The sequence below is a fragment of the Heterocephalus glaber genome, unplaced genomic scaffold, assembly GCF_053883595.1.
Source record: "Heterocephalus glaber isolate CG9 unplaced genomic scaffold, H.glaber_assembly_v1.0 deba00001555, whole genome shotgun sequence".
In the NCBI taxonomy this organism is placed as follows: domain Eukaryota; kingdom Metazoa; phylum Chordata; class Mammalia; order Rodentia; family Bathyergidae; genus Heterocephalus; species Heterocephalus glaber.
The window spans coordinates 3,508,770-4,658,432 of record NW_028258346.1 but is presented as its reverse complement, the minus strand read 5'-3'; the positions used below and the strand labels follow the sequence as shown (position 1 = coordinate 4,658,432).

Genomic DNA, 1,149,663 nt, shown 5'->3' with positions numbered 1-1,149,663 from the left:
ATTCCTGGGGAAAACTTACCAAAGTCACAATGCATGTGACAAGGATACACGTGGCAAGTTCAAGAGATTATCTGTAGATTCATGTAGGGCTAGAAAGGGAAATAGCAGGACTATAAGCAAGTTACAGATCCTTGTGTACTGGTATTAGTGTATTAGTTTGGTTACTTTGATAGAAATTGAAGTAGAAGATTTAGTTCTAAATCATGGAGTTATCTAAGCTGGTAGGTGGCCCAGGGAGGTAGTTGGCTCTACTCTACAAAGTCATCCTGCAATTCCTGTTCCTTCCATTTCACTGCACTGAGCTCCCCTGAGATATTGTCTACATGGTGGAACCTTGTTCCCCTCTACCATTTCTCTGCTCCGGTTATGGAGAGGAAGAGGGAGGACGTGGAGGGCAGGTGAGTAGTTTTCTTTTATGGAGATGATCCACTTGTTGCCCACATCACTTTTCCTTGCATTGCATTGGCTGGAAAGTACTGCCCAGGAAGCTGGGAAGTACAGTCTCCAGCTGAGAAGACTTGTGCTCGGGTAGAACAGAAATGGGTGTTGTCTTAAAAGAGAGAATGGACTTGGGGGAGAAATTAGCAGACTGTCATACCAACCTAAATTATTTGGACTTCAAATCATAGGACATTGAGACCTGGTGAGAGTCTTGAAAACAAATGATCAAGCTCAATTCTAAATGTCTTTTGGTGACTCTTGAGTGGTTTCTGAGATGGATGGTACATACTGATTTATGATGATGAGAAGCTCAGAGAAGGACCAGACTCACCCTAAGAGGAGGTGGCCCCTGTCCCCAAATTTCCACATGTATTTCTCCTCTGGTGCTAGAAATTCAGCCTTCAATGCCATTCTTTTGGGCAGGGCATTGAGTGTTGTCCTCTTGCAGCCCCTTCTGAAGGGGACCCTCAAAGTAGAGCACATGTGTATTTTCCACTCTTGATGGTGCCTTCAGGACGGAGGAGACTTCCTTTGAGGGACACCCTGGTTCTGTGCCACTCTCTCCCAGAGGAGACATGTCTCTCTCTCTTTTTTTTTTGGTACCAGGAATCGAACTCAGAACCTTGTGCTTTCGAGGCAGGCGGTGACACCATCAAGTTGAATCCCCAGCCCACGTCTTTCCTGATTGTTGAATCCAGAAGGAGGAGTAGGGTGGGAGCTCCTCAGTTCCCGTGTAGCTCTGCTTGCCTTTAGCAGAGATAGTGTTTCATTTGTTCTTAGTTATGGGGAAAACTCCATGGGCTTGGTCTCCAAGGAGGAGCTTGTCATTTTCCAGCTGTGCCTGTCAACCAGAGCAAAGCCAAGCCCTCAAATAGAGCTTTCTATTGTGATCTTCATCCACACGGTCCTGTGCCTGGCTCTGAACTGTGACAGAACCCCAGTGGCTACCAGGGGTGCTATTTATTAGCCTGTCAGAAGCTGACAGTGTGCTCAGAGACTGCTCCTGGAGGGGTTAGATGGGGTCCTCCTGCCTACCCTTCCCATCACTGAGAGGCAGTCTGACACGATGGGAGGATGTGATCAGCAAACACTTATCAAGTCCATAAAACAAGGCTCTTGCCCCCCAAATAAAACTGATGTAGAAAAGATGAAAGGAAGGAAGGAAGGAAGGAAAGAAGGAAGGGGAAATCAAGAGAGAAGATGGCTCAGAGCGAGGGGACTGAGTTAGTGAATTTGGGCAGGTTCATTGGAATAGCTAAGGGTGTGGTGCAGATTTTCAACTTTTCTTTAAAGACTTTTCCTTGCTTTCAGCTTCTACTTTATGTTTTCTCTCTCTGTGAGCCCAGACGTTTCCACAACACACTGATTACATAAACTTTTAAGGGCGAACGGATGAGTGTAATTTTCCATTTGGTTTTCCAGCGTGCATGGTTCCCTAAGGACCTTGACAGGCCATGGGGGTGTCCAGCTGCAGGGAGTCCCTCATCTCTGATGCTTAGTGATGACTCACTCCTGGGTCAGGCTCCTGCTCCCCAGCCTTTCCCTTGGGATTCCACGAGCAAGAAACAATCTGCTGGTGACCCATGAACCAACACCAGCTGTTAGGTGGAGAGCCCACATTTCCGATTCAGTGGGATCCTCCCTGGCTTGTCATATAGCTCAGAGGCTTTGAAGGAGGGATGAGAGGAAAGCTGTAAGCAAGAGAGGCCAGAACGTGCAGGCAGGACTAGCATCCCAGCGGGCTGTGTTTATTATACCGGAGCAGCTTGCAAGCCTTGGGAAGATGACTGTCAAGATTCAGAAATGGTTTAGCTTTCCACAGTCTGAGATCATTCTGATTATCATTTAATAGACACAGAAGACGATGCCTAATCCTCAAAATTGAAGCACTTAGAATAGAACTCTTGATTTTACCCCCTTGCACCAATCTTGCCCTTTCCCAAGATCCTCCTCTTGCTGAGACCACCCGTTGTCACTTATGCAGCCTCAGTTCTTATTCTCTGAACGCTCCCTGCCCTTGAACTTTCTGTTACCACCCTGTAGTCCTCCCTTGAAAATATCTCCCCAATTCTATCACTCCTCACTGCCTGCACGGCTTCTTCCCAGACTAGTGGCCTCCATCTATCATCTGGATTGTTGGGACAACCTCCCATCTCATCTTCTGACTCTGTTCGAGTCCTGTGAAAGGTAAATCATGTCAAACTTCTCTCCTAGTGACAGGCTTATTTCCCACACTTCACAGCAGTCAGGTAGCATCCACATTTCTTATGCTGGCCTGCAAGACACTAAATGCAATGGCCCTTCTCTCCCTCTCTGACAATTTTGCTACTACTTGTCCCGCCCCACAGTCCTCCTGCCATACTGCTCTTCTCCCTGCTTCTCAAATCTCCAAACTCATTCCCACCTCACGCACAGTGCTCCCTGTGTCTGGCAGTCTTTTCTCCAATCCTTGGATGACCAACTGTTTCCTACTATTCTAGAGTCAGCAAAAGTGACCATCACACTTCCCCACCCTGTTATTCTCTATCCCATTCCACTTATTCTATTTTCCTTTTCACATTGTCTGAAATTGTTCTTTGTTTCTGTATTTACCCTATGCCTCCCCTGCTTTCCTTTATTTTGTAGCACTGCAGATTAAACCCATGGCCTCATGCATGCCACTAAGGCAACTGATCTGCCACTAAGTTACAACCCTAGTCCTTTTTAAAACTTTTATTTTGAGACAGGGTCTTTCTAGGTTTCCCAGGCTGGGCTCAAGCTTACTATCCTCCTATCACAGCCTCCTGAGTAGCTAGGAATACAGGTATGTGTCACCATGCTTAGCTCTATGCCTCTTTTGCTAGAAAGAATGACAAAGATTTTGGTTGTTATGTTTGCCACACAGCAGCTAGTACAGCAGGCCTGAATATAGAAGGTGCTCATTAAACAACTACTCTTGGTGCGAGCTATTGTCAAACAAGTACCTATTAATGCACCTGACACTGCACGAGGTGTGCATCTTGTTTGCTCTCTCAGCCATTAGTCAAGCACTTGCGCATCCAGATTTGTACAGTGGCCTCTCCAATGAATGAATCCCTGTATGGACAAGATGTTTGAATTTACCATGAGGCCAGTGTCAATTCTGGGGCAAAGTATACTTAGAAAAAAATTTTCTAAAATTGTAACAAGCATCCCTAATTGCCGATGGCACTCCACTGTCAACAACTAAAAGTAGACTGACATCGCTAGATGACATCACTCTTTATAGACTGGCCACAATCTCATCTTCATTGATGTTCTCCGTGCCTTTACCCCCCGTCTCTGTGACGCTGGACTTCCCCAAACATACCGCAGCTTTGAACTTGCTTCTACTCATGCAGCTTCTCTAGCCTCAAGCATTGCATCCCCATTTTTGCTATCCCATGAACTTGTGTTCATCCTTCAGAGCCACCTCAGATGTTACCTCTTTTGTAAAGAAGCAAGACAGGTGTAAGATAGCTAGATGTCAGGTGGTCCAAGTTGGTGGATGGTGGAGCCCAGATTTTGTCCCATTCTGAGAGCCAAGCCAATGTTCTTAGTCACCATGGCCCCCTGCCTCTCTGCTTGTACTATGAACTAGGTTGTGGGAGATGTAGGCTCCTGAGTTGGAAGAAATGTCAAAGGTCACCTCAGTCAACACCCTCTTCAATGCACCAGCCCATACTTTAACCTCCAGGATGAGAGGTGTGCTCATGGTATATCCAGGCTTAAATTTTGTTTTCTGTAAAATGAAGACTTTGGGCTCTATAGTCTCTACCAAGTTAGCAATTCTGCAACCATTCAAAAAACCTAGGAAGGAAGTTACTCTGCGAGGCTCAGTTATAAGCCCTAACTATAGAAAAAAGTCTTTCTTGTGATGAGTGGACATCTATCCCCTGCAGCTTCTTCTGCCTTTTTCTCTTTCTTTGGCCCCTCTGAAGCAACAGGAAACATTCCACTCCTTCTTCCACATAGTGGCTCTTTGTAGACAGCAGCCTTTCTTCTTTGGCACCATTTTCACGGTATTTACTCCTTTGGTTATCCTCCTGAGGGCAAACTACACGTTGTTGAAGAAATCTATCTTAAAAATCCTGAATTGGAAGGCCTGAGGAAATTAAGTATCTTGGTGTCTGTTACGTGCAAAAATGTTTCTTCAGGGCAGCAGACTCCACTCTCAGTCCCATTAGGATGTATTTGCTTCTGCAGGGCTCTGTGGAGGCAAACACAGTTATGCTGGGCGTGTGGCAGGAGCATGAGCCCAGCACAGGTGAGCTGGCATGTGGTGGCCCTGCTGCTTCTTAGGTGCTTCTAGAGTTCAGCCCACCTGAGCCCTTCAAACCCATGCAATAGACTGCACGTTTGTGTTCTTCTGTCCACAAGATTGGAGTCCTAACCTTCAGCAGGATGGCATTAGGAGGCGGGGCCTTTGGGCAGTAATTAGGTCAGGAGGGTGAAGCCCTTGGGAGTGGGATTAGTGACTTGGTGAAAGACCCCTGAGAGCTCTCACTCTCTTCACTCATAACAGGAATGCAGTTGGTGAGGCCCTCACCAGAACCTCATGGTCCCGGTGCTCTGACGTCAGACTTCCAGCTTCCAGAACTGTGAGAAATCGATTTTGGCCGCTTATAAGGCACCTAGGCTGTGGTACTTTGTTATGGCAGCCATAGTGGACCAAGACTCCCTATCCACTTCCTAACCCTTCCATTTCTAGCATTGACTGAGGTTTGCTTGTAGGTCCACCTCTGTCTCATCACTTATCTAATTTAAGGCCCAGTTACTGTACTTCTCTAGAATGTCTTCTGGGGGAGGCAGCTGGCTGCCTTCTCTTTCTACTGCTACCTGTCTGCCAGACTTCGATACACTGGGGCTTGGCTTTCTAGCGTAGGCTCCATCCTATCCTAATCCCATCTACCCCATCTAATGTTGCCAGAGTAACTCTCCTACCACACAACCTCACCTTGCAACTCCTTCACCACCGGCCACATTCCTTCTCCACCCGTCAGCCTGTGGCCAGGGCCTCTACCTAACTGGCACACCTTCCTATGCCCCAGATGCTATGCTGGTGAGAATGACGCCTCATCTTCACTTTATTTCCAAAGATCTGGCTAGGGTATTTATGCAAATAATGTGTTAATAAATTGATACAAATGGAGTCCTTTTAGGAAGAATAAGCATCCATCTGTTTCCTGACCATGAGGAAAGGACTTACTTGTGGTGTTCTCAAAGAAGTCCAAAAGACCAAGTCTGATTGGATCCCTCTGGTTTTTAACACAATTCCCTTGCTCATTAAAATTTCGGAGATGTTTTTGTCTATAATTAAAAAACACTTTCCTAGAAATTAATTCCAATCCCAAAGAAATTCGTCCAATTTTACCAACTCAGAGGAAGATATTAAAATCTAACCTCTCTCAGATGCCAATTCCAGATGGTGAGAACAAAAGATTATTAAAAATAAAAAAGCCTGATAATTAAACGGACAAGTGGATGACATGGTGGCTTTGAGTTTTTGTCTGAGTCCCATATGGAGGACAGACCATCTCCAGCTGTGTAATTGGGCGTGGCATTGTCAGAAATGACACCTAAAGCTTCCACAGAACAAGTTCTGTGAGAAAGATGTTAGATTCACCTCTCTTTCCAATAATAGATGTATCTTTAAAATAACATCGGTAGGGACCAGTTCCTTATTTCCTCACCAGGAGTTTATTTCTTTAATGATATCCCATGACTCCCAGGAGCATCAGAGATCGGGACTCCCAAAAGCTACTCTCTGAATTATTTCCTGCTGTGGCAAGCCATCATCACAACACAGGCCCTGGGCCCCTTCTCTGGGCCCACCTGAGAGGGGTATGAAAGCTTACAGCTGGCAACTGAAGACAACAACTCAATCGGGAAAGTCACGGACTTCAGGAAAGTGAGAATGTTTGTTCTCAGCACACTCTCCTCCCCTTTCCTTCTCATGTATGACATCCGTTCTCATCTCTTGCAGAAACATTAGCAAGCACTTGGCGTAAGGGTGAAGACTAGCATGAGTAGATGACATATAGAAGCTTTTCCGGGAAGCTCGTGTTATCTAATCTAAGTGGTGCTTCTGCTTGAACAAAGCATAATGTTAGGACTTTTAATTATCAGAACAAATTCTCAAATACAGATGTTAAGTGGGATCAGAGCATCATGCAAGTGCTATGTCAGTATGTGATTTCATTTCATAAACATTTAAGATTGATATATGTTAGGCATGTGAGTTAGTGCTAGAAATAAACCTAGCAAATGGGGGGAATTCAATAGAATTCCATGCACATGCACACAAACATGCATGCAACGTAGCACTCACATTCACATAATCTCCTTTTGACACCTAGGCACCGTTATCCTGAAGCTCCAGCTGCAATGGCTTATTTTTGCAATTGGCTACCTGATTTCCTTATTGGGTTTCTCCCCTGATTTAATTTGATGCTGCTGCTATGTAAAAGAGGCTTAGATGTTGGGAGAGAGGTGGAAAGAGAGATGTGTATTTGGTCTAAGAGACTTGTGTGCACATCTGAGCTGTTGATTTAATGAGATGACATCCGGGTCTGAAAATTGAATGAGAAAGGAGACAGAAGGGATTACAAACTGGCTGGATAATTACAGATTTGTTTAACTGTCACTGGGATTCCATTTCATGGTTTTGTTTTTATAATTAAAATTATTTCACCACTGGGTTAAACCTTATATTTTAGGTGTCACCTAGAAGCATATTTTTGTGATTGAGCTGTTCTGAAAAGCCTTTGAAACACAAGCTTTACCAAGGAAATAATAAACTGCAAGCATAATAAATACAGAGGGACAAACTCAAGGTGGTTGATTAATGTGTAAAGATTATTGAAGCATGCAGTGAAATATTGGGTAATCTAGAGGACATGGTTTATTGGTGGGGATTTTAAAACACAAAGGTATTTTAAAATAAATAAAACCCAACTTTGATTAGTGTGTGCACTTTTGGTAAAAGAATACATAATGTTGAAAATATATTGGAGTCCCTTTCAAGGTACAATGGTTTAACACAGATTTTTCATTTGAAATTAGTGTTTACTCCTAGCCAGAGAAAACTCCCAAATGTTTTTCCATTAGGTTGTACATTTAACTAGAAGCCATAATTATAGAGCACTTTGCAATGTGCAATGTGCTATTCCTCATATATGAACCCTATACTAATATTAATAACTATCATCCATTAAGGGGTTGTCTGGTACCCAGCCCTGTGTTAAGCACTTCACAAACTCATTTAACCCTCAGGAAAATCCTATGGGCATTATTATGTCCATTTTACAAATTAGGAGGCTGCTAACAAGTGAAGTTAATAAGTACCTTGCTTGTGGTTATGAGAGGCAGAGTTGAGATCCTGGTCCATTCTGCCTGACTCCAAAGCCTGTGCTTTGCTTAATCACTGAACCTACCCTGGGTACTGAGTAGGGATCCAGCTGGTTAGATTTCCTGCATGTGAGCAGTATGGAAGAACATCTAGTCACTCTGTCCTCACTAGCAACCAGTACCTCTGTAAAATGGTGACCATAATTAATTACATGGTTGTTGTGAATCTCAAATGAAACAGTGCCTAAGAAAAACCTTGCACACCACAAAGAGTAATATGAACATTCATGCCAATTCTGTTAATTTTACTATGACAATGAAATTATTCAGCCCATCCATACTAACTCTATGGATATAGTTTTTGAGCTAGATGATTGGAGCTTAATCCCCATCTTCATAAGGAAGAGGGAAGAAGGGGGCTGTAGGCAATTTTAGAGGAGTGTAAATAATTTTTTGGGGAAATGAATGGGTTCAAAGAATACACAATGGTTTGTGAATGATTTTCTCAGGAAGCAGAAGAAAATGGTTTGTGACACAGTCTGTCTAGGTGTGGTGACATTTCTGTTTTCCTTGCTGTGACGTGAGTTTAATCTTCCCTGGCTAATGAGATTTCAGGGAGGAGGCTGAAGACCATTGTATTTCCTTTGGAAGAATTTCCTCCCGTTTGGGTAACTTCAGAGAGAGATCTTCCCTGGACTTGGGCAAAAACAAAGGAAGATTAGAGAAATCTCAGTTCTGGGGCAGCCTCTAAGGCCTTCTGGTTTTCTTTCACTCAGAGCACCTCAGAAGAAGATGCTCCACCCTTTGGAGTATTGCCTCCTGAGCTTCAACACAGAGTTAAAATAAACCCACATCTTTTAGGGAATGCTTTGGGTGAATTCCTTGTATGGAATGAGTGTGCCCAAAGCTAACCTTCTTCCTTTGTTATGTTTTCCTCCACTTATTATATCTATTCTTTCCCAGGGCTCAACGTCAGCACTGCAGATGTGTAATAATTGGCTAAAACTACTCACGGCAAAGGTGTTCCTTGCTTAGTCCATTTGAAATTTCTTAGTCTTGATTGCACAATCCTGTAATGACTGGAATTGATCAGGGTTCACTTCACAAAACACGGAAGTTTCCTTTAATTATTGATTCTCAACCCTGGCTATGCATTAGAATCATTTAGAGAGGTTTAAAAATTACAGTTCATCCGTCTCACCTACAGATATCTGAGAGGTTGGGGCTAGATATGGGTGGCTTAGAAAGTTCCTCTGGCAGTTTCAGTGTATAAGGAGAGTTAGGAACCATTGCCTGGATCATGGGTGTCCAATTTCGTGGCTTGCCTGGGCTGCATTGAATGAAGAGGAATTGTCTTGGGCCATATGTAAAATATATAATATCATTAACATATATACCAAGAAGACTTTTTTCATTTTATATATTTTTATTATAAAATCAAAAGAAAGCAACACATTAAGCCCAAATTTAATAATTAAGTAAGAAAGCATATGACTGCTTAATACCAAATAACACGTGTCTTCACAGGGACACACGTGTAGGGGCCACATGTGGCCTGCAGGTTGTGGCTTAGACAAATCTAGCCTAGATGATTTCACCCAGGAAAGACAACAATTCAGTAGGGAAAGAGCCTAAGACTTCCCTTTAGGATATCTTTTCCTGAGTTGAGGGTGAAATTCAAACTGTGATTTCCCTGTCTCCATTCCCATCAGGGAACAGCAGAGGTAGCATGCTTGTCCAAAACGGGCATCAAGGCAGGCTAATTTTTGACAAATTGACCACTGTTTTTCATTCCCAAACATAATCTTAACCAGATAATGACTTCAGAATCCACAGTGTAACCAGTACTTCCTTCTAGCAATATATAATGCAGATAAGACAGGGAGGGCTGCTGAGCCTAGCTACCTGAAATAGATGTTCCTGCCTAGATTTTTACTCAGCATTGCTCAGCATAATGGCAGTCTCCTCACATAGGGCCTGTCTGGTTCAAATTTCCCCAAGTTAGAATCCAGGTGTCCAAGAGCTTGATGTTTTTGTCTTGAATTATCTGGATAATTCCTTCAAGAATTCCATTCTTTATACAGACTTTCCATTTATATTCATGCTGCTTCCTGGAGTTGTAAACTCAAGAGAGCGTATACTTCATAAACACCAGCTCATGGAAAGAATTTGATCCAAAGTCACAGATTGTTTAGGCTTCACAGTTGTCATATGGGAAATTATCTTGATGTAATGGTACAGTGTCAGGCAAGCTCTCTTAGAATAAAACCTACATTTCCCAGACCCAGCTGTAGTTAGGTGTGGCCATGTCACTAAGTGCTGGCCAATGGGATATAAGCAGAAGTGACATGTACCATTTCCATGTCATAAACCTCAGAAGAAAGAGTATCCCGTATCTTTCTCCCCCTTTTTTCTGGCTGGAAGGAAGGGATCATAAAAAGCCATCTGTGACAATATGATTGAAAGCAACTTTCATGTGTAAGAGAAATATATTTCTCTTGTTTAAACTCTGAGGTAGAACTCTCAATGACATTGGCATAGGAAAAGACTTCATGAACAAATCTTCAGTAGCACGGGAGCTAGCATAAAGAATCAACAACTGGGATCTCATCATATTAAAAAGCTTCTGCACTGCAAGAGAAACTACCAACAGAGCTAAGAGACAACCTACAATATGGGAAGAAATTTTTAGCAGCTGTACCTCAGACAAAGGTCTACTATCTAGAATATATAAATAATTGAAAAAAATCAGACCCCCCAAATTCAAAGACCCAATTCAAAAGTGGGCATCTGAAATGAACAGACATTTCTTAGACAAAGAAGTAAAAGCAGCAAATAAATATATGAAACAAATGTTCAACATCACTGGTCATTTGAGAGATGCAGATGAAAACAACACTGAGATTCCACCTCACCCCACAAAGAATGGCTGCTATCAAGAAATCAACCAATAACAAATGCTGGCGGGGGTGTGGGGAAAGAGGAACCCTTCTCCATTGTTGGTGGGAGTGCAGACTGGTGCAACCACTGTGGAAATCAGTGTGGCGATACCTCAAAGAACTAGGGCTAGAGGTCCCATTTGACCCAGCTAGTTCCCTGCTCAGTATTTTCCTCAAAGAATCGAAAGAATCATACGACAGCAATATATGTGCACCTATATTTATAGCGGCACAGTTTGTAATAGCTAAGGTTTGGAAACAGCCCAAGTGCCCATCAACTGGACACTGGATAAAGAAGATATGGTTTTTTAAAATAAAATGGAGTACTACTCAGCCATAAAGAACGAGAAACTAGAGTCATTTATAACTAAATGGATGCATATTGAAGCCATACTCTTAAGTGAAATAAATAGGACCCACATGTGTGAATACCGAATAGTATCTCTAGTGTGAGAAACTGAAAGTGTAATTGAGGATGAAAATGATTAAAACGAATAATTGAAAATTTGAAATAGGAAAAGGTCCAAAGGTGGAGGGGAAAGGGAAAGGGAAGAAAGGAAAGGAAAAATTATGAGAAAGAAAAAAAAAATGGAAACAAAGACTATGTAAATAAGGAAGGGTGGTGGGGGTGAAGGGCACATAGGTAATGGGGAAAATAATAAGAACTAAGATACATCACGTTCAGGTACAAACACCCAATGATAAATGTAAATGTATTGTATACCTAAAATGTACCAATTAATATATATAAAAAAGTCATCTGTGACAATATGATTGAAAGCAACTTTCATGTGTAAGAGAAATATATTTCTCTCGTTTAAACCAATGTTATTTTGAGTTTCTATCACACATAACTGAACTCATACATATGAACTCTAACTCATACATAGTCTCATGGTCTTAAGTACATTATGAAAGTATTTGGTAGGCACTTGGCTCCAGGAAGAGGAATTGGGAAGAAAACCTGAGTTGCAACATCGTGATATCATTGTCAAAATTTTTATTAAAAGTAGTTTGGTTTAGCTTGGGGACATAGCTCAGGAATGGAGCATGTACTTAATGTGCAGGAAGCCATGGGGTCAATCCCCAGCACTAAAAACAAAAATAGTCTTGATTATCAGCTAACAGGATTTGTGAACCCAAGCTTGGTAGAAATGTACCTTCATCAAATATTGCCAGCGCGCGCGCGCACACACACACACACACACACACACACGCACACACTCCTTCACAGGCAAACTTTACTGAGGGAGAGGGGAAGGAGCTTCAGCTGAATTGAATCTTCAGATGAAGAAAGCCGGTCATGGGGACAAAGAAAGGAGCAGGTTTTTATTGAATTTCTGGGTTGAGCTAAAGCTGGGTAATTTCCACTGGCCAGGAGTATGGACTTGGAAAACCTGGTGGTTGCAGCCAACTTATCCTAGAGGCTTTTGAATTTTTGTGCTTTGGATGCCAACATCTTGTGCAAAATAGCCCAGGCTTATACTGGATGAGGTAACAGGTGGTTGGCTTCAGTCAAGAAATGTTGAGTTGCTCTACAGCTGGCTTTATCATCTAGCATAAACATCCTGGCCCTATGATAGGGCTGAAGGACTTTCAGTCCTTGAGCTGTTGAAGAAGCACAAGAGTGGAGTAGAAGAAACACCTACCTGCTCCAATGGGCAACAGGCCAAGTTAACCCTGTATTACAGTCCTGGGCAAAACATTTAAAAAATGATCAACATGTCTAGTGCTGAGCTGACTAGAATGTGACCCAAGGGCTAAGTGAGCAAAGGGGACAGACACAATATGAAGACAGAGATGCCACATCATCGCCCATCAGACATCTGGAGGCCCAAGGAAAGAATGAGTGTTCTCAGCAGAAGTGGCCTTCAAGTCTCGGAAAAGTAATCCAGGCAACTGTTATCATAACCCACATGCCAGAGGTACTATCTACAGTAAAGCTAGTGGGGAACTGATAATATATTGTCCAGCTGCATGACCTCTAAAATTAGTGATTTTAAGTTGACTAAGAGCAAGTGAAGCCAAAGAGATTATTTAGGTTTTTCCTTAGTAACCATTTCTCATTTCATGGAAACATTTTGTTTTTGTAGTTTTATCAAGGTCTCATGACAGGACTGTTGAAACGTGCCATGCTACAAAGGGCAATAGTATATTGTGCCCAGGAGTTTATTTTGTCATCCTCACTTTTTTTCCCACTACTGTCTCACCATGACAGCTCCTGTCTTCACCTGATTTGAGTAAATTGAATGATCAAGTAGAAATAACTTCAAGAAAACTGAACAATCCAGAGGGCCCTAGGTTCACTATGATAGTTAATCTTGGATGGGCTGGAAGCTAAGTAGGAGAGAGAAACGCCTCAGACTCATACTACTGGACTGAGAAGAACAAAATGAGAGACACATTCTCAGAATTCTAAAAAAGAAGACATCCCTGTGCTTCCTGCACAATTCACTGGGAATCATTTATTTAAAACAAGACATTAGTTATGTCTACATATTCAAATTTTCTCCCAGAAAAAGAAAAAGATTAGATTTCTAAATCGCATGTATCAATTGCTTTGCTAAAGCCCTAACTTCAAAGGAAAGAGAGAAATGTGAAAGGTGTTAAAATCCAGGGCACACTTCTGGCTGTGGTAGTGAGTTCCACACTCTTCCTTATCAAGTTTGGCCACCATTTGTCTCCCCGTGAGCTCCCTAAGCCATGATCCTTCTGGATATCTGTGGAGAGGAGTTCTCAACTCTACATGTCATAAGGTTCGCTTCATTTTTCCTCAGCCCCAGAGAAGGCAGTGTAGGATAGAGCATGGTTAGGAAAGAAAGTAATGAGCTGTCAGCAAGGGCAGATTAGAAGCATTCACTGGCTAGTCAGTCTCTCCAGCCTTGTTCTTGTCAAGTAAGCTAACCCTTCTGCCTCTCAGCTCTTCTTAGAAATTTACGTATTACCCTCAGGGTAAGCACCCAGTCAGTCAGTTGGGCCATCGAATCCATTCACACTGGCTCTAGTTTCCTTGACACATAATTGAAGACACACTTGATAATATATACATATTTTCCTCTGTGGAGCCTCCTTTCTTGCCTCAATTCCAGTGCAAACTCAGGCATTTCACGAGCACAAAGTTTAGCAAAACATATGATACTGTCATGAAATGTGTTTAATTCCACCCAGAACTGTATTTGGTGAGTTTTAAAAATAATATTTTAGTGCAAAAAATGTAAATGTTCTTATAAATGTCATACCTTTCCCCAGTGCTTTGGTTGACTCATTGTTAAATGAAAAGCCCTAATCATATTTCTGTTACTCATTAGCAACTGCAGTGCAGGATGAGCAGGGAGATGCAGTCCCGGAGCTTTCCGAGGGCTGATTTGATGAGATGGCTATCAGACATTGGGGGATATCTGGGCACCACAGAAGCTTCAAGATGGGCTGGGTGATTTATTTGGGATTATAACCAATCTTCAGGGAAGGATGTGGAGCTTTTTAGAAGAAAAATTACTTAGGTCATAGCATCCAGTTCTTACCGGTTACTGAAATTCTCTCAGATCTGACAGGATACCCATGACATCCTCTGAGGCTGTTGTATTTATTGTTCTCATTCTTTCCTCCACACTCCCTGAAGTCAGAGTGGGGTACACACAGTCTGAGGGAGACAATGGGATCAGTTGGGTGTGAAGGAATGAAGGATACAGTCTGTGGGCTGGAGGAAGGAGGAGTCAAGAGAAAAGGCAATTTAACATATGGGTACGCAGTAAACTGGTGAGAGAGAGAGATTAGTAGCTCCAACAGCCAGGTAAGGGACCCTGAGACAGGATTTACCTGGGGAAAGGCCCTCAGGGGCAGAGGCAAAACGCTGAGCTTTTTTACTCTCCATTTAGCTAATTTAGTCCCCCTGAAGTTTGCTTGCTTTTAGTGGACAGGGAGAAGCATCCAGAAAGCTAACATCCATCAAGTTTCTACTAATTGTCCTAAAGGCTATGTATACTTTGCCTCATTTAATACTCACAAATTACTTTTCAAGGTACGTATTATCTCTACTTTTCCAGGAGAAATTGGGAAGTTAGGTACCTTGAAGGAAGTTAGTCAGAAAGTGATGAGATACAGATTCATTAGTTCACTCATTCATTCATTCATCCATCCTGTAGCAGGGAGAAGCTGATAAGCTTATTAAGATAAGCGGTTACTTATATGTGCAGAGGAGCATGTTGATGCTTTTTTGCAATTCAAGGCACTGATGATATCTGTCACGGAGTAACTGAGGCGAGGGTAGCTGTGACGGAGGCTTGGAGCCCCCTTGCCTGGCCTGCTTCCCTCCATGTTCCATCCAAGCATTATCATTTTTTTTGTATATCCTTTTATTGGTACATTTTAGGTGTACAACATAATGACATTCATCATTGGAGATATGCACCTTTACATACTCTCTTGGTTCTTAGTTTTCCCCCTTCCCCTGCCCTCCCTTCAACCTCTCCATCCCTCCCTATGTACAAAGACTTTGTTTCCATTTTTTCATTTTCTCATATTAATTCCATTCCCCTCTTTCCTTTCCCCTACCCCTCCCACTTCCTCTTCCCCTTTGCCCCTTTTCTTCCTATTTCACATTATCCTTATTTACAGTTTCAGTTTCTCACACCAAAGAAACTATTTGGTATTTACACATGTGTGTCCTGTTTATTTCACTTAAGAGTATCACCTCAATGTGCATCCATTTAGCTATAAATGTTTCTAATTTCTCATTTTTTATGGCTGAGTAGTACTCCATTTTATAAAAAATCCATGTTTTCTTGATCCAGTCTCCAGTTGATGGGCATTTGGGCTGTTTCCAAGTTTTAGTTATTACAAACTGTGCTGCTATGAACATGGGTGCACATATATCACTGTGGTATGATTCTTTTAATTCTTTGGGGAAGATCCCCAGCAGGGGAATAGCTGGGTCAAATGGGACTCCCAGTCCTAGTTCTTTGAGGTATCTCCATACTGATTCCCACAGTGGTTGCACCAATCTACACTTCCATTAGCAGTGGAGCAGTGTTCCTCTTTCCCCACAGCCCCGCCAGCATTTGTTATTGGTTGATTTCATGATAGCAGCCATTCTTTCTGGAGTGAGGTGAATTCTCAGCACTGTTTCCATTTGCATCTCTGGAATGACCAGTGATGTTGAACATTTTTTCATGTATTTATTTGCTATTTCTACTTCTTTGTCTGAGAAATGTCTGTTCATTTCAGATGCTCATTTTTGGATTGGGTCTTTAAATTTGGGAGGTCTGAATTTTTAAGTTCTTTATAGATTTGAGATAGTAGACCTTTGTCTGAGGAAAAGCAAGTGAAGATTTGTTCCCACATTGTGGGTTGTCTCTTCACACTGTTAGTCATTTCTCTTGCTGTGCAGAAGCTTTTTAGTAAGAAGAGATCCCACTTGTTGATTGTTTGTGCTAGCTCATGGGCAACTGAGGTTTTGTTCATAAAGTCTTTTCCTACCCCAATGTCTTCAAGAGTTCTACCTAAGCTCTGTTCTAGCCGGTTCAGCGTTTCTGTTTTAATATTTAGATCTTTAATTCATTTCTATTTTAAATTAGTGCATGGTGAGAGATATAGGTCTAGTTTTAGTCTTTGGCAAGTTGAAACCCAATTTCTTCAGCACCATTTATTAAAGAGGCTATCTTTCCTCCAGTGAGGGTGTTTGGCTCCTTTGTCAAAGATGAGGTGGCTGAGTGTGTCTGGAGTCGTTTTTGCATCTTCTAATCTGTTCCACTGGTCCTCAGGTTTGTTTCTTTGCCAGTACCATGCTATTTTTATCACAGTAGCTTTGTAGTGTAGTTTCAAGTTGGGGGTTGTAATACCCCCTGCCATGTCTCTGTTGCCTAGAATTGCTTTTGCTATTCTAGGTCTCTTCTTGTTCCAAATGAACTTTTGGATTGTTTTCTCAAGGTCCATGAAGTATGCTGCTGGGATTTCAATTGGGATTGCACTGAATCTATATAGCAATTTTGGAGGTATAGGCATTTTCACTATGTTGATCCTTCCTACACAGGAGCAAGGGATGTCTTTCCATTTTCTGATATCCCCTTCACTATCTGTTTTCAAAGTGCTGTAATTTTCAGAGAAGAGGTCTTTGATTTCTTTTGTTAGGTTGTTTCCTAGGTATTTCAGTTTTTTGGATGCTATTGTGAAAGGAATTGTTTGCCCTATTTTTGTCTCAGTGAGTCTGTGGTTCGTATAGAGGAAATCTATTGATTTTTGTGTGTTGACCTTGTAACCAGCTACTTGACTGAATTTGGTTATTAAGTCTAGAAGACTTTTGGTGGAGTTCTTGGTGTCTTCTATGTAGAGAATCATGTCATGTGCAAATAATGACAATTTGACTTCTTCATTTCCTATCTTTATTCCTTTTATTTTTTTCTCTTGTCTAATTGCTGTGGCTAATGTTTCCAAAAGTATATTGAACACGAGTGGTGATAGTGGACATCCTTGTCTTGTTCCTGATTTTAGTGTGAAAGATTTCAGTTTTTGACCGTTTAGGCTGTTGGTTTTTCATAGATGACTTTTATCAGATTGAGGTAGAGACTGTATATTCTGATTTTTTGTAGGGTTTTTATCATAAATCCAAGCATTATATTATATTACATTATTTATAGCTTCCACAGATGAGGGGAAGGAGGCAACTGTCTAGTTGTCTTCCTGTGTTTGGCTTATTTCACTTAGCGTTCTTTTCTAGTTTAAATTGCCTCTTTCAAGGGAGTGTATTGCATTCCACACAAATGCTTGGTTTTTCAAAAAATTCTCTTTCCTACTTCTTCACTCCATGGCATTTGGCTGTATGTCCTTGGGCTTATGTTTCTGGACCCTTGCTGGCTTTGGGGGAAGGATCTTGGTTTTCTCTGGTCTCTGGGTCCCAGTGTCTGTCCTTGCTGAACCCACTGCTTGTGTTGCTGGTTCTGTCTGACTTTGGGTCACACACTTGGCATCAGCAGTTGCTGAATGTGGACTTTGCTTTGTCTTCATCCTCAAGGTCCCTGCCCTTGGGAGTCTTGTTTTCCTTATGCCAGGCCTCCTTTCCGGTCTCCACCTCTGTGCCCCACCAGGGATCATAGGAACTGCTGGGTTGCTGCACACTGGGCACTGGGCATAGAAGCCTGCCAAGACCAGCTCGGGCTGTCTGTCTAGACCCTCCCTGGATTGCCCGAGACCCTGCCAACTGAGGTCCCTTTCTGGCCTGCGCTTTGGTGGGCATCCCTCTGTGGCTTCCCTGCCTGCATGCCCTCCCAGCCAGCAAGAAAGACGCTAAGAGGATGTTCTTCCTTTCTATGCCACACTTCTGGTACCCAGGACTCTGCCACTCCTATGCAAAGGAACCCAAGCCTGCTTCCAGTGCCTTCTGTGTTTTTCCCAAGGCCACCAGTATGTATTTATCCCACCCAAGAATTGTCAAGGGACAACACTTTGGGAAGATCTGTGGATGTGTGGGAAATTCCATTGTGATGCAGAAGGGAGCTAGAGTGGGAAGAACACACAAAACTGGTTAAAGGCCTCCAGGTGACCCCTCTCCCAGGTGCCACCTCTACTCTTCCCTTTGCTAAGGTGCATATGGTATCTGCCATTGTGCCAAACTGGATGGAATGGTGTGCTGGGCATGAGACTTTTTAGAAAGCAGGCAGTGTCCCAGTCTCTGTGTTCAGGAAAGCTGGCCTCTCCTGGTTCTCTCTGGTTTCTCTGTACGTGTCTAGATATTCCTACTACACTCACTTCTCCCTGTCCTGGATGTTTTGCCTGGTGGTTATGAATGCGTGGTGGTAGAGGTGGTAGGAGGAAGGAGTGATGAGGATGTCTAACATCTTGTTCCTCTGAAACCTCTCCACTACTTCGCAGAGTGAGTTCTATCTTCCTATGTCTCCAACTCCTGTGACAAAGCTCCACAGGCATATCTTAAAATTTTGCTTCTGACACCTAAAGGGTACTGTGTGGAATTTTATTTTTTCACAATCTGACGTCAAATAGTGCCATTCCAGCAACCTGGCACTACTACAAAATCCAAGTATATGATCAGTGGGCTCATTCATCGAACAAGGTGCAGACGTGTTCAGGTGAGCTCAAATTCACATGTGTTAAATCATCTGTAGATACTCTTGGTGCACAGTAAGAACACATATGGATCTAGAGTAATAAGACCAATAACAACAACAAAAACCACTGATTCTTCTCCAGGGAAAGTTTGAGAATCACTGATCTAGAGAGTGGACAATTTGAAGTAAAAAAGCTTACAAATGATCCTCTTTTCTTGGTGGTGTCTATCATCCCCTTAAAGGTTAGATGCATTGCAGCACCCAGGCTACTGAATCCGTAGGATGCAAACATTTATATATCAATTAATTCATCAACTATCACTGACTATACTCTACCTATTCTAAAGGGGTGCTTATTCCCCTAAACTAGTGATGGTGAACCTTTTAGAGCTTTCAGTGATAACAAATAGCCCTCTATGGCACGAATGTCATAGGTTTACCACTACTTCTCTAAAATATATTTCTTCTCCATGTCAGAGCTATTGAATTTTCACTTTTCACAATTCTGTGCTTTAAAGCTAACTCTTTCTAATTTTCCACTATTTTATTCCTCCAATACCTTTCACCACTGAATTGCCATATCTGTCCTTGACTCTAGGACAAGCTGGTTTATATCCATGTTTGGCTGTGGCTTTTATGAACCAGGCCTCCTGAATTATCCCAGCACACTCTGGTGTGCCTAAGCACCCTCCTGATGTTTCTAGCACCTGTTGTGGTACAATTGGCATGGGCTTTGGCTTTCTTAAAAGCCAGTAAGCCGTGTATTCCCACATTTCACGTCATTCTGATGACAGATGACTCCTATGCCTGCAATTCTAGCCCTGACCACTCACCTGAGCTCCAGCTCAGGGGCCATCTCCAACTTGGCTAATCCCTACTGACTCTCCAGGGCCCTGTACAGGCCTGTCCTCAGGAAAGGGTCCTTGGCCCGGTAACTTGGGTGGCTTCTCTGGGCTCTCAGGGCATCTTTGAAAGTAGACCTTCCTGTGCTTCCTGGTGTCCTCTGCCTGCCTGATGCATAAAAGTGCAGTGGTTCTCAGGGTGCTTCCATTTCAGCCCCAACTCTATCATCCAGAGCTAGTTAGGAATGGGGATTCTCAACACCCAAACCCAAAAAATCTGAATTTTTTACTCTCTAAAGAAATAATCTCAGCAGTTAGACTATAAACTCTTCAAAGGCAACGATGAACCTGGTTTACCTTTGTGCCTCCAAGGTATATAAAAGGCCCTCATGCCTGGCCTATGAAGGATAAAGCTATGCATTTGCTGAATGCCTGATTCTGACCTCCAATAACAGCCCTCCCTGGACACTTGAGGAATGTCTGAGAAAACAATAGGTGAATGAGAATACAGAAGCTCATTATTAATCAGTATTAATCAGGGAGAATCTCCATAGAGCAAGGAGGGTTCATGCAGTTTGGGCTCAGGACCTCTGTAGTGACCTGGCCTCACTCCAGTGCGCACCATGGATCGCACTGCCCCCTGGCTGCTGCCTGGAGCAAGGACATTGAGGACCAAGGGGCTATGAGACAGTCTGAGAGCAGGCCCTGGTTTCAACTGTTGTAACCCAGCTGCATGGAAAGCTGGGTGGAAGAGAGAAGGAGACTGCCCTTCCCCCTTCCTACTCCAGCACATGGGCTCAGAGAGAAGAGTGAGAGTCATGCTAAGGAGGAGAGGAGATATGCTTAGGGATGACTTCCTGTATGTCAGGCGCCATCCCAAAGGAAGCAGAAACAATGCTTCATCTGTCAGTTTCAGGTGAGAAAACAGGCCCGGGACTATGTCCTCAAAGTAACACAGCTTGTAAGTAGCAGAGCCAGACAGTTGGGACCCAATGTCTGATGACTGTAATGTGGAACTGCTCCTCTGTAGAGACACAAAAAGATGGCAGAGGTTGCTGTTTGGGGACAAGTGGTGGGGCATGTGCCAGGGACAGAGAAGGGGTGAGTGGGGACACACACATGGTGAGAGGATGGCTCCTGAGCCTCGTGGGGCACTGAAGACTTTTTATCCACTTCTTGACCTCGAGCAGAGGGAGGAGGCTGCTCAGGACCCTGCACATAGGAGGAGCAGGGCAAGGGGCTCCTGCTCTGATCACAGTGAGTATCTATCTCCCACTCACTGCATAAACATGGCAGAGAATGCCTTCTGGGCACACTAATCGGGCCAGAAAACCTACCTTTCTTGTGGGAGGCTGGGAGGTGGGCAGAGGCTGGCGTGGCCGGGAAGCCATGCTGCCAGTTGTGTGTTCTTCCTGGAACGACAGGGGAGAGGGCAGGGACAGGGCCCTAGGGTAGAGCCGTGCTGCATGGGGGTGGGCTGGGGCTGCAGGCCAATGCCTGAGTCAACTGGGAATCAACTGGCAAGAAAAAGCAGGAAAACAGTTCTTTACCAATCCACATGTGGGCAGTTTCAGAACTTCCCTTAAAAACAAACATGACATACAATACATTTACATTTATCATTGGGTGTTTGTACTTGAACACGATGTATCTTAGTTCTTATTTTTTTCCCCATTAGCTATGCGCCCTTCACCCCCACCACCCTTCCCTATTTACATAGACTTTGTTTCCATTTTTATAGACTTTGTTTCCATTTTTTTTCTTTCTCATACTTTTTCCTTTCCTTTCTTCCCTTTCCCCTTCCCCTCCCGCCACCCCTACCCCTTTGGACCTTTTCTATTTCAAATTATCAATTATTCATTTTAATCATTTTCATCCTTATTTACGTTTTCAGTGTAAATAAAAAAAACCCCCAAAAACAAAAAAACCCAAACATGACAGTGAATTGAGTAGAGGTTTTAAGGCAACAAACAAAAAAGTTAATGCTGTCCTCACTGCTTTCCTACAAAAGTTTCTTAATGTTGGAAAAACATATGTACTTTTTCTTTGCAGTAAAGACTCATTGGTCTTCTTCAGAGTGGAGAGAGAGAGAGAGAGAGAGAGAGAGAGAGAGAGGGTATTTAGTTTCCTTGTTGTGTCCCATCTGCAGTGTAGCAAGGTATGGAAAGCTGAGTTGGTATGATACATATCTTTCTTCTGATGATCTCATCTGATCTGATGTTTGGTAGATTGATCAAGATTTTTCTCCTTAGGTTGCAAGTGAGGAACTAGCCTCAAGAAGGCTAAGTGGTGGCAGTGGCTGAGCAGTCAGCTATGAGCAGCAGGATTAGGTTTCAGTTCTCTCCTGGTTGTTCTGGCCAGTGTGTGCACTCTTGGGCATTCGGGCAGCACAGACTTTCCCTGTGCTTTGGAGGCAAGCTACCTATTTATTTACAAATAGGGTCATCACAGAGAGGGTCTTAATGGGTTTATCTCACTTTTAAAAAGAGGAGCTAATTTCTTCTTCTCCCAAGATACACACATAAAGGATGAAATTATTATCTCATCAGCATAATTCTCTCTTTTTACTTTGGTGTGCAGGGTACTTACTATCTGCATCAGCTTGTACGAAAAAGATTCCTTGCCTTGGTGAATGCCTCCCACTCTCCCCTGCAGGGGGCACAATGGAGCTAGGAAGGGCTTTCAGGGGTTGCTAATTTCAATGTACATTCAGGCTGCATTAGTTCAAGGAGCTTGGGTTTTCTTCATTACTTCCTGTTATGGTTTAGGTCTAAAATATCTCTCCAAAGTCTTATGCATTTGGAAGGTGATTGGATTGGCGGGTGCTTGTCAGTTGATTCATCCACTGGTGGGTTCATAGCCAAATGTGCTGTTGGGTGGGTGGGTGGGTGGGGTGGTTGGAGGTGGGTCATTGGGAATGTGACCTAGAAAGGCCTGTTCCAGTCTCTGGCTCCTCTTTCTCCACTTCTTGGGTGCCACAAGTTGAGCAGCATTCCTCTGCATTTTGTCCCAGTAACAGGAACGTGACATACACCTTTTTCACAAACTGAATGAGGCATAGGGAAGTTGGATTTCAAGAAGTGAATAGCACTCAGCACAAGGTAAACTAGATTAATGAGAATTTATTTAAAGGAAGAAAAAAATTGGGACTGGATTAATTAATAGAAGTGAATGACGAAAAACCAGTAGCAGTCCTCATGTTAGATGACAAGAGGTTCCACTGAGGACTGAGCTAAGTTTAGGGAGGGGTGGGAAGGTACTTGGAAGCCATTCAATAAACAAGAACATTCTGGAAATATAGTGCAGATTAACTCAGGTTTTCCATATGATGCCTTTCATAACTGGCTAAATGTGAATTGATTTTCCTTCTCCTAAAGTAGGTGATGAGCTAGTGTCAAAATTCCTGACCTACTGCTCTCTGCCATTTTGAGTATCTTTGAACTCGTACATGTAAGTTGCACGTTCCTTAGCATCAACCCTGAGACCATCTCCTGTTGAGAGTTGTAGGGAGTTGGCATTTGGAATAATTGTGTATTTTGAAACTCTGTGATACATGACACAGTACGGTGTGTTGGAAATAAGTGATGTATTATTTTATTGTCTACATCTTTACAAAGTTCATTTTACTTCTCAGATGGTCTCTGGTTCTAAAGATCACAGTAATCAACTCTTCATTATTAAACATAGAAAAGTGTAGTTTTTATTAATGAAACAAGTTTCTCTTTGATTCTATTAAGTGCATGTTGAAAAATATTTAGAGTATTGGTTTAGAGGATCACCAAATTGTTTGCTGCTTATATGTGTTGGTAAGGGTAGATCAACCCACTTGCTCAACTTGGGGTGTAAAATTGAAAGGATTGATTTACTGATGTTTACAGAGGAAGGAATCACAAAAGTTAGTGACAAATCAAATGAGCAAAGGCAATGAAAATCCTACTGCTTTGATTGTCCTGTGGCCATACCACGTGGCTTGAAATCTGTGGCTGGATATGTAAATGAGGGAACTGGCACATTGGAGATCTGCTGAGTGTTACCCTGAAAGGAGACAAAATCAGGCCAAGTGATGGAATGTTGGGGTTGTTTCCGGTTTCAAAGTGCATGTATGAACTCAATCAAAGATTGTTGTGTCATTTCTACTGACAGTAATGAGAGTTAATGCGTATTTGTTATATGAATGAAATAATCAATATAAGGAAAGGAGGTGAAGAAATATCTTGGCTGGATTTAGCTGAGACAAGGATCTAACAGGGGATGTCAGAAAATGCAGCAAAGAGGATGAGCAAGGAGTCTGGAAGCACACGTGGAGGAGCTCTCCTCTGCCTCCCCCGTTTGCTCAAGAGCTAACTTAGGGACCGCTGTTTATGTGAGGCAATTCTCTATGCTGCTGCAGAATCGCACAGCCTCCTTGGAGAGATAGTAGATAAACACAAAGTAATGATTACCGATACATTATTTCTCCATGTTGAACACGGGGATTATTATTTGTAGTAGATTTCCACATTTTTCTTTGCTCTTTACAGATCATTAAATGCATTTTCAAATCAAGAATATTCTCAGAAGCCTTCGCAGACTGGGATTGTTTACAGAGCAAAATCTCAGCTTCCGTATTTGTAGAAAGCCCAGAATTTTTGTATGAAACAGGTGTTAGTTCCATATATGTTTCACTGCTCCATTAAGCCTCTATCTTTTCCTTGGAATGACTCCCCATCTTATATGGCACAAACACACTGACATGGTCACTTATTTTAAATGAACTTAGAGCTGGGCTGGAAAACACAGCTCCCAGTTGATGGTAAAATTAGTCCAGCAAGGTTGCTTTTGGGATTGTTAACTATAAAATGATCTTCATAGGTTAGGTTTTTCACGCCAAGCTGCTGTGACTACATGAAAGGTAAATGTCTGGCACCAGGCAAAGGGGATGTTTGACCAGTAGGCTTTATGGCCCGTACTTCTTAAAAGTCCATTTTGTTTTTTCTTTTCCCCTTTATTTGGAGTTGGGACATGTGGAAAACAGACGCTTCAAGCAGAAGAAACATTCAAAAGTCTCCCTGTTCCAGAGGCAAAATATAAACAAACATGCTGGTCATCAGTTTCCAAATTTTCCGTTATTGCCTGTATTGCAGCTGTTTGATCTCACTACAGAATAGGTTCTGCCTCCCACATGGGGCTCCGTTTTAGCAGAGTGAGCAAGCAGATGAATTCCCACCCTTTAAGGATTTCTGACCCTGCTGGATCTCTATATTGCTGCTCAGGGAACTCAGGCCCCAGATGCTGCAATACAGCTCCTTTGCTTCCTGCCCCCCCAGTCCCAACAATGTGCCTCTCTGAGCTGCAGGGTTGGCTTTTGTGACTTTGGTTCATTGTTGCTGTGTTTGCCCCTTGTTTATCAGCCTTTCTCCCAGAGTTCACTTCCTAATTCTTAGCTAAGCCAAATAGCAGTGAGGATGAATAGCTGCAGACAAGGGAGTAGGTTGCAGGTCCTTGTTTGTGTAGCTCTCCTTCCTCACAATGTGGATAATGTTTCTCTGAGGTTGTGGTGTTTCACTTTGACATTAGAGGCACTGACAGAGGCTTCCTCCCATCCTCCCCCTTTCCCTTCCCTCCCTTTCCCTCCCCTGCCCCCCCCCCCCACCTCTCCTCTTCTTTCTCTCTTTGACAGGTCCTGCTAGGTTGCTCATGCTGGCCTGGAGATGTGTCAAGCAACTTTCCTGGGACCATCCTTAGTTATATGAAAATGTGGGATTAGAATTAGGTCTCTTGACTTGAAGACCTGTGTTCTTTCTATTAACAAGTTTAAATAAAGACCCTTCTTTTGCCTCAGCCTGCTGAATAATTGGGATTACAGGCATGAAACACTGCACCTGGATGAGTTTAATTTTTTTTTAAATAAAAAAACAGACCTCACCATGTTGCCCAGGCTGGTCTTGTGGGTTCAAGTGATTTTCCTGCTTCAGCCTCCCAAGTATCTGGGACTACAGGCATGTACCACCTTGCACAGCTACAGAACTTGTTTTGATGAGTAAAATACACATTTATTTAGAAGTACTGCTGAATTCAGAGAAATTTTAGGCTTTTTGTGTTTTCTCAATGGATGATACCCTCTCAATTACTGTCATGTTCCAGTTGGACACCGCTGATTTAATCCTTCAGGGCACAGGAGGCAGCATAGCCATGAAGAGTCCAGACCTTCACCAGGACTAATTAAAAGGCTCAGTAAAATCGCCTGCAGACAAGCTTTGACACCAGCATTGCTGGCCTGTCTGCTGTTGCTGATGTCTGTAGGAATGAGAAAGATTCTTTCAGGACACATGTGGTTTAGTATAATCTGACTCCTTGGGTACCAGCAAATGCCAGCCTCAAGCCTGGTTCAGTGAGGGTGCAGTGAGACCTGCAGGTATTCTGAGCTCCTTGGGGCAGTTGTAAGGCCCCTGATAGTTAAGTATGGCATAGTTGCTGATGATGGGATTTGCCACTGTATTTCCTGTGTTCAGATATCTGCCCATTCAGGCAGCTCCATTTGATTCTAGCCAGAACAGCCATGTCAGTCACTTTCCCTCTCTGTGACCCCATTTCCTAATCTCTGAAAAGTCCAGATTAATTTTAAGAAGCCACCTCCATGGTTGAATGGTTATAATTTTACAGATGAGGATGCTGGAATGCAGAGGTGCATGAAGCAACATTCGTTGGGTCATTCTCAGTTATGAAAAACTACTGGAGTAGAATTAGGTCTCCTGAATTGAAGACTTGCGTTCTTTCTATTAACAAGGCTAAATAAAGGCCCTCAGGCTGCATAAACATTTGTCAGACTCCCTAACAATTCCCCACAATCTTCCTCAGACCTCTGTCTGTGCCAGGACTTCTGGAGGGTGCTCTGAAGACTGAACAAGAGTTTGGAAGCCCACACACATCTGGGAAATGCCACATGCACATTCTTCCCATGAGCATAGGCTGTGGACCAGGTGGAGGGTCCATCCAGAAGATATGACAGCTTTTCTCCAAGGAATTAGCAAGAAAGCAGGATCTGGGAAATGGGTTGTTCAATTCTGTAGAACATGCATTTACTGAACACTAATTTAACTATATGTCAGAGCTTTGGAGATGCAAACATGTATGACAAAGGGTTTCTGCCTTTGCTGGTTTGTGAGGAAGCCAGACACTTGCGCAGACAACGATGATAAGCCAGGTAGTTGTGGCAGATATAGGTAGTGGATTGGAGAGTTAAGAGTCCATCTCCAGAGCCCTTGCTAACCACCCCCACAAAGGTGCCAAAAGCTAAATACATGCATTCCTGGTTATCTTTGCAGGAAGGTGGCCATGTGAATAGTCTTGCTGATGAGATGGAATAAGTATATAGATGGTTTCTGGAAATTTTTTATCTTTTTTTGATGAAAAGGGAAGGAAAGTCATCTTTAATGCTATTTCTTTCCATTCTTCATCTCTCTCTCTCTCTCTCTCTTTTTGCTTAAATTCTTTTATTGGTGGGGCTGGGGATTTAGCTCAGTGGTTTTGACTCCTGCTGCGCAAGCACAAAGACCCAAGTTCAATCCCCAGTACCATAAAAAAATTCTTTTATTGGTACATTTTAGGCATTCAGTATGCTTACATTTATCATTGGGTGTTTGCACCTGTACATGACGTATCTTTGTTCTTATTTATTTTCCCCATTCACCTGCCCTCCTTTCACACCCTCCACCCTTCCCTATTTACAAAACATTGTTTCCATTTTTTCCTTTTCTCATGATTTTTCCTTTTCTTTTTTTTTTTTTGTACCAGGGATCGAACTCGAGTCCTTGTGCTTGTGCACCAGGCGGCGAGACCACTGAGCTAAATCCCCAGCCCGATTTTTCCTTTTTCTTCTTTCCTTTCCCCTTCCCCTCCCACTTCCCCTGCCCCTTTTGACCTTTTCTTCCTATTTCAAATTATAAATTATTTGTTTTAATTATTTTAATCCTTATTTACACTTTCAGTTTCTCACACTAGAGAAACTATTCGGTATTTACACATGTGTGTCCTATTTATTTCACTTAAGAGTATGGCCTCAATATGCATCCATTTATCTATAAATGTCTCTAGCTTCTTATTCTTTATGGCTGAGTAGTACTCCATTTTATAAAAAAAACCCACATCTTCTTTATTCAGTTTCCAGTTGATGGGCACTTCGGTGCAAATTTCCAATGATGAATGTCATTATATTGTATACCTAAAATGTACCAATGATTAGAATAAATAATTGATAATGCAAAATAGGAAGAAAAGTCCAAAGTGGTAGGGGTAGTTGGAGGGGCAGGAGAAAGGAAAGAAGGGAAAGGAAAAATGATGAGAAATGGAAAAAATGGAAATAAAGTCTTTGTAAATAGGGAAGGATGGAGGGGGTGAAGGGAGGGCTAGGAATGGGGAAAAAATAAGAACCAAGATGCATCATGTAAAGATACAAGTTCCCAATGAGAAATGTAATTGTGTTGTATACTTAAAATTTACCAATAAAAGAATTTAACAACAACAACAACAAAAGAGTGAAGAAGTCAGTGAGGGTTGTGTACTGAAGGCCTAGTTCCCTCGCCTGATATTTTCTCCCCTGTGGGAGTAACTTTATCAGCTGTAGTATTAGCTGTGGCCTTTTTCTACCCCTTACTCACTTATTTACTTTTCTTGGGGTAGAGTATGAGTGGCATATCAGGGGGTAGATCTGGCCCAATGTCTTCCTTTCCTCTTGGGGAAAGAGATGTTTTTGGGGAGCTTGAGATTCCTCTGCTCCTCCAGGGAGAGGCTCTGGCCTTGTATTGGCCCTCCTGTCCCAGGGTGGTGCAGTCTGCCTAAACTGGGAGTCAGAACATGGGTGTACAGTATATAGACTCCAGCAGCGTCCCTTCGACTAGCCTTAATCACCAAGAGGATTATGGTCTCCATCTGCTTACTCCTTTGTCCGGCCTCTCTACTGGCCAGAATTAAGAAGGGTGCTGTTTATGGGGACCTCAGAGACCCTTATGTATAACTTGAGACCACAGAGATGGTCAGGGCCAAATCAGAGACTCTCAGTTTTGTCAAGAGGTTTGGGGTTCATTCTATGAAACCTGGAAGTCTCTGAAGGGTTTGTAAGCAGGAGAATACCTGATATGACCTGCATTTTTTTTCCAATCCGCATTCTGAGAAGATCCTTCTGGCCACTCTGTAGGGTACAGGACAGGGAATTTTAGCCTGGGGTGGATCTTGCCCTCCGTTCTCTGGTTGTTCTCAGGCAATGACTTCAGGAGTCCAGGAATAGCAGAGCGGCAGCAGGGTCCTGGCTCAGACAGGGAGAAAGTCAGAAGCAGCTCCTCCTCTAGCCTTGGATCTGGGTGCAGGGTGCAGCTGGGGTTCCCTCCATCCACTTCACAACCTCCAGGAGATGCTGACATATACTCAGAAACACAGGGCTTACTTTGAACACTGAGTAATGGCCTCATAGTTTTAGTTGTTGATGCTGAAAAAAGAAAAGGTAAAACTCAGTTTCAGGGTAAATAAATGGTTTGGATGACAGAAGATAGATTGGCAACAATTCTTCTCATTTCTACATGGTATCTATCTCCAGATTTATTGGCTAGGTAGGATAAATATTTGCAGAAGGTGGAAAAGAAAAGAGAACAACATGGCTTGGCCCTGAGGTTGTCGGGAAAGGGGGGCAAGAAATAATGTCAACTATGATCAGAGCTTGAAGGGAAAAAAAAAAACAGGACTGAGAAGGAACAAGGAAGGGGCCAGGGAAGGGACTCTGAAGGAGTGATTTGTAAGCAGAAACCTAGGGGATAAGAGGCCATGAGCCAGGAAGTTAAGTGCGATGAGGAGTGAGTGGAGAAAGTGAAGGACCCTTGAGCCTAAACCCAAGAAAGGAGCCAGAGTGGTGCACGATGACTTGCAAAATGAGGGTCAGATTATACCAAATTGAGAAGTAATAGGGGAATGTGTTGGAGCAGCCCCTGACTTAGCTAGAGGAGACCGAGGTTAATCTAGGAGAACTTCTAAGGGGAGACTTCTTTAGAACTAGGTCTTCAAGCCTGAGGAGGAATTCTGGAGGAGGTGCACAGATGGCTTGTTTAAGGACAGAGGGTGTGATCTGGGATAGCCACATTCTTCAGGAAATTCACACCACTGCCTCTGGCTCTGGTTATATTCCCTCATTCCATGTTTTCTTTCCCATGTGTTTGCCCATGGGGAGGATGTGTCTGGGTGTTTTCATTGGAAACAAAGGTCAGATCATTTTATTTACTGCTCATGCTAGGAAGAGCCCTCAGTGCTAGACCAGGTTTGGCAGAATGCAACCAGAACTGTCCGCAGAATATTTATTTCCGGAGCCTGTTTACTCTGTGGATTTCAAGGGGCACATTGCACTGCTGCAGAGATGAGCTCATGTTTGGAAGTTGATCTAAGCAGCAGAAAGCTCAGAGGATCACACTGACTAACCCAGGCCAGGAAATCCAGAGCCAGACCACAGAGAAATTGAAGATAAGGACAGCTCCTGAGCAAGTCAGATTAGATATGAAACATTTTGGTTTCAATTTGTGCTTCTGGAAAAATCCTCTCTTCCTCTCCTTCAGCACTTCCTGACTCAGCACTCTAAGGCCAGTCCTTAAAGTAGCAGTGATTACAAATAATCACCCATTGAGAGTTACTTCCTATCACTTCCCACTTCCTACTAGTGATCCAACATGCTAGACTATTCCTATATGTTATGGCTGGAATTCAAAATGTCCCTCAAAAGGGACTTGAGGGAATCCAAATGATCTTCAAAAGACTCATTGTGTTGAAAACTTGTTTGCTTAAGGGCTTATGGAGTTGATCGGATCATGAGGGCTCAAATCAATGGCATTTTGGGAGCCAAAGAAACAGGAAGTGGGGCTTAGTTGAAGGAAGTAGATGAGGGAGACTTGGAGAATGTATCTTGTCCCCAGCCCTTTCCTCTCTGGCTCTTTCCCTCTCTCTGCTTCTGGCTCCCATGAAATGAGCAACTCTGCTGTACCATATCCTTCTGCCATGATGTTCTTTCTCCCTTCTGGTCCACATCAATGGAATGAGCCAACCATGGAGTGAAATCTCTGAAATCATGAGCCAAAATAAAACTTTAGGTGGACTTTTCTCAGGTATTTTGTCATAGTGATGGAAAACTGCTAATACACTGTGCAACTCTCCCCCTTGTGACATTTATTGCCCTTTCTCTGACTTTTCCAAGCCCTCCAAACCTGCCCATCTACCTTCTGGACTCATGGATTGCCATCAGGAAAACCCCTCATCATCTTGAATTTTTTGAGAATGTTTTCTTCATTTTCTTGCAGCCCATTCAAGTGTGGGAATTTTACCTCTCCAACCTTCCTATCTTGAGCCTGAAGGTAGGCAGGAGTTCCTTCTTGCTTTTCCTTGGTGCCTCCAGCCCTTTGTTGTTCCCACCTCTGTAGCCCTGCAGCACTTCTGAAACACAAGGCTTGGGACTTTACCACCTACTCCTCCTTTTGCACCATCCACCTTCCTCCTCATCTTCATGTCCTCATTTATTGATAATTTTAGCACCTAGATTTCAGTCTGTTCACCACCACTCTTGTCATTATTTTCAATATTTTGAATATCACAAGGATGACTTATCCAATACTTGGCCTCTTCATCAAAAAGATCTTAACTCTCTGATCCACATCAGCCTGTTATTCCATGACTTTGTACTCCCTCTTCTCCACATCTCCACTGCACTTCACATGTATTTTCACCTTTATCTCCTGTTCTAGCCTGGAATTGCAGGCATATGTCACCATGCCTGACTTTACTATTGCTCTTATTGGTGAGAAATTTACTGCTAGAGACAGTGATTTGAATTTGATTCACCCAATAACTTTTCAGTTAATTCTGAGCTCTTCTTCTGTATTTAGTGTTCAGGATTCTAGGTTTAAACAAGCAAAATTGCTGTCTTCTGGCACCTGGAGAGTTCTCAGAAGATTAAATTTTCTTCTCTTTTTCTTAGTTTGCTCCAGTTTCTCTAGAGTGTGGTCTGAGTAGCAGAAGGGATCTTTAACACAGGAGAGGGATGGCTAAAGGGTGGGGATTGAGCAGCAAGCTAGGGCAGTAAGGCAAAGAAGAAAATCTGGAGAGTTCAGTACCTACAAGCTGAGGGAAGTATGCTTCATGAAGGAAGGCATGATGGGTTGAATTCTACTCATAAGTTGGGATAAAGACTCAGAATTTTCCACTTGATAAACATAGTAAGACATGGAGTTTTGGTGGAGAAATGAGGACTGAAATCTGATGAGTGTGCCCAAGAAAATGAGCCAGGTAGGTCTGAGAATATGAGAAAAGGTGGCCTCAAGAAGATTTCTGTTAGAGATGATTTCTAAATTCCAGGGATGAAGAAAGAGGGATGGGTGGCTGGGTTTGGGGCCTGAGACTGTACGGGAGGAGACTCCTTCTAGTGGGAATGGACCCAGGTTTCTGTAGCTGACATCTTGAGCGGAATTGGTATGCTAAGGTGGAGTTGGCTGTGGAGAGTTGGAAGATTGAACTTAGTAGGGTGAAATGAATTTGGAGTTTCTGAGTTTGGAGATGATAAGGAGAAAGGACAGAAAATCAAAGAGAGGAGCCTGGGTACGTCAGGAGATTGTGGTCTAAAATTGATCAAAAATAGCTAAAATTACCTAAAAACAAGAACAAACAAATTGCAGTTTCAAGTTGACAGCTATATGCTGTGGCCATGTGACCCTCTGCCATGTAGAGCTCTAGGCTTGTTTGGGTGTTGGCAACATTCTGGTTTTCATGGGTGGCTTCGGGTAGAGTTGGGAAGATTGACTAAGATAATCTTTTTGGAATGCATATTCCTTCACCTCAGAACACATGTCCCCATTCCCCCAACAAAGGTATATGTTATCCCATGAAACAATATTTACCCCTGCTTTGTGATGATGTAAAGTTAAAAACCAAATATGGACAAATTCTTAATACAATAAGCAGTTTCGAATAAATAAAAATTATATAATTTCAAATAAAGAAAGATGTTAACGATGAGGACTGGGATTACAGGCAGGTGCCACCATGAGACAGTTGTAAATTTATGCCCTTTAAGACACTTGTGGACAAACTTTCAAATATATCTGGTAAATTGTTGGTGATATTTTTTTCTTTGTTTTTAATCCAGTTGAGGTTGAAAATTTAATTCACCTAAATGGGCTTCCATGAATGATAATAGCAATATAATTTTTTCATTTAACTGTAGAAATTCTCACTCAGTCTTAATCCAAAATGAACATGGACATAAGTCTTATAATCATTGTTCAGTGCAAATGACAAAACTGCAGCAATTCATTCTCTTCTTTGGACAACATCAAGTTATACTCAATTATTAAATCAGGGTTTGGATAAGAAAATAGATTTGTAATCCAAACATGTTTCTTTAGTGTTTCAATTTTCTTTTGGAAAGTTAAAATTTAAAAATTGGGGCAGAGAGAAGTTAGAATAATAGCTCCAATTCTATTTCAGTTGGGTTATATTTATTACACATGTTCTCTTTGATGTATTGTAACATTACTAAGAACATCAAGTAGATGAGGAGGTTACTTAAATCTTATCATTCAAAGTCTCTTGAAAAGCTATGTTGAGTATATAGATTTTTTTTTTGGTCTATGATTTCACTCAGTTCATTAGGGATGTAGAAAATATGAGCTAATATGCCAATTGTATGAATAAACATCTTTGAAGATATTGCCAAACGATACTGCTTCTCAACCAGAAAGGTGTGAGCTCATTCCAGAATTTCTATACCATGCTTAATGCTTTCCTTTGTAACAACCAATGAACTTTGATCAACTCTAATTTCAGGATAAAATATTTTCAAACTGCTATCCAGTTCAGTGAGTGTCCTTTAATAAAATTAACAATGTAGACTGGTTTTCTATTTGTGAGATTTGGTAGACTATCTTTGGCTGCCCATACCCGAGACGTATAACAAACATTATTAGCTTGTATTTGCATCCTCTATACAAAGTTCTGGTGCAGCTCACCCTGACTTGCCCATGAAAGGTACTATTTAGATTAAAGCACTGGTTAATTTTTATTCTCCTTTTCTAATATACTGATACCTCCCATGAATGTATAACTATAGGACTCCCGTTGAGCTCACTGTATGTTGTCCTCTAGCTTAACAGAGTCTCTGGGACTCTTTCTCCAGGTCTCCTTCTCTGCTCCCTACAAAGCCATCACCTTTCTGCCCACAAACTCTGTGTGTCTAGGGTTCTCTGGCACTCAGTAGCCCTTGGCTGGGTACAGGGGAGTTCCCCTGTTTGGTGGGCAGACTTTCAAGAGGACACAATATTCCCTGAGGACTCAATACTCCTTGGTTTGGATGATCAATAGGAGAGTGGTTGGTTTGGGCTGGCACTGCTGTAATCTCCTTTCTCCCTTTGTCTCTCTGATTGAAGTCCAGGGCTCCTCACTGGTGAGTTCTGTAGTGCCTGGGGCTCAGGCTAGGGCTCAGGGCATTCAGCAGCCCTCTACTGGGAGCAAGGGGCTTCTCTTGCCAGCAGCAATGGTGGGCAGTGTGCAGGATGTCACCCACTTCCTGGTGTTGGAGAAAACAATAGGGGAGTGCCTGGTCTGGGTTGGGGCTGCTGTAGCTCTCTTTCTCCACTGAGTCTCACCATTTGCAGACTGTAGCTTTCTGCTTGCAAGTCTTTTGTTGCCTGGGGCTCACGGTTCTCAGCTGCTCTCCACTGGAGGCAGGGGGCTTCCTTTGCCAATGCTGAATGGTGGGCAGTGGACAGGATACCACAGGGACAGAGTGTTTGGGAGGATGATGGGGTTTTAGCATTGCTGGGGCTGACTTTCTCCCCCTGAGGGCCTGAGTGGAGTTGTCCCACACAAGATTTCCTCTTCCAGGTGGCAAATAGAGCGTGCAGGGAGCCTGTCCAGGTCTGGGCTCTGCAGCACTGGCTCCTGCTTTCAGGACGTTAGAACCACTCCCAAGATGGTGTGATCACAGGGTAAAGGAGGTAAAGACAGCCCTGCTTTCCTTTCTCGACTACCCTGGTATCCAGTGATTTCTCCTTCAGGTTGATTTTCCATATCTGGGTATGTTTGCCTCCCCTGTTTCAGCATACAATACCCGCATTATCTGGTGGCTCTCCTGTGAGCTTCCCTTGTCACCACCATCTCTAGTTCACCATGACGGGAACACCAATATTGCACTCTTGTTTAATTTTATAACTATATTTAATTCAGTTGTGTGACATTAAATCATAGCAAATTCTCCATGAGTTATCTTACCATATATCTGACATAAATGAAAAGTATTGCTTCTCTTATAACATCAATGCCTTCATATTAGCTCCCCAAATCTATACTAGCCTAGATATTTTGTACAATCATACTATGCATTCACTAAGAGAAAAGTCTTAATTTCATTTGCTGATTTATCATTAAAAATTACATGTACTATATCCTTATATAATGAAAGAATATTTTAGAAGCTGTGTGATTCAATCTCTTACCACTCAATATACAGCTACATATAAGAATATGACTTTCTTATTTTATATATACATTATACACAGTACTCCCTGTGGCCAACTTCTTTTCTATGGGCTTTATATGTTATTATCTTTACAACCCTATGGACTAATTATCATTATTCTTATTTTCTAGATAAGAAAATGAGCTGCAGAGGGTAAAGTAATTTGCCCCAAATTTCATAGTCTGTAGGGGGAATTCTGGAATTTGAACCCAGGTAATTAACTTCAGAGTTTTTTGTTTGTAACCAATATATTGGACTACCTTTCAAATTAGACACTGTATTAGATACTTTATGTCTTCTCCCCCTTACCTCAAAACACTTGAAGGACTTATTTGAAAATATATAATTACCAAAAAATCCATTAGGTTCCGTCATTTTCAAAGGATGTTTCATAGTAGATAAAGCTTACATTTTAAATAATCTTCATTATAAAAGTTTATATTGACTTTTCAGTTTTCTAGAATGAAAGTTACATTAAGTACAAGTTTATTGATTAGAGTCAACATTTTGCATAATATTGTTGAACTTGCATACAAGCCTCTGAAATTTGCACTTCATTTTTTTGGCCTCTAAAAATATAGGGATCCATTTGGAAGGACAATCTATACTGTTTCAATGAAAAGGTAACAACTGTTCAGCAATTTAAAAAATGTCCCACTTGGTGGCATCATTTCTGAAAAAACATCTTACAAATTTGTAACTCAAACCCAATTGAAAGTTTCTATAAATTTTTCTGACAGGGGAAATGAAAATTATGATAATAGAAAATCAAAGTTCATCAAATTAACCTTCCTATTATGACAATGGTCAAATTGACCATCATCACCTGAGAAATACAATGAGATGTCATTGAGTGAAAAAGCAAGTGTTCCATTCCTAAATACTGTGTACATTCATCATATGCCCACATTGTCTCCCTCGCGTGTGTGGGAGCAACTGGCCACAGCATTTGTTGCAATATTTACATTGCCAAGATTCTCCAATGAGCTCTGATATTTACTACTTAATTTAAAAAATGTTGGCTTGTGATCTCCTTCACTGATATTATGATCCTTCAATGAATGGAGCTGTTGGATTGGTGCCAGGGTGGAGAAAAATTACTATTCATGAGACTTCGAGTCAAGAGTAGGAATTACAGGAAGTTCAGTGGAGCCACACGAGTGACTCTTTGAGAAGTTTCAAGAGGTGACTTGAGTACTTGAGAAATTTCAATAACTTTTGGCAGGGCACTGGCACTTCCCAGCATGTGGATGGAGGTTTGAACTGATCTTTTCTCATGGAACCTACAGCTATTGACTGTACTCACTTGAACACAGTAGCAGTAGAGTGAAAGTGATCCAGATAATGAGTCTTGGTGAATGATTGCATGGTTAGAATCTTTGTTCTATCACTTACAGATGTGGGAGTGTTACTTATCCAATTTTTGTGTCTCAGTTTTCTCATTTGTAAAATGAGGATGAGGATAGCATTGAACTCAGAGAATTGCAAGTTATTCTATACTATTCATATAAAAATACTCAGAATAGTGTTGGAAATGTTGCATGAGTCATTGAAAACCAGCTTTGGAGATAATTGCTAAGGGAAGGTGTGCCTGGCAGACTACAGGAGCTAAAAGAGTTTCTCAGGGTTGTTGCAAATGTTTTCTGAGGGCATCTCTGGGTGAAAGGTGCTTCCAAGAGTGAAGTTACTTGGAAACACTGTAATTTCCCATTGCATCTATCCTGGGGGTAGACCAATTGCTGGAGAACTCAGTGTTTGGAGACTACATGTTAGCGTCCAGCAGTTGGGACGGTATCATTTCATCAAAGAGGTTGAGTCAAACCAGAGACCATCACTCAGAACACTTCCCTGAAGAGCAGATGGGGTCAAAGAGGGTCTTTAGGGACTTGGTAAAGGAAGAAGAAAGTATTTTTCTTTATACTTAACACTATTCTCAATCCTTCACTTCTGATGTCAGATGTGTGTGGGGTTTTCCCATGCTGACTGATTTCTGATGGATGTCTTACACTTTGATTCAATATTGATATTATTACCCTGAATTTCATGTCAGAACCCATAGGTTACAAGTTCAGGCCTGCAAGAGAGCCCTCCTCCCTTCAAATTCCAGCATAAGTACAGGTTGTCACTTGCTTTTGTATAAATCAAGGGTTCCCTCCTTAGTCTCGATCATTTGCTATGACGGCTCAGAGTAAGGGAAATGTTCTATTTACAGTGCATTATAGAGGATCAGGTAGAAGATGTGGAGGAAAAGAGCTGAACAAAGGATCTGACAAAGGGAGCAGATAAAGAGGAATAAAGGGAACAGTTGGGGATGGTCCTGAGTTTAGAACTTTCTGTTCTGGTGGAGTTGGGATGCTCCACTTCCCTGACCTTTTCACTAACCTGGAACTTCTCTGAACCCTGTCCTTTGGGTTTTATGGTGGCTTCCTTGGTGATTAGTGATGAATAAAATCTCCAGCCTCTCCTCTACCCAGAGGAGGAGAGTGGTGAGGGGGTATTGGGATTGTAAGTTCCAACCCTCTATTCACTGGGCTGGTTCAGCTGGCAACCACCTTGATCCTGAGACTACCTAGGACCCCCAGTTGTCAGTCATCTCATTAACATACAGAAGGCACCTCACTTCTGAGATGCCCTGGGTTTTAGAAGCAGTGTCTAGGAAAGGGAAGGAGGTGTTTTTCATCATGTCACAGTCTGCTATGTGGACATGGATGTTTCCCTGCAAACCTGACGGACAACTTGAGGCTTTGTTTTCTATTTCCCAATAAGAAAGAACTTGACATAGGAAAAACAGTAAAAACAGGAAAAAAAGAGTAGTTGCTAGTCTTGCAGGTGACAATTAAAGGGATTCTACAGTCAAAAGGAAGCCACAGAGGAAGTATGGCAGAGCAAGGCTGCCAGGAGGAAGGAGGACCAGGAGAAGCAGCACAGGTTTAGTTTGTGGGACTGAGGACTCCTGTCACACTGGTGTGAGAAGAAGACATGTATCAAGAGTGAGAGGAGCAAGATGTGTTAGAGGGTCCAAGGGAGGGCTTTTTCCTTGTTGCATTGCATCTGGTGGGATTCTTCTCACTATCTTAACCTCATCCTGCTGATTTTCATCTCTGGTTCATGGCAGCAGACTACTCCATGTCTTTCTCAAATTTGCATCTTGCCCAGAGTTTGGGGAATTTTGGTATGAACAGGAGGGTGGCACCTGTTTTCCCTTTTTCCTCTGAGAGTGGTGAATGGAATGGAGATTGACTGGAGAGAGACACACAAGCTCTAGGAACTCACAGCTGTAGGGTGGCTATAATGCACCCTAGAGCTGCAGCAGCAACTCCAGTTCAAGGTCCTACTTACTAGCTGTGGAATGTTGCAGCCAGCCATGGAGCTCTTGAGGCCTCAGCTTCCTCCTCTATAGCATGTGGCTGCTAACAGAGTCTACCTCTGGGTGGTGGTGAGGGTTCTGTGAAAAAGCACAGGTCTGTCATGCACATGTCAAGTATGCAGGGCAGAGCGCAGAGGAGGTGAACCTTCCAGGCCACCATACCATGGCCCTGAGCACAGAGGAGCAGAGCTTCCCCAAGCACAGAGGAGGTGAACCTTCCAGGCCAAGATACCAATGCCCCCAGCACGGAGGAGGTGAGCCATGCAGGTGCCAGCAGCACACATCACTCCCTCCCATTGAATAAAGAAGACATGTAAACAAGTCTCAAAACAAGACTTCCAGATCACCTAAAGCAACCCCAAAGGGAAATGAGATGGAACACTCTGATACTCAACCATCTGTACTCCCTGAACTGGCAACAAAAGAGGATCTGGAAAAAATGAAATCAGAAGTAATTTCTAAGATAGCAGCAGAGATTGTGCCCATAGTGCAAGATATGATTAATAAATCTAGAGAGGAGGTGAGGAACATGATGGAATCCCAACATAGGAAACAAATGGAATCCATAAAGCAGATGCAAATAGATTTCCAGGAGATTAAAAACTCCACTGATACTCCACACAGCAGAATGAGCCAATGTGAGGACAGAATTTCAGATATAGAAGATAGGATTGAAATTAGTGACCAGGAAAAGAAAAATTGCTTTAAAATTGTCAGGGATAATGAGATATCAATCCAGCAGAGGCTAGACAATGTAAAGAAGAATAACATAAGACTGACAGAAGTCAATGAAGAAACAGGAGAGAACAGACAACATAAAAGAATTGTTCACAGAAGTGATGGCAGAAAACTTCCCAAGCAGGGGAAAAGAACTTGACATACAGATAAGTGAGGCATATAGGACTCCAACTAGCCTTGATAAAAAAAAAAAATCTACACATAGGCATGTAATAGTTAAGATTATAGAAACCCAACAGAAGAACAAAGTTCTACAAGCAGTGAGAGAAAAGAAACAAATCACATACAAAGGAAAGCCCATCAGAATCACAGCAGACTTCTCAACACAAACCATCAAGGCAAGAAGAGCTTGGAGTGACATATTTCAAGCCCTAAAGGAAAACAACCTCCAATCCAGATTGATGTACCCTGCAAAACTATCTTTCAAAATTGATTTAGATATAAGATACTTTCATGACAAAGAGAACCTTAGGAAATTTATGAATACCAAACAAGCACTCCTAAATTTTAGACAAAATCCTAGGAAAAGACAATGAGGATCACAACCCAGGAAGGTCAGCAGAATGAATCCATCAGGCATGACAAGAAATTAAAAGCAAAGTGGGAGAATCCAACAACAACAAAAAAGTCATGACAATGATAAGTCAATATGTATCAGTTATAACCATCAATGTTAATGGTCTCAATTCACCAATTAGAAGAAATAGACTGGCAGAATGGGGCAAGAAGCAAGACCCAACAATATTCTTCATACAAGAAACACACTTAATTCAAATAGAAACTCATAGACTGAAATTTAAAGGGTGGAAAACAATACTCCATGTGACAGGAACCTGAAAAATGGTAGGAGTAGCTATTCTCTTTTCAGATAATGTGGATTTCAAACCAACACTGATTAAGAGAGACAAAGAAAGACACTACATCCTTGTAAAGGGAACAATCCAACACTAAGAGATAACAATCATAAATATCTATGCACCAGACACTAGTGTGCCCAAATATATAAAATGAACACTAACGGACATGAAAAGTCATATAAGCACTAATACAATAGTAGTGGGGGACCTTAGTACCCCACTGCCACAAATAGATCAACTAGCCAAAAGATAACCAATGAAATACTAACTTTTGAAACTCTTGGACAAATGAAGTTAACAGATGTTTACAGAGTCTTCCACCCCACAAAATCAGAATACACATTCTTCTCAGCTGCACATGGGTTGTTCTACAAAATAGACCACATACTCACTCATAGAACATGTTTAAGTAAGTGCAGAGGAATTGAAGTTATCCCCTTTATATTATCAGACCATAGTGTGATGAAATTGGAGATCAATAGTAAAAGAAACTGCAAAAATTACATAAACATATGGAAATTGAACAACACAATCTTGAATAACCAATGGGTCATAGAGGAAATTAAAGAAGAAAGCAGACAGTTCCTTCAATTAAATGACAATGACAATACAGCATATCAGAATCTATGGGACACAATGAAAGCAGTCTTATGAGGGAAATTCATCGCAGTGAATACGCATATTAGGAAAACAGAAGGAGCCTAATTAAACAACCTGATGCTGCACCTCAAGCTTCTAGAAAAAGAAGAGCAGGACAACCCCAGAGCTCATACAAGGGAGGAAGTTATAAAGATCAGAGGAGAAATCAATGCAATGGAGACTAAGAGAACGACACAAAAAATCAATGAAGCCAAGAGTTGGTTCGTAAAAAGAATCAACAAAATTGAGAAACCCTTAGCCAACCTTGTCAGAAAAAGGAAAGAAAAGGCCCAAATCCATGCAATGAGGATTGAAAAGGATAAAATTACAACAGACCCAGCGGAAATCCAGAGGATCATCAATACCTACTTCCAGAACCTATACGCCAATAAGATGGACAACACAGAAGAAATGGACAGATTGAATTACATATGAATTACCAAAGTTGAATGACGATGACCTAAAAATTTTAAATGACCCAATATCAACCAATGAAATTGAAAACATAATTAAAAACTTACCAACTAAGAAAAGCCCAGGCCCTGATGGCTTCACTGCTGAATTCTACAAGACATTTAGTGAGGAACTACTGCCACTACTGTTTAAATTCTTCAATGAAATTGAAAGGGAAGCACTACTCCCAGATTCATTCCTGGAAGCAAGCATCACCTCGATCCCCAAAGCAGAGAAAGACCCAATTGAAAAAGAGAACTATAGGCCAATCTCACTAATGAACATAGATGCAAAAATCCTTAATAAGATACTGGCAAACAGAATACAGAGGGTCATGAAGAAGATCATACACCCTGACCAAATCAGATTTATCCCAGTGATACAAGGATGGTTCAACATATGTAAATCAATAGATGTAATACACTATATTAACAGAGCCAAGGATAAAAATCATATGATCATCTCAACAGATGCAGAAAAAGCATTTGACAAAATCCAACATGAATTTATGATAAAAACTCTTCAAAAAGTTGGAATAGATGTTCTCTACCTCAATCTGATAAAAGCCATCTATGAAAAACCAACAGCCAATATCATACTAAATGATCAAAAACTGAAACCCTTCACACTAAAATCAGGAACAAGACAAGGATGTACACTATCACCACTCCTGTTCAATATAGTCTTGGAAACATTAGCCACAGTAATTAGACAAGAGAACAAAATAAAAGTAATAAAGATAGGAAATGAAGAAGTCAAATTGTCATTATTTGCAGATGACATGATACTCTATGTAGGAAATCCCAAGAGCTCCACCAAAAGTCTTCTAGACTTAACAAGCAAATTTAGTAAAGTAGCTGGATACAAGGTCAACACACAAAAACCAGTAGCTTTCCTCTACACAAACAACAGACTCACTGAGACAGACATAGGGCAAACAAGTCCTTTCACAATAGCATCCAAAAACTGAAATACCTAGGAATCAACTAAACAAAAGAAATCAAAGACCTCTTCTCTGAAAGCTATAGCACTCTGAAAAGAGAGATTGAAGACAATATCAGAAAATGGACTGACATCCCCTGCTCCTGGGTAGGAAGAATCAACATAGCGAAAATGCCCATACTTCCAAAACTGCTATATAGATTCAATTCAATCCCAATTGAAATTCCAGCAGTATACTTCATGAACCTTGTGAAAACAATCCAAAAGTTCATTTGGAACCAGAAGCGACCTAGAATAGCAAAAGCAATTCTAGGCAACAGAGACATGGCAGGAGGTATCACAACCTCCAACTTGAAACTATACTACAAAGCTACTGTGATAAAAACAGCATGGTACTGGCAAAGAAACAGACCTGAGGACCAGCGGAACAGACTAGAAGATGCAGAAACAACTCCAGACACACTCAGTCACCTCATCTTCGGCAAAGGAGCAAAATAACCTCACTGGAGGAAAGATAGCTTCTTTAATTAATGGTGCTGGAAAAATTGGGTTTCAACTTGTCATAGATTATAACTAGACCTATATTTCTCACCATGCATTAAAGTATAATCAAAATGGATTAAAAATCTAAATATTAAAACAGAAACAGTGAACTGACTGGAACAGAGCTTAGGTAGAACTCTTGAAGTCATTGGGGTAGGAAAGGATTTTATGAACAAAACCTTAGTTGCCCATGAACTAGCACAATCAACAAGTGAGATCTCTTCTTATTAAAAAGCTTCTGCACAGCAAGAGAAACCACCAGCAGTGTGAAGAGACAACCCACAATGTGGGAAAAAGTCTTCACCTGCTCTTCCTCAGACAAAGGTCTACTATCTCGAATCTATAAAGAACTCAAAAAGATCAGACCTCCCAAATTTAAAGACCCAATCCAAAAATGGGCATCTGAAATGAACAGACATTTCTCAGACAAAAGAGTAGAAATAGCAAATAAACATATGAAAGAATGTTCAATATCACTGGTAATTCCAGAGATGCACATGGAAACAAGGCTGAGATTCCACCTCACCCCAGAAAGAATGGCTGCTGTCATGAAATCAACCAATAACAAATGCTGGTGGGGCTGTGGGGAAAGAGGAACCCTGCTCCACTGCTGGTGGGAGTGTAGACTGGTGCAACCACTGTGGAAATCTGTATGGAGATACCTCAAAGAACTAGGACTGGAAGCCCCATTTGACCCCGCTCTTCCCCTGCTGGGGATCTTCCCCAAAGAATTAAAAGAATCATACCACAGTGATACATATGTGCACCCATGTTCATAGCAGCACAATTTGTAATAGCTAAAACTTGGAAACAGCCCGATTACCCATCAACTGAAGAGTGGATAAAGAAGATGGGGTTTTTTTTTTTAATAAAAAGAAGTACTAGTCAGCCATAAAAAGAGAAATTAGAGACATTTATAGAGAAATGGATGCACATTGAGGCAATACTCTTTTTTTTGCTTATAAGAAATAGTGACGGCCCGAAGGAAGTCATATCTTTTGTCTTTTAATTTGAAATAGGAAGAAAAGATCCAAATGGTTAGGGGAAGTGGGAGGGGAAGGGGAAAGGAAAGAAGGGAATGAAAAAATTATGAGACAAGGAAAAAATGGAAACAAAGTCTTTGAGGCAATTGTCTTAAGTGAAATAAATAGGACACACATATGTAAATACCAAATTCTTTCTCTAGTGTGTGAAACTGAAAGTGTAAATAAGAACTGAAAGGTATAATAGATAATGTGAAATAGGAATAAAAGGGGCAAAGGGAAGGGGAAGTGGGACGGGTAGGGGAAAGGAAAGAGGGGAATGGAATTAATGTGAGAAAATGAAAAAATAGAAAGTATTTGTAAATAGGGAGGAGTAGTGGGCTTGAAGGGAGGGCAGGGGAAGGGGGAAAAATAAGAACTATGAGAGATTATGTAAAGGTGCAAATTTCTAATGATGAATGTCATTATATTGTATACTTGAAATGTACCAATAAAATTAATTTTTAAAAAAGTATGGAGGGCATGCATGCTGCTGCATTCATGGCTACTGTCGTTGTTCTTGGTGGTCCCAGGTATGATTGCACAGCCGTGATGCTGAGGTCAGCAAGGGCTTGGAAGTGGCACCAGCATCTAGGGTAACTAATGCTAAGGCTGTCTGTGGGAGAAAAGAGAAGGGAGGGGAATGAGGACTGCAGGATCTGATGGTCAGGCAGCCAGGTAAGAGTAACAGCAGCAAACACGTCCATGTTACACAAGTGACCCTTTGTTCAGCCCTCTGCTGGCGAGTGCTTCTCAAACACTGAGGCTATTATGACACAGACTTTTCACAGCACACATCACTGCCAAGGCCAGGCGTCTGGAGTCAGCCTCCCCAGCTGTGGGCTGGCCAGCTCCCAGCTCATCTAGGGGTTAGGTACTCGGCAGCAGAAAGGCCAGAAGGCCAGAGGGTGTGGGGTGGATCTTGCATGGCAGACACAGAAACATGAAAAAGATACTTCTTTTTAAAAGCTCCTACTTTAAAGTTTGGAGTTGGGGGTCCCCAAAGACAGGATGGTGGTGAACTGCAAAGGTAGAAGCCTTTTAGGTTCCTGAAATGTATTTTTTCCTCATGAAAATAAACTGTCAAAAGGCTTCTATGCACATGGAAAATTAATCAAGAGATTGAGATCTTTGTATAATTGAAGTCCTTTATACGGATCAAAGAAGCGTTGAGTGGAGAGGCTTTAAGATATGGAGTTTTGGGCATGCACATTCCAGAGATCTTGGAGATAACTAAAGGAGGTTGGTTTTGTCTGAAATTAAAATGAAATTGAAGAAAAATCAGAGAGCAGCAAACCACACCTGGATCCAAGCCTGTGTGGTCCCAGATTATCCCAGTGGAGTTGGGTGGAGGGTGTCTGTGGGGGTGAATGGCCTCCCACAGGCTCATGTGGCTCCAGGAGTGAGGGCAGAGTGTTGCACCCTCAAATCCAACTGTGTCCCTGGCCCATTCCTCTGACTCAGTGCCTGTCCAGGTGCTCTGTCCAGGAAACAGGAAGCTGCCAGGCCGGCCAAGCCCCCAAGGACAGAACGGAAACCCCATCTCAGGGATACAGCACCAGAAGGCCTTTGTTAAGAAAACCCAGCTTTGCCACTTCGGTCCAAGGCTGCTTTGCAGCTTCTCTGAGGTCTCATTTTGCTCTGCGGTGACCGAGGCTGCTGGGTTCCTGGCACTGCCCCCTGGTCCTGGGTGGCCAGTTGTGCACCTAGGGGGGCTGGCTCCTTCCTGCCCCTCCAAAGTCTCCTTCAGGAGGCTGACACAGTTCTTTTACCCCACATCTATTGCTGTGCACTGGCTCTTCCTATCCCTTTCTTTTATATTTAACTGTGAGAAGGTTGCAGCTCAGGCCCTTTGTGTCGCTTACCTGGCTCATTATTGAGGCAAATTCCTAACTGGGCTACCTTTCTTCTTTCTCCAATCCATCCTGCACACCAGTTATTTTTCTAGAGTGCACATCTGGTCAAATGAGGCCATGCACAAAAATCCACAGTAGCTTCAGCACAGCCTTGAATTCTTTTTTTTTTTTTGTACCAGGAATCAAACTCAGGACCTTGCACTTGCCAGGCAGATGTGGTGCCACTGAGCTAAATCCCCTGCCCCTGCCTTGAATTCTTGAGCCCCGTGTCAAACACCTTCCTTAATCTCACTGTCTAACCCTTTCTCTACTTCTGCTCTCTTTCTTCCTTTCTTAATTTGTCCCAAAGCTGTCATGCAGTTCATAATTTCACAAATCCCAATGTATTTTCCTGCTTTATACTTTTGCTTCTGTGATTCTCTCTGCCCTTCCTCCTCCTTCACCATTTTCCCCACCTTCCAATGATCTCAAATGCCTTCTCTTGGGTGAAATCTACTGACTACCCCCAAAAGAACTCTTTGACTAATCTGTTTGCTTCCACTGAATTTTGATGGCACTTCTATTTGAGCATTTTATTCTGCTTTGTATTAGAGCTTGTTGCTTGCTGCGTGCTCCCTTCCCCCACTGTAATGTCCTTAAGGTTGAACTTTGTTTTATTCATCTTAGTGTCTACTAAAAGTGTGTGATGTAACAGGTACTTAAACTCTGTGTTAAATTGAACAGAATCAAAGGCAATCTACTTCTTTTTCAACACAGATACTTTTGGCTTTCTATATTTTCAAATCATGCTATGGGTGTAAAGTCTCCAAGTTATTGGATAAATACATTCTCATTGTTGGAGTCTTGAAGTGGCCAGGTATTCATAGCCATCTCCTGTTCAAATTGCTAGACCTATTAAGAAAATGACATAGAAGTCAGATTGAGATCAGAACATGAAATTGATCCTTGACAAACCAGGATGAATTCAAAGCTAAGCTAGGCTACATGCCTGTTCGGCACCTGGAGTTGAAGCTTTGTCCAAACTCAAGAGCAGAAGAGCTCCAGTGGGCTATACACATTCCTTCCTCGATTCTCTGTCTCAATAAACAGACAAATCACTTTCCCTCAGAGGTGACCATATAATTATAATTAATGGATCCTTCCAGGCTTTTCCTTCACCCTAATATATTTGTGTAATGTAGGTGCATATACATGGTTTATATTTTGCTTACATTGAGTTATACTGTAATTTCTCCAGTACGCTTTTACTTTTGTCATGATGCTATGTCTTAGAAAAAAATTCAGCATATGTTGATCTGTCTCATTATTTTTATAGGCCACGTGTAACTTATAGTATGGATGTATCATAAAATATTACTAATTTTTCTGAATATAAGATTCTTGAATGACAGTTATTTTCCCTTGTTTTATTAACAATGTCATTAAATTGACTTCTGGTTTCCATTATGGTTGTTGGGTTTCAGCTGTCATCTGAGTGGATGGGTAGGAAGCCATCTACCTTGTCTCTTTGTTGTTAATATAGCTGTCTTTCTTCATGTTCCATAGTTTGCCCTGATATATAGAGGCATGAATTGATTTTAATTTATTCTGTGTATCTTGAATCTATGGATTACTGTCTTTCAACATGATTAGGAAATTCTTGGCCATTATCTTTTCAAATATTTCCTCTGCCATCTTTTCTCTCCTTTCCTTCTGAAAATCAAATTAGATATATGTTAAATCTTCCATCTGTGTCTCTTATTAACTTATTTATATTTCCCATGTTTTCTTTCTCCAATTCTTCATTGTGAGTAGTTACTTTTTTGGGGATGGTTTTATCTTCCATTTTACTAATCATCTCTTGCTGGGTCTATTCTGCTGTTAAGTCTATCTCTTGAGCTTCAAATCTATAATATTTTTCATGTCTAGAAATTTTGTTTGGTCCTCTACAAATCCTTTTCATTGTTTTTTTAGTTTCTTATCCATTACACCTATTTTTCAAGCTTATATTTTTTCTTTGGTCATATAATAAATATGGCTATTTTGCATTTTTTGACTATTTTTGTAATTAAATTATTTTGATAATTAGTTCTCTTTTTGCTGTTTGTTATTTCATAGGCTTCTTCCTCTTGGGGATGGATTTTCTTGGATGCTTAGTGAATTTTTATCGAGAAAAGTTTAGATTCTTTGTGTGTGTTGTACACCTGAACATTCTTGAGGCAGAATGAAGGTAAATTCATTTGGTGATTATTTGTCTTTGCAATGCATTTGAAAGGTTTACCATCTCACAACTATTTTAAGCCAAATACTTGTTTTGAGATCTAAAAAACTGTATAACTATATAACTTTATTAATTTTTAATTGACAAATAACAACTGCATCTATTTATAGTGTACAACATATTGTTTTGAGATATGTACAGCAGTGGAATGATTCAGAGTTTTTAAAGACCTCCTCAGACACTGAATTTGGGCAATAAATTGGTATAGAGGAATAGATTGTGAGTATAACTTACAGAATTTTTTGTTTTTATTCTTCTGAAACTGTAATTCTTTGGAACCCTTGCTTTATGGAATGAGAACTTTCTACATTTGGTGGTCTTAGCATTCTTCATGCTACAAAAAATGAAACAAATAAGGACTGTAACTCTGGCAGATACCCTTAGGGTGAGAGCCAGCTTCTGTGTTTATCAAATTCGTTGTCTGTTCTTAGTATTTCTTAATTATTTTGCAGCTTCTTTTGCCTTTAAGATATTTTTAGTGTTTTTTTCCTTAGCATTTTAGTTGTTGTTAGTGTGATACTTGGTCTAGAAAACTAGCCATCTATATTTCCTTCCACAATCTATTCAACCACCTCATTTCTACTGGAAATTTAATTCTTCCTCTATTTTTTTCCTATTATAAATCTGCCACAATGAATATATGTCTTTGCCCACATTTGAGTATGCCTTTCAGGTAGATAGCTATAATTGGAAGTGCTGGGTGGAAGAGTAGGTGTATTTTAATTTAATTTTGATGCAGAAAGGCATTACTAATTTGTCATCCCCAGAATAGTGTATGAGAGTGCTCTTTTTCATAACCTATCACCAGCACTAGATTTTTTATACTTAAGAATTTATGCAAATATGATCGATAAAAAACGTTTCTTGCAGTTGTTTTAACTTGGGGGTTCTTGTTAATTAGAGAGCTATCATCTTTCAGTTTCTTTATTGGACATTTGTATTTTTTCTTTTTTGAAATGTCTATTTATATCCCTTCTCTTACTTTAAAAAAAACTAGTTGTTTTTATCTTACTGATGTATAGGTTCTCTTTGCATAGTCTGGATATTAGTCCTTTGTCTCCGTATTTGTTACGATTTTTTTTCAAAAATTGCACATTAGCTTTTGATATTTTTTACTCCATAGCAGTTTAAAATTTTTCAGTACCCAATGTTTCAATTTCTTTCTTTATGGATTTTGAGTTTTTAATTTTGTTTCAAATAACTTTATAGTTTTGTTTATTATATTTAACTGTTTAATTTTTGTAAATGGTGCAACATAATGATATAAACATTTTTGAATAGGTAATTAGGTACCGTTTTTATTTTACCAAAGATTTAGAAAAACACAGCCATTTATTTTATATTAAATTTCCACATGTACATTAGATTGTGTCTGGACTCTTTCTTTGATTTACTTCTCTGTTCTTGTTCCAATACTCTACTTTAAATTATCTTACCTTTACAGCCTATTTTAAGAGCTCATAGAGAAAGTTTCCCTTTATTGTTCTTTTTCAAAATTTGCTTGAGTATTCTAATGTGCTCTTTATTCCAGATAAAAAATTAGAATCAGCTTAAATAGGGAACAAATCTTTTGGAATTTTGATAGTAATTACAATGATTTATATTTAGCATGGCAGGAATTTAACTCTTTATAATAGTAAACATTTCAAGATTATAATTTAGCCTGGGCTTTAAAAAATCCTTCGGTAATTTTAATAAAATCTTCCTGTATATTGTTTTCCATATATTTCTTGTTACTTTTTTTTATATATTTTACATGAATGAGATATTCATTTTAATGATGTTTTCAATTGATTTTTTATGATGTTTAATTCTGGAAGAAGAGGGATTTTGTTGATTATCTATCCAGCTTCTTTCATGACTTCATCATTAGTTTGCATTATCTTGGGATTTCTTAGAAGCTATCATGTTCACTGTAAATAATGATATATATCTGTATATATGTATAGTGAAACTACTCCCAAACCTCACATTTGAATAACATGAAGAGGTGAAAAAAGAGGGGAAGGCTAAAACTTACTTATCTAGCAATTCACTCAACTTAGAAGCTGCTAACCTAAACTCATCTGGAGTTCCCAAAATTATATTGCCTGAAACATCATGTCTCTACTTGGTTCTGGCTCTTTGATTCATCTCCTTATTCTCTTTAAGCTTTCCATAGATCAGATGATGAATACAGATCCTTCGATAATTTTGACTCTTTTTTTTCCCCATCAAGTTTATTGGTACATTTTAGGTATAAAATACAGTTGCATACATCATTGGGATCTTGTACCATTACATGAGTATCTTGGTTCTTATTTTTTTCCCTTCCCCTGCCCTCCCTTCACCCCTTCCACCCTTCCCTATTTGCAAAGATTTTGTTTCCATTTTTTTCCTTTTCTCGTATACTTTCTTTCCCCTTTTTTCCTTTCCCCTACCCCTCCCACTTCCTCTGCTCCTTTAGACCTTTACTTCCTATTACACAATATCAATTATACATTTTAAAAATTAAAATATCAAGACCTAGGAGACATTACCACAGATTTTTCAGAATTTAGAAGGATATAGAAAGCATATTACAAAAATCTGTTTTAAAATGAATTTGACAACTTCTAAGAAGTACCTTGGAAGACAAATTAATGAAACTATCTCTGGAGGAAATATAAAATTTGAATAGCACCTATTAAAGAAAGTATATTCCTAGCTTGAAAACCTACGTATATGGCAACAACAGGCTCATATACATTTTAACTGATAAATTATATCAAACATTTAAAGCAGAAAAAAAGGGAACACTTCTCCCCTCATTTTAGGAAATCAACATTGTGCTAGTACTAAAACTAGATAAAGATAATAGAAGAAAAAAGTATGAAGAAAGATAGAAATTTGTTTAACAAAACAAACTCTTAGAAGTCAGATCTGGCAGTATGTAGACAGTGGTTTTATTACAGGGATGGCAGTGTTGGTTCAGCATTGGAAGATCCACCTCCAAAAGTCATCATTTTAACAGAGGAAAGGAAAAAGCCATATGATCCTGCCACTAGTTGGAGAAAAAGTATTGGACTAAATTCTACAGCTGTTCATGATAAAAGCTATCAGGAGACTAGAAGTAGAACAGAACCTTCTCAACAGATTAAAGACATGTACTCCATACTTCCAGCAAAAATGCCTTATATGAATGGAGAAGATACAATGCTTTCTCCTTAAGGTGGGGAACAAGGGCAGATATGCTTACTCTTCATCTGTCCATTAAACTTTGAAACCTAGGCCCAAACCAAAATAGTCAGGCAATAAAATGACACAATTAGGTTAGGATTGGCAAGGTAGAAGCAAAATCTTTATATGTAGATGAAATGATCATCTACAGAGAAAATACTAAGAAATCTCTAGGAGCCCCTAGAACTTGTACTTGAATTTAGCAGGATTAGAAAACACAAGGTATATATAAAAATTCAGGTCTATGTTTACTTGCTATAAATGAAGAATTGGATATTGAAATTTAAAAGTTATGTAGGAGTACAACGGACCTAGAAAAGTAAAAAGAGAAAAAAAACAGTGTTGGAAGACGTTTAGTACCTAATTTTAAGACTTCTTCTAGAGCTATAGTAATCAAGGCAGTGTTGGTGTAAGGAAAGACATATAGATCATTGGAATAAAACAGAGAATCTAGAAATAGAACCACACATATATGGTCCACTGAGTTTTGAAAGATTATTTAGCATTAACATTTTATAGAATATAAACTCAATTCAAGCGCTGAGGAAAAGATAGTGTTTTCAGCAAATGGGACTAGAACACCTGGTATCTGTATATAAAAAATTAACCTCAACACTTTATTTCCATACATAAAAATAACTTGAAGGGCTCTATGAATGTAACTATGAAAGACTAAATGTATAAAACTTTAAGAAGAAATTATAAAGAAAGATGTTTATGAATTCAGGGTAGGCAAGAACTACCTAGGATACAATAAACATGATATACAAAAGAAAAAAATTGATAAATGAGATTCCATCAAAATTTAGAACTTTAAATGACATCATTAACATGAAAAGTAGTCCTTAAACTGACCATATTTACAATGCATATAATCTATGACCAGAATATGTAAAGAACTCTTACAGCTCATTAATAGACAACCCAATTAAAAAGTAGACAAAAGAAGTTGATAAATAGCCAGTACAGCACAAGGAAAGGTGTGCAACTCTAGAATCAGAAAAATTCTAATCGGTACAATAATACGATTGAATTATACACTCACTAGGGAGATGAAGTTAAAAGTTTTAAAAGCCTTGTCATGACTTTTTCTTTTTGTTGGATTCTCCCCCTTTGCATTTAATTTGTCATGCCCAATGGATTCATTCTGTTGGGTTTCCTGGAGTTGTGATCCTCATTATCTTTTCCTAGGGTATTGCCTAAAAGTTTTTGGAGTGTTGGGTTGATATTCATGAAGTTCCTGAGGTGCTCTTTTATCATGAAAGTATCTTATTTCTCCATTAATTTTGAAAGATAGTTTTTTCAGGTTTCATCAATCTGGGTTGGAGGCTGTTTTCCTCTAGGGCTTGAAATATATCACTCCAAGCTCTTCTTGCCTTGAGGGTTTGCATTGAGAAGTCTGCTGTGATTCTGATGGGCTTTCCTTTGGATGTGATTTGTTTCTTTTCTCTCACTGCTTGTAGAATTTTGTTCTTCTGTTGAATTTCTGGAATCCTAACAATTATATGCCTATGTGTAGATGTTTTTTGATCAAGGCTTGCTGGAGTCCTATATGCCTCATTTATCTGTATGTCAAGTTCTTTTCCCATGCTTGGGAAGTTTTCTGCCATCACTTCGGTGAACATTTTTTTTTATGTCATCTGCACTCTCTCCTGTTTCTTCATTGAGTCCAATCAGTCTTATGTTATTCTTCTTTGCATCGTCTAGCAGTTGCTGGATTGCTTTCTCGTGGTCCCTTACAATTTTAAAGCAATTTTTCTTTTCCTGGTCACTGATTGCAATCTTTTCTTCTATATCTGAAGTTCTATCCTCACATTGGTTTATTCTGCTGTGCAGACTTTCGATGGAGCTTTTAATCTCCTAGAAATCTATTTGCATCTGTTTTATGGGTTCCATTTGTTTCCTATGTTGGGATTCCATCATGATTCTCAGCTCCTCTATTTTTTTTAATCTGTGTCCTCTCTAGATTTATTAATCATGTCTTGCACCATGAGCAAAATCTTTGCTGTTATCTGAGTAATTATTTCTGATTTTATTTTTCCCAGATCCTCTTTTGATGCCAGTTCAGAGAGTGCAGGTGGTTGAGTATCAGATTGTTCCATCTTGTTTCCCTTTGGGGTTGCTGTAGGTGATCTGGAAGTCTGTTTTTGAGGCTTGTTTATGTGTCTTCTCATTTCCACGGATTGGGGGGTGCTTCTGGCACCCACACAGCTCACTTCTCTGCCCTAGGAGCATGGAATGGCAGCAGGGGAGCTTCCTTCTGGTTGCTGGGACCGGCTCAGCTTCTCTGCCCTAGGAGCTTGGGATTGTGGCTGGGGAGCTCTGCAATCACAGTGCTCCCTGAGGGCGAAAACACGGTGAAGACCCATGGGCACAGCCCAGGAGGGCTAGCTTCCTCCAAGGCTGTGTTTGACTAGGGTCGGGGAAGTGTGGAGAGAGGGAGGAGTGGCGGGGGTGGACACTGACTGGGAAATTTACTGCCCGGGGACTAACTCTGTAGATGACCCATCTCAAATCAGATGTTTCCACAGTATAGAGCCTCCAAAAGTATATTGAACAAGAGTGGTGATAGTGGACATCCTTGTCTTGTTCCTGCTTTTAGTGTGAAGGATTTCAGTTTTTGATCATTTAGTATGATATTGGCTGTTGGTTTTTCATAGATAGCTTTTATCAGTTTGAGGTAGAGACCATCTAGTCCAATTTTTTGTAGGGTTTTTATCATAAATGCATGTTGGATTTTGTCAAATGCTTTTTCTGAGTCTATGCAGATAATCATATGGTTTTTGTCCTTGGCTCTATTGATATAATGCATTACTTTGATTGATTTGTGTATGGTGAACCATCCCTGCATCCCTGAGATGAATCCCACTTGATCAGGGTGTATGATCTTCTTGATGATCTTCTGCATTCAGTTTGCCATTATCTTATTAAGGATTTTTGCATCTATGTTCATTAGTGAGATTGGCCTATAGTTCTCCTTTTCAGTTGGGTCTTTCTCTGCTTTGGGGATCAAGGTGATGCTTGCTTCCAGGAATGAATTTGGGAGTATTGCTTCCCTTTCAATTTCATTGAAGAGTTTATCCAGTAGTGGCAGCAGTTCCTCTCTAAATGTCTTGTAGAATTCAGCAGTGAAGCCATCAGGGCACGGCCTTTTCTTAGTTGAAAAGTTTTTAATTACATTTTCAATTTCTTTGGTTAGTATTGGGTTGTTTAGAAGTTTTAGGTCTTCTTCGTTCACCTTTGGTAATTCATATGTATCTAGGTAGCTGTCCGTTTCTTCTGTGTTGTCCATCTTATTGGCGTATAGGTTCTGGAAGTAGGTATTGATGATCCTCTGGATTTCTGCTGGATCTGTTGTAATTTCACCCTTTTCATTCCTAACTGCATGGATTTGGCCTTTTGTTTCCTTTGTCTGATAAGGTTGGCTAAGGGTTTGTCAATTTTTTTGATTCTTTTGAAGAACCAACTCTTGGCTTCATTGATTTTTTTGTATCATTCTCTTAGTCTTCATTGCATTGATTTCTCCTCTGATCTTTATAATTTCCTCCCTTGTATGAGCTTTGGGGTTGTCCTGCTCTTCTTTTTCCTAGAAGCTTGATGTTAGCATGAGGTTGTTTAATTGGGCTCGTTCTGTTTTCCTAATATGTGTATTCACTGCTATGAATTTCCCTCATAAGACTGCTTTCATTGTGTCCCATAGATTCCAATATGTTGTATTGTCATTGTCATTTAATTGAAGGAACTCTCTGATTTCTGTTTTAATTTCCTCTGTGACCCATTGGTTATTCAGAAGTGTGTTGTTCAATTTCCACGTGTTTATGAAAGTTTTGGGGTTTCTTTTGCTATGGATCTCCAATTTCATCACACTATGGTCTGATAATGTACAGGGGATAACTTCAATTCCTTTGCACTTACTTAAACATGTTCTATCTGTGAGTATGTGGTCTATTTTTGAGAATGACCCATGTGGAGCTGAGAAGAATGTGTATTCTGATTTTGTGGGGTGAAAGACTCTGTAAACATCTGTTAAGTTCATCTGTTGAAGAGTTCAATTGAGTTCTAGTATTTCATTACTTATTTTTTGCCTAGTTGATCTATCTATTTGTGACAGTGGGGTGTTGAGGTCCCCCACTACAATTGTATTAGTGCATATATGACTTTTCATGTCTGTTAGTATTTGTTTTATATAGTTTGGTGCACTAGTGTTTGGTGCATAGATATTTATGATTGTCATCTCTTCCTCTTGGATTGTTCCCCTTACAAGGATGTAGTGTCCTTCTTCATCTCTCTTAATCAGTGTGGGTTTGAAATCTCCTTGATCTGCAAGGAGGATAACTACTCCTGCTATTTTTCGGGTTCCTGTCACATGAAGTATTGTTTTCCACCCTTTAACTTTCAGTCTATGAGTTTCATTTTGAATTCAGTATGTTTCTTTTATGCAGCACATTGTTGAATTTTGTTTCTTGACCCATTCTGCCAGTCTATTTCTTTTGATTGGTGAATTGAGACCATTAACATTGATGGTTATAATGACATGTATTGACTTGTCATTGCCGTGACTTTTTCTTTTTGTTGGGTTCTCCCCTTTTACATTTAATTTCTTGTTATGCCAGATGGGTTCATTCTGCTTTGCTTCCTGGGGTTGTGATCCTCAATGTCTGTTCCTAGGATATTGTGTAAAATTCTTTGGAGTGCTGGTTTGGTATTCACGAAGTTCCTAAAGTGCTCTTTGTCATGAAAGTATCTTATTTCTCCATCCATTTTGAAAGATAGTTTTGCAGGGTCCATCAATCTGGGTTGGAGGCTGTTTTCTTTTAGGGCTTGGAATATGTCATTCCAAGCTCTTCTTGCCTTGATGGTTTGTGTTGAGAAGTCTGCTGTGATTCTGATGGGCTTTCCTTTATATGCGATTTGTTTCTTTTCTCTGACTGCTTGGAGAACTTTGTTCTTCTGTTGAGTTTCTGGAATCTTAACAATTATATGCCTATATGTAGATTTTTTTTTTTATCAAGGCTATTTGGAGTCCTATATGCCTCACTTATCTGTATGTCAAGTTCTTTTCCCCTGTCATCTGTATGTCAAGTTTTCTGCCATTACTTCTGTGAAGAGTTTTTTTATGTCATCTGGACTCTCTCCTGTTTCTTCATTGAGTCCAATCAGTCTTATGTTATTCTTCTTTGCATCATCTAGCAGCTGCTGGATTGATTTCTCATGGTCCCTTATAATTTTGAAGCAATTTTTCTTTTCCTGGTCACTAATTGCAATCTTATCTTCTATATCTGAAATTCTGTCCTCACATTGGCTCATTCTGCTGTGTAGACTTTCAGTGGAGTTTTTCATGTCCTGGAAATCTATTTGCATCTGTTTTATGGATTCCATTTGTTTCTTATGTTGGGATTCCATCATGTTCCTCAGCTCCTTTCTAGATTTATTAATCATGTCTTGCACTAAGGGCACAATTTCTCCTGTTATCTGAGAAATTATTTCTGATTTCATTTTTTCCAGATCCCCTTTTGTTGCCAGTTCAGTGGGTCCAGGTGGTTGAGTATCAGAGTGTTCCATCTCATTTCCCTTTGGGGTTCCTGTAGGTGATCTGGAAGTCTGGTTTTGAGACTTATTTACATGTTTTCTCATTTTGACTGTGGGTCAGGGGGGTGCTGTTGGCACCCGCCAGGGTCACCTCCTCTGAGCTGGGAGAGGTGGGACAGGGCCCAGGAGCGGTGGTAGGGATGGTGGTCCAGAAGCCCCTACCTCTGGGCCAGGAGCAGCGGGACAGATGGCAGCCCAAAAGCCCTTTCCTCTGGGCTGGGAGCAGCGGGAGGGATGGTGGCCGGGCAGCCCCTTTCTCTGGACCAAGAGCAGTCCGGTGGAGGCTCAGAAGCCCCTACCTCTGGGCCAGGAACAATGGGATGGGTGGTGGCCCAAAAGCCCTTTCCTCTGGGCGGGGGAATTGAATTTCCATTCTTTTTAAAGCTGATTGATATTGCATTATATGGATATACCACATTTTGCTTATCCTTTCATCCATTAGTGAACACTTGGGCTGCTTCCACTTTTTTTTCTATTTAGTTTATTGGTACATTTTAGGTATACAATACAGTTACATTCATCTTTGGGATCTTGTAACTTTACATGATGTATCCCGGTTCTTATTTTTTTCCCCCATTCCCCTGTCCTCCCTTCACCCCCTCCACCCTTCCCTATTTTCAAAGACTTTCTTTCCATATTTTTCCTTTTCTCATATTTTTTCTTTTCCCCTCTTTCCTTTCCCCTACCCTCTCACTTCTCTTACTCCTTTAGACATTTTCTTCCTATTTCACAATATCATTTATACATTTTGATTCTTACTTACACTTTTAGTTTTTCATACCAGACAAACTATTCAGTATTTACTCATGTCTGTCCTATTTATTTCCCTTAAAGTGTCTAGCCTTAATGTGCATCCACTTAGCTACAAATGTCTCCAGTTTCTCATTCTTTATGGCTGAGTAGTATTCCATTTTATTAAAAAACCACATCTTCTTTATCCAGTCTCCAGTTGATGGGCAATTGGGCAGTTTCCAAGTTTTAGCTATTACAAACTTACTGTTATAAACATGGGTGTGCATATATCTCTGTGGTATGATTCTTTTAATTCTTTTGGAGATACCCAGCAGAGGAATAGCTGGGTCAAATGGGACTTCCAACCTTAGTTGTTTGAGGTATCTGCATATTGATTTCCACAGTGGTTTCACCAGTCTGCAGTCCCACCAACAATGAAGAAGGGTTCCTTTCTCCCCACAACCCCACCAGCATTTGTTATTGGTTGATTTCTTGATAGCAGCTATTCTTTCTGGAGTGAAGTGGAATCTGTGTTGTTTTCATCTGCATCTCTTGAATGACCAGTGATGTTGAACAGTTTTTCATATGTTTATTTGCTGCTTTTACTTCTTTGTCTGAGAAATGTCTGTTCATTTCAGATGCCCATTTTTGAACTGGGTCTTTATATTTGGGAGGTCTGATTTTTTTGAGTTCTTTATAGATTCTCGATAGTAGACCTTTGTCTGAGGAACAGCTGGTGACATTTTTTTCCCACATTGTAGGTTGTCTCTTAGCTCTGTTGGTAGTTTCTCTTGCAGTGCAGAAGCTTTTTAATAATATGAGATCTCAGTTGTTGATTCTTTATGCTAGTTCCCATGCTACTGAGGTTTTGTTCATAAAGTCCTTTCCTATACCAATGTCTTTGAGAGTTCTACCTAACTTATCTTCCAGCAAGTTTAGTGTTTCTGTTTTAAAATTTAGATGTTCAATCCACCTCGATTTTAGTTTAGTGCATGGTGAAAGATAGAGGTCTAATTTTAATTTTTGGCAAGTTGAAATCCAGTTTTATCAACACCATTTATTAAAGAGGCTGTCTTTCCTCCAATGAGGATGGTTGGCTCCTTTGTCAAAGATGAAGTAGCTGAGTATGTATGGAGTTGTTTCTGCATCTTCTAATCAATTCCACTGATCCTCAGGTCTGTTTCTTTGCCAGTACCATGCTTTTTTTTTTTTTTTTTTTTTTTTTTTTTAATCACAGTGGCTTTGTAGTACAGTTTCAAGTTGGGAATTGGGATACCCCCTGCCATGACCCTGTTGCCTAGAATTGCTTTTGGTATTCTAGATTTCTTCTGGTTCCAGATGAACTTTTGGATTATTTTATCTAGTTCTGTGAAATACACTGTTGGGATTCCAATTGGGATTGCATTGAATCTATATAGCAGTTTTGGAAGTATGGCCATTTTCACTATGTTGGTTCTTCCTACCCAGGAGCAAGGGATGTCTCTCCATTTTCTTATATCCTCTTTGATCTCTTTTTTCAGAGTGCTGTAGTTCTCAATGTAGAGGTCTTTTGCTTCCTTCATTAGATTGATTGCTTCCACTTTTTGATTACTGTGATTCTTCAACTGCTCAAATCTGCCCTTGAATCCCTCTAGTGAATACTGTATTTTAATTCAGTTATTGTAGTTTTTAGTCTCAGAATTTCCTTTTAGTTTTTCTACCTAAATTATATTTCCATTTTTCAAACATTAATTTCTTTACTCTCTCCATCGTACTTTAGGTCTCTGGGCTTTGTGACATTTATTTTAAAGCCTTGGTCTAGGTCTTGCCATCCATGAGACCTTATTCAGGTATAGTTTCTGTTGATTTATTTTTTTCCTTTTTGTGTGTCTTGTGATTTTTTTAATGAAAACTTTATATTTAAATCTAAAAAAGTACTAACTTTTGAAATTGGATTCCCCTTCTTCACCAGGGTTTCCTCTTGCCTTTGCCTTTTTTGATTATTGTAGGTTGTCTTAGTGCCACGGTTCAGTCTGAGGATGTAAATTTAATGTCTTCTTCTTTATTTTTTCTGAGCATGTACCTTTTCCTGGGCATGGGTAGCTACTTTCTAATCCTTCCTGCAGGTGTATCCTAGTAGTTAATGTCTGGCTTTCAAAACCAGAGCTCTGGCCCTTTAAATCTCTTGAATATCCCTTTAGCTAGAGGAGGAGAGGCTTGCAGAAATAGTGGTGGGAGTGCAAATACAATGGCTGACATCTGTTTGTAGGCACCTCTGTGATCAGAAATGGCAATCAGAGCCCAGATACCTGATATCTGGAGGACAGGGTGTTTTGTGCTCATCTGGATTCCTGAAAGCTGTGTACAGGTTGCTTCACGAACCAGTGTCTAGTAGCTACCCATGGGGCTGAGAGTGGGGACTGGCATCTGCTACTGTGCTAAGATCTGAGGTGGATTAAAATTCACCTTAATTAACCACCCAAACTTCTCTGGACTCCAGAGCCCCCAAATGCAATGGTGTACCCCATGATGATGTGCTGGTCAATGACAGACTGCATATAGATGGTCTCGTAAGATGCTATCTCCTCATGACGTCATTGCTGACTTAGTTTGTGCAAGCGCACTTTGATGTGCACATGATGGTGAAATCATCAACAATCTTCTCAGAGTCCATCCCGTCAGTAAGTGACACATACTGGTAGTTAAGCAAGACGGATGGGGTCAGTGTGCTGTGGTCTTGGCAGGGAGACAGATTCCTGCCATCTTCCCAGAATTCTCTCTCTACATTTTTATTTTTCCTTCTACTGTGGCCAAATCCCTTGGTGTCCAATATGTAGTAGACATTTCTTTATAGATTGTAACTACATTTTTAATTAAATAGTTACTTTTGAAAAGTATGTATAAATTTCCAAGTAAATTATTTTTTTGTTTTGTTTTGTTTTTTGGTGTGTGATTATATTTGTTTTTTATAATAGTATAACAAATTACCACAAATTTAGCAACTGAAATCAACACAAATTTCTTTTTTTCTCCTAAGTTCCAGAGGTAAGAAGTATGGAATCAGCCTCACTGAGGTAAGGTTGAGGTATTGGCAATACTAGTTCCTTCTGAAGGCTCTTGGGAGGTGGGGGGAGAATGAGTTTCCCAGAGAGTTAAAGACATCATGTTACAATGACAAACACATACTTTTGTTTATAGCAGCGTAACTCATAATAGCTAAATTATGAAAGTAGCCTATATGCCCATCAACAGATGAATGGCTAAAGAAAATATGGTATATGTACACCATGGAGTACTACTCAGCCATAAAGAAGGATAAATTTGAGTCATTTGTAGGAAAGTGGATGCATCTTGAGACCATAATGCAAAGCAAAATAAATCAGACATAGGTTAAGTATTGCATGTTTTTTCTTATATGAGAAACTTAAAATATAAGTAACTTAAAAGGCAAAATAAAAGAGATTATAGGAAAAAGGGAGGTAGACTTTGTGATGATGGGAAGAAGATCTGGGAATAGGGGAGATGAATGGGTGGGGAGGGGGACGGGAATTACTACAATATGCATATGTACAAGTTTCCCAAGATGAGCATCATTATTATGTAAGGCAAATGTATATTAATAGCAAAATACAATGTGTTTTTAAATAAAAAGATTTAGTACAGCAGAAGACACACTGCTATTAGTCCCCCTCAGGGTCCTCCTTCTGGCTTTGAACACATTTATCTCACTGTCTTGCCACATTCTGAAGCAGTTCTGAAAGTCCTTTTCCTTTAGTGTCTTTATGACATGTGATTAAAAATACAGTGAGTGCTGCTACCAGTGCCATCCAATGGAAAGGCAGGCTCTAAAAACATTGCAGTGTGTGCTCATCCACTTTATTCGCCAGATCCAGCACCCATGTCAATTCTCGCACTTCCCTCAAGTCAAAATGGCCATTAAAGGTAAACATTTTGAATCGATTTGGGACATTGAGGCAGCCTCCACAACAGCTCAAATAAAGACACACATGAAAGCGGACTTCTGGAACTGCTTCAGAAAGTGGGAAGAACTATGGGATAAATGCGTTTGAAGAAAGATGGAATATTTTGAGGGGGGTAATGGCGATGTATCTTTACTGTGATAATTTAAAAATTTTAATCATTCACTGTATTTTGTGATCACAGTCTTGGTCCCACCAGGATTTACCGCCCCCCCTTCAAGATTATTACCTTAATTACATTTCAGGGACCTTGTAACTGTATAAATAACATATCCACAGTTACAGGGATTAGGATATAGGCAATTTAGGGGGACTTTATTCAGTCTACTTCAAATATGACTCTTTTTTTCTAACTATGTATTTTTAATATGTATGTTTTGTTTCTGCCTTACTATTTTTTTTGGTGGAGACATTAATATTTAAAAAATTTAAAGAATACTCTTATTTAAAGTCCTGATGACAATATATAGTATAGTGTTCTAAAATCTGGTGAGAACGTATCATACATGAAAAAAAGGAAAAGCTGACATCTTGAAAAAATGAATCAGTGAATGTGAACATGAGAAAAGTAAAATCATGAGAAAAGACTAACATTAGAGTTAAATTGAAACATTAGTCCGAATTTACAGTGTTAAAAGGGTTTTATTTTGTCAGTGAGATAGCCTAGGCAGTCTTTGGTAAAAATGTGGCTATATCCAATAATCAAACAAAAGTGAAATAGACAGTGGATGCTAATTGTGACAATGATCTTTTATCAGGGTAGACCAAACACGCTCTGCCTTATTTTATGATTTCTGCAAAACAGGAGAGAAAAATATTTTCAAGGTTGTACTTGAGGCTTTTTGCTTGGTATTCTTTACTGCTTGCTCTTTTGTTAGGTACCTTTGTAACAGAAGGGAGTTGCAGTAGGATTTTGTCATGACCAGAGTTCATAATGGATTTCCCCATGGGTAGTGGTTTCAAGTAAATTTCACCATGGGTTTGTAATCTGCTTTCTGGAAGTATAACCTGGAAATTCCCTTCAGGGCTTGGCTTTAAACTCCTAGTATTCCTTGTATATTCTCCCCTAAGCATTGTGCAAACAATCACAGCTCTGGGTCCTGGAACTGTTTGCATAATTGGTGTTTTTAGTGTTTGGAGAGAACCGAAATCAATGTGAGAAGTGTCTAAATACCATTTAAACATTAAATATAGTGAATAAAGTGTTGTGAAACTCTTTGACCAGCCTGTCTTTTGGTGTTCTGAAAGTTATCTTACTGTGTGATTTAAAGAGTCAAAGTATGATCCATCCCAGAGGTAGCAAAATTCTGAAATCTGGTTGTCTATAAATCATGTACCAACTTATTTATATTTAATGATAAGTTCTCCTAGTTTATTTGTTTACTAGTTGTGGTAGAATGAGTATTTTATTTTGCTTGGACCAGACCTGTCAGAGGCAACTTGACTTCTGTAGTTATAGGAGACAATGAAAATTTAGTAGCATGTAGTTGGAGATTGAGCCATGGAGCTAATGACATTATTCAGAGTGAATGAATAGAATAGGAAACAATGTTTAAGAGACAGGTAGAGGAAGGGGGACCCACAAAGAAGGAAAGAAGAAGCAGTTAAAGGGTATTAGTATTCTGTAGCTGCTGTGACAAATTACCACACATTTATCATCTTTAAACAGTGCCTACTTATCCCAGTTTCTGTAGATCAAGAGTCTGTTCACCACATGACTCAGCTTGTGCTTTGCTTTGAATTTATCCAGGCTGAAATCAAAGTGTTGGCAGGCTTGCATTCCCTTCTGAAATCAAGGGGTGAATCCATTTTCAGGCTTATTCAGGTTGTATGTAGAATTCCCTGCTAGCTGAGATTTCTTCTTGGGTTCTAGAAGCTCAAGGCTTCTTTCAAAGCTAACAATGGTGGCTTGTCTCCTCACGTATTGAATCTTTCCTGCTGTATCTTCTTTACTCACTCTTCTTCTTTCCTCATCTGCTTTAAAGGCAGATGTGATTACACTGAGTATACCTGAATAATCCAGAATAATATTCTATTTTTGAGGTTAGTTGATTAGTAACCTCAATTCCGTCACCAAAGTGCTTTCAGAGAAGTACCTAGATTAGTGTTTGAATAATTGGACATGGAATTTGAGGGAGGCATCTTTAGAATTCTGCCTTCTCACAGAGATAAAAGAACAATCAGAAAAGTGTAGTATAATGGATACTAAAAGAGTAATGTTTCAAAAAGGAAGGTTGTCTTAGTTATTTTCTCATTGCTGCGACACAATACCTAATAACCATAATTTAAAGGAGGACAGGTTTATCAGGGATCGTGGGTTTTAGAGGTTTCAGTCCATAGTTGGTTCCAAGGCAGAAACAGCTTGGTGGAAGGGCCTGCAGCAGGGGATGCTGCTCATGTCCCGGCACCTAGGAAGCACAGAAAAGGGAAGCCAGGAAGGAAGATTTGCCCTTTTAGGTCATGCCCCAGTGACCCACCTCTTCCAAACAGGCTTCACCTCCTAATAAATATCACATTTCGCTGTAGGGCTCCCATGATCCAGTCAATCTTCCAACAGCCCTACTGCTGAAAGAGTCAGAGTTTTGGGGGTCATTCTTGATCTAAACCATAATAAGGGACTAGACAACAGAGTCAAATCCTATACAGAAGTTAAGAAAGATGGGAACTTTGAACTTTGCCCCTTGAATTTATTGAGAAATATTACAGTGAAATTTGAACTTTGCCCCTTGAATTTATTGAGAAATATTACAGTGAAATTAGGGAGTGTGTGTGTGTGTGTGTGTGTGTGTGTGTCCAACATAGGCCAAATTACAGTGTGTTTGAGGAATTGAGAAACAAGAAAGTAGAAACTATAAATACAGACAACTTTTTAAAGGAATTTGTCTGTGAAGAGGAGAAACTAGGACAACAGCTTGGGAGAGTTTTTCTTATTTTTAAGATGAAAATACCTAATGCTATTTTATTGCTTAGGGTAAAAAGACATTAGAAAGAGAAAGAAAGGGTGATGATATGATGCAGAGGAGAAATTCACAGAAGAGGAGACTGATGAGTTAGGAGATGAGGTCAAATTTTTGGCTGAGGATTTCTTTGTTGCTGGAAGAAATAAAGGAAGGTATAGCAGTGTGAGTCTGGTAGCAGGAAGATGAAAATTCTCCTCAGATAATTTCTGACGAAGAGTAGGCAAGGTGATTGTTGAGAGTATATTTTCTGGTAGCTTGTAAATCAGTTAGAGGAGGGACTATGCCTGCCTTTTCACTATTTCCTATTCTTAGTGCAATGCCTGGTACATGATAGATAGCCAATAAATATTTTTAAAGGAACAATAAATGGATAAGTAAGTGCACAAGGTGAGGGGATAAAGAAGTACATATTTCATGTATTAATTACTTGGGAGGGAGGGAAATTGTGATATCGTGAGGCAGCTCTGCTTTGCAGACTTGCAGTCTAGAAGCTTGTAGGGCCTGATTTATGTTTAAATGTGTTTATTTAAAACAAAAGAATCATGTTTCCCATTTGTACATAAGCACTGGTTCCTCTTTTGCACAGCTTAATATTTACAATTATGTTGGGCATCTCGCTGAAAAATAATAAAACAGGACATGGAGGAAAAAAATAAGTAGTAGTAAGAGGTTTGTTGAGAGTAGAGAAGGTTTGATATAGCAACTGTGGAGATGGGTAGAGAAAGCTAACTAGAAAAACAAAAACACTGTTGTGTCACCTTAAGGCTCTCTGTAGGGATGGAGACCATGACTATTACCTAGAGTTCTGGTGGCTCTTTCTTTTTGGCTGTTTTTGATTTTCTGCAGCAGTGCTCAGAAGCGCAGGTAGAAATGAGGGAAATCAGAGGGCTGGATTGATTTGAGTTGGGGATTTTGCCAGATAGGCACAATAGGAGGATACAGGGGGAAAGGAGTTGATATTGCCAAGGAAACAGCTGAACTTATGAGCTTTGGGACCTGGACTGAATGAGAAAGGAAGGGAAGACAGGGATGATTCATCAAGAGCATGGGCTTTTCAGCGTGGCACAGGAATCCTTAGATTGAGTGAGAGCAGTAATGAGAGGGAGCTGGAAGGAGATGAGACTGTGTCAGAGATTGGGATGTTACTGTGCTATGAAGTAGGGCTTTTCTGTTGCACTCAGGATCCAGAGAGAGAGAGTTGCTGCTTCATTGTGGAGTTGAAGGCTGTGGAAGCCAAGATTTCCATGTGGTTGATGATATTAACCAGGACAATAACAGGAGAGGAGGCAGAGAGAGGCTTGCTCTGAGCAGGGGCCAGGTCTTTATTGAAAACAAGGGACTGGAGCAGAGTTTACACATGAAGGTATAGGAATAATGGACTTAGAAGTCGCCCTTGGAAGCAAATCCTGAGATACATCAGTGTGGATAATCAGCAGCTCTTTAGCAAGAGCAGGGAGACTTGCAAAAAAAGTAATTTTCAGTTGAGGCTGAGAAATAGAAGGTAAAGACTGGAGGAAATAGCAAGGTATTTCTAAAAGACCTGGTAGAGGAGGGCTCTTAAATAGTTGGAGTTTGGGCTAAGGAGATAACACCCAAGAAGGTAGGGGAATGAGAACAAGTGTGAAGATAGCATGCATAGAAGTTGTATTTAATAGAAATATCAAGTATAAGATCATGTGGGTATAACTTCCTGATAAGCCTCATAAAGACTTATTTTTGGTAGGGATGCCATCATCTTAGAAACAGTCATCTTCCTTCTAGACTGATAGAAATTCCTAAGAAGGGCATATGTCTGTTGGTGAAGCAAAGCCTGGTTTTTCTGGATGGTGGTAGTCAACATCTTGAGCATGCTCACCCTTGGAGAGGTGCCGGGTACCATGCCTGAATTCTTAACTTAATTTCTATCATTAGCTCCTGTCACCTTCCACTGAAATTCTTACTAAGTGTATTTGTTTCCTGGACTTTCTGTAACAAACTACCATGAACTTGGTAGCTCAAAACTACAGACATTCTTTCTCTCATAATTCTGAAGGTCAGAAGTCTGAAATCTGGGTCACAGGGCTGAAGTCCAGGTGTCAGTGGGGTGACTCTCCCTCCGGAGGCTCTAGAGGAGGAGTCCTCTATTCCTTGCCTCTTCCAGCTTCTGATGGCTGAAGATACTTCTTGGTTTCTTATCAGTTCATTCAATTTCTGCCTCAGGAGTCATATTTCCTTCTCTGTGTCAAATTTCACCTCTAGGGATACAGGTGATAGCATTTAAGGCCCATGCAGATAACTGAGGATAATCTTCCCACTTCAAGATCTTTAACTTTGTTACTCCTACAAAGAGTTTACTATGTAAAGAAACACTCGCAGTTTCCAAAGAGTAGGGTATGATTTCGTGGGAGCTACTACTCAGCCTTTTATACTAGGGTTCCTAGATACTCACAAAATAGACTGACTTACCATGTCTCTCCTTAGGCCTGTGTGTGGTCCCCCGAAAGCCCAACAAGTATAGGAGGGTCAGAAGAAAAAGAGTGTACGAGTTTATGGATTCTCCCCTGGTGACTGTAATACTGGTAACAAGTAACACCCTTCCATGCCCCCAAACCCTAGTCCAGATACCCATCAGGACCTGGCATCCTTCAGGGGATGTGGCCACATCCTGCTCATGGGGGACAGAAAAAAGCTTCCTGCTAAACAGTTTTCGGGGGCGGCCTGTGACCAGTTAAGAATGACCTTCTAGTGGATCAAGTGGTCATAATCTCTTCTACTTTTTCCAGTATCCTTTCCATATTCTTTAAATCCAGTATTGACTGCCAATAAGTTCAAAATCTCTAGAGATGGAGACAGTGTAGCAAATGGAGATTCCCTTGCAGTTATTCTTCCTGTAGGGTTCAACATAAAATTTGTGCACATGCTTTCTATGTACATGTACTGGTCACCTGAGGTTTGAGTAAAGCATATTTTCTGTAATTATCTTAAAGAGCAATGAGGAAGAGATATTGCAGTTGCTATTTAATCTAAGGCAAAATGACCAAAAGCTTAACAAGTAATGGAAGAATGGATCTGTATGACTGGCAAAGCAGAAAGCCCATGGAATCTACTATCAGATCGATCTAGGTTTGAAACTATCCCTGCTGTTCTCTGTGTTACCTTGAGCATGTGAACTTGGTCTCTGTAAAGTTCAGTTTTCTTTGCTCCAATGTAGGAATAAGAATGTGTATTCCCAAGGCTAGTGGAACACACAATGAGAAAATATATGTAAAGTGTATTTTCTGTCACAGAAAAGGAAAGCCTGGTGTGCTGGAAAGACATGGCCTTGGGAATGTTGTAGAAATGAGTTCAAGTCCTGCTCTCATCAGACACTAGGGGTGTGATCTTAGATGAAGTATTCAATATGCAAGAGCTTCAGTTTTCTCATCTGAAATATTTAATAATAATTTGCAAGGATACTTGGAAGATTAGAAAGGACAACTGTGGTTGTTATGGAAGACAGTGATTCTTTTTGCTTGAAGGAGGATCCAGGTGAATTACAAGAGAGATAAAAACCTAAATTTGGTTTTGAAAGTTGAAAAAGTTCAATAGCTGGAGGAAGACAGAAAGGCACCTGGACTGAAAGAGCAACATGAAGTGAAAAGGGAAAAGCAAAACAAAAGGCAGAGTACATGGTGCATGCAGGTAATGGATAGGAACTAATGTGGCAGAGAACTGGGTGTGGGTGGGGAGCCCTAGCAGGGACACACTGAGGAGACAGGCGGGGCCTGGCCATGGATACACTGTAGGAAGTGCCAAGAGGTGGTTCAGAGAGGGTCCAGCTCTTTAAAATGGCGGCCTTCAAAGAGGAGGGTGAAAGATGATGAAGGGGTCCAGGAAGAAAATGGAACTTGAAACAACTTTTCTCTGTATTCATTTCACATCTCATTTTCCCCAACCTCTGTTTCAATGAATGTCATAGAATAATTGATACTTTAAATATACTATATATGTGTGTACCTTTCTACACATAAATGTAATACACCCACATGTATGTTACATATATGTGCAACAGGCAATATGTATATTACATATATGTTTATGTATATATGTAAAAGGGTTACCAATGGAGCTCAGAGACCACACAGTGTTTTAAGCTGAAGCAGCCCAGCCTGTCTGGACTCCCCCTGAGCATGGGCAGGTAGACCCCTGGTTGGGCTCAGGGATGAGGTACTGTTCAGGGGGCAAAATTGTCTCGATGTTCCAAGGATACCATTCCTGGACTCTAGCAGCTATTCTCAAAGCAAGTAGGAAAAAATTTGTTCAGGATGCTGAGGTTGAGTCTCATTGACCATATAATAATTATCTTTCAACATCTAATTGACTTGCTCTAGCAACCCTCTGCAACAAGTCCATGTAGTTAGTTACTGGTGTATGTTGGAGGGTTCACCAGCATGCAGTATTGTGAAGGTTGGATATTCAAGATCTACTTTAATTCATGTATTCACTGATTGATTGATTTTATGTGCATGTGTGTGTTTGTGTGTGCGTGTGTGCGTGTGTGTGTGTGTGTGTGTGTGTTACTGGAAATTGAACCTAAGGCTTTTGCACTGAGCTGCATGCCTAGGCCTTATTTTTTTTTAATTTAAAAAAAGGGTCTCACTAAGTCCCTAACCTCCTGCCTCAGCTTCCCAGAGCACTCGAGTTGCGGGTGTGAGACACCATGCCCAGCCCTGTCCACTGATTTCTTTTTTTGCTACTGAGGATAAAACTCAGGATCCTGTGCTTGTGAGGCAGGAGTGGTGCCACTGAGCTAAATCCCTGGCCTGTTGATTGATTTCTAATGGTTGCCCTGTATCTGGGCCTGCACAGAGGTGAGGTGGGGCACACAGCAGGTTCCTGTCATCCAAACGGTTCTCAGCCTTCGAAGAAGGTGTCACCACCTAGGCACTTTACTGAAGGGCAGAGGCCTGCCGTTAGCTGCCCCTGTGGACCTCTTGCCTCCAATTTGGCATCCTGGGTTACCAGTAGAAAACGTACTTTTGGAGCTTTGCTTCCTGCGACTCAGCTGGGCCGGTGGAAATGGTCAAATCTGGGCTCTGCTTTTCTAACCTGTGCTGGAGGCCGAGTGTCTCCCTGTCGAGGTGTGTTATCAGTGGGTCTGTGAAAAACCTCGAGCTGTTGCAGACTTGCTGCAAGGGTGTTGGGTGGGGGGACCACAGTCTGTCATTACATGGCACGGTTGCATTTAAGAGGCCTGTGTGAGAAATTTTCTCAGTACCAGGATACAGCTTTTTCTCCACTGAGCACCAAGTTTGATTTTGATTTTATGGATACTGTAATGTATATAAATGAATACATTTTCTACTTTGGGAGATATAGAGCCAAACTTACCTCTCTCATGTACCAAGTATGTAGGACTCCAGGGTGTATCTGTCGCACACCCATTCTTACTTCATCTTATTTGTTTCTACCTTAACTTTCCTCTTTATCATTTTACTCCACTGATTTGTTTTTCTTGTGTACTGAACAGGCTTTTTGTAAGCCACTTCAGCCATGTATGGAAACTGAGAAGGGTGCAGTAGTTAAAACTGTGTATTCTCCAATCAGACTTAGCTGAGATCAAATTCCTGTCACTGGATGCTTATACGACCTTGAACAACTTATATGACCTTTTAAAGTCTAGCATCCTCATCTGTAAAATAAGGATAACAAGAGTGCTGATTCTTAAATGCTGTTGTAGCTAGCATGTAAGTACTGACTCAGTGCTATGTAATTATTACTGTCATAGGTTTTAGAATTAGTGAAAGAATAAATAAATACTTGAATAAATGAACAGACCTTTGGGGGAGGAAAATGGCAGCCCCATGCTTCTTAGGTATTTCTTCTCCTCCTATGGCAGAAGGAGCTGGGAGTATGAACTGCTCAAACTCTAGCAATAATGTCTTGGAGTCCTATAGGACCTCACAAATCCCTAAGCCTCTGAGAAGAATTTTTATTTTTTAACTAGAAAGGAATGAAAAGGGGTCATAAAATGCTAAGGTATATTACTGACCTATATTACTTTTGAACAGTAACTCCTAAAATTATTACCTTGTCAAAAACAGTTCCATTGCAGTAGATGGGTATGCTACCATCACTTCCCAGGGGGTCTGCCAGCTACAGCCCATGTACCCCCAAACTTGAACCATAAAACAAGATGGAACAGTATATGATTGTAACATTCCGGAATAGGCTGGTAATGTGACAGTGAGTAAAAGTCAGAGGTATTTGAGAGAGAATAGTAACCCAAGGTAAGGTCTTTATTAAGATACTTCATAAACATGAGCCTATTGTTCCCCAAAAAACTCTCTGAAATGTCATAAGCTCTGGGCGCCAGACGAGAACTCATTTTGGTTTGGACTCTTGTATTCCTAACTCATCTTTGACATCTGTGAATATTGGAGTACTCAGCACATGTCTGACACAAGTGCTCATTGACAGAACAAACAAATGAATAGGTTGCCCAATGCTGTGGAGCCCCCACTATAGACTGGGAAGTCCCCTGGAGTCCTCAGGATACAGGAAGCTCAGTGACCTGAAGGTGAATAAGCCCCCAGCGGCCTTTAGTCCCAGGAACACGGCAGCAGAGATTGCGTTCACCCATTCACCCTTTCACCCATTCACCCATTCACTCACTCACTCATTCATTCATTCATTCTTTCATTTGTTCAACAAAAGTTTGTTAAGTTACTACCACAGTCCTCATGCTACACTGGCCACAATGATGACAGGTGAGGCAAATCCAGGCTGTGTCCTCCTGACATTGAGCATGCTGCCACAACACAGTGTGACAGGCACAACAAGGTATCACATGAGATGGCAAAGGAAGGACACCAAATATCCCATACTTGGGAGAGTCAGAGAAAGCTTTCATGAGAAATGAACACATGAGAGGTGGTTGGAGGTCTTGACCAAATTAACAGCAAAAGAAGGATAAAGAAAGCAGGGACATCCAGAAGATGATGGGGGGAGGGCAGGAAACTGGCCTACTGGCCACACCAGGTCATTGTAGCTAGAGAAAAAATGATGTTGAGGTCAGTGAGAGCAGAGGCTGCCAAGGGTAGGAGGGAGCCAGAGTAGAAGGCTCTTGTCACAGCTTTTGCCAGGCACTGTGGTGCATGCCCATAATCTTAGCATTCTGGGAGGCTGAGATGGGAAGATCACAAGTTCAAGCCCAACCTGGGCAGCTTAGTGAGCTCCTATCTCAAAATAAAAAATAAACAAAAAGGATTAGCGATGTAGCTCAGTGGGAAGGCCCTGGATTCAATCCCCAGTACTTGTGGAAAAAGAAAAGAAACAAAGAACCAGTTTTCTTCTGAGAGCAACGGAAGTCATTGAAGGTTTTAAGCAGGAGAGTTTCAAGATCATCTGCATTTCAAATCTTGTTCTGGATACTGTGGACAGTGGATTTTAGGGGTGGAGAATAGAGGCAGGAAGAACACTCTTTTTTTTCCATTTAGTTTATTGGTACATTTTAGGTATACACTCTTTAAGGAGGTTGTTGTGTTGACCAGGCAACAGAGAGTGGAGTTGAAAGATACCTGGGAATTCTTCATGATTCTTTGTGATTGAAGAGAGCAATGAAGAGCAGCCAGAGTACCCACAAAAGAATGAAAGTCAGATTGGTGCTCCCTTTGAATATTGGGTGGACACTTTTCTGCTTCTAGCTTTTTGCCAAAGACACTTTGTGGTCCATGGGCAGGAGAGTGAGATCTGAGTCCAAATGCAGGGGTTCCCCTTCTTGCTTTATCTGTGATCTTTCCCTCACAGTCCATTGGAACTGCAAGTATGCTAGGAAGCCCTGGGTACCCAGCATCCTCTCTGATGGGCTTTTGGGTTTGTTATTGCAGCCCACAGACAGATGAGGTTTAGGGACTGCAGAGGAGGGCTTCCAAGGATATGGTGGAAATCAGTGAAAAATAATGGCAGGAGTGGGCTTCTGGGGCCTTGGAGGCAGAAAATCTGCATCTGATCTCCAATGAGCTTGGGAAAGTCATTTGAGCTCCAAGGAGAAAATGACCTACAAGAGCCCATGAGCCCATTTTTGTTATAAAATAAGAATTAAGGTATCTGCCTCTGTGTATGTTGAGTGAAACAAATCACGAATGTAGTAATACTTGGGAAACAGTGACGTGATTAACTATGTACGTGTTGGAGACCTTCGTGGCTGCATCACATGGTTGTGGCAGTGAGCAGAGGTATGGCAAGGGAGACAAACGTGGCTTGGGGGCATGCATATACTACGAGTCAGTTGTTCTAAGTATGGTGGGCTACTGCCACCCTGGCTTCCAGTGATCCCGGCTCCTGATGTTTGCTCCCAAGGAATCTCCTTTTGTGTGAATGTGGGCTCAGCCCAGAGACTCTCATAAACAGAATCTGGCAAAAGCCTGGGGATGTCACTTTGGAGATTAGGTTGGAAAAGACTGACTCAGTCTCCCTTGCCCTGTCTCTCTCTGGCTCTCACGAAGCCGGTGACCATATTGTGAGCTGCCTTGCACAGAGACCGATGAGATAAGAGACCAGGGATGGCTTCTCTCCAACTGTTAAGGAACTGGGGCTCTCAGACCAGTAGCTCAAGAGGACCCAAGTCCCGCTAACAGCCCACATATGTGAACTTGAAACTGGGTCCTTCTGCATTATCCATGTTCCTGGATACGACTGACATGTCACCTTGTGGCACCTTGATTGCTGACACTTTGATTACTGCTTCTTTGTAAGAGACCTTAAGTCAGGAGGCCCCATTAACCATGCTGAGATTCCTGACTCACAGAAACTGTGAGAGAATAAATGTTGTTATTTGCAGTTGCTAAGGTTTTTCTTATGCAGAGTGTGTTAGTAACAATTTTTCTCATTGCTGAGACAAAATACCTGACACCCAAAGTTAAATGGGGAAAGGTTTATTTGGCTTACAGTTCATAGAGGTTTCAGTGCATGACTATCTGGCTCCAAGGCAGGGTGGCACAGCGGACAGGCATTGCACATGAGGAACAGTTCATGGGGCCCACAAAGTAGCAAAAGCAACAAGAGACCTGAATAGCATCATTCTGCCCTTTTATCCCATCCTGGCTACTGGGATTAGGGCAGTGCCCAACCAATTACTAACACGTGGTGGTTAACATGCCCTTAATCCCAGCATCACACATTTCAGATTCAGTCACCTCCAAAACACACTGCATGAGGCTTTGCAGGGGACATCCAGGCACACACAACAGAGACATATAACTAAATATATCAAGTTGCTCAATTTTTGGAGTTCCAGTGATCTTACCTGTAACAAGGACGCCTCATACCTACTTGTAAGGGTTATAGCGAGACTTCAGTTGGAGGATGGATCTAAGCCAAATGCAGTGCCTGGCACACAGTAGGCTTAGTAAATGACGTTGGTGCTGTTATATAAAAGGCAGCAAAGCCTGGGGACAGTTGAATGGTACAGAAGCAGTGCACTGAGTTTAAGCTTGTGACTCCAAGGCTCCCTGTCACAGTATAACTGCACTCCATTACCCTTGTTGATTACGGACCGGATGATGACACAGTTATGCATAGTGTATCACCACTCTCTCTCTTGTGCCTGGCAACAATCAGTGAGGATTTATCGAGTGAATGAATTATTGAATTAATGAAAAGGGTCGAAAGATTCCTTATCCCATTGGGATATTTAGTACTTAATGTGGCTGGCATTTTTCCCAGGAGATAGCAAGGAAGGGAAGGAAGGATGCAGAGCTGGAGGATCAGGGCCAGCTCTGCTGCTCATTAGCAGATCCTTGGCGGCTGTGCGTGTCACTCAGGAAGCCACTGCTTCTCCCAGCCTCAGTTTTCTCCTGTGTCAAATGGGCATAATCGTTGTTTTGACTATGCAGTAGGATTACTGTGAAGAGCAAGTGAATCCTGAATGGCACAGCATTTCACAGCACCGCAAACACAAAGCAAATATTGACCATTAAGAAGACTGGTGGAGACTGGTCCAAGGTGACCATCCTTCTCAAGTGACCTATCGCTCAGGCAGGTGTGTCTTGACATAACTCACCCTTTATCATGGTTTGTGAGATAAAAGCAAAGTGGATCATAAACAAAATCCATGAACTAATTTCACATAAAAATAATATTATGACAAATGTTATTTTGTAAATTCTCTGGATATATATTCTTTGTTTCAATGGGTAGAATGCTTTTTCTTTTAACTGGTTTTATTCACCTTTGTGGTCGGCATGTTTGGGGTTTGCAAATGGGAAACATGTCCTTTTATAGATTTGTTCCTTTAGCAATTGGGGTGTTGTGGTTTTGTTTTTCCAATGTGGTGTTGGTTAATTTGGGTCCTAAATCTTTGTTTTGTGCCCAGGGACAGGTGGGTAAATGTGTTTACTGGGTAAAGGAAGTAAAGGCTCTCAGGGGGCCCTTGTTCTGTATTCAGCGGGGTTAATTCCCAAGGAACCAGGTTCTGAGCAGCAGCTGGTTCTGCTCAGAGAAACCAAAATGCAGCAAGAAGGGCAGACCAGAGTCCTTGGAGCGGACAGTGCCTAGGCCCCTGCCCACCAGGCCTCAACCTCCCTTTCCAAACATGGTCCTCTGCACAGTATCTTCTTCCAGCATTTTCGAAATTGTTCAGTGAGAGGGTCCAAGAGTGCCATAAATGAGGGCACCACATGCCCTGCACACGAGTTGGGAGACAGGACACACTGTAACTCCCACTCTAAAAATCACAGTGCCTCTGGTAGACAACTAACATGATAGGTCAAAATAAATACCACGTATTTACAGCTAATTGCTTCCTTTGTTCTTTCTCGTAGCTCTTTCATAAAAACGGTAATCATTTTTCTTTCTTCTTGATGTTTAGTTTATTCATTTGTTCATTTATTTACTTATTCATTTACTTCTTTTTCTTCTTCTTCTTCTCATTATTATTATTATTATTATTATTATTATTATTATTTCCAGTACTGGAGATTGAATCACTAGCTCCTTTTCAAATTTTTTGCTTTTAGAAGTTTAAGACAGGTCTCACTAGATTGCTAAATTGCTCAGGGTGAGCTTGAACTTGCAGCCCTCCTGTCTCAGCCTCCCAGTGTGCTGGGATTACAGGCCTGTGCCACCACACCTGGCTTATTCTTCATCTATTTGTATGTCTACCTCCCTGGATTCTCTAATATCGTAACCAGTACAGACTAGCTTTTCCATCTGGGCCCAACAGAGTGCTATGCACAGAATAGGTGGTCAACAAATGCTTTTGGAATAAACTGGCAGAATAAGGAATGTCAAATCATCCAGAGTGGGACAAATAGCCAGAACTTGAAAGAGGGCCCAAGGAAGTGGAACGAGACAGACTTTTAATGGCCCAGAACCAGAGAGTGATGTACAAACATCCTACTGCAATCTGCCGCTCCAGGCTGAGTTTGTATTCAGGGCAATGTACTTAGTCACCACCCCAAACTCTTTATCCTAACATTATCCAGTGTCCTGTAAGTATAGTCTGTGTGTCCTTTCCTACTCAGGGACATTTCTTCATCCACAAACATCCACATCACATTTTCCCCCTAGAGGCCCTGAATCTGTTTACTGGGGAAAAGCAATTTAGAAGCTGCTTATCTTGATTTAGAGCTAATGAAACCAAATGCACTGACAATTTAAAATTACTAATCAGATGATCATCTCACAATGACCATGGATGGTCTGGCTAGATACCAACTTAGATCATCCTTTGAACATCTGTGTCACCAAGCACCTTGCTCATGCTGAGGGTGGAAGGTAAGGATTGGAGGCTTTAAATGACTCTCAGATCCTCCATTATTCATCAGGCTTCCCTGTGCCTGAAGCACACACACAAACAAGTAGCAAAAAGGACTTTAACTCAGACTGGCCCGTGAGGCTGGATAATGCTTGCTGGTATCAGGTGCTAATTCTCCTCTCTACATTTCATCAATGGAAATTCCCTACATTTTAGTGAGGTCAGTTAATATGTATTTGGGGGCCTGAGTATGAGCAAAAGAAGGTGACCTTTCAGACAATAATTTTTTTTTGCTCCCAAAACATGGTGATTGTTAGAGGAAGGAGAAGCAGGACTGTGTGGTGTTGCTTCACGGTTAGCAAGAAGAAATGCTGGAGGGAAACCAGGCTGGAGCTCTGCAGTCTGCGGTGCTGACACCCACGACGTGTACAGCCAGTGGTGGAACCCTTCAAAGGTTTAGTTGGGACGTGAGATGCTTCCGGATGTGTCTGAGTCTGTCCACTGAGACCCAAGTGTCGTTCAGTGCTGAGGAAGGGACAAGCCCAGGAGATACGATGAGAGCAATGACGCTGTTTTGCTTGTGCCACTCAGGGATCCCACTGGGGAAGCCAAAGTGGTACAGCTGATCTTTACTAAAAATGACACTTGTTAAATTGCTTCTCGAAAAGGATTCATGAGGCATGCCGAAGACAGAATAGCTGATTTCCTTTTTGTTTTTACCAGTCTTTTTTGACTCCAGGATGGAAGGCAGGGCTGCAGAGGATGGTGTCTACCTCAGATCCAGCACTTGCCTGTGTCAGATGAAAACTAGATCTGAGATAAAAATACACTGAATGGGATTAGTAGCTGATTAGGTAATGCAGAAGAAAAGATTAGTGATGTTGAAGCCATAGCAATACAAAATGTAGGTGGCAGAGATTCTTGTTCCAGCTCAATGTTCAAAATATGAAATTTGTGCCTAGTAGCCATAGGTCTGCTTTGGTTCAATGTTACTGTGACCCACCTAGCCCCGGAGACTCCTCCATATGATCTAGCTCTGTTCACGTAAGGATTTACTCTGTGTTAGACTCCAATTTCCAGCCCAGAATAAAGTACTATTTAGCCTTACTTTGCTTTTCTTCATCTGGAGGTTTAGATCTCCCTTGGGAATCTTGAGTAGGGAGTTATGAAAAATGATTCAAAACTCTGAAATAAAGCCAAAGGATTACTGCATGACCTCTCAGTGTCATCTAAGGTCATGTCGCTGAATGTCTGGTTTGCTGACTAATAAACAGTGCCACCTAGGAACTTGTTGAAATGCAAATGCCTGGACCCTGTCCAGGACCAGATGAAACAACATTTCAGGGGCCCAGGGCCCAGGAATCTGTAGTTTCAAACTGTTTGGGAAGCACTGATCTAGAGAATTTTGCCCAAGGTCTTCTCACTCTCTGGGGGAATGCAACATGGTTCGTGTCCTTAATTTGGGCTAAAATCTTTTACAAAACTATTAAGGTGGTGATGATTTAAATTTTCTGTCCAGTAGAAAAGACAGCCCCGAATATTATGGTTTTACTGCTCTTTTGGAGGTAAACTAGTTTTGCATCTGAAGTTGCAGTTTTGCTTCAGCAAGCATTTCTTTCTCCCACAGCCTGCAGAAATCTCTTTTGAACCAGCTTTGTCATCTCACTGGGTCCCTCATTAGTGAGTTGAATAAAACTTTGACATGTGCTTACCTATCTATCTATACGAAAATTAGCTTTTTCGTATTTTGAGAATTGTACTTTTGCAGGATAATCAAGAGAAGACAGGATTCATCTCTTTTTCAGACTCTTGATTAAATACTCTTGTAACATTCTCTGCCTCAATCAGGGTATATTTGGTTACAAACAACAGAAGGCAACTCATATTAGCTCGAACGAAAACGGATTTATTAGAAACCACATAGGAAGTCTTATGGGACTCCTTCTCAGGAAGTATAGCTTGGCCTCAAAGGGAGTGGAAAACTGCTGAGTGCTCCTCATCTTTGTCTCCAAGTGGTCTGTGGCTCCAGATTTTCTCTAGATATGAGCACTACTCTCTGTATTCTTTCTGCAGACTAATTTGCTTGTTTTCATATTGGCATGAATGTGGCTTAAAAAGGACTCAGATGACCTTGTGGCCACCGAAGACAGTAGTTTTCATAGTTGTTTGCAATGAAGAAATCTATCAGCTTGCTCTGGGTCACATGATCACCTAGCCGGAGAAGGGAATCACATGATCAACTTCTCTTTTATCAGAAACTGTGGATTAGAATAGATGATCTCAAAGTGCCAGGGGTGGGGGCGGAAGGAAGGCAAATTTGTCTCTGATGCTCTGGCCTTTAGTAGGACTGTGTCAGATTTAAGGGAAGGAAGATGATGAAAGCAGTGTTCCTCCCAAGGTTCCATCCCTTGGACATGAGGACGGTCTTGGGACCAATTTGGCTCAGCCCATCCCTAAGACCTAACAAATAGGAAAGCTGCATGGCTTACTGAAATGAGCAGAGCAAAAGCTGAGGAAAGAGATGCTGATTTTCAACTAAAATGCTCTAAAATGCAATCCAATTAAAGCCTAATTTTAGGTGCCAGACAATAAATATGAGAAAATGTCATATTGGCTTTTTGTATTCAACCAAAACTTTTTATTCTAATATATAAATGTATCTTAGTAACATATAAAACAAGTAAATCCTAGATTTCTTTAGCTCAGCCCAATAGTTTATTTTCTACTCATGGCAGTGTAAAGTGGTATTCCTGGTCAGTGGATGTTAATCTTTAGTTTGTTTAGGTCTTTTAAACTTTTTGTCAATAATTCTTTGTACATCTTTTTGTTAAATTTATAGATATTGGAAAATTTTGTTATCATTGTAAGTGCTATCTTTTTAAAAGTTTTCATTTTCTCATTATATGATTGCTGGTATTTGGAAATAGATCTTAGTTTTCCATATTGACCTGGATATGTTTACCTAAGAATCTTGCTAAATTCACTTAGTTTCATAATTTATAGGTTTTATTAAATGCTTTTCTGTATTGAGATTGACATAGCTTTTCTTCTTTACTGTGCTAGTGTGAAGTGCTGATTTAGAGTGTTCAATCAGTCTTCCATTCCTGAAATAAATCTAACTTGATTGTGTTGTATGATACAGTTTACCTGTGCTGGATTGGATTTGCTAATATTGTGTTTCTATCATGTGATTGATGATTTTGTTTCTAACCATTCCATCAGGTTTGGTATCTTGGTTATTCTGAGCTCATGACACTATTTATTATTATAATCTGGATATGCATGTATACAATGAATACATTATAAAAGATATTTAGAAAAATTGGAGAAGCCATCTGGGATAGTATTTTTAAGTGGGAAGACTTTCAGTATGATTTTTATTATTCAAATTCTTTAACAAATATGAAGAATAGGATTTGCTCATTAAGGAAAGCCACATGGACAGAATTTTGGGCCCACTTACCTATAGTTTCCTTTTCTCCAGGATCTTAGGATTTCAGGCATTATCTTATTTGTCACATAAAACTTCAGTTTTTATTTCTGCAGCCTCATGAGTCTACCAAAAGTCACTTTATTGTTGGTCTCCTTAAATACTTTGTTTACAAATCCACAGAGGAGATTAGCTCACAGAAGTACCCTTTCTTCTCCCTGAGTCTTGGCCTAGCAATTTTTGGTGCATTGACTGATTACTGCTATCTATCAGCAGCAGCTGTCTTAAGCAGCTGTTTGTTATGTTCTATTCAGCATTTAAAATTGTTCTTAGCAGGAGAGGTGGTCTGATGAAGGATACTCTAATATAGTTGAAGTGGAAGTTCTCTCTAATACATTTTTAAAAGATTAAAATTTTTATTTATATAATTGAAGGTTCAAATCAATGATGAGGGACACATTTTTGATGTAGGCCTCTAAGCATGCCAACTTCAAATGTAAGAACACAATATGTACAACAGGGTTCCCTTTGTTTTGTTGGGGATGTAACGACTGCACAGAGTTTTAGGCTACTTAGAAGATAGCAGATATGACTTTTCATCAGGAGACCATTTCCTAAATTGCTTTGGGGAATACAGATGCCTGTGTGGTTTTAACAGGTGCTTTTTAGTTTTTACAAAAAGTGTTTTGGTTTTTTTTTTGTTAAACTACTTTGGGAAGTGATTCTCTACTTCACATTCACAATGTCTCTGAGATCTGTACATGTTATATGCTTTTTAAGTCTCCAAGAGGAAGATCTAACATGCAGCATTTCCTAAATTTATTTGATCAAAGAACCCTTTTAGGAGTGACTTATGGGGAGACTATTATTCTACGTACTATAGTATGGAAAACATTGGTTTAAAAGGAAAGAAAGCTAAATTGAAATTTAGATGGATTCTGGCCATGTATTGGTTGTGTAATGTATTATAAGACATTGTATTTCTGACCTTTCATTTTCTCATTTGTAAAATTAAGGGGTTGCACCTGAGATATTTAAGGTCCAAGCTTTCTTCTTTCAGAATACTACTAAGGAGATTTCTTGCATCACATAATATTCTTTCCAGTCTCTACTCTTACTAGTGCCTTCTTTATTTTTAAGGAGTAGTCATAGTTGAATTATCAAGACACAATTCTTGTAGCTGAGACAAAATACCTGACACTCAAAGTTAAAGGAGGAAAGGTTTATTGTAGCTCACAGTTTGTAGAGGTTTCAGTTCATGATTGGCTGGCTCCAAGGCAGGGTGGCATGGCAGAGGAGAAACAGTTCATGGCAGGCAGAGAGCAGCAAGGCAGCAACCACAAAGTAACAAAGCAGCAAGTGATAACAGCAGCCCTCTTTCTGTCCCTTATATTCTATACAGGTTACCTGTCCTTAGAGTAAGTAGCACTCACACCTAGGGTGGGGCACCCTTAATCCTAGCATCACACTGTGAATCAATCCTAGCATCACACATTTAATCCCAGTATCACACACTCTAGATCCAGCCACCTCTGAAAAGATCCACCTATGACTACATGAGGCTTTTGGGGGGGGGATCTAGACACCAGCCATAACTACCACCTTTGAATTTAAGTCAAAACATTACCCTGAAGAGATAATGTCAAAAAACTTCTGACCTTCTGAGATATACCATACAGTGACTGTAAAATCACAGGGTGACATGGTCTTCTTATTAGGGGCACAATAGGTTTTATGATGTTTTGTGTAGAATTGCTGATCCTGGACAATTTAGTCCTTGTTTTTTCATGGACTCATAAGAAATAGAGAATAGGACAATACTCAGAGTGTACGCAACATGGGGAATTAACAACAGAATCTGTCTTTATAGAGCTGGGATATTCTAGGGCTTCCTGGTTTCTTCTCTCACTACTGATTGAAGAGGAAATTAGTAATTTCAAACTAATCAGAAGAAAAAGAACTCTCAGAAATTTTAGTCAAAGAAAGCCTCATGCTAATTTTAAGTATGAATTTATATGAACTTGCCAGCTCAAAAAACATTGACTCAAAAATCTAATTTAATGTTAAACTTACAATGACAGGCTTCTAGGAATGTAGCAGAAGTCAACACAAATCATCTTGGGAGGACTCTGTCTCCATCCCAGGCCTTAAACAATTCCCAAGAACAAATTTGCAAGCAAACTGAGTAGGTCATCATAAAAAAAATTACAAGAATTGAAGGCACAAATAGAAAAAAGAGACTGCAGAAACAGAGCTATAAATACTCTAGATCAGTGATGGTGAACCTAAGGCACACGTGCCAAAGTGGGCAGTTTTATCATTAAAACTTCTAAAAGTTCACCATCATTGCTCTAGATATTCATAACTCTGGTTAGTATGGTTTTTTTTTTGGTACCAGGGATTGAACTCAGGATCTTGCACTTGCAAGGCAGGCAGCTGAACCCACTGAGCTAAATCCCTGGCCACTCTGGTTAATATATTTTAAAGAGTAAAAGACAGCTTGAAAATATAAGCAATGGAAAGAATCTACAAAGAATAGGCAAGAAAATTTGACACAGAATAAAGTAGAATCTTTTAAAATAATAAATATTCTAGTTGGAAATTACGATATGAATTTTATGCATTTAACCATATACGATAGAATTAGTGAAATGAAAGCTAAAAGAAATTAGATTGTAGAAACAAAGAATTGGAAAAGATAAAAGGTTATGAAGTATGGTGAATAGAATTAAAATGACTAGAAATAGAATGATTTAATCAGTAATTATATTACATGAGAATGAACTAAACATTCCAGTTAAAACACGAATATGATTACACTGAACAGAAAACAAAATATAACATTCTGTTTCTGGCTAGCCAAAAGGATACACCAGGAGAACAATAACTAAAAGAAAACTGGTTAACTTTATTAACACTAAAATAACTCATAGGAGAAAAGTATTTCTAGTGAAAGAATATCTCTTTATTTTGAGATAGTTAAATTCAGTAGAGATAATAATTCAAAGTTTATACCAACTTTAATCATGTAGCCTCAAAATAGATGAAGAAAACGTTTACAAGGAAAATAGGCAAATCTACCACTGTAGTATATTTTAATAAATCTTCTTCAGTAGCAAGAATACAGAGGCTTGGGCTGGGTATCTAGGTCAGTGGTTCTGCCACCTGCCTTGCAAGTACAAGATCCCGAGTTCGATCCCTGGTACCAAAAAAGAAAAAAAAAAAAATCACAAAAAATAGGCAGGCTTAAAAAATGACTAAGGATTTATAAGACATAATACAATGTGTAACATTATTAATTTGCATAATGCAAGGAATGTTTTACTTAATCATGGATCAATCATTTCTATAAATGGAATACCACATCAATCAGTTACAAGACACTCTTTCTTTGGAGGCACACAAATCACATTTATCAAAACTGACCATGTAAAATAGGAAGAGAAGGGCAAAGGGGAATGGGAAGTGGGAGGGGTAGGGGAAAGGAAAGAAGGGAATGGAATTAATATGAGAAAATGAAAAAAATGGAAGCAAAGTCTTTGTAAATAGGAAGGGATGGGGGGGTTGAAGGGAGGACAGGGGAATGGGGAAACAATGAGAACCAAGGAAGATTATGTAAAGGCGCAAATTTCCAATGATGAATGTCATTATATTGTGTACCTAAAATGTATCAATAAAACTAATAAAAAAAAAAGAAAATTGACCACACATCAGTCCACAAAACAAGGCTCAAAAAATTTAAAAATCTTTTATGATATAGCTTGTATTCTCTAATCTTTGGGCATTAAGTATCACAAATAGCCCCAAAGGTTGCCTGAAAAGCCCACGGGGCTCAACTTCCTACCAAGGAGAGAGCTGGACAGCACAGACTCAGTGACTTTGATGGGGAGCCTCTACATTTCCTTTATGTTGTGTTGCTTCAGCCTCTGAGGTATTCAAATTCCAGGACCTCGCAGAACATTAAGCAGCTTCTAGGCTTTAAGTCTAGCTGGAATTGAAATGATTCTCTTCTTTTTAATAGAAAAAGTGATGCTTCTTGGACAAATAGAAAATGATTTTGCAAGATGCACAGTATGGTAAAAGGAGACAGCTTAGCTTTATGGCTTGTTGTATGGAGACTGAATCATTCACAGCAAGTTTTGGAACTTGAAGGTTTAGTCTTTACCTTCAATTACTGCCAGATGACGGTTCATCAGGCTCCAGGTGCTCTGCATCAAGCCATCCTATGAAAAGAAATCACGCGGCAGGAATGAAAAAGCGGCTTGCACAAGTACCAATTTAGTGAGATGTGGCCATTGTCAGGGTGAACACAAGCCTGGTTAAGGTGGGTGTAGAAGTACCCTTGTATTTTCTTCCTATGTAGAAATTACAAGTGTGTTATTATTACCATTGAAAATCGTTGGGAAAAAAGCCAGGAGCCCGAAGCCCATTCAGATAATCATCTCAGTGCCTTTAATCACACAGCTGTCAGCCTTAGTGTAATCACAGTCAGCATAGGTAGCAAATGACATTTCAAAAATGTTACTATCAGTCTTTCCTTTCCAGCGCCTGTGGCTTGCTTTCTCCTATAGCTTAGATACTGTGACCCCCACCAGCAGGGTCTGGTCCACAATGATTTCCAGGAAAAGGATTGCAGATATGCCTACTGTACTTCCTACTTCCTACTTCCCCACCTTTGGTAGAATCACTAACATGATGTCACCATTATCATTTCTGATACGTCCAGATAAATGTGGCCTCAGAAGCCTCTGAACTCAGGGCTTAACGCAGCTCTATCAACAGCTTAGGGTCAGCATACAGGAGGGAACCTTATTTGGCTTCCTCACTCTTGGATTAATTCAATATAGGGAGACCATCAAAAAAGTCAGCCTAGAATTCTATGTAACTCCCACATGAAGTCATCCATGCAACTGTCACTAACTTTGCACTCTTTTATAACTAGGTGCTCCTTGCTCCATTCATCTATGCATACACCATCCATCCTTCCATTTATCTGTCATCCATCCATCCTTTCACCAACTCTTTCACTACCAAGCTATCCACTTTTCCTTCATGTCATCTGTAGTGACAGCTGTAAAAGACAAATACACTTCCCATCAGTCCACGTGGTCAACCCTCGCCTTTCACACTGAAAGATGACCCTGCTGATTGTGTCCCTGTGTTTCCACAGGAGTGATATGAAGGCCAGTGCATGGCCAGAATGACCATGACACTCACAGAGCTAAAGCTTCATGAGCCTCACGTGCAAGGCCCATTTCAAGGGCATGGTAGGGTCTCCAGCTTTATCCTCATATGCTTATGTTTTTGTAAAATTTGAAGTGTTTTTTTTGTTTGTTTTTGTAGTTCTGGGGATTGAATCTAGTATCTCCTCACTGAGATATATCCCAAGCCCTCTCTTTTAAATTTTGAGATAAGGTCTCATTAAATTGCTCAAGCAGGGCTTGAACTTGCAATCCTTCTGCCTCAGCCTCCCAAGTAGCTGGGATTACAAGTGTGCACCACCATGCTTGGCTTGGAAAATGGTATTTTAACCACAATCAATTAAGTGCTCTGTTTCCTCTTTGAGTTTCCCTTAGGCCAGACAACTTTATCATGGTTGTGGATATTTTGGGCCTCTGCAAAGGGGATGTAAAGTTGGAGAGACATTTAATTTGATTTAGTGGGATATATTTACGTGGATATATTTACTTGCATGGATAGCTGAGTTTCTGGCTATGCGGATGTGTTTGACTCTCTGAAATCCTCCACACAGGGCAAACTAACTCAGCGAAGTGACACAAAGAGGCAGGGCCACAGGACTCACCATAGTCTGCACATGTCCTTTGGCATTTCAGTGGGGAAGAAACAGGTGTGACTAATCTGGGACAATTTCTTGGAGTCATAAGATGTGTAAAATCATAATTAGAATATTAGGTGCCCATCAAAAGTCTCAGTCAAGATGGAAGTTCTCTGCCAGAACTATAGTTCAAAACATAGAATGTACCCTAGTAACATTCCTGACATTTGTTTGGATTATGCTCAGTATCTCCTAAGAGAATTTATCTGAATGCCCGTGTTTGTAGAACTCACACTCATGGCTGTACTTCACACAAAGGGTTCCCTCAAAATGTCAAGTTGCACATTCTGTGCGTGAATATCAGACTGTGTTTTGTGAGTCTAATATCTTGTCCTGATGAAGTCTAGTGGTTTCAGATTAAACAGCCTGTAAGAAACAGTCTCAAGACACAAGTGGTCCACTAAACAAAATGCATATCCATATTCATCTTTGAATCATTGCATAGTGTAGGGGAAACTTGTTGCACAATTATCTAGCTCCTTAAAACACAGCGGCAGAATCCTATCCTAATTGTGTTGTTTTATTGCCAGACTATTTTGGTTTGGGCCTAGGTTTCAAAGTTTAATGGATAGATGAAGAGTAGGCATATCTGCCCTTGTTCCCCACCTTTGGGAGAAAGCATTGTATCTTCTCCATTCATATAAGGCGTTCTCGCTGGAAGTATGGAGTGCATGCCTTTAATCTGTTGAGAAGTTTCTGTTCTACTTCTAGTCTCCTGATAGCTTTAACCATGAACAGCTGTAGAATTTAGTTCGATACTTTTTCTCCAACTAGTGACAGGATCATATGGTTTTTTCCTTTCCTCTGTTAAAATGATGACTTTGAGGGTGGATCTTCCAATGCTGAACCAACACTGCCATCCCTATAACAAAACCACTTTCTACATCCTGCCAGATCTGACTTCTAATAGTTTGTTTTGTTAAACAAATTTTTATCTATGTTTGTACTTTTTTCTTCTATTATCTTTATCCAGTTTTAGGATTAGCACAATGTTGATTTCCTAAAATGAGGGGAGAAGTGTTCCTTTTTTTTCTGCTTTAATTGTTTGATATAATTTATCAGTTAAAATGTTTATGAGTCTGCTGTTGTCATATAGGTAGGTTTTCAAGCTAGGAATATACTTTCTTTAATAGGTGCTATTCAAATTTTATATTTCCTCCAGAGTTAGTTTCATTAATTTGTCTTCTAAGTTACTTCTTAGAAGTTGTCAAATTTATTTCAAAAAAGATTTGTATAATATGCTTTCTATAACCTTTTAAATTCTGCAAAATCTGTAGTAATGTCTCCTAGATCTTGATATTGTAATTTTAAAGATGTATAATTGATATTGTATAATAGGATGAAAAGGTCTAAAGGAGCAGGGGAAGTGGGAGGGGTAAGGGAAAGGAAAAAAGGGAAAAGAAAAAATATGAGAAAAGGAAAAAAATGGAAACAAAATCTTTGCAAATAGGGAAGGGTGGAGGGGATGAAGGGAGGGCAGGGGAAGGGGGAAAAATAAGAACCAAGATACATCATGTAAAGGTACAAGATCCCAATGATGAATGTAACTGTATTTTATACCTAAAATGTACCAATAAACTTAATGGAGGGGCACAAAAAACACAGTGGCAGGCTGGGGATTTAGCTCAGTGGTGCCACACTTTCCCAGCAAGTGCAAGGTCCTGAGTTCAATTTCCCTTACCAGAAAAAAAACCCATAGTAATCATCTTAAAGTAAATTTTCTTTAGCGAATGTATGTCATGAATTCTAGCAGTATTTAAAATTAACCCCGAAATACCCCGAAATCCTCCAGCTTATTACAAAAGCATCTGGGTAAGACTTTCCCTACATGTAGCAACAATGCTAAAAATTCATGTAAGATCACAAGCTGTGAAGTGGAAAGTAACTTTCCTTGACTCTTATTGATGCAAAAGCACATTTTTCTAGTAAAAAACTAAATTTTCTGTTTTCTTTCTAGAAAAGATAGTACAATTGTTATTATATGAAGAGTTAATCAGAGAGTATATAGCCTGAAACTGTGTGTAGGAAGAAAGTATCACAGAAATATATCAGGTGGTTATTTAACAAAATATCATATTTGTGGATTTTGTGATACTCATAGTGGTAGTCAACCTTGTTATACTCCTAGTTTCTCATAGTTTCTTCTTTCATTTTAAATAAATATTCACTCTTACGCCTAATTCTATATTCCTCATTTCATATATTGTTTTTAAAGAAAGCCCTTCCTCCAAATTTTAGGTCCCATATAACCAGGATCTGCTGATAGCAATGTGTAATCATGATTGATATGATTAAATCAGCAAATTTTATTGAAAGCCAACCTCAGGCAAGGCAATGTGGTAGACTTCACCAATGTCCTTTACCAATAATATCACCATCTAGCTTTTTCTGCCTTCTAGGAGTTTCTCACTGGTGATCCAAGATTGGCCGGTTTGTCGTGATTGGCAATGCTTGTTGGCTGTTCTATTCCTTTGTTTAAGAGGTTGGCTTATATTTTGGGCCAAAGGAGCCCCATTTTTGATTGTGGGTTTGTTGAAGTTGTGCTTATGTACACTTTCATGGGGATGCTTTTTCTATGCCAGTAGGATTTATTATGCCTAAAAACTTGTTTGCCAACTTCATTTCATTGATCCTCTGACTAGTGAGACTGGGGATTGTATCAATAAGTATTCCTGCCTGTTTGTCTGGGGAGTGATTCCATGACTTGTTCTTCTGTGGACCCTAATCTAATAGAGCATTCTATTTGGTGTTTCTACTATGCTGAAGATAATCCTCCAGGCTCCTGGCTATGATTTCTGCTTGGGGTTAATTTTTATTTGCACATGGGCTATTGCCATGATATTACCCTATACTGCTTTGGTTTGCTACAGAACTATATTTCATGTAAATGTCAAAATTAAATTTTCCACCAAGCAACTAATGTTCATCCTACATTAGAAAATTAGCAGAGCACACTTCATTTGGCATTTCTATTTTTATCTTCATGCCTAAGTTGATCATTGACTGTCTTATTATTCATTTATTGAGTTGATTCACATCTCTTCTTTTTCCAACAAGGATTGGCTTTCTATGCCAGTTGGCTTTCTGAACTCAGTAGGAAATTTTGGCTACGTTAAAATGAAGTTTCTGAACCAGGCACCATCATAAATTGTATTTGGGTTTGACTTTGGTTTCCAAAGATAATTTAAGAAGGTGGCAAAAGCCTTAATAAGGTCACTTACATAAGCAGATAATTAGTTTGAGAACAGAATGTCAACACTGATAAAACTGCTAATTTGATTATTTTAAAAGGTGTTTTAACTGTGATACATACTTTTTAAATAAGAACACTTGGATGACTGTTTTTGAAGTTTACGCACAAGCCTGTCAAATGATTCATTCACTAATTCCCTCAATAAACATTTGTTAAAGCATTGGACGAAAAGCTTCTGACCACTTCTCAGAGCCTAAACAATTCTGCAAACTGAGAGTTAGTATGAAGATGGAAGTCACAGGTCAACTTGCCCCAGGAAAAGAAACCCTGCTGCTGGGCACGTGGTGCAAGCCTGTAATCCCAGCACTCAGGGGGCTGAGGCGGGAGGACTGAGGCAAGTTCAAGGCTAGCCTGGTCTACATAGTGAGACCCTATCTCAAAAATCAACAACAACCAAAAAAGAAGAAGAGCGAAAAAGAAACCCTGCCTTTGCAGCTCTCTCCCAAAGATGGGAAGTGGGGTACGTGTTGTTGATCCACGGTAGTTTAGAAAAAATGACTCTACAACCTCAAGACGATTCTCTTGAGGACCAGAAAACCCTGATCCCATTTAATAAAGAAAGTGGTCCTTTGGTTGCTGCTGCAGTGGGTAATGGGCCATAGGGCTGAGTCACAAAAGGAGTAAGATAATAAAAATTGTGTGGAGCAAATGGCACAAACTGGTCATATAGAAGTTTGTTTTCCTACCACTATATAGACAGGCCAAATTATTAGCCCTAATGCAACTACAATTCTGGACTATATGAAACATGTTCTGGAGATCCTAATAATTTGATTGTGTGATCAATCAATAATTTTTCATTTATTGATTTTTATCCAGTACCTGCTATGCATGAGGCTTTTGCTAGGTCTCAGGCCTTAGGTATTTTGGGAACTCAAAGATGGAGGAAAGTCTGTGACTTTATGAAAATTAGTGTAACGAGATGGATAAGCACAGCAACAACGAAATATGTACTTTGGAAAGCACAGTAGTAGAGCACTTGAAAAGCATCTCTGGTGAGGGAGGCTCGAGGCAGGGAAACTGGGTGAAGAAGCCCTGGCCAAAGTTGCAACCAACCCTTCCAACCACCCCTGCCTTGTCCTTGGCCAATGCACTAATTAAGTTCTGCCTAGGGCAGTATGTAGTCACAGAAGATGAATTCCTGCCCCATGTCACAGAGAAATTGCAAGAGCTCATCTCCCTTTGCCAGTGGTCTGTCCATGGTGAGCTAGTGAACCGAATCCTCATCTGCTTTACTCACCATTGACTCTCCATTGAGAAATGTACTGCCCTAGACCTTAGTAGGTACGCATGAAATACTATGGAAAGAAAGGATGGATTATTTATTTATCTTGGTGTGTTCTGAAGTGATCTAGGGTGCTCAGAACTATACTGACACAAGTGAGAAGCCAGATGCCTGCCACGAGGCCATGGCACACCCAGCTTGTGACTTGGTTTCCTAAAAAAATGAAGGACAGTGAGCAATGTACAGCCACACAATCCTGTGCCATCACTTCTGGTGGGCTGATGTGGGCAGATATCACCTGAATAGCTCTGGAGAAGGAAAGGAGGGTTGGAGTGGGAACGTGAAGGAAATAAGAATAAATCTGAAGGGGGAAGTACAGAGACATTCCCAAGCAGGCCTTCCACTTTTTACTCAGCTGAACAGTCCAGCTGGACTTTTTACTGTACAAGTAGCAGAAAGAGGGAGATTAACAAAATCGTGTTTCTGTTCCCTTTCTTGGGCTAGCATGTGACTTCTCAGGGGTTGTTTGAAATTGTTCGACTATTTCTGCCTAATAGAATATAAGTTCCACGAAGGCGGGGACTTTCATCTGTTACATTGTCTCACATACCTTTCCTGGTCCCTAAATCATTATCTTCAACATGTACTTATTGAATGAATGAATGACAGGAAGGACAAGCGGGCCATCACTCCAGCCCATGGCGTGGTTTCTACTCCTAACTCCCGCAACACTTCCCTTCCCGTTGAAGAAGCTAGTCACCCCTGCTCTGCCATGTCACGGTACCAGGTATGTACACCTGCTTTAGAGTCTCAGCTCTGTAAGGGAAGAGATTTCATCAAATCTCCCTCTTGATTTGTCTATCATAGTTCAAAATGCATAAAAATTGACTAAAAGTAGAATTCACTTATTTGGAAAATGTTGGGTGAGGATTGCTAGTTTCAGATCCTCTGCTAGGCCCTGTGGGTACCATGTGCAAAAGACCAGCTCCTCCCTGAACAGTGCATGGCTCACGGAAGAAGCTGACTCACTGGGCCATAATGACACTGCTGGTGATTTGTACAAAGAGCAGCAAGGAAATTGAGGCAAAGAAGCAGTTCAGTCAGCCCAAGTGTGGGCAGGCAGGTGGCGTGGAGTAAGTCAGAGAAGGTATCTCTAGGATAGGCTGGTGGTGTAGGTGAGTAGGGGAAGGGGTAAGGGTGTCCATTGTGAAGGGTGTGTTAAGCAGAGAGAATAACAGAGACCACAGGACGAGGAAGCATGAGAAAGCGTGGGTGTGTTCAGGACTGCTCCTGTCACAACATGGCAAGTAAATCCAAGGTTGATGAAAATCAGAGTCTGGCTCCAGAGTCCTTCTGCTTCTGCCTAGAGGGATCCCAGACTCCAGTATAGATCCCAGTAAATTAGAGCTGCACACTGAAGCTTGGGCTTGGCTTTCTTGGTTCTTTGCAATTAATTGCTGTGGTCCTTACAATCTCATCTTTCTCCACTCTAAATCCTGCATTTAGTGTCTGATACCGATCTATGTGATTACCTAAGTGATTATCTGTGTGCTCTATGAGATTAATATTGACCTGGCTTTGTGGCATGACGTATGCTTCCAAATGATAAAGCTTGTTTCCTTTGAGATGAAAAAGTGTTGGAAAAGAAATTGACTATAGTGTCTGCTGAAGGAGAAAGGAAATAAACATTTTGGGATAAACATGAACATTTTAAGCCCCCAACTGCGATCTATTAGGGACATTTATATCTAAAAGACAGGCCTGTGGAGTGCAGTGAGAAGAAAATGTTTGGGCTGCAAACATTAAATGCTTCAAGGAAAATATCCTTCTTTTTAGAGGAAAGATAATTGAAACTAAATCCCATCCCTAATATGTGGTAAAAACCATGTGGCCAAAGTATGCAATTTATGAGTGAAATTATCCTTTGATAATATCTTGAGATGGAATGATTACTTCCTGGGTGAAAGGGGAAAAAAGAAGAGCCATTTTCTTGGAATATTTTCGTCATGGAGTGGGCCTGCTGTTTAAGTGGGGGTTTGCTCTGATTTTTCTATGAGGAAAGAATGGAGAGAAAATGTTGCCATGTAGACTCATTAAGGCGCAGCCTCTGGATGCTCTGACTAGACAAAGTACAGGGATATATTTTGAGTTTTTTTGTTGTTGCTATTGTTTTTCTAGGTTGGTTCATGTTATTTGCTTTTTTTCACAAAGCTGTCTACACCAGTGAAATGGATACCCTGCAATTCTTGTCAGGGACCAAAATAACAACATACAAAATAAATCAGCCAAACAAAAAGAAAGCAGTCTATATGTCTATCAATAGATGAATGGATAAAGAAAATGTGGTATTTATATACATAATGGAATACTAATCTACTCTAAAGAAGGATAAACTTGAGTCATTTATAGGAAAATGGATGCACCCTGAGACCATAGTGTGAAATAAATCAGATGCACAGGCTTAAATATAATATGACTTCCCTTATAGGAGAAACCTGAAATAAAAATAAAGAGCAAAATAAAAGATAGAAAATAGAAAACAGGGAGACAGACCTTTTGCAAATGGGAAGGGACTGAGAGATGGAGGAAGGAGGGGGAAAGGGTAAAAAAGAATTGCGATGTGTTCTGTACATGTACCAGTGCCTCACAAGAAATATGATCATTATGAATGGCAAACATGTACTAATAAAGAATAAAAATTCAAAAAAGATAAAATTCAGCATGTGAAAAGTCTCCAATGACTTGACAGTGAAATGGGCTAGAAGTATGTAGACGTAAGTGGTTTGAGTTAAACGGCTTTGTGAAACTTCTTCTGTGACATATGAGACAAACAGTTTTCGCAACCCTGCATTTGTGCCTGGAGTTTCTGTTTGCTTCATTCCTTTAGGGGAAATCATATCCATATTTTAGATGCTTCCAATCAAATGGTGTCACCCAGTTTATTAATTGCTGGATGGCTGAAGCCACCTTATGCTTGCTTGGTATGCCACCTTGTCCCAAGTACAAACTACAAATGTGGCAAGAAGTACACACAGAGAGCTAAACTAAGCACACATAGCCATGAAGATCATGGTAGGATGGTTCATTTATAAAAATTCTCTAACTGAGAACACTGGAAGCTTGGGCTTTTTCTGAGGTACTAGAGATCAAACTAAGTGCCTCCTGCATGCTCGGCAAGAACTCTACCACTGAGCTACATTCCACCCCCATATTAATGCTATATGGAAGAGTGAAAGTGATGTTGAAATTATAATTTCAACCTGGAATTCATATAAGTTATTAATGAATATTTTTTCTTCATGCTAAGCCTTCAAAATATAGTGTTTATTTTAATATTACAGGAGAACTCAATTTGGAGGAGCTGGATTTCAAGTGCTCCATAGCCATGTGTGGTTATCATATTGGACAGCACAGATGTAGAAGACAAACTGGGTGGGGCGAGGGGAAAGGAGGCAGTGGAGAGCTAGGGGAAGTCAAAAGTGGTTGGAAACAGACTGGGGAGAATAGATGGGAGGAGGAAAGGCAGCAAGGGTGTGGTCACTGGGTCCAGTGGCTGGAGCTGTGCTTCTCAGGCAAGTTTACCTCAGGCTGGACCAGGTGGATTCTCAGACCTCCGTGGCGGTGACTTCCCTTCAGGTAGAAAATCTGGGATTCTTTTGGTACATTTGAAGTAAATTAATCCAATATAAAGCCTCTTAGTTGAAGGAGTCCCAAGAATGAACAGGACACCTACATTTATCATTCACTGTCTTTTAGAATAAGTTACCATCTTTTAGAAGAACATAAGCAAATCACCACTGTGTGGTGCAGGCATCCCTGGCCAAACTATGTCCCTGCAGCTCTGTATTCAGTGCCTGGGGGATCATAGGAAGTGCTGTGAGAAAGAGAGTGGGCTGAGACATGCTCAGTTTCACCTTATCCAAATGTCGCTTGTCCATATTCTGTAACCTTAAATTCAACAGGGAGAGCTTAATTGAATGAACGTAAGCTCAATTAGGAGACATCTTCATAAAGAAGTTATGACACCTGTTTACCATACTGGGGGTTGTGCAGAAACCCCACAAGCAAACCATTTCCTTCTTTAGAGAGTGAACATTACTATGTTCCTGCTTTCTTACCAGACCGAGAAATTTATAGCAATAGTAGCCTCAGTCACCAAGCCTGATTCAAGGTCTATTTCTCTCCCATAAAGCAAAGTAAAAGTTTGAAATTTTGGGATTATGTCTTCATTTTCCATAATACCCCTCTAGAAGTTGTCTTGGGGGCTTGCAGACCAAGAGCTAAGCAGTCATAGATGTCTGGATCTTCCCAGCATCAATTGTTCATCTTTATTCCCAGGATATGAATACTCTGCCCCAGGAGATATCATTGTCCTCTTAGATCTAAATGTAATCTAGGGCCTGCACCTAATCCACTTTTGTCCTGCTTTTCTTCACTGTGGTTTCTCTGTCCAAATTCCATGGATTTCTTCAGTATGTTCTTTCAGGTCAAAAGTAATATCTGCATCTTCATTTATAGTAATGGTTCTACCTTGAAACTCACCCAGGAATTCTTCCGCATATTTAAGATGGATTGGTCCTTCTTGAATCTGTCTAAAGTTTTTGCAATCACCGGGCAGAGCTGTTGCAGTCTCCTGCGTGTCTTTTCTTTGGTTGTTCTCATGATGGATGCTCTTCCCCCAGCTCTGAGCAGGCAGTCTCTACCAGCTCCTGAACTGGGGACCCTCAGTGAGTGGGTCAGGGAGGATCTGGCACCTTGCATTGCTTCTTCCTAATCTCTGAACACACAGGGCTGTGTGTGTTTTCTGCATCCCTTCATGTCCATTTACCTTTAAAAACCCAAGGTAGATTTTCTTTTCCTCCTGCTTGAGCAGCTTAGCTTCTTTTATTTGTCTTATTCTCTCTCTGCTTTGTTTAGATAAAAACATAGGAGGATATTTAGATAGCTATTCTAGTTTCTCCATGAATTTCTGGGAAAAACTGCTTCCAAAGGCACTGTTTCTGGCTCTTCAAATGCCTTTGTATCTCTGGGGCATATAATAATTTCACTGAGTTTGTTTGAGAAGCTTTTTTTGTGTTTTTTCTGTGTCTAAACCCAAGGAGATGGAATATTTTTTATGAAAGGAGGGCTCCTATTCCTTTTGATGTATTCCTTAGAGAACTCTACCATCCTTTTATTAGAGTGTCATAATTGGAGTATCATTGTTAGGGACCTTGAAATGTAAAGTGGGGGCTACGTGTATGCATTTAACAAATTCATAATGAACTTGATGCTTAGTGGTTGGGGTGGTATGAGTCTGTGGATTAGTCATCTATTTTCACATTTCCCCTTTTTGCCCCAGAATGCGGTTCTAAACAACATGGAAAGGATCAAAATTTTGAGTGGGTGATACCTATGGTGGCATAAAACAAGCATTAGTGCCCTGCAGCCAGAAAGAACTCAGCCAGCTGCCTTTGTAGTTTGAAGACTTGGCCTATGGAAATGTTTAAGAAACAGTCCAAGTAGCAAACCATTATTCCATATCCCAGTGACTCAAAAGCTTGTATACTGCAGCTCTGGCAATTTCAGGATTATCTTTGATTGGTTCTAATTTCCCTAAAATCAAATTCTTGTTGCAGAGAAGCGCCTTGAGGCTCAGGCCCCACCTAGAGGGCTCCGGAAGGGTCAAATCAATGTCAAGCTCAGTAGACATCACAGTCATTGTTAATATGCTAGACAGAATTCTAAGATGAAGTCCCCAAATTCCTGCCTTCTGGTATACACATCTGGTATAATCCTTTCCCGTAAAATATGAGAGAGACCTGTGAATGTGTTGGATTACACTTAGAGAATGGGTTAGAACTTGAGTTAACCAAAAGAAAGATGATTGGATTGACTTGACTTAACTAGGAGAAAGCCTGAAAAACAAGAGGTTCTCTTGCTAGCCCTATCAGGCTTGCACTGCCTAGGGAGAGGTGACATCTAACAGCAAGGAACCAGATACTGCAAACAACCACATGAGCTTGGTAGGGCCCTCAAGCCCCCAGTGAAATGAGAGCCTTGGCCAACATCTTGGCTGTTGCTCTGTGAGATCCTGAGCCGGGGGCCCAGCTGATCTGTGCTGAAACTCCTGAGCCATGGAAAAGTGAGACAAAAAACACCTGTTGTTTTAAATTTCCAGGGTTGTTTTAATTTTTTATGTAGCTTTAGAAATTTATTACACATTCATGAAGCAGTCCCTTAGCTACAATAAAGGCAGCTGCTAATTTACAATTTGAAAAACTTGCATGTCTTGTACTTACTTGGGCAAAAAATCAAGGCCCCTGTGGTCTAAATGTTTGTTCCCTCTTCAAATTCATGTGCAGAAATCCTCACTCCACATGTGATGATAGTAGGAGGTGACACTTTGGGGGAGTGATTAGGCCTGGGGACCAAATAGAATCAGTGGTCTTATAAAGAGGCTCCAGAAAGCTAGGTCACCCCATCTGCAATGAACCAGAGAGCAGGCCCTCAACAGACTCCAAATCTGCCAGAACTTGATCTAAAACTTCCCAGCCTCCAGAACCTTAGGAAATAAATCCCTGTTATTTATAAGCCACCCAGTCTACAGTATTTTGTCATAGCAGCCTGAGTGGACTAAGACAAAAGCCCGAAGCTCCCAGCCTTGAATCAAAACATCTCAGCTTCAATCATTGACACGAATTATTTTCTCCCCAAGTAGCAATTCTTGTCAATCCAAGTAGCAGTCTTCTTCAATAGATCAGCTGGCTTCTGGGGCCACACTGCCTGGGTTTGAGACACAGCTCTCAAGTTCAGGCTGTGCAGCCTCCTGTGAGTTACTGAACCTTCCCTGCCACTGTTTTCTCATCTGTAAAAGGGCAGGAGAATAACAGTATGTTCCTCAGAGAAATGAAAGGACTAGAGAGAATTAATGCATGGAAAAGTCTTAGAATTTGGGTTGGCACATAGTAAATCATGTTAACTCTTATATATTTTTACAGTTTCTTGGTTCTGCAACAAGTTGGAGTTTTAGAGTTTCAATGTAGAACATCCTCTTTCCCCTTTCGAATTTGAGGTCCTTTGAAAAATAAGACACAAGAAATAGAAATGGAGATCAAATCACATGTGGCTTACTTGAACAAGCAATCTACACATAATTTGAATGATTTAGAAATGTGAGTGGCAGAGAACAGGGGATGGTAGCTTCATGGCTTTGCTTTCACATCAGACCAGGGACAGGAAGAACAGCTGATTGAGAAAAGGACTTTGGGTATTCTGAAACTTAGACCTTCTCTATAAGAGGCATTATATTGACCTGCAGTACTGCCAGAGAACCAAGACAACAGATGTCTTCCCACTGAATTGACTCATTATTTATTAAGCTAAAACAATTGAGTTGAAAAGCATTGAGTTGGTGGCCCCTTAAAAATAGCCTGCAATTGTTGGATTGTGTATTAGTCAGCTTGCCATTACTGTGACAGAATATCTGATATTAATCAACTGAAAAGGAGGAAAGGTTTATTGTACCTTGCAGTATCAGAGTTTCAGTGTGTGGTTAGTTGGCCAGTTACTTTTGGGTCTGCGATGAGGCAGTAATTCATGGTGGGAGGGGATGACAGAGCAGAGCCACTGGCTCTTGATGGCTGCAAAGAGAAAGGGAGGGAGACAGAGCAGGGACTGGGATTCCAATACAATATATCTCCTTCCAGGGCAAGGACCTAGTGACCTAAGGTCTCCAACTAGGCCACATCTCTTAAGGATTCCATCACCTGTCAGTATCACCAGAAGTCTTTAACACATGGCTCATTGGAGGTATATTTCAAACCCAAACTGTACCAGATAGAAAAACCTAAACTAGGTAGGTTTTTATAAATAAACTCAGTGTTTATTTTCTCTACCTTCAAATAAAAAATAAGCATCTAGAAATTTTCTGGGAGCCAATCTCAGCACCCAGCAGGAGGCTCCCTGGTCGCCATTCCACCACTCCCAGGGCAGAGGAGGTGAGCCAATCCCAGCGCCCAGGAGGAGGCTCCCCAGCCACCATTCCATCACTCCCAGGGCAGAGGAGGTGAGCTGCGTGGGTGCCAGAAGCACCAGACCCCGCACCATCAAAATTAGAAGACACGTAAACAAGCCTCAAAAACAGACTTCCAAATCACCTACAGCAACCCCAAAGGGAAACGAGGTGGAACAATCTGATACTCAACCACCTGGACTCCCTGAACTGGCAAAAAAAGAGGATCTGGAAAAGATGAAATCAGAAACAATTTCTCAGATAACAGCAGAGATTTTGCCCATAGTGCAAGACATGATTAATAAATCTAGACAGGACACAGATAAAAAAATAGAGGAGCTTAGGAACATGATGGAATCCCAACATAGGAAACAAATGGAATCCATAAAACAGATACAAACAGATTTCAGGAGATTAAAAACTCCATTGAAAGTCTACGCAGCAGAATGAACCAATGTGAGGACAGGATTTCAGATATAGAAGAAAAGATTGCCATTAGTGACCAGGAAAAGAAAAATTGCTTTAAGATTGTGAGGGAACATGAGAAATCAGTCCAGCAGCTGCTAGACGATGCAAAAAGAATAACATAAGACTGATTGGACTCAATGAAGAAACAGAAGAGAATGCAGATGACATAAAAAAATGTTCACAGAAGTGATGGCAGAAAACTTCCCAAGCAAGAGAAGAGAACTTGGCATACAGATAAGTGAGGCATTTAGGACTTCAGCTAGCCTTGATCAAAAAAATCGACATATAGGCATATAATTATTAGGATTCCAGAAACCCAACACAAGAACAAAATTCTACAAGCAGTGAGAGAAAAGAAACAAAGGAAAGCCCATCAGATTCACAGCAGACTTCTCAACACAAACCCTCAAGGCAAGAAGAGGTTGGAGTGATGTATTTCAAGCCCTAAAGGAAAACAGCCTTCAACCCAGATTGATGTATCCTGAAAAACTATTTTTCAAAATTGGTGGAGAAATAAGATACTTTCATGATAAAGAGCACCTTAGGAACTTCATGAATACCAAACCAATGCTCCAAAAAATTTTAGACAGTATCCTAGGAAAAGGCAATGAGGGTCACAACCCCCGGAAGCCCAGCAGAATGAATCCATTGGGTGTGACAAATTAAATGTAAAGGGGGAGAATCCAACAAAAAGAAAAAGTCATGACAGGGCTTTTAAAACTTTTAACTTCATCTCCCTAATGAGTGTATAATTCAGTCTTGTTATTGTACTGATTAGTATTTTTCTGATTCTAGTGTTGCATACCTTTCCTTGTGCTGTCCTGGCTATTTATCATCTTCTTATGTCTACTTTTTAATTGGGTTGTCTATTAATGAGCTCTAAGAATTCTTTATATATTCTGGTCATAGGTTATATGCATTGTAAATATGGTCTGTTTAAGGACTACTTTTCATTTTAATGATGTCATTTAAAGTTCTAAAGTTCATTTATCAATTTTTTTCTTTTATACATCATGTTTTTCTTTTATACATCATGTTTTCTTGCCTACCCTAAATTCATAAACATTTTCCCTTATAATTTCTTCTTATAGTTTTATAGTTTTAGTCTTTCATATTTAGGTTTATAGATGCCTTCAAGTTATTTTTATGTATGGAAATAAAGGGTAGAGGTTAATTTTTTATATATGGATACCAGGTGTTCTAGTGCCGTTTGCTGAAAACACTGTCTTTTCCTCGGCTCTTGAATTGAGTTTATATTCTATAAAATGTTAACGTTAAACAATCTTTCAAAACTCAGTGAACCATATATGTGTGGTTCTATTTCTAGATTCTCTGTTTTATTCCAATGATCTATATGTCTTTCCTTACACCAACACTGCCTTGATTACTGTAGCTTTAGTGGACGTCTTAAAATTAGGTACTAATTGTCTTCCAATACTGTTTTTTTTTTCTTTTTACTTTTCTAGGTCCTTTGTATTCCTATATAATTTTTAAATTTCAATGTCCAATTCTTCATTTCTAGGAAGTATACACAGACCTGAATTTTTATACATACCTTGTGTTTTCTAATCCTGCTAAATACAAATACAAGTTCTAGGGGCTCCTAGAGATTTCTTACTATTTTCTCTGTAGATGATCATTTCATCTACATATAAAGATTTTACTTCTACCTTGCCAATCCTATCCTAATTGTGTCATTTTATTGCCAGACTATTTTGGCTTGGTCCTATGTTTCAAAGTTTAATGGACAGATGAAGAGTAGGCATATCTGCCCTTGTTCCCCACCTTAAGGAGAAAGCATTGTATCTTCTCCATTCATATAAGGCATTCTAGCTGGAAGTATGGAGTACATGTCTTTGATCTGTTGAGAAGGTTCTGTTCTACTTCTAGTCTCCTGAGAGATTTTACCATGAACAGCTGTAGAATTAGGTCCAATACTTTTTCTCCAACTAGTGACAGGATCATATGGCTTTTTCCTTTCCTCTGTTAAAATGATGACTTTTGGAGGTGGATCTTCCAATGCTGAACCAACACTGCCATCCCTATAACAAAACCACTTTCTACATCCTGCCAGAGCTGACTTCTAATAGTTTGTTTTGTTAAACAAATTTCTATCTATGTTCATATTTTTTTCTTCTATTATCTTTATCCAGTTTTAGGATTAGCACAATGTTGATTTCCTAAAATGAAGGGAGAAGTGTTCCTTCTTTTTTCTGCTTTAAATGTTTGATATAATTTATCAGTTAAAATGTATATGAGCCTGTTGTTGTCATATAGGTAGGTTTTCAAGCTAGGAATATACTTTCTTTAATTGGTGCTATTCAAATTTTATATTCCTTCCAGAGTTAGTTTCATTAATTTGTCTTCCAAGGTACTTCTTAGAAGTTGTCAAATTTATTTCAAAAAAGATTTGTGTAATATGCTTTCTATACCCTTTTATGTTCTGTAAAATCTGTGGTAATGTCTCCTAGATCTTGATGTTATAATTTTAAAAATGTATAATTGATATTGTGTAATAGGAAGTAAAGGTCTAAAGGAGCAGTGGAAGTGGAAGGGGTAGGGGAAGGGAAAGAAGTGAAAAGAAAAAATATGAGAAGAGGAAAAAATATGGAAACAAAATCTTTGCAAATAGGGAAGGGTGGAGGGGGTAAAGGGAGGGTAGGAGAAGGGGAAAAAAATAAGAACTAAGATACTCATGTAGTGGTACAAGATTCCAATGATGAATGTAACTGTGTTTTACACCAAAAATGTACCAATAAACTTAATGGGAAAAAAGATATTTTCTGGGTACATTTTCAATAATGTAATGCATCTTTATATTTTTGTTGTCATCAATCAACATCAACATTCTCAGAAAGCAATTACTAAACTTGCTAACCATCCTAGACACTATATCCTAGGAGTTTACAGGGTGAGAAAGAATATAGACAACTCTCTTTCTTTGGAACTTGAACTATCAGAGTCTGGAGTAAATGCTTTGGCTTCTTGGTACTCAAAGTGCAACCCATGGACCAGTAGCATTGATTAAAAGTACAGAAAAAGCCAGGCTCCAATCCAAGCCTACAGCAAATCAGAATTTGCATTTTTACGGGGTCGCCAGGTGATTAGATGCATGTTAACATTCAAGCAGCACTGAAGTGGTTTGAAACTATCCTTTTGCACTCCAAGAATATTCTTTTGAATATCTACATCTCAATACTCTTTCCTTGAAATTCTTTAGTGGATATCCATCCACTCAAAGAATTAAATTTAAGATTCATAGCTTTTGGGGAGACAAGGAACAGAGAGTAAATGTACTTTCAGTAGAGGAGTTGCTAGCAGATAGGAAACTAGGACTGTTTAGCTGTTAGATAATTTTATAGGCCAGCTGGTATTTTTTGAGTCTTCCTTGATTGTGAGAGGCATCAGAGAAGTCCAGTTTAGCCTAACCTTTCATCTTCAAGAACAGATGATTTTATTTTTTCAGTTTAAAAAAATTTTATTAGTACATGATTTCAGTACATAGTGATTACATTCATCCTGGGGCATTGGTAATGTACACAACACATCTTAATTCTTTTTACTTCTTCCCCTCCTATTCCTCTTTCCTCCATCTCTAGACTCCTTTCCTATTTGCAAAAGATTTGTCTCCCTGATTCCTATTATCCATTCTTTATTTTGTTCTTTAAATTATTATACTTTGGGTTTCACATATAAGAGACACCATGTGATATTTAAGCTTGTGTTCCTGATTTATTTCACTTTGCATTGTGGTCTCCAGGTGTATCTATTTACCTACAAATGACTCAAGATTATTTTTCTTTATGGCAGAGTAGTGCTCCACTGTGTTTAAATGCCACATTTTCTTCTTTATCCATTCATCTGTTGATGGACATACAGGCTGCTTTCAAGTGTTAGCTATTGTGAATTGTGCTGCTATAAACATGGGCATGCATGTATCATTGTAATGTGATATCTTTAGCTCTTTTGGGAAGATACCTAGCAGGAGAATAGCAAGATCTAATGGAACTTCTATTTTCACTTTTTTCAGGAATCTCTGTACTGATTTCCATAGTGTTTGTACTAAAAAAGTAATGCTCCGAAAAGGGACAAACCATGTGCGCCTGACTGCCCTTCTTCATAATGGTGGCCTTATAGGGCTGAGATCTGTGTGGGTCAGGAAAATGTAAGTGGAGATGATAAGCAAATCTAGACTTACCAAAAGGAGGAGGAATTCTGTCTGCTTCTGCATGTTGTTCTGCAGGCACTGGAGGGTGGAATTTGTGCTGAATCTGAAGGGGGTCATTGTCCAGCAGAAAACACAAGGGCTCACTGTTTGATAATATCTACAGTTTACTGAGTGTTCATTGTGTTACGAACTGTAATACTAAGAGCATTGCTGCTATTATTTCATTTGATTTCCTCAATAGCCAGTGAAGTAGGTATTAATAATATCACAGTTGACAAAGGACAAAGTGAAACTAAAAACAGTTAAGTAACTGACCCATGTTATACAGATAATAGGACATGGAACCAGGATTAAAATCCAGACCTGTTGTCTGGATTCTCAGCCATAATGCTACATCACCTGTCCATCAGGAGGTGGGTCACTGTCCATCCAGCCTTTTCACTGAACTCGTAATCTTTGGACGTGAATCTCAGGAAACTGCTGGCTGCCCTTTTCAAGTATGCCTCCAGAATGCATTTTCTTGCAAATGGTAAAATGGAAATGGCATCAATGAACAAGAATGAATGGATCGGGTGTTCCAGACGGAGGTAGGAAATTCTAAAATGATGGATTGTGTCTATAAATCAGCAGATGTGCCATGGCTCTTGGTTACAGACAGCCATTTGCCTATGGCCAAACTGTGTGCAATTGGCTTCACTGAGCTGGAGTGGAAGTCAAACTCTCTACTACTGAATTAGTGACCCAGCAAGGAGGGCTGAAATGAAGAAATCAAGCAAAACAAAAATCAGCCTCAGTGCTGTAGTGGAAGAAGGAGTGATGTCATGTGCCTGTTTCTGAATATTTCAGAGGTCATTATTGCCTGGGAACTGATTTCCAATGATTGGATAGGCAAAGGGATGATTTTTTTAGTGCATGAACCATAAAGTAGGTTTGTCCTTTTGCCAAGGAATAAATGAAGCAGGGCAGAATCATTATTGGACAATCTTACATCCACTAGATAAGCCAAAAGCAAAGAATAAAAGGAAGTCTCCAAAAGTTATAAGTGATTATAGTTTAAGCTAGAAAGGGGAATGTAAGGTAAGCTGTATGCTTTAATTTTCTACCTTGTTACCGTTACAGATAAACCTATGGATATTTTGAAGTTTGTTGCTTTTTATGCAAATTTGAAATTATGTAATATAAAAGTACTGTAAGTAAGGCCTCTCTCTAGGTATAAAACTTGAGCTAATGTGAAATCCTCTGAATCTGTCAAGGCAGGAAATAGGTGGTGCACTTAAATTGGAAGAAAGGACTCTTTACGATGTGTGAGCAGGATGTAGGAAAACTTCCAGGAATAGGGCATGTATTTCTTCCACAGCCAAAGGGATGAAGGGAGTGAGCAATTACTGAATCCCCAAAACAGTGGCTGTGTGGACTGAAAGGAACCAGAGCCCTTTGGCAGAAAGATGCTGCTTACCCTGAGCAAGCTTGCAGAGAGGCAGCCTTAGGATAGGATTAGATACCTTGACCACTCTCTCCAATCTACCTGATTTTTTTTTTTTTTTTTTTGGTTTTGTTTTGTACCAGGGATCAAACTTGGGACCTTATGCTTGCAAAGCAGGCAGCGGAACCATTGAGCTAAATCCCTGGCCCTCCCTGATTTTTTCTTCTAAGCACTGCACATGGGTGGAACTTGCCTGGAAGCCAGAAGGTAGGGACCCTGCTGATATAGTCATTATAGATAGACTTCCTATGGCTACAGAGCAGAGTAGAGAAGGACGTGGGTGGCCAAACAGAAAAGATCCAGCCCACCCCTGAACTGAACCAAAAACAAAGCCAAAAATCACATAATTTCAGAGTTAAGCAGGATGTATTGAAAATGCTGTTTATGCTATCGCCCCATAGCAATGCCATTTGAACTAGTAAACAGTGTCCAAACTATTTCAAGATTGCCTCCTTTGTTTTCTGCAGTGCTAGAGATCCAGCCAGGGCCTCACATATGCTAGGCAAGTGCTCTACCACTGAACTACATCCCTAGCCCTTCAGGATTGCTCTTGAGTTATGTGTATTTTTAATTAAGAAATGCTCTTAGGAAACATGCCTTCCAGTAGGTTCAATCTTCCCAATTTTGTTTTCCCAAAATATCACTTTGGTTTGGAGCCTCTTGCAGTAGATTTTAAGTCGCAAATTAATTACCAGGCTAAAGAAAGGAATTTAGTTTACCTCCTTTTATGCAGTTTCTGTGTTCTTGAAATACTACAAAATTAGGGTTTTCTAAGTCCAACTCTATTTTTATTTTGAGATGTCTGAAGAGCTATGCAGTCTTCTTTTGTCCTAGAATTGACCGGCACCGCAGGAAATGAGACAGAATTAATGAGCATGGGTTCCCTGTTGTGATGCTGGTGGAAACTCTGGCTGCTGGACTTGAAGTTCCTTGGTGGCAGGGGCATTGCTGCATTCCAGAATGTATTCCGCAGCAAGATTCCTCACTCTTAGAACAGTCAGTAAGTATTTCTCCAATGAATGAATGCAAAATTTAAATTTATGCATAGATCTACAATTGAACCAACTTCTAACCATATTTTCTCCGTATGTTTTATTAAAAGATGTCAGGATCACAATAACATAACATGCTGAAGGTTAACTGTTCTCTCCCCTCCATAGACTACTGAGAACCTGCAAACTGAGAGTATCCAAGACTAGTACTTGAGTGATAGTTCAGTTGTTTTGAGGGTTCCCTAGAGTGCACTCATTGCCAGTAGGAAACTTTCCCAACCAAGACCCAAAGAAAAGCATTCTTCCTTTCAGATTCTCTGTGCGTGTAGAAAACCTGGACTCTCAAGCAAACCAGTGGTAAGAATTGATAACAGTGGTAGGTTCATTCTGTTTAGTCATCTGCTTTATTTACTGGACAAGTATTCATCTTCATCACCCTCAAATTTCAACCCCATATTAGCTGAAGCCTTTCTAGGATCCAGCCTACATTACTTGTCACAAAAGAGGAACACAGTTGGGGCCAGGGATTTAGCTCAGTGGTTTCACCCCGCCTGCTTCAAAAGCGCAAGGACCCGAGCTTGCTCCCTGGTAATTAAAAAAAAAAAAGAGGAACACAGGGAAAAGTGACCAAAAGAAATGAGAAACTTTTGGCCAGTGATACTGTGCTTTTCTTGGAAAGCTTACTCTCTCTCTCTCTCTCTCCTCCCTGGAGATTGAATCTAGAGCTTTTGCACTACATCCCCAGCCCTTTTATTTTTTATTTTGCAATAGGGTCTCACTAAATCACCTAGGCTGGGCTTGAACTACCTTTGTTAGCTATGTAGTTGTTCTTATTTCTCCATTTTGTGTATTGTGTTTTGTTTTGTTTTTTAAACTTGGTACTTGGAATCGCACCCAGAGCCTTCACAGCGAGCTGCAGCTTCAGCCCTATTTATTTATTTATATTTTGAGACAGGGTCTCACTAAGTTACTAAGTTGCCCAGGTGGGGCTTGAACTTGGGATCTTCCTGCCTCAGCCTCCCGGAGTGCTGAGCACCTAGGTATGTGCCACTATGTCTGGCTTGGCATCTCTTGATGATAGCGTAATTTGGGATATTTTTAATTTAGGAGGTAAAAGTAAGCTAACCATTAAGAAGAATCCATGCACTTGGTTTCTGTTAAGAGGGAGGGGAAAGGATTTTTTTCTCTCTTCATTTGGTCCAATTTTTCCTGGGCTTGGACATCTTGCCTGTGCAGCGACGTCATTGTAGGCTCCAGTTGATGGCTGCAGGTGTGGATGGGAGCAGCTTGTTCAGCAGCCGCTGCTTATTCATCTGGGTGACTCAACCTGGGCCGGGAGGGGGTGATATCACGGCACATCCTCCTCTCAGGCTTCCTCTAACTCTCTCTGTGGGAACTCACTGAGCTTCCAAAGGCCGGGGCCCCTGGGCGGGGAAGCACGGACTCCTCCTCACCAGCGCAGGGCTGAGTCCTTTACCTGCTCGCCATGCAGCCACTTACAGACTGGGAGAGCTAGGAGGGGCCGAGGCAACCCACCCAAGCAGAGAAGCATGCAGGAGCCCATCTTCTCAGCCCTGCTCAGCCCCTCTGCCTTAAGGTCAATTCTTTGGCACTATCATTTTTGCAGGAAAGCTCTTAATTTAACCGTTAGATACACCATGGTTCTGTTTCTTAGCAATTTTAATTCAGAGTCTTCCAGACAAGAGAAATCCCAGGTTTGAACTGTTTTTTTTCCTCCCTTCTCTTCTCTTCCACTGCCCCCATGCTGTGCCTAATTTAACAGTTCCCAGCTGTGCATCATTTGGCTCTTTTTCCACCCCAGCCTTTTCTGTAATGTGCAGCTGGATCCCTTCCAGGTCCCAGATGTGGTATTTATGCTGAAGCATCTGGGCTTTGACACGGTCCTGTCATTGTGACGCGGCAAACTTGTGGAAAGAGCAGACTGGCAGCCGGTTGGCAGGTGAGGCAGAGAGGTGACTCCAAGGAGTGGGGCACAGCGCGAAGGAGGGCGTGTGAAGGAAGTGAGAACACAGGTGAAGCCAGAAGCTCGCACTCGCACGTGCTGCGGCTGATGTGGCCCCCACGAGCAGCGTCACACCAGAAGATGAGGGCTAGGTTCCTTTCCCAGCAGGGTGCTGCTGCAGCAGCAGAATCTAAGGCATCACCTCCCCATGTGGACAGGAAGTGAGGGTCCCAGTGAGAGGATGGATTCTACCCTTTACTGAGGGGGCTGTGAGCATCAAGGCTGGAGTCCAGCAGCTGCAGGGAGGGAGCCTAAATCCTGGATCTGGTGCCCACTTTCTACTTGTTCTTTTTGTGATCCCAGATGAGAGTTGTCTTTTTTTTTTTTTTTTGGTACCGGGGATCAAACTCGGGTCCTTGCGCTTTCGAGGCAGGCAGCAGAACCACTGAGCTAAACCCCAGCCCCTAGATGAGACTTTTTATCTGGGCTCCAGCTTCCTTTTTTATGAACTAGGAAGCCTAGAATAATGTATGAAGCTTCAAGCTTTTAAAAGAAAATTAAATAAAGTCTTAAGTACAAGCCTTCTGTGTACAAGTGTGCACTCAGTACTATCATGACAAGAAATAGTAATAACCATGTTTTATTAAACAGCCTTACTGGTGTTCATTCCAGCTCACACCCTGATCCCAGAATCTAAAGGGAGGTAGTGGTATGAGAAGTGTGTCTTTCAACTAACCTTGCTTGAAGAGCCTGGAAGTCCAGCCACGTGGCCCTCTTGGATTCACAAAGGATAAAACCTCCCCTTTTGGCCTCTCTCTTGTTCCTCTCCTGGCCTGTCTGTCCTCTGGACTTTTGACACCTCCTCCTCTTAATGATCAGGAAAGTTGACTAATAGAGTTTCTCATAGCAGACATTCCCATATCTTTCTATTAAAATTCTCTCTCTCTCTCTGTCTCTCTCTCTCTCTCTGAGTCTGCTTACTGCAAGCTCCATTTCTTATGCAAAGCAAAGAAGACAAGGGTATATATGGACATGTGTCTGTCTCTGATAATTTCTGAGACACTTTTATAGAACACCGTGGGCTCCTTGGAACACAGTTTGAGAGACACTAGACAAGATGCAATCACTACTTGAAATCTTTAGTTTTAAGAATTGTCCTCAGAAAAGTGTGTTCTTCTGGATTAGAATCCTAAAAGCCTTGGGATTAGAGAGGACCTTTGGATACTCTCACTTTCATTTGCTTTGAGGGAGCTTCACACCAATCTAGAGTCCTAGTAGTTGGAGAAATTCCCCTCAGAAAATAGTCATAACTCCTAGTAGTACATAGCTGTCCTCAGGTGGTACGACTTTTTATTGATGGAGTGTTAGTCACATTGGCACAAAGATGAAGGAAACTTTCAGTACCAGAAAATATCCTTCTATTCAAGTAACTTTTAATACGCAGACCCTTGAGTCTATATGGCCTGGAGGGGAGTGGCTTACCACTAAGCAAAGTCCCAATTTTCTTGACTTTCTGTGATAATTACAGTGATAACAGTTTGTTACTTTTTTCTCACCTCCAGTGAGCACAGTAGTTAATTAAGCACTATGATAGATTGTATTGCTCCTTTCAAATGCCTGCTGGTGGTGAGAATGATCCTTCCCAGTCACATGCATGTCAGACTTCACCGTGGACTTGTTTTGGCCAATGAGATGTGAGCAGAAGTGGTGGCCCATGTGATGTGATCACTTCGAAAGTAATGCTCTAAAAGTGAGTGTGAAGTTCCGCCATTTTGTTCTTTTTCTTCTGACAATAAGGGAAACATCAGAGAAACATCTGGACAAATATCCAGGTAGGGGCTGCTTCTTCAGCTTGGATATCAGAATGATGATGGAGCAGAGATACAAGAGCCCAAGATAGACATGTACTAGAATGGAACGCGAGCAAGAAATACACCTTTGTTTGTGTAAGCCTCAAAATTTTGGGGCTGTTTCTTATTGGTTAGGAGCCAGGTAGACCTAGGTTTGAAGTTCAGCTGGATGACCTTAGACAAGTGTCCTAACTTCTCCGACTTTCAATTTTCTCCTGTATGACATGTGGATGATAACACTTCTTCAGATCATTGAGATAAACATGAAAATGCAAGCAAATTGTTTAGCCCAGTACCTGGTACTTACAAAACACTCAATGAACACTGGTATTGTTATTATAAAATAGATTTAGGGCTCAGAAATAAAAAGGTATGGGTCTATATAAGAGTGAGATGAACACGTACAAAACATGACAATTGATCATAAATCTTTTAATACTTCTCTCTTAAAAATAATACTCAACAATTTATAGCTCTGTGTTAGGCAGAAAAATGCCTGCCAAAGATGTCCAAATCTTAAACCCTGGAACCTATCAATATGTCACCTTACACAAGAAAGAGATGTTACAAGTGTAGGTTATCCTGGATTATTTACATGGGCTCAGTGTAATCCCAGAGTTCTTGTAAGTGAAAGAGAAAGGCAAGAGTGTGTGAGTGAGAGAAGGAGATGTGTTGAGGAGTGGGAGAGAATTTCAAGTGATATAATTGCTGGCTGGAAGAGCCAAGGAACCTAGATAGATGCAGAAGGCGCTCGGGGAAAAGATTTTCCTCTAACACCTCCATCAGGAACACAGCTCTGCAACCAAACACAGGGCAACCAAACTGGATCTCTCACCTCCAGAACTAGAAAATAATAAATTCATGTTGTTTAAAGGCACTGTATTTGTAGTTATTCATTTTAGCAGCGATAGGAAACTAGTGCAAGCCCCAGTTCCCCTTTCTTGTCAGCAAGTAGCCTTATTTTTCTGAGTTCAAAATCATACAGACCTGGGTTGGGTTTCTTTAGATTCTGATGCACACTGACTCATACATTAGCCCCATGCCTGCAGCTACCCTTTTCTGCCCACCCCCTCTCCATCCCACATGATCCCACCTATCTCATCCTACAAACGGCATCTCAAAACTGTAAAAGGAGTTTTCTATTTTAATTTTAAAATGGCATTTACTTTGTTAACTATGTGCAATTTTGGGGATGATTTGTCACGATACTTTCCAGTCACTGTTGAATAATAAAATCAAGGCCAGAAGGTCAGATGCTTAGATATACCTGAATTATACCAGTATGATTCTTATCATGACAAAACTCTTCCGGTGAATGAATTCTTTCATTATCGAGAGAATGTCATATAAACTGTCTTGTGGAGAAAGAATTCATTGACTATATCAATACACAGAGCATATGGCAGTCATTTTTTAAACACTGTTGGTTATGGAAAATCTGGTTTGATTATAAACTAGGAGAATTGATTATAGTCATTTGCTTCTTGTAGGTCCTTTTGTTTTACTTTTTAATTGATTTGAGCAATGGAAAGAAAGAGGCAGAAGGAGGGCTATTGTCATTTCTTCCCAAAGGCACTTTTATTCTGTCTTGGTTTGTCTCTGTGCAGTCAGAAGGACACTAAGGGACTCCAGGAGTCTCTGTTTGTAAATCTTCTGCAGAAGGTATCTCAGTGTCCACTGTCATTCTCAGAACTGTCCCTGCTGCAGTGACCCTGGGTTTCTCCACCATACTTGCAATGGGAAGCTGGGGCTTGGTGTCATGAGAACAAGGCAGAGAAAAAGGGTAAATATCCTGGTCTCTCAGACTATTGATTATACCCTTAGTCACAGAATGCTTAATATTCTTTCTCTGTTCTAAGTAAAATAATAATTCTGTACTCAAACTTCTGTTTGTTTTGCTTATTTTTTCTCCTAACAAAATAGAGTTGCAGCACGGGAGAGGAACACTCTGAAGTCTGAGTTCCGGAAAATAGATTGTTTATCTTTCCTTATACTTGGCCTTGGAGTTCTGGGTCTTCCCCATGCCTCAATCCTTCTAGGGATTATAGTTGGAGACTCACCCACCTCAGAGTTGTCCTATCTTTGAGCAGTGCTCATAGAAAAAGGTGTCTACTTACTTTCCAGTACCTGCGTCTTCCACTCAGAGCATCTGTAAACTCTTGCTCTGAGCAGCAGACTTAGTATTCTTGCATTAAATTTTTCTTATCTCATTTCAATCCAGATTCTATGGTAGAGGTTCTTACAAATTTATTGCCACATAATTTACTTTTATTCAATATTTCTTCTAAATATGGTTATACCCATTTTTAGCAAGACATGGTATGAATTAGCACTGAATCATGCCCAAGACCAGATGGAGCTTGCTTTTTCTGGAGGAAGACAAAGCATTAGTCTTGCTTGTCTTAGTTATGAAAAATGCTAGCTTGAGCAATTACCTGGCTGGTGGCCTAATTGTCTTAATCTGTGAGTCAGAGGGGCCATATGGCCCACCTGATCAATTATACAGGTATTGATTAAGTTGGGGAGGAAGCAAAATATCCAAAGAGGTATAGTTAGTCACTCAGTCTGCCATTTATATCAGGACCAGGTTAGTTGTTTTGTAAAGATTTGCAGATATGACTTGCTGAGGGTAAGCAGTGTGGATGTCTCTGAGTTGGTCTTGGGAAGCCTTCATTTTGTAGAGAGGAGAAAATATTCATGAGTGTACATTATCCACTGTAAGAAATCTGACTTAACACGGAGACCTGTGTCTGAAAAAATAAAATACCCATTAAAAATAATGATCATCTTTGAAGTTTAAAATGAAAAAGGATAGCAGTCATGCTTGACAAACATATAATTCTTCCTTATATATGCCACATTCCAGATGTCATTGATTGTTCCTTGCTTCAACACCCAAGGCAGAGCCTTACTGGACTCTGTTGTACTATTTCTCTTCCACAGGGTCTCTGGAGTGATAGGAACAAAAATCTCTCTTCTCCAGGGAGTTCAAATAATTTCCAGATATTTTTTTCATGATTTCACTCAAAAACTCAGTTTTTTTTTAAAATAAAGGTGTGGAACAGGGGTTGCAAAGTGGAGCCTGCAAGCAGAATTTTTCAAAAGTGAGAAATTTCACAGAAAGACGCAGATTTCTCCATGGCAACAATCACTTGGAATTGAATGGCAACTGAAATGAGGCACACTTATTCCCCCACTCTCATACACTACTTACCTGGCTTGTAAATGAACTCTGATCTCCAAAACCACCTATGACACTCTGGGGAAACTGAGTCACAGAGGTCCTGTGGCAGGAAAACAAAGCCTATTTCTACTGGGACTCAGCTGAGTTGGAATGTGAATGGGGGAGGCTTTGAAGTGGGAAAATAATTTTTGAAGCCACAAAAATTGTTTTTCAGACCACATTGCTTTGTGAGGACAGCAATAAAAGGAAAGTGGAGGGAGATGGAAAAAGAAAAAAGAAGGAATGGGGAGAAGGGCAGGGCTCTTGGGAAAGCTCTGCACCCACCTGGCAGCAGGAGCAGAATGAAATCCTTGGCCCTTTCCTCGGGCCACGTGGCCCATTACAGACAGTTCCAGGGCTTCTGGCTCTTGCCAGGGAGAATAAGTCCATGGAAGAAGGCTGTGACTGCAGAGGCTGACTCTGGTATATGTGTGAAAGCTCATAGTTCGCTTGATAAAGGGGTTGGGTCTTCTAATTGCTTCTGTGAACACCATAGCTGGTGTCTATGATGTGCTAGGTTCTCTGCTCACGGGGTTCACTCCCAACCCCACCCCACAACCCCAGTGCCATTAGATCCTGGTTATTCTCTGCAGCAGTGAACCCCTTTGTTCTCACAACTAAGTGGGATCTATGAGTAATCTTAGAGTCTAAGAGGCAGAGGTGATTCCAGTGTCTGTTCTCCATGCTATCCCACCTCAATGACATATTTCCTGGGCGATCTCAAGATTCATATTCAGGTTCTATTCAAAGTTTCCCTTCCCATTAAACTTCCAAGTGAAAATTTTGCACCCCTCCTATATATTTCGGTGCCATTAATCGATATGTTGTAGCTGGGAAAGAAAAGAGGAGTATGAATGTTAAGACTGTGTGTCTGTATATACACATAATAGTAAAGATATACAATTTAGCACTATGAGATTAACAGACATTTCTGAACAGTATAAAATGAGGTGGAGGGAAGAGAGAAACTAGTATCCTACTGTTTTCCGCTCAAAATAGCACGTGGTGTTGATGACCAAGAACAATTAGTTTTTGGTTTGGAAAGTGCTGAGGGCTGTTTGCTGTAGGAATAGCTTTAGTTACTTCAGGGAGCAGTGTATGTATAAGGCAAGTTCAGCCTTTGTAACTCATGAAGCTTCTGAGACGAAAAGACTGAATGAGTAACCCAACTGGAGAAGAATTCTATTTATGATAAATTACTAAATCATGTATTAAAAGCAACGACCTCAATAAGTGGAGTACACCCACAGTTCTAAATTCAATCTGTAACTGATGAATGACTTTCTTATAGAGCGCTTAGTTTTTAGAACTTCTTCCCTAAGTAGTGGTAAAAATGTTCCTATTTGAAGTTTTATAGATTTCTTGATTTTTGCAATATAATCATGTTTTGTAGGGGCTTCTTTGAATACATTCTGCAATTTTATTACATTATCATTGTGATTTGTCTCTTAAGGAATTTAAAAGTTATTCATCCTTTAAGTTTCTTTAGCTTCAGTGTTGCATGCCTAACCCCATTAGATACTGGGTCTGGTCTAGGAATGACATTATAATGAATATGAATTTTCATAGTTGCAACAATTAATAAAATTCAGGTGAATTTAAACCTGGCAAATAAAGTGACTTGGTGGCTTACTACTTAGAATTCCACTTTTTTTTAGGCGTATGCACGCCTAATTATTTAGGTTGTTCCCTGGTTTATTTCTCCATCTCCCCGAGAATAAGGGTTATCCATCTTGTCTTTGATAGAAGAGTGTCCCGTGTGCATTTTGTCTTCTGCCTTTTCTGAGGTTTGTGTCCACTGATGCATGTCTGCATCACTAAGTTTCTGATCACCAGGTCCTTTACTCTGCATCTTCTGTGTCTATACTGCAAGCCCCAGTTGGACTCCCCATGTGCTCTTAACTGCCTCTGTGCATCTCTTAGAAAGCATGAGAAATGCAAGGTTACCACTCCACCCCAATCTAGAGTCACAGGGGACTGGAAGCAGGGTGGATGAGGGTGGGGTAGGTGATTTCAGAATGTCCTTTGTCAGTGCTCACCCCATACATATTTTCGTATATCATGGCTGCCTTTAATGGTGTGGAGCTCTCTGAGAGGATTTCCTGTCTGAGTTCCAGTTGTCAAACTGGAAACTAATTCTTCCTAATTTCGTATCTCTATCTTATCAAGGGAGGGTGGCATTCACCAATTCCCCAAGGGCTTGGCCCCCTGGAGGAGTCACTGTGAGAATTTTTTCTCAAGATCCTATGCCAACTATTCACGGATCTTCTCCAAGCTCCACAACTGCATGCTAGGAAAGGTTCTTATCTCCTTCCGCGTGGTGGAGGAAAAGCTTACATTCCACCACACACCTTTCCTTTGCTGTGTTTTTTGTTGAAACTCTCCGTGTTTAGCATCCCAGGTTGATTACCTCTTTTTCAATGCTACTGCATCTTTTCTCTCAAGAGCCTGCTTTTGAATTCATTAAGAATTTGACTTACTGAATTCTGCTTGCTGGGTTTTCTGGTACACTCTCTTTTCTAGGACAAAAGCCTTAGCCCAAAGATAATTTTTAAATAGTGAAGATGTTTCAGGGTAAAAAGAAAATGACAAGAAGGTAGACTACATCTGGCAATATTTTAAAGAATTCTACAGCTACTTATAGGGTATGAGCTGAAATTACTGACATGATCTACCCTAAAATCTCCCCTTTGGTGGAAACTGGAAAGAAGCTAGGCACATTTTTCAAGATGTTAAGCTGAAATAGTCTAGAAATTTCCCAGAGAGAGCAGGTTTTTCTTTCTCCCATTCCTTGGCTTTGAGAGTATTCCTATGCCACTAACTTCTTTTCCATGCCCTCCCATGAGCTGGGAGGACGGGTTGGCAAAATTCCAAACAACAAACACTACTCACTGTCATCCAATGGACTCAAACTACCTCTTTGGGGAACAAAAGAAAAGACCTGTGGCTAAAATACATCAAGCCTAGGACACTAAAGCTCTGCAAGAGAAACTGTGGGGAATATTATTTCCTTGGCTGGAGAATAGATTGGATGACTAGAATGTCCTTTTCCCAGTCTGCTAATTTCTATGATTCAAGGAAAGCAGGTGTGAAAAGGTACAGAGGAAACCCAATTCTCTGAATAAAACTGAAGACTAGTTATGCTAGTATTTTGAAAAGCTTTCTGAGATTTTAATAAGTATTTGCTAATAATAAAATATCACCACATTAAAAAGAATTAAATTTATGCTTATATTATCATAGACTTAAGCCCTTAGATACTGGGAACAAGTTAAAACATCCCCAGATCTCTGAGTTCCTGATGGTAAATATTCATAAAACACGATGAATGCAGTGCAAATGGAGATGCTTTATTCCCAGAATGAGCTGTTGAAACTAAACTCATTTAGTTATTAGAATATTCCCATGCCAAGCACAGTTTATACCCCATAAAGAAATAAATTATGTTTTATTTTATTTTTTTATTTTTTATTTTTGGTACCGGGGATCGAACTCAGGTCCTTGCGCTTTCAAGGCAGGCAGCAGAACCACTGAGCTAAATCCTCAGCCCTAAGAAATGAATTATGGCTAATTGATATATGTATTGTATATATGTATGTGTATATGCATGATTTTTGAATTTTAAAAGGTATTTTACCCATGACAGCGAAGAGTTTAAGTACTAGAGCAATTAATCTCTCAAGCCATGATGTTACATCATGTAGTATTGTGAAGAGCATGGGCTGGGGTCAGAATACCTGGGTGAAAACTACTTACTAGCTCTGTGGCCTTGGGGAAGTTACTGAACCATTTTATGTAGCAGTAACCTCTTCTCCAAGATGGAAGCAATAATTGCACCTGTCCCATGGGGTGGTTATGGGGATTAAATGGGTTAAGACATGGTACCCTATAAATTACAAATAAATGTGAGCTTTTATTATAATTACTAGTATGTGCAAGGCTTCAAGTTAGGTGCTCTGAGGGATAAAAGTAAAAGATACACAGTTCCTACCCATATATAGTTTACTATCTAATTAGGGACCTAAGCTACTTTCCAATATAAAGTTAAGTATTAATACCTGGGGAGAAAACCAATAGTTCAGTTTAGCAGCAGAGACCAGCCTTTTCAATAAAAAGCCATTGGGACTGGGTGACACGTACCAGAGGAGTATTTTTATACAAGGGGTTAGTCTCCCATTTGTTCCCTTTCACCTGATGTTTATCTCTCTATGAAAACAGGCTCAAGGCACATTGTACAATAAACACTGCTGTGGCCCAGCCAATGTTAATCCTGCAGTGGCTTAGCCATGGCTGAGTATTAAATGACGCAGATGCTGAGGCTGGATTAGGGCTCTTGACAACAGAGGTAGGTTGAACTGTGAGTGCTCTGAGAAGTGGGCCAACTGCTCAATACGGTTATAGGGGGTGGTGGCTGCTTCAGCTGATTTTTGGATTTCTCTGAGTTACAGAGAGTTCCAGTTTAGCTGTGATTATCCAGTTTTAAGAGGTAATTTTGTGCAAGAACTGGCACAAAACAGTGCATGTCTAACTGCCGAACAAATAGTGTAGTGAACAAATGCTCCATGAGATCAAGGACAGGGCTGCTTATTGTGGTCTGAACAGGGATTGTTATGAACAGTCTTGGGAAGAAGTAATTAAGAAAGGCCTTTGACAAAATTTAAGGTGCTCTTTGGACTAATTAATCCCTTTTAAGTCAAATATTAATTCTTCCAACTTCATATCTTAGTTTGTCACTCTAGGTTTTCACTTGCACACTGTCCCTAAATGAGACTTTGTAATGAAAGATAATTCTCTAATAAACTGTGAGTATAATACGGAATATAGCCTTCATCTATACCATTACTTCATCGGGAAAGGGGGATATTTTTAATTTTAGGTAATCAATTTACAAATCCCATTTTGAAAATTCTGTTGTTGTTTTTTTGTACCAGGGATCGAACTTGGGACCTTGTGCTTTGGAGGCAGGCGCCAGAACCACTGAGCTAAATCCCCAGTCTGAAAATTTTGTTTTAAGTCATTCTTCCATTAAACAATTACTTATTAAGTGCTTTGGATATGTGAAGGCATTGTTGTAGGTGATGAAGGAACACAGAACAGCAAACAAAACAAGGATCTCTGCCATGGTAGGGTTGATACTGTGGAGAGAGGAGACAGTAAAACAACATGCATAATAAATAATTGATATGGTGTGTTCAATGGTGATAAGTGCAATGGGATAAAGAAAAAACACAGTAAAAGGCCAGAGAACAGGTGGCAATTTAAAATAGGATAGCCTCTGAGGTTACATTTCAAATAAAGTGTTAAGGGAGCTGGCCGAGATACCAAATCAACCACATGTAGAGTAAGAGCCTTCAAGGCAGAAGGAAGTGCTAGTGCAAAGGCTCTGCGGCAGGACATTATCTACTGAGTTCAAATTGTAAGGATACTAGTATAGTAGAGCCCAGGTAGGTAATGTCAGACTGCGGACCCATGAGGACACTCTGGATAATGAAAGAGGTAGTGAGCTCCCAGGAGCTTTGGGGCTCACCTCTTCTTTAGCTGGCTGCAAGGGCTGTTTTTGTTTCCTTTGAACCTGAAAGTACTACTTAAAAGGCTTCTTTTAGCAATTTCGTTTTGGCCATGGGTTCCCTTGCCATTCGTGTTTTTACCACCTGGCTTGTCGAGGGCTGCCTCTGGGAACACAAAGCAGGCTGGGGGAAACGTTTCTCCTCACTGCTACCGTGAAGAGTCCTTTTCTGAGCCTCCACCTGGAAAACACTGTTCTGCTCCTTGGATGGTCATTTCTCTCTCTGACCACTTTTCTGCCTTACCCAATTACTGGAGTACTGATTCACGACCTTCATCTGGTCCTGTACCTTGAGAGCCAGCCCAGCTCGTAACCGAGGGTCGAGGCGCTGGAGGGTGTGGGTTTACAGTTTAGGCCTGGAAAGACTGGCCATTTGTGACAGTAAAACATAGGTTACCAAGTCTCAGAAGTGCTCCTAGGCATCTCTGAGCTGCAGCTTTATCATCAGAAAAATAGGAATGACAACTATACCTCCCTCATAAACAGAGATAATGCATATAAAGCATCTAGTAATGTGTTCAGCAATATGATGCTCACAAAATACGAGTTGCCATTATTTTTGGTATTTTCTAAGTAGCTCTGCGGCCTGGCATTATAGCCCCCACCTTCACATTCCCGGCTGCCAGAGCAAATCTCTTAGCAGAGGGCTTCAAGGATGAGACACAGAGGCCAAGTGCAGTCTCATCATGACGGCTGTCACAAGATATCACTGAATGGAGAGCAGTGTTCAGAAAATAGATGATGGAGGCGGTCATGATGGTTATCTTGTACAAAAGCAACGAATGTGCTTTGTGAGCTCCTTGGGGCACGCATGAGATACGCGAAGAGGAGACGCCAGCACACCTCAGCCGAGGTCGGAGAAAACTTTGCAATAGCGAGAGCAAGGGGGCTCGAGCCTGCGCGGTGGGCTAGTGCGCAGCCGCGGCGGGGGAGCCAATCACGCGGCGCAGTCTGCCTTCTCGCTGGGGTACGGTCGTGCAGTCGTGACGTCGGCGGTTGCTATGGAGATGCACGCTCCGTAGACGTAGACCGCGAGCTGACGCCGAGAGCCTCCGGGTCGGAACGTGGCTTTGAAGCAGAGTTTTCTTCCACCATGACCGGCCGCAGCAGAGGTCGAAAGACCTCCCGCGCCAAAAGCCGGGGCAAAGGCCGCGCCAAAGCCCAAGTCCGCGCTGCTCCTGACCACGCCTCGCGCGACCCGGATCCTCCACAGTGCCCGAGCCCCGGGGAAGACACCCAGGTGGCACAGGTGCAAGCTAGCGCGAGGGCGGGTGGCTCGAAGGCTGCTGCTCTGAGCCGGCCCTGCAGCCTGGGGACAAGTACCAGGAGTCCTGCTGGCTGCCCTTGGACTGCGGCCTAGCGCTCAGGGACGAGGCCGGGGGGGACCGCGCGATGGCCGCCACCAGGCCAGGCCCAGGAAGGACCATGTCTTTTTCAGAGCGCCTGGCCGCAGACACCGTCTTTGTGGGAACTGTGAGAACTGTGGCAAGGCCGAAAAATGGCCCCCGCGCTGGGACCCGGCGTGGCCCTGCTGGGAAGAAGGTGCCAGAAAAAAGCTGTAGCTCGGCAGTAAGGGCGTCTCAGGCCATAGCTGGTGGAAAGCCGAAGAAAGGGGCTGCTGGGCAGTGTACTCCCGCCTCAGTGGGGGAGGAAAGGAAGGTGGTGGAGACGCTTTCGAGGTCCGGGCTCCTGGCACCCGAAGGCAACATGGACACCCTAGAGACGGTCCAGCTGAAGCTGGAGACCATGAACGCGCAGGCCGACCGGGCCTACCTCAGGCTCTCGCGCAAGTTCGGGCGGCTTCGACTATACCACTTGGAGCGCCGGAATGCCCTCATCCAGGACATCCCAGGGTTCTGGGGGCAAGCTTTCCGAAACCACCCCCAGCTCTCATCTTTTCTCAACAGCCAAGATAAAGAGGTACTAAGCTATTTGAACAGATTGGAAGTGGAGGAACTTGGCCTTGCTAGATTGGGCTACAAAATCAAGTTCTACTTTGGCCGTAATCCCTATTTCCAAAATAAAGTGCTCATCAAGGAATATGGTTGTGGGCCTTCCGGTCTGGTGATTTCTCACTTTACTCCGATCCAGTGGCTCCCAGGACACGATCTGCACTCCATATGTCAGGGAAACCCAGAAAAAACCCGTAGTTTCTTTGGGTGGTTTGTGAACCACAGCTCTATTGAGTCTGACAAGATTGTCGAGATTATCAACGAGGAACTATGGCCCAATCCCCTGCAGTACTACCTTATGAGTGAAGGAGCCCGTGGAGAGAAAGGAAGGGAGGGCAGGCCAGGTCCAGCGAAGCAGCCAGTGGAGACCCCTCAGCCTGGGGCAAAACCATCTAAGTGATCCTGTGCAAGTCTCCCTACTACCTCCTTCGGGATCTGTTCCTGGCTCCTCATGTGTGCTTGGCTGCCTTTGTTTTCTTCTTGACCTCCATGTACTGTAGTCCATTTGGACTTTAGCTACAAGAATATGGCACTTACGATCATGTTCTTTTGCCTCTCCATGGCCTTCTTGTTTTTTTTTTTTTTTACAATAGTGTGTGATCTTACTCTGCTGTTTTTATGTTAAGGACTTAAAACTTCAGATGCGTGCTGCCTATCTGTACATTGCCTGGACCCTGTTCTTGGCTCTGGCCTTTCCCACTTGTCTTTATCATGAACATTTACAAGTCATTCTTCAGGAGGACTAGAGCATCCTCAAGCTCTGCTACTTCATGGCAAGTGACTTGCTCGGCTTCAAGTTCATGCTGGCCATGGACATTATCAATGGAAAGCTTTGCTGTTACCACTGCAAAATGAAGCCAGTGCATGCAGTTAGCCAGAATTTATTGTTATATGGGTCTGGGAGCACCAGCCAAGGTGCCACCTACTTCATCTCTAGCTTTGGCCAGCAGAATGGCACTTACCATCATGTGTGTCTTCTTGCCTCTGGGCGTGTCTGCTGATGAATCTTCACTGTCTGGCTACGCCTGGTGACTGTCAGACCTCTAAATTTTGTCTAGGTTGCTATCAGCTCTGGTTGGCTTCCTGGGCAACAGGGACCTCAGGAACGCCTGTGGACTCAAGCACCCTGCCAATGCATGAGACACACCCGCCCTCAGACTTTAGGAACCCTCTTGTCTGAGACTGATGGGCAGGCTGGTATGTGTGGACATGCTCACTGTCTTCATGCTGTGGCTCCAGGTGAGGGTGGGGCCTGGGCCCCATCTTTGTCTGCTAAATACCTTTGTTAGCTTCCCCTATTTCATCTTTAAGATATGACCAGGGTGCCCTAGTGGAGGTGCTGTTGAAGAGGTGTTTCTCATCTGTGGACTGCTGTCTGCTTGACTGTATCTCGCATCTCCATAGTACTTCCTTGACTTCCAGATCTCTTTCCTACCCTGCCTTCCACTCTCCCTCTTCCCACCACCTGCCTTTCCTCCCCTGCCCCTTTCCTTTCTTCCTTTTTTATTGTTTTGAATTTTTGAAAATAGTACCACAGCTCAGGCAGAGAAAAGTGATTTCTACATATAGAACCAGGGATACAGCTGGGGACCTCTATGCACAATCACACACTAGGCTGAAATAGAGTCAAGGAAACCAAAAGGCCAACTGGGTTTGTGGTCAGACTCTGGTCCTCACACCTGGGGCTCACTCTACAGTTTTGATGTTGAAAACCCAACTACACCTGTGTTGTAGACTAGTGTCTACTCTTTTTTTTTTTTTCTTTTGTGGCAGTAGGGGTTAAACCCAAGGCCTATGCACTGAGTTACATCCCCTCCCTTTAAAAAACAAGTTTGTGGTTTTGTGGGGTTGTGTTTTTTGTTTTTTTTGTTTGTTTTTGTTTTTTGTTTTTGGTGGTAATATCTCACTAGGTAGCTAAGTTGCTGAGGCTGCACTCAGGTTTGCTGTCCTGCCTCAGCCTCCCACACTGCTGGGATTACAGTCTGTTCTTGTTCTGACTTCTGTGTGTGTTCCTCACAACCCAGGGGCCTCTTGTCTCCTCCTTTGTAGTAGTTTCAGCTGTCTGGATCATCAGTCCCAACTTTCCCACTCTGACAGTCCTTTGCTCTGTACCTTCAGATGGCTGCAGGAGTAGGCACTGGTCTCCACTATATTCCAAGGTGCGCTTAGGGTGTGGGAATCTGTCCTAGACCTTCAGGTTGTTTCCAGTAGCTAGGCAAGCTGAGCCTGGGCCCACCCTGCACAGGCTTGTTTGTGTCCTCTTTCCTCCTCATCCTTGAGGGTGGAAAGGAGGATTAGGTCTACAGTTGCATTCCCCCGGTTTCCTTTACCTTAAAGTAGACCTCATTCTGAGTTTTGTGAGGGAGTCTTTGACTGAGAGTTGGAGTACAGCAGGGCCAGGTGGGGGAATTAGAGCAAATATGGAGAGAAGGGACAATCCTGGTATGGGATGGCGTTGGGGAAAAATGACAGAAATGGCTTGAGAAAGTGCAGGGAGAACATGCTTATCTCAGTGATAAAGGGGATAAAAAGAGCCTTCTTTAGGATCAGGAAAGGAGAGTTAAAGGGGTTGTTGATAAGTAGGATGCCTAGGTGAGGGTGAATCTAGAATTTTGACCAGTCTGCATCTCATCATTAGTGGATTTTTTGCCTCAGAGAAACAAACCAAAACTAGAATAATGTTAACTTTGGATGCTTCCTCTTGTTTTAGTTGTGACCTTGTGTATGTGGAAGCTTAATGCTACATTGCTGGGTATTTTGCTTCTAAAATCTTAACCACTTTTCCCCATTTTTGCCTGAAATTTACAAATCTACTTTTTTTTTTTTTTTTTTTTTAAAGAAACTGTTTTGCTTTTTGTTAGGGACATTTTCAGAAGCACAGAGGATGGTCCTTGGTCCCTGTGTACCCATCACCTAGCTACAGTTACCAGTCGTGATGAATCTAATTTCATATGTAGTTGTTTCTTCTCCCTGTGTTGTTTATTGACAGTTCAAGACATTGTGCCCACGCAGCAAGACTACTTTGAGAGATCGGCACTCTGGTGGTGGTAGTTGTGGGGTGTACTATCATTATTATATCAGGTGTGCTTTTGGCTTTCAGTGTTAACTAATGAAGTCCCAGAAATGGGCCTTAGAAATGAGTCTTCAGAATTAGTAAGGAGACTCAGAGGTGAAGGGGATGCTCTGTCTCCCTCACATCCTCAAAAGGAGAGACTGTTCTGTTATAAAACTACTTTAAAGACTCTGATATAACATACTTGAGACCTTTTACTATAAAATCAGTCTTTTTTTTTTTCTTGTGTAATATGGCAGCTTGTATGACTGCTAGGATTGTTATCAGCTTATTCTGGTCTCATAATAAAACGCTGGTCTTGGAAATACAATTTGGAAATTATTGTTGTGTTCTATGAAAATAACCTCCCCAAAATAATCACTAACTAGTTGTTGTACTTGATAATTTGACAGTCTGGTAAAAAGACAATTATTTCTGTGTTCCTAAACAGAATAAATAGTTGTAAACTTGCATGCATGTTGGAAAAATAAAAACATATCTCTCTTATATGTCTCATTTGGAGAAAATAATTGGAAGGTTTTTAGGCAGAGGTTGGGTGGGCAGTTGAAGGATATGTACATTGGCCTAGTCAGTGGTGGCAAATCTATGGGACACGTATTTTTTTTAAGACAAAAGATGTTAATGTATGAGTTGTTTTTTCTAAACTAAAATCTCAATATTCGGGTTTAATTGCAGTGTTGGCACTTTGTGATAATGGGGGTTTGGGTTGCAGTTTGTGCACTCATCTCTTAAGAGGTTCACCATCACTGTCCTAGATACATGATTACCAAGCCTCAGACCCCTGTGTGACCGGGTGCACAGAAAGGTAAAAATCCCAATTCCTAGGTTTTTGCCAGAGATTGCAGTTGTTTGGTTAGGAGAGAAGCTATGTCATCTTGTATTTGACAAGTTTTCTAGGTGCTTCGTGTGGAAATTCAAGGATTCTCAACTTTTAGGAGTACATCTGAATTATGTGCAGCATCTTCTTAAAAATACAGATTCTGATTCAGTAGTCTGCATGGAACCCAAGATTAGCATTTTCAATGTGTTTTTAGATGATGAGAATGTTGGGTTTGTGGACTACACTTAAGTTGCAGGGAAGTTGTTCTTGAAGGCCCTTTACACTTGAGTAATGACCCTAACTTGGTTGGATATTGGACTGATCTGGAAAATTTAAACACACTGTCACAACTCCACACAGAAACCAACCAAATTAGAATGAGAAAAGATTAGTCAAGCCATGGAGATTTCAAAAGCTTTCCAGGTAATTCTGATGTCTGGCTAGACTTGAGAACTAGGTTCTTTGGTGCTGTTCACTTCAGGTATGTAATGAAGATCATTTCCTATGAATCAGGAGATAACAGTGGATGTCAATGACAGTGACATCCAAGTCCCAAGTGAAGCTGCCTAGCAGAAAGTGATTGGAAAAAATAAGAGGCAGGTTGTTAATTGATAAGAAAAGAAAATTGGCTTCTGTGATGAAGGTCTTAAATGAATATATAGTGTTCAGGGGATAGTAAATTCTCCAGTGTTGAATGAATTTATTATAGTCTATATTCAGATGTCACAGGGCTAGGTTGGTAAATCTATGAAGTGGGTCAAGTTTCTTTCATGAAGACATCTATTTTTTTTAGGCTTCCAGCGCAATGTACCACACAGTGGATTGTTGATGCAACAAATGTATTTCCTCAATTCTGGAGGATAGAAGTCCAAAGTCAAAGTATTGGCAGGATTGGTTTCTTCTGAGAGCCTCTCTCCTTGCCTTGCAAGTAGGTTTATTTTCTCATGTTTTCACATGGTCTTATGTCTTTATCTCTTATTATAAGAACATAAGATATATTGAATTGGGAACCAGCCCAATGACCTCAGTTAACTTTTATTAAAAACCTTGTCTCCTAACACAGTCACATTCTGAGGAACTTGGGATCAGGACCCCTATGTACAAGGATCCTAATTAGGTAGGCAGATGTATGAATGTGTGAATGTATTTTTTTTTTTTTTTTGGTACCGGGGATCGAACTCGGGACCTTGCACTTGTGAGGCAGGCGCCAGAACCACTGAGCTAAATCCCTGGCCTGGGAATGTACGTTTGAATTTGGTAGGTAGAGGGGTGACACAGTTCGGTGTGTAACATCTTAAATTATACTCTCTTGACATGTAGGTACTTTGCATATTATAGTAGTTACTTTAGTGAGGCTTACATTCCAGGCACTGTCATAGAAACTTTATGAGGGTTAATTCACTGACTCCTTACCATACTCCCACGAGGTAGGTGACAATAAACGATATCTCCAGTGAGGGAATAAGATGAGGAAAGGGAGTAAAAAGAACTTAGGTAAATCGAATCAGAGCCAGTAACGTGCAGTCTGGTTCAGGAATTCACATATGTGTAGCTCTTCACCAAAAACAGGAATCGTCTTTAGTTATTAAAAGAAATATGTTCTCGTTCAACTTTGATATGAAAGTAACTTTTGGTACAAAGACAGTAAAAAAGCTTGATGTTCAGAGGTCCAATAAGATGGGGTTGAAGAATGTAGGTTAGGGGAAGCAGCTCTGGAGCTCCAGCTGATTGTTCACTTGGGCAACATGGGCATTGTGTAGCTGCACCTTCAAGGAGAAGTAGGAAATCAGGACCTTTATGTAGAAAAGGCTACATTTCAATGTTTTCAGCTTGCTATTATCCCACATATGGAGAGTAGAAGGCAATTGCATGTAGCCTCTTTTTCAGGCCCAAGCCTCCTCTTGGAATTCATGCAGAGCCCTTGTCAGTTACTAACCGGGAGGGGTCCTTTGCCCAATTCAGAGCCTCCATTTTCCAGTAGCCCCTTTCAAGTGCCTCATATTAGTCCATTTTCTGTTATATGATGAAGTACCCAAAGCTGGATACTTTATAAAGGAAAAGGTTTATTTAGCTCCAGCTTTGGAGTGTGAAAGTCCAAACAGCATGGTACTAGTTCTGGTGAGGACCCCTCTGGCTGCATCACATCTTGGCAGATAATATCATAGCAGGGGTGCATGCGAGAGGGAGAGACCCCATCATGAGACAGGAAGCCAGAGAGCCATTCAGGAGTCAGGCTTGGTCTTTTTTATAACAACCTTTTGTGAGAACTAAGCAGAGTTCCACAGGAATCACATCAATTCCTTTTAAGGGGAGCGTCCTCAGTAACTTACTAGGTCTCACCCCTAAATATGTTCGCACTGGGTTGAACCAGCGGTGATACATGTGTGATTCCCAGTAGTCAGTTGGCCCCACCCAAAGGACTGTCCCATACTGTCCAGTGGGACAGTCGGCCATGTACTACTGATGGGTTAGAGCCGCCTGGCAGAGAGAAGAAAATTATGGCCCTGTTAAAGGGCCATGTTAAATGTGTTAAAGGATCTACCACTGCCTACTGTTGTTACTTTGAGCACCAAGATTCAAACACATGAAACTTTGAGGGACAAATCCAAACCACACCCAAACCATACCATACCATAGCATACCTCTCTCCAGATAGTTGGAAGAATCCATTCAATCCGGGATTCACCGCCTCCCTGTGGGCTCATTCACTCCCTACTTCCTATGTATACCAGTCTCTATTGTTCACTTTGGAGACATAGCTGTGAATAAACACAACTTTGAATTCTTCTGATCTTCTCTCAGGTTTTAACCTCTTCTAAGCTTTTGCCTTGAACTTTCAGTTAAGCTGCTTGTTTCCCCCCTTTTCCTTCGTGGACTGGTGAGTGCCTTAGATCCATGTAGATTGAGGAAAGGGCTGAACTCACCCTTGACCTTTACATCTGACTTCATGAAGCAGTCAGGCTCTTCCTAACCTGGAGCATGAGGGCCTCATAGGGTCATTCTAGTTATGATGAGTACCCAGCCCTTTTTTCAACCTTGGATTTTATTACAAAAGGCCCTCTTCTAATTTCTTGTTACCTGCTGAACTTTTTGGGAGTGTGCTAGGTTTGTTCCATGCTGTGGATGAGGAAGGAGAGAGAAATAAGTGGCCCTGCTACCCGTGGCTTACCAAAAATCTTGCTCTGAAGTTCTAGCTCTCTTCTTGCACTTTGGGCTTCTTCTTGTCTGCTGCGGTGATTTGTAGCTAAGGAAAGAAACACTTCGCCCTAAGGAGGCACTTCAGATCACCTAAGGAGAAAACTGAAAAATTCACCTGCCCCTTTGAATATTTGGAAAAATTTTCCACTCTTACACCTGGAAATCCTTAGCCATGGAGAAACACTGTTACCGATGGGTGGGTTCATATTGCTCAGGTGTTGGGGCAACAAAAAATGCAGAGAGCTCAGGTGATACCCCGTCTGTGTTTTTTATTTCTCCATTTGTCCTTAGCATATTCAAATCTGCTTTTGAGCTCTTCTCCAACTGTATTTCACTATTCAGGTTCACAACTTGCTTCTGTTGATTCACTTTCACTGGAAATCTGGCTTTGTGTTAGTTCTGCTTCTCTACTCCAGATCAGTACCCTCCAATCCAGTGTCCAGCTACCAGATATCCAGGGCTCAAGGCTTGAATTTCCTCCTCTCCCTGCTTTCCATCAACCTGGCCCTCAGCAGAGATTTGACAAAGACATAATAGCTGCCATCTGTGGGACACTTCACGGTTTACAAAGTATATTTACTCACTTTGTCTTGATTATAACAAGTATCCTACAAGAAGATTCAAAGAAGTAAATGCCGTGACCAAAGTCACAAAACCAGTAAGTAGTAGAGTTAAAGCTTTCACCTCAGGTCTCCTGATTCCGGATTCCATCCATCCATTGGGCAGTGTACATGTGGCCCAGGGCAGATACCTGGCTTTATATATCCAGGCACTTGTTGGCACAGAGCCTCTGCACAGCATATGAGCCAATCAGTTAGACCTGGTATATGATGAGAACTGTCTTTGCCATCCTAAACAGCAGCATACATGCTGTTGGAACTCAACAGCTCCCTTTAACTACTGTTCTAGGGTGGAATTGATTCCAGATACTGCATGCCTGCATATGGAGTCTGAGCAAGGTTTTGGGCTAAATGCATCAATACCTGCGTATGAGTGATTAGAAAAAGGAGGAAAACTGCTAACATAACAAGAAGTCAGCTGATACGGGGTCACATCTTTGCATCAGTGGCTCAATGCTGTTAGGGCTCTGAGTCCACCTCTCTGCCTCTGTTCTCTTTGACTTTTCCCTCATGACACCCTAGCTTCCACCATTATATCCTGACCCAACTGCACCTAAAAGCAAGAAGGAAGGAAAGAGAGGATTCCTTTTCAATGTCTGTTTTCAGTAGGGAAGAAAATCTTTGCCAGTTGTCCCTAGTGGATTTCAGGAGACTTGAAACGGGTCCCTTGGGCCAGCATTGGGTTACCCTTCCACACTCTACCTCAAGAAAACCTGGCACCGTTCAACATCCCTCGTGGGAATGGGGTTCTGCCATCAAGAATAAGGAGAACTCAAGGGGCCAAAGCTAGTGGGTGATTTTCAGTTACTCATTGGTTCACTTTTCCTGAGATAATTTTGCTGATATTGAATGTCAGATAATACCTGGAGGCACCGTACATCTGCCTTTTCTGCTTGTACTCCTGGTTACCTCTTCTGATAAGAAAACTCTACCTTGTGCTTGATCTTTTGCATTTATCTCCAGTCAGGCAATACTTTTTTGGTTTTCATATTTCCCATAGAACCTAACTTAGAGCTCACTCAGCATTTGATGCAGGTGGTCAATAAATGCTAGCTGAGTGAATGCACTACAATGTTGAGCTTTCTAAAATATAAATTTGGTCATATCAGTTACTCACTGAAGCCCTTCACAACAGAGTCCAGAATCTTAGGAGCTCCTACTAGGTCCTTCATTATTGGGCCTTACCTTTTTTTTTCCCTTTCGAACTTTTTAATTATGAAAAAAAGTCAAATATACAGAAAAATACAGTGATCACCCAAATGCCTACCACTTAGATTCAGATACTGTGAACTTTTTATAGTATTCATTTTGAATAAATATCTATGTTATATATGTATATTTTGCTTAGCCATTTGAAAATAAGTTGTTTGATGCTTTACTCCTACTCAGCATACATCTTGCAAAAAATAAAGATACTTTTCTATGTCACAAGGTCAGTATCAGACTGCAAAAAATTATAGTTCCCAAATACCATCTAATATCTATTGCATATTTAGATTTCTTTATTATTCTCAAGATTATCTTACAGTATTATTTTTAAAATTGGGATTTAATAATGTTCAGCATTGCATTTGGTTGTTATATTTCTTTCATCTTTTTAAAAATAAAAAGTAATCTCACTTTTTTTTTTTTTGGTACCAGGGATCAAACTCAGGACTTTGGGCTTGCGAGGCAGGCGGCAGAACCACTGAGCTAAGCCCCAGGCCCAATCTCCTTAACTTTTAAAAGAATATTTCCCTCCTCATGGCATTGACTTTCTGAGGAATTGAGGACAGTTGCTTGTATGATGTTCCACATTCCGGATTTTTCTGATTGCTTCCTCTTGGTGTTAACTTTTCCCTCTATCTCTTGTATTTCCTATAAACTGGAGATATGAGTGAAACACACCTGGCCGGAGTACTCCCTGAGGCAGTCAGTGTACTTCGTAATGAGTCACACCAAAAGACAGGAAGTAATGGGTTGTCTCACTGGTGCTGTGTTAGTTTACTTGTTAGAATATTTTTGTTTCTAGAACTTTGCAGCTCATGGTTTTTGCAGCCATTGATGATATTTACCCAAATTAGTTATTTCCCTCTGGGTTGGCTTGCAAAATGTTGATTTTCTAATCCTGTCGTTTACATCCTGGTATTCTAGTATAAGGAAGAGCTTTTCCACATTATCTAGTGATGACCCATATCTCCTCTTAAAAATGCAGTATAAATGCCTGATTTCTTCTCTTGATTTCAGGTGTTGGCATACTAATCACCTCCAATGACCTATCTTTCCTCCTTAAAATGCAGTACAAATGTTTAATATCTTCCTTTTTGTCAGTTTTCAGATGTTGGTATGATCACCTCCAGTGATCTCAAATAAGAACACATTTTTCTCCTCTTTACTACCACTACAGACTTGTGGATTTTATTTATCCAACATTTTACACTTAGTTACACTTGTTTTTCGTTTCGCTGCACAATTGACCTGCGTTTTGGCCCGAACTGCATTTTATCAGACTCCACTCATTCATGTCCCTATCTCTCCTGGCCCCGTGTGTGTGTGTGGGACTTGGGCCACTGTGAACCCCTTCTGGGTCTCTGAACACCCACCTCTGTACAAGCTGTTCCTTAAGCAACAAAGCCCTTTCAGAAGTGACTCAAAAGTTCTGTGCTGTTATTTTTAATCTCTTAATTAGTCCCTCCCTTGTCTTAATTTCTACAGTATTTTGCCCACACTTCAAATTATAGTACCTGACACAGTGACTTGTATTTATCTGTTTTCCTCTTTGATTCAACCAGCGATTGTGAGGTCCTTGGTTCACAGAATAGAGAACCTATTATCTTAATCTCTTTCTGTTCCCTTAGTTCACTGGCTTATGCATAGTAGGTGCTCATTAAGCAAAAACATATCAACAAAAGAGTGTAGAAAGCATCCAGGAGCATAAGCTGGGAATGCTTTTGAGTGAAGGAGAAGCATGAACCTAATACAAATGGATAGAAGTGGATGGGATGGGTAGGGAAGCTATTACCTGCACAAACCCTTGGGCAAAAACTTAGTGGCACCAAATCACTTTTAAAGAATATTGAAAATCAAGTAATAAAATGAAAGAGCAGGAAAGTGAATGAAAAGTGTTGAAAATGTACCATGTATGCTATGTGTTAGTGATGTTCTACAGCACACGGGTCTGTAATTGAAAACGAGGAAGTGCAGGTGATACAATTCTGGGTGATGAGTTTCTCAGGGATCATCCTCTCTTTCTACACAGATACATACTTAGAGACTAAAGTCTCCTAAGAAGCTCCTTGAATTTAGATGACTCAAAAAATTGAGTTAGAACAAAGTCAGTCTCCAAAAGAGCAGTATCAGTGACAAGCAAGCTGAGCAGGAGATTAAGCCTTTGGAATGGAGCAGAGTAAGCAGATCTAGGGGGAAATTACTTTGAGCCTCAATACTAAAAGGCAGTCTTCCAGGATATGGGGAAAATAGGGTCATCAAAGCCCAGCACTGCACTGCCCAATGCTGTGGCACCAGATCCTTTATGAGAAAACTCAGAATTCGGAGACAGGAAGGGTACAGGACAAGGCCTTGGAAGCTCAGGAGCATTCTAGAGGTTATGATTATAGGGCAGCCTGCCCTCAGGAGCACTCTTCACCCTCTGCTCTGAGAACCCATCTTGTGTCAGTGCCACCTTTGTCTCGGGATGCATTTACCACCCACCTATTGTGTATGTGAGGGACACTGAGATCCCACAGGCCTACCCGTTGTCTGCCTGCAAGAGGTCTTATCCGATGGCCCAGGGAAATCATGCTTTTACTCAACTGCTCACTAGATTCCTTCTCACAGCTTCCTCTCCTTTTCCTTCATAGTAAATCCGTGACTGATTTTGTCTCTGAGACCGTTTCTTCCCTGAGACTATGAGCTCTAAAGGGTTTTTTTCTGTTTATTGTTTCACATTTTTATTTGTATGTGTTTGAAATACATAATAATTACATTCATTTTTGGAAATTAGTAATATACATATTGGATCTTGATCATCTTTACTCCCCTTTCCCCTTTATCCTCCCCAACCCCCTTCCCATATACAAAATGTTTACTTCCCTGTTTCCTACTACATTTTCTTTCGATATTTACATTATTTATATTTTGAATTTCTCATGTAAGAGAACCCATGTGATGTTTAACCTGAGCCTTATTTATTTCACTTAGCAGTTCAGTCTCAAGAGCCATCCATTTTCTTAAAAATGGCTCAAATCCATTCTTCTGTAGGCTGAGTAATACTCCATTGTATATGTCAGTGTCTGTTTATTTCAATTCCCATGTTTTGATTGGGTCTTTTGTTTTATGGGATATAATTTTTAATATATTTTATATATTCTAGATACCAGTCCTTTATCAGGAGATTAGCTGAAAATTTTTTTCCCATTCTGTAGGTTGTCTCTTCAGTCTGTTGATTGTGTCCTTTGTTCTGTAAAAGCTTTTAAATTTGCTATAATTGCATTTGTTGATTGTTGGTGTTATTCTTGTGTAATTGGGATTCTGTTCAGAAAGTCTTTGTCTATTCCTATGTCTTCAAGAGTTTTGGCTCTTTTATCTTCTACTAGATTCACTGATTCTGTTTTTATATCTCAGTCTTTGATCCATTTTGATTTGGTTTTAGTTCAGGGTGAGAGATATGGATCTAGATTAATGCTTCTGCATGGGGGTAACCAGTTTTCCCAGCACAGTTTGTTGAAGAGGCTGTCTTTTCTCCAGCATTTGTTTTTAGCCTCTTTGTCAAAGATCAGATGGCTAAAGGTGTATGGGGCTGCTTCTGTGTCTTTTATTATTTTCCATTGGTCTACATGTCATTTTGTGCCCATATCATTCTATTTTTATTATTGTAGCTTTATAGTATATCTTGCAGTCTGGGATTTTTATGCCTTATGTTTTGCTCTATTTGCTCAGGATTCCTTTGGCAATTTTGGGTCTTCTCTGATTCCATATAAACTTTAAGATTGTTTTTTCTAATTCTATGAAGAATGATTTTGGAATTGCATTAAATCTGTATATCATTTTTGGTAATATGGCCATTTTGACAATATTGATTTTGCCTATCCAGGAATATGGGCTAGCTTTCCATTTTCTTATGTCCTGTTCAATGTCTTTTTTCAGGGTATTGTACTTTGCAATATAGAGGTTTTTCATGCCTTAGAGCTGTCCTTTGGCAAGAAGAGATGTCCCTTTCTAACATGCAATGGGACTTGTAGAGTCCATTTTATTGAGTGACTACTACATGCCAGGCACAGTGCTGTGCACATTACACACATTCTCAGAACAATTCTATTATTATCCTTATTATCTAGGTGAGATAAATGAGCCCATGAGTTTCAGTGGCTTGCCCACAGTTACATAAATTATAATTTCTGGGGGTAAGGGCAGAGTCCTTACTCACTATTTTGCATTGCTCGACAGGCTGGAGTTTGTAGTAGGAGTTGGAGTGTTGGCCAACGTTGTGTTCCTACCTTCAGAAGGGGGAGAAGACAGTGTGTGGCTGTTGATGAGTCTGGAGCTCTCCTGAGGGTGGCTTCACTGTGTCTGATCCCTGGGGAGGGGAAGCATATGTGTGTGCGGGTGTGGGGGTTCTGGGTGGGCATCCAGGCAGGCCATGAGAGTGGCCAGCAGGCCAGCTGTGGGACACAGAGTGCAGACTGCCTGCTGCTTGTCCCCAGGCCCACACCATCTGGGGGCTGCCGGGGCACAGTGCACAGTGCACACTCACCTGGGCATCACTGCCCATGGAGGCAGCTGAGTCCACATTTTAAGGGCTCCAGCTGCAGGCAATTGTGGGCAATAGAGACCTCCTGGCCTGGAGCAGCGCAGAAGACAGTCTCTTCAAATATGGATCTTGATCAGATGGCTCCACCAGGAAGCTGGGTCACACATGGCACCAGGCTCAATAAAAGGCAGTAGCAGCTCTGAAGTGGGCAGCTTTCTTTGTGTACTGGCAAAACAGACAACCTGCTGATCAAAGCTGACCTTTGAGCTCCAGCCTCCCGCGTGGGCACCCGTCTCTGTCATTTCTCTTTTCTCCAAATAAAGGCAATGAAAAATTCTTATTTCTTAACATTACTACAAAGGTGCTTCCTTCTTCACTGAAAAGTTCACTGAAACTTCTACTCCACCCCAGGATCACATGGAGGGAAACCAAGCAAGGAGTTAACATTTATTGAGCACCTACTGCATGTCTAAGTGACATATGTGTCATTGGTTTATTGTTTTTTTAAAAATAGCAAACTTATGAAGTCTTTATCATTTTTTCAATTTTTTTTTTTTTTTTTTGGTACCAGAGATTGAACTCGGGTCCTTGTGCTTTCAAGGCAGGCAGTGGAACTACTGAGCTAAATCCCCAGCCCAATTTTTTCAATTTTTATTAATTTTTTATCAGTACATATTTGCAGTACGTAATGATCACATTCCTTGTGGGGAGCTAGTACGTGAACACAAAACGCCTCTCAATTCTTCACCGTTACCCACATTTCACAGTTAATGATACTGAAGCTCTGAAACTTAAGAAACTTTTCAGGATTACTTGGTCAGACTTCTATCTAGAATCTGGCTCAAGACCTTTGGTATCTCAGCTATACCACACTGCCCTTCCTCCAAAAAAGGAGACAATTACTCCTGTTTTCAATGAGAGTGATATGAATCAGTTAGAATCCTTTCAGTCGTAAGTAACAGAAACCCTGACTAAAGAGGCCTAAGAATCAGGGCAGTTACTATTTTCATATTAAGGAATCTGGACATAGGGATTTCACGGTTAGTTGAGCCACTCACTTAACATATTTTTGCATCTTTCTGATCCTTCTCCAACATGTTCTGCATGGCCTTGGCAAGGATTTTTTGTCCTGAAACTTGTCTCATGGCCGTAAAGGTGGCTGCTTCCTTTCCAGGCATCGTATTCTCACAGAATGTGTCCAGAACAAAATTAAGGAAGGGGGAAAGTGGAGACTTCTGTTCTCTTTCACTTTGGAGGAAAATATTTCCTGAAGCCTCCCAGTGGACACTGGTAAACATCTGACTGGCCAGAAATAAATCCTCTTTAGGCCAGTTGCTGGCAGAGGGAATGTGACTGCCATGACGGGTTCAGGCTGACCTGGGCCAGCTCTGTGCGGACTGTCGGGAAGAAAGATCCTGGTCGTTGAGCACTGGATTCTGAAGTCAAGGGCTCATAAGACTTTGTGAATGCCATAGATATACTGGAATCATGTCTTGGAGAACTGAGGATATTCATGATTTATTCATTGATTTAGACAGCTTGCTTATGTAGTAACTTTTCTAATCTCACGCATCACAGTGGGTCAAAGGAACTACAAGATACAGGCTTGCATGTATTGTATAATATAAATGGAGGAGAAGAGTAAATGTGTATGTACACATATATGAACAGCTCAATAAAAACAAAATATGTAAAAATCTAACAAAAGACAGTGTATGATCAAGTGAGCTCTGGCTTAGAAGTCAGTTCAGTAGATTCTTGGAGAATTTTGTGAGGTTCTTTGTCCTACTCATGATTGGATGGAAGCACTGTAAGTTTTTTTTTTTTTTTTTTTGGTACTGGGGATCGAACTCAGGCCCTTGCATTTGCAAGGCAGCGGTGGAACCACTGAGCTAAATCCCCAGCCCCTGTAAGCTTTTGAAAATCAGGATTTATTTTATATTCTCTTTTTATCATTTACTTCTGAAGAAAATGCATATTTTCTCAATAATTGGGGCTACTTTGAGACAAGAAAACTGTTTTTCGATGTCAAATACAATATTACTAGCTTCTTAGAAAAATATTTGGTGCTTCAGAAAAAGATGTGAAACAGCTATGAATCTAAATATAAGACTTGATAGCATTGCCAAGTATGGGTGACTTTTTAATTTTTTCCTTTTGGTGGGTTCCCTGTGGATTTGAGCAGTATTGAAATGAGGTGGTGGTCCTTATATTAAATTAGCCATGAACATTTGAGAAATCTGAATAATGCAAAGTGCCACCAACTTTAATTTGGCCTCTGATTATGGGCAATCTTCTCAATCTGGCTCTTTTCTAGAGTAATCCTGAGAGCAGATTGAACACAAACACATACTTTGCCGATAATTCTGTATTACGTCTATAATACATTGGTAAAAGTAGTCATCATTTAAATTCAAAAATCCCCAAGTGGTGATCAAGATTATAAATTCTCATTTTTTTCCCTAGATCTCCAGCTTGAGAACTCTGCCCATAGCCCAGTAACTTTGATAAGATTACCCTTTGGGAAACCCTTCTTTTCGTTGTTACTCTTGTTATAGGCTCCTCCCGGAAAAGCTTACCTTATTTTTCTCACCTCTTCTTGGCTGTGGGTTGGAGGAGGGCAGGGGTGGGGCTGTCATTCCCTACATGGTACAGACCCAAGGATTTCTTAGTCTCTCTTTTCAGGAGGTTGTTCTAGTTGGAGTGGAGGGTAAGTGTCTTATTGCCATACCTCACACCACTGTGTATACTAAATGGACTTTGGTTCTAGTTGAGCTGGAGCCGTGGTGACCCAAATTGGCCTAAAAGACAATTGTGCCATTTCTGGGTCAATAAGCACCGAAGCAATTCCTTGACCAAAAACAAAACAAAACAAAAACAAGAAAAGGTAAAGTGCAGATTGCAGAATATGCTCACATTATGGCTGGCTTGAGGTCTATGTGGGAAAGCCTTGACCTTCATGACCCAAACTGAAACTACAGTTGGAATCAAGGAGGAGCAGTGAGTATGGACTGGGGCCTAAGAAAGCCTGCCTGGAATCACCGACTTTGAGGGCGTGGTTTTAACACCAGATGTTCCAGAATGGTTGACTGCTAAATGTTTACCACAGTCAGGTGTGGGACATACAGGGGTAGGGTAAAGAAATATAATGGGAGATTGTAGAGTATGACAGCTAGGATTTGGAACTCAGCAATCTGAGTTGGTGCCAACACTTTGACTACTACTGTGGTAGTGGGACTTTGGTAGATACTTAGCTTCTGTAAGATCTAATTTTCTTATCTGTAAAAGAAAAGTGAAAATTTGGAGTTAGGTAGAAGTCATAAAAAATAAGCCTTATATTAGCAGAATTAAAAAAAAAACGTTATTAGCATGAAGAATTAAAAAGTCCGGGGATAATTCAGGTTCCAGGTAGGACAAGATTCAAGGGCAGGTACTGTTCTTCTTATGGAAAGATGGTCTCTTGGTGCTCTAGGGTCATAAATCTTACCCTTTCAGCAACCCTAATTAAGGAAAAAGTATTTCTCTGCCTGTACAAAAAAAAAAAAAAAAGTCCTGAGATGAACTCTTGGCTCTCTAGGTCATTATAAACACTTGAACCAAGTAAAACTGGGTCACTGCCCAGCCCTGGAGCCAGGAGTGGTTTAGCCCCACACAAGCTCCAAGGACTGACAACAGGGAAGGGATGATTTTTTTTCCCAATGAAATTAAATCTTGGTGCTAGTACCAGTGGAAGGGGTATGGATTCTGAGCCAGCAAAAACAATAGATGGCCATCAAATAGTAGTTCATTATTAGCTCACCTTTGTTAAGATGGAAGTAGAAGAGGGTCAAGAAAAAAAACATTGTGATTTATAGGTCTCTGCCCTGGTGTCAGACATCAGATACCACCAACTCCCTACCCTACTCTTCACAGTAGGCCGTTTTTGTGCTATAAAAATTTTGGTGGTTGGAATGTGACATGTAACCCACGCTGCTTGAAACCCTCAAGACATCAAACTTTTTAAAATTGCTATTATGCTTCTCTCAATATCTTGGTCTTTTCTTTCTTTATTTTCTGGTGTGCCTCTTGGCTACAGATAAAGCAGATAGTGATTGCTGTCTGCGGGCATGTGAGTCTGGGAAGTCCAAAAAATGAAACCAGTGGCTACTGCTGACAGAGTTCCTTTGGAGGCAGGTATGCCAGGCCTGGTGATATAGCCCAGTGCCTGGGAATCTGGTGATGGGATTTTCCTGGGTGCCCCAAGATTTTCCATATGCAGTTGTCCCCTTGATAGCCATGAGGATTGGTTCCAAGGCCTCCAAGGATATCAAAATTTGCAAGTGCTCAAGTCCCTATATAAAATGGTATATTATTTGTGTATCACTTATGCACATTGTCTTTGTCACTTTCTTGTCACTGAGACACAATGCTGGACACCCATAACTTAAAGGAGGAAGGGTTTATTTTAGCTCACTATTTCAGAGCATTCAGTCCATGCATGGTTGGCTGGCTCCAAAGGGAAAGCAGCATGGTGGAAAAGTCTGGTGGAGGAAAGCTGTTTATGTCATGGCAGCCTGGAAGCAGAGAGGGCAGGGAGGAGCCAGGGAGAGATACACATCCTTCCAGATCACCTTCCAGGGACTCCCCTCTTCTAACCAGACCCCACCTCCTAACAGCACATTTAACTATGGATTCATCATTGGACTCATCCTCCGATGAGTGTAACAACCCTGTGATCCAGTCACCTTCCAAAATGCCCACCTCTGAGCACATGAGAGTTTTGGGGGACATTCTGGATCTAAATTCTAACACATACCCTCCTGTATACCTTCAAACACCTCTACGTTTCAAAATACCTAATTCAATGTAAGTGTCATAGTTGTTATACTGTGTTGTCTAGGGAAAAAGGAAAAAGTCTGTACATGTTTAGTACAGATACAGCCATTAAAGACCTAACTACATTTTCAGTCCACATTTGTTGACTCCTCTAGGGTAGAACCTGTGGATCTAGAGGCCCATCTATGGTTCAGAGAGGCTTAGGAATTTTTCACTTCCCCCTTTCTATGCCAGTGGCCTGTCCTCCCTCCTTCTGGTTCCCACTCTAAGGTTTACCCTTCTGTGTGTGCTCCTTGTGTCCTCTGCATGATGGATCTGCTCCTCTTGGGGTGCTCCATCAAAGGTTACCCCTCAGGACCATGGGGGAAGAGGGCATAGGGGTGGACAGCACCAGTTAAGGGAGGAACATAAGACTGGCCGTACAGGTGACATCTCCAAGGCTCAGAGAGAAGGCGGTATTTATCTCAGGACTTACAGCAAGACAGTTAGAATAGATTCTAATGCTGTGAAAATGATCACTCACAAGAAATGATCTGCACAATCTTACTACAAGAATATGGGTCAGACCCAACTGAAAAAGAGAACTATAGGCCAATCTCACTAATGAACATAGATGCAAAAATCCTTAATAAGATACTGGAAGATAGAATGCAGAAGATCATCAAGAACATCATACACCCCGACCAAGTGGGATGCATTCCAGAGATGCAGGGATGGTTCAACATATGCAAATCAATCAATGTAATACACTATATCAATAGGGCCAAGGACAAAAACCATATGATTATCTCCATAGATGCAGAAAAAGCATTTGACAAAATCGAACATGCATTTACAATAAAAACCCTACAAAAATTGGAATAGATGGTCTCTACCTAAATCTGATAAAAGCCATCTATGAAAAACCAACAGCCAGTATCATACTAAATGGTCAAAAACTGAAATCCTCTACAGTAAAATCAGGAACAAGACAAGGATGTCCACTGTCACCACTCTTGTTCAATATAGTTTTGGAAACATTAGCCAGAACAATTGGACAAGAGAAAGAAATAAAAGGAATAAAGATAGGAAATGAAGAAGTCAAACTGTCATTATTTGCAGATAACATGATACTCTATATAGAAGAATCCAAGAACTCCACCAAAAGTCTTCTAGACTTAATAACCAAATTCAATAGAGTAGCTGGATACAAGGTCAACAAACAAAAATCAATAGCTTTACTCTACACGAACAACAGACTCACTGAGACAGAAATAGGGCAAACAATTTCTTTCACAATAGCATCCAAAAAACTGAAATACCTAGGAATCAACCTAATGAAAGAAATCAAAGACCTCTTCTCTGAAAACCATAGCACTCTGAAAAGAGAGATTGAAGATGATATCAGAAAATGGAAAGATATCTCCTGCTCCTGGGTAGGAATGAGCAACATAGTGAAAATGGCCATACTTCCAAAACTGCTATACAGATTCAATGCAATCCCAATTTCAATCCCAGCAGGATACTTCACAGACCTTGAGAAAACAATCCAAAAATTCATTTGGAACAAGAAGAGACCCAGAATAGCTAAAGCAATTCTAGGTAACAGAGACATGGCAGGAGGTATTACAACCCCCAACTTGAAACTATACTGCAAAGCTACTGTGATAAAAACAGCATGGTACTGGCAAAGAAACAGACTTGAGGACCAGTGGAACAGATTAGAAGATGCAGAAACAACGCCAGACACACTCAGCCATCTCATCTTTGATAAAGGATCCAAACACCCTCACTGGAGGAAAGATAGCCTCTTCAATAAATGGTGCTGGAAAAACTGGGTTTCAACTTGCTGAAGATTAAAACTAGACCTATATCTCTCACCATGCACTAAACTAAAATCAAAATGGATTAAAGTTCTAAATATTAAAATAGAAACACTGAATTGGCTGGAACAGAGGTTAGGTTGAACTCTTGAAGACACTGGTATAGGAAAAGATTTTATGAACAAAACCTCAGTTGCCCATGAACTAGCGCAATCAGTAAGTGGGATCTCTTCTTATTAAAAAGCTTCTGCACAGCAAGAGAAACCAACAACAGTGTGAGGAGACAACCCACAAGGTGGGAAAAAAATCTTCACCAGCTGTCCCTCAGACAAAGATCTACTATCTAGAATCTATAAAGAACTTTAAAAAATCAGACCTCCCAAATTTAAAGACCCAATCCAAAATGGGCATCTGAAATGAACAGACATTTCTCAAACAAAGAAATAGAAATACCAAATAAACATATGAAAAAACACTCAACATCACTTGTCATTTAAGAGATGCAAATGAAAACAACACTGAGATTCCACCTCACTCCAGAAAGAATGGCTGCTATCATGAAATCAACCAATAACAAATGCTGGCGGGGCTGTGGGGAAAGAGGAACCCTGCTCCACTGCTGGTGGGAGTGTAGACTGGTGCAACCACTGTGGAAATCAGTATGGAGATACCTCAAAGAACTAGGACTGGAAGTCCCATTTGACCCAGCTATCCCTCTGCTGAGTATCTTCCCCAAAGAATTAAAAGAATCATACCACAGTGGTATATGTGTGCCCATGTTCATAGCAGCACAGTTTGTAATAACGCAAACTTGGAAACAGCCCAAATGCCCATCAACTGGAGACTGGAAAAAGAAAATGTGGGTTTTTAATAAAATGGAGTACTACTCAGCCATAAAAAATGAGAAATTAGAGACATTTATAGCTAAGTGGATGCACATTGAGGCAATACTCAAGTGAAAAAAACAGGACACAAGTGTAAATACCAAATAGTTTCTCTGGTGTGAGAAACTGAAAGTGTAAATAAGGAATAAATGGTATAATAGATAATCTGAAATGGGAAGAAAAGGGAAGGGGAAGTGGGAGGGGTAGGGGAAAGGAAAGAAGGGAATGGAATTAATATGAGAAAAGGAAAAAATGGAAACAAAGTCTTTGTAAATAGGGAGGGTTGGAGGGCTTGAAGGGAGGGCAGGGAAGGGGCAAAAATAAGAATCGAGAGAGAATAAAGGTGCAAATTTCCAATGATGAATTCCATTATATTGTACACCTAAAATGTACCAATAAAATAAAATTAAAATAAAAGAATGTGGGTCAGAGAAAGAGGTGAACTGTTCTTGGTCGTGGTGGTGGGTGCTGCATACTTCCCTCTAAACTGAGCTGTTGTGAGGGAGAAGGGTAAGAGAGACTGAAGAGAATTATAGATGAATTGCTAAAAATTTGGACCTGGGGGTGGGGGTCCAGTGCAACTGATGGAAAAGGAGAGCTCAGTGCAGGACACAGAAGGGGCAGAGGTTAATGAGGTTGGGGTAGGTGGACCTCCCAGGGGTGGCCCCGCCCAGGTTGAGAGGACCCTTCCTCCTTTAGCAGTCAGGAGTCCAGGGGGAAATGCCCAGCCTTGGGTCAGAGTGAGGGAGGAAGAAGCAGAACCTTGCTTTGAGGTGAGGTTAGCGGAGGAGGAAACAGACCACCCAGAAAAGGAAGCCTTTCGGTCCCAAGGCAGGAGCCCCAGGACACACACGTGTCGGCTTGGACCTTTGAGCCCTGTTCCCCTGTCTGTGGGCAAGCTGAGCTCTGTCGTGAGCCAGCCAGGGGCGAAGAGGGTGAGGAGCTGAGGCGGAGGGAGCATGTGTGCCAAGGGAGGGCCAGAGGCCAGGCTGCGGCGCAGCAGAGCAATCTCCTCCTCCTCATACTGGGTAGTGGGAGCTGGGAGTTAACCGAAGCATCAAGGAGCTGAGTTTCAGGGAGACTCCCGGGGCCCCTTGAGCCGCAGAGGGGGCTCAGCCTGGCCCGGGCCTGTAGAGGCTGTGTCCTGTTCCTGCCCAGCCCGCGGGCCTTTGTGACACCTCCCTTCCCCACCCACATACACACTTTTAAATAATAAAGTGCTCAATCTCAGGCCCAACCTAGAGGAACGGTTTCTTCCAATTTCCATAGCACAGTAAGAAAAAAAAAAGCCAAAACAAAAAGTAAAACCATTTAAAATAAGTAGGGGTTTTGTTCTGGTTATTTTTGGAAGGGTAAGTGGGGGCGGGGAGTGGGTAGTCAGGGGAGAAAATCAAAATCAATGAAATGTCCATTAAAACTGGCTCCCAAGATTACACAGGAGTCTCGACCCAGAATAAACTCTGAAAGCTCCATTTCAGGTTGAGAGCCGAGGACTCTCTAATGGAAATGTCGGCAGCCCTGGCTCTGCGGCCAGCCCCGGGTAGTGCTGCGTGCAATGCTGTTTATGTGAAGAGGAGGATGTGGTAGGCAGCAGCCCTTCGAGCAGAGTGTGGTTTTGGCAGCAAGGACCTGTTTGTAGGCCTTCCAGAGGCTTGCTCTTGGCTCTATTGCTAAAGGGCTCTTGCTGCGGATCAGTCCCGAGCATCTGCTCTGAGCGCCCTTTGCTTTTGAAAGAAGGTGCCCTGGCTGTCTACCTGCCTCTTTCGCGGAGGGGTTCTCTTGCTGTCCGCCCGCGTGGGAGGAGTGCGGTCGCATGGGTAGAAGGGGCAAGAAATTGCACTAGAAATTGCAGTGAAAGGTGGGGCCACAGGGGGCGCTGTGGGGAATGTCTGCTGGAGTCGGGGCTTCCATTTCGCCTTTCTCACGGGAGCTCTTCTGCAGAGCCATGATCCTGCCTGTACTTAGGCGGGACAGAAAGCCCTTTCGGGCTGTGTAAGAATGGAAGAGCGTGTGGGGGTCTGAGGCAGGGCTGGGTGAAAGGGAGGAAAGGGACAGGGCAGCGTGCGGGTGCTGTTCGGGAGCGCAGGCTTTGCAGCAAGACAGATGTGGGTTTGAATAATGACCCTAGCACTTGGGAGCTGTGTGATTTGGGGAAAGTCGCTTGATCTATCTGAGGGACATTTTCCTGATCTTTAATTCAGTGATAATTATTTTTAGCCCAGGATTTCTGGTGCCCCCCAAATATTGTGATTTTGAAATCAGTGCCTTAGACTCAAACTTATAGGTCATGGTTTATGAAGATCAAACCCTTCCGCAAAAATAGGCCTGATGCTCTGGTGGACTCCCAACGTCCCAGGTGCTAGTTCACGCTGCAGCTTTTTTGCCCCTCCATCAGCCCACACTTGAAGCTCAAATCTTCTAGCAGTCTCCACAAAAGTCCCCCGACTGCCTGCTCTTCGCATGTCTGACACACCGTGGGCCACCTGAGGACACTGAACAAGCGGCTTTTGTCTCATTCCTGGGGCTCCTGACAGCCCTTCACTCCTGTCCTCCTGGGCTGCCGAGAGTCCTAAATTCTTCTCCGTCCATTTATAGAGCCCTTCAGCTGTCCCCACCTCCTAGTCCCAGCACTGTAAACCCAAACTTTTAAAGTCACTTACAGATTTCAACACTCCAAAAGTCTTCAAAAACAATAGAATAGCAAATAAGAAGTCTTGGTACTAAATAACATGAGGAAACACTATCACCACAGTGAGTAGAACTTAGTGATCTATCTCTATAGCCACTGGAAAAAAACCTGGGTGAGTGTGTGAGAATCCACAAAAGCACATTCACACGTTGGTGGAACAAAGAGCAAACACCGAGGCCCAAACACCCTGCTTTTACTTCATGGGCACCTCTGTGTTTCAGTGGCACTCTCTAGGGTGGGGAAGGCAGTCCCCTTTGTTCAGTCCCCTTTACTAGGAGAAAAAAATGACTTGCCTAGAATCACTAACAGAGAAGTGGTCAGTGCCAGACGCAAACACTATCTATGTTGGAGTCTGCTGGGTATCGGTCCATATCTATTCCCCTCTACTTCCATAATTATTCCCCCAACACTGGCTGTGCAATATTCACCCAGAAGGAAGACAATTTCCTACCCTCTGTGCAGTTAGATGTGATAGTGAGATGAAGCTTTGTCCACTGTGATGAAAGCAGTGATCTTGGTGGCAGCTTCTGGAAACATTTTAAAACAGCCACTGCTCCCTTTGTACTTCCTCCATCAGCCACCTGTCTTGCGGGTGGGGACTGAACCCCGGGCCATGGCAACATTGTGAGCTGGAAGGAGCCGTGGCTTTTCATGACCGTGGAGTCCCCATATCAGTCCTGGACTGGATTCCTCTGGACTTTTATGTGAGAGAGAATGACATCAGCATTGTTTCAGCTATTGCTATTTTGGATCCCTGTTGCTTGTGTCTGAACCCCAATCTACATGATGCAGCAGATGTTTGACTTCAAGCCCAGCAGCCCTCAGGGGTGGTGAGCCACATTCCTGAGTCCCACGTTCTTCTCTTGGCTGTTGAGAAGCTTCAGGTTCTCTGTAGCAGGTGGAATTCCTGGAAACAGACACGAGATGTTGTTTGGACTCCAGGATGGTTATTGTGGATCAGCTCATGTGAACTGAAGGAGGAGCTAGTAGAATAGGGCAGAGGGAGGGGCTGCCCAGCAATGCCTTCAGAAGCTCTGGAGCATACACTGCCCTGGAGGTGCCCTAGCATGGGCCTGTGCAGCCCGGCTACTGTCTTTGGCTGCATGCAGGCTGCCAGGAAAGGGAAGGAATGGCCTTGGGTGAAGCAGCAGGAGAGCTGGGAGAGCTGACAGCTGGGGACAAGGCCTTCCTTACAGAAGGGGCATTTGGGCAGTGGTGTGTTCCTTGCAGTCTTCACGTGCAGAATGGGGGTGATAACAGCACCAGCCTCAGAGGGCTTCAGTCAGTTAGGATGCTTGTGTGGCGCATGTCTTATAAACCGACACCAGTTGTTGTGTGTACCCTCCCTGCTGGCAGCCTGGTGGTGGATATCCTTTCCCAGCAGAGCTGAACCAGCCCTTTCTGATGGGATTAACTCCCCAGGAATGTCAGGGTGTCAGATCCAGAGCCCTGAGAGTTGGATGCTGTGAAGACCATTTTATTGTATTGTTACTGCCCTTCATTCAGCTGTTTCATATTAAATTGCAATCAGGGCGCAGAGCAAGATGGCCATTGATCAAAACCAATGAAACTAAATATGGGGGATGTGCAGAAAAGAGGAATGGTGAGGTAAGCTGAGTTTCATTCCATTCTGGAGACTCTGTATGTACATTTAAGGTTTGCATTGCCCTATTCTGAAGCTACCCAGCATCAAAAGCCCAAGCTTCTATACCTACAGCCATACCTCAGTACTCTTTGTTTAGTCATTCTAGAACTCACAATGATGGCCAAAACCTAGCAGACCAAATGCATTTTTCTCATAAGAAATAATGTAATTAAAAATAATTCGTGAAAGTTCTGGGCTAATTTAGCCTTTTAGGCTTTTTTAGGCGTAGTGGTATTGCTTTTAACCTTTTTCCAATCCATGACTATCACTTGAAATGCACAAAAGTACAGTAACTTTGAATCTGTGGGGTTTCTGTGCTGTTTGTGAGCTACCTGGAAACTGACTCAAGCACCAGAATGCTGAAACATTTTTTTCTTGTCCAAATGCAAGGGGTTGGATGAGTTTGGAACCTGATGAGCACCGAGGTATTGCCATATTTAATTAAGGCTGTGGCCACACAGCATCAAAGGCCCAAGCTTCCGGTTCTGCATCAGTCAGTTTGCAAGGGGGATTTCAGACCCAAGTCTGATTGGGGGAAGATGATTAGAGTGATGTCTGTAGAAAACCATCACAAAGATGGCCCCCAGTGAGGCACACGTGCCCCACACTGGCCCTCGGGCTGGCCATCTGACTTGTCTTGACAATGGGACATCAGCAAGTTGAACAGAAGCAGAAGTGAGGAGAGTGCTTGTGTCCTGGATTTGCTGAGGCTTGGGCTGGCCTCCTTGCGCACAAAAGACCAGGTGAAGCAGAGGCCTCTGCCTTTCCAGCCGACCCCCCTTATAAATGCAGCCCAGCTGCCCTCAGAGTCCTGAGAAATAATGAATTGTATTTCTTACAATTTTTAAAATTGGAATGAAATTCACATAACATAAAACCACCTGTTTTAATTCAGTGTCATTCACAACATTGTGATTACCACCTCTTCCTAGTTTGAAAACATTTTTATCACCCTAGAAACAAGCCCTGTTCCCATTAGGCAGTATTATTGTTTGGTTCTAACAGGTCCCCAAGGCTCCTGTATGTAGGATTGGAGCTTTTGAAAGGTGGTTGGGTTATGTGGGATCTAACGTCATCAATGCATTCAGCCATTGATGGAACCATAATTATTTTGGCAGAGTAAATGGTATAGAACTATGATTCATTTTTATTAGTGCCTATTAATTGTGATACATTCTGTTCCAATGTGGTATTTTCATATGTGTATATAACCTATTTTTATTATATACATTCCCCCATGACCCTATCTTACACCTTCCTCCTATCTACCCTTATTCCTTTCTCTGATGGATTCATAGTTTAATGGCACTATTGGGAGGTAGTGGAAATTTAGGATGTGGGAGCAAACAGGGGAGTTGGGGAAGATATCTTGTCCCTGGCTCCTACCACTCTGACTCTTTCACCCTCCGTGGTTCCTGGCTGCCATGAGGTGAGCAGTGTTACTCTATGCCCTTCCATCATAATGTTTCTGTCTCACCTCAGGCCTAAAAGCAATGGAGTCAGTTGACCATGGACTGAAACCTCTAAAACAGTCAGCCAAAATAATCCTTTCCTCCTTTAACTTGTTTATGTTAGGTACTTTGTCACAGCAATGAAAAATGGACTGAACACAAGCTGTCACTCCTCATTCCTCCTTCCCTCTAGCTCCTGATGCCCACCAATCTGCTTTCTGTTTCTATAGAGACAGACTTTTGTAACGGGCTTCTTTGACACAGCATAATGTTTTCAGCGTTCATTGACACCGTATGCCAGTGCTCAGCGCACCACTGTCTACATCAGATGAAAGGTGAAAACAACCCAAGTGTCTATCAGCAGATGAATAGATAAGCAAAATGTGGTATGGTATATTCATACAATGGAATATTATTCAGCTACACATTTTTAAGCCATTAGTTTTGGATGGTTTGTTACGACAATAGTAGATAACAGATTTTTTTTCTTTATTGGAGGTACTGGGAATTGAACCCAGGGCCTTGTAGATGCTAGGCAAGCACTCTACCATTGAGACACATCCTGAGCCTAATAGATAACAGTTTTAAAGGTGGTTGTAGTAGTAAAAGAGCTATCTGTTCTTACATTTTCTTGTGCCAGGCAATAGGTGAAGCACTTTGCATATGTTGTGCTTTAATCTTCAGAAGAACTCTATGGTTTAGGCACTAATATTGACCCTATGTAAGAAATAGGAAAACAGAGTAAATAATTTTCTCAGATAGTTCAATTCCAGGGCTCATGCTTTAGGCATTGCCTGTAACTCACTGTATACAGTGCAGCATAGATGAAAGGCTGTTCTGGAAAATCTGAGGACATGGGTATGTGGTCTCACTAGGAAAGGGACACTGCTCTTGGTTTTCTATATAGTTCATGATGAATATCAGCGGTGGAAATGATTGGCAGAAATTGAAGCCAATAGTGGTTAAAATTTGTACAATGTAGAATTTTAATCTGTGAAGTCTGACTTGGGAACATTGAGCTTTGTAGAAAAATATCAGTAACGTAAATGATCAAGGGAAAAAGTTATAACCATAATATTTAATATAAACAAGACAAATGGACTGATGGGTCAAGGCATTGTGCAAAATTTCTGTGGAAGAAAACTAGCCCTAGTGAAAATAATTTCTGTGAAATACAGTAAGAATGAATGAAAAGGGAAGAATTAGAAACTAACTGGACTATTTAAAAAATGGATGAAGGAATTAAAGTGACTTAATGTAGATTTCTCTAGACAATCCTTTCAATACATAAAATGTATCCATAATGATGTAATTGTGGCTTAAATGATTTTATTCTTAGGAGTGAAAATATCCTTAGGACAGAACTTCTTTGTGAGGCAAAACGCCTTTTGTTGTTTATAAAGATTCTTTTAAGAGGGTAAAATGCTATCTAAATGTGACTGTGGGTCACCCTGGAATGCCAAGACAGTTTCTATATCCTAGACCTTTTGGAGAATAAGTATATGTGGAGTATAGAATCAGACTCCAGATGCTGGGATGCTGGGGTGTCAGGAGATCACCTCATTGCAAGGGCAAAATCAAATGTAGGTGCCTTTCTTGAGACACATGTTCTGTGGCAGGGTGGAAAATGGATTACATGGAAGCTGAATGTTTGGAGAACTTGACATAAATTCTCCATAGAGGGGAACCTTAATTATTAAGTGGGGAAGGCATTTCAAGGGTGTGATCATCTTAGGTAATGGAAGTTAGAATTTGGTACCAAATCTGATGAGTATCCAGGATATGGAAAAGGTGCTCCTTGAAATCCCCTAGAAAGGCAATTGGGGACTGGCTGATGTGGTACTGGGATGCAAGAAGTACAGGGTAGTTTATTCCCTAGTTCGTTAGTTAACTAGGGCCTCAAAACTTTTCCCAAACTATAAAACTATTTATTAGTTATTAATACATAATGGAATTTCAAAGCCGAGATTAATAGATGAATAATTAAACATATTAGAATGTAACATCCATGTAATAATGGATTATGTAAAGGTCCCATACAGTTATATATAAATATAAAAAGGTTGGGTCATAAATTAAATTTTTGTGAAATTCAAAATTTGTGAAATTATTCTTCAACAATTGTAGCAAAACAATATAGAAGAATGCATAATTGACTATATGTGACAATATCTGTGATCATCTAGTTGTTTATCTTCCTATGTATCTAATAAATGAAAACTGTGGCTGTGCTTAAATGTGGTTGACGTGATGTAGGAAGGGTCTAGGGCCTCTGAAGGTCTTCATGTGACACAAAGTGGGGGAGAAGTACGTGACTAAAAAGTGAGGAAAGACTATTAACCAATATTTTTTAATTGGGTAGGGTCTGGGTCCAGTGACCTTGTTAATTGGCCCCAGATCTTGATTTTTATTGAGGCTAGTGTGACCTAGGAAATAAGAACTGTATAAGATACTAGAATTTGAGTAGAAAAGTAGTAAGGGCACACTGAGAACAAGCAGATCCAGGTTTTAAGATTTTTAAACAGGTTGTTATTCAATGCTAGTTGCTAAATAGGGTTAAAAACAGAATCCCCAGTCAATACCCTGGAGCACTGTGGGGAGCACTCTGGAGTTGTCCAACATGGTAGCCCTGTCACATCCCTTGGAATCATAGCAACATGGAGAGGAGGATAGAATCACGGAGGTGGTCCATACTACATCCCATTCAAGGGGTTCCTACCGAAGATGTAAAGTGTGCAGTTCATCACAGGGAGCAGGAGAGAGAATTCTTCCTGAGAGAAGAAACCACAGGCTGAGCACTCTGACTCCTCTGCCCTGCACGAGGCCTGAGCCTTGGGATGACACAGATCTGCCTGTTTCTCAAGAGAGGGCTCAGGCCTGGACAGCTGGGTGTAGGCTGAGCAGAGAGACTCCAGTGCAGGGAACACTAATTTGTTAGGGATCCCTGAAGCCCCATCTGTCACTGGCTGTTATTTATGTCTTAGAAGTGTTCTTTGCAGGGCCTTCTCTGAACCAACAGACACATCTGTAAACTTAATGTCTTTGTTTGTTTAAGGAGAAAGAGTGTGAGCCAAGGGCTGTTGCAGTAGATCTGCACTCGCTGAGCCCTGCACACTGCTCCAGTTCATCTTATGACAATTAACTAGTGCACCTTCACTTTGGTGAGAACTGGAAGGTTCTCCTGGTTCCCAGCCCTTGGCCCTTTCCTCTGAAACAGGAACCTCTCCCCTTGATGATTTAGGAATCACATGCGTAATGGGGACACTTCCCTGGTAGATGCTGAGAAGTGGATCCTTCACAAATACCCTCTAGCCAAATTCAAGGAGGGTACAGTAGATTCATCCCGTGTTCTTCTAGGGGTAATCATGCAGTCACCTGTAGGGCATTGATGAAAATTTGAATAAAAGATCTTCGTCTTCTTTAGTTTTGCACCGGGTGACTCTTCCTGACCCTTGTAACCTAACCCATTTCTCTGCTGTTATTCCTCCAGAGTTTAGAAGCCTAGACCATCATGGCTAAGAAGAGCATACAAATTGTCTCACTTGACCCCTCATTTTTCTCCCTAGGGAAACAGATCCAGAAGGATGAAGCAAATCGTTACTAGTTACTCAACTTCACAATACAGCTGTGGCAAGGTTTGATCTGTAGAGGTCAGAGCCATTTCCACCTGGGCTCTAGTTTATGCTCCTGATTTTTCACCAAATGAAACTGGGTGGAAGAGCCTGACTGAACTCAGATTCCCATTTGGAAATGAGCTGCACTCTCACCTCGTGTAAACAGATTGGCTAGGACCATGCCCCACCGGACACACAAGCCTTGCAGTATGGAACATGCATGATGATGAAAGTTGTATATGTGCAAATAATTTTGTTAACAGCTATATTTTATGAGCACAAATATAGTTGTCTGGCATAAGGAAATTAAAGGAATCATTTTGTGTGGCAAGTTAGCAGTTATTAGTCTTGCCCTTTTGATAAATCCAGATTTGTACAAGGGATGGGTATCTGTGTATTTGGTTGTCATATGAAACTTTGGATCTAATCTACCTGTGTCTTTTTTTCCTCACCTATAACATGATGTAGATAATCCTCAGCATCCCTTACAGGACAACCTTGAAGTCACAGCTTGCTAGGCTGTAGAAGAGGCATTATGCTAGGCTGGGGTGTAGTGCAGTGAGAGCAGTTGCTCAGCATGTATGAAGAGCTGGGTTTGATCCCTAGTACTGCAAACAAACAAGAGGCATTAGTTTCATTGGCTTACATTATTACGTTAGTATGACTGGCAGGCTTTAATTGCTGATGCTAGTTGGAAATCTGTTGGCCAAAACATCCAGTATAGATTAGAAGCGTATCTGAGAGAGCCTAGAAAATATTTCTTATGATAGAGAAACTATTCAGTTAGAAGAAGCCCAGGCAGTGGGTATGAAAATCCAATTCAACTTAATTTATGCATTTAAGGGCTACTGAGTATCAGGTACTGTGTCTGTGGAGTAGAGAGCCCAGTGACCTGTCCCTGCCTTCCAATGTAGGGAGGGGCAGTGGGCCTTTCTGTATAACGGAGAGCACTTGTCATGGCTTGCTTGGAGACCACTTCCCACCTGACTCAGTTTGGTAGTTAAGGGTAGAGCCATTTTCCAACAAGATGGTTTTATTTTATTGAAGTTGTTCCAGCAGAATCAATCAAACATGTGCTGAAGAGTAGAGGAGACAAGAGAGACTTGAAAGGAAAGTATGGAAATACATGGTGACTTTAAGCTGGTGTTTGGTGGTGCTCAAGTCAAGAACCTTTTTGGAAGTGTTCTAATGAAGCGTTCACTGTGCAAAGAAACGTCTTCCTGGCTCTTCTCCAGCACTTGAAGCTGTGTGTGCTGAAGGTGAGCTCAGGTCTTCACAGACCTCCCCTTGGCTCCTACAGTGCCAGTAATCATAATAGGTTGCACCCGGCCATGGCAACAATCTAATTTTTTAGAAAAGCCAGTCTGAAAAGCTTACCATGCTTAAAAGGAGGATTGACAGATAAGCAGCCTTCAGGATGCCATTTCCAAAAATCCATCTCTAACAAGGCATAGCTAACAAAATGTGTATGCCGATTATTTATTCTGCCAGAGAGTCCCAAGGTGATAGAATCAGTTGCATGTGAAATTTGCTTTGACAAACCATCCCTGATTATGTAAGCCCTCGCTGTGCTCCTGACTCTGGAGCTCCACTATTGACTGGAGCTTCCAGTCAACTCTTCCTGCAAATGGCAGGATATAGATTGAAGTCACTGTCAGGCTTTCAGTCATGCACTGTTTCTTGGGCCTGCAGGCACAGAAACAAGCTGCTGCACAGGGAGAAGTTTAGGGGGCAGCAAGATATGGGGCAAAATGCAGTTGCTTCCCTGAGTAGAAGCCAGACGCTTCTTCTATGGGTGAAACTTGGGAGGCGCAGAAATCCAGGTGCCGGTGGTAGCGACTCCAGGGTCGCAGAGAACCTTGCCTCATCAAGGCTTGGTGTCTCAGCATGTGCCCCATTTCCCCCCAAACTAAGAAGTCATACCTGTCCTGGAAATTCTGGAATCTCAGACTGATCATGCTTTACCCAACATTATCTGTTGACGTTTACATAGCAGTGTATTGGGGCTTCATGATTTCCATCTTGCAGCATGGAGATATGTAACATCTTCTGGGACAGAGGGCCTCTGGTGAGTGGGTGATTGACTTTGATTTAAGACAGTAAAATCTTTGTAAAGAGCTCATATATATTATTGTTGCCTATTAGGAATAGGTCCAGCTTCTAGAAACAGAGACCAGAAATGACAGTGGCTTAAATAACTTACAGGTTGATTTTCGCTTGTATAAAATAAGTTTAGATACCCAGATAGGTTCAGAATTCAGTTATAGGACTCCAGCTGCCATGGCCCAAGATGTTTTGTGGAGTACCAGCTGTTATGGCTCGTATCTAGATGTCCCCCAAAGCCTCATGCAGTCATAGGTGGGGCTTTTCGGAGTGACTGGATCTGTGCTGGGATCAAGGATGTGATGCTAGGATTAAGGGTGTGAGTGCTACACCCCCTAAGGGTCAGTAGCCTGGATGAAATATAAGGGACAGAAAGAGGTCTCTGGTCCCTTGTAGCTTGTGCTTGGTGCCTTGCTGACTTCTGCTCTCTGCCCATCATGAACTGTTTCTGCTCTATGATGCCTCTCTGCCATGCCACCCTGCCTTGGAGCCAGCTGACTATGGACTAAAGCCTTACAAACCGTGAGCCAAATAAACTGTTCCTCATTTAACTTTGAGTGTCAGGTATTTTGCCTCAGCAATGAGAAAAGTAACTAAGACACCTGCCATCTTATCTGTGCTCTAAGCAACAGGATGAAAGGGAAAGGCAAAAATAACACCTCTTGATGGAATCCATTTTATTTAAAGGAGCCCCACCAGATGACTTAATTTTATTGACTAACTTCACTTACAAGGGGAGTCCAGCTATGTATTATTTTAGCCAGGCATATTGCTGCTCAGAATATATTGGTCAGGTAATGAGTAGGCTCTGCCGTGCCATCTTTTAGGGACAGTCTCTGAGGCTTAGGTGGGAAGAATATTGGTTTAGAACCTGGTCATAAAAGCATTTGAATCCTGGCTCTTTTACTTTTTAGCTTTGTGACAATGGGCATGTATTTTGATTTTTCTGGACCAATGTATTTAGCTGTAAAAAATGAAGGTAATAATCCTACCTCATTGTGCTGTTATAAAGATGAGGTGAGACAGCTCACGTGAATGCTCAGCACAGAGCCTGACATTTGAACAGTAGGTATTCAATAAATGTTAGTGCCCCTTCTGTTTTCCTCTCCATTAGAATGTACTGTTTTCCTGCATGGAGGCTTTGACCACCAGCTCCTTGGCTACAGCCGATAGTGCAGATTCCCTGGGTTAAAGTGCATAGAAAAATGACGAGTCATGTCTTTAATAATTCTAGCAACAATGGAAGCTGTCAGGGATCACGTGCCATGCCTTCTCTGCACCAGGGACTGTTGCTGGGCGTTTGACATAAATGATCTCATGTCTGTCCCTTCATGCTCTGCTCAGATCCTTTGGTGTCTTTAGTCATGACAGCACTCCCAGTGGCTCACCCTGTGCCTCTCTTGAAGGCTCCTGCAGCCTCTTTGCCCACCATGCAGAGAGTCCAACTTTCTAGCTTCAACCAACAAGTGACCAGCGCAAGAGCTCGAAAGTCCAGCTCTCTCGCTTGAGTTGGGGCAAACTGGGAAGGATGACTCCATAGAATAATGCCCCATGGGTTGACCTGGCTATCTGTCTTTTGTTTGGCTTCTCTGCTTCCTGCTGGCCTTGCCAGCTCCCTTAGTAGGAACATGACCTAAATACTGTGCAAGAAATCCTCTTCTCAGGAGCAGCTTCTGAGAAATCTGACCTAATCTATGCCCCAAGTGCCACGAGGCTAACATGTTATAGTAAACCCTTTTTCATTTTACAGAAAGCAAAATTGGTGCTTAGACAACTCACCTAACTTACCTGAGATCACACAAGTAAGGTGGCAGAATTATGATTTGAACTTAAGTCTACCTGGAAGCACCCCGAGATCTTATTTTTCCAGCTGTATATTTTCTCTGGGCCTAAAGCACCAAGGACTTCAGCATGCAGAATTCCCCAACTCTCTTCAGGGCAGGTGGGGCCCATTGTTTCTAAGGGGTACTGACAAAAGCATCTAGGTTCTCTGTGAAGGTCTCGTCAAGGGTGTCCCGAAACTCTAACTCTTTCAATAAAGGTTTGGTCTTCCTAAGTTTGGGGAGGGGGGAATGGAACCCCTGGAGAGCATGAGGGTGTGCCGTGCCTGGCAAGCCAGCCCACTGTTGTCCAGCCTGTTGGTCTACGAGGATGGAAAAGGCCATGACATTCAACCCTTGCCCTAGTCTCTGCCCCCATCCTCTCTCTCCCAGGGCGCGCTGCAGCTGGCCTGGCATCAATCCTGCCCCCACAGTTGGGCTCACTTCTCTGAATCGTTTCTGGGCCACTTTGGGTTTATTTTTGAAAGAGTGACCCTCTGGGCTTTCCCTTTTCTAAAAGATTTGGAAGCTCATTCCTTTATCTCTCTTGGGCTTGAGAAGGCTGTCAACACCATTTCCATGGAAAGAGACTGGAAAATAATAAAATTAGCGTTAAAATTTTCAATAATTATGAAAGGCTCTCATTATCTGAGAATGCTTGATAGCAGAAAAAATAGCCACTTGAAAGTGAATCCACTTAAAACACTGACCAAGGAAAAGATCACAGTAAATAGAAAAACCAAAATCAGTCAACAACAATAACAACAATAAAACAATTTGTTTAATTTTTTCCTAGAAAATGAAACTAAAATTATAAAAATAGGTTTATGTTATGGTGAAAAAAAACTTAGATTATACTATCAACTATAAGCTAATTCTTAAGGAATAAAATAAACTTTTCAACAAAAATTTCCAACAAAATTATCTGATTGTCTGAGATTAATTTCTTCACATTTAACTTTTGGGGCACAATCCAAAACAGTAATTTTTACAAAATACTTGACTTTGTATCATTTTTTCCCAAAAGCTTCTTTGAAAGCTTTGATATCCAAATAATTTTCTTTGAAGCACCAGTATCGGTATTCTTTTACTCTCTTTATTTAGGAATTGTCTACTTCTGCCCGTATTTGTTGGTCTTTGGTAAGATCGCCTGAATTGAGTTACCTTCAACATCACTTTCACTGATCTCATGAAACCCCTCATTTATTGTCAGATTTACAATTTTATTTGGCCCTGTGTTTTTCTGCATTCACAAATAAAGTCAGATGTCACAAGTATCAGACCACGAGGAAGGGAGTGTCCTCTTCTTTTGGCAGGAAGCAGTGCTTATGTTCATTATAAGGAGTTTTGGAGTGGGGGCCAATTAATCAATGACTGCAATTAATCAGTGACTACTTTTGCAATATGAGACCTTTGCTATCTTGTGCCACTCCATATTTCAGGCAGCTGTGTAATGAACATTCCAGTACAGGGGCTCCTGCTCTGTACATATACAGTGTTTCAAAGTTTGTGAAGGTCTTTGACATTTCATTTGATCCTCATGGCTGCCTGGTGAGGAACCATTATTTTCCTTGTCACTTGTCTACAACCAAGAAAGGTTAAGTGAGTTGCCCAAGTTCCCACAGCTGCTTGAGAAACAGAACCAGAGCTGGGACACAGGTGTGCTGATTGTCTATCTTTGCTCTTTCTCTGACTCATCACAATGCAGGTTTACACATCACACAATGTAGGCTCAAGAGGACTCCTGAAATATGCTTCAGACAGTCTCTAAACCCTTTTAGAAAGAATTTCGTACTTCTAAAAGATACAATAAAGTCCTCATGGTGAAAACTGTCAGACCATCTTGAATTAATTTTAAGATTTACTCGTATCTTAAATTGCATGCTGTGGGGTAGAGTGTTCTTATGCTTACCTTCCCTGCAAGTTTCCAGCTGGTCCCGCTCTCTTTTGCACACCTAGCAGAGTAACTGCAGGCCCTCTTGGAGGCCTGGAATGGTCAGACCCCCTGATTCTGCCTTGGTCCCCTCTCCTTAGCCAGGAGGACTTTGGAAAACAGAATTTGACACTTGGGGCCCCTCAGGTCTAGCTCCATATCCTGGCCCCATTGGTAGAGCTTATTTCTTAGCTTTACTATAATCAAAGCTTGCTCCTCTGTTGATAGCAGAGTCCGGCATGGGCAAGAAGCTCTCTCTGGTCTAGAAGTGCTACTTGGCTTACCTTGGCAACAACATCACCTCAGTCAGGCTCAAACGGCCCTCTTAATTATGCTCAATTCCTCAGGCAACAAGCTAATGCTTCATTCATCAGAATTTTATCTCCTAGCTATGGCAGTAAGTTTCCCTTTGGTCTACTCCACTCAAATTATCAACAGCAAGTCTGAGACTTCAGTATTCCTGCCTTGCCATCTATTCATTAAGGTCTGTTTTATTAGTCTTCTGTACTTTGGAGCTGCCAGCAAGGGGGCAGTTGACTGACAGGGAAGGCTGTCAGGTGGCCAGGGAGAGAGGAGGTGGTCTTTGGAGTGGGAGGAAGCCTGTTTTTCTTCCTCTGATCACTTTCATCAGATGCAGTATTCTCTTTGAAGGATGTGACTGGTGAGGCCAAGGACTCCCAAGATTTACTCGGATTATTCCACTTCTTCTAAACTGCTGGATCCCACGTGCTGGCCATGGACCCAGGAGGACAGAGGGGTTAGTGCTGTAGGTTGGAGAAGCCATGAGGCCATCCAGCACTGCAGTTTTTCCAACCTTTTCAGATGCCTCTGGGATGAATAAAAAGTATTCATTACAGAGCTCGAGAATTCACTGTGGTTCTATCAGGACCCTTTGCAAGGTGCATCACCTCAGTTTCTGAAGACTCTCATCCTCTGAAAACTAAGCTCCTCCTCCCATAGAAACTGGCCCTGGGCCAATATTGGTACCACATGAGCCCCTTCCCAGTCACAGCGCACGGGACTTGCATTAGCTTAGCCAGCCTGTGCCTCCGGGCTAGAAACTTGAATTTGGCCTTTAGAGATAGCCTTTGGGAACAGGTGAGTACCCTTGGGGTAACACATGACAGGAACAGCAGGGTGGCTTTGTGCCAGCCCCCATTACAGCATGGAAAACAGGGATGGGGGAGAAGAGCCTTGTGCAGGTGGAAGAAATAGAAATCAAGGGAGTGCACAGCTTGACCCCGGCCCTCTGCCTTCTCACCTCCCAGAGCTTGGAGGTAGGATGGGGTGCATCAGCTCCCACTGGTTTCTGTAATTCCAACAAAAGAATGGTGACTTCTTGATATCATATATTTCCTCAGAGAATAGGTAGCAAAGTCTAACTTATTATGAGGGCTCCTGTTTTTTGTTTTTTGTTTTTAAATATCAACATAGTGGTGTTAGTTCTTAATAAGTTTTAGGTGGTAGGAGTCCTTAGGAGTTGTGTAGAGAAGGAGATGCATTCATTAATCACAGGAGAGAATGCATGCAAAGCTCTCAGCTCAGCACCATTCACAGGTGAAGGACATGTTTAGCTCTTATTCTCCTTATCACCCAGTGACTGGTGACCGGGACTCACGATGGCCTGGTCTGAAGAGACTTCCTCCCTGAAGTCTGTCCTTAGTGGGTCTCTCATGATTTGAGCACGCCCCCCCGCCCCTTGCCCTGAAGATCTTTGTGGCCATGGTGCACTTACCCTGCCTCAGGACCCAGAAGAGCATGTACCATGATTGTCCTGGATGAGGGGGTCTCACAAGCACCACTGGGGCATGTGTCGAGTTAAAAATTCCCAGGACCTTTCTTGGCCCATGGGGTAGAAGCTAAGCTACTATACCTTCAACAAGGGCCCACATGATTCTCATCAGAGAACTGTGGAAACCATTGAACTGTGAGGATCCTGAAGCCCTTGTCAAAGTGGACAAATCTGAGGTCTGAGGAGGTTGGTTCAATACAATTATGATGTATACATGATATTAGCAACATCATACATATTAACATGTTAATATGTAAATTATATTATGTAATTCATGATGTAGTAGATCAGTGCATATACTTAATATATGATATATTGTGTTATATAATATAGAATATAAGTTATGTAATTATATTAATATTATATACGGTATATAATATAAATAATTAATAAATATTAATCATTTTTTAACCTTAGGGGTATTTTTGTTTGCACCATTACCCAGCATGAAATTGCCCCTCTCCCCCTCCTTCAGATAGTTCCAAGATCTAAATTCCAGTTTATTAATTTTTTCTCTCAAAGCCTGATTGCTTTTGGGAAGTGATCCCCACTACAGGTCAAGGTTGGGCTCTGATTAAATCAAATTGGTACGTCAGATTTCATGATTTAAGTGTAAGCATGTGATCTAAGCTGGGAATTTCAGGACCTAATTCTTGGGTAGGATCGTATGGTTTAAGGATGTGAAGTGTGGAACTGCTGCAGCTATTTTGTGACCATCAGGGAAACAGCTTTGATAGGACTCTGACACTGTGGGAAGCTGAACAGATAATATAACAGAAACCAAGCCCTTATTTATATTATCAGGGTACCAAAGCTCAGCTTCCCTTTGTGCTTTCCATTTCCTTTATTGTTTTATGGTGATTTGGATATTTCCTTGCAACAAAGTGTGCTAATAGATACATTTACAACTCTTTTTTAGAAACCCAGTGTTTATCTCATATGTTGATGCAAGTTGATCAAGGCATTAAATGTTTGATACCCAAACAATGGATTTAAATTTAGACAGGAGATTGTGAGGTACTTAAAGGTGTTATCCAGAAAGATTTAAGAATTTTCTATTCCCAGACTTAAAAAAAAAAAGATAGTAGATTTTTTAGGATAGTTTCAGTGTTGTCCTCAGAGCAGGGGATAAATGGATTATTAATTTTCCTCACATAGGATCCTTTTTACTCCGTGAGTTCATGTTCATACAGTTGTCCACACTTTCTTCCGGACCAGATTCTTGATTTCAGTTCTGAGCTGCATCACCAAGCTCTCCTGGAGCCTCTTGAATGACACTTTGCAAACATTCTCGGGCAGCCCTGCTCCTGGCCACCAAGGAATGAAAGGGTTTCTTCCCTCCTTCATCAGTGACTAACCAGATGTGTCACTTGGCTCACCAGGAATATTTTTATTGCAAACTGTGCTGTTTCCACTGACGATGATTCCAAAGCTGTTAAGACAAAAAACAGAAAAATGATCATTCTTCTGGTTTGTTTTGATTTTCTGATTTTCTGATGTGGACTTCATGAGGCAGATATTGTTCCAGGATCCTAAATCTTTCCCACTGAAATGTCCCACAGTGTCCAAAACCTGCTCATTCATATGATGGCTATAGTAGTGGAGATGACTTTGCCAAGAAAAAGATTTCTTCTATCCAGGGTGTGCCGAGGACCACAGTTCTCTTGTTACATGGGTGTGACAGACATAAGGGTTGAGCTCCAAGTTCAGTTATTCGTCATTTATTGTGGTGGGCACGGGCTGGTCAGATTTGAATCAAACACCCACAGACTCCCTGTCCCTCAGTGATGGAATCACATCAGTGACTCACTTGAATGGGAGAGGCGGCAAACCTAAGGCTCAGCCATTGTGAGGCTTTCAAGAGGAGGCTCCCTCCGGATCACCAGGAGCCAGAGCGAACTGAAAATAACTCTTGGCATTGGAGCTGTAGCCTCTTCATCTCGACTGTGCAAGTCACTAAGTTTTTCTGAGTTTGTTTCCTGAGCAGTGACATGGAGCCTCTGCAACTGGTTCATAAACCACAGCCGGTCACTGGCCTTGAGTTACCTCTGTGAGGCTGGGAAGGGACCTGGTCAGGAGCCACCTGCCATGAAGGGAATGTTGGCTGAGGGGCACCCTGAATATGAGGGAGATAATTTTGTGGAGAGGCCCAGCAGATTCCTGTGAGGCCACACAACCATGACCCATTGCTGGTCCCTTTTTTTTAGCCTACAAGAGCAAAATGCCAGGAGATCCTAGATGACAGGGCCAGTTGTTTGTAGGGCTGGAGTGAAGAAAATAAAAATTCCATTCCTGTCTCCTGATCTAGCAAAAAAGCTCAATTTGTCTGCTTGGCTTTATTTTCTCCCCTCTAAAAGCTCTGTAATATTTGACAAACCCAACTGTGTCACCATGGAGACATGGATCTGCCAGGAGCTATGTTGGGAAGGACAGCCAGACATTACAATGCATGACATGACAGCCATTTTAGAGGCACTGAGGAAATCCTGATTCTTCCTTTCTCCAAGACCCTCAGGTCTTGCTTTTCATGTGTTTTGCTTTTGTTTTTGTTTTACCTGTGCAATAGTGAAGATATTTTTTAAAGTGATGATAAAACCTTTCATTCCCTAAATGCTGTTGCCTGTGGGGGAAGAAAAGAGTAACACCCATCCTTTGATAAGGGTGTTGATAGCTACAGGGGTGAGAAGAGGACCCCAAAACACTCCATGTTTGGAAACCCAGAGAAGGTCTCCCTGTAGAATGAAGCTGCTGGAAGGCTGCTAGCAAAATGCTGTTCCCATCCCAGGTGTCCCAAGGATTGATCTGCTAATGATTCCTAAAATCTTTCATGAGATGGAATAATGGACCTACTATTTTGATTTTCTGAAAGGGAAAAATAGATGTGAATTTTGGAAAATATTCAGATTACCAGTGATCTTCACCTCAATTCTGGAATAGATTATTTGGCAGAGGTTTTTGAGCCTCAAACTATACTCTCTGAAGAATAGTGCTCATGTGCTACAAGCAAAAGTTCAGCACAGAACACGTACCTTGAAGTTTGCTATTTGAACAAGCAAGGGAGACTCTGGATGAACATGTCATTCATAATTGAAGGTAGAATTGAGTGGTCGGTAACAATAACAGTATATCCTAAATTGGAAAATAGAGATGAGAAAGAATGCTGGTGGTGTGGTTTGGATCTAGAATGCCTTCCTCCACCAAAGCCTCATGTATTCAGAGGTTGGGATTTTGGAAGGTGATTGGATCTTCAGGGGGATACACTCTTCGGTGGATTCATCCACTGAGTTCTATAGCTGAGTGTGCTGTTATGAAATGAAGACTGGTTAAGGTTGGGCCACTAGGCAGGGAGTGACCTGGGAGACTATATCTCCCTGACTCTTCCCTTTATGCTGCTTTTTGGCCACTATGATGTGAGCAGCTTTCCTCTGCTATACCACTCTGCCATGCCATTCTATCTTGGAGCTGGCTAACTGTGGAGTAAACCATAAGAAAAAATAAATCTCTTCTCCTTTAAGGTATAGGTGTTAGGTATTCTGTTCCAGTGACCAGAAAGTAACTGAGACATAAATTGGTACCAGAAATGGGGTTGGTGCCATGACTGTATCTGATCATGTAGTTTAGAAGCCTTTGGAATTGGTTCATGGAGGAGTTTGGAAAGATTTGGAGGTGCTGACTACAGAAGCCCTAGAATGTTGTAAGCTGAGGTTGACAGGAGATTGTGGGGAGCTCAGACTAGAGAGATAATGGAAACAAGCGCAGAAAGGACCAGGTTCAGGAGCTTTCACTAGGAGCAGGCACTCCATCGACATTTGAACTCAAGGCCATGTGTGTTATGGTCTGGCAGAAAATTAAGCTATGTTTTTCCTGTGTCCTGAGACTTTCTAGGAGTCTAACATTAAGAGTAGCAGACTAATTAATCTGACAGAGGAAATTTCCAGGAAGCCCTGTATTCAGGGGATGGCATGGGTACAGCTCATTGAGTTTAGCTAGATTTATAGTAAAAATCAGGAGCAAATGGCAGGGCAAAATGATTTTTAAAATTTGAAATGTTGGGTTGGGAATTTAACTCATTGGCCTGCCTCACAAGCAAAAGGTCCTGTATTCGATCCCTGATACCCCGCCCCCCCCCAAAATTGAAAAGTTTTCAGTTTCATAAGAAAGGAAGCACCTATAAAGAAAAGTTTTGTCTTAGCTACTTTTCTCTTTGCTGAAACAAAATATTTGACACCCACAAGTTAAGGGAAGAAAAGTTTATTTAGCTCACAGTTTGTAGAGTTTTCAGTCCATAATCCAATGCAGGGTGGCATGGCAGACAACCATTGCAGAAGAGACATAGTTCATGGCAAGAATAAGGTAGCAAAGCAAGCAAGAGATGACTACAGCTCTTTCTATCCCTCATATCTTATCCAGGCTTAGCGTGGGTAGCACTCATGCCCTCAATCCTAGTGCCCTTCATCCTAGCACTGCACCATGAATCAATCCCAGTGTCACACACTCTAGATCCAGGCACCTCTGAAAAAGCCCCACCTATGACTGCATGAGGCTTTGTGAGGATATCTAGACACAGCCATAACATTCAATCCCTGCCCCCACAAAGACACATCCACATCCCTGTATGCAAAAAGCATTTAGTCCATTTCTAAACATTGCCAAAATCCTAACAGTTAAGCCCAAGCCCAAAGTCTCCTCCAAGATTTAAAACAAACTCTTAGCTGCAAGCCCCTGTACATATGAAAAGAAAGGTAATCTTTTTCAACATTCAATGGCATAAGATAGACATTTCCATTGCAAAAGTTACAAACAAGGGAATAGCAAGGAATGGGAACAAAGAAAGACCAAAATCCAGCAGGGAAAACATTAAATCCCATGGTTCTACTTCCAGCATCCCTGGCAATCTGTGGCAAATTGTGAACTCCAAAGGGCTTGGGTGACTCTGCCCCTATAACACTGTGGGTGGTTGTAGCTCCCATGGCTTCTCTCTTGGAGTGGCTCTGTTTCCTCCTTGCAGCTTCCCTCAGGTGATCCAGGTTCTTGGCTTCTCCAAACTTCTGGGGTTTCCACTGCACCTTCAGCTTCACACTCACAGCTTCACACACTGCCCTGTTAGGGGCACACTGCCTGGCCTCCCAGGCCTTCTGAAATCTGGGTGGAAGCCTTCCTAACCCCACAACTCTTATATTCTGCATGCACCTAAAGCCAGCAACATATGGATGATGCCAGGGTCTGCCACCGGATGGAGCAGTAGCCAGGCTTCCTTTTCTCTTGGCTGTAGGGGTCGAGTACTTATGAACCAAATCCTGAGGAACAACTTCCCTAGGCTGCCACCATTCTGGAACACGGTCTGGGACTCTCTTCTCAAAGCAAATTCTTTCACCTTTATAACTCTGAGGCTACAACAGCTAGAGTCCTGTTGGTTCTTGTAATGTCCTCAGGCCATCTTTTCTGTTGTTGTCTTCTGAAATACTTGACTTTTCCTTGCTAGTCTTTTCAGTAACCAGTTTATCTTTTGTTCCATCTTTGCAGGCTGCAACTTTACTGGAGTTCCAATCTGGCCAAATTCACAACATTTTGAATCATCCTGCTGAGCTCTTTGCTCTTGATTCTCAACATAAATTTGGTTAAAAGCCCCCAACCCTGGCCATGTCACTGCCTCAACATTAGACTGCCTTGAATTTTCTTCTGTGAAATTAATTAGTTTGCTACCCTTAATCTTGGTCTCAGGCAAAGTCTCCGGACATGAGAAAAATGCAGACAAACTTTCTGCCAAGTCATAACATACATTGTCTGGAATCTAACAGCCAATGCAGTCTCCTTCCCAGCAGAAACCTCCTGACCCTGGTCTTTACCAGCAGAATTTCTACCAGCTTTCTGGTCTTCTAAGCTCTGATCAGAATCAAGTACAGCTTAGGGCATTCCAGTTCTACTTTTTCAGCCAGCATCTCCAAATCTTTTGAAACTCTTTCCCTTCCAATAAGCAGTTCCAAAGGTTCCTAAACCACGTGGTCAGGTGCAGTCACAGCAATCACCCTACTTCTCTGGTACCTAATTCTGTCTTAATTACTTTACTCATTGCTGAGACAAAATACTCAACACCCAAAGTTAAAGGCAGAAAGGTTTATTTTGGCTCACAGTTTGTAAGGTTTCAGTCCACAATTGGCTGGCTCCAAGGCAGGATGGCATGGAAGATAGCCATCACAGAGGAGAAACAGTTCATGGCAAGCAGAAGGTAGCAAAGCAAGCAAGAGATGACCACAGCTCTTGGGTAGCACTCACACCCTCAATCCTAGTGCCCTTGATCCTAGCACTGCACCATGAATCAATCCCAGTGTCACACACTCTAGATCCAGGGACCTCTGAAAAAGCCCCACCTATGACTGCATGAGGCTTTGGCAGAACATTTAGACCCAACCCATAACAAACATGGTTGTTTAAAAGATAAGCATGAAATAGAAGCATTGAGGGCATTTCAGAAACCAGCAAAGCCCCACCCTTCACAGGCTCAGGGGTATAATACTATAAAGCTTTCATTTGAGAAGACAAGCCCCGAGTCTCTCTCTTGAGATGGTTCCCTGGACTCATTTCACAGTGCTTACCCAGGCACTTAGAAGCCTCTACAGTCATTATGTTTGGTCCAATTTCTTCATTTACCAATATTCCTTCCTTCTGGAATGGGAATGTCTACCTGTGCCATTGTATGTTGTTTAAGTGTTTAGCTTTCTTTCTGTATTTTTACATGGGCTCAGAGCTAAGAGTTTGTCTTGAATCCCAGAGGAGAATTTGGGCTTGGACTTTTTCAGTAATTCTGGAATTGTTAAGAATTTGGAAAAATCTTAGAGATGGAATAAATGTCTTTTGCCTGAAGAGATGGACATGTCTTTTGGGGGCCAACACAGAATGTTATAGTTTGGATCTAGAATGCCTCCTTAACCCCCTATTTAGAGGTTAGGATTTTGGAAGATGACTGAATCATATTTTATCCACTGAAGTGTTCAGCAGCTGAGTGTGCTCTAAGGCCATGAGGCCTTGTTGGTGGTGGGTCACAGGGTTGACCTGGAAGGGTGTATCTACCTCCCCATCTCCTCCCTTTGCTCTCTGCTTTCTGGCCGCCATGATGTGAAAAGCTTTCTTCTGCTAGGACCTTCTGGCATGTCATTCTGTTTTAAAGCTAGCTAACTGTAGACTAAACTGTGAGCCAAAACACACTCTCTTTCTTTAAATTGTGTTGAGTATTCTGTCCCAGCCCCCAGAAAGTGACTAAGAGAGCTGGAGACCAATAAATAAATTACAAAATAAAGAAAAGAGAGATGTAAATATTTTAGTATCTGAGGCTTTTTTATTTTTTCAATATTTGACCCCCAAACTGCACAACAACAAAAAACAAAATAAAAAACAAAGAAAAAAGAGACAGAATTATGTCTGAATGTGTATCTTTAATTTTTTTCTGAGCTCTAAATTCTATGTGAAATTTATTGCATAAAAATTGTGTTTTATGAATAACAATAAACAACACAGTGTGTTTCAAAAGATACTAAAAAATAGACATTTTAATACCAATTCTTTATAAAAACTGAAGACTTCACATTGATTTATAACTCAGGCAAGACAATTTTTGTAGGGAATCATTATAAAAGACTGGATAAATTTCTTTAGAGACCCTAAACTCTACCAGATAAATACCTTGCCCTTTGATGTAAATCTTTCAAATATCAGGTATAGGAATGGAGTTCTCGACTATATGACACTAACAGATGCTAGAAATGTCTAATTCTGTATTTTTGACAATGGAGGAAGCTAAATATTTAGAAACCAGAAATGCAGAAGAAAATTAATATTGTGTTACACAACTTAGGAATTTGAAAAAAATTCTCACTTGGAGATTGAATGTGATATAGAAAACTGAGACCCCACCATATTATTTCAGGTAATTGGGGGTTTTCCAAGGATGACTATGTGACCACCTTGCCTGAGTTACTTTATGATGATATTTTTAGCATAGTAAAGCCTTATGAAATATTTAAGACATACTTTTACTAAAAGGTTCATTATTCATGTGAGTATCCTGCATGTTATCTGCTATTTCTCACCAGTTAAGGGTCTCATTCCCAATTTTAAGGGGGACTGGGGGACCCCAACAGTCTCTGCCATAGAGGTAGGTGAGAAGATGTGTTGCATACGGTGGGCCTGATTAGGTGTGGGTCTCTGTCTCTATGCGGCAAGACCAAGGCAGGGGGCTGGTGAAGCCAGTACTTGCTTTTTTTGTCTGTGGTCCTGGGGCTTGAACCCAGGGCCTTTGCACTGAACCACATCCTCAGCCCTTTTATTTTTATTTTTTGAGATCAGCTCTCACTAAGTTGCCCAGAGTGAGCAGGAACTGTCTGACCCTCCTGCATCTGAAGTAGGACTTTGTGGCAGTTTTAAGCTCAGGAAAGTTCATGTGTTTGGTTAAGACCTCAGAGATCTGTGCTCTGTGCATGAAAGAGACATTTTTGGTCTGGAGATCAGTCAGAGCACTGCATTTTCAATCACAAAACACCCATTCTTCGGTCTGAAAGCATCTCTAAGCTAATGGGCTACCAAGTCAGATGCAGGGGAAACTTCATGTCATCAGAGAGGTCTGTGGGGCCTGTTGGGGGCAGAAGGGAAGCTGGATGGACTGAATACTTGCCCCCCAGTCATATCCTGAAACCGTAATCCCAATGTGATGGTATTTCAAAGTAGGGCCTCTGGGAGGTGATTAGATGAGAAGACCATTGCCTTTATGAGTGAGATCAGTGCCCTTATAATGAGAGGCCAAAGAGCTGGCTGACTTTCTTTCACCATGTGAGAATATAAGGAGAAAGGGGCCATCTCTAATCAGAAGATGGCCCTCACCAGCACCTGACCAACTGGGCACCATGACATCATACTTCCAGCATCCAAACCTGAGAAATAAATGTCTGTGGTTGAAAAGCCACTCAGTCTATGGTGCTTTGTTAGAGCAGACTAACAAGTAAGTAGTCAGACTATTGCTTACCGACCTACTTGCCCTCCATGGCAAATATTTTACTTTTGCATGGCTGATGCATGGTTGTTCTTTCTGACCATTGTTAACTAAATGTCTCAGCTTCTCAAGGCCACTCTGAGTTCCTGAACATAAAACCATGTTATCAGGAAGTCTCCAGATGCGGTGGCAGAGAACATGCGTTCATTTCCATTAGTCACAGAAACAAAAGGTGAAATAAAGTGGGGCAGAACACAGTCCTATTTTATAGGTTGTAAAATTAGAATTTTCTTTGTCAGAAGACTTCTGGTCGGCAGTAGTGTGTTGCAGCTTTGATGAAGAATTATTTTTTTCTAATCTACATTGAGAAAGTCAGGTGTTTTTGTTTGTTTGTTTTTGATACTGGGGATTGAACTTGGGACCTTGTGCTTGGGAGGCAGGCGGCAGAACCACTGAGCTAAATCCCTGGCCCTGAGAATGTCAGATTAACACCATGTCCAAGTTCTCAGATTGACAATAGCCTCTGAACTGGGCTTCCACTATCACTGTCTCTGCCCTCTCCCCAAATCTATTCTTTGCAGAGTAGAAAGAATGATTGTAATAATACATACCTCAGTATGAATGCAGCCTGTGACCTCCAATGACTTCTTCTTGTAAGACTGAACCCCCTACCAGGTTGAAAAGGCCCTACTCCAATCTCATTTTCTTGTTATTCTTTGATCACACTGTAGTAGGTTGAATGGTGGCCCCCTAAAGATATCACCACCTGCTAATTCCCAAATCTGTGAATATTACCATGTGAATAAAACCATGTGCTTAAGGATCTTGACAAGAGGGGCTTATCCAGGAAAACAAATGCACCACATGCATCCTTTAAGACAGATGCACACACAAAAGCAGATAATGTGGCCATGGAGGTAGACTGGGGTGATGCACCACAAGCCAAGGAACACTTGGAGCCACCAGAGAGGCAAGGAGCAGATTCTCCCTGAGTGTCTGTGGAGGGAGTGCAGCCCCAACACCTTGATTTTGGATTTTTTGCTTCTAAAGCTGTAAGAGAATAAATTTTTGTTGTTCCAAGTTACTCAGTTTGTGTAATTTGTTACAGAGGCAACAAGAATCTAATACACCTGCTATGACTGCTACAAGTGTGCTGGATCCTACTTGTCATTCCAGGCTCAGCTGAAATGCCATCCCCTTGGATATGCCTCTGTGACTGTACATCCTTAATCAGCTCTCTGGACTTTTCAGTCACTCTTTGGTATTTCCAGAAGGAGGAAATGACCAAGTATTTCCATGCTACTAATAGTGGAGGTAAGATGAGTCTTGAGAACTGAGGGAATGAGGCAAAAAGACAGTAAATACTGTGGCCCTGTGGCACATTAGGTGCAAGGGTCAGGAACTGAATCTAAGATGTCTGGTTCCAGAGCTTGTGTCTTTTCTCACCAAACTATACTGCCTCACAGCAGAGTGTGAAGGTGTTGCCAATGGTCATCTGAACAGGTAGTATATTTTCTTTGGCCTCTCAACATACTTCTAAGATTGCACCAACCCTTGCTATACTTTATCCTTCTGGTCTTCCTCTCCAAGTGTCCCACTCCTGTGTGTTGATAGAGGCAGAAGAAGTATAGTGGACAACTACCAACCACACTCTTCCATCCATGTAAAATCACCATTCTGAAAGATGAAGTCAGCAAAAAGGAAACTGTAGCTATTGAACCATCAAGATCGATGGCTGATAATGTGTGTAATTAGACAGAGACGTACACTTTGGTATTGCCACTTAGCAGCAGTGACTGAATGAAGGTTATAAACATGTTTGGCTGGGTATTTCCCTCTTTGCTTCAGGTGGCTAATTGTTTCTGGGGAAGTGTGTAAAGAGAAGCAATATTCTTGATCTGGATTCAAGGAGGACAGTTTCACAGAACCACGATCAATGTTGGCATTTATGTGTCCAAAAATTGCTAAAGAGTTAACAAATGCTTTACAGATAGAAAGCTCAGAAGAATGGTGAATTTGGTCCCTATATTTGCAGATTTCCAGATATATAAACATATATGTGTGTGTATGTGTGTGTGTGTATATATATATATATACATACATACATATATATAATGTATATAGAGAAAATAAATATAAATAAATTATATGTATATTTGCAGGTAACAGATAAATAAATGTATAAACATAAATAAATATAAATAAATAATATACATTATATATGTATATTTCAGGTAAGAAATAGTAAGATGGTTTTGGGAACAGAATCAGAATCAGTGCAACATGCTGAGCTGGCCCATATTTTCATCACTTAATACTTTTTAAGGTGGAAGGATGCAGACTCTGTCTATTGAGAGATGGCTGTAATTCTTCTCTCTTTGAATCTGAGCTGGTCGTAGTGGCTTGTTCAACTAATACAATATAGTAAAATTGTATTCTGTGTCTTCTGAGAGTAGGTCATAAAAGGGATATTATCTCCTACTTGGATCTCCTGGAATGCTCACTCTGTAGCACTCCCTCCTGGAACCAGTGCTAGAAGAAGTCCAAGCCACATGGAGAAGCTGTATGTAGGTGTTCTACTTACACTCCCAGCCCACAACTAGGACCAGCTGCCAATGTTTGAGTGAGTTCTCTTGAGCATCTGACTGAGCAGGTACAGTTTTGGCTACATCTGACTGCACTCTTAAGAAAACCCCAAGTGAAAATGATCAAAATGTGTTAATTGTATGTGCAAATCTGCCAAAATGAAACCCATTAATCTGAATAACCAATAAAAAAGAGTATAAAAGAAAATCGTAAGTATTAACCACTCAGCTGAACCTAGTCAGTTCATAAAACCATGAGAAATAATAAATTGTTGTTTTGGGTGGCTTGCTATGCAACCAGAAGGGGATTTTTGAGTTATTAGAGATGTTTTCTAAAGAATTCTAAAGAATTTCTGGGATCAGAGGAAATATGACCATTTGGTTTTCGAAAATGGGGCTGCTGTGATTCCACACATGGTATTTGCCACCACCACATGCGCTGAACAGGCCTGGTTCATAAAAGGCATGATAAGCAGTGAATAGATCTGGTCTTTGTTGCAGTGATACCTGTGGCTTCCTGGCCTCAAGAGGAGAGGGAGAACTCTAAAGTGCCCCAGAGGCCTACCATGGTGTCCTTGTGTGTTCTAAGGGAACACAAAAATGCTGCCCAAAGTGATACTGAGGTGATCAATGAGAGTTTTGTCACTCACTCATTTGTTCACCTAGGCATCCACTCATTAATCACCCATTATTTGCACTCTCATGTACCAGGCTATGCTCAGGGGACCCATGATACACTAAGACATTTCCTCCCAGGGGGCTCATGATCTAGTGGGGAAGACAGACTAGTGAACAGGAAGTATGACCAGAGGGTGAGTACAACATTAAAGGGCAGTGGGGGAGTGCAGAACTGTCCTGGCCTCAGTTCTGCTCTAGCTCTGACAAAATTCTCAAAAGGCAACAAATGGGGTATGGGCTGTGTCTGGACAGAGTGAGCTACAAGCAGAGGCCATGTAGCAGGGGCACTAACAACAGGTATCCATGGCCCTCTAGGGACCATTGACCAGCCTACTATGAGGCTTAACTCCTGGGATCTGGTAGATCTGCTCCATGCTCTCCTGGAGTCTGGGGGGGGGGATGGGGGGGAGAGAGAGAGAGAGAGAGAGAGAGAGAGAGAGAGAAAGAGAGTATTTCCCATTGGCACAGATGGAAAGCAAAGCATCTCAGTGATGTCTGGGCTTTGGTTCCAAAAATAGCTTCCATGTGGGTTAATCTTTTTCAGTTGATGTTCTATTACTTTTTATTAACCATGCTTAGAACATTTTTTTTTAAAAAGCTAAGATAAACTACCATAGAGTTCAAATGGCAGACCATGGCTGGAGCCAGTGTCCTTTGCTTCCATTATTGGCTGGTCTAACAAGTAATCGCATGTATCTTCTCTCTCTCACCTTCCCCATCCCCCTACATGAGGCTTTCATCAAAATTATCTGTGGTTGAAGGATTAAGTTCAGGTAAAGTCTGCCTTGAACTCTCTTTGGGTCTTGGCCAAAGGACTTGACTTGCATTCTAGTTTGGAAATTAAATTGCGTACGTGGGACCCAAGATGACCTTTTTTTTCTTTTAGTCAGTGATAGTATGGAGTTCTTTTCTTCCTTACTCAGCTGATTGTCTAGACTGAGTTAGCAGTCAATTTCTTCCTAAAGTAATCATGCAATATGGTCCAACCATAGTCAAATACAACATGAGTGTGATGTTCATCAGAGAGATGGTAAGAGTTTTGGTTGTGGTCTAAGAGCTTCTTCAGGGTGGGAACCAGGCTTTCTTTTCCCCATTTTCCAGCACTTAGCAAGCTTTATGACATCTTAGTAGTATTTATTGAATTTAATCTGGATATCACACAGGCAGGCAACAATCATCAGATTCACATTTGTGTGTGGGGGTGGGTGGGAAGGTAGGGGGTCCTACAGCCAAATAACAATGGTGAAATTGTTTCATAAGACACTATATCACGTATTGACCACTAGTTTTGTAAAATCTAGGATAAACACTTTATATCTTTTTCCTAGTTTAAGATGCAGAATCTTTGGGTGTTGAGGTATCATCTTCATTTTGCAGATATAGAATTTCAGAGGGGTGAAGCAACTTGGGGCAGCCTGGTTGGTGCAGTGTGGACCTGAATCTCAGTCAGTTCTGGAGTCCGTGACTGTTATCCATGACATTTTGTCGTGGATGCTTGGGCTAAGACTACTGCAAGGGCCCAACCATATGAAATTCCCTAGGTACCAGGGGATGAATTTATATTCAGCCATCATCTTTGTCTAGGATGAGCATCCATTTCTCTCTCCCTAAATGAAGACCAGGATCTGGGGAGAGGGATCAGGCTTATACAGTGGGAGGGTCAGTTTTAGCGCAGAGAGGTAAATAAATATCATATAATTCCCACTTAACATAAGCAAACCAGGCCTGGGGCTCATGTGGACAGAACACGGGGCTGAGGGATTCTGTAGGTCTGTTCATTTCAGTCTATATTTGACCTTCATTGCATTCTCCAAGCACCTCCCAGTGAATGCAGAAAACTTTCCCCTGCCTCAGGAACATTTTTGTACAAACAGGAACACAGCACAGATGACAAAAAATTAAGATGTGTTCTCCAGCTCACCTGGCTGTATTATTTAAAACAATTACTGTATGATTTTCTTTTCACATAGCCATGGAAACCCTGCTGAAAGGATTTAATACAATTTATTGTGTGAAGCTTAAGAAGAAATCTGTTTCCCCAGTGCTGGAAAACAACATGAGCCAGTTCCTCCCCACTTCCTATAAGGTGTGATGGATGCAAATTGTGGACCGGTGACCTCACCCAGCAGGGACTGAGCTTTCTGGGAAAGCATTCTGGAGATAAGTGGACCTGCTTCTTTGTATTAGAAAACAAAGCTGGTGCCACAGGAATGATAATCTCCTTTGATGTGCCTGGAGCTGATTGACTATTTCAGAAAGGCAAGCACAGCTCTGAGTGGCAGGGCCACTAAGCTTTGCAATAAATACAACAGAGAAATTACCCCAGGAGCCTGTCCTTCATTCACCAGCTCCTCTTACAGGTATCCTGGGTCTCAGCAATGGGATGGAATCATAGAAAGGACAGTAGCTTGACACTGGAGTCTGATCAAAGGGTGGGCTCAGTTGGGAGCCTGTTGGTACCAATGGTATTGCTCTAGGGCTGTGGTTTTCAACTTGGGCTGTCTATAAAAGATCCCTGTTGAACTTTAGGAAAATCCTAATGACTGAGCCCCAGATATCATTGACTAGATTAGAACTCCTGAGGCTGGCAGGGGCCTGTCTGGATTTGAATGTGTAGATAGGGCCGAAAGCCACTGCTCTAGGTCTTATATTCCTTTAAGCTAAACTCTTTTATTTGCCTGCTTTCTGATTTCCAGCCAGAGACCCAGGGCCTGGTCATATGTGTCATGATTTATATCTAAAATAGCCCCTAAAGCCTCATATGTTTAAAAGATGATTAGATAATGAAGTGTTATAGATAGCTTGCTGTTAGGTAGTGAGGGTCTGGTCAGAAGAGTGGTTCACTGGGGGCATGACTAGGAAGGGTGTATCTCCCTTCTTGGCTCCTTGTTTCACTCTATCCTTCTTGGCTGTCATGATGTGAAGCTCCCCTCTTCCCCCAGGCCTTTCCATCACAGTGCTGACTGTGCAAGGATTGAAACTTCTGAAATGTGAGCTAAAATAAACCTCTCCATCTTTAAGTTGTGAGTGGCAGGTATTTTGTCCCAGCAACAAGAAAGTAACTAAGAAAAAGTAACTATCTTGGTACCAGGAGTAGGGTAATTACCAGGACTATGGCTGACTTTGTAGTTCAGAAACCTTTGTAACTGATTTATAGGAGATGTTTGGAAAGGTTTGGAGATGCTATCTGGAGAAGCCATAGGCTGTTGAAGGACAAACTTGATGGGAAATTCTGATTAGAGCTCAGAAGACCAGAATGGTGATAGAAATGTAGATAGTAAAGACCAGGCTCAGAAGGTTTCAGTTGAGAACAAGAATGCCATTACCAGTCAGACTTGAGAACATGTATGTTATGCTCTGGCAGAAAATCTGTGTACTTTTTAGTCATGTCCTGAGACTTTGTGAAATGCTGAGATTAAGGGTAGTGGACTAATTAATCTGGTAGAGAACATGTTGAATCAATCTGACATTCAGGCTGTGGCATGGATACCACATGCTGCTTTTATCTATGTTTACACTGAAAAGCAAGAGCAAAAAGCCCATATAAAGAGTTCTCAGTTTTGCCAGAAAGGGCCTGTAAAATTGGAGCAGAGGAAAGCTTGGTTGTAAAAGATTAACACTAAGAAGAAGCCAAGTACTTTGCAACAGGACAATAGGAAGTATGCCTTGAATGCATCCCAGGAAAGAACAAACCCCATCCTTTGCTCTGCAAAAGTTAAAGATTTTGCTTGGAGAAGAGTGCCCTAGGGTAATCTGCTTGAGAAGGGCCACCTAGGGAATTGGTTCCATGGGATTTGGTTCATAGTGCTCAGCTATCCAGGTACTCAGTGGCCTCTGTAGCTATGTTTCAAGGAGGCCTGGCTACTGCTGAAGCTGACAACAGACCTTGGTGTCATCCATGTGGTGTTGGCTTTACAGGCATGCAGAATATGAGTTGTGGAGTCAGGGAGCTTTCCATCCAGATTTCAGAAAACCTGAGAGGTCAAGCAGTGCCCCTGAAAGGACAGTATGCTCCTGAAAGGGCAATGTTCCCCTGAAAGGGTAGTATGTGAAGCTGTAAGAGTAAAGAGGAAGTGCAGTGGAGACCCCAGAAAGTTGGAGAATACAGGAACGTGGAGTGTCTGAGAAAAAGCCCAGGCAGGAAGCAAAGCCAGAGCAAAAGAGAAGCAATGAGGGCTACAATCACTGGCAGTGCCATAGAGGCAGGGCCAACTTAAACTGTGTAGAGCTCATATCTTAGCCTCTGGTGTTGAAGTAACTATTGAGCAGGATTGAGCTACTGAGTTTCAGTCTTGAATTAGTCTGACTGGTTTCTATCCTCTTATTCCTCTTTTTTAGAATGAGAACATTTACCCATGCCACTATATGTTTAAAGTGTTTAAATTTCTTTTTGATTTTTATAGAGGCTCATAGCTACAAGTTTGCCTTGATCCTCAGAGGAGGCTTTGGAATTAAACTTTTTAGCAGTGCTGGAACTGTTAAAACTTGGGCAACTCTTAGAGATGAACTAAATACATTTTGCATACAAAAATGTGCATGAGTATTTTGGGGAGCAGTGTTACAATTTAGATCTAAAATAGTCCCAAAAACCTTGTGTATTTAAAATGTGATTAGATTATGGGGGCATTATTGCTGGCTTGCTAATGGGAGGTGAGGTCTCATCAGAAGAAGCAGGTCACTGAGGGAATGACCGGGAAGGGTTTACAGTCTCTCCCTTCCCAGCTCCTCCCTTCACATTCTGCTTCCTGGTTGTCATGATATCAGCTTACCTGTGCCCAGGCCCTTTTACCATGCTGCTGACCGTACGAGGCCTGAAACTTCTGAAATGTGAGCCAAAATAAACCTCTCCTCCTTTAAGTTGTGGGTGTTGGGTGTTTTACCCCAGTAATAGGAAAGTAACTAAGATAATATGTAAATGTAAAAATTCTGCTTTGGCTCAAAACTCTAGTCACTCTGGCTCAATTCTTCATCCCAAATCAGTGGGTGGTGGGAAGAACAGTAAGTGGAAAACTAATCACCAAATTTAAGGAAGTTGGGCTAAGTGTTCTAGGACTATTCTGTGCTAATGTTGCAAATTCCTGTGAGACTATAATTACTTCTGAACAAAAAGTTTTTAAAAATTGCAGCTGAATCCTTGAATTCAAATTCTGGGTTTGTTGTTTTTTGGTATTGGCCTTAGAGAAATAATAAACTACCTGGGCCTTTTCCTGTGGAAGATGAAGATAATTATTTTTATTTATTACATGAACAAATGAGATAATGAAAGTATAAAATTTAGATGATAGCTCAGGCTTTTTTGGCCCATAAGGGCTAGATGAGATTGTTTAAACTCTATCTCAGTCTGTTATAATAGATCCTTACTTGAGACTGGGTAATTTATTTAGAACAAAAATTTATTTCTTACAGTTCACAAGGTTGGGAAGTCTAAGATCAAGGTATGATCAAGTTTTGTATCTGCTAAGGGCTAGATTGCTACTTCCAAGATGGTGCCTGAATATTGCATCCCTGGGGAGGGAACACTCCCTCCCATAACCCATTTTATAAGGCAGCAATCCATCTAGCAGGGCTGAAGATATGGCTGAGACACCTCCCACTAGGCTCATCTTTCAATCCTATTACTTTGAGGATTAGGTTTCATCGTGGGGTTTAGAGAAGGCAAAAGCATTCAAACCATAACACCTTCAAACTACAGATTCTGAAGTATTTAATTATTTCCTCCAGAGTCAAGGGACTTTCTGGGTAACTTGTACATTGTGGTACCAGAGGTTGTGAGCTCCTGCTTTGACTAAATTCACCAGTTTAGACATTGTCTTACCATTTCTCTTGGATCATTCGACCCAAATGTGAACTCAATAATTAACTTTCCCAAACAAGCCTCTAACAGGCACTTTTTAGATGACTTTACTGAAGGCTGCTTGGGTTAACAAAGGGACTTACACTGAAGCATTATAAATGACTTAAAACACAGTGTCTTGTCCTGTTTCTGAAAGTTCTGTGGCCATCTCCATGTTCTTTGCTCCTCACCTCTTCTGCTCTAATCTTCCTGTATGTCTTTCTCTTTCATCACCAAGTTTCTGTCTATTCTAATATGGACCCATTTACCTATCTCCTTTGTTTTCTTAGCTCTCATTTTTCCTCTAGGATGCTTCTCAAAATATTTTCCAACATATGCAACCCCTCCAAAGCTCTACAGAGCTTAGGTAGGTCAGCAAAAGCCAGCCCCTGGCTCCACCTCAGGTGAGATGGTCACAGTCAGCTCAAGGTTACTGTACACCTCACCCTCATACCTTTATGTCGTCTTACCACTGGTCCTGTGCAAGTCCCAGGGAGTTAGAGTTGGGAATGGTATAACCCAAAGTTTATCGGATTTTCAAGGTTCAGACCTGCAGATCACATTCTAAACTCTGGGAATTAAAAATCCAGAATGCTTGGAAAGAAAGTGTCCATGGAAGCTCTCTATATCTTGAATAAAGAGTGGTATTTTGAGGAATGTAAACAAGCAGGAACCCAAGAACTGTATTTCATCTGAAATATACAATTTTACCCAAAACGAAGGAAGATGTACCAGGCAGAGTCCCTTGCTAAACACCAGACAGTGAAAAGGAGCTTGGAGGCAGGCTGCTGCCCTAAAGCTTCCTATTAACAAGCCCTTGAGATAAGGAAGGGCTGCTGCTCTTTAAACAGTGCCTTGTTTGTCCTTCTTCCTGAGGTGAGCGCAGGATGCATCTGGATCCATTTATATAATGGGAAATTTGAAACTTGAAGAAAATAACTAGAAGATGGAAAGGATGTGATTGGTTCTGACAGCCAATAGAATAGCTCCAGGTCTCCTTCCTCCCCTCTTCTCCCTTCCAGATCTGCATCAGACCCAGAGTGGCCTTGTCTGAGGCATGTCCCTTAGAATCACCTTTCCCAGGCAGAGTTTATCCAAATCCCCCTGTGGTACTGTGGGACACTGTTCACACCCCCATCCCTCTGTTTGCAAAATAGTTCCTTGCCTGCCACACCCTGTAGCCACTAGTGAGGTCCTCAAAGGCAGGAAGACATGTCTTTTCCAACACATACCACAGTCCCTGGTATGGAGAAGGCCTTTGATAAATGTTTGCTCTAAGAATCAATGAATGAGCTCTTGCCAAACAACAGCCCTGAGTTTTCTGGGTTATTTATTTTAATATTATGCAAAACCCAGAGCAGACTTCACTTCCTACTCCTAAATCCTTTGTGATTGGTTAATTAATTAACAAGTTATGACTGAATATAGCTACAGCCTAAGGACCAGGTGGGAAAGAAGCAATGGTGACTGCGTGCTTTGAGAGGTTTATTAATCAACTGGATAGCAGTAGTGCTACATCACATTATTAGAGCCATTCTTCTTTAGAGCTCAGGGTTTTACTATAAAATACCTTGCTTAATTTAGAAATTTCCCAGCAAGGATAAAGGACAGCACATTTTATACCTACTCATTAGTCACCACTAGGTGGTCTACCATAGAGCAGGACTAAAATTCAGATCTTCAGGACTTCAGACTCTGCTCTTATATATTTTTCTCATAATAATTCATTTCTAGAGCAAGGAGCTAACAATGTCTAGTAGGCAGAGATGCCTTAGCAGCTGGAAGCAGGGCTCAGTTCCTAGTGGCCTGTTGTCCTACTTTCTCTGGGGTCCTCTGCACGTGACCTGTATCCTGTCAGGACTCTCTTAGCTCCTGGGTCAGTTCAAGCACTAGGGCCAGAAGTGGACAATGGGAAGCTGCTGAGCTATTTACCCAACCTCAATGCCCATGCCGATTCAATGACATTGATTGAGATCACATGACATGAAAGTTACACTATACTTCATGGAAGGTCACTCAACACATATTTATTGAATACCTTCTTTCTGCAGTGCTATTCTAGGTGCTGAGGGTGCTGAGTGAATAGGAGAGTCACGGTCCCCATCCTGATGGTCTAGAGGGCAAGATAAACATTTAACACATATGTGACTATAAATGTGCAAATTTCTGTGGAGAAGTACAGTAAGAACGGAATATAGTGAGAGTGGTGGTGGAGGCTGAGAATAGAGTCACCATGGGCTGCCCAGCAGCCTGATGTCCATGTGAATGGCATACCTAGAGATGTAGGTCCAACAACCGGTCCAGTCAGTATGGCAGTCCTGGCTGAGAGGGAGGAAATGACATGGAAATTAAAAAGGGTAGAGAGGACCGGGCACGTTAAGAAAGGAGGAAGAGCCTCCCTGGAAAAGGGAATGACATAGAGAGGAACTGAGCATTGACAAAGAACAGCAGGAAGACTAGTGTGGCCAATGGAGAGAGAGTGAGGGTCAGAGTGGTGGGTGCTGTGCCTGGAGGTGAAGGAGGAACTAGGTCAGGCAGGCCCTCCTGGGCCTTGGCAGGGAGTTTGGATACTATTACAATTGTAAAGTGAAAACACTGGAGGATTTCAGAGCTGGGAAAGACACGGTCTTATTCATGTCATTTTGTCTGCCACTGTTGACTAGGTTGGGCTTGGGTAGCAAGACTGGTGGGGTAGAGAGGGTTAGGATGCTACCACCAGTCAATATGCAAAGAGCCTGATACACAGGGTGACAGTAAACCTTGTTTTCTTCTTTCCTTCTTTCTCTTACAGCTGTAAAACTCTTCACACTCCCCAAAGCACTTTCCTTTCTCCATTTCATTTGGTCTGCACGAAACCCTAAAAGCTTTAAAGGATGAAGTGTGTATTACCACCCCGCTTCACACCTGCAGTAACAGAGGCTTTTGAAGGGAAGAATGGCTTTCCTAAGACCCGACAGCCAGTAACTCTTGAGGCTGGCCTCCCCATTTCTACCACAGCATGCAGTGTCCTAACGAATTATATAATGACTTACTTTTGAAACAGAGAAGTAATTTTAAATTTCCAAGAGTTCTGATCTGCAAGCAGAAAAAGAAAGAGAAACATCAACAAAAAAGCTGGTATTTCCCTAGGAACAGCTTGGGTCATCCAAGCCAGATGAATTAAGAACACTATATTTCATCAGAGTCACAATGGCTCTCTTCATTTCATCTTTATTTACCCCACTGTGGCCCACTGAAATGGATCCAGTGTGCTCCAAATCTCAGAAGGTATATTTTTGCTCATTAAGCACCAAGGCGTTAAGACATAAACAAATCAACATTATTTATACTGAACAAGGCAAACATCCCTTCCGAAGACTTTCATTTCCACTGGGAACATGTGCTACCTGAGCTCTTGCCACCAAAATGTGTATTTTCTTTCCCTTTTAAGGAAATGCCACTCTTTGCCAAACCTCAAACCCAACATCCAGATGGAAGGAGCTGAAAGAACACTTAGATTCAGAAGCCATGTCGTTCTCTTCAGCTAGGGACTCCATCCCGGACTGTCTGTGAACAGTGTTTAATGTTCTGCACATCTCCTACTGAGAAGGCATTTTAGTCACAATGGCATTATCCTGTTTTCCCCCAGAATCTTCCTTGTCTAGGAGCCAACAGTTGAAACCTTGGATGACCAGTTCCCAGCCCTTCTTTCCAGTTTCCTGGGAAAGGGGAAGGTAGGCATGCGGGAGATCATGCTTATCTCTCTTTGTCCCTGACACAGGGAAATACCAGATAAGTGCTGATAACCTCAAATTTTGGCTTTGAGCATCATAATATGCAACTGGCCTCTCTCTCTCTCTCTCTCTCTCTCTCTCTCTCTCTCTCTCTCCTTGGCAGAGGTTTGTCTGAATTCATTTACTTGGATTTGTTGTTTTGCTCAAATCTCTATGGAAATTACTAATCCAGAGCATTACAAGCACAGTCCCCATGAAAGCATCAAATGGCAATGTGGGCCAGTATGGTCCAGTGGGTAGCGGAGAATGGTAAACATGAAGAGGGGATTTTTTTCAGTAAGCTGGGGTGGGGAAGGGGAAGGAACTAAAACCCAGAGTTGCCACAGCCTCAAGTCATAGTCAGTAGAAGGTTTGGCTTGGGCTCAGGAGGGGCCCATGTGAAGACACAAGGCTGCCAAACACACCCCCTGTTCTTGGCCTTGTTGTCACCATTGTGGAATCTCACCCTTTCCCTCTGGCCCCTGCCCAGAGGTGGCAGGAAGGGGTTGGTGCCAGCCTCTGGTGGGGTTGGATTTCCATTCAGGGAGGAAGCTCAGTGGGGGACTTGGCTGTGGCTTTCAGCAGCAGAAGGGTACCGGGACATGCTCTGCTCTTTCCTGTCCTGGCAGCTGCTCCAATTGTGCCCCAAGCTTTGCTGTCCTCACACTTGCTCAAATATTAGGTCATTTCCTGAGCCTTTGAGTGACCTTTCAAACTCCTAAATGGCAGGCTTCCTGGATCCTCCTTCTCTACCATGCTCTTCCTTTCCCCAGTATTTCCCCTCTTTCCATTGCAGCTGGTGATAGTTTCATCAAAAGGGTGGACAAAGTGCATCTGAGAACTGAAGCAAGGTCACCCTGCCTTGACTCTCACTGGGAATATCTTACTATGTCCTGACAGCAAGTGATTGTTGCTGCTGTCCTTTCCTCTCCCACCACCTTCCCACTGTAGCCAAGCTATGGCCTAGACTATATGCATTTATTTCTGGAGCAAATAGGAGAACTTCAGCACCTCAGAATAATTGTTGATTAATGATTGGTGGGTTTTTTTGGATTTTTTTTGGTACCAGAGATTGAACTCAAGACCTTGCCCTTGTGAGGTAGGCAGCGGCACCACTGAGCTAAATCCCTGCCCTGATTGGTGGTAATTTTAACCTAGGCTGAGAGTGCTAGGCTCCTCACTAGAGGAGGAGTTGGCTCTGGGATGTTGGGAAAGGCATGTCGCCTGTCTCTCTGGGCCCCCCATTTCCTCCTTTCTAGAGTGGTGAGGACCAAGGAGCACTCCAGTTGTCTCTGTTCTATGCAGTCACCATGCCCAATGAGCTATCCCACTGCTCCCTGGCTGCAGAGAAGACTTACTTCTTTGCAGCTGTGCTCAGAATTGAGAAACACAGCTGGTCTCCTAGGCAATGGCCACACTATACTGCAGTAATCTATTTCCTCTGCCTGTCTTTCCTGGTAAAGGACTCAGGTGAAAAGAATCAGAGCTGCTTCAGAGTGAAGAAGGGATTTTAATATACCAGGGATTTTAATACACATGCAGTGACATTTAGGGCCGTGTGAGCATCTCCCAGTGGAACTGGCACAGATTTACAGCTCACGAGATCATGCTTTTGGCTCACATTCTGCTTTAAAACAAAACTGAGATACACCAGGAATCCAAAATGTCCTTCAGCAGAAAAGAAGGGCCACCTGGTCCAGATCAGGTCCAGTGAGGAAGGCAGAGATCATTGCTCATTTGGAGAGATGCCCATTAGCATATTAAAGACCCCTCAGGTCCTGGAGTAAAGGCAAGGCTCAATGTTTTATAAGTGTTTCCCAAACTTATTTGACTATGCAATATTTTCTTTTTGTGAATACTTGTTAATTGCTGGCAACTTCACATTAGCTCGTTGTACGTATACTTTTTCACAGGATAGGAATGACTCCCATGAACTGATCGCAGGATATCCTCAACTCTCCCCATATGGTTGAGACACACTGGGCATCTTGCAATGAAATAATTAATAGGCCTCCCATGGATCAGGTAAAAGCATGGTGGTCTGTTTCCTCAAGGAGCTTGTGGTCTATAGATATTATATGAAGCATGGCATGGATCTGCCTTCAGTGTGGTATTTGGGTTGAAACCTGGAAATGTGCCCAGTGCCAGCTCCTGGGATAACACGCAAAGGACAGTGGCTATGATGGGCAGTGGAGATAGGCCGGGCTTTGGCAGGTATCAGGCCTAAGATCCTCCAAGCTGAGTCTAGTTGGGTCTGGACGGGCAAGTGGTGCACCGAATGTATAACCAGATAAAGGAATGGAGTGGCTTGGTGAAGGTGGAGTAAGGATATGGTCAGGCAAGAGCAGAGGCTCTGAAGTCCAAAGGAAGCAGATAGAGGAGCATTAGAAACTACATGGATGACCTGGGCCTATTCCCTGAAGCATGCAACCCTTACCTAAGGGGCTGGCCATGATCTTGAAATTACTGTAGACTGCTGGAAGCCACATCACACTTCTGGGCTTTGGCTTCCTCATCTGATAGCTCTAGATGGCTCTAATGTGAAATTATCTGACCTGTGTACTAGTTTACCAGAGCTGCCATAACAAACTTCACCAAGCCTGGTGGCTTTGAGCAACAGAAATTTATTTCTTCAGTTATAGAAATCAGGGTATCCACGGGCCCGTGTTGTCTTTGAGACTCTGAGAAGAATCCTTCCTTGTCTTTCCTAGCTTCTGGAGGTTTCTGGTTATCCTTGGAGTTCACTGGCTTATATCTATATCACTCTGGCCCCTGCTTCCCTCTTTAAAAAGTCTTCTTAGCTGGTGTTTTCAAACCTCCCTGACTTTATAAGGACACTCTTGGATTCAGAGCCCACCCTAATCCAGTGTGATCTTATGATGTGACCATCTGCAAAAAACTATTTTTTTTATTAAATTCTTTTATTGGTACATTGTAGGTATACAACACAATTACATTTCTCATTGGGAATTGTACCTTTACATAATGCATCTTGGTTCTTATTTTTTACTTATTCCTAGCCCTCCCTTCACATCCTCCAGCCTTCCCTATTTACAAAGACTTTATTTCCATTTTTTCCATTTCTCATCATTTTTCCTTTCCCTTCTTTCCTTTCCCCTGCCCCTCCCACTACCCCTACCCCTTTGGACCTTTTCTTCCCATTTTGCATTATCGATTATTCATTCTAATCATTGGTACATTTTAGGTATACAATATAATGACATTCATCATTGGAAATTTGCACCTTTACATAGTCTCTCTTGGTTCTTATTTTTCACCCTTGCCCAGCCCTCCCTTCAACCCCTCCATTCCTCTCTATTTACAAAGCTTTTGTTCCTATTTTTCCGTTTTCTCATCTTAATCCCATTCCCTTCTATCCTTTCCCTAGCTCTCCCACTTCCTTCCCCTTTGCCCCTTTTCTTCCTATTTCACATTACCTATTATACATTTAGTCATTATTTACACTTTCAGTTTCTCACACCAGAGAAACTATTCAGTATTTATTCATGTGTGTCCTATTTATTTCACTTAAGAGTATCACCTCAATGTGCATCCACTTAGCTATAAATGTCTCTAATTTCTCGTTTTTTATGGCTGAGTAGTACTCCATTTTATAAAAAAACCCACATTTTCTTTATCCAGTCTCCAGTTGATGGGCATTTGGGCTGTTTCCAAGTTTTAGCTATTACAAACTGCACTGCTATGAACATGGGCACACATATATCACTGTGGTATGATTCTTTTAATTCTTTGGGGAAGATCCCCAGCAGTGGAATAGCGGGGTCAAATGGGACTTCCAGTCCTAGTTCTTTGAGGTATCTCCATACTGATTTCCACAGTAGGTGCACCAGTCTACACTCCCACCAGCAGTGAAGCAGGGTTCCTCTTTCCCCACAGCCCTGCCAGCATTTGTTATTGGTTGATTTCATGATAGCAGCCATTCTTTCTGGAGTGAGGTGGAATCTCAGCATTGTTTTCATTTGCATCTCTCGAATGACCAGTGATGTTGAACATTTTTTCATGTATTTATTTGCTATTTGTACTTCTTTGTCTGAGAAATGTATGTTCATTTCAGATGCCCATTTTTGGATCGGGTCTTTAAATTTGGGAGGTCTGATCTTTTTAAGTTCTTTATAGATTCAAGAGAGTAGACCTTTGTCTGAGGAAGAGCAGGTGAAGATTTTTTCCCACATTGTGGGTTGTCTCTTCACACTGCTGGTGGTTTCTCTTGCTGTAAAGAAGCCTTTTAATAAGAAGAGATCCCACTTGTTGATTGTTTGTGCTAGTTCCTGGGCAACTGAGGTTTTGTTCATAAAATCTTTTCCTACACCGATGTCTTCAAGGGTTCTACCTAACCTCTGTTCCAACTGGTTCAGAGTTTCTATTTGAATATTTAGATCTTTAATCCATTTTGATTTTAGTTTAGTGCATGGTGAGAGATATAGGTCTAGTTTTAATCTTTGGCAAGTTGAAGCCCAATTTTTCCAGCACCATTTACTAAAGAGGCTATCTTTCTTCCAGTGAGGGTGTTTGGCTCCTTTATCAAAGATGAGATGGCTGAGTGTGTCTGGAGTTGTTTCTGCATCTTCTAATCTGTTCCATTGGTCCTCAGGTCTGTTTCTTTGCCAGTACCATGCTGTTTTTATCACAGTAACTTTGTAGTATAGTTGCAGGTTGGGGATTGGGATACTCCCTGCCATGTCTCTGTGAACTAGAATTGCTTTTGCTATTCTGGGTCTCTTCTTGTTCCAAATGAATTTTTGGATTGTTTTCTCAAGGTCCATGAAGTATACTGCTGGGATCTCAATTGGAATTGCATTAAATCTATATAGCAGTTTTGGAAGTATGGCCATTTTCACTATATTAGTCTTTCCTACCTATGAGCAGGGGATGTCTGTCCATTTTCTGATATCATCTTCAATCTCTCTTTTCAGAGTGGTATAGTTTTCAGAGAAGAGGTCTTTGATTTCTTTCATTAGGATGATTCCTAGGTATTTCAGTTTTTTGGATGCTATTGTGAAAGGAATTATTTGCCCTATTTCTCTCTCAGTGAGTCTGTCATTGGTGTAGAGGAAAGCTATTGAGTTTTGTGTGTTGACCTTGTAACCAGCTACTTGACTGAATTTGGTTATTAAGTCTAGAAGACTTTTGGTGGAGTTCTTGGGGTCTTCTATATAGAGTGTCATGTCATCTGCAAATAAAGACAATTTGACTTCTTCATTTCCTATCTTTATTCCTTTTATTTCTTTCTCTTGTCTAATTGCCGTGGCTAATGTTTCCAGAACTATATTGAACAAGGGTGGTGATAGTGGACATCCTTGTCTTGTTCCTGATTTTAGTGTGAAGGATTTCAGTTTTTGACCATTTAGTATGATATTGGCTGCTTTTTTTTCATAGATGGCTTTTATCAGTTTGAGGTAGAGACCATCTATTCCAATTTTTTGAAGGGTTTTTATCATAAATGCATGTTGGATTTTGTCAAATGCTTTTTCTGCGTCTATGGAGATAATCATATGGTTTTTGTCCTTGGCTCTATTGATATAGTGTATTACATTGATTGATTTTCATATATTGAACCATCCCTGCATCCCTGGGATGAATCCCACTTGATCAGGGTGTATGATCTTCTTGATGATCTTCTGCATTCTGTTTGCCAGTATCTTATTAAGGATTTTTGCATCTATGTTCATTAGTGAGATTGGTCTATAGTTCTCTTTTTCAGTTGGGTCTTTTTCTGCTTTGGGGATCAAGGTGATGCTTGCTTCCAGGAATGAATTTGGGAGTATTGCTTCCCTTTCAATTTCATTGAAGAGTTTAAACAGTAGTGGCAGTAGTTGCTCTCTAAATGTCTTGTAGAATTCAGCAGTGAAGCCATCAGGCCTCGGGCTTTTCTTAGTTGATAAGTTTTTAATTACATTTTCAATTTCATTGGTTGATATTGGGTTGTTCAGAATTTTTAGGTCTTCTTTGTTCAACTTTGGTAATTCATGCATATCTAGGAATCTGTCCATTTCTTCTGTGTTGTCCATCTTATTGGTGTATAGGTTCTGGAAGTAGGTATTGATGATCCTCTGGATTTCTGCTGGGTCTGTTTTGATTTCACCCTTTTCATTCCTAATTGCATGGATTTGGGCCTTTTCTTTCCTTTTTCTGACAAGGTTGGCTAAGGGTTTCTCAATTTTGTTGATTCTTTTGAAGAACCAACTCATGGCTTCATTGATTTTTTGTATCGTTCCCTTAGTCTCCATTGAATTGATTTCTCCTCTCATCTTTATAATTTCCTCCCTTGTATGAGCTTTGGGGTTGTCCTGCTCTTCTTTTTCTAGAAGCTTGAGGTTCAGCATCAGGTTGTTTAATTGGGCTCCTTCTGTTTTCCTAATATGCGTATTCACTGCTATGAATTTCCCTCGTAAGACTGCTTTCATTGTGTCCCGTAGATTCCGATATGTTGTATTGTCATTGTCATTTAATTGAAGGAACTGTCTGATTTCTTCTTTAATTTCCTCTGTGACCTGTTGGTTATTCAGAAGTGTGTTGTTCAATTTCCAGGTGTTTATGACATTTTTTGAGTTTCTTTTGCTATGGATCTCCAATTTCATCGCACTATGGTCTGATAATATACAGGGGATAACTTCAATTCCTTTGCACTTACTTAAACATGTTTTATGTGTGAGTATGTGGTCTGTTTTGGAGAATGACCCATGTGCAGCTCAGAAGAATGTGTATTGTGATTTTGTGGGGTGGAAGACTCTGTAAACATCTGTTAAGTTCATTTGTTCAAGAGTTCGATTGAGTTCTAGTATTTCATTACTTATTTTTTGTCTAGTTGATCTTTCTATTTGTGACAGTGGGGTGTTGAGGTCCCCCACTACAATTCTATTAGTGCATATATGACTTTTCATGTCCATTAGTATTTGTTTTATATAGTTGGGTGCACTAGTGTTTGGTGCATAGATATTTATGATTGTCATCTCTTCCTCTTGGATTGTTCCCCTTACAAGGATGTAGTGTCCTTCTTTATCTCTCTTAATCAGTGTTGGTTTGAAATCTACTTGATCTGCAAAGAAGAGAGCTACTCCTGCTTTTTTTAGGGTTCCTGCCACATGGAGTATTTTTTCCACCCTTTAACTTTCAGTCTATGAGTTTCCTTCTGAATTAAGTGTGTTTCTTGTATGCAGCATATTGTTGGATTTTGCTTCTTGACCCATTCTGCCAGTCTATTTCTTTTGATTGGTGAATTGAGACCATTAACATTCATGGTTATAACTGAAACGTATTGACTTGTCATTGCCATGACTTTTTCTTTTTGTTGGGTTCTCCCCCTTTACATTTAATTTCTTGTCATGCCAGATGGGTTCATTCTGCTTTGCTTCCTGGGGTTGTGATCCTCAATGTCTGTTCCTAGGATATTGTGTAAAATTCTTTGGAGTGCTGGTTTGGTATTCACGAAGTTCCTAAGGTGCTCTTTGTCATGCAAGTATCTTATTTCTCCATCCATTTTGAAAGATAGTTTTGCAGGGTCCATCAATCTGGGTTGGAGGCTGTTTTCTTTTAGGGCTTGGAACATGTGACTCCAAGCTTTTCTTGCCTTGATGGTTTGTGTTGAGAAGTCTGCTGTGATTCTGATGGGCTTTCCTTTGTATGTGATTTGTTTCTTTTCTCTCACTGCTTGTAGAACTTTGTTCTTCTGTTGTGTTTCTGGAATCTTAACAATTATGTGCCTATGTGTAGATTTTTTTTGATCAAGGCTATGTGGAGTCCTATATGCCTCACTTATCTGTATGTCAAGCTCTTTTCCCCTACTTAGGAAGTTTTCTGCCATCATTTCTGTGAAGAGATTTTTTATGTCATCTCCACTCTCTCCTGTATCTTCATTGGGCCCAATCAGTCTTATGTTATTCTTCTTTGCATCATCTAGCAGCTGCTGGATTGATTGCTCATGTTCCCTTATAATTTTGAAGCAATTTTTCTTTTCCTGGTCACTAATTGCAATCTTATCTTCTATATCTGAAATTCTGTCCTCACATTGGCTCATTCTGCTGTGTAGACTTTCAGTGGAGTTTTTCATGTCCTGGAAATCTATTTGCATCTGTTTTATGGATTCCATTTGTTTCTTATGTTGGGATTCCATCATGTTCCTCAGCTCCTCTCTAGATTTATTAATCATGTCTTGCACTAAGGGCACAATTTCTCCTGTTATCTGAGAAATTATTTCTGATTTCATTTTTTCCAGATCCCCTTTTGTTGCCAGTTCAGTGGGTCCAGGTGGTCGAGTATCAGAGTCTTCCACCTCATTTCCCTTTGGGGTTGCAGTAGGTGATCTGGAAGTCTGGTTTTGAGACTTATTTATGTGTTTTCTTATTTCGACTGGGGCAGGGGGCTGTTAGCGCCTGCATAGATTACCTCCTCTGAGCTGGGAGAGGTGGGACAGGGGCCGGGAGCAGCGGTAGGGATGGTGACCCAAAAGCCCTTTCCTCTGGGCTGGGAGCAGCAGGAGGGATGGTGACCAGGAAGCCCCTTCCTCTGGACCAGGAGCAGTGGGACGGTAGCTCAGAAGCCCCTACCTGTGGGCTGGGAGCAGCGGGACTCAGTACCTTGGTCTGGTGGTCTGGTATCCTCTGCGTCTTTGTAGTGTGGAACAAGGTGGCTGCCTGTCTGCAGCAGGCTGATTTGGCCTGTTCTTCGGGACTTGGGACTTCGGTAGGGCGTGGGCAGACCTGCCTGTCTGCAGTGGGGTGATTCGGAGTCTTCCGCGTGACTCAGGACCTAGGTAGGGCGTGCACAGACCTGCCTGTCTGAAGTAGGCTGATTCGGCGTGTTCCATGAGACGCTGCAAAAAACTATTTTAAAATAAGGTCACATTCAGAGGTACTGGAGGTTAGCAGTTCAACATATCTTTTGAGAGACACAGTTCAATCACTACAAACTTCCGTAGTTCAGAAAGAATCAACTTGCCCAGAGATGTGTTGAATCACTTTCTCAACTGTCATCAATCAGAAAAGATTTATCAGGATGGATTGACCATGTCTGCAGACAAAATGCAAGTTGAATACATGCCATTTGGCTCCTTATTAGTCTCCTTGCTGCTGGTCTCACACTTTCCTGTCCCTCTTTAGTGTGCTCTGAGAAGGAAGATAAAAACATGCAAATCTAATCATGACATTCTTCAAAATTCTTTGTCGCTTCAGCCTTCCATAGTGCTTAAATCCTGGACTCCAGTATGGGGCTGGCCAGCTCTTCCCAGTAGGTCCCTTACCTTTGCAGTATGGAATTAGAGTTAGCTTGGAGCAAAGGAAAGAGATACCAGAGGGCACAGTTAGGTGGGAAAGGGCAACAGTCACCCAGCGAGGCCAGGTTAGGTGCAAACAAGAGTCACTAGCAAAGGACAAATGCTCTGGGGATTGTGAATCTGCAGAGGATGCCCCAGAACAGTGCCAAGAGGTTTATTCCTCAAAGGAAGACAGAGTTCCACCCAAAGCATCTCAAAAATGGCCAGTTAATGCCTAAGGAGTAGCCCGGGACTCAGACTTGTTAGGAGGACTCGAGCAGCATCCTTCTGTGGAATGATGATTAACAACCTCGCCAGGAGCAAGTGCTCCAAAAGGAAGTGCCTCTCCCTTTCTCCTCCTTGCCTAACAACAGGCAAATATCTGCAAAGCCACAGGAGAATCATAGAACCTGACCTATCTATGCTCATGGCCCCGGAGTCCAGTGACCTCTGGCTGGTCAGGAGGAAAAGAACTTTGAAGCATATAAGAGTTTGAAGCTTTAAAACACATGGCATTGAGTCCTAAATAATCTTCAGGGCACAGTTGCAGTTACTGGCCTAAATTATCTTGTGTTTATGCCTAGTGAGTTGAGACTCTTCAATAATCTTGAAATGAGACTAACATAAAAAGCTGTCAAGTAGCTATCCCATTCAGTTTGAGGAAAATTAAATTGTGCACGGTTCTCAGCATATAAGTAAGTGCTCAGAAGATCTAAGCTGTTATTAGTGCTTACAAAGATACAAATGTGTACAAAAACACCAGTGTAGGATGGCAGACACTCTTCTGAGGGGAGCATCGCATCATTTCAGCAGCTGTCGTACGGCTTTGCACATCTGCTTGTCTGCTTGACCTTGTGAGCAGGGCCAGGCACAGAAAGGAATGATAAATGAATGAGTGAAAGAATTACAAATGAATGGAGTTAATAAGTTGAATGATTTTTCTTTTTCAAATTACAGGATTTAGAGGAGACTTGGTGGGTAGGTTTAGCTATGCTTGTTGGGATGCTAAATAAAGATGGTGATAAACTGGGGACTTGGAATATCTTCCCTGAGATGCAGGTTCCAGTGAATTTGGGTGTGTGAGAAGATGGGTGAGAACATCCTGGCACCTTTAACTCAAGTTTGAGCAGTGACATGGGGTGTGCCTGGGGGTGCAGTGGGGTGATCTCTTTGATCCCAGTGAAACGTAGGCAGCCTGGATTAGATGAGGACCAGTGACAACAGGAAAGCTCCCCACTTGCTTTCTGTACTTCTCCTATATATATGATGTCAAATGGCTGTGCATTAGATTTGGTCTTTAGGAGATCAGTGTCACATGGACAGAAGTGTTCTGTGTGTGCCAGTTCTATTGCAATGAAAAAAGGCCAGCAGAAACCTAGCTTAGTAAGGAAAAACTCTGACTAAACAGGCAGCACAAGCTCCATTTGCTGAAATTCAGTAAAGCATTGTGCTAACCTACACTCTCCCAATCCCCAAGCCACAACTTAGTCCCTAAAAATTCTTCTTGGAAGCAAAACATGATCCTGACCTGTGAAACTTGAGTTTCCCAGGCTTCACTGGCCTGAAGGGGAAGAGTGAGACAGCTGTTTTAGCCCCATTTCCACTTAGAAGCAGCATTTCCAACTCTGGCACTTGGTAGCTGCTCAGTAAATTTGTGTAGCTTGGAATGGAATTGGATCTGTAGTTCTGAGGGAGAAAGTAATTGACTTCTATAGTACAGAGCACATGGTGTAGTCTTAAAATGGCCAAGTGGAGGATTTAGATAAGCGTGCAAAGGTGAGAGGAGACATTTCACAAGAGGTAAGGTCCACGAGCAGCAAAATCAGGTTGTTATAGGAGATGTGAACACTCAGTCCTTTCTTAAGCTGGAGGTCCTATGTTCATTGATCTCCTCTCTATTTCTTTAGCTGTTGCAACTTTTATTTTTATTTTTAAAGGAGCTGGATACATTTCTATAGTGCCCTTAACATAGCAAGCTCCACACGGGCCAGGGCTTTGTTTCTGTGATCCCTGGGCTTGCTCTTTAGCCTGGGAGATGAGATACACACAGAAATAAGGTGACACAGAACATGCAAAGAACTGTGGCTGTTTTTTATCTTCACTATCCTGAGAAAAGATCCTTGGTCATTCAGATCATTGAGAACCTCACTGAGGAAGATCCCTTCCTCTTCCCACCATTGGTTAGGGTTCTCTAGAGGAACAGAATCAATAAAAATATACATATAATTATGCAAGGGGATTAGTTAGGTAGCTTATGGGATCAGAGGTGGGAGAGTCCACAATGCCCATCTGTGTGCTGGAGAATCAGACGATCCAATAATTACAGCTGGTCAGCACACAATGACAGAACCACAGAACAAGAGAGGAGGGGTCAAGGGTGCAGCACCAGTCTAAAGTTAGAGGCCTAGAAGCTAACTGGAGAGTCACTGGTGCAAATATGCATAGGAAGGTTGAAGAAACTGGAGACCTGGAGACCGAGGTCCAAAGGCAAAGACAGCAAAGGACATGCCTGCTGTAGAAGACTGGAGCTCTGCAAACAGGCACATTTCCTCCATCTTTCCCGCTTTATTCCGTCCAGGCTACAACCCTATTGCTTGGTTGCACCCTCAGTAGGGACGGGCCTTCCCCGCTCAGTTCGAGGGCCTACATGTGGACCACGTACAGACACAGCAAGAGCTGTGCCCCACCAATCTGCTGGGTGTTTCTTCCTCCAACCAAGTCGACATATCACAGGTAACAGTCACATGCACTCCTTGTCAGCTCGGCAACTGGGCTCATCTCCTTCAACCATTTTTGATCTCCAAGGACAGTGGCAAGTTTGTAATTAACACTCAACATGATACTACTAAGCCAGAATAGAAGATGAAGGGTATTTTTGGATGATGGCTTACTCTTCTCCTGATATGACATAACCTAAATATTAATAATACTTAAGTACTTACATTAAGTCTCCAGAAAGAATAAGATATCTGCTTAATATATGTGTATATGCACAAGCACACAAACAAAATTGGAAAGAAATACTCATCACAATTATAATCCTCATTTCTGTAACTGGTCACACAGTTGTAGGTGGTATTTATAAGTATCTTCTACTACTTATTCTGTATTTCCTTGGCTTTCAGCAAGCACCTCAACAGGCCTTGGGTCTTTACTGGGTGGATTGACCCATACTTTCACTCCTAAAGGTTCTGGGCCATTTGTCACACTGCCTGTATTGAGTTGTTGTAGTTTTCTTTTGACTTTAAAAACAGAGCATGGTAATACAAGGAGAGACCTTAAGCAGTGTTGGTGAATCTTTTAGAGCTTTCAATGGTAACAAACAGCCCACTGTGGCACAGGTGCCATAGGTTCACCACCACTGCCCTCTTGCAATCCAACTTCTTCCTTATCTCCATTGTGGAGTTGTAATCCAATTTCCCACTGGGAGTGTGGATCAGTCACTCCTACCAACACTGTGACTCTGTTTTTAGCCTATTCATTCAGAGGCATGAGGAGCCCACAATGGCCAGGGGGAAGTCTAGTTTCCAGTTCAATGGACAGAATTATTGTTGTGCCTCCTGGTATAAGCCTTCCCCTCATCTGAAACTAAGACTGCTAGGTCAAGAGGGCATGAGAACAGGAAACAAAAATTTTGCTAGTGGGTCACTAAGGGTAAGGGCGAGTAGTACTATTCTAGCTATATTATTGTGTAAGAGCACAGGATAAACAGAATATACTACTCAAAGAATTGGGAAGCAGTTTTTAATTTGGACTAACTTAATAGAAAAGGCACACCACACAAACTTTTTAATAAATTTAAAAATAAAATGAGAGCTTTCAGAGAAAATAAAAGATTGTGTTTTCAATGTTCTTATTGCCTATTCTGAACCTGACTCCCTAGCTCCAGGCCTAAGGCCAGATGCTCACCCTCCTCTGGTGTATGGATACTTTGGGTCTGCACACCAGTGCCCCCTGTGTGGAGCTTTAACACAAACAGATCCCTGCCCAGAGCTGGAGAGCCCAGAGGAAGGCAGATACTCAGAGGACTGTCCCCAAGGAAGGCTGGCCCCAAGGAGCGAGGGAATGGGAGCGGGAAGGGGCTTGTCCTCTGAGCTTGGAACTCAAATCTGCTGCTTCAGGCCAAACCAGTGTTGGTCCACAAGGAAGCATGTGGGCAGTGATATCAATTTCTCATTCTGAAGTCTGTCAGTGCTCCCAGGTATTAGTCTCCCAGAATCCATGCACTTATATGTTCTTCACGTTTGAATTCACTTCAAGCTCTGGATGTCTGGAAAGGTCGACAGAATTGCTGAAAATATGACAAGGGCTTCACTTGCCCAGTGGTTTTTCTTGCTTTTGCACTGAGACCAGGATGTATGGACCTGAGTTGCTCTTTTAGGGTAATTAGACATTAAAAGACTCCATCACACCATTCTGCAACGCCCTCCTTGGCAGCTCAGTGTAATATTTGGGGTATGTGATGACTTTCGGTTTCTAGTCACCTGGATCATCATAAGTCTACTGAAGGCCAGTGACAAGTTCTAAACAAAAGATTAATATAAATCTGAAGAATTAGGTTGAAAAGTACTTATTTTGTCATATTTCTTGAGCAGTAGCCTTTCTGGGCATAGGCTGAATGATGGCCTTCAACGTGTGTGCTTACTCATTTTGACAGGTAACAGGATAAACATATCAGCATGTGATTTGCCAAATACTTTCCCATGCATTTAAGTTAGAAGGTGCCAGCAGTGCATGATTTGGAAAAGGGATGAGTGCCACTTTCAGGGAGTGGCTGTGAAACAATTTGTCTCTAGCTGCTGTGCTCAGGTGTTTGCCTCTAAAGGCCAGGTCTCTGTATCTGGGCCCATTGGCAAGCTCAGGAGGAAGCATCTTGGTGCTGGACAGCCACCGGCAGGGAGCAGAGCACGGTCAGCTGTTCTGTGCTCTGGATGTGGCACTTATCTTGGCTCTGGCAATTTTAGGTGTGTCAGGAACTGTGGCACAGGCGGGAGTCTGGTCAGATTGCGTGAAGAATGCCAGAATCTGCCCTGGATCACATGCAGTTCAGAAGGAGCCTACATGGTGTCCAGAAGTAGTCAGTATAGCAAATATGATGCCAGCGAGGGTGGCCCCCTGTGATTCCTTGGGTAGCCTGCCAGACACTGGCTTGCGGGAGCCTGATGCATCTCCCTGGGGGTCATACTAACAAAGGAGGGCATTTGTGATTAGTTTTCTCCTTTTGCCTGGCCTGCAGTCCCTGTTGTTGAGCATCTAGGCAGATGGATGCTTCTAAGTTCAAGGCTCCTAGACCTGAGTTTGGAGAACATGTTTTCACAGAAAAGTCATGCCAGTGCTGAGGAAGATCCCCCTCCCCACTCCTCCTGTCCTTTGACCGTCCCATGCATGAGTCTTTTTTCCCCAGTTACAGTGCAAAGTTTGTCCAGGAGGGGCTCTGTTTTCCCACAGTATCTAGGTGGGTACTCAGTACATTCTTTGTGGTTGACAAATGACTGACAAGACTTCTCATTTTTCCCAAAGAGAAAGCAAAGTAGGAAATAAAGCAGTTTTCCATTTACTCCATGAGATTTCCTTAAAAGATTTTTTCTCTCAATCTGATTATAGAGACTAAAATATAGGTTTACTAGTTAGATATTTACTTAAGTGCTTCGTCTAATAATTAGGAATACACATATGTTTGAAACCACATCATGCATAAAGTATTTTATTTTGGGGTATATTTCAACTACTACATGTCAAGCACAATGCCATTCTTGATATTTAGCAATGACTAAATAGTAAGAAGTCCCTCTCAAAGTTTGGGAATTTCTATTTGGAGGGGGGCTAGAGACAACCGTACAGTCAGAAGAGATGAGTAAGAAACTAGACAATGAAATTAAAGCTAAGTCTTCACAATTTATGTAAAATAGAGAACATAATCACTATCCAGGTAAATGATTGCTGTGCTAGAGCCCTTTCAAACCATGCTTTGGTGCTGCCACTGTTCTCCGTCCTAATGGGGAAGAAAACATGCGGCGACTAGGTATACAAGCACACGGGGCTGGGAGACTTTGGGATCATGGAGTTCATGCTAAGGGTCTGGAGGTCTCTGCATGTTGGTGGGACACTGCTTCCTATCTCAGGACCTGGGCAGAGGATGCTCGTGTTTAGAAATTGTCTGTCAAAGATGAAGTCAGGCACAACCAGATGGTGGGGAAGGTACAGAGATAACAGGGAGGACATGGCCCCTGCCTCCCTTTCTCTCTTCTGCACACTCTTCTGGGAGTGGCTGGGAAGTAAACACTGGTACAGTAGGAATCTTCAATTCTTTATGTATTGATTCTTGTCCCATAGGAGGTATATCTATTAGGCAACTAACTGGAAGAAGGATAGGGTTGTATGTGTGTGTGCATGTGCACGCACGTGCAAAGAGCACTACATAGACATAATGAACAGATCACTGAGCAAATCAACCCCCAGTCTTAACAGCCAGCCCTCCCTGTGTACATTCCTACCCTTCGTGTGGATACCTTTGTTGGTTAGTTTGCTCACTGCAAAAATACTGTAAATTCACTGCAAAGAGAGGTCTTGCAAAAGGTGCATTATTTTGTGAATCTGATTAAAGGAACGTTGGAAAATTGTTGAAATCATATTAAGCTGATCTGCAAATGTTGTTTGACAGGGTTGGCACAGTCCACGACTAATGAAGAGAAATAGCAAGGAAGAGGTCATGGAATGTGGTTTAAGAGTTAAATATGAAAAGATAAGAAAGGCTTTTTTGGAAAAGTGATGAAGACTATGTGAATATCTATGTAATGTTTTTGCAGAGGTCCTCATTATGATTATACTGCAATTCACATGAGAATGCTGTGATGTCATGCTATTGTATTATTCACCTACTTCCAGTGGCCAGACCCATGTGCTCTTGGTCTCAGCTCTGCCCACATCAAGAAGATGGTTCTGTGTGCCTCCACACCGAGGGCTCCAACCCTCCACTTCCATCCTTGGATCTCTGATGCTGTAGACACCAATCTTGTTTCTCAAACAGACAGAGGTTCTGGGAGTATTAATGACCCCACAAGCAACCCATAAGCAATGCTGGGTAATGACCTGATGGAAAAATAGTTCTCCTGGTCAATCCCTGGGTGGGTAACTCTGAGTGGATTTAAGAGGCATTTCCTCACTGAATTTTCCTATAAATATATATGTATTTCTTTCTGGAATTCTACAACTGTTTTTTTCATTTCTATATCATTTTCTCTTCATTCATCAAATATTCTTTAACTGTATACATTCCATTGCATGGCTGTGCTACCTCTTACATAATCAAAATATTATTATGGTATTATGAAACTATTTCCTTTTAAAAACATCACAAATAGAAGTGCATCATGTCAATATATAAACCTTGGACAACTTTTCAATTCTTACGCCTCAATTTCCTTATCTGTCAAGTGGGTATAAGAATGAATCAATCTCATAGGGCTATTATGAGGATTAAATACATTAATATTTGTAAAGTGTTCATAGTAGTGCCTCTCACTACTCAGTGGCTTATGAAGGTTTGCACTGATGGTAATGGTGGTGGTGATAACCCTGCTTCTATGAATGACCACTGTCTACCCATTGGCTTCACCATAACCAATCAAATTAATTCCTAAGACTTGTGAGTTCTACCTCCTAATTTTACTTATTTCCTCCACTCCTCTGTCAGGCTAACCTTCTTTTCTTCCTATAGTTTTGGCCCCTAAATGGTCTCCTTGCCTTGAATTTTCCCCCTTTCCAAGTCTTCCCCCACCTTTTAGTCTAAACTCTGAATAGATTAAAACAATTTAATTTCTACTAACATTGTATGAGAGCACCTATGTCCCAAATCTTCACTAACATTGTGTTTAATTACTGTAAGAACAGTTTTGAAAGAATGGTATTATTTTCTATTTCATTTCTTTGCAAAGGTTGAACTTTTAAAAAGCACATGTTCACCATTTTATCACTCCCTTTGTACAATATTTGTTCTTGTCCTTTGCCCCAAAAGCTTTTAGTATAAGGATGTAGGAATTGCTATTCATATTGTGAGTTCAATTTTGGAGCTAGGCAACATTTGCCCTGGCCAGTCTTGGCTCTGTGTCTGGGGCCATACAGAAAGCCCCTTTCATAGTTGTTTCTGATTGTACAGTGCCATGTGCCCATCTGTTTTAATTTGGCCCAGTTCATGAGGACGGGAGAACAGAACCCCTTGAAGCACATAATAGTCATTTATCCGGAGTGGCCTGTTCCTTATCCCTGGATCGCTTTCCACATCCAGCTCCTTCTGGATGGCCATTTTTAGCAGAGATGACCATGCCATTTTGGAGCCTGCTGCTTTTGGAGGCTAAATATAATTTCCCTGGGAAAGAGGCCAGTTCCATCAGTTTATTTCCGTTTGGCCTGTGTCTTGAGGCAAGACTGATTGTGAGAGAAAATGTGGAGCCAGCATGAAGAAGCAGCATGGCACCGCTGAGTGCCAACTGCCAATTGCCAGCACACAGACCTACTGGTGGAGAGAGGAGTCAGCGAGGGTACCCCACCTTCAGAGCCCAGAGGGTACAGGCTACTTAGTCACAAAGTGAAGCCAGCCAAGTCCTTCCAGTCTGAAATCACAGGGTGCTTACCCAAACCTTATTGGCAGGTCTGTCTGAATTCAGTTTCTCTCTCTAGTAGCTCCTACTGCTTGGGAGAACATATGAAGTCTTCCATGAACCACCTGAATCCCTTCATACTAATCTGGTTTTGATACTCCTGCCATCCTAATGACAAAACTTCCTTCTCCAGCCATATTGAACAATTCCAGGTCCCCAAGTATATTGTACACTTTTATTTCGGTACCCAGGCTACAACTGGAAAACTACTCTTCTTTCAAAGCCCCAAACCAATGTTTCTTGACCTACCTAATTAGAAGTCATTAGTCACTTCTTTGCTGGTGTGTGACTCCCAGTTTTTACCTTTGTTGTTTAGCACTGACTTTTCCATGCTTGTATCACCTCTATAGAAGTGTGAAAACCTTGAAGGCAAAGAATATATTCATTCAGTCTTTCTTGTTGCCTTTGCTGCCTTGTGTGTGTCATATTGTTTCTCCTCTGCAATGCCTGTTTCCCTTCCCTGCCTTGGAGCCAGCCGATTATGGACTGAAACCTCTACAAACTGCTGGCAACATGTGACCTGGTACTCTTCCTGATAAATGCTCCTGCTTCCAACTGGTCGCACAGTCACGAAGTAAAACAAGCAGTGCTCCGAAGGGGACTGTCATACCCATCAGTGAAGATAACAGACTCAAAGAATACATGGAGGCAAGAAAGCAACACTAGTAAGGACAGAAGGGAAGACAGGAAAGAGCAATTTGCTGGTTCTGAAACAGAACATCTCTCATTTCAAAGTATACAAGCTATCTTCTTCAGGTTCACCTCTTTGCAGATCCTGAAATCAAGATTTCAATGTCAGTGGTATATTTGAGAAGTTCAGATTGCACAGGCAAAAATGTGATTAAAGGGTAAGAAAGCAGCTTATAGAAGAGGAACTACTGATTAAACTGACACAGCATACAATTTGAACTGACTATTCCTGCTTCTGAAAGTTGGAATTTGATACTAAGAACAATTTTTTTGATAGCAGAATTTTTTTAAAAAGCACACCTTGGCTGGGGATTTAGCTCAGTGGTTTCGCCGCCTGCTGCGCAAGCCGAAGGACCCGAGTTCATTCCCCGGTACCCAAAAAAAAAAAATTAAATAAATAAAATAAAATAAAAAGAACACCTGATAATTTACAGCCTGAACCATAAGTAAACTGGAACATTTACATGCCAATTTTTGGAGAAGCAATGACTGAGAGTTACTCCTGAAGGTGTTAATTTTCTCAGCACCCCCTTCCATGTATACACACACACACACACACACACGTGCACACACACACAGAGGTGGTGGAGTTTCCACAGTACTGGCTAGAAACATCCTCAGGTGTAAAGGTCCCAATACTGGAAGTCAAGTGTTGGCCAGGGACAGTGAAAGATAACAAGAGTATGGATGGGGCAGTGGTAACATCTGGTAATCAAGGTTTTTTGCATATGTATCTAAAAGAACTATGCAAAATAGTTTAGGTGCATTTTTGTTTTATAATTTATGTAAGTGAAGTTTAGAAAATCCAAATGACAAGTGGAAAGTTACATGCCATAATACATGTACATTTGGACAGGGTTAGGAAAGCATAGAGCATTGGGGAAAAATACTTTATTTCCCTTTTCTAGAGCTCAGTCTTGCTGGTATCAGGTTGACCCTCATGTAGAAGAAATTTGTTATACAACTTTCTAGAGTAGGCCCAGGGACACCATAGCCACATAAAACCCTCAGATGGACTTCACAGTGCAAAACAGCAAAAAACTGGAGGAGCAGAGCCCCCCCCCCCCCAGTGCCGAGGAGGTGAGCTGCGCGGGTGCCAGCAGCACCGCTCTCCCCCACCCCTGTGGCTGCGCTGAGACAGTGTTTGGATCCACAGCACAGAGGCACAGGGGGTCATAAAGGACATTGTTCTGAGCTCCAGAAGATAGAGCAGAAGTGAGCAACAGAAAGAGGGCCTCTCTCAGCTCCTTGATGAAAATGGAAACCCATTGGAAAAGTGAAGAAAATCTCTGCAATAAAGGCACCCCAGACCACTGTACTTGGTTCCAACCACCTCCATATCCATGAGATGGCAAGTGACAGCATTTTCACCCAGTACTCAGTTCTCCCAAAATGGGCACACTGAATTAGACAAGATGGTGTGTGACTGTAATTCCAGCACTCTGGACAGCTGAGGTAAGAAGATCACATGGTGGAGTCCAGCCTGACCAATTTGGTGAGTTAGTGAGACCCTTAGTGGGTATCTGAAGTAAAATGTCTGAGGATAGAGTTCACTGAGGAGATGCAGAGTACAAGGCCCAGTAATGCAAAAGTGAAAAACTAACAAATAGATGATAAATAGATAAAAATATTTATAGATACTTAGATAAAAATAACAAAATAAGTGGCCACCGACTTATTTAGTATGAAGAAAAAATGGCTGTCATGGGCATAGATGGGGAGAGTTCCCACAGTGCCAGGCCTGACTCTCCCGAGGACGACGATGCAGAAGGTTGTGGAAGAATCACATAGAGACCAAAAGCTTAGAAGCAAAGTTGTACTTTTATTCAGCAAGCATGCAAGAGTATAGCTGCCCTCTCGGAGAGACAGGCAGGGGTGCCTGAAATGGAGCCACCATTGAAGAGGGGCTCAAGGTGTTGGTTTTATAGTCGTTGGGGGCCTATCCTGCCTCTGGGCTGAGGGCGCCCCTACTTGATTGGTTAATGATTAACTTAGCTCATTACTGGGGACAACAGGGAAGGGTCTTTTCAGGGGCCCTTTACATCTTAGGGCCAAGGTTCTTTTTCCTTTTGATCTTAGCAAACCAAGCTTTGCAGGGTACAGCATGAAGAGGAGGTGCAACCTCAGCAGACTGTCAGCTTTTTATGGGTGGTTAAGCCTGTTCTGCCAGCTATCTGAACTCCTTTGGGGAGGGGCTCATCTCTCCCTGCCTAGGGGTCTCTATCCCTACAGGGCTATAGGCTTTTCTATTACATGGAGACTCAGGTTATGGAACCCAAGACATGAGCTCACTTCCTTGGCCACATTTCCAAACAGAACTTGGAGCCCTGGTTAATGGGTGTCTCAATCTAGTAACAGCCACCTCCCAAGCTCACTTGGCCAGAGACGGTCAACAGCGAACATGCTGAGCTGCTTCTCCACTTCGAGAGGCCGCAGCCTCAGGACCCCAGGTAGAGAAAGTATCTGTGAAAGATTAAGAAGACAGCTGACTCCATCCAGACACCGCAGGCCACACTGCAGCAGCCGCACGACTGTCACAGACACCCCAGGGAAGTGACCTACCCAAATGAAGGTACCCCAGTGAAGTCTCCCTAAGCCCAAATACCAGTGGCACAGAAACTTGGAAGAGCACGGGGCAAGTTATCACCAGGCCCAGAAACACCCTGTAACTCTGGGCAGATCTCCTCAGAGCCAGGCACAAAAAACCTAGACAGTCAAAGTCCAGGAAGGGAGACCAAAGACACAGTCACTGGCCCCCAAGAGACACTGAGAAGCCTGGTGTACATCCACCGAGGCCTGGCCACCACTATTGGAAACAACTTCACAGAGAACCTTGCAGAATTTTGGCCAGTGTGGTCCCTGCAGGCAGTCAGGCTGCTGTCATTCTCTGAGCCCTGCCTGCCTGTTTCCCTGGGCAGCCAACCCGTCTATGGTCCCTTCTTCTCAGCCACCTCCACGACCCACACCTCTACCCAATCAGCCCTGACTTTGGGAAGAGACACCATGACAAGGTCTCTTGAGAGTTCCATCCACTTTGAGGGCCTGTGTGATAAAGATCGCGATGTGTGGTGTTTGGACAATAAACAGCTTTTCACCACACACTGGGTAGAGGAGGAAGGAGACCCGTATACTGTGTCACCTCAGTTGGAGTTAGAAGAGGCCATTAGGCTTTCTGAGCTAAAGAAAGATTCTGAACTCTTAATTCATTCATCACCTTGTATTCCAGGACATCCTAAAGTGCCTTGTCCAGGAGAAGAGAAATCCATCCACCACAGAGCTCAGGCCACTGGAGAAAGCTGCACTATGCGAATGGCCACACTTTTCAGTCCAAACGCTTCAGCAGGAGAGCTCACTGTGCTGTCTGCACAGACCGTGTAGGGGGACTTGGCCGCCAGGTATAAAAGTGCACCAACTGTAAACTCTTGGTTCACAAGAAGTGCCACAAACTTGTCACAATTGAATGTGCGCAGTATTCGTTACCATCAGAGCCCATGGTGCCAGTCGATCCATCATCCATGGCTTCAGACCCTTCACACACAGTGATCCCACATAACCTTTCAACTCATGAGGCTTTAGAACAAGTTGATGAAGAGACTGAGGCAGGGAACACTGGGAAAAGTGGCAAAGCTTCATTTGGTTTAGGTCTTGAGGACTTTGATTTGCTCTGAGTGATTGGCAGAGGAAGTTATGGGAAAATACTGTTAGTCCAATTGAAAAAATCAAGTTGTATGTATGCAATGAAAGCAGTGAAAAAAGAGCATGTCAACATTGATTGGGTACAGAGAGAGAAGCTCGTTTTACAGCCGGCATCCAATTGTCCTCTTCTAGTTGGACTGCATTCTTGCTTCCAGACAGAAAGCAGACTGTTCCTTGTTCTAGACTATGTCAATGGGGGAGCGCTACTGTTTCATGTGCAGCAACAAAGAATGCTTCCTGAAGAACATGCCAGGTTTTACTCTGCAGAAATCAGTTTAGCAGTCAATTATCTTCATCAGCAAGGAATACTTTACAGGAATTTAAAATTGGAAAATGTATTACTGGACTCAGAAGGCCACATTAAACTCATCGATTATTGCTTGTGTAAGGAAAGCTTACAGGCAGGAGATACGACCAGCACTTTCTGTGGCACTCCTAATTTCGTGGCTCCAGAACTTATAATAAGGGAAGATTACAGTTTCAGTGTGGACTGGAGTACTGATGTATCTGATGATGACCGGAGAGTCTCCATTCCATCTTGATGAGAGCTCTGATAACCCTTATGAAAACTCAATCAAGTTTGTCTTGCAAGTAATTTTGGAAAGAGACATTGTCATACCTCGTTTTCTGTCTGTACAAGCTGCAAGTACCCTAGAGAGTTTTCTGAACAGGGACCCAAAAGAACAACTGGGCTGTTATCCTCACAGGGGCTTTGCTGATGTTCATTTCTGGAGCATCCATTTTTTCAAAATGTGGACTAGCACATGATGGAGCAAAAGCAGGTGGTGCCTCCATTTAAACCAAATATCTCTGAGGGATTCAGTTTGGACAACTTTGATCCTGAATTTACTAATGAACCTGTCCAGCTCACCCCAGATGATAGTGATATTATGGAGATTGATGGATATGAATTTGCAGGTTTTGAGTATATCAGTCATCTTACAATGTATGAAGAAGAATGGGTCTGATCCTCATTTTTCAACTATGCATTTTTCTTACGTTGCCATTTAATGCTTGGAAAAACTTGTTACCAGCCTGGATAGAATTAAACATTTCAAGAATTGTCTGGAAGCTAATTTTAATTTATTGTTTTGAAGTTATAGTTAGATGTAATACTTGATTCTTATAGTCTATAGTAGAGAATGTGGAGTTTTTTGTTCATAGATTAGATTTCGATGAACTGATTTAAATAACAATGAGGCAATCACTTGTTAGCCACACTTATATATACATTCCATTTGTTGAGTGGGACATAATGCCTAATATTTTATCTGTTTACTTATGATACAAGAAAACAATTTGTCTTTTCAGTAAAATATCTTACCTATGCTAGTTTCTCTCCAACCACATTACCTGTACCTTTTGGGCTCAGTTTATGTAGTCTTCAGGAAAATCCAAAAAATAGCAACAATTTTGAATAAAAGTGCATATACTTGTATCTTTTTTATATGAAGAAAATACAATATATGACTGCAGACTTTGGAAGGGTGATGTTCTCATGAAATGGGGCATCTGAAAGTGGTTAAAGGGTGATTTCTTAAATGTTTACAAGTTTTAAATCGTTCTGAATTTGAAACTAGATCATTAACTAAAATTAAGATGCTATATATCATCCTATTTTAGTATCATTTTTATGCCAAGGATTTGAAAGGTAACCATCCTCATCTAAATGTAAATAAGTTATAATGGTACAATCTTAGTTTAATTTAATTTTAGTTAGGGATTTGTAAACATTTGATAAATTGTCTTTTGATCTTTTTTGGATGCCCCATTCCATGAGAAATATTACTTTCCCAGTGCTTGTGGTCATGTATTATCTTTTCTTCATATAATTTAGTTTGAAACTAATGAAAACATCAAAGGAAAATGTTTATAGACATTCACATATTCATTTCCGAGGCATGTATGTTTCTCTTAATGACTGGAACTTGTTTTAAAACAAAATGCGGTATTCACAACATAAGCTTATAGAGAATTCTAACATGTCAGAAATATGTTTAGGATCTTGCTTTTAAGTGTTGCTCTTTTCCATAGGGCATTTCAGAATGTAGAATAATCACCCAGGGTGTTTGTTTAACATGTTTATTACTGAGCCACATTAGAGTTCTTTTGGGCTTTTGAACCTCATTTTGAGAAACACTTTCTTCAAGATATTCTTTTGTTCTCCAGTTAAATAATAGAAAGTGTGTTCATAGTATAATATTTTAAGATGGGACAAGCAGAAATTTACAACTGTATGAACATTTTTGGACAAATTTTACATGAATGACTTCATTAGATACCTTCCTTGTTCCCCTCAACAAAATCTTGTCAGTTTTCTGCCAGTGACATCCAAATGATGAGCATTTTTCTTTGATGAGGTTTTTCACCATTATTCAGGGTGGTCTTTTGTTTTTCAGTTTTTTAAGTAATAAGATTGTATATTTTATAGAGAACTGCATTACAAATATGTTTTCAACTGTTTTTGTAGTATTTAAGTGTTATGTCAGTTCTTTTCATGTCATATAGAAATTGTCTCAAAATACTCTTTAGGGAAATAAGTCACTTTATAGTCAGAATGGTTGGCATTCTGGGGTTCTAAAAAAATTTATTTTGCATAATCTGTAGCCAGATCATTTTATGCATATGTAGCTTGGGTTAAATTTCAAGTACTGTGTTCAGCACTGGTATATTTACTGTATAAATTTGTTTTGTTTTGATTTTTGTCAAGTGGAACAGTGCCTTGGTCATCATAATGTAATCTGTGTTGTGTTCTTCTTTTTTCATGTTTACAGCCTTTAAATAAAACATTTACTATAAATTTTAAAAAATATATTCATTCATTCATTCATTCAACAGATATTTGTGGAGCTTTCCCATGTGCTGCTTGGTGCTCTGGCTTATCTTTGTATACTCTGATGATCACAGCACTGATATGTAGCAGGTAATAGGAATGAGCATAGTTGGGATGCGGTTATTGAGAATTGCTACATAGCCCATTTCCGGCACTGGCGAATTGCCCTGTGGTATGGTGTATGAAATCATCTTAGCCTTTCACTCACACTCACAGGTGGGCTCTCTTCCTGTGGTCTCACCGTGTGAGAAAGCTGTCCTATCTCTCTTCCCGCCACCCCAGTGCAAAACTCCTCACCGTGTCCTGGATGCCCAACCCTGTTCTGTATCTACATCTGCCATATCCAATCAAGAGAACTACCTGTAGTCTTAACTTCTTCCTCCACCGCTGACTTGCTTCTCCAGTGCAACATATGTGTCATATTGCACCAAGAAGGGCCATTGCACAGCACCACTAGAGCCAGAGTCTTGTGAGCTGTACAAGGACAGCATGGAACAAACAAATACCAGATCATAGGAAATGCCAGGGGCAATCGCCTCCAGGAGCAGGACAAAGGGAATGTGAGGGTGGAACAGAGCAATCAGCCACCACTCTGCCCATACACTGACCAGGAGTGTGAGTCATCTTGAATATGTCTGTTGTCCACATTGTTCTTGGCTGTCAGACTCCAGACCTGATGGCCCTTCTCTCTATCAAGTCTGTCTGTTTTCTGTTAGCCTGGTATGTTTCCTGACAATCCATGAAAAAAGCCTCATTAAAGTTAACCTGGTCTGTGATTGTATCTCACATTGGCCATTAAGCATAGACTAGAATTCTAAAGTGACTCATTTAAGTTAGTTGTTTTATAGGGCTTTAGGGATCATTTTCCATCATTTATTGTATTTGTGCTTGAAATATATTTGATGAATTTTGTAACATTAAAATATGCTACTTGGCACTTAATTTTTAAAAATTAAAATATGCTAAGAAATGACTGTTATTACAGAATCTTTTTTGGACTCTCTTAAGGACCCAGCATCTAGTTTTAAGTTGCTATCCAAAACAAACATTTTCTTTATAAAACTTGCTGTCTCATTCTGGATGATGTGAGGGATTTTGGGAAGATCTCCTGTCCTCTCTGGACCACAGCATCTAGTGCTATGGGCTGAGGTCTTAAGTTTTCAGAGAAGCAGTGCAGGGGTCTGCTCAAAATGGAAATCCATCTACCACTGCTCCCTAGACCACGTGTTTTCTCATCCAACTTGCATGGAATGTGATTGGCTATTTAAGGAGTACTATAATCCAATCAGAAATTCCTACTTAGAAATTGTTTCTCAGTGGTGCTTTCCGCTGTTGTGGTGGCATCTCTAAGGAAAAAGTCACATCAAAGTTCAGTTGAGAGAGTCACTGAGCCACTCACTTTTGGCTTTGAGAATCCTAAGTGTGTGAGAAGGTCATTGGACATCTGGGGAAATATAGTACCGACTAGCAGTCACGAAATCAAGCTGCATTCAAGCAGTTTACCTTATAGTTGGGATGGCCCAAATCCAGTGAGGTTACATACTGATGCACTGCATTCTGCTCCATACCATTAATAAGTGAAAGGCTAGAGCACAGACTTTATTTTACTACAAACACACACTCACACACACACACACGTGTGTGTGCTTTTGCTTTTCATTTCTTAGAAGGAAATCATATGTAAGGTAATAGAAAGCAATGGGTAGGACCAAAGGCTCTTGAAGTCAGAAAAACCCAATTTAAAATCTTAACTACACATGTTTTAGCTTAGTGACCTTGGACATATTGTTTAACCTCTCCCAGACTCAGATAATTCACCCATAAAAGAGAGAGGCTGACACTGACCATAAAGGGCTATTGAGAAGACCCCAGTAGACAATTTAGTTAAGTGTTCAGCATGGTGTCTGGAAGATAGAACTAGATAAACAGTTGAGAGGTTTAAACAACAACAACAGCAACAACAAAGAAGGAAAACTGACCTGAATTTTGAAAGTTTTTAGATATGATATTGAGGTTTTATAGTCCAAATTTAGGGTCAAGATTTCTTCACTTGCTTCATGCCTCTTCACATTGCTCTCTGCAGTCAGTTGCTGGGGCAATCACTGCATGGCTAGAAGTAGGTCCACATGAAGTTCAAGGGCAATAGACTTCTGTATGCCAGCATCTTGGATTATTATTATCCAGTTCTTTCTGTGCAGCCCTGCTGTTTACAATTGAGTAAACTGAGGCTCAGAGGGGTTACTTACCTTGTCTACATGCTGAGCAAATGGTAGGATTGCAGTGTAATCCAGAACTATATAGTTTCAACACACATCCACTTTGCTCTGATCTTCATGGCTTCTCTTCACTCACCAGTCTTATCATTTAGAAACTTCTTGAGTAGGCAAAAAAGCAGACCTGGAAAGGCAGGGGCAGAGTTGAGCGTGGACCACACTCTATTCTAAACCTACCTCAGGAGTCTTTCCAGAAATTTGGTTTCTCTTGAGGTAACATTGAGGAAGTTTGATCAAATTACCAGCAACTGAAATAGCTATTTATATTTAGTTTTGTTTTCTTAGACTCATGGGAAATCATCACCCTCAGGCAGGAGCTGATGGCCACACACAATGACAGACACTCAGTAATGGAGCGATAATTACCAAGGTCATAGATCCCACTTTGAGCCAAATCTGATTTGGGGGGCTTGTCACTGCTGGACATACCAGCATTTAATCTCTATTTGGGCAGAGCTACCCTGGATAAAGTTCAAGTCCGTCTGCATTAAAATGATGTCAGCTATGTGGAGGAAATTTGGAGACCAGAAATATAAATAGTTACTGCTTTGGAAGGGCAGATTCAGGAAACCCTGTTTCTAATTTGACAAAGTTGCAATGGGTGCAAGTGACAGAAAGTTCCCTAGGAGAGCCATGGGACTGTGTGTGGCTTGGGAACACAGAAAGGAAGTTGAGGGACAGGCTTGAATTTCTCCAGAGGCCATGAACCAGTGTCTTCTAAAGGGAAAGGAGGGAAAAAAATTACAATAAGCAAAATAGCAAGATAAACTTGAAGTTTACTGTAAGTTGGCCTTGGAATAGCATCTGAAGGGAAGCATGAGGATGTTTGTGGTGGGAGAAGCTAACACAAGTGTTATAATAATAAGCAAAACAGGAGAGAACAATCTTGTCTGACCAAGACCAGCAAGGACATCCTGGGCCACATCTGTTTTCTCACACTTTGACCGAACTCACCAGATTTCAGGGTGTGAACTTGTGAGTGAATAAAAATGTCTGCTTCTCCAAGGCACCATGTCCTGTGGTGTGGGGGTACAGGTAGTCCCACTGAGATGACAGAAAGATGCTCTAGCTTGAATTTCTCCCAGAAGCAGATACTGCGATAAGAATTCTGGGGCAAATAGTGGGTTTTTTTTGGGGGGGGAAGGGGGTGATTGCAGGAAACATCGGTAGGGACGGAGTGGAAAGTGAGACTGATGGGGGAGGCAGCCAATTGAAGCTACTCCATCAAGCAAGTTTTCCCTGTGACAAAGAGAGCTGAATCCCATCTGCGCACTGGGAGCCAGCGGAGATGCTGGTCAGGGAGTCATTCCACCCTCAGAAAGGGTCTGGGTGTGGTGTTTGGTGGTGGGAACTAGAGAGATGGTTGGGTCCTGACGACGTTCACTTTTAATCCATTGATGAGTTTGCAGCTGAATGAGCTACTGGGAGGTGGGGAAACTGGCGGGTCCAGTTGGAGGAAATAGGTCACTGGCAGTACACCTTTCAGGTGTATCTTGTCCCTGGTCTCTCCCTCTTCCTCTCCCTCTTGCTTCCTCTCTCTGGATTTTCCCTACTCTTCTACCTGGCCTCCGTGAGGTAAACTACTTTCATTCCTCACACTTTTTCACCATGATGTTTCTGTCCAACCACAAGCCTAAAGCAACAGAGTTAGCTGACCATGGCCTGAAACCAGGAGCCAAATAAGCTTTTCCTCTTTTAAGTTGTTCTTCTCGGTATATTGTCACAGTGATGAAAAGCTAACTAGCAGTATATTTGAGCACCATCTGCCAGCATTGGGAAAGGGCCTTCTTTCACACAGCATGTGACCATTGGCTCTTGGTGGGCCCTATGCAGAGGCTCTGCAGCAAAAATCAGTGGCCCATGAGACACTCAGACAAAACATCACAGGTTTGGGGGGCATTGGGCTGGCATTTATGGTGCTGGGAAATACTGAAGGGAAGCAGTTAGGGCGCAGGCAGCATCTGCTGCAGGCAGCTTTTGGAAGAATCACTGGAAGTGCAGATTTAAGTGTTGTGGTGTTTCATATGCAGACACTCTGGCTGAACAAGAAAGGGGTGGGGAGAACAAGAACCACCTTAAGAAAGGAAACTAGCTCAGTTAGGAGCCAGTGGTGTCAGAGGGGGCCAGAAGAAGCAAGCAGAACCCAGCATATTCTTGCCTTTGCCCATTCCCTGTGATAAAAGGGAAATTCTGTGTCCTCCACTGGGGCTCAATCCTTCAAGTACTCTATGTTCTCATGCTGAGGACCATGTGGGCAGCTATGAACACAGCCACTTCTTGAAAGTGGAGCTGAACATGGGAGAAAAAGTTTGCTATGTCAAAAAAAAAAATACGGCTGCTTTTGTTGGCACAGGAAGTTTCATAGATTAGGGGAAAAAGGAATCTCTGAGCCCTCTTTTGAAGCCATCTAGGAGTCAGGCTGTTTTTCAAACGAATTCTTGGGCCAGAATAAACTTCTGTTTTGCCGACTCTGCCACTCCTGCCTCCACCCACTCTCCTCCAGCAACGAGCCTAGCCAAGGCTGCTCTGATACCAGCCAACCTTCTGGAGGCATCCAGAGCATCGATTTGAAGCAGGGTGAGGCGTCTCCCTTCAGCAAATTGGCCCATTCATCCACTGGGTTTGGAAATAGCCTCTCTGGACTCTCATGGTACAATCTCTTCCTATCAGTGGGGCATTGATTTTCGCTGTTACCCAGGTGATAATGTAAACTCCTCTGAACCAGTCAGCCCAGGGAACTGAGTTGTAGGAAGCTGAACAATGGCTTCCCCTCAAATCAAAATCTGATTTCTGGGACATGTAAATGTTAACTTATTTGGAAAAAGGCAATACATGTGATTAAGTTAGGGGTCTTGAGATTATCCTGGTTTGTCTAGGTTGGCTCTGAATGCCATCACACAGACAGAGAGCAATAAGACACACAAAGGGGAGAAGGTGACGTGATGCTGGTGTAGAGGCAGAGGCTGGAGAGATCGTTTACAAACCAAGGAAGGTGGACAGCCACCAGGCATGGAAGGGGCTCAGGGAGGGAGTGGAGCCCTTTGGCACCTTGATTCTGGATTGCGGGCTCCAGACTGTGAGAACAAATTTGTCATTTTAAGTCATGAACTTGGTGGTAATTCCCCCATCTTATAGATGTACTATATAGATCTAATTCCAACTTTGGGCCCAAACTGCACAGAAATATCCCAATTCTGTGAGCAACTCTGTAGCTTATTCTTCCTTTATCACACCCATTCTAGACAAGTCAAGTTGACTTCAATTGACTGAATTTTTTTTTCCCCTTTGTTTATCCCTCATCCTTCTCTTTTTGAGTTCTTTCTTTCAGATGACTCCTGTCATTGTACTTCTCTGTCCCTAACTCTGTTCCCTTAGCAATGCTTTCCACTGGTGTTTTATTTTTCTCTCAAGTTGCCTCTACCCTTGTCAAGGCTTTTAGTTCTTCTATGCTCAGTGATAGAATGCTCTTAGGCCCCAGCAACGATGATGAGTCAAGCTAGCACACAGTGAGGTGGGGATTGTGAGGGGGGCTCTCTTCCTTACCCCAGTGCTCACAGAGCCATGAGAAAAGAATCAAGTGTATCCCTGCTGTCTTAGTTTTTTTCTCAACACTGACACCCACAATTTAAAGGAGGAAAGGTTTATTTTGTCTCACTTTTAGTTCAAGGCAGAAGTGGCACGGTGGAAGGGACTGGCAGAGGAAAGTGGCCCACATCATGGTGGTCAGGAAGCAGAGAGAGAAGGGAGGAGCCAGGGAGGGAGATGCCCCTCTGGGCCCCCAGGGACCTGCCTCCTTTGACCAGGGCCCACCTCCTAACAGCACATTCAGCTTTGAGTGTATCCACTGATGAATACAGCCCCCATGATCCAATCACCACCCCTGAGCACATAAGACTTTTGGGGGGCCATCTAGATTTAAACCGTAACACCTGCCCTGACAAGGGCTAGTGTCCAGCAGACCTAGAAAACAGGGACATCTCTTAGATGTCTTTGTACCCCATTAACAGTCACTGCCCAATCAGAAAATTGAAGGATGCCAGAGATTTCAAACAAAGAATTCAATCTGGGGGAATTGATTTTAAAATCTGGAAAGCAAAAAATAGAAAGGTAAAGGAAGCCAGAATTTAGTGACTGGAGATAGCAGCTACCATTACTCAGGCTAGGGAGCAAAGGGGCAAATGTCGAACCCAGATGTTCCACTGGACCACAGAAGTGGCCACAGCTGGAGCCACATTGCTGTTACTGCTGTAGCGCCATCATCACACTGGTGTGGGTTCTGTCTTGACTGCCACTGTGGCCACAGCAACTGCTGCTTCTAGAGGTTAGAAAACATGACCCATCCCTGGATTTAGGGGTACTTTTTAAGGTAAATACCTGGAATCCCTGTTGAAGGGGAGGGATGCTAACGGTGTAACTATGGATACAAAGCTCCATGGACATGGGTATATTCATGAGTGCATGAGAGCTTTCACTACTTACTGCCCAGTTCAGTTGTGCTCACATCTGATGTTCTCATTGCCCACTGTCCTCCTTCACAATACTTGATACCTGAGAATGATTCCACGTATCATTTGTATCTATTTATTAGAGCCATCTCGCCATGGAGACTGCTAGTTCTGTGACTGGGTCCCTCTTATTTTCTCTCTATCCCCTGTACCTGTCACCTAATTGCTACTCAGTGCACTGTTAACTGACCCCCAACTCGGGGGGACCTCAAGAGATATCTGTTTTTCTTCTTGTAGAGAACATAAGTAGAGATTCAAAAGGCATGGTCTCAGGGGTGGTGGCACATGCCTGTAATCTCTGCTACTCAGGAGGGTGAGGCTGGAGGATCACAAGTTTGATTCCAGCCTGGGCAATTTAGTGAGGCCTTGCCTCAGATAAATAAATAGAAAGGGCTAAGGATGCACTTCGGTAGTAATAGCACCCCTGGTGCTGTAAGAAGAGAAGAGGGGAGGGGAGGAGAGAGAGCTGTCACTCAACTACGGTTACATTATTCAACTTTTCACAGAAAAGAAAAGTGTTGAGAATAGGATTGCAAAGCGCAGGAGACATAATATCCCGAAGGACACAGTCGCTCTGGGGATGTGGTTTGGTGGTTCCTGAAGCAGGTGAGTCTGGGAAGCAGCTGCAGCCAGGCGCTACCCACACATTGTTTCGCAGTGCATTTCTCTTTCCCGCTGTTATTTACAGCTCGTTCAACTTCCCTCCCCAAGGCAGTAGAAGAGCAGCAGATTGCCAGAGCACTTCCATCGTTACCCGATGGGTCTGCTTGTTTTCCAGCCCTGCAGGAGTGGGCATTCAAAGAGCAGCTGCCTCCTGGTGGAGAGGAGTCCCCGTGGTCTGGAAGGTGGACACACCCTGCGAAGCTGCTCTCTTCCTCCTGGCTGGAAGAGAATAGATTGATTCCTACCCCAGAAGTGTTAAGCTCTAACACTGAGAGTTAATGAATGTGACTGTCAGATCGCACTGTTGACCATAGCTTGAGCCACTTCATTTTCATGTGCATTTTACTGGTGTCCCTGGCAACTGCATGTAGCAGGCTTTCCACTTATCCAAAAGGCTGCCTCCTCCATAATTTATTTGACCACTACTGTATGACCTTGGGATGTCTGGAAGGCATGGACTTTGTTTTTTAACCCTGATAAAGTTCTATGAGAAAGCTATAAAGTGCATTTTCTTTTGCCCACCCATTTTCATCATTCAGTGGTGGCTGCTTGAGGCACTGTGTTGAGAAGGATTCTGAAGGTGTTGGAATCACTTAGTTATGGGCACTGGAAAGCTCAGAAGATTCCTTTTAAGAACTATGCCGACAACCCAAAGCCTAGTAATATACATTTGAAGAGTCCCACAGGAGAAATTCTGCTGCTTCTCTAGAATGTAAAAGCAGCTATGCTTATTCCTTCTTTCTCTTTGTAATAGCCACTTTCCATTTCCATCAGAGTTGCCTATCACTAGATATGATATATTTCCTAGTATCATCAAATGTTAGAGCTGGATGATTCTTTAGAGAGCATTTAGTCTAAGCATCTTGTTTTACAGACAGTGAAAATGAGGTCCTGGGAGGCTGATTTTTCAAAGGTCAAACAGCTCATTAGTATAGGTCTTCTTGCTGTCATTTGTCTTCTTTTGGACTCTTGGCTTCCAAGGCAGAAAATCTGTCCTTACCTTGGCCCTCTGCTAGTAGAAAGTATGGGTTCATGCAGGGTTGGGACAGTGGTATATCTTTAGGGGTAGGATATTCCCCTTGAGCGGTGGAGCCTGGCTCTCACTGGCTAGCTGAGTGACCCTGAGTAAGTGACTTAGCCTTGCTGAGCCTGGGCTTCCTCTCCAATAGAATGGGCTCCTGGGTTGTGAAGCTGTAATGAGACAGTGAATGTCGAGACTGGACCATGAAATCTGGCTTCACAAATGTTACTATCATTTGTACAATGATCTAGTTGGGCTCAATGACTCATTCTTGTTCTTGTTCTAAGATTTGAGAGATCAGTTGGTAATACCCAGGATTATCTCTGAATTATCTGTGATGTGTTCATGTTTCCATCAAGACTGTTCCATCCAATGAGAAGATCTGTGGAAAGGGAGTCCTTGGCTAACAATAAATCATTATCCATTGTTCATTTCAAACAACATATTCATCAATCATCTTTATTATTGCAACTATTAATAGCTATCAAGGTTTATTCTATGAATATGGTCCTGATTCCAATGGCAAATTAAAAATCTACAAAGTCTCTCAGCAATTCTTAATTCCTCTAAGTGTAATCTCACTTTACCAAATTTTATATTCCGACATGTGCCTTCAAACTGACTCTTTTCAACAAGATCTTAGTTTTAGGCTGATCTTAATATCTTGCTGTAGTTTTAATTGGTATTATCATTACATTTTCTCTTTATTGGTGTCTTATTTCTGGGCTTGCATGAATAACATTCCCCCCAGGAACCAGTGTCCAGCTGCAAGTCCCTTCTTCATTCAGTCAGGGAGGTTTGCAGAAGTGAATAGAAGGAACAGAGATGTGCTGATGACAGCTTCAGGGTGTACAGGAAGGGAGTCTGCTTGCTTGAAGGGAAGCCATGGGAAATAATAGTTCAAGGCATCTGTTCTCACCCTGGAAGGTCTTGCCATCTCCCAAGCCAAAGCTCCGATATTTCCTGCAAATGAGAATCTGTTTCCTTTCTCTCTTTCCAGTTTAAATATTTGTGAAGAGTCAGTCTGTGTGGGAACTAATCATTTTATATTCTAAATGTGATTCTACATATTTAAGGTTCAGGATTAATTTATGATGGTTGATTATTATTCTGTTAGCTGTCCCCTCTCTTTCTTACTATCCTTCTCTTTGGAATAAACCTGTTATATCTCATTTCCTTCCCATTCTCCAGAAGGCAAAGCTTTATCAAAAATGTTTCTACGTGTGGCAGCCTGGGGCCCTGTTTCCTGGAAGCAAAGAGAGATGCTTTGAAATCTGGCTTTATATCCCTCCCAGCTTTATCAGAGGTGAGAAACCAAAGCTGTGACAGAACAGGCCAGGTGGCCTTTCTTGCACTTTACATGTATAAGTGTCTTGAGGTTATTTCTTTGAGTTTCTCTTACCTTTTTCTTAGTTCATCTTGTTTGCTCCTTTGGGTGGGAAACATACTTATGCTATACGACTTCCTTTTCCTGAGTCTTCTATCTTTTTTCTACTCTTGGTCCCCTAACTTTCCCTTCTCTGAAGGTCAGAGAAAAGAGTGACAGGGAGCTTGTTGTGCACAGTGTGCAGAGGTGCTCTAGGGACATCTATCTAGCTGAAAGATTGATACAATTGGGTGTGGGGAGGGGAAGATACCTGTAACAGAAGGCACAGAAGGAAGGCAGAGTACAGTCCCCAACGGGCGACACAGGCAGTCAGGCAAATGCCTATGGGATGCATTAAGTATTGTAAACAGAAGAGGTGTCCGGATGGTGGGACAGGGCAGGGCAGGCCAGGGCAAGAGCAAGACTTCTTCTTCAGAACGTTCCTCTGGATCATAGAGATAGGTCACTTAATTGGATATAGACTACAGGTGAAGCCTTAGAATGACATGAAAGTAGAGTGCAAATGCTTCAGAGGTCATCCTATTGGGCTCACAGTATGGAAGAGGAAAGTGAGGCCAATGGCAGGAAGGGGGGTGGGTTGTGACTCCACCAAGGTCAGCCACGACTTTTCAGTGGCAAAGCATTGCAATCATAAGCAGAAGCCAGGGAGGCCAAGGGTAGTCAGGGTTCAGCCAAGAGCCTAATTCTGAAAGTTCATCAAATTAGGCATTGGAGACAAAGTTGGTATCATTTGATGATATATGGAGAAAGGAATGATGTGGGTTGGATTTTGACTTTTTTCACCATTCTTCTCTTTGTGGCAAGGCCAGTGAGGACACCTGGTAGTGCAGGGGCAGCTGTGCTGGCAGAGCAGAATATGTGACAGTGTGGTGGCAGCTTCTGATCTCTGTGAACAGCCTCCAGACTATTGATCTATTGATGGCTGACTCTCTCAGGTCTGGTCATTTCCTCTTTTTAAAGACCATCTTGAAAAGAATTTGAATCCTAATTTTAAAATAACAACAATACTAAAGTAAAAGGATGAAGTATTAACTCAAAGCACACACTGTTTTTTAATCTGAAGTCCTTGGAAATCCTGTAAGTTCTTCTATTTGGTTGCCTTGCCTACTTCCAGTTTCTCTCACTAGTCTGCGCTACTAGCTTTCTTGTATCTAAAATGAAGGTTTTCATTTAAATTCATCAAGTCTGGGCAAGTGGGTTATCTAGTGGGTTAACAGTAAGATGAACTGTCAGTATTAATGCCTGGAACATGGGATCCTGAATCCAAATGAAATGATCTGTGGGAGGCCGGGAAGATATATAGTCTGAAATCCACTTAAAACATATTAGTTCGGAACCCACATAAATATCTACAATTTGTATATATCAGTTAAATTAATCAAACAGTCAATCAGTCTTGTTAGTTATGTATCAAGGTGAATGAGTATAGAAGTTCTTGAAGCCAAGTTCAGGTGTGACATTCTTTCCTGAAAGGCCCAATTAAGATCATATATCCCAGATTTGCATGTGAAAAGGCACAGCTATGGATGTAGTAGACTGTTTGCATGGCAAATTATAAAGATACATTTCCTCCATCTGCCATTCAAACACAGTTTCAGCCGGTCCTGTATTAATTTTCTAGGCTGGAAAGCCCTTGTTGCCATTAATTATATCTGGTCAAAACTGGAATGAGAGGAGATGGGTTAGTAGTAAAATAGGATGAAGCAGAAAATCTTGCAGAATATCTCACCAGTTCTAAGTGCTGGGAAAGGGCAGGTTTGGCATCATCTGTGCAAAGAATCCAGCCAACCAGAGGGCAGAGAGAGCACCACAGTGTCTGAGGGACAGGATACACATTTGAATACCCTTGTCCTGTGTCTCTCCTCTCTCTCCACAGGGACAAGCTCCTTGCAGTCACTCCACAGCATCAGGGGCCCTGATTTCTCTTCATCTGCTCTATAAATTACTAGACCTTCTCATCAACATGTTTTCTTGGTTCTGTTTGGCTGACAACACTGACAGAGATCCATCCCGGACAGGACAAGTATTTTCCTAAAAGTATCCATTCACTGAAGTCTCTAGGGAGATTGTTTTAAATACTGATGTCCACACCTCACTCCGGAGAGCCTAGCTTCTACCAGATGTTAATTCTTTTTTTTTTTTTTTTTTTTTTAGTTTTTCCATCAATTCTAGTGCATAGCCAGGGTACAGATTCAATGCAATCAAGGAAAGTGTGAGCACCGTGGGGAAGCTGCATGCTTTACCATGATGGTGCTTGGTTCAGCTCAGGAGGCTCAGACCTGTCCCTTGCAGGCAGAAGACTGGAGAGAGCAGGTTCCTCATGAATGAAATCCGGAGGCCAGCTGAGTTGCCACTTTCTCCAGGACCCAGCCCAACGTGTGTGCAGGGGGGTGACACTGTGACTCCCACAGGACTTTTGTTCCTGTGCCCGACTGAGGTACAGTTGGAAAACCAGTTCTCTTGCTTCAAGCCAGCCAAGTTGGCAAAAGTTCATAAAAGTGATCTCCCTTTGCTTTCTCTTCTTTCAGATTTCATTTTGGGTATCATTTTTGGTTGGTGAATTTTCTTATGTTTAACCCTAAGTTGGCTGAGATGGGCAACATTAGTCCTGATGCAGAAGCAGACAGTTGTGATGTTAGGCTCCAGACTGCAGGCAAATCCACTCCCATATCAGAGCCAAAAGAATGAAGCATCACATCTCAAGGGGTGTCTTAGATTGGAGCCTACTAGCCTGGATGTGACAGGACCCTTAAGTATTTCTGGGCTGAAAAAAACTGTCACTTTTCGGAGCCAGCCACCCCCGCCCCCCAACTACCACCCCTACCCTGTAAGAGATCCCTGGTATCAAAACAAAAGACATAGATGTCTATTTGGCCATGGAAAACTGTAGTTCTTATACCTGAGCAACTGTATAAGCTAATAAACAAAACATGGTTAATAAATCTTAAGGGCCAAATTGAAATCAGACTAATAAGAAAGATGCAGATTATATTTCCCCTGAAATGTAGCACAAGGTGAAAATAAGACCACAGTTTGGGGATGAAGTATGCTGAGAGCTTGCTGAACTCAAAGCTGTGCACAAAAGCGCTTCAAGGTACTTATGTATGTGAGTGAGCTCATGGTTCTTTTTTTCCTCTCCTTGAACCTGCTGCTGGAATCTATCGTCCTGTCCTTTTTCATAACCTTCTCGGCAGGGTAGATGTACTCTCCCAACTGGGGTTCTATTTGCCCTGCCAAATCCCATTCTGAAAATCAGCTTTTCAAATGGCAGATTTAAGGGGACGCAAACAAAGCTGGAAACTAAGGAGCAACCTGAAGGAACTGCGTGTTAGAAAGTTAAAGAGACTCTGAGAAGCCCCATGGAGTGAGCTCCTATTTCCTGAGGATCCTGCTGGCTTGTGCCAGTTGAGGTGACCAGTTTCTCCAGATGGAACTTGCGACTTTGTGTACTGGACTGTAATTGCCCATGACAACTGCAGTGTACTTACTGCACCAAGAAAGAGATATACCAACAAGAGTAGCATCCGGAAACACACTGCTCGAAGCAGATGTCCTATTAAAACTGTAATTGTCTCCATTAGAGAGGTTCCTCTCCACACTCTCATTCTTTGTTTTATGTACCTATTTTTCAGTTAGTGTATGGAAAGGTAGCCTCCACCATCTTCCCCAAATTTCCTGGTGTCTCTTTTTGTGAAAGAGCAGCAAAGTTTCTCTAATCTTGACTCACCTAACCTAACCTCAACTCATCTAACTCCTATTACTGTTCAGATGCATTAGAAGTATTTCTTCTGTGAGCTTCTCATCATAGAAATCCTTGTCTTGGGCACCACATTTTTTCATTCATCCATCCAGACATCCAGCCATCTATTCAATATTCATGTATTTCTTGAACCCTATGAGAATATTGTTTTTGCCTGCCCAGAATCATGTTCTTCTTTTGGCAATCATTTTCCTTTGTGGAAATGCCTGATTAATTTTTAAGCCATGGGTTCAATTGGAACTAACTACAGTACTGAGCACCAAAGGTCTACATCACCTGACCAGGCCACTGACCCACCTCAGTGGCCCTATGATTGGGCAAATTAAAGTCAGTCCAACCCCTGGGTCTGTGGTTGGAACTCTTGAAAAAGAGAGTGACTCCTACTTCTAGAACTGCCAGGCTATAAGTACATCAGCTTGGAGCTGCCAATAGTCATAAGGGAAGAGAGACCTATGGAAAAGAAATCATTACTGTTGCAAGCATCAGCATTGTTTGCTCCTGTGGCATATCTCAACAACAACCGATGATTGTATCACTTCTCTCCATCCACCTACAACAAATAATGAGCCAAAACATGGGCTGAGAGAAATTAGTTCCGAGTGTATGAAATGGTAACCTCCAAAAATGCTCTCAGGCAAGCTATCCCGGAAAGGCTCATCAAGCAATCTAAAATGCCCGGATCACGAGGTTTGCTAAGTCATTTTAACATGCAGCCCGAAGAAAGAGCGGAGAATGGGGTCCAAGAATCAGGCACAAGTTGGGTGGAGGGGCATCACTGGGCAGTAAAGGGTTAATTCAGTGAGCTTGGGGTATTCAAATCGTTCCCATCTCAAAGTCAGAACTGACCTGCTCTGAGCCAGTGGAATATCTGGCTGCCAGTAAGGGTGTGTTTGTTTACCTGGGACCTGGGGTCACACCAGGTATTTTTTGTTAACAATGAGATTTAGGCAGGAGCCCTGGGCCATGTAATATCCCTTTGACCTCTGGGGAGCTAAGGTCTGTGTGTCTAAAGTAAGTTACACGGGCATTTCCTGTGGCTGAATCCTAATAAAACCCTGGGTGAACTTCCTGGTCGGTAATACTTCGTATGTGATACCGGTAGTATTATGTGCTGTTTATACGGCTCCTCTGGGAGAGGACAACTAGAAGCCTGCACCAGGTCTGTCTTAGTCACTTTCTCACTGCTGAGACTCAATAGTGGACACTCACAGCTTTTAAAGGAGGAAAGGTTGATTTTGGCTCCTGGTCTGTAGAGGTTTCAGTCCATAGTTGGTTGGCTCCTAGGCAGGGTAGAATGGCAGAGGGCACGCAGAGGAATGCTGCTCACAGCATGGCAGACAGGAAGCAGAGAAAGTGAAGGGAGGAGCAAGGAAGACACAAAGCCTTCCGGGCCATGCCCTCAGTGACTCACTTTTCTGACCAGATCCCACCTCCTAAGAGCAAGTTGGCTATAGACTCATGGACTCATCCACCGATGAGGGTCACAGCCCTGCCCCAAGCACCTCCCCAAAGCCCCACCTGTGAATGCATGAGACTTTGTGGGGACATCCAGATATAAACCCTGACAGAGTCACCCTTGCACTCTGCAAACTTTGCCTGTGCTGAGTTTAATCTGTTTCCTTTTGCTTTAACCTGAGTATAACTGCTTTTCTGGTTTCTGTGAACCCTTCTTACAAATGTTTGAACACAAGGGCAATCTTGGTGCCCCTACCAGTGTCCTGCAGACAGGTGACCTTGGGCCAGTGTGGTGTACTTGTTCTGTTAGAGGGATGTGGGGACCATGCCTAGCCACAGCTATCGCTTGCTAATTAGCCACATGAGCAGCTATAAGTTCTATTTAGGTTTCTTGGACAGAGAATGTGTGAAACTATAAGGCAGTGGTGGCAAACCTACGGCACACATGCTGCAGCAGGCTGTTTGTATCATTGAAAGCTCTAAAAGGTTCTTCATCACTGCTTTATGGATATACCCAATAGGTAGCCCAATTAGGAGACCATGAATAGTAAATGCTCACATCTATTTTAATACTTAGCCTTATGTGCCTTTTGATATTTAGTCTTATGTCTATCTGGTACTTCATGAATACTTTTTTTGTACCAGGGATTGAACTCGGGACCTTGCACTTTCGAGGCAGGTGGTGGCACCACTGAGCTAAATCCTCAGCATGTCATGAGTATTTAATACCTGGGTACATCCCAAGTATTGGGTATTCCTTGGTTCTCCCATCCTTTGCTATCTCAGGTTGACAAACAGGTACTTTACTTGCTAATTACTGTACCTAGTTTATGTTTAACACATCCCATGAATTTTCCGTAGGGCATTCAAACATTTTGCTTCCTAGCTACTTATTTATACTTAAACATTTTAAGATCGTTTGCCTACGTTTTGTGAGCTACAAATTCATTCATAACTAAATATTCTCCAAAACACAGTGTAGGGTAAAGCCCGAGAGGTGATTAGAGGAGGAAAGTCATGAATATTTCACTTCCATGATTTGAAATATTTTTGTCCTCACCGAAGTTCATGTGTTGAAACTTAATCAGCAATGTGATGGTATGAGGAAGTGAGACCTTTGGGATGTGTTAAGTCATGAGGCTGGAGCCCTTGTGAGTGGGACTAAGACCTCTATAAAAGAGGTGCCACACAGCATTCAGCCTTCTTACCCTTTTGCCTTTGCCATGGGAGGATGCCGTAACCAGGTACCACCTTGAATTGGAGAGCCACCCTGATTACGTACCAGTGTCAGGGCCCTTGATCTTGGAAACCCTGGCCTCCAGAACTGTAAGAAACGAATTTCTATTCCTTATAAATTAACCAGTCTGGAGCATTTTGCGAAAGCAGTGCAGACTAAGACAATCCCTAAATGTTTTAGAATTCTAAGTACTTCAGTTCTGGAAGGTCATGGTGCTGATAACCGAAACACAAGTTCTGATTCCTGATGTCACGGTAGCTGTCTTCCCAATTTTTTAGGTTCTATGCATTCTTCTTGTTGAATTATAACAACAATCTCTTAAATAGAACTACTACCTTCTAGGCATTGTTCTAAATACTACTCAATGTTTCATAGGAAGCCTATGAGGTAGAGGCAGTTTGTTTTTTATTAATGTATATTAGTTATACAGAATTAGGAGTTTTATTTGTACGTGTGCTTTGATCATTCCGGATCACCTTCTCAAATAGTCTCCCTTCTACTTTCATATCACCTCTCTTTCTTTCTCTATTTCAGATATGAGAGAAAACATGCAATATTTGTCTTTCTCCATTGGACTTATTTTGCTTGACATGTTATACCCAAAAGAATTAAAAAGATACTATAAAGATACATGTATAACCATGTTTATTGCAATTCACAATAACTAGGTGCCTGCCAACTGATGAATGTAATTGCTACATAAATATAAATATATATACATATATATGCTATAAAAAGAATGAAATCATGTCATTGCAGGAAAATGGATGGAATTAGAGATCACCATGTTAAAGGAAATAAGCCACACTCAGAAAGAGGTGGGGCAGTTTTAATCTCAGTTTTGCAGTGGGGAAGGTGAGATTAGCTGGGAGATGTAACTTGCCAAGATCAACAGCGTAGGTGATGGTAGATAGGGAACCAAACTCCATAATGAAGTTGGCTAAACTTTGCCTTTAGCCACTGCATTCCCCTAACTCCCAAGATGGTGTGTGCTCCTCATTTGCACACTGTCCTGGGTGAACTCAAGTGGAAATGCCTTATGAACATTGCTAACTGTGAAATATTTGAAAGCTAAAAACGCTTAGGCTGAATGTTGATAAAAACTAAAGACCAAAGGTAGAAATGCATTAATTTTTATTAACTTGTGATAAGACCAACATTCAGTAGCAGGTTAATTACCTTAATTGCCAGGTGGGCACAAAGAAATTTGGAATGGTAGAACTCCATCCTGTGCTAGCATAGTGAAGTAGGTATTCTTAAAAGATGGTTTGATCTGAAAGTGTTATGAGAGGTTATAGATACTGAAAACATAAAAACGGAGCATCTGTATACCTGTCCTTAGAATACTGGCAGGAGTCGGGGGATGGGCTAGGAATCAGGTTTCTGGTTAAAAATAAACTTTTTTGGAAAAAACAAAATTTCTTTTCAATTGCTTTTAAACAAAAAAGCTCATGCAGGTTTTTGGAAATCAAGCACTTCTTAAGTCAGCATGCTTTAAGGCCCAGCTGATCACAGAATCATTCAGAGTGGATATCAACAGGGAGTCAGAGTTTAAAACATGAGGTCTATTTATCAATCCAGAGGAATCAAGGAGCCAGCCTGTGCAAAGTATGACTGGAGTTTCACCCAGATCCAACTTTGATAGAATAAGAGGTTCTGCTAAATCTTGCCAGCTGATCTGGTCACCCTCCCTTGGTACATAGTTAATGAATTCCTGTGGGCAGTAAACCTACCCAGCATGTGGCATCGGACTATACCCCTATGTTCTTGCTGGAGAGAGGGCTGTGGCCACCAAACGCGGCCTCCTGATTAGCCCCCTTGCTGCTAATTAATGAAACTTCCTCAGCTTAGGCCATGAAGTTCTCCCTGTAATTAACCTCTATTTTTATAGCTGATGGTTTTTACAGCTAGGCCTCTAGTGTAGGGGAGCCGGTAATTCACCCAGAGGGCTTCTTTTCACGTATGAAACTCAAACATTTCTGAAGTCTTCCTGAGGCACAGCAGCAGCCTAAAAGTTGTTTAGAAAGCTAATGGGAAAGACCTTTATTACACCAAGGATAGTCCCACTGCACCTGTATTGATTTTCTTGTTCATCTTCTTATTTATTTATTTATTTATTTATTTTAACAACAACAACTAAATCAAATTCATCTCCATTTACATGGGTTCTGCAATTGCAATAGTGTCCTTACACAGTCCTGGGAATATCAGACTGTGGGTATCCAGCTGCTGGGATTTCAGAGAACTTGACTCTGAGAATGCTGTTGTTCTTTGGAAGCCCTCACGTGAAGTTATATTGTCACCTGTGAATCCAGGGATGCCCTTATGGAAGCCAAGAGAAAAGGGCTGGAACCTTCCAACAGACAGCCTGCTAACACATAGTTCCCATCAGAACTCTAAATAAATAAGAGCAAAACTAAACACACAAGATCCTGACACAAGAAAGAAAATGAGTGTGGCATCTTCCAGCTCTATTTACTAGAGTAGTTGGGTTGGTGATGTGATGATTGTACTAAAAAGAACTAACATTCACTGTGGATTGAGGATACATGTAAAGTATTTCCTCACATATTCCCCAGGACAAGCTGATGAGGTGGATACCATTAGTGCTGTTTTATAGAAGGGGATGGTGAAGCAAACATACATAAGGTCAGAAATTGGTGGCCTGTGACCACGAGCCAAGCTCATCAGCTGTTTGTGGAAGCATGTGATCATGGGCCCAGTCTCATGTGACCTGCTTATCTGCTTAGGTGTATGTGGCAGCTGATGCCATATATTTCTACTGCACAGTATTACAGCTCCAGGAAGTCTCTCCCCTGTAAGCCTCCATTTCCAGGCTGATCCTTTTCGAGCCTCTCCTTAATTCAGTTGGTTCTCATCTACAAATCCTGTGGTCATGGCAAACTGGAAGGTGAGTGGGAGAGAACATCTTTCAGTGGCAATGCAGTGGGTTCTTGCCTTGTGTGGAGCTCTGGATACGAGATGGGAAAGCCAAGGTCTCTAGACTCAAGGATTCCAAGTCTAGTGCCAAAGTACACAATAAATATATTATTCTAATACATGCAACAAGCGTTATTTCAATAGATACAAATAGAACTTAACTGGCACTAAGTATTATTCTTAGGTCTTCTCATAGTTTTTTTTTCACTTTTATAATAGTCCCATGAGTAATGGTAAATGATATTTTACAGACAAGTAGAAGTACTGAGAGATTTCGTGACTCGTCTGAAGTAGCAGAGCCAGTTCTGGGGGAAGGCAGTCAGTCTGGGCTCACCACTTGTCATCACTGATTGGTCCAGCATGGGCCTCTAATTCAAGCTCAGCCAATCAATTTACTTCCTTTTGTAGAAGATTTTACTGCCTGGGGCACTATGGTTGAGGGGTCAGGGTAAACTGAAGCCAAACTGGATTCAACTGCTGCCTCCACCATGGGCCCCAGCACCTCACACAAATTGAGTAGCCCTGAACAACTGGGTTTTCTGATCTATAAAGTGAGAAAATATAATACCTGACATAGAGGATGGTGTGAGAATTTGAAGAGGGAATGAAATGCACACACAGTGCTTAGAACAATGATTGCCATACTCAGGAAGGAACTCAATAAATAGTGGCTCTGACTGTCTCCTAAGAACTTGAGAACTGGAAGAATAAAAGGCTTGCTCTGGGTGGCTGATCAGTATGCCAGGGAGTGAAGCACTTTTGATTGCAGAGAGCAGCCTCATTATTTTACCCCCATGGGCCACAGAAATACAGTTTATGTAATATTTGGGGTGAAGAAGGTTGGGAAGCATGGCTAAGCAGGCATCAATCCCTGGCTCAATTCCTGAAATCTTGCTGTGTCCAAAACCTTGAGTCCCTGTGTTCACTCGGTGTTTTTCCATTACATTCTTTTTGCTGAAGGTCATTTAAATGTATTTTGGTCAGTTACGTATAGAGTTTTGATTAAGGGGGTGATCGCGACAGAAAAGACCCCAAAGCTTTAGCTTCGTAGCTCATCACCTCACAAGGTAGTTTCCATGGTATTTTCCACATAGTGTCACCCCAAGGCATGACTACTTAGTTAAAAATGGTTGAAAAACAGGTACCAATTATATTCTGCGTACAACATGACCAAACTCTAGTTCACACAAATGAGAAAGTAACAGTCTCAGAATATCCTGACATACTGACAATGACGCATACTTCATGAGCTTTAGATATGTTGGTAGGAAAACCAGTTCCTGCCCTTAATCATTTACAGGCATGATGGTAAGTTCTATTTGCCATTTCCTAATAGAATGTTTATACAACTGTTTCAAAAATAATCATTATTGCTCCTTTAAAAAGTCAGCCAAGTCTCTATAGGGGTTCAAACTTGTCTATCAAACAGATAAATTATGGATTTAAATTTCCTAGAAAAAGGTGCCTAGAAGAGAAGTGTCTCTGGAGAGATGAACCAACAGAAAGCCTCCCCTGAACTTTGGAAATAAGAGAACAAACAACAAACTGGTCTAGGCAATGTCACCACTTTGAAGAGTTTCAAAGAAGATCGATTCCTGTTTGTTCAGCCACCATTTGGAAGTGCACAGATCGGGAATATCAAAAGCTTTATCTGAGCATTTGAACTTGTTTGTGATATCACTAATGTGTCACGCAGATGTTTCTCGGAGATCTGCAGGGTGGCACTTTTAAACTTTGTCAGTCAGGTGGGTGCCATCTGATCAAGCAAGTAGTAGCCCTTCCAGTCTGCCAGACACCTTCCCATGGCCTTCTAAAGACATGAGTGAAAGGGAAACCAACCACTTCCTATGATTGGGAGTTGGATGCAGCCAAAAGAGGTGTAGTGACTTCCTGAGGATGTTTTATTAATCACCAAATGTGACCAAAAGCTTGCAGATCTATACTTCACAAGGAACAGCATTAAATTTTCAGAAGAATAAAGAAGGGCAGTCACCCTTCAGGAGGAAGCATGCTCCATTCAGCTTGAGGTGGTCAGTGAAGGTCTGGCATGGTACTCCAGAACCAGGGACCCAGACCCCTTCCCATCTACTTTTCTGCCATGTGACATTTTAAGTTCACATCATGGTCCAAATCTCTTGATGATGCTACTTCTTTCTAGCTGGAAAGAGGATAGGGAGGAAGAAAGCATTCTCATCTCCCTAACTCCCCTTAAAGAGACGTTTTAGAAGTTGCTTATGCCAATTCCAATCATAACTGGAGGCTGGTTAGCCAGAATTTAGTCGCATGGCTGTGTCTAATTACAAAGTTGGGTGGGAGTCCTTACTCTAGCTAAAATGTAGGACCTCTGTGGCCAGTGCAAATTATCTCTCTCTTCCTCATCATCTTTCAGGACTCAGGTCAAAGGGCCTGTCTTTAGAGAGGACATCTATGTCCATCCAGTCAATAGTAGACTTTCCCTAGTTGCTCTCTATCATAGAACCTGTTCAGTTCTATCACAGGAATATCTTATTTGTTTGTTGTTTTTCAGGGTCTCTCTCTACCCATCGAGAAAAAAGTTCATTGAGAGCAGGACGCTTATCTATCTTGCTGCTGACTGCCATGCATACCCCCAGCACTTGCAGTAGAAACTTAAAGAACACATAGGATGAGTGAATGAGGATCCTTAACAGGGGAAATAAATATGGCATTGTGGCTAAATATACAGTCCCAGGAGTTACATAGTCTTGATTAAAATCATGGGGCTACCTCTAATTAACAATATGACCATGGGCAAGTGACTTGACTTGTATAAGTTTTGACTTGATTATTTATAAAGTTAGAAGGAAGGCTTTTGTGAGAATTCAAAAAGTTAATACATATGATGAAGTGCTTACTTCCTTGACTGCTGGATAGCAAATACTCAGTAAATGTTAGCTTTTATTCATGACAATCATAGTAATTATTTCTGCTTGAGATCTATCAAGTCCAAAGATTCAAAGGGGGATTCCTGGAGGAAGGAACCTGGGAGATGAGTCTGATTGATGGGCAGGAGTTAATTAGAGAAAGAAGAAGATAAGGAGAAGAATAACACAAGGAGAGGAAACCAGATATGCAATGGTCTCAGAGAAAGAGGGGATATGTTGGAAGAACTAGAAAAATGCCAATGTGGCCAGAGTAAAGAGGGGAACAATGTAAACTGAGTCTGGTTGGGAGGCAGGGTTAGAATGTGCAGGTTTTTCCATATTATGAGCTTTATTCCAAGTGCAAAGGGCAGCTACTGAGGGCTCCAAGCAGCAGAGTACATAGACTGGGTTATAATATGTAAGGATTCTGGCTCCAAAGCAAGGAGTGGGTTATTTCATCAAAGTATAACTTGTGTTCAAATCCAAGCTTGCCCCTCACGTCTGTGCAGGGAGAGGATTGAGGCACAGACTAGACCAGGCTGCCTGTTTCTGATAGCCTTGATATAATTTAAATATACTTAAATATTTAAAAGTTATAAAGGAAAATGAATGAGGTGTTAAACTATGTATCTTTTAGCGCATTGCCTTGTCAAATATATGTTCATAATTAATGAAAGTCAGAAAAGCATCAAAGATAGTTGCATGTAATTATTGTTGTCCACGCCTAGGTGTTCTATTGATGGACCAGCAATGCCTGAAAAAATGATAACCATATAGATAATTCACAACTTATTATGTATATCCCATAAAATTAATTTTTCTCCTCTTCAACAGAATCATGAATTTCTTCTACACATTTGTATTATGTTGAAAATGATATTTTGAAGGATTAAAAATGCATTTTATTCAAATATAGAACATTTGAATGTGTTTAATAAGAGTGTATATTGAAGTAAAGTAAAAATACTTTATACATGTTCTCAAAAGTTGTCTTTCTTCTAAAATATTCAAAATTAGCTATGGAAGCCAGAGAAATTAGTCAAGAAAAAGAAATAAAATGCATCCAAATTGGAAAGGAAGAAGTAAAATGATCTCTATTCACAGATGACATGATCTTATTGTAGAAAACCCTAAAAATTCCAGAAAAACAACTGTTAGAACTAACAAATGAATTCAGCAAGGTTGAAAAGTACAAATCAACATACAAGAATTATTTGCATTTCTGCACACTAACAGTGAACATCTGAAAAGGAAATTAAGGAAAAAATTCCAATTATCATGGCATGAAAAAGAAAAAAATACTTAGAAATAGACTTAACCAAGGAAGTTAAAGACTTGTGTGCTGAAAATGATAAAATAGTACTGAAAGAAATTAAAGAAGACACAAATAAATGGAAAGACATCCTTTATTCACGAATTGAAGACTTACTACTGTTAAGATGTCAATTTTACCCAAAGAGATCTAGAGTTAATGCCATTCCTATCCCAATGGTGGGATAAGTTTTTTAAAACTTTTATTTTATTGTGTGCGTGTATGTGTGTGTGGTACTGGAGATTGAGCCAGAGCCTTCACGCTGAGCTATGGGCCTAACCTTTACCTATTTATTTATTTTCACTTTTCAGGACAGAGTCCCTCTAACTTGTTAAGTTGCCCTGGCTGGGCCCAGACTTGAGATCCCCCCACTTCAGCCTACCAGAGTGGAAGGATTAGAGGTTTGCACCACGATGCCTAACTCCACCGGTATTCTTTGCAGCAAAAGATAAATTCATCCTAAAATTCATATGGAATCCCAATGAATTCCAAATAACTAAAATAATCTTGAAAAATAACAAAGTCAGAGGTGTCACATTTCCTGATTTCAAACCTTACTGTAAAGCTATGGTGATCAAAATAGTATAGCTTAGTATAAAGACAGACAGGGGCCGAGGACTTAGCTCAGTGGTTCTGCCACCTGCCTCGCAAGCTTAAGGACCCAAGTTCGATCCCCAGTACCAAAAAAAAAAAAAAAGTATAAAGACAGACATAGATCAATGGAAAGGGACTAGAAATCCCCCCCAAATAATCCCACAAATATACAGTCAAGTGGTTTTAAAAAATAATTTAACCATTACCTGTTGGTAATTAATAGTCATCCTGTTTTAAAATAAAAATAGTCAAATAAAGCACACATTTATTACTTACATTTGAAAATGTTTGTTGAATATTATTAACTTTATAAAATAAAACTATTTGCATTTCTAATATGACATGTTCATCTAGTTGCCAAAGTAAGTTACGAATATTACATTTCTGAAGTATAATGCCTAAGACTAACATACTCAAATTTATAAGGAATACAAGTTATTTAATATGGAAATATTAAATAATGCAAAACACCTCCATGTACAACTGTTTTGAATACCATGCTAGCTCATGAATACCTTTGGAACCACAAATTAGAACTCAATGTGCACCAAGCAAATAGAAGATGCTTCACTCCATCGGGCAACGATACCTCATTATGCAAGGTTCTATTGCTGTCATGCTCTTGGAGAGGAAAGATTTGACAACTTAATGAATTTACCTTTTCTTCTTGAGTACTTTTGTTCCTTAAATCTTCTTCCCACTCTGAAACAGTGTGTATCTTCTCAGCATTCGGACAGTCTTCTCTCAAAAGCAGGACCTGAGATGTCACCTGTTTTCTGAGTCTGAATGTGGGTGACGAGTCAGGAGTCACACTGTGCTGGCTCCCAGTGCCAGCCCTGTAACAGAAGCACCCATGAGTCCATCAACACATTTATTACTGATATGTTTTCATAATATGTGGGTCCCTCTGAAACAGGGCTGGGGTGGGGGGATAGGCCAGGGCCTCTCTTTCCTTGGCCAAAGTGTGATAATGTTCATATCCAGTTTTCTATTCAATGAAATGGAAATGGCAGCAGTTAAAGATAATTTATTCATACAGTAAAGACTAGACAAGCCACTATCCAGAGAACTTACGTTTGTCTGAGGAGGATATTTGGATGTGAATTTTCTAGATTTCAGTCGTATTTTATCAGTTCTGTAGAAAAGTTACATATGAGCTGTATACTTAGGTCTTTTCATTACTAAAATGGGCATCAAAATAGGATCTACCTCATTGCATTGGGTACAGATTCACTGAGAAAATGCATGTAAGGTACTTAGCAGCAGAATTGGCTCAGGGCTGGCATTAGTGACAATGCAGGTGACTATTTGGATGGTCATGGTCAAGTTGACTCAAAAACAAGCTTATCTTGGGGAAATTCCTGGGCTGGTTAGGTGAGTTGATACTTAAAACTAAGAGAACAAATTGGACCAGGACTTGACTTTATCAAGATTCAAAGCACAGTTAAATGTTTTTTAAATAAAGCAAAGCTTTATGAGCTACCATCAAACTTGTAGATAATTGTGTAGCTGGTTGTGCAGACTCAGAATGACCACTAATAATATTAAAATATGAATATTCTTAGGATATGCTGCAAATGTATGAATGTTTATCTGTCTAATTTCAAGGCTACCAGGAGGCTCTAATGTCCAGGGAAAAGGTCTTGGCCTGCAGTTGAGCAACCAATCGATTGGAAGATCTGATTTGATGAGAACTGAGTTCATCTGTCTAAACCTCATTAACAATTGCCTCCCACCCTTCTTCTCAATTAATTGTGGAGCATCTAAGGGAGAGGAAAAAAATATATAAAAAACAAACTTCAAAGGTAATTTCTTTCTGCTCCAAAAGTAGTCTGGGTTTTTCTGGTTTAATGGAGAATTGAGAAGTAAGCATGCATCATTAATTTCTATGCAGCAAACATTCTTCACTTCGAATGGCAATTAGTGATAACATTTCTATTTCGTGTCATGATGAGATTTTTATGCTAATCATCACATAGCTGTAAATTAATCATTTGGGCACCATTAGAGAAGATGTATATTTCATGAGACAGATATAGATATCAAGATGTGTTTGATATTTACTCAAGGTAAATGGGAAGCATCTCAAATTATTATGAAAGGAGCATAGTGAGCAAATAGGACCGAGTGGCAATGTAATGTATGCAGTGTAGACTCATGAGAATTTTCAAAACAGTCTTGGTGTCATTAGTGTAATTATTGTGAGGAAGGTGGAACACTCTGAGGAACTCAAACTCCAAATCATTCACACACACACACACACACACACACACACACACACACACACACACTCTAGAACTCTCAAAAACCATATCTTAACAACGCCAAGGGCAAATCAGCAATTGACCTCCTTTCCCTCTAATCCTCTCCTTTTTCTGTTCCAGGATTCATGCTTTTCATATTATACAATATTGAAATGGGATTCTCTTCTCAATTTGCACTTAAATCTACTCAGCCAGATGAATCAGAAAAGCAACTTGACCCTAAAGTCAAATTGGAAAGCAGTTGCGTATTTAGCAAACAGGCTGCCACTTAGATGATACGCCATTTCTTAGCAGATGAACAGTTCCTTTTACAACAATTTATGGAAAATGAGAGAATTGTATTTAAAAATGCCTATTGCTATGGTCAATCCATAACATGGGCTGGGCTTCAAGGCCACTAGTGGACTTTAGTAATTATATTGTTCAGGTAGAGCCGTGATGAGGAAAACAACCTCACAGACCTTTTCTCCATATTTTTTCTTCTTCTCTTTTTTTCTTTTTGCAACTCCCACATACTCATTGTGCCTTTCCTACTCTTAGTGTTATGATAAACTCAGTCCTCAATATCCCTCGAACCTGTGACTATTTACATTGTCCCCCCAACCAGTCCCTGCAGTCAGGAAACCATAAAGGGATGCAGGTGGTAAATTAATCTTTTCTGCTATCATTTGGCTCCATATAATGATTTTTTTGGTCAGAGAAACAAGACAACTTTATGGGGAAAGGCAAAGGGATAGAGTCAGATTCATTTCTTCAGAGCCACCTAGAAATGGCTCTGGGTACTGGCAATCCTACATTAAACCTATCTAAATCCCCCTGTGCCAAAGGCTGGGACAGAGAAAAGGTCTAGCTTTCCAACGAAATTAAGTGGGTGCCATGACCCAGGAGGAAGTATGTAGGGGAGAAAAGGGCAATCTTCTCAGCAGACTAGAACACAATTTTGTGATAGTTGTTTCTCTTTTACAGTTGCCCTGAGGCTTAAAGCATTTGAATGAGTACAGAGTGGCTTGTAGGGGCACAGAAGGTGAAATGGCACTTCTGTAGGGCTGTAAAGGTGCTTCTCCGAGGCACCCCTTGCTCAGCGCTGGAGCTCAGGAGTGAGGTTGCTCTCTGCTATTTATGAAGAAAACAGAAGATATGGAGTCCTTTAGGACACAAAAAGGGCCCTCTTTGGGAGCACAAAAGAGGCAACCAGTCAGTCTACTACAAGTTTTAGAATTAAATATAAAATTGGATGCATATGGTCTCCCAATTTATGAAAGTTCAACTTGATTTTTTTGACTTGACAATGGCATAAAAGCAAGATGCATCCTGTAGAAATTATACTTTGAGCACTGATCTTTTCTCAGGCTGGTGTTATGTAATATGATAGTCTTTCTCATATTTCTCGGTGCTGGGCAGTAGAAGTGTATCAGCCACATGATCATGAGGATAAATAGCCAATACCTAGGATGTACAGTGTTGTTAAGGTGTGGCATTTCATAGCTTAGATGTACTAAATGCATTTTGACTCATATTCTCAACGTACAGTGAACAAGTTTATTGAGATGTAATCTTTTTTTTTTCATTTTGCACTACTGGGATCGATCCCAGGGCCTTCACACTGAGCTACATAGCCTCCTGGTTTTTTTCCTTGAAACAAGGTCTTGCTAAGTTTCCAAATTTCCCAGGATAGATTCAAACTTGTGGTCTTCTTGGTTGACCTTCCAGCGTGCTGGAATTACAGGTCTGGTTAAGTTTATTGGAATGTAACCTTATCATAAGTCCAGGAGTATGTATATAGTCTTTCTAGAAAATAACCCCTGAAATTAAAGAATTATTACCATAGTAACCACAGAGTACCCTTAGATTCTGATAATTTATAGATGCCATGAATTGGAAAAGGAACATGGGTGTAGGTATTAGACAAATATTAGTGACCTGACATCAACCCCTACCAAGCAAGAACCACCACACAGGTTTATGCATGAAACAATTACAAATCCAAAGAAAATATATGAAACAATTTTGTAAATACCAGGCATCAGGAAATGAAAGGCAATGGTGCCCCAGCAACAGAAGATAAATGAGTGAGCCCTGCAGAGTGCATCATGAATTGAGGAGAGGAATCTACCCACTGAAGTCAAGGCAGCTGAGTTCACAGGGCATGGTCTCGGAGAGGTGAGAGATGCCCAGGGAGAGAACACCAGAGAGCTGCAGAAGCTCTTCCCACCTCCTCTCACGTCTTCAGCTACCTACTGATCAGTGTGTGCTTTTTAGGAAACTAACAGGCTGGGGGGAAGACCCAACTGGAAGTAATGGAAGGAACAATGCTAGGAACTCACACAAAGACAAAAGTGGCACTTGCTCTGCCACTCTTAGTAGAAAACCTCATAATTCAGGAGGCATTGAATATTCAGAAGTACTGAGCCACAGTATTGGGGCAGAATTAGCCCTAGACTAAATATGGTGGTCATTTCATCTACTACCATGTGGTGGAAAAATCAGGATGTGCTTTGTCAATCCAGCAGGACCCAGGGAATTACTGTCTTTTGGGTTGAATTGGAAGATACCATTTTATAAACTGCATGATCTATATTAGTGAGTCAAAATATTTCCTTGTGTGTCTTGAGGGCCACTATTATAGGGATTATTACATGTGTGGGTCACCGAGTGGTGCCTTCCAAACCAAGTTTCCATTTATGGCCCCTTGTCTCCTATTGTGAAGACAGGATAGGAACGTTACCACCTGAGGCACAATGGGAAGTTTCTGTATTTCCTACCTAACCCTTTCCCTCCTTGCTATTTTTTTTCCTTCTTAAATTGAATTAGGCAATTTTTTTAGCCTTTTTATTTTTAGTATTTATAACTGTAAATTTGTCTCTAATAAGTTGTTTATTTGGATTCCACAAGTTTTCATATGGAGATTTTTTTGTGCTGTTATTCATTGTAACTGTTTTCATTTTAATCATGATTTCTTCTGTGTCCTATAGATTATTTAGCAGTCATTTATTAATTTCATCAGGTGATGTCTTATTTTCCAAACTTAGGAGATTTTTTAAAAAGTTGATTAATGGCATTGTGGTCATTGAACATACCAAATTTGTCGAGCCTGCTTTTCTCATTCTATTTGTTGGGTAGGGTGGTTTTATTGTTTTACATCTATCTCTATGTTGGGGAGTTATCTTAGAAAACTCAGCATTCAGATTTAACTTAGCAAAACCCAAAGTTAGACAATATCTGTATTTTCTTCTAGGGCAATATAAGGGCCTTAGAACAGTAATTCCAGTAGCTTCCTTTCTTATTCTAGTCTGGTCTTTCTTATTCTATTCAAGTATCTTCTGCCTGTAATTTTTTCTTTTCTAATAAATACCACATGATTATTACTGTTGTATTAGTCCGTATTTGTTTAAAAGTTACCACTTTTCAATTGTTAATTTCTATCAAGTTGGTAGGTTGAGATGGTCAATTGGGACAGTATGCCAAGCTGAGAGTAACCAGCTCTAATCACTTGAGATAGTATAAGTAAGAGGCAAAAATAGGGACTATCATCTCATTGCTGAACAACTCTGACATTTGATGGAGAGGGGACTGAAGGGAGGGAGAGGGGCAGCTAGAAGTAGAATGGAACTAAGAGTGGAGGAAAGCATCTTCCTGGAGGTACCTGGCCTAAGGAAGCAGCTACACAAATGAGCATGGCTGGCTCCAGGCTCTAAGGCCTCGAGTGTCACCTCCAATTCCCTCTGGAAAACCACCGTGCACAGGCCTGCTCGGTCCAGGGTTGGGAGGGGCCTGCTCCCAAAGTCTGATGCACAAAGCCAGGGAATTTCTAAGGTGCCTGAAAGGTCACAGGGGAGACTCTGGGCCAGAACAGTCTTCTCAGGTGTGGTAACCACATCGGTGGTAGCTCCGGTTCTTTGTGTCTGGCTGCTGGGGGCACACTTTTTAAAACAGCCTTCAGTGAAGGTCTGATGGTGGTAAACTCTCTACTTTAAAAATATTTTTCTTTTGTCCTTGCTTTTAAAAAATATTTTCAATAAGTACAGGAATATAACTAGATAGTTTTCTCTTAGCATTTTGATGATATTCCACTATCTTCTGTTGCTATTAACTAAAAGTCTAATTATTGCTCCTTTAAAAATAATCCGTCCTTTCCCTCTTACTTCAGAGACTTTCCCTTTGTTTTTTGTGGCCTGTAATTTCTGCATGCCTTTTCATTCATTATGTCTGGGATTCATTGGGTTTCTTGATTCTGTGGGTTGTATAGTTTATGATTTTTTGATATTTTTTATTTATTATTTCTTCAAGTAAGTCTTTGTTCCATTTTTTTTTTCTGGAACCTGATTAAACACATGCTAGACAATGTAACTATCCTTCACATTTCTTAAACTCTCATTCATATTTTTTAAATTTTGTCTTTTTAAATAAATTCTCATTAATGTCTTTGTTGTTACCTTTCAGTTAATGAATTCTCGTTAAATTAGTCCATTAACATTTTACATTTCCCTTGCTAGAGTTTGTATTTCTAGGAGTTCCCTTTGGATCTTGTAATAATATGCTTGTTCATTTTTATAATTTTTTGCTTTTTAATTCTTTCTTTTGCTTCCTTAAACATAAGGGACATAGTTGTACAAATTCTCAATCTAAAAATTCCAAATATCAGAGACATTGTAGGTTAATTCTGTTGTTGTCTGTGGTTTGCCTTTGATCAAAATGTTATGGTTCTTGTTTTATTTGTTATTTTAAAATTTTGATTGTGAGTTTATATTTTTTGTAACTTAATGTGTGGGAATCACCTTAGACCCTCTACTCAGCACTTATTCAATCATGGTAATTTCCCTTCAAGTCCTCAGAGATATTTTAGTTCACCATTGTAGTGAGATATAATCTTTTGGAGTCTCATTTTTATAGGGATTTTCTAGTATCCTTAGTGTGCCAGATCTGGGATTTTCTTTATAGTCCTCTGACCCCTGAAAGTCTGAAAAAAATGGGATTTGAGATTTTTACATTCTTCAAATTTTGTCAAAGGCAAAGCTGATTTAATATTTTGTGTATTATTCTTGGTACTTGTCTTCATCTTTTGTTTAATATCTTTTACTTTTTTTTTTTTTTTTGGTACTGGGAATCGAACTCGGGTCCTTGCTCTCGCGAGACAGGCAGTGGAACCACTAAGCTAAATCCCTGGCCCATATCTTTTACTTTTAACCAGTACATTTATATATTTAAAAAAGTATTTCTCCAATGCTCTCTAGCAGTTTTAGTGATTTTCAGTATAAAGTTCAGTCATAGTACTGATCTGCTACTTTGACAGAAATCAAAGACTCTTCTCTGTCCTTCAATCCTTTTAATTATTTATGGCACTTAAACTTAAATGTCAACTTAATTGGCTTAGGAATCACCTAGGGGATTAGAAAAGCACACTTCTGGGTGTGTGTGGGAGGGTCATGGAGGCATGATCTTGGGTACTATATATGGTCCCTTCCCCCTTCTTCTCTGGTGATATTCCCCTGCTCTACTTCCTGGCCACCATGAACTAAGCAGCTTTGTGCCACTGAATCCTTCACCATGATGTTCCTGCAGTGGAGCCAGTTGATGATGGACTGAATCCTCTGAAATTGTAAGCCAAATAAACCCCTACACTTTTTTTTTTGGTACCAGGGATCGAACTTGGGACCTTGTGCTTGTAAGGCAGGCAGTAGCACCACTGAGATAAATCCCTGGCCCTGATCTTTTAAGATGTAGATGTTAGGTATTTGGTGCCAGTGACCAGAAAGCTGACTAATAACACGAGTACAATAATAAAATTGATAATTTGACTTCTCCTGGCAATTCAATTGCATTGCATGAATATTAGACCTTGTGATACTGTCTCACAGCTTGCATTCTGGCATTTCTCCCCTCTATTCTTTCTTGTTTCAGTTTGTTTTTTTATTGAACTATATTCAAGTTCTCTGACTCTTTTCTCAGCCTTGTCCACTCTGCTTATGAACTGAATAAAGAAATTTTTATCTCTGACATTGTATTTTTCATTTCAACATTTGAATTTGACTGTTTTAGTTTCCTTTCCTGAAATCTTTCTCTGTTCGTGTGTGTAATCCATGTTTTCCTCTTCTACATCCTTAGTTAGTTATGTTAAACTACCTGTCTCAACATTCCAACTTCTCTTAGTCTGGTTCTCTTGCTTTGTTTCTTGACCACAAGGGTTTTTTTTGTTGTTGTTGTTTTATATATTTTATAATTTTTTATTGAGTGTTGGGCATTGCATGAAGAAGAATAGGAGAGACTGTCTGAAGAATGGATGATGATCAATGGTATTGCTCTATAGAACTTTGTGAATAATGTTTGGTCTCTCTGAGCTTTAACTTTCAGAAAATTTAAATAAGTCTCAACTTTATAGAAATGTATGAAACATGTAAAATATAACATGGATTATACATTCTGGATTTTTTCACAGATGAGAATATCTTTTCTCCAATTTTAAAAATTGTATATCTTCTTTTAAAAATTCATTAGTATAAAAACATACAAATTGGAAAGCCAAGTACCTCTATATGTTCAATTAAGCATTATTCATCAATAAATAACATAAACCACAAAATTCACTTCATTATATTTAATATTTATAAATGAGCACATAAAAACATAGGTCTTCTGGTATTTATTTTTTAAGTAGAAGCAATACTTTGAAAATGTGGTATAAAGAAATGCCCTTACTGTGGTCCCTACCATATAATGATTCTATGTAGTGGTAGGAATCATCCCTTAGTCTAGAAACAATTTGGAAAGTATCAAGAAAGGATAAAAGAAAATATGAAAAAGATTTGTGCTTTGAAGATGAATTCATATAAAACTGTTATAGGAAGAGGAGTTCCCTGAAGCTGCAGACTCAGGATTCCTGGTCAGAAATGATAAAAGCGCCTTCTTTCTTATTCTCTTTAGGACCTGGGTAGCATTTCTTCCATGTCTGCAATGACATAAGAGACAACAGCCCAAAGAGCAGCAGCAATGTTCATCTGCTTTGGATCCATGACAGTCATGGTGTCTCCATGGGAGTGATGGAAGTAGAAATACTTATATAAGTCATCACATAGACTGGCTCCTGTGGAGAGAAAAGGAAGAATTCTGAGTTGGGTATTTTGACAGACACTGGTCAGAAACTACTGCTACTCTTGTCCCTTACCTCTTGTCTGCTCCTAACCTACTAGCTGCACTGGCAAAACGATTACTTTCCTAAGGTCTCTTGTAGCAAGAAATGGCCACGTGACAGCACTGTGCCTATGAGGATATGAGTGGCAGGCTGTGGGAGAGTTCTAGGAAAGCCTTTACTTTGCTGACAAAAAGGGAAATGTCCCTAATGCTTCATTAAAGGTAGATGAGAAGTTACAAGCTGCAAGGGATGAAAAGCCCCACACTAAAACTAATGAAAAGACAGAGGAGCTAGGTTTAGAATCATTGCTAACTACTAAACAGATTCAGCACTGCCTACTTCTGTTCTTGCCATATGAGGGAAATAAACTTTTATTTGTATAAGTAACCAATACAAAAGTCTTGGTACTTATATTTAAAAAGGCAGCACCTTTTTATATCTTCAGTAGTGCAAGAGATGTACCTTCTTGGATACAAAAAGTCAATACTACTCTTTTGCTCAAGTTTTCCTTCTCAAATCACTCATTTACTCCCGCTGTCATGAAATCCCTAGGAACCTCCAAGGATACCAGCAGGAGTCTCTGCCCCACTTAAAAGCTTTCTTCTCACTTTTACTAGTTTCAGGCTTGAATCAGAGCCTCGGGGAAACTTCCTGTTTTACTCATCCTTGAAAACCTACTTATTAGGCCCATTTTGTGGATTCTAGCCACAACTCTTTAGCCTCTAGCATTTTTTTTTTATTGAGAAACACACCATAGATACAGAAGATTGTAGAGAACATACATGTATATTACAAAGGGTGACAATATAAAATGTACATATATGGCCCTAATTCAACTCGGAAAGACACATCCTTTACCGTGAAGCCCAGTTTTTGGCTTTCCCTCCCCCTTGTAGATTCTCTCTTTCTTCCAAAGGTACCCATGATCCCATCCTGCATGTATGTGAATCCTTGTTTTTCTTTATAGTTTTATGAAGCACGTGTAAGTGTGCACACATGTGCATACAACTATGACTACAATATTGTCAGTTTTTGAACTACATAATCCACATGTATTTTTTTTCTGTATATTGCTTTTCTTTTCACTCGAACATATGTAAGATTTATGTGTTCTCATACATGAGTCTTTCTCTTGCTTCACATCCTCTCCGGCACTTGAGTGTTGTCAAAGTAATATTTTCTAATCCACTAAATGTGAAATGTCACTTCATTATTATTTTAAAAATTATTAATGAGATCAAGCCTGTATTCTTTGCTTTCTTTTTTTTTTTTTTTTGGTACCAGGGATCGAACTTGGGTCCTTGGGCTTGCCCAGCAGGCGGAAAAACCACTGAGCTAAATCCCCTGCCAAGCCTGTATTCTTAAATCAATTTTTTGGTGATTATATTTTCTCTTTTGTTAAATGTCTGTTCAGACTTTTGCCCATTTTTCCATTGATTTGCATGTCTGTTTCTTATTGATTTGTGGGAGTTCTTGACATATGTTTGATATTAATTTTCTGTTGGCATTAAAATTTATATGTATAATTTTCCAGTTTGTGGCTCATCTTTTTTCACTTACTGTGTGTTTTGATGAATAAATGTTCTTGCTTTCAATGTAGCTGAATTTGTGAATTGTTTCCTTCATCATTTGTTCTTTACATGTCTTATTTAAGAAATGCTTCCGTACCTTTATATCATAAAGATACTCCCCTATGTTCTATTCTGAAATGGTTAAAGTTTTGATTTTCATTTTCAAAGTCTCCATTCACCTAGAATTAGAATTGATTCTTGTGTAGGATGTGAGACAGGCTTTAATTTTTTTTCAGTTGTTCAGAAACATTTATTAACTAGTAAATTCTCTTTCCCCACTAATCTGCAGCATCAATTTTGCCATATATCAAGCTTCCTTCTTTATGAAGGCTTGTTTTGGGTGAGTTCTATTCCAGTGGTCTTGGTCCCTGGGCAACACAACACTGTCTCAAGTCCTGGTGCTTTCTGACCCTTGATGTCTGGCAGGGCAAGTTCCCCCACCACCTTTCCCTTCCCCTTCAGGAGTGTTCTGTCTATTCTTAAACACTGGCTCTTCCAGATCAATTTCAGAATCAGTTTATAATTCTACAAAGAGATGTTTTTGTGTTCATTGAGTATCTTACATCCTTTTTGCAGGATATTGTGTTCTTATCCGTGAAATGGTGTGTTGATGTGTTTCTATTAAGTTTTCTGTAACATCTCTGAAATTTCATGGCATAGTCTTATCTACCTTTTGGTAGTTTTCTTTCCTTGATAACATACTTTCTGGAGCTACTGAAATTATAAATTTTTTTAACTTTGTCCTTTCTGTTTGCAGCTATCCAGTTTTAGTAATGAGGATATATCGATTCATAAAATGGAGCTCCTTCTTTGTCTACAGCTTACGTAGGATTGGAATTATTTCTTAGTTATTTTCCAGATCTTTTTAAGAAAACCACCTAGGTCTAATGTTTTCTTTATTGGTAACAATTTTAACTAATGATTCAATCTCCTTCATTGGGCATCTAGGGTTTTTTGATCTTTTAAATTAACTTTGGAGGTGATATTTTGCTAGAAATGTGTGAATTTGTTGAAAATAATCTGGAAAAAGTTGTCAATATGTCTCTATTTTTATTTTTGATAATGACTGCCACATCTACAGTGATGTTGCATTTTTGTTCCTGGTATGGTTATCAAAGTCTTCTCTTTTTGGTTAATATATCTTGTCATCAGGTTTTTATTTTTATTGGTTTCTTAGGGAGAAATGATAACAACTTTGGGCTCTTTGGATACTTTCTGTTATTAACAATAATTGTGCCTTGGATATACTTCATTGGCTATAATACAGCCACTGTGCAAAGCTTGGATACTTTCTGTTATGTAGTAGTTTTTCTTTCATTGGTTTCTGCTCTCTGATTATTTCCCTTCTTTCTTTGGGTTTGCTTTTTCCCTTCAAATTTAGTGAGTTGAATGCTCAATTTTTATTACTTTGCAGAATTTCTCTGTCTGTAGCATAAGCACTAGGACTCTTTTCCCTAATACTCCCTTAGCTCCCCCCACCCCGATTTGGAGTAGTATTTTCATGATTATTGAATTATTCAGCACTGGACAGTTATTAGTTTCCAGGTTGAAGCTTTTCTTCAACTCATGAATTAGCATGCTCTTTAATTTTCAAAATTATCATGTTTTGTTATTTTTCAGCATTAATTTTTAATTCAACTGTTATACAATGGGGGGTTTTATGCTACAGATTCTTTGAATTTTGCTGAGATTTGCTCTGTGGCTATTATATTACCTATTTTCATAAAGAGTCCAAGTTTACTAAGTGAAAAGAATGTGCTATTCTACATATGTCCATTAGATTAAGGTTGTTAATTATTTTTTCAAACCTTTTATCTCCTTATTATCTTATGATCTATTTGATTTATCAATTTGTGGAGAAATATATGAAAATGTCCCTCTGTGATTTTGGATGTTTCTTTTTCCTGTAGTTCCAACAATTAAAAAAATATATATATTTGAAGGTTTTGCTATTAAGGACATATAAAGTTAGAATTCTATTTCCTGGTAAATTGAAATTTGATTAATGTGTAGTCATTCTCTTCATAAGTAGTAATGGTTTATATATTTAAATCTACCTTTTCCTAGTATTTTTTATAACCATACCACGCGTGCTTCCTTTTGTGGTGTGTTACCCTGGTAAGTCTTTTCTCATCATTTTACTTGTAAACTTCCTCCATCCTTGTGTTTTTTCAAGGGGTTCTCTTATGAATACTTCATAGTTGAGTTTTCAAAATCTAACAGTCTTTGATTTTTAGCCGAGAGTATAATTCACTTATGCAGGTTGTGATTTTTTTTTTTTTTGCAGAGAACTAGAATCAGGATTTATGTATTTTTCCCCCTTTCCCTGCCCTCCCTTCAACCCCTCCATCCCTCCCTATTTACAGAGACTTTGTTTCCTTTTTTCATTTTCTCATATTAATTCCATTCCCTTCTTTCCTTTCCCCTACCCCTCCCACTTCCCCTTCCCCTTTACCCCTTTTCTTCCTATTTCACATTATCTATTATACCTTTTAGTCCTTATTTACACTTTCAGTTTCTCACACTAGAGAAACTATTCGGTATTTACACATGTGTGTCCTATTTATTTCACTTAAGAGTATCACCTCAATGTGCATCCATTTAGCTATAAATATCTCTAATTTCTCATTTTTTATGGCTGAGTAGTACTCCATTTTATTAAAAAAAACCCCACATTTTCTTTTTCCAGTCTCCAGTTGATGGGCATTTGGGCTGTTTCCAAGTTTGTGCTATTATAAACTGTGCTGCTATGAACATGGGTGCACATATATCACTGTGGTATGATTCTTTTAATTCTTTGGGGAAGATACCCAGCGGGGGAATAGCTGGGCCAAATGGGACTTCCAGTTCTCGTTCTCTGAGTTATCTCCATACTGATTTCCACAGTGGTTGCACCAGTCTACACTCCCACCAGCAGTGGAGTAGGGTTCCTCTTCCCCACAGCCCTGCCAGCATTTGTTATTGGTTGATTTCTTGAGAGCAGCCATTATTTCTAGTGTGAGGTGGAATCTCAGCATTGTTTTCATTTGCATCTCTCGAATGACCAGTGATGTTGAACATTTTTTCATATGTTTATTTGGCATTTTACTTCTTTGTCTGAGAAATGTCTGTTCATTTCAGATGCCCATTTTCAGATTGGGTCTTTAAATTTGGGAGGTCTGATTTTTTAAAGTTCTTTATAGATTCAGGATAGTAGACCTTTGTCTGAGGAAGAGCAGGTGAAGATTTTTTCCCACATTGTGGGTTGTCTCTTCACACTGCTGGTGGTTTCTCTTGCTGTAAAGAAGCCTTTTAATAAGAGATCCCACTTGTTGATTGTTTGTTCATGGGCAACTGAGGTCTTGTTCATAAAATCTTTTCCTACCCCCAATATCTTCAAGAGTTCTACCTAACCTCTGTTCCAGCCAATTCAGTGTTTCTATTTTAATATTTAGAACTTTAATCCATTTTGATTTTAGTTTAGTGCATGGTGAGAGATATAGGTCTAGTTTTAGTCTTTGGCAAGTTGAAGCTCAATTTCTCCATTTATTAAAGAGGCTATCTTTCCTCCAGTGAGGGTGTTTGGCTCTTTTGTCAAAGATGAGGTGGCTGAGTGTGTCTGGAGTTGTTTTTGCATCTTTTAATCTGTTCCACTGGTACTCAGGTCTGTTTCTTTGCCAGTCCCATGCTGTTTTTATCACAGTAGCTTTGTAGCATAGTTTCAAGTTGGGGGTTGGGATACCCCCTGCCATGTCTCTGTTACCTAGAATTGCTTTTGCTATTCTGGGTCTCTTCTTGTTCCAAATGAATTTTTGGATTGTTTTCTCAAGGTCCGTGAAGTATCCTGCTGGGATTTCAATTGGGATTGCATTGAATCTATATAGCAGTTTTGGAAGTGTGGCCATTTTCAGTATGTTGATCCTTCCTACCCAGGAGCTAGGATTGTCTTTCCGTTTTCTGATATTGTCTTCAATCTCTCTTTTCAGAGTGCTATAGTTTTCAAAGAAGAGGTCTGTGATTTCTTTTGTTAGGTTGATTCATAGGTATTTCAGTTTTTTGGATGCTACTGTGAAAGGAATTGTTTGCCCTATTTCTGTCTCAGTGAGTCTGTTGTTCGTGTAGAGGAAAGCTATTGATTTTTGTGTGTTGACCTTGTATCCAGCTACTTTACTGAAATTAGTTATTAAGTCTAGAAGACTTTTGGTGGAATTCTTGGGGTCTTCTATATAGAGTATCATGTTAACTGCAAATAATGACAATTTGACTTCTTCATTTCCTATCTTTGTTCCTTGTATTTCTTTCTCTTGTCTAATTGCTCTGGCTAATGTTTCCAAAACTATATTGAACAGAAGTGGTGATAGTGGAGATCCTTGTCTTGTTCCTGATTTTATTGTGAAGGATTTCAGTTTTTGACCATTTAGTATGATATTGGCCGCTGGTTTTTCATAGATGGCTTTTGTCAGATTGAGGTAGAGACTGTTTATTCTAATTTTTTGTAGGGTTTTTATCATAAATGCATGTTGGATTTTGTCAAATGCTTTTTCTCCATCTATTGAGATGATCATATGGTTTTTGTCCTTGGCTCTATTGATATAGTGTATTACTTTGATTGATTTTGCATATGTTGAACTATCCCTGCATCCCTGGGATGAATCCCACTTGGTCAGGGTGTATGATGTTCTTGATGATCTTCTGCATTTTATTTGCCAGTATCTTATTAAGGATTTTTGCATCTATGTCCATTAGTGAGATTGGCCTATAGTTCTCTTTTGGTTGGGTCTTTCTCTGCTTTGGGGATCAAGGTGATGCTTGCTTCCAGGAATGAATTTCAGAGTATTGATTCCCTTTCAATTTCACTGAAGAGTTTAAACATTAGTGGCAGTAGTTCCTCTCTAAATGTCTTGTAGAATTCAGCAATGAAACCATCAGGACCTGGGCTTTTCTTAGTTGCTAAGTTTTTAATTACATTTTCAGTTTCATTGGTTGATATTGGGTTGTTTAGAATTTTTAGGTCTTTGTTCAACTTTGGTAATTCATATGTATCTAGGAATCTGTCCATTTCTTCTGTGTTTTCCATCTTATTTGGGTATAGGTTCTGGAAGTAGGTATTGATGATCCTCTGAATTTCTGCTGGGTCCGTTGTAATTTCACCCTTTTCATTCCTAATTGCATGGATTTGGGCCTTTTCTTTTCTTTTTTTTTCTTTTCTTTCCTTTTTCTGATAAGGTTGGCTAAGGGTTTGTCAATTTTGTTTATTCATTCAAATAATCAACTCTTGGCTTCATTGACTTTTTTTATATTGTTCTCTTAGTCTCTATTGCATTGATTTCTGCCCTGATCTTTATAATTTTCTCCTTTCTATGGGCTTTGGGTTTGTCCTGCTCTTCTTTTTCTAGAAGCTTGAGGTTCAGCGTCAGGTTAATTGGGCTCACTCTGTTTTCCAAATATGAGTATTGACTGCTATGAATTTCCCTCGTAAGACTGCTTTCATTGTGTCCCATAGATTCTGATATGTTGTATTGTCATTGTCATTTAATGGAAGAAATTGTCTGATTTCTTCTTGAATTTCCTCTGTGACCCATTGGTTATTCAGAAGCATGTTGTTCAATTTCCATGTGTTCATGAAAGTTTTGCGGGTTTTTTTGCTATTCATCTCCAATTTCATCACACTATGGTCTGATAATATATAGGGGATAACTTCAATTCCTTTGCACTTACCTAAATATGTTCTATGAGAAAGTATGTGGTCTATTTTGGAGAACAACCCATGTGCAGCTGAAAAGAATGTGTATTCTGATTTGGTGGGGTGCAACACTCTGTAAACATCTGTTAAGTTCATTTGTTCAAGAGTTTGATTGAGTTCTAGTATTTTGTTGCTTGTTTTTTGTCTAGTTGATCTATTTATTTGTGACAATGGGGTATTGAGTTCCCCCACTACTATTGTATTAGTGCTTATATGGCTTTTCATGTCCATTAGTATTTGTTTTATATAGTTGGGTGCACTAGTGTTTGGTGCATAGATACTTATGATTGTCATCTCTTCTTGTTGGATCGTTCCCTTTACAAGGATGTAGTGTCCTTCTTTGTCTCTCTTAATCAGTGTGGGTTTGAAATCCATTCGATCTGCAAAGAGGATAGCTAGTCCTGCTTTTTTTCTGGTTCCTGTCACATAGAGTATTGTTTTCCACCCTTTAACTTTCAGGCTATGAGTTTCTTTTTGAATTAATTTTTTTCTTTGTATGCAGCCTATTTTTGGATCTTGCTTCTTGACCCATTCTGCCAGTCTATTTCTTTTGATTGGTGAGTTGAGACCATTAACATTGGTGATTATAACTGATACGTATTGAGTTATCATTGTCATGACTTTTTCTTTTTGTTGGATTTTCCCCTGTTGCTTTTAATTTCTTGTTGTGCCCAGTGGATTCATTCTTCTGGGCTTCCTGGGGTTGTCTTTTCCTAGGATTTTGTCTAAAACTTTTTTGAGTCCTGGTTTGGTATTCATGAAGTTCCTGGGGTGCTCTTTATCACGAAGCTATCTTATTTCTCCATCAACTTTGAAAGATATTTTGCAGGGAACATCAATCTGGGTTGGAGGTTGTTTTCCTTTAGGGCTTGAAATACATCACTCCAACCTCTTCTTGCCTTGAGGGTTTGCATTGAGAAGTCTGCTGTGATTCTGATGGGCTTTCCTTTGTATGTGATTTGTTTCTTTTCTCTAACTGCTTGTAGAACTTTGTTCTTCTGCTGGGTTTTTGGAATCTTAATAATTACATGCTTATGTGTACATTTTTTTTTTATCAAGGCTGGTTGGAGTCCTATATGCCTCACTTATCTGTATGTCAAGTTCTTTTCCACTGCTTGGGAAGTTTTCTGTTATCACTTCTGTGAACAGCTTTTTTATGTCATCTGCACTCTCTCCTGTTTCTTCATTGAGTCCAATCAGTCTTATGTTATTCTTCTTTGCATTGTCTAGCAGCTGCTGGAATGATTTCTTGTGGTCCCTTACAATTTTAAAGCAATTTTTCTTTTCCTGATCACTAATTGCAATCTTATCTTCTATATCTGAAATTCTGTCCTCACATTGGCTCATTCTGCTGCACAGACTTTCAATGGAGCTTTTTAATCTCCTGGAAATCTGTTTTCATCTGTTTTATGGATTCCATTTGTTTCCTATGTTGGGATTCCATCATGTTTCTCAGCGCCTCTATTTTTTTTATGTATCCACTCTAGATTTATTAATTTTGTCTTGCACTATGGGCACAATCTCTGCAGTTATGTGAGAAATTATTTCTGATCTCATTTTTTCCAGATCCTCTTTCGTTGCTAGTTCAGGGAGTCCAGGTGGTTGAGTATTAGAGTGTTCTTTCTCGTTTCCCTTTGGAGTTGCTGTAGGTGATCTGTAAGTCTGGTTCTGAGAGTTGTTTACCTGTCTTCTCATTTCCAGATTGTGATTCTTGTTAAATTGAATTCATTTATACCATCTTAGTGTTGTTCTTTGTTAATTGTGCTTTCTAGATTTTACCCCCTTTTTTCTTTCCTTCTTTTTTGTTTGTTTCCTCTCTTTTCATATCACCCTCCTCCCAAGTCTACTAGTTTGGAAGTTAAGTACTTTATTTCAATTTTGTCAATGGAGAACTTGGAAACTGTAGGTTACAAGTTTATTTCAACAAAGGTAACGTTAATCCATATCTTCGATAAAGACACTAGGAGCCCCACATTTGCACCTGTCCCAGATGAACTCACTGGTTCCTAAAACCCATGCTCTAGGAAAATGGGAGTTTGCACACAAATGTTAGCCTCAAGAATTTACTTACTTCTGAATGCTCACTTTATTCACCTCTGAGAAATTCTCCTACTTTGCCTCCTGCTAAGTTATGTATTATAAAAAGACAATTGTTTATTTCTAGGAGGAAGAGGAATTTTCTATGAACTTCTGATAACCACATCGCTGGGGTTCTCTTCTCCCACTTCCTCTCCTTTATACTGGACATAGTTGTTGTTTTTGAGACCTCCACTGCTGCAGGATGTTGCCTGGATTTTCTTTATTTCAAGTTTATAAAGCTTCATGGAAAGGCTTCCCCCTATTTATTCCCCTAAGCCCTTGTTCTGGAGTGGAGACTGAGTTTCCCTTTTACACATTTGTATCCCACAATGAGTTCAGCTATAGCACTATTAAATACAACACAAGCTATGAAGCCAAAAAAAATGTAATACAGAAGAATGCTCAACTATTATCCTTGACAATTAATAGCACCCATAACTATTGGCAAATATCCAAAACAGAGTGTGTTAAACTGACAACATTAAATCTTTCACTGTGTTTAGAAGGCTTCTTCCTGTTCAGGGATTTTCTTTCTAAACTAGTAAACATATCTTCTGTTAGTCCAGGAGCTCAGAAAAGGTGGGATCTCATCATCCATTTGGATAACATAAAACTATCAGTGGGTGGGCTGGAGTTTAAGTCCATCAATGTTCTAAAGGGTCAGTCCAATTCAACTGGACACTTACTGAGTTCCTACAGTATTCTAGGCAGTTGGTTAAGGCCAACTTATAGGTAAACAGACACAATTTCTGCTCTCAAAAGCTTAATCTGAAATGGGAGCACAGAAAGTGACACAGTCAGAATTTTCTGTATGCTCCAAGAAATGGACAAAGAAATGGTGGAGAGCTGATGTCACTGAAAGACTTCTCTGATCCCTAGACTAGGTTTCATGCTATGTTCTCTCCATGCTGTTTTTGACCATAATCGTACCATCTTTGGTTATAACTGTTTGCTTCACATGTTTCTTTTGGTGTATTGTAAACTCCCTGGAGGCAGGGCCCCTGTTTTGTTCCTCATTCTGTTATCAATACCTACTATTAAATAGAAGATGAAGGCATATTTTCTGACTGAGTGAAAGCCAATTTTATGAGCAAACTAGGCCTGGAGGATGCTGTATTGGTCAGAGTCCTTGTCATAGGGGACATTCCAAGAAGTTAACTTGGAGAAAGGATTATTCATAAACAATGGTCAGTGCTAACTAAAAGCAATAAAGAATGCATAAAATGGAGAGCCATTACCACCTTGATAATAGCCTAAAAGAATATGATATATATATATATATATATATATATATATATATATAGAGAGAGAGAGAGAGAGAGAGAGAGAGAGAGAGAGAGAGAGAGAGAGAGAGAGAATGTTATGGTTGTTTGTAGAATTCAGGGATTCTGTTTCTGGCTGGTGCCTCCAAATATCCTTCTGGGTTCCCCTTAGCCAAATCTAATCATAAGCCACAGGCCAAGGGAATTTGTTAATGTAGTTCACCTCCCGGGTGAGAAATATGGTAGTAGAGAGTGGTGAGGAATGACACATCATGGTAAAAGAGAACATCCTGACACATTATGGTAAAAGAGAATATCCAGTAAAAATATTTAGGATGTCAACAGACAGATACAGGCACAAGTATTTCAGGTGAATAGAATGTGTGAGCATTCCAATTTGGGTGATGTAGGGATAACTCAGGCTAATTAATGGCAGATGAATGGCAATCAACTATGGAAGGTCCAAAATGTAAGACTGAAAAGAGGCTGATGTAGTTCTTAAATGTGAAGCCCTGGACAGACTGTGGGAAGGAAGGTGGGACGAATGCAGCTGCACCTTAGGGAGATGCTCCAGAAACACATGGGCCATGGAGGCGAGGAGACAGTTGGAGAAGAGTGCAGGTTGTGGGACAGGTGACCAGGGTCAGTTGATGACATCTCAGCCTCTGAAATCCACAGAAAGGGATGTGGATGAAGATAACCACACTTTGCTATGGAAAGGCCAGAAGTTCATTTTAAAATCAGAAGTTTCTTTATGTCATGAGCTCACAGCACACTCACAAAGGAAAACTCTCTGTGTAGCCAGAGGCATTTTAACAGAAAGCGTGACATTTTAGAATTAGTTGAAGCTAGTGGGGAGCATGCACTTTCTAGACTCCAGAGAGCATCGAGTGAATGTCAAATTCATGCACAAATTAAGGACACAGTGAAGAAATTCAGAGAATCGAAGTCACCGAGGGTGGATGGGAGATACACTGGAATCCTAGATCTGAGGAAAAAGGAAGGTACATGTAATTCCAGCTGAGTGTGGCTCATATGGGGCTGTTTCCTTCCATTCAGAGCTTCTTAAAGACACTACATGGTGGCTAACAGAAAAGCACTTCAATTCCATATTGAAAAAATAGAGGAAAAACAATATTTGTCCTTGTTCTCTTTAGACCTCCAAAATTCCCCTTCTGTCTCAAGCTGAAGGAATTTGACTGCCAGATGGGTGGGTGTTGGCTCCCTCCTTTAGAACCAGGGACTTAAGGAAGGCATTTCCTCAGTGAGCATCCAAGTTTCCAAGAACATTTTGCAGAATTTAACCATTGCAGAAGGCCTGCCAGCTCCAGTGAGGATGTGGATAAGCACGGGAGCTGGGAGGTGGGCCTGTCTGCAAAGGGACAGCTTAACAGTGACAGCTACTGATCTGAAAGACCAGAACTGATGGAGTGCCTACATTTCAATTTCTGAGAGCCCCAACAGAGCAGGGTGGGGGAATGTTAATGATCTCTAGGGATAAATTGTGCAGTGTCTTTTGACAGGTATATGAGTACTGAGCAGGAAATCATAAAATGCCTTTTAGAAACAGACAGCTGGTAGAAGGAGTCTGCTCTGAAGACCAGTATTCTCCCCTAGAACAAAGTACAGCATTATTAGAGCAGCTCTCCAGCATTCCAGGGGTGGCTTGGAATATAAGGACCTGAAGACATACCCTTCATCATTAGCTAAGAAGGAGATGGAGCTGAGAAAACATGGATTTACAGGCAAGGCTTGGGTTCAAATTCAAACTCTTCTGCCTAATAACTGGATGACTTGGAAGAATTATGCAAGGCCATTCACCTTTCCTTTTTAAGATGCTTATAAGGATTAAGAGATACTGAGTAACTCTATTGCAGCCATTGCATATTCAACAAGGATGACCCAAAATAGCCATAGCTTCATAATCAATGAACTATAAACTTGAGGGATTTAAAATTCTGATTTAATAAATCAAAGTTTGATGATTATCCTTAATGACAGAACACCTGGACCATAAGGTCTAGTCTACATGACCCTGCCTTGACCCTGATTTGGATTATCTTCCCTCTTCCTTCTTCCCTTGACCCCTCTTCTCCTCCTTCTATGAGTCTTTCTTATAAACACTCACATCACAGAAAATATTTCCCAGCTGTGCAACTGGGTGATGACCAGCCGATGAATATTGTAAGAAATATCCAAGTTCCCCATACTGTTCACAGTGGATTTCAGTCTTCACAGGGAGAATGTAGTAACGGCTCTGGTCTGTGAGGATGTCAGAACAAACCTGGATACCTGCTAATAGCTGAAGAAGTATGGGGGGACACAAAGGTTCGCAGAGCTCCTTGACTCTCATTCATATGTAATAAATGGGTTTTCATGTATAAAAATTAAGCAATTTGTGTTATGAGACATTTTCGAAAAACATTTGAAAGCTTTGAAAGTTTAAACTCCAGTCTGTTGTTTCAGTGCACATACTGGCTGCCGCACTGTTGCATGAAGGGTGCACTCATAGGCAAGCAGCTGTGGAAAATCCATTGCTCTGTTATAAACAGATCTTGAACATTCTAGGCTATGCAATTTAATTGCAATGGAATATATTACAGACACTCCCCTGATCATAATAATTATGGGGTTACAGAAGGATATTACATGCTTAACATATTCCCTGCAAGAAAATTTAGCCTCCCTAGAATCCATAAAATGCTAAAAATACATTTAAAATTTAATTACAGTTATGTTTTTCAGCAATGTTATCAGGTGAAGGAAAAACATTATTACCAAAACCATTAGAAAATCAATTCATGGAATTTGAAGACATTTAATCTCCCTTTTCAAGGGGGAAGTTTAATCCCTACTAAATTTTACTGAAAATTAGAATCAGGAATAGTTAATTAACAGCTTCCTAACCTGTAGTTCCCCTGAAGAGAAAACAATTCATAAAGAGAAGGAAAAAGGAAAGGAAAACAAAGGAAAGGCAGGAAAGGATCCCCAATCAAAACTCCATTAAAAGTTTTATAATTATAGTTTCTAAACTGTCCACCTACTCAGAACCTCTAAAGCTTCTATTTAAAATTTTAGGTGTGTTACTAAGGCCATAAACCTTCCATCTCTTTGGAAAACTTGCATTTGCTGCTGGGATAATTTTGACCCCAATCTTTAGGTCAACACCAATGTACTAGGTGAACTTTCAGGTCAGTCATCTTTCCATAAAGTTAAATTATTATATGGCAGCAGTAAGACTAATACTACAAGTCCCAGTAAGACTAATAGTACAGGGAGGCAGACTTTTCGGAGATGGAGAAGGAACAGAAAGAAGGGGAAGGGAAAAAGGTGGGGAGAAGGGGTTAAAATTGATCAAGATATATATGTAGCAAGTCCTCAAAACAAATATCAATATTATGTATTGAGAAGCATATACCAATAAAAAAGACTAATCAGCACTACAGGGAGATGGTGCTATAGCCTTACCACATGGGGAATAATAAGGATTATACTATTGTTGCACACATCTTGTGCACCTAGAATCTTTGAAGATTATTTCATTTAATTCTCCCAGTGATGCCATGAGGAAGTGGTCACCATATGTCATTAACCAATGGAAAAATAAGGTAATAAGGTGTAAAGACAGGATTCCAACTCAGGTGTCTCTGATTTAAAGCCCATGCTTTATACCTTGCCTCAATGCCCTGTCTTCGGAAATCTGCTTTGTGGGAAACCATTTGCAGGCCTTTCTCTTCTTGCTGCTCTGGTCTCCTAGCCCCATTTCAACCTCTTGAGAAGGGGATGGAAATTTGAGTTGGAGGAACACTGCACCGTGTAATAGAAACACATTCATGAAGTGGGCCCATGCAGCCTGGGACCATGTGTCCGAAGATGAATGACAGACACAAACTGCACAGCTCTGGCTGTGCTGGCCACACTCTGCGGGCCTGCCAGTCCTCCAAGATTCCCATCCATTCCACATAAAGCCCACGCTGGCCACTCACCACCTCATGCTTCTTTTATTTTTTATTTCTCATAACACCTTTTATTTTATCTTTAACTGATAAAACAGAAACATAAATTTGTACAAATAATGAGGCACTATGTGTGTGTTTCTATATATATACTATGTAATGTTTACATCAGATTAAATATATCTACATCCTCAGTCATCTATCATTGCTTCATGGTGAAAACATACAATATCCCTTCTTCTAGCTTTTTGAAAGGTACAGAACATAATTGTAACCTACGGTCACCCTATTGTACCAAAAGAATTCCAAAGCTTTTTGCTCCTATCAAACTGTAACTTAGTACCCATTGATCAACGTTTCCTCAACCCCTCTCTCTCTCCCTCTTACTCTCCCCAGCCTCTGGTAACCATCATTCCACTCTCAATTTGTATGAGATTAACTTTTTATATTCCATATATGAGTGAGATCATGCCACACTTATCTTTTTGTGCCTGGCTTATTTTACTTCCAGTTTTATCCATGTCGTCACAAATAACAAGATTTTTTAAAAATATGGATGGCTGGTATTCCATTGTGCTACATTTTCTTTATCCATTAATTAGTTGATGAACACTTAGATTGACATGAAACTATATCATTCCTGTACGGGTTTCATTTATTATTTGTTATTTGCTCTCTGTCTTTTCTACTAGAACATAAGCTCCTAAGAGCAGGGACTTTGTCTTCTTCACTTTAATTTTCAAAGCCTGGCATGTAGTAGATGCTCAACAGATACCTGAGTAGATAAATGAATGAGCAGACATCTAACTGATGGGACAAAAGAAGACATAAATATTAGTTTCATTCTCTACCTGTATGGAACCTTTTGCTAAGTAACTCTCATTTTCAGAAGATTCTACCCTTGGCTATGACTCAAGGAATAAGAAGTGAATTCTCCTTACCAAAAACATGTAAGCATTTATTTACAAAAATAGAGTGAGATCCAAGTACTCTGTTATGTATTCCTCAATATGTTTCTAGACTTTTCACTGCTGTTAAGAAAATTATCCATAACTTGAAAATAAGGTAAAAGTAGGCAGCACATCCTTTTAATGTCATTCAGGGGCCAGGTCCACCAAAACATTTTTAGGAGAATATACTTATTTTGATTCACTGTTTACCATTCATTAGAGACTTTAGAGTTAGTGAAAGTGCATATTTATAATTTATAGATATCTAGATTTATAGATATCTAATTTATAGATATCTAGAAGAGAAAAATATTGATTTCTATCTAATAGACTAAATAATACCAAAGTTTAGTTTATTGTCCTCTGACCTTAACCAATTTTTATCTAACATAGCAATTTTATCCTAATATTTGTCTATTAAATTGTATAAGCTTACTTTCCCAAATGCTCTTTGAATTGGTAATATCTCGGTAATTTTTAGATTAATTAATGAATAAAATGTTTGATGTGTGTTCAATTTATATTTGTGTAAATATCATGATTTTGCTTTTTAAAACTTTTCCTTTACACCAACCCACATTGCTTAAAGAACAATCACATTCATATTTTCTTATGTAAAAGTTAAGTGACTCACAGTCACCATCCAGGATTCTACCCACAATTACCCCAGTAATTAAGATCACTGAACAAACTGGTCATCAAGATAGGGCTGAGTTCATTTAGAAGGTTTATGGTCTCCATGTATGTCATGGATGTTTCCCATGTATGAGGAGGGTTGGTGGAAAATAAAATACACACATAGATACAAATATGTAGAAGGAGAGAAAAATGCATATATGTGTGCATGTGCCTGTGTGCATATAAAATTTGGCTCTTCCTCAATACCTACCCACCCCTAAATACCCTTTCTTTTTCACTTGATCTGCCTCAAACTATCTACATAACTCTATGTTCCTTGTCTTTGAATTTATAGTTGTATATGTGTGTGTATGTATCACAACATATATAAACATCCATGCCTCCTTACATTCTCTCTTGTTTTCTAACAGAAACTAACATTAATACATCCAATGGGGGTGATTTTGATTCATACTCATGTTTATGTATCAGCCTCAATTATTGTTTTCTGCTTTGTCCATACAGAATTATTTTCCACTTTTCCTTCCTGGCTGATGTCAATATAGCTCCTTGCCTTCCTGAGCCAGTGTGACTCCTTTGAAATGCCTTTCTAAAGTCCTCTTTGCATCTAGAGAATGATGCGCACTAAAAAAGTCAGTAAAAGTTCTTTCTAACAGAGTACACTGGGAGAACATTTAATGTTTATGGATATTTGGACCTGAAAAGACTCTATAAAAGATTGTTTCCAGGCTTGTATTTATAATGAAAACTTCTCAATCATCATGGTGCAAATGGACAGATTTTTTTTCATTTCTGGCTGCAAATACAAGGATATTATAAAGCTACTGTGTAGCAGAAGACAGGGTTTAACAGCTATGACATTTGAACTTGAGATTTGTTCTCTGCCTCTTCATATCTCTGTTGGCCAGTAGAAACAAAGAAATCAGCCAGGTGGGAAGTATTACATGGATTTTTCTTTGTGACCCGAATCTCACCTTAAATGGACAATTTAGTAAGGTTGAATGTCAGTATTACAGAAATGCCAAGGTGACAGGAAGCTGAAGTCTCAATTTTGTCAGCCATTGCTAAATGATTATGGTGTTGGAGGTCAGTTAGTAAAATAACAGTGATCACAGGGAGAGTCTATAACCTTTGACCAGTGGTCTTTACTTCCACATTGCCAAGATGACAGATTTGATAAGATCAGTTGTAAATTACTAGGAGTTAAGCATATAAACTGTAGGGGAAAAGAGATCCTGTTTTTTATGACTTGACTGACAATTTTTTCAATATTTAAAAGGAAAAAACATTTTAGCCAATGAGAGAGGGATGTTTTACCTAATCAAAGAAACTTTGATAAAGCTATGCTAACAATAAAAAAGGCTGAGCTGCCATGGAATTAAAGGAATATCTTGTGAATAGGGAACTAACTGAATATGAGATAGCAGAAACAATTTCTGTATAAGGGGGTCCTCTTGAGAACAGGTAGAATTTGGAATTGGAATCAGTCTTGAGCACTTGTCAAGGCCCTTACAGTTATAAAATGCTGTGAATTTCCTCCACCCTACCTAGAAGTAAGGCAAATTAAAACTGCTTTTTTAAAGGGCTCTAGTATACACGTACAGTGATTAAGCTATCTATACTGAGTTACAAAGAAAAATGAAATTATTTTGGAGAAGGTACATCCAGTAACTTTAGGGAGGAAATCAAAGCAGGTGAGCTAGTCATGCATAAAATGCCTCTGGGGTTCCCTGTTGAAAGTAAAATTATGGGGTGGACAGACCAAGAGTTTGAATCAAAATGTTGTTGTTGTTTTTCATTTCTGCATACCACAGAGTCAAGGTCACAAGAAGCTGAAATATAGATGATAGGAGATAAATACATAAAGAAGTAATACTACTAAAAATGTATCTTAAGGGATACATTAAAATATAGAAAAAACTGAAATACTAATGAATAATATGCATCATGTTCAGAAAAATAAGGATGGCTTCATGTGAACTGATTTAGAGGCAGCTCAGGCCAAGAAGAAAACTGATCTGAGAAGAAACCCTCTGGATCCTTTCTATTTCTGTTTAGGTGTCAGACAGCATGGATTTATCCAAAATATATGGGTCTATGGTTTTGTGTAAGGCAGTTGGTTACAAAAAGATGATGAATTATTTAGCTAAATTTACAAAATATTACTGAGGTTTCCCCCAAGTCAACTTCCAAGGAAAAAATTTCTAGGACAGAAGCACAGTGTATACTCCTTGTCTCAAACCTTTTTCCAAGATGGAAGTTAGATGCCGACAGTGATGAAATACTAGGTTAATATTAGCTCAGTTATTCTAATATGCTCTCCTGTATTTATGCAAATAGCCTTTTTCTTTCTTGGTCATCTGGCATTTTCCCATTTGGTAACAAAACTCAGCCCCCTTAACTATCTGTTAAAAAGGTGCAATTCTTTTTATACTAAACCATCTAAAATATAACCTTCTAGAAACCATTATGCAGCAAGAGGACACATGAGCTAAACGTGAAAGGCTTTCTGAGTTCCAAAACAAAGGAAAACAAATGTGGAAGAAGGAGCCTGGGAAATGAATATGCTTTTAATGCAAATATATTTCACTCAGAGCAAAACATTGGTTCAAGGACTATCCATTAAATGCCAGTGCCCCTGAAAAGATCCTGGCTCATGGCAATGCATTCATAGAGAATCTACAAAGCTGAGATGCAAATTTAAGTTATAAATTTAAATGTAGCTAAATTCCCAATGTTATTTATGGTTGACTCTCATTAATGTAATTTTTAGGACAGTCCTTGTAATGAAAAACAGTGGTTATTCTCAGTGGTCTCTCAAAATATAATTATGGTGCATTTGATTAATTGTTTCTATGGTAAGGTAAACTATAAATTATATACTTTTGTTCTGTGTGTGTGTGTGTGTGTGTGTGTGTGTGTGTGCGCGCGTGTGTGTGGTGCTGGGATAGAACCCAAAGCTTGCCAACTGTTCTGTGTATTCTTAAGAAAGAAAGAAAGCTAATGCTATTTTGAAGGGGGCAACATGTCATTACCTGTTCTCTCGTTCATATTCAAACTCCAGAATTATGGAGTTAGATAAACAGTGAGTGTTTGAGGGTCACTGCTACAGACCCTGAAATGGTTTCCAGTGCAAAGCTTATAAATAACATCAGGAGTCCTGATGTTTCATCTCCCAAGTCATCTTTTTCTAAAGCCTTTAGAATTCTTGACAAAAGGTGGAAAGCATGCTGTCCTTCACTAACTAATTACACTGGTAAGAAGGCCTTGTTATGGAAGACATGAAACATGAAGCATGAATTACTTCTTGTTTAATTTCATACAGCTAAGAAATAATTTTCCAGCTGCTGTGAATAGGTCAAATGATTACTCAGAATGATCACAATGTTAACCTTTCACTCACTGCTGCACAAGGCAGCCACCAGCAGATTCCTTCAAACCTGACTTTCCAGAAGGCTCATGGCAAAGGGATCAGGTTCATTCCGCTGCTGTCCACTGAGCCCTTACTAAGTACCAGGCCCCTCTTTGGCACTGGGGAGACCAATGGTGGGCATGACCTCCCAGGTGTCTGTCCTCATGAAAATTGTAGTCTAGTGGGATACAGCTGTGTAAATGAGCTAAGAAATAGATCACATCTAAAACTGCTGGAAGCTCTGCAGATGAAACTTAGAAAGAAAACAAAAGCCTGACTTTCCCCATGTTCCTGATGGTAACTGCAGTAGTGGTTGTTCTTGTGTATGTGAATGGATGACACTTTGGGCATAGGACAGAGGTTAGAAGATAGCATTCCTGCTTTTTGTCTCTGGAGTAAACAACATACGGTTTCATGATGAAAAAAGTAACAAAACCATAACCATAACCATGGCTAGGATTTGCTGGGTACATTCTATGAGCCATGGCTTGTACTAAACATGAGTTATCTTATTAATATTCACAGTGATTCTGTAATTTTTATTACTTCCATTTTACAGATGAGTAAACTTTAGCTTAAAGGTAATAATGATGATTATAAGGAAAGGAATCTGGCAACAGGATCTGTAGCCTTTTTCACCTTATGCTGAAATCACTTTCTTCATCTTCAGGATAAGAGCCGCAGGAGAGGAGAGTGTTGGCTTCTACATGGGTAAGAGGTGGTCCTATGAAGCTGCCAACCTCAGGTAACCCAGCCCATACCATCACCCGGCTTTTCTTTCCAGGAAGTGTCTCACATGAGCCTGTGCTTTTTTGAAATCTCTTCTCATAGACTGTACATCTGACTTCCAAAATTATGTCTCTCTCTTGCTTATTACACCCATCTAATCCTGTCTGCTGATTTAGGGCTGAAGCCCACTCTAGCTATGGTCAGTGGCCTCTGTCCTTTCTAATTTTAAGATCATTTCTCTCATCTTCTTGGAATGAGAGGTTTCCTTTCACACAGATCAGGGCTGGGAGAGAACTTCTCTGGTTTCAGCATTATCTAAGGTTCAAATCGCTTCATAAATATTAAAGAAGAAATAATTTATGCTTCATATTCAATGTTTTCCATAATGAGGCCCTCTTGGCACTTTAATTAGTGAATGTCCCTCATATATGGTAGTTTTCCCTTCTCTTGACCACCTCCCTTGACGGGAAAATCAGTACTTACCACAGCCATACATCCCAATTGCTTTCAAGGAATGTATTCATTCAACATTAATTACAATCATAAAATGAGCAGAGGTGAAAGTAAGCAGAAGAGAATAATAGCTATACCAAGATCTTGCCCAGGAGGATGCTCAAGTAGAGGAACCAGGACTTGCACATTGAGAGCCGGAACATGAAACCAAAGTTCTATAAGAGCTCAGAGGTCTGAAAGGTGAATTTCAGCTATGATGCCCAGTCAGATCCATGCAACCTATGATAATATCATTAATCTTCTGATTAACTAGCACTATAGATTTTTGGGGAAGAGTTGGATAACAGTATTGATATTGCTTTTAGTGTTAACAACAAAATGGCTACTAGCTTCTTTTTTAATATATAATTTGGATTCAATAAAAATAATCACTTTAAGTGTATTTTTGGCATGTTTTCATACACACACACACACACACACACACACACACACACACACTGAGTTGTACCTACAGCAGCAGTCAAGATATAGAACATTTCCATCATTTCTAAAAGTTCCCTGGTGCCCCATTTTGGCCCAATTGCTTCCTGCTCCAATCTCAGGAAACCATTGATTTAGTTGTTGTCACTGTTGATCAGATTTATCTTTCTGGGAAGCATACACAAATGGAATCAAGCCACATGTAATATCTTGTGTTTAGCGTCTTTACAGAAATTCATCCATATAGTTGCATAGTTTGCAACAAACTATGTTTGTCTGTGGCCATTTTATTTAGTAAGTGTATAGTAATGTTTCACCTTGGTTTTAATTTGTATATCTGTGATTATTAATGATATCAATCACCCTTTCATGTACTTACTGGATATACATGCATCTTCTTTGTGAAGTGTTTGTTAAAATAGTCTGCCTGTTCTTATGAGTTATCTCCTTTTGAGTTACACAAATTACAAGTCTTTTCTCAGGTAAATGTGTTGTTTTTCTTTTCATTTTCTTAATAATGTTTTCCAAAAAGTGCAAGCTTTTGATTTTGATGAGGTCAAATTTATCAATTTTTTTTTAGATTAGCATTTTTTTTTTCTGGTACCGGGGATCAAACTCAGGACCTTGCACTTGAGAGGCAGGCTCCAGAACCACTGAGCTAAATCCCCAGCCCTTTTATCAATTTTTTTTAATGGTTAGTACTTTTAGTAATGTGTTTCAGAAGTATTTGTGTAATGTGAAGTTAAATGCTTTTCGTTCAGTTTTTTTCTTCTACAGTTGTCATAGTTTTAGATTTTATGCTTAGGTTATCATCCATTTTGAGTTAATTTTGTGCATTGTGTGAGGTAATGTTTAAGGTTTATTTATACCCTATAAGGATATATGTTTCAGCACTATTTGTTGTCAAGACTATTCTTTCCCTTTTGAATAAACTTATACTTAAAAAATTAGGTGACATTATATGTATGGCCCTATTCTGTTTTATTGATCTGTCTATGCTTATGACAATATGCCAACACTACACTAATTTGATAATGGTAGACTGACAGGAAGTTTTTTTTTTCTGTACTAGGAATTGAATACAGGGCCTTTAAATTGAGCTGCATCCCCAGCTCTCCCCCATTTTATTTTGAGACAAGATCTCAGTAAGTTCCTCAGATTGGGCTGGAACCAGCAATCCTCCTGCCTCAGCCTTTCAGAATGCTGGGACTACAGAAATGTGCTACTATATCCCACTGACAGGAAGTTTTTAAAGCTTTTAGAAACAGGTAGGGTAAGTCCTTCAATATTTTTCTTCTTCACCAATATTGTTGTGGTTATTCTAGGGCCATAGTATTTTTCAAGCAGATCATAGAACCAGCTTATCATTTTCTACAACAAAGTCTCCTGGAATCTTGATTGCACTTGCCTGACATTATGCATCCTTTGGGAAGAAGCAACATCTTAACAATACTGAGTCTTCCTATCCATAAATACCTCTCTGCATTATTCAAGTCTCTCTTAAGTTCCCCTAAATCAGTGATGGTGAACCTTTTAGAGAAAAATGCCCAAACCGTAACCCAAAACCGACTTATTTATTGCAAAGTGCCAATACTGCAATTAAATCTGAATACTGAGATTTAAAAAAAAAATTACTCATACATTAACATCTTTTGTCTTAAAAGAAAAGCAAATAACACGTGTGCCACAGGTTCACCACCAGTGTCCTAAATATTCAGTAAGTTTTAGCATACACATCTTACATGTATCTAGTTAAATTTATTCTTAAGTATTTCATGTTCTTTGATGCTATTATTTACATTTTTATTAGTTGTTAGTATATGGAAATGTAATTGAGTTTTGCATATGTGACTTTGCTAAATGTACTTATTAGTTCTAGTAGCATATTTTTGTAGTTTTCTTGGGATTTTCTGGGTATAAAATCCTGTTATTTACTCATAACACTAACTTTACTTCCTACTTTTCAATCTTACGTTGTATTTCTTTTCCTTCCATAACTGTACTTGGTGGGACCTGTAGTATAATATTGAATAAAAGTCAGAAGAATGGGAATTCTTATTTTCCAGTGAAGGAGGAAATTATTCAGTCTTTTATAATTAAACTGTATATTTTTATAGCTGCCTTTTACCCAGTTGAGAAAGTTCCTACTATTGCTAATTTTCCAAGAGTTTTTTTTAAAATCATGAATAGGTGTTGAATTTTCTTCAATATTTTTTGTGCATTTCCTGAAATTATTATATTTTTCTCCTTTGAGCTGTTAGTGCTGTTTATTGCATTGGTTCATTTAAAATATTAAATCAACCTTGAATTCCTAAGACAATGTCACTTGGAGATAATGTATCTTTTTCATATATTGCTGAAGATGATTTGCTAATATTTGGTTAAGGAATTTTATCTTGACATTAGTCAGTAGGTTTCTTATAACATCTTTGTCTAATTTTGGTGTCAATGTAATACTGACCTCATATAATGAGATGGAAAGTATCAATCTCCTCATCTGTTTTCTTAAAATGAATGTAATTGTTATTATAATTGTTATTATTGTTATTATTTTTCCCTTAAGTGTTTGATAGAATTAACTAGGGAACTACCTGGGGCTGGGGTTTTCTTTGAGTGAAGATTTTTACTTATGATTTCAATTCACTAATATATATGGCTATTTAGGTTTTTTATTTCTTCTTGAATCAGTATCAGTAACTTGTGTCTTTTAAGGAATTTATTCATGTCATCTAAATTGCTGAGTTTATTGGTATATGTTTGTTTCTTAATATCCTTTTAATGACATATACAGTGATGCCCCCTCCTTGTGGTTTTTTCTTTGGTTCATGGTTTATTTAGGTGTGTGCTATTTAGTTTCCTGTATTTGGGGACTTCATTGACCTGTGAGTGCTTTTGGGTTCTTATCTAAGTCTATGGTGGTCAACAAACATACTTTATAAGAGTTCAATTCTTGTAAATTTATTAAGCTGCTTTTACAATCCAGCATATGGTTTATTGTGGTGAATGTACCACATATACTTAAAAAGATGTGCATCCTGCTATTGTTGACTACAATATTCTGTATCAATCCTATCAAGTGTTGCTTTAACCTTCCATATCCAGACTGACTTTCTCTCCTAAAAGTTGTTGAGAAATGAATGTTGAAATCACCACCCACAACTGTAAATTTGTCTGTTCTTTCAATTCTGTCAATTCTCTTCCTACTCCTCCTTTAGCTTTGAAATTGGGTACATTTAAATTTAAGATTCTTGTCGATGATAGGTTATCTTTATGAAATATCCCTTCTCTTCTCTAATAATATTCTTTATTTTGAATCTTACTTTTTCAGATAGTACAGTTATAGTAGCCTGCATATATTCAGATTTTGTTATATTTCTTTTCCCAAACATTTACTTGTAACCTATCTGTGTCTTCATGTTTAAAATGTGTTTTGTATATAGAATATAATTGGTCTTATTTTTTATTCAGTTTTACACTTTCTGTTACTTATTGGGGTTTTTAGTCCATATATGTTAATGTAACTAATGATATGTTTGAGTGTAACCCTACTGCCTTGATATTTGTTTTATATGTGTTGCCTTTAGCCTTTATTCTTCTAGTTTTATTTTCTTTTTTCTCTTAACTGAGTTTTTTTTTTATCAAATTGCATTTTATCTCCTCTATGGTACATTATTTACCTTTATTTTCTTTCTTTTTGGTACCAGGGATCGAACTTGGGTCCTTGCACTTGGGAGGCAGGCAGCGGAACCACTGAGCTAAATTTCCGGCCCCACCTTTATTTTCTTTTAATGTTACTTTAGCATTTACAATATTTATTTTAACAGCACAGTCTTCATTAGACATTGCATACATCATACATGTAAGACTCTTGGAGCAGTACACTTCCATTTCCTCTCTCCTATCCTCTGTGGTCATCATATATTTTGCTTCTCCATGTCTAATAAACTCCATGTATATCATGGACATTTTTTTCTTTAAACAGTCAGTTATTTTTTAAAGATATTTTGAAAGCAGAAGTGCCTTTTACTCACATATTTATCTATTTACAAAGTCTCATTTTTTGCAGATCTGAGTTTCCACCTGGCATTATTTTATTTTGATTTGATAAACTTAACATTTCTTGTAGTATAGATCTTCTGGTGAAGGATTGGTTCACTAAATTGTTTGTTTAAAGGATTCTGAATTTCATCCTGATTTTTGATAGATATTTTTGTTGATTATTCTAGGCTGGCAGGGTTTTTGCTTGTTATTTGGGACACTTTCAATGATTTTACCTATTGTTTCCCTAACACATTACATTTTACCACACAAAAACATCAGTGATGGTTCTTAACCTATTTTCTGTTATGTAATGTGTTTCTTCTCTCTGGAAGCTTTTAAGATATTTCTTTTCTGCCACTTCCCAGCAAATTGATTATAATGATTTTCTTGTTTATTCTGCTTGGGTTTTATTGAGCTTCTTAAATATATGAGTTTATAGTTCTTACTACATTTGGAAAAACTTTAGCCACTAATTACTCATTTTTTTTTTCTGCCACTACCCTACCATTTTGTGGGACTTCCTTTATATGTATGTTTCACTGCTTGAGTTTGTCCCACATGTCACTGAGACTCTGTTCATTTTTATTAGTTTTTTTCTTTCCTCTCTGTCTTCACTTTGAGTTGCTTCTATTACTGTTTTCAATTTCACCAATCTTTTCTTTGATTCACCTTTCAGTTTGAGCCTATTAAGTACATTTTAAAATTTTACATATTGCATCTTTCAGTTACAGAATTCCATTTGAGTCCTTTTTATAGTTTCCAATTTTTTCTCATTGTTATTTCCCTTAGAGCCTTGAACAGTATAATATTAAGATAATAATAAATGTATAAATAATATCATATATATGTTCTTTAATAGTTGTTTATATTCTTTGCCTATGAATTTCATCACCACTATCATTTCTGGGTCTGCTTCTCTTGACTGAATATTCTGCTTATGGGTCACATTTTCTTGCTTTTTCACATGTCCAGTAATTATTTTTTGGATGGTAGATATCATAAATTTTTTACTGTTGAGAGTTTGGATTGTTTTTTGTTTACCTTTAAAGAGTTTTGAATATTCTTTTGGTAGTCACAGATATGATTGTTTTATTTTGTTTTTAAGGCTGATTTTTTAAAGTTTTGCCAAAATGAGTTCAGCATAGTCATGACCTAGTTTAGCCCTATTACTAAAGTGAGGTTTTCTTTGGGTCTATGTTGTGTGCACTACATATTCAAGAAGCTACTTTCATTTTAGCTGATCAGAACCCAAATTTTTACCAGCCTTGTGGGCTCTGGGACTTGTTCAGCCTCCAAATCCTTGATAGCTCTTTTCTGATGACTCTTGTGCCATTTTACCCAATGCTTCCTCATTTTAGTATTCAGCTAAAGACTCATGGGGATGTTTATGCAAATTCCTAGAGCTTTTTCTCTGTGTAGCCCCACTCATCTGGCACTCTGCTGTAGGAAATATAGCTGCCTCAGATTCCTTTAATTCTAGTCACTGTCTCTGTAATTTAATGAGACCACTGAGCTATGCTTGGGATTCCCTTCCCTGTTCCACGGCCCAAAATGAAGAACTAGAAGAGGAAGAACAGGAAGAAGAACTGGAAGAAATGAAGAACAGGAAGAGAACTGGGACAATCATTGGACTCATCTTTTGTTTCCTTTATTTCAAGGATCACAGTCCCCATCTTCCTGTTGTCCAATGTATGGAATTAGTTGTTTGCTATAATCTATCCAGTTTTTCTATTTTTTTAATGACAAATGACAAGCCCACTGCCAATTTTCCTTTTGTAGCCTGAGGCAGAAATTCTTACTAATTCTTAAAGATAGAAAATATGCTCCATTGGTCCCTACATTTCAGCACCTAATGGTTGCTTTACTTGTGAACCCAGTTCTGTGGTTAACAGAACAAATTATAGAGCTAGCCTTGCTGAGTCTGAATCCTGAGGCTGCACATAACATGGGGTCCTCTGCTCTAAGCCTTGGTTTCCCCAACTGTATTAGAGAAAATAAGTAAATGTCACTACCTTTTAGGTTTGAGTTTCAGTGAATTAATGAGACCGTTGCTTGGCACATGATAATGCTCATTATGGAAGCTATTGTTAATATTATTGTTACTAATCATTAAAAAGCAGTTAGCTTATTCCTCTATGACTGATACTTCAGTTTTTTTGGGAAGCAATCAGTGAAAGTCAACAAACCACACAATATTGTTTCACATAATATAATACTGTTATTTTGAAGATTCTGTACTCCATCTCTCCCGGACACTTATAAGTACCAAGTAACATTAAGCTCCTAGGGTAAGAACAAAAGACTTTGACAAGAGCCACATCTTAATATCTAAGGAGATTATAAGTGCACCTTGTTCTTTATCTCTCCATCCAGGTTAGCAATGAAAAGACATATGTGTACTGAATTTCTAACAATATTTTATACTGCACTAGTGGCAATAGATCAATGAAGAAGCATAGTAGTGAATCTGCTTGTAAAGTGAAAAATCCTTTTATAGAACAAATGATTATAGACTCACTAATTTATCTATGTCATAAATCTGGAGTTAGTACATAGGGTCTATAAATGGTTTGTATGTGGGTTAACGTGACTTTCAAAAACCAGGCTTCGGTTCCTTACATGCCTGCTTTCAGCCACATGAAGAACTCCTTAGGGAGGTCCTCCCTGGAGATCCAGGGGTCCTTGGGAAAAAGTAGCTTTAGGCAAAGGTTTGTTAATCACTTGTGGATGTGTTTAACCATCCTGGATATCCTTCAAGTATCCAAGAATCAAATACGAATTAAAGATTTAACATAAACAAATATCCTTGGTATTTGCTCTGCAAACCACCCATGCGCCACTGCCACCACTGTTCTGTCTTGAGAATATCTTTGCTCATGTGCCTAGAGGGCCCCGTTGTTTTGATACTAGACTAAACTAGCCAGGTGACCTCAGAGAAATATACGCACAATCTGAAGTTCATGTCTTGTAAAGGTTTAATGACAGTCTTCAGAGGATAAAAGGATAAAGAAGCAATTAAAACTCACATTCCTGGCTGGATACTGTGATCAAATTAGACTCCATGCAGTATTTTAGCTTTTGATCTAGTACCATAGTGCAGGGGTTTGTAAGCTATCACTGATCTAAGTAATCCCCCACTGGTGAACATGAGAGAGTGAAAATCAGAGAGTAACACATCAGTCACCATTTCTGAGTCATCTAACAGCATCAACCTTATGAATAATACTTTGAATTTAAGTAAACTTTCCAGCAGAAAAGATCAATGCTTTTGTTTTCTTATCTATCTTCACAACATTTCTGTGAGGAAAAAGGAGCTCTATAGAATTCGCTTACTTTTGCAGTTCAATCAAAAGAACTAGGGAGAGAGTTAAGTCATTTGCTTGAGATCATGCCATGACACATTACCTAAGAATCTTGGGCCTTGGAATACCAATATCATAACATTTCTGCTAGAGCAGGGTCACAAAGTATTTTTGTAAAGTGCTGGAAAGTAAATATTTTACAATCTCTGTAGCAAGACAACTACTCAATTCTGCCTTTACAGCATGAAAGTAGTCATTAAAAATATATAAGTTGGAATACATAATACAGTTGGCTATGATAAGACTACATATATTATGTCTATGTATATTATGCCGTGTATAATGGGTACATATGTACCCATTATATATATAATATATATCATATATATATATATATATAATTATGTGTGTTATATATACGATCTATACACATACACTTTTTTAACAGGCAATGGCCAGAGCTGGCCCATGGGTCACATAGTTTACAAACCCTTGTACTAAATCATGACTCATGCTAAATGCTCCCTCATGCTGTAAGGCCATTACACAACAGCAGAATGTGGCATTTTTATATGCTTCCTACATTATCCCTTGATCATCCCAAGAATCCTGCTAAGTAGCCTGTTAATGACTTTCCAATTTATGTATGAGGAAACCAAGGCCTCATGGCTACAAATGAAGCATGAGTCTTCTCAGTTTTAGTACTTCTCCTCTGCTAGCTGTTCCATGGAAAATTCTCACCTATGCTCCTATTTTCACTGCTAGGTGACCCTCGCAGTGCAGAGTTTCAGTGACTAGTCTGGGTCGGTGATCCCAGGGTGACTAAGCTGGGATCAGGACCACCCTCTATTGGCTCTCTTCTATCTCTCACAGCACTGTGGACATTTTTCAAAAAAAAGGACAGAAGTGGATAGACCAGTAGTAAGTCTACCACAGTTCAATCTTTCAAATTCCTGAAGTGATACCACTTTATCAATAATCTTTTTTATATATTGAAAGTATGTAAATATAAAATAAATGTCTTTGGTTCATTTTATCTTTCTCATTATCTAATTTTATCGTCATCATCAATAACAACATCATCATAATTTGGTGCTGGAGATTGAACCTGAGGCCTTGCATATGGTTAGCACATGCTCTACCAACTGAGTTACATTCCAGGCCTTTGACTGTCTAACTTTAAAATCCAAATCTAGATTATAAAATTCTTATTGGCACACTGCAGTAACTTTTATTCAATTTTGTTCTTTAATGTAGTCTGAAGATGGTGTATTCAACCACAGCACTTAATTATCTCCTGTAGTCCAGAGACTATTTGAATCACAAAGAAAATAAATTGATAAAGAGGAGTCCTGGGTTTTAACTAGCACCTTAAAATGAATGTAGAGGAATCATTCTGATTCCCAAGGTCATTTCCAGCTCTATTGGAAACAGGTAGATGATAAGGTGACCAATAGCCCTAGTTTGCCCATGACTAAGGAGTTTCCCGGATACAGAACGCTAAGTGGTAGAATCAGAAAGTCCCGGCATACTGGGATGATTTGATCACTTTAATTGCTGGATAAATATTTCTTGAGTGGATTGAGTACTACCTACAACTCAGTATCCCTGGAAGTGATAATCCTCATCTGGAACATGAATTAGGTAACTGGAGAAAAGGCTAGGAGGGCTAGCCAGCTTCCTATCAACACTTGAACATGAAAGAGCCTCATGACTTTGTAAGAAACCAGCCCAAAGACAAATATAAATGTGTCAGCATAATTAGTCCTACATTTCCCACTCACTGGTGAAAACTGTGTTTTCTATCACTTAACCTAAGGAACATGTAAACAAAGAGGGCATTTAGCTCCAATGTTAAGAGAAGGCCCTGGAAAGGGCTACCTAAAGTCTGTTCTTAGCATAGAGAATTATCCCATGCTCCAGAGTACGATCAATAGAGCATCTTATTGCCAGCACAGGGTCTACAGGAAGCCCAGGAGGCAGTGCCAAGTTTCCAGACTCTGGTTCTAAGGCCATAGACCAAATGACACCTTCTTGAGATTTCTCTTAGGCCTCCTGTTTTATTTACCTGCTTCGGATGAAACTATTTTTGCAAATTTGAATTGGATAGAAAGACCTGCTCTGGATTTTCCAATTTTGAGGGAAGGAGTTTCTGTTGGTCCCATTACAATCCAACTGCCTTAAAAAATTCCTTTGTTACTGATAGAGTTAATGTTCCTGCCAAGGGACTGCATTTTCATCGTGGGTCAGCCCTCTCCCTGCCCAGCAGAATGTTAAAATTAAACACTACAGGGATTCACGGTCCAGCAATGGAACAGTTACTAACATACTAGTCAACATTAAGAACCACAAGTGCCCAAAAGTTTTGGAAAAAGCAATGTGAAGGGTTTCCGGACTTTTCCTATAGAAACATTCACCACTGAAAGCCCCATTCTAATTTTCAATTACAGCTGGTGACTGTTTATTTAAGACGTTGGATAGAAAAATTCAGCTTAAATATGCATCAGTGAATTCTGTTGCCATTACAGGCTGGCCAAACAGTAATGAGTCTGACTGGCTCTTATTTCAGGGACTGAATAAGCATCTGCAGGGGACACTTTCCTGATTGTCAGGCTGTTTTAAGGAATGTAGACCTTTATCTACAGCTGGCCCTTCTCCACTTCCACCCAGGCCATGGGTAACTTGTAATTTTTAAGACCTGGTTGTCTGTGACTTTTTTGCTCCATAATTTTTACTTTGGCCTTCATTTTTTCTATTTCCGTTTTTTTAAAGTCCATTACTCAAGTCCATATCATTTCTTTTTCTGTCTCCTTTCTTCCCTTCTGTATTTTCCCTTGACCTCTTCTCTCTTTCCAATATATCTCCTGCCAACTTCATCCATTTTTCTTTGTTATTTTACATGTCCTTGTCTTTATTACCTAATTTTTCTTCCCCTTTTGCAACTTGTGCTGTGTTTTCCATTTGGAATTTCTTTAAGTATTTTAAAAGCCAATTGTAACCACCTTTTTTTTTTTTTAATAAACCTGATTTTTAAAGTAGAATCCATTTCCTTAGTGTGCTATGGCAAAAAGGTAAAGAAATAAATTAACTAGGAGCTGGTTAGTTAACTAGAGATGGAGAACAGGAAGCCAATTTGTCACTCTCTGTCAGAATGAATAGAGGTCTGAGCAGGCGGTAGGGGTATGGACACATCCCTACCTCTAGTTTACTGCACACTGTTCCCACCAAAAACATATAATTCCTCCATGCCCAAAGAAAATCTGGTATCCTCCACTTGATGCCAAATGAAGGCTAAGGCAGGACTATTTGGAAATTAAATTTTAAAGTGGTAGGGAGGTTTTTAGAATTGCCATGAAGTCTGGTTTCAGCCATAAGAGTACTTGAGTCAGCTGAGTTCTTCCAATCAGATGACTGATATCTGTGCATCGGCTGAAGTGCTCTGGTGTCTTCTCTAGATGCTCAGGCATTCTGCTAACATAAAATTTGAGCAGCACAAACCCACTGGCTGGAGTAAAACTGTTTCAGGTTGGTAAGCCTTCAATTGCTTCCCTGAGTTTTCAGCAGGCTCAGACTCACACCTGCTGATATAGCTTTTGATTACAAAACACAACAGTTGGGCAGTGCAGGTAACAATAATTATCTCAGTAATTAGGTGTGTCCTGCACTATATAGTCAGGGCCTTGGGCTCTGCAAACAGAAGAGGCACCCAAAGTACCTTCACAGCACTTGGTCTCTTGTGGAAAGCAGGATGCTAATAAGCTCTTTCTGAGAAAATGAGAAGGCAGATTGCCTCTCCCTCCTTCCCTTTCTGGTTCAGCAAATTTCAGTTGTGTTGCAGTAAAGACAAGAAAGGAGAAGGCTGTAAAAGAGCATTGCAGATAGAAACTGTCTAGGAAGAAATCCAATTTTTGTCTCGTGCTCTGTGCATTTCAAAATGGAAATGCTACACTCATTAAATTGCCCATTAAGCAAACAATACAGGGAAACAAGATAGGTTTTAGGAAGCTGGGGAGGAGGAGAAGAGGCAGGTCAGGCAGAGGAAACAAAATGAGGGCATTCTTTTTAAAGGAGCCTGCAAAATGTTCAAACAGAGAAAAGAAAATGCCTGCACAGATTTCAAGAAGAATGGAGTGGATCATTTCAATACTGCCAACAACATCTCTGTTGCAGCCACACAAAACTCTTAGTGTTTCACAAGACAGGGGCGATGCAATGACTTCCGTGCAGTGAGCTGAGTGCATTAGGGTAATGAATCACTAAATACTTAATATAGGGAAATATACTGGATCTGTGTGAGTAAACATGTTCACCTACCAGTTAAAATAAGGACACAGAAAAGGGAGGAGAAAAACACTGAACACCTGCTTTGTCCCAGGCACTTGCACATATTGCCTCATTTAATCCCCAAAACACTGTGGTGCTATGGGCATCACCCTTCATTCACAGATGAGCAAAAACTGCTCAAGAATTTCACATAGCTGCTCAACAGTAGAGACACAACTTAAGAGCAAATTTCATATGACTCCTACTCTGCCATGCTGCCTTGGAGAATGCAGTTCTTGAACCTTCCAGAAAGAAAACCAGCACTAGGGATCACCAACAAGTACCAACTCCTTCAGAGTACCTTCCTTTTCTATCATTTCAGTTCCACCAACATGCAGATAATTTGACAACCTCCACCACTACAATCACAGGAATCAGGTGCCTGGGGTGGCAGAACTGTGAAGTCCTAAGCATCCGGCTTCCCTTCTGAACAGGAAAATCTTATTTGATGAACCAGAGGTAAGGGCTGGGAAGAGAGAGGGCAGGAACCCAAAAGAGACTCCTTAGCTGTGTGTGTGTATCACCTTCATGCTGGATGCTCTGTTCCCTGTTCTGGGGCCAGGCAGTACTAGCACCGTTTCCACACATGGAACGTGCCCAGCTCTTAAGACAGGTCTAAATTCTAAATTCCCACAATGTAGACAACAACAGCACAAGGTCAGGGCCTCCCCTATCTTTGGCAGCTTGGATGAGAAGCCAAATAAGTTCTTTTTCATCACTTCAGCTTTCAGGAGATAACTGGAGCCAACGTGCATTAAGTATTTTTTTGGTATTAAATTCTTTTATTGGTACATTGTAGGTATATAACACAATTACATTTCTCATTGGGAACTGTACCTTTACATAATGCATCTCGGTTCTTATTTTTTACCTATTCCTAGCCCTCCCTTCACACCCTCCACCCTTCCCTATTTACAAAGACTTTATTTCCATTTTTTCCATTTCTCATCGTTTTTCCTTTCCCTTCTTTCCTTTCCCCTGCCCCTCCCACTACCCCTACCCCTTTGGACCTTTTCTTCCTATTTTACATTATTGACTATTCATTCTAATCAATGGTACATTTTAGGTATACAATATAATGACATTCATCATTGGAAATTTGCACCTTTACATAGTCTCTCTTGGTTCTTATTTTTCACCCTTGCCCAGCCCTCCCTTCAACCCCTCCATTCCTCCCTATTTACAAAGATTTTGTTCCTATTTTTCCATTTTCTCATATTAATCTTATTCCCTTCTATCCTTTCCCCTAGCCCTCCCACTTCCTTCCCCTTTGCCCCTTTTCTTCCTATTTCACATTACCTATTATACATTTAGTCATTATTTACACTTTCAGTTTCTCACACCAGAGAAACTATTCAGTATTTATTCATGTGTGTCCTATTTATTTCACTTAAGAGTATGGCCTCAATGTGCATCCACTTAGTTATAAATGTCTCTAATTTCTCATTTTTTATGGCTGAGTAGTACTCCATTTTATAAAAAAACCCCACATTTTCTTTATCCAGTCTCCAGTTGATGGGCATTTGGGCTGTTTCCAAGTTTTAGCTATTACAAACTGCACTGCTATGAACATGGGCACACATATATCACTGTGGTATGATTCTTTTAATTCTTTGGGGAAGATCCCCAGCAGTGGAATAGCGGGGTCAAATGGGACTTCCAGTCCTAGTTCTTTGAGGTATCTCCATACTGATTTCCACAGTGGGTGCACCAGTCTACACTCCCACCAGCAGTGAAGCAGGGTTCCTCTTTCCCCACAGCCCTGCCAGCATTTGTTATTGGTTGATTTCATGATAGCAGCCATTCTTTCTGGAGTGAGGTGGAATCTCAGCATTGTTTTCATTTGCATCTCTCAAATGACCAGTGATGATGAACATTTTTTCATGTATTTACTTGCAATTTCTACTTCTTTATCTGAGAAATGTCTGTTCATTTCAGCTGCCCATTTTTGGATTGGGTCTTTAAATTTGGGAGGTCTGATCTTTTCAAGTTCTTTATAGATTCTAGATAGTAGACCTTTGTCTGAGGAAGAGCAGGTGAAGATTTTTTCCCACATTGTGGGTTGTCTCTTCACACTGCTGGTGGTTTCTCTTGCTGTAAAGAAGCCTTTTAATAAGAAGAGATCCCACTTGTTGATTGTTTGTGCTAGTTCCTGGGCAACTGAGGTTTTGTTCATAAAATCTTTTCCTACACAGATGTCTTCAAGGGTTCTACCTAACCTCTGTTCCAACTGGTTCAGAGTTTCTATTTTAATATTTAGATCTTTAATCCATTTTGATTTTAGTTTAGTGCATGGTGAGAGATATAGGTCTAGTTTTAATCTTTGGCAAGTTGAAGCCCAATTTTTCCAGCACCATTTATTAAAGAGGCTATCTTTCCTCCAGTGAGGGTGTTTGGCTCCTTTGTCGCAGATGAGATGGCTGAGTGTGTCTGGCATTGTTTCTGCATCTTCTAATCTGTTCCACTGGTCCTCAAGTCTGTTTCTTTGCCAGTACCGTGCTGTTTTTATCACAGTAGCTTTGTAGTAGAGTTGCAGGTTGGGGATTGTGATACCCCCTGCCATGTCTCTGTTACCTAGAATTGCTTTTGCTATTCTGGGTCTCTTGTTCCAAATGAATTTTTGGATTTTTTTCTCGAGGTCTATGAAGTATGCTGCTGGGATCTCAATTGCAATTGCATTGAATCTATATAGCAGTTTTGGAAGTATGGCCATTTTCACTATATTCATCCTTCCTACCCAGGAGCAGGGGAGGTCTGTCCATTTTCTGATATCATCTTCAATCTCTCTTTTCAGAGTGCTATAGTTTTCAGAGAAGAGGCCTTTGATTTCTTTCATTAGGATGATTCCTAGGTATTTCAGTTTTTTGGATGCTATTGTGAAAGGAATTATTTGCCCTATTTCTCTCTCAGTGAGTCTGTCATTGGTGTAGAGGAAAGCTATTGATTTTTGTGTGTTGACTTTGTAACCAGCTACTTGACTGAATTTGGTTATTAAGTCCAGACTTTTGGTGGAGTTCTTGGGGTCTTCTATATAGAGTATCATGTCATCTGCAAATAATGACAATTTGACTTCTTCATTTCCTATCTTTATTCCTCTTATTTCTTTCTCTTGTCTAATTGCTGTGGCTAATGTTTCCAGAACTATATTGAACAAGAGTGGTGATAGTGGACATCCTTGTCTTGTTCCTGATTTTAGTGTGAAGGATTTCAGTTTTTGACCATTTAGTATGATATTGGCTGTTGGTTTTTCATAGATGGCTTCTATCAGTTTGAGGTAGAGACCATCTATTCCAATTTTTTGAAGGGTTTTTATCATAAATGCATGTTGGATTTTGTCAAATGCTTTTTCTGCATCTATGGAGATAACCATATGGTTTTTGTCCTTGGCTCTATTGATATAGTGTATTACATTGATTGATCTTCATATATTGAAGCATCCCTGCATCCCTGGGATGAATCCCACTTGATCAGGGTGTATGATCTTCTTGATGATCTTCTGCATTCTGTTTGCCAGTATCTTATTAAGGATTTTTGCATCTATGTTCATTAGTGAGATTGGCCTATAGTTCTCTTTTTCAGTTGGGTCTTTCTCTGCTTTGGGGATCAAGGTGATGCTTGCTTCCAGGAATGAATTTGGGAGTATTGCTTCCCTTTCAATTTCATTGAAGAGTTTAAACAGTAGTGCCAGCAGTTCCTCTCTAAATGTCTTGTAGAATTCAGCAGTGAAGCCATCAGGCCCCGGGCTTTTCTTAGTTGATAAGTTTTTAATTACATTTTCAATTTCATTGGTTGATTTTGGGTTGTTCAGAATTTTTAGGTCTTCTTCATTCAACTTTGGTAATTCATATGTATCTAGGAATCTGTCCATTTCTTCTGTGTTGTCCATCTTATTGGTGTATAGGTTCTGGAAGTAGGTATTGATGATCCTCTGGATTTCTGCTGGGTCTGTTTTGATTTCACCCTTTTCATTCCTAATTGCATGGATTTGGGCCTTTTCTTTCCTTTTTCTGACAAGGTTGGCTAAGGGTTTCTCAATTTTGTTGATTCTTTTGAAGAACCAACTCTTGGCTTCATTGATTTTTTGTATCGTTCTCTTAGTCTCCATTGCATTGATTTCTCCTCTGATCTTTATAATTTCCTCCCTTGTATGAGCTTTGGGGTTGTCCTGCTCTTCTTTTTCTAGAAGCTTGAGGTTCAGCATCAGGTTGTTTAATTGGGCTCATTCTGTTTTCCTAATATGTGTATTCACTGCTATGAATTTCCCTCATAAGACTGCTTTCATTGTGTCCCACAGATTCAGATATGTTGTATTGTCATTGTCATTTAATTGAAGGAACTGTCTGATTTATTCTTTAATTTCCTCTGTGACCCATTGGTTATTCAGAAGTGTGTTGTTCAATTTCCACGTTTTTACGAAATTTTTTGAGTTTCTTTTGCTATGGATCTCCAATTTCATCGCACTAGGGTCTGATAATATACAGGGGATAACTTCAATTCCTTTGTACTTACTTAAACATGTTCTATAAGTGAGTATGTGATCTATTTTGGAGAATGACCCATGTGCAGCTCAGAAGAATGTGTATTCTGATTTTGTGGGGTGGAGGACTCTGTAAACATCTGTTAAGTTCATTTGTTCAAGAGTTCGATTGAGTTCTAGTATTTCATTACTTCTTTTCAGTCTAGTTGACCTATCTATTTGTGACAGTGGGGTGTTGAGGTCCCCCACTACAATTCTATTAGTGCATATATGACTTTTCATGTCCATTAGTATTTGTTTTATATAGTTGGGTGCACTAGTGTTTGGTGCATAGATATTTATGATTCTCATCTCTTCCTCTTGGATTCTTCCCTTTACAAGGGTATAGTGTCCTTCTTCATCTCTCTTCATCAGTGTTGGTTTGAAATCTACTTGATCTGCAAAGAAGAGAGCTACTCCTGCTTTTTTTAGGGTTCCTGCCACATGGAGTATTTTTTCTACCCTTTAACTTTCAGTCTAAGAGTTTCCTTTTGAATTAAGTGTGTTTCTTGTATGCAGCATATTGTTGGATTTTGCTTCTTGACCCATTCTGCCGGTCTATTTCTTTTGATTGGTGAATTGAGACCATTAACATTCATGGTTATAATGACATGTATTGACTTGTCATTGCCATGACTTTTTCTTTTTTTTGGGTTCTCCCCCTTTACATTTAATTTCTTGTCATGCCAGATGGGTTCATTCTGCTTTGCTTCCTGGGGTTGTGATCCTCAATGTCTGTTCCTAGGATATTGTGTAAAATTCTTTGGAGTGCTGGTTTGGTATTCACAAAGTTCCTAAGGTGCTCTTTGTCATGAAAGTATCTTATTTCTCCATCAATTTTGAAAGATAATTTTGCAGGGTCCATCAATCTGGGTTGGAGGCTGTTTTCTTTTAGGGCTTGGAATGTGTCACTCCAAGCTCTTCTTGCCTTGAGGGTTTGTGTTGAGAAGTCTGCTGTGATTCTGATGGGCTTTCCTTTGTATGCGATTTGCTTCTTTTCTCTGACTGCTTGGAGAACTTTGTTCTTCTGTTGAGTTTCTGGAATGTGAACAATTATATGCCTATGTGTAGATTTTTTTTGATCTAGGCTATTTAGGGTCTTATATGCCTCACTTATTTGTATGTCAAGCTCTTTTCCCATGCTTGGGAAGTTTTCTGGCATTATTTCTGTGAAGAGATTTTTTATGTCATCTCCACTCTCTCCTGTTTCTTCATTGACTCCAATCAGTCTTATGTTATTCTTCTTTGCATCATCTAGCAGCTGCTGGATTGATTTCTCATGTTCCCTTATAATTTTGAAGCAATTGTTCTTTTCCTGGTCACTAATTGCAATCTTATCTTCTATATCTGAAATTCTGTCCTCACATTGGCTCATTCTGCTGTGTAGGCTTTCAGTGGAGTTTTTCATGTCCTGGAAATCTATTTGCATCTGTTTTATGGATTCCATTTGTTTCTTATGTTGGGATTCCATCATGTTCCTCAGCTCCTCTCTAGATTTATTAATCATGTCTTGCAATAGGGGCACAATTTCTCCTGTTATCTGAGAAATTATTTCTGATTTCATTTTTTCCAGATCTCCTTTTTTGCCAGTTTAGTGGGTCCAGGTGGTTAAGTATCAGAGTATTCCATCTCATTTCCCTTTGAGGTTGCTGTAGCTGATCTGGAAGTCTGGTTTTGAGACTTATTTCTGTGTTTTCTCATTTTGACTGGGCCAGGGGCCTGTTAGCGCCTGCATGGATTACCTCCTCTGAGTTGGGTGAGGTGGGCCAGGGGCCGCGAGCAGCAGTAGGGATGGTGACCCAAAAGCCCTTTCCTGTGGGCTGGGAGCAGCGGAAGGGATGGTGGCCGGGAAGCCCCTTCCTCTGGACCAGGAGCAGTGGGATGGTGGCTCAGAAGCCCCTCCCTCTGGGCCAGGAGTGGTGGGAGGGATGGTGACCAGGAAGCCCCATCTTCTGGACCAGGAGCAGTGGGATGACAGTGCAGAAGCCCCTACCTCTGGGCCAGGAACAGCGGGACTCAGTATCTGGGTCTGGTGGTCTGGTGTCCTCTGTGTCTTTGTAGTGTGGAACCAGGTGGCCGCCTGTCTGCAGCGGGGTGATTCGGTATCTTCCACGTGACTCAGGACCCAGGTAGGGCGTGCACAGACCTTCCTGTGTGCAGCAGGCTGATTCGGCATGTTCTGTGTGACTCAGGACCTCAGTAGGGCATCCATTAAGTATTTGTTAATGGAGATGTAGATAGGATTATCTCAGTCTGAGGTGTAGAAAGAAGGTGACTTGCCTGAGACCACACTTGACTGGGAATGGACAACAGGTTGCTCAAGAACTTGCCTACTATGCTGCCTTTACCACAAGGAACTGGATTCTCCAAGCCTTTTGCAAATTGGGATCCAGCTCATTACCATAGAATTTTGTTGTTATTAAGTCTTTAAGCCAGTAAACATTGTGCCTATATTTTAATAATTTGGCTTATATCCTATCCTTGCTTCCTGCCACAGACTTCACTCATTGGTGTCTTCATTCTAAAATACATTTAATTCTTGTTCATGTTGCTCCCATTAAGAAAGCCCATTCTTTTATCCCACACCCCACTTTAGTGTGGCTCATCCTCCCTTTATAGCCAAACCTCTTGTTTCCTTACTTGCTATCTTCATTTCATTATCTCCACTCACTTTTCAACCTACTTCTCTCTCACTATCCCCCTGCACTGGGAGCTGCCAACCTCACCTTCCTGGTTGCTAAATCCAGTGGGTATCGAAGTGACTTTCAGGGTACTGAACCTGGTTGACCACTTGTATTTCTTAGAAGACTCCCCTTAGTCCCTGTCAGAGGACTGTTTTTCTGGCTGTCCCTTTTCAGTCCTCTCCATGGGCTTCTCATCAACTGTCTATTCCTTAGTCTGCTCAGGCCCTCCTCTTCTTGAGCTATGAAATTCACTCCTGGGCAGCACTACCATCAAAGTGCTGGAGTTTTTGACCTTACTAGTCCAGATCTTTCCTGAGGCCCGGGCACATGAGAAAATGCCTAAGGGATGGCTTACCCCTGCCCTGGTCCCAAAGATCCTTGTGTTCTCTACTTCTGGAGACACACTTCAATTGTCTCAGAGGACAGAGGCTGAAGACTGAGACTCACCCTTTGTCCTTTCCTCCTGCATGCGATGATCAGCCCTCCCATCATCTCCATCTGTACTCCTTCCTTGCCAGGGCTGCCCACTCCTTCCTGGGCTTCCTAAGCATCCAGCCCTTGCTGTTGGTACTGCTGCTGGTATGACCTTTCCAAATGCAAAAAGGGTCCTCTCATTTCCTTACATAGGCTTGCAAGTGGCTCCCTTTTGCTATAAGAAGTCCCCACTCCTCAGAACTTTCATTGCAATAGTATATACTTCCATTGTAGTAGTAAAGAGGCTCCTTGGCTTATAATGGAATTATGTCCTGAGAAACTCACCATAGGTTGGAAGTATCATAAGTGGAAAATGCACCGAATACACTTAACCTACCAAACACCACAGCTTAACAACACAGCACACTGGACTTGTTCAACTGTGTGACGACATGGTGACAGAGCTAGAGAGTTGTGGGTCTCTCTGCTGCCCAGCAGAAACAGAGAGAGAGAGACAGAGAGAGAGAGAGAGAGAGAGAGAGAGAGAGAGAGAGAGAGAGAGAGAGAGAGAGAGAAAGAGAAAGAGAGAGAGAAAGAAATATCAGACTCCCAGCCTCCTAGGCTGAGAAGAGATAAAGAATTCAAAGCACAGCCTCTACTGATGAACACTGTTTTCTCACCACTGCAAAGCTGACAAATTGTAAGTCAAGAACCATCTGTATCCTTGCTTGTCTGTTCGGTTTTATGTTCACTGCTCTCTCTTGCATTCTGCTCTCCCAACACACCGATTCTTCAGGCCCTTCCTGTTTCACCCTGTCACAGTTTCCGGGTGTTCTTGCCTAAGTCCACTGTCCGAAGCACCTTCCCTCATGTCTGCCAACTGACTTCTGGCAATTCCTACCAGCTTAAGGCTCAGCTCTGCTCTGAGGCCTTCCCAGGACCCCAGCCTGGACTCAGGGGTCCTCTCAGGTGTCCCCACAGCCCCTGTGCCCTTATGAAGATGGCAATCGGGGCACCGTTTGTAGTCACCTCTGTGTGCTTGGATCTCCTGGTAACATACACACTCACAGTGGTCTCTGATTCTACCATGGATGCTGTTGGACTTCCAACTCCTACCATAACATCTAGCAAAAAAAAATAATAACATGTCAAATACTCCTCAATGAATAAATATATTTTGCAGATAATGGGAGGAGGGCAGAGAGTAGAGTTCCATAACTCACAGGTCAGAATACAGAAGCAGGAAAAGGTGGGATTCCTAGATGCTCCAGCTCCCATTTCCTGGGGCCGAAGATGAAGGATTTTCTGGACACCAGTGGAGACAACAGCATGGAAAGTGCAGACTGCTTTCTGGGCTGTCTTTGAGGAAGATGTCTGCGGTGGCTGTGCACAGCACATGAGGGCACAGGCAAGGCACTGGTTTGTTTTGGAAACAAGAGCGAAGGCCCCCCTCTCTAGTTTTTTTCAAGATATTTGCCAAACTTAAGCTGAATGCTTCTGTCTCCCTTGGAAAATGAGCAGCCTGTGTTACCAGCACTGGACAGAGCCCTGTTACTCAGAGCCTTCTGCATGCCCGAAGGACTGAGCGCTTGAACAGGTTCTCTTGACTGCAACTCCAGCTCTTCAGACTGGAGAGTGGTGAAACATGGTCTGCAGCAATTTATCGTCTCAAGATGATGCTAGGAGACAGACAGTGCCTGCTAAAGTAGTGGGGCTTGTTTTGAGCAGGAGACATCAAAAGAAAGCCTGCGTAGCAGTTGGCCTCGTGGAATAAGGTCACAGCCATCTGAGGTGCACTTGCTACTTAGGGAGCTTTCTTCTGCCCTGGAAGCTAGGACGGGGGCTGAATTCCATCTGGGGAAGGTCAGAATCACTCATGAGAGAATGGTCCCTCAGTGGTGAAGCAGCTGGGAAAGTGTCATGAAGACACTGGCATTTGTGCTAGGCCTTGAAGATTTAACTTCTAGGAGGGGAACAGGGAGCACGTTCCAAGACAGAATTTCCCCCAACTGTGGGAAAAGGCATGGAGGACACAAGCAAGGGATGCCCAGGGAATGAGGATGAGACCAGTTTGGCTAGGTGGCGGGCTCCAGCCATAGAGAATTGGAAGTTAAGACAGGACAAAAATACCCTGCAGTGTTCCACAGGTAAGATCAATGGCTCATTTACCCTGCTTCAAAAGGCTGCAAATAGCTATTTTTTATGTTGGAAAAGAAATCCAATAATTTGTATCACTTGCCGCTATGAATCTGATAAAAAGCCTTTCCTGAAGACTGTAACAAATGGCCATAGGAGCCCTGGTTCAAGCTGCAATATTGTAACACACTGCCGGGTGAGTCAGATTATATTGATTTTCCTGGGCCACTGGGCTGTCTGTACAGAATTCCCCAGCCCCTGGCTGCTTCTCTGGCCCCACATTACTGTGTGATTCTGTGCAGATGCGGTGGGAGCCAGACCTAAGAAAGGCTGTCGATGGCAGCGGTACAACTGTGCCCCAGTGGGGAAAAGAGAGATTCTGTAAGAACACAGGACAGTAGTGTTAAAGAAGAGGAGCAAAAAGTAAGAGACAGATGTGGAGCACCTGGAACCCACATATGCTGCTAGCGGAAATGTGAGGAATGAAAATGGGTAAAAGCCGCTTTGGAAAGCAGCTTGGCAGCTTCTTACAAAGTTAAACACACATCTACCCTATGACTCAGCAATCCCACTCCTATATATTTTCCCAGGGAAAAAATAAATAAAGCATATGTCCATGAAAATCTTGTATCAGAAAATACATGGCAATTTATGCACAAATGCCAAAAACTGAGAAAAGAAAGAAATGTGTATTTAAGAGGAAGTTGGATAAAGACATTGTAGTTTGCTTATAGAATGTCATGATACTCTGCAGTCAAAAAGACTAAACTACTGATAAATGCAACAGGATGTTGTGCTGAGGAAACACAACACAACACCCCATACGTGATTTCATTTGTACAAAGTGTGAGCAAGGGCAAAGCTTAGCCTAAGAGAGAAGTCAGCAAGGATCGTCTCTGGGCAAGACTGGAGTTGACGGAAGTAGAGTGAGGAAGATGGATAGGGGTGCCAGAAATGATTGAGTGGTGGTTAAACAAAAAAAATGATCAAACTGGATACACTTTGCTATACGTCAATTATATCTGAGCAAAAAATGAAACAAACAGAAAAGGAATTGCATAAAAGGACAGCACGGCTTCATAGAAAGTGTTGCTTTGATAAGGAGTGACTCCTTAACCTTTGGAGAAAGGCAACCCAGAGGTCTAAAGCAGAGTGACAGAAGGTGGGGAGCTGGGGAAGTACATTGTGAGTCTCAGGCAGGGCTATATAGAGTTAAGACCACAAAGGTAGGTGGGGTCATAAGAGTGAGGGATCATAGGAGCCAAAACCCCTGACTGCGTAACCTACGTGATTTGCCAAAACAAGGAAAGGAAACAGAATAATTTAAGGGAAGTGAAAATCTTAGAAAATCAAAACAAATAACAGCAACAAAACAAAAGGGAAGATTTTGATTGTTTTGATGCTGAATGTTTCAGGAGATAGATATATTTCCCCTACTTTGAACACTGGGCTATGTATACAGAGATTGTACATCACTAGTATCCCAGGGATTTGTACAGTTTTTATGTATCAGTTAAAACATCTAAAAACAATTTTTAAAAATGTAAAATAAAAACACATTTGTTTGTAACATGCACAGAATTACAACGGAAGAGAAGAGGTCATTCCTAGGGCAAAGTTCTGGCAGACCTTATGGCTTGTATCTAGATGTCACCCCAAAGCCTCATGGGCTTATAGACGGGGCTTTGGGGAGGTGACTGGATCATGGATGTGCGATAGTAGATTAATCCACTGCTTGGTTTAGTATAGTTCTAGGTGTGGATGGTGGACTCACTGAAAATGGAAGACACACCCTGGGTGTGGGTGACACAAACCAATAGGCTTGTGGCCTAGATGGAATAAAGGGAAAGAAGAGAGAAGTCTTGTTGCTTCCTGCCTGCCTGACTACGACCTTTTTCTCTTACACCAGGCCCCGCTGCCAGGCCGCCCTGCCTTGGGACCAGCTGACTATGGACTGAAGCCTCTACAGTCTGTGAGCTACAATAAACCTGCTCTCCTTTAGCTTGTAGGTATCAGGTATTTTGTCCCAGGAAGGAGAAAGTAACTAAGACAACCTGGATGGTTTATCAGTAGAGAAAGGAGAAAGACCTGATACCCTCTATCAGGAAAGAAGAAGGAGCTACAGAGTGCAGGAGAGCAGAAAATGAGGAGAGCTCATGAAAAAAGTCATGAAGAATGTCCTCTAGTGCCTTAGTACAGCAGGAGGAAAGACTTTCAGTGGAAGTGAGAAAGAGGTAGCCTGGGGTCTGAGGACTTGAAAAGGGTCCAGCACATGATACTGTGAAGAATCTGGAAAGGGTTTCCCTGAGATGGAAGAAAACGCTAAGTGATCTATGGTGTAGTCCAAAAATGGAGAGAACTGTCAAGCTGGGGACTAGAAAGGCATAGGAAACACAATCAAAATGGATCATGGTCAGGGACTGGGATGAACCAGGGAAGGCTGATGTTGGTTAGGGAACGGCCGAGGGTCAGGAAGTCAAGGAGAGGAGTGGGCTTAGGGGACACAAGAAAGTCAGTAAAGTAGCAGGTGACACTGATCAGCGAAGGGCGTCTGAGGGCTCAAGAAGTCCTCGAGGGAGCAGCCCCATGTGTGGGTGAATAATCAGGTCTTCGGATGGGGGCTGAATGGCCATGACCGGCAGCACTGGAATTTGGAGTTACTAAGGGTGTGGCACAGAACGTGTAGGGGGCAGTGAGACATAGGCTGAGAAAACATGGTGCAGTACCCACTTACCAAGTTTCTCTTTCTCCCACGATATTCACTCTATTCAACCCCTTGTGATCTGCGAAGTCGAACAATCTCCAGGGTATGTTTTAAAGTTGACCTCAACCAAGTCTCCATGAGAAATACAAGCGTGGCTTTTTATCTGCATTTCATAAACGAGGAGGCTTACATCAGAGCCTCAGCTCCATACCAGCCCCCACTTCTTTCCTTCCACCTGGGGTAGGATCGGGAACAGCTGAAATCACTTGGTTATACAGAAAGTGATTGGACCAAAAATGTCATAAATTTCAGTCTCTGAAAAGAACTCACATATTTTGACACAATATTTGTGAAAAGAGAGGAATTGTTTTCTTCTTATTCATCTTTCCAGTTCTTCATTGATTTTTACAAATTGAAATAATTCCTTGAGGCTTCAAAGATCAGAATTCTTATTTGGGTGGTTTCCAGACTCCCATGTCAAGAAATATAATGGAAAGACTAGAGGAAGCAGCTTGGTGTATCATGAATGGGGAGGAAACAGCAGCAGTACTGTTTCTACTCTTCCATGGCTCTGTGTCTCTTGACATATTGTGTCTTTTTGCTTCAATTTTTTCATGGAGAAATTGTGCAAGGGAAGGAGTTAAATAATGTGCTGTATAAATTTTTAATATATTTAACAAACAATGAGTTATGGGTGGGACAAATAGAAAGTGCCAAAAAAATCAACTTTGACCTGATGCAGCAAATGTGGCAAGTCATTCTTAATCAGCGATGATGAATCAGAAGATGACTTCCCCGCCCTTCCCACCACATCCACTTCCTTACCATCAGCACTCACCTCTCTGCCTTCTGACTTACTATTGTAAAATTATCCCAGCTCTATCTGGAGCCAATCTCCATGCTTATGCAAGGGAGCTTTTTCCCTTTGGCCTACTCAGATTATTGCTTTGTCATCCTTTTTTTTCTCCCACATCATATTTTTTTCTCTCACTTCTGGATTGTTCTCATGAGCAAACGAACATGTTTTTATTTCCCTAGCAGCTGAGCTCCAAAGGTCAGTAAGAGGGTCTTTGTCCTTGGCTTTGCACATTAAAGGGCCAACTTTCGCCCTTTCCTAGATGTCCTTTGCCCTATGGATGAGCACCTCGCTCCTGAGTGAATCCCTTGCTCTGACGGTGAACGCCTGCCCCATGAGTAAGCATCTGCTGCACCATGAAAGAGCTGGTGCATGCTGATCTCTAGATCTTAGTACAAGCACTCAGGTCCTCAAGGTCTCCTGCTTGGATTGTCCTTGGCCCCTTTCAGGGTATTATTCATAGTCTGCTTCTCTGGGTTCTTCCCACACTGCTAAATTACACACTTCTAGGCTCATGAAATATTCACAGGATTATCATTTGTGGGAGAGTGAGGAGCCTGGAAATGCACCCAGCATTTCCCTAACAGTATGGCTGGAGGCAGCATTTGGAAGGGAAGGGTGCAAGCCCTTTCCCTGTGCCAACTCATAGCACAATACTCCAAACCCAAGAAGTCTAATCTGAGTCTGGCTTGCCAGATATTTGCGAATATTTATTTGTCATTGTAATGGAAAAATATATTTATTTAATAGTTTGTTAGCTTGATATATAACTTTTGTATATTTGTAAATACTGTATGTAGGGACTCCATTTTGGCCTTCATCCCATGCACGTTAGGATGTGCCACTTACCAATCCTTTGAAAAAATTTCTCCTTTGAAGCAAGATTTCACCAAAGAATGGTTGATAGCTGGTAGCTCCACTTGTTCCCCTCGAGTTCTCTCTTAAGCGTACTCTATCAGACCTTTGATCTGCACCATCTATTAACACTGCTGCTGTTAAACCCAATGCTTGGCCCCAATCCTCGTATTACTCGATGTTTCAGCAGCACGTGACACAGGTGCCAGTCCTTTACTTTCTTCACTTGGCTTCCGGGGTGCCACGATCCTTGGCTTTCTTCCCACCATACTGGCTTCTCTTTATCAACTCTGCTGATTCCTTCCTTTATCTTGTCCCCGGCCTCTTAGTGATGGGAATACCAGGCCTCTGTCCTTGTGCATCTTCTCTTCTCTATACTCACTCCTTGTGGTCCCTCCAGTCTGGGGCTCTACAGCTGATGATTCTCAAGTGATCTCTCCGCCCCACACCTCCTCCTCACCATCATACTCTACCTGACATCTCCACCTGGATGTTTAGTAGGTAGCTTACTTAAACTTACACACGTTCCAGTCATAGTCGTCTCCATCTCAGTTTACGTCAACTCCGTTTTCCAACAGTTTAGCCAAAAACCTTAGTCTTCCAGTCTAACAGAAATCATATTGGCTCTACATTCAAAATGCACCTAAGACACGACTGTATAGCACCACTTCCACTGCCACCACGTGGACACAGCTGAACTCTGGGGAAAGCACCAATGAAACCTTTCTAGACTACTGCCATGGCCTTCTCACCGATCTCTTTCACTCTGCTCTCAACGTGGAAACAAGTGTGATACCACTCCAGTAGGACAGACCATGTCACTCTGCTCCAGACCCGGCAGTGGCTCCCCACTTCAGGGTATTAAAAGCCACTCACAGGATTCACAGCCCTACCTCCTCTAAGACCCTAGCACTCTCTAATCTCTATCTTACCATTTTCTCCATTGGTCGCTCAACACCAGGCACACTGGTCTCCTTGCGCATTAGTTCCCGCACCACCTCAAGTGTGCTCCTGATGTAGCCTTGTGTCCTGTTTGCTCCCTGGTCTGTCCCTCAGTCATATATCATCTCCTTCAAGTCTGGTTAGACCCCACCTCTCAGAAAAGCTTCCCATGACCACCTTGTTTAATGCTACAATCAGCCTTCACCGCCCCCAGCGCTCCTACCTATACTTTTCTCTAGTCCATGACATTTAACACCTTCTAAATTCTATACTTTACATATTTATTATCTCTTTTTCTTATATTATCACTCAATAGAAATTTCTGTGATGATGGAAATATTCTATATCTGTACTGTTAAATAGAGTACCCCCTAGCAGCATGCAGCTACTAAGCACTTGAAATGTGGCTAGTGCAACTAAAGAACTGAATGTATAATTTTAGTTAATCTTAATGAATTTAAATTTACATTTTAATTTACATAGCCAATGTGGCTAGTGGCTACCCTATCAAGTTCAACTTAGGACTCAATGGCACAAGACCGGGGAACTGTGCTTCATTCACCAATGCATCCTAATCACCTGGCAGAGGATCTGACAAATTATAGGTGCTCAATAAAAATGTGTTTATAAACATATGATTAAAGCCCAAGGTCAACTTTCCCAACACTGTGCAGTCCATCACCGGAAGAGGTAGGGTCAGAATCCAGGAACTCATCATTCAGGACTCCCATCTCCTTCCCAGTGCCTCAAGGACAGATCCCAGAGTGCACAGAGGCTTTCTGACAGCATGAGCACAAGTAAACACATGGCTGGTCCTTGTTTTTCCTGATTTTACAAACCCATTTACTCACATAGATAAGTTAAACAAACTATTCATGCTGCACAGAATCCAAACCCACCAATCTTTGCACTAATATGCAATCCACTAGGTTCATTTGCAGCCATCGTCAGAATTCAGGGCAGACACTTTACGGTCATGGTCTTGCAGAAGGAGGTTACTATCAACTTATACAAGTACTGCGTCCTCCCAATGGTGAGGAAGATGAAAGTACATTCCAGCATTCGACAATGGAGAAGTTGAGGTCCCAGAATGTAATGCTTGATGCAGTTGCATCCTAGAATACCAGCAGAATCACCAAACAGCTGTGGAAATTCTTCTGAGTTGCAGAATGAAAACATCATATAGGAAATTAAACAACTATATACTGAATCATATTTTTGAAAGCTATTTTGGAGATGAAATATAAAAACAGTCTTATGATATCAAATCAAGACTTTCAAACTAATTTCTGCCATAATAGCAATTCTTTCAGTTGTACTAAGTGCAGAAGAAATTACAAGTGCTTTAATTAACTGCAATAATACTAAGGATTAGGCATTATTCTGCTTGTATTAACTGCCTAGTTCCTCAGGATCCTAATAAAAGTGCCAGATTGTTATGTCTGTTATTTTACTGCAAAATAATTCAGCATGTATTTCTGTGCCAATCCTTAGAGTGGCACTTTCTACAATAGTCAAAAGATAAAAACAACTTAAATGTCTATTGATTTATAAAGGGATAAAAACATATTATATACATACAAGGAAGATTATTCAGCCTTAAAAAGAAATGAAATGAAATACTGACACATGCTACAACATGGCTGAACCTGGACAGTACTACACTAAGTGAAATAACCAAGTTATAAAAAGACAAGTATTGATTGATTTTATTTATATAGTGGTTACAGTGGTCAAATTTATCAACACAGAAATTACAAAAGTGAGAGCTGAGTAAAGAGGGGAATGGAGAATTATGGTTTATGTTGTTTAGCATTCAGAATTTTAGTTTGGGAAGATGAAAAAGTTCTGTAGATGGATGGTAATGATGGATAACAATATTAGTGGACTTAATGCTACAGAGCTGTACACTTAAAAATAGTTAAAGTGGTAAATTGGGGCCAGGGATTTAGCTCAGTGGTTTTGCCGCCTGCTGCACAGATGCAAGGACCCGACTTCGATCCCCAGTACCAAAAATAAAAATAAAAAGTAAAGTGGTAAGTTTTATGTGAAGTATATTTTACTATAATTTTTAAAAACCTCAAACTTCCACATGTGGCACTGTGATACTACATGGTCATAGCTAAGGTAGAAGCTGAGAGCTGCCTGGAGCCTAATCAAAAAGCACAACACAGGGGTGTTCTTTCCAATGACCCACCCCACGTTTCTGTCATTTATATTTCAACCTGCAAGTAACAGTTAGCAACTGACATACTTAAAGTCAGAAATGCATTTCCATTGATGAAATTAGTAGTCTGTTATTTAGCCTGGTGAATGTTAGAAAAAGGCTCTCATTAGTAAAATTAAAAGTATTCATTATAGGGGAGTTTGCATAAATATTTCAGAGACATTCCCCATACCTGTCCACAGAGCACTAATCCAATTAGTCCTGAGGCTTTTACTCTCAGAGAAATGGCCCCATGCCCAGCCAGGAACACTGGAGGATCCTGGGTCCTTCATGCTAGCTGTAGGGTGGCAGAATCTTCGTGAGAGTCTTCAGTGACTATTTTGTCCAAGAGGGAGGGTCAGTGCTCCTCAAAATACAAAACTGGAATATGCTCAAGTTTACACAACAGGGCCTAAACTCTATGTATATGTGTGTGTTTACTTGCTGTTAGATGTTTACATAATGCATGTTTTATATAGGACAGTATTTGAGATTTTTTTCTTTATTACAGCCTGTTAGTAAGGCAACCCTTACCTTAGAACCTCTTCAAAGGCTGTCATGATTATATTATTTTACCTGAAAAGAACTTAAGAATCAAATCACACATAACCAAATCAGCCACATATCAGTTCACAACCACCAGCATAGAGGCCAGAGGAAATTCTAGTGTCAGAGAACATGAGTAACTGACCATGAATCAGGTTATGAGTCTTAAGAATTCACATTGAAATGGTTTCATTGACCCTTCTCTCAGATTTAGGGATAAAAGATTGGGGTTTAGAAATGTTGAGTGATCTCCCCAAGTACAAACTAAACTCATGCACAGCAAGTAAAGGGAAAACTTCAATATCATCATTATTTAAAAGACACTGATTATTGAGCAATTATTATACACTAGGAATCTACTAGGTGGTTTGATAAATTATGGGTAATTTTCACAATATCCCTACAAGATGAGTTCTGTGGTCCACAGATTTCAGAGGAACCCCAGTTCCAGCCAGCGGATGCTGTGAATTCCCTGTTCACACCCTGTGGGACTTAGCATTCCTTATAAGATCTTGGCTGTCCCATGGGAAGAGTCCCAGGGTTTTCTTGGCCTGCATAAAGAGGACCTGGAAGTGTGGGAAACAATGGTCTTGGGTTCAGTCTTGGGCCCAGGATGAAGGATTCTCCCCTCAGGTGGGTTAGCTCTGAGGCATGTTCTACACTGGGCCAGTCAGTTTCCCACAGGAGCGACCTGCTTGTTAACGGGCTATTGAGTAACTTTCTTCCATTCTCACTCACTTTCTTACTGCCTGTTAGTGCTTCTTGAGGTCACCTTTCAAATAAACTACCTGACTATAATTCTTGTCTCAAGAAAAGCTTTTGAGGAATACATCCAGGACATTCGTGGGATTTCCGCAAGGTGACTCGATTAGCTATGAGGTTGTAGAGTTGGCGAGTGAGCCCAGGTTCATTTGAATTTGGGGTTCGTGAATTCTATTCTGTTTTATTCAATTACATGTTCCTTTCTGACCAAGTAGAGATATGATAGAGAGGAAAGAAGGAATGGAAGATACAGAAAAAAAAAAACTCTTGATTTTTCTAAATGATTTGTTTGATTGGCTTCTGAAGATCTCTTGTCCTCAGAGTTCACACTTACTACTTGACATTAGAACAATATGGAGCTGATTATTTTAATAATAAGCAGAAGTCTGATTTAGTCAATGTGGTTGGTTGAATAATGGCCCCTGTAGAATGAGATGCCAAGATCTCATGACTGTCATCTCTATTTGGCAAAGGGAACTTTGAAAATGTTATTAAGGATTTTGAGATGGGGGATGTCTTATATTATCTGAGTGATTCCAAGGTAATCTCGGGGTTCACATAAGAGGGACCTAGAAGGAGTTAGAAAAGAAGGCCACACAATAATGAGAGCAGAGATGGGAGTGATGCACTCTGAAGATGGAGGAGAGGGCTGCACTAGAAGCTGAAAAAAGCAAGAAATGGGCTCTACCTGTGGACTCTCCAGGAGGACTCATCTCTGCTCATACCCTAACCTTAATCCACTGAAGTAGATACCTGACCTTGAACCCCTAGAACTGTAGAAGAACAAATGTGTGCTGTTTTAAGCCACCAAGTGTGTGGTGGTTTATTATAGTGGCAACAGGAATCTAGAACAACTAAGCATTGCCCCTGATAACAGGAGACCTATTTAACTCAGCTCTTACAGTATCCAGGAATGGTGCTCATGGTGCTGGGGGTTCTCTGTGGGTCATCTGGCTTAATCCCCCCAACAACTTTTTCAAGGTACTATCTTTAGTCTCTTTGCTTTGTAAATCAGGAAAGTGAGACATAGGGATGTTAAGGTTTAGCCTTAAATCACAAAGGTAAAACTAAACACAGGCCTTTGGAAGCCCCCAAACCACATTCCTAATTAAAACTAAAATCTGAAACCTTGAAATCGTGAGTAAAAGGAGGTAAATGGAAGGACACTTACGGCCAGGGTTGCACAGTGGCTCAGCTTTAATTAGGTATAGCACGGAGAGAAACACAATGTCCCCATGGAACACAAACCACTCTCATTCTCATGCCTTCCCTGTCACAGAATCGCTTCCCTGTTCTACTCGTAAGTTTCTGGAAAAGGGCAGCTTAGCCTGAACAGAATGATTGCATGGAGGTGTTTTCAATTCTAAGGTCTCCTTAGCTTCCAGCTTTTATGAGAATTGAACCCACAAGAATTTCCCCCAGCAGCTTTCTACAACCAGAAGTGGCTCTGCAAATACTCTTATTTTTTTTTTGGTTTGAGTGCATTTTCATTTTTGAAACAAACAAAAAGCTCAGGGGATCACACTGATTTTAAAGGGAGTTGGATTTGACTGGTTCACATGGCTGGATCTCATCTCACTAATGATATCAGGCTTTATGCTCTTCTAGACCAGCATGTACCTGTTTCTCCTCTTTAATACCTAATAGAAGATGAGCTGTCAACAAACAGAGAAAGGGAAAGAAAGAGGAGCACTTACCAATGACGGAGGGCCAAGTGAGTGAAGAAAATAACATGTGAGAAGGAAGGGTGAGACAATATTTTCCTACAAGTCTTAAATTTATGTATTTTCAGTGAACTTATACATTTGCAGGACATTAACAGTGATAAGGGTGTTTCTTTTTTGAAACTTTGTAGAGCCATCCTTTATCCCAGAATAGTAGGTAGGGTTCACCTTTCCTATACCAACTCTGATCTTTTGGTATTTGCTGCCTAGATCTCTGTATTTGCAAGAAACTCACTTGGAGAAAATGTGTGGTTAACTAATGATGCCTGCTTTGGACTCAAAAGAGAGAAGATGCAGGAACATTTTATGTTGTAACTGTCTATACAGTTTGATCAACCGTGTGCAGAACGTACTGCCTAAATTTGTTTTAAGACAATGTCATTATCCCCCAAATTATCTCTACTTTATGAATATGCAACTACCTCTGATAGTTTCATTAATGTGACAGCCAGCAAATATTTATGCTTTTAGAAACACTGAGAAACAATGACTCTAATTTGAGAATATGTTTGAAAAGATGTTTAAATCAATGTTTGTCAAGGAGTGAGGAATGTTACACATACCAAGAGTCATTAACAACAATAAACCATTACCTAACATTCCTCAACAATACAAGGTGTTGAGCACTATTCTAATCAAGTTCTCTGCTGGTTCAGTGAAGAAATAGATCTTTACTTCCTACAAAATAACTTTGTGAAATGAATGTACATAATTCATAAGAATTTAAATTAATCATAGGAATATAACTGTAAACATTTTTAATATTTACTTAAGAATCTTAAAAGAATTTTCTCATTTGTCTTATTTTGAAGTTATCCAATTAGCAATCAATCATTTGCTTTCATTTTTTACCTATTTGTTCCCTGCACACACCCTGGGGCCATTCTACAAATAATTTTCCACTCTAAGAAAACTACCACAATCAAAAGACCAATCTGAGCAAGGTTATCATCAATAATGATAATCATGATGACAATTTTCAAATAGCTCTTCAATTTTATAATTTTTAACCTTCTCGAGTTTATTTGACATATGTCCTATGTGTTATTCCCAAATTATAGGGATTAAATGAGGCTGGAAGAAATTGTTTATCCAAGTATTAAATGACCAACAGAGCTAGCCTGAGGCCATTCCCTCTGTCTGATCTGCTGGTTTCTGTTACTGCCTTACGCAGTTACTCTGACCAGAGACAGTGCCCCTCCCCACTGCATCGTGCCCATTTGGTCCTCTAGAGTCTCTCTTGTCTTTTCTCCTTGCCTCATGGACCCATTCCTCTCTTTCTTGCAACTTTTCACAGCTCTGGTCAACTCCACCATCTTCACAAAGGCTTCCTTATTCTTGCTGGACCCTTTCTTTTCTGCTCTTGCTGTGTTAATACTTGATATACTGCTCTAGTCTGTGCAATCACCATTAATGCAACAAATAATTCTTGAGGACTGGACCATCTTCCAGGTACTAAGCAAGGCATGAGGGATTCAGCAGTGAATGGGGCTGCCTCTCATGGAGCTCACATTCCAGTTGGGGCTCACACTCTAGTATTCATATCTCGATTGTAAACCTTGACAACAGTAACCACACTTGTATTTTCTCTGTCTATAAGGGAACAATGCAAATTTCACTATTGTGCAACTTATCACTGAATCAATAAAGTGGCTGTCTCCGTGGTATAGGTGTAGAGCTAGCTGTTGTCAGGGGATCAGACAAGTAAACATACTTGAAACACCAGCTCATTTCATTCTTCCAAAATTTCCTAACTCTAAGGAATCTATATTACTGTTCAGTAAGATACTTCAGCAATTCTCCAGGACAAAACTTGTACAGGAATTATAGGGAGGAGATAGATTTCCTGTGTACACTAGAAAAAGATCTAAAATATACATTTCTCGGTGATATGTGCAGAAAGTCCCATCATGTTTGGGGACAACATTTTAAGAGGTTTTGAATTATTGTGCTCATTAATAGATTTCATTTTCTTTGCTGTAGTCCTTGAGGACAACTAGAGCTGCTCTTGCAACATTTTGGGTAGGGTGGGAATTTAGCACTAGGAGAAGCTACTTAGAAAAATATATTTTCAGTTTTTACTCTAACTTGAATGAAGAAGAATGGAGTTGAACCCACAAAAACAAAACACCTGGCTCTTCTAAGTCTGACAGAAAGTGACCAGGAAAGGAGTTTAGGAACTTTTTCCAGGAAATTTATCTTGGGAAATCTGGCATCTTGAAGAAAAACACCTGCTTGTTTTATTAAACTAAATGTATAGTTAGCTGGCCTAAGCTACTTTTGCCCATAAAAATACTCTCTAAATTTTAATTGTATGTATAAATGTGTTACAAATATACATAAACACAATGTGCACATACACAGAACCTCAGGTCATTATAGAGTTATGTTTGCTTGTCTCCTTTGGCGAATCATAGGAACCAATGGCTGTTTCTGGGATGTGATTTGCATAAGTCCTTTTTCCTTACAGGAGGACAGGTGAAGGGGAACTTGGACTATTGCCCATGTTTCCAGGTGCTGGAGAGCCTCTCTCCTCAAAAAGCATATAGATGGTCTCCACTGTGACCCTTAGGACAAACAGGTCCACTCTGAGCATGAGAGTTCACCTTCAGCCAAGAAACATCAGTTCATTTGTGTCATGCCCTGGGATACACTCTAAAGAGAACCTTATCAAGGTCCTCATATGAGCAGGGTTATGCTGCCATGTTATGTTATCTAGACATACCTCTCAAAATTAATTTGAGGTATGTTTGAGGAAGGTTTTTGGAAATACAGAGTAGCTCTAGAGGAGCAAGGAGGCCTCCTGCACAGTTGCTACATAAAGACAGGGAATCTGTCTTATCTCTGGTGGACCAAAAAGAAGCTTGAAAGGGAGAAAAGCAAATTTGATGAAGGGCATGGCATGGTAGGAGAGGCTGCCATTAGACTGGATGTCTTGAGGCTGGAGGCTTTCTTCTTCATCTCTGACTCCCCAGACCCTAGGACAATGCTTGGCTCATGGTACACCTCATTTACCCAACTAAATGAGAAGCAGCTGCAGAAATCTGTGATCAAGAAAATAGTGGGTAGTGTAAAGTTGGGAAGGCCGTAACATATTTTTATCCCCAGCTCTCTCCACCAACCTATTATGTGGTTCCCTTGGCATTTGAAATGAGGGAAAATTTTGAAACTTTCAAAACAAATCAGAATAGCTAGACTAACAAAGGAAATAGAGGCTATGATAAAACTGACCTATTATAAAGACAATTCTAGAAAATTGGGGATACAATCACACGCATATTTGCATATATGTATGCTGAATCAGATTTGCAGTTTTTAAAGTATCTTTCATATGCAATCCATTAAAAATAATAAGCCAGACATTGACCTACAATTCTTTGCACACTCAAGCTAAAAGAAGAGAGCCTAAGGTTGACATATTCAGCAAGAAGCCACGCCAGAGTTGGCCACTACTAACTTCAGGTTGTCTATGATCACTGGTTATTTTCCTTAAGTAAATGCAGCCATAAACTATTTCTCTACTGAAAAATAATAACAGAACAGACTCATCATACGAAAGTGTTTGCCATCTTCTGAGAAGGAGAAGGGTCAAACTCACTGAGCTGCTTCTTGAGCAGTAACAGCACAGCTCTATAGCTTGAGAGAAGAGCACCAGCAAACTGCAAGATAAGAACCCCACTGAGCTTAAACACAAAGCCCCAGAAGAGTGCAGTCAGCTCCTGAACTTAGCAGCTACCATTCAAAAGACTCAACTCTTTGTTCCAGAAGTGAGTATGGATCGAAGGCACCAACTAAGGCTGAAATGGGCTGAATTCTAAGAGGGAAATATTTGTCAGTTTAAAGTTTCCTGGATCTCACTTCCTCAACTGCATGAATACCAACAGGAGATTCTGGGTCATAAGTGACTGTATGCTCTTTTCCCTTCCCTGTAGGCAGAAAGATTCTGCCAAAAATGTGCCTTTCTTTAGCCCCTTTGCCATAAAGCAAGGTAATAGAAGCTGTTGTTTTATTCCCTACCAGTGCCCCTGAAATTCCATAAATTCTTCATATCTCTGCCATCGTAACACATTAAGGCTCAACTTTTCAGGCACGTATCAGTTGCTACCACCTCTGAAATCACTTCCCTGAGTATTCCTCAACCAGTTTAAACTTTACATCTCTTCCATTTTCACAGCACTTGTAAGTTTTAGCATTTATTATATTTTGCCCAGTTATTTAGTTATATTATTTCTAATATTTCCGTTTGTAGGAAATAAACTTGAGGAGAGATCTGGGTTTTATTCACAGACTGAATTTAAAATCATAAAAGTAGATTGATCACAAACATTTTGAATTGCCTTTCCAAGGCATCACTCACAATGTAATAGAAATAATGTAACAGAAAGTTAGTACTGGGACGTGGATAATATCTGTTCTATCTATCTAATGCTCTCTAATAGTCCACATGTCCAACCCCGCTCCACCACTTATAGGCTATATGAATTGGCCAAGGCACTTACCTCTCTCAACTTCAGTTTTCTCACCCATTAAGTGAGATTAGTAATAAGATGAAAATGGAAAACATTTAGCAATTACTAGTACACAGGACTCAATATATGTAGTTATCATCATCATCATTATCATCATCATTACCATTTTCACCTTCATTGCACTGAAAAATTTAAATTATTTTTGTTATTTTAAACAGAGATAAAATAGTCAAATTCTTTTAGAGTTGAGAAAGGTAATATAATTGAGAAAAGTAAAATCCAGAGCATGGTGGTAAGTAAAAAAAAGTAATCAATAACAACATAGTATCATTAATGAGGTTACAGGTTTGTTATGAAGATCTAGAAGAAAGGTAGAGAGGGATAGTAAGAAAAACAGCAGCATTGATTGATAACATTTTCTTTTTCTTTTTTGATCGATAACATTTTCTAAGTGATCTAAATGTGTTAAGGAGCTATTGGCTGAGCCAGGGGTACCAAAAAGAAAGAATGTTCAAAACAGAATGACCAAAATATAAAATGGGGAACTATGAAATAATTTGGTGCCTTTAAGAAACATCCAGTCATATGGTATGGCAAGAATGTACACCACATGGGGCTGGGAATTTAGTGCAGTGGCACCGTGCCTGCCTCGCAAGTGCAAGGTCTTGAGTTCGATCCCTGGTACCAAAAAAAGAATGTGCACCACATTGAAAATTGGTAAGTGATCAGGCTGCGGAGGTTGGCAGATGAAAGACCATGCAGGACTTTGTATGCAAAACTCAGGAGTTTGACCCACAAGCTATGGGAAACCACATTTTAGAGGGCTACCTAGAAGCAATGCAGTAACCAGAAATTTTGAGGCAAATTGTAAGGCAACAGCACAATGAGGAATGGAGAGGCTACCTTTAGAAGGTAGAATTGGCATGTCTGAGAATTAATTGAATGGTGAAGGGCATATGAGGAAGAGGGGTCTAAACTATGGAAAGCTTTCAGGTTTGAGTGAGCACAGCAATAATTTTTTATTTCCAGAGATGGACTGGAATAAGGGTGAGTGTGACTATTAATTGTGATATGTCATTTAGAATCATTTAATAAATACCTAGCAGATTAGTAGAACACTTTGGGTATATGGATGGGTCATGACCTTGGGTATTATATATGGTCCCTTGTCCCCTCCTCTGATATTCTTCCCCTGCTCTGCTATCTGGCCATCATAAACTAAGCATCTTTCCTCCCCCACACCCTTCTGTCATGTTTCCACCTTGGAGTCATACAACCACAGACTGAAGCCCCTGAATGCCTAAGCCAAGTTAAACTTTTCCTCTTTTAAGTTGTGGATATCAGGTATTGTGTCTCAGCAATGGGAAAATCAAGTAATAACAGTGAGATAAAAGTTCAACTTTGGACATGTTGAGTTAAAGTAGCATCCAAGTGGTAATATCAGGTGAATGGGCTATAACACCTGGAGATAGAGATTTGGGAATCTATTGCATTATCTTCCAGGAACAGTGATCAGAATAAGTAGAATCCAAGGATGATACCCTAATAACACTTAATGCTTAAGAATAAAGAGAGGAATCTAGAAAGGAATGGGGAAGATGGAGGTGAGAATCTGGTAAGAGGAGCATCCAGACTAAAGAAGTTCAGAAGCTCCTTTACTTATGATGGGTTATGTCTCGAGATACCCATGACAAATTCAAGATGCCATTAGTTGAAAATGCATTTAACACACCTAGTCAACTAACATCACAGACTAGCAATGCTCTATACTACATACCACCAGTTGTTTTTCCTTGTGATCTGGTGGAGGACTGGGAGCTGCAGCTCCCTGCTGCTGCCCAGCATCAAGAAGCTATCTAGGGACTATGTATTCCTAGCCTAGGGAAAGATCAAAATTCAAAATCTGAATTTTAGTCACTGCTGAATGGACATCACTTTCATACATTTAAAAAAAAATCATCAGTTGAACCATTTTAAATTAAGAACTATCTAAAAAGAGTTTCAAGACATAGGTGACAGTCAACTGTCAGTGCTTCAGAGTAATCAAGTAGGGAAAAGACTACAATGGGCTCATTTGATTTGCCCAGAAGGAGAACCTTTGAGTCTGCATAAGTTCTTTGAGACCCAAGAGTCTTGGTAAGTGTTTGAGGTGGGATTCAGACTGTGGTGAGAGAAAGAATGAGGGAGAGGGAGAAAAGCTTAAAACTTAGCTGCAAAGAAGACAAAGAACTAGATCATGGAGTCAAGTGAAATGTGTGTGTGTGTGTGTGTGTGTGTGTGTATGTGTGCATGTGTGTAAAAGAAGTAGTTTATATTCTGAAGGAAAAACTTTAGTGAAGATACAGGCTAGACTAAGTGCCATTCTGAAGTGCTTGAGGGTGTAGAGTGGGCAGACCTAGAACACTGCCTTGGATAGGAACCATACCCAATTTTATCTGAAAGGAAGAGTGGGAATGGACAGGGGAATGGGCTGTCCTGTGCTGACCAGGAGGAAAGTGGTGGTAGGAGAATGACAACAGTGGTGACAGTTTGGGTAAAGGATTGATTGAGAACCCACAGCAGGCTTGTGAGGTCTCAAGGAAGGTCGTGGTTAAGACTGGAGGCCATAACTTTGCAGTGGCACCACACCAGTGGCTGTACGTGACTTTCCTGAGCAGCCATTGGCTGTCCCACATGGATGGGACAGCAAAGGCAGATGAGCCAATCAGTCCGAGATGTGGGGCCTCTGGGAGAAAAGCTCATGTCATGAAGCATTTAGTGATTTCCTCAGACTGAGATTTTATTGTGGGTCTGAACAATTTGCAAACCTGTAAATCATCTGAGATTTTCCCAAAGCTGTGCTGAATATTAATTCATCTAGATAGACAGTGTAACCTGCAAGGGAATTGGAGCCTTTAAACTCAATTCTCTCTTGACACTTGAGAAATGAGTGGAGAATTATGTGTCCAATTCTTAGTCCTTGGAGAGCTAAGCACAAAAGTGTTTTATAAGAGTTATCAGAGAAGATTTTTTTCTTAGGATGCCCATTCTCAAAAGAGGAAAAGCAAAACAAAAAAGAAGCGAGGAGGTTTTCATACTCTTGACAGGGGAAGGGGCATGCCAAGGGCTTTCCCTACCTTTGTGACCTCAGCTTGTATGGGACACCTACAATGAACATTAATTCAGCGACTTAGGATACCACAAAACAGACTCTAGAATCTCTGTTAGGACCACAACGATGCACACTATGGCTATTGGCTATGGCAAAACCTTAGATTTAAAGTAGAAGGAAAAGAAATGACTGGCAAATGGTTTTCCATAAAGATCTGAGACCCTGATTGGTGCTTCAACCTCTCAGTAGGCCTAGTGCTTACAAAGAGTACAGAAAGGAAGGGATCATTATTCTTCTTGGCCCAGGAAAAGCATCAAGCATAGGTCCAGCCTCCATAGTTACCTATGTCATTTACGTCACAACTGGGTTCCTCTTGAGAAAGGCTCCCTCTCTACTGGTTGGTTCTGCAAAGGTACCTTTTGGAAAAAGGAATGTATCTCCTCAAAGCACTCCCTACTCATAGGAAAAGGAACATTTCACGGTCATTAAGCCTTATGATTCTGAGGAAAAACACTGCTGACAGAAGATTTCTGACAGATTTCACAGGTAGTGGGTGTTAAAACTACATGTTGTACACAGTTTTGTACTGGAATTTTCATCCCACATATTTTATCCTTATGAAGCAAGAAAATCCTTCTGGAACATTAGGTGCTTGTTACCATAATTTCAGCAGCCCATAATTTCAGTACTATGTGTCAAATAGGGGCAATAGATACATACATACACCAATGCACATAAACATAAACAAATAATTAAATGGCAGGAATTATGTTCTTTGTTGGTTATTTGTTCTAAAGTTATTCAGGATAATTGCAGCCTCTCTAGGGGTAGTAAGTTCAGATGACTCTGATATTTTCTTTCTGAAATATTTGTCAAATTCTCTCTCTCTCTCATAGGCTTAGACAACAATTTAGCAATTTCATTCCTTTTGCTCATTTATTTCCCTACTGATCCACAGTTTCATGATAGAAGATTCTCTTCACTCTCACTGTTCCTAAATCCCCAAGTGCTCCCAATGCATACATAAGTTCCTAAATGCTAGGGACATGCATCTCGAGATCAGGTTAACTGATTGTAAATGAATAATGGCAAAGCTGGAGGTTAATTTTAAAAACAGTACCTATGAGAAGACCCTAAACTGTTCACCATAAAAATTGTATTGCCCTAAAACTGATTTTATCCTTCAAAGACATTTGTTCTAGAAGAAAAAAAAAAAGAAAAAAGAAGAAGAAGGCAGTCTCTGACACCTGGGAACTAGCCTGACATTTACAAGCGAATGTCTATGTTAGGTTCTGCTGGACACCTAACATATCTCCAGGAACACCAGCATCAGACTAGGTTACTCTGTGACTGGGACAGTGAGTCAAAACAAGTCACTTTACAATTTTGTTGAAGCTCAGAAAAAACAAATTCAGTGTGCAAACCACAAAATGTCAAACATGCCCGTTCTGAACAACAAGTGACTATTGCTTATGTACCGATTATAACATTAGCCTCCATCCATCTCGCCCTTCCTTTTGATGCAATTTATTAAGATACTCGGGTATGGAACTGTCCCCACTCCTGACAGCACTTACTCTAGAGCAAACCTCCACTTCCTACTCAAACCTTCCTCTAACCCAAATCCAAATCCTCATGTCCTTTCTAACACCCTTTTACTGAGATGCCTGTGACTCCCCAAAGCATATGTTCTCCTTCCCTGCAATGAGTAACCATGGACGCATTCTTGGTCTTAAACAAAACAACCAGTGAAAGGGCATAGACTTTTTGCTGCTTTGCTCTGACCTGCAGGTGCAGCAAAGTGGAGAGGATGAGGTGGGTAAAACGATGACTCAAGTTTCTCTAGCGAGGATGGGCAAGGATACTCCCTTGCACGAGTTCTAACTCTGAAGAACCACATGAGAACTACCTTCTAATTCCCCTACTCAGCTCCTTCTGCTCTCCCATGAGGTCTTGCATATAGGCACCCACACGCTGAGTCATCATTACTGGGGAGGATTTTGTGGTTGAACCCGACTTTTTATCCCACACAATATCCCAGGCTAGCTCAGCAGCTGGTTGTTATTCTCAGCAAGGCAGATATGGTTGACCTCCTAGCTTCTGAGTGTGGGAAATGTAAGATTTCCAAGGGCACCCTTTAGAGGGTGGTTGAAAAACATGCCATTTAATCTGGTATCTCTGTATTTTTATCAAAATGAATTGAGACAGGCTGAAGGTAAGGTAGAAAGTTATGGGGAAAGCCTCCGAGGAAGTGGTTTTACAAACCATCATCTAAAATGGATGGAAATTATTACACAACATAAAGAAAATGTTGGGTTTTCTATTGGTGTTTAGTTTCTAGAAATCTGTTACTTATACAACTATACCTCCATGAAAAAATTAGCTTATTTTTACAATTGTGCCTCAACATTTGTCAGAGAATTGGCATTATGTGGGTAGGAGGCAAAGATGATCATCTCCACTCACACACTAAAGAAGTCAGCCATGGTAATAAGCTGCACAACATTGCTGGGGCATCAGCAACTGGGCCTGGAACTTATCCAGCTCTTCCTACTCAGGAGTGTGCTCAGCACCCAGGAAGCTGCTCTTCTTATTAAGCAGCCTCACTGTTATCCTTTTGGTCCTGAATCTGGTAACATTAATAAACTTGGGAAAACAACACTGCCTTGATCATGAAAGTCTCAGGTTTACAATAGGTAATTTCTGCATGAAGAGCTAAATAAGGACTTAGCACCCATCCTTTTCCTCAAAGGATGGATGGCTCCCTGGTGCTCTGCCTCTTAATAATCAGGAAAATATAGGAAATGAAGATTCTGAGTCCCACTCTGCACTTACCAAATTAGTATATGGGGTATTGGACACTCGGGAATCTGCAAGTGTAGCAAGGTTTACAGAAAAGTCTTAACTGCTTTGTTTGAATGCTCCTGGTCCAGGCGTAGATGTTTCAAAAATGTCACTCGAAGTTAAAGAAAGGGTCATTTCCTATCTATCCTAGATTGGGTTCGGTACACATAAGAGGTGGAGTTGGTGGCAAATATTTAAATTAGGGGTCACCAAACAAAATTTCAGAAGAGGTCCTCTTAGTTTCATTGATTACAAACTAAACAGATGTGAAGCAGAAAGATCAGATTTTCTTGCGCCAAAGCTGCTGATTTTATGAGACAGACCCATGTATTAACATCAGATGAAAGGAATCAGCAGACTATTTTCATGTGAGCAAAATCTGCAGCCTTGGGTCTATTCTTGATGGAAGGGCAGACTACAGACTACAAATTCGATCATGAGAGTTGCTTTTAGGCCGGTGCTTTTAGGGAAGATGTGAAGACACAGTAAGGGGAAGTGGAAGCTATGCAATTTTCTTAATAGCAATGGCAGCCTAGGCATTGTAGGAGTGGTAATATTATAATTTTTTTAAATAGAAGGGCCACCTACAGAAGTTATTTTCAGCACAGCTCAGACTTCCTATTTTACAGCTAAGTTGCAGGCAGTCTATGTCTTTTCTTTCTGTATACATGGCAGTTTTTTGATTGAGCTGTTCTTTTAAACAACCTATGGCTAAAATTAATCAAATAACGCTGATAAAAATGACATTATAAGCTATTCCATTACCATAATGTGGCATCTTTTTTAAAGCCAGGCCACAGGTTCTGAATGCAAAAGTCTCCTACAAACCCATGAAGGCCACATACGGGAGTGAGGGTTCCGTGTTAACAGAGCTTCTGAGTCCCTCAGCAGTCAGCCACTCTGGCACTTGTAGCTCAATTATTCTCATTTTCACTGTTGAAATCAGTAAGTTTTAGTTCTTCAACAATTGTATAGCATTTGAAAACTCACAGTGAAATCACACACGCTGGCTTTTAAAAAGCCATTGTAGGTTATACAGTCTATAATAAGGTAAGCAATTTGTGTAAAATTTCTTTTTAGAAAAGCCTCATTTGGAACTTGAATGTAATATAGAGAAGCAAACAACATGTGTTAACTGACGGCAATGACCCTTTCACAAACGGTCATTTTGAACACAGATGTTTAAAATCTGCTGCACCTACATAAATTGAGGAATACAGCTATTTATGAAATTAAAATTCCACTGATCAAAGATGAAACAATTATATTTTTACCTCATTACCAGCCTGGTAACTAGTGTGATGAAAATTAACTACACTTATATAAAATTTATTACCCCTGCTTTCATCACTACTGTTTCTTCTTAACCATTAATATTTTCAGGGCAAACACAAAATGTGAAATTGGTCAAAGAAGTACTTTGTCTTTCAAAATCATATTATGAAGAAAAGGGACTAACAAATAGCTCATTCTCTCTCATTTCTTTCTGTATTTAACTTTGTTATGTAACATGTTTAATAACTGGAAGTTAAATATGATTTGAAAACAAAAAAAATTATTTCTAGTATCTTACAAACTGTGCTTGTATATCACCAGAACAGATTAACTAGAAATATCCCAATTTGATCAAGTGCTCTAAATGTTTAATTTCTTTTTAAATCAGATACTGTAAATAGGGATCTTAAACAAAGCACACACTATGAATATAAAATATCTCCTGTTAGCAATAACCTTCTATGTTTTTTAGTGAGATCTTTTCAAATTACTCTTTCAACACTCATATTGAAAAATCCCAGTTCTTGTCAGTTCTCAGATTTAATGACAGCCTTTTACATTTGTAATGTTGAGGATTAGAACAAGGTAATGAATGCACAAACTTGGCTAATTTAGCTTACCTTCAGTCCACAAAATTAATGCAGCTGGATTCCTAATGGAAAAGTTTTTTAAATTGAAAATTCTGTTTTGGATTTCTTAATCTACTATTCAAGATGTAATGCTAGTTTCCATTGTAACAAAGCTTAAAATAAAAAGAAGAGCCACCACTCTAGATAGCAGTGACAGGCCAACGGGGGAGCTCCTCAGGTAGGGTGGCTCCTGATCTCGGCACCCACACCTGGGGAAGGTGTGTTAGGTGAGGCTGCAGCCTGCCTGACTCAGGAGCCTCAGGCATCTTGGTTCCTCTTCTGATTTCCACCTTGCAAGGCTGTTCCTTCTGTCCAGTGTAATTTGTCAGCCATTTTCACAGATATTAGACACAGACAGAGTTGACAGGTCACCTAATTCCCCAGCCCTCTGCATAGAATGCCCCTGTTAGATATTTATGAGGTAGCTGTTAGCAGATGCCTGTGGAAGTCAGCCTAGTAGCTATCATGGTCATGACCTGGGGAGGCAAACAACATCAAAAAAGCCTTAAACCATAACCACAGGTGGAAAAAAAGATTGCCATATTCTAGACATTTGGCTAATTATCAAATAAGGAGGTTTATTAAAACTTCCATAGAAACTAGATTCCCTCAGGTGGGGGGATCAGTTGAAAGGACTCTGAAGGATACCTAGAGGTGACTTTCTTTCCTTTTGTGAAGGAAAATCTCCAGCTGGGATCTTCCCATGTTAGAGATAGAGCATACTTCAAAGACCAAGCTGAAGGATTCTGAATTTTCGTACCATAAATTTAATTAATGTGAGATAGTACAGCACATTCTCAATCAACATAAGACAACATGCTTAGTATTCCTCGGGGACAATGTGAGTTCTGAGAAATATTAAGCTGGCTGGATAGCAGAAACCAGAGAGAGGAGCCAGCATTATTTGATGTATAGGATAATTTAGACACAAATCCAGGTAAGTCAGCCCCCAGGTGGATTTCTGTGGGTGAGGCTGAGTGTGTGTCTCCCGTGAACTAGGCAGCACTGACTGCAAAGCCTCCATGTCTCAGCAGCTGCCACTCTGCTGCTTTCCACATAATCCCAGGGATGTAAAGACAGCAGAGAAGGAAAACAGGCTTCTCCGCCAAACCAGTGGAGTTTCCGATCTGTCCTGCAAGTCATGCTATTCAGGTAACTGCTGCTGGCCAGTCCCAGCCTCCATCTCCTCACCTGGAGAACAGAAGCAACCATAGCTACTTGTATGGATGTTAGCAGGAGCCCATCAAATAAGGTATGCAAGATATGTGGCACACTGTAGGTCTTAAATGCTGCCGCTTTCCTTCCGGAGTCTATAGCTCATTTAAATGCTTATTTCTAAAAGATTACTTAGGCATACAGCAAAAATGTTATTATAGGTAAATTTCCTTGGCCCTAAATACAATCAGATTTTCAAAATATTTCTAACTCATTGAACAGTGGAGCAGGCTTTTTAAGTGCCAAGCAATTAAAATTGCTTCCTTCACATACCCTTGAGTTTAATAGCAAACCAATACAAAATTTAATGCTGGAAAAGAGACATACTCAGGTATCCTCTTTTTCCAATTTGAAGGACATGGCAGCCTAGTGTTTAGCAGCTTCCTCTCTTCTGCAGAATTCTCAGAGTCCCTAAAGATGCTCCTTTTCAATAAACACTAAGGAACTTGTAAATTGCTCCCTCTTCTCTCCAATGTGGTGGTAATTCATTTAGATATTAAGGATAATTAAGCAATACAAGACATTTAATATTTAAAGATTAAGAAACACTATTAACCACCATTGTCTGACCTCAGTCTCAACTTCTTTTTCTCCTAGTTCTTTCAGCCATTAAATAACTCCTTCAGGTAGCTCTTCCACTAGAATTCATTGAATTATTCATAATACTAATAAAAGAGCCTCACAATATCCAAAAGCAGATCTCTTTTACATAAAAAACACTAATGTTCTTGTGGTCATGCATGTTCAATATTAAATATTTAGATAAAACAAGAAAAATGGTCAATATTCTGAAAATTGTCAAATATCTCAGGCGTTACAATTAGAGGAATGAAATGTCAGGATAGATGGCTTGTGGCATTAGCTCCACTTTTCTAGATAATAGATACTTTCTGAATTCTACAGTTTATGGAATGAAAAATACTATATGTTTCCTGAATAGGAAGAGACCTTAAAGAAAGATCATAGCTCTGGAGGATCTCAATGACATAATCACATATTATAGCATATTAGGAAATTTAGTCTGAATCTTGACTGAAGAACATGAAGATATAAAATCAAAACTAAATTGTATTTAAAAAGATGAAAAGAACCCAATAAATATGCTAATAATAAAAACTAAATAAAAATAAAAGCAGCAACTTACAGAAAGGTTTGTGGGTGGGTAGAAAAAAATTTTATGTACATTATCTTCAGCGTTCCTCTTTGGTTTTACACACACACACACACACACCCACACAAAATAGTACAGGAAAACTAAAGGAATGACTACCTCCTTTACAGGGTACCTAAAGACATTCTCAGGCAAAATTAAACCTTTGAGTTCTAGCACAGTTAAAAGCACAAACTTTGTATATGACCCTGAGGGCCTGTGAACCCAGGCACAGGGAAACACATGGCACGACATGAATGTCACTGTATGTGCCTCTGTAATCATCACCAGATGTGGCAAGCTGAAGGACAGGAGCCTCTGCTTCCACTTAACACAAGGCTTTCTGGTGACGGACAAGATTAGAGTCTTAGAAAAATGGAGGTTTGATGAATTAAGCATCTTGCTTAATTGTGCTAAGCTGTTTAGTTCAAATTTTCATAAATAGATTAAACAGTTGAGAAATATGAAACCTTTTAATGATTCGCTGAAGAAAAAAATTAGAGAGGGATAGGAAGGAAATTAAAGAGAAGCAAAATGTTACATTGCCGTGGGATACATAAAGTGCATAAATCACATATTTACAGGGTTATACTAGCAAAAACGTAAAATAAAATTGGTTCCAAGACATATGTTTAAAAAGAATTAAGAAAATGGTCTTCAATTTCAAGATATTTTCATTAATTTCCTCCCTATATTTTAGTGTTGTCAAAATACCAATCTTATATTTTAAAATCTATAGCTGACCTTAAGCGCGGTTGTTTGATTTAGGCAGTTTTGTGCTATTTCATTATTTTCTTGTAAAAAACAGAGGTTCTTGAGAAAAGTGGCTCCTGCATTGATAATTCTATTTTGCCTGAAAAATAATTTTCACTTCTGGAAAAATATGAGCTTTCTGGCTATAGAGTTTTAACCCTAATAGTGGCCTAGAAAGGTGTTATGGTTTATATCTAGATGTTCCCCCAAAACTCATGCACTCATAGGTGAGGCTTTGATTGGTGACTGGATACCATGGGGGTATGATATTCATCAGTGGATAATTCCACTGATGAGTTTATAGCTAAATGTGATATTGGGCGGTGAAGTCTGTTTGAAGTGGCCTAGAAGGGGCTATCTCACCCCTCGTCCCTTAATCTCTCTGCTTCCCACCACCATGCTATGAGTAGTGTCTCCTATGCCATGTTCTTCTGCCATGTGCCCTGTCATGGGGCCAGCCAATTACAGACTGAAACTGCTACAAACTGTGAGCTAAAATAAACCCTTCCTCCTTTAAGTTGTTTGGTATTGTGTCTCAGCAGTAAGAAACTAAGACAAGAGGTAACTGTCCAGTTTCCAGGTCATAGAAGATACATACTCTATGTATTTTTTTGATAAATACTGTCATAATATCACTATTTTGGATGAGAATCCTTGTCAATCCACAGGACATAACTTAGAGCTAGACATCGCCTGCGAGAGTCATAGTACCATTCTGTGTCCTTGGTCATGTGCTTTCACACATTCACTCATGTAACCTACTACCAATTCTTGTCAACTCGTAATCAATGTCCTTTGGTTGAATAGGAACTTTAAAGGGGCTTCAAATTCCACAGTGGCATCCTTTGAATTAGAAGAGCTAGAAACATTATTAATAATTGCATTTTTTTCTTCTTTGCTTCAGTCTCTGAAGTGTCGCACATGTGATGACGCTTTCCTAAGTAAGGCAACTGAGCCAGGAGAGCTGCAGGGTAGCTTATGGTGGGGCCAGTGGCTCCTGTGCTCTGTCTCAGAACCATAAAGGCCCAACAGTCAGGGAGTACCAATAATTCCTGTGCATCATTTGAAATGCTTCATAGAATAGTCAAGTACATCCCCAGTCATCCTCTCTAGTGAGTCTAAATGTTTTAAAGCATGTTTATAGTAAGACTTTTCCAATCATTTTTAAGTGTAAAACTATCCCCAAGACTTGAAGACAGCCACTTATTGAATAGCCACTGTGTAGTGTAACTGACTTTCAAATACATTCACTTATCAAATGCATTCATTTTTCACAATAGCCCCACGAAATATTATTGCCCTCATTTTACAGATCAGGAAGTAGAAGCTCCAGGAAGTTAACTTGTTAAAAGCACATTGCTAGGAAGTGGCAAATCCTGTTCCTTTCTCATGACATTACACTTGCTGCCTTCACCATAGCTTTTAGGGAAGAGTTTAAGAACAGTTCAAGTGTCAAAGTGTCTAGGCTTCGTGTGATTCTTCTTTCTCATTTACTCTTGGATAATGCACAGAGTAGAGTAGCAGTAGAGAGCATTTCCATAAATAACTCCACGAAGTTTTCCAACTTCTGTGGGTGAGGACAGGCTGGGATAGGGGAGGGAGAAGTGAACACCTCAGGTGTTAGTACTGCTGATTTCTGGGAGCTAGGCAGGAACTGATCCAGTTTCTCATGTGATTGTGAACCTAAATGTCTCAAGTAAACTGGAACAGAAGGCCAAGGAATGGTTTTGTTTTCTTAAACTCATCTTAGCTAATGATTATCATGCACAGGTCATAGGAAACACAGACTAGGGGTTCTAATTTGAGGGAATTTCCTTGTTGCTTCTGGGGTCTTACTGCTGCTGTTCCTTGTCTGACAATAGATCCTAGGAGAGCAAAGATTTTGTGTATTTTGTATATTTCCAACTGGCTCTCAGTCATGCAATAAAGGTGGCTATGGTATTCACTGGCCTATTTTAAGGGCACTTCCTTGACTATAGAGATAGATAAAGCAGCCAGGCTGGGCCACTGTGATTTTCCCAACTGAGCTGGACAGAATGAATTATTTGGTTCTTCTGTGTTTAAAAGGCTGTAAAGATATGCTTTAGCTTTCCGTGGTCATAGTTTAGCAGCAGGGGGCAGCTGGCCTGAGAGTCTGAAGGCACTGTGAAAAGAAAAATTGGAAGTTGGGGGAGGGAGAGAGAGGGAGGTGTCGGTCCATGTGTGTCATGACCGCATTCAAACGCCAGAATTTGTGAGGCCAGATCCAACATGACTTCTCTCTTGTGGCTTGGGATTCCCCATTTTTACTTGAGGTTGTTTAGGTTGTCTGAGTTGGATTCTGTTAATTGCAACAGAAGTTTAGACTAATACAGAAATTTTGTTTTAATAACAAAAATAATAGCAATGGCTTATTTGAGGTTAATTTGTGTCACATGTTTCACTGAGACTGTCTTTTTTTAAAAAAAAAAAAATCCCAGAAAATATTTTCACTATTTTACTTTTGAAGAAATTGAGGTTCTAAGAGGGTAAATGACTTTACTAAGTTCACACAGATAGAAAAGTAGTGGAGTAAGATTTTGAATCCATTTCTGCATGGCTCCATAATCCAGGCTCTTAATATTGATACTGTATTATACCCTAGTGGTTGTCAATTGTGGCTACCCATCAGAACAACCTAGGGATTTCTGAAGCCAGGTTGTGCTCAGGCTCTTGAGCTTCAGGTTAGCACAGGTACAGGGTACCATTCACCTAGAACACATGGAGTTGTGCTCCAGCAGGATAGAGAGCTGGTGGGTTGAATTGGTTCTCCATAAATGACACTCCCTGGACCTGTAGAACTATTGTGGTCCTGCAGCTTAACCAAGGAAATCTAAATCTTTGGGAGTGGGGCCCCAGCATAGGTACTTTTTTTTTTTTTTTTTGGTACTGGGGTTTGAACTCAGAACCTCGCGTTTGCCAGGCAGGCACTGTACCACTGAGCTAAATCCCCAGCCCCACAGATACATTTTTTAAAGCTTTAAATTGCAGCTGAATGTATGAACCACAACTATAACCTAAACACAGTATCTTGTTATGTATGGGCATTGAAAGAATTCACACTAGCACAAAATGAAAAATATAAACCTGGAGGGGCCGTGAAGCTGTCATACCGAGTGACTACAGTCATCAGGTATTTCAGATAAAATCTTCTGTGAGGAAGACAGAATCTGGAATCACTGACCCATCAGACAATGGCTCTATTTTTGTACTGTATTTTATAATGTAATGCAAAGTTTCTTGAGTAACTTCATCTGTCATTAAGGTATTTGCAATAATGAATTAAATCTTTTTTAAAAAATGTGTCTAACATTTTTCACTTAGGTTTAGATCTCCAGGATAGTTTTGAGTCCTGAGGAAGTATATGCCACATGTATCTCTATATAAGATTCTGTTCTCTCCCCTGCCAGAAATAGAATGGGAGAAAATGTGAGAATACTGAGGACACACTTCCTATCTGGTCCTATTGTGAGCAACAAATCACTCGAGTCTCAATAGATCCATAACTAATAGATTTTACAGAGCCCAATCATATTTGACTTATACATTATGAACTAGAAAGATAATTAAGACAGCAAATGTCATATTAGAAAAGAAAGTTTAGCTACCATTAATTACACAATCTCACACTTTCCTATAATGATAGGATAATAAGGAGATTTAATTTATTGTGTTAGAAATTTCTCATGAGGGGACTATACAAAAATACTAAGCTAAATGGCCATTTTTGAGCTTCAATATTGAGCAAAGGGAAGATCATAAACTATTGAAATTACTCAGTCTATTGAATATAATTGTATATAACCCATTTCCATACTAAAAAGTCCTTATCCAATAAGGACTTTTGCCAAAATGTTTCATTGTGGTATTTTTTCTTGTTGTTTCCATAACATAGTTATTATTAAAGTAATTAAACTGGTAAACATATTTTAGCAGAGCTCTTCAAGAAACCTATGAAATATCACAATACTCCAAGGTTTATTTAACCCAAAGATTCAACGAGCAGATTACATCCAAGTATTCAGTCTTTATTTGTGATATCTGAGAATTTCATTTCATCCACTGCCAATCACAGTGCAATGCTTTGTGGACCTTATCACTCCAACTGGAAAGCTTAATGTGGCAAAACTTCTGTAGCAAAGCATCAAAGAAAGTTCAGTTTTACCAAGAAATTGCCAGAATACATGCAGTTCAACCAGTGAGATCTGTGGATCTAATTAGCTAGGTCCTGTCTTGAGACCCTCAAAAGAGAAGAATCCAGGTTGGATGGAACTGGCTCAATGGCTGAGATTCAGTCTCACCATGTCTTACTTCTGCCCAGAATCTTGAAAATCTCTGACCATCCCAAATCCTCAGAATAGCATTCAGATCCCAATTCAGGTCCCAGGTAGCCTCTCTGGTTTTATCTTTGCTACTTCCCTGTATTAATCCAAAGTTTGGCCAAAACAGACTACCTATCATTTTAAAACCTGCTGCACTTTCTTACCTACAGAATTCTGCTCATTCCTATCTTGTGAGTTGGATGGATGCCCTGTCTAGCCAATGGAATTCTAGTCTTTTCTGAAAATCAGGTGAAACACGGCTTCTTTTGTGATCCTCAGCAGATAAATGCCTTCTTGCCTGAACTACTGTACTTTGTTCTCCCTGTATCTAACCCTAAACTAACTCCTTAACGACAGGGATTTTGTCCTATAGAGGGCATTGGAGTGAAACATATTCATTTTAATGTAACTTTATTTAGTTTTCCATGATTAAGCAGTTCTTGTTATTTTTGTGATCCTTAAACGAACCAAATCCATCAGTTCTTGACTGTGAGCTTCTGGAGAGAAGGGGCACCTTCCATAATTTACATATAATGTAGTTACTCATTGAAGGAAGTGTTTATACAAGAAGTCAGTTACAAATGGTTCCGGGCTTGCAATGGTTCAACTTACAATTTTTCAACTCTACAATGGGCCAAAGTGATATGCATTCAGTAAAATCATACTTTGAGTTTTAATATTTTCCTGGGCTAGTGATATGCTATATGGTACTCTGGACAGAGAGAGATGATGAACAGGAGCAGCAGCAGAGAATTACAGCTCCCAGTCAGCCATCTGATCACAAACAACTCATGCGGCACAGTGCTGTGCTGCTAAGCTATGGTGTTCAGTAAGTTAGGTACATTATACATTTTGACTCACAACGCAGTATTTTTCAACTTACAATGAGTTTATGGGGGATATAACCCATTGTAAGTCGAGGAGCATATGTACATTATTTGTGCAACAGATAAAGAGCCAAATGAACAGGACAAGAAGAACCAACCCTGAGACCTAGAAGCGGCAGAGAGAGAAGTAAGGCCTTTCCAAGCTACATTATTAGAAGCCATGAAAAATGGTAGAGGGAGAAACATGAGAAATGGGGTTCAGGAGGACCCCTAGGAGAGCATGAAACAAAGCAGTATTTTAATATCTAATCATTCCTGACCCTTGGCTGCATCTTCAAACTCCTGTTTCACTCCCAGGCTCTCACTTTGAGCCTGCTACTCGAGTAGGGTCTGTATATCCCCTAGCATGAGCTGTCTAGACTCCATTCCCAAACACTGCTTTCACCAAACCTCTTTCCTGCTAAAGAATTCTGGCTGGGATGGGAATTTAGCTCAGTGGTTCTGCCACCTGCCTCTCAAGCACAAGGACCTGAGTTCGATCCCTGGTACCAAAAAAAAAAATTCTGACTGCTTCACATCTGCAAGAGTTTTCAACCTGAAATTTATGGCTCTTCATCTGGCTCAGGGACACTCAACAGCTCTCTGCTTACTGCTATTCAAGTTGAACTTCCCAGCAAAGTCATTTTCCGAACTGTTCCCCACAGGAACATCTACCTTGCACCTGTCGTTTCTGTCACCACGAACGTCCTTCTCTACCCCTTCTGTCCATCTGCTATTAGGAACTTTTCCATATCCATCTACACTTACCTCTCGTAGCTCCTCTCTATCTTCTGTCTTGGGACTCCTGCAGCTATTCTACATGTGTTATTTATTGAGAAGCTGTATCAAAACTTGCCTTTTATTGTTACTCAACTTGTCTTGTGTTCATCTTCAAATCAATACACCTAATCAGTAAACTTTTATGTGCCAGGTAATAAGGGGGAGAGTGGGCATATATATAAGAATAAAATACTCTCTTGGTCCTCAATTCAGTTAAGGAGATAAGATACAAAGCACATTAATTTCAAAGTGAAAATGTGTGCTTTAAATTACCATGCAAGGCAACACTAGAAGAGACTTCATAAGGTAGTGTATGACTAACCAACCACCCAGTGGTATAAACAGTACCCTCTTCATTGGGTCTCTAATCATCTTAGAAGCCTTAAGCCAGGTCTACTGTGAGGGATATACCCAATGGCTTCTGTCAGACCTGAAGCAAACTTACTGAAGGGGGAAAAGTGTGAGCAGCTTATTTTGGTAGGTGTGTGATGAGCAATTTCTCAGGGGCAGTACCGATGTGGATGTTATACATATCTAGAATAAAGCAGTCAAGTTATATTAAAGCAAGGTCTCTGACTCACCTGAGTCAAGAGGTAAGATGTAGCCACCTAAGATATTTCTCTGTGTAACCCTTATCGGTGTCCAATATTTTTTAATTCTTTTTTTTTATTAAGTTCTTTTATTGGTGCATTGTAGGTATACAGCACAATTATATTTCTCATTAGGAACTTGTACCTTTACATAATGCATCTTGGTTCTTATTTTTTCCCCATTCCTAGCCCTCCCTTCATGCCCTCCACCCTTCCCTATTTACAAAGGCTTTATTTCCATTTTTTCCATTTCTCATCATTTTTCCTTTCCCCTGCCCCTCCCACTAGCCCTACCCCTTTGGACCTTTTCTTCCTATTTTGCATTATCGATTATTCATTCTAATCATTGGTACATTTTAGGTATACAATATAATGACATTCATCATTGGAAATTTGCACCTTTACATAGTCTCTCTTGGTTCTTACTTTTCACCTTTGCCCAGCCCTCCCTTCAACCCCTCCATTCCTCTCTATTTACAAAGATTTTGTTCCTATTTTTCCATTTTCTCATATTAATTCCATTCCCTTCTATCCTTTCCCTAGCTCTCCCACTTCCTTCCCCTTTGCCCCTTTTCTTTCTATTTCACATTACCTATTATACATTTAGTCCTTATTTACACTTTCAGTTTCTCACACCAGAGAAACTATTCGGTGTTTATACATGTGTGTCCTATTTATTTCACTTAAGAGTATTGCCTCAATGTGCAACCACTTAGCTATAAATGTCTCTAATTTCTCATTTTTTATGTCTGAGTAGTACTCCATTTTATAAAAAAACCACATTTTCTTTATCCAGTCTCCAGTTGATGGGCATTTGGGCTGTTTCCAAGTTTTAGCTATTACAAACTGTGCTGCTATGAACATGGGCGCACATATATCACTGTGGTATGATTCTTTAAATACTTTGGGGAAGATCCCCAGCAGTGGAATAGGGGGATCAAATGGGACGTCCAGTCCTAGTTCTTTGAGGTATCTCCATACTGATTTCCACAGTGCTTGCACCAGTCTACACTCCCACTAGCAGTGGAGCAGGGTTCCTCTTTCCCCACAGCCCCACCAGCATTTGTTATTGGTTGATTTCATGATAGCAGCCATTCTTTCTGGAGTGAGGTGGAATCTCAGCCTTGTTTTCATTTGCATCTCTCGAATGACCAGTGATGTTGAACATTTTTTCATGAATTTATTTGCTATTTCTACTTCTTTGTCTGAGAAATGTCTGTTCATTTCAGATGCCCATTTTTGGATTGGGTCTTTAAATTTAGGAGGTCTGATCTTTTTACATTCTTTATAGATTTGAGATAGTAGACCTTTGTCTGAGGAAGAGCAGGTGAAGATTTTTTGCCCACATTGTGGGTTGTCTCTTCACACTGCTGGTGGTTTCTCTTGCTGTGCAGAAGCTTTTTAATAAGAAGAGATCCCACTTGTTGATTGTTTGTGCTAGTTCCTGGGCAACTGAGGTTTTGTTCCTAAAATCTTTTCCTACTCCGATGTTTTCAAGGGTTCTACCTAACCTCTGTTCCAACTGGTTCAGAGTTTCTATTTGAATATTTAGATCTTTAATCCATTTTGATTTTAGTTTAGTGCATGGTGAGAGATATAGGTCTAGTTTTAATCTTTGGCAAGTTGAAGCCCAATTTTTCCAGCACCATTTATTAAAGAAGCTATCTTTCCTCCAGTGAGGGTGTTTGGCTCCTTTATCAAAGATGAGAGGGCTGAGTGTGTCTGGAGTTGTTTCTGCATCTTCTAATCTGTTCCAGTGGTCCTCAGGTCTGTTTCTTTGCCAGTACCATGCTGTTTTTATCACAGTAGCTTTGTAGTAGAGTTGCAGGTTGGGGATTGTGATACCCCCTGCCATGTCTCTGTTACCTAGAATTGCTTTTGCTATTCTGGGTCTCTTCTTGTTCCAAATGAATTTTTGGATTGTTTTCTCAAGGTCCATGAAGTATGCTGCTGGGATCTCAATTGGAATCACATTAAATCTATATAGCAGTTTTGGAAGTATGGCCATTTGCACTATATTAATCCTTCCTACCCAGGAGCAGGGGATGTCTGTCCATTTTCTGATATAATCTTCAATCTCACTTTTCAGAGTGCTATAGTTTTCAGAGAAGAGGTGTTTGATTTCTTTCATTAGGATGATTCCTAGGTATTTCAGTTTTTTGGATGCTATTGTGAAAGGAATTATTTGCCCTATTTCTCTCTCAGTGAGTCTGTCATTGGTGTAGAGGAAAGCTATTGATTTTTGTATGTTGACTTTGTAACCAGCTACTTGACTGAATTTGGTTATTAAGTCTAGAAGACTTTTGGTGGAGTTCTTGGGGTCTTCTGTATAGAGTATCATGTCATCTGCAAATAATGACAATTTGACTTCTTCATTTCCTATCTTTATTCCTTGTATTTCTTTCTCTTGTCTAATTGCTGTGGCTAATGTTTCCAGAACTATATTGAACAAGAGTGGTGATAGTGGACATCCTTGTCTTGTTCCTGATTTTAGTGTGAAGGGTTTCAGTTTTTGACCATTTAGTATGATATTGGCTGTTGGTTTTTCATAGATGGCTTCTATCAGTTTGAGGTAGAGACCATCTATTCCAATTTTTTGAAGGGTTTTTATCATAAATGCATGTTGGATTTTGTCAAATGCTTTTTCTGCGTCTATGGAGATAATCACATGGTTTTTGTCCTTGGCTCTATTGATATAGTGTATTACATTGATTGATTTGTGTATATTGAACCATCCCTGCATCCCTGGGATGAATCCCACTTGATCAGGGTGTATGATCTTCTTGATGATCTTCTGCATTCTGTTTGCCAGTATCTTATTAAGGATTTTTGCATCTATGTTCATTAGTGAGATTGGTCTATAGTTCTCTTTTTCAGTTGGGTCTTTCTCTGCTTTGGGGATCAAGGTGATGCTTGCTTCCAGGAATGAATTTGGGAGTATTGCTTCCCTTTCAATTTCATTGAAGAGTTTGAACAATAGTGGCAGCAGTTCCTCTCTAAATGTCTTATAGAATTCAGCAGTGAAGCCATCAGGCCCCGGGCTTTTCTTAGTTGATAAGATTTTAATTACATTTTCAATTTCATTGGTTGATATTGGGTTGTTCAGAATTTTTAGGTCTTCTTCATTCAAGTTTGGTAATTCATATGTATCTAGGAATCTGTCCATTTCTTCTGTGTTGTCCATCTTATTGGTGTATAGGTTCTGGAAGTAGGTATTGATGATCCTCTGGATTTCTGCTGGTTCTGTTGTCATTTCACCCTTTTCATTCCTAATTGCATGGATTTGGCCCTCTTCTTTCCTTTTTCTGACAAGGTTGGCTAAGGGTTTCTCAATTTTGTTGATTCTTTTGAAGAACCAACTCTTGGCTTCATTGATTTTTTTGTATCATTCTCTTAGTCTCCATTGCATTGATTTCTCCTCTGATCTTTATAATTTCCTCCCTTGTATGAGCTTTGGGGTTGTCCTGCTCTTCTTTTTCTAGAAGCTTGAGGTTCAGCATCAAGTTGTTTAATTGGGCTCATTCTGTTTTCCTAATATGCGTATTTGCTGCTATGAATTTCCCTTGTAATACTGCTTTCATTGTGTCCCACAGATTCTGGTATGGTGTATTGTCACTGTCATTTAATTGAAGGAACTGTCTGATTTCTTCTTTAATTTCCTCTGTGACCCATTGTTTATTCAGAAGTGTGTTGTTCAATTTCCATGTGTTTATGAAATTTTTTGAGTTTCTTTTGCTATGGATCTCCAATTTCATTGCACTATGGTCTGATAATATACAGGGGATAACTTCAATTCCTTTGCACTTACTTAAACATGTTCTATGTGTGAGTATGTGGTCTATTTTGGAGAATGACCCATGTGAAGCTGAGAAGAATGTGTATTGTGATTTTGTGGGGTGTAAGACTCTGTAAACATCTGTTAAGTTCATTTGTTCAAGAGTTCAATTGAGTTCTCGTATTTCATTTCTTCGTTTTTGTCTAGTTGATCTATCTATTTGTGACAGTGGGGTGTTGAGGTCCCCCACTACAATTCTATTAGTGCATATATGACTTTTCATGTCCCTTAGTATTTGTTTTATATAGTTGGGCACACTAGTGTTTGGTGCATAGATATTTATGATTGTCATCTCTTCCTCTTGGATTCTTCCCCTTACAAGGATGTAGTGTCCTTCTTTGTCTCTCTTAATCAGTGTTGGTTTGAAATCTTCTTGATCTACAAAGAGGATAGCTACTCCTGCTTTTTTTTGGGTTCCTGTCACATGGAGTATTGTTTTCCACCCTTTAACTTTCAATCTATGAGTTTCCTTTTGAATTAAGTGTGTTTCTTGTATGCAGCATATTGTTGGATTTTGCTTCTTGACCCATTCTGCCAGTCTATTTCTTTTGATTGGTGAATTGAGATCATTAACATTGATGGTTATAATGACACGTATTGACTTGTCATTGCCATGACTTTTTCTTTTTGTTGGGTTCTCCCCCTTTACATTTAGTTTCTTGTCATGCCAGATGGGTTCATTCTGCTTTGCTTCCTGGAGTTGTGATCCTCAATGTCTGTTCCTAGGATATTGTGTAAAATTCTTTGGAGTGCTGGTTTGGCATTCACAAAGTTCCTAAGGTGCTCTTTGTCATGAAAGTATCTTATTTCTCCATCCATTTTGAAAGATAGTTTTGCAGGGTCCATCAATCTGGGTTGGAGGCTGTTTTCTTTTAGGGCTTGGAACATGTGACTCCAAGCTCTTCTTGCCTTGATGGTTTGTGTTGAGAAGTCTGCTGTGATTCTGATGGGCTTTCCTTTGTATGTGATTTGTTTCTTTTCTCTCACTGTTTGTAGAACTTTGTTCTTCTGTTGAGTTTCTGGAATCTTAACAATTATATGCCTATGTGTAGATTTTTTTTTTAATCAAGGCTATTTGGGGTCCTATATGCCTCACTTATCTGTATGTCAAGCTCTTTTCCCCTGCTTGGGAAGTTTTCTGCCATTATTTCTGTGAAGAGATTTTTTTATGTCATCTCCACTCTCTCCTGTTTCTTCATTGAGTCCAATCAGTCTTACGTTATTCTTCTTTGCATCATCTAGCAGCTGCTGGATTGATTTCTCATGTTCCCTTATAATTTTGAAGCAATTTTTCTTTTTCTGGTCACTAATTGCAATCTTATCTTCTATATCTGAAATTCTGTCCTCACATTGGCTCATTCTGCTGTGTAGACTTTCAGTGGAGTTTTTCATGTCCTGGAAATCTATTTGCATCTGTTTTATGGATTCCATTTGTTTCTTATATTGGGATTCCATCATGTTCCTGAGCTCCTCTCTAGATTTATTAATCATGTCTTGCACTAGGGGCACAATTTCTCCTGTTATCTGAGAAATTATTTCTGATTTCATTTTTTCCAGATCCCCTTTTGTTGCCAGCTTAGTGGGTCCAGGTGGTTGAGTAACAGAGTGTTCCATCTCATTTCCCTTTGGGGTTGCTGTAGCTGATCTGGAAGTCTGGTTTTGAGACTTATTTACATGTTTTCTCATTTCGACTGGGGCGGGGGGGCTGTTAGCAGCTGCACGGCTCACCTTCTCTGAGCTAGGAGAGGTGGGACAGGGGCCAGGAGCAGTGGTAGGGATGGTGGCCCAAAAGCCCTTTCCTGTGGGCTGGGAGCAGTGGAAGGGATGGTGGCCGGGAAGCCCCTTCCTCTGGACCAGGAGCAGTGGGATGCCAGCTCAGAAGCCCCTACCTCTGGGCTGGGAGCGGTAGGAGGAATGGTGACCCGGAAGCCCCTTCCTCTGGGCCCGGAGCAGCAGTACAGAAGGTGGCCCAAAAGCCCTTTCCTCTGGGCTGGGAGCAGCAGGAGGGATGGTGACCAGGAAGCCCCCTCCTCTGGACCAGGAACAGTGGGACGGCGGCTCAGAAGCCCCTACCTCTGGGCCAGGAGCAGCAGGACTCACTACCATGGTCTGGTGGTCTGGTGTCCTCTGTGTCTTTGTAGTGTGGAACCACATGGCTGCCTATCTGCAGCGGAGTGATTCGGTGTCTTCTGCATGACTCACGACCTCGGTAGGGCGTGTACAGACCTGCCTGTCTGCAGGGGGCTGATTCGGTGTGTTCCACTCGACTCAGTACCTTGGTAGGGCGTGCACAGACCTGCCTCTCTGCAGCGGGCTGATTCGGCGTGTTCTGTGTGACTCGGGACCTCGGTAGGGCATGGGCAGACCTGCCTGTCTCTACTTTCTCCATTCTTGATTCACTTCTTTGTTCTGGCCTGTTTCCCACCATCCCTTCCTCCACAGCCAGTGTAAACTCCAGAAGAGCAGAGGTCTAGTCAGTGTTTTTCATGCTCTGTCTTCAGAGTCTAAACAGTGCTTAGTTTATTATAGGCATTTAAGACAAGTTTTCTGATTGAACAAAACTTCCTTTGTTATTTCCATGAGGGCTTGAGGGCTAAATCCCAAACTGGAGCATGCTCTTTTCCTGCTCTCAGTGGGGTGGGAGTGACTCACCATGGAGCTCTGATCTCTTCAAACACGACTTCACAGAGTCTTTTCACCACAAGGGAGCATCTTTTAGTTGGGGACAATGGGGGACATAGAACTGCTGGGTTGCACTATTGCATCTGGTGATTGGTAAACACACACATTCTGGGTCCAGTCTGAAACTTCAGCTTACTTTTCCTGGCCATGCCTACTTGTGTCATCTCTCTACTCATCTCTTTTCTTGGAACATTTTAGAGAAAAGGGCTTTTGTAATGTCAGAATCGAAAGTTTTCATTTAGATCTGCTTAATGCCGTATGAGGCTCTGGACAAAAGTAAGCAAGATGGAAAGTATATGAAATACTGAGTGATGTGCACTTTTGGCATTCAACATGGAACCATGGAAAAGATGAAAAAAGTCCACATATGATTTTTACTGTTAAGTGTGCAAAGAAAGAGGACAGCCCAATGAAGCAACATTATTACTAAAGTAATATAATTATGGATGTGTAGTACACTTTAGCTAATAAACTCTCACAATATCTGAACCCTGCAAACTTAGATCCTACATATTCAGTGTTTGACTCATGAACATTTGTCAAGGGGTGGGAACTTTTCAGGCACTGGGAATTCTGAAAATTCACATCCAATCACAATTATAAGGGCAGGGTAAACATTATTAGGAGAGGAGTGCTCCTGGTAGCCCCACCCTATGCCCAGGAAGTAAAATTTGATCAATAAAAGCCAATCTTGGTAGTTTTACTCCTTTTGCACAACATGATTTAGCTACAGACATGTGTCACAACTTTGGCCAATGAGACTTAGGAGAAACTTGTTTTGGGGTTTCTGGAAGAGTTTCTCCCTCTTAGAAAGCAACATTAATTATGACATTCTCTCTGCCACTATTGTACAATGTGTGAAAATCTGTTTCTTGGAACAACTGCAGTTATTTTGGGACCATAAAGGGACAAGCCTGAAGACATGAGAAGGATGGCAAGATGAAGATGTGAAGAACCAAAAACCTTATCTCTGATTGGATGACTAAATTAAGTACCCTGTAACCACTCACTCCAGAGTTCTTTTAAAGAGAATTTAAAATCTCCTTGCTGCCATTCTGAGTTTTGTCTTCTGTTTCATTTTACAGACAAATGCATCCCAAATGATACATCAATTTTCATTTTAGAAAGTTCACTGTGAAAGCAATGAAGCAGTTAGGTGGAAGGGGATTGGAAATGCTGGTCAGCATATCAGGAGGAGGTTGCCATAAGAATCAGTGAGTTGTAATGAAACAAGGTCTGTGGGAGGAGATTTAAAGTAAATAGGACTTAGAAACAACTTGGTTGTGTGTTATAGATTATGTTGAGGTTTTTGGATCGTGGTACCAGTCAATGAGACTGGGGACAGGGCAGGAGGAGGACACATGAAAATGCTTGGTGGAAATGATGACTAGGAGGTTCCAGATGAGGTGACCAAGTCTCGCTCACCAGACTGTGTAGTCTGTGTGATACGGACCTTGTCTCTCTTCTTTACTACCGATTTCCTCTTGCCAAATTGCAGATGACTATAGTAAGGAGCTTAATAATAAATGAATGAAGCTCAGAAAGGAAGAAATATATAATTTGTACACATAGCTAGAAATGGTGAAGCCAGAACATACACTCAGGCCTTTAATTCTCTCCAGCACACTGTCTATGACTCAACAACAAATTGGAAAAAAGTTTCATCCTGGATTCTGAAGCAAAGGGAGAAACTCTCATTGGCAGATGTGGAGTAAGTGTGGGCTCATTTCATTTTCTTAGGTTAATTAAGAAGGTACCTGACTTTTTTCATTAAGTATGTATTTTGTGGAAGACTTTCTTAAAACAAGATGTTCAAGAAGACGCATTCAGGGACATCTGAGAACTCTATACTATACCTTAGTGCCAATGTATAATGAACAGACTTCTTTATTCTAACCTGGAGATGGGGCAAAAAATTTAAGATTTATACTCTGTCCCTCATTTGCAGTGAATAGAGGCTAACTTAAAACCCCTCTAAGATCACTTTTAAGTTACTGTTGTACTGTTTTTGAAAGCCTCAGGGAATAACTGCTCAACATTTTGTACAGTGGAATCATTAATTTTCCTCTTCAAATATTAAAACATCTTTTTTGGCTTTTCTCAACATCCTTTATTTTTTCCACATATCTCATCCAAGGCCCCAAAAGTTTGTCAAGAAAATAATTATTTTCAGAGTTTTTGTTTCTTGTCTCAAGTTAGAATTACAAAAATTTAAATTTTTCCCCAAACTCAACAAAGGCTATCGAAGAGGCAAATTAGTAAATATTATGGACTTTAAACTCAGAAAACCAATCACTGACCATAGGAGGCTGGCAGCACATAAACTAATAATTCAAGAACAATGCCATAATGTGTGATTCCATAGTGCCAGATTATGGCATTAGGACTAGAAGTGGTCTGGAGATTAAGAAAATAGAGGAGTGCTGTGGGCCGACAAAGAATTCATAAACACAGTGAATGCGGTGTCCCTTAAAAATCATCTAGGAATTGGGGATTTGGAGGGAAGAGCAGGTGCATGGAAGGAGGTGGAAACTGGAGGAAGCTGGAGTATCCCGATTTAGAACATAGAGTTTAATGTGGAAAGCATATCCAAGATATTTTTAAAACCTGTGTTTTTCTCAAAGTAGTTATATTTATGTTGATCATTATCCTACTGAATAAGTGAAATCTGGATTTCATCTAGAGGGTGAAGGGCTTCTTCTCTGCTCTCCCCAAAATGATCTTTTCATAAATTGATCTCTGACTTCTATAAATGGTAAAATCATGTTGGATTTTAATTTCATCTGTACTCTTTATTGGTATTTGGTATTCTGCCTACATGGGACATTAAACAATCTGGGGCCTAGGTGTCATAGGATCACCTCAGATTATAGAAATTTAATAGGTTTAGAACATGGTAGGAGCTCAATAAATGCTTGTTGAATCAACAGGAGAAGTGGAAGAAAAGGAAAAAGAAAAAAGATAGATGGAATTTGGAAATATTACTTTTCATTCACTTTTTGAAAATTAGGTAAGAAGTTATTTAAATCATAATTTAAATAGTATTTTCAATCTTATTTTTAGGTTTAAGTTATTTTCACTTGCCAGATTTTAAAGAAGAGAATATACAACTTGTATATTTTTGTTTTCTTTTTCAGATAAATTATGATTTTTTTTTGTTTTTTCTAAAGTTCTTAAAATTTTGAATAGGTAACAAGAGTTAAAATATGAGCTGTTCTTTTGTTTTTTCTAGAAATAACCCACGTTTGAAATATCAAAAGCCAGTTTAATAGTCAGAGTGGGAAATCAGCAATATTTTTGTTTCATTCTTATAATACTCGAAAGGAAATTTTAAAAGAACTCCAGGAAATATTTATAGAAGTCTACATGAACCACTGAATATATATAAACCTTTCTGATCTACAGAGGCAGAGAGGGGAGTAGAGTAAAGAATGTGAAAAGAAATAAGTACTTATTCACAATAATGAACTCCTTTTTCCCAGAGGTAAATTATTTTGGAGCAAGAGCAAACTGGAATTCTTTGCATAAGCAAGAGCTTAGTAATATAAACATTTTAGATGCTGCCAGCGATTTGAAAGACCATCTCAGCATTCCAGACTGCCCTGGGTTGCTGCTACTGTGGGAAAAAGGCCACCAACTTTGACACTAAAAGGGCCCATTCTCAGGGGCACTCGGGCCCTTAGAGATGTGTAGCCTTGTGCAAGTCATTTATTGCCTGTGATTGTTTCTGCGTCTGAAAGGATAATCATACCTACTTCATAGGATGGTTGTGCAAATGAAAAGACAACATCTGTGAAAAGCTTAAGGAAGTACCTTACAAATAATGGGAGCTCAATAAATTATAAGTTATTAATTCCTAAGCAACCATGATGGACTCAGACTCTCCACTAAGTAGAATCAAATCTGACCTCACTGTGGCTGAGATGAGACGGGAAAGACCTCTGGACTGTAGTAGAAGACAATCAAATCGACCTGCTCTTTCTACAAAAGCCATCCTTACAGAACTTGCACATGTGAAGGAATAAATCTAGGGCCAACCTCCATAATCATAAATAAAAATTCAAGAAATACCAGGTCAGGGCAGATGGCTTTTTTGTCTCAATAGGGCTCCACTCTAATTCAACCTGATCTATCAGTCTCTCCTTCATAGCTACAACTCAGAGGCGTACTTAGGGGTTCTCAAATTCTAATAATTTCTTATTGAAAAGTTTAAAGCTCAGGAATAATTTCAATTTCAGACAAATGATTCTGTACACCTCACAGGGCAAACTCTTTTCTCTATACTTCAATTGTGTTCGTCAATGACATTTCTGTAAAGTGTCTTGGATCCGTCTGGGATAACGCCATCGTAATGGAAATGTTGCCTTAAGAGAATGTTTTTTAAATTTTACTTTAAAAATCTTAAATACACACAGTATTCTATACTATTGGTGAAATCTACTTGGCAGGCAGAAAAAAGAAAAGCTTGTGTGGGGTGGACTGGGAGACACTGTTTTTATACCCATGAAATGGTTTGCAGCCACAGAAAGAGTCATAAAAACAGTAATGTCAAACTGTTCAAAAGCTGGGCTTCCTGTTTGTATAACACAAATACAGAACAATTTGTAGATGATACTTGTATACCTTTTTTTGATTATGGATATAATGTATTGAAGGAACAACCTCTGGTTCTAAGTACTTAATATCAACCTATTCCATTCTCATCCTTGGCATGGGAACCATGTACTTACATACAATAAAATCATGAAGCCATCCGTGTTCAACTTCTTTGAGGATGTTCTGCCCTCTATTCCTATTACCTCCCCAAGTTATTCCCATTTCATAATTGCATGCCTGTCCCCAAGGGCTTGGGGCTTCTCTTCAGGATATTCACATGCCAGATCACTAATCAGGGCAGGCCAGATTCTATCCAACCTCTTAACAGAAGTCTTTGCATTAAAGAAAAACACAATTAAAAAAAAAAAAAAGAAAAGTACAATTGACAGGAAGCACCCCACCCTAATGGCAAAATTTTAGATACCAGAGTATTTGAGTCAGCGACGGTTTCCTAGCACAGAACTAGAATTAGAGGATATTCGTAGTAATAATTGCCTTCTACTGTATTTCTCAAACTTTGGTTATGAAATCATCATACTATAATCATCAAATATCTCTTTAAAAACAAAACAAAATAACTGATTTTAGACGAATCCTAGGATCAGTAGATCAGAAGCTCTGCGAGTAAGATGAGAAGGCAGATGGATAAACAAATACAAGGTGAGTCCCATTATCCCAGTTTTGGAAATCATCAGGTAATTATGTCTTAGATAAATGCTTAGGGTTTCCATGCATTACTGGGCCATCAGACCATTGTGCCATGACATTGTCTACTGGGAAGATCTATCTCAGTGGCAGTATACTAGGAACATCTGTTTCATCTTTTGGTCTTACCAGGCACTCCAGCTTGGATCCAGAAGTTAATGTCTGTCCCCTCTGCATCCCTGAAGACCTGGGTGATGTTGAGGGGCTGCAGCAGGCTCATGACCTCCTCCATGATGGCCCTGGCCTTCTCACTGCCAGTAAATTGCAGCCCAGTGGGTAAGAAGGTGCCCTGGTCAGACTCCATCACCAGACTGTAGTTGGAAATATTTATCTAAACAAAAGAAAAAAATGTTTGGTTCATATCTGTTGCTTCGGCGCTTTTTCCTTGGGAACCATCAAACAATAATAACCAAATATTTTACCTCCTTACAAGTTGTTACACAAATACATACTGCTCTGCATGACTTAGGATCTGGTTTGTATATTACCTAATAGTTCTGAGATGCACAATTACTCATCCTGGGATTTGCCAAACTCAACAGATGACTTGGAAGGATTAGAAAAGTTCAATAAAGGGAACATTAATATTGCTCAATTATTTCTACTAGTACTAATATTCTTTCTATCAATTTTCTTAAGTGTCTACTGTGTACTAGTACAATTCCTCCTTTATGGCAAGGGTCTCCAGAGAGTTAGCCATACTCAAACAAAAGAAATTATGCTCTGTAGGCTTATTTCTGCACCTCTTTCCTCTAAAGAGATACCATATCTTATTTTAATTGTGAGTTCTGCTGTAGCTAAAAGGTATCAAACTGACAGGTTTGTCTTTGGTTTCTGATTCTGTTATTGTTCCATCCATCTAATCCCCAAGGAGGGCAGTAATAAAACAAGACATGAAACACTGTTTTCTCTGGTGTAAAACCATAGCACTCTAATCCAAGGCATCTCTGCCAGGCCATCAGGTTGTAAACTCCTTCCAAGTAAAGTCTGTTGAGAAAGCACACAGTGATTTCATGTAGCCAGCACTGTCACTGCAGGAGCTTAAAACATCACAGGCTCTAGACAGGTCGCACAGCTAAACTATTGCCCAGCTTTGACTTGCAAGTTTAAGACTTGTCAAACTGGCCAGGCCCTGTTTCCCAGAAGCCAACTCCTTCTCCAAGACTGATCAGCTACCACCTTTGTTGAGTTATTCCCAAGCTATCCTTGGACAGCACTGCTATTCATTCCTCATTACTCATCTGGTACAAATCGATAATAACATTGGTACAGTGCTTCCAGAGACCTTTCACATTTCCAATCTCCGTTGGTCTTCTTTGACAGCCCATAAAACAGACAAAGCAGCTTTACTGTTGATGCATTTTTATAGGAAAGGAACTGAGGATCAGAAAAGTCAAGTGATTTGCTCAAAGCCATACAGCTGGTAAATGGTAGTGCCAGCTATGAAATCCTGTGTTCCAAAACAACACACTGCCATTGCTAGCATGGGACTGGAGTGATAAATAATACTTGTTCTGCATTAAAATGATTTTTCACTTACATAACAATTTGAGGGTTGGATAAGTAATTTTTCCTAAAGCAGATTCTATTTTATAGTGATTCCCTAACATTCAAAGGCAAGGGCAGCTGTGGGCTCTCAGAGAGGATCCTGCCACATTTATAGGACTGCACTTAAGGTCCAGGGACACCAGAGTTTTTGTTGGCATTGTTAATGATGAAAAGGGTAACAAGCAGAAGCCTGCTCATATTTCCACCCTCATTTCTAAGGAATTTCTGTGAAAGACCCAAGGCATTATTAATAAAAGGGCCAACTCAGCTTCAGCTGTGGGTTCTGCATTATGGTAGCATCATTAGAGTTAACAGTATGCAAAAGACTTGCATTCATGTCCTATATTCAGAGTTCGTTTAACTACATGCTGCTGCTAGGTCAGCAGGTGGATGTGCACTTTGGCAGTCTTTGTTCTCTTCCCTTGTAGGCCTTGTTATATACCCCACTCCAAACTCTGCCTCCCTTGCAAAAAAGGAGAAAGGAAAAGTCACAATATACCTTGTAAATGAAAATAAAATTGGGCAATCTTAAATGTGAGGATTCTCATACTGCAGGCAGATCCCATGTTTCCAACAAGAAAGTCAGGCAAAGTGCTCCTAATTATGTACTATTTAGGTTAAAAGTGGGCCCAGTTAGTAGTTTAGCTGTCAAACCCAACACTAATGAGCAGCTTGGTGAGGTGGACACAGCCTCAGACCCAGTCTGTTCTATTCCTGACACAGCAACTGACACTCTGGGCTACAAAAGGGGGTGGGGACTGGCCTCTCCTGTCTACCCAAGTCATGTCACCTTGGTCCTTAGCTTCTTCAACTGCAAGCTGGGACAAATGCTCTCTCCTAAGCTTGAATAATGAACCTGTACATCGGGATCTTCTACAAATGTTAACGAAAAGGGCTTTGTAGACCAAAGTCAAAATGGTTGCATGAATTGAACTTACTAGGGATTCTAACAACATGTTTATTCAGTGCTCCCTGGCCTTCTTTAACTGCAAATGAATAAATGTCCTAGGAACACAGAATATCACATTTTCAGCAGGCCACTGTACACTATCACAGGATGTTGATAGGAGCGAGGAGGGAATATAAATGCAGGAGCTTTCAAAGGTGCTTCAGGCCACATATATGGTAACATTTTAGGAGAGGAAGAAAGAGCATGGACTTTGGAATAGCCCACACTGGTCCAGATCCTCATGTTAACCACTATTTAGCTGTATGACTTTGGGCACTCTGTAAAATCTCTCAGTTTCTTCCTCCATGACACGGGATGAGAAGGGTGCTGGAGTTGTGAGAAACTGCATTGTAAGGCAGGTCGTATTTTTGTGGTGCTTCCTACGAGGCAGACACTGCCTTGGCTCATCCCATGAACTATTAAGATAAATCCAATTGTATCCATTTCACACAGTGGCCACTGAAGTTTAGTTAGGTTATCAAACTTTCCCTAGAGTACCTACCTAGCAAGCGGTGTAGCCAAAACTCACACCCAGAGATCTGCCTCTCCTGGCCTGTGTTCTCCACCCTCCACTACCCTGTCTCCTGAGGCTCACTTCCAACCTTCCAACCACAAGTCAGAAACACTGAGACTCCAGTTAAACAAACATACCAATTTTAAAAGGATTTTTCATGATCATAATAGAAGTCTACTTGTATATAATAATTTCACAATGAGAGGAGTGAAAAACAAAACAAAACAAAACAAAATTCTTGCTCCAGAGTTTCCTTCCAACTACGAATAAAAACTTAAAATAATAAAACATCTTTTCAAGCCAAATAAGACCAGATGTGTAGATAACAGTATCCCAGAATTCTGCAGTAGGGAGAGATACGTTTGATTTCCATTCATGTACGACTGTATTAGCTGCCACTGACATGATGGCAGTTCTATTGTTTTCTATTTATATCTAACCATCTCCATATGTTTTCAAAAAATGGTAAGAAAACAAACCACCCACCATCCATGACACTGCCTTTTCTCCTCATTCATGGAGTCATTATCTAATCATTAGCACATGGTGAAGGAGTTGGGAAAACAAAATGTCTCTGCACAAAGAAACTGGAATGCGAGCTGGGTCACTGAGCTGTTAGAACTGCAGCTTCTCAGGAATGTGTCATCACAAACACCCAGATTCCCTAGTATGCCGCGAGCTGTTGGCAGTGTAGATGTGAAAATCCGATTATTGCTAGTGACAGGGAGGGGGACCATGCTCTACTCACCCCTTTGTAGCACATGTAACAAGATACTCATCCTCCTGTTTACAGGGTGTGCAAAGAAACACACTTCTAAAGACTGCATGCTTTATGGGTGAGATAACCAGCCCTTACTGAGACAAGCCAGGGCACATAGATGAAGGGGCCTAGTAGCTCAATGATAAGCTCAGATATTATCTATACCTCCCCTTTGTTTTCTCAATAAAGGAAATATGTCTCTATTGGGATCCACAGAAACTCAGTCATTACCATGTAATATACAGAATGCAATGTAGAAAGATGCTCCTGCATAATTTCCTAGGTTGGGATCACTGGATTAGTTAATACCTGCTCAGAGTTGAGGATTCATAACTTTGTCATGTACTATAATCACATCCCATGCTTCTCTTTTTTTTTTTAAGCATCAGACTACTCTGCCAAAAAATAATTTGGTAACTATTAGCATTCTTTGGGTGCAACACAAGATTAAAAAGAAGAAAACTGTTTAAAATACATATTGCATGTTTTAAAATTCTTACTTCCCAATATAAACACAAGGATGATGTTTCTGCTTTTTGCTCTTTATATAATTCCAGGCAATTTCAGAAATACAGGCTCAAGTTCAGCAACATCCCCTCTCTCCCCTAAATTTGGCTGCTTCTTTGTTCAAAGGTTTTTTTAAAAAAAAAATTCGTGTAATCTTGAAGAAATAACTGATGAGAAAACATGTTTCTCAATATGTCTTTGGTTTGGACCTAAATGACAATGAAATCCTAAAATCAAATGAAAAGGAAAAAGCTTCCTGATTATTTGAATTAATCATGTAGTCTCTTCAATTCAATCTTCAAAAAAAAAGAATAAAGTCCACATTGACATAGGGCATCAGCCTCAGTCCCCCTTTCTCACCCCACTAAATGTTAATATTTACAGATGATGGTGGTGATGCTGTTTGGTCGGGTGGTTGGCCCAAAGCCTGTTTTGAAAGGCAGATCATCTCAGTGTGTGTGCTGAGTAGCTGCGATCTGCTTTCCCAGCTGTGCCGATGGCCCTGGAATTGCCTTTGTGTTAGGGGTGAATGTAGCGGTTCTTCAAAAAGCAGCAGCTCAAACCATTGTCATAATCAGATAACAGGTAAAGAGGTTTCTCCTGCTATGCAGAGTCAAAGACAGGCTTTGGTTTCTGGTCAGGTATAGCCTGAAGCCCACACTTTCATTTTTTGACAATCTCCAGCATTCCGTTTTGAGCAGCCTTGAGTACCCAAGGGAGATCTAGGAGAAGAATGACAAGGAGGTGAAGCGCCCTAAGTTATTTTCATTTGACAGCTAAGCTGGCTGCAGCTTGGGGAAATGGGCAATACTGGGCAAGTTACATTACTACTGAAATTGCAGACACCTATTGTGGGTTAGCCACCATTTTGCCTGGAGATGGGGGACAGAATGAATAGCTCCTGGAGACCCCTTTCCAGCCCTCTCACTCAGTGAGTGTGCACAGAGGTATTCTGTTGTGACACAAGCCTGTGTTTTCAGGCAATTCCATTTTTACATTGTCATTTGAAGCACTCTGGATCTCAGTGAATTCTCCTCCTGTGCTAGTCAAGGTCCTGGATAATCCTTAAACCTACTGAAAACATATGACCCCTCTATAAATGTCACTATGGTAACAACAGCACGCCAGCAGGCTAAAGCTGTGGCATGAATATTGGCTAAAATACGTATTTTACTTATCTAAAAATAGGACTCTATTTGCTTTGATTTTAGTATTTGTAAAAAAAAAAAAAAAAGAAGAAGAAAAAGAACAATATCCAGAGTATTTGGTAGGTGCACTTTAAAAAGGCTTTCATTAGGCCAGGGATTTAGCTCAGTGGTGCTGCCGCCTGCCCTGCAAGTGCAAGGTCCCGAGTTCAATCCCCAGTACCAAAAAAAAAAAAAAAAGCTTTCATGGTAAATTAATATCTATCATAGTTTCTGATTTATTCTTGATATTGTAGCAACATAATCGATACATAATTGAACTAGTGTGACTCGAGATCTCACAATTAAATTTTGATTTTTTTAAAAATACCATACACTGAGGGCCAGGGATTTAGCTCAGTGGTTCCAGCACCTGCCTTGCAAGCACAAGGTCCCAAATTCGATCCCTGGTACCAAAAAAAAAAACCCAACAAAATAAAAATACCATACACTGGTCCAGTGTTTCCTGGTATTGGCTTTGGCTTCATTTGCATATGCAGCCATAGAAGAGAAACATCCCACCCAGTTGGCTTTGTGAAAGCAGCCTTCTGGGCCTTTTCCTTCTCTATCTCTCTCAATCCCCTCCCACCCAGATTACCTGTGTGTCAGTCTCTTCTGATCTCTGCCAACTCCCATCCTTCCTTAGGTTTGAAAGGTAAGAAATGAACTGGCAGAAGGAGGAGCCCCCTCTTCCATGACCCACTTCCTTTAACACTGTGATGTGCTAAATCAACAGAAAGACGTGTTTCTTGTGCTCAGTGGTGTTGGTGCACCACTCTAAAAGAGGGTGCTTTCTGGCTGACTTCTCGTGCCTTCCTCTTGGCTAGACTACACTAGTTTTTTTACGGTTTGTTTTTTCCTCCCTAAGGTTATAACTGACAGCTGGGTTCATCTTCTCATAAGTAGATAGGTTATTTCTTTTTATAATACAGTATGCATCATTTTCTTGTCCTGCAAAATAGGCTACTTACACACTTGAGAACTAAGATATTCAGTGCAAGGGGACATCATCCTAAAACCCAGTTAATAAATTCTCCTTTATCTATGGAACATAGACAACCACTTATAGCAGTTTTGGATTGTGACAATATCGTCATATGTCTTAGTCGATCAAGCACTCTGTACTAGCATTAGTAAAGATGCTAAACTAACTTTAGAAATAATTGTATTTCCTTAAATATGTCCTTATTCCTCTTTTAAAAGAACAGTAGTGGGTTTGAAACCTCATGAGAAAGAATAACACTCAAATATAAGCCGGGGTATTTGTCCACTCAAGCCTTCCATGATTAACACGAAACACCCCTATATGATATGCTGGCCTGTTGCACTTCATTCAGTTTTTTTGAACTTGCCTTACTCCTGCAAGAATTAAAGGTTTCCTACAAGAAATTATCCTAGGGCCATATTTAGAGACTAAGTAAATGCTTACAAACCATGGAGCCAGGAAGACAATGGACAAATCTGTGTCCCTCTCTGTTACATCTCTGGTTTAAAAACAGAGCTCATCATACACTGGAGCTCCATAAATGCTTGAAGATAAAGAAAAGTCACAATTTGGAACATTTTGTCATGACCCAGTAGCAATTTAAAGATATAATTTAGTTCTAGCTTGTAGCTGCCAATGTAAAGGAGAAGACTGATGTGTTACTGAGCTATCATTATGTAGGAAAAGAAAGAATACTATTAGTTCCTTTAAAAAAAGCAATATTTTCCAAGCATTCATTTCTAAGAGGAATTATTTTTTAGCTCTTTAAACGAGGAACATTGAGAAAAATAATGGACAGGGAGACTCCAATAAGTTTTTGCAACAGATGAAGAAACAAACACTTTTCCTAATGGAATTTCCAACATATTGATCCTCAACTAAAGAAAAATACTGAATCATATTCCAGAAAATGTGTTTCCTCAGGGATCAAATGTATTTATTTAGTAGTTATTGAAACAGAAACCAAGGACTGGAGTAGCCTTACTTCCCTGCTTGCCACAGGCAGTCTCAATTTATAGCCCTTGTCTTGGTATGATCACTAACTGAGCCTCCTTTCTCTTCCAAAGATTTCCTGGGTTTAATAATAAATCGTATTGCCAACTTTCTAATAAAGGAGTTTGTATACAAAGAAAACTGAGATAGAATCACTTTCCTATAGGAGGGCAGAGTTTAGCAGCAGAGGCATTACTGGCTGTTAGATCAAACGTGAGGCGTTCTAGGAAGGTGTGCAAAGAGGAGAGGGTGCCTGCTGAAAAACAACAGTGAAATCTTGGCAAAAGAGGAGGAGGTGATGTTTGCCCTGCGAAATATCTATCGCGAGGCGCTATGCTTTCTTGTGGGAACAGGGATCTTGTTAGTTCACTTGAAAATCCCCAGGGCCTAGCCAAGGGGCATTTGAAAAGACTTGTCAAATGAAAGCATGAGTGAATGACACTATTGTAAGCATCCAAATACTGCTTTCCATATATGTAGTGTCCCAGGAGAGGAACAGAAGGCAATCTCTAAAAGAATAAATATAAGCATGTTTTACAGAGTACCCCCTTCTCAAGTATTAAGTGTCCTTCCTAGAAGTTTTATCGGAGTTAGGGGGAAGGAAAATCAAGGTCGAGATCATTAATGGGCATGAAATTGCAAATGTTCGATGGAGCTGCCCTTGACACTTGCTCTCTCCTGGAAACACCTCCTTTCCTTGGTCTCTGGGACCCCAAGCTCTTGGCTGTCCTCAGATCTTACTGGATGCTCCTGCTCATTTTCTTTGGCTGTTTTTCTCTTCTCCCTAACCTCTAGATGTTGGGGTGTTCAGAGACAGGCAAAAAGCCTCTTCTTCTCCCCATTCACACTCACTCTGAATTCTCAACCAGGCTTATGGTCTCAAGCAAGTCTCTTTGGTAATAAAGTCCAAATTGATATCTCCATGCCTCCATCCTGAATTTAACACTCATATCCAGCAGCTATTCAGCATCTCCACTTATATATCTAATTGCTTTAATAAATTAACACAAATTCAGCTTAAACCAACACAAACTTATTCTCTGAAAAGTTATGGAGGTTTTAGTCCAAAATCAATTTGACAGAGCTAAAAAGAATCCCTTCCCTTGGCCTTGCCAGTCCCCAGAGGCAGTCTTCATTCCTGGCTTTATGTCTCCCCACCACACACCACACTGCCTTTACTCCTCCAGCTTCTGTTCACACAACTTTCTTCCTCCTTTGGTTTTCTTGTCTCCCTCTTAAAGAGCAATGCAACTTAACAAACAGCAAAAACATCCTTCTAGTCACTGTGTCTAAAACTGTTGACAGTTATTCTTGATTCCTGACTTGCTTTTACACCCCAAATACAGTCTATCAGCAAATCCTGTTGGCTCTGTTTTCAAAACAGACCTGCTCTCCAACACTGTCTCACCAGCTCCGCTGTTCTCATGGAGTACTGTATAAGTTTCCCAGCTGTCTCCCTGCTTCCATGCTTGTCATCCTTCTATCTTACATGCAGTTATCCTATTTAAAAAAAATCTAAACCAGATGATCCTATTCCTCATCTCAAACCCTCCACATGCCTTCTGTCTCACTCAGGGTAAAAAGCAAAGCCATTCTACACATCTGTACGGCCCTCAGTCGATCTATGGCCTGGTCTCTCGGAAGAATGTGTAGTCCCTGAAGAAAGGGGCCTTTCTGTGGTGCTCACGAATTATGGTACATGATGTAATGGCTATAAAGCCCTCCCTTCATCATATGTTTACTCTTTTCTAAGGTGATCTTTCTATTCTTTTTACCAAGAGGTGCAATCTCTTTCCCCACCTGCATCTGGGTTGGCACTCTGACTTTTTTTTTTTTTGACAATAGAATGTGGGCCACAAGAGGACGCACAGCCTCCACCTTCCCCTTTTGCAACTCCATGACTGGTACATAAAGAGCCTCCTGCAGGCTGAGGCACCACTTGGGAGAGCGACCTAGCTGACAGCCAGCTCCAGCTTCCATACGCATGAGTGAGGCCACCTTTGACCATGCTGCCCAGCCAATCTGCTCAGCAACCAAGGTTGCCATATAAAATCCAGGACACCCAGTTGAATTCAAGTTTAAGTTAAACAAGTTTTGAACAAATTCGTCCTGTGCAGTCTCTGGTAGCAGGTACGGTCCCTAGCCACACAGGGAGACTGGGTGTCTGGAGCAGCACCAAGAACGTAGAGCAGGTGCTCAATGACTGTTTGTTGAATGAGTGAACATTTTATATTATTTCTTCAAAGAAGTTTCATGTGTTTATACTTAGCTTGACTATATAGGAAAGTTAAATATTGACATTTTTTAAAATTGAAGAGTCAGATTTGTATCTGTGCCCATGTTTAGGTGGGTTCAGGAGCACATTTATGGACAGAGCCAAAACCATTCTCTGAATCTGCTAAAATTAAAAGGAATGGAAGAAATGACCTCAGCCAGGAAGGCTCTTGAGGCAAGCCTTATTGGTTGTTTGATTTTATGACTAAAGTAACCTCAAGTGTTCTATGCGATATTGGATTGAACCTTGAAAAAGACTGAGCAAGTTACTCACCAACCCAAAAAACTACCCTATCCCACTGTTACAGTTTAGATCTAAAATGCTGCCCAGATGTGTCATGTATTTGAAGGTGACTGGAACGTGTGGGTGTTAGAGCTGTCTTGCTGTTAGGAGGTGGGGTCTGATTGGAGGCAGGTCACTGGGGGAGTGACCTGGGAGGGTGTAGCCTTGTTCCTGGCTCCTCCCTTCCCTCTCTGCTGCCATGGGATGAGCAGCTTTCCTGAACCACGCCCTTCTACCATGCCGTTTCTGCCTCGCAGCCAGCTGGTCATGGTCTAAAACTGTAAGCCAAATAAGCCTCTCCTCCTTTAAGCTGCTGATGTTGGGCACTTTGCCCCAGCGAGAGGAGAGTGACTAATACATCAACTGCATCACCTGATATGTTGATCCAATGGCTTTGAGGGCCTGGAGGCTACAATGGCCTTGGGGGAAGAGGAGAAGACATTATAACATGAGGAGCAGAGAGAAAACAGCTCAGGGAGAGTAATTTCTAGTGGGGCTCATAAGGACCATTGGAGGAGGCCCGTGGAAAAGCCTGGCCTTAGAAACCAAGGCATCTTCAAGATGCAGGGACAAGAACTATTAGGGCACTGCATTTCCTGGAGAACAAAATCAATCATCGCAGTGCTGGAAGCACAGAAATTGAGCTTCCACTGAATAGGAGGGGCGTTCAAAGAAGGTAAGTATGATTATTGATTTGCATGGAGCACACACATGGAGAAAACGACGTGCCATGGCTAGCTATACACCTCACCCCTGCATTTTAACCATGCAGCCCCCTCGACCTCTCCATGTCAGCGACTGATACCCTTAGTAACTTCAGACGCCCAAAGCTGAGCTCCTGATCTCCACTTCACTTTCCTCTCCTTTACTCCTGTTTCATTCGCGCAGGTCCCAAACCATGGGGTCACACTTGCCTCCTCTCTTTCACACTCCATAAACGATCCATCATGAGAGCCTGTTGACTCTTTCCTTAAAATACATCTGCAGCCTGACAACTTGTCTCTCTCCGCTGCTGCCAGCTCAGTCACAGCCACCATCGACTCTCACCTGGGTAGTCTCTTCAAGTCCACTCTAAACCCAGAAACAGAGCGCTGATTTTAGACTGCTAATTGTGATCATGCCACTCCTCCACTCAAGGCCTCCAGCAGTTCCAGTCTCACGCACATGAAATGGCCTAGGTGGCCCGGCTTGGTCTGGGTTCCTTTACATCAAGGACCACACATCTTACCATTCTCCTGTGCTTTGGCTTCCTCCGTGTTCCCTGAATCCTAAACGCAGTCCCCCATCAGCACCTTTGCAATAACTCTCCCTTTTCCCTAACATGTTTTACATATCCATGTAGCGCTCTTCTTCATCTTCTGCATGTCTGTATTCAAATATCACCATTGCCATGAAGTCTTCCTTATCGCCCTCTATCAAGAATTAAACAGCCCCTTCTTCATATCTCTATCTCTGTTCCCTATTTTATTTTGCTCCTTAGCAGTTACCTTTCTCTAACACACTATTTCATATATCTATCAAATTTATGATCAGTCTTGATCCATTAGAAAGGAAGCGAAATAAGGAGAGAGCTTAAAACACCATCTGGCACTTAGAGGCTCTCGGTGCTGGGCAAAAGAATACATGTATGCATGTATTTAAACACAGGTATGTGTGCACATTTGTATATGTAAACTCGTGTGAACATGTATCCAGCCCCATTTTGGATGGTGGTGGTGATGAAGGTGATCATGATGATGTGGTTACTAGAACCGGTGGTACAACATCAGGTTTTTAAAGAATATGTTCTTTAAAAAAATGTTTTAAGCCAGGGATTTAGCTCAGTGGTTTCATCGCCTGCTACGCAAGCTCAAGGACTCGAGTTTGATCCCCAGTACCAAACAAAAAGTTTTTAGCAAGCATAGGGTTTAAGCTAAATCTCTGGTGTATATTCTGTAAAGCTCTTAAAATATAAATTTTTGACCTTTATTATAAATATTAAAAATAAATAATTTGCACTCACTGCAGTTGAGGATAGAATGATCGTTACCACAGGAGGGAGGGAGGGATCAGGAGAGGCTGAGTGATGGGAGCTAAGTTACCTACAGTTAGAGAGGAGCAACGGCTCTGGGGTTCCTGCACAGGCGGATGAGTACAGGTGACAATTACGTTCTGCACATTTTGTGAAGGGAGGAGAGGGGAGTTTGAAAATTTTTACCATACAGAAATGATAAGAGTTTGAGGGGAGAGATGTTTAACCTATTTGAACATTATCCAATGTATACGTGCATCAAAACATTACGTGATACATCACTGATGTGGACAATTTTTATGTTTGTTAAAAATGAATTTAAAATTAAATTAAAGCCTTCAAAATAAAAAAAAATGTGGGAGGGAAATGGACATGGCTACGAAAGGGCAGCATAAGGAATTCTTCAAGTGATGGAAATGTTCTTTCTCTTCTCTGTATCAGTATCAAAATCATGGCTCTAACAGTGCACTATAGGTTTATAAATTGCTGCTATTGTAGAAAATTTTGTAAAAGGCACATGGAATCTCTTTTATTTCTTACAACTGCTTGGAAATCTACAATTTTTAATGATGATCTTTAAAAATCATTAAGTACTTTCCAGAAGACTCTGCACAGTGAAAGTCATTTTTTAAAAAAAATAGCTATAAATTATCAAGATACATGTGAAATTTCTGAGGTCCTTTCATTAATAGCATAATAAGGTATTCTTATGTGGAGGCTTCATTGCAAGAGTGTTCTTATTCTCAGGTGAAACTGGGGTTGAGCACATCCTTAGCAGACCCTCTGTCATCACCATTTGTCACTAAGCATGAGAACTGCCAATGTTCCTGTCGTGCCAAAATAATATGGGCACTGCTCACAGGAGGAGAAGATGGTGAGGAATAATAACTGAACTGCCAAGCAAAAAGCTAAATAGAATTTTAAAAATAATAAATATGTGTTTTTAAAACCTTAAGAATTCTTATGCTAAAGTTAGCACAACACGAGACTAATAATACATAATATAATCAGTAAGACTCAATTACAGAAGCCAGTAAATGCATCCTGGGACTACTCAGAGCTTTAACAATCACTTTACATAATTTCTAAGTTTTAAAGTATTCAGGCAAAATGAAGGAAAATAATAAATATGTGAGGCAATTTAGCTTTGAGAAGATTTAAAATAATTTAATAGGTGTAGTTTAGATAAAAGGAGGCTAAGGAATTATAGTGATTATAGAAAAAAAAATCCAAATAGGTATCTGTATTGAGCTAAGGGAGGAGAAGAAAAAACAATTTCTCTCATCTGAAAATAGTAATAAACAGCAACAGTAATCACCTAAAGGTAGAAAGGGAAAATAGCTATGGTAGAAAATAGCATCAAATATGTTGGAAATAATGACTATTCTGGGAAGCCATCAGAGGACCACTTAGGGGAGACTGAACATTAGAAATGCTCAAGGCAAATGCAAGAAGAACAGTTAGTCAGGCACAAGGACCTCTCCCCTACTTCTTTAGATTCCCACTTTCTCTGTGAAGATTGTTACCTCTGAACACATGAGAATTTGAGGTGAGACTTTAGATCTAAACTACTACAGCAAAGAGTAGCTAATAAGTAGAGTAACTATTTAAGTTGCCATCTAAACAAGGACACCTTTGCAAGTAAAATGGAAGGCAGCAATAATTATGTAGAACTATGGGAAAAAATGGGGATATCTCAGGCAAATCAGGAATCAAAACACTACTTAAATTCTACTCTTCTGATTTTTTTGAATTACCTAACTCTGCCATCATAAAATTCAACAAATACACAGGAGACTTCCTTCATTATAAGAACCAGACTTCCCACCTATTTCAACATTTGGGAAATTATCGTGTATCTTGCTGTTGATGCATTCCATAAGAAACTTGCCATACATAGGGCAAAGAAACTGTGCCATAAATTAGTAGTCATGGCTTGCTCATATGCAAATTTCCTCACACGGAAGGGCCTCAGGTAATTCATTTTGCACTTCACGTTATTTGCACTGGTATCAACACAGATTGTTAAATTTAAATTCAAGTCCTTAATTATTTATTAAAATTCTTCATAAAGTTTTGACGTACACAGATGTATTTTTGTATGTGAAGCAGAACAATTAAAGGCAGCAGAAACCACCAAATATTCAGAATAGGCCCTAGAGTGTTCAAGGTTAGCAAACATGTATCATGAAGGCTTCATACTCACGTCCTGAACAATTTGTCAAAAGCTCCCTTAGACTTTCAACAGAAGCTATTTGGCTTTTAGAACTATTAACATCAAAAATGAAGTTGTAAAAAAGTTAGTAAAATTAAAGGTACAGAGACAAGTTGTATTCAGTACTTCCTATGATCAGACTGTCAGCCCCTGAGGTGTATCGTTAGCACTTTGTCAAAACAAGGAGCACAGGTTTCCCAAAATGGCTGGCACCCTGATGCTGAGGTATCACTGCTAATGACCGAACGGTGTTCAGAGAAATCTTCAGATTCTGTATTGAAGATAATTTAGACATAGATTGATTTTAAAGACACAAGTGTTAAGGATTGTCAGTTTTAAAACTCCTCCTTTAATGCAGTGTCATTTTTCCCGAAAACTTGCAGTAACCCTAGTTGCCCTTCTTACACTGATGATACAGTGATGAAATATTGGACACCTTCAAATCCTCTCACCTTGTCATTCTTCAGTGTCACTCTCTCCTTCCTCAGGCCCCACTACTTTCTAATTTAAACTAGAGAATGTAATATTTAATATTATGTTGCTCTTTGACATTAAAAAACACAATGCCTCTATGGTTTGTTTGTTTTTTAAGTAAAAGGAGTTTCACCACTATATTAGTTACTTTTCCATCACTTGGACAACATACCTGACACCTGCAACTTAAAGGATGAGAAGTTTATTTGAGCTCATGACTCAGAGGATTCAGTCCGTGGCTGGCTGATACCATGGCAGAAACAGTGTGGTAGAAGGGAATGATGGAGAAAGGCTGCTCACCCTAGGGCGAGGCAGAGAGAGAGCTAGAAGGGAGGAGCCAAGATCAAGAATATACCTCTCTAGGTCATGACTCCAGTGACCCATCTTGAACCAGGACTCACTTCCTAAGGGCACATTTGGCTATGAATTCATGAATGGCTGAATCCACAGATGAGTAGAGCACTCCCATGATCCAATGACTTGCCCAAATCCCTACCTCTGAAGACATGACACAGGAGGAGGGACATTTTAGATCTAAACCATAGCAATCACCATGTATCAGCCAACTGTGTATCAAAAGAGAGATACAGGCTGGCAGATACACCTCTACATATTCACTGAGTTCTCCTGTCAGAAGTAACTTACTCACATAAATATCACTACCTATTGTGACAGGAAGATATCTGCTAAAAGAAAGTATATTGTACACATAAACATAAAAAGCATTTTTTACCTAGTCAGAGAAGTCATGGGGATATGCACTTATTGAAAGTTTCATTATTAAAGTCCACAACTGCTGGCTCTCATAAAGACAATGTTAATTTATTACTTCACACATATCACTTCCATATAATGAAATAATTAGCTGAGAAATTTTATTTGCATTCTCAACATTTTTGTACAATAGAACTGTCAGTATAATTAGCCACTAACTACAATTCTCAAGAATTGAAGGTAGCAGCTTTGTGTACAAGTGAACATTTTTTTTTCCTCTTCATTTGCTCCATTTTTATTTTGATGGTTCAGAAAAAGATATTTAAATAGTGCCTTTCAATGGAAGCCTTCACTACAGTGTGCCATATTAAGCTAATTACCCCAAAGATGAGAAGATAAAATCACTTGGGTGGTCGAAGCCTTTCTGCCAAATTCTTTGGAAGCCAATAGGCTTAGTGTCTCCGGCGCCAAGGCTTTGTTACACTCTTCAATCAGGTCTCTCCTCCTGGTTTCCCTTTGCACTTCTGTTATATTAGACCTTGGCAGGCTGAACTATCCAAGAGGGGCAGCTCTTCATCACAACATCCTTTCAATGAAGCAGAGCATGCACCAATCCATTTTTGGCACGTGCAACTTTCTAACACATTCAGGAAAGTTTGCCAAAGAAAGAACTTAGCAACTGAGCTCTTGATTATGAAGACAAAGAGAAAACATTAAAGGTTATAAATTATTTTATCTCCTAACCAAGGAAAGGGAGAGTTCGCTTTCTTTAAAACCAAAATAAAATGGAACAAGTGTTAAATCATCTGTGCTTTGAGTTTAGTTTACAAATGTTTAAATTTCTCTTTTGTATCCACAATTCATCCCTGTGTCCCCTACTTTACTTATCCTTCCTAGTTCCTTCACTGAGGAACTACTGAGGCAGGTAGGATTAAGGCACATTAACTTTTGGAAACTTACAGCTACTTTTTTTTTCTAATTGCTGCTCTAGTCTTCTAAGTCGCATGCTTAGATGAAGACATCATTAAGTTGACCTGGCCAGGGATAAGCTCATTGTCTGATAACTTTAAAAAATACTGACATAAGTGAAATCTCTGTCCTTGTAAATCTCTAAAAATAGCAGGCAGGGATCCATCCTAGGATTTTCCTGTCCTTGGTGTCATGGGCATAGGTATCGTGAAAGATGAAAGCTGGACTTGATTTCTGGTTACATTTTTTTCTAGGTGTTTAAGCTCTGTAAGCAGCCTATATATACAATGATTTCCATCTCTCAGAGGTTAAAGTTCTTTTCTTATTTTCCTCTTCTAATAAGATTAAGAGAGTGAGAAATGTCCCAAGGTGATATTCTGGGTTGTCTCAGATCTGAAGACAGTTGTTTAGATAGTGGAAGAGTTTTAACATTTATTGCTGTGAGAAAAAGTTTCATATCATCAAAAGGTCTCTTTGACTATTTTATTTTTATTCTTATCTATTTTTTAGCTACAACTTTACTTAGAAAATGCCTCAAACTAAATAACTGAAAATTGAAGAGCTACGATATTTTAAAAATCACTGTAGCAGAATTTAGAGAGTTAACTTCATGAATAAATACATACATTTATTTTTATCCTCTCTAGAGAGAGTGGAAATACAAAACATTGAGAATTCTTAGTGACAGCAGCTACCTGCATAGTTACACAATATGCCTTGGCCTTTTACTCCAAAATTGTATAGAACGGACTCTGTGTTATGTGTGTTTCAAACTAGGTGCCTTGAAGTAATCATTCTCGTCTATTCAGGTGGTACTGATTATCCAGCAATCCTGAATACGTTGATGTGTATTTCCTTCAATCTATGACAGATGGATCGACAGCAGTATTTAAGATGGATGGCACAGAAGCACATGGTCATAGAAGACATTGTGGCTGAATCCTGGAGACATAAAAGCTAGGTTCAAATTCAGGCTCTGAACCTCATAGTCAGTGTTTTGCAGCCTTAGATATATTCACCACCTCTCTGAACCTGTTTCTTCATTTGTGAAATAAGAAAAATACTACACATTCTGACAACTATCCTAGTCATTATAATTATCAATGAGATGATATCTGTAAAAAGAATACTCTAATTTGTAAATGATCACATAGATGCAAGAGATTACAATGGCTTTTTGTAAACAGAACTTGATATGCTGTTCAGAAAATGAGATCATTCAGATATTTTTATTGTTCATTTTCTATCAGTCTATCAAAATAATCTCTGTCCTTGGATTTTTAGATCTAATACAAGGAATAAATTACTTTCCCTTAAATGAAAAAAGGACAATTTTCACAAAGCGCTCTTCACTCCATCTACTATTAATGTTCTCTTCCCTTTTATGTTTCCTAATTCAAATGACCAAACAGCTTGATTGCCTCCCATTTGGCTCTGTGGGGTCTAATAAAGTATTTTCCAGAGCTTTGGAGGGGGGAATCCTGGAGCTATGGCAGTGCATGAGGCTCCATGCTGGCTGCACTGTCTCCCAGCCCTCAGTCACTACCTGGAAAGTGGCCTGAAACACATTCACAAGTATTTACCACAGCACTACCTCCGACTACAGGGTGTGGTGAGCCTCACTGGACGAATTTTATTAAATGAAACTATAGGAATCCATAAAAGCAAATTATACTCTTGTTTTAACCAGTAACAGAAATTCTGTTTAATTTCAAAATAACTCAGGCTATCAAACTACTTTAAACCTATGTTGAAAGGTCTTGTTAAAATTCCTAATTTTGAATTGTTTATACATGTTTTGCCATGTGGGGGATGAAAGCTCTTTAGAAATTGATTTTGAGAAACTCTCCTTTAAGAGAACACTGAAACCAATGCAGTTTAGACAAACTGCTGGTTGCTAGGGACAACCTTAGCTTCTAGAGTGAATAATTGCAGATGCAGGACAAGGATTTGATAAGACTTTGCAAGAGGGAGGTCTTCTGAAAGAAAAGAAGGAATAAATGTTCCAGTCTTCTGGTGAGGAAAAATATATATCTTTTGTGGGCTTTGTTTGTTTGTTTTGTTTTGTTTTCTCAGACAAGTCAGCAAGAATTATACATGTGGCCTAACTAATAAGAATGTTAGAAAGCCAGATCCAGACCACTTATATTAAGAAACAAGTGGCAAAGCAGGGTGTGGTGGCACACGCCTGTGATCCCAGCACTTGGGAGGCTGAGGCAGGAGGATCGTCACAAGTTCAAGGCCAGCCTGGGCTACACAGTGTGTTCAAAGCCAGCCTGAATTACAGAGTGAGACTTTGTCTTAAAAATGAATGAATGAGGGGCCGGGGATTTAGCTCAGTGGTTCCTTTACCTGCCTTGCAAGCCAAAGGATCCGAGTTCGATCCCTGGTACCAGAAAAAAAAAAAGAATGAATGAATAAATAAATAAAGTGTAATAATAAAAAAAAAAGTGACAGAGTTGGTCTCAGATACCACGGATACCACACAGGACTAATACCCTTGAGAATGACTATTAAGAATTCCTGAGGGAAAGACATGTATCCCATAACTCTGCAGCTCAGTTCCTTGTCTGGTCATCAGTCTTTGATCTAACCTCATCTTGGTGCTGCCCACTGTGGCTTCTGGACACTGCTTCTCTGAGTACAAAGTAAACTCATCACCATGCTGTTTCCCAGCATGATCCTGCAGGTGGGCCTGTTAGTCTTATTCTGCCATTCACTCCTCAGGCCACCTTGGATGTACCATTCTCTGATGTCCATGTCTTAGCATAACAGAATCATAGAAAAACTGCAGTAGCTACAAGTAGAGGATAAACTTCTGGGAGTTACTGACTAACCAAAGGCTTAATGTTCTTCAAGGCTTTTGGGCAGAGCACCTCCCCATAATCAGGCTTAAAAAAGAAATACTGTTGGCAAACCCATGGATAAAACTAGGATGTGGTTAAATAGTGAGTGATATCTGTTAAGGATTGCTAGCAAAGTTACCATACTAAGATGTATTAGAATGTTCACTTCTTTAAAAGACCCTTCTGTATGTAAACTTTAAAAAAAGATATCCCTTAAAATATCTCTTCCAATACTACATTTAGCCGTCTTAATAAAATGTTCTGTTCTTGGCTTAAGAACTAGGGAAAAATATGTTAACCTGGCCAAACAGGCAGGTAACAATTCCTGTTGTGTGGCTCCTTGGGCTATAACTAAGGCACTATGCTGACATGCTGATGGTGGGTCTGTTGGCCAAACACCTAAGGGGAAGCATCTGCACCCTCTTGAGTGCTGAGCTTACAAACAAGTTTCGTGATTAGCCTGCTAAGACATGGCCTCCCAGTGTCAGAATTCCACTATATGCTACAGAAGTCTTTCACCAAGAGGTATTACTGTGAGCTTGGGAAGAAGTTTTCTAAACTTTCATCCAATAAGGGTTTGGTTTAGAACAGGGATCACGTTGTATCTGACCTGAACTTGTTTTTTTTAAATAAGGTTTCATGGAAACACAACCATGCTCATTCTTCTGGTATTGTGTATGAGTACACTATCATGACAGAACTGAATGGAGGGACCATATGGCCTGCAGGGCTAAAATCTTTAGTATCAGACTTTGGAAAAACAGGAGAGAGAGAGAGAGAGACAGAGAGAGAGAGAGAGACTGACTTGGGACTTGGCCATCTACTCCTTTAGTTGACAGAGGGTAGAAGACAGCTCTAGGCAAATTAAAATAGTGCTGGTGATTCAAAAGTGGTTTGCTGACCCTGTAACTTAGTGAGGCCCAAATATATGTAACATGATAATTTAGTCCCAAAGGCTCTGACCCACTTAGGTCACCTGTGAGCCCCAGGCATGACACCTCGGTTCAGATTTGTGTTTCCTGGCATGTCAACCTGATTTCTTTAGGAAGTTCATAAACTAGATACACTGTGAGTCCTTCTAGATCAGATCACAACCTGGTTAAGCATAGGGAGACACTGAGGCAGAAACTGGTTATGCCTGGTAGGCCACCTCTAGTAATCTGATAAAACAGATGGGACACAAACTTCTTTGAGGTTTCAAGAGTGAAGAGAATAAGTGAGATGAGATAACAGCCACAAGTGTCCAAAAAACCCTCCATGTTTTGGTCCAATGTTTTCAGAACTAATTTTATGAGGCACTTGTCTTATTTGTGTTAGTAAGAGCAGCAGAGAAATAGGGTTATTATTTTTATATATACTGGGCTGAAACCAACATTCAAATCAAACTGTACCATGGTCTGAAACCATAAAGCCTTACATGATAAATTTACCCCCAAACAGTGAGCAAGGTCTTGCAATCCTAAGAACATGAAAAATTCCATTATAGTGGTCACAGCCTGTATTTTCACATTAAACTAGTCTTTTATACAGAAAAAATAATAAAAGGTAGTTAAGAAGGATTCCTCCCATGAAGACAAAAGAAGTGCATTGGTGCTTACTCATGTTCATTCACAAGGCAGCATGTGGTGCTCCTACTATCTAAGGGAATAATTTGATAGTTCTGCCCAGACTGACATACATCTATACTGCATATAATTACCATATGTACATAAGATTTCATAGTACCATAGTCACAATAGAATTCTATGCAAGATAGAGCAAATAAGTGTGAAAGACAGTCTTTTCCTTTCATTTTTAAAATAAAATCCACAAATTCTAATAAGACCCCAAAGAGCTCCCAGGCGTATTGTACAAATTCTATGAATGTTGGAACTATAAGAGCTCCAGATCAAGAACACACTGAGATAAATGAAATTTTAACCAATTTTGGGATGTGCTTGACAGACTAATGCAAATATGTAGGCATTCAAAGAAAAACACAAGATGCATAAAAGCCCACCAATAGTGATTGAGACCATAACCTCTAATTAGCACAGCTATACTGCATGGAACATTAAAGACACAAGGGAGGCTGTGTTGGAGATGCAGTCCAGATGTCATTGGGCTGCATGAGTACGTTGGCTCTATTATTTTTATAACCAGAGCTGAACATGCATACAATGCTGTCACACTCTAGCAGTGTCACCCTGGCTATGTTGGCGGTATATGGAGGCAACAAGGTTGGGAAAATAAAAATGCTAAAGGAACACATTTTCCCAGATAACAAGAAGTCTCACAAGTATTTCTTTTTTTTTCCCCCCATTAACTTTATTGGTACATTTTAGGTATAAAATACAGTTATATTCATCATTGGGATCTTGTACCTTTACATGAGTATCTTGGTTCTTATTTTTTGTTCCCCTTCCCTTGCCCTCCCTTCACCCGCTCCACCCTTCCCTATTTGCAAAGACGTTGTTTCCATTTTTTTCCTCCTCTCATATTTTTTCCTCTCCCTTTTTTCCCTTCCCCTACCCCTCCCATTCCCCTGCTCTTTTAGACCTTTTCTTCCTGTTACACAATATCAGTTATACATTTTTTAAATTACAATATTAAGATCTAGGAGACATTACCACAGATTTTACAGAATTTAAAAGGATATAGAAAGCATATTACAAAAATCTTTTTTCTAACTTATTTATTTATATTTGAATGAAACGTGAAACCTACCGTGGGCTGAGAAGTTGACAAGAGTATCACTCCTGAAAGTAGCACTTTTGGTATATTTTTATAAGTAAAGTGGAAATTTTGTGCCTTAGCATTGGCCATACAAGAAATGCTAACAAAATACTGTACATATGCATTTTAGCTTTTTCTGTTTTCAAGTTGGCTGGAGTTCAAACAAACTCATGTATTTAGAATGATCATTCATCCTATCCCTCATTTAATAAAACCTATTTAAAATATTGCCCTTATTAATGACTACCAGAATACAGGAGTGTTCATTATCCCTGTAATTCAATTGCCAGAAGTTTGTGTAATAAATCAGGAAAAGGTTAAAATATTTTTCATGGCCAAATAGAACATATCAATCTATTTTATTTGATTACCTCGTGTAATGAGGCCTTCTCAAGGCCAGATTACCTTACTCATTATAATTATGCCAGATCATATTTTTGCTTAAAATGGAAAAGATTTTAAAATGCCAGAGATTCATCCAAAACTAATTTAGGGCTTTCCCCCCTCCTTTGTACATTTCAGGACATGAGAAATGATGCCCTGATCTTCTTCCAAGAAGAGAAAAGAGAGTCACATTGTTCCCAATGGCATTAGGCAAATAGCATCTGGACAACTTCTTTTATTCACTGGTTTGAAAATTCAATAAAATCATCTATAATGTTTTCTAATTCCAAAGTTGAAGTCTATTCCTATTAGTAAACTTATTTACAATGATATGTTTCTCTATGTGGTGGCATTTCCCTCTAAGTGAATATAAGCTGAATTTGGCCAATCAAGGAGTTTATATTTTAAAAAATAATAGTTTAATCAATATAGATAACAGAGGCATTTTCTGCAGTCTTCCTTGTCCTCTCTAGGATAATCTCCTGTCTAAGGATAAGAGAAATTGCCCACCACCTCAAGCCTGGGTGGGAATCGTCTTCCACTTGTGGCGCCAGCTGCATTACAATAGCCCAGGCAGTGTCCCTGGGAACCAGCTGTGACTCCAACAGGATGACATTTCTCTGTCCTGCTCTTATCAAGGTGCTCCTCCAAATTGAAACAAGGCCACTCCAACCACTGACAGAACCCCACGCATCATGTAGGGTAAGAAAGCCTTCAGTCCCGCTTAAATCATAGGCACGTGCAAGACGCAAGATTATCTCAAGGCAAGAAATCAGGGGAGGAGAAAGCAGAGTGACCACAAAAATGGAGGCAGACCTTTCCTTATAACTCTTCAGCACTAAACTTTGGAAAACATATAAATGTGACACCTGCAAGAATGGCCCAGAATAAAACGACTTGAATACCATGTATTCAGAAGGGTGGAGAGCAACTAGGACTCTTATATGCTGCTCTGGGAATGTAAAATGATTAAACCTCCATCTCTTTGGCAGTTTCTAACAGAGTCAAACATCCCCTATCATATGATCCAAGAGTTTTACTAGAAAAGAAAATAAATGTATATATCCATCAAAAGATCTGTACAGAAATGCTCATAGCAGTTTTATGTACCATAGTTAAAATTGGAAACAGCCCAAATGTTCATCAACAGGATATCTGTACTCCATTTGTCCAGAAAAATAAAGAAATTATGGTCTATTCAAACAATAGAGTACCACTCAGTGACAGAAAGGGAGCAACAACTGTTAATGCAACATGAGGGCTAAATTCCAAAACCATACTGTTTAGTGAAAGAAGCCAGGCTCAAGCTTACATATGATTCTATTTATATGAAGTTCAAGAAGAGGCATAGCCAATCTTGGGTGATAAAAAGCAGCACAGTAGTTGCCTTTGGTGGAGTTGGAAATCAATCTGTAGGGGTAGAAAGAAACTTTCTAGGTCAATGGAAATGCTCTCGTCTTGATCTGTGTGATTACACAGGAACATACATTTTCCAAATAACTGGGTTGTATGCTTAAGATCTGTACATTTACCAAGTGCTAATTAAACCCCAGTAAAGCACTTTTGGCATTAAAAATGATAAGTTACTTTTAAAAGAATCAATAAACATGAACCACAAATAATATCCCTATAAATGATTCTCACGTTCACACGTTAATAGGAAGAGAGGCAGAGACACATTGGAAAGAACTTTAAAAACAGGAAGAACATTTTCAACCTATCAAAATGTGTGAACCAATATTTTAATAGGAAAAAAATAGAAACCCTTCATGAAACTTTCTGCTGTGAATTGTTAAAGGTATGCTGGGCAGACTTCAAGAAAGATTTATTTTCTAGTTGACTCCAAAATATAGTGAAAAAAATCAGTAGCTCCTGTTTGAATTATTTTACTTAGTTACTGTCATCAAAATGTTTATAGGCTTTTGGGAGGCAAAATTTGTTTCTTTGTAGACATTAAAATATAGTTGCATATAAGTTTCAAAATTTGTACACAAAGCACAAATAGCCTCACATATTCCACAACAATTTAGGGAACTGTTTAGTAATTATTTCTTAAATTTAGTAAATTCTAAGTTATTATGATAATTAAGCTAGTATTTCATAAGAAAGTATAATTATGAATGAAAGGTAGCTCTTAATCTGAATAAAACTTTGAAAAGTAGTTTGGCAATAAAGTTCACTATATAATTGAAAATCACTTTGATTTATATATTTCTATGCATATATCAACACTATAAACAGAGATATATTTACTAAAAAAAGATAATAAATATTAATGCTAATTTTATTCCCAGAGTTTACCTAAATTCATTAATTAAAGTAGCTTTTATAGAATTTTCACTGTTGAAGAAATTTGTGAAATGATAGAAAGAATAGATTTAGAGCAACAAAAATGAGAAATAATGATTTTCTACATACTGTTTTTCTCTAAGGCAGTGCCATGTAAGCTTAACCAACTCCACTGTTAAACTCTACCAAGTTATAATGAAAGAAATAAAAAGACTGTGCCCACACATTTATATTATTACAACAATATATTTCCACACATAGAACATATTTGGTCCCAAACAAAATTTATAAAATTCTCTTTTAGACCATCTATACCAAATCATAAAGAGATTACTATATGGCAATAATGTGAAAATACTTTATTATTTGTATTATAAAGGCCAAGGGTCAGTAAGATTTTTCCATAAAGAGCTTGATAGTTAATATTTTGAGTTTTGTGATCACGTTCAGTATCTGTTGCACAACCAGCTAAAAACATAAGAAAAATTCTTTGCTTGAAGTCTGTACATAAACAGGTAGTAGGTTGGATTTGGTCCACTGGTTACAACTTGCTGATTCTTGATATATGTCACGAACAACCTGTCATGGTTTATATCTAGATGTCCTCCCAAAACCTCATGAAATCATAGGTGAGGCTTCTGGAAGGTGATCGGATTATGGGGGCTTATTGCTGGCTTGCTGTTAGGAGGTGGGGCATGGTGGGAAGAAGTAGTCACAGACGTGTGACCCGAAGGTTGTATCTCCCTTTCTGGCTCCTCCCTTGGCTCTCTCTGCTTCCTGGAAACATACCATGAGCAGCTCTCCTCTGCCATGCCCTTGTGCCATGCTGCCTTGCCTTTGATCCAGCTGACTATAAACTGAAACCTCTACAAACTGTAAGCCAAAATAAGCCTCTCCTCCTTTAAGTTGTGGATACCAGGTATTGTGTCTTGGCAACAAAAAAATGACTAAGATACATCCATAACTATACCATGAAAATGCTGGCAGGGTCACTTAAAAAGTTCTGATCTTTTACCTTATAATCACCAAAATAGTTCCTTTCTAAATGAAACTTCTCTTCCAGTTCAGTATTACCCACAGAATTGCCGAAGGCAAAACCCAGGACTCAGTTATCACCTAGATGAAGAGGACTAGCTACTCCTTGTCTCCCCTCTTGAGACTCATTCAGATCCACTTATTATGCAAGGGTTAGGCCTTGAAGCCTTCCCCAGAACTACCATGTCACAATCATTTCTCCCATTTCTAACTCCTGTACATTTAATGGGTTAAACCTTCACACCACTCAGCACTTTTGTTAATGACTGAATACTTTGCCAAAATATACAATACTTTTAGTAAATAATTTAGAATCTCATTCTGCCTTGTTAGACTAAATTTCTTATATGTGAGTCTAACGTTTTGTTAAAGTAGAATGTAAGGTCTTTATGACCAAAGACTGCAACGTCTTTTCTTTTCTTTGGGGGGATTGATTGGCAAAGGCCTCCTCACAGTGGTGGTGATGAACACTTTTTAGCTACAAGGCAGCTCACAGAGCTGACCTCATTCTGAGCACCATGGGAAGTGAAGGGCTTGAGGCAGCTAGAATTGTTAGGGAATCCAGAACAGTGTGCGAGGAAGACCTTAGCGTGGACCTGCTTTGCCCCACAGCTCTGTGCTTCCCCTTCTGTAGAGTATGCAGAAGGTGCCTGTGAACTGACTTCCTGGCCCGGTTTTGTGTTTCTCAGCCTCTCATGCAGTTGGACGACATGACTATTTCCTGCCAATGGAAGGTGAGTAGAAAAAAATGGGTTATGGCTTATATCTAGATGTTCCACCACTCAGGTACTTATAGGTGGGGCATTTTGGAGGCAGCTAGATCTAGGGTGTACGAAGGTGGATTCATGGTGTGATATTGGGGTTCAAAGTGTGTGGATTAGTCCACTAATTGTTTTAGCGTAGTTCTTGATGTGGATAATGGTAGCCCTACCTGGGTGTAGGTGACACCAATCAATAAGCTTACAGCCTGGATGGAATATAAAGAGAGGAGGGGAAGGGAGGCTTACCACTGCTGCTGCTGTTTGTTGCTTTGCTGTCTTCTGCCCCTGCTTTGCCATGGACTATTTCTCCTCTGAGATGCCTCTCTGCCATGGCACCCTGCCTCAGAGCCAGCCGACTATGGAATGAAACCACTACAAACTGTGAGCCAAATAATCCTTTCCTCCTTTAATTTTGGGTGGCGGGTATTTTGCCTCGACAACAAGAAAAGTAACTAAGACACGATGTGAACCACTTCCAGACTGTCTCACAAAAACCTCCCACTCTCCCCCGTGGCTGCCAGCTGGATGTTGATGTTCAAGGCCTAATAACATCCATTTGCTGAAGAGTCTGTCAGCCTGGATCCCTGAATAACCATATGGAGCACAGCCTTACTGAATGATGGGTAAGCAGAAATGAGTTCTATCATGTAAAGCCATGGAAATTTGAGGGCTTATTTGCTTCAGCAGTTGTCATTACCTGTTTTAGAACAGAGGATTTCTTTTGTAGCAAGAGCGAGCTGTATACTGTTGGGCTATCTGTGCCATTCAATGATGCTATAGAGAGGCCCAGAGACGATCTGATTTATTCCCTGCTTCCAGTTTGTGACTTGCTTATATATTAACTTTTGAGTTCAACTAAGCCAGCCCAGAAATGATTATGCTCCTGGCAAATGCTTCTATCAATATGGTAATACTAAGAATCCAGAATAAGTTCTTTGAAATTGGCTCAATCATGTAAAACATGCAGAATGTCTTTTAAGAGGTAAGATAAAGAGCTACCCTAAAGCAAAAAGCCCATGTTTTCCCTTCCTGGAATTTTTTTCTTTCCATTCCTCAAAATGCAATGCAGATTAGTCATCAGTATGTCAACCCATTTGTATGAAAACGTCACAGATATTGTCAAGTAAACCAGTTCTGTTCGTGTGATTGTGTGTCTTTTGCATACAGGTATGGGTGCATATACCCGTCAATTTCATAGTGGCTTAAAATCAAGTCATTTCTGATTTTATCCATGCATTTTAGTAGGTTATAGTGACACTCAAAACCTTACAGAGAAATGAATCTCATTTTGTCATATCCTAGGAATTTTAGTGGTGAGGAATTTTCAAGCCAGATCCATTGCAGTGTAAATCCATTTTTGTCCCCTTGGCTAGAGTATATAATAGAGAATAAAAGAGCTTTAGAGCAATTCTCTTGGGTATTTTTTTAATATAGTCCAAGATGTATAGAATTTTAAAGTTTCTCCCTTTCTTGTTCTGAGGATAAAGTGCAAGCTTCCAAATAGGATTTGTACGTTCTTGATCAGGCTCCTGTTCACCTCTCCTACCCCGCCCACTATCCACCTGCATTCTGTGCACTGGCCACTCTGTGACTCATTTCTGTTCCCAGGATGCTGTGCACTCACTCTCCTCCAGCCTTTGCACATACATATCCCTCAGCCTAGCCCTAGTATCACCTCCTTCATCCCTCTCTTTTTCCTTCCGGCTCTTCTACTCAGCCTTCAGGCCTTGGCTTAGCTGTCATTTCTTCCACACAGCTTATTCTGACTGCCCTTCAAAACCAGGCTAAGTGAACTTCCTGAGTCTTCCATCAACGTTATTCTTAATTGGAAGACTCAACACCTCATGCTGTAATTGAATTTTAGTGGTCAGTTTCCTTCTTTAGATTTCAATCTCCATAAGGTCAGAGTAAATCTTTGTAATGACATTTAATCTAATATTAAACATTACATATGGACCATCATATGCACTCAGAAAATGTTGATTGAATGTTGCTAAATTTAGAGTAACCCTCATCTGATGTTGAGATTTACCACACATATAAAGATGATGTTACTGACCACCCACCAACCAAAAGACACTTGTCTTGAATTTTCTTATTCCCAGGATCACTTGTGACTAAAAGAATTGAAGTAAAAGAGCTGGGTGTAAATCATAGTTGTCATTTGTACAACTGATTATATTCAGTGACTAAATTCATGACCCTGAAACAGGACAATAGAGACTGACTTGTACAAATTGATCAAGAAAGACATAAACATGTCACAAAACAAACGAATGAGCCTCTCACTGGTTTGGGTAATTTGAACTTGTTTCTTCCAATCTGTAGATTCAGGGAGAATAATCCAGTGCAGCAGTGGCAAGCCAGACCTCCCTTCCTCCCTGCACATCGCTGCTCAGCAGCACACCTATTTGGGAGATCCTCTTTGAACTAATACTCGACTTGCTCCAGAATACATGGGACAACTAGGGCTGGGGATTTAGCTCAGTGGTTTTGCCGCCTGCTGCGCAAGTGCAAGGACCTGAGTTCGATCCCCAGTACTAAAAAAAAGAAAAGGGACAACTAGAGAGAATTTTTAAACCCAAAGCATCAATCAGCAATATTATATTGACTCTTGATACTATGTATATAAATGCTTGTTTTTACCTTGTGTAACTGATAATACTGGAAGGCACCAACTCCACCTTGCTCCTCTGCAGTCCACAGGACAAGGCGTAGAGTTCGCTTTGGACGCAGCCCTAGGAAAAATAATAAAACAAGTGATTTGTCCGTTGATTTTGAATTTTTTCTAATGGCAGCATCCATCGCCTGCATTGTGGACGCGGGAAACAATCAGAGGCACTGCTCTCTTGCTGTGCGGCTGCCTTCCTGAGGGTATGGCTGATACAGCAAAGGCAAAACTCGGGTCATCTCCAGGGCTGGGAAAAGGGGCTATGACAGTTGCTGTCTGCAGGTCAGGAAGTGATAGCCTCTAATCACATCCTGAACTGGCTATCCTGCCTGGCAGGGCCCAAAGGACGGTCAAGTTCAGGGAGCTACTAGGTGATATCCAGAAGGTGCAGTTAGGAAGAGCTTAAGGAGGTCTTTAGGTCTTGCAGAAATCTCACCTGGGACCAAATCATTTGGTTCTACTTCAAGATAAACTGTGGGAGGATTACTTAGTCTGAATTCACAAGTACAGCTACCTGCTCATGCTATCTTCAGTGCTGTTGTAACTGAGAAATGATGCAACATCTATGGTTACCTATGTCCAGTTTCTTCTTCTATTTAGAAATATAAGGTCATTCATTGAAGGTCAGTGAAAATTAATTGATCAGGGATGACATTTATTAACTTTATTACTTCACTAACAGCTTATGGCAATTTCATTGACTTGTGGTAAACAAATTTGTATAGACAGTCACTGGTTTATGGCAGTTCAATTTAGTAGGTTTTTTTTGTTTGTTTGTTTGGTTTTTTTTACCTTACAGTGGTGCAAAAGCAATGCATAGTCACTAGAAAACAAGACAAGAATTTTGATCTTTTCCTGGGCCTTTCTCGGGAGATTGGACAGCAGAGGCCACAGCTACCAGTCAGCCACACGATCACAAGGAGAAATAGTGGAGGCTTTGCGGTGCCCTGTGTAGCTCAGCTAGGATGTTGGGTAGCTTAGGATGTTGGGTACATTAAATGCATTTTGCACCTAGGATATTTTCAAGTTATGAAGGGTTTATTAGGAAGCATGCCCATCTTCAGTCAAGGAAGTTACTGAAGTTAATAATGGTAGATCTGGCATATCTGGAACCATTTTTGCATGACCATATCTTCTCAGTAAAAGTTAATATAAGGAAGCTCTTTTTCCAAATTAAAGCATGATGAAACAGTAGTATTAAAGTGCCACGTTGTCACCAAGATTTAAAATCTGTCCTGATTCAGACCTGATAATGTCATTTCTTGGAACTAGCAAAGGCAGAAAAATGTGAGGCTATACTTAAATCTTACTAAAAGGATTCTTCTCCCCGCCTTCTCACAAGCCACTCATTGATAAAGACTGAAATGTACTTTGAGTGGCTCTGAGATGGACGTGCTATGAGGCTCTGCTATAACCACAGGTGTGCTGCCACGCAAGGGTAGGGGGACAGGCAGCACAGGCAGGAGCCAGATGGTCAGCTGCAGCTGGGACATGGAACTCCTTCCTGCCATCTCCAGATGCCCACAGTCATCCTCCTCTCATAAGCACAGTGCTAAATTGCTAAAGGAGGCAGCTATATTTTTTTCTGAAATGAATACAGCTGTGAAGTTATTTTACACTTGAGAATTTCGACATTATTAAAAGAGCACAGTTAGGATGCAGGCTGACCTGAATTCCAGGTAAAGCCTGGAGAAGGAATTTCCACCTCAATCCCACCTCGAATCCTCTGGCATGTCCTTGTAAATCCATTAGAACTGAACTCCTCACCTCTGCTGCACTCTACTCTCTGGTGTCTGGATTGTTGCAGTTGTTTCCAAACAGGTCTCCTTCCCTCAGCCCTCACCTCTCTGAGGATGATGCTGCACACGGTGGCCAGAAGAACCTTTGCAAACTTAAGCTGATCATATCATTTCTCTGCTCAAAACCTCCAATAACCAAAGTGTAAGCTTCTGGGAGGCAGGGATTTCTGAGTTTTAATTCAGTTCCCAGATTATTTGGCACACACTAAGTATCCAATAAGTAGTACTGAAGGGATGTCTGAATGCAAAGCTTGGTATTTTCATTAGAATAATGAAAATAAAGTCCCTTCTCAGCCTCATCTAGAACTTTTGCCAGCTCATTCCCAGGCAAGGTGTTACATGGGGAAGAGATGAACAGATCTGCTGAACCCTGCTATCATTATACTGGCCTGCCTGAACCTCGCTCAGCCTTTTTATCTGACACATGGAGAAGATATTATACGCCTATACCATAACTCTTCATTGGGTGGTTGTGGGGATTAAATGAGATGGGATGATGTGTGTAAAATGACCCTGTAGCTGATATGTAATTGGCACTTAATAATGAACTATAAAACTGCATGATGGTATCCAGGCATGAAACACACACTTTCACCTCCACACAAAAGAAGGGGCATCTACTGCCCAGAGGGGATTCTTCCAAAGGCCTCAAGGCACTTGAGAAAGAAGAACCTTGGCACAACTACTACTTGTTCCAGAATCAAACCACCTATGACATCTTGGCCTTTTTGGTTGAGATCTAGTGCAGGGTCTGACTACTGGCTCACATTCATGGCATGAACTGAACAAACTGTTGTCTGAGAAAGAAATCTAATCAGGATTATTCAAAACCTCAACCTTCAATTCCTCTAAAAGAAATGTGCTTAAAGTTGATTTAAATCAAAGGACATTTTGCTTGGAACCCAGGGGAAGAAAATAAGATAAAATAGTATCATTTATATGCTGAAAATGAAAATTCTAAACATTTTCAAATATATAAGGAAAATACATTTTCGTTTTACATCTCTCTGTACTAACAGAAAAATAGTATCAAATTATTAAAATAATAGAATTCTCTAAATAACGATAAGAGGGCAGCACAAGCTGTAGAGAATCCACATTTAAAAGCCAATGTTCTGCATATTCCTATTGATTTGATGTGCGGCTTGAAAGTCATTACTGCACAGAGTTAGGCTCCCTCACATTTCAAATCAGCAATGGCCAATGCTGTTATATTAAGAAAATAAAGAAATAATGAGTCTGAAGTGAGGAATGCTAATGTCTCAAAAGGACAGAAGTAGAGATTGCTCTAAAAAGAAAGAGCCTAGCCAGTCGGGCGGAGAGGACATTGGCTGCATGGAGTTCGGCTAAATCTCGCCCTCAACCCACCCCTCAGTGACCAGCTTAGCAGTGCAGCACCTGCAGGGCACTCCCCCCCCAACCCCCAGCCTCCTCCTGGCTGTGCTGGTAACTGGTTCCACACTACAGACGCACATGGGGTCATAAAGGACATTGTCCTGAGCTCCAGAAGATAGACCAGAAGTGAAGAACAAAAAGAGGGCCTCCCTCAGGCTCCTTGATGAAAACTGAAGCCCACTGGAAAAGTGAAGAGAATCTCTGCAATAAAGGCACACCAGACCACTGTACATGGTAAGTTGGAGGGATCATCACCTCCCATCGGAATCTGGACTATCTTCAGGGGAAGGGTAGCTGGAACCCTTAGTAGAACCTTGCAGAGTTCAACCCTGCAGGAGGACAGGGAGCTCAGCTTGGGACTTGCAGCCAGAAATCTGCCTGAATCTCAAGGGTCTGTGACTGGCTTGCTGAGACTCATCGACTTACAACTGCACACTGCTGCCCACATTGTCTATTGTGACAGCAGAGACATACCCTGAAGGAGGCCCTTCATTTTTATTTTTTATTTGTCATTTTCAAAATTATTATTTTTCTTTGCTCTTATTTCTAATTTTTAATTTTTATTTTGTTCTTTTTCTACTCTTTTCAAAATTTTATTTTTCTCTTCTTTTTTTTCCTTGTTTTTTCTCTTTTCTCTCACATGCTTTCTTGCTGTCCCACATTATTCTTCATCTCCTTTTATGTTCCTGTTCTGGCCCTAATTCAGATTTCTTCTTTATTTTTCTTTTCTTCTCTTTTTCCTTTTTTCGATTGTCATTAGTTTAAAAGGAAAGTAAATATAGTTTCTAGCTTCCCTATTTCTGTTAGGTTGTTCTGTTCTCATCTTTGTTCTTTCATTCTGTCTTTACCTCTTGTGTTCAACAGTTTCTTAGAGTTTGCATGATCTTCCTGTGTCCTCTGGCTTCACTGCTAATCTTCCCCTATCCTTCTTCCTATCCCTCCCTCCCAAACTCCTTCTAACTCCCCATCCTGAAGGGTAAAGTTGCTATATTGAAGAGTTTATTCACAATAAACATATGGTGGGCTGGTCCTCGATTTTGACTTAATTCACAAAGTTAAACGTGATAGATTAATAATTACCAAAAATTGTCATTCTCTAAGCTGTGCTTAATGCTATGGTGTTGCTAATTGTATCATTTGGGCTGAGGTGTTGTGATTGATCTAATCAGTTGTCCTTCCTGGCATAATGAAAATGAGACAGCCTCAGAGTCATTAGAAACTCAAAACCTAAAGACCAGCTATACCTGGAAGACACATCTGAGAAGCAATCATTCCATAAGGTTCTAAATACAAGCAACAAAGATACTTACAATAAATAATTTTGAAGTATCAGCCCAGGAATTAAACCAAGAACAGTACCAAAAACAAAAATGAGAAGACATTTAAGCGAGGCACAATCCCAGACTTCCACTCCACCAAAGGGAAACTCTGGGGGAAATGAGGTGGAAAAGTCTGACAATCAACCACCTGGACACCCTGAACTGATAGCATAGGAAGTAACAAAACAGATGAATGAAAAGTTCAAAGCAAATAATTTCCCAGATAACTACAGAGATGGTGAGCAGAGTGAAAGACATGATTAGAGGCTCTAGAACAGAAACAGATAAAAAAAATAGATGAGCTCAGAAATATGGTAGAAGCCATGAATGCCCAGCATAAGAAAGAAATGGAAATCATGATTGCCCAACATAAGAAAGAAATGAAATCCATGAAACAGATTCAAACAGATGGCCAGGAGATTAAAACTCCACTGAAAACAGATTAAGTGAATGTGAAGATAGAATATCAGATATAGAAGACAGGATTGCAGTTAGTGTCCATGAAAACACAGATTTCTTAAAAATAGTAAGGGACCATGAGAAATCAATCCAGCAGCTGCTAGATGATGCAAAGAAGAATAACATAAGACTGATAGGAGTCCATGAAAAAGCAAGAGAAAGTACAATTGACATAAAAAAGTGTTCACAGGAGAAATAGTAAAAAACTTCTGAGACAGAGGTAGAGAATTGGACATACAGATAAGTGAGGCATATAGAACTCCCACTAACCATGATCAAAAAAATCTACACTTAGTCATATAATACTCAAGATCCCAGAAACTCAACAGAAGAACAAAATCCTACAAGCAGTTAAGAGAAAAGAAACAAATCACATACAAAGAAAAGCCCATCAGAATCACAGCAGACTTCTCAACACAAACCCTCAAGTCAAGGAGAGCCTCAAGCGAAGTATTGCAAGCCCTAAAAGAAAAAAAACTTCCAACCTAGACTGTTGTATCCTGAAAAATTATCTTTCAAAATTGATGGGGAAATTAGATACTTCCATGACAAAGAACACCTGAGAAATTTCATGAACACCAAACCCGCACTCCAAACAATTCTAAACAATATCCTAGGAAAAGACAATGAAGGTCACAACTCCAGGAGGTCCAACAGAGCAAACTCACCAGGCAAGGCAAGAAACTAAAGGGAAAGGGGGAAAAATAAAAAATAAAAGACCGAACATCTGTAAAACTTCATGACTAGGATGAGTCAATATCTATCAATTATAACCATCAATGTTAATGGCCTTAATTCACCAATCAAAAGAAATAGACTGGCAGAATAAAAATGGATTAAGAAGCAAAATCCAACAATATGCTGTATAGAAGAAACACACCTAACTCAAAAAAAAAAACTTCATAGACTAAAAGGATGGAAAACAGTTCTCCACGTGACAAGAACCCAGAAAAAAGCAGGTGTAGCAATCTTATTTGCAGACAAAGTAGACTTCAAACCAAAACTAATTAAGAGAGACAAAGATGGTCACTATATCCTTGTGAAAGGAACAATCCAAGAGGAAGAGATGACAATCCTAAATATATATGCACCAAATACAAATACCCCAACTATACAAAATGAATATTAATGGACATGATAAACCAAATAAGCACTAATACAATTGTAGTGGGGGACCTCAATACCCCACTATCACAAATAGACAGATCATCTAGACAAAAAATCAACAACAAAATTCTAGAACTGAACCAAGCTATTAAACAAATACACTTAATAGATGTTTATAGAGTGTTCCACTCCCCCAAAAATCAGAATATACATTCCCTTGGGCTACACATGGGTCATTCTCCAAAATAGACCACATGCTAGCTCATAGGGCATATGTAAGTAAATGTAAAAGAATTGAAGTTACCTCCTGTATACTATCAGACCATAATGCAATAAAATTGGTGATCAATAGCAGAAGAAACAGCAAAACTCCCACAAACACATGGAAAGTGAATAATATCCTCCTGAACAAATAATAGGTCACAGAGGAAATTGAAGAAGAAATTAAACAGTATCTACAAGTAAATGATAATGCCTGTACAACATACAGGAAACTATGGGAAGCAATGAAAGCAGTTCTACATGAGAAATTCATAGCAATGAATGCCCATATTAGGAAAACAGAGACAGCTCAAATAAACAACCTAATGCTGAACCTCAAGCTCCTAGAAAAAGAAGAGCATGACCAACCCAAAGCTTGTACAAGGGAGGAAATTATAAAGATCAGAGCAGAAATCAATGCAATGGAGACTAAGAGAACAATACAAAAAATCAATGTATCAAAGAGTTGGTTTTTCAAAAGAATAAATAAAATCAATAAACCTTTAGCCAACCTTATCAAAAAAAAGGAAAGAAAAGGCTCAAATCCATGCAATTAAGGACAAAAAATGTGAAGTCACAACAGACCCAGCAGAAATCCAGAGGATCATCAATACCTACTTTGAAAACCTGTACTCTAATAAAATTGAAAACACAGAAGAAATGAATAGATTCCTTGATTCATATGAATTGCCAAAGTTAAATGAAGAAGATCTAAAAATTCTAAACAACCCAATTACAATGAGTGAAATTGAAAATACAATAAAAAATTTACCAACAAATAAAAACCCTGGTCCTGATGGCTTCACTGCTGAGTTCTACAAGACATTTAAAGAAGAACTATCGCCATTACTTTTAAACTCATCAAAGAAATCGAAACGGAAGGAATACTTCCATTCATTCCTAGAAGCAAATGTTAGTTTGATTCCAAAACCCAGGAAAGACCCAAACAAAAAAGAGAACTCCAGGACAATCTCCCTAATGAACATAGATGCAAAAATTCTCAATAAGATACTGGCAAACAGAATACAGAGGGTCATCAAGAAGATCATACACCCTGACCAAGTCGGATTTATCCCAGGGATGCAAGGAGGGTTAAAAGTATGTAAATCAATAAATGCTACATACTACCTTAACAGAGCCAAGCACAAAAACCATATGATCATCTCAATAGATGTTGAAAAAGCATTCGACAAAATCCAACACCTATTCATGATAAAAACCCTACAGAAAATTGGAATAGAAGCTTTTTATCTCAACCTGATTAAAGCTCTCTATGAAAAACCAACAGCCAACATCATACTAAATGGGAAAAACCTGAAAACTTTCATGCTAAAATCAGGAACAAGACAAGGATGCCCACTATCACCACTCCTGTTTAATATAGTTCTGGAAACATTAGCCACAGCAACTAGAAAAGAGAAAGAAAAGGAATAAAGATAGGAAAGGAAGAAGTTAAACTGTCATTATTTGCTGACGATATGATACTTTACATAAAAGACCCAAAAACTCCGCCAAAAGACTTCTAGACTTAATTGACAGATTCAGTAGAGTAGCTGCTTACAAGGTCAACATTCAAAAAACAGTAGCCTTCTTGCACATACATAACTGACTCACTGAGAGAGAAATCAAGGAAATAATTTCTTTTACAATAGCATCTAAAAAAAATGAAATATCTAGGAATCTGTCTAACAAAGGAAGCTAAAGACCTTTACACTGAAAACTACAGCACTCTGAAAAAAGAGATTGAAGAGAATATAAGAAAATGGAAAGACATCCCTTGTTTCTGGGTAGGAAGAACCAATATACTGAAAATGGTCATACTTCCAAAACTGCTATATAGATTTACTGCAATGGGGATTGAAATTCCAACCATATATTTCACAGAACTAGAGAAAACAATCCAAAAATTCATCTGGAACCAGAAGAGACCTAGAATAGCAAAAGCAATTCTAGGCAACAGAGACATGGCAGGGGGTATCACAATCCCCAACCTGAAACTATACTACAAAGCTACTGTGACAAAAACAGCATGGTACTGGCAAAGAAACAGACCTGAGGATCAGTGCAATAGATTAGAAGATGCAGAAACAACTCCAGACATACTCAGCCACCTCATCTTTGACAAAGGAGCCAACCACCCTCACTGGAGGAAAGACAGTCTATTTAATAAATGGTGTCGGAAAAGCTGGATTTCAACCTGCCAAAGATTAAAACTAGACCGATATCTATCACCATGCATTAAACTAAGCTTAAAGTAAATTAAAGATCTAAATATGAAGACAGAAACATTAAACTTGCTGGAAGATAAGTTAGGTAGAACTCTTGAAGACATTGGCATAGGAAAAGACTTTATGAACAAAACCTCAGTAGCACAGGGACTAGCACAAAGAATTAACAACTGGGGTTTCATCTTATTAAAAAGCTTCTGGACTGCAAGAGAAACCACCAACAGAGCTAAGAGACAACCTACAATGTGGATAAACAATTTTAGCAGCTGTACCTCAGACAAAGCACTACTATCTAGAATATATATAGAACTGAAAAAAATCAGACCCCCCAAATTTAAAGACCCAATACAAAAATGGGCATCTGAAATGAATAGACATTTCTCAGACAAAGAAGTAAAAGCAGCAAACAAACATATGAAAAAATGTTCAATATCACTGGTCATTTGAGAGATGCAGATGAAAACGACATTGAGATTCCACCTCACCCCAGAAAGAATGGCTGCTATCATGAAATCAACCAATAACAAATGCTGGTGGGGGTGTAGGGAGAAAGGAACCCTTCTCCATTGCTGGTGGGAGTGCAGACTGGTGCAATCACTGTGGAAATCAATATGGAGATACCTCAAAGAACTAGAACTAGAAGTCCCATTTGACCCAGCTATTCCTCTGCTGGGTATCTTTCCCAAAGAATTAAAAGAATCATACCACAGTGACATATGTGCACCCATGCTTATAGCGGCACAGTTCATAATAGCTAAAACTTGGAAACAGCCCAAGTGCCCAGCAACTGGAAACTGGATAAAGAAAATGTGGTTTTTAAAATAAAATGGAGTACTACTCGACCATAAAGAATGAGAAACTAGAGATATTTATAGCTAAATGGATGCATATTGAGGCCATATTCTTAAGTGAAATAAATAGGACACACATGTGTAAATACCAAATTGTTGCTCTGGTGTGAGAAACTGAAAGTGTAAAGAAGGATTAAAATGATTAAAATGAATAACTGGTAATTTGAAATAGGAAGTAAAGGTCCAAAGGGGTAGGGAAAGTGGGAGGGGAAGGGGAAAGGAAAGAAGAGAAAGGAAAAACTATGAGAAATGGAAACAAAGTCTTTGTAAATAGGGAAGGGTGGAGGAGGTGAAGGGAGGACAGGGAATGGAGAAAAAAAAAGAACCAAGGTACATCATGTACACGTAGAAGTACCCAATGATAAATATAAACTTTGGATTGTATACCTAAAATGTACCAATAAAAGAAGGTAAGCTAAAAAAAAAAAGACAGAACCTCCTCAAGACCCTGCAAACTTCAGCACCCAGCAGCAAGGAACACTGGCACCTTCACCAAGTAGAGTCCCTCAGGGGTTTAGCAAATACCTGTGTCCAAAGTCTCTTTTCACTCTATCTGATTGTCCCTCAACCTGAGAAATATATGGGACCTCGTTCAGTAACTAGACCCTGACCCTAGTGTGGCATTTTGTTGCCCAGGCCACCTAAGTCCACAAGGGACAGCATAGGGTAGAAAGGCACTGGCTGTGGAGTCTGAATGAGTTGAGTTTCATTCCTGGCTCTGCCACTTCTGGCCCTGCTCGGTGGGACGCATCTCCAGTCTAAGGCAAACACGTGGAATAAGGCTGTAGATCAGAGGTGAGAGCCAGCCCACAAGTTTCAGCTGGCTAGGAGTCGGGTGTTCCTGAGGTTTTGTCAGAGGAAAGGCAATTAGTTTTCTCATCGATTTATGCAAACTGCCCAGAGATCCTGTGACCTCCTCGAATTTCGATGAAGACCTTCAGATAGTAAAACAGTTTATAGCATCACGATGTTTTGTTTTGTTTTGTTTTGTTTTTCTGGAAAAGAACAAAAACTACCAAAAGGGTGTCTGAACTTTGTTTGGGGCCATAAATATAAATATGTGTATTTCACTTTCCTTTCATTAAAGAAAATAATGATACCAGGGGAAATAGTGCCTATGAGAAAAGATGAAAAAAATGTTTAGACTTTATGTTTCTGTATTTCTCAAATTTAAAAATGAGAAGGCTGAGAGATGACAATCATTAACTGGTATATTGAAAAGGTCTGTTGACTTGTCTTATGCTTGCATCACTAGGGCAAAGGAAAATAATTGTGAATTTCAGCAGAAAAACTTGGATTAATGCAGCCTTGTAGGTCCCTTTCTCAAATTGCAACTTCTCTACAACACTGTTTGTCAATGGGGTGAATTGACCCTGACACCCACTACCTAGTTTCTCGAACTACATTTGTGTTCTCTCTACTGTAACATAACTCTGCAGGGAAAATACAACTTTTCTTATAGAAATATACTCACTCTAGCTCATAGATACATTGGTTGACAACCATTTTTTAGCAGCAGTTTGGGGGAGACCTACACTTCCAGAGACTTCTTCTATTCCTGTAATAAGCTTGAGTTATAGAAATAAAACACAACAGAGTAGCATATAAGTTCAATGAGAGAAGATACTAAAGCATCATGGCTAAATACATGTGGGTTGAGACTTATTTCCACTTTGGGCAAATTACATAATTTGTCATATAATATATGAGCACATCATCATTGATTTTTTAAATAGGGGACATGGTTAGGCAAAGATTAATTATTTTATGAAGAAAATGGCAATTACTCTTTTCAGGCAGGAGCAGAAAGTCACCTTGATGATGATCTTCATTCTTGGGAGAATCACCATGTGTCCTTTTAGTTATGTAAATATAAATCAATTAGGCACTTTTGTGGGGCATGGGGCAGGGCAACAGAATGTTCTTTGAAGTCCATCTTGCAAGCCTATCTCTTGAGCCACCTGGAGGAACAATTGGGAAGGAGGATCAGTGTAAAAATGAGAGCCAAGCTCCTGTGTCCGCAACTGTCTCCTTTGATTGAAGGCTGGAGATAAGACTTGTTGGGGCAAGGTAACAATGATTAAGGTTCTCACACAGAGAAGGTCCTCAAAGCCAAAGAAATAAAGTGACCCTGCTGGAGGGAGGAGGCCGGGCTGCTGAGCTGGGGGGGCCAACTCCAGAATCTCCTCCAGACCCAGCCACTCTGGCACCATGGAGACAATTTAGGGAAAATGGGCACCACTGTGACACAGATGCACGAGGATGCCACGCACCAGGCACACAGAAGCAGCTGGCACAGGCACAGCCAGCCACAGATTCCAGACGAGGCCTGGCCCATGGGCCTGGGTGAAGACCCAGGGTTCACGGAGAATTCAGAGCAGGGAGAGGGCCCTCCCCAGGACAGAGCAGGTCCTGCTGACCAGGGCCGGGAAGCTTGGGTGATTAACTGGAAAGGAGATGGAAGCAATGTGATAATATTTATAATCATGTTTGTGGAACAGGTCATCACATTTACATTTCCATAATTCAAAGGGAACAGTTCTACCTCATTAAAGTGAATAGGCTTCTAAGAGCTAGGAAAATCACTATTAATCACTGATGGAGTAGAAACCCTGAAACCACACATGTGGGGGCCATTTGTGGCCTATTTCAGTTTTCCCCTCACCCCTTGCTTCTGCCCTTCATCCTGGACTCCAGCCCACCACATTCCTGGCTGGCCCCTGAGAAGGCCATGCTGTCTCAGGCCTTTGGCCTTTTGCATATGCTTGTCTTCCTGGCTATAATCCCACTTCACTTTTTCCAACTGGGAAATGCCTATTCATTCAACAGAGCTCATCTCTAATATTACTGTCTTTGGAAAGGTTTTTCTAACTCAGATTGATCTTCCCACTAGATCATTAATTTTCCAAGATGGACTCGATTTCCTTTTTCATGATCTGGACCAGTACTTAACATTTAACAAGTGTTGGGTAAAGGTTTATTGATTGATTAAATGACTGAATATATTTAAATAGGTATAAATACAAGAAATTGCCTTGTCATTTAATCTAAAACACGTTGGTACTTACTCAGTTCAGAAAGTTGGTAACATATGCTATTTTTGTGAGACCAAAGCCCAAATAACACAGATGAAAACACTCCAGTAGCCAAGATAATTAAACGTTCTTCAACTTTGATACTTGCTTCAGTCGCTATTACCCTGCCTACCTTTGTAGCACAGCTGGGTCTAACAGAAATTTGGTACCTCAACAGCTCTGGTTGGTCAAGTTTTTAAATGAATATATTTCAGTCACAGGAATCATTCCAGCAGTTAACCATCAGGTAACTGAATGAAATTATAGATATTTTTATTTAAAACCCTAACAGCTCTTTTTTACTTTAATAATTTTTCTGATATAAAAATAACACACAAATTTTCTTTTTAAAAATTCAAAATAAAAGAAATTAAAAAATTGGAAAATGAAAACAATTTATAAGCATATTGTTGTATTTCCTTATAATTTTATATACATAGAGCCATACAAAATTACATATATATGTAAACAGTAATTTTTATGTATAGATTAATACTATTTTTTTCCACTTAAAATCATGGCTTATATGGTTGAATTTATAATCAGTAATCTTTAAGAAAGTGGTCCTTAGGGGCTTTTTTTCCTATTCCTTAATTATTGAACATTTCAAGTTTTTAGTCTTTGGACAAGTTCTTAAAAATAGAAATACTGGGGCTGTGGATTTAGCTCAGTGGTTCCATTGCCTGCCTCACAAGGGCAAGGTTCCAAGTTCGATCCCCAATACAAAAAAAAAAAAAAAAAAAAGAAATATTGAATCCTACTGGTACAAACCTTTTTATGGTTCTTGATAGGTCACCAGTACCCTGAAGATAGGTTACCAATTTTTATTCTTCCAAGCAGTGTGTGAGAATAGTTATGTTTACTTAATGTAGAACTTTTTAATCTCTGTTCCTTTGTTTTCATGTGTGCCACAGACCTATTTTTTATATTATAGTCTACTCATTTTTAATATGCAAACACAATCTATTATATATTATAACTTGATTGAGACAAATGTTAAGCTTATATCTGATGCCTGATGAGTTAAAAAATGTGCCTTTATTTTTCTTACTGAAACACCTGATAGTCTCTTCCATCAGTATTACTTCTAAGATATTGTCAGTAGCATTAGAGATCACAAGCCTGATCCAGTTAGCATTTTAAAATATACAATTTCTTTTTCTCTATCACTATTTTTACCTGAAAGGAGAAATGAAGAAGCCTGGCTAATGATAGATTTGAACTTTGAATGACACTTTTGTTAAGAGTTCTACCTCCAAATTCCCTACGATGAGTGTTATCATTATGTATGCCTAAAATGTACCGATAAATATGTTGTTATAAAAAAAGTAAAAAAACAAAAGAGTTCTACCTTGCACAGACATCAACTAATTATGAGTTAAACAAACAGTACAATGTGTAAGAAAATGATAATAAATCAAGTGCCAGTAGTACTGTAACTTCCTTTACAAATTTACATTCACCAATATGGATGTGGATGGCTCTTTAAATTGTACTTCTCAAGAAGGTGGAGCTGTAAAAATGACAATGTTGGTACTTGCAATGGATTATTAAAAAGTAATGCATCTCCAAGAACAACTGAGATGAGAACATCTTTGGGATTCCTTTTCAACACCAAATAGTAGATATGAAGCCTAAGTTGTTTTACAATGCAGAAGCTATTATTAAGCTGCTTCTGTTAACTGTTCTGTTTCAAAAGCTCCTTTCTCTGACTGTGGTGAAGAGGATATTATCTATGCTTTCAAAGATTTTCCTTGTATATAAATTAGTTATGAAATGATCAAACATTACCTGATTATTACATTAATACATAATTACATTATTACATATATTTGACCCAAAATTAATCAGCATTTTTTATTCTTGGTTGCATCTGTTTAGATTTTAGATCACAGCACATTTGGTACTACTAATCCATTTTTTCAATCAGTTTTTAACAAAAACTCATTTTCCTGAGCCCCGCTCAGTTCTCAGCCCCCAGGGTGATGTCTGAATACTTTTGCTATGGAAAAATCTCTCTATAAAAAGAAGATCACCAAAATGTCTCTGGAACTTTTCCCTTCCTTTCCATTCCCACCATGGCTACCATAATTTAAGCCTTCTGAATTGTGGTAATCACCATCTACTTTCTTGAATCCTTTCTGTATAACTGCTGCCAAACTGATCTTTTAAAAATACTGCATTGAATATGTCAGTGGCTATCATATTTCTCCTTATCAGCAAGAGTTTGTTTCCAACCTTTTTTTGAGCATGCATCTATCAATAAACCAATTTGGAGCTCAAATCACTATATATGTGTAGTTCTGTAAATGACACACAAAACTGTGAATACAAGAAATGATTAGTAAAATTCTGTTTTTCTATATAAAGAATAAACAGTTTCCTCTACTCAGATGGATTTTTCTGTGCCCTCTTTGGCTTTGGAAGCCTTTGGTCTCTGGGATAAGCCATCCTTGTTAGTATGGCATTTGAGGCCTGATGCACTTATTTCTAACTACTCCCCTTCTTGAAACCTCATTTCCCTGTAATTTGGTCTCTTCACTTTCTTCTCATTTTATGCTTCTCCTCACATCATTTATGCCATCTGGTTTGCCTCTTCTTTTTTCCCCAGCTAACCTATCTTCCAACCAGCTTTCAAGATCCTGTTTCAGTTCCTTCTGCTCCATTCCCCTTCCTCTGAACTTCTACACCGTCATTTTTTGGTCCATCCATCTGGCAATTAATCATGATTAATGCACCTTCCCCTTTTGGTTTTCACACACAGCCCCTGATAAATCAAAGAGCCCCACACACACTTGTTGGTATATGGATTAGCACAACTAACAGAAATTATTTTAAACTGCAACAAGAAAGATATAGATTTGATCTATAAATAGAACTTTAGGACAGGATATTTTAAAACATTAAATCCCTTATCAGTTGCATTTGCCTAAGGGAGAGTAAAGCCTGGAGATAAGGCCTGTCTTGTGCAGGTGGGGCAGGTAGAAAATAGATTGAAATCTTCAAATTCCTGCAGATCTAGGGTATTATACTTGATGACTCTACAGATACTGAACCTTGCCCACAGGGACTTGGAAGTGGCATTTCTTCAAGAGAAGCATTTGGCTTCCCGGGAGAAGTGCTGTTTATCTCAGACATTTTCACTCCTCAATTAGGGAAAGTGTGAGACATATTTATATTTTCGAGATGAAAGAAAACCACAAACTCAAGGGTGTTTACATGACATTACATTTACATTTCAATGTTTCAAATCTTATGAATCTTATATTGCTAAGGTAGTGAGTGATCTGACCTTATGCAGTGTTTGCTTTTCCGGGTTATTTTGACTCATCTTATATGTAAAAGATGGAAGGGTAAGGGATAAATTCTGTGTAGTTTTCAAAAGTATTCATAGGAGCTCATAAAATTTTACTTAAAATCTCAAGGGATTGTTGTCTGAGAATGATTCCCTAAGTTTATCAATTTCTCTCTCAAGGTCAAGTTTATAGGCTGGGTTTAGTCTGGGACCACTACACTCTTAAAATAAAACCAATCTATGTAGAGATGTGCACTTAGTGTGGGAAGGAATGTGATGCCTTCCCTCTCAGCACTTTTCCCAGGACCCTCTGTCCTCCTCAAACCTTAAAATCAATCCACTATTTTTTTCCCTATGTAGACACTAACATATCAAGAACATTTCCTGTTCTGTTCTAACTTATTTCCAATTCCCACATTTAATCCTTATTAAAACACATCCTCACTATTTACTTTGGACACATAACATACATTTTAAAATTCTACTCTATAGAAGAAGAAATTAAAATTATTCTGTAACAGGAGAAGTGAATCAACAAATATTCATTTGGACTAATGGTAGAAATCAAAGATTAAATGGCACAATCAAAGCTACAGGAAATATCACATTCATTTTACAACTGCTTCTGGTCCAGGAACCAAGGGGTTTGGGGCTGAAGAAAACAATGTCCTTTGAACTCATAAAACTTACAGGCTAAAGAAAAAAAAAGAGTAAAAAATTTCCGTATTATTCTTATCATCACCATCACCACCATTATTATTTGTAGGTGGTTTGCAGTCATTCAAAGAAAACTTATTTTTTAAAAATTATTGGTATGAACAGAGGAGGGGGATGGAGAGAGTTATAACTGGGTTCAAGAGGAGAAGTGACAAGTGAAGCAGAAAATAAATAAATTTATAACAAAAAATTGGGAGAAAGCAAAGGCAAAGTAGGAAAGGGATTTAGAGCACCACCCATGCAACTTTGGAGATGGCCAACATTCAGGACAAGGTGGCAGGACAAGGTGGCAGGACAAGGGACCAATAGCTAGGTGTAGTGGTGCACGCCTGTAATCCCAGCACTCAGGAGGCTGATACAGGGGGGTGCTCAACAGTTTGAGGGCAGCCTTGACTACATAGTGAGCTCAAGGCCTGGCTGAACTACATAGTAAGATCCTGTCTCAAAAAACAAAACGCAAGCAAACAAACAAAAATGAGACCAAGATGTACTTGGTATTGAGTCCTGTGGCAGCCATTGTATGATTCCAAATAATATCTTATAAATTTTGTAAATATTACCTCATTTATTTCTGCAAAGCAAATGATACTGCCTACCTCTTTTACAAACAATGAAACTTAGAGGCAGAAAAACTAAGTTGCTTGCCCTTATGTTATAGTTTATATCTCGTTATCCCCCTAAAGCCCCATGCGGTCATAGGTGGGGCTTTTGAGCAGTGATTGGATTATGAGTGTGTGATTCTCATCACTAGATTAGTCCACTGATGGATGTAGAGCTGGGTGTGATGTTGGGAGGTAATGCCTGATGGGAAGAGGTGGGTCAGTGTAGGCACAGCCTGGAGAGGCTATCTCCCTCCTTCTCCCTTGATCCCTCCCAGCTTCCTGCCTATCATGCTGTGAGTTTATGTCTTCTGTCAGGTGGCCCTGCTTCGAGCCAGCTGACTGCGGATTGAAACCTTTACAAATTGCAAGCCAAAATAAACCTCTCCTCCTTTAACTTGTGAGTGTCAGGTATTTTGTCCCAGCAATGAGAAAATAACTAAGACCCCTTACCATTCAGCTAGTGAGAGGCAAACCTGGGATTAAACCTGTATGACACCAAGCTCCGTTCTTAAGTGCTTCATGCCACTGACTTCCAATGATGAGCTGCAGGGAAAGGTCTGACCAGTCCTAAGCAACCTCCATCTTCTTGGCTCTCTTTTAAAGTGAAACTCTTATTAGAGAATGTAATCTAACAAGACTACTGCATTTGTCTCTGTTACTTAAGAGGCCTGTGTTAGTACCTTCAAATTCCAGCTGAAATTGTTCAATTTCAAAGAGACAAAGTGGCAAGAACATGACCTATAGAAAATAGGTTGGGTGTATGCATCCAGTCAGTGGCACCGAAAGCTGAGAACAATGCAAAAGGCATTTTCTAGGCTGACAGATTGAAGCAATCAGTCCCTCAGACAGTCAGAAGCTGGTCACCATTGGAATGTGCACAATTAGAGCAACAAGAATGACAAAATCTTGAGCTGCCGGGTCCAAAAATCGTCATTAACTTTGAATAAACAGGAGACAGAGAAGAAGAATAACTTATCTTCCAAACGGGTCAAAACTCATTTATTTTATGGGATTAATCACCAGAAAAATAAAAAATGAGTCGAAAAATTATAAGCCTAGCACACAAATCAAGAAAATGCATTCTATGCACAGAAAAATCGTAAGGCTTTTCAAAAACCAAGAAAATTATACAGCAGAGATTATTGTGAAAAATAATTCAAATATGTTAATTTTTGTTGTCAAAAATAAATTCTGTTGATAGATAGAAACTAACAATTTTAATTCTTCTAAGGAAAAATGACTTTTTAAGCATCAAGATTTTACTGTTCTCTCAGAGGGGGATTATACCAGAGACAGAGACATAACTGAGTTTAGAAATAGATCCAGAGGGAGGGCAGAGAGGTGATCAAAGAGTAGATTGGTGGAGAGTGATTACATAACTGTGAAGGTATTTACAATTCCAGTGATTGTGCATTAGAGACAGTGGCCAAGTGGGAAGGAGGTGTGGGGGGAGAAGGAACAAGAGTTTACTGGGTATTTAACACTATACCAGACACTGCACTAATTTCTTTCCAGACATTATTTCATTATTTATTATTTCATGGGAGAATCATGATATCTGATGGCTTTATCCCCAAATTACAGATAAGGAAACAAAGACTGAAAGAACACAATGTCACAGAGCCAGTCAATGCTCGAGGCTGGACGTGAACCCAGGTTATTTTTTTTATCCCAGTGTCCATGACTTTTCAGCTACCACCCCGACTCAGGGCCCCTACATTAAGATCATTCCCTGACATAAGACAGCAAAAATAATTTAGGACAAATACTACAACATAGGACATAGGTAGAACAGAGGAGGATTTCAAAAACAACATGGAGGTAACCGAACAGTTTTAAGTCACAAGGCATTGGCGCAGAGGGGACAGGTGCTGTTCCCATGTCTCCCTATTGATATTTGCTGTGACTCCACCTTCTAACCCCTCAACTTTCCAGTGCAATCTTCCCCACAGAAACAAGGATTGTGATAAAAGCAGAACGTAAGGAAGAAAAGAAGCTGTGTGACATATGTAAATACCGAATAGCTTCTCTGGTGTGAAAAACTAAAAGTGCAAATAAGGATCAAAATGTATAACTAATATTGTGAAATAGGAAGAAAAGGTCTAAAGGAATAGGGGAAGTAGGAGGGGTAGGGGAAAGGAAAGAAGGGAAAAGAAAAAATAAGAGAAAAGGAAAAAATGGAAACAAAGTCTTTCTAAATAGGGAAGGGTGGAGGGGTGAAGGGAGGGCAGGGAATGGGGAAAAAATAAGAACCAAGAGAGATTATGTAAAGGTGCAAGATCCCAATGAGGAAAGTAACTGTATTGTACACCTAAAATGTACCAATAAACCTAATAGAAAAAAGAAGCTGTGTGAAGGCAGACACAGCAAATCAAATGCCTGTGACTGGTAGCAATCATAGAAATGACACAAGTCACCTTGTGAGCTGAGGCCATCAGGCAGCACCACTCCCCTTCTCCCTGTGCACAGCACTCTGGTAAAAGCTGCCACCTTCCAATTTAGCAGGCCTTGCTCCCTCACCAGAACGCCCGACTGACTGAATGAGTAGGTGCATGAATGAATGACAGCTAATTGAGAAGAAAATTCATAGAGTAAATGACTGAGATACAGATGATCGAGATATACTATAGTCAGGCTTAAGACCCATTTCAAATGACAAAAGCCAGAAGGCAGCCTGTGAGTCTTTTAAAAGGGTATGCAGAACAAAGAACATCTGTTTTACTTAGATGAATAACTCCTCCAATAATCGGTAGTGACCATACACAACATTGTCATAATCTTAAGAAAGGACGTGGACATCTTACTCTGTCACTTCCTGCACCTCCTGCCAACACCACCACCCTGAATGGGGCAGCTGCCCTTCGACTACCTTCCACAATAAGGAAACATCAGATGTGCCATGCTGGAGGTGTGATGGAAAGTGGAGAGGACTGAGCAGAAAGACTGCTGGAGCCAGTCATGCATCCAAGCAGGGAACCAGAGAGGAAGGGTCCATCTGACTGGCTCTCTGGGGCATGAGCAGGTGCTCTGTAGTTACTGGGGGCTGGCACAGAGCTGGTGCAGATGGAGAACAAGTGCCCGCAGCTGGCTGTGTAGAGGCTGCCGGTGCAGAGTGACTGGGCAGATTCCGCCACGGACAGTTCAGCAGCTCTGCCTCAGGCACTGGGTACAGAAGTGGATGGGGCCCAAACCTGGGTGAGAGATCAGAGAATGAAGAAACGCTCATGTGGGCATCAGACACAAACACAAACCAGACGGACTTCCATGCTGTCGTGCTGACCTTGATGTGGACAGAGAACATTAACTAGAGGACAGTGATGTTCAGTGATATAGAACGAAAGCCAGTATTCACTGAGTGCCTATTAATGTACCAGACAGTATGCTGAATTCTTTATGTCATTGGTTCCTTTAATTTTTCCCAAGTGAACCTCATAGTAACATAAGGGTACGGGTTATATTATGTTTCCTATTTTACAAATCACCAAGCTGAGGGTTAGGGAAGTAAAGCCACTCATTTCTGGTCACATACATGGTCACAAGTAGAAACAGGGCTTGAACTCAGGCCCTTGTGAATAAAGCCCATGACCTAAGCCTTTATTTTATATGGGAATTCTTTCAGTTTTCCCAGTGGACTGGAGATGACTCACTTGGAGATTAGTCCTGTGAGAACCTGGCACCAATGAAGATGGTAACAAACTCACAGGATACACACCCATGAGGCTCTAATAAGAAAAAGTACGCTGTGGGCCAGGCACATTACTGAAAAATGAGGAGCCCTGGCCAAAGAGCTATTGTTTTTGGCACTGAATTCAGCCTGGCCACAAGTTGAAGGTACCTTTGTTCACATGTGTATAAACACACCCCCTGAAATGTCCAAACATAAATCGACACATTATTACAGAGACTACGGAGCAATTGATGCCAGCATCCCTGCTGTCTTGGCTTGATTCACCACCATGCTGCTTAAATCTATTTCTGTGTAGTGGGGGATCAATAGCACAAAATACCAAATTATTCTGAGCAAATCATTTCGGGTTTAAATTCTTCAAAGGACAACTGACATTACAGAGGTTTGTTTTTTTAAAAAAAAAAATAAAGATCTCGGGCCATTTCCTCCAGCCTTGGACTCCAGGAAGCACCCCAAAGAGGGAGGATTGTTCTCTACTCGCAAAACCCAACCCACATACGTTCAGGCACTCTGTACAGGAGCAATGTTCATGTATTCATTTTTGAGCCTTGAACCTGAAGTTCTCCCTAACCTGATCTAATAAACTTAGTCAGATTATTTTATTGTTTCAGCATTAAATAATAGCTCCAGAGTGAGTCTCTTCATGCCTAACAGATTATGGGCAGTAAATGTTAAATAAATAAGACTTATCCTGGGGTTTTTCAGCCCACTTCTTTATAGCATTAAAACTGTTACTTCATCTCCCTGAAGTTGCCAAATAAGAAAAACAGCCTGCTCTTTATTATAAGCAATAACTATTTCTTCTCCTATCTAGAAGTGCACACTGTTGCTGAGAATGAAGCTTTATTTTGAGAATTAGACCACCTTATACTCTAAAGAAAAACTGCTCTCTGGCCGCCTTGGTTTTTTGGTGTTTTTTTTTTCAGTGAAATCACAATCCATTTAAAAAATTTACACACATTTGTCATTTTAGAAGTAGTTGTCTGATTTGGCTTTTGAGTAAGTAAAGGATTTTTCTCAAGACGGTGTCAAACAGCCCCCTGAGTGCTCCCATTTTGGTGTGGTAATCATTATTTTCCATTACCAGGCTACGGACACTGTCAGTTTTGAACACAGCCACTTTATAGAAGATAAAATATTAGTCAGGAGCCAAAAAATTCCTGGTGGCATCTGCATGAATCATTTTCTTCTAGGCAGGACCTGTGGCATTTCTGCTGGATGAGCCTGCTTTTATCTGCTGCCAGGGCCATTGTGGGAAGACACTAGTGTGGAAAGATTAACCGAGAAAACACCACCCAGCTTCTGTTAAAACAGTCAGGTGCCAAATATTAAGCCACAGAAAAACTTCTGTGTAAAAGTGCAAATGAAATGGACGATTGTGTCTCTCCTCATAGAACCCTCTCATGCCAGGCCTGTTAAGGACATCGTCGGTGCATTGGGAACAGTTTGGAGCTGTAGAGAAGAAACTCTTCAAACAAACAAACTTTTGGAGGGCTTGGAGAAGGCACCACTGGGAACAGTAGTGTGCCTTTTAATGGCTGAGGCCGAGTATGCTTTCCTATGGTTTTCTTTTATGTTTTTTCATAAAGCATTTTTTCATGTTTTCCTGTTATTTTGCAGCAGCTTTTTTTCCTCTTATATACTTAGGTTACCAAACTTAAAAAGAATCTTTGCCCCCATGTACTCTATTTAGTTGAAAGACAAGTTTCAGCTATTCTCTGTGGGAGAATGAGCCAGCAACATGCTACAGAAGTCAGGTAACAAAAGGCTCCCTTCAGAGCCTGTCCGTCCACAGGCCCCACTGCTCTGTGACCAGATAAGTAGGGTCCCAGTGCACCTGGGTCCCCCTTGGTTCCCTGCCACGGAGGGTTGCCAGGATAACACATCATGGAGGCAGCTGCTGCATTTACATTTAATAAGTATTTTGTTTTTATTGCCTTTTCTTGTATGCTTCCAGGGGTTCTAAGAAAGGTAGAGACACCAATAATGAGCTCATATATGGTAAAATCAGCAATTTGCACTAAGGAATCAAAACCAGGAATCTTCAAATGGGACAAATATTTAGACAACCACAAATGTGCATTGCATAAGTTTTATTTGCCTTAGACTTCTTTGTACATTGAACAATTCTTTACTCTCCTATTTACTGACTATAACAGATACAGAAGTAACAGATTCCTCTGAGGGTCTGCTGAATGCCAGTTCCTGAACTCCTCTTTTGAGTGAAGTTTGGGTAAATCTAAGGAATAGCAGCAGAACATATATCCTGGAAGAGACTCTCAAAAAGGGGCAACTCCATTTTTAGATTCTTTAGTCCCACTTTAATCTCACTGCTATTCCTGCAAAGTTTAACTTTTTTTTTCTTCAAAACTTCTTCCTCTCTTATTCTGAAATTCAGAGGGCTTTCTGACAAACACAGTTAGCATCTCAAAGCCCACGAGTCCAAAGACCTCAGACCAGTTTGCACACATTGCTAAAAGGGACCAGCAGACCTCTGGGAGCAGTAATATTCAGACCGCTTAGATTTTGTTTCCCTCCTCAGAAACTTTTGGGGAAATTGTTCAGGATTCTACACTGCAGAAGGTACCAAGGACACAGATGGTTACTGTGAGTAGATCTTCTGGAACACACAAAATGGGCAATGATCTTTCTCATTTTAGGTTCCCATATTCAGTGCAGCAATGTGTGCATATATAGGGGAAATACTTCTGTGGGGAAAGATTGTCTCTGAATGACTACAAACTGAGATTTAATCATCAGAACCAAAAGCAAAGCACATCTCTATATACTCACACTCACACATTTAGATTTCACCCCATTAAACTGATAACCTCCTCAGGGAAAAGATAAGGTAGATTTATAATTAGCATCATTTACATGCAGTTAACATGCGACAGCCCATCAAACACCTGCTTAGATTAGTTTAAGATCTAAGCTATGATAAAAACTTTTCTGGCAATCTTTTTCACACTTAAGTGTGAATTTTGGGGGGATGTTGCCTTTGCTGGTTATTCTACACAGTATTCAAACAAGTCCATGTGAAATGATAATAAATCCTCAGTTGGTACAGAAAAAATTCATGGCTTTCCTAATGAAGTTGCATTTATAGAGGTGCTTCCTCCAACCCAGAAGAAATAGTTTTGATTATATTTTTCTTTCATTTTTAAAGAATAAATTTTCTTATCCTCTTAAACTAGAAGAAATCTTGTCCATCCTGGAAAATCATGAAAAATACATAATGATATTTAAAATGCTATTAACAAGAGATAATATTTGTTAACTTGTGGTATTTTTTCAATTCTTTTTTGCCAATCTTTTAAATTTCTGAAACTTGATTCATTACACAAGTACATTTTTATGCTACAATATTGCTTGCGTATTTTTCTGTGTCATTTCAGTTTTCCTAAACTTCTATTGGTATTACTTGAAAAACCTTCCATTATAAAGATAAAGTAAATTTTAACTGTTCTTCAACTGCTCCAGTTTTTATTTATTTCCAACTTGTTACAAACAACATTGAAATGGCTAGCTTTGAACATAAATCTGGTTTAGACATTTGAATTTTTCTGAGCATGAATTATAAGAAGTAAAATTAGTCAAAGAATATTTTCATGGGGTCCTGATACATTTTGTCAACTTGACTTCCAAATGGTTGGTACCAAATTATTTCCCCACGGTGTATGAAAATGTATTTTCCTTGTGCTGTTACTTGCATTTTGCTGTTTTTAATCACCAATTTAATGTTATTTCATTATTTGAATTGCATGTGTTTGCTACTGAGATTTAACATTTTAAACTTCCTTGCAAATGATGTCTGTCAGGTCTTTATTTTTTGCACTCCTGGGGTTCTTTGTTGTTGATTTGTTTGACTATTTTATGTATTATGGATATTATTAGTCACAATTTCATTGGAATTCTTTCATGTATTTTAAATAAATTCTGTGACTTCCCTAGCTATACTTCTTAATACTCTATTTTCCTCCTAAGATTTCTAAGGATAGCTTTGGATTTCAACATAACAGAAATGAATTAGGAAAGGGTATCAAAATAGTTAACTCTAAAACATAATTCCATCTCTGAGGTTATATATAAATTCAATAGTACTGTTTTGCCACAAACTAGTTAAAGCTACACGACCTGGAACAAGTGACTCAGTTTCTTTCAGCCTCAAGTTCCTCATTTGAAAAATGGGAATGACATATTGGTATCATCCTCATGGGAATGTTGTGAAGATTAAATGAGAAAAACCTTATAAAAGCACCTAGTAGATAGTAAACATCTTATAAATGTAAGCTACGGTTATAATATTATGTGATTACTTTAAAGCCAACTCTTTGTTCCATAACTGTTCCTATTTATTATAAGTCTTTTTTAAAAAGATAAGTTGTTTTTTTTTTGGTTTGTCCAGTAAATGGCAAAGAATGGCAATAAACTAAAATGTGTAGGAGGCAAGTATGACCTCCTACAGTAGAGAAATAACCTATCAATGTACAGGCAAGTTTCATCACGACACAATGTGGGCCTGTAGTAACGCAGGGAAGCCTCAGTGAAACTTCATCTTACTGTTCAAAAACACGAAATTTTTTCTCTTGATGTTTTCTAACTTCAGTAAAATATAAATATAAGAAGAGTTTTGGGGTTTTTTTGTACCAGCGATCAAACTCAGGACCTTGTGCTTGCAAGGCAGGCGCGGTGCCACTGAGCTAAATCCCGGGCCCAAGAAGAGGTTTTTAAAGTTTAATCTAGTTTGGCGTTCTTTATACTGTTTTGAATATAAATACATCTTGTCTAGATTCTAGAAAATGTTGAACAGTTTTCTCTCTTTTCTCCCACTGGAACTCTGCTATATAACGGAACTTCTTATGTTTCAAAATCTTTTACATCTTCAGTTCTCTTCTTTCTCTTTTACATACTGTGATAGTTAATGGAGATTATGTCAACTTGACCTGAGTAAGCACCACCTAGCTGATTAGTAAAACTCTGAGTGTGTCTGTGGATGATTGACATGTAGGCCACAAACTAAGGAGGTTAGACCCGCCCCGGATATGAGAGGTACCAACCAATAGGCTTGTAGCCTGACTGGAATAAAAAGGGAAAGAAAAAAGTCTGCTCCTTTTTCTTCAGAGGAGCTCTGGTCCCTGCCATTGTTTTTGAACATTCGTCTCCAGTTCCTTCAGGCTTCCAGTGCATGCTTCAGCTTCCAATTCACACTCTTCAGCTTCCTGAAACAGCCTCCCACCAGGCTCTGCAGTGAGCTCCAGGCCTTGGACCTTTACTAGATCCTGCAACTCTCCAGCATGCAAGTGACCATTTTGCATTCTTCCACCTCTGATCTGGCAGACTGCCGCTGGGTCTCTATCACTTCCAATCCTGTAAGCTTACTTAGTATATCCTTTGTGTAATCATACATATATTTTATACTAAATCTGTTCCTCTAACGAACCCTAACTAAGACATAAACCTTGGTGATTTTTAATTTCCATAATCCAATTCATGAAGTCTCTCTTTGACAATATTCTCTCATTGTGTATTTATTCTTTCAACTAACTAGAGTTTTTAAAAATCTAAGTGACTCATTATGGCTCCAATATGAGGTGTCCCTGAAAGACTCATGTATTGAGGGCTCGATCTCCAAAGTAACAGTGTTCATAGGAGGGGACCAAGAAAGGTGATTGGATTATGAGGGCTGAAACTTCAAAGTGGATCCATTCACTGATGACACCATAATTTGATAGCAATATTGGGAGGTGATGGAGATAGGAAGTGAGCTAGTTGAAGGAAGTGGATCCTTAGAAGCTTAGAAGTGAGCTAGTTGAAGGGGGTGATCTTAGGGACTGTATCTGGTTCCCATCCCCTTCTTCTCTGGCTCTCTTGGTTCTCTGTGCATCCTGGCCACCACGAGGTGAGCATATTTCCTCTATCACACTCTTCCCCCATGATGAATTTGCCTCGCCACAGGCCTAAAGCAATTCAGCTAAGTGACCATGGACCTCTGAAGCCGGTAGTCAAAATAAATCTTTCCTCTTTTAAGTTGATTTTCAGGTAATTTGTCACAGTGATGTAAAGCAAAGCTGACTAACATATAATTATGCATTTTCATTTCTGCTAATTTAAATGGGTTCTCTTGCATCTGCACATTCGAATTTCATTATCACTCAATGTTACTTCATAAAGTCCTATTCTCAGGGTTTATGTTTTTTATTGTTGTTTGTCACAATGAGGATTAAACCCAGGGCCTTCATACTGAACTACATTTCCAGTGCTTTTCATATTCTTTATTTTGAAAGAGAGACTCTCTCATAGATCACTAAGTTGCCAGGCCTGGGCTGGAACTTCTGATCCTCCTGCCTCACATTCTGGATGGCTGGGACTGCAGGTGTGCCTGGCTCCTATCACTTTTTGTGTGTGTCTGAAGATTTTAAGCACACTCATTTTCAAGTGTTTCCCACTCGAATCATGTAGGATGGGATGGCATGGCATGGTACAAGACAGAAACAGCTGCTGATCAGTGCTCAGGAATATGAGGGAATAGTACAAGCAGAAGAATGGAGACTGTGTGAGAAGATGCTATGTAATTTCTATTTTCTCAATTTGGATTTCAAAATTCTTATAGAAAAATGTTGAACCCTTTAAAGAAATATGCCACATTAAAACATATGATAAATGGCCCAATTTTTCAATTCAAAATGCAATTATCACCAGATAGTCTTCATTGTTCATCGCTTAGTAAAACAGCTTAAGACTTAATACTGTTCTTAATAACTATGAGTGGAATGGTTTAACGGAGAATAGATGGGTGAATATTAAGCAATGTTGAGCCCCTAAAATAAGAAGGCTCAGTCAAGTAAAATGACCATTAAAACCATGTCTCTTCAATTCCCAGAGCATATACTTTTCACATTTAATTTTTTCTGAGATCAGAACAGTTTTATGATCATTATACACATTCACTAGAAGGGGTTTTCTTTTGAAAATCTCATATCAAAGGCACATCTTTCCACTAATCTTATTTAATACTAAAGAAAAAGGATATTTTAACATAATTATGAAGAGGTCTTAAACATAGACAGGAAAACAGTTAAAATGACAGCAACAATTTGGAAGTTTCTAATTCAGCGAGAACAATGGGGACCAACTCTAACTGAAATGGATAGGCTATGTTACACAATAAAGTCAGCAAAAATCTGAGCTTGGTCAAAACCAGAGGAAAATTAAATTATAGGACTTCAATTCTTTGGAGGAAAATAACCTTTCCCTAGCTCCCTAGGGACTATCTATATGAAAACTCTGACTCTTCTAGCTAAAGTGAGTTTTCTAATAAACCAGTGAAACCAACTTTATAAGCTTTAATCTACCCAGCTAAGGGGACCTTAATTGGTAGAGAAAAAACTAAAACGGGACTTGTGAATGCTTTTGATCAAAATTGAGGTATCTCTGGGAGAAACATTTCCCTTGAGGCTAAGAAAACATTTGAAGAGACTTTCTAAACAGAAGACCCCAGATGAAAGGCTGCAATACAGAATTATGGTGCAGTTATAAATTCTACCTCTGAGCCACAGCAAAACTGGAGGTGAGTGATGGCAGACCTGGGACTTCTCACAAACAAGGCCAGGGCTAACCTGGTAGAACATTTCCAGATGGTGGCCTACCTTGCTCCACTTGTAGCAAACTAACTCTGCTCTAGTCAATAAACTAACCAAGACTCTAGGGTGGTGAGCATGCTGAAGCCTTTGAAAAGAATTACCATACAGGAAAGCTCCTCTACTATCATGCTCCAATCATTTAGTAATTATTTTTTTCCATTTAGTTTACTGGTACATTTTAGGTATACAATACAGTTACATTCATCATTGGGATCTTGTACCTTTACGTGATGTATCTTGGTTCTTATTTTTTTCCCCATTCCCCTGCCCTCCCTTCACCCCCTCCACTCTTCCCTATTTAGAAAGACTTTGATTCCATGTTTTTCCTTTTCTCTTATGTTTTCTTTTCCCTTCTTTCCTTTCCCCTACCCCTCCCACTTCCCCTACTCCTTTAGACCTTTTCTTCCTATTTCATGATATCAATTATACATTTTGATTCTTATTTACACTTTTAGTTTTTCACACCAGAGAAACTATTCGGTATTTACACGTCTGTCCTATTTATTTCACTTAAGAGTATAGCCTCAAATGTAGTAATTATTTGAGAAAAGCTGGAAGCAGGCATGAAAAAAATAGTCAAGAAAGGCCAATGATATTTAAGCATAGGCAGCTGACTGAATAGAGGAGGTAATTATGAAATAATTTGTAAAAGAATGGAATGTTTGTGAAACTAAAAAATTAAGTGTGCCATTCATTCATATACAATATATGAGTATGCTTTTTTAAAAATAACTTGGTACTGGGGATCAAACTCAGGACCTTGTGCTTGCGAGGCAGGCAGTGGCACCACTGAACTAAATCCCCGGCTTGAATATCCATTCTAATCCCTAAAATATATTTCCAGAAAGACTTGTAAAATCAAATTAATTCTAACTTAAATTTGTTAAGAGAAGACAGATTTTATGCCTTGTCTACAGGTATCAACCTGTACATATAAAAACTGAACTTGGGTACTTATTAAGCAGAGAATAAATATTTTGCAATGGAAAGGACTTTGAAAGTCATGTAATGTAAAAGCTTTCTGGTCGGCAAATTCTTTGTGCAATTCCAGGCCCACATGATCACGAAGGCTCTACTTTTAAAAAGCCTGCAGCCACCAGCTAATTCTTTCTTCAGTAGTTAAGTGCTCTGAATAAAAAAATGAATATTTCATCATATATAGGTCCTTTCTTATTCTCACCTTTACCCTTGGTGATCTAATCAGACTTCTACTTCCCTACTCCTTAATTCTAGTTTTTTAAAAATCACTAATAGCCCCAAATTGCTAAATAGATGGGACTCATTTCTGTTCTTACATTCTTGACTTGTGTTTGGTACTTAACACTATTTTCCACCTTGCTCTTTCTGACTTTCTCTCCTACTTTGCTTTCTTTCAAATCATCTGCCTGGCTCTCTTTCATTTCTCTAGCCATTTCTTATCTTTTCCATGGGCTTTCTTTTCCTCTTCCCTTTAAGTACTCTTAATGGCCTTTCTATTTCTCATTCTCAATATTCTAATTGATCTCATTCCCTTGGCTTTATATATCACTTAGATCCTAAAAGTTCACAAATCTAGATTTTAGCACAGAACTCCTTCTAAGCACCATGCCTAGCTATTTAGCTGCCTAAAAGTCATTGCTGTTTATATCCTATAGTCCCTTAAATAAAACGCATTATTTCTTACATTAAATTGGCTTTTCATGTACTTATTCTTTTAGTAACTCACCCAGACTATATATATTCTTTCTCTCACATAAGTCAGCTTCCTTTGAATTTACCATTTTACAAAATCGCCCATCAAAAAGACATCCAAGTCAGAAATCTAGGAGTTTACTTAGACTCTGTTCTTATATTCAGCTATTACAAGAGAAATAATACCAACAATTTTTTATTTTTTTCTTATTGTAATCATAACAAATTATTATTGACTTTTTACTGCATGTTAGGCACTCATAAGATTTATACATTTTAATTCCATTTAATCTTTACAACACTCTTACAGCATTATAAGCCCAATTTCAAAGAGTAGTACAAGGAGGCAGAGATTATCGGTAACTTATCAAGTTAAGATAGCTAAGTGGTGGAGCTAGTAGTCAAACCCAGTATGTCTTAAGAGCATGAGGATCTTAACCACCATGTTAACCTGTACAACATAATTCCTCAATCTTTTTCAAATTATGTCTCTTCTGCTCCACTCTTATTGCTATTATCTTGTGCAACTTTTATCATTCACTAAAACTGGCCTCTAAATTCCATGAAGACGTGAACGGGGTGTGCTTTTGTTCACTAGTGTTCCTTGTGCTTAGCACACTGATTAGCACTTAGTTATATCCTCAATAAGTGTTTTCTGAGGAAATTAATAAAGTATTTTTATCGTGTTAATAATGGGTAGACAGTCATATAATTTAGGGTAGAAACAGGGAATGTTTTGGGATTGAAACAGGGCACTGTCAATATTCACTGTGGGTCAACTATTCTAGATAAACTGGAACATGTCACCACTTTAATATTTGTGCTATGTCAAGTTATGTTTTAGCAAATTTACAGCATGTTCTCTTTCTGTACCCTCCCTGGTACTACAGGATTGAAAACCTTGGAAATGCATTTCTTAGAGTCCCTGCCAGAAGGATTATGGTTTAGGTTAAGACAATGTGATCCATTTATGTGAGATTCCAAAGACAAAAAAATATATACAAACTATTATGATCCCCCTGGTGTAGATAGGCACATGGGCTTGGTGGACCCAGCTATGAGCTTTTTTTCTTTTTCATTAAGTTTATTGGTACATTTTAGGTATAAAATACAGTTACAGGCATCATTGGGATCTTGTACCATTACATGATGTATCTTAGTTCTTATTTTTTCCCCATTCCCCTGCCCTCCCTTCCCTATTTACAGAGACTTTGTTTCCATTTTTTCCTTTTCTCATATTTTTTTCTTTTCCCTTCTTTCCTTCCCTCTACCCTTCTCACTTCCCCAACTCCTTTAGACCTTTTCTTCTTATTTCACATTATCAATTATATCATTTGAACCTAATTTACACTTTTAGTATTTCACACCAGAGAAACTATTTGATATTTACACATATGTGCCCTATTTCAGCTATGAGCTTTTGCCAAAAGCTTCCAAGTATCTTCCTATAGATCACTTACTTTGATGCTGAAGGCCACTGAGCTCATTGGTGACCATTTCCTGTAGTTCCTATGCTTCTTGATTTTCTGAACATGACCCTCCCTCTCTAAGGCCTTCCAACATTTTTATAAGGACTTGTAAGGTAATGGACACTAGCTGCCTCAATAGGCAAAACTTTAAAAAACTTTACGGGTTTGTCCCTGTAAAGGTTGACTTTTTACTCATGCAAAACCCAATACAACTTGGTGAGAACTCTTTATTTTTTCATTTCAACATATAGCTTCCAAGGTTACTAGTAGGGGAAGTGAGGGTAGGAAGAAGCACACATTCTCTTAACCAGTTTGGCCCTAGGAAATTAAACTTCACTCCCCTTCACAGTCCTTCAGTCAGGACCATGCTAAGATCTCAAGCTAACAGCAAAAGGTGATCAGAGAAAAACACAATATTTGGTAAGTATTTCTGTTATAGGCTCTAATTCCCCACATTCAATCTCTTCTTGCTTGAAATAGCTAGAGTAGTTTTTGTTCTCCTTATTGATACACTATTAAATATGAATAATTGTAGAACCTAAGTATATTTTTATAAAGAGGCATTAATCATTTGTTTCTACATTTAAATGTGCAAGTATTGGTTTTGCTGTGTATGAATATAAGCATATTTTATATAAAATTTGACATATATGTTTAGTGTTAGGCTTACCTACCTACTGGCAAGTATAATTTGGATTAATAGATTTAATAGCAAAGGCTAAATTAGTGTTAATGTCTTTAAGAAAGAGAGTCAAACAAAAAAACTTGTTAGTAGGAACCAGTTCATGCATACACTAATCATTCTTTTAAATTAAAATGACCTATTCTTTTGAGGGAGTGATAATGCTTTTAAAATTTCAAAGATATAGAACTACTATGCACTAGACCTGTAAAAACCAGGGTCCACGTCATTATTTTCATATTCAACATGCCCAATGATGCATAAGGTTGTACTAAGTGAGCAAGAATGGATGTGAAACAGTACATTGACTCTCGAATCTGGAAATAATTGTATTTTCATATAATGCTATTAGCTTCTAATCTGCTCTTTTTCAAGAAACCAATAATACATACACAAGCCCATTCATGCAATATAAAGTCTTAAAACATACTCCAAGTGGTAGAGTTAGACTAGCAAAATGTTAACGTGATTATAGATGTGGATCCATCATACATACTATAGTAGATCTTCATCCCTCCCTTTGAAGGTGAATGCCAATGGACAGGCACTTTTTCCATTTTAATGGCTATGGTGAAGATTAGTTAATTTTCAGGGATGATATACGATCAGTACATGTGGCAGAGCCATCCTACCCCACAGGCAACATTTAATTCCTCCCTGAATTGAGACATTCATCACTGTGTTCTGCCTACCTGTTTCTCTGTCAACAAACGAAGGTCATGTTACTCCCTTCAATTTGTGTTAACAGGAAATGTGTGTACAACAAGCAATCTGAAAGATGGATATGAAGTGAGAGGATGCACTTCAAGTGAATCATTAAATGACTGAAGGTGAATTCTGCTACTTTTCATTTCGGGTCAATTTATGGAAAAGAGAATAAAGGAAAGAAAGCAGGTAGAAACTCACCTTTATTGAATACTTTTTATAGCTAGATTCTGTGCTCAATAATTTCACATGTATTTTCCTACCAACTCATCACAACGTCCCCTGAAGAAGGCACTATTATTATCCCAATTCTACAGTAAGGAGGCCTAACTGTGCAACTTCCTATCTTAGAAACTTTAAGGAAAACTTCTTGTCTTTCAGACTCAGTTTTCTCATCTGTATAATGAGAATAATGCTTGCTCTACATCTAGACATTACCCACACATATGATTATTTCTTTAGCATTTTCCTTCTCTGTAATATTGGCAGCCATAGGGACTAGAAGTCAGACTTATCTGGCACCAAAGGCCCTGCTCCCTCCCCTGCCTCTCAGAGATGACTGAGATTATCCAGATGCTCTTCAGACATGCTACATCCTCAGGCAGAAGTCACACTTAGTGTACTCCTATTAAGAGTACCATCACTCCTATTAGGAATGTACTTTTGCTGCTAAACAGTCATACATTAAAGATCAAAGAAGAGAAGTGCCCAGTAATGATGAGCACACAAGGTCACCTGTTGTTGATCACTGCTGGCTCATACTCATTAAGGGACACAGAATAGTCCTGTGTCAAGGTTAAACCCATCCACTTTGTGTGCCAGGTACTGAGACGAGGGAAGAATCTATCTTGAACTTTCCAAGTTACTCACTTATAATCAAGGTCAATGGTTGGTCTTCTGTTGACTCTCTGTGGGGCTTTATGTTCCCCTCTCAGTTCCTTCTCAGTGATGTAGAGTAGAAAACAGAAACTAAAACTAACAACCAGCACCCTCTAGAGAGCCAGAATTGCAACACCAAAGATACTAAGAATGTTAAGAACAGTTTATTCTTGCTCTAAATTTCTCCCTGTCCCTACATTAACCAACCAATGAATATGGTACAAGCCCCAAGTTCTGGGGATATGGTGGTAAACAAGACATATTCACACCCTGCTGTCATTTAGCTGGGAATCCCACAGTGACAGAAATGTTAAAGAAATAATTATAAGTATGTAGAATGGCCTATGTGTAGCAGGTATTGTCATTTACACTTAACAGATAAGAAGACTGAAGCTGAGATTATTAACAGAATTTTCACAAAGCTTTCGAGACAGTAAGTAGTATAGCAGACCTCTAACCTGAGTCTTTTGACTTCTAGGACTAGTCTAGGACCTTCTATGCTACCACATTTCTCAAACAGAATATGGTGAATATAAACTATGAAGGGAAAAAATTAGACAGATTATAATTGATTCCAGAGGTGACCTTGAACTCTTTCCTTTGCTTGGATTTAATATATGGGACTGTTGTTATAGGAAGGAATTTTTCCCCCCATTAAGTTTATCGGTACATTTTAGGTATACAATACAGTTACATTCATCACTGGGATCTTGTACCATTACATGAGTATCTTAGTTCTTATTTTTTTTCCCATTCCCCTGCCCTCCCTTCACCCCCTCCACTATTCCCTATTTACAAAGACTTTGTTTCCATTTTTTCCTTTTCTCATATTATTTTCTTTTCCCTTCTTTCCTTTCCCCTACCCCTCCCAATAGTTTCTCTGGTGTGAAAAACTAAAAGTGTAAATAAGGAAGAATTTTTTAAAGGAGATAGAAAGCACGACTGTGGATTGCTCTGTGATCCACAGATTCACCTTTACTTGAGATAACAGTGGTGCTTATTAGGACACTTGACTCTCCTACCATCCAGCCAGAAGATGTCTATACTGAGCCTCTCCCAGGACCCTTCCTGTGTTTTCCGTCCCTCCTAAAAGGAGAGCTTCAGATGACACTGTGAATCCTCCAACTATAATACTGGAAAGGTCTTCGGGAAATCTTTCACAATAATAATAGGAATAATCTCTTGCTTGAATTGTCTCTGAAAAGAATGGATAAAAGGAGGTGAGTGCTGGTGTGGGAGCTTGTGGAGCACACAGTGAGGACACACATTTGGTGAAGTAGAAGATGGGCTGGGCAGAAACAGGTTTCGGCTGGCAGGTGATATTATTGAGTACGCTGGTCCACAAATCAGAACATCTGAGTTCTGACAAACTGTAGTTAGTGTCCCTGTACAAATCACATTCTCTCTGAGCTTTTTTGTTTTCCACAAGAATTCTCAGGTTGTTCCACTGGGTAATCTTTGATATTCCCTTCCAGCTCTGGCAACTGAGAGTCTTTGATCCTCCAAGCAATTGGGAAGCAAAAGATACATCTCCACCTTTGGCTAAAGGTTCAGGGGGAACTAGAGAACCAATATCAAAAAGAACAAATAGGAATTATTCTATTAATGTTAGCACAGCTGAGATCCCTTGGAATTCCATAAACCAGAAATAAAAAGTTTGGATGACTTAATATTAGATGCTAAGTCTCACTATTATTTTGCTTCTAAGATTTGCTGTCCCAAGTTGGTGAGTATCAGTCAATTTTCTGCAGTATAACAAAATACCCAAAGTAATTAACTTTTAAGGGAAAGGATTTGATTTGGTTCATGTTTTGGGTGGATCCATGACAGATGGCAATGTCAAGGAGGCTGTGGTGCAGCAAACTGCTCACCCCATGGCCAGGAAGCAGAAGAGAAAGTGGAAGAGGCCGGCACCCACAAATCCCTGAGGCTTCCTACTGGCTTCACCTGCTAGACATTCCACCACATCCCAATCATGCCCTGGAAGACCAGGCCTTTAACACATGTACCTTTGGGAGACATTCAAGACTCAAAGAACAGCAGAGTTTGGAGGAAATCATTTTTCTTTCCCTTGCTTTTGATAGGAAGACATGGCACCCCTCAGTCACGTGGCATCACATCCCATAAACTGGTCGTGTACACATCTTTCTTTAGACTCACTTCCTCTTCAAGCTGCTTGCTCACAATCAACATGCTTGATGGTCACCTCAGCCACCTTCCTTTAGTGCCTCAGTCTTAGGGACGACAGAAGGTCATTTTCTAAGGGCAGTCTTTGAATGATGGGAATCACCATTGCTTCCTGGCAGATGAGTAGAATCAATGTGCAGAAGGCATGTGAAGAGAAGGGCCTGTCTCTCAGGGATATAATTCACACAGCAAATAATTTTATCTGTGTCTCAACAAAGCCATAGCAAACACAACATCTTAAATAGGATTTTATGTAAAGCTAGTATTTTACAAAAATATTTTAATTAGATGTATTTCCCTCAAAGAGATTAAATGCACAAGAAAATTCATCTTTGAAGACCAATAAAAATAAGTACATATCCATACACCCATCAAGAGAAAGCTTCTAAGACTTGATTTTATCACTACTCTGTAGCATCCTCAGTTCAAATTTAACTGCCTGAGGAGGCACTTCTATTTGATCATTTTTATCTCCTTTCCTTCAATAAGTGTCTGCTTTTTAAATTGCCAGCTGTTCTTAACAAGAAGCAGAAAGCCCACAGTTTCTTTTTCCTGGTGATGTCTTAGAAGGTTTTAACTGCTGATATTATTACTTCCACCACTGTATCACATGACAGAAATCTTTCTAAGTTTGTGAGGTCACAACCAAAGTTTTGTTAGAACTGGAAAAGAGCATCTCTACTGGGATGTTTCTCATGATTTCAAGCAATAAATCACCGGGAGAGAGAAATAAAAATGCATTTATCCAAATTAAATCATCTATGCACAAGTAGTACATTTTTCCCAGTCTGGAAGATAGAAAAAGAAAACAAAAGTCCTAGATATGTATGAGTAGATAGGGGAAATGTGGGTCAGTCTCAAGTCACATATATCAAAGTTTTTAGACATAAGACACATAGAATAGAAGGTATATGATTTATTAAAAATGAATGCAATGAACTTAATATCACTCAGGAGAGATAAAAAATTATTTTTCTTCTATAGTTATCTTTCAGTAGGATAAGAAAAAAGGATATGTAAAAACTGTATCTGAATATAAAATTTCAGGATAAACATAATAAAACTACCACACAACTGAACTAGTGAACAGTGACCACATCCAAAAACAACAGAAGATGTCTGAATTCCTTGGATGTAAATCAACTAATCTTGCACATTTCTGATTCTAAAACAAACTGTACATAGTTGCTGACAGACAGTGTGGAAAGAAATATCACTTCAAAGATGATCACTGCAATTCACAGGGACAGGGCAACTCCACCATGGGAATTCACTTTGTGCCATTAAGTTACTTTTTATAGCACTTGGAGAATTATGAAAAATGTGCCAGTGTGACCACAACTAATCTCTCCACTTGAAAAAACACTATTAGAGAAGATCTGTCTTCCAAAGGGGGAAATAACTGTCACTTGAAACATGATTATATCAGAGAGACTGAAAGTAGCTCACCTAGAGGCAGCCTAGGTTAAAAGTCCTGAGGTAACATTCACGCCACGTTTACACTGAAGCCAAGGAGGAACCAAAGAAGAATGGGTGATTAAACAAAAGGCTGAATGATTAACAAAAGGTCCAAATGCAGTGACGGTAGACAAAATAATGATGGTGAGCAGATCAAATGGGCATAGATGTGGACTTCCCATCCAACTTCATGATGTACTTCCCAAATATCACTCTTCCACTCAACCACGCCTCAGCGAGCCAAGCTCTCTTTCTACTTGCTGTGTCTTTACCTTCTTCCTAGCTCCTTTCCTTTCCCTTTGGTCATGTTACTCATCCTTACTGTTTCTTTCTTTGTGTCAGAGCCTTTCTGGACTATGTCCTCACTTGCCAAAGCAAAACTTCCCTCTAGCTCTCTTACTTTCCTGTCTTAAATCACTTGTTAAATCTGACAGACACTACTGGTTTTTACTTTGCTGTTGGATGGAGGCAGGTGAAGATTAAAACATGCTTAAGGAGCTCAAATCTGACAGTGGGAATGAGCACACATAAAGGATGGAGACCTGGTGAATGAGCAGTGAAACAGTGTGGCATACTCAGGTGTCTGCAAGTGGGTGGGACACAAAATGCTCTTGCATGCAAGGAGCAGGCAGCCACCCCTGTGGAGAGATTTAAAAGATTCATATATGCCCATTTCCCCTGTGATTCTTACCTATGCCCACTCAGGCACCCCCTCTAGGGCCATGGTCAGCTATGTTCCATATCATTCTCCTTCCCATTGTCTTTATGCATATTGTCTAGATTTAAACTTTGAGACCCTCACTATATTAATATTCTCATCCTTTACTTAATGCCCATTTTATTGTAAAAATAATACAGGCATATATAGGGTAAGTTAAAAGGCTAGAAGTATGATTCAAAAGTTTAGATAATAGAATTATATTATTTATCCCTCTGGCAAAGTCCATTCTAAAAATATGCTCTCTGACTATGAAACAACAAAGAGACAACTACACTTCCCAACTTCCTGATTCACCCTCCCACTGTCTTCCCCCAGGCTCTCTAGTGACTCGTGTTCTACCCACCATCCTTTGATGACAGGCTGACTTCAGAGTAAGACCAGCCATCACTGTCATGAGTAGCTTAGATTTGGGACTATGGATTTAACTAGGGATTTGTTTCTTTCTTAACTCGGGATACTGAGGGTTAGGAGTCAGGGGATGGGGGAGACCTGGCTAATAATTGTAAAGAAAAATTACTGCACATTTTCTTAGGGCATGATTTTATAAGATAAAATAAAACCTATAGGAAACAAAATTTAAGCAAGAGCTGATTACATAAGGTATACTTACCAAAGCTGGGAAGAATCACTGATAAGCCCTAAAAGAACACATTTGCTTTGGTGATCCAGGACTTTCTAATCTGATATGAAAACTGGGGTCATTTGTCAAGGGTAGAAGCAAAATGTGTGTGATACTCTTTGTGCTAGTCCAAATGGTGGCTCTAAACCTAATCAACACTCCCACTTAGACAACTTAAGAACTCCCTCAACACCCTCAGAAGATGCTGCAATTTAGGTCAAGGAGGGAGCAAGCAGTGTGACCAAGTGGCAATTGTTGGCCAAGCCAGCAGTAGCCAAGTGGAAGGAGGTCAGCAAAAACAACTTCCTTCTCTCTAGGGTTCTAACCATACCGTTATGCCAGCATTTACAAATGTAGGATCATTAAAGGGACTCTATGAGTCAGTTTCAAATAGTCTGAAGGAAAACCAATTACTATATTTTATGGGTAATATAGTTTTCTGAGTAAACTAAATCAGCAAATTTAATTTCTTTACTCTTGGTTGAAAGAGTAGCAATGTGATCCAGTAATATTGCTCATCTCATCATGAATTAAAGTGTGGTTATACATTTTGTGATTAATAGAATTTGGGAAATTAACATTAGTCAAACAACTCTATATATTGTTTTCCTTTTTTAAAGAAAATCTTGCAAAGTACACACCAGAATATTACAGTTTAAGGGAATATTAATGTTGAACTGGTTGGGGATCACCAGCCTTTGCCACTTACACTTCTCTTCACCTCCATCCTCATTATTACATGCCATGGGTGCTACAGACCAGGCACTGTCTTGATTTTCCAGGTACCTTCTCAAGATGCCAACCATCAGGCCAAATGAAAAATGGTTTTTCCATCTTGGAAAAGAAATAGGAGGATTTCTGGCCAATCTAGCTGATGCAGAAGGGATTCATTTATCACACAAACATGTGGAAATGCTTAGAAAGTGTGAATTTAAAAAACTATTGTTGCTTAATGTACAGCATAACTCAATAAAAGAGAAAGGAAGGAAATGAGAAGGGTGGGAAGGAAAGGGGAAAGAGAGAAAAATAGAATAAGAAAAAGACAGAAATCCCCAGGAACCAGAAACAATAAGGGAATTCAGGCTAGTGCAGAAAGTAAGAGCTAAGTGCTATTGAATCCGCTGGGCTTTGAAAGCCCCAAGCTTGGAAGGTGACTAGAAAACTTGTGCTCCAGAAAGATCAAGCTAAAGCAAATGTGGATTGGCTATGTAGGCACCACCACACCACTCACAAGGAAAACAACATATGCTAATGTAACAATGGACAATGTGTAGTTTACATTAAAACTTAATGGAAATTATTCAGTGTGGTATCTTCGATGGGATACTAGGGCTAAGAAAGTATATTATGTAAAAATAAGAAAATCTGAATAAGCTGTAGGTTTTTGGTTAATGATGCTGTGCCAATATTTGCTCATTCATTGTAACAAATGCACCATACCAGAACAGGGTGTTAATAGGGAAAACTAGATGTAGAATATAAGAAAGCTCTGAACTATCTTTGTGATTTTTACATAAATCTAAAGCTTCTCTAAAATAAAAAATCACTTAAAAACTCAGTGGGAGAGTTAAATAGAAATAGAAACACAACTGCAGACAAAAACTATGAATTGAAAGAATGGATCCAGGGAAATCACCCAGAAAGCTGAGAGGAAAAACAGAGATAAAAATTTCAAAGTTCAATTGAGGCACATGATAGAAAGAAAGTTGCCCTGTAAGGATCCCAGAGGGAGGTAAAAGAGGGAGAGAGAGACAGAGAGAGAGAGAGAGAGAGAGAGAGAGAGAGAGAGAGAGAGAGAGAGAGAGGGAATTTCTTCCAAACTCTGGGAAAGAATAACTACCATCTATAATTTCATACATCATTCAAAGATAAGAACAAAATAAAGGCATTTGTAAATAAAACAGAGTTTATTTAGAACTGTATTAAATAACTCACGACTGTGGGCTCTACTTCAAGAAAAAAGCAATTGAACCAGAAGAAAAGAATAATTGTCAGTAAACATGTTGACAGTCCAGTAATCACTAACTAAATAATAAGTGAAAATTAGAGTAGTTTTGTGTTAGAACTAATAGCTCATTAATTATCAAAATAAATTGACAGTAGATATGACTATAATCCCTCTTGCGCATATGAGGAAACTGAGACAGCACAATTAAACAACTTGCAAGATAACAGTAAGTAGCAAAGCCAAACACACACACACATACACACACACACACACACACACACACACACACGGACAGAGTAACCAAGTAATAACCCATCTGAACAGGGTTCACAAAGAAGGCCTAATTGAAACCCTAATCAACAGTAACATATGTGATAGTATATATGATGGAAGGGGACGTACCGAAACAATCTAGGACTGTTAAATTGTTTCATTAGGACTAATATACATATGATATTTTAATAAATTTCCAAATAGTGGAAAGAAAATGGGAGGAGAGTATAAGAAAAACTACTTAAACCAACAGAAGCAAAAGAGAGAGAGGAAAACATAGCACCTGTATAGAGAAAGTGTTAGAAAAGTATTAAAATATAAGTCATCACAATAAAGATAAACAGAACAAACTTCCCTTGTAACTATTATTGTCAGATTGGCTATTTTAAAATCTAACTACATGTTGTTTACAACAGAATCAACAAAAAGGCAATTACCTAGATAAGTTGAAAGTAAAGGAATAGAGAAAACAAAGAGCAACTGAGAGTGTTGGCTCTATGATATTAATATAAGATAAAATAGAACTGGAGGGAAAAATCATTACTAAGGATGAAGAAGGTATTTGGCTCAACCATAAAAAGCAACAGAGCTTCAACTATACAAACTAAGCTGACATAAACTCAAAGAGAAATTCATAAAATCACTGTCCTAGTGGGAAATTTTAACAATTTTCTCAAAATCTGATAGATGAAACAGATAACAAAAAACTAGTTATAGTATAATCGCTCTGAATAACACAACTAGCAAGTTTATAGGTAGGGCCTTATCCCCAGGAAAAGGGGGCCACATATGCTTTTCAAGTCAACACAACAGTGTTTAAAAATTGAACAAGAACCCAAAATTAACTCTTAACAAATACTAAAGAATTGATAATACATAGACCATTACAATCATTACGCAACAAAAGTGGAACTAATTAACTCAATAATAATACTGTGGTTTTGGAAGTTTAAAGAAAGCTGTAATAATTAAAGAGTCAACGAAGAAATAATCATGAAAATTCTAATGCAAGTAAATCGAATGCTTATTAAATTCAAAACTTGTGGAATGCAGTTAACCTCCTGTCTATAGAGAGGTATATGTCCTCAAATGTACATATTGGAAAGTAAGAAAGACTGACAATTAATGGACATTCACCTCAAGAACATAGAAAGAATAGAGCAAAATAAACCTGAATATGGAAGAAAATTATACCACTTATGTAAATTCAAAGTCACAAAAGCTACATAACACTGTTTTTGAATATACAAGTAGAAATTTTAGAACAATCTCAGACCATTGGTTACATTTGCAGAGGGGAAAAGGAAAAAATAGTAAAGAAGTACAAAATATATTCCAACTATATCTGCAACTGTGTATTTCTTTTATACTAAGGATCTGAAATATACACCCCAAATTGTTAACATTTATGAAATCTCAGTGGATATATTCATGTTTATCATCCTTTGTCATTTTTAAACCCTTGGAATATTTTTTAGCTAAGAAGATGCAGAGGAAAATTTTAAAAAGCAATCTTTTTAAAATTAAGTTTATTTATTGGTATACTTTAAGTATACAAAACAGTTACATTCATTATTGGGATCTTGTACCTTTACATGACGTATCTTGGTTCTTATTTTTTCCCCATTCCCCGGCCCTCTCTTCACCCCCTCCACCCTTCCCTATTGACAAATAATTTGTTTCCATTTTTTTCCTTTTCTCATATTTTCTGTTCCCTTCTTTCCTTTCCCCTACCCCTCCCATTTGCCCTATTCCTTTAGACCTTTTCTTCCTATTTCACAATATCAATTATACATTTTGATCCTTAATTACACTTTCAGTTTCTCACACTAGAGACACTATTCGGTATTTACACATGTGTGTCCTACTTATTTCACTTAAGAGTATGGCCTCAATGTACATCCACTTAGCTATAAATGTCTCTAGTTTCTTGTTTTTTATGGCTGAGTAGTACTCCATTTTATAAAGAAGAAAACACATCTTCTTTATCCGGTCTCCAGTTGATGGGCATTTGGGCTGTTTACAAGTTTTAGCTATTACAAATTGCGCTGCTATGAACATGGGTGTGGATATATCACTGTGGCATTATTCTTTTAATTCTTTTGGGAAGATACCCAGCAGGGGGATAGCTGGGTCAAATCGGACTTCCAATCCTAGTGTTTGAGGTATCTCCATATTGATTTCCACAGTGGTTACGCCAGTCTGCACTCCCACCAACAATGAAGAAGGGCTCCATTCTCCCCATTTGTTATTGGTTGGTTTCACGATAGCAGCCATTGTTTCTGGGGTGAGATGGAATCTCAGCATTGTTTTCATCTGCATCTCTCAAATGACCAGTGATATTGAACATTTTTTTCATATGCTTATTTGCTGCTTTTACTTCTTTGAGAAATGTCTGTTCATTTCAGATGCCCATTTATTTTTCTTCTAAGTTCTTTTATTGGTACATTTTAGGTGTACAATTTGTTTACATTTATCATTGGGTGTTTGTACCTGTCCATGATGCATCTTGGTTTTCTTATTTTTTTCCCCATTACCTGTGCATCCTTCACCTCCTCCATCCTTCCCTATTTACACAGACATCATTTCCATTTTTTTTTCTTTTCTCATAGTTTTTCCTTTCCCTCCTTTCCTTTCCCCTTCCCCTCCCTTCACCCCTTCATCTTTGGACCTTTTTTCCTAATTCAAATTATGAATTATTCATTTTAATCATTTTAACCCTTGTTTACACTATCAGTTTCTCACATTAGTGAAACTATTCGGTATTTACACATGTGTGTCCTATTTATTTCACTTAATAGTATGGCCTTAATATGCATCCATTTGGCTATAAATGACTCTAGTTTTTCATTCTTTATGGCTGAGTAGTACTCCATTTTATTAAAAAAACACATTTTCTTTATCCAGTCTCCAGTTGATGGGCACTTGGGCTGCTTCCAAGCTTTAGCTATCACAAACTGTGCCGCTATAAACATGGGTGCACATATATCGCTGTGGTATGATTCTTTTAATTCTCTTGGAAAGATAACCAGCAGGGGAATAGCTGGGTCAAATGGGACCTCTAGTCCTAGTTCTTTGAGGTATCTCCATACTGATTTCCACAGTGGTTGCACCGGTCTGCACTCCCACCAACAATGGAGAAGGGTTTCTTTCTCCCCACACCCCCACCAGCATTTATTATTGGTTGATTTCTTGGATAGCAGCCATTCTTTGTGGGGTGAGGTGGAATCTCAGTGTTGTTTTCATCTGCATCTCTTGAGTGACCAGTGATGTTGAACATTTTTTCATATACTTATTTGCTGCTTTTATTTCTTTGTTTGAGAAATGTCTGTTCATTTCAGATGCGCATTTTTGAATTGGGTCTTTATATTTGGGGGTGTGATTTTTTTGAGTTGTTTATATATTCTAGATAGTAGACCTTTGTCTGAGAAACAACTGGTAAAAATTTTTTCCCACATTGTAGGTTGTCTTTTAGCTCTGTGGGTGGTTTCTCTTGCAATGCAGAAGCTTTTTAATAAGATGAGATCCCAGTTGTTGATTCTTTGTGCTAGTTCCTGTGCTACTGAGGATTTGTTCATAAAGTCTTTTCCTATGCCAATATCTTTGAGAGTTTTACCTAACTTATCTTCCAGCAAGTTTAGTGTTTCTGTTTTAATAAAAAGCAATCTTAAGACAAAGAAACAAGGGATTGTTTACTTTTTCAAGTTGTAAGTAGCATCAGCCAGAAGCCCTCCATTCATAAAAGGAATAATTATTACCTTCTAGACTCAATGAAAATCTTTTTACACACAGAGCTTGGTTCAGCGTGTTCACAAATGCTAACTGCAATCATTATTTTATCCTAAAATTGGAAAGAGTCTACTCTCATCTTCACATCAACCTAAAAAGACCTGGATGAGAAATTTTGACTGTACAGTACTTCACTTAAGTCTTACAGCCAGGGCATTCACTACTACTGTCAATTCTTTAAAGTATATTATGAAACGTTAAACACATGCAATTAGTCAAATGCTACAGGACATTGGTGAAGTTTTTCCTTATTAAAATTGTTACAATTTCAGGCCAGAGAGATGGTCACAAAGTATGGCAACATTGCCACAGTGATTTTCTTTCCATTCTGTGCCATCAACTATATTTTCCAGTTTTGTAACTGATAGACATGTGTCTGCTACATGATGTTTGATCCTTGTGAGCGAATTGTCATCTATTTTGCTGATAAGGACTCATGTCCAGAATTAATAAAACATACCTGTCAGGGTTCTTTTGAGGATTAAAAAGATCATGGAGAATAACTGGCACATAGAAGATATTCAATAAATTGGTTCTCTCCTCCTAGGTCTTCAATTAATATATGTTGATTAAGAAAATAAGACATGGAGTTCTCTTGAAAGATATTTTGCATTTTATCAAAACCTCTGTTTTATAATTTCAACTAATGTTTTTTGACATAACATATTGCAAGTTATCAGAAAGGTAATCAGTTAAAAAAATTCCTCTACAAAATCTTCATTTGTGCCAAAAATGACATTTAAATGATTTCACCTGAAATTATTCAAGTGTAAAAGATGAATTCATACTTCCTTCTTTCAGAAAAAAATAATTCCAGTTAAAAGCACTTTACAAAATATTTCTTTGTTCTAACATGTTGCCCAAATATAGAATGGTTCAATGGATCTACAATCTATGGTGATGAAGATAGAAATATAGCTTTTCAAACATTCTGAGTTATATTTTCCCACACACATTAATCAAAGCAATAACTTAGAATAGTTTCAGTTACATCTTAAATATATTCTTTTCAAAAAATGCCATTATTACAGAAATAAGACAGTAATACAAGCATCACGGGCCATTGACCTTGATTTTCTGTGTATAAAGATCTTTTGAGAATGTCTGGAAATTGTGGAGTATTAACCATATTAAAAACAAAGGTTTCTTGCAAATTCCATCACCAGGAAAAATTGTTAACAGTAAGTGCTAGATTGATTCTTTGTGTTCTCTACCATAATTTTTTCTGTACCCCAAATAATTTACTTTGTAGTAAATTATGTTGGCCCCAACAGTTATTTCCCATTGTTTTACTATTTATTTCTTCAGGAATATTATAAATCTTTCTGGATATAGTGCTACCTTGGTTGAGGATACTGACAGCAAAGGGAATGAGAACAAAGGCCTCTCCATTCCCATGTACTGGAGCATTATTTTAATTCTAACATTTATGAATTCCTTCACTATAGCTATGAGGAGAGAGGCAGCCTTATGCACTAGCTTTACACACACCACAGATGGTGGTTTCCCTGGAGTGAAAGTGTGTGAGGTTGCCTTGCTAGTACCTGCCATTGTTCTTACCCTGTGAGTGTTTCTTTGTTGTAGGGACAGCCCTGACCAAATTGAACAAGGTGATGGGACACAGATATGAAGATGAGCAAACACTGAGATTGAATCTGCTGCTGGACATTGCATCTGTTGTTTTTGCATCTAGATCTAATAATAATAATTATTATGGTAGAAGTCAGATACCGTCTAAATTATTTCAAATCATCCTATCAACTATTCAAAATAAATTATTCCTATTATAAAGAAGGGGGAAAGTAAGATGTTAGAACTTGAGTATTTCTGGAAAGCTGAGGCAGGAGGCTTGGGCAGCTTAGTCACTTAGCAAGACCCTGTCTCACAAAATGAAAAAAAAAGCCCAATATTTTAAGGGTTCAGTATTAAGGCCCTGAGAACAATCCTCAGTATTGGAAAACAACAACCACCACAATGACAACAACAACAATTGCTGAATAATTTGTCCAGGATCATGCAGCATAGAAGGATTTGAATACAAGATATTCTAATGTAGAGGATATTCTTTTTTTTTTTTTTTTTTTTGGTACTGGGATTGAACTCGGGACCTTGTGCTTGTGAGGCAGACAGTGGAACCACTAAGCTAAATCCCTGGCCTTGTAGAGCATATTCTTATTCAACTATCCATGCTGCCTCTCATTTACCTCCTGATTTTGAGCTATTTAATGAAGGAGAATTTTAAGGACTAAAAGTTCAAAGGGAGCTGAGTCATCTCATTCAGTCTGGAGATGCTGGAGTCAGGCAAAACATGGACTGAGTATAGACTCATAGGTGATGATTATCTAGGTGAGGAGAGTGGTATATGGTTACAAATAAATACAGTACTTTTATAGTGGTCCACTTCTTTCAATACTTCCTTCAACCTATTGTTTCCCCAGTACCTTCCTAGTGCTTGCTTGTGAGAACATTCACAAGAGTGCAGTAGCCTAAAGATAGACTAAACTAAACCCTATATTTGAGGACAATTTTTAAATCCCCTTAACCATGAAGGCTAGATCAGATATTCATAGTATATTTCCTTATTTCTTTTTAGGCCTCTGTTTTTAGGCAAGTTTACTGGAACAAAATTTATTGGAAGGTGGGTAAACCACAGCTTTTACAAAATGCAGCATTAGCATGATGCAGGAAAATGTGTAGGCGAGGAACAAAGCATCTCTGAAACCCCATCGCTTCCTTCCTCTTTGGTATATTTAGCATAGAGAGACCAAAGCTGGCTCATCTACCACATAGAAAAAATATCTTGCTTAGTAATTAAAACTGATTTTCCAGGCTCATCATCTCCAGGATCTCCTTGCTCAGATTTTCTGTGCCTCCATTCTACTTATCACATTTTAGAAGTTAAAAAGAGAGCCTACCTGATATCTTGAGTTTAAAAGAAAGTTCTATCACACCAATCCCATGGCTCCTGCTGCCTCTATCACCAACTCCAAACTTCAGCTTTGCATCAGTACCCTTCACAAATGGACCCCTATCTTTCATCTGGCTCATTTCTCATCACGCCTCTAGACTTACAGAAGTATCCTCCACTCCTCAAACTGTGGACTTTCATGAGCTAATTCTGTTCTTTCCTCTCCCACCATGCACCTTTTCATGGCTTAGCTTGAAATGTCTCTGCTCATGTGAAGCCACTGCTATTATTTTATCATGAGCTCTTTGACAGAAGGAGATGTGCCCAGTCCGTTTTATTTCCCCGACATCAAGTGGGTGTGCAACATTTGCTGAAGCAAGAGATCGCTGTGAGCCAACTCACACAGAACTGAGACGATATTGTTTCAAGGAGGTAGCTGGGTTTTCCAGACAGCCCCACCCTTGATGTTTATGCATCCCACTCTTGGGTGGGAGGGAATCCACTGGGAATAAAGTTACATTATTAAGTCTTTCCATGGCCCCTCTTCTCTAAGATAAATAATACCAAATTTTTAAGCTTCCACTTCCTTTACCACCCCATTTTTCACTTACAGGCCAAATGAAAGCATATGTGGGAGAGGCAGCTGAGCATGCTATAGGAAAAAGGGATCTATGCAACCCTTCCTCTCCTAGCATTCATCTGACCCCTCCTCTCTATCAGACAGAGAGGAGCTGTTCATGATGCTGTATGCCAATGGGTCTGAGTTGTGATTATCTCTACCCAGAAATGGAACATTCTGGCTAAAGGATAAAATAATAGCAATATTCACACAGCCTAAGGCTCTAAAATGAACACAGAATCTCCCATATTATATTGAAACTAAAAGATAGACCACATCCTAAGAGATTCATTTTTAACAAATCTTACTTTATCCCATGACATATTTTATAGATCATCTGCACACAATACCTTTTTTTTTCCTGCACATGCTAGCAGAAACGTCTATGTAGACTGAATGAGATATTAGGATGCTTAGTGTGTTAGTGAACCTTATAAATGTATTTGAACCTCAGAAAGAATTCTCAGAAAGTCCTAGCTGAAAAAATAATATGTATCTGCCATAGGTCTTATGAAAACCCAGACAGTATGTAACTTGCCACTAGAGGAAACAACATATTTGAATAAAATATGAGACAATCATCCTCAAAAGCACATGAGGTGTCATAAATACCCCATTACATAAACCTACTTTTGGAAGTGACCAAAAAAAGAAAGGAAAAAAGGAGAGGAACAAACAAGTTTACAAAAATTCTAATTCTTCAATCATTACAGATATTTGCATCCTAAGTGCAATTACAAAGTCAGAACCACAATTTGTTTTGAAAAAATAAAACCAAACAGCTGTGCACATATTAACATTCAAGTTAATACAAATAAAATTTAATGTCAAGGGGGAATTTTTTAAGGCTGTGGACAAGTTGATCTGGACAGAATCATGAGCAAATGTATATTCTCTTAAGGTCCTAGGAATCAGCGATTGTAGTAGGGTACCTTTCTCAGGGCCATAGTCTCCCTTCCTGGGTTCACAATAATTATGGAGAAGGAGCATCCAAGTAGGAGTACAGAGAAAAGACAATTCTATCAAATTCAGATTCATATAAAAACATGGCAGGAAAGATTAAAACTAGACCCATACCTCTCACCACGCACTAAACTAAGATAGAAGAGGATTAAAGAAGTAAATATCAAGACAGAAACACTAAACTTGCTGGAAGATAAGTTAGGTAGAACTCTTGAAGACATTGGCATAGGAAAAGTCTTTATGAACAAAACCTCAGTAGCACAGGAGCTAGCACAAAGAATCAACAACTGGGATCTCATCTTATTAAAAAGCTTCTGTACTGCAAGAGAAACCACCAACAGAGTTAACAGACAACCTACAATGTGGGGAAAAATTTTTAGCAGCTGTACCTCAGACAAAGGTCTACTATCTAGAATCTATATAAAGAACTGAAAAAAATCAGACCCCCCAAATTCAAAGACCCAATTCAAAAATGGGCATCCAAAATGAACAGACATTTCTCAAACAAAGAAGTAAAAGCAGCAAATAAGTATATGAAAAAATGTTCAACGTCACTGGTCACTCAAGAGATGCAGATGAAAACAACACTGAGATTCCACCTCACCCCACAAAGAATGGCTGCTATCAAGAAATCAACCAATAATAAATGCTGGTGGGGGTGTGGGGAGAAAAAAACCCTTCTCCCTTGTTGGTGGGAGTGCAGACTGGTGCAACCACTGTGGAAATCAGTATGGAGATACCTCAAAGAACTAGGACTAGAGGTCCCATTTGACCCAGCTATTCCCCTGCTGGGCATCTTCCCAAAAGAATTAAAAGAATCATACCACAGCGATATATGTGCACCCATGTTTATAGCGGCACAGTTTGTAATAGCTAAGGTTTGGAAACAGCCCAAGTGCCCATCAACTGGAAACTGGATAAAGAAGATGTGTTTTTTTTATAAAATGGAGTACTACTCAGCCATAAAGAAGGAGAAACTAGAGTCATTTATAGCTAAATAGATGCATATAGAGGCCATACTCTTAAGTGAAATAAATAGGACACATGTGTAAATATCAAATAGTTTCTCTAGTGTGAGAAACTGAAAGTGTAAATAAGGATTAATAATGAATAACTGATACTTTGAAATAGGAAAAGGTCCAAAGGGGTAGGGGTGGTGGGAGGGGAAGGGGAAAGGAAAGAAGGGTAAGGAAAAATTATGAAACAAGAAAAAAAAAAAAGGAAATGAAGTCTATGTAAATAGGGAAGGAGGGAGGGGGTGAAGGGCACACAGGTAATGAGGAAAAAAAAAATAAAAACCAAGATACATCATGTACAGGTACAAGCACCCAATGATAATTGTAAATGTATTGTACACCTAAAATGTACCAATAAAATAATTTAAAGAGAAAACAAAAAGAAAAGAAAAACATGGCAGGGAGAGGCCACAGTGTATTTCAAATGTTTCCAATAATACACTTTAAAAAATAAAACAGATTCAGATAATGTGAAAAGAGAGTCAGTTGTTAGATAGAATCTGAACTCGGGTAAATACAAATTTTCTCAAGGATAGTCACAAGAATAATGTCTACTATGCCAATTAGGGAATAATCACATGGCTCCACCATGTTGATGTTTTGGCAACTGTAAACACCCAAAGGTAGGCTAGAAAACCTAGAATGAAAAAAAAAAAACGAAGGCCGATTGTACTCTGTCCCATGAGGTGCATCTGAGTGAGTATTCTTGGATTTCCTGTCACCTCCCAAACCAACCCAGACACTGTATCTTAAAGTACACTGCACCCACAGAACATTCTTCCAACAAATATTTTTCATGAATAAAGAGATTAGCAACAGGACCTTCTCAAAATTATGTGACTATAGGACACTTTAACCCTCTTTTATATCCTGAGGATAAGTGTTCCTAGAAACAGAGTGGGAATAGTATTCCAGTAAAATAGTATCATGAAGCACTTAAGAATACAAGAGCATCAGGATGTGGGGGTCACAGTATGCCTGGATTGACGTTTCTTACATGACAGTGGTGGGACCATAGCCAGAGTACTCAGCTTTCCTCAGTTTCAGTTCTCTCTTCTGTAAAATGGTATAACAAGAGTTAGCTATTGCTTGGAGATAGATGGGGGAAGGAGAGAGCACATGTACAGTAGAGTGCTTAGCACAACGCCTGCCACTTAGTACTGTGCAGAAGGCATTTAATCATCCTAGCAATTAGTACTTTTATTATGCCCAGAAGTCTGGCTGATCCCAAGGGGAGGGCCTCTTTAAGTGGGATCACCTTTCTACATTTGTGCTAGTCCCAAGTTGGTTTCAGGGATCCAGTTGTCTCTAGCCTTACTTTCTGGACAGCCACTTCAGTGGAAGATATCTATTTCCTTCCCTCATTTACTCTGAATTGGATTTCCTACAGCTTTTCCAAGGCACACTTGATCAGGGCCTAGGAAAAGGAAACCTTCTTTCCAGCTAAGGTCCCTACTTCTTAGAAAAATCCCTGCATTTGACATGTCTGCAAAAAACTAACTGCACTGGGACCAGTATGCTGAAGCTTTGCCCTGCATTTGGCTGTGTCCACCAGTGTATCCTGGGCCAGAAAGACCTTGTAACTACCGTGTGACTCTTCCTACTTTGTCCACCTCTGCCCTGTTATTCCTGTTAACAGTGTTCCTGTAATGGTATTTCTTTTCTTTTTCCTCTTTTTTGGGGAGGGAGAAGCTAGTGGGCTATTGAGGGCTTTTTCTTGATTACTAAAGTAACATTCTTACTGCAAAAAATCTGTTATGTAAGCAAATCAGGTAAAAAATTACCAGCTCCTGCAATTCTGCAGTTCCTCCTTCCCCATCCTAAGATTGCTACTGACAACTACTATACATGTTTAATATACGCAGAACTGGTAATTCTATATGCTGCTGAGATAGGTTTCTATATCCTCATTCTGCCTCTTTTGCTTCAGAAGTTCCTATTTATTTTTATGAAAGAAACCTCAAACATCATCCAGGTGAAGCTGCCCTGATCCACCTAAGCCATGTTGGCCCCTTCCTCACCAAAACTAATTTGTACATATTACATTTAGTGAACTCACAGTAATTTCCGTGCAATTTCTGAATCAAATGTCTCTCCCACTTCAAGGACTTGAAGGGCCACCCCCCCCACACACTTGGGACAAAGCATCTGGTACACAGACATGTATTAACACACATCAAGGGCAATACATTGCATGAATGAGGGAAAAAACCCCAGTATTTTTCTAAGAGATAGGCTTTCAAGCTCTATAATAACCACAATCAAGATGTTCACAGTTAAATTTCCTTGGAAAGACGTTTCTTTTATATCCCATATTTCAACAACCAGGTAATATTGTTCATTCTAATTGCTTTCATTTCTTTGGGGCTGGAAACAAAATTTTAGCTTCACAGAAAATGATAAAGTTGGAAGAATTTTGGAATGGATGATAGTTTATTTTTCAAGTGCCAAATGAACATTTTGAAGTATAGCATTTTTGGCCACAGGCTTTGTCCACTGACACCAAAACATTCCAAGAAATGACATTTCAGATAAACAGTTTCACGTCCAGTAAGCCACAAACACAAAAAAAGTATTCAATTGCACTTCACAGCAAATAGCCTTCTGTTGACAGTTCTTCAGAAATGACCAATTATATTTACAAAGTACAAATATCTCATTTGATTAATTCAATATAATTTAAGCCGATGGTTTGAGCAAAAGAATGAATCCATAGGAGTTGTTAAAGAGTAGGGTGAAGGAGAAGATAACCAGAAGGATGAATTTTATAAAAGATTCTGAAATATCAGAGAGCCCCACTGGGCCAACACTTCAAATTAACAAGCCACTGAGGGACTCTGACATGCATGCCGTATGACATATCATCCAAGAAATAGCATCCAAGAGGAGTTTCATTTTTCTTGGAAAAAGAGATTGCCACAGAGCTTTCATATATCACCAATTAAACAGTTTGGGCACCATGTAATTAAGTAATATAATTATGAACCCATTTCTTGGCCTCAAGCCCAAGGCCCTATTTCTTGTTCAGGTACATCAGTGGCTTTTATTCAGATCTCCTTTGTCATATGTTGGACCCAGCTCCTCATATTAAAAAACATAATGCCAAGAATGTAACTCAGTGCTCAAGCACTTGCCTAGTGTGCCCAAGGCCCTGGGTTCAATCCCCAGCACTGCAAAAAGAATCTAAAAATATAAAGAAATCCACAGTCAATTTTAAAATTAAAAAGTAAGACACAATGGATGTGATTGCAGGAAGGAAATCCAAAGTAGATACAGGCACTTAACATCAGCAGAACGCAAATACAGGAAGCAACCAGGAGATATTTAAGACTCCAGAAAATTTAGTATGAAAGTAGAAAAAGTAGAAGGATCATTATTCCATCGTATAAGAGACAGTATATAAGAGACACTTTCCTTTTACAGGAAAGAATATTTAAAGAGACCACAGCAGCTGGTCCTAGAGTTACATTACTATAATTAACATATTAAGTTAAGAGGCAAACTAATCACTAATGTGGGTGTTGGTAAAAAAAATTACCATCCTCTCTTATATTAAAATGATTCTTTCAGAGTCATGCTTATTAAATTATAAAAGTTACTATTTATTGAGAATTTGGATTGGATCAGGCCCTGTTCTACACATAGTATGCAAACAGTTCATTTAGTTTCCAAAGCAACCCTATGGAAAGGAATTACTGCTATTCCCATTTCCTAGGTAAGGAAACTGAGGCCCAAGGGGCAAAGTAATTTGCCCAAGGACACACAACCAGGAAGCTGGAGAGCTGAGCAATGAGCCCAAGCAGCCTGCTTCCAGAGTGCCTGTGTTTTTTAGAACAGTGTACGATGCTGCCTCTTAACACTTACTCAAAAGAAATATTACTATTAGTGGAGTTATAGTCATATATTTACGTGCCTTTCAAAAAGCAGAGATGTTATAGCTCTGAATGGAAAGGAGTGATCAATAGCCATCAAAAGCAAGTGAAGTCAGTGTGCTTTCAGAACTGTAGGAAAGACACTTCACCTTTGCATGCTGTTTGACATTTATCCATGCAATTGAATTGAACTCAATTAACAGTAATTTAGGGTTCCATACTGAGCATCAGAGCATGGAGATTCAGAGCTTCAAGAAGGCAAAATTTTATTTCAGCTTAGAGAAAATAAAATACTTCAAAAGTTAAAAATTGAATAGAGATGAGTAAAATGAAGTCCAAAGAGTTTAAATGACCAACCTGAGAGCAAAAATGTTATCTGTAGCACAGAGGAATCTAAAATCAAATTCAGAAGTGTCTAGTTTCTCTTTTACGCAGCCGCTTTTCTTTCGATCAAGCTGGTTGAATGCACTGGAATAAAATTAATTTCCAGAATACCGATCTGTGCTCTCTGCAGAGGAAAAATGTGTGGCTCTTGCCTCTTTTACCTTAGAACCTACTTCATTCTGGAATGATGTAAGCGAAGAAAGAACAGAGAGCCAAGGGAACCTTTTTAAGAGAAAGAAAAGAGGAGAAAATTCAATCTCCCAGATCTTCTCTGAAGGAATGTGGGTTTTTTGGTTTTTATTTTGCTGGACAATTTCTCTTTGAAACCTTATCCAATCCTAAGAATAGATTTTGAAGCTATATCTACGTTAATAACCTATGTACGCAGTGAGATTAAAACATGCAATAAATGTTAAAATTTTAAAATAGTCATTAATCCCCTTCAAAATACTCCCCCTCTGTGTACACACTTATCTCATCACTCTTGACACTTTTTTCCTTTTTTTTTTTCCCCGCAGTACCAGGGATTGAACTCAGGACCTTGCTCTCTTGCGAGGCAGGGGTGGGCGGTGCCACTGAGCTAAATCACCGGCCCTCTTGACACTTTCTGAAGCAGCTCTGGAGTCCCCTCTTGGGAGTATCTTTAGTTGCACTGTCATGGCTGCTTTGATGTCCTGAATTGATTCAAAATATTTACCTTTCACGGTCCTTTTGACTTTGGGAAAGAGCCAGTCATCTCATGCCAGATACACTACTAAGATGAATGAAAGACACACTGTAATCTTTTCATGAACTTGCCTTTCTTTTTTTTTAAGAGTAGGAAAATTTATTGAGAGAGAGAGAAAGCTTCTGTCTAACAGAGACAGAAGGGGGACCAGAAAGTGGGTTGCCTGCTCATCCAACTTCTCAAAGGTGTTTTATGGGACAAAGCCATGAGGTGAGGCCGGTTCAAGGTGCGACAAAACCGTAGTCAACTAGTAAGATTACAAGTACAGTTGCTTAGGTAATATTGATCCAATGAGAAATTACAAGGTGGACAAAACTATGAGCAACCAATAAGATTATGACAAGTATAGTTCCTTAGGTAATATTAAATGGGGATCTGATGGGGAAACAAGTCACATAGCAAATGTACAAGGAATGAGCAAGGATTTTTGGTGGAAAAGGGTGGGTCAGGGATCTTTCTTGGAAGATCTTTGTCCCCCACCCAGGTGATTGATACCTATTTAGAATATCAATCACTGCTATTCATCCTTAGGGGAATGAACCTTCCTTTCTGTTGCATGGCACTCAGCAGCTGCATTCAACATATTTTCAATCACACGTTCTAAAGACATGAAAGCAGACTTCCGTAACCGCTTTGGAAAGTGGCAAGAATGATGGGATAAGTGTGTTCAAAGGGAGGGGGATTAATGAAAAAGTGTGTTTTACTGTAATACATTCTTAATTTAAACATACACTGCCATCATGTGACCAGCCCTTATACGTGTGTAGCTGAATGAGTAGTTCTCCAACTGTATTTTGAGTGTTTGAAGAACAGAGGAGATTCTCAAAAACTCTCTGAGTGCCCAGCTTTATGAAGGGCTTTATAAAGTTAAGTAGGTGCCCAGCGAATCATATCATTTTTGTTATATATGGTTATGATGACAAAAGTGTAAGAATGTGCAATGTAAGATTTCCAGTCAGTTTTTTTAATGACAGTATATTCAAGTTATCTAGAAATTGTATTCAAACTAGTGCAACTATCCCTGGCACCCCCACCTAAGGTCATTTAGCAATGCCAGGTGACATTTTGGTTATCTCAACTTGAGGAGGTTAGGTACTACAGTCTTCTAGTGGATAAAGGTCAGGGATGCTATGGAATATTCTACCATACTTAGGACACACACCACAACAAAGAATTGTCTCATCCTGAGTGTCATAATGTCAAATTTGAGACACATTAGCTTATTTAGAAGTTAAAAAAGACTGCTGTTCTATTTCTCCATTTTAAAACACAAGATATAAATAAATACAGTATACCAAAGATTCATCCAAAACCATCTACTGTAAAGAGGAAACAACTTTCAATAGAACAAGAAGGTTCACGAAAAGTGATAGGAAAAGCATGAATTTAGACCTGTATATACTAAAATAAGCAATGGAATGCTCTGATCTATAGTTCATCTGAAACTGGTTATTTCACAGTAATGGTTCAAGACAGTTTGCTGAGGAGGCACTTTACATCACCACTGGTCTGATACAGGCTCTTGCTTCAATTATTTCATTATTTCTAACCACATTCAAATTCACCATTTTGACCAGCACACAAAGAGGAAATGTATATGTTTTGTTTGCAAATATGATCCGCAAAATAAGCTGCTTTTGTTATTAGCCATTTTTGTTTTATGTGTGTAATTTTACCCACATCGAGGTTTAATTGAACGTTTCAGTGCCTGGATTCCTCTTGTCACCATATGGGAATCATTCTTCCACTTCTAAGTCACTCTTTTTAATTTCTATCATGGAAAAATGAGAGGTGTTTTCCTTTATCCTGATAGCTTCCTGGTGTATTGAAGTGAATGAGGAAAAGAAAGTAGGGGGACATGTTGGTTTTTCCTTGCATTTGGTCATGGTTTCCTCACATAGTCTGTAGCTGATGCAGTTATACTTGCTTCAGTTTTATTTGCTTGTTCATTTTCCCCAGTGGCTGATAATAATATCTGATACTTTGGATGTCTGCAGTGCATTTGAACAAAAATTTCTTTCTTCAAGGGATAAATAAGTTCTTTTCTAGAAATCAACTGACAAAACACATATAAACCTCAGGAGGATTTTGTGAATGTTGTATATTGAGTTAAGCATGTCACTGCTAAGATCCTCACACCTTGGTGAATGATTTTCTAAATATTTACCAAGATCTTTAATAAGTGAGAGTGCTTCCCATGATATAAAGGCTCCACCACCATCATCCATGGCACCCTGCCCGACGTCCCAGCTGTCCAGATGTCCACTCACCAGCACAACCTAGGACAAACAATACAAAGCAGGAAAAAGTAAGCAAAGATGACATTGAAGAGGAGGAATTCACAGGCATTCCAAATACAAAAATGAAACTTTTACAGTTTCTGTTCTATTTTTAAGTCTTAAAGGAAATAGGCAATCACTAGTGAAAAACGTGATATAGAGGGATTATATAAGGAGACTAAGGCTCTTATTTTTTTTAAATTTATTTTTAAAATTAATTTGATTGGTACATTTTAGGTATACAATATAATGATATTCATCATTGGAAATTTGGGCCTTTACATAATCTCTCTTGGTTCTTATTTTTTCCCCATTCCCCTGCTCTCCCTTCAACCCCTTGATCCCTCCCTATTTACAAAGACTTTGTTTCCATTTTTTCATTTCCTCATATTAATCCCATTCCCTTCTATCCTTTCCCCTACCCCTCCCACTTCCCCTTCCCCTTTGCCCCTTTTCTTCCTATTTCACATTACCTATTATACCTTTTAGTCCTTATTTACAGTTTCAGTTTCTCACACCAGAGAAATTAATCAGTATTTATACATGTGTGTCCTATTTATTTCACTTAAGAGTATCACCTCAATGTGCATCCACTTAGCTATAAATGTCTCTAATTTCTCACTTTTTATGGCTGAGTAGTACTCTATTTTATATAAAAACCACATTTTCTTTATCCAGTCTCCAGTTGATGGGCATTTGGGCTGTTTCCAAGTTTTAGCTATTACAAACTGTGCTGCTGTGAACATGGGTGCACATATATCACTGTGGTATGATTCTTTTAATTCTTTGGGGAAGATTCCCAGCAGTGGAATAGTGGGGTCAAATGGGACTTCCAGTCCTAGTTCTTTGAGGTATCTCCATACTGATTTCCACAGTGGTTGCACCAGCCTACACTCCCACCAGCAGTGGAGCAGGGTTCCTCTTTCCCCACAGCCCCACCAGCATTTGTTATTGGTTGATTTCATGATAGCAGCCATTCTTTCTGGAGTGAGGTGGAATCTCAGTGTTGTTCTCATTTGAATCTCTCGAATGACCAGTGATGTTGAAGATTATTTCATATGTTTATTTGCTATTTCTACTTCTTTGTGTGAGAAATGTCTGTTCATTTCAGATGCCCATTTTTGGACTGGGGCTTTAAATTTAGGAGGTCTGACTTTTGTAAGTTCTTTATATAGATTCTAGATAGTAGACCTTTGTCTGAGGAACAGCAGGTGAAAATTTTTCCCACATTGCTGGTTGTCTCTTCACACTGTTGGTGGGTTCTCTTGCTGTGCAGAAGCTTTTTAGTAAGAAGACATACCACTTGTTGATTGTTTGTGCTAGTTCAGGGGCATCTGAGGTTTTGTTTATGAAATCTTTTCCTACACCAATGTCTTCAAGAGTTCTACCTAACCTCTGTTCCAGCCAGTTCAGCGTTTCTGTTTTAATATTTAGATCTTTAATCCATTTGGATTTTAGTTTAGTGCATGGTGAGAGATATAGATCTAGCTTTAATCTTTAGGAAGTTGAAACCCAATTTTTCCAGCACCATTTATTAAAGAGGTTATCTTTGCTCTAGTGAGGGTGATTGGCTCCTTTGTTGAAGATGAGGTGGTTGAGTGTGTCTGGAGTTGTTTCTGTGTCTTCTAATCTGTTCCACTGGTCCTCAGGTCTGTTTCTTTGCCAGTACCATGCTGTTTTTAATCACAGTAGCCTTGTAGTATAGTTTCAAATTGGGGTCTTGATATCCCCGACATGCTTCAGTTCCCTAGAATTGCTTTTGCTATTCTGGGTCTCTTCTTGTTCCAAATGAATTTTTGGATTGTTTTGTCAAAGTCTGTGAAGTATGCTGCTGGAATTTCAATTGGGATTGCATTGAATCTATATAGCAGTTTTGGAAGTATGGGCATTTTCACTATGTTGATTTTTCTTACCCAGGAGCAAGGGATGTCTTTCCATTTTCGGATATCCTCTTCAATCTCTCTCTTCAGAGTGCTATAGTTTTCAGAGAAGAGGTCTTTGATTTCTTTCGTTGTTTTGATTCCTAGGTATTTCAGATTTTTGGATGCTATTGTGAAAGGAATTGTTTGCCCTATTTCTGTCTCAGTGAGTCTGTTGTTTGTGTAGAGGAAATATATTCATTTTTTTATGTTGACCTTGTATCCTGCTACTTTACTGAATTTGGTTATTAAGTCTAGAAGACTTTTGGTGGAGTTCTTGGGGTCTTCTATATAGTGTATCATGTCATCTGCAAATAATGACAATTTGACTTCTTCATTCCCTATCTTTATTCCTTTTATTTCTTTCTCTTATTTAATTGTGATGGCTAATGTTTCCAAAACTATATTGAACAGGAGTGGTGATAGTGGACTTTCATGCCTTGTTCCTGATTTTAGTGTGAAGGATTTCACTTTTTGACCATTTAGTATGATACTGGCTGTTGGTTTTTCATAGATAGCTATCTTTAGTTTGAGGTAGAGACCATCTATTCTAATTTTTCATAAGGTTTTATCATAAATGTTGTGTTGGATCTTGTCAAATGCTTTTTCTGCATCTACTGAGATGATCATTTGGCTTTTGTTCTTGGCTCTATTGATACAGTGTATTACATTGATTCATTTGCATATGTTGAACCATCCCTGCATCCCTGGGGTGAATCCGACTTGGTCAGGGTGTATGATCTTCTTGATGATCCTTCGAATTCTATTTGCCAGTATCTTATTAAGAATTTTTGCATCTATGTTCATTAGTGAGATTGACCTATAGTTCTCTTTTTCGGTTGGGTCTTTCTCTGCTTTGGAGATCAAGATGATGCTTGCTTCCAGGAATGAATCTGCGAATATTGCTTCCCTTTCAATTTCTTTGAAGAGTTTAAACAGTAGTGGGAGTAGTTCCTCTCTAAATGTCTTGTAGAATTCAGCAGTGAAGCCATCAGGACCTGGGCTTTTCTTAGTTAGTAAGTTTTTAATTACGTTTTCAATTTCATTGATTGATATTGAGTTGTTTAGAATTTTTAGGTCTTTTTCTTTCAACTTTGGTAAATCATACATATCTAGGAATCTATTCATTTCTTCTGTGTTTTCCATCCTATTGGCATATAGGTTCTGGAGGTAGGTAATTATGATACTCTGGATCTCTGCTGGGTCCATTGTAATTTCATCCTTTTCATTCCTAATTGTATGGATTTGGGCCTTTTCTTTTCTTTTTCTGATAAGGTTAGCTAAGGGTTTTTCAATTTGGTTTATTCTTTGAAAGAACCAACTCTTGGCTTCACTGATTTATTTTTATTGTTCTCTTAGTCTCCATTGCATGAATTTCTGCTCTGATCTTTATAATTTCCTCCCTTGTATGAGCTTTGGGTTTGTCCTGGTCTTCTTTTTTCTAGAAGCTTGAGGTTCAGCATCAGGTTGTTTAATTGGGTTTACTCTGTTTTCCTAATGTGAACATTCACTGCTATGAATTTCACTCGTACTTTCATTGTGTTCCATAGATTCCAATATGTTGTATTGTCATTGTCATTTAATTGTAGGAAATGTCTGATTTCTTCTTTAATTTCCTCTGTGACACATTGGTTATTCAGAAGTGTGTTGCTCAATTTCCAGGTGTCTATGAAATTTTTGTGGTTTCTTTTGCTATGTATCTCCAATTTCATCATACTATGGTCTGATAATATACAGGAGATAACTTCAATTCCTTTGCACTTACTTAAGCATGCTCTGTGAGTGAGTATGTCATCTAGTTTGGTGAACAATCCATGTGCAGCTGAAAAGAATATGTATTCCGATTTTGTGAGGTGGAACACTCTATAAACATCTGTTAAGTTCATTGGTTCAAGAGTTTGATTGAATTCTAGTATTTCATTGCTTAGTTTTTGTCTAGTTGATCTATCTATTTGTGGCAGTGGGGTATTGAGTTCCCCCACTGCTGTTGTGTTAGTGCTTATTTAATTTTTCATGTCTGTTAGTATTTGTTTTATATACTTGGGTGCACTAGTGTTTGGTGCATATATGTTTATGATTGTCATCTCTTGGATTGTTCCCTTTACAAGGATGTAGTGTCCTTCTTTGACTCTGTTAATCAGTGTTGTTTGAAATCCATTTGATCTGCAAATGGCATAGCTACTCATGCTTTTTTTGGTTTCTCGTCACATGGAGTATTGTTTTCCACCATTTAACTTTCAGCCTATGATTTTCTTTTTGAATTAAGCATGTTCCTTGTATGCAGCATATTATTGGATCTTGCTTCTTGACCCTTTCTGCCAGGCTATTTTTTTTGATTGGTGAATTGAGAACATTAACATTGACGGTTATAACTCATACGAACTGACTAATCCTTTTCATGACTTTTTCTTTTTGTTGGATTATCCCCCTTTGGATTTAATTTCTTGTCATGCCCAATGAATTCATTCTGTTGGGCTTCCTGGCATTGGGATCTTCCTTGTCTTTTCCTAGGATATTGTTTAAAATTTTTTGGAGTGCTGGTTTGGTATTCAGGAAATTCCTAAGGTGCTCTTTGTCATGAAATTATCTTATTTCTCCATCAATTTTGAAAGATAGTTTTGCAGGGTACATCAATCTGGGTTGGAGGCTGTTTTCCTTTACAGCTTGAAATACATCACTCCAAGCTCTTCTTGCCTTGAGGGTTTGTGCTGAGAAGTCTGCTGTGATTCTGATGAGCTTTCCTTTGTATGTGATTTTCTTCTTTTCTCTAACTGCTTGTAGAATTTGGTTCTTCTGTTGGGTTTCTGGAATCTTAACTATTAAATGCCAATGTGTAGATTTTTTTTGATCAAGGCTCTTTGGAGTCTTACATGTCTCACTTATCTGTATGTCAAGTTCTTTTCCCCTGCTTGGGAAGTTTTCTGCCATCACTTCTGTGAACAGGTTTTTAATGTCATCTGCACTCTCTCCTGTTTCTTCATTGACTCCAATCAGTCTTATGCTATTCTTCTTTGCATGGTCTAGCCTCTGCTGGATTGATTTCTCCTGGTCTCTTACTATTTTAAAGCAGTTTTTCTTTTCCTAGTCACTAATTGCAATCTTATTTCTATATCTGAAATTCTGTCCTCACATTGGCTCATTCTGCTGTGCAGACTTTCAATGGAGTTTTTAATCTCCTGGAAATCTGTTTGCATCTGTTTTATGGATTCCATTTGTTTCCTATATTGGGATTCCATCATGTTCCTCAGCTCCTCTATTTTTTTTATCTGTGTCCTCTCTAGATTTATTAATCACATCTTGCACTATGGGTAGAATCTCTGCTGTTATTTGAGAAATTATTTCTGATTTCATTTTTTCCAGGTCCTCTTTTGTTGCCAGTTCAGGGAGTCCAGGTGGTTGAGTATCAGAGTGTTCCATCTTGTTTCCCTTTGGGGTTGCTTTAGGTGATCCGGAAGTCCGTTTTTGAGGCTGTTTACATGTCTTCTCATTTCAACGGGGGTGGGGAATTGCGGGGGTGGGATGTGTGCTCCTGGTACCTGCTCAGCTTACCTCCTCAGTGCTGGGGGCAGGGGTACAGCAGCCTGGAAGTTTCACCTCCTCTGGGCTGGGTGCAGCTCTTCTCCTGGGCTCTGGGGGTGGTGGTATGGCGGTCTGGAAGGTTCTGCTTCTCTGTGCTGGGGGCAGATCTGTTCGTGGGTGTGGGGGCAGTGGTAAGGCGGCCTAGAAGGCTCACCTCCTATGTGCTGGGGGCAGCTCTCAAGGCTGTTCTAATAGTAACAAAAGTCTTCACCTTGTACCACTCTTTAATAATATGATTTTGAGTACAAAAGAAATTGGCTTATTACTGACAGATGTTTGATAACTTCATTTCATACTTTTAAATCAAAATGCCATAAAAATGGAGCTTAAAATTTTATCCATATCCTCAATGGTCTCAAATTCTAGTGGACACATCATAAACATTTGAAATTAAATTCAGATAAAAAAATGAACAATTATTTTTTTTAAAAGATTGTGTTTTGCACATTATAATTTACTTTTGCATTGAATATATAAGCAGCTAGATTTAGAAATGATCTAATTGAACAGAAAAACTTTAAAGACATATTTCAATTCATATTAGTGTCAAATAAATCTAGAGATAATATTATAAATTTTAAATCACCACAATTTTAAAATGTTTTTTAACATATATGAGTAATTTTCTCTAGGAATATAGAAAAATATTTTATTGCAACTAAGCTTTATAGACACATTCAAACAAGTTTAAAAAAGAAGGAAAATTATAGATGTTATGGTTTGGATCTAGATGTTCTCCCAATGCCTCCTGTAGTCATAGGTGGATGAATCTGGGATGGGTGGTGCTAGGATTATGGACCTGCGGTTACTAAAGTGCTACACATGAGTGACTGGTTTGGCACTGCTTTAATCCAGTAAGATAAAAGGAACAGAAAGACACTGTTAAGGTCCCTTGTTGCTTTTGCTACTTTGTGCACACCATGTTGTTTCTCATCTGCAATGTCTGTTTGCCATCCCTGCTTTGGAGCCAGCTGATGATGGACTGAAACCTCTATGAACCGTAAGCCAAATAAACCTCTTCCCTTTAACTTTGGGTGTCGGGGATTTTGTCTCAGTAATGAGAGAATAGTAACTATCACACTAGATCAATAGAATACGGTTATGAAAAAACATATCTTTTTTTCTACACTTCATATAATAGCTCAACTACTGAGTCAGATGGATTTCAGACCCAAATAAAGATGTTAGAGAGATGCATAGGATAGTTTTGTCATCTCAGAGTAGGCCATCTATAAAACTGGACACAACAATCAAAAAAGAAAAAAAGTTACAAATTAGACTTCGTTCATCAAAAGATTCCATTTAGGGAAGGAAAAGGCAATGTACTAGAGAAAGAAATATTCCCATGTATAAGAAAGGACTGAGATGCAGGGTATAATACAAATTCCTGTAAAATAGCAGCAAAAAGAGTTAACTGATTAGAAAAAATGGGCAAAAGACTTAAATAGATAATTCACCCCCCTCCAAGAAAAAGATCTACAAATTGCTAACAATCACACAAAAAGGTATTCAGGTTAATTATCATCAAGGAAATGTACATTAAATACATATAGTACATAGCCACTAAATGAATTAAATAGCAAAGACAGAAAATGTACTGGTGAGGAAGTGGAGAAACTGGAACTCTTGTTCATTGCTGGTGTGAGTGTCAGTACATACAACCACTCTGGAAAACTGTCTTACCTACTAATGGGAATATGCACACATCCTGTGACCCTAATCCTACACCAAACTATGTGGTTTGTCCAACAAGAACATAGGTTACATCTGTGTACACTTTAACCAAAAGAGATATACTAGAATGTTAACAACAGAATATTAATAATAATCTCCACTTCCCTCCAAAAAGAAATTATTCAAATGTCTGTTGACAGTAGAATGAATAAACTGTATTCATCAATGGACACTGCGAAGCAGTAAGAATGTACAAACATAATACAAGATATAAATTCCATAAAAATAATGAAGAATGAAAGAAGCCAGATAAATAATACATTGGGTATAATTCCATTCACATAAAGTATAAAATCCGATAGAAGAGGAAAAGGTTCCCCTTGGTGAAGAGAGCTGGGGACAGGAAGGGGCATGAGGAGAATTTCTAGGGTGCTAGTCACACACACTGTTTCCTGGCATGGGTGTGGGTTAGGCAGGTGTGCTCAGCTTGTAAAAGTTCATCTTATTATACACTTAGCATTTGTGCAGTTTCTCTAAGAATATTATACTTCAATAAAAAGATCAACAGATTGATATCTATACACACCATGTAGTAAGCTAACCAAAGCGGAGTCAATCTTCTTGATAGTTAAAATAAAAATTCCATATTACTTTGGGAAAACAGGGGTTTGGGCCTAAAATATCAGAATGACTCTTTGCCTTGGGTGGTTCACTGAGCAGCTGCAGGATCTCCTGCTGACTTACATGCAGACCCAGCCTAGGATGACTTCATTGTAGCCACAAACAAGAAGAATGCCCCAGACTGACAAATGGCCTGTAATGAACCCAAATGGATGGTTTCTAAGAGGGAGGAAAAAAAACACAGAGAATAAAGAAAAATACATGTTGCAATAGCAGGAACTTCTGATTTAGAAATTGGTGTAATCCCATGTGAGACAAAGAGTACAATTAGTCAAGACTTTCACCACCCTCAAAACCATTTTCTCAAAAAGCCTGCAGTGGATTAAAAATGTAAAAATGTGCTTTAGTGAACTTTTTGTCAGACAGCACATAAGAGTACCTAAATCAAGGGAGCTATTATTTTATCTTTTACAGTATTTGAGTATAGTCATACTTTTTTATGTTTTCTTCAATGTCTCCATTCTCGAAACCAGAATTGGTACTTAAGCTAGTAGTTAAAAGATGGGAAAGATGGTTTTGAATGACAGCAAACTAAATGAGATCCTTTAGGGTAAGGTCTTTGGCACAGGGCCATAGAAGAATAATTACATATCATTTAGATTATGAGAGTCTTAAAAATTTTTTCAGACCAGAAAAACTATTAGGGGACCATAATTAGATATTTATCCTTTTTTAACTATTAATGACTCCAAAACTCTACTCCTAATTCAGTACCATTTTGAATGAACTTGAATTTTCCTAATTATAAAATCTACAACACGTTTAGAAAATAGTAGTGCAGAAGGTTTCATTCAAAATAGGATCTGGCTAGTATTCCTTAATGTAGCTTCTCAAAATACAAATCAGAAAAACATAAAAACTAACAAGGCTAAATCTACTGAAAATCACCCATAGGTAAGGGTCAGGCATAAATGAACATTAATCACAATAAAGCTGGATCTGATTTAAAGAAATAAAACCAAAAAAGACTACCGAGGGCTATAGTATATCCTAGTTCTATGATAAATTATCACCTGGTAAAAGATAGGAAAATACATAGTCTCTTCATCATCTCTGTTACTAGATATGAAGCCCCCTAGAGCAAAAACAAGGACTCCAGCCAACAGGGACAGCATGGGCACCCCATGTGCTCTCTGTGAGGCAGGCAGGGCACTGACCAATTCCTTTCCCCCAGGTTCTTTCCCACCAGCATCTCTTCCAACACAGTAATGAGTAAAATTATTCCAAACAACACCAACAGCAATAGCAGCCATAATGAAATAGCTAGGAAGGCAGAATAGAAATTCAAGCACTCTGAATTGTTCTTTGGGAGGCACACATTAGCCTGACTGCCAAAGACTCAGACCTTGGGAGTGGGAAGAAAATCCTGCACAGTAGGGCAGAAATGCACTGGATATAAGGTTACAAGGATAAGGAATTAGACTGGCCATGGCATGGTGACTTATGTGCCAGCCATGGGACTGTCAAGCGTGGACAGAGTGAGCCCCCAAGACAACCCCTCACTTCTCTGTTATTGATCATTTGGAGACACTGAGTCCCAATGGGTTCACCTGACAAAAGATGAAGAAGAACATTGGAATATATAGGTATATTTGAACAAGAAGGAAAGAACAGCCCCGCAGGAAGTGCATTCTTATGAAAATGAGCTAATGCAAGATCTTTGGCATACATGTATAATTTCCCTTAGCATACTGATTGAGTTCTTGCTATAATACAGAAATGACAAATACAAGCAGATATTCTCCCTTAATAATGCCTTAATTCTGAATGCAAAGATGGAAAATAAATAAACACAATATAAGGGTAGCTGTAAAGGCTATGAAGAAAATAAGGCAGAAAAGGAGAATAGAAGGATGGTGGCAGGGAATGGATGAAAAATGAAGCTATTTTAGGTAGGAATGTCAGGGAGGGTCTCTCTCTAAGGAGATGACATTTGAGTAGAGACCTGATCAGAAAGTGAGGCATACAGAATTAGGGAAAGTACATTCCAGGCAGCATGGAAACACATGAAGCCCTGGGTGGGGATAAGTGAGCATGTCATAGACTGGGGAGAGGCCTGCTGTGCCCCAAGTAGTGATGAGGAAAGGGATTGGAGGCTTGCAGGAGCGTGCAGAAACTTGTAGGCCACAATGCCGAACTGGGTCTGTATTTTAACTGTGATAAGGTAATGGGGGAAATCATAGGATGCACTTTATGTCTAAAAGTCATTGCTAGTATGCAGAGAGAGGGACAGATGAAAGAATAGCAGACTAATTCACTGCAACTAATTCATCAAAGGTCTGTTTGTGAGGGAAAATCAGCCTGCTTCCTTTAAAAATGTAGACAGCCACAAGAGAATGTTGTCCCCACCCTAAAAATGAGAGAAAGCTGGATAATCTATAAAAATCATAACTTTGAAAAGAGCATCAGAGATCCAATAATAATTCAACCAGATGAACTGAATTCAAGGAATGGCAAGCACCTCTGAGGAGAGAGGGGACATTTGAATTATTTGTCTTTGTCAGTGAGAGGAGTAAGAGGGGGCAAAAGCAGAAAGGAAAAAAATGGAAACATTAACGAAGTCTTATAGAGTAAATGTGGGTCAGTAAGAGAGTTTCATTCCAGGAAACACTCACCTCAGGGCAGTAGTACCTCATTTCCCAGATCTTTTCCATAGGCCTCCACTGGGTGTTCCCAGGAAAGACTGGGAGAAAGGCGGAAGCCTGGGAGAGCCTGCCTCGGTGGCTCAGGGTCCAGGCAATGGTCAGATGCTGCTATGAGGCAGGCTGCCACCAGGCCCTTGAGACCTTTCTCGCAAGGAAGAGGGGGCCGGTGGTCTGCTTCCAAGAGTAACAGAAGTGTCCTGCATGCCGGTTCCAGGCTGAAGTCAGGGGCTATGGGCAGAGGGCAGGAAATTACCCTCCTTCCCTGCACTAACACTAAGAATACTGTCTATGGATCTGGGAGAAGGTGGAAAACCCATGCCTACAACACAGAGCCTGGCTAAGACTGAAGGGAAAAGGACCAAGAACTACCCTGTACCCATCACACTGACTCACGGGCAGAGCTGTAACAATAGTTTACAACCTGTGAAGGACATAAGCACAGACACACACTTTCTGTAACACAGAAATACAGAGCCTACTGAAAGCTGGAAGTTAGACTAGGACACCAGGAGGACTCCTCCAGCACCCCAAACCCTAAACCCAAACAGAGCAGCACCAGCCTTGAGCATCAGGATTAGAAGAGCAACATAAAAGATGGATCATAGAAAGTAGGAAGATAGATTTTTCTCAAATGAGAAGGGGATCAAGAGTCAAAGTGGGGGCAGGTAGAGGAGGGGGAAGGAATTTAGAAGAATGAAGATGTGTTACATACACGTTACCAACTCCACACAAGGAATGTAATCATTATAGACTGCAAACATGTACTAATACAAAATTAAAAAATAAAAAGAACAGAAATGAAATCTAAATCTAGCTGAACTCTGAGATTTGACTCAACAATCCTCACTTCAAAGTCTGACAGAAGAGGTACTCACATGTAGGGACATAAATACAATTTCTCCTAGGTTGTACTGTTCTCTTATATACAATGTCTAGCATCCAATAAAAAATGAGGAGATACAAAATAAGCATGAAATTGAAATACCTATTGTCACAACATACAGTATTAGGCAGAACCAGACCCAAATAAGTATTACCCAGACATTCAAACTATTAGACAAGAACTTTTGTGTTTTTTTGGTACCAGGGATTGAGCTCAAGATCTTGCACCTGCAAGGCAGGTGCAGTGCCACTGAGCTCAATCCCCAGCCCTAGAAAAGAACTTTTTAAAAACACATGATTAAGATGTTAATGGATCTAATGACAAGATGGAGAATTTCATTACACATATAAAAACTACCAAAAAAGTCAAATGTGAATGCTAAAAGTGAAAGATACATTGTAATTATAATTATTTATACATTAGCTTAATACTTAAATGTAGAAGTCAAGAATTAAAATATTTTTAAGAGAAAAATTATGTATCTTCAGTGGAGAGTAGCTTTTTTTTAACAAGACAAAAAATGCAAAGCATGAAGAAAAGATGCTGAAGTTCAACTATAATAAAGTGAAGATTTTATGTACATCAAGAGAAATGGTAGAACAAGAGGACCGGGTACAACTAGGGAGAAGATTTTATAATATATAACCAAAAACAATTCATACTCAGGGCAGATAAAGAGAAACTCCTAATCAACAAGAATAAGATGAGCAACAAAAAAACAAATGGGTAAAAGAGATAAACAACATTTCACCAAAAAGAAATTACAAATAGACATCAAGCATTTGAAAGATGACCAGTCTCATTATTGATCAGAGAAATGTAAATTAAATTCTCAACAAGATACCAATTTGCATAAAACTGGCAATAAGCTTAAAGTCTGACAAGATGAGGTCTTGGCAAGGACGCTGAGCAATGGGAATTCTCTCAGTTTTGGTAGAAAATTGTTAAAATCATTTAGGAAAACATTTGGACATGTCCTTGTAAAGTTGAATTTTTTTTTTGCATCTCACAATCCAACAATTTCACTTTAAAGAATTCTGGAACTTAAGTTCCAGGAGACAAGTACCAAAATAGTAATAGAGAATCAAACACAATGTCTCAAAATAAAAGCAATATCCATGTTCATCAAACACAGAATGGATAAATAAGTTGTGGTATTCATACAATAGAATATTATAAAACATGAAAATGACTTATGATTTTATATATAAATTTAAATGGTTGTCAGAATAAAAATCTGAAACAAAACACAAAAAAGAAAATTGCAAAAGAAATAGAAGTGTGATTCCTTAACATAAATTTCAGGTGAACTAAGTAATATAATCTTTAGTAATACATACCAACATAGCAAAATCATAAAGAAAAGCAAGCTAGGTAATGGTAAACAAAAATTGGGTCAGTGGTTACATGGGGCGGGGATTAGAGCAAAGAGGAGGAGACGATAAGGAAGAGGTACACCATAGGCTTCCAAGGCACTGGAAGTGTTCTGTTGCTTTCTTTTTCGTTTCTTTTCTTTCTTTTCAGACATAGTTTCGTCTGTGGCCCAGGCTGGCCATGAACTTGTGGCAATCCTCCTCCCTCAACCTCTCCAGTGCTGGGATTATAGGTGTGCACTACTATATCTGCCTTAGTGTTCTGTTTTGGAAACAGAGTAAGATCATTTCTTTATTGTTGTCTGGATTATATATAAAGACTTGCATGTGTTATACAAAGCAATCACATGAATTATCAAACACCTTCCTTTGAATAGTATGGGGCTTAGACAGTTTTATAAGTGAGTTCAACCAAGCATTTACTTGAGGTCAGATTTATCTATTTCAACTGTTTCAAAGCAAAGAAAAAATGTTGAAAATGTCTATATTTACTCACAAAGCTATCATAATGTGATGCTAGATTTTGAAAAGTATAGTATTCCCCATAAACACCAATTGGAAATCAAATATATGTGTACAAATCTGACATAATTGTATCTAGTAGCACATTAAAAGACATTGCTATAATGGATCTATAGTTTCCAAATGCCCTTGGTAACTAGAAGCTGTATATGTATCAAAAATACTAAAACAGGACCACTGTTCTTGGCATGCCTAGCTTTTCATATTCCTAATTGAAAATTGTGTGAACTGTACAGTATTTATCTGAACCTGAGCACATTCTTGTGGATCAATTATCAATGAATAGGATCCCCAGCTGGCAATGATTCATGCTTCGTTTTTAAAATATCTTGCTCAATCAAAGATGATGAGCTAGTGATTTTGTCTTTTAATTTTGTGGCATTTTTTTTTGTATATGTGCAGATACTTTATTCTCCATCTTAATTTCACTGGGTGCATTTCAAATGGTGGCAGGGGAAGTCCTGAGGCTACAGAGTTCAAACCCTAATGCATGTTGAGATCTAGGAAATCCCTAGTCAAATTTTTAACAACAAAAATCATTAAATGGTTGAAAAATATGACCTACAAAAGAGGAGGAAAAAACATTTCTCATTATTTAGCCTTAAAGAAGAGGCTAAGAAGTGACTTACTAATGAGTTTAACTGAGCGAGGTCCCTGGATGGAGGAGGTGAACAGCGGAAGGAACTGGAAAGGAAGCCATACTTGGGCAGGGGCAGTGAGCATGAGGATTAGATAAATGATCCAGAATTTTTAAAAATTAATTTGATTGGTACATTTTAGGTATACAATATAGTGACATTCATCATTGGAAATTTGCACCTTTACATAATCTCTCTTGGTTCTTATTTTTCCCCCTTTCCCTGCCCTCCCTTCAACCCCTCCATCACTCCCTATTTACAAAGACTTTGTTTCCATTTTTCCATTTTCTCATATTAATTCCATTCCCTTCTTTCCTTTCCCCTACCCCTCCCACTTCCTCTTCCACTTTGCCCCTTTCCTTCCTATTTCACATTATCTATTATACCGTTTAGTCCTTATTTACACTTTCAGTTTCTCACACTAGAGAAACTATTCAGTTTTTACACGAGTGTCGTATTTATTTCACTTAAGAGTTTTGCCTTAATGTGCATCCATTTAGCTATAAATGTCTCTAATTTCTCATTTTTTATGGCTGAGTCATGTTCCATTTTATAAAAGCACCACATTTTCTTTATCCAGTCTCCAGTTGATAGGCACTTGGGCTGTTTCCAAGTTTAAGATATTGCAAACTGTGCTGCTATGAACATGGGCACACATATATCACTGTGGTATGATTCTTTTAACTCTTTGGGGAAGATCCCCAGCAGGGGAATAGCTGGGGAAAATGGGACTTGCAGTCCTAGTTCTTTGAGTTATCTCCATACTGATTTCCACAGTGGTTGCAGCAGTCCACACTCCCACTAGCAGTGGAACAGGGTTCCTCTTTCCCCACAGCCCCGCCAGCATTTGTTATTGGTTGATTTCATGATAGCAGCCATTCTTTCTGGGGTGAGGTGGAATATCAGGGTTGTTTTCATTTGCATCTCTCAAATGACCAGTGATGTTGAACATTTTTTCATATGTTTATTTGCTATTTCTACTTCTTTGAGAAATGTCTGTTCAGTTCAGATGTCCATTTTTGGATTTGGGTTTTAAATTTGGGAGGTCTGATTTTTGTAAGTTCTTTATATAGATTCTAGATAGTAGACCTTTGAGGAACAGCAGGTGAAAATTTTTTCCCACAGTATAGGTTGTCTCTTCACACTGTTAGTGATTTCTCTTGCTATGCAGAAGCTTTTTAATAAGAAGAGATCCCACTTGTTGATTTTTTGTGCTAGTTCATGAGCAACTAAGGTCTTGTTCATAAAATCTTTTCCTACCCCAATGTCTTCAAGAGTTCTACCTAACCTCTGTTCCAGCCAGTTCAGCGTTCCTGTTTTAATATTTAGATCTTTAATCCATTTGGATTTTCGTTTACTGCATGGTGATAGATACAGGTCTAGTTTTAATCTTTGGCAAGTTGAAGCCCAAATTTCTCCATTTATTAAAAGAGGCTATCTTTCCTCCAGTGAGGGTGTTTGGCTCCTTTGTCAAAGATGAGGTGGCTGAGTGTGTCTGGAGTTGTTTCTGCATCTTCTAATCTGTTCCACTGGTCCTCAGGTCTGTTTCTTTGCCAGTACCATGCTGTTTTTATCACAGTAGCTTTGCAGTATAGTTTCAAGTTGGGGGTTGTGATACTCTCTGCCACATCTCTGTTGCCTAGAATTGCTTTTGCTATTCTAGGTCTCCTCTGGCTCCAAATGAATTTTTGGATTGTTTTCTCAAGGTCTGTGAAGTATGCTGCTGGAATTTCAATTGGGATTGCACTGAATCCATATAGCAGTTTTGGAAATACAGTCATTTTCACTATGTTGATTCTTCCTACCCAGGAGCAAGGAATGCCTTTCCATTTTCTGATATCGTCTTCAATCTCTCTTTTCAGAGTGCTATAGTTTTAAGAGAAGAGATCTTTGATTTCTTTTCTTATTTTGATTCCTAGGTATTTCAGTTTTTTGGATGCTATTGTGAAAGGAATTGTTTGCCCTATTTCTGTCTCAGTGAGTCTGAAATTTGTGTAGAGGAAAGCTATTGATTTTTGGTGTTGATCTTTTATCCAGCTACTTTACTGAATTTGGTTATTAAGTCTAGAAGATTTTTGGTGAAGTTCTTGGGGTCTTCTATATAGAGTATCATGTCATCTGCAAATAATGACAATTTGACTCCTTAATTTCCTGTCTTTATTCCTTTTATTTCTTTCTCTTGTCTAATTGCCATGGCTAATGTTTCCAAAACTATATTGAACAGGAGTGGTGGTAGTGGACAACCTTGTCTTGTTCCTTATTTTAGTGTGAAGGATTTCACTTTTTAATCATTTAGTATGATATTGGCTGTTGGTTTTTCATAGATGGCTTTTATCAGATTGAGGTAGAGACCATGTATTCCAATTTTTGTAGGGTTTTTTTCATAAATGCATGTTGGATTTTGTCAAATGCTTTTTCTGCATCTATGGAGATAATCATATGGTTTTTGTCCTTGGCTCTATTGATATAGTGCATTACATGTATTGATTTGTGAATGCTGAACCATCCCTATATCCCTGGGATGAATCTCACTTGGTTAGGGTGTATGATCTTCTTGATGATCTTCTGCATTCTATTTGCCAGTATCTTAGTAAGGATTTTTGCATCTATGTTCATTAGTGAGATTGGCCTATAGTTCTCTTTTTTGGTTGGGTCTTTCTCTGCTTTGGAGATCAAGATGATGCTTGCATCCAGGAATGAATTCGGGAGTATTGCTTCCCTTTCAATTTCATTCAAGAGTTGAAACATTAGTGGCAGTAGCTCCTCTCTAAAGGTCTTATAGAATTCAGCAGTGAAGCTGTCAGGCCCCCAGTTTTCTTAGTTGGTAAGTTTTTAATTACGTTTTCAATTTCATTGATATATATTGGGTTATTTAGAATTTTTAGGTCTTCTTCATTCAACTTTGGTAATTCATATGTATCTAGGAATCTGCCCATTTCTTCTGTGTTTTCCATCTTATTGGTGTATAAGTTCTCAAAGTAGGTATTGTTGATCCTCTGGATTTCTGTTGGATCCATTGTAATTTCATCCTTTTCATTCCTAATTGCATGGATTTGGGCATTTTCTTTCTTTTTTCTGATAAGTTTGGCTAAGGGTTTTTCAATTTGGTTTATTCTTTCAAAGAATCAACTCTTGGTTTCATTAACTTTTTGTATCGTTCTCTTAGTCTCCATTGCATTGATTTCGGCTCTGATCTTTATAATTTCCTTCCTTGTATGAGCTTTGGGTTTGTCCTGCTCTTCTTTTTCTAGAAGCTTAAGGTTCAGCATCAGGTTGTGTAATTGAGCTTGCTCAGTGTTCCTAATGTGAGTATTCACTGCTATAAATTTCCCTTGTAAGACTGCTTGCATTGTGTCCCATAGATACCAATATGTTTTATTGTCATTGTCATTTAATTGAAGGAACTGTCTGATTTCTTCTTTAATTTCCTTGTGACCCGTTGGTTATTGAGAAGTGTGTTGTGCAGTTTCCATGTGTTTATGAAATTCTTGTGGTTTCTTTTCACCAATTTGCTACTGACCTCCAATTTCATCACACTATGGTCTGATAATATCCATGTATAACTTCAATTCCTTTGCACTTACTTAAACATGTTCTATGAGCGAGTATGTGGACTATTTTGGAGAACGATCTGTGCGCAGTTGAAAAGGATGTGTGTTCTGATTTTGTGAGGTGGAAGACTCTGTGAACATCTGTTAAATTTCTTTGTTCAAGAGTTTGATTGAGTTCTAGCATTTCATTGCTTATTTTTTGTCTAGTTGATTTATCTGTGACAATGGGGTATTGAGGTCCCCCACTACTATTGTATTAGTGCTTATTTGATTTTTCATGTCTGTTAGTATTTGTTTTATATAGTTTGGTGCATTAGTGTTTGGTGCATACATTTATGATTGTCATCTCTTCCTGATGGATTGTTCCCTTTACAAGGGAACATGTCCTTCTTATGCCCTTCTTTGTCTCCCTTAATCAGTGTTGGTTTGAAATCCACCTGACCTGCAAAGAGGATAGCTACTCCTGCTTTTTTTCAGGTTCCCATCACATGGAGTATTGTTTTCCACCATTTAACTTTCAGTCTATGAGTTTCTTTTTGAATTAAGTGTGTTTCTCGTATGCAGCATATTGTTGGATCTTGCTTCTTGATCCATTCTGCCAGTCAATTTCTTTTAATTGGTGAGTTGAGACCATTAACATTGATACTTATAACTGATATGTATTGACTTATCATTGTCATGACTTTTTCTTTTTGTTGGATTCTCCCCCTTTGCATTTAATTTCTTGTCGTGCCTGATGAATTTATTCTGTTGGGCTTCCTAGGGTTGTACTTCATTGTCTTCCCCTAGGACATTGTCTAAAATTTTTTGGAGTGCTGGTTTGGTATTCATGAAGTTCCTAAGGTGCTCTTTGTCATGAAAGTATCTTATTTCTCCACCAATTTTGAAAGATAGTTTTGCAGGGTACATTAATCTGGGTTGGAGGCTGTTTTCATTTGGGGCTTGGAATACATCACTCCAAGCTCTTCTTGCCTTGAGGGTTTGTGTTGAGAAGTCTGCTGTGATTCTGATGAGCATTCCTTTGTATGTGATTTGTTTCTTTTCACTAACTGCTTGTAGAATTTTGTTATTCTGTTGGGTTTCTGAAATTTTAACAATTATATGCCTGTGTGTGGATTTTTTTTTTTTTTGATCAGGGTTAGTTGGAGGCCTACATGCTTCACTTATCTGTGTATCAAGTTCTTTTCCCCTGCTTGGGAAGTTTTCTGCCATTACTTCTGTGAAGAGTTTTTTTTTTTTATACCGTGTGCATGCTCTCCTGTTTCTTCTTTGACTCCAATCAGTCTTATGTTATTCTTCTTTGCATCATCTAGCAGCTGCTGGATTGATTTCTCATGTTCCCTTACAATTTTGAAGCAATTTTTCTTTTCCTGGTCACTAATTAAAATCTTATCTTCTATATCTGAAATTCTATCCTCACATTAGCTCATTCTGCTGTGTAAACTTTCAGTGGAATTTTTAATCTCCTGGAAATTTGTTTGCATCTGTTTTATGGATTCCATTTGTTTCCTATGTTGGGATTCCATCATGTTTCTCAACTCCTCCATTTTTTAAAAGATAATTTTATTATCAAACACACACACATACGAAATTAAAACCATTCAAAGAAGAACAGTGCAAGGGGCAAAAATCTACAATAATGTACAAATACAGTAGAACTCAACAAAAAAAACACTGAAAAGCACTTAAACAGTACTTAACATGTTTTTTTAAGTACCAACAAGACACCAGAGGATGTGATTTGTTTGAGAAGGATCCCCAAAACCAATATTGAACAAATAGTGGTCTGGGAAAAAAAACTCCAGTTAGCTAGCATACTCCACATAAGCCAAACTTCTCCATAATTTAAATTTTGATAATCATATGACATGCTATGGAAACACAATCCGAGAAATATGTTATTTGGCAATTGCATCCGTGTGTGTCCTTAATTACACTTTCAGTTTCTCACACTAGAGAAACTATTCGGTTTTTACACATATGTATCCTGTTTCTTTCACTTAAGAGGATGGCCTCAATATGCACCCATTTAGCTATAAATGTCTCTAGTTTCTGGTTCTTTATGGCTGAGTAGTATTTCATTTTATTAAAAAACCCCATCTTCTTTATCCCTTCTCCAGTTAATGGGAATTTGGGTTGTTTCTAAGCTTTAGCTATTACAAACTGTGCTGTCATAAACATGGGTGCACATATATCACTGTGGTAAGATTCATTTAATTCTTTTGAGAAGATACCCAGCAGGGGGATAGCTGGGTTGAATGGGACCACTAAGCCTAGTTCTTTAAGGTATCTCCATACTGATTTCCACAATGATTGCACCAGTCTTCATTCCCACCAACAATGGAGAAGGGTTCCTTTTTCCCCACACCTCCAATAGCATTTGCTATTGGATGATTTCTTGATAACAGCCATTCTTTCTTGGGTGAGGTGGAATCTCAGTTTTGTTTTCATCTGCATCTCTTGAATGACCCATGATGTTGAACAGTTTTTCATATATTTATCTGCTGCTTTTACTTCTTTGTCTGAGAAATGTCTGTTCATTTCAGATGCCCATTTTTGAATTGAGTCTTTGAATTTGGGGGGTCTGATTTTTTTCAGTTCTTTATATATTCTAGATAGTAGTCCTTTGTCTGAGGTACAGTTGCTGAAAATTTTTTCCCACATTGTAGGTTGTCTGTTAGCTCTGTTGGTGGTTTCTCTTGCAGTGCAGAAGCTTTTTAATAAGGTGAGATCCCAGTTATTGATTCTTTGTGCAAGTTCCTGTGCCACTGAGGTTTTGTTCATAAAGTCTTTTCCTATGCCCGTGTCTTTAAGAGTTCTACCTAACTTATTTTCAAAAAAATTTAATGTTTCTGTCTTGATATTTAAATCTTTAATCCACTTCTCTCTTAGTTTAGTGCATGGTGATAGGTATGGGTCTAGTTTTAATCTTTGGCAGGTTGAACGCCAGTTTTTCCAACATCATTTATTAAATAAGCTATCTTTCCTCCAATGAGGATGGTTGGCTCCTTTGTCAAAGATGAGGTGACTGAGTATATCTGTAGTTGTTTCTGCATCTTTGAACCTATTCCACTGATCCTCAGGTCTGTTTCTTTGCCAATACCATGCTATTTTTATCACAGTAGCTTTGTAGTATAGTTTCAAGTTGGGAATTGTATTACCCCAGCCATATCTCTGTTGCCTAAAATTTCTTTTGCTATTTTAGGTCTCTTCGGGTTCCAAATGAATTTTTGGATTTTATTCTCTAGTTCTGTGAAGTATATTGTTGGAATTTCAATCGACATTGCATTAAACCTATATAATAGTTTTGAAATTTTGGCCCTTTTCACTATATTGGTTCTTCCTATCCAGGAACCATGTACATCTTTCCATTTTCTTATATCCTGCTCAAGCTCCTTTTTCAGAGTGCTATAGTTTTTAGGGTAGAGTTCTTTTGTTTCCTTTGTTAGACTGACTCCTAGATATTTCATTTTTTTGAATGCTATTGTAAAAGGAATTGTTTCCCTAATTTCTCTCTCAATGAGTCTATTATTTGTATATGAAAAGGCTATTGTTTTTGGAGTGTTGACCTTATATCCAGCTACTCTACTGAATCTGTCAATTAAGTCTAGAAGACTTTTGGCAGAGTATTTTGGGTCTTCTATGTAAAGTATCATATCATCAGCAAATAATGACAGTTTAACTTCTTCCTTTCCTATTTTTATTCCTTTTATTTCTTTCTCTTTTCTAACTGCTGTGGCTAATGTTTCCAGAACTATATTGAACAAGAGTGGCGATAGTGGACATCCTTGTCTTGTTCCTCATTTTAGCGTGAAAGTTTTCAGTTTTTGACCATTTAGTATGATGTTGGCTGTTGGTTTTTCATAGATAGCCTTAATCAAGTTGAGGTAAAGACCTTCTATTCAAATTTTCTGTAGGGTTTTTTTCATCATGTAGGATTTTTGCATCAATATTCATTAGGGAGATTGGCCTGTAGTTCTCTTTTTGGGTTGTGTCTTTCCTTTGTTTTGGAATCAAAGTAATACTTGATTCCACGAATGAATTTGGAAGCTTTGCTTCCCTTCCAATTTTCTTGATAAGTTTAAAGAGTAACGGTGATCCCTGTATTTTTTTTTAAATCTGTGTCCTCTCTAGACTTATTAATCATGTCTTGCACTATGGGTGCAATCTCTGCTGTTATCTGAGAAATTATTTCTGATTTCATTTTTTCCAGGTTCTCTTTCTTTGCCAGTTCAGGGAGTCCAGGTGGTTGAGTATCAGATTGTTCCATCTCATTTCCCTTTGGGGTTGCTGTAGGTCACCTGGGAGTCTGTTTTTGAGACCTGTTTAAGTATCTTCTCTTTTCCATGGGGGTGGACGGTGGGGGGTGGAAGAGGGATGTGTGGTGCTGGTGATGTGCGACTCACTGGGGTTAGTGGTATAGCAGCCTGGAAGTTTCACCTCCTCTGCACTGGGGGCAGCTCTACTCCTTGGTGCTGGGGACAGTGGTACCTGGTCTAGAATTTTTTGATGAAGACTCTTGTAGAAGTTTTTAAAAATGGTTAGTTTTAAAAATGGAAATTTTTATGGGAACTTTCCTTATGCAGAGGGTTTCTAAAAGAGGATACAATTTTAGATCTTAGAAGTCTAAGAGAGGGGGGATAAGTAAAACCTCTCAAGGTTTGCCCTAATACAATATTGCATGAAGTTATCCAGGACTGCTAACTATTTTAAAGGGGAAAAATTGCCTTTGAAAGATCTTGTGAATCTCAACACATTTTTCTCTGAGCATATATCTCCTTTTTGGCTCCTAAGGATCCTCTTACACTTTACATTTTAAAAACAGGTAGGCAGGCTCTTCTCAAGAAATCTGGATTTTCATGATCCCTGTTGGAGACATAGCAATGATTTTCAGTGGGCAGTTGCCAAGTGTATTATGCTACTACTCAGCACAGACAAAAGGGACAATGTTTGAACAAATATTTTCCTGCACAACAATTCAGGCTAGATGGTCCACAGAACAAAGCTAAGCTCCTAATGCACAGGATGTATTTAGAGAAAACACAACAAACATCTGAGCTTCTTTTGAATTGATTTCTTATCTTCAAGTTTTTCTTAGTGAAGCTGGTGGGTATTAGCTTGTAGGGTATAAATTTCTTTCACAAGAAAATGAGTCATCTGTCCAAATGTTCAGGCAATCCACAGCTATCCTTAAAACCTGCTTCTGCTCCCAGACTATGCCTTCTTATTTGTGTGGGTCACTCAGACTGAACTCACAAAAAGAGGATTGTGACTATTCTGGGTCGAATTCTCTGAGCACATTACTGGACTGATATCTGAAGATAAAATAAGAAGGACCTAATTTATCTGTGGATCATGAAAACCTTGCATAGATATAAAATGTGACTGCAGTATATTTGAAAGAAATGGCTGAAATTGATTAAACATTGATTTGAGTATGGGCCACTGCAGAGAATGTCAATAGAGGGAAATCCTTTTGATGGAATGGAGGCAAAAGAAACATGCTTCTGAATTCCTTCTTTAACCTAAGCCATAGGACCTTTAACCTAGACCATAGGACAAGTTGTCTCATTTGAAGGGATGGGAGGACCAGAAGAGTTGAATTACAATATTATATTGGAACTTCCTGAGGCACAACAAGGGACCCAGAAAAGTAAAATAGCTTATATTTTAATAATAATCATTTTCCCCATGGTCATATCCAAGTATGGTGCTATAATTTCATGGCCAGGGATTTAGCTCAGTGGTTCCGGCACCTGGCTTACAAGTGCCAGGTCCAGAGTTCGATTCCCGATACCAAAAAAATAAAAAATAAAAAAAAATAAAGCTTTGACATGGTGCTATAATTTCTCTTTTAGTACAACCATTTACTCGCTACCATGTCCAGGTTTTGTCAGGCACAGGTGGTTAGTATTAAAAAGAAAAGAATAGAAATAGATAGCTGTATACTACAATTTAAACAAGAAAATCAGGAAATCATGAATTTTTCATCATTGAAAATAGGAGCAGAGGTGCTTGCTACTAAAAGAAATTTTCTTTAACTTAAAATTTGACTATTTAGGTTTATACATTAACGGATTTTCCTTGATCCACAATGTTTTCTAAAATCCAAGAAGCCTATGTAGCTTTGAGAAATATTCAGCCACAATACCCTGTGTAATTTAGATTAGTTAGCAAAATCATTGCTACATCAAACATCCAAGTTATTCCTTTGGCTCCTGCTTGCTGTGTTCCTGGACCACAGTGATGGGGAAGCATCTCAAACCTCAAGACTTGGCAATGAGCTTTGGGGTAGCTGCATGGTTTTCTAGGATGGAAACACTTGAAAACAACTTTTATTTTGATACATAAATTCTAGTTTAAATATAGACAAATAATGTTATAGATATTCCAGTAGAAGATTTCTTGATGACCTGATTTTTAGAGTCAGAAGAGAGTGTCAAGGATCTAAGTTTACTTTGAAAGGATCCATGCCTACACAAGCAGCAGGCTTGCTATCCATGCACAGTACCTCTTGGTCTTTAATCCTGTTATCATACTCAACCTCACGCACTATCAAGAAAGGCTTTTCAGTTAATAATCTCTGTATTTAGACTCCAGGGAACAATTCACATTTCCATCGGTATATTTTGCTTTAGAGGTGGCATGTTGCAAATATTGAACATTTTATTTTCTTGTGTTCTTGTTCAAAAGAATATTATTTTTCTCATTAATCTTGATTCTTCCTTATTTTTATGGAAATTTACCCATCCTGGGTGGGAAGGGGACAGAATAGACATCTTAACTCATACTATACCTCATAAAAATGTTGGGAAAGCCATGGAAAAGTATATATTGTGCTTATATACCTAAAATGAAAAACTCTTCCCAATTAAAGTGGAAGTTGAAGCTTAACTTCAGTATTCAAAAATAACACATTTTTCATGAAGAGGAAGCATAGCATTAACTTTAGTCTCTCAAGAATCAAAAGCCACTGATAGCTAAAATGCCATATAACATTTCTGCATCTCAACTCAAAAAGAATTACCTGAACGTGATTTCTTCTAAATCTAAAGCTAACATAAAGCATGGTCACACTTTGTAAGGACAGAAAACTGATGTTCTGACACCTTAAAAATAAACGTCAAGTACAAGAAATAAAAGGAGTTTGAATCCATGAAGAAAGACTATTTTTAAAAAGAATCTAACAGAAAGACAAAGCAATGCACAGAACATAAAGAAACCACAAAAGACAATGGATGGTTTATCTTTCCTCTCTCCAAAATGCATTAATTAAAATAAGATTATAAAAAACACATTGATTTTTGTCATCAATAGGTATTGTGACACTGTTGTCACATTGGGATTTTAATTTTTGAAGTCAACATTCATGATGTCGTCCCTGCCCCCCAAATTTGACATGTCATTAGAGTAAGTCAGTTAAATTTCATCCAATGGGTGTAGCCATATGCTTTGAATAGTTAATTAACTTAAAAAAGAGAGAGAGAAGTGGCCTCTTCTCAATTGTACATTTTCTGAAGAAATGAAAATGCTGACAAAAAATGTTTTTATTAATTTAACTTGTATTAGCATAAACAGTGCATTTTATTAGGCTATAAATTAGAGCAAGATCAAGGAATATAAATAACAAAGCACAATTTTTACAGAATTATATTTCTCATTGTTTTGAATATTAATACTGCCTAACTTACATCCTTTAATGCAATCTTGATCAACATTTTCATCAATACCTTGAAGAATGCTATGAGTTTTCATCAGTAAATAAGTTGGACCAAATAGTTAATATTTTAAACATCCTGAAGTAGAAACAATTAATTATAACCAACTAGACAGTTCAGCAGAAATAAATATGAAGGTGCATGTTGCACACTAACAAAAGCTCAACTAGTGACAACCAGGAAAATTCAGGTGGCCATGAGTACACTGAGCTAACAGCATGGAGAAATAGTAAAGAAATTTTTAGAATTCACTGATAAAAATAAAATAATATTTCTCATTATATGAAGTAATATTTCCTCTTTACTCTGAATTAATAAAAAATTTTCCCATTTCTCTCCCCGCAACCCAGAATGCTTGAGAACAGTTTTAGGAAAAGACTTTGGTTAGAAGAGCTGTCAGAATTTTACAGTGTCTGGAAATAATGCATTCTTTAAAAAGCAGATTAAAGTCAGCATCCCATAGGATACTGGAATACCTGTGTCTATTGTGACATGAGGAAATAGCCAAGAACCAGCCTAGGTGCCAATCACAGATGAACAGATATATGAGATTTACACAATGGAGTACTATTCTGTCATAAAAAGAGTGAAATTTTGTCATTTGCAGAAAAATGAATGAATCTGGAGATCATCTGATTGAGTAAACAAGCCAGGCTCAGAAAGACATATACTGCATGTTTTCCCTGGTTAGTACACGGAATCTAAAAAAGGCAACAACAAAGTAGAGGGGAGATTATTAACAGACAAAGGAAGGGAAGAAGGATGAGTGTAAAGATGAGTAATGGGGGCAAGAATATGATTAAAATAGAGTATACACATTAAAATCCTCCATAAAATGGGAAACTGGGTGGGAGGGACGTGCAAGGGGAGTGTGAGGGATAATTAAATGTGTTGTGTGCATGTACAAATCTGAGAAAGTAAAATCCAGTAATCCATATAACCAATATGCACTGACAAAAAATGGGGGAGGGGCAACTGAATGTTATCCTGGAGAAGACTTCAAAGGGTCAGGTGCTTCATCTGCAAGAGGAGTAGAGTTGCCCATAAGTAAACCCAGTGGCAAGAGGACAGATGTAGGTGGGTTTCAGCTCAGTAAAAGAATACATCTGAATGGACCAGAAAGGACACAGTGCTCTCCAGGAGGGGAGCTGCCCACTACTAGCAGCACTGCATCAGAGCAGAGGCAGGAGGAGAGCAGATCCCTAGCCTGATGTGGTGGAGCAGGAGGTGGGCACTGAGGCAGATCATCTCCAAGGACACTCAATACAAAGATTCTATGACTAAAAAGAAAACTGGGCACAGTTTGGCCATCATTCAGCAAGAAAGAACTGTTAATGTTTTCATGTGATACTACTAATGTTTCCTAGAATAAGTTTCTATCACGATTTTTCATCTACTAGAACCAAAACAGATTTTTATGATATAGTAATATTTATTATCAAGGAGAGCTGCTATCCTAAAAAGAATTTTTGACGCATTAACATTTACCTTCCTGTGTTGGAGCCACATGGCATCAACTTCCACTGGAATACAGTGGAATCCTGTGGAGGACAATAATTCCAATCGCTCTCAATACCGGACTTTATAGTGTCCTTTGATAATCCATAAAGAACTGTCATTTCTGCATTTGAATAAATGTTCCCAAAGTCATTTTTATTTTATTCCACCCATGAGTAGAAAGTTCTATAAATTCATCACTCACTGTGTAAAATAATAGTTGTCTTTACGCTAAGATTACCTTCTCAAGTATGAAATATAAAAGTCCCATGATTCCTAGTTATTTTTAAGTGAGTATTTTTTCCTTTTCCATCCTTCATAATAGTCTCATCATGACATTTTGATGTTTCTTTCAGAATGTCCTCAAATTCCACTAGGATTTTGGAGATACAGAAGGTGAACCTGTGATGGGAAAATACCATTAACTTTTGTATATTATATGTAATAAAATAACCTTCCTGACAGCTCTCATAATTTACTTGTTCTCTTTAAATGCATAGAATCTCATACATTAAGAAGCCTACAGTGAGCCTACATTCCTTTTTACTTTCCTACCTTCATCTCTATTAAAGCTAGAATCAGTTTAGGCACTAATGGGCAACACTCTACTTTTACACAGAGAAGTAAAGTGATTTGCCCAAGTGGCAGGGCCTGAGAATAGAACCCAGGACTCCTGAGCAAGAAGTAAGGGTTGGTTATTTTAATCATATCTCTCTACCTGCTTCATAAAAGATGGTACAAAATCTTCTTTTGTTGCTTTTTAAAAATTGCTTTTCTTTACTTGACTGCTAAAAATGAACCTGCTAAATTATGCTTGCACACATAGGTATAATAAGTGCTTTCAACAATCTATCCCTACCAACTTGACATAGGCACGTTACTAAACCTCACTTCTCTATCTGTAAAATGGGAGGAATCATACAAACCTAACTGAGGCCTACTGTGAGAATTAAGTGGGGTATATTTATCATTGTCATATTCCCTGGCACACAGCATGAACTCTTTAAATGTTGCCATTTGATTATACCATAATCATCTTGTGATGACCTCAGGCATTGCAAACAATTTTCTCTAGGAAAGATCCACTTGGTAAGTTGTAGAATATGAGTGCATTTCATAGAGGCTGTTTCCTCAGGCACAGGCTTAAGGTACTATGTGCTGCCAGTTTGAGAGGCAAGATCGATCACAAGCACATGTTATTTAGAAATGTGACAAGTGTTCTAAAAATGTTGTTTGGTGAGCCTAATTTAAAATAGCATGAACTTACTCCATTTGAAATATCCATACACCATGAAAGAGCTAAGTTACATTTTCATTTCAATGATGGGATGCAACAGGTGAAAAAATTATGGCAAGCAATCACATGCACACTGCCCTCCCTAAAGAACGCGAGGTGCTAGGTAACCAAGAAGTGGACTGAGACTCCCATCCACCTGAAGTTAGTTTTGTTCTAGTTTTGGCTAAACTTATGAATGATTCCAATAGCAATCACAGCAATAACAGATTTGACAGACTGGCCACAGAATGGCTGTCTCCCTAAGAGAGCCTTGAATACGGAAGAGGGTCCAAAATAGGGCTTTGGACAAAGCATCAAAAATCTGGCACATCTCATGTAGAAATGAGAAGCTTAAATTGAGGACAAAAAGCATTTCCTGACACCACATTTGAGCTTAATCTCTGTATGAAGATATAAAGTTGCCAAGAATGAAGAATGAACAAAGAAAGGGCAAATCTCAATTTTATATTGTAGACAAGTTTAAGTGTAGCATTGTTTAAAAATCAAGGAAAGAAAATTAAATGGCCTGTTAAAGGGCCGTGATTTCATCTGTTTTAGCCCTACACTTTAACAATATGTCACTTTTGACCCTCATCTGTTTTTTGAGAAAGCTGCAATAAGATAGGACATGTTTCAACCTTGTCTTTGCCCCTGTTATTGCATCAGAGTAAAGACCACAGATATTCAAGGCCAGGATTTGAAGTTTACCCCTACCACTTACCAAGAACCCTCAGCAAGCTGCCTGAGTTCTCTGAGCTCCCATTTCTACAAATCTAAAAATGGGTACTAACATCTGTCCATAGTTCTGTTGGACAGAACTATGATTGCAAGGAAGGGCCTAATGCATTGCCTGGCAGCCAGTGAATACTCAATCCATCTAGTTTCCTAATCCATTTTGGGATTTAATTATATGTTTTATTGTTGTCATAATGCCCAACTGATAGAGTGTATGCTGTTAGTAAAAATGGCTCTCCAGGATGATAATTCTCAAGCAGTTGGGTGGCAAGGAAGCTGGGACTGGAACATATTGTGCAGTGTGAAAATAAAAAGCCTGACATCTCTGATTCTGATGGAGTTCTCCAAGGCAGAGGGGAGGAACATGCTTCTACCCCAGCCTTCAGCTGAGAAACACCAGACTTCCAAATGGCAGACACCTTTTTATTACTCTAACATGCATTTCTCTCACAGTCTAGAATACAGTAGAATCAACTGAAGTTGACTCGGTTTGTCTAATAATGACATATGAGTCAGAATCAAGCTTTGGCTAAGTCTCTGAAATAAAATACACATTTTTGTGATCAATACATAATTGAAACTCATTTCCCATTAATTAGTTTGACCTTCACAAATTTTAGTGGCATCAGCCCATTACAGAAGTTTACTTTCAACTACTGTATAATGTAATTTACTTTCTTTCTCTCAGCAATGAGTACATTTAAAAAAAGAATCTTTATTTTGTTCTTCAAAGATCATAACCATACAGAGATACAAACAAGAAATGTGGACCAGAAATAAAATAACGTTTAAAAGTTAATGATGAGACTTCTGGTCAACATGGTTCAGCAAATTCACACTGCTGTAAGACTCTTCTGTTCCAAATGTAGCAATTAGAGATGAAGTACAAAAAGTGAAAACCAGAAGTTAGAGTTTGGCTTCAAGAAGCAGATAAGCATCTCTCTCTGTGGACTAGAAATGGATTAGAATCTCAAGCAATAAGTAGGTGTGAAGCCAGGGGATCTTCAGGGCTCTAGCTCCAGAAGCTAGCATTGGCCATTCAGTATTCTGCTCAATAGGGAAAGAATCTAAACATGTTTCTCTGGGGATAAGAGACCTAAGCCAGGTTAACTGTGGGAAGCTAACCAAGGAGATTGGACTTAGAAGATGGGGCTAAAAGCAAACAATGAAGAAAACTTGGGAAAAGATAACAAATTTATAAAAAGTTTGAGACTTTATAAAAAGTTGAGGGGAAATGGATAAAAGCATGACTCAAAATCAGGCATGACTCAGAATCAGGCATTCAATTTTCAACCTATTGTCTTCTAAACAGAATGTGACATCCCCAATCTCGCCATTAGCGAAGGTAGCTGATAGAATGGAATATAACCTGGTCCTGGACTAAGAGTATTGCAGGCAAGGTGAAAGTGATTGAAAAACTTCTAGAGAAAAAAATAGTGAACCCAAAAAGATAAAATACAACCCAAAATGAATTTAAAACATCCTATGCAAAATAAGTCAGCAAACCAAAATTTCAAAACACATGAAGAAGCACAATGCTTAAAATTCCAATAAGAATCAAAGCACATTGATAAAAAAATCAACAAAATTCAAAGAAAGGCAGCAAGAGAAAATAACACAGACAAAAAGATTGTAAGACTAATGGAAAACAATTAATAAGACATCAATAGTAAATTCTTCCCTTATCAATAATTACATTAAATGGGTGTAATGGATGAAATTCTCCAATCAAAAGACCGAGTAGCTGAATGAATTTAAAGGAAAATAAAATTCAACCGTAAGAAACACACTGTAGACATGAGGACATACATTGACTGAAAGTGAAGGGACAGAGAAAGACATTCAATTCAAATAGTAACTGAAAGACAGCATGAGTGATTATAAACTTGAGACCACAATATTAAGTGAAATAAATCAGACACACAAGCTTAAATATCACACGGATTCTCTTATATGAGAAACCAAAATTATAAATAAAGAGCAAAATAAAAGTTAATAGGAAGTAGGGAGATAGATCTCTCTCAGATGAGAGGGGGTGAAGGGATAGAAGGAAGAAAGAGAGAGGAGGAGAAGGGGATGAAAAATGAAATTAAGATGTGTTATGTATGTGCACCAGCTCCACACAAGGAATGTAAACATTATGTACTGCAAACATGTATTAATAAAAAAGAAAAAGGTATACTTTAAATGAAAAAGTAATAGAAGAAACAATGAAGGACACATATTGATAAAAGGGCCAATCCACAGGAAGGTATAACAACAATTACAAATATGTATTTGTCTAATATCAGAGCACAGAAGTATATAAAGGCAACATTGACAAAAGGGGAAATAGGAGCATACAATAATGATGGATCTAGTTTTAATGTTTGGCATGTAGAAAGCCAGTTTTTCCAGCACCACTTATTAAAGAGGCTATCCTTCCTCCAGTGAACATGTTTGGCCCCTTTGTCAAAGATAAGGTGGCTGAGTGTGTTTGGTGTTGTTTCTGCCTCTTCTAGTCTGTTCCCTTGATTCTCAGGTCTGGGTTTTTTTGGATTTTTTTTTTCCAGTACCATGCTGTTTTTAATCACAGTGGCTCTGAAGTATAGTTTCAAGTCATGATTGTGATGCTCCCTGATTTGTCTTTATTGTTCAGAATTGTTTTTGGTATTCAAGGTTTCTTCTGGTTCCAAATGAATTTTAGGAATATTTTCTTTAGTTCTGTGAGGTATGCTAATGGTAATTTGATTGGGATTGCAATAAATCTGTATAACAATTTTGGGAGTATGGCCATTTTCACTATGTTGGTTCTTCCTACCCAAGAGCAGGGGATGTCTTTCCATCTTCTGATATCCCCTTCGATCTTTTTTTAAAGAGTACTGTAATTTTCTATGTATAGGTCCTTTATTTTCTTTGTTAGATTAATTCCTAAGCATTTCATTTTTTTCAGTGCTATTGTGAAAGGTGTTGTTTCCCTTATTTCTTTTTCAATGATTTTGTTATTTGTTTACAGGAATGCTATTGATTTTTGAGTATTGACTTTGTATCCAGCTACACTACTGAATTTGGCTATTAAATCTAGAAGTCTTTTGGTGACTTTTTGGGGGTCTTCTATGTAGAGAATAATGTCATCTGCAAATGATGATAATTTAACTTCTTCCTTCCCTATCTTTATTTCTTTTTCTTCTCTATTTGCTGTGGCTAATGTTTCCAGAACTATGTTGAATAGGAGTGATGATAGTGGACATCCTTGCCTTGTTCCTGATTTTAGTGTGAGAGTTTTCAATTTTTGACCATTTAGTATTATGTTGGCTGTTGGTTTGTCGTAGGTGGCTTTTAATCAGATTGAGATCAAGACCATCTATTCCTATTTTCTGTAGGGATTTTATCATGAATGGATGTTGGACTTTGTCAAATGCTTTTTCTGCATCTATTGAGATGATTGTGTGATTTTTGTCTTTGGTTCTGTCTATGTGGCGTATTACATTTATTGATTTGAATTTGTTGAACCATCCCTGCATCCCAGGGATGAATCCTACTTGATGATGGTGTATAATCTTCTGGATGATTTGTTGCATTCTGTTTGCCAGTATCTTATTGAGGATTTTTGCATCTATGTTCATTAGGGAGATTGGCCTGTCTCTCGCTATGCACTAAACTAATGTCAAAATGGATCAAATATCTAAATATTAAAACAGAAACACTAAATCTTCTGAAAGAGAGAATAGGTAGAGCTCTTAAGGATATGGGGTAGGCAACAACTTCATAAACAAAATTCATATTGCACAGGAAATAGTGCAAAGGATCAACAACTGGGATCTCATCTTCTTAAAGTTTTTGCACTGCAAAAGAATCATCAGAAGAGTAAAGAGACAACACACAGAGTGGAAAACAATTTTAGCCAGTAGCCCCTCAGAGAAAATACTAATATCTAGAACATACAAAGAATTAAAAAAATCAGATCCCACCAAATTTAAAGACCCAGTCCAAAAATGGGCATCTGCAATGAACAGATACTTCTAAGATGAATAAGTATAAAGAGCAAACAAATATATGAAAAGATAATCAACATCACTAGTCATCTAAGAGATGCAAATTAAAACAACACTGAGATTCCATCTCATTCCGGAAAGAACAGCTATTATCAAGAAATCAACCAACAACAAATGTTAGCAAGGCTGTGGGGAAAAAAAGAATCCTTCTCCATTGTTGGTGAGAGTGTAGAGTGGTGCAATCATTGTGGAAATCAGTGTGGAGATACCTCAAAAAACTAGGATTGGAGGTCCCTTTTGATCCAGCTATTCCATTGCTGGGTATCTTCCCAAAAGAATTAAAAGTATCATTCCCCAATGACATATATGCACCCATGTTTATAGCAGCACAGTTTGTAATAGCTAAATCTTGGAAACAACCCAAATAAATGCCCATCAACTGATGAATGAATAAAAAAGATGTGTTTTTTAATATATATACAATGGAGTACTACTCAGCCATAAAGAAAGATAAACTTGAGCCATTTATAGCTAAATGGATGCAACTTGAGACTATACTCTTAAGTGAAACAAATGGGACACTTATGTGTAAATATCACTTTGTCTCTCTAGTAAGAAACTGAAAGGATAAATAAGGACCATAAGGTAAATAGATAATATGAAATAGGAAGAAACTGTTCAAAAGGAAAAGAAAACTGTGAAAGGAGGAGGGGGGGGAAAGGGAAAAAGTTGATAAAAGAAGGAAAACATGGAAACAAAGCTTTTGTAAATGGGGGTAGGGGAGATTACAGAGGGGAAAGGTGAATGGGAGGAAAAGAGGAATCAAGCTGTGTACAGGTACAAACTCTCTTTGATGAATGTGATTGTTATGTACATTTAAATTGTACCAATAAAATTAATTCAAAAAATAATGATGGAATCTTCAATACCTCACTATTAATAAAGGACAGAACATTCAGATCAAAAATCAACACAAAAAGAGAGAACATAGGCCGAAGGACTTACCAACATATATAGAACATTCCAATCAACGGCAGCAGAACATACATTCTTCTCAAGTGTACATAGATATTCTCCACAGTAATCACATGCAAGGTCACAAAACAAGTCTTGACAGATTTAAAACTGAAATCATATCAACTATCACACCAACTACCTTCTCTGACCACAAGTTAAGGTAGTTAGAAACCAATAGCAAGAGGAAATCTGAAAATTTCACAAATATTTGAAAATTAACACACTCTTGAACAATCATTGGATCAAAGAAGAAATCGAAAAGGAAATTATAAAATGCAATACAAACAAACAAAATGAAAACAGTATACGAAAACTTCTGGGACATAGCAAAAGCAGTAGTAAAAGGCAGGCTCATAAAAATGAATGCTTACATTAAAAAAGAAGACAGATCTTGTCAACAATTTAACTTTACAACTGAAGTAACTAGTAAAAGAAGAAAAATCTAGACCCAAAGTTAGCCCAGAGGACACAAAGATTAGTGCAGAAATAACAAAAGAGAAACTAGGAAAACAGTAGAAAATCAACAAAATTAAGATTGATATTTTAAGAAGATAAACTTGACAAATCATTAGCTAAACTAACTTAAAAGACTGAAATAAATATAATCAGAAAAGAATGAAGAAATACTACAACTGATGCCATAGTAATAAAAAGCATTTTATTAGACTGCTATAAATAATCCTACTCCAACAAAATGGATAAGCTAGAAGGATTAAATTCCTAGAAAAATAAAACCTACAAGACTAAATCACAAAGAACTAGAAAGTCTAAACAGACCTATAACTATTAGTCTGAACCAGCAATCAGAAAAAGTCCTACAAAGAAAAACCCAAGCCAAGACCACATGGCTTTACTAGTGAATTTCACCAAACACCTGAAGAAGTAATATCAGTCCTTCTATTCCAAAAAACTAAAGATAAGAAATATTTCAAAAATTCATTTCACAATGCCAGTGTCACCCTGACACCAAAGCCAGACAAAAGCACCACAAACAAAGAAAACTTCCTAATGAATATAGGTGCAAAAATCCTCAGATACTAGCAAAATGAATCCAGCAGCATATTAAAAGGATGATACAATAGGACCAAGAAGAATGTATTCATGGGATGTAAAGGTAGCTCAATATATGAAAATCAATTAATACTATATCCAACATTAAGAGAATGGAAAATAAAAATCAGACGATCATCTCAATAGACATGGAAAAATCTTGACAAAATTCAACACTCATATTAAAAGTGCTAAATAAATTAGGAATCGAATGAAATTATCTCAACGCAATAAAAGCTCTATGAAAGATGCCCACAATTAATATTCTAACTCAACATTAAAAAAAACCTGAGTCTTTCTTCTAAGATCACAAATAAGGCCAGTATGTTCACGCTTACCACTTACAGGCAACATCTGAGCCAGAGCAATTATAAAAGAAAATAAAAGGCATCCAAGTCAGAAGGGAAGAAGTGAAATTGTCCTTTTTAAAATGACATGATTATATATATAGAAAGCCTTAAAGACTCCATAAAAATACTTAGAACTAATACACAAATTCACTAAAGTTGTAGGATATAAAATCAATATAAAATATCAGTAGTATTTCTATGAAGCAACTGAAGAGGAAATGAGTAAAATAATACAATTTACAATAGCATCAAAATTATTAAAATGTCTAGGAATAAGTATAACTAAGGAGGTTAAAAACTTATATCTTGACATCTTCAAAATAATGATGAAAGAAATTAAATGTAACAGAAACAAATGTAAAGACAGTCCCTGGATCAGAAATCTTAATATTGTTAAAATTTCCATACTACCCAAGCAATCAAAAGAGTCAATGAAATCTCTACCTAAATCTTAATGGCATTTTTATTTTAAAAATTTAAATTCAAATGGAACAACAAAAGGGCATGACTAGCCAAATCAAACTTGACAAAGAGGAACAAAGCTGGAGGCATTGCACTCTCTGATTTTGAAATATATTACAAAGCTACAGTACAGTAATCAAAACAGTGCAGTACTATTATAAAGACAGATATTTAGATCAATGGAACACCATATAGATTCCAGAAATAGCTGTGCATATATGGTTAACTGATTTTCTACAAGGGTGATAAGAATATATAGTAGGGAAAGGATACTCTAGCAAAGGGTTTGGGGAAAACTGGATAGCCTCATGAAAAAGGAAACAGATGTTCCTTTAATACCATATATGAAAATAAACTCAAAGTGGGTTAAAGATTTAACCATGAAACTTGACATTGTAGAACTCATAGGACAAATCATATGGGAACAGCTTCATGACATTGGCCTTGGTAATGATTTTATGGATATGGACACTAAAAGCATCAGCAACAAAAATAAAAAATAAAAAATACACAAGTGGGATTACAACAAACTAAATGGTCTCTGAATAGCAAGGAAATAATGAAAGAGTAAAAAGGCAACCTATAAAATATGAAAAAATATTTGCAAACTATGCATCTGATATGAAAATAACCTGCATTACATACAATCTGCAAAATAGGAACTCTTATAACTTAGTATTAGACAAAAACTAATAACCAAATTTAAAAATGAACTAAGGTCTTGAACAGGCATTTTACCAAAGAAGATAATCAGACAGCCAACAGGTATATGAAAAAATGTTCAAGACTATTAATCAAGAGGGAAATGCAAAACAAAACCACAATGAGATATCGTCTCACATTTGTGAGAATTTTAAAAAGTCAATAAATGTTGGAAGAATGTGAAGATACCAGGACTTTTGCACAATATTAGTGGCAATGCAAAATGATGCAAATGCTAGGAAAAACAGATCACTATATAATCTAACAACTCTAATTCTGGGTATGTATCCAAAAGTATTGAAATCAAGATCTTGAAATGATATGAACAATCCCTTGATATATATATATATTTATTTATTTACAACACTATCACAATAAACCAAGGTATGGAAAAAACTTAAATGTCCATCAACAGATGGATAGATAAAGAAATGTAGTGTTTAAATACATTAGAATCTCATTCAGTCTTTGAAAAGATGAAAATTCTGCAATATACTATAACACGATGAACCTTTTAAGGACATTATACTAAGTAAAATAAACAAGTCACAGAAAGACAAAAATTGCATCATTCCACTTACATGTAGTATCTAAAATAGTCAAATTCATAGCACCAGAGAGTGGAATGGTGATTTCCAGGGGCTGAAGGGAGGGAGAAATGGGAAGTTACTAACAATAGTCATTAGGTTTTGGTCAAACAAGATGAATAAGCTCTGCACAGCTGGCATACAATGTTGTACCTACAGTCAACAGCAATGTATTATACACTTAAAATTTTGTTAAGAGGGTAGATCTCATGTTCAGTATTCTTACCACAATAAAATGAAATAAAGGAAAATATCAATAAATGCAACAACCAGAATCAGAACTCAATTCCAGATTAAATTAAGCTTATGGAAATACTGCGTAACATTTTAAAAAATTATGTTTAGGATGATGAAAGGATTAATTCTCCAGGAAATTACCAAAATTGATTCAGGAAGAAACACAAAACTTGAAGCTATCAATAAACATTGAGAAATTCAATTAAAAAATCAAGAAGTGCTCTCTCCTCTTCTTACGTAACACAGAAAGCCACTCAGCTAAGGAGGTTTGACAAGGCAGTTTACACAATTTAAGGAAATAAACAATCATCAAACTAAGCCAACTCACTCATCAAGTATTATCTTGGTACCAAAACAAGACAAAGACAGTACAATAGAGCATTTAGACCAATTAGTACATTTTACACCAATTAGTGAATAAATTATTAAATACGTAGCAAAACTTCCTCCATCTTGATAAATAACCAAACAAGGTTAAGAAGTGTGTTTATAATTGTAGTCAAAGTATAGACTACATCGTCCTAATGTGAATTCACCATTCTTAAGCAAGCAAATATAAAGATAAATGAAAATTTATGTTTGGTCAAAAATGTTATATGTAACTTAGTGGTTCTCTATGAAAAATTCTACACTTTTGGCTCTTCTATATGAAGGATTTCATGGATGAGGTCCATGACATTAGGACAATCAATCTTAGCTTATTGTCAAAGATTGAAGAACTATGCTGAGAAAAAATGAAAACACTCAGTTCATTTATTCCTTCTGCCTCACCACCCAAATCTAGAACTCTAAAAAGCCTAATAACACTGTACCTAGTACTGTTTTCTTTCTTATTCTCCCCTCCCCTCGCTTCTCCTCTACTCTTGTCTCCTCTCTCTTCTCTTTCTCTCATCTCCCATCCTTTCTGTTCTTTCTCTTCCTTTCCCTTCCTCTTCCTTCCCTTCCTCTTCTTTCCTCTCCCCTCTCTGCCTTCCTTTGCTACCTCCCTCCTTTCTCCCTACCCCCCACTCTTTTCCACTATTGTACTGATAGGGAAATATTTGACAATCTCAAAAGCCAAAAAAATACCAAAAACAAAAAAAAAATAGGACAATGTTTCTCTTGTACTTCCTGTCTCAGATAAGAGCCCTGAAGCAGTAAGTGCCCTCCCTGCCCACTGCCTGCTCTGCCTCCCAAGAGGCCTCTCTTAGGAAAGCAGGTTTAGGAAATCTCTCTGTCTAGGGTTGTTAGTAGGGGCATGCCATGGATATCAAGGGAAACTGCCTCTGCTACCATAGTTACAAATATTTATTCCAAAATCAGGTCCCAAGCCAAAATAACAGGGAAAAGCAGATGTGAGTGCAGCCTGTCTCTGGCCTGACATGGCTTCAATACCTACCCTAGAGTAGTGACCTGCATTGCAAGGTGATAATCTAGAGACACACAGGGAAGACAATAGGGGAGGGAGGACTCTCCTGCAGCCTCTGGAGTTCCTCTTGGTCCTCCTTTAATTCTGCCTTATAGGGTAGTCTTAAAAGTATAGAGACAGTTAATTCCTATGAGACTAAAGAGACAATCATGTATCTGCTATGAATATGTCCTTGTATTCTTGCAGTAAATTCCTATAACCTTACATCCCATTCCTTCTACCAAGTATGTATGAGTGCGCTTAGTCAAGTATATTTAGAAAATGTCACAACAGGATAGTCCATTCTAGAGAAATCTGTTTAACCTTATTTTGCTCAGCATTTCCCAAATGTTTCACCCACATATTCAGGAAGTATTTTTCAAACGACTGTGCCCCAGTCGTCATTCTGTGTGCAGGGGATGAAGCAGTCAATTTGACAGACAAAGCCTCTGCTCTTCTCAAATTACACTCTAGTCAGAGAATTGGTGATAAAAGTGAACAAAGATAACTTTAGACAGTGACACATGCAATGAAATCAAATGATGTGACAGTCAGTGGTCAGGAAAGCGAAGTTTGAGTTGAGGCCTGAATCATAAGTGCTGGCCACATGAAGATCTGGGAAAGAACTGTATCCAAAGGGAGCAGCTGGTACAGAGGCCTTGGGGTGGAAGAGCTTTTGAGCATTGAAAGCTTTCTTCACAACAACTTGTCAGAATTAAGTAGAGTAGGGAACCAGAGAGCCACATTTAGGAAATACTTGAGGTGCCAGAAATACTGGTTTAATTTAAATTTGGGAATTATGGATGGGTATGCTAATTTAGGAAATTAAAGAAATAATTGAACACTCACAAACAGATTCATCTGGAAATGCTGATAATAATTTCCGCTGTAACAATGAAATGCAACAAATTAGATCCAGAAAAATAACCCAGAAAGGATTCAATACACCAAACTAAACTATGATTTTCTAGAATTATTTTTATAATCATACACGATTATTAAACAATTTTATTTTGGAAATGAAAGTTATACAAGTATCTAATTGTGATAGAAGCCCTGTGGAAGGGAACCAAAAGGGAAGGACCATTTCTGGAAAAAAATTCTCTCTCTCCAGGGAAAACTGGGAGAAGTTGAGTGACAAAAATGGGATCAAATGGAAGAGGCTTCAGAAAATGGGATATATTTCTCAGACAGAGGAATGTCTTCATACAAAGCTGGTTGGAAGGTCAACATCATGAAAAGCAGCCTAGGATGCGCATCAACTGCCCAGCATGACCTATGGATTCTGTCACTGCTCAGCCAAGTCACTGGGCTGACTACAAGTCACTGTTTCATCAGTGTTTGGCAGAGACAAAACTCAGGGGAATTTGAAAGCAAACTGACTTTGTACAGATTTTCCCAGGAAAGGACAAAGTACAGAAGCAAGTGGAAACCAGGTAACAGAGAATTCCCACCGGGCAGATAGGATTAAAGGGGGACAAGTGAGCAAGTTAATGAGAAGGGCCATGTTTTCATAAGAAATGGAATTATCAAACCAGTACAAGAGATTATTTTACAGAAATGTAAGTATCTCCAACTTCAAATCTAACTTGAAAGAGGTTCTAAATTGGATAGAAGTGCAAAAAATAACCATGCTACTGGGTACTCTTTCATTTTAAGAAAAAAACATACTCTATCAAATCTTCTATGGAATGGAGTGCTCTGATTTAATCGATTTCCTGATTAGATAGATTAGATTTTTGAAATATAGTTGTCAATCTTTCTTAAAAATATCAGCTAAGATCAATGAAAAAGAACAGTCCTGAAGCTCATCTGTATATGTGTGCAGAAAATAATTAAGCTTATTACAAAAAATATGTATCACAATACCAATACACTATAGGAATTGAGAAACTTGCACTCAGGCAGAAATTTAAAATGACATAAACTAAATCTTTCCATTTTCTCTCAACATTCCCATGCATTTCCTATGCTCATCCTGAAGACCACTGTGCCTTGCTAGACTACCAGGGTCACCTCCGGGGATGTCTTCTCATCAAATAATTCCCAGTGCCTTGGAGCACTCAAGTGTTGGTTCCCTCAGAGCCCTCTCCTTCCTTGGGAGGGGGGGGCGGGATTGATACTGGACACCGGAGATATGAGCTTCTCCATCAGCTTCAAGTACTCTAATTCTATAACCTCCGGGGACCCTCAGTCTAATGCTACTGCTGAAAGTGAAGGGGACTTTTTAAAACCCTCTAGGAAATACAATCCATAAAAAGAGGAATTCAAAGTATTTTCCCACTATCCTTGCTGCTGGAAAAAAATTTAAAGTCGAAAAGAGCAAATATGCAAACACTGTAACCTTTCAGGAGTACAACTGTTTAAAAAGAGTACATTGGCAGCCTGCTCAAATATTCTACAACAATGCGCAGCTTGACATTTTTCAAACAAATATTTTAAAACTCAGGTCCACATGTGCACTGGAAATTAATGCCATTTGTTCAACAATAATAGACTTGATTCATACCCACTCTCATAAAGTGGATTATATTTGCTGATTTCATTAAACCTTCAAAACATTACAGCTGGCTGACATACGAAAGACTGCACGCCTCCAGAAGAGATTTTGTACTACTTTTTTTTTGTTGTTGTTGTTGTTTTAACAAACTTACTACTCAGAAAGAAATGGTTAAGCAAAGAAGTGTGCTCCTTCATATTGTTGATTATATATTCAAACTTCTATCGCAACAGGAAACAGTAGTAACAAGGTGACAGAAACAGTTGGTCTTGAACAGCTTGGGCCTGGGCACAGGTGCCCTTGGCACTCTGAGAAGTGCCTGGAGGGGACTTCTCAGGGAGGTCCCGAGCCCTGCAGCTCTGCATGCCGAGGCTCCAGGATGCGAAACTGGGCACGAACCACAATGTGACCACCATGGCACTCTTACCTGGTGGGCCAGGAGATACTCTGCAATTCAGTACTGAACAATATCAATTGCTCCCTCTTTTTTTCTTTTCAGAACACTAAAAGCAAGCAAGCAAAAAAAAAAAAAAGATCCTTAAAAGGAAGTATACTTGGACTCACAGGAGGGCTATGTAACTCCAGATAGATTGAAGCCAGACTTTAAATATACTTTATAAAGCTACTAGAAACAGGATAACATTGTCTGACTATGCTGAAAACATATTTATGATCAATATGGGTTAAATTAGGGCTTCTATAATCATGACAGTAATTTCCTCAATAAGATCTTTAGCAGCTACTAATGTAGAAAACCTTCCAGCCTAAAAGGTCTGGTTACACAAATAACTATTACATTGTCAAGTCCTGAGTGACTATTCAAGTCTTGGAATTAACCCCAGTATGCATTTAGAGAAGCTAAAGCTACTGTGCCTAGGTACATTTTTGAAAAACTTTTTTTTAAAGACACAGTTTTCATAAGTGGCTGTGTTGTGTTTTTCTCATGCCCCTCTGTATTCATTTATTTTCTCTTTTGATCATGGAAGCATCTTCAGATTTCTAGTTTCTGCAAGGATTTCATTTTAACTTACACAAACCAAGAGGGCCAGAACTGCTGCAGGGAATTCAACTCAGGTCATAGGACTGAGCCTCACATCCGTGACACTATTGCTAGATCTGTGTGTGTGTGTGTGTGTCTGTGTGTGTGTGTCTGTGTGTGTGTGTGTATAGGCTAGGAGAGCCACAAACTGTTTGATCCCTGATTCACTTCTCTTACATCCTGAAAGTCCTTTTTTTTTCATTTCCTTGGTCCCTAAACTCCAATCCAGACTCAGACACAGAATCCAACTCCACAAATCATACTGGGACCAAAGAAGGCACCTGACCAAACCTGGCCATCATGAGACCTTACTCCAAAGGCACTTCCTCTGTAGGATTCCTTCCTTAATGTGACAGCTGGCAAAATTATCTAGCTCCTATTTAGAAAACAACCATGAGGCTTTAGGTTAAGACAGCAAGGTTTTCAAAAATCCAACTCAGACCCTACCTTATGGGAATGAAAGAAGGGAATGGAATATGGTGAAGAGTGTCAAATAATTGTTTTTTTATAGCTTACTTGTTAAATTGAGTTAAGCAGTCTTTGCAAAGACAATGCTAACAGGTCCTGCTAACAAGAGTAACTGAATTATTTCTCTACATTATAAATCAGTATACGGCTCCCTCAGTCAGACATTGCAAAATAAGTTAATCTTCTCTAAAAAAAAGGAAATGGAGAAAGAACAAGGAGAAACATGTATCATCATTAAAGAAATTCAATATTTCAGACATAGATTGAACAGCTAAACAGCTTCCTCTTTCAGTGTTAACTGCTTCGTTCTATCAGTTCAGTTGTTTTGCATTTCTATATTTAAAAAGATGATCACGTCTGATTTATAGGTGTAAGAAGAAGATCTAGTGATGTAGAATGTATATATATATACATTATATATATGAAATATATTACTATATTATATATATATGAAAATGCCACTTACTTCATTATGTAAGGGATATAGAATAATATCAGAAACTTTCACTTCAGTACTTTTAGAATCATGGTTTTCCATTATGTTTATGACCTCATAAGTGGGGGGGGGGGGACATCATTTCTAGCAGGAATGGAATAAGGACCTGAAGTGACTCGACAAACTCTCCAAGGTCCCACAAAGTGTTAGTGGAGAAATTCTCAGTCCTGAGCTGTCTTAATCACTCCATCTACTCAATCTTCTTACTGAAGCTCAATAACAACTCATTACTACTAATAGCAACCACATTGTGCAGTGTAAAGCCACACTGCCATGCTCTGGACAAGAGCCTACAAAGAAAGAACTCTACACAGCATGAACTGGGGCAATATATGGGCAGCTGGAAGTCTGAAGCTGATTTACATGCAAGCCAGCCAAGACACAATATTAAAGAAATTGGGGACCCAGGCAAATTCAGCTGAGCTCTGGCATGCAAATAAAGTTTACAAATGAGAAAAACATCAAGGTTATAACAGTAGAGTGCAAGGCCAGCACAAGTTCAGCCAATCCCGGCAGCTTGTTAAATGCAGTTCTCTCCTACCCCACTGAATCTGCTTCCTGATCTCAAAGTTACATAACCCTATCAGCAGTAGCAGCCGCAGCAGCAGCAGCACCAAGGCACTCCATCCATTACCCACATTCCATCCAGCTAATTACCAAGCACCAGACATGCTTCCATGGCAGAGGGCTGAGAGCAATTTTGTAAGTCCCTTGTTTTCATTAATGTGACTTTTTCAGCTTTTCTAGGTCAGAGACGCACTGAGCGATTACATCTTACTTGTATGGAAGGGGGAAAGCATCCTGGTTAATTTTAGCTGATGCCAGTTCTCAAGATTTAGGGAAAGAAGATAGAGTGCTTAAAAGATTGCACAAGGGTTTTTTTTTAAACAAGCTAAATGAATAAATAAAAAAAAATTTTATGTCTACCGAAAGAATCAATCAAAGCTTCATATGAAGTTCTTTTGAATATCAAATTACCAAATGTGAACTCCAGTAATAAAAGATGGACTAATTGCTAGGAATTCAACTTCACATGGCTGAAAACTTTTCACAGTATTGATTCATTTATTCATTCATTTGGCAAACATTTAGCAGAGCCTACTCCATCCCAGGATTGAAGTGGATTTAGGACATACATAGGTCACGTCTCTGCCCCTGGATTCAGAAGCCATCTGGCCATTCCTTATCATCCCATTTGCAAGCCACACAGACATGATTCATTTGTTTTTGCCACTAGATTCTTTAGCTGGTCAGTTAGTGAATATAAAGAAGGAATCAAAGCTAGAACAGGTAGGGAAGAATGACAGGAGTGAGGAAGAGAAAGATGGAAGAAGACACAATTCCTTTTAAGGAACACACAATTCAGTTTTATATGAAAGTCAAGGTGATGTAGACTTTGGTTTAAAAGCTGGGGGGAGGGGAGATAGAGAAGGACCAGTTTGCTCCTTCTTCTTTGTGTGTTAACTTCTCCATAATGGATCAATCCCAGCCTTCAGTTTTATAAACCATAATTTCTATATGGAGTCCTATCAGAGTCACATTTATTTTATTTTAGAGTTGGAAAGAAATAAAAGATTCATTTGGCCTATTTTTTTAATGCACGAACTACCTTTGAATATAATTAGAATGTGTCTTCATTAGTAAATGATATACACTTCAGGGAATAATGAGGCAACTAAAACAGGGCAGGACAAGGCAAAAATATTGCTAAAATTAAGATATCTGAAAATATCAAACATTGGGAAGGACAAAGAATGACCAGAACTCTTCCATACTTCTACTGGGAATGTAAATTGGCACAACCTCACTGAAAACAATTGCCATTACGTAGCAAAGTTGAAAGACTGTGTAAACCCCAGGACCCAGAAACTCTACTCCTAGGCACATGCCCTGGAGCAACTCTTGAATGTATGTGCCAGAAGATAGGGACAGAATTGCTCATAAATTGGGAAGGTACTTTGCGGCATATTCACACACCACAGTATTAGAAGCTGTAGAAATAGACGAGGCACAGCTACATGTAGCAGGATGGATGCCATGTCTGAAATAAAGCAAACGGAAGAAGGCTGTATACAACTCAAGTAACAACTTCATTATGCTTCACCAAAGTAAAACCAGACAATGTATTGGCTAGAGATATAGACAAACATGGAAAGACTATTTTTTTAAATATAAGAAGATGTAAATAGGGAAGGGTGTAGGTGGTGAAGGGAAGGCAGGGGAATGGGGAAAAAATAAAAACCAAGATACATCATGTAAAGTACAAGATCCCAATGATGAATGTAACTGTGATGTATACCTAAAATGTACCAATAAACTTAAAAACATATAAAGATTAACACAAAAAATTCAAAACTAACAATTAAAGGGTGACAGGACACAGGAAGATTACAGGAGAGCACTCCAAGGTAGGGTCAATGGAATTAGTGATCATTTTATTATTAGGTTTCAAAACTTACATAAATAATGCGTATTCACCCACATACATCAGCTATCACACATACAAATGTTTAAAATTTTCTCATATACCATATGATGAGATACTATGCAGCCAACAACTAAAATAGATAAATTAGACCCATATCAAAAAATTCCAAGACAAACTAAGTCAGCAACAACCAAGCGGACCTGTGAGCAGACCCACGAGCAGATGGTGAGGACCTTGGCAGCGTGGAGCAGGGCTCCCTCCCACCAAAGCCCTGGCCCCCAGTGACCTGCTTAGCCTCACCAGTGCCTGCAGCACCCCTCTTTCCCCAGTCTCTGGCCTCCTTGCTGTATTGATACTTGGTTCCACACTACAGAGGCACAGGGGGTCATAAAGGCCATTGTCCTGAGCTCCAGAAGATAGACCAGAAGTGAACAACAGAAAGAGGGCCTCCCTCAGGCTTCTTGATGAAATTGAAGCCCACTGGAAAAGTGAAGAGAATCTCTGCAATAAAGGCACACCAGACCACTGTACTTGGTAAGATGGAGGGATCATCACCTCCCATTGGAACCTAGACTATTTTCAGGGGAAGGGCAGCTGGAACCTGCAGCAGAACCTTGTAGCTCAAACCTGCAGGAGGACAGGGAGCTCAACTTGGGACTTGCAGCCAGAAATCTGCCTGAATCTCACAGGTCTGCTGCTGGCTTGCTGAGACTCACTGACTTATATCTGCACACTGCTGGCCCTGTTGTCTATTGTGACAGCAGAGACATACCCTGAAGGAGGCCCTTCACTCTCTCTCTCTCTCTCTCTCTCTCTCATTCTCTCGCCGGCCCACATTGTTCTTCATCTGCGTTTTTGTTCCTGTTCTGGCACTAATTTGGATTTTTTCTTTTCTTCTCTTTTTCCTTCTCTTGATTGTCATTAGCTTTAAAGGAATGTACATACAGTGTCTAGCCTCCCAAATTCTGTTAGGTTGTTCTGTTCTCATCTTTCTTCTTTCATTCTGTCTTTTCCTCTCAGCTTTAACAGTTTCTTAGGGTTTGCATGATCTTCCTGTGTCCTCTGGCCTCACTGCTAACCTTGGCCTATCCTTCTACCTATCTATCCTTCCCTCCCCAACTCCTTCTAACTCCCCATCCTGAAGGGTAAAGTTGCTATGTTGAAGAGTCTATTCATTATAAACATATGGTGGGCTGGTCCTCGATTTTGACTTAATTCACACAGTTAAAGGTGATAGATTACCACAAATTGTCATTCTCTAAGCTGTACTTGATGCTATGGTGTTGCTAATTGTATCATTTGGGCTGAGGTGTTGTGATTGATCTAATCAGTTGTCCTTCCTGGTATAATGAAAATGAGACAGCCTCAGAGTCATTAGAGGCTCAAAAACTAAAGATCAGCTATATCTGGAAGACACTGCTGAGAAGCAATCATTCCATTAGGGTTCTAAATATGAGCAACAAAGATACTTATAATAAACAATTTTGAAGTATCAGCCCAGGAATTAAACCAAGGACAGTACCAAAAACAAAAATGAGAAGACATTTAAGAAAGGCACAAATCCAGACTTCCACCCCACCAAAGGGAAACTCTGGGGGAAAAGAGGTGAAAAATTCTGACAGTCAACCACCTAGTCACCCTGAACTGATAGCAAAGGAAGTAACAAAACAGATGAATGGGGCTCTAGAAAATTTCAAAACAAATAATTTCCCAGATAACTATAGAGATGGTGAGCAGAGTGAAAGATGATTAGAGGCTCTAGAACAGAAACAGATTTTTAAAAAAATAGATGAATTTGGAACCATGCTGGAAGCCATGAATGCCCAGCATAAGAAAGAAATGGAAATCATGATTGCCTAACATAGAAAAGAAATGGAATCCATGAAACAGATTCAAACAGATATCCAAGAGATTAAAAACTCCATTGAAAGTATTCACAGCAGATTGAGTGAATGTAAAGCTAGAATATCAGATACATAAGGCAGGATTATGGTTAATGACCATGAAAACACAGATTTCTTAAAAATAGTAAGGGACCACAAGAAATCTATCCAGCAGCTGGTAGATGATGCAAAGAAGAATAACATAAGACTGATAGGAATCCATGAAAAAGGAAGAGAAAGTACAAATGACAGAAAAAAGTGTTCACAGAAGAAATAGTAAAAAACTTCCCAGATAGAAGTAGAGAATAGGACATACAGATAAGTGAGACATATAGAATTCCCACTAGCCATGATAAAAAAAAAATCTACACTTAGTCATATAATACTCAAGATCCCAGAAACTCAACAGAAGAACAAAATCATACAAGCAGTTAAGAGAAAAGAAACAAATCACATACAAAGAAAAGCCCATCAAAATCACAGAAGACTTCTCAACATAAACCCTCAAGTCAAGGAGAGCCTGAAGCGAAGTATTTCAAGCCCTAAAAGAAAAAAACTTCCAACCTAGACTGTTGTATCCTGAAAAATTATCTTTCAAAATCGATGGGGAAATTAGATACTTCCATGACAAAGAACACCTGAGAAATTTCATAAACACCAAACCAGCACTCCAAACAATTCTAAACGATATCCTAGAAAAACACAATGAAGGTCATAACTCTGGTTGGCCCAACAGAGTGAACCCACCAAGCAAGCCAAGAAACTAAAGGGAAAAAATAAAAAATAAAAGACCAAACAACTGTAAAACTTCATGACAAGGATGAGTCAATATCTATCAATTATGACCATCAATGTTAATGGCCTTAATTCACCAATCAAAAGAAATAGACTGGCAGAATAAAAATGGATTAAGAAGCAAAATCCAACAATGTGCTGCATAGAAGAAACACACCTAACAAAAAAAAATTCATAGACTGAAAATAAAAGGATGGAAAACAGTTATCCATGTGACAGGAACCCAGAAAAAAGCAGGGGTAGCAATCTTATTTGCAGACAAAGTAGATTTCAAACAAAAACTAATTAAGAGAGACAAAGATGGTCACTATATCCTTGTGAAGGGAATAATCCAAGTGGAAGAGATCACAACCCTAAATATATATCCACTAAATACAAATACCCCAACTATACAAAATGAATATTAATGAACATGAAAAACCAAATAAACACTAATACAATTGTACTTGGGGACCTCAATACCACAATATTACAAATAGACAGATCATCTAGACAAAAAAATCAACAACAAAATTCTAGAACTGAACCAAGGTATTGAACAAATACACTTAATAGATGTTTACAGAGTGTTCCACCCCAAAAGAATCAGAATATACATTCCTTTCGGTTGCACATGGGTCATTTTCCAAAATAGACCACATGCTAGCTCACAGGGCATGTCTAAGTCAATGTAAAAGAATTGAAGTTACCCCTGTATATTTTCAGACCATAATGCAATATAATTGGAATCCAATAGCAGAAGAAACTGCAAAACCCCTACAAACACATGGAAATTGAATAACACCCTCCTAAACAAACAACAGGTCACAGAGGAAATTAAAAAAGAAATTAGACAGCATCTATAAGTAAATGATAATGCCAGTACAACATACAGGAATCTATGGGATGCAATGAAAGCAGTTTTACATGGGAAATTCATAGCAGTGAAGGCCCATACTAGGAAAACTGAGAGAGCTCAAATAAACAGCCTAATGCTGAACCTCAAGCTCCTAGAAAAAGAAGAGCATGACCAGCCCAAAGCTTGTACAAAGGAGGAAATTATAAAGATCAGAGCAGAAATCAATGCAATGGAGACTAAGAGAACACTACAAAAAAAATCAATGAATCAAAGAGTTGGTTTTTCGAAAGAATAAAATCAATAAACCTGGGCTGGGGATTTAGCTCAGTGGTTCCAGTGCCTGCCTTGCAAGGCACTGAGTTCAAATAAACCTTTAGCCAACCTTATCAAAAAAGGAAAGAAAAGGCTCAAATCCATGAAATTAAGAACAAAAGAGGTGAACTCACAACAGATCCAGCAGAAATTTAGAGGATCATCAATACCTACTTTGAGAACCTGTACTCTAATAAAATGGAAAAGGCAGAAGAAATGGACAGATTCCTAGATACATATGAATTGCCAAAGTTAAATGAAGAAGATATAAAAATTCTAAACACCCCAATTACAATGAGTGAAATTGAAAATATAATTAAAAAATTTACCAACAAAGAAAAGTCCCGGCCCTGATGGCTTCACTGCTGAGTTCTAAAAGACATTTAAAGAAGAACTATTGCCATTACTCTTTAAATTCATCAATGAAATTGAAAGGGAAGCAATACTTCCAAATTCATTCCAGGAAGCAAGTGTTACTTTGATTCCAAAACCAGGGAAAGACCCAACCCAAAAAGAGAACTAAAGGCCAATCTCCCTGATGAACATAGATGCAAAAATCCTCAACAAGATACTGGCAAACAGAATACAGAGGGTCATCGAGAAGATCACACACCCTGACCAAGTCAGATTTATCTCAGGGATGCAAGGATGGTTCAACATTTGTAAACCAATAAATGTAATGTGCTATATTAACAGAGTCAAGGACAAAAACCATATGATCATCTCAATAAATGTAGAAAAGGCCAAAATCCAACACCCATTCACAATAAAAACCCTACAGAAAATTGGACTGGAAGGTTTTTATCTCAACCTGATTAAGGCTATCTATGAAAAACCAACAGCCAACATCATACTAAATGGGAAAAAACTGAAAACTTTCACACTAAAATGAGGAGCAAGACAAGGATGCCCACTATGACCACTCCTGTTCAGTATAGTTCTGGAAACATTAGCCACAGCAATTAGAAAAGAGAAAGAAATAAAAGGAATAAAGATAGGAAAGGAAGAAGTTAAACTGTCATTATTTGTTGATGATATGATACTTTACATAGAAGATGCAAAAAACCCCACCAAAAGACTTCTAGACTTAATTGACAGACTCAGTAGAGTAGCTGGATACAAGGTCAACACTCAAAAAACAGTAGCTTTCTTGCACACAAATAACTGACTCACTGAGAGACAAATTAGGGAAACAATTCCTTTTACAATAGCACCAAAAATAATGAAATATCTTGGAATCAATCTAAAAAATGAAGTAAAAGACCTGTACATTGAAAACTACAGCACTCTGAAAAAAGAGATCAAAGAGGATATAAGAAAATGGAAAGACATCCCTTGTCCCTGAGTAGGAAGAACCAATATAATGAAAATGGTCATACTTCCAAAACTGCTATACAGATTTAATGAAATGCCAATTGAATTTCCAACAATATAGTTCACAGAACTAGAGAAAACAATCCAAAAATTCATTTGGAACCAGAAGAGATCTAGAATAGCAAAAGCAATTCTAGGCAAGAGACATGGCTGGGGGTATCACAATCCCCAACTTGAAACTACTACGAAGCTACTGGGATAAAAACAGCATGGTACTGCCAAAGAAACAGACCCAAGGATCAGTGGAATAGATTAGAAGATGCAGATACAACTCCAGACACACTCAGCCACCTCATCTTTGACAAAACAGCCAACCACCCTCACTGGAGGAAAGATAGTTTATTTAATAAATTGTGTTGGAAAAACCGGATTTCAATGTGCCAAAGATTAAAACTATACCCATATTTATCACCATGCACTAAAGTAAGATTGAAGTGGTTTAAAGATCTAAATATTAAGACAGAAACACTAAACTTGCTGGAAGGTAAGTTAGGTAGAACTCTTGAAGGCACTGGCATAGGAAAAGACTTTATGAACAAAACCTCAGTAGCACGGAAACTAGCACAAAGAATCAACTGAGATCTCATCTTATTAAAAAGCTTCTGCACTGCAAGAGAAACCACCAACAGAGCTAAAAGACAGCCTACAAGGTGGGAAAAAATTTTTATCAGCTGTTCCTCAGACAAAGGACTACTATCTAGAATATATAAAGAACTTAAAAAAATCAGACCCCCCAAATATAAAGACCCAATACAAAAATGGGCATCTGAAATGAACAGACATTTCTCAGACAAAGAAGTAAAAGCAGCAAACAAACATATGAAAAAATGTTCAACATCACTGGTCATTTGAGAGATGCAGATGAAAACAATGCTGAGATTCCATCTCACCCCAGAAAGAATGGCTGCTATCATGAAATCAACCAATAACAAATGCTGGCTGGGGTGTGGGGAGAAAGGAACCCTTCTCCATTGCTGGTGGGAGTGCAGACTGGTGCAACCGCTGTGGAAATCAATATGGAGATACCTCAAAGAACTAAGACTAGAGGTCTCATTTGACCCAGCTATTCCCCTGCTGGGCATCTTCCCAAAAGAATTAAAAGAATCATACCACAGTGATATATGTGTCCCCTGTTTATAGTGGTACAATTTGTAATAGCTAAAGTTTGGAAACAGCCCATGTGCCCATCAACTGGAAACTAGATAAAGAAAATATGGGGTTTTTAAAATAAAATGGAGTACTACTCAGCCATAAAGAATGAGAAACTAGAGACATTTGTAGCTAAATGGATGCATATTGAGGCCATACTCTTAAGTGAAATAAATAGGACACTCGTGTAAATATCGAATAGTTTCCCTAGTGTGAGAAACTGAAAGTGTAAAAACATATCAAAATGAGTAAAACAAATAATTGATAATTTGAAATAGGATGAAAAGGTCCATCAGGGTAGGGGTAGTGTGAGGGGAGGGGGAAAGGAAAAATTATAGGAAAAGAAAAAAACGGAAACAAAGTCTATGTAAACAGGGAAGGGTGGAGGGGGTGAAGGGCCCACAGGTAATGGGGAAAAAATAAGAACCAAGATACATCATGCATAGATGCAAGCACCCAATGATAAATGTAAAGGTATTGTATACCTAAAATGTACCAATAAAAAAATTGAAGGAAAAAAAAACCAACCAAGTTAGAGAGCAGTACCATGATCTATAAAAAACAAAGAATGTCAAGCTCATAAAACCATATAGAATGGTTAGATTCTTACTGGGTGCCATCTGCCTGCTTCTCCCACCCACTCTCAACCCCTTTCCACTCTGCTCTCAGGCCCACGATGCTGGCCTGCATGGACTGAATCAGTAGTTTTCTTGCCCTCTGGCTCCTTTAGGGCTCAGTCAATGGGGAAGCATAAGCAAGAGATTGGGCAGTGTGCTAGCCTCAGCTAGCTCCCTGTGGTCTGTGAGGACAGCTGCATTCTTCCACCAGAAGTCCCAGAACACACTGGGGAGGGAGGGCTTTCTGGAGCAGCCTTGTTCCAGTTTCCATGACCCACCACCTCTCCCTGCCCCTGCAGTTCTAGGCATGGTAAAAATGATCCTTTTCTTTTCCTAAACATTCACATCTTGTAAACAGTCCCTTTCTAAACTCACCTTAAATAATTCTAATTTGATAGCCCCATCTGTTTCCTGCGGGAACCCCAACCGATGCAATTATGTGGCAGTGGAGGCCCCCAAGACTCCAAATGCAGGAACATGGACTCTCAGCCTGCTCTCTGGACTGGGTTGTGTCCACACACCTTCACCTGATGACAAAGGCTTTCTGAAGGTTGCGCTGAGCCACTATCTCTGGGAAGTAGTAGAGCAACTGACTGTGATCATATAAGTATCTTTCCTAAGGCCTCACAGTTGTCCAGTACTTCGGTCTCCTCTCCTGCTACCCAGAGTCTGGACTGAGAACATCATGGCCTAATCCTTTGGCTGTCATGCTGTGACTACTGGACTGGACCCATCTGAGCTCCTTGATCCAGACGTGGTAAATAACAGCTACCTCACCAGAGGTCCACACTCCTCCCATCTGACCCACTCAGCCACAGAAAACTAAACTAGTGAACTTGAGTCATCCTTCCAAACTCAGATTAGATGGCACTTCCTCTGAGAAGCCTTTCCTGGTTACCTGAGTTAAGGGCTCTCCTCCTTAAATGGCCCATAGGCACAGTGTAGTCCCTCTATCACGATATCTTTATACTGTATTGATTACCCATTTATTTCCATGTATCCTGTCATTAAACTGTGAGCTTTTTGAGAACAAGGGTTAAGCTTTATTCACTTTTGTATCGTAAGGAATGGCTGAACAGCATGAGGGTTCTTAGGGAGAGAGGAAAGAAATCACATGCTGCTGTATCCACAGATACAGCAAGGCAAAACCTTGTTTTACTTGCGTTAATGATCTTTAAATCTACGGCATTCAAGAAATCATGGATTCATCACATACCTCCTGTGAGTCTTCTTTCTACCAATCACTGATATAATAGTGAAAAGAGAACAGGTCAGAGTTCCCTCCCCAACTCCATGCTTACACGTCGGAGTGCTTTGTTTTCCAAACTTCTGACATTTATAGCTGTTTTGAAGTATTTTCCAAAGATCTCTCCAATATCTTTGGAATGTTTAGAACCTTCTGTATATCTCCACTAATTGTGAGGCAGGACATCTTGTGACAGTGAGTTAATTAGCTCTAGGTACAGCTATCAGAGACCGGTGCTGGTTCCTCTGTGCTGAATTATCTCAAGAATTCTTTGCCAAAGTATCAAAAATGAATGTTTAATGTTCACACCCTCTGTCTCTCTGATAGCTTTACAGAATTCTGTCATATTTGAAAAGCATGAGGGAAAGTAAATAATGAAGGTTTGGTGTTCCCCTTTTAGAGAGAAATGAAACTATTAAGCAAATGAGTCAGAAATCATATAAGAGAACATCAAGAATTAAAAGATTTGAAAATGAATTCAGAAAGACCTTAGGCAAAAATTGCATTCAGTTCAGTCCAGAGATACGGCATTGCCCCCAACACAGCACACCATGCTACCTTTCAATTGCCCCTCACCACTATTCCTTCCCTCTCCTATGTGCCCTGTGTGCTGCTTCGCTATCCTCCATCTGGGTAAGAGAATACGGGCACTTTATTCTTAACAAAGAAGTCCAGAATTCTCTCCAAGCACACAAGCAAAACACAAAAAGGCCATAAAAGGAGAGAAAGATTAATAATTATTTCCTATCAGATATTCACTACTAATAGCTCATAAGACATTGATTGTACTTATGCAGATGTAGACAATTCATGGTAGGACTAGAGGTGGTGTAAATGGGATGCACAGTTAGGCGAACAGTTAATCAGCCTCAGCTTTCAACTATCCACAAGTATTGACCAGTGGAGACACTTCCTCTGAATGATTCCCCTGGCCACTAACAGAAAGTGGACAGTCACTTTGTGTTATGATTTGGGGGAACCTAACAAACTCTGAAATCCCAAATCTGTACCTTCTCCAACCCATCCACTGGCCTTCTCAGGGTACAAAAAATTTCCATTACACATATGATAACATCCACAGCTCTTCACACGAGCCAAGTGCTATTTAAGTATACAATAGCTTGAACTGCTTTTGACTTGTAGTGGGTTGTGGGGGATAACATATACCGGCGCAATATCCATTTCTCTTTTTTTCTTTTAAATAAAAACAGAAACCTGGTTTCTTCGTGGCTACCACCTCTTCCCTATTCTCACTTCTCAGTTTGGAAAAGGCTGACTATGTCCCCTGGTTCCAATTGTGGGCACTTGATCTAGTTTAGACAATCACAGCTCCATAACCCTCTCACCATGAGGAAAGTGGGCACATGACTTAAGGCAAACTAATGAAAGCCCAAGCTAGGAAGTTTGCCAGAAAATTTCCCTATTTCTCTTGGGATGCTAAGAGGGAAAGATATAAATCTGGTGCTGTTGAGGCCTTTTGCATACCATTTGTGGGTTTGCCTGAGAATGGAGCCACACTAAGAAAAGTAGAACCTAGCGAAGGCGAGGCAAACACCTCCACTTCTGGAGCCCAGACTCAGTCCGACCAGAACTCTTCAGGTACACACACCAAGACGTTCCTTCTTAGAAAGTCAGCCTCTTTAGGTTTCTGACATTTTAACTCCAACAATCTTGATTAATGCACAGGTATTGATGCCCTACCTCAAATTAATTAAACAAAATGCATGGTGGAGCAAATTCAAACTGCACAGTGAAAGAAAAAAACATAACAACAATCTGGCTCGGTCTTTTTCTGTCCCTTAGTGCTTAGCCTTGTGCATATCCCTTTATAATAAAATAAAGGACTCATAATAATAAACTCCCAGCTCATTTTACATTTTTATCTGTGGTGACTCTAGGTATTCTTTGGAGACTGTAAAGAAGAATTGCACAGGGTACATTTTGCAGACCCACAAAGTAGGGTGAGAGTAGGAGCCTAATTTACCCAAGCTGGCAAGAATGCACGAAGGAAGATGAGTTGCTGACAGGAAGATGGATGGTCATGTGGACTAACTTTGAATACTTGACAATTTTGCCAGAATCACCCCTGACTATTAAAGAAACAAACTTTTGTGGCAAAGTCAAGACCTCTGTATTACCCATTCTCTGCCATGAGTAAGGCTGTCCCAGAGATGAGGAGATGATGAAGGAAGTGCTGACACACTTGACATGTGACTTGGCCTCTTTTGCTCCATCATGGCCCAGCCTGAAATATCCTCTTCATTTAGCTCTCCCTGTATAAATCCTACATGACCTTCAGCACCCCAGCCCAAGGCCATTCTCTACAAAGCCTTCCCATGTCATAGCATCACACAGTGATCTTGCATTGTCCCTAATCCTGGGTACCTTTGTGTGTTCCTCTCACTTATAAGTTACCTGATTTGTGGACAGGCCTCTTTGCATTTCTGAAAGACATGAGGGAATGCCACAGATGGTGTGCCCAACTGCACCCAGTCCTCAGAGACAGCTAAGAATGTAGGTACTCAGACTCCACATCAAAACCCTTCCCTCCATATCCACTGCTGGCACCTACTGCAACCTTCCCTTCATGTTCCTGTTTTCTTTTACTGAATGGTCATTTCATCTCTCTTCCTCAGTTTCTTACTGAATGCAAGGCATTGTGTCAGGATCTTTATAAACATTTTCGGCAAAAGACATAATCATTCAGGAGGTATAAATCACCATTTGCATTTTATAGATGAGACACAGAGAGGGTGAATGTCTTGGGCAAGGTCACAAAGCTAAGAACAAGAAGAGTGGGGCTTTAAAAGTAGGACTATATTTGGTATAACGCCATTATCTCCCCTTTTTTACCACCACCATCACAACTAATACCACATTGTCATCACTGCTATTACTTTCCCATTGTTGAGACATAACACCCAACACCCACAACCTAAAGGAGGAGAGGTTTAATTTGGCTCATGGTTTCAGAGGATTTAGTCCATGGTTAGCTAGCTCCAAGGCTGGAACAAAAAGGCAGAAGGATAGTGCAGAGCAAAGTTGCTCACTTTATGTTAACCAGGAAGCAGAGTGGAGATGACAAGGAGTGTACCAGAGAAAGGGCTAAGAACCAGGTATAGTTCCCAAGGTCACAACCTCTTGCCCCATTCAGACATATCCAGAAGTGTGGTTTACTAATCCCTTTTTATTAATCCCTAATCTCCCAAGTAAATCAAGTGGACAATTAAACTTAACCATCATAGTAAACAAACAGAAGGAAATTTAAAGTCATTGCTTTAAATTCTATCTTGCAACATGGATATATGAACACTATTTTACAGATGAAGTCCTTTACCCCCAGGAAGCCTTTGTTGACCACCACCTCTTTGCTAACAGTAGGTTGTTGGTCCTCCTAAATGCTCTTCTCTCTGTTTTAGAATTTACCTAGTGCCATGGCAACACCATGTTTTGTGTCCTCCACTGGATCTGAAGCAACTTGGGAGTGGTAGGAACGTATTGTCATCTGCTTGTTCAGTAAATATTGAGTGAATGAGGCTGACAAAATTCCCCAGAAGCCTTTGCTGATGGTATAGAACCACTTTCCATTTTATCCTGGCCCCTCTAATCATTCATTAGAGGAGACTATGTCTACTTTCAGATAAAACAAACTGGCCCTGGGGTGTGAAGAGACAGTGTAAGGGGAAAAGTGTGGCCCTTTGGCCAGAGCCACACATTTGGCATTTTCCTATCAAATCTGGCATTCATGATCTTGTTGGGGTCTAGTCAAAGCCAAATCAAAGCAACTTCTAAGAGACAGATGGCAAATCAGTGTAACATCTGCCAAGCCTTTCAAAGCACCAATTTCTCATAGCAAAAGCTTTTGGTGGCTCTTTGCAAACATTGAAAAATCTTCTCTGAGCTAGATGAGAGTATACAACCTGAAAGAGCTGATAAAAATCATCTCTTTGATCCATCATAGCAATTCTTGAAGAATAAACTAGCAAGAAACCAATGGTTGTTGGAGGGCATTGTATTTTAGAAAAGATTTTAGCACCCTTTTTCATGCCTGTGCAATCTCAGGATTAAACATTTATTCTACACAGCCATCTACTTACACTCAGGCAGGCATTCATCCAACAAATGTTTACTGCATACTATCAAGAATCAAGCACTCTCTTGGAAGCTAGAAAGATAATGGTGAACAAGCAAAATCTATCTCAAATAAACTCTCTTACCTGGAAAGGGCTTCTCATGAGACCATTTGTACTCACTGCGGTCAAAGCACAGACAGGAAACTTATCAGAGAAATGACTTTGAAAAGCAGGACCCAGAGTCCAAATAGGGCCACAGATCTAAGAACTTGCAATTCATGATGAATGAAGCAGTGTAGGGCCAGGAAAGAATATAATAAGCTTTATGTTGGAGCAGCAATAACACTTAAACTAAACTCAGGGTGGTTCATGTAGTTAAAATGGATAAAACAGATCAGTATGGACAGTTTTTTAAAATGCAATGATAAAAATGATGTGAAATAAAAATCTACTATCAAAGGATACACACTTTATGATACTGCTAGTTTAAAATTACAATACTAAAAATCAACAATCTATGTTATTTATGAGACCTGGTATACATAATAAATAAATAAATAAGCATGGGGGTGATATGCACAAATTTCAGATGAATTCTGTGGGGAAAAAAGAAGAGACCAGGGAAGTCTAGGCAGAACTTTGTACCTACTTTGTTCTGATTTTTTTCTTTTCTTCTTTTTTGCTTCTTTTCTTTTTTTTTAAATTAATTTTATCAGTACATTTTAGGTAAACAATACAATGACATTCATCATTGGAAATTTACACCTTTATATAATTTCTCTTGGTTCTTATTTTTCCCCCTTCCCCTGCCCTCCCTTCAACCCCTCCATCCCTCCCTATTTACAAAGACTTTGTTTTCATTTTTCATTTTCTCATATTAATTCCATCCCTTTCTATCCTTTCCCCTACCCCTCCCACTTCCCCCACCCCTTTGCCCCTTTGCTTCCTATTTCACATTATCTATTATACCTTTTAGTCCTTATTTACACTTTCAGTTTCTCACACTAGGGAAACTATTTGGTATTTACACCTGTGTGTCCTATTTATTTCACTTAAGAGTATCACCTCAATGTGCATCCATTTAGCTACAAATTCTCTAATTTCTTATTTTTTATGGCTGAGTAGTACTCCATTTTATAAAAAAAAAACACATTTTCTTTATCCAGTCTCCAGGTGGTGGACATTTGGGCTGCTTCCAAGTTTTAGCTATCACAAACAGTGCTGCTATGAACATGGGTGCACATATAAAGCACTATGGTATGATTCTTTGAATTCTTTGGGGAAGATACCCAGCATCGGAATAGCTGGGGCAAATGGGACTTCCAGTCCTAATTCTTTGAGGTATCTCCATACTGATTTCCACAGTGGTTGCAGCAGTCTACACTCCCACCAGCAGTGGAGCAGGGTTCCTCTTTCCCCACAGCCCCGCCAGCATTTGTTATCGGTTAATTTCATGATAGCAGCCATTCTTTTTGGAGTGAGGTGGAATCTCAGCCTTGTTTTCATTTGCATCTCTCAAATGACCAGTGATGTTGAACATTTTTTCATATGTTTATTTGCTATTTCTACTTCTTTGAGAAATGTCTGTTCATTTCAGATGCCCATTTTTGGATTGGGGCTTTAAATTTAGGAGGTCTGACTTTTGTAAGTTCTTTATATAGATTCTGGATAGTAGACCTTTGTCTGAGGAACAGCAGGTGAAAATTTTTCCCACATTGAAGGCTGTCTCTTCACACTGTTGGGGGTTTCTCTTGCTGTGCAGAAGCTTTTTAATAAGAAGAGATCCCATTTGTTGATTGTTTGTGCTAGTTCACGGGCAACTGAGGTTTTGTTCATAAAATCTTTTCCTACACCAATGTCTTCAAGAGTTCTAACTAACCTCTGTTCCAACTGGTTCAGAGTTTCTATTTTAATATTTAGATCTTTAATCCATTTCAATTTTAGATTAGTCCATGGTGATAGATACAGGTCTAGTTTTAATCTTTGGCAAGTTGACACCCAATTTTTCCAGCACCATTTATTAAAGAGGCCATCTTTGCTCCAGTGACGGTGTTTGGCTCTTTTGTCAAAGATGAGGTGGCTGAGTGTGCCTGGAGTTGTTTCTGCATCTTCTAATCTGTTCCACTGGTCCTTAGGTCTGTTTCTTTGCCAGTACCATGCTGTTTTTATCACAGTAGCTTTGTAGTATAGTTTCAAGTTGGAGGTTCTGATACCCTCTGCCATATCTCTATTGCCTAGAATTGACTGCTTTTTGCTATTCTAGGTCTCTTCTTGTTCCAAATGAATTTTTGGGTTGTTTTCTCAAGGTCCATGAAGTATGCTTCTGGGATTTCAACTGGGATTGCATTGAATCTATATAGCAGTTTTGGAAGTATGGCCATTTTCAGTATGTTGATTCTTCCTACCCAGGAGCAAGGGATGTCTTTCTATTTTCTGATACCATCTTCAATCTCTCTTTTCAGAGTGCTATGGTTTTCAGAGAAGAGGTTTTTTAATTTCTTTTGTTAGGTTGATTCCTAGGTATTTCAGATTTTTGGATGCTATTGTGAAAGGAATTGTTTGCCCTATTTCTGTCTCAGTGAGTCTGTTGTTCATGTAGAGGAAAGCTATTGATTTTTGGTGTTGATCTTTATATCCAGCTACTCTACTGAATTTGGTTATTAAGTCTAGAAGACTTGGTGGAGTCCTTGGGGTCTTCTACATAGAGTATCATGTCATCTGCAAATAATGACAATTTGACTTCTTCATTTCCTATCTTTATTCCTGTTATTTCTTTCTTTTGTCTAATTGCTGTGGCTAATGTTTCCAAGACTATATTGAACAGGAGTGGTGATAGTGGGCATCCTGGTCTTGTTTCTGATTTTAGTGTGAAGGATTTCAGGTTTTGACCATTTAGTATGATACTGGCTGTCGGATTTTCATAGATGGCTTTTATCAGATTGAGGTAGTGACTATCTATTCCAATTTTTTCTAGGGTTTGTGTCATAAATGCACGTTGTATTTTGTCAAATGCTTTTTGCTTTTATTGGTTTTTGCTTCTTTTCTAATGAAAGAATCTGGAGGAAATTCTGGAAAGTGTTATTATCTGTTGAACATGGAAAGTGAATACTTATAGAATATATATGTTGTATATGTCTCTTCTGATTGTTGGAGTTTTTAAATATGTTTGAATCAGTGAATTAAAGTCTAAAATGATTAAAAAAAAGAAATATTGAGTCAATTTAGGATCCAGAATTTTCAAATCTCAAATTTTCCTCTGGGAAAGTTACTGATTGGCCAGAAAAAGGAGTCCAGGAAGATTAATAAATATCATTGATGGAAATAGGTTTAAACCAGCTCTGGAAAGATCCTGGTCTGCTCAAACTTTTCACCATACCAAGATGCAAATTTGTGTCACTTCTGCTCCTAGACCTATGAAGTGAAGCACCTTCTGCTGGAACAATTTTGCTGACAGAACTCTTTATAGAGCAGGCATATGGGCGTGGAGTATGAGGGAAGTTCGGGTACAGAAGAAAGCAATAGTCTCAAAGTTTAAGATACTCAGACTGTTATTGTTTCGGTCTTGAATGTCTCCTAAAGGCCCATGTATGAAAGGCTTGGTCCCCAGGTTGGCACCACTGGAAGGTGGGTGGTGGAACCTTTAAAAGAGGGGCCCTGGGGCAGTCCTTAGGTTATTGAGGGTATGCCCTTGAAGGGGACTGTGGGACCATGGCCCTTTTCACCCTTGTTTTGTTTTTTCTTCCTGTCCATGAGGTGAGCAACTTTGTTCTGTGGCATGCCCCTGCCATGATGTGTACCTTACTCTAAGTAATGGGGCCAACCAATCATGGATTGAAACTTCCAAAACTCTGAGTCTAATAAAGCTTTTCTCTCTACAAGTTGCTTATCTCAGGCACTTTGTTATACACAGACCACAGCCTTGTTAGTCCCAGGGGTTTTCTGTGCCAAACCATGGGATAATTGCTGGTGCTTAAGGAAGGGACTCCAGGTGAAAAGAGTGAGGTCGTTTTAATCAAGCTAAACTAGTGTAGTCTCTTGAGCTTGCTTTCTCTTATTTCTGCTCCTCCTCTGAAAGCCAAGTTTCCCACCCCTAGGAAATCACAGGAGCTAGAGAAGACCAGGAGACTTAGCATTTCAAGTTGGTAAATCAAACAGAAGCAGAAGAGTGGGATTGTAATTTTTAAAAGCAAGTAACCAAACGACAATGCTGTGAAATTAGTAAGGCGATTCTTCTGGGGCTACCATAAAGCTACAGGACCAAAACTTCAATTTTTCCAAAACTTCTTTAGGTGCCCCAAAGATATATTTGTCCTTTGTGGTACAAAAGAAAGCTTTAACAGAGAAGTTAAAAAGAAAAGAAGCTAAAAACAAAACCATTTTGCCTAGTTTATGTTTAAACCTAGCGTGACTCTAAGAAGAAAAGGTCAGCCTTAATCCTTGGAATACTCGGTAAGTGAAAGCCTGTTACCTGCTATCTAATAACATGATCTTTGCTTGGACAAGTCCTTTGTGGGAAAGAGGGGAGAGAAGCCAGGCACCTGCTTGTGTGTTTGATGAAAAGTCAATACGGCCTTTGGTGTGTAAACAGCCATTGACAGAAGACAAAGGACAACTTGGATCTTCAATGTATCCTTTGGGACCACCTGCCAAAGTAGCTGATGCAAAGGAAGTTTATAGGACTTTGCATATTAGTGTCCATCTTTGCCATGTGAATGTCTTTATGTGAGACAAAGGTCTTCCTCCTCCTGGCAGTGTTGACAGACCCAAATCCAAGGAGACATAAATCTGACTGACATTCCAATTGCCTATCAAAATTCTTTCCTTATCTTGGAGTCCAGCCAGATATAACTATCTCCATTTCTCTCCTTTTCCCAGGCACTCAAATCATGTCCGCTTGTGCTCCCAAGAAGGAAAGTGGCCTTGTCCTCTGCATTCTGCCGACCTGAAAAGTCACTCCTGGCAGAACCAGGAGGGTAATGAAGACTTTCCATCCAACCTCTGGGAAATGCAAATTATATGTACAGTAAAGGGTTTAAAACTAAAACTCTCCAAAGAAAGCCATCGTTACTGCTAGACATAAAATGTTTGGTAATCTTGTTTGTGAGGGTTTGACTCACATTTTGGAAACAGCCAGCCAGAGAATCAAACTTCTAAAACAGCAATTATATGGACTTTGTTTCCACACAGGAGCTACAAATGATATTAGTTCTCTATTCCAAAGAACACTGCAGAAGTGAAGAGGATTTATTTTTCAATCTCCCCCCTGCCTCAAATCACAGAAATGCACAAGTGCACCAGTACTCCTGATCTCTTCTCCAGTGAAGCCTTTCCAACAGGTTCCAGTTGCGAGCCATCTGCTGGGCTAAAAGGAACATGTGTCCCTCTCTGCTCTGTGACTCTGTGTATTTGCTTCCTTGATCTTGGGCTCATGTGAAGCTGAAGAATCTTAGGAAGAGAAGATGACACTATATTTTCATTCTCATTTCTGTTGCTATAGAAACCACTTGTAGTTTCTGAATATGTGCCAGGAAACCTATATACCTCTGTTGATCTCCTAACAGTGAAGTTCAGGAAGACTACAATTCTCCTTTCTTGGTTTCCAGCTGCTTCAACTGGAGATGTTTCTTAATACACTTCACCCTAAGCTTTGACTTGAACACTGCTCCCCCTTGAGTTCTCAGCACACAGAAAAGACTGATTCTAAGGCAAAGCAATTACTGTAAAGAAACTTTTGCCCACACAGACATTCTGCCATTCAAAGCTACTGAATTCTCCATCCATAGTTTTCAGTGGATGCTTCCAATTGAAAGCAAGCATGGGTAATTATATCTCAGAGCAAAGCTCACTTAAGTGCTTAGATCACACACTCTTGAAAATAAGAGACTAGTGAAAGTACAATTTCAATCCAAATACTACAGTCCAAGGACAGATATAGGAAAAATTAAGCATGTTTCAGGGACAGAATTGTTAGGAAGCTCTGCTTTGAACTATGCAGACAAAAACTGTGGGATTGTCTGAGTGGATTTGTAAAATTAAGACAAAGAGGTAACAAGAGAGGAGACTGTACTCCAGCTCTCTAGCATCAGAGTTGAGAAATGACAATGAAGGAAGTATACAGGAAAGCCTAGAAAGATGACTGCCTCTGCTTAATCTCATGAAGCAGATCAAGAGAGTCATAAGCGTAACTTGTTTACAGTACGACATTGCTAAAAATATACACACTAGAAAAGCAACACATCTTATCTTCCAGTATCCCTCCTAACCAATACAGTGGTTCACATCTGCTCTCCAGGGCTTAAATAAGGCCTTCCATGTGCTGAAATAATATAATGTCATGGATTTTATTTTTTTGTCTTTGGAAGTTTCTCTCTAGGCAATTTTAGTCCTTCCCCATCCCACCCCAGGGAACAGAAACAAAACTCCTGGGATGTTAAAATACTGCTGGCGTAAACCAGAAGGATCTTTTATCCCTGTGGAGCCTGAGCCGGCTGTTAATATCAGTGCTTGTTAATAGCTCTTAGAAAGCATGCATAAATGAAGGTGCGGGGTGGTGGGGGAGAGCATCTTCTCACCGAAAGTAAGGTGTGATGAAAGATGCAGGTTTTAAATAATTTAAAATTCCTTCAGAACAACCTGGGTTGAGGAGTTTATATTTTGTTTGTTTTCAGACTCAGCAGAAAGCCTTCAGGCAATAGGCTCCTGAAATTAAAGTCAGACTCAAATCCAAACAAATTGTTTCTTCTGATGTGCTGCCCTCAGACTCTCGGAGTAGAACTTCTTTTATCAGAGTGTGAACTTTGGAAGCCCATCCTGCAAGTGGCTTTCAGTCCATGAACAAAGTGAAGAGGGGGCCTCTGTTTTTCCCTGGGAGAGTCAGCCATGTGGAGAATGTGGCGACTCTACAGAGCACAGCCCAGTGAGTGCAGCCTAAACACCCCAGGCTGTTTGCTTTCAGCTCTGGAACTGTGGAGCAGGAGAACTGATTGAGAGGCAAAGAGACAAGCATCTGATGAACATGTTTCCTCCACAAATCACAAGTCTGCCTATCTGCTGCCAAACACAAGGTCAGTCTCTCTCTCTCTCTCTCTCTCTCTCTCTCTCTCTCTCTGTCTCTCTCTCTCTGTATCCTCATTTATATCGAGGTCAAATGTTTGACTTATTCTTAATTTAGAGTAGGCAGATACCAGTCAGTTCATAAGAAAGAAACGTTAACCCCTTAATACTTCATGACATTTGATTTATGCTACCATGCCAATGTTAACTCCATTTAATTTAATTGCTTTGGTTTATGTTCTTTTGAAAAGCACAAAGCAGGAAGGTTATTAGTGCATAAATGCCCCAGGGTATGGAAATGAAAGAGCACTTTTCCCTCACTCCCTGTCTTATGATTTTAAGAGAATGCTTCCTGAGAGTAAGATGGGCACAGTCAACCCATAAAATGAATTGAGTAAGGGGTTGGTTGTAAAGCAGCACGATGAACTTGAGTGGCATGGGACTGTTGGCCTGACCCTGCGTGTTTTCAGTGCTTGTCATCTGCTTTAACACTGATACAATTGAAGGAGAGCACACCTATGTCATAGCATAATGCAAGGAATGGGATAAGCAGAGCAGACTGGAGGAATGAACCAGAATCAATCACCAGAGTGCAAATTCTGCACTCTGAGATTAGAAGGAATGCCAATCATTTTAGAGTTGGGTGTGTTTCAAGGAAGGGAGGATCTGGTGTCATAGCAGACAAGGGAGAGTGGTGAAAGCATCTTACCTAGCTTGGCTTCTGGAGTGTAAAATGAGTCTGATGTATTTCCAGGTTGGGGTAAGTGGATAAGGCCCACCCTTAAAGCGCTGTGTTTCCCAGTGAAAACTTCAGCTTTAGGAAACTGGCACAATCAACACACTGCTTGTTCAAGATTCTCCCCAGAGACCTCATCTGGGCACTTACATGGTGGGGAACAGGAGGAAGGAAAGCAACCTCGTTTATTTTTCCCCCAAAACATCAGTGAGTCAAAAAAGTATCTGAATCATTCATCTGCCTTCCCCAGGGTGACCTAATTCAGGCACTTTAGAATGACTCAAAAGTATCTCTGAGAAGTAATGGGGCATTGCCCTTTGCCTGGAGGCAGAATATAAATGGAGTCACATGAGAGGATGTCATATTTAGAGCCTCAAGGAAAAATTCCACAACCTTACTCAGAAAACTGCTCCCAAAGTTTAATGGTCATCAGTCTGCTACCTAAATTTCTCATGCTGTAGTTTAAGCCCATTTGCTCTTTTACTGTTCCAACCTTGGATAATTTTTTAAGTAAAAAAGCATGGCAGATTAAACAACAAAAACAGCAACAAACATAACTTGCTTATAGAAATGGGACTGACTCTCCAAATCTCCTAGAAACCTGCACTTTTATTTCCAATGAGATCTACAAATATCTACATATTGGGCATTCCGTAAATATTTACAGAATGGACAGGTTGTTCAAATACTTTTTAAAAACTTGTTAGGAAGATTCCCCTGTCCTTGCTCAAAACTGGTACAAAAAAAGAACACCTTGAAGCTCTGAATTGGTCAGAGCTGTCCATGGATTGACACGGCTGCATTGGCAGTGAGTTCCATGTGACTGTGGGTATTCAAACGGGTTGACCACAAGATAGGCAGAAGTGTCTAAGAACTGGAAGGCTGGCTGGGTTAGCTGATCTTCAAAGTATCTTGAATCAGAATACAACACCAATTACAATTATCTTTAAGAGGTACAATCAAAGTTTTTCAAAGAAAAGAATAATCATGTCCAGATACGATGGTAGTTCTCAACTTTGGCTGCACATTGTAACCACCTGAGTTTTTAACAATGAAGAGGCCTGGATTCTATCCCCCTAAAGGCTCTGATTCAAATAATCTGGGGTATATGTGGCACAAAGAGATTTTTTAATAGCTCCCTAACTTCAGTCAAGTGTAAGAAGCACTGGTGTAGAATAAATTGGGAAAGAAAGAAAAGACAATTATGCCTGGTCTTAAAAGTTGAATAACATTTTAATAACTTGAGAGAAAAGAAAGGTATTCTTGACATAACATGGTATGTATTTGAGAAATGATAACGAAGTATCTATAAATGGACCACAAAAGGTTAATTTACTAATTTTTGTTATGGTTCATCTGTACTTGTTCTTGGATATAAATCCAAAGTAGATTTATTTCATTTATTCAATAAATATTTCCCACATATCAGTCATTTACAATTACCTTTGTTCCTAGACCAGTGATGTATACAGTAGAAGTTATTATACAAAAGGGTCCATGGATAGGTTAAAAACAGAAAAGAACAAGATCAATTCAATTAGAAAGGTTAATGAAAATATTTCTAATGAACTCAAAATAGATAGCATTTAAACTATGATACTTGAAAGTATTAATACACACAGAAGACTTTTTAAAAAATTTAATCAGTTCAATAGTACCTGGTAAATTAAACTCAGAAAGTCAGGCACTCAATACTTAAGATACGGTGTCTTGTTGGTTATACATCTATTTCCCCTTTTCTGAATGATGGGCTTCCATGTCACCTTTTTTTGAATTGTGTCTATTTACTGACCAACCATAATTAGGAAGTAAATGGTATAAGGCAGACTATACTGGCCATTAGAAGAGTTATGCATTACACAGATAATAATCATCCTTGGTTAAAAAATAAAGAGAAAACAATCACTGCATAGGAGGTGCAAAATATTCTTTTTAAATGATAGATAATACATCAAATGGGCATGATTAATGTCAATACAGTGACATTTGTAGTGGCACTTTTTTGTGGTACTGGGGATTGAACCCAGCGCCTTCACAGACATACATCTCCAGCCCCTTTTTCATATTTTATTTTGAGACAGGATCTTGCTAAGTTGTAAAGTTGGCCAGGTTGTCCTGAACTTTTAATCCTTCTGACTCAGCCTCCCAGAGTGCTGGGATTGCAGTGCATGCCACCATGCTTGGTGCAATAGAACTTTGAGTTACAATATTTTCCCTGTCTCCATAAATCTGATGAAAAGATATTATAGAGAAAGGACACCATACATATTTGGGAAATGAGTAAGTCCAATTCTACATATAGGGCTGTGTTTCTGCACATGAAATAGAATAAATATTTACTCTGGCATTCTTTACTAGAAAATGGAAAACTACCATGCACTTCCATTTAAGCCAGTTGGGATAGCTACACAGCTTGAACCAGATGTGAATGTCCATCCCACAGTCCCTGGGCCCACCTTTGAGTTCACCTGCAGCCTGGCAGAACATAACCCGTGCATGCCCTTATCGTTTGCATCTGCCTGAGGGCTTCTTTAGTATAGGGCTTGCAAAGCTGGGAAGGCATTCTGCAAATAGAAAGAAATTAGTGCCCCCAGGATAACTCACAACCAGTGACAAACAGAGTCAATGGATAAACACTTCCACTTTCCTTTATTGTAACAATTCTGAGGCTTGCTCTACAAAGTTTCTCCAAAAATCCCCAGGAGGACTGAGCCCAGTAGCCCACTTCCTTATCTATCCTTTATTGTTTCCCTCTTTCTTTCTCCCACTTCACTTTGCTTTCTAGCGTCACCCATCAAATAAACTACTTGCAATCAATAACATATTTAGGCTGTGCTTTGGAAGAATCAAACTAAGTCAGAGCATCTAATCTTTCATGATCTTCTTAGCTTGGCCAGGGAAACAGTGCTTTGAAAATATGCCTTCCGTGCATATAGTGAATACCCAATAATAATTGACTGGATGGATGGATGCATGGATGGATGGGTGGATAGATGGATGGGCAAAAAAAAGTGTTACTTGGTACAATGGGTAAAATAATAAGGAGATTAATATGGGAGCTATGGAAAATGTACTGTAATATATTTTTACCTCTTTTAAATGTAAAGAAAACCTTATCACATAGGATCAATGAAGAGTGGGAAAACAATGAATTGCCCCTGCTTCATGTTTTGGTCACCAGTCAGTCTAATAGTTTCCAATCAAGTTTGGCATCTCAAGCTAAGTACATGGAATTCACAGCAGTCTATCCCTTTCCAAAAGGAAAAAGAGAAACAAATTAGGGGGTTAATCCTTGCTGTCTGATGAACTCCCACTGTCCAAATCGCATGCTGCTGAATAAACAGCTTTACAGGCTATGTTTGCAAGAAGCATTTGATAGTCATCCAATCTCTTTCTCTCTCTCTCTCTCTCTCTCTCTCTCTCTCTCTCTCTCTCTCTCTCTCATCACTTGTAAAACAGATGTTTGGAAAAGTATTAAGGGTTGAGCATGGTTAGGAATAATGGGTCGTCGTAGTTACTGTTTATAAATATGGGCTCTGGACCAATTCCAATGCTGGTCATACTTTGGAAACATCTTCTTAAATAGATGGCCAGAAATGTAAAGTTACATTCTCTGGGTTGTCACACAAGAACAAAAAAGATCTCTGGAATTAAAATTTAATTTAATTGAAATACAGAATTTTAAAAATTTATTATTATTCATAGGGAGAAAATGGAGCATTCTCCATTTTCTTGTTGTGAAAAAAATACACACAAACTTATTTAACTTGTACTTTAAAAATAATAAGGAAGGAATCCCAAATCAAATTTATAACTTAAATATCCCTTCTCTGTCTATTCACTTTCTCCCCAAATGGTTGCAATATAAGCAGTCATAATTTTGATTATGAATGACTCTGATAATTATAAATTATATAAAACTAAAATTATATAAAACTAATATCAGATTGCTTACTGTATTATTTTGAGGAATTTTTTTATAAAAATCTTCTGAGAATAAAGGAGAACATTAAAAATTTAATGTGGGTTGGGGAAAGATATATTTTCAATACAGCAAAGAAGTCACAGTGTAACATCATAGAAAGGCCTCCTGGCTCAGAGCCGACATTTTTCTATTCAGCCCCATCTCTCCATGCTGAACACGTTAACTCCTGCCTCAGAAACTGACATCCAAACTCAGGGCTCATAGCAGGAACTCAATATATATTTGTGGAATGAATGAATACATAAAAGTTGACCTAGACAGGTAGAATGCCTTAAAAACAGAAAAAAATAATAAGCACATCAACATTTCATTCTTCACTTTCAGCTGTACAATGACAGTGAATTAAAAGGCATTTGATTCCGAAAGCGGAGTAATAAGTAAAAATGTTCTCTTTTAGATTTGACAAATTTGCTGTTTTCTTCAGCCCAGAAGCAGAAGGCAGCCATCTACAGCCTTTGTGTAACCCTCACTAGTGCAAACACATAAGCTACGCTAGGAAGAAACAGGTGCATCTGCCACACTCATGGTAAGGAGAGAGAAGTGAGGGTACACTGGCAAGGCAAAAAGAGAAGGGATTTAAGTGAAATAACTTAGGCTCAAATGCTGCCTGTCCCCCGAGCAGCTATGTGTTGGTACAGATGCTGAGCTCAGCCGCTTCCTCCCTGAAATGGAGTTAATAACAACACTTCCTTACCAGGGCAGGATGAAGTTCAAATAATCTGTGTGATAAGTGCTTTATGCACTCCAACAGATAAAACAAAGTCAGATATCCCAGACTAGATCTTGCTCCTTGATTCTAACTGTATGACTTTACCAGGGCGGCCATAACAAAATATTACAGACTAGGTGGTTTAAGCAACAGAAATTTAATTAATCACAGTTCTGGAGGCTGGCAGTTGAAGCTCAAGGTGTTGGCAGATCTGGCTTCTCTCTGAGGCATGTGAATGTTCCCTGCTGTCTGTCTCTTCACGCGTTTGTGTCTTTGCATGCTCCTGGCGTCTCTGTGTGTCCCACTTTGCTCTTCTTATAGGACACTAGTCATATTGGATTAGGGCCCATCCTAATGGCCTAACTTTTACTTAATAACCTCTTTCTAGTCCCTATCTCTAAATACAATCACAATTCTGAGGAACTAGGGGCTAGGGTATCCATGAATTCAGAGCAAACAAAATTCAGCCCATGACAGCAGCTAAATGTAAACTTTAATACAAAAATGTGGGGAGGGATGGGATATTGATACAATGCTGAAGGCTGATCTGCCAACTAATTAGTGGAATGCCAGAGGTAAATTATAGCATTTGGAGAGAACAATATATTATAATTGTTAAGAAAACAAGTCCATTACCAAATATGACATTTATTTACACCGATGGCCTCACAACATTAACAGCCAAATGGAGTAGCTAATGGACTTTAGATCATAAGAAATGATTCTTTTAGCTACTCTTTTCCTTGGCTGCTGGAACACAATCTTTCAATTTAATAGGGCTCAGTGAAGAAAGTATCACCACTTTCCTCGATTGCTAAATTTTCTCTGCCCAATTCCTGACTCCCCCAAGCCCAAGTTCTTGTCACTAAACATTTTCAAGTTATTCCTGACGATCATCAGATATTTCTGGGTGTTACATGAATGATCATAATAGATAATAACAAATATAATTATATTTATTGACAGCTTACCACATACTAGGCATTATGTTAGGTGTCTTATATGCATTGTCTTATTTAATCCTCATTCAATTCAATAATATATGCACTATTATAGAAAAAACAGGCACAGGCTATGTGGTAAATGAAAGAGCTAAGATTCAAAGTTAGATTTAACTCCTACATGCTTATTCCTGTTTTTTTGTGTTTTTTTTAATGGTACTAGGGATCGAGGTCAGGACGTTGCGCTTGCCAAGCAGGCAAGGTGTCACTGAGTTAAATCCCTAGCCCCTACGTGCCTATTCTTTATCATTGTCCTATATGGCCTTTTTATCTTAACCTCAACTTGATGTCTTCATTAATTCCGTTGTTAAAGCATTTGTTAGTAATGATTAGGCCACACTAAGGCCATGGCAAATCTCTACAGAAGTGAAATTAAAGTATGAATTAAAGGATGCCTCTATCCCATTAAAAAAATCAAATTCCTTTTGGGGAAGCTCTCAAATGACAAATCCTCAATTTCCTCCAACTCTTTTCCAGGTCACCCAAGAATACTTTCTAGGGGGAGCATAATTGTGGGCCATAAAACTGTCAGGATAAGACTTGAAAATGTTAGATAGTAGTTCACTTAACTTCTCAGATGGTGTCTGAGCAACTGCAATGTGTCTCAGAGGTTTCAGAGCACATTCAGAGCTCAGGCAGCGACCCCAGCACAGCTGACTCACTCTCAGACTCATGAAGCAGGTGTTGGGTATGCCCGGTGGTTCGGCCAGTGTGTGGCTCAAGGTGCACATGTGTTAGTAAGATGTGGTCCCTGCCCTAGATGAGCTCATAGTCTAGTGGGGAAAATGAAAAATGTTCAACAATAGGGCATGACATTCCTCTGACAGAGGGACAGTTAGAATGCTATAGAAGCCAAGAACAAAACAATTTACTTTGCTTGGAGGATTCAGAAGTACCTCATCCACAGAGGTGGCATGAGCTTAGTTTAGTGTGGATCTCAGGAAATGCACCAAACACGGGACTTCAGCTTTATGTTGGGACATTCTCTTCTTTCAAAAATTACCTCCCCCCTTTACACAATAACTAGTAGCACATAAAACACAAACACAAACTCCGTCTTTGATGAAATGTAAAGACACTGAATCTGTAACACTGAATCACAGTAAGTGAAATTACAAAGCTGATATAGAATTTCTTCTGCTTACTGAATGAGCAAGAATAAAGAAAGAATAGCCTTTGTGGCTGCAGAGGAAACTCCTAAAAGAAAAAAAGTATAATTAGAGGTACCAGGAATTAGAGGTGTCATGCAGAGATGAAGCATAGTAATGGAAGCATGAAAAGCACGTACATCCCCAGCTTCTTATTCCCTTCGTGTCCACCCAGGCAACAGCTATCTTCTTCTTGGATCACCAGGAAAGAAAAGTTTGAGCTTCACAAAGAGTAACTCAGAAAGGCTTGGGACTTATGACCTGGGCACAATGGGAAGTGGAGTGAGGCACCAATCTGGAACAAGGGATAAAGTATAATCCTGCAAATAAGACAATGAGATTCTCAGCCTCCTTTCCCATTCAGCCCCTAGACACCAGCAGCCTTATTCATGGCTGTGCATACTTATTCCCAGTGAAGCAGCCCAAGAAAACTGAGGGTTCTACGAGGTAAGAGGTAAAAAGAAAATGAAATCTAGTAAGTGGGATTATTATAGGCAGCAAAGTTAGTTAGAAATTAATATACAGTCAGAGAGGGACTAGGCTCTCAAGGAAGTCAGTGTAAAGTAAAGACATCAGAATCGTGGCGGGAGGCACATCTGAAGAAGGCCAGGCCTCAAGATAGAGATGCAATGGCCAGGTCTACATGCCTCCCTAAGGGATAAACAGTAACTTGGAATCATACTGTAATTAGCACTACCTGGTTCAGGAAGTCCAGATAGACATCAGTGATCAAGGTGGTTGACCAGAGCATCTGGACCCATCTCTTCCCCAAAATGCCTTTGTTCTTCCCATGTACCCTTGCTACGTGACTTGCTTTCCTATTGGATCAATATTAGTTAGCACCTACACTTGTAATCCTATAGGTTGATGGCAGTTTGACTCACTTTGTATGAACCTTGTAACTTTGCTGTATGAATTACTCCTGACAAAGGGCCTCAGTGGCAACCCACTCAGGACCCCTCCTGTCTTCTGTATCTCAGGAGCTATCTCTCAATAAACTTTTCCTACTCCTAACTTCTGTTGTCCCTTTGATTCATTCTTCAATTTCAGGGGGCACAAACTCGGCACATCTGACATCTGACTGGTTGGGAGTTATATTTCCCCTGTATCAGGATCACATGAGAAAATAATGTATAGAGTGGGAAACTGAAGTAAGAAGAAAGAATGAAATAATTGTTAATGCTAGAACTTTTTTAAATTATCGAGGAAGTGAGTAATGCAAACACTGAATATTAATTTTATCAGAAATTGTAAAATATGTTTTGAAAAAATGAAGCAGATGAAGAAACTGCAATACAGCTAAACCTTTTTCTATAATTATGGAAAAATCAATGGATAACGTCTAAAACTGATGTCTCAAGAGACAGCTGTAAGGAACATTATTTAGATTTTATGTGAATCTAAATAGATAAAAGAGTTGAAAAGTGTTTCTCCTGTAAAACAGGTCAGGGTGAGCAGGAGTGAGAAAAGAGGTATAGGCTAATTTTTATTATAAGCCTGTCAGCATTATTTGTCATTATTAGCTATGTATTATCCCTTGGATAAATATAAAATATAATTTTTGAAAGATAATGGTATGACACAACCTCACTATACAGACTGAGGGAATAAATAAGGTGCTAAAAAGGTAACTAAAAATGAGTGGACTCTGGTCAGACTAAAGAAAAAGGAACTGTACTGCAGGCACTACCTCCTAGTTGATAAAGTTGTTTCCTACAAGGGGTATGAACTAATGATTCCAAAGTAACAATACATATATATTGGAATCGAATAATTAGGTAAATGCATAATAGGTGGCATAGTGGATTTCTCACTGTCAAGCTGAGAAGTTACAGAAAAACAAGAAGACAACGCTAGCATGTGATATGAACTCATGTTAAGCTTAAAATAGGTGGTTATATATGAAATATTTATAGACTATGTATACAAATGGGTTAGTATACACATATATATGGCCTTGTCAGCTGAAAGGACCTAGAAGTGATGACACCCCAGTAATAACAGGCCTAACCTAGTATGAGGTCCTGGTTTCTAAGTCCATTCTCCAAAACAAATCTAATCTAAGGCTCTCAAATGGTTGATTCTGTGGCTGGGCAAAAAAAAGTTAGATAAGCCACGTATATGTAGTGCCAGAAAGGCAGGGAGTGTAGGAAACAAAAACAAAAACAAAATGAAACAAACAAATTAAAAATAAAAAACAAAGCAAAGCATGATGGGAGTATGTGAAAGTTTGCAGGAGCTAACTGAAAGAGCTTCTGAAGCTGGAACAATTTGAACAACAAAATACATAAACTAATATCAAATAACTCAAAGTTTAGAATAAATATTCATATGCCCATACTAATACAAAGAAAAGAAAATAAATCTCATGTGCAGAAGAGTTACAGATAATTTACATGCATACTACACCTTTAAGGAGGTGGAATATAACTCTTCTGCTCTTTATATATGGACTGTGCATAGTGACTTCTTTCCAAAGAGTACAGGGAGATAGAAAATAATAGCTGTACAGTGGAGAAACCTGACAAGCCCTGCTTAGCCAGGTGACTGAGGTTAACATCAACAGTGATGGTATGGACCCTTACTTACGATGTGATGAGAACATTCACTGCCTCAGTCTACTTACTGGAAAAAAAATACTAGACAAATCATAATTGAAGAAATTCTATAAAATATATCTCAATATTGTGGAGACCCTTAAAAACAAGGAAAGTGTGATAAACCATCACACCAGAGATGTGACTTTTAAATGTAGTATAGTTTCCTAAATAAGATTTTGGAACAGAAAAAGACATTAGGGCGAAAATGAAGAATCTGAATAAAGTATGCATTTTAATTTAAAATAGTGCATAAATACTGGTTCATTAACTGTGACAAATGTACCATACTGACATAAGATGTTAATAATAGAGGAAACTGGTATGAGGTATGGAAACTCTAAACTGTTTTCACAAAAATATTACAGGGTTAAAGCTATTCTAAAAATTTTAAAATAGTTTTATAAAAGATAACAATCACAAATTTCTAGTTACGAGCTCCTAAAACTGTTGGAAGACAAGAAACAGAACTAAGGATATTATTATTTGAATTCATATCTCTGATCCCAAAATTATGACCAGAATTTTTCTGAACCAGTGTTCACTGTGCTTTCCAAATGCTGCAGACATCAGGACACATAAATAGGGAGTAGAAAATGGACAGTCTCACTCAGGGGATGTTGTCAGGAAACAACCAATGGAGAAAAAAGCAAAAGGATTTATTGGGAAGTTGTGGGGGCAGATTACAAAACCTAAGGTAAAGCTACCTACTCAAGCTTCATAAAGGATGGAAAGTAAGCAGGTAGAAACCAAGGGCAGAACGTCCTGCCTCTTCTTTTAAAATTCCCTTGTGATGAATCAGCTTTAGCTCTTTTTATTCCTAAAAGGCATCAACTCAAAGCTCAAATTCTCAGGACAAATAGAGAGTCTGGATGGCCTCATGTGAATCATGTGACCACATCCAGGGAGAAGAGAGCAGAGTATCTTAACTGGGATGCCACTAGGCCTGCACACAAAGTAGGAGGGTAGGTTCTCTCAAGTAGCTAAGGTACTAGTATGTTTTGGGTAGACCAAAACAGAGCCATCTGGGTTCCTTCAAAGAACTTACAAGCCAAAGGGAAAGTTGAGACAACTTTTACTTAGATTTAAGCATCCTATAATAGAGGACAACCAGCACCCAGGAGGAGGCTCCCTGGCCACCATTCCACCACTCCCAGGGCAGAGGAGGTGAGCCATGGGGCCACCAGCAGCACCTCCCCACCCGCTGTGGAAATGAGAAGACATGTAAACAAGCCTCAAAAACAGACTTCCAGATCACCTACAGCAACCCAAAAGGGAAACGAGATGGAACACTCTGATACTCAACCACCTGGACTCCCTGAACTGGCAACAAAAGAGGATCTGGAAAAAATGAAGTCAGAAATAATTTCTCAGATAACAGCAGAGATTGTGCTCATAGTGCAAGACATGATTAATAAAGCTACAGAGGACACAGATAAAAAAATAGAGGAGCTGAGGAACATGATGGAATCCCAACATAGGAAACAAATGGAATCCATAAAACAGATACAAACAGATTTCCAGGAGATTAAAAACTCCATTTTATGCAGCAGAATGAGCCAATGTGAGGACAAAATTTCAGATATAGAAGATAAGATTATAATTAGTGACCAGGAGAAGAAAAATTGCTTTATAGTAGAGGACAGAGCAGGTAAATTACAAAGCAGGGATGTGTGACCCTCACAAGAAGAATCTTCAAATATTGAAAGCACTGTCAGGGAGGACAGAGTCTGACAATGTCAAGGTCTCCTTGAAAGAGCAGTCAATTAGAGATAAGTAGGGAGAGGCCAACAAGGAAGAGAATTTTACATTTGGTCTACATGGGTGAGTAGTACATTTTTCTCTATATTCCTCTATGAAAATCTTACTGTTAGACTGATCTGAGAATATGTACAAATCCATGAATGAGAAAGAAAAAGTATGTTCAGTCTTGGGCATACTTCCAGTGATCATCAGCTGAAGCTATTTTGGTGCTCAGCATCTCAGCTGCAGGCTTCCAGGTAGGAAATGTGCCTGCTCCTAGAATGGTAAGTTACAAATGTTTCAGGAGCTTTGGACTCAGAAGAGATACTAGAAAAGAACCTTCCTCAAACCCCAAGTCTTCATAACATTGGCCACAGAAGTGGCAGGACAGAAAGGATTTTCCAGGCATCAGTTATCATTGGGCAAGTCAGTGCCAAGGACCATCCTACAGTTCCACAGATTTCATTCTTCCCTAAACAGAGTTTTCATATTGTGTGAGGCAGGTAAACAGATAACCCAGGAAACTAGTATAGTACTGTGGGTCATAGTCATCTTTTCTGTTAACTTAGATTTCCCAGGGATTATTCCATCAGTGATGTCAATGCCAAAGAGCCAGCTGCAGTAAATAATTTTTCCCATTTTCGACTCTACAATGACCATCATTGGCACAAGTGCATCCCACAAGTCAGTCTCTAACCTACAGTTTCAGCTTACATCAACACACTCTTCCAAATTGCCAAATGTTATTCCATCTGAGCAATGGCCTTATTCCTGGCATCCTAGTATCCCTTTTGCTGTTCTGTATGCTGAAGTTGGATACCAGCTACGGCTAGTTGGAGTCAGCAAACTCGGTTTGAAATGAGCCTTGTGGAATTCTGGCCCAAAATCCTTCACTATAATTTAAAAAACAAATCATCCCAAACTGACAAAGCAGGACTAGAGCTGTATTCCGCTCACTGCAAACTAAGACATTTAATGGAAAAGAAAACGCCAAGGCTCCAGGAAAAATTGCTCTTACAAAAACGTTTTTCAGATTTCCATGCCCAAGTCAGTTACATTGCTTAATCCTGTTTAATGGGTAGATAAAACGCCAGACAACATGACAGTGTTTATATCTATTCATTTTCTACCACTAATACTTGTTGAAAGCATTATAAGGGCATTCCTGAAGCTCTGTAAAGGATTCTGTTCCTTCACTTTACAATCTTGCCTCCATTGGTTATAAGCTGCTCTGTGATGGAGGCATTCAAGAAATAAATCAAAACTATTTTTTCTCATATCTAGGCAATACTAACTACACTTGCCCTTTTATAGTTACAAAGTCCTTGGTTTGCTATCCCCTTTCACAAAACTAATCAAAGCAATGAAACAAACAAAAGCTTCATACCCAAAGAAAGGTAAAGTTACCTTATAACATCCTGAAGGTCAATAAATGCATTTTTTTCAAATTAAATTTAAAATGAAAGTATCTTCACCAATAGCATAATTTTATTTTTTTGTATATCCTTTTATTGGTACATTTTAGGTGTATAATATAATGACATTTATCCTTGGAGATATGCACCTTTACATACTGTCTTGGTTCTTAATTTTCCCCCTTCCCTTCCCTCTCTTCAACCCCTCCATCCCTCCCTATTCATAATTTTATCTATTAAAAAACAACTAGAAGTGTTTTGGTTCTAAACTTCACAATACCCCAATATACATGTGACACGATTATATGAACATAATTAAAATAATAGGAATTTTTTTCTTTAAAAGCCATTTACAATTATTTTTTAAACTGAATGTTCAGGAAGGATTATTTTACAATTTCTTTTTAGTGGTGTTTGAGGTAATCATGTGGGCAGGTAAAGTAATGGCCAAAAAGTAAATTACCATAATATCTTGTTTTCTTTCTTAAATTTAATTTTATTGGTACATTTTAGGTATACAATATAATGACTTTCATATTGGAAATTTGCAACTTTACATAATCTCTCTGGGTTCTTATTTTTACCCCTTCCCCTGCCCTCCCTTCCCCTCGATCCCTCCCTATTTACAAAGACTTTGTTTCCATTTTTCATTCTCTTGTATTAATTCCATTCCCTTCTTTCCTTTCCCCTACTCCTTGTATTTCCCCTTCCCCTTTGCCCCTTTTCTTCCTATTTCACATTATCTCTTATACCATTTAGTCCTTATTTACACTTTCAGTTTCTCACACTAAAGAAACTATTCAGTATTTACACCTGTGTGCCCTATTTATTTCACTTAAGAGTATCGCCTCAATGAGCATCCATTTAGCTATAAATTCTCTAATTTCTTGTTTTTCATGGCTGAGTAGTACTCCATCTTATAAAAAAAATGCATTTTCTTTGTCCAGTCTCCAGGTGATGGACATTTGGGCTGCTTCCAAGTTTTAGCTATTACAAACTGTGCTTCTGTGAACATGGGTGCACATATATCACTGTGGTATGATTCTTTGAATTCTTTTGGGAAGATACCCAGCAGGGGGATAGCTAGGGCAAATGGGACTTCCAGTCCTAGTTCCATGAGGTATCTCCATACTGATTTCCACAGTGGTTGCAGCAGTCTACACTCCCACCAGCAGTGGAGCAAGGTTCCTCTTTCCCTGCAGCCCTGCCAGCATTTCCTATTGGTTGATTTCTTGATAGCAGCCATTCTTTCTGGGGTGAGATGGAATCTCAGCGTTGTTTTCATCTGCATCTCTCGAATGACCAGTGATGTTGAAGATTTTTTCATATGTTTATTTGCTATTTCTACTTTGTCTGAGAAATGTCTGTTCATTTCAGATGCCCATTTTTGGAATGGGTCTTTAAATTTGGGAGGTCTGATTTTTGTAAGTTCTTTATATAGATTCTAGATAGTAGATCTTTGTCTGAGTAACAGCAGGTGAAAAATTTTTCCACATTGTGGGGTGTCTCTTCACTCTGTTGGTGGCTGCTCTTACTGTGCAGAAGCTTTATAGTAAGAAGAGATCCCACTTGTTGATTGTTTGTGCTAATTCATGGGCAACTGAGGTTTTGTTCATAAAATCTTTTCCTACACCAATGTCTTCAAGAGTTCTACCTAACCTCTGTTCCAGCCGGTTCAGTGTTTCTGTTTTAATATTTAGATCTTTAATCCATTTGGATTTTACTTTAGTACATGGTGAGAGATACAGGTCTAGTTTTCATTTTTGGCAAGTTGAAGCCCAATTTCTCCATTTATTAAAAGAGGCTATCTTTCCTCCAGTGAGGGTGTTTGGCTCCTTTGTCAAAGATGAGGTGGCTGAGTATGTCTGGAGTTGTTTTTGCATCGTTTAATCTGTTCCACTGGTACTCAGGTCTGTTTCTTTGCCAGTATCATGCTGTTTTTATAACAGTAGCTTTGTAGTATAATTTCAAGTTGGGGGTTGGGATACCCCCTGTCATATCTCTGTTACCTAAAATTGCTTTTGATATTCTGGGTCTCTTTTTGCTCCAAATGAATTTTTGGATTGTTTTCTCAAGGTCCATGAAGGATGATGCTGGGATTTCAATTGGGATTGCATTGAATCTATATAGCAGTTTTGGAAGTATGGCCATTTTCACTATGTTGATCCTTCCTACCCAGGAACAGGGGATGTCTGTCCATTTTCTGATATCATCTTCAATCTCTCTTTTCAGAGTGCTATAGTTTTCAGAGAAGAGGTCTTTGATTTCTTTTGTTAGGTTGATTCCTAGATATTTCAGTTTTTTAGATGCTATTGTGAAAGGAATTGTTTGCCCTATTTCTGTCTCTGTGAGTCTGTTGCTTGTGTAGAGGAAAGCTAATGATTTTTTGGTGTTGACCCTGTATCCAGCTACATTATTGAATTTGGTTATTAAGTCTAGAAGACTTTTGGTGGAGTTCTTGGGGTCTTCTATGTAGAGTATCATGTCATCTGCAAATAATAACAATTTACTTCTTCATTCCCTATCTTTATTCCTTTTATTTCATTCTCTTGTCTAATTGCTGTGGCTAATGTTTCCAAAACTATATTGAACAGGAGTGGTGATCGTGGACATCCTCATCTTTTTCCTGATTTCATTGTGAAGGATTTCATTTTCTGACCATTCAGTATAATATTGGCTGTTGGTTTTTCATAGGTGGTTTTTATCAGATTGAGGTAGAGACCATCTGGTCCAATTTTTGTAAGGATATTATCGTAAATGGATGTTGGATTTTGTCTAATGCTTTTTCTGCATCCATTGAGATGATCATGTGTTTTTGTCCTTGGCTCTATTGATATAGTGTATTACATTTATTGATTTGTGCATGTTGAACCATCCCTGCATCCCTGGGATGAATCCCACTTGGTCAGGATGTATGATCTTCTTGATGATCTTCTGCATTCTATTTGCCAGTATCTTATTAAGAATTTTTGCATCTATGTTCATTAGTGAGATTGGCCTATAGTTCTCTTTTTCAGTTGGGTTATTTATCATCAAAGTATCTTATTTCTCCATCAATTTTGAAAGATAGTTTTGCAGGGTTCATTAATCTGGGTTGGAAGCTGTTTTCCTTTAGGACTTGAAATACATCACTCCAAGCTCTTCTTGCCTTGAGGGTTTGCATTGAGAAGTCTGCTGTGATTCTGATGGGCTTTCCTTTGTATGTGATTTGTTTCTTTTCTCTCACTGCTTGTAGAATTTTGTTCTTCTGTTGGATTTCTGGAATCCTAACTATTATATACCTATGTGTAGATTTTTTTTTTTATTAAGGCTAGCTGGAGTCCTATATGCCTCACTTATCTGTATATCAAGTTCTTTTCCCCTCCTTGGGAAGTTTTCTGCCATCACTTCTGTGAACAGTTTTTTTTATGTCATCTGCACTCTCTCCTGTTTCTTCATTGACTCTGATCAGTCTTATGTTATTCTTCTTTGCATTGTCTAGCAGCTGCTGGATTGATTTCTCATGTTCCCTTACAATTTTAAAGCAATTTTTCTTTTCCTCCTCACTATTTGAAATCTTGTCTTCTATATGTGAAATTCTATCCTCACATTGGTTCATTCTGCTGCACAGACTTTCAATGGAGCTTTTAATCTCTTGGAAATCTGTTTGTATCTGTTTTATGGATTCCATTTGTTTCATATGTTGGGATTCCATCATATTCCTCAGATCCTCTATTTTTTTAATCTGTGTCCTCTCTAGCTTTATTAATCATGTCTTGCACCATGAGTAAAATCTTTGCTGTTATCTACGTAATTATTTCTGACTTCATTTTTCCCAGATCCTCTTTTGTTGCCAGTTCAGAGAGTCCAGGTGGTTGAGTATCAGATTGTTCCATCTCATTTCCCTTTGGGGTTGCTGTAGGTGATCCAGAAGTCTGTTTTTGAGACTTGTTTATGTGTCTTCTCATTTGCAAGGCGGGGGGCGCTTCTGGCACACACACAGTTCACCTTCTCTGCCCTAGGAGCTTGGGATGGCAGCAGGGGAGCTTCCTTCCAGGTGCTGGGACTGGCTCAGCTTCTCTGCCCTAGAAGCCTGGGATGGAGGCAGGGAGGAGCTTCCTTCCAGGTGCTGGGACCGGCTGAGCTTCACTGCCCTAGGAGCTACTGCTTCCCTTTCAATTTCAATGAAGAGTTTAAACAGTAGTGGCAGTAGTTCCTCTCTAAATGTCTTGTTTAATTTGGCAGTGAAGCCATCAGGACCTGATCTTTTCTCAGTTGGTAAGTTTTTAATTACATTTTCAATTTCATTGATTATTATTGGGTTGTTTAGATTTTTAGGTTTTCTTTGTTCAACTTTGGTAATTCATATGTACCTAGGAATTTGTCCATTTTTTCTGTGTTTTCCATCTTATTGGCATATAATTTCTCAAAGTAGGCATTGATGATCCTCTGGATTTCTGCTGGGTCCACTGTAATTTCATCCTTTTCATTCCTAATTGCATAAATTTTGGCATTTTCTTTCCTTTTTCTGATAAGCTTGGCTAAGTGCTTGTCAATTTTGTTTAGTCTTTTGAGAACCAACTCTTGGCTTCATTGATTTTTTGTATCATTCTTAGTCTTCATTGCATTGATTTCTGCTCTGATCTTTATAATTTCTTCCCTTGTATGAGCTTTTGGTTTGTCCTGCTCTTCTTTTTCTAGGAGCTTGAGGTTCAGCATCAGGTTGTTTAATTGGGTTTACTCTGTTTTCCTAATATTAGTATTCGCTGCTATGAATTTCCCTCATAAGACTGTTTTCATTGTATCCCATAGATTCCAGTATGTTGTACTGTCATTGTCATTTAATTGTTCAAACTGTCTGATTTCTTCTTTAAATTCTTCTGTGACCCATTGGTTATTCAGAAGTGTGTTATTCAATTTCCATGTGTTTATGCAATTTTTGTGGTTTCTTTTTCTGTTGATCTCCAATTTCATCATAGTATGGTCTGATAATATACAGGGATAACTTCAATTCCTTTGCACTTACTTAAACATATTCTATGAGTGAGTATGTGATCTATTTTGGAGAACAACCCATGTACAGCTGAAAAGAATGTGTATTCTGATTTTGTGGGGTGGAACACTCTGTAAACATCTGTTAAGGTCATTTGTTCAAGTGTTTGTTTGAGTTCTAGTATTTCATTGTTTATTTTTTGTCTAGTTGATCTATCTTTTTGTGACAGTGGGGTACTGAGGTCCTCCACTACTATTGTATTAGTGCTTATATGATTTTTTATGTCCGTATTTGTTTTATATTGTTGACCACACTAGTGTTTGGTGCATATATACTTATGATTGTTATCTCTTCCTCTTGGATTGTTCCCTTTACAAGGATGTAGTGTCCTTCTTTGTCTCTCTGAATTAGCATTGGTTTGAAATCCACTTGATCTTCAAAGAGGATAACTTACTCCTGCTTTTTTTCTGGTTCCTGTTGCATGGTGTATTGTTTCCCACCATTTAACTTTCAGTCTATGAGTTTCTTTTTGAATTAAATGTGCTTCTTGTATGCAGCATATTGTTGGATCTTGCTTCTTGACCCATTCTGGCATTCTATTTCTTTTGATTGGTGAATTGAGACCATTAACATTGATGGTTATAACTGATACATATTGACTTATCATTGTCATGACTTTTTCTTTTTGTTGGATTCTCCCCCTTTGCATTTAATTTCTTGTCATGCCTGATGGTTTCATTCTGCTGGGCTTCCTGGGGTTGGGATCCTCATTGTCATTTCCTAGGATATTGTCTAAAATTTTTTGGAGTGCTGGTTTGATATTCATGAAATTGCTCAGGTGCTCTTTGTCATGAAAGTATCTCATTTTTCCATCACTTTTGCAAGATAGTTTTGCAGGGTACATCAATCTGAGTTGGAGCCCATTTTCCTTTAGGGCTTGCAATATGTCACTCCAAGCTTTTCTTGCCTTGAGGCTTTGCATTGAGAAGTCTGCTGTGATTCTGATGCGATTTCCTTTGTATGTGATTTATTTCTTTTGTCTAACTGCTTGTAGAATTTTGTTTTTCTGTTGGGTTTCTGGAATCTTAACAATTATATGCCTATGTGTAGATTTTTTTTGATCACGGCTACTTGGAGTCCTATATGGCTCACTTATCTCTATGTTAAGTTCTTTTCCCCTGTTTGGGAAGTTTTCTGCCATCAGTTCTGTGAAAAGTTTTTTATGTCATCTGCACTCTGTCCTGTTTCTTCGTTGACCCTGAAGTCAGTCTTATGTTATTCTTCTTTGTATCATCTAGCAGCTGCTGAATTTATTTCTTGTTCCCCCTACAATTTTAAAGACATTTTTCTTTTCCTGGTCACTAATTACAATCTTATCTTCTATATCGGAAATTCTGTCCTCACATTGGCTCATTCTACTGTGTAAACTTTCGATGGAGTTTTTAATGTCCTGGAAATCTGTTTGCATCTGTTTTATAGATTCAACTTGTTTCCTGTGTTGGAATTCCATCATGCTCCTCAGCTCCTCTATTTTTTTATCTGTGTCCTCTCTAGCTTTATTAATCATGTCTTCTACTATGGGCACAATCGCGGCTTTCATCTGAGAAATTATTTCTGATTTCATTTTTCCCAGATCCTCTTTTGTTGCCAGTTCAGGGAGTCCAGGTTGTTGAGTATCAGAGTGTTCCATCTTGTTTCCCTTTTGGGTTGCTGTAGGTGATCTGGAAGTCTGTTTTTGAGACGTGTTTACGTGTCTTCTCATTTTGACGAGGGGGTGAGGTGGGGGGAGGGATGCTGCTGGGGCCTGAGCAGCTCACCTCCTCTTCGCTGGGAGTGGTGCTTTGGCAGTCCGGAAGCCTCCTCCTCTGGGCTGGGAGTGGTGTTTCAGTAGCCTCAATATCTTTTTTCTGTGAAATTTTCAGCAATCAGCAGAACTTTAGACTAATAATAATAATAATTTATAAATAGCCAGACAACCAAAACAACTTCCCTTAAGTTGACTCTGAAAATGTCAGCTGACAAGGAATTCTTCTCAGAAACAGGTAGGGTTTTTATAGTACACCACTGACTTTCCATCTTGCAATTACTTCAGAGTCCTGGCCAGAAGATGGATTAGAAAATATCATCCAATAAACCTGGAAAGCTTGTAATGAGCCAAAGTCCAGAACACTGAAAAGGGAGAATCCAGTCTGTTTAATATCCTCTTCTTGCACCTAAGACTTGCTTCTTGTTTTTTCAAGGGCAGGACGATGGCAAAGCTTGCTGCCCCTCACTTTCATTTAAGAAATAACTTATCCACCAAGTCATGCCATCCATATGTGAAACATATGGAGTTCACAACGTGAGAAAAGATATTTGTGTCCTGGAAGTATTACAGTGATAATGTAGTTAGATCAGCAAGACCTTGGAAGCCAGAGCAAAAAGCGAGGGAGCATATGTGTTATGACCATTTTTTAAAATGCTGCCAGCCCCACCAGCAGTGTGGACAATGATCCATATGTATGGTACAGCTGGAGCTACATGTGGTTGCCTGATTGCTTTGCTCAGTGTGTCTGTTTTGTTGGTAGTAATAAAGGATTTAATGCATATTCCTCTCCTTATCAAAAAAGAATGATATGTTTTCCCCAAGAGGATCATTTTGGAAGCTTCCCATTTCTAAGAGAACAAAGGAGGCACACATATTGTTATGTGCATGTGCACATGTGTGGCAGAAATAAGAGCAGGAGAAAGCAGAATAGAAAGCAGCTGGGGTAGCCACTCCAGAAGTGAGGATGTCATTATCAGATGAGATGACTGTGCTACGCATCTTGCACATTCTCCTCAGCAATGTACTTCTGTGCCATCCTCATGCTAGCTTCTTCAAAACCATCCCATGCACCGGTGAAGAGGGGAGGTTTCTGAGGAGAACATATGGAATCATTCTGAGTAGCTGAGGGAGATTTGATCTTTAGACTATTTAAAGATCCAAAGCTTGCAGCACTATAACTGGGTTGTTTCCCTTAATAGTCCTTTGAGGTAGGCCAGAATCTACTGTTCTCTTTAAAGAACTGGCAAAGGAATAATTCATGTTCCTTTATTTTAGCATTATTTCTAATAAACTTTAAAAAAACATGAATTTGGCTAGTGCATGCCTGATTTAATACAATTATGAAAAAATCATAACCTGTTTATATGCCCCTGAGTCCTCAAAATAGCTTTATCTTTTAATGTGCTTTTTAACAAGCATTTTTAGCCATTATAATTATACTGGAACTTTGGGATTTTTTTGACATTAAAAGGCTAGATTAAAACAAACAGTATGTTCACAAAGATGTACTTGGCACATTGCACCCTTGCATATGCAGGATAGAATGCATTTCTTGCCACCTTGCTTACAGGGCAAGGATAAGAAATGAGTAAACTAAAGTGAGAGCCTACTAAGTTTGTAAGACTTGACTTCTAAACTAAGGAACAAACCTCGGAAAAAATATTTTTTCCTCTTTCCATAAAAATGAATGCTTTTTGTATCTTAAAAGAATTCTGAATGCCTTTTGTCTAACTAAACTTCCTAATGAGGGCAGAACATCACAAATGAATTACTCATCTGGTATTGGGAAGTGAGATCAGGCAAAAGGCTGCCCTGTAACTAACTTCACAGGCGGGCAGCTCATTTCCTCCTGACTTTACCAGCTAGTGGGTGGGCATGATGACTGTTTCTATACAGACAGGGAAACTGAGGCTCAGAGCACTCCCAGGAGGTCACACAGTTAAGCTGCAGAGCCAGGACTGGGCTCACAGTCCAGCTGACTCTTTGACCAATGCTCTTCCCATCAGAACAATGCTGCTCCTGGGCTGTTTTATAAACCTGGATTCAGAAACATGTTTACAGAAAGAATGGAAAGAATGGGCAAATCAGACTACATCAGGTTACATGGGAAAGCCTGGTAATGTCAATATTTACATTTTTTCAATTTGCATGGTTTTCTACACATGGTCAAGAGTGCCATTTCTGAGATTGAAAGACCTAAATTTTATTGCTGGAAAGGGCTAGTTTTCAGGAAGCCTGCTTATTGAGGGGCCCAGATGGCTCTGTGACAGCACAGCAGCAGGAGCAGGAGCATTACAGAGAGGCTGGATAGAGTGGAACCATGTAGTGTTATTAGGGGTAGTCATTAAATCACACTTGAAGGATAAGACATTAGACAGAGCCTAGAGGTGGAACGTGCAAAGGGACTCCTCACTTGGATGAGGGCACTGGTATGAAGAGGGAGGTACAAGGCCTCCAGGCTCTTCTCCCCCACTCCTGAGCTCTCAGATCCCTACCTGAGAACAGGCACTAGCTTGACTCTTACTAGCCTGAACCTGAGCTTGGGAAGAAACAAATAAGTCAAATGGCCTCTTCATTTATGAGTTACATTTCTGAAGTAGCAAACTACTCACTCATGTGTTTTGTGGTTGTTGTCTGGTACATTTTGTTTTGTCCTATTTTGTTCTGTTTTGTAACTACTTCCAGAGTAAACCTGCTATATCTGGCTCCACTGCTTCACTTGCCAAGGGGAGGTAAGTATTTCTTGAGGCTAAAAGGAAATAAATCAGACACACAAGCTTAAATATTTCATGGTTTCTCTTATATGAGAAACCCAAACTATAAATAAAGGGAAAAATAAAGGGAGATAATAGGAAGTAGGGAGACAGATCTTTCTCAGATGGAAAGGGGATCAAGAGATAGAGGGAGACTGGAGGGGAAGGAAAGTGGATGAAAAAAGAATTAAAACATGTTAGGTGCATGTACCAATTTCCCATAAGGAATGGATCCATTATTACTGCAAACATGTACTAATAAAATATGAAGACTGAAATCAATAAATATTGATAAAATTTAAAAGCACATGCTTCACTAAAATGTTAAAGGTAATTTTAAAAATCATTTGGTCTTACATCATCATTCTAAAATTCCTAATTATAGTTACTAAATTATGGATATGAATATTGAGTCCTTTTTGTTTTATCTCAGCCATCTCTTGCATGTACTAGTGTGATCATGACCATTCTCTTAGAATATTGTGAAGCCCACACTTAGAGTCTCACAGATGTGGGTTAAGTCCTAACTCAGCCTTCATGGGACTTCACCAAGTTAGCTGGCCTCTCAGAGTCTCAGCCTCCTCATATGTAAAACAGTAAATAATAAGGATAAAACGATAACACCGTTTCACCTAGTATATGTTGAATGGTAATGGGCATTTAAAAATACTTTACAGATTTAAAAATCTTATATGTGATCATTATTTTGATCATTCATTGTGCAAAAGTACAATGGGTGGCAAGGAAAGGTAGCAAAGAGACTAGATATGACGTGGAAGAAACAGTCTTACAAAACACTGCTTCTTGTTCCAGGTCCACCATTTACTAGATTTACAACAATGAGCAAAGCACTAAACCTGCTCAGATCAAAATTCTTCCACCTATCATAAACGAATGGGAAAAGGGAAGACATGGCTAAGAAGCACTTGTCTCTCATTTATTCAAAAAACAGGCTTCATAAGAAGCCTTTTGCTATCCATTGCCACGGATGAAGAGAACTGAGGCATTGAAAACTAAGTGATGAGAACTCAGAACACCTAATGTGGCTCAACACTCAAGCCCTGTTCTGCAGCCTTCACACCCTGCGCTCAACCTGGTCAAGCACAGAAGGGGCTGGGGAGAACACTGACCATGGCTTTCAAGGGTTTCTAAGGGTTTCTTTTAAATCTAAAATTCCACGAGTCTGTAATTTGATTGGTTTTTCCACTTAACGACAATACCCTAGGTAATCTGAGGTACACAAACATATCTTCAGTTTCTACATGATCTCTCTCCACAAATGCTCCTTTATTTTTCATAGAGAAGCAGGCTGGCTACTAAAGTTCCTTAGATGTCCACTCCTAACCCCTCTCTGGGGGATGGGTGTGAGTCATGTCATTAGGCTATTACAACCCTATTTTCACAACAACACAGGCCAGAACAGCAGGACAGTCACACCACTGGTTCCAACAGTGTGAGAAAGAGCTGCCCACACATCCCCAGCTCCATGCACAGAAAATAAACACAGCTCTCCCTCTTGCTAAAAGAAATTGCTGAGTTGATAGCATGACATTCGTGTGGTAAGTATATGGAAAGAGGGCAAAGGAAATCACTCAGAATTTTCTTCTCTGACCAGTGCCTGCAACAGAAGAAAACCATTAGGGGAAGGCTGCTTTGTGTTAAGTACAAGGCCTCTAGCTTCATTTTATTTCCACCGTTACTGATGTAATTGCAAATTCCTGCTGCATTTATAATTAAGAAAGAAACAGATGGTAATGTTCAGTATTAAGCAATAAGGAGTGGTCATTAAAACAATCTAGAATGCCAGCAGTTTATATGATATCAGAGGGTTAGTTTACCATAACAAAGTTTTATATCCATGGGAAAAAAAGAAGAGACATTAAGTCCCTTCTACCCCTCCCCAGTGAAAAGAAAACCCATTTACCTGAGAGCTGTCTCCTCATGGAAGACACACTATGCAGCAAATCTTTTTCATTGCTGGACACAAAATAAGTCATATCTTGGTTTTATTGTATGTTGTCATCACGAATGGCAAAACATGAAATCCAAGATGGAACATTTACCAAGGTATAGAATACAGTTGGTGAGGCACTAAAGAGTTGCTAACATCACATCTGGGTGATGGAGGAGGCTGAGGGTAGAGGGAAAATTTTCAGAATCCTGTGAGAATGTAGTTGGCAGCCCAGATCTCTTGAGGAATATAAAGAGCTATTAAACCATGATATAAAAGTAAAACAAAACACCTCTTTCCCAATGTGTGTGTGTGTTTGTGTGTGTGTGTGTGTGTAAATGAAAAGAGAAGTGGCTGTGTAACTCTCCCAGCCAGGAAAACTTTAATGACAATGCCAACTAGCTGTTAGGAAAGTGACCCATTTCCCATTCCCCCATGTATACACACTTTTCTCTTTGGTAATCTAGGCTTCCTAAACAATTTCTCAGCTCTCAAGTCTGCCTTCAGACTTTTCTCTGAGGTAATTCCATCTTGCTGGAGTTATGCTGTAGTCTCACAGAGATCCAGTTCCCACAGTGGGGAGGTCAGGCTCTAAAGCAACATACGGATCCAAACAGCAGCTCCCACCCATATCAATCTACTTCCATCCTCCTTGACAGTATCTGGCGCCTGCCAACCTCCTGTCTATGTCACTAATGTTGCAAGATGCATGGCAGCAGAGTGACTTCACCTTTAGAACATCCCAAGGCAGCTAATTGTCAGAGCTTTCTATTATGAACAGTGTTATACATCACCGAATGATGAGGAACAAACCTTAAGAATTGTAAAATACATTATCATGGTAGAACATTCTTCCCCTGACAATCAGTTTCTCAATTTTTCTCTCTCTATCTCTGTTTCTGCCTGTCTCTGACTGTCTTTCTCTCTCTCTTACACACACACACACACACACACACACACACACACACACACATAAAAGGCAAGGGTGAGAGTGAAGAGACAGGGAAACAAAGAGGTGGTACAAAAAACAGAACATGCAGATATAATAAGAGCCTAAGGAGCCATCAGTAAAATGTTGAAAATCTTTGAACTCATTTTCTGCTTGGATGATCGTTAAGAAAATGTTCTTAGTGTTCAGAGCCTCCTCTGATTGCCTGACAATAGTCATACTTGTCATTATGACATAGCTATTGGAAAAGCAAGTGGAAGACAATTCACACTGGTGCTTTTGCCAACATTTTCCAGCCAACAGCACATTTATGAACTGGAGGACAGGACCCAACATGTCTTTTCTCATGACCTGCATGGGATACAGGAAGAACGATAAGATTGAGAAATGGGAATACTATAACCACATTATGTAGAATAATTTGCAGGTTTTGGTAGATACTAGGAATAAGGCTTTGGAGAGGCTGAAAGCAGGACATCAAAGGAAATACTGACAGTGCATGGCATAAGAGTAGCTCTGGTCAATTAGAGACGCCATGGGAAGTAGCTATTGGCTCCACTTACAAAGCACCACATACTATTCCTGTGGCACAGACTACTAATTAGTCACCAACTCTGTTCTCCTCCTCTACTATTGCACAAATAATACAGTTATAGATATAAATGTGGCTATTCAGCTAGGGCTACATTTCTCAATCTCCCTTTTAATTAGGCATGATGATATTTTTAAGCTTATCAATACTTTGTGAATGGAAATGGTATGTGCCACTTCTGGGTCTGAGACTTAAAATGTCCCATAATCTTTCCCTCTTCCAGGTGACAAGCTAGCTCTGCAAGCCAAATGATAAGAGCGTCCTCGGTGATGGCTAAGCAGCAAGACAGAGGGAAGCTTTCCTTGATGGCCATGGGAAATGGGCTTCTCATCAGGCCTCAACTACTTGTATCAGAACTATACATGAGCAATAAATGAGCGTCTTTGTTATTGAGGCCCTATACTGTTGGGTCCTCTTCGTTACAGCAGCTAGACTTTACCCTAACTAAAACATTCTCCAAATAAGAACAAAATATATTACAAATGCAATTAATTGGTAGATTTTTTCCTTATCTACTAAACTCCCTCTATCAATCTGCCTTGACAAATTCTTCTTCTATATTACTTTGAGAGATTCTATTTTCTAAAGGCATGAATTAATAGCAGTTCTGTCACTTTGATTCCAAAAGGCTCTGCTTTGGTCTGAATGTTTGTGTCATCCCAAAATTCATATGTTAAAACCTAATCGCCAATACCGTGACACTAGGAAATGGGACAGCTGGGAGGTAATGATGTTCTGAATGTAGAACCCTCAGGAGTGGCATCAGAATTTTTATAAACAAAGTCCTAGAGAACCACATAGCCCCAACACCATGCAACTGGATCAGCCGCCATCTTGAACTTGGACTTCCAGCCTTCAGATTTGTGAGAAATGAATTTCTGCTGTTTATAAATGACCCAGTTGATGGTATTTTGTTATCACAACCCAAATGGATGAAAACAATCTTATAAGCATCCTCAATATTGTGCCTCCTATATGCATATTCCTCTGCTAAGGGCAGGCTTGGGGACAGCTTACAGAAGCCCATGAAATAGACTTTTTATCCACGTAGACTTCTAATAACTAGCACCACCTACCTCTTCTAACCACATAGTTTATTTTGAAATATTTTTCCAAGACTGTGATTTTATTAAGGGATGGTATGATTATCCATATTACAAAAGGGGAAATTTAGGATCAAAAGAGAGAATTTAATTATCAGAAAACACAAGTCTTTGTCCTGAAACAGTGTCCCCTGTTGTTCCTTTTATTGTTTAGGACAGCATTCTCAAAGTAGAGTCCCTAGATGATCACATATGATACAGAGCCCAGGTGTCCTCTTCATCCCTACTAATCAGAATTACGATTTTGACGAATTCTTCCACTGATTCTCATGCAAGTTAAGCAAAGTGGGTTTCCAGACAATAGACAGACTTCACATAAGCTCAGGAGCATTCCACTAGCTTCAAAAGAAAAAAAAACCATAACATTTAATCTAATGACAACTGCATACCACCTCTCTTACCTCAGAATTTTAACCTTTTATAGGCCTGAACACACCTAAGTCTGCAATTTTTCACCAATATAACCTGGTTTCTGAAAGCTTCTGTAACACCTCTGTATAAGCTTAAGTGTGAACATATCTTTTATTCTTCTTTGATTTGGTTGATATGCGGTTGGAATTTTTTTTCCAAAGGGAACTTTACAATGTATAAATGGAAAAGAAAGGAAAAAAACAACCCTCAAAGCAGAAAAAAAAGTTTGCAACTGCAAGCTTGGCTTGGCTAGAGAGAAGACTTGCTACTCTTCCTCAATTCAACCTTGTCTGGGGACCTCTGATCTAAAGCCCACCTCTTGGGCCAAACTGTCTTCAAAGTCTTGCTCTCTTCCCAGACCTACCACTCTTTTCCAATGGGTACCAGTTGTAATGTTGTATGTGGGAGACATCTGGTAGCTAGCTTCCTTGCGGCAGTGTTCATTAGCTGTTCTTAACCTGCCTTCCACTTTCTTATGCGGTGGTCATGCTATTGTGTCTCCATCCATGGTTCTAGGCCATTGTGCACTCAGCACACCTCTCCACTATGCAGTCATAAACCCAAAGAATATCCATGTCGTGTTTGGAAGTGGCTTGCTACAGTGACAGCTCATCCAGAGTTGCACAACTCTAAGAGATCCTGTTCACAATCTTTCCTGTGTAAAGCATGCCTGTGGAATCCATACACTGCAAATGGCACCCCTGAAATTGAAATTGTGCAGCTGGCAGTACTAATAAAGCTATTCCTAAACTGCTTACTACAGAAGCCTAGAAAGCTTGCCGCAGTTCTGGATTTTAAACCTCTACTCCCCATTCCCTCAATCTCTTTTCTCTTCTTTTATTTTTACTTATATTTATTTATTTATTTATTTATTTATTTATTTATTTATTTATTTTTGGTACCGGGGATCAACCTCGGGTCTTTGCACTTGCAAAGCAAGTGACGGAACCACTGAGCTAAATCCCTGGCCCTTTTCTCTTCTTTTAACCTGAAGTATGATTTAGAGGTCAGAGACGGGCTCTTTTATTTTTTTTCCCCATTAACTTTATTGGTACATTTTAGGTATAAAATACAGTTACATTCGTCATTGGGATCTTGTACCATTACATGAGTATCTTGGTTCTTATTTTTTTTCCCCTTCCCTTGCCCTCCCTTCACACCCTCCACCCTTCCCTATTTGCAAAGACCTTGTTTCCATTTTCTTCTCTTCTCATATTTTTTCCTTTCCCTTTTTTCCCTTCCCCTACCCCTCCCAATTCCCCTGCTCTTTTAGACCTTTTCTTCCTGTTACACAATATCAGTTATACATTTTTTAAATTACAATATTAAGATCTAGGAGACATTACCACAGATTTTACAGAATTTAAAAGGATATAGAAAGCATATTACAAAATCTTTTTTGAAATAAATTTGACAACGTCTAAGAAGTAACTTAGAAGACAAATTAATGAAACTAACTCTGGAGGAAATATAAAATTTGAATAGCACCTATTAAAGAAAGTATATTTCTAGCTTGAAAACCTACCTATATGACAACAGCAGGCTCATAAACATTTTAACTGATAAATTATATCAAACAATTAAAGCAGAAAAAAGAAGGAACACTTCTCCCCTCATTTTAGGAAATCAACATTGTGCTAATCCTAAAACTGGATAAAGATAATAGAAGAAAAAACTATGAACATAGATAGAAATTTGATTAACAAAACAAATTCTTAGAAGTCAGATCTGGCAGTATGTAGAAAGTGGTTTTATTATAGGGATGGCAGTGTTGGTTCAGCATTGGAAGATCCACCCCCAAAAGGAATCATTTTAACAGAGGAAAGGAGAAAGCTATATGATCCTGTCACTAGTTGGAGAAAGAGTATTGGACTAAATTCTACAGCTGTTCATGGTAAAAGCTATCAGAAGACTAGAAGTAGAACAGAACCTTCTCAACAGATCAAAGACATGTACTCCATACTTCCAACAAAAACTCCTTCTATGAATGGAGACGATACAATGCTTTCTCCCTAAAGTGGGGAACAAGGGCATATATGCCTACTCTTCATCTGTCCATTAGACTTTGAAACATAGGTCTAAACCAAAATAGTCTGGCAATAAAATGATACAACTAGGACAGGATTGGCATGGCAGAAGCAAAATCTTTATATGTAGATGAAATGATCAAGAGATGGGCTCTTTTTAAAAAGCATTTGTAATGATCCTGATGATCTACATGATTGGAATAAATAATTTCCCCAAAGGAGCAGGGGACAGATCAAAGTGCAGCTAGTAGAGCTACAGTCAGATTCCAGGTCTTGTAAGTCAACTCTAAGCCATCTTCCACTTTCATTTAAACTGCAACAAGTAACAAAAACAAAACAAAGCCAAGTAATAGTAACAAGAAAAACATTACTTGGGATGATAAAAAGTGATACGAGATATCTGAAAGTTAAATATGAGACATTACTTGCATTCTCCTTAGCATGGCTTACCAGCACCAGGGTTTCTTACCATGCTAATTGTGCCTCTATCCATGCCATGATACAAATCTGTGGGGTTGTACTGAGGAAGAGGAGGAAAGTTGGGAGATAGAAGATTTAGATTCAAAGGGATAATTTTAAAGAAACATTGGTTCCGCTAAAGATATCTATTAAGGAATGTATCAAGAAGGAGGCCCACTGGTTTCCATAGGCTGGGTGACCTCTGTAAGGTCACTGTGTTTGGAGATGAGTTCTTGTCAGCAGACATAGAGGACTGACCATGTTAATCTAATGGATAAAAGCTTTATCAAGGAGCCAGAGGAGTCATTTGTTATTTCGTATTTTGTGCTAGAAAGTTCTCTTGGCTTAAGTGATACCAACAATCTGCTACACAGCAATGGGCACTTCCTCCTAGGAGGCAATGATAAGTCAAATGCTAGCAACTGCCCCCACTACAGGCTGCTCTGGAGAAAATTAGAACAAAGGACATAAGGTGCTTTCATGCCATATTTCCTCCCCATGTGGCTTGTCTCTGTCCAGATAACTTCTTTTGATGAGGAACTTTGCAAAAGGCAGCAGAAGATAACAGTTTTAAGTACAGCCTTCAGCCCTAGGCAGAACTGAGTTTGCAGTCTGGCTTGGCACATATTAGCTGTCTGACAGTCACTTCTCTGAGTCTCAGTGTTCTCCCTTGAAGGAGTAAATGACAAAATATACATAGAGTCCCTGGAGTGGCATCAGGTATATTGAAGTGTTTAGAAAATGGAGGCTGTCTCTGCTACCGGTAATAAGAAGAAAAGAGGAAGAAGACACAGGCAAAATAGCCAGTAAGCAAATCACACTTACAGCTGGCCTGATCAGGGGAGTCCTTCTCTCCTAAAATTCCCTCTTCCTCCTTTACTCACACCATGGTGACTTCTTATTAAATACTGAAACTTATGCTTTCGTCATAATAAATACCAACTTCCATTTTATTCTGAATACATTTTTCAAAAAGACCTTCTTTGTCTCTAAACAATGAAATGTTGTAATGAATTGCATCCACTACTCCATTTGATTCTACTTTTTAGCCCCAACCCACTTTCTCAGTTTGGCCTTTGAAGCATTTTGGAGCACGGGTAAGCCCAGGGCAGCAAGGGTTAAAAAGAAGAAAGGTGAGACAAGCAGCAGTATCCAGCGAGGCCAGAGGAAGAGCCACTGTGCTGCCTGTTGCTTTGTGAGAAGGCACAAAGATGTGCCACTGGTCCTTCACAGGTGCCTCCACTTGATCCAAAGAAAGGGACAGACTGGAAGGAAAACTCAGGCCTCAGAGTGGAACAGAGGAAGATGAGGACATTTACTTAGCTGCTTTCCTCCAATCAAATTTCACCACATAGCGAGTTAATTGTCCTGCATTTCCAGGTGGATCATCTGGCCTCTGATGCTTGTGGGGCCACATTCTATGCCCCATGGCTTAGTATCTCATTCAAGCCCTGATGTGGCTGCAAAAGCCAGGAATTCCAAACCAGGGACTGGCAGGCCATGATGCACTGTGGCAGGCAAGGGCCTTCTCCTGGAGCAGGTGACTGGGTGGTACGGTGCAAGATGCAGGTGGCCACATGGATCTGATGAGGCATAAACACATGTGTCTGTTACACTTGACTCCCCCACCTTTTGACTCTGTCTTTCCTTTCATGAAGGAACTGATAATGTATAAGAACCTTCTTATATATTAGAAGGTGTGTAAGCCCTATGCTGTATTCAAAGGAGCATGAATTTTGGGGAAAGATTACCTGGATTTGAAGCTAAGCTCAGCTACTTACCAACTACAGGATATTTTGACCCCTTAGTGGCTTAGTTACCATATCTGGTACATAGGTTTGATCATGATAATAGAAGCTATTTCATAAGCTTTCTGTGAGAATTAAATTACTTATGTATATCAAATCATTAGAACAGCACCTGACATGTAATGAGTGCCACGAAATAACTGTTTCTTAATGTTTGCAGCCTCATTTCTGGTTTCCTAGGCTCTCCAGCTTGAGGTTCCTTTTTTTTTTTTTTCAGGCTCCTGATTAGATTCCTACTTCTGAGAAGAGCTTCCTGAGGTGAACCAAGCTTATTCTCCCTCGTCTCCCCTGACTGTCCTTCCTCCATGCTTCACATGTCCCATCTTGGTGATGGGTAGCTATCATCCTCATCCCCTGCTGGACACTGGCCTCTCAGTCCTGGACTGTAGTTCTAGTCTTCTCAGATCCACTAGTCAAATTCTTAGGGTGACAACTATGAAATTTTTTGACATTCTATTAGGCAATACAAGTGCTGCCAGGAGAATCTTAGGCAGGTCTCGAGATTCAAAGCTCTCGCAAAGTAAGTACAAATGCTAATAGAGAGTGTGATTGCTACACTCAAATCTCCTGAAGAGAGTCCACAGCTCTGCCACAAGGATGAACTCATTGGGAATCTGCCTATGAAATGACAGAGATTATCATTTTAGTGATTAATCCACAAATAAAGGACAGAAGTCTTTTTTTAAACTTATATCCTTTTATTGGTACATTTTAGGTATACAATATAATGACATTCATCATTGGAAATTTGCACCTTTACATAATCTCTCTTGGTTATTATTTTTTCCCCATTCCCCTGTCCTCCCTTCATCCCCTCCATCCCTCCCTATTTACAAAGACTTTGTTTCCTTTTTTTTCATTTTCTCATATTAATTCCATTCTCTTCTTTCCTTTCCCCTACCCCTCCCACTTCCCCTTCCCCTTTGCCCCTTTTCTAAGGACAGAAGGCTTTATACAGGATATGATACTAGAACACTGCCTCTATCCATGCAGTGAAAGATGATCTTTCATTTGGATTCCAAGCCATCTCCCAGGTCCCTCACTTCTCACATCAAACGGGACAATCCTACTACGTGGCTTATCACCATCACAGTCAGATCTCTGTGACATTCAATATGCAGTGGACACAGAGCAGCTAAATTGAAGATATTCAATAATTCATTGAAAAACTTGTCAAAACACTTGTAGTAAATGTAAATAATATTAAATAATTGGTATAAAAGCATGCAGAGTATTTAGGTTTTTCTATAATGATTTCTGTGCTTTCTCTTTGTGGTACTTGACTGTTCACAAGTCTAGCTAGACAAAATAAGCAATTTATTCATGAATGAGCACACTGCTTCACTGCATCGAATTCATCTCCAAGTTTCTCTGTCCCTTATGATCAGAGCAAAGGAGCCTAGCCATAGTTCCTCAGATGTGTTAGGAGAAAATCCAGCTCAAAGCACTTTGTCCTTCATAAAGAGAGCTCTGGAAACACAATGTTATTGTTCACGGCTTGTCCCCTGTGTCAGTTCCCTCTGTGTCCTGTCTCACATCCTCTCGGTCCAACACTTCATTCCCATCACTGCTGACAGCACCTTGCCTCCGCTGCACCTGGCATCTCTCACTTTCTGCCCAGGGCTTCTCTGCCTGCCTCCGGGGAGGCTGACAGGTACTCACTCAGCTGTTCTGTGGCTTGCCTAAACCTGGAGGGACAAGGGGAGAAACGTCTCAAGGGGCAGTGCTTGGCCAACTGGATCAGGAGTGGGTAGATAAACAGTCTTTTATAATCTGACAAACAATTGCACATGGCTTCTCAGCAGGTCCCAAGTGGGAGTGTATCCCAATTGCCCATAGTGGTGAATAGCTCAATAACACACCCTTGGGATGGCTATTCTCCTTTGATGTTCCCAGACTCCCACTTCTGTTCCTTGAGATAATTTCCCCAAACTACTCACATATCAGTTCTTGTCTCAGGCTCTGCTTTTGAAGGAGAATCTAAACTGAGACACCCCTACTGAAATATTTCACTATTGTATAAACTTTACACAATAGATGCATAGCAATGAAACTTAATTTAAAATATTCTTCAAGTATAAATACATTGTTATTATATAAATTATCCCCAGGTATCCATCTACTCCAGAAGCCCTACCAAAGCATCTAAGTCCATAAACAAACTGGAATGATTTCATTAAAATACTTGATGCCACACATTAGAGGCTGGTTTCTTCCAGGGAGCAGATTCTGTGCCAGAGTTTGGCATGCAGAATGTTTATGCCCTGAAGATGAACACCTGAAAAAGAGAGAGGAAGAACACAAGAAGGGAGAGAAGAGAAGATGCAGTCAAGTTGCAATGCAGTTCCACCATGCCAGCTGGTACCATGAACAGCCTTGATACTGAAATGGCTAATCAGTGTTGTCACTAATTAAACTGAAGTAAGTAGGCTTTTCACACTACATCTGAATCAGTCACTGGATGAGTTCCACATCAGAAAGGGTGTAGCCTTGGATAAATGGTTTTTTTCCAGGGAGACAACACCTGAAGGGCATGGCACTGGAGCCATCTTCTAAGTACATTCCCACCACTTGAACCAACAAGGCCTCCCTGAGGATGGTACCCTCTAAGCATCCACTCAAGAGAGAGAGAAGTTCAGCCACATGAGAGAAAATGAGGAGCAACGTGGGGGTTGTTTCCAAAAGTGTGATGAGCTATCGTGTGGGAGAGACACTGGGTTTTTATTTTATGTGTAGAATAGAAACAATCGGTCAATATCTGCACACAATGTGGATTTTACCTCAAGAATGAGACATTTTATATGTGAGGCACTGTCTAGAGGACTGAGGTAGCCTCATGAATGTATAAAGCAAAGCCTGAATACAGAACAAATCCAAAAGAGAAAATTCAGTTCCCATCCAACCTTGATATTCTGTGATTCCAAGAGCCAAGTTAATGTTCACAATACAAAATTATCACTTATACATCATTCATAGACAGCATTATCTTCCCTTAGGCACAAAAGAATAAATATGAAAGTTCTATTTTTTCATGGATACATGAGGAAATAAAGATGTGGAGCAATAGGAATCCTGACAAGTGACTGCAGATATTTTTCAACTTGCAAATACCCAACTCACCAACAGCCTTATGCTTGTCTGTCTGTCTATCTACCTATCTATATTTACCTACTTATCCATATGTCACTAATTCTGCAGCAAATTAAACACTCAAAGTTGACCTATCTCCACTATTGGGCAATAAACTAAACAGCAGCACATGACTATCCCAAGACAGCTCAAAAATCAACATTTCTAAAACCAAGCTAATTTTCCATTGATCATATCCACACAAACCATATTCCTTCTGTATTTTTTCATTTTGGTAATGGTGCCACAATTAACTGAAGACAGTCCCAGACAAAACTGCTGAAATTCATAAGTTTTAGAGCCAGACATAATTATTATGAAACTGACTTTGCCTAATTACTTATTATATGGACATGAACAAATTACAAAACCTCTCTGAGTCACATTTTTCTCAATGATATAATTTGAATAACACATCTCTCATTGGATTGTTTTGCAACAAGAAGGCTCGGTTAGGAAGAAACAGTATCAGGAACTGGAAGGAGGCTATTTTAAAAAGAGGGGCCATCATACTTCCAAAACTACTATATAGATTTAATGCAATACCAATTGAAATTCCAACAATATACTTCACAGAACTAGAGAAAACAATCCAAAAATTCATTTGGAAGCAGAAGAAACCTAGAATAGCAAAAGCAATTCTAGGCAACAGAGACACGGCTGGGGATATCACAATCCCCAACTTGAAACTATACTACAAAGCTACTGTGATAAAAACAGCATGGTACTGGCAAAGAAACAGACCTGAGGATCAGTGGAATAGATTAGAAGATGCAGAAATAAATCCAGACATACTCAGCCACCTCATCTTTGACAAAAGATCCAATCACCCTCATTGGAGAAAAGATAGCCTGTTCAATAAATGGTGTTGGAAAAACTGGATTTCAACCTGCCAAAGATTAAAACTAGACCCATACCTATCATTGTGCACTAAACTAAGATTGAAGTGGATTAAAGAGCTAAATATCAAGACAGAAACAGTAAACTTAGAAGATAGGTTAGGTAGAACTCTCAATGACATTGGCATAGGAAAAGACTTTATGAACAAAACTTCAGTAACATGGGAACTAGCCCAAAGAATCAACAACTGGGACTTCATCTTATTAAAAAGCTTCTGCACTGCAAGAGAAACTACCAACAGAGATAAGAGACAACCTACAATATTGAAAGAAATTTTTAGCAGCTGTACCTCAGACAAAGGACTACTATCTAGAATATATAAAGAAGTGAAAAAAATCAGACCCCCCAAATTCAAAGACCCAATTCAAAAATGGGCATCCGAAATGAACAGACATTTCTCAGATAAAGAAGTAAAAACAGCAAATAGATATATGAAAAAATGTTCAACATCACTGATCATTCAAGAGATGCAGATGAAAACAACACTGAGATTTCACCTCACCCCAGAAAGAGTGGCTACTACCAAGAATTCAACCAATAACAAATGCTGGCAGGGGTGTGGAGAGAAAGGAACACTTCTCCATTGTTGGTGAGAGTGCAGACTGGTCCAACCACTGTGGAAATCTGTATGGAGATACCTCAAAGAACTAGGACTAGAGGTCCCATTTGACCCAGCTATTCCCCTACTGGGTATCTTCCCCAAAGAATTTAAAGAATCATACCACAGCAATATATGTGCACTGATGTTTATAGTGGCACAATTTGTAATAGCTAAGGTTTGGAAACACCCCAAGTGCCCATCAACTGGAAACTGGATAAAGAAGGTGTGGTTTGTTTTTTTTTTAATAAAATGGAGTACTACTCAGCCATAAAGAATGAGAAGCTAGAGACATTTATAGCTAAATGGATGCATATTGAGGCCATACTCTTAAGTGAAATAAATAGGACACACATGTGTAAATACCAAATAGTATCTCTAGTGTTAGAAACTGAAAGTGTAAATAAGGATGAAAGTGATTAAAACGAATAATTGATAATTTGAAATAGGAAAAGGTCCAAAGGTGTAGGGGTGGTGGGAGGGGAAGGGGAAAGGGAAGAAAGGAAAGGAAAAATTATGAGAAAGAAAGAAAAAGAAATGGAAACAAAGTCTATGTAAATAGGGAAGGGTGGTAGGGGTGAAGGATGCATAGGTAATGGGGAAAAAATAAGAACTAAGATACATCATGTTCAGGTACAAACACCCAATGATAAATGTAAATGTATTGTATACCTAAAATGTACCAATAAATATATAAATTTTAAAAAAAGAGGGGCCATCAGGTACATGATCATCATCTTTTTTTGCCCTAGGAGTTGGCCCAAAGTCCCTAGATGAGAGAAGAAAGTTTATTCATCCTGTGTCCCTCATACTGGCTTCCTCTTACTCTCATATTTTATTCTGGCACATCTAATTCTAGAATGAATTAAACTGTCCCTTCTTATCTATGTAGAAATGCATTCAAACCTCCAAGCAATCTACTTTCCCTACAACACGAATAAATGGCAATTTTTCAAATTTTAAATAAAATAACAAGAAGTCACATTTTAAGTGTGTTTACAGCTGCACCTATGAATTCTAATATTCTCTTTAAGTTCCGTTATTAAAGATCAAAGTTACATGCTTGATCAAAACTCTCCGGTCATGCCATACTGTGTTCATCCAGCTAGCAGAATCCTTTCTGTTTTCAACTATAGCACCCTAATTTTACCCACAACCTCTCGTCAGCAAGAATACACAAGTCTTGATCCTAAGTTTCCACAACACAGATGCCTACTGGACATCTCATTTATAATTCTCTATATTTCTGTTATCAAATCCAATAAGCACTGTTTCACTTTTGAAGTTCTCACCACCATAGTGGGATACGTATTAATATTCTGGATCCTCATCATAACTCTAGTCATTAAAAGAGGGATTTACCACGGATGTTTGGATGGCTGCTTCCTTTACAAATGATCAGTCTTTTCATTCTTTCCACATTCCTGGCCAGCTCTGCGACCTCATACCCCGAGAGGCATGGTTTCCATAGTACCACTAACTTTTCTAGGAATGAAATTCTATGGAATTTAACAGTCGTATTCTAACAAAGCAGCAGTATATCATTCCACAGTTTATAATCACCTGATGATCTTTTGCTAATTCATCATTTGAATGGTTGGATATTCTTTTCAAGTATCTCCATTGATTCTGCCTTTCCTGTCTGCTCAATAGAAGGTCCACTTTCGACTTTCCTTTTATTTTTTGGTCGGGGGGAGAGGAAGAACTGTTCTCAGGATTACTAATCCTTGAAGAGTGGTAACTAACATACACTTATACCAACCTCTTGCCAAAGACTTCCCAGCCATCATCTTAGTGAATCTTCAAACAACTCAGACAGGTATACAAACCCTACTTTCCAGAAAGGAAAACTAAACCTCAGATATCCTGAGCTGTCCAGGAAACCATCAAAGATGACACAGACCCAACCTCCTCTGCCCCTGCTTGTCTTTGCTCAAGATCCCAATTTTTGGGAGTGGGAGTTAACAGTCCCCTAGAAGCTCAAACACAAGAGAGGAACCACTCTCAAAAAGAGGCAGAGCAGACACGAAACATCTTTCTCAAGCCCCAGTTCCTTAATTAAAGGACCCTTGCAATTTCCCCCCTCTCTGTGGTAGAAGTCAATTCTAAAAAATAGAATTCCAAATAAGTCCAGATTCTGAAGGAGTGATCATCTCCAGAAAGAGAATCATGTCTACTCTGCTTCTGAGTGAATGGTGTGCAGATTAAAAGGAACCACTCAAAGCAGGATAGTTTTTTTGAGATGATCTCTTTCTGTGGCTTCAATGCTTTGTCCTGGAAAACAAAAACAAGCAGGGCCGGGGATTTAGTTCAGTGGTTCCGCCGCCTGCCTCGCAAATGCAAGGTTCCAAGTTTGATTCCAGGTACCAAACAAAACAAAACAAAACAAAACAAAAACAAGCAAAAATGCAACCCTAAGGTCTTATCCTTTCATAGAACTCGTACAGAAACAAGTTTACAAGTAAAAATCATTTCAGGGGTCACAGTTAAAGACCACACATATTCTAACATCATAAACAGATAAAGAGGAGCACAGAGGTTGAGTTCCTGGGCTTCAGAGACTCAGTAACTAGCTTTAATCAAACCACTCCCCATATTTATTAGTCCTATGGGCATGGACCAGTTGCCTAATCTGTTTTAACTTTTGTTCCTTATCTGTAATATAAGGACAATGAAAGTGAAAGATTCATAGGGCTGTTTGGAGAATTAAATGAGGAATTGAACAATAAAACAGTAAACATTAGGCCAGAGTGATGATCAGTGTTTTGGTGGCTTACTTCTGTTAGGAAATAATCAAGGTCCTTAGTCCTTTCTTATTGCTAAAACAAGTTATGGCCCTCTTATGGAAGAATCTTCCTGTCCAGTGCTATCCTTAAAACACTAGGTCTTAAAATGGAAAGCCGTGATGAAGTACAGTACTGCCTTTGAATTCCACTGTTAGATGTGGTAGAATATGATAGCAAGGAGGAAAAAAAGCAATGATATTCCAAATGGAAAATGATGACTGCATATCTTTTGTGTTAGGATCATCCAAATGGAAATCATAGACCAGGAAACCATGACAGTCTTAACTTTCTATCCCAGTTTAACCACTTTATTTTAGTCATTAGCCTCTGCTGGTACAGAAGCCATAACTTTTCTTTCATTAGTTCATTCATCTATTCATCCACTCATTTTTTCTTTAATTCAAAAAGCATTGTTGAGTGTGTACTGTATGCACAGAAATGAGCCATAGGATTTATACCAAAAGAGAGGCATAAAAAGACCTGTGAAAGTTCTAAAGAGAGAAACATTGTATACAGCTGACTATTTAGGAAAACTTTAAGGAGGTGGCATTTGAGAGGGCCTTTGAACAGTGCCTGACATCTGTGTTCAGTAGATACTTACTAAGTAAACAAATGTTGCTGAAACAATGAATAAATGAAGGAAGAAAGAGTGAGTAAGATTTCATTATATAGATATAGAAAAGGAGTCAGTATGGGGAAGGCACAGAAATAAGAAAGATACCAAACGTATGGAACAGAAAGCGTCTGCACCTCTAGACATGGGTTACTTGTGGGAAAAGGTCTGACTAGTATACGAGACTTTGCCAGAGTTAAGGAACACTGACATCTTACAGAAAAGGTGAGGCCATTGCTTTTTATTCTTCTACTTAAAGGTATGCTGGCTGGGTGGTGGTATCTAACCCAGAGGAAAAAAGCCTCAAGCAGACATAGTCAGATGCTTCAATATTTCCTGAAAAATGAAGAAAGGACCAGGTCCAGTACCCTGACTTGCACTGAGTCTAGTGCTCTCACATCCAGGCCAACTTTTTACAGGTTTATGAAAATACACAAGTGGAACTGTAAATAGTGTAAACTCCAAATTTTTCTGATACAAACACAGAAAAGAGAATGCTTCTTACAAATATGGGCAGAATAAATTTGGAATGAAATATTGTAATTTTGCAAAGAGATGAGGCATGACTAAGGAAGAATATGCTTTAGCTGTCCATAATTGCTGCTAAAAATTTACATGATGTTAAATTAAGTTAGTTTAATCTTAAATTAAGAATCAAGAATGTGCACAGAATAAGAACGGTCTTTGTCTAGTCATTAAGGCTTAATTTAACTAATGATATAACTATGACGGCACATTTGCCACATGCCCATGATGATCACCTTAGAATCTTATAAAGCAGAGCCCTTGACAGGGAGAGAAATCATGCTAATTTCTTCCTAAGCTTTCCATTGATTACTATTTAAAATTACCCAATTATAAAAATAAATAAATAAATAAATAAAATTAACCAATTATCCCAAATCCCATAAACAGTTCAAAAGACAAACTCAAAATTCCCTAGCTACATATTTATTTACATGTGACATCATGTTTATTAAAAGATCCATGTCTAATCAAAATATCTAATACCAGGTTCAGTAAATTATAAAATATTTGTAACTTAAATATATTATTTTACTGATGTTAAATAAAAACAGGATTTGATAGTTCATACTTATATAAAATATAACTGCACAAAAATATTCACAGAAGAAAATAAAGTGAAGAAAGTATGGCAAGGCACTAAGAGCAACTCTTTGAGTTAGTGTATTTCCAAATAAAAATTCTTTTCATGTTTCCCTATTTTTCAAGAGTAGGCATCATTTTTATATTAAACACCCAACTTAAACAATAAGCATAGTATTTTTACCAGGGACTGCTACTAACTCTATAAAACAGTAGAGCTGAAATTGGGATGTTGAGATTTGTGCAACCGTAAGAGTTTGGTTTATGGGCCTGTCACGGTGGGTAACACATGGATAGCACCAATAAATAGTCAGTCAATGAATGAGGTATGGCATAGAATAACAAGGCAATTTGGGTCATTCTCTTTCTCAAAAATTGAGTTGGCTAGCAAAATGAGGCCAAGCAAAACATTTAATTAGTTATAAAATTTTAATTTATACCTGATTGCTGTAGCAGAACTGGTGCAGTGAAATTCTGGGGGAAATCCAGGTGTTCTTCATTAGTTACTTCTTGGCTTTCTACATTTAAGCTGAAGTTTTCAAAATATTGAGGCAGACAGTCCAAAGAAGTAACAACAGGGAGGTGGCTATTCTGGACAACCTAGATTCCACTTTAAAGATTTATATAGTACACTCAGGATTTTAATTGTTGAAGTAAATATTTTTTTAAAAAAAGATTTAATTGCTTTCTTCTCCTTGCATATTCAAAGTCATATGGAACTCAACTCCTTACAGATTCAAAGTCAATCTAGGGATACTGGTTGTTAAGATTAATATACACATATATTATTGCATATGATAAATTCTTAGTGAGTTCCCCACACTCAAAATGTTGATTTTGAGTTGAGTGATTTTGTCTTATATGTGTAGTTTCATAAATGTGCCTAGCTGTGGCACACTTCCATGCTTTCTTGTACATACTCGTCTCCTTCTCCAGAACACCTCCCAATAAATACCTTGTCCATTTATCAAATCCCTACTTATATTTCTCACCTTTCAGTGATCAGCTTTCATGACACATCAAACAGGTTTTTTTTTTTCCCCTGTGTATCTTGTACTTCTTGATGGCTGCACTAGTTTCCTCCCAAAAATTTAGGGACTTACAACAACTAGTATTTGTTATCTCACGCAGCTTTTGTGGATCAAGAATCTGGAAGTGGTTTTGCTGGATGGTTCTAGCTTAGAGCCTCTGACAAGGTTGTGGACAAGGTATTTGCCAGGGTACAATGAAACTGCTGGCCTTTCTTGTTGTCTAGTTTGTGTTGGTTGAGGACAGAAGGCCTTGGTTCTTCATCACACGGACCTCTCCATAGGACTGCTTGAGCATCCTCACAACATGGCAGCTAGCTTCTCCCAGAGCAAGTGACCCAAGACAAAGAGCAAGAGGAAGCCACATTGCTTTTGCATTCTATTATGGGCTGTCTCACACCATCACTCCTGCCATTTTATTCAGCACAAGTCACTAAGTGGAGCCCAAATGTATGGGAAGGGAATTCACCTCTGTCTTTCAAAAAGAGACTAAAAATTTATGAATATATTTTAAAACTATGAACATTGCTCTTACTGCATCATTATATCATAATTATCTACTTAAATGTTTTTGTTTCCTAGTTGTGTTTCCAGCATCCTTAAAGCATTTATTTTATACAATATATAGTTGCAGAACTTTGGGTGGTGACTACAGCATGTTATAGAGAAATCACATACTTTTTGCAACTTACTTAACACCTTTGAATCTCAATTTACTCATATTTAAATTAGTAATTGTAATCATCAGACCTGTTGTCAGAATTAAGGGAGAATAATATAGATTAGAATAGGTTGCAGTATAAAAAGTACCGTATGCAACAACCAGTGCTGGGTCAGCCAGGATGCAGGGTCTGAGCTCCAGAACTTACTGCCTTCTTCACTCCCAGCCACCAGGCACTGACCCCTTTGTCTTCCCTATTTTCTACCCCAGAATATTTCCCAAACTTACAATAATGTCCTGCACATCATAGATGTTCAAGAAGCACTTGTTACTATTGATGTTGATGGCTGTCCTGGTTTTCTTTTCTTTTTGAGTAAAATGGGAAATTCTTTGGGTTTTTTTTTTCCAGTACCAGGGATCAAACTCAGGACCTTGTGGTTGCGAGGCAGGTGCGGTGCCACTGCACTAAATTCCCAACCCTAAAGTGGGAAATTCTTTAGGTCCAGTATTTTACAAACTAGAAAAGGAAAGGATTAGGAAGTACAGGATGATGGACTATTAAGAATACAGGTTTCAAGATAGGAAAGACTTAAAGTTAAACCCCTGCTCTGCCACTGTGATGTTTTGAAAACACTGTGATCCCTCTGTTTTAGATTCTTCATGGCTACATGGGATAACAGCATTACTTTGACAAGGCTGTAGTGATTCATTGAAGAAAATAACATATAAGACGATTTAAAATATGCCTGTTGCATAGTAAATGCTCAATAAATGTGTATTATCCTTCATTTTGTGATTGTTTTCAGTGGTTCCATCATTGAGAAGGAAGATGTGTTGAAACCAAGTCCCATCCTGGCACACTAAGATGACTTGAGTCCAGGAAAGAGTCATCTCCCAGGTTTACCTTGCCTACCTGGGTGGCTATCTATCTAAAACAGTCTGGCTGGCTGGTTATTTCCATTTGCTGTCTTTATGAGCCCAAGGGCATGCATAGTTATTAGTACATTTCAGAAATTTGAAAAATAAACAATGAAACGTCTCATGCTTACCACACATGTATTTTTCCTCCTATGATTTAGGTTGGCTGGTTCTAGGCCATAAAACATTTATAATAAGAAAGAAAAAAAGAATGAATTTGCCAGTTTAAAACTCTGCAACCCCACCCCTCAAAACTTTCCAATTCAAGGTTAAGACGTGAACAAATGTTCTAACCAATACGTTCATGAAAGATTTAATAATTACTTTGCTTATGAAAGTTTAAACAGCTGCTTAAATTAGTAAAAACAGCTCCCACCCAGGTAGAATAACTTGCTATACTTACTAGGAAAGTTTTACAAATCATCAGACTACATATTCAGATGAAATTCAAAGCTGCCTTTGCTGTGAGGCCTCTAGCTATTCAACTATGCATGGAATGAGTTTGTCTACCAGGTCAATCAGGTTTTGTTTTTTCCTTTGACAAAGATCTTGACAGTATCAGCCTGTTAAAGCAGTTTCCAAAGGGATTACTGAACTTTTCAGTAATACATTTTTAAAAACACATATACATGAACAAGGCCATACCTTCTTCTCTAGGTTATTTTGCAGTACAACTTCATGAAAATAAGGTTCATTATCAAACAGATTTAGACATTATAAAAAGTCACATCACATTCCTTAAAAATAATGATAACATTGTTCTTCCAGCTTTCATATGTACTGTTTCCTGTACTTAAAATATACTCTATCCCAATCCCAGTCTAAACCCATTAGTATGGCTAGCTTTTACTCAGGCTGTAGGAGCAAAATGAGCCTTCAGAAAGCCATCCTAGCCCTCCTTGACCAGAACAGCTGCCACTGAAATAATCCCCATACAACATGTGCTGCCTGTTGCACCTTATATTGCAGCTGCTTGTTTAATTGCTGATCTCTACCATGCAACCCCAAGTGCTGTGAGCACAATTAGATACACATAACATATAGCTGGAGCTCAATAAGTTCCTGTGGAATTAATGAACAAATGCTCTAAGCTATACTTCTCCCTCCCTTTCTTTCCTATATCCAAATTTTAACAATTCCTGACAATTTTATTTCCTAAATATTCTTAAAATCTTTCTTCTCTTTTCCAACACTACTTTAACTATATTTCAGTTCAGAGCCTATTATCTTTCAGATAAATTTCAGTCTTTGCTTACTCTAATGAATGAGATATGATTGAAAAATATGAACATTTACATTTTTAAAAATTTATTACAGTAAAAGATGCATTACCATAATTCCCCCTCAGAACACTTCCCCTCACTTTGAACAAACTTTTCCCATCATTCCTGTCACTTTCTAGAAGTCCTCTCTCTTGAATGCCTTTAGTTGCACTGCTGTAGCTGCCTCAATGTCCTGAATTGGTTCAAAACATTTACCTTTTGTAGTCTTTTCAACTTTGGAGTACAGCCAGAGGTTGCATGGTACTAGATCTGGTGAATAAGGTGGATGAAGACACACCATAATGTTTTTATAAGCCTGCCTTTCCATTGGATGGCACTCAGCAGCAACATGCATCATATTTTTGATCACACCTCATAAAGACACTCACAAAAGACTCCCACAACTGCTTGAGAAAGGGACAAGAACAATAGGATAAGTGTGTTCAAAGCAAGAAGGAGTATTTTGAGAGGGATTAATGGAGATGTCTTTTGCTGTAATAATTTTTAATTTAAACACTCGCCATATATGTCGATCATTTTGTATGCAGTGTCCAGAATGAAGTAAACTGCAAATCCACTGCTAAAACCCTTCAGTGACTCCCTTGTATCTATAGGACAAAACCGAAGCTCTTCAAAGGTCATGTCAGCCCACTGTGATCTGCTCCTTCTGAGATGTCTCTGCTACTTCTTAACTCCTTGCTTTTGCATAAGATGTCTCCACACTAGGAAAAGCTAAACCTCCAGAAAGGTAAAATAACCTATCAATCAAATATAACAATTCATAGTCTGAATTTTACAGACTATACTTTGTAAACACAGAGCTACACTTCCCACCAAATGCTATTGCTGTAACTCTAATGCCTGATACAACCCAGACACATAATAACTGTACACTGAATTAATGACTAATTGGGAAAATAAAATTGTAAAAATGAAAACATAACCTATCTAGTGGATCTCATCCCTCTGTCCTACTGTTTCTCAAGATATGTTTCATGCTTAGATATTCTATGAAAAAAATGTTCTGTGGTCAAAAGTTGGGTAAATACTACAAAGCTATCTCTTAAAGATTTCTAGTGCACATCACTAGAAGCATATTAGAACATTAAAGGTTTAAGAAATGACATAAAAAGAGTCAATTTAGCTTTGGTGAATAAGAAAGTTGCTAACTTTATTTGAATACAAAAATAAAAACAAAAATTTTTAAAACCCAGCAACACCTCTATTCCAGGAAGTAGTGTTCTAGCACCTTGCCTTGTTACTATTTAACAATAAACATAGTATACCATCCATTGAAGATAAAATTTAGGGTCAGGGATTTAGCTCAGCAGCACTTTGCCTGCCTTGTCAATGTAAGGTCATGAGTTCGATACTTGGTACCAAAGAAGAAGATAAAATTTATGTCCAATAATTTTTTTTAATAATGGAATTACTGGGCTGGCAATAAGCTTTGAGCCCCTTAGAAAACATCTCTCATTCAGTAAATGAAGGAGCAAGCGACCCAACATCACTTAGCTTGTTAGTAGCAGAAATACAACCATAAACAAACCCCCACTATACCTACCCAGTTCTTCTTTCATTGCTGTACATTAGTGATTCTCAACATGGGGTGGCTTTTGTCCCCAGGGGACATTTGGCAATGTCTAGAGGTATATTTGATGGTCAAGACCGCGGAAGGCAGGGAGTGGGGTTGGGATGGGAGTGATACTAGTGGACAGGGCCCAGGGATGCTGTTAGACATACAAAAATGCCCAAGACAGACTCACAAGAAAGAACAATCTGACCTAGGGCGTTAATAGTGATGATGCTGAGAAACCCTGCCTTGCACTAAAAAGAGGAAAGGTGAAGTGTTCATTTGAAAAACTGGAGCTTTCATTTTGATGTTTCCCACTTGCTTTCATAGTGCTGCATTATATTTGAAATAATCCAAGCATAGGAAACTGAAAATTTTTTTTCAAATCCAGGAAAATATCTGTTAAAGGAAAAAGACACATAAAAAACAATTTCCCTCATCAAGGCTTTATCAAAATTGATTTAGACACTATCAACTCCCCCTCGAAAAAAATTCAAAACACTTTTCTTTCCTCTCAGAAGAATTCCTGAATATATTAACATTTTAAAAATATTGCATTTCCTAAGCAAATCTCAGAATAAGACCACAAAAATCACTGGGGATCAAAAGAAATGAGCCGGCCCCAAAAGTCAACCTAGAGAATCCTCTATTAGTGAGACAGTCTCTCCAACTGGGTGTGACAAAACCCTAGTTTAAGATTAGTTTGCTCCCTGGCAAGATCAATTTAAGAACAACTCTCCTTCTTGTGTTATTTATTCATTTGTTTAGTTGGTAAAGTGGAAAATCATGGAAACATCATAAACTAAGCCTGGAATAGGATGGGGACTAATGTCAGAACAGAGTCCCTTCTGCACAAGGCACTACACAGATGAATACCAGGAGGCAGCCCCTGCTTTACACAAAACACCTCTCTCCCCCCCCCCCCCCAGCATCTTTTCACCAGTTTCCTCTGATGTTTATTATTATGTAAGGCGTTATCATTGACTACATTAACCTGGTCAAAGCATGCACTTAACTCTCTGCATGATTTTTGTGACCTCTTGTGAATCTAACATTATTTTAAAATTTAAAAAACTTTTAAGTGATGTGACTGGTAGATCTACTCTGGCTGTTCCTTAGTCCCCTGTTAAGCAGATGGATTCAATCATCTGATTGGTGAGAATGAAGGGTGTGCACAGGAGCATGGAAGAAGAGGACATCAGAGTCATTAGCACTACAGAAGGAATGCATTCATCAGAGCCCCTTCCAATGTGACAAGTACTCAAAAAGGAAGAGTCAAAGGAGGACTTGCTAGAGGAAAGATGAGTAGAAGGAACAGACCAAGTAAAGGTAAATTTCCCAAGTAAAACTTCATTGTGAGGGCTCTAAGAGATGGTAGGAGAAAGGCACAGTTTCTCCTGTATAGTGACTTGGTATGAATGGTACTGGTTGTATTCTAAGTAAACCTATATTCCTAAGATTTAGACACCATTCAGCTAATATGGCCCAGGAATAATGGACTCTTTTAGGGTTAGGAAGAAATGGGTGTTAGGAGACCTGGAGTCCTGCTCCCCACGTGGCCCTGTCATACACTGGTGTGTCCCTTGGACAAGGGACTGCTAAGCTTAGTTTCCACACCTGAAAGCCATGAAGTTGCTATCAGGATTCCTACTCTCTGTTTCTGCCTGCAAGAGTATTGTAAGTGTTAGGACAACCTTTATAAATTTAATAAAAAATAAAACCTATTCATGGATGGAGGCAAATTTCCTATGAAATGGGGGTTGAAATTACAATGTTAGTTTAGTGCCATGGAATATCAGCTTGGAAGTTGAAAGCTCACATTTTCATGCTCTGATTCATTCTCAGTAACAGATGGTCCTCAGAGATACCATGATTCTACAGAGTGGGCCTTGAGTATCCCCCAAAGGCACATTTGTTAAGGTTTGGTCCCCAGATAGCACTGGTGAGGGTAGTGGTACCTTTAGGAGGTGGAGCTCAGTGGGAAGACTAGGTCATCAAGGGTGAGCGTTTGAGAAGTACTGTGGGATGCTGGCCTCTCCCTTCTTTCTCTTTTGCCTTCTGACCCTAAGGTAAGCACTTTGCTCTGCAATGGGTTCCCCACCATTGCCATCCAACAGGCCCACCACAGGCCCAAAGCAATGAGTCTTTCACTTCTTGGACTGCAACCCCAAAGTAACCTTTTTCTCTTTATAAGTTCATTATCTCAAGTATTTCATTACAGTGATGGAAAGCTGACTAATACGTGGTTTACCAAGGATAGAACCATCTGAGAAAACAGTTCAGAGGCTAATATTAGAGGTTTTAGAGAACTGTTCTTGTTAACGAAATGTACTCCCTCAAAGTGTCTAAGAGCTGCTAAATCCTGCTACATGCCCAATCACAGAGAAGCCAGCTTCTGAGGAAGTCAGGATAGAGACAAAACTCTGGGCTTAGAGCAGTCAAATCATGTCATAGTGAGTTCTTTGGAAAGAGAGTAGGATTTATGTGTATGATACCCCTTTTCTGCTATTTGCACATATTGAACCCAATAAAAATTATTTATAATATTGCCATTTTAAAAAATTCTGTGATGATTCATCTCAGGCTTATGGATGCATTATGCAATAGGGTTCTGAAATGTGCTAGTACTTCATCAATCATCACACACACACACACACACATACACACTTTTCCAGTGCTGAAATTCACTACATTTATCCATGGTTTTTAGGCTACCATAGAAGGCTTCCTTACATAAATAAAACTGCTTACTTTTATTAAGCTCTGCACATACTCAATGAGGGACTGTGCTGAATGTCATCACTGAAAAGTCTCTATCAGCTACCACCTCATGCTAAATAGTGAGGCCCTGAATTAAGGCAGTAACAGCATTTGCAGGCAAAGTTGGAACAGATTTTTTAAAAAAAAATTCTAAAAGCAGACTGAATAATATGTGATGCCAGACTGTAATACAGTGATAAAGAGTAGGGATTGAAAGTAGCTTGAATCCTTGTAAGTGTCTATATCTACTAGGTAGATGTGATTCATTTAACAGATACAAGAAACTAAGGCAGGGAATGAGGCATGAAGAGGTCACTGTGTTCAGGTTTGGACATGTTGAGCTACATTCAGAGGTGATGGTCAATATGCCAATGAGCAATCAGTGTCCTAAAACAACATAAAATCCTCCGTATGTAAAGAAGATCAACAATAAGAATATCTTCCAATCACTTCCTTCTTTACTCATTCTTTTCATTTTAATAAAACAAAATATGTTTTGAGAAGCCACGATATGCCAAGACCATGGATAGGCATTAGAAAAAAGAAATAAAGTAAATATAGTGTCAACTCTCAGGGCATTTGTAAGGTGCAGTGGGTGCTGAGGAGAGGGGAGAGTTACCAGAGGAGGCTTTCCGGAAGAAGTGGCACTTATTGAGGATAAGGTGGGTGGTAGTTACTCAGGTTCATTCACCAACCTAACACATGAAGGGGGACTACATGCTTCTCAATTGTCTTCATGGTCTGCATATACCCTGTGGCTCCAGGCCAGCTATAGGGCACATTCCTCCTAAAATATAATCACACACACTTAACTTCACTCTGCTCATTTATACATCTTCTGTGGAAGTAATGTGACTTCTTTGGGGGAGAAATTATTGTAATCTTCTCCCTTTTACATTTTGGTAACAAGATATTTTTGAGCAACTCTTGGGATATTAGGTGATACTATGGCAGAAGTGAAATTTTAATCCTAGGTCCTGAGATCTCTCTGGAATTATCCATCTACCTACCTAGAAAAGTGCAAATTCCAAAGAATATAGAAAGTGAAGCACTCTGACAGAGTCCAGAGTGTTTAAAATTCAGATAAATGCAGCAATTCTAATCTTAGGTATTTACCAAAGAGAAAGAAAAACATGTCTACAAAAACACTAGGATAAGAATAGCCACAAAACTTTACTCATTATAGTAAAAAACTAGAGACTACCACATGCCCATCAACTCCTGAACAGAAAAACAAATTATAGTATGTCAATATTATTATTTACTTAGTGATATAAAAGGAGAAGTAACTGATTCAACTACATGGATAAATCTCAAAAGCATTATGGCTGGGGATTTAGCTCAGTGGTACTGAGCCAGCCTTGCAAGCGCAAGGTCCTGAGTTCGATCCCTGGTAACTGGAAAAAAATTATGCTGAGTATACAGAGCCAGACATGAAACACTACAGATACATGATTCTGTGACCATTAATCCTGACATGTTGACTTCATTGGATTGAGAAACACCTAGAAGATTAGCTAAGCACACTCCTGGATATGTGGCCTTTGGATGTATATCTGCTCCCTCACCCCTTCCTCTCTGGCACTGTTTCCCTGCTCTGTTTCCTTGGTGCCATGAACTGAGCCAGCTTTGCTCTATCACACCCTTCCATCATGATGTTTCTGCCTAAGAACTAGCCAAACATGGACTGAATCCTCTGAAACCATGAGCCAAATTAAATCTCTCCTCCTTTAAGTTGTGTTAGGTATCTTGTCTTAGTGATGATAAACTAATACATTCTACTTATAAGTGAAATTCAAGAAAAGACAAAACTGAAGTTCTAGAGAGGAGATCAGTAGCTGTCGGCCCAGAGATGGGCTGCAAAGGGATCCAAGGAAAGCTTTGGGGTGATGGAAACATTCTCTATCATGATTGTAGTAGTGGTTACATTAGTGTATACATTTTCAAAATTCATTGAGTTACCCACTAAAATTGGTAGTTTTACTTTATGTTAATTATTCCTCCATAAAACTGATTTTTAAGAAAACAAATGAGGCCATGCTAAGAAACAGGCTCAAGCTCTACCAGCTCTCAGAACCAGTTCTGCCTCAGTTTTCTGGCTCTCAAGAATGCCTCTGCACAAATGGTTTGGCCTAAGACCCTGATACTCCCGGGCTGTTTCAGACTAAGTATCCTAATAACTCACATTCAACCTTCTATGCACCTGCCACTCACCCTCAGGGCCAGAATCAGCCTGCTTCCCCAAACAACTGATAAGTAAACTTAAACCCTTAATGCCCAAGATGACTAGCCTGAAGATGGCAGAACTATTCTGGATTTACAAACTGGAGAAAAAACTCAGTAGAGATTACACTTCAAAGAGTCTGATGATACAATGCCTGCAATATAGACTCTTGGCTCTTCTGCTATATTACCAGTCTCTCAAAGAGTCAAGAGGCTGTGCTCATTTTTTGCTCAACATGTGAAACCATGATTTCTCTACAGCTATCTGACTCCATATGGCCTACTAAAATTTTGCTTTTCCATTATCCCTGTGGCTACAGTGCCATGGTTGATAAGGCCAAGGGCCTGGAAGCAGGTAACATAAGATGAGAGAAAAGAGTCTTGAACCTAAAAATTAATCTTCAGCACAGGAGGACTGTATCGAGAGTTGTGCAGAAAGCTTATTTCTCTATCACCAAAAACATTATTGTTCACTTTTTTACTCCAACCCACTGACTCTAGCAAACAAAAATATAAGTGTGGAATTTCTGAATAATTTTATTTTTAAGTTCTATTTTCAAAATTTCAATTTCTACTAATAAAGCAGATTGCACCAGAAAACATAAAAAATTATTTGCTGCACACTTGGTGCCATGTGAAGTAAACTTAGTCAATGAGCATCTATATTAGGCTATTTGATGTACACTAATCACATCTTCACTATAATTCTGTTAGTTACATGCACCATCATGTAACATTTTGGCTCATTCATGTAACTTTCATGTAATGAATAATGTTACATTCATGTAATGTTACATTCATGTAACATCATGAATAAATTCTCTGAAACTCAGAAAATAAGCAACTTAGTTATTTAACAGTCAGCTAGAACAGAGATGGAATATGACTCTAAGACTATTTAAAAAACAAAATGTAGAAACTACATAAATTGTGGATTAAAGCTTGGTTTAGTATTCAGACAGCCCATTTACTAGCTAGGCAAGCTGTATTACTATCTAGTTTAGTTTCCTTGCCCATAGAAGAAAACAGACCCTACTTCACTGAGCCTCAAAAGGATTAAATAAGAGAATTCGCACAATAAACACAGTAAGTATTAGCTACCTGTATGATTGCAAATGCTAAGCTGGCTCCAATTAGAACAAACACGTATGTGTAAATACCACTGTCAATGGGCCAAAGGTTGAATTTCCACACTATGCATCTCACCCTGCCTTTCAATTAGTCTTGTCCTTCTTCAATGTACTACAACATTTAGTGAGGAAAATATGTATAAATCTTCAGGCTTTAATGAGGTTCTGAGGATCATCTCTTTCCCAAACTGTCTCTGAAAGTCAAACGTGACCAGAACAGCCCGCCCCTTCTCTACTCACCTGCTCTGGATACTTGCTCCCAGTGATCTCTGCTACAGTATTGAAGGAATCCGTGTCTGGGTAACTCTTTGCTGCCATTTTCAGCTGAATGACAATTTTGTTCCCATGAAGAGCCATTCTTGACAGCATTTCCGCATCTTCCACTGTAATACAGGCTGTGGGGATCTTGGGCACACCAGCCTGGTATTTCTGCATGCCTGTGTGAGGACTTGAGAAAAGAAGCCACTAGGTTACCTTAAGGTTAAAATGGACCCAAAGCCCTCATACTCTGACAATGCACTGACCTTTACATAAGGGGAGTGGGAACCGGGGGCATTATTGGTTTGCTTGTGATGTAATCATAATTTTTATTTTTTATAAAAGCAACTTAGAAAGTTTTAATTAACAATAATTTCATTGAAAACATAACAGGAACATATTTTTGTAATTTGGATTCTCTTTCAGAGCTGGGAATTGTCACAAACTCTGAAAGATATTAGCAGTGCTTTCATGTCCAAGAGGTGAACCTGTGACAAGGAGACAAGGCGTTCATATGGGACCGCCAAGGTGCAGATCAGAAGGCCCACGCGCTTAGATGAAAGCTGGCCCGGTTACTCTCAGCCCTGCAGTGACTGACTAGCAGTGGGCCTTCCCCCTTCTCATCCAAACACAGAGATCCAAATATAGAATCCTGTGCTGGTGGCAAAACACTGCACAGGAAAACTGCACAACGATGTCTGGGGAAATATTTGTGTTACTATAAAGACAGTGTTGAATAAACTCGGGTTTCTGATTTTACTGCCACAAGAAAAAGAAAACTACCATAATTACGACTCAAAAGGATGAAAACTATCCCAACTGGTCAAACTTTTCCTACTAATTTCTTAAATTACTAGAAATGTAAAAATTGAAGTTCATATTAATTTACTGTTGACTCAACCTCTGTATCTGCTAATGAAGTTTGTAGAAATGATTTTCTAAAACTGCTTATTCAAACAAGAGATGAGGGGTGCCAACCAGAAGATCCACATTCCTGAAAGAAAACCAGCCCAGGTCCTCTCAGCTCCAAAGTAACTGACTAGTCCTTCCCCCTGGGAAACAGACCCAGCTTCTGAATATATAATACAACCTGTCAGTCTTCGCTTCCCATCTTCTGTCAAAACAAAAGACAAAAGCCTCCCTTTTCAAATTGATTTTTCTTTTCCTATTTTCGTATTTTTTCTGGTAGTCTCACATTTTCAGGATGGTCCTGTTCTTCTCTCCAGCCACAACACATTTCTCTCCTACAGATCATAACTTGGTGTTTCTGTCCCATAGAAGTGACTCCAGTCTCCACATGCACAAACTCAATGGACTGGTTTTATCCACAACTGTATTCTCTGTGTGACTGCATTATTCTGATCATATTTCAGGAAACCATTTGGTTAGAGAAATGGCAAAGCAACATGTATAAGAGCAGAGCTTCTGGACCAACAGAACCTAGATTCAAATCTGAATTATGCCACTTGGCCTAGGGCAAGATACCCTTTTTTTTTTTTTTTAGGAATTTCTTCTATAAAGGAAATGATAATAGTAACACCTAATTCCTGGAGTTATTTAATGCTAAGTATTTTATTAACTTCCCTATTACATTATCCCTGCAGAGACTGTCTAATCTCAAGTCATTACTACTATCTGAATATACCCTCCATAGACATTTCAGAGCATATCCTATTACTCTTCAAAAGAAAGGCAAATGACTTATAAACCTAGATGTTAGAGTACAGAGATCTGAATCTGTATTTCTTCTCTGGGATATGTGTAATGCACACTAACTTCTGGCCAAGGCTCTGGAGGCACACAACCTAGTCAAATCCTGGCATCAACATTCTCCAGGTACATGGCATCCAAGTAACCTTAGATTACCTCTCTGTTTTGCAGTGTACTCATTAATAAAAAGAAGAAGAATATTAGTATTAACCTCATAATATTGCTGTAAAGAATAATAGAGATACTATATGCAAAAGGATTTAAGACAGTACTTGGCACATAATTACTTAGTAAATATTTGTTGTTATTTCTTCAGTGCTAATTTTTTCCCACTGAGTGATTAATGAATTTGAAAATTACTTTCCAACATGTAGGAAGACAATCTAAATATTTGTTATTCATACTATGTTATGTGATGTCTGGGATTCAACAAAATCTCCTTGTTCTCAGACTCTCTTACTCAAGAGAAGGTCAGTATAACACTTCTTAATAGGCTCTTTTAAATACTGTTTCTAGACAAGTTTGTACTAATAAGTTACAGGTAAGAGTTTGTAAAGTGAGGACAGTGAGCCAGGCATGCACCCCTGGCTCCCCTGGGGAAATTATTCAGGAAGGCATCTTTTAACTGTGGTTCTGAATTCAAAACATAAAAGCTTTTGAATTTGTTTCAGTGAACATCCATCATTGTTTAGTAAAATAAAAATGAAGACTCAATAGATTTATTTAGAGTTCTGCAGTTTCACTGTAGTGAAATTGTCCTAGAGGAACCAATCAGCATAAGCATCACCTCCCTGCTCCCCATTTACTAGCTCTATCTGCAGTTTAACAGTAGCAAAGGGTAAGCTACAAAGGAAGCCATAAAAATCAAAGTAAGAACATTTAAAGGTTAATACCAATTCTTCATAAACTCTCCAGAAAACAGAAGAGGAAGGAACATTCTATGAAGCCATTATTACTTATATCAAAACCAGAAAAAGATATCAGAAGAAAGTAAAAGCTAGAAATCAATTATCTCTCTTGAATATAAATTCAAAAAAATCCTCCAAAATATTCTAGCAAACTAAATCCAGCAATATATAAACGAAGTATGCACTATGACCAAATGGGACTTATCCTAGGAATGCAAGGTTGGCTTAATGTCCAAAAATTAATCACTACTATCAAAATAATACCAAATAAAAAGTACATGACAATCTCAGTAGATGTTTTAAAAGCATTTGATGAAAACCTAACACCCTTTTATGATGAAAACACTAATTAAACTAATGCAGGGGACTTTCTCAAACTACTAAAAGGTTTCTACAAAAACTCACAGCTAACAACAATCTTCATGGTGAAAGACTGAAAGGTTTTACTGTAGTATTAAAAATAAGACAACGATGTTTGCTGTCCTCATTCATGTTCAACACTGTACTAGGGATTCTAGCCATGGAAATTAAACAAGGAAAAGAAAAGAAAAAATATCCAGCTGAAAAGGAAGAAGTAAAATTATCTTTATTCACAAATAATATGATCTTGTATTTAGAAAATCCTAAGGAATCTACAAAAAAACTGATCTAATTAACAAGTTCAGCACAGTTGAAAGATACAAGATCAATATACAGAAATCAATTGTACTGTGGCATAGTCATCAGATTTACATTACTTTAAGGAATAGCCAAAGCTGTTAACTTTATAAAGAGAAAATAGTTATTTATGCCACAGTGTAGGAGGTTCAAGTGCATAGTACCTGAATTAGCTCAGTTCTGATGAGGACTTCATGCTAAATGGCAGGTGGTGGAACAAGTATGGGAGCAAGCAAATGATCTTGAACTGAGAGCAGAGAGGATGGAAGGGGGCAGGCTTGTTCCTTTTATATCAACCCTCTCCAAAGAACTACCAAAGGGTCACATAAAACTACTTCAGGCCTCAAATAATCTAAGGCTTTGCACTAGCTCCCAAAACATAGATGTTCCACCACCTGACAGGTGCCCACCCTGGGGACAGCGTTTCTTATATGTGAACTTTTGTGGGGACACAAACCATGTGCAAAGCAAGGCAAGTGGCAATAAATGACATAATACAACAGCATTACAATAGAAAAGAGCAATCTGAAAATTGAGCAAACAAGTTCATGTATATTAGCAAAATAAACAATAAAATGCTACAACTAAATTTAATAACGCAAGTTTCAGACCCATACATTGGGAACTAAAAAAACATTATTGAAGTAAGTTAAAGATCTAAATAAATGGAAATACAGCTGATGTTTATGGATTGGAAGACATCTTGCTAAAATGTCAATATTCCCCAAATTGATCTGTTGATTCATTGTAATCTCTATCAAAATTTCAGATTTTTAAAAAAGAAATTGAAAGCTGATTTTCAAATTCATATGGAAAAACAAAGAACTGAGAATAATATAATAATAGAAATTGGAAAAAATAAAACAAAGTTGTAGAACTCCCATTTCTGAATTATTACAGAACTTATTACAAATGTATATAACCAAGATAGTGTGGTAGTGGTGTAAGGATAGATACATCATAAATCAATAGAATAGAATTAAGAATCCATAAATAAAACCTTTTAAGGATAATCAATTAATTTTCAATAAGAATAAGAATTTAGGTTTCCTAGGGCCTATAGGGAAGAGAGGAATGGTGAGTGAATGTTAATGGGTAAGAGATTTCTTTTGAGGATGATGAAATGTTCTAAAATTAGATAGTGATGATGGTCACACAACTCTAGGAATATATTAAAAACTACAAAGGGCTGGAGATTTAGCTCAATGGTTCTGTGACCTGCCTCGCAAGCAGAAGGTCCCGAGTTCAATCCCTGGTACCAAAAAAAAAAAAAAAAAAAAACTACAGAATTGTGCAAGAGGCAAATTTTATAATATGTGAATTATATCTTGAATGAAATTTCTATTATAAAAATCAAAATTAGAGACTTAAGGTTCCAGATTTTCAAGGAAAGAATCCTGATATCTTCCTTACCCCAAAATCATGTTTTCATGGATCTAGTTGGTGAGATGTATAAAAACAGAGCCTGTTTCTGTCTGCTGTACAGGATAGTATATCCCAACTCTAAAATAAATGAGGGAGGGGCGGATGAAATTTGAAAGTCTTAAATCAGTTTCTCAAATTTCATTAAATTTCTCATGTATCTCATAAAAGGTGACGTAATTTGAAGCCAGCAGAATATTTTTCTTTTATCTACAAAAAATACATATGATAGTTAAACAAAGCTGAAATTTTCCACTTGATTACCATGCATCAATCAAATTCCTTTATTGCTAGTCACTGACTAGTTCTTTATAAAAGATACCAGGCACTTTACGTTTCTAAGTATTTTAAAATTTGAAAAGCTTAAATCAAAAAAAGTGGGTGTCAGTTTATATGTTAAATATCCAACAAGAGGACAATTGTATATCTCTATGAGAAACACACAGGTTTTTTCAGGGATACATAAAACAAATTGTTCACAATACTACAAAGCCTCTGAATGTTTCCTATAAACAGGGTCTGGAGGTGGGAATGGCTGTGAAAATTGGGAGGCTTTGAGGATGAAGTCTTTTGTTTCTATGAGTTTTTTTCTTTCTTTTTCTTTTAACTTGTTTATTTGCAACATTGAAGGAGCACTTACTTCACTTAATAGAAAGCCTTGTTTGACTTGAAAATCGGTTTGAAAGTAACTCTTTTGGAAAATTACAATTGATTTATTAATTTCTTGTAGATCTAACACATTAAAAGTAAATCTATCTCAGGCTTTTCAACTGTCATTAAGAACAATAAGAGTGAATTTATCTCAGACCTTTATACTGTCATTAGCAACACAAAAACAAAAAGTCTCATTTACAACATGATTTCACAAAGGGGAAACAGTAAAATGTTCTCAACTCCCACAAATAAGCAAAAAGGAAGGAAAAAAATACCCTAGTTTCCGTGTTATCTTTCTGATTTTGTTTTATTGTATATTATCCATGGAGAAACACTAGAGCTATATTTTCAATGATGTATGGATCACAGAATACTAGATGTAAGGAATCTTATAAGGCAGGGAAGATTCATGATTATCAAACACTAAAATATTGGGTATTATTTCCCACTTTGGGGAAATCATGATGCACATGAGCCTATCACATGCTTGGAGAAATACTATTGTTAAGAAATACGTTTTTTTGTTGTTGGTTTTTTTTTTTTTTTTTTTTTGAGGGAGTACTGGGGATCAAACTCGGGATCTTGCACTTGTGAGGCAGGCGCCAGAAAGAAGTATGTTTAACTAAACATTTCCCAAACTTAGTTGATCATAGACCCCTTGTCCACATAGCACTTTGATCATCTCATAGACTTATTAGGGAAATACATTTTGTGAAATATTGATTTGCTCTCCTTCAAGGAAGACCAAGACAGGAAAACACTTTGTGACATTCCAATATAGCTTGTTAAAATAATGCTAGCAACGATATTTCCCAGTCTCCCCATGTAGAGATGGCTTTACTGGCTCCTATTGCCAGAAAAATAAGTTGCAAACCTATGTGGTGTACAAAGGCTATTGTAATCTGGCCACGATCCATTGCTACTCCCTATAAGAACCCTAGTATCCTTCCTGACACTGACTTCCTACCACTCTTAGAGGATGACTTGCTTTGCCCTTTAGCCATGAAAAATCTCAGCACACCCCTCTATCTCTTCTTAACTGTTCCCTCCCAATGGCAACATCTGGACATTTTCCTTCAAGATTTAACTAAATGGCCCTACCTCTGTAAAGCCTTCCACAAACAATCTGAGTAGAGTCAGAGAGTTATTCCCCTGTGCACCCGCATTCCCCTCTACGTCTATGTCCATAGACCTTATCACATTATACTGTGAGGGTGTGTTTAAACATGACATATTGAATGTGAGCTTCTCAAAAGTCAAAGCTAAACTGTATGTACTGCAAACATACACTAACAAAAAAAAGTCAAGGCTGTTCTTCTTTGCACAGCAAGAACTTACACATTTTACCATATTTGAACATTTATAGTTTCTACTATATCTTTGTATTCAATGAATATATACCTGCTAAATATATTTGACAGTAAAATGTATTCAAAGAATAAGCAATACAGAATGTTTATATAAAATAACATTGCCCTATTGGACTTTAAAATACAAAGATCAATCACCAAAATATGTAACTAATAAATAGAATATGGATTCCACAACATTTATTATAAGGAAAGCTGGAAAATGTACAAAAAGAAAAAATAACTGTATAAAATATTAATATAATTTCATATCTTTAAAAAATGTAAAATATATGCAAGGATGGAATATACAAGAAGACTTGAAATTAATCTTTTTCCAAAAGAAAATGTGATTTAAAAAAGATTAAAAAATAATATAGTAATACAATAGCACGTATTGAAAGAATGTGATATATATGGCTAATTAAAACTTACTGTACAAAATATTTTGAAGGATTGACTAAAACTATATTCAGATTCTTCTTATTAAAGGTTGTGATAAGTATCTGTAGTGTGGCTCATCCAACACCATTCCCAAGCATTTTTTCCTTCTCCTTCTTCTACAAAAAGGCTAACTAGCTAAATGCCCATTCTCCTGGCTTCCCTCACAAGTAGAAAGTGGGTGTATGATGTGGTTCTGACAGAAGATGAGGGCAGAGGTGTCTAGGAAACACTTCTTTCCCAAATATAAAGGCAAATGGTGAGGGATGAAAGCTTTCCCACCCTTCTTCCATCCAGTTTCTTCTCTGCTTAGAACAAAGATGGAAGCCTGAAGAAGAAATAGCTGTCTTGTGACCATACATTCACAAGCACGAGGATGAAGGCATGGACAGAGAAACAGACAGACAGAAAGAGCCTGAGACTCTGTCAGCACTGTCAATCAGATGCCCACCATGATTAACCATTAAGTTTGGTAAATAAACCCCTATTTATCTAAGCCATCATGATGGTTAATTTTATGTGTCAACTTGACAAAGCCACGAAGTATCCAGACAATTGGTCAAACATTATGCTGGATGTGTCTGTGAAGGTGTTTCTGGATGGGATTCACATGTGAATCAGTAGATTGGGTAAAGCAGTTTGCCCTCCCCAGTGTGGATTGGCATCATCAATCAACTGAAGGCATGGGTAGAACAAAAAGGCTGAGGAAGGGGTAACTCCTGCCTGATTGCACTGGGACACCAGTCTTCTCCTGCTTTCAGACTGGAACCCATGATGCTATTTCTACTGGTTCTCCACCCTACACACTCAGATTAGAACTACAATGTCAGCTCTCATGGATCTCCAGCTTGCCACTGCAGATCTTGGGACTTGTCAACTTCCATAATTAAGTGAGGCAATTCCTGAAAATAATATAATCTCTTCCTTTCTCTACCTGATTATTAATCATTCTCTCTCTCTCTCTCTCTCTCTCTCTCTCTCCCCACACACACACACACACACACACCATATTGGTTCTGTTTCTCTGGAGAACCCTAATACAGTCATCATTAATCTAATTGTCTTTTATCTGCAGCCAAATATGTTTCCAATGTTTGTAATGGCCAAACTAGATATATCAATGTCTTAAATATTTTTAAGTTGTAAATAGTAAACCTTTTCTTTCATAAATGTATCATATCAAGTAAATAAATCCAAGTTACAATTACTCTAAGAAGCCATTATATACCAAAATTAAAATGAAAGCCAATACTTTGTGAACTGTGGGAAAAACTGAACATATATCCCATGCTACTGCCACTGTAAATTAGTTTGATCTATCTAGAGTAAAATCTCCAAATATGAAGCAAAATCTATTTTTAAAAATCTTACTTTGTTCTGATTGTTTTGCTTTGGAGAAAAAATTCCTTGGAAATACAAAAAAGAAATCATATATACTGAGATGTCTGCGGTATAGAAATGTTTCCACAACATTTCTAGAGGAAATCAGACAAAAGACCTTCAGAAGAGGTAGCAGCAAAATGGAAGACTTTTGGCATGTAAATGTCTAAAAGCAATACATGGAACCATGGAGATGAAATAACACTACGTAAAAACAAAAAAAAAAACTGAACACAGTATCCACATGATAAAGGTCAAACATGAACTTATAGTGATGTAAACTGAGTTAATGGTCACTTGTTTCTTTGAAAATTTCAGTTAGCCTATTAAACTTCAATCAAGTAATCTGCAGCCTTACTGATAAATGGAATTAAATTCTTAAAAGTATGTGCAGCACTGGCAAAATACTGGAAGCAAAGCCTGAAGGTATTACCGTAGAAAATTGAATACTTGCAATTCAAAATCACAGACATTTGAGCACTTGTGCCAAATTAATACAAAAATATCAATGTTTTTTCTTCCACTGTCAGTTACAGGATATACTTGGATCTGAATCCTTCTGCAAGTGCCAGCCAGGCAATGTTCCATCCAGGCAGAATTGAAATGCTAATATTTCCCCGCTGCCAATCACATTTATGTTCAAGGATTCTTCCTACACATCTGGCAGTGTTTTAACTATTTATTCACATTTGTGTACATCTTATTAGCCTCGGAGGTAACTGATACATATTTCAGTCTTCTAATCCTTACAAAAGTCACATATAAAATCTCTGTTCCACACAATGATACAAAAGGGCAATAATTAATTCTGAAGAGATGGCTGGCACAGGTAAAAACTCTGTGAAGAACTTGGTAACTTCAAAGGAGGAAAACAATTTATACAAACAGCATCTGTACAACATTACCAGTATGTTTTCTTAGATGATATATTTCCATGAAGTAAAAATGAATGACCTTTGATTTTTTTTTTTGATACAGCATATTGCTATGTTGTCCAGACTGACTTCTAACTCCTGGACTTAAGCAATACCCCTGCCTCAGCCTTCCAAGTAGCTAGAACTACAAGTGTGTGCCAGTTCACTCAGCTCCTCAGGTACTTTTTACATTTTAATTTGGTATTAGCTTTTTTCTTATTATTTTTAGCTATTATGGAGAAGTCTTTTATTCAAATATGTAGTCAGTTTTGACCCCACAGATTTAAAGACAAGTGATACAGAAGGGGCTTGTTTCATAGACTCCAAAAGCGTACACCATTCCATCAAAACCACGAAACATCACAAAGAAATGTTAGGCTTTCTAAGAATCCATGGAGCAGTCCAAATCAATGACAATAATGGCTGGCACTTACTGAGCATTTGCTATGTCCCTGGACCTGGTGTGTTTTACATGCTTTAATTCTCTTACAAGTACTGCAATCCTGTGGAACAAGGCCTGGAATTGCCCCTATTTTAGAAAATTTAAACACAAGGAGGCTAAGCCATAGTCACACATCTAGAATTTGACAAAGCTAGAATTGAACCCTTGCAATCTGGTTCAAGTCATGCTCTTAACTCCATCGAATCTTACCATACAGCCACTCACCACTCTGATGATGATAATTGCTAATAGCAATAAAAATAATCTATTATATAGATTCTAATGTAAATGTCTAGTGTATATTTGTGACATAGACTGAGCTGAGCAATTTCATACATTATCTTACATAATCTTCACATTGCACCTGAGATAGGTGCCAAAATATTCATTTCTGGTGTGAACTGACAAATACCGAATCCATTACTAGGTAAAATGTTCTAAACAAGAAATGGTGAAGTTTGAGACCAGACTTTTATTCTTTCCAGGTTCAGGGGAACCTATTCAGGCCCCACAACATTTTTGAATCTTTTATTTCCGATAGGTATTTTGAAAGAAACAATATATTGTAATGTCCAGGGCTTGCACTGTGTCTGAGATAACATAAGGTTCACACATGCTGGCTATCATCATTGCCCATGCAATACACGTAGCTTTATATTGAAGAATCACACACCACTGTATTTATTTACAAGTTTTACATCCACTTGTGTATCTTTATTCTTCCAAACCATCAGCTCCATGAGAACTATGACACTTTATTTTGCGTTTGTGTCTCTACTGTCTATAGCATGATTTCTGGTTCATAATGGCACTCTGAATACATTTATTCAGTCTGTCAACCTGTGGCCTGCCAACGCCAACCTTCTTTTGTCATAGCATCATCTCTTTGAACTTTACTTTCAGCTTTTCTGCAGGCAAACCTTACCGTTACTAATCATGTATTAATGTCAGAATAACATGGAGGGTTTGCTAAAACAGACTGCTGAATTCAACCACTAGAATTTTTGATTCAATAGAAGCCAGGAAAAGTTCATTTCAAACCAATTCCAAGGTGATGCTAATGCTCTTGGCCTACAGTATTGGAGAGTTTAAGCCTTCACCAGAAGAAATGGTTTATTAAAAGACAAGAGCTTGTCCATGGAAAAAAAGCACTCTCAGTATAGCAAATTCATTTCTACAGAGTCATTCACGACACACATAGGTATATCTTATGCGTACAACGCTAATGGAAGTGTCATGAAAGAATCAGTCTCAGCTCTCAAGAAACTGACATGTATTTAATGCTAAGTATGACCCTTGAGTTAAAGACTTAATGGCTAGAGGCACAAAACTACTCATACTCACATAACACGAGTGTTCTCCCCCCGGAGCCAGCACTACAGTAGGCTCCACCATTAGTGTAGTAATGGTCCATTGCTCTAGACATTTGGGGAATTTTTCCTTTGAAACTGCCTTCAGAGCATCTGGCAGCCTTCCAAATGGTCTAAATGAAGGCAAGATTTGGTGCTTTAAAATTAGAATTGATTTTTGGACACAGCCAAATATGATGAATGAATGATATGGGACTAAGCCAAGATATGTTATAAAATAATGAGACTGGTTTTTAATTTGTGACTTGTCAATGAGTTCTAAGGACAATTTTAAATGACAAGCGTTAGAAATGCTTATTTGCATCACTGGCACCAGCATTACGATATGCATTTAGGCCTAGGAGTTATTTACACAGCAATATTGATTTAAAATTATTTATCCCAACAGTATTTTTAAAAACTACAACAAAGTAAAAATTCAATAATGAGGAAATTGTAGTATAACTTATGATGTTCAATTTCAATGGGATATTTTGCAGTCATTAAAGTGTTAATTATGAACCCTAGAAAATAACATGAAAATTTTTGATATAATAGAGAGAAAATGCCAGGTTGCATATAATCTGTGATAATCAATATGAAATTTTGTGCACAAGGAATAGAAGGAATAGGGGATAAGAGAAATAATATTTAGATAACAAAGGAAATAACAGAATGCCTTTTCTTTTGGACTTGACAGGAAAAACTATACAAAGGATGGTTAAAGTCATAACAGATAACTCTTCAGCCCCCTAATACTATATTTTGGAGAATATTTAATGCCATAAGAAAAGTATAAAAAGCATGTTGCAAAATTTAGCATATATTTGTATACCAACTTGTAAATATGTAAATTTATATAGCAAAACATGACATGACAAAAAATAGAAGAAAAAGTAAAAATGGTCTTATCTTTTACTTTTCTACATTTTATAAATTTGTAAGCAGAGCAAACATTACATTTATAATCAGAAAAAAGTATGAAGCACTTTAAGCTAAAATGACATCAACCTATATGATGTTTTAAATTTCTTTTAAAAGATGTAAGTTCAGCTGCTTTTTAACCTCTCAACCTGAATGTAAAATATCAGCTCTAATATTATCTTATTTCCCTTTTCTTTTATTCCTTTCTGCAGATGCCCTTCGTTAAGTAGCAGTATACTGATTAATAATGATGAGTTAAGCAGATTTTCAAAGGATTAGATTTGCTGCTGAGTTTTAAGGAATTAATGGATATTCCTACAGTCATTTTGCATAGTTTTAATTCACAATGTGGCTTAAGAAATTGATGAATTAAACTTTTCTTTCAAGGAGAAAGCGCTTAAGTAAAACAGAAAAGAAAAGGGAGGTATAAGAAGCACCACGAAGAATTTAGCATTTACATGAAATTCCACAAAACAGACTGAATTCTTGTCTTGTGTCATGGAGAAAATAGGTGATGATAGTGAACAAATCCCTCTAAGGCGGAAGGGAAAGGGAATGATGGGCTGTTGGGCAGCTCAAATCTACTATTTACATGAGGTAAAATACTTTTATCTGTTACTTCGAAGTAAGCAAATGATTTTTTTAGCTGCAAAGTCAAAGCATAAATAGGATATTAGTAAAAAGGCATTTTATAAACATCTGGATAGTGTATTCTTAAGGCCTAGGCCTAAAGATTCAAGAATTTGCTGGCAATAATTGTAAATCCATCATGGATTAAAACACTTTTCAAACATAAAACCTCTAGTACTTGCTATAGTTTCCAATTACACTGGAACATTCTGTAAGATTTAATCTATTTCATAAACAGTTGTGGTGAGGTATAGCTTTAAATTTAGAATGTGAATTTTAAAAGGGAAGGATAAGGAAAATCATCCAAAATAGACAGAAGGTGACTCTAAAGAATTTAGTAATCAAATGGAGATTATTATTTCTACATTTTGCGCTATAATTTAACTTTTGTGAGAAATTAACACCTACAAATCTTGTCAAATTATACAAAAATACCATTACATATCTAATCAAACCTCCATAATCTGCCCACTTTACAGGTAACTTCTGCTTTTAAATAACAAGACATATATAACTTTTAAGTTTTTTTCCCAGTTGTTTTCCAAGAATACTATATAATCTGATAGGTCTCATTTGCTGAGACATTTTCCTAAGCTACCTAGTAAATGCCTTAAAATTCCCAACAATTTGCTGAGCTTGTTGTGAGCCTTCTGATTTTACTAAAAATAAATCATTCATCAAATCTGTGGCTAGGTACATCTACCCATTACCAGAATTTAAACATTTGGGTACTCCCGAGATTTTGGAAACCAAAAATTTATAGCCCACTAAAAGAGAAGAAAAAGGACTCATAAGATACATTAACTCATTCTAGCCATTTGATCATGCAATTAGAAATGTTAAATCAATTTTCCAAAAAATACCTATCAATGGGACGGGGATTTAGCTCAGTGGTTTCGCCGCCTGCTGCGCAAGCGCAAGGACCGGAGTTTGATTTCCGGTACCAAAAAAAAAAAAAAAAACAAAAAAAAAAAACTATCGAGGGGCCGGGGATTTAGCTCAATGGTTCTGCCACCTGCCTCGTAAGCACAAGGTCCCGAGTTCGATCCCCGGTACAAAAAAAACCTATCAAGGGCCTAACTGACCTAGGTTCTGCGTGAGACAATGGATGCTACATCAGTGAATAAACAAATGCAATTCCTGTCTTCTAAGGAAAAAAATTCACATTGTTCGCAAAAGCTTCAGATTTGTATCCAAAATAATATGTCATACTCAGGGTCTCCTCCCCACTCCCTAGGACAGGCATGATATATGATCCTTTGTGCATTTAACACTTAGTATTCACCCTAACACATACACAGTAGGCTCTTAAATATTTGTTGAATGAGTTGAAAAGACATACATTATTTCCATTAGTATGTCTACTACTGAAAGATGATGAATTTAATACTCACAACTCAAGTTTAGGAAAAATTTAACCTCCCCTTATCTGTGCTTTCTCCAACAGTTCTCTAACCTCATGGGCCTATTTAAAATTAATATCATCTAAATTTCTAAGGAAGTAGGACAAAGAATCGGTCACACAGCAACTCTAGAAAAAGTTCAGTTTAGGAGGTAAGGACATGCTGCAAGCCCTCCAAAGTCAAGTGAATTGAAGTTGAGTGAAACAGGAACTCAATAACTGACCACCCTCCACAGGGAAACTTATTGACCACAGACACCTAAACAGGTCCTGTGGAGCTGGTGGGAACAAGGCGGGAGACACTCAGGTACACCACAGTGTGCTGCTCACGGCTAAGTCCGATGTGTGCAGAGCCTCCTTCTCTGCTCCTTCTCCTCAAGACAGAGACAACTGTAGTGGTTTAATCTCTTTCTACTCCAGACAGATTCACAGGGTCTCACTGAGTGAGTGGACCAGTCTTCTCAAGGGCTCAGACTGGACTCTGCTAACATCCAAGGAACATTAATTTTATTTTGAATTCTGGAGGAGAGTTGCCACGTGAACCTGAGAGACCAAGGTTCAAATCCAGCTTTGATACTAACAATATGATCTAGAGTAACCTTCATAGCTGGGCTAAGCCTCAGACTTCCCCTCTATAAAATGGAGATGATACTTAGCTAGGAGAGTTGCTGAGCCTTCAGAATACCTTATGTACAAAATGCCCAGCACACTGAAATTACAAATGGCAGCCATCATTATTGCTCTATGCTGTGAACTTGCCTGCTTTCCTACACATTCAGAGGCCCAGAGCCCAAACATTCCACTCACGCCTTCCTCCACAGATCCCACCCTCAGCCACACTCCAATTTGATAATTTTCTTACTATATGAATATCAGTAATACCCAACATTTTAACTGTCACTTAGAATTCACCAATCATGTCTTCATAAGTTTTATTTACTTATCACAACCAGAAAAATGATGGACACTGAACTAATAACAAAAGGAACTGGAATTTGAGTATTTCCTATTCTAGGCCTCATTCCCCATCCTGTTCCTCCATTTAGCTTTGGTGCTTATTTCCATATATTTGAAAATACAGAGACCAGGCCAATTTAGGATGCACTTTTAGATATTCCTGCAATAAGGATATTTACTCAAAATTCATCTAACAAGTATTTATTGAGGCGCTGTTCTAGGTTTGGAAGATATGACACATTATTTTGTTATCATGGTTTGAGACCCTTTTGGGTCTCTTATGATCCCATACTACAGTGTTACACTATGAAAATATAGAACACAGAGCTGGTTTACACACTGCTGCTATGTAGAATGCCCTGTGGGAGGTTTCTGTAACCCTTAAGAACACCTGCCTCTGTAGACTTCTGATGAGTCCAGCTTGTGGCTCTGAAGTTTCTGTGACCTGCAGCCTCCTTCTCTTGTTGGGGAGAAGGAAAAGCATGAAACGGGGGTGGAGGTCATGGATAAAGTTTCCAAGAACTTTCTAGAAATTACAGAACCCTACATGCTATTTTTTTTAGCCTCTCCAACTGAGATGATATGGCTGGCAGAGTCCCAGCCCTGAACTGTGGGAAGTGCAACAGGATAGACACACTAGGTGTCAAGGTCATCATGACAGAGTGGGGTACTTTAGGCCCCACTGGAGGACACCGCTCCCCTCTCACTTCCATCTCAACATCATATCCCTTGCATAAGCCACTCTTTCCTTTACATTTCTTGATGTCATTCTTCTTAGAATTACCCCTATAAAGATCTCATATGTGTCCAGACAAAAGTATTACTGGCCACTGCCAGTTATAGTCACTTACTATATGACCTATAATCATGAAGTCCAGTAAGAATTATGCATAGTATTGAGATATGTCAAGACTGATTGGTTGGTAACTTTGTTTGAAGCCAACACCCAAATTATCTATGAGTTCTCAGTCTTCACAGTTTGTCATTTAAGCAGCATGATCATCTGCTTGCAACTCTGAAAGCCATGAAGCGACTTCCCAACCAAGTCCATCTTTCCTCCATGGAATTCCTTGGAATTCTGTCACTGGCCCACTTTGATATACAGCTGCTCACCTGAGAAAAACCCAGCAAAGCCATAACCAAGCACTAAAAGAAGAAAACAACCCTCCAAGTTAGAATCAAAGCTTTCTCTCAAACAATAGAAAAAGAGCCCAATAATCATTAATGAAGCAGACACATAATCATTACATTCTTCACCACAGAAATACCTTGGCATTCCTTTACCTTCTTCACATTGCTTGCCATTTGCAAAAGAAATAAGCCTTACCATTTCAGCTTCAATTTTTCTTCCTTTTATCCCTCACCTTTGTCATGCATCTCTTCCTGTCCACCCTCACTATCTCGCTTGCCTCCTCTGCCTGTATAATCTTTGATACCCTTTTAATCCTTTGAATTCCCAGGTATTCAATGATCAGAGCCATTTGAAGACTTGCTTCCTGCCCCAAGTCTAAGCCTCCAACTTAGACCTATCTTCCAAGTTCCTAAAACTTATTTCCATTTACCTGACATGTCTAGCTGGATTGGACCCCAAACCGAGACCATCCTCCTCCTCCCTCCCTCCCTTATTCCAAGCATATTTCCTTTGTATTTTTCTATCTGCTCTTGGCCTGAAATCCTACAAACTAAGCTCCAATTCATTTATTTCCTTTAATCCTGAATTGTTTAGGATTAAATTCTAACAATCTCAAAACTCCAGTGGCTTCAGCAAGGTAATTTATTCCTCTCTCATGAAGAAATCTAATGGAATTAAGTCTAGGGATGGTATGAAATTCTATTACCTAAGTTGTCGGGCTGCCTCTACCTCATCCCTCCAATATACTGAAGGTTCAAAAAGAAACTAGATGTAGATCAAGATGGCATACAACCTAAGCAGCAGGATAGAAATGATGAAGAAGATAGAAGTAACATCTTCTGTCAACCATCTTTTAGGATAAGATGTTAGAAAACACAAAACACTGCATGATACTTCTGAACATAGTCACACAGGTACATATAGCTGTCAGAAATATGGGAAAACATAGCTTTCTTTCCTGTTAAAAATCAGAGTTTTTATTACTGTGAAAGGAGAAAAACAGATAGATACTCAAGTGTCTGACACCACAGTACATTTCTAAATGGTCCTGAGCCTTTGTTTCATCTCTGCAGTGAAACTGATATCAGCGCTGTTACCAGAATAACATTTCCAATTCTAACTCTTAAGCACATCAATCAATAGTCAAAAGTTATCAGTGCCCTTCCACTGCCTATGAAATTAAATACATATTCCTTAACTAGCTCCTTAGGAGCTCCCAAACTTTAACCACATATTACCCTTCTGATCTTTTCTAACACACTGTCCAAACTTGAGACAGCCTGACTACTTACCATAATAATTGCTATCATTTACTCAGTGCCAGAGGTTTACACAGATTATAACCATTCATCATATACACATATATACCAATGTAAAAATCAACATTATTGTCCTCCCTTTAAAGACATCAAAGATTCAGAAAAGTTAACTAACCTGCACCGAGGCCAGTATCTGTGAGTAGAAGGGCTAGGATTTGAAAACGTAATGTGTGACCTCAAATACATTGCTTCTCTGCATCAAACAAGCTGTCATTCATGCTATTGCTCATGCTGTTACATCCCTCATGATAGTTGTATCCTCTTTTCTGTTGAGATCCTATCACTTGTTGATGTTCAAACCATCTTACTATCTCCTTCACAAACACTTCTCTGATTTGTCTGCCCTCTCTCCCTATATCCCCACTCCCAACAATCGAAAGCACTCTCCTCCTGGAATGGCCACAATATTTCATTTGCTTTTCTTGTAAAGTCTTAATCATATTCTACCTCCTATCTTGGTATGTTCTAGCCCAGCCTGACCTCTGTGGGCTTCTCATCAACAGAATACTAAACCTGTGTGTTGGTCACATGCATGCCGACTGTGAGGAGCGCTGGCTGCCAGATATTCTAAGGAATCTCTAACTTTTGTTTAATGAACAAATCTGAATTTAAACACATCACGTTTGCTTAAGAATAGGAATATCTGTTGTAGATGTATCTCTATATACTGTTAAGCATGTTTCTCTGCAAACAACTTCTGACACCAGAATTAGTAAGGGAAGTGATATCCTCGTCATGTAGTTATGTCTCTGGGGTCACAATGTACTCACTGAGAGACAGAAGATCTTGAAAGATTAGTGATCTAAACAACCTTTCTCAATCCCAGTCTTCTTCCCCTTTCCACTAATTTTGTCTTTTCAGCGCTGACCTCATTCCATTAATGTTTTGTCCCTGGTTCTTCCCAATTTTCTTCTTACTCTCAGACATAAGATTTTAAATTACTGTAAAAAGCAAATAATTTCTCTCCCAACTTGGGCAATTTTGTTTGGTTTCTGTTTCTTCTATTGTAAAATGCTCACACTGCTCAGAATTTATATATATATATGAGATATATATATAATATATATCTCATATATATATGATATAATATAATATATATATATGATATGGCATCAACAAAGAAGCTTTATTCAATTTTCTATCACCAACTCGAAGGCCCATGTCAAATACACAGTAGGGATTTAACAATCACTTAATAACAAGTGAAGAAATGATTCCAGAAGAAAGACTGCTTTGTTTCTGACTTCTCTCTGGTGGCATAAAAATCAAAATTTAAATTTTAAATTCAAAATAAACCAGCATTCATTACCAAGGTTGTCATACTGAAAATCCATCTACTCGATTTGAAAATAAGCATTACAGCTTCCTATTTCAATATAATACAGAGTATATTAATGTTGCTGAAAGCTAAGCTACTGAAAAGGAGGAAGGGAATAAGAAATTTTACTTTGGAATTTCAGGTTAAGTGTCCAGAGGCCTAAGACTTAACCTTTATCCTACTTATTCAGCCAAGAGATTAATTCCTCCATGAAATGAAAAGAGATCCAACACAACTTTCTCAGCAGATCCACCCTAAGAACTGGAGGCTCTTCTACAGGCTGAATACATTCACACATCCCATCCTCACGTTCACTAGTTGCAACACCTACCATCAGTCAGCAACAAGAAATGACTTTCTAGAGAAAGCACCTTCTCATTCCCCAAGCCCTGCCAAGGAAAGAACTGCTACTGGACCAAGAAGGTCAGGGAAATGAAAAAGGTATTCAAATGCACTAAGCAAGCTATCTAAAAGATTGATTTTGTAGCAAGCATGTGGGAAAATCACTGGTATGAATAAAAAGCATCCCCCACAGCTTTGAGGCTGTGGCCAGTATTCTTTCAGTGCAATAATCGCTAAGCTTTTCAACTGGGAAATTGCCTGCTTTGAAAGTGTGCTATTCTTGGTAATTTGTTGGGTTTTTTTTTTTCCTACTAAAAACCTCTTCAGTGGCTGCATCACTCCCCTGATGTCTTAAAGAATGTGTTGTACTCTTGTAATCTCCTGCATGATTATTTAACACACAGTGAAAGTATTAAACGTGCCTCGGGAGGGCATCGGGTGAGAGTAGCAGGGGCAGCACAACAGGTGATACCAAAGGTGCTCAAAGTTCCTGAGCGTTAGAAGCTCCCACCGTTCCTAGAAGAGCAGCTTGATATGAGGTCCAAGCAACTAGAGCAGACCCAGACCTAAGGACCACTGGTTTACTGGAAAGGAAGCCTCAGCCTCTGCAATTTAAATTCAAGCCTGTTTAGAGATTCCAGATATTAGTAACTGCCACAAGTAAATGATCAAGATGCATATATTTGGATTTTAATTGCAAGAGTGTAGGTGTGAAAAATTGGAAATGTTCAGCATATCCATAAAATGAGGAAATGGCCCTACTACCAGAGATAATATATCATGTAATGAAATAGTCTGCGGAGTGAAAACTAAGAGGGAGAGGTTCTACTTCTGAGTATAATGGAGCTGCTTGTAGCAGGACAACATTCACAGTAAAAAACCACTGGAAAAGTCAAACAAATTGCAAAAAACCCGACATTAGAGAATTATTGAAGCAAAGAAGTCTTTAAAAAAAAGGGAAAATTGCAGGCATAGAAGGTTTCTGAGGTGAGTTGAGGACAAACAGTTACCCATGAGGACACTGGCCACTCCTGAGCCAGCTCACATTAGAGGGTGGATCTCAAGATGGACCAGGCAGAAAAGGAAGCTTCTGGGGCAGAGAAAATAGCAAAGCCCCTGGCCACCACGTACAACATGACATCAGTGACATAACTGGAGATCTGAGGGACCTGAACACAGAATTGGTCTGCTTATCAAGTAATCGGTCAAGTTCTGAGGTTGAAATCTTTAGAACACTAAAGAGCTAAGCTAACATCTCTCAAAAGCAGACTAACAAGTGTATATTCTCTCAGTGCTGAGGAGACAAAGACTGACAGGGCTCTCAGTCAAAAGCCCTAGAGCCCTGTGCAACACGTGTTGGGTTAGAGTGATCAGCCCCTCAACTTGATCTGCCTAGCACAAGATAGGTAAACCTATGGATCCACTACTGGTTTTTAAAACAATATTTGGCATTCGAACGAAAGTTCTTGGACATAATTAGGGGCTAGGAGCTTGGTAGAACACTTGCTTAGCATGCACAAGAGGGCCGGGGATTTAGCTCAATGTCTTCACCGCCTGCTGCGTAAACGCAAGGACCCGAGTTCAATCCCCAGAACCAAATAAAAATTAAAAAAAAAAAGAAGCATTCACAAGACCCTGTGTTCAATTCTCAGAACTGCAAAAACAAATAAACAAAAAAATTGTAGGCATAGAATAAGTCAGAATATATAAATGACAATCAAGTGAAAAAACAGGAAATCAAAACAATATACTGTTATGTATATTGATATAAAAAGAGTTCTAAGATTTCTGAGTTATCAGAAAAAACACAAAACTACATATACATATATGGCATTGCGTATAGGAAAATGTGGACAAATATACATCAAATTTCAAACCATTAGTTATATCTAAGGGTACTGACTATAATAAGGTGGTCAAGGATAATCAAGGGAAATATTTGTCTGTGTTTTCAAATCCTTTTTTTAAAAGTAACCCACTGTCAAGACCAGTTAAATGGTTCAGTCACCTTGGAAGTAGGAGACACACATAGTTCCTGCATCACAGGAAGGGAGGCACTGATTGTAACATCTGGGAAATGAGTGAGCCAGCAACCCATTTGATAGGACAGAAGGAGAGAGGCTGGGGGGTGCAGGGTGAGTGGGAAACCTCTGCTCATTAACTATCCCGGCAGTGATGATTTCAGTCATATCCATTTCATTAATATAATTTTGCAGATGGATGGGGGAAGCAGCAACATTAGGACATCTGATAGTGTTGTGCAATGAATTCAGAAGTTAAGCAAGAAATTAGAAGCAAAGGGGAAACTCAAAGTAGGTGGAAGATTATCTGATAAAAACAAACAGATAAACAGACCAGTCTTGATGAAGCCTGGAACAAGGCAGAAAAACTAATAATCTATGAACACTCAAAATTGGAACTGGGAGAAAATGTTCAGAACAATCCCTCGTAAGGTTTGGATGCCCCAAGAAATATTAATATCTCCCTTCTCTTTGTCCCCACAAAACTTATTTCTTTTATTAATCTTAGTAACTCTTCCACAGAATATCAGGTATACATGTCCTCTGCCCTCACGGAGCACTAAGTGCACAGAGGACAGACACGGTGCATTGTGGGATGTATCTCAATATCTGGCTTCATTCTTAGCACATTTTCCAGATGTGGTGCAAGCTTTACACATGTTTATGCTCTAAGCCAAACTGAAGAGACTTCCTGAACGTGATATTTATCAGCAGGAAAACAATCAGCCACTCACACTGCAGGACATCATTCATGGAAACAGCAAAATGCAAATTACAAATTGGTATCTACTGCCTGTTCAGTGTTACACTAAACCCAGAATTACTGCAACTCATCTCTTCCCAGTCTGCTTTCTGATCAGTTGTGCTTTCCTGAACCTCCAAAATGGGTCAGTAGTTTTGAGTTATGAGGAACACAGAGACAAGAAAAGTAACAAGAAATCAAACCTTTAGGAGCAGTTCCCAGTGGAGGGCCAGAATACAAGAAGCATGTAATAAATATTTATTGACTACTTGACAACTAAAAAATTCTTTTCTGTCTAAATATGTACAGGAGTTTTAAAAGGGTGACTGAACACTGCTGTGCTGCAAAAAGCATCCACACTTACTTCAGTTAGGGAAGAGTTTTCATTTTTCATTTTGATGGCTGACCAACAACACTGAAATTTCTTCCTGATAGTTCATCCTCATTGGAGAACAAGATTGCTTAAGGGCAAACAAAGCTCCTTTGAAAATTTTCTGTTCAAAGCAGATGCCATGAAAGAAATGACTTCATAAGAGGAGGTCTAAATGTGTTCCTTCACTAGCAGAGGAGGAGGTGTGGAGTTTTTTGTTTTTTAATAAACATGCAGATGCTCTCAGATCCCTCTAGGCACTGCTTTCTGGCAGTCCATGCTTATTGGCCTTAGTTTATTCCTTTTACTGATTTAATTCTTCCCTGGTGACCTTGAGGCACTGTCTACTGCTAAATTTGCAGCAAGGCTGTGTGTGGCTGTGCAAATGCAGAAGTGGGCTGCCCAGGCCTATTAACAACCAGAGCTGGGAAAGCAGGTAAATTGCAGGCCTGTCCAGGTAGAGGACCATGGGTCTACATAATGCCAAGCCACACGAGAGCTGAGGAGCTTGACCAATTTCCCTAGGACACATCACACAGATAAAATAGGTACAGAAGACATACCAGGAACCAAGTATGACTTCTGGTCATGACTAGCCCACTTGCATTTCCTGGGAACACACTGGCTTCCTAGCACTGCACAAAGAATGAGACCTCATCCTTGCTTTCCCAGAAGTTTGGATCTGGTAAACACATGCAATAAACACATCAAGCAAACACTTGGAGGAGCGCTTTTTCCTCGACCACTCTCTTTATCTTTTTTCAATATAGCATTAATGAAAATCTAAAACAGCTTGGTTGTACATTTATTGTCTATATCTTTTACCAGAATACAAGCTCTGTGACTACAGAGATCATTTCTGTCTTGTTCAGCCTTGTCCATACTAAGTACTCAATCAAAATTTATATACCCCTGTATTCGAGGCACCAGGCACTGTTCTAGATACTGAGTCTAGACACTGAGTCTAAGAGAACAAAGTAAGGTTCCTTCTGTCGTTATACCTACAGCTTGATAGCAGGAGACAGATAGCAAATAACTACACAAATATAATTAACTTCAAGTAAAAGTAAGTGCCATTAAAAATAAAATCTACCAGTCACTCTTGAATTCTGTTTCGCTCACTCCCTACACATCTAATCCACTGAAAGGCCCGCAGGCTCTGGCATAAAACAGCCAAATCTGACCACTGCTCATTGTGTTCTCCATTGCTACTCCCCATCCCAGCTACCATGTCTCATCTGGACTCTTGGAACACCCCTCTGAATGTCTGTTCTTACTTCCATTCCTTCCCACAGTGTCCAGTGATATTACTAAGGGACAAATCAGATCCTACGATTCCTCTGCTTAGAACCCATTTTTATTAGGGTAGAATGCAAGTTCTGAATCAGGGCTTCCATGACATCCCATGAAGATCTGGCCTCACCAAACTCTCTGCCCACTTCTACTTCTCTCCCCCTTGCTCACTGTATTCCAGACAGGCTTTCTGTCAGTCCCTAGGAGAGTCGAGTGATTCCCTCCACTGAGCTTTCACACCAGCTGTTCCTTGTCTGGGAAGGTGTTTCCTCCAGATTTCTGGATGGATGAGTCCTTCTCATCACTAGAATGTGGCCCTCGAGTGACATCGCCCTGGACTCATGTGACTGGTGTAACCATCCCCTATCCTCACGTCTACATTGTACTCCATTACCCTATTTTATTTGTCTAGCACTTATCACTCTCTGACATTACCCTCTTTATTTGCTTATTCAGTTTCTGTCTGTCCCCATTAGTATGTAAGATGCATGAAGGAAGGGATCTTGTTTGTCATTCATAGTCACTGTCGAATTCCCAATGCCTTCCACAACATTGGCCCTGGATAAATTTTTGTGGATAGATAAATGAGAGCAGGTGAAAGGACAACTTTGGATGGTGTCTAAGGAAGGCCCCCTGAGAAAGTGATATTTGGATTAAGATCTCAAAGAAAACAATAATTGAATTAATTCTTCCATAGTTTAGAACCTAATCCAATTATTTCCAAAACATTAGTCATTCTCCTATCAGGCTAGATTGACTGTCTTTCCTCCAGATTCTTGAATCCATGACACTACACCATCAGTCTGCTGCTCTTAGCCTTTCTTGGTAGTTGCCTGTTGTATGGACATAGGAAAATATCTTTCTGTAACTAACTAGAAAAATGGCTGTGATGGTTAATGTCATATGTCAACTTGACTGGGCAATGGGATGCCCAAATATATTTGGTGAAACATAATTCTGGGTTTTTCTGGGAAGATGCCTCTGGATGAAGTTAACATTTAAATTGATAGATACAGCAGAGCACATTCTGACGTGCATGGGCCTCATCCAAACAGCCAAAAGCCTGACTTCAACTATGAAAGAATTCCTCCAGCCTGACTGCCTTCAAATGGAGACATAAGCTTTTTCCTGCCTTTGGACTTGAACTGAAACACCTATTCTTCCAGGTCTCTAGCCTGGTAGCTTTCAGACTGGAACTACCCCCAAAAACTCTCCTGGTTCCCAGGCCTTCAGACTTAGCCAAGATCGAAACCAGTATGTCACCAGCTTGCTTACTCACCCTGAAGATCTTAGGAGTTGTCAGCCTCTTAAAAGAAGACAAAATACAACTTTTCTGGTGCATCCCTGATATCCCTGATTTCCTCCACTGCAGGGTGGGGCAGCTTTGTGGCTAAACTATAGTTCTCCTTTGCCCTGAATGTCAAAATGATTTCTATCATCCCAACATCTGTTAATGTGGTATCACCTCAAACTCCAGAAATCTAAACAGGTTAAGAAGAATGTACTGAAGCTTCAAAGCACTTGGTGAGAAGAACCGAAGTGCAATAGATCACCTTGCTACATGGGGCTCTGAACACTGTGAGGGCAGCTCAGAGGCCTTTTCTCGGACTTCTACTTTAAGTTGCTAATGAAAGTTCAACCTCCAGATAGCTGCAGCATCGCCATAAATGGTTTCACCCTAACAATGGAATTTCTAATAGCAAGCACATGTATAATTTCATAGAAAAATAAATAAGAAATAAAAGTCTTTGTACCCTAAGCTATTTGATACTTTATTTCCTCACTCACAACAAGTTGTTTCCATGACTAAATTTAATCACTCACTTATCAACATCGAACCTTCCAAAACATGTCCACTCGAGTCAAAGCGTACAGGCTAAAAAAAATAAAACTTCTCATGTGAACCAAATATTGATTAAGAAACAAAATCCTCAATGCCCAGTATTATAAACATCTGCTGTGTTTGTGTACCTAAAACATCAACTTGCACTGATCTTTCAGAAGGTCTGTTTAATGATCAGCGCAAGGTTGAGGGAAAGAATTTTCCTGCAAACATAAGCAAACAACAAATGTCACATGAATTACCAGTGTTCAGAGGAGAAATTCCATCTGTGTCTGTGAAGACTGATCTCTCTCTTCCTGTTCTCAGGGTATGCTAAGAATATAATGATTCATAGATTAGATCCTGCCACAGTGCCCTGGCCTTGAATTTTAGAATGCTTTACATGGACCAGAAAAATCTCACCTTCTCCAAAATACCTTTCTATAACATTTAGGGCCATATGTTCCCTTTCTGGTAAATGAAAGCCAATAAAATCACTCAGACTGTGTAGTAAATGGGGAAACATGTTTGAGAACACTTCTACTCATATCTTGGCAAGAACTAAACTGAGGTTAAACTGCCCAAACTACCAAGTTTTTTGAAGCTTAGATAATATACATGTATATTAAGCAACCAATAGGCCTCAATGATTGAGGCTTCCTCAAATATATCCCCAAATGGGACTGGAGAACGTCCATGATGATAAACGTAAACAATAGTGAATACTGGCTGCTTGTTTAGGGGAATATGGGCATCTTATGCTAAGTCACTGTCAGCTCTTTTTCTTGACAACTTCTAAAAACTTCATTTGTATTTGAAGGTTCCTATTTGGGTCAACCATGAACAAATAAGAATGGGGAAAGAAAGAGATAGAGGCCACCGGGAACGTGAGCTGGGGGCGTAAAAAGAATTTCTTCAGCTATGCCATCTGGTAAATCCTGGCACTTGTCATCCAAATTGCTCTTCTCTGGAACAAATTTAGTTTCCCCCAGACAGTTCAGCTTAAATGAGCTCTTACTGTCTATTTGACACCTGTCAGAAGAAGAGTGAAAGATCTCTCCAAGCGCTGAGCTGAAGGAAAGAAAGAGATAGGCTGGCAGGAGCAAGAAAGAGGGCAAGAAGATAGGATGTGCACAGAGCGGAAAGAGCTCTTTCTTGGAGGGTCAGTGTGTTATTATCATCACCTTTAAAGCTAATGCCAGAAGGTGTGGGGAGAAGGGAGAAGCACTACTTTCAATCACATTTACTAAGAGAAATATGAATGAACACATGAAATATGGTACAAATCTGACCTCTACCTAGTGTCTAATACTTTTTGCCTATTTGCTGTATGCGGTGTTTTGTTTTGCTTTTAGTTAAGAAGGGGGGAAATAACGGTGGAGAAATCCAATCTTCTTTTGACAGCATGACCAATGCACTTTTTCCATCCCAGCTGGAGCAGGGTTCAGTAACAGGCAAGGGCAAGTGGAGGAGTGATTTCATTAACCAAGTCTTGATTCTGAGGTCTGCATATCTGCATATCTGCTTTTTCCTCCCTAATTCTTGGGGGACTGCCCATATGGGCAAAAGAAGTGATGATAATGGATTGAAGCTGCCATAGGGCAAATCTCTGGAAAGAGAAATATCATAAATAATTACCAGGAAGGTACTCTCTGTGCCTTTGCTTTTCAGATTGGAAAGTAACAGAGATCCTAATTTAGTAACTGTTATTATGCACAGGAGAGTACTGAATAAAGAAAAGGAGAAATGAGATAAGAGGGAAGCGTAGGCATTAAGTGGACCTCAAAGAAATGCAGCAAAGGTGTCTGTCAAAATCCAGATCAAAAGGCCTGAGACTGTAGATGACTCTTTCAGATTCATCCAGTGCCACTAATGCTGGTGTGCTTACTTAGTTGACATTTGTCATCTTTTCATTTTCTCTATGTTGTGGTAGTGAAACAATGGCCAACATGATGTTATGAAAAGGTGGGGTCTTTAAGAGGTCACTAGGTCAGGAGGCTCCTCCATCATGAGTGAAAGTGAGGCCTTATAAAGAGGCTCAGGCACCGCTCGGCTTGTTTGGCCTCCCATCTTCCACTACGTGAAAACACAGCACCAGTCCCCTCAGGTGGGTGCAGTAACAAGGCCCCATCATGGATGTAGGGAGCAGCTCTCACCAGACAGCCCAACATGCTGGCACATCCCAGTCTCTAGAATTATAAAAATTAAATTTCTGTTCTATATACGTTACCTGTTCTGGATCATTCTGTTACTATTGCAAACACAGACTAGGATACTCTTTTCATTTGGTGCACCTTCTGTGGTCTCTCTTTGCAACCTTTACTAAAATAATAGTCTCACAAAGACCCTTATCTCTGGAAGGAGAAATGTCATAAATAATATCAGTCAGTTCTTTTCTTTTTTTTTCATTGCTACTGTACTTACATCAAGACTTTTTCGTGATATATCATCGAAATATATCATCAAAATATATCATCAAAAAGCCTTTTTCCAAAATGGATTATGGTACAGTTTTGATCCAGTCAGTCAAATACAAAATATATCTAAAGCTCTTTTCCTCTCAAGGCTCTTATAAGGTTCAACTGAGGTGATATTTATAAAGCACCCAATATTTAAAAGATTAAATAAATTTAAATAAATTAAATAAATTTTTCTCTTCCCTATTCTGAATTAAAAGAATTCTAGAACTTATAGCAGAAATATCCAAATCAGTCATGGGCAATATTCAGGCATGCATTCATAAACTTAAGTTTTCTAAAGGGAATAAATCTAATTAAAGATAAAAATCAGTGTAACATGATGATGCCTCTTTGGGGATATTTATGAGCATCAGAGTTTCTTTTTTTAAGTATTACAATGACCAGAATTTTAAATACACCATGGTGTTATGGATACAGAAGTCCTAAGCAACTTGTGGAGTGTGAGCAATGAATATCTGTTTCACAGCTTCTTTCCTTAGCAGGCAGAGATGAGATTTTGTCAGCCTCACTTTCTTGGTGATTAAAAATGGAGCCTCAGAGGAAAGCCAGGCAGCTGACATACAGACTCTTTCCCTGCTGAGGGACAGGAAAACACAAAGCCCCTGGAAAACTCACCTTTTAACAAGTGTCCAGGACACAGTTCACTTTGCTAAAAGTGCTATGAAATGAGTAAAATAACACCATTATGCAGCATTTTGGAAGCACATTGAATATTCTAATTCTTTTTTTTTTTTTTTTTGTACCAGAGATCGAACTCGGGTCCTTGCGCTTGCGCAGCTGGTGGCGAAACCTCTGAGCTAAATCCCTAGCCCGAATATTCTAATTCTTAAACATATCACTTGTAGGGAGGGAGACCCAGAGATTAAATCAGTATATAACTAAATCAATTCACATTAAGTTTTGGAAGAATGGGTGTAGGCTGACAAAGATTTACCCATAAGGCTTGAGAAAAAGGAAAATAGTATCAGGAGCTAAAAGACATGTGTCCTTGTTTGACCATTAACTAGCTAAGTAACCTTCAGCCCCAAGTTCTTCATCTGCAGAGTGAAGGGATAGAGAAGATGTTCTTCAATTCAAAAATTTTGGAAATCTGGATCTAAAAGTGAAAAAAATGGGAAAAAGCTTCTTATAAGTTACACAACCATCAAAACTTGGAGAAGGCCTCTAAACATACACAGAACTGATGACGAAAAGGATAAAGGTGAAGACATTATTATCTAAAACCTGTGGGTGCCTCACTAGGAAGGTGGCACCCATTCATGAAGTTCATGGGTTCTTTCAATCTTTTAATCCTTTTTGCCATAATCTCCATCATCTTGGACAGCACTGGATTGGTTAGAGGCACTGATGTCCAGGTAAGAGGAAGTTGATTTGTGGATACATTAGTGTGGGTTTGCAGGATGTATTTATGTGGTTCACAATCATTTCCATCCTGGTGTCTTAATACAAAGGGGCAGTGTCAGAGGTCACATTGTGACAGAATACATCCCACAATCCTTGCCAGTAAAAGAAAGGATGTGGTGGTGCAGATACGAAATCTAGTCACTGGAAAATTTCCTCCAGGTATCAGACATGTAGATAATCCAAGTATTCCAAATAGTCCAGTAATCTAAGCATTCCATTCTCACTCGCACCTACTTACAATGGAAGTTATCTCATCTGATCAAGAACAGACTCAACTATTCACATTATGACATTATAAACACCTCCTCCAATGTTATATCTTATTTTTCTTCTTTGAGGAAGTCTGAATTTCTGTGTTTCCAGGGCACAAACCTGAAGTCATGCCATAAACAGTAAATGCATTCCTATATGAAGTCATATTGCATTTGTCTCTACATAAAAGATCACGTTACCACTCAGAACGTATCTTCTCATGACCAAGTCTCGCAACCCAATACTAATGCCTTACAAACTTCAAATCATTGAAAAAAGAGATGTACTTTGATTTTTCATCATAAATGATCTCATAGATTAATTAATAATCCAAATAATGAAAAGAAAATTGCCTTGGAAAAGATTAAAGGTTCTTGTCAGTTTGAGACAAAATCATAGCAAACTGAAAAGTAACAGAAAGTTATAATGTGCCCCTAAAAAAGGATACAGACAACAAGCTAATTTGGATGTTGTCAGCTTACTGTCACTGTACAAGAACTTATTCACTATTCTAAAATCTTATTACATACATGAAAGACATGACAACAGCTTTCCAAAAGCTGACAACAATTTCAAAACTGTATATGATATTGCTAATTAAAAGCTATAAATCTGAAATGAACTTTTCAAAACTACCAATAATAAAAACTAAATTTTCATCCACCACACTAGAAGAAAGATTAAATTTCTTTTTATTCTCTCTATAGAAAATACAACATGGAAGCATTGTCATTCAAGGACATAACATGTAAGCAAAAAGTATTTTAAAATTTTCAGCTTAATAGGTTGTTCTTTTTTTAATTAAAAATAAATTTTATTTAATTTTTGCTTAAGTTCTTTTATTGATACATTTTATTGATCATTGGGTGCTTGTACCTTTACATGATGTATCTTGGTTCTTGTTTTTTTCCTATTCCCTGCCCTCCCTTCAACCCTCCACCCTTCCCTATTTACAAAGACTTTGTTTCCATTTTTTCCTTTTCTCATAATTTTTCCTTTCCCTTCTTTCCTTTCCCCTTCCCCTCCCACTACCCCTACCCCTTTCGACCTTTTCTTCCTATTTCAAATTATCAATTATTCATTTTAATCATTTTAATCCTTATTTACACTTTCATTTTCTCACACTAGAGAAACTATTCAGTATTTACACATGTGTGTCCTATTTATTTCACTTAAGAGTATGGCCTCAATATGCATCCATTTAGCTATAAATGACTAGTTTTTCATTCTTTATGGCTGAGTAGTACTCCATTTTATATATAAAAAAACCCCACATCTTCTTTATGCAGTTTCCAGTTGATGGGCACTTGGGCTGCTTCCAAGCTTTAGCTATTACAAACTGTGCCGCTATAAACATGGGTGCACATATATTGCTGTGGTGTGATTCTTTTAATTCTTTTGGGAAGATGCCCAGCAGGGGAATAGCTGGGTCAAATGGGACCTCTAGTCCTAGTTCTTTGAGGTATCTCCATACTGATTTCCACAGTGGTTGCACCAGTCTGCACTCCTACCAGCAATGGAGAAGGATTCCTTTCTCCCCACACCCCCGCCAGCATTTGTTATTGGTTGATTTCTTGATAGCAGCCATTCTTTCTGGGGTGAGGTGGAATCTCAGTGCTGTTTTCATCTGCATCTCTCAAATGACCAGTGATGTTGAACATTTTTTCATATGTTTATTTGATGCTTTTACTTCTTTTAACAGGTAGTTCTTTAACAAAAACAAGATTTTTTCTGAAGGTTGTAATGATTATAGTATTTAGCAGCTTTCTTAAATTTGTTACAATTTCTTTCCTAGTCTAAGTAAATGTTGACTTTTGTATCCAAATTTGTATTTGCAACTCTGTATTATTTTTCTTAGAGGCCCCAAAGTAAATAAATACCTACCTTTATAAAACTTAGGTCCTTTCCTGGCTGGAATCATAGAAGATGTTTAATAAATGTTTATTGAATCAATGAATGAATGAATGGAATTGGGAAAAAGTTACAAATTAAATTATTTTCCTAGGTCAAATATTTACTTTATTGAGCAGCAACCAGTGCAACAAGGGACATTCATGGAGGTATGAAGCTGACTGTGGACTGCCTGGCTGTTTCCCTTCACCACTGCAGATGATGTGGGACAGCTGGAGCAGGGGATAATTTATGGGATTCTGGACTGTGCCACAGATTTGAGGTAAATCCATGCAAGGAAACATCCAGGTAACCTGGCAAACCCTCACTGAAGCCCTTACTTCTCTTGGAAAGAAAGAAGTCTTTGAAAACACTCCTCAACATCACCACACAGTCAAAATGAAAAAAAAAAAAATGTCTAGAGAAACTAAAAGCTATTGCCAGGTTTGAGATCTTTGCTCACTTATTTTAAAAACTGCCAGCAATTATGGATGAGGTAAAAGATATTCATTTGCATATGGTGTACACTGGTAATAGTAAACTAAAAATAACTTCAGGAGTTAATATCCCAAAGCTCATGCTGCTAATGAAAAAGTTCAGAGGAAATGGTATTGATTACATCTTGCTAATTAGCTGACTTATCTAGGAAAGTTTGGGTAACCCAGAATGTTAAAAAAGTGAGTTCTTTTCAATGCTTCAAGTATTCAAGCTTACATAATACCAACTTTGTCATTTATTAAGCACTTTAAATTTTTGATACTTTATCAAAAAGTACTATGACACTAATGAATTTTATCACATATACTTTAAAAAGTCCATGAAGTGATACTGAGAAACCAAAGGAAGAGAAAGAGGTCGGAAGTTCTTTCTTATAAAAGCATACCAGCTACTAAACGTAACAAATAATCGAAGTAGAAAAATATTTACAACAACCAATATAGTGACAGATTTAGCCAAACATGACCCCCAATGAATGCTAAATTCTCATCAGGTGAAACTTTGCTGGGATATTTAAGATTCACAAAGTCTCAAACCATCTCACCATAGTCACACTGCATTTACCATGCAAAGGGAAAAGCCACTTTTCAATGATGAAATTCAGGGACAGTGCTTTGAACAAGTGACCAAACTTAGACCCACCAACAAGGAAAAGTAATATTATTTGTTTCCTTATGTAATTACAATAGGAGGGCCACAATATTATCTATAAAAATTCTTGTCAAAAATATTTAACCGGAATCTAATAATGACAGAATGATCAATTTCAAATTGAGAGACACTGTGTTCTTCAAAAATGTCAGTGTAATAAAATACTAAAAAGATTAGGGGACAATCCCAAATTATACAAGACTAAAGTCGTGGTCTTTAACAAGGTAAAGGTAAACAAGGGAGAAAACCCCAGTTTTATCTAAATCTTAGGAAGAAGGGTCACTTTTTGCAATAAGGTGCTTCTTGGAACACAAAAAAGCAGGCGCTTTCTTAATCACCACTGTTATCTAAGAGCACAGGGCTGAGGCACAACTCAACACTGCCGTTAAGCAACTTCCTTACCTGTCAAAATTTAGATCTACCAACCGAAGAAAAAGAATGCATTTCCGGTGTGATAATTATACTTTAATAAACCTGAATTTTTATAGCAAAATAATTAAATTAAGTAAATAAAGGAGACTAAATGTAATGTCCTTGATTAGATTCTGGATTTGAAAAGGACAAAAGTAGTATTCTTAGGGGAGAGGAACAATCACAGAATTCTGGACTTTGTATTATACATTTGTATAACAATGCTACATTTCTTTATTAAGTATAAGATGTCAGTGCAGGTGTTAGAGAAGACCCTTGTTTGTATAAAATATACACTAATGCATTTATGGGTGAAGTCTCCTTATGGCTGTACCCACCTTACTTCTGAATAATCTGGAAAATGAGAGAAGTGAGGGAGACAGAGAGAAAGCAAACTTGGCAAAATGAAGGAGAGAGAATGAAAAAGTTAAGGAATGTAGTTAAGTATTTATTGGTAGATACAGAAAGCACCTTAAAAGCTGGTAAATTAGGCTTCCTCAACATTTAAAATTTCAACTCATTAAAACAAATTTTTAAGCAAAAACACTTTTACACAAAAGAATAGGCAAGATGCTAGCTAAGAGAACACACTTTCAAAACTTGTTATCTGACTATGGACTTTTATCTAACATATATAAAGAATCTTTACTACCTGATTAAAATGAAACAATTATAAGATTCAGAAATCAGGGAAATGCAAATCAAAACTTCAGAGAGCTATCAATCACACTTACCAGAAAAGCTAAAATTAAACAGATGGACAAATTTTGGCAAGAATGTAGAACAGTCTGAATTTTCACATATGGCTGGTGATGGTGCAAAATGGTACAACTCTCCCCCCAAAAGTTAGGCAATTTTCTTATACAGGATATATAGATTATTTTTATATTTTTCATCTTTAGTACAGATTGATATTTTCCACCCAAGAAAAGTTGAGGAAGGAAGCTGAGCCAGTCACAGCACCCAGAAGGAAGCTCCCCCACTGCCATCCCATGCTTCTAGGGCAGAGAAGCAGAGCCGCGAAGGTGCCAGAAGCACATCCCCCCCCCCGGCCCGCCCCGCCCCGTGGAAATGAGAAGACACGTAAACAAGCCTCAAAAACAGAATTCCGGATCACCTACAGCAACCCCAAAGGGAAACGAGATGGAACAATCTGATACTCAACCACCTGGACTCTCTGAACTGGCAACAAAAGAGGATCTGGGAAAAAGGAAATCAGAAATAATTACTCAGGTAACAGCAAAGATTTTGCTCATGGTGCAAGACATGATTAATAAATCTAGATAGGACACAGATAAAAAAAATAGAGGAGCTGAGGAACGTGATGGAATCTCAACATAGGAAACAAATGGAATCCATAAAACAGATGCAAACAGATTTCCAGGAGACTAAAAGCTCCATCGAAAGTCGGCACAGCAGAATGAACCAATGTGAGGATAGAATTTCAGATATAGAAGATAAGATTGCAATTAGTGACCAGGAAAAGAAAAATTGCTTTAAAATTGTAAAGGAACACGAGAAATCAATCCAGCAGCTGCTAGATGATGCAAAGAAGAATAACATAAGACTGATTGGACTCAATGAAAAAACAGGAGAGAGTGCAGATGACATAAAAAAGCTGTTCACAGAAGTGATGGCAGAAAACTTCCCAAGCAGGAGAAAAGAACTTGACATACAGATAAGTGAGGCATATAAGACTCCAAATAGCCTTGATCAAAAAAAATCTACACATAGGCGTATGATAGGATTCCAGAAACCTAACAGAAGAACAAAATTCTAAAAGCAGTGAGAGAAAAGAAACAAATCATATACAAAGGAAAGCCCATCAGAATCACAGCAGACTTCTCAATGCAAACTCTCAAGGCAAGAAGAGCTTGGAGTGTTGTATTTCAAGCCCTAAAGGAAAACAGCCTCCAACCCAGATTGATGTACCCTGCAAAACTATCTTTCAAAATGGATGGAGAAATACGATACTTTCATGACAAAGAGCACCTCAGGAACTTCATGAATACCAAATCGGCACTCCAAAAAATTTTAGACAATACCCTAGGAAAAGACAATGAGGATCACAACCCCAGGAAACCCAGCAGAATGAACCCATTGGGTGTGACAAATTAACCCCAAAGAGGGAGAATCCAACAAAAAGAAAAAGACATGAAAAGGCTTTTAAAACTTTTAACTTCATTTCCCTAATGAGTGTATAATTCAATCTTGTTATTGTATTGATTAGTATTTTTCTGATTCTAGAGTTGCACACCTTTCCTTGTGCTATCACTGGCTATTTATCATCTTCTTATGTCTACTTTTTAATTGGGTTGTCTATTAATGGGCTGTAAGAGTTGTTTATATATTCTGGTCATAGGTTATATGCATTGTAAATATGGTCTGTTGAAGGACTACTTTTCATTTTAATGATGTCATTTAAAGTTCTAAATTTTGATGGCATCTCATTTATCAATTTTTTTCTTTTATACATCATGTCTTTTGTATCCTAGGTAGTTCTTGCCTACCCTGAATTCATAAACATTTTCCCTATAATTTCTTCTTAAAGTTTTATACTTTTTGGCTTTCTTATTTAGGTTCATAGATCCCTTCAAGTTATTTTCATGTATGGAAATAAATGGTTGAGGTTAATTTTTTATTAACCTCAGGTGTTCTACTGCCGTTTGCTGAAAACACTATCTCTTCCTCGGCTCTTGAATTGAGTGTATATTCTATAAAATGCTAATGTTAAATAATCTCTCAAAACTCAGTGGACCATATATGTGTGCTTCTATTTCTAGATTCTCTGTTTTATTCAAATGATCTATATGTCTTTTCTTACACCAACACTGCCTTAATTACTGTAGCTTTAGAAGAAGTCTTAAAATTAGGTACTAAATGTCTTCCAACACTGTTCTTTCTTTAGCTTTTCTAGGTCCTTTGTACTCCTACATAACTTTTAAATTTCAATATCCAATTCTTCATTTATAGCAAGTATACACAGACGTGAATTTTTATATATACCTTGTGTTTACTAATCCTGCTAAATTCAAATACAAGTTCTAGGGACTCCTAGAGATTTGTTAGTATTTTCTCTGTAGATGATCATTTCATCTACATATAAGGATTTTACTTCTACCTTGCCAATCCTATCCCAATTGTGTCATTTTATTGCCAGACTATTTTGGTTTGGGCCTAGGTTTCAAAGTTTAATGGACAGATAAAGAGTAAGCATATCTGTCCTTGTTTCCCACCTTAGGGAGAAAGCATTGTATCTTCTCCATTCATATAAGTTGTTCTCACTGGAAGTATGGAGTACATGTCTTTAATCTGTTGAGAAGGTTCTGTTCTACTTCTAGGCTCCTGATAGCTCCTGAACAGGTGCAGAATTTAGTCCAATGCTTTTTCTCCAACTAGTGACAGGATCATATGGCTTTTTCCTTTCCTCTGTTAAAATGATGACTTTTGCGGGTGGATCTTCCAATGCTGAACCAACACTGCCATCCCTACAATAAAACCACTTTCTACACACTGTCAGATCTGACTTCTAATAGTTTGTTTTGTTAAACAAATTTCTATCTATGTTCATACATTTTTCTTCTATTATCTTTATCCAGTTTTAGGATTAGCATAATGTTGATTTCCCAAAATGAGAGGAGACGTGTTCCTTCTTTTTTCTGCTTTAATAGTTTGATATAATTTATCAGTTAAAATGTATATGAGCCTGTTGTCATATAGGTAGGTTTTCAAGCTAGGAATATACTTTCTTTAATAGGTGCTATTCAAATTTTATATTTCCTCCAGAGTTAGTATCATTAATTTGTCTTCCAAGGTACTTCTTAGAAGTTGTCAAATTTATTTCAAAAAAGATTTTTGTAATATGCTTTCTATATCCTTTTAAATTCTGTAAAATCTGTGGTAATGTCTCCTAGATCTTGATATTGTAATTTAAAAAATGTATAATTGATATTGTGTAATAGGAAGAAAAGGTCTACAGGAGCAGGGGAAGTGGGAGGGGTAGGAGAAAGGAAAAAAGGGAAAAGAAAAAATACGAGAAAAGGAAAAAATGGAAACAAAATCTCTGCAAATAGGGAAGGGTGGAAGGGGTGAACAGAGGGCAGGAGAACGGGAAAAAAATAAGAACCAAGATACTCATGTAATGGTACAAGATCCCAATGATGTATGTAACTGTATTTTACACCTAAAATATACCAATAAACTTAATGAAAAAAAAAGAAACATGTGAAAATAGTATTGATACTGAGAACTTTATTGTGACTAGAAATCATATCTGGGCTTTAAGCAAAACAAAATAAATCACTGCAACAGGAAAAAAAAGTTGAGGAAAAATCTATGGTGTTTTAGCATGTGATCTCTGAAAATAGCTATGCTATGATATGTATTGTTTTATAGTTGTTCATCTATTCTTTCATGCTAGAAGATTTTAAAATATTTATTCATTTAACCAATATTTCTTGAGTACCTGCCCTGTACCAGACAATCCCCTAGGTACTGAGAATATAGTGTTCTACAAGAAAGATGCAGTTCCTGCCTTCCTGCAGTTTGTATTCTAATGGGGAACTACATGCTGAACAGGTAGGTAGATAGGCAGGAAGGCAGGTAGGTAGATAAGTGGGTAGGTAGGTAGGTAGATAGAATTCCCAAATGCTACTAGGACACTGATCATGCAGAGGAGTGATATGTAAGAGAATTTGAGGGAGAGCACTCTCAGGATAGAGTTAGGGAGTTAGGAGAGGCTTAGTAAAGAAGAACTCCAAGTGAGATCCGAGGAAGTCACCCATATAAAAAGCTGGGGAAAGAGCATTCCAGACAGAGTGGACAGTGAGCACAAAAGCCTTTGGTAGAAAATAGTTTGGCTATTGTTTTTTTTTTAATTACTCAATGGCGGTTTATTCAGTGAAGGAAATAAGATAAATTTAGAAGATCTTGAAGCTCTTCTAGATGTTCTGGTTAATTGCTTTTGGAGGTTCAGTCAAGTAGGGTGAAGAGTCTTCATCATTTTCCTCTTCTTTGGCAAAGGGTAATAAATTGATCACTTTTGTTGGAAATTCACTTGGTGTGGCTTGCCTAGTATAAGTCCCCTCTTGATGTTGTATACATATATCTTTGTTTTTAAATAAATTCACACCTTGATTTTCCACAGAGAATTCTGTTGGGACTTTACTTGGTGTAGGGAACTTGTAAATAGTATCTTTTTGATGCTGTGTGAACATATTCTTGTCTTTAAATAAACTCACACCAGGAAAACTCTTTACTTGTGTCCTCACTGGCTCCTTTATAGTACTTTCATCAAGAGTATCTGCCATGGGTTCTTTGTCAGTCTCCAATTGACTCTTGAATTGTGGCTTGACTGATCCCTTTATGATACCTCTTGCAATAGCATCTGTCAAGGGTTCTATGTCAAGATCAGGGTGAATCTTTGGTTGCGTCTTCATTCCACTAAACATTTCACCTCCTCTGAATATATTTGTTAGGCGCTCTGTATCAGTTTCTGCATAACTCTTCAATTGTTTCTTTATTGGCAATTTTATTATACTTTTTCCAAAAATACCTGCCAAGGGTTCTGTGTCAGTCTCTGGATTGCTCTCCAATTGTGGCTTGACTGGCCCCTTTACTTTACATCTTGCAGCAGCATCTGTCAAGTATTCTATGTTAGGATCACAGTGTTTCTTTGTCTGAATTTCATCCTTTTTTATACCTTGTCCAATTATATCAGTCAATTGTTCTATATCAGTCTCAGGAAAAGAGAGGGATAGTGTCTTAAATTCATCCTTCAGTAAGTTCCATACAAAAGCATCTCTTAAGTGTTCTAGATCAGTCTCAACCACTTTGTCCGGGTTTAAGTGAAATATTATGTCACTAATTGTTGGAGCCAATGTCAAAAGACTTTCTGATGTATCTAAGGTTGAGAGGCTACTTTATATTTACTTCTCAGTCCTTGAACTGTAATTCTAGATCTTCATGAGAATCTTGAGCAAGATTTTCTTTGTAGGAAATTTTTTGTTTCTTAATTTGAGGTTGAGCTTTTGATTTTGAGTCTACTGGCAGAAGACGTTTATCAGTCACTGGAGGACATTCTGACGCTTAAGAGTCTCATTGCTGATAGCTTCCAGTTTCTCAATTTGAGACTACCTTGTAGATAATAAAACTTCCTCTTCAGGCAGTAGATTTTCAGGGGATTTATCCCTTTTATGGGTAGTATGTCTTCTCTCTCCAAAAGTTGTTTCTTTCTCTATTTGCATTTGGGGTTTTGACACTGAATCGTCTTTTTTTTTTTTTTTTCAGTACCAGGGATCAAACTTGTGACCTTGTGCTTGTGAGGCAGGTGCCAGAACCACTGAGCTAAATCTCCGGCCCTTGACACTGAATCTTGTTGCAAAAATTTAAGATTTTCATCTGGTATATTATGTTTTTCTTCTTTGGAAGTTTTTTGTTTCTTTACTTGCATTCCAAATTTTGAGGCTACTTCTTGATATTCAAGCATAGGATTTTTGTCTGGTTCTTCATCCTGAGTACTATGACTTTCTTCTTTGGAAGTTTCTCATTTCTTTATTGGCATTCCATGTTCTGATTCTGCATCCTGACGTTCAACCACAGGACTTTTGTCTGGTTCTTCATCCTGAGTACTACGACTTTCTTCGTCGGTAATCTTTTGTTTCTTTATTTGCATTTCAAGTTTTGATGCTGCATCTTGATGTTCAAGCATACAAGTTTTGTCTGGTTCCTCATCTTCAGTACTGTATCTTTTTTCTTTGGTAGTTTTTTGTTTCACTTGCACTCCAAGTTTTGCTGCTGCATCTCGATGTTCAAGTGTATGATTTCTGTCTGGTTCCTCATCCTCAGAACTATGAATTTCTTCTTCGGAAGTTTTTCGTTTCTTTACTTGCATTCCACGTTTTGATGCTGCATCTTGATGTTCAGGCATAAGATTTTTGTCTGGTTCTTCATCCTCAGTACTATATCTTTTTTCTTTGGTAGTTTTTTGTTTCTTTACTTGCATTCCACATTTTGATGCTGCATCTTGATTCTCAAGCATATGACTTTTGTCTGGTTCTTCAGCCTCAGTATAATCTTTCTTTTTGGAAGTTTTTTGTTTCTTTACTTGCATTTCAAGTTTTGATGCTACATCTTGATGTTCAAGCATAGGATTTCTGTCTGGCTCTTCATCCTCAGCTGCGGGGTGGGTGAAGGGAGGGGCACAGGGACCGGGTTCTCCAGCGGGGTCTCCGCACGCCGCCCCTTCACTCCACCTCTCGCTCTTGCAGTCTCCTGGGTCTAGTTTGGCTATTGTTTAAAGTAGACCACTTGCTGTGTCTTGGTCAGCTGGCTGCTGGTCACTGATTTGACTGGGCACATCTTCAGTGCAGCATGTAAGACAGCATCAAGCATTCAATATGAGGTCAGAGAGGTTGGAGAAGACAAAAGACTGTCATCATTTTAGGCCAAAGAAGAAGGGAGACTAAGGAGAATAGGTTCCTGAAGTTGGAACATAAGCAGAACCGAGATCTCTAGAGCTCACACTGAGTGGAGTTCTTGAGCTACTTTTTATAAGTCAATTCATGTCAGCCTATCTGCTTAGTCCTTTCATTATCTAATGATAATAGTAATAGTAGTCAGCATGATCGGACAAAATGTCAGTTACAGCTCATTGACCATTTCCAGTGTGTCAGCTTCTGTGTCAGTTGTTTGATCAACAATTATGTGAGGTAAATAGTATTCTCCCCACACCACTGATGAGAAAACTCAGTGAATGAGTAACATGCCTAAGGTAACACAGGAGTTAAGTGGTAGAGACAGCACTAGAATCCAGTCTATGTTTTGTTACCTTTGTTGGTGTCCAAACCTCCCAATAGTGCCATGTGGTCGGTATCTTCTGCAGTAAGTTAAAGAAACCAAATGGTTAAGTAGATATATGGATTCATAAAAACTTCAATAGTCATCTTTAACGTGATGAAGGAAAGAGAAAAAAAACAAAAGCACATGTAATAGTAAAGACTGGCTTGAAATTACTCAAAATATTTTCATTTCACATGCTGTACTAGACATTTTTCAAAGGCTACTGCATAAGCAAACAACATTGTCACAATCCTGAAACCTAAATTCAAAATGCATTAATTTCTTCTTACCACTAGAGACTCAGAAAAAAAATGCCATGGAGATATGAGTCTTAAGCTGGTGCTTTCAATAATCAGAAAGCTGGAAAACAGAAGATGAACACTTACATATGTTTTTAAATTATGAATGCAAAGTACAGCAACTGCCAAGAATAAATTTTTATATCAAGGTTATAAGTGGATGAAAAATGACATTCTATACTAGAAATGCAAACAGACCATTAATTAGAGCAGTCACACAAAGCACCATAGTAATATGCAGTTTGCAATACTTTACCAAAATTTACATAACTACAGTCTGCTCTCAGATTCCAGAGATTCTATTTTTGATAAGTAGCAATTTGAAAGGTTAGTCACCTCATCTATATTATTATACAACGTCTGTGAATGTGAAATGGTGGCACCTTGAATTTACACAGCAGCGACCTGGACAGGCTGCTTCTGACTTGATTCCATCATTCAGCACTACTGAATGCCAAGCACTGTGCACTGTGCACCTGGAGGAACATGACACACAGAACCGCCAATCTAGACAGGGAAGTAGACAAGTAAACACAGAATCCAGCAGAGTTTGGACAAACCACAGAGACCAAGATCCATATGGCAGAATGATGCTAAAGGTTTCACTCTGAACCAGAGAGCTGCAACTATAATCCACTGTAATAGTGACATTAAACAAATGAAGCTCTTCTTCTCTCCCCTTCTCTCCCTTTTTTGTTTTTCCTCCTTTCCTTTCTCCTTCTTTCACTGAATAATGATATCCAGCCTTCAGTTAACAAAACTATATAATAATAGGGCTTTCACAGGTATTTAAAATTTACTATGCACCAGGTATAGCAATAGCTCATTTAATACCCAGAAAACCTCAGGAAAAAGGTTCAGTGATTTCCTCCGTTTCATAGATTGAACTGAGGAACAGGGAGGTTATACACTTTGTCAAGGTCACATATCTGGCAAGGGGCTGAACATAGACCTCGGGCACTGCAGACAGCAGCATCCAGGCTTCAAAGCGCATTGCTTGGTTCTCTCCACTAGGAAGCAGTCAGCCTGTCACACCACCTGAAGCAACAAGAGACTGAAATGATTTAAAGAACATTTTGGAATTTCTAACAAAGGCCTTGCAAACAAAAAAATCTGCCTTTCAAAGACCAGAGAAGGGAAGAAAGGAAAGGATGATGAGAAGAAAAAATGCAGTACTCAACATGAGTCTTCTCTGGTTTCTCCCCGTGGAGCACATGACCCTCCACCTGCACAAATGGTGAGAAGTGGCATCCTGCTTAATTTCTGTCCCTCTGTTAGGGGCCTCCAAGTGAATGAAGCAAAAACAAAATAAGGGAGGGAAAGAGCCTACTCACTGAGGCTGGCCCAGTTGCATACTCTTTTAGGTCAGTGTTTTTCATGAGTAGGCACATATTCCCTATCCCCCCATTACACACAAATGCACATGCGCGCGTGCACACACACACACACACGCACACACACACACACTGAATGATATTTCAAAACAATTTAAATCAAGCTTGATAGCTAATTATATTAAGGTCACTCCAAAGCACCAAACCACTAAGATATGAAAAATCCAAGACTATCTAAATGTGAAGTATGCAGCATTATTTTTTTTCCATTAAAAAACAAAGGAATGGGGACAAGAGGTTTTGCTCCCTGAGAAAAACTGACTTTTCAAAACTCATCCAAAATAAACCTCTTAAGACATTTCACCTCTGCTCTGAATGTATTAAGCTGGCCCTCTGATTACAAAATGTTCATGTGAAATCTCATCAAGATGCTTTTTTAAGATGAAGAATGTTTTATAAATTGTAATGGCTTTAATCAGAGCCCTCTTTGAAGCTATTTAACTCCACGATGTAGCCCAACCAGTGCTACAATTATGTCATTTATCGACTCTGTATTAATTAAGTATCATTACAGAGATTGATTTTTAAACTTTTCTCATCTCTCTCGCCAGATGGTAGAGCTTTCTCCCGCTCTGACGCTCCGTAAACATCACCTGGGTTCACTCAGCTCTCTCCCCAGCTGAATGTTTCATCAGCTCTTAGTCATCTCCAAACTGATTGCTCCTCTTCCTTCTCCTCTTCACTGTTCTCTACCATAAAAGGCCCAGTGATGCAAAAGGTAAGCCATGGATATTTAGACAGCCAAGTTCTCTCAGCAATTCATTCCCACCGCTCTGAATTCTTACCCAGTGCAGGGATACAATTTTCATAGTAAAGGGAGCCTTTGCTTAGCTGATTAAAACTTATTTGTTCAATTATCTGGGGCAATGGAGAAAATAACTAGAAAAATGTATATCTGGCAATAGGAGTACAACAGAAAATCTGGCCTAGGTGGAGTTACTTTCTGAATTATATTTTACTTGAGCTAATATAAAAATTACTTTGTATTCTTCAGCTCTTATGCTAAGAAAGCAGGAGGAAGAAGTCCCACGCTGTAGTGCATTGCAAGGAAGCCAGACTAGAATTTTAAATTGTCATGGGTGAACCCAAATTTAGGCAACAGAGAAATGGAAATGCTGAACTATTTTCCTCACAAAATATAAAGATCAGATTAATCAGGCTATCTTACAGTAACCTTGAACTCAAAATATCTAACAACCAAACTGGTTCTATTTCCCTCTAAACCACCTTCCTCTCCCAACCACTATATTTCTCCTCATTCTCCAGTCCTTAGGCTGAATCCTTAGACTAGAGATCATGAATTCAAGTGCCTACAGCACCCAACCAGGTAAGGAAAATGAGGAAAATAAGAAAAAAGAGGGCAAGGGAAACTTGGGCAGACTAGAGAGGTACATCTCATCAACAAAAAGGATCTGGTGGCTAAAGTTTACCCTATACCAGATATGTCACCAAAATCGATTTTTCTCTAAAACTAGCAAGCCCCTATTGTTATGTAAAATATGATTTAAAAAAATATTGACCTGAAATCAATGCAGATTCATCCCATGGATTTTTGATCCTTGCCTGTCAACTTTGATTCATCCTTCAAACCCAACCAGTCCTCAAGTTCTGAGTTTTTCATACTATCCCCCCTCTTTCTCTCTTTTTCCATTCTCAGTGCCATCACCTGTGTCCTCATTATTGCACCTTTGAATGATTAGAGGAGTGTCCTAGCTTTCCTTCTCCCACACATGCTACGCAAATATACAGCTGGCTCTCTAAATCAGTAGTCTTAAACTTTAATGTGCATCAGAATCACTCAGAGGCCTTGGTAAGCCACAGGTTGCTGGGCCCCACCCCAGCCTTGCTGACTTGGTGGACCTCAACTAGGGCCTGAAGGCTGCATATTTCAACAGCTCCCCAAGCCAACTTGCTGATCCTATTCCAGAAACCACACTTAGAGAACCATTGCTCCAAAACTGGGCTAACACTTTCAATGGTTCTCCATTTCTTCCACATAAAACTTAAAACTCCCCAATCTGGTACAGTGGACCCTCAAGTTACGACCAGCCTGACACGTGAACAACTTGGCTTAACTAGATTAATGGAAGATTTATCTGCCTCTTGTTATCTATAGTGTGTACCCAGGTAAACATCCAGATCTCAGCTGTATTGACTTAATTACAACAAGCCCTAGGGAACTGATGGACTCTGTAAGTCAAAGGTCCACTGTATTCTGCATTCTTCAAACTAGTCACTTCCTCTTGCCCCAAGGTTGCATTTCTCTGATTCCCTATGCAACCTGACTCCAGACGAACTGGGCCTCTCATGTATTACAATACATCATGCACTCCCACCTTCTTGCCCTGATCTTTGCTAGAATGCTTTTCTATCCCCTTTCCTTTGTTCAAGTTCTACCTTCTCATGGATTATGCCCACAAAAGCACATCCTCCCAGAAACAAGACCCATTCAGAATTCTGTCATCTCCTCCAGATCCCTACAGCACTAGCTCCCCAGGTCACTTAGTGCAATCTAAAGGACATGGAATTTACAGCAAGAGACTCTGAGTTTGAATCCTAGTTCTTTCACTGGCTGTGTAACTTGATAAGCTATTTTATCATTTTGAACCTATAAAATGGAGTTAGCAATATCTACTTTTATTGAGGTGCATAATGAATTAAATAAAACAAATGATTTAAGCCTTTAAAGAAGCATAAATGTGTGCTTAGTACATGGTCATTTCCTTCCTGCATCCCTTTCCCCTAATCATGCATTTAGCACTATACCTAAAATGCATTACATTAATAACTTATATTTTAAGCTTACATCCTTCTTTTTACCAAGATAGAATATTTCTGAAGAAAAAAAGCTACATGCTGAACTCATCTTAGTAACCCCAGTGGTTGGAAGCTTCTGAACAACTAGTAAGCTTCAATAAGTATTTATTTAAAAATATGAGAAATAATGCAAGACAAATGGTTCATAAAAAAGCTTCCCTTTGTAGGACTTAAATCTGTAATTAATTACATTTATTCTTAAAATGTTCTCTCACTGCAAAGGCAAGAGGCATTTTACATTCAGGAAAAACTGAAGAAGCTCTAATGAGTTGAGGCTCAATGGTAAAAAAAAGTCAGGTCATTATTAACGCATCAATAAAGGAAAAGTCTTCTCTCTGAAGTAAATTTGAGCATAGAAATAATATTAATGGCAGTTCTGAGAAATAGTACTAGGGCTATCATGTGTGTAAGAAAGAGACCTCTTTGTGTTGACTGGGATGTGAAATTGTTTGTTATATCAGTTAGTTAACCTTACCAAACCATATGCCAAAACTGCTGCAAAAACATTGTGATACAAAGTATACACAGGATGGCATAGGAGCACCCAAAAGAGGTATCTCACCTGGATCTCAGGAAGTGCTCCCAGAAGAAACACCTAACATTGATCTTGAAGGATAATGTGTGTCGGTGAGGGAGGGAATGCAGGATGCTGAGGAAAGGGCAAGTGCAAAATCAAGAAACTCTAGGAAACATGGTACATTGGAATAGCCTTAATGAATACTGAAAACTGGAATGTGAAGTGACGTTGGGAAATGGAGCTGCTCAATATGTATTTGTTGAAAGGACTGAAAAAGAGCAGAAGCCAAGATGAAGGACAAGGGAAAAGGAAAAATGTAATCAAAGACTACCTGACTTAGAAGATAGATTTTATTTTTACTGAGCTAGAAAATGCAAGAAAAAGAGATGAAAGGATGAGTTCAATTTTGGAAAAACTTAAACTGAAATAGCTATAGAACATCTAAAAGAAGAATCAACAGGCAGTTGGCTATATGAGCCTAGAGCTCAAGGCAATGGTATGGATTGGAGAGGTGCAGTTGGAAATTGCCACAATACATGAGGAAACAATACACAGGAAAAGAGAGAGATGGGGGGACCAGGAAGCAGGGGAGAGAGAGGAGAGTAGTGGCAGAGATAGGATCTCTGGTAGGGGTAGAGGGGAAAGAAGAGGGGAAAGGAAAGGGGAAGGAGGAGTAAAAATGATCAAGATTAAATATGTATATGTACCAATTCCCCCAAATAAATGTAATTATTATGTATCATAAACATATATACTAGTAGTAAAAAATAAAAGAAAAAAGCCATGGAATCCAAAAAGAAGAAACATTTAAAAAGCAGTCAAAAGTGACAAGTAAGGCCAGGGATTTAGCTCAGTGGTTTCGTCACCTGTTGTGCAAGCGCAAGGACCCGAGTTCGATCCCCGGTACCAAAAAAAACCAACAAGTGCTTCAGACAGGTAAAGTAAGATGATGGCCTGAAAAGTCCATTTTATTTAAAAAGTAGGCAGCTATTTGTGACCCTAGTAAGTTCCATGTCAGTACTGGCAAAAGGCACATGAAAACAGTCTGCAAAGTGAATGAGGGGTGAGTAATGAGGGACAGGAATATAGAGTACTCTTTAAGGAAACTTGCTTCTAAAAACAATATAGTAGAGTGGACAAAGAGACAGAGTTATTTCATTTTACTTTTTGTCTTTAGGATGCAAGACTTAACCATGATAATGTGTCTAATTCTCTAAACTTTTACTTCTGTACCCACAAAATGGAGAAAATAATGTCTGCATGGCCCTTCAGGTTGTCATAACAAATAAGATGACATACATGAAAGATTCTAAGGTACTATGTCAAGGCCAATGTTATTATGCATTTACAAATGTTGAAAGAATAGAAGTAAAATGTTAAGAATCCAGTGAAATATTGTTAGCCACAAAAAAATGAAAAATTATAATCAGTCAAGATCTACAAATAATGAGTTAGAAGTTCCTTTTAATGCACACTATAAATTGCTGATCTCAAACCTTAGAAGCTAACATTTTGAAATCTCATGCTAGACAATTCCTATGCATAGACTGTAGCTTTGGTTGGGTTTCCAGATGTCTTCATTGTGCCAGAAAGAAAAAGTGCCAATGAACCCTGGCAGATCACTGTGCACTAAGTCAACTGGGAATTTATTAGTCTTATGAGTAGTTCTTAAATAAAGATTTCTGGCAGCCTCTCAATTTCAAAACGCAGCAGATTTGCTCCATAATTTAAGTCTCATGACCAGTGAAATCATGACCATGTTATTCCAAGGAGTGACAGAGGTATTCTGGGAAGTTAGCTACTCATTTTAGGACTTCCTCCTGGGAAGAGGGGCAATCCAAAAGAATACGGTCCAGTCATTATTTTACTAGTCACAAAACCATTGAGGAGTTTACAAAGAATAGTATTTTTAGCACTGTGACACCAGAGTGATTAGGTTTCCTCTCATAAAACCCCTGATGAGTGGTTTTTAACATACTACATCTTCCTCCCTCAGGAAGACATCTTATCCCTGTAAAAGAAAAAAGCCTCTTTCCTTTTCTCTGAAATTTGTACAACTCCTCTCTGAGTGAGTTTCTTAGATGCTGATGTCTCCCTCACTTATTTTATTGTCTAGGGTGTAGAGTGTTAATTAAGGTCAAGCGGCTGGTTATAAACTTTTCTTTATAATAGGTACTAAATATTCAGCCTTAAGTCATAAATAAACCCTATCTGCAATTATTTTTGCTTCTTTAAATTTTTAATCTTAGACTAAGCTACAACATTAAGATGATGCTTCTTTTATCTGTGTTTTTAAAATATTTTATCCTTAACATATGACACTACCACATATAGCTATTAAACTAGGCCAAATGTCTACAGGTCATGTTTTTGGCATTTATCCATTGCAATACTGAATTTCATCCTAGGTCTGAAAGTCAACAAAGCTCTTTGGCCCACCACCTACTTGAGAGGCTAAGACAAGAGGACCATTTGAACCTAAGAGTTCAAGGCCAGCCTAGAAAACAGCAAAACCTTGCCTGAAAAAAAGTTTTTGCCTCTTATAAAAATAAACAAATACATTACACAAAGCCAGAAAAATCAATTCTATTCCTATACACCAATAATGAACCTACTGAGAAATAAATCAAGAAAACAATTCCATTCACAACAGCTTCAAAAAAATACTTAGGGATCGACCTAGGCAAGAAGATAAAAGACTCTACAATGAAAATTACAAAACACTGAAGAAATGAATTGTAGAAGATGCTAGAAAAATGGAAAGACATCCCTTGTTCATGGATAGGAAGAACTAATATTATGAGAATGGTATTAGCAAAAGCAATGCACAGATTCATTGCAATCCCTATTAAAATACCACAACATTCTTCACAGAACTAGAAAAACAATTCTGAATTACACATGGAATCAGAAAAGACCCAGAATGGCTAACATAACCCTGAGTTAAAAGAATAATGCTAGAAGCATCATAATGCTCAATTTCAAATTATATTACAAAACTACAGTAACAAAAATGGCATGGTACCGGTACAAAAACAGAATGGAATAAAACAGAAAACACGGAAACAATCTCATGCGCCCACAGCCATCTGATTTTTGACAAAGGGGATACAAAAACATATTTTGGAGAAAAGACATCTTTAACAAACAGTGCTGCTAACACCGGATATTCATTGGCAGAACAACGAAGCTAGATCCCTCTCGCCCTGTACTAAAGTCAATTTGAAACAAATCAAAGAGCTAGATATAAAAGCAGAAACTGAAACTGCTAGAAGATAACATAGGGGAAACACTTGAAGCCATAAGCATAGGCAAAGACTTCCTGGACAGAAATCCAATAACATATGAAATAATATCAAGGATCGAAAAATGTGGGCTGGGATTTAGCTCAGTGGCACCATGCTTGTTTCCCAAGCGCAAGGTACTGAGTTCCATCCCCGGTACCAAAAAAACAAACAAAATAAAAACAACAAAAGAATCAACAAATGTGATTGTATCAATAAAAATCTTCTGCAGAGTAAAAACAAAATCAACAGTGTGAAGAAACAACCTACAGAATAAGAGGAAAAATTTACAAGCTACTCTTTTGATAGAAGACTGATATCTAATATATAAAAAGAAATTTAAAAATTAACCCATAAAAAACAAAAGACTCAAGCAAATAAATGGGCAAATGAACTGAATAGACATTACCCTAAAGAAGAAGTACAAATTGCCAATAAGTATATGAAAAATTGTTCAACATCTTTAGCAATTAGGAAAATTCAAATCAAAACAACTTTGAGATTCCATCTTATTGTAGTCAGAGAGGTTATCATCAAGAACACAAAAACAATAGTGAGGATGCAGGGTAGGAGGAGGAACCTTTCCAAACTTTTGGTGGGCATATAAACTAGCACAAGCACTATGGAAATCAGTATGGATATTCCAAAAAAAAAATAGGAATACCATTTGACCCAGGTATACCTCTCCTGGGTACATCTCTGAAAGCATGGAAGACATACTATAGTGTTACATGCATATCCATGTTTATAATGGCACAATTCACAATAGCTAAGCTCTGGAAATAGCCTAGATAGATGAATTGATAAAGAAAATGTGAATATATGTCTGTATAGGAGGAATATGTATCTGGAGGAAAATGGACAGAACATGAGACCATCATACTAAGTTTTAAAAAAGCTAGACTCAGAAAGTTATATATTGTGTGTTTTCACTTATATGAGAAGCATAAAATATTAATTAATTAATTAATTAAAGAGAGATGATAGAAAACTAGAAAGTAGACTCTTAGAGCTAGAGAAGAGGATTCGGAGGAGGGAAAGAAAAAAGAGGGGAATGACGGGATCAAAAGTGATCAAGATGTGTTATATACATGTACCAATTCCCCAAAATGAACATCACTACTCTGTATTACAAATATGCACTCATAAAAAATGAAGTAAATAAAATAATAAATAAAAAGGAAAAATTTAATTAACAGTAAAATACATAAAGCATTACCTCAAACAGGATTACAAAGCAGGTATGTCTTAGGTTGTCCTCTAACAATACCACCAAACATTTATACAGACCTTTACAGATAACCAAGTATTTTTCGTAAGTTTGTTTCATCATGATGTTATACATTTAGTATTCTTTTGCATTGTTCATCAGTAGAAGAGAATCACGAGGCCCAGAGAAGTCTAAGAAACACTAAAGTTGTTCACACAATTGTTCAGGAGCCTCACCAAGCCTATGTCCCAGGTCTTCTACCTCCTCAGCTCTTTCCACTGCACCTTAGAAGGTCCCCATCACGTTACCAACTCTATTTTTATTTCCCTTCTCTAGCAACATGGAAAACAGCCTGGTTTCCTCTGAAGTCATTAGGAATCTTTGATGAAACACAGACGTGAACTCAGCTCTCCCTCCAATGAAAATACACAAGATATTAGTTATATAAGGAATGTTATGGGATCATTGTGGATGTGGAAAACTTTTTAAAGGAATGCATAAATGATGGCTGGGACACTTAAAGAGCCAAAGAAGATATTACAAACAAATGACCAAATGTGGAATGGGGGGAAATTCCATAAAACTCAGTATTTTCATTTGAATGGTTTGTTTCTATTTCACAAGGACTTCTCTTTTACAGAAAACCCTGGTTTTTGAAAAGATTTCAAACAAACATGATAACCAACCTGTAGATGGAGAAGGAAGCCACTGATCGGATGAGGGATGCCGAAGCCCCCACCTTGGCAGCCTCCACTGCCCCCCGGACACGGTACTGCACTGTCATCGAGTAGCTGATGTAAGGCTGGTTATAAACAACAATCTTTCCTCTTGCTTCTGAGGCCCTTCTCTGCAGTTCATCAAAAGAGGTCACCACCAGAACTTCTGCTGTAATGCCTAGAAATGAAAGTCAAACAATAATTAACTTATGGTTTCCCATCAGCCAGGTGGGACTGGCACATAAAACGTTGCACATGCTCTGTCTGCTACATCTGCCAAACTGACTTGAGAGGATCAACGTTTCAGAGCCATTTACCATGAAAGAAAGATTGTGGGGTAAACTGGTTTCCCAATGGGGAAAGGCATTCAAAATAATAAAACATACAACTCAAAGTTTTTTAATTCACTGACCAACTGGTATTAAATCACAAATTGCCTGAAAAGATAGCTTCTTTTTTCTTCTTATTTCCCATCCTAAGAAGTTATGAACTTCACAGAATGACACTAATCATTTATTTCTTAAAAATGCATGTCAGAAAGATCCTCTCGGAGTAATGAAATAAACACTTATCTTTTCATAATAATAATTTGTTATATTGCTAAACAAACTTCAGTGACATGATACAAAGTATGGCAGCTTGTGAAGAATACTCTTAGAAGCCAACGTTTGTCATAAATCCAACTTTTAACAAATAGTTAATGTCAATGCTCTTGAGAACCATAATCAGCTTGGATTTTTTTCCTCCCTTCTATAAAAACACCTCAAAGGATGTAGAAATTTTGCATGCATCTCACTTTACACAATCTTTCAAATAAAATTTCTGAACATGTACAATTGTCCTAAAATCCTGTCAACTTATTTAGATGTACCTGCTTTCTTCATGCCTCAAGACTTGCCCAAAGCCTCCTGAGTAGGGAAGATGGTTTCACATCTTCCAAGAATTCATTCAAAACCTGCCACACCACCAAAGATCTAATTTGATAGAGTAGGGTGACAAAGAAAAAAATATTCAGCAACAAAGGCCAGATACAGTGGCTAAATATATCTAGAAGAAAGTGGTAAGTGCCTACTATTTTGTGGCTTTATCTGTGCACTCATGAAATATATTAGTAAAAACTGAAATATCAACATATATCTGTCATACTTCTTTAATATTATAAATCAGAGAACTACATTTTTTACTTGAAAGCTTAACAGATGTCATTAAATTGCAAGCTGTTACACAGAAAATTATTTTACAACTGTTTCAGGTACTAGAGAATTCTTGTTTTCAATATAGGCCCAATTGACATGTACCCTTTGGACTGGCTCCTCTCCTACTTTGCTCCACCTTCCAGCCTAGTTTTGTACTTTTACTTTACAGCGACCAGCTACAAAGCTATAAGCATGTTTCCACTAACACTCAGGACTTAGTACTTAATTTATAACACTTCCCCCGCCCAAAAAAGCATTGTGCAGTTATGGAAAGTAAGGAAACTACAGTATTTCAACATGATAAATATATATTAAATATAAATAAGGATTAATAATTCTATGAAACCTAGAGTTACCATGAAATTTGACTGGTGTTATTGTTGGCATAGTTTAGGAATTTTTGCTGATGGTTTTCAGCTGTTCCTAATGAATAGCAGGTTCAATGGTGCACCCAAGGGATGGCCTAGCACTGAGGGAATTTTGGTGTCTGGAACAGAGCCACTAGAAATGAAGCCAAATTTCTACAAATTTTCAAATTAAAGTCATAAAATCATAGAAGGGTGGTTCTTCACTGTGGCCTATATTCAAGTTATTTTAACACATGAGAGATTGGCGTCCCGAAGAGCCAAACACTAACCTAGACAGCAGAGTTGCCAGTGCAAATCACTAGTAGCAACTACTGTTCAAAGTCTATCACCATACACTTGGAAGAAGATTTTTAATTAGGCCATTTGCCTAAAAGCTGATATTCATCTCTGATTTCTCTGTCTCCTTCATCTCCCACATCTAGACAGTCCTCAAACATTATGTCACCCTTTAGACATCAATATTGATTGGACTCACATTCTCTGTTCCATTCCATTGCACTCTCTCACATCAGGTCCTCATGATTTCTCTTTTGGACTCTGGCAAGTCTCTCCTCCCCAACCCTCTCACCACCACTAGAGTCCTAGCCTCCAGCCTAGCTCCTCTAATTACCTCCACAGCTGCATGAGTGGACTACGAACTGCTGAAAAGTCAGACCTGGTAATGGCATTGTCACTCTGTCTCTTTCTCACCCCTACCAAAATTCTGCCTTTCAACCTACTATTCAAAGCCTGTCCACCTTTGCAAACACTGGCTCCCTTTTATTTTTAAACTTTTTCAATACTAAACTTAAAACTTCCCACTCTCATTCCATGCTATTCACTCTAAGGTGGCTGTTAAGCAATGGTACATCATGTCTTACGGACTCCATTGTGCCAACTTCGTTATGTTACTAAGAACTATTTATTCCCCAGAAACCCATTCAAGAATCACTGCATTGTTTCCTGGCCCTCACTACCAGCAGTGAGAAGGCTAGAGCATATACTACCCTCATCCAGAGTTTCAGAGTACTCTGGACATAGCTGGGCACTGAAATAATGAAGCTTTACTTATGGCTCTCTTTCCTGGCCAAATTGTGATTCCCCTCAGGATTTGGGGCCATGTTCATTTTTGTTTGTATCTCTAGGGACTGGCACAGTGCTTGGCCTATGTGTAGGCAGCCAGTCCTTAAGCATTCCTTGAATAGCACTGCTCTAAATAAGGGATCGTTGACTGGGTCTAAAGCATATCCATGAATGTGTAATTTTGCCATTAAAGTTTGATAGCCCTTATCCCAGAGTAACTCAGCAGTCTGATTCCCTTACCACCAAGGGAACAGCTGCAAACGAATAAGCAAGCCAAAGAGGTCCTGGGCAGTCAGACTCCAGGCATAAATTCAAAGCATAAAAACTCAGGCGCTTGAACAAAAGGGAGTTCTTTGGCTGTCTATCTCTTAGAGCCTACTTACCCTTTATCCAAAATTCTCCATTTGGTCTTTACCTGTAAGCTATGAGAAACAACACATCAAAAGGAGCAGATAGACCCGAAAAGTGACAGCAGAACTGTAAAAAACCTTGTCAGAATCAGAAATATGCAGACTAACAAATGCTAATCAAACTTTCTACAGTGGACGCATTCTGTATATGTATACTGTCTAACACAGTAGCCAGTGGCCACATGTGGATACTGAGCACTAGAAAGATGACTAGCATGAATGAGAAAACAAATTTTTAATGTCACCTACTTTTAGTTAATGTATCTCTATATGTAAATAGCCTCACTTGGGTAGAATGCAGTCACTATAGGCTCAGGCCACTGCACAGGGAAGATAGCTGAGAACATCTCTACTGGCCTTCAAGGACCTGCCTCGTGACAGTCCAAAACCAGACTTGAGTCACAGTGGTGACCTCCTCCGGTGACCACAGACCAGATGGGCTGCACTCAGCAGCCATCATTTGGGAAAGCAGGGTGCAAACAAAACTTCTCAGGAAGATGTTTGCTCAAGCTGAATAAAATAAAACTAGGCAATCTGGAAAATTTCAGTTTTCTATGTGAGGTTGTGTTTTGACACATATTGTACTATGAGAAATACTCATGCTTTCCTAGAAATCAGCAGACCCCTCCTCTACTCTAGTCTTGTCTCCCTTCTTCTTCTTCTCCCATTCCAAAAGGCAGTTCATGGAATCAGACTAAGAACACAAAACTTGTGATATGTTCACAATAAGGCCTACCCTGCAATTCCTATTCCTAACTGCAACCCACCCCCAACCTCTAGCCCTCTCAGCTTCCTTAATTTTCTCATAATTTTCATAATGTTTAGGAGCATCCAGTTGCACCCACTCCAATAATGTAAGCTACGTGGGGGATAGAAATTTTCATCTGCTTTATTCATTAATGCCCCTAAGCACCCGAAATGAACAAAGACAAACAACGAGGAGCCCCACCCCTCATCACCCTCTATTTCCAAGACCTGAATATTTGTATAGGTCCGAATGATCCATAACATTATGACCTATATTTCAATGTCTATTGTTTATTCTGATGTTCACAGCAACTCTGAAAAGTAGTTCTTATGAGGATTCCGAGGTGCCAAGAATTAAGCTTATCAAAGTACTAAGTGTTGAAGCTGAGATTCGAATTATTGGCTGTTTCCATCCAAGGGTCATGCTCTTCCCATTAACTGTATTCCTGTTCTCTCATAAATGTAAAATATACCCCAAAAGCTCACTATTTTCTGTTAAGAAGAATAAAAAAGGGGAAAAAAAAGCTACATAAATGCCCACCTAAGCTGTTGGTTATCAGTTATTTCCAGGATTCTGCTCATAAATCAGGATGCTGTTATCACTCTAGATCCCAACCTATTAATAGAGGCCCTTGGGGAGGGCTGGGCCTTGCTCTAGAGACAAGAATAAACAGATTTGTTAAAGTGAGGAAAGGATTACAGTGGTTAATTTGGGGGTAGAATGCGGAACTGAAGCTAAAACCACTCATAAAGTGACTGTCTTGGCTACAGCCTATGGTGTCACAAAAAGTGTAAGAATCCTCAGGTTCCTCTTAATTTTCCACACCTAATTTTCAAAACTGATCACCTCATTTTTAAGGCACTCAGCCTGACTGTGATGGCTGCTGAAGTCCCCCTGCAGACACAGATGCTGACACCTGTGGTACTGGCTCAGGTCACCTATTCTGTGGGGATTCAACAAAGACTCACTCTCCATCTCTCCTGATTTGATTCCTCCCAAGAACCAATAAGAAGATCATGAAGGGAGAGAATTTTGTAATGATTTTTACCATGAAAAGCGAAAGACTACAGGCAGAAAAATGTGTCTCTGAGGCTCAATTCAATGTTTTAGGAATTGATTCTGATTTCAGAAGAAGATTTAAGCCCAGCAGAAAATGGTCTAGCTTTACCCAAAATGAAGCCTAGCTTCTCACTCTTAACACGCAGTCTCTACCGGGTGTACTATGCAAGATAACTAGGTTCTTGGGATGGCTGGCTCTTCCTGATCTCAAGTTATGCAGAAGGGAGGAAAGTTGTTCTTGGAAACTCAACATTTAGGCCTGAAGTGGCAAGAAATTGTAAATTCATGGCAAGGCAGATAAAAGAACACCAGAGCACTGCTTTCTTGGGGGTCTACTTGTTTACGGAGAATTCTGCGGTTGTGTAATGAATCTTCCATGGAAGAACAAAGCTTAAAGATTTAAATTAATTCAACAAGTTTACAGCTTTTCTAATAGGCTAGGATTTCATGCTAGCCATTGGAGACAATAAGAAAATGGGTAAATTGCAATTTATCTTTAAGGACTTTGTGTAATTCAGAGGAGAAAACAGGTACAAAATAACTTAGAAGATCACAGAATGTCTCAAGTGGTAAATGAAAATGTAAAGTAAAATTTAACAAAATAACATAAATCAGTGCAAATTCTAAGGGAGGGGAAAATCTAGGAAGTCTTCTATAAGAAGAAACTTAAAGAGGGCTTTGGAAGATTTCAGTTGCCTAGAAATAGGAGAAAGGGGATATGTAGGTAAAGAACAAAGAAGGAAAAATAAAAATACATCAAACAGGTGTGCACTTGAATAGAAAGCTTCCTGCAGGCCCCACAAATAGTGGGACATTCTGCAATCTTCCAATTTTTAATCAAGGTATTTATGGACCCTCAACCGCATCCTGTAAATTCTAAGGGAAAGAAGACAGTTTTCTTGCAGAAATTTTCAAGAAAAAAACCCTCAGCTATTAGTTTGAATTAAATTTAGAAGAGCAAGGGGGAAAGCACAATTCCAAATGCTAGCTGGAAGCAGTGACCCATCCTCCCCAACCTGTGTCTCCTGAGGTCTGACTCGAATTAAACCTGGTCTGACAAAGAGAGCCTGGGCCAAATGCATCACAGTCCACAGGTACAGTAAATTATCGTCCTCTCTAGAAAGGCAGCTGGCTGCTGGCCGGTGTGCTGAAAGTCATCTTGCCACACTGACACCTGAGGACAAGCTGCAGGCGAAGCAGCTCGTCTACCGTGACCTCTACAATGTGGAATTCACAGAGAGACTCTTGTTATTTAATGGGAAGTACCTGCCATAAGACTATTATGTGTCACTTGGTATTACTGTGGAACTCAAGTCTTACAGATACCCATCTCGGCAACATGTAGCATCTATCAGCCTAGAGCACAGACCAGTCCTTAGAAATCCCAGTTGCCTTGATGGTCAGGGCAACAGCAATCAGACTCTACAGGACCTTGATTACTTTTAGTATTTATCACACAGAACTTTTTCACCACAGAGCATGAGTGTACTCTGTTCCAAAAGAGCTCAGCTGCTCTGAAGCATGGGAAGTGTGGTTGTTTTCTCCCCAAGTACTGGGCATCTCCCTGCAAGGGTGACCATGTGGCCAAGTGAAGGCTTTCACAAAACCACTGCCACCTAACACCCGCTGAAGTAAGCAGCAGGAAGGCGCCTTGGCCCCCAGTCAGCCCAGAGTGTTGTTTAGGGAGGACACTCTCTCCATGGGCCTTGTGAGGGCAGGGGTGAGTATCTGACAAGGTGGACCGATACAAGGATGGCTGTCAGGCCGCAGCTGGCTTCCCTGAAAAGACAGAATCTGACAAAGGAGTGTTAATTGCCTGCTCCTAGCATCAGCGTCGGGAACAGTGGGAAGCAGATGAGAGGACAGGAGATGAAAGCAGAAAGTGTGTCAGGGAGAAAAGGACATGAGAGGAAGATAGCAGAGTTGGGATGACATCACATGGGAGCCCTGCAGCCATAGTAAGGAATTTGGGTGGAAATGGAGAAGTCAGGCAAATTCAAAGGACATTTTGCAAATATCACTAGCCAGAGTGTGATTGTAGGCTTGAAGGAAGGAAGGAAAGGTGTGGATGGTGACTGAAGGTCCTACTACCACGTTCTGGGTGAGAGATGACAGTGGCTTGCTCCAGGGTGGCAGGGGGATATGGCTCAGAGGATCAAAGCACAATGGCACACCCTTACTGCGATGGGCACGCTGGCTTCCTGGAGGTTTGCACTTCACTGTCAGGGGATTCCATGCAACAATCATTTCCTGGGGAAAGCTGTATGTAACTAAAAGTTAGTAATCAGATAGTCAAAACAAAGAAACACTTAAAAATTTTAAGATGAATCTGTTTGGGAAAATTGTAACCACCTTACTCTATAATTTTTTAAAAATAAGGTATTTATTATTTCTATTATATTATATTGTTCATTCTTCAAATGGTTAGAGTGGGGTATTTCTTCACCAGTAAGAAGTGGCCATCATCCCACAGCTTGGCTTCAATACTGGCTAGAAAGCTCACTAGCCTTTGAATACTGAATAATTTTCTTAACTTCTCCTTGCCTGCAAAATGAAACTCACACTGATACTATGATCACTAGGCTTCTTGTGAGCTAGTACATCTTTGTGGTATATAGCGATCACATTCTTTGTGGGGAGGAGGCACATGTCCATAACACGTTTCAGTACTCTTTTTCATCCCTTCCCCTCCTCTCCCTCCACCTCTTGGCCTCTCTCCCATTTGGAAAATATCTAGCTCCCTACTTCTTATTATCTATCTTTTATTTTGTTCTTTATTTATATTTTTTGTTTCTCATATAAAAGAAACCATGAGATATTTAAGCTCATGTGCCTGATTTGTTTCACTTAACATTAGGATCTCAAACTGCATTTTCCCACAAATGGCTCAAGCTTCTCCTTCTTTATGGCAGAGTAGTACTCCACTGTGTGAAAATATATATTTTCTTTATCCATTCAGTTGCTGATGGATATATAGGCTGATTCCAAGAATAGCTATTATGAATTGTGCTGCTATAAACATGGGTATGCATGCATCACTGTCATATGATGTCTTTAACTCTGGGAAGATACCTGGAAGGAGAGTGCCTGGGTCAAATGGAATTTCTAGTTTTAGCTTTTTGAGGAATCTCAATACTGATTTGCATAATGGTTGCACTAGGTTACATTCCCACCAACAATGCAGAAGTCTTCCTTTCCTCCCATAAGCTCTGCAGCATTTGTTATTATCTGATGTCTTGGTGACAACCATTCTTTCTGGAGTTTTCATTCGTATTTTTCTAATGGCCAGAGATACTGAACATTTTTCATCTACTTATTGGCCATGTGTATTGCTTCTACTGAGAAGGGTCTGTTCATTTCAGTTGCCCATTTTTTGATTGAGTCTTTTATCTGAGGTAAAACTAACAAAAATAAAATTTTTAAAAGAGCAGCTATCAAGCCTGTGTGGCTCAATACAGAACCGTTATCCATCATATCAGACAGCTCTAGTTTGCACCAAACAGTAATTCAGGCAGTATATCATAAAGACTCCCACATCACCTATCAAAAACTGAACAGGGCATATAGGCCCACTTGGCATCCAGGGCTATGGAGGTGATGATGGAGAAATTGGCAAGAGAAGCAGGAAAAAGGCTTTGAGAAGAAGAAGCAGAAAAGATCAAGGCATAGTAACAAAAGATGCAGTGACCCTGTCCAAAGAGACCCATGGAGCCCTCCATTATTTCTTTTTCCCTTTCTTGTGGGAGGGTAACACATTCCTGCCAATGGGCTTGCAAAGTGTGGTATCTCTGTTGAAGACACTGACCCTGGATTTGTCCAACAACTTGCTCCAGCCAGTGGAATGTGGGTGGACATGACACTCTACTGGGCAGGACCATCGCAAGATCTGGCTTTGTGTCTTAAGAGTTCATTGACCTGAGCCACAAGAATGTCATACAGTAGATGGGAGCTGCTCCTTAAGTATATGTCCCGGAGTGAGAAAAACAACAACAACAAAAAAACGTGAGGCAGAGGCAAAAGTACTATCGACTGGTAGCTTAAGTACAAAAAGTGACCAGAAAAATCTATATTGCTGGAGCTAAGCCACTGGAATTTTGTAACCTAGTCTTACTCCAGCATTACTGAGTGAGAATGACTGATACAGGGTCCTGAATTTCAAGTTTCTATCAGAGTTTTTTCACAATCTATGGCTAATTGATAAAATGTAAAATGAATATATTTGATACCTTAGAGAACACTGTTCAGGGAAAATTAGATAATTACTTTTCTCCTCCTATGACACATCAAAGTGATCAAATAATCAACACCAAACAGCAGAAAACAAACACATCTGATGAATCTAACACATGTAGACTCACATGATAAAGAATTTCAAATAGCAGATTAACTCTGGAGATCATTAAAATACAATCTTGGCAGCTTCAGTTAGCTAACCACCCAATGTTATTTCTAAAAGAAATAAGCAGCCATGTCATACCATTAAATTATTCTATACACTTTCAGCAGATTTCACTATTTCATCTCTAAATGCACTTTCTCTATGAATTTCACCTTCACCAAACAAGGACAAAATGACAGAAACTAGTGTACTTGTGTCTGTATTAGGTACCAAGTAATGTTATCGTGGTGTTATGTGAAGAGATAAAGTAACACTATGACAGCTTAGTATTCCAAAATGTTTGTTTGATTTTTTAAAGTGATGTTTTGAAATGTTGAGTGTGCTATGCTCTTCCAAAGCTTTGTTTTTGTTTTTGATTTTTTTGGTACCAAGGATTGAACTCTGGACCTTGCGCTTGTGAGGCAGGTGCCAGAACCACTGAGCTAAATAAAACCCTGGCCCGAAAGCTTTGTAAAAATACTGTAACAAAACAGAATTTCTGCTTCAAACAATAGGAACCCAGGCTGATTTCATGATTGAAACTTACATAATTTTCTACCTTAAGAAGATTTAGTTATGATATTAATATTCAAACCACATGACATACATGAAAATTTCCTAGAAGCCATTTTATGAAAGCCCTTTGACTAGAAGGGCACAAGTCCAACTATGGATATTAATCCTGCTTTAATTTAAAGGCTCGGTATAAGAGCATTAGCCACATTTTATAAGTGGAGAAAATCATTAAAAGGAGTAGAGCAACTAAAGGCAATAGAGGCATTAACCCCATTTAATAGGTAAGAAAACTGAGGTGCAAGCAACTTGAAGTGTCTTTCCAAACTAGAAAGTGGCAATGTCTGGACTTAAATCCAGGTCAGACTGAGTCCAAATCCATTTCAATAAATACTTGTCTTTGGTCAATTTGGTTTCTGTAATAATTTTAGTCCTTGGGTCAAGTTTTATTACAGATATAAATACGTGTTCTAGAATACTAGTAATACGTGAGAGACAACTACCATAAATGATTTTTTCTGATGCCTGGGATGAAAAAAACATGTTGATTCTCATACTTGATAGTGAAAGAAAACCCCTCTCCACTTGGCTTGGAAGGTTTTGGCTCACGTGACCAGTGGTAGGGCTGGCTTCAAGCAGGTCCCAGCTCCTAGAACATCTCCCGAGGTGTCACTTCAGCTTCAGTGTCATGTGGTGTTCTGCCCCACAATAGCTCCAGGTGCTCCCAGGCCTTGAGCCCTTACTACATTGCCCCGGGGAAGAGAGTGTGTCTTCCAAGCAGCTCTTGCAGTAAAAACAGAAGCTGCAGTTTTCTAGGAGCCCCAGCATATACTTTTGTTTGAGACTTCTGAGTTACATCACACTCTCGAATCAAATACTCTAGCCATGGCAACAGACTATGCTGACTAAGCCACGCAAGGCCTACCCATCCCTAGACCTGGGTAAGAGGTCAATCCAACCTAAACTAAATGTCTGGGAAGAAGCAAAGGCTGTAGTTCCCAGATACAAGGAAAATGAATCCTGGGTAGCAAACAACAGATGGCTGCCACGGGGCTATCCCTTGATACTGCCCCAATGTGTAGCGCAATGCTTGTCCCATGTTCTGAATTCAATGCATGGTTGCTGAATTGAATTAAATTGACCATATTGTTCAAGATCCACTTTGGCAGAGCTAAAGGACTTTCAGACCATTTATTCTCAACAAAATGAATGGGAAGTTTTTGATGAGTGTTTGATGAGCTACTAATTAATGAAAACCAGGCATCTACTTGGCAACATTAGTAACTTATTAATCCACACCAGAAGCGTAAGCATAAATGCTATGGTGATACAAATACCAACACCAGGGGCTTACCCTTTGGGATCGCTCCCAAGCACCCTTGACCCACATTTGCAAACCGCCTTTCCATACAATCTCATGATGGACAAGCAAAAGCTTAAGCAATGGCAAAATTTCCACCATGTTGTGCAAAGCATGCAAATATCTAAAGGAGAAAAACATAGGTCTGTTTATACTCAACATAAATTCAGAAGGTAAAGGTAATAATTCTTCAATTAAAAAGATTTGCAAGAGGGCCGGGAATTTAGCTCAGTGGCACTGTGCCTGCCTCGCAAGTGCAAGGTCCTGAGTTTGATTTCCGGTACCATTAAAAAAATTTGCATTAAACTAATGATAACAGAAATAAGTGTTATACACATGCAGAGACCAGCACCAAACAAAGGTGTATATCTATGCTATTTCATGTAATGTTTATCTCTCAGTGTGTGGGTATCATTCCTTCCCTCTCAGGAAATACACTGTATCTGCAGCCATACCACCCTGATGTGTCCAATCTCATCTGATCTTGGAAGCTAAGCAGGGTTGGGCCTGGTTAGTACTTGGATGGGAGTCAATATACTGCTATGAAGATTTAGACTTGACTAAAATCACAGAGTTTGGTTACTTATAGATTTTACCATATAAACTGAGACCTATCTGACCTTCTGTCTCCACCAGAGAAAAGCAGAGAGAGAAAATAACACTTCTCTTGGTAATGAATCCTCATCCAGTTAATCATCCATGGACTTTATCTACAAGATGCCTAAATATCAGGCATTTCAAATGTCTTAGAGGCTAAGATTTTTAACACATTACTTTTATAGCACAATGTATTTACCAGCTGCTACATAGATTACAACATTATGAAACATAAAAATATATATTTACATCATTTTTTCTTCATTTAACATAGTCTTAAGTTAATAAGACTCTATCTTCAAGCAGGTGTATTTAATCACAATAATAAACAACTGACATTTACATAGGTCTTACCATGTGTCAGACGCTGTTCTAAATGCTTCACCTATATTAACTCATTTGATTCTCACAACAGATCCATGGTATATGCACTTTTATTATATTCATTTAATACAGGACACTTTATTCATTGTGTTAACTTATTTCTAGGCTTATTACCAAAACAATTTGAAGACTTGAAAAAATATATTAAAAAATAAAGGTAAATGAGAAAAAAGTTTAAAAAACAGGTATAGTAAAATAAAATAACTCCATGGTTAATATGATGGGGAAATACATTTTGTATGTATACATGGTTTATGTATTTGCTGGAGAGGACCTTATGGTGCTTGGCAAACAAAGAAAAGAGCAAAACACAAAAGTCACAGTGTCTATAATAGGAAATCAGGCCAGCTTCCCAGGAGGAGCATATAGTTTCTGTAAGAAAGCTATTTTGCAGCTCTGCTGACTTTTTTAAAATAAATACAAATAAAATAATTTTGTAAGTCATAATAAAACAACATATGATATAACAATAGACATTTTTACTATGAGTTTAAGATGTGGGGACTCTGTTCTTCTACCTTCCATGTCCATTTCCTCCCTCTCCTTCAGTAATAAAAATTTAATTTTGCAGTAATATGACCACATAGAAAAAAGACCTTATTTTCCAACTTCTCTGTAGCTGGACCTTACAAAATTACTTATTAGAGGAAGTGTGTGTTTACTTTTTCCTGGTCACTCAAATGAAAATGGAAGCATCTTGGAGCATGAGGTAGACTTTGAAAGGACAATATAGACAGAAAGAGTCTGGATTCCTAACACCTTGGAGCAGAGTTATCCATAATTTTATATTGCAAAAAAGAAACTTCTACCTTGCATAAGCCACTGTTTTTTTGTGTTTTCTAGATTACTGAAGAATGAGAAAAACAGACTTCCTTTGGAGTAGTGATGAGAAAAAACTTCTCTAAGAAGACATTTAAGCTGAGAATTGAAAGATTTTATGCTAAGAAGCTATGGACAAGAAAAATGGAGACCAGCATACTCCTTGCAGAAGTCACTGTATATACAAAGGCCCTGAAGCAGGAAAGCTTTTCTGGGGAACTGATAGAAGAACATTACAGCTGAAGTATAATAAAGAAGGGGAAATAGGAATAGAATATAAAGTTTAAGGGCAATTCAGGGACTGTTACCATGCAAGGCTTTGAAGATCATAGTAAAGAGAATTTGTGTTGATGAGGATATAGAAAAAAAGAAACCTTTGGACACTGTTAACAGACACTGTTAAGGAGAATGTAAATTAGTACAGCCATTATGGAAAACTCTATGGAGACTCCTCAAAAATTAAATATAGAAATATCATATGTGATCCAATAATCTTCTGAGTATATAGCCAAAAAATGTGCAATCAGTACAGTATGTCAAAGAGACATCTGAACTCCCATATTTATCATAGAACTATTTACAATAGCCAAAATATATGGAATCAACCTGAGTGTCTATCGTGATGAATGGGTAAAGAAAATGTATAAATACAGTGGAATACTACCCAGCCTTTAGAAAGAAGGTAATGTTATCATTTTTGATGAAAAAGTATTGCTCTTATTTAACAGGACATCCTGTTAAGAGAAATAAGCCAAACACAGAAAAAACAAACACCACATGATATCATTTATATGTGGAATCTTAAAAAACTTAAACTCGTAGCAACAAAATAAAATGATAGTTACCAGAGTCTCAAAGGTGAAAGGATTGGGAAAATATTGGTTATAAGACAAAAAAAATTTAGTTAGACAGGAAGAATAAGTTCAAGAGAACTATTGCACATCATGATAACTATAATAATATGGAGTTTAAATGTTCTTATTACTAAAAAAAATATGAGATAAAACATATGTTAAATAGTTTGATTTAGCTTTTCCACAATGTATCCATATGTCAAAACATCATGTCATACACCATAAATACATACAATTTTTACTTGTTAATTGTACAAATTAGTTAATTCCTTAAAAACTGGAATGTGTAAGCACTAAAAAAAGGGATAGAACTTGTTCTACAGTCAAAGGAAAAATAGTATGGGGCAAATAATAGTTCCTCAAACATTTGCTGAATGAGTTTTTGAGATGTGTTTTTAAAGATAAGTATGTAATAATCATTTTTCTAAGCAGAAGGACCTGCAGGGATCCACAGAATTGAATTTTCATAGAAAAATTGCCTCACTGTTATGGAGTAGAGGGGAAGCAGACTTGAAAATAGTAAACCCACTGGGAAAGAAAGACATAAAGATGATGGTGACTGGTGACCTACCTTGTTCAATAAAAGAAGTAGCTAAATTTGCAGTAAATCTTATAAATAAGATTAACAGTTTTCACTGAATGATTTGATATGGGAATAGTAAGGGGGTACAATGAGAAAAAGGGAAGAAGAATTTGATGAGAATTCAATAAGGAAGAGCTAACACATGGACTCTTTCTCAAAAACTTGGAGTGACTGATGATATGTTCCATGTTGATCATTCAAGATGGGGAAGTACAGATTGAAACACCAGTGGATATCGCCTTGTAAACTAAGGCAACTGGCAAGGACATGTGTTAGAATCTGTAGCTATGTACTTCTACTGGTTGATTGCCATGAACTCAGATTTTTCTCAGAATACAGTTGTGCAACACAAGCAAATAGGTAGTCAAGTCCCCAGATACACTGGGAAAAATCCAAATGATACAGACTTTGCTTGTCCTCAATTTAAAATAGAAAGATTTATTGGCTTTGCAACTAATAACAAATGTTTCTAAGGCTAACAGATTGCTTCTGTCCATGCAGCCTGCCTTCCTTAACTTGTTTATTTTTTTAATTCCATTAAGTTTATTGGTACATTTTAGGTATACATTATGATCACATTCATCATTGGGAGTGACGAAATAGTTAATCTCATGCATCATAAAGGGGCCATTTAAAATGCTGGAAAAAATCCAGAGAAGGTAGATGTCAATCACTGAAAGAACTTGCCCTGCTGGGCTGTTGAAATTCAAAGCCAGTTACCTATAGGCTCTGCCTGGTCCAGGGGCCTTGCAGGAGGCCAGATAAATCAGTGGAATCATGTGATGCATGAAGTGATATGTGAAGGTTAAAAGAAGCTGCTGCATCAGCACGAACTGTCCTCTTCCCACCCATTCCCATGCCCTCTATACCTTTCTGGACCCAGACTGACTACACAGCCCTCTGGCCCCTGTTTCTGTAGAAATGTTTTTCAAGGACTGAAGTTCAGTCACGCACCAAACTGACCATAGACCGTTCCTGAGTTCTTGACTTAATTCCAACCTGTCTTTTGGGATTGGCTTTTCCTTCCAGAATCTAAGAAATTCACTCATCAAGTATGTTCTGATCTTAAGTAAGAGCCAGGTATCAAGAAATGTCTTGTCATCTGAACACAGTCCTCTGGACAAGCACTGTTCTCTCATTCTGGGAAGACCCTTGCAAAGACACTCAGTGTGGACAGCACCAATTTGCTGGCCCCTGAAGTCAGTGACGTGGGTACTAATCTGTTACAGCTCCAGGCCTCACCTTTCTAGCCTTACCTTATTCCCTGCTTCCTACCCAAAAAGCCTAGAATGGCTCTTAACTGCATAGAAGAATGGTTGAACTAGAGTTGGGGCCCAAGTTAGAAAAATGGCAAAAGTCATGCTTTGATTGAAGCCAAATTCTAGAAAACCTCACCTGACATACTGAAGTGTTTAGACCTTTTCCTGTCATCACTCTAGGGAAAGGGGAGAGCTAGAAGTTTCCAAGTAAAAGATAAACAAAATGAAATCAATTTACTTTATAACTGCATTCTTCTGAATTAACCCCATAGGAACAAAATCACAGGGAGAACTCCCTGAGCAAGGGCCCAAATCACTGTAAGACTTGACAACATTTGAGCTTTCTTTAAACAGGAATGTTGTTTCTTATAAAGCGAAGGAATAACATATGGGGAGGAAACCATAGAGTAGCTCAGCTTGAGGGAAGGAATCTTCAAAGGGACTCGATATTTTCTACCACTAACCATTTGTCCCTTGGAGGTCCAGGTAGCAATACTTCCATCTCCTCTTAGACAATGGTGCCCTACCAGGCACTGGAAGGATTTTACACAGGATGGCAAAAACCTCATCCCTGTTTTCAAGGATTTCTTATCTAAGGACCTCTTCTTGCCACTCTAATATTCCCCTGATTCAACTACCTATAACCACATTTATGTTCATACCCAAGCCACTCCAAACAACCTAAGAACCAGAGTCCTACCTCCCAATCACACTAACATTTCAATCTCTGAAGTAGTTTACAGCAATTACGATAAAATAGAGAAGTCCTCTATTATGCATTGAAGCAAAAGACAAGAATAATAATAGGTTTTTCAATAAAGAGCTCTAAAAATTAATACATGCTATTTCATGCATCATTTTTGAAAGTGCTGTTAATCTTTTTAAAGATTACTGCAAATTTAAATGTAATTAAAGATGAATGGCTGTGAAACCTCTTTGGTGTGGTATCCAAACCAATGCTGTGCCACACTGTCAATCTTGAAAGTTCTGAGAGGTAACAATGCTGTTTTTATTTGGGTGATGGAAGTGGAGGTGAACAGAAAAATATAGGAAAATATCTACACTGGAAATAAAGTAGTTTTCTTACATGCAAATTTGCTAGATTAGAATATTGAAAAGAACTCATTTGGCAAAAAATGTAATATTTCTCTTTGGGTACTCCAAAGAGAATTGCCTCATAAGAATATATAATTGTATATGAAAATAATAACCCACAATGAAGAGGAATTATTTGGTTAATATCCCAACTATCAGAGTCACTAATGTGGATTTCTAAATAAAACCCATAAACAAACATTTGTTTTACATTCAAGTTCTGCTTTCTTTTCACTTCCTCTAATTTTTACTGTCACTCATGGGAAATTCCTATTTATGTAAAGTAAATAAGCATAAGCATTGGATTTATTCTCTAAATATTTTCACATCCTAACCAAAAGCATATTCAGATAAATATCTATACAGACTGAGAAAAGTTAGTGGCATATTATTGGCATATTATTTGAAAGGTTAAATCAACAAGTCAGTCAATTATTTTAAATTGCTTATTAAGATTGGAATACAGGTTTAAATTACCTAAAAAATAGAAATTCACTTATTAAAAATGGCTATAATGTAGAGACACTTTTGCTCTCTATTATAACTCTACCTCATAAATATTTGCATAATATACATTTCTTTAACATTTTCCTGTCAGTTCCTTTTATCCTTTGTCTTAAAATAGTCACATTATCCCCAATATCATTTTGACACATTCTTTATATACTTCAAAACATATAGACCTAATTTGATTTTCTCTCATTTTGTTCCATATAGCATCAGTAAGTTCAGTTGAAACTGAAGATCATGATGGACAGAGGCAATGGGGGTGAGTCAAGGCCTGGCACTTTTTCTGTGATCTTAAAATAAGGCAGCATCCCCATTCTTCCTATAGTCTAGGCAAAATATTATTTTCAAAAAAGAAAATGCTTATTAAATGCTGGAAAGGATCCCACACAGATAATATGTTATAATTCAGATTTTAAGACTTATGGAAAATAGATTTTGCAACTCTTTAGTCTTAAAAAGTTCCAACTGAAGACATCAATAGACTTCCAAAGATCCAAGCATTTTTATTAGTTTAAACTTGAAAGGTTTCTGTGGAAACCCAAAATTACCTTAACAGCATCTAAAAATGAGATGTAATTACAAAACTATTTTGATATTTAGCCTTCTTAAAGAAACTGGATAACATTTCTCAAGACTTGTATGTTAAGCTGTACTTGGTAGCCATTTTAACACTTTTGGGTTCAATACACTCTACCAAGTACTGTAGAGGACTCCAAGGTAAATATGACCAGATCCATGCTTTCAAATACTTTACAATTAGTTGACAACTGTTTCAATGATAAAAAACAGAGAGTGAATGTATTTCACAAGACTGTAAATGTCTCTCACAAGAAGTTCTAATGAGATGCTATGAGGAGTCAAGTGAATATGTCAGTATAGTATAGAGGCTCTGCTTAAACAGTTGAAAGTGAGCTTATTTTATTTAGTTTGGCATTGCATCACTATATCTTAGAGCTGAAAAATTACGCTTTCACAATATGATAACGATTTGTATATGCAAACTGTGTGGCAATGTCCAGAGTACTTTTCGAATATATTCTCTTATTTATGTAGTAGAGCACCCCCATCCAGTAGTTAGGGCTCATTTTATGTCTGGAAAAACTGAGACTGACACATTAACCAGCTCACCCAAAATTGTTCTAACCACTAAGTGAGAGACTGGGATTCAGCTACATCTTCCTTCCTTTCTTGTTTTTCATCACACACAGCCTCATCACTCCTCTGACACTCCATTCATTCATTCTATGAACATTTATTGACCATCAGCAAGGTGCTGGATCCTGTGTGTTAAAAATGTGTAAGATACAGCCCTAAGCCCTAGAAGACTACAGTTGTTTAGGGAAGACAACCCCACAAAGAGCTGACTATAGTTATAGTGCTTTCTGACACTAAAGTTTTGCCTTTTATAGAATTTCATAGAAATATAATCATATGTAACGTTTTTGTGTGATTTATTTCACTTAGTATCATGTTTTTGAGATCCCTTCCTGTTGCTGAGTCTGTTAGTCATTTGTCCTTTTTATTGCCAAATAGCATTGCATCACACAAATCCACCATTGGGTCAGTCACCAGGTGGTGGTGAATGGACATGGGAAACCACTGCCAGTTTATAGATATTATGAATAAAACTATAGCGAATATTCACATTCAAACCTTTGTGTGGACTTTTACTTTCATTTCTCATAAGTAAATACCTAGAGTGTGAGTTGCTGAGTTGTATAATAAGCACATGTTTAATAAGCTGACAATAAGTTAAATATGTTGAGGAAATAATTCCTTATTCTCATTAAAGAATCTTTTAGTCAAGCAGCTCAAAGTACTTAAAAATCCTTCCCACCCCATGGTCTTTGCATTAATAATACAAATTCATTCACCCCTTTGTACTTTGAAAGCACACATTTTGTTAAATTTTACCCTTACATCAGCTTCACAAAGTAGTCCTGATTGACATGCAGCTGGTAAGCACCAGACACAATCTTATGCATATGTCATCTGATGACAGTCAAGCCACACACCCATCACATATTTTGAATATCATTTCTGGAAGTAGATACCATTAACTTCATTTTAGGTTGAGGAAACTGAAGCTCAAAGAAATTAAGAATTTTGACCACCATGAGACTCTGGGAAAAACATAAAGACAAATGACTCCTAACTAGAACTTCTGGAGCTTTGCCCTTTTCAATTCTTACAGATGGCAAGAGGAGTAATTGGGTGGATATAGGGCACATTTTCACTACAAATAGATGGATAAGCAGAGGAGGTGAGCTACTCCCAGTGCCCAGGAGGAGGCTTCTGGGCCACCATACCACCCACCTCAGTGCAGAGGAGGTGAGCTGCATAGGGGTCAGCAGCACTGCACCCCCTCCCATGTCAAAATGAGAAGACACATAAATAAGTCTCAAAACCAGACTTACAGATCACCTAAAGCAACCCCAAAGGGAAATGAGACGGAACAATCTGATACTCAACCACATGGACTCCCTGAACTGGCAACAAAAGAGGATCTGGAAAAAATAAAATCAAGAATAATTTCTCAGGTAACAGCAGAGATTTTGCCCACAGTAGAAGACATGATTTATAAATCTAGAGCAGACACAGATAAAAAAAATAGAGGAGCTGAGGAACATGATGGAATCCCAACATAGGAAACAAATGGAATCCATAAAACAGATACAAACAGATTTTCAGAAAATTAAAAACTCCATTGCAAGTTTACACAGAAAAATGAGCCAATGTGAGAACAGATTTCAGATATAGAAGATAAGATTGCAATGAGTGACCAGGGAAAAAAATTGCTTTGAAATTGTAAAGGGCCACAAGAAATCAATCGAGCAGCTGCTAGACAATGCAAAGAAGAATAACATAAGACTGATCAGAATCAATGAAGAAACAGGAGAGAGTGCAGATGACATAAAAAAACTATTCACAGAAGTGATGGCAGAAAACTTCCCAAGCTGGGGAAAAGAACTTAACATACAGATAAGTGAGGCATATAGGACTCCAACTAGCCATGATCAAAAAAAATCTACACATAGGCATATAATTGTTAAGATTCCAGAAACCAAACAGTAGAACAAAATTCTACAAGCAGTGAGAGAAAAGAAACAAATCACATACAAAGGAAAGCCTATCAGAATCACAGCAGACTTCTCAATGCAAACTCTCAAGGCAAGAAGAGCTTGGAGTGATGTATTTCAAGCCCTAAAGGAAAGCAACCTCCAACCCAGACTGATGTACCCTGCAAGACTATCTTTCAAAATGGATGGAGAAATAAGATACTTTAATGACAATGAGCACCTTAGGAAATTCATGAATTCCAAACTAGCACTCCAAAAAATGTTAGACAATATCCTAGGAAAAGACAAGGAGGATCACAACCCCAGGAAGCACAGCAGAATGAATCCATTGGGCGCAACAAATTAAATGGAAGGAGGAAGAATTCAACAAAAAGAAAAAGTCATGACAATGATAAGTCAATATGTATCAGTTATAACCATCAATTTTAATGGTCTCAATTCACCAATCAAAAGAAATAGACTGGAAGAATGGGTCAAGAAGCAAGATCCAATATGCTACATACAAAAAACACATTTAATTTAAAAAGAAACTCATAGACTGAAAGTTAAAGGGTGGAAAACAATACTCCATGTGACAGGAACCCCCCAAAAAGCAGGTGTAGCTATCCTCTTTGCAGATCGAGTGGATTTCAAACCAAAGTCTGAAACACTTCTGATCCCAAGAATTTCAGATAAGGGATAGTCAATTTATATGTACAAATCTATTGTGAACATGTGTTTTCATTCTTCTTAAGTAAAAACTTAAGAACAGAATTCTTGGTTCTTAATATTAATACAAGAAGTTTCTATATTGTTTTCCAAAATGGTTTTATCATTTTCATTCACATTAGCAGTATTAGAAAATTTTAAATAGTTTACACCTAAGCTGACATTTGTTCTTTTAAAACTTTTAATCTCCCTAGTCAGTGTATAATACAATCTTGTTATTGTACTGATTAGTATTTTTCTGATTCTAGTGTTGCACACCTTTCCTTGTGCTGTACTGGCTGTTTATCATCTTCTTGTGTCTACTTTTTAATTGGGTTGTCTATTAATGAGCCGGTCATTAAAGTATTATATATTAATATATATTCTGGTCATATGTTATACATATTATAAATACGGTCTGTTTAAGGACTACTTTCCATTTTCTTCATGATGTCATTTCAAGTTCTAAATTTCGATGGAATCTCATTTATCAATTTTTTTCTTTTATACATCATGTTTTTTGTATCCTAGGAAATTCTTGCCTACCCTAAATTCATGAACATTTTCCCTTATAATTTCTCCTTAAAGTTTTATAGTTTTAGTCTTTCATATTTAGGTTCACAGATCCTTTCAAGTTATTTTTGTGTATGGAAATAAAACATTGAGGTTATTTTTTTACCTATGGACAACAGGTGTTCTAGTACCATTTGCTGAAAACACTATCTTTTCCTCTGCTCTTGAGTTTATGTTCTATAAAATGTTAATGGTAAATAATCTTTCAAAACTCAGTGGACCATGTATGTGTGGTTCTATTTCTAGATTCTCTGTTTTATTCCAATGATCTATATGTCTTTCCTTATGCCAACACTGCCTTGATTACTGTAGCTTTAGAGGAAGTCTTAAAATTAGGTAATAAATGTCTTCCAACACTGTTTTTTTTTTTCTTTTTACTTTTCTAGGTCCTTTGTACTCCTACATATCTTTCAAATTTTGGTATCCAATTCTTCATTTTTAGCAAGTATACATAGACCTGAATTTTTATATATACCTCGTGTTTTCTAATCCTGCTAAATTCAGATACAAATTCTAGGGGCTCTAGAGATTTCTTAGTATTTTCTCTGTAGATGATCATTTCATCTACATATAAAGATTTTACTTCTACCTTGCCAATCCTATCCCAATTGTGTCATTTTATTGCCAGACTATTTTGGTTTGGGCCTATGTTTCAAATTTAATGGATAGATGAAGAGTAGGCATATCTGCCCTTATTCTACACCTAGGGAGAAAGCATTGTGTCTTTCCCATTCATATAAGGCATTTTTGCTGGAAGTATGGAGTACATGTCTTATCTGTTGAGAAGGTTCTGTTCTACTTCTACTCTCCTGATAGCTTTTACCATGAACAGCTATAGAATTTAGTCCAATACTTTTTCTACAACTAATGACAGGATCATATGGCTTTTTCCTTTCCTCTGTTAAAATGATGACTTTCGGCGGTGGATCTTCCAATGCTGAACCAACACTGCCATCCCTATAATAAAACCACTTTCTACATACTGCCAGATCTGACTTCTAAGAGTTTGTTTTGTTAAACAAATTTTTATCTATGTTCATATTTTTTCTTCTATTATCTTTATCTATTTTTAGTATTAGCACAATTTTGATTTCCTAAAATGAGGGGAGAAGTGTTCCTTCTTTTTTCTGCTTTAAATATTTGATACAATTCATCAGTTAAAATGTTTATGAGCCTGTTTTGTCATATAGATAGGTTTTCAAGCTAGGAATATACTTTCTTTAATAGGTGGTATTCAAATTTTATATTTCCTCCAGAGTCAGTTTCATTAATTTGTCTTCCAAGATACTTCTTAGAAGTTGTCAAATTTATTTCAAAAACGATTTTTGTAATATGCTTTCTATATCCTTTTAAATTCTGTAAAATCTGTGGTAATGTCCTCTAAATTTTGATATTGTAATTAAAACAATGTATAATTTATACTGTGTAATAGGAAGAGAAGGTCTAAAGGAGTAAGGGAAGTGGTGGGAGAAGGAAAAAGTCAAGAAGGGAAAAGAAAAAATATGAGAAAAGAAAAATTGGAAATGAAGTCTTTGCAAATAGGGAAGGGTGGAGGGGGTGAAGGGAGGGCAGGGAAAGGGGAAAAAATAAGAACCAAGATATATCATGTAAAGGTACAAGATCCGAGTTATGAATGTAACTGCATTTTATACCTAAAATGTACCAATAAACTTAATGGAAAAAAATAGATGGATAAATTGGCCACCTCCTTTTTACAGGACTTATATGAAGAGTTCGGTCCCCTGATGCTCCCAAATTCAACTGTGGAGAATTTTGGGGGGAAAATGCGTTGGATTTCTCTCTCTAAGGAGGGAAACAATATAATAAATGCCAGAAGCCTCCATCTTTGAGAAGAGAGGGCTATAAGCCAAACTCTGTGATGACAAGGGTTAGGGACTTTCCATGCTCTGTGTAGCTAGGCTCGCTGTGATCCCATAACAAACTCTCCTGAGAGGCAGGCCAGACACCTGGCAGCCACAGCTCAACTACCAAGCTCCACTCCACTATTTTATAAAAACTTTATTTTTCTCTTTTTATCTCAAAAAAGAATTTAGGTGTTTTAAAGGGAGTTTTCCCTCAATTTTTCCCCAAAATATAGCTTTATTGTTACAGTCTTATCAACTTTCCTAAAACCATCAATTAACAAATATTTAGTTTGGTAATACTGAATAGAATACAAATGAGAACCAAATTAACATTATCTGGACTCAACAGCAACCCAAAGTTCTTGTAGAATGACTTGTAAAAGTAGCAACAGCAGCAAACCAGTTTGCCCATATGGAACTATAGCTGATCCTATTGCCACTTTGCTCAAGGCCAAATGTGCTTTGCTTTGTGGGGTGTGGGTCTCTAATATATGTGCACTCTAACATTCTCTCTGGCCCCGTGCTTGATACATGCAATCATTTAACAAGCTAAAATGGGGAAAGTGACTTTCAAATTTTGTTTTCAAGGTCTGAGCACAATTAGTCTTGACAATTTACTCTCTAAAATTGGTCCTACATACTCCAGTGCAGTGATTTTTAAATTGAGTATCATATATATATATTCATATATATATAAAATATGTAACTTATCTTTATGAAGCAAGAATTTCTTGAGAAGATAGTGTCAGAAATTACAGGATAGGGGCCTGGGATTTAGCTCAATGGTTCCGCCGCCTGCCTCACAAGCGCAAGGTCTCGAGTTCGATCCCCGGTACCCAAAAAAAAGAAATTACAGGATAAAAGACCTCTGAGATCTATATAATTCAGTAAAATAGCAAAAAGCATTAACTGTGCAGGTAAAAAAGAAATGTGCTATATGTTTTTATATTGCAGGCTGTCGCAGGAAAAATTCTGGCCACAGAAACAAGGGACCAGGGACCAGGGTGGAATGTGGAAGACAAAAATTTACATGCTACTACACTGTTAGAACTTCTCTTTACTGTGATCATATATTAATTTCCTCTGTCCTCATTTCTCCATCTTGTAAAATCATGAAATATGTTAATCATAGAAGAAATTAAGATAACGGAGAACATACTTCAACTCCCTTTAATTTTAATTTTACCGTGTTTGCTTCAGTGCTTTTCTAAAAAATAAATATCCAAAGAGCACAAGTTTGTGATGCTTTATCACATTCTCATCCTCTTCTTTTTCTAGACATGAAGCTTGTTATCTAAATGTGTTCAAAATATGCTTATGTGTACACTTTCACCACATATAATGTATAAAGTATTATTTGCATATTCTTTAAGCCATATGAGTTGTGTAATATTATTTCTATAATTAATCAATTCACATTTTTTAATTCAGGCTCATATATGCAAGAGTAGATCTTCCATTTTAACTACTTTCTACTATTTCATCATGTAAACCTGGCCTGATTTATTTACTATTCTTCTGTAATGATTTCTTATTGTTGCAAACAACACTGCGATAAATATTCTCTCACAAGTCTTCTAAGTTTTGTGTGTGAGGTTTTCTAGGATGTGGGCCTAGAATCAGGATACACTCGCTTGCATTGAGTCACTCTCTAAAGCAGCTGTAGTAGCAACCCATACCCCCAGTAGCACTTAGAGTGCTATTCCAGAAACTTTTTCTAGAGTCAAACTTTAAAACTTTCTGTTATCTCATTTTATTATATTTTCAATAAAAAGTAAGTTGGGGAGGGGAGTATGTGAGGCCCTATGACATCACTAAGATACTGTTGAACCAATATCACTAGCTTAAGCAGCATCAAATTAAATTTATTCTAGTCCCTTTCCCTCATCCATTCCACTTCACACTGACAGCTGACTCTCCATATTAAATTCTCACTTAGTTCCAGCCTCAGACTTTAGTACCATGCCTAAGAGGTTCTGGTAATCACTCACATGAAGCTCTATGGCTGAGCATATTTCCAGAAGTAACAGAGATGTAGACACTAGACCCACCCAGAAGGGTGAGTCTAATACATGTCTATTATCTGCCCCATCCACCAGTTTTCCTTTTTTTACCAAGCCTAATTGTGCAGGGCATGTGCGAGAGCATCATTGCTACAGAATAAACTCCACAACAATCAAGTGAGTGGCCAAATGCATAGTGGGGAACAAATGAGAGAACACATGAGTTTCAGAAACCAGTGAAGAAACTTCTACTTGGGACAACCTAAAATCGAGGAAGAGTCTGGCTCAGCAGTTCTTACAGTAATCTAAACTCACAGATTGATAACTAAATGGTAATGAATCTGATGGCTGTGACTGTGCCTATCATAGCAAACACCACGTATGTAGAGAAAAACTAGAAATAATTTCAATATCTGATAACAAAAGACTCACATAATAAACTGCTCTGAGCAATCATGATCACCAACTGCTTTAAACACATTACCTTATTTTGGCCTGATTCCAACCCCACAAAGTAGATATGGTTATTTCTATTTGCAGAAAACAAAAGAGCTTTTGGAAAGTTAAGTAAGTTGATAAAAGCCACAATGTCAATCAATTATTGGATCAGAATTCAACCTCAAATTCAAGTTCTGAACGGTTATACTGTACTCTTACTAAAAAAAGAAGTATTCACAGTATACTACAAATGAATAAAAACATTTAAATATGCCGAAAAATAAGAGTATGCACACAGAACAAAATGTTCCTTTGGGCAATAGAATTTCAGTTGACTTTATTTGCATGCTTGTGTTTTTCTTTATTTTTCAAATTTCTACACCTGAAAGGAAATGTATCATTTTTGCAATTAAGAAAATATTTTTAATGACTGCATGGAATTTACCGTTCCTGATTGTGAATCGTTAGCTACATTTTGTTCAGACCAGGTATACACAAATTAGTGTTTACTAACTGTTTTTCAGGATGAAAACAGGCATCCTTGCTGTCTAAGGATAAATGTCCTATTCCATGAACTGGGGAAGACAGCCAAGAGCCTTTTCAGAAAACAAAGCACTGGATGTTTTGTGGTCATTTCCCCCAAAGTAAGTGCAGAAAATGCATGTGCAAAGTGAGGCTCAGAAGCAGCACAATATGGTAGGTCCCATTTCTTCCCCAAACAATAGTTCTGTCACTAAAAGCCCAATGGACTTTAAAGTCACTTGGTTCATTGTCAGGCTGACACAGGCAGTTTACAAAGGGCAGAGTAAGAGAGGAGGGGATCATTATTAGGCAATGAAGTTAATAGTTCCCTATGCCATTAAGACTAGAAATTATTTCATTTATGCCCATATGATCAATGGAGTATGAAATGTTTGGTTTATTGTTATTTTTACAAAAAAAAAACCTGTGTATCTTACTGGCACACAGAACTCTCACAAAGTCTAGCATCAAATACAAACTATGCTGATAGTATATGGCACAGAACTGATCCCAGATAGTTCAAGGAATCTTTATAATTTTGTTATCTTGGACACAATATTTAATAGCAAAAATTAAAACTCAGACTCTTCACTCCTATTTCTCTATGCTTCTACTGAAAACATCAAGTTAAGTTTTGGTCTAATTTCATTCTGCTTCTTTTTTCATCCTAGAAATAATATCTATCCTTAGAAAGGTGAGATGGTCCCAGGTTTTCCATAGCCCACCCTCGCATCTTTCCAGTCCTACCACCATCCTCTTACCTTCCTCAGCATGAACCTGATCCTCTAGTCACTGGGAAAACACAGCCTATACTCTTACGCCTCATGCCTTTATTTTTCTTGTTTCTTGTCTTTACAACACCCTTTCTCTCTTCTCAGTCCCAGTGCATCCTTCATCCCTCAATGTCATGGTTTTGAAGGCTTGTTTAGACCCCAGACAGAATGATTCCCTGTTCTCCTTGTTCCCATCTTACTGATACCACTGTTTTTTCCTTGTCAGATTCAGCTATGTTCATCATCACCTGATGCTGTACTGGGCACACAGTGAAGCCAGCAAAATAACCAATTACTGAGCACCTACCACATGACAAGTGCTATCTCAGGGAATGAAGAATGAAAGAATTTATAGGCAGTCCTTATCATAATTATGCTCAGAGTACACTTACCTGGTAGGTAAATAAACAGGAATGCTTGTTGCAGCACTATCAAGAGAGGATACTGAGAAGTTTGTAGAATTTAACTGATGGAAATAAGAAATACTAAATGGACAGGATAAGAGATTACCTTGGTCCTACTGTCATCAATTTGTAACATTTGGAATACTGTTTTAAGAGAACATGATTGCTTTCTATGGGATCACCTCAAAAAGTCAGTGTATTTACACTCATTATTCCCTGTCTTAGCCAGCTTCTCCCTCAACTCTCCTCTTTCTTTCTGTAATACCACTATAGATTTTCTACTAGCTTCTCAGAATATTGTTATGGTTTTTCTGTTAGCCCAAACTTGAAAGTTTTATAATCTTTCATTCCTCTCATTTCTTCATCTTTCATATCCAAGAGGTATCAATTGCTCTTTAATGTTATTTGCTTCCCTATTCCTAAGGTCATTAATCCAAATAGTCTCTCAAATCCAAACTTCTATAGCTTTTCTCTTTTCCCACCCATTTTTCATAGAGCCAAAAGGACACTTTCTGGAAAATACCTATCTAAAACTTTTCAGTATTTATAAATGTGCAATAGTTTCCTCAACTATAAATCCAGTCTTCCCTGGCCTTGGGTTGTAATCACTATCCAGACATCATCTTCCCTCCACCTGTCATCTATGTCATCTCTATGCACCTTTCAGAAATGCCCTATACATCACCTTGTCATGTATATGGAATTTATGGTGGTTGATTCTACATTTCAACTTGACTAGATCACAGGCTGCCCAGAGAGCTAATTAAACATAACTTCTGTGTGGTAGTGAGGGTTAGCGCTGAATTGGTGACTGAGTAAACCAAATGGTCCTTGCCAATGTGGAGGGCATCATCCAACTAGTGAGGGCCTGAATAGAATAAAAAGACAGGAATGTTGAGTTATCTCTGCCTGACTGAGTTGAAACAACAAACTTCCTGCCTTCAGCTCCTAGTTTCAGGCCTTCAGATCTGAACTGGAATCTATACCATCTGCTCTCCAGCTCTCAGGCCTTAACAAAATCCACTGGCTTTCCAGTCTCTAGCTGACAGATGGCAGATCATGGGACTACACAGTTTCCACAATTACATGAGCTAATAATTATCTCTCTCTCTCTCTCTCTCTCTCTCTCTCCATTTCTATGAAGAGCCCTAACACGAAGATGAAGTAAAAGTAATGATCATCGATGAAATGTACATCTCAAAAGCTTCTTGAAATAATCTCTATAACACGTGATTCCAAGGAACTCTGATAGTTCTTGGGGTCAGTGCTAAAAACAAAGGTAAAATTTAACTAAATCAATTTTTTTTTTTGGTACTGGGGATCAAACTCGGGACCTTGCACTTGCAAGGTGGGCGGCGGAACCACTGAGCTAAATCCCTGGCTAATTTAATCAAGTTTTGATAATTTCATTCTCTAGTTTCTTCAAAAATACTGGAGTGATATCATCTGGTCCCAGTGGTTTATTTATCCACTTTGTCAATCAGGTCTTGAACATCCAGTGCTTTTACTAGTAGCTGATCTCAAACGTATAAGCCATCTACTACTGAAGAAGTCCCATCAGCTTAATGTTTTTCTCAGAAACAAATATTTCAATTTGATGATATAAAGTTCCTGGAAATTTTAAACGCAATTTTTCGAGACAGAAAATCGAGAATGTAAGGAGGCCCATAGCACAGCCTCGACCTATTCAGTTCTCTTAAAGAAATCAAAGCACCTTCAGCTAACTAATATTACTGATGCATTTCCCAGGTACCATCAAAATAGCACCAACTCTTAGAAAGTAACTTTCAATTCAAAATGTATCACAAACTTTTTCTTTACTGTCCTAGAGAACAAACTATGTATCTACTTATTAGCTTGCTTCAAGTGACTATAATTAGAAGACTATCAACTTACATTGTGTCATCATCAAATCTCCAGGGAACATGATCGGTCTTTTTATATTTTCATAAAATGAAACATTGGGATTATTACTAACAACACTAAAGGTTTGATTATGCTAAAGGTTATATCAAAGCAAGTGAAAAAGAGATATCATCCCTGCCCCTAAAGCTTAGAAACTACAGAGACACAATAAAAAATATATATGTGACCTGAAAAGAAAAACCATATAAACAGTAAGTCAAAAATGTTCATTGTAATTACATTGTATAGATAAAAATCACAGTGAAAGTCATAAGATGATAGACACAGAGGGAACTGAAAAATCTGTAAAGAATAAAAGAGAAGTGGCTTCCTTTTCTCTTGGAGAAAATGGCAAAAACATCTGCCTTAACCTCATGATTCATTTATAGACATGTGGAATTTTTATTTTAGTATCAGATGCAGAGTATTAAGTTAATTATACTCCTTAATTCATAGTATAATACAAAATAATCAGTGGCCTACTCAATGCAAGTCTCTTGGTTTTATTTGCTTGCTTTTTAAAAATAATTTTATTGATACATTTTAGCTATAATCATAACATTCATAATAGGGAATTTGTACCTGTACATGATATCTCTTTTTCTTTCTTTCTTTCTCCTTTTTTTTTTTTTTGGCAGGCACCAGAACCACTGAGCTAAATCCCCGGCTACGATATATCTTAATTCTTCTTTTTTTCCCATTCCTCTTCCCTCCCTTGTGCCCCTCTTCCCCTTCTTATTTACAAAATCTTTATTTCCATTTTTTCATTCTATTCTTTTTCTTTTCCCTTCCTTCTTTTCCCCCTCTCCCTCCCTAGTTCCCCTTCCCATTTAAACATTTTCTTCCTATTTCACAATATCTATTATACACTTTGATCCTCATTTACACTTTAAATTTCTCACACCAGAGAAACAATGTGATATTTAAACATGTGTGTCTGATTTATTTCACTTAAGAGTATGGTCTCAAAGTGTATCCATTTACCTAGAAATATTTCAAGTTTATTTTTCTTTATAGCAGAGTAGAAATCATTGTACTAAAAAGAATCCAAATCTTCTTTATCCATTCATTGGTTGATGGGCATTTGAGCTGTTTCCAAGATTTAGCTATCATAAACTGTGGTGCTATAAACATGGGTGTGCATATATCATTGTGGTATGATGTTTTTAATTCTTTCTGGAAGATGCCAAGAAGGGGAATAGCTAGGTCAAATGGAGCCTCTAGTTTTAGTTTTTTGAGGAAGCTCCACATTGATTTCCACAGTGGTTAGACCAGTCTACACTCAGAACAACAGTGGGGAAAGGTTTGTTTTTCCCTCCAGCTCTGCCAGCATTTGTAATTGGTTGATTTCTTGAGAATAGGCATTGTTTCTGGAGTGAGGTGGAATCTCAGTGTTGTTTTAATTTGTATCTCTTGAGTGAGCAGTGATGTTGAACATTTTTTCATGTGTTTATTTGCCTTTTGTACTTTTTCATCTGAGAAGTATCTATTCATTTCAGATGTCCATTTTTATTGGGTCTTTAAATTTGGGGGGGTCAGTTTATTCTAGATATTAGTCTTTTGTCTGAAGAACAGCTGGCAAAAATTTTTTCCCACTTTGTGGGTTGTTCCTTCGCTCTGTTAGTGGTTTCTTTTGCTGTGCAAAAGCTTTTTAATAAGATGAGATCCCAGTTGTTGATTTTTTATGATAGTTCCTGTGCAATCGTGGTTTTGTTCATAAAGTCTTTGCCTACACCTGTATCTTCAAGAGTTCTATCTATTCTTTCTTCCAATAGAAAGATATCCCTTGTTTTTAGGTAAGAAGAACCAATAGAGTGAAACTATACTTCTAAAATTGGTGGTCATACTTCCAAAATTGTTATATAGATTTAATGAAATCTCAATCAAAATACCAGCAGTATATATCACAGAATTAGAGAGAACAATCCAAAAATTCATTTGGAACCAGAAGAGACCTAGAATAGCAAAAGCAATTCTGAGTAACAAAGGCAAGGAAGGGGAAATCACAATCCCTGACTTGAAATTATACTACCAAGCTACTGTGGTTCAAAACAAAACAAAACAAAACAAAAAAACAGACCTGAGGATCAATGGAACAGATTAGAAGATACAGAAACAACTCCAAACACACTCAGCCACCTTATCTTTGACAAAGAGCCCAAACACCTTCACTGGAGGAAAGACAGCCTCTTTAATAAGTGGTGCTGGAAAAAACTGGGTTTCCACAAGTCAAAAATTAAAACTAGACTCCTATCTTTCACCATGCACTAAACTAAAATCGAAATGGATCAAAGATATAAATATTAAAATATTCCCATTCCTCACTCCTTTCTTTCACATCCTACCATTCCAAGATGCAACAATACTAAAACACTTCTTGTGCTTAGTTTTTCTTTAAAACACGAAGTATTATTCTGTGTGTATTTGAAATTTTATTTCTATGTATGCAATTTCATCATGCACATTATTCTATTTTTTACTTTAGTTCACCCAGTTTTATAAGGTCCATCCTTGTTACTATACATATATTAGTCTATTGCTTTCAATTGCTGTAAGTGCTCCCAGGGGACACACCCTACACTTTGCACATCCATTCTGCCAGTGACAGACTCCCGGATGGCTCCTGCCCCATAAACGTGACTACAATGTTTATCTGGTATATGCACCTTTAAGGGCCTTCATGAACATTTCTTTGTGAAGTTTACCAGAGAAATGCATTAGTGAGTCACAGAGGATGAGAATGCATTTGTTTGCTCTGAATCTGTTCGAGATTGCTCTCCAGAATGGTGACACCATGCTTCGTGCCCATCCAGAAGTGTGAGAGGGCACCTGTGTCCTCACAGCCCTGCCAACCCAGTTTACATCCCTGCTGTAAAATGAACACATCATTTTAAAATTGTTTTGATTATTAATGAGTTTGAACATCTTTTCATGAAATTCTTAGCTTTTAGGATTCTTTAAAGTGCTAGTTCATAGGTTTTCCCACTTTTCTATAGGGTTATCAACTTTATTTTGATTTCCAAGCAAATATTAACACATTAACAATTTTACACAATGCTAATATCTTCTCCTGTTTTGCTGTCTAACAACTTTCTTCGTGGTATCTTTCTCTGAGCAGAAATTCAATGCCACCAAATTCAGTAGTGCTTTGTCTTATGGTTTCATGAAGGGATATTTGTGTGAGAAAGTGAAGGTACCTAGGAGATAGATGTGTTGAACTCATTCTTACAGAAACACCTACAAAGGAAATAGAAGGATGTGGGGAAAATGATCCACCACTGAAGCAAAGTGAAGGAGGAAGACATGACCTTAGAGCAAGACAGCCACCGTTAGCTACATGACCTTGGACAAGATGCTGCCAACCATAAAGTAGAACAATACATACCCCCAGAAAGTAAGTAAAGGAATATACACAATGGGCCAGGGATTTAGCTCAGTGGTTCCGTCGCCTGCCTCGCAAGTGCAAGGTCCCGAGTTTGATCCCCGTTACCAAAAAGAAAAAAAGAATATACACAATGACTAGAGTATAATAGATAAGTACTCAATAAATATGAATTCCATTTCCCTATCTTACTTGTTCCCACACCTGCTGATGCACAGAGAGGGAAGGTGCAAGCTCTGTGATCATATCCCTGCTCCCATATCTCCAAGCTGCTCCCATATCTCCAAATTCAAATTAAAATATCTGTGGGCACAGACTCTCCAGAGCACCAGTGCTCACACTATGACTAGATATCAGACAAGAGTAAGCCCTGAAAAAAAACTGAGAATGCTACCCCCTGATGAGACCAAAGGAAGAGGACAGGTGCAAATAACCAGTTATCTGATGGTGGGATCTTATGGGTAAATTAGCTATCACCTCACCAACAAATGAACTGAAAGTACTCAGTGTAGATATTCCCTGTGGTACCTGTATTAGGAGCAGGCAGGAAGGTTATTTGAGGTTCCTATGAGATGAAGAGATGGATGGTACAGAATAAGCCTATGCTATAGCTTTCCAGAGTTTCTGATCCACGCTGCTTAAGTTTCCAGAAAGAATAGAAAGTGCTGAACACCCTAATCATAATTTGATGGATGCTCATGTATCCTCCTCTTTCCTGTCTTCTTTCACTCAAATACAACTAAAATTTATTATTTAACTATGACAGACATAAAAGAACTATGAAAATCACATTTTCTTAAAGAAAGTTTAAATATGAATAGGTTTCCAAATATGCTTTTAAAACTGTGATCTTTCTCAAAAATCCACTCATGATTTAACCAGTATTTAACCATTTAATATGCATCTATTACAAATCAGGCACAGTTCATAAGAATTTAAACTATACTCTGAACAATGAAACAATTTTAAGAAGGGGGTGGCATGAAATCATATTCTACAAAGGTAATTAAAGCAGTAGTATGGGAACAGATTAAAAGGAAACTGGAGTCAGAAATTTCAGTTAAGAAAAAATTATCACACTATAAGCCAAAGTTAAGTTCTGAACTCTGAAAGTGAAAACTGGGAAAAAAGGGCAGGGGTCGTGTGTGACATTTAAGACTTGGTGAACCTCTCGGTGTTGGAGTGAGAAAATGGAAGGACTTATTCAACAAATATTTCTTCATACTTTTCTGTGTATGAGAATTTTTTTTGTACCAGGGATCGAACTCAGGACTTTGCATTTGCGAGGCAGGTGGCAGCACCACTGAGCTAAATACCCGACCCTCTGTGTATGAGAATTTATGATGAAGACTAGTATGGGGTTTCTCAACTTTGGTATTATGACATTTTGGAGTAGATCATTATTGTTTAAGAGGGCTAGGGAGGAATGTTTGGTACACTGTGGGATACTTGGCAGGATCCTTGGCCCCTGCTCACCAGAGACAAGTAACATCATGTACAGTCATAGCCATTAAAAGTATCTCCAGACATCACCAAATTTCCCTAGGAGAGCAAAATTTCCCCTGGTTGAGGACCACTGAAACTAGGGCACTGGCTTTAAGAGGCTTATAATGTAGTAGAGAAATGCTTTGATTAAGCATCTTCAGGATACAAGAAAAGCAGAAAGGAGAAAGCTGTCCATACTTCCTTGAAAATAAGCTAGCCCCAGAAGTCTCCACAGAAGAGGAGATATGGGAGCTGACTTCTTAATTCACAGGGCATTCTCAAGACAAAACCATGAAATCAAGATGCAATATCAGATATTAGGAGAACTTTGAGTCTCCTACATTGGGTGTCTGGGTAGACAGCAATTCATTAATAAGGACAAAAAACAGAACAAGCAGGTTGCTGAGTTTATGGGGCTGGCAAGAAATCTGGAAGTTCTTGGAACTGCAGATAGAAATCAAGGGTACTTATAGAGGCTGCTTTCTGCTCTTTCTACTCTTTCAGAAATTCAAATGTCCAGATTTTCCACAGCAACTTTCTGATAAAAGCCATTGCTTAATCTAGGAAAGGCGAAAGCAATCTTGGTAGCCTGACTCTACAAAAGGATTCTTAAATTCCTTCCTAAGAAGTTCAATTTAGATTCTGCATCCCTCACCTTCTCCATGATTCTGCAAACCATTTAAAATCTTATAAGATGCCTATGCCTACATGAACCAATTAGATTCTAATCTCCACAGCTGAGCATTACCCATCCAATCAACTCTACACTGGAAGCCAAATCTAGTGCTATCTCTACCTATTCTTCCTCTCACTTCCAAATAAGTCCTATAAGGAAAGTGATGATATACACACAGACTTTGACACGAACCAGAAAAAAATACCAATCGCCACACACACCTCAAAATCCAAGTCTAGCTAGAAAGAGATCTTAAATTTATAAGTATGGTTTTAAGGGCTTTTTGCCCACCTTCTGTAAATGATGAGGCTGAATTTCCAAAGTCTATGTTGACTGAGCTAAAAAGCTCAGTTTCTTAGAGGTTTGATAGGGTAGAGGGAGAGTAAATTAAGTTTACTATTTTGTAGTCTCTTAACTATACTCCTTAAGTAAGAGACATGCTTTTAAGAAAAAATGTAAAAGGAGATGATGGACCAGTGCAAGCCATCTCAATAGCTTTAAAAAATATTCATCTTGAATCAAACATTAAAATCAAACATTTAACATCCTTACTATTTAATGAGTTCTTAGAAAATCACTAAAGCACCACTAGAAAATTGAGCAAAAGATATGCACAAATAATTTAAGGAATAGTAAATAGACCTATGAAGATACTAATCTCATCAATGAGCAAAGGAATGCAAAATAACAGTGAACCATCATGTTTAATTCATCAAAGTGAAAAATATTAGGAAAAGATATACATGCAGGTAAAGATGGAGGAATTAGAAGACACGGGAAGAGAATAGATATGTGCAAACTTTCTGGAAAATAAGGAAATGTATCAAGAACCTAAATGTATCAATATTTATATTAATATTTTAAATAATTAATATATATATTTACATTGTATTATAAGTCATATATTATGTTATATATTTATTGCATTCACATCTTTAAACAATTAAAACTACTAAGATAAAAATAGATTCTAATATTACAGTACATTGTCATTCTCTGCACTCATAGAAAGCATTCCAAAATTATTTATTGCTATTATCTTACAACTTCTTAGACTATTTTGATCATTCCTCCTTTGTTATTTAGTAAAACTGTGAAAATAACCCCTTTAAAATCTATTCATGTTTCAATAAATAAAGAATGTTTCTAACTGTCTTAAAAGAAAAGAAAAAGAGATGGAAATAATCCGGATTCCAATAATAGGGCTTTAATTATGTTAATTATTGTACACTTTAAGTTTGTAATCATTAAAATTTATTTCAAATAATACTTATTGGTGGTAAATGTTCATAGTATGTATGAAAGAAAACATGAAATATATGCAATTTGAACTCAAATTTTCAAAATAAAAATATCTACATACTAAAACATTAATTGAAAAATAAAAGTGATAGCAATGAACTCTCTAGAAAAATATCACAGAGATTTTCATTATTTTATATTTATGTACATGTTTCCTATACTGAACAGGTATTAATTCTATAATGTTAAAAAAATTCTAAGCAAATACTGATGGTTCAACAGCATCATCATTCAATATGTAAAAGAAGGCACTTTGTTTAAATTCCAAGGAAATATCCCCAAAGAAAGAACTACCTTAAAAATGTGCTTTCAATTAAATATCAAATGAAAACCTTCTTACTGAGTATGATGAGAGGTAGCAAGGACATAGAATGGGTAAGATACAGTCCAGGGCTTTGGAGGCTCTCAAGATAATATAAAACATATAATTGGTAACATACAGTATTGGGGAAAGCTCTGCACCTCTGTACAGCTCAATCTCCCTAGAAGATTAATATTACTCAACAATCTGCTGAGTAGGCTTGGAGATCAGACCTCACGAAGACTCAGAGTTGTGTCTGCAGGGGAAGAGCCACATATTCTACCCAAGTCTCTACTTCTTGCCCACACCTCAGCCTCTCCCAAATTTGACTGGTGATTTTCATTTTTTTACTTGGTCCACTCAAATCTGATGCAAGCTACATTCTGTCAGGATTGACTGGAGGTTGTTCTTTGTCCCATCTCACTTCTAAGGCTACACTTTGTTCTTTGTCTCCTGGGCAGCCCATATATACGCCTTCGCAAACCCACAGGTATCTCACAGCGCCCTCCCCTTCCCACATGGAGAAACTAATACCTACTGTAGTACTCAAGTCTAGAATTAGAAAGTTTCAAAATCATTGAAAGGAATTTGTTCTATCACATATGCCTGGAAGGACCCAGCCCTTAGAAATTCTAGCTTCACTAATCTCTTGTAGACTCATTAAAAAAAATCACACTTCTCAACTGAAAAAGACTTTACGCATTCTTGTTGTGACTATAGCTCATTTTACACTATCAAGGCCTATGGTAATTAAATGATCAAGGTCACACAACTAGTTACAAGCTAAGGCCAAACTTAGAACATGAGTTTCCTAGGATAGAAGCTAGGAGATGGCTCTGCATCACTCTACCTGCAACTAAAGATCCATTTATGCAGATGTTACTCTAACTCCTGTGGGCATCTTCCACACTTGGATCAGCCTAATTCTCCTCAGACCCTAAAATAGCTCAGTTGCCAGACAACTATTTATCTGCTTTGAACACCATGGAATAAAGAGTCAGGTGAAAACAAGTCTTAGAACACCAGAATAGATTCCAGTGAGTAAAACTCACTTCCCAAGGGTTTTGAAGGCCCCATGAGCAATCAGTAACTTGGCTTAGTGTTCAATGCCAGGCAGACAGCCAGTGAAGAGCAGTCCTTACTACAGAATGAGAAATGATGATAGGAATGAAACAGGAATAGAAAAACATGTTTAAAAAGAAGATGGAGGAACTAGTATATTCCACCATCACAGTTTAGGATCAGAAACTTTTGAAACAGATCTGCTTCGGTATGTACCTAAAAATAGGAATGTTATAAATGAAAATAAAATTAAAATATTTGTATGTGGTATGTGAGGCAATATAGTCTAATGACTAAAAACACAAACCAAACTTTGATAGTTATTCTTGCCTGGACATGGCCTCTTACCAGTTGTGTAACCCCAAGTAAACTACATAATCCCTTACAGTCTGGTTTTCTCATCTGGAAAAAAAAGAAAAGAAAATCTAGTCCAGTTTTTTAGGACAGTTTGGAGGGCTTAAAAAGCAGAACTTAACCACAAACTAGTGATTAATAGACGGCAACTCAACAAAATCCAGACAGACAGTGACTGCCAGGCTGAGGAGCTCCCTAGAAGCCTATACTACTAATTCATGCAGCCCTAGAGAGATCAAAACTGGTCAGTCCCAGTGATATTTCCAAAAAGGTGAAATGGAAAATTTGGCTGATCTCTTAAAATTGTTCTAAGGGAATACAACAAATGGAATAACATTCATTTAAGAAAATCTACTAAAGGGGCAGGGAATTTAGCTCAGTGGTTCCAGCTCCTGCTGTGCAAGTGCAAGGTCCTCAGTTTGATCCCCAGGACCAAAAAGCAAAACAAAACAAAACAAAACAAACCCCAAAAATAAGAAAATCTACTAAATCTCAGTAAGAACAATGAGAGCCTGTGGCATTTGGGTCATGATTTGCTCCTCTCTCCCACTCCTAGTTTCATGTTATAGAATTCTGTTACAAGGCACTCTATTACCAGAAAGTATAGCCAAGAAATTGGGAGTGTTCTCTCGCCTTCTGCCCCAGTTCTCAGTCTAGGGCTTTGGTTTCTCCTTGAAAAGGTGGTTCACTGATATTTCCCATTTCCTCAAACCCCTTCCCATAGGCATGGACAAAAGACACCATTCCCCTACCCAGCTCATCATCAGTGGAAACTCTACATCAAGGGTAGCCAACAAAAATATTGGGACCCTGATTATCCCATCTCAGTTCACTCATTGGTAGTGACCATACTAGAAGCCACAAGCTGAGAAGACCAGAAGTTATCACCCACTTCTAGCACTAGCTAGGATATACTCTTGCAGAAATAGGTTGGCATCACTGCAACTAGCTCTTGTGCGATAGCACAGAGATTTTCCCAGGAGAAGAGATAAATCAAAGGATGAAGAGCTCTGAAGTTTGTACTGAGGTTAATGACTTTATTTGGAGAAGATTATGGAGACTTCCATGGCTAAAGGTGTTGCTGAAAACATGGACAGCAATTAGGGTCCTGGTATCTTTGTGATACTGTTAGGAACAAGCAAAATGGCACAGCAACCAGAACTTTAACAGAAAGAAGTGCAGGGAAAGAAACAACCAAGTAAACTGTAGAGTTGGGAATGAGACGGACATAGAACATAGCAAAAAAGGTTTCAAAGCAGCTGTTACAAGCATGTTCAAGGAAGTAAAGGTAACAGTATAAGTAATACTTAAAGAATTAAAGGTGTAATAACAATATCTCATCTCATCAATGGAGAATAGCAATAAAGAAAAATGATTCTTTAAAATATTAAATGGATATCTAGAGTTGGAATATATAACAACTGAAAAGAAAAATTTTGTGTGGATGTGCAAGAGTAGATCAGAGGTAATGGAAGAATATGTGAACTTGATGACAGATTGATAGAGCTGTGCAATCTGAAGAACAGAAAGAGAATAGAGAGAAAGGAACAGAGCCTTGGAGAATTGTGGGACATTACTAAACACACCAATATGCTCATAAGTATAATACCAGAATAAGAGGTAGAAGAGAAAAGGAAAGCGAAATGTTTGTAAAAATATAGCTGTAAATTTCCCAATTTTGATGAGAAACACTAATCTCTACACCCTAGAAGATTTTTAAAAATTCACCAAGTAAGATAAAAGCAAAGAGATCCACAATTAGATATGTCAGAGTCAAAATGCTGAAAGTGAAAAATGAAAAGAAAATCTTGAAAACAGTAAGGGTAAAATAACTTACCACCTACAAGGGAACCCTAAAAATATTAACAGCTGACTTCTCCTCAGAAACTATGGACTCCATAAGGCAATGACCAGTCTGGGCAACTTGGTGAGACCCTGTCTCAAAATAAAAACAAATAAAAAATTAAAAAGGGCTGAAGATGTAGCTCAGTGCAAAAGTCCTAGGTTAAAATCCCAGTATGGAAGGAAAGAAGGAGGAAGAAAGGGAGGAGGAAGGGAGGGAGGGCAAAGGATGGAGGGAAGAGAAAAGGAGGGAATGAGGGAGGGTTAGCAAGTACATGGAAAAATTGTAATATATTGATACTGAGACTATGAAATGGTACAGCCACTTCAGAAAACAGTTTGTCAGGACCTCAACAAATTAAATGTAGAATTACCAAATTACACAGCAATTCTACCCCTTGGCATATAGCCAAGAAAAATGAAAATATATATCCACAACAAAACCTTGTATACAAATGTTTCGAGCAGTATTAGACTCAAAAAGTAGAAAAGATTTAAAAACTAGAAATAATCTAAGTAACCACCAGCTAATGAAAATATAAATAAAATGTGGTACACTGGTGAACTTAATTTGTCCAAAAATTTGGAAAAGATGGCCACATTCATGTTTGTGTGGGAAAGATGGCCACGGTCATGTTTGTTGCAGAAATTCCAAACAAAAACAAAATTTTGCCAAACGCTGTTTGCAAACCAAATTGCTTGCAAATAAAAGCATTCATGAACTGAGGTACCACTGTAAATCCATAAAGTGAATTATTATTCAGCAATAAGAAAGAATGAAATGCTGAACCATTCAACACAGATAAAACTAGAAAACATTATGCAACATGAAAGAAGTCAGTCACAAAAGACTGCAAAGTATGTTATTCCATTTATGTGAAATGTCCAGAATAGGTAAACCTATAAAGACAGAAAGCAGGTTAGTAGTTGCTTAGATCTTAGGAAGGTAGTAGGGAAGGAATAAATAGTGCTTGTTAATGAGTATGAAGTTTCTTTTTTGGGTGATAAAAATGTTCTACAATTAATTTGTGTCCTGGGAAACAGGAAGAAAATGTTCAAATGGGAAGGGGAACAAGGGAGGGAGAAGGGAGACAGGAAGGAAGGGAAGAGGAAAACAAGAGAATAGAAGGAAAAAATGGAAACAAAGCTTTTGTCAATACAAAGAACAGACATTGAAAGGAGGGGAGGGAATTAGAGAAAAAAAAGAATCAAGTTATATTATGTACAGGTACAAATTTCTTCTGATGAATGTGATCATTATGTACATCTAAAATGTACCAATTAAAAAATAAAATAATTTTAAAATTTTAAATTTAAAAAAATACAATATTTTAAATATTAAATTGTGTCCTACAATCTAAATATTCTACAATTAGGCCGAACAATTCTGTAAATACACTAAAACCCAGTAAACTGTACATTTTAAATGAGTGAAAGTAGCAGTACTTAACTTATATCTCAATAGAGATTTTTTTAAGTGACAATCTGTTTCTTACTGGATCTTTTCCTTGGCAAAAGAGAAAATGAAAAGAATAGAAACTAATTCCTCTATAACAGGAAATTAGTCCATGAATATATTCGAGATTGATAGCTCACTGTTCACTGCTCAAATCCCTGATCCAGACATTTATGTTGGTTGATAAAGCCAAGCCAGGGTGCTGGTAAGTAAAGGTAGAACTTGACCCTTGATAATTCCTTACATCAGCAGTTTCTATAAAAATAATAAACTCAAATCAACTCAGTGTGCAGCTTCTGTGCCTTCTTTCATTAATTCTAAGAAAATCTGTACATTGAGGACACTTGGAAGAAGTCATAATTTTTGAACCTTGTTTACCTGTATTTTAATTCTTTACAAAATTACACTAAATTCTGCTTGATTGCAATTATTAAGTCATGGGACTGATAAGAACCCGTAGCTATAGGTCCTCCATTTAATATGTGACTTTTTAAAAATCAGGATTTTTTTTCAGTAAGGAATAGAATAAAGGAAAAAGAATAAGGAAGAAAAAAGAAAAAGCATATAAGTTTAAAGAACTCATTAAGCCAGTAGAGTGGGAAGTTCTTATATTTTCTTTTCTATCACCAAAATTATAATATGAATCATGCATATTGTAATCAGTTATCCGAGTGACATTAGTTGTATAAAGTACACAGCAAACTGAGAAGACAAACGATACCTTCTGGGGGAGTCCCAATGCTGCTGCCAAGGCCCAAAATGGCCATCCTGTGAATTCTCGGGGCCAGCATGACAGCAGACTCTTCTCCCCTTTCCCAGTGGGGGATTCTGACTGGCTCCAGGTGGACATTCTCCAGCCCATCTTCTTGCAGGTTTTTGTACATGATTTGGATGGCTTTTTCTAGGTTCTTGGAGCCACTCAGTCTGGGCCCAACAGTGTCAACCAAAAGTGCCAATCGCTCATAGGACCGGTTCTGGTATTTACCATGAACAGCAAGGTTGATAATTGCTTTAGCAACATCTTGATAGCTGGCTATTTCTTCTTTTACTTCTTGAAAAGTTCTCTGAGAGATGTCATTCTTGTATATTGTTTTCCCGAAGCCCAGGGACAAAAGGTGAACAACACCAACACACGTGAAGATAAGGAACTTCATTTTTTTCCAACTGGTTTTCTTCCTAAAATAATCTATGTAAATCAAAAACATGTTTTAGGAGAAAGAATCTCACAGCTATCTGCCATAGCCTAGGGACTGCTTTTCAAAAAGCATTCCTTTTCTCTTCTCAAATATTGCTCAAACTCCATCATATTCAGATATATTAACTCCCAGAAATGGACAGGTAAAAAGGCAGAGATTGGCCCTATGAATAAGGCAGCATTGATTATTTAATTGCCATGAGGGCACTAGAGGTGGGGGTGAGACCCTAAGAGGTGTTTTGGTCTTTAGGGCTCTATCCTCAGGAACGAACTAACTCTATTATCACAGGAGTGGGCTCAGTATCATGAGCATGAGTTTGCTCCCTCTTGCTCTCTCTCTTTCTCTCACCTCCTATTCTTCCGCTATGGGAGGTCTCTTGTATTATAACACAAGAAAGTCCTCATTGGCTCTGACCTCTTGATTTTGGACTTTCCAACCGCTAAAACAGTGAGCCACTAAACATCTGCTTATTATTAATTACAGTCTGTGCTGTTCATTAACAGGGGCGCAAAAAAAGATAAAGACAGCATCTGTCAAGTCTAATGATTTAAAAATGGTGCTTTTATTTGTACGTCTTTATTTCATTTTTCTAATTCACTGTTATTATATTTTAGAAAAAGTATTAGTCTATAAAAATTTAAAATTTAAAAATGAGTCATCTCTGGGGCCAGGGATATAGCTCAGTGGTTCTGCCGCCTTCCTCGCAAGCACAAGGTCACAAGTTTGATCACTGGTATCAAAAAACAAAAAACAAACAAAAAAAATCAGTCATCTGAATTCTACAGGACTTTTAGAGAAGAACTATTGCCACTACTCTTCCAATTTTTCTCTTTTTTTCCCATTAAGTTTATTGGTACATTTTAGGTATAAAATACAGTTGCAGTCATCATTGGGATCTTGAACAATTACATAGGTATCTTGGTTCTTTTTTTTTCCCCATTCCCCTGCCCTCCCTTCACCCCCTCCACCCTTCCCTATTTGCAAAGACTTTCTTTCCATTTTTTTCCTTTTCTCATAGTTTTTCTTTTCTCTTTTTTCCTTTCCCCTACCCCTCCCACTTCCCCTGCTCCTATAGACATTTTCTTCCTATTACACAATATCAATTATACATTTTTTAAATTACAATATCAAGATCTAGGAGACATTACCACAGATTTTACAGAATTTAAAAGGATATAGAAAGCATAGCATAGCACAAAAATACTTTTGGAAATAAATTTGACAACTTCTAAGAAGTACATTGGAAGACAAATTAATGAAACTAATTCTGGAGGAAATATAAAATTTGAATAGCACCTATTAAAGAAAGTATATTCCTAGCTTGAAAACCTACCTATATGACAACAACAGGCTCATATACATTTTAACTGATAAATTATATCAAACATTTAAAGCAGAAAAAAGAAGGAACACTTCTCCCCTCATTTTAGGAAAACAAAATTGTGCTAATCCTAAAACTGGATAAAGATAATAGAAGAAAAAAGTAGAAACATAGATAGAAATTTGTTTAACAAAACGAACTATTAGAAGTCAGATCTGGCAGGATGTAGAAAGTGGTTTTGTTATAGGGATGGCAGTGTTGGTTCAGCATTGGAAGATCCACCGCCAAAAGTCATCATTTTAACAGAGGAAAGGAAAAAGCCATATGATTCTGTCACTAGTTGGAGAAAAAGTATTGGACTAAATTCTGCAGCTGTTCAGGAGCTATCAGGAGCCTAGAAGTAGAACAGAACCTTCTCAACAGATTAAAGACATGTACTCCATACTTCCAGTGACAACAACTTATATGAATGGAGAAGATACAATGCTTTCTCCTTAAGATGGGGAACAAGGGCAGATATGCATACTCTTTATCTGTCCATTAAACCTTGAAACCTAGGCCCCACCTAAATAGTCTGGCAATAAAATGATACAATTAGGATAGGATTGGCAAGGTAGAAGCAAAATCTTTATACGTAGATGAAATGATCATCTACAGAGAAAATAGTAAGAAATCTCTAGGAGCCCCTAAAACTTGTACTTGAATTTAGCAGGATTAGAAAACACAAGGTATATATAAAAATTCAGGTCTGTGTATACTTGCTATAAATGAAGAATTGGGTATTGAAATTTAAAAGTTATGTAGGAGTAAAAAGGACCTAGAAAAGTTAGAAACAAAAACAGTGTTGGAAGACGTTTAGTACCTAATTTTAAGACTTCTTCTAAAGCTACAGTAATTAAGGCAATGTTGGTGTAAGGAAAGACATATAGATTCTTGGAATAAAACAGAGACTCTAGAAATAGAACCACACATATATGGTCCACTGAGTTTTGAAAGATTATTTAACATTAGCATTTTATAGAATATACACTCGATTCAAGAGCTGAGGAAGAGATAGTGCTTTCAGCAAATGGCACTAGAACACCTGGTATCTGTATAAAAAAATTAACCTCAACCATTTATTTCCATACATGAAGGGATCTATGAACTTAAATATGAAAGCCTAAAATTATAAAACTTTAAGAAGAAATTATAAGGGAAAATGTTTATGAATTCAGGGCAAGCAAGAACTACCTAGGATGCAAAAGGCATGATGTATAAAAGAAAAAAAATTGATAAATGAGATGCCATCAAAATTTAGAACTTTAAATGACATCATTAAAATGAAAAGTAGTCCTTAAACAGACCATATTTACAATACATATAACCTATGACCAGAATATATAAAGAATTCTTAGAGCTCATTAATAGACAACCCAATTAAAATGTAGATGTAAGAAGATGATAAATGGCCAGTATAGCACAAGGAATGGTGTGCAACTCTAGAATCAGAAAAACACTAATCAGTACAATAACAAGATTGAATTATACACTCATTAGGGAGATGAACTCAAAAGTTTTAAAAGCCTTGTCATGACTTTTTCTTTTTGTTGGATTCTTGCCCTTTGCGTTTAATTTCTCATGACCAATGGATTCATTCTGCTGGGTTTCCTGGGGTTGTGATCCTCATTGTCTTTTCCTAGGGTATTGTCTAAAATTTGTTGGAGTGCCGGTTTGGTATTCATGAAGTTCCTGAGGTGCTCTTTGTCATGAAAGTATCTTATTTCTCCACCAATTTTGGAAGATAGTTTTGCAGGGTACATCAATCTGGGTTAGAGGCTGTTTTCCTTTAGGGCTTGAAATATATCACTCCAAGCTCTTCTTGCCTTGAGGGTTTGCATTGAGAAGTCTGCTGTAATTCTGATGGGCTTTCCTTTGTAGGTGATTTGTTTCTTTTCTCTCACTGCTTGTAGAATTTTGTTCTTCTGTTGGATTTCTGGAATCCTAACAATTATATGCCTATGTGTAGATTTTTTTTTTATCAAGGCTAGCTGGAGTCTTATATGCCTCACTTATCTGTACGTCAAGTTCTTTTCCCCTCCTTGGGAAGTTTTCTGCCATCACTTCTGTGACCAGTTTTTTTATGTCATCTGCACTCTCTCCTGTTTTTTCATTGAGTCCAATCAGTCTTATGTTATTCTTCTTTGCATCATCTAGCAGCTGCTGGATTGATTTTTCATGTTCCTTTACAATTTTAAAGCAATTTTTCTTTTCCTGGTCACTAATTGCAATCTTATCTTCTATATCTGAAATTCTATCCTCAAATTGGTTCATTCTGCTAAGCAGACTTTTGATGGAGTTTTTAATCTCCTGGAAATCTGTTTGCATCTGTTTTATGGATTCCATTTGTTTCCTATGTTGAGATTCCATCACGTTCCTCAGCTCCTCTATTTTTTTATCTGTGTCCTCTCTAGATTTATTAATCATGTCTTGCACCATGAGCAAAATCTTTGCTATTATCTTAGAAATTATTTCTGATTTCATTTTTCCCGGATCCTCTTTTGTTGCCAGTTCAGAGAGTCCAGGTGGTTGAGTATCAGATTGTTCCATTTCGTTTCCCTTTGGGGTTGCTGTAAGTGATCTGGAAGTCTGTTTTTGAGGCTTGTTTATGTGTCTTCTCATTTGCACGGGGTGGGGGGTGCTTCTGGCACCCATGTGGCTCAACTTCTCTGCCCTAGGAGCTTGGGATGGCAGCGGGGGAGCTTCCTTCCAGGTGCTGGGACTGGCTCCCTCTTTAAACTTTTCAATGAAATTGAAAGGACAGCAACACTTCCAAATTCATTCCTGGAAGCAAGTGTTACTTTGAGTCCAAAATCAGGGAAAGACCCAACCAAAAAAGAGAACTACAGGCCAATCTTCCTCATGGACATAGATGCAAAAATCCTCAATAAAATACTGGCAAACAGAATACAGAGGGTCATCAAGAAGATCACACACCCTGACCAAGTCAGATTTATCCCAGGGATGCAAGGATGGTTCAATATATGAAAATCAATAAATGCAATACACTATATTAACAGAGTCAAGGACAAAAATCATATGATCATCTCAACAGATGTAGAAAAAACATTCAACAAAATTTAACACCCATTCATGATAAAAAAAAAAACATTGCAGAAAATGGGAATAGATGGTCTTTATCTAAATGTGATAAAAGGCTATCTATGAAAAACCAACAGCCACCATCATATCAAGTGGTCAAAAAATGAAAACCTTCATGCTAAAATCAGGAACAAGACAAGGATGTCCACTATCACCACTCCTGTTCAATATAGTCTTGGAAACATTAGCCACAGAAATCAGAAAAGAGAAAGAAATAAAAAGAATAAAGACAGGAAAGGAAGGAGTTAAACTGTCATTATTTGCTGATGATATGATACTCTACACTGAAGACCCTAAAAACTCCACCAAAAGACTTCCAGACTTAATTGACAGATTCAGTAGAGTAGCTGGATGCAAGGTCAACAATCAAAAATCAATACCCTTCTCATACACAAATAACAGACTCACTGAAAGAGAAATTAGAGAAACAATTCCTTTCACAACAGCACCCAAAAAAATGAAATATCTAGGAATCAACCTAATGAAGGAGGCAAAAGACCTCTACATTGATAACTATAGCACTCTAAAAAAAGAGATCAAGGAGGATATAAGAAAATGGAGACACATCCCCTGTTCCTGGATAGAAAGAACCAACATAGTGAAAATGGCCATACCTTAAAACTGCTATACAGATTCAATGCAATCCCAATTGAAATCCCAGAAGCATATTTGACAGAACTAGAGAAAACAATCCAAAAGTTCATCTGGAACTGGGAGAGACCTAGAATAGCAAAAGCAATTCTAGGTAACAGGGTCATGGCAGAGGGTATCACAATTTACAACTTGAAAATGTACTACAAAGCCACTGTGATAAAAACAGCATGGTACTGGCAAAGAAACAGACCCGAGGATCAGTGGAATAGATTAGAAGATGCATAAACAACACCAGACATACTCAGCTCCCTCATTTCTTTCTGTACCAGAGATCAAACTCTTGTCCTTGTGCTTGCTAGGCAGGTGGTGAAACCACTGAGCTACAACTCCAGTCCATCAGCCACCTTATCTTTGACAAAGGAGCCAACCATCCTCACTGGAGGAAAGATAGCATCTTTAATAAATGGTGTTGGAAAAACTGGATTTCAATTTGCCAAAGATTAAAACTAGACCCCTATCTTTCACCATGCACTAAACTAAAATACAAATGGATTAAAGATGTAAATATTAAAACAGAAACACTAACCTTACTGGAAGATAAGTTAGGTAGAACTCTCAAAGACATTGGCATAGGAAAGGACTTTATGAATACATCCTCAATAGCACAGGAACTAGCACAAAGAATCAACAACTGAGATCTCATCTTATTAAAAAGCTTCTGCACTGCAAGAGAAACCACCAACAGAGCTAAGAGATAACCTATACTGTGGGAAAAAATTTTTACCAGCTGTTTCTCAGACAAAGGTCCACTATCTAGAATATACAAAGAACTAAAAAAAAACCAGACCCCCCCAAATATAAAGACCCAATTAAAAAATGGGCATCAGATCACAGAAAAAAGCAGGGGTAGCAATCTTATTTGCAGACAAAGTAGATTTCAAACCAAAACTAATTAAGAGAGAAAAAGTTGGTCACTACATCCTTGTGAAGGGAACAATCCAAGAGGAAGAGATGACAATCCTAAATATATATGCACCAAATACAAATGCCCCCAACTATACAAAACAAATATTAATGGACATGAAAAACCAAATAAACAATAACACAACTGTAGTGGGGGACCTCAACACCACTCTATCACAAATAGACAGATCAACTAGAAAAAAAATTAACAATGAAATTCTAGAACTGAACCAAGCTATTGAACAAATGGACTTAATAGATGTTTAGAGAGTGTTCCACCTCACAAATTCAGAATACACATTCTTTTCAGCTGCACACGGGTCATTCTCCAAAATAGATCACATACTAGCTCATAGGGTAAATCTAAGTAAATGTAAAAGAATTCAAGTTATCCCCTGTATATTATCAGACCATAGTGCAATAAAATTGGAGATCAATAACATAAGAAACCACAAAACACCCACAAACACATGGAAATTGAATAACAATCTCCTGAACAACCAATGGGTGACAGAGGAAATTAAAGTGCAAATTAGATAGTTTCTACAAGTAAATGATAATGCCAGTACAACATACAGGAATCTGTGGGACACAATGAAAGCAGTTCTACGTGGGAAATTCATAGCAGTGTATACCCATATTGAGACAACAGAGAGAACTCAGTTAAATAACCTAATGCAGAACCTCAAGCTCCTAGAAAAAGAAGAGCATAACAAACCCAAAGCTCATAGAAGAAAGGAAATTATAAAGATCAGAGGAGAAATCAATGCAATGGAGACTAAGAGAACAATACAAAAAAATCAATGAATCGAAAAGCTGGATTTTTGAAAGAATAAATAAAATTGATAAACCTTTAGCCAACCTTATGAAAAAAAGGAAAGAAAAGGCTCAAATCCATGCACTTAAGAATGAAAAAGTTGAAGCCACAACAGATACAGAAGAAGTCTGTATTACTTCTGAAATACAGAAGAGGATCATCAATACCTACTTTGAGAACCTGTACTATAATAAAATGGAAAACACAGAAGAAATGGACAGATTCCTAGATACGTACAAATTGCTAAAGTCAGATGAAGAAGATATAGAAATTCTAAACACCACAATGACAATGAGTGAAATTGAAAATGTAATAAAAAATTTACCAACAAAGAAAAGCCCAGGTCCTTATGGGTTCACTGCTGAATTCTACAAGATGTTTAAAGAAGAACTATCACCATTACTCTTTAAACTCATCAAGGAAATTGAAAGGGAAGCAAGGCTTCCAAATTCTTTCCTGGAAGCAAGTGTTACTTTGATTTCAAAACCAGGGAAAGACCCAACCCAAAAAGACAACTACAGACCAATCTCCCTAATGAACATAGATGCAAAAATCCTCAACAAGATACTGGCAAACAGAATACAGAGTGTCATCAAGAAGATCACACACCCTGACCAAGTCGGATTTAACCCAGGGATGCAAGGATGGTTCAACATCCGTAAATCAATAAATGTAATACACTGTATTAACAGAGTCAAGGACAAAAACCATATGATCATCTCAATAGATGCAGAAAAAACATTCAACAAAATTTAACACCCATTCATGATAAAAACATTGCAGAAAATGGGAATAGATGGTCTTTATCTCAACCTGATTAAGACTATCTATGAAAAACTAACAGCCAACATCATAATAAATGGTCAAAAACTGAAAACTTTCATGCTAAAATCAGGAACAAGACAAGGATGCCCACTATCACCACTCCTGTTCAATATTGTTCTGGAAACATTAGCCATAGCAATTAGACAAGATAAAAAAATAAAAGGAATAAAGATAGGAAAGGAAGAAGTGAAACTGTCATTATTTGCTGACGATATGATACTTTACATAGAAGACACAAAAAACTCGGTCAAAAGCATTCTAGACCTAACTGACAGATTCAGCAGATTAGCTGGATATAAGGTCAACATTCAAAAAACAATAGCCTTCTTATACGCAAATAGCAGACCCATTGAGAGAGAAATTCGGGAAATAATTCCTTTTACACTAGCATCTAAAAAAAAGAAATATCTAGGAATCAACCTAAGAAAGGAAGCAAAAGATCTCTACACTGAAAACTACAGCAATCTGAAGAAGGAGATCAAAGAGGATATAAGAAAATGGAAAGATATCCCTTGTCCCTGGGTAGGAAGAATCAATATAGTGAAAATGGCCATACTTCCAAAACTACTGTATAGATTTAATGCAATACCGATTGAAATTCCAACAATATACTTCACAGAACTAGAGAAAACAATCCAAAAATTCATTTGGAAGCAGAAGAAACCTAGAAGAGCAAAAGCAATTCTGGGCAACAGAGACATGGCTGGGGGTATCACAATCCCCAACTTGAAACTATACCACAAAGCTACTATGATAAAAAGAGCATGGTACTGGCAAAGAAACAGACCCAAAGATCAGTGAAATAGATAAGAAGATGCAGAAACAACTGCAGACATACTCAGCCACCTTAACTTTGACAAAGGAGCCAACCACCCTCATTAGAGAAAAGATAGCCTATTTAATAAATGATGTTGGAAAAACTGGATTTCAACCTGCCAAAGATTAAAACTAAAGCCATGCCTATCACTGTGCACTAAACTCAGATTGAAGTGGATTAAAGAGCTAAATATCAAGACAGAAACAGTAAACTTGCTGGAAGATAAGTTAGGTAGAACTCTCAATGACACTGGCATAGGAAAAGACTTTATGAACAAAACTTCAGTAGCACAGGAGCTAACACAAAGAATCAACAACTGGGATCTCATCTTATTAAAAAGCTTCTGCACTGCAAGAGAAACTACCAACAGAGTGAAGAGACAACCTACAATATGGGAAGAAATTTTTAGCAGCTGTACCTCAGACAAAGGTCTACTATCTAGAATATATAAAGAATTGAAAGAAATCAGACCCCCCAAATTCAAAGACCCAATTCAAAAATGGGCATCCAAAATGAACAGACATTTCTCAGACAAAGAAGTAAAAACAGCAAATAAATATATGAAAAACTATTCAACATCACTGGTCATTCGAGAGATGCAGATGAAAACAATACTGAGATTCCACCTCACTCCAGAAAGAATCACTGCTATCAAGAAATCAACCAATAACAAATGCTGGCGGGGGTGTGGAGAGAAAGGAACCCTTCTCCATTGTTGGTGGGAGTGCAGACTGGTGCAACCACTGTGGAAATCCATATAGAGATACCTCAAAGAACTAGGACTAGAGGTCCCATTTGACCCAGTTATTTCCCTACTGGGTATCTTCCCCAAAGAATTAAAAGAATCGTACCACAGTGATATATGTGCACCTATGTTAATAGTGGCACAGTTTGTAATAGGTAAAGTTTGGAAACAGCCCAAGTGCCCATCAACTGGAAACTGAATAAAGAAGATGTGGGGTTTTTTTTATAAAATGGGATACTACTCAGCCATAAAGAATGAGAAACTTGAGTCATTTATAGCTAAATGGATGCGTATTGAGGCCATACTTTTAAGTGGAATAAATAGGACACACATGTGTAAATACCAAATAGTATGTCTAGTGTGAGAAACTGAAAGTGTAAATAAGGATGAAAAAGATTAAAACCAATAATTGATCATTTGAAATAGGAAAAGGTCCAAAGGTGGAGGGGGACGGGAGGGGAAGGAGAAAGGGAAGAAAGGAAAGGAAAAATTATGAGAAAGAAAAAAAAAACTAAACAATGTCTATGTAAATAGGGAAGGGTAGTAGGGGTGAAGGGTGCATAGGTAATGGGGAAAAAAATAAGAACTAAGATACATCATGTTCTGGTACAAACACTCAATGATAAATGTAAATGTATTGTATACCTAAAATGTACCAATTAATATATAAATAAAAAATGGGCGTCTGAAATGAACAGACATTTCTCACACGAAGTAAAAGCAGCAAATAAACATATGAAAAAATATTCAACATCACTGGTCACTCAAAAGATGCAGATGAAAACAACGCTGAGATTCCACCTCACCCCAGAAAGAATGGCTGCTATCATGAAATTAACCAATAACAAACTCTGGTGAGGTTGTGGGGAGAAAGGAGCCCTTCGTCATTGTTGGTGGGAGTGGAGACTGGTGCAACCACTGTGGAAATCATTATGGAGATACCTCAAAGAACTAAGATTGGAACTCCCATTTGACCCAGCTATCTCCCTGCTGGGTATCTTCCCAAAAGAATTAAAAGAATCATACCACAGTGATATATCCGCACCCATGTTTATAGCGGCACAGTTTGTAATAGCTAAAACTTGGAAAGAGCCCAATTGCCCATCAACTGGAGACTGGATAAAGAAGATGTGGAGTTTTTTTGTAAAATGGAGTACCACTCAGCCATAGAGAATGAGAAACTGGAGACATATGTAACTAAGTGGATGCACATTGAGGCTATACTTTTTTTTTTTTTTGGTACCGGAGATCAAACTCGAGACCTTGTGCTTGTGAGGCAGTTGCCAGAACAACTGAGCTAAATCCCCAGCCCTGAGGCTATACTCTTAAGTGAAATAAATAGGACACACATGTGTAAATACCGAATAGTTTCTCTGGTGTGAAAAACTAAAAGTGTAAATAAGAATCAAAATGTATAATTGATATCATGAAATAAGAAGGAAAGATCTAAAGGAGTAGGGGAAGCAGAAGGGGTAGGGGAAAGGAAAGAAGGAAAAAGAAAAAATATGAGAAAAGGAAAAACATGGAAACAAAGTCTTTGTAAATAGGGAAGGGTGGAGGGGGTGAAGAGAGGGCAGGGGGATGGGGAGAAAACAATAAGAACCAAGATACGTCATGTAAAGGTACAAGATCCCAATGATGAATGTAACTGTATTGTACACCTAATATGTACCAATAAACTTAATGGGAAAAAAATGAGTTGTACACCACAGATCATTTCAGAAACACAGTCATAAACTACTACATTAAAAGGAGAATTTTCAAATTTTGCTGGTATACAAGGCCTTTCAAAAATTGACACCGCCAACTACTTAAACTTCATCTCTCCTCCTCCCTTTCTAGAGCACACTCAGGTTTTTTTTCCCTCTCTCTCTCATCTAAGATTCCAGATACTGACTACTTGAAATGAGGCTAGTCCAAATTGAAATATTTTAATTCTATAAGTGTAAAATATATACCTAATTTGATTTTAAAGACTTAAGTATGAAAAATGACATATATTTCAGATATATTGGGTTAAATAAAATATATTATTAATTTCACCTATTTCTTTTTAATATGGCTATCATAAAATTTTGAATTACACATTTACATTTAATTGGACAATAATGCCATAGCTACATTGAACTTCTCACTGTTCTTCCAATTTCCAGGCCTTTGTAAAACTTGGAGTCTATACCTACGTTCATTCTGTTTTAGCACAAGGTCTCCCCAGACTATTCTCATCTTTCTGGCAAACGTCACCATTCATTCTTTAATGAGAACACGTCACAAATCACCTCTTCTGTGGAGCCTTGCCAAACAACACCCCCGAGTTATCTGCACCACCTCCTGTGCTCCCACCATAGCTGTTGTCATTAGCTTTACGTTTGTTTAGAAATCCATCTCACCTACCTTGCAAGTCAAGTAAGGTAAGTTTTTCATCACTCCATCTTCCATTGCTACATCCAAATATAGGTACCCAATACATTTTTATTGAAGAAACTTTTGAGCCTTTAATTTTTCTAGGTCTTAGCCTCCTTAGGGTATTGCAGTAGTGGTGCCTGCTTCACAAAGAAGCTGTAGGAATAAAAGCTTCCCATAATATTTTGAATAATTATGAAAACTATATATTGGCACTGCTTTCCTTTTATTACAACTGTTTACATGTGTAGGTTCTTGGTTTCTATAGTTACCATACGGATGCCTGATTTCTAAATGCTAAATTTTGTTAAGCAATCAAAATATTTCACCAGATCACAGTTATTTCTGAAAATATACTTTTCCAATGTTGCATTAGTGCAAAAGGAAGGAAGGAAGGAAGGAAGGAGGGAAGGAAGGATGGGATGGAGGGATGGAGGGAAGGAGGGAAGGGAAGGAAAAAAGTTCATAGACAATGGTAACGTCATGGAGATAAAGGTAAGCTTCAGGGACTCCTGGTCCATACCCCTACTTTACAGACAATCCAGGAAGGCCTGTATTGTGATTACCAGGCAGCTGATAAACTAGAAACCGCAATCAACCAGGTAACTGGACTGACAGACTTTGTGGAGGATTACAAATTATTATAGAAATCTTTATGTATTTACATATAATAGAAACTCAATGAGGGATATCCAGATGCAACCTGAAAAGTTAGTAACTATAATGAATTATGTATGTTAGGGCCGGGGATTTAGCTCAGTGGTTTCACTGCCTGCTGTGCAAGCGCAAGGACCCAAGTTCGATCCCCAGTACCAAAAAAAAAAAAATGAATTATGTATGCTAAAACAGACTCATCCAGACAGTGCCATGGGAATATAGAGAAGAACAAAGTGGATCCCAAAAAGCTATAGAGAACATAAGACACCTGAGGACAGCCTCCAGGAATGGTGCATCAGTAGGCAGAGAAGAGAGATGGGGTCTCTCCCAGAGGAATCCCTGAATATCAGCTTCACGTAATTTAAAAACATGTCCAAAACAGGTGCCTAAGTCTATCATTTTATATACTTCCCCATGTATGCTATTTGTATTAACACATAACATGCCACTTTGATAATAATACTTAATGCCTCCTAACATGGTCAGTTAAATTAATTTTGACACTAAAATAGACGCAATTACTCTAAAACAGAAACTGAAATTCACAGATTCCTTAACTCATCTGCATCTTCCAATCCTACAAATGCAAAGCTGTTCATTTTCAAAAGTAGATTAATTTAAAAATGAAAGTTTGTTATGTTTTAAAGGATCAGTTTTCCTGACATCAGCAATTAGAAGATTTGCTAAGATTAAAGCCATAAAACAATAAGGTACATGACGAGTTGCACAGTACACCTGACATAAGTAATGGTAAATACCTACTTTTCTCTACTTAACTTAAAACCTACTTTTCTCTAGAACATGATTTGAATAAAGTCTTACAGAGTACTTTATTATTACTGTTTTTAGAAAGTTACATTGGTCTTACTAAGATACTTTTCATTGGGCCGGGGATTTAGCTCAGTGGTTTCATCGCCTGCTGCACAAGCACAAGGACCCGAGTTCAATCCCTGATACCAAAAAAAACAAAAAACAAAAAAAGATACTTTTCATTGATAAACAGTAAAATATAATAATTATTACTAATAGCCTATACTTGGAGAGGTAACAAAATTGGAACAAGATATTGATATATCACATTCACTTAAGAAAAACAAGATACAATATAATATGCAATTTTAAAACACTAGAACTATAACCCAATATATCATTTGTATATTCTAGGAAATACAAACCTATCATATAAAGTAAAATACTGAAATATATAGACAGAATGAAGTTTGACAAAAGCCAATAATCAAGGGCTACTTGAACAAATTCTCTCCTAAGACACAAATTTAGGGTTGTCATGCATCAAAAAATTCATTCTAGACCTGCAATGCAAAGGAGGAGGATAGTAAGAGGCATCGGTGTGCTTGCATGAAAGAACTAAAACACTCACCCTCTTTCATCACCTTCTTTCATATGCAAAGACCAAGCCATAAGTAGAAATATTTTAGTGTGTCAAATAAAGAAGCATTTGGATAAAATGAAAACAGATTCAGGGGGCAAAACTGCAAATATAATAAAGTGCCAGGAGACAGACCTAGACGAATTTTAGGAAAATCAAAATGTTAAAACTTACACAGTTATTATAATACATAATTTGTTTTTCAAAGAAAAGGAGAAAATTGGATAAAGTCACAAATAGCACAGTAATTAGAAGCCAAACCCTACCACAAAGCATTGACACCACATTGACTCAACTATGGGATCAACAGGAGGGTTTGCTGATCTGAAAAACTTATTTCAAAATACAAAGTTTCTGTTCAGTCATGTGAGTTGAACAAAATCAAGCCAGCTACCATGGTATTTCTATAGAATCTACAAAGGGAGAAAATCATTCTATTATGATTGAAAAAAAAAACCGTATTATTCATCTCAAACATTTTCTCTTTATTCAATTGTAAAAGGTGTTTTGTTTTTACTGAAGAGCCCTGCAGTTAGGTTCCAGTTTCCTGCCCAGTATACAACAAAGGCCTGAGAAAAAAATTAAAAGACAGAACTAAGAGACAGAAAGCAGGAAGCCAGGATGACCAATGCTGGTGCAACTGACAAAGGTACTGGTCCATCCAAACTACTCATTTTTATTAGTAATAAACTGGGGTAGGCCGGGGATTTAGCTTAGTGGTTTTGCCACCTGCTGCGCAAGCGCAAGGACCTGAGTTTGATTCCCCGTACCAAAAAAAATAAAATTAAATTTAAAAAGTAATAAACTGGGGTAAAGGCCAGCTATGTGTGAGGGTGGGACTACGTGAGGATATATGCAGGCTTGGGGTTTCTATGGAAATGAATGTAAGCAAGGCTTGTAAAGGACAAGACAAAGCATTATCTAACTAGGAACAGAGTGGACAAAATATATGGTTGTAATTAGAACATTGTCCTACTAGTAAGAAGGTTTTAGTTGTGTGAAAGGAATTCGAATATGAGTTACTCTGACCTCCACATGTAGGCTTTGGCTGGACTCATTTCTATAAACAAGCCAATTGTGGGATTAACTCTTTACACCCTGCACTGCTTACAGCCTGCTTTGGGACATAATCAATATTGTCATCTCCCTCATGCTTTGTTTTAAGTCATAGCTTCATCTCTCCACTTGTTCGATAAAAATTTATTGAGCACCTAATAAGCACCAAAGACATAAATATATAGTATAACATCTGCACCCTCAAAGGCCTCCCAAGTTCAAGAAAATAGGTGAAAAGCCTTTTAACTGAGGTAATCAGAAGGTTCTATAAAAGGTAATGGGGGAGAGTTGAGGGGTATAATGCTTGGGTTGCCATTTAAAGGGTAAGCCAGAGTTTACTGATGGGCACCTGGAGAAGGTGGGGCCAGCAGTGGAGTGAACTCAATCGAAAATAATTCATACAAAGAGAGGAAGGCTTTTTAAAACACCACTCTAGAAAAATCAGGAGGGAAACAAGAAGCAGATGGATGGAAGAGGGAAATTGGGAGAAGATACAGCAGCAATAAGAAAGAGCTATTTCCCAAGGTTTGACTCAAAAAATCTACTTGAATATCGTGGTTCTTATTTTTTCCCCATTCCCCTTCCTTCCCTTCAATCCCTCCACCCCTCCCTATTTACAAAGACTTTGTTTCCATTTTTTCCTTTTCTCATATTTACTCCTTTCCCTTCTTTCCTTTCCCCTACCCCTTCCACTTCCCCTTCCCCTTTGGACCTTTTCTTTCTATTTCACATTATCTATTACACCTTTTGATCCTTATTTATACTATCAGTTTCATTTGAAGGTCCAAATTCCCAACGATGAATGTCATCATACTGTATACCTAAACTGTACCAATAAAATTAATGAATTTAAAAAAAGATCTCGCCTCCCAGACAGGAGCAGTCCAGTGAGGAGCAGAGCTGCGCAGGCATCTGCAGCACTGCCCCAGCCGCCCCCCACCCCCATCTCCGGACTGCACCTGTACCTGGATCCACACTGCAGAGGCACAGGGGCTTGTAAAGGCCATAGTTCTGAACTCCAGAAGATACAGCAGAAGTGAACAACAAAAAGAGGGCCTCTCTCAGGCTCCTTCATGAAAATTGAAGCCCACTGAAAAAGTGAAGAGAATCTCTACAATAAAGGCACACCAGACCACTGTAGTTGGTAAGTTGGAGGGATCATCACCTCCCATTGGATCCTGGACTATTTTCAGGGGGAAGGCAGTTGGAACCTGCAGTAGAGCCTTGCAGAGTTCAACCCTGCAGGAGGTCAGGGAGCTCAACTTGGGCCTTGCAGCCAGAAATCACCCTGAAACTCAAGAGTGTGCTACTGGCTTGCTGAGACTAATTGACTTCGATCTGCACATTGCAGCCCAATTTGTCTATTGTGACAACAGAGACATACTCTGAAGAAGGCCCTTCATTTTTATTTTTTTATTTTCAAAATTATTTTTTCTCTTATTTTTAATTTTTAGTTTTCATTTTTTTCTCTACTCTTTTCAATTTATTTCTCTTTCTTCTTTTTCTTTTTTTTACTTTTCTTTCTCCCTTCCTCTCACTCTTGCTCTCTTGCTCTCCCACATTGTTCTTCATCTCCCTTTTTGTTAGTTTTTTAGCTTCCCTATTCCCATTAGGTTGTCCTGTTCTTGTCTTTGTTCTTTCATTCTATATTTTCCCCCTTGTCTTCAATAGTTCCCTGGAGTTTGCATGATCTTCCTGTGTCCTCTGGCCTCACTTATAACCTTTCCCTATCATTCTACCTATCTATTCCTCCCTCCCCAACTCCTTCTAAGTCCCCATTTGAAGGGTAAAGTTGCTATACTGAAGAGTTTATTCATGATAAACATATGTTGGTTGGTCCTTGATTTTGATGTAATTCACACAGTTAAAGGTGATAGATTAATAACTACCACAAATTGTCATTTTCTAAGATGTACTTGATGATATGGGTTGCTCATTGTATCACTTGGGTTAAGGTGTTGTGATTGATCTAGTCAGTGGTCCTTCCTGGTAAAATGAAAATGAGATTGCCCTGGAGTCATCAGAGACTCAAAACCTAAAGACCAGCTATATCTGGAAGACACCTCTGAGAAGCAATCATTCCATAAGGGTTCTAAATACAAGCAACAAAGATACTTACAATAAGCATTATGGAAGTATCAACCCAGGAATTTAACCAAGGACAGTACCAACAACAAAAATAGAAATGAGAAGACATCTAAGCAAGGCACAATCCCAGATTTCCAGCTCACCAAAGGCAACTTCTGGGGAAAATGAGGTGGAAAAGTCTGATAATCAACCACCAGGACACCCTGAACTGATAGCACAGGAAGTAACAAAACAGATGAATGAGTCTCAAGAAAAATTCAAAACAGAAATAATTTCCCAGATCACTACAGAGATGGTGACCAGAATGAAAGACATGATTAGAGACTCTAGAACAGAAACAGATTAAAAAAAAAAAAAAAAAGATGAGTTCAGGACTATGATGGAAGCCATGAATGCCCAGCATAGGAAAGAAATGGAATCCATGAAACAGATTCAAACAGATATCCAGGAGATTAAAAACTCTATTAAAAGTATACACAGCAGACTGAGCCAATCTGAAGATAGGATATCAGATACAGAAGTCAGGATGGCAGTCAGTCACCATGAAAAGAGAGATCTTTTAAAAATAGTAAAGGACCATAAGAAATCAATCCAACAGCTCCTAGATGATGCAAAATATAAGACTGATAGGAATCCACAAAAAAGCAAGAGAAAGTACAAATGTCATTTAAAAAAAACTATTCACAGAATTAATGACAGAAAACTTCCCAAATAGAGAAAAAGAATTTGACATACAGATAAGTGAGGCATCTAGGACTCCAACTAGCCATGTTCAAAAAAAATCTACACCTAGACATATAATAATCAAGATTCCGGAAACCCAACAGAAGAACAAAATACTACAGGCAGTTATAGAAAAGAAGCAAACCACATGCAAAGGAAAGCCCATCAGAAACCTGGCAGACTTTTCAACACAAGCCCTCAAGTCAAGGAGAGCCTGGAGTGAGGTATTTCAAAACCTAAAAGAAAACAACCTCCAACCTAGACTGATGTATCCTAAAAAACTATCTTTCAAAATTGATGGGGAAATAAGATACTTTCATGACAAAGAACACCTGAGAAATTTCATGAGTACCAAACCAGCACTCCAAACAATTCTAAACAAAATCCTGGAAAAAGACAACGAAGGTCACACACCATGAGGGCCAACAGAGCAAATCCATCAGGCAAGGCAAGAAATTAAAGAGAGAGGGAGAAAAATAAAAAAGAGTCAACAAGAGAAAAATAACATGAAAGTGATAAATCAATACATATCAGTTATAACCATCAATGTTAATGGCCTCAATTCACCAATCAAAAGGAACAGACTGGCAGAATGGATTAAGAAGCAAAATCCACCAATATGCTGTATACAAAGAAACACCCCTAACTCAAAAAGAAATTCATAGACTGAAAGTAAAAGCATAGAAAACAGTTCTCCATCCGACTAGAACCTGGATAAAAGCAGGAAAAACCAAAACTAACTAAGAGAGACAAAGAAGGTCACTACCTCCTTTAAAGGGAACAATCCAAGAGGAAGAGATGACAATCATAAATATTTATGTATCAAATACTAATGTCTCCAACTATACAAAACAAATATTAAGGTACATGAAAAACCAAATAAGCACTAATACAATTGTAGTGGGGGATCTCAAATTACTCCACTGTCACAAATAGACAGATCATCTAGACAAAAAAAATCAATAACGAAATAATAGAACTGAACCAAGCTTTTGAAGAAACGGACTTAATAGACATCTACAGAGTGTTCCACCCCACAAAATCAGAATATACATTCTTTTCGGCTGCACATAGGTCATTCTCCAAAACAGACCACATACTAGTCCATAGAACATGTTTAAGTAAATGCAAAGGAATTGAATTTATCCCATGTATATTATCAGACCACAGTGCAATTAAACTGGAGATCAATAGCATAAGAAACCACAAGAACTTCACAAACACATGCAAATTGAATAACACTCTCCTGAAAAACCAATGGGTCACAGAGGAAATTAAAGAAAAAACTACACAGGTTTTACAATTAAATGATAATGCCAGCACAACATACAGGAATCTATGGGACACAATGAAAGCAGTTCTACAAGGGAAATTCATAACAGTGAATGCCCACACTAGGAAAACAGAGTGAGTGAAAATAAACAACCTAATGCTGAATCTTAAGCTCCTAGATAAAGAAGAGCATAACCAACCCAAAGCTTGTAAAAGAGAGGAAATTATAAAGATCAGAGCAGAAATCTATGCAATGGAGACTAAGAGAACAAAACAAAAAATCAACAAATCGAAGAGTTGGTTTTTTGAAAAAATAAATAAAGTCGATAAAACCTTAGCCAACCTTATCAAAAAAAGGAAAGTAAAGGCTCAAATCCATGCAATTAGGAATGAAAAAGGTGAAGTCACAACAGATCCAGCAGAAATCCAGAAGGCCATCAGTACCTACTTCGAGAACCTGTACTCTAATAAAATGGAAAACACAGAAGAAATGGACAGATTCCTAGATACATATGAATTGCCAAATTTAAATGAAGAAGATATAGAAATTCTAAACACCCCAATTACAATCAGTGAAATTGAAAAGGTAATTAAAAATTTACTAACAAAGAAAAGTCCAGGTCCTCATGGCTTCACTACTGAATTCTACAAGACATTTAAAGAAGAACTACTGCCACTTCTCTTTAAACTTTTCAATGAAATTGAAAGGGCAGCAATACTTCCAAATTCATTTCTGGAAGCAAGTGTTACTTTGAGTCCAAAATCAGGGAAAGACCCAACCAAAAAAGAGAACTACAGGCCAATCTTCCTCATGAACATAGATGCAAAAATCCTCAATAAGATACTGGCAAACAGAATACAGAGGGTCATCAAGAAGATCACACATCCTGACCAAGTCAGATTTATCTCAGGGATGCAAGGATGGTTCAATATACGAAAATCAATAAATGTAATAAACGATATTAACAGAGTCAAGGACAAAAACCATATGATCATCTCAATAGACACAGAAAAAGCATTCAACAAAATTCAACACCCATTCATGGATTTAAAAAAAACCTGCAGAAAATTGGAGTGGAAGGTCATTATCTTAACTTGATAAAGGCTATCTATGAAAAAGCAACAGCCAACATCATATCAAATGGTCAAAAAATGAAAACCTTCATGCTAAAATCAGGAACAAGACACGGATGTCCACTATCATCATTCCTGTTCAATATAGTTTTGGAAACATTAGCCATGGCAATTAGACAAGATAAAGAAATAAAAGGAATAAAGATAGGAAAAGAAGAAGTTAAACTGTCATTATTGCTGAGGACATGATACTCTACATAGAAGACCCAAAAATCTCCACCAAAAGACTTCTAGACTTAATTGACAGATTCAGTAGAGTGGCTGGATACAAGGTCAACACTTAAAATGTGCCTAAAATGTACCAATAAATAAACTTAATTTTAAAAAATCTACTTGTAAAGCTAGCGTACATGGAGAAAAGTGCCTAGAGGGCCTGATTCCCACCATGCAGCCAGGCAAAGGAAGGGAAGGGAGGGGAGGGGAGGAAAAGGTGAAAGAGGGAAGGAAAGGAGGGAGGGACAGAGGGGGGAAATGGAAGAGGAGGGAGGGGGAAATTTCCTCTCTGATCTTCATCACCTCCTCTCTCCTTGGCACAGAGAATTCAACCAATACCACATCAGGACAAGGCCAGCATATGAAGTTCTCAGAACCTCAAAATAAGCATTATTTATTACATTTCTGGTCATTCTTTATATTTTTGAGAGGAATGAAAATAATGCTGCAAAACAAATGCAAACATACAAAAGATGCATTAATCAAGCAATTCATTTACAAAGGCACTCAAGATTACTTTCATCTAAAACTCCCTAAAATACTAATACCCTAATTGACAAAGGAGGGTCTAGCATTTTTTCAAGCAATTATAAAACTATTTGAAATGTCTAAATTTAAACTGCACACTTTTTAAAAAATGTTCTTTATTTTTGTACACAAAAGGTTGAATTCATTGTTCCTTTGCTTGAATTCATACTATAGGAATATTAAATGATATACTCTTCAAAATGTTAAACAATTATTTTTAAACCCCACGCTGTATCATGCTTTTGAATTCATAAAGTTTGAATATACATATATTCAAAGGCAACTTTAGAGCATTGTCTGAAAAAGACTTGCTTTTCATATAGTGTCTTCACAATCCATAGTTACAGGTTATCTTTTTCAGAAAAAGAGATAAAATTCTTTATAATGTCATTCTCTTTTTTTCTACTTAAATATGGAAGCAAATTAAAGTAAACCCAACATTTATCATACTGTGAATTGTATTCTAAGAATAGGTTTATATTTTGAGGAAACAAAATCCTTTGCTTCTATTTCTAAGTATTTCTTCTGAAAAAATATATTTTTGAAATGTCTCAGGCTATCATAAAGATGCCTGGCTGAATAGACTAACAGAAGAGGAAAAGGACACAGAGTAAAGAGAATGTGCTGAAAGACAGAAGCAGTAAGATTTAGAGCCTGAGATAGTTATTGATTTTTTTTATTGTGTCAGTTACTCTTTTCTTCTAAAGATAGAATATACTACTTACATGAAAAACTTAAATATTTCCCCTAAATCTTTCACTGCTGAGCAGGATTCACTGATATAAATGTAATTCTTCATCTGCAGTCTAGGGTGAGGGGCAGATAGGAAGACCAGATATGCTATGTCCTAGCGCTGACACTGCCACAGCCAAGCTTACTTCCCAGCTCCCGAGAACATTCCTGGATTGATGGTAGTTATCCCTTTTACTATCTGAGGAAGATTTTTGCCTGTATTAAATTCAAAGCTCAAATAATAGTGGACTTCCATCTCCCAGTTTAACTCTCCAACTATTTATTCAGTCATTCGGGAACCCAAATTGGAAACTTACTCTAAATGTCCATTTTCATTAAGCTACATTACTTGATCTCAATATGAATGTAATGACACCTAAAAAGGATTTCTAATATGGGGGGAGGCATTCTGAGTTGTCACAAAGAGGTGGGGACCTTACTGGTAATTAGTTGGCAGGGTTCAGGAACACCAGACCGACTGCTGCATGGGTGACAGTCTATGTACTAAAAACTCTCCTGTATTCCATGGAAGTTTCTAAAATAGGAAGACCTGCTATCTGAGCCTGGAATTTAACTCTATTGTATATACAAATACAAAATAATTTTTGTACAGTTTTAACACAAGTTGACCTTTTCAGGAAGCAACTACCATCCATATATATCAACAGCAGACTGTTCTATTTTGTCCAGAACTTTACCAATAGCTGGTAAAATACCAACCCTATGCTGTCCATGGTATTGGAAACACCATAACTATAGACAGCACAGTCTGCATTTGCCATTATCCCATTCACTATGCAAGAATATGACTACTTTATTATGTCTGCTGGTATATCATGCCTCAGAAATTACATTTGAAATAACTTAATATAAATGATTTCCATTCCATTTCTCCTTTATATGACAGTTAGTTTAATACACTGATTATTTAAAGATATCCAGAGGCAGATTATCTACAATGTTTGTTTCAGAATAACAAAGCAGACATTGCAAATTATTTGTTTCTTTAAAAGAGGCATTGTATTACATAACATAGGATGGGGAATTGATGATATAAGTGAGTTCAACATTCTCTTGTCACTCTTCCAGCCAACCTTCCAGCCAGAAGAACTCAATGGCCCAGTTCTACCCAAAAAGACCCAAACAGAAGCACTTGAAAGTGGTCATGACTCTGGACCTGCATTTGCTATCTGTAATCATATGGGTGAGTCCAAGAGAACTGGTCTTTCTTCATCCCTGAGCAACTGACCCCAAACCACAGCACCACCATTCCTGTTAAGTGATAAAAATAAACTCTTCTTGTTTAGTCACTGTTAGTGGAGTTCTCTGTTCCATCCATCTGTAAATCCATCTCTAACTGATATTCTACTTTAGGTGCTTCTTGAGGATCTATAATTAATATACTATTTATGCTAATTAACACCATAAACAAGGCCTAGGATCTATCTAGATTTCCCAATGCTTCTAAAATTCTATGTAGCCAACAACAAACTCAGAATCTTCCACTCCAATTATGTTCTCCCTTTGTTCTCCACGCTAATCATTAAGTCAGAAATGGCAGGGTTACCATGGTTTCTTCTCTCTCCCTCAGGGAGAGCAGATGAATGACTGGCAAAATCTGCCTGTAATCCCCCCTTCAAACTCTTTCCTGACTCCCCTCCTCTCCACCCTCACCAGCACCGCCCCAAACAACAGCCTCATTCACCCTCATTGGAAGGAAACACCTCCTCCATAGCTCATTCCCTTACACCCAGGGCCCTTTCCAATCCATCTCCTATACTGCCACAGATTTATCTTAAGCCAAAATTAAATTACTCCTGGGCTTAAAACATCTGTTTCCCCCACTATTTACTGTCAGTGTTGTGGCTATGGCTTTGTGTTATCATTTGAATGGTGATTTCCCTCCTAAAATTCTTGTTGGAAACTTAGTCCCCAATGCAACAATATCAAGAGGTGTGGCCTCAGAGATGATTAAGTCATAACGGTTTTGCTATCATGAATGAGACTGATGCCCTTATAAAAAGGCTGCAGGTTGATGGGAGTTCTCTCTTGCATGCCCATCCCTTCCACAACTCAAGGACACAGCATCCATCTAGTCTGAAGGATGCAGCCACAGGGGGCCACCTTGGAAACTGGGGGCAGCCCTATCACAAATCAAAGGCAGTACCTTGGTCTTGGGCTTCTGGCCTCCAGAACTGTGAGAAAATTGATTTCTGTTCTGTCTAAATTAACCAGTCTCTGGTAGTTTGTTAGAGTGATACAAACCAACTAACGCAGCTTGCGAGCCTTCATCATCTTTCCCTTTTGTTCTCTTGCCCTTACACTGCAGCCCTACCAGACTGTTCACCAGTCCTTGAAGTTATTGACGTTCTTTATACCACTCTGATTTTGCTCATATTGTCCCCTCTGCCAAAAATTCCCTTTCATCCTTTCTCCATTTGAAGAAATCAAAGCCATGATGCAAGGTGCAGCTTATCAGTCTCTAACTCCTAGGCAGAATTACTTGCTGTCTTTTCAGGAGCACACTGTATGCTCCTGCTTCTAGTGTCTGTCACCTTGCTAGACTATATGTTACTTAATTGTGATAACATTTTACTTTTATAAAATTCACTGAGCATATTCTCCTCAAGGAAGGTGTTTTGTCTTTCTATACAAACCAAATAGCATGATACCTGCCAATAAATATTTATAGAATAAATGAACAAATTTATCAAGCAAGTATTGTGTTTAATAATAGAAGTGTATGGCTTTGATTCATCACTTTAATGACTATTTTCTTGCATCAAGCATTAGGTTGCTCCTTTAAACAGTAGCATATTCACAAGTTTCTTTTACAAATGGAGTCAAGAGACCAGTGACTTGGTCTTGTCAGTCCCTCTCCAGATGCATGATCTTGAACCCCCAGTCTTGGCACATGGCATTTCTAGCATCCCAGCCTCTGTTACTCTTCTGGGCACCTCAATCTTTAAAGGCCATGGCCAGTTAATCACCAAATGCTATCAAATTTAACTCCTTAATAGTCCCCACCCCATACTTTCCCTCCAGCTCATCCTCCTCACCTCAATTTCTCAATATCTCACCTCAACTGGAGCTACCATAGCCATCTTCAGCCTCCTCTTCTCCCATGCACTCGTCACAGCAGTTACTCTTCTTCAAAATAACTCAATCTGGCTCCTCTGTTCAAGTCCACTGCCATCAAGATAAAGTGCCCAGCCTGGCATGCAAGACCCAGGCCCCTTTACCAGACTCACCACTTGTCCTTCTTTATCCTATATCTTAAGGTCCAGCAAAGATAACTACCCAGAGTTCCCTACCTGAGCCATTATTTCTTATGCCTTGGAGCTTAACATGTGTTCATCCCATTACTTCAACACCCTTCTTTTGCTGAGCATTTGTCCTAGAATTCCTATTCATCCTTGAAGCCTTAGACACACTCAGCTGAACTTGCACCTCCTCTGCGACCCTCTGCTGGACTCTTCTACTCTGAGTTAGTTGTACTCCATGTGGATACCCTACTTATACCTCTTAGGCCACTATATCATTTTTTCCTCCTTATATGTCTATTTCTCCAACTAAACTGTGTAAAATACTGTGTTAAGTTCCCATAGAACCCCTACTCTCTTGCCTACTAATTGCAGTCATAGTGGAACATAGGCAGGCAGCATAGAAAGGCTGGCTCATGGAAGGCTCTAACAGATCTATGAGACACATGGAGTGGGAAGGAGGAGTGGATGTCCATTCTAGAATGAAGATAGTTCTCTCTAAAACTCGAAGAACACACTGAATAGATTTAATGTACTTAGTAAATATGTACTGTCTTGAGCTAAACGTTTCTGTATAAGCAAATGATTCCCAGATACAGAACTTTTCTTCTTATAGTCATTTCTGTCCTCCTTGACACCTACCACGATGCCTTGCACAGTAAGAATTCAGATTACTTGTTGACATAACTTTGTTCATACCCATTTTTTATAGGATGGGGGACAGGGGGGCAATACAAGAAGAAAGGAAACACCAGACATGAACCTTTGCTCACAGGGTACCCTCAATTCTACTAAAGTAAAAAGAGCCATGAAGTATGGATTCCTTAGAAAACCCGAATAAGGTCTACAGATTGTACCAGTTATAGCATCCTGGTTTTGATATCATAGTATAGTTACAGAGATGTTCCACTGGGGGAAGTATACAAAAGGCACAACAGAATCTCTCTGTACTATTTTTTTCCAACCTTCCTGTAATTTTGTAAGTATTACAAAAGAAAAACTAAGTCTTATTTATCTGATATTTCAAATGTTCAAACTTTTTTAAATATCATGAACACTTATTTATGTCTGGGAAAAAAGTAAAACATGCAAGAGTGAGCCAGAACTGGGCCTGTTTGTGAGAACTGGGCTCCAGGATAGGGTGAGGACTGCTCCAGGGCCCTCTCCTACCATCTTGGACTGGGATTCACCTGTATCCAATAGCTCCACTATTATTTTTCCTAAAAGCCATGATAAGGCTCTTAGTTTCAAATGTCTCCAGAACTGGACACAACAGCCTCAATAAAGTACAGGCACTGTAGAAACAAGGTGGGAGCGGGATAGAAGGAAGAGATTCAGAGTCTAACAGCTGAGCACAGGGGCATTTCATGACTCAGACACGCTAGGTCAGGAGGTGTGGGCGTGGTGAACTGCTGGGAGAATCCTGAAGTATACCCCTGGCCTCCTCCTGGCCACACTAAATGGGGTTGTGGCCCCATTCCCCGCAGTTGTCCAGTGACCTTCTCTCTGCCCTCCCTCCTCATCCCATCCAGTGGCTAATTTTGTGTTCCTGACATTTTACTGCTTAGCAATAAACATTTTTGAGTTTTCTATCTTAGAAAATAGTTGAGCTCCCTTTACTACTCTTTTTTTCTGGATTTTTTTTTTATGCCCTTCAAGTTTTTTGAAACAACAAAGCCTACTTCCCTACTGTTCACAAGAAGGTGTGTTTGTTATGCAGCTCACTAAGGTAACTGGCTACTGAAATGGGTCTAAGATACATAAATAGGAAGCAATCTTGCATGCTGCTTAAGTGATAAAATATGATTAAAATTCCAGTAAGTGAAAAAACTATAAATTGTAGGGCAAATCTTGTATTCTTGGCTTGTTAAATCTGTTCTGCACTTCAGAAAGGACAGGCGACAGCTCATGGTACCTTTGTTAGCTGAAGATGCCTGGGTGGCCAGGAGGACAGCTGCCCTAGAGAACACCAGTCTGAGCTGCGATTCTGTCACATGTGCACACACCCACAATCAGCCTCCATACCAGGCACACACAGTCAATAAAAGCACGGATAAATCATGAAAAGTACAATTTATAATCTTGGAGACCAAGAATAAAATAGATAACCTTAGGCATGGCATTTCTGAGGTCCCACAGTCTGAAAGAACTAAAAAATTGGAAGAAGGGAAATGAGATTCTAGCTTCATAAAGTGCTAGTCTCCCAACACGTGGACCCTCAACATAAGAGTAATAGGAAATGCTTTATTTCTGCCAATAAAACCAGTGAAGCATTTGTCTTCGATCTGGCAATATTAAAAAGCTATTACAAGGCACAGCAGCCTCTTCCAGAGGCAGAGAAGACAATATGGGCTTCCTTGAATAGGATGGAGTGCAGAGTCTTCCAGAGATTCAGCTGGAGAAAACTATAAACTGGGGATATATGGATTTAATTACCATTCACCAGTGGAGTGTTACAGAAAGCTCACTGCTCTCGAATGTTGTCTTCCCCTGAACTGGTTGGAAATAACAAGTTCCAAGGAATGCTATGGTAAAGATATTAGTAATCTCTTTTGGAACATGCCTTTCCATTTCCCTTGCTTTAGACAGGCCTCCCCATCCCATAAACACAACACAGAAAGAATCTTGCTGCAAACCCAATTCGTGTTATAGCCCAAGCCAGGGAAGCCTGTTCAGCAAGATGCTTATTGCAAGATTTGCTATTAAACCTGTCAAACAGACATATATGAAAATACCGCTTCACTAAACAGCTGTTAAGTTTCATGAGCTTAAAAAGAAAATACCATCTAGCTATACGCTGTTAACTCAACAGAAATTTGCCATTCGGTGTTAAAATCTGATCTGCTGGTACACTTTTCCCTAAATCCTAACATTTGCTCTCTGCTGAAATGGCTGCCGCATGGCACCATCAGCAAACACTGGCTGAGAACGCACAGATCGACTCCAACAGTGCCCTCCCTCCTTCTGCAACAGAGCGCAGAGCATCTGTTGCTTCGGGCTCTCACGCAGGAGAAAGAGCACTTCTCAGCGGTGTCAAGGGGAAATTAATGCGCAGATTCCTCTTTCCCAATGGTCAGGCATTAATCAAAGGTTGCAAAAGAAAAGTGTTAAGCCAAATAGATTCACAGTAATGGAGCTAAAACAATTATTTAAAACGCTTAATCAGTCAATGTAAAATAAAACCATTGTAACACTACATCAATGCCCAGCCAGCAAAATCATACTGAGGAGAAAGAACATTCATAAAACAAGTTTTCTAGGAATTGGAGGACACAAAGTGATACAGCAGATGTTTGACAGCAGGAAATTAAAAAGGTAACTTGAAAAAATAAAAAAGGAATTAGGGAGACAGACACTTAGAGAGAGACGAGTTTGGAGTGTGGAACAAAGATGGTGTTGGAAAGAAAATACATCCCAGTTCAGAGGTGAGAAGAGAGGAGAAAAGAACTGTAAAGAGGCCTGGGAAGCTGGCTGAAAGCGATTTTTCTTCATGGGCAATTTCTAAATCCAAAAAGTAATTTTTAAAAAAGAGGCACATTTTTCTGGTGCATAGGTATATAATTTAAAGGATTGCAGAGATACTCCTAAAGAAAGACTCTTGGATCTCAGGGAGAGACTACAGAAGGAAAAGGGGGAAAACTGGCTGCCTGAGGTTAAAGTCAAGCAATGGCTTGGGAGGACAGAGGGAAACCAAAGGTAGTACAGCTCATCTGCACTTCTGTGATTTATTTCCGGATGTCTCCCTAGAAAGATGAAAAGCCCATAGTCAGGTCACTCCAGTCACTGTTATGGGAAATGAGGTGAAGAGACACTAAGTTCAAAGTAATCACCCCATAATTGCCTAGAGGTCTACTAAATCTGTGAAGGATTGTCCTATTTCCTAAATGTAGTGCATTTGATTTTCCTCCAGAGAATGCAGGAAATTGTACACTTTGAAACAAATGGGAAGTTTTGGATAACATCAGATTCTATTGGAAAGCACTGGGGTAATGAGTGGGCCACTCCAAGCCTGCACAACAGTGTCTAATACATTTAGTAGCAGATGAGGGAAAGTTTGTTGTGACACCTGTGCAAAAAAAAAAAAGTCTGGAGGTTAGGTGGATTTGCAACATGAGAAGGTGATTTGGGGTGGAAAAAGCAAAGTCTTCTGAGGAAGGGAGAGGACACAGAAAAAAATGAACAAAAGGAAAAACAGAGTAGCCAAAAGCAAAGTGTGCCCAGCTTGTTGTGGAGTTTTCTGCTCTTGCATCCCTGCATGGGAAATGCTTGCTGGCCAATCAGAATGTCCTGAAGTGCAGCTGCACTATTTGGTTCCACAGCAGTTTAGAGCCAGCCAAGGGTAGAATAATGCAGTATTTGCGGGATACATACTTATCAAGTAAATCGGAGTTATTCTTAAAGATGATTTTACTCTTTATCTGTCCTCCCTGGAGGCCACACATGCAGCCCTCTTCTCTCCCTTCAGTAACTAAGGAGAGCTTTCCTCATGACTCCTCACCCACAGGGCACAGCAGATGACAGCCACATCTGTGTTGTGTTCACCCCAGCCCTGCAGACACTGCACTTGTTTCCCATCTTCCCTCTGCCTCCAGCCCTTGCTCAGACAGCCAACCACAATGAAGTGTCACGGCAGCACATGAAAGACAGGTGCACAGCTAGACCAGCACTGGAGGGGAAACACTAATGAATTGGAAGCAGGAAGATAAACTCCAAGTGACAGAGATGGCAATGAGAAAACCCTCCAACAGTTGCCTCTGTGTAGTCTGCATTGCAAGTCACATTCCTCACTTGATGGAGGCTGGAGAGGGGAAAAATGAAAGGTAGAAAACCACAGTGACTATTTCCCTGGAATGTGATAGACAAGGTGCTTTTATGTACCTCACTTGCTTCAATCCTCATAAGCACTCAATGAGGAAGATTATGACATCCCAAACAGACTCAGAGAACTTAAATGAATTGCTCATTGTCACTGAGGCATCAAGAGGCAGAAGCTGTTGGTTAGAGGAGGTAACTAACTCGCGCTTTGGGAAGCCTTGCTGACCTCATAGTTTGGCTTGGTGGTCCTCCTGGAAGTCCCAGGACTGCTTTGTTCTACATAGTTTCTCCACACTCCATATCATTTTAAGGGAAGCAAGTGTTTCACAAAATAAGAGTGGTTAAGAAGACTACCATGGCCTACTTTCAGCATCCTACTGTAAAGTCTCCATGGTAGTAATACTACTATGTGGAATGTGGTTATGGACTTGTAAAATAGGGCGTTTAAATGCAAGTGACTACACAGCACTGTAGTGCTTTCTATTCCCTGGTTGGAAATTAATGTTGGGCTGAAATGTTTATGTCTGTCTATGTGTTTTTGTTGGGTTCTTTTCTGTTCAGTAATGAGAAGCATGGTAAGCCTGGCCCTCACCGTCAGAGTCCCACAGACACCAATTATTCATATTCAGTGTCTCCACATCAAAAATATTTTAGATGCTCTAAATTTTGGAGGGGTTTTTTTCTTCTAGAGATGGGAACGAAACAAGGACCAAATTACCTGAGCCATCTTTTTGTAAATCATTAAGGTTTCTGCATCGTAGAACCCCACAATCCTGTTCCAGCAATCTTGTTCCAATCTCTGCTTCCAAACTAGAAAGTACATGACTTGAGCACCAGGAATGTTTGTACTAAGTCCAAGACCGGAGCAGGGGGCCTCTGCCTGGGCTATCACTCCTGCCGCCCCATCAATTAGTGAAGTCTAATCAACCCAGAAATCCAGCAAAAAGAGGTCAGCCAAACAGCCAAGTCCAGACGGCAATAAATCTGCTTCTAGTTACTTTTCTTTCTTGTTCCAAACTCATTAGATATAGATTTTTAACACACACAGGTGCAAAGCCTGGTTTTACTGAAATCCATACCCAATGTGGGGAGCCAATCATGGACTTGAAAAAAGTAGCCTCTGGCAACTAGAACCAAAGCTGAACACGCATTTAATTCAAAGGCACCAAAGGCTACGGAGAAAAGTTAATGTATCTCAATTTGTTGTGTGGCTGGTGCTGTATTTTAGGGCTATCAAAGCTTTCAGGAGTCTTGTCTTAATCTCCTGACTGCCTGGATTATATATTTCCTAAAGTAGACAAAAAATAGTTGTCCTGATATAATTGAAATACTAGTGGAAATTTTAATAACCTCACTTTATTTTTGATTTTTTGTATCATTGGTCCAATAATCGTTTTAGCACCTTTACTGAGGTGTAATTAACGTATAATACATTACATATACTTGAAGTATAGAATTTGATAAGTTTTGACATTATTTTACATCCATGAAACCATTACCACAGGTAAGATAACGAATATGTATTTGTTGACTAATTAATATATGCTCATTAAATAAAGCTAATGAACATATGATAATGAAGCCTCCCCAAAAGTTCTTTATACCCCCTGGTAATCCTTCCTCCTACCCTTCCTTGTAGCTTTCTGTACCGGGCACAAGAAAAACACTGATCTGTTCTCTGCTACTGTTTATTAGCTTGTATTACTAGAATTTTATATAAGTGAAATCATATAGTTCTACTCTGCTTATATCTAGCTTCCATGGCCCAGTATAATTATTTTGAGATTCATATATGAAGTAACATGTGCTAATAATTTATTTCTTTCTATTGAATACTATTCCTTGATGTGGATATACCACAGTTTATTTATCCATTCACCTGTTGATGGGTATTTAAGTTATTTCTGGTTTGGGGCTATAACAAATAAAACTATAAACATTCATGTATAAATTTTTGTATCAACTAAGCTTTTTTTTCCCCTGTACCAGGGATGGAACTCAGGGCCTTGCACTTGCAAGGCAGGCACAGTGCCACTGAGCTAAATCCCCAGCAACTGTGCTTTCTTTTCTAGTACTAGAATGATAAGCGTAAATTTTACTTTTTCAGGGCCGGGGATTGAGCTCAGTAGTTCCGCCACCTGCCTCGCAGGCGGCAAGGTCCCGAGTTTGATCCCCAATACCAAAAAAAGTTTTACTTTTTCAAAAAACTGCAAAATTATTTTTAAAACTGTTTGAACCTTTTTTACATTTCCACTGATATTCTAGTTCTAGTTCCTCTATATCTTACCAGTACTTGAGATAGTCATCTTATTGATCTAATAATAAATGTGTAGTAGTGTCTTGTTGTGGTTTTATCTAACATTTATTTAACATGATAATGTTGAGTATACATTCAGATGTTTACTTGCTACTCACATATCTTTTCTAAGCAGAAGTATCTGCTCAAATCTTTTGCCCATTTTGGGGGGTTATTTTCTTACTACTTAGATCTTAGAGTTCTTTATATTCTGACTATAAATCCTACATCAGATCTATGATTTTCAAATTTTATATATATATACATATCTTTTAATTCCCTTAGCAATATCTTTTAAAAAGAAGTGTTTTATTATAAGAAGTTGATTTTATCAGTTATCTCTAAAAATTTTATAAAGCTGAAGTAATCAAGATAATACAGCATTAGGGCTGGGGATTTAGCTCAGTGGTTTCGCCGCCTGCTGCGGGAGCACAAGGACCCGAGTTCAATCCCCGGTACCAAAAAAAAAAAAAAAAGATAATATGGGATTGGAGCAAAGATAGACAAATAGTATAACAGATTAGAGTCCAGAAGTCAACCCACATTTATAAAGACAGTTGCCTATTTTGACAGACACAAAAGCAAATGAGCACAAAGGAAATTCTTTTCACCAAACTGTATGAGAATAATTGATAATCCATATTTTTAAAAAGCTTCCATCCATGTTTAGGGACTGTTATATTCCAAAATGTGTATGTTAAAGCCCTAACCCCAGTACCTCAGAGTGTAGTATATTTGGAGACAGTCTTTAAAGAAGTCATTAAGTGGACCCTAATCAAATATGACTGATATCCTGATAAGAAGAAGAAATTAAGGCACATACATGTACAGAGGAAAGAAGCCATGTGCAGATAGAGGCCTCAGAAGATGCTAACTCCACTGACACCTTGACCTCAAACTTTTAGATTCTAGAATTGTGAAAACATAATTTTCTATCGTTAAAGCCACTTTGTCTATTAGAGCTCAGTTAAGGTAATCTTAGCAAACTAACACACCGTACTTGTCACCATATACAACAATTGAATTGACTCAATATGGGTCCTACATTTAAATTTAAAACTTAAAACTTCAAGAACTTCTTGAAGAAAATTCTTATGACTTAGAGTCATAAAATTTTTTCTTAGCTTACAATACACTATTTTTCGTAAATTTTTAAAAATGATAAATTGACACTTTTAAGCACTTTTTCTCTTTAAAAAAATCTTACACAAAACATACAGTAGAGCTTCTTTTGAAGGAGAGAAGGTATCTGGGTACTGTTTGCTTAGTCTTCCTATCACTTTCCTTTGTAGTTCTCTAAGATGACTACGGAATGTGGAATCCCAAAGAGTAAACTGTGGAAACCATGGAATTTTATTAACATTATGCTGGGATCTACTCAAAATAACCACTAACTTTTATTGAGATACTATTATGTGTTACATAATGTGTCAGGTGCATTGTAATATCATCTAGTCTTTTAATTCCATGAGGTAAGTATTATTTACATTCAATGTGAGGAAATTAAGGCTCTCACAGTTGGTCTTAACTCACTTGGAATTTGGACCTACCTTTGACCTCTGAGCTCATGCTCTTTAGAGTTCCAATGATCCATGACATCTGACACATAGCAACTTGAAACCAAACATAGAAGACCGTAAACTTTATGCAGACATAACCATGTATACGAGATTATTGTCCATTCTTAGATAAGAAAACCTGTATTTCCCTGGGAAAATAAACTCCAGCTGATTTGTAATGAATGTCCAGGATATATCTCCGAGGGGTGCTACGAGGTCATAGTAGCACCTGCTAGTGTTATAGCTACAGAACAGACATTCCGGGCAAGCCTCCTCCCAGGTGCACTCTTCTTCCCTGCTATCAAGCAAGTGACACACAGGCATCTGTGGATAATGACACCCATTTTGTGAAGGCCTAAGCTGCATTAGAAGAGGGGTAGGAGAGCAAAATTGTTAGAAATATATTAAGCTCACAAAAATGGGAAAGAGACTGAGCTTTGATTAGATCCCATTTTTGATGCTATTAGTGGAGATATGATAATATCTAAACTTCATCAAGTCCCAAGGACTGCATACTGTACTACCTCATTTAACTCCCACAGTAATCCTGTGAGCCAGGCATCATTTACAAAATGTGATGAGGGCCGGGGATTTAGCTCAGTGGCTCCACGCCTGCCTCGCAAGCACAAGGTCCTGAGTTCAATCCCCGGTACCAAAAAAATGTGATAAGCTGAAAAAGGGGCTTAGAGAAAAGAAATGATGTAGTCAGGGTCACACAGTAAATAAGGACAAAGCCACAATTTGCACCCAGATTTGTGACTGCAGCACCAGTTCTTTGAACTACCAGGAGAGCCTATCTCTTGGGCAGAGGAAGAACGAATGAAACAGGAAAACTCTGGAACTTCCCTCTTGTAACTTTCCCACTCTCCCTGTTCTCTGGGGTAAGGCAGTTATTCCACCCTTCACCTGAGGGGGTTCCTTCTTGGAGAAGTCAATTCAGGAAAGCCGAGGAAAACTAAGAGAGGTTTAGATCCCAGGTGCAGAAAGCCCTGGATCCCAGAGGCAGCAAATTCTCATCTGCAAGGTAGCAACTCTGTCTGGCAGTGGCTCTGCGTCTAAGGAGCACCGCAGAGCTCAGGCTGGCCAGCGAATATCTGGAGCTGACGTGTGCTGCCTTTCTTCCCTCGAGCCAAAGGCCCAGCCTGCAAAGCCTTCCAAGCTCAAAACCACCTTGGCCCAGGAAGGCCTCAGAAGGAACAGGATGGTGCTTGTTGCCCACCACTTTGGCAACAGTGCAGCACTGCAGATTTAAAAGCGAAGTTTTTACCTGAAAGTCATTAACAGCTGCTTATTCCCTTTGAAATGTCAGACAAAGTGCTCAGCCACCCAATAGTTTAATCAGCACACATCCTGACTGAGACTTTTTTACAGCTTTAGTTTTTCTAGTTAGAAGATTTTGCCTCTCTCTGACATAATTACAAGTTCCATATTTTTGCCCGAAGGCTAAAATGTAAATCATTTCTTGGTGTACCACAACTTCCCAGCACTGACTATAAAAGGCAAGGCTGCACAGCATTTAAAATTAAAAACATCATTTTCCTAAATGTGTGTATCATTATGCTGTTTACTAACGTGTTTTTGCTGGTTAAGTCCCAGTTCCTATGTATTTCAGTCAAAGGCCTGCTGGCATCATGATATAAGCTAAGCAATGTGGCTTCTAACTTGCCATAGTTTTTCTTCTCTTTGGGTTCTCTTGAGTTCCTTCAGAGCATTCTTTATGGGATTCCAGAGTGCCAACTACAATACCTTATAACCAGCAGGGCTAAATTCATGTCCATTAGTCAAGTCCTCCCTAGGCCCTTGGGAAACTGAGCCCAGCCCTGAGAAGGCACATAGGAGAAAATATGGGCTGTAAAATCAGACAGATATAGGTAAAAATCCATGCTCCCCCACTGATGAGCTAACACAGATTTCTTCCTTTCTGAACCTATGTTTCCTTCTCCATAATGTGAGAATGATACAACCAGACTTACATGATTCTTGCAATATGGGTTTCCAATAGCCAACAGGACATAAAGCAAGGGCTCCTTAAATGTTAGTTCCCTCCACTTTCTCTGCCCTTCTTATTCACATGGCTTTCAATTCTACCCCTAGCAATAGACCCCAGACTATAGGAGTCACAAGGAAAACAGAGTTTGGAACCACAGTGCAAGAAATCATGAGAAATGGTACAGCCTTTAAAAAGCTGGGCTATGTTGAACATCTTCATTGGTTCAATCTAATAAAGCTAAGAGGGATCCATGTAGTTAAAAGCAGGGATTCTAAACTCAGGGAGCATGGGTCCCAACTACAGCTGTACCAGGACTGGCTGTGTGATCTCGATTAAATTCCTTAATCTCACTAAAGTGTGGTTTCCTCGTGTGTGATTGGGAGAATAATAGCAACGCTTGCTTTGCAGGGCTATGAAGAGTATTAAATGAGAAGATGTGTACAGAAGGTCTAATACAATAGCTGGCATGCTGCAGATACTCAGTGTCAGTGATTGCTGTAACAGCGACAGGAAGCATGCCCTTGTCATATGAGCTGCAGACATGGCTCCTACTCAGCCTTTTCTACCCGACTTACTGCATGACTTTGGGTAAGTCACTCAAATGTCCTGTAACTCAGTCTCCTTATCTACAGAACTGGAACAATAACAGACTCCCAGCACTCTTCACAGCACTGTTGGGAGCACCAAATAAAATAACTGGGTGTAAAAGCACTCTGTGAAAGATATGGCATAGAAAATTTAGAAGGCATTATTATTACAATACCAAATGTTATAAAAATGTTATTGGTTGTTAATCACAAGGTCCTTAAGTTCATCCAAAAACCAAGTTGGTCTGAATAACGCTTAACTGAGCGGGAAAAAAAGTCAGCCCAGAAGCATCCATTAGCCAGGAAATCACACTTCAAAGAAGGGTTTTAATGCTTCATACATATTTATGTAGCCTATTTTTGATTTGGAAATTCAACAGCCCATTTTCCTAATACTAAAATCTCTTCTCTCACTGGAGATATAGGAGAAAGGAATGAAAGGAGACAAAAGGATAAGCTGAGCTTCCTGAAAGCAGATGAAAGGTAGGGCAGGGATGGAGCCAGTGAGCAAGTGGCTGAGTCTGCCCTGTGGAATCCTTGAGCAGCTTGCGCAGCTCCAGGAGACAGGACTGGGTAGGGCATTAATTCCTCACCAAGAGACCAGGAGCAAGGGGATGGGGCCTCCATAGTAGTCATCTGGGTTCCAAGTTCATCACATCCTTTTCCAGGGCTTGCCCTGGGTATAAGAAAGAAGAGTACCAGGCGCTGATGCCTATCCTCTTCATGAAGTGGACCAACTTATTACTAGATGTGAATTGAATACCTGTTTCATGGGAAATATAAAGAGTCAGACTTGCCTCCACCATTAAGGAAGTGGCTTAGAATCTAATTGGTCATATAGTACCTGAGATTTTTATGAATAATTCCCAAAGTAAACAGTAAGCTGGGATGTGAAGACACTAGGAAGAGTCATAAAGGACTTGGGGGATAAAAACGTTCAGAGAGAACACAAGATGAGTTCAGGGAGAGAAAATTCAGCCCTAGGATGGATTAAAATCACAAAAAATGAACACAAAACATGGAAAGCAAAATAATAAAACAATAATTGGGCCAGGGGTTTAGCTCAGTGGCACCGCACCTGCCTCACAAGCACAAGGTCCTGAGTTCGATCCCTGGTACAAAAAAAATAATAATAAAACAATAATTAAAGATAAAAATCAAAAGCACCATCTGAGATGGCCAGATCACCAAAATTCACTAAAGAGCTAGTGGTCAGACTTCTAAATATGGCAGCAAGTACAAAAGTTGATGTACACAATGAGGATTTGCTCATTCTCCTTATTTGAAAGACAGGTAGGGCCGAGGATTTAGCTCAGTGGTTTCGCCATCTGCTTCGAAAGCGCAAGGACCTGCGTTTGATCCCCGGTACCAAAAAATAAATAAATAAATAAGACAGATAGACACATACCCACACATGTGTACATGTGTGCACACACACACACAACTTCAGAAAAGTCAAAGATCAGAAAAAAGCCACTACAAAAAATTTCAATTGGTTAGTAAGTTCACTTAGACCATAAATCTCATAATTTATCCTTATAAGCAGACAGAATGGATGGTCCCAAAGAATACAGGAAAAGATCTTGATGACCCCCTATATTACTAGAGTCCACACCAAGTTTCCTAATGGAGGAGCTGCAGTGTTAGAAACACGGTAAGCAGCATCTGGTTTTATGAGAACTTTGTCTCCTGGCATCATGGACTTCTACATAAACCAGTCTTCCTACTCCATGAGCTCTATTTATCTTACCCTCTTAAGAGCAAGATAATAAGTACATGTGGAAACACAGAGTTTGTAAAAACCTTTATAGATAAGAATAAAGAGATCACTTTCTGGAAGAGCATGTGAAAGAGTATTTAATGTTTTACTCTATTCAAATAGTTTCAAATTGCATGCAACTTCATAGTTTAAAAATGCAGGCACTGTTTTAAGAGATTATTGCAACCCACTTAAATCTATGGTAGATGGATGTCTGCTAGACACTGAGAAAGGAAATGACAAATTAAATTTTATTTTAAATCTGAATAGAATATGTAAACAGTAAGTAGAGCAAAAAAGAACTCATATAATCTTTTTGTTCATGAAGACAAAGTCTGGATATATCACAATTCAAGTATGAGGAAACAGAAAAAAAGCCAATGGTGAGGTTATGGAAAACAATGATATTCCAGCAGAAGAGAAAATGAGTAACATTCTAAAACCTCTAAGAAATAAAAACTTCTTAAAATTTTTTTCTGCAATAGGTTAAAATTTAAAACATACTTTTTGTTTTTATAAAGGTGTCAAAGGTCACCATCTCTATGAAACAAGATTAAGATACAATAAACAGAAAATAAGCCAACAAAACAATTGGTTAAAATTTGGAAAAATAAGAAAACTCAAAAGTGCAATCAGAAGTTTAAAAGTATATTTAAAGCAATAAAGAACAGAATAAAATTAGAAAAGATGGAATCTATGACAGAGCAGTGTTTTTTGTGTGCAGATAAGTCACTTAGGGATCTTGTTAAACTGTAAATTTTGATTCACACCCTGGAATAGGACCCAAATTCTGCATTTCAAGCTGTTGACGATCCTGAAACTGCTGGTCTATGGGCTATGTAGGAAGAATAGAGAGAACAAGCTTGAAAAGCTCTCCCACAATACAGAGAAACAGAGCTATGAGAAGGAAGATGGTAAGTAGGATGAATACAGAAAAAATATCCAATTAAACGGGTGTGGATATGCTAGAGAGAAAAGAACAGGATTATAAGTACTACTCAGAGAAAACTGAACTTAAGGTGATAAAATGAAACAATATTCCAGCTTTAACCAGAATCACTGAAAGGTTCATATCTAGATAAATTTCTGAATTTTATTTTGAAAACACACAGACACAGACACACACACACACACACACACACACACAGACCCAGGGAAGGAGAAGGGGGCATTACAACAAAGGCTGACTTCAGACTGTCCCCACAATATCTGATACAATAAAATGTTAATTAACTATAAAAAATTATAATGTCATTTTTCCAATACAGGAACTTGACTGATTTTTCAAATGTAGTTCTTCTTCCACTTGAAAATCCACTGAATAACTTTTTTAAAAATATAAAAGAAGCCAGGCATGGTGGCACATGCCTGTAATCCCAGCACTTGGGAGGCTGAGACAGGAGGATTGCTGCAAGTTCAAGGCCAGCCTGGGCTACATAGTGAGTTTATGGCCAGCCTGAACTACAGACCAAGACCTTGTCTCAAAGAAGAGAGAGAGAGAGAGAGAGAGAGAGAGAGAAAGAAAAGAGAACAACCAAGCAAACATATAATTGAAAGTATAATACAATGGTAATTTTCAAATCTGAAGATAAGCATCTTCAGATTGAAAGACTCTAGGAATGTTCACCAGGATGAATATAAAAAAGTAATTCCTACACATATCTGGCAAAATTTCAGCATACTAAAATTAAAAAGAAAAATCTGAGGTTCTTCCAGAAGAAAAAAAAAAAGTCATACTGCCTGGAAAATAGAAACAATCAGCTTGGCATCTGTCTTAGTTACTTTCATTGCTGGGACATAATATCTGACACCCACAATTTAAAGAAGGAAAGGCTTATTTTGGCTGCAAGTTTGCAGAAGTTTCAGTTTGTAGTCGGCTAGCTCTAAGGCAGGGGGCATCACAGAGCAGCATGGCCGAGGAGGCTTGTTTAGGGCATGGCAGGAAGGAAGCAGGGCCGAGATTGAGGGAGAAGGAGGACCATCACCACTCCAGATCAAGTCCACAGTGACCCCTCTTCCCAGCAGGCCTCACCTCCCAACATCACACCCAGCTTGAAACCCATGAATGGACTAATCCCGTATCACACTGTCACAATCCACTCACCTCCCAAAAGCCTCACCTATGAGCCCATGAGGCTTTTGGGGGACGTCTAGATATAACCTTATCAATAATGGAAGGTGCTAAAAGACAAAAAACATTGACTTCAAGTTTCTAAAAAGAAATTATTTTAAATCTAGAATTCTATACACAGCAAAATTACCAATGAGATATTAGGACAAAATAAAGACATTAAGACAAGGATTCAAAAAGTTTACCTTCCATGTACCTTTCCGAGGAAAAACATCTGCCGGTGGGAGAAAGGAATTTTTAAAAAGTAATGAGCAGGATGTAAGAAATATTTATTACTAATGCAGAAAAAATAAAGAGAAATATCAAGATGACAGATATAAGGCAGATCTAGAAATAAGCCAGTTCTTGCTACAGCACTCAACAGGTGCAAGATATGTTAGAAAGTTATGTGTTTCTTTGTCAAAATAGAAAACAATCGGAAACTAAAGCAAAACAAAAGTTTTCCAAGAATGATCCAAATAAGAACTCAGTTAAACTATAGCATGAATCTGAATAATAGATAAATATTAAAAATGAAAAATGAAAAAGAAATTAATAGTCATGACCTTAGAACATTTTCGTTAACGGGGCATAGGTGTGTTGAATTGCATTGATTTCTCTATATAGCCAAAGTGAATAATTACGTGACTATGACATTAAAATTCCATTCGATTTTTATTTTCAAGATTAACCTATCTAAAAAGTATAGATTTTAGAAAACAAAATGCTTTAAACATTTCCCTCATAAAAGTGGGAAAGTAGCTGATGCAAGTCATACAAGAGAGAAAGGGAGGCAGAAAGAATGTTCAGTTAGGAAATTGATTTCCCATCTGCATAGTTCAGATATTAAACGCCCCGCTACGGTCCACATGTTAGACTTAGTCCCCCCAGGATGGCACTCTTGGGAGGTAATGGAAGCTTCAGGAGGTGTGGCCTACAGGGAAATTCTTAGGTCACGAGGACAGTGCTCCCTGGGGATGGTAGAGCTCCTGTCCTCTTTCTCTTTGCACAAGGTGAGCAGTTTTGCCCACGACAGGCTCCTACCCTGATGTGCTGCCTCACCCAGGCTCCACCCAACTGAAATCTCTAAACTCTGAGCCAAAACAAAACTGCTGTCTTATAATTATCTCAAGTATTTTGTTATAGTGATGGAAAGCTGGTTAAAACCCCATCCTAAAGAATAAAGAGTCAAAAAATATTTAGAGTTGATTAAGAATTTGAATTATTTTTAAAATTTAAAAGTTTACTCACTTAAGAAAAAAGTAAAAATTGGAAAAGATTTGAAAAGGAGAAGTGAGGGTAGTATAAATAAATAATTTAACCTGGCTAAATCTTTCATATTGAAGAGCCAATAAATAATGTAAGTCTATAATTATTAAATTAAGAAGGAAAGACATAAACATATTATTTAGAGTTATAAAAGTAATCACCAAAAGAAGTAAAAATAATACAAAGTACTCAAAAATAATTACCACTGAAGTGTAACACTGGAAGTGGGGAGTCTAAAGAAAGATTTTGCTTTTCATTTAATGTTCTTCTGTATTACTTCTTATAGCCAGGTACAGGTACTACTATTAGGGTTCACTTTGTAAGTAAAAAAGTTGCAATCTACAGTAAATATATAAGAATCATGCAATTATGCCAAATATGGTGCAAAATGTAAAAAATAAAAATTTGCTATATGTGGTGGCATGCTGCTTAATTCCAGGAAACTAAGGCAAGAGGATTATGAGTTTGAGGTCACCCCATGTTACACAGCAAGCTCAAGGACAACTTGGACTACATAGCAAATTCTGTCTCAAAAAGAAAAACCAAGAAGCAAAAATTATCAGGAATATAAATAAAAATTGAGAGAATTTCAAATTTGAGAATTTGAGAAGGGGACATTTACCACTTTCTATGATAGATCAAGTAAGCCACAATAAATAATTATTCTGAATTAATAGCTATACACTTTGTGTCCTTTAGAAACTTCATTTAAATATATAGAAAATATTTACAAGATTTGGCCATTTAGTCCATCACACGATAAACCCCGGGACTCTCCAAATAGTATTAATTATGTACCATGTTCTCTAATCACCATAAAACTCAAAATTAATAACAAAATAATATCCTATGAATAAGTGTTTTAAGGCTTCTCTTCTAATTATTGTATCAAATGAGAAATTTAAATTGACACTAAATCCTATTTTAAAATAATGAAAGTAATAACTTGCATTCCTGGCAAGGCTGTACGTTAAAGCCAAGTCCACTTAGAGTAGCTCTGAAAGGAAACATATGAGCCTAATAACATTACCTCTGGGAGGGAATCAAGGAATCAGATGGCTAGGCAGGGGAAGGAAGGAAACAGTACTTTCTCATCTAGTAGGCTTTCACTTGTGTATTATGTGCTAAAAATCAGAAAAATAGAGCTTGAGGTCAAATTGATAGACTTAAATATTTTCATTATTAATCAAGAATTGTGTTTTAGATGAGCTAGTCAATCATTCAAGAAGCTAGAAAAGAAAAAAAGCAACTGCAAGGAAAACAAGAAGAAATAGAAATTAAACTTTCAAGAGAAAACACGAATTTTTAAACAATAAAATAAATGAACAGATACATAAATAAGAAGAAGAAGTGGTTATCTGAGGTAAACATTCTCAAACTGAAAAAGTCCTAACAAATCTAAATTTTAAAAAGATAGAAGCAAGGTAGGAAATAAAAGAGTTCACCATTTATTAAGTATCATATACATACTTGTTTTATGCATGTGCTACAAATCATCTCATCTCATCTCACTTTATTTATCAACAAATAAGTAAGACATATTTTAAGAATTAAAGAGAATTCTACCTATAGTTATATGTTACATATTTAGAAATTTCAATGAAGTGAAGAATTTTCTAGAAATATGAACTACATTGATTCCATGGACTAGAAAAGCTGCCTATTCATGGAAGACATGGCACATGTTATTAAGGGATAATGCTCAAAACTGAGCCCAGGCCCAGACAATGCTAGGCCCAAGACCTTGCAAGTTTCCAGGAAATGTACAAAATTTATACTATATAATCCATCCCAGCGTTCATAAAATTGTGAAAAGCTATCCCTGATGTCAAAGTATGACAGTGACTGGTATTTTCCAAAGAGGGTTCTATGAAAACCAGCATCCTCCTCTGAGGGAAGAACAGCCTTTGTGGATTCACTGAGAAAGCACTCTCCCAGCGATTAGACCATGTGTTCGCATCCTAAGGTCTCCCAGAGGCCTGAACCAAGACTTTGTTAAAATGTTTTAATCTGCCTTTCTCAAATGTATGTGACCGCAGAGCCATTATTTTTCTTCATTATAGTCCTTCTTACAATACACTTCAAGAAATGTTACTCTGGAACAAGTTTCACTTATGAATGCAGTTGTGAAACTTCAAAATAAATAAGTCAAATTAAATCTAAGTATAATAAAATAATAAGCCAGCACTATTAAATAGAGAAATTGCCTTGAAAATGCAAGAACTGTCTAATATTTGGAAATATATTAATGTAACTAACATGACACTACTAGATCAAATAAGAGCACATAATTATAAAAGTACAAAAGATCATTTGAAAAATTGAATACTTTTTCTGATTTTTAAGCCTCAGTGAACTAGGAAGCAAAGTATACTTCCTAAACTTTCAGTCCAATTGTCAATGACTCTTAGCAGCAAATTACTAAGGCTGATCTCATTAAATAAGAAGGAGGCAAGGCTTCCTGACCACTACTAACAGGCAAGAAAAGAAACAAGATAAAATTAGTTGGAAAGAGGACAGAACTTATAATTTTTTGCACAAAATAATATGATTATTTTTCTAAAAAATATAAAAGTATCAAAGAACTACTATAGCCAGTAATACTACTCAACAAAATAATTATAAAATATTCTGTTTCCTATATACTAGTAATAATCAGTGAAAAAATGTAATGAGGGGAAGGTTCAATTCATAATATTTACAAATTATAAATTAGTTAAACAAAACCCTGAGAGACGAAACATAATTTCATAAGAAAATTTAAACAAATGGAAAGACAAAACATGCTCCTAAAGGGGTAGATTAAATTATGGAAAGTGTTAATTATTTCCAAATTAATTCATATTTTTGACATAATGATAAGCATTGTATTTGGCAAATATTATGTGTAAAGACAACTAAATTTTTCAAAAGTGAAATCAGTAGAAATGTACTGACACAATATTAAACTGCATTTTAATTCTTAAATAATTAAAACAGCATAATGCTGGCATAAGAATCAATAAGCAGATCAATTCAATAAAACAAAAAGGCCTGAAACAGACTCTTGTATACAATATATCTTAATATGTGACCAAGTCCATATCACAAGCCAATATGTAAACAAATGGGTTACTCCATAAATGCTTTGCATAAAACTAGTTCAGTATTTTTTGGGGGAAAAAGTCAATTTATGGTCTCATATCGTACAAAAAATGGATTCCAAATAAATGTTAGAATTATATCAAAATATATTTTTATAACAGAATAGGTAAACATTTGACAAATTTTAGAAAGGAAGAATTTTCTAAGCATCACACTATTGTAAGAACTCACAAGCTAACACGGTAGAATGGCATTTGAATCATGAAACCTGACTCTCAAAACACTTGATGAAATGAACAAAAATAATTAATGAGGAGCCAGAAAGAGACCACCAGCATTGTGACAAAGAAAGGGGCACAACCTCATACTAAGGAAGGGCTGTAACCTCAGGTACCATAGTATTTGAAAAGTGAAAGCCAAAGAAAGAGAAAAGATCTCAGGAATCAAAAAGCAGCTATCCCACAGAAGTAGTTCCACTGGAAGGATATGAAAGATAATAACATTCATAACATTCACAAATATTACCAAATACCACCAAGTTTGTTTGCCTATTAGCTCAGTCATTGTACTTTGCTAATATGTGATACTTGTAACCTATTCCAAAAACTACACATTCAACTTGGACAACATTGACCTAAAGGAATTTCTCTCTCTCTCTCTCTCTCTCTCTTCCTTTCTGTCTTTCATACAAGAAATTGAACGCACAGGTGTTCCACCACTCAGCTACATCCCCAGTGCCCCCACTACTCCACCCCCATGTTTGAGACAGAGTCTCACTAAGTTGTCCAGGCAAAACTTAAATTTGTGATCCTCCTGCCTCAGCCCACCATAGTGCTGAAATTATGACTATGAAATCCCCCTTCCCAGCTTAGGAATTATCCTTTCCATAGCCAATAATTTTGAAAAAAAATATTAGCTCTTTATAAATCAAATATATACTACTGTCTCTGTGTAGAAAATTTGTATCATCAAAATAAAAGAAAAATATCTCTCAGCAGTACATAAATGTGTGCTTTACAAAACTTGACCATAATCTACCTATGATCTCATAGGTAACCTTATAAAACAACAATATATCATATACCTCTTTCCCTCTCTGTGACTGTATCTCTGCAATATTATTTGAATTCCTTTGTAATACTCCTTTGTGATAGAAGAACAGATCTGAATGGTTGCCTATTTTTGTTATGTTCTTTATGTTATTTCTAACTAAACATCCTTATACAAATAAATATCTTGATACATTTGTCAGATGACTTCATTAAGAAAAATCCATTCAAGTAGCATTGCTGAGAAAAGAAAGTACAAATACCTTTAAGATTCTTAATATGTATTACAAAACTGCACTCAGAAAGAGTGTACCAATGTATACTTCTGTCCTCCTCACCAACAGTGTGAAGTACCTGTCAACTCACACCTGAGCCAACACCCAAAACTGTACTGTAATCTTCTCTTGAATGTTGTGCCTCACATTGCTTTCATTCTTAAGTTTTTTAGCAGACCTGAAGCCTGCATGATCCACTTTGTCACAGTAGCTAATAGAAGAGCATGCCTTTCAACTCTTAACTTCTTCCCTCTCTCACCTCCAGCCCAGGAAGGTTGTTGTTTTCAGACAAAGCATTTCAGCAATCCTCAGAACAGAATGAAAGATCGTGAATTCCTGACTTCTGATCCTTGCTGACTGCACTATCAAAGCAATAGCCCTAACCCAGATTTGAGACAGACACAAGTCTATTCATCTACAAAGGGATCTCCAAGCTTTTCAAGTAGCCACCTCTTCACCCTCAATATTAGAATTACTCTTGACAGTTCTTTGACAGAGCTGAACTATTTCCCAGAAAACAAGGAGAAAACCCAGATCACACAGCCAGGCTGTCATAGCTAAATGGCTGCATACAAGATCCCATGTTCTAGGTACTGCAGAAGAAAGTAAAGGGACAATTTCTTGAAGAATAAATATATTAGTAAAAAAAAAAAAAGAACTTCCAAGAAATGTCAATTATTGAACACTTTGTGCGGGGCCCCATAAAGACATCTACATATAAAACTGAATGAGACATAACCTAGCAAAAGGAGTAGAAATAGAAGAAATCACTGTTACTATTATGTTTCATGTGAATTATAAAATAAGTTATAGGCAAATATTCCAAGTACCATGGAAACCATAGAGGAGGGATAGTGGTTGTTTTTGTGAGGGGCCACGGAGGGCTCCTCAATAAAGGTGACAAATATGCTGGCTTTTGAATTGAGGAGCTGCTTTCTCAATAGGAAAGGCTTAAAGAAGGCCGGGCAGACAGGGACCACAAGGGCAGAGGCTCCACTAGCCCAGGCCGGGCACAGAAATCACTGGTCCTCCACCACGAGAACCGAGGTATTCTACGGTTGAAATCATATAATGGCTAGTGGCGACAATCTGGGATTTTTAATGTAATCTTCTGAATTTTCTTAATTTTAAGTTCTTCATATACAAGTATTTCTCTAGCATGTGTCTTCACTGTATATAATATTGGAACATGTCCCCCACAGATACGGCGGGATTACTGTGGTGACCTCTTTCTTACACGCCATAGAGAGACATTAAAGGAATCACCTGAAAAATTGTTTTTAAAAAATTTAAAAGGAATATTCAACCTGGAAGGAAAGAATTCCAAAACCTTTTTTCGGATACTTCAGCTGCCACTTCCGGGTACCTGGAGAGATACAGTACAGGGAGATATGTGTGGGTGAATGGAACCTTCTGAAAGTACTGTTCTTTTGGCTGGGCTTTACAAGAAAGAGGATGGTTACTGAAGGAGTAGTAGTGAGGATGTAAAAGTAAGTGGACAGAAGCAGAGTCTACAGAGGGGCCAGCTTGATAAGACTGCTGCTGACAGATATTAATTTTTTTATTCCCATGGGCTTTTGGCCTTTTCAAGGTAGAATATGTCAACAAAGCAAGGCACAAAGGACAAATGTTTTACTTCCCTATGAATTCTGGCTATTTACTAAAAGCTGAATATAAAATATTATTATATTTTAAAAATATGATTTGTATTTAAAATGAGTTATGAACTTATTAAAGTTGTTAATGTGATATGAATATGCAATTCAGTGTCTGTTGGCTTTTGCATTTCTTGGCTCTAGCATATCAGATAAACAAGCCTTATGCTGTACTCATATTTTCACTCTACAAAACACACATGATTTGTTTTTCTCCTCTCTAAATGAGCCAAACATACTTTCAACAAGAAATAATCAAACAGCACTGTATTAAGTCCCCACCTGGACATATCACCCAACACTGCAGCAGATTAAGAAGGCTGAGTGAAGAAATGACAAGTTCACATCGCGGCTCCTTTCAGAAAGCAGGGAGAGTTTTGAAAAGCATATATTTGCTAAGCCCTTGCAGTTTCAATAGGCTGATGGAAACTGAAATAGACCTGAATGATCATGTAATCCAAGCCTTTGTCCTGAAGTACGGCTTTCTGCTCCAAGGATGTTCCCACGTTAACAGCCATGACATATGACCACACCATCTCTGCTTAGAAAAGTCCAGTGGGATATCCATGACCTCAACTGATAATTCATTACATTTTGGGTCAATTTTAAGAGAGTTCCCCCATTACTGGGCATTAGTTCACCTCCTTGTGAACTGAGCAAGGATATTAGAGCCATAGAGAACTGACTATGATTCCCATTTCTGTCACTTGCTAGATATTGGACCTTAAGTGTCTTCATTAATCTCTCTGACCTTCAGTTTCCTTACCTACAAAAGAGGGATAATAAACCCTTACCTCTGTGGTTTGTTGCATGAGTTAGGCTGTATGTAAAAAGGAATACCTTTCAACAAAGAAATGTGGAAAAATCCAGGTTAACTCTTCAGTCCAAACCATTACAAGGCTATAGAAGTGAATCCAAACATAACATTAACCTCAATCAACATAAACAGACTTGATTAAATTGCATTCCATTGATTAAAAAACAAATATCTCCAGACTGGATTAAAAATAAAATACAACTTCAGTTCATTTGCAAAGAATACATCTAGGTCTTAACACAAAAAAATTTTTAATATAAAATTAGGAAAAGCTATATCAATAAAACATTAATTTAAAAATTGGTAAAGTGTTAACAGTACAAGACAAAAAATAAACTTAAAGGCAGAGATTATAGATGTATAAAAGATCACTACATAAAGGACTCACTTTGCCAAGGTATAATAATTTTACATACATATGTACCTAATTTATGAAAAGTATATTTTTAAAAATACTGGAAATATAGAAATGGGACAAATCTACATGATAATGGAAGATTTTAACACAATTCTTCGGTAATTAATATCCCAAACAACAATAAATCAATAATGATAAAAATTTGAACAACAAACATGATCTAATGTGAACCTATGAGGCAGTGAACTTAACAATTTGAGAAAGAACATTTAAAAATTAACTATATTTGGACCATAAAATAGATCCTAGCAAGTTTCAGAGAGTATCTCATGAATTGCATTATATGACAAAAAGTTAGTTAAATTAATAGACAGCAAATAGAATTATCAAAGAAACTTATGTACTTAAACTTTAAAAAACACTTCTAAATTACACATGGCTTTTGGAAGAACAAAATAAGGAAATGAAAGATAAAAATATACTGATCAAAAGCATGAGACACAGATTTGTAGCTTTTTATAACTTAAATATATATGATTAAAAATCCAAAAATATATATAGTTAAATACTTATAACAAAAAAGGAAAGTATGAAAAATTAATGAGCCAAGTATACAATATAAGAAACTAGGAAAAAAAGACAAGCAAGAGAAACATAAACATTGAAAAGAAAAATAAATGTAGATGAAAAAAATTAATAAAACACAAAGCAAAAATAAAACAGAAGGGTAAAACAAATCCAAATATTGGCTCTTCATAAAAAGCTAATAAAATTGGCAGACCTCTGGCAAAAGTGAGTGAGAAAAATAGAAAGAGAGCACAAATAAAAAGAAGGACACAACTACAGATGTAGTAGGTAATATGAAACTAATAAAAAATTTATGAACTCCTTTAGGTGAAAAGGATCTTGTTCTAGAAAAGAATAAACCACCAAAACAGACTCAAAGAGATTTAGAAAATCTTGAAAGTCGATTAATTATTAAAGAAACTAAATCTATAACATTTTATAGCCAAGTGGCCACAATTGTGGTTGCTGGGCCAGATACCATACCCTTGCTAAAACAGATTCATCCACATCCCTATCAATAAAGATGAACAGAAGCAACGTTCACTTACATGGATTAGGCACAGTACATGTTTGCCACCCTTGAGTGGAGCAGAAAGCACCGCAGCAAGTCCAGGCTGTGAAAGCACAAGCCTGATCTGGTACACTCTTTGGTTTTCGAAGTTTCCATGGTATGAAAAGACACTATAACAAAAATATACAAAAATAAACAATAGGAGAATACAACCTAATCAGTTCCATAGGGTCCTGAAATGGCCATGCTATCTTCAGTAAGGAACTATATGCTCCTCAAAAACTATTTCCTGGGATACGACTGAGCCCTGGAAGAGATCAGGTGACTACCACAGGACACCAATTACCCTACAACGACAGATGCCCAGGGCCAGAGATTTAGCTCAGTGGTGCCACTGACTGCCTGAAAAGCCCAAGTCCCAAATTCAATCCTTGGTACAAAAAAAAAAAAAATGAAGAGTTGGCCCGCATGAGCTGAGTTTTACCCAACACACCAAGTCATAAAGTCAGGCAGGTCTGGCAATAAATATTCTATAAGATCCAAATAAGGCCAAGGGGTACAAGCAAACTGCATGATCCTGAAGCTATTTCATCTACCTCTCATCAAATTATACCTGTGGCCACACAGAGAGGCCCTACTGACCAGGTGAGAGAAGGGAAAAATAGCTCATAAGTGAGTCAGCTCAGTACATCAGAGTGACTCAAAAATGACCACCTGCACTCAGAGATGGGCCCAAATCAAAATCAAAAGAGGAGGAAATCTTCCCAAAGAACCAACTACATCCAGGCATTCTAGCCAGTCATCCTCTTCATATGGAAAGGAAGTGGCACAACTATTAATAGATCTAAGGATTAAAAATCATTTAGAGTTGACTGGCTGAGTGAGCAGGGACCTGGAAGAAGAAAGAATAATCAGGGCCAAGAAGGTCTAGAGTAGATGCTTGCCTGCAGTGGACCCACGGAAGCCCATCACTATCCATGGAGATGTTTATAACACATTAGGACTCAGCAGAGAGAATGAATACCTCACAGAGAGCACTCACCAAAGAGACAGAATACACTGGCTTCTGTTTTAGCACATGTATCTTGTTGCTGGAACAAAATACACAATGACATTCACAATTTAAAGGACGAGAGGTTTAAATTGGCTCATGGTTTCCACAAGTTCAATCCATAGTCAAGGCTCCAAGGCAAAAACATCACAACAGAAAGGTACTGCAGAGCAAAAATGCCTAGTTCATAGCAACCAGTAGGGAGGCAAAGAACAGGAACAATACTAGAGAGACACAAGTGAGGGTCTAGATATATACCCCATGGTTATCCCTCCATGATCCACGCAGACACACCCAGATGTTGCTTTAATCTCTTGGGTGGTTCTCAAGTCAATCAAGTTGACACAATTAAGCTTAACCACCACAAGGCACAACAGTGCCAACACAACAGGCATTTGAATGGAGTAACTATGGTGGTAGGAGTGGAGGCCATGGATGGAACCAAAGACAGGAGCTTCCACCCTCCTAGGTATTATTACTGCTCAGTGGCCAGCCTTCCCAGCAGGAGATGTCAACAGTCAACCCAGGAAACTTCTGCAAGGCCTTCAGATGATTATCATAATATTACCAGTTAGCTCTGTGAAACAAGCAACTCGTGCCCCTTATTCTGGTTTATGTTTGTTGAATTACTAGGTCCAATGTATGTGCATCTTCAAATTTACCATTCCAAACTGTTTTCCAAAGTGGTTATATCAGTATACACTTTTGGCATTGGTGTAAAAATTATTTTGTTCCATGCCCTCTTCCGTAGTCATTATCAGACTTTTTGGTTTTGTCAGTGTAATGGAATGACTTAGGGGATGCATCCTAAAACCTTCACAATGAAAAAGAAGCTGACACACTTAGTCATGCAAATAAGAGTTTCAACAATCTTGAGAAGCCTCTTCAAGCTACCAAAGAACAGGTGGGGCACATGCAGCTGCAGATTCAGCTGGAAAATACTAAATACTTACTATATGCCAGGCCCCAGACTAGTGCCACAGATATAAAGGGGACTAACAAGGGAGGTGTGGTTCTCTTTTCTCATGAAAGTTAAATTGGTATATACAAGTAGTATATTAAAATTATATAAATAATCATGAAGTTTAAATTGTGGTAAGTGGTAGGAAGAAAACATAGTAGAGGCTGTAAGAATATAAAGAATGGGACTCAAGAAGTTAAAGATAGTGCTCCTCAGAAAGTGATCTTTAAAAGGAATGGGAGAAACAGAAAAGAAAGAGAGAGGGCACCAAACATGTGAGGTCAAAGTAAGAGAATGTGTGAACATCCTCCCAGGGAGAAGAGATAGTAAAATAAAGAAGGAAGGACTAGAAGAGGGATGGAAATCAGATTAAAAAAGCCTTGTAGAGGCCATAAGATTTTGGAATCTCACCTAAAAGCCTGGGAAGTTGTCAGAGAGAGAACTTAACTTAAATGGGAGAATAGCATGCTTGGTTTGGCCTTTGATAACACAGGCCGTACAGAATGGAGGATAGACTGGGAAACATCCAAAGTGGGTGTGGGAAGCCAGTTAGAGGCCATGGTAGCATCCCATTCAAAGGAATGATAGGGGAGATTGACAGATGAGTGCTTCTAGATGCACTTTGGAAATAAAACTAAACAGAATTTAGACATTTGGAGGATGGGCGTAGAAGTGAGGGAGAGGAAGCACTGGAGTCAGTCCCTATCTGGCATGGACAACTAGGTAGTGTTACTGAAACAACAGTGTGGTATACAGCTGGGTGCACTGTAAATAGTGCCTCTTATAAATGAACAGTGTCCTACCTGTAAGACCACACACAAGGACAATACAGTGAATAATTACATTTAAAATGTTTTTTGCAGTAAAAAATATTTTGCCATTAATCCCCTCAAATTATCCCCTTACTTCAAACACACTTACTCCACAGTTCTTGCCACTTTCTGAAGCAGATCTGGAAGTCTTCTTTCATCTCTTTAGTTGTACTGTCATGATTGCCTCAATGTCCCAAAGTGATCTACAATGTTTATCTTTCATGTTCATTTTAACTTTGAAGAAGGGCCAGAAATGTCACAGTGCCAGGTGGATGAGGACACATCATAATGTTTTCATGAGCCTATCTTTCTTCTGGATGGCACGTGGCATCAGCGTTCACTGCATTTTTTATCACAACTCATAAAGACACTCACAAAAAAGGACTTCCAGAACTGCTTCCTGAAGAGGGGCAAGAATGATGCAATAAGTGTATTTGAAGCGAGGGGGAGTATTTTGAGGGGTATTAGAGGCAAGGTGTCTTTTATTGTAATGATTTTTAAAAATTTAAACACACATTATATATTTTGATCAGCCTTTGTATGGCAGGCCTGTGAGGGACAATTACTGAATTAGAGAATGATAGCAGAAAAGTGTATTTGGGGAAGAAAATTATTAGCTTAGACTTAAACATTTTTCATGAAGACAATCTAATTGAAAACTAAGTACAAATTCATAGTTTTATTCTCTTCTTACTCAGAAATTTGCTAAGGCTGGGAATATGATAATCACCAGCCACATTTAGTTACTGAGTATTTGAAATGCAACTACTCAAATAGAGATGTACAGTAATTGTGAAACAGGTCATAGATTCCAAAGACTAAGTACAAAAAATAAAGATATGAAATATTTCATTATTTATATTAATTACATGTTAAAATGATAATTATGTTTTACATATTAGATTAAATAAAATAATAATTAAATTTTTATTTTACCTGTTTCTTTTTAATTTGACTACTAGAAAATTTAAATTATATATGAGCCTCACATTATATTTCTATGAACTGTTCTAAGGAATTTCAGAACCATGTATTCACTATTAATCATCTCTTCGTTAAATAATGACAGAGTGAAAATGTTCATTGTTAACACTGCAGAAGGGAAAATAATAATGTGCCTTATGACCATTAAGTTTAATTTTCAATTTGATTGGCTTCAGAACCATTGACGGGATTGGTAAATCACACTTTGGAATGTGTCTAGGTGGGTCATAGAGGTATGACCTTGGGGTCTATATCTGGTTCCTTACCCCTTCATCACTGGTTTCCATGCTTTGCTTCCTGGCCACCATGAATTTAAGCAGCTTAGCTTCACCCTTTTTCCATGAGGTTTCTCCTTTGGAGCCAGCCAACTATGGACTGAATCCCCTGAAACTGTGAGCCTAATTAAACCTCTCTTCCCTTAAGTTGTGGGTGTCAGATGTTGTGTCTCAGGGATGGAAATTGGAGTAACATGTCTCAAACTGAAAAGTCAGGATGAGAGTTAATGAAGTCATATGTTAGTTGAATGCAAAGTGAGGGACTGAAATTCCTAATGTACACAGTCTATCTCTTTTCCAATATTGAGAACAGTTGGTTACAAGCTAGACAGAAGATGTCTTTTTTTTGGTAGGACTGGAAAGGACTTTTAAATGTCCTGGCAATGTGAAGACATAAGAAAAACAGAGTTTAATGATGTTAAAGTAAAATTCAAATATTTCCTGTCTTTAAACTAGGTTTGAAATAGAAGGCATGTGTTGAGATTTGAGAGAGTGTAAATGAAAGTCTGTTCACTGTGCTGCCTCAGCCATCAAATCCATACTGAAATTCTGACGATGCCTTTGCATATGCATTAGCTGGGTTTACAAGATTTTTTTTGAAATGCATATACTAAACTGAAAATAAAATATTGATCACTACCATTGGTTAATTGCTGGTATATACTGTACATTGATCTGAACTACTGTATTTTTATCAAATTCTTTCCATGGGTAGTGAAGAAAAGAAAAAAGATCTTCACAATGGGAAAAGGAATAGCCTTTCAGGGGTGTTCTCAATGGAATGCAGCAAAGTGAACACTAAGGATCCCACAACCCACACGGGGAGGGGGGGGCCTGCTGAACACCTGGATATCCAGGTGTGTGTGGAGGGGTGCCCGATAATGGGAAGATAATATAAAAAGAAGTGCAAACAATATCCCAGTGTTGCCCAACATTGTGTTAGTCTCAATTGCAAGCAGATTTTATTGTCCCAAATAAATATTTTTAACTTTTTATTTCTTGAGAGTTTTTTGCTTTTTTCCCTTTCTTCATTTCTCTGTTAAATAGGAAAGTTTTATTTTAAGATTAAAATATAGCTACAACATTAAGGCAGGTAATATCCAAGCCCACCATCATGTTTGGATAATAATATATGAACAGCATAATTCCCCAAAATTTTAACACTAAGGCCCACCTCCACTGAGCCCATCAAACATCCTAACTGGTCCAAACACCTACCTCTTGGTACTATCCTTCCATTTATCCAGATGCTAGGAAGAAAAGGAAGCTTCTCTGGAAGGTTTGTCTTTGTGAATGCTAAAAAATAAAACTAGAAATCACTTTTCATTCAGTAGAGGTCAGGGATATTGCAGAGAACATGACGTAAAAATTGCTGCCAGCTTTATGAAAGATAAACAGGAAATACCACCTCTAGCCATGGTTAGACTTGAGACACAGAGCCAGACCCAAATAAGTTTCCTCCTCTAACAGACCTTAGACCACTTTTGATTTGTGTATTCTGCTCAACATTGTTCAATTACACATCATCTAACTTGATAATTCCCCAAGCCTCTGATTTCTGTCATTTTTCTGAATACTTCCAGCCATTTCACTATTTATTAAAATATGGGTGGGAAGAGGGAGAAGGAGAAAGCTAAATTTATACCAGTCAAGATCATTTCTTAGTAACTTCACTTATTAGCATACATTCATAACAGAAAAAAAAGACATTCTCTTGGAATGTGGTTTAATCATGTTGGGACACCAAATGGGAAAGAACATGCTCAGGTTCATGCCTGCTTAAAACTCATTGTCAGAGTCGCTCTCTTCAGTGCTGAGACATAATACCTGACACTCATAACTTAAAAGAAGAGAGGTTTATTTTGGCTTGCAGTTTCAGAATTTTCAGTCCTTGCTCGGCAGGCTCCAAGGCAGAAACCACTTGGTGGAAGAGCCCGCCATGAAGAAGAGATGGTCTCATCACAGTAGCCAGGAAGCAGAGAGAAATGAGGAGCCTGGCCAGGAGATATACCTTTCCAGGTCACATCCCCAGTGACTGCCTCTAACCAGGCCCCAACTCCCAGCAGCATACTCAGCTGCTGAACTCACCAGTGGATGAATCCAATTATTACGGCATCCCCATGATCTAGCCACCCTCAGAAAGCCTCACCTCTGAGTGTTTGAGAATTGGAGAGGACCGTGCAGATTCAAACCACAACATATACCATGATGTGCATCCACACACTAACCTCCTTTCTGTGGCTGACTTCCTCCTAAGTCTTATTTTAAGGCCTGTTACTCAGCTTCTCAAGATATTTAGTCCTCTGTAGTTCTTTATTTCAAATCTGGGCTCTCTATTGCTAAGAGACATGAGTAAACTAAGTAAAACAAACTGAAGATGTCAGGCCACTGGAAATTCTCTGTGATATCCTCATAGCTTTCATCTTTCTGCTTCTTGGCTGTCTTCATCTTATTTTTTTCAGGATACACTATTCAACATATATACCCAAGAGGAGGAAGCTTCCCCGTCTCCATCCCAGGCTCCTAGGGCAGTGAAGCTGAGCCAATCCCAGCACCCAGAAGGAAGCTCCCCTGCCTCCATCCCAGGCTCCTAGGGTAGTGAAGCTGAGCCGGTCCCAGCACCCAGAAGGAAGCTTCCCTGCCTCCATCCCAGGCTCCTAGGGCCAAGAAGGTGAGCTGGTCCCAGCACCCGGAAGGAAGCTCCCCACTTCCATCCCAGGCTCCTAGGGCAGTGAAGCTGAGCCGGTCCCAGCACCCAGAAGGAAGCTTCCCCGCCTCCATCCCAGGCTCCTAGGGCAGTGAACCTCAGCTGGTCCCAGCACCTGGAAGGAAGCTTCCCCACTTCCATCCCAGGCTCCTAGGGCAGTGAAGCTGAGCCAGTCCCAGCACCCAGAAGGAAGCTTCCCCGCTGCCATCCCAAGCTCCTGGGGCAGAGAAGGTGAGCTGCATGGGTGCCAGAAGTACAGACACAACCCCCACAGTGGAAATGAGAAGACACATAAACAAGCCTCAAAAACAGACTTCCAGATCACCTACAGCAACCCCAAAGGGAAACGAGATGGAACACTCTGATACTCAACCACCTGGACTCTCTGAACTGGCAACAAAAGAGGATCTGGGAAAAAGGAAATCAGAAATAATTACTTAGATAACAGCAAAGATTTTGCTCATGGTGCAAGACATGATTAATAAATCTAGAAAGGACACAGATAAAAAAATAGACGATCTGAGGAATAATGGAATCCCAACATAGGAAACAAGTGGAATCCATAAAACAGATACAAACAGATTTCCAAAAGATTAAAAACTCCATCAAAAGTCTACTTAGCAGAATGAACCAATTTGAGGATAGAATTTCACATATAGAAGATAAGATTGCAATTAGTGAGGAGGAAAAGAAAAATTGCTTTAAAATTGTAAGGGAACATGAGAAATCAATCCAGCAGCTGCTAGACGATGCAAAGAAGAATAACATAAGACTGATTGGAGTCAATGAAGAAAGAGGAGAGAGTGCCGATGACATAAAAAAAACTCTTCACAGAGGTGATGGCAGAAAACTTCCCAAGGAGGGGAAAAGAACTTGACATACAGATAAGTGAGGCATATAGGACTCCAGCTAGACTTAATCAAAAAAAATCTACACATAGGCATATAATAGTTAGGATTCCAGAAATCCAACAGAAGAATAAAATTCTACAAGCAATAAGAGAAAAGAAACAAATCACATACAAAGGAAAGCCCATCAGAATCACAGCAGACTTCTCAATGCAAACCTTCAAGGCAAGAAGAGCTTGGAGTGATGTATTTCAAGCCCTAAAGGAAAACAGTTTCCAACCCAGATTAATGAACCCTGCAAAACTATCTTTTAAAATTGATGGAGAAATAAGATACTTTCATGATAAAGAGCACCTCAGGAACTTCATGAAAACCAAACCAGCACTCCAAAAAATTTTAGACAATACCCTAGAAAAAGACAATGAGAATCACAACCCCAGGAAACCCAGCAGAATGAATCCATTGGGTGTGACAAATTAAACGCAAAGGGGAAGAATCCAACAAAAAGAAAAAAGTCATGAGAAGGCTTTTAAAACTTTTGAGTTCATCTCCCTAATAAGTGTATAATTCAATCTTATTATTGTACTGATTAGTGTTTTTCTGATTCTAGAGTTGCACACCATTCCTTGTGCCATACTGGCTATTTATCATCTTATGTCTACATTTTAATTGGGTTGTCTATTAATGAGCTCTAAGAATTCTTTATATATTCTGGTCATAATTTAAATGTATTGTAAATATGGTCTGTTGAAGGACTACTTTTCATTTTAATGATGTCATTTAAAGTTCTAAATTTTGATGGAATCTCATTTATCAATTTTTTTTTCTTTTATACATCATGTTTTTTGTATCCTAGTTAGTTCTTGCCTACCCTGAATTCATAAATATTTTCCCTTATAATTTCTTCTTAAAGTTTTATACTTTTAGGCTTTCTTATTTTGGTTCATGGATCCCTTCAAGTTATTTTCATGTATGGAAAAAAAAGGTTGAGATTAATTTTTTATATACGGATACCAGGTGTTCTAGTGCCGTTTGCTGAAGACAGTATCTCTTCCTCGGCTCTTGAATCGAGTTTATATTCTATAAAATGCTAATGTTAAATAATCTTTCAAAACTCAGTGGACCATATATGTGTGGTTCTATTTCTAGATTCTCTGTTTTATTCCAATGATCTATATGTCTTTCCTTACACCAACACTGCCTTGATTACTGTAGCTTTAGAAGAAGTCTTAAAATTGGGTGCTAAATGTCTTCCAACACGGTTTTTGGTTTTGTTTTTGGCTTTTCTGGGTCCTTTGTACTCCTACATAACTTTTAAATTTCAATATCCAGTTCTTCATTTATAGCAAGTATACACAGACCTGAATTTTTATATATACCTTGTGTTTTCTAGTCCCGCTAAATTCAAATACAAGTTCTAGGGGCTCCCAGAGATTTCTTAGTATTTTCTCTGTAGATGATCATTTCATCTACATATAAAGATTTTGCGTCTGCTGTGCCAATCCTATCCTAGTTGTGTCATTTTATTGCCAGACTATTTTGGTTTAGACCTATGTTTCAAAGTCTAATGGACAGATGAAGAGTAGGCATATATGCCCTTGTTCCCCACTTTAGGGAGAAAGCATTGTATCGTCTCCATTCATAGAAGGAGTTTTTGTTGGAAGTATGGAGTACATGTCTTTGATCTGTTGAGAAGGTTCTGTTCTACTCCTAGTCTCCTGATAGCTTTTACCATGAACAGCTGTAGAATTTAGTCCAATACTCTTTCTCCAACTAGTGACAGGATCATATGGCTTTCTCCTTTCCTCTGTTAAAATGATTCCTTTTGGGGGTGGATCTTCCAATGCTGAACCAACACTGCCATCCCTATAACAAAACCACTTTCTACATACTGCCAGATCTGACTTCTAAAGAAGAGTTTGTTTTGTTAAACAAATTTCTATCTATGTTCATACCTTTTTCTTCTATTATCTTTATCCAGTTTTAGGATTAGCACAATGTTGATTTCCTAAAATGAGGGGAGAAGTGTTCCTTCTTTTTTCTGCTTTAAATGTTTGATATAATTTATCAGTTAAAATGTTTATGAGCCTGCTGTTCTCATATAGGTAGGTTTTCAAGCTAGGAATATACTTTCTTTAATAGGTGCTATTCAAATTTTATATTTCCTTCAGAGTTAGTTTCATTAATTTGTCTTCTAAGTTACTTCTTAGAAGTTGTCAATTTTATTTCAAAAAAGATTTCTGTAATATGCTTTCTGTATCCTTTTAAATTCTGTAAAATCTGTGGTAATGTCTCCTAGATCTTAATATTGTAATTTTAAAAATGTATAACTGATATTGTGTAACAGGAAGAAAAGGTCTAAAAGAGCAGGGGAATTGGGAGGAGTAGGGGAAGGGAAAAAAGGGAAAGGAAAAAATATGAGAAGAGGAAAAAAATGGAAACAAGGTCTTTGCAAATAGGGAAGGGTGGAGGGGGTGAAGGGAGGGCAAGGGAAGGGGAAAAAAAAATAAGAACCAAGAGACTCATGTAATGGTACAAGATCCCAATGATGAATGTAACTGTATTTTATACCTGAAATGTACCAATAAAGTTAATGGGGGAAAAAAACCCACATATATACCCAAGAGGATCATTACATACTCAAGCTCTGCGCTGTGACCTAAGAGAAAGAATACCTCCTCGTTCTTCTGGAAACAACCATGGAGCTGTTTATTAACATGATTTTTCATCTGTCTATCAGCCTTCAGAGCAGGATGTAGGAATATGGAAGATTCCTGCTATCTCTATGTGCATTCCTGCTCACTGCCAATCTCCAGATCCTACTCCATTTTGAACACCAAATGCAAAGCATCAAAACTCATCCTGAAAAATCAAACAAATACAAAAGATGAGACATAGTACAGACCAAGTGGCTTATTTCATCAACATATCACAGGTGGGGACACACACACACACACACACACACACACACACACACACAGCACAGGTGAGAAATAGTAATTCTAAGAGGCTTAAGAAACATAACCAAATGAAATCCATTGTGCTCCAATGGATCCTGAGCTAAACAAACTGGCCGCAAAATGCATTGTGGGGTTGCCTGGGAAATATGAACTCAGACCACGTATTAGATGATGTTAAGGAATATAGTTCATTTTAATAAGAATGATAATAGTGTTGCGTCTACACAGGAAGTTGCCATTGTTTTAGAAAATATGTAAGGATAAGATAACACTAGCAAAAATGATGGAACAAATACAGCAAAATGTTAACAATTGCTAAACCCAGATGATATGTCTATGGATGCTCATTCATTTGATTCTCATTATTTTCTTTGCAACTTTTCATAGTAAAAAAATTTTTTAAATAGCCTTAAAACAATAAGTACAGGTAAAAAAAAATACTGTCTTTCTTATAATGAAGATTTGCACAGGAAAACACTTGGGAAATATGCAACTAGGGTGTGCATAGACAGCCATAAGTCAAGAGTTCACAATTCTAGGCCCATAGACAGTCCTCTCTGCCCTTCTACCCATGCTCCATGAGAAGACAGCATTGTCATAGGATGCATGTATATGACTTCATGCAAACACAGAATCACATAAAAACACTTTTCCTAGTCTAACAAGAGTTGGTCATGAGAACTCCACCCAAGCTCCATTACCTATAAGACTCCTTTCTTGCTATATTTCTTGGAAGTCAGGGAAATTTCCATTGGTTATTTAACTTTATGGGCCCTATATTGCATGTGTTGTGAAATTTCATGGAATGTAAGTGGTCTCCCCACATGTAGGTGGTATAGATGCTGACTCCAACCACAGATAACATCACTTACCATATCCAACAGGATATGTGCAATGCCCTTTTTTTCTCTGATGATGAAGTATTTGCTCAGTAATTTAATCCTTCTTGAGTCTGAGACCACACATATGCAAGATTGTTATGGGGATGAAACCTATGATCCTGTGCACCTTGTTCTAACAGACTCCACTAGCTCAATCTTAGAGATCTCATCTACAATCCTGCACTTAGCAGACCAGCAGACCCAGCTCAGAAAATACTGAGTCTACTACTGACTCAAGAACCAAGAAAAAAAACTATGTGATATATGAGGTACATTCTTGATTCCTTGAGTTGATGCTGATCTCATCTACCCTTAGAATGTGCCACATAATTCCAAGGAAAGCAAAGGTTTTGTGTTTCAAGAAAGCTGTACTTTAAATGGTCAGCAGACTAGAATCCACAAATCACAAGGTGGTGAACACTTCTACGGTGGTAGAAGGTCAAAGATCTTCTTTTTCAAAATCAAAAAACCACTTTTTAGTTCACCAGCATGTTATGATAAGATGCGAGTGGAGAGAATCCAGCATCTGCTGATGTCAGGGCCTGATTAATATCGGAGCAAGAGCTCATAAAGAAACTCTCAAGTGCAAACAGATGGAAGAAGCCCTGAATAATAAAATGCACAGGCTCTTGTCGTACATACTTTTCAATAGTTAAAAAGAAAGTCTTTCCTTATAACATTTCTCTTTTACTAAAATTATGAAGACAAGTTGGTTTTCCAAGCTCCAGCATCTGATAGAAGTACTTAAGGCAAACAGTGAGGTAAAAAGGCTAAGTAATCAGATATTGCCCTGCCTGTTCTCAGTATCAGACCACCTGCAAACTGAAGTTAACCTGATAGACATAATAATGAAGCATCTCTCCAAAAAAGGGTGACTCCCTGGCCAGAACCACCAGATAAGTCAACAGCAAAGCAAAATGCAGACAGGCCAAAGTTCACAAATCAATGTTCTGTGAGCTGAATCCAGGTTCGATATATTTTGTTTGGCCTACACAGTACTTTTTCCCAATACCAAATAAATTTTTAACACTCAAAGGTCAAAAGGTCAACTTTTTACATAGAAAATCTAGATTTCTTATTTTCTTCTAGAAAATCAAAAGACTTTTGAGAAGAGGCTATCTCATCATCAGGCCTCCACAGTCCCGACAGTGTTACACTATTGGGTCCTACATCACTCATTAGTGTTCCCATCCTGTCTGAACTTGTACACCATTTGAATGCTGTCATCTCTACCTTAAGGATCTCTCAGCTGCCCAAGGTGAAAAAAGACTAAGGATCTGGAAGTCAGGGCTCTCCAAGGGTTACTTTTCCTCAATATTTAGTGTCAAGATAGGGATCGTGAAACCAAAAAAGCAAGGAGTTATGCCAAAGAACTGTCAAGATTTAAGCAGCTAGGAAAATCAATATGGCAGCACCACAGAACTTGGCAGTGAGATGAGACTAAATCTGCAGTGGCTCTGACAATGCTTTTATGCCTATGTCGGGAGCAGCAACTGCTAACCAGACCAAGGAAGACCTAAGGTGAAAGTAGGTGACTGATCCAACCTGTTTCCAAAGTTAACCAACTTCAAAAGAGTTTTAGTGCACAGGAGTGGGAATGGAGATGGACATAAATAGATACTGTTTCAAAAGTAAAGGTGGAAAATTGTTGTTGCTTCCACAAAACATTGGCTAAAGGGACAGAAAACAGTTCAGCACTACTTCCTAAACTCACACACACCATGTGAGAAACTCACATACACCATGACTCAATATTTCAGCTCCTAGGTAACAGAAAGCATATAAAGAGAAGCATATAAAAGAGTTTCCACAGCCATCACTATACTCTACACATCAAGAACATAGATATACCCTAATTTCCCATAACTGGAAAGTAGATGGATAAACTGTTGTGTTGATATAATGGATTATTACAGAGAAGTCAAACTGTAACTTGAAACAATATGGATGATTCTAAGTAATATAATACTGAATTATAACAAACAAATCCCAAAAGATTATAAACAGATTGATGCCCTATTTTTATTTTTTAAAAGCACAGAGTGAGAAGCAAAGAGAGACAGACACAGAGACAGAGAGAGAGATATCTCAGTGGTAGAGCATCTGCCTGGCATGCCCAAGGCCCTGGGTTCAATCCCAGTACCAGAAAAAAAAAGAGAAAGAAGGAAGGAAAGCAGGGAAGAAGAGAGAGAATGAGGGAAGGAAGGAGAAGGACAGAAGGGAGCAATGAAACTATATAAAAAGGAAATATGAACATTGGGTTCAGAATGGTGATTAATCCAGAAAGGAGTAAGCAAGAAAAAGGGTTGGTGAGGTATGAAAGTAGATTATTTTCAAGATCTCAGATTTTGTTCTGGTGTCTGGTTCCTGGGTGATTTAATGTGTTATTAAAAATAGAAATTAAATAGTACAAATCTGATAATGTACTTTGTAATATACCCTGATATATATATTAGTAGTCTTTTCCAATATAAGAATAAATAACATCTTCAACACTTTTTAGTTACTTTTGGTTGAGATCCCCTGCTTTTTTAGATCTGGCACACAGGTTGGTTGTAGTCTTACACTTCCAATGCTGTTAAGCAACTACTAAAAGTGGAATCAGAATAGATGGTCCCTGAATTTCCTTTGTATCCTAAAATCTGTGGTTCGACAATTCAAAATTCTGACTTGTAGACAACTCAAAGCAGTGATTTTTCGCTCCTCAAAGACCATGCAAAGGTGTTCATTTAGGGAAGGGGAAAACAGGAGTCATAAAAAAGAGATTGAATAGATAGGGCTCCAATGCCACCCCTCTTGGACCACAGCAGCTTCCTTTCCTGTATTTTATAAGTTGGGTTTCCTCCCAAGATTTCATTTCTTGAAGGTGATCCATTGCTTAAAACAGACAAAAGTGGGGAAAGAAGACTTTAAAACCATCACTCTGCATTAATAGTGTAAATTTTCAATGTACATGGAAATAGGGTTCATAATGGATCTTCATGAGAGAGATCCTTCAGGCCATTTAAAATGTTGCTGTATTTCAGTTAATTTTCACAATTATTCTTGAAGAATTCTGTCATTTGAATATTTTAAAATGAAATCAAACATTTAAAAACAAGTAGACCATAACTTTAGAAGAAAGTGGTTTTGAATTTTCTTGTTTTAAAAATTCCTTCTATTTGCTTTTAATGATATTTTAATACTTTGGATATGGTACCTGTAAAATAGAAAACATAATTATAATGCAGTGTGTGGGAGAGTGCATTTGCAAGATTACTGACAATGAAAATGTTAAGTTGAAATTCCTCCCAAGTATTTTTAATCATTTTCAGGCAATCTTTCTGTGACAGATACTTACTGTTCATCAACTGTCTATGTGCTCTTCCTAATTTCCAACACCCTTTCCTTAGGTGGGGACATATGACTCATTCTGGGCAATGGGCTGTGAGCAGAAGTGATAGGTGTCACTTTGAGGCCCGTTAACTGCAGGCTTTCCAGCTTCTCCCTCTGCCAGACAATCAGGAACACGAGTGGAACACAAGATGGAAGTTGTCTGGATCTCTGAACTACTATATGGAGAGCAGAGCTCTGGAAAATTGCCCAAGCAGCACAGGAGTATGTGGACTTATAAATGAATATTAAGCCACAGAGATTTCAAAGTTAATTTCTGACCTCAAATACAACTAGTATAGAATCTACAATGTCAACATCAACATAGTATCTTAGGCTTCTTCCATTTAAAATAACAAGAGGAGGCTATAGACTAGTGGTCCTCAAACTTTTTCTGTAAAGGGCCAGAAAGTAAACATTTTAGCCTGCATGGATCAGATGTCTCTGTCATAGGAACACAACACTGCCATGGTGGAAAGAAAGCAGCTATATAGTCAGTTTACATAGAAACTGGCGTGACTGTGTTTCAATAAAATTTTATTTACAAAAGCAGACAGCAAGCCAGATCTGGCCTAAGGTCACAGTCTGCCAACTCCCGCCAGAAATATTTGATCTTTCCAGAAGTGAAGACTAAGGAATTTATAACTGTTACCCTGTCATTTGAAGACCAGTTTTATGAAAAAGGGAATAAACATATTCTCTATGTATTCATTCATTCAGTAAATAAATATTAATGGAATACCTGGTTATGCACCAAGCATTGTACTAACAACTGTGAAGAAGTACTAGATAGGATAGATAAAATAATACCTATATAGAACTGATTTGCAGTAGGAGTATAGAGAAGAAATAGAAGAACTGTTAAATGACGATGCTGGGGTACTGTATGGAGCATAAAGCAGGGGTTCTATACTGATATGAAAAAGGTCAGGCTGTGCTGCAACCTGAAGGTTAAACAAGGGTTAACCAAGTAAAGTGAAGGGTCGGAAAGTGGAAATTTCAGACATAGGAGAATAATTAAGCAAAGGCAAGTAATATCACCACACGTTTGACAAGATCAGTACATGTACGTGAGCTCAAGAGAGACCAACAAAAGCCAAAGCTGGGGAAGGAGGTGAGAGACAGATCACAGAGCAAGAAGGCCTGTATGCTACTTTAAAGAGTTGAACTTTATCCTAAGGGTAAAGGAGTGTCTAATAAGGATTCCAAACAAGGGAATAAGAGATTTGCATTTCACTAAATTCACTCTGCAGGCTGAAAGTAAGAAGACCAGGAGACTGGTTAGAAGACTGTTGTTACATTGATGAAATATGATTATCACCTGCACTAGATATGAATGGGAACTGAAAGTATAAGTATAGAACTAACCTTCCCACCATAAAGGAACATATGAACCAGAAAACTGGACAAAAATAGGCAACTGTCTCCTAATACAGGGAAAGAAGCAGGAGACTACAGTCTCTGAAAGGGTAAAAATTGACAAGGTGATCTTGTTTGCTCAGCTATTTGCCTTAAAGCAACTTCTCAACTACAGTGGACCCTTGACTTAGGAACTCAATTCACTAGGGCTAATTGTAACTCAAGTTGGTCGATTGAGGGCTCAGGCTCCTCTACACAGCCTCCAAAGCCTCTCTCTTGTGTACAGGCAGATCTCAGGGTCCTTGGACACTGACCCAGGATTTCTCAATTAACCCCACACAGAAAAGGATGTGGTAATGTTCCTTCCAGAACTCTTTACAGGTTGAATCTGTATCTGAGACCATCTGGAAGCACAAGCGGACAACATTTGAGTTGTAACTCAAGACTCTGGTTGTAAGTTAAAAACTAAAATTCTGGCCATAAACCAAGTTGTTTTTATATCAGGCCTGTCCTAGCTTGAGGATCCTCTCTACAAGGAAATGAACCAGAGCAGCACAGTGTCACTGAGCTGAGAAGGCAAGAGTCCCAGGTTTGAAGGGTAGGAATGCATTGAGCAGGGCAGAGAGGAAAAAGCTATGAAATATGGGGCTCCAAGCGTCCATGAAGGGATCCCCTGCAAACACATTGCTGAGAGCTGGGCTGTACATGCACAGGGTGATATCACCCAAAACTTCTGGACAGTGGCTCCTATAGGGCCAGAAGGAATAGAAACATTAGCTTTGAGGTTAGTGGAAAGTACAGGTGTTCTGGCACAGACAGGGAGGAAAAAAATCTCATTAACGCCTCATTAATCCTGTGAGCATCCACCAGAGACATCAGAATGTCTTCATCTTAGGACCACATCCTAGAGCATACATACTCAACAGAGGGGATTTTATCACCAAAGGGTCAAAAACTACTACCTAGTGGGGAAAGAAAGCACAAAAAGAATATTGGTATTTTGTAGCCCTCTGAAGAATCAGAGTACATAAACAGATACATAGTTATATTTTGGGTATGAAAATTTGGCAAGGTGATCATAATTGGGAGAAAAAGTCTAATAAGTCTTCTTGGATGGCAATAAGAAGAAGAAGAAAAAAAGATTGAGAAACTCTGCCCTAAAGCACACAATATTTTCTAGGCCCATCAGAAAAGAAGTGTAAATTCTAGAAAATGATAAAACTAAGTTTAAGATGATCGCCCAGAAACTCAATTGCCTCTAGACACACACATGCACACCACACACACATATACACACGCACACATGTGCACATGCACACACCAGCACATAAATTGTTTAAATACAGGTAACAGATTTCAAAGTATCTATAGTGAGAGTATCTATGATCACTAGTGTAAAATAAAAATTACTAGAGTTGCAAAGAAAGTAAACATATAATCCATAATTTTACAAAAAAGCAATCAATGGCAGGAGGGGAAGGGGAAAGGGAAGAAAGGAAAGGAAGATTTATGAGAAAAAAAATGGAATCAAAGTCTGTGTAAATAGGGAAGGGTGGAGCGGGCGAAGGGTGCATAGGTAATGGGAGAAAAAAAAGAACTAAGATACATCATGTTCAGGTATAAACACCCAATGATAAATGTAAATGTATTGTATACCTGAAATGTACCAATAAATATATAAATTTTAAAAAAGCAATCAATAGAAATGGCTATCAAAATGATCTATGAGTTAGATTTATCAAATATTTTAAAATATCTATTATAAATAGGTAATTAATATTAAGCAATACAAATAGGTAATTAATACAAATATATATAAATATATATATTATATAAATAGGTAATTAATATTAAGCAATTAGTAAAAAATATATTCAAAGAATTAAAGGAAACTATGATCTTATTTCATAAATAATGGAAATCTCAGCAGAGAAATGGAAATTATAAGAAGAACTAAATCTAAATTTAAGCATAAAAACTAAATTGATAAAAAAAAACAACTGGACAGAACTCAGAGATATTTTAGGAATTATACATAAAGGATATTCAAGAGTAGTGATTGGATCAGTGTCTTAGTTACTTTCTTTTTTTTCTGGTACTAGTGATCAAACTCAGGACCTTGCGCTTGCCAGGAAGGCACAGCACCACTGAGCTACATCCCCGGCCCTCTTAGTTATTTTTTTGTTGCTGGAACAAAGTGCCCAACAACCACAAGATAAAGGAGGAAAGGTTTATTTTAGCTCCTAGTTTGTGGAGATTTCACTTCATAGTTAGCTGGCTCCAAGGCAGGGCAGTAGGGCAGAGGAGTATGGCAGAGGAGAAACAGCTCATGGCATGGTAGGCAATAAGCAGAGACTTCTTTTCCTTTTTATTCCATTCAAACTACAAGTCTATTAGTTGATGCTGCTCACATCCAGGTGAGTCTTCTGTCTTCAGTAAATCCATTCAGCTACACCCAAAACTATGTTGATCCAATTTAGTTGGATATTTCTTACTCAAGTTGATACAACAGTTAACTCACAATCCACCCCTTGTCAAGTTGGCAACCAGACACATTTCCTTAAACCATATTTAGTTTCCAGATACAAAGATAAGTTCATAGTTGCACCTAATATGGTATAACTATTCTGCATACCAATGGAAATGCACTAATTCCCTTTCCAGAATAGACGGTAAGTTTTATTGGATGGTGCTTACTTCTAACATTTCATAACTTGAACATTATAACATAGCTTTAGCAATACTTAAGAACCAACATTAAGTTTATCAACATTATATTACACAGAAGCATATTAGTAGAGAACAATTACAATTACAGTCCTTACTTCTATAGTTGATCAAGCGGTCATAGCTGGTATTTACAACTACTTTTTTCTACCACCCATTCTGTATTCCCTTGGCCTTCAGCAAGGTAGTAAGGTCAGTAAGATCTTGGTCAGCAGGCACTTCAGCAGGTCATGGTTCTTCCCCTGGGAGGATGACCCATACCTTCATTCTTGAAGGTTCTGGGCCATTTGTCATCTTGCCTGGATTGGGTTGGTGTAGTTTACCACTGACCTTAATAACAGCGCGTGATAATGTTATTAAGTGCTCTCAGAGCTCTCCTGCACTCCAAGTATATTCTTCCTTTCCCCCTTTGTTCAATTTGCCCCTTGATAGCCTGGGTAAATCACCCTTGCCAACATCATAATTCCCTTTTTAGCTTGTGTACTCAGAGGTATGAGGAGACCAAAATGATCAAGGAAGTCTTCCAATGGAATAATTGTTGCACTTCCTGGTACAAGCCTTGCCTCCTCTGGAACTAAGCCTTCTAGGTTAGCACCAGATAAACTCATTGGAACAAGAAGCAAAAATTTTGCTAGTGGATCACTAGGGGTAATGGTGAGTGGTACCATTCCCACTTCCACCCTTTGATTGAATCTTGGCTATGGGAGACACAATACCACATAGTGGATGCTGATTCAAAGCATATACAGCATTTTGAAGAACCTTGTCGCAGGTCTGCAAGCTATTGCCACCTAGCTGATACTGTAACTGCAGCTTCAAAGACCATTCCACTTTTCTATCAATCCAGCTGCTTCTGGATGGTGAGGATATGATCCATAATTTTACAAAAAGTAATCAACAGAAACAGCTTTCAAGATGACCCATGTGTTTGATATATCAAAGATTTTAAGATAGCTACCATAAATATGTTCAAGCAACTAACAGAAAATACATTCAAAGACTTAAAGGAACAAAAGGAAATCTCAGCAAAGAAATGGAAATTATAAGAAAGAACTAAATCTAAATTCTGAGTATAAAAACTAAAATGGTTTTTAAAACAACTGGATAGATCTCCGAGATATTTTAGGAATTATATATAAAGATATCAACAGTAGTGAATCAACAGGGGATGAAATAAAGGGGACTCTTAAGAGTTTTGCTCAGGAAACTGTATGGGCAGTAATGTCATTTATTGAGACAAGTAATTGCAGGAAAAACAGGATGACATGGTTCCAAACCAATCAAAACCAGAGGGTCACTATGTGGAGATTTAAGAGTCAAATGATAGCATGATGTGGAACAAACAGAACTGCGTAAGAGTACTACTGATTTTGATGCTAAGTAAGAAATATCCTTTTTTGAAAACTAATGACAGAAACTAAATGAACTACAGATTCTGTGGAAGAGAATAATACTGTATAGGTAGATTGGACTAGGTATCATAAATCATCTCTTACAGTTAAGTTTCTATTGTTCTTGAATCATGAGACCTCCATAATGTGGAGAATACAGGACAGGTACAACACCTGTGTAGGTACAACAAATAATGTAAAAAAGATATAGAGACCCTTGTGCCCTTTCATTAAATGGGTCAGATTTAGAAGAGATAAGTCTTAATTCCAGGAACCTGTGAATGTGTTAGATTACATAACAAAAGGGAATTAAGGTCATTAGTCAGCTGACGTTAAGGTAGAGAGATATTCCTGTAGGTCCAGTATAATCGATCACAGCACCTTCAAAAGTGGAAAAGAGGCAAAAGAAAGAGAGAGGCAGAGAGAGAGAGAGAGAGAGAGAGAGAGAGAGAGTGTCAGAGAAGCTATAGAAGAAAGGGACAAAGAAATGCAATTCTGAAGGCTTTGAAGATAGTGGAAGGGGGCCATAACCTAAGGAATGCAGCCAGCTATTAAAAGCTAGAAGAGCAAAGAAATGGACTTTCCCCTCAAGCCTCCAATAAAGGAAGCAGCTTTGCTAGTACCTTGATTTTTTTGCGCCAGAATTCTACAGAACTTTTTGTGCCAGAATCTTCTACCAAAGGTAATAAAACTGTATTTCTTAAGCCACTAGGTTTGTGCTGATTTTTTTTAGTAACGGCAATAGAAAGCTAATACAATGATCTAGAACTGTGCTCTTCAGTATAGCAGCCACTATCCACAGGTGACTGTTAAATAAATTGAAAATAAAATTCAGTTTCTTCATTCAATAGCTGTATTTTGAGGGCTCACTAGCTACCTGTGGTTAGTGGTTGCTACACTGGACAATGCAGACAAACACTTCCATCATCACAGAAATTTCTACTGAATAGTAGTTACCTTTTCAGGGCCTCTCCTCACTATGCATTAGGGCCTATTAATTTGTGCAGAGCTATTTCCACAACTGTAAGTCTGCCTCCTTCTCAGAGAAAGAGTAAAAACCATATGTTGTCAGGAGAAAATAAATGAAATGCCATGGATATAATGAAACTGAATAAGTTTAGGGATATAATTATATTGAATAAGTTTCCCCATAGAAAAGGAGATATCATTCTGAGTTTACCATCAAGCTTTGAGGAAGGCATTTATACTTAACTCAAAGGATTTTTACTTCAGCTAACTCTCATTTTTGTGGCTATTCCACAAGGTTATGGTTATAAGAAACAGAAAAACTGAATGGCAAGATCATTACTGCAATTTAAAATCTGCAAAAATGTGAAAAGGTGTAAATAATGACTACTGAATGAAAAATTCAAAATAATTTCCTCTGCTACAACTTTTCTGGGTTTTATTCATAAAACTAATACAATGAAACCTAAAGATTTAAGGCAGTTATGTCAATGAGTAAGGTCATGTTATTCAAATTTATACCACTGCTCATGAATCATAACTTCCCATTTTAACATTAAGCTGTCATTTTTAAATGTATGCCTTCAAGTGTTTCAAAAATCAGTCTTCACTTATGTATACAGAACTTCAAATTCAACTCTATTCGAAATCAGTGGAATTCTTTTGTTCAAAGTTTCCCTACCACTTCACCCTATCTCTCCTAAACTCTCCACTGATAACCTCTATGCACTCATGCCCAACCCTCAAGAGCTAAGGCCACTTCTCTAACCACAGGTGGGTCATGTTGATACTGTTCCTCCCGCAAAGCCAACAAAATGCCCAGTCATCCAAGTCACTTGGAGCTGAGAAATGTAACATGCAGCACAAAAGACAACAGACACAGGCTAAAAAACCAATACCTTCCTTCAAATAACGGAACCATTGGTTTAAAACCAGAGACTTAAGAAAAATTCCACAGTTCAAGTAAGCGTAAAATTCCACAGATCAAGAGCAAACAGTAAGTCTAGAAAAAATAAAATTCAGGGAACAAAGATCATGAATTAAAGCAGAGTCCACTCAACAAGGACTGGATCACTGGATATCAAAAAGCTTTAATAATAACAACTGTGGCCCTCAGTTCAGAAAATGAGCTGATCCCCAAATACGTGGATGGCAAGGCTAAGCTAGCAGAGGCATCCAGCCAGCATGGGAGAGGACAGAGATGAGGAAAAGATCCACTGAGCTTCACACACTGGTCACATTGTTGTTAAATCCTTTATCAAAGAAAATACAGAAACCCTATCACCAAAGGGGGAAAATTATATGAATGGGAAAAATGTATTTCAGAGTAGAAAGGGAAAAGAAAGGTGTTAACTACACAAAAATATTATTATACCTTGTGTAAAATAGTGGCTATAATTATGAAATATGCCCCTGGTATTCCCTGGGCAAATAAAAAGAAGAACAGGGATAAAGTTAGGAGAAGTGGGTCCCAGACAGTGCAAAGGGAGGGGGAGCAGAGGTAAAAAGGTAAAAGGAACAGAGATAAAAAGGTAAAAGGCCTACTGGAAGATCTGGGCAGGCCAAGCTCTCAGCTAAGAAGAAGGACACCAAGTCCTCAGCTGTAACAGCTCCTAGAAATAATGTCTAGCAGCCACAAGTCTAGGGTTAAGAGCAAATCTATGCAAAGAAACCACAGCCAGAATTTACTCTTCTGCCCTTCACAAAGTTTCCCATCTACTTGCTGATACCTGAAATTCAACATTTCACAGTTATAGACAAAAGGCTTAAAACAAAATGCCGATGGTCTCCCACAGGGAAGAAGCTGGGTGAGGAAGCATTGGCTTTCTACTCTTGTTCATCTTCCCTCTAGGGTCTTTATTCCCACTCAATCATAGACATGTTCTGTGCCTACCAAGCAGGCAGCATGCTAGGTATTAGGGTTTCAAACATAATTTTATAAAACAAAGCCCCTGATCTCAAGGACAGTAGAAGCAACAAGACAAGAAAATTAATTATTACTCTCTGGTAAATTAGAGTCCATTTATGGATATGCTTGGGGGTAACTGACAACAAAATCATTTAGAGAGGCTGTAGAAATAAGCATAACTGGTTCAGCCTCTTTTGCTTTCAAGATTATTCTCTGTTCATTTTTCTTTGTCAAGTCTTTAAAAGGTAAAGTTCCTCAAGGCTCAGTTTGAAAGAAGGCCTGTGTTTCTCCTACTCCAGTTCTCTCCATAGACGTTGTTGTCAGTGTCCTTGACTTCAAACACAATCCAAAATGCTGCTACTCAAATGAGTTTATTCATTTCAGACCTCTTCTTTGACTGCTCCAATTGTCTACTTCTTGCTTCTAACTGGATGTTTTCACAGGTTCTTTGACTTCAAGATTTCCAGAACAGAAAGTCTAACCTTCAAGACTATGAATGATAACACACTCATTCAGTTGTCCCTGCCAAGTGACAGACTGATTTCCTGCTTATACTCCTTCAAAAGCTTGCCAGTACTCTTAGTTCAGAGTTCCAAAACCTACAAGCCTCCTGTTCCCTGAATGTCCTGCCCTCTCCCACACCTCTAGACTCATCACATATGCTTTTCTACTCTTAAACTCCAATGTACTAAATCTATCTCACACCTGTCACTGTGCCATGTTTTGTCCTAATCCTGCTGCTTGGAATATATCCTCTTTGCCCCTTTCAATAATTCTCACTTTTTCTTCAGAGTTTAATCAATCAGTATTTCTTTAGCAAAGTATTCCTGATTCCCCATGCTAAGTCAATGTTTTCAGGAATATATTTCATAGAACTACCATAATGATAATTAAATGAGAAGAAACACTTATTAAGCACCTCCAATTGGACCCAACATCATTCTAGGTGATGGAGATTAAGCAACAGGAAGACAAACTGGGTTTCTGCTCTTTTGGAGCTACACACTTGTCATAAGGGGAGAATAAGTAAATAAATACAAAGAAGATAATTTCAGATAATAATAGTGATATGACTTATATCTAGATATCCCTCCAAAGTCTTATGCTCTCATAGGTGTAGCTTTTGGAGGTGGCTGGATCATGGATATACAATACTGGATTAAGGGTGTGATAACTGGATTAATCCACTGACTAGTTTAGCATGGTTTTGGGTGTGGCTGAATGGATTTAATGAAGACAGAAGCCCCACCTGGGTGTGGGTGGCACCAACCAATAGGCTCACTCCCTGGATAGAATATGAAGGGAAAGAGGGAAAGGAAGGTTGCTGTTTTCTCTGCCTGCCCTGCCATCGAGTATTTATCTTCTGTCATGCCCCTCCGTCAAATGTCTTGCCTTGGAGCCAGTCAACTATGGACTGAAACCTCTTCAAACTGTGAGCCAAAATAAAGCTTTCCTCTTTTAACTTGTGGGTGTTGGTTATTTTGTCCCAGCAACAAGAAATTAACCAGATGATATGATAGAAAGTGGCTGAGATGGATAAAGAAGATGTGGTTTTTTTATAAAATGGAGTACTACTCAGCCATAAAGAATGAGAAACTAGAGACATTTATAGCTAAATGGATGCATATTGAGGCCATACTCTTAAGTGAAATAAATAGGACACACATATGTAAATACTGAATAGTTTCTCTAGTGTGAGAAACTGAAAGTGTAAATAAGGATTAAAATGATTAAAATGAATAATTGATAATTTGAAATAGGAAAAGGTCCAAAGGTGTAGTGGTAGTGGGAGGGGAAGGGGAAAGGGAAGAAGGGAAAGGACAAATTATGAGAAAAGAAAAAAAAATGGCAACAAAAGCTATGTAAATAGGGAAGGGTGGAGGGGGTGAAGGGCGCACAGGAAATGGGGAAAAAATAAGAACTAAGATACATGATGTTCAGGTACAAGCACCCAAATGATAAATGTAAACATATTATATACCTAAAATGTACCAATAAAAGAGTTAAAAAAAAAAGAAAGAAAGTGGCTGAGACAGTAAGAGGAACAAGACAGAGAGCAAACTTTGGATGAGTTGTTTGGTATCTGCTTTTCCTGAAAGAATGTAAGCTTCAAATGACAGGAGTTTTGTTTTACTGCTGTATTACAAGTACATGGGGTCATAAGTGCTAAGTGATTTTTTTTTTTTTTTTATACAGAGGATTGAACTCAAGTCCTTGTGCTTGCGCAGCAGGTGGTTAACCCACTGAGCTAAATCCCTGGCCACTAAATGAATATTTAAGGAAGAAAGATTTGAAAGATTTTGCTTTCTAAATAGGGCTATATTTCAATGTGTCAAAGAACAATTTCAAAAAAGACGTATTTTAATATTTCAAATTATATCACCATTATGTCTTCAAAATATTTGTGGAATAGATGAATAAATGAAACAAAATCCACGTCCATAGGTCCCCATGTATATAAAAGATTCTATTCCCTTATACAAGCTACCCCTCGATGTTCTTCAGTCATGACCTTTTAATGCTACTTTCACTATATGGTACCCATGCAAGTATCTGATAACCACTTTGTTTATCAACATGCTGCTGGTAAGCAAACAGGGGTCTCTTATAGGACAAATGGGCCTTAATGTTATTAAGAGTTAAAAGAGTTAAAGAACTTAGAGCAAACAATGTAAAATTCTATTTCAAAAGTCCTGATAGCTAATGCTCAATAAATAGTATATAATCAACTAGAAGACAACTTGGAACAATTTGCTTGCCTCAATAGTTTTATGGCTTATTTTAAAAGAAAGAAAACATTGGCACCCAGGTCTATTCATACAATTTTTTAAAATAGAAATATTTATACAGAATGAGGAAAAACTGAAATGTCCTCTAAAATCAGGAACCAAACAAGTATATCCATCCTCACTACTCTTATTCAATAAAATAGTTGAAATTTTAGCCAGAGCAATTAGACAAGAGAAAGAAATAAAAGGGACACAATTAGGAAAAGAAGTCAAATTATTCTTTTTTTGCCAAGGATATGACCCCATACTTAGAAGACCTTAAAAATACCACCAAAACACTATTAGAGCTGATAAACAAATCCAGCAGAGTAGAAAGATAAAAAATAATTGTTGAAAAATCAATAGCTTTTCTATACACCAATAATGATCCAGCTAAGAAAGAAACCAGGAAAACAGTTCTGTTCACAATATGTCAAAAAAAATACTTAGGAATCAACCTAACCAAAGATATGAAAGATCTTTACAATGAAAGCACAGAATAATGAAGAAAGGAATTGAAGAAGACACTAAAAAGAGAAAGACTTCCCATGTTCATGGGTTTAGATGGCAAGATTAATGTTGTTAAACAGCCATACTGCCAAAAAAACTATAGAGTCAATGCAGTTCTTATCAAAATTCTAATGGCATTCCTCATAGATCTAGAAGGCAATCCTGAAATTCATATAGAAACACAAAAAACTCAGAATAGATAAAGCAATCTTAGGCAAAAGGAGCAAAGCAGGAGGCATCACAATACCTGATTTCAAAATATACTGCAAAGGCATAATGATAAAAACAGCAAGGTATTAGGTCAAAATAGACACAAAGACACAAATACAAACCCACAAAGTACAACCATCTAATTCTTAACAAAGAGGCCAAAAGTATTTTTTGGACAAAACACAGCCTCATTTACAAATGATTCTTGGTAAACTGGATATCCTTATGTAGAAAATTAAAACTAGATCCCTATCTTTCATCCGGTACAAATATCAATTTTAAATGGATCAAAGACTCAAGCATAAGACTTGAAATTTTGAAACTGCTGGAGAAAAACATAGAGGAAACACTTGAAGTCAAAAGCACAGGAAAAGACTTTCTGAGTGGGATTCCAACAGCATAGGAAATAATAGCAAAATTAGACAAATTTATATCAAAATTTAAAACTTTTCCACAGCAAAGAAAACAACAAAGGGATTGAAGGTAGCCTGCAGATTGGAACAAAATCTTTGCCAGCTATTCTTCAAACAGAGGATTAATACCTAAAATATATATAAAGAACTAAAAAAAGAAAACCCTTAACACCAAAAGAATAGCCAAATGAACAGACACTTCTCAAAAGAACAAATGCCCAATAAATATATGAAAAAAATGTTCAACATCTTTAGCCACTAGGGAAATGCAAATCAAAACTACACTGAGATTCCATCTCACCCCAGTCAGAATGGCTATCAGCAAGAACACAAAAGTGAATCCTGGAAATCAGCGTGGAAGTTCCTTAAAGAACTAGTACATTTAAAAATGTATGTGACCCATCTATACTACTATTTGGTACAGACTCAAAAAAATTAAAGTCAGCATACTATAAGGATACCTGCATTTCCATGTTTATTGTGGCAATAAATAGCTAAGATACAGAACCAGCCTAGATGTCCATTAACAGAAGAATGGCTAAAGAAAGTGTGATTTTTATCACATATAATTATATATATGCTAAATTCAGCCATAATGAAGAATGAGACTATGTCATTTTTAAGAAATGGATGAAACAAAGATCGTTATGTTAAGTGAAATAAACCAGATTCAGAAAGACAAGCACCACATGTTTTTCCCAATATATGGAATCTTAAACAAAAAAGAAGGAAGACCACTATTACAAATGGGGGTCGCGGCAAGAGAGGGCAATGGAGCATGGATAGGATCAAAATATGTTATATGCATTATCAAAATGCCTCACAAAAATGAAGCCTATTAATAATAAAAAAAGGTGAAAGCATTGAGCACATATTGCCCTTGCAACTAGGTAAAGATACAGTAAATGTTCACTTTCATGAAGAAAAATGAGACTACTACACTATGTTATCTTGTAGGCTTTGAGTATTCATTTTCTCATTCATTTATTCACTCATTCACCCAATATGCATTTACTGAGTACCAACTATTTCCAGGCACCATGAAAGATATTCGGTATAGGATTTTATGAACCGAAGAAACAAAACTTATGTAGTGGCAGAGCTTGGCAAATGGCCACCACATATCTTGCCAAACTTAGATAGCAGAGACATTTATTATCATCTTTGCCAGAAAAAGACATATGATCAAGTCCCTTTATTCATGGTAGTTATGTCTTATAAAGTTGCCACAAAGACTGAATTGAGAATATTGAATCATGGCTCTTAGAAAAATACAGGATTAGGTTCATGTGAACAGTGGTCACAATATTTTCATTAACTTATCAGGATACAACCTTTCTTTATGTGTGCTTCTTTTAAAGAATTATTTATATTTATCTATTATATTTAATATTAATCTATCATATTTAATATTTATCTATTGATTCATTAACATTGTATTCATACCCAATAGCACCATAACTCAAGGCTGAAGGAAGCTTCTCTAACACACATAGTTTCTATGTAAGGTACATCATAACCTTTCTTCACTTAGAAACACTAGACATCACTTCAGTACCACACTTGAAGGCCATTTTCAACAGTGAAATCATCCAAAATGAGCCCCAAAATGCAAAATATACAATGCTAAATATACCACAAAAGGACATTTGTTTACAGCTTCAAAGAGAGAGGGAAGTGATGCAAAAGAACAGGGAAAGTAGAAGAAAATATAATTCCTGGATTTGAGACCTCCTTCTCCCATTTTTTCATTGTGTAGGCTTAGGAAAGTTACTTAGTGACTCCATGCCTCAATTTACCTGTCTCTGAAATGAAGATAATACTGTCACCTACACAGTCTGCCAAAAAATTGTATACAAGTTTCAGAAAAAGAAAAACTTGTATAAATACTAAATGTAGAGACATCATAAGATTAAAACAGTTACACCTTTGGCCTCTACAATTACAAGAGATCCTCAAAGTGGTGGCCATTTTTCAGACATTTATTAGTATGTCAAACTGCTGCTTGGGTAACCTTGGTCACTCAGATTGCTGCATATGCATTTTCAATTTCTTCTCTAAAGGCCGGCAGAATAGCGGGTTTTCTGCAATACACAACATCCTCTAGGGTCCCCATGCAAGGTTAACATCATCTATTGAAAAAAATCATACTCTTTTTCTTTTCCTTAAGTGTTTATACACTTTTTGGTGGACTCCGAACTTGATGTGTTTGTAGTAAATATTAAAAGGCAATACAGGGACCAGGGATTTAGCTCAGTGGTTCCGCCTCCTGCCTCGAAAGTGGAAGGACTCGAGTTTGATCCCGGGTTCTCAAAAAAAAAAAAGAAAAGAAAAAAAAGGTAATACATAAAAAGTGTTTGGTACAGTGCCTGGTACATAATAAACACAATTATTTAAGTGTCAGCTTTAAAAATAATGTTATGACTCATTATCTTAAACCTTCAGTAAAAATATATGACAGCCAAAGTATGGGTATTCAATGACTGTAGATTTCATTCACCTTTCTCATTCTCACTCTTCTCTCTTTCCCTCCCCGACTCTTTTCTTCATCATCTTCATTGCTTCCTTCTTTCCTATGCCTCAGATGTCCCAGGGGCCTACCCAGAATTTTGGAAGGTCCTTTCCTTTGAAGAGTTTGCTGAACTGAAGGTACAGTTTGTTCTAGAGGCAATCTGCTCTTTGACGGCACTTTCAAGATGTGCTTTAAGAAAAGACCGGTCAACTTCTGGAACTGTCCCTCTCCCCCGTCACACTCCCACTGGCTGCCTCCACCAACCACCTAAGGGCAGAGAAACCCTTCTTAATAACCACACAGCTCTGCTCAACTGATTCCTTCTAGGCCAGCAAGGAAATATGCAGACTTTGTCTTGCTACACAACTTCAGTTTTTAGTGGGTCACTAAAGAAGGGAGGCTTAGGACAAATGAAGAGATTGGAAGGCAGATGAGCAACAGGGAATGTCATAGCTGGAACCTTCTCTAAACAAGGCTCCCAAGTACACATACAAGCTGGAGAATACAGAGAGGACGTTAGGGTCAGAACTATGGAGTAGAAGGAATGAGACACCACTGCCACTGACAAACTAAAATTCTTTCCACTGGGAATGGGGAAGGGGTTGGTAACAGAGACATCAAGCCAGCTCAGAGTGGCAGGGATTTCGCTGGCAAGATGAGAATTCCTTCCTGCCAAACTCCACAGGGCCAGGGTTGCCAGGGAACACACTCACATGGTGCAGGATATGTTTTGTTTTGTTTTTTGATACTGGGGCTCGAACTCGGGTCCTTGCGCTTGCGCAGCAGGCGGCGAAACCACGGAGCTAAATCCCCAGCCCAGGGCATGTTTTTCGACCCATCTTCCCAGGGAAATGTGGGTGGCACATTTGGGGGCTGGCAGAAGCCCTGCCTCTGATCTCTTTGGAGCTTCCTCATCTTTCTGATCAAGACAAGAAGCCCTTTTTCATGGTTTTTATAGTACTTGTTTCCAGTTACTTCCAATTAAGTAGAAAGTGCTTTAACAATGTACTGACGTCATTGAAAAAGATAGTTTAGGGCAGAGAAAACATCAAATACTTCCGAGATCTGACACATTTAACCATTGCAAACTATATTTGATAGCTACATCGACCATTAGTCCTTGATACACTACATCTGTCTCCAGCTGTAATAATAATCACTGCCCCTTTCAAGGATCTGTGCTGCAAGCGTCACATTAGACACTTCCTAGAGTCTATTTCACTTAATCTTCCCCCAAATCCTGGGAGGTTGATGGTACCACCCATTCCCATCCTACAGTTAAGAAAATTATGGAAATAACTTGCCAAAAATCATGTGGAAAGTAAGGGGCTGAGCAAGAAGTCAAACCAAGTCAGTCTGGCTTTAATATCTGCATCCTTTCCACTCTATTGGATGTAACCAGATTATTATACAGCTTGCACTCAAGGGAATACAAACCCAAAATGGCTTGATTTCTCCCAATCCCAGCTGCCAACTGTGCTACACTGAATCATATTTTACTCTTCCATAAAAGTATCTGGGCAGATTCTACAACTATTCAATTACTTTCAGTTGTTAGGACTCTCATTCCAGTATCTGAGTTAAAGCTATTCTAAATTCCAGTCTCATATCTGTTTAAGGCTCTTCTCCCTCCCTCTCCCAGGACAGGCCAGGCTGCTGGTCATGGCCTGGCGAGAGCAGGGGACGAGTTCGGCTTCCCTCTCCCCATGCACTCTGTGCCCAGGGCATCTCCACCCTCCTCCATCATCCCAGCCTTCAGTGCACCTGCGCGTGACCACAGGGAAGGGGGTGGTCTGAGGAGAGGCGGCAGGGGCTAATGTGTGTGAGCAGCTGCCTGGAGAGGTGGACAGCTTTCAGGGATTCCCAATCCAGCTGGTTCACTCTAATACTGCTGGCCTCACTAATCTGATGGATCCTACTCGAAAGGCATGTGTGGTTGACTTGGAGAGATGTTCTGCTTTCCTCTAGCTTCATTCTAGATCCATCCATGACAGAGGATGCCCAGTCTTCTGTTGATTTTATCACAGATCTGGAGCCAAAATGTTCTCTTCTGACATCTTATAACCCTGTCTGAGCTATGGCAAGGTTTAAATATCCCAAGCAGGGAGAATGATATGTACCTGGATCTTCTAATGCTGTAGTTGTTTACTTGTCTAGATTCTCATAGGCACTCCTGAACTGCAGAAATTAGGAAAGGTGAGCTAACATTTGTTTAAGCTGCAAGAACTCAAAGTATTTTGTTCTCTCTTCCCTTTTGCCATCACTGGAAGAAACTCCAACATTAACTTCACCCAACAGAGGATTAAGAGATGGAGGAAAGAGGAGGAAGGAGAGGGGAGGGGGATGTAAAAAGAAGTAAGATGTGTTATGGTGTACCAGTACCCCGTGATAAATGTAATCATTATGTAGTGCAAACATGTACTAATAAAAATAATTTTTAAATAAGTGCAATAAAAAATTTTTAAAGTAGTACGTGAAAAAATTATCTGGCAAAATGACAATTCAGTCATGTATCCCTTAAACAACAGGGATATGTCCTGAGAAATGCATTGTAGGTTGATTTCATCACGGTGTGACCATCAAAGAGTATAGTTACATGAACCTAGATGGTATGGCCTACTACACATGTAGGCCATATGACACATACATAGTGTAGCCTATTGCTCCTCAGACCATGACAAATAAGACAATGCAAGATTTAATCAAACACAAGAGAAAATGATGCAGTCAGATGCAATAAACATGAAATACAGAGAGCTGCTGCCAGCATAATATACCGATTTACAGGAAGCTTTTTATAAGTAGGAATGTGCTTTGAAAGAATGATGAAGAGTATAGAATAGTAAATACATATACCAGTAACATAGTTGCTTATTATTGTCAAGTATTATGTACTTCCATAATTGTACATGCTATATTTTTACATGACTGGCAGCACAGTAGGTCTATTTACACCAGCATCACCACAAACATGTGAGTAATGCACTGTGCTATGACACATGATGGCTACGACATCAGTAGGTAATAGAAATTTTTAAGCTCCATTATAATCATATAGGACTACTTTCATATCTGCAGTTCATCATTGACCTTAATTGTACCACATTCACTATAACTAAGACCAGACAAATACAGTGTTTATGTTATAGAACAGAATGAAATGTGTTAGAAGCCCTCATATGCACTAATTACAATTAACAACAGTGAGATGGGGGGCGGGGGGAGAAAGTGCTGATTTCCTCACATTATAGAGGCAGAAGTAGCAGGCTCCACTGGGAAGCTACACAATTCCGTCCTTCCTGCTTCTTAACTGGCAGAACTAGGGGCAGATTCTCCCCAGCTCCAGGGAATGGTCTATGATAGTTTCAGTATGTCTTCCTAAATCTATGTCCCTCAGTATTAACCAGTTTTAGCATAAACATATGATTCAGTTCTGGCCATCTGGCCAGTGAGATATGAGGAGTCGCATTTCTCTACTCTTAAGAAGAAATGTGAGAAGAGAAACCACACTTTCCTCTGTCTCTTGCCACAGCTATATAGCTAAGTTCATGCCTGTAAATAAGTGCCACCAAGAAGAGACAACCCTGAGAATGGCAAAGTGGAAAAATTGAACTTTGTTGTTGCTGCTGTTTTGTTTTGTTTTTAAAAACAAGGTCTCTCTTTGTTGTACAGGCTAGCCTCAAACTTGTGATCCTCCTGCCTCAGCCTCCTGAGTAGTTGGGATTATAGATGTCCACCATCATACCCAGAAAAAAATAGAAGTTTTTAAAACCTTTTTATATACTTTCTTTTACCTGACTCATATGGGGGTCTCAATTTCTCAACAAATATGCACTTAATGTCTATTCTTCCACAGAGAATGTCCCACTTGTGGATATTCTTGTTTTGTTCCAGAGACAGGAAGGTTAAGTTTATCCCTTAAGGGTATCAATGTTTCAATTTTCAGTGTGATTCTGATCTGTAGAAAAAAAAAATAGACAACACTTACTTCTTTTAGAAACTCTCTAAATCATTTTTGTTCTTAAGCAAATCTGTTGCCAAACATCAAAAGTGCTTGGTTTTCTTCATTTGCATGCAAAGATAAACTATTTTTCAAAGGGACTTCTTCTTTTACCAAAAACAAACAAAAATAAGATTCCTAAAGTTTTGTAGGATGTAGCTATATGTCTCCTTCAAACAAAAAAAAGATTTTGCTCGAGTTTAATTTGACTCTCTTTTCTCTTTTGAACCACTATGACAAGTTGCAACCCACAAATATACTCCTGGAGCGAAGGTGCTGACAGACTTTTATTTACAGGACCAGGAACGTCATGCAATCGGTCTTAGCCAGGTGTGCTAGATAGTTCTGAATTATTTTAAAGTCTCCATAAGGGTTTCATAGTAACACTAATTAAGGGTAATACGGGAGTCTACTTAGGCCATACAGTCTTATGCGTTGGAAACTACCAAACTGTACTGTGCCATCATGTGAACCTGACACTAATAAGATATAAATAAATGTATTTATTAATCTCTATAAACCCACAAAAGTTTTTAAACACAACAATGTTAAGGAAATGCAAAAAAAAGTTCAGGAAATGCATACATTTCAGCCTTTTCTAGCTCTGACTCCTTTCTTTGTCAGATCCTTTCAGTTTTCAACTGGTTTTTCCAGTAAGAGGAATACCAGCTTTAGGTGTTGTACCAATGTTGAAAAGTTCAACATACCACGACAATGATTGATTGATATATTGCATTATCTACTAACATGAGCTCTCTATAATCGGTTTCATTGTTTCAGGTAGAATAATTAATTTTCAGAGATAAGACTAAGTTTTAATTATAAGGTAAAATCCCCCACTCTTCCGCCTCCACTATCTCAAAAGCAATCAAAAAATATTTTCAGTGGTTTTTGTTTGTTTTCATTATTTCTTCCTAATCAGCTTCTTCCCCAGTTGCAGCCCTAACTCCAGCATTTTATTGGGATTGCCCCACCCCTGTGGACACCCCTCACCTAGCCCTGCCTCCTTCTCCCCCAGGCTCTCTGGCCTCCTTGCTGAGGTGTGATATTCCCACATTAGTCCCTCTGCTCAGAACACTCTCACTCAGAGAGAACAGTACGTCCTGCCTTTGTTCAAAATTCACTTCCTATTGAATTCTTCCTCTAACAGCTCATTTACAATTGCAATGACTCCTCACTCTTGAAATCTATCTCTTTATTTTGATGCCAAAATTAAAAGTGCTCCAAAATCAAAAACAGTTTGGGCCAGGGATTTAGCCCAGTGGCACCAGGCCTGCCTCGCAAGTGCAAGGTCATGAGTTTGATCCCTGGTACCAAAAAAACCAAAAACAAAATCAAAGACATTTCAAACACTAACATGACCCCATAAGTAGAAAATTCCACACATGACACCTGTTTCACATACAAAATTATATGAAATATTACATAAAATTACTTTCAGGGTATGTGCATAACATATGTATGAAACACAAAAGAATTCTGTGTTTAGACTTAGGTCCTATTCCCAAGATACCTCAGTGTGTGTGTGTGTGTGTGTGTGTTACAAATATTCCAAAATCGAAAAACCAATGTGAAACAGGCAACATTTCTGGTCCCAAGCATTCCACATAAGGGATACTCAACATGTGTAAAATTAACTTATTCACTTAGCTCATTGTCCCCATCTCCAATACAGAATGGAATCTCCATGAAGGCAGTGATTTTTAATATGTTTTTCTCATTGTTTATTCAACAGCTAGTGCCAGGTCAGACACCTGCTAAGTGCAAAGGCAACTGCACAGAGATGGGCAGACTGCATCACACAACCCCAGAGGACACCATTCACCAGGCTTCAGTGGCACAATGGTGCAGCCCTGTCAAGGCACACAGTATCTACCAACTACCTCCTTTAGCTTTTGTAATACAAGAGCATTTAAAAATGATCCAAGTCCATGAAGATTTGTTTTTGTCTCCCTTTTTTTTGCTTTTATGGTTTCATTTTTATGACACAGTAAGCTGGTATTGGACTTTCCACAGAAAGACAATTATCTGATTCCATAAAAACAGAAATCCTAATCTATTTCATGTAAGTCTGTAAGAATCTTCTAAACCATGAGATTTAATAGAATCTATTTTTTCTGCCAGCCCCCTAAAACCGTATTAGTGAACTATCATTCAATGTACATACTTTCCATAGTTCTCCCAAGTTTTCCATATTTTTCTCAAATTAAAATAAATGTGAAAATAGTTCTGCAAAGAATAACTAAGAATCTGAAATTCTAAACCTTTCTGTATTCCATAAGTACAAACCAAGGGAAAGTTGACAAAAATTTTTCTTTTCTTTTCTTCCCTTAATCTTTTGGAAATGAGCTACAGATTCTTCATATGATTCTTCATTCATTCCAATCACTAGAATTACTTGGAAGATTATTCTTTTAAATGTAACACATTACAGCAAACCTCAAATTGATAGATTCTTTGTGGCAGCTGCCAAATCTTAGCTAGGCCATTTGTTTTTCTTTTGTTTTGCATAATTCACATGGATTTGACAATACAATGGTTGGTACTGTACTGAAGCTACATATCCTGAGAGAGGATATTCTGCTTGGCAAGTTAGGAGCTAAATAGGATTACAAATGCCATTTTACACTACATTTCTCATGATTTACATTAGAACATTAGAGTGAGCCTCTACAAAAGGAGTTAGGTCTACTCTCTTAAACATGCTTTACATACACACACATACACACACACACACACACACACAGAGTCTCATATTTGTTTGTATGCATTCCAAATCTTATGCTTCTTTAATTGTATTACTAATAGCTCCAGCCATCATAATTCTGAGTGCAAAGCAGCAATTCAGAATAAATAATTGTAGAACAGTATGTCACTAGTCGACAAAAACATTTAAGATGATCAATGATTTGGAAAGAAACCACAATAAAACACATTAAGGGGTTTTTTTGTTTTGTTTTGTTACAGGTTTTAAGGGGGGGGGGGTTATTGTTGTTGTTTTGTTGTGCTAGAGGCAAAGGCAGGATGTTATGTTTGCTAGTGCTCTACCAGTTACATCCCCAGCACTATTACAGCTTTTATTTTGAGATTGCTGTATATTCACATACAGTTATAAGAATACAGAGAGATCCCATAAACCCTTTTTCCAGTTTCTCCCACTATAATATCTTACAAAACCACAGTACAATAGCAGAATCAGAATACTGCCATTTAGAATATAGAGCATTCCATCCTCAGAAGGAGTCCTCATTTTGCTCTTTTACAGTTATCCTCACTGTTTCCCAAACCACCCACCCACCCACTCCTTAAATCCCCTGGCAAACACTATTATGTTGCCCATTTCTATAACTCTGTCATTTCAAGAATGTTGTATAAATAGAATTGTACAGTATATGACCTTTTAAGATTGGAGTTTTTAACTGGGCAGAATTCCCTGGAAATTCATCCAGGTCACGGCCTGTATCAATAATCTATGTTTTTTAATTGCTAAGTAGTGTTCCACCGGAGTGATAGACCACACCTTTTTTTAACCATTCAAGCATTGAAGGACATCTTTGTTGTTTCCAGCTTGAAGCCACTACAAATAAACCTGCTATGCACATTAGTGTATAGACTTTTGTACGAACCTAAGTCTTCATTTCTCAGGCATAACTGCCCAGGAACACAAGAGCTGGGTGGACTGAATGGTAGTCACATGTTTTCTTTCTTAAAGAAACTGCCAAACTCTTTTTCCAGAGTGGCTTCATACTTTTACATTCCCAACAATAGTGTATGAGAGATGAAGATTTTTAACATCCTGACATGTAGTTAGTGTGGTCACCATATTTCATCTTACCCATTGGGATAGAAATGTGATGATATCTCATCTTTCCAGATGTTTATTCCCCACTCGGATATTTTCAGTACAATGTTTTATCTTTTGTCCAAGTCCTGATTTGATTATGTGCTTTCTAACTGCCCAGGTTTGAGAGTTTATCTATTCTAGATACCCAGTCCTTTGTTAGATTAGTGATTGTCAAATACTGTCTCTTAATCTGTATCTTTTCATCTTCATGACAAGATCTTCTACAGAGCAAACATTTTTAATTTTACTCCAGTTTATCATTTTTTCTTTTATAGATCATACTCTGGGGTCTAATCTAAGAACTCTTGCCTAGCCCTATCATAAATATTTCTCCTTTTTTTCTCTGCAAGTTTTGTGATTTTAGATCCATGATCCATTTTGAGTTAATCTTCATATAAGATATGAGGCTTAGGTCCAGGATTAGTTTGCTGACAGTGCACATTGCTCCACCATCATTTGTTGAAAAGGCTATCTTTCCTTTATTGCATTGCTTTTTTACCGTCATGAAAAATCATCAGGGCACATTTATGTGGCTATTTTTCTGAGTTCTCTGTTCTGCTCCATTGATCTTATATGTCTGTCCCTCCATCGATACCACAATAAGGCCTGAAATTAAGTAGGCTAATTCATTCTACTTTATTCTCATCTCAGGGGAGAAACATTAAGCTTTTTACCACAAAGTAAAATGTTAACCACTAGTTTCTTGTAGATGCTATTTATCAAATTGAAGAAGTTTGCTTATTCTCATCTTTCTGAGTTACAACCACAATTATTGGATTTGTCAAATACTGTTATGCTTCAATTAATAGGATCACATGACTTTTCGTGTTTTTTCCTTTTAATATAATGGATTAAACTGATTTTCAAATATCAAAGACCCCAGCATCCTAAGAATAAACTTTTCATGGTCATGCTACAGTTTTTTCTATATTGCTGAATTCTATTTGCTAATATCTTGTTAAAAATTTTAGTTGTCTATATTCATGAAGGACATTGGTCTTTAGTTTTCTTTTTCTATATTTTTATTGCCATTAGATACCTGGTAACAAAGCTTCTTAAAAGAAATTAGGGAAATCTCCTCCCCTCTTCTGTTTTCTGAATTAAAATATACAGAAGTGGTATTAATTCTTTAAATATTTTGTAAAATTCTCCAATGAAACCGTTTGGGGCTGGAGATTTCTTTCCTGGGAGTTTTTAAATTATAAATTAAATTTCTCTAATGGTTATAGAAATATACAAATTATTTGTTTCATATTGAATGAGTTCTGATAATTTTTGTGTTCCAAAGAATTGATCCATTTCACTTATGTTATGTTATATCAAATTTATGTATGTAGAGCTGTTTGTAATATTCATCATTGGTCTTTTGAGGTCTATGGGATCAGTGGCAGCCTGTTTCATTCCTGAAATTTGTGTGTGTGTGTGTGTGTGTGTGTGTGTGTGTGCATGTGTGTGTGTTTGGGAATTGTTTATTCATTGGTCAGTCCTGGTAGATCATTGTTGATTTTATTGATCCTTCCAAAGTATCACTTCTGTTTCACTGATTTTTCTCTACTGATTTTCTTCTTTCAGTTCCACTGATTCCTGATCTTTGTTATTTCCTTCCTTCTACCTGCTTTGGTTAATTCCAATTTTCTTTTCCTAGCACCTTAAGGTGGGTGGTTAGACTGATATTTAACTTTTCCTCTTTTTTTAGGGATGCATGTAGTGCTATAAATGTCCTTCTTAGCACTACTTTGACTGTATCCCACAAAATTTAACATGCAGTATGTTCATTTTTTTCACTTCAATGTATTTTAATGTTCCTTGACATTTCCACTGATTCACAGATTACTTAGAAGTGTTTTGTTTAGTTCCCAAGTGTTTGTAGATTTTTCCTATTATTTTCCTGTTAGTGACTTTTATTTAACTCCATTGTAGTCAGAAAATGTACTATGTATTAGTTCCATTCTGTTAGATGTGATAAAGTTTGTTTTATGGCCTAAAATTTTGTCTATCTTGCATAACATTTTATGGGCACTTGAAATGAGTGTGTATTTTACTATTGTTGGATAGAGTGTTCTATAAATGTCATTTACAAATCTTTTTGGTTATTGGTGGTGTTAAATTCTATTATATCCTTGATGATTTTCTATGCAGTTAGTTGTTCAAGCAATAGCTGAGGGAGATTAATGTCTGTAACTTAAACTTTAGATTTAACTTTTTCTCTGTCATTTTTGTAAGTTTTCTTGTCCTATGTTTTACAGTTTTCTATGACTACATATTAGGATTGCTATGACTTTTTGGTGGATTAACTTTTTATCATTATGTAATGTCTTCCTCTGTCTCTAGCACTTTTCCTTAATCTGCTGTCTGCGTTATTTGATAGTAATATAGCCACTCTTGCTTTCTTTGATTAATCTTGGACTAATATAAATTATTCTCATTATTTGTACATCCTACATTTGCTGAACTACCTACTTCTAAAATTTATTTTTATTATCCAAATCAAACCTCACAATGCTTTTGCAGTCATTTGTGCACATGAAGAGCAGAAAAAATATAGGAAACACACATTTTCTGCCAAAGTTAAGTAAGGTAATACTCTGCCTTCTTATTTTAAGTCTCAAGTTGTAAATAAGTATCCTTTGCACAGCCTATTTTGTCACATTTTTAATAATTTTGTGTTTTACACTTGTGATTTCACTGTAAGATAATGCTGAAGTGCTATCATTCCTAAGCACAAGAAGACTCATATTACAACCATGAGTTCACAGTTACTGAATCTATAACATACACTCAATAAGATGTTTTTAAACAGAAATATACATAAAACAAGTTATATGTTGGCCAATTCACAAAATATGACCAGAGGCTCATAATTCTGGAATATCCAAGAACCTAATCTTGTATCTCCACTAGGAGCAGCACTTCAGGATTTGCTAATTCAGCTAGCTCAAATAACAAAAAATTGCTATTTTTCACTTTATTTTCAACATCTCTTTATTGTTATACATGAAATGTGTTTCTCATAGATAGCATATAGTTGGAACATGCTCTTTTAAGCTTCTCTGCCAATCTCAGATTTTGATTGTTATATATAAACCATTAGTATGTAATGTAATTATTGATACATTAGAATTTAAAGCTATTTAGTTTTATTTTCTATTTTTCTTCTATATTTTTTGTTTCTCTGAGTTTTTTTCTACCTTCCTATGGGTTACCTGAATAATTTTGAGAATTCCATTTTGTTTCTGTAGGGGTTTTTTTGAGAATGTCTCTGCATAGCTGTTTTAGTGGTTGACTTAAGTATTATATTATGTATTCATAACATCATACCTGCTGTAGGTTCCACCACCCTTTCATGTTTACAATATGATCTTAACTATTTTATATATATATATATTTAAAATTATATTAGACATTGTTATGATTCTCATATCACCTGTTAAACACAAGAAACTCAAGAGGAGCTGAGAGTGCACACCTGTAATCCCAGCACTCTGAAAAACTGATGCAGAAGGATCACAAATTTGAACCTAGCTCAGGCAATTTAGAAAGATTCTGTCTCAAAACATCCAAGGTGAATTGATCCTAGGTTCAATGCCCAAAAACCACCAAAAAAAAGCTAATTGTATTTATAAACATATTTGCTTACAATTTTCTTTCTTTCATTCCTAATGTCCAAGATTTCCTTCTTTCATCATTTCATTTCTGTCCAGAGAATTTAATTTAGACATTCTTTTAGACATTTTTTTAAGATTGTTTCCTTTTATCTGAGAATGTCTTGATTTCTCCTTCATTCCTCCAGGGCATGTTTTCTGTGTATAAAATTCTGACTTGATTGTTACTTTCTTTCAGCACTTAAAAAATAGGGTGCCATTTTGATTTCTGGCTTCCACGGTTTCTGATGAAAAATCCACCCTCATTCTAATTTTTTTACCCTGTATGGAAGGTGTCATTTTTCTCTGGTTGGTTTGGAGACTTTTTATTTGTCTTTAGTTTTCAGAAGTTTAATTAGAACATGTATGGGCAATGAACTCTTTCAGTTTATCTTACTGGAAGTTTGTTCAGTTTCTTGAATCTATAGTTGTATCTTTTATTAAATTTGGGGAATTTTCAGCCAGGGTTTCTTGAGTGCTTTTATCAGCCATCATTCATTCTCCTCTCCTCTCCTTCAAAAACATGGATGACATGGTTGTTAGACTTTTTTTTAGTACCCAGGGCCTTCTTCTCACTAAGCTACATCCCTATCACTTTGTACCTTTTATTTTGAAACAGGGTCTCACGAAGTCACAAAGTTACCCAAGCTGGCCTTGAATTTGCAGTCCTCCTTCCTCAGCCTCCCAGAGTGCTGCGATTATAGGTGCTCATCACCACACCTGGCTTAGACAGTACCATATCCCCTGAAGTTCTATTCATTTTTTTCAATCTCTTTTTTTTTATTGTTCAGATTGAGAAATTTATTTTTCTCTATTATCTAGTTAACTGACTCTTCTGTTCTCTTCATTCTGCTGTTAATTTCATTCACTGAGATTTTTGTTTATAATATTTTTCAGTTATAAAATTCCACTTTAATTCTTCTTTGTATTTTCTACTTCTTTTATAAGACTTCTATTTCTTTTTTGAGGCTTTCTATTTTTTATTTGTTTCATGCATGTTTGTAATTGTGGTTACTCAAAAATATCTTTGCCAATTAATTCTGTCATCTCATCAGTGCCAGGTGGATGCAGAAGTTCATGTGCTGCACTTGACTTCCAATAACACTAGAGGAGAAAAGGTTTTCCTCATAAATTTTGAGTGAAGGAGTTCAAGATGCCCCTATGTGATCTTCAGTAACACTCTGGTGATCTGGCCTCATTCCTGCTGGACAATGGTAAAAGTCCTGACTCTACACTACCTCTAATTTGACATCATACAAGCAAATAAGAGAAGAGGTGAATTACTGCCACTTAGTACACAGCTCCAAGCTCCCCACAAGGTCCCTACTAACATCAGAGATGGGGATGTGGTGAGGATGAAGGAAACTTCATTACTGGCTGATGTTGATAAAAGTCCTGGCTCCCTACTTGGTATTCTCTGACCCGCCCTATCAAGAGTATTGGGATATCTCACACAGCCTTGTTAAGGAACACATCTGTCTTGAAGGCATAGGTGAATATGTGACCATTATTTTTTCTGTGATGTTTGGCCTGAGTAGAGTGGTTACCTTCTAACAGTTTTCTTTCTTGCTATACTATTTCTTTCCTAGTCTTTTGGCCAGAGAAAGCAGGCTTTCCTTGAGGCCTCTCCGAATCCACTGGAATTCACAAGTTGCCAGCTTCTTCAGTTCTAAGTCTGAGATATAGAAGGCAAAAAAAAATTAAAAAAAAAAAACAAAGAACTCATTAACATGTCATTCTTTAGGTCCCAAGGTCCCTAGTTTGTCTGTCTTCTTCTTTCTACTTTTTAGAGTTTTTCATGTGTTTTATGTATTGAGTGTATATAATTTTTAGTTGCACTTAGTGAGGTAAATAGGAAAACTACATATACTGTAATCTTCCTGAAAATGAAAACACTTCAGCTGCTAATTTTTTTTTTTTGTACCGAGGATCAAACTTGGGACCTTGTGCTTGTGCAGCACTTGGCAGAACCACTGAGCTAAATCACCAGCCCCAGCATGCTAATTTTCAGCAACACAAAGAAGACATCCATATCAGTGCTTCCTTCTAGTATGCTTCACTTTTTTCTGTGTTACCTAACCTATGAGTCCTTTTCTGAATTTCCTAAGTCAGAATGAAACGTTCCTTTCTTCATATGTCCAAAAGAATATGTCTTAATTTTCTGTGATGCTTTATAATCATCCAGTGGTATTACTGTTGATCTTGTAAGTAAATCCAACTGAATATGAAGACCTTGTCAGAATCCTGTTTAGATTTTCAATATCTAAATGTCTAGTAGTAAACATTTACTACAGTATCTAACACAGCACAGGGCAAATAATGGATACTCAACAAATATTTGTAGACTGAATAAGTGAACAAATGGATATTTATTCAGCACTTATCCATATGTTCTAGAACTTAATAAGGATTTGCTTAGTTGAGCTAAATTGTTTCAGCATCTGTCAGTCTAATCAATCTAAAATTATTTCTCCCCCTGGGGAAAAGAGATGCTTATAAAGTATACTCAAAGTGCAATTATTTCAAATTAGTACTTTTCCAATTAATAATTAATCAGTTAGCAACTATTTATTTAAAGCTATATCTCCTGCACTTTCTATAGTACAAAAGAAGTAACAGCAAGTATCCCTGCCCTTAGAAGTATAAAACACTGCAGAGACTAAAAGATATGAGATAATTAAAGATTAAATAATCAAAAGTGAAATCAAAATGTAAGACAAAAACAGAACATGTATAATCTAGATAATTAGAAAAGATTTATTAGACGCAAGACTTCAATCACACATTGAAAAATAATTACAATTTAGTTGGCAGAGAGGAAGCTAAAAAGAGAAGAAAATTTCAGAAAAAATATACAAAAGTAAAAACAAATTTGGTCCAATGGTGGGGACAGAGAAGAACTTACTTAGAGGAGATAAAGGGGAAAAAACACTTTAAGAAGACTCAGAATTCATACAATGTTGAGTGAGAAATCAAGAAATCATATATAGTAATCTGAACTACATTACATTTCATACTTTTTAAACAATCATTTTCTTGTTTAAGCCATTTACTACAGCTAATAAACTATAGAAGAATAATGTACAGTGTAGGTTTTCAGACACCCTCACGCCATGTACATACCACTCTGTGTAATATTCAAATCACTGGGGTAGGGTTTGAGGGGGCTTATCCTCAGTAATACAAATCTAAGGATATTAAGAATGATAGATTAAAAGAGACTAGAAAGACAGCCAGCAATATGAGCACAGAGATAGTAAATCTAGATAACATTGCGGAAGAAAATAGATGACTTGATGGAGGGAGTACAGTCAATAAGAAGGCTGTGGTGTCTTTGCACACATTGAAGGAAACACTGGTAACCACTCAAGGGAACTGGACAACCTAAAATGATCCATACAGCTCAAGTTTGCTTCAGACCTTAAGTTTCAGGAAATATAGAGACTTGTAGACATGCAAGAGAAAAGAAAGGCATCAAGCCAGGAATCAGCAAATATTGTGCAATGAGATCTCTTAAAAACAAAAACCCTCTATCCACTCTGAAGCCTAGGCTCCAAGAGCCACTTTGAACTACAACCTGTTCATCCCAACAAGGATGGCACCATGCACCTTGTAGAAGACTAGCAGTGTTTTTGGCTTACCAGCACATTTTCCCATTTTCTGTTCTGTGTTCGTTTTGTTTCTTCTCTTTAGGGTAATTCTTACTGATCTAGCTTAGGCTAACTGTCAATCACAGTACCATTCCTCAACAATGCCCCACACTAAACTTCAGAAAGGGAGGATTCAAACAAGGACAATCAATCTTTCCTAGCATTCATATAGGTGTATTACCTATACTTTTCTATATTCTATATTTGTATGTCAGTGCTTACAAGAGCTTATAGGGCTGGGGCAAGACTCTTCAAAAGACTGCACATGCTGTGAATCAGACTTAATGCAGGGCACAGAAATTTACAAGATTGGTCCACAGTGGCCACCTGAAGAGTCAAATGTAGAAGAGTGCAATAGATCTGTCCACACACTAAAGATCTGAAGGATCCAGCTGAAGGCCTGGAGCCCAGAGCAATGTCCCGTATGAGTCTGCATCAGGAGGTTGAAGGATCCTCGAGGGAAGACCGAGGAATCTGTGCTGGGAGGTCAACAGGTTGACACTAAAAGCTAAAGAGTCTGCACCAGCAAGCCGAAAGGCCAGTGCTGGAAGCTAAAGAATCTGCATCAAAAGCCAGGAGACTACTCTCAAGGTAAATGCAAAGACCAGAGCTCCTCTGAAGAGAATAGCCAAAGCTATTTCAAGGGAAATCAGCTGAAATCCTTCCCTCCTGTTCTCCTTTTATACCTTTCCAACAACAATCCTCCTTAAAGTGGGTCTTCCATGCCCAGAACCATGCTGACTCAATTCATCTGGACATTCCCCATTCAAGTTGACAATCAATCAATTAATCACCATAATATTTTTAATGTTCTGGCATCTGGGGCTTCATTGGATCAAAAGAGATTGTCTATCCCAGGATTAGCTAATATATACAGGCTATCAGTGACACCTCTGCCTCTGTGAGTGTGTGTTTCCTTTATTGAATTTCCATGGGCCAAGCCAATATTCTTCTGCCTTGGTCATCCCATGACCAGGTACCAGATAACTTGGGAAATCCTCTGCACCTCACTGTTCACTAAAATTATTCAAACTAGCCAGTCCTACAGCTCTTTGTCTTACTTCTCCATTCCTTCCTGCAAAATTACAATAAAGACTTTTGCCAACTTTCACCTCACTCCTTCAGCCCCTTCACTGACCCTGGACCTTCCTTATGTGGCCCTGTATAATGGAGTTTGTCCCTCCTCTTAGAAACTACAACAAATTATTTCTTCAATACCAGTTGTCTCCTAATTTGCCAGCCTTACCATATCTAAATAATAATGAAACCTACATTTTAAAACATATATCCTACCACATGCTAAGAGCCTGTTTTCAGAATGAAAATAAGCAGGATAACTTGAGCCAAGAAATAGAAGTTATGACAGGGACAGAGATGGGTCCTTATCCTATCATTTGAACCCTGAGTCTAGCCATGCTGAAAGTCAAATGTACCTATGAACTTTCCCATTGTGAACACTGCACATTTTCTCTATTGGTTTAATCCTGTTTGTTTGGATTATTTTAACTTGCACTCAATTTGTCAACCAAATGGTGGACCTCCAAACTCATCATCTTCTCTGTAATCTTGTGCAACTCAGGATTCCCCTCTTTCTGCTATTGAAATTATAATTGTCCTTATCAGGCTCAAAAGTGCAAAAGCAACCATTCACTTCCAATAAATTTTACATATTCAGTCAGCCACTAAATCTCATCATTCTGTTCTCCTGATGTCTCTTTTCTTCTGTCCCATCAATCTAAATTTTACCACTTCAATTCACATCTCCTTGATTTCTTTTGCTTAACAATAGTGTCACACATGACTTGGCTCAATTATCACCTCCTTATGAAATCCTTTATCTTCCCTAGCCAAACCCATCCCTTGCTCTGCTTTTGCCTCACTCTGCCCCCTTGTTTTTTCCTCTGTCTTCCTTCCATTCTCACTCCTACACTCCTACAGCCATCTTAGTTCAGCTGAGGCAAAATCCTTTCCAGGACACACTTCGTCTTTTTTCACAAGATGTGTGAAATATCCTCTTCCAAGATTTCCTAGCATTCTCTCCCTACTCCTTCAAAGCACCTCACAATCATAGTTTAAATTACCCAGCTTATATCACTAGGCTAAACCCCTGGATTCTCTCTATATGGGTAATTTTCCCAGTTTTTAAGCTTTCAAAGTGAATTATATTTCCTTCATCTTCCACCACTACCATCATTCATCATATGTATGGCACAGAATAGCAGCCAGATCAGTGTTGGCTGCATAAAAAGTCCTCCATTTCCAGTCTCTCTGCCATCCACCCACTCAAAACATCATTTCAGATCAATCTCAGCTCACAACCCTACTTGGTGGTTAATGATTCCAGCCATTTTTTCACTAGCATCTTTGCCTTTCTCTCTCACCTCCCTTCCTGTTCCTCAAAATTAATTTTGAATTTCCTCTATGCTTGCTCCAGGGTGTACAATATTACCATCAATATTCGCTTAACCATTGCAAATATCTCCTCTACAAACTAAGGCTGTCTGACCTCAGCTGTGTCTTTGGCATTGCTGACAACCCTTATATTTATCTTCAGTTGACCCCTATCAAATTCCCCATAGCAGCTGCCATAAAATTTTTCCACTCTCCTAAAGCCCTAAATTCCAGCCCTATTTCTTCTCATGCTCAGCAAAAGATCTCTTCTTCTATATAAATGAGGGGACAATTTTATGATCAAGGGATGCTTTGTATTTCTTTATCCTCACCTCAAAACTTTTCTATCCCCTGATCTACACAGTACTTCTTAGCATCTACTCCAATGAATGATCAGCCCATTGTTCTTTCCAAGGCCAAATTCTCTCTCCATGCTGCAATAGTTATCTAATTCTTCTCCCTGTCCTTTGCTCCTTCCCTATACCATACAGGAATGTTTAAACCTCTTTAGTCCAAAAAGTTATTCATATTTCCTTACTGGATATTTACTGAATATTTACAATGTGGCAAATACTACTATAAGCAATTTACATAAAACATCTTATTTATGCCTACAATAATTTTTTATGTTTTTGATAATATATTACCTATTTTATAGATCAGGAAACTGAGGCGAGTGGATTTGGGAAATTTGCTCCAGGCACAGAGCTTTCTACTTTTGTACTATAAGCTTTTCCAAATAGTAATTGAAACATTTTTTATTCCTCTCCCTTATTGCCTTCCTTTCTGCCTCTGTGCTTTGATAGCATATGTCCAAACCCTTCATTGCTGTTCCACTCACAGAGATTCATAAGCAAGCATTTCTGTCAACAAGGACAGGGACACACATCATCACACACACACAGATATGACGCCACTATTAATACTTGTTCTACAAATGTTCATTGAAATGCTGAAAAAAATTAATTCAGTCCTTGGAAAGAAAAACATTTTCAAAAATATCAGCACTACTTGACTTTTTTTCTCAAATACAATCACTTTTTAAAATTTTTTCAAGCAATTGGTTTAGAACTGTGCAAAAGAAACTAAAGCACTGAGATTTTCTTGGGTTTGAAAAGTGCTCAAAGCCTGGAAATTTTTCTTTAGCTACCTAACCTAATCACGTGGTCCTCAGCTTGGCACAGCCTACATAGAATTTCAAGAAGGAATTTTGTCTGAACAAGAAGGACAAGATCAAGCCTAAAAAGGAGGAGTGTACAGCAGTGTCAGCTGAAACTGCTTCCCCATCAGAAAGGCCAAGGCTGACACCAACTCCTCTGAGGAAGCAAACATTTCTTCCATTGACAAGTGTTTAATTGGACATTTTGAGAATCTAATGTCATGTATGCAGATGCAAATGTTTCAAGAGTTGTTTACAGGGTGGTTTGCGCCAGGCAAGCTCCAGTGCCAAGCCTGCACACAGCCTCCCATTATTTTGCTGGACTCAGCCTCTAAAGATGTTTCAGGGCTCTCTGAGTCTTGTAAATTTCCAAAGGCTCATCTGTGTTTTCAAGGCAGACTTCTTCTTTCCTCCTGAGGAGACATCAGTCCTTCCCCTGCCAGTCTTCACTACCACCTGTCCTGATTCAGAAAAGGCTTTGGAGAAAGTTTGAGATGATTACATCATCTCTACAAAGTTTAGGGTTGAATTTTCAATAGTTTTTGGAAATCCAACCAAAAGGAAATACCAGACCTCAGCTCCTTACCAAGAAACAGGGTTTTAGCTGATTTCATCATTCTAAAAATTGTTTCTGTTACTCATTGACCAAGGGAAATTCAGCTTAGTAGCTGAGCTAATAGACAAGACAATCTTAACATGCGAGCTATAAAGAAGTTCTTGTTCAGTAGAACAAATATACTACAAATGGACACTGAAGAATCCATTCATCTTTAAGAACTGCAGCACTAATACTCTTTTAAAAAAAATGAAATGTAGAAAAAAATACAATTATGACACATTGTTATAATACCTTCATTTTGTTCTCCTATTACCACACATCTTCTAGAAGAGATTCTTAAATCCATGAGGTAAAGACAGCACTGCCACACCTGTACAATCTCAACTTCAAAGTGTCAAGAACTTGCAAGTTGTCACTCCAGTCCTTACAACAACAAATAAAACTGAACAAACTGAAAACCAACAACTTTCCTCAGCCCCATCAGAGAACTGAGGTTGCTTCTCCTCCCAAAGTCACAGTCAAGATCTACTTACCTGGACCAGATGCCACTGGAACCTTAAGAGGGCGGAGATACCAAAATGGACATTTGACAAATTCCTGGAGGCTGAGTCAAGACTAGAGGAGTATAAGAAACTCTGAGGGCCACAATCTTGGTAGGGGAGGTACTCACAGTATTGGGTGAAAGACAACTATGACAAAGGGGCAAAGACAGAAGGGAGAATAAAGTACCAGCAAACATTAATAAGGCTAATATTGATTCAGTACTTCCCTACATCAGACTTAACCTCAGTGTTTACATTGTTTAACCTTCACAACAACCCTACAGGATAGTACATTAGTTTTCTATTCCTCCAATAACAAATTACTACCAACTTGGTATCTTAAGCAGTACAAAGTTATTATCTTGAGGTTCTATAGGTAAGATGTCTAACACTGCCAGGCATGGTGGCACATGCCTATAATTCCAGTACTCTGGGAGGCTGAAGCAGGAGGGTGCCAGGTTCAAGGCCAGCCTAGTCAACTTAGTGACTTCATGAGACCCATTTTCAAAATAAAAAATAAAAAGTGTTCTGGAATGCAGCTCAGTGTCAAAATCTTGAGTTCAATCTTCAGTACTGAAAAAAGTAAAGAAGACACTAAAATACTAAATGTGCCAGATAAAAGCAAGGTACTGGCAGAACTGTATGCTTTTCTGGAGGCTCTAGGAGAGATCTGTTTGCTTCTTTCTCCCCATTTCTAATAGCCACTCACGCTCCTGGTCTCGTGGCGTTCTTACTCTATCTGCAGAGGCAGGAATGTGTTACTTTTCTCTGACCATTCATCCAGAGTCACATCTCTTTTTCTGCTTCCACTTTTAGGGACCTTGTAATTGCACTGGAGCTCCAGATAATCCAGGATAATCTCCCTATTTTAAGGTCAGATGATTAGCAATGTTAATTCCATCTGCAACTGCAATTCTCCTTTGCCACGTCACTTAACATGTTCATAGATTCCAGGGGTTAGGACATGAACACTGTTGGTGAGGAGGAGATGTTATTCTGCCTACCGCAGACAGTTATAGTTATTATCTCAATTTTACAGGTGAAGAAACTGAAGTAGAGACAGGCCTAAGGTCACATAGGTGGCAGTGGCAGAGGTCAGTTCTGAACCCAGGACACTGGCTTCTAAGTCCATGTTCTTAACCACTAAGCTTCAGAGAACACAAGACGCTAGTGAGTAATTTAAATAGAAAACCCTAAAATTTGGGCTAAGTAGGCAATAAAACTGCATCAGGAGTCAGAATAGTGCTGATTTCCATGATTTACCATGTGCTTCTCAAAGAACTCAACTGGTATTTGTGATACCTGTATTTAATTTTTAGCATTTTTATTGTTTCTCTTGGTTTTCTTTAAGCATTAGGTTAGAAAGGTAATGAAAAGAAAAATCCTATGAAAGAACAGCTAGATGTTTTAGACAGCAAATTTTAGGATACAATACATATGTATTAATGATCAAGAATAGATCTATAATACTCAAGCACATGTAACAAATACAGCTTCAGATTAGTATAACACATCTAATGTATTTTAGTAATGAAAAAATTACAAAATGAGGATCTTGGCACCAAAAGGACATATGTACTTGAAAGTAGGAAGTGAATTATATGAGCAGCTTGACAGTATCATGAGACAAAGATGTTTTCTTTTTGTTTTCTCACTTCAACCTATTACAAAGATGGCTTTAAAAAAAATGGATTAAAGCAAAAACTAAGGCATAAGGCCAGTAAGAACAAGAAGGACTCTGGAATTCACTGGTCTTCAGTTAGTTTTGCTTGGTTTTTATTTGTTTGTTTGTTTGTTTGCAATATCTCATGAATGTTCCAAGGAACAAATGAATTTTCTGCAAATATATAAGTGATACCAATCAGGTGGCAGAATAGGATATATCAGAAAGTCCATTCCTTTCCACATAGTGGTACTGCCAAGCTGAGTAATGCACACAGCATCCTTGCCCACTTAGAGGTAACTGCAGTGCCTACCCAGCAATTCCACCCAACTGCAGAGCCCAGCCAGTGGTCTCACCAGGCAATGGAGCCCAGTCAGCAGTTCCACTCAAGCTCTGAAAAGAAGTAGGAGCCCAGGCAACTAAAGAGCCCAACAATAAGCCCTACTTATCTGGAGTCATTACCAGATCATCCAACCAGAATCACAGGCTAGACTTAGTCCTGAAGGTCTATCCCTCCAAAAGAATACCTGCAAAGGTCAGAGGAGGTATCTGACCCCTCAAATGCACAAACACTGATGCAAGATTGCAAGGATTATGAAGAAGCTGGAAGTCATGACAACTGCAAAAGAAACTAATAAAGCTCCAATAATAAGTCCTTTTAAAAATGGAGATATAAAGCCAGGTGTGGTGGCACATACCTGCAATCCCAGCATTCTGGAGACTAAGGCAAGATGATGGTAAATTTAAGGCCCATGTGGGCTACATAGTGCTATCCTGTCCCAAAAAAAACTGAAACAATAATAATATTAAACAGAGATTTGCGAAGTGACAGACAAAAAATTCAGAATAATTCTTATTAAAAACCTTACTAAAGTATAAGCTATATGGATATAAAACTAAATTAAATTTGGAAAATAATATATAACAAGAAGGTAGAAAATGAAATGAAACAATAAAGACAGAAATTCCAGAGATGAAGAATACAACGACAGAACTAAAAATTCAATAGAAATTTTCAACAGCAGACGGTAAATTTTAGGATACAATATATATGCATTAATGATCTACAACAGATTTACAGTGGTACTTTGGTTCATGAACTTGATTTGTTCTATGATTTTGGAAAAGATGGACATGTTTGTGTTTGTATGGGAAAGAAGCCCATGGTTGTGTCTGTCACCTGATGCAGAGTTTGCAAACAAAAACAAAATTTTGCCAAACCCTCTGTTTGCACACCAAATTGTTTCCAAACAAAAGCATTCACGAGCCAAAGTACCACTATATAATACTCAATCATGTGTAACAATTATAGCTTCAGTCAAGCAGAACACAAAATCAGTGAGGCCAAAGAAAGAGCACTTCAAATTATCCAGCCATAAAAGCAAAACAAATTGAAAAAAATGAAGGAAGTCTATGGGAATTATGGGATGCCATAATTGGTTCTGCCTCTGATCTAATCTTCACATACTAGGTATTTCAGGTAGAAAAGATAGAGGGAAAATGGCCAGTGCTATATTTTTAAAACTAATAGCTGAAAACGTCCCAAATCTGGCAAAAGATGCCAACATCCATGAAAAAGTGCATAGCTTTCCAGTTCAATCAATCCAAGGGCAGTTCACCATATATATAATATCAAACTATTAAGAATTAAAAGCAAAGAAAAAGCATCTAAGAGCACCAAGAGGTAAGAAACATATCCAAAAAGGGAGTCTCGATATAGCTACCAGTGGAGGCAGAAACCCTGCAGACCAAAAGAGATTGGATAGGACATTCAAAGTGCTTAAGGAAAAGAACTGCCAACCAAGAATTCTTTACCTGGTAAAGATAACTTTCAGAAATGGAAAATAAATACTATTTTCCCAGAAAAACAAAAGTTAAAGGAGTTAATGACCACTTGACCTACTTTATAGAAATTGTGAAGAGAATTCTGTAAGTGAAATATCATATTATTGAAACATTCAATATCCCTATTTGCTCTTACAAGTTAGTCTCCAATTTCATTGCTTTTATCATTTAAATTTTCCATTTGTCATTTTCTACTTGAGTTATCACATAAAGCAACAGATCTAACATTCCTTACAAATTGTTTTGCTAGCTTTCATACTTGTATTTGTTTTATGTATTTTGAAGATTGCATTTTTAAATGTTTGATCCATAAAAAGTCACAGTTACCTCTTCCTTATAGCTGTTATCTTTTATCAATACAAAATAATTCTCTGTCTAGTGTAGTGCCCTTTACTTTGAAGTAGACTTGTGTTCATTTTAATACTGACATGGAACTCAAGGACCATAAAAGTTTCTCGTTTCCTTACTCTGGTCCACTAATTGATGACTGTCTCTCATGGGTTCCACAGTCAGACAGAGGACAGCATCAATGCTGGACTTGTCTCTCCATTTCCCAGGTAAATTTCATCCCATCCAATACACTGCCTGTGGGTTCTTGGTTAGCAACATAGGTAGCTAGATGGATTTAACTGAAAATCATTATGTTAAGTATAGTTTAAATGGTCTCTAATAATTTGTGGATCCAGCTGTAGATCACCATCTTAATATTTGATATCCAAGTCAGGAAAGCCTTCACATCAAATACATGTAGATGCTATAAATATATCTTACTTTAACCAAACTCTATTTGAAATGTTTGATTTACTCAGGTGATAAATCAAGGAATGACTGTTCACTTTATAAAGGGGTTATTTTCCTCATAGAAGATTGATTCATAAGATTATTTTTATATTATAGACTCCCTTATTGCATTCAGTGTCACCTGATTCTCACAGATATTCTCTAAGTACGACCCTTCATGAACATCCCTACTGAACCTGTCAGAGTGAGGACTACAAATCCTTTTCATCACTGCCTCTCTCCCTGAAAATCTTGATTCTACTGGCCTTCTCATATCATCTGATTTACTTTTACTTTTATTTGATGTGATTTGGTGAAGGTAGAGAGGACATACTGTAAAAGGCAAGGGTTCCAAGACAAAGCAAGGCTCTGATATAATGGACAGAGCAGAGGACTAAAAGGCAGAAGGCCGAGAGTTACTGCCAGCCACAAGATCTAAGGCAAACCATAGTCACCTTAATACCAGATTTGTAGTGTATAAAAGAAAGCTAATAGTGCCTGGTGATACCTATTCCTAAGCATGCTTATAATAATTCAATGTAAAGTTGCTTTTTAAATATAAGGACTTATGATAATGTATCCTTTTATTACAAGGAAATTTAATATCATTATATGAGGATATGCCATCTCAATCTCTTTTACTTTGTTAACAACTATCATAGAATTTGCTAAACGTTCTGGAAAATTCCTCCTAATAATTATTCTTTCCATTTTTATCTTATTCTCCCTCTGTTATTCTTTACTTAGTTCCAAGTTTCCCAATACTTTTTCTGCAAAATAACATCAAACTCTCTGCCCAGCACCCACAGTTCTAAACAGTCCTCTGTTTGTCTCTTCCTGAAAAACTGAGTAAGATGAAAAATCAAAGCTTGCGATAGTATTACCATTATCGAAGTATAATTATTTGGAAGAGTCAGCTCAATTTTCTTCCCTGTATTCCACCTCTACCTATACTTCAGTAATCACCACTCTCTGCTACACTTTTGCCATTTCCTTATCTTTGTTCCTCTCATCTGCTCCTGTGTTTCTTTACTTCAGTTTCTCTTGATGGTTTATAATAATTCTTCATTGTTTGAGTCTCCAAACTTTCTTCCTTCAGTGGAACTTACATAAGGATCACAGTCCTAAGAACTCCCATGAAATACGACATAATGATCATTAATTAGCCAAGTCTCATGTGCCTTTTCTTCTTCTTTTGAAGTGGTATAGGAAATACAGTGAAGACCGGCTATAATGTTTGGCAGAGGTCTCCACTGTGTGACATCCCAGCACAGCTACAGGCTAAGCTGTGTCCTGGGCATCTCCACCTGAAGGTTCTCCAGTTGCCTCTACTCACCATCTTTCTCCCAAAATGTCTTTCTTGTCTTATATTTATTCTATCATTAATGGCACCTCCATTTGCCCTGCTAGGCAATCCCAAAAGCTCAGAAATATTTTTAACTTTGTCTCCCATATCCAGCCACTCATTAAATCCTTCCCTATTTTCTGAATCTCACTTATCCTTATCCTATTTTATTTGTTGACTATGGCAACAGTGTCCTCATTTTCCTCTGATCTCCTGGGCCTTCCCTCTCCAGTTCCTCCAAAACATTATTGCTAGAGCTGTTTTCCAAAGAAAATCCAATTACATATTCCTTGGCTTATAATTCAGCTTTAAAATGCTAAAAAAAAAAAAAAAAAAAAGACTATCCAGGCTGTGATAAAGTATAATAACTGGCATTTGAGGACCTTTACTTCCTAACCCCATCTCACAAGACTTGTCTTCTATAGCTACACAGGACTTCCATCTGCCCCTAAGAATGCAAGGCCCACACTCACCTACTTTGCCTAGTAGCCCTTGTAGTTTTCTCAGCTTAGAATGTCCTTCTCTCTCCCTCTTGACCTTTAGAGCTCAAAGCACAGTTGAAAATTCACCTGTTCTGTAAGTCTTCTAGTCTCCAGCCACACCTTTATCCTGGGAGAGTGTCTTAGTTACTTTTCTCTTGATGCTGAGGCAAAATACCCAACATTCAAAATTAAAGGGGGAAAGGTTTATTTAGCTCACAGTTTGTAGAAGTTTCGGTCCATAATTGGCTGGCTCCAAGGAAGGGTGGCACAGCAGACAGGCATTGCAGAGAAAAAACAGTTCATGGTAGGCAGAAGGAGAAGTTAGCAAAGCAACAAAGAAGGACCATAGCTCTTTCTGTCCCTTTTATCTTATCCAGACTACTTAGGCCAGGTAGCACTCACACCCTTAATCTTAGTGCCCTTGATCCTAGCATTGGCCCATGAATCAATCCCAGCATCACACAATCTAGATCCAGCCACCTCTGAAAAAGCCTCACCTGTGACTGCATGAGGCTTTGGGAGGACATCCAAACATAAGCCATAACAGAGGATGAATGGCCACTACTCCCACACTGCATCCTGTGGTACAATTACTTGTGATGGGTCACTCACCTCCTCAAACTCAACATCCCAGTATTTATTATTTAATTTAAGAAATGGTTACTGAAAATAATATTGATGAATAAAATAATAACTAAAGAAAAATTTAAGAGACTTAGAATCACACCAACTCCCATACTTGCTGCATTAAAGAAAGGAACCCAGGAATAAAAAGAAAGGACTAACAATCTGACTGTAGGAAACACAGGAATGGGTTGTTTTTAAAAGCTAAGTGGTTTGGGGAGGGTAGGGGGAGAAGAAAGTACATTTTAAAGCTCTAGCTCCAGGGCAAGCAATAAAAATTATTGTATTAATGTTTGAGGGTTTTTTTTTTTTCCTTTTTGGCTTTTCTTCCCCCATAATATTGTGAGCAATGGGAAGGTCTATTCCATCACAGCAGCCTTCAGGGCAGAAAGTTTCAGCGTCCTGAGCTAAATCAAACTGGCATCAACTCAGCTTTTCAGGGAGCCACTACTGGTCTCTGCCTTCCACAAGGCTAACCCTGGCTGACAAAAAAGAAACAAAACAATTTCCCTCTTATTTTATGGGCTTATCCCCTTTTGCTCTTGTCAATTAGTTACAAGGGCCCTGGAAACCCACTGTGCATTCTTATCCCTGGATTACAGGGATGTAGACATTGTACTTTGTCGGCACCACGAGCTGTCCTTATAAAGAAACAGGTTGGCAGGCAGCAACTTACCAAGGACACAAAGCCAGTCCAAGAAACAACAGTGCATAATACTCACGGTTCAAAGCCCTTTCATAGTGCCATTCACTGATGACAGCTCTCAACGTTACCCATTTCATACTCTCTAAATTGGTGAGACTGAACACATTTAAAATTAGGATGTATAAATACCTAGGTCAAAAGAATCCCAATGGAATTCAATAATATTTAAAATGATAAAACAGCCAACTCCTCCATAATTCAGTCTTAATCTCTGCACTATTGCATATATTCTAAACACACTTACCCTCGATGCCCTAGAATTTGTACATATACGGGAACCTATAGAGACTACACCCTTCAACAACATACAAGCTTTACTAACAGAGATTGTGTCTCTGGGAGAATCCCCGCCTCCATTTGCTTGTGTTTTGAGTCCTGACTTTCCCATTTTCCAAGCACAGTTTCTGTTTAAGAAAGTCAAACAGGGATTACAATAGTTCTACATTTTAGGATTATAGTGACACCTAAATGGGGCAATGTAAGTGGTAAGATTATAACAGTGCCTAGTGCATGGTCACAGCTCCATAAATATCAACTTGGTTACATTCCATGACAAACAAGTGGCCCCATAACTGGCTGTTTGGGAAAAGAATCTCATAAAGTTAGGCTTTATGAAAACCAAGCAAAATATTTGTTCCACTTCTCCCAATAGACTAGAAATAACTGAAGTAGGTAAAATTAATTCTATCTTTGGACTTTGTGTTTGTTAAATGTAGCATGCACAAAATATTTTAATATATATGTAAAATGACTTTTTAAGTGCCTTTAAAAATCTCCAAGGTTCTTTTATTTTCAAAATGTTGTGATCTATGATAACTGATCTCAAATGCATGCAAATTAATCGTGACACAATTCCCTAGACATCCCAGAAATACATGGCATTGTCTGCTCCAGTTGCACTGGAAACAATTAGACCTAGGGCCAGGACCCTGCAGCAATGCAGAAGAAAATCTTCCCTCCCTTCTCCGCACCAGCCCAAGCCCTCTGTTGCAAATATAGAGTGGAAGGCAAATGAGCTGTAATTTGCACAGAAGAAAGGGACAAGACTCTACAGAATGCCAAGGAGAGCAGGTAAAGAAAGAAGAACTCCGTGAAAATATCAGCAATTTCACCTTCTAACCCTGATAAAAAAGAATCACAGAAGTTTGACTCAGGAAGGAGCTTCAGCTATGCTCCCTCACATTGAGGATTAAGAAATTAAAGCCTGAAGAGTCCAAGTGACAAGTCCAAGGCCAACCAGCTTTTCTGCAGCATGGGCCTAGAAACCCCAAACTCCTGCAGTGATCAAGCATGTGCTATGTGCTCACAGTAGTAAATGTCTCTTTTCATTTCTGGGCCATTTAGCCCTCTTCAGTCACCCACAAATCAACTTGTCTCAGGAAAACAGACAAGATTCTTCACAATCCTGAATTCAAGAGAAATGCCTGGGTCCACAAACAAGTTAGTCATGTGGTTCTAAGTTGAGATTCACTCTTGATTTTTCAGAAATACATGAAATAATACTACAGCAACAATGATTCTTCAAAAGTCCGAAGTAGAAGAAAACAAAGCACACACAAGAAAAGTCTGGACACATTTTGTTTTAAGCAAACACATACACTAAAATCCACCTAAAGTGGACATAGCAGGGTCTGTTTCTGATAATTTCTTTAACTGGAGCATAGAGTAGAAATCCTGTTAAGTATATCACAATTAGAACAACTCCATTTGCCAAAGAACAACACTTGCACAACTCTTTGGAAACCCATTGTAAAATAAAATTTGTAAATCTGTGTCCTCTGCTTCCATTTCATATGCATGTCCATGAATCCAATGTATATTCTCTCATGTTTATATGCATTCTGCTCCTTTTCATATGTGCCTGCCACTGCCTCATTCATTCATTATTCATTCGGCTCAAGTTCATAGATACTCACTTCACACCTAAGCATATGTCAAGTCACACTTGGTCTTGGCTTCACGGGACAAGCACCACAAAAGCAAAAGCACAAAGTAAAAAGTGAAAAAAGCCTCTAAAGCACCCCAATAAAGCCGCTAATGGGATCCGCAAGGGGGTCCTGAGGACTCCAGGATGAGGGGTGAAAAGGTCGCGCCTGCTGTCGCCCTGCGCGTCCCCTCAGGGACCCAGAAGGGGCTGACCCAGGCCATCCGCCTCCCAGCGGCCCCTGCCAGGTCCCCTGTGATGGAGTGGTCCGGGGTGGGTGGTAATGTCGCCGCGGGGACGCACCTGGTGAGGGCTCTCGTGGTGGAGCCTTGCAGCCCAGTAGGGACAGGGCCCCGCGGCGAGGCCTGGGCCGCTTGACGGAGGGCGGAGGCGGGACCGGGAAGCCGGAGGCGGGACCGGGAAGCCAGAGGCGGGGACCTGAGCCGGCCTCACCTTCCGGGTTCCGGCCGCTGGCTGAGCCACCGTGTCGCCCCCGGTCCCCGCCCCGGGCCTGGCGTCCTCCTCCTCCTCGGACGGGGGCGACAGAGAGACGAGGCCCGCCGCGGGGTGGGCTCAGGGGCGGCTGAGAGGAAAACGCGAAGGGTTTGTCTTCTCTGGACCCTCGGGAAACTGCACGTCGTGCGGGCAGTCACGCCGCCCACGGGAAGTGACCATTAACCCGCTATTTTCCTGTCCTGCGGGTGGATTACTGGAGAGGCGGTGGTGAGGTCGGCAGAGGAGGGGACCCAGGCCAGAACAGAAAGTCTTTTCTCTGGTTCGGGCATCAACGGTCCGGCAATGCTCAGGGAGAAAGGAGACTCAGCCCTGACCCGGGGTAGCTAATCTCAGCCAGTCTCACACACTTGTGGTCACCGGGTATGTGCTCACGTATTTTCAACGTTTTATGTTTTGATAAGTCAATACTTCTTGCTTAACCAAACTCTTATCAAGTACAAAGTTATTTTTGTGAAATAGTCTCTCCTGACAGCACACATACTTTTCATTTAAAGAAAAAGAAAATTTACACGCTCAGTTTTTTTTTAAGTGCAAAATCCATTCACCTACACCCACATAACCCTGGGTTAACAATCCCTTCAGACTTTTACCAGCCCCGTCGCCCACCACACACAGTGCCAGGATTCAAGGTCCTCCCAGTACGGCCCTGGTCAACTTTTCCAGGAGGATATCTGAGATACCACATCCAGCAACATTGAATTACTTTTTCCTCAAAGGATCTGGGGTAAAGAACAAGTTTTTATTAATCTCAACCTTTCATGACTTATTTTTGTAAAATACAATTTAAAACTTATTTGCAAAAGTGAAAAAAAATGACAAAAACTACACCCCCTAGTTTTTGTTAAAAAAAAAAGTATGCAAGTTTGCAGCAAGTATAAAATTATTTTTTTAATTTCTAAAGCCTTACTCTCAGTTTCCATATTTATTTCATCACTGACCAATAAAAATGGTCCATAGACTAGCACCGGTGACCATACTTCACTGACTTACTATTCTTTATATGAAATGCTTATTGACTTCTGGGCCTTTTTTCATATTATTGCTTTAGTGCTCATCAAAGTTATTCTCATTCAAGATTGGGTTGATAATGCAATAATAACAATAACTTAGCACTGCCCTCTCTGACTGGAGTATCTTTAAGCCCTGTACTTTCTTCATACTAAAAACTGGAGGTGGAGGTCATTCTTTGTGTCTCCACTATCTTCTGTGTTTATTTCATGTTATGTTATAATTACTTGTTTAACTCTGTGTGCCCTAGACCACAGGTAAATCACTATATTCAGAGTTATATCACCAAAAATTTCTATTTAATCAACTGAACAAATAGTCAATAGCACTTAGGATCTGCCAAGTGCTATTCTAAGAGCTTTATAACTTCATAAACAACCCTTTGGGTAGATGATAGATGATGGGAATAGACCTTTTTATAGTCAAAGTCAGTCATGCCATTCCTCTGTTCAGAACCCTCCAGTGACTTCCTGTTTTATCCAAAGTGAGAGCCAATGCCTATATAGGAACCTACAGGATACTGCGTGGTCTTGCTCCCATCAGTGACCCCATGGTTACTCTTCTCCCGCCATATTACTTTCTTGCTTGCTATTCCTTATTCACTGCTGCCTTAGCGGCTCTGTGCTGGCTGTTCCTATTCCCTAGACATCTATTTGATAAACCTTCCTTGCTCATTTGCTTCCAGATTTTGCTCAGGTCTCATCATCTCCCTGAGGCCAACCTTGGCCACCTTTTAATACTGCAACCAGCCCTTTCCCTCCAGCCCCAGCACCTTCCTCTACTCGTTATTTTTTCCATAGCACTCGTCATTTCCCAACCTACTGTGTGATAATACTTACATGTATTGCGTACTGTTGGGAAGTTCTTCAAGAACCATGATTTTGACCTTTCCCTATCTTTTCTACTGTATTCCCAGTGCCTAGAAGAGTATGAAGCATGGTAAGTAGGCACTCAAGTAGCCACTCAGCTGTATCGTAAATCCAAATAATTTCTGAGACTGGCTGGCCAGAGTAGCCATTAGGGTAAGGTGAAGGTGACTTGCAGAGACACGTGAGAATAAGAGGTAAAGGTAAATATAGGGGAATGGGTTATACTCCAGAATGCCAGTCATCCCACTCATTCCTCCACTCCCAGAGGAGAACAGCAGTGGGGGAGATAATGTTTGGAATAAAGCATTTAGTTTATATAAAGAAGCCCAAGATGGTAACATATGTCACCCAAGTCAGAGAAGTCTGCATGAATGCTTAGTGGAGGAGACCTGGTAGTAGCTCACATTCCTCTAGCTAGAACTCAGTCATGTGAGCGTACTTCCCTGCAAAGGGGTCTGGGAAATGTAATCTACTTGTGTGTTCAGGAGGAAAGGGAAATGGGTTTACTGAATAGCCAACAGGCTTTGTCATACTTCTTGACCCAATGAATGAATTTCTAAAAATCTATTCTAAGGAAATTATCAGGCTAATTTAATGTAGCAAAACATTGATAATACATCAGATGATTAGTACTACAAGAATAGTTCATAATAATTTTAGTACATCTACATAGTGAAATAGCATGCAACAAATAATAGATTTATAAATAATTTTCATGACATGGAAAACATCAGCATATCGTTTTAAAACTTCTAATGCTCAACCATATTTTAGTGTTTTAATTTTGTAAATATACATATTTATCATAGATATCATGTACAGATGGCTCCTGTCTTATAATGGTTTGACTTAATCAAGAGTTGTCAAATTTATGATGGTGTGAAAGCAATACTAATTCAGTAAAAATGATGTTGACCTTCTTCCAGGCTAGCAATATGGGGTCTGATACCTTCTCCTGATGCGGGGCCACAGCAGCCACACCATCCTGAGGGCAAACAACTGATACTCCACAGTGTACTGTGTTGCCAGCAGTTTTCATATACAAATAGTCATTAAATTACATGAGATAGTCAACATTTTATCATAAAACAGTCTTGTGTTAAATAATTTTGCCCAAGTGTAGGTTAATGGAAGTGTTCTAACCATGATTAAGATAGGCTAGGCTAAGCTGTGATGTTCTAAAGGTTAGGTAGGTACATTTTTCACTCACAGTATTGTCAACTTATGATGGGTATATTAAGATATAAATTCACTGTAAGTCAAGGAGCTTGTGTACCCCCAGACATGATTAAGTAAGTGATATACTCGTTTGTGTGTAGTATCCCACATGATAGGTTCACACCAATTGAAACAGTGGAATAAAACTTCTGTTGTAATATTGAAGTCTCTGGTAGGAAAAAATATTTTAAATGATCATAACTATATGAGACAAAATTGTGAAAAACACAAGAATGTACCAAAATGATAAGTTGTTGTCTTTGTATAATGGAATGAATGTGTTTATTTCTTATTTTCTCTTGGTATGATATTGCCAATTTTTCTAGAAACATCTTTTATTACTTTACATTGAGAAAAATTAACTTCCTAAAACAGACGAGTGAGTTGGAATATATCCTCAAATAAAGTTGATACTGTGCTTAAAGATGAGAGGGAATCCTAGAAATGGGAGGTAGAAGTTCCTTATGTGATGAAAGATGATGAAAGAAGAAAGGTGATGAAAGAAGTGGTCACTACACATTGTACCATTCTTGTCTCCCTGAAGGGCTAGTACAGAATAGGAACCCTTGACCTTAGGGTGTGGGGAAGGACAAGGAATGTCACTGACTGATACTGAAAGATACTCAAACTACTGGAATAACGCCAGGATTCTGGGTATCCTGCCAGGGCCAATATTCTGTACTTCTTGTCTTGTGACAAGGGGCTGGTGGTATTGAGACACAGAAGAGATAGTGCATGCTTTTCCTCAAAGCCAGCAAAGAGTCTAGCTGCCTCTTTGGTTCATAGAAGTGGCTTGTTACAGTAGAGTAGTAACTAGATTAATACTTAAAAGACATGGGCTGCACTACATAGGTGCCTGCAGCTGTAGTTCCAGTTCTAAACTGTTCATTTTCCTCTACTATACTACAGTGCATCAACCTCAACTGCTGGGACAACTGTTGGCAGACAATCAGCCCTCAGCTGTTGGCCCTCTTCCAGAATTTTCATAGTTGCAGGGTTGCCTCATTCATTGAACACTTTCTTACTTTTTAGAACAAAAAGATGGTGTAATGCATTAGAAAAATATGAAGGAAATCAAATCAGATGGACATTGGAATTGAATATTTGTGCTGATGTAATCAAGTCGCTGAGAGTGATTAATATATGGTCAAAATCTAAGTGTGAAAGCTACAGCACTTTTTGGTAGCATATAAAGAGGTTTTTATCTCCTGCACAGCAGAACAGAAAAAGCTGATGACATTCCTTAATAATTAGTTTCAAAGAAGATAAAATGCTCAGTCTAAGCAGCTCTGCAATGTACAGGACAACACTCTCCTCTGGGCTATGCTGGATCTGATAAAAAGATTATAACCCAAAGTTGCTACTAGATCTAGGTAATATGTATAGCAGAAGTTCAGAAAATATTATAAGAAGACTGTCTTTAATGATCAGAATCAAGGTGGGTAGAACATAAAGTTTAATAAAGGAGAGTCTGTGTAATAACACTTTTCCTTCATGCAGGATTTCACACCTGGCAAGGAACTCAGGAGATGTTGCTACTATCCTGCTAAATTGTCACTTCAAGAAACTTGAAAAAAGTGATATCCTACACTAAAATAAGAATATATCCTACCACTGCCAAGTAGATAGTATAGGAAGGGCTGAAAAGTTCTGAGAAGTGGACATACAAATAGATGTCTTATGTCTCAAAAACTGACCAACTGACCAAGGAAAAGTCCAGAAGCCCTCCGTATAACAGACCAACAGGGATGCACTGATGAGAAACACTTATGAAAAACTCAGAAGTCACTGTTTTCTGTGGGCCAGGGCTGTTGGTAGAAAGTGCTCTTACTGAATTGAACTCCCAAAGAGAAATGATAGAATCCAAAGTTAATAATGGAGACCAGGTAACAGTGATTAAATGTCAGAAAAAGATACAATTATCACAATGTAAGAATCATAATAATAAGATTAGAATGACACTTTAAAATGTTTAGGGCCAGGCATGGTGGCACATGCCTGTAATCCCAGCACTTGGGAGGCAGAAGCAAGAGGATTTCTGAGATTTCGAAGCCTGCCTGGGCTACATAGTGAGTTCAAGGCCAGCCTGAACTATGTAGCAAGACCCTGTCTCAAAAACAAAACAAAATTTTAAAAACAGTAACCTTAAACTTCCTTGGGAAAAAATAAAAAATAAAATAAGATAAAATGTTTAAGATACAAGGATACTGATTCCCATTATGCCGCCATTCAACTTACTAGCCTTGTCCTCTCAAAAACTAAATATGGTTAAAAGATGACAGTGCTCTATTGTAAACTCAACCAAGTAGTAGCCTCAATTGAAGATGTCGTTCCATATGATACTGTCACCATGAAGCTTAAATGTCAACTTGATTGGCCAGCGAGCCACCTAAGGGATTAGTAAAGCACACTACCAGGTGTGTCTGGGTAGGCAGAGGAGGCATGACCTTGGAGTCTATATTGATCCCCAACCCATTCCTCTCTGATACTCTTCCATTCTCTGCTTCTCAGCCCCCATGAAGTGAGCAGCTTTGCTCTACTGTGCCCTTCCATCATGATGTTCCTGCCTTGGAACCAGCTGACAATGGACTGAAACCATGAGCTACATAAAGCATTTTCTCCTTTAAATTGTGGATGTTGGGTATTTGGTCAAAACAACAAGAAAATTAACTAATATATATACCTTCAGTAGCACAGATCATCAGGGCCTCAGGCCCATGGTATGTTGCCATTAACATGATAAATAAATTTTCTTCCATCCTCATTAAAAAAGAGGGTCAGAAAAAAAGTCACATTGGAATGGGTAGTGTTGCTCTAGGACTATTTTGACTCTATCATCTTTTGTCCTAATGAGACCTGGTCAGCCAAATATCCCACAGAACATTACATTGGTCCATTATATCAATTACACAATGGTAAATGGAGTGGATGAGCAAAAATGGCTCATAGAGGTAGCAATGCTGTAAGACATACGAGCTCCAGGGAGTGGGGTATGAGTCCAACTGAGAAGAAAGGACTCACTGCCTGAGCAAAACATTTAGGGATCAGTTAGCTGGGGCTTGCTGGGGAATCCCTTCCAAGTAAAAAGAAAATTATTGCACCTTGCACCTCCCACCACAACGAAAGCACAATGTTTATTAGGCCTCTTTGGTCCCACTTTCTATTGATCAAAGAAAGTCATGGAGCTGAGGCCAAAGTCAACAGACATATAAATACATTATATCTTTGGTGGGAAAAACTATAAACTCACTTACAGTGTGGATACAAAGAGTGATGAAAAATTGGGGCCAACAATTCAATCTACTATTCAGGCCTTTTTTTTGTTGTTTTTGGTACCAGGGATTGACATTCAGGCCTTTTTTACTCTCTTATAATGCAATGGAAAGAGCATCACCTGCAGAGCTGGACCATCACTTAGCAACACTGGGCCTTTCCATGAGTCATTTAGAATTCTACAGACATTGTTTTTCTCACCTATAAAGTCTAGATTGATAAATCCTCACCTTATAAGTGATTATAGGAATTGCATGCATTATTGGGCCGTTGAACTTTGGGCACCAACACTAGTTAGGAGCCCTCTGAATAGTAGGTTACTTCTAATATTCTATGACTTGATTAGAAAAAACTAAAGGAAGGAAATCAATGGTTTAGCTATGAAATTGTAACAATATATTGTGGCAAAGTTATCATGCTGGAGAGAAACTAAAATTCAACAGGACCCAGAAAACAACATTCTCTCAAAATATCTATGAACAACCCCTCTGCCAACAACTACAGCTATTTGTCTTTGAGAAAAGATGTGTCTCCCAGGAGAAAGGGCAGCCATTTGCTAATATGTGTTTAGTCTGGCCATTCTTTTCCACATGTTCTTCATTCCTTGGCAGCTTAACTTTTTGGTTCACAGATAAAAGGGGTATTTGTCTTAGAAGGGTCAAGGCCAAAGCTAGGCAGAGGCACAAGGGAATAGCACCCCCTGCCATTTCTATAGTTTGTTACCTGCTGATCTGTCCAGGTGGCCTCCCTCAGGGGAAGGATGGTGCCAAAGTCAGTCCCAAAGTGTTCTTATTTATCTTCTTGGATTGAAACTAACTTGCTCAACATCACACAAGTGTTGAATCTCAAGCCTCTTGAGACCCACTTTGCTGCAAAGTTACTTCTATCCCTCAAGTAGCCCATCCTAATGGAATTTTCCTGAGGGAATTAAGATTTAGTGATTAAAAAAATCCATCACGGAAATGAATTAACTTTTCTACTATGCATGTAGAATAGTGTAACTTTATAGCGCCCTTGGAATAGTGAGTGGTTCTAGTAACAAGAGTGGCCACTTACACAATTTTCTGTAGTTTAATTCTCTTTTAGGAACCCTAGTTGAGAAAGGCTGCTAGAGCCTGAGTCTTACTCCATGGTTGAAGCTGGACTCCAGTACCATAGCCTCACACTTAGGTACATGTGGGACATGTACAGGGAACAAAAGAAGGGGAACAAGGCAATTCTTTAGTCAACATGTACTGGAAGTTGTGTGCATTATCTCTGCTTGGCCAGAACATAATTTCATAACTAAACCTAGTCACTATGAATACTGCAAAGAGTGGTTTCTGCCCTGGCAGCCAAATGCACAAATAAAACTTTTAGATGTCCTATTACTAATGGAGAAAAGGGTAGAATAAACAAATATAATTATCAGTCTGTCACATTTGACTGTTATTCACTAGACGGTAAATTTTATGATAACAGGAACTATGCCTAATTCCTAAGCATAAATAAGCTTATTACAGTATTTATCACATAAAAGACCCTTAATAACTTTGATGAAATTCAATTTATTTATATCACATGAAGATAATCCAAAAGAGTGTCTTGAATCACAACTTTCAAAGACCCAGGCACAAACATTTCACTGAGCACACGTAACTTTTTCTGCTTGTCCTTCTTCCTCCAGGGTAACCTGGACTTATTCTGAGCTAAATTGTTTTCTTGTTTTAACTATGGATTACTTCAGCTTTTCAAATCTTTGTAATTAATTTGTGGACAAACATTCAACTGAAAACCTTTCTCCTCAACTGTTCAACTGGGATACAAAGGGAACTATGGAGATGTGCAGATTACATAGAATAAAGTTTATATTTATAAAAAATGTTCAGAGTGGTGTTATTAAAGTCATAGATGATAGATGTAGATGAATAGGTAAGATGAAAGGAGGAAGAAAAGAAGAAAGAAGGAAAGGAGGAAGGAAATGCAACAAAACAAGTTGACCCCTCCCTCCTCACATACACGCATTCATGAGTAAATCATAAGATTTTCAACCAAAGGCAGACACAGTCTGTGGACCTCTATGAGAGGAGCCAGGAGCTATCTCTCAGAGATCTGAAGATTCATTTCTTTACTTGGCTGAGCCTGGATGCACTTTGCCTACTACGTATGCTGCAGTCAAACTACCTGCTCACTGGTCTCTTAGGGGACACTAAAATGACAAGGAAAAGTGAGTCAGAGTAGACATTGGGTTAGCAGGTACAGGCAGCCTGACTTAGAAGAGGGTTAGTGCCATAGTAAGAAACTCCAGGACATCCTACCTCAGAATTAATCTTTTGAAGTCATTCTTCTGCATGTTAGGGATGAGCTAACAGAGAATAATTCGAACAGATGAAGTCCTGGGCATGGGAAATCTACCCACTCCCTGGTCTGAATGTAAGGGCCTGTAATGGGCAGATGGTTGTGCCCACTGTGAATTCATTCTCCCATTTTCTGATAAAGCGCTGCCCTTCAGTGAGCCTCTGCTCTCTCTTTCCACTTGATTCTGATACAGAATTTCCATGCCATACCCCACACCAGACCCAGAACAACCACTCAGAGTATGCCTTCTCCCTGACCATGTGATAGGTTCACAAATTAGTATATGACTCAAACTGGACCACATTCCTCCTTAAAATTTAAGGCAGACACTGGACAAGCGAGAGTGAATTCTTCTGGACAGGTGAAGGAAAGTGAAAGTTCATTCCATTTGTAAACATTTTTCCAAGCCCCAGAAAAGTCAGCCATGGTGAAAAACTGTACCAATCCAAGGAAAGTAGAGTTTAATAGATTGCAAAATGGAAAGTGCTGATATTATTTGAACCTCAAGATCCAGGTGTGCCTGAAGCTAGATCTGCTCCTTTGCAACTATATACACAAGTAAATTCCTCATTTTTAAATTTAGGTTTATTTGAATTAGAATTTCTGTCATTTGTTTCCAAAAAAGTCTTGGTGTACAGCATGCCAGAATTGGTTTGGTAACTGTAACAACTCCCTAATCACCCTGGGCTAATGGTGCTGAGACCCTAAAAACAGCTCCTACAGTTATATTCCAGTGGTTCAGAAAATTGCTCCAGGTTCCACTTCGTACTTTCCACACTAAATCCTCCTTGCTCCATTTCTTTATCTCTACTTCTATCCTGTGGTCTGGTACCTGGATCTCTTTTGATTGACACTTCATGGTACATTGAGCCTGGCCTTCCATTTGAATTTCACCTCGAATGTACCCCTCCAAAAAGCCTAGACTATATCCTTTTCTTTCTCCAGGAAGGGTTTCTGGCCCCTGTGTCCACCCCAGAACTCTTGAGTCAGACATCTCTTCTTAGCATGAACCACTGAGTCTTTTGTCTCCTCAAGTGACTTCTATATGAATTTCACAGATGCTCATTTTCTTTTGATGTCATTTCCTTGGTTTTATGTGATGCAGGAAACCCCAAAGGTCAAGACTTTATAGTTCACCAAACAATTCAGTATCCTTCCCAGTTTTAGTAACATTTCTAGGAAAGGATGAAAAAGAATAAGATTGTATAAGGAATTTAGTCATCTAAATAAGAAAATCCTAAAAATGTACAGTTGCATAAAGGATTCTCACCACCCAAAGAAGAATGTAAGACTTTTTGCCCTCCAGGAAATGTCCCTTTTATGCCCCTCCCAATTTTATTTTTCATGTTAAAGCCTCAATCCCCATTACGTCAGAATATGGCTATATTTGCAAATACTCTTTAAAGAAGTAAATAAGCTAAAATAACGTCATTACGATGGGCCCTAATCCAAAGTGACTGGCGTCTTTACTGGAAGAGGAGATTAGGGCACATATGTAGTGAGGAAAGACCCTTTAAAGACAAAGGGAGATGATAGCCAAACATAAGCCAAAGAGAGAACCCTCAGGAGAAACCAACCTTGCCAACATCTTGATCTCAGACTTCAACCCTCTAGAACTGTGAGAAAATAAATTTCTGTCTTTAAACCATCTGTTCTATGGGATTTTGTTATGACATCTCTAGAAAACTAATATCATCCTCTACTAATTATTACCAAACTGGCATCTCTCCTCACCAAATCCTTTCAAAAAGAACAATAGGAATAGCTTCCTGCCCCTCCCCCCCAATTCCTAAAACATGCTTCCTGATTCAGCCACTCACCAAGGAATGAATCTGGAGTCCCAGTCATTGGTGGGAGATGAAGCTAGTGATATATTGCCGGTGATAAAAGAATCAATAATGGCCTCTCATCCTTCTGTTCTTTCCCTTTTCTCTTTTCTGAACAGTTTCTGCAACAGTCCTTAGATGGAGCTGAACAAGTAAGAAGTGTGTGTGTGTGCGTGTGCATGCGTGTGTGTGTGTGTGTGTGTGTGTGTACTGGGGGTAGTAGTGGTAGTGATAAGCCATGGTGGCCCAGAGAAGAGTTGTGCTACTTGAGAGAGAGAAAAATTAGCGTCCATAACAGGTGGTGCCCTGGTATGAGGTGACCTGGTCCAAAAAGGATGTATCTGGCATGTATGTGAGTGAGCTGCTTTGAGTGAGGTGTTGAAGACTGAACAGGGTGTGGTGAGTCTCCAGGGCGTGGTGGCCCTGTGAAAAGTGTCAAAGCCAGAGCAGGGTAAGGAGTGTGTACCTTCTCATAAGGGTGCAGCTGGTGTGGGATGTTGAATCCTAAGCAAAAGGAGGAGATACCTGCATGGCAGAGCAGCTCAGCATGGTCTCAGAGGTGAAGAGAGGTAAGGAAACCAGTCATGTTGGGCTGGGGGTAAAGGTCTAGCGTGGGGTGTTGGAGCCCTAATTATTTGATGAGGATGGTGACGGGAATGGGGCTGCCTGATATAAGATTACTGTAGATAGGTAAGTCAATTAGACATCTTGTAGGCAGTTAGACAGGGCCTCTCTCTAAGCGCCATCCCACAAGGCCCCAGTCCTCATGGTGCCAGGCCTCCAAGAGTCAACAAAGCAAGGAGCCAACATGGAGAACAACTGAAGCACATTCACTTGTTAGCATTATAAAAAGAATAGGCACTACTTCCCCTAGAGATACCAGTGATTGATATTCTAAATGGAAAATTCCTTGTATGAGTCTTGTTTTCCCATTTGATCCTCATTTAATCAATATTACCTGGGTGACTGTACTTGTAATCTTATTGGTTGGTCATGGCTTTGCCCCACCTCATGCCCACCTTGTAAATTTCCATTGGGTCTTATAGTTTTGTCCCACTTTGTACCCACCTCACCACATGGCTTTGTTGTATAAAATACCTTTGAAAAGAGAGTTGGACAGGCAACCCACTTTCCAGTTCCCCTTCTGTCTCTCTTAGACAGAAGCTTCTTTTCTCTCAATTAATTTCTCCTACTCTTAACCTCCCTTGTTCCTAGAATTCATTCTTCGATTTTCGAGAATACGAACTCACGTTTTGGATATCTAGCAGGTTTGGGAGGTACATCTCTTCCCCCTATATCAAGATGATGAGGCTTGAGTGGGGTGAATAGAGCATCTAACATGGTAGGTTTGCCTAGTGTGAAGTATTGGAGTATAAGTATATAAGGAGGGCAGATGGACAACTGGTTACAACAGGAAGGCTGATTAAATAAGAAAATATATTAAGTACAATGAGAGCCAAGTATCTCACTTTTGGAGGAGTCACAAATGTGGAACGGGGAAAACTAGAATGAACTATGCCATGTAGTGTTAGATTACATGGCATAGTTTTCAAGATAGACAGATGATAGACAGATAAAAATACATGAGCTGGGTAAGGGTAAGGCAGGAGGATCATAAGTTTGAGTCCAGCCTGGACCACTTAGCAATTTGCCAAGATCGTCTCAAAGTAAAAAAGGGGTGAGCACATAGCTCAGTGTGAAGGCTCTGAAGCCAGTCCCCAGTACTGCAAAAAAATAATGTGTAAAGGTATACACACAGAGACATATGTACTGAGAAGACATATACCCCACGCACTGAGAAGGACACAATGCCACCCCAATAGCAATGAGCCAACCGAGTTTTGAAACTAGAATTTTGGTTTCTAAACATTTTGCTCCACTAAAAGGCAACAAGGATCCTTACATAAACAGCTGATTCCAGAGCTAGGCTAAGAAAAGTACAAAATAAGCCTGAAGGCTCTTTTGTATAAAAAGTAAGAAAATGCTAAAACATTTTAGAGACATGTCTCATCAAAAGGACAAAGAAGTCAGCTTGAAAGGACTCCCACTGGCTAAATATAGACTAAAATAAATATGAAAATAAATGATGGTAACAGATAATGACCCCTTCAGTGAAATAGAAATCCACGAGTCCATATTGACATAAACAGCAAATTGAAAGTATGATAAGAAACACATTATTGATAAAGACTCAAAGTACATCTGCATAAGATACACAATGATAAAGGGCCAGATGTCTCGCAAATCCCATCTTAATCAAATATCAATGTCAACATCATCGGTAATGAGACAAATCTAAATCTTATGCCACTTGATGGGATGCAATGAAAACATATTGTAGCATCGGTTCTGATATCCCTAAAAATGCATAGCCTAAATCTAACCATTAATACCAGATTCACATAAATTGAAAGATAGTCTATAAAATAAGTAGGCTTTAATCTCCACAAATGTCAAGATCATGCAAGTGAAAGAATGATTTAAGAATGTTCCAAATTGAAGGAGACTAAAGAGACGTGACAGCAAAACTCAACACACTATTCTAGACTGGATCCTTCTAAAGCACATTAATAGGGCATTTGGAGAAACTGAGTGTTAGAGACAGTGGGGCAGTTGTGCTGATTTCCTGATTTGGTGCTTGTATTGTGGTTATACAGAGAATGCCCTTTTTGTAGGAAATATACTTAAACATCTGGGAATGATGGGGCATCATATCAGCAACTTTCACTCACAGGCTTTAAAAACACTATGAGTTGTGTGCAACTTTCCTATAAATTTGGTGGAATTGTTTCAGAAAAAAAAGAAAGAAAGAAGGGAAGGAGAAATGGAGAAAGAGGAAAGAAGGGAGGGAGGGAGGGAAAGGAAAGGACGCAGGACAACTGATCCAGTCTCTTCAACAAATCTGTCACGAACAAAAGGATGGCTTAAAAGAGGCTTATGAGACATACAAGTAGATGCAAATGTGGTCCTACATGGGAATTAAATTTGCATAACCAGAGCTAAAGCACATTTTGGAGACAATTGGATAATATATTTGCAGTTTATTATTAGATAAGATGAAAATATGTTGAAATGGGAAAGTAGAGATCATTGACTTTTAAAAAAGGCAGGTAATAGAACAGAAGTATGCATTATATAATCCTGTTTTATAGGAGAAAAAGGAGAAATATAAACAATGTTCTGGAATGATAAATATAAATAGCAATCGTGGCACTGGCACTCACTGACTGGTGGGATGTTTTATATTATGCCCTGACCCCATATTGGGCATTGAACCCAGGGCCTCTCACATGGTAGGCAAGCACTTTGCCACCAAGCGAAGTTTTGGTATTAGCAAAACATTATTTTTAGAGTAAAATTTAAGTAACAGAATCAGGGAAAGAGGGTCCTTGAGGTCAGTATTCACTACCTTTAGTAATACACATTTTTAGCACTGGGGACAAGTCAGTGTTACTGAAGACACCGGGCAAAGACTTGGAAACTTCTCCTGCCCCTGCATAGGGTTACACACTCCACTGCATGTGTCTGAGAGGTGCCTGAGGGGTTTGTATGGCTGCACTGGTAAATTTCAATATCATACAGAAATCCCTTTGTTATGTCGTCTGTAAAATGGAGACTAATACTCTGCCTCAGAAAGTTACTAGGAGAATGAAATGAGTTAATATATCCACAAAGTGTGGAATAAACGATTAATAGATAGCACCTGGATATCCCTTCTGCAAATACAAGATTTGTGATCAACAATCATCTGTGTTTATGATTTCATGAAGGTGATGAAGGAAACAGATATGGCCACCTAGTACCAGTTTAGAATTTGGTGTTTCTTTTTTCTTTTCTTTTTCTTTTTTGAGACAGGGTCTTGCTATGTAATCCAGGCTGGTCTTGAACTCAAAGCAATCTTCCTACCTCAGCCAACCAAGTACTAGGATTACAGAATTGCACCACCACACCCGGCTGGTGTTTCTTTTAATCCACGAATTCTTACGCATGCTTTCTGTATGCCAGGCATTGCTCTAAGTGCTTTACAAATAATAAATTTTTAGTCACTATAATAACTGTATGAGAAGGGTAACACTATGACTCTGTCCATTTTATAGATGAAAGAAGTGAACCATAAAGAGGTTAATTAACCTGCCTATAGCTACATAGCCAATAAGTCAGGGCTAAGTTTAGAACCAGGTAGCCCACATTCTAAACATCAAACCAGGTTACCACTCTACCGTCACCTAACCAAGCATAGGTGAACTCTATGCATACCAATTGTTCTCAAACCCACTTGTTAAGTTAATATTTGAAGTTCCAAATGCATCTCCCCTGAGAACAGTAATGCAAATCAGGTTTGGTTCTTTAGGCTAACCTATTTAAATAGCAAACCTTTTTAACTCACAGCATGGCTGACTCAGAACAACTATGGCCTCAAGAATAGTGTCTCTCTAGGCTGGCATTGGTAAGTAAGTTTCATTTTCCAACTCAACTCCAATCAATTTCTCAGGCTGACATCAGGCCCTGACTGCATAATTCTGAGACTGGCCTTAGCAGGACAGTACATCAATTAACAAAGAATCAATTAACAAAGTCTACCATAACAGACACCTGCAAACCAAGTGTCTGTCATTTCTGCTCCAGAAACGTTTAAACCCTGACCAGGAGCTGTAAGTTAAGGCTTGGAACCTGTCTCTGTATTCTCCATCTTGAGCACTAAGGAGTCCAGAGAAGGGAGGGAGGGGACAGGTCAGGGATTCCAAGAATTAGGGTGGGGCTTCAGTGACAGGGTAGGAGGGCCTGATGCAATTAATGGCTGAGGCAACTCTGACAACTCCAATGGGTGAAGGGTGACAATAGCTGTTCAGAAAGATAGGTAATTTAGAAGTCAAGTGTTGCTTTGTCCACAATGCTTCCCACATTCTTCTCACCCAGTGTAAATATCACCTCAGTGATGCACGCACTAGCAAGTCTTAGTGTTGTGTCCAGATCGCGAAGTTTCTAAAGACCATCTAGGAGCCGATTTTGATGTAAACACACGAGGGTCATTTATTTAAGCTCGAGCAGGGGCACTCAACCGTCACCAACGCAGCGGATCGGGATTGAGAGCCCCGAATTTTAAACCAGCAGGGTTTTATTGTGGCTACCGCAAGGTTTGGGGATGTTTTATTTAGCAGTTACATGATTGGTTGATATTTAGCAAGCATGGGGTGTACATTGGGGGGGGTTGAGGGGTGGCTACATGTAGAGTTTATGGGAAAAAGGAACAATCAGCACATTGACAGAATGTTCTATAGATAATGGGTCCGGGAGCATCTGTTTTTTGGGCAGACAGAGGATTGAGTTAGGAGCTGTGTCTCTTTTTTTTATCTGTTGTCTCACAGCAAGAACATTTTATCATTATTTTATGGGCACAAAGGAGACTAAGGGAATAGTTGACTTTAGTGAAGTGGAATTTATGTCAAGGCCACTTCACTGTCTTATTTTAAGATGGAGTCAAACTTTAAAATGGAGTTAGTTAGGTCTCACATTAGTACATTTGTTCTTGTTGTAACTGAATACCATAGGCCTTATAAAGTTTATTTATCTCAGAGTTCTAGAGTGGGGAAGTCCAGGTGGGAAGAAAGCCTTCTTGTCATATAACAGGGCAAGACAGATGCTAGCTTGGGTCTTTCTACTTATAAAGCCACTAATGCCATCATAGGAGCCCCACCCTGGTGATCTCATTTAATCTTAATTACCTCCTGAAGGCTCCTCCTTCAAATACCATTAACATATGAATTTGGAGGTTCAACTTCTGCCACATGAACTTTGGGGGGAACCCATTAAAATCAGGGCCAGCAAGCATAAGGGAGGTATTGACATCATCCGTTTCATAGGAATTTCAAGAAGTTGGACTCAGAATGGTTAAATGATTCATTCTAAGTCACACAGTGAGGCCCAGAGCATCAGTCATGAGTTATATATAAAAGCAATGTCAGAGCAGAATGAAAATGAGCATGCATAACTCAGCAAGACAATCCCGCAAACCACCAGCTTACGTGCTGGACTGTTAAACTAAGGCTTGGGATGGGTGGATTTCCACTAATACTGCTGAGGTTTTCAGAGGGCATATCAGGATGACAAACAGACTTTGCCTGTGGTTTGCTGAGAGCTTGTTTCTCAATGTAAAATAGAAGAAAAAACATTATTTGAAGCTCAAAGAGAGTCCAAGTGAGGTTGCCTTTGAGAGAGTACTGGAGCCCAGCAGGCCACTAAAATGTCATGTCAGCTTTTGAAGGCATTCACGGTTGCTGTAACAGCACTGTTGGAACAAAGCCAAGCAGCTTTAGAAGAAATCTGGTCCCTTGGACATAGATGACATTGCCAAGAGAAAATAAAAAAGGGCCATTGCCTAACTTGGCATCTGGGTCCTGCAGCTGCCAAATCATATCTACTAACCATGCCAAAGTCATCCATGGAGAAATTCCCAATGAGAGGCCCAGCCACTCAGCAAGCTGGAAAATTGCCCATGATGTAGTCAAGAAGTGAGTTCTAGTTCACCAATGTCTGTTGAGATTAACAGGCCCTTTAAGCAAGACAGCAGAAAGATTTCAGAGTTCATAAAATGGACACTCCTGTGTGTGTGTGTGTGTGTGTGTGTGTGTGTGTGTGTGTGTGTTTGTGAGAGAGAGAGAGAGAGAAAACTTGGAAGGGTAGGGAAGAAAGAACGGCCATTTCTTAATTTCCTATTACCACTGAGACTAGAGGGTTGAAATCTTACCATGAAGAAAAATCCAGGGCCAGGTATTTAGCTCAGTGTTACCGCTGCCTGTCTCGCAAGTGAAAGGTCCCAAGTTCGATTCCTAGTACCTAAAAAAAAGAAAAGTCCTTCTATCTTGAGAGAGGAGAAAAAAGCACAGTAAAACTCTCCAAAGTCTACCAAGCCAGGCAGTTCTTCTCTCACCTGCACATCTGCCTTGAGCTTTTCTTCTTTTCAGAGTGTTGGGAGAAAACAGATGGCTACAGAAGCCTGAATTTTAAATTTATGAATGGAAATGTGAACAGATGTTAGCAATCAAGATGGCATATAAGAATTTTTTTCATACCACATTTACAGCCCAGCCTCCTTCACATAAACGGGAGAGGGGGTCATAAAAAGGGTAGTTTTTGATCTTGGGGACAGCCTGGATCCAGCATGGTGATTATGCGGCACAATAACGGAAATATTGAAAGAACAAAGGAAGAAAACACTAATCAACTCCCTGTATAAATGCTAAATATTTATCTGCAAAATGCTAAAGTGTATCTGGAAGGAAATCATCAACCCATCAGAGAACTTTCTATGTTTTAAGTAGGTGAAATTGAAACCCAAGTTTTGAACAAATATCTCTGGACACCTACTTACTAGAATTTTGTTTAGATTTGATGTGATATAGATTGTTTGTTTTGTTTTGCCTGACTGCAGGTCCCAGACACATGAGTTCCTACCAAACTTCATAGAGGAACTGACTAAGAGGCTAGTGACTGAGAGCTGATGATGTTTTCAATGCTAGGAACGGAGCCACATACTAGGGAGATGGTAGCAGTCGGAGCTGGAGGGTGGTAGCAAAATGTGTTATCCCTGATCTAGGTCCTTCTTTTCCATAGGGGACACATTCTCAGACTCTCAGCAGAGGCCTGAAGCCATGGATAGTATCAAACCCTGTATACACTGGGTTTTGTCCCTGTACATACATACATACCTACATATCTATGATAGGGTTTAACTTCTAAATCAAGCACACTAAGCGATAAACAATAACAAATAATAAAACAATTATAACAATAATTTTTTTTAACAATAAAATTTTTTAAAAGTTAAGGCCTACGAATTATTAATTTCTGGAATTTCCCATTTCATACTTTCAGACCACAATTGCCCATGGATAACTGAAAGTGGAAAGTGAGACTGAGGATGAGGGGACCACTGTACCCTTAGAACTGAAACACAAGGCAGGAGAAAGGGCTGTGCTGAAGGTTACAGGAATGACTAGAAAGGAGTGAGTCAGCTGGGGGAATGAATGACAGCCTTTCCTGATATCTTTATTTTGGTACTGGTGATCGAACTCAGAACCTTGCGCTTTTGAGGCAGGCGGCAAAACAACTGAGCTAAATCCCTGGCCCTTTCCTGATATCTTGAGAAGAAGGGAAGATTCTGAAACTTGTGGCCATCTGAAAGACGTTATGGCTATACCTCCTGTTTGCTGTATCCTCACAAATTGGACTAGCCACAAAGAGTGGCAGTGTGTTACTAGTTATCACAATTGTACTGTCAACAAGTCATTCCCTGGGTCTCTGGACTTGGAAGGTACCCTGGCGCTGAAGAATCCATCTACTGGCACCCGTCATTGTCTCTCTCCTTGTAGACTGCAGTAGTGATACTAATCTCCTTGCTTTGTTTTTGCCCAAATCCACTGCCCCAGGTCAGTCATTCTCAACACCAGAATCAAAGTAAACCCTGTGAAGTGGTGGTTCACAGCATGGGGTCTCTAGACTAGGAGCAGAAACTGCACTTGAAGAACTTAATTGAAAGTGCAAATCCTCAGGTTCTACCCACCTGCTGAATCAGAACCTCCAGGGAAAGAGCCCCCACCCCCGACCAGGTAGCTATGTTGTAACAAGTCCTCTTGGTGATTCTCCTGCCTGCTGAGGTCTGAGAACCAGTTTGAAGCTGATCTGCCCTCCCTGGATCAAAATCCTGTAGTGGCTTTCCAAAGCCACTGCCATGGTACAGGGCTGTACACCCATCCTCTGACCTGTGATACTTTGCAAGCTGCACACCATGTTAATTTCTAATGCACTTGCTCCTGGTCACAGCCACACTCAAGGCTATGAACCTCACTGTTCTTCTGCCTGGAATGCTCTGCAGATTCCCCCAAATCCTCAAGCTCCTCTCCACCTCCCATCATGGTACAATCCCTCACCATTTTCTCTCTTCCATTGTCACCTTCTCATTGAATTTCATTATGTATTTGTTTGTGGTCGGTCTCTTCCTAGAGCCTAGAATCATCCCTAGTAAATAATACCCAGGAAGCATTTGGCAGAAGAATGAATAAATAATCTTTTATTAAGGATGACCCAGTTGCCAGATCCGGGGTTCAGAGTATCACCTCATTGACTCATTGGGTTCCCACAAGCCAATGTGGTGGGCAGCAACTTTATTTTGCACATGAAAAAGTGAGCTAAGTGAGAAAGAGTAACAGATAACTTAAAAAGTAAAAGAACTAAGATGTGAGATTATTAGAAAACTTTTCACAATCTCCAGGTTCTGGGCCTGATGCAGAACCAAAGCATCTATATTTTTAATCATGTCCACTGCTTTTCCCTGCAATTGGTCTCACAAAAGGAATTATAAGCTTACTCCAGCATTTACCTAACCAGAATGTAATTAAGGAGGCAGAAATTTTGCTTTCAATGGCCCAGGACCATGCTACAATTGGGAAAATACTTATTGTTTGGTTTGCTGATACTGTTTGTATATTAAACCCTGATAATACAGATATTTCCTACTTCTCTGCCCAATTGCTTTGTTCTATTTTTAAAAGTTCATATTTTGTTATTAGTGACCAGGTAGAAATAGATACTGTAACATACTTATTAATGTGCTCGAAAATGTGCTCTTTATGGTGCATTAGGATTCCCCCACCTTGCAATCAAAGATTGTGCTCTCTGCTAAGCACAAACCAAAATGGCAATCCAGGGCTAATGAGTGAGTCTGATACTGGTTCACCTAAAAAAGACAGACATTGCTAGACTGCAGATCTAAGGCTTGCCTCCTTCGCTATCTACTTACCTCTCCAAATAATCTCATCCTCATGGCTTTTAATACCATCTACATTCTGCTCACTCCTGTGTCATCAGTCAGGGGTCCAAGAAGGGAACTAGAACCCATGCTGGGTAATGCAATAGAGAATTTAACACTGCAGTCCGTTTCAAAGACGGTGGGAAGGCTGTGAGGGCAAACGAGAGATTATCCAGAGAACAGCAACATGAAGTTGCAACTCTCCTTGGGCTAGAGAGACAGTGTGTTTGCGGGAGGGGTGAGCAGGGTTATGAGAGTTTTGGAGTTATGGGAGCTGGGACCATGGAGGAAGGCCTGCCTAGTGGGAATTCAAATCACAGAAAAGATGCTGGGAGGCTGAGGCACGAGGAACATAAGTTTGAGTTCAGCCTGGGCAACTTAGCAAGACCTTGTCTCCAAAAACAATTAAAAATTGTACTGGGGATGTAGCTCTGTGCAAAGGTCATGGGTTCAGTGGGTTCAATCCCCAATACTACCAGAAAGAGAGAGAGAGAGAGAGAGAGAGAGAGAGAGAGAGAGAGAGAGAGAGAGAGAGAACGCAGAGAGAATGGAAAGCACTAGCTTTTCTTCTCTTCTTAACTGCTGTCTGCCAGTGCTTTCCATTGACCAAACTTTCCCAGAGGTCAGTTGCCAAGGAAGCTTGGGAATGTAGTTTGCATGCTCCAACCTTAGGCACTCCACTCTCCCTACTTCCTGCCCCCACCCCCCACACAAGAGAAGAGTAGGGAAGATTGGAAATAATGAGAGTGCAACAATCACATGACGGGCACTCCTCTTAAATTAGTATTTCAATTTAAACTTGGTCTCCAGGTCCTTCCATTTTATTCATTTACCTGACACGGCCACTTGACTAACAGTCCCAACTTAACATGGCCCAAAAAGAACTCTGGATTCACCCCTGACCAACTCCTTTCAGATGATTTGCTCAGTGCTCAGTGTTTGTCATGTTTGATTTTCTTTACTCCCTTATTCCTTCCTAACTTTTAGCAAGCCTGGTTGGCTATGCTTCTCTGAACAGTTCTTTTAGAGTCCTCTCCATCTCAATGAGACTACTTAGGTCAGGCCACAACTGTGTCCACTAGGTTGACTATAATGACCCAACTGGCCTTGCTATCCCCACCGTGTCTCCTTATAATGCACATCCAAGGGGTGGTTCCTGTGGACCTTGAGAGCAAGGTGGACAGCAGAGGCTTCATTATGTCTTTAGGAATGATTTAAGGGAGTGACAAAACCAATTTAGATCTTAATGGGATCAGCCTAGCTTCCTGTGGGGAATGAAGTGGAAGAGTGGAAGAGGGATGACCAGTCGGAAGGCCCTCATGTTTACACTCTGCCTTCCTCTTCCACCTATCACTGTCTCCTTCCTCCCAGCCACTGGTCTTCTGTTCCTCCATCCCAAGGTCATTCCCTCCTTAGGGCCTTCCCACAGCCTGGGTTTGTCCTGACATTGGCCCAACTGGCTAATCACCGAAGCCTTACCCTAACAGCTGTCCTAACCAGGCCAAGTTTTCATGATGGCTGCTCACATCTCTCTTCTGTGGGTACAGCGTAGGACTGCCCCTCTCTGAGCCCTGGACCTCAGGTGTGACCATGACTTGCTCTGGCAAATGAGATGGAGGTGGCAGTGATATGTCACTATTGGGAAGCAGCTTTAAGAGCCCTTGTGTGCTTCAGCCCTTTCCCTTCTACCTTAGTAACTGGCAGTGCCCAGATAACGCTACTCCAAAAGGCTGAGCCCCACATTGAGGACAAAGTTATTCAGAGCACAACGCTCTACCAGGCTCTAGCTTCTGGCTTGAGCAAGAAAGTCTCTGCTGCTTGCTGAAAGACTTACAGCAGCATGCCTAACCCTACTCTTAGTCCTTCAGACCCACAGCCTGTATTACATGTATGTGGAAATTTCCACCAATTGATGATCTCTACGTTTTAGTTTCATCTGTTGTTTCCACTATGCACAAGGCCACCCCACCCCCATCCCATGGCAGCTCCACGTGAGCTGGGTCTGTCCACATAAGTTATTCATACACCCCTAGCTTCTTCTAATGTCCTGTGCAATCAGTAGGCAAATATTTGTTGACTGAACTTCTGGTGACTTGCACATATGAGCATTTGTTACTCGAATACTATTTTGACAATGAAATTGGAATGAACCTATCTTACGCTCAGCATATACAAGCATTGAAGTAAAAAACTTCAATCTGCTATTTGTGGGCTGAGTCAGTACCTTGGGTTACCCCTTCCAGTTAATTCACAAGGAACCAAACTTCTTGCAAAGCTGCCAGGATTTTTTGATCAGGAAACCCTGGCTGAAGACCATATGTAGGAGCAGAACTAAAAGAAACAAAACTTTAGAGTTCTAAGTTACCCAGTGTTAGCAGATGGGATGACAAAATTCATTTTGATACTGATATTACCACTAAGAGGTAGACAGGTATTATGCTCCCTTTTAAAAAGTTTTCTATGCAAGGTAAATCTCATTCTAGAAATGGTCTGAATCTCACATTGCCCAGCTGTCAGGAAGTATTACCACTGGAAAGAGCCTTCCTGACACTCAATGCAGACCACTCCCCATGGTGTCTGGCTTGATTCCTTTTAATCAGAAACCTCTCAGGATCTCACTGTTGCCTGCTTGGAGCTAACTCAGAACCTCCCATTAGAGACTGTGTTGTTTGAAGTCACTGGCCTTTTAAACCTAGTTATTTTAAAATACATTTCTCCCTCATTATATAAGGGCAATACAGCTATAAAGAAGATCCTGCTTATTAAGTTAACTGTGTGATAGTTTTAGGTTGTATAGATTTGTTCCTCACTTAAAAATTTTCCTTGAGGTTTCAAAATGTTTAAAGTATTAAAGAAAAAAAGCTCCTAAAAACTGTTATTTTTGTGCCTGTTCTTGTAGCAACCAATACCCTTTGTAGGACATACTGGTTTCTTGAGGCCATGTAAGGTTATTGTGTACTACTAACTTAGTTTTCATCCTCAACAATCAAGAGCATCTCATCTAATGTAAAAAAAAAAAAAGTATGTTACCAAATTATCAAACCACTGAAAACTTGAAGTGAAATGACCAACTACTGACATTAGCTGAAGTTAAGTTTCTATAATCTTGTTCCACCAAAATTCAATCATACTAACCAGGTCCTAATGCTGAAGTTCAGGGACTACACACCTGCAGCTAAAACTCTTGAGAAAAAAATTTAAGTATGCACTTATGCCATTTCCCCCCATGCTAGAAGTGGGACAGCTTGAATACTCCAAGTCTTGACACAAAGCCATCTTCACACGAGGGAAATCATTTACATGTGCTTAAGGAAACAGGAAATTTTCACATTGGTTCTGATAATTATATTTTACCAAAATTTTCCTGAACTCAGTAATGATTACTAACACTCTATAGCAGTATTTTCTGCATCTTAAAAATTCAAAAAGAAATAAACTAAGCGGAAAACGTACTGTTGAAGAAAACTGGATGTCAGTCTATACAATGATTTACTTTCGGCATGACAGACTTTATTTCGGCACTTTAACAAATATTTTGCTTTACAGCAGTGACAAAATATTTGCCAGAAAATTTCTTTTCCTGGCACGGATATTCCAAGCAAGTCGTTCTAGGAATAGAATTTCCCTCTGTTTTGCACAGTTAGAGGTAAACCCACTACATTCTTAACCTCTGTAATGAGGACTACTGTGGGGCATTAGAAGGGCCTATCTGTTCCTTTTAATTACCCTAAATAAAGTGAATTGAGTCTGTAAGTGGTGGGGTGGGAAATCTGACAATTAAGGCCGTTAAGGATTTAAGTAAACACTGTTTCAGCGTTGCTTTAAAACTTTTCTTTAAAAGTGAGTTCGGTGGTAATTCCAGGGAATGTTTTCTAAATGAAGCATTCTAACTTTCTTAAAATCTTGTATGTTGAAAAAGTTGCTGTTTTTGCTATCTTTTTCCTACTTCTACGGCTCACAGTTCAAAACAAAATTAATATAAAACGGAAATGTTCAGTACAGGAAGTACCCAGCCAGGGTACCCTCACCTCCTCCCCATGCATCACTCTGTCCAGCTATTTTCATCCGAAGCAGCAAGACCCTCATTTTAACACACAGCACACTTTGAAAGATAAATCAATTTACAAGACTAAGCCTGAGATAGCTACTTCCGGAAAACCCTCTTTAGTTCTTTGGACTTTATAGTCTCAGAAGTTATTTGCAAAAGCAGGCACCTGTCTCAATACTGCCATCAGCTATCCTACAAAGGTTGCGAACTTTGAAATTCCCTGGCAACCTTCCAATATCTGTACCAAGAGACACGCAGGACAATACACTCAGGTTGCTCTGGCCAATTCAGAAGTGAATCTGGTAACAAACAGCCCCACGGATGGGCTCTTTGGTCTTGATTTACAGACACTGTGGAATACTCAGAATCAAACCCCCGGCATTCTTGAGAGCAGACGGTTGTTAGCAAAGGGGAGATGTACATTTGATCGAAAATGTACAAAATCTATAACAGTGACATTTTCAATTATTAGGCCACATGATTTATTCAGTAGTTTTTATGTTCCCAAATTACAATTTGTGTCTATTCATAAGACTACAAAAGTTACCATTAGAATTGTCTGTGCTTATAAAATACCAACTTTTTAAAACTGTTATATATACTCAATAACACCAGTCTGCGACGAGTTACATAGAATCATAGGCACTTCAATGGCTTAAAAGGATGTTTACAACTTAAATGCATTTTTAAAAACGAAAACTGATTGTTTTCTTCAAATCCCTCCTTGTACCTTCAAATTGCAAGAAATTAACAAATACAGTGGCCAAAGGAATCTGCAGCAACTTTTCAAAATACTGTTAGCATCTTTGGGTTTGCTGAGGCTTGTCAGTAACTTACATCAAATCCTCTCAAAAGAAGATCTGATCAGACAGATAGGACTAAACATTTTGTAGTAATAATCCAATTTTACACAGATTTGCTGTAATACATCTGCCTGAAGCTACAGGTAATGAAAAATAAAGCAAGTGTAAAATGGATAGCCTGACATTTAAAAATTTACAAAGTGGAGGTTAAAGTTCACATATTTGAAAATCACATATACACTAAATTACCATTATCTGAATCATCCAAAGACAAATTGCACCATGACAGCTACAAAAAGGCATGGGGTTCAGTTTGGTTTTTAAGGGGACAAGACGGGAGGGCAGAGCAGGGGGGACAACAGATAAATTAACAAAGTAAGACCAACTTGGTAGGTCCATCTGAGACATGCTAACACGATGACATACCTTTCATCTTTGAACCATAGGACAAAAACAATCGTAGTTTTGCATAAAAAGTTTAAACCAATTCCATGAACATCAAGGGTTTTTATAACATAATATTTTGCCACTGCTATTCACAGAACACTGCAGATGTTAAATTTTAATTTTATGCCTTTCTAAAGAAATACATGAAAAGTTTTAAATACAATGCGATTTTAGCATTAAAGTGCCAGGATGGCTCTTTAATGAAAAAAACCCCAAAAAACAAAAAACAAAGGTCTTCATTATTCTATGCAAAAGCTTTATTTTGCAAAGTTCAGTGATCTCATAAATAGAGACACTAAGTGGGAGTCTTATGCGTAAAACTCCTTAGTAGGTGCCTTCTGGTAAGCAGCGCTGGATGGTTTGCGCTCCCCAAGGTCGTAGCTCCCTTCATCCTTCTTTCTCATGCGGTACACCAACAGCAGGATGAGGAAAATCGCAAAGAGGAAGCCAATAACTCCGCCAGCGATGACAGCTAAAGTGCAACAAAAGGAAGACTACTTAAGACAAGACTCAAGGCTTGCAGAAATTAGCTTGGTCAAACCCGATCTATTTACACTTTTGTGGAAGGCTTAATTCGAAAACCCAATTAAAAAAAAAACAACTGGATTCAATCGAGGTAATTATGCAAATCTGATATTCCTCTGGAAAGTACAGTAATACTTCCTTTGATTAGTATTAATATCACTCAAAAGCCTCAATAAGAAAAATCCAGCTTATTCCATACTTTAAATGCTTTCATCTTTTCAATACTCAAATTTCATATTCTAATCTTCTAATTACTTTTCAATGAAAACACAAAACATTATATAGTTGGCTAAATTTTTTTACAGTAAATATGAAGTACGCAAATTTCTTTCTAGTCTTGAATTTGAGACTATTATTTTCAAGGATTAATTCTTCATTATCCTTGCGAAGCTTCCTCTTTGAATCAAATGTTGATACAGGTTGAGCATCCCTTATCCAAAATGCTTGGGGCCGGAAGTGTTTTGGAGTATGGACATTTTCGGAGTTTGGAATATCTGCATATACATAATGAGATATTTTGGAGACAGGACCTAAGTCCAAAAATGAAATTTATTTATGTTTTTACACACCTTATATGCACAACCTGAAGGAAATCTTATATGTAATATTTTTAATCAAAGTTTGTTGTGTGCCTGCATTTTGACTGACCCATGTAAGGTCAGTTGTGGAATTTTCCACTGTGGCATCATGTTGGCAATCAAAAAATTTTGAGCTAGGTATGGTGGCACATGCCTGGAATCTCTGTTACTCAGGAGGCTGATGCAGGAGGACTGAAAGGTCTGGGCCATTGTGGGCCATTTAGGGAAATCCTAGCTCAAAATAAAAAATAAAAAAAAGTTGGGGATGTTGCTCATTGATGAGTTGCATAGCATGTGTGACTGCCCTGGGTCAATCCCCAGTACTACCAAAAAAAAAAAAAAATTCTAGAATTAGGGAGCATTTTAGATTCTCAGACTAGGGTAGATCAAACCGTAACCTGTACTTCATCAAAAGTAGTAATCAGAGACAACATTCTTAATACTTAGAGTAGTATCTGTGCCAACTGCCCTCCCCACAAAGACCACTTCCTCTTAAGTTTGTTTTGAAATCAGGGATGATTTGGAGCAGGGCTGATCTTCCTACCCTGCCAGTAAGTCCCTCAAGCCCAGCTATTCTGGACTAATTCAGATCTTTACTCTTCCAGGCTCCTCTACACCTTTGGCCTCTAGCTGATGGCCAGTTAAGGGCTAGGCTGAAGGAGCTAGCTGAAAATAAAGACAAAGCTACCTTCTAGCTTCCCACACTGGGCTGAAGGGTTGTCAAGACTGCTTCTAGTCGGAAGGTGATATTCAGCAAGCTTTGCTGCACTGGAAATACCACATAGCCAAACCAGGCCTATTTAAGCCCCTCCCACCTGATCACCAGCCCACTATTCACCTGCTAGAACTTCTGTGCGTTTAAACAGATTGTCTGAGTGTTTCTCAGTGTACACGTTTTTATTCTCTTCAGCTGGGTTCATTTTCTTTTCTGTGTCAGAGAGGTGAACTTCCCCTTTATCAATTTCTTCAGGTGACTGGTATGGGAAAAAAACAAAACCATTACATCAATTTTTAAAAATGTGCTGAAGGTAGAAATAATAAATGAGTACATTTCACAATTCTCTCTTTTCTTAACAATGAGTTTAGGATATAATTAAAATAATATTTTGCATGATATTTATCTCAATGAATAAGGCCCACGGTAGGCTCATGTCCTGCACGGTTCTCCTTAACACCCATCATGCAAACAGGCAGGATAGAAAACTAGTGAATTCATATCTTTAATGACATGGTTAATTGTTTTCACTGACATTTCCTAAAATCTCTATTATCTTACCACTCTGTGACTTCAGGCTACCACCTCCCTCCAGCTGCTCTAACCCAACAGAATCACTGACCAAAATTCTCCTTATTCCTTTATCTCTTTGCTTCCAAGGGCACTCTGATGACAACTTCCTTTCAGGGATCTTGTCAGGTCTAATGGGGCTCTCCCTGCTCCCACTCCATGAGGAGTAAGCCCACAGTCTTGCTCTGTAATATTGTCTTCTTTATCTTGCCCCCTCAGTGAACCCTGGAATAGGACTTCAGATGACTGGGTTCTCCAAGTAGTCCATGTGGGACTCTGACCAAGTCACTCCAGGTCTCTAGACCTCAGGTTCCTCATCTAATGAAGGACATCCCCAGGTTCTTGGACACGCTATGTTGATGAAAATAAGGACAGAGTACCAATTCTCACTACCCTCATTTCTAGTCAGCCTATAAAACACCAATGCTTACACTATATCTCCTTGAAGTCTACTTGTCAGTTCTACAAAAGTAATTTACTACCAAACCAGATTGGTCCTCTCTTCTGTTTTCACTAATGGTACCATATCTTGGGGAGGGGGTCCCCAAAACTTAATACAGTGGCATCTTGGTTTATGAACTGAATTTGTTTTATGATTTGGGGAAAGATGGCTGTGTTTGTGTTTGTGTGGGGGAAAACAGCAGTGGTTGTGTTTGTAACTTGAGGTGGAGTTTGTGAATAGAAGCAAATATTTGCCTCACGCTTTTGTTTGTGTAACAAACTGTTTGCAAACAGAAGAATTCGTGAACTGAGGTATTACTGTATTTTAGCACATTTCATCTTGTATTTTCCTATTCACAGTCTGATCAATTTGCCTCTCAATCTCTCAAATTAAGTTCCTTCCTTAGTTTCCAATTTCCACACCTCTGTGTAGGTATGTAGCACATTCTATTTAAGCTCCTCAACATCCTCAGAACTGCATATCTTAGGTATCTTTCAGTCTTCCCCCAGCCCACTTCTTAACATTCCAGAAAACCCTGACAGGCCATCTCTATGGCCTCTTGCTAGCTAAAATGGGTAGTTAACATCCATTCTTTGGTCATAGCAGTTTTTCTGTGACTACAGTCGCTGCTTCCATTAGTCTGTGGTGGGGAAGCTTGTCCTGACTTTTATTGTTGTTTAAAGTTTCCTGGATGATTCTATGGTCCGACAACTCCTGGTTTAGAGAAATTTAGTTCAAATGCATATATATTCTTTATCAGGATGAAGTTCCCACTGGTTAGTATTACGGATTAAGAACATTGTCAATTCCATTCGGCTATAAAGATACACAATGAATATTTTTTAACTCTGCTATTCTTCCTACAAGCACTAATCATCTTCATCAGGATTTAACATGAGTCTAACATGCATGGGATTGTCAAATGATTGTTTTCTGAAAATTGGGATTTATCTAAAATGGTGGCCTGCTACTTAAATCTACAGGGTTAAAGTACCTAAAAAAAAACCTCACCTTCTCGGGCTGCTTTAAAGCCACTCTCATTTTTAGGAAGGACCACAGCTAGAAGAGGGGCCATTTGAACTTCATGCTATGTAAGATCAATGGGTCTCTGTCTCAGGACCAGAACACACCAGGCTTCCCCTGAAGATGGTATGTGATGATCTGTGACAGTCACTCTCTTTCCCTTCCAAACCACAAGGAAAACCTCTACTGCCTCAACTTTAACTTGCCATGACTTACAAAATGCAACACCACAAAGAAATTATCAGTTCACTGTTGCTCAACAAGAATCCAAATTCCACTGTTTTCTGTATTGCTCTGACAGAATACAATAGGAATGGTTCTCCCAGGCCTTCTTGTACCAAAGAAAAGCAGAAGAAAGAACCTCAATGACAATCTTTTGCCTGAGTTTTCTCCATTTTCTCCTATGGAAAACTTGTCATCAACTGGTTATCTGCTACAAAGGTCAAATATTTCAACCAATCAGAGAATGGATTATCGAGTCCTAATCTAGGAACCTTTCATTGCTCATCAGCCCTGTTTTTCTGCTAGAGGTTAGGAAGGAGAAGAGAAAAACTCAAATAACTAGTCAGATTTGTGTCTCAGAGAGAATTAAATATGTTGGATATTGTAATGGATTAAATAGATGGATAAAGTAGCTACTATAACATTAGACACCAAGTTTAAGCCAGATCATCTTTATCCCATTATAATGATAAATCACATGGGCTTTTTGAGTTCCTAAAGTCATTTAACAGAGTTGACTTGCTCCGTTCTCTCTGATCTAGCTTCAGGTCCAGTAGGAAGCAAAAAAATAAAGTATGCATTCCAGGGTCAGGGTGTGTGGGAATGGGAGGTCTCCACAGAACTGGGGCCATGCGTACTTAGAGGTATGGTCTATTAGCCTAGCCTCAAGGTGCACTGGTTGGCACATTCGTTTTTTTTTATTTAGAAGTTTTATTGTGTAGAAACACAGGCCTGAAGAAATCATTCCACAGTGTAGAATTGATCTAATTGCTGTACCTCTTGCATTTATGTGCAAAATGAAATTATGAGACAGGCAGCAGAGATAATTAAATGAACCCAATGAAAGATCTGTCACATCCATGCTTAGCTATTTAGATACCATGGAAATGGAATGGAGCAGAAGTTTACAAGAGATTCTCTACATAAACAGATAACTGCTTTTTGTACTTTTTAGCCACATAAATTTAAAACAAACTGGATACAATATATATTACAGTGGCATTAATGCCACTCTGAGACCCATTTGAAAGCAAAATCTGCACTAATGGTATCCTAGAGGCAATGTTTAATACAGCTGCACCACGTAACCACAAAATAGAAGACTAAATCATTATTGTTTGTTACTCACAATCAATATTGCCATTATTCGTGGCTAGATGAGCATCTGACATAGTGAATACATCTCCCATGATTAGATGAATTTTTATTGTTACACTGAATATAAATAATAGTAAGAATATAAATATATTAAAAATGTTCTAGGAACTTTAATCCCTAAACTCATCCGCCAAATGTCTATATTGTGTATCTCAATCTGATGTAATCATTTATTCAAGTCAAACTGAAATCAACTTTCAATCTGTTTTTTGTCAATAGATCAGAAATGTATGTCAGATTAGCTTTTGCTTAGGATACAACGCTACCACTGAAAGCCAAAACCGACCCAGGAGAATTTCTTGTCTCAGATTAGTGAAGCTTAATAGTCACTGACGACTTCAAGAGATTCGGTCTTGGGAAGGAGTCAAGTACAAATGTGGTAAAGGTCATAGTGGATAATGAACATCTACTCTTTTTTTTTTTTTTTTTATGAACATCTACTCTTGCGATGTTCAGCTGTCCTAACCATCAATGTACCTACTTTACCTTTCTTGTATTCATTCAACTTAAAGAATGATGGAGCAGCTACCATGCACGAGCTAGAACATGCTAGGTATGTCTGCCTCAGTCCTCATGGACCTTCTCCCGCCTTCCTAATGCCTGGTTGCTGAAGTCAGTTAGCCAGTACTAGCAACTGACCCTTCCTAAGCCTATAGGGAGCATATTAATCCAGAGAGGGCTGACCTCTGCTGTTCCACATCTGCAGGGAGCCATCCAGCTATGCTATTCCCCATGCTGGTCACATGCACTGGGACAACAGAGAAAGAGGAAGAGTACTCTAAGGGCAGGAAAAGCCCACTTGTGCTCCTTCCTGCAGAGGGCGCTTCTCGCTCCAGAGAAGTCATGTCACTACTTTTATGAGATAGCTTTCCATGGCCTGTTTGTTGTGAAAGCTTAGAAGCATCTTATTTCTAATCAACAGATGGGTAAGCTCCAAAGAGGGTTCTTCAGTTTTTTTCAGTTTTCATAAGCACCATGCTACCCCTGAAGTACCTGCAAAGTTTACCACTGTAGCTATTACTACACATGCTCATGTGGGAGACTGGGTTGGTCCCTTCGGCTCCACCAAATTCAATCAACATTTCCAAAATGCTTTCTTGGTCTAGATGCCATGCTACACATACTCACATTCAATCCTCTTAATAACCCAAGAAATTTGACTGGATCTAGAGTTTGAAACCTGAGGCCTGCTCTAAGCTTTAAGTATGCCTTTTCCAACTTAAACAGTTTTCCTATTAGTAGATACTCAACTAATTGCAATATAATGCTCTAAGGCCAAAATCATGAGCTCATAGTTTTCATTAGCTAGCAACTTTGTTCTGTTCTAAAGCCAATAGTCTCATTCTTAAGGCGCCAGCTCTCAAAAAAGAATAAATACAGATGTACCCAGCTTCATTATCATAGCAGAAAGAGGTCCAAGTTTACATAACACCGATGGCAGGCCTGCAAGGGCATGGAGACTCAGACCATTTCAAGACAATATCTGGAGTCTCAGCCCATACCCTGTCACAGCGTATGTAAAGTTCACAATGGTTTTAACTCAAAACATTCTCTATGAAATAAAAAATTTTATCTTGATTTAAGTCAAATAAACAAGGTTTTACTTCTTTTTTTCAGGTACTCTCAAATTTTTATTCTTTCTGTACAAATCATTCACATTGTTTTCAGCTAAGGTTTTACTTCTTAACTGAGCTTGAGAAGTTCCTTAAGAAAGAGTCCCATGTGAAAAACATTCATACATAAATTAGGTCTGGGTGATAAAAGTAGTAGTTGAGATAAATGACCCTAAGGAGGAGTAAGAAAGAACTATTTACACTATCACAAGAGGCCATTTCTCCTTAAATAATCTGATGTAGGGCTTCTTGAAAGGTCTGTTCTGTACAGTGAGAAAAAAGAAGAGCATTTACAATAATGTGATAATGCAAGCAAAACCAAACACACCTTCGTCTGAGCAGGCATCTTGTTGTGTGTCTTCAGTGTTGTGGTTTCCACTTTGGGAGTAACACTAGTAAATGGTATCTTTGGAAGCAGTGGTCGAGATGTTGTCAGCTCTGGACTCTCTATGTCCTCATCAGCTCCTAGAAAATAAGTAAAAATGAGCTAAGCGTGTGAATAATGACACACAGTTTACATTACAAGGCAATAATGTCCAAGGCTGATACTGCCAAGCCATGGTCTTTAAAATATCAGGCCTTAAGAATTTACAGCATAAACCTTCCCGTAGTCTTCACTGTGATGAAGCGATTTTAAGAGCTCTGCAGGTAGCTTGGCAATTTTTTCTATAATATCTTTACCTCGCATGTTCAATCTCTTCTGCCTGAAATTTTTCCTGTCTACTCTGAAATAACTTTTTCCTGTTTTAAAAACATAAAACAAAATACAAAGAACAAAACCTCTCCCACAGCTAGCTCCTAATCTCATGTTGAGCTCCTGCCCTCTCTGCCCTTGTTAGAGCCAACTTTCCCAAGAGTGATGTGGATGATCTGGTTCCTGTCATCATCATCCTCTCCACTCTGTGCTCCCCTCCTTTCAGGTGGATCTTCCCTGTCACTGCACAATCAATACTTCCTGTTCAGGTCACCAGTGTCCTCCACGTTGCCATATCCAGTGGCATTTTTCCAAAGATTACTCATCTAATCAACTCTAATGATGGCTTGCATGAGTGTCTTCCAAAGGCCCATGTGTTAAAGGTTTGGTCTCCAGTTCATGCTGCAGTTGAGAGGTGATGAAATCTTTAAGAGGTGGGGCCTAGTCTAAGCCCAGTCACTGCAGGCATGTACTTGAAGGGGATTGGGAACCTGGCCCCTTTCTGTCTTCCATTTCCTGGCCAACTCTGCCACAAACTCCCAATATGATGTGCTGGTTTACCACAGTCCCAAAAGCAAGGAGCAAACCATCCATGGGCTGAATCCTCCCAAAGAATGATGCTAAATAAACATTTCCTCTTTTAAAATGATTACCTCAGGTATTTTGGTACAGTAAGAGAAAGCTAATGTATTCCTAGTACCACCACTAGATACTGTCAATGGCAGTATCTTTGATACGACCTGTTTCATTGGGCTTCTACAACTTCCTGGTTGTCCCTTACTTCTCTGGCTATTTTAAATCTCATTTGTAGATTTATCATCTTCTCCTGGAATGCCAAATAATACAAATTTGTTATGGTGCAACTATAGGCTTTTTCTTATTCTATACTTTCTCCCTCATTCATACCCATTGGCTTCAATCAATCAATAAACACAGATGATACCTCAATTTACATCACTAGCTTTTGCCACCCCCTCTTAAATTCAGACCCATATATCCAATGGACTGCTTCACATTTTCACTTGAATGACTGAAAGATATCATATACCTGTAACAAGTCCAAAACAGACTCTCCACCTTCTCTGCATGCACCCAGTACCCACTCCCCATGTTAACCTGCAGTGGCTATAATCCTCTGTATCTTCATTCCAGATTTCTGACTTTCTCCTCCTTACCTCCATATGGAATCCATCACCCTATCCCACTGATTTTATCTTCTCAGTGTCTCTTAGCTCTGATAGCTTTCTATAGTTTCAGGACACCGCCCTAAGTCACTATGATCTTGCCACGAACCCTGGTACCTCCTTTCTTCATAATAGGCACTTAGGACTCCTGGGATGAATATAAGATGCCTCTACCCAGCCACGTATGGTCTAGTCCTGGCCTACCTTTTCCAGCTTCCCAAAGCATCACCGCCACTACTGTCCCCTGTATGCTAGCCATGGTGCCCTGACCTTTCTACAAGAAGCCCTCACCTAGTTAATAATTACTAATTCAGCTCCAGACCTGTTACAGTTTATATCTAGATGCCCCCACCCCAAAGCCTTATGCATTCATAGGAGGGGCTTTTGGGAGAGACTGGATCATGGGTGTATAGTATTGGATTAGTCCACTGAATGCTTTAGCGTTGTTCTCAGTGTGGATGATGGACTTACTGAAGAGGCAAGACCCCACCCTGGGTGTGGATGGCACCAACCAAGAGGCTTGTAGCCTGGATGGAATAAAAAGGGAAAGAAGAGAGGAGTCTCACTTCTTTCTGCCTGCCATGACATGCAAGCCAACTACAGACTGAAACCTCTACGAAGTGTGAGCTAAAATAAATCTTTCTTCCTTTAACTTGTGGGTATTGGGTATTTTGTCCCAGTAATGAGAAAGTAACTAAGACAAGACCTTAGGCAGGACAAGCCTTCCCTATTATCTCAGAGCTCTTTGTTAAGCAGCCTTTTAGCATCTTTTTACCCTAACTTCATTTATCATAAATTTATAATTATTCATTTATTCACATAACTATTGCGTTCTAGACATGGATCTGTTTTGCTATGAAGAGTTTAATACAGTGTCTGGGACATTACAGGCTCTGATCTGGTATTCCTATCTTGGCACTTCTTTTTGCAGAGGGGTGTTTTTACCAAAAGAGCATTTGAGGATTTCTGACCTTCAAACATAATATTGCTTTTAAGTTAATCATTTGTCAAATTTTTAGTAACTTAGAATAAGCTCAAACCCTGTAACTCAAACTAATCTGTTTCCTTAGAAAAGAATGAATGATGAATACCTCTAAATTCCTTAAACCAAACAATATAAGTATTTTCCACAAAATCATATTCATATAATAAATAAGTTCTGAAAACAAGAGGTAGCATGCTAAAAAGAATGTAATGGCACAGTTCCTTTCTTAATATAGCAACTGTTTCCTTTAACTTCAGGACATATATATTCATTTTTATAAGGAAGAATTGGCAGGAAATATTGGGATAAATACAAAGTTTGACATTTAAAAAAACAAACCAAACCAATCTACTTCTGGTTCTAGAATTTGTTAGTTCTGTAATCTTGGGCAAGTACTATTTGTGTCTTATTTTCTTCACTTGTAAAATGAGGAAAATAATAACTTACTCTTAAAAGTGCACATGAAGCCATGTGTCACTAACAACAGGGTTATGCAAAAACCATTGACTGATCCCTTTGTCATGTCAACAATATGGACTTACATAAACTGAGATGGCATAGCCTTCTACACACCTTGACTATATGGTGTCTACATATAAAGCATATATGGGATAGCCTATTGCTCCCAAGGCTAAGATGAACAACACAATATAAAACTAAATCAAGAATAAGAGAAAATGATGCAGTTAATAGATGCAGTAACACAGGTTGTATGAGGCTACTGTGGGCATTACAGCAGTTTAATTTACAGTAAACATTTTTCAATAAGCAGAAGGAATACACTCTAAAATGATAAAATATAGTACAGTAAATACATAAACCAGTAACATAGTTTTCATTATCGTCAAGTATCACAATTGTACATAATTGTACGTGCTGTAATTTTATACATCTAACAGCACAGTAGGCTTCTTTACACTAGTATCATCAAAAACACAGGAGTCATGTGTTGCACTATGACATTATGACAGCTATGGTGTCACTAGGCAACAGGAATTTTTCAGCTCTTTGTTATCTCATAGGACCACTATCATGTATTCAGTCCATTGTGAACCAAAATGTCACTATGGGGTGTATAACTGTGCATCAATCACAGATGTAATACATTACCTGGGAACATTCTCGATATGTTATATGAAAATAAGTCTTTAATAATGACAGTTCCAGAAATACACTACTCTTTTGCATCAGCTTGACTATCCATTAGTTTTACACATGATATGTTTGATTTGTTACTACAATGAATCATTGTCTTATGAAGAAAAGAATGTTGATGAGAAATGAAAATTTTCAATTAAGGGCTTTCAATACCACCTGTTTCACACGAGTTCCAAATATGAGTCACTAAAGAGGAATAGGGATAAGGTTGCGAGAGAAGAGATCTGAAGAGTAGAAAATCCCCTCCAATGGGTACTTCTAAAGTTGGACACAGATGCAGTATGTGCCTCGGCTAGTTTTTATTAAGTTATACTTAATAAAAACTCTAAAACTCTCACCCAAACCAGAAGCCAAGGAGCCCCCTTGATGATGTCTTCCTAACTCTCAGCTCCAACTCTGGGCTCGGTCTGAAATATCCCACCTCAGATTGTGTTTGTATTTACTAATGCACCCAGCATGGACATCATCCTCTCTCTGAAGCCTTCCACAGGCTCTCCATTGCTGAAGCTGTTTCCATCTCTATGCTTGCACCGCCCACTGCATCCTGCTCTAATGTAACAGGTATTACAAAGTGGCCCATGATTTGGAGATGACTACATTATGAGGGTTCTCCTTTCTTTTTAAAGAATATATTTTCATGAATGAAATTTAGAGACACAGAAATACATAAAGGAATACAGTAAGTAGAATTATCTCATCCCAGAGAAAGCATTATTAAATTTTATTTACTAAAGTGTTTCTAGAATAGTGCCTGGATCCCTGTACACCTGGTGGCTAATAAATGCTTATTGGATGAGTGAAAAGTATCCTCTTTCTCTTTTCATCTTCCAATAAGTTATTTTTTGACAGGACTGTCCACCTAAGAACTTACTCATGTGTGCAGAATGTTTCTATTTTATAGGATCCTGTTCTTGTTTCACTGTTAAAACATCTTATCTCTTTGAAAAAAAAATTTGGAGCAGTGACAGATTTTTACTTTTGGCCAAGAATGAGACAAATGGAAGATAAAACTCACATACCAACTTCTTAAAAATATTGGTGATGAGAAGGTTATAAAGTACAAAAGAAATGAGGGAATGGATGGGCTAATAAAGGGGAGGAATATTCATGTCTTTTGGGGAATGCAGGTGCCATCCTTTTCTGCTCCTTTCAGTTTCTTTCCAATGGTTGTCAACTGTCACGGTGCTGGAGAGTTTATCATTTAGCATGCAAGTAGATTATATGATGTGGGAGGTTGTCTGGCTGCCACTCTGGTATCCGTATTAGATCCAACAAATTTGGCCAGTCCCCCCGCCCCCCGGACCTACAGGCATTCTGTCTTCAAACAAAATTAGAGCAGGATAACAGTATCACAGTAGTACTGGCTTCACACAATACTTTAAAAAAGAAATCTCTCCTCTCAGCTGGGTGTGGTAGCAAATACCTACAATCCCAGCACTGTGGGAGGCCAAGGAAGGCAGACGTCAAGTTCTAACCCAGCCTGAGCAACTTACAGACTGTAAATAGCTTAGATCTAGAGTGTCCCCCCAAAGCCTCATGTGTTCAGAGGTGAGGGCTTTGGAAGGTGATTGGATTATGAAGTGCTATAGTCTTCAGTGCATTCATCCATTGATGTGCTCACAGCTGACTTGGCTGTGAAGAGGTGGAGCCTGGTTGGAGACCCATTACTAGAGATGTAGCCTGGGGGTATCTCCCTCCTGACTTCTCCTTTCTCTCTCTGCTGCCTGGCCACCATGACGTTAGCAGTTTTCCTGCACCAGATCCTTCCACTACTATATCCTTCCTGCCTTAGAGGCAGCCAACTATGAACTGAATCCTCTAAAAACTATGAGCCAACATAAACCTTCCTCCTTTAAGTTGTGGCTGTGTAGGGTATTTTGTCTCAAAGACAAGAAAAGTGACAAAGACATTACTTAGTGAATCCTGTCTCAAAACTTTAAAGGGGCTGGGGCTTAGTAGCTCAGTTTAAAGGCCCTGAATTCAATCCCCAGCACCACCGATATATAAATAAATAGACAGCTTTCTCTTATTATTTAGAAGAATTTGTGAAGAATTAATGTTAAGTCTTTGAACATCTGGTAAAATTCATCACTGAAGTCATTTTGTATTGGGCCTTTTATGATGAAATATTGTGATTATTAATTCAATCTTTAGTTATTATAAATCCACTCAGGCTATATTTTCCTCTTTGAATCTTTTTTTAGAAATTCTCTTCTTGGGCCAGGGATTTAGCTCAGTGGTTCTACCATCTGCTTTGCAAGTGCAACGTCCTAAGTTCGATCCCCATACCAAAAAAAAAAAAAGTTCTCCTGTTCCTGACTACAACAGGCACTCACGCCCAAAGGCATGCTGCTGTGTTGGCTGGGGTGAATCTCAGGTCTCCCCACTGCTGGCTAACTTAGGCATCTCAGGTCTGCCAAGGCTGTTACTATCAGCCCACCTGCTTCCCAGCTTGCAAAACTTGATGCCTTTTGTGTCCTTTCTTGTCTCTGTTTGTCCTTGTGAGTTTATGCCCAATTCCTTTAGTGTCAGTTTAGTTGGGTTCTAAACAGCACTCTGCTCAATCTCCCACCTGTAACCAAAAATCTGTTATTTAACTCTTGAATCTTTGTCAGGGAGCACTTTCCTGTCTCATGACGCCCATCGCATAGTGTTACAAGCATGATTGCTTATCCCTACCTTTCCCCCATTGGACTCTTGGTCTCTCAGGGATGGGAACATCTGTGTTCTATGAACGTGGCATTAGCTGTGGCACACAGCAAATGCCTAGGAATGTTCTCGTCTTGGCTAATCCCCAGTCTGAATCCACATATGTAACATGGGTTGCTTCTCTGTTGGGGAAGCACCCTTGGGCCTTTAGACCATCTCTTCCAGGCTACTTGCCCTGCTACTGATAGCCTGACCGGAGGTAGCCTAGATGGCACAAGACCAAAACCCAGGGGAGCCTTGACGCTTCCAGATGGGACTGGGTGCCACAGGGGAAAGACTGCTTACTTCTAGAATGGCGTGTGTGAGGGCAAGGAGCAAAGCAGCAAAGCCCTGTAAGAGAACACACTCTGAAGCTCCACTCCATGGTCCCCGTCCCAGCTCCATTACTTTCTGACAGTGTGGCCTGAGGCAAGCTCCTTCCTTGCTCTGTGCCTTTGATTTCCTCATATGGAAAACGGAAATAATAACAGGATCTAACCTTACATGGACGCTGCATGGGTCAGAGACACATAGTAAGTGCGTCACAAAGCTTAGTCACAACCACTACCACCTTGACGCTGAAAAGCAATACCCACAGGCAGAAGAGCACAGAGTGGTTTCCAAAAAAAAAAAAACCAAAACCAAACAATAGTCTTCCAACTTTTCCACAGCAACCATTTGCCGAAAGCTAGAGCTGTGGGTGAAGCAATCTAGACTACGTTTAAACCTCATCTTGATCTACATGATGAGTGGGTTTGGGATTTCAAACGACACCCCCCACCCCCGCCCATCCAGCCTTTGACCTGGATGAGTGCAGAGAGCACGTGTGCAGGATAGTTCACCTGCTTTCTTCAAACGTAAATTAAACCTTGGTAGGACTTGGTAAAATGACTTACACGACCTCTAGAGATCCCTAACAACTCTGACCCTAAGATCTGGGAAATGGAGGCAAAAGAGTGTCCCTGTCTATCTCCCGGGACATTCTGAAAATGACAGTTACAAAGCACTTCTGAGATGCTAAATAAAAGTACCATGAGTGGAAGATATTAATAGAGTTGTGGGCTATGGAGAACAACTCTTTTCACACTCATTCTGCGTGTGTGATATATATCACACTCTCAAGAATAACTCAGGCTATTTTTACATTAGGGTTGCATTGTAAGCTCATTATTACTAGGTCAGCTACCCCTTCTCTTGTCTTTCTCAGACTTGTCATTTTCCAACTTAAAATATTCTCATATATGACTGGATCAATTTTAATTTGTTCTGGACCAATCTGCCTGTCACACATCTACATTCAGCAAAGCTTTTACTATCTTTTGAACCTACAATAAAAACCCCGAACAAGAAAGATCTGGATAAGACTTTTCTTATATGCTGCTGACCACAAACTCCTGAATGGTCCATTAATTAAACACATACACAAGCTCTTTTATTCTCAGTTTCTTGGGGACCATTTTTGGCACAGGTGAAACACTTACCCAGTAAGGCAGACTAGAAACTGGCCAGGCTCCTTTATTCCTCCTTGGTTTCACATGCTCTGCCGTGTAACCAACCACAGCTCCTTCCATTAAGAGGCGGGGTCTGGACTGTCCTCCTCTCTTGTTTTGAGCAATAAAATCTGGCCGAAGGTATCATGTGGCAAATTCTAAGCCCAGGTCCCAGGAGGCTTTGCGCCTGTCTACATGCTGCCTTGGGAGCACTGTCTCTCTCTGTGAGCAAACGGCTGGCCAGCCACAGGATGGCCACAGCCAAGTCTGCCCAGCTGCCACAGAGACAGGACAGAGCCAAGCCAAGACCAGCCATGCTGCACACCCAGCCTTCTGCTGACCACTGGCATACGGAGATGTGGTCATACAAGGACCAGGTCTCAACTGCCCTCCTGCACAACAGTGGAATGAATGAATGCCTGTTGCTCTAATCCACTGAAATTTGGGGTGGTTTCTTATGTACCATTACAGAGATAATAGATACCTAATAACCCAAGGAAGTTGAGTCACCCTGCCCTGCTTTTACTTGGCTGCTGCATTTTCCCTCCTACTTTAGAGTAATACACTAAGAATAAGAAAGGATACAGCTTCTTGGTCTCATCTGTAATCTTTAACAAAGGGCAGGCAGTTTTCTGAAACTAGTGTTTGAAAGGTTTCTTTAAGAGTGGTTTCCATGGCATCATTTGGGAAGTCTTAACAAAAGTTAAAGCTAATGTGCCCACTTCTTTAATCCACACAACAGCTGTTGAAAGATTATTACTTTCTAGTTTATAAATGAGGAAATTGAGGCTGAGCAAAGTTAAAGAGCTTCTCAGGGTCTCACAGCGTAAGTGGCAGAGCTGTAATTCATACCCGGGCACTTTCACACCAAAGACCAGGCTTTTAAGTGTCAAGCATCCTGCCTGTCTCCTAGATTATGGTACAATGCTTATATGTCCGCACATGGATTATGGCAGCCTGTGTTCACAAAGAGCCAGCCTTACCCGAGCCAGAGGCAGAAGCATAGTCGTCATCATCAATGGGGTACACGCCCGATGCATCTTCAATGGAACTGTTGTCAAGGTACATGTCTTTATCAGATGTCAGCTCTGCTCTCTGAGGAGGGAAAGACAAGGGATTCAGGATGGTGGGACATTAAGAAGTGTGCTTTGTCTTCCTGTTCAGATTGACACTGCAGTGACCAGACCTCCCTCCTCTGCTCCTCTGAATCCACGTCTAGCCATCCTCTTACTCAGGACACCCAGACAACTTGGATTAAATCAAGGGCTAACCACAGATTAATGGGCTGGCGGGAGGCTTGTGCAGCCTAACACAGCACAATGAAGACAGCGCAGAGACCTAAGCACCTTGGGTTTATTTTGTGCTACTCCACTAAACTTAACTGAGTTTCAGCTGTCCCTCTGCTAGTTGTCAGACATCTTAGGCAGTTCTTTTGTCACAAATGAGGTTCCTTTACTGCAAGAGCTACAAAAACACCCAAAATGCTTAATACTTTCTTGGGGATACATATAAAGGTACTATGGCACTTAGGCTAAAGAACCACCTGGGGGCCTATCAAGGAGCACCAAAGGCTCAAAGGCCCAGCCATGCTCAGCTTTAGCACCACGGATGAGAGCACCCCAGTCGCCCAGGGATTTCTGCCACAGCCCAGAGCCTGACAATGCCAGGCAGGGCTCCCCACATGGAGCAAGGTCTGTGCGGCTCACCTGTCAAAGCCCAGAGCCTGTTGCCAGCCCACTTCTAGGGCTCAGTGGCTTAGCAGAGCCTTAATGACAAATACAGATAAAACCACAAGAGTGCTTTTAAAAAAAATTACTGGCACTTGGTAATAGCAAATCACAGGCTTAATATGAGAAGGATCAGTCACTAAGTATACCAGTTCCACAGCTTCTTAGCTCTTCAGTCAGAGTGCAGTATTAAAATCAACCTAATCCTGCCAAAGGAGTAACTTGCATGAATTCGAGCAGAGGTATTTTTTAAAAATGGTTTCAGTAAATTGATATTTTACCAGCAGTATCTCAGACTGGCAGCTTCTAAGCATAGTTGGTGTTTGGAAACAGGCAGCCGTCATTATCGTCCTATTTTTAAAGATCAAATTGGATGTTTGTTCCTAACAGGAATTATACAAAATGTTTCCCTTGCTTATGTTGGTTTTTCATGAGATTTCCACTTAAAATAAAACTTGGTTTCAGCAGTCGCTGTGGCTGAGCCTTCCTGGGAAGACGGGTAGGTCCAGTCTAGAGAAGGAACAGCAGTGCTTTCTTCTCTCAAGTTTCAGCAGTAGGCTCGAGATGCTGGAGCCATGTAAATCCGAGCCTACCTTCTCCACAGACAGGAAAGTATGGGAATCCCTTTGTTTCCATGGTCACAACAGCCTATTCTGAGGCCCAAACTCTTAGGGACCCCTGTTCCAGCAACCCAGCTTCCAGGCATTGGGTGGCCAAGCCACCCTGAGCCAAGAGCGATCTGGAGCCTTTCTCCCAGAAGCTGCCTAGCATGATACTGTTTCCAAGGCTACACCATTCCAGACCATAATTCCCAAAGCTTGCAAACCATATTTGGAGCTCTGAGGTTCCATGGCTCTTATAAACAACTCAGTCCCATTTGACTGTCAGCTCTCTGGAGAGAATCGACTATACAGCCAGCTCTCCTTATCTATGTCTGTGGGCTCCACATCCATGCATTCAAACCATGGACTAAATATATATATATATATACTGGTACCAGGAATCAAACTCGGGACCTTGCGCTTGCGAGATAGGCAGTAGAACCACTAAGCTAAATCCCCAGCCCCAACTGATAATATTTTTTTTTAAAAGCCAGTACTGAGCATGTGCAGATTTTTTCTTGTTATCCTGTATTGTTTAGGGAGTGATGACAACTGCTCATGTAGCATTTACATTGTATTAGGTATTGTAAGTAATCCAAAGATGATTTAAGAGGACTGTGTAGGTTACATGAAAACACTAGGTCATGTTATATAAGGGACTTAAGCATCCAGAGATTTGGCGTCCAACAAAGGTGTGAAAATCAGTCTTCCGTGGAAACCAATCTCATTCATTTTCAATTTGACCCACCCCCCATCAAATCACTGTGCCTGGCTTATAGTAGGAGATCAGTAAACAATGATCGGGTTGAACCATCTATCCCCACCTAAAATCCACTGTCACAGCCTTGCCTCTATCAAATCTTGTCCTGTTAACTTCACCAGAGGACCTTCTTTTTGACGCTGTCAAATACTATTTGACTTTTCCAGCACTTATAGATCCCCTAGTTATAAACTCTATTTCAGATTTTGTAACATGAGCAATTTAAGACACACATTTCACCATTATATCTAATTGCATCACATGTATTTATCTTGCCCCTTGTTGAGAACAATTTGTTGATGCTGGTCTTGAATAACCTGTGTGGACTTGTTCTCTGTCCCTCTCAAAGTGCATGGGTACATGATAAATATTTGTCAACTGAGACTACTTCAACCAAATTGGCTTAACTAACCTTTGGTTCAGGTTTCAGAGTTGGCACACATCCTAAGACCTCCAGAATTCCTACAGTTAAAATCTCTCAATTTTAAACTAGGAGATCATCCCCCTAAAGGTTTGCACAGTATCTACTTAAGTAACCCAGACTCTTAAAAGGAAGAGAAAGATTCCTTCTACATTTTAGAAACTGGTTTCCCTTTCCTTAACATTGGATAATTCTTCCTTTCTTCTTGGCTCTGTCAAAGAAATCTGACACGGCAAAGGTTAACAATGAGAAACTTAATCCTCCTGTGTAAATTAAATTTCTATTCATTAGATGATCCAGTTGTCTGGATTAACACATCTGTCACGCTACCAAACAGGTAGGCCAAAAATGCCTTTCAGAGACTCTAAGCCACCTCACACAACCGCACTACTGGGCAGCCTGACACCAAACTGGCTCCTGAGGAGGCAGCTGTGAGGCCTGTGTTACTGCTGGGCTCGGGGTGGAGGTCTGGGAGGACTGAGAGAAGTGGGGTCTCCCCACACACACACAGTCCATGCAGGGCACCAGACTGCTCCCAGGGCTGATAGGATGTTTCACATCTTTGAGAGCAGCAAGAACACTGTTTTTCTGTCATTCAGTGTAGTATTAATAATTGTGACATCAAACCAAAAAAAAATTATCTCCTACTGTGATTTCAGAGTCACCAAGAACCCAGTATGAGAGGGCCCTCCGCACTTTCTAGCATGTAATACTCAAAGAATACCTCCACATCTTCCACAAAACAAAACAAAGCGCAACACGAAAGTTTCCAAACAGGACAAACTCTATGAAGACTCTACTCTGTGCTGATAAGAGAAACTCTGGGTTTAAAGAAAGAAATTAAATTTGCACCAAAGTTCCCTTTGAACAAATAGAGGTGCATCTCTTCGACGTCATGAAAAAAGGTGACTCAAAAGTATTCTTTTACACCAGCCACACATACTGGTCTCACTGGGCAGAGGACCCAAGGATGATATATACTCTACACACACTCACTTGCTAACAGGACAAAGCGAGGGGACAAAAGCAACTGGAAGGAAATGTGCAGAGGCACAAACCTGTGGGCCGACTATAGGCTTTCATAACAGGGTTGTTTAATTTGGGACTGACCATGGCTGTGAGGTGGTGCCAATACTATTGGCTAACAGGGTTCGGAGTACAAGCTGGAAGGAAAACAAAGCTGGTCTTTCAGGCTTTTCTCCCTTAACTGATGCAAGACATGAATACAGGAGAGCAGAGGGAAGTCCTGGAAAGCAACAAGGTTCCACAGAGGGGAGAAGCTACTGCAGACAGAAATGGAAGTTCCCCACTTCCGGGCCTTCAAAGACAAAATTCCCAGGAGGATCCCCACAGTGCCTAGATGGAAGGCGAGATACATATTTCTCTAACTCCACCCCTTCTTCTCTAGCCCCACAATTTCAGTACCCTTATCGTGTTGGGCCTGGACCATACTAAGACCTCCTCACCTGGCCAATGCCCAATTCCTTACCTTTAAAGTCCTTCTCTGGAGAAGAACTGTCCTTAAACATAACCACATCGTGCCCCTTCCAAAACGTCCTTCACTAGTTCTTTAGGATACATGGAAATTTCTCAGTTTGGAAGATGCTCTTTTACTACATGGCCTCACTTGTGTTCCTAGGTCAGCTGCTGCTACTTCCTCCACCCAAACACCAGATTCAATACAAGACATTACAAGAAAACCTGGTGAGGGCCAGGATTTAGCTCAGTGGTTCTGGCACCTGCCTTGCAAGCACCAGGTCCCGAGTTCAATACCCGGTACCAAAAAAACCCCAAAACCTTAGAGAACATCAACTCCTTTAAAAATAGGCCAAGCAAGAGTTGAACTAGGCCTTCAGTACATGATTAAAAATTAGATCTTAATACAAGGATTAAGCCCAACATGGTGTTTGTTTATAATAAAAATAAGAAGAAAAACTATTGCGTCTGTGCACAAAAGATCAAATGCAGAAGTACTGGTTTCTATGAGAAGCATCACAAACCTATCTAGTTTCTCAGTAAAGATAATTTGTGGGAAGGCAACTGAACAAGTCTACTTGTTTGATTTTTCTCATGTAGGTAAAATCTACACTAAACAACACCATGTTCAAACCACCATATAAAAATGTTACTTAGAAATCTGTGATCTTCCTTAAAAGATACACTGCTATCTATTAAGTAAATGTCCTCCAAATGCTTTAAACTAGTGCAACCCATACAATGGTTCAAAATAATTAAAGGTCAAAGCAGCAGGCATCAAGTTTACTTTAAGGTTTAAACTTGAGTTAACAATAAAACCAGAAGGTTGAAAGCCAGCTATTTGATTCCCCACACCCAAACTGGCAGAAAACTAGTCTTTTAACATAAAAATAAAATACTCACATGGCCTAGCAATATTTACATTTCTGTATCGCATCAGAGAAAACAAACACCAAATAATGCCACTGACTTTCAGGATAAAGGAGTATCCAGCCCTGATTTAGACTCAGATGTACGTTAACTTTTATAGTGATCAAAAGCACCAAGCAGACTGTAACTTTGGCTTATCTTTCCATAGGTGACTTAGTAGACTATGCTATTACTACCTAGTACCCATCCATAAAGGAAATAATAATAGCTAAACATTTTTCTGTCCCACACAGTCACTCGGAGATGACACATCTGTCCTGAAGCTAAACTTGCCAATCCTTTGGGCTTAGCTACAGCCCAAAGAAATACATAATTTCAGGGCTTGACTGGACATCCTAGGTACCAAGATTATCTGTATGTCTCAAAAAGGAACAAAGAGGCCATCATGGTGGCAAAGTAACTCAAAGTCTTTTGGTCTTGTTGGTGACCAAACTGGAGTCCAAAGCTCTTGACTCCTAATTCTGAGCTCTTTCTGCTGTACTGGAAAGTTGTACAACACGAATGACATCAGACCATTCAACCTCAGGTTCAAAGGGATTAGTTGCAGCTAAGGCTTAAGTGTTTATGAGGTGCTGGGCATTTCACACTAAGTATTTCATAAGCACTGGCTCATCTAATCATCAGCAATCCCCACTGCAAACCAAGGAGTTGAGCTGGGCTGAGCTCACACAGCTCAGGGGTGGGAAGTCTACCCTAGTGCGCCACGTCTGTCTCCCTTCTGATTCACACATGCTAAACTCAAAGGCCCTGAGAAGAGCTGCAATAAGGAGTCCTGCTGAACTCTGCTGGGTGGGAAGGCCCTGGGTTCAGGAAACAGTGCTAGGGGGAAAGGACACCTTTTAAGAAAGACCTTTCAAAACTGTTTCAAGTATCTTTCACAATCATTAATTAAATTAGGTTTCCTAATCCAACAAAGCTCAAACAAAATTCCTCTTTCAGAAAATGTTCAGTGCAATGATCATCATATTATCTTCCTGCTTTTCCCTCAAAAAAAAAAAATCATCCTTCCAGAGGATTATCTGGCTGCTCATCTAAACTCCTATGTATGATTTGATTTAATCGATACCATTTGCAGAAAAGGTTCCTCACTGTATGTACGCTGGTTATCTCAGGCTACAACACAAAGCTCTTTTTTTCTTCCTACAGTGTGTGCTTATTGATTTTACAAAACAGTACCTGGCTCAGTGAGTAGGCTGTTGGGTAAAATTTTAAGAGCATCTCAGAGCCAATGATCCAGAAAGATCTTATATACTATTTAACTGCAAGATGAACTTTCTCCCACCCTCAAGCGTTACCACACACAAAACAGAGTGTCTTGCCAGTCTCATTTCTTAACCTAGAACTCGATAATAATAAGCCGACCCAAAGACACGCAGTCACTGTGAATTAAACTCCTCTGCCAGTAGCCACGTTTCCAGTGCATCTCTACAAACCCTTTGATCCATGCTCCTCAAACTTCACAAGCCACCATCTCATGGTTGGGGAACCCTTAACTGAATAAACCAAATGGAAAGAATCTAAACTTTGCACCCAAATTCTTGATACATCTCATGCTTTGTAATCTCAGATAATTATGTAGACAACTACTTAAAAGCAAAATATCCCATATGGAGAGAAATCTTACTTGGTATCTTTTTGTAACTTCTGTATTTTGAAAATTATAACATTGTTATTAAACTAATAAATTCAAAGTTTTTTCTTTAAATACCCTTCCAGGGCCAAGGTTGTAGCTCAGTGGTAGAGGATTTCCCCAACAGGTGCAAGGCCCTAGGTTTGATCTCCAGGAATGCAAATATTAAGCAGTCAAAATTAAAATACCCTTCCTAATTTACTTATTGCTCCTACTAAACAAACAACAGTTTTCCTCCTCAGCAACAAGGAAAATGACAACCAGAGGGAAAAAACAAAACTATAAGCAGAACACACTGCCAATTTCTACTTCTGTTTGTGGCAATGGGTTCAGATTCCTGATCCAGAGAGAGAAGGGAAGCAACCTTTGCGGTGAATTAAATTTGTTGGCAACAAAAACAGGGATCTACAAGGCAATGTATATTGAAACGTCTTGGGATTTTGAGTGGGATTATGTTGAATATGCATGACACACAAAAGGAAAATGTTCATTACTTACAGATGTGGTACATGTTGTACTTTTTTTCCTTTTTTGGAATATCAAAAGGGAGGCAAGAGGTTTAGAGCTATGTTATTATAAGCATTGTTGCCTCTCCCCCTCCCAAGCTACAATATTCCAGTATTTATTTTGCTATCCATATGACCACAGTTTAGACTAGGGTAAAAATAGAAGCCCTGTGAGCTGAACCTGAAAAGGCCCAAGTGCTAGAGAAGGTCAGTACTAATAAATTCTAACTGAGGTAATTGAGATGCTGTTTCCTGGCTGGAGTTTGGCAAGAGAAGGGGGAGAAAGATATTTGGAATTTATTTCTTACTCAGAAGTGTTTTGTTAGAAACTACCATCATGGAATAGATTCCAAGGCAAGTACAGGAAGCCAACAGGCTCTGGTTTAGATTTTAATAATTCACTCTAAGGGTTTTCAACTGCTCCAATTCTAAGTGGCCCCATACATTCTCCACCCTATATGGAGGCTGAGAGGACACCACAGGAAGCCCATGGGACAGGAAAATGGGAATGACCTTGGTCTAAAGGACAGGCCACACTCTTCCAGGCTGCAGCTGATGCTAGGGAAACAACTAGGCTCTGAGGCTCTGCGGCTCTGAGGCTCCCAGTATTGATGGATGAATTGCCAACTGAGCCAGGTTTCAGTGAACTAAGCTATAACTATATTTGAATGTCAACAGGAACACATGTATTAGAGTTTAAATCTAAAATGTCCCCCCAAAGTCTCACATTTTACAGGTGGGGCCTTGTCAAAAGGGGCAGGTGATGGGGGTGTGACTGGTAAGGGGATATTCTTGTCCCCAGCTCCTGCCTCCTCTCTCTGTTTCCTAGCCACCATGATGTGAGCAGATTTCCTTCACCCTGCCTTTCTACCATGTTGCTTCTGCTCTGGAGCTAGCTAGTCATGGACTAAGCCCACTAAAACCATGAGCCAAAATAAACCTGTCCTCCTTCAAGCGGTAGGTGTTAGAAATTTTGTCCCAGTGCTAGGAAAGCTGACGCAACATGACACTCTACTTCTAAAGTGGCCTGCAAAGAAAAGCCCTGACAACTTAAAATATGCCAACTTACAGAAAGAGCCACAGGCCCTTTGGAAATCATACTGGCAATGTGTTTTAAGCATCTACAAAAAGTCTTACACCATTGGAATAGACTTTACTCTTTTAGGAATAATCATAAGGAAATATTTTAAAAAGAAAAGCTGTGGTGTTTACCACTGCATCAAAGCAAAATCACCAAGTATAGGGGGTAGCCATGTACCATGTATTATTATGCATGACATATTAATTTTCTCCAAATAGCCACTAAAAATCATGCGCCCCCTAGAGCAATAAGGAAAAATATTTATGATAATACATTTTTAAAACATGTTATAAAGTATTTTCTGACATCACAAGTATATTAAAATTTCATATACCTCTGATCAAGAATTGAAGGACAAAGGAAAATTTTAGAAAAGAAGTTAACTGGTTAAAGTGATGGGTTTTATGCTGGCTCCTTCCCTAACTGGTAGCACTGTTACGTTTTTGCCATATATATTTCACACATACACGCACATAAAGGAAACAAGACAGATGAGTCAGGCATCTTAGGCCAGGGCTAGCTTCCACATATCAACAGTACAAAGAAACTTCTGAAAGCAAATCTACTACTACTACTATTTAGCAGTTGATACTGCACATGTGCTTTTTAAATTAATTTTATTGGTACATTTTAGATATATAACAATCACATTCATCATAGGGGATTTGAACCTCTCCATGATATATCTTTATTTCTTTTTCCCCTCTCCTCTGTTCAACCCTTCTTCTCCTCATTTGCAAAATCTGTTTCCATTTTTTCTTTTCTGATTTTTTCTTTCTCTTCCTTCCCCCCTCCCTAATATCCTTTCCTTTTGAACAATTTCTTCCTATTTCACAATAGCTATTATACAGTTTGTTCCTTTTTACACTTTCAATTTCTCACACAAGACACAATGCAATATTTACACAACACATATGCTTTTATATTTAAAACCTCTCCAGAAAGCACCACGGAAGTGCATGGGTATGTAAGGAAGTGGTGAGTACTGAAAGAAAATACTATACTTCAGAAAGCTACCTCAGAAGCACAAGAATAGAGCACACACCACTCCTAGCCACAAAGTTCACAAAGGCATGGAGTCTGATAAAATGGATATTTGATCATAAGATTCCAGGTTGTAAAGTTTCCTGTGTCTAACTACCCATCTCCTCATACCTAGTTACTTCAAGCAGAGAAAGTCAATCCAAGTCAAGATGAGGGTTAGTCCACGCCAACAGAGGCCAATGCCCACACCTCAGCACTGTCCCTGACACAACTGCACAGCTGAAATGCCAGCTAGAGGGCAGATATCCCACAGTGCTAATGGCTCTCAGCATCCATTCTGCAACACAACGAAGAGCTCAACAAGGGAGCAACTCCTGCTGGTCCCAAGAATGCGTCTGCACTGACTCAGGGACTCCCTGATCCAGGAGCACTGAACAAGATGAAGGTGACATTTGCAGCTGGCTCCATTTGGAGAAGAGTATGCTAACACTGTCCCCAAAAATCTAAACAAAGGCAGCAAAGCTACAGCAGAGACCACTGATTTCAAAGCTGGCATTTTTAAAAAAAAAAGCTGTTTTGAACGGTTGGCTGTTAATATCTAGTGCCAACTCACTGTGGAGGCTGCACTGTGTGTCCTAAGGATTATTCACATTCCTGGTAATCTACTGGAAAAACACCATTTCTGCCGAAGACTCATGGCCCCAGGGCCTGTATTTCTTTTCATTATATAAACGAACTGTTCTTGATCAATCTTTTTAACCAGTAAAATAAACAAAGAGGGTCCAGCAGCTTTTAAAGAAATGATTCCTTGATAGAGGAACCAGAAGAGATTGAAAGCTATTAAGAGTCTATTATGAAATGCATCATAAGAGACCCTGCATGAAATTCCCCAGGAAATGGAGCCTCCCCAACATGCACCATGGGGCTTGGAGCAAGGGCATGAGCTTCTAGCCAAACGGACCCGCTGCACGCAGTGCACTGATAGCCACACAAGCTGGGCCTTGCAAAGCTAACGAGTTTTAGGAAGCACTCCTGTTGCTGGGTTCAAGGGGTGTCTGTGACCATTTCATCTGAAGATAGTAAATTTGTGGTCTTGTTGAATGAGGAGGACAGGAAAAGTGTGGACAATGATAGTTTTCCCACTGACAATGCATACTTTATTGGCGTACAAACTGACATGTGGCCAGTGCCTTCAAAAATACTGTGTATGAATACATTCTGACACCTGCTAATAACAGAATCATTTACTCAGAATCATTTTTTAAAAAGTAGTTTTATTTTTAAAGGCATATTTAATTACTTTTTGCTTCCAGAGGCTGACGCATGGTAATTCACTAGTAAAATGACAAGTCTTGGTTGGAACACACATTCATAAACACATTTCGTAACAGATGTAATGTTCAGTTTTCTAAAAACATGAGAGATTTTTTAAAAAGAAAACCATTAGGAATGAAAAACTTATCAGATTAGCTCAAGGAACGTGTTTTTTTCTTCTCTGTGGAAGTCCAGGAACAAGAACATTTTATAAGCTGATTCCACCAGTTTGGTAGCAAGACGTATCAAAGGGTTCTACACTGATTCAGCACCCAAGGGTGTAGAATAAAATTTATCACACAAAACTCAACACCAGGGCTGAGGATTTAGCTCAGTGGTTCTGCCACCTGCCTCGAAAGTGCAAGGACCCGAGTTCATCCCCGGTACCAAAATAAATAAATAAAAATAAAGAAAGAAATAACTCAACACCATGCTTGAAAAATTCGCACTCCCTCGAGGATCTTCATCATTCCTAAAGTAATGGCCCACCCTGTTCCTACAAAGGCCTTCTGTGAAGCAACCAGTGGACAGGTCTGTAAACCCCACCCCACACACACACACAAACACCTTTTATGGAATGAAAGCCTCTGCTCTACTTGTTACAATTTCTCAGACAATGCAGAGATTCACTGAGAACCAAACTCTAGGAGTCTCCTCCACATTAATGATCTCTTGTCACATGCCTTGGGAGGACGGGCCTAGTGTCTAATAGATTTAACTGCTGCAGGCACACTTGCCCACAGACAGAGCCTCTGCCCACAGAGTGGAGTTTATTATTTAATCGGTACTGATCAGCGTGCAGCCAAAGACTAGCAAGGTCACAGCGTTCATGCATAAGATGATAAATGAAGATGCGGCCACTCCCCACCCCCTCAAGGCAACAGTTGAGGATGTGGAGGCTGGAAAACCATCGTTACTATTAGCCCTAACTCTGACTGGACATACCCGGCTTTGGTCAACACTCCGGAACAAAGACATCCTTCTGATTCTCCCTTCCTGCAGCTTAACCTCACGGGACACATGTAGAAAAATGACTTGCTTCTCACCCCTCCTGCTTCGGAAGCTGAAGAATGCAGCTGAATGGCTGCAGCTGCCAGGGCAACCCCTCTGGCATGCAGGCTAGCAACTCCTCACCTAAGCGCTGTTCCCCTGCCTCGCTGCCCTGCCACTGGTGATGCCCACAGGCCCTTCCCATGTCACATTGCAGGGCAGCCCCCATGGAAACCCATTTGGAACTGCTCAAGCTCATACCAAAGAATGATGTTTTTAATACAGATTATTCTTTTTAAATCCTTTAACATAGAAGCTGTAATCAATCGTGCTGGGGGACTCTGAAAAGCTGCCATTTGGAAGCCTTAATATTGATTCTTTTCCCTTTCACAGCTTTTAAGAAAACAATCCCATGTTAAAAACCATAATCGATGTCTCTAGATTTTGCTAACATGAAACAGTATCCAAATTTAAAAAAAAAAATATATATATATATATATATATTTTTAGAATTGCGTTAAAACCATAGCTGACATATGAAACCCATCTGTTTACCCTGTTTTTTTCATTCAAGGGACAAAATTTTTTGAAGTCAGTTGAACAAATTCAATAATTATTAAATACTGATTAAACCTCGGCAACTCTTGTAAGAGTTGTTTAGCAGGTGACACTGGCTTAACAGATTGAGGGAAAATCTGTCTTCATTTGACATCTGACATTTCCAATTCTTAATTTGCAAGATAATAAACTTTTTTCTCTGTGCCTATTCTCAGAGAAAACTATCAATTTTCAGCCTGTGTTTACAGACATTCATGACTCTGAGTGGTCACATTCTGACTGAACTTCCAAATACCAGACTACGCCAAGTCCTTTCACAGGAATTATGGTAGATATATTATTCTGTCAAGTTCGCCTTTTCACACTAGGCCTCTTAGAAACGCAAGCATTTCAAAAGAAGAAAAGTCAATATTTAAAGCTACAATGCACAGATAAAGCAATTTAGCATTTTCATTTAAAAATCATATAAAAACCTTCACCAATGTCAACAGCCAACTTCCAGATTAGACACTGAGGAAAAGCACAATTTCATGTAATATTTGTTATCAGTACTTCTGTTTAAAAGGACAAAAATGAAGACTTTATTAAAATGCCATACAAAAAAAATGAGCACAGAACTGAAATCTAAGTAGACTGACAGCCCATAATAGTTTGTGAGCATCCATTCAGTACAGCCCCTACCATGTGAATGAAATTAGATCTGGCCAAATCCAAAGAACTGGCAGAGGAAGAAGAAGGGAAAAAAATTCTTAACTGCTATTTGCTTTGCTCCCAAAATAACAGTAATTTCAAGAGAGTGAGCTACAATTTCTGTGGCAAATATCTGATATTCATTCAGGTTTCACATTCCTGTTATGCACGGACAGACCACAGGAGTTTACCGAAGGGACGGGTGTACAATTTGCAGATTTTTTCGATGAGAAGTTTAACTCTCTCCCCATACCTACCCCATCCCCTCAAATTAGAGAAAGCCTTTGCTTTTAAACCAAACTAAATTAGCAAGAGCTAAGAGTTCTATAAAACTCCCTAACACTAGCTGATCAAGGGCCTGAACCGTTGTCAAGCCATACCTCCCGGGGCTGTCACACAGGGAGCATTTCACAGCTTCACTGGCCCGGGCAGCCTTTTTATCCCCAGCAAGTCATTTTAAGCAACTTTTTTTTTCACCAGCAAACAAATCTCTGGCCTTCATCTCTTCCATTGTAAAATTGCTGTGGCACAAAAGAGCTAAAGCATTAAAGAGAAACCAGAAATCAGCCTGGTCAACTAATTTCAATCCCATCCTCTTACTGGAATGCTTTTATTTGAATCAGGGCTGTCCAGTAAATTTTTCTGCAATGAAAGAAATGGTCTACAGCTGTGTTGTCCACAATGGAAGCCACCAGCTACCCAGACCTATGGAGCAAATGTAGCTACTCCAACTGAGCACTTCATTTTTAAAATTTCATTTACTTTTAATCAATTTCTTTTCAGTCACATATGGATGTTACTGGCGATGCGATTAAACTGTTGTTGAAAGCCTGTACACCTCAAGGCCATCTATGTGTAGTGGACTTACTCTGGTTCGATCCTCTCTGCCTTAACAGTAAGTGCACACCAGCAGAAGTGCCTAACAACCTGTTTGCCTTTTTTATCACAACTCTGCTTTGGCACTATGCACCTGGCAGAAAAATTTAGGATTCTATCGTGAGTCGGTGGTTCAATGGCTATTCAACAAATGTCCCATTATGTATTTATTTAAAAAGAAAACAGTTGATTTTGTGGATTGATAGGCCAACTATGGTACATTCAAACAATAAATTACTATTCAGTGATAAAAAAGAAATAAGCTATGAAGCCACCAAGAGATACAGAGGAAGTATGGTATGTATCTTGCTAAATGAAAGAAACCAATGGCAAATGGTCCATACCATAGGATTCCTACTTTGGGGTTTGGAGCAGTTCAGGTGAAAAAAAATTTCATGTGACACCAAAGCTGATCATCAGAGAAGAGTTCATCAAAAACAAGACCAGAACATGTTATTTTCATAAGACCTGGAAGAGTGAACTGAGCATCCTAAAAATTATGCCAGTCATATAGCAAAAAGTTCATCAGTAACACACCATACACTATTTTCATATGAGGCAGAAGAGTGAACTGAGCATCACCAGAAATTATGCCAGCTTGTAGTTACATCGGTTCAAACAAATTAGGCCACAAAGGGGCCGGAGATTTAGCTTAGCGGTTCCGCCACCTGCCTCGCAAGTGCAAGGTCCCGAGCTTGATACTCAGTATCCCACCCGCCCCGCCAAAAAAAATTAGGCCCCAGAAGACTGCATAGGTGGAGGGGGGCAATAACTGTCTAGAAGCAAAGGTGGCTATGAGCTCCAGTGATAAGAGTCCGAAAGAGAAAGGGCTCTTTTAAACAGAAAGGGGATGGTGTTATGGTTTGTCCCAGGGATTCATGTGGCCAGATGCTGCTGCTATTGCTGCATATGCCTGAATTCAAAGGAACCACACGGTACAGAAGTTCGGCTACTGATAAAGCTGCCAACTTATGATGACAATGATCACCGTTTCTCTTCCAAGGTGTCCTGGTGACTCTGCTATTAACTGAGGGTCTTCCTCTGAAGATCTAGGCCAGTGATGGCGAATCTTTTAGAGCTTTCAATGATACAAACAGCCTGCTGCAGCACACATGCCATAGGTTCACCACCACTGACAGGCTGTGTCCAGCCTTTCAAGCCTACTTACTTACCTACCTACCTCCCTCCATCACTACCACCACCACCAACCCTGATAGAGACCTGGGAAGATCCTGTCAGCTATCTACAGAATCTGGCCATGTGGAATCTACTTAAGCCAAGAGTTACTTCAGTCATTCAGTAAGCACCCACTATGTGTGGTTGGAAGAATGAAGATCCTGGAAATGCCATGAGTTACTAAGGTAAGAATTAGAAATGGTACTTGATAAGAGAATCATTTTCCCCGCCTAGGCTGGGTGATTAGACTTTTATAATTCTTTTGGCCACTTGCTAAAGATAAGGAAACATGGTAGTAGGGAGGTGTGGAGAAGAGAATTCAACCTAAAGTCAACTCATCTGGGGCTGGGAATTTAGCTCAGTGGCACTGTGCCTGCCTTGCAAGTGTAAGATCCTGAGTTTAATCCCAGTACATAATAATAATAATAATTACATAAAAAATAAAATAAAGTCAATTCATCTGGACTGTAACTCTTTTTTTTTTTTTTTTTTTTGGTACCAGGGATCGAACTTGGGTCCATGCGCTTGCGCAGCAAGGACTGTAACTCTTGAGTTATTCTACCTATCAAATGAGAAAATAATGCCAATCTCTCAAATTTCATGTGAAGGTGAAAGAAATAAATGTGTGAAACAGTTAATGTAAACTGCAAATATATTTACTAAGTACTATTTGCATAGAAGGATTTATTTGCTGTCTGAGATATATAAGGTGCCATATTTAAAAAGCACCCGTTCTTCAACTCAAGCCACCTCAGGGGAAGTCAGTCAGATTTTCTGTCTATTGTAATCAAGCCAGGTAGTCACAATGACCCATTTGTCCTGTCATGAACAAAACAAAAGGATGCTCAAGGTAAATGAAGAAAAAACTTGCAAGCTAAGCCCAAACCTAACCCCACCTTCAAATAAACCTACTGAGGTAAGTTTCTTGAGGTTAGAAAGTTTAAAGTTCATGTTGTTAATGGCCCACATGAGTTGACCATTTGGCAGTAAGCAGATGACACAACAATGATCCTACAGAAATGGACCAGGATGTGCACAGAACTGAAAAATCTGCTAGAAACTGTAGGATGAGTTCTAGCCATCAATTTCTGGGAGGTGGCTCAGATATCAATAATTATGTAATACGGGGCAGAACAAACCTTTGTTGTTTTTAGCAAATTAGCTTACACAGCACCTAGGCTATGGGGCAATACAGAGTCGTCCCAGGGCAGCACAAAGTGTCCAATCAATCTGAAACCTCAACACAGCTGAAGGACCTGTAAATACCTCCCAACCTCCAAGCACCCGAGATGCTACCAGAAACTTATGATCAGGGGGTGCAAAAAGGACATAAAGAGCAGCCCAGAAGGCAGGAATCATTATTGCTGGCTGGACTCAGTGGTCCCCAGCAAGTAGGCAGAGATGTTTCAAAGCCCAGAAAATGTTTTTATGAAATGGAAGATTTTAGGTATTAACCATCTTCCCCTTTCATATGAACCAACATTTTCTACCAGGGGCTCTGGAGTCAAAAGCCATTCTTTCTGCAGCCCCTCCTATGGGGTCTCCTCTCACTGTCCTGGGAAAACCAGTAATGACACACAACGAGGCCACCGAGGTGGATTTGGGAACAGAACAAGGTGGCAGCCACCACCAGGATACCACCTGAGCCAGCATGGATGGCCTTTAATAGAAAGATAAACAAACCCCAAATTACCTTCCTAATAACCCTCCCCTAGTGAGAAAGCCAACCCTTCCGTTTATTTGTCCTGAGCCAAGACCTTTCCAGAAGGAAAAGTCTACCTGTGCAATTGTAACAATCGCCCCTGTGACATGACAGAGTCACAATCCAAAGGTGCTAATGACACTATTATCTCTCCCTCTGGGTTCCAAAACCCACCAAGCTGACAAGACAGAGCTTTATGAAATTGGAAATGTTCAAGGTCTGCCAACAGGATTCCTTGTTTGTGACAGCGAAGTTGTCTTCCTTCTCAACACAGATTTTTGTCTGGCATGGTACTCTGCAAGTCAATAGGATGGGTGTTGCCCTCTGAGATGCCCACTAAAGAACAAACACTTGGAAAAAGTCAGAAATGTCAGAATTTCATATGGTTTAGTGTGCATGGAAGTGAGCATTTTTTTTTCTGGTACTGGGATGGAACTCAGGACCTTGTGCTTCCGAGGCAGGCACAGTGGCACTGAGATAAGTCCCCGGCCCCAAAAATGTGCATTTCTTATTGCTTCGTTTCTATTCTCCGGTGTAATGCCAAGCAGGAACACACAAACTCGTCACCACAGCCCTGGCCCTTCTCTCCTTATTTCACCCCACCTGCCCAAGCCCAGGATGCAAAGAAGACCCCCTTGAAAGAGGCATCTCACAATCAGGTTTTACCCGTGACAAATGACTCAAGCCACATGTGTAATTTTAAATTATCTAGTGGCATCCTTTAAAAATAAAAGTGAAATTCATTTCTTGGCTTTATAAAGTAAAATATACCTAACAAAATTTACCACTTTAGCCAGTTTTAAATGTAAGCTTCAGCAGCCTCAAGAACATTCACACCGTTGTGCAACATCACCACTATCTACCCTCCCAGGCCTTTTTCATCACTATAAACTGGAACTCTGTACCCCTTAAATAATGACTCCCATTCTCCACCCCAGCCCCTGGCAGCCACCTTCCAATTTCTGCTGCTATGAATTTGACTACTCCCAGTACCTTATATAATAACAGAATTTTTGTTCTTTTGTGACTACTTAACTTCATTTAGGATTCATTTTAATGCAGATTGAATATCCTTTCCCCAAAATGTTTGAGATCAGAAGTGTTTCGGATTTTGGATTGTTTTCTGATTTGGGATAATGAGATGTCTTGGGGATAGAACAAGAGCTTAAACAAAAAATCATTTATGTCTTCCATATACTTTGTACACATAGCCTAAAGATAAGTTTGGACATTTTTACTAATTTTATGCATGAAACAGTGTCATGGTGTGGAATTTTCCACTAGTGCAGCATCATACTGGTACTCAAAAAGTTTCAGATTTTGGAGCTTTTCAGGCAACACTTGTATTTATATATATATAAATTTTAATACAAGCAATGCAAAAATTATTGGTACTTTATACACTTGTTTATCCTAAGATTTCAAATTCCAGCGTGTATTTCACCCTCACAGCTTTCTGCAGTGTGGGCTGGCCACACTGCACATGCTCAGTGGTTATCAGAGTGGACAGCATATTCTCTTTTGCTACAGTGTTTCTTTTTCTCATCTGCCTTTCTCCATCTGAAATTATTTTTTTTGCTTTGTAAGTCTACATGCTTTTCTATCTCCCCTCAGTAGAATTCACGTTCCCAAGGGCAAGCTCTGTGTTGGTTTTGTGTTTATTTTCCTGCTCTAAGCTTAGCACATATTAAACATTATGATATAAATATCTTTAGACAAATATTTTAAACTAAATGTTTTGGAACTGGAAGGATCTGTCTCCAAAATATCACAGCGACCCTGTACTATCTGAATAGAAACATGCCTGGAGATGCCAGCGACGTTCCCTTTGTACAGGAGGATGAAGCAGCAGCTTGGGACAAAGGGGAAAACCTGACCCCAGGCTGCCCTGGCTCTGCCACCTACTAACTATGGGACCTCTCTGAAGCTCAGGGTCCTCATATATCAAACAGAGAGGACAGTAGCAGTGCCTCTAACAGAGCTGTCAAAAGCATTAAATCAATTAATTCTTGTAAAGTACTTTGAACAGTACCTGGAGCTTAATAAGCGCCCTGCCTGTGCACTTGCTGAATTAGTAACCTACGTTTTACCACTGCTATTCCAGGAGCAACTTGGTACCATTCCAGGGGAGACTCCCACATTGCACAGTCCATCTGCAGAGGGCACACGTCTTTCATTAGGTGCAAGGCCCTAGGTTCAATCCTGGGTTAGGGTGAGTCTCTTAATAACTATACACAAACGGTATTTCATCGTTAAATTCAGAAGTAAAAATCATCATCAGGAAAGCCATTCTACAAAAGCGAATGGCCTTAGATTCTAACAGTGGCACGAGGTAGAACCTGTGCCCTTACCAAAACAGAACACTGTGTCCACAGTCCTGACAACTCTGCAAATGTGTGCCCTGCGTCACGTGATCTATGTGCACAACTCGATGCAATGTCCAGCGCTGCCATCAGCCTGTATGGCTAGCTAGCAGGCTGATTCTCTAGAACAATCTGGTTAAAAAAAAACTTCTCATTTTTCCGGCTATGACGCTGTGCCTTGGAATTCTTTTCTGTTGGATGATTCATTGTTGTTGTGGGCCAGGTCTCTTATGTCTTTGCCTTCTTTTTCAGATTACCAAAAGATGATGGTTCTTCAACAGACAGAGCCCAATATTCCCACGTCTCCTTTGCCTCAGTCAGGACATGACTTTAGGTCCCTGGCTAGGCAGGATCAGTACCCTTTCTCGGCCTGAAGCAGTTACTGAAGACCAACTGTCTGCCTGCTGCACCTGCTTAACAATAAGGGACCAGGGGCTGGGGATTTAGCTCAGTGGTTCCAGCACCTGCCTTGCAAGTGCAAGGACCTGAGTTCAATCCCTGGTACCAAAAAAAAAAAAAAGAATAAGGGACCAAAGTGGGGGTGGGGTGGGGATGAGACAGGATAGAAGAAATAAAATTAGGTAGAAAGGAGACAAGGAAATCGAGATTTTAAAATTGCACTTTTAAGAAAAATTTCACCTTCAAGATACGAGCCTCGTTTTTTTTTTTCCTGTTCTTCTCCCAAAACAGCAAACCTACAAAGGTGTTTCTCCATCCCCGTTTTATTTGCAAATGGTCCTCTTTCACCTGAATGGACACCTTTTTTGAGATTTCCCACATGAATGGACCACTATCTCACTACAGGTGGGCCATCCTGTCCTAACCACTAGACAAGACTAAGATTATAGATTATCACTCCCAACACCCAAAGCACATAAAAGATCCCTAGTTCCCTACTGTACTGTCCCTTATTTCTCAGAGCACCCGCACTCTGTTCTTCAGTGTGTTGTCCTGTATCTACCTCTAATAAATCCTTCTCATGTTTCTTCACAACACCCCTGCTTACTGTCTACCTGAACTCCCTGCAGGGTGAGTGGGAGCACAGAGCAGAGCGAGCTACCTCTAAGACACCCGGCTCCCATGTCTCAATGCCTCACCTATAAAATGGAACAGTAGCACATGACTGCTATATGGGCTGTTGGGAAAAAATGAGTTACTATATCCCAGGTACTTTTATAGCACCTAACACTTAGTAAGCACCTAGTAACTATCATCCAGTATTATTACAGGGTCCTCCACAACTGGACACCAACTTTTGAAGCTTTACTTTAATTCCTCTAACAAATACATGGGTGTCAACTATGGGAAAGGCACTGTGCAGCCGGTGCCTGCTGTCACAGGAGCCAATTACACTGTAGATACTGTAGATACTGCTGTACTCAGGAACTCCACTGCAAGGAAACCTAACCCAGTCTGGTGGAGAAGAGAAGGCATTTCGTGGAGGAAAGGATATCTAGACTGAGAGGTGGAGGTGGAAGCAGAAGGGGAAGAGAAGGAAGAGGAAGAGAAGGAGGGGAAGGAGATGAGGAACAGGGGAAGGAGATGAGGAACAGGGAGGGTAAAGAGGAAGGGAAACAGGAGGAGGAGAAGAGGAAGAGGAAGAAGGGGAAGAAGAAGATGAGGAGAAAGAAGAGGAAAAGAAGGAGGAGGTGGGTAAGTGAGCATGAAAGAACATTCTATCATTATGCAACCAATAGCTATGGAAACTTCTCACCTTTCTGTGACATCCAATGACCTCTCACTACTCTTCATACCACTGCTCGCATCACTCTGACTTAGGTCTGCCTACCCCCAAAACATGGAGTGCTTCCCATTTACCTATGTCCCTACCCCAAAGCAAACAAAGCCTTATTGACTAAATGCATTTCCCACTAGTTTCTCTTTGGAGTAAAATCCCATCACAGTATTTCTGAAATAGCACCCTGAGCTATCGGCCCAGAAGTGGGCCACGCTAACCAGCTCCTGGCTTCAGCAGACCCTCACTCCCTTTGCAGGGTCTCATCACTTTACATTCTACAAACTCAAAGACACAAGGAAGGATGGCTGGACTCTGTCTCTGTGGCATTTACTTCAGCCTCTCAGCCAAGTGTTCCACACAAGAGTTCTGCCTCCAGGTTCTCCTCTAGGCTGGTCTGTGCCTCTCTGACTCATCCAACTACTCTGCCCGTCTGGCTAACACACAGAGTTCTCTGGGGCCCTTCCGCCAGGCACTTGTATGACTGTTCAAGCAACCGGACAATTGTTTAGTGTCTCTGACAGGCTATGCCTTAAAGGTACATAATGAAAAACAAATTCATTCAAGCTGTTCTCCCTTCTGTTTAAACCAACTCTTTAGGTTGGCCAACAATTTATTCATTGTAGTTTACATCTCATTTTCCACCCCCACAAGATGTATTCTTTCACTACCAGATGTGCCAAAGGTAATTAAAAACTTCTGAGGGAGAGGCAGAGACCACAGGCTTTCCTGGAGATGGGCTTTACCTGACTCATATCTCATACAGCTTTATAACAAAGCAATGAAAACAGAGGCAATTTTTTAAGTTTATTGACACTAAAACACAAGAATAAGCTTTTCTGCTATCTTAGTTGTGTTTCTTATTGCTGGGACAAAATATCCAGCATCTGCAACTAAAAGGGGGAGAGCTTCCTTTTGGCTCATGTTTCAGTCCACAGCCTGCTGGCCCTAAGGCAGGACAGCATGGCACAGGAGCATAATGGGGGAGAGCTGTCCATGGCATGGTAGACTGAAAGCAGAGGGAGAAAGGAAGAGCCAGGAAGGGAGCTGCCCTTCCAAGTTAACAAGCCCTAGTGACCGCCTCTTCTGCATGAGGCTCTTGGGGGCCATCTAGATATGAACCATCGCACCTGCCATATGGGAGGTAAACAGCCAGTATTTGAGCCTTCTTAAAGAAGCTGTGGGGGAAAAATGTGGACCTCAGAGCACAGCAGAGTTGGGTTCAAATGACAGGAGTTTTCTCACATACAAAGTGAGGACAACAGAACCACCTTCCCTGGTGGTATAAGATCTGCCTGCACATAGGGAAGCTAACTACCTGGTCCACAGTAGGTGCTCAAAAAAATGTTACATCTATTCCACCTCTCAAAATATAGTCATGAGGCTTTAATGGTAAGAATTAGTTCAAGAAAAAATATCTATGTCAACTAAATTATTCTTATGAATTCTTCAAGTTAGTAGCATATATAGCTATTTGAGATTTCTAAAATAAGTTGTTATTTTTCTTTTCAAACTGTTTTAAGAAATGAGAATTTTTCCCTATCGTTTTGCTACCAGAATCCTTGAAACTGGGGTTTGATTATATTTGTAAAGCCATGAAGGCTTATTAATAAGTTTCCACACACAAAAAACCACATACTCATAAATGTGCCTTTGTCTAATATGAATGCTTACAATGAGATTCTAGTATGAGAATAGGGCCAGTGCTTCTCAAATAGCAAAGTCAAAATAATTTTTTTAAAAGACTACCAATTTCAGCAAAACTATTTTTAGTATTATATATGCTTATTAGTTATAGGTGACATAAGACTAGTTAGTATAATAGTTATTAGGGCTTCTTTACATAAATAAAATATGCCCACTAAAAAACCGTGATGTTTACATTTCATTATTTTCCCACATGTGTTGTGAGTAAAAAGTCTGAAAACCCCTGCATATTATTCCTTATCATTTTGACGAGTAAGCTGTAGTGTTTACTTCCAGAACTACACCATTAATGGTTTTATAACTCCATAGCATCAGGACAGTCTAAAATAATCAGGAAATATTTAAAAGCCATGGAAGAGTTTGAGTATTTAAATTCATAAATGTACCAAAGTCCAGTGCATTTTTTCTTTTGAGACAAGATCGCACTGTGTAGCCCAGATTGCCCTGAAACTGGTGGTATCCAGGGTGCTGGGATGAACGGCCACGTGCCACCACATCCAGACCCACACATGTGCTTTTAAATTACAAGTTCCAATTTTTAAAAGAGAAACATCTAAGAGGCCCAGAATAAACTCAGCCAACACACATCAAGAGAAGCCAGCAGACACCTCAGCTTGTGGCTTCCTGTCTCTGATGCACAATCCCCATCACCCCAGTGGATGCTCACTGTGTTTAGGTGAAGTAAACCAGGTAGTGATCATCATCAACATTTCACAGATAGGAAAAGGACTCCAAGTTTCAAGTCGTGCCCAAGATCACACAGCTGGTAAGAGGCTAAGTGGTAGGGGAGGAGGCAGGCTGCAGCCCCGGTCTTGTGGGTGGGATGCCCAGGGTATTTTTCACTGACAGTGCACCCATCCTGTGGGATAACTACTCAGCTCTGTCAACGGGCTGCAGAATTCTAATTCTGAAACTCCCTGGTCATTGATCACTGCCTAGCCCTGAGCATGAAAATACCATTACATTCAAATTTCCATTTGATTTCGTCATTGTGGTTACCTGTGCAGCCTTTCTAATAATACGTTTCCAGAGCTTACAGAGGAAATAGTGTTTCTCAATCTGAGTGTGATGCACACCTGGCTGATGTCAGGGAAACCTGAACACAATCCTAAAGCTGCGTGCTCAACACAGCGCTTACCGAATCCACTGCGGCTGCCAGGTCCTGGATTCCCAATCCTCTGTCCCTACCCCACACTTTCTGCCTAGTCTCTACCCTAGTACAAGACCACGTATCCATGTAGTATTAGTATTTAGAGATGCTGTATACTACTTACCCAAAGCCCTACTAAGTTAAGACTTGACCTAAATTCATTTCTACAGCACAGAGAAACAATGAAGGTTCTTTTCAGTACAATGATCCTCTAAGACCCTGGACTACCTTAAGTATCACAGAAGTCAGGTTCAGCATGGTTTCAGGGATCAGTATGATCTGTCAAGACTTTCTTGTGTTCACTTAGAAGAGGAGAGATCAGACCTGATCACTGCTAATAAAACTTCCACCTTGAGAAAAAATTAGAAAACACTTTAATTTTTTAAAAAATTGATGAAATTGAAAATGGTAAACAGAGCCTCTCAATCCGATCAAAACTAAACAGATATTCCATTTCTAAAACAAGCTTCAGAAGTAAGAGTTCAAGTGTATTCAAACTTATTTGCATTTGAGGATAATAAACTGTAAGTAAAATACTTGATACATTTCATGCCTTTACTGCTTAACATACTATGACTTTCCCCAGCGTTACTTTCCTCTCCCTGATGAACAATTTTTTTTTTTTTTTTTTTGGTTTTTGGAGACAGGGTCTCACTGTGTAGTTCAGGTTGGCCATGAACCCACTATGTAGCTCAAGCTGGCCTTGAATTTACAGCAATGCCCCACCTCAGCATCCCAAGTGCAGAGATTACAGGAATGCATCAAGTACAATTTTTTTAAATGTGCAATTTTTAAAGAAAAATACTTTTGGCAGAAAAGAATAATGAGATACACTGTTCAAAGTTTATGAAGCAAAATGAAGAAATTGCAAAGATTAAAGTGCCACTGCAGATAATTAAGTTAGTTTCTAAATGAGACGGAAGTTCAGTTTCCCAAGCAGTGGGTGAGATGCTTTGCCAGAGCACCAGCACAGTAGAGCACATCCCTTGCCAACGAGAGGCATTAAAACAGGATGAAAGACAGAACAATACCTGAAATCTTGAGGCATTTCTTTGAACAGTATTATTTTAGGTCAGAAATCAAACGTCAAGAGTCTGTAGTCTAGACCAGGAGAATGTAATCATAAGGAAAAGTGAAAAATCTTTTAGGTGCCGATTACCATGTGAAAAAGAGTCCCACATTCCCTACTGAAACTGCATTCACCTTCAGACATCCCTTTGCAAAGTTAAATGGACTAGAAGACCCCTAATGCTTCTGCCCAGGCCTATCGTCTGTGTGCTCATGGCCACACCTCCTACCCTCCCTCTTCTCTCTCCCATCCACGTACAGGTGGCTGACACATCCATTTTGAATGACAAAAAACGACCTCTACCATTTAACAGTAAGGCTAAAATATAAAACCTTCCCATTAATACAATTTGGGACATCTGCTTCTTGCAAAGCTGTATCATTACCACTCCACCAAGCTACAAGGCTATGCCTGGGTCTGGAAACAGAAGGTACAACCAAGATGCTGGCACAGCTCAACAAAACTGCCTCCAGCATGCAGGCCTGTAGCTTGTAATTGGGAGGTTAACTGGTTGTAGAGTCTGTTGGTCTATAATAACAGAGCATAGCCATGGGTGGCTCACAGCTAAATATGGCAAACATCCTCTTCCAACTTGTAGGACCCACACAGAAGTATAATTCTTGGTTCAACCATGCTTTTATGGATAAAGAGCTCCTCAGCTGGCACAGAGTAGGAGTCAATGTGTATTTTAAGTTCAGAACAATTTTAGCACTGCTGAATGTAACATCCAGTGCACGGATCTGAATGACTGATGGCCTGTGGTGGTCAGCTTTCTGTTACTGTAACAAATACTTGAGATAAATCAACTTTTAAAAAGGAGAAATTTATTTCAGCTCACAGTTTTTTGCCGATATCAGTCCATGCCCAGTTGATCCCATTATTTCAGGGCTGTGGCTACACAGCACATCACGTCAGGAAACACATAGCAGGGCAAGCTGCTCATCATGTGGGAAGAAAATAGAGAAGAAGAGGAGGAGCCAGGGTCCCAATTTCCCCTTCAAGGGAACATCCCCAATGACCTAACTTCCTTCCACAAGGCCCCACCTCCATCACCTCTCTCCAATGGTGCCAAGCTGAAGACCAAACCTTTTAACACACGGGGCTTTGGGGAACATTTCAGATCCAAACTATAGCAGCTTCCTTATGAATCTGATGAATCTTTCAACCAATATATATGAAATATGGTCTATAGTATTTCCACCCCAGCTTTGAGACTTGCCCAAAACAGTCTCTTTCAAGGTGAGGTTCTGGGGTCAGGAGCATCAGCATCCCCTGGATGCTTGTTAGAAATATTAATTCTCAGACCTATTCGATCAAATGTGGCCTAGCCCTCTGGGTAAGCCTGACGCATGCTGAAGGTTTCAAGACCACTACCTTAGAAGACTAAGAAAGAAGCAGAAGCAGGAAAGTCCAAGTGAGTTATAGGAAAAGGAAGGAGGAGGCACTCAGATAACAAAGGGAATGAAAGGACGTACAAGAATAAAGGCGAGAAAGCTGGGCAGACACCGAAAAATTCACAACTCTTTATGTCAGCCTACAAGGCCCACTCTATCAAACGGGAAATTGCAAGTTTTTGAAAATTGTGGAGAAGATTGTTAGACAAGTGGGTTAAGAAGCGCTAGGAAAAACTAGATAGAAGATTCTCGGGAAGGTTGAACTGGAGTAAGATGATGGAATATGGACGAGAGATTCATAAAAGTTCAGAACTAGAACTTTCAACAAGACTTGGCAACAAAGACATCTCACTGACACAATTTATAAAAACAGCAATGGAGAAGCTAAACTTGGAGTGAAACTGTCAGTTTGTTACTGGGGTCTGAGTAACAACAGGGTGCCAAGGGGAAATGTCCACTGAGTGGCTGGATCAACTAGACAGTAATTAGAGGAAAAAAGGGGTGGCACAGAACTAGAGAAAAGTATCAGGGTGGTGGGTGTGCAAAGTCTGAAACCACCAAGTGAGTTAGGTGATACTGCCAGATAGAAACAGCAAGAAAAAAAAGACCAAAACTCCACTGGGAACCTGTCATCCCCTCTCCCAGCCATCAATCTGTCCCTAAATTAAGTTTGGCCTGCACAGCTGAAGCATCACCCAAAAAGGAAATGTAGAATCCAAGTTATCCTGTGGATACACAGAGAGAGAGATGTAGTAATTTAAGCATAACAACTCTGCGAGAGAACAACTGTAATTTTATCTTAGGTTTCACTGGAAGAACTGAAGGTAAAGATTAGCAGTTTTATTTCAGTGGAATCACTGGTTCTGGTATCGAAGTGTAGAACGAGTGTTAGGAATGAGGGGCCTACAGAAGAAGAGAAAATGAGGGAAGAACTCAGTTACTCTGCTAATAAGAGGCTCTCATTTGACTCTGATACTCTCGTAGGGACCAGGAGCCACACAAGGTGTCCTCCATGCCAGTTCCCTGCCACCCTGATTCCCAAGTTCATGATGGCCTTCTGAAACCGTGCAAAGGTGAGCATGAGAGGCAGTGCAAGAGGCCATCTTTTTTCGTCTTTACGTCACTAAAAGGCAGTATCCAGAAATAGGCTTACGTAAACATCTTCAACCAAATTTTTTTTTTTTTGGTATGGGGGATCAAACTCGGGTCCTTGTGCTTGCGTAGCAGGCGGCAAAACCATTGAGCTAAATCCCCAGCCCCTCTTCAACTGAATTTTGACAAAGAAACAAAAATAATACAATCAGAAAGTTACTGTCTTTTCAACAAATGGTACTGGAACAACTGGACATCATGTGCAAAAAAAAAAAAAAAATCGAGACACAGGCCTTATATCCTTTACAAAACCTAATTCAAAATACAGTAGATCATGTACCTACATGGAAAAGGTCAGTCTATAAAATCTCCAAAAGATTAACATGGGAGAAAATCTAAATGACCTGGGTATGACATTAACTTTTGAGATACAGCACCAAAATGTATGATCCATGCAAGAAATACCTGATAAGCCAGACTTCATTAAAATTAAAAACTTTCTACTCTGTGAAAAAGGATGAGAAGACAAGCCAGACTGGGAGACAATATTCTCAAAAGACCTATCTGATAAAGCGCTGTTATTGTTATTCAAAGGTCCTGTGGCAGGTGTCCTCTCACCCGATGGGGTTAATGGCCACTGTGCTGTTAACTAGCATTAGCTTTCCTTGTTCTTAGCTGCATGTTTCCACCACTGGTACTCAGATATGTTCCACAAGGGTACATCTCAAATTAAAGGAAGTAACTGAGAGAACAGGCCTGGTACAGAAGAAGCCTCCTTTTTAGAAATGCTAAGGACATCTTTGTTAAATCTATCAAGGGATGTTACACTGCTGGGCCACCTGACAACCATGACATAAACAAGAGTGGTATCAAGTGGCCTCTAACAGCTACCTTGAGAACAAGTCAAGGCCATGCCTCACATCCTGTACAGTCAGGCTGCCATGAATTCCCACTTCCCCCAGGTCCTCTGGGAACATGGTTCTTGTTTATCCAAGGGCTCTACAGTGTGCAGGCTCAAGGGGACTGCTCTAATATAAGGTGCTCTGGTTGCTTAGTCCTCCTTTCATCAGCTCTGTCTTACAGGACTACCAGTTTTCCTATCTTCTCTTCATAATTAAGAGACATAGTTTCACAGCTAGAAGAAAATCTGCCATGCTTGAGAAAAGCACAGACCTGGAACACTTTGATGAGTAACACAACGTAGTGAAAACTGGAGGGCAAAAAAACACAACCTCTGTCACCTGCCTGCGTTTCCTGCCAATGTGTGGGGCTGCCTGGCCCAGCTTTGGAGAACTGTTTTCTCTTTCTTTAAACCAAGAGGTTCTTCACCTAGCACAAAGAGGCTGTATGGATAGTTTTAAGGGATCTATGCGCCTTCTGGTTTTTTGTTTTTTGTAAAATCAAGTATATGTGCATCCAGAGGAACTTTTTCCATATTAAAAGTCAAAACCTAAAATCATTAAAACCATGGACTTCAAAACACTACCTGTCCTCTCCTAACCAGACATTTTTATGTATTCTATTATAAAGGATGAATATGAGACCATTTAATAAAAATAATTCAGTTACTTACCTGTGGAACAATTAACTCATATAACACTTAACAAAACACTGTTACATAAATATCCTTTAATCTTTGCCAGCTGGGAAGTGCAAGTGATTATTAATGTTTTACAAAAGAGAGACAAACTTTACAAAGTTAAGAAATATTCTCAAGGTCACAGTGCTAATAAGCTGGTCTACTGATGTCAAAATCCATAGCAACATACTGTAAAATACTAGTTTGAATGATACCAATTGGATTATGGAATCAGATATTAGATTACACAGGAAGAGAGGGCAGGTGGGAGAAGGTAGAGATCACAGAGGAGGAGGTGCTTGGTCACAGAAACAGGTTTGACTTTTTTCAAGTTTGAAAATAAGATTATGATGATGGTTGTAAAACTCCAAAAATCCTAAAAACCACAGAATTGGACAATTTTTAAATGGATTAATTACATAGTGCGTGAATTAAATAAGGCTGTTAAAAACCAACTGAATCTGGGGTTAATAAACTTTTTACATTATGTCATCTTTAAGAATGAGTATCAACTCAAAAATCAACATTAGGCCTATGTTTTATTTTTTAAAGTATTTACAATTCATTCCCTGTTAGGATGTCCGATAGTACCTGGAATGAACAGTTGACGTGCTATTCCTGGACTGATTCCTACTTGATTGATATCTACTGAAGAACTCTTTAAGTTTCATCTCTCTCCCATTCTGCAGTCCAGGAATTACAATACTTACTTATACTCTGTAATTCAAAAGGGTTATAAAAAGTAAGACAGATAAAAACAGCATGGTACTGGCAAAGAAACAGACCCGAGGATCAGTGGAATAGATTAGAAGATGCAGAAACAACTCCAGACATACTCAGCCACCTCATCTTTGACAAAGGAGCCAACCACCCTCATTGGAGAAAAGATAGCCTATTTAATAAATGGTGTTGGAAAAACTGGATTTCAACCTTCCAAAGATTAAAACTAGACCCATACCTATCACCATGCACTAAACTAAGATCAAAGTGGATTAAAGATCTAAATATTAAGACAGAAACACTAAACTTGCTGGAAGATAAGTTAAGTAGAACTCTTGAAGACACTGGCATAGGAAAAGACTTTACGAACAAAACCTCAGTAGCACGGGAACTGGCACAAAGAATCAACAACTGGGATCTCATCTTATTAAAAAGCTTCTGCACTGCAAAAGAAACCACCAACAGAGCTAACAGACAACATACAATGTGGGAAGAAATTTTTAGCAGCTGTACCTCAGACAAAGGTATCTTTATATATCTAGAATATATAAAGGATTGAAAAAAACCAGACCCCCCAAATTCAAAGACTCATTCAAAAATGGGCATCTGAAATGAACAGACATTTCTCAGACAAGGAAGTAAACACAGCAAATAAATATATGAAAAAATGTTCAATATCACTGGTCATTCGAGAGATGCAGATGAAAACAATACTGAGATTCCACCTGACTCCAGAAAGAATGGCTGCTATCAAGAAATCAACCAATAACAAACGCTGGCGGGGGTGTGGAGAAAAAGGAATCCTTCCCCATTGTTGGTGGGAGTGCAGACTGGTGCAACCACTGTGGAAATCAGTATGGAGATACCTCAGAGAACTAGGGCTAGAGGTCCCATTTGACCCAGCTATTCCCCTGCTGAGTATCTTCCCCAAAGAGTTAAAAGCATCATACCACAGCGATATATGTGCACCCATGTTTATAGCGGCACAGTTTGTAATAGCAAAAGCTTTGAAACAGCCCAAGTGCTCATCAACTGGAAAATAGATAAAGAAGATGTGGTTTTTAAAATAAAATGGAGTACTACTCAGCCATAAAGAACAAGAAACTAGAGACATTTATAGCTAACTGGATGCATATTGAGGCCATACTCTTAAGTGAAATAAATAGGACACACATGTGTAAATACCACATATTTTCTCTAGTGTGAGAAACTGAAAGTGTAAATAAGGATTAAAATGATTAAAATGAATAATTGATAATCTGAAATAGGAAAAGGTACAAAGATGTATGGCTGGTGGGAGGGGAAGGGGAAAGGGAAAAAGGAAAAGGAAAAACTATGAGAAAAGAAAAAAATGGAAATAGGGAAGGGTGGAGGGGGTGAAGGGCGCACAGGCAATGGGGAAAAAAGTAAGAACCCAGATACATCATGTACAGGTACAAGCACCCCATGATAAATGTAAACGTATTGTATACCTAAAATGTACCAATAAAAGAATTTTTTTTAAAAAGTAAGACAAAAACTTAAAACTTAGGCTCAATCGTTGAATCATTTCTCATCATCCTGTTTATGCTAGTAAATTAGGTAGACACAACCATGTCTGGCACAGGACTCCATGAACAGCAAGCTAGGCTAACGCCATGAACGTGAACACAGTGAATCAAGCTTCTTTCAGCCAGTTTCATTCTTCTACTTCCCTCTTTGGAAATATTCAGTGACTTTCTAGGACTTGCTGTATTAAATCTCAACTCCTCTGCCTAGTCCTAGGACCTCACTGTGTTTCTCCTTTTATTAACAGACAAAGTGGTCACCCTCACCTCAGGCCTACACTTAGCTCCATCTCCACGTGACTGGATTCTCTCCAGCAATTCTTTCTTTGTCTCCTCTCATTCAATCTTTCAACTCCACCTGAAGTTTCACTCCCTCCTTGATCCTTCTCATTTATGCCATCGTATCCCACCTAGTCCCTGTTGGTCCTTGTGACAAATATGGCAGAAATATGGCTTTCACCATGACGCTTTGGGAAGATCCCACTGGACAAGCTCTTAGCGCAGAACCAAGTATACGACTTGGTCATTAAATTACTGTGACTAAATTTATTCCATAATTCAATTAAGTCACGCAAAGTAGTTCAAAACTAAGTCAGTTCTCCATGAGCAATCCACAAAATAATCTGGAAATTACATGTGACTTTCAAGATAACGTCTGGTAAAAAAGACTTTCAGTGAAGTCCTTTGCTAATGTATACCACTTAGTTTCCTATTACACAGTCACAGTGAAAGAAACTGGTTTCCAAAATCTTGATTTATTAAAATGCTTCAAAAGCCAATGTTGACTTACATGGACTCACTCTATTTAAAAATCTTATTCATTTATGTAATAAACTATTTCTGAGCACCTACCTAGGTATCAAAAACAGTCAAAGAACCCCAAGCCAATCGCAGGAGGTAAAATTCAGAAATTCTTCGCTGTTGCCTTAACTTTGCAAGAATTTCCTCTATGTATGTCTGAAGTGTAACTGAAGACCAAAACCTATACACAGACAACATACCTATCAATAAAGGTTTATTGACTGCTTACCACAAAACCACAAAGAGCCACCTCCTGGGTTTAAGCATCGATCCTGGCTGCCCAGTCTCTAGCCAGAATCACAAATCCCCTGCTCCTTACCCAGCTCCTCAGCTCACCCAATCTGCACCCACAAGAAAGGAAGCATGCCTGAACCCTAGCAAACCTCTGCAAATGACACACAGCTCTATCCTATACTTAGAATCTTCTGAACCACCAAGAACAGACTGGATCCTTCTCTCAAACAGGTTCGTGCAATTTAAGCTGCTCTGACTACTCATGCATACCAATTATAGGCTTTCTTTACAAAGCACCCTGAATGGAGACATGGCTTTGGCACACCCTCACATCTCTCTCAGGCTCTGTTCAATGTACTTGTGCTTTTCCTATAGTTAACCACATCTTCTTCAAAATCCTCAGCTTGGGCTGGGGATGTAGCTCAGTGATAGAGCACTTGCCTAGCATGCCTGAGACACCCTGAATTCAATCCCCAGCACTGCAAAAAAGAAAACAAAAAACAAAACAACACAACAAAAAATCCCCAGCCCTTTTAGGCCCTTCCTACCACACAGAGGAGCTTATATGTTCTTGGGTTCAGTAAAACTTACTAAAGAGATAAAAAAAAATATTGTTCAAGTAAGAAATGGCATCATAAACCTTATATAAAAATACCAACTGCTCAGACATTTGGCAAAATCAATAAAATCATAAAACTTTTCTAAAACTGTGATGAGAGACCAAAGAAGCCAAAGAAGAGAAATAATTTACTGTTTAGCTTTCTTTTAAACATCATAAAATCTCTTACTAAACTTAGTATGTGTTAACTTCTCAAACTATCAGCTTCAACAAGAACATAAAAGTGGAAATAGGTAAGATTACAAAAAACAAATCAAATCAAATCATAAACTTCAAGTCAAGCCTGACATTCAAGTATGTCACTTAATCACATTTAAATGTGTTTATACAATATTCTGAGAATTCATTCCAAAGTAGATTTTAGCATCAAGCTTAAATTCAAAGGTGTAGCTTTCAGTAAGCTTAACAATTATAACTCAAACTTTAAAAAAAGACTACTCTTAGAATAAGAAAAAATAAATACTACCTCAAATCTTCCCTGCAGCAGGCAGACTTTCTTAAATATGTGGGTTTGTATGCATGCCTCAACCTGCAGGGTCTATAAAGAGAGTTTGAAGGATGAACAAAAGAAAACATTGGTGCTCAGCTTCAATCTTATATTTGAAAAGAACGCTGTGGCTGGAGTAATTGAGAAGGGGTTAAAACCATGAAGTATTCCACACCAAAGGGAAAATACCTTAAAACTGGACTGTTTATTAGTCTACCAATGACAGTCAGTTTGCGTTTAAAATCTTGTGTATTTCCCTCATGCTGGTATTTATTATCTAAGCACTCCTACCTTGTGGCTTCCAGCAGCTACCGGAATCACTCTCAAGTAATCTGTCAACACGGTCAAATGCGAAGACAGAGAAATCAAGAAGGCAGCACAGCTACATGCTTCACATTTTGCCTTACTGTCAGTAAGTATTGGATAATTGACTGAAATAGGAACTAAACAAAACAAAGAGTTCCTAATGTGTCCAAATCTATCCAAGTACCATACCAGCTACTTTTAATGGCATGGGCTCCTGTGATTCTAATGGTCTAAGAAAGAAGACGAAGAGTAAGTCTGCATTACTGATGAGTCTTCGCATCATTCATCCATCCATCCATCAATCTAAATATATGGGTATCTCTTATGTGTCAGGCACTATGCCAGGGGCTGAAAATACAAAGGGTGGGAAAATGGACAAAGGCCCATTAAACCAGAGCTTGATTTGATGAGGAAGATGACTGACACAAAAATAAACTGCTGGGGAAAAGTGCCTGCAAGAAGAGGGGAGTGAAATTATGAGGACAGTAGGAAAGCAGGAGGATAAGGCAAGAAGCCCTTTACAGTGGCTTGAAGAGTAATCAGACCTTAACTAGGGGAAGAAGGAAGGGAAGCAAGAGAGCAAGAGGAAAGAAGAGAGTTCTATGCAGAAACAGTAGCTCAGGCAAAAGCCTCTGAAAGGAAGAAGACGGGCCCACTCGAAAACTACAGAGCAGCCTCTGTAAAGACAAGTTTAAGGACTTGTCTTTATCTTAACATGAAAAACAAGGAAGAAAACCAAAAAACTTTCTGGGGCATAGATCAAAGGAGACTATGGATCCCAGATCAGAGAACCTGAACCTGAGTCCCAAGTGCCAGTTGGACAGGTAACAGGCATTCATGGGCCTAATCTCCATCCTGTCCGCATGTCCACACACAGTAGTAACACCTATTTCAAAGACTGTGGATGTGCACAACAAACGAGATAAAGGATGTGGTGAGGTCGCTCTGAAAAAATAAAGTGTTCAGCAAATTAACTGCATCAGGCAGATTTTTAAAACTAAATGCTAGAATGTAAGTTATGACTTACTTAAAACCTACTTTTTTCTTTTCAAAAAGACAAATTAAGAAACATGTGTCCAAAGATATAATAGTTTTAAACTGTATCCCCACATCAAAGGAAATAATCATCGCAAAACACAAGACTATATTAAAATTCAGAAATTAGTCTGCATTTTAACTTTACAGATGGCAAGCTGTAAAGTTGTCTATATATACATTTATATATTTATAATTATATATACATTTATATATTTCAACATGCCAGAATACAATATTTTAAGGAATCATCATATAAACCTCCTTAGGGAACAAAATATCCCTGGTAATAATCCAGACTTTTATGTTATCAATCAATCACTTTGTTACCGAGACAGCTTAGAGCCAAACCACATAGACGCACTAAGAATCTTTGGATAAAAGAAAATAAAAAATAAGTTGAAATACAAGTTCCTCTCGTGATCTGAGGCAATATTCTGAAGTTGAGTAATAAAGCTTAAACAAAAGAATAATGCTTGTGTTTTTAAAAGATAAGTGCCTGCATTTTCTACCCTACTGGGTATTCTTATTGCAATATATATATAATCTCAAGAAAGGGGGAAAAGGGCAAGGCACTCTAAACTCATGTTAGTATAAAGAGCATCCAAAACATAAAAGTGATAGGTCATTAAGCCTGAACAAAGTTTTTTTAAAAAAAATTTAAAGTATAACTTACAGGTCACTTACTGTCATACTATACTCTAATATCCTCAAGTTATTTTAAAAATGAAAATAAAACTCTAAAATCCTATACCAATGTGCTCTCATATACAACACGCACAGATAAATATAGGTTACCTAACAAAACTAAATGCCTATAACTAAAAATTTCTGAAATTAGTACCAAAAGAAATATTAGTTTTTAGGGGTAGAATTTGTATTTAAAGTTATGTCTCATAAACACATTTCTCTTTCAAATATTTATTGGGTGAAACTTACTTTATGTATTTCAGCAATTTCTTCCTTAATGTAAAAGGACATTCTATAAAATAAAGATGTCAGAATTTTATATCACTTTAAAATTTTTAAACACATTACATATAGCTCCGTGCCTAAAACACAAAGTTTTTCTTTTCATTTGTCTGATTATAAAATAGCTATTCAGACATTCCTAAGATATCTACAGTTCTTTTTCATTCAATCAGAAAACTCTTAATGCACTGGAGAAATATTACTGTCTTTTGGGGGGGGGGTACCAGGGATCAAACTTGGGACCTTGTGCTTGCGAGGCAGGTGACAGAACCACTGAGCTAAATCCCTGGCCACATTACTCTCTCAACAAGATGTTTCAAGATGCCAAAGGAATCTTATCATTCAGACTATCCTAACCTGGGCAAGGGGTCTAGAGATACCACTCTATATAAAAAGTTATCTAATGGACCCAATAGCTGGATCTCGTCTATAGAAAGATGTAACCAAGAAGCAAAGTTGAGTTTTCAAAATAACATAAAACTATATTAACTGTATGCTATAAATAAGTAGTCAAAACCTACTAACTCCTTTGACTCCTTTAGTCTTGAAAGCAGGTGAAGACAGCCTGTAACTTTATCAATCAGGATAAAGCCTTACACACGGCACACAGCAAATGTACAGAACCGAACAAGTTTTTTTGTTGTTGTTTTTTTTAAGGCAAAGTGCAAACTGATTTTATGTTAAAAGACAGCAACTTGACGTGATTCCTTTCCTTTAGAGGTTGGACAGAACTCAGCCAACTGCACCGTAAAAACAGCACCATTTATTTTCTCAATTTTAAAACCCACATTTGCCAAGATCAATAAGTGGGATGTAACTGAAGAACTTTAAGATATCAAAACAAATGAGGGAAAGAAGTTACCCTGCATGGAATAGAGTCCCAGGATGAGCTTACAGTAAAAAACAAGTTATTATTTTAGGGTAGATACTAGAATTTATATTTCATTTATTTCACCTCATGGCCAAGATGTTGACTCAAACAAGAACTGGGTAAAGCAGTGAGAAGAGCAGCATCACATCAAAAATATAACAAATACACATCCATGCGCCGCTACGTTCCCTGCAGAACAATACAATTTGTGATTTGCAGAAAAAGGGAAACATTTCAGCTCCCAGGGAGGAAGTATGAATTGGCTGGGGCTTTTAGGAACACATAGCCTACCTCTAAGAGGAAGTAGGCTAATCTTATTTAAGAAAAAGGAAGAAGGAAGAGAAGATAGGTAGGTGGAGATATCAAGGAAAACCTGTTCCAAGAAAAGGGAAATGGACCCAAGAGAACCTGGCACCCAAGTTCAGGGGAGTTGGAAGCAGAGGGAAAGTGAGAAGTCCCAGAATACTGAGATCTGCACAACACACTGAGCTAGGAAAGTCACTTTCTTTGAGTATCTTGTCTATAGATTCAGAAAACTCACAAAAAATTAAACTCAACCACCTGAAACAATCATCAGAATCCACATTAACCACCCTGACCTCCCTTGCGGTTGGCGCTGAGAAGTGTGTTTGCTTAAGAGGAGGGCCTTGCACACAGCCATGTGCGTTATTCCTGCTTCCGCCAGCCCAGAGATGGTAACTGAGCAAGTTACTGAACTGAGTGTCTCTGTCTTCCCCACCCGTAAACTGCAGCTAATAGTAGTATATCTGGTTCGTGGGGTTCCCCTGATGATTCACTGACTTAAGACACAGAATGTTGAGAAGAGGTGCTTGCCACCTAGTTAGCATCCAGTACAGAAAGTTTTAGTTACTAGCCATATCTCCTGAGGATGAGGCTTCTTTTATGCTATACTATTGAAGAAGAGGAGAGTGTTGACCCGTAGAATTGTAACCATGTCTCTCAATCCATTAGTGGGTAAGAAGTGAGCTTCCAGAGCAGTAGGAAGAGTGCAATGCAATCCCTGGCAAGGGTGTGACAGTATCTCTGCATCTAAGCTACCTACCCGGGCTGCGTGTGGGCCAGAGAAATCCTCCCTGCAGCCACAGTGCCTGAACCAGGTGGAGCACCTCAGGGACAGCCGCCTACTACTCTGGCACCCTGCTCACAGCAGGGACTTGTGTGAACGTGCTCATCCCTGGCTGATCAGGAGGCAAGTTCCAAGTCCTCCACTGCAGTAACTCTGAGCTGTGGACACATGCAGACCCCTCCTGAGTCAGGTAGATGGTCACAGCAACTGCAGGGAGGAACTGAGACAACAACACTAAGCCAAGAAAACAGATCAGGGGAATGACCAACAGGAAACAATGTGATTCATCATGGTACAGGTGGCACCTGTACAGGATGCTCCTAGAGTGTCCTAATGCTCATGAGGATCACAGAAGCCCTTGGGCTGTCAATAAACTGTCCTGTTTTTCTAAGAGTCACTCAGTACACTTCACAAAGAACACATTTAGTTTTCTAATACAATGTGCCTAGAGAGCACAGGCTAGGTCTCGTTCTAGGCTGTCTTGCCAAGTTAGGGTTCTGGGGATCAGAACTGTCACCAGGGTGGGAATCAGCCTGTCACCAGACATGTGCTACATACACACCTGTTGAGTATCAAAACCTTTGTTTCACAAGCACCTTGGGCAAGTTTTGAGTGAACAATGAAGAAAGTAATACTGCTTATTAAACTTGCCAGTGGAATCTGTCTACCTCTGTGATCAACCGGGCACTGTAAGTCATGTGCTTGGATTATAACCCTATTCTCCTCACAATCTCCCAGAGACACTGGGACAACCACCTGGTTCTCTTTCTTTTTTTGAATGTCTACACTCTACATTATGTTACTTGTAAGCATGAGATCTTTGGCAAACTTTTTAAATTTCCATTTCCAGCTAAGCAGAGACACCCTAGTCTCTTCATGTTGTCCATGGATTTGGAAGCACTATATGGATTTGGTAGTACACTTCCATGGATTCGAGAAGTACTTCCAGGGAGACTCTCGAATTCCAAGCTTAAAACTTCAAACCCAGAAAAAAGCAGTCACAAAGGTGAGCTGGATTTCAGGTTCAGGGCTCAACACCAGGGAATAAAAAAGGTTATTCTGACTCTATTCTTTCAACTAAGGGAGGAGTACCTAAGTCACTACACTAAAAGTCTCAAGCTCTAGTTTCAAATAAGGAAATAATTTTGTTTTAAATATGTTCATTAAATTTGAAAAGTAGATCCAATAATACTAATTGAATCCCTCAACAAAGGCATTTGGAGGGATGCAAATGTAAAAGTACATTCTTCTGCCCTCTGAAGACAGATTGATAGGAAGATTTTTGAAACCACATACTCCTTGGTGGAGGCACATGATAACAGCCTGATGAAGTTACTCTAAACAAAGAGACAAGAAGGCCCCACTGACAAACATTCCCCCAAACCACAGCACCCATTTGCTGACTAGGTGAAGGTCAACCCGTTCTATCTACAAGCAGACTAGTGCGTCAGTGTTATGTGTGTTTGGAACAAAGTTTCCCCTCGCCCAGTAGCTCAGGGGCTACTTATTTCTAAAAAAAGCTACTTCATTCCCAGAAATCCCTGCACAGTTCTCAAATATAAACACTTTCACCCCATTTTCAGGGTTATCTACATGATAAGGTTTTCTATATTCACCTTTAAGCCTATCCTATACCTCTGCAGGAAAACCTAAAAGGCACCAGGCTGCTCAGGTAGGCTATAATTCAGGAGTAGGAAACACAGGGGAAAAAGATTTATTTTGTTTGTTTCCTCTATGCCACGGCTGGCGGTGGCTAGGGGGGAAAATGCGGAGAAAAACAGGGGAAAGTTTGAAAATACTCAAAATTATTTTTAAATAACATGCTTTCCTATGTTTTCCTAAGGTATGAGGTGTCTCAATTTTAGTACAAAAGGGTTCCACTGAATGCTGTTTTTTAGACCCCTATACTCAGACTGCTCAAAAAATATTTCTGACAGATATAATTTGCTGTACAAGAGATAAAAGGTACTTGGGCACATTTGAGTTCAATTTGCTGAACACAATGCTAAGAGGGATTTTACACAGCATAATATTACATTGTGAAAACCCATTAAATATGGCATCTACCCGATGTGTATACTATTAGCCAGGACACACTAGAAAGTTCTGCTTCACACACAGAACTGGGGTCAAAGTTTTTCTTATTGCCATCATCCTGCTTATCATCAAAACTGACATCAAGTCAGTGAGGTACACAACCTTCAACTCTAATATCCTTGGTTTCCTGTCCAGCACAAAGCAAATGCTCAGTGTTCAAAATGAGAGGTTAAAGAGAAGGCTCAGACTAGAAGATTCATTGGTCCATTTCTGATTGTATCTATTTCCAGTACCTCCTCCTCACCTTTCACTAAGATTTGTGCCATTTCAAGAAGAGAAAAGGGAGGCACTACCATGATGAGGTAAAATATAGGTTAAAAACAAGTTTAAAAAGTGGCAGCTGCCCACTCCAGTCTGCAGGCTGCCTGAAAATTTTGACTCTCTGTCAAAATGAATCGTATTGTTTTTCTGCAGCAAAAAACATTTGTGATCTTAAACTTACTGTCTTCCTTGATACTTCCTGTTCAGGAAGATACCTGGCAAGTAATACATATTTCACCTACCTTCAGTATTTATCATGATTATTCTTCTTGGAAGCAAGAGCTGCTTCAACTTGTTAAAAAATCAAATCAGGATCTGTACATATCAAGTCAGCTCAGATATGGAGACAAAGCATCATGTCAATCCAGAGCTCACATTTGCAAGAGTCATCCTGATAGTCCATATCAGCAGACAAAAAGACATGCTACCAGGTACAGCCAGACATGGTTTATTACCTTCTGCAACTCTCCTGAAGGGCTCAAGATTAAAGACAGTGATGAAGGAAATGAATAGAGGCCCTATCAGCCCTGCACATGCAGCCACCTAGCAATTCCTGGTGTCATCTTCTGTAAATGGCCCAGTAGAGAGCGTTGGTGGGGAGGTGGGCCCCAAGTTTATGGGTGAGCTTGAGTCATAATTAGGCCTTGTAGATCCACAGTCATTGACTGTGACTCACACAGCAAGAGGAGCTGTAGACATCTTTTATGGTGTGAGCAGATGAACCAGATCTTTACATATACAATCAAGGTAAAAGATGTAAGCAGACCTTTCAACAGGAGGCAAGCATCACCAATGAAATGTCAACCTACTCCTTGAAGACACGATAATAAATTGAAAATGGCCTGCATCCTTTTCCTCAACTCAAATATGAGACCATTCAATTTGACACAAAAAGGATTTTGCAAATCAATAGGCCATTTAGAAATGGCCATTTTCATTCTAGCTCTGTGGCTTTTTAAAAATTGTCACACCCAATATAGCAGCCTACATGCTGCATGGAAAGTGCCAGTTCAGAAAAGCTTTGCTCATTGTGATGGTTACCATCAGTAGACCAAATTCACAGCAGGATGCTCTGCTGGGTCCATTAATCAATATATAGAAATCCAAACAAAAGACTTGTTTAGCTCCTCTTCCTAAGAGCATTTTTAATTCCACAAAGAAATCAGAAACCAGAAACTATAGCATAGTTAGAGGGCTAACCATTCTGACGAATCTTTAATGAAACACTTGAGAAATCCATTCACACATGGTCCTGTTTCACACATCAGCCTTTTTTCTTCAGCTCCAAACTTGATAGTAATTCAACTCCTTGCTGTTAAAATAGCCCTCTCTTTGTATTTCAGCTGAGACCACTGAAATGGCTCCATAAGGAACAGAAAAATTCATCACATTCTTCAGACAGCTTCCGTTCCCTCTCCCCTGGTTATTAATGATGATGCACCCACCCACACATAAACAAATGGAGGGGCTTCTCCCTGAGTCCATCTTATGGACTGGGTCTTCTCTGTTCTTTTGGCTACATTTTGGTCACAAAGGGGAACTTTTTCAGGATTTCTAAAAAGGGAGAAGAGAGAGAAAGCAAGCCAGCTATCAGCCAAGTACTAAATCATCTTATCGTAAATCCCAGTCAAGAGTAATTCTGAAAATGTACTAAAGACTATGGACTCTATCCTCACATAAAACATGAGTGTATTAGTCAGATGTCCTGACACTGGAACACAATATCCAACACTCACAACTTAAAGGAGGAAGGTTTAATTTAGCTAATGGTTTGAGGGGATTCAGCTCACAGTCAGCTGGCTCCAAGGCAGGAACACCACAGTGGAAGGGCATGGCAGAACAGAGCTCCTCAGTTCACAGAGTCAGGAAGCAGAGCAGGAAAGTAGTACCAGAAAAGAACGGACAAGGAACCATATATAGTACCCACAGCAATGCCTCCATGACCAACACAGACACAGCCAGCAGAGTGCTCTACTAACCTGCTAGGCACTCCTTAATCCAATGAAGTTGACATATCACAATGTGTCCACACAAAATTCTCTAGTTTTGAGAAGTTGGTTCACTGGCTCCCATTTCCATTCAGGGTTCAAGGTCCAAACTTAAATCCCTAGTCTAGACCAGTCTCTGGTCTTAGGCTTCTTTGGACATCTATGAGGTACAACAGTTGGGCCATAGAGGGTGGATGGAAGAGCTTACCTTTCTAAAACATTTCAGTGGATTACACAGGAAAATTTCTCTGCAATGTCTTAGCCATTTAAAGAAGGTAAACTCTTTTCGTTCCCCCCTACCATTGTAAAACAGTTCTACCTTATATACCTGATTGTGTTCCCTCACTATATCACTTCTCAGGCTTACTCAAGAGCTGTGGAACAGATCCCCCTAGCTAGACTCTAGTCTCCCCACCTTACATCCAAAGACCTCATCCAGAACTGTAAGAAATGCTGAAAGATAGGCCTTGCTATCCCATCAGCAGATCCTCATTTACTTTATTAAGCCAGGGGACCATCACTTCAGATCCAGCTGGATGTCTGCTAGAAATGCAGATGCCCAGGCCACACACCAACACTATAGAACACCCCTCCCCAAAAGTGACAGAATTTCAAGGCAGGGTAAAACAGTACTGTGGATAATGAACAGGCTATGGGACACATCTGATGCACCTGCAGTTTGAGAACCTTGCTCTCATGAATCTTCCACTGTAACTTTGTCACCTATCATCTCAATATTTATTACATGCTCACTCTGACCTTAGACTCTGTCTTCTTTCTCACTTCTACAACAAATCAGTCTCCTTGTCATCTACTTACAGCTTATATGTTTTGAAAGATTGACATCAAAGTCCTTCATTCTCTGATACTGATCTATTCTAGTGCCCTTGTGGTCAGAATTACTTTGTAGGTTAGGTAGAAAGGGAGAGTTTATTTACAATATGCCAATTCCAGGCCAGTACAATATCCACAGAACTGGGAGAATATAGAGTGAAATGTAAACAAGTCAACATCAAAAAACCAAACTTTACATATGATACAAAATTCAAAAGTCACCAAAGTCTTATCTATTGAATTTCTACTATCCAAAAATTCTCTAAAATATTTTCAAAATTCGGTAGGGAAAAGTTGAAATCTTAAAAACTGTTCTTTCTGCTACTGCAATCCAAGACCTACAGAAGCAAAGCTGGTGGGATAAGGACAGCTGTGCCACAGTCTAGCCTAACAGGATACACAGACAACACAAGGAAGCCAGCTTGTTAGGACTCTAGAAGGAATTCACCTCCACACTTCTTCCTGGTAGCATTCTCCAAAGTACCTATGCAATGCCATTAAATGGTAGAGCCATAAAAAAAAAACAATCACTTGCTCCCAGGGCAGAGGAAGGGGCCTCTGAGCCGCTGTTCCACCACTCCCAGCACAGAGGAAGGGGCCTGCCTGGCACCTTTCCACCGCTCCAGCCCAGAGGAAGGGGCATCTGGACCGCCGTTCCACCACTCTCAGCACAGAGGAAGGGGCTTCTGGGCCACCGTTCCACTGCTACCAGTGCAGAGGAGGTGAGCCGCACAGGCGCCAACAGCACAACACATCCCTGTCGAAATGAGAAGACATGCAAATAAGTCTCAAAACCAGACTTCCAGATCACCTACAGCAACTCCAAAGGGAAATGAGATGGAACACTCTAATACTCAATGACCTAGGCTCCCTGAACTGGCAACAAAAGAGGATCTGGAAAAAAATGAAATCAGAAATAATTTCACAGATAGCAGCAGAGATTGTGTTTATAGTGCAACACATGATTGATAAATCTAGAGAGGAGCTGAGGAACATGATGGAATTCCAACATAGGAAACAAATGGAATCCATAAAACACATGCAAAAAGATTGCCAGGAGATTAAAAACTCCACTGAAAGTCTACACAGCAGAATGAGCCAATGTGAGGACAGAATTTCAGATGTAGAAGATAAGATTGCAATTAGTGACCAGGAAAAGAAAAATTGCTTGAAAATGGTAAGGAACCATGAGAAATCAATCCAGTAGCTGCTAGACGATGCACAGAAGAATAACCATAAGACTGACTGGAGTCAACGAAGAAACAGGAGAGAGTGCAGATGACATTAAAAAAAACTGTTTACAGAAGTAATGGCAGAAAACTTCCCAAGCAGGGGAAACTTGACATACAGAAAACTGAGGCATATAGGAATCTAACTAGCTTTGATCAAAAAAAAAAAAAATCTACACATAGGCATATAATTGTTAAGATTCCAGAAACCCAACAGAAGAACAAAATTCTACAAGCAGTTAGAGAAAAGCAACAAATCACATACAAAGGAAAGCCTATCAGAATCACAGCAGACTTCTCAAAGTAAAACCTCAAGGGAAGAAGAGCTTGGAGTGACATATTCCAAGCACTAAAGGAAAACAACCTCCAACCCAGATTGATGTATCCTGCAAAATTATCTTTCAAACTTGATTGTGAAATAAGATACTTTCATGACAAAGAGCACCTTAGGAACTTCAAAAAATTTAACACAATATCCTAGGAAAAGACAATGAGGATCACAATCCCAGGAAGCACAGCAGAATGAATCCATGGGACATGACAAGAAATCAAATGTAAAGGGGGAGAACCCAACAAAAAGAAAAAGTCATGACAATAAGTCAATACGTATCAGTTATAACCATCAATGTTAATGGTCTCAATTCACCAATCAAAAGAAACAGACTGGCAGAATGGGTCAAAAAGAAAGATCCAACAATATGCTGCATACAGGAAACACACTTAATTCAGAAGGAAACTCACAGACTGAAAGTTAAAGGGTGGAAAACAATACTACATGTGACAGGAACCTGAAAGAAAGCAGAAGTAGCTATCCTCTTTGCAGATCAAGTGGATTTCACACCAACACTGATTAAGAGAGAAAAAGAAGGACACTACATCCTTGTAAAGGGAAGAATCCAAGAGGAAGAGATGACAATCATAAATATCTACGCACCAAATATATAGTGTGCCCAACTATATAAAACAAATACTAATGGACAAGAAAAGTCATATATGCACTAATACAATAGTAGTAGGGGACATCAATACCCCACTGTCACAAATAGATAGATCAACTAGACAAAAAATAAGTAATGAAATAATAGAACTCAATCAAACTCTTGAAAAAATGAACTTAACAGATGTTTACAGTGTTTCACCACACAAAATCAGAATACACATTCTTTTCAGCTGCACATGGGTCATTCTCCAAAATCGATCACATACTTGCTCACAGAACATGTTTAAGTAAGTGCAAAGGAATTAAAGTTATCCCTTGTATATTGTCAGACCACAGTTCAATGAAATTGGAGATTAATAGCAAAAGAAACTCAAAAAATTTCATAAACACATGGAAATTGAACAGCACACTTCTGAATAACCAATGGTCACAGAGGAAATTAAAGAAGAAACCAGACAGTTCCTTCAATTAAATGACAATGACAATACAACATATCAGAATCTATGGGACACAATGAAAGCAGGCTTACGAGGGAAATTCATAGCAGTGAATACTCACATTAGGAAAATAGACCAAGCCCAATTAAACAACCTGATGCTGAACCTCAAGCTTCTAGGAAAAGAAGAACAGGACAACCCCAAAGCTCATACAAGGGAGGAAATTATAAAGATCAGAGGAGAAATCAATGCAATGGAGAATAAGAGAAAGATTCAAAAAATTAATGAAGCCAAGAGTTGGTTCTTCGAAAGAATAAACAAAATTGACAATCCCTTAGCCAACCTTATCAGCAAAAGGAAAGAAAAGGCACAAATCCATGCAATTAGGAATGAAAAGAGTGAAATTACAACAGACCCAGCAGAAATCCAGAGGATCATCAATACCTACTTCCAGAACCTATACGCCAATAAGATGGAAAACACAGAAGAAATGGACAGATTCCTAGATACATATGAATTACCAAAATTGAACAAAGAAGACCTAAAAACTCTAAATGACCCAGTATCAATCAATGAAATTGAAAACATAATTAAAATGTTACCAACTAAGAAAAGCACAGATCCTGATGGCTTCATTGCTGAATTCTACAAGACAATTAGAGAGGAACTATTGCCGCTATTGTTTAAACTCTTCAATGAAATTGAAAGGGAAGCAATACTACCAAATTCATTCCTGGAAGCAAGCATCACCTTGATCCCCAAAGCAGAGAAAGACCCAACCAAAAAAGAGAGCTATAGGCCAATCTCACTAATGAACATAGATGCAAAAATCCTTAATAAGATACTGGCAAACAGAATACAGAAGATCATCAAGATCATACACCCTGACTAAGTGGGATTCATCCCAGGGATACAGGGATGGTTCAACATATGCAAATCAATCAATGTAATATACTATATCAATAGAGCCAAGGACAAAAATCATATGATTATCTCCATAGATGGAGAAAAAGCATTTGACAAAATACAACATGCATTTATGATAAAAAAAACCCTGCCAAAAATTGGAACAGACAGTCTCTACCTCAATCTGATAAAAGCTATCTATGAAAACCCAACAGCAAATATCATACTAAATGGTCAAAAACTGAAATCCTTCACACTAAAATCAGGAACAAGACTAGGATGTCCATGATCACCACCCTTGTTCAATTTTGTTCTGCAAACATTAGCCACGGCAATTAGACAAGAGAAAGAAATAAAAGGAATAAAGATAGGAAATGAAGAAGTCAAACTGTCATTATTTGCAGATGACATGGTACTCTATATAGAAGACCCTAAGAACTCCACCAAAAGTCTTCTAGACTTAGTAACCAAATTCAGTAGAGTAGCTGGTTACAAGGTCAACACACAAAAATCAATAGCTTTCCTCTGCACGAACAATAGACTCACTGAGACTGAAATAGGGCAAACAATTCCTTTCAAAGTAGCATCCAAGAAACTGAAATTCCTAGGACTGAACCTAACAAAAGAAATCAAAGACCTCTTCTCTGAAAATTGTAGCACTCTGCAAAGAGAGATTGAAGATGATACCAAAAAATGGACAGACATCCCCTGCTCCTGGGTAGGAAGGATCAATATAGTGAAAATGGCCATACTTCCAAAACTGCTATATAGATTCAATGCAATCCCAATTGAAATCCCAGCACCATACTTCATGGACCTTGAGAAAACAACCCAAAAATTCATTTGGAACAAGAAGAGACCCAGAATAGCAAAAGCAATTCTAGGTAACAGAGACATGGCAGGGGGTATCACAATCCCCAACCTGCAACTATACTACAAAGGTATTGTGATAAAAACAGCATGGTACTGGCAAAGAAACAGACCTGAGGACCAGTGGAACAGATTAGAAGATGCCAAAACAACTCCAGATAAGCTCAGCCATCTCATCTTCGATAAGGGAGCCAAACACCCTCACTGGAGGAAAAATAGCCTCTTTAATAAATGGTGCTGGAAAAATTGGGTTTCAACTTGCCAAAGATTAAAACTAGACCTATATCTCTCGCCATGCACTAAACTAAAATCAAAATGGATTAAAGATCTAAATATTAAAATAGAAATGCTGAACCGGCTGGAATAGATGTTAGATAGAACTCTTGAAGACATTGGTGTGGGAAAAGATTTTACGAACAAAACCTCAGTTGCCCATGAACTAGCACAAACCATCAATAAGTGGGATCTCTTCTTATTGAAACACTTCTTCACAGCAAGAGAAACCACCAGCAGTGTGAAGAGACAACCCACAAGGTGGGAAAAAATTTTCATCTGCTGTTCCTCAGACAAAGGTCTACTATCCAGAATCTATAAAGAACTTAAAAAAATCAGACCTCCCAAATTTAAAGACCCAATCCAAAAATGGGCATCTGAAATGAACAGACATTTCTCAGACAAAGAAGTAGAAATAGCAAATAAACCTATGAAAAAATGTTCAACATCACTGGTCATTTGAGAGATGCAAATGAAAACAACGCTGAGATTCCACCTCACTCCAGAAAGAATGGCTGCTATCATGAAATCAACCAATAACAAATTCCCGACAGGGCTGTGCGGAAAGAGGAACACTGCTCCACTGCTGGTGGGAGTATAGACTGGTGCAACCACTGTGGAAATCAGTATGGAGATACCTCAAAGAACTAGGACTACAGGTCCCATTTGACTCAGCTCTTCCCCTGCTGGGGATCTTCCCCCAAAATTAAAAGAATCATACCACAATGATATATGTGCACCCATGTTCATAGCAACACAATGTGTAATAGCTAAAACTTGGAAGCACCCTAAATGCCCATCAACTGGAGACTGGATAAAGAAAATGTGGGGTTTTTTAAAATAAAGTAGACTACTACGCAGCCATAAAAAATGAGAAATTAGAGACATTTATAGCTAAATGGATGCACACTGAGGCAATACTCTTAAGTGAAATAAATAGGACACACATGTGTAAATACTGAATACTTTCTCTAGTGTGAGAAACTGAAAGTGTAAATAAGGACTAAAATGTATAATAGATAATGTGAAATAGGAAGAAAAGGGGCAAAGGGGAAGGGGAAGTGGGAGGGGTGGGGGAAAGGAAAGAAGGGAATGGAATTAATATGAGAAAATGAAAAAATGGAAACAAAGTCTTTGTAAATAGGGAGGGATGGAGGTGTTGAAGGGAGGGCAGGGAAAGGGGGAGAAATAAGAACCAAGAGAGATTATGTACAGGTGCAAATTTCCAATGATGAACGTAATTATATGGTATACCTAAAATGTACCAATAAAATAAAAATTTAAAAAATACACAATTACACTTCTTAATTATGCACAAACCAGGTGATAATTATACCAATAGAAAGATTCCCTGTAACATCCACATGCCTAAAAAAATCTACAATCACTTTATCTCTAGGAGCAAGCATAGCAATGTCTAAACTCATTAACTACACACACACACACCAAAAAAAATCCCACAAAATTTCCTTGGTATGTGGCACTGTGCTAAGTGCTACCTGTTCACCAAGATGAATGAGCAATGGCCATTGCCCTTGAGGAGCTCACCATAATCTTGCAGGAAGAAATATAATAAAGACAAATAGCTGCAATGTACAGCAGTGTGTGATAAGGGCCATAAGAGAAATTTGAGGTACTACAGGAACTCAAGAGAGAAAGAGCAATTATGAGAACAAATAAAGGAAACATCACTGCTGTGTGGCAGTATTTCAGCTTGTTCTTGAGGGGCAGCGTAAGTCTTTTAAGTGGAGGACAGAACAGAGAAGACAGGAAGCAACTGCAGCAGAACTGGCAAAGGTTGCATGAACCAAGAGTCCTCACCCACTCTTGGTTACACCCGGAGGATGGTGAGAGTTTTGCTTCAGAAAGGGCATTTTTCAGATTGGGTAACCATGTCCAGTCAGCCAAAGGGACCCAGGTTCCTTCTTTCCTAATAAGAAACAGTACAGCACAACCTCAAATTAAACCTAAATGGAAAAGAGATTCTGAAGTATACGGAGCAAGAAGTTTTAAGAGGCAATCTTAAGCCTTCAGAAATGGACATAAAATCAAATGGTCTGGGTTTGAGTCGAAGTTCATCCTGCCATCTGTCACACCCTGAGTAAGTCACTCACACTTCGGATTCTTCAGGTGTAAAGTACAAAAGATGGTTTTCTCACCCTTTAAAATGTTGATCCAATGAGATGGATGGCCTTTTCTAAAACTGTAAAGCTCTTTCCAAATGTAAACCAAGATTATTGGATAACTTTTTAAAGTATTTTAAATTTATTTTTAAGTACACAAGTTACATGCATAGATCACACACACACACACAGTCAAGATAAAAATACTCAAATTAATTCGAGGGCTCTTCACAGCAAGGGACTGCTATGCTCAGGCCAAAGCAGACCCCAGGATGCCCAAGCACAGAAAGGAAACAGTAGAGGACCGTGGTGAGCTCTAAGTGCATCAACCCTGAAAGAGCCCTCCAGTCTCCATTCACCTGAAAGAGCCCTCCAGTCTCATGACACCCCCTTCTGAGAAACTCAAACTGTTTTAAACTAACACTTGAATGTAGAAATCCCTAAGTGAGATCTTATTTGTGAAACATTCATTTTGTTCAAATTACATGATTTCCCTTCAATATAAATATGGTCCAACCTCATTTCCATCATGACCAGGTTAGCTTCTCAAGATAGCTAAGTTTAATCAGTACCGAACAAAGCAGAATTTCAACAGACTAAATTACTTATCACAAGGAAACAAGTGCAAAATACATACATGCACCTGTACCTTCCAGGGAATTCTTGCCATTACCCATAAAAACGTTTGATGCTCTATGTAAACACAGTAACTTGTTAACCTACACTAAAAGATCCTATACTATGACTAATTAAAATAAATCTTTCTTTGATCCCATGCAACCCTTAAGACTTCCAAACTCTTAACATATTAAACTAGCATGCTTATAATTTAGAAGCCAACTAATTTTTACATCCAGAGAATATCAACTATGTTAGACTACACAGTTTCCCAAGTTCCTCAACTCCTAAATCTAGCAGCCACTATTTCCCTTCTCCTGTTCATCTCCCCTAAAAATTTATTGTACATGTTCCTCCTCATAACTAGCGCAACAATAAAATTTTTACTGGCATACTCCTTGGAATAAAAGAGGGAGCTATTAGTAATTAAGCCAGGCAAAAGCCAGGCAGGAGGATTCCAAATTCAAGCCCAGTCTGTGAAACTTAGCAACTTAGGAAGACCATAGCTCAAAATAAAATATTTTTAAAATGCTGGGTGTGTAGCTCAGAGTAGAGGACCTGGGTTCTACCTCTAAGACTGAAAATAATAATGATGATAGTAACTATTAGGCCAGGCAAATACGTATTGAAAGCTGAAATGGATGGTCATCCTACTTATAACTATTACTCTGGGCAGAAGGAAAAAAACTACGTATTCACTGAGGAAGAAAGAAAAACTCATATTTAAGACGTTGATTTACACCAGCCCTGCATTCCCTTGGAACCGTGCACAGGAAGAGAAGACCTTTGTCCTCCTTGCGGAAACTGCCCCATGGCACCAATCATTTCCTTCCCTGGGATGCTGAGTCGGGGTCAGTACGTGCCTGGCTGGGAATCCTTCGGGACCACTGGAAAAAGCTTGAGGGCTCGTTTCCCCTGCTGTAAGCACCAGATTATCATTCACTGCTAAAGAGGCATTAATAACCTTCAATTAAATATGCATTAGCCATGTCAGCTTCGAACTTCAGAGCCTCAGCATCATCCAAAACACTCATTAATTGTGGCTTACTGTGCTGGGTGCTGTGAAGGTCAAGGTGCAGAGCCCACATCCAAGATGGAAAATGTTGTGGGCTATAAAATGGGAGCTACACTCACACACATAGCAAACAAGGGATCTCCCCAAGAAGTGAGTGCAGAGCCGGGCTAGGGAAGGAGCAGAGGCAATCTGCCTAAAGGAGAAGCAGGTTAAAATGATGCCAGGGCATTGGCTCTTGGTAGAGCAATGAGGCAGGAGTACACATGGTGAGGAGACACTTGACAGGAGCAGGAACTGAGAAGAGAGCCATTTCTGGTCCTTGGTGGTAGCAAGATTCAAGTACAGCCACACTGAGTACCAAAGCATCCTTAGCCATGACCCCACCCATGGTGTTCCTCATGCCAGCAGATCACATCCTCACCTGTCACTGACCTGAGAGCTCCATCGTCTGTCTTTTGAGACAGGATCTCACTATGTAATCCAGGCTGGGCTCAAACTCTCAGCCAGGATTACAGGCACCTGCCACCAAGCCCAGCTCAGTCAGCTTATATTTCAGTGCTTAAAGAAAATCTATTTCATGAGGACCAAAAGGACAGTCTCTACATCCTAGGAGAGAAAGTCTCTGCAGAAAGAATAAACATGGCTAAATCTTTTCAAGCCTTGACTTCATAAACCTCAGAAGTTTAAAAAAGTTTTAAAAAGAAGTTCATAAGCCTCTCTACATGGGGGTAGAAGGCGGCTCTGGGCAGCCACCGACTGACCCAGGGACCTCCCAGAGATGAATAGCTGGACTTTCAGCTGCCCTAGAGTACACTTTTGCTAGAAATCAAAGGTTCACCAGTAGGGGTTGCCTTCTTCCCTTCTCCCATCTTGAGATGCTGACCAGATATCAGAAAGGCATAAGCACAAAAGATTTTCATAATGAACACTACACTTTCTCTTCCTACTCCTTGGAACTTCTTGGAAGCTTAATCTAATTACTTCAGAAAGGCTAAATATAGAAACTTGTTTTACAAATATTTCTTCTATCAATATGGCCCCACTTCCCGAACTTCTGAGTTCACTGGTGAGACTGCTTCCATTCATTTCTACCGTATAGGGTCCCAAGGGTGGGGCAGTGTTAAATTGTATCTTGCTTCAGAAATGACACCTTGAAAATTGGAAAGCCTGAGCACAAGAATGACAAGGACTACAAACATCAGAAATGAGACCTAACACAGGAAACGGGATGAATGAAAAACGCATCAGTATGCAATATTATAATGAAAACCTAATTAAACTCATGTCATACTGCTCATAAGACATAAATAAGTGTTCAGAAAATGAGACCAAGCAATTGAAAGGAAGTAAGGATCACTTCTCGTATTTCTTTTGTTCCTTGTAGTACAGTGCTAGGCAACTATCTACTATACTTACCATAGGTTGATTTATTGATGTTTACTTGAATATTATCAGAAAAAGAAGATTGCTGTTGTTCTTCCTGTCTTTACAGTGTCTAATAACTTTTTTTTTGGTACCGGGGATCCAACTCAGGTCCTTGCTCTTGCGCAGCAGGTGGCAAAACCACTGAGCTAAATCCCCGGCCCTGTCTAATAACTTTTAAAACTGCCAATTCAACCAGATAACAAGAGTCACTCTATCATGACTCCTTGAATATTTAAGTACCATGTGTGCAACTCTACAAAGCACAAAATCTTCTGGAGAAGATCAGTAAGAAAAACAAGTATTCAAAAATGTTTGAAGAAAATACTTTTAAATCATCTCATCCACATTTAGATGTGTTTCATCTTTGGAAATGTAGGAGATAAAAGATCTTCCTTTAAGGTCGTTTCTGTAGGAACTCCAACTGTTCAAGTGGCATAGACATATAAAATTCTATGCTCAGCACTGGTCATAGCAAGATAATTCCAGGCCCCACTTTGTCCCTTTTCATTTAAAAAGAAAAACCAGAAAATGATTACAAGAAAAATTTGATCTTTTAAACACAATTTCTATTTTCCTGATTTTCTTGGGAAATAACTGATTAAATGAATATATCCTAATGATGTACAAGCATCAAACCCAACCAAAGACAGCTCACTTTGTGACTCTCCCTGGTAAGATCAAAACTGGATGGCAATCAGACCCGCTAATGCCAATGTACGAAGGTGATATCTTGGTTAATGGATTGGCAGGGCTCAGCTGGGCACAGCACAGACCCCGCTAGTTGTTTGCTCTACCTGAGCTAAGGCAAAGGAATTTCTTTAGCAGCTGCTCTTCACATTCCAAAGATTTGATTGAATTCTTAATACTGCATTCACAGCCCAACAATGAAGATCCTTCTAAAATGTAAGAACATGAGGGACTGAAGAAGTTGCCATGGAAACTGCCCCTCCTTCAACTCGTGGCAATTAAGAAACTCATCTTTTACCATTTCATAGACCACAGAATTTGAGGCAGATAACTATTTGAAGGTCCTTAAAACAATGGAAAAAAATACCTTTATTTGTTATCAGGAAACTTAACACTGGACTCACAAGCTTCATCAATTCTAAGAAGAAATTTTCCCAAATTAACATTTAATAACAAAACATTTTTTTAAATCTTTAAAATCCTTGGTTTGAAATATTTAATAAATATTTGTGTTCTGTAAAAGTGCATTTGTATTTCTGATATATTTTCATAACCATTTTGTTACTGTATATCATGCAAATTATAAAACCTAATTCTAGGAATGAAACCCCAATATTTAACAGAAGCATTATACATAATATAGCCTACAGGATAGGAGTTTGTGTCATGGCCATGTCTTAAGACTCAATGTTCAGGAGCCAATTAGGCCTGAAGTCAGGGGTCACTTATAAATAAGAAGACTTTAAAGATAAAGCTGAAAGATATTTCTAAGTGCATGACCCTTAAGAAATGGGAATAAAATTATCTTTTTTCCCCAAGTTATCCTTAAAATCAATAGCACCATCATAAAATACAGGGCTTATTAAATAGCACTTAAAACCAATAAAATATAACCAAAATATCCCAGAGCAAAAATCTTTCAGAAGAAAAGTTATTAATTTTTTTCAGTTTCTCAGGAGAGATGAAGCTACTGATTTCCTATGCAGTCTTCTGACATAACATTTCATTACTGCTGGATTTGCTATTTATTGCAACAGGGAATCCTGCTATGTCAACAAGCATTCCATGGAATGTATCTGTTCCTTCAGTTTATTGTTTCCAAATTTTCTGAGAACTCTGTGACAGCTCTCAGAAACCTGGACACTCAGATCTTGTCAACTTCAGGCTGCGGATCCCAAAGCAACACAAGAAGAAGCTCTTAGAACACAGGCAAAAATTCAAATTCCAAGGTGCTTTTAGAATAAGAGGGGTTATTTTCCCCCCTTAAAAAAAATGCCAGCACCTAAAACCCTGCCAGGAACATGCAGGCACTGAAATATGAGGCTGATCACATCTGGAAAGTTCTGAAGAAATGTTACTGAACCATCTGCACAACTTCTATCGGGAGTGGCCAAGTCATTATCAAACTTCCCTTGACTATTCCTTCCCATAGCTGCCACCGACCTATCTGTGTCTCTCAGGGGAGGAAATTAAAGGAGGAAACAAAAGGAAGGGAAAGAAGAGCTGGGATATATGATTCTATTTGCAAATTTCTAACCCATAAATTACATTCCTCCAGGGCCAAATCCATGACATCTGATTACTTTGCTACTCCCATGGACATTTCCATAAAAGTTAGTGGGCTGACAAACAGGTTTTTTCCCTTCAACCTCATGCCTTTGGAGGTCCATGAAAGGCCATTTCTATGATTCATAAAACTGCCTAATGTAATCTTTCACTGACCACCTTTTCATTTTGTATCTCAGGCCTGAGCCCAAGTACTCATTCGCCATACCCTCTAAGGCAGTCTTTCTGCTCTGTTCAGTTGAAGCTTGATCAAGATTGCGAATTATGTAAGGATGATAAGATTTTTCTACAATTTAAATTGAGATGGAATGGCATGTGCTAACTTTCATAACTTTCACCTGCTCCCGGGGCTGACATTCAGCCTAAAACACAGACGCCTTACACTTACCATGTGATTCCCCAAATCCAAATAGACTCATACCTCATGGCCTGAAATCACAGAAATCCCTTTTGGTTGTCAGAATCTGCCATTAACCTGCAGGCATTTTCTTTTTAAGTCAGTCAAAACGCAGCCTTAGGAAATACCTGGGAAGACTTATTTCTTTTGGTATTCTTAAGGCCAAAATCTGCGGCTGTAGGAGGAAAAATGTTAATAATGTCACTGGGAGGGAGGGATATGTATGTAGAGTTGCCAAACTTATAAATATATCCAATACCCCGCTGAATTGGAACTTCAGCCAACAACAAACAACGTTTAGTGTAAATATGTCCCAAATAGTGCGTAGAACATACTCACACTGAAAAAAAGTTGCTTAGTGTTGATTCGAGATTCCATTGTAAATGGCATCCTACCCCTTATTTGGCAATCCTGCTTGTGGGAGGAGGGTTACACCATATGAGAGAGGCTAAGGAGCACAGTAAACCTTTGGGTATGGTGGGGTCAGGGCAAAGAAAGAACTGGATGACAAAGGTACAGAGCTGAAGTAACCTAGAATGAGGCTGAGGAGGAGGGTGGAGGTGGAGGAGCCTGGAAAGCATTAATCTAAAGTGAAAAGGCCACTGGCATGAAATTACTTCATTGGGTCACCATAAAAGATTGCTCAGAGCATGTGCTTAAGATGGACTCTGAAAGGGGAGGGGCATATTTATGTCACACAGACTACTATAGTTCAGGCTCAAGCTTGCAAGTCTTATGCCACATCCTTGGCCACTCATGATACCTGGAGGGAATGCTTCCAACCTAAGACTATCACAGGGGAAAGACACAGCCCAAGGATGCCCGACCAGTAACTGTGCACAGGTACCAAAGCCAGCCCTTTTGAATTCAAGCTTCTGACCTCTCCGTCATATTGGAGGAGGGGAGAGAAAGGGGAGATGCTTGCTGAAAAAGCACCACGCTGTCGGCGTTTCCCTTACGTGAGATCTTAGGAAAACCAAAAGTTGAGATCTCCGTCCCTCCTTTCTGTTACCCAACATTTCTGCAAAGAATAACTGGAATGTAATGTTAACTAAGAGAAAAAAAAATTAGCATTTCACTATGTCCCAGGAGGTGGATTTCCTTTTTTCCCCCCTTCTCCAATATAAACCTCCTCAACAGGCAGAGATGTAGGGACATGTAGTAATACCTCCTGACGCCCCAAGAACTAAGTCTGCAGGGCGTGACTGTGGTCATACATGCCTGGAATCCCAGCTATCTGAGAGGCTGGAGAATCACAAGTCTATGGACAGCCTGGGCAACTTAGTGAGAAAAATAAAAAGAGCTGGGTCTGAAGCTCTGAAGTGCAGTCTCTAAATTCAATTCCAGTCCACAAAAAGAAAACGAAACGGTACAAATCCAAGACTGGCAAAGTAGAATAGGTCTTGGTCATATCGAAGACCTCTACTAATGACAATCCATGGTAGCTGTTAAAACAATGATGATGAGAACAGGCTGCATTCATTGTACTTATTGTACTTATTGCTACTAGTTCATTTATTTAATATGTACATTACTCCTACACTCACTCCTGACAGGTAGGCACTGTTATCCCTCCCTTTCCAGATGAGAAAATGGAGGCAAAAAGGGATTACAGACATGCAGCTGTCAATAGGAGGTAATGCAAGTCTAGATTAGGCATCTTGAGCTAATGGCAGAACAAGTCAATCTAATGTCACAACCCTAACACACTCTGAATTGTTCTGAATTGGCACACAGGAGTTTGTGGTCCAGTCAAGCGCCTGAGAGGAGACACCATGTTACTGTGTGCATTTTGGCAGGCACACATGTGAGTGTGTGTAGCAGTGAACCAAGCCGCAATTACACTAGAATCTGTAAATCATCTCATGGAGCTGAAGGAGAATTTAAAGGTTACTAAAACTGAATTATAAAACCATGCCAGGTAATCACTGTTTCCTAGTATTTATGAATGACTTTACATAGTCGATAGCTAATCAATCTAGAGAGGAGGATGGTATAATTTACTATAGTTAAAATCAATGTGTTCCAATCTTACTTTTATATTTCTTAAATTTTAAAAAGTGAGCAACTACCAACATAGGGTGTTATACAGTGAGTACATTCTTAGTTTGAAGTGGTTTGGTTGTTTTTACACATTTTGAACTATTTTTGCTTTTATAACCTTAATTTTTAATGTTTTCTCTTTAAAACAACTTTTTAATCTTTGGGTTATCCAAAAAGAAATATATCTACAACTTATTACACTTCTCCATATAAAACTGGCAAAGATAAACCTTTTGGGAAAACATACCCTATTAAAAGATTTTATGATCCTTAATGTCTTGGAAGAATAATCTAATGAGGCATCTTGTATAAAAGAGAAGTAATTTTAGACTCCACTTTCTGAAAAGGTCAAATTCTATGAATCCTAACATCACTAATTCACTGTGGGACCTTGAACAAGCTACCTCACCTCTCTGGGTCTTGATGCATATGTATAGAGGTGTTTTATTTGTAACTGAATTAGATGACAGTTTCCCCGGCTGTGGTGCCCCTCACCCAGCTATGTTGAGAGTCCAATGCCTCTCCAGGCCTTGGGGCAGCTGCACGGAGTCCTAGATGGAGGCCTCGGATCTTCACATCCAGTTAAGAGCAGCCATTTGTTCCCCACAGTGCACTGTGCAACCCTTTTCAATGTGTGCTGTGATGTGAAAATGGGTGGCAGGCAATGGATTAAGTGACCTTGAAGTCCTTACTAGCTCTGACTTTTTGTTACTCTCTGATTGCGATTCTTCCTGAGATAAAATCCACAGCTAAACATCATGTGCTTCTATCATTTGCAATGCAGAACACAGAGCTTTCTAAGTAGAAAGAATTCAAAAATTTATTAAAGCAGCTAAAATTGCAACAGCACCCTATAAGAAATCAACATTAAAAATTAAATATACATTTACAATGTTTACTCATTTTCTGCCAAGTGTAAATTTCTTAGTTATTACCTATGCCCAAAATGTCAAGGCATACTGTAAGATTCTAAAGAGTTATATATGTGAAAGAGAGTAAACTATATTCAATAGCTTTAATACTAAAATAAGGTACCATATTTTGATGTTTCTAAGTAACTGCTATTATATACGGAGATCTAGTTATTAATCATTCTAAAATTTTGTTGAATAAGTATAAAGGCACTTTATTCCCCCACATGCCCTCCACCCTCACCATTTAAACAAATAATCACTCCTCATAGAATCAAAGCGTTAGGAATCAATGAAAAGTAACACTTTAGAAGTCAGAGAAAATAGCATGTGAACAAGCTTAACGTATATAGTGTTTACCTCAAAACCAACAAGGGCAGAAAAAAGTCCCTTCTTTTGGTAAACAAACATAGTTTAAACTAATAGGTTGGAAAGTTCTAAGCATCTCTTTACCAGAAAGATTTAAATAGGCAGGAGGAAGGGAATTAGGACAGGGAAAACTATAATGACTAAAAACTAGACAGGGTGGCATATAAGGGATAAGGTAAGAACAGAATTTCCATCACTAGCTAAGTGGCCACAAGAGACATCTAACTATATACACACAGGGGACTGAGGAGAACAAAGAAAAGAATCATTCAGCAATTCCAGGGATCAGAAGTTAAGGAAAAGAGAAGGAAAAAAGCATTTATCTAGGATATGCTGGCCCAAGTCAGGAGAAAGTTTCTACCTTACTCTACCGGGAAACTTCTGCTGAAGTTTATTTCTCACACCTTAAACTAGTCTTGAAAAGAAGCACTGAGCAAGGAACTGTACCACAGAAATTCCCCCAGGGTATTTAATGAGAAATGGATCCGCAACTGGTGGTGTATTTGTTAGATTCTAAACCCTCATAGCCACGATGGTCACTTTAACTCATGGAATTTTAGAATGTAAGGATGATTATGCCTGTAATCCCAGCACTGCGAAGGCTAAGGCAGGGGAAACAAAAGTTCAAGTCTAGCCTGGGAAATTTAGTGAGATTCTGTCTCAGAATAAAAAAGGGGGGGTGGCTGGAGGAAGAGCGCCTCTGGGTCCCACCCATACTACGGGGAAAAAACCAGATATACTCGAGATGCATTGTTTTTAAATAACTTTTCTTATTTTAAATTTAAGGCATTCTTATCATGGAATACTATAGAGCATTATAAATAAGAAAAGAAAATAACCCACAAAGCCAATCATCAGAAATAATTACGGGCCACATTTTGGTGCATTTGCTTCCACGATGATCACCGAGTGGGAAGGACACGTGGTTGATTATATCTGAAATTATCTCCTCCCCACCTACCTTTCACCTCCTGAATTTGAAATAATTTGCAGCACTTATGTTTTGTGCTGAGTGTGATCTGCGTAAGTGTCTTCCCTCCATCTGGGCTCTGTCTAGCTGTGCCTGGGGCCCAGGGCCATCAGAATTCTGGCACAGCCATGTCTTCCCATCCCAGCCAGGAAACTGTGTTAGATCAGAATTCAGGCACCACCAAGGATGGAGAGCCCTCAGCAGCCTCTGTCCTAACAAGGACCCAGGCAATGGAGCACAAATTGCCTGCCACTCATTACTGCTACACACCCTGGAGGCAGAAATAAAGTTCACCAACCTGTCCCCGAGTAAGGTCCCTCTGCCCACCATGTCACAGGCAAACAGTGCCTGTCCCTTTGCCCCTGTAGGATGCATTTATTCAACTATCTCCAGAGCACCTTCAACAAATCAGGTACCGCAGTAACTGCTGAAATATACCATGGATAGGTCAGTGTCAAAACAAAAACAATCAGGAGACAAAGAATGAAGAGTGTGAGTGACACCCAAAATAATGGAACCAAGAATTGAAAATAGGAGCTACCCAGACACCAGACACCGGGAAAGGACTAGGGAACCCCACCTCCCCAGAGGGCACTTGCCTCTGCCCTCCAGGACACGGGCCAGCCCCAGTAACTCCAGCAGGCTGAACCTCCACACACCACATATGCTGTCCTTATCTGACAATCAGTCATGAACACAGCAAAACCAGGAGCTTTGGCCACGATGACACAGCTGCACAATGCAGAGCTTCCATTTTTAATTCCCTGCCTCGACCCTTCAGTGCTTAGGTATATCAAGTATTTACAAAGGCCCTTAAAACTTGTCACAAAGAAAGAGGAAGCTTTTCTCCACTTTTTGCTCTCTGCTTTATTTCTTCCCCCTTGACAGAGGAAACCTAAGCCTCTGTACACACTCTGTGTTGGCATGCCTGGGATCTAGAAAGGTCTTCTTCTCTCTTGCCATCTTGCTGAATACAGACAGAATAGAGACATCTCGTCCATCTTTTTAAACTTCAAGGAAGGGAGAGAAGAAACGCCTCTAACTATAAAATATTGAGTCACATCATTTACTGGCAATGTGCTGCACAAAACACTGTTCTATAGTAACTGAGTGCAACTGCCTTACAGAGATCAGCTCTGTATGTCGATTATGCGTGCTTTTAATTTTTCTTTGCCCTACGTATACAATGGGACCTCTAGTGAATTGAAAATTTTCCAAAAAACAGCATTTGAACTGAACATGCACATACTTTTTCTGTCATCATTGCATAAACAACACAGTATAGATATTAGATAGCATGTGCATTGTCTTAGGTATTATAAGTAACCTAGAGATGATCTAAAGTATACAGGAGGATATGCACAGTTTATATGCACATACTATGCCACTTTATTTAAGAGACTGGAGTATCTGTGGATTTGGGTATCCACAAGGATCCTTCAACTAGTTCCCCACACATACCTAGCAATAACCAAATGACTTTTTTTTTTTGGTGCCTGGGATCAAACTTGGGTCCTTGCACTTGTGCAGCAGGCGGCGAAACCACTTAGCTAAATTCCCGGCCCTAACGAAATGACTTTTGATGTTTCATTGTCTACAAAACTTAAAAAGTTTGGATTAACTTTAAAGATGACTATATTTAAGACAGAGCCATGAATCAGTACATATTCACAGAATTTTAACCTCCTTCAATTCCTAATGAAAACAGTACAAAGACCACTCTGACGGGCCTACAGAAGCAAAACATCAGGGAAGAAATGCAAGGCAGAACATGCTTACCACTGCCTGGCAGTCGTGCCATGAGTACCTACTTCATTTGATCCTCCAGACCAGATGCTCGGTTTTGCTAAGCCTCACTTCAACCTCCCTGGGATTTACTTTCCTCATCCTTACCTGTGAAATGAGGTCAAGGATGCTGAACCCACAAGGTTGCAGTGGGCCAGCTCTTACAACATGGGCAAAGTCACCTCAGACACTTCTGGAGGCTCTCAGGATCTTGCTTTCTTCCTGACACAGTACCCTTGGATTACATCAGTTAGTGGTCTGTCTTCTTATTTTACGTTTCACGTGCCCAGGCAATGCTTTTTCCATTAAGTTATATTTGGGCTTAGACAAGTCCTAGAGCCCTTCCATGCACTGGTGTTCTTGTGTCTCAATTCCATTAACCTGCCTGGAGGGTGCCCAGTTTGAAGAAGGTTTTGGAACCACAGAGCTTTATAGAAAACAAGGACTGAAGCAACTGGGCTTGACTCCTGGCCACAAGTCAAGAACCCAGTCCCTATTCCTTACGGACTCACACAATGGCAGACTTCCTTGGGCTGTTTAATGAGACTTAATGTGTTACTTGTGCATCTCAGTGGGTGATTCTTGTTTTCCTGTGGATTCTTGTTCATTCGTTGTGAAGATGTGAGTGAAGTGTGCAGACTTTCTTGCTGCCAAAGCAGGACAGATGAGGGCAGGATGGGGTCCTGCCTCACTCCCACAGGAAGGTGGCTGTGGAAAGGAACCTGTCCAGGGACCTATGCATTCAACTCCAGCATGATAGGAAACAGGGTCCCCAAGTGTAACTGAACCCAACCCAGGAGGGAGGCCAGCTGTTGGAGGAAGGATGGAAAGGCACTGTGGTAACTTCCAGGATAGGAGGATGGTTTCCATGGTGAGGGGCAGATGCTTCTTCAGGGTGCCCAGGATCAAGACAGTGACATCACACACTGACCTGAAGCTTCACCACTTCGAGCCTTCAGACTTGCAGGAGACAGGACAAGAGCAAACACTCAGGTGGGGGATGGGCTGCTGGGAACATTTGAGCAGAAACCGAAATCATGCCTGGGATTTGCATGAAAAAGGGAGAAGGAAGGGAGAAAAGGAACGTCGATTCTCTCTCCAGATGTAGCGACAGGGCAGAATACACTGCTGTATCATTATAATCGAGTTCTTCCATATCCTCTAACCTCATATGGAAATGTGGGTTACCTGTTAAAGTCTTGCCTTACTCAAATTCTGGTTCCACAAAAGTCCATGATGGGAAAGTCCTCAAACTTCACTCACATCTTCACAAGACTGAACAAGAATCCACACAAAAGCAAGAATCACCCACTGAGATGCACAAATGACACAACATTAGCTCCCATTAAACAGCCCAATGAAGCCTGCGGTATTGATTAGGTGTAGCCACAGCAGTGTTCTGGCTCCTACTGGAAATGGGAAAGAGGGAGGAAGGAACAGTTTTTAAATATTACCCCAGCTTGTTGATAACAAGCTTTGTGACTCTGGCTCACTCGCTATTCCCTACCACCCTGCAATCATTAACCTGGAGCAGGAGTGGAGGGGGAGTAAGTCAAAGAAAACCAGGGCCCTGCCCAAGGAGACTTCCTCATGCTGCCTTCAAGAAGACTTTTTAGGAAGCTGTAACTTCTACATCCAAAACTGAAAGAGCTGGTCTGCTAAACTGCAATCTCTGAACTGAAATTAGCTCTGACTGGTTTTCATTAAAACTTTTTAGCCAGTTGTCAGTGTGCTTGGGGGGGGGGGGCGGTAATATATACACATATCAGATGCTCAACAGATGTGGGTGGGAATCAAAGCAGAGCCCTGCTGAAAGCTGCAAAGACAGCATGAGGCAGCACCCCCAAACAAAAGGTCAGCCATTTAGAATGACATCCCTGGAGTGATATATGTGCACATTAGAAAGTTAAATCTCATGAAAAGAATGTCCAATAAAGCCATCAATTTTATTTTGGGTTCATCTGGCTGCAATTTCTGCCTGCAGTCATTTCACCACAGGAAAACCTAGCGCTGCACAGGCACCTGGATTCACTTCAGGGTCCCTGGCCCATGAACTATGACATTCCACGCATAGTTCGCCAAAGCAAGGCCTGAAATGCCTGCTCCTTGCTTCTTAGCTCACTGTCTGGAGAACATTCCTTACCCTTTGATGTGAAAGAAAAATACTCCACTTTACAGTGTTACCAGGACTGGGCTGCTGCTTCTTCTTCTTTTTTTTTTGAAAGAAGCCAAAACAATCCCACCATTGCGGCCACCCTGGGTGTAGTGACAACTTTGGAAAAGACTGTTAAAGTTACAAACACCAAGGTAGTTTATCTCTCCCTAAGTCCTGTTCCCCTGTTTGGCATTTTAAAGGAAAAGGAATTATTAGAAGAATATCCCACAAATTGATTAAAAGAAAAAAATAAGCCCACTTCTTTGTTTGGATAGATTCTATATCAAATAGTTAAGAATTTCTCTGTCCTTGAAGTGCCATGGTAATTGGTTGCTAAATGCGTATTTAAACCAAGTTTTACACTGTTGCTGCTGTTTTCAATGAGTCTCTCTCCTCCTCTTCCTACCAGGCATTTGAAGGTATAATAGCAATCCTACAGTCACCTCCTACTGAATAATTGTAATAGAGCCAATTAAACTAATCACCTTTCCACATATCTTTATCTGGCTTACAGGATGTAAGTCTTCCCCAGAATGCTGAGGACCAAAGCTCCTATCCAGTGGCAGCTCGGGCTCCCCTGGAAAGGCCCAGCCCATCAGACAAGCTCATCTCCCAGGCACAATTAATGGGTAACACTTTCAACTACACAGTGTTGTGTAGAGTCACCATACATTCATCTCTCCTTTTCAAAGAAATCTAAAGAGCTCTGGTATTATTCCTGAACTATTTCTCTACTTCCCAAGTCTCAACTTCCTATTAATGTATAGCTTTAAGAGCAAAACACCACCAAATCCTCTAAAAGGTGATTCTAAAAAAAAAATTTTTTTAAAGTGATTCTAAGAATGAGTGCTATGGAATGTGAAATTTTAACCACTCAGCAATCCATCGTGTGCTTTTCTGGAAGGGGAAGAAGGATTTTTTTTTTAACAAGATGTCTAATTCTGAGGTTTATCACCATAGTATGAGCCATTCACAAGAGAGCAATGGAATTGATAACTGCCTGGAGAAATCTTACTTGATGAATCACACAGAATCTGCTGGCTCTGAATAGAAGGAGACATTTCCAACCCAACACCAAGTGACACGCAGTGAACAGGAAAAATCTCAGTCCCAGCCAGAAACAGCAGGTGAGAAACACTTCATTTGTGTAAAGCTAATCCAGAAACCGACAAATCCCCTTTCTAGGTACAACCACCACCTGAAGAATGTTACTTCTGACCTAGGTGACAACTTGGAAGCAGTTTTTGTTCAAGACCAGACACCTTACCATACTAAAACTGCTCATTTTGCTCTCTAAAAATCCAATTAGATGGCTTGGTAAGTATTTCAAATATAGATCACAGATCTTTAAACCATTTCCTTTACCTTAGTAATCCAAACAATGACTTCCTCTAAAGTTATATAATACATCCTGTAAACTACAATAATTGCCTAAAGAGAAGATCATTTTAGTTGGCTGCTCCTGTATCATTAGGAGCATAACAATAGCATTAAGAAAGCATTTCTCAGTGGGGTGAAGATACACTGCTACCAATTAAGAAAGCTAAGGAGGAAGGGATTAAGGACCTTTGGTACCTTCTCTTTCCAAAGTACCCAAAACTGTGTCTTTAGAGAACAACAACTAAAGTAATGCAAAGCTTTCTCGTCTGCCCTAACATTTCACTAGCCAGAGGGAGAAAAACAGGTAATCAATTTTAAAAATTCACTTTCAGGCAACAGGTACTTCACAAGCTCATTGTTCAATCAGCAGACTTAGGTACGCTCTAGTAAGGTTACTCAACAAAAACACTTCCGAGGTCAAAGTTCTACTTTCCCTGACTAGGAAGGAAGTCTCCACTTTCCCTACCACATGCTCTAAGCCTCCCCTTTCCTCTGCATTAACAGTCACAGAAAGCACTAACCTTTCACAACAGTAAGTGGAAAGATAGATATTCCTTTGTTCTCAATAGAGCAAACTAAAGGAAGTATTTTCTTTTGAGTTTTGCAGAAAGGATGGGAAAACTATAGGAAGAGATACACCCTCAGCTTACACTCAGCCTTTAAGAATGAGTAAGGAGCCAGGGATTTAGCTCAGCTGTTTCGCCGCCTGCTGCGCAAGCATAAGGACCTGAGTTCAATCCCCGGTACAAAAAAAAAAAAAAAAAGAATGAGTAAGGCAATTTGAAATCCCACTATCAAAAAATATAAAAGGGGTCGGGGATTTAGCCCAGTGGTTCCACTGCCTGCCTGGCAAGTGCAAGGTTCCGAGTTTGATCCCTGGTACCACAAAAAAAAAAAAAAAAGTATAAAAATAGTTGTAAAACCACTTGAAATTTTAGTGACTAAGACTGTCCTGATTTTTTTTTTCTGTCTTGCTTAGTCAAACTCTTTAAATCTACATATCAAATAAAACCTTGATGGCTCAATCATTTAATTGGGCAAAAAGAGAGCACACATGTTTAGTGATATCCCTGAATTTAATGTGTTACTTCCTAAGAGAAATTAGCTCCCCAACCTTTACAAGGAAGAAAGCTGGGGATCTTGTTACAACCACAAGGCAGGAAAAATTCTTGGTACTTGACATAGATGTGAAATAAACAGCAACGTATTACTCTCAAAGAACTTGAGATAGCCGTCTTCTTCAACAAAGCCCTTCCTTACCTGGACAGTCTTAGGCTCCAAAACCCCACACACTCCCCAACACAGATCATGTGAAGCCACCTACCTTTTTGAGACTGGAAGCCATAAATCCTCCAGGCTACAGCCCTGCTCTCCATAATGCCACAGGGAAACCAAAGGCTTCATTTCATTAAGCATCATTCCCAGTTCTCTGAGTACTCTTCCTAGACCAAGCTTTCTAACCACCGCCTTCCCAGGATGCTCACTCTTCCTTTAAGAATCAGACACAGTATTCGCTGGAATGGTCCATTTACTGACCACTTACTAGAATTTACACTTTGATAAAAGGTTGCTTGAAAGAAAAACCTACACAATCTGTAAAACAATTAACACATAATTCCAAAATGCTTCTTTTTTAAGTTTTTTCTCAGGGCCAGGGATTTAGCTCAGTGATTCCAGCACCTGTGTTGCAAGCACAAGGTCCCAAGTTTGATCCCTGGTACCAAAAATTAAAGGAAAAAAAAGTTTTTTCTCTCAGCTCAGTTTTCAAGACTATACAGCTTATTATCTTTCGTGATGTGAGACTCATGTCTTCAGGACTGTGGCTCCAGAGATGTGACCCATCAGGTTTAAGTGGGGAACAAGGAGACCTTGGTTTCAGTTCTGGCTGCTTCTCTTGGGGCAAATCACCTAACTTCTCTGGGCCGCTCTGTAAAACATCAGAGGAGGGGCTGAAAAGGCACTTGCAGTTCCGAAATTCTGCATCAGCTTCCTTCCTAGACTGGTCTCTGAATCTAGTTTTCCAGGGCTCCTCCTTTTTTTAACCTCCATATTGTTTTGGCTTTTGCCCTTGGATGTTGGGGAAGAATCTTTTGTTTAAAAGACAGCCCTGAAGTCTCCCAGGGGCTGAGGGTTAATGCAGGTCTCCAAGAGCAGGATGTGCATAATCAAACTCAGACGGCAGCTGCTGAGTCGGACTAATCCTTAGAGGGCTGCTCAGCCCTCCTCTTTCTCTGCAAGTGAAATTGCCTGGCACCAGGCCTGTTCCGGCTGTTGGGACCTTATGTTTTCAGCACACTGCAAACAACATCTTCTGTGGATTCAACTCTCAAAATGCCAATGGATTTTTCTGTTTTGCTTTTTCAAGCTGGCACTCCAGATGCAAGTACTTCAAACAGAAGCACACGGAGTGTCCACACTCCGAACATTATATATAAAGGACACGGCATGGGGAAAGATGCTTTTAGGGCAGGGATGTAAGACTACTAATGGGACTGGACTGCTCTTGTGTTCACATGTGGACAGACAATATTTCATAAAACAGTAAGTGAATAAAACGGAAGTGAATTTAGAAATTGCCAAATTTATAGATCTCACACTAATACATAGTCCTGATCTGGTGTTACCTGTAGCCACAACACTTCTCTACTCAACTCTATGACCCTCTAAACCAGAAACAATTATGCTTTGTTTTCTTGGAAATATAATGTGACTAACAGCTTAACTTTACGAAAATGCCTTCTATTTATAGATTCAAGAGAGCATTTTACAATGCATACTTTTGGAAGAAAAAAGAAGTCATTACAAACTTTTCTTGACTTGACTCTATCAACTATAGCTAGCAAAAAAAAAAAAGAAAAAATGTTGTGCCAGGAATTCCAGGGAAAATAGTAAAGCTGTTATGAGAATTGCTTAGTTTCAGGTAACAATTGTTTACTAAATTAGTCAAATTAGTGGTCATTGTAAGTTACGAGAGGCTATAACTTGTTCATATAATTCTAAAAAATATAAAATTCATTGAGATTTACAAATGTTTTTCACTTCTTTGGCATGAATTGAGGATTTCGCCCCTTAAGTTATCCAAGATATATCTCTTAATAATTTGATACATGTTCTCATGTGACATCTATTTTGTTATTGTTTTGGTTTTAAATTTGTCAGAATACAATCTATCTCCATCCAAATCTCTCTTCAAAAACACATTCTTGTCTGTGCTTATTCACAAATAAATATTTATAATTTTAAAACATTTTGAAAAAATTCTCTATCAGAGCATTAAGAAGCCCTACAAAGGGCCAGGGATTTAGCTCAGTGGTGTCACCACCTGCTGCTCAAGTGCAAGGATCCGAGCTCAATCCCCAGTACCAAAAAAAAAAAAAAAAGAAGAAGCCCTACAAAGTAAACACCGATAAATTGTACTAATACTTTGGAATTTGAGGACTTTGGAAAAAATGGGGAAAGGGAAAAGTAACTTAATCTTATATGGTTTGCAAAGCTACTGTCTGGAAATTGCAAAGTGCTTTTTAATCCCCAAGAAGTAGTGGGTGCCATGTTGGTTCCCCCCTCCACCCACAGCAGCCTGAGAGCAAATTCACTCTACAAAACTCTGGCACTGTGGACCCCAAACCACGACCTGCGGATTCCCAGAATGCCAAACAGGCTGGACACAAAGTTACGGGACCTTGAAGCTTCCTCTCACGAGCTCTGTGGAAAACCTGTTTAGATGAGTTTTGTAGAGTGTGGGCTGGTTTTGTGTTCTTAAGTGGAAAACATTAAGCTCAAAACCATTGAAATCATTGCAACAAATCAGCTGGACAAGACAGACCACATACTTCCTGACTGAAAACTAGGATGGACCCCCCCCAAATGTTTCCTTCCACTTGAAGACTTTGCCAGACTGTAGATCAAAAATATTTAGTGGATTAAAACTAACAGCTTAGGAGGTGAACCATATTGCTACTAATTATTACCGCTGTATTCATGCAGCAGCTGTGAACAATTAAAAGCCTATACTGTATTTCTAAATTCCCACAGACCCAAGAGAAACATTAAGGCGTTTTTGTAAGAACTTTCAGGATCTGTCCATAGTTAATGGCTCTCCAAGACAGTCAGTCTCCATCCATGCCCATGCCAGAAGCACAGGGTGTCACAGCAAAGTCTCAGGTTGGTTTATTTCCAGTGCCAAGGAACTTATCATTAAAAATTAAAATAACTAAGAAACATTACAAATATTATACCTTGAGGCTTTTTCACACCATGAAACTAAATCACTTTGTGAATCAGCTGCTATGAGCAGAGAACATTCAGGACTCACTTGTTTAGCCAAAGATCTCATAATGCCTTCCATGTCAGGAAGAGAAGAAGAGGAAAAACTAGCAGCAAACCATTCACTGCCACTCACTCTTTGTGTCCCTGATAAGTGGCTCCACTTGCAGGGCCAAATCTCCTGATGTTAATGCCTTATGTTCCTGCCTTTTCACCTGCCTCATCTTCCTAGGCACCTAAATCAGGCCAAAAGGAAAAAAAAATGACCATAACTCATTTGTTTGAAGATACACACACACACACACACACACACACACACACACACACACGTACATACAGTACTGTACACAGATCATTCAGATAAACAGAATTGGGAGTCCAGATATAAACCCTTAGAGGCTTATGATACTGACAGGGAGAAAAATGGTATTACCAAAGTTATCGGGACACCTAGATTCTACATGGGGAAAAAGAAATGAAGTTGCACTCCTACCCTACAACATATGCAAAACTTAATTCAGAGTGGATTACACACCTAAATGTAAGAACTGAAAGCATAAAAATCTTCAAAAAACTTAATAAACCTTTGCAATGTTCACTTACATTTATTACATATGACACCAAAAGTGCAAGAAAAATAAACTGGACTTCATAAACATTAAAAACTTTCATGCTTCTAAGGACTATCAAGAGAATGAAAAGACAAGCCATAAAATGAGAGAAAATATTTTTAAGTTGTGCATCTGATAAGGGACTTGTTTTCAGAACATAGAAAGCACTCTTAAAACTCAGTAATCATACAATGCAATTTAAAAGTGGACAATGGATTTGAATAGGCATTTCTTCAAAAGAAGAAATACAAATGGCTAAGAAGAACACAAAAGATGTCTTGCTCAGTCAGTAGGCAAACGAATATCAAAACCACAATGAGATAATCACTTCACACCCACTAGAATGGCCATAATCAAAGGACAATAACAAATGGTGAGGATGTGAAGAAACTGGAACCCTTGTGCACTGCTGGTGGGAATGTAAAATGGTGCTGCCACTCTGGAAACAAGCATAGCAGTTCTCAAAACATTAAACATACAATTACAAAACAAACTTGAAATTGCACCCCAAGGAATATACCCAAGAGAAATGAAAATGTAAGAATATATGTCCCTACAAAAACTTGTAAATGAATGCTTACAGCAGCACTGTTCATACTAGCCAGAAAGTTTAAAAACCCCAAACGTGGGCCGGGGATTTAACTCAGTGGTTTCGCCACCTGATGCGCGAGCATAAGGACCCGAGTTCGATCCCCGGTACCAAAAAAACAAAAAACAAAAAACCCAAATACTTACTCATTAACAAATGGATTTTTAGGGGCCAGGGATTTAGCTCAGTGGTTCCAGCACCTGCCTCGCAAGCTCAAGGTCCCGAGTTTGATCCCCGGTACCAAAAATTAAAAAAACAGAACAAAAAAAAAAAATGGATTTTTAGTGAGTGGTATATTCATACATTGAAGTATTATTCAGCAGTAAAGACAAATGAAGTACCAATACATACTACAGGAGGGATGAACCTTGAAAACATACTAAGTGAAAGAGAAATTAATAACAAAAGTACAACTATTGCTTGAGTTCACTTATGTGAAAAGTCCAGAATACAAAAATCTATAAAGACAGAGGGTAGATTAGTGGTTGCCTAGACTTGGTAAGAAATGGAATGAGAGGTGACGGGGGGAGTTAATAAAAATGTTCTAAAATTTGATTGTGGTGACTGTTAGACAACTCTGAATACACCAAAACCCACTCAACTCTACTTTCAAACAGTGAATTTTTGTGGTAGATGAACTGTGTCTCAACAAAGTTGTTCAATATGATGTATACAATGAGAGAGAAATCAACTGCAGTGTAAAATATTGATACTTATATCCTATTCCACAGATAAATAACCCATTTTTAAAGGAATCATATCCAGATAATGTTAGGTATGTTTTTGTCCTTAACTCAGGGTTGAATTTTGTACTTTGTAGAAGACCTTAGACTGAGAAATTAAAATGTCAAAAATGTTAGCATAAAGGTGAAGTCTACAGAAAGTCATATCAAGTGTTCCAGATTCCCAGCCTACAGTGGTGATTCAATAAATTCAGTGCGGGGTCTTGAGTGGGACCCAAGAATGGACATTTTTAACAACTGTGCATTTTTAGCAACTCATACCTTCCCCTGTGATTCTAACTGGCCATGTGAAGACAGCACTGTGGCAAGGAGCCTTATTCCTCCAGGGCAGAAGTTCCAGGCTAATAGACCTTAGGGTGGTGAATCTGTCACCGTCACAACTAAAAAACCCAAAACCCCCAGGAATTCTTGCCATCAATTTCATAGACATTTGGGAGCTTTTAAAATTTAGACATTCTGATAAATCATGTTGGGTGAATCATTCACCTTCAGAAGAGTAGATTCATCAACCCCTTGAGACCCTCAGAATAAAATAAATACAGCCTCATGATCATTTTTGGCATGTACAGTATTTACTTGTCTACTTTGAAGAAAACTATTAGACTTCAGGAGAACAAGAACAAATATCCAGTGGGTAATACAGCCAAAATGAAAAAACCAAAAAACCTCAGCTGGGCATTTTCATCTATGGGACATGGACAGCTGGCTTTCACATGCCAGCTGTTTTCTGTTCTGACAGATTGACATTTTTCCCCTCAGTGAGAACTTTGCCTCCTACTCCATCTTCTATTTCCTATATCAAAAGCAACCTCCATCCTCCTATCTGGGAGGAGGAAATCCAAGCTATGGACGAAATGGCATCTCTAAGAGAGGAAATGATTGGTCATGAAAGATTACTGCATTCTAAATGACAACTGTAACCAATTTATTTGGCTGGCCAAAGAGAAGAAAAGAGAGTAGAACATCACAATTTTAGACTCTAGACTGGAATTTCAAAACCTTACTCCAAGGCAAAAGATAAAAAGTAAGAGGAAAATAATTTAAAAAAGAAAAGAAAAGAAAAACACAGCCATTACAGAGCTGTCAAGTGTTTGACTGTGGAAACCAGCAGGTTTTACAAACAAGGAAACTGAGGCAAAAGAGACTGCACGATTCACCAGTGTTCACAGCTGGTTACTGGCAGAGAAAGACCAACTTACACAAACCCAAGTCTTCTGGCTACCTATTTGGCATTTGCTTACCTAACAAGAACAAGGAAGGAAATAGAGAAGTTAAGTAAGTGTTATTTGGGGAAAAGAACAGAGAAATGGTTCATAACTAGAGTCCTCGTTTGTTTCAGTGGCACGTGTCACCCTGCTCACTTAAGCCTCTGAGGAAAGCCTTGCACTGCGACCTGTGGGACATGACTGAGGACTTTTGTGACCACCCTCATTTAATCTAAGAAGAGTTCTGCTGCGCAAGCACAAGGACCCGAGTTCGATCCCCGGTACCAAAAAAAAAAAAGAAGAAGAAGAAGAGGAGTTACCTGGTGGCCATGTGGAGGAGTCAGCAGTCGGGAAACTATAGGCACTTCCCCAAAGTCTTGACAGGCTGGGACAGTACCTTCCCTGTGTACTTCTCATGTGGCTCAAAGACCTCTGCCTGTCTCCCTTTGAAGGACCTCTTCCTTCCACCTAAAGGCCACTGACTGTGGCCCAAGTTTGCTTCAACTTCCAAGGACACACATCTCGCTCACACCATTCAGTGAAGCTAACTATTCTGATTAAGTACCCAAAGTCTGTGGCAATGTCAAGTTTCAAGGTTACATAGTCCTCCAAATTTGCTAAATAGAAGTTTGGTCATCAGTTTAACAGAAAGGTGGTCCTCAACTGTCACAGTCCTTCAACTAAGAACAACAGAAGATTTCTAGCCTGAGTCAGACCAAGTCATCAGAAAAGGAAAGAAAATTAATTTTAGATTGCTCAGCATACGACATCTAAATATTTTAAGAACAACAAAATTTGCCAAGGTTGGAAGGAAGCTGGGAAGGTCAGCTAATCTCCCTAGCCAGAGGATGGTCTGAATTTCCTCTTAAGATTCCAAATAAATGGCCATTCATACAGGGTTGTTTCTCCCAAGCACAGTTCTAACTGTCTCTTAGAAGTTCTTCCTTTTATCCAATCAAAACCAATCTCCTTGAAGTCTCCACTCCTTGACTGGTCAAAAGAATATAAAATCCAGGAAGGCAACATAAAGACCAGTCATTATATTCTTACTGTTTTCTAAATTTCCAGCAAAGTAAAAACCAAACCCTTTTCACTTACAGAATGCTTAAAGTTTAATATTCAATAAACTAAAAGGTTTTACTGAATGAATATTAAACACATCTGTAAATAGTTTTCAGTATGGAATTTGAGTCCTCCTGGTTTTCTCTTTGTATTTATACCTTAAGGCACAAACAACAGAAACAGCTTGGTAAAGACTCACAAGAGTAGTTAATGCTCAGAGAAGAGAAACAGAAAATGCCAGGAGGCATATCACAAATGCTCTTTTAATATTTATTAAGCCAACAATAGTGTTGTGAGTAAATCTTATTAACAGAATACACAAAGTTCTGGAAAATGAAATTTTAGTTCATTTATATCAGATTTGCCTACAATCCACATTTTTATTAAAAGGACAATAAGCATTCAATTGAGAGGCTTGGAAATGGCATGTTATTTGACTATTATGTATTATTTTTCCCTTAGTTAGATGTCAAAACTTCTTTCTTTTTTTTCAAAACTTCTTTCTGATACCAGTACACAGTATGCTTTTAAAATGCTCCACTTGAATATGAGTATAATTCAACTATTAACATCATATTTTATGGAAAAGGAATTTAGTCTTGGAAACATTTCAAATCCTTTGTGCAACGAAAAAGGTATAAAAAGTGTATTAAAGAAAACAAAACCTTGAGAAGAAGATGGTAAACACAAGTTCAAGTCGTCATTTTTCTAACACTCGGTGTTTGATGTATTGTAGGCCTCTACACAATCTTTAGCAATTAAATATTCAAATCATTTAGAGTATTTTATAAAATCATTTCCCCAAGGAACAAATTTATCCCTTTATTCAAATTTACCAACTTACAGAAGAGATGAAAGATACCCTGCTACATCTGTTATGTTTATTAAACTCAACAAGTAAATCTGTACCTTGTATCTAATGTGTCGATCTTCAAATATTCTGTGTTTAACCAAGTTGACAGATAGTAAACACCTCCACCTCCACATTGGTCCCCCAAGTCCTTTACTTCCTTTTCCTGCAAATCTGAGGTCTGGTTTCCCCTGTCCTATGCCTGCTACTTCATACACCACCAACTAAACATATATAAGCAAAGGACAATGCCTGGACCCATAGCCAAGATGCTTCTTAGGAGTGTGAGCTCAAGGCAAAGGGGGGTGTGTGCCCCCACATTTTATCCTGATAAAATCAGGAACAGTTAAAATCAACTTGAAAGGGAAGTTACAATGGGGCAGCCTGAGCATAGATGATAAGAGGAAGACGGAGGAAATGGTATCTCACTCCCATGGCATCCATTCTCCTTCCCTCAGGTCACAGTCCTTCCACTTTTCTTTGGGGGAACTGCTCCTTTCCCACTATGGCCCATGGGATTCAGGTGACTCTCCCTCCATATATAGTTCCATGGTCGTAAGTGACCTAAGCCAGCTAATAATTAACAAGCTAGCCTGGGATTGGTATTGGAATGGCTGCAAAACAGCATCTCTTTCCACAGAAGCTACTGATACGATAAGCTGTTAACTTTGGACCAGCCAGGTGCTAACTTGCCATTAATTTTCCCTTTTGTAGTAAATCACTTCCCCAGGTTTTAGTTGCTCATAGGGCCACCTTGTGAATACTACATTTCCCAGCATGCGTAGTGGTTTGTGGGGTCATATGACTATATCCAACCAGTGGGATGTAAATGGAATTGAGATAGAAAAAAATAAATATAGGTAGAAAAGAGACAAGGAAAATCATTAATTTTTAAATTATGGTTTTAAGAAAACATAGCTTCAGGACACAAAGTTATCCAAAGTTACAATGCCTTTTTTCCTTCCAGGAAACTCCAAAAAAATTCCTAAAGGTCTTAAAGATACAGTAAGTCTTTAACTTTGGCCTGTTCTTATCACCTGTAAACTGAGCCTGCACTCTTCCTCTGATACCACAGATTCACAAATCTCAGACTTCCAACATCAAGGTGGCAATGCTGCTAAACGGACAGCATATCTTTACAGCACAAACACATGTAAAAGGTTTGCATTCTAAGCTAGCCCACCAAATAGGTAGTAGGCCCACACATCCTAGATCAGCCATCTGGAGGACACACCCCCAAACCATATAAAAATCCTCAAGACTCAGACCATAATGCACCTCTCTCTGAGCACCTGCGCTGGGCTCTGAGAGGTTCTTCTTTCTGCCTGGTAACCCTTTCTACACCTCTCACATCCCATGCTTCTTCTCTGTGATGTAAGTCAGGAACCTAAACCCTACCTCCATGGAATGCAGTAAGGTGGAGTCCCCCATCGCCTCTTTGCGGGCCCTCTTCAGACTCTGTCTGGAGACAGAATGGAGTGTTACATTCCGGGCTGTGTTCCCAAAGGGCTCTTCCCTTGACTCTTTCTCCTGGCCAGGAGGTAGTGTGATAAGGCTGCCACCTTGTCCAAAGGTTAAAGCTGCAAGGAAGCATGGAAAGGTTCTCCAGTCCTGGACTAGATGACCTGATTTCTCCAAAAATAAGACCTAACTGGAAAATAAGCCCTTTTCAGGAGGCTCATAATATAAGCCCTACCCCCAAAATAAGCTCCAGTTAAGATCACCGGCCAGATGGATGCATTTAGTGTATCCACTGCAATACACCATGGACATACTGAATTATAAAATAATAATAATAATAATATATTTAAATATAAATAGTAAATTATAATATTAATTATAATTAAGTCTTTGTAAATATTTAAGTGAGTGCCTTTGAGTGAGAGGTAAATGTCTATGTAAACAGATGAACTCGACACTTATTGCAGAATGACCAATTCGAGTACAGATACAACACACAACTAACATGCACAATAGAAAACGAACAGACATGTTTGTGTCTCAAATGAATCTTCATAATGCAATATAACAAGTTGTAATGGATGTACTTAATGTACTTGTGTGAAATAAAGAAATATTTCCTGAATTTTGGTCCCTATAATTTTCATTCTTTTGTATAGACCATCATTCTCAACTGACATCATTTTTGTTGCCACTTGTCCTGTAGGTCTTCAATTAACACTTGATTTAGTGGAAACTTTGTGAAGCCTGGCCTGCAAGAGGTCATGACTTGGGTGAAGAATTGATGGGATAAAATCACCGACAGCTGTTGACAATGCACTAAGAGCAGGCTACATGTAGGACAAGAAGTGCTCATTTAAGGAGAGCTCTGACTGGACACGAGAGACTGGGGGCAATGGTGCTACAGGAAATGTACCAGCAAGAAATTCAGGCCAGAATTCGGGGTTTGGAGAGGTGTAATGATGTTCCAGAAGAAGATGGCCTGTTTTTGAATGAATGTAGATTTTTGTACATGAGTAAGTGCATAAATGTAGATTGTTGGACGTGAATAAAAGTAGATTGTTATACATGAAAAAATAAGACATCCCCTGAAAATAGGCCCTACTTTGTCTCTTGAAGCAAAACTTAAAATAAGACCTAGTCTTATTTTCAGGGAAATACAGTAGGATGACAAAAAGTAATCTATTTAAGCCTCTTTACTTGAGGCTTTCTTCTTACCGACAGCTGAGCTACTGCCCTAATTCTGGAAGACCAGAGAGTAACTCTAACAAAGCAAAGCTGAGCTGAGAGAAGGAGAAAACCAAAAGCTCAATGACAGAACATAAGCTTCTTGATGCAGCCACGAGTGAAGGCAGCAGTATCTGGGCCAAGAAGTTCATTGCTTTAGACCAAGTGAATTGGGATTTTTGGTAGTTGTGCCTGGAAGGGTCTGAACTGTCATGTCTCACTTGATGAAGCTCACGGGTGGGCTGCTATCAGGCCTAATGGTCCTGGATCCTTCTAAGCAGCACCTGTTGGAGCCACCCCTTCCTGCAGAGGTTGCCTCTGAGTCACCACCCGGCAGAAGCTAAGGTAGCTGTTCTGCCTCTTCACCAGACTCGCAAATCGAGAGCATTATAGGGACTGATTTCTATGAAGGAAACTTGTAATTCTACAGAACAGTGTTTTGAAGCTCAAATGTGTTTTGGGTTTTTTGGTTTTGGGGGGGTGTTTTGGTACCAGGGATCGAAGTCGGGTCCTTGCGCTTGCACAGCAGGCGATGAAACCACTTTGCTAAATCCTGGCCCTCAAATGTGTTTTTGAGTCACTAGGAATCTCATTAACATGCAAACCACGACTCACTGGAGTCCAGATTCTGGATTTCTAACAAGCTCCCCGAGGACCCCTGCTTGCTGGCCTGGGCCATATTCTGCAAACCTAGGCACAAAACCAATGGCTCCAAGTCTTCCTGCACATGAGCCTGACCAAGGCAGCTTCAAAAGTTAACACCAGTTTCTGAAATCGAGCCCCACAACCAAGGACTCTCATTTTATTTTTCACGGTATTGGAGATATCGAACCCAGGGCCATTGAACTGAGCTACATTCCTCAGTCCTTTTTTTAAAATTTTAAGACAGGATCTTACCAAATTGCCCAGGCAAGAGTCAAATTTGTGATCCTCCTGGCTCAGCCTCCCAGAGTGCTGAGATCCAGGCCTGTGCTACCAAACCACACCCTACTCAGGGACTCTCATCTAATGCAGCCTGTGCCTCTGGGCTGACAGCTATGGCTCAGCTGTTCTCAAACTCTAAGTTTCGACAGAATCCTCTGGGGTCTTTCTAAAACTCTGCTTTTGCAGGCCCCACCTGCAAAAGGATTTCCGGTCAGGATGGTCTAGAGTGAGGCCCAAAGTCTGTGTTTCGCACAAGTTCCTGGGTGATGCAGATGCTGCCAATCCATCCACTCTTTGAGAACCACCAGCCTAATGCTAATTACTGACTCCTCTTTACGGACATCAATGTCCACTGAGAAAAACACTTGTATCTACTAATGGTATTACAATTTATCCATCGGAAGTACACTCCTGCTTTGGGGGGGGGGGGTCCTATGTCCACTCTCGAAATTTGGAAGATCAGTCTGTGCATGCTTAATGCTTTGTGAAGACAAATTTAACCCTATCATCACCAAAATAATCAACAGTAATGTTGAATTTCATTCCGGACATTACACACTCAATGGGTTTAAAAGCTTACGAACCAAAGTGAATGGCTCATTTTACCAGCTTTCTGAGAAGGGCTCGTATCTCAATTCAACTGTAGGACAGACATGCAGGGAATGCCCACTTCAAAGGGGTCAGTGTTTTACTGTTATTCCGCAGAGCGACTTTTTAAAGTTTTAAGAAATCCAGAATTCCTACGGAAGGTTTTTGCCCTGAGTCATTAAAGATATCCCCTCTTCCATTCAATGTATGGAAAAATGGTTTTCAGAGGTGAGTGAGGGCAAACATGCTCCTAAATTAGGTATGCGAACCAAGTAAGCTATGACTAGATTAGCTAATGGGCTGCTGCTTTTTTACTTAAGCAAGAACTAAAGATAACTCAGAGGTCTTTTTTCCAGGACAGCCTAAAGGACTCTCTTCCTACTTCAACCCCAAGCAACAGAGCTGCAGTGAGCAAATGTGACCTGAACCAGATCTAAGTTGTACAACATAAGTGCAGTGGCCATACCAGGCCATCAGTAAGACACCCGTGTAGGGCTGACCCAAGACCAGTGATTTCAGACAAGTCCTAAAATACATTGCCCATCCTTAAAACACATAATTTCTCTGTTCAGAGATGAACTCAGGCAAATCTAATAAGCTGACCAAACATGCTTTTTGCAACCAGACCCAGAGGACAAGTAGCCTTTGTTCCACCAAGGAAAGCTTTCTTTCAGAAAGGGAAATGTTTCCATTTTTTTAAAGACATTCTCAGATTCACTTAAGATCTAAGTATATAATCTGGTGTCACAAGAGCTGTCAAATGTATCATCATCCACTAAAATAATTACCAAAAAGTACAAGCATGCACATACAGATGTTGGAAGAAAAGTAATAAAGAAAAAGGGAGCAAGGGCTTTGTAACACCGCAGCACTGGATCCTGCAGTCACCACTTCCATGGGCCTGGTCACAGGCAGCAGAAAACATGCTTTAACATTACAAAATTTTACCTGCCAGACAGCCAGGTAAGCTAGGGGACACCAAGAAGCTGTCCCAAGCAGGGGCTTTCAAAGCTTCTGGAAGTTAAGGCTAACCTGGGGAGTTTTTTACAAATCCAAGAGCTGGACCTCGACCCCGTAAGTTCTGCTTTAGCAGGTCTGGGGCAGAGCTTTTAGAAGCTCCCCAGTTCATGTAATGTGCAGTGTGGGTTGCAAACAGGGATCTCCAAACAGGCAGATGAGAAGGGTAGAGAGACGGAAGTTTCTCCCACCACCAAAACACAAGAGCCACAAAGAGGAGAAAAAGTTCATCCTTTCCCTCTGACTTGCCCATCCAATCAGTGGCATCATCCTCTCTCTCAGGTTCAAAACCTCACAAGGCCTTCTTGTCTTTGTCAGCACACTGAATGGGCGCCTATTCCAACCATCATAAATGCTGAGGCCGCAGGCTCCATACCAGACACCGGGGGAAGCGCCTGGCACTCTCAATTCATTAGCCTTCCCAGCATCTCTGTAAGGTGGCTACGGTGACTGATCTCCCTTTTACAGACGTGAACATCGAGGCATAAAGAGGTTGCATCACCTCAAGTCACACTGCCAGAAACTGGTAGAGCTGGAATTTAAAGAGATTCCCACTGGGCCAGGCATGGGGCTCAAGGATACAGCACTTGCCCAGCATGTCTGAGGCCATGGGCTCCATCCCAGTCCTGGAAAAATAACATGAAGAAATTCCCATTAATCGTACCCCTTAGCTCTCCCATCACCAAACTGAAGGCTGTACACAGAAGCCATCGAGCAATGTGCTCATAATGTTGGTAAAGAAATCAGAGTATCAGAGACCTAGAGCATTAGATCAACTAATGCAAATGAAGGATGGATGCTTCGTTACTTTAGGCTGTACCCATCAGACTGTATCAAAAGTGGTAAGGGGTCTGGATTTAGCTCAGTGGTTCCGCCATCTGCCTCACAAGCTCACGGTCCCGATTTCGATCCCCAGTACCCGCCCCCCAAAGTGGTGAGACACTTAAATACTTCTTCCACTACGCTCTTCAAGGACTACAGAAGCAAGGCAGGACTGCAATCTAACTTCTGCTGGGCCACGTGAGACTCCATCTTGGTTAGTGATGCTGCTTGGCAGAGGTGAGACAGTTACAGGTAACAAAGAAAGTCCCTACCATAGTTCTAACCGCAGAGGAAATCAGAGTTGTAATTTTTTTTTTTGGTACCGGGGCTCGAACTTGGGACCCTGTGCTTGCAAGGCAGGCAATGGAACCACTGAGCTAAATCCCTGGCCCTGTAATTTTTAATGTTACTGCCTTCCCATAAAATCTTTTCTTTAAAAATATCCCACAGACTTATTTTCTGAAAATGGTTGCTGCAAACATATTTATGTTATGCTAAGATTTACGAAAGCAGGATTCAAGGGAAACTGTTAAAAGAAAGATGAATCTACATTCAACCCTGGCAAAGGAAACTGGGGGAAGGAAGAGGCCTGGGCCACATGGCCCCCCGACCTTCCTCCTGGCAGCAACAACGTACTTTTAGTATAAAAATCCAAGGAATGCTCTTTATCTCTCAACTACAATACCAGCCTTTTGTCCCCCAGAAAAAAATGCAGTATTAATTCATGAGGATTTTATTTGGAGTCTTGATTCTTATCCCCAGGAAGCTTTTATCTTCTCTTCTGCCTACAAGTCTCCACAATCTTCCTATGATTTACAAATCAACTTTACTTCAGCCCCTGATCTCTCTGGGTCTTCCAAATCCCAGCCTCTCAGGTCCCTCTCCCATAATCACCCAAAGGGTTCACGTGCAAGTAAAGCAATTAGCTGGGTACAACTTTCGCTGGAAATTGAGAAAATATCTAAACATCACTCTAAATTATTCATTTTGGATAAAACCCATTAACCACATTGACTCTGAGGGCATGACATATGACATGTGTCTCCTTTGGTGTTTCATTTCTTCACACACGTGCTAGAAACAAGTATATGAGGTGTTAAGTATTAATATGCGGAAAACAGAGAGAAGGAGCCAGAAAAGGAATGTTTTATGGTAAGAAAAAAATAAATAATAAATTAAAATTATAATAAATAGTAAGTCAAATAGACTAGGCTTAACATAAACTGCCATTAGCCAGCTATGTCATCTTGGACAAACTGCTTAGCCTCTCTGGATGTGTTTCCTTTCAAACTTCAGTTTCAAGCTAATAGCACAGGCCTACAATCCTAGCACACTGGGAGGCTGAAGCAGGAGAATCTTAACTTAAGAGTCCAGCCTGGGCAATTATTAGCAAGACTGGTTCAAAATTTAAAAGGCTGACAGGTACAAGCACCCAATGATAAATGTAAATGTATTGTATACCTAAAATGTACCAATAAAAGAATATTTTTTAAAAGCAATAAACATCAATAAACAAAAAAAAAAAATTTAAAAGGGCGGGGCTATAGCTCAGTGCAAAGGTCCTGGGCTCAATCCCCAAGTACCACACACACACAAAAGTTAATTCCAGTTCTAATTTCCATTGTTGTAAGCATTCAAAAAGCAAAATCCGAAAGAGTACAATGGGAATTATCTCATTTCTGCTAACACCATTCCAATTTAATTCAAACTTAACTGGACAGATAATATTACAAAGTACCGCTCTCACCTTTAGGACCCCAAAACTTAACAGTGCAAGGAGATCTGACTGGATAATAATCAATAGATCATTCAGCTTCTAAATGCTTTCTTGCTCTTCGTATCTTCTGTACACTTTACTATTTGGAAGTCTTTTCTTAGAAAGCAAATGGGGAAGCAGAGGAAAATATGAAATCAGGTCTCTTCAAGTCATCAACAGAAGACTGATTTTTCTCCAACACACTGTGCTACTTCAGGGAAGGTTTTGTGTTTTGGTTTTGGGGAAAAATAGTGACTTCTTTTCTACAAAGGATTCTTATTCTTCTAGATTGTTGACCATTTTGATTGCTAGATACATCAACTTGATCCAGACAAAACACTCATTTTTTACATACAACGCATACAGTACATTATACATGAGTCCAACTTATCCTCAATTACCCTAAATAATCAAAATATAGACAACAATTGTTTGAGAATAAGCACTATGTCATAAGGCCATTTTCACCTGCAAGGCCAGCCTAGAGTTTTGCCCTTGATAGGGTACAGTAATGAGAACAAATGTTAACTGGCTGACTTACCAAACATAAAACTTGATTCAGTAATTGGGATAATTACAAAATCTAATCAAAACATCACTCTTAATCTAAATGAGTTCAGAAATGGGACATAAATAAAGATTTTAATTTGCTAGTAAACAATGAAGTTTACAATTTAAGCGTCCAAGGTTGGCCTTCCTTAAGCATATTACAATTACAATCCCAAGTAATACCCTAAATATTCCAGTCTTAACTGAATTTCCAACTTCTATGCAAGTCTCTTATGTGCTTAAGCTAACTGTGATTCGTGAAATATGAGTGATAGGGAAAAGGAAAAGTATAATTCAGCATTGTGCCTTGCCCAATAAAAAATAAACTGATCCTAAATTGGTGAAAATACATCCCCTTTGGTGACAAGGATCAGAGTGTAATTGAGGAACACAAAACCTGTGTGCATAAATACACATACATAAAATATATTCCAGAATCACAAAACTTAAAAGCTAGAAGGAAAGAGAAACAGACATACTTAATACACCTTCTGTGGATCAGGTTTTATGTTAGAAACCTTCAGTCATTATTGAGGCTAAGCGTCAGAGTAACCAAAAAACACAATATTGTAAGGTTTACATTAAAGAACAAGCAGGCTGGGGATTTAGCTCAGTGGTTTCGCTGTCTGCTGCGCAAGCGTAAGGACCCAAGTTCAATCCCTGGTACCAAAAAAAAAAAAAAAAAAAAGAACAAGCTCAAAGATGAAGAATCTCCCCCTGGTCACCTGGCTTTCAAGTGGTAATACCAGAAACTGATCCTTAATATATAGGATTCCAAAGACTTAAGACTTTAATGAGACATCATCTGCATTACTCTTAACTCAGGATGGCACACAACTGAACCGTAGCAATTCTGGAACTGTAACTCCACATGAATTAAAATCTATGTGTCATGACCCAGACTTTATGGCCTATCACGCACCTGTCACCCATGCAACTAGAGACTGTTGCCTAACAACTCAGTAAACACTGGTCTTTTGGTTCCTAAACATGTCAAGTGAATTAAGTCTCCAGCACAGATGTACTAATCCTAATATAGTAACTTCAGTTAATCAGAATATAGGGAACTTTATGTTAACATTTGTATATACTGTACTTTCATCAGATGTTTTTCTGCATCTGTTGAGATGACTGTATTGGTTATCTCCCATAACTGCATTGCTTTTCTGATGTCAAAGCATTCCTGCCATAAGTCTTATTTGGGCTCATCATATGCTTTCATTAGTGCCTAAACTCAGTTCGATAATATGCTATCTAAAATGTTGGCATCTGTGATAAGTGAAATTTACCTATAGATTTGGTTTCCTGTGGTTGTCTTGTCTCGTCCTGACAGAGAGTAATGCTAACCCCACAAAATAAAAAAATAATAGCCTTCTATCATACTCTAAGCTCTGGAACAAATGTCTGTCCTTGAAGGATCAGTAGAACTTTACTAGTAAAACCATCCAGGCCTGGTGCCATTTTTTAAAGTTGAAATTTCTCAGATAATTGCAGATTAACAACCAGTTGTAAAATAATATAGAGGGTTAGCTAGTTTCCTCCAATGGTAATATTTTATAAAACTTCAGTGACTATCACAAGGATACTTACATTAATATAACCCATCAATCTTATTCTAATTTCCCCAGTTTTATTTGTACTCAGATGTGTATGGGTGTGGGAGCATGTTTGTTTACTTCTACACAACTCTATCATATGGACCTGTTTGTGTGCATGTGCATAGACATACCTATCTATACACATTTATTGTCTTTATATATATTATAAACTTATTTAATATAATCAAAGTCTTACTATATATGATTTTTATCCCACTTTTTGTCTTATATAGTTTCCAAGTTATCCAAGTATACAAAGCATACAAGTATACTTTTAATAGCTATATGACATTTAACAGAAATAAGAATCTTATTTAACTATCACTCTATTATTGTACATTCTAGGTGTTTCCATGTTGTAAACTATTCTAAGTAAAGCTTTAATAAACACATTTGTAAACACTGTTTACCAGTTCTGCTTATTTCCTTTGGACAGATTTGCAGAGGTAAAACTACTAGAAAAGATGGATTTTCCAAGTCTAACACAGATCTGGCCAGTACCTGTGAGAAAAAACTTTCATCAGCCAGAAACAATAAATAGTATATTTATTGTTTTTAGAAAAAAGCTGCGTATAAGCATACATCCAGTATCTCAGCACAGAGCGTGTCTACCCTAAGACAGGAAAGAGGCTCTAGCTGTGGAAAGTAGGAGCTACCATGCATAGCCTGAGCTGCCCCCGGGGCTGTCATGTAGCAGGTGAGCCCACGAAGTGTGCATGCCAACAAATCATAGTTAGCATGGTACAATGCATGGATATGACACTGGCTAAGAGCCCCCACCTATTTTTATCTCACATAATCTCAAGAACTTATTTTAAAATACTTCAATTTGGGCTGAGGATTTAGCACAGTGGTTTTGCCGCCTGCTGCGCAAGCGCAAGGACCCGAGTTCGATCCCCAGTACCAAAAAAAAAAAAAAAAAGAAAAGATATTTCATGTTACAGGTGAGAGAACTGAGCAGAGATTAAGAAATTTCCCCAAGGTCGCATAGTGGGTGTATTCTAACCCAAGCCAGTCAACTCCAGTGCCCATACTCTGAGCTACCCTTCCATGGACTGCTCCTTTCAGTTTTTTTCGGTGGTCCTGGAAATCGAGCCCACGGCCTTGTGCCTGCAGGGCAAGCACTCTATCACTGACCTACACATCCCCAGATCTCATTTAGCTTCTTGCTTGTGCTCTCTGTAGCACTCAGACCATTCTCCAGTCATAAGGCCCCCTCTGCAAGTAGAAGGCCAAGCCAGAAACCATGAAAGGAGCCTGCAACACAGTCTAAAATGTATACCTCAGAAGCCCCCCAAATCCCATCAAGCCATACTGGATCCTACCACATCAATTGGTGTTGATAGCACACTGGCTTATATTAGAAAATACATAGGAGGGGCTGGGGATTTAGCTTAGTGGTTCCAGCATCTGCCTCACAACTGCAAGGTCCAGAGTTCGATCCCCAGTACCAAAAAAAGAAAATATATAGGAAAAGAGCAGACATTAGATCCTGGGTGTAGAGAGAAATGCATACAATCGAGTATAAAATGAATACACAGTTCAAACTGAGGAACTGTCATCAGCCATTAGAAATGACTTACCTTTCTGTAATGCAAATGAATTCCTTACTTCAGTAATAAATCTGAAGTATTTCATGCTAAAACAACATGTTATGGGCCGAGGATTTAGCTCAGTGGTTTCGCTGCCTGCTGCGCAAGCACAAGGACCCAAGTTCAATCCCCGGTACCAAAGAAATAAAATAAAATAAAATAAAGCAACATGTTATACACAACAAATGCCTATGATATTTATATGGGGGGGGGTACCGGGGATCGAACTCTTTGGACCACATGCTTGCCAGGCAGGCACTGTGCCACTGAGCTGTATCCCCAGCCCCATATAATTTTTATTTGCAATTAAAAATAAAAATAAATTTAAAAAGTGTTCAATGAAGGCTTAATAATTGCTTACTGATTAGGTTAATCTTAGTATCTCTCCAATCACACCCCTTTAAGAACAGAAAAAATAAACAGTGAAGGCAGAAAGTTTCTCCAGTTTAATTCCACCCTTATACACAATCCCACAGGGTATGATAAGATAGCTAATCACATTTGTGCAAAAATTTCACTTTTGCCCAGCCTTCAAATGCTATACTTTTATTTTACTGTCCTTATATTTAATAATAAATTACACAAAAGCCCACATTTAACTTTTCCTTTTGTAATAACAAGCCTGAAAAATAAATTTTCTTTAATAAATACATACCTTGTTCCACATGCCATTTTATAAGACTAAATTCTAATTAACTGCACATAGCCTATGTCAGTTCTGTTTATATTTGATATACCTGCATAATCATAAAAATAAACAGTAAGACTCTGTAAATGATATATTTACTGCATCTCTGTGACATTTCTCATGAAACACATTCAGTGGTAGAGGGGAGAAATGTGACAGCATCATGTCTGTTTTTAATAACACTTGTCTAGAGCTGAGAGTCTAGACCACAGACTGGCTCTCACAGCACCAACTGCAAACCTCCCTCTGCCGATGAGAAATTCAAATGTGAAGTCTCCAAAGACATCAAGACTATACACATCCTCTCCCAGTCCCACCGGTTCATCCAGATGCCCCAAAGAAGATATTCACAATTCTTCTTCCACAGTGTCCTTTCCAGTTCAGCAGCAGTCGCCCCTCCAGCCTTGTTGCTAAAGCTAAATCTGCCCTAGAAACAGACATGTCAAAATGCAAATCAGACGTTTCATCCTAGCTCCTGAAGCTCCAATAGCTCCAAGGAGAAGCTGCATGCCTTTCTACCCTGAAAAAAATTACACTTCCACCCTGAAAAATTAAAAATGCTCCCTTTCCCAGCCCCAGGCCCCCAGTACCCACTCCCGCAGCTGCCCCTCATGCTAGACGCCCAGCAGCTCATGTGTGACAGATCCTGATCTCTCCTTCCAACTGCTGGGTCACAACTCACCTGGAGGGAGCTGGAGGGAGCCGTAAGCGCAGTGCTGATGTGTCCAGACTTCTCACCAGTGTCTTGTGACACTTCACACCAGCCCCACAGCAATGCTGAGGCTGCAGTCCAGAGGGAGCCATACTAGCACCTGGCCCGGGCCCACTAGAGGCAGGTGGATTCAGCCCCCGGCACATACTGCCTTCAGAGGGGTCAGCCAGGAATACCCACCCACCCAGCCTGCCAGGCCCCCAAGGGCCTGCATCTCAGCACCAGCAGGGGTTGCCCAGCTCCTGACCCAGGTCAGCACCTGCCGAGCTCAGAGGGTAGAGACTCAGCCCTTCCCCTCAGGAGTCACTGATCTTGATGAGAAAGGTTAGAAGCATAAAAGACCTCATAGAAACAAAACCATTTTATGTGGTTCCTACATTTCAAGGCATGAAAACAGAAGCCAGGGTAAGGAAGGAGAATAGGGAGAGAGGGAAGGAGGGAAGGAAAATAAAACACTTAAGTACCTTCTGTGCTTCACGCACCATGCATACGTAGCCCCCTCAGTTTCTGCTCAAGACAGTCATGTCATAAAGGCATTCTTAGCTTCAATTCTCACACCACACTTTTTTTCTTGGTATTGGGGATTGAACCCAAGGCCTTCACACTGAGCTATATGCCCAGTGCTTCATTTTTTAAAACCTTGAGTCAAAGTCTCCCTAAGTTGCCCAGGCCAGGCTCAAACTTTCTATCCTCCTGAAGCCTCTGAAGAAGCTGAGATCTTATGTTAGAATGATCTGAAATGCTTATAAAAATAGACTTTATGTACTTTCAGGGATTCTGATTACCCGTCGGCAGTACTATTTGCAGAGTATAAAAAGGTGTGTGGGGTGTGTGCCGGATCTGTCACAAGGAACTATTTGGAGTTTGGATCTAATTAACAGAGTTTCAATGGAGAAATGCTCAACAGGTGCCTATGTCCAAGTAATGTCCACAGCACTGACACCAGTCAGCCAGGGCCGGGAGACATGGTGGCCAGAGATCAAGGGAGTAAACAAAATACTATTATGGAACAGTTTTACTGTAAACCTGGTCAAGGCACACAGTCTCCACACCATGGCAGTGAGGAGTTGAGGAAGTTTTTGTAGACCATGGGTAACATGATCACAGTGGCAGAGGTCAAGTCAAAGAGCAGACAAGCATCTGGGCCAGATATGGCAACTACACAGTACTGACATAGACACACAAGCTGGCAAGGGCTCAAGGGAGAAAAAAACTGAAAGAAGAGATATGGATCCGTGGAACAAAAGAAGGCAAGATCAACGTGCATCATTCATCATTCATCATTCATACAGGTTTGTTCACTGTTTTAACCCCAGCACCTAGGAGGGATATTCTCCTGCGGAATACGTAGTTGTGGAATGAATAAGTATAGGTGGTGTTAGAGGCAGATGGATATGGATGTGAACCGAGATGAATGAGTCAAGAATTTCATTACGATTCAAATCCAAAGACTTAAAATGACAGTACTGGCACTGTTGACTACAGGAGTTGAAGAAAAGTAGCTTGTTTTCAGCAAAGTCTCTTCTTCATTACTTCTAACTTTTCTCTAAGACTTTATTTTGGCTTCTAGTCCGTGAAAGAATTAAGTGATTTTGAGACACTGGAATATGCTATCGACAGAGGCATGAATAGGAGATCATTCTGCCTTGGGAAGAAGAAAATGATAGGCGAGATCTTTTAGTTTGGTTTTTGGCAATGGAAGAAGGACATCTAGTGAGAATCTAAACTCAAAAACATTCCTCCCGGGACCTCCTGGGTCACAGCCAGCAGCCACACCAAGAGCAAGCACAGTGGCTTAACTTGATTCCCTATAAACCTTAATGACAGAGCTAGCCAAATGCTGTGCAGCTAACAGATCTGACCAACCTGAGCGGACTCCAAGATACCTCTGGGCGGCCAGTCCTGTCTCTAGGACTCTGGCAGAATTAAAAACTGGTTCTGCCCTGGAAAAAAAACTAGCTGACCTTTGGCAATTCTTCCCAAACTAATCGCCACTCCTAGTGCCAGTTGAGTGATCATGTTGCACAGTCAGGCTGCCCTATGGGTGGTGGGCACTCCAACACTAGATATGTGGCCCTAATTGAAATGTTACACAATGTACGCATGTGTCAAAGCATCACAGGGCACCCTCGCAATATATAGTTATTACTTACCAGTTAATATTAGAAATATTAATATTAATATTAGACGGCCAGGGATTTAGCTCAGTGGTTCCGGTACCTGTCTCGCAATCAAAAGGTCCCAAGTTCGATCCTCGGTACCCCCCGGCCCCCAAAAAGGAAAGAAATAACAACTAGATACATGACAACTCAGAAGCAGGAGTTGAAAGGCAAATTCCTTGGACACACATCATCTTGCAAGCCTCCTCTTTTTTCCTAAGAGCTTTCAACATTTATCTGCTAATATCCAACTAAGAGATAAAGAGCCCCGTTTCTATCAAACTCTCTGGCAGAAGTAATTTGTCTCAGCACTAAAACAGCCAACATATATCTTTAAAAGAACTGCAAAAAGTTCTACAATTTCAATTTTATTTTTCCTTCTAATGCAAACTTTCAAGAGCCTGTCTTTCATAAAGCTCTGTGAGGTAATGCATGGCTCTGAAGGACTTGACAGTTTCTTTTAATTTACTGACATCTAAGCATGTTTATAAAATCCCACTGGTTCAAAATGCTTCCTTTTCTTATACACATTTCCAGTTCAAATTACATGTTTATAGCAGCCTGCAATATACTATTTCTAAAGATAAACAGTCATGTGAAAAACGGACAGAAAAACAGCAGCATGATACTTTTGGTACACTCAGTCTTTTCCTCTGCCGGTTTTCCCTGCAGTGAAGGTTCTAACCTGCCAGTGAAAAACATGAATGGGCCCCTAGGAACAGAAGCTTTCTCTGCATCCATCTAGGAGGGGCCAGGGCCGCTGGGTCCTTTTCACAGACAGCTTTGAGCCTAAGCGCCTGAGAACCTCCCCATCCCCAGCTAGGTCTAAAACTCAAGAACTCACTATCCACAGACATTTCTCCTTGCTTCCTCTTTAAGACAGTCTCTCAGCTCAAAGGATCACTTCTAAATCCCAGGACACAGTGGCAGTTTTCAAATTAAAATGCAATGCACAGGGAATAATGTTCTTTGACTACTAAACTTCTAAAAATTAAGCCTTTCAAGTCCGTGTATTTATATTTATGCTGCTATACATGAAACAAATAAAGACTAGGAAGTAATTTAAATGAACTATTAGCCATTCCGAACCCTGAAACAGCTTCCATGGAGAAAGACTGACTCACTGCCTAACAAAGACTCTAGCGAGTCTCCGAGTTGACATTTTAAAAATATCTAATCACCCTTTTGGAGGATATTCCAATGGCTGAAAACAGTGCCTTCTGCAATAAATCCGTTCACTCTGAAAACATCCAATTCTTGTTCAAACTGAGAAATGTTAGACTCCCGAAGATGCAGACTTCAGGGCAAAGCTGTCACTGGGGAGGACAGGTATAGTTCAGCCAAAAACTTAACTCAAGGAGCACTGTCATGTTTATGCAAAAACAAACAAACAAACAAACAAAACAGGACTTTTCTTTTTCTAGAATCCCAAAACAATAACATTTCTTAACAAACCCCAGGACAGCATTTAGTCTTTAAAAAAGAAAAAATTCTACTAAAACTAAACAGCATTTTAGGCACCGTTTTTATTGAAAATTAGATGAAGCTGTCCCTTTACCCTGTTTTGCAACAAGATGAGCATGATGTTTTTCCGAAATAAACACACAATCGCTCCCTTTTAATGTACAACGGGCCAAAGTTCATAACTGGCTGGGGGACTGCTTATCCCAACGGATTAAACTATCATTTGTCAGTGAAACATACTGATAAGGCTCGGAGTTGTATTTTACAACCTGAGAACTCAAAATACTCATCTATTCTGCATAGTTTCCAATTCTACATGCTCCAACCCACAGGGACATTTGAGGGCCTGCTTCCACAAAGCAGCTACCACCCTGATGACAAATGCCCACGACAAATGCTGAGAGCCAAAGAAGTTTCCCAACCCGAAATTACCTCATCCCAATATGGGGGGGGGACGACAAAATCTACCAGAAATGGTACATAATATTCTGTCTTGGAAGAACATTTCAATTAGTTAGAAATGCACACTTTATTAGGTGGCAAAAACAGCAACTTCGGGGAACTAGAAAGGGCAGAAACTAACGCTGCGGGCGGCACCGATACTGCGGACCAAACCGAACCCCGGGTGCTCCGGATTCCACCTGGCGGGACTGAGCTCCCAGGCAGGGACGCCCGCGGACTGGGGAGCCGGGGAGGCAGCTCCCATTAGAGGGCGCTCATTGGGCGACGAAGGGAAACAAGCTCCAACCTCAGAAAGGAGACCCACAGGAGCAATCAGTTCGCACTGCCAGGGCGGAGGAGGGATGCGGGGTATCCGCACCCGGCCGCGCCCGCGGAGACTCCTCCTGCCGAGGCCGAGAGCGCGCGCGTGGCAGAGCAAAGCTCCGGTCCCGAAAGTCCGGCGACCCGAGGCCGCGCGCGATGGCCCAGGAGCCCGCCTGCTCGGCTGGCGGCACTGCAGAGCAACCCGGATTATAATGTCCTCCAGCCCGGGAGGCTCTGGCTGCTCTGCAGCTCTCTAGGAGGAGAGGTCCCGGAGGACCGGGCTCCAGCGGCCAGCGCCCCAGCACTCTCGGACCCGACCCGCGGGTCTCTTAAGTCCCCTGCAGGACTGCGGATCTCTTTTCCACGCAGGGTCGGAACCTAGCCCCAGCCACAGGATGCATCAAACAAAAGAACTTTTCCAAACTTTCCTACCCGAACGCTCGCGGGTTTCTTAAATCTGGGCCCCGTCTCCCAAGAACTTGCATTCAGTCCAACTGAGAAGCTAGGGTAGAGAGACGGTTCCCAAAGTTTCCAGGTCACTCCTGGGACTCGCGAAGTGCACTGGATCTCTTGCAGGCACCCTTTCCCCTCCGTCCTTCCCGCACCACGCACCAAGATTCCCCGAGGGCGACAAAGTTGGGAGCGCCTTCGGGCCTCTGCGGGCAGATAAAACTGCAAGGCTGTGCCCCATCCCCGGGAATCCGTAGGGAAAAACCTGCAATTAACGCCTTTCTGCGGGAAAGGAAGGTAACAGTTCGGGGGCGAAAGCGTAGAGAAGCGAGTGCATTAGCCCAGCAGATCCCAGGGGCCAAGCGCGGTGTCAGGCCAAGGGGATCCCCCGCGTGGCGCTCCCCAGTACTCCGCAAGCTGCTCTCGTGACACAGGACACCCTAGCTATCGCGCGTCCGCTGCCCGGCCCACTCACCGACTCCGCCGACACGCAGGCCACCAAGCCCAAGGTGAGCAGGATCCACGCGCGCCCCATATTCCTCGGGGACCGGCTTCTCCTAGTCGCCGCTTGCAACGAGAGCGAAATGAAGCCTCCTCCGGCCCAGCGCTCAGCCGGCACAGAGGGATCCAGAGCCGAGCAGCCGCTGCGATCCGGGCTCAGGCTCTGGGCTCCGAGCTGGGGGCGCCCGCTCTCTCCTGCGCCTGCTCCCGCCGCCCGCTCTGCGCCCCGGGAACGCGGCGCCTTCTCACTTGTTGGTTTCTGCGCTCCGGCCGCGGAGTTGGTGCTCCAAGGAGGCTGCTCTCCGGTGTTCTTTGGCTCTGCTGTGGTTTTACTCCTTCCTCCGCGCCCTCCTTCCCCGCTCCGCGGCTGGGTTTCTGGATTTAAGGAATGAACTCGATGGCTAGTACTGGAGCCGAAGTTTGGGGGCCGAGCGGCGGGGTCGCCCGATCCGCGCAGCCGGAGCTCCCGGGGCGTCTGGAGAGCCGCACGCCGGGGCGGGCTGAGGGCTCGGCGGCTGCGCCCCTGCTCCTCCCCCTCGCCCTCCTCCTCCTCCTCCTTCCGAGCCTCCGCCTCCGTTCTTTCCCTCCGCTCTTTCCTTCCCTCCCTCCCGAGCCTGCTTCTCCGGGCTCCTCGGGCGACTAGGGGAGAAGAGGCGGCAGTGTGGCTCCCAGATAAACCCGGGAAAATTCCTACAGGATTACACCCGATTGGCAGCTCCGAGGGCCAGTGGGCGTCAGCGGCTCCGCGCTGTGGCTGCTCCCGAAATCCTCGTCCGCAAGCCAATGTCCCCCCTTTTCCCTTCTCTGCCCCTTCCCCTCTCCTTTATACTCTTACCCCTTTCCCACTTTTCCCTTTTTCCTCCCTTGCACTCTTCTGAAGAAGGATCTATGCAGAAACGACAGACATTTCCCTTTCTGCTTGCAAGAATTAGACCAACGGGGAGATACCGCTTTGAGAGTTGAAAAAAAGAAAGTTTATAGATACCTTCAAGCAATGTGAAATACTCATAAATCCTGGCTTCGTGAAAATTGCATTTTAAAAGAGAAGACAATAAATGTGACAAATGTGTATTAAGGCCGTTTCCCACCCTCCATCTCCCCCAAAACAGGAAGTGGAGGAAGAATCCTATAAACCCAATACGCAGCAGTTCCAGAGCTCATAATTTCATTAAAGGTTTAAATACCATTTCTGCCCCACACATAGTTTATGTCCCTAAGGCATTTTTATAGGCTCCATTTCCGATAGTGGTGTTAACGTTTGGAAGCTACAAATAGGCCAATTTGATGAGAAATTGGATAGAGATCCTGAATAATAACAGATTTAGGGGAATTTCAAAGAAAAGGATAAAGTAATTTCTAGTTTGGAGACAATAATGAAAATTATTTCCTGAGTGGAGGCAACTGTTCTGAAATACTCTGTTACGAATTGATGTTTCCTTTCAATTCAGCGTCTATGGTATGCTACAGAACGTGGCAGAGGCATATTCTTTTTCAGTTTCCACCATCATTTTTTGTCTGCAACTTACAAAGCCATTCTGCTCCTACAACACCCACTGCCAGAAACCAGGGTCCTTTTTGTGTTGTTCACCAGTTTCCTCATTTCTGATAAATAAAAACACAATAAATATATCTTAAATAAATTTTGTTCTTAAGCATAGTCCACACTACATAAGGAATTGTGAGCACCTAAGATACACAGATGTAGACTGGACTATTTGTGAGACTGAGGAAGTGGATAAGATGGGGAAACTTCTGAAATGAGGTTCCAAAGGAAAATGACCAGGGTGGAAGAAATGCAAAATGCCATAAATTTTCACCTCTATGTCCAAAAGGGGACCCAATCCACTTTCTAGCCTTCAAGCAACGTCATACTTCTGTTATCCTCAACAGTTAAGAATCCATGAAATAAATGAGAATTCCAGGAAAATGAGATAATGCACTCACTCGCTGGTTCTCAATTATTGCTCCTTGTCGGGTATGCATCTTACAAGGCACACAGTGACTGATTCAGTTTGGGCAGGCAGTGATAAAATGCAGAGGCCGGCTGGGAGTGGTGACGTATGCTTGTAATCCTAGCACTCTGTGATGCTGAAAAAGGAGGATCCCAAGTTCAAAGTCCCGCCTAGATAATTTGGTGACTTAGAGAAACCCTCACTCAAAATAAAAAGGCTGGAGGTGTAGCTCGGTGTGATGGCCTTGGGTTCAATCCCTGGGACAGGGGAAAACAAAAAATTGAGCAAAAATGATGTATCTTCCAGCTTCCCTGAAAATATGCTCCAAAACTCTCGGGATTCATGAGAATTTCAGTGATTTATTCTTTTAAAATGTTGGTGCAGGGGGCCGGTGATTTAGCTCAGTGGTTTCACCGAAGCACAAGGATCCGAGTTCGATCCCTGGCACCAAAAAAAAAAAAGTTGGTGCAACATTGAAACTGTGTACTCAGGGAATTGGTACCATTTTGAGTGTCATATGCTACAAAGTATGAGAAAACAAATATTCAAGATCTGATGTTCAGGAGGGTAATGTGACAATATGAAAAGCATTTACACACAAGTCGGCTACAATAGGACACCTGTGCCACGTAAGGATGTGGGTAGGAGACAGAGAGCGTCCTCTAGTGTTAGAAACATGTCTAAATTTGAAAATAGTGAAGACATGTTTATATGTTTTGATAATTGGGTGAAAAGCTGTTGGGAACTAAATTTTGATAGAATTGATTATATTATATCTAGTACACTTAAGTGTAGCTTCTGGCAAACCAAAGTTTATTTGCTAATAGGGTTTTCTGTCCTGCATTGTAAGTACTGCGCGTTGAGGGCGATGGCAATTCAGACAGCTTACTCAATCACTTCCCAGAGGAGGTCACTGATTGCTGATAAAATGAACACCTGCTTTAAAAATATCAGAAGAAAATACATATGTAATGAGCACAATATAGAGATTAAGACACAAATTTGGAAAAATGGGAATGAAACAGAACCTCATAAATGGAAAAAATAGAAATGAAAGCTACTGAAGGCATGCTTTTAAACCTAAGTGGACACAATAGATTCTGATATCTAACAATATCACGTTATAGCCATGAACAAGCAGGTGCTTTGTCTCAAAGTAAGCTGTCAGAGTAGGGAAAGCTACAAAAGGAAAAAGATGTCACCCCGTTGTTCTCGGGTGCTATTTCACTTGCACTCCCTGGAATGATACCGGGGTCTACACTAGCAATCCACCAGGTAAGATCACCCCAGAAAATATTCACCTGAAAGATAATAGAGCCTGAGAGTAAGAGGAAAGCCTGTCAAACTAACTATCAATTACTCATTGCTAATAATGGCAAGCGAGCAGAGGCCATGATAAAAATCTACAGACAATCCAAGAAAAAAATTTAATTTTAGCCTCAAATTTTCCCCTGTTCTCTTCTTTCACTTCATCAACCCTTTGCAAGGGAAGTTAGCTCATTTGAGTTTTATAAATTGATATGGTGCTATTAATGAAAAAACAATGCCGCATTTTGGACAGCTGGGCATAGACCAAAAAGTCAAGGAACTGTATAATACATAAATTATCCCCTGAGTAAGACATGAGACAAAACATTCAGGTGGTTTGGTTCATAACAGTGTGGCATGGCTCAATGTGGCATGGCTCAGTGTGGCAAAACTTGACTTTTATTTGGTCAACAAACATACAGTATCTGGTTCATTTGCCAGGTGCTCATTGGTTAGCCATGTGAAGTTTCTTGGACTGTGTTAGAGTTAATGCATTTTTAAACTAATGGCTGTTCTGTGGTTAAAGTACGTAACAAATTTCATCCTCAAATCAGATATGACATTTAAGAAAAATATTTTATAGAATACATCATTCTTGGGCACCAAACATTTTCCTAAGACCCATACATGGATATATGAATTTAAGAAGGTACCGCAAAGTTGTTCTCTAGTTATTTGGGCTGCATTTATACATATCCAGTTGTACAGAAAAATCTCATCGTGGATGATTTTATGTAAAATGGTACTTTTTAAAAACTGACAAAAATTGTTTATATTTATGTTGTAGAGAATGCTGTTGTGAAATATGTATATATTGTAGAATGTCTAAATCAAGCTAAGAAACCTATGTACTCGCTCACAGTCGCTATATGTTGACAACATCTAAATCTCTCCAACTTCCAGAGATACAATATATTGTTATTAAGTCTAGTCCCATGATGTGACTAGATCTCGTAAACTTATTCCTCTTATCTGAGTGAAAGTCTGTACCTTTTGGCAACATCTCTCGTGAATCCTTCTTCTCACCCCCAGCCTCTGGGAACCATTAATCTACTCTGCTTCTGTGAGTTCAATGTTCTTAGATTCCATATATAAATGAGATCATATGGAATTTGTCTTTCTGTACCTGGCTTATTTTACTTAACAGAAGGTCCTCCAGATGTCATCATAAATAACAGAATTTCCTTTTTTTCTTTTTTTTTTTTTTTGGTACAAGGGATTGAACTCAGGATCTTGCGCTTGCAAGGCAGGCGTGGCACCACCGAGCTAAATCCCTAGCCCAGAATTTCCTTCTTTTTAAGGCTAAATAGTATTCCACTGTGTATATGTAACATATTTTCTTTTTTCTTTTTTCTTTTTTTTTTGGTACCGGGGATTGAACTCGGGTCCTTGTGCTTGCGCAGCAGGCAGCAAAACCACTGAGCTAAATCCCCGGCCCTGTAACACATTTTCTTTATCTATTCACCTACTACTGGATGGTACTGATATTATTACTGTCTGTGGACTATCACATTACTGACAGTTTGCTCTAAACCCATTTACTGTTCTTATAGTCCCTTTATATGCTGCATACTGAATGCTCCCAACCCTCCTTATTTCTATGTATAGACCAGACCTGGGAGTAGAGGGAGGTAAGTGATTAGTGGACCAGGAGCTAAGATTCATTCTTCAGATTCTATAAACCAAGGAACTCAGAGTCTGACCTGATTGCCATTGACCTAGAAGTCATTCAAAACCTGTAAAGAATCCTGATGCACTAAATCAATGAAAGGTTGATCTATAACAGAAGGACTAGAACAAGTGAACAGAGAGAAGCAGAAACAGAAGATGTGTGGCTCCAAAATAATGTAAGTTTCTGATTTCTTTTCAGTTGCTCTTCTAACTTCTTTTGAGACCCAGATCAACTTTCTTCCTTTAGGGTCTACAAGATACTCTGATATCCATAAGGTGAATTCCTTCTTTTTCTTTAGCTAATTTAAGAGGGCTTCTATTATTGCTAAACAGGTGATCTCAGACGGAGACAAAGGTGAAAATAAGGCAGAGTTGTAACTACCTTATCTTCACTCCAAATAGAGTGAAATTCTTGCCATCTGGTGCTTTATGAGGTACATACAGGTGAAGAACAATCTTCATGAAGACAAACTTAAAATATTTAGATTTTCAGAAAAAAACTTTAAAAGAAAAAGATGACTAATAGGATTCAAAATCCATAGGTTTTCTATATACCAATAATGAACTAACTGAGAAAGAAACCAGGAAAATAATTCCGTTCACTATAGCCTTAAAAAAAATTAAATTCCCAGGAATCAACCTAACCCACAAAGAGAAAGACTTCTACAATGAAAATTTCTGAGCTCTAAAGAAAGAAATTGAAGAAGATGAAAAGACCTCCCATGTTTGTGGACTGGCAGAATTAAGATTGTTAAAATGGTCCTATTAATGAAACCAATCTAAAAATTAAATGCAATCCCCATCAAAATACCATTGACAGTCTTCACAGAACTAGAAAAAAATTCTGAAATTCATATGGAAATACAAAAGACCCAGAAGAGCCAAAGCAATCTTGAACAAAAAGCAAGGCTGGAGGTGTCACAATACCCAACTTCAAATTATACTACAAAGCCCTAGTAACAAAACGGCACAGTTCTATCACAAAAATAGACACATAGATAGATGGAATAGAGGACATAGCAACAAACCCATACAACTGCAGCAATCTGATTCTAGAGCAACAACAACAACAACAAAAATCCAGTGGAGAAAAGACAGCCAGACTAACAACTGGTGCTGGAAAAACTGGACATCCTTATGTAGAAAATTGAAACTAGGTCCCTATCTCTCGCCCTATACAAAAACCAATCTAAAATTTATCAAAATTTTAAAAATTAAAAAAATCCTGAAACTGAAATTGCTAGAAAATATAGGGGCAAGAATTCAACACACAGGCACAGGCAAAGACTTCCTGAATAGGAGTCCAACAGCACAGGAAATAGTAGCAAGAATCAACAAGTGGGACTGCACCAAATTTTAAAAATTTCTACACAGCAAAGGAAACAACCAACAGAGTGAAGAAGTATCCTACAAAATGGGAGATAAATTTTACCAGCGTCTCTTTCAAAAAAGAATTAATATCTAGAATATCTAAAGAACTCAAAAAATTTAACATCAAAAAAATAGTTCAACAATAAATAGGCAAATGAATTGAACAGACACTTCTCAAAAGATCTGGATATAAGGTCTTTTGAGATCTTGGTACAAATGGCCAATAAGGATATGAAAAAATGTTCAACACGTTTAGCCATCTGGGAAATGTAAATCAAAACTACATTGAGATTCCATCTTACCCCAGTCAAGTGACTATCATTAACAATACAAAAACTGATAAATACTGGCCATGATGTGGGGGAAAAGGAACACTTCTACATGCTGGTGGAATGTAAATTAGTATGGTCACTATGGTAAACAGTATGGAGCTACCTCAAAAAAACAAAAATAAAACTACCACGTGACCCAGCTATACCATGCCTTGGTATGTACCCGAAGGAATTAAAGTCAAAAATCTATAGGGACATATGCATATGCATGTTTATCACTGCACAGTTCACAATAGCCAAGATATGGAGCCAGACTAGGTGCCCATCAACAGATGAATGGATGAAGAAAAGGTGGTATATGTACACAGTGGAATGTTATTCAGCCATAAAGAACAATATTGTGTCATTTGCAAGAAAATGAGTGGGACTGGAGTTTACTCTATTGTGCAAAATAAGCCAGACTCAGACAAGTATTTTATGTTTTCTCTGATACACGGACTCTAATGAAAAAAACAAAGCGAAACAAAAGGATGACATGAAAATACAGGGGAAATTATTAGACAAAAGAAAGGGAATAAGAGTTAAAGAAGAAGGGGTAAGGGGGGGGTGATAGGAGATGATATAATCAAAATATGTTACATAGTTGTATGACAATACCACATTGAAACTCAGTATTTTGCAAAATTAATAGGTACTCATAAAAATATATTTTAAAATAAGTTAATTTTAAAACACTTTCATATGTGGAATGACACAGAAAAAATTGAGTTTTTCTTCTCTTTTTGGCTTTTGCTATGAGCAGTTTTTATTATCAGAGATTACAAAATATAATACATGTAGAAATGTGAGCATGGGACATCTCCTTGAGTGCTTTTGCTGAATACTATGATAAATCACACCAGTCACAAATATAGCCATTTATTCACAGGGTACCTACTTGGTGTCATATATCATTTTAGATGCAATTTTATAGATTTTTCTAATTAGCAAAATTATTTTTATTTGATTTTAGTGTTAAGTTTTTATTTGCCTTGAAGTTTAATTTTAACTGATACATGAAAGCATAACCATTGTACATGTTAATAGGGTAAAATTAGATATTCTGATACATGTACATATTGTGTAATACTCAAATCAGGGTAAACATTTATCTTCACATTTTTTTCTCTGTGGTATTCAAGAAAAAATTTCATTTGTTTAAGGAATAGCGTAATTTAATTATTAAATTACCTACAGAGAAGGGTTTTTCATGTAGTTGGGTACCTTGAAAACTCTAAAAGCAGAGTAGAATACAGATACTTCTCTGAATGAAACTGTGTTAATATACCTACAAGTTAATGTTAGAAATTACTTATTGAACATTTTTTTCTGAAAGATCTAGAAGGCGAAGTACATAAATGTCTAGGTGTGAAATGTTATTTAATTCTTCTAGCTAATGAAAGGAGAACCAGGTAGAAAAGTGCTTGCTGAGACAGTTGTTAGATTGCCCAACATATGAATGCAGGCACTTCATGCCTATTAAGGTAGCCTGCGCCCCAGTTAAAACCTCAGCCTTTAGCAACAAATGGGTGGGGTTTTGAGTCCCAGTTCCACCAATTACTGTGTGCCTCGGGGCCTTTACACCTGAGTGGGATACTAAACCTAAGCCTTGGTTTCCCCATCCTAGACTGGATATATTAGGGTTAATGTTTGGAGTCTATGCATGAATAATGCAAAATATTTAGCAGGTTACTTTGCACATAGTGAACTTTTCATAAATGCCAGTTGTGGGTATTAGTATTTCCATGTAATAAATGCCAGTTGTTATAAATGCCAGCAGTGTTAGTGTTTTTCTTGGCTGGAAAAACCCATCTGTTCTCTCAACTCTCTTGGCCTGCTGAATTCCTCCTGAGTGTCAGTTTAGAGGTGTCTTCATAAGCAATTATCTGAATACCTTCTCCAGAAAACTTTCCCTGATCCCCCTAGATTGGGTAACAGACCTTCAGGTCATTAATTGTCACTGTTGATGATAATTTAGAGCACAATATTTGAGTTATTATAAAATCTGCTTTTAGAAGCACACTCATTTTTTTTTTTTTTTTTGGTACTGGGGATTGAACTGGGGTCCTTGTGCTTGCGAGGCAGGCAGTGGAACCACTGAGCTAAATCCCTGGCCCTAGAAATACACTCTTAATCTAAAAGTGAAAACAACTGGAAGGACATAGGAAAGAAGAGCACAGACCATTTTATAACAGAAGCGCCATAACAGGTTTACAGTACATGAACCTAAAGACAAACCCAGAGAAATAGTATAAAAATCCAAATTGCATGTTCTGAAATAGAATAGAGAATCAAATTGCTTTAAAAACTCTTTGACTTTAGATAGAAATAAGGAAAATACTTCTGGAAAAAAAAAGATAAAAAGCAATCTTTTATGGAGCCGGAGCTCAAATGTCTATTTTTGCTTCTTTTTTCATAGCTATTAACAATGCAATGAGAAAGGATGGGCAGTTTTCTGCAGATTTCATTCCAGCCTTGCCTTATAAAGTCAACTTTCAACATCAACCCTGCCTCCAAGCCCTATTACCTGCAGATGCACCCCAATGTAAGTATCCTACTATAGTCACCCTCCTTTCTCTCTACTCATAGGGTCCTATATGGATACACACACACACACACACACACACACGAGGTTTTTTGCTTGTTTGTTCTGTTCTTGTTTCAGAAAGTTGAGATCCCAATAAACACTCTTTCTTCATCTTGTAGAAATCCCTCTCAGTTACCCAGCAGAACTTTTGTGCGTGTTCTAATAGCTCCTTGACATAGGCATTCCATATTTGACTCAGCCATTTCTCTATAATGAACACCCTTTCTATTTCCAGTTCAGTCGTTCTTCCTCCCATAACAAACCATATTACAGGAAATACCTTTTACATATTTCCTTAAGTATAATGATTTTCTTTCTGTGGGGTAGATTTCCAACAGCAGGATTACTGTGTTGAAAGAGATAAATATGTTTAATTTTATGAGATGTTGAGTGACAGTTTTCCAACAACAACAAAAAGTTCTCACTCTCCTGCTGGTGCTGTCGAGAGTATCCGTTTCCTCTCTTCACATCACGGCCAGCAACAGGTGCTAGCTTTCACGCTGGCCAGTTTGATAAGTATGATGTGATAGCTCATTGCCCACGTTATGCACAGTTTCCCCACTACTACGGCTTTAGAGTGTCTTTTGATGGGTTTGTTATATTTGGAGCTGGTCTTCTGTGATTTGTCTGTTCAAATCCTTTCTCTGTCCTTCTACATGGTAGTATGCTTTTTATTGGAAGAGCCCTTAGAAGATTGCTATTAATCCGTCTTACATATACTCTATATATACTTAATCATTGCCAGTTCTCTATTCTATCCTTGGATCTACTTGTCTATTCTGAAGTCCTAACATATCCAGTTTAATACGCAACTACACAGTACCAAAGTCAATCTCCTGGCTTTCCCTAACCACACACTTTTGGTTCTTTTTTCCATGCCTTTCTTGGATATTTCAGGACATTTGTTCATTCTTATAAATGCTAAGGATGTCTCACACAATTAAAATAAACCACAATTGGATTCCATTTGGAATTGAACTAAATTTATGTATTGGTTTTGGGACAATTAACATTTTTTATGATATTAAGTCATCTCAAACCAGAAGATGTTATATTCAGTTCAAATCCTGTTTAAATGTCTATTCACTGGCTGCGGGTGTAGTTCAGTGGTCAAACACTTGCCTTGCATGGACAGACCATGAGTTTCATCTCCACTACTGAAAAAAAACAAAAAGAAAGAAACAAAAAAGGCTGTTTTTAGATTTTATAGGGATTTTTGGAGATTCTGGTAACTTTTTATTAAATATATTCCCATTAATTGTACATGCTGTATCACTAATTTGAATAGAATTTCCCCCATTTTTATTTAGTAACACTGCTAAAAGAGATAAAAACTATCTTTTAATATTAATTTTACATCCTATCTTACCAAATTATTTAATGAAGCTAGTACATTTTTCCACTAGAATCTCATGGATTTCTAGAGATATAATTATATCATCAGCAAAAAATGTACCATCAGTAAGAAAATTTTAACATTTTTCTTAATGTCTATGACAGTTACTTAATTATAGAGGCTTAATAACTAGTTCCTGGTTTGAATGGAAATAGGTTAGTGTGTTGTATTTTCTAATTTCAAATGACAGTTGTGATTGGTTTTGGGGTACTCTTTAGTAGATCAAAAAGTTTCATTATTTATTTTAAGTTGTTATTAGAAATGTTGCTGAATTTTATCAAAGTCCCTTCATGACCTACTAATATAATTGAATGGATTTTATCCTTTAGTTTGTTGATGTAATGGATGGTGTTGGAAAATTCCTTGGGAATTTTCTGATAGAAAGCCACTCCCATATTTCTGAGTAAAACTTGCTTAACCTTGGTGCATCAGGTTTTGAAATCTTGCTAATATCCATTTACTAAATGTTGTTTAAAGTTTTTTGCATCTCATTTGAAAGTGATATACATCTTTGTTGTCTTCATTTCAATTACTAGCTCAAGTTGTGGCATCAAAGTTGTGCTGGTTATACAAAAATGATTTCTGGAACTTTCTGTATTTCCTCTCTGTCCTGGACTAATTTGAGTAGCATTGAAATGATCCATTCTTTAAAAATTAGCTCTCAGTCTAGAACCTAGTTTGTGTTGGTGCTGTTTAAGTGGTAGTTCCTTTCCTCCTTTTTCTTCAGTCACGATTGGTTTATTTAAGTCTATAAATTTCTTTTTGGGTCAATTTTAGTCATTTATGTTTGTCAGAAAATCATTATTGTCTTCTAAGCTTTACTATAGATTTGCTATAGATTTTTTGCTATAGATTTATTTTTGGAAAAATGAGCTTCGCTTATGTTTTCAAATTTTTCTCCTGCATCTTCTTCTCCTTCCTTACCTGATCTTTTCAGCTCTCTCTTTCTTATCAGGCTTCCAAGGGTCTTTTTCCCTTTTATTTACTAATCTTTGTTTAAGAAGCTTTTCCATTTACATATCCTTACTCCTATTGTGTTTGCCTTTTTTCTCCCTCATCTTTGTGTGCTCTTGTTCTTTTTTATAATTTCTTCAACAAAAATCTAAGTTTGTTTATATTTGTCTACTTTAATAATAAGAAACATTGGAAGCAATACATTTTCTATTAGTAATTTGTTCTTTCTGCTTAGGAGCTTTAAAAAAATCTTTTATCCTTAAAATCTAGGAGTTTGACTATGATGTGCTGTGTACTTGGTGTGTGTGTGTGTGTGTGTGTGTGTATGTGTGTGTGTATGTTTGTTTATTTTTGCATTACTGAAGATTGAACCCAACAGCATTCTACTACTGAGCTACAACCCAATCCTTTTTAAAATTTTTACTTTGAGGCAGGACCTAAGTTTCCCAGGCTGGCCTCAAACTTCTGCTCTTCCTGTCTCAGCCTCTTGAGTAGCTGGGATTACATGTGTGTGCCATTACACCCAGCTGGCCTATTCCTATGTACTTGTGATCTCTCTTCCACAGATCTCTCCGTTTGTAGACTTACATCTTTCTGTTTGTTTTAGTTTTTAAAAATTCTTTTCCTTCCTTTAATATATCTTCTCTTCTTGACCTGTATCTGTTTGTTTATTAAGTTTCCTAAATACATATCCTCCAAATCTTTTCTGTCATAAATTCCAACTTCCCCTATTTTTGTTCGATTATATTCATGGATTTCCAGGCCACTAATTTCAATGTTAACAGGAGTGACCATTCTCTCTTTTAATTCACCTTCCAGATTTTTAAATGGGAAATATGTTTTTGTAATTTTGAGTTTTTATTATCAATTATTAGTATTTGGTAGATGCACTTGGAATCATTAAGTGCTTATATATATTTTAAACATATGTTTTCTTCTATGTCCTCTGGCAGTTTTATTTCCTTGGGTGAGTATTCTGACCATTCTTGTTTTTCTCTCTCTGCCTGGTGAGTTTCATCATATGGGGTGTTATTGTTGGCTGGATGGAATAATATTACATTGTCTGGATGTACCACAGTTTTTTTTATCCATTCACCTTCAGAAGGACAGCTTGGTTGCTTCCAAATTTGGGCAATTATGACTAAAGCTACTTTAACCATCCATGTCTAGGTTCTTTTGTACACATAAGTTTCAACTCCTTGGGAAAATAGTAAGAAGTGTGATTCCTGGATAGTATGGTGAGAGTACCCTGAGCTTTGTAAGAAAGAGCCCACTGTGACTGTGCCATGTGCATTCTTTCCATCTATGCTTGAGAGTTTCTTCAGCTTCATACACTTACCAATACTTGAAGTTGTCCATGTTTTACATTTTGGTCATTCTAAGAGGTGTGTAGTGGTATCTCATTGCTGTTTCCATTTGCATTTCCCTGATAACATGTGACATGGATCATCTTTATGTGTTGTTTTTGGGTTTTTTGCCATCATTGTATCTTCTTTGGTGAGATATTGTCTTACTTTCCTCAACATTGAGACAAAATACTCAACACCCACAACTTCAGTGTACAAGTGATCCTATTGATTCAAATCCTTTCCAATATTAGATCTTATCAGATTTCTTATTTTTTGCTGATTGAAAGAGTATAAGAAGTTATCTAATTGATTTGCATTTCCTTTTTTGCTAAAACTTGGGCATCTCTACAAACTTTTTATTGGCCATATGTATTACCTCTCCTATGAAATATCTGTTTGTTTCTTTTGCCTATTTTTCTTAGGTTGTCTTTTTTTTCTTAGTGACATGAAGGAGCTCTTCATATATCCTAGTAATATTGTCTATTATATGTGTTACAAATATTTTCTGTCAATATATGGCTTCTTCACCTTTGAAAGTCTTTTTTGATGAGCACAGTAAAGTTCTTCACTTTAATGTAGTTGAATTTATCAAGCTTTTATTTTATGGTCAGCACATTTTGATGTATTGTTTAAAAAATACATGATCAGAATGATATTCACCTGTACCACTCTAAAACTTTTAAAGGTTCTCACTTGACACATAAATCCTTAATCCGTGTAAAATCGATTTTCAAGTTTTCTGTGAGGTAGAGAGCTAACTTCATTTTTTGTTGTTCTTTTAAAAAAAAATAACTGTGTCTTGGGCTATGCATGGTAGGGCACACCTGTTATCCTAACTATATGAGAGGCTGAGGTGGGAGATGGAAAGTTCCAGGCTAGGCTGGCTAGCTTAGGGATATCCTGTCTGAAAATAAAAATAAAAATGGCTGGGGATCTAGCTCAGTGAGAAGGCACTGGGTTCAATCCCCAGTATTGAAAAAAAAAAGTGCAGGGCTGGGGGTGTAGCTCAGTGTTAGAGTACTTGTCTATCATGTTCAAGGCTTGATTTTAATCCCCAGCACCACCAACATAAAACAATAACAAAAAAAATTGTGTGTGTATTCTTTGCCTTCGGGTAGGAAAAGGGCTATCTATCCTAGGGTGAAAACCTCTCCGGGAATATTTTTCTCACTGGAGTCAAAGGAGAGAAAGCCACATCACCCATTTGTGAGAATACAAATCTAAAGCACTGCCCAAGTAGGAATGGGAAGAGTCTTCAGAGTTCTAGAATTTATCACTCAGCCTGTAGGGAAGCTTCAGCTAAATCACCCAGGACAAATAAGTACTGACTCATTTTAAAATGTTACTGGGAAAAATATTTCTCATTCCAACTTTTGATTATTTTTTTAGCAAGATTGCCCTCTGCCTAGCCATAGAATCATATGCACTTCTTTTACCTTGACCCCACAGGAAAATAATGTATTGTACTGTAATAATAATTTGCATGTATATCACAAACCCCTCTAAATATCATAAGCCCAAATTAATTTAAATCACCACTGCAGATAAAGGTTTTGAACTTGTCTCCATAAAAAGTTTTATTGACCTATAACTCATTTGCTTCTCTTCTGGACCATGTCGTAGCACTGACATGCAGATGGTAGGGGTCAATAATAGCATAGAGAATACTGGTGTTCTTTCTTTAATTGTAAAATATTGCATTTGGTTTATGTTTATTTAAGCTAACACAACTTATTTTCAGCCCCAATGGACCTACAGAAGTGAATATATGTGCTGATGGAGTGGAAACAGCAATTGTTTTAAACAATAACAGCAGCAGCAAAGACAATCAGAAATTGAATTACAACTATAAATTTAAGTCTTATTCTCGGGTTTTTAAAAAACAAGAGAACAAAGGGAAAATAATTAAATAGACATTGGTTCCATTTTAGCCAACTGCATGCTGAAAATGAAGTAAGAAGAAAGCCTTTCTTGCAATTCAAATATGAGATCACACTCTTGAACAGATATTTCATCTGGTAATAAAAGTGATATCTTGTTATTTAAAAATGTTAAGAGCAAAATAAGCCAGCAAACCTACTCACACCTGATAATTTAAAGAAAAACCATAATTTCTTTCTTTCTTTCTTTCTTTCTTTCTCTTTTGGTGGTGCTGGAATTGAACCTAGCCCTTCACATTCCCAGCCCATTTTGAGACAGGCCCTCCTTCCTTCCTGAGTCTGGAAGTTGCCCTAGCTGGACTTCAACTTGGGTCAGCCTTCCAGAGTGCTAGAGTTACAAGACTGCACACCACCTCTCCCGCTAAGAAAGGCCAGAAATAGTTTTCATCACTACGTGCTGTACCCCAGTGTTCTTCCCTGGTCAAATTTTCTTCTTAATACCTCTCCCATGCTTCCCTTTAATATTCTTACTGAAGATCCTTTGTCATGGGCTGAAGGATACTGTTTTAAGGGTGAGATTTGACTATAGTCTTCTGTACCTCTTTACAGGACTTGAGGTGTATATCAAAGAGGTAAGTCATAAAGGTACCCAGCAGTGTAGCTAGAAGCTGTTGATGATGACCTTACTGCTTTTATGTACAGTAGGAAACAGTGATACATATTTAAGGGTGGGAACTAGGAGAAGATAAACAAGATTTAATTTATTTTTTGTCAGAAAATTTGTCACATAATAATGTTGCTAATAGCAACATTGTAAATGAATGCTTAACAGAGTCATTCAAATGTTGAAATAGAGTTTTAACCTCTAAAGCCAGAGTCTGCATTCTCTGAGAATTCATCAATGGACTAGAAGACATGTGTTGTGTTGTGTTTTCTTTTTATGTTTAAAAATGTAGACTCGCAACTTTTTCTCTTCATGAAGTTGGAAGCTAGTCAAGCTCTTTGGGGTTCAGATCAAAGAATTCTTGGTTTCTTGGTTTGCTTATGCCATGAACGTGATGAGTTTTGAACAAATTGTTCTATTTTTTTGTTTGTTTTTGTTGATATATTAAATGCAGATTACCAGCACATTTGACCAAGCTTTGCTAGAAATGAAAATAGTCCCGTATGATTAAGTGCTGGATGCTGTGCTTGCTAGCACAATTCCTCATTTCCCCTTGAAGTAATTTATAGGGGATCTGGATTCTGATCTATTGTCATTCTTGGTTTAGACTTAAAAAGGGTAAAGCAAAGAATTACAGAAAACATTCAGCCAACAAAATTCCCGAAACATATATCACTGTATATTTTTTAATAGCAAAATGAAAGGAAGGAATAAAAATATCTTTTCTGTCTTTAATTTCCAAATTTCGACTTCACTCCCCCAAAAAAGGCAAAAATGAAAGAAATACTTTGGAGAGTCTCAATGTAAAAGTGTCAAAAACACATATGCCTGGGCCGGGGATTTAGCTCAGTGGTTCTGCCACCTGTCTCACAAGCACAAGGTCCCGAGTTTGATCCCCAGTACCAAAAAACAAACAAACAAACAAAAAATCCACACATGCTGGTATGTTGTAAATGGAAAAGTGACAGAGGGCAGGTAAGGCGTAATTCTTCTCTCTTCCCTTCTCAGGTCCATCTTTTCTGTCTTTTTTTCTTTCTTTTTCCTTTTGCAGCTCAGAGAATGAACCCAGGGTTTCATGTGTGCTAACCAGTGTTGTACCGCTGAGCTGCACCCAGCCCCTCCCTGCCCCAGCCGTGGTCCATGAGCACCTTAGCCTTTCACCTGGCCATGACTGGGGTAGCCTGTCCCATGGAGCTGTGGGCCCTGGTCCCCTAGCAGAGCTGGAAAGCCTGGGTCCCTCTGAGTCGCCCCAGAGCAGTTCCCACAGTTCACTTCTGGACAGTTGGTTCTTGGCAACCGTTCAGAAAACTTAGGAAGGCAGTGGGTAAAAAAGAAGGAGATAAAGAAGCAAGTGGCTGATGGAGAGTCACTAATGACAATTTTTCTTGTCTTCTTCAATGGCAAGTGATTGGTCCTTGTTGACTTCCCCTTTCATTGAACACTTTTATGTCCTGGGGAGAGCATTGTCCTTTAGATTTATTATCTGGACTCTGTTGGAACATGTATATAGTCAGTGTCTTTTTCAGTGAATCTGCGCAATTTTTCAGTGAATCTAAGAAGTGGTGTTTTTATAGCTCCCAGAGTCGCTTTCCAGTGGCCTTGGTTCTTTTGGGGTTTTGTTTGCAGAAGGTGTATGGGGTGGGAAGGGTCTCCATTTGCATGGATAGTGTGAGGGGCTTAAATGGGGGAAGGCATTGTCTTGGACAGTAAGGGGAAGTCAGGAAGGAAATGAATGTCACTACAGAAAAGATAATGAAGGAAAATCATGAAGTACTGAGATTACTATGCTAATAAATGCTTACATCTTAAGCAGTATATCACCTAAAGGGAAAAATAAAACAAAAAGAGAATAATATAAATTGCTGAGAAGTCTCTAAATTTAATGGTTTATTGGGTCTTTCTTCTTTTATCTCTTTAGAAAAACACTAAAAATATAATTTCACTTGGCTTAAAAACTGTTTATTCAGTTTCTGTGTGCACCAAAAACATGGACTTTTAAGTTTTACTTTTAAGATCTAGGACATAAGGAGGCCTTAAGGGGGTAGAGGTGTTATTGCCTTTTTTTCTCCCCCTTAAGAAAAAATGGACTTCGTGACAACTAAGGTTGGGCTGAAAATAGCATCACACATTCTGTGTGCACAGAGCACTATGACATCTGAAGGTGGCTGAGGAGCAAAGCTGGCATAGACGGCTGCTTTCCAGTCAGATACAGCCCCAGACCGGCTGAACATCAGCTCGACCCATTCTGTGAAGCTTCCTCTGTCTGCAGCCGCAGTTTCTGCCTCCTCGATCATCCCCTGCTCCTTTGTGGCTCCCTGGCCACTGATCCTATGCCCTAAAGACCGCACTTTGAACATCCTGAGGCCTTAGAGCTCGTTTAGGTGCTGTTCGGCAGGATCAGAATCTAGGGCGGAGCTTCACCACACATGACTGAGGACCGGGGTTCTCAGGAAACTGCTGGGCGTTAGAGAGGGCAGCAGAGGGGAAAACTGCCAAGAGCGGGGTTCCACCAGATGCCCTGTCCTGCCCAGGGACAGGAACCAGTGATTTGCCGCCTCATCCAGAGACTCCTGACCATGGATAAGGGCACCTTGGTCCTGGCCGAAGTGGCTCTCACTGCTGTGCAAAGCAATTTTGTGGACACAGCTGCAGAGGTGAAACTCCAGCCATGGCACCTGCAGCAAGTAGATGGGATGCGTCATGTTTCCTGATGCTCCTCCCATTCTGGAGCTGAATTAACTGACATCCAAGCCGACCTGGGACAGCCTGTGTTGTGGGGCAACAGCCCACCTGGCAGAAACCTGCCATGGAAACTGAGGAACAGAGTTTGCTAGAATGAATGAATTATGGTGTAGGATAAGATAATCAATCCTAAGAGTAGCCATAATGATAAGGAATGTTTACACAGTGTTTACTGAATGCCAGGGTCTGGCCCAAGCCCTGTAGTTAAATGAATGAATTTAAGCCTCATCAACACCCAGTGGGGTCCATACTGTCCTTATTCCCAGTTAACAGATAAGGAAATTACTGCACAGAAAAGTGATCTCACTTCGTTGTGATTGCAGGTGGAGCAGGGATTGAGCAGAGTTCTGAACCCAGGCACTCTCTGCTCTGAGTCCCTGTACCATGGCCTCGTGTATCTGGTCCAGAACTCAGCTACCTCTGCCAAGAAAGAGGGTGTATCTGTTTCCTAGCACTGCTGTAAGTACAACTGAGTGACTTCAACAACACAAACCTACTACTGTACATCTCAGGAGGTTAGAAGGCTTCTAGAGCTTCCTGCATTCCTGGCTCATGCCCTTTGCTCCTTTTTTAAGGCCAGCAGTGTAGCATCTTTGAACATCCCTCTAAACCTGCCCCTGCTTCTGTTTGCACACCTCCTTTTACTCTTCTGTTCTCATCTTTCACTTACAGGGACACTTGGGGTTATATCAGGACCACCTGGATAATCCAGGATAATCTCTCTACCTCAAAATCTTTAGCCACATTTTCAAAGTCCCTTTTGTCATGTAAATTAACAGATTCAAAGGCCGTGGAAATAAGGACAGGGACATCTTTGAGGAGCCATTATTGTGCCCACCATAGTGTGGCAAAGAAATATCTTGGAGTTAATTTTGACCACCTATAAGCTAATTCAATGACAGAAGAATAAAGTCACATATGAATTGGTAACCTGGGACTCACATCTGATACAAGGGCTTGCATACATTATTAGCCATGTTTATTTTGTTGTTAATTTATTCACTGAACAAGTGCTTATTTACCATATGCCGTGGGCTGTACGGGAGAGAGAGAGCATTTTCTGTTGCTTTGAGCCATTTTATACTTGGGGTCGGCTTCTAGTGAGATGTGAGCAAGACAGCTGGCTGTGAGAATGCAGTTTCCAACATGAGCAGCACAGGGGTTGGTCTCTTGCTGTCAAGCTGTCTCTTGTCCAAAAGATCCCTTGGTTTTCTTTGTTTGTTTGTTTGTTTGTTCATTGTACTGGGGGTTGAATCCAGGGCCTTCTCCCTGAGCTACACCCTCAGACTTCTGCGGTTGTTGTTGTTGAAATAGGCTGGAAATGACCTTTGTGACCCTCCTGCCTCAGCCTCCCAGACTGCTGGGATTATTTGGGTTAAATGACCTAAATATCAGTTTCCTGAATTGTAATAAAATACATGTAACATGAAATTTTTCATCTTAGCCATTTTTAACTGTGTAGCTCAGTAGTGCTGAGTCTACTCACACTGGTGTGCAAACTTCAGAGTTTTTTTTTCTTACACACTGGAAACTGTACAGCCATGAAACAACTTCCCCTTTCCCTTTAGCCCCTGGCAACCACCCTCTAATTTGATTACTCTAGGGATCTTGTAAAATTGAAATCCTATGGTGTTTGTATCTTTGTGATTGGCTTATATTGCTTAATGAAATATCCTCAATATTCATCCACATTGTAGCATGGTTAGAATTTCCTTTTTCTAAAAGGTGGAATACACGATAGTATATGTATGCGCCACATTTGTGCATGCATTCATCATGGGTACACCTTTCCTCTCTTATCTGTGTTTCTTTCGGAGCTCAAGAGGAGTGCCCAAAGGTAACCTTTCAGTTCAGGCCTTTATTTCTTCCCCTCTTCTCCATCAATTACATTGGAAGTCTGCAATGACACATTCAGGTACCCAGAGAATAGCTGAATCAGTCCATGGACAGATGCAAAATCGGGTTGTACAAAAAGCAGTTGAGAAGCACATTTCTCCCATGTTTTGGTGTGCCATATAAAAAACTAACTCTAGATTTAAAAAATATGAATAATGGAGAGCAGTGCTACGAGATATAAGGCACGAAGTTGACATCAAAATACTGCAAATTACATTCATTATTCTAAAATATTTTATTTGCCTCAAGCTGAAGAATAGAATAGAATTTTACAGCTGTTATGATTACATATAGTCTTTTTGTCTATTATCTCAAAGAGAAGCCCTATAATTTATATCTCTTATCTTTAAAAAAGATGTTTTCAACTCCACATTAAGGCAGAAAATGGATGTTTAAAAAGCCAATTTAGGACAAAGAGTTGTTTCATCAATTCAATAATTTTGAGGTTTTTTACAAAGAACTATGACACTTCACTTTGGTATCCACCCTACAAAAACACTGGCAAAGGTACACAGGATTATACAAGATGCCCATTGGGTTATTGTTTGCATTAAAAAAAGAGAAATGCGCTAAAAGCTCAACAACAGGAAAATTGTTATATAAATCATAATACATCAGTACTATAGAATAATGTGTAACCTTTAAAAGAAAGAAGCGCATCACTATGTTCCCACCTGAAATTGCTCTGTTGTTATGTTAAATTAAAAGCAAGCCGCAGATTAATGTATACAGCATTCATTTTTTTCAACCTATATTTATTAAGACCCAACTATCTACAGGATAGCAGTGAGTACTGAATAAGGTATTATTCATATAAAGCTTACTTAGAACACATCCCAGCATATATAGTAAGTGCTCCAAAATGCTAGCTATTTTAATAGATAATCTTCTGCTTACAAAATAAAAAAGCAAAATAACCTCCAAGAATAAATGTCCAAGACACAACTTTTCCACCCTTAAAGCAGGGCCTGCATGGGGAAAGCATGGACTTGGTCTTCATCGTTCCATTACCCACATTCCAGAACTGCTTCTTTTCAGACTTCCAGAGTTCTAGGTTCATGTCCCATTGTGCCATCTGCTCAGGATCTCCAATAGCTCTTGTACCATCTCTGGGTAGAAAATAAAATATGTATCTGTCTTCTGTCCTGTCCCCATAAGATTCTGTCTGAATTACTGGACAATCTGAAAAAGCTACTCTATACCAGGTCTACCAGTCTTTGCTACAGAGCCTCATTTTCCATAGAGATGTTCTGGAGATCCTCTGTTTCTATAGCAGCACTGACAGGTTGCTACTACACCTTCTGGTTCGGGATGCAGAGAGGCCAGGGTGTAAGATCAGGGTTCCCTGATCATGTGGCATCACTTGGAAGCCAAAATCCATCACTCGCTCCTAACTCTGTGATCTAAGGAAAACTACTCATTTTTTCCAATTTCAGTTTCTTTTTAAATTGAGAATAATGCATACTGTCTTTTAAAAGGCCATTGGAAGGATTATTAAAATACTGGCTATAAGACACTTAGGATAGTATGGGCACAGAGGGCACATTCACTAACTGGTGGTAGAGGATGACGGTCTAGATGAGTGGTTGGTCATCTAGATGCCAAGGGTTACATTCACTAGTAATGAGTGGCGGTCGCCTCCCCTTGTTATAGCTGTGAGTTCCTTGAACATGGCACTCAGCCTTCTACTTAAAATTTCCCCTTTGCCATAGGTAAGGTGATATGGTTCCAAGATTTCCCAGGGACCTTTTCCCGTCCTTTTTGAAAGACCATGTCTGCATTATGCACCATCTTTGTGGATGGGGCAGCATGGCCAACAGAACAGCACAGCAGTTAAGATGAAAACCACGAGGGTTCCGCCGCCAGCCTCGAAAGCGCAAGGTCCTGAGTTCGATCCCCAGTACCAAAATAACCAAAAAAACATGCCATATGCTCACTGTGTGATCTTACACAGATTAACTAACACAGTAAGTCTGGATTTCAAAATATGTGTGTATGACTAGTACTAGTCCTAATTCGTAAGGGTTGATATGACCATTAAAAATCATTTGCCTGAATGAAAAAGTGTTGCAGAGTGCCTGGTATAAAGTAAGTGCTGGTGTGTTGACTGATGGTATCATCCTCATCATTCTCTTCTTACTCATCTAAATGCTAGAAAATCTAGACCTAGTGGTAAGCATACAGTTCTCATTCCTTCATTTGGGCTCCTGGGGAGTAAGTGCCAACCCCACCGGGGACTGTGATAAGTACTTTAGAAGGTAAAAATGAATGAGTGTGCTCCTTTAATTATGTTCCTCAGGAAATGACGGAGACAAACACACAGGCAGTGTGATACATAAATCATGAACGTAGTGATGCAGTGAGGAGATAGAAGGAAACCAGTAAATTTTCTGGATGAATCAAATGGGTGCAAATATGCTTGCTGTAATGGCTGACCTGCCATTTCCATTTCTTTACAGATCATGGACATGCATTTTTCACAGGGCCAGGAAAAACATTCTATATTTGTTGACTGTTAACAGAGGCTTCCTGGTAGGGTTTTGAAGGCAAGGAGGTAGGGATGTGACATCACAACACAGGACCTGGTGTTTTGGAACAGGCAGAACCCTGTAGCTACCCTATGAGCCCCTGTGCTGGTCATGGCTACTTTGCCTATGTCTGGGGCAGGCCCTCATTCATTCATTTATTTATTCATTCATTCCTGCATTCCATTCATTCATTCATTCATGGAGTGATCTATCACTAGGTCCCTCTGTTGTTAGCATGGGTATCTGGGCTCCTATATAAACATGTATCTCTCTAGTGTGTTCCATGTTCACAAACACTCAAAATCTCCTGTCAACTATTTCCTCTTTTATATACAAGCTTCACATATCTTCTGTGTTTACATGTTTGATTCTATGCATAGACCTTCATGTGCAGAGAAGAGAGTACATGATTGGAGTCATAAAACTTAGACTTTCATAACAGCTCCGCCCTGGATGTTCCTGTAAATTTTGGGGTCACACTTCTCTCATCTATAAAATGGAGGTGATGGCATTGACCCTTCATCCCTTCCAGATCCACTCCAGGAAGGACATTCTAAAATAAAGGGAACCATATACATTAATGTTGGTGTTATTGCTAATATGCAAAAGAATACCTTTTAAATTTGTTACTATTTCTTTCTTTCTTTTATTTTTTTCTTTTTGGTACAAGGGATTGAATTCGGAATTTGTGCTTTTGAGGCAGGCACCAGAACCACTGAACTAAATCCCCCACCCTACTATTTTTTAAAGCATAGAAAGACCAATGGGGGGAAAAAATCAATGGAGTAGAGGTCCTTGATTTGCCAACTGCGTGTTGGCAACTGGCGCATGTTTAGATCACACTGAAAACATCTTTCACAGACTGAGATCCCCTAAAATGTTCCCTGGGGATGCACCTAGAGTCCCAGATGTGCTGAAATATTTGCCAGCCAGTGACAGGCATTGCAAAGAAGTCTCATCTTTAAAAGATGTAGCACTTGCTGGAGATTTAGCTCAGTGGTTCTGCCACCTGCCTTGAAAGCTCAAGGTCCTGAGTTCAATCCCCGGTACTGAACCCCCCCCCAAATGTAGCACTTTATTATAAATACTAAATGGAAACATAGATTACAGAGGTTGACTGTGATATTTGCAAGCAGAAGACAGCTGGCCTCTGTTAGGCACACAGGAAGACACGAGTGGGTAGAGACTTTGATCTTTGAAGAAATTGATAGAAGCATAAGAAAGGAAGTGGGAGGAGCAACAATATTAAGAAAAGAGAGGGCTGATTTAGTTCAGTGGCACCGAGCCTGCCTGCCTTGAAAGCACAAGGTCTGGAGTTTGATCCCCAATACCAAAAAAAAAAAAAGAGAGAGAGAGAGAGATGTCAATTAACAAGGAACCAAGGAAAGAACTAGATTCCAAGATCAGCTTCCTGCCTCTGTCCAGGGAAATGTATCCAAATGCTATCACAAAGGACTATATTGAGCCATATTAACATTTGGGTCTTAACCAGGGCAGAAACTGTCAATCTTATATATTCATTTTTTGAGCATGGGAGGGTTCTTATATTTTTTATATGTCTCTGATATTATAATGAAATCTAATCATAGGATTATGTTACTGGAATTAAGGTCTAGCTGCTCACCCCATGACTGGCCCATTAAATCAAGAGACAAGGTGTTGAGACAAGAAAAGTGACTTTCTTAAAATCCGGCTCAGTGAGAAGAAGAGAAAGAGGAATGATGTCACAATGGGAAGCTGATCGGGGCGGCTTATACAGGGAGCGCTGGTGTTTCCAGACTGGGGAGGGTGGAGAGCTACACATCCCATCATGGTTACTCAGGCACCGGGAGGTTTGAGTTTCTGCAAGTCTCAAAAGCAAACATCATTTTTTTTCGTCAGGCTATTCCAGGCACCAATTAGCTACATATGCTACAAAGGCCAAGACAGAGGTAAATGTGGCTGCCCACTGATTGTCAAACTCCTAACAAGGTACGAGAACATCCTTTCTGGATTATACACAGTATAAACTCCACAATTAAGGTAAAACATCCTCCCTCAGTTAGCTACATCCTACAGACTCCAGCAACATAGGACTACATCCCCAGTGCTTGGTTTCATGAGATTTGTATTTGTGGAAATAAGAAGAGTTGGAATCACATAGCTCTGGAATTTTAATTCCTCTGCAATAGTTGCATTGAGGCCAGACTTTCTGCAGACTGCTCCCAACCAATAGGTGGGCACCGCTAGGTACAAGAACTTGGTAACTCCTGCCCAGCATGAACTCTTGCTCTGAAGTTCCCATGGCCTTCGCTAAGAGTTCTCAGGGCTCTACTATGGTCTGAGTATCCGTTTTCCCTCCATTCACTGGGGTCAGATCAGCCTCATAGTCTGAAGGCTTCCACGTTCAGGCAGCTCCCGGTCCCCTCATCTCCACCACCATTTCCCCCAGTACATCCATTGCACTCCTAACCACCCAGACATCTGCCTCCTAAACGGGCCTGAACTGACACCCCTCCTCCAAGCCTTACCAGGAAAAATAAAAGAAATCGTTCGTTAAAGTGGTGGGCATGGTGCTGGATTCATAGCTAAAGATGATTGAAAACTCATTGTAGAAATGCTGAAAGAGAAGAGTGTCATGGGAGGAATCACACCACTTGATATTAAGATTTACTAGGGCTGGGGATTTAGCTCAGTGGTGCCACTGCCTGTCTCACAAGCGCAAGGCCCCAAGTTCGATCCCCGGTACCAAAAAAATGATTTACTTTAGAGCTACAGTCATCAAGATGGTGGGCAATGGTGAAGAGATACAGGTATACAGATCCATGGGATAAAATAATAGTCCATTAAGAAGCCCACACAAATATAGCCAATTGATGTTTGACATGGGTATAAAAGCAATTCAATAGAGAAAGGATAGTATTTAAACAAGTAATATTAAAAAATTGGACATACATATGTTTAAAAAATGAAACTTGACCTAACTTTATACCTTGTACAAAATCTAGCAAATCATACATCTATATGTAAAATCTAAAACTATACGATTTTCAAAAGGAAACACAAGAGAAAATATTTGTAACCTGGGGTTAGTTCTTAGGCATGACACAAAAGCATGATTCAAAAAACAATCATAAATTGGGCTTCATCAAAATTTTTTTTCCCTTAAAAGACTGTTAAAAGAATAAAAAGACAAGTTATAAACTGGAAGAAAATATTGGCAAATTAAATGGTCCACAAGTGACTTACAGCTAGGATATAAAAAAATCCTCAAAACTTAACAGTAAAATAAACCACTTAAAAATGGGCAAAAGACTCAAAGCAGAGATTTCACTAAAGAGCTTATGAAGATAGGAAATAAGCACATGAAAAGATGTTTAGTATCATTAACCAATAGGGAAATGCAGATTGAAATCATAATGACATACAACTAATACCTAATAGTATGATAAAAATAGAAAATAAAATAATATCCAGTGCTGGCAAGGAGGCAGAGCAGCTGTAACTCTCATACACAGCTGATGGGAATACAAAATATAGCCACGTTGGTACTTTCATATAAAATTCAATATAGACTTATGATAAGACCTAGCAATCCCACTCGTGGAGAAACTTGTGTTTATGCAAAAATCTGTAGGTAAGTGTTATAGCAGCTCTATTCTCAATTGCTAAAGGGTGGAAACTACCCATGTATCCTTTACCAAGTGAAGGTATAAAGTGTGGTATACATAGGTGATGAAATACTACTCAACAACAAAAAGGAAGCAATTTGGATGAATCTCGAAGGCATGCTGAGTGAAAGACCACAGCCTCAAAAGGTTATGTGTGATACAATCCATTTATATGATATTCTTTTAAATACAAAGCTACAATGACAGAGAACTGATCAGCAGCTAGAGGTTAAAGATGAAGGAGGAGGGCCTGGGATTTAGCTCAGTGGCTCTGCCACCTTCCTTACAAGGACAAAGTCCTGAGTTCGATCCCTGGTACCAAAAATATAAGAAAGATGAGGGAGGAGCTAGGTGGATGAATACATTGCTCTAAACCTGGGAGGATGAGATAGGAGGATCGAAAGTTTTAGGTCAGCCTAGGGAACATAACAAGACTCTGATTCAGAAAAAAAAGTTTTAAAGGGCTGGAGTGTAGCTCAGAAGTAGAGTACCTGCCTAGTATGTGCAAGGGCCTGGGTTCTATCACCTGCACCACAAAAAAGAAGAAAGAAGTGAGGAAGGAAGAAAAGAAGAAAGGAAGTGTGGCTACAAATGGGTAGTGTGAAGAAATTTTCTGGGGTGATAAAGTTATTCTGTACTTTGATTGTGGTGGTTACATGAATCCATGCATATATTAAAGTTTATAGTACTGTGTACCCCCCAAAAGGCTAGTTTTACTGTATGGTAATTTTTAAAGAGTTAATAAGTCTTCTATATAAATATCATTATTATTCGTTATTATGCAAATCATTGCCATCATTGATTATCACCTCGCTGTCTGATGTACTCCTCATTTCCACTCACTCCCCACCCAGCTAAGCCTTGCACAGGGCTCACGCTGACCCTTCCTTGCTGTTGGCATTCAACACTACGGTCAGTCGAGCAAGCTGTTGTTCAGAAAACTGGTTCAGCAAAGGAGAGCTATAAAGTGCTATGAAGACTGCAGTCAATTTACTTGAAGTCAGTAATGATGATGATGCCGGTTGTGATAACAGCATCCTGGAACTCTGAGGCAATGCTCTCTGTGGCTCATCCGGGTGGGTCGAGCCTCGCAGATATCAGCAGTAATCCTCTCGTTAGCAAGGAAGTCCGCAAGTCATGGCTCACAATGTGGTGAGGACTTCCTGAGAGACTCCCAGGGTGAGGCATCGGTGTGCGGAGGACACGCTGCGCCCCCTGGGAAGACTCTGAATGTCTCTGCTCTGCTAGGTAGAGTGGAACCGTAGGAACAGCTGTGAGCCTTGACTCATCTCCTCTTCCCTTGTCCCTGCCTAGTCAAGCCCTGGCTCTCTTGCTTCTGAAAAGAGGGCGATCCTGCCCACCAGGTCCTTGCTGGATGGCAGATGGCTTACCCTGGTTGCGTGGTGGGACAAAAGGGCTGGTGTGCGGGCACCCAGAACACAGAGCAGCCGTGTGTGGCGATGGAGCCGAGGGACTATCTTCCTTCCTTGAGGTTATCACAGCTTTTCTCCAAAGTCCACCCGCTTCACCTGCAACCTCTGCCTCACCTGGAACTATCAGCCCCCGTGGATCACTCCGAGTTCAGGGTTCCTACACAAGCAGGTGATTCTCTGGTGGAGTGCAATATCCATGAACTGTATTCATGTGCTCATTGTGAGCTTTTCCATTGTTTAAGGAAAGTTCACTAAGGATGAACTTTAGGCCGCCAATTCCACACCTGATGATTATTCTCTATGGCCCTCACTCTCCACATTCACAGCTTAACAAGATCAAGCCTACCTGTGCGCATTCTCTCCATGTGCAGCCTCATGATTTACTACTGTTTATTTACTATTATTAAATAAACTTCTGCTTTCCTACTATAAAAGCCAATATGTGATCCATACAGAAAAGTTCCCCGAAAAAAAAGAAAGAAAAGATCCCCGAAGTGCAAGCCTATTACCTATAGTCTTAACACCTCAAAGGTGTGAACGCTCCTCATGATGGTTTTTGTAAATAGCATTGGTTCCTGTTTTGAAATAGGACAATATTACATGCAGTGGTGTTTTATTTTCACTTAGCAAATTACCAAGCAAGGCTGTGGCTTTATTTGTAGCTGTTTGGTCACTTTGTTTAAGGGGGACAGGACTCACTCCAACAATTCTTGTCCAAAATGATGGTTTTAATGCCCCATCACAAACAATTCACACCACTGTGGCTGCCCCACAGCCAGATTAAATTCCTTACTCCTTAAACTTTGGTGCCCTCTCTCTGTGCTCGTCCATAGAGAGCTCAGGGGGCTAAGAATAGATGTTTATGAGGGTTTTCGATTCTGGTAAAGAGCGAGATGGCTAACAAACCTCTCTCTCCCTTAAAGAGTCTCTTGGGATCCAATTGTGTGTTTCTCAAAGAACCCTGGATGTGCCCATGCAATAGCCTGGCATCCTTCCAGCGACTTCCCCACACCGAGAGCAGATACACAGCTGATTCTAGTGTTACCATCCTTATTAATGCCTAATTTCTTCTCGGTTATAATAACACCACCTGCTGCAGTGTAGCCTTGTGTTTTCAGAAGCTCTCCTCAGTGCTTTCTGGAGGCCCCAAGAAAAACAAAACCTCATTTGCTACAATCTTTCAAATCTGCTTCCTGCAAAATAGACAGCTGAGGATTCCAGCTGGTTGGCAAAGTCTCTGAAATGACTTAGATTCTATTTAGACTTGCTCTCTAGGAAAAAAACTGTTGATACTTGCTACACATCCAAAGACAATGAAGAAAAATGCAAAGGGCTCTGAATTTACAAACGGGGTAAAGAATCTTTGAGGCCCAACCCAAGACTGGAGAAGGCTTCTTGGAAGAAGGGATTCTCTGAGCCAAGGGGTGAAGAATGAGTGGGGTTAATGGTGGGGCTGCAGCAGAGAATGAGATAAAGGCTCCCCGCAGTAGGTAGATCTGCTCAGCTTTCTGCTAACTAAAGCATCCAGTGCAAGTAGTGGGACCCACAGAGTGGCTAGAAAGCTGGGAGTGAAAACCCCAGCCAGTCCAGGATGAGTGCAAAGTATTGTAATCTGATGGGATTCACCCCGAGTGATGTTTGTGCTTGCCACAATTTTGTACAGTACTAAAATTCCAACGTGTAAACTGATACAAGTAAATGGGTTTCACTTTTTAGCAATTTTCACTCCTGCAGCTTCCCTCTTTTCATTTTTTCCTTGCCAATACAAATCCATCTCCACATAATCCCTATCCATTTCTAAATTTTTCATTTTACTTTCAACACAATATTTATTGGACAGATAAGAACCACACATACTTATGCACGATGTGGTAACTTGATACATGTATGTATTAACTGGGTAATGACCAAATCAGGATAATTAGCACATCCATCGTTTCAAACATTTATCATTTCTTTGTGCTGTGAACATTCTCTTAGTTATTTGCAAACACAGTACATTGTGGTTAACTATATTCACCCTACTGTGCTATAGAAAATAGAACTTATTCCTCCTATCTAACTATAATATCGTATCCACTGATCAAGAGTTCTATGTAAGTTTAAATTATTACTACGTCTTACCCTACCAGAAGGAGATAAACTGCTTCTGTTGGAATTATGGTATGTGTGTTTGCATATGTATGTAGGCACACATGCATGAACCCATGTATGTGGCTCAGTAGAAACTATCCATCGAAGTTCATTCCCTAAATACCTTCTCATGGCTCTGTTCCCCATGCCTTTCCTCCTCTGCTTTCCCCCACCTAAGTTCTTGTGTATTTTTCTGAACATCCTCTTTGAAGCCATTCAGAATGACCAATACCTCTGTCTGCCCGGAGCATTTTCTTTCAGCTTTCAGCCCTAAAACAGCCATTCTCAATCATAGCTGTGTTTTAAAATCATTGAGTTGCTTTGTAAAAATAAGTACCTTTGTTCTTTGGCTTCACCACTAGATATTGGTGTCATTGGTCTGGGATGGGACCCAGGAATCAGCGGTTTTTAAACTCTCCAGATGATCCTGATGGAATCAAGACTCTGAGGATCACTACTTAGCCTGTCTTCCGCCCATTAGACTTTCTGTTTTGTTTTGGTACCAGCAATTGAACTCGGGACCTTGTTCTTTCGAGGCAGGCGATGGAAACACTGAGCTAAATCCCCAGCCCCCCATTAGACTTTCTGATGGTTAATTTTATGTGTCAGCTTGGCCAGATTGTGGTATCCAGATAATTGGCCATATGGTTTAGGTGTTACTATGAAGGTAATTTTTATGTGGGATTAATGTTTAAAGTAGATCACTTTCCATAGCCTGGGTGGGCCTCACCCAATCAGTCAAAGGCCTTAACTGACCCCTGAAGGAAGAGGGAATTTGGATTCCAGGCAATCTTCCGATTAAAGCTGCAACATCAACTCTTGCTTGCTCAGATTTCCAGCCATTAGTCCTACTTTACAGACTGTGGACTCACCGACCTCCACAGTTGTTGTGGGCCAATGCCTTAAAATAAATCAGTCTCTCAGTCTGACTCTTTCTGTCTAAATATACATGTGTACACACATCTACATACGCACTCATGCAATGACTATGTTGGTCCTGTTTCCCTGGACAATACTGATATTAAACACTGTGAGCTGCTCCAGGACAGCAGTGGTGGCTTACTCCCTTCCGCTTCCCTGGAGCATATCACTATGGCTGGGCATTTAGAATAACGTGTGTGTGTGTGTGTCCTACTGAGGACTGAACCCAGGTCTGGATTCTGAGATGCATCCTCATCCTCTTTTGAAATTTATTTTGAGGTATTGTCTTGCTAAGTCTCTACATTGCCCAGGCAACTTGCAATCCTCCTGCCTCAGGCTCCCAGAGTATTGGGATGATAGGCATGTATCACCACACTGGCTACTACAGCACTTCTATTAGCAAAGTCTGTCTAATTGAATGCAATGGAAACAAACTCAACTGATGAGACAGGGAGAGGGAGCTGACACTCTAGGTACCTAGCTGACAAGGTACTTCTATTCCATAACTGCCCCCAAACACCTTATGGCCTGGCCACAGCTACATCATGTGCCTCATGGCTGCTCCAGGAGATACTTCAGCTGTAGGAGGCTTCAGTCACAGACCTATCACAAATGACCCTATCCTAGAGACTCTCTGGATGACTCCACCCCTCTGTAGCCTTCCTCAGTCAGGCCCATAAGGGACCCCTCTCCTACCTAAGACCACCCAATATAAGCAATCGCTTGTGGGTTAGACTCTATATCAGTCCTTGCATGGTTCCCATTTATGTTGTAGCACTGATGTATAAGTTCGAGCATGTGCTGAGCTGGTAACCAAGGACCACTGGTGTTGAGAGCAGCCAGCAGCTGAAGCTGGTAACCCTGAAGATAGATAGCATGGCAGACAGAATGTGATGGAGACCAGCAAAGAGTAGCCGGGAGCCACCATCTCTGGTGGCCAGAAGAGTTCCCAAAGCTCACAGACAGTTGCTTGCTCCAAGCAGCAAGAGAGCCTCTAACACTAAAAGAGCTGCTAGCTACTGGCATCCAAGGCTCAGAGATGTTACACAAGAAGAGATTTCTACATGAATTGACCAAGAACCCTGAATTCATATTGAAACATCCCAGAAGCGTGTACAGGGACCTTCCCTTTTGAGGGCCTTGAAGAAGCAGGCAGCATGTGATGGACACAGCAGGCTCAAGATCCAGTCCATGTCTGATTTCCATCTTATGAGGCTAAGAATCTATGCTTGCTGATGGGGATCTGAGAATTCCACAGGGTCTGCTGTGATCAGAGGAGAGGGCAAGACAGTTCTTAGATCCTGTTGAGGGGTTAAAAGTTAAGTAGGACTCTGTCCCTATCACTTGTCTTTACTTTTTTTCTTCTTCTTTTACTCTGCTTTCACATTACAGTTCTGTCTTCCGGTGGCTCCAGCTGAAAATCTTGGCATCCTCCTTGATTCTTCCCCTCTCTTACACTCCGTATCAATCAGTCAACAAATCCTAGTGGCCTATCTTCATCAGATTTCCAGAGTGCAAACACTTATCATCCTTTCCATACTGAAGACAGTATCCTCTACTGTATGACTTAATGTAATTGTCCTTCTGCTCCTCTTATGTCTACTACTTGTTTGCCACACGTGATTGAGCCTCATACTCTTCAGTGAAGAATCAGATAGTATTCCAATTTTTCAGGTAAAAGATTTGAGAAGCAAGATACTAATTGGCAAGCCTAATATACTATAACTTGAAGGAATTAAAATTGGGACTGAAACCCATTAATTATAGATTATGATCAAGTTTTCTCTTTACATGAGTGAATTTACAAACTAAATTTAAAAGTAAGACTCTTTCAAACTTTTACAACTCCAATATATAAAATAGATAGGAACAGAATCACTCTGACTGGAAGGCCAAATTGGCCTTGAAGACATTCTGTATGATAAAGTGTGACAACCAGTGCCCTCCATCTCAATTAGGCACCGAAGGGCTGAGAAAGGACCACAGAGAAAATCGTTTCCTCTTGTCAGAAGTGGAGCTTATCTGTCATGCATTCACTATTTTAATAAATTTCATCACAGTTCAACCACAGCCTCTCGCACATAGAACATGAACCTATTCTTCCTGTTATTTTTACTCCAAAATAAGAGAGGGGAACATCTTCACCTTGATGGGCTGCCACCTGGCAAACTTCTAGACTGTCTTTATTAGTTGGCAAGATTCTTACCTGAATTTACCAAGGAACAAAGACAAGCTCAGGCAATGTTCTTTGGCATCCTCAGTTGCCCCCTTGAGTCAGCTGATCTTTGCATTCTTGCAAAGGGATATCTTAGTGATAAGGAAATAATGCACAACAGGACAGGCCTTTGTCTATTGCCAACCCCACCCCCTGTTTTTGCCATAGGATGTTTTATTTGGGCAATGTAACAGTTTGTACTGCATGATGTTCCTGCCCTATGTATCAAAATGTTCTGTTCAAGCAATGTAACTGTGCTGAACATGTTTCTACCTAAGGTTTCAAGAATGTTCTATTAACTCCACCCATCTGCCTCAATGAGCATGCTTGCCTGGTTGGCTGCCCCTCCCCCAAGATCTCTAGCTAAGGCTGTTTGCCTTCCTGTTTGGGACTCAGACTTTGGAGTACAAACTCCTCTGAGTCTGCCAGCAAGTGCCACTTGACTTCTTCACTGCCAGAGACCTTCAGATAGCGGTAACACTTGGCTGTAGCACTGAGCTGTAACACTTTCCAGTAACACTGAACTGTCCCACTTAGCTTTAGCATTAGTGAAGAAACAAAGCTGAGAAACAGAAAGGCCTTGGGGAGGGGTCTCAAGCCAGAGACATGGTCCCATGGTTATCTCTAGTAATTCATTAACCAGCCAATGATGGAGTTAGTGTGACTTTGGTGGCTTCTTGCCACATTAATATGTGATGGGATCTTTACATGATAATGTTAAAGGCTAAACTTTTAAAAAATTATATTTCTATTACTTTTAATTTTCAGGGTTGTAATTCGATTTCTATTAATTCCTGGAGAAGAAAGACCAAGTGGCCTGCAAGCCCCAGTTCTGCTCCCATGTCCACCTCCACCCATGCATATCTTGGTGTGTAACAGAATGACCAGATATAAAACTTAACAGCTGCTCTCAGGAAATACATCAGTGCTGGTCTGTCTCATTTCTGTGACCCTCAACTGGTAGCAATAGGGTCAGACAATGGATACTCCAGCACTAGACAGGAGGCATTATAGAATGTTCAACCACCTCCCACATATGTGCAAGGTCAAATCCTTCATTAATACAACCTACTTGACTATGTTTTTCTTAGGTACTAGAAATTGGAACATAGGACCTTTGCACTGAGCTATATTCTGGCTGCTTTTTTGGGTTTTTTGCTTTGAGATAAGATCTTGTCTCTTTGCTAAATTGCCCAGGCTAGGCTTTTACTCTTGATCTTCCTGCCTCAGACTCCCAGATGGCTGGGGTTACAGGGCATAGACCACCAAGCCCAGCTCCAAACTGATTTTTGTCAGAATTTTAAAGTTTTACCTTCTATGTTCTTATTTTTTAAATTTTTGATCATGGCTTAGTATTGCATTCTAGGTAATTTGATCATATCAGTGTTCCAACTTCTTTAATTCCTCCTTCAAGGACAACTGTGTCTACTCTAGGCTAGTCTTAAAAGCATTTACTGTTGGGTAATGGCTACCTACTATCTACTCAGCACAAAGGGAAAAGAAATTTGTATTAAACATTCATTATTGCAAAGCAAACAAACTTTCAGGGTGGTAACCTCCCTAAAAATCAAATGAAATAACATGAAAAGGATTTTCTTTCTCTGTTATAAGCAACTAGTCATTGCTAGTCAATGCCAGCAAGGACATATGTGAAATATATATATATTCATATATTGCACATATCATATACTTCTTCAATAATATGAAGTAAATAAATAAGTTTTATATATATATTTAACCTGGTAGTTTAAATTCATGTAACATAGATAATAATAAACTTGAAAGTATATAAATTATATATGGAGTATAATTTATTTACCATGGATCATATATTGTAGCTAAAAATGAACAGTATATGGGTTAGGATAGTAGAACTATAGGATTATGGTTTTTTCTTTCTGCTTTCTTTTTTTACAAATTTTTTGCTATGTAGTGCAGGCTGGTCTTGAACTCACTATATAGCACAAGCTGGCCTCGAACACATAGGCAATCCTGCCTCAGCCTCCATAATTTTCCTTGTACTACTCTTTTTTCTTGAGGTATAATTCACATAGCACAGAGTTAAGCATTTTAAAAATGCACAATTCAGTGGCATTAAGTACATCCAAATGTTGTGCAACCACCACTTCTGCATGGTTCCAAAACATTAGGTCACCCCACAGAAAATTCAGTGCCCATTAAGCAGTCTATTCATACTTCCACCTTCTGTCCAATCCTGGGAACCACTAATCTGCTTTCTGTCTCTGTGCATTTGTTTAGCCTGGATATTTCATATAAATATAAAAAAATGAGAACTTTTGTTCTTTAACTTAGCATAATGTATCAAAGTCCATCCATGTTTTACCATGCATTAGTACTTCTTTTCTTTTTATGGCTCAGTACTATTTCATTGTATGGCTACACACCATGTTTTATTTATCCATTCTGTCTATGGGCATTTAGACTGTTCCCAACTTTTTGGGCTTTGCTAAGTAGTGTTGCATTCAAGATTTGTTGGGTGCCTTCTTCCAATTCTTTGGGGGGATATACCTAGGAGTGATTTTAGAGAACTCGAATTAGTTACCCACAGAGGCGTATCTATTAATTTTTTGCCTAAATTTGTGTGAAGCATCTTGGGTGTGATGGAATGTGTAAAAAGAGAACCACAGAGTAGATTTCCCCACAGTCCTGAATGAAAGTCACAGTGAATGTGTGGCTTCTGATGGGTTGTCCAGTGGTCCCAAGGAGCCAGCACTGTGGGCCAGTGATGTGTAGAATGCAGTGCAGGAACTGCTGCCCGGTACTGGTGATGTGCTAAGAATGGATAAGAATCAGGGGATTCATAATAGCCAGATGCAGGCCCAAGAGTACTTAAATGAGGGTTTAAGAAAGAGGTGTGGTAGGTCTGTGGAGATCAAACTTCCTGGAACCTTGTGTGGCAGCCTTGGGCTACATCTGGCAGTAGGAAGGACAAGGCATGTGTGCACTGCCCCCTATCCCAGCAGGTCTTCCACTCACCCTGATTATGACTCAGGGCTGGTGTGGTGACTTGATGGTTACCCAGGCAACAGATGTGTGGCTCTCCCTGAAGGTTTTGCTCTGCATGTGACAACTTGGCCAGGAAAACTGGGCATTGCAATGCTCTTCCCGAACAACTGAGCTCTTATCTAGGATTTGCTTTGACTTCCACTACAGAGAGTGGACTCCAGAGTTATAAATATGAAGTTCACCTCTTCTGTTTCTAGCAAGAAAAATCATTTTTAAAATAACTCCCTTGATAAAATGGACAGAAATTCATTTACACAGTATTTTTGAATGTCACATATTCAAGCCCACAGAATCAGCTTGGAAGGATATTACAAAGAATATTCAGCCAGGAAACGAAACAAAACAACAACAAAAAACAAAACCAAAACTAAAAACATACCTGAGAAATACTTGTTTCTTTTTCTTTTCTTTTTTTGGGGGGGCGGGGGTACTGGGGATTGAACTCAGGACCTTGTGCTTTCGAGGCAGGTGTAGTGCCACTGAGCTAAATCCCCGGCCTAATTCTTGTTTCTTTTAATGGGATAGGAAGATTAATCCAATTGGGCATCAAACATCAGCCAAGTGTTCAGAAACTGTTGAGGTAGACAATACTGCAGGTTTTCAAATCAAAGTTCAGAGTGGATCAGTTAGTTCAGCTACATAAAGATGCGGCAGCCTTTAACATTTCTTCTATATTCAGCATCCTTTAATTAAAGAGGGGAGCAAAGCCAACATCTGGCGTGAATCTGTTCAGCTAGTACATTTTCAATGCAAAGCCCACCCAGTGTGGAGGATTTCTTAGGGCTTTCAGTGCTGTTCTGGGGTCAGGGTATTCATGTGTTTACTGGTAGCTAATGGTAAGATCTCTGCACCAGAGGAAAAGTCATCCTGCCCTTGAACTCAGATCCTGGTCCTTGGGTAAGCATTAGTCTCAACATTTTAGTGGTAAAATTTCCACTTAGTAACTCTTTTTCCTCTAAAGCAACTGAGAACCTAGGAAAAAGCATCCTTTCTGAAGTTCTGTGAGCTTCCTTTATAACCCTGGTGGGTTCCAGATCTTCTAGATCTTTTCTAGTTACTTTATTTGTCCAATAAGTTTCAAATCAGATCCATGGTGATCTTGCAGTTCTGACTGAGAAGGACTCCGAGGCCACTTCAGGGCTCAGCAGCGAACAGTGTCATGGGGCCGCCACACATTTAGGAAAGCATTTCTACATTTGCCCTTTTAAGTAGGTGAAGAATGCACTATTTCCCACCACCAGGGTAGGCTGGTCCCTGGGTTTTAGGTCCCATTCCCAAGCCATCTACACAAGTCTCCCTAATTCCTTGTTGATGGGATGGAGTAGAATGGACTTGGGTTCAAACTTAAACCCTAGCTCTACCACTCATTTGCTGTGTAACTTTGGTCGTAGAATAAGTTGAAATATGTTAAGTACTGGACCTGGGCTTAGTAGGTGCTCAACTGACTACACTCTTATTTCACAACCTCAGCTTATTTTTGGAAGTTATTTCTGGTTCTCTTAGTTCACACGGCCTCACACAGGCCCCCCTCTCCTATCCTCTTTCCAACTGGGCTATGATTGTCATTTTCCTCACCTCTTTCCCGCCTCGACTTGGCTATTTGTCTTGTTTATCTTTGTATCTCCAGCAGCTACTCTATGTCTGGCAATATTAATTGTTCCAGAATGTTGCTTGTTGATAAGCAATTCTAAATTTCAGGTCTTTACCCATCTGCCTGAAAATATTAAAATATTCTGGCTTGAATGGCAAAAAATATCAGTTCATATGATTTTCTTCAACAGTATCCAGGGCAAAGTCAGCCCTCAAAGTACCCACTCTTCCCAAGCAGAAAGGTGCCAGCCATACAGAATGTGAGGAGAGCTTCCATCATTTCCAGACCATCAAACTAGGAAAGAGCTCCCCTGAATCACCATATGGCTGGTGGAGCTGAATGTATCCAGTGATGAACATTGTGGTGACATGCTGAGAAGGGCTGCTCACTGAGTCATGGTGCCTGAGAGATGACCAGGCTTCTGCTGCTGCTGCGGGAATGAGAAGCCTAATGGTTTAGGGAGTGTTGCTTCTAGCCAGCTGCTCTCAGGCCTTGTGAATCTTCAGTTAAATCCTTAACCCTCCTAAATTAGATCTCAGGGGCTTATCCTTGGCACTGGGTGACCTTATAAAGAAAGCCACACACTATTCTCTAGGCCAGACCTCAGCGTGGGGAATTAAGTAGGAAATTCCTTCCTGTGTTTTCTGTAGGTTAAGCTGGGCATGGTGGTGCACACCTGTAATCTCAGCATTCTGGGAGGCTGAGGCAAGTTGAAAAGTTGAGCCTAGCCGAGGCAATGGAACAACTCTAGTACAGCTCTATCTCTAAGTAAAACATTTTTTTAAAGGGCTGAGGTTGTGGGTTAGTGTGAAGGCTCTGGATTTAATCCCCAGTAAATAAAGAAATAATTTGGTAGGTTCAGTGTGGTATCAACCCTGTCGTTTTTCCCTGCCCTGCCTTAGGGAGAAGGGTGTCTTTTAGAAGTCATTCTGCCGCAGGTAGTTGGTTTTTGTGGGAAAGAGGCTGGCTTGTGTGACAGAGCTACCTTAAGCAGAGGAAAACAGGCACACGGGACCACCGCATAAAGGAAGTGCAGGGATCCCTGAGAGCTGGCCCTCACCAGCTCTACCATGGGCAGTGACAGGCTAAGGCTCGGTCCCTGCGGAGATGATGTGGAGAAGGTGGGAGACTTGAAGGGTTTCTGTGTGCTCACGGAATACTGAGTTGACCTTTACTGGAGGGAGAGTCTCCCATGGGGTAGATAAAGGAATACTGACACTGGTCTTGGGAGGGCACGAGGGTTTCTGATAAGCCATGAGTAATACTGTATTTTGGGGGTTGAACTAAGAAGATCTATCCATCTTCCAGATTTCCAGGGCCACAGTAGCAGGATTACATAGACATATCTGGCTTTTTTAAACAATAAAAAGCTCCATAGAAATTCATTGTCAGGACATTCTTTCTTTTTCTTTTCTTTCCTTTGTTTTCTTTACCCGAGCCATATCAATCACTTTTACCACCAGCTAGGCATTGCTTCTGGAAGTCCTCTTTTGTGTGTTTACCAGGTGTGATAAAATATGGCAAATGCCATTGCTGAGTGCCATCCAATGGAAATCATATGTGTTCTCTCTACCCTAGGCACCAGATCTGGCACCATGAGACTTCTGTCTCTTACCTAAAGACAAAATAAACATGAAAGGTAAATGTTTTGAATCAGTTCAGGACACAGAGTCAGCCAAGACAGTGCAACTAAAGATACTCACAAAAGAGGACTCCAGAGCTGCTTCAGAAAGTGTCAAGGATGGGGTAAGTGTGTTGAAAGCAAGTGGGGATTCACCAGAGTTTTTGATCATACTTCATAGTCAAGAGCACAGCCTTTAGAGATAGGTTCTGATTTTATCCCCACGGACATTTGAGGGAAGAAAGGCTTAGACTGATCTACTCCAGTTTGCAGGACTTGTAATCTGCAGAGCTAGAATTCTAGCTCCAATCTGTCTGATATCAAAATCCATGATTTTAATCTTCACAATTTTGGTTGTGTCTGAATCCCTTCCTGGATAATCTCACCTTGTCATAATAATCTACGTACTTGTCATGGGAACACAGCAAAGGCTTTGGAAGCTACATTTTAATAAAGTCCTCCTGAAACAATGTTGCCTATGGCTGTCTTGCAAGGCTCTGTTTTCCCATTGTTATTAACATCATCACCATTCTGTTAGCACTGCTGGTTTATTTGTAACGTTCCTTGCTGTGTATGCCTCTAGATGTTTTCTGTCTGCATGGGGAAGGTACTTTTGTTAAACTCATTTTATAAATGGGGACATCAAGACCCAGAGAAGCTCATTAACTTGCCCCAGGTTCCATCATTAGTAAGGAACAGGTAACTGTTTAGTCCCAAGTGGTGTAGTTCCAGTGCCTTCGTTGTCACCTGCTGTATAACCTGACTCATCAGCAGTGGTGGGTCACCCTGCATCCCTCCCTGTGGCTGCCAGCTCTTTAATTAGCATGGCATCTTCAAAGGCCAAGGCTATGGGCTTTATCTCTATAGCAGTGGTCTGAACCTTAATCCTGGCCAGATGTCCTACAAACATCTTACAGATCTAGGCCTGATGGTTACCAAGGAGACCAGGTGGGAGAGTGGTGATGGATCAGTGCCAGGCATCTAGCTCTGCAGGGAGAACTGGGCTGGCAACAATAGGTCAGAACTTGGTTCTCCCTGTCATTAAAATACCTACTGAAATATTAGTCAACGAATCTGGCTTCCTTAGATCCTCAAATGCTAAACCTGTCCCCAGCTGGCTTTATCTCCCCAGAATGTTGGCTCCCACATCCATTACTTTTTGAAAGGGTCCAATTCCGCTCTAGCAGTTTCATCAAAAGAGTAAATACTATGTGTTTAGATATTTGATGTGCTTAGACTGAGAGCATTTTCCACGAAAAGTTTGGGAGGTGTACAGGCTAACCTGAATCATAGGAAATGTTACAGCCGCCAGGGGCTGCAGGGATCGAAATCTACATGGATCAGAGGGCCACACTGGCAGCCTGCATGCACACCACTAGCGACAGTAGAACCAGGACCAGACCTCCCATCTGCCACTAACAGACCCACAGAGACTGTAAGACTACGATTGCCCAAAACTCTGTGGAAATTTATTTTGGCTTCATTGACAAGGGTTGGGAACTGAATATGACATATTTTATGATTTGAGAGAGAAAAAGGTTGTACTTTCAGGGCTTCAGAGTTTCTGTAGCCAAATTGAAGTGAAATTTAATAAACCTGGCCAATTTGATCGATCAAGGTAGTCCATAGGAAGTTATTTTGTCAAATATCTAGGTTTTACATTTTAATTAACTGCTCTGTATATGTTAACTCTATGTGTCTCCTTGATGGATCTTACTATATTTCTATTGATAAAATCATACTGATCTTTTTAAAACCTATTAGGAAAATTGTCACACCCTTATATATCATTCATCTTTCAGAAAGCTTTGCACAAAGAACCAGTCTGTTGCTTCAAAAGCAATGTTGCATGGGCTTCCATTTGGGAAGATGTACAAGTTCTGTAACTAGATAGTAATGGTGGTTGTACAATATGATGAGTATCTAATGACTCTCAATTATATACTTTAAAATGTCTAAAATGGTAAAATTTTCACAATACAAATAGATAATGAAAGCTAGTTATTGAGATTAGGAAAAAATCAAATAAGTGGCTGTGGTGGACTAATTAATGGTCAACTTCAGTGGAAATGCCCAGCTGAATGAGTCAGCATGGTTCCAGGCATGGAAGACCCATCTGAAGACTGTTTCCAGAATGGCATAAAAAGAGAAGGGAAGATTGGATGCTCTTGATTTTCCTGGAGAAGCTTCCCATAGCTGGTTTTCCTGCCACAAACTCGGCTGTTCTCCTAGGAGGAGGACCTTGAGTTTTCACTGCTGCCAGGGATGGCTGCTGTTCTCTTCTGGGGAGCTCTGGCCTTTACCTTGCACATCACTTCCTGGCTCCAGTGCAGATTTTCCACCCAGTTGGTGCAGACTTTCTAACTTCCACCACTGGCCTTTGGGCCTTCCGGTGCAGATCCTTGATATGATCTTGCATGAGACATTGCTGTGGGCTCTAGGTCTTCAGATGGACTTGTGGAGGACATCGCTGTGAGATCTAGGGTTTCTAGCACATGGACAGATCTCTTGACTCATCTGCATTTGACTTTTTGGGTGAATATTATAAAACCTTAAAAATCATGTGTCCTGCCTGTATTGAATCTATTCCCTTGCAAACTCTTGACTACAACAGTGGCAAATAACATATTTTATTGATTTATTCAATAGATACATATGGAGTACTTGCTATGAGTAGATACATATTCAAAAATTATTTGAAAGTACTTTCTTACTGTGAAGTGTCACGAAACCGTCAGATCTATGTTTGTGTATCACCGTGTATGTGTGCAAGTGCTGGATATTTTCTATTCAGTCCTGCAAATTCAGTCTTTACCCTTCTCGACCTTGCTTTGTGTTTTGGGAGATGTCTCAATGGATGGCAGCAATAGGCACCCTTACCAGCTGGCTTCCTTTTACTTTTGGCCAACAAGAGGTGCCAGGAGAAGAGAGAGGGAAGAGCATGGGGTGAGGTATTTGTTCACTCAAATCCCTTCCAGCTCTACTTCTTCCCTCTTCTAAAGGGCAAAATTCCTTATGGTCAACATTCTCTTGCAGCTACTCTCTCTGAAATTTAGGACGTACCCTCTCCTAGCTTCCCTTCCAGCCTAGCTGTTCCTAGTTCCAAAATGAGTGTGTCCACAGTTGCTATAGTTTAAATCTGAAATGTCCCCAAAGCCTCATGTAATGAGAAAGTGGTTGGATTATGGGGCATTGTAGCTGACATGGCATTGTGAGGTAGGATCTGGTCAGAAGAGGTTGGCTACTGTGGGAAGAGTCCTGGAAGGGTTTATCTCCCTTCCGGCTCCTTCCTTGACTTTCTGCTTCTTGGCTGCCATGGTGTGAGCAGGTTTACCTCCCCCATGTTGTCCTGCCTTGGAGCCAGCCAACGATGAACTGAAACATGAGACAAAATAAGCCTCCCCTCCGTCTTTGCTGCCCAGAGCAGCACTGATCGAACCTGGGGCTCAGCTTCTTCGCTGGGTCACATTTTTTCTGCCTTTCCTGTATAATGGGTTGGTTCGCCTTGGGCTGCCATGGCTTGCGGGAGACGGGGACTCAGTGCAGAGGTTCTAGTGGCATCCCCTTCCCCTGTTCCCTACATTTGGTGCTCAATGTGGATGTGAATCGGATCCACGAGTGAACTCACCTGTGAGACAAACTCGGAGTAAAAGAGACAGCACACGGATCTCCCAGGACAATTTCTGGGCTCGGACGAGGGACACTGGTGGTAAGTGTGTCCAGTTGGGGGCAATTTTCTATCTTTGCTGAGTTACAAGTATGGGTCAGTTTCTGTCATCAGAGCAGCGTAACTTTGCCAAATTACTTAAGTCGCTGTTAAAGCAAGCTATGTATCCGGAATGGAAGGATGCTGCGATGGATTGTTTAAAGACATACAAACGTACTTCCCATCTTTTCCCCAGGAAGGGACAACTAATTTAAGTGTGGGAACGTGTAGGTACCGTTCTCCTTGAGGCCTCGTGAGGCCCGCAAAGGGGTGATCATCTTTCCGCCCCGAACGCTACCCACTTTGCCCTTAGTCCACTCTGCTCTCTCAAATTCTCTCAGTCAATTCGGGAGACCTTGGCTACCCCCCCCCCCCGCCCCGTCCAGGCTTCCCCTTGTTCAGCTGCTTCTCCGGTTTGCTTTCATCTCACTGTTGGCTTCTGCTCCACCACCGCAGCGTGCTGAGGAGGACCCTAACTCTCTAGCCCCTCAGCCTCCTCAGGTATCTTGCAAAGGTCTAGCTGCCCCTCTTGTGAAGCCCACCTCTGGGGCCACTCCCTATCGCCATACCCTGCAAAAGGCTGTGACATCGAGCAAGGCGGTTGGAGACCCTTTGTGCTTTCCTGTCTCAATTTTGCCTGATCCTGACAACTCAGAGGTGGACATGTATGTTCATGCCTCATTTGATTTTAACATCCTAAAGGAGCTCAGGCAGAGCGTGCTAACTAATGGCGTCCAAAGCCCCTACACAGTGGGCTGGTTGGACAATGTACTTCAGACTTATTCTCTGGTTCTGCATGATGTTTTTCACCTTGCAGAAACTTGCCTACCCCCCACTCAGTATCTTCACTTTGAGGCGGAACTGCGTTCATTAATCAGGGAACAGGCTCATAAGAATGCTCAGGGAGATGCTCAGTCGAGAGAAGTTACTATTGATATGTTATTGGGCATGGGTGACTTTTTGGATTTAAGCAGGCAAGTCTGTTGCCCAGCGTTACTCTTTCACCAGCTAGAGGACCTGCTGAGGAGGACTTGGGCTTCTGTGCCAATTGATGGTGTGCCGACGCAATCTTTTATTCAAATCATGCAGGGGCCGTTGGAAACTTACACAGAATTTGTAGCAAGATTACAACAAACTATTAGGAGACAGATTTCTAATTCCCAGGCAGCAGACATCCTGATCTTACAGCTAGCCTATGAAATGCTAATATGATTGCAAACAGGCAATAAATCCTGTTCGCTCCTCTAAAGATCTTGGAGCATATATTAAGGCATGCCAAAATGTTGGGTCCCCTTTACACAATTCGGCTCTGATGGCTCAAGCCATCTCCCAACATTTACGTGGTACACACAGTGATTTAAAATGTTTTAATTGTGGAAAACTGGGGCATCTCAGAAAAAACTGCAAAATGAAAGTGGCTTTACAAGCTGACCCAGAGCCACTAGGTCAGGCATCCAGAGAAAATAAGTTACCGCCTGGCCCTTGCCCTCGCTGTCGAAAAGGCATTCGCTGGGCTAAAGCCTGCCACTCCAAATGTGATAAGGATGGCACATTGCTGCCAGGAAAATGGAAATTGGGCCCAGGAAACTATAGGAGATCAGGGCCAAGGGGCTCCAGTCCCCCTGAGTCAGTGGTACCCGGTTCAGACCTATGCACAATTACAAAATCAGATGCCACGGGTGTCCGGAGGGACATTTCTTCCCTCGTCAGGGGAACACTTGGGAGCTCAGGAATAGATCTTCCTGCCGCTCCCAGAGTTCACCTGCTGGGAGGTGAGACTCCAGTATCTGTCCCCACAGGAATTCTGGACCCCCACCCCCGGAACTATTGGTTTGATACTTGGAAAATTCTCTCTAACTTTGAAAGGCATTACTGTTATTCTGGCTAGTGTTGATTGTGATTGTAACTCTGAATTGTGCATTCCTGTTAGCTCCACAGGACTTTGGGTAATAGAAAATAAGCCTTCCCTCCTTTAAGTTACAGGTGCCGGGTATTGTGTCCAGGCAATCAGAAAAGTGACTAAGACAACAGTCCTTATTGATAAATTCCCTTTAGTCTCTCCTACATAGCTCTCAATGATCACTTATTAAAGTCTTCAATCACCCTAGTGAGTATACCACCTAATTCCTGTAAGAACTCTGACCAATATAGGATGTGTATGTAAATTTGTGCATTTGTTTATATCTACAACATCCTGTAGCAAATGGTAGATATTTTCTTTCCCAGTGGATGTTATCTAAGGTAATTAGATGTACATAAATTAAAGTTTGCCTTGTTCCAAAAATATCCAGAATAGAGAGAACTACATTTACACTTTCTATTTAAGGTTGCTTCTACATTTTCTTTTTTAGAATTTATGGTTCATGGTTTTAAAGGTGATTGTATCTCCAAGTGGATTAACATTTGCTAAAAACTCCCATTATTTGAGAAAAAATAGAGTACCAATTAACAAAGTTTAAAGTATTCAGGATCCTCTTATTATAAAATGAGAAGGCACCATTTCATATAGGGAATGCTGATTGCTTGAAACTACACTCTTTTGAATAAACCTATATTAGTTTAATGAAGTTTTCCTGTGATTAGTATAATTCACTGCAATTGTATTCAAAGCCCAAATTATGGGTATTATACAGATGAAATACAGTCCTGGTTTAAGGCAATTAGTTTAATCACGTCCCTGATGGAAAATGAAGCAGGAACTCACAGAGCGGGGCTGCCCGTTAACACATGATTCGAAGAGGCCAGGGTTCCTCGATGGCCCCCTAGGTCAGGTCCCTCCTGGCTCATGCCTGCCACTGCACTTTCCTCCTATGGCACATGGCATGTTTCTAAACAATACCTCCCATGGTGGTAGCTTGTTGCTGCTAATCAGTATCCTCAAACTGTGTGGTTCAGGCCTTTCTCTTCCATGACCCTGTCGATTGCCACCGTGCTGCCTCCTGTGCTCAAGCTGGGACTGCGGGGAGTTTAAATCAGGGCTCACCCCACTCACCACACCTTTCTAGGCTGCTTCTACTTGGAAATGTTACTCAAATGTGGCAACAGCAGCTTGCTGGCCACCACCTATTGCCTGGTCTTGCCCTCCTTTTATTCTTCCTTCTACTGGAAGAAGCTTCTAAAATGTGGGTTGGCCCATGTTGTCCCTGCTCAACTTACTCAGTGATTCCCCATTCTAGAGAGCAGACTTTCAGATTATGTGGGGTGGGGTAGAGGTGGATCTCATTGGAGAATGCAGGCATTAATTCAGCAGTCTTGTGTGGGGTCTCAGTTCTGCATGTCTCAGGAGTCCCCAGGTGAGACCATGTTGGCCTGCTGAATACTTAGCCGCAAGGCTGTCTAATAGTCCTCTCTATGATGGTGGGAATGCTCCATGTCTGCACTGTCCCATATGGCAGCCACTTGTGGCTATTGAGCCCTTGAAATATTAACTAATGTGACTCAGGAACTAAATTTTACTCTCTTTTTGTGGTACCGGGGGATGGAACTCAGAGCCCTTCCACTGAACTACAACTCCAGCCTTTAAATTTTTTTTTAATTTCTCAGACAGAGTCTGCCTAAGTCACTATTAGTTAGTGTCCTTTACAGGAATAAAATCAATAGAAAATATATGTGTAATTATGTGAGGGATTTATTAGGTAGCTTACAGGATCAGAGGTGGGAGAGTCCAGCAGGTACTCAGCCAAAAAGACAGAGGCCTCATTAGAAGAGGGACCAAAGGTCCAGGGATTTAGCTCAGTGACATTGCGCCTGCCTTGCAAGCGAAAGGTCGTGAGTTTGATCCCAGGCACCCAAAAAACCCACAAAAAACAAAACAGAAGAGGAACAAATGATGCAGCACCAGCTGGAGGTTGAAGGCCTGGAAGCTCTCCGGAAAGTCACCCATGCAAATTCATGTTGGAAATCTCGAGACTGGAGACCTGCAGGGCAATGTTCCAAGGCAAGGGCAGCAAAGGACACACAAACTCAAGAAGACTGGAGTTTGTCGAAATGGCTACATTTTCTTCTTCTTTCCCTTTTTCATGCCATCCAGGATACAAGCCTATTGGTTAGTGCCATCTGTATATCTGCGGTGAGTCGGGAGAGGTTTCCCCGCTTCCTGGCCAGCATGTCAATCATCCGCACCCACAGCCACACCCACACCTGTGCTTGGCTAATCTTTGGGTGGTCACTAAGTTACCCGGGCTGCTCAGACTTTCCATCTTCCTGCCTCAACCTCCCAGAATGCTGGGATTACAGATGTATATGACCAAGCCTCGCTGAACTGTACATTTTATTTGATTTAAATTGAGTAAGTAGCCACGTAGGCGACTGGCTAAGTATTGGACAGCACAGCTGTAGACGATGACAGCCACACTCCTCGTTATGACCTACAAAGCCCTCTGATGATCTTTACCTACTTCTTGCTCTTTATTTCCCGCCTTTCTTGCCTCCTGATGTATGGTACAGTATCATTATACATATGTAATTTTCCAAACAGACCAAGTGGTTGTCATGCCCCTACTTTGGATGTGCAATCCCCCAGGCTTGGATTCTCTTCTTCATGTTTTTGTGCCCAGGGACACCAGATCTTCTTTGTTGGTCCAGCTCCAGCCCCTCCTCTGTGAGTCTGTTTCTCACCATGCCCTGCTAACAACCATTTGCCTTTATCAATGTTCTCTAGGTGATATATAGAGGGCACTTTACACACCGTATTTCATTCAATCTACACGTTAAACTTGGCATAGGGAAACAGAAGCTTCAAGTGGCCAGCCTAGGGTCACAAAACTAGAAAGCAGAAAATCATAAATTCAAACCTGAGTCTGCCTGATTCTGAAGCCCACTCACCTCCTACCACACCTTGGTGCCTCCTGCTTGCAGAAGATTATGCAATACATCGCAATAACCGTGCCATGGTGCCATTATTTGCCTAAAGCCTCTCTTCTCCATGGCATTGAAGGCTTCGAGAGGTCACAGACTAGGTACGATTTCTGTAGCCCTGAGGTCTGGGACATCATGTGTGCTCGATAACTTTGCTGAAATGTGTTCATCTTTCTCACCAATTCTGCAAAATGTTTGAGTGTGGCAACTGCATTTTATTTCACTGATGTGTTTGGTGCTCAATAGATCTCTAATAAAGACCCTGGATTAATAAAAGAAGGAGTGGAGGGAAAAGGGATGGGCTAACCAAATTAGAATGTTGACTGTGGGCAGCGTTGTCAAGAACTTTGTTTAAGAACCCAAGGTACAGATTCTTGCTAAGGGACTGACTTCAAAACAAGATGCTCATTTCCATTCTCTTTCTTACCTTACAAAATGCTAGTTTTCTAAACTGATTCCCTGTCTATCTCTTGAGTGACTTTGGATCTAAACTAAACATTTGAATTCATTTGATTTAACAAATCTGCTATACACATGTTTAAAAATAATCTCTATGCTAGTCCCGAAAGACTATAAGTTGAATAGGACACGTTTCTTATCTTTAGAGTACCTAAGCCTTTTATGCAAGAGACAGATGAGTACCCAAATAATGCGAAAGAGAAAACAAGGGAAGAGCGTAGGGTGATGTGAGACTGGCTAAATATGGGAGAAAATGGAAATAAGATTTTGATGTGTGCGTCCTGTCAAGTCTGCCTAATCAGCATGGCCAGTGACCCTGGGCTAATATCTTGGAAGGTACACTTTTATTGAGAAAATGGGACTGCCTCTATACTTCCAGCCAGAATCCAGGCATATAAATTGGCTTGACCTTTATAAGGAGAATTTCAAATACTATTCAAATTCTTTAAAGACACACATGCCCTTTGTTGCAGCAATCCTACTTGCAGGCATTTATTCTAATCATCATGGCTATGTACTGAGTCTTATTGGGACAAACCTCACTGTAACATTGTTTATAATGATTTTAAGAGTTCAAAAAGACAAATTTTGGGCCATATGGGATTAAATAAATTATTCCAAATGCATATGATTGAATACTATTGAGTCATTAGGAGTGATATAGAATTCTATACATTATACAGAACAGAGTACACGTTTTTAAGAGAGAAAAGCAGGATATAATGTGGAATCTTCCATATGATTTCCTATTTTGTTTTTTAAAAAAAGTGCTTGAGAGTACAGCATATACACAGATAACAAAAAACTCAAAAAGATTCAGGGGGAGGGCTGGGGATTTAGCTCAGTGGTTCTGCCACCTGCCTCGAAAGCACAAGATCCAGAGTTCAATCCAAAAAACCAAAAAAAAAAAAAAAAAAAAAATAAGATACAGGGGCCCTGGGCATGGTAGCACACACCTGTAACTCCAGCACTTGGGAGGCTGAAGCATGAGGATCAATGTGAGTGTGAAGCCAGCCTGGGCTACATAGTAAGTTCAAGGCCAACCTGGGCTACATATTAAGTTCAAGGCCAGCCTGAGCTACATAGCGAGACCTTGTTTCAAACAAACAAAAAAACAAAGAAAGAAAAAGAAAAAAATACAGGGGCTTTTAATGTGCTCCCTAGGTGATGAGATTAGAGTATTTTTTTCATTATGCTTTTCATCTGTACTTTCCATTTTTATGACCAGAAAAACACATTTTCAAAAAAGAAATACTGCAGTATGTTCAGTGGTTCCATTTTAGCCCAGCATCTGATTACCAGATATCTCCTTGAAGATCTGAGATGCTTCACAGGAAATCTTTAGGTGCCAACTGCTTAGAAATGTCTTCAGCTTGGGGAAGTCATGCTCCCTGCCCCATCATCAATCAATGTTCTCACTCCTTGATTTCCAATATCCATTATTTTCCTGACTCTGCTTAGAAAAGCAGGCTAGGTTGGAGTGGTCTCACCTTTGTCCACCTTCACTTGATCAATGCCCACCCCCAGTCACCTATAATAGACAGAGCCTTCTGGTCCCTAAAGGCAAGAGTCCCAAGTGTATTCCTCACTGCCCAGTTCCTTCTGTTTGTTGTGCACCTTGACATAGCTGCTTGATGCCCTGACGCCCTGATCTCTCGATCTTTGGTTTCTGTGATGATGCTGCGCTCTCTCCTCCCCTCTGTCTCTTTCTGAGCTTCATAGCTGGTGGGGAGAAGGGATCCAGCATTCGGCCCCGTGTGAATCACCCGCTCAGAAGCCTGCGGGTCTCAAAGGAAACGCAAAGAAGTAATTTGAGCTTATTTCAGCATCTAGACGTTTTTTGATCTGTAAAACAGACCTTTAAAAAGAGGCAAACAAGCTAAAATGTAGCTCCCTGGTTTGTTCCAACAAGCATAAGGTAGATTTTAGAAGGATTACAGAAAATCCTCCAAGGAAAATTCGTGTCATCGTGCTAAAGAACTTTTCAGCTTTGTGTAAGGAAGAGAGAAATTTTTAATAACAAAATTAGAAAGTGACTCAGACCGGATTTTTTTTCCTGCCAAAGGAATGTGGACTAAGCTATCTGCATGTGGCTTATCATGTTTTTGTAACAGATCCCTGATGTCACTCTGCATTACAAAGTGTGGCAAAGGGATTCGGGGGCAGCAGAGCTCCAGGCGGGTAAGATAAGAGTGGTGCAAAGAAGCGGCCGCGAAATGGCGGAAGTGGAGCCAGGCCCCGCGTCACCAACACGGAAGAAACCAGCGCACAGCAGCAACTGGTAGAGGAAGCAGACGTCCAGCGCCCGAAGATGTACAGCTGCTTGCAGGCGGGGCCTCCTTCAAGCCAAGTGGTCGGCCGCACAGAGGCCACACCTTGCGCAGTGGGTGCGGTCACCGACTTCCCATCTCTCCGGTCCTCGCTCTCTGCGGTCCAGACAAGCCCTCAAGCACACTAGACGACAACGCTGGCCCGAAGACAGCCTTGTGTATGCCCTTCCCGCTGCCAGCAAGGCTCCCCTCCCCTTCCTCTTTGCCAGCGGATTCTGCTCATTCTGCAGAGCTCCGGAAAAGCCTATGTCTATGCCTACGTCCACACCCCACGTCTAGAGCTAGCTTCATAGCTGCATCTCCTGTCCACAGGTCTTGCAGCTTAAAATGGCCACTTCCCCAGGAAAGCCTTCTCTGAGCACCAGCCTACCAGGTCCGGGCCCCGTGAAAAGCCCTGGTAGCACTTTCTTCCTTTTTGTATGCTAGTCGTGGTGCAATCAGAAATATAAATTCCACAAAGGTAAGGATGCACTGTTATCTCCTCAGCATCTCCAATAGAGCTTGGCACAATAATAGATGTTTAATAATATTTACATGTGTGTTTGTCTGTCTTCCAGGCATGAAGGGAAGTTCCGCAAGCACTGAGAGCGAGTTTCTCTTTCCAGCACCTAAAGTGGTCCTGGCGTAGAGGGTGTATCCTGCGGATGCTTGTTTGTTGGTTTGTTTTTGGTACCACTGATCGAACGCTGGACCTTGCGGTTCCAAGGCAGGCACCAGAACCATTAAGCTAAATCCCTCGCCCCTGCAGATACTTGTTGACTGCACTGCTGAGCACTCTACCAAGTGCCAATCCTGTGATGGCAGTGGTGCGCAAGGTCCAGGCCCTGGCCTCAGGCAGTTTGCGGCTCCATGGGCAGAGGGCAAGCAGACCATGACTATCCCCTGTGAGAAGTGTTGTGAAGACCACAAGCAGGTTGCTAAGGAAACACATAGGAAGGGCATGTTACCCAGCCTGGGGTGGGCAGTGGGGGCCAGTGAAGGCTCTCAGGAGGAGGTGTCCTCTATGAAGAGCAGGTGCTGGGGGAAGAAGTATGGGCAGAATCATTCCAGCCCAAGGGTGCAGCACCCAACCCCAAGAAAAGTTGGGGAAAGAGGGGCAGAATCTCGATCAGACAGAGGGACAGACAGACCCAAGAAGCACTGAAGTTTGCCCTGCTTACATTTTCTTTTATTATTCTGGAGGGGAAGTTGCAGATATTCCATAATGCTTACAGATAACTCATTGCATGAAATAGACATTATTTATGACATCATTGCATTACAAAAAGAAAAGAGAAAATGCCTGGTTGGAAGGTTTCAGTATGTAAGCGGGTATGAGCCTGCATTTTCTGACATCAGAAAGCCCCTTAAACCATCCCAGATCCTTGTTCATGCAGAGCTTGCCCTCAGTTATGTTTCTTCTGAGGCCAGGAAGGGATTCTGCCAGGCTCTGGTTACCGGTGCCCTGTCTCGCTGCTAATGACTAGCAGTGGAAAGAATGCCTTTATAACAGGATCAGTGCCCTCGGACTCCTCTGCCTCCTCAGAGCCAGCTCTGCACTTGAAAAGCCCTGGTAATGTGCCTCCAAGGCTGATGATAGAGGACTTGCCACTCATTTTATACCCCTTCTGTACCCCTAGGCCACTCAGTGACCTGTATTCCCTCACAAAGTGCTTATTCTATGTCTCTTCGGAATCCCAGCCTATTGGAGAGAAATTCACAGTGTCTGAGTTCCTGTCTACAATAACTGGCTTAGTTGTGCTCTGACAGATACACAGAAAGTAAAAAGCACAGTCCTTAGCAGCAAAGCGCTTACAATTTGAGGACATAAAATGTATGTACTTGAAGCAGTTAGAGTATAGTATTAATTAATTTTCTTTCATTTATAACCCAACTCTCCCCTCTTAAGGAAAAGGGAAATTTTTTGGATGAGACATGGGAATCAGTCAAAATAAAAGTGTTGTAGGACCAGGACTGTAGAATGTGAAGAATCTAGGACAGTTCAGGATCTTAGTAGCAGGAATGTGTGAATATTTCTCCTCTCTTCTCCACTCTTCTCTCTGCTGCTCCCCTCCCTCCCCTCCAGGAATCTGCAACTGGGTAAATAGGGTGGGAGAGGATAGCAGCTGGATTATGAAAGATTTTGAAAATATAAAGAAGATTAAACTACCCAAAATCTCATACTCCAAGACAACCACTGATTTGCCTCTGACATGTATTCTTCCAGTCTTCAAGTGTGTAAGTAAGAGCTTGTATTTTTCACAATGTTGTGATCTCATGCCTTATGCTATTTTGCCTACTGCCCTTCTCATTTAACACTGTACTGAAAACAATGACTTGTCATTGAAAGTTCTTGGAAAATAAGAATTTTAGTGACTGAATAGTTTTATCACATGGCATCACCATAATTTACTTACCCTATGACCTTATTTATTTTTTCTATTTTTTTCTATGACCTTATTTAAGTGACCCTATGGTTGGTCATTCAAATCATTTTCAATTTTTCATTATTACAAACTATGCTATAATAAACATGCCAGTCCATTGTCTGAATCATTGTCTGAATTTCTGTGGGGAGTGGGGAGGCTTAGACCAATGATTTCAGATGGAATCATCACCTGTGGTTTTTAATGCCTAGGATCACCCGAAAGAGGCTACCCAGCCAGGACACTGCTGCAATACCTTGGCCGTTTTATAGGTGGCATTTGCTTTGAGTCCACGAGCAAGGAACCATTTTGTAAATCACTGTTCTAAATAAAACAACATGGTCACTGAAAAGAAGGAGTGAGCCAAAACCTAGTCAATATCAGGTCAATTATTTATTCCTGGTCCCTAGAGATGAATCTATTTTGTGGAGGTTAGGGAGTCAACCTTTTGATTTTTTGTTTTCTCTCTAGGACAGGAGAAAAAAGATTTAGATATAGGCTGGGAAGGAGGATAAAACCAAGGTCATCAGGAACCTCCAAAGTTTCTAGTATGCAATTTTTTATGTAGCAAACACTTGCCACGTACCAGATTCTCTTCTAAGAATTTTACAAAATATTCAGTCATTTAATTCCCCTATCAATGCCACGAGGTAGAGATCATTGTTGCCTTCATTTTATGCATGAGGAGGTTGAGTCAGAGTAGGGAGAGAGAACTGGGACTTAAATCCAGGAAGGCCAGCTGAAGGCAGTTCCACTTGTTTCCATGAATATAGCAAAGTTTCTATTTGGAATCAATAGTGTTTGGAAAAATATTCAAGCACTGTCATCAAAGAGTGTCAAGACAGTATCCCATATCCATTCTTTTCTTTTACTGAATTTTAGTATTTATTATCCTATGTAATTCAAGCATCAGGAACCTGGGTATCAAGTTTTCTGGCTTTGACTGTTGTATTGGAAAAAGTGGCCGTGTCCCTGGTCACAAACAATGTGCTTGCCGCTCTAACTTCTGTGCATACCTCCTGAAGCTTCCTCCATGGGTAACAGCCATTGATTTCAATGGAGTAGACCCTGCTCCCGTGGGTGTCAGCACAATCTAACCTCTTTGTCTCAGTGATTGCTTCAGAGGTGAGAAGAAACCAAGTTCTGAGCCCATAAGCACTTTGCTTTTGTATACTGTATGATTTAAAAATACAACAAATGTTTTAATTTTAAGAATTTATTATAGTAAAAAAAAAAAAACCCACATTGCCAATAATACCACCAAAATACTCCTCCTCACTTCAGACACACTTATCCCATCATTCTTGCTACTTCCATAAGTGTCTTTAGTTATATTGTACTGGCTTCCTTGATGTCTTGAATTGATTCAAAACATTTGCCTTTCATAGCCATTTTGACTTTGTCAGAGAGAAAGAAGTTGCACTGTTCCTGATCCAGTGAAAAAGATGGATAAGAACACACTATAATGTTTTTACAAGCCTGACTTTCCTCTGGATAGTATTCAGCAGCAGCATTCACCATATTTTTGATCATACCTCATAAAGACAAATTCCAGAGCTGCTTCAAAAAGTGACAAGATTGATGAGGTAAGTGTTCAATGTGAGGGGGAGGATTTTGAGGGGGATTAATGACAATATGTCTTTCAGTGTAATTCTTTTTTTTAATTTAAAATTCACTGTATATTTTTATCACACATCATATTGATCAACTTTCCCATTGCTGGGACAAAATACCCGATACTTACAACTTAAAAGAGAAGAGGTTTATGTTGGCTCACAGTTTCAGAGGTTTCAGTCCATGGTTGGCTGGCTCCAAGGCAGAAGCGTCACGGTGGAAGGACATGGCGGAGCAAAGCTGCTCAGTTCATGGTGGCAGGAAGCAGAGCACAGGACAACAGAGAGGAAGGGGCGGGGACCTGAATTAGTCCCCAACATCGTGTCCCCATAGCCCACCCAGATACACTGAGAAATATGTTTTTGTTTTTGTTTTGGTACCAGAGATCAAACTCAGGACCTTGCGCTTGTGAGGCAGGTGTGGTGCCACGAGCTAAATCCCCAGCCCCTGAGAAGTATGTTTTACTAATCCCCTAGGTGTCCCTCAAGATAATCAAGTTGACAATCAAAATTAATTGTCACAACATCTCTTGGGCCTCTGGAATTGTTTCAGATAGGCTCATCCTTATTAAGTGCAAGGTTTTGTTAATAATTGGGGCAGAAAAGAGCTCTCTTTTGCATGTCACCTACTATTACTTCTCCACCTTGGATCTTTGAAGGTACTGAGCCCCCTCCATTTTGTTGCCTTATCCTCACAACATGGCAGGACAACAGGAAGAAGGAGAAGGAGGGGAGGGGGAGGGGAGGGGGAGGAGGAGGAGAAGAAGAGGAGGAGGAGGAGGAGGAGGAGGAGAAGGGGAGGGGGAAGGAAGAGGAGGGGAAGGAAGAGGAAAAGGTTTGACCCTTACCTTAACCCCATACACAGAATTAATTAAAAATGGCTGAAAGGGTTAAATATGAAAGCTGAAACTATGAAAGTCTTAGAAAACATTGAGAAAAGCATCAAAACATTGGATTTGGCAACAATTTCTTATATATGACACTACAAGCACAGTCAACAAAGAAAAAATAGATAAATTGTACTTCATCAAAACTAAAAACATTTGTACATCAAAGGACACTATCAACAGAATGAAAAGTTAACCCAGAAGATGGAAGAAAAATTTTTTGTGAAAAATTTTTGTGAAGACAACAAACAACTTAGATAAAAAATGGGCTAAGAACTTTAGTGGACATTTCTCTAAAGATATCCAAATGATCAACAGGCACACGAGAAGACATTCAACACCAGCAGTCATTAGAGAGATACAAATCAAACCACTATGAAATATCACTTCAAATCCATTCAGGTGACAATTATAAAAGCAAAAATCAGAAAGTAATAAGCATCAGTGATGACATGGGGAGACAGAAACCTTTGTGCATTGCTTTAAGTCACACATTGTCACTTCTGTTATAGTCTATTTGTTAGTTACTAAATCCAGCTCTCATTCAAAAGGAGGAGCTTATACCAGAGAAATCCCAGAAGCAGGAATTACAGGGCACTAACTATGTGCCAACATCATTTTAAGCACTTTAATTGGTGTAGCACTCACAGCATTGTTACCAACTGGTTATTATTGTTACTATTTTAGACATTAAAAAAAAATACAAGCTGGGCATGATGGAATGTGCCTATGATCCCAGCATTCTGGGGGGCTGAAACAGGAGAATCATAAGTTTGAACTTAGCCCAGGGAACTTAGCAAGTCCCTGTTTGAAAAACAAAAACAAACAAAAATACCAGTAAGTCCCGAACTTACAAACATTCAAGTTGCGAACTTTTACAGATGCGAATGGACCTCACATTATGAACACTCATAGATGGAAACAAACTGCACCATTTAAAAATAGCTTATTTACAGTATCTTTGTGGGTATTGTTTTTTCATGCCCTACATTATATATTTCTGTTGAAGGTGTATAAGACTCACTTTGTGGGACCTCTGAATGAATCTGACTTAGGAATGTACTCCGTGAGGGGAACTCTTTTTAAGGTGGGGACTTACTATAAATAAAAAAGAGCTGGGAATGTAATCCAGTGTGACAGCCCTAGGTTTGATTCCCAGTACTGGAGGAAAAAACACACTTAGAAGCCATGAAAATGCCCTGTTCATATCTCCTTCAAAAGAATCTTTTGTGGGAAGCACAGTTGGTTGACAGCCCCACTGCCATGTCTGAGAATCATTCTTAAATTTGCACGGGGCCTTGCTTCCCCTAGGCTGCTGCCTGTCAGTGACTGAGTGCAGCTGGGTACCAGGAGTGGCCGATTGCTATAGGCTGTGGGGCTCATCGAATGGGCAGTGCTTGCCTGGAGGTGCCACACTGGCCTGGCGGAAGTTTTCTCTGAAAGGTCTAGTGCTCTTCCTGAGCAATCCTCCTTCCTTGCAGCTCTCCTTTTCCAGATATCAGACCCACCTTCCTCCTTTCTGTATCCTTTTCCCTCTACCCCTCATGGGAACTTCCTCCAATAACTCTCTTGTACATCTGATACTGTATGGTGTCTGTTTCTGAGAAAATGTGAACTGACATGTCAAAAAATTAAGTAATTTTCTCAAGTGAGTTAATGGCATGGGTGACATTTGAACACTCATGCTATAATTGAGTCATCGGTAACCCCCCAAAGAGATGGTCATGCCTTGTTGCTTGTGAATGTGACCTTATTTGGCAAAAGTGTTTACTATGGTTTAGATATAGATTGAGTATGCCCCCCCAATGATTCATATGTTGACATTTCACCCCCATTATGAAATATTAGGAGGGTGGGAATCTAGTGGGCCTGGTGTTTAGAGGTGGAGCCTTTGGGAGATAATCAGGACAAGATAAGGTCACTGGGGTGGAGGTCCCCTGGTTGAATCCTGTGGCTTTAAAATAAGAGGGAAAGAGACCAGAATAGACTTGGATGCATGCTCCCTGTCCCTTGCAACATGATGTTCTGCAACACCTCAGGAATCTACTAGCAAGAAGGTCACACCAGATGCAGTCCTTCAACCAGAACTGTGAGTTAAATATAACACTTTTCTTTATACAGTTACTCAGCATTGGGTATTTCATTACAATAACACAAGATGGCCTAATATAGGATCTTTGCAGATATAATTAAGAATCTTGAATTATTGGATAAGTCCTAGATCTGATGATTAGAATCCTATTATGGTTTATAACTGGATGTATCCCCCCACCCACTGCCAACACCTCGTAGGTGGGGCTTTTAGGAGGTGGCTGGATCTGGGGTGGGTGAATATGGATTAAGGGTATGCGATAACTGGATTAGTCCACCAATTCATTAGCATTATTTTGGATGTGAGAAATGGGAAGCCGCATCCAGGATGTAGTTGGCACCAACCAATAGCCTGCTTGGAATATAAAGTCCTGCCTACCCTGCCATGGACTGTTTCTCCTCTGCCATGCTGTCCTGCCTTGGAACCAGCAACTACAGACTGAAATCTCTACAAAGTATGAGCTAAAATAGACCTTTCTTTCTTTAACTTGGTGTCAGATATTTTGTGTCAGCAATGAGAAAAGTAACCATGACAAATCCCTAAAAGAGGCAGAAAGGGAGAAAGTGCAGAAACAGGGAGAAAGTCATGTGAAGATGGAGGCAAGGATCAGAGTGACACAACCACCGGCAAGAAACACGTGGAGCTGTGAGAAGCTGGAGAGACAAAGAAGGACATTTCCCTGCACTATCAAAGTGAGATCGACTTGCTGACAGTAACTGTAATTTTATACTTCTTACTTCCAGATCTGTAAGAGAATCAATTTCTGTTGTTTTAAGCCACCCAGTTGGTGATAATTTATGGCAGCCACAGACAAATAACACATTTTTTAAAAATTCTCTATCTTTAGTGCTAGCACAGTGCCTTGAACATACTAAGTGTTTTAAAAGTGAATTAGCTAAAAGATCAACACATAGGCATAATGAAATAAAGCTTGAAATTGTTTTCAAGTAACTTGCATTGAGTGATATAAAATTGTACTTGATGATAGATTTCTAGTATGAGGGTGATCTAGGAAGAGAACTGGTACTTGTTGAGTGCCTGCTATGTATGAGACAGCAAAATAAGTTTCATTCATAAATTACATCACAATAGAAGAAATACAAGTACTATAAATTATAATAGCAAAAGAAAGGTCTTTGGAGTCATATTTGCGCTTCGATTCTTATTAGCTGTATGACTATTTAAATTGTCTTAGGCTGTCCCACCACTCCCGGCCTACAGGAAGGGGCTTCTGAGCCACCGTCCCACTCCTCCTGGCCCAGAGAAAGCATCTTCTGGGCCACCATCCAGCCTGGCACTCCAGGCCCAGAGGAAGGGGTTACTGAGCTGATGTCCCACCACTTCCAGCCCAGAGGAAGGGGCTTCCGGGCTGCCACCTGTCCCACCACTCCTGGCCCAGAGGAAGGGGCTTCTGAGCCACTGTCCCACCTCTTCCAGTTCAGAGGAGGTGAGCCGCATGGATGCCAATAGCACCGCCCCCCCGCCCCACCCCCCGGCCGGTAGAAATGAGAAGACACTTAAATGAGTCTCAAAACCAGACTTCCAGATCACCTACAGCAACCCCAAAGGGAAATGAGATGGAATACTCTGATACTCACACACCTGGACTCCCTGAACTGGCAACAAAAGAGGATCTGGAAAAAATGAAATCAGAAATAATTTCTCAGACAACAGCAGAGATTGTGCTGCTAGTGCAAGACATGATTAATAAATCTAGAGAAGAGCTGAGGAACATGATGGAATCCCAACACAGGAAACAAATGGAATCCATAAAACATATGCAAATAAATTTCCAGGACATGAAAAACTCCACTGAAAGTCTACAAAACAGAATGAGCCAATGTGAGGACAGAATTTCAGATATAGAAGATAAGATTGCAATTAGTGACCAGGAAAAGAAAAATTGCTTCAAAATGGTAAGGGACCATGAGAAATCAATCCAGCAGCTGCTAGAGAATGCAAAGAAAAATAACATAAGACTGATTAGAGTCAATGAAGAAAGAGGAGAGACTACAGATGACATAAAAAAACTCTTCACAGAAGTAATGACAGAAAACTTCCCAAGCAGGGGAAAAGAACTTGAAGTACAGATAAGTGAGGCATATAGGACTCCAAAGAGCCTTGATCAAAAAAATCTACACATAGGCACATAATTGTTAAGATTCCACAAACCCAACAGAAGAATAAAATTCTAAAAGCAGTCAGAGAAAAGAAACAAATCACATACAAAGGAAAGCCCATCAGAATCACAGCAGACTTCTCAACACAAACCATCAAGGCAAGAAGAGCTTGGAGTGACATATTCCAAGCCCTAAAGGAAAACAGCCTCCAACCAGATTGATGTACCCTACAAAACTATCTTTCAAAATGGATGGAGAAATAAGATACTTTCATGACAAAGAGCACCTTAGGAACTTCGTGAATACCAAACCAGCACTCCAGAGAATTTTACACACTATCCAAGGAACAGATAATGAGGATCACAACCCCAGGAAGCAAAGCAAAATGAACCCATTGGGCATGACAAGAAATTAAATGTAAAGCGGGAGAATCACCCTTGAAAAAGTCATGACAATGATAAGTCAGTATGTTTCAGTTATAACCATCAATGGTAATGGCCTCAATTCACCAATAAAAAGAAATAGACTAGCAAAATGGGTCAAGAAGCAAAATCTAACAATATGGTCCATAAAAGAAACACACTTAATTCAAAAAGAAACTCATAGACTGAAAGTTAAAGGGTAGAAAACAATACTCCACGCGACAGGAACCCGAAAAAAAGCAGGAGTAGCTATCCTCTTGGCAGATCAAGTAGATTTCAAACCAACACTGATTAAGAGAGACAAAGAAGGACACTACATCCTTGTAAAGGGAATAATCCAACAGGAAGAGATGACAATCATAAATACCTATGCACCAAACACTAGTGCACCCAACTATATAAAACAAATACTAATGGACATTAAAAGTCACATATGCACTAGTACAATTGTAGTGGGGGACCTCAATAAAGCAGTGTCACAAATAGATAGATCAACTACACAAAAAAAGTAATGAAATACTAGAACTCAATCAAACTCGTGAACAAATGAACTTAACAGATGTTTACACAGTCTTCCACCCCACAAAATCAGAATAAACATTCTTCTCAGCTGTACATGGGTCATTCTCCAAAATAGACCATGTACTCGTGCATAGAATATGTTTAAGTAAGTGCAAAGGAATTGAAGTTATCCCCTGTATATTATCAGACCATACTGTCATGAAATTGGAGATCTATAGCAAAAGAAACAGGAAAAATTTCATAAAAATGTGGAAATTGAACAACACATATCTGAATAACCAATGGGTCTCAGAGGAAATTAAAGAAGAAATCAGACAGTTCCTTCAATTAAATGACAATGACATTACAATATATCAGAATCTATGGGACACAATGAAAGCAGGCTTACAAGGGAAATTCATAGCAGTGAATACACATATTAGGAAAACAGAACAAGCCCAATTAAACAACCTGATGCTGCACCTCAAGCTTCTAGAAAAACGAGAGCAGGACAACCCCAGAGCTCATACAAGGGAGGAAATTATAAAGATCAAAGCAGAAATCAATGCAATGGAGACTAAGAGAATGATACAAAAAAATCAATGAAGCCCAGAGTTGGTTCTTTGAATCAACAAAATTGAGAAACCATTAGGCAACCTTATCAGAAAAAGGAAAGAAAAGGGCCAAATCCATGCAATTATGAATGAAAAGGGTGAAATTGCAACAGAACCAGCAGAAATCCAGAGGATCATCGACACCTACTTCAAGAACCTATATGCCTGCATGCCCTACCGAGGTCCTGAGTCACACAGAAGACACTGAATCAACCCCCTGCAGGCAGGCAGGTCTGCCCATGCCCTACCAAGGTCCCTAGTCCCAGGGAAGATGCCGAATCACCCCAGTGCAGACAGGCAGCCACCTGGTTCCACACTACAAAGAAGCAGAGGACACCGGACCACCAGACCAAGGTACTGAGTCTCGCTGCTCCCAGCCCAGAGTTAGGGGCTTCTGAGCTGCCGTCCCACTGCTCCTGGTCCAGAGGAAGGGGCTTCCCAGTCACCATCCCTCCCACTGCTCCCAGCCCACAAGAAAGGGCTTTTGGGCCACCATCCCTACCACTGCTCCCGGCCCCTGCCCCACCTCTGCCAGCTCAGAGGAGGTAATCCAAGCAGGTGCTAACAGCACCCCGCCCCAGTTGAAATGAGAAAACACGTAAATAAATCTCAAAACCAGACTTCCAGATCACCTACAGCAACCCCAAAGGGAAATGAGATGGAACACTCTGATACTCAACCACCTGGACCCACTGAACTGGCAACAAAAGAGGATCTGGAAACAATGAAATCAGAAATAATTTCTCAGATAACAGGAGAAATTGTGCCCCTAGTACTAGACATGATTAAGAAGTCTAGAGAGGCGCTCAGGAACATGATGGAATCCCAACATAGGAAACAAATGGAATCCATAAAACAGATGCAAATAGATTTCCAGGACATGAAAAACTCCATTGAAAGTCTACACAGCACAATGAGCCAATGTGAGGACAGAATTTCAGATATAGAAGATAAGATTGCAATTAGTGACCAGGAAAAGAAAAATTGCTTCAAAATTATAAGGGAACATGAGAAATAAATCCAGCAGCTGCTAGATGATGCAAAGAAGAATAACATAAGACTGATTGGACTCAATGAAGAAACAGGAGAGAGTCCAGATGACATAAAAAAACTCTTCACAGAAGTAATGGCAGAAAACTTGACATACAGATGGCAGGGGAAAAGAACTTGACATACAGATAAGTGAGGCATATAAGACTCCAAAGAGCCTTGATCAAAAAAAATCTACACATAGGCATATAATTGTTAAGATTCCAGAAACACAACAGAAGAACAAAGTTCTCCAAGCAGTCAGAGAAAAGAAACAAATCACATACAAAGGAAAGCCCATCAGAATCACAGCAGACTTCTCAACACAAACCATCAAGGCAAGAAGAGCTTGGAGTGACATATTCCAAGCCCTAAAAGAAAACAGCCTCCAACCCAGATTGATGGACCCTGAAAAACTGTCTTTCAAAATGGATGGAGAAATAAGATACTTTCATGACAAAGAGCACCTTAGGAACTTCGTGAATACCAAACCAGCACTCCAAAGAATTTTACACAATAGCCTAGGAACAGACATTGAGGATCACAACCCCAGGAAGCAAAGCAGAATGAACCCATCTGGCATGACAAGAAATTAAATGTGAAGGGGGAGAACCCAACAAAAAGAAAAAGTCATGGCAATGACAAGTCAATACATTTCAGTTATAACCATCAATGTTAATGGCCTCAGTTCACCAATCAAAAGAAATAGACTGGCAGAATGGGTCAAGAAGCAAAATCCAACAATATGCTCCATACAAGAAACACACTTAATTCAGAAGGAAATTCATAGACTGAAAGTTAAAGGGTGGAAAACAATACTCCATGTGACAGGAACCTGAAAAAAAGCAGGAGTAGCTATCCTCTTGGCAGATCAAGTAGATTTCAAACCAACACTGATTAAGAGAGACAAAGAAGGACACTACATCCCTGTAAAGGGAGGAATCCAAGAGGAAGAGATGACAATCATAAATACCTATGCAACAAACACTAGTGCTCCCAACTATATAAAACAAATACTAACGGACATGAAAAGTCATATATGTACTAATACAATTGTAGTGGGGGACCTTAACACCCCACTGTCACAAATAGATAGATCAACTACACTAAAAATAAGTAATGAAATTCTAGAACTCAATCGAACTCTTGAACAAATGAACTTAACAGATGTTTACAGAGTCTTCCACCCCACAAAATCACAATACACATTCTTCTAAGCTGCACATGGGTCATTCTCCAAAACAGACCACATACTCACACATAGAACATGTTTAAGTAAGTGCAAAGGAATTGAAGTTATCCCCTGTATATTATCAGATCATAGTGCAATGAAATTGGAGATCCATAGCAAAAGAAACTCAAAAAATTTCATAAACACATGGAAATTGAACAACACACTTCTGAATAACCAATGGGTCACAGAGGAAATTAAAGAAGAAACCAGACAGTTCCTTCAATTAAATGACAATGACAATACAACATAGCGGAATCTATGGGACACAATGAAAGCAGTCTTACAAAGGAAATTCATAGCAGTGAATACACATGTTAAGCAAACAGAACGAGCCCAATTAAACAACCTGACGCTGAACCTCAAGCTTCTAGAAAAAGAAGAGCAGAACAACCCCAAAGCTCATACAAGGGAGGAAATTATAAAGATCAGAGGAGAAATCAATGCAATGGAGACTAAGAGAATGATACAAAAAATCAATGAAGCCAAGAGTTGGTTCTTCGAAAGAATCAACAAAATTGACAAACCCTTAGCCAACCTTATCAGAAAAAAGAAAGAAAAGGCCCAAATCCATGCAATTAGGAATGAAAAGGGTGAAATTGCAACAGAACCAGCAGAAATCCAGAGGATCATCAATACCTACTTCTAGAACCTATACGCCAATAAGATGGACAACACAGAAGAAGTGGGCAGATTCCTAGATACATATGAATTACCAAAGTTGAATGAAGAAGACCTAAAAATTCTGAACAACCCAATATCAACCAATGAAATTGAAAATGTAATTAAAAACTTATCAACTAAGAAAAGCCCGTGGGCCTGATGGCTTCACTGCTGAATTCTACAAGACATTTAGAGAGGAACTGCTGCCACTACTGTTTAAACTCTTCAGTGAAATTGAAAGGGAAGCAATACTCCCAAATTCATTCCTGGAAGCAAGCATCACCTTGATCCCCAAAGCAGAGAAAGACCCAACTGAAAAAGAGAACTATAGGCCAATCTCACTAATGAACATAGATGCAAAAATCCTTAATAAGATACTGGCAAACAGAATGCAGAAGATCATCAAGAAGATCATACACCCTGATCAAGTGGGATTCATCCCAGGGATGCAGGGATGGTTCCACATACACAAATCAATCAATGTAATACACTATATCCACAGAGACAAGGACAAAAACCATATGATTATCTCCATACATGCAGAAAAAGCATTTGACAAAATCCAACATGCATTTATGATAAAAACCCTACAAAACATTGGAATAGATGATCTCTACCTCAAACTGATAGAAGCCATCTATGAAAAACCAACAGCCAGTATCATACTAAATGGTCAAAAACTGAAATCCTTCACACTAAAGTCAGGAACAAGACAAGGATGTCCACTGTCACAACTCTTGTTCAATATAGTTCTGGAAACATTAGCCACAGCAATTAGACAAGAGAAAGAAATAAAAGGAATAAAGATAGGAAATGAAGAAGTCAAATTGTCATTATTTGCAGATGACATGATACTCTATATAGAAGACCCCAAGAATGCCACCAAAAGTCTTCTAGACTTAATAACCAAATTCAATAAAGTAGCTGGTTACAAGGTCAACACACAAAAATCAATAGCTTTCCTCTACACGAATGACAGACTCACTGAGAGAGAAATAGGGCAAATAATTCCTTTCACAATAGCATCCAAAAAACTGAAATACCTAGGAATCAACCTAATGAAATAAATCAAAGACCTCCTCTCTGAAAACTATAGCACTCTGAAAAGAAAGATTGAAGATGATACCAGAAAATGGAAAGCCTTCCCCTGCTCCTGGGTAGGAAGGATTAATATAGTGAAAACGGCCATACTTCCAAAACTGCTATATAGATTCAGTGCAATTCCAATTGAGATCCCAGCAGCATACTCCACAGACCGTGAGAAAACAATCCAAAAATTCATTTGGAACAAGAAGAGACCCAGAATAGCAAAAGCAATTCTAGGTAACAGAGACATGGCAGGGGGTATCACAATCCCCAACCTGCAACTATACTACAAAGGTATTGTGATAAAAACAGCATGGTACTGGCAAAGAAACAGACCTGAGGACCGTGGAACAGATTAGAAGATGCAGAAACAACACCAGATACACTCAGCCATCTCATCTTCGATAAAGGAGCCAAACACCCTCACTGGAGGAAAGATAGTCTCCTTAATAAATGGTGCTGGAAAAATTGGGTTTCAACTTGCCAAAGATTAAAACTAGACCTATATCTCTCGCCATGCACTAAACTTATATCTAAATGGATTAAATATCTAAATATTAATATAGAAATGCTGATCTGCTTGGAACAGAGGTTAGGTAGAACTCTTGAAGACACTGGTGTAGGAAAAGATTGTATGAACAAAACTTCAGTTGCCTGTGAACTAGCACAAACAATCAACAAGTGGGATCTCTTCTTATTAAAAAGCTTCTACACAGCAAGAGAAACCACCAGCAGTGTGAAGAGACAACCCACAAGGTGGGAAAAAATCTTCACCTGCTCTTCCTCAGACAAAGGTCTACTATCTCGAATCTATAAAGAACTTAAAAAGATCAGACTCCCAAATTTAAAGACCCAATCCAAAAATGGGCATCTGAAATGAACAGACATTTCTTAGACAAAGAAGTAGAAATAGCAAATAAATACATGAAAAAATGTTCAACATTACTGCTCATTCGAGAGATGCAAATGAAAACAACACTGAGATTCCACCTCACTCCAGAAAGAATGGCTGCTATCATGAAATCAACCAATAACAAATGCTGGCGGGGCTGTGGGGAAAGAGGAACCCTCCTCCTCTGCTGGTGGGAGTGTAGACTAGTGCAACCACTGTGGAAATCAGTATGGAGATACCTCAAAGAACTACGACTGGAAGTCCCTGTTGACCCAGCTATTCCCCTGCTGGCTATCTTCCCCAAAGAATTAAAAGAATCATACCACAGTGATATATGTGCACCCATGTTCATAGCAGCGCAGTTTGTAATAGCTAAAACTTGGAAGCAGCCCAAATGCCCATCAACTAGAGACTGAATAAAGAAAATGTTGGTTTTTTTATATAACATGGAGTACTACTCAGCATTAAAAATAGAGAATTTAGAGACATTTGTAGCTAAATGGATGCACATTGTGGTGATACTCTTATGTGAAATAAATAGGACACACATGTAAATACTGAATAGTTTCTCTAGTGTGAGGAACTGAAAGTGCAAACAAGGACTAAAAGGTATAATAGGTAATGTGAAATAGGAAGAAAAGGGGCAAAGGGGAAGGGGAAGTGGGAGGGGTAGGGGAAAGGAAAGAAGGGAATGGAATTAATATGAGAAAATGGAAAAATGGAAACAAAGTCTTTGTAAATAGGTAAGGATGGAGCGGTTGAAGGGAGGGCAGGGGAAGGGGGAAAAATAACAACCAAGAGAGATTATGTAAAGATGCAAATTTCCAATGATTGAATGTTATTGTATTGTATACCTAAAATGTACCAATGATTAGAATGAATAATCAATAATCCAAAATAGGAAGAAAAGGTCCAAAGGGGTAGGGGTAGTGGGAGGGGTAGGGGAAAGGAAAGAAGGGAAAAGAAAAATGATGAGAAATGGAAAAAATGGAAATAAAGCCTTTGTAAATAGTGAAGGGTGGAGGGAGTGAAGGGAGGGCTAGGAATGAGGAAAAAAATAAGAACCAAGATGAATCATGTAAAGGTACAAGTTCCCAATGAGAAATGTAAATGTGTTGTATACCTAAAATGTACCAATAAAAGAATTTAAGTAATTAAAAATAACAAATAAATAAATTGTCTTAGCCAAAATTTACTTATGTGGAAAGTAGGAAAGTCATTCCTAGCTCCCTGCCCTGTTTTGATGATTAAAGTAGATAATATGTCAAATACCCAGGCATAGTGCTGGCCACAGAACACTGCAACCAATATGAATTATTATGAGTGAAGCATGGTGAGAGTATAGCGCAGGTGTTGGGAGTAGGAACTGACCTGAGAGTAAGAGGTGTTAAGCACCCTGATACAGATAGGTCAGAGAAGTGGGAAGTCTGGAGCCAGCAGAGACCCCCATGGGGGTTGGGGAGAAACTCACAAACTCATACCCCCAATTCCTACCTGTCTTCTCCAGGGGGACCTGGGAGTGAGAAGCATGAGGTCTTTATGTGAAGTCCGTGTCTCCGTAGAGAATATGAAATCTACTCCTGATGTGAGGGAACTGAACTGGGCCCCTGACTATACAAATCTGAAGTCTGCCATAGTCCATCACAGGAAAGTGGCCAAGTTGGACCATCTATGCAGAGTCCAGAGTTTATAGAGTGAAGAAAGAGACCAAGGAAGGCCCTAGGGTAAGCCTCTGGTGAGTCAGGAGAGCCTGAGACTCCTGAGCCCCGCAGAAGGTGGCAAGGTGGCATGGTGTGCACTCTTGCCAGTATCCAGCCCTCTCTGCCAAGGCTGCCTAGTGGGAAAGGAAGCCCTTAGCCCCCAAGTGCTGGAGGTAGGTGTGGAGAGGTGAACTGGAGAGGGCAAGCAGAAGCCTGATCTGCCACCCCAGATGGCAGGAGGCAGGAAGAAGAACCTCCTGGGGCCCTGCAGTGACTCAACAAACGGGCTGTCCCAGAGAGCCCTATTTGAATGCAGGCCACACACTGGGAACAAATGGCCTGTCGGTGTCAAATGGAGGATTACAGGGTAAGAGCAGCCAAGCAAGTAAATGAGTCCTGCCTCCCTTTCTCCTCCAGCCCCACACTGAAGAAGAGCATTCTGGGAAGGGGTGTTGACAGAACCAGAGGAATCCAGACTGCCCTGCAGAGTAGCCAGAATCTTGGCCTGGGCTGCACAGGGAATCACCTGGTGAAGTTTTAAAAATGCTTGATGTGCCCAGATATTCTGATTTAACTGGTGTAGATTAGAGCCGAGGCACTGAACTGTTTTATGAGCAGCCAGGATTGAGAACTATTTCTTTAAAGCCATAGTCCCCTGTGATTGGTGGTAGGTGTAGGATAGCCAGATTTAGCAAATAGAAATAAAGGTTTCATATATAACATACTTGGAGTAACAAATTATTTTTTATCTAAAATCCTAAATTTACTGACATTCTTTGTTTGTGCTTTTTTTCTTTGTACCAAGGAATGAACTCAGGGAATTTGCACTGATCTACACCTCAGCCCTTTTAAAATTTTTTTATTTTAAGACAGAGTCTCACTAAGTCACTCAGTTGCCGAGGCTGAGCTCAAACTTGTGGTCCTCATCCTCCCACAGTGCTGGGATTAGAGCATGCAGCATTCATATTTACCTGGTAAGCCTAGGCCTGGGAGACAAAAAAAATTGAATTGGGTAGAACAATTGAAATTTGAAAATGAAGACATCAGAGTCTTAAGGCCAAAAGTAAGTATTTCATGATCAAAGTTTATGGAAAAGTTATGGGTTTGAGCCGGAGTGTCTCCAAAAGAGCTGCTACTCAGTGAGAAATTTGGGGATTTGTTATAGCTCATTTAGGGGACAGTTGCAGGAAAAATAAAACGATTTCATGTTTATGTCCTAGTAAGCCGAGATGTCCGGTAAACCAGTCATATCACAACCAGTAACCTTTTCTGAAAGGTGAGCAAGTGGAAGCCTAGAGAATTTACGTGATTTGTGCAAGTTCAAGACAGCTGAAAAGTGACCGAACCAAGATTTGAACCCAAGTCAGTTTGACCTAAAAAAAAAAAGATGCAAAATCCTTCCATACTGACTGGCAGAGCTTTTCTTTGATACTAGTAGTGATAATTGATTAGTTCCCTACAACAAGGATAATCTGTCCAGATACATGGTGCCTCGGTTCACAAACATGATTCTTTCGACAATTCTGGTCACAAATTGAGTTGAGTGGGAACCAAATCAAATTCAATGGTTAGGCTCAGTGTTGACCTTATGGGGAAATTTGATTTGCTTCTTGTCCAATTTGGTTGTGACCAGAACTGTAGAGAGAACTGAGTTCATGAACCAAGGTACCATTGTATCTACTTCTCTAAAGCCACAGTAGTAGCCTATGCTTGAGAGGAAAGTATAAGTTCACTAGATTTAACAAATAAAAATATGTAAATATCAGATAAGACATGCTTAAAGTAAAAAATTATTTGTTCATCTAAAATCGTAAGTTTCCTGGTCATTCTGTATTTTATCTGGCAATTCCAGAAGGGGAAGAAAAATATGTGGATGAATAAAATCATTATATGGCAGAGTGAGCTGGGTGTAATGGTATGTGCCTGAAATCCCAGTACCTAGAAGGGGCTGAGGCAGGAGGATCTCAAGTTTAAGTCTCACCTGGGCAACTTAGTGAGACGCTGTCTCAAAATAAAAAATAAAATGGACTGGGGATGCAGCTTGGTGGTAAAATGCCCCTAGATTTGATCCCCAGACACACACACACACACACACACACACACACACACACACACACGAGTACAGAGGGGCTGGGGCTGAGGTTGTACATTTCACACCCTGCCTGTTCCTGTTGTCCTCTGTAGGTGACAGGTGACAGCCGAGCAGGAGAGAGACACTTCTGTCTCCCTGTTCTCTCAGATGCTGAGCAGCCAAATGGCAGTGGCTGCGAGAATGTTTGTTTGGCGACAATATCTGCTGCTCCATCACGACGTGTACTGCTTATATTTTTGTATTTTAATTAAATGTCATCTCATTGTGCCTGTTCTTGTTGTACTTACGCCCCAAGGCTGTTTCAGTAAAGGGTACAATTTTGTAAATCAAAAGAGAAAAATAAATAAAACCACCTGTTCTGTGGGACCATGTGCAGCCGAGCATGGTGTCCTCCCCTCCTGGCCCTCCTCCCTCCCCCAGTGCAAGCAGCCGGAGCTGCGGAGACTCCAGCCAGTGGGACAGTGGCCTCGGCCCCATTCAAAAGTCGCTGTAGCTCCCAGCTACTGCTCCTTGGCTTGGGGGTGAGGGTAACCATAGCCATAGTGACAGGTGGGGACCACTCAGGGGGCACGGAAGACAGGCTGCAGGAAGCAGCCACTCCAAATACCACCTAGGCTCACGTAAGCGAAGAGGACGGGGATCCCAGCCTTCACCTCTCCCTTTCCTGCCCCCTGCCTCCCCCCCACACACCCCTCTTGCGGGGTCCAAGTGGAGAAATACTCCTTTGCCAGCCTGCACCCTGGGCTTTGAGACGGGAGATAAAGTGACAGGTACCAGGGTCAGGACAGTACACAGTGGGGAAGAAGGGGCTAAACAGAGCGCCTGGGCTTGCGGGCTGGGCTGGGGGAGCATTTTGGGAAGAATTAGATGCAGATGCAAAAGCAGTTTTACCCTGGGAGAGAAAGAGGATTTTTCCCTTAATTAATTTATTAAGATGGGATTCACATAACATAAAATTAACCATTTTAAAGTGAGTCGTTGAGTGGCAAATATTGCATTCACAGTGTCGTACAACCAGCCACCTCTGTCCCATTCTACATTTCCATTGCTGCAAAGTGAAATCCTGGGAAAAGCCATGTTCAGATGTCCTGTTGTGGATGATGAATTGTGTCCCTTAATGTTCTTTAAGAGATATAACTGAAAAGTGGAGTACATTCTTCTTTTTGTCCGGGGGGGAGGGGTGATGCCAGGGACTGTACGCAGGGCCTTCACATCCCCAGTTCTTTTGTAGTTTTAAATTTTGAAGCTGGGTGTCATAAGCTGATAAATTGCCTGGTTTTTCTCTCAAAAATGCCATACAGAAATCCCTCTCGGTCCCCTTTTCTGGCTCTAATTCATTATTTGTGTTGGTTTCATAATAGCCCATGACGAGAGTCTTTTCATGAGGTATCCAACTCTTAGTATTGATACATTTTCTTTAAGTTTCTGTGCCTACATACAATGACATAGTAAATATTCTTACATATTCATCTTATATACAAATTCTTTTACTTCTACCAAGGAGTCCAGGGTTGAAAGGCATATATATTTTTAAATGTATTGTTTCCAGATTGCTTCAAAAAGTCTGAAACATTTTCAGAAGCAAAATGTGGAGAGTACTCTTTCCCCACACCCCTCGTAGCAACTGTTGCTATCCTACTTGTTTTAACTTTCCATTCTGTTCACTATAAAGCCAAAGTACAGTGGAAACAACTTGCAGCTTGGTGAGCATGTATCTTTTCAACTATTTGCCAGGGACATTGGGATTTGCTTCTCTGTGAATTGGCTATTTCTGTTCTTTGCCCACTTTTCTATTAGATTGAGTTTTTCTTGTAAATTTGTAGGCGGAAATCTGTACATCTATACCACTTTCCTCCCAGTCACTCACTTATCCATTATCTTTTGCAAGGATTTTTGTTTAAATAACTCAAATATTATCTTTTCTTTCCAGAGGTTCTGGGTTTTCTGTACTGATGAGGAGGTCTTCACAACCCACATAGCTACCTCGATTTACTGCTAAGCTGATTATTGTCTTATTTTATATAAATGTTGAAAGTCCTGAGTATGTCCAGAATTTCTCTTTGTACATGGAATAAAATGACAGCCAATTCAACTTATTCTTAGAGAAAAACTTACGCATCATTTGTTAAAATAGTCCATTCCTTCCTTGGTAAATTTGAACATTGTCTTGCAAGAAATTCTCACTTCTTTCACCAAGATCACTTTTTCCATCCCCCTTTCTGTTCCTTTCATTGGTAGGTAATGTAGTAACATGCAATGAGTTGGCTGCAGTGGGTGTTTGGAGAGATACACCCAATAAAGGTAGACCTCCTCACAGTTATTCTTTTTTTCTTTCTTTTTTCTCTCTCTTTCTCTTTCCAGGGCATTCATCCTTCCAAGTTTCAAGGACATTTTATCTGATTAAAAACAAAAGTGTCAGAAGTGAAGTAAGTCTACTGTATTAGAGTGAAGAGAGAAGGACCTCTCTACCATGGGCAGAGATGGGGAGGGAGAAGAAGAGGACTTGCAAGACTCTTTATGTTCTACTTCTTTATGGGAGCTCTAGTTTCAAGAGTACACTATGACTTGTGCCCTTTTCTGTATATTTGTTATATACTCCAATATAAAATTTCCTTATAATCAAAAGGCACACAGGAATTTTTATTGTGATTATATTACATTTGTTATCTTTTGTAAGAACTAATTTTTTATGATATTAATCCCTTTCAACAAATTATGTGGTGTTAAAATGTATTAAGATTTCATGTCTTGTAAATTTTTAAAACATAGTCTCATATCTCATTGATATTCATCCCTTGATATTTTATAGATTTTTTTTATCACAAAGATTGACTGTTTTTCTCCTTCCTGTTTCTGGATGAACATGATATAATAGAGAGAAATGGCTAATTTTGTATACACTTTTTTGGTAAATATTGTCAACTGACCAAATTCTTTATTAATTTGAATTTTTTAGAAATTCCACAATTTCCTAAGTTGTCTAGGAATGTAATCATGTTATTCCTGAAAGAAAATATTGTCCAATATTTATGCCAATTAATTTGATGTTACTGTACTTTCCAAAATGTTCCAAGATAATACCAAACGGTAATGTTAATATTGGGCAGAACCCTGCAAAAGGACAGAATTGTGTGCAAAAAGAAATGTCCTAAGATTTTGTCTCTTTTCTCAAATGTTTATTTTAAGCATTTCATTTTCTTACATTATTGCATTTGTGTGAAACTTATATTCCTAAGAAAACGAATGCCAATATTGGGCATTTTTATATGGTTCTTGACTCTAATTTAAATGCTTTTGGTGTTTTGCTGATTATAATGATATTGGTTACAGTACTGGGTTTTGACAAAGAGATATTATTATATCAAATAACACTCATTCTGTTCTTATTTTCCTTAAAGCTTTAATAGGAATAGCTGCTGAACTTTACCAAGTGCCTTATAAGAACTATTGATGAGTCCCGTGGAACACACCAAATCAGCCCACGCTCTGGCAACAATCCACTGGACACTGTCCCCCCCTCCTCTGTACAGCCACCTGGTTCCACACTACAAAGATGCAGAGGACACCAGACCACCAGACCATGGTACTGAGTCCCGCCTCTGCTGGCCCAGAGGTAAGGGCTTCTGAGCCACCGTCCTACTGCTCCTGGCCCAGAGGAAGGAGCTTCAGGGCCACCATCCCTCCCGCTGCTCCCAGCCCACAGAAAAGGGCTTTGGGGCCACAATTCCTACCACTGCTCCTGGCCCCTGTTCTACCTCTCCCAGTTCAGAGGAGGTAATCTGTGCAGGCACTAACAGCACCCCACACACACAGTCGAAATGAGAAAACATGTAAATAAGTCTCAAAACCAGACTTCCAGATCACCTACAGCAACTCCAAAGGGAAATGAGATGGAACACTCTGATACTCAACCACCTGGACCCACTAAACTGGCAACTAAAGGGGATCTGGAAACAATGAAATCAGAAATAATTTCTCAGATAACAGGAGAAATTGTGCTCCTAGTGCAAGACATGATTAATAAATCTAGAGAAGAGCTGAGGAACATGATGGAAGCCCAACATAGGAAACAAATGGAATCCATAAAACAGATGCAAATAGATTTCCAGGACATGAAAAACTCCATTGAAAGTCTACACAGCAGAATGAGCCAATGTGAGGACAGAATTTCAGATATAGAAGATAAGATTGCAATTAATGACCAGGAAAAGAAAAATTGCTTCAAAATTATAAGGGAACACAAGAAATCAATCCAGCAGCTGCTAGATGATACAAAGAAGAATAACATAAGACTGATTGGACTCAAGGAAGAAACAGGAGAGAGTCCAGATGACATAAAAAAACTCTTCACAGAAGTAATGGCAGAAAACTTGACATACAGATGGCAGGGGAAAAGAACTTGACATACAGATAAGTGAGGCATATAGGACTCCAAAGAGCCTTGATCAAAAAAAACTACACATAGGTATATAATTGTTAAGATTCCAGAAACACAACAGAAGAACAAAGTTCTCTAAGCAGTCAGAGAAAAGAAACAAATCACATACAAAGGAAAGCCCATCAGAATCACAGTAGACTTCTCAACACAAACCATCAAGGCAAGAAGAGCTTGGAGTGACATATTCCAAGCCCTAAAAGAAAACAGCCTCCAACCCAGATTGATGGACCCTGCAAAACTATCTTTCAAAATGGATGGAGAAATAAGATACTTTCATGACAAAGAGCACCTTAGGAACTTCGTGAATACCAAACCAGCACTCCAAAGAATTTTACACAATAGCCTAGGAACAGACATTGAGGATCACAACCCCAGGAAGCAAAGCAGAATGAACCCATCTGGCATGACAAGAAATTAAATGTAAAGGGGGAGAACCCAACAAAAAGAAAAAGTCATGGCAATGACAAGTCAATACGTTTCAGTTATAACCATCAATGTTAATGGCCTCAGTTCACCAATCAAAAGAAATAGACTGGCAGAATGGGTCAAGAAGCAAAATCCAACAATATGCTCCATACAAGAAACACACTTAATTCAGAAGGAAATTCATAGACTGAAAGTTAAAGGGTGGAAAACAATACTCCATGTGACAGGAACCTGAAAAAAAGCAGGAGTAGCTATCCTCTTGGCAGATCAAGTAGATTTCAAACCAACACTGATTAAGAGAGACAAAGAAGGACATTACATCCTTGTAAAGGGAAGAATCCAAGAGGAAGAGATGACAATCATAAATATCTATGCAACAAACACTAGTGCTCCCAACTATATAAAACAAATACTAATGGACAAGAAAAGTCATATATGTACTAATACAATTGTAGTGGGGGACCTCAACACCCCACTGTCACAAATAGATAGATCAACTAGACTAAAAATAAGTAATGAAATACTAGAACTCAATCGAACTCTTGAACAAATGAACTTAACAGATGTTTACAGAGTCTTCCACCCCACAAAATCACAATACACATTCTTCTGAGCTGCACATGGGTCATTCTCCAAAACAGACCACATACTCACACATAGAACATGTTTAAGTAAGTGCAAAGGAATTGAACTTATTCCCTGTATATTATCAGACCACAGTGCGATGAAATTGGAGATCCACAGCAAAAGAAACAGGAAAAATTTCATAAACACATGGAAATTGAACAACACACTTCTGAATAGCCAATGGGTCACAGAGGAAATTAAAGAAGAAATCAGAATCTTCCTTCAATTAAATGACAATGACAATACAACATATAAGAATCTGTGGGACACAATGAAAGCGGTCTTACGAGGGAAATTCATACCAGTGAATACACACATTAGGAAAACAGAACAAGCCCAATTAAACAACCTGATGCTGCACCTCAAGCTTCTAGAAAAGGAAGAGCAGGACAACCCCAGAGCTCCTACAAGAGAGGAAATTATAAAGATCAGAGGAGAAATCAATCCAATGGAGACTAAGAGAACAATACAAAAAATCAATGAAGCCAAGAGTTGGTTCTTCAAAAGAATCAACAAAATTGACAAATTGTTAGCCAACCTTATCAGAAAAAGGAAAGAAAAGGCCCAAATCCATGCAATTAGGAATAAAAAGGGTGAAAATACAACAGACCCAGCAGAAATCCAGAGGATCATCAATACCTACTTCAAGAACCTATACACCAGTAAGATGGACAACACAGAAGAAATGGACAGATTCCTAGATACATATGAATTACCAAAGTTGAACGAAGAAGACCTAAAAATTCTGAACAACCCAATATCAACCAATGAAATTGAAAATATAATTAAAAACTTATCAACTAAGAAAAGCCCGTGGGCCTGATGGCTTCACTGCTGAATTCTACAAGACATTTAGAGAGGAACTGCTACCACTACTGTTTAAACTCTTCAAAGAATTTGAAAGGGAAGCAATACTGCCAAATTCATTCCTGGAAGCAAGCATCACCTTGATCCTCAAAGCAGAGAAAGACCCAACTGAAAAAGAGAACTATAGGCCAATCTCACTAATGAACATAGATGCAAAAATCCTTCATAAGATACTGGCAAATAGAATGCAGAAGATCATCAAGAAGATCATACACCCTGACGAAGTGGGATTCATCCCAGGGATGCAGGGATGGTTCCACATACACAAATCAATCAATCTAATACACTATATCAATAGAGCCAAGGACAAAAACCATATGATTATTTCCATAGACACAGGAAAAGCATTTGACAAAATCCAACATGCATTTATGATAAAAACCCTACAAAACATTGGAATAGATGGTCTCTACCTCAAACTGATAGAAGCCATCTATGAAAAACCAACAGCCAGTATCATACTAAATGGTCAAAAACTGAAATCCTCCACACTAAAATCAGGAACAAGATAAGGATGTTCAGTATCACCAGTCTTGTTCGATATAGTTCTGGAAACATTAGCCATGGCAATTAGACAAGAGAAAGAAATAAAAGGAATAATGACAGGAAACAAGGAAGTCAAATTGTCATTATTTGCAGATGACATGATACTCTATATAGAAGACCCCAAGAATGCCACCAAAAGTCTTCTAGACCTAATAACCAAATTCAGTAGAGTAGCTGGTTACAAGGTCAACACACAAAAATCAATAGCTTTCCTCTACATGAATAACAGACTCACTGAGAGAGAAATAGGGCAAATAATTCCTTTCACAATAGCATCCAAAAAACTGAAATACCTAGGAATCAACCCAATAAAAGAAATCAAAGACCTCTTCTCTGAAAACTATGGCACTCTGAAAAGAGAGATTGAAGATGATACCAGAAAATGGACAGACATCCCCTGCTCCTGGGTAGGAAAGATTAATATAGTGAAAATGGCCATACTTCCAAAATTGCTATATAGATTTAAGGCAATTCCAATTGAGATCCCAGCAGCATACTTCACGGACCTTGAGAAAACAATCCAAAAATTCACTTGGAAGAAGAAGAGACACAGAATAGCAAAACCAATTCTACATAACAAAGACATGGCTGGGGGTATCACAATCCCCAACCTGCAACTATACTACAAAGCTACTGTGATAAAAACAGCATGGTACTGGCAAAGCAACAGACCTGAGGACCAGTGGAACAGATCAGAAGATGTAGAAACAACACCAGACATACTCAGCCATCTCATCTTCGATAAAGGAGCCAAACACCCTCACTAGAGGAAAGATAGCCTCTTTAATAAATGGTGCTGAAAAAATTGGGTTTCAACTTGCCAAAGATTAAAACTAGACCTATATCTCTTGCCATGCACTAAACTAAAATCAAAATGGATTAAAGATCTAAATATTAAAATAGAAACTCTGAACCAGTTGAAACAGAGGTTAGGTAGAACTCTTGAAGACATCGGTGTAGGAAAAGATTTTATGAACAAAACTTCAGTTACCTGTGAACTAGCACAAACAATCAACAAGTGGGATCTCTTCTTATTAAAAAGCTTCTGCACAGCAAGAGAAACCACCAGCAGTGTGAAGAGACAACCCACAATGTGGGAAAAAATCTTCACCTGCTCTTCCTCAGACAAAGGTCTACTATCTCGAATCTATAAAGAACTTAAAAAGATCAGACTCCCAAATTTAAAGACCCAATCCAAAAATGGGCATCTGAAATGAACAGACATTTCTTAGACAAAGAAGTAGAAATAGCAAATAAATACATGAAAAAATGTTCAACATTACTGCTCATTCGAGAGATGCAAATGAAAACAACACTGAGATTCCACCTCACTCCACAAAGAATGGCTCCTATCATGAAATCAACCAATAACAAATGCTGGTGGGGCTGTGGGGAAAGATACCACAGTGGAGATACCTGCTCCACTACTGGTGGAAGTGTAGACTGGTGCAAGCACTGTGTAAATCAGTATGGAGATACCTCAAAGAACTACGACTGGAAGTCCCTGTTCACCCAGCTATTCCCCTGCTGGCTGTCTTCCCCAAAGAATTAAAAGAATCCTACCACAGTGATATATGTGCACCCATGTTCATAGCAGCACAGTTTGTGATAGCTAAAACTTGGAAACAGCCCAAATGCCCATCAACTGGAGACTGGATCAAGAAAATGTGGTTTTTTTAATAAAATGGAGTACTACCCAGCCATCAAAAATGAGAAATTAGAGACATTTATAGCTAAGTGGATGCACATTGAGGTGATACTCTTAAGTGCAATAAATAGGACACACATGTATAAATACTGAATAGTTTCTCTGGTGTGAGAAACTGAAAGTGTAAATAAGGACTAAAATGTATAATAGGTAATGTGAAATAGGAAGAAAAGGGGCAAAGGGGAAGGAAGAAGGAGGGCTAGGGGAAAGGATAGAAGGGAATGGGATTTATATAAGAAAATGGAAAAATAGGAACAAAATCTTTGTAAATAGGGAGGAATGGAGGGGTTGAAGGGAGGGCTGGGCAAGGGTGAAAAATAAGAATGAAGAGAGATTATGTAAAGGTGCAAAGTTCCAATGATGGATGTCATTATATTGTATACCTAAAATGTACCAATGATTAGAATGAATAATCGATAATGCAAAATAGGAAGAAAAGGTCCAAAGGGGTAGTGGTAGTGGGAGGGGTAGGGGAAAGGAAAGAAGGGAAAGGAAAAATGATGAGAAATGGAAAGAATGGAAATAACGTCTTTGTAAATAGGGATGGGTGGGGGGGGTGAAGGGAGGGCTAGGAATGGGGAAAAAAATAAGAACCAAGATGCATCATGTAAAGGTACAATTCCCAATGAGAAATGTAATTGTGTTGTATACCTAAAATGTACCAATAAAAGAATTTAACAAAAAAAAAGAACTATTGATTAACTTATTAATGAAAGTATATTAAATTTCTCGGTGTAGAAGCTCTGGAACTTTAGAATAAAGTCAGCTTATTTACAGTGTATTATCCTTTTGCTGCATTGTTAGATCCTACTTACTATTTTATTTAGAATTTTTGCATCTATAGCTATAGTTTTCTCTTTCCCCTACCTTTATCAAGTTTTTACTACTAAAATTATACCTGCTGTATAAAATAAATTGAGAAACTTGCATTTTTTCCTTGGCTCAGAATAAATTAATTAACACTGATATTGTCTATTATTTGAAGATTAGAAGACCGAGCTGTGAAACTATCTGTCTTGGTAACCCTTTCAATGGTCCATCTTTAATAATCTTTTTCTTCTCCCCTATTATAATTAGTTATTCAGGTTTTCATTTCTTGGATTAAATTTGGCAACTTCCTTTTGATACTCAACTTTATTTTCATGGAGTTAACATGTAATAGATTCTTATAATTATTTAAAACTCTGCTATATCTGTGACTAGGGCTTTTTTAAAATTTCCAACCTTATTTCATCTTTGCTGTCTTATTTTTTTGTACCAGGGATCAAACTCGGGTCCTTGCGCTTGTGCAGCAGGAGACGAAACCACTGAGCTAAATCCCCAGGCCAATCTTTGCTGTCTTTATTTAGACTTCAGAGGAAATTATTAGTTTAGTTAAACTTTTTAAGAACAAGCCTTTAAATTTGTTTACAGTGTCTCCTATATTTTTGTCTTCAGTTCGTTTGATTCAGGTTTCACATTATTACTTCTGCTTCTGATACTTCTTCCTTGCCTTGCTCTCCCTCGCCAGAACAGAGGTAATAAATGCCCTTGTTTTATTGCATCATCCTTCTATTTCTAGGTTTTGCCAAAATACAGAACTTTAATTTCTAGATTATTACTAAGATTTCCTTGGAGCATTCATTGCCTGTCTCAAGATTTCTTATTCAGACCTTACTTTACACATTCTCAGAAAATCTGTTGTGATGGATTTAGACATTAGGTATACTTATATAAATGACAAGCATCTAAGACCTCTACTATTTGCTACCTTCTTCTTCCTCTTCCCTATCTCCTCGTTTACATCCCTAAGAAAATACTGAGTTAAAATGGCAATATTGGACATTCTTTGTTTTCCTTAAATTCTTTTATTGGTACCTTTTAATTATACAATACATTTACATTTCTCATTGGGAACTTGTACCTTTACATGATGTGTCTTGGTTCTTATTTTTTCCCCATTCCCAGCCCTCCCTTCACCCTCTTCACCCTTCCCTATTTACAAAGACTTTGTTTCCATTTTTTCCATTTCTCATCATTTTTCCTTTCCCTTCTTTCCTTTCACCTACCCCTCCCACTTCCCCTACCCCTTTGGACCTTTTCTTCCTATTTCGCATTATCAATGATTCATTTTAATCACTGGTACATTTTAGGCATACAATATAATGACATTCATCACTGGAACTTTGCACCTTTACATAATGTCTTTTGGTGCTTATTTTTCACCCTTCTCCTGCCCTCCCTTCAACCCCTCCATCCTTCCCTATTTACAAAGACTTTGTTTCTATTTGTCCATTTTCTCATATTAATCCCATTCCCTTCTATCCTTTCCCCTAGCCCTCCCACTTCCTTCCCCTTTGCCCCTTTTCTTCCTATTTCACATTATCTATTATACCTTTTAGTCCTTGTTTACACTTTCAGTTTCTCACACTAGAGAAACTATTTGGTATTTACACATGTGTGTCTTGTTTATTTCATTTAAGAGTATGGCCTCAATGTGCATCCATTTAGCAATAAATGTCTCTAATTTCTCATTTTTGATGGCTGAGGAGTACTCCATTTTATTAAAGAACAAAAACTCCCACATTTTCTTGATCCAGTCTCCAGTTGATGGGCATTTGGGCTGTTTCCAAGTTTTAGCTATTACAAATTGTGCTGCTATGAACATGGGTGCACATATATCACTGTGGTAGGATTCTTTTAATTCTTTGGGGAAGACAGCCAGCAGGGGAATAGCTGGGTGAACAGGGACTTTCAGTCCTAGTTCTTTGAGGTATCTCCATACTGATTTCCACAGTGGTTGCACCAGTCTACACTCCCACCAGCAGAGGAGGAGGGTTCCTCTTTCCCCACAGCCCCGCCAGCATTTGTTATTGGTTGATTTCATGATAGCAGCCATTCTTTCTGGAGTGAGGTGGAATCTCAGTGTTGTTTTCATTTGCATCTCTCGAATGAGCAGTAATGTTGAACATTTTTTCATGTATTTATTTGCTATTTCTACTTCTTTGTCTAAGAAATGTCTGTTCATTTCAGATGCCCATTTTTGGATTGGGTCTTTAAATTTGGGAGTCTGATCTTTTTAAGTTCTTTATAGATTCGAGATAGTAGACCTTTGTCTGAGGAAGAGCAGGTGAAGATTTTTTCCCACATTGTGGGTTGTCTCTTCACACTGCTGGTGGTTTCTCTTGCTGTGTAGAAGCTTTTTAATAAGAAGAGATCCCACTTGTTGATTGTTTGTGCTAGTTCACAGGCAACTGAAGTTTTGTTCATAAAATCTTTTCCTACACCAATGTCTTCAAGAGTTCTACCTAACCTCTGTTTCAACTGGTTCAGAGTTTCTATTTTAATATTTAGATCTTTAATCTATTTTGATTTTAGTTTAGTGCATGGCAAGAGATATAGTTCTAGTCTTAATCTTTGGCAAGTTGAAGCCCAATTTTTTCAGCACCATTTATTAAAGAGGCTATCTTTCCTCTAGTGAGGGTGTTTGGCTCCTTTATCGAAGATGAGATGGCTGAGTATGTCTGGTGTTGTTTCTACATCTTCTGATCTGTTCCACTGGTCCTCAGGTCTGTTGCTTTGCCAGTACCATGCTGTTTTTATCACAGTAGCTTTGTAGTATAGTTGCAGGTTGGGGATTGTGATACCCCCAGCCATGTCTTTGTTATGTAGAATTGGTTTTGCTATTCTGTGTCTCTTCTTCTTCCAAGTGAATTTTTGGATAGTTTTCTCAAGGTCTGTGAAGTATGCTGCTGGGATTTCAATTGGTATTGCATTGAATCTATATGGCAGTTTTGGAAGTATGACCATTTTCACTACATTGATCCTTCCTACCCAGGAGCAGGGGATGTCTTTCCATTTTCTGGTATCATCTTCAATCTCTCTTTTCAGAGTGCTATAGTTTTCAGAGAAGAGGTCTTTGATTTCTTTTATTGGGTTGATTCCTAGGTATTTCAGTTTTTTGGATGCTATTGTGAAAGGAATTGTTTGCCCTATTTCAGTCTCAGTCAGTCTATTGTTCGTGTAGAGGAAAGCTATTGATTTTTGTGTGTTGAGCTTGTAACCAGCTACTCTACTGAATTTGGTTATTAAGTCTAAAGGACTTTTGGTGGAGCTCTTGGGGTCTTCTATATAGAGTATCTTGTCATCTGCAAATAGTGACAATTTGATTTCTTCATTTCCTATCTTTATTCCTTTTATTTCTCTTGTCTAATTGCCATGGCTGATGTTTCCAAAACTATATTGAACAGGAGTGGTGAGAGTTCTCATCCTTGTCTTGTTCCTGATTTTAGTGTGAAGGATTTCAGTTTTTGACCATTTAGTATGATACTGGCTGTTGGTTTTCCATAGATGGCTTTTATCAGATTGAGGTAGAGACCATCTATTCCAATGTTTTGTAGGATTTTTATCATAAATACATGCTGGATTTTGACAAAAGCTTTTTCTGCATCTATGGAGATGATCGTATGGTTTTTGTCCTTGTCTCTTGATATAGTGTATTAGATTGATTGATTTGTGTATGTTGAACCATCCCTGCATCCCTGGGATGAATCCCACTTCGTCAGGGTGTATGATCTTCTTGATGATCTTCTGCATTCTATTTGCCAGTATCTTATTAAGGATTTTTGCATCTATGTTCATTAGTGAGATTGGCCTATAGTTCTCTTTTTCAGTTGGGTCTTTCTCTGCTTTGGGGATCAAAGTGATGCTTGCTTCCAGGAATGAATTCGGCAGTATTGCTTACCTTTCAATTTCATTGAAGAGTTTAAACAGTAGTGGCAGTAGTTTCTCTCTAAATGTCTTGTAGAATTCAGCAGTGAAGCCATCAGGACCTGGGCTTTTCTTAGGTGATAAGTTTTTAATTACGTTTTCAATTTTATTGGTTGATATTGGGTCATTTAGAATTTTTAGGTCTTCTTCGTTCAACTTTGGTAATTCATATGTATCTAGGAATCTGTCCATTTCTTCTGTGTTTTCCATCTTATTGGTGTATAGGTTCTGGAAGTAGGTATTTGTGAGCCTCTGGATTTCTGCTGGGTCTGTTGTAATTTCACCCTTTTCATTCCTAATTGCATGGATTTGGGCCTTTTCTTTCCTTTTTCTGATAAGGTTGCCTAAGGGTGTCGGGAGCAATGCTACATGATTTTAGGGTAAAATCATTTGGTTAGCCTAGTTCTCCTGCCTACAACCCAGCTATGGAATCCCGAGACATAATTGCATTTTGGCCTCCGGTCACAACTGAGACCTCAATGATCCGGTGATGCTGTCTGTGATTCTCCAGGACAAGAAACATCCTGGGAGCTGAAAACATCCTGGGAGGAACAAACTTCTACTCAGTTCCTCCTTGTTCTTGGATTGTTACATCTTATTTATGCGGATGTACTGAACTCTCTGCAAGTCATTTGTTACACTTTGTTTCTCCCTATGTACTGAATAAAAGTGTGGTAAGCTGGGGGCTTTGGTCTTTGCTGCCCAGAGCAGCACTAATCAGACCCAAAGCTCAGCTTCTCATTTTTCTACCTTTCCTGTAATTCGCCGTGTGCTGCTGTGGCTCGCAGGAGACTAGGACTTACTGCAGAGGTTCTGGTAACGTCCCCTTCCCCTGTTCCCTACATAAGGGTTTGTCAATTTTGTTTATTTTTTCAAAGAACCAACTCTTGGCTTCGTTAATTTTTTGTATCATTCTCTTAGTCTCCATTGCATTGCTTTCTGCTCTGATCTTTATAATTTCCTCCCTTGTATGAGCTTTGGCATTGTTCTGCTCTTCTTTTGCTAGAAGCTTGAGGTTCAGCATCAGGTTGTTTAATTGGGCTCACTCTGTTTCCCTAATATGTGTATTTACTGCTATGAATTTCCCTAACACTGCTTTCACTGTATCCCATAGATTCTTATATGTTGTATTGTCATTGTCATTTAATTGAAGGAACTATCTGATTTCTTCTTTAATTTTCTCTGAGACCTATTGGTTATTCAGAAGTGTGTTATTCAATATCCATGTGTTTATGAAATTTTTCCTGTTTCTTTTGCTATTGATCTCCAATTTCATCACACTGTGGTCTGATAATATACAGGGATAACTTCAATTCCTTTGCACTTAAACATGTACTGTGTGCAAGTTTGTGGTCAATTTTGGAGAATGACCTGTGTGCAGCTGAAAAGAATGTGTATTCTGATTTTGTGGGGTGGAACACTCTGTAAACATCTGTTAAGTTCATTTGTTCAAGAGTTTGATTGAGTTCTAGTGTTTCCTTGCTTGTTTTTTTGTCTAGTTGATCTATCTATCTGTGACAGTGGAGTATTGTGGTTCCCCACTGCTACTGTATTAGTACATATATGACTTTTCATGTCCATTAGTATTTGTTTTACATAGTTGGGTGCACTAATGTTTGGTGCATAGATATTTATTATTGTCATCTCTTCCTCTTGGATTGTTCGCTTTACAAGGATGTAGTGTCCCTCTTTGTCTCTCTTCATCAGTGTTGGTTTGAAATCTACTTGATCTCCCAAGAAGATAGCTACTCCTGCTTTTTTTCAGGTTCCCATTGCATGGAATATTGCTTTCTACCCTTTAACTTTCAATATATGAGTTTATTTTTGAATTAAGTGGGTTTCTTTTATGCACCATATTGTTGGATTTTGCTTCTTGTCTCATTCTGCTAGTCTATTTCTTTTGATTGGTGAATTGAGACCATTAACATTGATGGTTATAACTGATACATACTGACTTATCATTGTCATGACTTTTTCAAGGGTGATTCTCCCCCTTTGTGTTTAATTTCTTGTTATGCCTGATGAATTCATTCTGCTGGGCTTCCTGGGGTTGTGATCCTCAATGTCTGTTCCTAGGATATTGTCTAAAATTTTTTGGAGTTGTGGTTTCGTATTCATGAAGGTCCTAAGGTGCTCATTGTCATGAAAGTATCTTGTTTCTCCATCAATTTTGTAAGATAGTTTTGCAGGGAACATCAATCTGGGTTGGAGGCTGTTTTCCTTTAGGACTTGGAATATGTCACTCCAAGCTCTTCTTGCCTTGACGGTTTGTGTTGAGAAGTCTACTGTGATTCTGATGGGCTTTCCTTTGTATGTGATTTGTTTCTTTTCTCTTACTACTTATAGAACTTTGTTCTTCTGTTGGGTTTCTGGCATCTTAACAGTTATATGCCTATGTGTAGATTTTCTTTTGATCAAAGCTCTTTGGAGTCCTATATGCCTCACTTCTCTGTATGTCAAGTTCTTTTCCCCTGCTTGGGAAGTTTTCTGCCATTACTTCTGTGAAGAGCTTTTTTATGTCATTTGCACTCTCTCGTGTTTCTTCATTGACTCCAATCAGTCTTATGATATTTTTGTTTGCATTGTCTAGCAGCTGCTGGATTGATTTCTCATGGTCCCTTACCATTTTGAAGCAATTTTTCTTTTCCTGGTCACTAATTGCAATCTTATCTTCTATATCTGAAATTCTGTCCTCACATTGGCTCATTCTGCTGTGTAGACTTTCAATGGAGTTTTTAATCACCTGGAAATCTGTTTGCATCTGTTTTATGGATTCCATTTGTTTCCTATGTTGGGCTTCCATCATGTTCCTCAGCTCCCCTCTAGATTTATTAATCATGTCTTGCACTAGCAGCACAATCTCTGCTGTTGTCTGAGAAATTATTTCTGATTTCATTTTGCCAGATCCCCTTTTGTTGCCAGTTCAGGGAGTCCAGCTGGTTGAATATCAAAGTATTCCATCTCATTTCCCTTTGGGGTTCCTGTAGGTGATCTGGAAGTTTGGTTCTGAGACTTGTTTATGTGTCTTCTCATTTCGACGGGGGAGGGGGGTGCTGCTGTTGGTGCCTGCACGGCTCACCTCCTCTGAGCTGGGAGTGGTGGAATGGCTGCCCAGAAACCCCTACCTCTGGGCTGGGTGTGGTGGAATGGTGGCCTGGAGGCCCCTACCTCTGGGCTGGGAGCAGTGGAACAGCAGCCCAGAACCCCCTATCTCTGGGCTGGGAGCGGTGGAATGGTGGCCCAAAGTCCCTTCTGGGCTGGGAGCGGTGGAACCAATATTGGACATTCTTATCTGGTTCTTGACTCTAAATGCTCCCCTCCCCACCCCATCTCAGCTTCTCCATACATATTACAATCTCAGTTCTGATTTATTTGTTGTCTCATTAGAGTCAATCTTAGTATTTTCTCTAGATAGAGTATGGGCAGAATATATTCTCTGAGTTGTTAAATACCCCAAATATCTTCCCTTCCTGCTGATGTTTGAGGAGATCTCAGCTAGCATAGGAATCTTAGCTAGCCTTGTTCCTTTTTGTTAAAAGCCCATGAGGGTTAGCTTCCAATGCAGCAGAGTGGAGATTAATCCTTTCAGGTTCTTTTTACCTGTGAAACTGAAACATTTATAGCTTTCCTTTGGAATCCAGAAATTCTACCAAGATATGCTGGGGTGTTTCTCCTCTTCAGTGTAGTCTGGGCTTTTTGGTTAAACCTCCAAAAGTACATCCTGATCTTTGCTTATTTGAGGAAATGTTCTGGCCTTGTTTACTTGCTGATCATCTCTCTTCATTCATGGTGATGACCAACTCTTTGCATTGCCTCTGTGGTTTCAGCTGTTTCTTTCACTTGATCCTTCAGGACCTAACTTGGTTTGAACACTGACTCTCCTACCCTTCTTCACATTCCATTGGCATTAACTTGAAAATCATATTTAGTTGCTTGAATTACAGCTCCTCTTTCAAGTACTTTACCTAAATCTCAACTTGTTATTTTTTGTCTATGCGTTGACTGTCTCCTCCAGTAGCTCTAGTTTTTTGAATCTTCTTTTTTTTCAGTAGTACTAGAGCTTGAACCTAGGACCTTCATACTGAGGTAGATCTGTAGCCCTATAAATATTTCTTTCATATTTTGTGATAGGGTCTTGCTAAACCAACCTGTGGTTCTTCTGCAGCAGATCTTAGCAGATTCAAAAATGAATAAAAGTCTCAGTGCAAATATATTTACAGGGGCTGAGGGTGTAGCTCAGTGGTAGAGTGTGTGCTTAGTGTGTGAGGACTTGGGTTCTATCTCTAGCATCTATCTAGCTGTCTGTATGTCTATCTGTCTATCCATCCATCTTTAGTACTCCCTAAAATAAACCAGAAGAAAACAGCTATGGACTGCTCACTACACTGCCTTGAAGAGAGCTCATCTGGAGACAAGTGTTAGCACAAACTTAATTTTTAAAATCCAGTGAATAAAGACTGCAGTATCAATCATTGGCAGAGACTAATGGGAAAAGCCATAGAGATCTGTGAAGAGAGAGCCAAAAAAATCCCATCACATGCAGATGTGTCACTGACATCTGCCACTTGCTCACTTAAAATGTAAACTCCCCAAAGAAATGAGAGTCAAAGTTCCCAGTTCTTGCCACAGATTTCTTTTTTTTCCAAACTGGATCTGTTCTTTTGAACTCTATGTGTGAGGTGTGGTCTGAGTCATGGAAATGGAAAACCATGGTTAACAGACCTTCAGCACCACCTAATGTGTTCAGACCACTGATCCACAATGGTTAGGAAGTGAAGAAGCCCTCTGCCAACCCTCTGCCATCTCCTTGCACAAGTCACGTGTACCCCTCACCCACGCACACCCGGGAGCCAGGTGACTTTTGGGGGGGGGGGGGCTAGGGGTTGAACCTAGGGCTTTGCACTGAACTACATCTTCAGCCCTTTCCATTTTTTCAGTCTTGAGACAGGGTCTTGCTAAGTCACTAAGTTTCCCAGGCTGGGCTCAAACTTGTGGTGCCTCCCAGGGTAATGAGATTCGAGGCATGTGTCACAGTGCCTGGCAAGGGCCTCTTCAATCCTGAGTGAAGATTTATGTGAATGAGCTTTTCAAGACATGTGAAGGGAGTTCCAGGGAAGGCTGTCTGTGGAGAGGTTGTCTTCAGGCTGTGTTCTATGAGCACCAGGAAGAGCAAAGATCATTGACTTCTGCAGCAGAACACCAAATAGAGCAGTTTTTCCCTGCTATTGGCTGACTGTGATTAGAGCCAGATCTCACCTATCTGGAGCCCAGCGGAGAACCAGTAAAGAAACCAACAAGGGCTCTAGGCACAACTTGAGTGGTAGAAAATCTGCACCTGGACACTCTGGCATGTGACATCTCAGAAGACCCAGCCCTTATCCAACACTCATTCCCTTCTCTTCACACGCCGGCTTAACTGTGAGTGTTGTCTGGTTTCCAAACCTCCAACAGATGGGTGGTGATGGGGAGGCACTTGAGCATGCTGTAACCATGGGTGTTGACACTGTGAGAAGCAAGCGGGAGACAGCACACAGGCAACATGCACACAGCGTTTCTCTGTCTTTTCAGCCTATTACATTTTTAATAAATATAAACATTTCATTCATTTTTGAAAATTTGCATGCCTGGTCTCCCAGTAGATACACCTTCCTCAGAAGCAGATTTGGGAGCAGGCGAGCATGCAGGTTTATACAGAGAGCCTGAAGGTCAGCACTGTGGCCAAGAAGGGAAGGTAGGAGTGGCCAGAAGGAAAGGTCATGCCATAATGGGACCCAACAGTATCCCTGGCCCTGCAGCCAGAATAGCCCTTCACAGGAACCTCAGGTGGCCCAAGGAGCAGGTCACTTTGCTCTTGGGAGTATTCTCATATAGATAGCCATTGCGGTAGGCAGCTTAGGCTCCAAGGGCAAGGAGGTCGTGCACCAGTGAGGCAGTCTCCAAGGGACAGAGGAAGCTCTCTGCAAAGTTGGACTATCTTGGTCACTTTCTTGTCGCTGGGACACAATACCCGACACCCATAGCATAAAGGAGGAGCAGAGTCTTTTGGCTCACGGTTTGTAGAAGTTTCAGTCCATGTTTGGCAGGCTTAACCACAGAAAAGTTATGGCAGAAGGGCCTCGGTGGAGGAAAGCTGCTCACATCATGGAAGTCAGGAAGTACAGAGAAACAAGGAGCCAGGAGGGAAATACACCTCCAGGTCAGCTCCCAGTGATCTGCCTTTTCTGACCAGGCCCCACCTCCTATCGTCACATTTCACCATAGCACCCCATGATCCAATCACACTTCCAAAGGCCCCACCTGTGAGTGTGTGAGGCTCTTGGAGAACATCTGCATATAACACATAAAGGGACCAAAGTGACTCATCCCTAATGAAATAGCTAGGATGTCTCATTGCCTCTCCTCCCCTTTCAGTTGGTTAGTTGATGTAACCCTATGCTTTGGCCAATGAGACATAAACAACAACATTATACGGGAATTCTGGGAAAGGTTTTGTAAAGTTATCAACCCAGCTTTCTCCTTTGCTTACTGCCTTCACCCTTTCTTGCATCTGGATTGTGAACACAATAGCAGAGCCTTGGCTGCCATCTAGGGTCATAAGGTAACTTAAAAGATAGAAGCTATGTGCTTGCAAGGTAGACCAGGAAGACGGGGAGAGCCTAAGTCCCTGATGATCTTGGAGCTGCCATGGATCTATTTCTGTGCTTCTTTTTATAAGAGAGAAATAAATGTCTGTCCTGCTTAAACCATTCTTTTTAGGTTTCTGTTTGCAACAGAATTTGACCCTAATAGGTTTAGAGGTCAAACTCCACTAGGGATTTATGGTCAATTAAATAACAATTTTTTTCTTCCTTAACAATTTCGGAATTCATCTTCTTTCCATCACCACTGCTGCCTCACTGGAATTTCTTATTGTTTCTCCCTCCACTTTTCAATAAATTGCCAAGGGTGCTACCAGGGACTTTCCCCCATGATTTTTATTTTTTTCAGTGATTCTGGAGATTGAATCCAGAGGCTCACACATGCTAGGTAAGGGCTTCACTACTGACCCACAGCCCCATTTATTTATTTTTTATTTTTTATTTTGAGAGAGTGGGTCTTACTTTTGAACATGTCATCTCCACTGTCAAATACCTTTGAAGAAACTCTTAAACTCTAAATTGTTCGTGAGTGAATACTTCATTTTATGAATTGAATAGCAGGATATGTCTTACTTCATATTTGTTTATTGTGCAATTTTCATGGTGTGTTCTTAGGTGCTAATGAATTGTATTCATTAGTAAGCTGGGAGAGGAGAGAGTCCAGATCCCTGCCACAGTCCAGCAACCGCACTTTTCTTCAATGGAGTCCCACGGTCACCTGGGTGGCTCTATCTGCCTGACCTGTATCAGATCCTGAGTGTGTCCAGCTCTGCTGCAGTGAGATGCAGACTGCAGACCACTAAGAGCCCAAGGGCACATCTAATGCCCCACAAGACAGCTGCATGCCTAGGTGTTCAGGAGCTGCCAGCCAGTTCCACTGTGTTGTGTTACAGTAACGGTGTTCGCCCTTTTGATGAAGAGCTCTCTGACTTCATTCTTTGTGTATACATTTAACAAAAACAAGGCCTTTGCTTCAAGATGATTGTGGATTCACATAAGGTTTTAAAAAATACTAACCCTAACCCTCTACCTAGTTACCCTCAATGGTAACATGATTTGTAATCATAGTACAATATCACAACCAACAGATTTACAGTGATACACGCAAAACAATCAATTTTTAAAATTTGTATTGCTTTCCTTTTTATATACATTATTCATTTAAAAGGCAATTATACCTATATTGGGAAACTGCAATAGAACATGCATTAATACATTTTTAAACTTCTGTTGGTATGTATTGTGTGATTTGTCTGAGTGTTTCTTGTGATGAAAATGAACTTTTTCTTTATTAAAAAATAAAAACTCTTCAAGGAGATCAAGGTTGAAATTCCTTGCCTGGCCTTCAGACCCCTGCAGGTTCTGGCCCTAAATCTCAGGCTTATCTATCACAACTCTTACCGGGGCCCCCAGAGTCAGCCTTCAGAGCTTCTGTACTGCCTGGAAATCCTCCTCAAACTGGGCCTAGAAGATTCCTGTCTTTCAAATTAAGCAACATCTGCAGCTTCCCCTAAAAGCATCAGATTCTCTCTCTCTCTGGATAGTGTAGATACCTTTTTATTTTCCTTTTTTAATGTCCTTAGTTGCCTGATCCACATGGATCCCACACACATTTTTGCTGAATGAATGAATGAATGAATAGCTCTCTCTAGCTGAAGTGTCCTGGGATAAACTATCCACTCCTCTTTTTCTGTGCCCTGACTCTACACTCTGCTGCTGGGAAGAAACCTATTTAGCTTCCTTTCCATGAGCAGCATCCAACCCATCCATGCCTTGTGTAGGGTATTAGGTGCTTGATACACGACGGTGGACAGCTGGAAAGGAAGAGGGAACTGAGACCAGAGGAGCAGTTATGATTGCAGACAAAGAGTTCCGGCACCATTTGGCTCAGAGAAACCATTTCACAGCCCAGGTGCTCCATTTGGCCATGAGACTGGGCATTTACGGGGTTCCTCCTGGTCCTGAGCTGCTGAGCTCAGTGTGAAAGAACCTGCAGCTCCTGCCACTCTCTGCTGTGTGCACCTCACCAACCCCCAGCAGCCAGGCAGGGAAACTCTGGGAATCGAATACCGAAAGGAGGTAGGAGTTAGATCCACTCCATTCACCTTCAGAAGGGGGAGGTTTGCCTGAATTCTCTTAGCAGCCTAAGGTGACCTGGATAGCTGTGCCACTCTGAGTCACTTAGGAGATTCCTGCTTTCTGAGCAGGGGTAACACGGAGTCCCAGTTTTGCAGCTGGTGGCTTCTTGCCCACCTGCAGCAATGGTGTCCATTGTCTTGTGAGACTGACTTCTCCAGAGAGCCAGGGTGCACCCCAGGGACCTCAGGCAGTGTTGGGGGGGGGATCCCAAGTTTTGCCCCTCTTCTTTCTCTTCCTGTTCTTGTTCTTCTTTTCTTTCTAGTATTGGGCATTGAACCCGGAGCCTTTCCCATGAGCTCAATTCCCTAGCCCTTTGTTATTTTTTATTTTGAGACAGGATTTCTCAGTTGCCCAGACTGGGCTTGAACGTGCAGTCCTCCTGCCTCAGCTTCCCAGAGTGCTGGGGTTACAGGAGTGCATCACCACACATGGCTTGCTATTCTCTTAACAAGCATTTAGCCTCTTCCTTTGCCACATCTGTAAAATAAGGACATAGAATGGTCTTGGCTCATAGGGTAGTTGTGAGAATCCTGTGGGGAAGTTCGTGGGAGCTTAAAATGGGAGCAGGCCCTGGGCAGGAGCTTATGAATGTTAGCTATGACCTTCCTTGGTGGAATAAAAGAATCATAATTGACCGCGGAGTATGGGGGCTCAGAACAGAGAAGGGTTGTTCTAGGCATCTGCCTCATTTTTGTCAAGCAGCGTTACTGGCACATAGATGTAGTAAATATTGGTTTTACGACTTAGGTTAGCCTAAATAATGTCCCTCTCTACCCAAATCCCCATGCCCTAATCACTGAAACCTGTGCATATTACTTCCCATGGATTTGTAAATGCGATCAAGCTCTTGAGTGGAGAGATCGTCCTGAATTAGTCAGATGAGTGTTAAGTGCAATCACATGCATTCTCCTCAGAGGGAGGAAGAGGGATATCTGACACAGAAGAGGAGAAAGCGATGTGGCCACAGCAGAGAATGCCATCAGCCACCAGCAGTTGGAAGTGACACGGATTGGTTTCCCTCCTAGAGTTTCTGGAGGGAGGACAGCTCTACTCTGATTTTGGCCCAATGATAGTAATTCCAGACTTCCAGACTCCAGATCCTGGGATTTAACCCAGAATCTTCACATAAGAGAACACATTTCTGTTATTTAACAAAAAGACCACATTGTGGTAATTTGTTACAGCAGCCACTGGAAGCTAATACTGTATACCACTTAGCTTTTCAGTGAAATGATTGCAGTAGCCACATATATAATTTTTATTTTTGCTCTTTGGGTTTAAGGTTATTTCTCTCATCTTTCTGGCCCCTTTGGAAAAATAAAGAAACATCCCAAATTAACAGACCCCAGATTCAAGTTATAAGTAGCAAAATTTTGAAGCCTTTTTATTTGCATTTTCTGAGTAGTAAAGAGCTATTTTGCTCAATATTAATCTTCTAATGAGCTCTATGGAACTTCAGTACAATTTACATTTTAACAGTTAATCTATATTTTAATCTTTAATAAAGAATCTTAATTTAGAATATTGTAGACCTGAGGGTTAGGTAAGAAGTTATTTTGTTTTTCTCACATTAAATTGGTTTAGAAACCAATTATTCATTAATGGTGGTTGTAATGGAGTTCAAGTGCTAAAAAGAATTGGCTTTTACTTTCAATTTCCCACAAACAACAGGCTGGAGAGTGAGGAGACACCTGGATGCCATTTTTGCTTTTGGGGACAATTGCGTGGGACGTTTTCAACCCCATGGACTCAGGGTGGGGCATGATCAGGGACACTGAGAGTAGGCCATCCTTCTACCTTGTTTTTGGACTGAATAAATTTGTGTGCTCATGATGGTCAGAGGATCCCTATAGATTCAGGCCTTTCTTTACCAGTAAAAATGCAAATACACTTGCTTCTCATAATTTATGATAGTAATGACCTGTAAATTTACCACAAGCCACTGATCCTAGGGAAAGTGAGGATCAGACTTTTTTCAACGCTTTGTTCCAAAATTCTGATCAACAAATAACCTTGTTTTATGTGTTTCTGTTTAAAGACGCCTTACATACTATACGTAGTTGAGTCATTAACATTGCACTCACAGCCACCAGCACTAGAACTCCTGCCTCAAGCTTCTCTAACATGTGCATCACGTCTGCTACAGGACAGCTCTTCAGCGCTAGGCTTGAGGGCCTGTTAAACAGGAAAAAGCGCAAGGTGTGGCAATTAGCACATCAGTGCAGCACAGAAAAGACCCTTACTTAGGATCCAACGGCTGAGACAAGAAGGCAGAGTTGTCTTATTTGACCTCAGCAGGGGATGTGAGCCTCAGATACCTCACATTTTTTGTTCACGAAGCCTTGTGAGTGTTGATTTTGAAGTTACAAATAAATTTTAGCAGTCCATTTGAAAATGCAGAATCCACAAATAACAAGGATCAGTTGTACTTCACAGAAAGCTAATGAAGCAGCTCTGCCAGTGACTGACATTTTTTGGAAATGCTAAAGTGAGTCCGTCCTCAGGGTGAGATATGGTTTTGGCTGTTGAGGATCTCAGCCTCCAGCTAAGGAGCTGCACAGACCTAACCGAGCGGGGTCCGAATGCCTCACACACACCCGAAGTGGCCATCATGATTCCTTGCAGACAGGAAGAGGTGCCCCGGGGGAAAGAACTAGAGAGGCCTGTTCCTGACAGCAGGTCTTTGAAAGAGAAGGAAGATAAGAGGGCCTTGGGCTCCCAGTAGACAGAAATGGTGTGAGGGAAGGGCAGCTTGGGGTAACCAAGGAGCATTTTCTCTCTTCACAATTCTTTTTTTGACGTCTATGCTGTGTGTACTATTAACAGTGGTCAGAGGCCTTAAGACATGATTATAATCTGATTAACTTTTCTTCCCATAGTCACAGGGGAAAATTAAATATAAAGAAGATTCAGTTTGGCAAAGACAAAATGTTTTGTGAAATGATTTAGGTTGCTGAATTTAATTTTCATTACAGAGGATCTGGAACTGAAACTGGCAAGCAATTTTTATCACTTCTTATGTCTTCATTGTTCAGAAAGGATTAAATAATTTGTCTCAGGTCTTAGAATGGTAAGGCTAGAATGAGGGCCTCCTGATGTCAATTTTCAATCTGCATCATTTTTTAAAAAATAGCTTTTATTTTTTTAAAGCAGCTGTAAGTTTAAACTGTTAAGTGGAAGGTACAGAGGTGCTATATACCCCTTGCCTCATTGTCAACATCTGGTGCAGAATGGTACATTTGTTACAGTCAGTGAACCTGCATGGACGTTTCTTTGTCACCCAAAGTCCCTACTTTACATTAGGGCTCACTGTTGATGGGGTACATTCCATACATTCTATGGGTTTGCACATTTTTATAAGGACCTGCATCCACCTTACAGTATCATTCAGAGTAGTTTCACAGCCCTAAAACTCCTCTGTGTTCCACTGTTCATCCCTCCCATCCTCTAACCACTGGCAGCCCTTGATTGTTGATGCCATACAGTATGTCATCTTTCCAGATTGGCTTCTTTCACTTAGTCGTATGCAATTGAATTTCCTCCAAGTTTTTCATGGTTAGATAGGTCATTTCCTTTTAGTAATGAATAATATCCCATTGCCTAGACATACCACAGTTTATCCATTCACCTTCAAAAGCACATCTTGGTTACTTCCTAGTTTGGGCAGTTATAAGCTCCTGTAAACATCACGTGCAGGTTTTGTGTAGAGATGTTCCCAACTCCTTTGGGGCAATACCAAGGGGCATGATTACTGAATAGTATGGTAAGAGTGTGGTTAGTTTGGTAGTAAAGTGCCCAACTCCCCCTGACAATGGCTGTTTCATGTTGCTTTGCCACCAGCAAGAAATGAGTGTTCCTGGTTCTTCATATCCTCACCAGCACTTGGAGTTATCCATGTTCTTGATTTTGGCCACTATAATAGATGTATAGTGGTACCTGCTTGCTGGATTTTGTTTGTTTTGTGGTACTGGTCATTGTACCCAGGATCTTCACATAAGCCACATCTCCAGCCCTTGTTACTTTTTATTTTAAGACAAGGTCTAGTTAAGTTTCTAAGTTGCACAGGCTGGACTTGAACTCACGATTCTTCTGCCTCAGCCTCACAGAGTGCTGGGATTACAGGAGTGCACCACACACCCAGCTTCTCATTGCTGTTTTAATGTACAATTTCCTAATACACATGCTGTCAAAAATCTTTTCACGTGCTTTTTTATGTCTGCATATATATTCAGATCTTTTGCTCATTTTTTAATTGGGTTGCTAATTTTTCCTTCGTTCGTTCCTTCCTTCCTTCCTTCCCTCCTTTCTGCCTGCCTGCCTGCTTGCCTTATTTCCTTTCCTTTCTTTGTCCTTTTTTTTCTTTCTTTTTGCAGTGCCATGGATTGAACCCAGGGCCTTCACACTGAGCTATATATCTCCAGTCTCCCCTGCTCTCCTCCCTTTTAATTTTTTTTTTTTTTTTTTTTTTTTTTTGGTACCGAGGATCAAGCTCAGGACCTTGCGCTTGTGAGGCAGGCGGCAGAACCACTGAGCTAAATCCCCGGCCCCTGCCTTTTAAAATTTTGAGACTGAGTCTCACTAAGTTGTCTAGATTGGGCTCAACTTTGTGATCCTCCTGCCTCAGCCTCTAAGAGTATTGGGATTACAGGTATGTGCACCACATCTGGCTTGGGTTGTTATTGTTGGGTTTTAAGAGTTCCTCAGATGTATAGTCCTTTATTGGATGTGTATTTCACAAATTTTTTTTTACCAGTCTGCAGCTTGTCTTCTCATCCTCTTGACTCACATAATTTTAGCCAAGTACAAATGCTCAATGAATATTGTCTTAGTCATTTTTCTCATTGCTGAGACAAAATACCCAACATGCACAAGTTAAGGGAGGAAGGGTTTATTTAGTTCAAGGGTTTATTTAGTGGTTTCAATCCATAATTGGATATAAACTTCAATGCATGTAAACTTCAATAAAAAGTTGGAAAAATAGAGGCCCAGAGGAAAGACAAATTTCTACTTTATATGAAATGACTTTGGTAGAGAGAAAGTTTTAAATTTGAAGGAAATGTGGAAATAATCTAGTGCAGTTTTCCCATTTTACAAGTGACAAAACTTAATCATAAAAGGATATTTTGACCTTGTGCTTCAATCAGGGCCTTTCAATAGGAGCAGATTCCCAACAAAAAGCCACCAGACCTGGCATCTGTTAGGCTTGCTCTCAGAGCCTCAACTGGCTCATCTATGAAATACTGATATAATAATGATTTGACCTCATAAGGATGTCATGGGGTTAAACAGAAATACTGCATAGAATCAGCCAGCCTGTCTGGCATGGTGTGTGCTCAGTGAGTAGCTGTTGTAAATGTCACTACCATTGTTAATGCCACTGATGTTATAGCCTCAAGCATCAGACTTTGCATATAGGATTTGTTTAACAGGTAATTACTGAATTCTATTCTACATCCTCATTTAGAAAGAGGGAGAGGGGTGAGGTCGTGATTTTAGCATTTGTACCCAAGAGCAAATAGTATGGCACCTGTTTGAAAAAATGTTAAAGCTCTGCTTGGAATCTAAAATAACAACCAGCTATGTGAGTGTGCATTTGTAAAGAATGGAAGGTTTGTAGAATGTTAATATTTACACAGAGGCAATTAGCATTTACTTTGCATGCCAAGTCCCCGCTGGTCATTTTCATACTCTTTCCCCCAAACTAGATTTACAGAAGACTGACAAGGCCAGGGCTTGTCACTGTGCTCAGTGGATCTTCCCAGTCCTCACCCAGCCCCTGACACCAAAGCCCTGGGTGGCACAGGGGTGGTGAGGGCCACAGAGCTGGCTATGAGGCGAACAGCCTGGGATCTCTCTTGTGGCTATTGTTCTTTAAGGAATTGCATTTTTGTATTTTTAATAAACATTTGCTAGTGTGAACATGTTTAGTATAAACATTTAAAAGGCACTACAGTTTTTAAAACCCTATTTCAGCATTTCCTCATTTCTAGCAGGAGGTTTAAAAGCCAGAAGCAGTTGAGAGCCTCCCTCAGCCTCAGAGAGACCCTGCCACAACCCCAACCATAGCATCATAATGACAGGGGCAACAAACACTGAGTGCTGGAACAGAGGAGTGTACGAGTGTGGAATCTGGGACCCGACCACCAGCACCTAGTACTGTCGTTGTACTGTCTAGTGACCTCGGCAGTTCTCACAACTACATCCTGCAGCTCTCCGAAGGACAACACACATGAGGATGTGAGTATCAACATCTTACTAAGGGAGTTGTGAGGATCACAGTAAAATGTAATGCACTTAGAACAGTGCCAGGCACACCATAAACATCAGCACCAGTCAAATATTGTGCTTATCAGCTTTCTGTTACCTGAGGTAATCATGTTATGAAGAAAAAAGGTTTATTTGGCTCATGGTTTTAGAGGTTGAGGTCTGGGGTCTGTCAGTCCTGTCACTCGTGGGCCTGTGGTGGTTTGTCATGGTGGGAGCGCATGGTAGGGCAAAGTCACTCACTTCACAGCAGGATGAGAAAAAGAAGAAAAGAGGAAGAGACCAGGGTCCCAGAGTTCCCTTTAAGGACATGCTCCCAATGGCCTACATCCTCCCATCAGGCTCCACCTGTTAAAGGGGGCATGACTTCCCAGCAGCTCCAAGCAGGGCACCAAAGCTTTTACACAGGAGCCTTCAGGGGACATCCCAGATATAAACTATAGAAAATTGTTAATTTATACATAAGTATAATTTTAAAACTTAGCAGTGGTTTTCCTGGACCTTTATAACCACTCCACAAAGCAGGCAGCATTACCATCCTTGTTTTATAGATAACAAAACCTAGACTTAGAAAGGTTAAGGAACTTGGCCGTGGTGATACCATTAAAAAGTAGCAGAGAGGTAATTCAAATGTAGGCCTCTTTGATAGTCAAGACCATGTCTATTGCCATGTTATTTATAATAGTGAAACATTGAGACCTAAAAGCCCAACAATACTGAATGGTTAAGTAAACTATGGTGCACATCAGTGATGAAATGCAGCCAATCAGTGTCACAGTCAGGTGCTGGGCAGACAGACTCCACACTCCTGCTCCACGGCCCTGTGATACTGTGCATGGGGCTCCTGTCCTCACCAACACATAGTGGCCACTGATCACAGCGGTAAGCTCTGTCCCTGAGGCCCTCTTACTCAGATCCTTGTCATGATGAAGTCTTGAGAACACAGCTCACCATTCTCAGCAATACTTTCCTCTCTCTCATACCCCGTGCATCAGAGCCCAACCCTGTTCTCTGAAATCTCCTCCATCTTTCTCACCTCCCCTAGGAGGTTTCCCAAATGACCTTAGTCTAGGGCTCTCTCTCCTTGTCTTCTATGTCAGCAGTCACTGGATGCATTTGCAGTTTACTGTGGGGTGTGGACCTTTTCCATCACATATACCCTGAGAACCAGAATGTAAGCCTTTGGAGGACAGGAATTATGTCACATTCTTTGCTCACTACCAGGATCTAATAGAGTGGGGTCCATAAATACAATATAATAACAACAGCTAGCAAATGTTAGCAACATTTGTTCTATATACTTGGCTCTGAATGAAGCATTTTATGTGCTGTCAGGAAGCCAAGAGGAAAAGAAGTGGAAAAGATAAAGAGCTGTCTCCTTCCTCCAGGCCCTCCTGCCCCTGCCAGAGAGACCAGCAGAACAAGCAAGGGTGGAAGATTGACAGATCGAAGGAAGTCCCTGGCTAAATAGGAAGGGTATGAGGGGAGATAAGATGGGGCTATGCCACTTAAGCTCCCTACTGTATTTAACCTCATAAAATGTGCAATAGTATTAGCAGCCACTCCACAAGGATCTGGGAAGGAGTAAAACGTGATATAGGCAAAAGTGTTAAGCTGAGAGCCAGGCAGGTATCGATCAGCAATATTTCTGGGAAAATGGGACAAGAGCCCCAACTTGGGATGTGGGCAGAGATGGAAAGAGTGTCAGAGACATGTCTCGTTTCTACAACCCCCTCCTACTCCCAGTGGGAGAGGACAGGATAGATTCCAACCAGCCCTGTCCACCGTTGGGTGTCCCCTTATGTATGCACAGTGGGTCCTACCAAGAGACAGAAGAACTTGGTCAAGAAGCCAGCAGTGCCTGGACCCAGCCTCTGGCATGGTGGCACTGGTTCCCAACCTCAGGTAGGGGGCACAGGCGGGGGTGAGGTCCCAGCCCACCTACCTTTCTCCACCCAGGTGACAGGTGGGCAGAGGTGCTGGCTGTTCAGCAGTTTTACGGGGTCCAAGTAGTGTCAAGGTGAGGAAGGAACGACTGGAACACCTCACGGCCCAGTTGGCCAAACACCAATGTCACATTGGGTCTTCTCTATGGCACCTTGAGACACTTAAGTCATAGTTTCATTTCACGCCACAGTTTCTATTATGGATGTTTTTGAGGAAACTGAGGCACTGCGAGGCTTAAAATAAAACCCTGAGGCCATCAAGCTGGTAAATGGCAAAGTCAGGAGCCCAATGCAGATGATGTGGTACAAGGGGCTGTGTTCCCACTGCCAAGCCCTGTGCATCCCTGGGGCAAAGGGGAGGCTGACATCCCCGCCTCCTGCAGCACAACTGAGCCAGTGTTTGTGCTCCCACTCCGGCGCCCTGCCCCTTTGCTCTTTCTGTCTCACTTTGATGGTCAAGCTTCTCCCTTCTCCCTCCCTCATCTTTGGGTCAGGGCTGCCTAAGACACAGCGAGAAGAAAGCTCGCATTCACAAGACTTTGGGTGTTTTGGAGAGGGTTCCCACAACTGCTGCAGCTCAGTTAGGACCAGACAACAGCCCCTCTTCACTACCCTACAAAGAACTCCTGCATTTTTAGCATCAGGTAATCGCCAGCCATGCTATGTTAGTCTCTCCCAAACCTTGGGCTTAAGTTTATTATACAGTCTGTTTTGCCAAATTGCTGTAGATTTGACCTTGTTAGGTGTCGTGGTCAGGATGATAATGAAGCCAGAGACATGTCTGACCAGATATTGTCCATGTCTGGACAAATATCTGCTAGGAGCACTGTCCTGGGTTGGGTGAGCAGCTCCAGGGTGGCTCTATCCTCCTCCCTGGTCTTTTTCTCTACAGGGCAGGGTTCCTTTTCTCTACAGGACACACTCAAAGACAGTTCTTCCTGTTTCTGGTGACTCTGTCACTCCTCTACATTCCTCCTTGGAACAAGCAGAGCTGAAGGAGTGGCAGACCTCAAGAGCACCCCCTGTGTTGACATCTTACAAGAAGTGACAACCTGCCCTGCGGATCTATGATGACACTTCCCCGCAGTTGCAGAGAGACGCTTGCCTGGTAGCTTGGGTGGGGTGGAGGAATAAAGAGGGCAGAGTGGGTAACTCAGCTTTATTTGTGTACTGGATATAAAGACCCAAAGTCCCTGGCATTCCTGGCCAGAATAATGAACTTTAGTCTATGATGTTGCCAACCTTAGAACTAAAAATGGGGTCTGTTTGGCCTGTTCTGTCCTTTTCAGCCGCTTCTCCTGCTGGTCCCCATGGGAGGATAATGGTCCTTACCCTTGATGCCCAAGACTAAAGGTAAAACATCTTCTTTCAAAGCTTTTGGCTTGAGTACACATTAGGGTCCATTCTGAATACGACCAGGGACACAGGGCAACTGGAGGCTCCACAAAGATGCTAGAAATTCATGCGGCACCTCTGAGCCCAGAAAGGGGACAGGAAACTCCATTTTAACTCCCACAAAGCCCTGCATAGCTGTTGTTTTAAATTGCATCAACCACTCTAGATATATGTATATATTTTAATTCTTTATAGAAAACAGTTTAGATATACAAAAAGGCAGGCAGATCACTCTGATGAATAACCATTTACCAACTGTCTACTTTAAGAAACAAGATATTACTTGAATGGCTGAAAGCTTCTGTGGGCCAGCCTCAGACCACATTCACCTCCCTGACTCTGGATTCAGCCTCCGAACCAGCTTTGATAGTCGCCATTCTGTCCAATGTCTTTACACTTTGATCCCTTCTATAAGACCCCCCATACAACATATTTTGTTGTTTTTCTTATTTTAAAAATGTATTCAAATGAGATATTGTAGTATATATCCTTCTGAGATTTTCCTTTATTCTAAAACTTTTTTAAAAGATGTCTTATGTCAGCATGTGAAGCTCTGGTTTATTTAGTTATTTCTTTCATCTCTGCAGCATATTCTATTGTGCGACAATACTGCAGTTTATTTGCATGGCCCTCGGTGGACAATGAGACTCATGTTTGTTGCTGTTTGCTCTGTAGCTGTTGCTTTGTGCTGGGCAGAGGCGTAAGAGTTTTCCTAAGATGCGTAGTAGGAAGAGAATTTCTGAGTTATGGGCTTTGCCCATCTTGTCTTTCTTAATGTCTTAGTCCATTAAGCTGCTTTGACAAAATACCATAGCTTGGGTGGCTTCTACACAGCAGAAGTTTATTTTTCACAGTTCTGGGGGCTGGGACATCCAAGGTTGAGATGCCAAATCTGGAGCTGAGGCAGGTCTGTTTTCTGGCTCACAGAAGCTGACCTGTGTCTTCCCATGGCAGAGTGCTAATGAAGCTCTGTGAGTTTGTTTTGTAAGGGCACTGATTCCATCCATGAGGATTCAGCCCTCGTGACCTCTTCATTTTCCTACTACCTTCACCTCGGGGGTTAGGATTTCAAGATGTGAGATGTGAATTTTGGAGAAACATAAACATTCAGTCCACTGCAGTAAGATCCCTGGGTGACCTCTAAAGTATTTGATACCAATGTGCATTCCCACCGATAGGGAGGAGAGTTTGCGTTTTTCATATTCTGGCCAATGTTCAGTGTTGCCAGACATTTTAAGTTTTGTCAGTGGAATAGCAGGGTCAAATGGGACTTCCAGTCCTAGTTCTTTGAGGTATCTCCACACTGATTTCCACAGTGGTTGCACCAGTCTACACTCCCACCAGCAGTGGAGCAGGGTTCCTCTTTCCCCACAGCCCCGACAGCATTTGTTATTGGTTGATTTCATGATAGCAGCCATTCTTTCTGGAGTGAGGTGGAATCTCAGCGTTGTTTTCATTTGCATCTCTCGAATGACCAGTGACGTTGAACATTTTTTCATGTATTTATTTGCTATTTCTACTTCTTTGTCTGAGCAATGTCTGTTCATTTCAGATGCGCATTTTCGGATTGGGTCTTTAAATTTGGGAGGTCTGATCTTTTTAAGTTCTTTATAGATTCGAGATAGTAGACCTTTGTCTGAGGAAGAGCAGGTGAAGATTTTTTCCCACATTGTGGGTTGTCTCTTCACACTGCTGGTGGTTTCTCTTGCTGTGCAGAAGCCTTTTAATAAGAAGAGATCCCACTTGTTGATTATTTGTGCTAGTTCATGGGTAACTGAGGTTTTGTTCATAAAATCTTTTCCTACACCGATGTCTTCAAGGGTTCTACCTAACCTCTGTTCCAACTGGTTCAGAGTTTCTATTTTAATATTTAGATCTTTAATCCATTTTGATTTTAGTTTAGTGCATGGTGAGAGATACAGGCCTAGTTTTAGAATCATACCACAGTGATATATGTGTGCCCATGTTCATAGCAGCACAGTTTGTAAGAGGCAAAACTTGGAAACAGCCCAAATGCCCATCAGTTGGAGACTGGATAAAGAAAATGTGGTTTTTTAAATAAAATGGAGTACTACCCAGCCATCAAAAATGAGAAATTAGAGACATTTATAGCTAGTGGATGCACATTGAGGTGATACTCTTAAGTGAAATAAATAGGACACACATGTGTAAATACCAAATAGTTTCTCTGGTGTGAGAAACTGAAAGTGTAAATAAGAACTAAAATGTATAATAGGTAATGTGAAATAGGAAGAAAAGGGGCAAAGGGGAAGGAAGTGGGAGGGCTGGGGGAAAGGATAGAAGGGAATGGAATTAATATGAGAAAATGGAAAAATAGGAACAAAATCTTTGTAAATAGGGAGGAATGGAGGGGTTGAAGGGAGGGCTGGGAAAGGGTGAAAAATAAGAACCAAGAGAGACTATGTAAAGGTGCAAATTTCCAAAGATGAATGTCATTATATTGTATACCTAAAATGTACCAATGATTAGAATGAATAATCGATAATGTAAAATAGGAAGAAAAGGTCCAAAGGGGTAGGGGTAGTGGGAGGGGCAGGGGAAAGGAAAGAAGGGAAAGGAAAAAATGATGAGAAATGGAGAAATGGAAATAAAGTCTTTGTAAATAGGGAAGGGTGGAGGGCGTGAAGGGAGGGCTAGGAATGGGGAAAAAATAAGAACCAAGATGCATTATGTAAAGGTACAATTCCCAATGAGAAATGTAATTGTGTTGTATACCTACAATGTACCAATAAAAGAATTTAATAAAAAAATAAATAAATAAAAAATAATTAAAGAAAAATGTTTTGCCGGTACGATGGTTGTGAAATAACATTTTATTGAAGCTACATTTATTTACACTTCTCTGGTTACTAGTAACCAGGAAGGCTTTTAATATGCTTATTGACCATTTGGATTTTCTTTTCATCGACTGACTCCTTGTTTACTTTTCTTTTTTATCTGTTTATATTTATTTGTGTGGCATTTTCTAGACTGTAGATACTAATGAAAAATATTTTTTTCTACCTTATAGCTTGTCTTTTCAGTTTTTAATAGTGTTTGAGGGTTTTTTTTTTTAAAGTTGTGGTAAAATATATGTAGCATAAAATTGATCATTTTAACCATTCTAAAGTGTATTATTCTCTGGTATTATTCACATACATATGATTATATAAATGTTACCACTATCTATCTCCAAAACTTTCTGAACTTTGACATCTGAAACTGCACTCATTAATAGTGCTTGAGATTTTAATGCAGTCAAATTTATCTATCTTTTCTTTTTAGAGTTGAACTCTGTGTCATGTGTTAGAAATTCTTCATAAATTATATTCTTCTTTTTTTCCCCTGAGTTTTAAAGACTTGCTTTTCCTTTTCATGTCTTGATCAATCTGGAAACAATTTTAGGAAACTGACTAAAGATCTATTTTCACTTTTTTCCACACAGATGACAACCAATTGTCCTAGCAGAGTTTTATTGACTAAACTGCCATTTTTCTCTGATCTACACTTTTAATTTGGCTAAATATTACTTTTATATATGAAAAGATCAATTTCAGAACTCTAAGTTTTTGTATTGTTCTGTTTTCTCCTCTTGGTGCCAAACCATGTTGTCTTAATTGCTTTAAGCACATAAGGGAACCCTACTATCCTTATACTTTCATTATCTGATCCTTTATCAAAATTTTCTTGGTAGCACACTTGTTGACATGCTGACACACGCCTGTAATCTCTGCACTCTGGAAGTCCGAGGCAGGAGGATTGCGGTTTGAGTCCAGCCTGGAAAACATAGTGAAGTTTCAAAATTTTTTAAAAAGATGCTTGGCTATTCTTTTTGTTAGCTTTCTGAACTAATTCTAGTACCAACTTGTCACAATCCAGGAAAATCTCTGTCAGGAATTTGTTTGGTGTTGTATTGAGCTTATAGACTAGTTTGAAAAAAAAATAACAGAGTGTTCTTATCCATGAATATAGTCTATTTATTTAATTATTGATGCCTTCTTTAGTGTGTTTTGATAGTTTTGTCATTTTCTCCACAAAGTTCTTACATAGTTTATTCAGATACCTTACATTTTCACCTTGCTACTACAAGTGAAATATTTTAAAAATTACATTTCAAACTATGAATAATGCAAAGAGATGCAGTTTTATCTTTTATCTTTTGGACTGCCCAGCCTCTCGAGAGGGTCTCTGGACTGACTTCAGCTGGGTAACAGTGTGGCACTCAGAGTCCAACACAAAACAAATGCTAAAGTGGACCCGGTTCCTCCTTAATTTGAACTCTTCTCCTGCTTTTCTTGAAGCCTGGTTCAGTTTGCAGACCTGCTAGGCGGGCAGAGGGCTCAGCTGTGGTTTTGAGGGACAAATTCATTTTCACATGACCTCCTCTTGCTTTTTCCCCAAAGCTCTTATATGTCATCCATATTTTCAGTATTAAAGAATACATACATACAGGACTTTGTAGATGATCCATATATATTCTTTTCCCTCATTGCCAAAATCAGAGGCCTTAATTTCATTTTTCAAAGTTTCTCATATTTTATGTGAAATTTGACAGTTTTGAACCAAAAGGTAAAGTTGGGGCAGAGCGTAGGAGTGAAGAAGGATGGGAAAAGATTCATTTGACTTTTATTGATAGCGGAAAAAAATTCATTAAAAAATGTGATGCTTTTTCCTCAATGTTACTTCAGAAATGAGTTCCTATGCTTTGAAACTTGAAATTGAATGCCATGAGCCCTCAATAAAATGAATGTGTTGTCTTAAGAAAGTCAAAATATAAAAAGTGAGAGAACTTATTCCCTTGTCTCCAACAGAGACTTCCTTCTTTTAAACTTGAATTTGAAAAAGGGAACATTTATTAAGTCTAAGGTAGGACTACTTCAGGCAGGTTTTTTTTTCTTTTTCATATCACTGATGTTTGCCACAAATCCACTAACTAGAAACCAAGATATTTGATTAAATTCTAGCCCAATGGAGTGATTAGTTAGTTATAGACTAGGTGTACATAAAACCAACTGGAGTAGCCAGATACTTTTCACTGTAACATAAAACTCAGATATAAGCAATGAAAAATTCCCTTTTGCTTCATTTCTCAACATGCTGTTGTCACATTAGGAGATTTTGTGTGCATTTTCTCTTCTCCACTGGTAGTATTATGACATTTTCTTTTCCATGCATTCAAGATTTAATAACTTGAAGCACAGTCAACACACCATTTCCGAGAGCTCGAGCTCCATTTCCTGTGCTTCTGGCTGACTGAATAGACTTCTTGGAGAAGATGGCAAATATGTGTGATGCTAACTCAGCTGAAATAAAACAAGATGCTCATAAGAGTAACTTTTACATGAACCATTCCCTCTGACCTTAGCAGTTCCAATCGAAGGAGCCCCTGCTTCTGGGTCTGAGCTGGAGCAGGTTGTGGGTTTTGCTTTTTCAAGGTGATCTTCTCTGGACATTTCCAGAAAGGAGCTCATCAGGGAGAGAAAGGTAAAGCTGGACTTCAAATGACCTCAAAGGCAGGGGACCTGCTGCATATAAGGACATGCGTTCACCAATTAGCTGGGCACGGGGTCTTGGGTTACATTTTCTCATAGAAACCACAGAGTTAAATATGTAGATCTTTAATTAGTTCATCAATCCACTAAATATCTGCCGAGAATATATCATGGTCATCCTTCCAAAGTCCATGACCCATAGTTCATCTTAACCAGACCAGGAAGGGTGACAGAAGCTACTGTGTCTATGTCCACATGGCTAGTAGTGGGCTAGGCCTCCCCAGGGATCCACATTGATAGGTCTTCCACCACCTCAGCAGCTATTATGTATAGTAGCTGCCCTCTTCCTATGGTGCCTTGCCCCCTCCCCTGTGTGACATCATGCCAAGATGGTTGCTCCCACCAAAGAACAAACCCTTCTTCCCAGCATGCCCCTGTTCCCACCTAGACAGTAACCTAATACTCGCTCACCTCCTACCACCTAGTGACATCACCGGCTCCTCCATTCCCTAGTCACTACCTCACTCAACCCCGCCTCAGCCCCTACAAGCCCCACCCCAGTCTCTATAAAAGACTCTCCCTGCCCCAGCCATATTGCTTTTGTCTCTCCTTTGTTCAGAGACAGCCCGGCAGATCTATTCCCCTAATAAAGGCTTGTTGTGGCCTGGTCTGGTCTTGGTCTTCGGCCCTTTTACCTGACACACATCATATTTAAAGGAACTGCCCACCAGGGATATGCAAAACTACAAAACTACACTGAGATTCACCACAGTCGGAAGGGCTATTATCAAAATAGCAAAGCAAAACACAAACAAAGAAAAACAATAAATGCTGGTGAGAGGAAAAAGAACCTTGCCTTCTGTATTGCTGGTCAGATGTACATTAGTATAGCCATTATGGAAATCAGTATGGAGGTTCCTCAAAAAGCTAAAATTAGAACTACCATATGATCCAGCTAAACCAATCCTTGGTATATATCAGAAGGAAATGAAGGCAGAATACAAAAGAGGTATCTGCGTACCCATGTTTTTGTGCACTATTCAAAATAGCCAAGATACAGAATCAGCCTAGGTGCCTATCATCAGATGAATGGATAAAGAAAAATGTGGTATATTTACACAATGCAGTATTATTCAGCCACAAAAAGGAATGAAATCATGTCATTTGTAGGAAAATGAAAATAGATGGAACCAGGGAAATAAGCCAGACTCAGAAAGACAGGAATTGCAGGTTTTCTCTTCTATGTGGAAACAAGCAGACAAAGTTGAAATAGGAGGGAAAGAGAGGGTAGAAAAGAGGGTGGATACGAGCAAAGCACAATATATGCACCTGTGCAAATGTCATAGTGAAACTCATTAATCTGTACGTTAATATATCCTAATAATTATAACTGAAAAATAAACTTCAAAGAGAGCTACCATGTTCCTGGAAGTCTTTCCTAGGATACTCATACAAAGGTAGCCAATTTAATGGTGGTTTTTCAGACCCTTCTCTAAGTAGCAGGATGTCATCCCCCTTAAACGTGGGGCTACAAATTTATCATAAAGCCTAAAATGCCCCGGGCTAGTGCAGGAAATACTGTGACCATTATCTCTCTTTGTCCTGAAATTCTGCTCTAAGAAGGAAGCATGAAACCCAAATGCTTTGGGAAATCACATCAAACTGTGGTGTCCCACTGGCTGGGCAACCCCCACTTCAGAAATGACACATATTAAATTCTGTGATGACCCAGCACCCCTGGTAATTGCCTATAGCAAGGAGAACCCACCATGTGAAGACAGGAAGGGGAGAAATGGAACACAGGTCTGCTGGAAGTCAGCTATGTGCTGGGAATCACACTAAATGGTTGATCCACCTTACCTTGAGGACGCTGAGAGGTATCATTTTAGCTGCCTTGTGTGTTTGTTCTGAACAGATTTGGTTGCAAATAAGGGGCAGACTAACAAAGGCTTAAAAGATAGAGATCTATTTGTGTAGCAAAATAAGTCAGCCTGGGGCTTCCTAGGAGCTCCTGGGGCCATAAAATACAGGGCCTTCTCTATCTTTCTGCTCTGCCATCCTTCTTGTGTAGACCTTCATCTCATGCTTCCCACCTCACAATAATGAGATGACTGCTGGCCCTCCAGGTGTTACATCCAGGTTCCAGAGGGAAGGAAGAAGAAAAGGCAGAGGGAGAAGTTCATGCCAGCCCAGGTTGTTTTGTGTGTTTTTTTGGTACCAGGGATCGAACTCAGAACCTTGCATTTGTGAGGCAGGCAGTGGAACCACTGACCTAAATCCCTGGCCCATCAGGTTGTTCTTTTAAGAAACAGTTGTCCTATCTGCTGTACCAAGTGATTTCTACTTATAATGATGGGCAAACTATCAAACAGGAGACTGGGAAGTGAATTTTTTAGTTATACTGAATAGTGCATTTTCTATGGAATATTCATACATGCATAAGAGATATTTTGATAATTTTCAGTGATCATTTAATTTACTCTGGGCTTAAAACACTTCAGTGGTGTCCAATAATTCTAAGATAAAGGCTGAAAACTTTAGCGAGGCCCACAGAATATGGGTAGTCTGGCAAATGTACCAGCCTCCTGCCTGGGTTCCCAGCAACCTCCTCTCCTTCAGCTCTGGTCACTTTGGACTTTCTCCTGCTCCCTCCCTGCTGGGCCTTCTGCCCCCACCTTTGGAATCTTAAACATCCCATTTGCATTCTTCCTTGGCATTACCTCCATTCATGGTTATGAATTTTTGTGATTCTTTCACTATAGTTTGGACCTAAACTCTAAGTGCCTTGAGAGTTTGCTCACTGTTGTTTCTAACATCCAGCAAAGGAACTGTCATTTAGTAGGTGGAATGAAAAAATAGCTTTGTAGGGTCACTTTCAGAATAGATTTCTATGACCCTACTGATCCATTTGTCCTCTAGAGTGGTCCCAGGCACTGCAGTGAATGTCTATCTTCTATCATCTCTTTGGAGCCTCACCTGTCTCTGAGAAAGCTTTTTTATTTTTCCAGTGAGGATGAGCCTGGTGAAGGCCAGTGACTTGCTCCAAACATGTTCCTTTAAGGGCAGAATTGAGATGTAATCTAGGGATCTGTCTGATGCCACCATGCAATGGCCCTTACTATGGGGCAGGGGAGTGAAGATGGCACAGTGGAAATCAGCAATAACTAGTAGACTTGGTTGTAGATAACCCAAGTGCAATGCACCAGGGGACTTCTGAAGCCAAGTAGGGGATATTCCATACATCACTTCTCATTTATATTTTGTTTGTTCAGCCCAGCATTTTAGCCCAGAGATATTTTTAAAGTAGAAAACCAATGGAATTCTGAGGACTACACAGCTTTGATTCAATGGCACATGTACCCACCTCTGGCAGACAGGGCATAAGTTTATATAAAATTAAAAGCTAATGGAAATTAAACTTTTTTAGTTTGGCATTAAAGTTGCTTTCTTCTAGTTCACAAATGAAACACACTGTGCTGGTTTCTGAAAACCAAGAAGCCTGGAGAGAAATGTATGCCTTCAAAACAAAATTTAGAGGGCCAGGGATTTAGCTCAGTGGTTCTGGTGCCTGCCTTGCAAGCACAAGGTCCCAAGTTCCATTCCTGGTACAAAAAAAAAAAAAGAAGAAAAGAAAATACAAAACAAAATTTAGAGAAACTTTATGAGAAATTTAGCAGTTTGCAAAGAGCATAGAGGTAAACTTGCGAGAATGGCGGTTCAAAATGCTCCTGGCCTTAAGTGGCAAGGTATTTTTCAAAAGTCCCTGCAGAAGCTCTCAGGCATCTGAAAAGGTAGAGCATTTTAAAGACATCTTTCCACTGGAAGTCTGGGCTTGCAAGCCTGTGCCTTTTCCCACACAAATGCGCTCAGCTCTTATTGGAGCCAGGAATTTCCTGTGTACCACAGGTTTGTTAGCCTTCTTCTTCTTTTCTTTTTCTTTCTTCTCAGGGAATTATCCAAGATTTGTAGCCAGCATTCTCTGCCACATTTTCTCTCAGTTACTAATCACACTTCCATATATGGAAATAAAGTGTCTAGTCTATTGTGGTCTTTATAGGCTAAGCCATCCTAAGGATAAAATGGTAGTACCATCATAATTCTGTGTGCGTGTGTAAATGTAAGTAGCCTTTAGAGTTACTAGAACATTCTTTGACAAGTGTAAAGTCAAGATATTATTCTCCTCAGTGGTTCTTGGACAGCAAAATGAAAAGAATCTACACTAATTGCCTGTAAGTAAAGTTGAAAGGCATGCTGGGAGATTTTTCCCATAAGAAAAGATCTCAAATCCCCTCCACATTTCCACACCTTTCCTGCTGAGGCAACCGCAGCGCAGAGTTAGAAAGAATGACTCAGTCGCAAGCCCAGTCCAGTTTAAATAAACAGAAATAAAGTTAGCACTTACAGGCTGGTCTTTCAGCAGATGCTGTGCCCTCAGGAAGAATGTGAGAGCAACAGAATAATCCTCAGGGGAGCTTTCACTTCTGCAGTGATTTATGTTATTCGAAGAACTCTCTCATCTTTTGTCTTTGTGCAACTTAATTCATTTTTACTGGAAATCTGAGGTTCCAAGTGTAATCCCTTCCTTGTGAGTATACGGTGAGGACCATGCCCCAGTCAAAAACTCCCAGTGGCTCCCACTGCCTCAGCAATCAAGTCCAAGCTCCTTGAAACAGAACCGAAGGGTTGATAAACATTAAATACCTATCTGTACACTCGGTACCTGGCCTCAGGCACCATGAAGAGCAAGAATGAATGAGACATGCTCATGGAGAGTTGTAACCTCAGTGAAGGAATCCGTCACTCTACAAATAATTAAAAGCAACAGTATAAGTGTCTTAGTCTGCTCAGGTTGTTATTTTGTTATAGCTATTTAGAAAAGAATCTTCATTTACTGCCTAGGAAGTGAAGCTGAAAGACATGACGGCAGACTTTTCCCATAATGAAGGATCCCAGATTCCCTCTTTGTTCTGAGAAGATGATCTGTTTGTAAATTTTCACTGGCCTTTTGGGCCCAGATTATTTTTCTCCTGAGAGGTCTGACCTCTTGAGCCTTTTTCTAAATCCAGAGCCCCAGGTCACTGAGATAGCTTGTATCTCCTTGATTGACTTCCACCTCCCTCCTCTCTAGATTCAGTCCCCAGATCTGTGAGTTCTGGTTGCCTGTCTGCCCTTATAGTTTGGCCCCAAGCCTGGCCTGGAGATGAGGGCATTCACTGTGCTCAGGGACCCACTGAGCCAGGCAAAATTCATCTGTGCTGAGGTCTGAGGCAGGGAAGTAGCTGCTCTAAAACAAAGGTAGAGAACAGCCCCAGGCAGCCAGTTGTTTGGCAGAGAGCCCAGCCAGAAAAACACCCTCCACATGTACCCGGTACCAGCCTTCCTGTGAGGACCCTCTGCCCAGTGTGCTCTGTTGGCCTCAGAGTCTGAGTAACCATATGGAATCACTGTAACTGTTCATGGAAGTAAGGTTGCTGAGAAGTCTTCGCATAGTTTGATTAAGTCAGATGACGCAAGTCAGCTGCTTCTCAAAGACTTAGGGCTGGATTCCTCCTTCTCTCTTTTTGTCTCCTTCTCTGCCTTCCTTCCACACCTACTATGTCGGCACCCTAAGCAGAAGAAGTACATTAATGATGAAGGCATGAAATGGCACGTGTTGTGTTCATTCCATGAATATTTGTTGTCTGTGCCAGGCATTTTGCTGGGAACTGCACCAAGCAGGAGACAGAGCTTCTGTGTTGTCAGTGTACATCTAGCAGGAACGACACTAAGAAAGTAATTAGGAATGTTTCATAGGTCACAGGTGAAGCATGGAGTTCCATGAGTGAGCATGGAAGGGGGACTCAACTGAGTTTATGGGATCAAACAGTTTCTGATCTGGGGAGGAGCGTGAGAAATTGCTTAAAATATACTGTTAATGAAATGATATCTGTTTTTAGTTTACATTCTCACTTCCTAAAATTAAGATAATCAGATTGGTAATATTTAAAAAATCTATTCAATAATCAGGTAATACTGATTATATGAGTTAAGCGGGCAGCTTGATCAGTGAATTAGTTGCTTAAGATTTAGGTACATTTAGTTGTCAGATGATTGACCTTTTGAATTAAGTCTCAAGACTGGCTTAAATTTCTAAAGCTCACGTAGCTACTGCGGAGGCAGAATTCTGAGATGTTCCCCCATATTCCCATCCTCCTCTTCTCCCGTAACAACTTCCCCTACTTATTCAAATACTAAACACGGTGCGCCTTTGAGGAGATTTTGTGGATGTAATTAAAGAGCCAACTGAGCTTAAAATTGGGAGGCAACCTTAGGAGCTGGGGTGGAGTCCGTGCCGATCAGATTAGGGAAGCTCTTGAAGGGACTGGGTTCTTGCTGGGGCAAGAGATTCAGAGTAAGATACAGACAACCTGTAAGGGGGTGGGATTCTCCACAGCCAGCTTTGAAAATGCAGGGGGCCACAGGGCAAGGAATGTGAGATGCTTTCAGGAGTTGAGAGTAGCCCCCACTGATAGCAAGGAAGTGGGGACCTCAGTCCTCCATCCACAGGGAACTAAATACTGCTACAGTCACATGAGCTGGGAAGAGCTGTGTGATCATTCATTGACATGTCAACTTGACTTGAGTAAGAACCACCTAGCAGATGAGTAAAGTTCTGGGTGTGTCTGTAGATGATTGACAGGTAGGCCACAAACTAGAGGAAGAAGGACCCACCCTTGATGTGGGTGGCAACAACCAATAGGCTTGTAGCCTGGATGGAATAGAAATAGAAAGGTGTGGCGACCTTGACCAGAGGCATGTATGAGAAGGATATACAGAAATAAAGGATTTTGGGAGCCACAAGCCCCAAACCTCCCAGAATGGATGCTTAGAGATTAAAAGCCGACTGGGCCAAAAATCCAAGTAGAATCAAAACACATTGCCTTAAAGAATGAATACTCTGGTCCTCTCCTCCCCATATTCCAATTTATCATTTAGATTGGCCCTAAGGCCAGTCATCTCACAGACTAACCCTAACCCTAACCCTTCCCCTGCCCTTTCTCTTTCTCCCACATGAATTCCTGCACAAACATCCTTCTTTTCTGTTCTCCTTACTTCCTGGTCCTATCAATAAGAAGCCACAGAAGCTTCAGTTCAGAACTGTCTTTATGAGTCTGTCTCACGCTGAGGGGTCTCAGTTAAGGGAAGTCCCTTTGGGCCTTCTTGGAGTTTGAACTAAACATCAACTCTGAGTAATCGGTCATCCTTTGTGCTGCACCATGGTCATGAACAGTGACAAAAAGGGAAAGAAAGAAGTCTCCCCTTCTTCTCCTTCTCCTTCTCCTTCTTCATCTTTGCCATTGCCTTTGGTGTTTGTGTCCAATTCATTCAGGCTTCCAGTGCAGACTCTTCAGGCTTCCTACACTGACCCTTCTGCTCTCTGACATGGCCTTGCATCAGACTCTGCAATGAGCTGCAGGCCTTTGATTTTTAACCAAATTCCACAGCTCCTCACTGTACGGACAGTCACTTTGCATTCTTCCACCCCTGATTTGCAGGCTGCCATTGTAAGCCTACCTACTAAATCCTTTATATAATCATGTGTATATATTTTATATGATGTAGTAAACCCTAACTGATACATGATACCCATGAGAAAACAGGCAGACCTCTTCCAAGGCCTGTTAGCCTTGGGAGATCCTGAGCATAGATCTAGCTACACACAGCCCTCTGATATACTGTGCCAACAAGTTTATAGTAGTTTGCTACATAGCAATAGAAAATGAATACAGCAACTGTTGTTTCCCTGTCCAGCACCTTCCCTTCCATTCCTTTTGATATTAGACTCAAATCCTCTTGACAAAAAAGACTGGGCACAGGACTAGGCTAGCAAATGAATGTATCCCATCCTTCTGGTTACAGCAATTGACTCAAGTGTTGGGCATGTGACCCAAATTTTGCAATCCATGTCCCTAACTTACCAGTGAATTTTCAAACCTGAACTTGAGGAAAAGCACTAATTTTCTTCTCTGGCCATACACTGTGGGAATGAATGAGTGCCCAGAGCTACCTACAGCCATAAACACCTTCCATCTCCACCCCCCACACTAATGAGTGAAACTGGTCTGGGCTCTGACACCCAAAGAGCCTGGAGAGCCTTAGCAGGGTATGAGACCCTGAATCCATTGTCCTTTGGCCACTTGAACCCATGCTCTTACAGCAATTTGGTTATGTGAGCTGTGCCTCCCCTGCTGATGTAGGCTAGGTCAGGCCAAGGCTCTGTAATTGGTAACCAGAGAGTCTGAGCAACGCACCTGGAGAGGAGTGAGCTGGAAGACCCAATTCTGCTTCTCAGACAATCTAAGGACAGGGAAGTGCATCATTGTTTAAGTCAGTGCTGAGCGGCATCACATAATAGCAAAAGTAGACATTGGCTCAAACATATTACTGGAGCTTTGCAGAATTTTAAATGTCCTCTGGCCAAGGCCCTAGTTTCCAGAGAGGAGAAGCCGCCAGTTAGGCCACAGCTGGTCAGTCCAGACTCATTGGTACAGAGGACCCAGGTTGAGTGAAGATGGTCCTGCTCTTATCTCATCAATTTTTTTCCCTCTTGCTTGGACTTTCTTCTACCACTACAGTATCTTTCTCAACTTTTCTAAAATAGCGTCCGCTCAACACTGAGATTCTCATGATCCCTATGTTCAAGCTAGACCCTCTAGTTATGAAACTGGATGGTTTTTATTTGGCTACTAAAAGGAATATAAAACTATGTCTTCTTGTACATAGTGCAAGAATATCTCCTCGCCATAACTTACTTTTGTGAACATTGTGCAGAGAGAAATTCAAATTATTATCTCCCTTGAATACACATGTAAGTTGTTTCCATAGATACCTGCTCACAAAGACTAATAAGACAATTGTTTTCCACAGTGTTGAATGACATATCTGACATATGAAAATATTAACTTCTTATTCTCTTTCCGCTTAGGCCAGAAGAGTTGAAAGGTCGTAAGGACTGTTCAGACTCAAACTCTCACTGATGAGGTAAGGAAAGTGGGCTCTGGAGAGAAGGGCCTTGCTTGGACTCAGTTTCTCTATTTTAAAACATCCATAAGAGATGCAATTTTCTTTACAGTGTGCATCATCTACATGTATACAAATCAAAAAGCAGCAAAAAACTATAAAGCATAAACATCATCTACCACCTGGATTTTGAAGCAACTTCAGAAAGATCTTGGTTCTAGGATCAAGAAAAATTTTACTAGTGAAATTAAAAAATTACCTATTTGTTATGAAATTTTAAAACTGAGAAGGAAGCATTGTTTTTTTTAATTATGAACATTAGTACCAATTTATGTTTAAATATTTAGAAAACTAAGCCATAGAAAGAATAAAGAGAAAAAATTAATTATATTTGCCCTATCCTACAGAACCCCTTTTTAACATTTTTTGGTGTTTTCCATTCAGTCTTATTTTATATGTATTGGAAGTTTATATGGATGACAGTCAGACATATTTTCCCGTGTTGTTACATTTTCTTTATAAATATCTACTAATCATAAATGGTATGTTTTTCCTTAGCAACAAACTACTCTATTATGCAAAGGCTGGTTTTAAAAAACCTTATGATGGGACGCTTTATGTATAGATAACTTTGTTCCATATTTGGGATTATTTTCTTATTCGTTGTAAGTGGAATTTCTGGGTCTGTTTTATTGCAGATGCTTAGCTCAATCAACATTCATGAGAAAAATTAAATTAGTATATTAGTCAGAATGGGCTAGGGCACTGTGGTAACAAGAACCTAACAATATAATAATGTACTTCTTCGCCAGGCAAAGTTGTGTTTTGTTAAGGTCCTCCTCTGAAGCTGCTGTCCTCTGTGTGGGTGTACAGCAGCCTGGCTGTGCAGTCTTTCAGCTCCACTGTCTTAGTTGGGGCCTCCCTATTGCTACACCTTCAGAGGGAAGTTCCTAAGGGCCTGCTTACCACCCAGGCCCCTGTCTGCCTCCAAGGAGAAAGGGGCTCCTCCTGAAGTCTCAGCACCCCCATGAATGGTCTTGACTAAGTACTACCCTGTGGAGTCCCAGTGGTTCACATGGCTGTCAGCTTGCATGAGCACTTTTCACTACACTCAAGAGACTCATGGGATTTTAGAGATCGTTGCTATAGTGTTGGACAAAAATATTCAACTTTCCTTTGACTACCTCAAAATTGTCACGGATGTGCCTTGAGACCATAATGCTAAGTGAAATAAATTAGGCACTGAAGCTTAAATATTGCATAATTTCTCTTATATGAGAAACCCAAAATGTAAATAAAGAGCAAAATAAAAGACAATAGGAAACAAGGAGACAGATTTTTTCTTTTTCTTTTTTTTTTTTTTTGTTGCAAAAGGGAAGGGGACTGAGAGATGTACGGAGAGGGACGAAGGGGAAGGGAAAGGATGAGAAAAGAATTAAGATGTGTTATATACATGTATCAACTCCCCACAAGGAATATAATCATTATGTACTGCAAACAAGTACTAATAAAAACAGTTTTGAAAAGATTATCTTTCCCTTTATTAGTCAACTAATTCATTCAGTCAAGCATGCAGCAAATATTACAGCATAGGTGACCCGGGCATTCACCCCGTCACTAGGGCTACAATGGTGGACACGTAGCCCGCCCCTGTGGGCCTTACGAGTAGTTATAGCGCCTCTTCTGTGAACTGTGTGCATATACTGCTTGTTTATGTTTAGAGTTCCTTGCATTTCTCTATTGAATTGCTTAAACTCTTTTTCTTTTTCCTCTTTCTGTCTTTCTTCCTTTCTCTCTCTCTCTCCTTTTTGGGGTGCTGAGGATGTAGAACCCAGGGCCTTACCATATGCTAAATAAGCACTCTCCAGCTGAGCTGCCCTCCTAGGCCTGTGTGAGCTCTCTGTACAGCAAAGATAGCAACTCTGTGTTGATTTGCTGCAAATATTTTCTTCAATTTCCTTTGGTGGTACATTCCCTTTTTTTCTTAACAGAATTTTAAAATTATCTATAGTCGTTCCCATTTATCCGTGGCTTGCTTTCTATGGTTTTAGTTACATGCAGTCAACTGTGGTTTGAAAATATTAAATGGAAAATTCCAGAAATGAACAATTCATATGTTTAAAATAACTTTTCTTATAGCATATTATTATACTTGGTGTATTTTATTATAAGTTATTGTTGTTCATCCCTTGTGCCCATTTCATAACTAAACTTTAGTGTAGGTATGTATGTATAGGGAAAAGACAGCGTGTAATATAAGGTTCACTGCTGTCCTTGGTTTAAAGCATCTACTGGGGGTCTTGGAATGTACCACCCATGGGCACTTAGGGACTACTGTATTCAAATCTGATCTTTGCCACTTATGATTCCTCCTCTTGTTTTTGGGCTTAAGATATGCTACAGTGGTTGTTTCTGAGTTACCATAGTATTTCTCATACTAGAAACCGCCTTATAAGATGAGGAGCGGGAGAATAGGAAGGCAGTGGAGGACAGCATTTTGGAATTGGCTGCAGGCTGTCATGCAGGAGTCATTCCTGAGGACCCCTGGCCACCCTCCTCCTTCTCCTCCTGTTGCAGCCGCTGCTGCTCCTCTGGGGGCCCTACTCTCTTATCTCTCCCTCTCTTACTAAGGAACTTTCCTCTCAGCGACCTGTCCTCTCACAAGAAATAAAGATATTAGTTACTTCTTTGGGAGGTAATTGTGTTTAATTGGGGTCTATGGTCCCTTCCTTGAAAGGAGTGAATTTGCAAAGGAGAAACTTCAGAGTCTGTGACTGCAGCAGAGATCGCGTCAGGCAGGAGCTCCTGACTTGGACTACATCCTACCCTGCTGTGAGGTCAGTTCTAAGTGCTGTGAGGCACTTACCATGATCCCATGTTGCTCTTTCTTCTTGCAGCATTAAACACAGAGCCTGGCCATCATCTGCTTGCCCTGTGGGGCTTAGCTCTATTGGGATGGTCTCTGTTCTTGTCATTTATCTTTCCCCAGAGAGTAGCTCCCTCACCTGACTACCCTACTACTGTCGTAAGCCCTAAGACTGAGGCTCCGAAGTGCAGTCATTCTAAACCTATGATTTAGTCACTGCTCTGCCCTGCACTCTTTCAGGTGCCCTCTCTGTTCCCCTTGGCGACACCTCTCGTCTGGAACATGCTTCCTTTTATTCAGCATAGGGAAACTCCCCGTTCTGCTGAGCCCACAGGGAACAATAGTGGTCTCCAGTGTAGGGTGTGTGTGGCAGTAGTTTGGAGTGTACTAAGGAAGTAGTATTGGAAATTTTGCTTATGAAATTTAAACTTCTTAGGACTTCCATTTTCCTGTATGTTTTTAAGTGGATATAATGTATTTATTCAGAAATTTATGGCCATTTAAAATTATTTCACATTTGAACATCTCTCATGTTGGGATGCATTTTACAGTTGATGCCTAAAGAAAGCATATGTCATGACTTAATTGGCAATATTTTTCTTTCTTCCTTGTGTGTCACATGATGTACTATTGATAGTGTCTTGAATTCTAATATATATATATATATATATATATATATATATAGTGCTTGCTCAAAAAGATGAGCAACTTTAATGAAGTTGAATAATTTTAAATGTTTGGAGGTCACTCAATCTATAAATTCAGTTATTTCTTATTCACTGCCTTGAATTAATGACTGCATATGTGCATTTGTGCAGATGTGCACATTACATTATAAACCCGATGAAGTACAGACCATGTGTTATTTTTCTTTAGCGTTCCTACACCATTTTCCACAGCCTAGATCAGTAATTTTCAATGCCATCAAAATAAGGTGTCTTTTATAGCTAATGTTTTATAATGTCTTTTTGGGCCCAGGATGTAGCTCAGTGGTGCCATGGCTGCCTGGCAAGTGCAAGGTCCTGAGTTCAATCCCCAGTACCAGAAAAAAAAAAAAGATGATAATAATCTCTTTTTAACTATCATAAAGTGAAATTCACAAACAAGATTTTAATTAAGAGGGCCAGGGATTTAGCTCAGTGGTGCCACTGCCTGCCTCACAAGTACAAGGTCCTGATCCCCAGTACCAAAAAAAAAAAAAGATTTTAATTAAGAAGACTATATTAGAATACCCTAACTGCGAATATAAATAGACTAAGAGAGTCAGTAGAAATGTATTCCTTGGTGCTATGGTCGGTCTAGGAGGATGAGCAATGTGTGGGGAGGTTTTCATAGGCCAAGCCTGGAAGAGGTGTGAGCCACTTCTGCAGGGGCCATTGGCTAGACATCAGTCACATGACGATAATTACCAACAATTCTGGCGGGAAAATAGAGTCTATTTTGGTCCCGGGAGAGAGAAGAGTAAGTGGATTTTTGTGGGCAAATATAATATCCTGTTATAAAAGAGAAATTTTTATATTTATAATAAAATGATATGCTATTCATTATGTAAATCCTTTGGATGGTCACATTACAAGACATAATAATGAAGTGATTATTCCCATATGAAGACTCATGTGACTGTAATGGCCTTCAATGTGGTTTCAGGTTATATTAGTGAATAGAATACCATATCCTTTCCCATTCTGCCATTACTGTCCAACAGTGGTATTGCTACTAGTGTTGAGAGTTCAGGAGATGTTGAACAACCCTTGGTTAAAATCTGAACAAAGTACAGTCTTCCCTACTTTACACAGGTGATACATTCTCAGAAAATCCAGCTCATATTACAATTCTCCAAACACAAAAAATCCTTTGGATTTATATGTAAGATAATTGGCTCCTAGTTCAGATAATTATGAAGATTTCTTTTAAACTACGCCAACACCTAGTGAGTCATGAGGAGGCCATGCCAGAAGAGGGCCAATCCTTCACTATGCAGGTCTCTTCTGTACATCACAGGATGTCTAAGGTCCCTGGCACCCTTTTCCACACACTGGTAGAACCCCACTCCCTACACACAAATCATCAGGACAACCAAACACATCTCCACAAATTCTCAAAGCATCCCCTATGGAGCAGTACTGTTTCTGCTGAGAACTGCTGACTTTACTTAATAAATGCTTGTCCAACTCACATGTGAGTACATGAAAGAATGGCTAAATAAGCTAATTTACTAATCCTGGCATATTGTTATAAAGCAGGGAACATGAATACATTTGGAATATCAGTCTCGTGCTATGCTACATGATCTTAGGGGTATACTCTCATTTAATTCTCATAAAAATCTTGCAAGGTGGGGGCTGGGGATTTAGCTCAGTGGTTTCACCCCCAGTTGTGCAAGTGCAAGGACCCAAGTTCGATCCCTGGTACCAAAAAAAAAATCTTGCGAGGTGGGTGTCAATATCTACGAAACTAACGAAGTGGGCTTTGGAGGTGAAGTAGTGCGTCTCTTCTCTTGCGCTAAGTATGTGAGCGGCTGGGATTGAAATCTGGGTTTGACTCTAGAATTTGTGGTATTTCCATTATTACTGAAATAAGCATATGTTGCCACTGAAGTCTGTTATCCTGGGGTGATGATTATTAGTACTCCCTTTCACTTTCTGAGGGCCCTAATTTGGATAATGGCCACCCTAATTATTATATGCTGCTATTGTCGCCATTATCTCTTGGGAAGGTCAAGAGAAAAGTGAAAGCAATATTCTTTTGTCTTAGACATTTGTGGGATGACTGAAGATGCAGAATGAGTTTTCTCTTACCAATATATGCATTTTTTAGATCATCCATGGAGATTTGCATCTGTATAACTTTCAGTAAAACAATTTTTAAACAGAAAAATAAACATGTACTAGAAATTCACTCTTTTCCTGTAAAACAGCATGGTGTTCTTTGCCTTCAAATCAGATATGCTCTCCTTTGAGAAAGTGAAGGTCTAAATACTTTTCTATCTGAGAATTAGCTGGGAATGCATAGGAAGATGAACTAAGGCATTCTGTGCAAGGTGACATACTGGTGATTGCTTTCTTTATGAACTAGTTACATTTTTGAGTGAGGAAGAAACCTTCCCTTCTGATATTTGAAAGCCAGAAACCTGTCTCTGTGTGCTTCTATTCCTGAGACATTTCTTTTATCTTTTTCTTTTCCTTTCCTCTTTTTTTCTCCCTCCTTCCCTCCTTCTTTCTTCTTTCCTTCTCTCTGTCTCTCTGTCTCTCTTTCTCTGTCTCTCTGTGTGTGTGTGTGTGTATGTATGTGTCTGCCTCTCTCTGTCTCTCAACAAGGTTTCACTAAGTTGCCCATGCTAGGTTCAAACTTTTGACCCTCTCGCCTGGCAGAAACAGTTTTCAAACAACTGCTTTAAAGCTTCACAGTTTTCCACATGTCATAGGCACATGTTTAATCTCAGAGTCATGAGAAAATACAAGAAAAGCTTCACAGGGTGATGTGAAGGCCCAAAGACGGTATTTTGGTTGCTTGGACATATCTGCTCCATCTCTGCCGCCTCTCACCTCTCATTCCTGTCAAGGCTACTTCCCCTTGCTCTGCCTGCTCCCCACCCATTTTAGTTCTTCATGGCACTTTTTGCCCCCTCCAGATCCGGAGTGTGGCAGCCAGGTCAGGAGATGCAACACGAATTAGCTCACCATCTACCTCCCCTAGCCACAAGGGCTATGTTGATTCAAACACAAACCAAACACTTTCAGACCCTTCCTCAGCTACCTTCACCCACCCAGGCACTCGGAAGACTTTTGTTGGAAAGAAGGGAGCCCAGAAGTTGACCTGACCTTCTTGGTTCCCCATTTAGAGCCCCAACAGACTGAACCCTGGCATAGACACAGAGCCTAACCCACTCTGGGACTGGTTGGAAGGTACATCTCAGGTCCAGTTGGAGCAGGAGCTGGGAAGCAACTTCTGGGCTGCACCTGTTGGGCCACATGCCCTTGCCCAGGCTTGGGAATGATGCTTAGCGTAAAGCACAGCATCCCATCGGAGGCTCATGATAAAACTCTAAAAGTTAAAAAATAATAATGGCTGAACTGGGTTTTCATTCCAGTTGCTTCTGTCAGCTTCTGTTGTATCACAGAAGAAAGGAAATCCCATCAGAAGCCGGTACAAGTTCCCAACATCCCCCACTCCTCATGTCCGTTTCAAAGTAGATGACGTAAAGGCTGCCAAGGGACACCTTATATCCTTGGAGGGCAGGGTGAAGGGTGAAGGGTGCTGTGGCTTTATGCGCAGCGGTGCTCCCCAGAACTGCAATCTCCCTTCCCTCCTCTCCCACGGCAGGAGCTGTTAAACTGATCACTGACTCATTCTTGCTAATTCTCCATAGACTACTTCTGGGAGAAACTGAGGAAGATTGGCAAGGGAGATGCAAACTCCCTTCAGGCCTAACATAAACCTGTCCCCCAAATGAGGAGCACGGTCCCAGACTCTTACCTGAGGGATCTGGAGCCCTCCATAAAGAAATTTGGAATCATAGCGAGTGCATCTTAGCCCACAGTTCAAGGGCTCTCCTGCCTCTCTTGCCCGAGCAGCAGGCACTGAGAGCCTAACCATGCTGGAATGCCCCCAGTGGGAAGGGACCGGTGGAGATGTGCTGGGCCTTGGCAAGGAGGCCTGGGGAGGAGCACCAGCTAGAGATGAGAAAGTTACGCTTCGTCGGCCCGATTCCTTGCTTCATATTAACTCCCTCGGTCTGCCCTCTTTTACTGTCCCTGAGCCTTCAACGAAGCCCATTTCTTCATTCAGCAATTCCTAAGCATGTGTTCTGTGGCATCGCTGAGCTGTCATCTTGAGTGTGACAATGAATGACACTGATACAGTCCGAGGAGGGCAGACTGATAATATCCACTGGTGCTCGTGGTGGGAAGACCTCTGAGTGGGAATGCACTGGTACAAATGTGGGGGAGCACAAGGCAGGGGGCCCTAGTGTGCTGGTGAGGGGCTGTTTGATCTTCACCATGGATTCGCCAAGTAGGCTGGATTCAGAGAGAAGAATTCTAGGCAGAAGATGAGAGCAGCTTGCAGGAGTTAGCCATGAGATCCAGTCACCTTGTCCTCTCGGGCTCTTTTCTACTATCAGCCTTGATAGATTTTTTTATTTTTCAAGAGGGGTCATAAAAGCTAAATCCTTGGCAAAGAGTAATCTATGATAGGCCATTGTGTCTGTGTCTTCCCTTCCACAAGAAGTTCTTAGAAGTCCCCATTCTTGAGGCCTCTTATCCCTCAACCATGCAACCAGTACTTTCCCCGGACTCTGAGCCACATTGACATCACTCTTCAAAGTCGCTCTTCTTATGGCTGCCACCACCACTGTTCCTGATGTGCAAAGCAGGAGGAGGATGTGAGTCCAGAAGGCCATCATGGTGGAGAGGGGAGTAGATAATTCTCCAAGGCGGACAGCTGGGATTGGAGAGGAATTCCCAACAAGTGGTTATGAATGGAGATGTGACAGCCAGGGTCTGGGAGGAGGTAAGTCAGGTAAATGTCACATGAAGAGTAGATGCCTGGGCTGAGCAGTGACAAAAAGGGCCTTAGAGAGGACTGGGGAGCAGGTCTGCCAGGGAGCTCATAAAGGCAGGTGAGGTTCTGTCTTTGGCACTCAGCTGTGTGGTAGGAGCTGAGTGGTGAAGCCCTGGATCAGGAAACCCAAGGGCCTGGTTGTCACTGCCTGTTCTTGGAATGGCTTCCTTCAGGTTTTGGATCTAACTAAATATTAGCACTCATTTACTAAATAAATACTGCTCTGTCCCTCATCGGGCAGGGACTGGAGCATCATGTCTGTTTATTCTCTTCTAAAAGGTGCTATTACTAAGTAATAGCAGTTCAATCTATGGCAGTCACAGTCCACATCAAAAAGTGCCCAAGAGCCTGGCAGGATCACCTCAGTGTATAGACTCAGCCCAGGGGTGCTGAGAGGCCAAAGAACACCTAGGGCTCCTGCCCCCATCAAGTCCAAGGCTGAACTTAGTAAAGTATGGAAAAGAGAGGATTTGTAATGTTGAGGTAGCAGGAGTAAAGAGAAGTCCCAGAACGCAGATCAGATTACAAGTGTGTGTGTGTGTGTGTGTGCGCGCGCGTGCGCGCACGCGTGTGACATATACCAGAGTGTGGCAATTCTGGACTTTCTTGGAAGTCTGCCCATCCCAGACCATCTTCACCCCAGAACGGTGCATGCAGGTGAAGAGACCATTGTAGGGACTGCTTCACAGTGCAGTTCCCCCTCGACTCAGTCCTGCTTCCTTTGTGCCCTACTCCCCGGTCCCCAGAGCACTTGCCAGTCAACTTTCTGCACATGAATCTCTGCCTTCAAATCCAAGCCCCACGGACTTGACCTACGACAACAGTGGGGTTGTGCCATTGAGCTGGGCAGCATGGGGGACAGACTAGCAACATTTCCCAAATCTGGGCGTTAGTTGTACCTGGGAGCCTACTTAAAAAGATGGTGACATGGGCTGGGGATTTAGCTCAGTGGTTCCGCTGCCTGCCTCACAAGGGCAAGGACCCGAGTTCAATCCCAGGTACCAAAAAAAAAAAAAAAAAGATGGTGACAGAACTGTGGGGTGTTGGCCCTAAGGTGTCTGGCAGGAGCACTATGCAGATTATTGCTGACAACCACATCACTCCAGATTCTGCTTGTGGTAAAATCCTTTATCCTCATGATCCTCATTACCATGACATCATGGTTACCATACACTGAGAGCTCACTCTGTTCTGGAAACTTCAAAACATGTCAGCTACCGTCATATGAGTCACGATTGCAGGGAAGTTAAGAGTCATAGGAGTGAGACTCCTTAGTGTTGAATACCAGCTTCTCCATTGGTTAGCAATATGGCTCCAGTTGTGTCAACTTTCTCAAACTGTGGCTTTCTCGTCTGTAAAACAGGGGTGGTATCTGTTTGATCAACAATGCTCTGTGTAAAACTCTAACACAATGCTCAGTACAGAACAAGCATCCCATAAATGTCAGCAATTTTCGTCTCTTTTAATTATTATATAAACCTACAGGAGGGTTGCAGCTGAGGGGGCTGAGGTTCAGAGAGGCTAAGCAGCTACCAGAAGCCAAGAAACAGCTGACGAATGCCAGAGGTAAGATTTCCACCAAGTTCCTTCTCAGCACGAAGCATCAGCCCTTCACCGTTGTTCTTTCTTGTTTCTGCATGGGAGGGATCAGCCAGGGTGAGGGAAAAGGAGGAAGGAAAATGAAAACACCCACAGAGTCAGGGCTTCTCTGTGGAGGAGGTGCTGGAGACAGGTTTCATATGGGGGCCTCAGGCTTTGGGGCTTCCTAAGTGCAGTAGTGGAAGTCAGAGTCTTTCTTCTTAAAAAAGGTAATCCCAGCTATTCAGGAGGCTGGGGCAAAAGGATCACAAATTCGAGGTCAGCCCTGGAAAACTAGTGAGATACTGTCTCAAAATAAAATTTCAAAAAAGGGCTGGGGATGTAGCTCAGTGTGAAGGCCCTAGGTATACACACACACACACACACACACACACTAAGCTGGGTGATAGCCCCTCAGGAAAATTACAGTTCTGTGATCGCCAATCCAAAAACTCTGAAATATAGACAGCTCCAAAAATCAAAAGCCCTTTTCGTAATTTGTTTGGTGACCAGAGCAGACTGGACCTGCACTCATGCAGTGTGGTCATGTGGCCTCATTTGGGGGAAATCATTCTATTTGAGGTAGAAATGTTCATAGATGATTTATGGGGCATTCACTCAGACCCCACAGAGGGTGTCAGCTACTATGTTATCCTTCTAAAAATCTCAAAAACTGGGTTCCAGAACACTCCTGGCCTTCTATATTTTGGATGACAGCTTGGGGACTCTTTAGGTTTCCCTCAGACTAAGGGATATCTCCCATAGCAAAAAACACAAGTTTACCACATTTTATTCATAGAGTGACCTTCATTTGAAGAACCTCTCTTCAGGGGCTTTTCAAAGGATGGTTTGTTCCCTGAGCTGGAATAATAAGGCCCAGGCTGTAGGAAGCACCCAGCTCTGGCTGAAGGCCGGCCCAGGGGCTCTTAGTGGCCACTGCCATCTACTTCCTAGACTATGGTTTTTGTTTGTTTTTTGGTACCAGGATCGAACTCAGGACCTTGCGCTTACACGGCAGGGCCCAGAATCACTGAGCTAAATCCCTGGCCCTAGACTATGGCTTTTGACCTTGTGTTGTAGAACTTTTCCTGCTTTGTGTCCTAGTCCCAGAACACCAGCCCAGGTGATTCTGTGACACATAGGGCTGGGGCTGGGGTGGGAGGAGGAGGTTGGGACTGAAGATAAAGGAACAGAAGAGAAACAGGACCTGTGCCCTTTGTCAGCCTTAAGCTGCTTTCCTAGAACTGCAGGAGATGGTAATCATTTGCTCACAGTATTTCCCACATAATACAAGTGCATACATTTTACATATTTTGACATAAATTCCATATCATCCTCTCTTCCTTCTTCACTATTTGTTTAAAAGAAATAAGTGCTCCATGAGATATAGGCTTGGTTTTATTTTAAAAGACAGATGCAGAGTTGCAAAGGAAGAAGAGTATCTTCAAATAAATGACTCGCATCTCAATATTTATGCTGAGTCTATCTTCCACCACTGAAACCCCACTTAGCCACTTTGACATCCTGCTGAATAGGTGGGGCGCCATTTGACCACCATTTGTTTATCTGCACTTTGGCAAATGTCAAGCCCAAGTTGTATTTGGATTGCTGTGGACAGTGCGAAGCTCCTGGTGGGCTTTCTGTGCCACTGACAACGCACCATGTACCTTCTGTCCGCCCAGGATCACACGACTTACAGGGAAGCATTGGCTGAATGAGGCATATGCTCGCTTTCTTCTCTTCAGGATGAAATCAGAGATTGGTTGATGAAGAAGATTTTTGCCACAACCCCAGCTCCGAAGCTTACTGTGAGGGCAAACACAGGAGACTTAGAGCACTGAAAGTGAAAACAAAGTAAATGTCTCTATGTTGGTCACTTCCAAGTTATCCTCACATTCACAGTCTCTCTGGGGCTGTTTCTCACCCACTCCTTCCTCCTCAATTGTTTATCTTTGGCCATCCTCACCGATTGGCAATCTCTCTCCCAATACACTGATGGTAAGCAGGGATGAAGGAAACAAAAGCAGTGTCTTTTGGATTTAATTCAGTTTTACAAACAAATTGAGCACCTATTCTGTTTGCCACTAGGGATGCAGAATTCAGCAATAACAGTCAAGTGAAGGGGGAAGTTCGTTTGACTCTCAGAAATAAGCAATTAAGGGACGGGGATTTAGCTCAGTAGTTCTGCCTCCTGCCTCGCAAGCACAAGGACCTGAGTTCAATCCCCGGCACCAAAAAAAGAAAGAAGGAAAGAAAGAAAGAAAGAAGGAAGGAGAAGGAAGGAAGGAAGGAAGGAAGGAAGGAAAGAAAGAAAGAAAGAAAGAAAGAAAGAAAGAAAGAAAGAAAGAAAGAAAGAAAGAAAGAAAGAAAGAAAGAAAGAGTTAACATCACAGGATGTTATGAGAAAGAGCATATGGGAAGGGCACTCAACCTTGCCTTGCTGAGGGATGGATCATGGAAGTCTTTCTGGGAGAAGTGACAGCCATGCCAAGTTCTGGGTTGAGTAGGACTTATTCAGGCAAAAGGGTGGCAAGAGGATGGAGACATTGTATGCAGAGAACAGCGAGTGCCAAAGTGCTGAGGCAAGAGCACACAGCAGGACTGCTATTGCATCTAATTCATTTTTAAACACTTCAGCACGGACCAAGGGATGTATGTCAGTTTTGATCAACACCTTAGGAATAGTTTGTTAACATGTGAAGTAACTAAGAATACATAGTCTGCAGTGTTCCATTTCCTTTGAAAGACTAATTGGACATCTGTGATCCAGATGCAAGAGCCCAGCAATCTTTCTCTTCTTCTTTCAGTCCTAGAGGGTTTGTTTACTTGTATAATAAGTCCAGAAATGATTTTTCAGTGGGTGATGCAGGTGGTGCACAGATAGAATATGATCTGGACCTTCTCTGCTTGTGTGAATAGAGTGTGAGAAGTTCAACAGCTTGCACCCTTCCTCATTGCACACCATTGACTTGTGTGTCACACTTCACAGCTCATTCTGTTTCCTGGTTCTGACTGGCATCTCTGCTGAATTTTGCCACTAGAATATTTTCCCCTCATGCAGGGCATGTCACACAGAGAGCAAAGATTTCCTCGGGCTTAGAAAAAAACCCTTGTACCTTGTTATTGTGCCTGATTACTGGTAACTATGTATTGCAGGATTCTGTGTGGATTTTCAATGCCACCTACTCATACACTCATATACTTTAGCTGGGTAGTTGTGGTAGCGGGAACATGATCTTCATCTCCCTTAACGATGGTAGATACAGATAACTTGCAAAAAGAACAAAACAATCAGAGGCAGCCAAATTGGCTGGAGTCAGTTTCCCGCAGCATGGCTCCTGGGCTTGTTTTTAACAGTGCTAGCCGTCCTTTCCCTCCACTCCGGGAGGAAGTTACCCAAGGAGGCTCAATTCAACTGAGCAGCAGGATCCTATGGAAAGGTGCCCAAGTTCCACCAGGAAGATAATAGGGCTGACAAATCTTCAGGGTAATTCAAGGACAAAAATAAGATGTGGTGACTGGGAGAAGAAAAACAGAGTATGAGGCACAGGCTAGGATGAGTGGGTCAGGCTGAGGCTGTGAACAGCAGGTGACTGCACAGCATACCTACATCACAGTGCCAGAACATATTGGGTTGGCTTAAAGGAGCCACCCCCAGCCAGACCACTCAGCGCCCCATGGTCAAGCTTATTATCCATTGCTCCTCTTCTCCCCTCCATGGAGTCTGCTCTGACTCCTTGGTTTCCTGTTCAGCAAATGGCATGACCATCAGCTCCCCAGTTTTAGTCAATCCCCAACTCTAAGAGCTTCTACCAGTGAAGCATCTCTTGACTCCATCCCCACTGGCCCACCACCACTTGCCCTGTTCTTCCCCTCATCCCCTCCCCTCGGACCAGCATAGTCCACACTGTGAGGGCTCCCTGCTGGTCACTCCAGCTCAAGCACTGTCTCCTTCACTCCTGTCCCTATGCCATGCCACATCTGCATTCCTAAAGTACAGATCAAAGCTTTGTGTAAACTCCTCATTGTCCCTGCTGAACCAAATTCCAGGGCATGCTATAATAGAACTGTTTTAATCTCGGGCGATGGAACACTAGCTAGCTTGGGTAAAAGAGGGAAATCATTGGTTTATATAACTGAATTGTAGGAGACACAAGGGTTACACCTGGAGGACTGGGATCAGCTACTCCAATGCCATTGTGATTCTCTCTTTCTCTGTGTGTTGTTAATATTGTCTCCCCGTTAGCCTCCATTATGTCCTGTGGCTGCCTGGAGCTCACCTCTATCTAGTCGTACCCATTTTTTGTTTCCAGGTCCAATTTGAAAAACTCAAGGAAGGCTTCCTATTGGTCTGGTTGGGAAAATGGCCCATCACTAGTCTAAGAAGTATGGCTGGGATGGAGTCACCAGGACTGACAGCATGTGTTCCTGGACAAGGGCCACAGAATGATGCACTATCGATATTGATGGCAGTGGAGATCCTCAGTGAAACCATCAGAGTTCTGGCCATGAAAACAAATCCATAATGTCCTTGACAGTGATCCTTGGCAGTATGGTGCAGGCCTCAAGCCCTTTGGCTCTGTAGTTAGAGATATGTGAGTTCAAAGCCCTGGTCTCCCAGTTCTTAGTTGTGTGACCTTGGAAGTGTGCATAACCTCCCATGAGCCTCCATGTCCCGATCTGTAAAATGGAACAGAAGAACAGCAATACTTACATGAAAATGTAAGACAAGGCACTGAGAGCTCTTAGAACAGCCTGGCTCCAGTGTGTGTTCCTCAGCTCTTCCTGCTCCTGGGAGCACTGGCATGAGTGGGCAGAGCCCTCCTGAGGCAGCAGGGCCTCTGGCTACTGCTTGCTGCCAAGAGAATGAGATCAGGGTTAATCAGAGGAACAGACTGACCTGATTCCCAGCCCCCCAGTGAAGTGACCCATCTGACACTTTGCAGAAGGCAGTACCAGAGACAAAAGCTCTTGGCACATACTCTTCTCCATAAGGCGAGGCCAAGAGGTCCCTCAAAGCACCTTTGTCTCCCTGCCAGAGGGGGACAGCATCTGGGAGGCAGCACTTCTGCAGCTCTGCGGTTAGAACGCAGCCAGGTTTGTGGGTCACAGCCTGGAATCATCTCTTTATTAAATAATAATTTAGAGGCTCCTGTAAAGGGAGTCTGGGTGTAATTATCTGACTCGTTAAGCTGCCCGATCGAAACTGGGAGGCCATTTTTCCCCAGTGGCCCCACTCTTGGGCAATTTCCACATCTCTAGCAGCAGCAAGTAGGGCCTCAGTTTTGTAGGGGATGCAGATTCAAGGTCACCCATCACTCAAGAAAGCTGAGAGCCAAGAGTTGGACTCAAGGGGGTGAGTCCTCTCCTTTCCTGTGCTGGAAGATCAAAACTGGTCTTGGAACAGAGAACACAAGGAAAGACCTAGGGACCAGCCAGGCAAGGTATCAGCTCATTAGGTAACCTCTACGGAGGTATTGAAATTAAGCAAGTTAAAAGCATATTAGTTTAAATGAGACTTTTTATACATGAGGGGAGGTGTCTAGGTAGGAAGCAAATGTAATCATTTTGTGATGGGGCATAATTTGATAATTAATGAGGAAGTTGTCAGTCTAATCTTGAGGGAGCCCCAAGAAATGAAGAAATCTGTCTTTGTTAAGGAAAACTCAGGAGGAAAAAGTTATTGGAATGCAGGCAATTCACCAGCAAGGTCCTGGTAGCAAGTCTTTATTAGATGTGTGTGTTGGGAGAAAGTCTTTGTGCCACAACTGTGTTTTGTCCTGATTTGCCAGGCCCACTACCTCCCCTATGTTAATACAGAGATTAGAGAACATTGTAGGGCACTGATGCAAACAGAGGATTCTTCTGTGGCTGGGAGACCTGGTTATATGCCTCTACTGTGCTCCCCAGGAAAGCAAGGGAAGATGCTAACTGGAAGTTAGATTCTCAATGCCCAGACTCCTGCCTGCTACCCTGGGGCCCTCCCAGGTGCCATAGCACAATGGTTGAGATAAGGCAGGGGCTCTGGAGCCAGAGCACCCAGGTTAAGCCCTGTCCTGGGCCACACAGTGTGGCTTGACCACAGGCCCCAGTGCTCATGGTCACCGAGCTTCAGTTTCTTGGTGTCTGTCTCATAGGAGGGCCCTTATGGGGATGGAGAGTTATTGTATGCCCAGAACTCACCATGCGGCCTGGCATTTAGCATCCTCACCAAATGTCAGCTGTTAATTGGAGCTTTGCTGTCCAGCACTGGAGCTACTTGAGCCACAAATGGCTATGGGAGTGCTAGAAATGAGTGTTAGGAATGTGGCCATTCCTGGTTGACACTTGCTGTGGGTGTAAAATGCACACAGACTTCAGACTTTGTACAAACAAAAGAATAGGAAATGGCTCATTGCTAATTTTGCATTGACTGGTTGCACACTGCAATGAAGGCATTTTGGAATTAAATATATTATCAAAATTAATTTCACCATTTCCCTTTAAGTCTTCTTTATTGTGGTTAAAAAGCATGTAACATAAAAGGCACCACCTAACCACTGTTAAGAATGCAGGTCAGCAGAGGTAAGTAGGCTCACGCTGCTGTGGGGAGGATCTCCAGAATGTCTGTAGATCAATGAAATGATGATGCCCTACTTGCTGCCCTCCACTCATCCTGGCCACCAGCTTTCCACTCTCTGTTCTGTGAGTTTGGCTGCTTTAGATACCTAATCTAGGGGAAGTCACAGTGTTGCTGGCTTCTTTTGCTCAGCTTACTTAGTATAATGTCATTAAGCACCATCTATGTTGTAGCATTTGACAGAACTTCCCCCTCCCATCTTTCTTCTTTTGGCAATAATGAAGATTTAACCCAGGCCCCTTATGCTGAACTACACACACTGTACTACTACTGGCCTTTAAAATAAAATTATTTGTTTATTTATTTATTTTTAAAATTTTGAGACAGGGTCTCACTAAGTTGCCCAGGCGGGATTTGAACTTGTGATCCTGCTGCCTCAGCTTCCCAGAGTGCTGAGATTACAGGTGTGTGCCACAACATCTGGTTCTTTCTTCCTTTTGAAGGCTATATAATATTCTATTCTTTTATTTTTATGGTGCCTATCAAGCAAAACTTAAATTTTTATTTGTGTCTCATGTGTCTATTGATGGTGATTGTCTAGAGCCCATGAGTCCCAAACCACCTTACAATTAATTTCTGACAACTGCTTCACTCTCCTGAAATGAATTCCATGCCTACTATAATTCACACACATACATTTTCTAAAAAGTTGTATAATGACCTACCTATCATATAAAGGATAAAAGAACCTATTTCAGTTTATGGTTAGACAGGAGAGCTTAATGCATGCATAGAGTCATCATTAATGGGATAGCCATGAACTCAGAACAAGAACCCGAATCTGAGGAAATGCACTGACACCAGAATGTGATTTTCTAAAATGGAACAACTCAGAGAAGTTCCAATAAAACAAAGTACATTTTCTCTCTATATGGTTACGGTCCTGTGAAAAGGAGTATAAATCTGAGTGGAGCAAAATATATTGATATACAAAGAAACTGTAATTAGGTTCTAGGCTCAGAGATGTCTAAATAGATTTCTTTACCCAAACGAATGGCCAGTGGGATATTTAGAAATAAGAGGATTCGAGCAGTTTTCCCTGCTGTAGGAGCTCCCTGTGCATTGCAGAACACCCTGTGTGCCCAGTACTCTGCATTCCCATGGAAGCCCAGCAGCATCCCCAGTCACAGGGGCAATCTAAAGCATCCCCTCTATTTTCAAGTGCCCTCTCCCTCACCCCCGAGGCAGCAGAGCCTCCCTAAAAAGCAGCAATGCTGTACTGTGAGAAACAGTCTGGTGATGCCATAGGCTCTGTGTTTCCTGAACTGCTCTGCTTTCTTGCTAAGTGGTCCTACCCATCCATAAGCCTCACCTTGGCCTTCAGCGACTTCATGTAAGGCACCTTCTCTGGTCCAGCCTGGACTCTGAAGTTCCCTCAGAAGCTCCAACACAACAGATTCAGCATCTTTCCCTTCAAACCCGTGCCCTTCTGGACATTCTGGTCTCAATGTCACTGAAGTTTTCTCAAGAACAAAGACTTCTTTTTCTCTCCTTCCATCCTGATCCCTGGCCCTTCTACACAGTAGCTTCACTAAAGCCATTTTGCTCACTGCCTTGTTCCCTCACTCCCCTTCTTGCAGTGTCCGGCCCCTTCCTTCTATTTGCACTCTCCTATGTGGTCCCTGTTTCTGACTCTGATCTTCACCATCCCAGTCTGTCACCACTGATCACAGTCAGTGAAAACTGGGACACATCCTCCACGATGTCAGCATTCCCTTATCCGGGGTTGGGCCCAATCTCCTCTGCCAGGTTCTAGAAGCCTCCATCAGGACCTCCTGCCTCTTGTCTGTAGGGAGGCAGTGTAGCCTAATAGAGCTGGGATCCGTGAGATCTAGTCCTCTCTTGACCTAATCTTGCACTGGGTTTCTATGCAAGCTCCATCCCTCATGAACTGCCCATGGGCAAGTGAGTAAGGTTTTGTGTATATCTTTCCACATATGAAAAGTGGGCATCACAGCATCTGCTTTGTGTGGTGTAGAGAGAATACATAAAAATGTGTTGGTGAGACCCCATTGGCTAACCTGACACTGAGGAGAAACTGAAAAAATGGTGTGGTCTCTGCTAAGAAAACATGGAAGACCACCTCCAAGTGCTTTAAGGAAAAGGACTTTAGCCATCTAGTGCTACCTATCATCAGCTCGACAGGAACTTGTTTTGGCATGAAAATCCAAGCATTCAGCCACTGTACCACTGCCCCCAGCTCAGAGGACGTGAGCCTCGAGGGCACCAGCAGCAACCCCCCTCCCTTCAAAATGAGAAGACACTTAAACAAGTCTGAAAACCAGACTTCCAGATCACCTAAAGCAACCCCACAGGGAAACGAGATGGAACACCGATACTCAACCACCTGGACACACTGAACTAACAACAAAAGAGGATCGGGAAAAAAATGAAATCAGAAATAATTTCTCAGGTAACAGCAGAGATTGTGCCCATAATGCAAGACATGATTAATAAATCTAGAGAGGACACAGATGAAAAAAATAGAGGCACTGAAGAACATGGTAAAATCCCAGCATAGGAAACAAATGGAATCCATAAAACAGATACAAACAGATTTCCAGGAGATTAAAAACACCATTGAAAATTTATGCAGCAGAATGAGCCCATGTGAGGACAGAATTTCAGTTATAGAAGATAAGATTGCAATTAGTGACCAGGAAAAGAAAAATTTCTTTAAAATTGTAAGGGACCATGAGAAATCAATGCAGCAGCTGCTAGATGAGGCAAAGAAGAATAACATAAGACTGATCAGAGTCAATGAAGAAACAGGAGAGAGTGCAGATGACACACACAAAAAAAATCTGTTCACAGAAGTGATGGCAGAAAACTTCCCAAGCAGGGAAAAAGAACTTGACATACAGGTAAGTGAGGCACATAGGACTCCAACTAGCTTTGATTTTAAAAAATCTACACATAGGCATATAATTGTTAACATTCCAGAAACCCAACAGTAGAACAATATTCTACAAGCAGGTAGAGAAAAGAAACAAATCACATATAAAGGAAAACCCATCAGAATCACAGCAGACTTCTCAACACAAACCCTCAAGGCAAGAAGAGCTTGGAGTGATGTACTTCAAGCCCTAAAGGAAAACAGCCTCCAACCCAGATTGATATACCCTGCAAAAATATCTTTCAAAATTGATGGAGAAATAAGATACTTTCATGACAATGAACACCTTAGGAACTTCATGAATACCAAACCAGCACTCCAAAAAATTTTAGACAATATCCTAGGAAAAGACAAAGAGGATCACAATCCCAGGAAGTCCAGCAGAATGAATCCATCAGGCATGACAAGAAATTAAATGCAAAGAGGGAGAATCCAACAAAAAGAAAAAGTCATGACAATGATAAGTCAATATATATCAGTTATAACCATCAATGTTAATGGTCTCAATTCACTAATCAAAAGAAATAGACTTGGATGGGGGATTTAGCTCAGTGGTTTTGTGCTGCTGAGCAAGCACAAGGACCCAAGTTCAATCCCCGGTACCAAAAAAAAGAAATAGAGAGTCAGAATGGGTCAAGAAGCAAGATCGAACAATATGCTGCATACAAGAAACACACTTAATTCAAAATGAAACTCAGACTGAAAGTTGAAGGGTAGAAAACAATACTCCATCTGATAGGAAACTGAAAAAAAGTAGGACTAGCTATCCTCTTTGCAGATCAAGTGGATTTCAAACCAACACTGATTAAGAGACAAAGAAGGACACTACAGCCTTGTAAAGGGAACAATCCAAGAGGAAGAGATGACAATCATAAATATATATGCACCAAACATAGTGCACCCAACTATATAAAACAAATACTAACAGACATGAAAAATCAAATAAGCACTAATACAATAGTAGTGGGGGACCTCAATACCCCACTGTCAAAAAGATAGATCAACTAGACAAAAAACAAGCAACAAAATACTAGAACTCAATCAAACTCTTGAACAAATGAACTAAACAGATGTTTACAGAGTGTTCCACCCCGCAAAATCAGAATACACATTTTTTTCAGGTGCACATGGGTCGTTCTCCAAAATAGACCACATACTTGCACATAGAACATGTTTAAGTGCAAAGGAATTGAAGTTATCCCCTGTATATTATCAGACCACAGTGTGATGAAATTGGAGTTCAGTAGTAAAAGAAACCATAAGAATTTCATAAACACATGGAAATGAACAACAAACTTCTGAATAACCAATTGGTCACAGAGGAAATTAAAGAAGAAATCAGAGAGTTCCTAAAGTTAAATGACAATGACAATACAACATAGCGGAATCTATGGGACACAATGAAAGCAGTCTTATGAGGGAAATTCATAGCAGTGAATACGCATATTAGGAAAACAGAAGGAGCCCAATTAAACAACCTGATGCTGAACCTCAAGCTTCTAGAAAAAGAAGAGCAGGACAAACCCAAATCTCATACAAGGCAGGAAATTATAAAGATCAGGGCAGAAATCAATGGAATGGAGACTCAGAGAACAATACAAAAAATCAATGAAGCCAAGAGTTGGTTCTTCAAAGAATAAACAAAATTGACAAATCCTTAGCCAACCTTATCAGAAAAAGGAAAGAAAAGGACCTAATCCATGCAATTAGGAATGAAAAGGGTGAAACTGCAACAGACCCAGCAGAAATCCAGCGGATCATCAGTACCTACTTCCAGAACCTATATGCCAATAAGATGGACAACACAGAAGAAATGGACAGATTCCTAGATACATATGAATTACCAAAGTTGAACAAAGAAGACCTAAAAATCTAAACAACCCAATAGCAATCAATGCAATTGAAAATGTAATTAAAAACTTACCAACTAATAAAAGCCCAGGTCCTGATGGCTTCACTGCTGAATTCTACAAGACACTTAAGAGAGGAACTGCTGCCACTATTGTTTAAACTCTTCAATGAAATTGAAAGGGAAGCAATATTCCTGAATTCATTCCTGGAAACAAGCATCACCTTGATCCTCAAAGCAGAGAAAGACCCAACCAAAAAGGAGAACTATAGGCCAATCTCACTAATGAATATAGATGTAAAAATCCTTAATAAGATACTGGTAAATAGAATGCAGAAGATCATCAAGAAGATCATACACCCTGACCAAGTGGGATTCATCCCAGGGGTGCAGGGTTGTTTCAACATACACAAATCAATAAATGTAATACACTATATCAATAGAGCCAAGGACAAAAACCATATGATCATCTCAATAGATGCAGAAAAAGCACTTGACAAACTCCAACAAGCATTTATGATAAAAACCCTATGAAAAATTGGAATAGATAGTCTCTACCTCAGTCTGATAAAAGCCATCTATGAACGATCAACAGCCAATATCATACTAAATGATCAAAAACTGAAATCCTTCACACTAAAATCAGGAACAAGACAAGGATGTTCACTATCACCACTCCTGTTCAATATAGTTTTGGAAACATTAGCCATGGCAATTAGAAAAGAGAAAGAAAAGGAATAAAAATAGAAAATGAAGAAGACAAATTGTCATTATTTGCAGATGACATGATACTCTATATAGAAAACCCCAAGAACTCCACCAAAAGTCTTCCAGATTTAATAACCAAATTCAGTAATGTAGCTGGTTACAAGGTCAACACACAAAAATCAATAGCTTTCCTCTCATGTCTCACTAAGACAGAAATAGGACAATTTCTTTCACAATAGCATCCAAAAAACTGAAATACCTAGGAATCAACCTAATGAAAGAAATCAAAGACCTCTTCTCTGAAAACTATAGCACTCTGAAAAGAGAGATTGAAGATTATATCAGAAAATGGACAGACATCCCTTGCTCCTGGGTAGGAAGAATCAACAGAGTGAAAATGGCCATACTTCCAAAACTGCTATATAGATTCAATGCAATCCCCAATTGAAATCCCAGCAGCATGCTTCATGGACCTTGAGAAAACAATCCAAAAATTCATTTGGAACAAGAAGAGACCCTGTGTATCAAAAGCAATTCTAGGCAACAGAGACATGGCTGGGGGTATCACAATCCCCAACTTGAAACTATACTACAAAGCTACTGTGATAAAAACAGCATGATACTGGCAAAGAAACAGACCTGAGGACCAGTGGAACATATGAGAAGATGCAGAAACAACACCAGACACATTCAGCCACCTCATCTTTGACAAAGGAGCCAAACACCTTCACTAGAGGAAAGATAGCCTCTTTAATAAATTCTGGAACAATTGAGTTTCAACTTGCCAAAGATTAAAACTAGACCTATATCTTTTGCCATGCACTAAACTAAAATCAAAATGGATTAAAGATCCAAATATTAAAACAGAAACGGTGAATCAGCTGGAGCAGAGGTTAGGTAGAATTCTTGAAGACATTGGTGTAGGAAAAGATTTTATGAACAAAACCTCAGTTGCCCATGAATTAGCACAATCAACAAATGAGATCTCCTCTTATTAAAAAGCTTCTGCACAGCAAGAGAAACCACCAACAATGTGAAGAGACAACCCACAATGTGGGAAAAAATTTTCACCAGCAGTCCCTCAGACAAAGGTCTACTATCTACAGTGTATAAAGAATTTTCAAAAAGTCGGACCTCCCAAATTTAAAGACCCAGTGCAAAATGGGCATCTGAAATGAACAGACGTTTCTCACACAAAGAAGTAGAAATAGCAAATAAATACATGAAAAAATGTTCAACATCACTGGTCATTTGAGAGATGCAAATGAAAACAATGCTGAGATTTCACCTCATCCCAGAAAGAATGGCTGCTATCATGAAATCAACCAATAACAAATGCTGGTGGGGCTGTGGGGAAAGAGAAACCCTCCTCCTCTGCTGGGGGGAGTTTAGACTGGTACAACCACTGTGGAAATCAGTATGGAGATACCTCAAAGAGCTAGGACTGGAAGTCCCATTTGACCCAGCTATTCCCCTGCTGGTTATCTTCCCCAAAGAATTAAAAGAATCCTACCACAGTGATATATGTGCAGCCATGCTCATAGCAGCACAATGTGTAATAGCTAACACCTGGAAGCAGCCCAATTGCCCATCAACTGGACACCGGATAAAGAAAATGTGGGGTTTTTTATAAAATGGGGTACTACTCAGCTATAAAAAATGAGAAATTAGAGACATTTATAGCTAAATGGATGCACTTTGAGGTTATACTCTTAAATGAAATAAATACTGCACACGTGTAAATCCCAAATAGTCTCTCTAGTGTGAGAAACTGAAAGTGTAAATAAGGACTAAATGGTATAATAGATAATGTGAAATAGGAAGCAAAGAGGCAAAGAAGGGGAAGTGGGAGGGGTAGGGGAAAGGAAAGAAGAGAATGGAATTAATATGAGAAAATGAAAAAAATGGAAACAAAGTCTTTGTTAATAGGGAGGGATGGAAGTGTTGAAGGGAGGCCACGGAAATGGGGAAAAAATAAGAACCAAGAGAGATTATGTAAAGGTGCAAATTTCCAATGGTGAATGTCATTATATTGTATACCTAAAATGTACCAAGAAAATTAAATTTAAAAAAAAGAAATAACAATTGCTCTCATCTAAGCCCTATCAGGATCTGCAGGATCTTTCAGAACAGAATGAATGTTATTACCACATATTGAACATGTGATGATTGCCAAGTTTATAGAAAATCTCTTCAAAAAACTGTTTCAGCACACTGCTCAATATAATTTTAACAAATTAGCAAAGAGAATGGAACTATTCTCAAAGGGTTACCCCATAAAGATTTCTATCTTATCAAAAGAGCCAGAACCTATTCTCCCTTTGAATGTGTCACTCATCTGTTATCAACCTGGTAAAACATGTACGTCTGGAGAATTCAAAGATTTGAAAGAAATCTCCAAATCTGCAGCAAACTAAAAGCAATATGGTAATGTCCAAATATTGGATAATGTTGCTCCAAGTAGCAAATAAAGAGTTTGTGTCATGACTCTTTTTAACTGGTTTATCTGTCTCTTCAGGCTCTGAAATTTCTATCCCATTACTTATTATGACCCAAACTAGCCCTTGTTTAAGGGATTAATTCTTGACTTTGCAAGTACCTACTTCAATGTGATCATTGTAGTACTGTTTGCTATTGTGAAAAAAGAAATAACTCCAGTAGGAATTAGTTATGTGGATTGTGTACCTCTGTACAAAGGAATATGAATACACAAATGTATATAGCCATTATAATGAAAATATAGAATTGTATATTTTATTTGGAAAGATGTGTGATACAAATTAAGTGAAAAAAGAAAGGTGTAGAACAGTATGAAAAATATGTATATTTCTGAAGAAAATAATAAGTATATAACTAAATTTAGAAAATATCTGTAAAGGTCTATGTCTGGGAAGGGGGTGTAATGGGGAGGGGGAGAATTTAACTATACCTTTTTATTATTTGATCTTTAAACAAACAAACATACATTACTTTAAAAACTCAAATAAATGACAAACAGGTAAAACAATTGACAAAAAATTATAGGTAATGTGTTTGTAAACAATCTCATATGAATGTAATTAAATGATCATTTTAATCTGAAAAAAAAAAGAAAGAAAATCCAAGCAGAGAGAGGGTGAGACGGTCCCAGCACCCAGAAGGAAGCTTCCCTGCCTCCATCCCAGGCTCCTAGAGCAGAGAGGGTGAGCCGGTCCCAGCACCCAGAAGGAAGCTCCCCCACCACCATCCCAGACTCCTAGGGCAGTGAAGCTCAGCCGGTACCAGCACCCAGAAGGAAGCTCCCCTGCTGCCATCCCAAGCTCCTAGGGCAGAGAAGGTGAGCCACATGGGTGCCAGAAGCATCCCCGCCCCCCCGTGGAAATCAGAAGACACATAAACAAGCCTCAAAAACAGACTCCTGCATCACCTACAGCAACCCCAAAGGGAAATGAGATGGAACACTCTGGTACTCAACCACCTGGACTCTCTGAACTGGCAACAAAAGAGGATCTGGGAAAAAGGAAATCAGAAATAATTACTCAGATAACAGCAAAGATTTTGCTCATGGTGCAAGACATGATTAATAAGTCTAGAGAGGACACAGATAAAATATAGAGGCTCTGAGGAACATGATGGAATCCCAACATAGGAAACAAATGGAATCCATAAAACAGATGCAAACAGATTTCCAGGAGATTAAAAACTCCATTGAAAGTCTGTGCAGCAGAATGAACCAATGTGAGGATAGAATTTCACATATAGAAGGTAAGATTGCAATTAGTGAGGAGGAAAAGAAAAATTGCTTTAAAATTGAAAGGGAATACGAGAAATCAATCCAGCAGCTGCTAGACGAGACAAAGAAGAATAACACAAGACTGATTGGAGTCAATGAAGCAAGAGGAGAGAGTGCAGATGACATAAAAAAACTGTTCACAGAAGTGATGGCAGAAAACTTCCCAAGGAGGGGAAAAGAACTTGACATACAGATAAGTGAGGCATGTAGGACTCCAGCTAGCATTAACCAAAAAAAATCTACACATAGGCATATAATAGTTAGGATTCCAGAAATCCAACAGAAGAATAAAATTCTACAAGCAGTGAGAGAAAAGAAACAAATCACATACAAAGGAAAGCCCATCAGAATCACAGCAGACTTCTCAATGCAAACCCTCAAGGCAAGAAGACCTTGGAGTGATGTATTTCAAGCCCTAAAGGAAAACGGCCTCCAACCCAGATTGATGTACCCTGCAAAACTATCTTTCAAAATGGATGGAGAAATAAGATACTTTCAGGATAAAGAGCACCTCAGGAACTTCATGAATACCAAACTGGCACTCCAAAAAATTTTAGACAATACCCTAGGAAAAGACAATGAGGCTCACAACCCCGGGAAACCCAGCAGAATGAATCCATTGGGCATGACAAATTCAACACAAAGGGGGAGAATCCAACAAAAAGAAAAAGTCATGACGAGGCTTTTAAATTTTGACTTCATCTCCCTAATGAGTGTATAATTCAATCTTATTATTGTACTGATTAGTATTTTTCTGATTCTAGAGTTGCACACCATACCTTGTGTTATACTGGCTATTTATCATCTTCTTATGTCTACATTTTAATTGGGTTGTCTATTAATGAGCTCTAAGAACTCTTTATATATTCTGCTCATAGGTTATATGCATTGTAAATATGGTCTGTTTAAGGACTACTTTTCATTTTAATGATGTCATTTAAAGTTCTAAATTTTGATGGCATCTCATTTATCAATTTTTTTCTTTTATACATCATGTTTTTGTATCCTAGGTAGTTCTTGCCTACCCTGAATTCATAAATATTTTCCCTTATAATTTCTTCTTTTATACTTTTAGGCTTTCTTATTTAGGTTCATAGATCCCTTCAAGTTATTTTCATGTATGGAAAAAAAGGGGTTGAGGTTAATTTTTTATATACAGATACCAGGTGTTCTAGTGCTGTTTGCTGAAGACACTATCTTTTCCTTGGCTCTGGAATCGAGTTTATATTCTATAAAATGCTAATGTTAAATAATCTTTCAAAACTCAGTGGACCATATATGTGTGGTTCTATTTCTAGATTCTCTGTTTCATTCAAATGATCTATATGTCTTTCCTTACACCAACACTGCCTTGATTACTGTAGCTTTAGAAGAAGTCTTAAAATTGGGTGCTAAACGTCTTCCAACACTGTTTTTGGTTTTGTTTTTGTTTTTGGCTTTTCTGGGTCCTTTGTACTCCTACATAACTTTTAAATTTCAATGTCCAGTTCTTCATTTATAGCAAGTATACACAGACCTGAATTTTTATATGTACCTTGTGTTTTCTAAGCCTGCTAAATTCAAGTACAAGTTCTAGGGGCTCCTAGAGAGAGATTCCTTAGTATTTTCTCTGTAGATGATCATTTCATCTACATATAAAGATTTTGCTTCTGCTATGCCAATCCTATCCTAGTTGGGTCATTTTATTGCCAGACTATTTTGCTGGGGACTAGGTTTCAAAGTTTAATGGACAGATAAAGAGTAAGCATAGCTGCCCTTGTTCCCCACCTTAAGGAGAAAGCATTGTATCTTCTCCATTCATATAAGGCATTCTCGCTGGAAGTATGGAGTACATGTCTTTAATTTGTTGAGAAGGTTCTGTTCTACTTCTAGTCTCCTGATAGCTTTTACCATGAACAGCTATAGAATTTGGTCCAATACTTTTTCTCCAACTAGTGACAGGATCATATGGCTTTTTCCTTTCCTCTGTTAAAATGGTGACTTTTGGGGGTGGATCTTCCAAAGCTGAACCAACACTGCCATCCCTATAACAAAACCACTTTCTACATCCTGCCAGATCTGACTTCTAAGAGTTTGTTTTGTTAAACAAATTTCTATCTATGTTCATACTTTTTTCTTCTATTATCTTTATCCAATTTTAGGATTAGCACAATGTTGAGTTCCTTAAATGAGGGGAGAAGTGTTCCTTCTTTTATCTGCTTTAAATGTTTGATATAATTTATCAGTTAAAATGTACATGAGCCTGCTGTTGTCATATAGGTAGGTTTTCAAGCTAGGAATATACTTTCTTTAATAGGTGCTATTCAAATTTTATATTTCCTCCAGAGTTAGTTTCATTAATTTGTCTTCTAAGTTACTTCTTAGAAGTTGTCAAATTTATTTCAAAAAAGATTTTTGTAATATGCTTTCTATATCCTTTTAAATTCTGTAAAATCTGCGGTAATGTCTCCTAGATCTTAATATTGTAATTTAAAAACTGTATAACTGATATTGTGTAACAGGAAGAAAAGGTCTAAAAGAGCAAGGGAATTGGGAGGGATAGGGGAAGGGAAAAAAGGGAAAGGAAAAAATATGAGAAGAGGAAAAAATGGAAACAAGGTCTTTGCAAATAGGGGGTGAAGGGAGGGCAAGGGAAGGGGAAAAAAAAAAAGAACCAAGAGACTCATGTAATGGTACAAGATCCTAATGATGAATGTAACTGTATTGTATACCTAAAATGTACCAATAAAGTTAATGGGAAAAAGAAAAGAAAAGAAAAGAAAATCCAAGCATCCTTTAGGAGGCTTCTCCTAAAAAAAAAAAAAAATCTTTAAAAGAAAAGGAGCTCATTCTCAAAGTTGTTTCTCCCGAACATAGAACTTACTTGAAACAAATTTTAACATTTCTAGGGTTCAAGTTCATTTATTCTTTGCCTATACAACTCCAGCAGCTTCTTTATTTCTAAGAACAAAGGCTCATTAAAAGAAAAAAGTCTTTAAAGTCTCCTTGGACATCAAATAGTTCTTTAGAGGAAATGCTTTGATGAGTTAAGTGTAAATGAGTAAGAAACATACGGATTAGATTTCTCATATAATGCACATGGACTTCAGAATTAAGAGGGAAAAAATCTTTTTTGGAAAATGTGGTTTGGATTTGGATTCTGCCTACTCTATAAACTTAAAGTTAAAGAATATGGATTTTCCTTGTATCTCGCTCGCCATCTTCTACGTCGGGAACTCACACTCATTCTCTCTCAAAGAAATGTCAGATAATCAAGGGCCAGGAGGATTTTAAAGTAGGAAATGCAGAGATTACCAACGTTTAGGAACCAAGAAGGTTTTTACAGCAGGCCCTGTTCCCAGAAGAGTGGGCTTGAAGCATTGTTTAGAAACACCTCTCTGTTGGCTAAATGCAGTTCAATAACCATGAGTAACCCCAAGCCCTGTGTGTTGGTCAGCTAAAAACACCAGGTTCTGTGGCTAGTAATCCCATTTCAGGAGGCCTCTTCCTACCTTCGGGGAGATGCTTTTACCAGTTGTGGCCTGGATGTGACATTGTGCACACACCACCAGATGAACGAACTTGAGAATGGTTTCTTTGAGTCAGCACATGATTTCAAACAGGGTAGGGAGGAGATTAAATGGGATTAGGCTTGTAAGAATGTGGCACATAGAAGGTGTTTATTAAATGTTGGTCCTGCCTAAAAATCTGAGAGTCTCATGGTCTCACTGCAATTTCATTCACGGTAGCTGAGATACAGAAACTCTACATGGGTGGATAACTGTGGTGTGTATGTACAGTAGAATATGACTTGGTCTTTACAAAAAGAAATCCTGCCATTTGCAATATGATTAGACCTAGGAAACCTTGTGCTAAGTGAAGTAAGTAGGTCACAGAAGGATAAATTCTGTATGATCCCACTTTTATGAGGAATTTAATATAATCAGATTCATGGAACCAGAGAGTGAAAGAGTGGCTTGTAGTGGATGAGGAAAGTGGAGAAGTATTGATCAAAGGGTACGAAGTTTCTGTTACACAATATGGGTAAGTTCTGGAGATCTCTACTGCCAAGTGCCCGTAGTTAATACTATTGATTTGTACACTTCAAAATCTGCTGAACATAGACCCTTGTCCTTTGTAGCTATTACCCCCCTCTTTTATCTCCTTCCTGTAGTCTCACCAATCACTTGTCTACTTTCTGCTCCCACAAATTTTTCCTACTGGGGACATTTCCTATAAATGGAATCATAGCATATGTGGCCTCTTGTGGCTGGCATGTAACATAATGTTTTTAAGATTCATCCAAATGGTAGCATGTATAAGCATTTCATTTCTTTCATGGATAAATACAAATAAATACACTGAATGTGTGGATATGAATATATGAATAAATATATTGCATAGATGTATCACAATTTGCTTCTCTGTTCATCTGTTGATTGACAGACACTTGGATTCCTGCTACCTTTTGGCTATTGTAAATAATACTGCATGAGGTTTATAATAGTGAACGTTATAGACACTTTACTGAGTGAAATAAGCCACAAGAAGACAAAAACTATGTGGTCCCATTGATATGAAGTCTATAAAATAGTTGAATTCACAGAAACAGAAAGCAGAATGACGGCTGCCAGGGGCCAAGGGGAGAGAGAATTACTCTTTAATGAATGTAGATTTTTTTCTGCAAGATGAAAGGTGGTCTGAAGATTAGTTGTACAATAGTATGAATATTCGTAACCCTATGGCATGATACTTAAAATTGTTAAGGTGACAAATTTTATGTTACTATTGTTTTTACCACAATTAAAAATTTTTGAAAAGTATTTCTGCTTTGTTCTTCCTTTCCTGGTTCAGTACCTGAAAATCCAGGCTGTGCCCTTGCAGGGTGGGGCAGTAAGGAAGGTGCAGGGCCTGGGTATCTCCTGCCCTCCAGGGCATCCCCACTGGACATGCTCCCTGTCCTGTAGGCACTGAAGGGCCAGGGCAGGGCCAGTTCCCACACAGCCACAGCTGGAGGCTCCCTTGCAAACCAGCCCGGGTGACTGCATGCCAAGCGCTTCCCTGTGGTGGCCTCAGACCAGCTCCGGCCTGGTGAGAGACTTTCTGGCTGGCCCATGTCAACCTGTCTATTTTTGCTCATTTTCAATTCTGCTTTGCTTCAATCACAAATGCTAGAACAAATGCTGGGAGAGACTTAAATAACCTTTAAGGCATGACCAAAGACACTGTTTAGGAGAAAATAGTTTGAAATAAGGAGGTGTAAGAAGAACAATTTACCACTGATGTTTCAGTGACTGTGGATTAGTTTTGCCCAATTCACATGAGTAGAATCATGACGTTGAAAAACAAAAAACAAAACAAAGTCAGGTGTTGCAGACCTGTAAACTCAGTTACTCAAAAGGCACATGAGGGCCGGGGATTTAGCTCAGCGGTTTCACCGCCTGCTGCGCAAATGAAAGGACCCGAGTTCGATCGCCGGTACCAAAAAAAAAAAACAAGCACACTGGGACCATAAGTTAAGTGAAATAAATCAGACACATGAGATTAAATACTGCATGGCTTCTCTTCTATGAGAACCCCAAAATGTCAATAAAGAGAAAAAAAACTAGTAGGGTATAGGGAGATAGATTTTTCTCAGATGGGAAAGAGATGAAGAGATGGAAGAGGGGAAGAGGGAAGGAGGGGTGAGAAAAGGGAGTTAGGGTGAGTTAGGTACATGTACAACTGCACACAAGGGATGCAGACATTATGTGCTGCAAATATGTACTAATAAAAGGACCACATATTCAAAGCCAGCCTGTGAGTCTGTTTCAAACAAACAAACAAAGAAGGAAGGAAGGAAGGAAGGAAGGAAGGAAGGAAGGAAGGAAGGAAAGAAAGACAGACAGACAGACAGACAGAAAGAAAGAAAGAAAGAAAGTAGCTCCTAAGCCTCTTACTTTGTAGTTAGAAACCTCTATGTAAGTACTAGGTAGATTTGTGTTCACTCTGATAGCAACTACAAAACAATGATACTGTAATTTATTACATATTTACTAATTGCTCAAGGACTTAAAATACTCTACTGTTCTTTATCTCATAAAGCTGTAATTACTATCTCCAGTTTACAGGTAAGAAATGGAATTCCAGAGAAACAAGACCAAGATGCAGAGCGAGACCCAAGCAAATGGCATATGAATTCACAGTGAGAGTGTGTAGCCATTATTCTTCTCCTACACAGAGAGGTCCACATGGACCTTTCCTGTTAGTCCACCAACATTTATCAAGTGCCCACAGTGGGCATATCCTTGAACTGAGCTGTAATGGGAATCCGAAAATAGGAGAGAAAGAAGACATACGTAAGGAATGGCCAAGAATCATTTTAAATAAGTACATCTGGCATTGCTTCAATATATATGAATGGAGGTTGAATATATAAGCTGGGTACATAAAGAGGAGCACAACAAATAGTCCAGCTGACTCTGAATCATGGAATCTTGGAGGTGGAAGCGGTTTAATTCCATCTCCCACTCAAAGAAGAGATCGCTCCTGTAGATTTGCGGAAGTTCCATTGTCACCCTAAAGGCAGGTAAGTTAGTTCCTTTATTTTCTACCTTTTCATTGTTATAACGTTTCTACATTTCATCCGCCAAAGGGGTCTTCCTTGGAGGAATTTCCCCACTGGTCCATTTCCTCCCTGATACCCCCCAAATGGGTCATCCTTCCCATTTCCGGGGTCACCCCTCTTCACAGGGAGAGGAAGGGAAGAGAGCACGCCCTGACCACAGACTCTGCTCCTGGCTATCCCAGTGAGCCCCCAAATAGGATGATAACAGCTCATCTAAAGACTCTGGAGCTAGGAGATGTTCAGACCTTTGGTCAAGGTCACCTAGTCTAGATTATGGAGCAGAAATCTAAGCCCAAATCGACTTCTCTGCCATGCCACACTGCCTCCCAACCACTCTCATCAAGATGCCCCTTATCTTCTCCTTCGAAGATCATGTAAACATCTCAGATTTCTTCCAGCTTCCCTCCTCAAGGGCATGCTCTTCAGTACACTCCAGAAGTCGGTCATTCTTCGAACATGCTCCAGTTTGCCAATGTCCTTCCTCTAAGAGCAACATGGGACCTGAAGACCAGACCTGGTGAGTCCAGACTGTCCTGCCTGACCTGCAAGTCACCTTGGCTGCCCAGTGTGTCTTCTCTGACACCAGAACACAGTGGCCATTCCACGTATGGCCTGGGCTGAACTTAGGGTAGCTGCAGTCCCAGGTCCTTTTCGTATGAGCTGGTTTCAAGTCAGATTCCATCGGTCCTTTACTGACACCAGTCATTCGAAGTCATCTCAGATCCATCTCTTGATTTTGAGGGAGCATTTCAACTTGTATGGTATATTAGCTGCCTCTATGGCCTGAGATTACCTGAAAATGTAAAAAGTAGGTCTCCAATGTTCTGATAAGTCACTGATAAGCATGTTGATCCTGCTAGGATCAACCTTGTGATATCACATTTGAGCCATTCCACAAGGGTAGCTATTAATCGATGAATTCATGCCCTCCGGATATGTTGTTTACCCAGCTGCGATTCCAATGAGCTATTTTTTTTTTTTTTTTTTTGGTACCGGGGATTGAACTTGGGACCTTGCGCTTGCAAGGCAGCCGCCGGAACCACTGAGCTAAATCCCCGGCCCCCAGTGAGCTATTTTTTAACTCCATGTTTTTCTGCCTCCTTCACAGTTTATGAAATAAAAGGCTTTGTGAAATACCTTGCTGAATATTACCCCAAACATCCTTTTTCACTCGTGTTCTGTGGAACAGTTTTTCAGTAGGATCATGTTAGGTATATTTCTTTTTTCTTTTTTTTTTTTTGGTACCGGGATCAAACTGGGACCTTGTGATTTCGAGGCAGGCAGCAGAAGCACTGAGCTAAACCTTCGGCCCTATGTTAGGTATATTTCTTAACTGCAAGACTTCTGAGCCTTTAATATTCCGATGTGTCCCATGACTCCAAGAGGAGCTATACTAGCACAATGACCTTCTCAAACGTGAGAGCCCTCCCCGACATGAGGGTTCACGTAGACTGACCTGACCCCCACTCTGAAGGCTTCTCCTCTGCCCCTCGTTTCCCCTGTCTGCACACGCAGGGGTTGCATATTCATGGGGAAATATCTTACTAAATGGTCCATCATTGCCTGTCAGGAAAGCTTGTGGTGAGCAGATCCAAGAGGAAGAACATTTGTCTTCAAAAAGCAAAAATAGTTCCCCAAAGTCAGCTAGTCACAGCAGGATGGAGTTAGCAGGATGAAAGATAATTAGTTCAGTTTGGGGACAGCCACCAGTGGGAGTGTCTTTCTTTTGGGCTCTTCTCTCATTAAAGCAAAGAGTGGGTTTTGCAAGATTCGGAACATCTTCCTAGACACACAGCAGATGCCCAGACCTGTGGCTCAGTAAAGCTCGGGAAAGCCCCACACTGTCCCCATCTGAAAGCTGGGGGGCTTCTTCAGGAAGGAAGCTTATATGGGAGGGGGAACTTCTCTGTGAATAGTCAGATCTGATAAAGCAGGTCTGGCAACTTCACAGCGGGGAAAGAACCATGGAACCAGAAGTGTGGTGGTGACGGTGGTGCCGGCAGCAGTAGAAGGCTTCAGGAGGTGACAAGTCTGCAGAGAGCCCAAGGGGGAGGGAAAAGGCCACGGACTCCCCTGCTTTCCTTTTGAGGAAGCCTGTGTGGGAATCTCTTGGCTGCATTAGTTGGTCCTGGGAGGCAGGGTACCAAGGCCCCAAAGGAGGTGCCTGGCTGGTAACCCAAGCTGCATGAGGGGCGAGGGTTAGGTTTGCAGTAGGCTGTGTTTCAGGCTTGAACTTCTAACCTCCCTGCTTTGGAAATGACTTGCAGGCATGGTGTTACCTAGCCAGTGAAGCTGGGACACTAGGACTAGGGGTGGGACTGGCAAAAAGTGGCACAGTGGGATGACAGAGCAGACATTGTTCACTGCCCCCAGCTGAGCTGGCAGGGTGAGCGCCTGAATCCCAGTGTCCTGGGTTAGTAGACTCCCCAGTCTGCTGGCCTCATGGAGGGATAAGGCCCTAAAGTTCTTCAGAGCATTTGGGTGGGATGGAAGGCCTCGAGGGGAACTCTACACTGCCTGCCAATGACGGCATCTTGGGATTTGAGCAATTAATTAGAAAAATAGAGATGTGGCTTACTTAACTCCAAGCAGGTGAGTCAAGTTACACTGGTTATAGGAGAGGGGTTTTAATGTGAAGTTAATGAATCTAACACTTTTAAGTCCCTTTCCTTTACATTGACCTCTTACAAGACTCCAGAGGTAGGGTGGCAAAGAGGCCTTCTGGCACTTGCTTTTGTGAAAATTCAACAGTAAGACCTTTTTATATTATGTTTTCTTTTCTCTCTCTTTGTTTTTTTTTAGAAAGGACCTCGAGGATTGTGATTCCCAATGGAGGGCCCCTCAAAACCTGAAGATTTGAGTTATGGCCAAGAACCAGCATCCCAGAGAGAAAGTCAGAGGCTTCTTTGGGAACAGGCAATATCAAAACTGGTATTGGGGAAGGGCAGTGGATGCCTTTGGGACCTGCCCTGGCCCAAGTGGTAAGGATCAAAAAGTGGTCCCAAGTCCCTGCCTTCAAGGAACAGAGAATTTAAGAGACATGGAAATAAGATATAGTCTGATTTACCTTCTACAGAGGGACTGTGAGTCTCCGCAGATGGTGGAAGTCTGTGGAAATGGAGGTTGCAAGTGACTGTGGGAATGAGTGCTCCATGTGGCATGGACACAGGTGATGGTGCAGCTGAGTAAGTAGAGGGAGCTGGATGAGCACAGACCGGGATCTCTCAGGACCAGAGAGAAGCGAAACATGTTGGGCTAGGAGAACAGCCACACCTTGGAAAGGTTAGCTTGTGACCTGTGTCCTTCCACCACTCCAAGAGCATGCACTGAACTGCTGCTGCCAGCCAGGTTCTGGGGAAGAACACCGTAGGGAGCCGCAGTCTAGTCAGAGAGATCTGCATCATAACCACTGTCAGAGATGAGAACCACAGGATGGCTCAGAACGTCCCTGCAGGGACAAGGGGAGTCTCACTGCCTCTGAGCTGGGGCTGGAAGGGTGGCAGGAGCTCGTTAGGTGGGATCATGGCAACACCTGAGAAGCCAAGGGGTAGCAAATCCCACTGCTTCTCTGTAAGGTCTCTCATCTGTCCCCTGCTTCCCATCCCGATGCTGCCTGTGTTCAGCTCCTCACTTGTTCCTGCCTCAGTTATTGTAATCGCCTCCTTTATGGTCCTCGGCCCCAAAAGACAAGTATCTGCACAGCAATGTGCCCATTTATTGAGCACTAATGACAGGCTGGATACTGTCTTAATGTGCTCTTATGAGAATGTGTTTATTATTTCTTCTTAACCCCATCAGGGAGGTGTTGTCACTTCCAGTGTATAGAGGAGGCACGGAAATGAAATAACTTGCCCAAAGGCCTATAGCTTGTGGGTAGGAGGGAGCACGATTTCAACCAGGAAAATTTGGTGCAAGAGCCAGAATTCTTACACTATTGCTTCTCAAGTAGAAGGATCAAGTCTCACATTCTGGAGTTAAATTCCCGAGTCAAGTGTCTTCAAACCTCTCAGTTCCCCATCTGTAAAATGGGGCAGCACCAATGGGGATCTTGTGAGGAATTCCCAGGCAATCCATGCAGGTTGTCAAGTCTGGTACCTGGCACATAGTTAGCCTTTTACATTTTAATATTAACTATGATGCCAAGTAAGGCCAAGAGCATCACTTGCCAGCCACATTAGCATCTCAGTAACAGAAGTGCAACTTGCAAACATGAAATCTGAAGCAATTTATTTGAGAAACTTAAATATGCCTTCTCTCTCCCCCAGCCCAAGCAGCTGGAGATTAAAGGATTTTTTTTCTTTACAGCTGTCTGCAACATTTATTTTAAAAATCAAGGGCTGGAACAGGAAAATCGGAGGGAGTGAATCTCGCATACGATACAGATTTCTGTTTTTGTTTTGGGGCCAAGTCTAAGATACCCATATTGGGTGAGATTTCATGATGCCGGCCAGCTCTGAAGCAGATACCAAAAGCTGTGTTTACATCATTGTTCTAAACTTAAAAGGCGGTTCTGCTGTTCACAGCAATGTAGTGGCAATACAAGTTCAGCCACACACCAACCATTTGGGAGCAGCCCTTACTCCAGACCTCTGATTCTGTCCAGTCCCTCTACTAGCTTTATGCACAAATATGAGGACCACGAGTACATGGATATCGCAGCTGATCCTCTCCTTCATGCTGTATGTGGGTCTTGCTACCCCACACAAGCTGAGGGTGGCATTTTGGGAATCAAATGTGGTCCAAAGAAGATGACAGAAGGCACAGAGGGTGAGCTGGTGAGTGCTGGTGAGCTGTGGGAGTGTCTCTGGCACTGTAAGCATGGATTTTCACACACTCGCCGCACATGGCTACCTTGTCAGTGCGCTTCCTGACTGCACTGGAACACGAGCCTGGCTGTCACTAAACTAACGAGTGGCCTGGCAGATTCGAGCTGTTAGAACACTGGCTTCGGAACTCTGAGCTTTGCATGTTTTTTCAGCTGTCACTCATCATTTTGAATCAGGATGAGGCTGGCTTTAAGAGATAAAATGCTGAACTCCAGTACGGGGACATGAAGCATTGGTTTCTGAGGTCTGAGGCCTCCGGCAGGGGGAATTCACATGGTGACCAGTGGCTCCCTCCTCCCCAGTGAGGCCACGGGTCGCTGCTGCCCAGCTGTGGGGCCTAAGCCAGGAGCTGACCCACAGCTGGAATGAAAACTCCAGAACAGCTCTGTGGCTGTCCTTACTGCTGGCAGCAGCAATAAGTCTGCTCCCAGGGTGAGAGCAGAATCTTGACAGAGAGGAGAGACAGTAGGACAATTTGTAGTCTTATAGAAAATCCTCCTCCAAAGAAGTTTTTAAAAATTGGGTGTGGCTAAGTGAGATCACTGGGGGTTGGTTTGAGGCTGAAGGGACACCAGATCACCAGGCTGATGAGTATGGGAGTGTTCCTGTCACCTACTGCCCTCCCTCCAAGAGTGGCATTTCCAAGTATTTGGCCAATGAGTCATCAGAGAAATACTGTTTTTCATTTTGGAAAAACACTATCTCAGCAGGACATTTTGCTGTTATCTGATTATCTATTTTCCCTACCAATATGGTAGTGGGGGGGGCAGCCTCTTAGAAATTAAAGCCATATGCATTCCCTACCCATGCCATTACATTAGTGCTGACCATAGGAATTCAGTATTTATAATTTACATTCTTTCCCATACTTGCTGTTTTTCAGAAGTGAAAAGCAGAGCTTTATGGCCCCACCAGATTGTAAATCAAATTCCTGGGGGCAGAGGGAGCTGCTTCAGGGGAGGAATGGCCTTCCAACAGTTTGTAGCTTGCACAGCAACAGTAGGGAAAGAGCCCGCCCGGAGAGGTGGGCCCTGCTTCCAGGGATGGCGTCGTGGCTCATTTTAGGCCACAGACACAGTTAGAGGTCAAGGCTGGAACCCACCCCTCCTCACATGAGACACTGAGGCTGGTGCCAGTTATTCCTGCACCCAAGCACACCACCAGCTCATTGCTCCTACAGCTGACCTCTGGAGTGGCCTGGAGGTTTGGTCCTCTCTAATGAAGAGCCAAGATCTGAGACCCCTGCAAGTGTGAGGGAAGACAGTCGTGCCATACCCTCGAGAGGCTGGCTGGGAAGAGGGAGGTTGGTGGGGAGCCCCGGAGACTAAGAGGTGTACACAAGCATGGAGGCAAAGAACCTGAAGGGGACAAAAAGCCTTGGCCTCTGAGTGGATCGGACAGCTCCCTCCCGGGTGAATGCCCCTGAGGCAAGAACGCAACCTCCCTCCACCTTGTGTTCCTGCAAGCGGGCAGACCACAGCCCATTTCACAGCGTTCAGAAAGCACATGCATTCAGGGATCTGGGACATTCCTTCCCCTGAGGCCAAGATGCTACTCTGGGACCTGGTTCACTGGCACAGCAAGCCTTGCGCTGTGGTGGCTGCTACTAAGATTGGAGGGTAAGCAAGGGGTTCTGGGAGCCATCTACTTACGGCGGCCGTTCTCCCCCAAACTGCCTTTGTCTGGGGCCCTAGAGTTCACTCCCGGTTCTTAGTCTGGGTTTCATCTACTCTAAGAGGAGCTGGGGATCTTTCTGAACCCTCTCCAGGGCTGCATGTGTAAGATGTGCCTCCAGGACACAGGCCCAGGATGTGTGTAGTCAGAAGAGCAAATGGGCAGCAGGGCCAGCCAGGTTTATAGAGATTTCTGGCGTGAAGTATCCCACGACCTGGCCTTCAAATGACTCCATGGTTAAGGCTCTTGTGTACTTCAAATGCAAAATTTGGGTTCTTTGCTTTTAATTTTTAAAAAATTGTTTTTCTTTTAAAGCCAGAAAAATCTCATTTCCTGAGGTTCGCAAAGCTGCGTCCCCTTTACTGAGCATCCAGAAAAGGGGAATAAGCCCAACCCAGGAACATGGCTGCCAGGAGCAGGAGGGCAGGCAGCCCTGAGCCACCTTCCTGCCATTATCAGTGCCCAGTATGCCGGCCTTGGAACATTCCCGTAACAAGAAAAAACGTCATTAGCACCCTGGCACAAACAGGACAAGTATGAGCCCAGCTCAGCCGAAGAGGCTGGGGGATGGCTTAATCGGCATGAAAGCAAAGCTCTGGGCAAATTCTATTTTCTGAATGTTACTACTGCCACATTGGGTATTGAGAGAAGGGAAGAGATTTGCCAACACCCCTTGTGCTCCAAGAGGACAACTGTGCTGGGGGCTTAAGAGTCCCTTTTGCCAGGACTGCATTTGGCAAGCAACCTGTCACACACCTCTTAAGCAAGCCAGGTGCTGCGACACTGGCTTTCAGCCAGACTCTCAGACCACCCCTGGGTATCAACTAAGCTCAGCCAGGTGACACGCTGGAGGGAGCCAGACCTGCTGCAAACCTCTGAATGGAGTTAGGCTGCGGTAACAAGCATCTCACAGGACAGGCAGCTTCAAAATCCCATCCAGTAAGTTGCAAGAAGGGAGGATCAGGGAAGAAAGTCACAGATGAAATTTCTGAAATGGTCTGAACACACTTTTAGTGATCAGATAAGATTTTTACAGTTCAACATGCTTAAAATGAAAAAAACACCTCCAAATATTTACTTTTGTAGAGATCAATAATTCTTTTAAATTCACAGAAGATAGCAAAGTTTAAAAGCGGTTATTTATTTATTGCATCAAGTTCCAAAGTCTGATTAAAACATATTGCAACCTTCACCTGTGACAGTGCCACCGTCAGGCTTAGAACAAATGTGATAAGGAGAAACCTAATAATTATGGGTTAGCAATAAGACTGCAGCCCATCGGCCTCAGCCACTGCAGTACTGACCCTAGCAAAAAACTGAAGCTCAAATATAATCCTGGAGACACGCACTCAACACCGTGGACAGAGGGTTCCGTTAGGTGACAGAGTGCTGACAGAGGTCTTGGCTCTCTGCACATCTTGATGTCCAGCATACAAATGGGAACCAGACCACTGGAATGGTCCCTCTGTGGGGTTTCTAGTTGTTGTAATAATGAGAATGATATAAAACACACCCATCTGGTAAGCTTCATGGTGGGCCCAGGAATCCCACAGCAATCACTGAGCAGGACCCCAAATGCATGGAGGTTAGCTGTGTTTAAAGGGCTCACTTCTGGTGGTTACCTATTTTCCTTTCCTATCTTGTGTTAAGCCTTCCCTTCTGCGTCCACACTGTCTCTTCCTGTGGCCCCGCATGGGCCTCTCTAAATGCACCATTCTACCAAAACACTCTAGAAACCCAATTCCAAAGGGCAGGCTTTCACAAACACAGATGTTGCTTCACAATGACACGCAGTGAGCAGCTTCTGAGGGAGGGCCAATAAAGCTGAGCTGGATTCAGCAATGAATTTTCTACCTCTAGAGTGAGACCTTGACTTATGAGCTTACCACAGAATTAGTCCTATGCTGGGTGTGGTGGCCCACAGTAATCCCAGCAACCTGGGAAGCTAAGGCAGGTGGATTCCAAGTTTGAGGCTAGTCTGGGCAACTCAGCCAGATCCTATCTCAAAAAAAAAGTGGGGCAGGGGGGAATGTAGAGGGGATGGGAATGTAGCTCAGTGGTAGAATTCCTGGGTTCCTCAGTTTAAAAAAAAAAAGTGATCTTAATAAAAATCAGGTTGAAATCTATAGAATACTGTTTTTGTATCATCAAAATGTTTACTGGGTCAGTGAAACATCCTAGCATGGCTGTTGGACCAAGGCTTCTACAAATGGTAAAAAGAGATACAAGGAAAGCAGGGAGAGGCCTTAGACTAAGAATGACAAAAAGGGAGGAAAGGGGAAGAATGTCCAATGCAGTGCAACTGAAAGGAGAAAAATACCCAAGTCAACCCTCATGCTTTTATGCTGTCTTTAAAGGCGCCAATTTGCAGATGGGGAACTTGAGGTAACTTATAATCAAATCATTTCATGTCCCAAAGGATGACTCTGAGGCGTGTTTTCTATTTCTGTCGGCGGAAAGCCCATTTCCGTAGAGACAGGGGAGGCAGGCCAATCTGGAGGAGGAAAGGCAGCCACAGCCCTGGCTCTAGGCAGGAGCTCTTACTGAGGGGGGATGAGGTCTGAACCCAAAGAAAGTGCACGGAAAGTAGCTGAGGCCTTTCCTGCTTGTTTCCTACAAAGCCACCGAGGGTAAACTGTCCCAAGTGCATTTCACTGCTGACACGCGCCATGGACATGCCAAGCTCACACGCATCCTTAGTGGGACCCGGCACTGGAGAAGGGCTTCAGCGCCAGGCCTGGCTCTTCTGAAAAATGAGCTTGGAGACCTCGGTGATGTGTCACAGCACAGGAGAGAGGCACATGAACCCTCGGAGCTCAGAAAAGCAAAGGGCAGAGAAAACAAAACAAACTCACCTATTTGCTGAGTAAAGATATGTTTAGGAATTGTACCAGTTTTTTTTTAAAAAAGGCATCTTGGATGGGTTTTTAAAGTGCAGGCAGCCTGGCACTGTGGAGAACACTTGTAATACTAGTACTCTGGGAGGCTGAGGCAGGAAGATCACAAAATCGAGCCAAGTCTGGGCAACTTAGCAAGACTTCAACTCAAAATAAAAAAGGGCCAGGAACATAGTTCAGTGCAAAGGCCCTGGATACAATCTCCAGTATGGGTGTGGAGCATTTGCCTAGCATGTGCCAGGTGCTGGCTTCCGACCACACACACCATGCACCTCTTTCTGGGAAGCTGTGGCTGCTGCAGGGCAGGCACAAGAAGCTTGGTACCATGACCCACACCAACAGGCTCCCTTGGTCACCGAGAGCCAGCAGCCACGATACTGCTCTCCAGGATGAGTCTGTGCAGGTGGCTCTGAATTAAGCGGTCACCAGAGCACAGGATGTGACCCTGGCTTGGCATGATTCCTGCCCTTCACGTTGGAATTGTTTAGCAGAGAAAAAAACAAACACAAAAACACAACATTTCCATAGTTAAATGATTTCCTTAAACAGAGGAAAGACATTGAAACCCATGTGCTTTGTGAAATGAGGGAACAGATTGCTTTTGGCCAGTTTATAACTGAAAGTTAATCAACTGGGTAGCGGCCACTTGTTAGAGATAAAAAATGCAACTGGGCACCGGCGACCAGTGAGGAATGATGGTTATGCTTCCCCTCCCATGGGTCACAGGGCTAACAAACAGGACAGAGATGTCTTCGAGCCCTTTCAGATGCATCATTTTCTTTTTTTTCCTCACCATATACAACACACCCACACCTGCACATGCGTGCGCACACACACACACACACACACACACACACACACACGAAATCCTAGAGTCACTTGAAAACTACAGACATTGCTTCCAAACAATGGAAATGTTAGTACGATGCAAAGAAATGAGCATTTTACAGACAGACCATTGAAGGGCTTTAATGTGAATTGTTTTATTTCAAACAGGAACCCATCGGTGGTGAACTATCAGGAGAATGTTCTAGAGCACGGCATGGCTGAAAGGTAATACTCACCAGCACCTCACGTGGGACTGAGAGACAACTGGGTGACACACAGTGGAAGGAGACCAAGCACGAGTGAAAGGCACCTGGCGGGGGGCGCTGTGCATTCACCCCGCTAGCAGGCCGGCGCTCACGCATAGGGTGAGTCTGGACCAGGGATGTTTGGAACAGAACAAAAAGGCTCCCTTCGGAACCCAGCTTCCTAGCAGGCAGCTAACCCTTCCTCGGGGTGCTGCTCGCCTGCCACGAGGCTGATGGTACGAAAGAGTGAGTCGGGGGTGCTCCATAGCAACTCAAAAGCTCCCCGCTGTTTCCTCTGGAAGGAAAGGGAACCCTCCCCAAATTTCAATCTCAGCAGTGAATTCTGAAGGCTTTTAAGTATCCTAATTGGAAAACAACAACAACAAAATAAGACCGAAAGTGACCTAAACTTAAATCAATCAAACGAAAAAGGCTGATTCATAAAAATAAAATCTGGTGACCAGTCCGTTAACCACTTGGTTAAGGCCATGTCTGAACGAAGGTGTTTACACGGCATCCACAGGACACCCCAGCACAGAGCTGCTCTTGCTGACTGTCAGCAAATAGCTGCTTTCCTCCCAACACACCGTACCACTACCGGTGACTGCATGCCAAGTGCTGAAGTGAGGCGAGACCCCAAATTGGCGAAGGACCCCAAGCCATGGTCTGCTTAACTTGGCCAGGTCTATGGGAAACAAGACTTACATTCTGAAATAATGACCCCTCGAAGTTCCCCCACCTCTCCCCATTTGCTCCGCACATTTTGAATCTCCTAACAGGGAGGTCCAAATGAGTTCCATTTCCCTCTCAGTTCTAGGCACTCTCTGGAACATCTTTGATCAAGCAGGGTCTTTCATTTCTTTCCAACTCCGTTGGTGACTTTTGACTTGGAATGTCGGTTTCTTCTCCTGGAAGAATGGCTTTCGTTGTTGCCTGGATGCTTGGGTGGGCTGTCTTCCAAACCTGACCAAAGGAATGGAGCACACACACTGTCACCTGGGGCTGCTGGGTCTCCAGGGCTCGCTCCTGTCCTCTATGGCTTTCCCTTTCCCTGACAGGAGGAGGCTTTTCTCTGAGACTTGCTCTCCCTCTAGTGGCCTCATTAATAAATTAAAGCCAGGACACAAACCTGGCATTTGGGTTTGCAACACCACAGCTCTGCTAAACCTGGGGGGTTGCTAAGAGTTCTTTCACCTGCACTGGGTAAGGGACATGTGGTCATGGTGACGAGGACCCTAAGTGACAGTACAAATGAAATCAAAGCACAGGTGAGGGACAATTAAAACTCTAACCAACCACCTTACCCTCGAAACCAAAGGACAGACCAGCTGACTTCCCACTCTGAGCTGCTACACACTGGGGTTTCTAACCCTTCAGTTGGAAAGGATTCTTAACTCTGTAGAATGCAAGAAAGTCAGGCGCCTGCTGCCCATGATGGCCAGTCCTGGTCACAAGGTCACACTGAGTTGCCTCCGCCCTCCAACAGCAGCTGTGACCGATTTCCGGCCTATCAGGCAAGCCTAAGGCTCCTCCGCCCCGGAGTTCAGGTCTAGGCCTGGGGAAAATCACTACCTAAGACAGCCAGCAAAGTCCCCAGATTTGTGTGTCCATTGTAAGCACCATGTGTCTTACATTCTTTCAGCACTCTGAAGACTTTTGTTTTTTCACTGTTTCTTTTCTTACTACCCCACATAATAAATATATCTCTACTGCTGCTTAATTCTTTTCAGCATAAGATCCACAAGTGCCAGGATTGACCTGTGAGGCGAGGGATGGTTCTCAATATGGCAGCCAGGGATCCCTCTGCTCCCCTCGTATTCCACACTGGGGTGCTGAATGACTCCTTGGTCCAGGAGAAGTGCCACCCCCCACCCTCCACCCCCACGCCGGTGGCCAGCAACTCTGCAGAGTGCACTCCGGTGTCTCCCCCAGGTTATCTCTAGTAGGCCTGGCCCCAGAAGACTCAGGATAGCTGCTTTTTCCATAGGCCTTGGTTTCTCCAGGCAACTCTGGGGGCCCAGTGTCCCACACTCACAATCTCCCCCTCAGCCACACCTCTCCACCAGCACCTAGGAACTGGCGCGGAATTACTGGCCAGCGGAGCCTCCTCAGTGCCATTATTCCACAAGTCTAATTCTTTCAAACAGTCAAGTGGCCCTAGACCTTTCCAAAATGTTCCTTGGAGAGAGGCCAATAGGGGACCCCTAACTACACCACTGAAATCCCTCTTACAGAGCTCTGCTTCCCGAATAAATGCAATTAAACAGATCCTCCTCTTCTGAAAGGCCTTTCTTCCTGGTACACAACTTTTGCTAACCGTTTCCACTCACAGTGAAAGCCAAGAGGGTGATTCCAGTCAGGGTGTCTGAGAGGAGCAGGCCTCTTGCTGTTTCCTCTCTTGACTAAGCGGATACTTCGAGTGACTCTCAGAAAGTGACAGGAGACATCTGGCAAGTAGGGCTGAGACCCTTCAAGGCCTTCAACCTCAACACTCAAGGTGAACACTGGTCCCAAATCTCCTTAGGGAGCACAGGGCCCAGGGGGACCCATAGTTTTAAACAACAAACAAGATGATACCTTTTGTACCTTTCCCATGATGCCAGGAGACGTCTGGACTGTAGGTGCCATCGTCACACTCCAAGTAGGTCTAGCGAGAGAGAGACAGGCTCAGGGGAGAACACGGGGGACCGCCTGGGAGGAGTGGGTGGGCAAAAAACTGATCCTAGGCTGAGATCATCCTTGGGGAGCCACAAACCCTCCTGGTGCCTGTGGTCCTAAGCTAGCAAATCAGGGCTCCTAGGCCACACAGAATCAGCCTTCTAGAAAGTACCTTTAGTTCCTAAAACTAGAACTAAAGGTACGGATAAAAGATGAAAGCACTATTTTTACTCCAGCAGTGCAGCAGATGGACTGCTATAGCGTTCAAGCCTGTTCCAATCTATACTCGACCCCGAGCCTCCCATCTTCTAAGAGGAAGGCAGGGTGGGAGGTTTCCAGATGGGGAGCTTGGACCGGGACACACGGAGGGCCCGAGTAAAGTGGAAGAGCCAAGGATAAAGACAGCCTTCCAATGACAGGTCCAGGGCCTTCCCACTTAAAAAAAAAACAAACATAATTAAGATTTATATCCCTTACAAAAGGGGGATAAGGATACTGATCCACTGACCAGGCCAATGCCAGGTGTGGCAGGCAAGTGACAGAGAATGAGTTGCACACACTAATAGCCCTCTCAGCACCAGGCAGGTGTTTTACACAGTGCCACCTCTGCCTGTCTCCCTACCTTTTCCTGGTGACCATAGTGCTCCGCATACCAAACCATGCCGTACAGGCACAGGAATGTGGTAAAGGCCTGGAAGACAGAAACGTGCATAAAGCCACTTGATAAATGACAACACACAGAAGCATCCCAGATCTCAGAGCTTCCAGTGTGGATGGAAGTTGGATGATGGCTCAGTGCCTTTCTACCACGTGTGCTAGGGATGCTGCTAACAGAATGGCTGGATGTGGCAGAGATAGGACCCCAGGGGCTAAGTGGGGCTTGGGGAGAATGGTACAGACCCAAAGCTTGTGACTACAGAGGTATGAGGACACCATGGTGACTGCTTGTGACCCTACTGTCAGGATGCAAGATTGTCCTCCGGTGAGGGAGCCATGGAATACAGTTCCTTAGCAGCTCCACGGGTTCTGCTGAAGAGGACACAGGAGAGTCTACATGTTAGGGTTCCCAGCCCATCTGCTCCACTCCGCCCCCAGCACACAGGGAATCCAGAGGACTGGGCAGGGGCAGGACTTCTGAAGGGAAGGGAAATCTGGTTCGTGCCCAAGGGCACAGGGGACAGACACCCCGTGTCCTGGCAGAGCTCAGTAGGACAGTGCTGCACTTGCTTGTCACGGCTTTTTAGTGTCAGAGGCCCCACTTTGACCCCAGTTCTCGTTTTGTTTGTTTTTCTTGTTTAAGCAGGCAGGAAAATAAAGAAGAAACAAATGCTGTGTAAAACCCTGAGTGGATAGAGGGAGGCATGCCCTGGTCCCCAGAGCACAGGCAGGTGACACCTGTCTCCACCTTGCCCTGCCCACCTGGCCTGCACCACACCCTAAATATGATGCCCCATTTCACAGCCAGCCCACTGCATCCATGGGTTCCATGTCTGCGATTCAACCACCCATGGATCAAAACTGCTTTTTAAAAAATTGTCTGTACCAAGCATGTACAGACCTTCCCCCTCATTGTCATTCCCTAAAAAATTCAGTCCCGAAGTGATTTGCATAGCAATTACATTGTATTAGGTATTATAAGCAACCTAGGGACAGAATGTGTGTACATTATATGCAAACACTGTGCCATTTTGCAGGAGGGCCTGGAGGCAGATCTGGGCATCCTGGGGTTCCTGAAAGCAACCCCACCCACGGGATGCCCAGGACAACAGCTCCAGAATTCAGAATCTCTGCCATGTCTCAAGACACACAAAGTTTGGAACAGTCTCTGGCTGCCTAGACTGACAGCAGAGGATGGAAGCAGAGGGTGGAGAGGGAGGATGGCGCATCAGTAGGTCCTGCCTCCCAGGATGCACGAAAATCGACCACAAACAGGACAAATGACAGCCTGTCCTGCTGCATCCAGAGACTGTGCTGGTGCTCCAGGTGCTGTCTCTCCTGCTGTGTCTCCTGCGCCCACCTGTGTACCTGTCATTACCTGTCACCTAACCCAACCATGGCAACTCCCTTTTATGCCTTATGTTTTAAAATTTGGTGTATTAGTACATAATGTGTGCTCTCCCCGTGCAGAGTAGGTACACATGCATAAGACATTCCAGTTCCTTTTGCCCATGCCTTACTTCCTCCCTCCCTCCCCTCCCCCCATCTCTTGATGTCCTTCCCCTATGAAGGACCTTCTCCTCTTGAGGGCATACTTTTACTCCTTCCCACGAATCCTAACATCAGATGGAAAAGGCCCCCTTCTGAGATCACACCCTTGCCCTTTAAGGCACAGGATGAAGTCTCAGAGGGAAGTGGCCTTCTACGGATGCACAACAGGTGCGTGGCAAAACCGGGCCCAGAACACGGGTCTCTCGACATCCTGGATCATGGTTTTAGGGATGGCTACTGATATAAACCAATGCTTGCTTTAAGTCTATGCATCTTTATACTTCTATCCAGCCATGATACTCATCCCTCCTGAGAAAGAAAAGCATCATGGGGACAGCCAACCAAATCCAGCCGCGTCCACACTGCAGATCCTGCTACACAGGCAAAGACAGGAAGGGAAGGCGGGGCTGGGGATTCTCAGCTCTGCAGCTCAGCCATGTCTGCTAAGTGTCTGCTGGGTGCAGTCTCTCTCCTCTTCCCGCCTCTCTCTCCCCTCCCTCTTGTTCAACCTCTCCCTCTCCCTCGGTACTGGAGATTGAACCCTCAGCCTTCACACTGAGCTGCATACTCAGCACTTTTTAAGACAGGGTCTCATTCAGTCCCTAAGTTGCCCAGCTGAGCTGCACCCTCCTGCCTCAGCCTTCCAGAGTTCTGGGATTACAGGTGTGTGCTGCCCCCCTGTTTTGGCTAATACAGTCTCCTTTAAGTTCCAAAACAGAAAGGAGTCCCAGTCTCCAGCTGGCCTTCCTGAGTGGAAATATAACCACTAGTTCATTGAATATTAAATTTACATGCAAGCCAACATACATTACAGATTAGGATTTTTTTTTTTTTTAAAGAGGCTCAGGGCTGGGGATGTAGCTCAGTGGCACCGTGCCTGTCTGGCAAGTGCAAGGTCCTGATCTCACTTCCCGGTACCAGGAAAAAAAAAATTAAAAAGAGGCTCATATTCATCCATCCAGAAAATACAGAGTTCAAACATCAAAAATTAGATATATTAAATTTATATCTTATAAAAATTATAAAATGCAAATGACTTCTAACCTTTATCCTATTTGAATACTTGTCCAGATTTCTTATAGACCCCAGTATTACTAGTAGCAGTGGCAAAAAATAGAGAAGGTATGTGGTCTCTAAGCCTATGTATGTTGGGGCCTTTAAAAAGAGAGTAACAGGTTGTCCTGGGCTGCGTGTGTGTGTGAGAGAGACAGAGAGACAGTGAGACAGTGAGACAGACAGACAAGACAGACAGACAAGACAGACCGACCGGTGTTCCCTGCCCAAACCAGGCGCTGGCTGTGGCCTAATGTGGGAGGCAGGCCACTCCACTAGCCTGTCATTGCAACTCCTGGCCACCAGAGGGCGGGCGCGCAGGGCTCCTCACTTCCCAGCTGCAGCTCGAGCGGACAGCAGGTGGCTGGGACTCCCTCCAGCAGCAAAGAGCTGGTTTCCGCAGAGGGGACAGGCAAACAGGGCGGGTAGTTAGGGACAGGTGCTGATCATCGTGACTGCCACACAAAGGGCCTGCTGTGGCCGCCTGGGAACAAGACGGACCCTTTAGAGTGGTCCCTGGAGACAGGCTTATACTTTACAGGTTTGCAATCACACCTGTGAAACCCAGGGCGCAGGTTTATGACAGCAATCCTACAGCCTGGCGAGGTGGTGGCGGGAGAACAGGAACCTGGGATGACGGCTGGGCAGTCCTAGGCCACGGGTGCGAGGCCTCCCGGACGCAAAACCCGGCTTGGCTGCCCCGTGCGGCGGCAGTGAGCACTGCAGTCTGTGACGTCCTGGCAGACAACTGCGAAGACGGCCGCGGGACTCTGCTTCCTTCCACGTCCATGAGGACGCAAGCGAGGGAACATGGGGCTCTGCTCCAGAGTCGCGTGCAACCTGATGCTCCCTCAGTGGACGAAGGGCTCTCGCGCTGGAGCTGGGGAGCAATCTCCCTTTTAATCAAGGCTGAGGGTGTGAAGGCCAGGATCTTGTTTGCATTCTCCATGGTAAATGTGCAAGAGGGACTGCTATAGTTTGCGTCTTGCATGCCCCTCACAGGCCCCAGCTTAGCAACTGTTGGGAGGTGGCAGAACCTCTAAGAGCAGGGCCTCAGATAGGGCAAGGTGCACGCAGGTAATCCCAGCCCTCTAGGAGCCTGAGGCCGGAGGATCTCAAGTTTGAGCGCAGCCTAGGCAACTTAGGGAGCTGAGGAGACCCTGTCTTAAAAATAAAAATGTGATAGATCAATCAATCAATCAATCAATCAATCAAAATGTACTCAGGATGTAGCTCAGTGCGAAGGCCTCAGACCTAATTTCTACTACTATTCAAAAAAAAAGGGGGACCTAGTCAGAGGTCCTCCTGGGTAACAGGACCCAGTCCCTTCCTCTTCCCTTTCTTTCTTCCTGGCCACGAACTGAGCAGACTTTGCTCCACTACAGGCACCGGTCATGATGTGCTGACTCACCCCAACAGCCACAGGGACAAATGACCACGGACTGCAACCTCAAACCGTGAGCCAGAATAACCTTTTCTCTGTATAAGCTGATGACCTCAAGATCTTAAGTAACTCAAACCTGGGGCTTTCTCGGCACTTCGATGCCCCTATCATGGTCCCACCTGCGTCACTTGTCCCTAGGAACCCACAACACCCTGTGACTCCACCCCGGCCCCCTTCCGTCTTCCTCCTAGCCCCCCACTCTGCATGGTGTTTCTCAGGGACACAGATCAGACTGTGAGTCTTCTTACACTGTTCGGGTTCTGACAGGCAAGCACAGCCCTTCCTCCCCTCCGGGTGAACCCCATCCTCCAAATGCCCCCTTCACTCTTGCTCCCCAACAGCCCACCATGCTCCCGAGCTACAGGGCCTGTCACCACCTCTCAGTTCTGTACAAGTGGCCTCTCAGCACTTGGACGGCTCCTAGTCCTGCCTCTCCAACCCAGCCTCTCCTTACTACACACCTGCCAAGAGTTTCCTACGCACATGGCCCTGTGCTCAGATGGGGGAGAAGGAGGAAGGAAACTCACTCCTGGAGAACAGGAAGTGCTACACTGAAGAGGCCCTGGCACTGGGGTCGGGGGTAGAAGGGTTACGCGTAACATGAGGCCGAGGCCTGCGATATCCCAGGCCTGGCAGCCTCACCCTGTGGGCCTCGTGGCTCTCCGACACCAGGCGAGGACAGCAGCCACCTCTGCCCATGCAGCCATGCCACATTCCAGTCCAGACTGAGCCACCACACCAGAGACAAATCCGAGGAGAGCAGGGAAAATCTCCACAAATAACGGCCACCGCCCTAGGTGACTCTTCAGTCTGTCTCACTAGGATGGGACAGGAGCATGAGCAGTCTGTGCTTGAAATACAAACAAGATCACTGTTCCCTGCTCAAGAAGAAACAGGCTCAAGATGCCCTGGAATAGGCAGGGTTTCTAACAACCCTAAAAATGGACATCATGAACAGCACAGAAGATATCTTTAAAATACAAATTTTAGTCTGGCCACAAAGAAAGACCTGAATCTGATTACGCACCTAGATCCAACGACCTATTTGTAGGAGATACAGAAGACAAAAAAATATGCTCAATTTCAGGACACGCTGAAATCGGTAAAACCCAGATTGTGGGGAAATCTACAGGACGAAGAGCTGCTTTCTTCACAAACAAGCTGCAAGGGGAGACAGAGAGCCAGGGACAAGAAGACAGAAGGAAAACCCATAAAACAAAGGAGATGTAAAAAGCGCCAACTGCTCAGGATGAGTGGTCTGGTGACTCAAATAAATTTGTAAAATATGAACTCTAAGAGAAAATTAGTAATTTCAAAATTGATTAATATCTGATAATATTAGTGTTGATTCTTTTCCAGACGTGATAATTTTTTTTGCATTAAGCAAAAAAAAAAAAAGCATTCATATCTTCTTTCAGATACATTGTGAAATATTAAGGGTGGATCTGCTTCAGAATATCTTGGGATGGGGCATAAATGAAGTAAGACTGGCTGTGGGTTGATGGCTGCTGAAGCTGGAGACAGGTACCAGAGGGGTCACCTGATCTCCCTACTTGCAAATATATCTGAAACATTCCTTGGTCCTAAAAAACGCCCTAATGGATTATTTAGACCAACTAAAATAACCTTAAGCTTAAATGTGAAATAAGAACTTTTCTATCAAACAGTAACTACAAATCAATTAAGAAGAGCAGTCGTAGGGCCGGGGATTTGGCTCAGTGGTGCTGCACCTGCCTTGCAAAGACAAGGTCCTGAGTTTGATCTCTGGTACCAAAAAAACCTAAAAAACGAAAAACCACAAGAGCAGTTGCATAACATCTATGCCAGGAAGAGCTGGTATCATTTTCAGGGGATGAGGGACACAGAGCTGGAGGCCTGGGCCCAAGTGCCTGCTGGGCCCCGCCCTTCAGTGCAGAAGCTCGGATAACCCAGGCTGAGGCCAGCAAATGAGCCCACAGGACAGAAACCCCATAATCTTCCTTCAAAAACACCTTATGTCGTGGATCAACATCATTTTGTGTATAAGCCCATGTACGGTGACACGTGTCAAACTGTGTAAGGTGCCAGGCATAGTGGTACTAGCACTCCGGGAGGCTGAGGCAGGAGGACTGCAAGCTCAAGCTCAGACTGGGCGACTCAGCAATTTGGTGAGATCAGGTCTCAAAATTTAAAAAGGCTGAGGATTAGCTCATTGTGAGGCCCTGAGTTCAATCTTCAGCACGTCAAAAAAACAGAAGTATGATGAGGAGATGAAGGAAAAGACACCATGTTTGTCTTTGTCCCTTCATGGCTGTCCTTAAATGCTCAGCACCTGTAGACAAATTTCCCTAAGTGAAATAAGTGCACAGTGTGTCCTTGCTGCGGGCCCTTGTCTGCCACCTGTCAGATGCTGCAAGGCCACCCATGCTTTGCTCTTGAACTGCAGAATGATGTCCTGGGTGGCGGTAAGAACATTTTTCTATGAAGTTCTAAGGAAACTTGGTGTACAGGAGTGAAGGTTTTTGCTCTCTGTTCTTTCAGGAGACATCACAGGAGTCCGGCTAACACTTTTGGGTGGACAAGTAATGACTTACCACGCAAAGAAGCCAAAGCACAACATACAGTATCTGGGTCTTAGAGAAGAGATCTTGTCCAAATTTTATGCAAACAATAGCTTCCAGGAAACCAATGGCCCTAATAGAGAACAAGAGGTTAAATATTAATTAGTCTGTCTTAGTAGGGAATACACATTATCATGACTGAATCAAAAAGTTAAATGGTCCCAGGGTTTCCGCCCCAGTCACTGGTGGCAGGTACCTGCAAAAACGATGCAGGGTCTAGAGCCCTGCATTTTCCTTAGAAACAGTGCTTTTTTTCCTCCTCTTCCTTCCTCCCAAAATCTTGACCCCACAGATGCAAAGGGCTGGAGGCTTCTGGAATCATGTGACTGAGAGGCTCTTTTAGCATGAGGGCTGGACCCTCAGCCGCCACAGGAGCCACTGCCTATACAGGACAGCTCACTGTTCCGGTCCCAGCACACTCTGGCTGCTGGAGCTTCCTGTCTACATCCTCAGCTCTTTTTCTTATTTTGAGAAAGGGCCTTGCAATGGGCTTGAACTTGGGGTCTTCCTGCCTCTACCTCCCAGAGTGCTGGGATTACAGGTACACACCACTATGTCTGGCTAAGCATCCTTTAATTTTTACTGACAATATAAACTTTTTTTATCTGTAAGCAGTTTTGCTAAATGCAAACTTCTTAACATCCCTACTCTTCATGTTTTCATCTTTAATTAAAACGTGAAAGAACAGCATTAGTCTTTGTTAAGGTTCAGAGGCTGGAGGTAAGAGTGGATGAAGCAAAGGTTATACAGTTGGCCATCAGCTTCCAACCATGGCAAAAGAATAGATTTGGATGACTGTGTTTTGTGTCCCTCCTTGGACAGACAGGGACTGGTGGGCTTACACAGGAATTCTCCAAAAAGGTGAGAGGGCCCAAGAAGGCCTGGGTCTCCTGCTCACTGGCAGACACAAGAGCCACTGCTCTCAGGAGAAGTACAGCTGGCTCTGAACAACTGCCTGCGTGGGACTGGACCCACTCCAATAAAGCAGGGAAATTACAGAAGCCTGCTCAATGTTATTTTGAGACTTCGGACTATCTTTTCCCCTAGTCCCAACTAAGCAAGTTTTAAGTGTAGATGGCCTGAATCTTTAAAGACCATTGTCCCTTTGTTCTCCAACAATGCTGTCACATGTGAGAAAGCCCTGTTTTAGCTGAAGGACACATTTGGAAGTCCGATACTTGCTGCCCATTAGACTCTTGTGACTTCAGGGGGCAGTGACAGGAAAAGTCACTCTATGGCTGGACGTCCTACAGAGCTCTCACGGTGGGGTACTGGGTACAGGACACAGCATGGCCACCTACTCTTAGGCCAGACAGGATGTCCTGAGTTTATGAGGAAAGATTTCTGGAGATTCAACTAGACTCGGGTCCCTTTTCAGAAAGCATGGTGACCAACAGTCTAGAGCTGGCAAGAGCCAGTTTCCATTGTGACTCAGTACACACACACACACACACACACACACACACACACCCTGAAACAAAACCTCCACAAAACAATCTGTTTGTTAAATATAACAATACTTTGTTAAATGTAAATTATGGGAGGCCATTGTTTTTACTAAGCTCCTGCCCCGGGCCCAAGAGATCTGGCTAAAAATCAAAATGGAGTCGCTCATGCTGAAGCTCCACATCAACAGCCAGGCTGTTCCTGTGACCTGAAAAATCAGGATTAGACAGAAAACAGCAAAATTTCCCCAACAGGCTGGCTTCAGCTGGCATGATAATAAAGCTTCCTCTGCCTTCACCCTTACATGAAGAAGGTAACGACGTACCCTGGTGCTAACCAATTAGTCATTTTTCTATTCCTGTCTCTTGTCCTAGCCTGACAAGGAAAGTAACTTGAAAAAGACCAAACCACTTTCTGATCTTTGATTTCTTCAGCCCCTGTCTGTCTGTAAAACCAAGCTCCTCTGCTTAGCTCCATGGAAGACTTATTCTATGAAGTGCTGTCTGATTCTAGAACTGAAAGTAAAGCCAATTAAGATCTTTAACTAGACTGCAACTTTGTCCTTTGAAATTTTACTCTGGTTTGTTTTGATTCCGTTTCATTTTAAACCGCTGATCAGAACTCACTCAACTGACCTCACAACCACCTGAAGTTTCCTCTAAAACCAGTGATTCTGAGTGAGCAACTTTAGGCTCTGCCCTGCTCCTAGGTGCTGAGGAGTCTCAGCCACGCTGTTGTCCGCACATGTGCCGAGCAAGAGCAGGTGGCGAGGGAGCCAGCTGTGGGCGACCCGGGTGAGGGGTCTCAGGCTGGGCCAGGAGTGAGTGGAAGGCGCTGAGCGGGAGCTGAGTGATCTGGGTCTGGGGTCCACCCCCGGCTTGGCTTTTTCTCTGAGGGAGAACTGCAGAGGGTTTGGTGCTGAGGTTTTAAACCAGCAGGATTTACAACAGGCCCACTCTGAGCTGAGCAGAACTGCAGTGAGAGGGCGAGAGGACAGGAGCTGCTGGGGTGGAGAGAAGCGGGGACAACTGGGTGCACTGCAACCCAACAATCTCAGGGCTCCTCCAGCCGCCAGCCAGGTCCGCCAGCCACCAGCGGGGATGCCGATCCCGGTCAGCAAGGCCCGCTGTGTTCACGCCACGGTGTGACTTCACACCATGACTCAAGATGGCAGCTTGTCCGGGCTGGAGCCCAAGGCCTGGCACCGAACCTGCTGCCCGAGAGCCCACCACCTAGCCCCTCTGCCCGGCTCTCCACCTGGCCCCTCTGCTCAGCTCAAATGTAAATCTGTGGTCTTTCCCAGGCTGCTGAAGTGGCCAAACTCATTTGGTGGAGCTCAGCCAGTGCCCCTCTTGCTCTGATGAAGCTGCCACCTGTATCTTGATGAGCAAGCGTGAAAGGCCAAGAAATGCTGGGCCACCCAAGGGGCTGCTCGGCACGGCTGGAGACCCAACTTGGACGGTCTACCAACCCGCACACTCTCACCCCACCTTTCTTTTGGTACCGGGGATCGAACTTGGGACCTTGCGCTTGCAAGGCACGTGGCGGAAACACTGAGTGAAATCCCCGGCCCTAACCCCACCTTTCTTTATAGCCAACTCCACAGGGTGGAAAAAAAGATGCTGCGAACAGAGCCAAGGTGGGGAGCTCCTGGGTGAATGGACGGGACTTCGGGAGGGTCATGAAGGAAACTGCACCCTGAAAGGTCTGTGTGCGAGTGGGGTGCACAGGCCAACCCCGAGCCACAGAGGAATGGCGTTGTTTGCGAGCAAGGCCTGCCCTTGGGGTCTGAGGACGCCACCGCAATGCTGTGGCCACAGGGGCCGCCCGCCTGACTCTCAGTGTCCCGCAAAGTTTGCACAGAGGGTGGGTGAGTCAGCCTCCGGCCAGCAGGAACCAGCTTCCAAGAGTGGAAACAGGATGTGCGTGCATGAAACCCACCCACCACCAGGGCACAGGGAGCCAGGCAGTGCCCTGCAGCTCAGGAGTGTGGCTCTGCTTCTCAGAGGGCAAGCGAAGCCACCTTCTGGAGGCAGCAAGAGCTGTGCTTCTGGCTTCCAGAGAACCCTAGGGCCAGGAGCGAGGCAGAAGAGGGGCCTGTGCTGCCCAGCTGTTTATGCGTCTATGAGGGGCTGGACAGGATGTCACTTGAGGGAAAGGAATCAGCTACTGCTGCAGTCTATGGGACACTGTCAAAGGCCTTGAGATGTCAGTGGGATGTTGTGGAGCCAGGGAGGAGACAGAGCAGAGGAAAGACAGGATGGAAGTGATGAGGAAGGTGCTGCCTAGGGAGCCTGGCTCGCAGGCTGCAGTGATGGGAGCACGCAGGGCTGCCTAGGAGCCTGGCGGATGCGGAAAGAAAGGCTGGGCAGCCGCACAGAGCAGCAGGCAGAGGCAGTGGGCGAGGGCACCAGTAGGTGGGACCGAGTCGGGGGAGGGCATGGGCAGCTCTGCCGGCTGGGGACCCTGTTCTCCCCAAAGGCCATGACTTCTCCCTCTGTGTCAGCCACCTGCCAGGATCAGGTGACAAAACATCGCCTCTCTTTTAATGGGGCTAATGCCCTCTTTTTGAGGCACAATTACAATGGAAGTGGAGTGAGGGAAAAGGCAGACAACACAAACTCCGAGTCCAGGGCAGTGCATCACGAGTTCACAGCACTGGGCCTGCACTCCCAGAGCTGAGGGAATACAATGTGGCTTCCTGATGAGAGGGCCCAACCTGTCCACACTACTGCTTTCTCTCTGGCAGGGTTTCCATTTCCCAGCTGGTTAAAAAGGTTAAACATAGAAAAGGCTGGGCTAGTGCCACAGGCCTGTAATCCCTGCACTCTGAGAGGCTGAGGCAGGAGGACTGCAAGTTCTAGCCCAGCCTGGGCAACTTAGTATAAAAGGTTGAATAGCTCAGACCCACATTTCAACTATGGGGGATGACATGGCAAGTCTATATTTAGTTAAATAAGTAATTCATACAAATGTCTGTGGGGTGTAATATATTTAGAAAAGTGCCCATCAGGAGGAGAAAAATGTGGAGTGGTGGGAATGAATCCTCAGCTGAGTGGCCCTGCCTGGCCTCTGTCCACTCCCACCTCTCAAAAGACAAACTGTCACTGTAAGTGGGGACCCTCTACTGTTCTCCTATGGCCACACTTGCCTAGAGCCTAGGAACGCTGCTAACAGAGTAAAAGCAGCCGCCACTTATTAAAGAAAAATCAGACCTGTTTTGATGGAGAGGAAGTAAAATGAGGACAGCAGGGAGGGATGGGGTATCAAGGGCACAGAGGTGGAGAAGAGGCAAAGGGAAGAGCCTGGAGTCTCTGCCTGCTGTGTCATCTTCCGGGCGTGGTTGACAGGTTCGGCTGCACACAGGGAGGCCCCGGCCAGAGATCATGCATGCAGTCCCGTCCCTGTGATTTATGAAGAGGGATTTGTTCTCCATCAGCATGGCCTGGTGGTTCGCCCAAGATCCATTAATCCTGGAGTCACTGTTCTAAGAGGTCTTGATTCTACCTTTTGTGTTTCCTTTTCACCATTTTCAAAGTCATCCCAACAAGGCATGACTTTCTTCCACAGAGCCATCTACCACACTTTAGCCTGTTCACCTTTGCTGTTCCTCCCACATGCGGACAGCGGGCTGCCCAGTTAGAAAGAAGCTCTACCCCACCACTACCCCTTCTCTGACCCATGTCTCCCTGTCCTCTCCACAGGTCAATCAGTAATGCTCTGTCTTTGCCAGGGACTTTAAATATGAAGGGAAAAATGCACGTGGAAGGATCATGTAACCAGAAGAGAACTCAGATGCCGGAGATCACTTCTGCCTTACAGAAGACACAAAGAGAAAGGGCCTCCAACTTGCCATCCTTCTAGGACACCTCACCCGTGAACTGGGGGCCTCCTCTGCCCAGAACATCAGAAATCCCAAAGATGTGTGAATTCTCCTTCTTGCCACACATCAGCAAACAATGAAAGCCTAATCCACCTTATGAGCCTTGAAGCTGCAGATGCTGGGGTAGGAAATCAGCTTATACCAGATTTTAGGAGGATCAAATGACAATGGCCTTTTGTCTCCTGGGAGTGGGAAGGTCTTGCCTAAATCTAACTTGAGTATCAATACTTTTTTATTTGTTAAAATTACAGGTAATGTGACTGACAGTTAAGTCTGATTGTGTCAACTTGATTGGTTTGGGAGCCACCCAGGGGAATGGTGAAGCACACTCTGCATATGATGCTGGCCCCTTCCTCTCTGGTGCTGTTCCCTGCTCCACTTCCTGACCACCATGAAGTAGGCAGTTTTGCTCCACTATAGCCTTCCTGCATGGATGTTCCTGCCTTGGAACCAGATGACCGTGGACTGAATCCTCTGAAACTGTGAGCCAGATTAACCATCTCTTCCTTTTAAGTTGTGGGTGTCAGGTATTGTGTCCTGGGGGGAAAAAATCTCATACAGTAACCCCTCAGAATTTGGAAAGAGAGCTCACACACGCACACACATACACACACAGAGAAAAATGTTTTGCAAGAATGAAACTTTTGGCCATTATCTCTGAAAAGCTGACTTCTTTGGGTGATCTTTAGTTTCTTCTATATTTCTTTTCTGAAGTTTTATCCATGTGTGTGGATCACGTTTTTGTTTGTTTTTTGAGACAGCCTCACTATGTTTAGTTTAGGCTGCACCTGAACTCACTATGTGCCCCAAACTGGCTTTAACTCACAGAGATCTTTCTGCCTCAGCCTCCTGAGTGCTAGGATTACATGTCTGGGTTTGCATCACTTTTTTAATGGGAAAAAGGGTATTCTGGTTAAACCCAGTGAAAGCAGTCATTTCTTTTCTATTATACGTTTTTCTGAAACTGTCTTTATACCATCACACTCAATTTAGAACTTAGATTAGGTCTTGATTCTACACTAGCTCAGGGACCAAACTTCCCGTACAGATTTGCTGATCACCTCTGGAACTTCCTTTACTGAGGTGGTAAATTGTTGATAATTAAGTAGGAAAAATGATTTACCTGAAATATTAAAGGGAGGGGCCAGACATTTAACAGGGCTGTTAAACTAGATAGTGTACAATCCCACATCAGTTAAATAATATTAAGCTAAGATGGAGCATTTATATCTTTAATAAAACAATAAACTGTAACCATTCAGTTGTGTTAATTCTTTGAACAATGAAATTTTACTTTGGCACATAGCTGTTTCAAGGGGCCCTTCTGATGCCACAGTGGCAGGAAGTATGGGTAAAGCCCATAACATGATCATGTCCCAAACTCAAGGTACGTTCACAGAAATGCAACTGAGCCATTCTCTAATTTATTGCATAAGACCAGAGTTCTATCCTGGGAACTGTAAGTTGGATTCATCTGCAAGCTGATAAAGTGAGTCTTACACAATATATCTGGGAAAGTTCACAGCTCGAATGTTTGTAAGCTGGGGACTAACTGTATATAAATAAAAGTGAGAGCAAAACCTGTTCACCTGCCTTCATAGGGAATTACACTGAAAGGCACCTGACACAGGATCAAGAAACACCCGAAACCTCTGCCAGCATAAGATACTCACCCAAACACCCAGCACTGTGTCCCTACGCGTTTGCACTGTGTGTCGGTGAGGTAAGCATAGTACTGCCTGAAAAAACGAAATTGGCAAAGTTGGAATTCACAGAGCTTCTGAAAGATCAATAGATCAACACATGAAGAAGTCACTTAGAGGAAAAAAAATGTCCCGCCTTGCTCCACACACTCCAGCTGCCTGGCCTAGTTCTACTCAAAACCGCAAGCTAGGGCCTCGTCAGACATTCCTGCGAGAGACTCCGAATTCGGGTGAGGCTGGAGGGAGGAGAGCATTGCTTGAAGCACCACACTGTTGGCAAAGGCAGTCTTGGTTCAGCGGAGACCTCTGCAGCCAAGGCCAAAGCCTGTCTGAGGAGGTGATTCCAGAGGGTCAGCCCTGCAGTGCACTCGTTGCCTCCTTCAATACTCTTAGGACAAAGGTTTCTGATCACAACTGGGAAGAAATAGGAACATTTCTGGCCCTTGGAAACTGGACTGGAACCCCAGCTGTACCTCACTATCGCTGAATGCCAGGGCCTCTGAAAGCTGAAACGCTCATAGCAATAGAAATATGAGCCACAGACGCCCTTTAAATTTGCCAGTTGCCACATTCAAGAAGAACATAAAATTCATTGTAGAAAGATATGTTCTTTCAACCAATATTTAAGCTGGCATTAAAATGTTACAATGGAGCGTTGTGCATTGCTTGTACTAAGTGTGAAATGTGGCAGTACTTGGCTCCTATAGCACTTTTCAGTGCGGACTGGCCATGTTTGTAGTGCTCAGCAACCACATGTACTAAGTGGCTGCTGAATAGGACTGTGTGGCTCAGGGTCTCAAAAGCAGCCCTGAAACACAACCCACCCTTCCAGAGGTAGCATCTGAATCAGCTCCTCATCGTTTTGGGGTCACAGACTCCCTGAAGGAACTGATGAAAGCTACAATAAAGGCACATAAAACGTGCCTATAAAAGTTTGCATTGAGTGAAGAGGTAGGGTAGGGAAGGTATGAAAAAGGAATTAAGATGCATTATGTCCACGTTACCTTTGTCCCACAAGAAAGGTAAACACTATGTACCGCACACATGTGCAATAAACTAAAATAATAATAAAAAGGATGAGAGGAAAAAACAAAAAATAATTTTGCGTTAAACTTCAGACACCTAAAGCACATCTACGAAACACTGCCTCTTTACTCCAAAGACTCCAGTGAATTCTAGTTGTGAAGAACGTAGGTTTTCCTCTCACTCAACATCTATTACCCAATCTGCTTTTGGCAGTTCAGCTGCATTCTTCTACTTGCAACATTCCCCTTACACTGGATTTTATATTATCAACTTAAAACAATGTTCACTCAATGTCTCCTCAAAGCAGAGTCATGTGAGTCTAACGAAAAGGAAAGAAAAGGGCAATGCGGTGCGCATGATTTGTCTGGAAGCCTACAAAGCTGCCTCTCCTATGAGATCTTGGCTTCTACTAAGCAGACAGCAGCTCTAAAATCCTCCATAGCACTTTGCAGTTCAACCCACTGTCAGCCCATCCACTTGGATGAGAACCACATCAAGCAGTGATAAGAGCACAGAAAGTGGTTTGTCTGTTTTGGTTTTTGGTACCGGGGATTGAACTTGGACCTTACGCTTGCGAGGCAGGCGGTGGAACCACTGAGCTAAATCCCCGGCCCTGTCTGTTTTTAAAGAAGTATATAGAAATTGTGGTTTGGCAAAAATTTTGAGGTGCTCTCAAAAGTACAAAAAATTGAATTTTTAAGTCTTCAGTTTTTGTACTGCAATGTTAACAATACTAGAACTTTATAGCAAATCAGTTGTGATGTGCTATTTTATAAGAAGAGATTTCTTTCTCTTATTGGCTTTGTTGATTGTTCCTAATTTTATATAAGAACTGCTCCTAATCTTCCTGAAAACAATTGTGAAGTCTCTAATTAAATTGTTTTAAGTGGGGGATGCAAGGCTCCAAATCCTCAAGGAGCAACAGCATTTATGATATTAAGGACATCAGCAGGTCACTAGCCGACAAAGTTTCAAAGGGACGGTGTTACTGTCCTGTTTGGTTCATAATAAAAAGGAGAAATGGACATTGTGGCTTTAATTCCACAGGACTCAGGCATGTCTTATTGGTCTGTTCAATCCCAGATGTGGGGAATACAGATTTTAGGGAGGTTAAGGAGACACTGGCTGGGAAGTGAACCCTTCTACTTGGATAGCTTGTGCACATATTAAAAATGATGGCCCAAGTAACCCTACTGTTTCTGAAAAGCCAACTCTTTTAAATGTTTGGTATATTTATAGCTCTAGAAGACCTTCAGTGTGGCTACTGATCAAGGCCACTACTCTATGTAAGTTATAAAACCCAAATGCCACCTCTAAATAGGAAAAATGAAATGTGAAAATGTTTGGCTTTGAACTTTACTGAGTCACTCAGTGTCCGTGAGGGACAGTCTGTGAATGACACCTCCCCTCCAGGCCCTACATAAATATACAACACCCACACGTACCACAGTTGTCCTGGAGGACTACAAGAAGGACAAAAGTTTAATCTGATCCAAAAAAGCTAATAAAGTCTCATTCTGAAAATAACACCATTTATGACTTCAATTCTACTATAAGCACTTCTGTACTTTCCAATAATCTCATTTTAAGAAACTTCAGGGTCACTGCTACTAATTTTTTTTAGTAGGCCATAAAAAGAGAAAAAAGAAAAGCAGTGAAAGATTGTGAAAGGATCTGAAATAATGAACAGCATTATTGGAGTGGCATTGATTATTCAATATTTTCTTTTTTTAAGGCCTTAGGAAATGTACTGAGGTCTGAGAGCAAAACATTTACTTTATACTCTAGACATTTAATTCTTTGTAAAGACATTTTCATGGAAAATCGAGGTAATGTGACTTCCCTCATGCTAGGCAGGAGATAGAGGTTAGTTAGCATCTTCAAATGACAGCCAGCTTTGCACAGAATTACCTCACTGTGGGAGCCGTGATGCACCCAATGAAAAGAATTCTACACCAACTTAATGGATGACTGGCTTGGAACACAAAGATATGCTTCAAGAAGAAGGTGTTCAATTCAGTCAACTGAAAAGAAAGAGAAGAGATTAGTCTCCTGCTACATCACAGGCCAGTATTCCACACACAGATGTTCTACAGCTAGAAATTACCAGTTATGTCCTGAGCATTTTCAGAAAATACACAGGGTCTCCTGGGGCTGCTACTCAAACCAGTAACAGCCAGAACCACAGAAGTGCTGACCAAGCAAGGGTCTGGGAGAGGAGTTGGGGGTGGGAGGAACACAAAGGGCCTCAAAACATCAGCTATTTGTCATGGTTCCTGCTTCACATGATTATCATGTGACTCCTGTGTGAGCGGCTAGGACAGCCAGGAGAGAAAAGCTTGGAGCAGGAAGCGTGAAGCAGGTGCTGTGGAACACTTGTGCAGCCAGAGGCAGCTCTTCAAGTCGTGTATGAGGGGTTGATGGAAGGTTCACCCAGAGGCAGCAGCACTCTTCCCTGAGGGTGGCACTACAAGGAGTGCCTGGCAACAGCACAAAAGACTACAGCCAGGACATGGGTGCTTTCCGCTCACAGCCCAGTTCCACATCTCTACCAAGAGGCAGGGATGACACAATGGTCACTGTGCTTGGAGAACACATCACACGGTGTATTTCAATTAGACAGAGCATATATCGTTTTCCCATAGTGCTGACTGCAGGGACAGGGCTCATGGCCACAGGAAAAGTGTGCCCCATGGAGTGTGACCAGGGCTTCCAGAAGAACCATGCTATCTCTCCTCCACAAATGAATCATCCTTCCTTCTGAAAGAAAACTTAATCCTTGCACATTTGCCCTGATAAGACAAAGCTCGATCCTAATGTATTTACAGCTCCAGTTTTATAAATGGAGTTGTCCTTTGCTCTCATTGGGGACTCGTTCCAGGACACCCAGATACCAAAGTCCACCAAAGCTCAAGTCCTTTGTATAAAATTGGACAGTATGTTCATCTTCCCATATATGTAAAATCATCATCTCTAGATTACTAATAATGAATATGCTGTAAATAATTGTTATATTGTGTTGTTTATAGAGAGTAACAAGAAAAAGTCTGTACAAGTTCAATACAGACGCAGTATTTTCTTTCAAGTATGTTCAGTCTGCATTTGGGTGAATCCAGATACAGAAAGCACAGGTGTGCAGGGGTAATCATTCTGACTTCTGCAGACCATGTGATTATTACCTTTTCACTACACTTCTCTATACATGAACTCACTTACTTAGACAGGCATTAATATTTTCCATGTATGGACAAGGAAGATCATCAAATAGTTATCTGCTGTTTTTTCCTTTTGTTCAGAATATTTTGTATTTATGTATCTAAAATAAAATTTCTCATGATTCTTCAGGCAAAAGCTAGTTGTCCCTGGTGAGTCTCCAAGTTATGAAGCCACCTGGGGACAGAAGGCTCAGTAAAAAGGCTGTCTTTAGAAAGAGAGGTGTCTCAGAACCCACTGCCAGGACCCTGGCTACCCGCACAGCTTCAGTTAGGTAATGGTCCACCGGGTACCACAGCTTCTCTGCCCTCAGACAACACTCTGCGGGAACCACCCACTGAAGGATCCACTCCTGTGGGCAGCGCAGAGCGCAGATCTAGCTCTCAGAGCACTACCCAGTTGTGACAGCTGAGCTGGTACAATTCTGACCACCAAACACTGAATTAGGAACATAAGCAAAGCCTACTCATTGGTTCTTTAGTCTTGAGAATGAATAATCGATCACAAAAGCAATCCAGTGCCTAATTCACTGAGTGATGGATGCTACACACGACCTTTCTCAGGGAATCTAATCTGTCTCTAATTTGTAACTGAAAGATCCCTTTTTAAAAAATGTCTTCACGAGGAAACGAGATCTTAGGTGTAGCAAGAGCACCTGGCATAATTATTCTATACATTAGCTGCAGAATATTGTATCTTCTAGACTGCTGTGCCACACAAGCTAACACTAATCCTAAATTCCTAGAAGGCTTCTGTTTTTGTTTTTTCTCAGTTATGGGTATCTGCAAATACCTGCCAGATAATCATGAAAAGGTATATCCCGGCCACTCTCTGAAAAGAAGATTTGGGGTCAAACCATCTGACGTAGGTCCAGCTAGCAGGGGTGAACTGCAGAACGGCCCGTTTGATCTTCCCAGTGGTGGTATGAATGTCCCTGTAAGAAGACAACGGCTCCAGTGAAGATCCAAAAGGATAAGAAAAGAGGAGACAAATGAACAAAAACATGAAAAAACCCAAACAAACCCCCCAAACCCTCCATTGATTCTGCAGCAAATGCTCAGATTTCTTTCTACTTGATTAGTGGTGGACTAAGGGGATGAGGCAGGTGGCAGAGGAACACTGGATGGGAAATGGCACGGTAAGGGCCCTGTGCAGTGCTGCCGTCTTGGTCAGCGTGCCGCTGAGCTAGAGGACTTAACTTGGGAGCTGGTAACAAAAAACTAGACAAGTACTAAAGACAGCAAACAGCCTGCAGTCAGCCCAGGAAGAACGCGGATGTCAGCAGGGACACTTTCCCCACTATGTCTGTCCCCCGAGGGGGCTGTTATAACTTAGATCTAAAACATCCCCCAGTGTCTCACATTTGGAGGTAGGGCCTGGTTGGAAGAAGGAAGATGCTGGGGGTATGGCCTGGAAAGTTGTATTCTTGCTCCCTCCTCCTCCTTTCTTCATTTCTTGGTCACCAATTGGTGAACAGCTTTCCCTTGCCATGCCATTCTGCCACGCGGTTTCTACCCTGGAGCCAGCTACCCGTGGACTGAACCCACTGAGACTGAATCAAAATAAATGCCTTTTTCATCTCAGGGATGGGAAATGACTACTACAGATTTTGGGACCAGAAAAGTGGAGGCGTTGCTATGCCTATACCTGACCATGTGGTTCGAAAGCCTTTGGAACTGGTTTTCAGGAGGAGTTTGGACAAGCTTGGAGATAATGGCTAGAAAAGCCTTAGAGTACTTAAGCAAAAATGGATGAGAGATTCTGGTTGGAGCAGAAGACCAGAGTGCTACTAAGAAGGTGGACCTTAAACGCTAGGCTCAAGGAGATTTCAGTTACAAACAAAGACTCTAGTGGAAAGTGGACTAGAGGTCTGTAATCTCAGCACTCTGGGAGGCTGAGGCAGGAGGATCACAAGTTTGAACCCATGCAACTTAGCAAGATCCTACCTCAAAAGAAAAAAGGTGGAGGGGGGATGGAGGGTGCCAGGAATATAGTTCAACGTGAAGGTCCTGAATTCACTCCCCAGTACCACCAAAAAGAAAAAGATGGTGGTGGGTGAGGTGTTATGACTCTCTAAATAAACAAACTGAAAAAGAGAAAATCATAAATGATTTTCAGGGTGAATGCTTAAAATTAGGTTTATAATCACTTTTGAGTTTCAACTGCTAATGTGGAATTTATTCATCATCATTAAAGATGATACTCAAGGCTATGTGTGGTGGCACATGCCTCTGATACCAGCACTCAGGAGGCTGAGGCAGGAGGATTGTCATGAGCTCAAGGCCAGCCTGAGTACATAGCGAGATCCTGTCTCAAACAAAAAACCAAAGGACTGTACTCAAGATGATTCCTAGTAAAGCACTTAAGCGTACATTAGGTGATACCATTACAAATGTTGGAGGGGAGGACTTACTTGAAGCTTGCCCAGTGGTAGGTCCTCATCTCTAAAAACCGGCAGACGACCATGCCCAGCCAGATGCCACCACCATTGCAGAGCAGAATGTCTAAGATGACTTGGTCCCACCAGCACTCGGCGAAATTGGGCAGAAGATGCATGAAGAAAAGCTGAGGAGTATAGACAATGACAAAACTGGGATACCATGCAGAAAGATACTCTTTCTTTTGTATTTTATAGCATGCTGTTCCAGAAAAAGTTGTTTCATTTCTTTCCTAATGCATAGAAAAATAGTACCACAGCCTGTAATCTGATTCTTGTGTTTATATTGCAGAACATTTGCAAACTTTATCCAAATAGCACTGCTTTTTAAACACCGGGCTTTGTAGACAAGACAGCACCTCTTTTAAAACACATTACCAAGCAAATACCTTGGCCAATGATGACACAAGGATCCAGGAGGGAGAAAGGAGAAAAGTTTTCATGGCTGACAACAAAGTATTACCATCAATCCTGTCAGTTTAAGAATTTAAGTTCAGAAATATTCCAAAGATACGCAGGTAAAATCAGTGGTAAGCTGGGAAAGCCAAGGGTTAGCTCCGGGCGATGCGGCGGAGGAAAATGACAGTGGCACAGAGCGTCTCTCCCTCCGAGTCACAGTGGAGAGCAAAGGAAAACAAGACCATAGACCCCAAGGGGAAGCAGTGGTGCAGCCACACAAACAAACCACAAAGGAAGGGAGCCTGAGGCAAGCGTTACCGTGGTGACATAAATGGTACTGTGAGGACAAAGCAGATCCGTTCTGGGGACGACTGGAGTAGTGGTCTAGAAGGAAGACATGTTGGAGTGGGACACTAAGGACAGGAGAGGCTGATTTCAAGAGGCCGTTCATGACGAGAATGTTTCAGATGGGCCCACAGTAAGACCAAGGGTGGAAGGGAAACTGTTTTGTCCAAAACACAGGGTGTGGCCACAGTGTCCAGAGCAGCCAAGCTCTGCTGTGTGAAGGCCCAAATGGCTTCGGGAAGTAGACTGTGGATGGGGCCAAATTTTCTTCTTGAGGAATGATTAGTAACAATATAAGCCTGCACAAGAATGAGTTAGTTCTCCAAATTTCATTTTGCTAATAGTTTTTAAGAGTACACTCTCTTCCACTCAGAGAAACTTGATCACTGAGATATAGAGCTCTACGGCAAATCCGTTTTTCAGCCATATCTTTGGATACCCTTGGAATGGCTGGATACCTAATTCTACTTGTCTCAGACTGGAAACCACTGCACGGGGAAGCCAACTGTTTCTAAGTGGATCTCCTTATGACCACTTATTTGTCTCACTTGGGATTTTAACTTCCTTCTTGAGTTTGCTTTTATCTGTTTCACTTTAAGACTTGGTATTGGAATAGAGAATACTTCATTAAATAAATGAGAAGAGTTTTATTTTTTTAAACAAGGGTATAGAATATTCTCATGGGGCAGTGTAAACAGTTTTGAACCTGAGGTTGGCGAACAGACTGTAACCTGACAACTCTATTCTTCAGACACAGGAGATGTGCACACCGTGTAGCCCGGGTGGCCCCCAGCCCCGTCTTACCTCAGTTAACTCCCAAGTAATACTGATCGTCCAGCAGAGACCGTAACTCCGGATCAACAAGGCCTTCATGGCCCAGCCCCAGAAGTGCCCAAATGCAAATATGTCAAAGTGGCTGATGATCCTCTCCCAGGTGATGACATGGCAGTTCACGGCATACTCCTATTTCACAGAAAAGGGGACTTATTGATGGAACTCTAGAAACCAACCTGTTTCCAGGATTCAGACAGTGAACGAACATATATGACTTCAACAGATGAAATATGTCATGTTCAATTAAAAAGTTTTAAAAACAAGATTTTTGGAGTAAATGGATAAGTATTTTGCTCTGAATTGCAAACACAGGGTTAAAATGAAAAGCAGACTAATTTTACAAAGGTTTGACACATCTTAAAGAAGTGGCATTGCACAGACCAAGTCACTTGACCAGACAGCAGTAACAGAAACTTCAAGAATCTCAATAGGTTTGGAAATTCTAGAAATCATGCATTAAATAGGAAATGATAAATTTTTTTTAAGTTTAAAAAACTGAGTACCAGTGATAGTAAAAATACCACATATGAAAACTGCAGTGCTTTAGTTAAGTGGAAGTTTAAGGAAAACATAAAGCCTTAAATGCTTGTCCTAGAAAAGGGCTGAATCAGTCAACTTCAGAAATGAAAAGAAAAAGTAGAATAATCTCCCATCTCAAAATACATCAGATGCTACATTATTTAAATGCAAAAAATTCTAAAGCATTGAAGAATTTGGACTCTATTTTTAGTATCTTTTTGTTTTGAATACATTATTTAAGCAAAGCAGTTGTGGTTGTATGACAATATAACATTTCTCAGCAATCTCTACATTTCATATCCTTTTTCTCCCCGAACTAATCTGACAGGAAGTAGTAAGAGTTGGAAAATACCTATTATCAACTAAACAGAAAAACTCCTGTAAAATATATTATAAGGTATAAGTGGGAAATGTGGAGAGAGGAAAAAATTCACTAGGGATCAGTAAAGATTGGGCCCTGTGAGGAGAAGTCTGCCCCCAGCTGACAGGGAAACACGCTGAGGCTGAAGGGGTGATGGATGTGTTAGGCTGAGAAGAGGGACAAGATCCCACCAAAGCCAAATTTCATCTCTCTACCCTTCCTTTACTCTGGAACAGGCTGCTTAGGGCTAGAAAAGGAGCAGGTCTGTTTTCAGAAGAGGAATCACAAGTGGAGGCCTTTGTACGTCTATGCTTCAATTATAGTAGGGCATTTAAAAAATCATAAAGAGCAAAGTGCATACATTAGCATTAGAATTATTAGTGAGAGCCCTCTGAGGTCCTCCTGGTCCTGGGAAGGCCCTGGGGCACAGCAGTCTACAGTGGTCCCCTGGTCTCCTGGGAGACTGGTTCCAGGATACCCTGATGATGCTAAGATCCTAGGATGCTCCAGTCCCTTATACAAAAGTGTGGAATTCACACATAACATATAGTCTCCTATTGACTTTAAATCATCTCTAGACTATTGATAATACCTGATGTCTTGCAACTGCTATGTAAATAACTTTAGGGAGTAATTGTTTAGGGAATAACTGACAAGAAAAAAGTCTGCTTATGTTCAGTACAGGCCAAATTTTCTTTTCCCCAAATATTTTCAATCTGTGGTTGGCTGAATCCAGGGAATCCAAACCCATGGAGACAGAGGGCTGGCTGTTCTGCAAGCAGCTGGGAAGCCCCATGCAGGCATGGGCGTGGAACCAAGAGGAATGGACTTTGACCGAGGATGAAGCCAGGCCAGCACAAACAGACTGGGAAGTGGCCAGGGGCAGGTGTGTGCACGGCAGAGCAGTAAGTACAGACAGACCACTTTGGTCCTGCTTGCCCAACATGGAACCAAATATCAAGTCCTGTCCATTTTACCTCTCCAACCTTTTCTTTTCTCCCCCTGGCTGCCACTACTGTTTTGCTGAGACCTTTGCAATAGTTTTCTAAAACTGCGACATGTTTCTAGGGGTACAAAAAAGTATCAGATGATGCTACGCTAAGTACCTGGGTATTTACCTCCAGCTAAAAACTATAAAGATGTTAAACTGGTCTCCCTGGATCTGCCTTTGCTTCCTGCAATTTCTTCATTATAAACAGAACCGTCTTGAAAACCATCAGTCAGATCATCACGTGTGCATGTGTTAGCGTGTGTATACACATGTACGAGGGTCTGCGTGTGCTGGGGAAGGGGTGTGGTTAGGACCTCAACTACTGCACACTGCAGGCTTCCAGCCCTAGTTCTCTCACTCCTCTGTGGAGGAACTGGTGACCTTGGAGAAAGGGCTTCAATCTCTTTTGAGTCTTCTGCCTGGAAATTATTTGCCTACAGACAGACAGCACAGGTTCTCATCTGCTCCCTCACATGGATGGGTCTGCCTTGCGACAGAAGCTTGGCCATCTGACGGGCCAGGGGACGTCAAGTATGCCTAAACCTGGAGCGGGGTCTACTAGGAAGTCCAGGGAGCGAGGTCTAAAGCCATCTCAGCGTTTATTGGGAGAAATAAGCTGATATCCTTAGTTCTTCCTGTTACTAAACTGAACTGCAGATAAGGGTACTGACTCCCTAAAACATCATCGCAGATCATGTAACTCCCTTGGTTATAAACCTTCTATGGCCTTCGATTACATTTAGAATAACATCCACTCTGAGCATAACTGGCTTGGCCCTGGCAGCCTCCCCAGCCTCAGCCTTGCTCTCTTCCTGGCCTAGCATCTGCCAAACAAAGGCCTTGAACTCTCCCTGCTTTGCCTGGCTCTAGCTCCACCCACCCTTTAGCTGCCAGCCTGCACACCAGCTCTTCTGGAAGCCTCCACCAAGGTCACAGGGTAGATTCCAATCCTAAACGTCAATAGTACCCACTCCTTTTCCTTTATAGCACTGCAACCTCATGAGATAACTGCTTCCTTGATTCTCTGACACGCCCTTTTCATACTGTATTATTTTGAGAAAGAGGATACATATTTCAATGTATTGTAATGGATGATTCTTTAAGTATATTCTCTTTTTTTCCCTCCCAAAGCCATACCTGTAATTGATGCTAAGTCACATCTTAAAGCTGAAGCTGACTTCCTGAACAATCTTAATGTTATAAAGAGAGGCCAGCAGTCACCTTGTGTAGTGTGACACAGAGCAACACCCATGAAGCTGCCCCACTGTACGAACGGGACTGGGGTCTGGAGCCCCACCTAGTCTCTACCTCCAACTGCCAGTGCATAGGCAACGAAGGGCACAGGGGAACACACGCAGTGACACCCCGCGAATGCAAGCTGCAGAATCCAGATGCAAGAAACTACCAAATAAACAATGTGGTTTCTTCAACAAACAAATTTTTTTTTTTTGGTACCAGGGATCGAACTCAGGACCTTGTGCGTGCGAGGCAGGTGCAGTGCCACTGAGCTAAATCCCTGGCCGTTCAACAAATAAACTTTACAGAAAAACAAAATGTGTGGAGGGAAACTACTGATCAAAAGATTCAAGAGACCCCTCAAAGGCAACCTGTGGACCTTGCTGGCATCCTACTTTGAGCAAGTCAGCTGTAAAATGCACTTAGCAGGCAACTGGGGAAATGTGAACACTGACCTTATGCCGAAATGTGAAGCCCTTATGGTTTTTAAAAAAGAGAATCCATAATTTTAGATTTAATCTCTGAGAGCTATTCAAAAATAATCTAAGATGGGGGAAGAGGAGATGAAAAAGGTTGGGCATATGTCGATAGTTGTCAAAGCTGGGTGATAGGTACATGGGGACTGAGGATTCTTTCTACTCTTGCATATGCTTAAAATTTTTTAAAACATTGAAACTGTCCTAGGGTTCTACAGCCAACAATTATTCCTTCCAGTCTGCCTTAGTGTAGACCCCACACTCCGAGAGTCCAGGGTACGTGCTCGCCTGTGCCCCACTCGAACAGGTGCTGTCTGTAGTATCTCTACACAAAAGGCCGCTGCTGCAGACAGACACCTGCAGATGAGGTGTGCTCTCAGAGCTGTGCTCAGGCTTAGGACATATATTTTTACATAGAGTCAATATATTTTTATTTTGGGGCTGAGGACTGAGCCAAAGGCCTTGTGAAAACTAAGCACACACGCCACCACTGAGCTATATACCCTCAGCCCAGAATCTATATTTGAAAAAGCAGCAAACCATCTAGACAATAAGGCAAAAAATTTTTTTATACTACTGGGGAATTGAACCCACTTGCTTTGCACTGAGCTGCATCCTCAATCCTTCTTTAAATTTTGAGATAGGATCTCAGTTGCTAAATTGTCCAATCTGATCTCAAGCTTGGAATCCTCCTGCTTCAGCCTCCCAGAGTCCTCGGATTACAGGCAGCACGAACCATCACACTTGGTTAAAACTCTGGTTCTAACAGGATTTCAGTCATGTCCCCTACCTCAACTGAATTTATAATAGAAATTCTAAGGGAAAAAAGGAGTCTTCATTTCACTGGGCCAGAATCTATCAGGATTAGGAATGGATGGCAGGGTAAAGTGGAGAAACTAGATGGATGAACTCAGGAACGAGTGAATCACAGACTTTCTGTCTTGTATAAAAGAAATTTTCCCTTCCACAAATCCTATAAAAGAGGCCTTTCTTCACAGCCACCAATGAACAGGTCCTTAGAACTGTGCAAAACTGCTCTAAGCGGAAAATGAGGCGGGATGGCGAAGGCGGGGCTTTTCAGTCGCCATCCAGAACTCTGGAGGCTACAAACAGCCTCAAGCCTTGGTGTGGCAAGAAAAAATTAGCCAATACAGGAAGACGAGCTTTTAAAGGCCAGTTGCAGCTGTCTTGGAGCCGTAACTGTGACATTCAGGTGTCCTTGCATTGTCAAATTCCTAAGAATGCTAAATGGCAAGACTATTATTCCAGTAGGCTTCTTCCCATCAAACCTGATCAAGGGAGACACCAGCACACTCCCCGCATGTTGGTTCACTTTGCTCAGAAAGCTTAAAAAAGTTGTTTCGGAAAATACTGTATCGGGAGAATCACTGTAAGATCCCAGTCAGCATGGAAATACTTAGTGTAGAAAACTATATACTTGAAGCACAGCTGAAAAGAAACGAGCCAGTTTGGGGGCCAGTGAGGGCTTCAGTTTGTGGTCTGAACAGGCTTCACAGCACTTTAAGCTGCTTTTCCCTCCTCTGTAAGATGTGGTATGAATACCTAGCATGCACGCACCAGGCTTATACAGAATATGTATCAAGCACCTGGCAGTCTCAGTAACTGCTCTTACCCCTACTATCATTGTCATCATTGCTATAGATTGGGTCTGGAATATTCCCAAAGGGCCTTGTGGTAAAAGCTTGGTGAAGGGGAAATCTGTGTGTGGTGGGTTTGGTGGGAGGTTCCAGGGATTGGGGCCATGTCCTCTAAGGACTGTGGGATGCCAGTCTCATCCCCTCTGCTTGCCGGCTGATAAAAGGTGACCAATTTCCTCTGGCACAGGATCTCACCAAGATGTGCTCCCCCGCCACAGGCCCCAAAGCAACAGGCCCAACCAATCATCAATTAAACCTTCACAACTATGAACCAAAATAAATCTTTCCTGTTTATAAACTGTTATCTCAGGTCTTCTGTTACATCAATGGAAGGCTGACTAACAGAAACACCCTTCCAAGAAAGACCTGACCAGGGTCAACCATGGTGAAATGATCACTTCTCAGATCTTTTATTAAGTCCCTTCATGGTGATTCTTATTTGTCAAAGCAAATATTATATGTCTGTTACCCAAATGCCATTCTAAGATTTTTCTTCAACCTGTACCAAGTATTAGGTGTTAAAAACAAAACAGAATAGTACAGCATAAAATAGTGTGATTTGATTTTAGTCTTTGTCTCTGGTTCCTGGCACAGAGCTTTTTTTTTTTGGTACCGGGGATCAAACTCGGGTCCTTGTGCTTGCAAGGCAGGTGTGGTGGCACTGAGCTAAATCCCTGGCCCAACAGAGCTCTTTTAAAAGTCCTTGCCATTTCCTGAGTGGAAGGGTGCTGCCAGGGGCATCTTGTGCTCTATCTGGTCTTTAACCCTAATCCCTAGTCCCTTGGAATTTCCGTGTGACAAGCACATCCTCTCCTCTCATGAGGCAACTCCAGAATGGGGGCTGTCACCAGAAGACCAATCCCTACTCACAGGCTTAAAGCCTTCAGACCCACCCTCATCCTGAGTACTGTAGGAGGGGAGAGGACCTGGAGATGTTAGTAACTGATCACGTCCACGTGATGACCTCTCCGCCAAAGGCCCTGAACTGTGGCATCTGGAGAGCTTTGAGGAAGGTGACGTCCACATGGTGCACCCCAACTCCCTGGGGAGTATGGGAGCCTTCTGGGCCTCTTCCTGTGTATCTCATCATCTGGTTGCTCATCTGTGTTCTGTATCACATCATTTGTGATGATCTGGTAAACCTCAGTATTTCCCTGCCTGCTGTGAGCCATCGTAACAAATGAGTATTCTGGGAAAGTCCGGTTTGGGGCTGGCTGGTCAGAAAGACAAGTGGCCAGCTGGACTTGTTATTCAAATCTAAAATTTGGGTAGTCTTATTGGACTGAGCCCTAAATTTGTGGGATTTGACTCGGACTCCAGGTAGCATCAGGCTGAAATGAAACTCTCCATCCCTCAGCTGGTATTGGCACAGCTGGAGAATTAACTGGCACGGGAAACTCCCACACGTCTGGTCGTAGAGGTGTTCATGGTGAGTGATGTGGCAGGATGAAGGTGTCCTGCAAGAGCCTTAATGCACAGGCAGGGGCTTGGGAAGGTGATGGGTTCATGGGGCCTTTTCCGGGCTTACTGGAGGAGGCGGGGTCTGGTCGGAAGAGGTAGTCACCGGGGCCGTGGCCTGGGTTTCTCTCGATCCCAGGCTCCACCAAGATGCGAGCAGCCTCTCCTCCTGCGCTAGGCCCCTCAGCCATGCTGTCCTGCCTATAGCCAGCCAACTATGGAGTGAAACCTTTACAAGTGTGAACCAAAATAAACCTCTCCTCCTTTAATTTATAGGTGTTGGCTATTGTGTGTCTTGGCAAGAAAGGCACTAATAAGACAGTGAGTATAGGGAGAAAAGGCTGACTCTTCATACGTGAGTAGTCTCTTCAGTAAAAGTCAAAATAGTCTTAGCCAAGAATAAAAAATGTTAAGTGTGGTTTAATTAAAAATGAGTCATTTCAGTAGGCCCTTGTGGCACCAGGGCTGAAGGGGCAGGAGCAGAGGTGCAGAGGATAACGATGCTGAGACGGCAGCAGCCGAGTGGGGTGAGGCCTGTGTTGGTCAGGCCGGTGTGGGCTTCCTGCTGGGCCACATGGGTATCATCACTTGGTTTCTTTTTTAACCAGCGCTCAAAACATACATTATTATATTTATTTCCTAAAGGGGACAGGCTAGTGAATACTTCACCCAAAGTCCAACAGTGGACAAGTGACAGTGGCAGAATTTAGGCCCAAGCTGTCTGGTGACAATGCTCATTCCCTCCCCAGGATACACCTTTGTTTCATGAGATTTCATTTCCCAGGACTGCCTCGCTTCTGTAAAACCATGTAATTCAAAGTCTACATGGAGATCTAGTTTTTAGAGATCTATACAGGAAATACGGAGATGGAGAAGCTGAAATGTGAAGTCTACTACCTCCTACACCTGAGAGTCCCCTGTTTTCTCTGAGGCCACTGACGAGTACCTACCATGACATCCGCTTCCCGTGTGGCGTACCGAAGATTTGAGTCTAGCCAATACATTAGGGATTTAACCTGCTCGAAATTCAGGAAGAGGAGGAAGACCAGGAACAGGAAGTAGAGCACGCTGAGTCCTGAGAGAAACACAAACAGGCTCAAGTTTAGAGAGACGCACAACACACAGCAGACACCGGTGCTTACTGACACTACTTGCACAAATGCTGCCACACACAGCCTATTGAGGGCCCATCACAATCACCGGGTATTTTCTTGAGGGAAATCTGAGGGAGTCTGAGGCACAGTCCCAATTCAGCCTGAGGCGGTCAGTACAACTATTTCTGAGGAAATGACGCTGGAGCTGAGGCCTGAAGGACCTGGAGGCAGGTGCTGCAAAAGAGAAATGTCCAGGTCCAGACAAGTGGGTGCAGTGATAGTGGAGAGGGACGGGAGCAAGAGCTACTGAAGCGACAGGCAGGGCTTGGGGGCCACAGCAAAGATTCCCCACTTTCTCTCCAGGAAGCAAGTAAGATGGCCTAGGTGACACTTCAGGAAGCTGAGTGAGAAGACCAGAGGAGAGAGGAGGGCAAAGTGAGGCTGGGTGGGGCCACCCCAGGCTGGAGGCCTCTTCTGCATTCCAGGTTTGAGGTACCAGGGGGCCCAGGGCCACTTATTTGAGACTCACCCTCCATATTAGCCCTTGCAGGCCTTGTTTTATTGTCACATCGTATCATAATTGCTATCCTAATAACCACACCCTGTTGTCTAAAAAAGAAAAGCTAGTAACACATTTCAAGAATGCAGAAGCCTGTATATTACATTTCAGAAAGATGTGAAACAAACCCGAGCACTGTCATTTCTTTCCACCGAATCCTTGCAATTAAAATGTTGATGGGGGGCATCTCGACACTGAGACAAGTGACCTTGGATCACAGCCCCCATCCAAACATGGCTCAGCGCTAATCTCCACCGAGCTGCAGCGGAGGAGGGAATGTCCAGTGTCCGCAGTGGGAAGGAAATGCAGCATAGGCACACGCTGCAGCTCAGAGGCGTCCTGGGCCCTCCGATGGGACTGGCCAGTGTTCAGGCAGCTCCTGAGGTGCAGGGAGGGAGGAGTCAGTCCACCCACAGCCCTGCTCTCAGCAAGCTGGTGTGAGAACTGCCTTAGTTTTGCACTTTTCCATCAGCTGTCCTTATACATTTTCACCTTAAGTGAAACTACTCCTTTTTCAAATTAGGATCCCGTTGGAATTATTCTTGCAAGACAGAAAGAAATTGCCTGTGGTAAAGGTGGTGTTTGTTTGTGGTACTGGGGATTGAACCCAGAGCCTTTACCCTGAGTTATAGCCCCAGCCCTTTTTTATTTTTAATTTTGAGACAAAGTCTTGCTAAATTGCTCAGGCTTGGCTTAAACTTGTGCTCCTCCTGCCTCATCCTCTCAGAATGCAGGGATTACAGGTGTGCCAGGATGCAGAGGTTTTAAAAACTAGAGTTCTGGGTTGGGTTGTGAGGCTGTGAAGCCTTGGCAGCTATATGCAGAATTATGTAGATGTGGATGGAGTGTATGTGTGTGTGCTGGGGAAGGCTCTATTGAAATGGGAAAAACAGAAGCCAGAGCAGAGACTGATGGCCTCAAGGCTGACAGTGTAAGGCTTGCCCCTCCTGCTAAACCCATGAAGATTGCTGTGCCCAGAAGATGAACTGTGGAAACACAGCTGCCTATTTCCCTATGTCTTTTTGTTGTTGTTGTTGCCAGGGATCAAACTCAGGACCTTGCGCTTGGGAGGCAGGCAGTGGCACCACTGAGCTAAATCACCGGCTCCTAACTTCCCTATGTCTTAAAGATAAACTGTAAAAACAACATTACCTCCACCTCCCTACCCTCTGCTAAGTTCTGCTTCTGTAAAATTCTGCTTACTCCCCCGCCCTGGCTAAAGAACAGATAAATATGGGAACAAACTTAGAAACTCGGCTCAGACTCTGGAAGGTGACTTCCTCGGGGCCCCTAGCTAGTGAATAAACCTGCCTTTCCCTTCACTTCTCTGATTGTTGCTCTCTTCCTTGGTCTGCCTGCCCTCTGAGTGCCATTTCACTATCAGTCTCATCAGTTTATCAAAGAGCCCCATTAAAAGCTCTCAGATGAGAAATAAAAATGCTCATTACCTACAATGACCACTGAATAGGAAAAAAACTCAAGATGTGTCCAACTAGCTGAAAGTAACTTACAACTTCAAGCAGCACTAAGTACATGAGAGGCAAGCAGGATACAGCCAGGACTATGCTTTGTAAAATGTCAGCGAACCATGTCACTCCTTCCTGGATGTCCTTTCACCCAACTCGGGGTGAGCCTGGCCCACAGCCTTGTGCTCCCACCCCTCTCCAGCTCCGGGATTGCCCTCTTCCTCTTCCCTCCCAGGCCATGCTGGCTGGGGCACGCCACATTCTTTCTAGCTGTGTGGCTATTTTAGCAGCCTTTCCCTTCCCCTGGAATGTCCCCTCCCCCAAATCCCTTCTTCGCATTCAGGTTTTTAGATTAAGCGTAATTCCCTTGGGCCTCTCTTCATCACAAGTTAAAGTCACCTCACCCAGTTTTAGCCAACTTCCTGGCACTTAGGGACAAGTGATAATTTCTGATTACCAACTTCATAGTTTGTTCTCAGTGGCTGGCCTCCCTTCCCTTACTGGAAGGGCAGGGCCCTGTCAGCGTGGTTCTCCCTGGTAGCCTCTGGGCCTGAGCAGTGCCTGTCACAGCCTGTTAGTGAACAGCTGAGTTACCTATGACCTCTGGAAGCTGAATGCAAAACAGGCAAACTTTGACAAAATATCCATTAGTCTTTTTTACATTTGCACACAAGATTACATTTTCCAAACATAAAATAATTCATTTAGTCTTATTTAGGCAAGACAAAGCCAAATAAAGTTTGCAAGATTTATTCTAAGTCTACCCAGATGATCTGGACTTTCAGTGCCACCAAATCAAGTAAAAATAAGACGCCCAGCATGTATATGCTTATCAACAAACTTTAGTTCAAATGAGAGCTCTTTGTCAAAAGACCTCCTATTTTCAAGTTCTTTCCCATTCCCAAGGTTGAAGACATGGGGTTGCTGGGTTTTTGTTCCCTCCTGGATGGCGAGAGACAGATGTGTTCACAGGATGCCCCTGAGGCTTCGTGATGCCAACCAGCAATACCGGCTTAAAGCCAATCCTGAGCACATGAAGAGACATCAGGAGGGGCAGGTGGAGGGGAATTTAAGCCATCTTCAGTACTTTACGCTAAAGAAGTTTAGTAGAGGAAATTACGTTAGGCACACCAAAAAGTAAAAAGCTAAAAAAGTTCATGGCAGAGCATAAGTAAAACTGCTACAATTTCCAAAACAATTTTTGAAAAATAGAATACTTTTTTACATTTACTAATAGAACTCACCAAAAACCATTCGCCATATGGCTGGATGAGGTCGGGTAAATGGACCTGTTGACAGAAAGCAAAGTTAGAATGAACTGGTTTGAAAAGGGAGAAAAAAACTAGACAGGACAGAACATCCACATATAGATAATAAGAAACAGCTCTCCATTGTTTCATCGTGGGCTACTCAACACTTGGAGGTCAAAGTGGAGGCTGAACTCTTTACCCACATTGCAACAACTGGCACTGCATCATCACAGGCACTGTCTCCACAACCCAGAGTCCTAAACTTTATCTGCAGAAGTGGGAAAATCACTTGCCATGGAAACAATGTTGTAGTGGTTGGTGAGTAGTCACCATACTGACCTTTGTTCCGTTTGTTTCTTTGGGGTGTGCGCGCGTGTAAAATACATATTGTAACTTCACAAGTGAAATCCCCCATGTGTCCCAGGGCCAGGCAAAGCGATTAGGACAGCACAAGTGTGGTCGTGCATGCCTGTGTGTCCGTGTGTGAGTGGGGGAGCTGGACAGAGGCGCACACCTGTAATTCCAGCCCTCTGGCAGGCAGAGGCAGGAAGAGCACAGGTTTGAGTTCAGCCTTGACAACTTCGCAAGACCCTGACGGATGTAGCGCCATGCAAGACTCCAGGAAGAGTGGGGCCAGTGAGTGGGAAAGCCAGGAGCTATGGCGTGAGGGAATGAGAGCAAACATTGTGCCTTGAGACGAGTGAGATGCGGAGTACACTGAAAACAAACCCTGTGAGCAGCACAGCACAGTGGCTTCTGATTCCAACACATGGCAACAAAACACCTGGAACACGGCAGACAAACACGGCGGCCAGTTCAGATAGATTCCCCACAACGGAAGCAGGTCATGGGGAGAAAGCTTACCCAGACACAAGTGATGCAGGAAAACTTCCTCTTCTATGGAAGGAGAGGAGGCGGGGTAGAAGAGGAAGGGGAAGCAAGCAAGCTAGCTAGCTGGTTTCCTGAGCCTTGACGTACTAAATCAATTTACCACTCGGCAGGTCACGACTCATAGAGAAAAGCATTGCCGGGGTGGGCAAGGATCCCATCTAGGGCTCCCAGGCTTTCTGAACAGCCTTCCTGCACCTGAATCTCATATGCCCAGAGGAGAAACCGGGGCATCTTCCTGGTATTGTATAGCAAGGGCTGGGCCTAAGGTTGTGCCCGTGTGGATTGGCACTCAGCTGGGACAGGCCAAGGAGGTATGCCGGGCTCGCCTCGAAGGGCAGTGTGTTCCTCCTGGGATCCCCTGGGAACCATGGCAGCGACAGTTCCATCCATTAAGAGGTCACTGCAGAAGTGATAGTAGGCAGTGTAGCTAATGCTGGCTGGAGTTTCCTCCTTAGCCCAGTTCTGGGCGTAGTGCCTCTCCCTGGAAGTGCGGCCTGGTCACCAAGCCGTCCTACCTCTGTAAGCCACCTATCCATGTTCTTTTCTTTCCTTTTTTTCCTTCTTCCTTTCTCTCTTTTTTTCTTTTTCTTTTTTTTTTTTTTTTTGAGACGGTCTTACTATATAGTTCAGGCTGGCTTTTAACTCACTATGTACCCCAGGACGGCATCCAACTATCCAACTCATGATATCCTGTCTCAGCCTCCCAAGTTCTGAGATTACAGGTATGTGCCATTTTAACTACTTTCTTTTGATGAATCAAGTTTATCTCATGAAAATCAGTTCTGAGGGGCGCCAGCTACCCACATCTCTTCCGTTCCTGAGTTGAGCCAGTGACTGACAGCTCAGAGCGAGAGCCCGGTCCCTGCTTTCTCCAAATGCATCTGGGGCCTATATTTCAGATATCGGGAAGGGTGAGGTGTGGTCAGAGAGGGACTTATCCAAAAGCATGTCCAAATCTTCCATTTCTAAGCTCTGACAGGGAGGGCTCGGAGGAGGACACTTGTAGTTCTTTTTAATCAGCTGCTTCCTTCTCGGAAAGTTACAGGGAAGCACATAAATCAGAGTCCGTTTCCAGGTAATGAACAGGTCCATCAGAAGTTGCTGGGGAACTGCTGGCTGACACTGCCGTCTTCAATGCAATCTCCTCTTGCGAATGCTCTTCTTTGCTGATGTTAGCTGATGGCTGTTGACTCGTTGCCACGAATGGCTTCTGTGTGATGGTGGCTGCCTGGCTTGCAATACCATTAAATTTACCTCCTGCACATCACATGTGACCACAGCTTTCTCTATGGTTTCTCTTAGGTTCAACTCTAAAATGTTACGACCTATGATTTGGCTTGCATCAGAACTCCGGGCCCAATCAACATTTATAGTTGCCAGAATGGAGTCACTGTCAAGAGCAGCGGTGATGAAGTCACCGGAGCACGAGTGTGCACACCAGGCTGAGGACTGAGACGCCCCTCACCAGTCACCTCCTGGCCCCTTGCAGGTGAGGACGGTGCTGTTGCTCCCACTGTGCAGATGGGGACACTGAGGCCTGAGTCACCCGCCCAGGGTCACACAGCTCCCAGTGTCCCCCCACCTCGCTCAGGGTCTTTGCTGTCAGCGTGCGGGGGGGGGGGGGCGCGTAGGAGCTCCTGTGCATCTCCTGCAGCCTCCACAGAGCTGGGTCCCTCGGCGGGGCAGCAGAGGGGGAGGCCCAGGGCTGGAGCTGGACTGGCTCCCCGGCCAGCAGTGCAAAGGGTCAGACAGGAGCAGGGCTGCTAAGGCTGAGGCCACTGCAGGGCAGGGGTGGGGAGGGCCTCACATGGATCCTAATGGGGATCAGGATGGATTGGGGGAGCGAGGCAGGGAAGAGCAGGGAAAGGGCAGGAGGGCCTCCAGGGGTGTAAGCCCACCACTGCCCTGGGGTCTTTGCCTACAAAAGGCAAGAGAAGGAATACAGGCGGCCCTTTCAGGAGGTAATGAGAAAACCCGATCCAGGCTTTATTTCACTCATCAAATCTGCCTCACTCAGTTACGAGGTTTGTGACAACTGTCCTCTGCCTTCTGGAAAGAAGACCTAGTTTTACTCTATTTTTTATGAGACAGGGCCATGCACTGTAGCTCAGGCTGACCTTGAACTCACTATGTAGTCCAGACTGGCCTCAAACTCAAACTCCAAACTCGTAGCAAGCCTCCTGCCTAAGCCTCCTGAGTATCTAGGATTACAAGTGTGCAACCCCACACCTGGCTATAGCCTTGAAACTTTTAAATGTAGTATTTTAAGTGAATTCTAATGGAAATACTCACTAAAAATACCATCTTTGCCAAAGACAGTTGGTAGTGGTTAAGGAAAAAAGTGAAGGATGAAGCTGGCCAGTTTTCTGTACTGTGAACCCTGATACCTTCCATGTCCCCTCTCCCTCCTTCCCTTCCTCCCTCTACCCGACTGCCCTTTAGGTTTCCAGATTCGCAGGAGGGCACCCCCTCCTGGTGAGCTTCTAATGGGGACCTTGGGCTTTGGGATGGATCAAAGCCATGTGAGAAAGTAGACCTCGGGTTAGAGCACTCCTTTTCTGGTTACGCAGGAGAAATGAGGAAGGCTGTGAGCAGCGACACAGAAACCAATGCTGCTTCTCTTCTGGGTTGGAGTTTTACGAGGCATATTTAAAAACAGCATGTTTTATTTTCTTTATCAACTCTTCCATCTAGGAGCCATAATTCTGAATCAGACATTAAGAGCAAGCTTGATTTCCAAAGAAATAGACAGAAGGTCTTTGTCAGGAGGGGAGCTGGCATTTAAAACACTACCTCGGAAACTGTCAAATAAGATCACCGCTTGACTCACCAGAAACAGTCACAGCTGAGTAATTAGTGAAGGGACAGAACCTTAGGAAAGTGTAATTCTTTGAAGAAAGCCCAGAAGTCGGCTAACAGCAACACATTTCATCTCCTCAGGTCAGAGGCCCCCTGAGAATCCCTCTTAGCAGCTGCTTCTCTTGATAATTATTAGTGTTTAAATTCTCCTAGGAAAACCTAGAATGAAATTCTCTCCAAGCAAATTTCAAACCTAAGGCATAATTACCCTGTCCCCCGGCCATACTGGGGATTGAGCCCAGGACCTTTGCACTGAGCTACATCCCCGGTCCTCCTCCTCCTTTTTGAGACAAGGTCTTGCTACACTGCCCAGGCTAGGCATAAATTTACCATCGTCCTGCCTCAGGCTCCCAGAGTGCTGAGATACAGGCGTGTGCCACCAAACTCAGCTCAGAATTACTTTTAAAAGAACAATGTACGGAAGCAGAAGATAACAGAATGGGAAGGGGGAGAAGGATTATTTTCTTTTACTTTAAAAGATGGTGGATCTTCTGGATCATTGGCAACTGTCAAGAAAACATGATTAACTTGATCTTAGCTCAAAGAAGTCAAAAGAGGTAGAGGATGCACAGAATGATAACGCAGGAAAATCAAGAAATACAGGTATTTCACTCTGCTCGGGGCATCTTAAAGAAGTACTGAAGCTGGGTGTGGTGGTGCAGGCCTGTGATCCCTGCAGTGCCCATTGCCCAGCACCGTATGTCCAGGCCGAGGCCCCTGGAGCAGAGAAGCCCAGGCCAGGACCACCTGCTGATGAATGCTGAAGAGAAGGAAGGGGAGGCTGGGTCTCTAAATACCCCTGAGCTGCTGAAATGGCCAGGCTTGGAGCCACCCCATCTCTGTTTGCTGAAGACAGTTTCACGTGGCTTTTCTATTACTTGGAGCCAAAAGCATCCTGAGTGTTCTATCACTCTATAGAGAGAGGCAAGGACCTTCTTTGTTATTTAGACTCTAAAAAGAACCACAGGGTCCCCTCCTGTGGGAATTGATCAACACTACCACATAGACGGCATATGTGAAGTCACACATATGAGCTGAGAGACACGTGGTCACAATTAAATTTAGGCCTTTACACAAACACACAGGGCAGCCTTTACTAGGTCAAGGATAAATGCCTTTGAAGTTGCCAACACAGACTCATTCTGGGCATGCCATCCATTCTGAAGGAAAAGGCAGGCTTTGGGCTGTTTTCCCCATTCATTTTCATTACTTAACTTGAGCCTATTTGCCAAGAGTAGAGGGAAAGGGAAATAAGGTAACAAGACTAGAGCAAGAAGCAGCATGTGTATTCCACTTGGAGAACCGGCCATTCAGCATCATGGCTCTTGGAATGGCCAGAAGTCTGGCTACACAGCCACGTAGCTCAGGAGCACTGTTCCCAGTGGCCCTGCCAGCAACCCAGCACCTCCATGCTCCCTCCCAAAGCTATTCCTAATGTAAAAACAGTCAATAACATTTATGTAGGAACTTGTACTCTGACTAACTGCATTAGGCATTTTACTGTCTCTGGGACAAAATACTGGACACTCACAACTCAAAGAAGCAATGGGTTCAGTCCATGGCTTCCTGGCTCCAAGGGAGAAATGGCATGGTGGGAGGGCATGGTGGAGGAAGCTGCTCAACTCATGGCAGCCAGGAAGAAGAGAGGGGAAGAGCTGGGAACAAGAATATACCCTTCCAGGTCACACGGTGTGACCCACCGCCAACCAGGCCTCAGCTCTGCAGCACACTTAGCTACTGAACCATCAAAAGATAAATCCCCAGATGAGTATAGTGCCTCATAATCATCCAATTACCTTCCAAATATGAGACATTTGGGGGACATTTTAGATCTAAACTATAATACTAATCTTAAGTGGATCTTTAGAAAATGAACAAGGTAAACATAATTTGTATGCTATGTACATTTGTTTTTTCTGGGGGATGTGAGGGGTTGAGACAGGGTCTCCCTATGTAGTTCAGGCTGGCCCTGAGTCCACTATAGTAGCCCAGGATGGCCTCAAACCCACAGCAATCTTCCTGTTTCAGCCTCCCAAATCATGCCAGGTGCTATGTATGTTTGGCATCAAGAAAATCCCTCTAAGTCCTCCCTGCCTTGGTGCTAAAGTTTGAATAGTTTGTCCCCTTGAAATTGATGTTGGAATATGACTGCCTCTGTGGTGGTGGCAGGGCTATAAGAGATGTTTGGGGAGGCACCTCGAGACCAGAATGTTAAGTGAAATGAATCAGACACACACAAGCTTAAATACTGTGTGGCTTCTCTTATATGGGAAATCCAGAGTATAAATAAAGAGAAAAAGAAAAGGTAGACAACAAGAATCAGGGAGATAGAACTTTTGCAAAAGGGAAGGGGACCAAGGGGGGGGTGGGGGGGGAGGGAGGGGCGGTACAGGGAAGAGGACAGAAAAAGAATGAAGATGTGTTATGTACATGTACCAACTCCCCGCAACAAATGTAACTGTTATGTACTGCCAAGACAAACTGATTAAAAACATTACGTAAGGGGGAGGGTCACGGAGGGGAGGAGAAAGGGCTATCAAAAAAATGAAGATGGGCCCGGGATTTAGCTCAGTGGTTCTGCTGCCTGCCTCGAAAGCGCAAGGACCCAAGTTTGGTCCCCAGTACCAAAAAAAAACCAAACAAACAAACAAAAAAAATTAAGATGTTTTCTGTACATGCACCAACTCCACACGATCAACATAATCATTATGTACAACATACACTAATTAAAATAATACTAAAAAAAGAGGTGTCTGGGTCATTAAGGCAGCTCTCGAGGGACTGCTTTCTTATCACAGGAATGAGGGAGCTTTTGCTCTCCCAGGACTGGACTGGTTACCTCGAGAGTGGACTGTTACAAAACAAAGTGGGGCCGCCTCTGCCATTCTGTGCTCTCTGCACGTGCCCTTCTGACTTTTACATCATACAGCAGCACCGGGCCCTCACAGACGTGACCACCCCATCTTGGACTTCTGGCCTCCAGAACTATAACCTCCCATCTCGCTCTCTCTCTCTCTCTCTTTTTTGTTTTTTCGTGCTGGGGACTGAACTCAGGACCTTGCACTTGCGAGGCAGGCAGCAGAACCACTGAGCTAAATCCCTGCCACATCTCTTTTCTTTATAACTTATGCAGTCTCAGGAGTTTGGTCACAGCAACACAAAATGGACTAAGACACCTGAATAATGTCCCAACTCCTACCATATAGGATAGTGCATTGCCATTTACCTTTTTCTATAGCTCTTTAAACTTTATTTTTGACATGTTTTGCCCACTGATGAGTGGGCAGAAGGGAAAGGATAAGGCAGAAATAGAGGGGAAAAAACAGAAAGTGGGAAAGCATAGATCAGGTTTGCTAGCTTCCACCAATCACAGACCACATCTGAGTAACAGAGGAACATGGACCCAGCTGTCCCCGTCTTCTGCAGCATTCAAAGCACCCTAGGTAGGGCCAGGGGTTTAGCTCAGTGGTTCTGCCGCCTGCCTCGTAAGCGCAAGGACCTGAGTTCGATCCCCGGTACCAAAAAAAGAAACAAAGCACCCTAGATCCAGGTCAGTAGGACCTCACTCTAGAAAAAAAGCAAAGCCAACAGCAGCCAAAAGGAAGGAAACAGAGAGAGAAACATATTACATAGGAAGACACAGAGGTAAAACATCTCATAGTGCACACAAAATGAGATAGGACCACAGCAACCCTGAAGAAGGAAAATGCAGAGCAGGGCCCTAACACCAGGCTGACATGAATGGCCAGGTGACCTCAGTGGATGACTGGCAGCCACGGGTTTCAGCTTTCTCATCTGTAAACTGAGCAGGCTGAACAAGATGAGCTCTGTGAGCCCCTCCTTGTCCCTCTTTGTCTTGTCCCTCTTTGTATGTGTCATAGAGCCCACATGGCTGGGACAAGCACAGCACAAAAAGCATAAGGCAAATGCACAGTTTCATTGTCCCAAGATCAAAATTAAAGTACAATGAGAGATTAAACAGGGTAAGAAAGCTTTGAAGATTAGAGAATTTCATCAGGCAATGGAGGAAAAATCAGCAGAAATCACACAAACCGTTACTTCAGAGAGATTTAATCTCCTAACCTTCAGTGCCTTTCATAGCTTGAGAAAAATTATTTGCAAATGAAGCCCCTCAGCTTCTGCTGAAGCTTCACTGAAGGGATGGCTGTAAAATCAGGGCTATTGAGGGAATCTTCATTTAGAATCCATAAACTTCCAAACTGGATCCAGACCCAGAAAGAGCAAATTTACAAAGAAGAAAAAAAACCTTCAGAAGAAGTAACCATCGAGAAGTAAGCAACAGATAACACAGCCAAGGAAATCAAAGACCGAAAGAACAGACTTGATACCTCCAGATTCGTACTGATCTGTTTCCCGAACATTTTTGAGTGGTCTGTGTTCTGATGGCTTGATGGGAGCAAGAGACTCACAGGCTGGGTGACAGAAGAAACGTGAAAACAGTAGGAATACAGGAGCAAACCAGTAATGAAGTGATACAGGCAGAAAGAAACAGCAGGTCTTCCCAGGACACAGAGAGCAGACTGGCCGAGGGAACTCACCAACACCTGAATAGTAACCTGCTCACGTTTTTGAGTCTAGAAGTGAAAGACTTCTACAATAAAAATTACATCACTCTGAAAAAGGAGACAAGAAGACATAAGAACGTGGAAAGTTATCCCATGTTCCTATATAGGCAGAATCAATATAATCAAAATGGCTCTACTTCCAAAACTGATAGATTTGGTGCAATTCCAATTAAAATACCAAAAGCATTCCTCACAGATCTGGAGAAAACAATCCAAAAATTCATATGGAACCAGAAGAGACCCAGAAGAGCAAAAGCAATTCTGGGTAACAGTAGCAAAGTGGGAGGCATCACAAGTTCAGATCTGAAGTTATATTACAAAGCTATAGTGATAAAAACAGCATGATACTGGCACAAAAACAGAAACATGGATTGATGCAAAAAAACAGAGGAAGCAGAAGCAACCCCAGGTGCATTCAACTATTTGATCTTCAACAAAAGGGCTAAAAACATACAGTGGAGAAAAGACAGCTTCTTTAACAAATACTGTTGGGAACATTGGATACCCACATACAGAAGACTGAGTCTAGACTCACATATCTCATCAGGTACCAAACTAAAATCAAAATGGATCAAAGACCTACAGAAACAATCTGCTGGAAGATAAAATAGGTAAAACTCTTGAAGACACAGGCATAGACAAGAACTGTCTGAACAGGACCCCAATGACACAAGAAATACTATAAGAGAACCAACAAATGGCATTGTATCAAATTAAAAAGTACCCACACACCAAAGGAAACAGAGTGAAGAGATAACCCACAGAATGGGAAAAAAACTTTGCCAGCTATTCACTGGACAGAGGATGAACATCTAGACTAGACAACGAAGTAAAAAATATTAGACTCCCCAAAATAAAATACCAGTAAAAACATGGGCAACTGAAATGAATAGACACTTCTCAGAAGAAGCACAGATAGTAAACAAATACACAAAAAAATGTGCAGTATCATTGGCCATTAGAGAAATGTAAATTAAAACAACACTGAGATAGCATCTCATTCTAGAAAAAAATGGCTATCATCAAGAAACCAAGTAGTAACAAGTGCTGGCGAGGCTGCAAGAGAAAAAGGAGCCCTGCTACATTGCTGGTGGGAATATAAACTAGTTTAACCACTATGGAGATCAGTATGGAGATTCCTCAGAAAACTAAAGCCAGAAATTTCACTAGACCTAGCTACTCCTCCTCTAGGAAGCTTCTCAAAAGAGCTAAAGACATCATATTACAAAATGCATACCCATTTTTATAGCAGCACAATTTTAAGTGCTGAAATCTTGAAAACCGTGTACATGCCCATCAACAGATGAATGAAGACAATGAGGATTTATATACAATGAAGTACCACTTTGCCATAAAGAGAGATAAACTTGAGGCATTTGTAGGTAAATGGATGTTTGAGACCACAGTATTACATGAAATATATCGACATGTAAGTTTAAATATTACATGGTTTCTCTTACATGAGACAAGTAAAGAGAAAAATAAAAGATAATAGGAAGCAGTGAGACCTTTTTTTAAATGGGAAGGGGAACAAGAGTTGGAAGGAGCAGAGAGGGATGGGAGAGGAAGGGGACATAAAAGAATTAAGATGTGTGTGTACACGTGCCAACTCCCCACGGTAAATGTAATCTTTATGTACTGCAAACACATAGTAATAAAAAATAAATAAATACAATAAAATAATAAACCTGCCCTTGAGGCTTTGGAGGCCATTAGCCTTGACCTGGCCTCTGACCTGAGATGGCATTCACCAGCTCCTCCCCTGGACCTGTACTCTTACACTACCGCCAATGGTGTAAGACTTAGGGCTGGGGGAGCCCCTCACAGGTGGCCATGGAAGCTATGCTTCAACACAGTGACCCTGTAGGAGAGGAGGGCCAGCACAGTGCCCAAGCTTTCCTTCGAAACCCACAATTCTAAAATACTGTGTGTTAGATATGGGAGGGAAAAGAAAGCTGGCAAATTGCAGAGAAGCTTTCGACAGTGAGGATATACTTAGTAAATTCTACAGCAAGCTCAATAATGCACATCTTGTCTCCATATCCCAGTAATTGTGCATTACCAGAAACATCGATCATCATGGAAAAGCCAAGCCCATATCTGTCATATCTGCATCAGGGATACAGACTTTCACACAGTGAAAGGTTTTCATTAAAAGTAAAATTTAAAAGCTTGAGTGGCTGGAAAGTTACACTCAGCTCCCCAAAAACCTGGCCATCTAGAACAATTCATTCTTTTAGAAACTCAGGCTGGCTCAATTACTATGCTACAAGCAAAAACCACTGTGTTCTCATAAACATAGTGCTACATAAAAGAAGCAAAACTGCAGAACAAAATTCCCCTGCCACCATCTTGGGAAACCTTAAGGTCTTGCCCTGAGACATTTCCAGGTGGCCTTCAGTGACAGGCATAATGAGCTTCCTCTATTACACATTACAGTCTACTGGAAAGCATAGGACATAAGAAAAAAAATACATCTTTAAGCATAAACAGGCCCATGGAGCATAATCCATTAAAAAATTAGAATAACTCAAAACTATTAGAGGTATAAGAAAATAAAATATAAGATACAGGAGTGAGCATTTAGAAATTGCTTCAGACAGCAAGTGTAGAATAGTCTATAGAGCAGGCATAGAAAGGGAGTGAGAAAAAATAAAGCAAATTTATAAGTGACAACTTAGAGAAAAGGCATGAATCAACTGGAAACAAGGGAATATCAAATTTGTTTTTTAAACAAAGGCTTGGCTTCATTCTCTCTGTAATCATGACCAGAGGTGGGGGTTAAAATTCACAATACTAATTATGTTTTCCTCATGATAAAAATTAATATCCCAAATGCATAATCAGCAAAGTAAATTGTGGTGAAAGATCATCTGGTACAACAAATTACTCATTACAGCACCGACCCCACTGTTAGCTAAAAAGAGCAACTCAACATGAACTGAGCATTGTCTAACTCAACTGACAATAAAAACAGCAACAAAAAGAACAGGTGACATCTGTTGTGAGCTTAGTCGGTCAGTCATTGTTCACAGCAAGCTACACTTTGGTTGTGACTGGTTCTCCAAGGGCTCAGGCACTGGGAGCTTGGTCCCCAGTGTGGTGACATGAGGAGGTGGTAGAACCATTAAGAAGTGAGGCCTTGGGGGAGGTCACTGTGTGCAATGCCCTCAACAACAATCAGTATACTTCTTTTGGGAGCCTGGTTTGTTCTCACCACAGGATTATTACAGAAGAACCAATCTGGCCCATCCCGTCTCTGGCTTCCTGTCCCACCATGTGATCTCTCCCACTGGCCTGCATCCTCACCATGACGCCACCCATCACACAGTGCCACCATCCATGATGTGAAGCCAAAGGTGCCCTTGACAGCACCATGCTGTTTGGACTTTCAGCTTCCAAAACTACTAGGGACACAGGTTTCTTTTTGTTATAAAGCACATATCCTCAGGTGTTTTGTGATAGCAAAGGACAACAAACTAATACATAGTGTTTATCATGTACTAGTTCAGCTAACCCTCACAATACCTCCTGACATCTCCATTTCAGGGCAAAGAAGTGCAGAATAGGCAGCCATCCTCCAGAGCCTGTGCCCTGGCTACTACACAAAACCGAAGATTATTTTTTATAGCATCTTCTAGTTTCACCTTCTCGACAACTTGCATCTCAAAAAAGTCAGAAATACATGATGCACAGCAGAAATACACTAATGCATGACATCACTTACCATTGGGGAAAGCTAACACACTGATGATAAGAAAGAAGAAAACAACAGAGAGGATGCCTCTCCAGATGTTGTCTTCTGGAACAGAATCATCCCTGGAAAGAGAAAAATAACATTGAGAATTCATTTTCAAATCTAAACAGTAAACTTAAAAGGAGTACTGCTTCCCTGCTCTAAAACCTGGGAGACTGTTAACTTTATTTTGTTGCAAAAATCATCACGCACTTTATTTACTACTCATTAACTATAATCATAAATCTCACAAAGTTCAGTTCTCACAAGAAAAATTATTTGGTGGGTGTGGCTCCCAGTATGGTGTATGTGTGCATAAGGCCCGGGGTTCAATCGTTAGCACAAAAACAAAGAAAAAAAAAAAAAGAAAAGCAACCTTACATGCCAACAATATTCTACTCAAACAAGCATTTAAGAATAACTGCTCTTTAAAACAAAACCAAAATCCCAGGATGTCAAAACATAAAGTTTATTTTTGAAAAACAGCTTTGGTTTTAAGAATAACTAAAGATGACCTTCACAATACAGGATATGGCAAAGAAATTTTTCAGAAATCAGAGAGGAAGCTTAAGATCGTAAAGAGGGCAGTGCAATGAGATCACACAATCTATTCTTAAAAATGGGCAGGAAAGTGCTGGGTAATAAGAAAGCACCAGCAAGAAAGAGTTAGGGGCTGGGGATTTAGCTCAGTGATTCCGCCACCTGCCTCACAAGCACAGGGACCCAAGTTCGATCCCCAGTACCAAAAAAAAAAAAAAAGTTAAAAAAAAATCAGGAGGAAAAATACAAGATTTAAAATCAAACCACAAACCAAAAACCTGTAAAGAAAGGAGATGAGCATCTTTACTCTCATGTCTGGTCATTCATCTTTCTTCTTTTCCTTTCTTCTCCTTCATTCCTTTCCTCCCCCCCTCCCCCCATCTCTTTCTCTCTCCCTCCTCTGTACTAGGGATTGAACCCAAGGCCTCACACATGCAGGGGAAGTGCTCTACCACTCCTGAAGCATTTTTAGGCCCCAAGAGCAAAACCTACAAGAAAGACTGGAATAATTTCAAACTCTCAGAGGCATAAGAGAAATAAGACACAGCTTCAAAGCTTTTATTTTCATTTTGAGATAGAACCTCACTAAGTTGCTCAGACTGGCCTCGTACTTGGAATCTTTCTGCCTTAGCCTCCCAAGCAGGTGGGATTACAGGTATGTACTTCCTCAACCTCCCGAGTGCTAGGATTATAGGTGTGTGCCACCATGCCTGGCCTGAGCCATTTCTAATATATTACTGTATTTACTGTCCCCATGCCCCCAAGAACTGAACTGAATCCTTTTGTTGGCTTATGTGTTATCAATTTCCCCTGTAGGAAGCAAACCTCCGAAGCAGGGAATTACTTGGTTATATCCTCAAAGTTGAGCACAAAGCACTCCGTAGATATTTGTGGACTGACTGCTGATTGTTGAGAATAATTATTGTGTAAAACCAAGTAAACTTTCCCAAATGGAAGTGTTCTTAACATTGACAGTAGGGAAGAATTAGGTTTTGACAATGTACACACACAAAAAAAAGAGTCTAGGAGCACATCTGGGCTCAAGAAAAGCAAGCACAAGAGGGAAAACAGACATAAGACATTAAGGAGAAAATTTTCTGAATTACTAATAATTTTTGAGATGCTTGGGAGAAGGAAGTTCAGTATTTCAGTTTTTAAAAATGCAGAATGAGGGCCAGGGATTTAGCTCAGTGGTTTTGCCACCTGCTGCACAAGTGCAAGGACCCGAGTTCAATCCCCGGTACCAAAAAAAAAAAAAAAAAGCAGAATGAATAGCAAGAAAATATGATATGAAACAGACTGGAAAGAGATAATGAGGTTAACAACAGTAAGTTAAAAATGATAAAAGAAGTTGAGTTTATTGAGGAAAGGACTCTAGTGATAAGTTTTCAAAAGACAAATATTAAGATTAAGCAGGGAGGGCCAGGGATTTAGCTCAGTGGTTCCGCCTCCTGCCTCGCAAGAGAAAGGTCCTGAGTTTGATCCCCCACACAAAAAAAAAAAAAAAAAAAATTAAGCATTACTGAAGGAAAAGTAAGACAGTTTAAAAAACAGTGGAAGAAAACCAAGTTTGAGGTTCAGGGAGGACCCAGTCTGGACTCCATAGCAAGACCCTCTCTCAACCAACCCAAAAAACAAAACAAAACAAAACAAAGCCACAAAGTAATCCATGTTTGTATAAAAAAGGCAAATCTAAACTGGGCACCATGAGTGGTACAAGCCCCTAATTCCAGTACTCCAGAGGCTGAGGGAGGAGGATCACTATGAGTTCAAGGGCAGACTGGACTACATAGCAAGACCCTGTCTCAAAAAATAAAAACCAAAACCAATTTGGAGCCTAGCCTGGATACTTTAGTGACTTAAGAAGATTCTGTCTCAAGATAAAACATTAAAAAAAAAAAGAAGTAGAACAGAGAGAGAAAAGGAAAGAAGGAAGGAAGGAAGGAAGGAAGGAAGGAAGGAAGGAAGGAAGGAAGGAAGGAAGGAAGGATGAGCATGTGAGCTGGATATAGCTCAGTACAAAGGTCCTGGATTCAACCCCTAGTACTAAGGGCAGGAATCTAGGTCAAGCAAATCTAGATCATCAAAATATATAATAAAGAGGTGTGAAAATAACTACCTTATAAAGAACTAAGTCCAAGGATACTGGCTTATAAACAGAAGTGGGTTTAGATATAAGGTTCTATTTAGGCAGCTAAGTTTCTGCATCCAAGTTAAATAATTTCCAGTTATAACAGGATTGAACATGGATTCTAAAGATCATTTCTTAGATCATCATATGCCCATAAAATAGCACTAGCAAACAAACACTATTAACCTCATAGGTCAGATTTCAAAACCAAACTACAGAATCAGACTTTGTCTTCAATTTTATTTTAATGTGCACCCTAATGAACTGCTCATCAGCCCAGAGGTCATGGACATGTCCCTAAAAGCGCCAGCCTGACCGTTACCAGGGGACCTATGATGCCCTTCGGCCTAAGCAGGGAAGCTCCACATCCAATGCCCAGGACATTAGCTTTGAAGAATGGCTGCACAGGCCAGGAACATAATGTCTTCACTCAGACCAGCATCACATTACTGGTACCACTAGTGATGATGACAATAACAACAGCTCCTATATATCAGAATCTACTATGTACCAGGCACATAAAAGGAAGTCAATCAACGTTATCTTTGTCACAACCAACTGCTAAATGGGGTATCATCACCATTTTAAAAATGAAGTAATAGCCCAGATGGGTTGAGTAAGATGCTCAAGTCTGTACATGTTAAGAATTTGCAGAGCTGGCATTTCAAAACCAGGTCTACTAGATCCTGAAGATGATGATCTTTCCTCAGTGCTAAACTGCCAAGTGAAAAGATTACCTGTCATTTGAACTCAGCCTGAGTCATGTCAGGGGCAAAGGATTGGTAGGGAGAGATTTTGACAGGACACAACACTTAAGTTGCAAACCAAAAGCAAGACTAAAATAAATAACCATTGTGTGGGAACAGGAGGATTCCATAATGCATACTTTACACCAAAATATATTCTGGATGACTGGAAGAATCAAACATCAACAAAAATATAAGAATCAATGGGAGATTAGATCAAAGTCAACAACCTCCTAGTGGAGAAAAACTTTCTGAAGTATGGTACAAAACCCAGAAGTTGTAAGGAGAGAAACATTCATCTACATGACAGAAAAGAACAGCAAATTAACCGAAAGAAAAGTGATTAACTCAGAAACAATTTGCACCTCACATCAAAGGATACAAAGTGACTGACTATTCACAGGGTGGGAAATCAAATGAGAAGATGGTCACCCTCACTCAGGGAAAGGACAAATTAAAATAACATCAAGAAACTTTCTTTTTATCTCCCTTATTTATAAAGGTAAATTGTAAACTGATGTATGTTTTCAAGTGGTTTGATTAGAGGTAATTTACAAAGGTAAATTTACAAAGCCCATTGTGGTCTAGTTTCAGGAAAGGAAAATGGGTGATAAAACAACTCTAAAAGTCTAACAAAAAAACTATCAACTATGAACATGAGGTCTTTTGATTAACTGAAAATATATAGTATAAGAAGATCAAACTTCTGCAGTTAAAGATTAGGGAATAGGTGGGTAATTTGAAGAAGAAATCTGAGTCCTCTCCAAAGACTCAAATTTAATGACCAAGCTGGTGAGGACATGAATAAAAATGGATACCCTTACACATTGGTGGTGGTAGTATAAATTCAAAGCTCTTTTATGGAGGGCAATTTAACAATATATTATAGTTATAAATGTATACACCCAACGATTTAGCAATTATGCTTCAGCATAAATGACACAGCACAACAACACAGGTACCATCTTGTTCATTGTGAAACTGTACATAGTCACGAAAGACTAGAAACAAGCTAAACACTTATCAAAAGACTGATTAAACTATGGCCTAGTCTCACAGTGGAAAACTAGGCTGCTATAAAAAAAGAATGAAATTTAATTGTTTCAGAATAATTTCAGATAGTATGAAATATATAAAACTGCACAAGAGTAGGTATAATAAGCAACCATTTGTGCATATATAGGTATGGGAATATGTTATAATTCATGCATAGAACATCTCTGGAAATCTACCCAAGGAATGATGACATTGATTTTCTTCAAAGAGGAAAAATGAGGAGACTGTTCACTGCATATCCTTTGAAATAACTGAGATTTCAAGCAATAACTGGGATTTCAAGAACACACCATTCTTTTAAAAAATTAAATTCTTAATTGAATAGCTATAGTAAACCAGATGAGTCTCTACTTAAAATTACCTACTAGTCAAAACACTTGAAAACATACATTCAACACTAAATTTATAAGAACTAGAGATCAGTAATAACCAAGTATATAAAACCAATGAAACTACAATTTTGTAAACTAAAGCCATTTTATTCGAAAGAATCAAATGGATGGCCTAGTTTCAGGATGGAAAAGGGTGATGAAACAGCTCTAGAAAGTCGAACAAAAAAAAGCATCAACTATGGACAACAAGGTCTTTCGATTAACTGAAAATATGTAGTACAGGAAGATGAAACTTCTGCAGTTAAAGATTAGGAAGTGGGTAGATGAATTTAGGAAGAAATTTTGAACCAAGACATATTACATAAAGGTGCAAATTTCCAATGATGAATGTCATTATATTGTATGCCTAAAATGTACCAAGAAAATTAATTAAAAAACAAAAAAGAAACCTGAGTTCTAGCCAACAGGAGGCCCTACCTTCACACTCTTGTCTGAGTTTTGGCTGTAGAGAGGTTACGCCTATAGCACCCAGCACAGCCCTCACCAGTGGTTGCATGATGAGGCTGTCAACGTCCTCACTGGCCTCATGGGAGTGGAGCCTACAGGGCCATTCAGTAAGCTCTGCTATAGCCCATCTTTCCTAAACTCCAAATACAGTAATCCAGAAGTTTAACCATACACTGAGGTATACAGTCATTTTCCACGGTCATAAAAAGGAATGTAGATACAAGGGGCTGCACTAATGACTCTAGAAGCCTCACACTTGGGGGACAAGGACTGTTAACTATGGACATTCACTGTATCCTGTCCCTCCTGGGCTCCTTTGCATGTGAGCTCACTTGATCTTCCTAACTCCCTAACGTGGGAAATGGTCCTCATGGGCACTTCACTGGTGAGGTCTGAATCCAAAGCGCCAAGTTCTCTTCCATGCAGGGAGCCCCCAGTGGCCAGGAGTGGAGGCTTGGGCCACAAGCCAGCTGTGTGGCCTGGGCAGATTTCTTAACTTCTCTATGCCAGTTTCCTTAGTGAACAGAGGTGAAGAATAATTCCACCTTGCAGGGTGATGGTGAGGATTAAATAACTTACACCCTTGCAGTTGGAGCCTTGGACAAGTGTCTTATTACTACCAGTTCCCAATGCCTGCTCATTCATTCATTCATTCCTTCTAGTTAGTGCCTCCCACCGGGTAGGGACTATGTTGGTTGGGCTGAGATGAGCAGACATGCCCTATTTGGGGGAGGATCATAAAGAAAAAAGACAATGAGACACAAAATAAGTTATTACTTTAGGACAGCTTTGCCCCAGAGGAAATGTTTTTGATGGAAAGGAATGTAACCTAACCTCCAAATACAGCCCCAGTTGGTGGGTGGATATGAAACTAGCTCCTTCCATGGAGCCGCCACAAGGGGCAAATGTGGTTCCCACTTCTCAGGGGAGATGGAGAATTGTGGTCCAGATTGCAGAGTCCTCATCAGGATTCTCACTCCACTCAGACATTTTACTTCATGGCAACAAAAAATAAAGTGAATTTAAGTTTGCCTGTGACATGTGCCAGCTCCTGGACTCCTTTCTGGGTCTGTAGCAGCTAACAGCCCAACAAACACCTTGGTCTGCAGCTTTCCAAAGAAGCTGCACAGCAGGGATGTTCTCCAGGGGAAGCTGGGCAGGTGCTCCCTTTGGTGGAAGGAGACGAACATGAAGCTCTTGATTACCCTGCCTGTGGTCACACACAAGCAGCGGTGAGTACAAGTCAGTGCCAGGGATTCTAGAATGCTGGTTCTAGGTCAAAGACACATTCACCAATAATGCTACAAACACACAGGCTGAAGGAGGCAAAGTCCTCTTCCTTCTCTGCTAAGCTTAGGGGGTGCTCTTGATAAGTGCCAGGGCAGCACTGACCACAATGAAAACACCCAAGGTGCAGCTGAAAATGACCCCCAAAATAAGCCCCACAGGGTTCAGGTCTCACCTCTTCCACTGAGGTAACTTCGGTGCCCAGCACCATGACCAGCACATGCAGGCATCCTGAGAGAACCAAGAATGTGTCAGGTGCTATGGCAGATAAAGTACTCAAGTAACCTGAGGGGCAATCATAGCCTGGCCCAGAGTCCACTGGCAGCTTCCTGTTCCCTTGCAGAGGACAGCTTCAGAGGCCTACTGAGACCATCTGCCAATATTTAAAAGCCCAAATCAGTTTTTAAACACCCTAACTCCTGTGGAGCACTGCTTAACTGGTATGGGGAGCTACCCAAAGAGGGGATGTCCTAAAGGCAAGAAAAGCATAAGGAAAGCCCCAAGCTTAAGAAAATACACATAGAACTTTCAGACTCAAGATTCTGCGTCCATTCAGACTCTATGAGTTTGGTATCTAATGTCTGACTACAGACAGCAGATGCGGAGACTTCAGGGAAATTAATCTGCATGCAATCTTGGGCGGAGGCTTTCTCCCTAAGGCCAGGCAGCCAGCTTGCATCATGACTAAGACTTCTCTGTGAGTTGTCCCTGTCCCTTCTCATCTTCTTTCTCCTTCATTACCTTTAATGAGTCCTTGAAACAGAAAGATGTGGCCATACTAGGAGACTAGTCACTGTTAAGGTTCCTCTCTCTCAGTGGAAAATGTAATCCTGAGTTACAAGGTAGACCAATGTCAACTGGCTCTGATATTATCTTTAATACCGCATTCGATCTGTTTTAAAGTAAGTTACGATCTTGGTCAAAAACTATTGCTGAGATAGTAATAAAGGAGAAAAATGGTACTTCGGTTGAGGTTTTATTGGATACATGATTTCTTGTGTTCTATTAATTTAGCATTTTCCTGGATGCCTATCCAGGGATGAGTAAGACATTTGGGCTCAAGTAATTGACATAGAAACAAATAACACAAGATACAATAATAAAAGGGATAGGGAAGTATATGAGAAGTATATAATTCTTCCTCTATGCTTCGTGGGACATAAAAAAAATGGCCAGGAAAGAAGCCATACAGGTGGGTTGTGAAGGGCACCATAGGCTTGCAGTGGGCACAGGGTGCTTCCCAGGGAGACAGACAGCGGCACTGGGTGTAGGGCCAGGGAGCTGACTGCCTGTGGGGTGTGCTATGTGCTGGCAGCATGGGATGAAGCTGCAGATGTAGACATAACCTATAAGGAAAGACCTCAGAATGTGGCCTGTACCTTCCTACAAGGGGGCCGGCGACCAGAGACGGGAATCACAATTTTGTCTTAGCAGATGCTAAGGGCACCTGTGGAGGATGAACTGCAGGAAGGTGGGGAGGTGATGTCAAGGCCTGGAGCATGTTAGTCCAAAGGCCTGGGGATGGACAGAGAACCGTTCTACCAGCCGTAAGACCCAATGGGACCTGCTGAAGATAAGCCAGATGGTGAACCCCAGGACGGCTGAGTACTGGGCTAGACACAGGGACTACTGACCAGGCGGAATGGACTGGTTCTGGTTTCTGGATTAGCTGAGATTGAAAAGCTGCTAACTTCCTTTCAGAAATCTGAAGCAACAGGATATCACAAGACAAACTGTATTATGTTTGGTAACAGAATTATAGCTGGTATGCTAAACACAATTATTCAAAACAGACCAACTTCAATTAAGGCTGTTCACTAAAAAGGAGTTTGAGAGGAAGCAACTCCTAGCTATTTAATTGCTTGAGGGTAAGATACCATCTGCCAAAGAAATATTCCAGTCACCCAAGTGCTTATTCACTACACATGACCCCAAAAGAATATATTGGACATTTATCCCTTTAAAAGGTTTATAATCTTATTAGGGACATAACACATCAGGAGTAAGTATAAGATAAAAATATAGTTATTTATTTAAATCCAATTTAAAAATATGATTCAAATAGTAACTGGGAAAGAGAAACGGCAAAGATCAATGTTAAGTGGTCCCCAAATACAACCTAATACAGTGTTCCATGCTCAACTACTCCAAGGCTGGTTTAATCCCAGTACACGTGGCTATAGACGATCAATTAGTATTGCTAGTGTTAGGGAACAAGGACATCCAGGGCTTCTGTTGTTGGGAGAAAGATTATGATGTACACAAGGAAATAGGACCAAGACAATTGAATTGGCAGTCTCAGGAGATGATTTCTAATAGATATTTATATCGTTGAAAGGGAAAAAACATGGAAGGCTGGCAAGGACCCATAAGAGAACCTCACAGAAGGTCAGAAATTTGACCCAGCGTTCAAAGGATAAACTGGCATTAAAAAGTCAGTAACAGAAATGAAGTAAAAGCCAATAGCAACAAATAAATAAAAATACAATAAAACAAGCATCCATCCATTTCTCTGCCCTTGCCTGTCTCCTCAGTTCCATACCCAAGAGAAAACCCGCCTAGACAAATTGATAACCACTCGCTATAGCGATCTGCCAGAAGGCTTTCTCCCCCAAGCAAGGATAGCTTTCTGTTGGACAAGAGCTAACACAGGTGGATGTCACAGTTTAATGGCAGAAGCCTCTTCAAGACAGGTGGGCTTCCATGAATGCGATTCAGTAGATTTTGATGTTTTCAAATGTAAAGCTCAAGTTTTTGCAATTAAATTCATTCAGTACTTCTAAGTTTACCCACCTCCAAAAGCAGAGTAAATATGAGGGCACTCAGTAATTATTACACTCTGACCTGGAGACAAAAGTTGTTTTCCTGCCCTGCTTTGGCTGAACAAATTTATAAGTGTATGCCTATGCATGTAATGTGTTAAAAAAATTACTTATTCTAGAATGTGGTAAAATAAGATTTTTCAAATCTTAGGAAATGACCAGGTACCACCTGATACTTTCAATGGTGCTGACAGGAAAGGGAGGTATAAGGTAACTATCTGTATCAGTCAGCTTCACATCAGAATAATGAAATACCTGACACAGGCTACTCATGAAGAAAAGGTTCATTTAGCTCACAGTTTGGGGGGTTGTGCCACTTTCTTCACTGTCAACCTCACTGGATTAAACTCTTGAAATGTGACTGGGTGGGAGTCATGGGGTGCCATACTCATCTGTGAGTTCACTGATAATCATAGCTGAACTGTGCTGTTAGGAGTGGGGCCCAGTTGGAGAAGGTGGGGTGTTTTTGGAGGATATCTCTTACTGATGGTCTTCTCCTATGTACACTTACGCTCTCTTCCCAGCCACCGTGTTCCAACATGCTCCTCGACCCTGATGTTTCTGCTTTGGAGCCAAACCTCTGAAACTATGAGTCAAATTAAATTTCTCCTCCTTTAAGTTACGGGTGTTGGGTATTTTGTTTTAGAAACAGGAAAGCTGGCTAATATGGGAGTTGAAAGTTCAGGGCTGGGGATTTAGCTCAGTGGTTTCGTCGCCTGCTGCGCAAGCACAAGGACCCGAGTTCGATCCCAGGTACCAAAAAAAGAAAAAAAAAAGAAAGTTCAAATGGCATAACGAAGGCTCTATGGAGCGGGCTGCTTTGTCATGTCATGGACAGTACTGGTAGGAGTTTGTGTAACTACATCTCAAACCAGGGACAGAGAGAACAGGAGAGAGCTGGCATGGTTCATATATAACAAAACTCTGGTGAAGTTTTGGAGGACTGCATAAGAGCTACAGTGCAAGAGCATGCCCACAGTGACTGAAGAATCTCCCTCTAGGACCCTCTTCTTACAGATTCCAAACACAACTCACACCCAGGTACAAGGATCCAATCCTTCGCAATCCTAAATTCTTGCTGAGTCTCTGCAGCATGTGACCTTACCCAGGTACGTAGTGTCTCTCACACACTGGTAATAGGACACCTCAAAAGTATTCTCCTGGTCTCTTAGACAACTGGTCTTTGCAAAATAAACTTTAAGGCAAAATTTTAAAGTTTTACTGAAAGAATTGAGCTGAAAGATTATCTAAAAATCTTGATAAAATAAGATACTACAGATAATCACTACAAGAGAGCATAGACTGAATCATTCTCATTTAAGAAGTCACTACTTGGGGGCTGGGGATTTAGCTCAGTGGTTTCACCGCCTGCTGCGCAAGCGCAAAGACCCAAGTTTGATCCCCAGTACCAAAAAAAAAAAAAAAAGTCACTACTTTCAATTTTTATGAAGATAGCACTATTGTTACAATGTCCCACTTAAAAGTGTCACAAATCGTTAGAAGATACAGTAACTACTAATTTTATTGATGGTGCTTAATATTTTTTATAAGGTGAGACTTACTAATTTGTTTTTCATTATGTGATTTGTCTCTATGAAATCAGCGAAGAAATAAAACTGTTAATAATTTTTAGAAAAGGACATAGCCTCAGGTTCAGATTATGGTTTTTCTATTACTTTTGACGAGCTGTTAAAATTCAGATTAATTTTCACACTTTCATTGCTGCAATTTATCAACTGCCTTGGGAGAATATGGCATGAAAGAGAAATTTCAGAAAAATGTGACTTTCTGTATTAAAAGAGAATGAAAGACATATTAATGGGCCTACAATATTAAAGAGAAAAGTTGAAATAAACTGCTCATTTCTGCTTCTCAAGATTTTAATTACTGTACTTTTCTCATTTACAAAGAAATCTCATTCATCCCATTGTTGTGAAGCCACGTATGGGATGAAATTAAATGGAGGTTAATGTGAAAAAAGTATGGATATTATACAATCTCCATTTTCCCAATGCCTTTCTCCTTTTTCTCAAAAAGCTACCTATATCCTCATTCAGTAACAAATATAATTTGGAAGGTATGACCATTCAATGAAATCACATAATAACTAATGTTTATTAAATACTTAGTATTTGCCATGTGTTGAGCTAAATACAAATGATCCAAAAAGCTGAACTTAATTCTCTTAATTAACTGTCTTAATGACAGACAATCCTATGAGATGTTATTATTTTTGTTTTACATACAGCTAGGGAAAGAGTCGAAAGGATTATGGAAGTAAGGAGTAAGTGTGATGTGGGAGGTTATTGGTTTCATAAATATCTGAAAAATTGCAGTAATGCCCCAGGAAGGCACCACTGGCACTTGTCTTGTGTGTGAGGGGACAATTTAGTCTTTGTTGTACAATGTTGTCCTTTGTGTTACAACACATTTAGTACCCTTTATCCTCCCTTCTACTAAACACTCAAGTTTCCTCAATACCTGTGACCACCCAATATACCCCTACACATCCTCCCTTGACCCTAAGCACCACTGAGCACTGAATAAAACTCAGAAGAGAACTGACATTAACGGGGCTTCCTATACCAGATATACCACTCAGTGATCACACATACTCAGTCTTCATGACTTCATAGGGGGTGAATACATACTTTCTTCTCATCTTATGGGTGTAGACTCTGACCCTCAGAACAAGGCTAAGCAGTTTAACCAAAAACACTGCCAGTTTTGAAACCAACAGTCTGGCTTCAAAATGATACTCCCTAGGGTTGATCTTTTATAACGGTGTGGTAGGTACAATTTTCCCTCCTTTTAAGAGCTTCAGAAAATATAAACTTTTAAATCAGAACCACCGTGTGTGTGTGTGTTTGTGTGTGTGTGCGTGTGTGTTATTACGAACCAGGGATCAATTAATTCCCTGGCTAGGTTGAGGGGCCACAGGCTCCGCGGTAGTCACATGGTGTGTGTGTTCCAGAGTTGGGCTGGGCAGCTCCTGTGAACATATATAGATCTGACGTGCTTTGAGTGCACGAGTGTGTATATTTTGAGGAAGATAAAGAGTTGTTATGTAGTGTGAGGTTTGCGTGTTTTAACACATACAGCATTTACAAGGCACCGGACACCATTATAACTGCCTGGCAGGAGCTCGTTCCGGCTTGCACGTTAGAGGATGAACCAGCAGGCTGTGTACAGCGCGATGTGTGGTGGGGCTGGTTCCTGTGTACAAGGTGCACAGGAGGTGATGGGAAGGACCAGCTGTGAGGGGAGTGTGTGTTTTCGTATAGGCTGTAGCATTCCAGGCCGGAGGAAGGGTTATGCTGGACGATTCGTGTGCAATACCTACAGGAGGCGCTGCACGGGAAAGACCTAGTGGTGCACCCCACAGGGGCGTGTGTGGAGTTCCATGGGAAGGGACCTAAGTTGTGTTCCGGGCCTGGGTATGGTGCGTCTAAGCTCTGTGAATAGGGGTATTTTATGTGTGTAGTGGCGTGCGCTGCAAGTGGTGCACATGAGATGATTCACGCGGTGTGCTGGGAACGGACGGGACTGGAGGGGCTGCAGAGGAGGGCGCTGTGTAGTGATGCGCATGGAGCGATGCTGAAGGCGGTGTGTGCGCCCGCGGGGAGGGGTAGTGCTGGGTGACCTGCGAGTGATTCGGGGGTACCCGGGGGCGCGGGATAGGACAGGTGATAATTAGAGGTAGGGCGTGGGGGGCTGGGGCGGAGGCTGGGCGTCCTGGGGAACCCCGGCGGGTGCAGAGCCGCGTGGGCGGCGGGTCTGCGGGTGTGTGGGGGGGGGGCAGCCAGCCTGCTCCCCGCCACCGCCTCACCTGGTGAAGGCGAAGTACATGAGGCTGACGATGGTGAAGCTCAGCAGGGTGATGGTGTGCGGCCGGTAGAAGAAGTCGATGGTGATGTCCTCCACTTGCTGCTCGTTGATCATCCGGAAATGCATCTTGTAGTTCACATCATCCTTGCTCAGGGTCCGGCTCCCCACGCAGGCCGCCATGGCCCGCCTCCCCGTGCTGCCGCGGAGCTGCGGCCCCGGCCCGAGAAGGCTGGGACCGCTGGGGAGACAGGCCGGGGCAAACACGAGTCCAGGCAGCTGGGCCGGCTCTGGCGCCCGGCGGAGACCGGGAGGGCCGGGAGGGCCGGGAGGGCCGGGAGGGCGGGGTCGCGACGTCACCACAGCCGCCCGGGTTGTGGGGGATGCCGGCGGGGTCTCGGCGGGATTGTGGGCACAGTCATCGTGGGCACTCCGCTAGCCTCCACAGCCGCGTGACCTGGGGCTCGAAGAGGGACAGGGTTGAGAGTGGGGCCGCTGTGACCCTCGGCTGGCTTCGTCCCAGGCGCGCAGCCCGCCGTGGTCCCCCCGCGCGACCGCAGGATGGTCTCGCCCACTCGAAGCGCCCCACGTGGGCTAGGAGCCCGGCGCGGAGCCCGGCGGGAGGGAGGACTGGCGTTTGGGGCTAGGAGCCCCTGAGGTCGCGGGAGCTGGGTGCGCGGGCTTCGCCACAGGTAAAGCGCGGGCGTGGCCTGGGCGGGCTCGGGTTCCCAGCGGCCCGGGCCTCGCGGCCTTCGGGGCCTGGCGGCCCATCGACAGGGCTTGGGTTTGTTTCGTGTGTTTCGTTCCTCGAGGGGACCAAACGCGGCCATGCTTGTTTGTTAGCGGCTCTGGAAGGACGCAGAAAGAAGCCCGGCGTGTCAACTGGCTTCCTGCGGAAGTTCCCCTGGGGAAACTGGCAGGACTGGTTCCGAAGGCGCCGGGGCCGACCACACAGAGAAGAGCCCTTTATTACGGAGCCCGCCTTCATCCCCCTTAGCTTCTGAATTGACTTACAGTTACCGAGGTAGCTATCTTGAAGCCTGAAGGACAGTTGTTTCCATGTTTGTTTCCGTTCCTGACGAAGTACTAGACACACCGTTGAGAATACCATACGATATTTTAATGCACTGAAGAGTTTTGTTTTGTTTTGTTTGCCTGGGGGGCAGTACTTGGGATTGAACCCACGGCCTTCATACTGAGTTACACCCTCAGCCCCTTTTTGAGTCAGGGTCTCTTCAAGTTGCTGAGTTGTCCAGTCTGGGCTGGAATTTGCCATCTTCCTGCCTCAGCCTCCCAGAATGTTGGGTTTATGGGTGAGTTCCACCACCCACACCCAGTTTAATCTACCTCCTTATCCACTTTTGAATACTGATTCAGGAGAGACTAAAGAGTGAATTTGGGGTTTCAGGATTTTCCTTTGAAGTAGGACTAAATGTGTAGACAAACTTGGAAGTCCAAAAAAGTTGATAGGGACCTGAAAGTCATGTTTTGCACGCTTAACCTTTTCAAAAAATATTTTGGAGCAGAGGGGTGTAGTTCAGTGTTAGAGCTCGTGGCACCGAGTTTGATCTCTCACACCACAAAAATGGCATTATTTGAAGAACGGTTAGTGAGCCTTTCCCGTGGGCCACACGTGGTGGTGGGCCACACGTGGTGGTAGACCACACGAGACTCTTGGCAGGAGGGCATAACCGACATCTTCCGGCTGTCACTTGGGTGCCTAGTAGGCTTGAGGGAAAACCTGACTTGTTTCCTACTAAAATTTAACAGAAGTCACTATTCCACAAGTTTATTGTGAGTATTTCCTTCCAAAGATCACCTTAGAATGAAAGTGAGATTTTCACTTTTATAAAATCGCTTTCAGCAAACTTAACAAAGCTACAAATCTCCAAGAATGTCAATCCTCAAGTATTTAATTTAATTCAGGAGATAAAACAAGCTGAGTTCCAGTATAGAGTAAAACAAAGCAGGAAGTTGTATGCAGTGGTTAATTCACAGAATTAATTGTATTTTTCTGTCTAGTTAGTAATAATAATGACATATATATTGAGCATTTATTAAATGCTTCATTCTATGTTTCATATGGATTAGTTTGTTTAACATAGGTTATAGACATCAAATTTACCATTCTAATTAGCTAGCAAAAATATACAATTCTTCCATATTTCTGGAGGTTGAAATAACAATGCCAGTTTGTTAAAAACAACTACTTTTTCAGTAAACATACACATTTATGCATTGCTGGCTGCTTATTTGTTTCTGTCACTTTGCTATTTTGACCTTTTCTTTGAAGGAACTCTTTCCTACAGTGAAACACAATTTGACAAAATTAGTTTTGTTCATTTTTCTTTTGAAAAACAGCTTTATATGTGGAATAATCAACAGTGTTCAGCTCTAAGGACCAAACAAGAAACAGCCTTCACTGTTCTACTATATTACTGTGATAATTCATTTAAGACAGAGTGGATTTCCTCTATTTTGTGACTAATTTATATGCATATAATTCATTTGGATAACTCAATATTACTTTGATCAGCAATGTACTTCTTAAATGTCCTTCAAACCAAATTCCAAGAACATTTAATTTGCATCATTGTATTTTCCATAAATGATTAATTAAATTAACAGATGATTTGGATTAGTTGTAATTTGAACATTTATAGATTGTTTTAAAGGTTTTTTTCACCAGTAATTTTGCTTTTTGTTTTTAAATTGTAAAGCATAGCCTTATTTTTCCAGTTCAGAAGTTCTTGTCTTTTGGTTTATAAGACTGCCTTGCTTGTGGCTTTTTCTGTGTATAAGAAACATTTCATTGCTTTTGTCATCTAAATTTACTTAAACATTTTCATTTAGAAAAAATAATTTCCAATTTATCTTTTTGTTATGTGAACACTGTTTTGAACATGTAAGTCAGTTGAATTTCTTTTGATGGTTGTACTTTTTCTTTGTAGGCTACTTTAAGAAAAATGGCCCTATCAGCCCAACAGATATCCAAATGGTTCAACTCAGTTAAATTGAGGAGCTTCATTAATGCTGCACAACTCACAAAACAATTTCCCAGACCAGGAAGAACATTGTTAAATGGCTTTTCTGCCCAGCCTCAGCTGTCGTCTGACAATTGCTTTCTCCAGTGGGGATATAAGACTTACAGATCTTCCTCCTTAAGGAATAGTTCCCAGTCTACCAACTCAAGTAGGCAAGAGAGTAATTCTGCCCAGAGCACTCTGCTTCCTGTGGTGAATGAGCAGTCAGAGATCACACAGGAGCTACCCAGCTTTGATTCTGAGCTATCTCTAGAAGGTAATTATGAGTTTTCAGCAAAGTCCCTCTTTCTCCTCTTTGGTAGTTTGAACAAACTACTTGTTTACATTCTGTTAGCCCATTTCAGGTCATATTTTGTAACAGGCAAGAAAAGGAACAATGCTAGTTTCATTTATTTACTTCTATCATAACTTTATTTTACTGACTGCGACATTTGTGGGTTAATATATATGATTGTTTTATAGCTATATATAACACTTGCTTCCTAAATAGGTAATTATGTAGATCATTTAAATTTCTTCTTTTATTAATTAGACTTATTAGAGTATAATGGAGATCAAGTAAAATCTGTCTTTTGGGATCTACACTTCTGTGAATTTTTACCTGTACATATAGTTGTGTAACAACCAATGCAATCAACAAATGGAACAGTTACATCACCCCCAAAAGTTCCTTTGTCTTGGTTTTTAGTCCTCTCCTTCCTTTAGTATTGGACCACAAATAGTATAACATTTGGCTAAGCATAATATGAATGAATGAGAGAGAGAGAGAGAGAGAGAGAGAGAGAGAGCGAGAGAGCAAGCTAGTTAACTGGAAGGAGAGGCAGGATGAAAGGCTGACTGAAAAATGAAGGGTAGGTAGTGATTAGAGGGAAAAAAAAAAAAAACCCAGCAAAAGATCACAGTCCAGTTTCTTAAGTTACAATTCCAAGGATCTTCTATACTATATTTTAATAAGAAATAAACCTTAGAATCAAGGCTGTACTAGAGAGTAGTCCCTTAGCAAAGTACTGCAGGCAGACTTTTTGTAAAGGCAGTTGAGAAAAACTTAGAAGGGTGTTGGTTCAAAACAAAGCATTTTCAGGATGTCATGACTTTAACCTTGCAATTCAGGCTGTTGAAATAATGTACTTCTGGCAAAGTTCACACCCTACGGTAGATTCAGTCACTCATAATGTGCTTGAAGGAACAGGGTATGGTGGTGCACACCTGTATTCCCAGCACTTTGGGAAGATTAGGCAGGAGGATTCCAAATTTGAGCTCAGCTTGGGCAATTTAGCAAGACCCTATCTCAAAATAAAAAATTTTTAAAAGGGCTAGGGATGTAACTGGTCAAAGATCCAAGATTGAATCCTAAATACCAAGAGAAAAAATGTGCTTGAAGAGCAGTTGATCTTACCTGCTGATGAAAAATGAAAAGAGTTCTGTGCCTTGAAACTTACCAGCAAACTTCTTTTCTTGGAGAACGATAGTTGGTCTTTCTTCATAGTCTTAATCTTACCTCTTAGAAGATGGAATTTTTTTGTGTTTCTTGAACATTTAATTTTGAAATGATCCCAGGCTTTAACTAGTGAAAGACACAAAGAGGCTGGTCTTTTTAGAAACAGTTTTCAGTGTACCATAGAGAGCTAACTTGCTTCTCTTTTTCCACATGGCTGACCTCAAAAGATCTGGACGATTTGCCTCCATTGTCTCCATTGCAGCAAGTTTCTGAGGAGGAAGCTATTCAGATTATTGCAGACCCTCTGTTACCCCCTGCTTCATTCACACTTCGAGACTATGTAGATCATTCTGAGACTCTGCAGAAGTTAGTGCTTCTGGGTAAGTTTGACCTATGAGTACTTCTTGAGCACACTTTTTTTTTTTGCCCTACTTTTAAAATTAACATTTTAGTCTTTGTCAAAGTAGTCTACTCTCATGAGCAAAAGTAACAATGTGAAAAGGCCATATTCCCTGCTTCATTTTTCATGTCTGTGCATCCCATTCCCCAGATGATTCAACTTTTCCCACTCTTTCAATTTGTACTTAATCTCCACATTTTCAAAGCAATTATTTATTGTGCTGTTGCTTCATCAGTGTTAGACATCAGTTGATTGCTAATATATATGCATCAACTTTTCCCAATTCTCTTCAGTTTGCCCAATAGTTATAATTTTTAGAGAAATCATTAATCAGTGATTATATTCTGAGTTTAATATCACTAGTATTCTTTTTTTTTTGTCACTAGTATTCTTAACCAAAAGTATACTATTAATTTTCTTCCTGTACAACTATTTGTTTTCCTGGCATTAATAATTGCTTTGTTTTTCATTTGATTAGTTTTTTTTATGTCGAGGGTTGAATTTTCCCATACCTTCCAGGGACCTCTCAGGACAGTTTTTCAGTCCACCCAATCAAATAATGTGTTATTCTGTTTCTCCATAGTGCGCTGTTCCCATTTGCCATGCTACCCCCTGACCTCTCTCTCCTGAAGCCCACTGTCCTGATTTAGATAATTTCTCTCTAGACTTGCTCCATAACTATCTAAGCTTATTGTCTAGTAGGTTGTACTTGTATTATAAACAGCTAAGTTAGGTAAAATGTTATAGGCAGTCAGACAGAGCTAGGCCCTCAAGGGAGTCAGTGCAGAAGAGGAAAACACGTTACAACTGTGGCTGGAGTTTCATCTGTTGAGGGACAGGCCTCAAGATGGAGATAGTGTGACCAGGCCTGCATGCCTCCCCAAGGGATGAGCAATGAACTGGGGATAGTTTCACCCCAGTGGGTGGACAGAACCCCCTGGTTGTCTCTTCCTAAAAAGGTCCTCGTTCTTTCCATGCACGCGTGCTATGTGACCTGCTTCCCCATTGAATTCATATTACCTAAGCAGCTAGATTTGCAACCTTATTGGTTGATCATAGTTTTGTTCCATGTTGTACCCATCTCGAGATTTTGCACCTACCTTGTGATTTTGATATATAAAACTTCCTCTATCCAGTGGGATCCTCGGCAACCCATTTTTCAGGTCCCCTCCTGTCTCTCAGGAGCCACATCTGTCTTCCTCAATAAATATTTGCTACTCTTAACCTCTGTTGTTCCTTAAAATTCATTCTTTGGTTTTGAGGAACACAAACTCGGCATATCTGATATCTGGCAAGTTGAGAGTTACATTTATTTCCCCTATATCACTTGGAGCTGTATAGTTAAAAGGCAACCAGTGGATCTCACTGCACACTTCGATTTAGTTGTCTTACTTATAATTTAGCACCTTATTGCAAACTTCTGCTTTTCTCATTACCTCTGAGTGGTACTTCTCTTACTCGATTTTCCCAAACAATGAACCTCTTTTCTCCTGGGGGTTTGAGAGGAACAGAAGGGTAAGGGATTTGGGGGGTGGTATGGGTTGGGGGATCGTGAGTTCTCCATAAAAAGGTCACAAACTGGCCCCTGTTTTTAGCCTATAACTCAACTCTTTTAGGTCTCTGTGGACTCCCATTTTGAGTTTTGTGGTACAGGTTGAGTATCTCTTATCCAAAATGCTCGGGTCCAGAAGTGTTTCAGATTTTGAGTTTTTCAGATTTTAGAATATTTGTATAGACTACAATTTGAACATCCCTTAATCTGAAAATTCAAAATCTGAAACTTGGAGCATTTCAGCTTAACATGTTCCAGTCAGTTGGCCACTTGTCAGAATTCTAATTTGTAGGCATTTTAGTTTCTCCTTTCTCTTCTCTGGTAAGTCTGTTATCACTGTTCTATCTTTTTTCATATATTGTGGTTTGGAGATGTAGATAAGTCTTGTCTCATCAAAGAAGGAGCTGAGGGCTGGGGATTTAGCTCAGTGGTTCTACTGCCTGCGTTGCAAGCACAAGGTCCTGAGTTTGATCCCTGGTACCAAAAAAAAAAAAGGAGCTGATTTTTTGTCTTTCTCTCTCACACCACACACATGTATTTTAGCTGATTTTGGTCAAGAGAGGAAAAAAAATCTTTGCTAGAAACTGTTAGGGGTCATCTTCAATTCTTGATTTTTCCCCTTACTTGTTAGCTCTAATTTAGCACCTTATCCTGTAGATTCTCCCCTCTATCTTTCAAGGCCATCTGATTCTCTCCTGCTATAGTCACCTTTGTTTAGGGCCTCATTTGTCACTGAACTACAGCAGGTAGGTACCTCCTAACTTGACAGTTTTCTTATCAGCACTTTTGGCCCAGAAAATCTAGTGTCAGTGGGCTTTCTCATGTACATATCTTGTCACTGGGCTGGATCTGAGGGTCAGCAAGGCTGAAATAAGGAACATAACCCAGCCCTTTGAAATAAGTAAGCAGGTCTTCTGATACCCATCAGGGAAAAAGAATTTTCAAATTTTCAGGATACGGCAGTAAAAGAAGCAAGAGAAGGATTTATTAGAGGGAGATACAGGGGCCCAATACAGTGGGAACTGGGGATCTTTCAAGTGGAAATCTGTGGAGTTTGATAATCTATAGTCTTAGTCTTAGTGGGTAGGAGAGGATGGCCCACCTCTAGTGAGAGAATGTGGTCCATTCATGGGTGGCAGAGGACCATTTGCCTTTGGCTGTAAGGGAGTTGCCTAGGTTTGCTGTTTCAGGAGAAAAAAAAAAGTAAATAAATCAGGCTTGTGTTCTGAAGCAGCAGTTTTTCTTTACAATTTTTAAAAATCTTGATTCCTTATCTCCATTCTACTTAAGTCTTCTATCCCACCTCAGTCCTAAGTCCCCATCAACAGATCCATGGATGGATAAAGAATGTTCTGTGAATACATAATGATGCACTGTTCGGCCTTCACACAGAAGGAAATGCTGTTTGCAACATTTATGGACTTTATGCTAAGTGAAATAAGACAGAAACAGAAAGGCAAACTGTATGATCCCACATGTGAAAGCTAAAAAGCCAAACTCATAGAAACAGAGAGAAGAATTGCTATGGTGGGGAGCTATTGGTCAAAAGTCACAAGGTGTATGTTAGCAGCAGTACATTCTGGAGATCATGGTGCAGCATGATGACTATAGTTTATAATGTATTAATGTATTATTAATGTATATACTTGAAAATAGAGTAGATTTTTAAATATTCTCACAACAAAAAATGGCGTATGCAGTGGTGGATATGTTAATTGGATTGATTTAATCATCCAGCTGTGTGTGTGTGTGCGCGTGCTTACAAACATCTGATGTATTCCCAAAATATATACAGTTTTTAAAGAGTATTCTGTGAGTTCAGGGGTGAGAGATGGTGTCGCTGTGAGCAGAGGAGCTAGTCACTTTCCCTTCAGAGCAGCTTTCCTAGCCTGTGGCAGGTGCTGTGGTTGATGCATGGTGAACGTAAGACATGGACATGACTCTTAAATAATTTACAGTATATATATATATATATATATTTTTTTTTTTTTTTTTTTTTTACAGTATATATTTAGAGCAGTAGTGGTGATCCTATGGCACACGTGCTGCAGTGGCCTATTTGTATCATTGAAAGCTCTAAAAGGTTCGCCATCCATGACTTAGAACTTTGAAAAATGTTTCAACCAATCCTTCCTCTGTATGCTGATGCCTCAACAGCACGTCCTAGAATTAAAGGAACCATGATTGCTATATCAGGTGATATTTTTGAGAGAAGTCCTGGTTCTTCTGTTTGCTTCACAGATCTGTTTCCTGCCTTTCTCAGCTTGTTCTGTATCCCAGAGGGCCACCTGGCTTCTGGGCAGATTGAGTCAGTGCAAGGTACCTGCAGGGTAAAGGCTAGAAGACCCGGGTGTGGGTATTTTTCCCCTGTTCCCTCTTTCTCTGGGTCCTGTAAATGCTCACTCCATGACAGCAGCCCCCAAGCAGCCCTTCCGTAATAGCTTCCTGCTCCCTCTGGGCTCAGGTAAACTCTTGGGCCGCCTCCTTTCTGGAGCTAGGAGTGCCATGTGTATTCTCTTAACTCTGTTCATGCCCCTGCATTGAGTCCCTTCATTAATCCATTTGAGCTTTGTGGGGCAGTGTCTGTTCCCTGCAGACTTAACTGATGCACTGGCTGCAATGGTAATATTTGTAGTTACTGAACTAATGAGATACAGCCCAACCACACTGGTCACTGAGAGGTTAGATCATGCATTCATCGTTCTCTCCCCAGTGCTTAGCAGAAGTACCTGGTCCACAGAAGGTACCTAGTGACTATTAAGTTAATGAAATCATGTGTGCACCCAAGTAATTTGGGTGGTGTGCTCTCCACTGCTCGTCCCTTCCCCCCATACTGGGGATCGAACTCAGGACCTTGCACTTGTGAACCAGGCACCGTGCTTCTGAGCCAAATCCCCAGCCCATGTCCCACTGCTCTCATAATGCAGCTCTTTGGGGTTTTTGCGTTGGTACAGTCAGGGTGTGACAGCTCTTGCTGAACAAGGCCTTCAGCTCATGTGAGCTGTGATATGTAGTTAAATGTGAAGTCTGAGTCCTTTATGTTATTTGTAATGCCCCCCTGCATCTCTCCCATTTATCACAGATCAGAAGTAGTTTCCAGCTTACTTTTTTATCCATCCAATAATTGGATGTTTTTCTATTACTGATTTCACATTGAAAAAAAAAAAAAATCTAGTTGTTAAAAGTACTATGATTATAAGAGAAAGATCTCTTATCCTACCTCCATCTCCATTTCCCGAAGGTAACCACTATGACCAATTTGTTGAATAGCTTTCCAGACCTTTGTCTAAAACAAATATGTGTCATGCAGAAAGTCATACATGGGGTTTATATTCTTCTGTAACTTACATTACTCTGAAAGTTGTGTATTTGTTTTTAGAGTAAATATACATTTAGGTCCTTTATCTGGAATTTTTGTATAAAATGCAGAAAGAATTTCTTTTTAAAAGTATAGCTAGTGGTCCCATTATACTTTAATAGTTGTATCTTTTCCTCTCTGGTTTAAAATGCCATTATTACTGTATGGGAAACTTTTTGTAGTTCATACTGGGTTTCTTTCTGGTCTACATTCTGTGTTCATAAGTGCATGTATATGCAGTTAGGATTTTTGGTGTTTGTGGTCATATATCAATATTTAATGTCAAGAAACTTGGATTTAGAATTATATTTGGATCTAATGAATGCCATAATTTATTTTGCTGATTGTGGACACTAAGGAAAGGAATAAGGAAAATAATGTGTTTATTTCATTGGTTTTATATTTAAGACTGTAAAGTTGCCTCTAGAAATTAGTTTAGGAGGTCTTTTTTTTTTTTTGACAATATTGAGAATCAAACCCAGGGTCTTTGCACTGACCCACATCTCTGTCCCTTATTTCATTTTGAGACATGGTATCCCTTAGGCTGGGCAGGTACTCAGCCTCCCAGAATCTGGGAAGATAGATGTAGCCACTATACCTGGCTAGTTTAGGAGTTACTTTTAATCTGAAGAAATACCTGAAAGATGATGAAATTTCAGTCTAAACTTCAGGCTTTACGTTATCTGAGTGTCTCTTTTAAATACGAGATAGCCTTTTCTTTCATGTTTATTTTTATTTTAATCACATGAAAAAGTGAAAGAACAAAATCCTTAGTTTTAATGAGAATTTTGAATTGCAGGTTTCTTTGATTCCTGAAAACTAATATCTGAAAGCAAAGAATACTGTAAAATAACAAGTTGGTTTCTCCTCTTCTTGTACACTTTTTCCTGTTCTCTGTCTTGTTTGCGTAGATTACCTCAGCTATAAGGGCATATAAGAGTGGAAGGCTACATGCTCTGTTTTGTTGGGTGCTTGCTTGTGGGTTGTGCACTCTCCCTTCTTGTGTAGAAAGCTCCTTCCAAGTCCTCCTCTCTACACTGAAGATCTGGAGATGCCAGTGATGAATAAGGCATAGGTCATTTTTATTTCTCCTGTGAAGAGACTCATAGCATATTTTTAAAATAATACTTTTCAGTGCTGGGTAATAAGAGCTATCCATGGGTGATCAGTCCTCCGACTGCTGAGAAAGGAGGGCAGCAAGGCCTAAAGAGAAAAGAGACAATAGAGACTTGTGTAACTTCAAAATATATGGAGGTCAGTGCCTCAGAGTGGGCAAAGAAAGACTCTCTGAGCTCGCTACTACTTATTGGGGACACACAATAATTGGAGGAGCATCAGGTGACTTAGGGGGCTGTGGTAATCCTATGTCATGTGGATCTTATGCTGATGAGGATCTTAGGTCACGAAGTTCTTATGTTGAGGAGGACTGTAAGGAGAGCATTCTTACAATAGTAGGTGGGAGGAATTAAGCTGATAAGGAATTTATCCCTCCCCAGGTGAAACCTTTCTCTTACTACTGGGTTCTCAAGGAACCTGGATGTCTTCAGCTGATGCAGTCCTGCCCTGGATTGTCACAGCATCATGGGACCATTGAGGTTTTAGCTGTGACCAGAGGCAAAAATGGAATTATGTCTCTACATGCCATAGCTGGCCTCTAGGCAAGAAAATTAGGCCTAATCATAATTCAATTGTGAAATGATTTTTCCCCAAAATTATGTAGAATTTGCTCAAAGAGCAAAATGGGAAGTATCACAGTCCCAGACTTGAAGTTATGCTACAAAGCTACCGTGAAAAAAAATAGCATACTACTGCCACAGGAACAAACGTGGTGATCAATGCGACAGAATAGAGGATACAGAAACAGCCCCCATGCACATTCAACTATTTGATGTTTGACAACAGAACCAAAAACATACACTGGAGAAAAGACAGCTTCTTTAATAAATGGTGTTGGGCAAACTGGCTATCCACATGCAGAAGATTGAATCTAGACCTATGTTTTATGATGTACTAAAGTAAAATCAAAATGGATCAAAAAACTAAATGTTAGAACAAAAACACTTAGCCTGCTGAAAGGTAAAATAGGTGAAACTCTTAAGTCATAGGCATAGGTAACCACTTTCTGAACAGGACCCCAGTTGCATGGGAAATAGTACTGAGAATCAACATGGGGTCATCTCATATTAAAAAGTGTCTGCACATGAGCCAGGGATTTAGCTCAGTGGTTCTGCTGCCTGCCCGGCAAGCGCAAGGACCCAAGTTCGATCCCTGGTACCAAAAAAAAAAGTGTCTTCACAGTAAAAGAAATAATCAACAGAGTGAAAAGATAAACTACAGAATGGGAAAAAAAATTTCCAGAAAAAAATTCTTCAGAGAACTAATATCTAGACCAGCAATGGCAAATCTTTTAGCTTTCAATGATACAAACAGCCTGCTGTGGCATCTGTGCCCTAGGTTTTCCACTACTGAGCTAGACTACATAAAGAACTCAAAGAAAATTAGACTTCCTCCAATAAAAAACCCAATCAAGAAATAGGCACATGCTGAATCAGCCCGCTGCAGACAGGCAGGTCTGTGCATGCCCTACCGAGGTCCTGAATCACGCGGAAGATGCCGAATCAGCCCGCTGCAGACAGGCAGGTCTGTGCACGCCCTACCGAGGTCCTGAGTCATGCGGAAGACACCGAATCACCCCACTGCAGACAGGCAGCCACCTGATTCCACATTACCAAGGCTCAGAGGACACCAGACCACCAGACCAAGGTACTGAGTCCCACTGTTCCCGGCCCAGAGGTAGGAGCTTCTGAGCCGTCGTCCCACTGCTCCTGGTCCAGAGGAAGGGGCTTCCCGGTCACCATCCCTCCGGCTGCTCCCAGCCCACAGGAAAGGGCTTTTGGGTCACCATCCCTACGGCTGCTCCCGGCCCCTGTCCCACCTCACCCAGCTCAGAGGAGGTAATCCGTGCAGGCACTAACAGCCCCCCGCCCCAGTCGAAATGAGAAAACACATAAATGAGTCTCAAAACCTGACTTCCAGATCACCTACAGCAACCCCAAAGGGAAATGAGATGGAACCCTCTGATACTCAACCACCTGGACCCACTGAACTGGCAACAAAAGAGGATCTGGAAACAATGAAATCAGAAATAATTTCTCAGATAACAGGAGAAATTGTGTCCTTAGTGCAAGACATGATTAATAAATCTAGAGAGGAGCTGAGGAACATGATGGAATCTCAACATAAGAAACAAATGGAATCCATAAAACAGATGCAAATAGATTTCCAGGACATGAAAAACTCCATTGAAAGTCTACACAGCAGAATGAGCCAGTGCGAGGACAGAATTTCAGATATAGAAGATAAGATTGCAATTAGTAACCAGGAAAAGAAAAATTGCTTCAAAATTATAAGGGAACATGAGAAATCAATCCAGTAGCTGCTAGATGATGCAAAGAAGAATAACAAGACTGATTGGGCTCAATGAAGAAACAGGAGAGAGTGCAGATGACATAAAAAATCTCTTCACAGAAATAATGGCAGAAAACTTCCCAAGCAGGGGAAAAGAGCTTGACATACAGATAAGTGAGGCATATAGGACTCCAAAGAGCCTTGATCAAAAAAAATCTACACATAGGCATATAATTGTTAAGATTCCAGAAACACAACAGAAGAACAAAGTTCTCCAAGCAGTCAGAGAAAAGAAACAAATCACATACAAAGAAAAGCCCATCAGAATCACAGCAGACTTCTCAACACAAACCATCAAGGCAAGAAGAGCTTGGAGTGACATATTCCAAGCCCTAAAAGAAAACAGCCTCCAACCCAGATTGATGTACCCTGCAAAACTATCTTTCTAAATGGATGGAGAAATAAGATACTTTCATGACAAAGAGCACCTTAGGAACTTCATGAATACCAAACCAGCACTCCAAAGAATTTTACAAAATAGCCTAGGAACAGACATTGAGGATCACAACCCCAGGAAGCAAAGCAGAATGAACCCATCTGGCATGACAAGAAATTAAGTGTAAAGGGGGAGAACCCAACAAAAAGAAAAAGTCATGGCAATGACAAGTCAATACGTTTCAGTTATAACCATCAATGTTAATGGTCTCAATTCACCAATCAAAAGAAATAGACTGGCAGAATGGGTCAAGAAACAAAATCCAACAATATGCTGCATACAAGAAACACTTAATTCAAAAGGAAACTCATAGACTGAAAGTTACAGGGTGGAAAACAATACTGCATGTGACAGGAACCCGAAAAAAAGCAGGAGTAGCTATCCTCTTTGCAGATCAAGTAGATTTCAAACCAACACTAATTAAGAGAGACGAAGAAGGACACTACATCCTTGTAAAGGGAAGAATCCAAGAGGAAGAGATAACAATCATAAATATCTATGCACCAAACACTAGTGCACCCAACTATATAAAACAAATACTAACGGACATGAAAAGCCATATATGCACTAATACAATTGTAATGGGGGACCTCAACACCCCACTGTCACAAATAGATAGATCAACTAGACTAAAAATAAGTAATGAAATACTAGAACTCAATCGAACTCTTGAACAAATGAACTTAACAGATGTTTACAGTCTTCCACCCCACAAAATCAGAATACACATTCTTCTCAGCTGCACATGGGTCATTCTCCAAAATAGGCCACATACTCACACATAGAACATGTTTAAGTAAGTGCAAAGGAATTGAAGTTATCCCCTGTATATTATCAGACCATAGTGCAATGAAATTGGAGATCCATAGCAAAAGAAACTCAAAAAATTTTATAAACACGTGGAAATTGAACAACACACTTCTGAATAACCAATGGGTCACAGAGGAAATTAAAGAAGAAATCAGACAGTTCCTTCAATTAAATGACAATGACAATACAACATATCGGAATCTACGGGACACAATGAAAGCAGTCTTACGAGGGAAATTCATAGCAGTGAATACGCATATTAGGAAAACAGAAGGAGCCCAATTAAACAACCTGATGCTGAACCTCAAGCTTCTAGAAAAAAGAGCAGGACAACCCCAAAGCTCATACAAGGGAAGAAATTATAAAGATCAGAGGAGAAATCAATGCAATGGAGACTAAGAGAATGATACAAAAAATCAATGAAGCCAAGAGTTGTTTCTTTGAAAGAATCAACAAAATTGATAAACCTTTAGTCAACCTTGTCAGAAAAAGGAAAGAAAAGGCCCAAATCCATGCAAGTAGGAATGAAAAGGGTGAAACTACAACAGACCCAGCAGAAATCCAGATGATCATCAGTACCTACTTCCAGAACCTATACGCCAATAAGATGGACAACACAGAAGAAATGGACAGATTCCTAGATACATATGAATTACCAAAGTTGAATGAAGAAGACCTAAAAATTCTGAACAACTCAATATCAACCAATGAAATTGAAAATGTAATTAAAAACTTATCACCTAAGAAAAGCCCAGGCCCTGATGGCTTCACTGCTGAATTCTACAAGACATTTAGAGAGGAACTGCTGCCACTACTGTTGAAACTCTTCAGTGAAATTGAAAGGGAAACAATACTCCCAAATTCATTCCTAGAAGCAAGCATCACCTTGATCCCCAAAGCAGAGAAAGACCCAACTGAAAAAGAGAACTATAGGCCAATCTCACTAATGAACATAGATGCAAAAATCCTTAATAAGATACTGGCAAACAGAATGCAGAAGATCATCAAGAAGATCATACACCCTGATCAAGTGGGATTCATGCCAGGGATGCAGGGATGGTTCAATATACGAAAATCAATTAATGTAATACACTATATCAATAGAGCCAAGGACAAAAACCATATGATTATCTCCATAGACGCAGAAAAAGCATTTGACAAAATCCAACATGCATTTATGATAAAAACCCTACAAAAAATTGGAATAGATGGTCTCTACCTCAAACTGATAGAAGCCATCTATGAAAAACCAACAGCCAATATCATACTAAATGGTCAAAAACTGAAATCCTTCACACTAAAATCAGGAACAAGACAAGGATGTCCACTATCACCACTCTTGTTCAATATAGTTCTGGAAACATTAGCCACGGCAATTAGACAAGAGAAAGAAATAAAAGGAATAAAGATAGGAAATGAAGAAGTCAAATTGTCATTATTTGCAGATGACATGATACTCTATATAGAAGACCCCAAGAACTCCACTAAAAGTCTTCTAGACTTAATAACCAAATTCAGTCAAGTAGCTGGTTACAAGGTCAACACACAAAAATCAATAGCTTTCCTCTACACGAATGACAGACTCACTGAGAGAGAAATAGGGCAAATAATTCCTTTTACAATAGCATCCAAAAAACTGAAATACCTAGGAATCAACCTAATGAAAGAAATCAAAGACCTCTTCTCTGAAAACTGTGGCACTCTGAAAAGAGAGATTGAAGATGATATCAGAAAATGGACAGACATCCCCTGCTTCTGGGTAGGAAGGATTAATATAGTGAAAATGGCCATACTTCCAAAACTGCTATATTGATTTAATGCAATTCCAGTTGAGATCCCAGCAGCATACTTCATAGACCTCGAGAAAACAATCCAAAAATTCATTTGGAACAAGAAGAGACCCAGAATAGCAAAAGCAATTCTAGGTAACAGAGACATGGCAGGGGGTATCACAATCCCCAACTGCAACTATACTACAAAGCTACTGTGATAAAAACAGCATGGTACTGGCAAAGAAACAGGCTTGAGGACCAGTGGAACAGATTAGAAGATGCAGGAACAACGCCAGACACACTCAGCCATTTCATCTTCAACAAAGGAGCCAAACACCCTCACTGGAGGAAAGATAGCCTCTTTAATAAATGGTGCTGGAAAAATTGGGCTTCAACTTGCCAAAGATTAAAACTAGACCTATATCTCTCACCATGCACTAAACTAAAATCAAAATGGATTAAAGATCTAAATATTAAAATAGAAACTCTGAACCAGTTGGAACAGAGGTTAGGTAGAACCCTTGAAGACATCGGTGTAGGAAAAGATTTTATGAGCAAAACCTCAGTTGCCCGTGAACTAGCACAAACAATCAACAAATGGGATCTCTTCTTATTAAAAGGCTTCTGCACAGCAGGAGAAACCACCAGCAGTGTGAAGAGACAATCCACAATGTGGGAAAAAATCTTCACCTGCTCTTCCTCAGACAAAGGTCTACGGTCTCGAATCTATAAAGAACTTAAAAAGATCAGACCTCCCAAATTTAAAGACCCAATCCAAAAATGGGCATCTGAAATGAACAGACATTTCTCAGACAAAGAAGTAGAAATAGCAAATAAATACATGAAAAAATGTTCAACATCACTGGTCATTTGAGAGATGCAAATGAAAACAACGCTGAGATTCCACTTCACTCTAGAAAGAAGGCTGCTATTATGAAATCAACCAATACCAAATGCTGGTGGGAATGTGGGGAAAGAGGAACCCTGCTCCACTGCTGGTGGGAGTGTAGACTGGTGCAAGCACTGTGGAAATCAGTATGGAGATACCTCAAAGAACTAGGACTGGAAATCTCATTTGACCCCGCTATTCCACTGCTGGGGATCTTCCCCAAAGAATTAAAAGAATCATACCACAGTGATATTTGTGCACCCATGTTCATAGCAGCGCAGCTTGTAATAGCTAAAACTTGGAAACAGCCCAAATGCCCATCAACTGGAGACTGGATAAAGAAAATGTGTTTTTTTTATAAAATGGAGTACTACTCAGCCATAAAAAATGAGAAATTAGAGACGTTTATAGCTAAGTGGATGCACATTGAGGCAATACTCTTAAGTGAAATAAATAGGACACACATGTGTAAATACCAAATAGTTTCTCTGGTGTGAGAAACTGAAAGTGTAAATAAGGACTAAATGTATAATAGGTAATGTGAAATAGGAAGAAAAGGGGCAAAGGGGAAGGAATGGGAGGGCTAGGGAAAAGGATAGAAGGGAATGGGATTAATATGAGAAAATGGAAAAATAGGAACAAAATTTTTGTAAATAGGGAGGGCTGGAGGGGTTGAAGGGAGGGCTGGACAAGGGTGAAAAACAACCAAGAGAGACTATGTAAAGGTGCAAATTTCCAAAGATGAATGTCATTATATTGTATACCTAAAATGTACCAATGATTAGAATGAATAATCGTTAATGTAAAATAGGAATAAAAGGTGCAAAGGGGTAGGGATAGTGGGAGGCACAGGGGAAAGGAAAGAAAGGAAAGGAAAAAATGATGAGAAATGGAAAAAATGGAAATAAAGTCTTTGTAAATAGGGAAGGGTGGAGGGGGTGAAGGTAGGGCTAGGAATGGGGAAAAAATAAGAACCAAGATGTATTATATAAAGGTACAATTCCCAATGAGAAATGTAATTGTGTTGTATACCTACAATGTACCAATAAAAGAATTTAATACAAAAAAAAAAAGAAATAGGCAAGTGAAATGAATAGAATGGCCATCATCAAGAAATCAAATAAGAACAAATGCTGGCAAGGCTCTGGGGAAAAGGAATCCTTTTCTGTTGTTGGTGGGAATGTAAATTAGCACAACCACTATGGAAATTAGTATGTAGAGTCCTCAGAAAAGTAAAACTATTTGACCCAGTTATTCCCCTTCAAGCTATCTCCCAAAAGTTAAAGACATCATATTACAGTGATACATGTGTACCCATGTTTATAGTAGCACAGTTCACAATAGTTAAATCTTGGTAGCAGCCTATATGTCCATCAACAGATGAATGGATAAAAAAATGTGGTATTTATACACTATAACATAATATTCTGCCAAAGGAGAATAAACTTGAGTCATTTATAGGAAAATGGATACACCTTGAGACCATAGTGTTACATAAAATAAATCAGACACACAAGCTTAAATATCACATAGAATAAGTAAAATATAAATAAAGAGCAAAATAAATGATAGACAATAGAAAGAGAAATAGATCTTTCACAAATGGGATGAGGGAGTGGGAGAAAAGGGAGGGAAAGGTGATGGCATAAAAGAATTGAGATGTTATGTGCATGTGCTCCCCACAAGGAATGTAAATATGTACTGTAAAGATATACTAATAAAAATTGATTAAAATAATGGTTAGCTAAGTAAACAAAAACTTCAAAGAAAGCCATAAATACTCTTGTTTTCCTCCATACTTGTCTTCAAAATAAATACTATAACTCAATTTATTTTTATTTCTGTAACCAATTTAGTTTTAAAATATTTAGAAGCCCAATGTGATGGCTCATGCCTCTAATCCCAGCTCTCCAGAGGCTGATGCAAGAGAATTGCTACAAGTTCAAGGCCAGCCTGAACTACATAGTGACACCCTGTCTAAAGAAAATGAAAACAAAATTTAGAAGTTTCTGTTTGTCTATCTCAGTTCTCCTTTGAATGGGTTATTCGTCAGTAATTTTTGTGCTTATATACATGAGCGTTAGTAGCTGGACTAACAAGTTATGGTCAAGGAGTATTTGTCATTTATTACAGGAGTGGATTTGTCCAAGATAGAAAAACATCCAGATACAGCCAACCTCCTTCTAAGACTGGATTTTGAAAAAGACATTAAGCCAATACTCCTGTTTCTCAAGGATTTGGGTTTAGAGGATAACCAGCTGGGAGGCTTCCTGACTAAAAATTATGCTATTTTCTCTGAAGACCTTGAAAATCTTGAGACCAGGTAGGGCATTCAGAGTGATTCTCGTAAGTGGCAATGGGGAATGTATGTGGAAGAAATGTTTTACATCTCTGCTGCATGAGGACCTACAGAGACAATGGACATGAATGCATTTGTTGTTGTTATAGACCTTCTGTGATCTAAATTGTTTAAAACTTCTTTTATTCAACTACCCATTATTATTTTTCAACTTACTGCTGAGTCAGTACTTAACTGATTTTCTTTAGAAACTGAAATAGTTTTTAAAAACACTCCATCAACAAATATCTAAGAGTGCATTTAAAGTCATGAAAGCATGATTGTGTTTTTTCTCTTTCCAATTTTTGATGGTAGATGTTTGACATTCTCTTGGCAAATCTTGTATAATTTGCTTAGTCCTGTACATAAGGTGGCTATTTTCATGGTTCCTTATCTTCTTTCTTAAGTAGCACTTTTGTAAACATCTTTTTACTTTATTTAACAATCAAAGAATTACTGAATCTCTGAATTTTTACAGTGAGACAGTGTTGATCTGCGAGATAAGGGTCCTGCTAGGCCTTGGGAATACCACACAGAACAAAGCAAAGTCTCAGTCCTTGAGTTAACATTTTGAATTCATCATCACTCCCAAGCTCAGATGTATCAGTCTGTAGTCCTGGATTTGCTGAATGGGACACTATCTACCTTACTGCCTGAATCAGAAGTACTGTACAACTTTGGCTTCTCTTTTGGCATCCACGTAAATCACCTGGGCCCAGATCAGTCAGTGCATTTCTCTTCATCTCCCCTTGCAATACTTTGCCTCTGCCCCCATCAGTTCACACCAAGACGCCTGCAGCAGTTTCCTAGTTAGTCTTTACCTGCCAGATTGTCCTCCATGTTAATGTTGAGCCTCCCTGCAATTCAGAGAGCTCTGCCGTTTCTTGAACCCTCATAACCTAATGCATGTTCTCTGAAGTAGGGAAAGAAATGAAAAAATTGTATTGTATACATTGGACAACTTGAGCCCTTATATGTTCAAGGCAGTGGGCTAGATTACGCATGTAAAAGACATGCGTTCTCCTGTCATGGGACATACAGTCTGGTATAAGAGACTGGAGTCACAATGTAGAGGAGAGAGAGTGACCCAGTGTTTTCTAATATAGATGGTATGGTCTGTGATTTTTAAAACTATTACATTAAAAACTTTATTTTAAATATTAGATTTAAACTATTAGATGGAACAATTTTTTAATCACTTACAAAGATATACAGTGAAAATAGGCATCTACTGAAATAGGCAAGGGTATGATAATCATTTAGTTAAACTTAGTTACTGATTTCATGTACTTGGTTTCTTTTAGGTGAAAACATTTCAAATTATAAAATTTTAATTCTTTATAGAATGTTTAAATGAATAATCTGCATTTAAGTTACTCAATTTTTTTTTTTGTTTGGGTGAGCCTTATATTTTAATTGTATTGGAAAAAATCACAGATAACAATGTAGATAACAGTTTTTAAGTAATGTTTGAATCAGATACTGATCCTTGCTGCCAAAAGAGAGAGAATTCATTCTTCTCTCCTACTTCTATCCTTTGGCCTTCTGTCACCCATCTATTGGCAACAGCTACCATTATCAAGATTTTTCTTCTCCTTTTAGGAATATTCTACACAAGTGTTTATGTGGACGATCTCACATACATAACAGTTGGTAGCATTTATATGCACTATTCTGAATCCTATTTCGAACCTTTACACTATCTTGAAGACTTTTTTTTTTTTTTTGGTACCAGGGATTGAACTCGGGACCTTGCGCTTACAAGGCAGGCACCGGAACCACTGAGCTAAATCCCCAGCCCCCATTGAAGACTTTTTTCTAAGTGCTTTCTTTCTTTAACCCTGGTACAGTCCATACTACAGATCTGTCCATTGATAAACATGAAGGGGGTTTCCAGTTGTCATTGTCACAATGATGATGCAGCAACTCTCCCATGCATGCCTCATTTCACATATGGTGTGGACATATGTGATCTATAGGACAAATGTAGAACTATAGGACATATTTCTGGAACTGGAATTCCTTGTTCAAAGGGCACATTCATTTGTAATTTTAATAGATAACTGCCAAATTATCCTGTGTGAGTTTTCCAGTTTATATGCCCCCACAATACACAGAAATGTCAATTTCCCTATTTTCCACATCAGTACAGTGTTATCAGACTTTATACATTATGATTTCTGTTCATGTTATAACTTGATGATAACCATTTATCTGTTATTTTAGAAACAGTGTTTGGAGCAGCAAATGTTGAAACACTTTTCATGTTCAGAGTAGCATTTCATGGGTTGAATTTCTATTTTCCTTTTCTATAAGTTGTATGTATCCCTTCCCATTTTTAAATTGGGCCCTCCCCTCCCTCCCTTCCCCCCTCTCTTTCCTTTTTCTTGTAAACATCCATTTATATATTTGAAAAATTGCTTCTCCAAGGCATGATGCAAATATTTTTCCAAGAGTCACTTGTCTTTTCACTTTGTTTTACTGTTTTTCATTATGTAGCTAAATTTATCAATTGTTTGCTCTCAGGAAGTCTAAGGAACTACTTTAAAGGAGTAATACTGTATTCAAATACTCAGTTAATTATAAAGTAACTAAGTTCTACTATATGGTACAGAGCCATCATAGGGTTTAGGTGTAGGCATGCCTAAATTCAGTTCTATTTTATCACTGATTATTTGGGGATCTAAAACAAGTTATTTGACTTCTGGGAATCTTCCATTTCTTCAAATGTAATTTGGACAGTTTTTCTAAATCACAGGGCTTTTTTTCCTGAAAAGAATTAAACAAGATATCTTGATATATTTTAAGCATTTAATAAAACTATTGCCCCTGGGAGAGAGTCCTTAGGTATGGAACAGGGTGTGAAGGTATACCTGGTTTGAGATTGCTTGTGATTAACACATCTAGTATCTATAACTTTGAGTCTTGTCTCCTCAGGTGTTATATAATGTATATAGTTTTCTGGATCTAAAAAGGACACTTTTATACTCTTAAAACTATTGCTATATTTTTAGATTTTAAAATTCAATCATGTTGCAGTTAAACTTTTATATTATATTCTCATTTTAGTCCCCATAAACCTAGGAAAATTTCTCAGTTAACAAGATACATACTGAAACGCTATAGTAAAAATTATTTGTGAAAATGCATAATAAATATACTAACAAAAAAAAAATCTCTCAGTTATAGCCTTGTTTGAGCACCTTCTTTGGTATATGGAGTTCTCTATTTCTTACTTCTTTAGTTGATATTTTTTCTTTTCTTAGCAAAAAAAAGTCTGAACAGAAGCTGTTTAATTTTCCTCTACCAAGTCATATTAGTCATATTAACTGAAGAAGGAATCTACCCATTAGGGGCTTTCAAAATCATTTTCTGTGTTCAAGTATAAGAGGAAACCATCCTAGAATGTGGAGGCTGTCTGTTCTGTTTTATCCATATTTGGACCATTATTACAGAATGCCTTTACTTATCCTTTGTGTGTGTGTGTAGCCTTTTTGTAAAATACAGTTGGTACTTTGCAAAGTTAGTAAATGTTTGTCATGCGTATGTTTATTATTTCTCTAGGGTGGCTTACCTGCAGTCAAAAAATTTCAGTAAGGCAGACATTGCACAGATGGTCAGGAAGGCACCGTTTTTGCTGAGTTTTTCGGTGGAAAGACTGGATAACAGATTGGGATTTTTTCAGAAGGAACTTGAACTCAGTGTGAAGAAGGTAAAGAATGGAGAGAATTTGTACATTTCCATGTCAGGTACATTTAGTAACTATGAAATCTCATGTGTCTTAACAAACAGCTGACCTTTATAGATCCTGTTCAATCCTGCTAGTGTACAAAAATGAGTTACCCTGCTAGTCTGAACATAAAGCTGCATCACTTTATAATGTTACATTAAGTTGGCTCCTTAAGTTTTGTTTGTAGTTTATTTTTTTTCATATATCCTTGAGTTTATGTACTTCTGAAGTTCTTACCATTTCTCTGACTGAGTAATATTTTAAGTTTTTGTTTCATATTCTTACTAATGCCTTAGTTTTCCAAACTAGTAAAATGTGCACATATAGTAATAATCAGTTGTTTTGTTCACAACCATAGACAAGAGATCTGGTTGTTCGTCTTCCAAGGCTGCTAACTGGAAGTCTAGAGCCTGTGAAAGAAAACATGAAGGTAGGACAGCTTTCCGCTTTTGAGCATTCAGTTTCTTTTTTTTCAAAGAATCAACAACTGAGCTCTCATCTTTTTTTTTTTTTTTTTTTTTTTTTTTTGCTGTTTCAACTTTTTGTTATTATTTATTGTTTATTGGTGCATTTTAGGTATACAATACAGTTACATTCATCATTGGGATCTTGTACCTTTACATGATGTATCTTGGTTCTTATTTTTTCCCCATTCCCCTGCCCTCCCTTCCCCTCTTCCACCCCTCCCTATTTACAAAGACTTTGTTTCCATTTTTTCCTTTTCTCCTGTTTTTTTCTTTTCTCTTCTTTCCTTTCCACTACCCCTCCCACTTCCCCTACTGCTTTAGACCTTTTCTTCCTATTTCAATTATCAGTTATACATTTCGATCCTTATTTACATTTTTAGTTTTTCACACGAGAGAAACTACTCCGTATTTACACGTGTGTCCTATTTATTTCACTTAAGAGGATGGCCTCAATATGCATCCATTTAGCTATAAATGTCTCTAGTTTCTCATTCTTTATGGCTGAGTAGTACTCCATTTTATTAAAAAAACCATATCTTTATCCAGTCTCCAGTTGATGGGCAAGCACATCCAGTTTCTTTAAGCATTCTGTCACGAAGAGAATAGATTTTGCTATTGTCATCTTAAAACTAAAATTTAAAAGAAGTCATTTCTGAAAGACAGTAATAGAAACATACATGACAAACATGTAGCAAGCAGTTTCTCTTAGAAAATGGTCTGTTCCACACGTGTTACATGAGTAAATTCCCTTGTAGACACTTGTGCCCACAGTCTTACAGTAATGTAGAAGCATGGGGCGGACCCGGAAACTGCTCTGATTGCCTGGCATGCAAGGCTGGCTGTGTCCGAGTCTCTCTTAGCAGACTATGACGCTGCTCCGTGTGCCCATCATGAGAGTGTCTGTGTCTCGGGAGTTTGGAGGCTGCATTCCAGACTTTGCAGAGGGAATAGCGAACAGCAAGCACATCTGTCTCCTTGGAACCTGTGCCAGTTGCCAGCTCTGGTTCTCTCACAGACATGCCAGACATTCTTTACTGTCCTTCGTCTTTTCCTTTGGTAGGAACCCAAAGCAACTGACTAGTTGTTATACAAAGTTTGAGTAGTGTTTGAAATTATGTAAGGCCTATTTCTGATGTGTTTTATATGCAATCACTTCCTGGGAACACAGTTCCTGCCCTCATGGAGCCTAGAATCTGGGAGCTAAAGTACAGAGCCATCAGACCAATGGCTTGGTGGGGGAACACTGGGAACTATGACAGTACATGAAGGACCTCCTCCCTGTTGTGTTTAGTTTTATCAACTTTCTTGAATTCAACATGTAATTCTCAGTAACGTTTATGTGGGTGTGCTTGGAAGCAGAAGCTCAAGAAGTACTTGGAAAATCTTAATGCTGCTCAGTTTGTCCAAGCTGTACAGACACCTTCCCAGCCTGCCGTTATGTACTGTTATTTCATCTCACACTTATGATGCTCCTTCTGGTGATCTTCCTGGTGATACCATGGTGTGAGAACCTCATTCTCAGGAGAGGGTTTTCTAACTGAGGTGACCCCATAAGCAGGAAGCCATAATTCCCTGAGGGCTTTGACATAGCTGTTCCTAGGTTTTAAAATGTCATTTTAAAAGAATGTGTCCTCTGGCATAGTACCAAAACACTTTCTACTCGTGATGCATAGCATATTTGCTTTCTTTTAGGTTTATCGTCTTGAACTTGGCTTTAAACATAATGAAATTCAGCATATGATCACCAGAATCCCAAAAATGCTAACTGCAAATAAAAGGAAACTCACGAAGACTTTTGATTATGTGCACAATGTGATGAACATTCCACACCACCTCATTGTCAAATTCCCACAGGTAACACAGCCGACAGCTCTGTGTGATAACTGTCCTTGCCGTGCATTCAGGGCTGTGCATCGTGGGGTGTTCAGGAGTACTCAGTTGCACCTCCTGAGGAGAACACTGATTGCTCAGTGTGCCTGTAGTTTCTACAGCTCCTAGTTCTGCCGGTAGGAATCAGGCAGAAGAATGTAATGTAGTCTCTCTTGTGTTTGCTCCATTTAAATTAAAAAGAGATCACTTTCTATAAAAATCCTTTTAAATGCCGCATGTACTTTGATTCACAGTCTATATCCATACATTAACAACCTTATTATGATCTCCTACAAAGACAAAACATTTCCAGCTTGCCATAATGCCAAAGGTATAGTTACATTTTCTCAGCTAATCAGACTTTCCTGGTCTTTACCTCCTAAGTGGCATTATTTGCTGTTCACAGAAATATTGTTTGAAGGCAGAAACCTTGTCTGATACAAGGCCAAATCCCTAGTGCCTGAAACTATACCTGGCACTTGGTAGACAATGCAGTACATATTTGTTCAACAAATATGTAATAGAATTTCATTAAAGTGAGCCTTTCTACTCACAGGCACTCCGTGAGTATATATTGGATAAATGATAGATTAAACTCCATTGAAGTGATCCCACTATTCAGTTCATTAGGCTTGTTCCTGTTTGTGATATAAAGATGGCTAAAACAAATACAAACTTAACACAACTAGAACTAGAGAGCATTTGATCCAGTTCCTTCATACATAGCAATATTTATTTGCCTATCATACTGTGAGTGGCCCTTGGGAGCCTACAATTGTATATCTGGCTGTAGAACAATTAATTGTAAGTAATGTTCAACTAAAAAGCAATGACAGTTTGTTTTTCCCTGGATTAGTGAGTAACTCGATGACAGTAGATCATGATAAGAGAATCTGATCTTGTTCTTTCCAGATGCTAATGGCCTCATTCTTTCAGTAATCGATAATCACCCTGGGCTCGACCCTATGTGGATACTAAAGAAACAAAAATCAGACAAGGCCTGTATTTTGTAGAATTTGTAATCCAGAATGATAGGGTTTTAAAAATATGATTGCTTTATGTAATGATAGAATCTTAACCAGAAGACTTACAGAGCAATTAATTATTCAATGTAGAAGAGGTAAAAAACAGGAATGAGAAAAAATAACAGCTCTTGAGTGCTTACAGTGTACCAGCTCTATCTTTACCACTCTGCTTATATTAACTCATAATAATTCTCACAACCACCATATGAGGTACTGTTACTATCCCTGTTTTACAGAAGAAGAAAGTGAGCATAGAGAATCAATAATGTGTCCAAGGTACCTAGCTGCAAGGGACAGAGCCAGGATTAGAACACTGGTATTTGAGTTCAAAAACCCACACCTGCTGGGTGTGGTGGCACACACCTGTAATCCCAGCAGTCAGGAGGCTGAGGCAGGAGGATCACCGTGTTGGAGGCTGGTCTAGGCTAGCTACATAGTGAGTTCAAGGCTAGCCTGAACTACATAGGGAGACCCTGTCTCAAAACAAACAAATGCTCACAAGTGCAAGGTCCCGAGTTCGATCGCTGCTACTAAACAAAATAATAAGATAATCATAATAAAAATAAAAATCCACTCCCTCTACCAGGATATGCTGCCATTCTAGAAGTGATATTCATCAGAAATGAGTGGCACTTGCAAAGTGGGGAGAAACCTTCTTAGTAAATGGAACTAGAAGCTGACCAACGCATCCCAATCATGTGTTTAAAGCCCAGTCACAGAACTGTGGCTTCCAAATTGGGATTCATAGACTTCTAGGGATGTGGGCAATATTGTTGAAAAACCAAGCAGAAAAAGAAACTTATTTTTATAGGAAAATATAATTAACTGATAGTAAGGCTGTGAGAGAAGTGATACAGACTTTTAAATTTTTGGCAAGTGTTACAAAACTTGGTGATGTGAAATTAATATTCTCATGCAGTAACAGCTCTGGTCAGCAGATATAGCTTATGACTAATTAAAATTAGAGAGAGAACTGTAATTTAACTTTGATTCAGTTATTTTAAAGGAATGGTAGGTGAAGGAAAATAAAAGCAGTTCCAGTACTATACGTGAGGGAGTCACTATCCTAAGGAAGGAGATTATATTCAGGAGCCCCTATAAGCTTGTCTCTGCCCTCCCTCTGAGGTTTACTGTGAAGGCAAAGTGGAGGTCCAACCTTAGGATAAGAGAGGATCGGTAACTTGTAGATTAGGGCTTTTGTTTTCTGTCCCTGAGACTAATGTATCATTAACAAGATGAAATTTTTGTGACAATGGCAAAGTAGTCCTTGATAGGCAGTTAGTTCCTCCTCCTTGTTTTCTTTTTAAAGAGGAGGAAAAAAAGGCTGAGGATGTAGCTCAGTGGCGCCACCCCTGCCTGGCAAACGTAAGGTCCTGAGTTTGATCCCCAGTACTGGGGGAGAAAAAGAGGAAACAACTCAATCTGAGCTTTATCTTTGGACTGGGAAGAGCACACAATTCCCTAATGATAAAGTAACTTGAATCTTTGGAAAAGTACACTAATATCTAGTCACAAGCCAGGAAATGCTTCACTGTTATTTTACTTACGAAATTAACCATAGTTTGGGAGCCTCAGTCATTTGTGGTCTTGTATGACAATTTTGTAAACCAAGAGTCGCTGCCTAGGAGCTATACTTTAAAAACTAAAACAGGGCTAGGGATTTAGCTCAGTGGTTCCAGAGCCTGGCTTGCAAGCCCAAGGTCCAGAGTTGGATCCCCTGTACCAAAACAAACAAACTAAAACTGAAGCATTTTGCATCTTACAATAATAATGTGGTAGTGAGAATTTAGTTACTAAAACGAGGGCAGACTAGGATGTCATTTGTTTCGCAGACAGAAAAAGATACTTTGTTCCAAAAGCACACCAACCTCATGCTGAGTTAAGGACTTTTTTGGGGTCACTATTCTCAAAGCAAGTAAGTTTACAATAATTTTTCAGAGTGTCCTGTCCAAAAGAGCTCTTGTTATTGTTTCCACTTGAAAATTGGGAAAGGGGCAGAGGGTAGGAGTCATGTGCCCTGCTGAGGCAGGATCTCTGCGCTTCACCAGACTTGCCAGGCTTCCCAGGCCTCCCTCCTGTCTTGCAGCAGGCTGTGAGGACTCGGCCTGCCTCTGATTCCTGCCCTCTCCCGGCTTAATAACCCTAAGTGGGTAAGACACACTTTACCTAGTTGCTCCCCAGAAAAGTCAGATTCATTTCATTTTGATTCTAGTTGGGAAGCAGGAGAAATTTTAAAGTTTTGTAGATTATGAAATCTAAATTTTTTTGCTGACATAAATTTTGATTTCTGACACTGGTTCTTAACATTTAGCAGATAACAGAATCATCTAGAGCGCTTATAAAACAAATTTCTGGGCCCCACTCCCCGAGTTCGTGATGAGGTGGTGTGGAGTAAGATCTGAGGATTTGCTCTTCTAACACCCCCCACCCCAGTAGTCTGTGTTCTTTGCCCATGGTGTAGCACTGAACTATTTTATTATTGTTCCGTTTGTTACTTTTGAGTCCCTTTTTAATCATAATTGCTTATGTAATAATTTTAACATGCTAGCCATGTACTTGACTGTTGATTTACACTACTCGCCCCTTTAATCATAATTTTTTCTTTTAATCATAATTTCTTAACAGAAACAGTATTAAATCTTGTGGCATTACATTTATTGAGGATATGGTCAGTATTTTATTAACTTATTAAAACAGTTGAGTAAATGTTTAAGTATTTCATCTTTTATTGTAGTGTTTTGAACTTTTTTTTCTTTTCCAGGTATTTAATACAAGATTGTTTAAAGTCAAAGACAGACACCTGTTTCTTGCCTATTTAGGAAGAGCGCAGTACGACCCAGCAAAACCTAACTACATCTCTTTGGACAAATTAGTATCTATTCCTGATGAAGTCTTTTGTGAAGAGATTGCCAAAGCTTCAATACAGGACTTTGAAAAATTCTTAAAGACTCTTTAGTTCTTGATGAATATTAAAAGTAATACTGAGGGCCGGGGATTTAGCTCAGTGGCATCGTCCCTGCCTCGAAAGCGGAAGGTCCTGAGTTTGATCCCTGGTACCAAAAAAAAAGTAATACTGTAAAATGAATCCATACATGAATAAATGAATGTATTTTTAAATAAACGCCTCAGGTCTCAGTTGATACAAGAAAAAATTTCTTCTTTATATTTGGGTACATACTCTGGTAGATATTTCTTAGAGGTTCCTAGAGACTTAATTTTTGTTTGAGTCACCTATATCCTTCCAAGGAAGGAGAAAACTAAAATATAGCAAACATAGAGAAAGGGAAGGAGTTTACATGTGCTGGCACTTTGTCATTCTGGTGAAGCTGGGAGTAGTGGAGATTTTTCTGCTTTTGCATCCACAGGTCTTTTAAAGTGGTATTATCACAAGATGGCTCTATTTCCTTTGAAATGTCTAATAGCTAATACTACAAAAGTGCTAAAAACATTCCATTTAGGATAATGTACAGTGTTACCTTCCTGAGCACAGACATTCAAGGTTGTCCTCAGCTGGCTACTAAAAATCAGGAAAGGGAAAGAGATCAGAAAGTTTGAAGAAAAGAGGAATGCAATGAGACATAGTAGCAGCCATAAGAAGCCTCTGACTTACTGCCAGCACACAAAGATTTATAATATGAATTGATAATTCCTCCTGAGTGCTTGCTTCTTTCTCTATAAAATGAGGCTTTATGGCCACACACCTGTTTTAGGATTACCTGTTGGGTAAACTGTAAACCCTGGTGGTGCCTGATGAACCACACGTGGTATTTGTGCACTTGAAAAGTCTCTTCCCATACTGACTTGGCCAAAGTGGTTTGGTTGATGGGACATAATCAGGCAGAGGCTTGAGGAGTGTTTGCACACTGGGTCTTGTCCTCTCAGAACATCTGCTCTTGGGGCCCAGAGCCACTATGTAAAGAGGTCTGGTTATTGAAGAATTGAGGTGGAGAGGAAAGTCCCTGGCTAAACCCCAGCTGGTCTAGCCATGCCAACTGAACAGGTGTGAGTGAGGATGATAATGTATGTTAGTTTTTCCAGCCTTACCTAAAACTACCCAGCTGGATTTGGGATTTTTAAAAGTATTTTAAGCCAGTAACATTGGGAGCCATTTGTTGTGTACCAGGGGTTTGTGGTGTGCTGGGTGTCTGGAAAGAACCCTTGTATGAAACTAAATTTGTAATTGCTCAGAGCCAAGTATATAGTGTCCTTCCTATCAAATATTTCACTTGTTCAGTCAACAGACATTTGAATGGTCCTAGAATACAGTGGTGACTGTGACATGGGTGTGTACTTTCATGAAATTTTTAAGTGGATAAGATCAAACAGGAAACTAGAAAGGTACAGCTTGGAGTCATATCATTAAACTAGCCTGCCCAGTCTTACTGTGCCTCAGAACTTCACTTTGCCTTTACAGACAACTCCCGTCAGAATAAGCTAGCTGTGCAGCTGTAATGAACAATCCTATAACATCAGATTCTTTAAAACGATAAAGATTTCTTACCCATATTTCCCTCACAACCACAGAGGTGTTCCACGTCATCTTCAGTGATAACACGTTGATCTATGCTGGACTTTTCTGCTGTGATTACAGTGTTGCCAGTCTATGGAAGGGGAAAGGTATGTGGAAATTTGCTCATAAAGATTTTTCTTTTCCCAACGCATCACATGGTTACACCTAATGTTTAAAGGGGTAAAGAAATACAATCAACCCTATACCAGGTGAGATGGTTAAAAAAACAAAAACAACTACCAGCACACATCTGGGCTCCAGGCCTAATGCCTGTAGGAGCTGTATTTTGTGACAGTCCTGGGTATCTGATGCCTTGATGTAAGGTTTTCCTTTTCTTCCCACCTGGACTTTAACCAACACTAAAGGGTAAGGAGAACAAGTGTGCTGAATACCACATTGCTTGCCAGGCAATGTGCCAGTGTACAAATGTATCGCATTTCTTCCCTCCTATCAGAGTTCACATTGGTAGTATAGGCTGAAAGCAGCCATCTGTCAATGTTTAGGGCTGCATACAGGACTGAGTCAAATGAGAAATTGGGTAGCAGAGACAGGAAAAAGGGAGAAGGCAATATTATTTTAGAACTGGTATGTGACTTACAGCATTAAGTTAATATTTTGAATTTACCAGGAGAAAAGAGTTCTTTCTATACTGCCACAGGTCTCAGCTTAAAACTGGAAAACAAAACCACAAAAAAAGTAGATCTTGTTGGGTAGTAGCAGAAGAGAACTAGTAACAATTAGTCATGCTAATTTCCTGAATTATTTTCTGTCCCTAGATTTGTGTGCATTAGCCTTCACATCTTAAGGCTGAGATCCTGAAAGTGGTCAAATTATGCACTTTGTCAAAATTATATGTAAATTCTGTAATATATCTTAGATTTAGTATTTTAAGAACTTTTCTGACCTAACTTTCCACCAAAATGGCTTGATATAATTATCAGCTGGAGAGACTTAAGAACAGAGATTTAGGCTTTTTCCTGGATTAGCAGTGTAGAATGTAAACTAGAATTAAAGAGGCCTGAATTTACATCTGAATTCTCAGATTCTGGAATCTGTAATTCTTCCCAGCGTGTGCCCTCCCACAAGTTATTCAACTCAATTTTTTTTTTTTTTTTTTTTTTTTTTTTTTGTCTTTTGGTACTGAGTATTGAGCCATGGCCTTTGCAGAGCTACATCCCCACCCTTTCAAAAATTTTGGACAGGGTGTCGCTAAATTGCTAACTTGTAATCCTTCTGCCTCAGTCTCCCACAGTGCTGGATTACAAGGATGTGCCATTACATTCGCATAGTCGTTTAACCAGTGAAGACTCAGCTTCCTCCTATCATAGAGATAATCATAGAATTTACACCACAGGATTAGAATTAAATGAAGACACATTTGGCTCTTCATATCTGAGAATTCTATCTCTGGATTCAACACACCACGGACGGAAAATATTTGGGGCATGTGCCTCTATACTGAACCGGTATAGACTCGTCATTATGCCTAAATAATACAGTATAACTATTTGTATACCATTTACACTGTATTAGGTGTAATCTAGAGATGATTTAAAGAGTACAGGAGAACGCGGTAGGTACGTAATATGCAAACACTACAGCATTTTACACAAGGAATTTAAGAAATTCCCCAGCTCCTGGAACCAAGACTTCATCCCCCTCGTACTGAAATGCCTCCTGAAAAACGTTTAACATGTTGCCTGGCTCCAACGGCTCAATTAATATAGTCCAAACTCCAGTAAGCTGGGTGGGCTAGGCCCGGGGTTCCTAATTCCTTTCCTAGTGTTTTTCCTGTCACTCACAAAGAATGCTTCTTGAGCGGAACAAGCGCGCAAAAACACTCAGCCTATCCCATTGACCTCCGCCTGGTGGAGCAACACGAAGGTGCCCAAATCAGCCGTCAGAGCTGCGCCTGCGCAGGCGTCCTCGCTAGCTGCGCTCCCGGCGCGACCTCTAGGACTTACCCAGAAGACATCACTGCACTCTGGGGTCAAAATGGCGGGCAGGCCTGCGGGTAAGTGCCTGGTGTCCTGTCTGGGTGGGCATCGTGGCGCTCAGCCTTTTATTTTTCGCAGTGACTCGCGCCTCTTCTGCTCTCTCGTTCACAGCGTGAGGGAAGGTGACGGCTTCAGTCCTGCTAAGAGGACGTGCTCTGCCGTACCCGGGCCGGGCTTGCGGGAGGGGTGGGACGAGCTCATCAATGCTGAAGGGCCTCGCGGTGGCTCTCAGCCCTCAGCGCGGCTGCCGGTATCCCGAGTCCTTCCCTTTGTCTTTGCAAAGTTCAAGGCCGCAGGGACCTAATTAGCGGATGACTGACATTCACCCAAAGCGCATTGAGTGCTTACAGTGTGCCCTGCCCTGTCTTGTGCGTGTACTTCACAAATCCTACCAGTGCGATTTCCTGTTTGTCCTTAATAAAACAGGTAAAGTGGCAGGAAGAAAAGGATCGGAGACCCTCGTCCCGTGCCTCGAGCTTAATAGAAATAGAAGCAGCCCACAGAGGTTGATAGTGAAACTTCAAGTCCACCTTGGTTTTTCTGAACGTGAGCGTGATCTGTGTTTGGAGAAACTTGACCTAATCGTAGCCACGAGAATCTAGACGCCTTTATTATGACCTGAATGCAGAAATTCCCGGAATATTTAAAAATAACGTGCATCTCAAATACTGTAGTGCTCTCCTCTTTAATCTCTGCTCTCTGGCGGTTTAAATTGAAAAATTACTGGTGCCCTTCTCCCCAGTGCCCTGCAGCTGTGAAACCATTAGAAAACATCAGATTGGCAGGGAAATCTGTTAACCTAAATGACATTGAGGTTTCTGGGGATGGAGAAAATATTTAAGACTTATTTCACTAGTTTGATAAATATTTAAGGAGCTTTACTAAATCCAAGGCATTATGTTTCTGTGCTGTTCGGGAAGCACATAGACCTACTTTTACTAACAAGCTCTGACTTGACTAATACCACTTCTGTAAGGCCTATTCCTTTTCTGCAACAACAGGCATATCACAAGTGAAACAAGCAGGAGAGTACCTGCCACATAATAAGTATTCAGTGAATATTAATCATTATCAACGTCACTGGTAAATATGTTCACAAATACTTGTCTTCAACTTCTACAAATGTTTTATTTTTATTTATTTGTTTATTCTTTTTTTTTTTTTTTTGGAAACAGGGTCTCACCACATAGTTCAGGCTCGTCTTAGATTCACTATGTACCCCAGGCTGGCCCTGAACTCATGGTGAGCAAATATGTTTTAGATTGTTAACTTTTTTTTTTTTATTTTGGTACTGAGGATTGAACTCAGGTCCTTGTGCTTGCAAGGCAGGCTGCGGAACTACTGAGCTAAATCCCCGGCCCCTTTAGATTGTTAACTTTTGATACTTTTTTTCTAGAAGAATTTTATACATGGCCCTTAATTTCTAAGGAGATATGCCAAAGCCATGCAATCTGTAATATGCTAAGGAGTAGGGGGCCAGAAGTTGAAGTAAAAGGACAGTTTGTTTTTCTTCCTTGGTAAGGGCCTAGATGTAGCCAAAAATTTAAAAGAAAGTTTAAACTTGCTCTGTCTTCCCACCTGTACCACATTTCTCCTGTGAACATCAGGCACTGTCATGTTTTTCTTAGACCCTAGTGCATTAGTGGCAAACCTATGGCACCTGTGCCACAGAGGGCACACAGAGCCCCTCTCTGTCAGCATGCAAGCCAAGTCACCCCAGCAGCCGAGCATCAGATGGATACTCAAGTTTAATTGCAGCCTTGGCACTTTGCAATAAATAAGTGAGTTTATGGGTGCAGTTTGCCATCACTGCCTTAGTGGTTTACTCTGTCAGGCTTAGCATTTTTCCCCATGGTGTTTTAATATTACTTATTTCTCCTCCATGTTCAAATGTTCATTTCCTTGATGGAAAATTATTTAGTTGGGAGGAGGAAAATGACCCTCTTTTACTAATCCATATTAATGTTTAAATGACTAATGGTCTAAAAATCCTTCCAGAAATGCATATATTTTAAAAGAGGTTGGCCAAGAGAAATAATGGTAATGTAGACTAAAAGGTTTAAATGATGAGTCTGTAAACCTGCCAGAGTATCCTGAAATCTCATTTGTGTTTTCATGCAGTTCTACCACCTTTGAACAGAAAAAATTTAGTTACCCTTGAATAGCTAAATATTCTATTTTTGAAACTACAAATGGTAAAAATGTTCCAAGTCCCCTTCCTGCCTCCCACCCCTCCATTCTGACATACGTAAGGGGGCATATGGACTTGGGATCTCGGACACTAAGAAGCTGAAGTGGCACTGATTGTACCTATGAATCTTTTGTATATTAGGTGTTTGAGTTCACCTTTTCCTCCTACGACTTGGCACTAATTTTTTACCTGCAGTCTCTTGCTCATAGCTAAAATAAGCAGCTGCTTATCTACAGCATATAGTATATAAACTTTTAAAAGGGAATTCCTTCTGTTTGTAAAAAGATAACTAAGTGCTGGTTGTTCACTTGTTCATACAAATAAGTGAACTGTGACAACCAACAATGTGTTTGATCCCCGGTACTGGGGGACAAAAACAAACCAACAACAAAAAAACAACTAACAGTGTGCTATCAGTTGCAGCATCAGGCCGGTGGCTGGGTGGTATTCGGAAATGGTATTACAGTGCTGCAGGGTTCAATAAGCTGGGTAAGTATCTGTGCTTTCTTTTGCCTTTTGGGGGGTGGGGGTTTGTTTTTGCTTGTTTTGCGAGGAGAGACATAAAGTCCTTTAAAATGCTTGAGGGGAATGATTTATGGTAGCCAGACAATTTCCTTGTTATATTTTCCCTCTCAGCTCTTAAAATTTTAAAATTTAAGTTATACAAACATTGAATATGGAGATTGTTTTTCAAATATTGAAATTTTCTCACATCTTTACAGTAATAATGATTTGTGAACTTTTTGTAGAACTTTATAATTTTCCCTGAGCTTCATCTTTTGTTACTGAAGTTTAATAGAAGCATCATTAAATGTTACTGGTTCTGTAGTACACTGTGATTTTAAGATTCTTTAGTATCTTGATTTCAGATTTAAAGTACAAGAAAGTAGAGATGTGGTTTATTGATGTATATTTAAGGACAAGGTAAACACTTTAAATATTTTCAGAATTAGTTTAGATGAAATGTGTCTTCTGTGGTGATGCAGTCTAAGAGACCTATATATTTCAAGGAGTAAATCATTGTATGTATGAAATACTTTGAATTTCCATCATACCTGGTGATTTGAACTCTGGGTATTTCACTGAATCTTAAGTTATAACTCAGATATTTTATTCTTTGTTTTTTAATACCTGATATTTGACATGCATGTTCAATGTAATGTTTTATTTTCCGTTAACAGGCTTAATGCGTGATGATACAATGTACGAAGACGAAGACGTAAAAGAAGCCATAAGAAGGCTTCCCGAGAACCTGTATAATGATAGGATGTTTCGCATTAAGAGAGCATTGGACCTGACCCTGAAGCATCAGATCTTGCCGAAAGAACAGTGGACAAAATATGAGGAGGTAGGATAGCTTTTAAGTACCAGAGTTTTGGAAATGTGAAACACATTGATTTGTACAGTGATTTAGAATTCTCCCAAGTTGCGTCAAGTAAATATTTTTTTCAACAGCCCAGTGAGGTTAAAGGGGTGTTTCCTCTGCCTTAGAGAGAAACATTGAAACTTAGTAACTCTTCCAGAATTACTAAGCAGATCTCTAATAGACCAGGACTAGAATCCAGGTCTTCTGCCTTGTAGGCCATTGCTGTTCTCCCTCTACATTCTGCTTCCTGTTCAGATGAAAAGATTTTAGTGTTCATGTGAAGCCCATTGAGTGGCCCTCAAACCCCTCATCCCTGTAACTGCGCCAAAACCAGGCAGAAGTCTGTGGGCACTTGTTTGTCTTTTCCACTGGACTTCCCTCTCATAATCTATCAGAGAAACTTAGTATAATATCCTTGGGTTTTTACATTTTAAACAGCCAGTAGCTCTTAGTCTGATTGAGAATATGTTTTCTTAAGTTGAGAATGGAAATATTTGATTTTTGTGGGTTTCATTTGTTGTTTAAGACCTATTGAGTATTTGGGATATATCAGAATGTGATGGTAGGATGTGACACTATTGTTTTATTCATTCTTTAGGATAAATGCTACCTTGAACCGTATCTCAAAGAGGTTATTCGGGAAAGAGAAGAAAGAGAAGAATGGGCAAAGAAGTAATCGCAGTTGAAATCTGTGGATGCAGCTGTCTTCAAAATATTTTTATGAACTTGATTAAGCCTGAAATATAATTTTAAGAATTATTTAGTCTTCAGACATCCTACTTTAAATAAATGTCTGAATAATCATTGTTGTAGTTTTTTAAAATTCTAAATCTTATCAAGACAGTGACTGAACTCACTTCATCTTTCACAGTTCTTTCCAAACTTCGAATATATTTTTAGTCAGTGTTTACTGCTTCTTGGAGATGAGAGAGACTGCTTTAATCTTCCCTATTGGTTGGATAACCTGTCTGTGTACTGAGGGATGTAATTTTACACTAAGCAGAGTCATCACTGATAGATTGCCTTTGTAGCTTAGCAAGATACTTGGAGGCCACATCAGGGCAGACTTGCTGGTAGGGGTAGGAGGTGGGGCAAGAAATGAGTACCACTGCCTCACAAGTGCAAGGTCCTGAGTTCAATCCCAGGTACCAAAAAAAAAAGTACCAGTGACTTTTTCTTTCTTTTTTTTTTTTGGTACTGGGGTTCGAACTTGGTACCTTGTGCTTTCAAGGCAGGTGTCAGACCAGTGACTCTTTTTGAAGCACACAGAGCACTCAAGCAGACAGCTCTCAGCTTCAGAAGCAAATGAATGAAAGAAGACAGAGTTCACTTCCTGGTTTGCCAGGAATGGGAATATCCTACCACTTAGGAAAAACTTACATATGCACCCCAGTATAGGTATGTATGAATTGTGTAGGTATATGTATGTATTTCTGTGCTACTATGTAGGTTAGGAAACACATTAGAAAGGGAGACAACAATACAAAGATAAATTACACTTCCTCTTAAGCCATTGTTATAAAGTATATTAAAGAGTTTGGATACTAGTCAAAAGTTTTAAGATTATAGGCTAATTTTTACAATAGAAATTAGAATTACTCAGGGCTGGGGATTTAGCTCAGTGGTGCTAGCACCTGCCTCGCAAGCACAGGGTCCTGAGTTTGATTCCCGGTATCAAAAAAGAAGTTAGAATTACTGAGTGTCACTGGTCCCACCTGCAAAGAGATTCCTCGGAGGTGAGCTGTCCAGGATGTGCAGGACCTGCCTGGTGCAGTGTTCACAGCCGCTGCTGTGTGTGCTGGGGATGTCTGATTGGGATCTTAACTCACAGCATACATCAACAGCATGAGAGACAAGGTTTGTGTTTAAAATTCATAATTAAAAGGTGCAGGTATACTTTTTTTTTCACAACTTGAAAGATTATTATGTTTGACTTTTGCAACGTGATCATAAGAGCATCTTTTAAAAGTTGCTGAAATACTAGCTTCATTGGATTCCCTAAGAGCCTCTGATACTCAGACTATTATGAAACATCTATCCTGAAAATTACTCTTAAATGTATTAGATCCTCATTTGATCGTGATTTTGCTCATAGAAAAAGCAGTTCTTTAACAAAACTGTGTGTGTGATACTGGGATGGAATCTAGGGGTACTCCCTACCTTCCAGCCCAGGAAGCTGCTTTCCCAGCTGAGCCATATTCCCAGACCTTTCATTTTTAGATAGGAGCTCTCTTAGTTGCCCAGGCTGGCTTTGAACTTAGTCCTGCTTCAGCCTTTACAACCGTGATTACAGTTGTGCTTGTTATCCCCAGCCCAGTCCTGCTATTTAAAGTGCTGTTAACGTTGCAAGACTAAAGGCAGTGCTAAAAGATGAGATCAAACAGCTGACCAAGGTTGAGGTCTAAGGGGCCTCAAGGCTATCCCCTGCTTATGGAAGAAAGTGGCAAGACAACAGGGCAGGGTCTTCTTTCTAAATAAGAACAAGTATGCAGAAGTTCTTTTAAAACCATAGTATGCTACATCAGTGTTTCTGCCATTAAAATTGTTCTGCTGTTACAGAGAATGAACAAGTAGAACTAGTATTTGGTTCACTGGAAGACCGAGAACTTGTTAATGCATTGGTGAAATGCTTTCATTTGAAGGAGGGAGCTTTTGTGTTATCAAAAGCTGCTCAATCTGAACAGTCACTGTGGGAGTGTCTGAGACACAGGCACCTGTCATCCTGTAGACCGAATAGGACAGTGACTCGGCCAAATTTGGATCTGTCCACACAGGCCTCAATTTGTTCACTTACTGCGTAACTCTAGGAATACAATTTAACCTCTCTGTGCCTCAGTTTCCTCAGCTCAAATGTGGGGCCGATGATACAACCTACTTCACAGGGTTGGTGTGACAACTCACTACAATGTATGTCAAGCATTCAGAACAGATCCTGGCACACAGTAAGTGCTATGTGGGGGTTAGTCTCTGTGACTAGAGGGGAGACGGAAGTAATTTGGGAAAACACAGTACCATCAAGAGTAATGGCTGACCAGTAGCCAAGGTCCAGGGTGCTCTCTTCATCCTCTGACCAATGAGACACTCTCACTTTGGGTCCGTTGATCCCCCTTGGATATCTGACCTTTGAAAACAAAGTACCCATCACCTGGGATGGGAAGAGGAGGACTAGGATCTGTGTGACTCCTTTCATTAGGTTGGAGACTCCTAAGACTACTGTCTCCTTGCTTTGCCTTTTAGATTGGCAGTTTTCCAACTTCCAGCATTTGCTTTAAAGTGTTTGGTATCTTTTGTTCAAAACTTGAGATTGGTCTAGGGTTTGAATATATGCTTTTTGTAGACCTTGAAGGAAGATAGAGTGCTTTATTGAGAAGTAGCTCATGTTCTAGTTTTTTGTGTTTTTTTTTTTTTTTTTTTGGTACGGGGATTGAACTCGGGACCTTGTGCTTGCAAAGCAGGGGGCAGAACCACTGAGCTAAATCCCCAGGCCTTATTATTTTCTTTTTAACTGTACTTTGCAATTCCATCTACAAAGTAGAGCTACCTGGCTTATGTTCACTGTTCTAGTGCACTTCATAGAATCACTTAGTCTATGTGTTGTCAAGGTGTAGCAGAGTAAAGCACAGTGGGGCCTCAGCCCTTCTCCCCCAGTTCCAAATTCCACGTCTCTCAGAAATATTTAATAACATTCCTGAACTAAGTTCTCATCATCTACTTTGTGTGATTATGTATGGTACCAAAATGCTAATTAAGAAATCTTCACTAGCTGCACCTTTGGCCATTTTAAAATTCTAGAACCTTAGTAAAATCCAAAATGTAGACTGTGATAATTTCATGTAGCTGTTTGAGGACCCACTTTTAATGCATCAGCTATGTGTTAATTCTGACATGCTAAAAAGATCCAAAAATAGAATAGAAACTGAGCCAAAGCCCGGAGTTCCTATAGCCATAATAGGCATCCCAAATTCACAATCAGTATGGTGTTTTTAAAATATAGACATCTTAGGGCTGGGGATTTAGCTCAGTGGTTCTGGTGCCTGCCTCACAAGCACAAGTTTCCGAGTTCTATCCCCAGTACCAAAAAAATATATATATATATATAGACATCTTGTGTGTGGCTTTGAAAGTTACCGAAGTACTTGGAATTTAAAAATTAGGTGAACATAAAAAGTGTCATAACCAAATGCTTGACAGCCTGGTAGATAAAGAGTAGATCTGTTAACACACGATGGGCAGCCCTCAGTTTTGGAACTGTAGCATCAGAGAAGAATACAATGACAAGGTGAATGAGACAGCTCTTTAAAAACAGTCCCTGTATTAGAACAAGGACAGGAGTTATGCCATTAGGTGGCGACACACTACAACTTTTCCACCTGATGGTGTGCCACACCAGCGGAAGATTTATCCCTTCTGTACCCCCACCAGCTTCCTCCCCTTCATTTTTCAGGATGACAACACCTCAGAGGTTTATGGCTATCAGGAGAATTTACTGCTAAGCTATATACTGATGTAATGAAATCTAATATATGCTGTGTGATGAATTATGAGATGTTATTTAGTTTGGGGATTTTATTACTTCAATCAGTTATGACCATATTTCCTTTTATATGATTGCTCACTCTTTAAAAATACCAGATGACTGTATAAGGAACACCTAATAAAACCTGTACATGTTAAAATATAAATGCTTTAATTTATTTGCCATAATTTGTTTAAATTCTGGTTATATGTATGTTTGTATTAAAAACTATAACATGTTAGAATCTAAGACTTCAAATCAGATAGTACCTCTAAATTATATTTTGCTAAGAGATTTTGTTCCATATATTAGCAATTCAAGAGGAAGAAGAACAAAATCCTTACAAGGTAGTTAATTTTTTAGCATAGACTCCAAGAAGCCTGTTAAAATTTGAGTGGTTTATGACAAACTATTTAAATAGTTATTCTGGATTCAGACTCTATCTCCTACAGTAGAAGGAATGTATTATTTGTTTGACTTTGTATTTTAATACATTTGCCTATTTTTTATGAATGCCAGAAATGTAATTTTAAAATAACCCCCTGTGAAACGCCTGGTAATATTATTCAACTGAATCAGTATTCTGTTAATATTCTAACTATTTTTAAGACAAATTTATACATATCTATGAAACTTGTATTTGCAAGCCAAACCCAAAGAGATAATTATTTGTTTTAAGAGAGTCAGCTTACAATTTCTTTCTTAGGTGTGCATTTAAAATGTGGTTTGCCACTAAAATGAAAAGTTGGATCTAAGGCCAAGAATTTGGCAAGATCATTAGCCTTTATAGAGGGTTTCTTGTCAGATGAAGATGTTTGACTACAAAGTCTTTAAGACTCATTAAGACTCATTTCAGTACCACACCATACTGGTCCTGTGATTTAATTTATGCAATTTGTTGTTACTTTGCACTAATATTGCTTTGTACCAGGTACTGTTTTTATATTGTCTCTTTTCATTTTCCTGCCACTTTCTGACATAGATATTATCTCTGTTGTATGAACAAAGACACTGGGCTTTAAAATTTCATCTTACCCTATTTCATTATATCATTTTGTGGGGCTTTTGGTGGAAGGTCTATGTTTTTATGTTCCAGGCTGGTGGAAGCTAGATAGAAAACAGGGTTTCTCCAGCACAGTTGACATTTGGGGCTGGGTAACTCTTTGTTGTGGTACATTCTAGGATACTTAACATCACTAGATTCTACAAACTAGATACTGCTACCACCCACTGTCCCTAGTTGTAAAAACAAAAATGTTTCTAGATATTGCCAAATACTCCTAGGGGAACAGAACTGCCCCCAGTTGAAATCCACCACTGTAAGGAATACAGAGAGAGAAACCAAGAAGGTGGAGGCAGATATGCAATCAAATATATGCATATGTGAATAAATTGTAAATTATCTGTAATCAATAGGTACTAGGTGCTATGGCAACATGGAAAAGGGAAAGTAACTCATCCTGGATGGGGGTCAGGGAAAACCCTCTGACAACTTACTGATTCCAGAGAGTGAGCAAAGTGAGCCAAGCCGAGAAATTGGTGAAGGACTTTCTGACAGAGGAAAACGGGCAGGAAAAGTTCAGAGGCAATGAAATCTAGGTCTTATATTGATGGAGTGACAAATGTCAGCTGGGGAGATGTAGGAGATGAAATGCGAAAGATATATGACATAGTGAGCTGCTTGGACTTCATCCTGTGAGCAGCACAGTGGCTTGATGTGGGGAAGTGAAGCTGGAGGGTCTAGGGAGACAAATACTCAAAGTTCTCAATACTTAATAGCGAGGTTGCTTTTTCAAAATTTATACTTCTCAAAGCAATCCATGAGAGTTCTTTTCATTGCCTTTTTGCCTACATTGGGTGATCTCATTTGAAACGATCTTTGTGAATTTGTTGGAGAAAATTTCTTGTTTAAATTTGCGTTTCTGGGATTGGGTAGACATTGTTTCATGTGCTGTTATCAAGTTGTTTTCCCTCTTTCATCAGTCTTGTTCGTATCTTTATGTGTCTGTTTTTATTTTCATAGTTTTTTTCTTATCTGTCCGGTTTTCCTCTTAGCTCTCTCTTTCTCCCCGAATGTGGACCAGTTCTTATCTATTTGTATAAGATCTTTATATATTTAGACAGTACTCCTTTTACTTAAATTTGCTGAGACAATATTATTTTGTTGTTTGAATCTTATTTTGGCTGTATTTTAATGCCTTTTCAACTTTGCTCATGGTGGTTTTGTCAAATGGAAGTTTCTCATTTTTATGTAGTACAAACTATCAATCTTCTCCTCTGTGGTTTTGCCTTTAAGGTCTTGCTTTGAGAAGTCCTCCCTTTGCTCCAAGGTTATATAAATACCCAGTGAGGTTTTCATCCAGTACTTTTAGCTATAAGAAGTAAAACCATAAATCTTGAATCCCCAGGGGATTTAGGCATATGGTGTGAGCAGAGAATATTTTGAGAGATACTAGGAGATCCAGTTGACAAGGCTTGACGATCAATTGGACGTGCAGGGGATTGGGGTTTAGAGAGGGATGTGGAAGGGATCTACTCAAGGGACTGTCGGGGAGGGCGCAGGCTGGTAATCAGCCCCTTCTGTGAGATGTCGTCCTGCAGGATGGCTCGCCATGCTGGATATTTCGGATCCCTGCTGCCCTCCATCTTGCTCTGCACCTGAGAGGCCGACCTGTGTGGACTGAACTGGGCCGGCAGACACTCTTCTTCTGGCTCCTGCTTGGGTTTGTCCAGCCGTCGAGTCACCTGCAGGAGACCAGGGTGTTTATTTCCCAGCTCTCTCCTTGCTTGGGGATGGCTGGCACTGATTAAACTCCTCTGCAGAAGCCGCGGCATTATCAACCAGCTCCCCTCAGGATCTTAACAGCTTTCCCGCTCCCTTCGCTATTCCTGTCAAAGCTGGCTCTCCTTGACCTTCGGCTGTCCTTTTCCTTCACTGACCTGAATGTGCCGACCTTTCCTGCCGGAACCCGGACTCAGACGGAGCGAGGCTCCCCCAAGAGGAGCTGCGTTTTCCCCTGCAGGGCCAAATGTTACCACTTGAAACGGGTACGGGATCTGTCCCCGGAAAACCTTTAAATTCGCCACCTTAATTCCCCAGAGACAATATCTAAGAGAGGACATGATTCTATAAAAGGGAGTGGCCTTCCAAAGCCTGACTCCTGCCACCCCACCTCCACCTCTACCCAAGACAGATCTGCTTCTAATCAGAGGCATTCTTTTGCACAATTTAACCCAGGTAAATGCCAGTACTGAAAGGATGCCATATGATAGAAAACAGAAGGTTCACCTATCCTGACATACCTCTGTGCTGTCTTTTCTAGACAAGCTCTTTCCTCTTGTTTAACCCTTCATGCTTGAACAAACTGCAAAATCCTGCTTCTATCCTTCCTTCCTCCTACTCCCAGTCCCCTGGACGCAACTGAATCCCATAGCACTGCTCTTGACCCTCATCATCCTCTCTGATTGCCCCTGTTCTAGCTTTAAGATAAACTCTAAAGTCAGAGCGCTATGTGGAAAAGCTCTCTGATCTCCAGACACCTGCTGTTCCTAATTTTTTTTGAATTTCTGAATCACTGCTGGTTTCAGCCAATCATTTGTTACTTAATAGTAATGAACATTAATTACTTAGTGTTTTCTATGGGACATTCATGGTCTCATTTATACCTGAAAACATCCTCTAAGTTAAGTACTATTTTCATAGGCCTCAGAGGTGTTGAGTAACTACCACAAGGTCACAGTTAGCAAGGGAGCAAACTGAAACTTAATTTGTTTACCTTGATATTGCTATCCTCTTTTTAAGATAAGCAACATGATGTTTTGATATACATACACATCCTGACATTGCTATGGGCAAGCAAATTTAAACACCCATCACCACATAAAGTGACTTTTTTCTACATGTGGTAAGAGCACCTAAAATCACCTCTCAGTGTAAATACAATATTATTAACTACAGTCCTCAGGCTCTACATCAGATCTCTAGACTTACTCATCTTCTATAACTGCAAGTTGCCGCCCTTTGACATACTTTTATTCCTTCCCTCCACACTTGTGTTAACCACCATTCCATTCTGTTTCTGTGTATCCAAATTGTTAGACTCCACATATAATGGAGATTGTGTAGTATCTGGCTTATTTTACTCAGCATGATATCCTCCAGTTTCATCCATGTTGTCTCAAATGGCAGTACATATTGTGTTCTTTTTTGAAGGCTGAATAATATTTCATTGGATAGATAGTCCAAAATTTATCCATTCATTTGTTGGCAGACACTTCAGTTGTTTCTATATCTTGGCTACTATGAATAATGCCACATTGAATGTGGGTGCATGGATATCTTTGCAAGGTAGTAATTTCCTATCCTTTGCATATGTTCCCAGAAGTAGAATTGCTAGATTATATTGCAGTTCTAATTTTAGTTTTTTGAGGAATTTTTTCCACAGTGGCTGTATCAATCTACCTTTCCACCAATAGTGTATGAAGTTTCTCTTTGCTCCACACCTTTATCAACACTTGATATCTCTTCTCTTTTTCACAGTAGCCATCCTAAAAGTGTGATGTGTATCTCACTGTGGATTTGCTTTGCATTTCCCTCAGATTACTGATGTTGAGTGCCTTTTCATACACCTGTTGGCCATTTTTATATCCTTTTTGGAAAGATGTCTATTCAAATCCTTTACTCATTTTAAATTTTATTTGTTTTTCAATTACTGTCCATTCATTGTATGCCAGTCACATTTATCATCTTTATATTTATAAATTCATTTTCAGCTTGTATTCCTTTTTTGGTTATACTTTACTTTTTAAACTCTAGCTCATAAGTGAAAGTTTTAGTTTGCAGAGTAGTATAAGCAGAGTGCTTTCTTTGAGGAGATGACATTTGAACTAGGCTTTGGATGTTGGACAAGAGCCATTGTGCGAAGCCACCTGCGTTCTCAGGCTGAGCTGTACAAAGAATCATCGGGAAGTTTAAACATATACAAGCAGTCAAAACCAAAATAACCTGAGGCTGATGCCTGGACGCCACTCCAGAGGTTCTCAATGAATAGGTTTGGGATGCAGCATGGAATACAGGTGGCTTTGAAGTGTAGTTAAAGCTGGGAAACACTGACCAGGGGAAAAAAGCTGAGAAAACAGCAAGTGCAAAGAACCTGTGCTAGGAATGAGCTGGGGTGGCTGAAGAGATGACAAAGAAGGCCAATGAGCTGGGTCCAGCTGAAGGAGGGGAGACTGCAGGCCCTGGGTTAGGCACAGCTGGCCCATGGAGGGCATTTTAGATCATAGGAGGGAGTTTGGATCTCACTTAAATGCAACTAAAAGCCCTGGAGAGTTTTGAGCAGTGAAAAATGATTAGAAAGAAAATAGTACACATTAAACTACTTCATGCTTTTTAAGGAATGCATAACCCTCTGGATTAGAGATGTCTCATAATTTATTCTACCACTTTCCCGTTGATTGACATTTGGGTTGCTTCCAATCCAATGCTATTACAAATCGAGCTGCCGTGGATATCCTTGTGCACTTGTGCTTTTGAGTTTTTGTAGGATAGAGTCCAAAGGCTTAAAAATTTAGACCTGGAACATGGTTGGTGGGAAGGGGTGAACGTCATTTAAGATTCCCTGTCATGCAAGGGAGAGAGTTCTCATAAGTTCAAGTATCTCAAATTTGTGTTCCACGTCAGCCTAGATAAAGCCAGGTTTAGCAGACCATCAAGATTTTGCAACTAACCACCAGAGTGTCCTGCGATAACACCACGGGGTGAGAACAGGGCCACACCCAGGGTAACCGAGACGGACATTTCATTTCCCTTTAGGTTTTAATTGATTGCATTTACTTTGCTTTTGGTTCCATGCAAGTGGTTTAGCTAACACATTATATGTTTAGTCAGCTTTTTAAAGTCCTATCATAAATCAGAACAGAAATTTCCTTTTAGATAAGTATACTTAAAAATAATTTCCATTGTCTAAAGAAAAGGAGACTAATGTGAATGTCTCTCTATCCAAACTTTTTCCCATTAAGTCATTTCTATCTTTTTGGACATGTTTGTACACAAGTATTAATTTGTTCACGTGAGTAATATTTACTCATACATGGTGCTAGGTGCTGGTGTCCGAAGATGAATCAACTTCAGTCCTTGTCCTTACTGAATTCTGGTGAGGAGGAAGGGACAGCCCAGTAAGCAGAAAATCACAATTCAGAGTGAGAGGGCTTCTTTGTGGGGAGCAGCTAATGGTATGGAAACACAGAGGATGATCACCCAACCAACAATGGGGCTACACGCAGGTGACATCTAGTGAGTAATATGCAGTCGAAGTAGACTGTGGCTTAAGTAGAAATTTGTATTGGGAGCATATCATAGAATCAACAGGAAGCTGTTGATGGCTGCTTATTTTAGTTACTTTCTCATTGCTCAGACACTGTACCTGACAACCAAAATTTAAAGAAGGAGATGTTTATTTGGCTCACATTTTAGTCCATGGTTGGCTGGCTCCAAGGCAGGGTGGCATGGCAGAGGGGAAACAGCTCACAGCATGGCGGCAGAAAGAGAGAGAGAGAAGTCAAGGGGAGGAAGGAGGGAGATAGACTCTTCCAGGCGACGCCCCAGTGACCACCTCCGCTAATCAGACTTCACCCCCAACATTGCATTTAGCTGTACACTCACCACTGGACTGTTGAGTACCACATCCCTGTGATCCAGTCATCTCTCAGGAACTCCACCTATGAGCGCATGAGGTTTTGGGGGGACATACAGATATAAACCATAACTCTGTTATAACAAACTGATACAGATTTAGTTTAAAGCAACACAAATTTATTATCTTACAATGTGAAAGTCGGAAGTCCACAGCATCTTGTGGCGCTAAAGCCAAGCTGTGGTCAAGACTGGCTCCTTCTGAAGGCTCTGGGGTGGTGACCACAGGACAGGGGGCGGAGTCCATTCCTTGACTCTCCCACCATCTAGAGGTCACCAGTATTCCTTGGCTCGTGGACACATACTCCAATCTGCAGGTCCACTGACACAGGGCCTTTTCCTGTTTCTCGCCCTCTCCCTCCCTCTTACGAGAACCCTTGTCCCAGAGGACAAGAGAGCGGTCTTGAGAAAGGAGTGGATGCCTCAAGGCACACAGCTCATGTCCTGCCCTAGGACCAGACTGAAGCACAGAACTGGCCGCTGCAGCTGCTGGACCCTCTGCTGCCCTGAGCAATTTCCCAACCATCCCTGTGCTTGTGCTGTTCCTGCAAGACAGAAATCTGGAGTTGGAGCATCCAGCTGGTGAACTAGGCTCAGTGTTAGCTGCCAGGGGAAGGTAGTGGCTCCCCGGGCACTGACACCAGAGTGAAGAGTTCCCCCCCACCGCACCAGCGGTTACACTAAGGAGAAGTGTTCCCTCCACCCCCAGCCGGAGCTTATTCAGACACTGGGGCTGTGATACAAACACATCTAACATGTGCACCAAAGAAAGGAAGGAGCCATCAGGGAAGTCCCCCTAGAGGAGGCGATGCCTGGCCTGAGGCCTAAAGAAGGATATTGAGTAACTCAGGCACGTTTTTGTCATTCTTCTTCAGGTACTTTATTGAAGGACAGTTGGCTCTTTATCAAGCTGTCATTAAAAATTTTACTAATACAAAAACTCTGAAAATAAATCGAAGCTACACAATACATTTTTAAAATCACACAAAGAACTTCAGCTACTCACACTTCAGTACAGTCTTGGTGGCTGTGCAGATTGACAAGATCTTTCATAAAAGCCATTTGGAAATAGATGCCAAGAGTCTCCAAAATGACACACCACTTGATCTAGTAATTCTGTATTTCAGAATGAAAGAAAAAGGTATACATGTAAAACTGCAGAGATGTATATACAGGAATGTTTATTACAACATTATCAATAGTAGCAAACATGAATAATATCACTATAAAACAATTGGGGGGGATGGCTAATGGAATATTATTCACCCTTTAAAAGTGATATTCTCAAAAGGTACTGAAGGGTATGGTACAATGTGTGTGGATTATTAACTGGAGAAATTGTTTCAAGGGAAAGCACATAATACTAATACAAAAACCACATATGAGTTTGAAAAGGCAAGAAATTGAGCAGTAATTTTCCATAAATTTTCAGAGTTTTAGGGCATCAATCTTTTGGCTTATCAAAGAGATTACATTTAGATTCCCTACACTAAAAGAATATCTCAGGTTAATGGAATTAGAGATGATTTTAATCTTTTTATGTGATTTTTTATATTTTCCACATTTTCAATGCATTGTTTTTATAATCAAAACATAGTTTAAAACTTAATGACATTGAAAAAATTAAATTGTGCTATAAGGAAAAAAATCAAGAAGGAAAAATCAGTATATAGTACTGTTCTTTTCTTACAAAAGGTGCACATTAGAACCACTAGGGTGCTTTATCCACAGTATACCTACCCGGGCCCCACCTAGGGATTCTGATTCCACTATCCAAGCAAACAAACACATCAGAAGCATCTGGATGCTCCTGGTTAAGGATCACCAACAAAACATAATTCCAAACATGTCGGGATTTCCCTTCAAGTGAACTCCGAGGTCTGGGGTGTAGCTCAGCGGTAAAGTGCTCACCTAGCATGCATGAGGCCCTGGATTCGATCCACAGCACCAACCAACCACACAAACAAACTCCAAGTCTCTCTCAACTCTCATGCCTATTTCTCTTCATTTCTTGGTCATTTAGAAGTTGATTCTCCAGCTCTCTTCATTCCTTCATCTCCTTTTAACTTCTGAATAGCCCACAGCTTACTGCAAAGCACTAGTCTGTATCTTGGGACTCTCTTCCCCTCCAGTGACCTTTATGTAATTATTGTTATCTATAAAATATTTTGGATTAAATTTGTTCACAGAACACTTCCAAATAAATTTGCCAGCATTATAAGCCATTGCTGCTTTGCCCCCATTTAAGTAATAAATATTCAACTATCAAAAAATGGCTTTTGTTGTCCTCTTTTCGAAGATCTGGGAGCAATTTGTTAACAGCGAAAAGACTAAGTCTTAAATTGCTCTCCAAATCAAAGGACAATCGTAATGCCCTGATCTGGAAAATCGCTAGACTCAGTTACTTAACATGGGGTGATAAGAACTTGGTATGAAAGCAGCATATCAGATGGCTTTTATAAATTGGTTGAGAATTAAAAGAATAAGCTGGACCATTTGCTGGAGCTTGTTTCTGGAGTTAGATACCTCATGTCTTTGCTTTATTCAAATATCTGCAGTGCCAGGTGGTGACAAGTGGGTGGCCACTATGAGGGAGAGTTGTCTGGGGGCAATTGTTCATCCTTCCAGTCACTTTTCTTTCCATTCCACATTGTAATTTTAGTATAGAATGTTAACTACCTTGAATATTGAGTCCTAAATACTTTGTTTGACTGACTCATATTTTAATCCTTTAACTGTTGAAACTGTTATCAGAAGATCAGGAAAAAAGTCAGAAAATGGATTTGCCAATGAACAACTGTTTCAAATTATGACTTGGTTGACTTAAAAAGCAAAATATCAACATTAGGCCTTAACACTTCAACTTGGAATTTGGTCTTGGGGCTTGATAAAATTTATAATCTCAGTTCCACAGCTCAATTATTCTAGGAGGAAAAGGTCTATGGACTTTGCTCAGAGACTTAAGATAGGAGTTTGGTTGAAACAGTTGGTTCCATAGAAAGAGATTCTTTCATTTGACTAATTTATTCTTTTAAAGTTTAAGCATTGCACCTGAGTTAAACCAAAGTGGAAATATAACATATATTTTTTTAGAAAATCCCCAAATTAATCTCAACCCAGAATGTTTATCTTCACAGTGATCACAGTCACCTCTGTGGTCACCTCTGCTCTGGGTCGATAGAGGTAGCACAGTCTCATTGGAACCCAGAGACACTGCGCCAGGTTTGGACACATTGGACCTGGCAGGAAGAGGCTATGGCCAGATCTCAGTAAGACAGAGGAGTAGGGTGGTCGCAACTCCACAAATCTAGTCAGCACCTCAACACTTCGGGCAGTGGGACACCAGAGATACAGTCATGACCAAAGTGGATGAACCATCTATCCTAGTGACAGAGCAATATTCAGTGAGCCATTGGGGATGGAGATGTGGTCGTTAATTAAACTTTCTGGTCATATGAAGGTTGGGTAGAGGTGGGAATGAGCACTCTCTGGGCTTAGTTCAGGCCCATGCAGCCTCAGTCTGTTTGTCTTTCTGTCACTGTCTCTCTGTCTCTGTTTCTCTCTCTCTCTCTTACATTTTATTTCTCTCTTTATCTGAGAAGGGGTTTCACTAAATTGGCCAGGGTGACCTCAAATTTACAACCTTCCTGCCTCAGCCTACTGAGTGGGATTATAGGCGTACATCACTATGCATAATTTTTTGGTGCTTAATTTTTTTTTTTTTTTTTGGTGCCCGGGATCGAACTCGGGTCCTTGCGCTTGCACAGCAGGTGGCGAAACCACTGAGCTAAATCCCCGGCCGAGTGCTTAATTTTTTAATGTTGACAAAGACTTATAGAACTTATAGAATGGCCTTAACACCTCAACTTGGAATTCAGTCTTGGGGCTTGATAAAATTTATAATCTCAGTGTTTTTGTTCCCATTTGAGACAAGGTCTTACTATGTAGTTCAGGCTGACCTTGAACTCACTATGTAGCCCAGGCTGGCCTCAAACTCATAGTGATCCTCCTGCCTCAGCCCCACCAAGTGCTGGGATTACAGGTGTGTGCCACTTTGCCTGGCTCTCATATGTTGAAACTCTAACCCTGACTGTAATGGCATTTGGAGAGGGGCCTTTGGGAGCCCTCATATAGGTTAGGGGCTTACAATATAGAAGAGATTCAAGAGAGCCTCTCTTTAGTTCTTTCTCTCTGCTCTCTGCTATGTGAAGATGTGGGAAGACAGCTATCTATGCATCAGGAAGTGGGTCCTCACCTGACTTTGGATGTGCTTGCACCTTGATCTTGGACTTAACTGCTTCAGAGCAGTGAGGAATACACGCTTGCTGTTCAAACCGCTCAGGCCATGGTACTCATTATAGCAGCGAGACTAATATGGCATCTGCTGGATCTGTGTCAAGATCATCAAGCTGTTTGTTTTCTAGTCCACAAATGCACTTCCCCTTCCTTGGGTGGGTCACTGGGTGGATACACAGGTTCCATGCAGCTTTGGCATCCCACCCTACCCACATGTGAGAGTGGCTCACTGACTCCTCCTTCTCTCTGATCAGGTTGGGCACCCCCAAAGACAGTGCAGTGTGCAGGGGCCCCAAGGCCTCCCAGGTGGGTGGGTGGTACACTGGCCCATGGAGACCCATATTCTCAGCAGGCCTGGCCCATGAAACCAGTGCATCTTCTCTGTCTCCCAGGAGCCACGGCAATGGGTGTATGTGGTAGGGGCAAGGGTGCTATTGTCCAGGCCAGTTGGCCACTTGCGTATCTTTACTCAGGGGCAGGCTGGGTCTATGCGGGGATGGTAAGGGGCTTCTGAAGTCATATTGCCTGGACTCAAATCCCAGCTCTGCTGTCGATCAGCTGTGTGACCTTAGACCAGTCACTTGGCCTCTCTGTGGGTCTTTCCCCTCCTCTATAAAACTGGAATGATCATACAATTACTCATGTCCGCAGAGCGCTGTGATTAAGCAGGCAGACACACAGAACAGCTCCTGGCTCTTAGCAAGCACTTAATACCCACTGCCCATTATGATGTCACAGATTGTTTTTTAAAAAATGTTTGTTTTTGTTAGTACATGTTTGCAGTACATAATGATTACATTCAAGGTGCGGAGTTGGTAGCTGGGGATAGAGGATGATGTTTCTGTGGCGCTTGGCCCATTTCACTGAGTGGGTGATGGGGGTCTGCAAGGCAGCGTGATGCAGAAGGCAATGCAGGGGAGGGGCCTGGGTCCCCAGAAGTCCCCACAGGCTGGTCCCAGAACTCCCCCATTTCCCTTTCCCTGCTTGGTTTTCAGTCTGTCACTGCTTATAAGCTCTGAGGGTGGGGATTGGGGAAAGAGGCAGGGGTCTGTTGTGTTGCTTTTTAACCGACAGAGCAGACTCAGGGCCTGTAGGAAGCACGCGTGTTCAATCTGTCCTAGCAGCCAGCCTGCCTCCTTCTCCCTCACCTGACCAGGACACCCAGTGGTCAACAAAGGTTTGCTTGTGTGTTGGATTTTTAAGTGGGAAAAGTCTTAGATTCCTGCGTTGGTAAAGAAAAACTTATCTGGCCCATATCTTTGCCTCCTGTTGTCAAGGGCAGATCAGTGGCTTCCAAAGTTTCCTGACCACGGAAAGCTGAGCGTCCCAGCTGTAGCTTTCAGAGTAAGGTGAGACTGACCTCAGAGTTTTGTATTTATCATTCGATTTTGCCAAACAAACCAGCTTAACGAAAAACATGGAATTGAGACTGTCTTCGCAGGGCCAAAACCTGAACAGTAACAAGAACAGAAACTTGGCACTTGGTTCCCATTTGTTTCTGAAGTACTTCTTTTGTCCTCTCCCTCCCTTGTCCCTGGAGGGTTTAAACATTTGAATAAAGATTTCATTCAGAGGGGACGGGCCCTCTCAAAAGTGGAGTGGCAGATGCGTCACTGAGCGTCAGCAGCATTGCTGAAGGCAGGACAGTGGTATTGCTGGCACCATTTATGTCAGGAGATCAACTTTCTCTTTTGGCTGGAAGTGTTTTGTTATTAGAGTTTGTTTAAAACTGGAATCCTTAGAGTCCCTTTCTGAATAGCACCATCAGCATCTTTCTAAGCAGCAAAGATGTTTCTTTCCTTAACTCCGATCTGGCCTTAAAAAACCAGACCATGTCAGTGGGCTTGCTTTGGTCTTCCACACAATGAAGTTTTCAGACTCTTTGAAAGTCTTACAACCATAATCTCTTAAGATGAGAACTTTAAGAGACAGGTTTTAAAGCTATAAAGCTACTGTTAATAAAGCACATAGCATACCTCTTTGTCAAGAACCATCCATGTTAAAGGGGATCTTACAAATAACCAAATAAAATATAGTTTAGTAAGAATAGAGGATGAGGGATTTAATACAATTTAGTTCAAACCAACAAAACTTTGTTACAGTTACATTGTTGCCTCTTGCCTAGCAAACAGTAACCAAACCAGGTGAAGGGCAGAAATATAAAAATGAATGGGAGATTTTGAAGAGAGGAAGAAGAAGCAGGTATGACTTTGGAGCTGCAAATCTTAGCAGGTGGTGGGATGATGATTTCTTTCATTGAAAAAGACAGGAGAAATCTGGGGATAGAAGACAACTCCATACTGGATGTGTAGTTGGTGTGCCTGCCTGATATCCCCACCACTCATAAACTCCAGGAAGATGGCAAGATTTCTCGTGTTCTTTTGCATCTAGAACACTTACCACTCAACAAATGTCTAATGCCTGGATGAACTACTGAAACAATGGCTGCATGTGGTAATTCATGTCCACCACACAGGTGGGAAAGTGAATCTGCTACTCCAGCGAAGACTGGGATTGCTTGTGTGGGCAAATCTGCAGGAAAACGGTCATAGAAAAACTGGTAGCAGAAGCTTTCAAGGGGGAGTGTTGAGTGGGAAGAGAGAAGGGTGCTAGAAATGTGGCAGACTGCCTAGGTTTTTTGGTATCAGCCCCTGGGGATCCCTAAGTTTTCCAAATCATGAGGGGCCCTTCTGGTTTGTGACAGCTGTAGTCTGATTTGAGCAGGAGGCTGAAGATTAGAGGTAAATGAAAAGTAAATTATCCCTCCTACATAATATCTCTATCAGAGGGTATGTTACAATGCAAAATAAACAAGTCTCCAGCGAATTAGGCCACACATTGTAGAGGTTAAGCTTCATTGTGTCAACTTGATTGGCCTAGGAGTGACAGAAGAGATGTAAAGCACACCTCTGGGTTTGTCTCGGTGGGTCACGGATCATGATCTTGAGGACTGTCCCTGGTCCCCCCTTGGTGAGCACTGCTTCCTGTCTACTATGAACTAAACATCTTTGCTTGCCAGACCTTTCCCCATGATGTTTTCCCCTTGGAGGCAAATGACAATGGACTAAATCCTCTGAAACCATGAGCCAAATTAAACTTCTCCTCCTTTAAGATGTAGGTGTTGGTTATTTTGTCTTAGCAATGGAAAAAAGAACTGATACATGTATTTCTTAGCAGGTTCAATAAAACATATGCATCTGAATTTTTCTTGTAAGTTTGGTGATGTGCTATCTCTCCAACAATACTTTGAAATGTTTTTTGTGTGTGTGTGACTGATATGACAATGTCCTAATGATCAGGTCAGCTTCTTTTCTATCATAAAAGGATGATCCTCCTGAAGTGGGCACATGGGATCAAAGGAAGACCTAAGCCTAGGGGGCCATGTGATCTAACATCAAGGCCCTGTACTGTGTGCTACTTTGACATCTTATAAAATCAAGAATGCCTCAAATGGCCTAATTGCAAGTTCAACTCCCCTCCCTACTCTGCCTCAATGCTGAAATAGAAGGTGCAAAAGTCCTGTGTCAGGAATGAGCTTGGTCTACATGAGATACAACAAAGGGGCCAGTGAATATGTAGAGGAGAGAATAAGAATAAAAAGAGCAGGATATTAGGCCAGATAGGTGATGGAGACAGGTCAGGTAGGGCCCTCCATGTGGTAGTTGAGCAGTAGCTGCCACAAAATATAGGTATGTGTCCTAATCACTGGAACCTTTGAATATTCCCTTACCTATTGAATATAAATTAAGAGTCTTGAACCAAGACGCATTATATAAAGGTACAGTTCCCAATGAGAAATGTAACTGTGTTGTATACCTACAATGTACCGATAAAAGAATTTAATACAAAAAAAAAAGAAAGAAAATTTATTTAGAAAAAAAAAAAAAAAGAATCTTGAGAAGAGCCTGTCCTGGATTAGCTAGATGGGCCATAAACACAGCCACCTGTGTCCTTATAAGACAGATACACCGAGAAGACAATGGGAACATGCAGTGAGCTGAGGAATGCCAGCAGACACTGCAAGTTGGAGAAGGAGAGGAACACACTTGCCCCTGAGCTTCTAGAGGGTTTGTGGCCCTGTGGACCCCTTGATTCTAGACTTCTCACCTCCAGAACTGTGACAGAACAGCTTTGTATTGTTTTAAGCCACTAAACTTAAAACTAGGAAGCCCGAGAAAAGTATTACAGTCCTTTGAGGTTATATTAAGGGGTATGACTCATCATTTGAGTGATATGGAGACATGGGAGGATTTTGAGCCATGGAACAAAGTGATTTTATTTTTTTAAATTCTCTTTGAGGACTATGCTGAGATGGCGGCATCAGGGGCAGAAGCCATGGACCAGTTAGGAGATCATGTCAAGAGTCCAAGTGAGGGCTGGAGGAGTAGCTCAGTGGTAGGGGACTTGCCTAACAGATTCAAGGCCATTGGTTCCATCTCTAGTGCTACCAAAAAAAAAAAAAAAAAGAAAGAAAAGAGTTCAAAGGAGCAGCCACAGTGCTATAGTGGCCGAGAGCAGAGTGGCAGGAGTGAAGGTAAAAATTGAAATATATAGTGAACATTTAAATTTCTTACAGTAAAAGATACATTGCCACGAATCCCTCTCAAAATGCTCCCCCTCACTTTGAACACACTTATCCCATCATTCTTGCCATTTTCTGCAGCAGTTCTGTAGCATTTCTTTGTAGCAGTTTCTTTTGTAGCATTTTCTGTAGCAGTTCTTTCATGAATGTGTTTATGAGGTTTAAAGAAAACTGGTGCACAGTGCTGGCTAGTGCCATCCAACAGAAAGGCAGACTCATAAACAGATTAGAATGTCCTCAGCCACCTTATTCAATGGATCTGGCCCCGGGCAACTTCTGGCTCTTCTCCAAAGTCAAAATGGCCACCAAAGGTAAAGGCTATGAGCGATCAGGAAGTCAAGGCAGCCATGACAGCACAACTAAAGACACTCATGAAAGAGGATTTCCTGAACTGCTTCAGAAAATGGCATGAATGTTGGGGATACTTTTGTTCAAACTGAAGGAGAATATTTTGGGAGGATTAATGGTGATATGTGTTTTACTCCAATAAATTTTTAAATTTTAAGCATTAACCATATTTTTACATGTATGTATTTGGCACTGAACCCAGGGGCTCACTGCACATATTAGGTAAGTGCTTTACCACCTGACCTACAGCCCCAGGTCTTTTTAAGTTTTTTATTTTGGGCCAAGGTCTCACTAAGCTTCCCAGACTGTCCTTGAACCTGTCGTCCTCCTCCCACAGCCTCCCATAATGCTGGAGTTACAAGCATGCACCACTGCACTTGGCTGTGGCTGTATTTTGAAGATAAAATAGGAGGATCTCTGGTAGACCTACTGTGTGGTGGAAGAGAAGTGAAGACCAAGGATAACTCCGACACCTTTGTCTGGAGCCACTAGAAGAGTAGAGCTGCCACTGATGAGAGAGGTCAGAGGGCAGTAGCAGCTGGCTTGGATGGGCAGGGGAAGCGAGGTAGGGCCAGCTGCATGCTCAATTTGGGGTGTGTTACATGCAAGGTGCCTGCTAGACATCCAAAGGGAACTGCCGAGTAACAGCTGATACAAAGGTGCAGAGTGCATGCAAGAGGTTCAAGCTGGAAATGTAGATGGAAAATCAATAGCACACAGGGTGTATTTAAAGCAGAGACCAGTCTGCTCTGGAACAACTGGAGGCAAGTTTTTGTTTTAGCTGATGGAACCACCACATGGCAGAACTGACGAGAACACCAGGGTCCTGGTTATTGAACCAAAGGAATACAAACATCTGCCTCTAGAGGTCCACACTCACGACTGCTGTCCCTGATGTGCCCTTAATTGACTCTGAGCACATGGACCACAACCATCAAGAGAATGACATCATCTGGCAATGGTACTGACTGCAGACTCACAAGAATGGGAAAGATTTGAGGATCAGTAATTTTGTCAAATCAGTTCAAGCTTCCCTCCTCTTGCAAAATATCACCCCGTCTCCCAACACACCTCTGAGCACAGTTGGAACACAAACTCTGTCTAGTGCTGTGTTCTTCACACCCTAAGGGTGCATCCCAAACAGCACAACCCCAACCCGAGGAAAGGAAGACTTCAACTGAGACCTGGGCAATGGGGACTATTTCAGATCCCTTGGGTTTTTAAAAAGATACACTTGTAAATGATTATGTTGGAAGAGGAAGTTAATATTTCTGAGGAAAATGTGGCTATGTTGAAAGCAATGACAATGACTTTGACCTCACAATTGTGCCAAATCACACAGCCTTTCATATTCACAATTGGCTTCCACATCTGTCATGTGTATCATCACGATCAGTCCATGCTACCTCCCCTTAAAAGGGAATCTGAGGGCTGGGGATTTAGCTCAGTGGTTTCACCATCTGCTGCGCAAGCACAAGGACCCGAGTTTGATCCCTGGTACCATAAAATAAAAAAAAAAAGGGAACCTGAAAATGTCATCAACCTAGGGGAAAGTGGATTTAAAGCTCTGGGGAAGTAAAATAGCTTACTTACCAAAAAAAATCTTTATGTTTTGGACTTTGATTTTCTTCATTAACTATAGGGCTTTATAAGAGTTTGATTATCTATTTGTTTAAATGTGGCTGGGCTCTGGAGAGAGGGAACAGGGTGGAAGAAAGAACATCAGAGTTGAAGTCAGAACTGGGTTCAAATCCGAAGGCTTCCCTTCGCTTGAGTGTGACCCTGGGTGAGTGGGATCAGCTCTCTGACACTCCTCCCTTCACAAGCATGTGTGACTACAAGCTATTGTGACTACTTCACACAAGTGTGAGGATGACAGGAAGCAGTATGCCTACAGCTCACAGTGAAGGTCACTTCTGCACACATCTGTAATTTGCACCAGAAATCAGGTAATAAGCTCCTTTTCTATCCTAGGTCCACACACCAGATGCTGGAGAGTGCAGAATGGACAAGACATAATCAGTGCCTGTGGTGGATTAACTAATGGTCAACTTGGAAAGGCCAGCTGAACTAAATGAGTGTGGTTCTGGGTGTGGAAGAACCACCTGAGGATTGTTGTCAATGGAATAAAAAGAGAACTGGGGGCCGGGGATTTAGCTCAGTGGCACAGTGCTGTTGATTTTCCTGGGGAGGCTTTCTGTGGCTGGTTTTCCTGATGTGAACTTGGCTGTTCTCATCATCAGACCTCAGGTCCTCGCTGTCGCTGGGAATGGTTGCTGTTCTTGTCAGGGGACCTCTGATCTTTGCTTTGAGTGGCTCCAGTGTAGATCCTTCAGCCCGGTGGCCCAAATCCTTCACCCTGCCAGAGCAAGCTTTCTAGCTTCCACCATTGTTTTTGGGTCTTCTGGGTCAGAACCTTGATATGGACTTGTGGGAGACATTGCCTTGGGCTCTAGGCCTTTAGCTGGATTTGTGCAGGACATTGCCATGGGATTCAGGCCCTTAGCTGGATTCTTTAGGTCTCTAGTGTGTGGACGGATCTCTTGCACTCTTTTGCATTTGATTTTTTGGGTCAATATTATAAAATAATCCTATAAATTATGTGTCCTGTATTAAATCGAATCCCTTCCAAACCCTGACTGCAACAGTACCTTTGAGGCTATCATAGTCCCTTGTGGAGTTCATCCATCCATTTATTCAACAGACATTCATTAAGTGCTTATTATGTTCTCAGAGAACATATTATGGCTGTCCCTTTGTGCCTGTGGGTTCTGTGTCCATGGATTCAACAAACTGTGGGGTAGAAAATAATGGAAAAACTGTGTCTATCCTGAAGATGTACATAATTTTTACCTTGTTGTTATTTCTTAAACAATACAATAAGTGAATATTTATATAATATTATAATTTATGAGGTGTTATGAGTAATCTGGAGATGATTTAAAGTGTGTGGAAGGATGTATGTGCCAATATGACATCATTTCATGATAGGGACTTGAATTTCCTTAGATTTGGTTCTCTTGGGTATGGGGTGGGGGGCTTGTTTGGAACCAATGTCCCTCAAGCACTGAAGGACAGCTGTATTTATTACTCTTACCACTGATCAAGAGAGAAGAGAGAAGACCTTCTCCTCAAGGAGCTCCCCCTCACTGTAAGTGACAGTAACCACATCAACAAATAAAGAGATAGCGTCAAGTGGTGGGGGCCATTGCTATGAAGAGGGCGGGGGCTGGAAAATGGTGGTGGGGTTGGTATTTAAGCAGGTTGCGGGGAGACAGCCTGTCTGAGGGGTGGTCCTTGAGAAAAAGCACAAAGCAAGAGAGTTAGCCATGTAGCCCTGAGGGAACAGAGCTCCCAGAAGGTACAGAGTTCTGAGGTGGGTAGATGTGTGTTGAAAAAATGAAAGTGAAGCCAATGTGGCTGAAGCACAAAAAGCAAGAGGGTCTGTGGAGGAGGTGAGTTTAGATTGCTGATCAGGGTCACATGGTGAGTGATAGATCTGCAGACTTCCCCATAACAAGAGTTCCCAACTCCTGGGCTACAATCCAGTACCGGTCCATGGCCTATTAGGAACTGGGCCACACAGCAGGATGTGAGTGGTAGGTGAGGAAGTGAAGTTTCGTCTGAGTTTATAGCTGTTCCCTGTTACTCACATGACCACCTGAACTTTGCCTCCTGTCAGATCAGGAGGAGCATTAGGTTCTCACAGGAGTATGGACCCTACTGTGAACTATGCATGTGAGGGATCTAGGTTATGGGCTCCTTGTGAGAGTCTATGCCTGATGATCTGAGGTGGAATTGGGGCAGTGATGCTAGCACTGGGAAGCAGCTGTGAATATATATTAATATTAGCAGAGGTGGTTGACTGCACAGAGACCATAATACATCAGTTGCTTGCAGGCTCAGGTCAAAACGCTGTCAGTGAGTGACAAGTGACAATTAAGCTGCATCTGGTGGCAGGCTTTATAGTGGTAAGTGAGTTGAGATACTTCAATTGTACAAGTGCATCCAGTGGCAGGCCTCAAGTCAGAATTTGACACTTATTTTCTTCTGCATGTTGCCTGCCTGTTATTTTATTTACCAATTCTGTCCTCTCTTCTTTCCCAGACTGCACACTTGTCTCAGTCACAGTTTTGGTAAGCCCACAAGCAGATTCTATCCAAAATGAGTTTTTAAAAAAAGTCACTAGAGAGCTTCTTTGAAAAAGTGGAAAGACCCAATGATGAGACAGCAGAAGACTCTAAGACTGTCAACAAACAGAAAGTTGCATTTAAAAGAAAATACCCAGAGTCCTACTTAAATTATGGGTTTATTGCAGCAGACAATTCACATTCTCCAAGCCCACTTTGTATTACATGTGGTGATTGCCTATCCAAGGAAGCCATGAAACCAAAATTGCTTTGCCCCATGGAGACCAAGCACCTTGTATTAAAAGATGAGATTTGGGAATTTTTCAAAAGAAAAAAGTGTAAACATGAAGAACGGAAGCAATTATTGAAGGTCACCACTTTATCAGATGTGGCAGCACTGAGAGCACCATCTTTAGTAGTTAACTGCACTGCTAAAGCAAAGAAGCTCTTTCCTATTGGTGAAGAGATGATCCTACTTGCTTCTAAGAACATTTGTCATGAACTCTTAGGAAAGGCTGCAGCTCAAAAGGTGGCACAGTTTCTCCTTCAGCTAGCATCTTAACTAGACAAATTGATGAAATAGTAGAGGATACTGAGGCACAATTGTTAGAGAGGACTAATGAGTCACTGTGGTATGAAATCCAGGTTGTTGAGTTTACCGATGTTGACAACAAGATAACAATACTTATTTGTGTGTCATATATTTTGTTATATGTCACATTCAGGAGAATGTGCACGAGGCTATGTTATGTGCACTTTTGTTGCACTTTTGTTCAAGTCTTTGAATGATTCTATATCAGGAAAGCTGAATTGATTGTTTTCTGTCTGAATGGCTGCCATGACTGGATGGTTTTCTGGTTTCACTACTCAGTTCAGAGATATCACTTCTGAATGTGAGTCCATACACTCTGTCATACATAAATAAATGCTGGATAGATGAGAAATGTCACCCAAACTTAAAATTCTTTTGCAGGATGTGATTAAAATTGTTAACCACATGTCCTTAAGTCATGTCTGTTCATGCAGCTATGTATGCAGATAGATGCAGAGCATATCTGTCTTCTCTTATACATGCAAGTGAGATGACTTTCAAAAAAGAGATCACTGGATAGACTTTTTGAGTTACCAGCATTGCTCCATAGATTTCTTTTAGAAAAACAGCCACTATATTTCAGTGACACAGAATGGGCCACAAAACTTGCTTACTGTACTTAAGCTGTACTGTATTCAAGCTTCTAAATGAACTCAATCTGTAGCTTTAGGAGAGAATGACAACTGTGTTCAAGTCTACAAATAAAGGGGATGCATTTAAAGCCAAACTGAAAACATGGGAGTGCTGAGTGAATACTGGAATTTTTTACTTGTTTCAAACAGTAGCACAGAATTTTAAAGAAATTAAGCCAGCACCTTCTTTCCCCAGCTGCTGCACGGTCACCTATCTCAGCTTTCAAAAGAGTTTGAGCATTACTGCCCACCCCCAAAACCAAACCAAATACCTGGGAAGTACTTCAAACTGGGGAGAAGTGGATTCATGACCCATTTGTGGATAAGCCAGGTAAACTGACTTTTTTTTTTTTTGGTACCGGGGATCAAACTCTTGTGAGGTCCTTGCTCTTGTGAGGCAGGCGGCAGAACCACTAAGCTAAATCCCTGCCCCAGGTGAATTGACTTTGTCCATGCTAAGAGAGGTTCAATTACTTGAGATTGCAAATGATAGTGGACTTAAAAGTATGTTGGAGACAACTTCAAATCTCCACATATTCTGGATTAAAGTCAAGGCAGAATATCCTGAGATTGCCACAAAAGTACTGAAAAGCCTGCCTCCATTTCCAACCTCTTATTTTTGTGAAGCAGGGTTTCCTTTAGTGACAGGAATCAAACTGAAATTACAGAATAGACTAGACGTAAACAACACACCTTGGGTATCACTGTCCACCATTATCCCCAGATAGGACCAACTCATTGCAAGAAAACAAGTTCAGGGTTCCCACTAATTCTGATTTATAGTAAGTTTTATAATTGTTTTATTATACACCACAGTGTAATAATAATAGAAATAAAGTGCACAGTAAATGTAATGCACTTGAGTCATCTCAAAACCATTCTCTCCTCTATCATCTGTGGAAAATTATCTTCCATGCAGCCAGTCTCTTGCCAAAAAGGATGGGGATCATTGATTAATGATTAGAAAAGTGGTATCATAATGCCTAGCACAGATTAGGTTTTCAATAAAGGCTAACTAATTTTCTTTCTTTCTCTTTCTTTCTTTCTTTCTTTCTTTCTTTCTTTCTTTCTTTCTTTCTTTCTTTCTTTCTTTCTTTCT

At 40.0% G+C, this 1,149,663-nt stretch overlaps 7 protein-coding genes and 2 long non-coding RNA genes across 16 annotated transcripts; 3 read left to right on the top strand and 6 right to left on the bottom strand.

Annotated features, from left to right (window-relative positions):
• Positions 1-26,663: 26,663 nt before the first annotated feature.
• On the bottom strand, positions 26,664-29,502 carry LOC147824069 (uncharacterized). Its single transcript, XR_015442938.1, has 3 exons — positions 29,045-29,502; positions 28,735-28,906; positions 26,664-27,826 (listed from the first exon to the last, which is right to left on the bottom strand). It is a non-coding gene; the product is annotated as an uncharacterized LOC147824069 (long non-coding RNA).
• Positions 29,503-118,392: 88,890 nt separating this feature from the next.
• Positions 118,393-136,838, top strand: Tspyl5 (TSPY like 5). Its single transcript, XM_087190649.1, is given in 2 exon segments — positions 118,393-118,695; positions 118,698-136,838. Coding segments are annotated over 2 exon segments (1,257 nt in total). The 5' UTR covers positions 118,393-118,514; the 3' UTR covers positions 119,774-136,838.
• Positions 136,839-229,046: 92,208 nt separating this feature from the next.
• On the bottom strand, positions 229,047-731,842 carry Cpq (carboxypeptidase Q). Of its 7 annotated transcripts, none has more exons than XM_087190642.1 (10): positions 731,482-731,637; positions 705,818-705,981; positions 672,445-672,577; positions 622,550-623,014; positions 580,494-580,701; positions 529,346-529,553; positions 411,412-411,523; positions 353,892-353,983; positions 324,965-325,166; positions 229,047-229,197 (listed from the first exon to the last, which is right to left on the bottom strand). In XM_087190642.1, exons 2-10 carry the CDS (start codon positions 705,824-705,826, stop codon positions 229,169-229,171), a joined length of 1,458 nt encoding a protein of 485 aa, XP_087046768.1. In that variant the 5' UTR covers positions 705,827-705,981; positions 731,482-731,637; the 3' UTR covers positions 229,047-229,168. The 7 variants fall into 7 exon arrangements, with proteins under 7 accessions (XP_087046768.1, XP_021118333.1, XP_087046769.1 ...); XM_021262674.2 differs by lacking the exon at positions 229,047-229,197 and adding an exon at positions 237,203-237,703; XM_087190643.1 differs by lacking the exons at positions 229,047-229,197; positions 672,445-672,577 and adding an exon at positions 237,203-237,703.
• On the bottom strand, positions 567,893-580,487 carry LOC147824068 (uncharacterized). Its single transcript, XM_087190648.1, has one exon. It carries the CDS (start codon positions 569,592-569,594, stop codon positions 568,992-568,994), a length of 603 nt encoding a protein of 200 aa, XP_087046774.1. The 5' UTR covers positions 569,595-580,487; the 3' UTR covers positions 567,893-568,991.
• Positions 731,843-755,518: 23,676 nt separating the features above from the next.
• Sdc2 (syndecan 2) lies at positions 755,519-866,085 on the bottom strand. Its single transcript, XM_013074141.3, has 5 exons — positions 865,414-866,085; positions 773,357-773,468; positions 764,503-764,639; positions 759,270-759,405; positions 755,519-757,800 (listed from the first exon to the last, which is right to left on the bottom strand). Exons 1-5 carry the CDS (start codon positions 865,471-865,473, stop codon positions 757,637-757,639), a joined length of 609 nt encoding a protein of 202 aa, XP_012929595.1. The 5' UTR covers positions 865,474-866,085; the 3' UTR covers positions 755,519-757,636.
• A 158,274-nt stretch (positions 866,086-1,024,359) lies between these two features.
• On the bottom strand, positions 1,024,360-1,086,662 carry Ptdss1 (phosphatidylserine synthase 1). Its single transcript, XM_004850143.4, has 13 exons — positions 1,086,119-1,086,662; positions 1,072,860-1,072,951; positions 1,060,791-1,060,835; positions 1,057,378-1,057,502; positions 1,049,699-1,049,857; positions 1,048,127-1,048,278; positions 1,046,506-1,046,647; positions 1,044,412-1,044,524; positions 1,041,445-1,041,510; positions 1,034,416-1,034,515; positions 1,027,760-1,027,828; positions 1,027,057-1,027,126; positions 1,024,360-1,025,442 (listed from the first exon to the last, which is right to left on the bottom strand). The coding sequence occupies exons 1-13, from the start codon at positions 1,086,295-1,086,297 to the stop codon at positions 1,025,333-1,025,335; spliced, it is 1,422 nt and encodes a 473-aa protein (XP_004850200.1). The 5' UTR covers positions 1,086,298-1,086,662; the 3' UTR covers positions 1,024,360-1,025,332.
• A 38-nt stretch (positions 1,086,663-1,086,700) lies between these two features.
• Mterf3 (mitochondrial transcription termination factor 3) lies at positions 1,086,701-1,115,831 on the top strand. Of its 2 annotated transcripts, none has more exons than XM_004850142.4 (8): positions 1,086,701-1,086,806; positions 1,089,066-1,089,414; positions 1,090,824-1,090,976; positions 1,105,415-1,105,604; positions 1,109,184-1,109,331; positions 1,109,708-1,109,779; positions 1,111,509-1,111,670; positions 1,115,472-1,115,831. In XM_004850142.4, exons 2-8 carry the CDS (start codon positions 1,089,081-1,089,083, stop codon positions 1,115,664-1,115,666), a joined length of 1,254 nt encoding a protein of 417 aa, XP_004850199.1. In that variant the 5' UTR covers positions 1,086,701-1,086,806; positions 1,089,066-1,089,080; the 3' UTR covers positions 1,115,667-1,115,831. The 2 variants fall into 2 exon arrangements, with proteins under 2 accessions (XP_004850199.1, XP_087046767.1); XM_087190641.1 differs by lacking the exon at positions 1,086,701-1,086,806 and adding an exon at positions 1,086,958-1,087,138.
• On the bottom strand, positions 1,111,530-1,119,159 carry LOC110350330 (uncharacterized). The gene is made up of 3 exons (XR_002396815.2): positions 1,119,023-1,119,159; positions 1,117,212-1,117,311; positions 1,111,530-1,112,659 (listed from the first exon to the last, which is right to left on the bottom strand). It is a non-coding gene; the product is annotated as an uncharacterized LOC110350330 (long non-coding RNA).
• Uqcrb (ubiquinol-cytochrome c reductase binding protein) lies at positions 1,119,054-1,123,578 on the top strand. Its single transcript, XM_004850139.4, has 4 exons — positions 1,119,054-1,119,234; positions 1,121,826-1,121,897; positions 1,122,590-1,122,756; positions 1,123,373-1,123,578. The coding sequence occupies exons 1-4, from the start codon at positions 1,119,216-1,119,218 to the stop codon at positions 1,123,448-1,123,450; spliced, it is 336 nt and encodes a 111-aa protein (XP_004850196.1). The 5' UTR covers positions 1,119,054-1,119,215; the 3' UTR covers positions 1,123,451-1,123,578.
• The last annotated feature ends 26,085 nt before the right edge of the window (positions 1,123,579-1,149,663 follow it).

Coding starts and splice junctions, on each gene's coding strand:
- Ptdss1 (XM_004850143.4), bottom strand. CDS start 1,086,297: ATGGCGGCCTGCGTGGGGAGCCGGACCCTGAGCAAGGATGATGTGAAC. Junction 1,041,511..1,044,411: donor ATCACGGCTCCCACAGTGAG/GTAATTCTGTGC, acceptor TCGTTTTTTCAG/GCAGTACTATGCTTACCTCA. Junction 1,025,443..1,027,056: donor TCATGGGAAAGGTACAAAAG/GTATCATCTTGT, acceptor TCCTTTGGTCAG/GTTTGGAAGACAGCCCACCC.
- Uqcrb (XM_004850139.4), top strand. Junction 1,121,898..1,122,589: donor TGCAGGGTTCAATAAGCTGG/GTAAGTATCTGT, acceptor TTCCGTTAACAG/GCTTAATGCGTGATGATACA. Junction 1,122,757..1,123,372: donor AGTGGACAAAATATGAGGAG/GTAGGATAGCTT, acceptor TTCATTCTTTAG/GATAAATGCTACCTTGAACC.
- Cpq (XM_021262674.2), bottom strand. Junction 529,554..580,493: donor GCTTCCTTCTCCATCTACAG/GTTGGTTATCAT, acceptor TCTTTTCTCAAG/TCCTCACACAGGCATGCAGA. Junction 411,524..529,345: donor GGAGCAAGTATCCAGAGCAG/GTGAGTAGAGAA, acceptor TGTTTGTCCTAG/GTTGTGCTGGTGAGTGGACA.
- Sdc2 (XM_013074141.3), bottom strand. CDS start 865,473: ATGGGGCGCGCGTGGATCCTGCTCACCTTGGGCTTGGTGGCCTGCGTG. Junction 773,469..865,413: donor CCTGCGTGTCGGCGGAGTCG/GTGAGTGGGCCG, acceptor TTCCCTCCTCAG/AGAGCAGAGCTGACATCTGA. Junction 764,640..773,356: donor TGCTTCTGCCTCTGGCTCGG/GTAAGGCTGGCT, acceptor CTTATTTTCTAG/GAGCTGATGAGGACATAGAG.
- LOC147824068 (XM_087190648.1), bottom strand. CDS start 569,594: ATGCTTGAACATCAAGATGTAGCATCAAAACTTGAAATGCAAGTAAAG.
- Mterf3 (XM_004850142.4), top strand. CDS start 1,089,081: ATGGCCCTATCAGCCCAACAGATATCCAAATGGTTCAACTCAGTTAAA. Junction 1,109,332..1,109,707: donor TTGAACTCAGTGTGAAGAAG/GTAAAGAATGGA, acceptor TCACAACCATAG/ACAAGAGATCTGGTTGTTCG. Junction 1,111,671..1,115,471: donor TCATTGTCAAATTCCCACAG/GTAACACAGCCG, acceptor TTTCTTTTCCAG/GTATTTAATACAAGATTGTT.